This window comes from Eubalaena glacialis, chromosome 1, assembly GCF_028564815.1.
Source record: "Eubalaena glacialis isolate mEubGla1 chromosome 1, mEubGla1.1.hap2.+ XY, whole genome shotgun sequence".
In the NCBI taxonomy this organism is placed as follows: domain Eukaryota; kingdom Metazoa; phylum Chordata; class Mammalia; order Artiodactyla; family Balaenidae; genus Eubalaena; species Eubalaena glacialis.
Window position 1 is genome coordinate 5,669,160 of NC_083716.1, and position 1,153,433 is coordinate 6,822,592.

The 1,153,433-nt window shown below is 43.1% G+C and overlaps 8 protein-coding genes, 3 long non-coding RNA genes and 1 pseudogene across 21 annotated transcripts; 8 read left to right on the plus strand and 4 right to left on the minus strand.

Moving 5' to 3' along the window:
- The first annotated feature begins 389 nt into the window (after positions 1-389).
- Positions 390-236,661, plus strand: C1H10orf90 (chromosome 1 C10orf90 homolog). Of its 3 annotated transcripts, XM_061192189.1 has the most exons (10): positions 390-629; positions 27,672-27,744; positions 152,615-152,706; positions 161,306-162,428; positions 202,529-202,819; positions 205,908-206,092; positions 208,211-208,388; positions 232,318-232,381; positions 236,435-236,534; positions 236,623-236,661. In XM_061192189.1, exons 1-10 carry the CDS (start codon positions 390-392, stop codon positions 236,659-236,661), a joined length of 2,385 nt encoding a protein of 794 aa, XP_061048172.1. The 3 variants fall into 3 exon arrangements, with proteins under 3 accessions (XP_061048172.1, XP_061048193.1, XP_061048182.1); XM_061192210.1 differs by lacking the exon at positions 202,529-202,819; XM_061192199.1 differs by lacking the exons at positions 390-629; positions 27,672-27,744 and adding an exon at positions 144,875-144,896.
- Positions 236,662-285,108: 48,447 nt separating this feature from the next.
- On the plus strand, positions 285,109-675,703 carry ADAM12 (ADAM metallopeptidase domain 12). The gene is made up of 23 exons (XM_061183918.1): positions 285,109-285,553; positions 345,584-345,720; positions 405,862-405,935; positions 543,547-543,625; positions 556,877-556,953; positions 573,373-573,553; positions 580,201-580,266; positions 581,339-581,410; positions 587,853-588,022; positions 590,780-590,864; positions 594,401-594,549; positions 614,902-615,079; positions 619,909-619,998; positions 621,509-621,704; positions 634,316-634,424; positions 634,530-634,728; positions 637,322-637,399; positions 639,692-639,800; positions 643,241-643,376; positions 643,980-644,088; positions 645,962-646,141; positions 666,824-666,942; positions 670,665-675,703. Exons 1-23 carry the CDS (start codon positions 285,466-285,468, stop codon positions 670,723-670,725), a joined length of 2,742 nt encoding a protein of 913 aa, XP_061039901.1. The 5' UTR covers positions 285,109-285,465; the 3' UTR covers positions 670,726-675,703.
- Positions 669,693-672,229, minus strand: LOC133087191 (uncharacterized). The gene is made up of 3 exons (XR_009700386.1): positions 672,079-672,229; positions 670,349-670,712; positions 669,693-669,985 (listed from the first exon to the last, which is right to left on the minus strand). It is a non-coding gene; the product is annotated as an uncharacterized LOC133087191 (long non-coding RNA).
- Positions 675,704-678,596: 2,893 nt separating the features above from the next.
- On the minus strand, positions 678,597-813,303 carry FANK1 (fibronectin type III and ankyrin repeat domains 1). Its single transcript, XM_061184497.1, has 11 exons — positions 813,199-813,303; positions 704,067-704,244; positions 696,573-696,697; positions 689,867-689,948; positions 688,766-688,840; positions 687,839-687,904; positions 682,497-682,662; positions 679,586-679,729; positions 678,990-679,067; positions 678,856-678,900; positions 678,597-678,746 (listed from the first exon to the last, which is right to left on the minus strand). The coding sequence occupies exons 1-11, from the start codon at positions 813,209-813,211 to the stop codon at positions 678,681-678,683; spliced, it is 1,038 nt and encodes a 345-aa protein (XP_061040480.1). The 5' UTR covers positions 813,212-813,303; the 3' UTR covers positions 678,597-678,680.
- An 80-nt stretch (positions 813,304-813,383) lies between these two features.
- DHX32 (DEAH-box helicase 32 (putative)) lies at positions 813,384-868,650 on the plus strand. 4 transcript variants are annotated; one of them, XM_061184175.1, is made up of 13 exons: positions 813,384-813,697; positions 822,305-822,397; positions 828,188-828,696; positions 837,605-837,798; positions 843,481-843,853; positions 849,462-849,707; positions 850,979-851,078; positions 851,171-851,329; positions 863,114-863,305; positions 863,949-864,098; positions 865,808-865,995; positions 866,891-867,072; positions 868,098-868,650. In XM_061184175.1, the coding sequence occupies exons 3-13, from the start codon at positions 828,415-828,417 to the stop codon at positions 868,267-868,269; spliced, it is 2,238 nt and encodes a 745-aa protein (XP_061040158.1). In that variant the 5' UTR covers positions 813,384-813,697; positions 822,305-822,397; positions 828,188-828,414; the 3' UTR covers positions 868,270-868,650. The 4 variants fall into 4 exon arrangements, with proteins under 4 accessions (XP_061040158.1, XP_061040072.1, XP_061040339.1 ...); XM_061184266.1 differs by lacking the exon at positions 813,384-813,697 and adding an exon at positions 815,841-815,926; XM_061184089.1 differs by lacking the exon at positions 822,305-822,397.
- Positions 868,457-881,253, minus strand: BCCIP (BRCA2 and CDKN1A interacting protein). Its single transcript, XM_061184638.1, has 7 exons — positions 881,081-881,253; positions 877,868-877,942; positions 876,662-876,742; positions 872,887-872,976; positions 871,924-872,111; positions 870,057-870,231; positions 868,457-868,874 (listed from the first exon to the last, which is right to left on the minus strand). Exons 1-7 carry the CDS (start codon positions 881,225-881,227, stop codon positions 868,704-868,706), a joined length of 927 nt encoding a protein of 308 aa, XP_061040621.1. The 5' UTR covers positions 881,228-881,253; the 3' UTR covers positions 868,457-868,703.
- Positions 881,254-881,522: 269 nt separating this feature from the next.
- Positions 881,523-915,293, plus strand: UROS (uroporphyrinogen III synthase). Of its 4 annotated transcripts, XM_061184778.1 has the most exons (10): positions 881,523-881,746; positions 896,314-896,402; positions 896,582-896,665; positions 898,321-898,417; positions 901,265-901,339; positions 902,791-902,865; positions 907,577-907,657; positions 908,502-908,587; positions 909,527-909,625; positions 914,860-915,293. In XM_061184778.1, the coding sequence occupies exons 2-10, from the start codon at positions 896,340-896,342 to the stop codon at positions 914,992-914,994; spliced, it is 795 nt and encodes a 264-aa protein (XP_061040761.1). In that variant the 5' UTR covers positions 881,523-881,746; positions 896,314-896,339; the 3' UTR covers positions 914,995-915,293. The 4 variants fall into 4 exon arrangements, with proteins under 4 accessions (XP_061040761.1, XP_061040852.1, XP_061040945.1 ...); XM_061184869.1 differs by lacking the exon at positions 907,577-907,657; XM_061184962.1 differs by lacking the exon at positions 896,582-896,665.
- Positions 915,294-916,743: 1,450 nt separating this feature from the next.
- LOC133092656 (uncharacterized) lies at positions 916,744-918,681 on the plus strand. The gene is made up of 3 exons (XR_009701093.1): positions 916,744-916,827; positions 917,541-917,731; positions 918,595-918,681. It is a non-coding gene; the product is annotated as an uncharacterized LOC133092656 (long non-coding RNA).
- Positions 918,682-927,485: 8,804 nt separating this feature from the next.
- EDRF1 (erythroid differentiation regulatory factor 1) lies at positions 927,486-967,191 on the minus strand. 3 transcript variants are annotated; one of them, XM_061192242.1, is made up of 25 exons: positions 966,959-967,191; positions 965,761-965,969; positions 963,692-963,758; positions 962,892-963,017; positions 961,667-961,791; positions 961,275-961,431; positions 958,321-958,422; positions 957,932-958,053; positions 957,112-957,223; positions 955,670-955,817; positions 955,469-955,577; positions 955,041-955,152; positions 953,060-953,320; positions 951,236-951,307; positions 950,785-950,935; positions 948,304-948,492; positions 947,772-947,972; positions 945,832-946,050; positions 943,959-944,182; positions 942,416-942,574; positions 942,092-942,241; positions 940,484-940,637; positions 939,010-939,125; positions 937,681-937,829; positions 927,486-928,292 (listed from the first exon to the last, which is right to left on the minus strand). In XM_061192242.1, the coding sequence occupies exons 1-25, from the start codon at positions 967,064-967,066 to the stop codon at positions 928,124-928,126; spliced, it is 3,711 nt and encodes a 1,236-aa protein (XP_061048225.1). In that variant the 5' UTR covers positions 967,067-967,191; the 3' UTR covers positions 927,486-928,123. The 3 variants fall into 3 exon arrangements, with proteins under 3 accessions (XP_061048225.1, XP_061048216.1, XP_061048235.1); XM_061192233.1 differs by having other exon boundaries at positions 927,486-928,295; XM_061192252.1 differs by lacking the exon at positions 958,321-958,422 and having other exon boundaries at positions 927,486-928,295.
- A 272-nt stretch (positions 967,192-967,463) lies between these two features.
- On the plus strand, positions 967,464-977,823 carry LOC133092669 (uncharacterized). Its single transcript, XR_009701101.1, has 3 exons — positions 967,464-967,626; positions 974,539-974,738; positions 977,719-977,823. It is a non-coding gene; the product is annotated as an uncharacterized LOC133092669 (long non-coding RNA).
- A 27,978-nt stretch (positions 977,824-1,005,801) lies between these two features.
- Positions 1,005,802-1,014,434, plus strand: TEX36 (testis expressed 36). The gene is made up of 4 exons (XM_061192273.1): positions 1,005,802-1,005,852; positions 1,011,660-1,011,791; positions 1,013,059-1,013,139; positions 1,014,138-1,014,434. Exons 1-4 carry the CDS (start codon positions 1,005,802-1,005,804, stop codon positions 1,014,432-1,014,434), a joined length of 561 nt encoding a protein of 186 aa, XP_061048256.1.
- Positions 1,014,435-1,143,749: 129,315 nt separating this feature from the next.
- LOC133079122 (U6 spliceosomal RNA) lies at positions 1,143,750-1,143,849 on the plus strand (annotated as a pseudogene).
- The last annotated feature ends 9,584 nt before the right edge of the window (positions 1,143,850-1,153,433 follow it).

Below are 1,153,433 nucleotides of genomic sequence, written 5' to 3' on the forward strand. Positions count from 1 at the left end.
GCTGGAGACTGAAAAACATATTGGACCTCGCGGTAACCAGGTGGATCCTGTGTTCAGAACTTGAATGCAGCGGGAAAGAGAAATGTGTCTTTGAAATCAGAGAAGATTTTGAGCGACCTGAGAACACAGGTGGAAGTGCTGGAGACGGGCAGACAGCAACAAGGAGTATTTTTAGAGCCCATAAAGGTCACCCTCGAGGTTCCCACGTGCAAATCCTATATTCTTTGCAGCTGGGGTTTGAGAACAACTAGGTCTGGAGCTGGAAAACTCCGGGAGAGGTCGAGCCCAGGCACTTCCCAAGTGCCTCCTGCTGCACTCGATACCTGGATTAAACAAAGAAAATTGTGTTTGCCAGGCGCGCTCGCTGAAGTCACAGGATTCCGCGTATCATGCAGCAGTCTGGAATTTCTACAAAAACTCATCAGAAGGGGTATGCTGCCCGCCACGCGGAAACAGCCGTCCACCGGACTTTTCAGATCAAAACGTTTAGTACAGAGTTGAAAAACCATGTGATGGTCATGGATTTCGTGAAGAGGAACTGGTTTCCCTCCCAGAGAAGAGCCAAAGTTTGTATCATCCATATGTATCAAGGCCTGAAGACAGCTGAGCAGACAGCCAGCAGATACCAGGTAAGGTTGAATTTGGGCACACACCTCGTTCAGAGAAATGGAGTGTTGCTTATCAAACAGACAGGACAGATGTTCTATCTGGTCTGATAAATCGTCGGTTTGTAGTTTTTCCTGAGGTATTTGGAAAAGACTTTCTCATCTCAATTTACTTCAGTTTTTGAAATATGCGGGGGCGGGAGCATAGTGGATAACTAATTTACACGTGACACATGTCTGCATCTATGACATTTAATAGTGCACCAAACAGTTGGATAATTTGTATCCACCTTTAGAAACTGTGGTACATTTCTGGGAGTTAAATATTCTTAGCTCTGTAAATTTGCAATCATCTATTTTTTTTTTTTTTTTTATATTTCATCTATTTTTAAAAACAAATTCCTGTTTGTTTCCTGATGGGTTTTGCAGGAGAATATCTATGCCTTGCCTTGATGAAGTTAAAGTAGAATGATTTAAGTTACACCACTAAGAATGGGCTTTTATTTTTTTGAGGGTGAGCTCTTATTTTCAAGCAGAAACGACTTTTTGTGGGAGAAAAAGGAGAACTTGGGAGATTTAGAATGTCAAAGTGAGATAAACACATTACTCTGAAACATATTTGTATTCTGTAACTAGAATAAGCCACAGGCAGTTATCCTTCAGAAAGTAAACACACATGAAATCTGATCAGTGCTTTATAGTACATGGACTAAATTATGAATGACATTGTAATTGATTCCCATATAGCTCTCTTACCCATCCCTTTTGATAAATGTAACATGCAAATTGCTAATGTTTTATGGAAAGGCAACCTTTCTGAATACTGATGCTGTTATTAGGAAAGGCTTCCCATGAATGCTGGCAAAAACTCCAGGTCTTTCGTTCCCCACACTGGGCTTCCTTATTCCAGAGCAATGTCAGAACCTGTTCTGCAGAGTTCAAGGCTGGCTTCTCCCAGTGCCAGCCCTGGGATTGTGAATGTCCACGTTCACCACAGAGATATAAAGGCCACGGAAATAATGGTGTTAATTAAATTCATTAATAGTTGTTCATTGGTTCATTGCCCAATCAACCAGAGCAAGAGGTGTGCAATTAGAATATAATTGAAGGAAACCAGAGATGTTATTATTCACAGGGAATTAGTCAGATGGGGACAGAATTTTATCATTGTATCATTTTCACTGAGGTTATTTTTCAGTCCTCCAGAGAGAAAAACTTGTTGAATTATATCAGCTTGTATTTTTAAAAAAGTGTTCATGGCTCCATTTTAAACCCTCAATGGCAAAGAGCAGCTCTTGTGTTCCTTTTTTTTTTTTTTTTGGTATGCATAAAGCTTTGTTTATTCCTATAGCAACATTGAAGGTAACAGTGTGGAAAAGTGCATCTTTGTAGGAGATTGTAAAAAACATCTATTATACTGACAGTTGCAGCTACAGCATTTTTTTGTGTGACTCAACTCCCCCTAAGCCAGATTTCCAAATACAGCCAACAATTGAGGCTGTGTGCCTGCTGCTTGAGTGTAACCTGGAGTCTAAAGTCTTATGTTCAAGTGAGTCTGAGACCCACAGCAATCAGGCTGGTCAGCTGGACAGTCCTCACTATGTCTGTGCTTTGAAAGGCGGTCCAGGCAGGGCCTGCTTCCTCCACTCAAGGGCAGGCCAAGTTTGAAAACTCAGATAGGATCTGTGCCTCTGATTCTTCTGAATTCTGAGCTCTGTTCTTTTAGTAGCAAAAACATTTCACTTTAAAATATTGCACGTCCATTGAACTGTTCTTCGTGTTATTCCCACTGGGGCGTGTCAGCCATTTAGGTTAGGAAACCCAGCAAGAAGGCAGCTTCCTTGCTCAGTTTCCGAGCTGAACTGACGAGAGCCCAATTAACAGCCTCTGGGTCCTGTTAGACTTGGCCCAGTGACCCCTTCTCTCTCGAAGGCTCCAAGGCCATTGGTTAATCTGCCAGGGCTTTAACCATAAAGTACCTGATGGGGCAAAAAATGAGCAAGGTCACTTGGATGAACTCTCAATGCACAAAGGTGCTACATTAAAGAAACTGGCTGGTTCTCCAGGAAGAGTGAGTTTGGGAGATTTTGTTTCTGTAAAAACCTTATGGATTTCAAGTCCTCCTCAGGAAGACATACAGACGTATTTGAGTTGAGTTTAAAGTCTAAGGCTGGCATTTTTCTAAAACTGTGACCTTAGTCCTGAGCTGTGTTAATGCTTGGAGATGCTGCCTCTCATCTGGGACAGACTTAACTCTGGCCCAGGGATGGTCCAGCCATACTCGTTCCCTTGCTTAAACTGCCTTGTAATAGGGATGACAAGCAGATGTACTGTCACATCTGAAAGGCAGCGAGGATTGGAAGCAGGTGGTGGTGAGGGGGCTAAAGGTCCTGCTCTTCGTGTTTGCAAAGCCTTGATCCCTGCTGACTCCAAAATGCCCCAAACTATTCAAAACACAGTATGTTCAGAGCCTTTCTCCTCCTGCAGACATACCTGATAAATTTCGGACATCAAAATAACCATAACTGGGCAAGGAGATGGATTTTTATTTGAGTTCTGGTCGCTGTCAACATTGCAAGCATGGCCACCTTCTGAGATTCCCTATGAAGCAGGGCGTGGACAGTTTCCCTGATGTTAGAAGGGAAGCCACGTAGAATTCAGAGATGTGCTCACATCTCCCAGAGTTGGAATGTGAGTTGGCATCTGTGAATTGATCGAGGAGACCATTCTGATGATAGGCGTGGGCTGGGGCACGCCAGCCGAGTCTCACCCATCTGTCTTCATGTAGATGACAGTTTCTAATACATTTAATCATTAGATGGACCAGGGAAAGTTTCTGTATTTGGTGATCACCATTTAGCCATGCTTCTCAACATTTCCCCAAACCTCTATCATTTCCATCTCCCCTTCCTACTCATCCTTTTTGTTTTTTTGGACTTGGCTGTGGTGCTCAATTCTGGCTGAATAGAAGAATCATGGTAAACTTTTATTTTTTTATATTTATCTATCTTTTTGATAATGTCTACCCTCTGAGGAGTTTAGACATATGCACGCATCCATAGTACCATCACCACAATCAAGGTACTAAACATATCCATCACTGCTAAAAATTTCCTTGTGTTCTTTTGCGTGTTGCTTTTTTGGTTGTTTTTTGGTGGTAAAAACACTTACCATGAGATCTGTCTTCTTAACATATTTTGAAGTAACAGTACCACATTGTTAAGCATAGGCTCTATGTGGTATAGGAAAGCTCTAGGGCTTATTCCTCTCGCATAACTGAAGACTTACACCCATCGAGTAGCAACTCCACCCTCCCCCTCCCCCTCCCCCTCCCCCAGCCCCTGCAACCACCATTTTATCTTCTGCTTCGATGAATTTGCTTAGTTGTTATACTTCATATAAGTGGAGTCATGCAGGACAAATCATGCCATTTGTCCTTCTGTAACTGGTTAATTTCACTTAGCATAATGTCCTCTAGTTTCATTCATGTTGTCACAAATGGTAGGGTTTCCTTCTTTTTTAAGGCTGAATAATATTCCAGTATGTATATATTACATTCTCTTTATCCGTTCATCTGCCGGTGGATATTTGGGTTGTTTTCTCACGGTGACCTTTACAAACTACATATGCCTGTGGCCCAGCCAAGGCTCTTGTGACCCAGAGTGGGTGTTTGATTTTGCTGTATTCCTTTAAAGAGCATTGAACTTTGTTCTGGCATGAGGTTACATTCCTTGAAAACACCTTGATCCTTTTGAGCCTTACTTCTTGGCAGATTTTAGTCAAGGGCAGTGCTTCTCAATCATGGGTGATTTTGCCCTCCACCCACACCCCAGAGGATATTTGGTAATGTCTGCAGACATTTTTGGTTGTGACAACTCAGGAAAGATGCTACTGGTACCTACGGGGTAGAGGCCAGGGATGCTGCTAAATATCCTGCAGTGCCCAGGACAGTCCCCTGCGCCCAGAACAAAGAACTGCCCAGCCTGAAATGTCCACAGTGTGGAGGCTGAGGAACCCTGATCTCGGGCTAATTCAGGCCCACTAATTTTTAAAATTTATTTTATTCAAGTATAGTTGATTTACAATGTTGTGTTAATTCCTGCTGTACAAAAAAGTGATTCAGTTATACATATATATACATCCTTTTTCATATTCTTTTCCATTGTGGTTTATCACAGAATATTGAGTACAGGTGCCTGTGCTCTACAGTAGGACCTTGTTGTTTATCCATTCTACATATAATAGTTTGCATCTGCTAATCCCAAACTCCCAATCCATCCCTCCCCCAGCCTCCTTCCCCCTTGGCAACCACAAGTCTGTTCTCTATGTCTGTGAGCCTGTTTCTGTTTTGTAGATAAGTTCATTTGTGTCCTATTTTAGATTTCACATGTAAGTGATATCATATGGTATTTGTATTTCTTTTTCTGACTTACTTCGCTTAGTATGGTAATCTCTGGGTCCATCCATGTTGCTGCAGATGGCGTTATTTCATTCTTTTTTTTATGGCTGAGGAGTATTCCATTGTATATATGTACCACATATATATATTCATCTGTCGATGGACGTTTAGGTTGCTTCCGTGTCTTGGCTATTGTGAATAGTGCTGCTGTGAACATAGGGGTGCATGTATCTTTTCGAATTATAGTTTTGTCTGGATATATGCTCAGGAGTGGAATTGCTGAATCATATGGTAACTCTATTTTTAGTTTCTTGAGGAACCTCCATACTGTTTTCCATAGTTCAGCCCCACTATTAAGGCATGATCCTTCTGAGGACTCAACGTCCCATGTATGTGAGATCTTTCCACCAGGGCCAGTGGGAACACAAACTGTTTCCAGCGCTGGGTGACGTCCTGGAAGTGTCCAACTTACTGCTGTCTGGCACTTCTCTTCCTGGTTTCAGGCAGTTTTCCCTTAAGCATATGCAAGTGAGTATTCGGCCAAAGACTGGTGGGCCCCCTGGCGGGTTGCTAGAAACTCTCTTTCCTTGCTATTCCTTGGTGTTTGGCTGCACAGATTCTAGCCACCTCAGCCTCTCTGAATCCTCACCCCTGCCCCGTCCACTCAGTGAGACCCCAGGGTCTCTCGAGCGTCCCCTTCCCAATACACAGCCTGGAAACTGCTTCTAGGTGGGGACAATTGTAGGGCTCACCTCTCTGGTTACCCCTCATAGCCCCGCATTTCTTGTGCCCAGTGTCTGGAAACAATTGCTTCGTAGCTTTTGTCTGGTTGCTCCATCGTGGCCGGAGGTAGGTGTGTCTGCCCAGGTGGTTTTGATGTCCCCCTGGCGTTGAGAAATGCCACTCTGGGCTTTGATGAATGTTTTCCAGTGGTTGAAGGGAAGCCTTAGGTCGTATGAAATAAAAACACTCAAGTTTTAAGTGCTTGGGCTTCAAGATCACTTTATTCAGGGAATAAAGAAGCACTGAGACCAAACAGAAGGTGACACAGACATTCCCTTCTCACGATTGTCAAAAGTGCAAAACAATTTACCTATTTCCAAACCGAGCTGAAGAGGCTTAGCCAGATCACAGTCTTATGAGTTTCACTTTTCTTTCTGAAGACTTGGCCTCCGAGTGGTATTTTCCCTGGGATGTGCTGGTGGCTCTGGCTGCAGGGAAGGCACTGAGCCCTCCAGAGTCAGGACTGAGAAAAGGACACTTCACAAAGGACAATAAATATTTCAATTAGCTTTGCCGCCCAGTGACCAGGTCAGAAACCTCTGCCTCATGGGCAAGACCTGAGAGTGTACTTGGTGATCCTCCTAGAATCTCCTAGAAGCTTCAACCACTCATCCATCGACGATGGCTGGTAGCCTCTGTCCAGATGCAGGAGGAGGGAATCCAAGAGGCAAAAGACGGAGCGACCACCCTTGGGAATCAGTGCTGCCCATTTGCCACACCAGCCCCTCCCTGCTCCTGCCAATGGGAGGCTGGCCGTCAGGGGGCGAGGTCCTGAAGAGGCACAAGAGGTCAGAGGTCTGAGATGAGTTTTGATATGTCAAGAAGCACACCTGGTGACTGAGGTCTCCAAATTAACTGCACTGTGAATGTCTGTGAAAGATGAAGTGCAAGTTGATCTGGAATATTTACAGCCAAGCCTCCTAAGACCTATCTGACATCATTTTGGCCAACTTCCGTCAGGAAATTGTGCATGGGTGGGGGGGACTACGTCCACATTTCAGCCAAACCAAGGCAGGAGAGATGGTAGATGAAACGGGGTGTGACCAAGACCCAGGGCACTGGATGGAGTCTTTCTGGGGTCTTGATAGCTGAGTGACCTTGGCAAGTGTCCTGACCTCTTTGAGCCTTAGTTTCCTCATCTGTGTTCATGGGAACCATGGTGACATCTGCCTTATAGGGTTGCTGGGAGGAATAAGGGAGATGCTCTATATAAAGGCTGAGCCTCGGGCCTGGCACGGAGGCAGCATTCCGTAAAAGTGAGTCTTTGTTGGTGTTCAAGTTCCAATGTGCCTTTTTCTGTCATCCCCAACTTTGAAGCACAGCCATGGCATGAAGACATGGCATGAAGACATGGCCCCTGGACCCAAGCTAATTGTGACCAGTGCTTTGAGGATGCTGCCCCTGTGCCAGGAGTCCTGTTTCAACTGGGAGAACATCCCCTTCCTAGCTTCTCCTCACTGAAAGTGCAGGTGACAGGGACTTATGACCTCCTATACCCTTGGCTCCATTACCCGAGCAATTCAGAGATTAGTCACCAAGTTGTCCTCGAGCTGAATGCACAGTTTCTACTCAGAGCCCCCGCAGTCCTGTGGTCAGCTGCAAATTCCATCTGACAAGAGATTATTGAGAATGTGTGTTCACACATATCTGATTCCTGCCTGGTAAGGCCAGGGTTAAGTCAGGAAGTATTAACAGGGCATTTTTTCATGTAAGTTGTACCCTCCCTTGAAGACCTACCAGGATCTGAATGGGGTTTGTCACCTCATAAAGCATTGAATTGCCCTCACACTTTAGTGTCCTTCAGAATCCTCAAGAGACCTTTCTACGAATGTAGACCCCTGGGCTCTGGGAAGGGGTGGGGTCCAGAAATCTCTGGTTCTTTTTTTTTTTAATTTTGAAGCTTTTAGATTTTATTTTAAATACATTGGGAAATCATTGGAGAGTTTTAAGCAGAGGAGTGACATGTTCTCATTTTTAAAATTGAATTATAGTTGATTTACAATGTTGTGTTAGTTTCAGGTGTACAGTGAAGTGATTCAGTTATGCATATATATATATATATTCTTTTTCGTATCCTTTTCCATTATAGGTTATTATAAGATATTGAATATAGTTCCCTATATTCAATATACAGCTATGCAGTAGGACCTTGTTTATCTATTTTATATATAATAGTTTGTATCTGCTAATCCCAAACTCCTAATTTATCCCTACCCCCCTTTCCCCTTTGGTAACCATAAGTTTGTTTCCTATGTCTGTGAGTCTGTTTCTGTTTTGCAAAGAAGTTCATTTGTATCATTTTTTTAGGATTCAGCATATAAGTGATAACATATGATACTTGTCTTTGACTTGCTTACTTAGTATGACAATCTCTAGGTCCATCCATATTACTGCAAGTGGCATTATCTCATCTTTTTTATGGCTGAGTACAAAAATCTCTGTTTTTAACATAAAAACCAGGTGATTCTGATACAGGTCTCTGAAACCTTGATCTGGAAGTTTCAGACAGATATTTTCCAACCGCATGAACCAAAGAGAAAATGACAAAGAAACCCGTGCGAATTGCCTGTGTTGAGAAAGCCGGTGTGAAGGGGCATGGCGGGGGGGTGGGGAGAGATACGATCAGAGAGCAGAGTGGCTGGACCATTCTGTGCAAGGAGAGTTGAGATGGGGATGGAACAAAGGGGACTGTGTTGGTTGGTCCCTGAATTGCCTCATTGATCCTCACCACAGCTGTGCGAGGCACATGAGCCCTGTTTTTCCAAAGAGAAAATTCTGAGAGGCCCAGATAGATGATGCAGGCTGCACAGAGACACAGTTAGGAGCGGCAGAAGGGAGCTGCTTCTACCTTAGTGACATCCTCCTTTGCGGTTGTGTTTCTTGCAAGGTGTTGGGGGAGAAGAGAGGGAAGCAGCCTTTGTCCTGACAGCAATAGCTGGGGACCTAGGGGACTTCAGAGTTGGTCCTAGAGAAACTAAACCATGCCAGAATCAGGTGGGAAGAGGCCGTAGAGAGCCCACTGACTCTCTCCTTCTGCTTTAGGCATCTTTCCTTCCCGTGGCTTTTTCATTAAGCACCTGCTTCTGGTTTATGAGTCCCACCTGGGTTCTCAGTGCCCTCTGTTTTTGCTGTCCCAGGTTCTCTTCCCTTTCTAGTGGAGCAGGTGCACAAAAGAGGAAAGATTGGGCTGGATCATTTTTAAAAAAGTATCAAGGACCTACTATGTGCCAGGAACTGTGCTTCGTGCCGGGGACACAGAGTTGCAAAAGGCAGGGTTCCGGCCCCTTCTCATCATCTGGTCGGGGAGGCAGCCAATGAATGCCAAGTCAGGGGATCTACAGAGAGCTGTAGACCCAGAGAACTCAGCGAAACTGCACAGGGGAGGAGACCTCTGGGCATGTGCTTCACGGGAGATTGGGAGTTTCCCAGGACCAGCAGGGAGGGTGAGAATGTGGGGTAAGAATGGAGAAGGGGAAGACATTTCAGGCAGCTGGAATGGCAACTTCTAGGTGGTGCACAGGCAGGCAGAACCTAAAGAGAACTCAGTAATCTCTAGAACTGCGGCTAGAATTCACAGGATGTAGTTCCTGAGAGGAGGGAGCCAGGCAGAGAAAGAGCTCCAGACATTTCCTTCAGGTTCCCTTGAGTCTGCAGATGAAGACCAATCTGTGCTGTGAAACTTCACAAGGCCAAAGAACAACTGGCAAGGGAAGAACAGTTACTGGGAAACTATCAGATGAACAATTCTCAGTGCTCACTTAGGGCCACGGATCATTGAAGTTCCCCACCATCCAGAATGTAGAGACCTCATTGAATGTATGGTAAATTCAGTAGAGATTCTAGAAGGGTTCTGCCTTGGAAGTCTGCTAAACCAGCCCTAGAGTAAAGGCTGTCTTAGGTCCATCCTATAGCAATTTAAAACACAATTCTTGAAGAATCAAGCTGTTTCACAAGTAGTTTAACTGCCGACCAGAGCAAAGTTTAACATTCCTTAAAAGATTACAACAAAATCCATCAAGCAATAATAAAAAATTAAAAATATCTGGCAGCCAGATAAAGCTTGCTAGGTATTTGACAAAGCAGGATATGATTTTAACCAGGAGGAATTACGATTAATAGAAGCAGATCCATAAATAGGAGAGATGATGGAATAGCAAGCAAGGACTTTTTAAAAAGCTCTTATAAATATTATAAGTATATTGCTTTCCCCTTAAAGTCAAGGATTTAAGGGAAGATATTACCACAATGGGAAGAGAAGTAATTGATATAAAAATAAACCAAATAGAACTTATAGAGAAGAAAAAAATGATTCTTTAATACTATCTGAAATGGAGATTTCACTAGATGGGATTAACAGGAAATTGGATGCTATAGAAGAAAAGATCAGTGAAATTTCTAACTGAAGAGAGAAAAAAAGAGAGGGAGAGATCTCAAGACACCCAAGACACATATAATTAGAATCTCTGAAAGAGTGGGGATGGGGTGAGGGCAGAAAAAATATTTGAAGAAATAATGGCTAAAAAATTTCCTAATTTAGTGGAACTTATGTCAAAGCATTGCTTGTCAAGTATATTTTATAATATATATACCAAGTATACTTGGCAGAGGCCAGATCATCAAGATTGGGCCATGTCACATTAAACAGTATGTATTTCAGTGTTTCCCAGCGTGGTGGTCCACAGCATTATCCATCAGCATTCTGCAGTCCAAGGAATATGTTTGTTTCCTTGTGTTCACTCTGTATAAATTAACTGAGGCAACTTGTTTATTTACTTATGACTGAGATAATATCAATTTAGTGCAGGATCATACATAGTTTCAGCTCTGATTGGCTATTAGAAAAAAACAAAACAATCTGGCAGATACTATCTGTGTTATTCTTCTACTGCTGCAAAACAAATGATCGTATACTTAGTAGCTTAAAACAAGACCTATTTATTATTTCACAGTTTTGGCCTCTCTGCTTAGGGTCTTCCCAGGCTGAATCAAGGTGTCAGATGTGGCTGTGATCTCATCTGCAGCTCAGAGTCCTCTTCCAAGATCCCGGGTCATCGTCAGCATTCAGTTCCTTGTGGCTGTAGGACTGAAGTCCCCATTGTCATGGTGGCTCTTGACTGACATACTCAGCTCCTAGAGGCTGTCCTCAGGTTCTTGTCATGTGGCTCCGGCCATAGGCAGTTCACAGCATGTTTGTTTGCTTCCTCATGGCCAGCAGGACAATCTCTGCTGTTTTGAGTCCCTCTGATTGCTTTAAAAAACGCGCCTGATTAGGCCAGCCCCACCTGGTATGATCTACCTTGGATTAACTCCACATCAACTGATTAGCAACCTTAACTGAACCTGCAAAACCCTTTTGCACGTAACATGACTTAATTGTAGAAGTGATAGCCCATTGTATTCACAGGTTCTGCTCACACTCAAAGGAAAGAGGACATATGATACATGTGAGTATTCTGCTTACAATACTGTATTTAAAATTTTGTATCTGTGCAAAAAGGGAAATAATAGGAGCCCTTGGAATTGAAGGCACATAGGTGTGAACCTCTGTCTAGCAGCTTCATAAGGAAAGGGGCCCCTAATCTGTTCTAGCTCACGACTGTGTCCCCAGCACCAGGTCAGCCTTCAAGAAACACTGTGGGGTACATGTATGAATGAACAAATGAACAAAAGTGCATGAAGTGTGTTTTAGGTGAAAACCTGAGGCTAGAATGAGTGACGGTTGATGACTTTGGGCATGGAAGAGAGCGTCCTCTGATTTGATACATTAGGCTCGCTTCCAGATTCACTCATTTTTTAGTGATTGACAGACAGACATCAGCTCTAGATTGCCAAAATGAAGCTCCAAAATAGAGGTCATTCCATTTGCTCCCCTTTTCGTTAATCAAATTCCGAATAGAGAAATTGTTTAATTTCCTCTCTGTGAGTCTAATTTATATCCTTTCTCCATCCAGAAAAGACTTGGAGACAGCTCCAGAAAGGAGTATCTTGGAAAACATCCAGGATTTAGGAATAATCATGTTTCAGAGAAACAAACAGGGCTGAAGGCAAAATGGGGGCATGATCTTCTTAAAGCACACAACAAATTGCTTGCCATTTTGTATCGAGAACAAGAAGCCTCTTCCCAGCAAAGCCACTGCAACCAGGGGCGAGAGGGTGGGCCCTCGAGCGGCTACCCTGTGGAGGGCTCAGAGCCTCTGCTCCAGCCCTCCATTTACAGAAACTTCACAAAACTCATTATTTTAGCTACAGGTGTGCTCAGCTCCTCACTAATGAGTTCTGGACACTGCTGGCTTCTCCAGCTTAGCTGCTTTCAGTGTGTGAAAGGGACTGGGTCTCGGCTGATGGACACGCAGAGGGGCCCGCGGTGCATGGGAGATGCGGAGGGCTCAGATCCACACTGTTTGCTCCTCGCTGTTGATGTAATATCCGGGAACAAATGCTTGGATATTTGTTCCAAATGCTCCAAATGCCTGCGTGCCACTGTGCCAGCTCTCAGACACAGGGAACAAGAATATGATGACTTTCCATGCAACAGTTCTGCAGTAAATGGCCACTCACTCAGGTTTGTCTGTGTCATTTGTGGGGACCAGAACAAAATGAACATGTGGTCCCCATGTTAAAAAAAACAGGAATAATAGTCATTTAAGGTTCTAACATATAAGTCTTTTTCCTTTCTTCCATGGTCTTTCTCTTGATTTGTTATGATGGTTTTTATTTGCTATTTAGTTGGTGTAATAAAGAAAAACTAAAAATTTAAATTATTACCATGAATTTTACTGTTCATCTTTATATTGTGTGATCTCAGTTTTAACACAAATTTAAAGCATTTAACTCATCTGTGGAATTATTGAAATGATACAATTTTTATTTTTAATCTCATCCATGCATATATTTTCCTTTTTTAAAAAAATTTTTTTGAAGTATAGTTAATTTACAATGTTGTGTTAGTTTCAAGTGTACATCAAAGTGATTCAGTTATATACATATATATATATTCTTTTTCAGATTTTTTTTCATTATAGGTTACTACAAGATATTGAGTAGTTTCCTGTGCTATACAGTAGGTCCTTTTCATTTACCTATTTTATATATAGTAGTGTGTATATGTTAATCCCAAACTCCTAATTTATCTTACCCCACTTTGGTAACCATAAATTTGTTTTCTATGTTTGTGAGTCCATTTCTATTTTGTAAATAAGTTCATTTGTATCTTTTCTTTGATTCCACATATAAGCGATATCATATATTTGTCTTTCTCTGACTCATTTCACTTAATATGATAATCTCTTGGTCCATCCATGTTGCTGCAAATGGCATTATTTCATTCTTTTTTATGGCTAAGGAATATTCTATTATATATATATACCACATCTTCTTTATCCATTCATCTGTTGATGGACATTTAATTTGCTTCCATGTCTTGGCTATTGTAAATAGTGCTGCTATGAACATTGATTGGGGTGCATGTATCTTTTTGAATTAGAGTTTTCTCCGGATATATGCCATGGGTGGTATTGCTGGATCATATGGTAGCTCTATTTTTAGTTTTAATTAATTAATTAATTAATTTATGGCTGCGTTGGGTCTTTGTTGCTGCGCACCGGCTTTCTCTAGTTGCGGCGAGCGGGGCTACTGTTTGTTGCAGCGCGTGGGCTTCTCATTGTGGTGGCTTCTCTTGATGCAGAGCACGGGCTCTAGAGCACAGGCTCAATAGTTGTGGCGCATGGGCTTAGTTGCTCCGCGGCATGTGGGATCTTCCTGGACTAGGGATCGAACCCGTGTCCCCTGCATTGGCAGGCAGATTCTTAACCACTGTGCCACCAGGGAAGTCCCTATTTTTAGTTTTTTAAGGAACCTCCATACTGTTCTCCATAGTGGCTGCACCAATTTACATTTCCACCAACAGTGTAGGAGGGTTTATTATTTGTAGACTTTTTAATGATGGCCATTCTGACCAGTGTGAGATGATACCTCATTGTAATTTTGGTTTGCATTTCTCTAATTAGTGATGTTGAACATCTTTTCATGTGCCTGCTGGCCATCTGTATGTCTTCTTTGGAGAAATGTCTCATATATGTATTCTTACTAGAACAACGGAAACACTGCGAAAACCAATTCAGATTTTAATTTCATTCCTTGGTTTAATCATATTTTACCAACACGCTCTACCTTCAGTTTACTGATGAGTAAAGAACGACCAAAAGGAAAGGGGACTGTGGTTGCCCATCTCTCCTTTCCTTCTATGCTATTATTTTCAGCGTAAGCGGTTGGCTAACACAGGGATGTAAGAGGAGTAAGAAGAGATATGATAGGGTTACCAACCAGGGTTCTTAGCCTCCGTAATCAATCGAAATTGATAAGAGGCCGGACAAGAAATTCAGGCAAGGCTTTACTGGGGCCCCTGCTTCAGCAGGGGGGAGTGAGAACAAGTAACGGGTTCCCTTGCTCGGTCCCTAAGGGGGGGCGAGCTGGTCCGTATGTGGAGTGAGGGTAGGGGTGTATCGAGAGGTCAGGCTGGAGGGGTGGCATAGGTGGTCTGCCCCCCGCCCCTTTGGTGGTGTTGAGAGCAGGGGGCATGCGCAGGACCTTGCATTTGCCCCCAACACCCAGCTTTTGCTCCCGGCTCTTCAGAAATGGCCGTTGGGTTTTTGGTCTTTTTGTATCTTGTCCATAATTTGCCCCAACTGTGCATGCACGCAGTTATTTTTAGTCCCTTATGGTTTCTTTGTATTTTGTTGCTTGAGAAGGTGTTTGTTCAGGTGCAGGCACTGCAGCAAAGGGTCCCAGATCCCAGGTCCCAGTCTGTCGCAATAGAGTTACTCAGGCATCTGTGTTTTTCCGAAATCTATAGCCTTCTTCCTCCATTTGAAGCAAATCTGGTTCCAGTGGAAAGCATGGCCTCTCGGGGCTGTCATCCTTCTGCTTAGTTGATCTTGGGGTAATTCGCTTAACTTTTATTCACTTTGAATCTCTCTAAACTCCCATGCATTGTAGGTTCACCCGAATTCTGTGATCAAGGAGCACCAGAACACCTTCTGTGAATGGGGCAGCAAGGAAATCAACAAACACACACATGGCACACGTCTTCCTGCTCACATGCATGCTCATCCCATGGGGTTTATACACAAAACACAAGTTCACAGACAAAGTTATTAAAAAATCCAAGACGGCAATACCAAAAGCACAGGTCACGAAAGAAAAAATGGATAAGTTGGGCTGCGTCAGCGTGAAAAACTGTGTGCATCCAAGGACCCTGTCAACAGAGTGAAAGGCAGCCCACCTGCACCATGGCTGAACCTCGAGGACCTTGTGCTGACTGAGATAAGCCAGGCACAGAAGGACATTATGTTGTTTGACTTCATTTTTCTGAGGTGCCTGGAATAGCTAAATTTCACAGAGACAGAAAGTGGAATGGTGGCTGCCAGGGGCTGGGTGGAGGAGGGGAATGGAGAATCGTTGTTTAATGGGGACAGAGTTTCAGTTTGGGAAGATGAAAAAGCTCTGGAGACGGAGAATGGTGATGGTTGCCCAACATGGTGAATATACTTAATCTCATGGAATTGGACACTTCCAGTGGTAAATTTTATGTTGTGTATATTATACCACAATTAAAAAAAAATTCAAGATGATGACGCTAAACCAGCACATGGACCTTCTGGGTGCAGGCCCAGAGCAATGGGTGGTGGTCCTGCACTAACTTGTGTTTACAGACGCCTAAGACAGTTCTCTTTCACTAGGTGGTGAGATCCCTGAGGTCAGGGTCCCATCATTTCTCTCGCTAACTCTGTGTGTTGAATTGAAACTGTAAGCTAAATTGGAGCTTATTCATGATATGTTTAAAAAATCATCCTTATTAAGGTATAATTTACATGCATTAATATTCATACATTTTATAAGAGTGCACATCATTTTGTTTTGACAAATGCATACAGTCATGTAACCAGTACCACATCAGATATAGGGCATTTCCACTGACCTAGAAAGTTCCCTTGTGCCCTTTGCACTCGATATCCTCTCCCCGCTCAGCCCTGGAAACCACTGGTCTGCTTTCTGCCACTTTAGTTTTGCCTGGTCTGGCACATTCGGTAACTGAAATCATGCAGTACGCAATTTTTGTGACTGTGATAAGTTTCTGTTACAACTTTGGCATCTTAATGAAATAAATGATGTTCTGTTGAGGCAGCAGAGGGGTGAGGGCTTGGGCCCTGATTCAGGTACTCTTGGGTTTTGATCCTGACTCTGCCCCTGATTAATGTGGACTTTGCATGAACTCTTACCTTTTTCAGCATCAGTTGCTTCCTATGCAGGATGGAATTAAGAAATCTTGGGCATTTGTGGGGACTGGAGAAAGTCGTGGATGGAAAGACAAGGCAGGGACTTCCCTGACGGTCCAGTGGTAAGACTCTGCGCTTCCACTGCAGGGGGCATGGGTCCGATCCCTGGTCAGGGAACTAAGATCCCACATGCTGTGCGGCCGAAAAAAAATCAAATCAAATAAAAAGGAAAGACAAGGCAGTGCTTGGCTCATCCTAAGAGCTCAGTGATGCTTTGTTGTTTATCATATTATTATTATTATTTAAAAAAAATTTATTTATTAAAATTTTTATTGAAGTATAGTTGATTTACAATGTGTTAGTTTCAGGTGTACAGCACAGTGATTCAGTTGTGTGTGTATATACATATGTATATATATATATATATATATATACATATGTATATACACACACACACATATATATATATTTTTTCCGATTCTTTTCCCTTATAGATTATTCCAAAATATTGACTATAGTTCCCTGTGCTATACAGTAGGTCCTTGTTAGTTCTCTGTTTTATATGTAGTAGTGTATATATGTTAATCCCAAACCACTAATTTATCCCTCCCCACCCTCTCTCCTTTGGTAACCGTAAGTCTGTTTTCTATGGCTGTGGGTCTATCATATTATTCTTGATGTTACTATGAACAGTAATGCTAAAAATCATATTTCCTCACCTCTCAATTGGGAGTACAGTGGTACCTTCCTTCCTGAGTTGCCGTGGAGATTGCATAATGCCTGTGAAGCATTTAGCACAGTGCCTGGCATAGGGTAACTGCTGTGTAGGGTAGCTCATTATCATTTTGTTATTAAGCTGTGAAGGACCCTAGTCTGCGATTTCTCACCGAGTAAAAGTCATCATTTCTCCTAATTCTGAAAAAGTGTGAAAGCCAGCTATAAAAAGGGCTCCTTTTAGATTGCTTTCTGTCAGTCTGGCTAGAAGGAAGTCGTAAAAAGCAGCCACCAGTGTGAAATAGTAAGGCCTTTCCCCATGGGCTCAGGGGCGGAGTTCCTAGAACAGGTGAGCCAAAGAACAGGAAATACCTTCGTCCTTTTCTTCTTCTTCTTCTTTTTTTGTCTCTGTTTCTTTGAAAGAAGAAAAATGACAGCAATTGAGTTAAAAGCTGTAGGATTGAGTCGGCGACTGAATTCTCAGAACTTTCCGAGGTGTCCCAGAGTCAGAGTAACTTTATTGTATTTGATGTTGAAGTATTTCAAACGGTTTGGGCCTCTAATTGAGGGAAAGTAGACAGTGACAGTAAACAATTACCGAGGAAAGAAGCTTCCACCTGGTACGAGAAATGGATTCAGTTTCTGGAATCATCGGCTCCCAATTTAAAGTAAGGAGAAATTGATGCCAATGATAAAACATAATAGAACATTCTGAAAGGAAAACTCAAGGAGTCAGGGGAAATCTACGTCTTTCATATACAAAATAGTTCAGCTAAATTTGACTTTGTAACTGGGTAATTAACATGCCTATAATATGGTGTTATTTTCCCCGCACCCCTGATGTTCGCATAAAAGTCTCCAGCCAAGTGTTTCGTCATTGCTGCTCCCATTTATCCCTGTAAACAGACAGGGGCTGAAGTCACCGGTGGGGAAATGAAGCATGAACTCTCCCAAGATCACTTCTCATTAGGCAGCCAGGGGAGGCCTTCCTCTGTGAGTCTCACAAGAGGAGGAATGAGTGAAATGATCTATCCTCTTTACATCCTGAGTTGTCTCATTTTCAAACCAGAACCCCACCAGACACCACCCTTGAAAACCAAAGTGAAGGAAAAGCAAGGAGAGACACAGAGATTGAACTGTAGCATCTTTTTTCAGATCCTAACAAGGGAACAATCCCACCATTTGCAATCAGATAAGGGATATTATCTTGGTAATAAAAGGCAATTGAGAATCTAAATGAAAAACCTAATGCTTTTCATGCTGATTTATTTTAGATTAGAAAAAGCTAAACCAGATGTAAACATGAAGAGACGAAGCATGAAGATGGAATTGTGGCAGAGTGATAAATCTCAGTTTTGAATTATTATAGGTGCAGGGTTGCATTAACCAGAAAATATACTGTTGATCCATAAACTGCTCTGACATTAATTATTGTTGCAGAAGAGAGTTCAGAAGATTGAATACAAACATGCAACACTGGCAAAGATCAATCACGCATCTAGATTAGCCATGGAGAGTGCATTCCAGACCCCAAAGAGGCTGTGTTAACCCATCGGTGGTCCAATCTGGAACCATCCACACCTTGTGCTTGTTACTTGCCCTTTAGTGGTACCTCCAGCATCCCCAGGAGAAGGCACTGGGATGCTGAGAAGAAATGGCCCTCTTTCCTGTTTTTCTGTTGGCAGACTCCAAGCAATATCTGCCATTACCCTAAAAAGAATACCCTGCCAGCCAAAATCCACTCTTGGTCGTTGACAACTTGGGATATAAGTAGTTTCAGAATCTCTCCTCTGTTTTCTCTGCCAACCAGACAGATGTCCAGAAGAGGCAAAGTGGAGGTAGGGTTCTATGTAGGCCTGGAAATTCCTGTTTTCTCCTCTCTCTTATTTCCTGGGGTATATGAAGTTTCAGTCTCTGTTTTACTTGCTCATGCTTTACAAAGCCCACAAGCCATCTCTAACTACCTCCCCCCCCCCACACCCAGACACACACACACACACACACACACACACACACACACACTCACACTAGTATGAGTGCTGAGAATGCTGAGAACATGATGGTCTAGTTGTGCTGGCTCTGGCATTGAGTAGCTCCGTGAGACAGAACAAATTAGAGAATCTCTCCACACCCCAGTGTTTGTATCTATAAGCAGAGATAACGTCTGTCTTGTGGGGATTGCATGAGGGGTATTTGGAAAACACTAACCCAGGGGCTGGTAAGTTCATTAAATATCTGTGGTACCCATCCACAGTTCTCCATCCAGAATTCTTGCGGCCAAATGTAATTCAACGGTGACTTTTTAATTTTATTTCAGAAAGGTGATCCTGCATAACATTCCCAGGGGGATCTGAGTAGCACCCTGTAATTAATCTCACTGATGTTTCTGCAATAAAATGTATGAATATTCACATTAAATGGAATAAATTAATATTATAAATAGCCCCAGGTTAGTTCAGGTAAGGTTTTGCTGTCAGGTTAGTTTTCTACAAACTCAGAGAGAAAAACTCTCATATTTCAGAGCTTCACGAATTTTAGAATTGTACATAAGGGATTATGGGTCCATAGTGAGTACTCAGATGTCTTGAAGGGAGAGTCAGTAAACAAAAAATCCAGCAAAAGACAATAAGACATTTGCTCATTAGAGCACAGCTGTTATGGCAGGACTTGGGAGGACCGAGTGAGAAAATGTGGAAGTTGTTTGGTAGAGTATTTAGTCTTATACAAATGGAAGGTTCCAGTATTATTGTACCCACAATGTTCAAATCAGCTTCTGGCTCCTGATGGAATTCATAGCTCAACTTGTTGTCAATGTGATCAATATCCTAGCTGGTGTCATGTTTGACCCCAGAATTTCTGCTGGTAGGTTGGACTCTGTAAGGAGGCAGGTGGTAAGGTGATGTGGAAGAACTCCAGACCAGGCTCAGGAGGGCTGATGTAGGTGCCAGAGCCACCATTGTATTGTTCTTGGGCATTTATGTCTCTTACCCTCTCTGGGTCTTGTTTTCTTTGCATAAAAAACCTCTGTGTTTTCTTGGCCACCTCTCAGGGACTTCAGAGAATCCAAATGAGGTGATGTATGATACAGAACTTTGCAAACTGGAACATTTCTTACGATTGTTGGGTATCATGATTCTTTTAATGTGCTTGATCCTGGTCATAGGTTTTACTCCCAAGGAGTCATCCTAATTGCCTGGGTTCCAGTCTGGGCTTCTTCACTTTCTTACGAGGTGTGTGTGTGACTTTGGGCAATTTACTTACCCTTTCTGTGCCTTACTTTCCACCTCTGTAAAATGGAAATAATAATTATATTTCTCTCACTGAGCTGTCTTAGGATTCAATGAGGTAATTGCCTGGCATGCGATGAGCCCTCAGTGCTAGCTCCTGGTGCGGCCCCAGGCTTGAAGCAGGCTCAGGCTCAGCAGCCTCTGGGAACAGAAGTGGCAAAGAGATCTTAAATCTTTCCTCCTGTTGTGTGGCTTTGGTAAATTACCATTGCCCTTCACTAAATAACACACTGCCGTTCACTAAACAACACGCTTCAAAGACCTAAGGGAGATAAAGTCTTGAATGGGCTGAATGAGGAGTCACTTAATGATCACCCTTGTTGGATCCTTATCTGACACCATGTACAAAAATTAACTCAAATTGGATCAAAGACCTAAAACTACAAAACTCTTAGAAGAAAACGTAGGGTAAAACCTTCAAGATGTGGGATTTGGCAATGATTTCTTGGACATGACTCAAAAAGCACAGGCAACAGAAGAGGAAAATAGGCAAATTGGGCTTTATGAAGAGTTTAAAATTTTGTGCATCAAAAGACAATATCAGCAGCGTAAAAGCGCACCCCACAGAATGGGAGAAAATATTTGCAAGTCGTATGTCTGATAAGAGAATAATATCCAGAATATGTAGAGAACTCCTAAAACTCAAGAACAAATAAACAAGTCAATTCAAAAATGGGCAAAGGACTTGAATAAACCTTTCTCCAAAGAAGAAATACAAATGGCTAATAAGCACATGAAAAGATGCTCAGCATCACTAATCATTGGGGAAAATGCAAATGAAAACTACAATGAGATAACTATCCCACACCTATTAGAATGGTTACTATGAAAAAAAAAACAACCCAGAAAATAAAAAGTGTTGGTGAGGGGGTGGGAGACCGAACACTTGTGCACGGTTGGTGGGAATGCAAATGGTACAGCCTCTGTGAATAACAGTATGTTGGTTCCTCAAAAAATTAAAAGTAGAATTGTCATATGATTCAGCAATTCCACTCCTGGGTACATATCCAAAAATATTGAAAGCAAGATCTCAAAGAGGTATTTGTACAGCATTTGTACAGCATTATTCACAATACGTTAAAACATGGAAGCAACCTAAGTGTGTCTATAGACAGATGAATGAATAAGCAAAATGTGGTGTATACGTATGATGGCGTATTATTCAGTCTTAAAAAAGGACAAACTTATGGTTACCAAGTGGGAAAGGAGGGGAGGGATAAATTGGGAGATAGAGATTGACATATACACATTACTGTATATAAAATAGATAACTAACAAGGACCTACTATATAGCACAGGGAACTCTACTCAATACTCTGTAATGACCTATATGGGAAAAGAATCTAGAAAAGAGTGGATATATGTATATGTGTAACTGATTCACTTTGCTGTACAGCAGAAACTAACACAACATTGTAAATCAACTATACTCCAATAAAAATTAATTTAAAAAAGGAAATTCTGACATAGGGTACAATGTGGATGAACCTTGAGGACATTATGCTAAGTGAGATAAGCGAGTTACAAAAAGACAAATACTGTATGATTCCACTTGTATGAGGTACTTAGACTAGTCAGAATCATAGAAAGATTTACAGAAAGTAGAATGGTGGTTGCCACAGGCTGTGGAGTGGGGAAAGGGGGAGCTATTGTTTAATGGGTATAGAGTTTCAGCTTTACAAGATTAAAAGAATTATGGAGATAGATGTTGGTGATGGTTGTACAATAATGTGAATGTATTTAACACCAGTGAACCATACACTTAAAAATGGTTACGGTGCTAAATTTTATGTGAAGTATATTTAACCACAATAAAGAGAATTAAACTTTAAAAAATAAACATATCACATGTTAGGCTTTGTAAAATATAGTTGCAAAACGTTGCATCTTACACAGGCAAGCAGCTAATTTCAGCTCATGAGTCAAGGCTCCAGAGACAAGGCTGTAATCTAATGTGTACACAGGACTAAGCTTTAACACATAACTGAACATAAGGCACTGACTTGCCTTGTTCAGGAACCACCAAAGCTTCCCTGTCACTTAGGAAATAATATCCACATTGGCGTAGCATTCAAGGCTGCCATGATACGTTGTTATGTCCGCAGATGTGCAGATGTGGAGACTCTAGAGTGGATTATGAGCATTGTTATAATGTTAATGGACACATTAACACATGTGCTCTGACCTACAAAGCCAGTCCCTGCTGTAGGATATTTTGGACACTTGCGGTGTTTTGTCATAATGAATCAGACTGCAGAAATGTCTTTCGTGCGTATGACTTTAACTATATATATATTTTAAAATTTTTATTGAAATATAGTTGATTTACAATGTGGTGTTAGTTTCAGGTGTACAGCAAAGTGATTCAGTTATACATACACATATAAATATATATATTCTTCTTTTATATTCTCTTCCATTATAGGTTATTATAAGATATTGAGTATAGTTGCCTGTGCTGTACAGTAGGTCCTTGTTGGTTTTCTATTTTACATATAGTAGTGTGTATCTGTTAATCCCAAACTCCTAATTTATCCCTCTCCCACCCCCGCTTAACTATATTTTGAATTAGTTAGAAATCCAAGGGTTTTAATCTGGGGAGGGACACAATCAGATTTGCTTTATAGGAACATGACTGGTGATGCTGTGGAGGGAGGAGGCTGCTGGAATGTGTGGTCTTGGCAGGAATTCTGAGGCCCTCCATGGAAGCGGTGGGGAAAAGGAGGCGGAGAGGCATTGGGGAGATATTTAGGGAACGTAACCCACTGGCCCTGTTGGTACAGCACATCCACTGGAGCTGGCTGGGGGCTGGGGCCTGGAGAGCACCGCGAGAATAGCCAGAAGAATTTCCGTGTCGTAGGTCAGAGTGGCTCAGTCGAGGCTGTGCTAAACTGAGGCCTGGTGGGGCATGAGGCAGAGGGACAGAGAGTGTGGCCAACAAGGTTTGGGGCCAGTGGGAAGGTGAAAGGTGGAAGGCACCGTGTGTTTGTGGAGGGATTTTTTGGTTTTGTTTTTAAGCTAAGAAAGATTTTGGTGGCACCTAAAATATGACACAAATGAAGTCATTTACAAAACAGAAACAGACTCACAGACATAGAAAATGAACTTACGGTTACCAAAGGGGAAAGGAGTGGGGGAGGGATAAATTAGGAGTTTGGGATTCGCAGATACACACTACTGTACATAAAAGAGATAAAGAACAAGGTCCTACTGTAGAGCACAGGGAACTATACCCAATATCCTGTAATAAACCATAATGCAAAAGAATATGATAAAAGAATGTAGGGCTTCCCTGGTGGCACAGTGGTTGAGAATCTGCCTGCCAATGCAGGGGACATGGGTTCGAGCCCTGGTCTGGGAAGATCCCACATGCCGTGGAGCAACTAGGCCCGTGAGCCACAACTACTGAGCCTGCATGTCCGGAGCCTGTGCTCCGCAACAAGAGAGGCTGCGATAGTGAGAGGCCCGCGCACCGCGATGAAGAGTGGCCCCCGCTTGCCGCAACTAGAGAAGGCCCTTGCACAGAAACGAAGACCCAACACAGCTAAAAATAAATAAATAATAAAAATAATAAAAATAAAGGAATTCCTTTAAAAAAAAAAAAAAAGAATGTATATACACACACATACCTACACACACAGGTATAACTGAATTGCTTTGCTGTACACCTGAAACTAACACAACCTTGTAAATCAACTATACTTCAATTAAAAAAATAAAATAGAAAAGAAAGGTTTGGACACGGTTAGAAACATTGAGGAGGGCAAAGTTGAAGACGGAGAGGACGGGGGGACCCTTGATGGTGCACGGTCTCCGAGGAGATGGGACAGTGGATTCTAAAGGCCACTGTGCAACTTAACTTGGGGAGGAGGCTTTGCTTTTGTTAATTAATTGCCTGGTTAATTCTTCCATCCTTTTTTAAACAAATATTGATTGAAAGCCTGCTATGCATCTAGCCCTATTAGGAGCCAGGATACATTGGCAAGTGAGGCAAACATAATTTTATTCTCAGAGGGGTTAGAGTCTAGGGGAGAAGCAGACATTGGTCGTAGATTCGCACAAGTCAATGCGTGCTTACAAATGAGTGCTCTGAAGGGAAGGAATGCTCCTGTAAGAGCTTATAAATCAGAAACCGAGTTTTGAGAGTGGTGTATGGAGGGACACACGAGCAGGTCATGCGAGCGGGGTCAGAGGAGGACCAGGGAAAGAACACGCCGTGCAGATGAAACAACAGGTGCAAAGGCCCTGTGGTAGGGGGGAGAATTCGATTCAAGGGGATGAGGGAAGCTCACACAGCACATGTGGCCAGGAGAGGGCTGCCCAATGATGCACAGAGATCAGCGGGGGCAGACTACACAGGGCTCTTCTGATGCTCTCTCCTAAGGGCAATGGAAAGTATTGTCTTCTGCATGAAGGGATTTCAGTTAGCAACCCACAGAAAGTAGAGCCAAAGCCACATGTCTCCAGGACGTCGCTGGTGGACTGAGAGCCGGGGTCAGATGATGTCTGAGGTTCCTGAATCACCCTGTTGTTGGGAATTCTGGGTTTCTGTAATACCCAGAACCTGTACCAGACAGTTCCAGGCTTCGGAGAAGCCAGGCATTTATAGAGGGCTGCGGGGCTGAGTCAGCTTGTTATCTACTGCCAGTCACTGGGACCCGAGAGAGAGAAAAATTGTCCTCGGTTGGAACCAGTACACTTGAGTGCTTGTAACTTCACACACTGTGGGGCTGGGCTGTCTATCAGCGTCGCGTGGTACACAGGGGAATTGCTGGGCAGACCTGATTCTGAGTCAGGTCCCAGGTCACCTGACTTGTGAGGCTTGATGGAGTTACTTTAAAAAATACACAGAAAACTCTTTCTTAAAAGAGCCATACAAGACAACGACCCTGGAGAGAGGAAATCTCTGCTGGACCGGAGTCTCCCTGCACCCCTTCCCCCGCAGATAGCTTCCAGAACAGGTACTGATTCTGTTTGAAGCAGTGGAGAGAGAACTCACTTCTTCTCCTAAATTTAGGATTTAAATTACTTTCCATCCTCATGTCTACTGTGTTGCACTTTTGTTTCCTTCCTGAAAAGTTTTCATGTGTGTTTCTTATGACATGTCTATGCTAAGTCTGAGAAAAGGACATATGTAAGTGTGATAGCTATATAAGCACAGCCATGTACAGTCAAATAGCCAAACAATAATACTTAGTAAAAATAACAATTTTAATTTTTAATTTTTTTCTTTTAAAAAAATGTTATTGAAATATAGTTGATTTGCAACGTTGTGTTAGTTTCAGGTATACAGCAAAGTGATTCAGTTTTGTATATATATATATATATATATATGTTCTTTTTCAGATTCTCTTCCATTGTAGGTTATTATAAGATATTGAGTATAGTTCCCTGTGCTATACATTAGGTCCTTGTTGGTTATCTATTTTATGTATAGCAGTGTGTATATGTTAATCCCAAACTCCTAATTTATTCCCCCCGGCACTTCCCCTTTGGTAACCATAAGTTTGTTCTCTAAGTCTGTGGGTCTATTTCTGTTTTGTAAATAAGTTTATTTGTATCATTTTTTTAGATTCCACATATAAGTGATATCAATGATACTTGTCTTTTTCTGTCTGACTTCACTTAGTATGATAATCTCTAGGTCCATCCATGTTGCTGCAAGTGGCATTATTTCCTTCTTTTTTATGGCTGAGTAATATTCCATTGTGTATATGTACCACATCTTCTTTATCCATTCTTCTGTCAATGGACACTTACGTTGCTTCCACATCTTGGCTATTGTAAATAGTGTTGCTGTGAACACTGGGGTGCATGTGTCTTTTCGAATTATAATAGTAACAGTATTTGGAACATGCTGGCTAAAAGCTCAGGTGCTTGGGTTTGACAAGCCTGGTCTGAATCCTGCCTGTGTCACCAGGTACCCAGTGGGGGACCTTAGCTTTGACTTTCTCAGGTGCCATAGCAGGGCTGAGAGCAGCATATGTTTCTAACAGTTGTGAGAATTCAACGAGATGATGTATGGAAAGCACAGAGCACAGCACTGGCCCATATGAAATCTCAATAACTGTCAGCAGTTCTTCTTATGCTTATTATAATTAATAATCATATTACTAATTGGCGGTGGCTGAGTTAGGCCCAGGGAGGAGGAGCCTGAGAAGTGGCAGAAAATGCTATGTAACTCTTTAATTCTCCCCATCTCAGCCCAGCCGCAGTCTGGGTCCTGCCCCATTCTTTCTCTTTCGCTATGAGGTCTCAGAGGCCAGGCTCCTGCTTGGAACAGAAGAATTGTTTGCCTGCAGCTTCCTCTCTGCTATCCCCAAACTGGTTGCCCAGATGCTGGGAATGTGAAGGGGCCAAAAACGAGACGTGAGCAACGAAAAGCTTAACTCCCCCCTGGGACTAAGCAGTTTACTGGGGTTCAGAATTAGAGGCTGGCTCCAGCTTCATCACTGTGTAGCCTCTTCAAATCAGGATAAGATTACTACTGGGGGGTCCAAAGAGTTATTCTTCAGCTTTGGGGAAAGGTCATGGGATATTCAGCGGGATGACGGGCATGCAGGGAGACCCCATGAGGAATGGGTTCTCTGGGGTCTGATTAGAAGTGGATAAATCAGAACTGAAAGACTCACCCACAGCGAACTGCTTTTAGAATAAACTTATAAACCTTTGTTGTTTCGCAGAGTCAGCATCCTGATCATGCTCGCAGACGGCAGAACACTTCTGTACACGTTAATCTTATTTTCATTGGGCCTTGAAGGCTAATTTTTGAAATTTGATGGCTCATGATTAATCAATTTATCAATATTTATCGAATGTCCAATTTTAGCTCAACACCCATTCAGCACTTTGCTGAGAGAGAAAAGAAATATGAGATGTGGTTCTTTGATCTACTAGCAAAATTCATGGCAAAATCCATGGTCACTGATTAGTGTTTCTCCCTCCCTGCTTCCTTCTTGTGCATTTTGCAATCATCAGAAAGAGACCCTTTACAGATGAACTTATTCACAAAACAGAAAGAGACTCACAGATATAGAAAACAAACTTACGGTTACCAAAGGGAGAAGGGCGGGGAGGGATAAATTAGGAGGTTGGGATTAACACATACGCACTACTGTATATAAAATAGATAACCAACAAGGACCTACTATATAGCACAGGGAATTCTACTCAGTATTTTGTAATAACCTATAAGGGAAAAGAATCTGAAAAAGAATAGATATGTGTGTGTATGTATGTATATACACACACACACACACACATACACATATAGCTGAATCACTGTGCTGTACACCTGAAACTAACACGATATTGTAAATCAACTATACTTCTATAAAAATAATAATACTTTTCTTTAATACCCAGAAAAGCCACAAGCAGAAAAAAAAAAAAAAGAAAAAAGGTAACCACCTTTTATTCATTGACAGAGTTAACACAGGAGAAATGGAAATAAGTATATTCATTACAATCTGCAGTCCTTTCTCAGGAGAAAGGGGAGATTCTAGGGACATTTCTTGATTTTTTTTAAAGCCAGTAACACACATTACTGAAAATTATATATCTGGCAAATAAGAATATAAAACTGGGAAGGTTTCTGTTTATCTTCCAGATCCACAGTCGACTTTTCTCATCCCCCAAAGATCACTCTGCCTGGGAAAGAAACGAGCATCTTTCAAATGCAGGTAAAGAACTCATCTCTGACCGGGTGGCACTCCCTCCAAGCCTTTATTTAGTCTCTCTCTCCTTTATTTTTATTAATAGTGAAATGTGCTTTGGAGACTAGTCTTTCCCCAAACGTGAAATGAGAGCTCAGTGACTCCGACAAGATTTGAAGCTGATTTGAATTTCCAAACACACAGGCTTTTAGGCTGGCAGTCTCTGAAAAAACAAACAATGCAGAAGAAATATTGGTTGCCTTAGGTAATGCCTTCAGAAGCCAAGATTATCGCTGGGCATGCGGGGGTTAGGCCAGCATAGAGCAGAGACAAATGTGGAATCTTCTCAGGGCCGGAGCCGGTGCAATTGAAATACAGGCACGGTATCTGTGCGTTCATAAATCACTTCAATTCATAGGCACTCAACTGTAGAAACACTAGGTGAGATGCTTCCAGTCCCTAACTTCGTTAAGTTTGTTAACGTAAATGGCATGAAACTAAGCTTTTTTACTCCCTTTCATGAGAGAAATCATATGGGTGTAGGTCAAATTTCTGATGGTCTTGTAATAAGACTGCTGGGTTAATAGAATATTTCTATTCAGAGACTGTAGCAAAAATTCTGAAAGAATTGTTTTTCACATAGCAAATTCAATTTTTTAATCTCCATTTGAATTTGAGTTTGTAAATGTGGCTGATGCATTGGTATAAATGTGTCTGTGTATGTGATTACACACACACACGCATACACACACACACATTTGTCGCCTCGCTTTTCATTACCCCTCACCACCTGCCTATATCAAAGGTATCAGGGATCTGAAGTCCTTTCCTTAACTGACACAGTCAACCCAAGACAAAAATATTATTTGAAAGGAGCTTTCCTAGTTAATCCTTTCTGGAGCCACCACAGCATGGTTTATAAGCTTATTCTTTAGTAGTGGCAGCTTTTTAGTTTGGATCCTTTAAAAACCTAGCCCAGAAATTGCTTGTAGTAAGAATGTGAACCCACAGATAGAAGTTTCTGGTAGTGTGGGCAGCAGGCTCAGGAAGCACACTGGCCACCGGCACCCCACGGGGAGTTTGGGGACATTGGGAAGAATGCCACGTTTCCTTGGGGCACTCGGAGGTGCCTGGGAGAAGAGTCAGGCCCAGGTGACCTCATGTGGATGTGTGTCTTCTTTTCCTGAGGGCTAGGTCAGCTAAAATGGGCCTGCTCCAGCTCTTCCGACAGGGATGCCTGCTCACGTGGTAGTTAGCAGTTTAATGACCTAGAAACAAGCACAAGCTGGCCCTGAGACCAGAGGTTAACGGTCCAGGCTGCAGGGAATGTGCCCAAGCAAGCCTGGGTGAGCGGGAAGACACGTATCTCCTGGATTTCTTTCTTTCCTTTTAGATCTATCTATATTTTCAAAGTTCTCGTTCTGGAAGAACACTTTTGGGGCAGTCTTAAAACTTGGGTATTCAGGCCGAAGGCAAGGAGCTGCTAAAGAATCGTTCATGACACTTGTTAAAGAGGGTAAGGCAGATTTTATTCAGAGGGACTGCAGCAGTGGGGTCTTACAGGAGGGGAGAGAGATTGGACTCAACTCCAAACACAAGGAAAAATGGGAGTTTATAGCCAAGGAGCAGGGAAGGGGTCATTGGATGGAAGATTTCTAAGAGGAAGCATCAGGGGTAAGGGGAATTTTGACTAACGTGACTTGACAGGTGGGGGATGAGGAATTTGATCAGATATCAAGGACGGGGGATTTCCTCTAAATTGACCCAGCAGGATTCTTGCTAAAATCGGGCTAAACGGGCCAAGGACAGAACCCGAGAGCATGGCCTTGTTGAAAAGAGTTCTCAGAGGAGACTGACTCAGGTCAAGAATGGTCTCTGTTGGAGTCGGTGCGTGTGTGGGCACCATGCTTCCGTGGGGGCCTGACTCCTTGAGGGGACACTTATGCCCTCCGCATCTTCCCACAAGGTCGTTGCCACCTGTTAAAGGGAAATTGCACTGGACACTGGTTGAAAGCTGCAAGACAGATTTTATTTGAGCTGCTGCAGTAGGGGAGAGATTCCAGTGCAGCACCGAGCTCAACTCTGAGTACGGCAGGCATCTGGGGACCTACAGCTGATGGGGGGAGTGAGCGACACAGCGGATGGAGAGTTACCGAGAAGAACTTGATTAGCTATCACAGGTCAGGGAGATTCTTGTGAAACCAGCTTAGCAGGATTTGAATAAAACTGGACTCAATGGGATTCTTGGGCCTGACAGGCCAAGGCAGCAGGCCTAGACGAAGCCTGGTCAGGAAGAGGGCTCAGAGGAGTCTGACTAAAGTTTGGTCCAGGAGGGAGAACTGTCACACCTCTTCTACGAAAATTGGCCTGAGCTGTCACCTGTGTCCTTTGAACTCTCTGTGGTCCAACTTGCTCCCTCAGGAAAGAACAAGGAAGTTTGGTTCAGGAATTAGACTTCCTGTACCCACACTCCTGAGGAGGGCTCAGTGCAAGAATGAGATCTCTCTCAGCCCCCTGGGCTTTGGGAAACCCAGAGAACAGAGTTTTAGGTCAGGCTTGGGGTTGCAAGGACCAGAAACACACTATTGACGACAAAAGAAAAACGGTTGTAAGGAAATGAGTGAACTTTGTAGGAGAACAAGCCACCGGGTTGCACAAAGTACAGGAACCAAGGGGGCTCTGTGGGACCCAGTAGCAAGAGTGTGGCCCTTCACTTAGAGCCGCAGTAACAGGATCTGTGCCTGACTCTTGCAGCCCATGTCTTTCAGTTAACCTTCTCAGGCTCCATCCTGAGTCAATCATCCCGGGTTAGGAGGCAAGGTCAGATGTTAGAAACCTGGCTTCCGGGCATCCAACCTTATGGGTGCCTGGCTAACAGGGCAGTTCTCCCAGAAGGAGTGCACAGGCCAAGCTGATGTCCCAAAGGCATAAGTAGGCCCATGGAATCTCAAGTTTGAGAGGGGCCATGGAGGTCGTTTTGTCCAATTTCTTCCTGATGCCTGACATCTGAAACCCCTCCACCTCCTGCCCTCGCAGGAGTGAGGAAGCCTCTGCAGAGGAGGCCGACCACACAGCAAGCCCCAAGGCCAGGGGACTCACTCTATTTGAAGGTAGCTCATGACTTGCTCACACAGCTGGAATTGTTAGAAAGCTTTTCTATTGTGTTGAGCCAAAATAAATAACCTACTTTATTTTTAATCTGTACTGAGTAGGCAAAGAGACCCATTAAATATTTTTAAGTTGCTGGAATATGTGGTCTGATCTGTGTTCTAGGAAGACAACTGTATTGTGATATTCTAGGAAGGCGATGACATAGGGTTTAGGCCAGGGCAGGGGCAGGGGATGCTGGGACCATTGGAGCACTGGGAGATGACAAAATTATTTGCAAGCGGTTGCATGAGGGAGAAGTTAAAGATGTTTCTGGGCGAATAGCACTACCATCCATGGGGAAGGAAATTCAGGAGTCAAGGGCTGATGCTGGTGGGAGCATCCTGAATTTGTGGGGTTTGGATGCTCTGCATCTGAGAGACCATCTGTCCTAGATGTCTGTGAAGCAGCTGGAAATTTGGTGTCGAGATCCAGGGAAAGGTCAGGGTTATCGATCTTGATGTGATCATCATTTACAGGTGGGTTATGTGAGAAACCAGGAGAACAGTTGAGATGAGTGCAGGAGCCAGTGTGTGAAGTGGGAAGAGAGTGGGCTACAAAGCCTAAGGTACCCACGGGCATGGGGTGGGAAGAGGTGTAACTTGAGGTCCAGTGCCAGCGTTGACCTTGCCCTCAATTTGTCCTTTATTTTTGGAAAAGTCTCTCCACTTCCTCAGGTCTTAGACAACGGTGGTTTAGGTTTCACCTGTGTCCACGGGGTGGCTCTAAAACTCAGTGATGTGGGTAGCAGTCTCTGTTACAGAAGCTAGATCGGGGGTATTTGGTCCAATCGGAGTTCAGAGTGCTCATGCAGGAAATCTGAAGTGAACGTCATCTCTGAATTTTCATTTTTGTTTCATTCATTTGCCCAATGCAACTATTCACTGCCTCGGTCATTGGAAATTCCAGAACTGGGAAGGGCAGAGAGTTGATTTCTCATGGTAAAATTGTCCTCTTGTCCAGGCCTTTGAAATCTCTTGGCCGGGGTAAAATTTCAGTTTACTATGATTAATAGGCTCCTAACACTAAGGGAGAAAAAATTGTAGGAAGGATGACTATTTCTTTTTTTTTTTTAATGTTTATGTTTTATTTATTTATTTTTTCTTATTAGTCATCAGTTTTATACACATCAGTGTATACATGTCAATCCCAGTCTCCCAGTTCATCCCACCACCACCCCCATCACCCGCCGCTTTCCCCACTTGGTATCCATACGTTTTTTCTCTACTTCTGTGTCTCAGTTTCTGCCCTGCAAACCGGTTCATCTGTACCATTTTCTAGGTTCCACATGTATGCATTAATATATGATATTTGTTTTTCTCTTTCTGACTTACTTCACTCTGTATGACAGTCTCTAGATGCATCCACATCTCTACAAATGACCCAATTTTGTTCCTTTTTATGGCTGAGTAATATTCCATTGTATATATGTACCACATCTTCTTTATCCATTCATCTGTTGATGGGCATTTAGGTTACTTCCATGACCTGGCTATTGTAAATAGTGCTGCAATGAACATTGGGGTGCATGTGTCTTTTTGAATTATGGTTTTCTCTGGGTATATGCCCAGTAGTGGGATTGCTGGGTCATATGGTAGTTCTATTTTTAGTTCTTTAAGGAACCTCCATACTGTTCTCCATAGTGGCTGTATCAATTTACATTCCCACCAAGAGTGCAAGAGGGTTCCCTTTTCTCCACACCCTCTCCAGCATTTGTTGTTTGTAGATTTTCTGATGATGCCCATTCTAACCGGTACGAGATGATACCTCATTGTAGTTTTGATTTGCATTTCTCTAATAATTAGTGATGTTGAGCAGCTTTTCATGTGCTTCTTGGCCATCTGTATGTCTTCTTTGGAGAAATGTCTATTTAGGTCTTCTGCCCATTTTTGGATTGGGTTGTTTGTTTTTTTAATATTGAGCTGCATGAGCTGTTTATATATTTTGGAGATTAATGCTTTCTCCAATGATTCGTTTGCAAATATTTTCTCCCATTCTGATGGTTGTCTTTTCGTCTTCTTTATGGTTTCCTTTGCTGTGCAAAAGCTTTTAAGTTTCATTAGGTCCCATTTGTTTATTTTTGTTTTTATTTCCATTACTCTAGGAGGTGGATCAAAAAAGATCTTGCTGTGATTTATGTCAAAGAGTGTTCTTCCTATGTTTTCCTCTGAGAGTTTTATAGTGCCCGGTCTTACATTTAGGTCTCAAATCCATTTTGAGTTTATTTTTGTGTATGGTGTTAGGGAGTGTTCTAATTTCATTCTTTTACATGTAGCTGTCCAGTTTTCCCAGCACCACTTATTGAAGAGACTGTCTTTTCTCCATTGCATATCCTTGCCTCCTTTGTCATAGATTAGTTGACCATAGGTGTGTGGGTTTATCTCTGGGCTTTCTATCCTGTTCCGTTGATCTATATTTCTGTTTTTGTGCCAGTACCATATTGTCTTGATTACTGTAGCTTTGTAGTATAGTCTGAAGTCAGGGAGTCTGATTCCTACAGCTCCGTTTTTTTCCCTCAAGACTGCTTTGGCTATTCGGGGTCTTTTGTGTCTCCATACAAATTTTAAGATTTTTTGTTCTAGTTCTGTAAAAAAATGCCATTGGTAATTTGATAGGGATTGCATTGAATCTGTAGATTGCTTTGGGTAGTGTAGTCATTTTCACAATATTGATTCTTCCAATCCAAGAACATGGTATATCTCTCCATCTGTTGGTATCATCTTTAATTTCTTTCATCAGTGTCTTATAGTTTTCTGCATACAGGTCTTTTGTCTCCCTAGATAGGTTTATTCCTAGGTATTTTATTCATTTTGTTGCAATGGGAAATGGGAGTGTTTCCTTAATTTCTCTTTCAGACTTTTCATCATTAGTGTATAGGAATGCAAGAGATTTCTGTGCATTAATTTTGTATCCTGCAACTTTACCAAATTCATTGATTAGCTCTCATAGTTTTCTGGTGGCATCTTTAGGATTCTCTATGTATAGTATCATGTCATCTGCAAACAGTGACAGTTTTACTTCTTCTTTTCCAATTTGTATTCCTTTTATTTCTTTTTCTTCTCTGACTGCCGTGGCTAGGACTTCCATAACTATGTTGAATAATAATGGTGAGAGAGGACATCCTTGTCTTGTTCCTCATCTTAGAGGCAATGCTTTCAGTTTTTCACCATTGAGAATGATGTTTGCTGTGGGTTTGTTGTATATGGCCTTTGTTATGTTGAAGTAGGTTCCCTCTATGCCCACTTTCTGGAAAGTTTTTATCATAAGTGGGTGTTGAATTTTGTCAAAAGCTTTTTCTGCATCTATTGAGATGATCATATGGTTTTCATTCTTCAGTTTGTTAATATGGTGTATCACATTGATTGATTTGCATATATTGAGGAATCCTTGCATCCCTGGGATAAATCCCACTTGATCATGGTGTATGATCCTTTTAATGTGTTGTTGGATTCTGTTTGCTAGTATTTTGTAGAGGATTTTTGCATCTATATTCATCAGTGATATTGGTCTGTAATTTTCTTTTTTTGTAGTATATTTGTCTGGTTTTGGTATCAGGGTGATCATGGCCTCATAGAATGAGTTTGGGAGTTCTCCTTCCTCTGCAATTTTTTGGAAGAGTTTGAGAAGGATGGGTGTTAGCTCTTCTCTAAATGTTTGATAGAATTCACCTGTGAAGCCATCTGGTCCTGGACTTTTGTTTGTTGGAAGATTTTTAATCACAGTTTCAATTTCATTACTTGTGATTAGTCTGTTCATATTTTCTATTCTTCCTGGTTCAGTCTTGGAAGGTTATACCTTTCTAAGAATTTGTCCATTTCTTCCAGGGTGTCCATTTTATTGGCATAGAGTTGCTTGTAGTTAGCTTTTAGGATGCTTTGTATTTCTGCAGTGTCTGTTGTAACTTCTCCTTTTTCATTTCTAATTTTATTGATTTGAGTCCTCTCCCTCTTTTACTTGATGAGTCTGGCTAATGGTTTATCAATTTTGTTTATCTTCTCAAAGAACCAGCTTTTAGTTTTATTGATCTTTGCTATTGTTTTCTTTGTTTCTATTTCATTTATTTCTGCTCTGATCTTTATGATTTCTTTCCTTCTGCTAACTTTGGGTTTTGTTTGTCCTTCTTTCTCTAGTTCCTTTAGGTGTAAGGTTAGATTGTTTATTTGAGATTTTTCTTCTTTTTTGAGGTAGGCTTGTATAGCTATAAACCTCCCTCTTAGAACTGCTTTTGCTGCATCCCATAGGTTTTGGATCATCGTGTTTTCATTGTCATTTGTCTCTAGGTATTTTTTGATTTCCTCTTTGATTTTTTCAGTGATCTCTTGGTTATTTAGTAACGTATTGTTTAGCCTCCATATGTTTGTGTTTTTTACGTTTTTTACTGAGGCTTGATTTGTGACCCAAGATGTGATCTATCCTGGAGAATGTTCTGTGCGCACTTGAGAAGAAAGTGTAGTCTGATGTTTTTGGATGGAATGTCCTATAAATATCAATTAAATCTATCTGGCCTATTGTGTTATTTAAAGCTTGTGTTTCCTTATTAATTTTCTGTTTGGATGATCTGTCTGTTGGTGTAAGTGAGGTGTTAAAGTCCCCCCATTATTGTGTTACTGTCGATTTCCTCTTTTAGAGTTGTTAGCAGTTGCCTTATATATTGAGGTGCTGCTATGTTGGGTGCATATATATTTATAATTGTTATATCTTCTTGGATTGATCCCTTGATCATTACATAGTGTCCATCCTTGTCTCTTGTAACATTCTTTATTTTAAAGTCTATTTTATCTGATATGAGTATTAATACTCCAGCTTTCTTTTGATTTCCATTTGCATGGAATATCTTTTTCCATCCCCTCACTTTCAGTCTGTATGTGTCCCTAGGTCTAAAGTGGGTCTCTTGTAGACAGCATATATATGGGTCTTGTTTTTGTATCCATTCAGCACGCCTGTGTCTTTTGGTTGGAGCATTTAATCCATTCACGTTTAAGGTAATTATCGATATGTATGTTCCTATGACCATTTTCTTAATTGTTTTGGGTTTGTTTTTGTAGGTCATTTTCTTCTCTTGTGTTTCCCACTTAGAGAAGTTCCTTTAGCATTTGTTGTAGAGCTGGTTTGGTGGTGCTGAATTCTCTTAGCTTTTGCTTGTCTGTAAAGGTTTTAATTTCTCCATCAAATCTGAATGAGATCCTTGCTGGGTAGAGTAATCTTGGTTGTAGGTTCTTCCCTTTTATCACTTTAAGTATATCATGCCACTCCCTTCTGGCTGTAGAGTTTCTGCTGAGAAATCAGCTGTTAACCTTATGGGAGTTCCCTTGTATGTTATTTGTCGTTTTTCCCTTGCTGCTTTCAATAATTTTTCTTTGTCTTTAATTTTTGCCACTTTGATTACTATGTGTCTTGGCGTGTTTCTCCTTGGGTTTATCCTGTATGGGACTCTGCACTTCCTGGACTTGGGTGGCTATTTCCTTTCCCATATTAGGGCAGTTTTCGACTATAATCTCTTCAAATATTTTCTCGGGTCCTTTCTCTCTCCGTTCTCCTTCTGGGACCCCTATGATGCAAATGTTGTTGTGTTTAATGTTGTCCCAGAGGTCTCTTAGGGTGTCTTCATTTCTTTTCATTCTTTTTTCTTTATTCTGTTCTGCAACAGTGAATTCCACCATTCTGTCTTCCAGGTCACTTATCCGTTCTTCTGCCTCAGTTATTCTGCTATTGATTCCTTCTAGTGTATTTTTCATTTCAGTTATTGTATTGTTCATCTCTGTTTGTTTGTTCTTTAATTCTTCTAGATCTTTGTTAAACATTTCTTGCATCTTCTCGATCTTTGCCTCCATTCTTTTTCCGAGGTCCTAGATCATCTTCACTATCATTATTTTGAATTCTTTTTCTGGAAGATTGCTTATCTCCATTTCATTTAGTTGTTTTTCTGGGGTTTTATCTTATTCCTTCATTTGGTACATAGCCCTCTGCCTTTTCCTCTTGTCTATCTTTCTGTGAATGTGGTTTTTGTTCCACAGGCTGCAGGATTGTCGTTCTTCTTGCTTCTGCTGTGTGCCCTTTAGGATGACTATTTCTGCCCGGACTTACATCTGTTTTCAGAATCAGTGGGAGGTAGGAAGTCCCTTTCAAATTTCCATTCTGCGTGTTATAAAAAGATTCCATTTACAGTTTCCCCATCACCGTGCTACCTGTCTGCCTATGAGACTGCTTCCTCTAAGGATTTAGAAAGGATTGGGAGAATCAGGCGCCCATTTAAGCCATTTCTGGGAAAATCACTTATAGGAAATGTATGTAAAGGGGATTGACGAAGGTCACTGTTTCAATTAGTAATTCACTTAGCTTAGGAAGAAGGTGGGACAGCATGAAATTTTCTCCCTCCTGTTCAATTAAGCCTGACCTTTACAAATGGCAATTTTTAAAGAGTGGGTGTTTGATTGATGAGTGGGATGAAGTGATTATATTTCCACTTAAAACTTGAGGATAATTGTTCCTTTATACCAGCTTTTATAAGAGCAGTGATTTGCTTCTGTCATAATCATAGTTTCAATTTTATTTCATAGAGTCAAACAGTCAGTTGCCCCAATAAAACACGTACCGTTGAGCACACTTTGAGGAAGGGTTGTTCTATTATACCTTAAAAACCACTCTGGATCTGATGTGAGTTGTGTTTCTTTTCTCTTCTGGAAGTTATTTGTAATGCAGTTTCTCTACAAATGAGGTATGGAAAGGACACCAAATTTTTATTTATTTATTTATTTAAATTGAACTATAGTTGATTTACAATGTTGTCTTAGTTTCAGGTGTACAGTAAAGTGATTCAGTTATACATATATATAAATATATATACTCTTTTTTTATATTCTCTTCCATTATAGGTTATTACAAGATATTGAGTATGGTTCCCTGTGCTGTACAGTAGGTTCTTGTTGGTTATCTATTTTATACATAGTAGTGTGTATCTGTTAATCCCAAACTCTTAATTTATCCCTCCCCCATCCCCTTTCCCCCTTTGGTAACCATAAGTTTGTTTTCTATGTCTGTGAATCTGTTTCTGTTTCGTAAATAAGTTCACTTGAGGGACACCAAATTTATCTGTTTGTTTTCCCTGAAAAACCGTTTTTTAAATTAAAGCTCTAATTGTTGGAGTAGAACGATGTGGATACTTTTTGTACAGAGCTGTTTTGATCACACTGTGCTTATCTGCCTTATTATAGATTCCTCCCTGCCCATGGGGAGGATTCCTCTCTTGAGCAATGTTTAAGAGTGTCTTTTTAAAAAAATTATTATTATTATTAGTTAATTAATTAATATATTTATTTTTGGCTGTCTTGGGTCTTCGTTGCTACACGCGGGCTTTCTCTAGTTGTGGCGAACGGGGGCTACTCTTCAATGTGGTGCACGGGTTTCTCATTGAGGTGGCTTCTCATGTTGTGGAGCACACGGGCTCTAGGCACGTGGGCTTCAGTAGCTGTGGCACGCAGGCTCAGTAGTTGTGGCACACGGGCTTAGTTGCACCGTGGCATGTGGGATCTTCCCGGGCCAGGGCTCAAACCCGTGTCCCCTGCATTGGCAGGCGGATTCTTAACCGCTGTGTCACCAGGGAAGCCCATTATTATTATCTTTTAAGAGTGTCTTTAATCAAAGCAATTTTCTGGTCAGAAATCACATCAGTCCTCAGAGAGCAAAGTATAAACTCCTTGGCCCAGCATTCCCTTCCCACTCTGACTCTGGTCCATTCTTCTGGATTTTTCTCCAGTTGGGTAGCCTTGCAGCACCTGTGCTCAACACTTGCTTATGTCTCTCCTTGGCCATGGTGAGATTCTCCTGAAACTTACTTCTATGTATTTCTGTTGAGAAAATCCTTCCTTTTTCAGATTAGTTCCCTGAATCAACCTGCCCCACCCCTAGTCTCCCAAGGGCATTTTGTTTTTTCAGCAATCAGTTCTTCCAGTGTTTTCTTGTTTCCTTTGTAGATTTGTCCTTTTTTTCCCCTTCAAGACTGTGGGCTCAGAGAGCAGGGACCTTGTCCCACTCATCTCCATGTTCCCAAGTTCAGGGACTGGCCCATGAACTTGGGCCAGTTGTTCACTAGATTGAATGGCATTATTTGTATGAAGGATTGACATAGAGCCGACTGCATCCAAGGATCCAACCTGCCCCTCCCAGGAAGCCCACAGAGCAGGCTGGGAATTGGATCCTGTCACAGCCGCTGAGACCCTGACAGGGAAAGCATTTGTCTTTGGATTTTTTTTTAATTAATTAATTTATTTTTGGCTGCTTTGGGTCTTTGTTACTGCACGTGGGCTTTTCTCTAGTTGCGTCCAGCGGGAACTACTTTTTGTTGCGGTGTGCGGGCTTCTCATTGTGGTGGCTTCTCTTGTTGCGGAGCACAGGCTCTAGGTGCGTGGGCTTCAGTAATTGTGGCACACGGGCTCAGTAGTTGTGGCTCACGGGCTCTAGAGCGCAGGCTCAGTAGTTGTGGCGCACAGGCTTAGTTGCTCCGCGGCATGTGGAATCTTCCTGGACCAGGGCTCGAACCCACGTGCCCCGCACTGGCGGGCAGATTCTTAACCACTGTGCCACCAGGGATGTCTTTGTCTTTGGATTTTTCCAAGATTCTTTCAAGGGCTTTGTATGACAGGCACCTGTCCTGTGACTCAGCTTCCTTTGTTGAGAGGGACAGCCTTCCACTGAGCGTCTCTTTTCTGCTTTCTCCACCCAGCCTCCACCCTGTTCTGTAAGAGGGAGGTGGGAAAAAGCAGCACAACTCCTGGTCCCCGGAGAAGAAAGGACGTTTATTCCTGCTTTTTGAGCAAGACATAAGAGACATGTTTGGGTCAGTTATGCCAACTTGTATAGGACATTATTGGAAAGAAAATAGACCAAGTTGCTTTTGTCACAGGGACCTGTGATGGTCCCTGTTTGTCCTCTGATGAATAACCATTCCGCTCACATCCCCTCCTGAATTCTGCTTAGAGGCTGCCTGGGTCTTGACCCTCAGTTTTGCTGCTATCACCAATAAATAGTGCAATAAGCAACTTTTTCCCCCATACGAGTTTCTGCCTCTAGCTTCATCTTTGCCCATCACCTGGTGCATAATCTAATTTTAAAAATAATTGGTGAAATAATGTATTAAGCAAAGAGCTCAGCTGAAGATTACCCAGTTATGTAGCTTTGTGTCAGAAAGAACTGCATCCAGGCGGATTTAACTGCTTCCTCTCAGAGGCATGGACACTTAGTTACAGCCTCTTGTGTACCGAGGAACAAAAGAACCTCATCCAGATCTGAGGAAGTGAGATGCTGGGGTGGACATGACATGGACAGTCCCTGAGGGCCACTGTGTCCTATTCTTAGAAAGGGGGAATGAGTTTCAATTCATTTCTCCCCAGAGGGTATGAGCTCTTCATCCACTGTGCAGTCTCTCTAAGCTCAGGATTGCTGTCCCATCTCAGAAATGGTACCACCATCCATCTGGTTGGCCAAGCTGGAACCCAAGGAGTCTTTCTGTGTCTCTCACACTCCCACATCCAATCCCTGACTACATTCTTGTGATTTACCTCCTAATCATCTCTGGGATCCACCCTCTTCTCTCCATCCCTGCTGCCATGTTGGTTGGACTACTGCACTAGTCCATGCTTTCTGCCTAGTCTCCACCTATAGACAGAAAGAGCTGTTGAGGCCATGTTGCTCCCCACTTAAAAATCTTTCCATTCCTTTCAATTGCTCTTAGAATAAAGAAAGTTCTTAGTTTCTTTCATCAGCATCTCATAGTTTTCAAAGTACAGGTCTTTTGCCTCCTTAGGTAGGTTCATTCCTAGGTATTTTATTCTTTTTGATGAGATGAAAAATAGGATTGTTTCCTTAATTTCTCTTTCTGATTGTTCATTGTTAGTGTATAGAAATGCAACAGACTTCTGTGTATTAATTTTGTATCCTGTGACTTTATCGAATTCATTGATGAGCTTTAGTAGTTTTCTGGTAGCATCTTTAGGATATTCTATGTATAGTATCATGTCATCTGTGAACACTGACAGTTTTACTTCTTCTTTTCCAATTTGGATACCTTTTATTTCTTTTTCTTCTCTGATTGCTGTGTCTAGGACTTCCAATACTATGTTGAATAAAAGTGGCAAGAGTGGGCATCCTTGTATTTCCCTGATCTTAGAGGAAATGCTTTCAGTTTTTCACCATTGAGTATGATGTTAGCTGTGGGTTTGTCATATATGGCCTTTATAGTGTTGAGGTATGTTCCCTCTATGCCCACTTTCTGGAGAGTTTTTATCATAAATGGATGTTGAATTTTATTTAAAAAAAAAAAAAAAAAAGAAAGTTCTTGCTGTGGTCTGAAAGGCCCTAGGGGCCCTGGCCCCTGAGCTCCACTACCTCCACCTCCCTCTTTCTAATCCACTCCTGCTCTCCTTGAGCCTCCTGCTATGGGATCCTTGTATTAATATTGTACGAGCTGGTCCTCCTGTTTGAGCTATGCCACTCATTCCCTTCTCCCTAAGTGACCTTGACTCATCCTACAGATCCTCACCCATATATCCTAGGGAAGCCATCCCTGATCTCAAGACCAACCCCACCTCAGGTACCTGGAGTCCACCTTCCTCTTCTTTGCTGCCTTTGTCACAGTCACGTGATGTTTATTTGTATTTGATGAATATCTGTCCCCTCATCCAGACTGTAAGCTGCACAAGAGCTTAGATTTTGTTTGCCAGCCCCTGTGCCAAGCCCAGGTGCTCTGTAAACACCTGTTTGGGGGATGAGCTGGCTGGTTGCAGGAAGGAGAGCCTGGAGAGCTGTGAGGACAGGGAATCAGACACATCACCATGGCTGACATCGAAAGGACTCTGAGGTGCCATGCTGAGACATTATGTCTAGTTCCCTTCCTGCTTTCTCTTCTTCCACGCTCTGAATTGATCCCACCCTCTCTCCTGACCCCCATCTTTTCAATCTCCTTCCTCTGACGTCATCACCCTCTCTCCTCCCAGCGTTGCCTGGCCCCAGAGCCATGACCCCTAGCCTGTGCAGAGGCTTGTATTGGGCTCAGACATTGTTATTGGTGTGACTTCAGGCTGCTTTAAATTAGAAAGGTTTATTGGTTTCTGCTTCCTTATTAATTGTTAGTTGTATATCAAGAGCCCCCCAAGAGAAAAATAACACTTACAAATAATTGTCGGAAGTCATACACTCCTTCTGAGGGTTGTATATTATTGGGGAAAGGCTGCAGATAGAAGGCACTTTCCCAAATTCTTGTGGGCCCCGCTGTGCGGAATGCTGCTTGTTTTGGTGAAATATTGTTAATAAGGCGTGGAGAGAATAGACTTGGTTAAAAGCTAAAGTGGTTTTTTTTTTTGGGGGGGGTAGCTTTTGCAATTGAAAGCGACACATGGAATTAAATGTATTTTTGAAGCTTATTGTGTTTTTAATATCACGATCATGTTAGTGTCGAGCTTTCCAGCACAAAAGGAATTTTTATCTGGCTGCTGTAATGTGATGGAGGCAGAGGGCCCGAGGATCTGACGAAAGCATCTTCCCAACAAAGCAGAACTGTCTACCCTCATCACTTATTTTATGTCTTGGTAAAAATACCAGTGCTGGCCATAAGCTCATTCTTGTAAAGCATTGACCTGTGAACAGATGACCTAAACTGCTTCCTTCTCTCTCTCTCTCTGGGTGGGGTCGCTGGCTGACAGCTTGCCCTTAGCTCAGGTGGTGAAATGCAGTAGGCAGGGAGGACCTGCCTGGCTGAGAGAGAGCTTGTCATGAGCGGGCATCAGCTCCAGGAAAGGAAAATTAGGGTCGACACCCCTTTCCAGCTTCAGAGGGAAGGCAGACTCTCATCTCCTGGTGCAAACCATATTCCTGGGTTCGAGCTGGAGGCAGGTGAGATCTGCTCCTCGTTCGAAGGTGCCATTGTTCTTTGAAGGGCCTTGGCTTCATGTCACGAGCCTGCGTTGGCACCTGAGGAGCCCTTCTGTTTATAAAAGTTTCCAGAACATTCTCCCCTTAGGCTGGTATTTGACAACGTTGCTGTCTGACCTCTGTGCCGAGGGCAGAGCTCCTGAATCTTATTTGAAGAGCTTCAGCTGTGAAGTTTCTGTTTTTCACAAACTACCTTGACCACAGGGGGCTGAGTTTCCTTCAAGTGGTGTATGTGATTTTTTTTAAATGGAACTCTTTCTGAAAAGGGAATCTTATGGGAAGCCAGTTTGTCAAACATATAGAAACACAGGAGCTCTGGCTGAAAGCGGGCAGTGGGCACACATGCCCAGGTGGGCCCTCTCCCCTGAGATGTTTTAGAAGTCTGCTGGTGTGTGGGAGCATGATTCGAAAGCGATCGTCGGCAGGGCTGGGAGGAGAGCACAGACCATTTCTATAGAAATTGATTGTTTTCTCTTTTAGTTTTAATGTTGAGACATCACACAGTTAACCTGCAGCCCTGTGGAATGAGCAGGTTATCACTGTGGGCAGTCCGTTTTAACCTAGAGACGTCCCCTGCTTTCCTCATTGATCTGCACTCGAGTTCTTAAATCCCTCTTTACTTTATGGCTCTCATGACTGTGATTATCTTAGTGCCTTAGGGCTAGACCTGATGCTGTAGGTTCTTCCGGGTGGAGGGCTGGTGCTTGTGGCATCCCATGAAGGGAGAAGAGGTGGAAATGTGCTCTGGGTTTTAACTGGAAGATGGGATGCAGCAAGAGTCTATAATAGGACGGTGCTTTTAAAATTCCCTTCCTTTTCCGGTATTAAATAGCTTCCCTTTAATGACCCTCAGCTCAGAGTTTCTTTTAGATCCTTCATACCGGCCCTGGCAGGCCTCCAGCTACTTACTCAACTCCAAATGGGGCTTTCTCTAAGGCCTGGTGTGTGCTTAAGTTTGATTTGTCCTTTTTACGGGACTGAGGAACCCTCTATGAGGGCGATGAAACATCAAGACAGGCAGCCCGGGGAAGATGGCCAAGCCTGGTTCCTGGGCGGCTTTGTGAGCCAGCCATGCGTGGGGTCGGGACTCCCTTCCAGAAAGCTGTGCACGTGAGCGGGTGGGGGAATGTGGATTCTGAGCTGGGGATGGCCTGAGCATGAATTAAAATTGGGGTCAAAGGATAATGTTTCTGCCTTCAGAGACAAGTTTGGAATCCAAGTTCTCAGGTGAAACTAAGAGGCTTTGGAAAATGCCAGCTCTTCTACTGTTCATTCTTGGACATGGGATGAGTGAGTGACCTCAGCTTCACAACTGGTAAAGTGGGAATGATAAGACCTCCCTTGCATTGTTGTTCTCAGGAGTAGTTATAATACGTATAAAACACTAATCCTAAAGATTAAAAAAATTTTATTGTGGTAAAAACACTTAACATGAGATCTACCCTCCTAACAAATGTTTTAAAGTGTGCAGTGCATTGTTGTTGACTGTTGATACAATGTTGTTCAGTAGATCTCTAGGGCATATTCATCCTGCTTAACTGAAGTTTTATGCCCTTGATTAGAAATTCCCCAGCTCCCCTCCCCCAGCCCATGGCCATCACCCTTCCAGACTCTGATTCTATGAATTTGACCGTTTTAGAAACTTCATATAAGTGGACTTATGCAGTATTTGTCTTTCTGTGACTGGTTTATTTCACTTAGCATAATGACCTCAGGATTCTTCCATGTTGTCGTATATTGCAGGATTTCTTTCTTTTTTAGGGCTGAATAATATTCCATTGTATGTACAGACCACCTTTTTCTTTATCCATTCATCTGTTGATGGACATTTAGATAGTTTCCACATATTGGCTCTTGTGAATTATGCTGAAATGAACATAGGAGCGCTGATATCTCTTCAGGATCCTGATTTCAGTTCTTTGGATCACACCCAGAAGTGGGATTGCTGGATCATAGGGTAGATTTAGTTTTAATTTTTTGAGGAAAGTCCATATTGTTTCCCATAGTGGCTACACCATTTTGCATTCTCAGTAACATTTCAGAAGTTTCAGTTTCTCTATATCCTTGCCAATACTTGTTGTCTTTTCCTTTTTTTTTTTTTTTTTTTTTCAATAAGAGCCATCCTAACAGATGTGAGGCGATATCCCATTGTGGTTTTGATTTGCGTTTCTCTGATGACTAGTGACTGATCCTAATCATTGATTTAAAAATTAGCATTCAGGATATCAACCTTCTGTATAGATGCCCACAGGCTATATTTCTTTTTATGAAACATCCTGTTTGAGCTGTGTGCTGGGGGAAAGAGAGAGATGGTGAGTTGACGTGGGGCACGTGGACAGAAGGACCACCTGTGGTCTGTGATCTGTGGATTCCACGTCAGCCACACCAGGAAACCGTGGGCACATCCAGTGGGTCACCAAGCTCAGCCCATCTCCATGCCTGCCTTCCTCTTTATCCCTGCAGCTTTGTCCCATCCTGTCCCAGGATGGATCAGACCTGTGCCCCTGGCCTGGGCTTCCTAAGCACTTCAGTGGGTGTCTGGTGACCTCCTTGCCCTGTGTGCTGCCCCATCTCAGGCAGACACTGCCATGCCCTCTCCTGGCCCTGGAACATCCTACATCTCTCTTCACACCATTTCTTGCCTATCAGCAAAATTTCTGCCTTGTGGGTCTCTGGGAAATCAGCAGAGAGATGATGAAAAATGCCCTTGGAGCCTGGACGCTGCAACCTCGCAGGCAGGGTGGTAGCAAGTGGGTGGCGGCAGGCAGGGGCAACGTCTGAATGGTGGCAGCAGACCCCAGAGTCAGATGGGGCTCCGCGTAGATCCAGAAGTGCCGTTTTGTCAGAGGACTCGGGGGGATAAGGGATGAACAACAGTAATGGAATTCATGTATCTGTTGCCATGGTAATGCCGAAAAACTCACCATCCCCAAGACTCAGTGGCTCATAGAATGAGAATTTCTTTGGCTCTGGAGCCTCAAGTTGGTGAATTTGGCTGATGGTTCTGGTCTCTTCTGGGCCTGCTTGTGTGTTTGGGGTTGGCAGGCTGTCAGCTGGGGCGACGGCTCCACTCAAGCAGGTCACCTGGGGTGAAGGCCGGGGGCAAGAGCAGAAACAGGAAACAGAAGTGCGGAAACACATGTTCAAGCCGAAGTAAGTCAAATGGCAGAACTCAGAATCTAGACGTGGAAAAATAGACCCCACTCTTGACAGAAGGAGCTGCAAAGCCCATTGAAAAGGGTGGGGTCTGAGGGGGTGTAGAATTCGGATCCTAATGCTGTCCATCTACCAACTCTGTGCCCAGCAGTCTGCTGGACGTGAGCAGGGTTTGTGCTGTTTTTCACAACCACTCCAAGAGGAAGGTACACATATGTCCATTTGATAGATAACAATATTGAGCTTCAGAAACGGTCCATAACTTATGGGGTTGCTGAGTTGCTCATCTCTAAAATGAGGGTCATATTTTCTACCCCGAGTTCTGTGATGGGGGTGAACGCACTGGGGCCGTATCTTCGGCATCTGTGCCTGGCACACAGTGAATCCTCATAGATGCCAGCTGCCCATGGACCTGAAACCACACACGCCCAGGGACCACATGTGTCCCCGAGTCAATGCAGCCCCAGTGCCTGGCACAGCAAACAGGACCCGATAAATAGCTGTTCAATGGCTGCATGACAACGCATAGGGTCTTGGAAAGGCAACACCTCAAGGTCAGGCAGATCTGGGTCTGAGTCTGATTAGTCATTCAGTAGCTGTGAGGTCTCTGGTTTTGGAGTCTGGGAGACACGGTATCTTTTAAGGTCACTCTTAAAGGTTTCCAGTCTCATCTCTTCCATATGAATGTTGCCAGTTGATATGTCTTGGAATTCTGTTCCCTGGGGCCACTGTTTTCCAGCTCTCCTGGGGCACCCATGGCTACATAAATGAGGACAGTGTCTGGTCCCCCTTTAACACCTGCCCCATCTGTTTTTGCCACTTCTGCAGTGGCTTGGTCCTTGACCTGGTCAAGGTCAAGTTGGGAACTGCACCCATGGCTCCTAAGTATGGGTTCATCATCCAAGGATCTGCTCCTTAGGCCTTGGTGTTTACCTTGCCAGTCCTTGACTTTGATCCTTCACTGTTCAAGTCCCTGCCATCAAGGAAGTTTGGAGATCTCAAAGGCCTGGGAGGTAGAGGTTGTGCATCAGAATGGCAGCCCCCCTTCTACTGAGCACTTACTACGTGCCAGGAACTGTGATGGGTGCTGAGTATGCAATGTTGAACCTGACATCAGTGGAACTTGCCCTCCTGAAATTTATATTCTAGAGGTTCAAGTTGGACAAAAATCAAGGAAACAGACAAACAAGCAACATTAGTGAGACAAGGAGATGAGAGAAAAAAAGAGGGACACCTACTTTAGGTCAGGAAGGTTGAAAAGGAGTGTGCTATACCAGGCGCCAGGGTCGGGGTTGCTTCAGGAAGAGGAAGCAGGATGTACAAAGGTTCTGAGGAAGGGAAGAGCCTGGTACATTCAAGGAGCTAAAAGGAGACCTGATGTGGCTTGATCATACGGAGGAAGGGAGAAGTGATAGGAAAAGTCTTCGGAGGGGTGAACAGGAGATGGATCGGGCGGAGTCTGGAGGGCTGTGCTAACAGGGCTGAGCTTTCTGTTTAATGCAGAAGCAACTAAAGCGTTTGAAAAGAGGAAGCTGTGGGACTCATTTTGCTTTGTGACAAGACCACTTATGCACGCTGGGGCAGATTCAGGTGTTTTGAGGCCTAAAGCCTATATAATTTGGGCAAACTTGTTTGAGAAATAGCATGCAAAATGGCAAGTACAAAAGTGCAGGGCCCTGGTAGAGGCTGGGAAAGGCGTCCACGTGGGTGAGGGTCCGGAAGCTCCCTCTGCTTCGCACGGGGTCCCCCTTGATGGTATGAATGAAGGGGGGCAGGAGTGAATGCAGGGGGATGAGTTCAAGGCGTGTAGCAGCTGTCCAGACAAGAGAGAGTGGTGACCAGGGCGCTGGCCTTGGAGAACTAGATGCACTAGGTTAGGTGTTGGGAGTAGAATCCAAAGATTTTGCTCCAGGCTTGGATGTGGGCGGCAGGGGAATGGAGGAATTGACGATGACATCACGCGAAGCATCTCCTCTCCTTTAATCCTCTCCGTACGTCCAGGAGGTGCTGGTGATGACATTTTTTTTAAATTATTTTTTTATCGCATTATAGTTGATGTGCAATATTATATAAGTTACAGGTATACAATATAGTGATGCACAATTTTTAAAGGTTATACTCCATGTATAGCTATTGTAAAATTTGGCTCTATTCCCCGTGTTGTACAGTATATCCTCGTAGCTTATTTTACACACAACAATGTGTACCTTTAGTCCCCTCCCCCTATGTGGCCCCTCCCCCTTCCCTCTCCCCACTGGGAGCCACTAGTTTGTTCTCTATCTGGTGATCGTCTCAAGTCCAGAAGTAAGGAGGTTTCGTAACCTGCACAGGGCTCAGAACTGCCCAGTGTCAGGTTGAACCCTGGCTGGGCTGCCCTGACCCAGCTGCCTGTAAGCCCCTGTCACCATGTGCTCGGGGGCGCGCTTGACTTCAGACTAGACATGCGCAGATCTTGTCAGAGGGACTTGAGAAAAGACTCCTCTTGTTTGTCCGCACTCTGTGTTCTTCTCCCACTGCTGACCCTCACCTAACCTAACCCCGGGGTCCCTCGGCTGCTTCTCAGAGTCCTGCCAGGGCCATCTCATCGAGGTGGTCACCTCTCCCTCCTCTTTTTTTTTTTTTTTGGAATTTCACTTGTTTTTTAAATTAATTAATTAATTAATTTATTTATTTATTTATGGCTGTGTTAGGTCTTCGTTTCTGTGCGAGGGCTTTCTCTAGTTGCAGCAAGTGGGGGCCACTCTTAAGCGCGGTGCGCAGGCCTCTCGCTATCGCGGCCTCTCTTGTTGCGGAGCGCAGGGTCGAGACGCGCAGGCTCAGTAGTTGTGGCTCACGGGCCCAGTTGCTCCGCGGCATGTGGGATCTTCCCAGACCAGGGCTCGAACCCGTGTCCCCTGCATTGGCAGGCAGATTCTCAACCACTGCGCCACCAGGGAAGCCCTCTCCCTCCTCTTTTGCCTCCCTACCCCAACCCCATTAGCTTGTTCACAGGGTGGCCACACTGGGACCACACTGTGGGGACTCCTTCATTCTAGCATTTTGGGGACTCAGCACACAGTAGGCATCCAGTCAAGCTTTGCTGAATGAAGGTCTCTGACATAAAGGTGGGGTAGCAAGCTCATTCCGTGCAAGGGCTCCAGGGATGAAAGCTTCTCTGGCCTGTTTTCTGGTTATTAAAATGGGACAATGATAGTCCCTGCATCACAAGGTCATTGAGAGGATTAAACAAAGTCACGCTAGCACCATGCCTGGTGCAGAGTGCACACGTGGGCGATGGCTATTTTTTTTTTTTTTTTATTAGGTCCCATTTGTTTATTTTTGTTTTTATTTCCATTACTCTAGGAGGTGGATCAAAAAAGATCTTGCTGTGATTTATGTCAAAGAGTGTTCTTCCTGTGTTTTCCTCTAAGAGTTTTATAGTGTCCAGTCTTACATTTAGGTCTCTAATCCATTTTGAGTTTATTTTTGTGTATGGTGTTAGGGAGTATTCTAATTTCATTCTTTTACATGTAGCTGACCAGTTTTCCCAGCACCACTTATTGAAGAGACTGTCTTTTCTCCATTGTATATCTTTGCCTCCTTTGTCATAGATTAGTTGACCATAGGTGCGTGGGTTTATCTCTGGGATTTCTATCTTGTTCCATTGATCTATGTTTGTGTTTTTGTGCCAGTACCATATTGTCTTGATTACTGTAGCTTTGTAGTATAGTCTGAAGTCAGGGAGTCTGATTCCTCCAGCTCTGTTTTTTTCCCTCAAGATTGCTTTGGCTATTCGGGGTCTTTTGTGTCTCCATACAAATTTTAAGATGATTTGTTCTAGCTCCGTAAAAAATGCCATTGGTAATTTGATAGGGATTGCATTGAATCTGTAGATTGCTTTGGGTAGTGTAGTCATTTTCACAATGTTGATTCTTCCAATCCAAGAACATGGTATATCTCTCCATCTGTTGGTATCATCTTTAATTTCTTTCATCAGTGTCTTATAGTTTTCTGTATACAGGTCTTTTGTCTCCCTAGGTAGGTTTATTCCTAGGTATTTTATTTTTTTGTTGCAATGGTAAATGGGAGTGTTTCCATAATTTCTCTTTCAGATTTTTCATCATTAGTGTATAGGAATGCAAGAGATTTCTGTGCATTAATTTTGTATCCTGCAACTTTACCATATTCATTAATTAGCTCTAGCAGTTTTCTGATGGCAGTTTTAGGATTCTCTATGTATACTATCATGTCATCTGCAAACAGTGACAGTTTTACTTCTTCTTTTCCAATTTGTATTCCTTTTATTTCTTTTTCTTCTCTGATTGCCGTGGCTAGGACTTCCAAAACTATGTTGAATAATAGTGGTGACACTGGACATCCTTGTCTCGTTCCTGATCTCAGAGGAAATGCTTTCAGTTTCTCACCGTTGAGAATGATGCTTGCTGTGGGTTTGTCATATATGGCCTTTATTATGTTGAGGTAGGTTCCCTCTATGCCCACTTTCTGGAGAGTTTTTATCATAAATGGGTGTTGAATTTTGTCAAAAGATTTTTCTGCATCTATTGAGATGATCATATGGTTTTTATTCTTCAATTTGTTAATATGGTGTATCACATTGATTGATTTGCGTATATTGAAGAATCCTTGCATCCCTGGGATAAATCCCACTTGATCGTGGTGTATGATCCTTTTAATGTGTTGTTGGATTCTGTTTGCTAGTATTTTTTTGAGGATTTTTGCATCTATATTCATCAGTGATATTGGTCTGTAATTTTCTTTTTTTGTAGTCTCTTTGTCTGGTTTTGGTATCAGGGTGATGGTGGCCTCATAGAATGAGTTTGGGAGTGTTCCTTCCTCTGCAATTTTTTGGAAGAGTTTGAGAAGGATAGGTGTTAGCTCTTCTCTAAATGTTTGATAGAATTCACCTGTGAAGCCATCTGGTCCTGGACTTTTGTTTGTTGGAAGATTTTTAATCACAGTTTCAATTTCATTACTTGTGATTGGTCTGTTCATATTTTCTGCTTCTTCCTGGTTCAGTCTTGGAAGGTTATACCTTTCTAAGAATTTGTCCATTTCTTCCAGGTTGTCCATTTTATTGGCATAAAGTTGCTTGTAGTAGTCTCTTAGGATGCTTTGTATTTCTGCAGTGTCTGTTGTAACTTCTCCTTTTTCATTTCTAATTTTATTGATTTGAGTCCTCTCCCTCTTTTTCTTGATGAGTCTGGCTAATGGCTTATCAATTTTGTTTATCTTCTCAAAGAACCAGCTTTTAGTTTTATTTGTCTTTGCTATTGTTTTCTTTGTTTCTATTTCATTTATTTCCACTCTGATCTTTATGATTTCTTTCCTTCTGCTAACTTTGGGTTTTGTTTGTTCTTCTTTCTCTAGTTTCTTTAGGTGTAAGGTTAGATTGTTTACTTGAGATTTTTCTTGTTTCTGTAGGTAGGCTTGTATAGCTATAAAATTCCCTCTTAGAACTGCTTTTGCTGCATCCCATAGGTTTTGGGTTGTCGTGTTTTCATTGTCATTTGTCTCTAGGTATTTTTTGATTTCCTCTTTGATTTCTTCAGTGATCTCTTGGTTATTTAGTAACGTATTGTTTAACCTCCATGTGTTTGTGTTTTTTACGTTTTTTCCCCTGTAATTCATTTCTAATCTCATAGCGTTGTGGTCAGAAAAGATGCTTGATATGATTTCAATTTTCTTAAATTTACTGAGGCTTGATTTGTGACCCAAGATGTGATCTATCCTGGAGAATGTTTCGTGCACACTTGAGAAGAACGTGTAATCTGCTGTTTTTGGATGGAATGTCCTATAAATATCAATTAAATCTATCTGGTCTATTGCGTCATTTAAAGCTTCTGTTTCCTTATTTATTTTCATTTTGGATGATCTGTCCATTGGTGTAAGTGAGGTGTTAAAGTCCCCCACTATTATTGTGTTACTGTCAATTTCCTCTTTTATAGCTGTTAGCAGTTGCCTTATGTAATGAGGTGCTCCTATGTTGGGTGCATATATATTTATAATTGTTATATCTTCTTCTTGGATTGATCCCTTGATCATTATGTAGTGTCCTTCCTTGTCTCTTGTAACATTCTTTATTTTAAAGTCTATTTTATCTGATATGAGTATAGCTACTCCAGCTTTCTTTTGATTTCCATTTGTATGGAATATCTTTTTCCATCCCCTCACTTTCAGTCTGTATGTGTCCCTAGGTCTAAAGTGGGTCTCTTGTAGACAACATATATATGGGTCTTGTTTTTGTATCCATTCAGCAAACCTGTGTCTTTTGGGTGGAGCATTTAATCCATTCACATTTAAGGTAAGTATTGATATGTATGTTCCTATGACCATTTTCTTAATTGTTTTGGGTTTGTTTTTGTAGGTCATTTTCTTCTCTTGTGTTTCCCACTTAGAGAAGTTCCTTTAGCATTTGTTGTAGAGCTGGTTTGGTGGTGCTGAATTCTCTTAGCTTTTGCTTGTCTGTAAAGCTTTTGATTTCTCCATCAAATCTAAATGAGATCCTTGCCTGGTAGAGTAATCTTGGTTGTAGGTTCTTCCCTTTTATCACTTTAAGTATATCATGCCACTCTCTTCTGGCTTGTAGAGTTTCTGCTGAGAAATCAGCTGTTAACCTTATGGGAGTTCCCTTGTATGTTATTTGTCGTTTTTCCCTTGCTGCTTTCAATAATTTTTCTTTGTCTTTAATTTTTGCCACTTTGATTACTATGTGTCTCGGCGTGCGTCTCCTTGGGTTTATCCTGTATGGGACTCTCTGCGCTTCCTGGACTTGGGTGGCTATTTCCTTTCCCATGTTAGGGAAGTTTTCGACTATAATCTCTTCAAATATTTTCTCTGGTCCTTTATCTCTCTCTTCTCCTTCTGGGACCCCTATAATGCGAATGTTGTTGCGTTTAATGTTGTCCCAGAGGTCTCTTAGGCTGTCTTCATTTCTTTTCATTCTTTTTTCTTTAGTCTGTTCCACAGCAGTGAATTCCACCATTCTGTCTTCCAGGTCACTTATCCGTTCTTCTGCCTCAGTTATTCTACTATTGATTCCTTCTAGTGTAGTTTTCATTTCAGTTATTGTATTGGTCATCTCTGTTTGTTCTTTAATTGTTCTAGGTCTTTGTTAATCATTTCTTACATCTTCTCAATCTTTGCCTCCATTCTTATTCCAAGGTCCTGGATCATCTTCACTATCATTATTCTGAATTCTTTTTCTGGAAGGTTGCTTATCTCCACTTCATTTAGTTGTTTTTCTGGGTTTTTTTCTTGTTCCTTCATCTGGTATATAGCCCTCTGCCTTTTCATCTTGTCTATCTTTCTGTGAATGTGGTTTTTGTTCCACAGGCTGCAGGACTGTAGTTTTTCTTGGCTATTTTTATTATCTGTATTTTAAGAGGAAAGAAAGATGAATGATATCATATAGTTAATGCAAGATAAAATTCTAAGGTATATTTGCAAGTTAAAAGAGAAGTTGGTGAATGCAAAAATTAGGCTCTCGAGCAGCGAAGTTCACAGACAAGTCTTTGGGGTCTGAGACCCCTCCCCACACTCACCTTTCCTTGCAGCTGGCATTCATCAAACCCTGCATGGCCTGGTCCCCGCCCTGGACAGAGCTTTGCAGAGCTGGTGGCTCCTGTCCTTACTGAATACAAAGTATGTTGGTTTACTAATGGGAAACGATGTCATATCCACACAGAATACAAAGCATGCATAGCCCTATTATTTATAAGCTCATTTTTCTACAAATGGCCTCCCTTCCCTGGCGAGCATCAGTTTTTCTGATAAGTTGGACTCTAAATATGTGGAATTTAAAATTAGTTTGAAAACTTTCCCCCTTTCAAGCCATTGTAGAAAGAATAGATCCCTTCAGATGTCTGCATCTGTCGGGCAGCTGGAAGCTGCACCTCCTGCTGTTGCCTTTAACACCTGTCATTTGTCTCCGCACCGGGTTTTCCTGATAATTGAGATGTGCTGTGCGTGAAGCAGGGGTCTGATTTGAGGGTGCCAAAGCTGATCTTCGGCCAGATGTTCCCCCTTCATTAGAATGTGTCCGTCAGACGTGGCTCGTCAGAAATCTTTGCCGGAGGGTGTCTGCCTCTGTCCTCCTCACGTGGGATAAGCTGGGCTTCTTGTTCCCTCGCCAAAAAGACAGAATTAGCATTTAAGAAGCTGTCGTCATAAAAGTTTTCACCCTTCACAATGCAGGAAGAGGTCAATGACGGAGAATTAGTGCTGCAGAAATCAGCCTTCATCATTCACGAGCCGTTGGCGCCCTAAATGCCGCATCTGAAGGCTGCGTCCGCCTTCCAATCCCAGTGAGGATGTGACTGTATGGAACGCTGGCTCGTGGCTGGAATCTTAATTTCTGGATTGGCAGTGTGCCAGGGAGTCCTGTTTAGACCCCATCTTCTTACACAAAGGCCATTCAGAGGTCTTCTCAGAGGCCAGGGTATGCCACCCGGTAGAGGAAATGGCAAATGGGGGTGCTGCTGTGTGCGGTGGGGGACACGTGGCGGCAGCTCGGTGTCTGGAAGGAACAGGGCCGTCACAGCCCAGCCCCTCTGTAACAAACTGGGACCACCAGTTGCACTCCCATCTGTAAGGAAAACAGAGTGAGGGGTGAGGGGTAGGTAGGGAAGGCCAGTCTCGGAGAGGCTGCAGGGACCAGATGGTGGATGGGAAGGTGATGTTACGTGGCCAAGGAGACACCCAGCTTAGGAGTAGTGACTGCCAAGTACTCAGAACGGTCCACTCAGCAAAATCAGCCCCAAATTACTTATTATTGAGCTGTTCTCAATGCTGAGAGGCAGGAGCCAATGAAACTCATCTGGGAGGCTGACCTCCAGCATGATCAGCACCCCTCCTTCTGGCTCAGTGTTCTCAGACAGTCGGAACTCAAGCAGAGGGCTCATCGTGCATGCTGGAATTCTCCACGAATAAGGAACCCATGAAATAGTGACAAACACAGCATTCAATCGCCCAACTCCATCCTTTCCTTCATTCCTTCCCTCCCTCCCTCCTTCCTTCCTTCCATCCACCCATCCATCCATACATCCATCCAGCCATCCATCCAGCCATACATCCATCCAAACATTCATCCATCCACCCAACATCTAATGGGTGCCAACTTTGAGAAAGGCCCTGAAAATACCTAAATAAATAAGACACAGACCTGGAAAATTTGAATTTATTACAACAAATAGACATTGGGAGACCCCAAGAATGTGAACGCCAGAGAGTTCTTTAGAGACCTCCTTGCCCCATTTGACCAATAAGAAAACTGAGTCACAGAACAGATGAGGGACCCAATCCGCTTGGGCTGGAATCCGGGCCTCCTAACTGGCGGTTGAAGGAGTTTTCATGCGCCACACTGAGCAGCCCATCTTCACGATGAGAATAAATGTGTGCTTTGTAGGTTGGGTGTAATTCCATGCCTTTTCCCAAGAGACACCTGCTAGTTTTGATAAGGAGAATAAGCAGGCCTCTGATTCAGGGAAAACTGGCCAGGTATGTTCAGAAGTAAACCAGATATATTCACATTGACATAAAAACACAGTCTGCCAGGCAGCTGGGGTCCTGGTTTTCTCTTTGCTGGGGGAGCCGAGAGAAATGAGAATGTGTCACCTTAGTCCATTAGACCTCCCCTTCTTACCTGTAACTGCCAAAACGCAGAAATGAACTATATGTGATTTTCCTCTAGCAGTGGATCGCCCTCTATCCCATGCCTTGCCTTCTGTTTTTTTTTTTTTTAACTTGGAGCGGCCAGACCTCTGGAGTTTCAGTACGGCTTCAGGGCCGGAGGCACAAACCACATAGAGACAAGGGACAAGGGAACCTTGTAGGTTTCCTTTTGGGTGCTGCTCCCCTAAATCAGATGCTGTTGCGTTGCTATTTCACCAGCATGGACCACACTGAGGTTTTCCTAATCATCCATGAGGCGTATTAAAGTGGAACCTTTCCTTAGAAATGAAAATAACCAGTTTATCTCCATTATTAAAAAGAAAATCATCTCTCTTACACGCTCTTACCTGGTTTCACTGAGCTTTGTTTCAGTTTAGGAAGATGGCCTTTGTCATGGCAGCCGAGGTAGCTGCTGGATGGAAATGTCCTTGCAAACAGCCAAAGAAGAATCGAGGCATGTTGACAACCCCAAGGACAGTTGCACTTTCACTCAGAAATCAAGGTTCCATGTTCCTGGTGAAGCGGTCTTTATGTCGACCCTGTTCCTTTCATTGCCAGCGCCAGCCTACCTGGGCAGCCCGCAGCGATGGCACCGACCGAGCTCAGTTACTCATCCCCGTGATTCAGTGTTTCTGCGCAAGGCGTATTTTAGCACTTTTAACAGATCAGCACCACAGTTCAAGGATCAATCGATATTTCTCCCGACTGATCCATTAGAATTGTGATATCAAAGATGCAGTAATCCTTTCTTCAGTTGGAAGAACATACCTAAAGCCAGGGTGAGATTTTATTATCACAGTAATGAGCCTTGCACGGGCAGGCGGGGTAGGAGACACACCAGTTCCTGAACTGACCCAAAGCATCCACACCCGTGAACTTGACTGAAGCTGCTGCCTCAGCAGTCCAGCCAGGTGTCCGCTTTCCCTGCCTCCTCAGCCAGGACCGCTGTGGGTTCTGAGGGGCAGATGGTCTCTGGAGGATGGTGAGATGCAGGATTGGCCCGGCCTAAGGGGGATGGATAAGGAGGAGGAGGTAGTAGCCTGCTTTCTGTGATGACTGGTCCTTAGTTCAGAGGAGGGTGGGTGACTGACCAGGAAAACAAAGCGGTCTGAGGCCTTCCCACATTTTGAGAGGGAATCCAGCATTCTGTGAAAGTCTCTAGTCTCAAAACCATCCACTGTGGGAATTAAAGATGGTGATAAAATTCTGGTGAGCAATGTAAAGAAATGAAGTGATTGAATTTCAATCCTCAGTTAAATTTCTATGATGCCCACTCTTCACTTCACGTGAGTCTTTGACAGCTTTAGAGGAGGTAAAGAAATCGCCAAAGGGAGTTAGTCAGCTCTTTAAAGAATGTGTGTTGGTTTTATCCCACACCGCTTCCTCCTCACTTCTGTCCTCCCAGCTCCTCTTCTTTCTCAGGATACGTCAGAACCAGTCAGGTGTGAGGTGGGGGGCGGGGGTGGGCGGACACACCCTGAAAGAACATTCTCTTCTGGGTCAAGTTCCCTGAGGATGCTCCATGGAGTGCCAGTGAAGCAGGATGCTAAATTCTTACCGTATTTTATAAAAACATCGCTTGGTCAAGTCAGTTTGGGAAACACTGGGTTAGTGAAGTGAGCTGTCTTCTTCACTGAGAGGCTCTTAGAACCCTCGTTATGCTAATGGGCCTATTTGTGCACTTTCTGCAAACCTGCTTGGCCTTTGCATGACGAACATCTTGCAGGATGAGTGTCATGAGGAACGCACATTAGGAAGGGCTGTTCTGGCCCAAGGGCTCTGGAGACATTTACTGGATACTTTAGATGTTTTCCAGTGGGAAGGGACAGACTGCTTAGATATAATCTCCTACTTCCAGTAAGGAAGAGTAGGGGAGGGGATTCTAGGGTCCCACTGGGCACCTTCCTCAGAAGCCCTGCAGCTCCCCGCATTGGCATGGCCATTGGGCCCCTAGACCTGGTGCATCCTTCACTTGTGATTTAACACTGAACAACTGACAGCTCCGTGAGGGAAAGGGAAGAGTGGGTGTTTGTCTGTTGTTGTCTGCCCAGGGTCCCTTTCCATTTCCTACCAGCATGCCAAGTTCTTTCTAGGGATGACTTAACTCACTGTGGCCAGCCTTGCGGGGATAAATATGGATGCCTGCTCCCCACCAGGGAAGGTAATGTGGTCCCCGGGCAGATTTCGTGCCAGACCCTTCCTCTTCCTCTTCTGTACATTTAGCATGTATCCTCCAGGTGACCCATTGGATGCTCTCTTCTAGAACTTTGACCCTGGAATGAGTATCATGGAGAAAAGAAATAATCACAGGTCACATGGTTCAATGCTCTTATTCTGACTGTGCGGCGGCTGTAAAATCATTCTTTTTTAAATTATTTTTTTATTTTAAATTTTTAATTAAAAAAAAAATTGAAGTATAGTTGATAAAACCATTCTTGACTCTCTTGGCTGTTTAGTTCCCAGGAGCCCACTTGATTCCTGCAGGGTCCACATTCTCAGTCTTCTCAGCAATTCTGTGAGCTCCCCAAGTCTCATTAGCTTAGGTTAGCCAGAGGCAGTTCTCGATGCAGACTCTGAGTGGAAAACAAACAAACAAAAGGACCAGGTTTTATATCTTGTCATTATCCTCCAGTGCTAGCACTTGCAAACACCTAGGAAGATTTTAATACCTGCTTGCTGAGTTGACCAATGAAGTTCCTCATCTCTTTGCATTATGGGGGTGGACCCCAAATTGCAGTGGTGGAGTCATTCATTCAACAAATATTTATTAAGTCAACACTGTGTTCTAGAAACCATTCTAGGGGCTGGAACTAGAGCCAAGAACAATCCGAGACCCCGCCACATAAGTTCTCATTCTACTTGGGGAGAATGAGACATAAGTAAAGACATGAAAAAAAGATATAAATTGTCAAGTGGCGGTAGTCTATGCAAAGAAAAAGAAACAACGGAGGGTGGTAGAGAGGATTGGGGGGTGCACTGCCTTGTACAGGTGGTCGGAGGAGACCTTGTGGATAAAGGGACACTGGAGACACACGAATGAAGAAAGTGAGCTATAGAAATTTGGGGGAGGACAAAATCCTGAGGCTGGGACAAGCATAAGGGATTTGAGAAGAGCACGAGGCCAGTCTGGAGCTGATGAACAAGGGGGTGTGGGGATGACATCACAGATGGGGGGGGTCCCTGGGGCCATGGTAAGGCTTTTGGCTTTTACTCAAGTTGAAGTCTGGAGCCCAGGGAAGGTTTTGAGCAGGGGAGGGTGTGCTCTTACTTGTATTTTAAAAAGATTCCTCTGTGATCTACGGAGCTTATCCAGTAGTTCTCGGAGAGCACTGGTAGGGCGGGGACGGGGCCTGAGGCTGTGGGCTGTGCTGTTTGTTCAAACTTCTGTGTCTCCTCTGGAGGGCAGTTGCATAGAGCATTTTGAAATCAGATTACACTGTTAATATTTCATGTGAGGCTTTCCAGTATTGCTACTTAATTTGTGGCAATGATAAGTATGTAGGAAAATATGGGCTTGCGCATGTAAATTAAATGATTTTATGTCAAGTAGATATCTGAAGGGTTGTTGGGTTTCTTTGCATAATAGGAGTATGGGCACCTTTCTGACTAAGCTGGGTTGGCCCTGTCAGAGCCGGGGACCGTGGCCATGTGCAGGGGCATTCTGCACGCTTCTAGTGGTTTCTGGGGAAATGGAGACTGCTGAGTGATGGCAGGGGGGCTGCTGAAGGAATGGGGAAGGATTTCGTAGAGCAGGGTTCCGCAGCACTCCTGACGTTGGGCAGATAATTCTGCGTGGTGGGGTCCGTCCTGGGCACCGCAGGATGTTAGCAGCAGCCCTGGCTTCTACCAGCCACCTCCTCCCCTTGGTTATGAAAACCACAAATGTCCCCAGACACTGACAACTATCCCCTAGAAGGTAAAATTGCCCCAGTTGAGAACTACTAACATAGAGTGTCCAGACTTAAAAACAACACTAACAGAAAGAAAAATCAGATTTTTTTTCTTATTCACAGGGAGGAGAGAGCAGCACCTGCCAATGGGCAGGTGATAAAGAGTGTAAAGTTGGGTCTGGGTCTCCTTTCTAAGCCTGATAACGTTATTCATCAGTCGAGCTAGACAAGGTTGATCTACATGGAGTTGCTTTTTTTTTTTTTATTCTGTTGAAGTATAGTTGATTTACAATGTTGTGTTAATTTCTGCTGTGCAGCAAGGTGATTCAGTTATACACATACATACATTCTTTTTCCTATTCTTTGCCATTGTGGATTATTACAGGATACTGAATATAGTCCCCTGTGCTCTACAGTAGGACCTTCTTGTTTCTCCATTCTATATATACTGGTTTGCATCTGCTAACCCCAAACTCCCTATCTGTCCCTCCTGCACCCCCCTCCCCCTTGGCAACCACACGTCTGTTCTACATGAAGTTTATTTTAATTATTTTCATTCACTCAACAGTAAAGTTTTGATTGCTGCCATGTCCCAGGGCAAAGGGTGGGAGTGAGAATGAGAATGAGCCAGACACAACCCCTGCAGACAATTCTAATACTTGCTGCAAAGGGCTTGGTAAGGGAAAAGTTGGGGTGCTAGGAAGGCAGAGGGGAGGAACACCCCAACCAGCTCACAGGAGGGAGAGCCCAGGAGGATGTTTGCTAAACTGGGCATCAGAAGGCACTGAGTATAAGCCAGTTAGGGGGTGGAGATGGGGCAGTGGTGGTAGAAATGGCAGAGAACAGTACATTCAAAGGCCAAGAAGCAAGAGAGAGTGCGGTGCCTTCACATTCAGAGGACTGCAGGTAGTTTAGCATCACTGAAATGCAAAATAATTGTAGAGTATGAAAAATGGGTATTGGGACTTCCCTGGCGGTCCAGTGGTTACGACTTCACCTTCCAATGCAGGGAGTGCCGGTTCGATCGCTGGTCAGGGAGCTATAAGATCCCACGTGCCTCGCGGCCAAAAAACCAAAGCATAAAACAGAAGCAATATTGTAACAAATTCAATAAAGACTTTCAAAACGGTCCACATCAAAAAAATCTTAAAAAAAAAAAGAAAAATGGGTACTGATGCATTAAGAAAGGCAGCGGAATTCTCTCTAAATTTTCCTATTTATACTAAATTAATCACATAGAGGAATTTTGATTAATATCAAGAATGAGTGGAATGGCTCAGCAAAACAATCTGTAAGATTGTCAGACTGAAATAACTAAATTGGGGACTCTTTTTCATGACAGATGCCACTAAAAATAAATATACCATATGTCATCATTATCATAATAAACAATCAACATTTATTAATTCCTTCCATGCACAAAGCACAGATGGCAACAATAGATGGGGAGGAATACTTGAAACAAATATGACTTCATTCACTCAGCAAATATTGATTGAGCATATGCTGTGTGCCTGTTGTGTGTCAACCAGCCACTGAAGACACATAGATAAATTCCACATTGGCCCTGACCTGAAGGAGCACAAGGTCTAACAATGACAAACAATGACTATTTTTGTCATCTAAAGGTGTGTCATGCAAATTGAAAAGAAACATATTAAGACCTTGCTATATCAATCTGCAAAGGACAAAAAAGATGTAACTAGAAAACACATAGAAAAATATTTAACCACATCTTAAAAATTTAAATTCACAATATATATGTTGAAACTGAACATTACCAGTGGTCATATTAACTAATAAAACCTACTGGGAAGAAATAATTCAACAGGAGGAAAACAACCATATACTTGAAGATGTTCATTGCAGTATTATCTATTAAGAAAAATCAGAAGCAACCTAGAAGCTTAAGAGTAGGGAAAAGATTATGTAAATTTTGGTAATACACTTAATCAAATGTTGTGTTCACTTACAATAGAAGTTATGAATAAGTTGCAATAATACAAGACATGCTGTAATGCTTATGTCAAATTAAAAAGCAATGACTAATTGAACATGTGAAATAAATACCAGGCAGAGATGCATTAAATTTATAATTGTTGAGTGAGTTTGGAATATAAATTATTCTTCTCCTTCCATTTACTGAAATTTATAAAATGTCTGTATGGCTTCTATAAGTTTAAAACCAAACAAATTAAAACAAGTGATTAACAATGAATCTCTCTAGCCTTTTCCTCCGCTCTGACCAGTCTGGATTTGCTGAATTTTCCTTCCCTCTGCCCCTTCCACCCTCCAAGGAGGGTCTTGTATTTTTTTTCTAACTTCTGTGATGAAAAACAGGAGAGTGGACTAAATTGGGGTGGAGAAAGATGCTCAGGAAATGATGCTCAAGAAATACAAATAAAGTTGTTGAATTATTTTAAAATTCCTTTAGTTTGAATGGACTATATTCTTTTGCTCAAGACACTGTTCTGCAAGTGAATCACATGGGTGACAATTTGTTAACAAATTTTTATTATGGTTTAATTTTTTGTTAGCATGTATATTTTTATTTTTATTTTTAAATTGAAGTATAGCTGATTTACAGTATTATATTAGTTTCAGGTATACAGCATTGTGATTCAATATTTTTACATATTATACTCCATTAAAAGTTATTACAAGATAATGGCTATAATTCCCTGTGCTACGCCATATATCCTTATTGCTTAGCTATTTTATACGTAGTAGTTTGTATCTGTTAATCTCATACCCCAAATTTGCCCCTACCCCATTCCCTCTCCTCTTTGACTAGTTTATTTTCTATATCTGTGAGTCTGTTTCTGTTTCTCATATACCTTCATTTGTAGTATTATTTTTTTACATTCCACATATAAGTGACATCATATAGTATTTGTCTTTGTCTGACTTATTTCAGTAAGCATAATATTCTCTAGGTCCATCCACATTGCTGCAAATGGCAGAATTTCATTCTTTTTTATGGCTGAGTAATATTCCAATGTGTGTACACATACACACACACCACATCTTCTTTATCCATTTGTCTGTTGATGGGCACTTTGGTTGCTTCCATATCTTGTAAATAATGCTGCTATGAACATTGGGGTGCATGTATCTTTTCAAATTAGTGTTTTTATATTTTTTTTGATATACCCCCAGGAGTGGAATTGCTGGATCATATGGTAGCTGTATATTTAGTTTTTTGGGAAACCTCTATACTATTTTCCATAGTGGCTGCACCAATTTACATTCCCACCAACTGTGCTCCCTCTTTTCCACATCCTCGCCAACATTTGTTATTTGTAGAGACTTTTTGATGATGGCCATTCTGAGGGGTGTGAGGTAATATCTCATTGTTGTTTTGATTTGCATTTCTCTAATAATTAGCGATGTTGAGCATCTTTTCATGTGCCTATTAGCCATCTGTATGTCTTCTTTGGAAAAATGTTTATTTGGGTCATCTGCCTTTTTAAAAAAAATTCGGTTGTTTTTTATTAATTAAGGCATGAAAGCTAAAGTAGTCAAGATAGTGAGGAATTTGAGCAGGGATGGAATAGAGAGCCCAACTACAACCCACATTTACAGAATCACCTGATGTGTGACAAAGGGGCGCCAGTGATGATGTGGGGAAAACTCATCCTGAATCAGTTGGAACTATACAAAAAAAAAAAAAAAAATCAGTTCCAGGGGGATTGTAAAATGTTTTACCTAAATGTAAAAGCTAAAATAACTAGGTTTTAGAAGTTAACATGGGAAAATATTTTCATGATTGTGGGGTCAGTAAACTGTAAAGGAAAAGATTGTTCAACTGAATTATTTTAAAATTAAAATTGAGAACTCTTGAGCATCAAAAGACACCATGTAAGATAATGAAAAGGCAAGCCATCAGGACTTCCCTGGTGGTCCACCGGTTAAGACTCCATGCTTACATTGCAGAGGGCGTGGGTTTGATCCCTGGTTGGGGAACTAAGATCCCACATGCCATGAGTCATGGCCAAAAAATAAAAGAAAAAAAAAAAAAAAGCAAGTCATAGAGTGGCAGATGATAATGGTGATTGATAAGTAGATAGATCTAACAAAGGATTTGTAACCAGTATTGAATATATAAAGAATTTCTATAAATCAATAAGAAAAAAAAACCCAATTTTTAAAGGGCCAAAGGCTTGAACATGTCCTTCATAAAAGAGGATATCCAATGGCCAACAAATATATGAAAAGGTTCTTAAGACCATTAATCATCAGGAAAATTCAAATTAAAACTGCAGTGAGATATCATGCACTAATGGCTAAAATGAAGTAGACACCATCAAGTGTTGGCGAGGATTTGGAGCAGTTGGAATGCTCGTATATTGCTTGTGGGAGTATGAACTAGCACGACGACTTTGGAAAACTCTTGACTGTCGATACTGAAGCTGCTTATATGCATGTCCTATGACCAAGTGATTCAACTATTATGTATATTCCCAGCAGGAATGTATGCCTCTGTGTCCTGGAAGACATTTATGACAATATCCATGACATGATCTTGTTCGTAACAGGCATTAGTGGGAAACAACCCAGATGTCCATAAAGAGTGAAATGGATAAGTATATTGCAGAAATAAAAAGGAGGAAACCTCTGCCACACATTGCAAGATGGTGAGCATAAGGTTGAGCAAAAGAAACCAAATGCAAAGGTGTATACACCGTATGCTTCCATTATATACAGTTCAAAACAGGCAAAATGAATCTCTGGTTCTGCTTGAGGTCAGAATGATTAACGTGGGGTGGAGAATGAAGCGGGGAAGATGTGAGGGAGTCAGTGTGGTGATTGTCCAGATGTGCTCACTTTGTAAAAATTATCAAGCTACACATTTGTGATTCGTCCTTTTCTGTGTGAATGTGTCACCCTTCAGTAAAAAGGAATCGAAGTCGTTTGACTCATAGGAGAGAAGACTGGGATGCTTGATGCTTGTCTTTAAGCAAATACAGGGTTTTATTTAAAATAAAGAAAGAGACATCTAGCGTATATCCAGGTAAGTGGAAAGTCAAACAAGTATTAATTAAAGTAATAAGAGAATTAGGCCAGGCAGGCGGAAAGACTTTCTGAGAATAAGGATGATTCAAATACGACAGTGGTTTGTGGGGAGGTGGGAGGCCTCTGTCTTAGAATTTTCAAGAAGGAAACAAATAGTGTCCCAGGACTAAAAAGCTTCCACATCAAAGTTGGGGGCAAAGCTGGATAAAATAACATATTGCATTGATTCTAAGATGCACATTTTGGCACACTTTAACATTTCTGAAACCTAGATGCATCGTAGAGTCCATAGCACTTTGCAATTAATTGTAGTGTCTTTCTTCTTAGATCCAGAAAATAATGGTGCATCAATATAAGATTGTAAGATTGAAAGGCACCTTCAGTTTGATGAAATATGGTAATAAAACCTCTTCTAGCTTCAAGATTCCCTTCTGAGCCTCACAGTGAGGGAGGTTTACTCCCTTAGGAAAGCATTTTCTATCCCTCCTGAGGATTGTTCCACAAGGAAGTCAGAAGGCACATCATCCATTATGGACACTCAATAAATATTAAGCATCAACCGTGGCCCACAGCCAGCTCTGAATAAAAATTGGCATATGTTAACATTTACTGCTCATGGATTTTGTGACTGATGATCTCCCTTCCTCCCTCCCTCCCTCTCACTATATAATCCACATTTTTAATGGCAAATCCAAAGTAGGACAGAGAGTCCATGGTAGATGATGCTTTTCTCTGTAGAGAGAAAGAGTAGGATGAGGGAGCAGATCAGCCTGACAGAAAGAGAGGATCCCAGGACACAGACAAAGACAAAGGCCTTGATATCAAGGCTCCTTGCCCTGGCAAAGACCACAGAAGATCCTCAAGCAAATGAGACACAGCACTGGGAAATGCTTTTCTTGCAGAGAACGAATCAAGGGGCTTGTCTATCAGTGTGTGTTGATACCCAAAGACTGAATGTTCAACCATGAAATATACACCTGCTAGGAAGACTGGCCCTGGGCTGGAGGAGTGTCAGAGACTGAGCTATGATGGCTTGACCCAATGGCTTGGAAGAATCCAAACCAGCCATTATGGGTGGAAGGCATAGAATCTCTGTGTGGGTATTTAGGTCGGTGGTGTTGTTTTGCAGTGGTGCTTGTTCTTGCCAATCTGTAAGTAGAACGTTCTTTTCATCGGCACCCTGGGGAGTGGAGTGGGGATTGAGCACTGGTCTTATAACACTCCCTGGTTGGAGATCAAATTGGAAGAAACGCCCCAGATTTTCTCATTTGAGGTGGGTGTAAGTATATAATTTGGGGAAGTTAAAGAGAAGGCAGCTCAAAGAAAATCAGTGTAGCATATAGAGAGAAATTTGTACAGTTTCCTTGTGCACAGTGTGTATTTTACTTTGCCCCTCTTTGGGTTATGAGAATCAGGAGGACGTTTCTCTGGGCAGGAATTAAGTCAGTTTGGTTTTTTGACAGCAGATGGTGCCCAACAGGTTTAGTAGAAACACAGTCCAGGGATTTAAGTCTCCTGTTGTCTTTCAAGTTGGATGAAGTAGCTCTGGTTAGGAGGGGGAGGGGCAGGAAGCAAGAAGCCAGGTCACATATCAATGCTGCGGCCCCACTTTGCCGGGGCACTAAAGGTCCCTGGATCAAGGAGGGAGGGCTTGATGTTATTTTTCTTCCTGCCTGAGATTCAGTTAGGAGGAGACAAGCAAAGAGCAAGGATCAAAGGTTTTGTTCTTCAAGTGGTATGAATGGCCACAAGCTTGACCTTCATCATGAACGGCCATTAATTAAGGAGATGGATTGTACAGACCAGAAAGATTAGGTTCAAATAACCAAATGCCCTGCCGTGCCCTTCAAAGTTAAGTTAGTGGACAAAGAGCCACCAGGTTGCTAAGCAAGGGATGCCGGAAGTTGCTAGAGGGTTCATGTTGCATGACAGCCTTTCTGCCTTTGCCCACGTCTACAAGGCCTTCCTGTCTCTGCCCACGTCTACAAGGCCTTCCTGTCTCTTGAAATCCTCCCAAGTCCCAGCTTACGTTCCACCTCCTGTCTGAACAAATGCCAGCTGGATGCATGGCTCTCCGGGAGACTCAGTGGGACGGATGCAGTCATATTTGAATGATTCTTGGTGTGCCTCACCTGCCACCCAGGTGAGCTCTGCGAACCTTTCCCCTAGGACAGCTAGACGTGGGTCACCTACTGCTTGATGGGGGAGGATCACTGCAGAAATGGAAGCATAGATGGTGGCAAATGCTTGATTATTAAGTTTAATAGCCATTGGTTTAAGTGTGAGGCAGACATATTTGAATGCATATTTACAGAGCTAGTTTATTCCACCCCCAGAATAGATAAAACACTCACAGCCTTGGGAGGAGGATTCAGTCAGACAAGAATGGCAGAGGATCAAGAGATGATCGGCTTCAGGCTGACCACAAGCACCAGCAGTGCGGGGGCTTATGTATCAATTGTCCAGCAGAAACATGCTCATTTATGCCCTGAGACATTGCTCAGCCCCACATCTAGCCATCCCAGAGGATAATCCCCTGTCCAATGGTCCAGGTCACTCAGAAGTCCCCTATCACTGACGCTAAGATCTCAGACACCAATAAAGGCGGTGGTGCCCTGATGGGAGGTGCCCAGCACATGGTCAAGTCAGAACCAGATGAAAACTGGGGATTCCATGAAGCTACAACAAGATATACATGGGATATACCTAAAGTTTAATCTTGACATTATTTGCACTTTCCTCTGCTTCTCTACTCTCATAATGCCTTTCCCTTCTCTTATGGCAAATACAGTGATCTGAGTAGAGACTGTATCTCTCCCAGTGGGGAGAGATCATATCTTATTCATCTCTGAGTCTTCACAATGCCTTATAATCATAGGTACTGAAAAAAGATGTTTGCTGAATAACTGAAAGAAATCTTAAGCAGATTTCATTAGAGAATAAAATGTAAGGAAATTAAAAGTATGAGTCATATCAGATCATTGTATTTAGACTTATACTTTTATAGTTTTGCTTCAAATGCATCTTCTTCCAATAATAGTTACTGAAGTCATATTATGAAATATTACTAATAAGTATAATAACTTGTCTTAGATATGATTTCAGGTCTACATTTCCTCTAACAGAAGAGATGTACTTTGCTGGTTTCGGGTACTCCCGTTACATCTAAGGTAATTTGTGATAGATTGCTGCAGAGATTTGCCTCCAATGAGTCACGCCTTCTAACAGCCATGCCCTTAGGTAGCTCCTCCCAGCTGACTCTGGGCTGGGCCATGTGACTTGCTTTGGCCCAAGGGGTATCAGGGGCTGCAACGCAAGCAGCAACTAGAAAAGTCCTTGTGAGGCAGGGCTGATCCTCTCCAGTTTCTGGGAACCTTTGTGCCTCCATGTGGATAAACTCAGGCCAGCCTCCTGGAGGATGAGAGAGCGCATGGAGGGAGCCCCAGGGTCCCAGGTGAGAACCCAAACATGTCAGCGAGGCCCTTCTACACAGTCTAGCCTCAGCCAGCTGGACTGGAACAGAATCAGCCTCCAGCCGGTGCACAAAATCATGAGAAATAATAAATACATATTGCTTTAGGACTTCGTTATGTTGTAAGGGCCAACTGATACACAACTGAGCCCAGAAGCTGGGGTAGAAAAAAGTATTTCTGCGGCTATATTTCACAGATGATCTCAGATATTATCAAAGTATGTAAATCTATTCAACAGAAGCTAATGCCACTCCTCTTTCTGGTCCTATGTCACGTTCTGAGGAACGATGCCCTTTGGGGCCAATACTCTTCTCTGTTGACTGCAGGTCCTGAGCCTTCGCTGGTGTTAAAAGGCTGACCTGAGGATAGAAAACCATGGAAGGGTCTTAGCCCTGGCCTGGGACCCACCTTCAGAATGGGATAACTGGCTTTCTCATCTAAATTCCCAGTATCCCACACCCACACCCGCATGACACCCTCAATCCACAGACACGGGAAGGGCAGGGGTTATCTGGAACCGATAGCTCAGTTTAAGGATTGAGCAGGAGGCGTTACAGGCCCTACGGACTTCCGCTGCCTCTCTCTAGCCCTGAGTCCTGTGCTTGTTCTTGACCTTGTGATATTCTTGGGAGGTGATCATCGCATTTTATGAATGTTTTTATTCGGTTTATACATGGTGACCAGATACCTCAATTCTTTTTTTTTTTTTTTTTAAACATCTTTATTGAAGTATAATTGCTTTACAATGGTGTGTTAGTTTCTGCTTTATAACAAAGTGAATCAGTTATACATATACATATGTTCCCATATCTCTTCCCTCTTGCATCTCCCTCCCTCCCACCCTCCCTATCCCACCCCTCTAGGTGGTCACAAAGCACCGAGCTGATCTCCCTGTGCTATGCGGCTGCTTCCCACTAGCTATCTATTTTACATTTGGTAGTGTATATATGTCCATGACACTCTCTCACCCTGTCACATCTCACCCCTCCCCCTCCCCATATTCTCAAGTCCATTCTCTAGTAGGTCTGCAGACACCTCAATTCTTGTCCTATCCCAATGACCTTGAGTAAGTAGTTCAATTTCTGTGAACTTCTCTGTAAAGTGGGGACAATAAGACCTTACTTCCTCGAATGTAGGCAGGTAGAGTCACAGGAGCTCAGAGCAACGACCTCTATGGTCTTATTCAGCTTTCTCTCTGCCCCTAAAAACTTCAGATTGTACCCACTCTTGAACCTGCTTCACAACTGCGTTGACTTTTCTCCGTATCCTGCTGCTGCTTTTGGGACCCACCACACGAGGAGATTAAATGTGTGAGGAGACCACATAATCCGCTCTTACAGCATACAGAACCTAGGCCTTTAAGGAGGGAGAATGGTGCCAGCTGCAGGAGTTCACGGTGTCTCGACCGCCTTTTGTGGGGGAGCACGGGGCAAGGCTGTTCTTCTTGCTGATGAACAAGTGGTAGATGCCAAGCCATCACAATCAGAAGCTTCTCATGGGGTCTCTCATGTTCTGTTCAGATGTAAAACGCTGAACACCTGGGTTCATGCACAGACTAGGAGTTCATATCCAGAGAGATGCGTTCCCTGGTCGCCCTTCAATCTTTACTTGAAGGTCACGTACTTGTGAATTTGATTTGTCCTGATGGAGAAGTTACTGGTTTCTTCTTTAAAACAAGACCTGGCCAGAGTTAGTCTACAGTGATTTAAAGCGGAGGAAAGCTCTGTGGGGAACTTGACTTTTAACTTGCTTTATATAATTTTTCAGATTTGAATTAGTCATTGCAAACTTTTGTATAAGTGGATTGAAATGTTCACCTGTAGCTTTGGCCTTTGGGCATCATATAACTTGCGGCAAAGTACAGATAAGGCCAGTACCCACTGATATCTTCTGTACAAATAGTAAGGAGTATTTGCCTCCCTTTCAAGGTATAAAGAATATACTCTTTGAATATTAATAATAATAAAGATGCGTGAAATCCCATATTTGGTATGCCCCATCAGATACCAGTCCCAGAATTCAAGGCTAACTCTGCTTTAGTATGTGATACACTATTGCTGCTTCAAGGATGACTTTTTTCTCGTAAAAAATGTTGGTTAACATTTCTAGCATGCTGGAAGCTGAAAAGTGTTAATTGACTGCTAATTATGAATAGCACATAGGCAGCACATTCTTTCTTTTGGAAATGCATAAATGTTGGCAATCCTTCATAGAGGAGTTTCCAGAAAGAGATCATTTTATATTTTACGTATTTCTCATCCCAGACATTGAGGTTTGGGTAGTTGGACCCGAGGAGTGAAAAGAATAGTTGAAATGTTCTTGAACTGATTGGAAAACATGGTTGTCCACCTGCAAGGTCTTGAGATCTAATTTTTGGCATTTCTACATCAAAATACACACCCATCCAGCTTTTCTCTGGCATCCCTAAGAACTCTGAGGTTTTTTGGATGACTGGAAAAATGGGCTCTGGGCATGTGTGTCATGGGGTTCTTAAATGGAGGCGTCTGGAGACAAAGCCCCTCTGATTGATGTTTCTCACAGGTGGTGATGTGTATGGCCCTTTGTCTTTCCTCTTCCATGCTGTCTATTGGAACTTTCTACAGTGATGGAAAAGTGTTACCTCTGCTCTGTCCAATGTGGTAGCCACTAGCCACAGGTGGCTACTGAGCACTTGAAGTGTGAGTGGTGTGACAGATTTCATTCCACTTTAATTAATTTAAATTTGAATAGCCACCTAAGGTTAGTGGTTAACATATTGGACAGAATGCCTCTGTGCTCTAGAGCTTGTAGAATTCATGCCTTTGTGGAATTTATCTGGACTCTTGATTTGCTACGTGGGGCCACATCTACTCAGCACCCTTGGAGCTTGGACAGAACTCCAGAAATTGTGAGGTACCGGGGAATCAGTTCTAGAATAATCCCTTATACATGTGGTCACTTCAGTGGGGAGCCCAGATAGCTGATAGAAGCCACCTTCCACAAAAATCCCCTCTCCTGGAAATATTTAAGAGTGAGTATAGGGCTATCATAAAAAAGACAGGTAATAATATGTGTTGATGAGGGTGTAGAGGAATTGGAATCCTTGTACGTTGGTGGTGGGAATGTAAAATGGTTTAGTTGCTTTAGAAAACAGTCTGGCATTTCCTCAAAAGGTTAAACAAAGAGTTACTGTATGACCCAGCAATCCCACCCAAGAGAAATGGAAACATATGTCCACATAAAGCTTGTACACAAACGTTCACAGCAGCATTATTCATAATAGCCAGAAAGTGGAAACAACACAAATGTCCATCAACTGATGAATGAATCAATAAAATGTGGTGTATCCATACAGTGGAATATTATCTCGCAATAAAAAGAAATGAAGTCCTGAGACATGCTACAGCCTGGATGAGTCTTGAAAATATTATGCTTAATGAAAGAAGCCATCACAAAGGACCACATATTGTATTATTTCATTTATATGAAATTTCCAGAATTGGCAAATTTACAGACAGTGGTTGCCTAGGGCTGGCGTGTAGGAGGGAAAGAGGGAATGACTGCTAATGGGTGTGGAGTTTCTTTTCCTTTTCTTTTTAAAAAATTAATTAATTAATTAATTATTTTGGCTGCGTTGGGTCTTCGTTGCTGCACGGGCTTTATCTGTTGTGGCGAGCTGGGGCTGTTCTTTGTTGCAGTGCACTGCGGTGGCCTCTCTTATTGCGGAGCACGGGCTGTAGGTGCGCGGGCTTCAGTAGTTGTGACTCGCGGGCTCTAGAGCGCAGATTCAGTAGCTGTGGCGCACGGGCTTAGTTGCTCCACAGCATGTAGGATCTTCCCGGACCAGGGCTCGAACCTGTGTCCCCTGCATTGGCAGGCGGATTCTTAACCACTGCACCACAAGGAAAGTCCTGGGTATGGAGTTTCTTTCTGGCGTAATGAAAAAGTTCTAAAATTGATCATGGATATGGGTGAACAACTCTGTAAATATACTAAAAAAAACATTGATTTGTATACTTTCAGTGGCTAATTTTACTGTATGTGAATTATATCTTAATCAAGTTATGTTAAAAAACCGTAAATGAAATTAAAAGGCAAATAGGAAAAAAAGAAAGAAAAAAACCCAGAACAGATACAGAGAATTCCACCCCTTCCCCAGTCACAAGAACATGTGTGGAGTGTGGAGTCCTACGTGAGATTTCCAGATGGGACTTCATTTGAGCTCTCCTCTCTGCTAACTTGTTATGAGTCGGTTTTTCATTTATTAACTGTGGGTGGGTAGAGGTTTGATTATCGGGTTAAAATAATGACTACGAGAGTCAATTAAAGCATTCTAAAGTGTTTTAAAGCATTTTATTTAATATGTGGACAGAATGAAAATGGAAATTCATTTATCATTCACTTATCCAACAAATATTTAATAAGTGCCTACTAGGTGCCTGGGATGCTTCTCAACCCTGGAGGGTAGCAGTGAACAGGACAGAAGTGGCCCCTGCCCTCCCCAGGGCCATCCATGCCTGAGGGCCATCCATGCCAAGACGTTGGGTTGGATCTGTTCTAGTCCATTGGTCAAGGGCCTGGAAGGAGAGAGAGAGCATGTTCCATTTGGGTAATTTTAGGAGAGTTTTAAAAAGGGGCCACTTACAAGAAGTGGCAGGGATGGCGCAGAACCCTACGACTAGTATCAGCAGCTCTTTCCAGTCCCACCAGAGGTGGTGAATCGAGGCTGGATTACAGGTGGTAGAGCATGGGAGGCTGGGAAGAGAGAAAGAGCTGCCTACAGGAAGTAGACTCACCAGCCCATAGAGGGCCCAGGAGGAGGAGCCAGGGGAATAAACCCCCCGTCTTCTCTTCTTCCTGTATCCTACCTCTGGCCCCCTTCGGGAGCCCTGCCGTTGTGATCCGTGCAGGTCAGCCAGCCAGGGCCAAGCACAGGTGGAGAAGGGTGCAGTGGCTCTGGAGAGGTGGATGGGGGATGTGCAGGACAGGAGGACACAGGGCTGAGAAAGATGCACTGGTTTCATCAAAAACATTGTTAGGAGAAATGGGAGATGTTGGTTTTGTTTTATACAAGTATTGATATATAGTGGTGTATAGTGAAGAATACAATGACTGCTAGTAGAGTTTGGTGCCCCTGCTTTGGTTCTTGTTAAGGTGTTAGCTGTTTTACCCACCATTACTTTTGTACCTTCCGTGCAAATGTCAACTCTGTGGGGAAGGCAAATAATGCCTTGGTAATATTATAGAAATAATTTTGACCCAGTGGAGCTCTGAAAGGATCACGGGGGTCCCCATACTTTAAGAATCGCAATTTTAAGAGATGCTCACTTTTAAAAGCTTCCCCTTTAAGCCTTCTAGGTCATTGCCTTGACTATTCCGATGGCTATTGTCCCTGGTCGTTTTCTTCATCGTATAATTGAACATTTGGCAATTTGGGTTTGGCAATGAAATCCGGGAGCTATATTGCTTCCTCCACGTCCAGCAGGTTCATCATGGAAATGCAGGGATGTTCTCCTGCATTTGTGCAAATCGTCCAAAAATACTCACCCCAACCAAGACAGCTACATGACTGAAATGATCGAAACTGATTCAATCAAGAGCTGAGCAGTTCTTGGTTCTGCTTCCATCCACATCCTACTCCTGAATCCTAGAAGGATTATTATGCTGCTAATCTGTATCCTAACAGCAAATCGTTAGAACCCCTCAGTGTTTCTTGGAAGCAGACTACAGCGGATGGAATGCTAGACCTTTTTTGTTTTTCTGGCTGTAAAGTTACCTGATTTTACTTACCAAGAAAGTTGATATTGGGCAGTTCACTCCAGAATATCCTTTACAAATAGCGTGGATGACCTGTAGCATCTTCATGTTATTCAAAGAGAAAGAAAGATAGGATAGTCACTAACCAACTTGAGGCAGCCCAGCAGCCACTGGTAGAACCAGACTGACCCATGGTGTCACGGGAATGGGCCAAGCTTGTTTTCTCCCCCAAGTGTTTTAAAACCAAAATCGTTTCTCACACTGATTATAACCTACAAGAGTGAGATTATCCATCTTTTTAATATCATTTCATGTCTCAAAGGACATTCTTTTTTTTAAAAAAATTGAAGTATAGTTGATTTACAATGCTGTGTTAGTTTCAGGTGTACAGAAAGATGATTCAGTTATATGTATATATATATTCTTTTTCAGATTCTTTTCCCTTATAGGTTATTACAAAATATCGAGTATAGTTCTCTATGCTATACAGTAGTCAAAGGACATTCTTTTAATCATAACAGTAATACAATCCCTGATGGGCATTCTCCTGTCTTGAAAGTTGTTTTACGTACTGCGGGCAGAATTCTTGGGAATCCCTGGGCCCCCAGGGTGTGGTGGGATAGTGTTGACATACTCTAACCCCAAAGTGCATTGCCTCTGAATTGCTGCTCTGTAGTTTGAATTATTTCTTCCATTTAATTTCAAGGCTACTATTCAGGTCTCAACAGTGACCACCCTCTACTTCAATTCATAGATGGAATTTTAAAATTTAGTTAGAGAAAGTGATTTAAAAAATCCTGTAATTGAATTTCATTATTATTATTAGTAGTAGTAGTAGTAGCAGTAGTAATAGTAGTGCTTTTTAAAAGTTTTCCTTTGTTTCCTCTAGTCGTTCTGTTTCATCAGGGGCCACCTTTTCTGGGTTTCTGGTGGTTCTTCCACTCTCGGGCTGTCAGGTCCCCTAATCCCAGGCCCTAGTCCTTTTTAGGCTCTGGGTCCAGTTCCAGAGGCAGCGATGTCACACCAGGCAGGATGCTCCGCCTCCATCTCTAAGAGCAGGTGTAGTCAAGGCATCCGCAGGAAACCAGGAGACCTCAGGGCCTACCTTTCTCCTTGGCTACGGAGGCTCCGGGACCAGGGGTTGGGGGGATACAGCCCATCTTTACCCCTCTCCTGTATGTTCTCCCAGGACCACTTACACAGCCTCTTCCCACCAGGGGCCCAGAGGTCACCACGGGGTGGCTATTTGGCAGGACCAGTGGGACTTCTCCGGGGTCCTCTACAACCAGCCCCCAGAAGGAAGCGAGTCCCCCATGGTACCCCTCAGGGCCAGCCCTGCCCACTCCCCACTGGCCCAGTGGCTGCGCCTCTCAGAAGAGGGACCTGGGCTGACACTGGAGGTGGGAGAGGAGAGCACAGGAGTCAGAGAAATCCATCCCCACTTCCTCATCGCCTCTGGTTTGGCTCTCGGATGTGCATGCTCCTTTGGAGGTGTTTACAGTCATCCATATTCATGACTTGTTGGCCCACATCCTGTCTCTACTTAGAATAAATATGAAGCCATTTTTCAGAATGAAGTTTCATGGTTTTATTTTTCCCCATCTTAGTTATAAGGTTAAAAATGGCCATTAAGTGATCAGCGTGACTGAAGACACCAAGTAACATTCATTTGAAAAGCGAGTTCTTTTTAATATGTGCAATCCATTTTATTATAAAATATCTTTCCCAGCTAGTTTGCCTTTTTTTCTGTGCTTTCCTGGTGCGGCAACAGATCAAAAGGGTACGCTGGGGTGAAATGTCTACATTTTATGCGGGAGCTACGTGACCAAATCCCAAGATCCGATACTGGAAAAATATGCATACCTCTTGTGCCCTATTATGAAAATGTGCCTTATCTTACCTGATTAAACTGTCAGCTCTTATTAAAATGGATCCATGTAGCTAAAGAAATTCAAGCTTGGTGGGCCTTGCAGAGAAGCATAGATAAATTGTTACTGCAGTAAAATCTGTGTCTGTTATCAGAACTTCAGCCTTTCCGACCCTTGGGGTGTTGAGCGATGTGGTAAAAAACCAGTGGCCTTACTCTGTGGCTTTTGGGGGGAAAAAAAAGTCCTAAAATGAACTTTGTTAGTTATTTGGGGAGAGGGGAAGATGCCACATCTGCCTTTGCATTTCTGTGTTTTGTAGATTATCTTCCCGGACTTGAATAGTAGAGATGGTATTCTCCCTGAAGACGAAAGACTTTTTTGCTTAAGCAATTTTCTCTCTTTTAAAAAAATGTATATATATGGGTTTGTACTTTTTTCCCTTCAATCAAAGATCAAGTCTGAGAAAGGAAATGAAGGATCAAGACAGCCAAACAATTCAGGCAAAAATATTGAATAAATTACCTGAAGGCTTTTTATTTCTTTATAAAAATGTGGCACAGGCGAGGGCTCCCAGCTGACCCCGGGGTTTGTGTTTTCCCCTGTGGCACAGTTTTCCTTAGGAATTGAGGGACAGTCAGGCAGAAGGTCAGGGCCAGCCGGGCTGCCACCGGGGTTGCTGAGAGAGGCCAGAGCGATTCTCCCAATCTGCATTTCAGGAAGGAGCCTGGCTGGCTCTGGGAGGGGTCCTGTCAAGGTGGGACGAAATAAAAGCGTCCTGGTGGAACTGAACACCGTGGAGAGCCGGGTTCAGGGAAAATGAACGCAAGGGTCCCTTCTCAAGCTTATCTGATGGAGTTCGTCTCAGCCTTTGTACTGCCGAGCGTGTGTCTTGCCTCATCTCTGAATCCAGTGGTGAGGGTGGCTACCAGGCGCCCCCGACGTTGCTTTCCTTGTCTTTCCCTCGCCATCCTGTGCTCAACCATTTTGAAAGTCTTTATTGAATTTGTTACAATATTGCTTCTGTTTTATGTTTTGGTTTTTTGGCCATGAGGCATGTGGTATCTTAGCTCCCGGACCAGAGATCGAACCTGCACCCCCTGCAGTGGAAGGCGAAGTCTTAACCACTGGACCGCCAGAGAAGTGCCACTTACAGTTCTTTTCATCACTCAGCAGAAGCTTTCCCCAAATCCAAATATTTGTGTGGATTCAACCACGCTTCTGTGACTGCCTTTTGGGCCTGGAAGTGGTATAAGAATCCTTTCATAGGTAAAATGTAGATCTAGAAATAATTACCGGGGGCTGTTTTCAGCACTTTAAATGTGTGAACAGACCTCCCCTTTGCACTAACCTAGCAGTTAGGTGCAACTATCAGCCCCTTTTACAGATAAGGAAACTGAGGCATGGAGGGCTGCAGCAGCCCTCCCAAGGTCACACAGCTAGCAGGTGGGGCAGCCAGGTGTCAAACCCAGGATACTGTCTTATCCAAGACATCAGATGACACGGAGGACGCCCAGATCTGTACCTCCAGGCTGGAGCTCTCCTCTGGTTTCTCAAATGTGATTGATGCAAAGCATTGTCCCCTCCTCCACAGCCTGCCCATGTCCTAGTGTCTGTCTATCTGTCTCTCCACCTCCTCCCCCCACTTTGTCCCTCTCCCCAGCTGCTACTCTGCAGGTTCTGCCTTATCCATATTACCAATTGTTTGTTATTCTGAATTTTGAAAACTGCCCATTTGGAATAGATTTCAATAATGGGCTGGATAAACATCACTGTATTTTATCAAATCCAAGATCCACCGACTGTGAGATTCACCGTTGTTTTACGTGCCACTAAGGAAGACCAAAAAAGAAACCCCCAAACCTGCCAGTTATACTCTGACACGCCATCACTCGTGTGCCCTGACTTTGGAGAAGTTAACCTGCTCCCAGCAGCCAGGCACATTGGCTTACAAATCATATCCCAAGCACTTGTACTGACATGGGCTCTGACCAAACTGGGAAAGCAGTGCTTGGCGCCGCTGCCACCCATAAGGGGCTGTGTGCTCCTGGGATCCCACTGTGTGTCGGAGGGAAGCATCTCGGAGCAGGGGGTCTGCAGCTGGACCACCCGAGTTGAGATGCAGGCGAGCCCCCTCACGGCCAGGTGACCTACAGGTCTCTTGCCCTTGCTTCGCCTCCCCGTGTGGGTCCAAGATGAGACATTCCAGGTAAAGCACAGGACTGGGAGTGCATCAACTGCTAACTGAGTATTAGCTTTTGTGACCGTTATCATCATTATTATGCTCACGGTGGCCTGTTTACCAAAGTGGATGCCCAGGGGTTAAGGGAGGAACATACTGGCACCCTCGCTGTAGCTCTGAGCCTAGGAAATGGTGATGCGCGTCACAACTAATGCCTCGGTTTAGTGATGTGATTCATCAAAAGGGCTCGTCCTGGAATGTGAGTGGACAATTAAGGGACCATTCTTCCTGGGGCCAGGTCTGTGGGCCTCACCTGGAGGAGGTGGGGGGAGGCTGGCTGTAGCGAGGACTTTTGCATGGCAACAAGAAGGATGGCTGTTTGCCTAGCCCCACTTTTGCCTAATGCCAGGTACTTGCTTGGTGTTTATTCATTCTGTGGGGTACTTGGTGGCATTTAGAGTTGTGACTACTTACATGGGAGAGAGTTAGTGTGTGAGAGAGTCTTAGGGCGTTTGCCTGCTCCCTGACAGCACGTGGGCAGGCACAGTGCGGGCCACACTCCCTGCACGGTGAGAGGTGCAGTGCCCTGGCCTCTTGGGACACCTTGTGGATCCTTAGGGGCAGGCTTGCTGGTTATTCTGGTCCCAAAAGAATGTCTGTGTGGCAGGAGCCTTAGAGCATGGAACTTGATCCAGCCTCTGAATTATAGGGCATAACTAGGAAAATCACCTTATTCTATTAAAATTTTTTTAAAAAGTCATTTTGATCAAATGAGATAATTGGTGCATAAATACACCAAAATGGCAAGAAACGAGAAAAGCTGGCTAATTGAGGTCAGGCATCATTTATAGTGCTTTGGGAAAAAAAAAATGAAGACAGCCCCTGTCTTCTGTGTCCCTTAATTAAGGGAAGATACTGCAGTTAAACACAGACATTCAGAAACACACACACACAGTCTTTTAGTGTGTAGCTGGGCCTGCAGTACATCTTGTAAATGTTCTGGTTTGAGCAGAAAGGAGAATTTAGATATCTTTTTTTTTTTTTTCTGTTTTGAAATTCAGAGCATTAATGAGATGTGTTTTCCCTAGATGGGATGTAGGGGTGTTTCTCACTCTCCCGGTGCCTCCGGAGTCTACACGTGGTTGGCTTTTACTTATTTGCGTTTGCTTTGCTCTGGTTGCCATGTGGACGCCCGTGAGCTTCTCACTGCGTCCATCTTTTTTTTTTTTTTAATTTATTTATTTATTATTTATGGCTGTGTTGGGTCTTCGTTTCTGTGCGAGGGCTTTCTCTAGTTGCGGCAAGTGGGGGCCACTCTTCATCGCGGTGCGCGGGCCTCTCACTGTCGCGGCCTCTCTTGTTGCGGAGCACAGGCTCCAGATGCGCAGGCTCAGTAATTGTGGCTCACGGGCCCAGTTGCTCCGCGGCATGTGGGATCTTCCCAGACCAGGGCTCGAACCCATGTCCCCTGCATTGGCAGGCAGATTCTCAACCACTGCGCCACCAGGGAAGCCCACTGCGTCCATCTTTTGTTCCTGAGTATCCCCTCCTTGCACACAGCGCGGGGTTTTGCACACAGCGCGGGGTTCTGCACACGCCAGGGCTCAGTGGGTGTTTTTGTTGGACTGGCCGTGAGAGGAGATTTTCCATAGCGTCTCTCCAGGGAAGATGGGACCCACTCAGCTCAGAATCCCTGCACTCAGCACACCAGCTTAGTGGGGAGCCGGCCACCTGCTGGCCCTCTTGGCCACAAGGAAAGTCACCCACCTGCACCCCACCCCCCATGAAAGCCTGGTTCCCATTAACTGAGCCCTCTCTGTGATTTAATCTAAATAATTTGCTCGCAGTGGCCAGTAAGAAAATTCTCGGGGAAAATGAGAGGCATTATGTCTTAGAACTTAAGAAATGTCTCACCAGTGAAATGGTGGAAAGTGAATGGGCTTCTCTTCCTCCTCCTGTGTTTCCCATCCATCACAAAGCTTTGTTCCAAGAATGAAAACAAACACACAATGCTTTCCTGGTTGGAAAAAGCAAGCCAAGTGTTACCCTAACCAAATGGCATTCTCCATTTCCTCCTTTAAAAGGAGTAAGTGTTTGTTGCATACGGAAAAGAAACAGCACTTTAATTAATATTAACAATTGGGAGGGGATTAGGGCCCCAATCCCCTATTAGCAGCTTTTCTAATCCATCGCTAATTGTGCACACAGCTATGAGTGAAGCACCTAAGACCTTACAAAGCAGAGGAGGCCGCCAGAGGGTGGCAGTTCTCCCCAGTGTCCCGGGGGAGTGACTTGGGCCCCATCCAGCCTCCGTCTCCTGGTCTTTCCCGGGGGTCTGCCTGTCCACCCACTGATGGCTCCACGAGCTGCTTCCAGCCTAGCTTTCTCATGAGTAGAGCTCCAACGGGACCCAGCACCTTCTCTCTGTAGTGCACAGAGAGTCCCGCTTCCTGTGCAGGGGAGACCTTACCAGAAAGAGCAGAGATTGGGGAAACGTGAAACAGGCTGAAGCGGAGGCCCAATGACCCCCAACAGTATTGTCTTTGAGTTTCTAAGTTATTGTCAACAAAATAGCAACTAGAAGGTTGCCAGCCGGTACATGTGCAGGTCTGTTTAGAAGACAGGGCAAGGCTGCGTTATAGACAATGACAAGCCAGCAAATCAATCCTTCATCGTTTAGTGGGGTGGGGGAGAGAGAGGGAGAGGGAGGGAGAGAGGGAAGGAGGGAAGGAAGGAAGGAAAGATGGAAGGGAGGAAGGAAGGAAGGAAGGGAGGAAGGAAGGAAGGGAGAGAAAAGGAAGGAAGGGGGAAGGAAGGAAGGAAGGAAAGAAGGAAGGGAAAACAGTAGGTCTGTTTTCATTTTTTCTCTCCTTACCCCAATGCCAGAGATGAGAACACTGCCTTGTAAACTCATTACTACTTTCACTCAGTTTCGACAGCCTGCTTAAATCAGTTCGGAAGTGCTGCCACTGAATAAGCCCATCCATGAGTTGATGATTGCTTCCCCCCTAAAGACCAGCTCACATGCCAACTGCAAATGAAACGGTACACCGAAAGAGCAGCTTAATTACAGGTCTGGAAGAGGAAGACACAGAAAATGTGTGAGACTGAGGAGCCTGCAGGCAAGGGGCGTGAAGCCATACAGGTGTGATGGATGCTTAAATCATAACCTGTTGGATGGCACAGTGGGAGGACCAGGCGGGTTTTCTTCTAAATATCTGCTTCCAGTGGATTTGGTGTTCAAAGATATTAATGCCCTGATGGTCAGATTATAGGCTGTTCAAAAAAGGAAAGATGTCAAGATGATATTTGCTGTTTCTTTCTCCCTTCTAAGAAAAGCACATCAGATGCAATTATTCACCTGGGTTTATAGCACACTGCACAGGAGGGGCAAAGGCTAGCTCTGATAGATCTGTCGTCTCAGTGCTGGAGCTGCTGGAGAAGGGGTGGGGGAGCACGTGATGCTCAGCATTCTGTGTGTGGGACCATCTCTGCCCTCGGTGGCTGAGGATGCAGGAGGACCATGAGCTAGTCCTTGGAGACCTCTAGGGGGCCAGGACCATTTACAAAAGAGTGGGTCATGTAACTCTCCTCCTTCTTCTCATGCTGTGTCTCTCCTGCTGTAAAGCACCTGATCTTGTTTTGACATTTGCAGCAATGACTCAGATGACACATACATACGCTGATCTGATTTGTGAGGAGTTGCCTCTGTGCCGGATGACAGAATCCAAAATGAAGGGTAGAAGTTAAGAAGATGACATTTAATAGGGATAAGTAGAGTCATTTCCCTAAGTCCAGCCAGGCATTAGGTTCTGTTGCTGTAATCACGTGAGGCTCTCTCAGCTGCGTGCATCTTCCTCCATCGTCACCATCCCAGTCCCAGCCGTGGTCATCTCGGGTCTCCTTGTCGGTCTCTCGTCCTTTACGCTTGCTCCTTTCCCATTTACTCTCTTTCCAGCAACCAGCTGTCTTTTAAAAATGCATATCTGATCAAGTTCGTCAGCTGCACCACTCTTGCTGCCCGTAGAACAAATCCAGGCTCATTGGCATGCTTCCCAAGCCGCGAGGCATCTGGCGCCCGGCCTCCTCCCAGCCTCCGTGCTCCTCCGCACTCTCTCTGCCCCAGCCGGGCAGTTCCTCAGACACACTGTGTTCTCTCACCTCCAGGCTCAGGAACTTGCTAATCCCCCAGCCTAGAACATCCACGGGTTCCTTTTTATTGCTGAGTAATATCCCATTGCACCGAGGCACCGCTGTAGTGATTAATGCAGTTATGAGCATTCTCATGCAGATCTTTGTGACGAGAGATGTTTTTCTTTCTTTCTGGGTAAATCCCTAGGATTGGAATTGCTGGGTTGTGTAGTAAACCTATGTTTAACCTTACAAGAAATTCCCAAACTGTTTTTCAAAGTGAACTGTACTATTCACATTCCCCCAGCAATGTAGCACTTGACATTGTCAGCATTTTTAGCTTAAGCTATTTTTGTAGGTGTCTAATGGTAACTCATTGTGGGCTTAATTTGCATTTTCCTGATGACTAAAGATGTTAAATATCTTTCATGCACTTATTTGTCATTTGTATATCTTTCTTTATGAAGTATGTGTTTAAACCTTTTGCTCATTTCTTAAAATTGAGTTGTTTGCCTTCTTATGGAGTTATAAAACTCTCTTTATATAATATGGGCACAAGTTCTTTGCCAGATAAGTGTAATGCACATATTTTCTTCCAATCAGTCCTTGCTTTTTCATTTTCTTAATGGTATTTTCCAAAGAGCAGGAGATTTTAATTTTGATGAAGTCCAGTTACCAACTGTTCCTTTATGGTCAGTGTTTTTGGCATTTTTGACTACAAAATATTTGCTACTCCAAGGCACAAAGATTTCCTCTTATGTTTTATTCTGTAAGTTTTATAGTTTTAGCTTTTACCTTCAGGCCTATGATCCATTTCAAATTAATTTCTGCGTGTGGCGTGAGATAAGGGCTGAGGCTCGTGTTTTTCCTAAATGAATAGTCCAGTAAGCTTGAGGATTTCCGGCGACCGGAGTGATGCTGGGATATGCATGCGTCCATGGAGAGGGGTACTTAGCGAGGGCTGGGGGATCCCGGATGCTTCCCTAAACCCAGCCACACACCTCCACTTTTATCTCTGCCTTCATGGGTCTTCTGCATAGGGTTTCACTTGAACAAAGGGTCCCACATCTAACAATGTTAGGATTCTGTCTAAACCCTAAGTTACAGGGAAGGCTATAGTTTGCCCAGGCGAATCCTGCTAGAACTGGAGCTGGAGCAGGTGTCCTGCCACCTGTACTGAGCTTTCCCCACCTCTTGCCCCTCCCCCAGCCCCCCACGCTGCTTCTGGTTGACAGCTGCTGGAGATTCCACAAAATCCCTTATTTGCAGTTGGCCTTTTCAGCATTTTAAACATTGAAAACGGGCAACCCATACAGCAAATAATTTAGATACTCTTTTTCTGATGCTGTCACTTGCAAGGGAGATAAAAGATGGCTTTGTCGGGAGGGGTGGCAGTTGTCCAAAGGCTACGCAAGCACATTCTGAATCTCAATGGAAGAGCCCAATCTATCAGTCAATGTGGAGCAGAGGTCAGCTTCCTGGGTATCAATTAGGAAGTTTTTCCCCCGCTTCCTGAAATACGGCCTGACATTCTAATGATCCACTTGGGTTTCCAAAGACTCTGCATTCTTGCCACCTAACTAATAACCGTGAGTGCAGGTGGGAGCACAATGAGGGCTGAATTCCCTAGCTCACAAGGCCAGAGAGTTCCCGAGTCCTGAATGAGGGCTTTTCGATGGCAGATTAGAACACGAACAGACTGTTTTTGCAAGCCACTCCACCCGGTTCCTCTCCCTCCTGCCCCTGAAACCACTGATGTCCAGGTCATCGGTGATGGCCGTGTTGTCATATCTCCGCCCACCGTGCCCGCCCTCAGGAGCGGCTGAGACAGCGGGTCACCTTCCTCTTTTTGAACCGTTTTCTGCTCTAGCTTTCAAGCCACTCAGTCACCTGCTGTTCCTTTTCCTTCTCTGTCTTCCTTGATGGCTCCACCCGCTTCCCCAGACCCTACCTCTGGGTGTGGCCCTGAGCTCCATTCTCTCCTCCGCCTGCTTGTCTCTGGAGTTACATCACCTTGCCCCGTGGTGTTCAGCACCATCCAGGTGCTGCTGCTGGGCTCTCTCACTCACAGCTTCCATCTGATTTTCTGTGTCTACACCTGCCCAGAGGACTGTCCACTTGCATCTCCTCTTGGGTGGCAACGCACACTGGCACCTCTGTTGATTTCCCCTCCAAATATTGCCACACTCCTTCCCCTCCCCAGTCTGACCAGTTGTAAGCAGCTCTTTGCAGGAAAGAACTCTTTGCAGGAGGCCCCTTTTGTCACTTTGGCAAAGCTATATTGTAACTGACCTTAAACGCCCCCATGCTCTACCCATCTCTGGCCTGAGCACACCTTTTAAATCTTTCGATCACACAAAGCCTTGCCTAACCTGTTGGTTCTCTCTGTAGATCAAAGAAGTAGAAACGAAGAATAAGTAATTAACAGATGACCAGACCTCTTCCCTAGCTTCCCCTTCGGTAATCTCACAAATGAACTATCTGTGTGAACAAGATAGCATCTAAAGAAAGATCACGAGGAGTGAACAAGCCTGCACACAAGCCTGCATGCAGTGGGGGACGGTGAAAGTCTGACCCCCTATCTCCATGATTAACTGAGATTACTTCCCCTTTTCCCCTTAGTTTATTTTATTTTATTTTATTGTTTAAAAATCTTTTGGCCACGCCACACGGCATGTGGGATCTTAGGTCCCCGACCAGGAACTGAACCCACACCCACTGCATTGGAAGCAGGGAGTCTTAACCACTGGACCACCAGGGAAGTCCCCCCTTTTCCCTTTAAAAGCTTTCATGGCCGAGCAGAATCTTGGGACTTGGTTTTGGGATGCAAGTCTGCCTTCTTCCCAGACTGCCAACTTTCTGATTAAAAGCAACGTTTTCCATTTCTACTAACACTTGCCTCTTGAGTACTGATTTTCTAGCAGCAAAAGCAACTGGACCCGAGTTCAGTACCAGAATTTCAACAGTGAAACCATCTTCCATCAAGTTACTCAGGTCTTCACCCACAGATTGTAGTTGATCCTTCTCTTCTGCCGCATCCCACAATGAGTGCGTCTGTAAGTCCTGCCAAATCCTCCTTCAAAAATAGATCTTGAAAACCACCACTTTATACCATTTCTACGGACACCCCGCTTGTCAAACATGTCCCCCCACACTGCCCCACCCTGGCGACTGGAATATTCTCCTCGTGAGCCTGTCCCCCTGCCCCGGCACTGCCAGAGTGATCTTCCTCAGCACAAAGCTGATGTCTACCCTCCCCCACCCGCCTTAGAACTTCCCAGTCTTCCCATTTTGTTTGGCATACAATCCAAACCCCTAGCCGTGCTCGTGGAGCCTGCCTTCCACCTCGTCTCTGTTCGCTGCTCCCTGGCCCTATTGGTGTCCTTCCTGCCTCTTGAACTTGGTGAGTTCTTCTTCTCTTGGGACCTTTGCTCTGGATGACCCTCTTGCCTGTGCTCTTACTCTGAACCTGCCATGGTTTGTCCTCACTGTCATTCAGCTGCGGCACTCCGCCCTGCATTCTCTATCACGTACACCGTTCACTCCTCTCCATAGCGTGGGTCTGCCCCTGGTTTACCTCTCTACGTGTTTATTTATTCTCTCCTTCCACCAGAATGTAGCCACCTGGTGGCGCCATTCACCCCTATGTAGCATCAAGAATGGTATCAAGGGCAGGTGAGATGTTGATACCTGCTGAGTTCTGTAGAGGAATCGCACAATTCAGGAGGACATTCACCCTCAGCCCTCATCTTCCCCATCCAACCTCCCTCCCCAGAGGTGACCATTGTCCACATTTTCATGTATTTCCTTCCAGTCCTTTTCTGGACACTTACATTTCTATATATGTACTTACTCTGGCCACATCGGTGATTTGTCTCTGTTTTGGCTTCTCTTTTGTGTTTTACATAAATGAGATCTTTCTGTTCATACTGTCCTGTAGCTCGCATTTATCACCCAGGAGTGTGCCTGGAGGGAATCTTACCACTTCCGCCCAGAGAGATCTACCCCGTTCTTGGTAAAGTCTGCCTGGTCTTCTACAAATAGGTAACTATCCAGCTATCAATGGATGTACAGGTTGTCTCTGCTCCCGTAGTTCTAGAACTCACCAGCCACTCTCTCCCTGGGCTAGTCCTGCTTTTCGGAGCTCATCTTATCTTTTCCACATGGCCCTCCCTGCAGTCTCCCCCACCCACTCCATGCAGAATTAAATGCAGAATTAAGGTAGACAGTATCTTGTTCAGAATGCCAAGAAAGCTATTCCTGGAGCACAGGTAGTCTAACACTCCCACCCCCGCCCCCCCCCAACCACAATGTTTGAAAACAAACAAATGAAAAAGACTTTTAAAGACTACAAGGTAGCAGAGAACATAATGTATGATAGGAAATAAATAATTAAAAAATACTATACATCTTAGAAACCATGTTCCTGATGATTTTGAGCTAGGCTCACCCTATGATTTCTCACCATCCTTTCAGCATCTGTGGAGAGCAAGCTCAATGCTTTCTCTTGTTCCCACTGGCTCCGCCTTGGAAATCCTCTGTAGTTTCCTCTTGGCAACTCACTTTCTGATGTAGATTAAGGACTGGGATGCATATTACATGCCTCACACTTGCAATTCACAAGGGCTTTTTTACTTTAGGTTCTGTAGCCTCTGTAGCCTCAGCCTGACTGCGTTCCAAAGATCTGTGATCTGGTTGGGACCTAAAAAATCATTTTAATGGCTCCAACATGTGAAAAGAAAAAGTATAAAATTAATAACTGCTTAATTAAATGCCTACAAAATATCACATTATGTCAACTAATCAACCATCTCTCCCCTCACCTCTTAAAGTTCTATGGGGGCATTTTAATATGTTTCATAAAATGTGACTCACAAAAGCGTTTAAGATGCTCTGGATCCCATCTATGCTTTCAAACATTAATTATCCAATACAATATAAAAGTGGCCAGGAACAGTGAGGCCTCCTTGATGCCACTGCTATGACATCACTGGGCTGTGACATCATGGGTGGCCATAGATTGATGGATTCCATTATCCCTAGGCGTGAAATCGCATAGCTAACATTTCTTCAGCTATTACAGTGGTGTGACTGTAAAAATGGATAATTATAGAAACACCTTTGGATCGGTCCCGTTGTCCCGTTGTCCCGATGTCCCGATGCTGCTGTAAGCTGGTTGCCTCCTTTGTTGATGGAGAAGAGGCCGTGGAGGGTCCTTTCTGCGCTGGCCTCTGAGAACCTCTTCATCTTGGACTTTTGTCCAGAGTCGGATTCCTGAGGTTTGTGGGTGGGTGCGGGGCAGTGGAGAGTCACCTGTAGCAGAATCTGTGGTGGCAGGAAAAACCCGTACTTCAACATTGAAGCGCCACCTCATTAAACCGCTGTCTTGATCTCCCTCTGGATATTTCCCCCTCTCCACCTTATCCAGGAACTTAGAAACTCTCTGGAGTCTCCCACCCTCCACGTCTGACTCTTCTTTCTCTTAACTTTTAGGGATTAGGGGACCCAATTAAGACAATGTTCCCTAGGCAGATTTCAAGCCGCTGTAGGAAATTTAAGACCTTCAGCACAGAAACAGAAGCAAATGGCCATTTGAAAGGTGCTGGGCAGCAATTACTGACCTGGTTTTTTCATCTGTTATTGTTTTGAATAAAGTGAGGCAAAAAAAAAACAAAACAAAAGACATATCCTGGCAGCCGCACAAACCGTGAATTTACTCACCAGGGGGTGTCATGTTTGCTCAGACCACCTTCTGATGTTCTCATTGACCTCTCCAGTGAGCACTTTGAGGGGCCACCTCCGGCAGGGCTCCACAGATGCTCTTTTGCTTAATTAAAGCAAAGGTTTTACAGGCTACAGCTGCTGAGGAATGCTAAATGCTTTGGTTTCAAGACAGCATCCTCACATCCCTTTTTCCTTGAACAGATTTCCTGTGGCTCCTATTCATCACACCTGGATATTGGTCCAGGAAGGTGTTTCTACATTGTAAATATTATAGTAGCAAAACCGTTCCTCAGATTATTAAGGCTGAATATTAGAAAATGTGCCAAAGGCAAAGATGCGGAATTAGGACATGAAAACAAATTAAACTTTGAATTTACCATTCCTATTTTGAGAGGCTGGAAAAAATGTTGCCTCAGTTTTAGGACAGAGTTACGTTACTTCTCTGCTTAATAATCTTCAACGATTTTCTTTTGCTTACCGCAGTAGGTCTCAAATTTTAGCAAGCATCCTGGAGGGCTTTCTTTTTTTAAAATTTATTTGATTGAAGTATAGTTGATTTACAATGTTGTGTTAATTTCTGATGTACAGCAAAGTGACTCAGTTATACATACATTAGTTCTTTTTCATATTCTTTTCCATTATGGTTTATCACAGGATATTGAATATAGTTCCCTGTGCTCTACAGTAGGACCTTGTTGGTTATCCATCCTATATATAATAGTTTGCATCTGCTAACCCTAAACTCCCAATCCATCCCTCCCCTCCCCCGACTTGGCAACCACAGGTCTGTTCTCTGTGAGACTCTGTGAGTCTGTTTCTGTTTCGTAGATAAGTTCATTTGTGTTATATTTTAGATTCCACATGTAAGTGATATCATATGATATTTGTCTTTCTTTTTCTTTTTCTGACTTACTTCACTTTGTATGATAATCTCTAGGTCCATCCATGTTGCTGCAAATGGCATTATTTCATTCTTTTTCATGGCTGAGTAGTGTTCCACTGTGTGTGTGTGTGTGTGTGTGTGTGTGTGTGTGTATACCACATCTTCTATATCCATTCATCTGTCAATGGACATTTAGGTTGTTTCCATGTCTTGGCTGTTGTAAATAATGCTGCAGTGAACACAAGTGGGCATGTATCTTTTCGAATTACAGTTTTCTCTGGATGTACGCTCATAAGTGGGATTGCAGGATCATATGGCAACTCTGTTTTTAGGGTTTTTTGAGGAGTTTTTTTTTTTTTTAATAAATTTATTTATTTTTATTTTTATTTTTGGCTGTGTTGGGTCTTCGTTGCTGTGTGTGGGCTTTCTCTAGTTGCGGTGAGTGGGGGCTACTCTTCGTTGCGGTGCACGGGCTGCTTATTGCAATGGCTTCTCTTGTTGCGGAGCATGGGCTCTAGGCGTGCAGACTTCAGTAGTTGTGGCACGTGGGCTCAGTAGTTGTGGCTTGTGGACTCTAGAGCGCAGGCTCAGTAGTTGTGGCGCACGGGCTTAGTTGCTCCGCGGCATGTGGGATCTTCCTGGGCCAGGGCTCGAACCCGTGTCCCTTGCATTGGCAGGCGGATTCTTAACCACTGCGCCACCAGGGAAGCCCTTGAGGAGTTTTTTTAAAGTTTATTTTTGTTTTGCATAGTGACTGCACCAATTTACATTACTACCAACAGTGTAGGAGGGTTCCACCCAGACAGCTTTCTTAAAACTCAAATTGCTGGTCCTCATGGTGAAGGTGTCTGATTCTTTAGGTCTGGGGGAAGGAGGAGGTCACTTGAGAATCTGCGCTTCTGATTAGTTCCTGGGTAATGCTGCTGAAGCTGAGGCTGGTGCTGTGGTCTGGGGACCCCACTCAGAAAACACCCAGCTTATGGCATAAGGTTGGAGTGGTATAACCTGGCACTGAACATTCTCTGTTATCGAACCCTGATTTACTTTTCCAATCTGGTCTCCAACTCACACATCCTTTGCTTGAGTCAAATGGAATGCCCTCTGTTCTTTGTATTGATACTTGCCCCATACATGCTGGATCTGACCATTCCTTTCTTCCCTCTTCCCTTCCTCCCTCCCTCCTTTCCTCCATTCCTCCTTCCTTCCCTCCTTCCCTCCCTCCCTCCCTCCCTTTCTTCTTCCAATGCCCAAATCCCGTCTTTGAGAATTCAAACATCACCTTAATTCCTACCTTTATTATCTTTCCCCTGAACAGTTGGAGACAAGCATCCCAGAAGGAATCCTGTCTCCAGCCTCATCCCCCTCCATCCATCCTCCATTCTGCTGGGAGGCATCTCCCAGATAGAAATCTGATTCCATGTCTGCTCTCCTGCTTAGATTCCTCCCGGGGCTCTGTGTTGGCCACAGCCAACGCTTGCCAGGCTGGTGTGTGTGTGTGTGTGTGTGTGTGTGTGTGTGTGTGTATGCACACACATGCATGTACTTGTAGGGGAAGGGAGGGCTTGTTTGACCCACCCATGGAACTCTTCCGAATACACACAAACATCATACAGTGTCTCTCAGGGATTGGGAGTGAAAGGGCATAAGAATTGTGAAAAATTCTTTAAAAAGTAATAATATTCTAAAATTCCAAAATAAATTAAAATTCTAAAAAGTGGTAATATTTCTCAACCCTCACCTCCAGGTTCTTTGCTGGAATGAATGAATGTCAGCCACTCTCAAGTCTGCTGGATTCTGGGAGGGAGCAGGGGTGGGAGGTGTCTCTTGGGCTGTTACCACAAGGAGAGGGACAAATTGTGGGGCAAACAAAAATGGTGGAGGTCTCCTATGGGTGGGAAGGTCCCAGCTGGCTTCATTCGGTGTTGCCAACCCCACACAGAGCACGCCCACAGCCTGCATGAGGCTGCATGCGTGGTCCTAGACCCCTCGTGCCAGATGGAGGTGTCCATTGGGCGTGTTGGATGGATCTACAGATTGGCTGTTGTTGTTTTGAGGGGGGTTCCCTTCCAGGTCAGAGCCCTGAATTTTTATCCAGTTTTGTTTGTCATTCCCACTAGCCTGTTGGGCAATGGGGAGCTGGGGAGCTGGACATCTTTCCTGAGACAGTATAGTCGGTGGCCCCAAATGCTGGAAGAGCCAAGAGAGCTGAGCGCGGGAACACTGGGCACCTGTGGCCGGTTGGGATGCAGGGCCAGCTCTAGTCATCTGTCCTTACAGAGCTCGAGCTTCGACAGGGCACAGCTCCTTCCAAACGCTGAGAGGAGCTGCCCACCATTGCCAGGCTGAAATCTGAGCAGAATGATGCCAAGACATGATTATTTAGAAGAACAGAACTGATAATGCTCACCCTCATACATACGTAGGAAACAGAATGAAATTTTAAAATACAAATTCAGAACCTTTAAGCCCAAAATATAAAGCTGGATAAGGGACCTTTTAGACAACCTAGGATCTGTTTTCAATATAAAATCTCAAATAGAGGGAAATGACTTTTGAGGATGAGAGATTTTTGAGCTCTTTGTATTAGAATTCATAATGATTTTCCCTCTCCAAACGTTTCAGAGATAAAAGAAAATAACCTTGAGATTTAATGTACAACTCTTGAGTGTGTGACTGAAAAGCATTATTCCTTAAGCTAAAACACTTGTGTAAGTGCACGCACAGACACACACGTGAGCGCACAAAGTGTTTCCTGCCCTTTGGTTTGACAAAGTGGTCTGCTTTTGACAAAATCACAGATTTTGAGCAATAGTTCTGAACTAGGGGTGATTTTGTCCCTCAGGGGTCAGGTGGCAGTGGTGTCTGGAGGCAGCTTTGGTTTTTACAACTGGGGAAAGGGGTTCTACTGGCATCTAATGAGTAGAGGCCAGGGATACTGCTACATGTCCTACAATGCCCAGGACAGATCCCACAACTGACGATTATCCAGCCCCAAATGTCAAAAGTGTCAACCAAGTTTGAGAGACCCTCCTTAGAATGACTTTGGACTTGAGGGAACAGTCTCTTGAGCTGTGATTTTGGGACACCATCACCTCTTCCTAAGAGTGATGTATGCTACTTATTTTCAAAGTTTTCAGTAGTCCAGTACACCTTTCATCGCAAGACTTTGGCTCACTCCTTGAGATCATTGGAGTGATCATTGGACCACATCTTGTTTAGGATGTTTAGAAAACAGGAAAGAAATATAATCATGAGAAGACAATAAAAAGAACCAAAGAGGAAGATACGAATCTCCTCATTCATTTCCACAGTTGTACTGTTATATACATTACCCTCCACCCCTCTCAAATAAATTGAGGGCCTTCGTCTCACATTTAACTATGGAAATTAATATGGAATCTGGAGATACCAGCCCTCTTTCCCTGTTCTGTGGGTTATTTCCCTGATCACAGCAGATACTTCCAGAGCGAATGCTGGTGATTTGCCGCAGGGTTCCGACGTGCACATCCACACCCCTGTGTTTTCCACACCTTCCATCCAGGCTTAATAACGGACTTAGGTTTCATCTGAATTGTGGAAAAGGAAATCAAAAGACATAACCAGGGAAGCAGAGTAAGGTAGGCAACCCCACACTCTGAATAAAAATTGTAGAAGCTACTGAAGACGGGATCAGGGAGAAGCAGCCCTAGTCTTTCAAAGTGCTCTTAATACAGGCTCAGCACAGACCTGGGGAATTGGCCTGGGTTCTTAGTTGCAAACCACAAAGTCCCCTGCTGCTAATTCAGGGGATTGATTTATTTATTCTTGGAGGGGCCTTGGGAGCAGGCTACAACCAGAAGTTGGCACCACAGCTGCCAACCTCAGAATCACATTGCCCTCTGAGACTGGGATGCTGCCACTGTGCCCCAGTAAGAGGGTCCCGCAAGAGTCCTTCTGTGACTGTTCTCTGAACCAGTCTGTAATGGGGTTTCTGATTGGTGGCCTCTGAGTCACATGGCTGCATCCTAGCAGCAGAGTATGCTGGGAAATGTAGTTTTTCTGGTTGTTTGTAGGAGTCTAGGCTATGAGTGTAGGATTCACAACGTGGGGAATTTTCAAGACATGGGGAAGGTGTTCACCATATTTTACATGTGAGAGTTGTCCACAAGCCCACGTTTAACACTGGCAAATGTGAGCTGGACGACGCTATGGCAGGCTGGCCAGCAAGGAACTCCGCACCACTGGGTGGCCGTCTAACAGCCTTCTCCTGGCTGTCCCAACTCAAGGATGTGCTCCTAGGGAAAAGGCTCTGTCCTGCTGCACACCTGCAGGTCAAAGTCTGGGGCTGGAACTCTCCTGATAATGTGATTTTTTTTTTCCTTCTAATTCCTTTGAGTTCTTCAGAACAAAATTCCCAGCATGAATATTCCTTAGTCCCATTTGGCCAAAGGGGCTAAGTGAGGCCGAGGAGTGAGAAAGCGGATCTAGCAGAAGATGCGGCGAGTATTCCCAGGGCTCCCACTCTGCCAGTGCAGCCAGTCTAAGCAGGTTATTTCTCAGCCACGCTGTGAGTGAGTTCTTTTGTTGGACACCTGCAGTTTTGTCTTGTTAGTGTAAATTAATGCCTCCTGTAACAACTGGAAATGCCAGTCAGGACTGTTGGAAAAATAGGGTGGAGAATGTGAGAGAAAACTGACAATGTGGCTCTGTGACATTGACAGAGGGACGGTGGAAATCTGTCCAGAAACACACAGGTGCGTGCGCACACACACTTCTTGTTTATGCTGTGGACAAGTAGAGGATTAGCATCTGGTCCTGGTGGTCTTTTTCTTTCTTTCTTTTTTCATTTCGGTGAGAGAAAGCAACTCAAATTAGCTTTTGGAAAAATAGATTTATTAGAAAAGAGACATTTGTGACAACATGGATGGACCTTGATGGTATTATGCTAAGTGAAATAAGTCAGACAGAGAAAATAAAATACTGTATGATCTCACTAACATGTGGAATCTTAAAAAAAACAAAACCTAACTCATAGAAAAAGAGATCAGACTTGTGGTTAGCAAAGGTGGGGGGTGAGGGAGGGGAAAATTGGAGGAAGGTGGTCAAAAGGTACAGACATCCAGTTATAAGGTACATAAGTACTAGGGATGTAATGTACAACATGGTGAATACAGCTAACGCTGCTGTATGATTTATAGGAATTTGTTAAGAAAGTAAATCCTATGAGTTCTCATCACAAGGAGAATTTTTTCCATTTTCTTTCTTTCCTTTTTATTGTATCTATATCAGAAAATGGATGGTAACTGAACCTATTATGGTAATCAGTTCACAATATATGTAAATCAAACCATCATACTTAAACTTATATAGTGATGGATGTCAGTTATTTCTAAATGAAACCAGAAACATTTAAGTTAAAGAAAGAAGTCAAAAGCTAAAAAGAAAAGAAAAGAGACAGATCTCGCAGGATCCAAAAAGATATTTATAGGACATTCCACCCAAAAGTGGTAGAATACACTTTCTTCTCAAGTGCACACAGAACATTCCCCAGGATAGATCACATCTTGGGTCACAAATCTTGCCTCGGAAAATTTAAGAAAATTGAAATCGTATCAAGCATTTTTCTGACCACAACACTATGAGATGGGAAATCAATTACAGGAAACAAACTGTAAAAAACACAGATACATGGAGGCTAAACAGTCCACTACTAAATAACCAAGAGATCACTGAAGAAATAAAAAAATACATAGAAACAAATGACAGTGAAAACACGGTGACCCAAAACCTATGGGATGCAGCAAAAGCAGTTCTAAGAGGGAAGTTTACAGCAATTCAATCTCACCTCAAGAAACAAGAAAAATCACAAATAAACAATCTAACCTTACACCTAAAGCAACTAGAGAAAGAAGAACAAAGAAAATCCGAAGTCAGTAGAAGGAAAGAAATCATAAAGATCAGAGCAGAAATAAATGAAATAGAAATGAAGAAAACAATAGCAAAGATCAATAAAACTAGAAGTTGGTTCTTTGAGAAGATAAACAAAATTGATAAACCTTTAGCCAGCCTCATCAAGAAAAAAGGGGAGAGGACTCAAATCAATAAAATTAGAAATGAAAAAAGAGAAATCACAACTGACACTGCAGAAATACAAAGAATTATAAGAGACTACTACAAACAACTATTTGCCAATAAAATGGACAACCATGAAGAAATGGACAAATTCTTGGAAATGTACAATTTTCCAAGACTGAACCAGGAAGAATTAGAAAATATAAACAGACCTGTCACAAATAATGAAATTGAAACTGTGATTAAAAATCTTCCAACAAACAAAAGTCCAGGACCAGATGGCTTCACAGGTGAATTCTATCAAACATTTAGAGAAGAGCTAACACCCATCCTTCTCAAACTCTGCCAAAAAATTGCAGAGGGAGGAACACTCCCAAATTTGTTCTACAAAGCCACCATCACCCTGATACCAAAACCAGACAAAAATATCACACAAAAAAGAAAATAACAGACCAATATCACTGATGAACATAGATGCAAAATTCGTGAACAAAATACTAGCAAACAGAATCCAACAACACATTAAAAGGATCATACACCATGATCAAGTGAGATTTATGCCAGGAATGCAAGGATTCTTCAATATATGCAAATCAATCAATGTGATACACCATATTAAGAAATTAAGGAATAAAAATCATATGATCATCTCAATTGACGCAGAAAAAGCTTTTGACAAAATTCAACACCCATTTATGATAAAAACTCTCTGGAAAATGGGCATAGAGGGAACCTACCTCAATATAATAAAGGCATATATGACAAACCCATGCAAACATCATACTCAATGGTGAAAAACTGAAAGCATTTCCTCTAAGATCAGGAACAAGACAAGGATGTCCACTCTCACCACTGTTATTCAACATAGTTTTGGAAGTCCTAGCCATGGCAATCAGAGAAGAAAAAAGAAATAAAAGGAATACAAATTGGAAAAGAAGAAGTAAAACTGTCACTGTTTGCAGATGACATGATACTATACATAGAAAATCCTAAAGATACCTCTAGAAAACTACTAGAACTAATCAGTGAATTTGGTAAGGTTGCAGGATACAAAATTAATGCGCAGAAATCTCTGGCATTCCTATACACTAACAACAAAAAATCAGAAAGAGAAATTAAGGAAACAATCCCACTTACCACTGCAACAAAAAGAATAAAATACCTAGGAATAAACCTACCTAAGGAGACAAAAGACTTGTACTCAGAAAACTATAAAACACTGATGAAAGAAATCAAAGGTGACATAAAAAGATGGAGAAATATACCATGTTCTTGGATTGGAGGAGTCAATATTGTGAAAATGACTCTACTACCCAAAGCAATCTACAGATTCAGTGCAATCCCTATCAAACTACCAATGGCATTCTTCACAGAATTAGAACAAAAAATTTTACAATTCGTATGGAAACACAAAAGACCCCAAATAGCCAAAGCAATCTTGAGAAAGAAAAACAGAGCTGGAGGTATCAGGCTCCCTGACTTCAAACTATACTACAAAGCTACCGTAATCAAGACAGTATGGTAGTGGCACAAAAACAGAAATACAGATCAATGGAACAGGATAGAAAGCCCAGAGATAAACCCACGCACATATGGTCACCTAATTTATGACAAAGGAGGCAAGAACATACAATGGAGAAAAGACAGCCTCTTCAATCAGTGGTGCTGGGAAAACTGGACAGCTACTAGTAAAAGAATGAAATTAGAACACTCCCTAACACCCTACACAAAAATAAACTCAAAATGGATTGAAGACCTAAATGTAAGACCGGACACTATAAAACTCTTAGAGGAAAACATAGGAAAAACACTCTTTGACATAAACCACAGCAAGATCTTTTTTGACTCACCTCCTAGAGTAATGAAAATAAAAACAAAAAATAAACAAATGGGAGCTAATTAAACTTAAAAGATTTTATACAGCAAAGGAAACCATAAAGAAGAGGAAAAGACAACCCTCAGAATGGGAGAAAATATTTGCAAATGAAGCAACGGACAAAAGATTAATCTCCAAAATATACAAGCAGCTCGTGGAGCTCAATATCAAAAAAACAAACAACACAATTAAAAAATGAGCAGAAGACCTAAATAGATATTTCACTAAAGAAGACATAGATGGGTGGGAGGCAGGCAGGTGGGAGGGAAGTCCAAGAAGGAGGGGATATAGGTATACATATAGCTGATTCAAGAGACACATGAAAAGGTGCTCAACATCACTAATTATTAGAGAAATACAAATCAAAACTACAATGAGGTATCACCTCACATGGGTCAGAATGGCCATCATCAAAAAATCTACAAACAATAAATGCTGGAGAGGGTGTGGAGGAAAGGGAACCCTTCTGCACTGTTGGTGGGAATGTAAATTGATACAGCCACTATGGAGAACAGTATGGAGGTTCCTTAAAAAACTAAAAATAGAACTACCATATGACCCAGCAATCCCACTACTGGGCATATACCTTGAGAAAACCATAATTCAAAAGAACACATGTACCCCAATGTTCATTGCAGCACTATTTACAATAGCCAGGACATGGAAAAAACCTAAATGTCCAACTATAGATGAATGGATAAAGAAGATGTGGTACATATATACAATGGAATATTACTCAGCCATAAAAAGGAATGAAGTTGGGTCATTTGTAGAGATGTGGATGGACCTAGAGTTTGTCATGCAGAGTGGGGTGGGCTGGAGGGAGAAAGATAAGTATCATATATTAATGCATATGTGTGGCGTCTGGAAGGATGGTACAGATGAACCTATTTGTAGGACAGGAATAGAGACGTGGATGTGGAGAATGGGCATGTGGACATGGGGCAGGGGGAAGGGGAGGGTTGGATGAATTGGGAGATTAGGACTGACATATATGCACTACCACATGTAAAATAGATAGCTAATGGGAACCTGCTGTATAGCACAGGGAGCTCAGCTCAGTGCTCTGTGATGACCTAGATGGGTGGGATGGGGGCGGGTGGGAGGGAAGTCCAAGAGGGAGGGGATATAGGTATACATATAGCTGATTCACTTCCTTGTACAGCAGAAACTAACACAACATTGTGAAGCAATTTTACTCCAATAAAAAAATGAAGTATGCAATTTTAGATTTAATAGTCCACTTGCACACTCAACAGACAGGGCAAGAGGAATTCCCAGGTGGAGGAACATCATTCTAACAGAAATTTATGGATAATAGTAATGGTGGTCCTCTTACCTGGGAAAGCTTTGATCCAATGGGAGACATGTGAATAATGATAAAGACATATTTATAACCATAAGATATAGGGAGTTAATAAAATCTAATTGCCATTGGAGAGAGAGTCCTGCCCAGGGTGGCTCTCTTCCTTGCCCACCTTTACCACCTGCTTTTGGCAGATGAGGCAAAAAATACCATTTGCTCCAGGGAAGGAGTAAAAATTTCTCACTGATGCCAACTGAAGGGCTGATCTAGTTTTTCCTTCCCATTTTGTGAAAGCCATAGAGTAAATTTCAGGCAAGGGATGGAGGAGAGACCAAACGGCCATCTGGGGGGCTCTAAAGTTTATCTGGGTGAATCAAACATCCAGGTGTTTCCAATTAGCCTTTTAACCTTAGGAGCTTTGAACCGGGAGACTTCCTTTTTTTTCTTTTTTTTCCAACTTATTTTATTGAAGTGTAGTTGATTTACATTGTTGTGTTGGTTTCTGCTGAACTGGAAAGTGATTCAGATATATATACATATATATATGTATTCTTTTTCATATTCTTTTCCATTATGGTTTGTCGCAGGATGTTTAGTACAGTTCCCTGTGCTGTACAGTGGGACCCTGTTTTTTGTCCATTCTGTGTATAGTGGTTTGCATCTGCTAACCCCAAACTTCCAATCCTCCCCTCCCCCACCCCCATCTCCCTTGGCAACCACGGGTCTATTATCCTTGTCTGTGGGTCTGTTTCTGTTTCATAAATGGGTTCGTTTGTGTCATGTTTTAGATTCCACATATAAGTGATATCATGGTATTTGTCTTTCTCTGTCTGACTTGCTTTACTTAGTGTGATAGTCTCTAGGTCCATCCATGTTGCTGCAAATGGTATTATTTCATTCTTTTAAAAAATGTGAACATTTAAAATTTTTATGACATCATACATAGAAAGACCACTGGGACCAGTGATCCCACTGGACCACTGGGATCAAAGCTGGGATTAATTTTAAAAAATACTCTTCCATACTTTTAGTATTTCATGGTTTTTGTGCCTTATGGTTAGGTCTTTGTATTGTTTGGAATGGATCCTGATTTGCTATGATGGCTCTATATGTCTTATCTTCTTCTGTAGCATCATTTCCTAAGACAGTGCCTGAAACGTAGTAGTTACTCAATAAATATTTGTTGAATGGATGAAAAAATTAGCACTCAGGTCGGCCAACACATCCTCCCCCGAAACCATTATTTTCTGTTGCCTGTGGTGCTTTATTGCATCTCAGGGACCTATGTACTGCATGCTTCCCTTATTTCTTACGGGGAAACTCACTCAGAGTATTTCCCTGTAGAGCAACAGGCATTGACACTTCTCAGAGGATGAGGAAACTGCCAGCATTCTCTCTCTTCTGGCAGGAGGCTCTACCAGAGAAGACTACCCTGGCTCTGATTGCAGCTGTCTGTAATACTGGTATCTGTGTGGTGGTTACCTAACTAGTCTTGCTGAATCCTTTTTCATAATGTGGAATGGTAACTAGGTGGTAACTAGAGTATGCCTAGCTCCAGAATATAGAAAACATCCTCTTCTATGTTTGGTCCTGAAAACCATTGCAGATGTAAACCAGAAAGTCCTGGGAAAATGCTCTTTCCTCTAGTATTTGAGAACCAAAGCAGATCTGTTTTTCTTGGTCTGCAGTGCTTGGTTCTGGTTTACAGAATGTAAATTGAAAATGTAATGTGTGAAGAGAAAAGGAAAGATCGGGGGTATGAAGGTAAGGAAAACAATTTATGTTGTCACATGATATAAGTAGGTAGATGTGGGACCAGAGACCAGGCAGAAATACACAGTGGCCCCAGCTTTCCCTGTTTTGCTTCAAATTGTTCTTCTTCCAATAAAACTCTGCCCAGAAATCCATTTCTGCTCCTCCTGCCCTCTGGCCTGCTCCAATCAAGAATTCCCCAGTCAGGAACTTCCCTGGAGGTCCAGTGGTTAGGACTCGGAGCTCTTCCACTGCAGGGGGCACGGGTTCGATCCCTGGTCAGGGAACTAGGATCCCGCATGCTGCGTGGCCAAAAAAAAAAAAAAAAATTCCTCAATCAGGGGGAGTGATAAATTGGGAGGTTGGGATTGGCATATGCACACTGCTGTATATGGGATGGATGATCAATGGGGACCTGCTATGTGGCACGGAGAGCTCTATTCAGTATTCTGTGGTAACCTATATGAGAAAGGAATCTGAAAAAGAATGGTTATATGTACGTATATGTATAGCTGAATCACTTTGCTGTACACCTGAAACCTGACACATCATTGTAAATCAACTATACTCCAATATAAAATAAAAATTAAATTAAAAAAAAATTTAGAAAAAAAGAAGAGTTGGAAATCCAGGTCTCAGAAAGAGAGAGTCAGGGCATTTGGGGGCTCCAGCAATAAGATTTCAGGTACTCCTGGGTTTCCCTCACCTGTTTATCTTTCATGCGTCTCCATCCCACCCCTCTTACTTGGTAGCTTTTAGATCAGATTCTGGATTCTGGTCAGCAAATGGATCAGTTCCCATCCATCAGGTGTCTACCCCTAAGAAATCCACAGTGGCCCAGGAGAGGCACGCTGATACAGCGCCAAGACCCATAGGCTCACACTCATGGGTGAAAATCATTCCCAGGCAGAATCACAAGTGCAGGAAACAGGCACCTGGGTTTGTGTCCCATCAGCTTCATATAAGAGATTTGTGATTGTGAACCAACTGTTTATCCACTCAGCTTCTCCATCTGTAAAATGGAGCTAATAGTAACCCTACACTGTGGGTTGTCCTGCGGATGGCTGTGGGTTAATACATGCCAGTACCTGCATGAATGCCTTCCAAAGGAGTGCCAAGGTAACAATCGGCTCTTTTCCGTTACTTCACCAACATATAAATATGAAATATTATATAATATATTATGAAATACAATATGAAATATTTTATGATGAAATGATGGTAGATTTCAATAAGAGATTGCTCTGGGAAAATGTTACTTCTGTTGTTTTTGTCTGAATAGTATACACGCTAAACTTTTTTCCAAGTTTGAAACAGTTCTTGATTTGAACAGAGTTCAATGAAATTTGGTTAGTGTAAAATTGCATCAAGAAATATGGATTTGTGAAACTCTTTCACAATGAAATCTCGCTGAAACACCTGTATGCAAGTGGTTGGTAAGTTCGACCTGTTGGCCCTGCTTCCCGAGAGAAGAGGATACGTGCTGTGCCGTTGCTACCTGGGCAGCTGGCACTAAACACCTGCCCGTAAAAAGCAGAACTGACTTAAAAAAAAAACTTTTAATTGAGGTACACTGTACATAAAAATGTACACATCTTAAGCGTACAGTTCCACGAATTTTCGCAAAGCGAACACACCTATGTGACCAGGACCCAGATCAAGACGGAGGACGTGTCTCCCTTACTGTCACTCCCGGGATTGATATACTGGCCACGTGGTTGGCCTGTTTTGTACCTTGTGTCAGTGGAACCTGGCAGTATGTACTCCTCTTGTCTGGCCTCCTTCACACATTGTGAAGATTCATCCATATTACTGCATGTTGTTGTGGTTCGCTGAGTAGAACCCCTCACGGCTGAGTAGAATTTCTTTGTGCCAAAGTACAGTGTGTTCAGCCGTTCCGTTGTTGCTGGGCATTGGAATAACTTCCAGTTTGGGGCCATCATGAAAAGAGCTGCTAGGAACGTTCTTGTACATGTCTTTGGGTAAACATAGGAAGCATTTCTGTTGATCACATGCCCAGGAGTGACCCAGGTGGGTCACAGGGCGCGCCAAACAATTTTGCAAAGTAATTTTACTCAGACACGCCAACAACAGCAGCACGTATGGGAATTCCAGTGGCTCCACACCTTCACCAACACCTGCCACGTTCCAACTGTTTCGCTTTGGCCATTCTGATAGTCGTCTAGTGGTTTCTCGTAGCGGTGGTTTGTTTTTTTCTTTTTTGCTATAAGCAAAAATCTCAGTGCAAAAGTAGTATTTAGCACAGTGCATGGAACAAGCCAAGATCTCCCGTAGTGGTTCTAACTTCTCCCTGATAATTAATGACGTTGAACACATTTCCCTTTGTTCATTAGCCATTAGGGGATTCTCTTTTGTGAAAAGCCTAAGTCCTTTGCTCATTGTAAATTGCATTCATTGTCTTTTTCTTACTAATTTGTAGGAATTCTTTATATTCTCTCGATATGAATTCTTTGTTGGATATGTGTATTATCAATACCTTTTCCCACCCTGTGGGTTGTATTTTCACTCTCTTAAATGGCGTATTTTCATGAATAGTTCTTAGTTTAATATTATTACTGTATTATGCATTATGAATGCATTATGAATAATGCAATTATTTTCTGTTTGTGACTTTTTTTTTGCTTATTTTAAGGTCATTAAGATGTTGCCTAAGTTTTCCTCTAAAATCTTTATTTATTTATTTTTTTACCGTTAAGACCCTATCCATCTGGGATTGATTCCTGTGTATTGTGTGAGATAAGGGGTCCAGAAATGTTTTCCCCACCATGGATATCCATTTTACCCAATCCCTTTGATTGAAAGACCATCCTTTCCCCCACTACATTGCTGGATCACATTCGTCGTACATGAGGCGATGCTCTGTTTCTGGACTCTATTCATTTCCACTGGTTAGTTTGCCCATCCTTTCATTAGTTATCACACTGTCTTAATTTTTTAACTTAGGATGAGTATTGATGTCTGGTAGTGTAATTCCTCCAGCTTTATCCTTTAAGATTGCCTTGAATTTCCGTATGAATTTTAGAATCAACTTGTCAGTTTCCACAAAAAGTCTTCCTGAAATTTTTCTGGAATATTGATGGGATGGTGATGAATATGTGGGGCAATTTGGGGAGAATTACATCTTTACCATATAAGGTCTTCTACTCCACGAACATAGTATATCTCTCCATTTATTTGCCTCTACTTTAAAAAAATTTTTTTTAAATATTTTTATTGGAGTATAATTGCTTTACAATTTGTGTTAGTTTCTGCTGTATAACAAGGTGAATCAGCTATATGTATACATATATCCCCACATCCCCTCCCTCTTGCTACTTTAAAAAAATTTTTTTTAAATGTCTTTATTGGAGTATAATTGCTTTACAATGGTGTGTTAGTTTCTGCTGTATAACAAGGTGAATCAGCTATATGTATACGTATATCCCCATATACCCTCCCTCTTGCGCCTCCTCACACCCTCCCTATCCCACCCCTCTAGGTGGTTGCAAAGCACCGAGCTGATCTCCCTGTGCTATGCAGCTGCTTCCCACTAGCTATCTATTTTACATTTGGTAGTGTATATATGTCAATGCTACTCTCTCACTTCATCCAGCTTACCCTTCTGCCTCCCCATGTCCTCAAGTCCATTCTCTACATCTGCGTCTTTATTCCTGTTCTGCCCCTAGGTTCTTCAGAACCACTTTTTTAAAAAATTAATTAATTAATTAATTAATTTACTTTTGGCTGCGTTGGGTCTTCGTTGCTGTGCGTGGGCTTTCTGTAGTTGTGGTGAGCGGGGGCTACTGTTCGTTGCGGTGTGCGGGCTTCTCATTGGTGTGGCTGCTCTTGTTGTGGAGCACGGGCTCTAGGCACGTGGGCTTCAGTAGTTGCGGCACGTGGGCTCAGTAGCTGTGGCTCATGGGCTCTAGAGCGCAGGCTCAGTAGTTGTGGAGCACAGGCTTAGTTGCTCCACGGCATGTGGGATCTTCCCGGACCAGGGCTCGAACCCGTGTCTCCTGCAATGGCAAGCGGATTCTTAACCATTGTGCCACCAGGGAAGTGCAGAACCTTTTTTTTTTTTTAGATTCCATATATATGCGTTAGTATACGGTATTTGTTTTTCTCTTTCTGACTTACTTCACTCTGTATGACAGACTCAAGGTCCATCCACCTCACTACAACTAACTCCATTTCGTTTCTTTTTATGCCTGAGTAATAGTCCATTGTATATATGTGCCACATCTTCTTTATCCATTCATCTGTCGATGGACACTTAGGTTGCTTCCATGTCCTGGCTATTGTAAATAGTGCTGCAGTGAGCATTGTGGAACACGATTCTTTTTGAATTATGGTTTTCTCAGTGCCTCTCCTCTTATTTCAATAATATTAAAGTTTTTAGCCCAGAGGTCTAGCACAGCTTTTGTTAGATTTATTCCTAGGGTTTTTTGGGGGTGCTGTTATAAATAAACATAATTTTTAAAATTATTGTTTCCTATTTGTTTGTTGCTAGTAAATAGAAATACAATTAAATTTTGTATCCTGCTTTCTTAACACCCAGACACCTTGCTCTTTCAACTTATTAATTTTAATAGTTGTTAGATTCTTTGGGGTTTTCTATCTACATAATCATGTTATCTCTATGTAATTAGGGATTTCTGTCTGTTTAATACTTCTGTGTGTTATTTCTTTTCCTTGCCTTCTTTCACTGAGTTGGGCCTCTAGTATCATGTTGGATAAAAGTGGTTGGGGGGGGCACATTCCCCTCATTCCTGATCCTCAGAGGGAAAGCTTTTACTGTTATACCATTGAGAATGAAATTTGCTCTGGATTTTTTTTTTATAGCACTTGTCAGATTATTTTTATATCTTTCAAGATGTTTGTGTTATTTTTTTCTTTTTTCCCTGTTAATGTTGTATATTACATAGATTGGTGTACTACATGTTAAACCACCCTTGAATTCCTGCAATAAACTTCACTTGATGTTGATGTATCATTCTTTTTACATATCAGCGGCTTTAATTTGCTAATATTTTATTTAAGATTTTTGCATATATGTTAAAGAGGGAGACTTGCCTCTAACTTTCCTGTCTTATAATATCCTTTTCAGGTTGTCAGAATTTGTGTTTCTTTCTTCATAATGCAGTAAATGTATTTTTATATGTTTAAGAGCCATTTCTAACTTCTTCCCCGTGAACTACTCATTTATGTCCCCTTTTATTCTCTTCTGTTGTTTTTCCTTTTCTTGACTCTAGAGGCTCTTTATGCATTAAGGAAATTCATCTTTTGTCTAACATATGAGTGTTCAATCTTTCTTTCAGTTTCTCATCTACCTTTGAATTTTGCTTATGGCATATTTTTTTTGTCACCATGCAGAACATTCTAATTCTTTAGGTTGTCAAAGTTTTCAGTTTTTCATGACTTCTGGACTTGGGGTCTTGCTTTGAAAAGTGTTCTGGCTTAGTTTATTAAAATATTCCCCTTTTCATACTTCTAAGACTTCATTTTTTACTGTTTAAGTCTTTATTTACTAGAATTTGTTTTGGAACAAGGAACATAATACATTTTTGCTAAATCAAAGTGAACTACAATAAACTTAGACCTATAAGTTTCCCCAGAGCAGGACTGAGCCTATCTTCTCCATGGTCCTATCCACATGCATGCTCTGTGCAGGAGATAGAATTTGAACAGACCTCTCAAATGGCAATCAACATTTATTAAGGGTTAAAAAAGCAAACTTTATATATCTTTCCTCTGCTTGTGAGATACTTTCTAGCTGCTCTTTGCGCAGATGTCCTGATGGGTGCAGGTGGGAAGCGGCAGAGGTTACTGGGCGGAGCTATGGGCTCTCTTGGGAATTTTGGAGGGGGTGGTGCTCTCCCTGAGACCTCTCAGAAGTGGGAAGGGGGAGCAGGGGTCTGCGCAGCAGAGATGGGCTCGTGGAAGGGCCATCAAAGCAGGGGCAGAGTAAGATTATGGAGGGCCCTGGTGTGCTCCAGGGTGAGCAATAAACGTAGTATAAATATAGGTTGCTATAGTGTTATTTCTGGAGCTGAGGCTACTGAGAACGGAGGCCAGACCAGAGTGCTGCTCGGAAGGCCACTTGAGGTTGTCCTGGCCGCCGGCACCATCAGATGTCCCTCTGTGGGGCCACAGATTCACCATGCTGACATCTCATTTTTAACTTTCACGCCTCTTTTGAAAACTTTTTGCCAAGGATACACACTTGGCTTCCGCCCCCTTTGTGGTCCATCTGAGTCTGTGTGGTGATGACCTTCTGGTCAGTTTGCATGAGGCTGTGGAATCCTCTGAGGAACGACCAGGGATCCAAGGAAGGACGTGTCCCCATCCCCTCTGTACTTGACACAGAGCCTGGCATGGGTGGGGTGAGTGGTCTTTCAGGTTTTAGGGAACAGAGACCCGCTCAAGTTCCTTCCAGTTTATTATAAGTATTCGTGTTGCAATCAAGAAGGCGGGAGTCTCCCTGGATCCAGGAAGGGCTGCTGCTTTTGCATCAAGCGCTAAGAACAGGTTCTCTGGTTACTCCAGAGCCCTCAGGGTTCATACACCTGTGCCTTCCCATGGCTGCCCTCTGGCTTGTACCTCCCTGCTGCTGCACTATTGCTGGGAATTATAGGAGGTGTCTTTGGGCCCCTCTTACCCCCACTACTGCTCCCGGAATGTCTTTTCCTCCCTTTTGGCAAAGCCCGGCTGGAGTGAAGCGCTGCCCGCCAACTGCCATGCTCCCCTCTCCCTGGTTGCCAGTGCCCACTCATGCCCCCATCACACGCTCCAACTCAGCACCAACTCCAGCCTCCTCCTTCCAGCCTGGCCTTTTGGTTCCTTCACCTCCTGTCTTCATTCTTCAAGCCTCCCATGCTCTCTCCTCCAACTTTCTCAGCAGATGAACTTGCCTTATTTTGCACTGAGAAATAAACACTGCGAGCTGCAAAATCTCTTGTCTTCCCCACTCTGCACCCGCAACGTGCCTCTGCCCTTCTCCATCTTTTCCCTCTTTCCCCGATGGGCAGAATTCCAAGGTTCCTGGCCCTGGTGTACACGCCCTGTACAATCCCCTTAAGTGTGGACCAAGCCTGTGGATAGGATGGATGTCACTCCCATGATTAGGCTACTGAGCAGTTGAATTTGAGTCAGTCAAAAGGAAGATTATCTCCACGGGCCTGACCCAATCAGGGGACCCCTTCAAAGGGACAGGTCCTTGCTGAGGTCAGAGACATTCCTACATGAGGGACATTCCTTGTGCTGACTTTGAAGTTAAAGGGGCCATGTGGTGAGTGGCTGAGAGCAACCCTAGGCCAACAGCCAGTAAGAAAATGGTGACCTCAGTCCTACAACCGCAAGAAACAGTGTCTCCTTTCTCTTCCAACCTGAATGAGCCTGGAAGAGCACATCAAGCTCCCCATGAGAGCACAGCCCTTGCTGACAGCTTGGTCTCAGCCTTGGGAGATCTTGAACAGAGAGCCCAGGTGACTCCTGCCCAATTTCCAGCCTAGAGAACCATGACATAATGACTTGTGTGGTTTTAAGGGCTTACTTTGTGGCTATTTGTCCACAGCAACAGAAAACTAAGATGTTCTCTCTATGGCCACGAGAGTTGCCCATCTTTTGGTCTATGGCCTAAGCCTCCACTCTGCTTCTGTTCTCACCCCCTCTGCCTTCTCACGAGCATCTCTCCTAGAATCCCCCATATGATACCATTCATCTGTTCTCTCCTGGACTATTTCCATCACCGTACAAACCTGTCCCATTTAAAAGATATCCTTTCTCAAGGAACCCTCCTACACTGTTGGTGGGAATGTAAATTGGTGTAGCTACTATGGAGAACAGTATGGAGGTTCCTTAAAAAACTAAAAATAAAGTTGCCATATGATCCTGCAATCCCACTCCTGGGCATATCTCTGGAGAAAACTCTAATTCGAAAAGATACATGCACCCGTTGTTCATAGCAGCACTATTCGCAATAGCCAAGACATGGAAGCCACCTAAATGTCCATCGATAGATGAATGGATAAAGAAGATGTGGTACATATATACAATGGAATACTACTCAGCCATAAAAAGAATGAAATAATGCCATTTGCAGCAACATGGGTGGACCTAGAGATGATCATACTAAGTGAAGTATGTCACACAGAGACAAATATCATATGATATCACTTGTATGTGGAATCTAAAAAAGTGATACAAATGAACAAAACAGAAACAGACTCACAGACATAGAAAACAAACTTGTGGTTACCTAAGGGGAAAGTGGAGGGGAGGGATAAGTTAGGAGTTTGGGATTAACATATATACACTACTATGTATAAAATAGATAATCAACAAGGACCTACTGTGTAGCACAGGGAACTGTATTCAATATCTTGTAATAAACTGTAATGGAAAAGAAATGAAAAAGAATATATATAATGGAATCATTTTGCTGTACACCTGAAACTAACACAGCATTCTAAATTAACTATACTTCAATTAAAAAAGAAGAAAAAAAAGATACCCTTCCTGGAGTATGCATGTGTCTCAAGGTGCCACTCTAGTTCCCTGCCTCTCTTCAGGGGAGCTTCTCCCAAGTGTCCCCAGCCCTCCTCCACCTGCTGCTCTGGCCTTTGTTCTTACCAAGGCCAACGATGGCAACACCCCTCTGTCCTGGAATGACTTGACCTCCTAGCAGCGGAAGACAGCGAGCTACCCTCTTCTCTTGACTCGAAGACAGAGCTTTCTCCTGGCTGGTTTCCTTCACTTCCCTGGTCATGTCTTCTGGGTCTGCTTTGCTGTTCAACCTTCTTTACCCAACCCAGCCCTGACCCTGTTCCTCCCCGTCCCCTCTCGGACATCCCTACGGATGTAAATATCTCCTTTATCCCGAGACTCCATGCCACCTTAGGACAGGTAATCTGCATCTCAGTCTGGACACATCTAAATGAAGTGTCCCACTTCCTTCCATCCTGCCCCCCCTCCATCTCCTCCCCAGTCTTCCTGCCTCAGTAGGGAATCTAGGTCATGTTTAATCCCTTCCCATCTTCCCTGTGTGTGCTTCATCACCAGGTTCTGCACATCCTGCCTTGAAGTGTGTTCCCTACCTGGTCTCCCTGCCTCCACTTTTGCCCCTCCCGGCTCGTTCCCCGCACATCAGCCAAAGCGCTTTTCTGAAAGTGTCGACATCTCTGGCCGTCTATGCCTCTGGCCGTCTGCGCCGCTGCCCCTGGCTCAGCAGCCCCAGTCCCTGCGCTTCTTCACATCCTCCATCTCCCCACGGTCCTTCCCGCTTCTACCCAGGTCACAGCTTCCTGCTCGGAAAACCCTTCTCTCTTTCCCTGCCGGCTGCATCCTCCTCGTTCATCTGGCTCTTCAGAGAGGCCAGCCCTGTCCACTCAACCAGCCGTGCTACCCTTTATTTCAGCCCCTCGTGTTTCCAACATAGAACTTCCTGAAACTCGGAAGTAATTCTTCATGTTTTTGCCTGTTTTTTCCCCCCTTATCTCTTGAAAGGCAAGGATTCAGTCCGGTTTCTTCACTGTTCTGTCTCCAGCACTTAACACGATGCCTGACACATGGGGGTCCTCAAATAATATTAGTTGAATCAAAAATAAGAAGAGCGACCTCGGACTTCCCTGGTGGCACAGTGGTTAAGAATCCGCCTGCCAATGAAGGGGACACGGGTTCGATCCCTAGTCTGGGAAGATCCCACATGCCGTGGAGCAACTAATCCCATGTGCCACAACTACTGAGCCTGTGCTCTAGAGCCTGCGAGCCTAACTACTGAGCCCGTGAGCCACAACTACTGAAGCCCGCGCACCTAGGGCCCATGCTTCGCAACAAGAGAAGCCACCGCAATGAGAAGCCCACGCACCACAACGAAGAGTAGCCCCCGCTCGCCACAACTAGAGAAAGCCCACGTGCAGCAACAAAGACCCAACGCAGCCAAAAATAAATAAATAAATAAATAAATATATTAAAAAAAAAAAAAGAGCAACCTCAATTGTTGCATGTTATCTTTCGAGCACAGATATTCTATTTGATCCGCTCAATAACCCCATCACGTCAGTATTGGGATCATGAATATTTAAAAGGTAAAGAAGCCAAATCAGAATGAAGTGAAATAATCCACCCGAGGTCATCCTTTTATGAGCGCCAGAGCCAGGGCTGGAAGGCAGGCATTGTGGCTCCGGGGCCTGCCTCTCAGTCCCACATCTGGCTGGGTGGTGAGTCCACTCACAGGACTCTACTCCTGAGGGGAAGGAGTAATAATGACCACAGAGTAGTTTGAAAATACACAGAGAGGAAGCAAGGGAAATGGCCTTCGATGTGGACGTTGAAATGGGAGGGAAACATGGAGCAGCAAAACTGAGTTTAACCAGCATCTGCCTCGTGGCCAGCAATATCATATTAGGTGCATTGGCTTGCGCGGTGCTGCACGCTGTCTGGAAAGCTGGATTAGCTCCGTTTCAGAACAGCAGCAGGAGGATGCTGGGACCAGCGTCTGGAGCTTTGAGAGAGGAATGTGGCCACAGGGCCACATCAAAGGCCAGTGGGACTTTGGATAGAGAGTGCTTGCACGGACATAGCTTCTTTCTCATCTCTTTGTTTTCTGTTTCCAATTTGTTCAAATGACAAGGAGCTTTGAAGTGCCTGAAACCAGCCCAGGGCAGGGCCCAGGAGCACTGAGTGGTGAGAAGTTTCCCTTTTCACTGGAAACAGGCCAATTTCCCAGATGCTAATTCAGAAGGATATTTTTAAAGGCAGAGCTTGGGGCTCCTATACATGCCTTGTTTTTACGGAGAGTGGCGGCAAATGGATTGATGTACCAGTTTGAAAGTTATATATAAACATATATTTTAAGCCTCGGGTCAGAGTCTCGTTCCTAAACGTACAGTTGAGTCAACCCAAAGATGTCTACATTTTAATATTTAATTGGATGACTCGGGGAGGGAGGAGCTCAGGGAAGGCACTTAGCAGTCACAGCACACACAGTGTGGGAGGCAGGGAAAGGGAGGAACAAAGCCACTCTTCCTGCCAGACTGGACGTGGGGCCAGGCGGGCCGCTCCCACGTCAGCTGGAGGAGTTTGCTTTGGTTTCAACCAGCAGACTTCTCCGACTGCAACAGGCAGGTCCTTTCTTTCCTGTCGGAGACAAGCGCTCTGAGTGTGTGCCGAGGTCCTTTCAAGCAGAATTGGGGGTGAGGGGTGGTTGGGAAAATACGCCTGAGTTGGTGGCTTTCTGTGTCATGACCACCCTGCCGTCGGCCCTACCTGCCCATCACCTGTCTCCTTAGGGCGAAGTTATGCCGCTTGGGATCAGGAGTGTTGCCTCTGCTTAAGTCTCATTTCCAGATCTGCCCCTTTCTGGCTGTGGGAACTTGACAGAGTCACTTACGCCCTGTAGAATGGTGGGAATAATCCCATCCCTAACTCACAGAGGGCCTTGGAGACCAGCTACTATCACATCTTCAATACCCTTAGCCTGGGCCTTGGTGAGCCCTTGGCGGTGCTGGCCATCAGGTGTCATTGTTGTTTTTCCTCACTTCTTACCCTAGTTTGCTACTAACATGCTCTAAGGCCTTGGGAAAGTCACTTTGGGACCAGTGTCCTTGCTTGCTCATCAAGAGGGGGTTGGTCCCATAAACACTGCAGGAGCTCAGGCAGTGAGCCAGACGTTGGTGGGCGCCTGGGACACAGAACCTGATGGGACCCAGCTCCCCAGCTGCAGGGACAAGCCTGTGTCCCTCTGAGAGCCAGGCCCCTTGCTCACTGATGGTTTTTAGGTTTGATTGTTGGCCTGGAGGGAGAAAAGACAGCACCCGTGGTGGGGAGAGGGAAGTTCGTCCCTGCTGCTGCCTTGGTGGAGCCGCCCTTGCTGCCTCTTAGACCCCGGCCTTCAGCACTCAGGTCTGGTCACTGCCTCTAGACCCCCTTCCTAGGCTCATGGCAACTAGGGGCGGGGTTTCACCTTGTTATTCACAAGGATGTTTACAAAGGCCAAACAATACCAAAATTGCTCGCTTTGGAAAGTCACTGCCAGCACTTCGGTGATGCATTTCCAGATTCCTCCTGAGCAGGCGGATCGGCAGAGCCTGGCAGCTCAGTCTCCCAGCCCTCGCGGCCCTCGCAGCCCCTGGAGCAGACGCCACAGTTCTCAACCAGGACGAGTTTGCCCCCCAAGAGACATTTCAGCATGTCTGGGGACAGTTTTGGTTGTCACAACTGGGCTGAAGGGGGCGCTACTGGCGTCTAGGGGTTAGAGGCCAGGGAGGCTTCCCAGGCTGGCCCCCGACACAGAATGCTCTGGCCGGAATGTCCCCGGGGCTAAGGTGGAGAAAGCCTGTCCTCGGCTCTCCTGCTCTGGCCTCTGCGCCTCTTGCCCCTGCCCTGGACTGTGTGTCCCTTGAAGGCAGGGACTGCCTCTGGTTGATGCTTGGTGAGCGCTGGAGGAAGGGAGGGGTGAAGGTGTGCATCTCGGCACACTGGCCGCAGCTGCCTCCTTCTCTGGTCTAAGGACCAGGCTGCTTCGCTGGAGGCAAAAATGAGCGAGCTTTTTAGATGCGGGACGCCGGGGCTGCGTTCCTTCTGCACAGAGCTCGCGGGTTCCTCAGCTGTGCAGGCCGGCCGGGCACATCTCACACAACCACCTCTGCCACGCCAGCAGCATGGCCTGGGCGCAGTGCCACATGGGGGCCTGCACGTTTTCCCAGGAGCCATCTCATCCATTCCTCACAGCAGCCCTCTAAGGAACAGACCACGATTATCCCCCTCTCATAAGTGGAGAAATGGGCTCCGGAAGCCAGAGCTCTTCTCGTCCACAGTGGTACATCCGGTGAGTGTGGGAGCCTTGCCTTGGGACCATTCATGGCTTCTGGTGCCACCCTGGTAAAGCCAAGGTGGAACTCTACTTGTGCTGCCCTGGATCCATTTCACTGTGCGTTCGGGGCGAAAGCTGGGGCCTCAGGGCCCGCTCTGTCACCTGGTAGATGGTGGCTGTGGGCTCTGTGGCAGGCGTGCTGTGGGCCAAGGTCCCCTGTGTTTGGCCACACGCAGCCGTGCTGCTGGATGAGCGCTTTCCACCCAGCACACAGCGGTGCCTGGACGCGTCCAGCCATGTGCCGGGCAGTCTAACAGCGACCAGCTTGGGGGCAGGGCGGGGGGTGGGTGCAGTTGCCCTGAGTTGTAGTACTTGCCACTTTCTGTGACGTGAATACTGCTCTCATGGCTGGTTTCAGAGCATCCGTGTGATGCCAGAACCCGGAAGCCACACACAGGCTTGTCCCTCACAGCCATGCCCGCTGCTCGAGCCGCTGTGGGCACGGAGCTGGATCAAACACCCTACTCCCTGGGAGTCTCAGTTTCAACAAAGTGTGAAGATGCAGCCTCACGTTGGCAGACGTGTAATGTGCATTTGATAAATTATAAAGAAGGGACCCTCCTAACAGTTTTCCTGCCCCGATGGGGGAGCCCTTGCTCCCTAGATGTTACTGACCCTCAGATGGGGTACAGGGCCCTTAGCGGCTGTGGGAGTGTCAGCTACAACCATGCAATTGATGTTCATTAAAACTGACGTGAGGACGCAGGCACCAGTAGCCGAGCATCTTTGCCTTGTGCCCACGTGACAGGTGGGGCCAGTCTGCCTATCAGCAAGGTTACCTGGGCCTCCCAGGGTGGGCAAGGTAGCAGTTAACAGAGCCAGACTTCCCCTCTTGTGTCTGGAACGGTTCTGTCTCGTGGACTGTGCAGAAACTGGAGGGTTCAGCTCAGAGGAATGTCTCCTGTGCTCCGGTCCTGGGCCTGCCTGTTGGTCTCGCTGGAAGATGTACGCAGGGAGCGTCAGATGTCTGTCCTGGGCAGAGGCCCGGCCTTTGTGCTTCGCGTCCGCCTGCATGAGGGAGGGGAAGGGTGGCCTGGCAAGTCCCCTTGGATCTGAGGACACTGAGGAGCAGGGCCTCCTCCCCCTCCCTCTGCCAGGGCGCCTCTGAGCTGTGCTGACACAGACTCCGGCTAAACCAGGACAGGCGGGAAGCCGCTGGGCCTGCAACTCTCCCAGGCAGCCCGTCCTGCTGGGACCGAGGGGAGGGAAGCCAGCCAGCACCTCAGCTGGTGGGCGGGGCCTCTGGCTCTTCAGCTTCATCCCAGGCCCGGGCTCTGTCAGGGCTGATTCCTAACTGCGGGGACCTTCCTCGTCACGGCTCTTACCCTCTGCATTCAGCTGCCATTCGGGGGTTCTCTCTCACTTAACTTCCAGATGTACACCTCCCCACTCTCGCTGCAGTCCTGTCTGGAGGTGTTGATGGGTGCTTAGCATCCAGTGGGGACCCAGAGCCCTCTGCGGGGAGGGGCTGCTTCCCACCGCGTCAGGCCCGTGTCTCCTCCGCCTGCCTGCTGTCTGCCTGGCCTCCGTCTCTGCCCTTCGTTTGTTTAATTGGCAGCTGCAGTTCCGGGAGGTAACGTGCGTCCGTCGCATCTGAGCCTCATTGCAGTGTGGACATCCTGCCATGGCCCGCAGCACGGAGAAGGAACATCGGCTTTGAATTTTGACATCAGGATACCGAAATTCTAGTCCCCCAACCCCATCCTGAGAGCAGATTGTAATGAATTCAGCAGAAACTTGTGTAGCAGGGATAAAATGTAATTGCCTGCAATTTCACACCCACATTCCCTGTGTTCCTGCAGAATTCCAGCGAGGGCCAAGCTCCCGGGCTGCACGGAGTCGCCGGCTCCTAAGACATTCAAGCCTCACAGATGCTTGAATGCAAGGTGTGCTGAATTGTCATCATGATATCATGAGCAGAAGCAGGCAGCACTGCCATTAAGATTAATTAGAGGGTGAGGGCCCACACTTCAGAACTGGCGTCAGACTGGAAATGATATTCTCAGCGCACTTCTCAAAGATTCTTTCTTCCAGAACGTCTCCCAATTTTTTTCCGGCCATTCTGATCTTTGCACACATTGCCTCAATTTTTGTCCACTGTGAACACCTCTGTGAGAGAAGCCAGGGTAAAAACCAGCGCATCATGCTAGCGTCTCAAATCACCCGCTGGAGTTTGGTCTGAGTTTACTCCAAAGGCCTTAAGGGATGCACTTTCTACTTGGGCTTTGTAGGGCCAGTAGACGCTGTCCTAGAAAATCACGTTGCCTGTTTTGGTAAGATCTCTGGGCTACAAATATATATATCTTTTACCCTCTTAAGTGGTTAGAAAAATAAAAGAAAAATCTTTAGTGACATGTGAAAATTGTATGAAATTCACATGTTAGCGCCCATAAGTAAAGTTTGAGTGGGATGCAGCCAGGCCCATCGTTTTCGTGTTGTCCACGGCTGCTTCTGTGCTGCAGTGGCAGATGAATAGTTGTGACAGAGACCACATACCCTGCAAAGTCTACTATATTTACTCTTTGGTCCTTTGCAGAGATATTTGCTGAGCCCTGGTATGGAAGAGCGGGTGCGTAGATGGGGATGACTTGGGTCCCTCGCTGTCACTAGAGGACCTCTGTGCAGGTGTCTCTCTCGCAGTGAAGAACCGTATTTTGGGCGAGGTCCGTGAGGTCACTCTGGTTTGAGACCTTTGCCCTCCAGTGGCATTGAAGGCCATTGCGAATCAGGGCCAGACCCACAGCCAGACTTCCTCCCAGAGGGGAGACCACGCAACTGTGTCCATTAAGGTGAAGTTGAGGGGCCTCCAACCCTGCGCTGAGAGCACCGGCGGCTTATTGTTTGCCATTTATTACCGTGCTGTGAACATTCAACGAAGTGAAAAATAGTTTGCCAATGAAGTAAAGTGGAAAATTAATTTCAGTTTTCCTCCTGTTGCAGAAATTGAAAATGAAGGCTCTAATCACTGATGGGTTTTCATCTCAGACTGAGTCTCACCCACTTAAAAATTGTGGGGAGGCCCTTGCTTATTTCATTCTGAAGGTAATTTTCCTGGCCCATGAGCACTGTCCAGTGAAAAGGGAAAATCTCTCTCTTATATGTGGCTTTGCGCAAAGAACAAGCTTAAGATTATGGGGGGAAATGTATGGAGTGTTTGTGTCCAAATATGGCATTTATTAGTAGGAACAAATACAGTAAAATAAACAGTACAACCATCAGACAACGTGACATCATAGAAGCTGCTGTTGTGACGGGAAAATCCAAATATCATGCAGTTCTCTCAGGTGTCTAATTTCACACTGTTGTCAGTTATAGAAAAAAAATCTAATGTATATTTGCTCTGAAACTGTTGAGGGTCTAATATCAGTAGAGTTCCCACCAAATATTTTGAGCATGGCCAAGGGCTGTTAATAAACTGCAAGAAAAATATTCCTGACTTGCTTACTCAAGAAAGCCAATTCTAGGTTAAGCTGTTATACAAAATATCCTAACTTTGCCGGTTAGCATCATATAAGAACAAGGTAAGGCTGGTTGGCTGTTTGGTTGGTTGGTTTTTTAAGCCACTGGGCTGCTGCTTAGATACAGCAGAGATGATCCAGCTTCTGTGGTACCCATCTTCTGACCAATGACATCTGCACTGACTCAGTTGTGACAGTTGCAGGATGCCCTGCCAGGCTCTGGGGCAGAAGGAGGAAGGAGAGAGGGAGGGTCAGGGTAGTGGCCTGGACCCGCCGCTGCGCTGAGGTGTGGCTTTTCCTGGCCGCCTTCAGTTTGCTCCCAGTGGCAGCTCTGAAAAGCAGTGAAAGATGCCTGACGCAAACACAGGACTCTCCCTTGTTGACTGAGAAGTGACAGATGACAGAGAAGGTCATTGACAGACGGGATATTAGCTGTACATATAGAAGTTCAGCCGTGTGGGACCCATGATGTAGGGACGAGGCCTGCTATGGATTCTGCCACTGAAGGATGGATGCTCATAATATTGGGGCATCAGGAGATGTTGGAAACATCTTCATTGCTTACTTTAAAAATTCGAGAAAGCAAATAATCAGGAGTGATGTTCAAAATGTTTAACAACTGTAGGGCATAGGCACTGACCTATCAATGATAAATAAATAAATGTGGCTGGAGACAATGGTCCAGGCACACCAGAGAATATTGGCCAAATATCAGTGGCATATACTATTTGTAGAAAAATTTCTAAATAAATTACTAAATAAAGGTATTTCTGGCTCAAAGGGATGCATTTTGTTTATGTAGAAAATCTACCTTTTCAGAGGGCCACATTTCTCAATAATCCCAGTAGTGAGATGATTGCACTTTAGGGTCTCCAAAGGCTTGTGGCCATCACTTTCCCCCCAGACAGACTGATGTAGCTCATCCAACCTTCCCCCCCACCTGCCAGGTGTGGGCGCTGAGCTGGGTCTTCTCTTATCCAGAGCCTTCACAGAGATAGCCTGGGCCCTATAGCCCTACCCATCCCTCTGAAGGTCAGGGTTTCTGGCTGGTACCCAGGTTCCTTGTCTGGGGTCACACTTGGGGGTGCAGAGATGTGACCCTGGGGTTTAGCCCTCTTGGCTTCTGTGAGGTCTCTCTATGCCCTTCTTTTCAGAGATCACAAAACAGATTGAAGAAATAGAGTGTCTGAGTTGCCACTGTTGGTTAAGAATCCAAAATCCATGATTCAACCCACTGGAAATAAACCTGAAGACCATCTTGCCCTTAAAGGGTTATTTGTTCTCACCCAGAAGCCTAGTCCTGCAGCGAACAACACACTGCTGGGGGGGTGTGCTCAGCTGGAGTGTTCCACACACTGGCTCGTAAATTGAATTTCATTTTCAGAACCAGGATGAGATGAAGAAATAATTTCCACATACTGTACATTTACTGAAATTATATCAAAATAAGCAATGAAGGAAAATTTCTCTGGGTAATATAATTTCAAGGATCATTTCATGAGTTAGCAGCTAGAAAAGCATATAGGTTTGATAACCACGGGGAGAAACTGTCCTTGCTCTGTTTTGAGCATGAAAGAAGATGGTGTTACTTTGGTTCCCTTTGCTGGGTCCACTCCTGTCCCTGCTGCTTACATTTTAGTCTTTCCTTAGTACCTGCTGTTGATATTTTGCAGTCTTCTGTATCACAGGCTGGGTATCATTTCTTCATCATGATAGATGATCTGAAATTATTACAGGACATAGTGTTCAACCAATGGTCATTTTGTCCCAGGCATTGGCGCTACTTGGCTAAGTGCCAGGCAACCAGCTGCTTTTGATATCAGAAAGTAAAGATTCTGAAAACCAGCCTTCTTTGGGTTCAGCAGCCTATGAAGGTGTAGCTGGGTGCCACCCTTGTGGAGAGAACACCCAGATAGGGGACCATCTATCCCATCCTTCCCTATTTGCCAGGAGGATTTCCTTTGACTGAGCATGCCGGGTTCCACGGCAGTTGTGTTTCCTTGAGTTTTGTGGACAGAGGTTTTGGACCAATGTGGAGATGTCAGGGTGGAGGTTTCTGTCCTGGGACTGGATTTAACAAAGACAAAGGCAGACCACGTTTTGTGCTACCATCAGTACCCCGAGGCACTTGGGGGTAACAAAGGTGGACCCTTCATCCATCCAACAAATATTTACTGAGTGTATATTATGTGGTTCCAGGCACTGGCAAAATGGCAGTGAACAAAACAGATGGAGACCCCTGCTCTCAAGGAGCTTATAATCAGAGAAGAGTCTTGTTATAAAGGTGCTTTCAAGCTGGTGAACCTGAAACCTGTTTCATTTAAAGATCAGCTGAACCTTAACAACCTCCCTCCCTTCTCCCCCAAGCTTCTCCACCCTCACTGGCATTTTGACAACCCAGTTCTACTAGGCTGTAACCCTAAATAGTCTCCCAGTTTGTTAACTATTTTCTAGTGATTTCTGCTTTATATCTAAAGATTGAAAAATGGAAGGAGCAGCTTGAAATGCCTTGGAAAGACAGTGGATCCTAGCTTGTTGTAGTGGGTGAATTCAATTGTAGGCATTCCTGTTTGTTGTTGTACCAACAATACGTGACATATTGCTGTTCTCTTCATTAGTCTGCAGACCTTTTCAAGGTTGCCTTTAGCAAGAGTACAAGGCCTGCCTTATCAATACGGAAGCCATCTTTGGACTTAATCCTGCAAACCACTGGTTTCTCTTCTCCAGGTCCTTTTTCCTTAAGACATTATATAAAATGACCTCAACTGGAGCTTGGGACCTAAGACACGAATTTGGAGAAATTGTGTCCTGTATAGAAATCTTATGCTCCTTGGATCTGCTGAGATACAGCAGGTTTCATTTAACAAGATAAATGTTTCCACTCTCCTTATTCATCTTTAGTTTGTCTGCCTCAATTTTTTTCCCCCAGTTCCTCCCTGTATGATACTTTATTCCATGAGTTCAGTGCAGTATGCACCTATGAGGTATTTCCCATATGAAAGACTATGATAGGTACCATGTAAAAAAGCTAATGAATGGGACCCAATACTTTGTGCAAGGAGTTTCCAATCTAGTGGGGAGGAACCTATATACCATCAACCACTGTACCAAACAAGTTGACTGAATTCACACAGAGGTGGTAGTAGCAGTGGAAAGAGTTACTAGTTATTGAGTATTTATTATGTGCTGGGCACCCCATGCACACGTTGCAAATGTTCTCTCTAACCTCCGGTCAACCCTTCAAAGTAGCTTTAATTATCCTTTTACAGCATTGAGGCCTGAAGGAGATGAAAGCCATACTCAAGGTTTTGCAACTTGCATAGGAAGAGCAAAGACTTATGTCTAGGACCACCTGGCTCCAAGACTGGCTCTGCCCTCCCACTCCCCACCCTTTACCCCAAGAGGGAGAAAACCCAGAGAGGGCCAGATAAAAAGCAGTGCCATTGGTAATGATTTTTTAAATTGAAGTATAGTTGATTTACAATGTCTCAGGTGTACAGCAAAGTGATTCAATTCATATATATATATATATATATGAATCTGAAAAAAAATATATATATATATTCTTTTTCAGATTCTTTTCCATTATAAGTTATTATAAGATATTGAGTATAGTTCCCTGTGCTATGCAGTAGGTTCTTGTTGTTTGGAGATGATTTTAATTAAATTTAAAAAAAATTTTGGAAACAATTGTAGGTTCACAGGTTGCTTTAAGAAATAACACAGAGACATGCCATATACCCTTTACTCTATTTTCCCTTAATGGTAACATCTTACAGAACTTACAGCACAATATCACAACTAGTATATTAACATTGATATAGTCAAAATATTTCCCAAACCACAAGGATCTCTCCTGTTGATCTTTTGTAGCCACACCCACCTCGTTCTTGCTCCCATCCCCTCCTCAACCCATGGCAACCACTTCCCTGTTCTCCATTTCTACCATCTTGTAATGTCAAGCATGTTATATAAATGGAATTATGCAGCCTGCAGCCTTTTGAGATTGGCTTTGCTCTCAGCACAATTCCTTAGAGATGCATTTTCATGTTGTTGCATGTATAAACAACCCATTCCTTTTCATTGCTGAGCAGTATCCCATGACACGGATGTACCAAGTGTCCTTAACCATGCCCCCAGTGAAGGTCATCTGGGTTTTTTTTTCCCCCCAGTTTTTGGCTATTATGAATAAAGCTGCTAGAAACATTCATATATAGGGTTTTTTTGTAGAACACAAGTCTTCATTTTTTGGGGATAAGTGCCCAGGAGTGCGTTTGGTGTGTTGTATGGTAGTTGCACGTTTAGCTTTCAAGAAACTGCCAAACTGTTTTCCGGAGTGGCTGTGTCATTTTACATTCTCACCAGCAACGTCTGAGTGAGGCAGTTTTTCGGCTTCCTTGCCAGCATTTGATGTTGTCATTTTTTTAACAACCATTTCTTAATTGAAGTAAAGTTAAATTACAAGGTTGTGTTAGTTTCAGGTGTACAGCAAAATGATTCAGTTATACAGACGTGTGTGTGTGTGTGTGTGTGTGTATGTACGTTTCCATTATATGTTATTACAAGATATTGAATATAGTTCCCTGTGCTATACAGTAGGTCCTTATTTATCTATTTTATATATAGTAGTGTATATTTTAATCCTAAACTCCTAATTTATCTCCCGCACCCCCGTCTATCCCCTTTGGTAACTCTAAGTTTGTTTTCTATGTTTGTGAGTCTATTTCTGTTTTGTAAATAAGTTCACTTGTATCATTTTTTAAGATTCCACATGTAAGTGATATCATATGATATTTGTCTTTCTTTGTCTGACTTATTTCACTTAGTATGATCATCTCTAGGTCCATCCATGTTGCTGCAAATGGCATTATTTCATTCTTTTTTATGCTGAGTAATGTTCCGTTATATATATATGTCATTATTTTATTTTATCCATTCTGATGCATACGTAATGCTATCTCATTGTGGTTTTAATTTGCATCTCCCTCATGGATAATGAGGTTGACATCTTTTCACACGCTTACTTGCCATTTGTATATGGGTGAAATGTATCTTCATGCCTTTTGACCATTTTGTAACTGGATTGTTTTTGACTAGCCCTAGACCCTGAAGCTTTTCTCCTGTTTTGTCCTAAAATTTTTATAGTTTTTCATTTCACATTTAAGTACCTAACCCATTTTAAGCTAATTTTTGTATAAGGTGTGAGACTTATGTCAAAGATAATTTTTTGGCCAATGGATGTCCAATTGTTTCAGCACCATTTGTTAAAAAGACCATCTTTCCTCCACTGAATTGTTATTGCACCTTTGTCAAAAATCAGTTGAACACATTTGTGTGGATATATTTATGGGCTCTTCATTCTGTTCCATAGGCTTATGTGTCTATCCATCTGCCAATACCACATAGTCTTGATTGCTAAAGATATATAGTAAGTCTTGAAATCAGGTAGGCTGGTTTCTCCCACTTTATTCTTCTTTTGCAACATTGTTTTAGCTAGTCTAAATTCTTTGTATTTCCACATAAACTTTAGAATCATCTTGTCTATATATACAAAAAAATCTTACTGGGTGGAATTTATGTTAAACCTGTATGTCAATTTGGGGAGAATTGACATCTTTACCATGTTGACTCTTTCAATCCATAAACATGGAATGTCTCTTCATTTATTTATATCTTCTTTGATTTCTTTCATCAGTGTTGTGTCATTTTTAGCATGCTCTGTATGTGATTTGTTAGATTTAAACCTAAGAATTTCATTTTTTTGAACAATTATACATGGTATTTTAATTGAGCTTTTGGTGTCCATGTGTTCATCGTTAATATATAAAAATACAATTGATTTTTATTTGTTTATGTGGTATCATGCAACCTTGTCATGTGCAACCTCACTTAGTTCTAGGAACTTTTTTATAGATTCCTTGAGATATTCTATGTAGACAATCATGTCATCTGCAAAGAGAGACCGTTTTCTTTCTTTCCAGTCTGAATGCATTTTATTTCCTTTTCTTGCCTTATTGCACTGGCTAGAATTGCCAGAGTTATATTGAATAAGAACAGTGAAAGCAGACATACTTGCCTTGTTACTGATCTTAGAGGGAAACAGTCAGTCTTTCACCATTAAGTATAATGTTAGTTTTAGGCTTTTTGTAGATTTTGAAGATTTTTCTTAAAGTTTTGATCATGAATGGGTGTTGGATTTTGTCAAATGCTTTTTCTCCATTGATATGATTATGTGCTTTTTCTTTTTAGCCTATTGATATGGTAGATTACATTGATTTTTGAATATTGAACTAGACATATTTCTGAAACAAACCCCATTTGGTCATAATGTGTAATTTTTTTACATATTGCTTAATTATAGCTATTAATATTTTGTTAAAGAATTTTGCATCCATATTCATGTGGGATATTGGTTTGTAGTTTTTTTTTTTTTTTTTGCTGTCCTTGTCTGGTTTTGTAGCAGGGTAATACTAGTTTCATAAAATAAACTGGGAAGTGTTCTTTTTTCTGAAAGGAATTGTGTAGACTTGGAGTTAATTCTTTAAATGTTTGGTAGAATTCTTGCATGAAACCATCTGTGCCAGGAAACTTTGTGGGGGAGGGGTTTGACTTTTGAATTCAGTTTCTTTCATAGCTAGCTAGAGAGCTACTCAAATTATATATTTCATGTTGAGTGAGTTGTGGTAGTTTGTATTTTCAAGAAATTGGTCCCATTTCATCTCAGTTGTCAAATTTAAATGTATAGAGTTTTTTGTAGTATTCTTTCATTATCCTTTTGATGTCTATCAAATCTGCAGTGATATCCCCCTGTTTCATTCCTGATGAAATTGATAATCTATTTTTTTTTTTTTTTTGGTAATCTGTTGGTAATTACCAGTTTACCAGTTGGTAATCTGTTTTTTTTTTCCTTGAAAGAAGTTTGTCAACTTTATTGGTCTTATCAAAACACCAGCTCTTTGTTTCATTCATTTTCTCTATTGTTTTTCTGAGTTGTTTTTTTTTTTTCATTGCTTTCTGCTTAAGTTTTATGATTTCCTTCCTTCTGCTTGCTTTGGGATTAATTTGCTCTTCTTTTTTCTAGTTTCTTGAAGTAAGAGATCAGATTATTGATTTAAAACTTTTCCTCTTTTCTATTGTATGCATTTAGTGCTATAAATTTTGCTCTCAGCAGTGCTGTAGCTGTGTCCTCCAAATTTTGATACGTTGTATTTTCATTTTCAAACAGTTCATTTTATTTTTCTTATTTCCCTTGAGACTTCCTCTTTATCTCATTGATTATTTAGAAGTATGTTGTCTAGTTTCCAAGTATTCAGAGATTTTCCTGTTATTGATTTCTAGTTTGATTTCGCTGTAGTCAGAAAACATACTCGTTATGATTTCAGTTTTTAAAAATTTGTTTATATTTGTTTTATGGCCCAGGATATGGTGTATTCTGGTATATATTCCATGGGCACTTGGAAATAATATGCATTCTGCTGTTGTTGGGTGCAGTATTATATAAATGTTGGTTAGATCTTGTTGGTTCTTGGTGATGTTAAATTCTTCCGTATCCTTACTGATTTTCTGTCTAGTTGTCCTATCAACAGTTGAGAAAAGAATGTTAAAATCTCCAAATATAACTTCAGATTTGTCTATTAATCCTTTCAGTTCTGTCAGCTTTTGCTTCACATATTTTGCAGCTCTGTTGTTTGAAACACACATTTATCATTTCTATGTCTTCTCGATAGATTGACTCTTTTATCATTAAATATTTTTCCTCTTATTCTGGTGAATTTCTTTTGCTCTGCAGTCTACTTCATCTAATATTAATATAACTTCTCCTGCTTTCCTTCAATTAATGTTTGCATGATATATGTGCTTCCATCCTTTTACTTTCAACCTGTCTATATTTCTCTGTTTGAAGTGAGTTTCTTATAGATAGCAAATGGTTAGGTCGTGCTTTCTAATCCACTCCACAAGCTTTTGCCTTTCAATTTGTATATTTAGACCATTTGCATTTAATGTAATTTAGATTTCTTAGTGCTTAAGTCAGCCATTTTATTTATTGTTTTCTTCTTGTTTTCCCTGTTTTTCTTTTCTGTGGGGATTTTTTCCCCTGCCTTCCTGTGGCAGGAATTTCATCATTATATAACTATAGTGTTTTTTCAGCATGTCTTGTATAGTTTTTTTAATGATTAGTCTAAGGTATTAGGTGTGATGCTCTAGGTATCATATTATATATATATGATATATATACACATATATATTATAAATATATAATGTATGCATTTAGATTATGTATATGTAATGTATCAATATGTATATAATGCAAATGCACACAATCTAAATACACAAGGTAAAAGAGATTCACAGAGTGGATTATAAAACATGACCTAACCATTGGCTATCTACAAGAAACTCATTTCAAATAGAGCAATATAGGCAAAGTAAAAGTAAAAGGATGGAAACAGATATATCATACAAAAATTAATCAAAGGAAAGCAGGAGTAGCTATATTATATACACACACACAGACATATAAATATATAAAATCACTGTCTCTTAACATCATCATTTGCCAGTTCAAGTACAGAAATTTTACCTAAAATACTTCCTTTACATATATTTAGAACCACATCAGACCGTGTTATAATTTTTGATTCAACCATCAAACATAATTTACAAAACCCAAAAGGATAAGAAAGCCTAATTTATTTACCCATCCTTTTGCTCACTGTGTTCTTTTTCCTGACATTCCAAGTTTCTTTCTCTCATCTTTTTCTTCCTGTTTAGAGAACTACCTTTAGCCATTCTCTTAGGGTAAGTCTGCTGGCCACACATTCTCTTAGTTTTTTTTTTTTTTTTTCCTATCTGAGAATGTCTTGATTTTCCCTTCATTCCTGAATGATATTCTCACTAAGTATAGGATTCTAGGTTGAAAGTTCTTTTCTTTCAGCACTTGAAAAATATTGTCACTTCCTTCTGGACGCTATGGTTTCAGGAATTCCAGATTCCAGTAAATGGATTTGCCAAAGGGAGAAAAGGGAGAGGAAGGGCTATTTAAATGGATTTGCCAAAGGGAGAAGGGAGAGGAAGGGCTATTTAAATATTATGAGAAATGCTTGCCTCCAGATTCCTCATCTATTCCGTAATCACAGGAAATGGGTAGAGTTAAGCCCGAAACAGCCATAGCATTTTAGTAAGAACAAAGTGAATAATTTTAAAGGATTCTTAATCACTGATCAAAAAAAAAAAAAAATCAAAGTATTTGTGTCATTAACTTGGCCAGAAATGCAGGACACGATGCTTCCTTAACATAAAGAAAGGGGAAGGACAAGGAACTGATTAAGGCCACAGAGACACCTTGACCAAGAGGGCTTAGGATATTGGAAAACCAACCATGGCTTATACATCTTGTGCCCGAAGAGTAGTTTATGGGAGATTTTTACTATGCTCAGTCTCATCCCATGTCCCACGGGTCCCTGGGAACAGGGGACCTGGCTCTGGATGGGAGAGGTCAGAGGAGGGCTGGATGAAGGCGGGTGTTCAGGGTGCAGTCACTCCCTCTGTGAGGTGGCACAGGGGTGGGGGTGGGATGATTATGTATGACCTTGGCTGGGCTCTAAGTCACCTTCACTCACAGGATAACACTCACCACATCTTTTAAATAATGGCTCAGCATGTATCTCTTCTAAAAATGACTGTGGTGTTTAAAAATCACTTCGCCTACACCAGGGATGGGAAAACCTAGCCTGGAAATTGGCGTGAACATTAGTCACCCTGCCAGAGCTAATGAGGAGGGAGGAAAAGATAGTAAAAATCACCAGAGGATCAAAGGTCCTCCACCCTTTGGACAGCACATGTGGTGGGATCGACAGGGCAGGGCAGGCACATTATACCATCTGGGAAAGAGTGGCTTTCAGAGTTTCTCTCCCAGGCCATGCATTATGTGATTATTCACTCACCTCACCTAAGAAAAATCACTTCTGCTTGAGCACTGCCCGGTGGCTGTGTAGTTTCTCCCCCTGATTCCATCATTCTCCTGTGTATTCATTTAAGATAATCTTTCTAAAAGCTCTACTGGCAAAGGGGAAATGCCGAATATCACAAATCCTGTTGACTGTTTAAGTAGAAAGGAAAACAAAACTCTCATGTGCTTTCTCGGTGGGGAAGCCATCTTGTGATTTATTTTTGTTAATGAGGTATGGAGTTACAGATGTTATTTCAAGTGATGATTCCGCCAGCAAGGGAGCATGGTGTGGAGGGGAGGATAGAGCCGAGTCCCAGGGGCAGATGATTGACAGGCTGGGGATGGGAAATCAACTCACATGCAAGGATGGGCTTGCTGGACCCGAAGAACGGAGCAGATTGTTCTCTTGTGACGTCCACAGCCATGGTCTGTGACACTTTCGGATGCACAGTTTCCAACCTGTAAGGCCACACATGTCACAGAAGTTACCAACTGGGGCCCTGGGGCCAGGTTCATCCCGCAGAATTACTTTGTCGGGCTCTAAGAGTGTTGTTTTATTGTTTACTTTGAATTTGTTGACAATATTAAAAAATTGGGAATTTTCAAATGAACATTCAGGCTTAGAGTTTCTCTTCAAAAACTAGGTCTGGCAACACCAGACCTGTGCTTCCATCAGCTGAACTGAGGACACCCACCCTCCTGGGAGGCTCTCTGCTTCACCTCAGCCCCACCCACCTGCTGCTGCTGCCTGAGCATCATTGTGTGCCCCTGGTGTCCAGCTGGGGCGAGATGACAGCCTTGAAGCTGAGTCAGTAACACACTCAGTCCTGCAGGGAAGGTCAGATTGATACCAGCTTTCGAGTGTCCTCTACCACTTTTCCTTGAGAAAGGATTTTCTTGAAAGTAATGGCTCTGCTAATGAACATTGATTTTTCTTTCTAATAGTTTATTTTCTAGAGAACAAACACAGAGAATTCTTAAACACATGTGCTGATGGTAGCTAGCACAGGCATGGAAAAATGAAATCTGTGACCGTGGGGAGCAGCATATTAGCGTTGGTCTCAGGGAAGGGGTTGATGACCAGCTTCATTTGGCCTGAGAGGTGATGGGGAGGGTCCTCTGGGTGGTCAGCCTGCCCTCGGTGCTCCTTCTCTGTTCTCCACAGGACCTGTGCCCACAGCTGCCAGAGCCCTCATCACGTCACATCATCTAAAATTATCTGTCAATTACCAACCTCCTCTTCCAGAATGTCAACCCTTTGAATGGCTAGTAATATATCACGTTTACTGCAAGGCTTAAGATGCACCCAATACAGTGCCAGGCCTTCTCTGAATTAACTCACCGTATCCTCTCTGTGACCCTTTGGGGCAGGGGTGTTACGTCCCCATTTTTCAGATGAAAGAGCCAAAGTGCGGGGACATTTATCCATCAATGGGCAAGGCTGGCAAGTTTGAATATTTATAAATTTGTTGAAGGGTGTCTAAGCAGTATAGCACTGGAGTGATTTAATTTTTATGACAACCACTTTATAGAATTATACATTGTAGTGTAAATTATACATTTTTACATTTTTATTGCTGTACCGAGTTGTTTACACAAATCATATGTACGTAATTTATGGGTGATTTAAGGGATGTTCAAGGGCAGTTAGAGACCAAATGGCCTTTTGGGTTTTTCTTTGAGGTGCTCAACAAAATCAACACCAGCCATTGCCAAATATTAATTTTTTATTTTGTTTCATTTTTTTTTTTTTAAACAAAGAAAGCACCCGTGAACATATACATCTTGGGGCATGTGTGGAATTGAATCCTGTAAGTGAAACTGATGGCTCACAAGACATGTGCATCTTAAGTATTGATAGATATTGCCAAATTTACCTCCCCCAAATGCTCTGTCCATTTATATTTGAGCCAATAGTGTGGAAAGAACCCACTTTCCAACACCCTAACACTGAATTTTTATAGGGGTGCGTGTGTTCGCCAAACTAAGAGAAAGATATGGTATCTCATTGTTGATTTTAATTGAAGGGAAATTCACAGGACCAAAAAGCTAACCATTTTAAAGTGTACAATTCAGTGGCATTTTGCACATTCATGATGTTTGCTCCCATCATGTCTATCTAGTCCTGAATATTTTCATTATCCCAAAAGAAAACCCGGTACTCATTAAGCAGTCATGTCCTCTTCTCCCCTCCCCCCAGTCCCTAGCAACCACTCATCTGTCTTCATCTTTGTGGATTTACCTATTATGGATATTTCATATAAAGGGAGTCATAAAATATGTGACTTTTAGTGTCTGATGTCGTCAAGGTTCACTCATGTTGCAGCAGGTACCAGTACTTCATCCCTCTTTATGGCTGAGTAGTATTCCATCATATAGATGTGCGACAGTTTGTTTATCCATTCATCCCATGAGGGACAATTGGGTTGTTTCCATCTTTTGGCTGTTGTGAATAGTGCTGATATAAATATTGTGTACAAGTATTTGTCTGAGTACCTGTTTTCAATTCTTTTGTGTATGTATGTCAGGTAATACGGTCACATGGCAATTATATGTTTAACTTTTCAACGAACTGTGAAACTGTTTTCCACAGCAGCTGTACCATTTTACATTCCCACCTGTACTGTAAGGGAGTGTTCATTTCTCCATATCCTCACCAACACTTGTTATTTTCTGTTTTTTGTTTTGCTTTCTTTTAGATTTAATTATACTCATCCTGGTGGATATGATGTAGTATCTCATTGTGGTTTTGATTTGCATTGCTTTAATGACTGATAATGTGGAGCATCTTTTCATGTACTTGTTGGCTATTTGTACAGCTTCTTTGGAGAAATGTCTGTTCTAGTTCTTTGCCCATTTTTAAATTGGGTTGCTTGTCTTTTTGTTGTTGAGTTGTAAGTGTTCTTTATATATTCTGGATTCCAAGTCTTTATCAGATATATAATTTGCAAATATTTTCTCCCATTGTGTAGATTTCACTTCCTTGATAATATTCTTTGCTGCACAAGGTATTGTTTTAATTTATTTTATTTAAATGTTGTTGTTTTAATTTATAGTTTCCCAATTGCTAAAGAGCCCTATCATTTTTTCAATGTATGTTATCCTAGTGTATTTATTTTTCTATAGAATCCATGTTCAAATCATTTACTCACTTTTCTAAAGTGTTTTCTTCTAATATAATCATAAGAGTTACTTTTATAGCCTGGGTATTAATCCTTTTAATATTTTCTTTCAGTCTATTGCTTGTCTTTTAATTTTGTATATAATAACATTTGTCATATAAAACTTACTCATTATTTTATTGTTCAATTGTTAATCTTTTATGGCCTCTGGATATTTTGTCTTCTTTAAGAGACTTCCACTGTTACAAAAAATATTCTTCTATTATTATTTTTTAATTTCACTTTTTGATGTTTACACCTCTAATCCATTTTAAGTTTAGTTTTGTGTATGGCTTTAAATATGGACCCTAACATTATTAACATTATTTTATCCTCAAATGGATTACTAATTTTATATGCTCTCCTATTCCCTTTGATTTGGAATGTCCTCTTCATAGAGTAAATTCCCAAATGTACGTGGATGTCTTACTCTCTGTTTCATCTAATTGATCTATCTATTTTTTCCTTTCCTGAGACCACACGGTTTTAAGTAATACAGCATTAGAGTGAGTTTTAATAGGTAGTATGACAATATCCCATGCCCACTGTACATTATTAAAACTGTCTTGGGTATTCTTATGCATTCTCTCTCTTCCACATACATTTATGAATCAGATCATTATTATTTAGTTATTTATTGTCAGTTTTTAGATAAATGTGAATTTATAAACTAATTTGGGCAGAATTGACTTTACCCTTTGACTTTTTTATCCAGAAACGTGTCTTGTCTCCCCATTCACTTAGGTTTTCTTTTATTTCCTCCAGTATAGTTTTACGATTTTCTCGACATAGGTATTTCATATTTCATGTTAGATGTGTTCCTGGCTGTATTAGGGTCTTCTTGCCATTGTTAATTGTTTTCTCCTGATGTTTTCTAATTAATTAGTTCCCCTCTTTATGAAAGTTATTGATTCTTGGAGGTTGCTTTTGATTGTGGTTAAATCACTCAGCTCTCCTAGCAGTTGCAAAAGCTTTCAGCTGAAATCCTTGGGTTTACAAGCGGGTAGTGCTATCATCTGAAATAATGAGAGTTTTGTCTCTTCCGTTTCAACTTCATGCCTCTTCCTTCTTTATCTTCCGGTGTTGGCAGCACCCTGGTGGCCTTGGGAATGTGTGCTTGGTTCCCCAGGTCCTAAAGTTTCATTATTTGCCATTTCATGTTTTGTCACAACAAGTATCATTATTTGTATGATATCCAGAAGTCAAGCAGCGGGTTTAACGACTGCATGCTGGGAAAAAATTTAGCTTACAAGCTCTTCCAAATACATTGGTCTTAGAAATTTTGCCTGTTTTATAAAAATCACAAAATAAGCATTATATTTATTTTGTTTCATTAAGTGTTTCAATCAGATTTTTATATCTCCTTTATACTATATTTATATAATAAAGTTATTTACACAGCAGTTTGGCAGAAGGTCTGTGTGGATAGAAGAATCACAAAAATGCATTTATTTATCCGATCTCACCTTTTAAATAATGTAGAAGACGGAGGTAGCTTCCTTGATATGAAACCTTTGCCCCTGTCATAAAATGCTACCACAGAGACTCCCATTAACAATAAAGAATTCTTCCACACCCTCCCCTATCTGCTTATTTTTCCAAATGCGGTGACCTTGTCTGTAGTGTACATTCACCTTCACCTGCTCGTGGTAATTTCAGCCTCTTTCTGTTGTAGAGCAGAACCCTGGCGTGGATTTTTGCCTGTGTTCACAGCAGTTTTGCTTTTCCTGCTCAATGCGCTAATCCAAAGTCCAGTAGAGTTGCTGAGTATTCCAAATGTGAAAAATACATCCAAAATGCCCTGCTCTGCCAGTGGGGTAGAAAGGTCCCTCCAGGCCGCCTTGCTCAGCTCAGGACTGCAGGAACCACCCCCTGGCTCTTTCTCCCCGTGGCCCTAGAGACACGAAGATTTAATAAACTTCAAAGCTAATTTCGCTCCAGGCTCAGCTTTCTGCAGCAGAAATCTCTTGCCCATCAGCCAAGGACCAGTTCCTGGCCCCCGCTCAGCTGGCAATATGCCTCCTGTCAACATGTTGAATATTTCATAGTGCCTTGGCTTTGTGGGTTTCCCTACCCTGTTAGCAGCTGGCTGTGCTGTTAGCGACTTTGGGAGGAAACCCCTCACTGTGGGATGACGCGGAAAGCTACATCTAGAATCAGCAGAGGGGGAGTACCATGGCGGTTAAGAGCATGGGTTTCCATGGTGTTTCAACTTGAATTTGAATTCCAGCTCCTTCACTTAGGAACTGTGGGTTGTTGGACAAGTAAGTTCACTTCCCTAAGCCACAGCTTCCTTATGTGCTAAAGACAGTTTGCCCTACGTGGGTCGCTGGGAGAGTTCAATGAGAAAGGAAAATGATACGCCTGTCGCAGTACACAGTCCATGGGAAACATGAGTATCAGTTTCCGAGGGCTGCCAAAACAAAGTGTGGCAAATTGGGTGACTTAAACAATAGAAGTTTACTCTCATAGTTCCAGAGGCTGAAAGTCCAAAATGAATGTGTTGGAAGGGTGGGTTCCTTCTGAGGCCGTGAGGGGGAATCTGTTCCAGGCCTCTCTCCCAGCTGCTGGTGGTTTCCTGGCACATCTCTGACTTTCCTCGGCTTGTAGAAGCATCTCCCCGATCTCTGCCCTCACCTTCACATGGTACTCTCCCTTGTGTGTCAGTGTGTCTAAATTTTCTTTCTTTATAAGGACACCAATCATATTGATTAGGGGCCCACCCTAAAGACCTCATTTCAACCTGATTACTTCTGCAAAGACCCTGTCTCCAAAGAAGGTCACATTCAGAGGTCCTGGTGGTTAGGACTTCATTATATAAATTGGGGTGGGCAGGGAACATAATTCAACCCAAGACAATATACAGTACATATTATCAATTTCAAAATTTTCAATAATAAATCAAAGCCTGGAGAATTGTCACCAGATGAAAAATGCACTTTCTCTGCTGGTCCATAGACATTCTTGAGCATCCAGAGAACTTTTAGACAGAAGAGTCAATTTCTGTTGAGCCGAGTCACATGGAAACCTTGAAAGTGGTGAGAAATCCAAGGATCTTAATCTTAAAGGAAAACAGCCAGTGAAGCTCAGACACGAGACTTTGGTGCTCACTCGCTGTCACCGGGAAAGCACGAGGGAGGAGAGAAAGGAAGGCCCCCCTGCAAAGGCTTTGCTCGGGCAGCTGCAGGCAATAGCTGTGTCTATTAAAGATGTTCCATTTTCACAAGAGCCAGGTAACAGGCTGGAGTCTGGGGGGGGAGCTGGGTTGCTAGGCAACAGCTTTATCATTTCCTGGGAAATCCACAAACCATCTCATTCCCCTTGTGTGAACGTCTCTTCTTTGGTAAAGCTTACGTTTAGAGAATTGATGATAGTTTAGAACTTTTGGGGGGGAGGGGTGCAGGGCAGAGAGGGAATGTATATATGTAATCAGTTCACAAAATCTAAACATAAATCCCTCCTGTTGGAAATGACATGGTGACATGCCCTTTGTTGCTTTTTGCCTCTTTTTTGTATTGGATTGTGTGAGCACCAGGGCAGTCTGACTATTGGTCCTTAGCAGAAGAAGTGGAAGTTAAGGATCTATGGACTGCAAAGTTCAGATGTGATATCAAGCCTCTCTCCTTCTTTACTTTCAAATTTCAAGTGCTAGTGATAAAAAAGCAATTACCTGTTATCTTTTGTTGGAAAAGAAGATAAGCACCAAACCCACTTACATTCCCCTTTATTTTTACGTCCCCACGTTTGTTTAATCTCAGGCATTCCTATTCCAGCTTCTGAGGACTTGGCAGGATAATGGACTTGCCAAATCCAGCCCTTGGAAGCTTTCTGTTTTAGGGGAAATACAAAAGCTGCCTGATGGAGGACCCCGTCTCCTCACAGGCCAGGCTTCCTGCTGCGGGATCTTCAGGGCTGCCTTTGATTGGCAGATGTTTTATCAGACTCAGGCTCTGAAAGAATTCAAGGGCAATCTTGTCTGGAAGAACACAAATACAGCTTTACGCATGGTTTGCGGTGGACGGTCTCGGTGTTGAGAGCACAGGCTGAAACGATTTCCTTGAGGCCAGTGTAGCTTGGTGAGGAAGTTTGGTTAGAGTCGGGCAGGGCTGGGTTTGAATGCCAGCTGCACTCAGGAAAGCGGAGCAATCTTTACTCTTTCCTGAAGTCCAGGACAGAATTGAGACTAGGGATGACTGCTGGAGTGTGTTTGCTAAGGCGTGTTCACTGCCCACCGCCTCTTACTGCCACCGCCCCGACCTCGGCTCTCTCCCAAGTTCATAGTTGTATCACGGCCAAGTTCAAAGTTGTATCACGGCCCCACATTGACAGAGAGAGGATTTTCTGTGACACACACTGGGTCTGGGTGTCCCAGACTGAAGACCTGGTTTCTGATCTCAATGCCCCCTGATCCCAGTGTAGGACCACCGCAGAGACCCCTTCCAGAACCAGTAACATGCAAATGGGGGCTTGCCTGCTCTCCTGGTCGCCACCCTCTTGTAGGATTCTGCTCTACCTGTCACCTAATCGTGGGCTCTGTAGTGACAGCTCAGATTGTTCTTGGAGATGAGGAACCCCTGGCAGGGATTTTAGCACTCGTGCCTAATGTGGGCCTGAGCCAGCAGGCATTAGAAGCTCAAGGACAGCCGTGCTTCATATGGGGGTTTTATGGCTCATCACTATTCATCCGGTGTTGCCTAATGAGGATGCTCAGAAGGGAAAGTCCTGACTGAGGAAGGCGAAGAAGGAGACTGCGTCTCTGTCACCTGCAAAAGAAATGGCCCTATTTTCTCCTCATTTATTTCTGATGGGAAGATGCAAGGCAGACTAAAGAAAAATGAATTTTTAGAAAAACTCTCTATTGAATCAGCATTCCTGTAGCCGTGGTTTAAATTGTGAATACTTTTCTCAGTATTTGCTTTCCATCCAGTCAGTTCGAACAATGCACTTGATTGATAGAGGTGTGAGCACAGCTTCGTGTTTTACAGTCTTGTAGCAGGAATCTGTTAAGATGGTGGGGATCTGTTTACAGATTTCCTGAGACTGAAATGAAAATAGGTAGCTCTTCGTGAGCGGGAGCTTGGTTGCCCTGAGCAAGCCACCTGGGTACCATTTTCTTCTCAGTGAGGTGGAAGTGGCCTGTTTCTGCTCCTGGGGGGTTGGAGGGGGGTGGGGGGAAGGTGCTAAAGGGGTGGCTGTGACTTCCACAGAGACTTACCGAAGGAAACAGCCATGTGCAGACCCCTGGGTATGGAAAGGCAGTGCTCTCAGTACATGATGAACAGGAGCTTGCTGGAAGTTTCCAAATCCACCAGATACTCCCCATTTCTGTCAGTTAGCTGGGTGGGTGGGAAGCAGAAGGAAAGCAACAACAACAAAGAAACCTGGAATTCATTCTAGAAATTTCTATATTCTTATGAGAAAAATGAAAGTCATGTGGACCCAGTGGCACTATTAGCTTTTCTCCCTTTGGGAGTGAAAGAGAGCTGTAGGGAAGCTGTCTCTACGGATGTCATAAAAGAGCTGTTTGCGTCTATTGGATCTTGGTTACACCAGCAATACTCCTGTGAAATGAGGGACCAGGTATCCCAAACGCAGCAATAGCCGCTGTTTGGCAGAACAGCTTCCAGCCAGATCCAAAGAACTGAGAGATTTGGAAGCAAACATGCCCAGTTACAATGTTAAGAGCAGGCATGGTGGAGAATGGCAGATGTGATGCCAAAGAAAATGAAATGGCAGAGAGAAGATGCCCAGAAATGCTCAAGGGATAAACCAGAGAAGTAGTTAGGGCACAAGAGGTGGGCGTGCTGAGGCCTATATTGGAAGCACAGAATATGAAACGCCAAACAGACTGGGTTTGCACAAGCAGGTGGCCCCTGATGTCTCAGGGGTCGGGGTGGGGCCTTGGTGGGACGGGACTTGTACCCTGGATGTGAAAAGCCAAGGTCTTCCCCAGGGAGGCTGATCTGGTGGGCAAGAGGGAAATTCCTCAACAGGAGGGCGAAGCTGTGTCTGGAGCTCCAAGGAAGGGTGAGGGGAGGGAGAAAAAGCAGGTGCCTCCCCCTCACAATGGGTCATTGTGTTTCCTCCTTCCTCCACTTTATATGTAGATACATCCTGGGGGCTCTGGTCCAGTCTGGCCCCAGCTCTTACGGGGATCCTGGCCTCAAGAGGTGCCAGGTGAACACCGTGGTTTGGGTCCACGCCTGGAGAAACAGCACATGTCATTCAGCCCAGTTCAGCAAGCATGTCATCAGCTCTTATATTGATGGGCAGCTGCCACTTCTCAGCTTCTGCCGTGTGCCAGGCGCTTGTGCTGAGAGTTTCCTGCACAGGAAGCAATTCCATCAATTCTCATTTCAGAGATGGAAAATGGGCTCTGAGAGGTTAACTTTGCTAAAGTCAGAGTTGGGGTCAGGTCCTCCAGTGTCAGAGTTCATTCCTCATTGCTTTATCTCCCCAAGCACAAGATTTGCGGGGGGTGGTGGGATACAAAGACGGAGGCTGTTGCCCCCAGGAGGTTACAGTACACTGATGACTACAGTGCAATATGGAAAAGTGCCCTGGAAACACAGAAGAACAACTGGTTTGTTTTTTTCCGGGGGTGAAAGCTTCTAGAGGGAAATAGTTTGAGCTGAGCCTTAAATGATAAGACAGATTTCCACTGAGTTGAAAGGGACTTACTTCTATGTTTAGAGAACTTAGGAAAGATATTACCACCTTGACATGGGTATGATATGGTTGGGAAGAGATTTAAGCATAGGCAGATGTGAATATTATCTGTGAAGCCGAGAGAGGATCCCAGAACGCCACTGTCGAGAGTCCTGCTGGGTTTATATGGGGCTTAGCAATATAGTAGCAAGATATATTTTTTTAAGAACACTTGCTTTGTGCTCACTTTGCATATGAGTCCTGACTGCACTTATTGGGGTTGATCTGGGGTGACCCCGCTTTGATCAAGCCCACTAAAGACTCCAGGCTTAAGCTCAGAGAGCGTGAGGGAATTGTCTTCTCTGAGTTCCTGGGGCCAAGGAAGTGCTGGGAATGAGAAAAAGATGCAGTGGTGATGCCAGCCACTGGGAGGGGGCCTCAGAGCTCAGGCTCCAGGGCCTCTTGGAAGGTGAAATTGGCAAGGAGGCAGCAGCTCACCCACTGAGCATCACGACCACCCAAGAGGATCATCATAAAGTTACCCACCAGAGGCAGATAGAGCCAGAGGTCAAGTTAGAGACAAGGAGGCTGGGATGGGATGACAACATACAATGGCTATTTGTATGTGTTTTAAAATATTTTCTTGATTGATTTTGTTGATTCCCCCTTCCCCCCACAACCAACTTTTGATTTTGTTATTTTCTTCTGTTATTGTGTTTTTTTCTGTTCTTTCATTGATTTCTACTCGTATTTTAATTTGTTTTTTTGTCAGCCATATTAATATATGTACCTGTAGTTTATATATTTTCACTGATGGATAGTTAACTATCTCACAATTGATTTATAAATTCTCCAGTCAAAGAACATTTTCGTTGTTTCCAGTTTTTTTTTTGCCATTAAAAACAATGATGCTACAGACAGTCTTATAGACCCCAGTGCAGATGAGGAAGAGTTTCTTTTGTTTACATACCATATTTCATTTATTCTAAGATGTATTTTTATATTTTAATATATCTGAAATCAGAATGTGTATTAAAATTAGTGGCATCTTAGGATATAAATTAGCAGCTTTTTTTCCCTTTCTTGGTGATGCATAAAGTAATTGTCCATCTTATAATCAATGAAGTGTTAGATTTTGATGAAATACTGTAAATAAGAGCAAAATTGCTCATCCTCACCTTTACTGGGTTATTTTTCAAGTATCAGTTCATGCTCACCAGCCATGCATGGGAATTGCTGTTGCCTCACAGCTTTACTGATATCTAATATTGTGGATTTTTTGCCAATCAGGTAGATGTGACATGGTCTCTTGCTGTGATTTTCTTTTCCTTCCTCTATTTACTAATGAGGTTGGATATCTTTTCAGCTGCCTAGTGACCGTTTCTCTTCCGAGAAATGCCTGTTCTGTCCTTTTGCCTATTTTTTCCGTTGGGTTACTACTGTTTCTCAAATTAATTTACAGGAGTTTTTAAAATTAGTTTTGATGCTAACCCTTTCATTGTCTGTTATATGGGTTACAAATATCTTTTTCTAATTCGTAGTCTGTCTTCTCTCTTTATCACATCTCTTGATGGTCAGAGATTCTTGAATTAAAAATACTTGAATTTATTTAGTAGTGTTTGCTTTGGGAACATTTTAAAGATTTAAACATTCCTACCCAGGATCATAAGGATATTAACTATTTTATCTCTTAAAGGTCTTTAAGTTTTATCATTCATATTTAGGTTTTTAGATGCTCTGGAGTTGATTTGTGGGTATGGTAAGAAGTATGGAACTGATTTGGTTTTTGAAATAATAACTAATTCTCCCGGCATCAGTTATTATATTTTGTTTTTATCCAAACCACCTCATTATTTTTCACATTTTCATATATGTAAGGGTCTCGTTCTGGGTTCTTTATTCTTTTCCATTAGTCTGTTTCTATTTATTCCTATAGCAGTGCACTATCTTTTTTCTACATCTTTAAAGTAACTTTTGATATCTGATAGGGCAAATACCTCTCCCCTGCCTATTTGTGTATCTGTCTCCAAATAGTAGCCTTATTGATTTTCCTCTCTAACTAGGTTTGACCTATCGCCTCACACTCACAAAGAGACTGCCGTCATCTGGACATCTCAGAAAACCCCACAGTAAGCTGGGAATCAACCACTGGGTTATGCTAGAGGCCTTACTTCCCAGGTGGTGGGAATGTTCTTTAGAAGGACTTGAGAGTCTAACCTGCTTGATGAGGTCAGAATTGCTGAACCTGTTTTGCAGATGAGCAAACAAAGAGAAGGTCAGTGACTCGTTAGTTGACGCGGCCAGTCCACGGCGGAGCTGGCCTTGAGTGCGGGTCGGCTTCCTGTGTTTCCCATGCAGAAATGCCGACCTCCAAACACAGCAGCAACTCCCGTGATTCCTCAACCTCATTTGCTGCAGTGGATTTTGCTCCCACTCCACAGAAGAGTTCTCAAGGCCAGCGGTTTTACTCTTCATTCAATGTCATGTTCAGTCCCACCCAGCCCCACTGGACTGGCTTTTCAAGCTGCAAGAGCTGTTCTGCTCACTCTTTCTTCCCAAGCACACTTCTCATTTACTTCTTTATCCTATTTTTGGTTTTAATGATCTGTTCTTAGGCTTCTAACTCCCTCCCCAGATTGGTAAGTGTGTATTATCCCTCCTCTTCCCTGGACACCTGGAAGTGCTGAATCTTGGTGTTCGCACCTTTTTTCACATTCGTGAGCCGCTGCCAGTGGCTTCTCCCCTTTCATGTCTCTGTGCATGTATAGAAGAAAGGCCACGCTGGGGCACTGGCAGGAGAGCTGTAATTACTGAAGCTAATGCCTCGTCTCTTTAAAGTTCAAGTTCATTAGTGAAACTTCTTTTATCTTGTGATTCTAGTTTCTGGTGAGCCTGTACTTATTTTGCAATCAAGAGTAAAAATGTCAAATTATAATAATAACAGCATCATTAACTTTTGCTAGAATGGTAAGCTGCATATAATCTCCATGAAGGCAGAAATTTTCTCTCTATTTTGCCTGTTGCTGTGACTTTGGGGTCTAGACCAGTGCCTGGCCCATGGTGATGCTATAAAAATATTTGCTGGATACATAAGGAAATGAATTTTATTGGGTATTTTCCATGTGACAAGTCACATGCTGAGGGCTTTCAGTGTGTCTCCTCTCTTAGCTCTCACACCAGTCCAGTGAATTGATATCGTGATCCCTGTTTGGGAGATGGGGAAGCTGAGAAGTTAGGCGGATCGTCTAACTCACAAACTTTATAAGTGTTCAAGCTGGATTCAAGCCCATATCTGTGGAACACCAAGAACATTCTCTTAAGCCTTCATGCAGTAATGCTGCTATCATTGAAGGTACATAGAAATGAGATGCTGCCTTAGGGGGGGTCTGGGAATCACTGTTGTTCCTTTCACTCATTTGAGGGGAAGGGGAATGGGGAGCATGATAGTCTTCTTTTTCCTAGAGCTGCTTTTGTAAAAAGACAAATAACCCAACTTAAAACTTGAGCAAAGGACCTGAATAGACATTTCTCCAAAGAAGATTGCAAATGGGCAGTAAGCACATGAAAAGATGCATAACATTATTAGTTATCAGGGAAATGCAAATCAAACCCACAATGAGATACTCCCTCATAGCCACTAGGAGGCTGTAATTTAAAAAACGGATAATTACAAGTGTTGGCAAAGATGGGGAAAATGGAACCCTCATACTTTGCTAGTGGGGATGTAAAATGGTGCAGTCAAACAGATTGACATTTCCTCAAAAAGTTAAGTATGTAGTTACCATATGACCCAGCGATTCCACCCTTAGGTATATATCCCATGAGAAAGAAAACCTGTGTCCACATAAAACCTTGTACACAAATGTTCATGGTAGCATTGTTTATTATAACCAAAAAGTGGAAACAACCCAAGTGTTCATCAGTTAATAAATAGATGCACAATATGTGCTCTATCCATACAGTATGAATCTTGATACAAAGTGAATATTATTTGGCCATAGAGAGGAATGAAATTCTGACACATGCTACAACATGGATGAACCTTGAATACATGTTACTCAGTGAAAGAAGCCAGACACAAAAGCCCACACACTTATGATTTTATTTATTTGAAACGTCCAGAATAGGCAAATCCGGAAAACATATGTTAGTGGTTTCCAAGGATGGGGAGTAATGGGTATGGGGCTTCTTTTGTGGATGACGAAAATGTTCTGGAATTAGATTGTGGTGATAGTTGCACAACTCTGTGACTATACAGAAACCATTGAATTTTACACTTTAAAGGATAAGTTTTATGGTATGTGAATTCTATTTTTTAAAGAATCAACTACAGGGAGAGGGCAGCTCAGCCCAGCTAGACAGGGTGTGGTTAGAAGATAACTTGACTGACAGCCAGCAATCTGGGGTCTTTATTAGACTCAACTGAGCAAGCCCGACTCTGCCACTTCCCAGCTGAGAGCTTCTCTGGCAAGGCCTGCCCCTCTTTGAGCCTCTGTTTCCTTCTTTTGTTAAGCGGCAGGTGAGGACAAGGCTATACCTATAAGGGGACAGTTGTTCTTGCCGAAGTTTTGGATCTGTTACAGCAGGAGAGACTAGTAGGGGACACAGAGTGCTAGGATCTTTTCTCCATTCAACAGCAGCTCAAAACAAAAATCACAGCCAGAGAGAATAGCAGCCTCGTTCTAACTGTGCAGCACAGCTGATGAGCTGCTGGCGAATTCAGTAGAGAGGCCACTTTGGCTTTCCAGGTAGGGATACAGGATAATGGCAGTAGGGTGTGAGCATCTCCAAGCATGGGTTTTTTCCTTGAATGCTGGACTCTTGGATACGGTCTCGTGACAGCATCTCTCTCCCCAGACCCCCGATGTGCAGTGCGTGGCCAATGGCTCCTATAATGGGAGATTTACAACTTGGAGCTTCAGACACCGCACGGACCTCATTTGTCCAGCTCATGGCAGAACGTGTGATCACCTCTGTGGGCTCCTGCTCCAGGCTCCAGACAGGCTCTGGCCGAGGCAGCTGAAAGGACAAGAATCAAGAAGCTCCACAGCCCTACAAACAAGAGCTACACTGCCCCTCATGAAGGAGAGGACATCCACTCTGACATCTTATGAAACTATTTCGGTGGCTTGTTTACAGAATGAACCCTGAGCTGACAGCCTCTGCTGGTCCGTCTGGAGCATGTGGCTTTGCAGCTGGGCCACATGTGGCTCCAGGTTCTTTTGCAGGAGTTTCCAACGACGTCCCATTTTTCTTCTTTGTGTGTCGGTTGTGATCCAGCGCCGGACTAAAGGCACACAATCCACCCCTGCTCATCCTGCAGAAAGCTGCCTAGATAACCAGCAGGTGGTCGGGACCCCACTGCAGCCTGGATCTCAACTGGGGGGACCTGGGGGGGCAGAAACGGTCACCTCTGAAATCAAACCGCTCCATGACGTTCAATACAAGGTAGTGATGATGCTTGTTCAGTGAGCTCGATGTTCCTTGAAGAAGAGAGGGTGTCACGATGCCATTTTCCAGTTTATGAAAGAAGCAAGCTGAAGTGGAGATGCTGCTCCCACACCCCCTCCCTCAAATGTCCCCAGCACCTCACGGCCCAGCCATCATGGACAAGACTCCTGGCAGAGCCAGGTGGCGTCCTGGAGGCCACGCATGTGACATGACTCCTCATGTCACAGATGGGGAAGCTGAGCCCAAGGGGCGCTGACTGGCTCAGGTCACAGCTGAGCAGTGTCTCAGCTGCTTGTCTGGACTTGTCCTGCTGAATCGTGCTGTGTTAGGACCAAAAGAAAGGAAAAATCCTCCTCTTTCCACCTCTCCCACTGCTGCTTCTTGCTGCCCACACCCAGGCCCTCTGCTTAGGTGAGGCTGCATGTTCCCAGAAAGTTCAGCAGACCCCTCGCCCCCCTGCACAGGCCCTGGTCTTCTCTGACCTGGGTTGCCTCCCAGCTCACAGAGTCCTTTCTGGGGGGGAGGGGGGGATGGGGGAGGGGGAGGGGGAGGTGGCACCTTCTTTCCTTTTCAGGTTGGAGCCCATGTTGAAGACGTTTGGGTTACGTGTCAGAGACAACCTGTGCTTAACTGCTTCCCCCTGTCAAGGGCTTAAGACAAGACCCACTCCTCCCCATGCACGTGGGTAGGAAGGGAGGAAAGGATAGTTCTTTTAAGATGACTACTAAACTTATCTACCCATGTGGCTATCTCTTTGCCCTACATACCCCTCAAAAAAGACTCTAGTGATTGCTAAGAAAATGTTGGGATATATGACCAAGGCAGGACCACAGAATGAAAGGCAGAAGACAACCTGTAGAAAGAACTGAAAGCAGGGACTCGAAGTGATATTGGTACAGCCATATTCACAGCAGCGTTATTCATAATAGCCTAAAGGTGCAAGCAACCCAAGTGTCCGTCGACAGATGAACGGATAAACAAAGTATGGTCCATCCGTACAATGGAATGTTATTTACCTCTTTAAATTTTTATTAAAAATTTTTTTTTTGGCTGTGCTGTGCAGCATGCAGGATCTTAGTTCCCTGACCAGGGATCGAACCCGCATACCCTGCAGTGGAATCATGGAATCTGAACCACTGGACTGCCAGGGAAGTTCCTATTCACCTTTAAAAGGAAGGAGATTCTGACACATGAAACAACATGGATGAACCTTGGAGACATTAGGCTGAGTAAAATAAGCCAGTCACAACAAGACAGACACTGTATAATTCCACTCATTTGAGGTCCCTATAGTAGTCAAATTCATAGAGACAGAAAGTAGAAGGGCGGTGGTCAGGGGCTGGGGGAGGGGGAAACGGTTATGACTTAAGGTGGACAGAGTTCCAGTTTGGGAAAATGAAAAAGTTCTGAGGATGGATGGGGGTGATGGTTGCCCAACACGGTGTAGATGGACGTGCTTAATGCCACAGGACTGGACACTTAAAAATGGCTAAGATGGTAAATTTTGTGTTTTGTGTATTTTACCACAAGTAAGGGGAGGGGGGAAGCCCATAAGAGGAAATAATCAAATCCATGTTGCATTGAAAAAGGTCTCGTTATGCGTCTTATTCCTTCATCGGACTCTGAGCTCTTTCAAGATGGGAACTCCTGTGCTCTATTCATCTTTGTTAGCCCAGCACCTGACCTAGGTCCTCAAAGACGTCAGATTCCCAGTAACTGTTGTCAGAACTGAGCTTGTGGCGTCATCCCGCCAATGCCGCCCATGTGAGCGGGGCCTCGCGATTTAGAGGGCTGGCGCATGCGCGCGAGTTGCACCCGGTGGTCTTAACCCGGTCCTCCAGGGGGAACCCTGCTCCTGCCACAGAAGGGCAGACCCCAGAGCCATGCCCAGGCACCAAGGGAAGAGGCACGGTGCCTCCGATTCCGGGTGTCTCAGAAATCAGCTACAGCCCGAGTAGACAGAATTAGTGGGCAGGTTTTTATTCATTATTGGGCAGGTCTGTATTATACTCCCATCATTTTCTGGAAGAGATGAAAATTACGTAAAACTGCAGCTAATAACACCTTCCATTTCTGGGGGGGGGGGGGGCCCGATGTTGACAGGCAGTGTGCTGGGCCCGTGCAAACTTTTCATAGTTCTCAGCCCTTCAGTTTGCCCCTTTAACTCAGGAGCAAACAGCGATGGAGTGAGGGAGCTCCTCTGACGCCCAAACCCAGGCTGCTCCGTCCACTTTCTCAAGCTTCATAGGAGAGGTTATCAGACCCTACAGATTCTGCTCCATTTCTACCTTTTCTACCTGTGCAGTGATCATTAATATTGCAAACTCTCAGCTTGAAGCTTATTGGACAGGTGATTGTTGGCAGGTTACTTCAACTAGGCTCAGCTTTCTCATCTGTAAAATGGGGATAATAATTGTGCTCTCCTCCAAAGGTCATTCTGAGTGTTAAAGGAGATAACCTTTGTATACAATATCTGTCTTGCTGTGATCGCACAATAAATTTTAGCCATGAGGGCGTAATAGTGACACTGACCCAACTCAAAGCACCTTGGGGTTGTCCAGTGAAATTTACATTGTCCTGGTGTTTATGAACCAGCTTACAAAGGTGCTGTCCATTTATATAAAGACCCATGCTATCAATGCCTTGTCCCAGGGGATAAAACCACTCTCCGTATGAAGTGGTGTATTTCATTTGAAAGGCAATGAGTTATGCGATTTATCATGTCCCCCCCTTTGGCCTTGGCTGCAGCAAACTCACCCTTAGTTTGTGATTCTTCTGTGCCAGGGTCATCTTTAGCCCAGGCTTTATGGTCCAATGATTTCTCCAGCTCATTACTTGCTTCTTTTATCACGGTTTGGCTGGTTTTTATCTGTGTTGTTAATTATAAGCTACCTCAAATGTGATTGGGTATACATTAGAAAATAACATTCATTATAATTTAGTGTCAAAGGTGTTTTATTAAATTGTAGGAATTGATCATTCTTATAATAGCTTGCACAGTAAACAGACTGCTGTGTTGCTCAATTTTCTAGATAAACCGGTTTGCAAGAGTTGGTAACACATATTACAAGTAGGGTAAACAAATTAACATGGTGGTGTTATCTGAATGTATTTGAATACTAAGGGAACATTTCCACAGTAAAAATGCTGCCTGGCAAGAGAACCAGTATCACCAAAACAATGTGAAAAATAAAAAAGTAATGAGAAGTTGAGGGGAAATGTGTATCCGACTGTAGGCAGTAGTTCTTTGCGTATCTGACTGTAGGCAGTAGTTCTTTGTGTATCCGACTGTAGGCAGTAGTTCTTTGTGTATCCGACTGTAGGCAGTAGTTCTTTGTGTATCCGACTGTAGGCAGTAGTTCTTTGTGTATCCGACTGTAGGCAGTAGTTCTTTGTGTATCCGACTGTAGGCAGTAGTTCTTTGTGTATCTGACTGTAGGCAGTAGTTCTTTGTGTATCTGACTGTAGGCAGTAGTTCTTTGTCTCACATCTAACAGTGCTCTGCAGAAAACTTTAACGGTTGTGCAAACGTGTTTTACTTGCTAACAAAGCCTCAGATATAAATGTCAAAGTGATGATTGCTGTTCCTGCTCAGGAGAAATAGCGCAGGGTGGACACCCTACCCCCTCCCCAGTTGCCATGGAAACATTCTGGTGACTTCATCACAGGTAGAGTGTTTGGAGGTTCTTCAGCCCAGCACGGAAGGTGGGAGCCTGACTCATTCTGAGAGGAATTGCAGATGTAGACTGTGGCCGACTTTTCTTTCCTTTTGCCGAGCGCATCCTTGTCATTAAAAGACCTTTGAATCTAAGTAAAATGTCTTTGAAACATCAGTGGGATATGATCAAACTGTCAGAGGAAGGTATGCTCTGATTTTTTTCCCATAGATAAAACTCTTATCAAAATATAAAATAATTTGTTCGTTCAGTCGACACTCAGCGCATGTCTTCGGTGGGCAGGCTCCGTGCTGTGCACAAGGCGAAGGTGATGGTGAGACGTCCTCTAACGGCCTCTGTCAACTTGGGGGACAGACTCAGAACAGACGATTACAGGCCAGCGTAGTGAGGACACACGGTGATGCCAGCCTGTCAGGGAGCACTATGCTGGGTTGAACTGTGTCCCCCCAAAGACGTGTTCAAGTCCTAACCCCCAGACCTGTGAATGGGACCTTATCTGGAAATGGGGTCTTTGCAGATGAGGTCATACTGGGTTAGGATGGGCCTTCAATCCAGTGACTGGGGTCATTATAAAGACAGAGGGATTTGGAGACACAGGGAAGATGGCCATGTGAGGATGGAGGTAGACCAGTGATGCTGCCACAAGCCAAGGGATGCTAAGGGTGGCCAGCAGCCACCAGAAGCTAGGAAGAGGCAAGGATGGATTCTCCCCTGGATTCTTCAGAGAGAGCACAGCCCTACTAACACCTTGGTGTCAGACGTCTGACCTCCAGAACCGTGAGAGAATAAATTGCCATTGTTTTAAGCTGCCTTGTTTGTGGTAATTTGTTATGGTAGCTCTAGGAAGTGAATACAGGTGGCAACACAGGTTGGAAGGCATGTGGGGTGGGGGCAGGCCTAGGAGCCCTTCTGAGAGAAGGTGATCTTGAGCCGTGCAGAGGAGTTAGCCCCCTGGGAAAGTTGGGCAGGTGTCATCCAAGGCCAAAGTCACAGAGACGATGAAGCAGCCACATCCAGGAAGGAGAAGGAGGCTTATTTTAAGGCTTTCTATCCTGATCTCCTTTTTTAAATTCTTTTTTGGAACTTGGGAGAGATTTTATTAGGGAATAATTAGAGAATTATTTCATGGAAATAATTTTACTTAATAGACTTTTAAACTTCAAAGTCTTTGGATTATTTCTTTTTTAAAAATTTATTTATTGAAGTATAGTTGATTTACAATGTTGTGTTAATTTCTGCTGTACAGCAAAGTGACTCAGTTATACATAAACATACATTCTTTTCCACTGTGGTTTACCACAGGATACTGAATGTAGTTCCCTGTGCTATACAGTAGGACCTTGTTGTTTATCCATCCTCTATATAATAGTTTGCATCTGCTAATCCCAAACTCCCAGTGCATCCGTCCCCTACCACCCTCCCCCTTGGCAACCATTCGCTCTGTCTGTGAATCCGTTTCTGTTTTGTAGATAAGTTCGTTTGTGTCATATTGTAGATTCCACGTATAAGTGATATCGTAAGGTATTTGTCTTTCTCTGTCTGAATTACTTAGTATGATAATCTCTAGGTCCACCCATGTTGATACAAATGGCATTATTTCATTCTTTTTTGTGGCTGAGTAATATTCCATTGTATATATATACCACATCTTCTTCATCCATTCATCTATGGGTGGACATTTAGGTTGTTTCGATGTCCTGGCTATTGTGAATAGTGCTGCTATGAACATAGGGGTGCATGTATCTTTTTGAATTATAGTTTTGTCCAGATACATGCCCATATCCTAGTCTCCTTGAGCCCCAGCACCCCATGCACATGGGCTCAGATTGTTGTGTGTATGTTTCCCAGGTCCTGTTCTGGGGGGAAAATGTATCCCTTTCATTAGAGTTTTCAAAGGAGCATGTGACTTTCACAAGGTCACAAACTGGCAATGTCAAGGGGATTTGGGAGTACCTGACAGGAGACGAGGTTGATGGGGTCACCACTTGATTGTGACCTTGCTGAGACCAGGCAGTTCAGGGAAGATTAAGCTGATGAGATGTAGCAGAGCCTTTTTCATGAGATAAATCAGGATTTGGCTTTTAGCTGGACATTGGCAGTGAAGGAAAGGGTGGGTGTGGAGGGGGCACCTCAATTTCTATTGTGCGTGATGGGAGGATGGTGGCCACTTGCCAAGAAAATGGATATGGGGGAGGAAGGGGAAGGGAAGGAAGGGGAGGGGGAGGGGGAGGAGGGGGAGGAGGGGGAGGAAGGGGAGGGGGAGGAGGGGGAGGAAGGGGAGGGGGAGGAGGAGGAAGAGGAGGGGAAGGAGGAGACTGCAGTGGCAGCAGCTTGAGGGGAGTTGGTTGGTCCCTTTTTGGAAAAGCTGAGTTTGAGGGGGCTTGAAGGCAGCTGGTTCTAAGGGCTGGTGCCCACAGGTGAGGTCTGGGTCTTTCCTTGGCATTGGTCTGAGATTTGGTAGGAGGACCCAGAGGGAGTCAAGGAGAGAACCCACTAAAGAAAGGAAGACACAGTAGCCAAGAGGGAGAAGACAGTAAGAAGACCCCATTGTTCCAAAAGTCAACCATGAAAAGATGGTCCAGAGGCACCGGGTGGCTAACAGGGTCAGATCTCACAGAGGTGGTAGCTTAATTCAAATCTGAAAAGTGATTGTCTCTGAGAAGCATCTACTTAGAATATTAAGAAAGGGGTATCGCTGAGGGCAGGTGAAAATTCCGAGTAAACCTTGCCTCCTATCAGACTAGAAATGAGGGAAGCGTTTACAGTCTATGAAGCGGAAATGTGACTGTCCCATCTCTGTCCCTGATACACATGATAGAGATATGAAAACAAGCAAGCTCTCTGTACTAACGAAAGGCTGGGGCGTTCATTATTTACACACGACTTTGATGGATGGGTTCATTAGTCAATGCGTGATGTGGCTCGTCGGCTATTTTTGTACGGACAACTCAAGCCATGCTAGGTGCCGCATGGGAATTGTATGCAATGCCTTACCCGTATCCCAGGCTTCACGCAACATGCTGCTTGCATTTCCCAGATTGTATGGATTTCTCTGCTCTTACACGTTCCCTTGAGCCGTTTCCACTTTTCTCTTTTGCCTCTGCTTGGGCTGTGCCACCTTCTCCCACCCCACGTCCACTTTTGTCTAAATCCACCCCATTCCACACCTTTCCTTGGTCCCTTGGCTGGCAGGGCTCTCCCGGTGGCTTATTGGGGCCAGAAGTAGCCAGACTGTGACTTTCTCTTAGAGCTGTGGGAGGGGACAGCCTCTCCCTGCCTTTGCCGCTCGGTCCAGCCCGGGGCCTCCATCACCCTGAGTGCGGCATAAACTCCCGCCCAGATGGATCCCATCCCTGAAGCACTCTTCCCTCCAGGGAGGACATTGGAGTCCAGGAGAACCTGGGTCAGGACCTCATGCTCAGTTCATGTTGTCCTGCGCTTGGCCTCCGGGAAGGCCTCCAGGGCAGGAGTGGCTGTGGAGGAATGTCTCAGGCTGGTGGAGACAGAAGCAGTTCTATCTTTCCAACCATCACGGGAGAGAAACCCTCATCAGACGTGCCCATGCACTGACACTCTCCCCGGGCACAGAGGGCACTGGGCACCGCACACAACCAATTCTTTAACCAGCCATGAGTGGGTGGCTCACCAGGCTGAGTTTTAGTTTGCTTCAAAATAACAGCCCGCTGCCATTCCTGATGGCTTCATTCTCATTGTAAGCATTGATAAGAAGCCCCATTTTGATGCCCTAGGTGTGGTTTTCTAAAAGCCGTGGGATGATGGTGAATCAAAAGCACTCCCATCACCTTCTAGGGCCTAAAGTCACCATCCGTACAGGAGCTTGTTAGTCTAAGACCAGCAGTGTTCTTGGACTCGAGCTGCATGGAGTGTCCTAGAAGGCTTAGTAAAGCCCAGAAGGCTGAGTCCTGCGCCAGAGTTTCTGAATCTGTAGGTCTGCTGGTCAGTGGGTGGGACCTGAGAATGTGCATTTCTTTCTTTTTTTTTTTTTTTTTTTGGCCGCCCCAGGAGGCATGTGGGATCCTAGTTCCCTGACCAGGGCTCGAACCCATGCCCCCTGCAGTGGAAGCACGGTGTCCCAACCACTGGACTGCCAGGGAAGTCCCTGCATTTCTTTTTAAAAACATTTTTATTTTTTAATGTTCTTATTGAAGTATAGTTGATTTGAATGTTTTGGGTATACATTTTATATATATATATATATTTTAATATATATATAAAATATATGTTCTTTTTCAGATTCTTTTCCATTGTAGGTTATTACAAGATATTGAATATAGTTCCCTGTGCTATACAGTAGGACCTTGTTGTTTATTTTATATATAGTAGTGTGTATATGTTAATCCCAAATTCCTAATTTATCCCTCCCCACCCTTCCCCTTTGGTAACCATAAGTTTCTTTTCTAGGTCTGTGAGTCTATTTCTGTTTTATAAATAAGTTCATTTGTATCATTTTTTAGATTCCACATATACGTGATATCATATGATATTTGTCTTTCTCTGCCTGACTTATTTTGCTTAATATGATCATCTCTAGGTCCATCCATGTTGCTGCAAAGAGCATTATTTCAGAGAATGTGCATTTCTAACAAGTCACCCCGTGATGCTGAGGCTGCTGGCATGGGGACCCACGTTGAGAGCCCCCACTATTAGCCAGCACCGTGAGCTGGAACTACGTTGCACTTCCAAGAAGCAGAGCCTGAGGCAGGGATTAGGGGGCATGAGGGAGGGGGTGCTCTTCAGGACAGAACCATGAGAGAGAGTGAGGGAGGCCTGATGGGGAAGGTGGTGAGGAAGGATGGGTCTCAGGTGCAGTCTGGTCCTCGGTTTATGCTCTGGAACAAACAAAAGAGTTGCCCTGGCTTTTTTACCCCTCAGAGTCACCACTGGCTGTGGGCCAAGGTGGAGAAAAGTATAGACTTTGTCGAGGATGGTTCTCAGAGACGAGCAAAGCCATGAGCCTCTGACAGCTACTCTCCCAGCAGCCAGGGGAAGCAAGGCAATGGGGCAGGGCAGGAATAGAGTCAGCTCAGTGTTCTAGATCCATAGCAGGGAAACCGGAGGCCCTGAAGTGACGTAAACTACACAGAGCCACACAGCCAGTATTTGGACCTGGACTGCCCGACTCCTGTGACGAAACCCTGTCTGTCCTACAGGTGCTCAGGGCCCACCCACAGGAGTTGATCAGGCACCCTCATGCGTGGCCGTAGTCTCACCTCAGTTTTACTCAAAAACAGGCTCGTAACTCTAAGTTACAACTTTACCATTTGTGTGGATTCCCACACGCATTTTAAAAAATTTTGAATGTTGCAATCATGGGGTTCATAAGCCTTTGATTCCTTTCTTTCAGTTAATGTTGCATTGCAAGTACTTTCCCGTAGCGTCATCATTTTAAAGGCCCTACATTCCAACCAATACATCTACCTCAGGCTCCCCAACTAGGCTGTGATGGGCGTAATAATGGTCCCCCGAAATATGTCCACGTCCTCGTTCCCAGAACCTGCGAATATATTACCTTGCATGGCAAAAGGGACTCTGCAGGTGGCATTAAGAACCTTGAGATGGGAAGATTATCCTGGATTATCTGACTGGCCCAATCTAATCACAAGGGATGTGACGATGGAAACAAAGTTTGGAGTGATGAGGGGCCATGAGCCAAGGAACGTGGCAGCCTCTAGAAGGTGGAAAGGCAAGGAAATAGGGTCTCCCCAGCCCCTCCCACAGGAGTGCAGCCCTGTCGACACCTTGATTTTAGCCCAGGGAGACCCATATTGGACTCTGACCTCCAGAACTGTAACGTAATATGTTTGTGTTGTTTAAGCCACTAAGTTTGTGGCCATTTGTTACAACAGCGATCAGACACTCATACACAGCCCCTGCTTGTCTGACGGTGGCAGTCTCCCTCCTCCCTGCTAGAGATGATGACACTTCTCCATAGCTAATGCTTGTTGCATGTTGTTATAATCTGGGCATTGTGCTACGGGCTAGCGATTTAGGTCACTTATCCTTTTTTCAGAAACTCTGTGAAGTAAGCACCACTATCTCCATTTCATAGCAAGGAACCAAGGGATGCTGAGTCACTTGCCCAAAGTCTCACATGTAGCTAGAGACCCTGGGACTTTGTGGCCTGATTCCAGTGAGCATGGATGCCTTGGTGATAGTGGCCATCTGGGTCTGAGTGGGGGAGGTGGGGCAGCTGCCTTGGTCCTGCTCATTAACAGTCATAACCAGGGTCATTTATCGAGCATTAACCCCGCATCCCATCCCAGCCCGAGTACTTTACATACATTACCCTTAGTGCACGGATGGCAAGGCTGGGCAGGAGGTGTTATTATCTGCACTTTATGGATAAAGAAACTCAGAGCGGGTGAGCAACTCCCCTACTGCAGGTGAGCTGAGCTGGGATGCAGACCCAGGCCGGTCTGGCCCCAGGCCTGTGCTGACTGTGGAGTTCTTAAACGTGGTGCCACAGGACCAGAGCCAGGAGATTTCCGTCTTCATCAGCTTTATTGTCAGTTCATCATGATGTATCGACTCTGCAAAGAAATCCACGACATCTTTCAGGTCTTACATTTGCGCTTCACAGGAAGTAATCTGTGCACATCATCTTGGATGACTGTCTCTGTCACTCAATAACAGGGATGGATGGAGACAAGCCACAAGTCTAGGTCGAGCTGACGGGGGTTCTTTTGTCACCCAAGGACAAGACGAGACATAGGCTTTGGACGGGTCCGTGGTAGCCCTTGAAATTGCCATGTCCTGACCTCTTTGCAAACTCGAAAATACTATAGCATATCATTTTTCCCATAAAATGCTTTAAATTTTATCTGAATTCTTTAATAAACCCTTATCATGAGTTGATAAAGACAATATGCTAATTTAGAGAGCTGCTTTCTTAAATCTCTTCTTTCTCATCACCAGCACCAGCCGCTGGGAAAGCATTCTTTGTAGTCTTTTGGAAAATCACTTTCCCCGGAATGTGTGCATTTGTGGAAGTGACATTGTGACCCTGGGCTGTGGGGATGGGGCCACACAGACTCTCATCATTACCCCCACCTTCTTGTGTTTGACCCACATTCCTGCAATAGCAGCAAGACACGCAGGCAGACGTCCTAATACCGCTGGTTTGCCTCACAGAGTGCTTTGTTCTTCTACCCAGCTTTCCGCGAGGTGTGCAGGGCAGGATGGGTGGATGAGGAAATTCCGTAGAGCGACTCCGTAAACTCGTCCATTGTTTTCAGGCTGGTGGATGGTAGAGCCAGGACCAGAGCCCAGGTTCTACATTTCTTGGCCCACTGCTTTGTGCTTTTGGATCCGATGATATTCTCGGCTATTGCTACGGCCAGTATTTATGTGGAGGGTGGTCTACGGTGTCTCATTTATCCTCACGGATATCATCACAAAATTATCCTCAGATATTCCAAAGCAGTTTCAATATCAGTGTCTGAGTCGCTCAAGACTCCTTCTAAAATGATTGTGTTAAGAGGTTGGATAAAAGTCGATCTTGCAAGTTCAGGCTTTCTTAACTCCAGGGCTGTTGAGAAATCCATAGAAGTGATTCTTCTGCTGGGTGTAAGCTCAGGACATGGGTGAATGTGTGAGGGCTAAACTTGTTCAGTTATTCCTGAGTCTAGGAACATAAACAATGGTATGGAAGAAGGAATCTTGCAGCCTGATAAACTAAGTAATAAGGAGCTCAGAGCCTCCATGGAGGGGTGGAGTGAATGAGGGAAACAGACAAGGTTTTATCATGAGTCAGAGTACACTGGATTCACTATTGGTTCATATAATACTTGAGTAGACGACATTAACTTTTATAGTAAAGTTATATACTCCTTTTTATCCTTTTGTATACTAAAAAATAGCAATATTATCTCCCTTTGCCTAGGATTGCGGGACAACCAGTACAGTCCCCACGATCAAATTGCCCTTAAAAATCTCCAGTCTGATGTTCCAGAGAAGAAATCTGACTTCACTGAGGTAACATATGTTTCTAACTTCTAGAGTAGTCAGCAAAATGCAGCTAATTGTAAAACATGATCACCGGACTACTTGTGATGTGTTTGCATTTTATTTTGTTTAGTCAAAAATGGAACCAACACAGCAGAAAATCTAACCATCAATGACTAAGACTTTACATTAAAGTATGCAGTGTGTATTCAATTATTCCTTTATAATCTTGACCTATAATTTGTAGATTTGCAGTATCAAAAGAGAGTATGGTGATTGAATCTCAATTTTAAACCAAAATTAATCTGCTGGAGAGAGAGGATGATGCCATTTGGCATTGTGAAGGTGGAGAAGAGGTAGTTTGAAATCTAAGTTACCACAGGTTGTTATAACTGCAAAAAGTGTCAGTAGTCTCATTCGGGGAAGAAAATTAGAGGTCATATTTACAAAATGAAATGTTTCTGATTCTAGACAATAAAAATCTCTGTACACAGTGGTAGTATTGACAGTGTATCACATGCCAGGCTCTGTCTAACTGACTCATTCATCCTTACCATGATCCTGGGAGGGAGGTACCTTTGGCTCTCCATATCCACAGGTTCTTCTGTGGGTTCACTCAACTGCCGATTGAAACTATTTGGAAAAAAACTTCCAGAAAGTTCCAAAGAGCAAAACTTGAATTTGCCACACGCCAGCAACTCTTTACATAATATTTATATTTTATTGGATATTATAAGTAATCTAGAGATGATTTAAAATATGCAGGAGGATGTGCATAGGTTGTATGCAAACACTCTGCCATTTTACATAAAGGACTTGAGCATCCCTGGATTTTGGTATCTGAGGGGCTTCCTGGAACAAATCCCCCTTGGATACCGAGGGACAACTGTACTGTTATTATACCTATTTTGCAGATGAGAAAATTAAAGCTTCAATAGCTCCAGTAGTTGACTTGACCCAAATCTCGCAGCTCATAAGCTGTCTGGCTCCAGAGCTTCTGTTCTGATCTTGCTCTAAAGGGCTGGCATAGAGAAAGGCTCATTCCAGTGAACAGAACTTAAAATATGGACTTTTCTGCCTGAAAGAATTGTCTGAAGTGTTACCGTTTACAAGGCATCTCTTGTCTTTCACAAATGAAATTCTGCCTCCAACTTTTGTAATTCTAAGAGAGGGTGGAATTGTAAGAATTGATCCCTCATAACATTAAAGTAGCAAGGGTATCTGTAAAAAATAATTTGCCCCCTAAATGCTTATCTTAGGTATTATCCTTTGATTTAGCTTTGCGTTTAATAAAGTTCAACATTTCCTCAGAGACCCCAGGCCTGAAATCTCACATGATGGAGAAAAGACACTATTCTGGGACCTGAGATTTAGTCATCAATATTTAAAGCCATTTCTATGTGGAACACGGAGCTCCCTGTCTGAAGATTCAAAGATGGGTAGCAATAATTAATGTGTTCCCTGAGAGCAGGAGCAGGAACCCCAGGTTGCAGGGAGGGAAATGAGTTGGAGGAGCCGTGGACCATTGAGAACCATCCCTGGCAGGCGATGCCCCGTTAAGAAGGGGAGGATAATGTGAAGGTCAACTGCTACTTTTCTTTTTTAAAGAAAGATACCATCTGAAGATCTTTCCCACCTGTTTTTCACATTGAGCTGGTAAAGTTCAGCATTTTCCTGTTGATGTTATAATTAATCAGTTTGGTCATGAATGATATAGATCTTTGGGGCCATGTGGCTGGGTCTCTGTAACACACACACACACACACACACACATTCACATATTCACACTTGATTATTATCTATGACTGAGTTAACGCCCAGAAACCATACCTTCTAAACATCTGCTTTGTAGTGATCTGGATCATCTACTTTGATCAAAGCAGTAGTGTGACTTTCCCTCCTAAGTTTGAGCTTTGAAAGCTTGTCCCTGTGTGTTTGTTATAAGGATGCTGTAAGATGATGAAACACTCCAAACGGATGCCCTTCCTTTGTAACTGCCATAAATCTCCGCCTCTCCTCCAGAGCCTGCACAAGATTGATCACTTTTCCTTTCAAATTCATCGAAGCCATAGAAATGATATGCAGGCACTTCTTCAGCCAAGTGATTACTTAAAAGGAATGAAATATGGAACAGAGTTTTCTTTGTTAAAAAACAGTGTTTAAATTTTCCCTATAACAAAAAAAATGGCAACTTCATATAGACACTTAGGAAAACACAGAAATATAGAAACAAGAAAATATTTATATATTTCTTTCCCTTATTTTTCCCATGCATTTTTAAACATAAGACTGTAATGTATATCAACGTTTATAGCTTTCTTTTATTACATAACATTCCATCACTGGCAACTTCCCATATCATTTAAATTCTTTGTGATCTTTATTTTTAATTTCAGCAGAATATGATGCAGTGGTGCATGCCATGATTTACTTGCCCAATCCCCTTTTAAAATTCATTTAGATTCTTGCCAGGTTTTCACTGTAATACATTACACTGCATTGAATCCTTTGGATTCTAGTAAATGTGTGGAAAGATAAAAGTTGCAGGATGGAGAGGGGGAAAATCTCCAATTTTTCTTTTTCTTAAAATTTTAATTTATTTATAAATTTTTATTGGGGTATAGTTGATTTACAATGTTGTATTCGTTTCAGGTGCACAGCCAAGTGACTCTGTTATACATATACATATATCCACTCTTTTTTAGATTCTATTCCCATATAGGTCATTACAGAGTATTGAGTAGACTTCCCCGTGCGATACAGTAGGTCCTCATTAGTTATCTATTTTATATACAGTAGTGTGTATGTGTCAATCCCTGTCTTCCAATTTCCAATTTTTCCATTTTGTCTTAAAACCATCTTTCCCTATTGTTACATACCAGAGTGAACCCATACATTTGAAAACACTCTTACATTCAGGATGAAATACCACTATGTTGGCAGGTTACCTAGTGATGATGATACTAGATCAACCAAGTGGGAGTAAGCATGCTTGCAGCTAATGCAAAGGTAACTTCAGTTTGTATCTGTGGAGAGACAGGACCAAAGGCACCACTGGCAAATACAGTTGTACGTTGCAGGACAGCTATGGAAAAGGAAAGAATTGTCTCATGGAGAAAAATACAGGTTTCAAAGCTATAGATTGGATTCGGTGCTTATCCTTTGGAGAAATAAATTGCTACAGGAATGGAAGCATCCTAACTCCCGTGGTTCAGGATCTGATTTCCCTGATCATTTAATGTTTATCTCTCTCTTACTTCAATTTATGAAACGGAGTCCTTCTTAGCAATATGCCTTAAAGCATAAATATAAAGTTAAAAACAGTCAATAAAATGAATAGAACTATGAAAGCAGTTACCAGCACTACAAAATCATGCTCGAAACATTTAAAAGAAATCAATATCTTAAAGCAACATTTATGAAAAAGAGAGTGTACAAAGGTAGTGTTGTGTGGTGATGGTCAGGACATGCATGATTTGCTACAAAAGCCAGACACAAACCCCAACTATTTTCATTTGACCTCTCTCTGACCTTGAATGTCCTAAATACAAGATTATTTATCTAATCTTAAATACAAGATTATTTTCTTCCTTTCAAATCAAATCTTACATCAGTTAATTTTATTTTAGATAAAAGACATCTTTTTTCAAAGCCATGTTCAGTTAACGAAGGACAGATGGAGTGACACCTTGAAATAGCTTAACTGGGGAAGATATTTGATATAAAAGATGTGGTTACTTTTTAAGAAAATTTGTCCTGTTTCAAAAGTAGTTGGTGGATAGGAATATCAAGTAGCCCCTCTGCCTCATGTCTTTCTTGGTTTCCCAGCTCCGGAAGAAGAGCAGGACCCAAAGTGATGTCGTGTAGTCTGTTACGGACAGAATCGTGTCCCCTCAAATTTATATGTTGGAGTCCTAACTCCAGAACCTCAGAATGCGTATTTGGAGGCAGGGTCTTTAAAGAGGTGATTAAGGTTAAGTGAGGTAGTTAGGTAGGATGGGCCGTAATCCAATACAACTGGTGTCCTTGTAGGAAGAGATTAGGACATAGACACACGCAGAAGGAAGAAGATGTGAAGACACAGGGAGAAGGCTTGGAGGGAACCAACCCTGCTGACACCTTGACCTTGGACTTCTAGCCTCCAGAACTGTGAGAAAATAAAATTTCTGTTGCATAAGCCACCCAGACCGTGGTGCTCTGTTATAGCAACCCTGGCAAACTGATACTGATTTTTAAGAGGTTAGACCTTATCTTTAGTTATTTCATAGATCTCAATGAGAAAATAAAATTTCATAAATAGAACTTCCCATACAAGTGTATGATATAGATTGAAGGGCAAGGAGTACAGTGTTTCCTTTTTAATTTCTCTCAGTTTATTGGTTGGGGCTTTTGTCAAAGCTGAGTCTAAACACCTGAAAAAACTCAGTAGAATTTAACCTAATAATCCCTGGCCTGGCAATCTGATGACCTGCTTGATGTTATGTCTGGTCTGTTAATTCCATGAGTCCAGGAAGTTCCCTCAGCACCCAGCACAGAGCCTGGCACATAGTAGGTGCTCAATAAATATTTGTCTGATGAGTGAATAAATAAATGGTTTGACCATGACTCTATGTTATGAATAACAGAATTTGCATCTAAAATAGTTACTTTCATTCTACATTCACATTCACAAAATTTCACTGTATTGGGTATGTAATGGGTTATGCAACTCAAATAAACTCAAATGCATTCATTATAAACTCCTGTGAAATATGTATAATTTTGATATAAATACCCCCTCATTCCTCCATAGGTTTGATTATATCAGATATCCACTGATTTCTGCTAAATCACAGGACAAGTCACACCCTGGAGTTACATAACATGTTCATATCTTGAGAGGTACTTTCACACCCATCATTGGTTTTGATTTCCACAACTTCCGTATGAGGTAGAGAAGGCAAACAGATTTTTCTTTGGAACTGGGCTTCCTTCAGCATTGATCCCCCAGGAACAGTGTCACCCTGATATCCTGAGCAATGACAGAGCTTCAGAAATAAGTTCAGATTCACATCATTCATTATGTCTCTGCTTATCTGTTTGCATTGGATGGGATCAAAGTCACAGTAGCACTTGCCAGCCCCAAGGTAATGAAATGGTGGTTGATTCTCTGCCCATCCTTCTGGGCCTCTAGGACCTCCTGCCGTAATGCCCACAGCCCCAGCACAGCCCCAGCACAGCCCCGAGGGCGTCTGTCCAGTGTGGGTGGCCCCAGGCTCCGGGTCGTGGCTCCCCGACTCAGCTCAGGTGTGCAGTCAGGTTGATGTAGCCAGAGTCAGCGCCTTGTCTGCCCTTGTTCCAGGCTGAGATGGCCTTAACTCATTCCTAGACACACACCCCTTGTTTCTGACACTCCTTGTTTATATCAAGGCCAAGGCTCTCATGGGATCTTAAGCCTAAAGGGTGGGGTACCCTCTTAATGTTGGAGACCAGAGTACGAGGAAGGCTGGCCTCCCCACAAGAATTACTGTTTGCTCCTTGCTGTATAGCTGGGGAATCCAAGGCCGCCTCCAAGGTCCTGTGGCCAGTCTGGGAGCCCCAGGCTCAGGAGGGACCTCAGGAGGTCCAAGTTCTGGCCCAGCATCCTTTCTATCTTATCTGTGCAGAAGAATCACCTGGCAGATCCTTAAAAATACAACTTCTGGGCCTTATGCCCTGAGATCCTGATTCACCTTAGGTCTTCAGAGGAAAGGGTTTAGAAATCTGCATAAAATGCGGATTTAAATCCTAGGTGTTTTCTATGCAGGTGATCACCGGCCCAAACTTTGGGAAACAATGCACTCTAAGACCAATGCTGCCCAGTTTCCAAGATGGGTATTTGTTTTCAAAGACCAGCGTCAAAGGAGTTCCTTCTGGGTGTGATTATGCACTTCGTAGATTGCACGGGAACAATTATTATCAGAACGAAATGTAACTAAAACGGGAGTGATAGTGTTCAAGTCAAACAGCCTGGGGTTGGTACCAGGTGAACTTCAGTTTTCTTGTGGGTAAACTACAGCCATGGAACGTGCTAGGTGGAGGGCGGGGAGGCAGACGGAGGGGGAGGGGAGAGGGAGGTGCCTCAGGCATCCAGGTGGCTCTCAGCATTGCCGGCCTATGCAATCAACTGGAAGCTTTAAAAAGCACGGATGCCTGGGCCCCACCCCCAAGGATTCTAATGTAATTGTTGGAGGTGAGGCCTGCGCCTTGGGGTTTTTACAAGCTCCCAGGCGGCTCACGTGTGTAACCTGGGCTGAGAAACGCTGAAGAGGAGGCCCTATCTTGAAAGCGGGGGTTTCAAGCAGAGCCTGGCTTACACTGGCCATCTGGAAAAAGGTAGCCGTGGTGGGTTTTTTTTTTTGTTTTTTGTTTTTAATAAATTTATTTATTTTATTTACTTATTTTTGGCTGCGTTGGGTCTTCGTTGCTGCGCTCAGGCTTTCTCTAGTTGTGGCGAGTGGGGGCTACTCTTCGTTGCAGTGTGTGGCCTTCTCATTGCGGCGGCTTCTCCTGTTGCGGAGCGCAGGCTCTAAGGTGCACGGGCTTCAGTAGTTGCAGCACGCGGGCTCAGTAGCTGTGGCTCGCAGACTCTAGAGCGCAGGCTCAGTAGTTGCGGAGCACGGGCTTAGTTGCTCCGCGGCATGTGGGATCCTCCCAGACCAGGGCTTAAACCCGTGTCCCCTGCATGGGCAGGCGGATTCCTAACCACTGCGCCACGAGGGAAGCCCAACCATGGTGTTTTGATTTTTTAAAAAATGATTTTCAAAATGATGCTCCTATCCATTTCTTCTTCTTCTTCACCTATCTCTTGTCATCTTTTGAATTTGCAACTTACCACGTATCTTTATTATTTATTTTCAATTTTTATTTTATATTAGAGTATAGTTGATTTACAATGTTACCATGTATCTTTCAAATATAACAACGTGCCAGGTGATGGAGAGTGCCAGGAAAGCAAGAAAACAAAGGAAAAACCAGGAAGGACAATCTGTCCCTCTTCCCATATCTAATAGTAAGGACTACTGAGTAATAGTAAGGACGCAATGAGTAAGGACTGTTGGGCTAACATCACATGAGTGGGGGTCTTCCCATCAGAAGTCCAGCTGGAGGAGAGCATTCCACTAGTTGAGTAAATGAATATGCATCCTGCTCTAAAGAAAAGGCCACTGTGCTTTCTTATCCCGTCTTAGGAAAAGAGAATAATTTGCTCTCATCAAACGCAGGCCCTCCCCCTTTTTGAAAAGACCAGCAGTCCCATGACTGTCAGTGTTTCTCAAAGTGTGTTCCCTGGATCACCTATATCAGGGTCCCAGGGATGTTGGTTAAAATGCAGATGCCTGGACCCTACCCACAGACCTACAGAATCAAAGTCTCTGGAGCCCGAGGAACCTGCAAGTGTAACATCTCAGGTGCGTCTTAGGTACCTTGGCGTTTGAGAACTGCTGCTTAAGTGCTAAGCACCAGTTATGCCTTCAGGCTCCTGAAGTGAAGATCCTGCAGGCAGTGTGCGGTGAGCAGTTACCAGGGTTATTTTGGATGCTGTGCGGTTCACGCAAGGGTTCATTTTAAGCACGTAGATTAATGAATGCCAACATAGAGGCTCAGGATCCCGCAAGCATTCACTAGTGCTGGATGCACTCAGTCTTCCGTGTCGCTTTCTGCGGTGCTTCACGCACACACGTAATAAAAACAAAATGAGGGCAGAGTCTTCCTCTTGGTCTCAACCTGGTTAGATGCTTTATTAAAAATCACAGCACATTGTTTTGGACACACTAGTGAATTACTGTCAGGACATAGGATCTGCTGATTAGGAAGCAGGGTCTGTTGATTAGGAAGCATGCAACACCTTGATCATTATACTGGACAAAAACTCATGCTTATGCAACTGAGCATTGAAATGCAGGAAAATCGCATCTGTCTTGTTCCAAATCCCCACCCCCATCCCATTCTGTTATGAGATTGTCATCAGTGTGTTAGTCTGGGCAATTGTCAAGCCTGGGCATTTGATTTCCATTGTTTTGATTTCTGGACTTTGACCCCTGTGATGCCAAGCCTGAGTGAGTGACTGAATTCCAGTCTAGACCAGCAAAGATGGAAGGTTGTGCTGGGGAGGTGGGGACTGAGGGTTGTGGGGGGGTTCCTTGGAATCACATTTACTGTTTCCGTGGAGGAGCATGGACTAATCTCCCATGTACACCTGTGCCCCCAAATCCCAGCCCTCCTCCAGAATCCTGTCTTCCCTCCTCTGTGAGGCTGTGAACCTGTATTCAGGTGCTCCTGGGCCTGGTGAAGGTGATTATCAAAATTTGGCAATCCCCATGGACACAAACACCATTAAATAAACTAAGAACAGACACCCAGCAGAGAAAAACCAATTCCCCAGTCAGAGGAATTTTCCCAGAATGTTTCATCATTTCACAAACAGATCTGGGTTTCCTGCCCTTCAGATGCTCAGAGGTGTTGGGTGTCAGGTGCGTGTTGAAAGGCCTTGGATGAGAAACACTTGAGTGTTAGGAACAAAGATCTCCAGCATCCTCTTGGCCCTTGAAAGAGTCCCCTGCCTGCATGACAGTGAACTGCTTGAATAATTGCCATCTTTTTCCATTTGCAGGGGACTCTGGCATCTCAGAACACAAAAATGATTTCATCTATAGTCATTTCACAGCTGATTGATGAGAATAAATCAAAAGAAAATGGGGCCGAGTTGCCTGTGCCGTGTGCATATCCCATGAAGCTGTCGCTGGCTAATCGCAGCGGAGTCACCATTAACAGGGCCTTCGAGTTCCTTCCCAGTGGACTAGGAATTCAGACACCGGCGGGGGGGCGAGGCCCTGCGACAGAGCCGCCGCGCAAAGAGGAGAAGCCGTGCGGTGGCTCCCAGAAGGGATTTGCTTCCATCACCATCACGGCCAGGCGCGTGGGGCCCCCTGCCAGCACCCTGGTGTGGGAGGCTGTCGGGGACCCGCTCTGCATCAAGTGCAGGGCCCAGGAGGCTCTGCTTGGGGACCCCTCTGCTCTGGCTGGTGGTGCCGATCCGGGTCGGCACCGTGGACCTTTCACCTGCACAGAATTCTCCAGAAACAGCTCTGTGATGGGGCTGAAGGTCCCTGAAGCCCACGCACGGCTGTGTGAGGGACACGAGTACTGGATCACCCATGTGGACAGCAGGGAGGGCCATTTTTCTCCAAGCACCCCACGGTCACAGGCGGGAAAGAGCCCGCTGGTGTTCAGCTCCTGTGTCCATCTCAGAGTGTCTCAGCCGTGTCCAAATTCCATCTACTATCTGGACAGGTCCCTGTCTGTCCCCATTGAGCCACCTCGACTTGCTGGCCCTAAGATGCACAGATCCGTTCTGTCCCTCAACCTAAATTGCAGTTCACACAGGTTGACACCAGATGGGGTAGATGGCACAGCTAACGGAGCGCCAATAAGCAGAGCCCTGAAGCTGGAGCTCACGGAGGGAAACCAGAACCTCCTAGGCCCGCGCTGGAACCTAGGTTTGCAAGAACGTTTCTTGAAGGGAAACCCATCGTTGGGGCGGGTACATCTGGGGACTGCGGGAACCGGCATGTGTCCTTGGAGAGGCTCTCCTCCACTGGAAAATACAGATGCGGGAAGTAACCAGATCACTGTGAGAAAAGGGAAGGAGGACCATGCAGCTCATTGTCGCACCGGTGGTCATCGTCATGCCAACCACCTGTCCATTCACATCCCGGGCTGGAGTTACACGGCAGGTGAGTGACACTCCCATCCTCCCTGCCACCAAGTGCAGGCCCCTCCCCACTTCAGGTAATTGGTGTGATTTCCGAGGTGCGCAGTGAGTGAGCTTCTTCTACGTAACTTATTCCAAGAAGCAGTTCTCAGTAACTGCTTCCTCTACTCCACTCAAAGTTGACCGTTGATAGCTCCGTGTTGATGTCTGGTTTGGATAGATTTTCTTAGATGATACTTTTGTAGATTATGAAAGGCCTTCCCTCAAACGTTTGTTTCCATCCGTAGCTCCAGACCATGTATAATGAGTAGGGGACTCTACCCCAAGGGAAGTTCATTCAGGCCCTTGTCATTCCAAAACAGGATGAGAAGAGCCAAGGGCCGTCCACTCCCAGATGTTTTGTCCCTCTGGTATGAACATCTGCACATCTGGAAGTCTCCAGAGTTCTGCACTTTTCACTTTTCAATCGGGTAGTTGATGTTGATGGCTTGGCCTTAGAAACCTAGACCACAAAGCTCCATAATGGACTGTTTGTGTGTGAGAGTGTGTATAGTAATTATGGGACATTTTCAAAAAGAGGCAAACCGGGGACTCTCCACACCAAACAGCAGAAGCAGTAGTTTTCTGATTCTTTAGTTGTGTTTTCTGGGGCAACTCGGCTGGGATTTGATACCTTTCCGCCACTGCCAGGGCCAGGCAGAATTCCCAAGGTCAGCTGTCCTGGGCACCCTTTACCTTTCTTGGGAGATCGTGGGAAGAGGGGGGAGCAGGCCTTAGCCAGAGGCCAGACTTCTCTCCTTCCCTGTGTACACTTCCGCAAGAGACTCTGGTTTATGAATTAGTGACTTTCCACTTGGGGAAAATATTTAAAGATAATAGCGGTAAAATTGAAAATGCGGCATATGCATAATAATTTTACAGTGCAATTTTTGTCCATTAAAAGCTTTATTAATTAATAAAAATGACTGTAAAGCATTTTAAAGCTGTAATGTGAGTAGAAATGTTAAATGATGTAATTAATTTTAACAAGTGTATATATATTGAATGCTCAGAGATTTTTAAGGCAATTTGACATGGCTTTCAGACTGATTAGACTATTGAATGCGTCTGAGTCTGGCAGACTTATTGCAAGAAGGAAAACATAAGCAGCCGTCAGTGTTGCAAAGCTGGGCCTCACTTTGGGTTTTAAAGACATTTCTCAAGCCAGCCATTTCTTCTTCCTTGTTGATGAAGAGTCTGGAAATATACGACCTACATTGTTGTATGCTCCCCCATTGAAGCATATCCTAGTCTTTGTGCTGTGTCTCATGGTATGAAATAGTAACTTGGATTTATAGCACTTTCACCAAAGGAGCCTTAAAAATCACCAGAGCCAGATCTCAAACATCCATCTCAGAGGAGAGGAGCATGAACAGAGCAAATCCCTACGTCTTGTTTTTGGCTTTGGCGCCGACAAGATTTTTGATTGTGACTTTGTGAAATGACTACTCCTAGAATTGATTTTCTTAGGCAAAGAGTGCAAGTTAATTTTTACTTCCCATGGGCCGACTTCCCTCAGAATAGTTCTAACCCCAAAGATTCACCTGTGGAGCATTTGAGTGGCTCTAAATCACATGACCTCATTCTACCATTTGAGGAAGGAGATATTTATGGCAGCCAGGTCACCTTCCTTAGAGTTGCTGATCTATTATTTTCCAGCACGTTGAACGTGGACATGCCACACTAACTCTGATTCTGTTTCCTCATCTGGGTAACTAGAGAAGGGGTTGGATTTGGTGTTCTTGAAGGTCCCCTTAAGCTTGAAAAATTTTCCGCTCTATTTTTCTGAGATGAATTCTATAAGGGAAAGAGGTTCCAGGTGACTCTGGGTCCCTCAGTCACGAAGTTCAAAGCTCTAGAACCTTGGGCTCACTGTTGAGGACACGTGCGTCCATGTGTACAAATGCACACTCACACACACACGCACGCACGCACGCACACACACACATCCCTGTACGGTTGTGCTCTCTCACTTAGAAACTAATTTGCAATGGAATGCATTTCTGCCCGGGTGATAAGAAAGCACTTCTTGTCCATGCTACAGAATTCTTGCCGGAAATTTATAAGCACAACTCACAGATTCTAACTACCACAGTCTGTCCTAGTTTAATCTACACAAGACTTCAGGGGTGAGCTCTCTGACCTTCAGTCTTGACAAAGCTTTTAAACCTTAATGCGAGTGCTTTCCGACGGTGGCGATGCTCATTAAAACTCCAAGGAACTGTTTGTATTTTCTCATCTGAAACCGGAATCTTGTCTGAGACGTTCTTGACAGCCTCCTATGGCTACATGTGCTGTTAGTGGTCATCACACTTTATAGTTACTGAATCTGATTCTTTGTATCTGAAAGATTCCAAAATACAGAATGAGCAATATCCTTGGTGACCGACTTACGTTCAGCTGCAGGGTAGGTTCAGCCTGGGAGGTTCTACAAATGGAGGCAAAGCAATTTTAGCTCTAGTCATTGGGTCATCAGACAGACAGTCCTATAAATTGTATTGTTGAATGAGCCTCCGGGACACGCACCCAGAAAGACTGCTAAGATTAGGGAAAATGGCATGCCATCAAATGCTTTGTGCAGTGCAGATTGGCCGTGTCTGCTGGGAAGTAACATTTTTAACAGACCCAGGGGTACCTGTTCTCTTTTCAGAGGCCGAGGGCTTGTGAATTGGTTCCCTCTTTGTTCATTTCCTTGGTCCTGGTAAGTTTGTTACTTACATCTCCACTGTTAGAAGCATCCTGCTAGCACCTGCTAGATGGACATTGGACAAATCCCTGCATCTATTGTAAGGAAGAATGTCACCATCACCGTCACCACCATCATCATCATTATCATCATCCTATCAGTACCCACAACATTTACTGTGGAAATCCTAGATGCCAAGCCCTGGGCTACTTCCATTGTATCTATTACTTTGAATCATTCAAATCATTTTGTAAAGAGAATGTCATTATTCCTGTTTTGCAGACGAGACAAGTGGGGCTTGAAGATTAAATAACTTGCCCACGCCCTCCTGGCCATGAAGTGCCAGAGCTGAGGACAGTCATGTGTGTTTGGCTCGCACTGTGCCATCCTCAGTGACAGCCCAAAGCAGAGCAGTTAGGATGGTGGGGACTCTCTCGGTGGTGGGCCCCATCTCCACTATCCCTGTCCAAGGTGATGTTCAAAGACTGCTCATGGGCGTATAAATAATACCAGCATTTGGTGCCCAGTTACCCTGGGTAAAATCTATTAGAAGAGTAAGGTACACAGTTAATTTCTAACTAAATGTAACAAGCCATGCCATTTGATAGTTAAAACTTATTGGCTCAGAAATCCCTCCCAGCCTGAAATCTGTTCTCCTGGTGTTCTGTGGGATGTACAGTGTTGATCTGAATGTTTCTCTCCTCACTGGGTGTTGCATGCCTAAACCAGTATTTTTTTTTTAATACATTTATTTATTTATTTATTTATTTTTGGCTGCGTTGGGTCTTCGTTGCTGCACAGGCTTTCTCTAGTTGCAGTGAGCGGTGGCTTCTCTTTGTTGCGGAGCACGGGCTCTAGGCACACGGGCTTCAGTAGTTGTGGCACACGGCCTCAGTAGTTGTGGATTGCAGACTCTAGAGTGCAGGCTCAGTAGTTGTGGCGCACGGGCTTAGTTGCTCCGTGGCATGTGGGATCTTCCTGGACCAGGGCTCGAACCAGTGTCCCCTGCATTGGCAGGCAGATTCTTAACCACTGCATCACCACGGAAGTCCCGCTAAACCAGTATTGACTTCGATACGTTACTTACAGCCAGTTTCATTTCCTATTTGTGGCCAAGATCTGAAGCTTTCCCCTGTTCCTAAGACAACCAAGTAGATAGAGCAAAACCACCTGATTTTGTTAGATGCTTTTGGAGAAGACACTGCTGAATGCACTGTTTGCCCACATCTGCCCCAGACATCAATGTTCTGTGTGGACCCTCTGTCTTAGAATTGCTCTGCTGGCATTGGTCTGGGAAGACCCCAGTGGAGTTTAGTATCACTAGTGGCCAAAGATGGGAATGACTGGAGAGGAAGAAATCCCTGCCAGTTCACGGAAGGAATGCCGTGTTTACTAGTGTTCTGACGCGATAATCTAACATAGTAGTAGTGAGTGAGGTTTATTTCATGGAGAAAGCACTCACATCACTCAAGGGAAGCATACATGACACTGCACGTATACACGCCAAGTCTACCAGAGAAGCCTGCGTTACACTCAGTTCCCCAAGCCCATGAAGATTTCTTGCTACAGATGCCAGAAGACATTTGAGGAGGAACCCTTATTTTACAGCTGTGCTTTTTCTTTAATGATTAAGAACTGGGGTTGGCAAACTTTTTTTTTTTGGAAAGGGCCAGGTAGCAATTAAGTTAGGCTTTGCAGGCCATGTGGTCTCTCTAGCAACTACTCAACTCTGCCATTGTAGAAGGAAAGCAGCCACAGACAATGCATAAATAAACGAGCATGGCTCTATTCCAATAAAACTTTATTTACAAAACAGGCAGTGGGCCAGATTTGGCCTGCCGGCTGTAATTTGCCTGCTCCTTATCGTCTATCCTCCGAGACAAAGTTTACCCCGTTTGCCTGTGTTCCGCGTTGGAGTCTCTGGAAATCCAGCTCTGGGATGGAGATGAGTGGGCATTTATGGCGCAGTGCTCTTGGGCATGGCACTTGTGGGTGGGAAGGGAAGTAGGTATGGCAGAGGACACGAGTGCTCTGTGATGCAGTCATACTGAAGGCCTTAGAGGGCTCTGACTTAGGGTGGCCCTTCAGAGTTATTCTGACTGGGGGCGAGGAGGCTGGGCCTTTATAGCCCTGGGAAGGGGATATAAAGGGTGAGCCTTCCGGTTGCCAGAGTTGGGCTGGACTTCTGAGGACCCTCTTCCTGCAGGACTTCAAGCAGCTGGGGGCGGGGTGGGTGGGCGGCTACATCCTTTATTCCCAAGGGGGATCTGAGTGCATCACAGCTGGCTGTTCTGCCGTTTAATCTACTCTCTCCACGCTGTGGCCTCACAGTTCTCTAAAACAAGTCAAGGATCTTGAAAGGCTGAACCTGGGGTAGCGGGGTGTGGACCTTAGCACCTGTGTGCAGAGAATCCTGCTGGATGATTTTCGGGTTTGTTTGTTTCTTTGTTTTTTAATAGACACTCCACAAATCTAAGCGCTTTTGATTCCTCTGGCTTGTGCATTCTTCACTGCCCCCCTCCCCAAAGGCACCCGTTTCTCTTTCTGCCCTCTCTGCCTTCGCCCTGCTGTTCCCTTTGTCTAGGAAAGCCCCCTTCTCTCTTCAGCAGGTGCTGATTCTTCTGAAGCCTTTGATGTTTTCTTGGAGTGTTGGTTCCTCTGGGAAGGCTCTCACACTTCCTGACTGGTCCTACCCTTGACGTTTAATCATTCACTCAACAAACGTATATTGCGCAATGGAGCGGGAGCAGTGACTTGGAACAGGGTGGCAGTGGTGCTGAGAAGTGGTCAGATTCGGGGGCTGTTTTGAGGGTAAAGCCCGCATGGTTGCCAATGATCATATGGGTTGGCAGTGCCCATGGTGACCGTAAGTGCCCGCAGGGTATATCTAACCCTCTGCAGGTTCCTGAGGCCACTCGCCTCTCAGTGCTTCCCAACCAGAGGCGGACATTTCCACCCCACTGCCAGTGCCTGGCCAGCACTCACGCCAGGACTGCATGCTCTTCTGCCGTGGGAGTGGTTTTGAGGACGAGGCGAACAATCTCAGGACGGTGCCTTCTTACTGGGAATTTGTTAAGAAGAGAATTGGGCAGAATGAGTGTGTGCGTTTTGTTTTATCATTAATAGCAAGAGAAGCTGGGGGGTGTTAGAATCAGCTGACAAATGAACAGCGAAATGGGACCCCTGGCATGCAGCGACAGCTGAGAGCAGGGGTGAGCCAACCTCAGCCCAGGGATCTACCGCCTGTTCTTGTAAATCAAGCTTCACTGGAACACAGCCGTGCTTGTTCGTCCACACGCTGTTCTGTGGCTGCTTTTGCGCTGCACAGCGGAGTTGAGGAGTTGGGACAGAGACCGTGTGACCCACAAAGCCTGAAGTATTTACTACCTGAGCCTTTACAGAACAGGTGTGCCAGCCCTGCTCAAGGGCGCGCTCCGGGTGACTTTGGGCAGGTCTCTTCCCCCCATGGGCTCCACTTCTTCCTCTGTGGAATGAGAGATGTAAACCAGATTCTCTCTCGAACTCTCCTCTCCTAGTCCATTAATGTATTCATTTTTCTGGCTCTGGTTTTCTGTCACAATAGCTGTTTAGACAAGTCCAATTTTCAGGTAAGAGAGATGCTCAGAATCCAGGGGCAAAGCTCTCTCCCCCTTGACCCCCATCACACTGTTTACTCTGGGTTCTCCTCTGCCTTTTCTCACCAGTCCCTTCCTGCTTCCTCTGATTCCTTCTTCCCCCTCCCCAGAGGCAGGTGCTCACTAAGGTTCATCCTTGGCACGTGGCTCTCCTGCCTCTTTTCACGTCAGCAGAAAAATCAGGCCTTTCTGTGTCGTCCACCATCCTCAATAAGTGGTCGGGGCATGCGTTCAACCCTGGCACCTCCTGCTCGTGCCAGACCAGAGTCCCATCTAGAGAGCCTTCCCTCACTCACATGACATTTATTGTGACAGCCATGGTTACCAGGCCCTGGGTGAGCCTTTGGTTCCATGGAGCTGAAACGAAACCCAGGTGTGGTCTCCCCACCATGCAGGTTACAGTCTGGTGGGGACACAGACATGCAACTGAGACCCCTAAATATGTATGTCATTATAGATCGTGGTCAGTGCTCTAAGGGGAGGAGAGGACCATGAGAGAGCTTAACAAGGGAGGCTTCATTTAGAAGAGGGAGTTTGTCAAGAAAATATTTCTGAGGGAGGAACTTTTATTTTATTTTTAAAATTTTCATTGGAGTATAGTTGATTTACAATGTTGTGTTAGTTTCAGGTGTACAGCAAAGTGATTCAGTTATATTAAAACATATATTCATGCTTTTTCAGATTCTTTTCCCGTATAGGTTGTTACAAAATATTGAGTAGAGTTCCCTGTGCTGTACAACTGGTCCTTGTTGGTTATCTATTTTATAGGTAGTAATGTGTGTATGTGATTCTCAAAGCATAGAAGTACAGGGACCAGCATGTGTCAAGGTTTTGAGGCAGAGATGAGCTTGGCATTTTGGAGGAGCTGAGAAGGCCAGTGTGCCTGCAACATAGCAAGTAGTGCCATGAGGCTGAAGCTCGAGGCTGAAGAGGTGAGCTCGGGAAATGGTTTGGGTTGGGGCTTTGAGACCAGAATAAGGATTTACAGTTTCCTCCTAACAGCAGTGAGATGCTCTGATACAGTGTATGCTTTAAGAAGATCACTCTTACTCATTGGAAGGTGAGGGATGGAAAGGGGGGAGGTTATTGCCATGGAGTAGATGAGAACCATATTGGAGACTTGAGAGGAGGGAAAAAGAGCCTGATGGTGGAATTCACAAGTCTTGAGTGTCAACGAGGTCATGGGGGAAGTGGGGGGATGGCAAGGTTGACATCTGACTTTCTGGCTTGGGCACTGGGAGATTTGGGGGCTTTTAAAAAAGACTTCATGTTTTTAGAGCAGTTTTAGGTTCACAACAAAATTGAGGGGAAAGTATAGAGGTTCCCCATATACCCCACCTTCACACACTTACAGCCTCTCCTCCTATCAGCATCCCCACCAGAGTGGCGTATTTGTTACAACTGATGAACCTACACTGACACATCATTATCACCCAAAGTCCATAGTTTTCATTAGGGTTCACTCTTGGTGTTGTACCTTCTATGGGTTTAGGAAAATGTATAATGACACATATCCACAGTTATAGGATCATATAGAGTCTCACTGCCCTAAAAATCCTCTATGCTCCCTCTATTCATCCCTCCCCACCCAAACTCTGGCAACCAATGATCCTTTTACTGACTCAATAATTTCACCTTTTCCAGAATGTCATATACTTGGAATCATACACTATGTAGACTGTTCAAACGCTTCTTTCACTTACTAATATGCATTTAAATTTCTTCCATGTCTTTCCATTGTGTGACAGCTCATTTCAAGCACTGAATAATATTCCATTGTCTGGATGTACCACATTTTATTAATCCATTGACCTAAACAAGGATGTCTTGATTGCTTCCAAGTTTTGGCAATTATTAATAAAGCTGCTCTAAACATCCATGTGCAGTTTTTTGTGTGGACATAAGTTTTCAACTCCTTTGGGTAAATACCAAGGAATGTGATTGCTGGATCATAAGTTAAGAGTATGTTTGGTTTAGTAAGAACCTGACAAACTGTATCCCAAAGTGGCTGTACCATTTTGCATTCCCACCAGCAATGAATGAGAGTTCCTGTTGCTCCACATCCTTGCCAGCATTTGGTGGTGTCAGTGTTCTGGATTTTGGCTATTCTAATAGTTACGTAGTGTATCTTGTTTTAATTTGCATTTCCCTGATGACATATGTTGAGGAGCATCTTTTCATTTGCTTATTTGCCATCTGTATATCTTCTTTGGTGAGATATCTGTAAAGGGCTTTGGTCTATTTTTTATTTGAGTGGTTTATTTTCTTACTGTTGAATTTTAAGAGCTCTTCATATATTGTGAATAACAGGGGAGAAGGTTTATACCCAGGTGGGGAAGATGTGAGGAGGGGTGGAGAAGATCCCAGGTGCCATGAGGACAGGTTATGTTTGAAGTGTCAATGGGGCAGGCAGGTGCAGATGGCAAGCTGGGAGTTGGACCCGTGAATCTGGAGCCCAAAACAAAGTTCTGGGATAGAGTTATGGTTTGAAGAATGTTCTTCCTAGAGTTGGTGTTTTATGCCACGGAAGTGTTTGAGAACACCTAGGAAATGAGAAGGACAGGAAGCGACAAGGGTCTGGGAATGCTGGCATTTAGAGGTCTGGCAGGAGCAACTGTGTTTCAACTCAGTACCAGTACTGCAACCACCAAGGCCCCTGCTCTTGTTTCTAACGTTTTACTGTGTGTCCTGCGCTGTTCCATGTACTCCATGGGTTTTAATTCATTTACTCCTCCCTAAAAGTCCATAGGAAATATACATTATTTACGCTCGTTTTCCAGGCATACACAGCTAGTTGGGTGGGGGTGGGGCAGACTCCAGCCTCATGCATCTGGCTGTGTTCCGTGGCCTTCCAATGGTACCTCCCAGGCCACTGTTGTCACTTTTCTGCTCAGATTTTCTCCTGCTCTTAGTAACGGTTCCCTTACCTCCTGGATCCCAGGCTCACGAGTTGGAGTCATCTTTGAACGCTTCCTTCCTCTCCCTTGCTGCCACATCAAATCACTGGCAAGGTGGAAAGTCTCTCATGCCCATCCCTTCTTTCCCATGTCTACAGCCACTATCCTCACTCAGGCCTTTATTATCTTCATGAAATTTCTATGCCCAAGTAGATTTATTTTCCTGACTATAAAATTAATACATTATAGGCAACCGAGAATGACAAAAAGCAAAATAAAAAGCTCAGTCCCTTTAAATAATCACGGTTTATATTTTGGTATATTTTCTTCCATTCTCTTTCTATGCATGTCTATTTTTTTCTTACAAGTAGCTGAGATCCTGCTGCATATGTAATTTCCCTCTGGGTCTCTGCCACTTAGCGCTATATCATAATTTTTTCCTGATATCAACGGTACTTACAAAGATAACTTTTATTGACTATGAACTGGTGTGTTTTATGGCTATATCGTAGCTTAACTATTTCTTCATTGTTGGTCCTTAAAGTAGTGATTCGTTTTTCACTTTTTGGAATAATATTAATGTGAACACTGGACATATGAGGCTTTTCTGTATACTGGATTATTTCCTTTTGAAAAAACAAAAATCCTTGAAATGGAATGTATCGAAAATGGAATGTATCTAAATCAGAGAGCATCAGCCTTTTTAAGGTTCTTGACACACATGCCAAATTAGACTTCAGGAGAAATCTAGGTGAAGGGCCTTTCTGTACGTGCTTGGCCAAGATTAGGTATTAGTTTGTAAATCTTCCCAAATTTCCAGATGAAAAATACTGCTCTGTTGTAGTTTGAGCTGGCATCTCTTTGGTTGCTAGTAAAAGGGAACATTTTGCTTCATGGTTCCTGCCTCTCACCTTGACCTTGGCCCCCTCACCCCAGTGTTGCCTTCCCTCTCTAGGTCTTGGCAGGATCAACATTTGGGGCCAGATGATTCTCTGTGTGAGGGCTCTCTGTGCACCATAGGATGTTTAACAGCATCCCTAGCCTCTGCCCACGAGATGCCAATAGCCCTCCCTCCCAGTTGTGACAAACACCAACCTCTCCAGACATTATCTGGATTGGGGGAGAGATGACAAAATCATCTCGGTTGAGAACCACTGGCCTGCACTGTGCCCTAACCTCCTTATAGCCCACTGTTACTGTGGGCCACCTGCTTGGCAATTCTCATCACTCACCAGACTGTGACGTACATGGCCTCAGTGCATCTTCCCAGTTCCATCTCTCAAGCACTTGACTCCCAAGAATATTATTGCCTTTCAATGTGACATACTTGCTATTTCATGGGGGCCATTTTTCTTCTTCTAGACTGCACTGACCTGGAGGTCAGGATCCAAGTCCGAGTCAATGGCAATGAGCTCTCCATGCCCAGCAGTGAGGCATGGAGCACAGCACACTTGCTCAGGACCTGGGTGCTGGGCAGAGGACAGGTCATTCTGATGACCCAACAAAGCCTTGCTGATGTCAGGGTCACTTAAAAGCTCACTCCCTTTCCTTCTTCAAACCACCTCTCCCCATGGCCATATCCAAAACCTCTCTGGCCAGGAAAGGGTGGGGAGCCACGTCCAGAGGTAGGTTGTGAAAAGTAAAGTGAAGTCTATAGCATCCCCACTTCTTTTTAAAATGGAGGGGAAAAAGTCTCAAAATATTGTTTCTCTCCAAGAACTTAGTAAGAATAATCAAGTTTTGTCAAGGAAGAACTTTATTATCCTGCAGATGGTCAAATATAATGAAAAGACAGAAGATGCATGAACAATGTTACAAAAATATTTTGAAGGGTTTTTTTGGGGGGGAGATTGTTTCTAGTCACTAGTTTTCCATGTTAGGTTGGAGCCACATGAAGGCATAACTGTGGATGAAGTACCACAGTTCACATAAGGGGCATTCTAGTGATGCTACATTGTTCATGGCTGTTACCAGAGAGTGTGAAAAAGGTGTTCTTAACCAGGGGAGGGCGCCAGACACATTAGGGATGCTTTTTCAAACTGCCTATGTTAGACCCTATTCTGGAATCTGAGTCAGTGCCTCCCTGCTTAAGAGCTCTGTTCTGGAGGATGTAAGGAAGGGAAAATAATTTTCCCTCCACCCTTCCAAGTTCTCTCTGGGGCCCCTATAACAAAAGACAGATTAACAAGAGAAAAACAAAGAGAAGTTTATTAACATGTATTCCTCATATGTACATGGGAGATAACCAGAAGAAAATGAGTAACTCAAAGCAGTGGTTTAGAACTCTGGCTTATATATCATCTTCAACAAAGAACAGTAATTTTGTGGAGAAATGAAAAGACAAAGGAGAGCTGTTTTAGGCTTCCAAGGTTGTCAAAGTGGGAGGGTAAATATATGGGAGGAAGCTAATGGTAGATAAAGGCTAGTTAGTAAAGTTTGTTATGTTGATTCCTCTGGTGTCATCTTCCTCAGTTGCCTTCAGCTCAAAATAATCTTTATGCCAAGTGGCATATTTTGGGGGTGGCATGTTCTGCTACTCTTCAAGGGCAGCTCTTCCCTGCAGGTCAGCATGTCCTATGTACTGTGCATCCTAATTCTCACTACTTAGGGGTAATTGTCAGACTGTTCAAAGTTGAAGTCCCCAAGAGGTCCTGAGGGCAGGAGCACAGCATAGGTATTCTCTTTGCAGGGAACACAGCCTTTGTCATGCCACTTGTGGTTAGAACCTGCTCCCTCAAATGCCTGCTCTTTCCCACTCTGATTTTTGCGATAAGTGCCCCGAAGGAACACTCAAACACATAGTCTAGGTGAGGAGTGTATAAACTGGCCCAGTAGGTGGTGCTTGTCTGTAGAATCAGAAGTTAAAGACAAACGCTACAAAAATTCAGATTTTTAAAAATCAGTTTCTCAATTAGTTGAAGCATTTGCATACAAGGACTGCACCATTTTGGTCTCCTGCAGAACTACCTTTGTTTTCATTGTGTTTTGGTCTTGTGTCATAAACCTACATTAAGGATGGGGTCATTCATATTATACAGACCATTGACATGGGCCCCACAGGGACAAAAATCTCCACTCTCCCTCTTCCAGAGTTGTGCATCTCCTGAGCAACTCTGATTTTTAACCTCTCAGAGCATTTAACCCTTGCAGCTCCTAATGTTTCTCCTTCTACATTATCTGTTAGACAATTCAGAGACAACTTTGGGGCCCATCTCTTGGAAATATGCAGAATGTTATGGTAATATTTGGTGCTCTGGCTTTGTCTTGTCTTTCCCATGTATGAATTTATAAGTTGGCTGAAATGAAGGGAAAAAGTATAGAGTTTTGCTTAAAATCTGCTCCCTCCTTGGGCAGGGGGCTGAAGTGAAGGGCCAGGCTTGCAGCTGAATGAGGTGATATGGAATCTTTGGTGTCTATTCAGCAGAAAAATGGCTCTGGTGTTTTAAGAAGATAGAGGCTTATCCATTTTTGAGTATAGGTGGACAATATTTAGGTGATTTTGTTCAGATGGCCTATGTAGATAGTGAACAAATGACTTTGAGGTCCTGTGGCATCCTGTCTTGCACCCTTACAAATACACGTGTGTGTGTAAGACCAAGTGACCCACTTTAGTTCAGAAACAGTAGCAAAGGAGCTGTGAAGAATGGAGCATCAGAGCCCAGGCAGCAGATTTTGGGAGAGGTGGTCCATAAAACGCACTGAACATCACAGTGTTGCGCATTTGGGAGACAGAGCTGAGGGAGACATCGGGGAGAATTTGTGATGATGTGATTGGCTGTGGCAAAGCCTGTCGTGATTCTCTCCACCCCAAGGTCTACCATGGCTGTTGGCACTGCCGGTTGCACTGTGGTTTCTCTCCAGGTCTAAAATCATACATGAAAATGCTCCTTAGAATAGGGGGTAAATGTAATCAGTTTCTTCTTCAATTCCATTGCTTTTGTAATGTTTTTTCCCTCTCTTATTGAAAAAGTAAAACATGTGCATTGTAAAAATTAAAACGTAGAGAAGCAAAAAGAGGAAAATAAAAACCAACCATAATCCTACTATCCACAGATAACATCACTGTTAATGTTTCAGTCGATCTTCCCAAATAGATTACTTGGATCCTCTCATGTATGCAACGAAATTTTATTTTTAAATTTCTCTTTCCTTTTCTTAACAAGCAGAGGATCATGTAAAAGCATCATTAGAGGTTGCTTTTTCTTAACAATAGATTGTCAAGTTCCCTTTCATGTCCTACATATTCCCCTATTAATCATTTAACAGCTACATAGGCTTCTGTTATAAAGATTTACCAAGCTATTTTTTGAAAATCTTCTTGTTAAATAGATTGTTTCCATTTTTGCATTTTTATAACAATGTGTTGATAAATGTCCTCCTAGAGAAATCTTTGTGGGCATTTCATGTGATTTATTTAAGCCACATTCCTAGAATTTCTGGGTCAAAGGAGAGGCACAATTTTAAGGCTTTTTAGTATAGATTTCCAAATGATACTCTGTTAACAGTTGTATCAAACTAGACTATCAATACCTAAATAGCGGCTGCCTTGAGCATGCACAAGCATTGGGTACTGACATTACAAAAACTTTCATGTGATTTTGCTAAGTGAAAAATATAATATTTATGATATATTAATTTGTATTTTTTTGATGGAGAAGTTGAACTTTCTCATGTGTTTGTTATACATCTATACTTATTTTGTAAATTTCCTCTATTTTTTTTTTTTTGGCCTTTTTTCTTTAGTCTTTTTTCTTTTGAATTTTTATTTATGTTAAAAATATCCCTTTGTATTTATATTTTAATGTTTATCGTACTTTTTTAAACTTTAGATTTTGAAATAATTTTAGATTAACAGAAGAGTTACAAAGGTGGTACAGAGAGTTCCTGAGTATCCTGTATCTATAGCTTCTCCTTATCATCACAGTACTTCTATCTAAGCCAGAGTTTCTCAACCTTGGCACTACCGACATCTCGGGCTGGATGACTCTTGGTTGTGGAGGGCTGTCTTGTGTATTGCAGGATGCTTAGCAGCATCCCTGGCCTCTACCCATGAAATGCTAGTAGCACCTCCCCCTTTCTCCCTTTATAAACAAAAATGTCTCTAGACGTTGCCAAATGTTCCCTGGGGAGCAAAATCACTCACATTTTGAGAATCACTGGTCTGAACTAAGCAACTGATATTGCTATAGTATTATTAACTAAACTACAGACTTTATTCAGATTTCACCAGTTTTTCCACTAATGTCCTTTTTCTATTCCAGAATCCCATCCAAGGATACCACATTGCATTTAGTCATCATGTCTGTTTACGGTAATTTTTGACATTCAGATGTTTTTATTATCTTCTTTGTCCTTTTCCTTTTGTTTTCACTGACAGGCTTAGAATGGCCTTTTCTAGCCTACATTCCTCTCTAGCTCCTTTATTTAAATCTGTAATCCCTCTGGATATATTTCCTCAGATGGTGTAAGGTTGGGATCTATTTTACATAAATGGTTTGCCAGTTGTCTATGGACTATTGAGGGGGTAATCCATTATTTCTTTACTGGTCGGAAATGCCAATCATATATAGAATTTGTGTTTATACAAGGATTTCCTGACTTACGCAGTTGTTTTCTTCTAGAAATTTTCATGCCACTTGAATAGTATATGACTTACAAAAGCTATCCTGTTACTATCTATGGATTTAAAAGATGGGGAATCTTTCACATACTCCTAAGTGTAAAATGTTGGCATTTGATATATTGCATTACTGCACGATTCAGGTGGTGAGAGACTCTGGCTACCATTACACATTTTTCAAATTTTAATTTTATATTTCAAAAAGGCCTTCTCAATCTGATCCTACACTCTGCTTTTTGTTTTTGATTAGCTATATTGAGGTATAATTTACTTACATTAAAGTGCACACATTTAATGTATATAAACCCATGTAACCAGTACCACAATGATATATAGAGTATTTCTAGCGCCTCAGAGAAATATTTGACTCCTTTTCAGTCAATTTCCCTCCTCCAGCCTCAGGAAATCACTGATTTTTTTTTCTGTTGTTATTCTAGAATTTATACATATTAAGGCAACTTGGGCTTTCTTTGTATAAGGTTTCTTTCACTCAGACTAATGCCTTTGAAATTCTTCCATGTCACTGCGTCTATCTCTAATTTCTGTCCACAATGTTTTGTAGTTTTCATTATAAAGATCTTTCACATGTTTTGTTAAATGTATCCTTATTTATTTCATATTCTGAATGCTGCTATAAATGCATGACACTGATTTTTACAAACTTCATTTCCAACTTTTTTTAGTTACACATAGAAATATAGATAATTGATATCTGTATAGTGACCTTGAATCCTGCAACCTTGCTAAAAGCACTTAATTGTAGTGGTGGGGTTTTTTTTGTAGCTTCCTTAGGATTTTCTATGTACTCGATAATATTATGTACGAACAAAGTTTTACTTATTCTTTTTCCATCTTGATTCCTTTAATTTGTTTTTTTCTTGCCTTATTGCACCAGGTGAGACACAGTAAAATGTTGAATAGAAGTGATGAAAGTGAGCATCTTTGACTTATTCCCTGGTTAGCTCTAAGGACTTAACAGAGATAGATAGATAGATACATACATACATACATACATAGATTTCATCTACCAGGTTCCTTCTATTCCTAATTTATTCTCTTTCTTTTTTCATTCTGATAAAACATACATAACACGGCATTTGCCACCTTAATCATCTTTCTGTGCTCAGTTCTGTGGCATTAAGTAAATTCACTTTGTTTTGCAACCATCACAACCATTCATCCACAGAAATGTTTTCATCTTGCAAAAATGAAACTCCATACCCATTAGCCGTTAATTACATCCCCCTACTCCGCAGTCCTTGGTAACCACCATTCTACTTTGCTTCTATAAGTTTGCCTATTCTAGGCACCATATATAAGAATCATACGGTATTTGTCCTTTTGTGATGGCTTATTTCACTTAGCATAATGTCCTCAGGGTTTATCCATGTTGTATCATGTGTCAGAATTTCCGTCTTTGTTAAGGCTGAATAATATTCTGTTGTACGGATAATGCCACACTGTGTTTATCCCATTCATCTGTTGATGGACACTTGGATTGCTTCCACCTTCTGGCCGTTGTGAATAATGCTGCTATGAACATAGGTGTAAAAATGTTTGTTTCTGCTTTTAATTCTTTTGGGTATCTACCCAGAAGTAGAATTGCTGGATAATGTATAATTCTATGCTTAATTTTCTGAGGGGCCTCCATACTGTTTTCCGCAACAGTTGCACCATTTCACATTCTCACAAGGCTGCCAGTTTCTCCACATCCTTGCCAACACTTGTTATTTTCTGGGGGTTTTTTTTTCTATAATAGCCATCCTAATGGGTGTAAAGTGGTCTCATTGTGGTTTTGATTTGCATTTCCCTAATGATTCCCTAGTGATGTTGAACATCTTTTTATGTGCATATTGACCATTTGTATATCTTCTTTGGAGAAGTGTCTATTCAAATACTTTGCCAATTTATGTTCAGATTCTTTTGTTGTTTGTTTTTGTTCCTAACGTGGTGAAAGCTTTTATCATGCACAGATGTTGAATACTGAAATACTTTTAATGCACCTATTGGGATAATAATAGAGTTTTTCTCCTTCATTTTATAAGTATGGGGAATTACATGGATTTTCATATGTTAAATTAGCTACTTATTTCTAGGTTAAAATCTATTTAGTCATGATGCATTATACTTTTAAAAAATAAACATATTGCTGGATTCTATTTGCTAATCTTTTTAGGAATTTTTTTTTCATCTATGTTCTTTAGGAATGTTGGCATGTCATTTTCCTTTTTGAAGTGTTTTTGGTTTTGATATCAGGAAAATACCAGCTTTATATAATAAACTGGGAAGTGTTCTCTTTCTGAAAAAGATTTTGGAAGATTAACATTATTTCTTGAGTGTTTTATAGAAATCACCAGTGAAGTCATGTTGGCTTGAAGTTTTCCTTGAGGGAAAGCTTTAATTATGAATTCAATTTTTTAAAATTGTGATATGACTAGTCAGGGTTGCTACAACTTCTTGAGTCTGGTAATTTGTAAATTTACCTTCTTTCAAGGAATTTACCATTTCATCAAAGTTGTTGAAATTATTGCCGTAAAGTTGTTCATAATATTTTCTTATTATCCTGGGACATGTAGTGATGTCCCCACTTTTATTCCTGATACTGGTAATTTGTGTCTTCTCTTTTTATCAGTCTACCTAGAGGTTTATCCATTTTATTGATTTTTTTCCCCAAAGATCTAGGTTTTGTTCCATTGATTTTTCTCTATCATTTGTTGATTTTCTATTACATTGATTCTGCTTTTAGCTTTATTATTTCCATGTTTCTATTTACTTTCTCCTAAATTTCCTCCTCTTCTTCTTCTTTTTAATTTTTTAGCTTAAGGGGGAAGATTAGACCAAATGCTCATATCAAATGCTTTCGTATAATCAGTTCAAGATATAAATTTCCTCCTAATTTTGAAATGTATTTTTTCATTTTCATTCAGTTCCAGATATTTTCTGTGTATACTACAATATCACTTTGTTTTAATTGTATCTTCATAGTAAGCTTTAATATCTGACAGGGAAAGATTAGATTACAACCATTATTCTTTTTTGGCTTGTTTGTTTTTGCAAAATTTTATTAGCTATCTTATCTAGACCATTTATACTCATTTTTATTATTGATATATATGGATTTACTTCTATCATATTATTTAGGTTTTCTATTTGTCCTACCTGTCTATCTTTTTAATAGCCTTGTATTCAATTAATATTTTTCTCCTTCTATTTTTTCTTCTGCTAGTTGGAAGTTATACTATTTATTTTTATCATTTCAGTCACGGCTTAACATGTGAACTTGACAAAGCCAAAAGGTGATCAGTATTTTTAGTCATGTCTCAAACAACTTATTAACTTAGAGCTCTTTAGCTACGATCAGTCAAGATACATTACTGCTATTATATGTTTTGGTTCTATCTTGTTTTGTTTTTGTGATTCCTCCAAATTGACTGTTACTTTTATAAATCAGTGTTTAGATTTACCTTATGTTTCCCATTTTTGTGCTCGCCATTTCTTTATGAATGTTAGATCTTCGCTGTTGATAGCAGTTTTCGTCTTTCTAAAGTACATGTTTTAGATGTTCCTTTTGGTGATGCATCAAGTGAAGGGACTTTTGGTGGTAAACTCTCCCAGGTTTGTTTGGGAGTTGGGAAAGGTGGGAATTCTAAAAACATCTTCATTTCACTGTGTTCTTGAATAAAGACTCTGCAAGGTATACAGTTCTATGTTTACAATTATTTTCCCTCAGTCCTTTGAAAATATTATCCCAGTGCCTTAGGCATCTGCTGTTGCTATAGAGAAGGCAACTATAAGTCTAATGGTCATACCTGCCTACCTTTTCTTTGAGCTGTTTTTAAGGTCTCCTTGTGTTTGGTGTTATGCTTCATTATGGTGTTTCTAGATATGGGTTTCTTTTTGGTTATTTTCAGAATTGTGCTTCATGAATCTGATGGTTCTTTTTCATAGTTCTGGAAATTTCCCAGCCATTTCTTTATTTCCTCTCCTTCATTTGTTGTATTATCTCCTTCCAATTCTGATCAGATGTATTTCCTACTGTCCCATTCCATCCTCCTTTCTCCTAGCCTGTCTTTCACACTTGCTGTTTGACTCTCTATGACACATTCAGTAAACTTTTTTAGGTTTGTATTCTACTTCACTCATTCTACTTTCAGCTATACCTACATTCATGAGAGTTTTAAATCTCAATTGCTGTATTTTTTTATTTTATTTTTAGGAGTGTGTTTTAGTTTTTTTGAAATCACTCTGGTGAGTTTTGTAGTCTCTTGTTCTTCATAATTTTGGTTAATTCTTTTATTCCTTGAAACATACCATTATTTTATGTCCTGTAGCTGGTATTTCTGATATCTAGGGTATCTGTGGGTCTGATTCTACAGTCTTGCTTATATGGTGGTTTTCCCTTGGATGAGTTGTGATTTCTGTTTCATACATATTGCTGCTGTAATTCTGAACTCATACTCATTGGAACTCTATCTGTGGAAATTCTCTGAGTCCTAGATAGAGGACAAGTTCCTTCAGAGACTTCCATGCTCTCAGGTGGGCTCACATGATGCTACCTTTTCAGCTCGTAGTTGCTCACATTAGGCATGTTGTGTGAATTTGTCCCTGAGCCTGTGATTATGAATTGAGCGTCTATGCAGTGGTGTCCAGTCCCACATTCTCAGGGGCCAGGTTTTGTCTCCTTCCCTCTATTTGTCCTCAAATCCAAAGCTCCAGATGACCAGAAATCAGCAGTTGCCTTTAGGGCAACTGGATTTGTTCTCCACTTGAGCTCTTCTTTAGCTCTGAAGGGTTTCTTTACTTTTCTACAAGCTGAGCTATACGGGTAAAATATATATTTATATTTATGCCCAAGGTTTTTAGTTGTTTTGTAGCATAAGGGTTTTTGGCTATCTATCTAATGTACCATATTACACGAAATAAAAGATCTCATTCATTTATGTTTTTTCTGGTAGAATTTTTGTTAAGTTGGCCATCCATAAAAAAAATAATTTTAGGATTTTGGGGGGGTTTCAAAAATTAAATCTGTAGATTAATTTAATGGTCATCATTACAATACTAATTTTCCTGTATTGAATGCCTCTTCATTCATACAAGTAGACAAATGATGTCTGTTCGTTAAGTTTTATTGTTGTTGACATTATTAAGCTTTTTCTAACATCATTATAGTTTTTATCAAGGTATGAATTACTAAAATTTCTCTGCGAACATATGAGATAACTGTCTAACATTTAGATCATGTGGCGATATAAATTTTTAAACCATTGATGTTGGGCATTTAGCTTGTTTCCTGATTTTCACTGCTATAAATAATACTTAATGTATATCTTTGTGTGTACAGTTTTGACCACACTCTGATTGTGTTCTTAAGCTGTATTCCTGGAAGGAGAATTGTTGGGTAAATGATTTGAAATTTTTTAAGGCCTTTGATTCTATATTGCCAATTGCTTTACAAAAATGTTGCAGCAGTGTGTGCTACCAGTGGCATTGTAGGAGAGTTTCTGTCTCCTTATATTCTCTCTAGAATTGAGTACATATATCTTTACCCTTTGCTAATTTGATACGTGAAAGTATCTTCTTCTTGTTTAATTTCAACTTGCAAGTAAGACAGAATTCCAGTAGACCCTTAAACAACACGGGTCTGAACTGCCTGGGTCCACTTATACACAGATTTTTTCCATAGTAAATACCACGGTACTACATGGTCTGCAGTTGGTTGAATCTGTGTATGTGGAACAGCATATATGGAGAGCTGACTGTAAAGTTATATGCAGATTTTTGATGTCAGTGCTCCTAACCCCCGTATTGTTCAAGGGTCAACTGTATTTGTTTGTTTAGTGGCCGTGTATATTTCCTGCTTTGGAAATTATCTTCTATCTTCCCTTCAGCTCTTTGAGTGTTAGGGTTTTTCCTAGGAGTCTTTAATGTACTATTTTATGTCACTAGGGACCTCAATGATTAGCCTGCCCCTTTTGGGCCACTGCATCCTGAGCCCTAAGTCATTTTGAACTTCATCTGACATTCCCACTACTGAGTTCTGACTTCTTTGTCTTTAGAGAATTGGAGTTGTTGTGACAACAAAAAATAATGATGGATCTAGAGGGAATTGGCAGGTATGTGGAGAGAGCTGGAATGTAACTTTAACACCTTTTAAAGTTTTGTTGAAAACAGAACTACTGTGCTCTGTACTACTGGTAACACAGGGAAGAGAAAAATAACTTTCTCTGTCCCAAGTCACACAAAGGCTAATGAGAAAGATAGAAATGCAAAATGAGTCAAAGTCAGGCTGATGGGATCATCCAAATTCTATGCTGAGCCTGCAGAGCGAGGGGAATTGGTTTCCAATGAGCAAACTGGTGAATTCCAGGGAGAAGGTGCCATTGGTGCGATGGAGCCCATGGCAGTTACAGACATGCAGGACATCTTGGAAAATGACACATAGCATGTATATTTGGATCCCTGGAGGCTTGAAGCACTGCAAACGGGATATGGTAATAGAGAAGTTCAGGACCCAGGGTGGAGGGCGATCCACAGCAAAGGTTTCAGGCCTCCTTCAGGGGCATCGTGGTGCTCTCCAGGGCTCCAAGAAACGAAGTGATTGGCATGAAAGCCATGTTCTCGGAGCTTATGTGAAAACCTCACTCTGAAGATATAGTCCCATATTCTTAGGCTTTCCTTACAGAAAGGCATCTGGTGGTCTCAGATCACAAGCTGAAAGCAGGCATGTATTTTCAGACAACTTTGACTAGACTGAAATATCAGCGATCACGGCAGGCTCAGCTCTGTGCTTGCCAGTGAGCTTTCTGCTTTTCTCCTGAGCGTTGATCCAGTCAGCACACAGGCACTGCGCCCAGGATTAGTAGAGAAAGGATTGGAAAAGGATTTTTAACATGATGTAATTGGATGTGAATTGTTAATTACATTATAGAACTTAAAGCACAAAACCTGGTCTTTACAGCTGAGTTGAATTAGTTCCTCAACCAAAAGAAATCAGACTACAAGTCAAAAGACTAGCAAAGACCAGAATGCTAAGTGTTCAAGAGCATATTTCACTGAGGCTTCACCTGCCAAGCATGAAGTGCTCTTAGTTTAATACCGTGCAACTCCCAGCTGTCCTGGCCTTGTGCAAAACCTGCCGGCCACATGCCTATCAACGGGGTGAACGGTCTTGCTTTTTAAAAGATTTACTTAATAACGGCTTCATTGGGGTATAAACCATTTAAGTGTCTTGCATTGTGTTGCTTCGGCCAGCAATGTCTTCCAGACGGTAATCTTAAAACGCTTTGAATTTCTGAATGTTGCCTCTTGCCTATTATTCAGCAAGAGTGCCTAATGTCACAGGTGCAGGAAACTTAAAATTAAGGGTCACCCAGACCAAACTTGTTCCTTAACTCCTTTTCCAGCAGAGAAACTTCCCTTTAAAATTTGGATTAATTTTTCTTGCAAGGAAATGCGCCTCCCCACCTTCTGATCTCAGACAAAGTCTGACCATCTTTGTCTCCCCAGTGACACATCAGGGTTTGCTGTCTGGTCTACATGGCCTGGAAAGCTGATCTGCTGCTTCCTTCCTGAAAATTGCCCTCACATGGCTAGTCTGGTGGTCGTGTCGGAAATGAAAAATGTGTAATTTCAAATCCAGGGAAAAGCCATAGCGACAGCCACTAGCTGTTTAGGAAGTAAATGATTTCAGTCAAAGTGTAATTGAGCTCTTTGCTTCTCTATCTCCCCTCTTCTATCCACCTGGCTTTTGTCTAATTTTCTATCCATCTGTGCTTTGGCTAAGATAGCATGCAAGGAGAGAATGTGAAGTTGAAATTGGTCAGGTTTGTCACTCAGTTTATGAAAGTTTTGGAAAAGAAAAGGGCATGAACTGATGTCCATGGTGAAATGGTTATAATGGGATCTGTACCTCTGAATTTTTGCTAATGTCCAGTCTCCATTTGGCTGGGATGCCCACAACCCAACATTCTCCCCTCCCCCCTTGTCCCTTTCGCTAAATGGATGTGCAGCCCCTGACAGTATGGTAGCCCAGATAAGACAAGCAAGGTTCCCAAACCCTCCTGGGCAGGGTGAATGATTCAGAAAAACAAAGGGCCAGAAGAGTACAGAAATGGCTGTGCCATTCAGGAATTAGGCTTAGTCTCAATTTTTCCTTTCCTTGAGGCCACTGAAATTGAGAGAACTCAGCCTCCTCTAAAATAATGTTTTTGTTATTATAAGAATGAGGATGGAATTATCCCCAAGTTTAAGGCATTTATCCTTCTGTCACAAATTCTCCAACTTGCCCACTCTGTGGGCCCCGTAGCCATATCTCTTTGCTCAGATCATACCCCTAGCTCATAATAGGGTGCCTGATCATAGGAGGTACCTAAGAAAGGCTTGTGAATTATTAAGTCAATATTCACCCCTAAGAAACTGTCAAAATTTCCCTGATGATACTTTTGGGTGGGGATTCTGTATCTCTTCATTATCTTCTATTACCTGCTAAACGCTCGTGAAGACAGGAGCCATCAGTTAAATGATGATGTGTCACTTGAGAAATGTTTATTGAGTGTGCCAGGTATCATCTGGGTACTGCAGGAAGCAAAGCAAGGTCCCTGCTCTCATGGAACTTATTGTTGAGTGGCTAGAGATGGACAACAAATAGAAGCATTAACGTGAGAAGTTTCAGGTGGGGATACAGCTTTTGCAGAGCATTAGAATCAGGTGATATTGAGTTGGCTACTTGTTGGCTTTTTAGGGTGGTCGGGGAAGGCATCTCTGAGTAAGTGACATTTCAGCCGAGATCTACATGATGAGGAGTCCACCTTGTGAAGGTAGAGAGGATGAGCATTTTAGACAAGGGGAATGACTAGTGAGAAGCCCTTGATGTGATGAAGAATGGAGATGGTACATTCAAGGGACAAGACCAAAGCCAGTGGGGCTGGGGTGGGGGGGGGTGGGTAGCAGAGGGCAGAGGGGCCAGGGGAGGGGCCATGTGAGCTCAGGGAGGTTATCAGATCACTGTGGGGGAGGAGTTTGTGATTGATTTTAGGTGTGATGGAAAGCCATGGGAGGGATTTGAGCAGAGGATTGTCATGATTTGACTTACAGTTTCTCAAGATCTCAGGTGGAAGCAGGACAGTCAGCAGAGCAGGAGAGCCACCCAGGTGAGTGGTATGAGTGGAGATGGAGAAGGGTGAGTGGTCCAGGTACGTTCTCGGTGGGTAGACTTAGCAGGACTTGCTGATGGATTCCATGCGGAGAGGAGGGAAGGAGGGAATCAAGGTAATGCCTAGATTTGGGCATAAAGAAGACACTGAATTAAGGGACAGGATGCTTAGCTCAGGTCCTGCTTAATCATTTTCAAATGTATGAGGTGGTGAGTAGACCGCCGTATGTTCACAGGTCCCTGGGAGAAAGCTTCATTGCCAGACAGACTGGATGTGTCTATAGGTTCTAAGCACTGGACCAAATTCTGCACTGAGGTGTGGCCATGCTTAAAGATGCCCGTAAATTCAAGTGATGGAAAAAGTAAAACAAACAGTGAAATGCTTCTAGATGGAAATTAGAAATGTTAATGCCAATAGAAGATTGAGCAAATTTAGCCAATTTTTAGAAAATACTATGCTTATGTGAGACAAGGCAGACCAGAAGTTCATTTTCAGTGTTGCTAAGTTTTGAGTTTGGCCCATGGTGCTGTTGGTATTTTGAATGCTATTAACATTTTTATCACCACCTTTTCTTTAACTGTGTAACTAAAAAAGAATGTTGGTGAGTTTTTTTGTTTTTTTAATAAATGACTGCAGTATTTACATTTCATTGGATACATTTTATTTATTTATTTATTTATTTATTTGTTTGTTTGTTTGTTTGTTTTTGGCTGTGTTGGGTCTTCGTTTCTGTGCGAGGGCTTTCTCCAGTTGCGGCGAGCGGGGGCCACTCTTCATCGCGGTGCGCAGGCCTCTCACTGTCGCGGCCTCTCCCGTTGCGGAGCACAGGCTCCAGACGCGCAGGCTCAGTAGTTGTGGCTCACGGGCCTAGACGCTCCGCGGCACGTGGGATCTTCCCGGACCGGGGCATGAACCCATGTCCCCTGCATTGGCAGGCGGATTCCTAACCACTGCGCCACCAGGGGAGCCCGGATGTTGGTGTTTTTAACTGTGATTTTTTTTTTATATCCAAGAGGTAATTTTAAAATCCTTACTGTACATAATTATAAGCAAATCATGAAAGTCATTAGGAAAATAAAATTCCCTTTTTAGTCATTTTCTTTACAGTAAACTTTTCTGGAATACACCTCTTATTTTGAACCATAACATATGACCATTCCATAGTCTACTAAAAAAAACCTTTTGGTATCCTGGTCATCAAAGAAGAGATGGGATGTATTTTTCAAGGGGCAAAAAAAAAAAGCATTATTAAACGGTGCTCATATAACAAATTGAGCAGGAGTTCAGATCGCCCCACACCTAAACCTATTTAATGATGAGTAACCTTATCTGCTATGATGATCGAGAAGGATTGGGCCATGAATCTCTCTGGTTCCTTTGGTTTGTGTTTTTACAATCCCAAATAGAAACAATACATATGTTTTCCATCACCACATTTTACTTTTAGAAAATCTGGAAAATGAAATGCCTTCATTTCAGCCACATGACTCCTATTAGTCTTAATGGGAGAAAGGCCTCTTCCTGGAGGAAAGGAATCATCCCTGAGTGTGTAAATAACAGCAGGCTGGTGGCCACAGTGAGGACTATCTGCCCTGCCCATCATCAGCTGTGTCCTTGGGGGCGGGTCCACCCAAGTCAGACCCCACAGGGGATGTGTTGGAATTGAACTATCAGGGTCTCTTGGGAACTCAGCACCCAGAGAGTCTTCTGTGGCCCACCTGAAGCCCTCCAGCTCTGGGCAGGGTGGGATCTGCTGTGCTTATTGGGAAACCCATCCATTGCTGATGGAACCCCCTTCTAACTACATTCTCTTCCCCAATTCTGGAGCTTACCTATGTGACCCTAGAGCTTAAGATTGGACTTTGCCAAGAAATTCTGTTTCTATGCAGGGTTGACTGTGTTGGTTGCTGTCAGGGGCCTGGGGCTGGGCAGAGGTCTGTCATGAATCTCACTGTGTGTTCCTCTCCACTTCGCCCACCCCAGTGCAGATATTTGCATCCCTTTAAATCTGACTGAAGTGGTCAGGGCATCTTTGGAGGTGAGAAGGTTAAAGGAAAAATGCAGAAGAGGCAGGGGCTGGTGTTCCCCACTTCAGGCTCATTTTTGCGTTTGAAGTTCACCCGAGGGCCTCTGATCTCCCTGCAGGTGGCTCCACATCCTTCTCTCTTCCTTGCTCCCCAGCAGAAAAGCCCCTGCATGACACAAGGAGGGGGCCTGGCACAATCAAGGGACAGACCAAGGCCTCTGGGGCTGGAGAGCAGAGACCCCTCCCCCAGAGCTCCTGCAGGGCCAGGAGGATGGCTCGGTTTGTCCCACTCAAAGGACAGCTCTCATCCCACTGTATAAGATGGCCCCAAAACCTAACCCACATTGACCTTCACTGGCCTTCATCCAGTAAGTTGGCAGAATGGGCAGAGAATTGCCTTCGGGCATGGGGGTAGGACACGGGTCAAAGACTGGACAGACTGTCTTCCTGCCTATCGGTGCCTCCTTGTGTGTATATTGTTCCTAAATTTGAAAGAAAGGACAAAGTCTATCTGTATCCCTTATGGATCATATTTTTAAGGCTGTGCCTTAGCTATGGACCACCTTAGGGCTGCGTAAACTATAACGAAGGCTCACCTTTGCCCAATGCATTATTCTTTTTGAGTTTTCACATTGTCCTATGTTCTCACAGAGCAGGATGGTTATTATTCCATTGTATAGATGAGTAACTTGAGGCCAGATGGACGGGCTGACCTGTGCACCATCACTGGTTAGTGGGAGGCAGAACCAGGAGGGAGTAGAACTCCAGGTTTCTGGTGTGTATTCCGAATTCTTTCCATCATTTGTGTTCCAAATGTCTTCCATCTTTCTGAGATGACATCTCGGTACAAACTTGACATCCTGGGCAGATTGGTGCCCCTCCCTTTCTGAGGGGTCATGCAGATACCAGGTAAATGGACCCAACCTTGGTGGGATTCCAAGTAGCTGATGACCCATCTCTGCTCACTAACAAATTGACGGAAACTGTAAACCCTGCTGAGATGCATCAGGATGTTTTAATAAGTATGGCACAGGATTTTACAAACATGTCTGTGCCATTTTTGGTGAATCAACAGATACAGAGATAGTGAGTCATAGAACAGAGTTACTGAGAAGTGACTTTCAACTATCTGAAAACTGTTACTCTGTGAAGTTTTTTTTTTTTTTAACGTATCACAAATGACTATTTTTAAAAAGTTTAAGTTTGAGCTAATTTTCAACTTACAGTGCAAAAATAGCAGAGTTTCCTTGTACCCCTCACCCTGCTTCCCCTAATGCTAAGATGTACGATGTTAACAATGACCATTTAAAAAAACATTTTCTTAAATCAACAAGATGCAATGCAGCCTAAAGACCAACTGCCTGGAAAGTCACTTTTAAGGGATGCTGTACTTAGCGCACAGCTTGACCCCAAAGAGTCCTTTGAAAGGCACCAGGAGAAACAGAGTGTCTCCAAGGACAGCAGGAACTGGATAGAACCAGAGAGTGTGAAACGCAGTGACCCACCTTCCTAAGAGAAGTTGTGGAAATCTTGTTTGGGGTGTTCAGAAGTTTTAAAGCCCAGTGAAAACGAATCCACTATCCTTTTTTCTTACTGCTTTGAAATCAAGAATAAGTCGGGTATTCTGACCAAAAAAAAAAAAAAAAAAAAAAGAAAAATGGGAGGGAGTTTTGGTATGGGAAAAAAAGTGCACATCCTACCATCTTTCTGTATAATTCACCGCCAGAGGTACCAGTTCATATAAAACAACACTCAGCTGTATTAACTGAATATTTAAAAATGTCACAAGAAAGTGATTTCCTATTCTAGCCAATATGAGACAGCTAGAAAGAATAAAAGTACATGGGGCCTCTCTCTGTGCCCCAGGCTCGTGTATTAGATACTGGTGCAGGAGGAGCTTGTAATTTTTTTGTGATTTTGCCTCCTCCACTTTGCTCCAAAATAATGATTTTTCAGTAAGATGATAAGTTTATTTTTGCAAAGAAATCCCTCCCCTCTTTAGGATATAAGGGAGATGCTTCTGCCAGACACAAATACTCACTGTAGCAATTAGAACCAGTTCAGCATCTTCCCGTTTTTCCGTACCTAAGTGGCCTCTTGGGACCAACCCATAAACTAAATATGTTTTGTTCCTTCTGACAAGAAGTAAATAAGTGAGGGAGTCCATGTGAAACCTGAGGGATTGGAAAGTGAGCACTTGTTGGGTGCAACGCCACCTGTTTATTTCATAGGGAGATGATGGCCTTTGGGGGGAGGGGGGTGAGGAATGAAAGAACATGTACTATACACGCCTCATAGTCTTGGGAGATGGAGACAGAGAAAACCAGCTGGCCTCAGGGTCTCATCCTCTGCGTATTGACTGCGGCCTGGCAGGCTCTGATTCAGACTCTTTTGGCTGCTTGATTTATTCTTTGTTACTATTTTCACGTGGCCTGTGCTTCTCTGCAGAGGCCTTGGGGAGTCTCTCCAATTCTTTCAAAAATAGTTCTTCAAAGGGTGCAGCATTCTTAGAAGAAGATGCACACAGGGCCACATGTTTCCAGCTGAGTTTGGGTTGACATGATTGAGGTTTGTAAAAAGCATCTGAGAAAACCAGAAAAATGCCGTCAGCCAGGCAAGGAAGTGCTTCCAGCGGGTGGCAATAGCACTGAGAAGGAGAACCCAGAGCCTTTTGCATGGGAATCCCGCAGCCTTGGAATTCACTTCCTTTTCTGACATGGAACCCTCAGAGGTATTTATATCTTCTCCAAATGGGGTTTCCAGATCCTGGAGTGGAAATGAGGGTCTGGCTGGGGTTGGAGGGAGGAACCCGCCTGACCTGGGAAGGCGGGAAGTGGAAGTATTGTATGTCAGGCAAGCGCCTCTACTTCCTGGCCCCAGCCCCACAAAGCAAAGAAATAGGGGATTCCTTGCAGCCAGAGTCCTGAAACCACACGTGGAAATCGACTGCGTACAGGAAAACACTTTGAGAAAGGGAATTCTGAGATCAGAGCCCTCAACAGTATTCTAAAATCCCTAATTTTACAACTCACTCTTTGGGCCCAGACTTTGATCATTTTAAGCACTTCAAATTGGCTCTTTAATTTTGTTCATTTCCTTCACAACTCAGCACGGAATCAACCAGTTTCTGGCTTACGTCCAGTGACTGCTGAGTTAAGGTTAAAGATTTGCTTCTTCTAACACCTGATGATTTCTATCTTCATCTTAATTATATTAAATGAGTCCCAAGCAGATTCATAGGCCCATTTTCTACTCATTTTTGGAAAGAAGGGGAAATGCAGTGTACATTCAAATGATTGCCAGAGAACAAGCAGTCCAAACAAGGATGACAGCCATACCCATGCTGCGGGCTGCATAGTGATACGGCAACATGTAGCCTCCGAGTGTGGAAGCCGTCGTCGGGTGTTGCTCTAAAATGTGGGAACGTCAAGATGTGCCTGTGTGTGGACCGCCCAGGGGCTTACGTCAGATCAGCCCAAGGGGATTGCGGCTTTCATCTGGCTCTAAGCTACTCTGGATGAGCCCTCAATTGCTGGTTTAGCTGGAGGCCTCCCTGAGCTGCCTGGAAGGGTTAGTCTCATTACAGATACTAACACATTTTGTGTTTTGCTGCCCTTTGGCTTTCAAATCAGCCTTTTCTACATCACTTTGACATGTTCATGAACTAGAAGACCCCTCTGGGCTCCATTAGTCAGCTCCCACACAGCGGCTTCATTCATCGTTCGGTCATTTGGACTTCTCAGAACAGGCGACAACACCCTCAGTTCAGTGCGGGAGCCAGAATTAGCTGTTTGGCGGTTCTACGCCTGGTCTGTCCAAGTGATGTCTGTTGATTCTGTGGTAGGGCCACTATTGCCCAGGGGCCTGAGCCCTCGTCCTTAGATCTGTGCCTTTTGCCCTTGGCTTGTTTGCCGACAGAGGACCAGAGCAAACCGGCCAACGATGCAGGCTAGGTCTGTGGACCATCTCGTGAGCCCACTAGAGTGGATTCCTAGTGGGGGCATTTCTGGGCTGAAAAGTAAGTTCACATGTGATTCTGTTGGGCATTGCCAAAGTTCCCTGCCCTGCAAGCTGCATTGAAAGGCTTTTTCTTTTAATAAGCGAGTTAAGTCCATTTGTATTCATGGAAAGACTGATGTCTGGTGCCAACTTTATCATAAATGCATAATTTTTTTGGTTATATTTGCTATATCTCTTCATCTCTAACACATGTTCATTGCTTTTTATTTATAATTTTTTCCTAGTTTTTAAGAAGGTTTGGATCTTCGTTCTAGTCATTACATTTGTACTGGTACCTTTTTAAAATTGAACTATAGTTAGTTTACAACGTTGTGTTAGTTTCAAATGTACAGCAAAGCATTTCAGTTATATATATATTCTTTTTCAGATTCTTTTCCATGATGGGTTATTACAAGATATTGAGCATAGTTCCCAGTAGGTCCCTGTTGTTTACCTATTTTATATATTGTAGTGTGTATATGTTCATCCCAAACTCCTAATTTCTCTCTCCCTTTGTACTTGTACCTTTTTGAATGTCCTTCGTCCCTAGTCTGAGAGCAGCTGAAGGGATAAGAGAGGCTGGGAAACTGGAAGGCTGGTCTGGGAGTCTTTAAGACTGTCCTTCCACATTCTTGCTCCCCTTGTAGGCGCATGGCAGGACCGCACATCCCTCCACTTTGACAGTCTGCTGTGGCCGGTGAAACTGAGCTGTCGGAGGACTCGGGAGTGGAAGCCCTGATGGGCCCGTGCAGACAGTCTGTGCCCTTTCCCTCAGGGGTCACAGAAGCAGAGGCCCAGGTGGAGCCTCCATGAGCCTCTGTGATGAGCAGAGCCCCTTGGGCTGGCTCTGGGGATGTAACTTGTGCTGCGCCCACCTGGAGAGGGGCTCCAGGGAAGATTCTGATTCAGTAGGTCAGAGGTGAGGGCTGAGGCTCTGCGTCTCTAACAGGGTCCCAGGTGTGGTCGCTGGTGGCGTTCATAGACCACATTTCTAGTAGCCAGGTACTGAGTCCCAAAAATGTGTTTTTGTTCTTTGTTTCTTTACCGCGTTGTAACCTAACTTAGTAGTTCTCAGAGTGTGGTTCCTGGAATAGCAGCCTCAGGGCCACCACCTGGGAACTCAGAAATGCCCATTTCTGGGCTCTACTTCCTATCTACTGAGTTGGAAGCGCTGGAGCTGGGCCGCCCTGGATAGTGGATTTCAACAAGGCCTCCCTGTGATTCTGATGCATGCTACCGCTCACCTGGCCGATCCAGACCCATACCTCGATAGGTGGGGTCAGATCAATTACGACTTGCCTTTAGTTTTGAGTAACAACACATCCAAAAAGCAGTGGCTTGAAAATGTAAGGGTTTATTTTTGTTATAAAAGAAATCCAGGGGTGGGCAAACAAGGACCTGCTATGTAGCACAGGGAACTATACTAAATATTTTATAATAACCTATAAGGGAAAAGACTCTGAAAAAGAATATATATATATATATATATATATATGAATATATATATGTATACATATGTATAACTGAATCACTGTGCTGTATACCTGAAACACAACTAAATCAACTATACTTCATGTTTTAAAAAAAGAAATCTAGGGGTGGGCAATCTGGGGCAGGTATGGCAGGCCCACAGTGTCCTCAGGAGCTCACGCCTCTGCTTTCTGCTCCACTTTCCTTCAGGTGTGACCCTCATCATGATGCTTGTAGAATAGTTGCCAGGACTCCAGCCATCACGTCCACATCCACAGTGGATACCAGCTGAACATCCCCACTTGAGACCCTCCCGGAAGTTCTCCCAAAGGACTTCTGCTTATATCTCGCTGGCTGGAGCAGTAGCATACCACAGCAAAATGTGATTTTTTAGCTGGGCCCATTATCATCTTGAACAAAACGAGGATTCTCTAAGTTAAGAAAAAAGATAAGAATGGATATTGAGTAGGCAACCAGCCGAGTCTACCAGAGGTGGTGGGGGCTTAAGGTCTTCAGTGATGATGTGAAAGGCATGGAGAGAGCATTCTGTGAGCTGAAAGAGTTGTTGGATCTCATCAGAGAGTAGGAGGTTTTAATTTACTGGTTCAGGGGAGAAACAGCTCTGGGTATGGGTACATTTCAGGTATGGAATGTGGCTGTAGGAGTGGGGACTGGAGTGGAGGTGATGGTCATTGATTGTAGGAAGGGCTGGAGTGGAGGTGATGGTCATTGATTGTAGGAGTAGAGGTGATGGTCATTGGCTGTAGGAGTGGAGGTGATGGTCGTTGGCTGTAGGAGTGGAGGTGATGGTCGTTGGCGGTAGGAGTGGAGGTGATGGTCATTGGCTGTAGGAGTAGAGGTGATGGTTGTTGGCTGTAGGAGTGGAGGTGATGATACTGGTTATAGGAGTGGAGGTGATGTCATTGGTTGGGAGGGGAGTAGGAGTGGAGGTGATGGTCATTGGCTATAGGAATGGAGGTGATGTCATTGGTTGGGGAGCTAGAGTGGAAGTGATGGTCATTGGCTGTAGGAGGGGCTGGAGCAAGCGGTCCTTGACATGAGATCAGGAATTTTATTGTTTTTACTGCTGCATCCCAAGCATTCTATATCAGTACCTGGTATATAGTAGGTACTTAGTGGATAGTTGTTGAATTGAAGATAAAGAGGTCAAGCAATTTCTTTGAAAGAGCAGGTAATGGGGTAAAAATCTGACCTGGGACCTCCTTGCCCTCACCACACACACACACACACACACACACACACACACACGATTATGGGATGAGAGCTGGCTCTGAGCGGGCATTTCACTCTGCAGGAGCCTTAACTAAGATTCTTCTCTGCTGCTCCCTTTGACACCTGGCAGGTCGGTTTGATTTTTTTAATCAGTTTTTACCATGCAGCATTCCCTGCTTGGTAATTCTCAGAGCACCCAGGAAAAGCCAGAGGAGGAAGAGAGATGAAATCCTGACAGAAATATTAAACAGAATGGAAAAGTGGCCATCAACAGCAATAAATCCTCCCAAATAATAGTAAGATAATGAACCCGTGCTTTTGTGTACCACTGGTATGGCATAGGGTGGTCCTGTCTAGTTATAAGCTATATCCAAAATGGAAATGAAAGGGGGAAACAGCCGTGTATTACTCCACTAGAAATGTGCTATACCTCCCAAAGAAAACCACTGTGAACATTTTTGTGAGTGACAGATCATCAATGATTTTTATTTTTTTAATATTTCAAATTTGACAGTGATAATTTATTGCTTTTATAATTTACAAAATGTTTTTAAAAGGAAATATGCCTTACTGAAAAAAATTATCACCTCGAATAGTCATTTTTGGAAACTAGCAGCAAGTTTTGAGAAAAGCTTAAAATGTTTTTTCTGTGCTTCGGGAATCTGAGTCATGCTTTGGGATAAAGGATTATGGGAAAATTGATAATTTGGGACTCTTGTTTCCTTGGTGTCAGGTAGAAAGGTCTGATCTAATCATTGACTGGCACTTGTGTCTCTTATCACCTGCAAGGGAGTCCAGGTAATTCATTTATTAGAAAACAGGCAGGTTTGTGTGTGTTTCCATGTGTGCATGTGTGTATGTATGTGTGGGTTTTATTTTTGCCTTCCAAATATTTGTTTGTATGTTTTGAGATTTTTGTTCACCAGTCTTAAAACTCTAGGATAATGACATAGTTGGAAAAAGAGCTCCGTCCAGGTACTCAGTGTCCATTCTAGATACTCTCAATGCATGAATGGCCCTTTACTGTACATGAGAGCTGTGTGCAAACTCCCCACGTAGTATCTTTTTTTTAAAATTGAAGTATAGTTGATTTACAATGCTGTGTTAGTTTCAGGTGTACAGTGCAGTGATTCAGATATATATATATATATATATTTCCCTTATAGGTTATTACAAAATATCGAGTAGAGTTCCCTGTGCTATACAGTAGGTCCTTGTTAGTTATCTATTTTATGTATAGTAGTGTGTATGTGTTAATCCCAAACTCCTAATATATACCTTTCCCCCTTTCCCTTTTGGTAACCATAAGTTTGTTTTCTATGTCTGTGGGTCTCTTTCTGTTTTGTCAGTAAGTTCATTTGTATCTTTTTTTTTTTTAGATTCCACATATAAGCAATATTATATAATATTTTTCATTCTCTGATTTACCTCACTTAGTATGATAATCTCCAGGTCCATCCATGTTGCTGCAAATGGCTTTTCCTTCTTTTTTCATGGCTGAGTAGTATTCCATTTTCTCTGTGTGTGTGTATGTATGTGTGTGTGTGTGTGTGTGTGTGTGTGTGTGTCTGTATTGCAGGATCATATGGTAACTATTTTTAGTTTTTTAAGGAACCTCCATACAGTTCTCCACAGTGGCTTTAACCCACATGGTAACTTGAAACTTGACCCTAGAACAGTAATAATGAACATACTGCATCTTCCCCCTTTTCCCTCTGAATACAGGGTTCTTCCAATCCCAGGGCTTGCATATTTTGTCCTAACACCGTATTGACATCATAAGAACAGTTCTCGGCACCCCCCACCACCCCTATCTGCTCTGGGTTCCAAAAAGGGAAGGCTCCTTTTAGAGGTCTGTAGCTACTGCCACCGCTTTTCCCAAGTCGGTTTTATTTCTTGGCCGTCGCCCCTCCCCACTTAGGTCTCCTTCTTTAGCAAGAAATATTTACCGCTTACAGCAGGAGAAACCTGTTTACTGTCTAGGAAGGGCTCGAATGGACGGGAAGTCTCGTTTCCTGGAAAGGAAAGGACTCGCTCGTGTGTTTCCGCTGGCCCCGCTGCCTTTGGACGCCCCTTCATCCTTGCTGTCTGATCTTCAAGTTGCTGTCTGTTCCCCTGATTTCTTCTCTTCCTGAAGGCGCCAGCTCCAGCTCTGCTCCGGCCGAGCGGATGGGCTTTGGGACTTGCAGGTCCCAAACACAGCTTCTCTTCCCGATCCTCTCCTCTCCTCTCTGCCAGGAGCCGTTTATCTCATTTGCTGCTGCCCACCCCCCTTTCCCCCCTCTTTGACTCCCTGCCTGGGCTGCAACATCTCTATGTAGAAATTGAACAGAAATATGCTGAAACAATTATTGGCTGATTTTAAACAGAAGTCTAGATCGGGTGGGAGGCAGGGTACCAAACGGACACCTCTTTCCATGAGGAAATCAAGTTTTCATCTGCTGCCAGAAGGTGAAGTCTTGACCAGTTTAAAAGCAGAGAAAGTACCCACCAGCCTCGTCCATTGTAAAAGCTTGTTGTTTGCTTTCTCTGTTGGTTGTTTCTCTATGGGTCATCAACAGACTCTTTTATGTCATCTTCTGTGTAATGTAATTGCAGGTAGTTTGGGGATTTCTCTCCTGTTAAAAGGGGAGAGAATTTCACCTGCTGGAGAAATTGTGTGTGTTTTGAGTACCCAGGGTTACCGCCTTTTCCTTCCTCTTTAGCGATATCTGTGTCCACGAATTAGCATGTATTGAGCAGAGAATACCTTGCCTTTCCCCTCAGCAGCAGCCTCCTGTGTCCCTGTGTCAAAACTGGGGACAGCAAAATCCTGCCTAAAGTGAGGGGGTCCGTGCGTGATTCACCCCCGGGCGCTGTTCAGAGTGGCTTTCCATTTGATGGATGCACAGTCCTCTCCAGCTCACTTCTTTGATTTCCAGTGAGATGCACAGTTACGGGGTTTGCTGGAGGAAAGCCCACAGGTGAGGCAGGAAGATCAGATAGGTAAGCTATACACAAAATGTAGATGCAGGGGCTTTAAAAAGGTGCTGATGGGTGGAGGGAAGTCTGGGGCCACTCAGGGTAGTGGCAAATAACATCAGATTTTTAGGAGAGCCTGAGACCCACTGTAGCATTTAGAAACTGGTATTTTTATCGATGACCCAGAAATATCAACACAAGCTTCGGTTACTGTTATTTCTAAGACAGTCTGTTGTAAGATGGTCTAGCGTTTGAGGGGAGAAAATATAACCTCCCGAAACATTAAAATGTGGGAGAAAATGTGGCCTTGGATTCAAGGAAGCCTACTTTGCTTGGAAACATCTCTTTGGTTGATTGGCTGGTGTCAGAAGGCAGGAAGGTGTATGGAGCTGAGACCCAAACCCTAAGAGAAGATCTTTCTAGAGAACTGGTTTCAGTTTTGACACCAAAACACCTGTAACAAATTTAAACTAACTTGGAGATAAATGACTCTAAAATGTGTTCTCTATGTTATTTACCTGCCTTGGGCTGTTAAAGGTCCCCATACAGCTATGCTCTCTGCGCCTGTGTGTGATTTTTATGGTTTTCTCGCTCATCCTTTGCGATTCCACTGACAGAGTCTGGCGACTGTGCTGGTCCGCTCCTTAGCAACCGCCCTCCACTTGCTCGTTTCCTATCGTGAGCCCGAATTGCCACAGTTATTAGAATTGTGTGACAGTGTGGGGCTCGTCTGAGAACACAAAAGATTATGTATCACCTCAATATTTGGAAAGAAGCAGTAAAGTATCTTTTTCTATCAAATTGGCTCATTATGACACTTTCTGGCCCATGGAGGCACAGTGTCTTGAGGCTCGGGCAGCTTTTCCTCATTTTGTACTAAGGATCTGCGTGCGCTGGTGGTGCCCTTGCCTGGCCCAGATTCAAGTCTCTTCTTGGCTGGTCTTGATGCTGTGTCGGTGAGGTCTCCATTCTCCCCTCCCTGCCCTGCACTTGGGGCAGCTCAGGGCCCATATTTCAGCGCAGAGAAGCGCCCTGCTGGAACTTAGCCCTGAGGTCTGCAGTTGGACATGGTGAGGTCAGGAACAGAAAATCCAGCACAGCCCACTGCCCTGATTGTACTGCTGATTGTACCCGCCAGCCCTGCCTGACGCCCTGACTGTGCTCAGCCCCTTGTTTTCAGGACTCATTCACGGCTCACCACTATCTTCCCCAGAATCACATCCCATCAAGTCTCAGGGAAGCGATGGCCCTGAGATGCTGAACTCTCTTCTCCTGAAAGCTTTTTTCCTAATGGATACAGTGATGTCTTTACCTTAAAACGGCTGGCTTTGTGCTTGCTATTCATATTTTTGGTATTGAAAATATATTGTTTATGGATCCTTACATAGGTGGGAACATTATAGACAAAAGCAATGAGCCAGGCAACACAAAATTTAGGCAAGTGGTTCTGTCTGGGTGAGTATGATCCAGAAGGGGCTCAGATAGGAAAGCTGAAGCCCAAGGAAAGTTCTGCTTCTTAATCTAGGAGGTCCATAGGTGCTCTAATACCTTTAATTACAAATATAATACATTTCACAACAAAAAATGAGCTATAGAGGAGCGCAGATAAGCACTGTGTAATGGTCCAAGGAGCTCGTCTCTGAGTCAAAGATGAGAGTTTAATAGAGGGAATTCATGACTGTCGGGCAGATCTTTTGGTTGGTTTTGGTTTACGTCCTAGAGCCTAGCTCAGCTCTGAGTAGGTGAGTTTGCTGGATAGTTGAGCTATAGAATATCAACCCAGTGGGTATCGCGTTTCAGAGAAGGGAATGGGGGTTGTGGCTGTTTAAAGGAAACCTGCGGGACCCCAGCCCCTCCAAGCATCAGTTTCAGGAATCAGGCTCGGAGTTTCAGTCCAAGAAATAGAAACCCCTGCTAGAGGCTGCTGCGTGATTCAACTTCTCCTAAGATGGGCAGAGCCTGAGGAGGTGACGGGTCTAAACGGGAGTGATGTAGTTTAAAATCTGAGCCATGAATAGAGAACTCTAAGTACAGCCTGCATGCAGAGTGTGTGGGGAAAAAAACGACGATGTTGCCTGGCAGAGGCTCTGCCTGGGGATCATTTCACGGCTGATGATGGTACTTCTCAGAATCCACAAAAAGCCCTGATCAATAAGTTGTCAGGAAAGTTTTTCTTTGACTGCATATTTTTCTTTTCCCCAGTTCACCAACTACATTCTACTTTGGAGGATTTGTTTTAACTCTTTCAAGTCACAATTGGAACATCTGACTTGCATAGAATCATTCACGCAAGAATTTACATTAAACCAGATAGAAAGTTAGATAATTAATAAATAGGTAGGTAGGTAGGTAAATAGGTAGCAGATAGATAGTTAGCTCTCCATGAGTCTATAAATAATCCATTTATTTAAAAAGTCTAATGTCAGGATGGAACTAGTAGATTGGGACTGCATCACTGATAATTACTTTGGTTTTTGATTCTTTAAAAAGAACTTCTAATAAAAGGAAGCAACGGAGAAAGGAAGAACTATTTTAGGACGTTTTTTGCTTATGCTATTTTATACTTAAACAGAATTGACAGTTTTTGAAATACATGGTTGGAAAGATTTTTCTGTACAAATTAGCAAAGCCCAACTTTTCCATAGGAGGCCATATCCCTCTCCAAATGATAAGGTCTGTAACAACCACCATTTGGGGGGACTTTCACGTACAGGCACAGGGACCCAGGGGGTACTTTTACCTTCATTTTGTTTGTTTGTCTGTGGGAATAGGAATGCTGGGTCCACCCTCTTGTTGGCCCTCCTGCCTCAGGTCCCACAGCCAGGATGCCCAGCAAGGGAACCGTCTGTGTTCCATCTCTTCCCACTACGCTCAGCCTATCCTCACTGGCTGGGATGCCAGGACTCAGGGACAGAGAGGCTGCAAGGAATTGCAGACAAGTGGCATTTTAACAGAAGTCACCACTCTAATCAGTGCCTGGTAGTCATGGGCTCATTTCCTTTTTGTGTATAAGACATCTCAGAAAATATGATGAGAATCTTCCAAGAATCTCGATTATTCCAGTGGTTCCCAGGACCCTTTTTCTGCCCCCCGTACGCAGGAGGTCTGGATGCGTCCCACTGGCAGCCGTGCCTGTCTCCTCTTAGGTGGCCTCAGCCTAGGGAGGAGATGGCACCTGGTCAAGAGTCACTGCCTTGTTTAAAGTGAATAACTTTTAAAACTTTATAGAGTATTCCAAAAGAAAAAGAAAGCAAAAACGAAACAGGCAAAGAGTGAAAAGGAAGTCTCTCTCCCGCCCCCAGTTCCTGGTCCTGAGTTGCCCTCTCCCAAGACAGTCCAGTTTCCAGGGTCTTTGGGGTCCTTCCAAAGGTGTTCTGAGCAGATAAGCACTGACTGGGGAAGCAGATCTGGCTCACTGTCCACACTGTGTTCACTTGGTAATGTATCTTAGAGATGATTCCCCCTCTACCCAGGAGCACGTGCCTTATTCTTTCTCACTGCTGCGAAGCACGGAAGTGCTGTCATTTATTTAACAGTCTCTTGCTGATGAGCGTAAGGTGGTTTCCAGACCTTTGATATTTTACAATGTGGCAGCAAGCAACCCGTTGTACACCTTTTAGACCCACTGCTTTATTAGAGGTGAGCACAGAGAGCTGATAAATTACATCCTGCCTCTGCACTTGCCATAGGACGTAACCCGGCATCATTGTTTCTGGAATAATAATGATCATGAACATTTATTAAATGTTTACTATGTATCAGGTACTGTGCTAAACACCTTAGCTGGATCATTATTGTGTTATAGTATTACCTTGATTTTAACATTTAGTATTTATATTAATAGTATGCTTACGTTGTTTATCATATAAAATATGATTATATACATTCCATAAATGTATTGCTTATTATTTAAATAGGTAAATTTATTACAAAAATAAACATATTAAAATTAAATATATAATATTTAATATTATTACCTTGTTATAGTATTATCTCAATTTTATAGATGAGGCCAGATAGCATGTAAGTGGTGGAGGGGGGATGTGAACCCAAGGGATCTGCCCCCAGAGTCAATGTGCTAAACCACCCATTCGGTTATCTACTGTCTGGAAGGTCTTTTGAGCTCCTAAGGGTACCAGGGAGCACAGGCTCTTCAGAGCCACGTGCATGAGAGCAGTGCATGTAGAGGGGCTCCCGAGTGAACCCCGGGGACGTCTGGCCAGAACTGGTGACCACGTGTCATTGCTGGGTGAGCACATGCACATCGGCATCAGTGGCGCCTGTCCCCTTGAGGCAGCACTGCAGCCCATCTGCCCGTCTCTGGGAGAGCGTGGCGTGCAGAAGTCAGTACGTTAGACGTGGGCTCATCAGATGTTTTGAGCACAATTCTCATTTTATTTTTAGTAGAACCAACAGTATTTTCTGGAAGCAGCGAGAAGCAACAAGAAGGAGCACATGTGACTGTGTCTGCTCCCCCCGTGGAACAGAAGCTGGTTAGAGATCCCCTTCCTGATGGGTCTAGCTCTCCAAGCAACAGCTGTCAGTCTAGTGACCTCTCTGAACCCGCAGAGAGTCAACAGCAAAGCCTCCCGAAACTCAGCATCCCTTTACCTGGGTCCCTTTGCCCCTTCCAAGATTTATGCACATCTCTGCAGGAAGACCATGGTGTTCAGATAGAAAGAGAGTTCCTGGAAGGTAAGGAGCGAGGGAGGTAAGGTTGAGATGATTCTTCCTTGATCTTCCTAGGGAACACGGTGCAGGGTCTTCCTGGGCCCTGGTTCACTTGAGCTTCCCTTATGAATCTGCCTTTTCTCCAACTGTACAAGCAGAGAAGGAAGCAGGACCAGCAGGTTTAAATAGTGGGCAAGTTCTACCCCCCAAGCAGCGAGAAGACAGCACTGCATGGGTCAGGAAATCCCAGCCCTACTGGGCACAAGGCCAGCATTGCCTGAAGCTGAGAAGAAGGCCACTCCCAGGTGCCCAGCGGGTTCTCGGGCTTCGTTAGGGAACATTTGAGATCTGGGGTGGCTGCCCTGAAGGCAGCAGGTGCGCCAGGCTGACGGTGGTCCTCAGTAACTGACTGGCCAGGATAATGGCCAGGGAGTGGAGACCCCACATGTGCCAGGCGCTTAACAAACAGTGCAGCACTTACCTCACAGTGCCTTTAAGACAGGTCCCCATCTCAGCCTCTCACAGAATTCAAACCAGGCCATCATTTCTCTAAAGGCCAAGTGGCTGACCCCTACTAATATTGCAGTGACCACTGATATATAAAAAAACATAGGAACAAAATAGAATAAAGATCTGTGGTGCCCAGTTATAACAGAAGAAAATTTAGATTTCCTATCACTCTAAAGATTTTCCCAAAGAGCTATGGATGAGGACAGAAAGGAAAAGATTATAGAGCTTTGGATTATAGAAGTTAAAATATTTATGGTAATTGATAAAAACATTTTTTCTTGAAACCCAAGTGAATCTCCAGCTCATTATTCATCAATACATTAAAGGAGCATGTATTGAATACCCACTGTATACCATCAAAGAAGCATGTATTAAGCACCCACTGTGTGCCAGGCACTGTGCACAGTGCTTCCTGCCCTCCAGGTGCTCTCAGTCCAGTGCCAGAGACATCGGGGTTGTAACTGTGCCTGTGGTGAGCCATCAGGAAGCTGAGGACGGCCCCGGATGCTGCGAGGAGGGGCTGGACAGAGACATCTTCCTCAAGGAAATGATTTTGAGAAAGAACTTGAAAGCTGATTAGAGGTTTAAAAATCAGACCCTAAAGTGAAGAGCATTGCAGGCTGAGGGAAAAGCACACACAAAGCAAAGAATGGATGGAAAGAGCATGGCTGATTTGGGGTCCAGGGGACCGGAGTGCAGGGGTAGAGGGGAGGCTAGTCTGAATCCAAGGTCCCGTGGGTCAAGTTGGAAGGTCCGTATAAATCCACTAAGAGAGTCTGGACGGAAGCCTGAGCCAAGCCCTTGAAGGGGAAGAGACCTAATTAGATTTGCTCTGAAGGTGATTGTCTCCTGGACAATGTGGAGGACGGATGGGAGAGGGCCAGGCAGGGCGGCTGAGGCTGGCTAGAGATGAGTACAGGCCATGCCACTGGGGAGGACTGGCCACAGTAGCGGAGACTGTGAAGATAATGGACAAGGCTTTGTCGTGAGCACTGGAGGAGATGAGTGTGTCAGGACTGCCCTTGCATCGCTGGATCTGTGGTGGGGAAGGATGGGAGGAACCCGTGGCTTCCCTGAGTACAGGGTGAGCTAGACTAAAGGTCCACAAGAGATGGAAACAGTACCACGGAAAGTGTAATTAGCTCTAGCCGGAGGGGGTTGGGGGACAGATATCTGGGTTAGTGGTTAGGCCTGAAGCAGGGATGGCGGAGCAACAGGGAAATCTCCAGAAAAAAACTGGAGCAAATGCTTAGAAGAACAAGGAGAAGGATTTGCGAACCTCTAAACAGCATGTTGTTGGTAGAGCATCAAAACTGGTAGCTGGAGGGCAACACCCACCATGAACGAGCCATGAGAAGTCTGCTCTCCTTGTAGGGCCTGTAGGTAGCAGGGAACATTGATCGATTTTGAGTGGAGACAGGACGGCTGGTCCAGACCACAGAGGATCTGGGTGTGAATGGCGGAGGTCATAATGGGGGGTCAGTTAAGAGATTCATGGGACCATGGAGATGCGTCCTGTGGCCACCTCTCCACTCCCAACAGAACTAGCTGCTCCTGGGCACCTGGGCTGGCGGTGTGGAGAGAGGCATGGTGAGTATGACGCGGTCCAGCCCTCAAGGGAGTCACAGGCCTGTGGGGTTAAAGCATCCTATGACGGGCCCACTGATGCTGCCGAGTGTGTGAAGCGTGCTCCACGGCAGGTACACAGAGGAGGCAGGAGGGGGGATGTTTTCCTGAAAATCTCAGGCTCAGCCTAGAGGTAGGAGGTCACTGGGTGGACACCAAAAGGGCTTCGTGGAGATGGGAAGGCGTGTGCACGAGGAGTGAGGAGACCACCAGTGAGTCTCGGAACCGGAGAGCGTTGGTAAGGCTGTGGTTAGGGCTCGTGTGGTGAGGGGAGTCGGGGAGCCCAGGCGGGAAGAGCGCGCTGGGACAGACGCTGTGTTCCAGGTGGAGTAGTTCGTCAGTAAGTGGTGAGCGAATACGTGTGAATCGCCCACTTTCACCACCCCAGAGGCAGCCCTGCCCGAAATGCTGTGGCATCAACACATCCTCTGACCTCTTCCACCAAGGAACGTCAAAATGGCCTCAGGATGGGGCCCAACCCCGCGCTGAGACAGAGAGGGTTCCCATTATGAATGTAAAGCCTGGGCTAGTCTCTGGTAGATTAAGGGGAGGGATAGGTAATTGAACACGGTTCCTCTGTCTTACATCATTAGCGTAGCAAACATAAGATAAATTAATACACGGTCCCCAAACAACCCAACTGAAATAATTGTACAGGACACACTTAATAGGAAGCGCAGAATAGAAGAAGTTTCTTTGCATCGGGAGCAAAGGCATTTTGAACGTCAAAAGCCAAAGGAATACCTCCACGGCATCATTAGCCAGTCTCAAGGTCTGGCTGCCTGCAAACATGCCTCCCCGCGACCAGGGCAGCTGGGGGTCTGTGATGAGGCGTGATCTCGTGGGCTTAACGAGGCCCATTAATAACCCACTGGTGTTTCTATTTTCAAAATTGTCTTCTCTGTCTAATGGAGTTGAGGAGCCAGGAGAAGATCACTCGGTGCTCTCTAAATGGAATCCTAATCTTCTCTCCCAGGAGATGACACGTGCTGTGACTTGGTTGTTAAAATAAAGGAATGCAAGAATAGTGAGCAGCCCACCACGCCCGAGCCCGAGCCGGCGCCCACGGAGCCAGAAACCCCCCAGGCACCAGAGACCCACGACCGGCAGGAAGACTGTTCCAAGAGCCAGCAAATGCCCGCAAGCTCCTTGACCTTGCAGGTAAGGCCTTCCGTGCATCCTGGCGTGATTCCCACCAAGGGGAGACTTTTCCCGGGGAGCCTGTGGGCACGTGACCTCACTTCTGCTTCTGAGGCTGGAGACCTGACTCAGCTTCCTGGTGGCTGTGTGACTCTGGGCAGGTCCCCTAACCTCTCTGGGCCTCTGTTCCACCATGTTGAGTGAGGAGATGATGATGTCTACTCCACCGGGCTAGGATGGGGATCGCATAACATCAGCAGTGACCGTGATTGGAGCAATGACAGCATTTGTGGAGAACTTTCTGATACCCAGACATGGGGGGGGGGTCACTTCATGGGCGTCAGGGCCTTGCATCCTCATGGCACCCCCGTGAGGCAGGAGTCCCTACCACCCTATCTTCAGATAAGAACATAAGCCTTTGAAAGATTAAGGAAGTCCCAAAGTCATGGCCTTGAGTTCAAGGATATGGAAGCTCTCATTTTGTGTCTTTCCCCAATTGTAGAAGTAATATGTACACATTTTTTAAAGTTCAAAAAATACATAGATATAAAGATTAGAAGGACAAACAATCCGGAGAAAGCCAGCTACGCCGTCTGGGAGACACACGATGCGTTGACAACAGCCCTGCTGATGTGCGGCGGGCTCCACCTGCCGGCCCTGCACCCCTGTCCCCCCCGTGGTCCCACCGTGAGAGACTCATGTGCTCCCAAAGCAGCTTGAGCCTCCAGCCTCAGGGCGGGCAGCCAGGGCAGCAGCCACGCCTGGGCCCATAGGCCGTCCCCAGGGGCCATCTCTGCAGGCCCCAGTGACTCGTGCCTGGGACTTGGGGCTGGCACCTTGGAGGCCAACTGGCCAAGAGACTCCTTTCCTGGCACAGCCGCTAGGGGCGCGAACACGACACGGATGGAGCCCACGTCGCCCTCTACCTGGAAACTCTGAGCTCCCCGAGGGCTGGGAGAGGAACGAGGCAGAGGACATTTACACTATGGCAGCACCTCCAGAGGGCCTGTGCTGAGTACCTGCTATTTGCAGAGCTGGGGCAGTGGCTGTAAGGGATGCGATGTGGAGGAGAGAGGGCACCTGCCCTCCGGGAGCTCACAGCCTAGCATGACGATACGTGTGCGTGAATCACTCGCGCGGGGTGGTCCGTGAAGTACCACTATGCTCAGGCCGAACAGGGAGACCTAGCAGTTTACTGGGAGAACCGTGACTTGAGCCGATGGGTGTAGCTGGGGATGGTACTCCAGGCAGGGGATCAACTTGAACAGCGGTTTGTAAGGAATATCAGGTTAAGACAGTGAAAGGCAGGGTGGGAAAAGCATGGGCCACCCACAGCTGAGGGTCGCCAGGCGATCTACCAAATTACGACGAGCCTCAGTTTTTGCCTCTGTCAAATGGGGATAAATATATCTGCCTTCCAGAATCAGTGCGGGGATTCTCAGACAACAAATACACATAAAGCATTGAGCTTAGTGTCTAGCACAGAGCAGAGTGCGTCAGTGGTGGTTACTCCTTTTCAGTAAATCTGTGTTGGGGGCTTCGTCCATGCACGGAGTGGTGGATGCAGTGAGAGATGAGGCCGAAGAGGAAATACAGGAATTCTGACCTCCCCTATGGAGCTTGCAGAACCATTCTGCAAAGGCAGAGCTCTCCTGCCAGCTCTTTCTTCCTGGGAGGAGAAGCTGTTTCCGTTAGCTATGATTACTGTTTCTCCTGAAGAGACACACGTTTCATGCTGGGAGGGGGATCTGGTTCTGTGCTGCTTAAGGCATCCAGCTCCCTGCAGAAGCAGCTGACTCGTAACGCCTCCATTCCTTTCCCACCTGTGTCGCTTTGGAATATGGAATTTAGGGCATTCAGATTTCGGAAATGGATTAATTGACAGGTAGGAGAAGGAACGGGTGGAGGTGTGCCTTTGCACTCACAATTTGATGCTGGTAACTAGCAGTCGTGCTGCAGTGGGGCCCTTGGTGCTGACTGAGACCTATGCTAGCAACGTGTCTGTTGCCATCTTTCCATGAGGTGTTGGGAGAAAATTGGGACGTGCTCATGCATCAGCCTCTTGACCCAATCAGACAGATGTGTTGCCTTTCTGCGTCCTTTCTCTTAAAAAGAAAATGCTTTCTTGGCTCCTCTTAGGAGGCCCTGGAAGTCCGCAAACCTCAGTTCATTTCTCGCTCGCAAGAACGTCTGAAGAAGCTAGAACACATGGTACAGCAGAGAAAAGCCCAGCGGAAGGAGAGCCTGGGCCAGAAGCAGAGTCTCCTTCCTGTCCGCGCCAATAAGAAGCAGTTCACCGTTCCCCACCCTCTTAGCGGTAAGCTACACGTGGCTCGGGAGGGCTGGCGAGACTGCCGGATCCTGGAGCTGGGACCTTCACCCAAGCTGGTGGTCCAAATGGTGTCCCTGCCATATGCAGGACTCATGTTCGCCCAAGTACCCAAACCTCAGGGTCATACAGCCTGCCCTGGAAGCCAGCCCATCTTGAGAGATTATATACGGGCACTGAACTCAGCAGAAATAACTTGGGACACAAATTTACCATTTTAGCTGGGAAAGTAGCAGCCCAGGGTAGCCGGCTCAAATTCTTGGCTCCTTAACAGATATTTGCAAGAGGTGCCCTTTGCCCTTGATAGACTGCAAAGCAGGTCTCAGGGTGAGAGGTTGACTCCAGTTTGTCTATATCAAGATTCATCATCTTGAAACCCCTTTCCTGCTGTGAGCTCAGAGAAGGGATGGCCAGCTTTCCAAGCACGGGGAGGCCGGTGTCACACTGACCCTGCAAGGACAGCACTCACTCACTCACTGAAGAAGGCGTTATCAGGACCCTTCTCTGGGCCAGGACCCTTCTCTGGGCCAGGCCTCATGCTGGGAGCTGGGGAGAGTGCAGTGAGCAAGGCTGGCCTCCGTCCTTTCTTCGTGGAGCTTATAAACAGACTATTAAACCAGCGAGAATAACAAGAAGAGACAAGGGCACAGATGGGGACATGGGAGCATATTCTGATGGCCTGCCAACTCAAATCTTAAAATCTGGAGGCCTGGGGAAACCTCCGTTTTATTTCTTTGGATAGAGGAACAAGATCTTTCTTCCTAGAAAAATGTTCTGGCCCCCAGGAGGTGAAATCATGGGTCTAATTCTGAATAACAGTCCTTTGGGGAAATAACCATATTCAATAAAATGCAGCTTAGCAAATATTACCAAGATCTTACAGGGGGGATGGGGGACAGAGGACAGAGGGGTTGGAATAGGATTCCTGTTAACCACGGGCAGGCTAGGTCCCCCTCAGCCCCCCGCAGTTCTGCTGGGGGTGTCGTCCAAGACCCCAGAAAGGGCAAACTTGAACGCATCCTTCTCGTGGTGAAGGATCTAGTAGTACACCTGCTGCTCAGCCCCAGTAACACTTTCCAGGATGCTAAGAAAAGGAAATCAACAAAATACATGTGCAAAGACTTTCCCTGCTTGAAAATGTGTCTCTCATCGGCTTTGGAAGCCGATTGGCAGATATAGACTATTTGGGTGTGTTCTCTGGCGGCTCCTTAGTTTCTGGCTCAACAGAGAGCAATCTGGGTTCGGGTACAGATTTCTCAGGTTGCCATGAGGCACCAAGTGTCAGTTACAACTGGGGGTCCCCCCAGGGCCTTCAGTGTCCAGGCTTGTTCTGGGGAGGGCTGCCAGGGTGCCCGTGGTGTGTGGGCCACTTGGCCTCAACGTTTTTGAAGATCCTGCTTGATGAAAATGGTTAGATAAACAAATGTGTTGTCAACAAATATAAAACAGTGTCACGTTAGAGCTCAACATACGTATACACAAAAAATGGTGTCTAAGAGTCTTCCTTTTCGGTCAGCTCCCGTCACTTTGTGTAGAAAAAAATGGAGACGCATGGACATTTGGGAACTTGTTATTCATGGGGCCATTCCTGCTCATCCCCTGGGCCAGCTGCCTTCCGGCTGTACCATACCGTGGGCCTCAGTGGTCTGGACTATCATCATCTCAAATATCAGAGGGAAGCTGCCTTGGTCATCTGTATCCATTTCCTAGGGCTGCTGTAAGAAATAACCCTAGACTGGGTGGCTACAGTAACAGAACTTGATTCTCTCATAGTCTGGAGGCCAGAAATCCAAAATCCAGGTGTCCACAGGATTGATTCCTTCCTGAAGCTCAGAGGGAGAATCCATCCTACGCCCCTCTCCTAGCTCCGGTAGCTTCTGGCAGCTTCTGGCATTCCTTGGCATTGCTTGGCTTATAGATGCGTCATTCTAATCCCCGCCTCTGTCTCCCTTGTGTCTGTGTGTCTTTGTGTACAAATTTCCTCTTCTTATAAGGGCACCATTCATTGGAGTAGGGTCCACCCTCATCCAGTATGACCTCATTTTAACTTGCATACATCTGCAAGGACCCTATTTCCAAATCAAGTCACAGATACAAGGGAGGGGGCTTGAGCATATCTTTTTGGGGAGACAGTTCTATCCACTCCATCATCCAGTGGTGATGTTTTGCCCCAAACAGATATTATCCTTACATGTTCACATTCCTTTGAATGAAAATCTTAAAATCATGTATAATAGTAAAAGGTGATCAGACCCAGTCAATAGTCTTAAATAACCGAGGCACCTTTTTATTACCCAAATTCCGAGACGGTCCTGATGACTAGAATGCTCTGGGCAGGCTTCAGCGCACGACTTTATGGCCGCTCTTCCGATCCCCGCGGTATTTATGGTTGATGAGAGGTTTACTCTCGTGTTTGTTTGTGTTAGGTCGGCTCAATCAGACAACTTCTGAAACCAGAGCCTTGTGCGAGCTCTGGACAAGCGCAGGGAGTGCTTAAGGCTCCATTAATCGAGTCTGCAGTACACATCTTGTCTTCAGCCTGTCTGCTGGCAAGATGATAAAAGCGAGATGCAGATGTTTTTCTTACACGCTAAATTAGTTAATAAATCATATTCGTGGACGAGCTCCGGCTACAGTGTCAAGACATCTGTTAGAGGGAAGACTCGGATTGCTTTCCGAGCTGAGATAGCTGCCTCTGATCAGGGCCCGCCTGGCACAGACCTGAGAGGTTCGGGTGGGACCTCCGGCAGCTGACAAACGCCCACTTGCGGAGGGGCTGCCGGCAAAGCGCGCACCTGATATCCAGGACAATTACAGCGAGGGCCAGAGGGCCAGCTCCACTTCCTGTTGGCTAATGAATCCCGAGCAGCCTCTAAGGCACAGGGGCAGTGACACACGTGTGTGGACACGCGTGTGCATGCTCGTGTGTGTGAGTGTTCGGTTGGCTCCCTGTGTGCAGGTGGGGGATTTTCAGGACCAGCTGGGACCAGAGCGAGTCTGGGAAGCAGCGTTATAAAGGTCCTGCCTACAACCCCAGCCTGTCTTAATAACTCATCTTCTGTAGCTTGAGTTCTCAAAGCCAACAAATGCCTGGCCTCTTTCCTTATCCAGGAGCCACCTGGGCCGCCTGGGCTTGGCTCCAGCAGTGACACGAGGAACATCTTCATCCATCTCTTAGCAAACCCTTCTTGAGAACCCACTGTGTGCCAGCCACAGTCCCTGGTCTCAGGGACCTCCCCACCTCTTGGGGAAAGCACACAGGTAAAGAGGCAATGACCTTGGAATTTGCTACGTGCCATGAAAGGGGGTTGCCGTGGCAACCCACAGGTGGTGGACTTGCTCCCACCTTGGGATATGGTCCTGATGCAGGAGGCCTCGTACTGCATTAGGATGAGGAGAGACTATGAGGGTGAGTCGTGGGGCAGGGTGGGGAGGGCGGGATGTGCTGGGGGAGGATGTGGAAGCGTTGTAGGGAGAGGTCGCTGGGTGCTCAGTTCAGCTGTGGCTGGACCGTAAAATGGGGGTGGGGAGCAGAGGGGGAGACGGAAGTGCCAGAGAGGAGTCCAAGGGGCTACCAGGCATTGTATATGCTGCTTCTGGGTTTCTCCTTATTCTGCCGTCCAAGCTGAGGCTATGTAGCTCCAGGCAAGACGTGATGAAGGCAGACTAGGGCAAGGCAGTGGAATGCCGAAGGGCAACAGATGCAGAGGTTCCTAGGTGATGGAATCGGTGGGACGTGGTGACTGCCGAGTCGTGGAGAGGAGATGAGCCTCAAGGAGGCTGGAGGAAGAGGGCGGGAGGCCGGCCTTTGTTCTCAGCGTCTGAGGTACTGACTCTCTAACCTGTGGGCCTCTCTCTCCTTCCCCAGTCAGGGCTCCACCTGCCCATGTCCCCTGAGTTACCTGGGGCATAGGCGGGGCTTCCCCATAGTCTCTGCACAGCTCCTAGGGTCCCGGGGGGAGGGATTGGTCATGTTGAAAGGCTGACCGTAACCTGGAATTAGAGAGTTCCAGAATCAGTCATTGCTTCTGCCCGGCAGGATGCATTTGAGGGAGGATGGGCTGAAAGCAGGTGGGAAGCATCAGGTACAGCACCCCCAGGTAGTAGGCAGTTTAGCACCTGCAGTTAGTAGGTGGTACAGCACCCGTAGGTAGGGGCTCAGTCAGTATTTCCTGGTGACCAGTCTGTGGCGTTATCCTGCCCTCACTGCGACTCCCCCAGCCGGGGCCGCACCATCTTCAGCTTTTGAGCCTCCCTGGATTCCATGCTCACCCTGCAGCCCAGACCCCTCCCAGCCTAACTTGCCCACCTGCCTACCTTTCCCAGTTGGTCTCATTGGCTGTCCTTCTTTATCTCCGGGAACATTCACCATCAGTGCCCCCAAAGCACCTGATAGAAGCCCTGTCTGTCCCTCTTCCTCTCTGCCCTGCAACATCCTGCCTAACCCCCCCAGTCCATCTCGAGTCTAGCTTCTGTCTTAATCTCTTACCCCCAAGGCTCTTCCCTGTGACTCCTGTAATGCGTGACCTGGGCTGCGTGGTGACTTTCACTTCTCAGCTGAGCGCTTTGCCTACTGTGAATCACTGCTGCTCTCTGTACTCAACGCTGCAGCCAGCAGGAAAGCTGGGCAGTGCTCAGACACAGCTCGGGGTGGCTTGCCTCCGTCTCAGTTTATGTCCCCTCTAATGGTTGGCGTGGTCCTCTTGGCTCTTCCAGATTGTCTTCTTAACCTGTGAGTGTGTGGGAAACCCATCAGGAAGATGGCTTCAGGAAAACCCTTCTTCCAGCAAGCCCTCCCTGACTACTCCCATCCAGTCTCCACCTCCCCACCTCTTCCATTGGAGCACTGCTGTCTCTTGTATCTCTCTACATGGTCTACCTTCTTCCCTTTTCACTTTGGATTATAGCCATGTGAGTGTGCCAGAAAAATCTCCCTGGATTCTAAGTGCCAGTGGGCACACACCACACCAGGTCACTCTGGGAAGCTCTGCTGCGTGTAGCAAAGCAGACTAACTTAATCTGAATTGCATTATCCATACTTCCCAAGGTGAGCCAAGCACAGCCATTTAAATCACGGACTAGTAGAGGAGCGGAATTCTCCTGAAGGCACTGCAGAATTCCTTCTCCAGCTGATCTGCTTTCACTGATGATTTTTGGCTGGAGCAAGTACTAAAATTAATTTGCATTCTCTGAGCATGTAGCTAGAAAAGTGACCCAGCAGATATGAGATGGCTGGGGAAGTCATTGCAGTAATAAAAATGTGCTGTTCATCACACAGCTAGCACTGGCCACACCGCCCCTGTTATTGCTGATCTGATCCCATGAATGTTTTTCCATCAATCTTCTGAATAAATATTTGGGGCTAGTTCTCCCAATATTACTCACAAAGGAATTTTAAATGCGCTTATCAGATAAAAGTCAATTGTTACTTCATCAGTCTGCAAAGAAAACAAGAAACATGATTTAGCTAAAAGACTGTTTCCCTAATTCAAAGATATTTGCACGTACACTATTACTGGTGTCCTTCTCGGACCAGTGATAAAGGTTTTGTGTTGTGTCTTTTTCTAAGAAACGAGGGAAAAAAAGATCACTTTATGTCTGTTGATTAGAAGTAGACCTATTTTATTCTAATTAAAATAATTAAACACAGAATTGTAGAATGGTAAGGAAAAATGTCTTTATGGGAACTCTCCCAATTGCCTGGATTTTATTTTCCAAATGATTTCCCTTTTATCCCACAGTGCAGTTCAGTAATAAACCTTGCAGTGACACTAAGGATATAAATCTACTTGGCAACCAGAATGAAAGTTTATTCATCATCTATAAATCATGGTATTTTGTGGTTCTCTAAATCCGCGGTCCCCAACCTTTCTGGCACCAGGGACTGGTTTCGTGGAAGGCAGTTTTTCCACAGACTGGGGGGAGGAGGGGATGGTTTGGGGATGATTCAAGCGCATTACATTTATTGTGCACTTTATTTCTATTATTATTACATTGTACTATATAATGAAATAATTATACAACTCACCATAATGCAGAATCAGCGGGAGCCCTGAGCTTGTTTTCCTGCAACTAGAGGGTCCCATCTGGGGGTGATGGGAGACAGTGACACCCGAAGTGTGTTGCTCATGTCCAGTCTACTCCGTAAGATGCAGCTTAATTGTCACTTGCCACTCCCTGATAGGGTTTTGATATGAGTCTGCAAGCGGTTGATTTATTATGGTCTCTGTGTGGTCAAACCTCTCTGCTAGTGATAATCTGTATTTGCAGCCGCTCCCCAGCGCTAGCATCACCGCCTCAGCTCCACCTCAGATTATCAGGCATTAGATTCTCATAAGGAGCGTGCAACCTAGATCCCTCGCATGAGCAGTTCACAGCAGGGTTCGCGCCCCTATGAGAATCTAATGCCTCCGCTGATCTGACGGGAGGCGGAGCTCAGGCCATAATGCGAGTGATGGGGAGCGACTGTAATTACAGATGAAGCCTTGCTTGCTTGTCCGCCACTCACTTCCTGTGGTGCAGCCCGGTTCCTAACAGGCCACAGACCGGTATCAGTCCGTGGCCTGGGGGTTGGGGACCCCTGCTCTAAATAATGCTGGGAAACCCTGGAATTGGAGCAGTGAATCTCACATCAACAACTAGCCTTTCAGACATGTTCTAGATGTTGCTCTTTTATGGTGAAGTGCGATTTGAGCCATTGTTACAGTTCCTTTATATGAGTAATTTAAACTCGCTATTCAACACACACACACATTCTTAAGAAAATGTGGCGAAAGTACACCAGATTTTATATATCAATATATATAAAGTCCTATTCTATAGCCACAAATAATAACTTTGAAAACTGAACGAATTATAACTGTTAATATTCTGCAATTGTCACTTTTCTCCCCAGCATCCTTAAGCCTAGACTATCCAAAATGCATTCCCGAGGGAGACCAATCCCTTCAGATTGTTTTGTATGCTGTATTCTCTGGGAGGTTTACAATGCTCATGTATGTTAAAGGCACTGATAAGTTCTCTAAACTTCTTTGACCTTGGAATGCTTTTACCTGACTCTTGAGACTCCGCTTTGGACATATAGCTCTAGGAATGTTTGCTTATAAAAATATCTACCATGTTTTGCTAAAGAAACCCCAACTGGAGTTTCAATCTGCCATTTCCCACAGAAATCCGGGACTGTGTGAAGGAGGTCTTAGTCTCCTTATCTGAATCCCTTTGGTCTAGCAATTCCAGAAAGTGATGACTGAGGACCTTGGGAACCTCTGGGCTGTGGGGTTGTGGTGCCGATTTCACAGTCTGTGACCAGCTTGCCTCACTGGAAGCTTGTCCATTGACAAGCCCTGGACCTGTCTCCATGTGGGCTCCCCTGGCATCTGTAACAATGCCATCATGCTGTCACCCAACACAGAGTCCAACAGAGAAAGAGGAACCAGTCAAAATCCCTTTGGAAAGCACTTCACAAATGTCATAATGTGAAATAACCAGGGAGGGTGGTGTTGTCCATACCAAGAGCTGAGAAAATGGCTAGAGGAAGCAATAAACTGCCAGAGAGCTAACTGTGTAACTAGGGCAGAGGCTTTCCTTCCCAGTGACACAGGCAGCTGAATCAGACTATGCCACTGGGGTCTCTGGGGCTGGTGATCTGATTGTCTGTTGCCATGGCAAAGAGAGGTTCTCCATACCCTCAGAATAGGGTTGCCAGATCCATTAGATGAAAATATAGGATGCTCTGTTAAATTTGCATTTCAGAGCATCAAAACATCTTTCAGCATAAGTATGTCCCAAATATTGCACGGGATATAACTTATGCTAAAAAAAAGTTTCATTGTTGATCTGAAATGCAAATTTAACTGGGCATCCTGTATTGTATTTGGCAATCCTTCCTCAAATCCTGGAAACCCATGTAGGGACTTGGCTTTTTTCCTTATCGCTCTTACCTTCTCTCAGTGTTCCGCAAACCTGAGCGAGCATCGGAATCACTTAAAGGGCTTGTGAACTCACAGACCACTGGTCCAGCCCCAGAATTTCTGGTCCAGCTCACCTGGGGCGGGGCCAAGGACTTGCATTTGTACCAAGTTCCCAAGTGATGCTGAGGCTGCCGGTTCAGGGAAGGAAAGGGAAGCAGAAGCCACACAGATGTTATTAGCATTTATGTGAAAATATAAGCCTCACTTTGAGAACCACAACCATCCGTCTTCTGCAGAGAATAAACAGCCCATTGATTCCATCAGCGACTCAGTTCTCAGGCCTCTTACCTATTTACTCTGAGGCCTGAGGTTAAGTTACTGAACTGCAAGGCCTCAGTTTGCTTATCTGTAAAGACGAAAGACCTGCTTTCGTGGAGAGTGCTGCTAGTTGGCATTGTTGCTGTCACTGGCGTCTCCGTGGTCATAGTGCACTTTCATACGGACCATCCCATGAGACCTGCCAAGGACCTTTAAAGCAGGTACTGTCCCCGCACCAAGCAGAGGAGGTACAGAAGGTCAGCGAGCTTCAGTGGCGTGTCCCAGGGCACAGAGCACCGAGCTGAGGCCTAGACTGACCCAGAGCTGCAGACTCGGATCCCAAATAGACACTTTTTTCACGGTATGGAGGGTCAGGCAGGCCAAAGGAAACATCAAATGCACATCATAGGGACTTCCCTGGTGGCGCAGTGGTTAAGAATCCGCCTGCCAATGCAGGGGACACAGGTTCGAGCCCTGGTCCGGGAAGATCCCACATGCCGCAGAGCAACTAAGCCCGTGCGCCACAACTACCGAGCCTGCGTGCCACAACTACTGAAGCCCTCATGCTCTAGGGCCCGTGCTCCGCAACAAGAGAAGCCACCACAGTGAGAAGCCCGTGCACCGCAATGAAGGGTAGACCCTGCTCCCCGCAACTAGAGAAAGCCTGTGCACAGCAACGAAGACCCAATGCAGCCAAAAAATTAATTAATTTTTAAAAAAAGGTACATCATAAAAGCACGATATTTAATGTACTAATGTTCGTATTATTTTCATGAAGCAGAAACAAACAGTGAATTTCCTGCCGTGTGTAGTGAGGTCACTAAGAACTGGGGTCATTACATCTTAGAGTCTGGGTGAAGTTGTCCAGCTCCTTTGGTTTGCCTTTAAATTCACCAGTGTGCTCATTGCGGGAAATGCTGTACATCGCTTTGCTGGCCCCAGAAAAATGCACGTTTTAGGCAACTGATGGGAGCCCTTGACGAGTGTTCAGTTTGTGAGTGTCTGGTCTTGAGTAGGGATCTGGGTTAGTTTGTGAATCTCTGATGCTGTCGACAGTGGGGTGAGCTGAATATTCATGATATCAGCTTGTTCGGTGGCTCCTTGGGAAGAGAGTTGGCCAGGCAGACAGCCAACTAAAGTGAATCTAGAACCATAAAGGAGAAGACCCTGGGGGGCAGGGGGGAAAGCAGCTTGCGACGGAGCTCTTGGGTCCAAGAGAGAGAGTAGGATGGCACCGGGGATGGTATTAAGTCTCCTTTGAAGCGGAGATGTTTGACTTGGGGATCTGGTTCCTCTAGGTGGAGGAGCTGAAGCCATGGTCCCTGGGCCTCATCTGCCTGTGTTGCATCAAGGATTCTGCTATTACGAGGATCTGCAGGGAGGCTCGTGGCTGCCAGTGTGCTTGGCAGACTGGCAAGCCCACGATCCTTCTCATCACCAGCCCCCTCCCCCAAGGGCAGACCCTTTCTCAAATCCATCCTTTAGCTCCCAGCACCCTATCTGTTCATGGAAGCCCTGAAACGGTAATCCTGCTGTAAACTCAAGGATAAGTCTGTCTGTGCAGGAGCCAAGCTCTCTGCAGAGAGAACAATTCACTCATCTTAACCAGGAGCCTGTGGTCAATCTCATTTCTTGACCTGAGCATGAAAAGAGAAATAGATCTCCCCACAGACCTCTGGTTTATTTTTCATTTCTTAATTTTGTATGCCTTTACCTGAAGGATCTGAGAGGCTCGTTGCCTTTCTGAACTGTGACATTAGTATCTCTCTTTTGTGTCCGAATGGGAATTGAGCATTATTTTTATATAAATGAAATGTGCAGCTTCCACCGGCCTTCCAGGCCCCTAGAATGGGTTTCTCATCCACAAACTGTCATTCAGGATCCCACAGAAGGATAGAAGGGATTTCAGAAAACTGAGGATGTTTATCCAGCACAAGATTTTATCATCACAAGAGCATTTTGAAGGCAAACAACCTATGAGTCTTAAACTCACTTTTCTACAGTGTAATGCACACCGTTTAATTTCTGAAGGGTTAATTGGTCCAAGGCAGGCCACTCGGCTGCTGCCCACGTCAGCAAATTGGAGGTCCCAGCGAGGTGAGCTGAATGGAAATGATGGGCAAGTAACTGGATGTAACTCCTGAAGACCATGATGTAATTATTCCAGAGGCAGGAAGGCCCGCTGCTCACTGGCTTTGAAACTGACATAATGAACAGCCTCGTGACCTTAGAATACACATGTACTGGGGCCCCTTTTCAGGAGAAGAATCCTCTAGAGATTTTCTTCCCTAAAACATACCCCATTTCCATTCCTTTTGGGAGGGCCTATCTTTCCTAGAAGATGCCGGCCAGTGTAGACTTGGCATGTACACTTCAAACTGGCTTGTTGGCTCCCAGCTGGATTCTCTCCCACAGGCATCTCTTGGGTTTTGTGTTTTTAAGCTAGGGGAAGCAAATTCTAAAAGACTCTTCAAAGTGCTCAGGGTGACTGCAGAAAATCAGCTTCTGCGAGGGCGCTGCACTAATAAATCCAGTGTGAACTTGATTATCATTTAGATTACTTGTTCAGTAGGAAAAATGAAGCTTTGCAATCAGAGCTGTAGATAAGGACTCTGTGTGGAGGAAAATGAGCTCTGGCCTCATAAACAACCAATTATGCTGGTGTCCGGGGGATCCTTGCTGCCTCCTGCTGACACTGTCAGCTAGCTGTCTGGACGTTGAGGCCACCTGTCCCCATATGTGCATGCGTGTTTGCACATGTGTGAGGTGAGGGTTGTAATAAACACCCGCGTGTGTTTATAGAGATTGATGGGATGTCAGGACTTGGCTTTTACTCAGCTGCTCCCCAAGAACAGCCTCAGAAGCACCAAAATCTCGGTAGCTCGTTGTTTGCTAACCTGAATCAGGCTCAGTGTGTCTGGCCTTGCCACACGAAATTAGCAACGGGCCAGTAGTTTGGATACAATGATAAGCCAGACACAAGAGACTCAGATTTAAAAAAAAAAAAAAGAAGAGTTTTCCAGGAAGACGGAAATAGGCAATTTACCTTAGTAATTTTCTTCGGGGGTGGGGAAAACCCCTGCTGTGTTTGAATGATAAAACAGGAGGTAAATACAACCACCGTTCTTTCCTCTGTATTAGAACACGTGTAGCTTCAAGGAAAATCCAGAAAAGACCCATAAACTAGCTGAAAATTGTTCACACCAGTCACTTTAATTTTGTAAAGGTAGAATTTCCATTAAAAGGGAATTGATAGATGGGCTTTCACTGTATTTTTGAGCAAAGTGCGTGCAGGATGGTTTCCATCTCATGAAACGAGGTCCTGCTGTATGATTCCTTGAAGAACTGTCTCTTGCTGCAGGCTGGTCCCCATGGTCCTGCTGTGTTTCCACCTGGGCCACCCTCCTCCCAGCCCTCCTCCTCCCAGCCCTCCTCCCACTGTTGGGACATCTCTTTCTTTTTCAAGATTCAGCTCAGCTGTCTCCTGCTGTGAAGTCTCCCCAGTCCCACCCCTTCCTTGGTGGACTGCACACCCCCCATGAGCCCTCTCCCTGCGTAGACAGCAGTCCTGGCACCTGAAGGCCTCGTGTATCTGGCTCTCACCCTGGGCTGTGAGCCCTTTGGCCCTTTGTCTTATTGATCTTTTTTTTTTTTTTTAACAACTTTATTGGAGTATAATTGCTTTACAATGGTGTGTTAGTTTCTGCTTTATAACAAAGTGAATCAGTTATACATATACATATGTTCCCATATCTCTTCCCTCTTGCATCTCCCTCCTTCCCACCCTCCCTATCCCACCCCTCTAGGTGGTCACAAAGCACAGAGCTGATCTCCCTGTGCTATGTGGTTGCTTCCCACTAGCTATCTATTTTACGTTTGGTAGTGTATATATGTCCCTGCCACTCTCTCACTTTGTCACATCTTACCCTTCCCCCTCCCCATATGCTCAAGTCCATTCTCTAGTAGGTCTGTGTCTTTATTCCCGTCTTGCTACTAGGCTCTTCATGACCTTTCTTTTTTTTCCCCTTAGATTCCATATATATGTGTTAGCATACTGTATTTGTTTTTCTCTTTCTGACTTACTTCACTCTGTATGACAGACTCTAACTCCATCCACCTCACTACAAATAACTCATTTTCATTTCTTTTTATGGCTGAGTAATATTCCATTGTATATATGTGCCACATCTTCTTTATCCATTCATCCAATGATGGACACTTAGGTTGCTTCCATGTCCTGGCTATTGTAAATAGAGCTGCAATGAACATTTTGGTACATGACTCTTTTTGAATTATGGTTTTCTCAGGGTATATGTCCAGTAGTGGGATTGCTGGGTCGTATGGTAGTTCTATTTTTAGTTTTTTAAGGAACCTCCATACTGTTCTCCATAGTGGCTGTATCAATTTACATTCCCACCAACAGTGCAAGAGGGTTCCCTTTTCTCCACACCCTCTCCAGCATTTATTGTTTGTAGATTTTTTGATGATGGCCATTCTGACCGGTGTGAGATGATATCTCATTGTAGTTTTGATTTGCATTTCTCTAATGATTAATGATGTTGAGCATTCTTTCATGTGTCTGTTGGCAATCTGTATCTCTTCTTTGGAGAAATGTCTATTTAGGTCTTCTGCCCATTTTTGGATTGAGTTTTTTTTTTGTTATTGAACTGCATGAGCTGCTTGTAAATCTTGGAGGTTAATCCTTTGTCAGTTGCTTCATTTGCAAATATTTTCTCCCATTCTGAGGGTTGTCTTTTGGTCTTGTTTATGGTTTCCTTTGCTGTGCAAAAGCTTTTAAGTTTCATTAGGTCCCATTTGTTTATTTGTGTTTTTATTTCCATTTCTCTAGGAGGTGGGTCAAAAAGGATCTTGCTGTGATTTATGTCATAGAGTGTTCTGCCTATGTTTTCCTCTAAGAGTTTTATAGTGTCTGGCCTTACATTTAGGTCTTTAATCCATTTTGAGTTTATTTTTGTGTATGGTGTTAGGGAGTGTTCTAATTTCATACTTTTACATGTACCTGTCCAGTTTTCCCAGCACCACTTATTGAAGAGGCTGTCTTTTCTCCACTGTATATGCTTGCCTCCTTTATCAAAGATAAGGTGACCATATGTGCGTGGGCTTATCTCTGGGCTTTCTATCCTGTTCCATTGATCTATATTCCTGTTTTTGTGCCAGTACCATACTGTCTTGATTACTGTAGCTTTGTAGTATAGTCTGAAGTCAGGGAGCCTGATTCCTCCAGCTCCATTTTTCGTTCTCAAGATGATACAAATAGATGGAGAGATATACGATGTTCTTGGGTTGGAAAAATCAACATTGTGAAAATGACTCTTACTACCCAAAGCAATCTACAGATTCAGTGCAATCCCTATCAAACTACCACTGGCATTTTTCACAGAACTAGAACAAAAAATTTCACAATTTGTATGGAAACACAAAAGACCCCAAATTGTCTTATTGATCTTTGAGTCTGCCGAGCCCCAAAGAGGTGAAAACTTAACAGTCAAATGAAGGGTTGCTCCAACACAAAGCCTGGTTTTCTTTCTTCCTCCCTCCCTCCCTCCTTCCCTTCCTTCCTGTCTTTCTCTCTCTCTCTTTCTCTTTCTTAAATTTATTTTATTCAAGTATAGTTAATTTACAATGTTGTGTTAATTTCTGCTGTACAGCAAAGTGAGATATATATATGTGTATATATATATATATATATATACACACACACACACACACACACACACACATACATACACATGCTTTATCATATTCTTTTCTATTAAGGATTATCATAGGGTATTGAATATAGTTCCCTGTGCTATACAGTAGGACCTTGTTGTTTATTCATTCTATATATAATAGTCTGCATCTGCTAACCCCAAACTCCCAATCCATCCCTCCCCCATAAAGCCTAGTTTTCTCTTCCACGTCATAACTCTCTTGGCTCATGTTCGGTGAGTGTAGGTGAGTCCTGAGTCCTCCCACTTCCCAGCTGTGCTGAGCACTGCTGTCATCTTTCGCTTACCTGGCTGCAATGGTCTGACCTATCTCCCTGCTGCCACGTTTGAATTTCCTCCACCCAGTTGGTGCATGTTCTGAACAGCTGCTGGAGTCGTCCTTTAAGAATTCAAATCAGATCCCCTGCTTAAAACCCCACGTGGTGACTCCCTCTTGTGAGAGCACTGGAATCACAACTAACTGCTGAACAATCATAGACAGGAAGACACTGGAACTCACAAAAAAACGACACCCCACATCCAAAGACAAAGGAGAAGCCACAATGAGATGGTAGGAGGGGCGCAATCACAATAAAATCAAATCCCATAACCTCTGGGTGGGTGACTCACAGACTGGAGAACACTTATACCACAGAAGTCCACCCACTGGAATGAAGGTTCTGAGCCCCACGTCAGGCTTCCCAACCTGGGGGTCCGGCAACGGGAGGAGGAATTCCTAGAGAATCGGACTTTGAAGGCTACCGGGATTTGATTGCAGGACTTCGACAGGACTGGGGGAAACAGAGACTCCACTCTTGGCGGGCACACACAAAGTAGTGTGCGCATCAGGACCCAGGGGAAGGAGCAGTGACCCCATAGGAGACTGAATGAGACCTACCTGCTAGTGTCGGAGGGTTTCTTGCAGAGGCGGGGGGTGGCTCTGACTCACCGTGAGGACAAGGACACTGGCGGCAGAAGTTCTGGGACGTACTCCTTGGCATGAGCCCTCCCAGAGTCCGCCATTAGCCCCACCAAAGAGCCGGGTAGGCTCCAGTGTTGGGTCGCCTCAGGCCAAACAACCAACAGGGAGGGAACCCAGCCCCTCCCATGAGCAGACAAGTGGATTAAAGTTTTACTGAGCTCTGCCCACCACCAGTCCCTCCCATCAGGAAACTTGCACAAGCCTCTTAGATAGCCTTATCCACCAGAGGGCAGACAGCAGAAGCAAGAAGAACTACAATTCTGCAGCTTGTGGAAGGAAAACCACATTCACAGAAACATAGGCAAAATGAAAAGGCAGAGGGCTATGTAGCAGATGAAGGAACAAGTTAAACCCCAGAAAAACAACTAAATGAAGTGGAGATAGGAAACCTTCCAGAAAAAGAATTCAGAATAATGATAGTGAAGATGATCCAGGACTTCAGAAAAAGAATGGAGGCAAAGATTGAGAAGGTGCAAGAAATGTTTAACAAAGACCTAGAAGAATTAAAGAACAAACACCTAGAAGAATTAAAGAACAAACAAACAGACATGAGCAATACAATAACTGAAATGAAAAATACACAAAAAGGAATCAATAGCAGAATAACTGAGGCAGAAGAATGGATAAGTGACCTGGAAGACAGAATGGTGGAATTCACTGCTATGGAACAGAATAAAGAAAAAAGAATGAAAAGAAATGAAGACAGCCTAAGAGACCTCTGGGACAATATTAAATGCAACAACATTCACATTATAGGGGTCCCAGAAGGAGAAGAGAGAGAGAAAGGACCCGAGAAAATACTTGAAGAGATTATAGTCAAAAACTTCCCTAACATGGGAAAGGAAATAGCCACCCAAGTCCAGGAAGCACAGAGAGTCCCAGGCAGGATAAACCCAAGGAGAAACACGCCGAGACACATAGTAATCAAATTGACAAAAATTAAAGGCAAAGAAAAATTATTGAAAGCAACAAGGGAAAAACAACAACGTACAAGAGAACTTCCATAAGGTTAACAGCTGAATTCTCAGCAGAAACTCTACAAGCCAGAAGGGAGTGGCATGATATATTTAAAGTGATGAAAGGGAAGAACATACAACCAAGATTACCTGGCAAGGATCTCACTTAGATTTGACGGAGGAATCAAAAGCTTTACAAACAAGCAAAAGCTAACAGAATTCAGCACCACCAAACCAGCTCTACAACAAATGCTAAAGGAACTTCTCTAAGTGGGAAACACAAGAGAAGAAAAGGACCTACAAAAACAAACCCATAACAATTAAGAAAATGGTAATAGGAACATAAATATCGATAATTACCTTAAACGTGATTGGATTAAATGCTCCAACCAAAAGACACAGGCGTGCTGAATGGATACAAAAACAAGACCCATATATATGCTGTCTATAAGAGACCCACTTCAGACCTAGGGACACATACAGACTGAAAGTGAGGGGATGGAAAAAGATATTCCATGCAAATGGAAATCAAAAGAAAGCTGGAGTAGCAATACTCATATCAGATAAAACAGACTTTAAAATAAAGAATGTTACAAGAGACAAGGAAGGACACTACATAATGATCAAGGGATCAATCCAAGAAGAAGATATAACAATTATAAAAATATATGCACACAACATAGGAGCACCTCCATACATAAGGCAACTGCTAACAGCTATAAAAGAGGAAATCGACAGTAAGACATAATAGTGGGGGACTTTAACACCTCACTTACATCACCGGACAGGTCATCCAAACAGAAAATTAATAAGGAAACACAAGCTTTAATTGACACAATAGACCAGATAGATTTTATTGATAATTATAGGACATTCCATCCAAAAACAGCAGATTACACTTTCTTCTCACGTGCGCAGGGAACATTCTCCAGGATAGATCACATCTTGGGTCACAAATCAAGCCTCAGTAAATTTAAGAAAATTGAAATCATATCAAGCATCTTTTCTGACCACAACGCTATGAGATTAGAAATCAATTACAAGGAAAAAAAATAAAAAACACAAATACATGGAGGCTAAACAATACGTTACTAAATAACCAAGAGATCACTGAAGAAATCAAAGAGGAAATCAAAAAATACCTAGAGACAAGTGACAATGAAAACACGACGATCCAAAACCTATGGAATGCAGCAAAAGCAGTTCTAAGAGGGAAGTTTATAGCAATACAAACCTACCTCAAGAGACAAGAAAAATCTCAAACAATCTAACCTTACACCTAAAGGACTAGAGACAGAAAAACAAACAAAACCCAAAGTTAGTAGAAGGAAAGAAATCATAAAGATCAGAGCAGAAATAAATGAAATAGAAACAAAGGAAACAATAGCAAAGATCAATAAGACTAAAAGCTGGTTCTTTGAGAAGATAAACAAAATTGAAAAACCATTAGCCAAACTCATCAAGAAAAAGAGGGAGAGGACTCAAATCAATAAAATTAGAAATGAAAAAGGTGAAGTTACAACAGACACCGCAGAAATACAAAGCATCCTAAGAGACTACCACAAGCAACTCTATGCCAATAAAATGGACAACGTGGACGAAATGGACAAATTCTTAGAAAGGTATAAACTTCCAAGACTGAACCAGGGAGAAACAGAAAATATGGACAGACCAATCACAAGTAATGAAATTGAAACTGATTAAAAATCTTCTAACAAACAAAAGTTCAGGACCAGATGGCTTCACAGGTGAATTCTATCAAACATTTAGAGAAGAGCTAACACCCATCCTTCTCAAACTCTTCTCAAAAATTGCAGAGGAAAGAAAACTCCCAAACTCATTCTATGAGGCCACCATCACCCTGATACCAAAACCAGAGACACATACTACAAAAAAAGAAAATTACAGACCAATATCACTGATGAATATAGATGCAAAAATCCTCAACGAAATACTAGCAAACAGAATCCAACAGCACATTAAAGGAATCATACACCATGATCAAGTGGGATTTATCCCAAGGATGCAAGGATTCTTCAGTGTATGCAAATCAATCAATGTGATACACCATATTAACAAATTTAGAATAAAAACCATATGATCATATCAATAGATACAGAAAAAACTTTTGACAAAATTCCACACCCATTAATAATAAAAAACTCTCCAGAAAGTGGGCATAGAGGGAACCTACCTCAACATAATAAAGGCCATATATGACAACCCACAGCAAAAATCATTCTCAATGGTGAAAAACTGAAAGCATTTCCTCTAAGATCAGGAACAAGAAAAGGATGTCCACTCTCACCACTATTATTCAACACAGTTTTGGTAGTCCTAGCCATGGCAATCAGAGAAGAAAAAGAAATAAAAGGAATATAAATTGCAAAAGAAGAAGTAAAACTGTCAGTGTTTGCAGATGACATGGTACTATACATAGAGAATCCTAAAGATGCCACCAGAAACCTACTAGAGCTAATCAATGAATATAGTAAAGTTGCAGGATACAAAATTAATGCACAGAAGTCTCTTGCATTCCTATACACAAATGATGAAAAATCTGAAAGAGGAATTAAGGAAACACTCCCATTTACCATTGCAACAAAAAGAATAAAATACCTAGGAATAAACCTACCTAAGGAGACAAAAGACCTGTATGCAGAAAACTATAAGACACTGATGAAAGAAATTAAAGATGATACAAACAGATGGAGAGATATACCATGTTCTTGGATTGGAAGAATCAATATTGTGAAAATAACTATACTACCCAAAGCAATCTACAGATTCAGTGCAATCCCTATCAAACTATCACTGGCATTTTTCACAGAACTAGAACAAAAAATTTCACAATTTGTATGGAAACACAAAAGACTCCGAATAGCCAAAGCAATCTTGAGAAAGAAAAACGGAGCTGGAGGAATCAGACTCCCAGACTTCAGACTGTACTACAAAGTTACAGTAATCAATACAGTATGGTCCTGGCACAAAAACAGAAATATAGATCAATGGAACAGGATAGAAAGCCCAGAGATAAACCCACGCACATATGGTCACCTTATTTTTGATAAACGAGGCAAAAATATACAATGGAGAAGACAGCCTCTTCAATAAGTGGTGCTGGGAAAACTGGACAGCTACATGTAAAAGAATGAAATTAGAACACTCCCTAACACCATACATAAAAATAAACTCAAAATGGATTAAAGACCTAAACGTAAGGCCAGATACTATAAAACTCTTAGAGGACAACATAGGCAGTACACTATATGACATAAATCACAGCAAGGTCCTTTTCGACCCACCTCCTAGAGAAATGGTAATAAAAACAAACCTAATGCAACTTAAAAGCTTTTACACAGCAAAGGAAACCATAAACAAGACGAAAAGACAACACTGAGAATGGGAGAAAATATTTGCAAATGAAGCAACTGACAAAGGATTAAACTCCAAAATTTACAAGCAGCTCATGCAGCTCAATATCAAAAAAACAAACAACCCAATCCAAAAATGGGCAGAACACCTAAATAGACATTTCTCCAAAGAAGACATACAGATTGCCAACAAACACATGAAAGAATGCCCCACATCACTAATCATTAGAGAAATGCAAATCAATACTACAATGAGGTATCACCTCACACCAGTTAGAATGGGCATCATCAGAAAATTTTCAAACACCAAATGCTGGAGAGGGTGTGGAGAAAAGTGAACCCTCTTGCATTGTTGGTGGGAATGTAAATTGATACAGCCACTATGGAGAACATTATGAAGGTTCCGTAAAAAAACTCAAAATAGAACTACCATATGACCCAGCAATCCCGCTACTGGGCATATACCCAGAAAAAAACCATAATTCAAAAAGACACATGCACCCCAATGTTCATTGCAGCACTATTTACAATAGCCAGGTCATGGATGCAACCTAAATGCCCATCAACAGACGAATGGATACAGAAGATGTGGTACATATATACAATGGAATATTACTCAGCCATAAAAAGGAACGAAATTGGGTCATTTGTAGAGATGTGGATGGATCTAGAGACTGTCATACAGAGTGAAGTAAGTCAGAAAGAGAAAAACAAATATCGTATACTAACGCATATATGTGGAACCTAGAAAAATGGTACAGATGAACCGGTTTGCAGGGCAGAAATAGAGACACAGATGTAGAGAACAAACATATGGATACCAAGGGGCGAAAGTGGCGGTGGGGTTGGTGGTGGTGTGATGAATTGGGAGACTGGGATTGACATATATACACTAATATGTATAAAATAGATAACTAATAAGAACCTGCTGTATAAAAAATAAATAAAATTTAAAAAAAAGACAAACCCCACGTGGCTCTCCATCTCTTACTCTGGAGGAAAATTCAACAGACTTGCAAATCTCCTTAATAGGCTTGCAAAACCCAACACTGATGCTTCCCATCTCCAGCTGTTACAGAATGCAAGTTTGTGTGCCTGACCCACAGTTAGGCCAAACAATACCGAAACATAGGGATTTAGTGCAGAGAAAGGTTTATTGCAGGGTTATGTAAGGAGACGGTGGCTCATGCCCCCCAAAAGCCCAAACTCCCCAAAGGGTTTCAGCAAAGCCTTTTTAAAGGCAACCTGAGGGAGGGGTGTGGTTGGTTGTTGCACATTTCCTGGTGTTGGAATCCTTTGTTCTTGCAGCTGTCCGCATAGGTCAGATCACAATGTTCCTGTAAACGTCCAACAAGACAAATGTTAGTCTCTATTCTGCAACTTTTCATCTCTATATGAACAGGAAAGTATTATACCCTTAAAGGTCAGAGCCTTGAGAATGGGCTTTCCAGTCTATTTCAGGCTATAGGCAACATTCTTAACTCAGAGCAAAAGCAGTGGAATACAAAGGTTAAAGTAAAAGAAACATTGCTGATATGGAGTCAGACTCGTTCTTCCCTATTACATGGCGCCCCCTAGAATCATCGGAGATTCTGGTTCAGGTTCCAGTGCCCACGTGTGGGAATCGTGGTTAGACTCTGCAGGCGGTGGTAAAGTGTATAACCTGGGTGGAGAACCACAGCTGTCTTTGCTTTCACCTCTACTCCCGGCCTGCCTTCTCATGCCCTCGTGCCCCCTCCCTCACACTGTATGCACTGTGTCCCCGGTCCTTCCTCACCCTTCCCTCTACTGGCCCCCACGGCCGGCTCCTGTGGTCATTTGGGTCATGGTTTAATTAACTCCTCCCTGAGGAGCCTTCCTGACCACCCTGGTCCTCCTTGACCATGTGGCCATGATTCTTTTTCATCACAGCACTTACCTGATACTTTGTAGCTGATTTGTTAATTATCTGACTCCTTTTTCAATAATGAAGTCTCATAGTGGCAGGATCTTACCATTTTTATCTTCTTCTGAGCATTCCCTGGAGGCATAGTAGTTGCTCATTAAATGTAGGAGCCAGGAAGAAGGAAGAAGAGAAAGGGATTTGGGATTGGTCTCCTGGGAAATGGACCAACACTTGTCAGGGCGACCAAAAGATGAAATCTGCAACCACGGGTTGGTGGCCGTGTTCTGAGGTTGAGGGCATGTGTGGACAGGGCTGGACTGATTTGGACTGAAACCCAGCTCTGCCACTCACTCATTCACTGCATAAACCTGAGCAGGAAACCCTTGGCCCTTTGAACTTTGATTTTCCAACCCTAAAATACAAAAAAATTATGAGTATGTCACAGGGTTGGTGTGAAGATCTATGGCGATCCAATAAACACTAGCTGTTTATTATAAGTAGTAATGCTGACCCTCAGGTGTCACCCTGCCCCCTCCCCTCTTCCTGCTGCTTTCCCTCTCAAAGTGCCAAATAGGGTTCTTTTTACTGTAGTGAGGTTGGGAGCCATTAGCGACACACTTGATTTATTTCAAACAACTTCCTCCAGGGAGGTAGAGCCTCGCTTTCTTCCTCTCTTCCATCCCATCCAGAAAGCAACCCCACTATCCATCACATGGGCCTGGTGCTGTTATGAAAACTCAAAATCAGCAGCAGCCAGAGAGGTGTGGGGTGGGCCCTCTTGGATGCAGACATGCTTGTTTTGCACCTAACATGGGCTGCTGGGCCCAGAATTTCAACTTGTGCTGAGGCACAGCGGGGGGGAGAAGAGTTCAGAAAACAAAACAGTGGAGGTGCCAGATAGCTCACATTTGCTTTTGTTTCCTCTTGGAAATAAGACCAAAGCTTCATTGTGGTATCAGGTGCTCAAAAGAAACAAATCAAACCGAACCAAAACAAAAACAGAACTAACTTCTGAGGGGAGACCACATACAATTGAACTGAGATTATGGAAATGTTATAAATGTACTTTGTAACATTTCTATTCCCTTGGGGTACCATGCATCTGTTCACATCAGCCTTTCCCTAATCCTGAGTGGCTCCTGAGGAATGCTGGTGCAGACCCAAGTCTAAGTCTTTGTAGGAGGCTCCTTCTCCCTGCCTCAGTGGGAGTCTTCAGGCGGACACATATTTGCTTGCCCAAGACCCTGACTGCCTTAAGGTGACAGCCCATTTCTTTGGAATGCTGCTGGGATTTTCCTGAGGTCCTGGGTTCTGGCCGTGCCCTTTCTGGTGCGTGAGCAGAGGGTGGGCGCTGGGAGGCGTCTCTGCAGATCAGTCTTCATGGCGACCTTGACTCTCCTGGTTCACATGGCCCAGTGCCTTTCCAAACACTGGGGACGTTTTCCCTTCACTGGGAAAACTCTTCTGATTTCTTTCTCTTTTCTTCTATTTTTCCTTTGAATCTTGTCTTTGAAGTTGAATAATGGTGCCATCTTTTTCTTTTATGTTTTTAACCAGACAGAATACAAGTTCAGCCACTGTGTTGTTTCCATATTGTAAATCGGTAGCTGTATTATAGTTCCGCAGAGGGGAAGAGATGTCTTCGTATCCATGCCTCTATCCCACCTTCTTGTATATTCCTGGAAAATTCTGTATATTCTCAAGCCTGAGAAATCTTCGGTGGCTCCACTGGAGTATTGAGCGAGGGGGGACAGGCCCAGGTGGGGGAGACGGATAGAAACATGGTGGGGTCTTGGCTGGGGGTCACAGGGAGCCCACTGCAACTCCATGATTGAAGGACACCGAGTCACCTGTCTGCTTATCCTGAATGAAGGCAGGGGAGCTGGTTACCATCCAGGGGTTCCAGACAGTATGTGTGGTGGCTGCTCAGATGCATCCCCATGCAACAAGCACCCCCATGAAACATTTTTGTGTGCCAGCCTCTTGGCTAACCCATAGGGCTGAGAGTCTCATGGGGATTTCAGAGTTATCGCAAAAAGGTGTACACTATTTTTGAAAAAACACAGACCATTTTTAAGTGTGCCATCTGTAAATATCCTTGTGATGAGTAATATGTACTTTCATTAAAAAAAATTCCAGACTCATAGTCATTTTTAGCCACTGTGTACTTTCTTAAAGGACACCAGACAGACATTACTATTATGTTGTTGTCCATTACATTTTCTGACCTTGGAAAGGGCTAATCCCTCCGTTAGAAAGGATGCAGAGGCTGAGCATCCCTGATGGAGACTACAATTGTGAGTGAAAGCTCCTGCTCTCAAAGTGTTCTAGCAATAGTGGGAGATTTCCTTGTCCTCAGAGGCACCAAAAACCTAGTGTGGAGATTTTCTGTGGATGGGATGACCTCACACCCAGGGCCCTGCACCCAGAGCAACACTGAAACACATTTTCGTGCCACAGTGGCACTACCCCAGTAAACTATGACTCTTTCTTGCTAAATGAAGCATGCAAAGGAGTCACTGACCATAAAGTCTATTAGATGTTAACCTTGAACTTCATGCCCATATTTAACTGTTGTCAGGACCAACCTGTTGGTTGTTGATTTCAATACAACTGTGCATGGTGTGTGTGTCTACTGAGTCCTGCTGTGTTTGTAACAGACTGGGCTTAGATTAAGGATGGATAACAGAGAGTGAACTAAGCCCACCATGATGTTTCTCTAGATATGTGCAACATCTGTATCTTCTGAAATTAATCCTCTTTCCACTTTTTTTTTTCCAGATAACTTGTTCAAACCGAAAGAAAGGTACATTTCAGAGAAGGAGATGCACATGCGATCTAAAAGGTACTTGGTTATATTGTGTGAGGTCAAAAAAAGTGGGGGAGGAGGGAGGAGGGATGGCTTGATGGATCCAGGCACTGTCCAGCTGGGCCACTATTTCTAGGTCCACATTTAAGCTCTGAGGTCTTCTTGGCCATGGATTTGAAAAGCAGGCTGAAAGAAGTGAAGTTGTTGAATTGCGCCTCTGAATGCTAATGTCGTTCTTGGAAAAACCTTAGGAAAGTGGTGGGTCTTGGATTCTGAACCATTCCTGTAATTGGTCTCTAAGAGATCCCCAGACTCATAACAGGAATGCTTCTGCACTTTCCCATCGTTGCTCTGGGCAGGTGCTGTTTGTCACTGTGTACCTTCGCAGGTAATTTTATGAGGAGGAGGGAAGCTAGGTCTCCTGAGGGCCTTGACAGTGGCAGAGCCTGGAGAAAAGCATCCAGACTTGGAGGCCGATGGTGCATGGGGCCAGCGAAGCCACAGAGGGCCACGAGCTGGCCTTTTTTGGCACTGCATCACCGGCAGGCTTGGCGGCCCTGCTGCCCGCAAACTCTCCCTGTCCTGCTTGGCTGGTTGCTATTCTAGACGCCCACTCATTCTCACCAACACACAAAGGCTGCCATTCTTTCTGAGACCTGGCCTCCCAGCCCAAATGTAATAACTTGACAGAGTTTGCCAAGTTCATCCAAGTAAAATGTCATTAGTTTATAATAAAGTATCTAGCACTGGGAGGAACTATAACAATTAAACCAAATTGATAGTGCAACTTAGAGAAACCATTAAAATAGGAAGAATACATTTCTCCCCACTCCAGGCACAAAATCTCTGCTTTCCCATGATTATATTGTTTCCATGACAATTAGCCAACTTTGATTATCTGTAGGGAACCTCTTTGTAAATAAAAAAGTAAAAGTGAGGAGGAAGGGAACCATCCCATTAACGACCCAATGCGCAGCTTTCTAACTGGGGTTTTTAAAGGGCCACTGGGTTTCAAGACCTGCCGTTTCAGAAGTGCAAAGTTGTGTATACCTCATGCCAAAAGTATTCCTTTTTCAATTTGGTGGAAAATTCAGCCAAATCTTCCCCTCCTGGTCCCTAAGTCCAGAGCTGCTATTATGGAGACTTGAAATTAAAATGTAGATCTCAAAGCAGCATTTGTGGACAGAGTATCACCACGTCATTTTACTGAAGAGGAAACTGAGGCTCTGAGAGGGCCAATGAGCAGAGTGACGCTGTTCCCCACATCATGGCTTCCCTGGCTGGAAGCCAGGTCTCCTCAGATGCGCTCAGTAACGGGACTTCCGCTCTGCTCTGTGGGCTGCGCCCTGGGTGGGCTCAGACCCCGGTTCTCAGACCTCATGCACCCACAGAATCACACTGGAGCTTCCTTTGCTTTTGTATTCTTTGTTATTAGTTATATTATTAAATTACATTTTCATTAAAAAAATTCAAACAGAGGAGAGAGAGCTGAAGTCCCTCATGACCCCACCTCCCAGCCTTGTACTTTCTCCAGAGACACCACAGTTATCAGCATCCTATATATCATTCCAGGCCTTTCTCTCTGCCTGAAAATAGACGTTTATTTGTACGTCTATTTAGACGTACAAATTAGATAACTATTTAGTATCTAATTAGATAACTATTATTAGTTATCTAATTCTTAACCATAAATGGGATCATGTTATATATAATATTATCTTTCTGTAGCTTGCTTCTTTTACTTTGTGTCTATGAGGTCTTTTTCTATGTCAGAAGACATGGATGATTTTCCTCATTGATGGAGAGTGGTCCATTGTACAAATGTGCCATAATTTATTGAGGATGCTCTGTTAAGAAAATACTGCAGCAGAAGCTCCAGGGCTGAGGCCTAGGAATCTTTATCCTAAACTCCCCACAAGTTCAGAGGGTCAGGATCAGGAAGATGTGTCTCTATGGATCCAGAAGGGTTTCCACTGTGGGGCTCTGGGACATGTCAGATTTCCTACTCATCCTGACGGTCTTCTCCTGGTCGCCTCTAGAATTGCTCCTGGATTTGGCAATCGTGTGTTCATTTAGATCATGTTCATTTAGATCATGTTGATGCCCTCAGTGTGCCAGGCACTGTGCTATGTGCAAGCAATTCCCAGGTCACTCTACACTACATGATTGGGGAACAGCGTTGCATGAAGTCAGACAGACCGAGGCCGGGCTCCCAGCCCCTCATTCACCAGCCGAGGGACGTCACTGGCCTGCTGACCTCGCTGGGGCTGGGTTCCTCACTCCCATAACAGCAGGACACTGGACGGTGTCTCTTCCAACTGTCGTGAGGGCTACCCGGGAAAATTCGTGTCGGATGATTAGCCTAGTAAGGAGCCCTCTTGCACTGTTGGTGGGAATGTAAATTGGTGCAGCCGCTATGGAGAACAGTATGGAGGTTCCTTTAAAAACTAAAAATAGAACTACCATATGATCCAACAATCCCACTTCTGAGCATATATTGAGGGAAAACCATAATTCGAAAAGACACATGCACCCCAATGTTCATAGCAGCACTATTCACAATAGCCAGGTCATGGAAGCACCCTCAGTGTCCATCGACAGACGAATGGATAAAGAAGATGTGGTCTACATATACAATGGAATATTACTCGGCCATAAAAAAGAATGAAATAATGCCATTTGTAGCAACATGGATGGACCTAGAGATGATCATACTAAGTGAAGTAGGTCAGACAGAGAAAGACAGATATCATATGATATCAATTGTATGTGGAATCTAAAAAAATAATGATAGAAATGAACTTATTTGCAAAACAGAAATAGACCCACAGACATAGAAAACAAACTTATGGTTACCAAAGGGGAAAGGCGGGAAGGGTAAATTAGGAGTTTGGGATTAACACATGCACACTACTATATATAAAATAGATAACCAACAAGGACCTACTGTATAGCACAGGAAACTAGAATCAATACTTTGTAATAACCTATAAAGGAAAAGAATCTGAAAAATAATATATATGTATATGTATAACTGAATCACTGCTGTACACCTGAAACTAACATAACATTGTAAATCAGCTATATTTCAATACAAAATAAATAGATAAAAATTTTAAAAAGGTAAATTCATAAAAAGATTATTAGCCTAGTGCCCTATAACCAAGACAATGTCACCTGCTAATATTGTCATCATCAATACTTGTATATTTTGATACAAGTATCAAAATAGTTGTATAGTTTGTAATTATTATTTCAAGAGGGCAACATGTTAAACAAATTTTGTCTGGCTTTCAAACGTGAGAGAAAATAAAACAAGAGATGTTAAGCCAAGTGCCACGTGTACAGGACCCCAAAAGCTCAGGCTACAGTGTCTCCTCTGTGTCTGTGGATTCCAGCAGAAATCTTGTTTGGCATCAGTACATAAACAATTTCTGTAGGGAAGTAAGAAGAAAGGGCCCAGAAGAAGGGTTCCTCAGGCCCTGCTTGTATCTTGGAAGCTCCTAATTTTACACCAGGACAAGAATATAATATCAATACATATGCCTGAGAGGTATTTGGAAACAGCTTAATTAGGAATGCAGTAGGTAAAGAGGCAAACACACACATATTTTATGTGTGTGTCATTCCAGTACAATTCCTGCTACTTCCATTGATTCGCTGCTCCTTTTCATAGGGAGACAAAAGTCATAGGGAGACAAAAACTGAGTGGCAAAAAGGTATTTGGTAAAAGGTAAGTTTACACTCAGAGTGGCAAAGTGGTAGGTCTAGAATCTCTCATTTTACAAGCAAGTGGTTAATTATCGTAGAAGATGGAGGGACAAGAAAAGTGACTTCTGATTAAACAACCGGCCTCTCCAGCTTTACCCTGGGTGGGGCTCCATCTGCTGCGTGGCCCCTGCCTGGGCAGCCCCATCTGGAGATGGTCAGGGGAGCCCCGGGTCTTGGGGTCTCACAGATGCGAGGCGGCCCATATGCAGCTGATCGTCCCTTTGAAATGGAAGAGCCTGCTGACAAGAGAGGACACAGATCCACAGCAGACACACGCTGTCTCGCTACCATTCAGAATGTTTTCTGAATCTGTTTCAGAATCTATAATAACTTGCCGGAAGTTAGAAAGAAAAAAGAAGAACAAAAGAAAAGGGTGATCTTACAGAGTAACAGACTCCGGGCCGAAGTCTTCAAAAAGGTAACAGCCCGGCCGCCAGCAGGTGTGACGTGTGTGTGGTGCCCAGATGCTGACTCTGAACTTGACTTCTTTGTCTCTAATTCCCTAGCAATTACTGGACCAGCTCCTTCAAAGGAACGCAGTCTAACCACAGGCTGCCCTGCTGACCCTCTACCTGGACCTGGGATGACTTCAAACGCTGGATAAGCCATTAAACTTAGCATTATCTTCATGACGTGAAACACTTATTTTACTTTTGATTTTTTTTTTTTCATAAAGGAAAGCATAGCTTCCTGAATTGCTGACCCAAACCAAGCAGAAACAATAACGCTTGAGGAAATGGATCATCAGACTGCAGTGGGGTAATCAACTCAACGGGCCCCACTCGATACAGTCCCTTCATTTTTTTTTACTTCTGAATATTATCTTTTGCTTCTGGTTTTTCCCCCTACCATTTCCACTCAGGCGGAAGGGTCTTCTACGCTCAAGTGGGCTTAGATCCGTGGGAGCTGGGGTTGTTTTTTCATCGAATTTCTAGGACCTAAAATACATCACTTTCAAAATACCAATCTCAACTTCTGCCAGTTCTGCAAACTCCAAATTTGGGGATATCACACAGTGTGTTTGAAACCTCTCTGGGTGTGTGTGCCACGTAATACTGAAGGCAGACTTTGGAACTAGGCGGGCGCTCTGCCAGAGGCTGGGGACAAGTGACCTGTTTCTTGGTGACCTGGGGTGATCAGAGCAGCCCTCACTACTCCCACCCTACTCCCAGGACGTGCCTTCGTTTAGCAAAAGAGCCTATTTCTATGGAAGCCATGAGGGCAGTACTGGCTGAAAAAAGTTGTAGGTAACTTCAGTGTTTTCTGTAAACCCTCCAGCCCCCAAAAATAGCTGTGTTGCTGAAAATGGCCTGATGGCTCCAATTCTAACGTTTGTTCCTCCAAACAATTACAATGTCCGTTATTTATAAATGTGCGTTTGGGGAGTGAAGAGCAATAGTTTTATCAAATATGGAAATAAATGCAATTATTACAAAAATTAAAGTATTGCTCTATTCCGTGTTCTGTGTTATGAACGAAGCAGCCAGTACAGATGGTGCTCGGAGAGAAATGTCACCAAGGTCCAGTGGGGACCTCTGACCTGCGCCTGTGCCACCACCTTCTGACCATCACAGCCCCCAGGTCAGGGGCCTTGTTCTTCCCGATGCCTGGGGAGAAGGTTTTTCCCAGAGAGCTGGCATGAGAGGCGTCGGGATGTTGTTGAGAGCAAGGTTAGGATCCTGAAGTCCCCACATCTCACTAGGAATGTCCCCGGGAATGAGAAGGCAGTTTAGGGGATTAGGCAGGAGCCCTGGTGACACTTCTGTCCCTTTCCCTCCTCCCACGGCTGCATACACCATCCCCTCTTCCTGGAATGCCTTTCCTCTGTGTATCTGCTGGAAAACTATTTGAAAGCTCAGCCTCTGAGTTCTCTCCTGTCACGTCTCCTCTGCCCTGCCCTCGGTATGGATGGGCACTTCACCCTGGGTGCACGTGGCATCAGAACCTGTGCAGTGTTGCCCAGCAAGGTGATCTGACCACGCCACCATGAGTGGAGACTCTGGATTCATGTCTTGGCTGCACTGCTCCCTGGTCTGTGGCTGTAGGCAAGGGTATCAGTCTGGACTCCATCAGGAGAGAGGAACCTCACAGCAGCGTGAACAGGGAAGTTTAATGTACATGGTTATAAACCATAACAGAGGATTGGAGTAATGCGGGATCGGCTACTGAGCAGTAAAGAGAACTCAAAAGAACACAGGTGGGAATAGCAGATAAAGTAGCAGTGCTGCCCTGAGGACAGGTGCTCCCCAGGCTCCTGGGCTGGGATCCAGGCATTGTTGGAAATGCAGTAGTTGTGGTTCAGCAGGTGCAGAGGAGTTTCTGGGCTGCCATGTGGATGGAACCTGCTGGAAATCCACTCTCTCGGAGGCAGGGGGAGCTGTCTCCTTGGAGGCCCTCTGCTACCACACCACCTGAGGGAGGTGCTGGGGTAGGCAGCTGGCCACCGAGTGCTGCCGGTAGCTTGACCTGTAGGAACTGGGTGGGTGGAGGGGGGGGCACGTTTGCAGGGACCTTGGGCCACTGTGCCTGGTGCGGGAAGCCATGCCCGTCTCCTCCTGCAGTGTCTCTCCTGCTCCCTCTACTGGCAAAGCATGGCAGTGTGCCAGCAGGTAGAGGGGAAACATTTCAAGGGCCTGGATCCATTTTAACAGAGAAGGCAAAAAGGGTGCCTTTGGAGGTGTGGGATGATACACTGGCTGGTGTGGCCAGTTGTTTAACCTTGCCTCAGTTTGCTTGTCTATCAGATGGAGATAGGTTTGCTACAGGAATGGAATAAGCCAGTGTGAGCTGAGTACTTAGAAGGGTGCCTGGCCCAAAGCAAATAGCCTGAGTGTGTCCTGTCATATGTACACAGACATGGAAGTAGAGTGTCCTGATAAACCCTGAGCACAGAGCCAGCAGTTGTTCATTCTCATAACCCCTCAGCTTGGCACTGAGAAGACGCACCAAAAAGGCTTGAATTTGTAGACGTTGCTACGGCCAAAATCAGTCGTACAAACAGGATGCTTTGCAAACGTGTTGTCTCTCAAGCTCTTCTCACTCTTAGAAACAATTTCAACAGCATGGTTAGGCTTGCCCTTAAGCTTAATTCGGCTTTTGTGAAATTACTAGGCCTCTTCCGGATTTTTTTTTTCATCGAATCTGATATTAATTTAGGATAGTCTTTCTTAGGTAGCTATCCTGCCACATCTTTTTCTTATTTTTCTTTAATATCTTCAGAGAGTTTCCAAAGCTTTCCCTAACCAATCATTTAAATTCAGGGCCCACCACTTCTAGACAGTTCTGTGACACTTTCTAAAAAGTGGATTTATGTGAGCTAACATCTAAATATCTCAGAATGCCTCGATGGAGCCAGCTTTCAACAATGTCCACGAAGGGCTTCCCCCCTCTTTGCAAACCTGATGTCAAGTGTTTAAGTCAAAAGAATAAATCAAAGCCCACCTGAGATTAAATGCCACTGAATAATGTATTTCTTAAGACAGTCTTAACTAAGGTGCCTGAAGTAAGTAGTGGGTAGGAATATACGATGTCTGGCTTGAGCCGGTCTTCCCTCTGGACAGCCAGCTCAGGACAAGGCTGCAAATTAAAGTTTTGGTTTCTGCTCAACTGATTTTTTCTCTATTATTGTAGTTGTTGCTTTTTTGTTTTTTAATGCTGATGAGTGAATTTCAGATATCCAGCATTTCTTTTCTGTTATAATGAGGTTGTAACAGAAATATAATAATGTTATAATAAATATGGAAGTAAAGGTTTGAATCATAATAGCTGTCCCTATAGTTCTGTCAGGAATTGGTCACCCATGTGCTGGATTCTCTTATTAAAATCAGACTTCGGGGAAGACTAGGGTTTTGAAATTCTAAGTAGAATTTATCACTGTAACTTCAATAATCAAATTCTGTCCTAGAGCTGATTTCTTTACATCTCAGTTTGTTTGGGTTCTGGCATGGAGCAATCCTTCAATGATAACTCAAGTAGCAGGAGTTAAAGTTTTGTAGCTGGTATTTGTGAGCTCGGACCAGGCAACATTTGGAATCATTAGAGATGGACAGACCAGACGGTCCCAGCACCAGCCTGCCTTGCTGTGGTCTCCACGACTTCACGTCGAAGGAGAAATGCCTATTTTGGTGATTTGTCCTCTCTGCCAGCTGGTAATGGAATAATGGAAAAACAATTGCCTGGGTTTTTTTTAGCCAGCGTCTATTGCCAACCCAACTTCCTGGAAGCTGTGTGCTCCCTGGGTGAGTCAGCAAATGCTTGCTCAGATGAAACAAGGCTCATTGAAAGAACTATTTGTGAAACAACCAATTGTTGAAGAGTGTTTGAAAATCCTATTCCCTCAGAAGTCCTCCCACGTCGGCACTTGTTGGTATAAAAGTTGCAGGCCATGGACCTGGTCTCCAACCATATCAAGTGGCCAACGGTCTGAGCATGAGGCAGATCAGATGCAGAACAAGAGGAAGGGGATGTGCGGCCACCTCACCCCACTGGAGGGTCTCTGACAGCAGGGACGGGCGGGCTCTGGGTTAAGGAAGTAAGAACGTGATGGCAAAAAAAAAAAATGATTCACTGTGGGTTTGTGTGAGAGTGTGGGCATGTGCATTAAAAGCAAAGGAAATGATCTGTGAAGTGATTAAAATGAGTCTATCAGCAGATGGTTCTCCGTTACAGAGTTCATTGTATTTGTACTTTCATCAATACTTGATAATGACCCACGAATGTCTAGCTAAATAGAAACCTTTTGGAATCGGCTGCCCCTGAGCTGAACCAGCCACCCCAAGGACTGAAACACTTTGGAAGTCGCTCCAGCCTCCTCTGTCCCCCGTGGACACGATGTCCCCCACTTCTCTGGAGAGCAGGCTGTCAGAAACTTCCCTGAGACTCCACAGCCCGTCTCCCCACCGTCGGGCTGCTGGTCTGGGAGAGGCGGGCTCCTCCACACAGATGTTTTCTCCACATGGGACATAGTGACAATATTGGCACGTTGCCCCCCCAAATGGAGGGTTTCTTTCAAGTCCGTCGGCTGCCTCAGGCAGAGTTCTGATGCTGGGACCCCAAGAGACTGTCTGAGGTAGTTGTCTGGGGTGTGCGTAGGGGGGCAGGCGTTGAAATCCTTCCCCTTTCTCTTGCTTCTCTGAGAAGGTTTTCACATCCGCTTCAGGGCTGCTGCTATTACCTGCCAGGCTGCAGCCGGAAACGTGACTTCAAGCAGTGGTCTTTCTCTCAGATCTTCACACATCAGGACCTTGACAAAGGGATCGGGGGGTGGGGAGACTTGCCTTGCCTCTAGGATCTTCAGAAAGGCTGGGTTGTTCTTATCAAAGCTTAAAAGGGAAGAGAGAGAAGTTTTGGGGTCTAACTTGCAGCTGGGGAAAAAAAATTAAGAATTTCTTTAAATCTTTTGGATGAGACAATGCCAAGCGTGAAAGACATAGGAAAAATGTCCTGTGGATGACTTTCAGAGCATCCTTCCTTTGTTCAAATAGCTGAACTTTGCTGACATGCCTGAAATGGGGCAACAGCTGTAACTGACATCAGAGGAAAGATATTACAACCGTCACCCATGTTAACTGCATACGACGTGTAATATCTTTTCATCAGAGCCGATGGGGCCGCCTGCCTTACTTGCCCGCTGATGTCAGCAAGAGGGAAATTATAAATCTTTTCACTGCTGCCTATTTATAAAGAAATAAACCCACACTGTGTGTTAAATCCACTGTGGTTCCTCGTGACTCTTGTTATTACACGGATACTGAAAGAATTAGTGATGATGATCCACTTAACGGTTATGTTTTGCCAAATATGTGCTTACCATTAAAAGCTATTGAGCTCACGTACAGAATTTTTGTGTCTGTTTTTGTTTAAAAATATACCTGGAGGCTGGTTAGGCCAGATTAAATTATTATATGCTGACATAATTATAATTCCAAGTCTTGCTCTCTCAGGTGAAACGTTTATTAAATCAAAATGGCAAAATAATCCAGGATATTTTTCTGGGTTTCTGGTAGCCCGTGACATTTCATTAGCAAGGCTAAGCCTACGCCTCTGCAATGGATAAGAAAGATTTGTGCATGGATTAAGCTGGGGTGGGTAGACATCAGTATTTCTAGGTGGTGGAATTGATTCGAATTGGTGATATATGCTTTTGCGGAATTTGTTTCAGATTGGGGTGTTTCAACCCTAATTCTCAATTAGCAGTTGAGCAAGATTCCTCTACCTCCCAGCCCCGCCCCACACGATGTGGTCTTGGATTGGTCAACAGTGAGCATCCTCCGAACAGAAAAGAGGAGAGCTTGAACAGAAAACTGCTGAACCCAGGATCCCGTCCAAGTGTTTCTAAAAATGATAGCTTAGAATTTTTTTTTTTCTTGAGTGTTAACCACATGTCACACAGGGAGACATTTTCCCTCTATCCATATTAGGTTCTCAGGGCTCTGTAACAAAAAACAGACTAACAAGACCAAGACAAACAAGTTTATTAACATGTAGTCTCGTATACACATGGGAGGAACTCAGGGATGAGTAAAACAGAGTCTCAGATCCGCTTTCAGGTCCTCAGATAGCAATGGACCCGTTACTGACTGAATGTTTGTAACCCCACAAACTCACTTTGTGAAGCCTTCACTCCCTGTGGCTGTATTTGGAGATGGAGCAACTATAGAAATAATTAAGGCTAAGTGACGTCACGAGGGTGGGGCCCTGATCTGGCAGGACTAGTGTCCTTATAAGAAGAGATGGCAGAGGGCTGGCACTCTGTCTCTCCGACGGCACAAGGAAGAGGCCGTGTGAGCGCACAACAAGAGAGCGGCCGCCTGCAAGCCAAGAGGAGAGACCTTGAAGTGAAACATACCTTGCTGGCACCTTGATCTTGGACTTCTCAGCCTCCAGAAGTGTGACAGATTTACGTTAGAAAAGCCCCTCAGTATGTGGTATTTCATACGGCAGCCCGAGTAGACTAAGACGGGACCCTTGCTGTCCTCTGCATCCACGCTGTTCCTTGCTTGTTCTACCGCCATCTGCTACCCAAGTCCCTAGCAGGTGAGCCCTCTGAGCTTGAGCCGCGGGTTTGCCTCTTGGTGGGTGTCAAGCCAATAGGCACAACCAAGCCAAAGACTGGGAGAAGGAAGGATTTATTATTACTTGCAGCAAGTAAGGAGAACACTGGGGATCCTTCCTAAAGCAGAGTCTCCCAGAACAGCAAAACTGGGGAAGTTTTAAGCTAAAAGTACATGCATATTCATGAGGGGGCTTGAGCAGAGGAGAATTCAGCCTGGAATTGGGGCAAAGTTCCACAGGGTCCAAGCTTTAGTTGATTGAAGTCAGGAGGGTCAACATCATCATTCTGTCCTGGGGGCCTTTGTTCCCGCAGAACTCAAAGATATATTGTCATGTATATCCCTTGAGGAGGCACAAGAACTCTGTTTTATCACTGCAGTCTTATTTGACTGACTTTTCTCTGTCCTGTTCAAGGGCAAGTCTTGCGGCCAGGCTGAGATCACAAAATGGCTTAGGCCAAAATGAGTTCTTTTATGTCAAGAAAGCCATTCCTGGTTCTCTTTCTCCGGGGACCCCTAACCTATCTGCTTACACGGTGACTCCCCTAGACCCCCAGTCCCTGTGCCCTGCATCCCTTGTCTACAAGGGCACTTTGCTCTCACTGGCATAACCCCTTTGCTAGTTTGCCAACCAGTACCATTAGCTTCCCTGTCTACCCATGGAGCATACAGGAACTTCCCAACACCTTCCTGCATGCCCCATGGAAAGATCTGGAAACACGCTGGAGAAACAAAGCCCTTCTTCTGTCCAAACTAGAGGAAGTGGATTTCTCCTCTAGGTCATATTTTAGATTTCCTCTGCCTCTGACATATAGATAGATAATCTCCAAGATCAAGTCTCTTAGGTGGAGCCCTTGCCATGCTAATGAAACCCCAAGGAATTCTGAAAATTACCTTCTCCTCCCCCACAGAGCTTGGCTTTCAAGACTGTTGTCTCATGAAAGATATTGAGAGAGTGGGTTTCAGGGCTCAAGTTGCTCCAGGGTCTCTTTTTGTTTTCTGAGATATCGCCATTCCTTTCTTTCCTGGGGGAAAAAAGTCTCAAGGCTAATGAACAGACACATTGACAAATCATGCACATTTCACATGGGCGGGTAGATGGGTAGGCTTCTGACTGGACTGGCTTCCTTTTAATAGGAGATGGAGTGGTGGTGTGTGTGTGCATGTGTGTGGGCTGGGGGGCGGAGATAATTTCTAAGTCAGATAAGAATGGACTGTTATGATGTTAAAATCACTCTTAAAAATCCCTAAGTGCTACCTGGAAGGCAGACTAACTTCTCTCCATGCTCTGAAACAGATCGATTGAGCACCAGCTAAAGAAACCAGCATGTTTAGGGGATGTGATACACACAAAAAGTTTCTTTTAAAAATACTAGAGTCCCACTCAGCACAGTGAGGCGAGACCAGAGATTCCCACCTCCCATCTGGTCCTCCAGCAGGGCAGAGGCCTGGGGCATCGCCCCTTGCTGGGTAAATTGTTCCCCCTCCCTCCCCTGAGCTGGCCTCTGAATTAAGAAAAGCCCGCGAGTGTGGTGTGACCCCTGGAATAATCTCCATTTTACATGAGGAAATGGAGTAAGCGAGGGAGGACGGTGTAAGTGACCCAGGTAACTTCATGTGGGTGGGTTGGGCTGAGATCTGAACGACACCAACTTCCCTCCAGAATGTTCGAGCTCTTCATGCTGACACCATGCTGCACGTGTGCACATGTGTCTATGAATGAAAGGTACAGACGTACTTTGGCATTTCACTAACATTTTAAGTGACATTACTGACAATGAAGAGACCAGGAGGAATAGCTTTTTCTTGACCATTTTAGGGTCCCTGGCTGGGCCGGAAAATTAAACTGACAAAGACAGATTAATAGGAGAAAGCAAATTTATTTCAGTTTTCCGTGCCATGGGAGCCTTCATTAGGAAATGAACCCTTGGAAGTACCTTCAAGATGACGGAAGAGTAAGACGCAGAGATTGCCTTCCTCCCCACAGATACATCAGAAATACATCTACATGTGGAACAACTCCTGCAGAACACCTACTGAACGCTGGCAGAAGACCTCGGACCTCCCAAAAGGCAAGAAACTCCCCACGTACCTGGGTAGGGCAAAAGAAAAAAGAAATAACAGAGAGAAAAGAATAGGGATGGGACCTGCACCAGTGGGAGGGAGCCGTGAAGGAGGAAAGGTTTCCACACACTAGGAAACCCTTTCGCGGGTGGAGACTGCGGGTGGCAGAGGGGGAAGCTTTGGAGCCGCGGAGGAGAGCGCAGCCACAGGGGTGCGGAGGGCAAAGTGGAGAGATTCCCGCACGGAGGATCGGCGCCGACCAGCACTCACCAGCCCGAGAGGCTTGTCTGCTCAGCCGCCGGGGCGGGCGGGGGCTGGGAGCTGAGGCTCGGGCTTCGGTCGGATCGCAGGGAGAGGACTGGGGTTGGCGGCGTGAACACAGCCTGAAAGGGGCTAGTGCGCCACGGCTGGCCGGGAGGGAGTCCGGGAAAAGGTCTGGACCTGCCGAAGAGACAAGAGACTTTTTCTTCCCTCTGTGTTTCCTGGTGCGCGAGGAGAGGGGATTCAGAGCGCCGCCTAAACGAGCTCCAGAGACGGGCGCGAGCCGCGGCGATCAGCGCGGACCCCAGAGACAGGCATGGGACGCTAAGGCCGCTGCTGCCGCAACCAAGAAGCCTGTGTGCCAGCACAGGTCACTCTCCACACCTCCCCTCCCGGGAGCCGGTGCAGCCCGCCACGGCCAGGCTCCCGTGATCCAGGGACAACTTCCCAGGGAGAACGCACGGCGCGCCTCAGGCTGGTGCAACGTCATGCAGGCCTCTGCTGCCGCAGGCTCGCCCCGCATCCATACCCCTCCCTCCCCCCCCCGGCCTGAGTGAGCCAGAGCCCCCGAAGCAGCTGCTCCTTTAACCCCGTCCTGTCTGAGGGGGAACAGATGCCCTCAGGCGACCTACACGCAGAGATGGGGCCAAATCCAAAGCTGAAACCCTGGAGCTGTGTGAACAAAGAAGAGAAAGGGAAATTTCTCCCAGCAGCCTCAGGAGCAGCGGATTAAACCTCCACAATCAACTTGATGTACCTGCATCTGTGGAATACCTGAATAGACAACGAATCATCCCAAAACTGAGGTGGTGGACTTTGGGAGCAACTGTAGACTTGGGGTTTAGTTTCTGCATCTAATTTGTTTCTGTTTTATGTTTATCTTAGTATTTAGAGTTTATTATCATTGGTAGATTTGTTTATGGATTTGGTTGCTTTCTTCCTTTATTTTTTTATATATAGATATATATTTTTTTTCCTTTTTCACTTTTGGTGAGTGTGTATGTGTATCCTTCTCTGTGTGATTTTGTCTGTATAGCTTTGCTTTTACCATTTGCCCTACGGTTCTGTCTGTCTGGGTTTATTTGGTTTTTTTTTTTTTAGTATAGTTTTTAGCTCTTGATATCATTGGTGGATTTGTTTTTTGGTTTGCTTGCTCTCTTCTTTCTTTCTTTTTTTTTTTAATTTTTAATAATTTTTTATTTTGTATTTTAATAACATTATTTTATTTTATTTTTTCTTTCTTTCTTTCTTTTTTTCTCCCTTTTCTTCTAAGCCATGTGGCTGACTGGGTCTTGGTGCTCCAGCCAGGTGTCAGGCCTGTGCCTCTGAGGTGGGAGAGCCGAATTCAGGACATTGGTCCACCAGAAACCTCCCAACTCCACATAATATCAACGGCGAAAGCTCTCCCAGAGATCTCCATCTCAATGCTAACACCCAACTCCACTCAACAATCAGCAAGCTACAGTGCTGCACACCCTATGCCAAACAAATAGCAAGACAGGAACACAACCACACCCATTAGCAGAGAGGCTGCCTAAAATCATAATAAGGTCAAAAACACCCCAAAACACACCACCAGATGCAGTCCTGCGCACTAGAAGGACAAGATCCAGCCTCATCCACCAGAACACAGGCAACAGTCCCCTCCACTAGGAAGCCTACACAACCCACTGAACCAAACCTAGCCACTGCGGGGAGACACCAAAAACAACGGGAACTACGAACCTACAGCCAGCAAAAAGGACACCCCAAACACAGTAAGTTAAGCAAATTGAAAAGACAGAGAAATACACAGCAGATGAAAGTGCAAGGTAAACACCCACCAGACCTAACAAATGAAGAGAAAATAGGCAGTCTACCTGAAAAAGAATTCAGAGTAATGATAGTAAAGATGATCCAAAATCTTGGAAATAGAATGGAGAAAATACAAGAAATATTTAACAAGGAACCAGAAGAATTAAGAGCAAACAAACAATGATGAACAACACAATAAATGAAATTAAAAATTATCTAGAAGGAATCAAGAGCAGAATAACTGAGACAGAAGAATGGATAAGTGACCTGGAAGATAAAATAGTGGAAATAACTACCGCAGAGCAGAATAAAGAATAAAGAATGAAAAGAATTGAGGACAGTTTCAGAGACCTCTGGGACAACATTAAACGCACCAACATTCAAATTATAGGGGTCCCAGAAGAAAAAGAGAAAAAGAAAGGGACTGAGGAAATATTTGAAGAGATTAGAGTTGAAAACTTCCCCAATATGGGAAAGGAAATAGTTAATCAAGTCCAGGAAGCACAGAGAGACCCATACAGGATAAATCCAAGGAGAAACATGCCAAGACACATATTAATCAAACTAACAAATATTAAATGCAAAGAAAAATATTAAAAGCAGCAAGGGAAAAACAACAAATAACATACAAGGGAATCGCCATAAGGTTAACAGCTAATCTTTCAGCAGAAACTCTGCAAGCCAGAAGGGAGTGGCAAGACATATTTAAAGTGATGAAAGGGAAAAACCTATAACCAAGAATACTCTACCCAGCAAGGTTCTCATTCAGATCCAATGGAGAAATTAAAATATTTACAGACAAGCAAAAGCTAAGAGAATTCAGCACCATGAAACCAGCTTTACAACAAACGCTAAAGGAACTTCTCTAAGCAGGAAACACAAGAGAAGGAAAAGACGTACAATAACAAACCCAAAACAATTAAGAAAATGGTAATAGCAACATACATATCGCTAACTACTTTAAATGTAAATGGATTAAATGCTCCAACCAAAAGACATAGACTGGCTGAATGGATACAAAAACAAGACCCATACATATGCTGTCTACAAGAGACCCACTTCAGACCTAGGGACACAAACAGACTGAAAGCGAGGGGATGGAAGAAGATATTCCATGCAAATTGGAAATCAAAAGAAAGCTGGAGTAGCAATTCTCATATCAGACAAAATAGACTTTAAAATAAAGACTATTACAAGAGACAAAGAAGGACACTACATAATGATCAAGGCAGCAATCCAAGAAGAAGATATAACAATTGTAAATATTTATGCACCCAACATAGGAGCACCTCAATACATAAGGCAAATACTAACAGCCATAAAAGGGGAAATCGACAGTAACACAATCACAGTAGGGGACTTTAACACCCCACTCTCACCAATGGACGGATCATCCAAAATGAAAATAAATAAGGAAACACAAGCTTTAAATGATACATTAAACAAGATGGACTTAATTGATATTTATAGGACATTCCATCCAAAAACAACAGAACACACTTTCTTCTCAAGGGCTCATGGAACATTCTCCAGGATAGATCATATCTTGGGTCACAAATCAAGCCTTGGTAAATTTAAAAAAATTTAAATCGTATCAAGTGTCTTTTCCGACTACAATGCTATGAAACTATATATCAATTACAGGAAAAAATCTTAAAAAATACGAACACATGGAGGTAAACAATACACTACTTAATAACAAAGAGATCACTGAAGAAATCAAAGAGGAAATAAAAAATACCTAGAAACAAATGACAATGAAAACATGATGTTCCAAAACCTATGGGATGCAGCAAAAGCAGTTCTAAGAGGGAAGTTTATAATCCCTCTTAGAAGTTGTATAAGAAGTTGTATAATCCTACCTCAAGAAACAAGAAACATCTCAAATAAACAACCTAACCTTACACCTAAAGCAATTAGAGAAAGAAGAACAGAAGAATCCCAAAGTTAGCAGAAGGAAAGAAATCATAAAGATCAGAACAGAAATAAATAAAAGAAACAAAGAAAACAATAGCAAAGATCAATAAAACTGAAAGCTGGTTCTTTGAGAAGATAAACAAAATTGATAAACCATTAGCTAGACTCATCAAGGAAAAAAGGGAGAAGACTCCAATCAATAGAACTAGAAATGAAAAAAGGAGAAGTAATGGGCTTCCCTGGTGGTGCAGTGGTTAAGAATCGCCTGCCATTGCAGGGGACACAGGTTCGAGCCCTGGTCTGGGAAGATCCCACATGCCGCGGAGCAACTAAGCCCGTGTGCCACAACTACCGAGCCTGCACTCTAGAGCCCACATGCCTCAACTCTTGAGCCCGTGTGCCACAACTACTGAAGCCCGCGTGCCTAGAGCCCGTGCTCCACAACAAGAGATGCCACCACAATGAGAAGCCTGCACACTGCAACGAAGAGTAGCCCCCACTCGCCGCAAGTAGAGAAAGCCTGTGCGCAACAACGAAGACCTGACACAGGCAAAAATAATAAATTAATAAATAAATTTTTTAAAAAAAGAAAGAAAAAAGCAGAAGTAACAACTGACACTGCAGAAATAAAAAGGATCATGAGAGATTACTACAAGCAACTATATGCCAATAAAATGGACAACCTGGAAGAAATGGACAAATTCTTAGAAAAACACAACCTTCTGAGACTGAACCAGGAAGAAATAGAAAATATAAACAGACCAATCACAAGCACTGAAATTGAGACTGGGATTAAAACTCTTCCAACAAACAAAAGTCCAGGACCAGATGGCTTCACAGGCGAATTCTATCAAACATTTAGTGAAGAGCTAACACCTATCCTTCTCAAACTCTTCCAAAACATAGCAGAGGGAGGAACACTCCCAGACTCATTCTACAAGGCCACCATCACCCAGATACCAAAACCAGACAAAGATGTCACAAAGAAAGAAAACTACAGGCCAATATCACTGATAAACATAGATGCAAAAATCCTCAACAAAATACTAGCAAACAGAAGCCAACAGTACATTAAAAGGATCATACACCATGATCAAGTGGGGTTTATCCCAGGAATGCAAGGATTCTTCAATATATGCAAATCAATCAATGTGATACACCGTATCAACAAATTGAAGGAGAAAAACCATTTGATCATCTCAACAGATACAGACAAAGCTTTTGACAAAATTCAATGCCCATTTATGATAAAAACCCTCCAGAAGCTAGGCATAGAGGGAACTTACGTCCACATAATAAAGGCCATATATGACATACCCACAGCCAACATCGTTCTCAATGGTGAAAAACTGAAACCGTTTAATCAGGAAGAAGACACGCTTGTCCACTCTCACCACTATTATTCAACATAGTTTTGGAAGTTTTAGCCACGGCAATCAGAGAAAAAAAAGAAATAAATGGAATCCAAATCGGAAAAGAAGAAGTAAAGCTGTCACTGTTTGCAGATGACATGATACTATACATAGAGAATCCTAAAGACTCTCCCAGAAAACTACTAGAGCTAATCAATGAATTTGGTAAAGTAGCAGGATACAAAATTAATGCACAGTTATCTCTTGCATTCCTATACACAAATGATGAAAAATCTGAAAGAGAAATTAAGGAAACACTCCCATTTACCACTGCAACAAAAAGAATAAAATTCCTAGGACTAAACCTATCTAAGGAGACAAAAGGCCTGTATGCAGAAAACTATAAGACGCTGATGAAAGAAATTAAAGATGATACAAACAGATGGAGAGATATAGCATGTTCTTGGGTTGGAAGAATCAATATTGTGAAAATGACTATACTACCCAAAGCAATCTACAGATTCAGTGCAATCCCTATCAAACTACCAATGGCATTTTTCACAGAACTAGAACAAAATAATTCACAATTTGTATGGAAACACAAAAGATCCCAAATAGGCAAAGCAATCTTGAGAAAGAAAAACGGAGCTGGAGGAATCAGGCTCCCAGACTTCAGACTGTACGACAAAGCTACAGTAATCAAGACAGTATGGTACTGGCACAAAAACAGAAATATAGATCAATGGAACAGGATAGAAAACCCAGAGATAAACCCACACATATATGGTCACCTTATTTTTTTGATAAAGGAGGCAAAAATATACAATGGAGAAAAGACAGCCTCTTCAATAAGTGGTGCTGGGAAAACTGGACAGCTACATGTAAAAGAATGAAATTAGAACACTCCCTAACACCATACACAAAAATTAACTCAAAATGGATTAAAGACCTAAATGTAAGGCCAGACACTATAAAACTCTTAGAGGAAAACATAGGCAGAACACTCTATGACATAAATCACAGCAAGATCCTTTCTGACCCACCTCCTAGAGAAATGGAAATAAAAACGAAAATAAACAAATGGGACCTAATGAAACTTAAAAGCTTTTGCACAGCAAAGGAAACCATAAACAAGACAAAAAGACAACCCTCAGAATGGGAGAAAATATTTGCAAATGAAGCAATTGACAAAGGATTAATCTCCAAAATTTACAAGCATCTCATGCAGCTCAATATCAAAAAAACAAACAACCCAATCCAAAAATGGGCAGAAGACCTAAATAGACATTTCTCCAAAGAAGAGATACAGATTGCCAACAAACACATGAAAGAATGCTCAACATCTTTAATCATTAGAGAAATGCAAATCAAAACTACAATGAGATACCATCTCACACCAGTCAGAATGGCCATCATCAAAAAATCTACAAACAGTAAATGCTGGAGAGGGTGTGGACAAAAGGGAACCCTCTTGCACTGTTGGTGGGAATGTAAATTGATACAGCCACTATGGAGAACAGTATGGAGGTTCCTTAAAGAACTAAAAATAGAACTACCATACGACCCAGCAATCCCACTACTGGGCATATACCCTGAGAAAACCATAATTCAAAAAGAGTCATGTACCAAAATGTGCATTGCAGCTCTATTTACAATAGCCAGGACATGGAAGCCACCTAAGTGTCCATCAACAGATGAATGGATAAAGATGTGGCACATATACACAATGGAGTATTACTCAGCCATAAAAAGAAACGAAATTGAGTTATTTGTAGTGAGGTGGATGGACCTAGAGTCTGTCGTACAGAGTGAAGTAAGTCAGAAAGAGAAAGGCAAGTATTGTATGCTAACACATATATATGGAATCTGAAAAAAAAAAAAATGGTTCTGAAGAACCAAGGGGCTGAAGAAGAAAAAAGACACAGACGTAGAGAATGGATTTGAGGACACAGGGAGGGGGAAGTGTAAGCTGGAATGAAGTGAGAGAGTGGCATGGACATATATACACTACCAAATGTAAAACAGATAGCTAGTGGGAAGCAGCCTCATAGCACAGGGCGATCAGCTCGGTTCTCTGTGACCACCTAGAGGGGTGGGATGGGGAGGGTGGGAGGAAGACACAAGAGGGAGGAGATATGGGGATATATGTATATGTATAGCTGATTCACTTTATTATAAAGCAGAAACTAACACACCCTTGTAAAGCAATTACACTCCAATAAAGATGTTAAAAAAAAAAAAAAAAGGAACAGCCAATGAAATGGTTAACCCTGAGCCTTTTATTAGCTTTGATGAAGCGTGAAAGTCATGGGAAAACGTAGTAGGACAGAGGGTCTGAGCTAAGGGTGGGAAACTGTGGGGAACTTGGTGAGGCCTGTTCATTCGGATTCCCCTCTGTGTCCATCTGTGAGATAAGGATGCTCCTTTCCTCTGGGTACGGAGAGGGCGTCTCTCACATGAGGTTCTTATGACTGCTTCAGGGAGGAAGCACCACCAGCCATTTCTCAAATTCCTTCCACTTAAAATATTCAGTGTGCCATATTTTGGGGTAGCACGTTCTGAACTCCAGCAGACTTTAATTATGGTATAAGATTCCTCACAGCTTCAGGGAAATAAAATTAGAAAACATTTGCCTTGGAAATTTGCATCCTTAGCAGTGAGATGTTAGGTATGGCAGAGTAAGGAAGAATTAAGTAGGTTTCTCATGACCTGGGAAAAATGTGATGTTTCAGACAGACTGAAAGCACCCCGGGGGCGGGCGTATGTCTTGCTTCTCCTCCCCAGTACCTGGCAGAGAGCTGGGCACCCATGGGTGTTAGGATGTTCTCATTTCAAAGTTATCAGCCATCTGGGCTTACTTTTTTCCGTTACATCTGGACCTCACCCGCTGTTCCTCACTTTTCTTCCTTCTGTGTCTTGCTCTGTCTGGGAAAGTGAACACTGCACGAAGTCTCTCTTCAAAGTCGAAGGTAATAGGACAGACAGACCCTTTTCAAGTTCTAAACAGAAGTTGCCAAGTTTAAATCACATTCTGAGAAGTGAGAAAGACTTCCTATGTATACAAGTAGATAAGTGACATTCACATGCCCTGGCTTGATTCTTCAAAGCCGACGTTTTGGCATTGACAGTGCCCAGAGCCGTGAGTGACGTGCACGATGGGCAAGGAAGGGAGGAGGTACCATCAGCGCAGTCTTGACCGGAAGTGGAAACAAACTTCCGGATTCTGAAACCTCCAGCTTACATCAGTGAAGGAAGTTAACTCTCAGTAAAAAGTAACAGCAGGGACTTCCCTGGTGGCGCAGTGGTTGGGACTCTGCGCTCTCAATGCAGGGGGCCCGGGGTTCAATCCCTGGTCAGGGAGCTTGATCCCACATGCCTGCCACCGCTAAGGAGCCCACCAGCTGCAACTAAGACCCAGTGCAACCAAATAAATAAACAAATACTAAAAAAAAAAAAGTAACAGCAACGTTTCATCAGATATAGGTCACAATTGCACTGTTACAAAGATGTGAGGTTCAAGGTTTATAACTTTCTCTTCTTTCTATAGAAATATATATTTCCCTAAATCCATATATTATTAATAACCCATAAAATATTAACTTCACCTAAAAATGCATTATTAACAACATAATCTGTGCAATACACACATTGGTTTTCTCCAGACACTTTATTTAGAAAACCCAAGCTCCCTTTTTCCTGATGTTGGTGAAAGAGACCATTCTACAGTTGTTGATTTGTAATGATTCATGAACCTGTAGTCAAGGAGTCAAGACAGAATCAATAATTCTGTCAAAAAAGCAAGATATTCAACCAAAGATTGCTCCCCAAAGTTGAGAAAGCACGGGACACTGTGGGAGTAGTATGTCTTTAGAAATGCACTACATGGTTTCAGGTTTTGTTTTTGTTTTCTGCGGGCACTTTTAAAAATAGGATCTAAGGTCCTGGAACCACCGTGAAGCCCACCACAGGGATGCTATTGTTGTCTCCCATGTATGTGCTCAAAGACATCGTGAAAAGATCAGTAGTAACAGTCGACACATTGCCTTGAGCGTGTGGACCATTTTCCACTTGAAAACAATGAGCTGGCTTTGCTCTTTGCCGACAGCGTCGCATGTTATCAACTCTGTATGAATTTTCAGAAACGGTTACTGTTAGAAGGTGCACATCATAATCCAAATCTCTGAAGGGAAAGAAGGAAACTGTTGCCTTCCAGATTCACTTGCTCCTCTTGTGGGGCTCCCAGGATCTGGAAAAATCTCATTCCCACTGCCTCTGAGCACATCACCCTGGGAAGGGCAGCTCCCACATATGGTTTGAATTCAATTAGCCAGATCCTCTGAGAGGCACTAGGGTATCTCTGAGGACACGACTTCTTGAATTCTCATTTGCAGCCTCGCAAATAATGTTCATAAGTCATTAGACCAGAGAGAGTTTTCATTACCCTTCATTAAAGTCAACAGCCATCACTCATTGATTGAGTGCCTCCTTGGGGTACCATGGGGGTGAACCAGAGGGGATGCAGGGCAGAAAACCAAAGTGGCTGGAAGAAAATATATAGATACATAATGTATAAGCATGTGGAAGGCAAAACCTCTCAGATGAAGGCAAAGGAAGAAGCATTTCTAGAAATGCTGAGCTGTAGTTTAAAAAAAAAAAAAAAAAAAGACAGATTTGATTGTACAAAATGAGAAACTGTTGAATGTCAAAAGACACTAAGCAAAATTTAAAAGGTGAATAGCAAAGTGGGACAAATATTTGAGCTACATGACAAAGGGTAATAGCCTTTACGAAGGTTTCATGCAGGTCAATGAAGGAAAAAACACTTTAATAGAAATACGATGAAAGGACACCGACGGGCCCTTTACAGAAGAAAGGGAAACGGTCACGAAACTCGCACAAATGCTAAACATCACGAGTATTCGAAGAAATGCCATTAAAACTGTTAGCTGAAAACTGGGTTTACCTCTTGTTGGGTGTCGAGCCAAAAGACACAACCACGATTAGGAGAAGGAAGGATTTATTACTTGCAGCAAGTAGGGAGAACACTGGGGATCTTTCCCAAAGCAGTTTCTCCCCCAAACAGCAAACTGGGGAACTTTTAAGCTAAGGGTACGTGCATGTTCATGAAGGGGCTTGAGCAGAGGAGAATTCAGCCTAGAATTGGGGCGAAGGTCAACAGAGTCCAATCTTTGGTTGATTGAAGTCTGGAGGGTCAGCATCGTCATGCCGTCCTCCCCCTGGGTGGGGGCCTGAGTTCCTGCAGAACTCAGAGACTGGATCAGATGTTATGTACATCCCTTGAGGAAGAGCTAGGACTGTTCATCTCTGACCTCTTGTTTCTTGACTGCTTTTCCTTTGTTCCTGCATTCCCTGACTTCCCTTGAGACCATTGATTACTGCGAGCCGCTCAAGGGCAAGCACTGTGGCCAGGCTTAGATCACAAAGTGACTTAGGCCAAAAACGGCTTCTCTTATGCCAAGAAAGCCATGCCTGGTTCTCTTTCTCGGGGGACCCCCTACCCTATCTGCTTATAAAATGACGAAACAGCTAAACCTGTCAACATTTCCTTTCTTCCTTTTTTTTTCAACATTGAACAGAAACTGTAGTGAACTCACAGGGAACAATGTGACTCCAAGGTGTGGGTCACCACCTCCCTGCTCCTGCCCAGATCGAAGACATCTGTCCCCTGCCCAGCCCCCTGCCCACCTGCCCTCACATGAGGAGTAGCTAAACTGCAAGGCCCAGAGTGCGGGCCAAAGACTCCCTTGGAGTGGCGGTGGAGGGAATCGGAACTCAGAGCTTTGCCATGAAGCTGCCAGGCTGCCAAGAGGCGGGTGGGGCGGGGGAGATGGCTGCAGAAGGTCACAGTCAGATGGCAGCTCCCGGCCCTCCAGGTCAGAAATACCAGGCTGACCTCCTTGCAGTTGGAGCCCCTGAGGGTCCCCCCTCCCCCCTAGCACCAGCGGAGACCCTGCTTCCGTCTTGGGCTGCTTTTTTTTTTTTTTTAACTTCTTTATTGGAGTATAATTGCTTTACAATGGTGTGTTAGTTTCTGCTTTATAACAAAGTGAATCAGTTATACATATACATATGTTCCCATATCTCTTCCCTCTTGTGTCTCCCTCCCTCCCACCCTCCCTATCCCACCCCTCTAGGTGGTCACAAAGCACGGAGCTGATCTCCCTGTGCTATGCGGCTGCTTCCCACTAGCTAGCTATTTTACGTTTGGTAGTGTATATATGTCCCTGCCACTCTCTCACTTTGTCACAGCTTACCCTTCCTCCTCCCCATATCCTCAAGTCCATTCTCTAGTAGGTCTGTGTCTTTACTCCCCTCTTAACCACTAGGTTCTTCATGACCTTTTTTTTTTTTTCTTTTCCCTTAGAATCCATATATATGTGTTAGTATACGGTATTTGTTTTTCTCTTTCTGACTTACTTTACTCTGTATGACAGACTCTAGGTCCATCCACCTCACTACAAATAACTCATTTTCATTTCTTTTTATGGCTGAGTAATATTCCATTGTATATATGTGCCACATCTTCTTTATCCATTCATCCGATGATGGACACTTAGGTTGCTTCCATGTCCTGGCTATTGTAAATAGAGCTGCAATGAACATTTTGGTACATGACTCTTTTTGAATTATGGTTTTCTCAGGGTATATGCCCAGTAGTGGGATTGCTGGGTCGTATGGTAGTTCTATTTTTAGTTCTTTAAGGAACCTCCATACTGTTCTCCATAGTGGCTGTATCAATTTACATTCCCACCAACAGTGCAAGAGGGTTCCCTTTTGTCCACACCCTCTCCAGCATTTATTGTTTCCAGATTTTTTGATGATGGCCATTCTGACCGGTGTGAGATGATATCTCATTGTAGTTTTGATGTGCATTTCTCTAATGATTAATGATGTTGAGCATTCTTTCATGTGTCTGTTGGCAATCTGTATATCTTCTTTGGAGAAATGTCTATTTAGGTCTTCTGCCCATTTTTGGATTGGGTTGTTTTGTTATTGAGCTGCATGTGCTGCTTGTAAATTTTGGAGATTAATCCTTTGTCAGTTGCTTCATTTGCAAATATTTTCTCCCATTCTGAGGGTTGTCTTTTCGTCTTGTTTATGGTTTCCTTTGCTGTGCAAAAGCTTTTAAGTTTCATTAGGTCCCATTTGTTTATTTCCATTTTTATTTCCATTCCTCTAGGAGGTGGGTCAGAAAGGATCTTGTTGTGATTTATGTCATAGAGTGTTCTGCCTATGTTTTCCTCTAAAAGTTTTATAGTGTCTGGCCTTATCTTTAGGTCTTTAATCCATTTTGAGTCAATTTTTGTGTATGGTGTTAGGGAGTGTTCTAATTTCATTCCTTTACATGTAGCTGTCCAGTTTTCCCAGCACCACTTATTGAAGAGGCTGTCTTTTCTCCATTGTATATTTTTGCCTCCTTTATCAAAAATAAGGTGACCATATGTGTGTGGGTTTATCTCTGGGCTTTCTATCCTGTTCCATGGATCTATATTTCTGTTTTTGTGCCAGTACCATACTGTATTGATTACTGTAACTTTGTCGTACAGTCTGAAGTCTGGGAGTCTGATTCCTCCAGCTCCGTTTTTCTTTCTCAAGATTGCTTTGGCTATTCGGGGTCTTTTGTGTTTCCATACAAATTGTAAAATTTTTTGTTCTAGTTCTGTGAAAAATGCCAGTGATAGTTTGATAGGGATTGCATTGAATCTGTAGATTGCTTTGGGTAGTATAGTCATTTTCACAATATTGATTGTTCCAATCCAAGAACACGGTATATCTCTCCATCTGTATCATCTTTAATTTCTTTCATCAGTGTCTTATAGTTTTCTGCATACAGGTCTTTTGTCTCCTTAGATAGGTTTATTCCTAGGTATTTTATTCTTTTTGTTGCAGTGGTAAATGGGAGTGTTTCCTTAATTTCTCTTTCAGATTTTTCATCATTAGTGTATAGGAATGCAAGAGATTTCTGTGCATTAATTTTGTATCCTGCTACTTTACCAAATTCGTTGATTAGCTCTAGTAGTTTTCTGGAAGAGTCTTTAGGATTCTCTATGTCTAGTATCATGTCATCTGCAAACAGTGACAGCTTTACTTCTTCTTTTCCGATTTGGAATCCTCTTATTTCTTTCTTTTTTTTTTTTTATACATATATTCATGCACATTGTGAGTTTTTTTTTTTAATTAATTTATTTACTTATTTATTTTTGGCTGTGTTGGGTCTTCGTTTCTGTGCGAGGGCTTTCTCTAGTTGTGGCAAGCGGGGGCCACTCTTCATCGCGGTGCATGGGCCTCTCACTATCGCGGCCTCTCTTGTTGTGGAGCACAGGCTCCAGACGCGCAGGCTCAGTAGTTGTGGCTCACGGGCCTAGTTGCTCCATGGCATGTGGGATCTTCCCAGACCAGGGCTCGAACCCATGTCCCCTGCATTGGCAGGCAGATTCTCAACCACTGCGCCACCATGGAAGCCCCCTCTTATTTCTTTTTCTTCTCTGATTGCTGTGGCTAAAACTTCCAAACTATCTTGAATAATACTGGTGAGAGTGGGCAACCTTGTCTTCTTCGTGATCTTAGTGGAAATGGTTTCAGTTTTCCACCATTGAGAATGATGTTGGCTGTGGGTTTGTCATATAACGCCTTTATTATGTTGAGGTAAGTTCCCTCTATGCCTAGCTTCTGGAGCGTTTTTATCATTAATTGGTGTTAAATTTTGTGGAAAGCTTTGTCTGCATCTATTGAGATGATCAAATGGTTTTTCTCCTTCAATTTGTTGATATGGTATATCACATTGATTGATTTGCATATATTGAAGAATCCTTGCATTCCTGGGATAAACCCCACTTGATCATGGTGTATGATCCTTTTAATGTACTGTTGGCTTCTGTTTGCTAGTATTTTGTTGAGGATTTTGCATCTATGTTCATCAGTGATATTAGCCTGTAGTTTTCTTTCTTGTGACATCTTTGTCTGGTTTTGGTATCAGGGTGTTGGTGTCCTTGTAGAATGAGTTTGGGAGTGTTCCTCCCTCTGCTATATTTTAGAAGAGTTTGAGAAAGATAGGTGTTAGGTCTTCTCTAAATGTTTGATCGAATTCACCTGTGAAGCCATCTGGTCCTGGGCTTTTGTTTGTTGGAAGATTTTTAATCACAGTTTCAATTTCAGTGCTTGTGATTGGTCTGTTTATACTTTCTGTTTCTTCCTGGTTCAGTCTCGGAAGGTTGTGCATTTCTAAGAATTTGTCCATTTCTTCCAGGTTGTCCATTTTATTGGCATATAGTTGCTTGTAGTAATCTCTCATGATCGTTTGTATTTCTGCAGTGTCAGTTGTTACTTCTCCTTTTTCATTTCTAATTCTATTGATTTCAGTCTTCTCCCTTTTTTTCTTGATGAGTCTGGCTAATGGTTTATCAATTTTGTTTATCTTCTCAAAAAACCAGCTTTTAGTTTTGTTGATCTTTGCTATTGTTTCCTTCATTTCTTTTTCATTTATTTCTGATCTGATCTTTATGATTTCTTTCCTTCTGCTAACTTTGGGGTTTCTTTGTTCTTCTTTCTCTAATTGCTCTAGGTGTAAGGTTAGGTTGTTTATTTGAGATGTTTCTTGTTTCTTGAGGTAGGATTATACAACTTCTTATACAACTTCTAAGAGGGATTATAAACTTCCCTCTTAGAACTGCTTTTGTTGCATCCCATAGGTTTTGGGTTGTTGTGTTTTCATTGTCATTTGTTTCTAGGTGGTTTTTTATTTCCTCTTTGATTTCTTCAGTGATCTCTTGGTTATTAAGTAGTGTATTGTTTAGCCTCCATGTGTTTGTATTTTTTACAGATTTTTTTTCCTGTTATTGATATCTAGTCTCATAGCGTTGTCGTTGGAAAAGATATTTGATACGATTTCAATTTTTCTTAAATTTATCAAGGCTTCATTTGTGACCCAAGATATGTTCTATCCTGGAGAATGTTCCATGAGCCCTTGAGAAGAAAGTGTGTTCTGTTGTTTTTGGATGAAATGTCCTATAAATATCAATTAAGTCCATCTTGTTTAATGTATCATTTAAAGCTTGTGTTTCCTTATTTATTTTCATTTTGGATGATCTGTCCATTGGTGAGAGTGGTGTGTTAAAGTCCCCTACTGTGATGGTGTTACTGTCGATTTCCCCTTTTATGGCTGTTAGTATTTGCCTTATGTATTGAGGTGCTCCTATGTTGGGTGAATAAGTATTTACAACTGTTATATCTTCTTCTTGTATTGCTCCCTTGATCATTATGTAGTGTCCTTCTTTGTCTCCTGTAATAGTCTTTATTTTAAAAACTACTTTGTCTGATATGAGAATTGCTACTCCAGCTTTCTTTTGATTTCCAATTTGCATGGAATATCTTTTTCCATCCCCTCACTTTCAGTCTGTTTGTGTCCCTAGGTCTGAAGTGGGTCTCTTGTAGACAGCATATATATGGGTCTTGTTTTTGTATCCATTCAGCTAGTCTACGTCTTTTGGTTGGAACATTTAATCCATTTCCCTTTAAGGTAGTTATCGATATGTATGTCCCTATTACCATTTTCATAATTGTATTGGGTTTGTTATTGTAGGTCTTTTCTTTCTCTTGTGTTTCCTGCCCAGAGAATTCCTTTAGCATTTGTTGTAAAGCTGGTTTGGTGGTGCTGAATTCTCTTAGCTTTTGCTGTCTGTAAAGATGTTAATTTCTCTGTCAAATCTGAATGAGATCCTTGCTGGGTAGAGTATTCTTGGTTGTAGGTTTTTCCCTTTCATCACTTTAAATATGTCTTGCCACTCCATTCTAGCTTGCAGCGTTTCTGCTGAAAGATTAGCTGTTAACCTTATGGGGATTCCTGTGTATGTTATTTGTTGTTTTTCCCTTGCTGCTTTTAATAGTTTTTCTTTGTATTTAATTTTTGATAGTTTGATTATTATGTGTCTTGGCGTGTTTCTCCTTGGATTTATCCTGTATGGCACTTTGCGCTTCCTGGACTTGATTGACTATTTCCTTTCACATATTAGGGAATTTTTCAACTATAATTTCTTGAAATATTTTCTCAGTCCCTTTCTTTTTCTCTTCTTCCTCTGGGATCCCTATAATTCGAATGTTGGTGTGTTTAATGTTGTCCTAGAGGTCTCTAAGACTGTCCTCAATTCTTTTCATTCTTTTTTCTTTTTCTGCTCTGCAGTAGTTATTCCACTATTTTATCTTCCAGGTCACTTATCCGTTCTTCTGCCTCAGCTATTCTGCTATTGATTCCTTCTAGAGAATTTTCAATTTCACTTATTGTGTTGTTCATCGTTTGTTTCCTCTTTAGTTCTTGTAGGTCCTTGTTAGCCATTTCTTGTATTTTCTCCATTCTATTTCCACGATTTTGGATCATCCTTACTATGATTATTCTGAATTCTTTTTCAGGTAGACTGCCTGTTTCCTCTTCATTTGTTTGGTCTGGTGAGTTTTTACCTTGCTCTTTCATCTGCTGTTTGTTTCTTTGTCTTCTCATTTTGCTTAACTTACTGTGTTTGGGGTCTCCTTTTTGCAGGCTGTTGGTTCGTAGTTCCTGTTGTTTTTGGTGTCTGCCCCCAGTGGCTAAGGTTGGTTTAGTGGGTTGTGTAGGCTTTCTGGTGGAGGGGACTAGTGCCTGTGTTCTGGTGGATGAGGGCGGATCTTGGTTTTCTGGTGGGCAGGACCACGACCAGTGGTGTGTTTTGGGGTGTCTGTGACCTTATTATGATTTTAGGCAGCCTCTCTGCTAATGGGTGTGGTTGTGTTCCTGTCTTGCTAGTTGTTTGGCATAGTTGTCCAGCACTGAAGCTTGCTGGTCGTTGAATCGAGCTGGCTCTTAGCATTGAGCTGGAGATCTCTGGGAGACCTTTCACTGTTTGATATTACGTGGAGCTGGGAGGTGTCTGGTAGACCAGTCCTGAACTCGGCTCTCCCACCTCAGAGGCACAGGCCTGGCACCCGGCTGGAGCACCAAGACCCTGTCAGCCACACGGCTCAGAATAAAAGGGAGAAAAAAAGAAAGAAAGAAAGTATAAAATAAAATAAAGTTATTAAAATAAAAAATAAAAAATAATTAAAAAATAATAAAAAAACAGAAAAAAAAGAAAGAAGAGAGCAACCAAACCAAAAAACAAATCCACCCATGATAAGAAGTGCTAAAAACTATACTAAATAAACAAAAACAAAAAAATGGACAGACAGAACCCTAGGACAAATGGTAAAAGCAAAGCTATACAGAAAAAATCACACACAGAATCATACACATACAGACTCACAAAAAGAGAAAAAGGGAAAAAATATATATATCATTGCTCCCAAAGTCCACCTCCTGAATTTGGGATGATTCGTTGTCTATTCAGGTATTCCACAGATGCAGGTACATCAGGTTGATTGTGGAGATTTAATCCGCTGCTCCTGAGGCTGCTGGGAGAGATTTCCCTTTCTCTTCTCTGTTCGCACAGCTCCCGGGGTTCAGCTTTGGATTTGGACCCACCTCTGCGTGTAGGTCGCCTGAGGGCGTCTGTTCTTCGCTCAGGCAGGACGTGGTTAAAGGAGCAGCTGATTCGGGGGCTCTGGCTCACTCAGGCCGGGGGGTAGGGAGGGGTACAGATGCGGGGCGAGCCTGCGGCGGCAGAGGCCGGCGTGACGTTGCAGCAGCCCGAGGCGCGCCGTGCGTTCTCCCGGGGAAGTTGTCCCCGGATCACGGGAGCCTGGCCGTGGCGGGCTGCACCGGCTCCCGGGAGGGGCGGTGTGGAGAGTGACCTGTGCTCGCACACAGGCTTCTTGGTGGCGGCAGCAGCAGCCTTAGCGTCTCATGCCCGTCTCTGGGGTCCGCGCTGATCGCCGCGGCTCGCGCCCGTCTCTGGAGCTCGTTTAGGCGGCGCTCTGAATCCCCTCTCCTCGCGCACCGGGAAACAAAGAGGCAAGAAAAAGTCTCTTGCCTCTTCGGCAGCTGCAGACCTTTTCCCGGACTCCCTCCCGGCTAGCCGTGGCGCGCTAACCCCTTCAGGCTGTGTTCACGCCGCCAACCCCAGTCCTCTCCCTGCGATCCGACCGAAGCCCGAGCCTCAGCTCCCAGCCCCGCCCGCCCCGGCTGGGGAGCAGACAAGCCTCTCGGGCTGGTGAGTGCTGCTCGGCGCCGATCCTCCGTGCGGGAGTCTCTCCGCTTTGCCCTCCGCACCCCTGTGGCTGCGCTCTCCTCCGCGGCTCCGAAGCTTCCCCCTCCGCCACCCGCAGTCTCCGCCCGCGAAGGGACTTCCTAGTGTGTGGAAACCTTTCCTCCTTCACGGCTCCCTCCCACTGGTGCGGGTCCCGTTCCTATTGTTTTGTCTCTGTTATTTCTTTTTTCTTTTGCCCTACCCAGGTACGTGGGGAGTCTCTTGCCTTTTGGGAGGTCTGACGTCTTCTGCCAGCGTTCAGTAGGTGTTCTGTAGGAGCAGTTCCACGTGTAGATGTATTTCTGATGTATTTGTGGGGAGCAAGGTGATCTCCGCGTCTCACTCCTCCGCCATGTTGAAGGTCTTGGCATCTGTTGTTTTTATTTTCTTCCTCTTTTTTGTTCTATATTTTCCAAACTTTCTACCACTGTAATTAGATAAAAATAACTTATTGTTATGTCCTAAGACATAACTCACAACTGTTTACCTCTCAAATTTTTAAAATAATTTAAAAACTACTGGCTACACAATAAGTTGATAAGTTGATTCTTTTGAAATCAGCTTAGAAATACATATCTAAGCTTTAAAATATACATTTACTTTGAACTAATAATCCTACTTCTGGGATTCTATTCTAAGAAACTCCTTTAAATTTCAAAAGGGCGTTATTTAAAAAATATAATTACAGTATTCATTTTTAAGAGAAAAAAATCTGAATAAGCCAGATGTTCAACAAGAGAGAAGTGAAAACTAGTCTATCCATTTGAAGAAACCTTATATATGTGTTAAAATCACACGTGTGAAGAACTTATTACCACTGGGAAATAAATGGCAACACGTGACTGATGGTTTGGCTGGGTGGGGCGTGTGTAGGGGGGATCATCCTGAAAAGGCTCGGGGGGGGGCCCAGAAAGAACCCCCCCTAAATGGGGAGGCCACCTGGTCTGCAGGCCAGGCTCAGCAGTCCTGTTGGGAAGGAGAGGCCAGAGAGAACCTTTGAGTCCCAAGCCACGCTTGCCTGGAGACCCCTCTGCCAGGGCCAGCGAGCATGGAGGGGCTCCCACCCCCCAGGAGCACAACAGAGAGGACTTGCCTTTCTCCTCATTCCCTGCCCAAGGCCCTTTCATAACCAACGGCTGCCTTCTCTCCCACTAAATCCACCTGCAACCTCAGAATCATTCTCCATACAGCATTCTGGAAGGTACTGCGCCCCCTGGAAGTGACCCTATGATATAAAGCTGTGAGCCAAGCCTTGGAGGTAAAAGTGCATGTGGAGACTCATGGGCCATTAATCCCGGCGGAGGGTGTTGGTGGAGGGGCAAGTTCACCACGACCAGAGCCATCAGTCCCCGGATAGGAAAGGCCTACCTCCAAAAAGGTCAATTTTCAGAAACAGTGGTCACTGACCTGGGGATAATGTTTCTTTAAGAATCATGTGCATGGCCATGGTTTCATTTTCATTTCACTCTAGGCTACATAGCCCTCTTTGGTTGCTCCCACCCTTCTTCTCAAGGCTACTTTAATGACCTGATTGAGTGCCCCTGGGAGGGGCCGCTGTCTCCCAAGGTCCTGAGCACAGCCCTTTGGTTTGCTCAGTGGATGCTTGGCTGTATGTGAACATGGCCTGATGCAGCCGTGACTTTGAAATCGGGATGCTATTCTTTGCCATCCTTCTTGATGGGGTCCAGGATAAACACGGGGATGCAGGCTGTCACTGCTGAGAAGACCACAGATAGCCAGTGGCCCCGGCAGAACAGAAGGACTTGCTGACACAACTCTGGTGGATGCCAGGCCAGGATGTGAAGGAACTGGTCATTCTCTAATATGATTCATCCAATCTTACAAAAAACAATCATTTCTAAAATGAACAGAACCGTAACTGTTGCTTGAAAAGAAAATCATGAAACAGAGAGATATTCTCAATGCCAAACACATGATCCCAGCAATTGAATGTCCTCAGGGATGCCTCTTTAAGTGCAGATTGGAAAGATTTAGAAACTACAGGAGTCTCAAGGATTTGCAAGCAAGCCCTCTACATCTATGTCAGGATGTCAGATCCAAGGGGTGAGCCCTCTGAAAGGCAAAAAAAGACACAATCCCCAGGAATAAATTTCCACGTGCAAGTTTAAACTTTAGAATCAGTTTCATTTATACCGAATGAGATCTGCAAGGAAGTGACATTTTAAAGTTTTGAGCCATTCAGGAGTAACAAAAACAACCATCATGTGGGCCGGAGCCGCTGTTCTTTGATGTTTGAAAGGGCAGCAGACAGAGTGCCCAGGTGGAACTACAGCTGGATCTGAAGGCGGGAGAGTTGAGGAAAGAGGATGAGAGGAAGCATTTGACACTTCCAGACTTTGTCTGCAAACGGTGTGACACGTGGACACGCCCCAGAGAAAGCGAGGGCCACGGGCAGCTGTCTGCTATCTCCCCTGCCTGGGAAGATGCGAAACTGGACCAGAAGGGCAGTGATGTTCAGCACGACCCATCCCCCCACCCTCCGGGTCTGGAGACCAGAGTAGGAATTGGTTCATTACTCCAGGATAGAAGGTCTTCCAACTACGATGAACAGAGACGCTGAAGTTCCCATCCTCTGCTGGGGAGAGAGCGAGGAAAAGTGGCCTCTAGGACTGAAGCTCTTGGCAAAGATGAGCAAACCTGGCCTGGAAGGGAGCCCTGGCGGAGAGTCCCCGACTCTCTTCCGGTGGCTCAGAGGAGGAAAACAAACTCCCCACCCAACCGTCTGCTGCCCGTTTAAGCAGCTGCTTGGAAGTCAAGTTTTTATAAGAAAATGCAGACCAGAAAACGCTCTGTGGCTCATGGCTCCAGAACCTGTAAGGCTGGCACATCGTACCTGATGAAGGCTGTCTTTCTGCTGAGACGTGCGTGTGAGTTGGTAGTAATTAAACCTGCTTATTTCTGCGTCAGCGAATTTCACTTCCGCAGCGGGTTGTTGTCACAAGATTAGAATGATCTCCATCTTTCAAAAAAGCCTTCAAGGTCATGACTGTACGGAAGCCGCTGTCATTGGAATGTGGTTTTCTGGTGTCGGGGTGTTGTTCTAGGAAAATCTGGTTGGCGCAGTTCTTTTCTGGAATAGCGATGGGGGCTCTTTTTCAGAGGGAAGTCATAAGTCAGTTTTCAAAAAGGCATCTTCTGAAGGAAACAGCGATCAGACCCAGATAAGAGGATGGCCTTTCAGAGGTGCTTTCCCAGCGCTTCAGTGCAGCCCTGTCTACTTAGCTAAATGTATAAAAATATCTCTGATCTAAAATGTGATTATCTAGAGATAATAGAAGTCGAGGTGGTTTTTGCTTTTTTTCTTTGTACTTTCATCTAGTTTAAGAATTTTTATCATGAACGTTGTGTTCGCTTTCTATTGCCACTGTAACTAATAACCACAAACTTAAAACAACATAAATATTTGACTTTACAGTTCTGTAGGTCAGACGTCTGGTAGGGGTCTCCCCCGGGCAAAGTCAAGGTGTCACAGGGCTGCATTCCTTTCTGGGGGCTCTGGGGATGAATCCGCTCGTGATCTCGTTCAGGTGGATAGCAGAATCCAGTGTCTTGTGGTGTGGGTCCCTTGGGGTCCCTATTTCCTTGCTGGCCGTCAGCTGAGGGCCATTCTCAGCTTCTAGAAGCCGGTCACGCTCCTTGGCTCCCAGCCCCCTTTCTCGTCTTCAAAGCCACTTCGAATCCCTCCTGCCTCTTTGTCCCTCTCATCTCTCAGACCAACTCCACTGCCTTTACAGACACTGGGCCCACCAACAAATCCAAGACAATCTCCCTGTTTTAAAGTCTGTTGATTAGCAAACTTAATTCCGTCTGCAAGCTTAATCCTCCTCTGCCTTGTAACTTAACCTCTTCGCAGGCAATGAAGATCATGGGACCAAGTCCTGCCTCCCGCAAACGTTTATTTTTAATTAATGAAAATAAGTCCTTAAAAAGGGAGCCAAGTTCAATGAGGTGAAGGAGTGGCCACCATCCCTTAGACTTTGTAAAATCAATAATAGTCTAGTTTGGCTACAGAGGGCTCATCACTTCTGTGAATATCTAATTTTCTTAGAAACCTCTGGCTTCTTGAACTCTGAACCAAAATTCCAAATCTCTTGGCCAAACTTTCTTCCGCTTTTTCCTTTAAGAAGGAACATCTTTGATCTCGGTGACAGGCATATTTTCCCACATGGCCACCCCCAACTCCCACCCCACGTGCCAATCCTTCAGAAGTCTCGCCTGCCCTGCTGGTTTGGTGCGTGACTTTCTTTGGCCAATGGACAGGAGCAAAGGTGATGCAGGCGGAGGTTTGAGAAGAGTTTGCACAGTAGGACCTTTCCTCCTACTCTCTGGACCCCCAAGACCCCCACGTGATGAGCCTGGGCCCACAGGAGAATGAAAGATGACTCCATGTAGAGATGCCCAGCCCAGCTCAAGCCCTGAGACCAAGCAGCCTGCCAGCTGCCAGAAATTCAAATTTGACCATGCTAGTCTATCCTGACCCACCCTACCTATCAGCCAACCATAGAGACCCAGCAAGCCAGCCTGCAGCCAACAAACACCCTACTGACCCAGAGAGTCATGAGAAATAATACTCACTATTTCTTACTTCAAGCAACTAAATTTTGGAGTAGTTTGTTACGTAGCAAAGTCTAACTGAATATAATTTAAGAAAAATTTGAAATTGTAAAAAAGTTTAATAAGGGAACAAAAGTCACCCACAATTCCATCAACCAGATATAACCAGCATGACTATTTAGTGTATTTTCTATCAATGTTTTTCTTTAAAAATTTTTATACAATTTTAAAGGTGATTTTCCATTTATAGTTATTCCAAAATATTGGCTATATTCCCCTTGTACAATACATCCATCAATTTTTATATTTAGTTAGTTACATAGCTAGAGGGTGAGAGAAGAGTGATAAATAGAAAGATACAGAATTTATATGTGTTATATAATTTAAATCTTACTTTTTCCCCCCTATAACTACGAATTAGCATTATTTCATGTCATTAACATTTTCTGGAAAGTAGGACATTCATTAACTTGGAAACATCTTTCAAACAACCACGGTTTCCCTCGTAATCAGTCATGTGTACAAGTTCCTTTACCAGGTTGTGTACCTATGCATCCAAACAGCATACGTACTCAGTCTAATTGGCTTAAAACGGAACAGACCTTTACCGGCCATCTGATGTTGTCCAAATGTATCTGAATAATTGACTGGGACTGGAGCTTTGATTGGGCAAAGCTGTCCTTGGAGGCAGGAGACAGTTCTCACAACCTTGGCCTTCCTGTGATGCGTGCACCGCCCTGGCTGAGGACCCAGCCTGAGTGGGCAGGAAAAGCTGCAGGGATGAAGTCCTCCTTGGGTGTTTACTCCTGAGCAGCCTACCCCCCAGCCTCACTCACTGCTGGGACACTGACCTCCTGCATGGAACTCATTCTGGGGGAGGAGCCAGCCCCTCCAGTCACAGGTCTCCTAGGGAGGCCTGGCTTCTCTAAGAGGACGGGCCTTGGGTTTAGATTTGTTCCCATCCGAGACCTAGGAGAAGAGGCATCTTGAATGTGATCTACAGCTGGGGTCACTTTCAAAAAAATGTGGTTCGAGAGCCACAAACAAACTCATAGGCAGTCCAGTCCGTGGTGGGGATGGCGGGGTGTTCCGAATCATATTGATGAGTTTCAGGGGGAAGTCTTTTCCTCTTTTGCTGGCCTTTCTCCTGTTCCTCCTCTCCTCCTGCAACAAAAAACCCAGGAATCTGCCCGGCAGAAATCAACTATCCTCAGCAGGATGGAGGAGTGAGGGCCATCCACACAGGGTTTTCTTTCCTTGTGGGAGCGGGGAAGGGAAGTATGAGAACACTTCCACAACCATAGATTTTTTTCAGCCTGAACTGGCAAGTGTTAGCTTCTCTAAAATTCCCAGGAGACGTTTGGAGACAGGGCCACCTGACTGGTGTCATGTGTCACAGCAGTGGTCACCCGGCCCTTCTGGTGTCTGCTTGTGCACAGCTCCGGGGAGATGGGGCTGAAGGCAGTGCTGGGGTGGGGGAAGTGGAGGCCAAGGGCATTTGCTCAAAAGCACACGTGTGACAGTCCTAGGGGCCCCCTGGAAGTGAAGGGCTGAGTCTTGTGCCCTTGTGTGGGCATAAGAGCCAGCCTAGGAAATGCAGAAATGACCCAGATAAATGCAGTAAAATGCAGTGTAGAATGCAGCTTCGTTCTCACCTCCAGGCTGGTGTGACTTAAAGAAACACTGATGAGACTGGAATTACATTCATCTCCATTTCCTCAATCTCTCTCCTAGCTCTGCTCTTCTCAGCACTCAAGCTCTCTGATTGTGTTTTCATTCTGTAGTAGTCCCTACATGCAGAAATGCTCATGAAATGCTCACAGCCAAAGTCACAGATGTCAGCCCACTGGTGTAATCATTTTGCTGAAGTTCAATGAAAGCAAATATTTGCCTGAAAGATGGGCTTTTCAGTTTAATTGGCGGTGGTTACAATTATCTACGTAGGCACCCAGGTGATTTTAACACAGCAGTGGATTCTCAGTCCCCCATTATGCAAATGGCAAGCTTTAGGTGGACGTGTCTATTACAGAAGACCGTGATCACCCTCCTCTTGGCCTGTGCATTTGGACCATGAAGTCACTGCTGGGAATTCTGAACTCAGACATGGAACCAGGGCAGGCATGGTATTTGCATCCCATCAAGCCTCCATACAGAGAAGATTGCTGGTCTTGGCAAGTATTGATAATGTAAGAGTGCGTAAATGCCGTTTTCTGTGATCATGGCAATATGGTGGCTGGAGGGGAAGAGGTGGACTTTTCAGAACAGATCCACACTAACTATTGAAGCTCTGTGCCAACCAGGGCAGCTTCCTCCTGGGACCTGAGTTCTGCTCCTTTGTGACTCCAGACCCGGTGCAAATGTGGCCTTGGGGATGGAAAATGTTTCCCAGTCCCTGAGAGCTCTGAGACTTTTGGGCCAAATTCTCCCTGTGTGTTACAGCTATGGAAATAGGTTCCCATGGTCCAAAGAATTTAGCTGTTTATATAAAATGTGTACCAAGTCCTCCCAGGTAAGTAGGTTTTAGGCTCTTAAGAATATTGATTGATCAATTGATTGAGTCATTCATTCATTCACTCCTTCATTGGGTCAAACATTGATTGAGCAATGACTGTGTCCCAGGCCCTGTGTTAAATCCTGGAATACCAAAAAGAATAAGACACTGCCCTGTCCTCGAGGGATCTGGAGACACACAGGAAACAAAGGATTCTGCCAGAGGTGCTAAGAGTTGTGACAGAGATGGCCAAAATGCTGTGGGGCCAGAGGAGGTGGCGCTAATTCTGCAGGAGAACACAGGTCCGTTCAGAGGAGGTTTCCAAAACAGGGTGATATCACAAAGTTGGAAACAATGACAATTGTGTCACTGTGAATATGAAGCAACTGGGACTTTCATATTTTGCTGGTGGGGGTAACAGTTGGTACAACTTTGTTGGAAACGCCTTGGAAGTTACCTACTAAAGGTAAATATATGGTCATATTCCTATGACCCGGCAATTCCGCTCCTGTGCTTATACCCACGATAAATGTGTGCATATACCTACCAGGTGACATTTACGAGAATGCTCATTGCTGGTTTATTCACAATAGTTAAAACTGGAAACAACACAAATTTTCATCAAATAGGATGGATGAAGAAATTGAGGCCTATTCATACAGTGGACTACTATGCAGCAATACAAAAGAAATAATGTGCCTACTGCCACAGGCAACATGTGTGACTCTCACAGACACAATGATGAGTGAAAGAAGCCAGACATAAAAGACCACCCACTAGGATCCTATTTGTATCTATGGTGGTAGAAGTCAGCATAGTCATTACCTGGGGCAGAAGTGCTGGAAATATTCTACACCTTTATCTAGGTGACGGTACAAGGGCTTCATACATAAATGAAACTCATGAATCTGTTTACTTAATATTTAGACACTTTACTGCATTTATGTTATAACTCAATAAAATTTTTTAAAGTCAAAAATCAAGTGACAAATACAAAAAACAGAATGTGATCACTTAATGTCAAAGAACACACAGAGGATCCCCAAGTTTGTAGGAATTATGAATATGCTGGGGGAAAAAAAGCTTTTATTTTTAAATGTAAATGTTATAGTTCTAGGAAGAGCACACACGGGATAGAGAGCACCTTGGGATTGACCTCATCCACATGACAGTGGCCCTGGACAATGCCTTCCTGGACCTCACTCCCTGCAGTTTTAAATTGGCGTTAATAACATTTAAGCTAATAACATCTGAAATTTTCTAATATAGTATCTGCACATAAAAACTTCAATAATGGCTGAAGCAAATATGTCAGGGTTTTCCATAGTGACTCCCACATTTTTTAAGTGTGAAAACCTATTTCAATTTTTTCCAATGAATTTTTTTACTTTTAATTATAAACATTTTCAAGCATGGAGAAAAGTAGAAAGAAAAGTATAATAACCACACTAGTACATCCATCAAGCCATTTAACAATGTTGACATTTTGTTATATTTGCTATATTGTTTTCCTGAATTAATCTTTTTAAAAAATCCATCTTATTATGGAAAGTTTGAAACATTAAAAATAAAAAAGAGAGAATAGTGTAACAAACTACCATGTACCCAACACTCAGTCCCAATAATTATGAAGTCATGGCTAATCTCGTTTCTGTTATAACCCCGCCTACTTTTCCACCTCCCGTCCCCAAATTATTTAGAAACAAATCTCAAATATGACATCATCTCATGTACAAATATTTAAGTTCATATTGCTAAAAGAAAGAACTCTCTTAAAATATAACCACAAGACCACTATCATACCTTTAAAAGTTAATAATAACTTCCTAATATCAAGTATGAATTCAATATTCAAATTTCTACATTTCTGTCATAAAAGATTTTTACAGATTGTTCAAGTCAGGAGCCAAAGTTCACATACTGCATATTGTTGCTATTTTTAAAAATTCTTTTTGAATCCATATGTTTCCCTTATTTTTCTTGCAGTTCTTTGTTGAAGTAGCCTTGTCCTGCATATCAGTGTTTCTCACACTTTAGCATGCAAAAGAATCGCCTAGAAAGCTTCTTAAAATACAGATCCCTGGGCCCCAGCCCAGGATAAGTGGCTCTGGGGTAGAGCCTGAGAATTTGCATTTAACAAGCTCCCAAGTGATGCCGATGCCAGTCTGTGAACCCATGTTGACCAGCACTGCTCTAGTTTCCCACAGTTCAGATTTAACTAGCTGCATCTCCAGGGTGTCTTTGAATATGTTTCTCTGCTCTTTATACTTTTAAAAAATTTACTTGGCTGCATTTGAACATAGTATTTGTATGCTTTCATCAAGACACACAATGTCTGGTCATCTCTCCTTGAGACATTCATTAGTAGCTTCCAATGATTATTCCTAGATCTGTAATTTCCTTAGGGGTTGCAAAATGGTGACACCCTAATACTGTTGTTTCTTCTTCATTTATTACTTGGTGTGTACTTCTATAAAGAGAGCCTTTTCCTCATCAAGCATATGAATATCCCAAGATAGAGTTTATACAGAAATCAGGATAAATGCTTTAATCTTTCTCTTCATTAACCCATTTTCAAAATAGTGCGTTGGTTCCCTAGCATCCTGAGACACTCAAGAGATGTTTTTTGTTTGCTTGTTTTTATCTATCCTAGTGAATTCATAAATACAAACACGTTGGTGTGTTTCAACTCACTCATTTATTGTTTCTGATGCTCGAACTGCCCCATCTCTGACTGATGGGAGCCTTGTCAGGTTAGCTCCTGGGTCCTTGTGACATGACTCTAGTGACTCACTAGCTTCCTTTCTTTTCAAATGACAAGATTTTCCAGGCTTGCCTTATACATTTCTTGGCCCACAGCTGGAGTTGGCCATTTCTCCAAGGAGCCCTGGTTGCATTTAATATGAAATGCTACAGAGAGACCACAGTCTAGATACTAGAAGCATTCATCAGTGATGGGTTGGTCATTGTTCCCAGAGCTTTGCAGGGAATAAAACTAGAAAAAAAATTTTTAAATAAAATGTGTAATGAGTTTAAAGATTACTTCAGTTAGAATTTAGAGGATATTTTACTTGATCCCATCAATCTTAAATCTCAGAATCACCACCCTCACTACAGTCAATAATATGATTGTTAAAAACCCTTTCAGTTGTTTTATCTTTTGTATGTCCTTTTTATTCTTAGGGTATGTCTTAAGGATGTATGGTCAAATTTTAAAGTCACATGGCCTAGTTTCTACTTTCGAGGTCATGCCACAAGTCAATACATAGCTAGGTTTATTTGTTCATTTTGCTTTTGACTTTTAGGGACTCCTTTTTTGAAGATTTCAATTTGTTTTATAATTATGTAAGAATATTTTTACAGTTTCAAAATAAAATCTACAAATCAAAGTATATTCAAAGAAGTCTCACCTATTCCTTCCCCTCTGTCATGATCCTTTCTTGCCCTTATATGGAATAACTTAAAAATACTTATGGTTTTTTGTTCTTTTAAAAAACAACATAATAATAGTATAACGTTATACACATACACATACATTCATATCACATCTTCTTGGATACATGGTAGTATACTATACACACTTTTCTCCACTTAGCTCTTTTTTTTTTAATATATCCAATTTTTTTTAAATTAGTGAATTAATTTATTTATTTTTGGCTGCATTGGGTCTTCGTTGCTGCGCTTGGGCTTTCTCTAGTTGTGGCGAGCGGGGGCTACTCTTCATTGCGGTGTGTGGGGTTCTCATTGTGGTGGCTTCTCTTGTTGCAGAGCACGGGCTCTAGGTGTGCAGGCTTCAGTAGTTGTGACACACAGGCTCAATAGTTGTGGCTCACAGGCTCTAGAGAGCAGGCTCAGTAATTGTGGCGCACGGGCTTAGTTGCTCCACGGCATGTGGGATCTTCCCCGACCAGGGATTGAACCCATGTCCCCTGCATTGGCAGGTGGATTCTTAACCACTGCGTCACCAGGGAAGCCCTCCACTTAGCTCTTGACACCACTTTATAATGTTAAAAATGTTAACATTGGTTAGTAGTTCCACTTTGGGCATTCATTGATTAAGAAAATAAACAAGGAAAAAAACTTCATTGCATTCAGTAGCACTTTTAAATAGATTTATATAAATGAATTTATTAATCCTAATGCATTGATGTATAATTGGAGAATATTAGTCCACATGTCTGTTCAGCCTACAATAAATAATACTTGGTACAAATCTCAACAATCAGAAACCACAAAAGAAGAACAACTGATTTTTAATTGTTTTATTTGTTTAGATGTCCTCCTTTAAAAAAAATTTTAAATTTTGGAATAATTTTAGATTTACGGAAAAGTTGCAAAGATAGTACAGAGAGTTCTCGTATACGCTTTACCTGTTTCCCCTATTGTCAGCATCTAAAATAACATGGTACGTTTGGCAAAGCCAGGAGACCAACATTGGTACATTACTGTTAAGTCAACTCCAGACTTTATTCCAATTTCATTAATTTTTCCACTAATGTCCTTTTTCTGTTCCAGGATCAGACCCAGGATACCACATTGCGTTTAATATCTTTCCATTTTTAATTGACCTAAAAATCAATCAAAGTTAAAGAGCGTTCCCATTTTATAGGTGATAAGGGACAGAAGCCAAACGGCTTACTGGCAGTGGGATGATCACAGGATTTAAGTCCAAATCTCGGTGGAATCTGCTTTTATAAGAGACAATCTGGTTTAGATAAAGAAAATGCAGACTCTGGAATTAGGCAGACCTGGTTCTGAGGCCTCGTTTGGGTTTACTACTTAGGAGTTGTGAGGTCTTGAATATTTACGGAGCCTTAGTTTTTCATCTGTAAAATGGGAAACTAAAATATACCTCACAGGGTAATATGAAAGTGGATAAATGATATGTGTGAGGTGTTTGGTTATAAGAAGAGCTCAATAAATGATAATAGCCGTTCTCATAGCATCATTGTTGGGTAGACCTATAACTGCACTTGGGGACTGACTGGATGTCTGGTCATCTGCTATCCAGAATATAATTCTCTCTTATAAAAAAGATAGGCAATTTTTATCCCAGCAGCTAACCATGGGGTTACAACTCAGATATGCAACCTCCGATTAAGTGGCCTTAAGCAGGGGCGATTTTAGGGGGCCATTTATAGCCCAGTCTCCTGGACTAACACATCAGTTCCTGGCATCTTTAAGATGAGGCTTTCCATCAGCAGCCATTGAGGTTACCCTGTAGGTATTTTATCAGAAAATAAGCATCTAATACATTAACTTATATATTGTTTTACTTCTGAAAGGACTCTGGACACTTTTCAAGTGCTTTCTGACAAGTTTAAAAAAAAAAACAAAAAAACAAAACGCTCTTTTGAGGAAAATTACTGCAGCCTTGATTTCTGAGGTGTGCCTACATGTGCGCCTGTGCATATGTTTCTTCCTCTTCTTCTTTTCCAGGGATCCGAGAAATTTTGTGCCACTTTCCAAAATAGGACTCAGAAGTAGGTCAGTAAAAGAGCTGTAAAATAGGTCAGTTGCCATAAATCTAAGCAGAAGAAGGAAGTGGGGTTCAGCTCCAGAAAGACTGCATGTTTAGACCTCTGGTACCTGCTCTGATAATGCCTAAAGGACAATTTGTGGGGAGGGGGACGTCAGATACTCTATTGTACCTTTGCTGACCTCATGCATTTTCTTCTCCAGGTTGGCCACCTCTAGGATGGAGATCATGGGTGCTGGTCATGGGGACCAAGATGGTAGATTTAAGCCCGATGGTCATTAGAAAGCCCACTGTAGGCTTGGGAACAACATGCTGCCTGAGGATGAATAAGCAGGGGACTTTTTTCCCCCTCTGTGGATAGGTAGGGAAGTAGCTGGCTTTGAATAGCAAAACCATACTTCTGGGTAATGCTTCTGGTATTCCGATGCACTGCAGCTGGACACAGAATCCAATCCCACATCACCCCCGCCCAGAGCGATGCTGCAGTTCCCTCTGTGCTGCTGGAAAGGAGCCTAAAGGATTAGGCTGCAGGAATGGCTTTTACCTTACTTCAGTGGTCTCCTCTTTAATGATACGTTGCTTCCTCACCACGGTGGCTCATTTTTCCATACGGCACGTGAGACTGTCTACATCCTGTCCTAAGAGAGACAGCATTTTCCTGATGGTGCGGGATTTTGCTTTCCCAAGACTAGGTTTTGTAAGGTTTCTTGGCACTCTCCCAGGTGCAAGGGGCTCTCTAATATATGAGATTATGATTTGTAAAAAACCATCAAATTTGATTTTGTGACCCAGGCTCTTCCATGTGACTTTCTGAATTATTACCAACACACATTTCTGGTTTTAAATTATTCTGACTCATGCTCTTGTTTTTTCCATTGTTGGCAATTTCTCCAAGTAACCACAATCCTTATCCATTGTCTGATTACCAGAACAAAACACAGTTTGAAGTTGTTTGGAGTTTTAAGAGAGTTTTATTTTGTTTCTATTAAATTGAAAATAGTACCAGAAGTAACAGACTTGGTTAAAAATCGAAGATTTTAGAAAACAAAACATGTCCTGGTGCAGATTGCTAAGCTCTGTGGAAATCAGATCTAACTTGATTTGCAATGGTAATGGGTCTTAACTGGAATAATTATAGAGGTTATTGGGAGATGCTGGTTATTGGCTGGGAAAGAAATGAAATATTGCCTACTTACCTTCTTAGACCTCAGCAATAAATACACTTGCAGGGAATCACTGTCCTTGAGCCCGGAGTGGAAAGCCATATAGAGAGGAAAAGTAGTAAAGACCCAAGTGGGAACGTGGTCACACACTGGTTCATTTATCTACTCAACCAGAAATTGCTGTCCCATCTCTTCGCCAGGCTCGGGGCTGGGCTCGGGCATATCAGGTGTAACGGTGAGCCAGTGAAGGAGGCCAGCCGCCAAGGGGCTCCCTGTCTAGTAAGGCGGGCAAGCTTAGACAACAATAATGCCAGCAGTGGATCCCCAGAACTGTGCAAGCAAAAAGAGGAAGGCCCCCCTTTGCCTGGAGTCATAGAAAAGACAACACAGAGGAAATGGCACCTCTCTGGACCTTGAACAATGAATCAGTTGGTAGAAAGGGGGAGAAGGACATTCTGACATTGAGAGAAGCATATGGAAAACCGTGCAGGGTCAAACACTTGTCAAATATTGAGTGGTCCCACGTGGCTGAAGGATGGGGCTGTGTATCAGGGGTGGGAGAAAGATGATGCTAGGAACACTGGCTGTGGTCAAATCCCAGATAGTCTTGGATATCCCATGAAGGAGAGTCAATATATTACTGAAGGCAATGAGGATCCAGTGAAGGTTGTCAGATGTTCACTTTTTATTTTTAACTTTTATTTTATATTGGAGTATAGTTGATTAACATTGTTGTGTTAGTTTCAGGTGTACAGCAAAGTGATTCAGCCATACATATACATATATCCATTCTTTTTCAAATGACTTTCCCATTTAGGTTATTACAGAATATTGAGTAGAGTTCCCTGTGCTATACAGTAGGTCCTTGTTGGTCATCTATTTTGTATATAGTAGTGTGTATATGTTAATCCCAAACTTCTAATTTATCCCTCCCCCCAACTTTTCTCCTTTGGTAACCATAAGATTGTTTTCTATGTCTGTGAGTCTGTTTCTGTTTTGTAAATAAGTTCATTTGTATCACTTTTTTTAGATTCTGCATATAAGTGATATCATATGATACTTTCATTTAAAAATAGAATGACAGCAGACCAGCTCCAGGAGCCTGTGACTCTCACTGAGAGAGGTACCATGATTCCCCCACCCTGGGGCCCAGGGGCAGGGGGTGGAGGGGTCAGACTCAGAACGGATTTCTGAGGTTGAATGAACAGGAGGTGATAACTAATTAGAAGGGTGTGGTTGAGGGAGAGAGAAAGGAAGGGGTCAGATATGACTTGTGTTTTGGGCCAGAATCAGCAGGGAGGAAGGGAGACAGAGGATCCTTGGAGTCAGAAGGACCCAGTGTGCAATCCCAGCTGTACCACTTTCAAGTTTTGCATTTGTGGACAAGTCACTTTCCAGAGCCTCTGTTTCCTCTTTTAAAAGAAGAGTAATTAGCAAGATTTGCTGAGGGTTGATGAGATCCTGGAGGCCTGGGGCAAGTAGATGCAGGACAGATGCTGTCTGTTGTGATCATTTTAGGTCTTCTCTGCATCACCGGCTAGGGGCTCATGAGAATGGGGGCCGTTGTCTGTCTCCCTAACCTGCACAGGATACAGAAGGAGCTCTGGGGATGTTTGCTCAACTTCTTTTCTTTATTTTTCAGCCCAGCCGAGGACAAAGAAAGCTGAAAAGTTGCTTGTGAGTATTGCTTCAGAATAGTGGAGGGAAAGGAATGCCAGCAATGCTTATACCCAGGCAGGCAGTGGTGTGCTTTCCCCACTGATAGGTGTTGGCAGGCTGATGGTAACGGGGGACCTGCTGAGTCAGGATGTGATGGTAATGAAAAATGTCAAATGCCTGGTAACTGCCAAAAAATGAAGTGACATCAGACCCTAGACCGGAGCTTAGTGCAGGAGGAACAATGGACCCCAGGCTCTAGAAACTGGAGTTGGCTTTTCTGCCTGCGTTCATCAAGAAGTTAATGGCAGACAAGAGCCCTGCCTGAAAGTGTCCATCAAAGAAGCGTGGGAAGTTGAGGTCCAGGAAGTGGACTGAAATAGCTACGGTGAAGAAGTGGGGCCATGCAGGGGATGGATGGATGGATGGAGGGATGGAGGGATGGAGGGATGGAGGGCCAAACACACCCATATCAGAGTAGCCGGCCTCCCCAGAGCCACCCAGAATTGCTCCTTTGCCCCAAAGTAGAAACCAGTCCAGGCCTCCGAAGAGAAGTTAAAAGTCTCAACTACAGAGAGACACGCCCCACTCTGCCCAATAAACCAGATGCAGGAAACCCGCCCTCTGCTTCCCTCGACCCCATGCAGATCCTTCTTGGGGCTCCGTGGGCACATTTGGCCTCCACAGTTTAAGAGAAATCAAGAAACTGGAGAGGATCCAAAAGAGAGCAAAAAAACATGATTAAAGAGAGTAAGAATAGGACCCAAGAGGCAAGTTAAAGAAATTGGGGTTGATGTGCCTAAAACAGTAAAGACAAAATGGGAACTGCATTCAAATACGTGAAGAGGGGCCGCTGGCCAGTTATTCCCCAATTTCAAGAGCACAGAATGAGAGGCAAATGGCCTAATTTGTCACAGGAGAGATCAGGTAAAGAAGGGTTTCATAAATGTCTGCGTGCCTTGGAGTGGGCTCCTGTGGAGTTATTGTACAATAAGGCTGGCCTCCCCAGGGAGAAAACCTGCTGGAGACGTGGAGGTGTGGAGGCCCTGGCTTGTCTCCAAAGCACTGTCCCCCACCCCAAATCCCAGCTCTCCTGGCTTCCAGGAGCCCAGGCATCTTTTCAGATGACAAGTGAGTGGCCAGCCTGGACAGTGGGAGCATCTTTGCTTTTCTCTGGTGGGTCTCTTCCTCCATGACCTTTAATCACATTTTCTCGTTGATGTGTTCACAATACAGTCAACAGCAAATGCCTGCAAGTTCTTTGACACCTGGTAAAAAATGTCTTACAACTTCCGGCAGTGGCAGTTTAGATCAGATCACTGCGTGACTGGCCAACCATGTAGTGAAAATACTCAGAGAACTTTGTGAAACTCCATACTGCTGGAGAGCCTGCTCTGGTTGTCATCACTGTTGGCATGCTTAGGTGTACTATCCATCACTGTGAGTTCAGTCCCTCATTCAACCATCATTCATAGAAGGAAGAGAGTCAAGATGTAGAATGAAGCTTATGTGCCTGTCTCCCCTTTCTGCCCCCAAAACACCATACAGAAGACATACGTATCTACAGATAGGATAACAGGGCAATTTGTTAGTAAACCAGGACCCTTGTAAAAGTGAATGGGGGGCACCACTGACAATTATGCTAGGATAAAACTGGGACCTATGGCCACCCTATCTATAACTCTTATTCAAAGCTCAAAGACAAGAAGGGAGGTTCCCTTGATATTGAAATTATCAGCAATCCTTGGAAGCTAGAAAAAATATAGTAATGGAATGCTTGTTTTATTAAATATGCATTAGTCCTCTATTGCTGAATAACAAATTATCCCCCAGATTAGTGGCTCAAAACAACAAAAAGTCATTATCTCATGCAGTTTCTGTGGGTCAGGAATTCAGGAGCAGTTCAGTTGGATGGGTTTGCCTCAGGGGCTCTCTGGGGGTTGCAGTCAGTTGCTGCCCTGGGCTACAATCATCTGAAAACTCCACCAGGGCTGGAAGATCCACTTCCAAGATGGTGCGCTGATGTGGCCGGTGGCTGGAGACCTCAGTTCCTCATTTCATTTCTTCCCCATTGGGCTGCCTGAGTGTCCTCACCACACAGCAGCTGGTTTCCAATCCCCCCCATCAGTGAGTGATTTGGGTCACTCATGCCTTTCAGGACTTGTCTCAAAACTCACACATGGTCACTTTGGCCCTATTTTATTTATTAGAATGAGTGTCTAAGCCCAGCCTGCATGAAAAGGGAAGGAGATGAACCATGATTTCTTGAATGAAGGAAGATCTACAAATATTTGGTCATTCTTATTGTGAGTTATGTTTGTTTTCGAGATTCCCTGTTTGCCTTTCTCCAAGTCCTGTCATTTCATTCTGCCTGTCCTAGTGATGGTGGGAGTGGATGGACCAGTGCAGCCAAGGGGCTATCTGAGCAGCTGGCAATTTGGCCATGTGGCTCTCTGTTCCTCTTGGGTGTTGTCAATCACTTGCAGTACTTAAAATGGGCTCTCTTGGGGGGTAATGAGTTCCGTACCACAGTAGGCATGTAAGGGGAAGTTGGATGGTCAGTTGACAGGGTGACACAGATAAGTATAGATGGGGGAAGGGAGCCAGCCTAAGTGACCTTCCATGTCCCTTCTAGCTTGAGCATCCTTGAGTCCCTGATCCCCCCCAAGAGCATTCTTCCTTTGGAGTTCGGATGGGCTACTTAAGCACCGATTCTGTGCAATAATGGAAGTATCAGAGCCAAGAGGGGTTAATCTGTCCAGAGGAGGCTCTTTGGGGGCATGTTTCTGGAGGTGAAGGCATAGGCTCTTGAAGTGAGAAGATCTAAGAAAACAAAAGTGGACTTCATGTTATTATAGGCTGAGAGGATCATGAGTTTCAATCTCCTCAAGAGATGGAATTAAAGCGATTTCCAAGAATCTTAATCATGGGGCGATTGTGTTTGTTTACTTTTGCAGCAAGCCTTGGGAACTGTGCTTGGAGAGATAAAAGCTGTTTTGCGAGCCTGCGTCTGCAGCTCCATCACTAGGTAGAGCGGCAAGGAGGCTGACCCTTCCCTTACAGCAGAAATCAGGAGGGGCTGCCTGTAACGTCCTGCCTTAGCAACATTTGCCTCCATTTTTTCACCTGCTTGGACTCAAAGCAGATTGACCTAAATGTGAGCTTGGGTGAGAAATAAGTGCCCTGTTCATTGTGAATGCCCAGGCTGCGGAGCAAAAATAGCACACAGGAAACGGTATTGCAAAGGTCAATTCTTCTGGAAAGGAAAAGACAACAAGCCATCTATCTGAAATTTTAATGAGCAGACCCTGGCCTCTGACCTCATGCCATTACCCAACAATCCAGTATTGAATGCCATGTCAGCTTCCATTTCCTGCGGGGGCGGAGGCAGAGTTCCCGGCCAGAGGCCGGCCATCTGCCGGACATGGGATCCGCCCTCTGCCTAGCTGGCTGTTACTGAGGGTCATGAAGTCATCATGGATAGAGTGTCAGCCCAGGCTACTTGCTTCACAGAGATGGTGGATTAGAAGGTTGAAAAACCAGGGCTAGTGGATAGGATTTTCTTCCCTATCTTTCTTTTTTCCCTCTGCATTGACTGTTTTGTTTCATTCAGTCAAAAACAAACCAAGGACAGTCTTGGGGGCACATTTAGCCCTTTGGAGAGAGCTTTGCAGCTTCCACGTTTAAAAAAAAAAAATTGGACTTCTATAGTCAAGAGCTGAATATTAAAGGAGAAAAAGAAATGCACCGTTAGGAGAGACCGTGTATAAAGCCCCCGGTCCAGTGCACAGTGCATATTACTTCCACTATGAGTAAACAATTTAACCCGTCAGAAAGATTCAAGAGGCCAGCAGCTGGGCTCATCCTAAAGTGAGTCTCCCTCATTGATCTCAAAGGAGACAATTTGAAATTCTCTTGTGCCGTGTCTGAAAGTTCTCCGGAGCAGGAACATCAGAATCACCTGGGTACTCGCTAAAACTGTCCTTCCCGGAGCTCTGTAAAAAGGATGGCCAGTGTAAATGCCAAAGCGTTTGAATTCTTAACCAACATCAGGAATCCCGTGGCTTGGGGAGGCGTCCTAGCTCATTTAATGCTCACTACCAGCTGGGAGGTTTGTATTTTACTTTCACTTAACAGATGCTAAACCTGAAGCCTGGAAATCAGAACTAAAGACACAGGCTGCATCTGCAAATAGATCTGGTGTGGGCTCTGACCTACTTCTTAGCCCTGTGACCACAGGAAAACTACTTAACCTCTAGACGCTGCAATTTCCTCATCTGGATCTTCAGGATTTTAAAATGAAACAATGCACGGGAAGCATTTGAGCACAATACTCCGATTATACGAATATGTAATAAATAACGTAGTGGTTAACAAACAGCCTAATGATTATTAAAGAGGCCATGTAACCAGCTCACACCATTCAATAGTTGTGACTGATCAGTTTGTCCTACCAGACAGAAGAGTCTTTGAAGGCAAGGGGTATTTCTCATCCATCTGGTTTCCCAAGTCCCTACCAGAGCGTTGCTAATTGCTGATTGAGCAAATGAATGAACAAAGCAAGGACAGGCAAAGGGGTGAGTAGTAGGGCTGGATTTAAACTGGGGCTTGGACCCAGGCCTGGCTTCCAGATGGAGTGCTGAGATGTCCTGGCATTGAGAAGGGGGTCCTGGGGCCAGTGCCTCTGGCTTTTGGTTTTTTTTTTTAAAAAAGGCCTTCACGTTGTTCAGAGGGGCCGAGCTGGTTCTTGGGAACACTGCAGAAACCTGGGGGGTGGGAGGAAGATAGGAGAAAAGCCACTTTGCAGTAAAAAGAGATGGTGAGGAAGGGAGTTCCCTCAAATGCTGCCTAAACGCCTCTTGGAATGGGGCTTCCCTCAGAAATCGGTGGGAGGTCACAGGACAGATTTCGGCCGGTGGTTCTCCCTCCATGCTGCACATTGGAATCACCTGGGGCTTTGGAAACTATTCCGGCTCCGTCCATGGCTGGAGATTCTGATTAACCTGAGTGGCAGTGTTAATATCTCCCTAGCCCTTAGGGTTCTGATAGGTGGCCACGGCTGGGGATCATGGTGGTTTCACAAGGTGGGGGCCACCCATCCTTGACCCCTCCTGCTCTGGTAGTCTGTGTAGCCCTCTCCTTGCTGCTTCCCGCGGTCTCGGAGAGGGCAAGTCCCGTTGTTAAAATTGCTATTATGTCTCTTTGAGGCCTTCCTAGGCAGAAGAGGAGGAGACCGCCAAGAACTCGGACTGGGAGGCAAGGCCCTCCATTCACTTCACTGGTTTTTCCAAACACCGGGTGGCCCCCGGCCCCGCGGCCTGTAGAGGCTCATTTCAAGGGCGTGGGAGGGCACCTGGGACTCTGTATTCTTAACAGACAAACCCAGACGTTTCTCACGATCAGGAAAGTCTGGGGAAAATCGCCGTGCGCTTTTTTTTTGGGGTCCTGCCATGGAGGAGAAACTTGATCCAATCTATCGACGTAAAACCTAAAGCAGTGCATCGAAAGCAGAATGCCCAGACGTCCCGTGCCTGCAGGTCCAAGTTCATTCTCTCGCACGAGATGTCCGTGTGGGGGCTTAGGGGACGGGGCCCGGGGACGCCCGCCTGGGCGGCGGACAGCCTTGCCGACCTGCTACCCGCGTTCCGGGAGCGAGCAGCCGAGTCATCATTTCCAGCCTCAGACTGGAAAGCTGGACGGTGCAGCCGCGTGTGCTCTTGGCAGCCGGGCGCCCGGGGCCCCGCGGCCACATCATCCTGGGGCGGGGATGTGTGCGCTCCGGACGCCCGCGCCGCCACCGAGCCACGTCTGTGCCGCCGCCGGGGCGCGCGGCCCGGGAGGCGCCCTGCCCCGAGCCGCCCCGGGGGTGGGCCAGAGCCGGCTCTGGGCGGGACCCTGGCGGGGGCCCCTGACCGGTCTCTAGGACCCGCGGGACGCCGCGGGCGGGCGGGCGGGGGTGCGGGGAAGACCATAATTTGTTCCGTGGTGATGAGAACGGTGACTGTTGGCTGTGGATCCATTTCACAGGCCTGCCTCCTCTCCCTAACGATCTTCCTCGTCCCCGGGCCAACTCGGACAGTTTGCTCGTTTATTGCAACGGTCAAGGCTGGCTCGTGCCAGAACAGCGTGCGCGCGCGCACACACACACGCACACACGCACACACACGCGCGCCGGGGAAAACTTTTTTAAAAAAATGAAAGCCTAGACTAGCTGTTCAGCGGCCGGGCGCTGCGCGAGGGGTTCGGAGTTGACTCCCCGCAGCAGGAAGTCCCTCGGGCCGCGACGCCCGGCCCCCGCTCGGCGCCCGCGGGGGATGGTGCAGCGCCCGCCGCCCGGCCCCGAGAGCTGCTGCTGCACGGAAGGCCGGCGACGATGGCAGCGCGCCCGCCGCCCGCGCCCCCCGCCCGCGCCCTCCTGCTCGCCCTGGCCGGGGCTCTGCTGGCGCCGCGCGCGGCCCGAGGTAAGTCGCCGAGCCCAGGCGGCTCCCCGCCGGTCCCCCGCTGTCCCCGCCCGCCCGCTGGGGACTCGCCCTCCGGGGGCACCACGCGCCGCACTGGGGGGGACGCCGAGTGGCGGGATTGCCCCGCGACCCGGCGCGCGGGGACGCAGCTGCGGAGCCCCCCGGGCTCGGGCTCCCGGCTCGGAGGGGACCCCCGCCCCCCCGGCCCCCACCCCAGGTGCCAATTCCCCGGGGAAGGAGGGAGCCCTTGGCTCCGGGCCTGGAAGCCGCCAGCGCGTAGCCCGGGTGGCCCAGCCTCGGGGCCGCTGCCGCGTGTTCTCCCATCTCGGGGAATCGTTTGCCAGGGTATCTGTGTCTTGACAGTTACACGTGTCGCCCGGGATGATGCGCGTCGGGTCATCTTACCCTGTCCCTCAGTGAATCCCCCCATCTCTGACTGGTCAGCCCTCCGTGAGGTTTCCTGTGCACCCCTACTCCCCCTCGGATACACCTGGGGGGACGCACAGTAACCGCGCAGGTGAGCCATCCGCGTGCCCGCAGGTGTGCCTGCGGCGTTCCACGGCGCTCTCCATTTAAAAAATGGACTCTTTTACCTACTTCTTTAATTTTCTTTCCCTCTTTTTCTAATTCCGGATAGCTCCCTAGTTGTCAGTGGCGGCTAGATTTGAGCAGAATCTTTGTTTCCCGCCACTCCGTCAGGTTCTCACCTAAATAATCGCTTAAATCAACCTTGTGTAAAGCGACAACTCATTTCCACGTTAAGCCAAAGTGTGGCTATTATAGCTGTTTTATAGACCTAGGTTTTCCCGAGTTGTATCCCCTTAAATGGGTACCTGTGGATCTTTTCTTTTTGCACAATGAGAACTCAAACAGCAGGTGCCTTTCTAAAAATTCAGAAGTTTCTGCCGGTCGCCGTCACCGCCACCGCCGTCTTTCTGCCGCTAGAGGCGCTGTCGGCCCACCAATGAAAGACTTGCCTTGGCCTCCAGCTCTAAATTTCTGTGATTCTATGTAACAGGCATTATTTTTCAACAGCTGGCCTCAATCACGAACCGTTACCACCTTATGGTACGTTTAATTTTGTAATTGCCACTGCTACCCTCCACCCCACCCCACCTCCGTCCCCCACCGCATCTACTGTAATGTGGCTAAAACCCAGCTCTCGATAAAATCCACACGGCAACGAAGATCAATTTGGGAATTAATGATTAAGTAAAAAGATTGCTCAAAGCAAGGAAGAAGCAATGAGAACGCCAAGAAAGAATACTGCTGACTGTTTAGTTAAAAAACTCTATGACCTGCAAGTGAAAATAATAGTTGTGAAAAATGTTTTGAAAGACTTTTGTACAGATGGGTCCTTTTGAGTATTTATTGAGAAACAACTTTTAAAAAACTGAAACAGAATCTCAAAGTGTGCTTGAGGTGGTCTTGGACTTGACACATGCTCTGTACACATAAACAGAAGTCCACTGAGCATGGACAATACTTTTTTTTTTTTTTAGAGGAAAATGTTTACTAAATCAAGCTAATAATGGGAAATTATTTCATGGAGGAAGGACTTTTATTATTTTATGACTACAGCTTTGGTAGAGGTAGTTTTTCCTTAGGATAGATATGACTCAAAATCGAAAGCTAGTTAAGCCTAAACATTTAGAATGGGTTACATGCTGTGATATCCCAGGATTCACTGCTTGTTTATCCTTGGATTCTCGGTATCGAGTTTTAAATCAATCAGTGCACCAAATCACAGCATATAATGAAACATTTCTTTGTGTTGGCAAGAAAAAGGGAGGAATTACTACTTGTTGAAGGCAGAGCATATTTTGGGGTTTGTCTCTCTGCGTGTTACCCTTCATTGGCATCTCAGCTCTAACAGGTCCAGAACAGAACCCTAGATCCCAAACTGTCTACTCCTGAATCCATTTTCCACCCCGTGCCCCCATCTTTCCAACTCGGTAATAACATCCTCTGCCTTTTCCAGATGCTTCATGCAAACACTTAGAAAGTCATCCTGAGGCTCTCCTTTCCCTCCACAAGCCACCAACCTCCAAAATGTGTTCTCATCTACCCACTTCCCCCTGTTTCAGGTGGCCTTGGCCGCTTTTTTTCCCCTTCTTTTGATCTCTTCTGCAGAGCCTCTTATCCCTAGTGTAGTAGCCTCCTAACTTGTCTGCTGGCTTCCCCTCTTGTCCCTGCTCAATGTACTCTTCCCAGCACCACAGCCAAAGTCATCAGTCTCAGTCATGAGTTGGATCATGCTGGTTTCCTGTTTAAAACTCTCCAGTGGCTTCCTAGGGCTCTTAAGAAAATCCAAACCTCAGGATAACCTATTTCCTGTTTTCCTCTGTTATCTCCTTTCTCACCACTCTCTCCCATGCTCACGACTCCATCCACACTAGCTTCTCTTCTTTCTGACTTTCCAGTGTAATACCGCCATAATAAAAAACCAGTATTTAATGTTTGCACCATGAAGCAAATATTGCTTATGGTTGAGCCACACAGTGTTCTGTAATTCCATTTCATACCTATTTCAACTTTTTGTTTTTCCTAGAGTTAATAATTGCTTTTTTTTTTTTTTTTTTTCTTTTTTACCATTTTGCTTTGTTTCTTGTATACCAATCTCTACCTCCAAACCCTCTGGGAGAATCGGTAAACTCCTTCCAATATGATCAAACACATCAGGTAATCTATTCACTATTTATTTTTTCTTGGTAGTGTCTCTCTTGGAGCCCTTTTCTTCCTGCTCCAGTGTGAACTGGTTACTTTTTAGGCTTGCATGTCAACTGTTGTCTCAGGACTACTCTTTTGCCAAGATGCTGGAAACTCCTCTTACATCCCTCCTGTGTTGGATCGCCTGTTTTCTGAGCACCATAACTTTCTTTTTTTAGTTTATGCCTTATTTTTGTGGAGCACATCTTCTAGTAACTTCCTAAAAGGGCATGTGGGAGATAAATTTTTTTGATAACTTGTTAGGAATGATTAAATACTTTCCATTGCAAGTAACAGAAAACCTGACCACAGTAAGTCCCGTACATACGAACAAGTTCTGTTCCGGGAGTGCATTTGTAAGTCCAATTTGTTCATAAGTCCAACAAAGTTAGCCTAGGTACCCAACTAACACGATCAGCTATATAGTACCATACTGTAATAGGTTTATAATACTTTTCACACAAATAATACTTTAAAAAAATAAATACAAAAAATAAAAACATTTTTAATCTTACAGTACAGTACCTTGAAAAGTACAGTAGTGCAGTACAACAGCTGGCATACAGGGGCTGAGACTGAGTGAACAGGCAAGAAGAGTTACTGACTGGAGGAGGGAGGGGGGTGGGAGATGGTAGAGCTGAAGGATCGTCAGCAATAGGAGATGGAGGGCAAGCTGCAGTTTCACTCACGCCTGATGTTAGTGGAACCCATGTTCGTGTCTTTGAAAGTTCGCAGCTTGAAGGTTTGGGTGTAGGGGACTTACTGTACAGCAGGTTTTTTTAATCTTTACATCCCGATCGTTTGTGAAGTAAGCGGTGTAGGAGCTGGTGTAGCGAGTCAGTGATACTACTAGGCACCCGAGCTTTTACTTTTGCTTGTGTCTGCCATACTTACATGTTGGCTTTTGCTTTTATGCTTAATGCCTCATGGTCTTATGATAGCTGCTGTACATTTTGGCATTATATCTGCATTCTAGGCCGTAATAAGGCAAAAGAGGCAAAAAGCAGAGTCAGCAAATCTATTTTATTGGGAAAATAAAAGTATTTCCAGAAACCTTTGTAGCAGATTTTCTCTTGGCTAGACTGTGACACAGGGCCACTGCTTGCTGCATGGGAAGATAGAAAAGTAAATATTTTTAGTTGTATACTTTGGTGTTTCAATCGAAACAGAGTTTTATGAGTAAGAGAGAAGTTTAGAATGTATGTCTTGCATGCAAATATATATATGCAAACCAGCAATTTTATATATATATACATATATATATACACATACACTCATATATATATTTCACCCTGGATATATATATTAAAGGTGGTAATATATATCACCTTTGATTGTTAGTTTATTTAGGAATAAAATTTCAAGATGGAAGTCATATTTCCTCAGTATTTTATAAAGCATTTCTACATTGTCTCTATGCCCATTGCCACTTGGGAAGTTGATAGCATGGTGATTGTTAATCCTTTATATCTAGTCTGTTTTCTTCCTCAAAGCTTTTATCATCTTCTCTTAATCCCCAGTATTTTTACATTTCATGATAATGTGCTTTAGCTAAGTTCTTATCAGTAGTCGTGCTGGGACTTTCTGTTTGAACTTTCATGCTGTGAAGTTCTAGTCTACTTTCTTTTATTATTTCTTCAATGATTTCTTCCTCACTGTTTTTGTCATGCTTTTTCTGAAACTGCTCTTAGCTGAATGTCCCAACTTCCTGAAAACATCCTCTAATTGTCTTCTTTGTTCAACTTTCTGGGAGAGTTTGTTTAATTTCACTTTCCAAACCTGCTACTCAAGTTGTTTATTTCTGCTACTGCATATTTAATTTCCAAGAAATGTTTCTTGTTCCATGAATGTTCCTTTTTTTAAAATAAGGTTTTGTTCTTTTTTTTATATATATAATGGATGTAAGTCTTCGGTGAACTCTTGGCATGTATTAACTTTTACTTTTTAAACATTGTTTTGCTGACTTTATTCTCACTATTAGCTCTCAGATCCTCCCCCACTCCTGTTTGTTATAGCCTCTGGCTTTCTTCAAACGTCTGTATTTTGGCTGTCTGTTTATATTTAACAATGAGACACTAAAAAGCTGATTGAAACTTCTGTGTGCTTCAAAGATGGGCTTAGTAACTGGTCGGCCTTCACTGGTTTGGGGGACCTCCATACATCACTGACTGTCTTTTTTCGTAGGCTGGTCAGTTTCCCCAAAGAAGAATTTTGCAGCTTCCTGCTGAGGACTTAAGCCTGGCTAATAGGGCCTGTGAGCTGAGTAGTAGAACAGGGTTAAGGTGATTGTCTCACCAATGAGTGTGCTTTGCTTTTTTTTTTTTTTTTTTTTTTAAATCCTTTTGCTTTCAGTTTGGCACTCTGCTACCACTTCTTCACTCTCAGCTATGCCGGGCATCCTCGTGTACAGAATTTCTCTGCTTTAGTGTCTGCAGAAAATACATCTCCTGTCTGGTGAAGTGGGAGGGGCAGTCACCTAGCTGTGCTGGCTTTGCAAGGGACCTACAGCTCTAACTTTTCCTTGGACGGTCTTTCAGCCCAGCCTGTACTGACCATCAGAGGTGCCCACTGCCTCCCATCCCCAAGTCTTTCCAAGGTTCTTCTCATCCATCTCACCTTCTAGATGGCTTCCCTCTTCTCCAGGCAACAGGTTTCCAGTTCTCTCTCCTCTGCTGAGTAGGTAACCACTTGTCTCACCTCTTTGAAAGCCTTGTTGCTTTCTCTTACCTGTTGCTATTTTCTCTCCAATTCTTTGGTTTTTTAAAATTATTTTTATGTTATTATTTATATTGTAGGCTTTCAGAAGGGAGTGCAGATAAACACCTGTGAGTCTGCCATGCACATTTAAAAGTCAGCCCAGGCTTTTATTACGGCACTCTATATACACACATGTTTTCTTTTTCCCTCTCTCTCACTTGTCATTTGGCTCTTTCTATTCCTTCCTTGTGGAAACGAAAATTACATCCAGTTTTAAATGTTTCAAAACTTTCTTTTAAAAATCTATAAATACTCAAAGTCAACATATACCTAATTGGATAGATGTTGCAGCTGTGGAAACTATAAGGATTTTTTTTTTTCCTAAGGAATGCAACTACATCATCTAAAGAAGCTAAGCATATTTCTTTCTGGTGTAGATGATGCTGTAATGAATTCATTACAGTTGCAAAAAAAAATTTTTTTTTTTTTTTGTATCAGAGTATGTTCCAGAGGCCTCTTAAAGCTAAACTGTTCCTGCACTATCTATGATTTATAAAGACAGGTGTGAGAAACATCTTCAGATGTTCCTTCTGTACCAAATGGCTAGGCCTATAGTCCTTTGGCTGCATGCCCACTGAAAGCTATATGAAACAGCTCTGCAATATGTACAGTCCTTTAATTATCAGCTCTCTGGGTTTGAGAAAGTGAAGTTGTTATAATCTATACAGAATGTTTTGGGAAATAGTTTCTGTGCACTTGTAGTAGCTGTTTCTTTATGTGTGTTTCTGTAGTATTTTATGAAACCTAAAGTTTTCATACCAGCACACAGTTACTTAAAAAGGCAGTTGTTGAGTGCTTTGGTGCCAGGAGCTATTGCAAGATCTTTGCATGCACTATCTCATTCAGTCCTTGGGGAAGAATCTTGCCATTGGTCCTGTTATTGCCCTCACTCTACAGAGGAGGAAACCATGGCTTCGGATGGTTGAGTGTCTGCTAAGTGGCCAATGCAGGGCCATCTCTAGGTGCTCTCGTGATGGGGACCAGGTCTTAGCCTAGGTGTAGTAAACATTTTGTCATCTATATACTTTATCTTTGAAATAATTATAATGTCTATAGCAATGAGATTGTAATGTAGTTTGCTTTGAAACGGAATGATAATGCGGTTCAAATAAACTTTACTTGCCAGTTGAAATGTGTGCCTTGAATATCATGCTTTCTGACAAGCTGCCATTTCAGTCCTTATATTTACCTCAGCTCATTCTTCATCCTGGTGCCTTGTGCTTTATTTAATGTTCAGTATACCTTGCCTCCAATTGATCGATGAGATGGAGAAGCCAAATAATTCAGCATCATATTGATATTTTTTTATCCTTTAAGCTTTTATGTCATCCCCAGGTGACACTAAGAGCTCAGTTTCTAGGCAACTGCTTAAAGAATTGGGCAACCTCATTGGATTAACTCTGGACCTTCCGTCTGTCCTGGAAGCATTGGCCTCCCTGATCCCTTTAGATGATCCATTCTTAGAACTGTTGTTGCTATACCCTGACATCTTCTCTTGGCAGGGCATGGTACATACTGGCCTGCAATTTGACCAAAAGGTTCCTTGTTTTGTGTTTTGCTATATTTGTGATTAAAGCCAGGATAGGATGGAGCATTTCTCATGAGATCTATGTTCACATGAATCTGAATGTCATCATAGAACCTGGTTTTACTTTCTTAAATCCTGGGGGTTTTGGTGGTGTTCTTGGGAACCTGCATCAGAACTTAAGAGTCTAGGTTATACCTTAAAATGCAGCTGCACTTTGGTTGATGGAGTACATGTATTCCTGAAATGAGGCAAGCTAAGCAAAATTTCTAAACTGAAATAATTCATTCAGCCAATTTCAGTATAATTTGAGATATGATCACGTAAAAGGTCATGAAAAAGAATTTTGGCCCCATTATCCATTCCTTCACAAAATGTGAAATATTGTAAATGTTGAAAAAAAGACATAGAATAAGTTACACATCCATATTGTTGCCAACCAAGTTTTAGTATAGATGCTTCAGAATTTTTAAAATTTAAAGATGTAAAATGTTAAAGCTTATCTGTAACCACTCCTGATTCTCTCCAGCCATCCAATTCTTCACCTTCTTTCTGAAAAGACAACCACTATACTGAAATTGGTAGGTAGAATATATATATATGTGTTTATATATATACATGTATCTCTAATCAATATTTGATATTATTTATGTATTAAATATTATATAAATGGTACCCTACTGTATACAACAGCCTTCTTCAACTTGCTTTATTTATTTTTTAATATTTTGGCTGCATTGGGTCTTCATTGCTGCACGTGGGCTTTCTCTAGTTCCAGCGAGCAAGGGCTATTCTTGGTTGCGATGTGCAGGCTTCTCACTGTGGTGGCTTCTCTTGTTGTGGAGCATGGGCTCTAGGCATACGGGCTTCAGTAGTTGTGGCACACGGGCTTAGTTGCTCCGTGGCATGTGGGATCTTCCTGGACCAGGGCTCGAACCTGTGTCCCCTGCATTGGCAGGCAAATTCTTAATCACTGCACCACCAGGGAAGTCCTGCAACTCACTTTTCTAAAAATCAGTGTGTTTTTAAAGACTTATTCTTACTGATACATGTGCTTGCTTCATTCCTTTTAATTGCATGGTTAAACCATAAATTGTACACTCCTGTGTGGATAAATATCTGTTTTCCCCTACTTTTTGATACTGCACTGGTGCAAGGATACTTGTACCTATCTCCTCATATACAGGCGTGAGCTCTAGGGAAGCTATTACAAATGAATGGCTGAATCGGAGGGTAAGCCAGTTTTCTACTTTGATATACATTGCTACTTTGCTTTCTAAATTGGTTGCACCCATTTTCATGCCTACTTGTTAGAGAGTTCTGGTTATCCATATTTTTGCCAATACTTGGCACTTTCAGACTTTTAAATGTTGCCAAACTGGATGTGAAATATTTCATTGTTTTTATTGGTATTTTCCTGATTCCTAGAGACTTTAAGACTTTTCTTAAGAAATGTGTTTATATTGTTCTTTACGTTTCTTCTTTGGATCACTTATTATTTGCCCATTTTTCTTTCTAAGTGTGGTTTAAGAAATCCTTCTCTCTTTCCTGAGCTCCAAAAGAGATTTTTATAATTTATTCTAAATTTTAACTTTTTGCTGTTCACTTTTAGTATAACTGGAACTTATTTTTATTTGTTGTATGAGGGCATGGTCTATTTTGCCTCATATAGATAAAATAACCAACCATCCTAGTAACATTTATTGAATCCTTTCCTCCTTCTGATAAACACCAAGTCTGGACAGATATGCTTCTGGGTTCCTTGTTCTGCTGGACTATTTTTTTCATCCTATTTTCAGTACCATACTATTTTCAGTATTCTGTACTATAATGAGTCTTACATATTTAGATTGGTTGGTATATGGTGGTATAGGGGGCAGACAGTGGGGTCAGCTTGGCGTGGTTTGCATATCAGCTCTGTCACCTACTGACGTGATCTTGAGAAGGTGAGTGACCATCCTGTGTTGTTAGGACTTTTCCAGTTTCAATACTGAAAATCCCACATCTCAGGACCCCTCAGAGCTGGGCAAACCATGATGGTTGGTCACCCTAAACCTCAAATTATGAAAACTCTTTTTTCCCCAGTTACTCCCTTTATGAAATGGTGATAATAATAGTATCTGCCCCCATGGGGGTGTGTGAGGAAGATTAAATGAGATAATACATGGAAAGTGCTTTGAACAGGGCCTGGCCCATGCTAAGTGCTCAAAAAGGTTAATTTCCTCTTCCTGTCTCCCTTCCTCTCCTTTATAGAATTGTCTTGAGTATTCTTGAAACGCTAGTATCTCATATGAACTTTAGAATCTCCTTGCTAAGTTCTTCAAAATACTCAGTGGGAACTTACAGATTAGTATGGGGAGACTTGACATTCCCATGACATCAAAGCTTCCTGCCATAAATGTGGTCGTTTCTTTATATGTTTTCTTTAATTTTATTCAGTAAGTTGAAAAATTTTCTGAAGTTCTTGCACATCTTTGTAAGATATATTTCAGTGTACTCTAAGTACTTACTAGATTCACTGTTACTCTGAATGGCATCACTATTTTTTTTAATTAAAAAATTTTACTACAGCAAATTTTAAACATATGCAAAAGTCGACAGACTGGTATAATGAACACTCATGTGTCTATTACTCAGCTTCAACAAGTACCAGCTCATGGCTATTCTTGTTTTATCTGTGGAATTATATCTTTTTAAAAAGTTCTAATTGATATTTTCTTTTTCAGTATAAATAAATGTTACTGCTTTTTGTACTTTGATTTTGCATTCGGCAACCATGCTTGATTTTTATTAGTTCTAATAGTTTGTAGACTAACTTCATAGAAATTCTAATTATCATCTAAAAATGATGGTAATTTTTGTTTTTTCCTTTACAGTTCTTTTACATTCTACCTCTTTTATTTCTTTTCTTTCATTGACTAGCACCTCCACTACAATGATAAACAAAAGTGGTGATTGCAAATGTCTTTGGTTTTTTCCCCCCCAACTTTAATGAGAATAGCTTTTCACCATTGATTGTGATGCTTACTGCAAAATTTTGCTATGTATGTCATTTAATCTTTTTTTAATATAAACTAAGAACATTTTTCTATACTGCTAGTTTGCTAAAATGTTTTCTTTTTAACATATAAACATGGTTGTTTAATTTTTTAAAAAAACTTTTCCTCAGCATCTGTTGGTATGATTAGTTGTTCATTTGTTGGGTTTTTTTCCCCTCCTCTATTCCGTTAGTAGTGTAGTGAATTATATTAATAGATTTTATGTTGTTAAACCATCCTTGAATTCTTAGAATAAATCTTCCATGATTTGGGTGCATTTTTAAAATACAATGTTGGATCCCATTTACTAAAACTTTATTTAGGATTTTAGCCCCTGTAGGACAATGTTGATAACCACCATTAGTCTTTAATTTTCCTTTCTCCAAATATCTTTTAGTTTTCATTTCAAAGCTTTACTATTAGCCTCAGAAAGTGAGTTAGGGAGTTTTAGTTACATCTTTTTCTATTTCTAGGACAGCTTAGGTATAAGAGGTTATTTTTTCCTTAACAGTTGTTGAAACTTGACTTAATGTCCTCAAAGCATGGTGTTTTTCCATCAGAAATCTGATAGTTGATTTAATCTCCTCAAGGGTTATAGTGCTATTCATATTATCTCTTTCTTTCTGAAATAATTTTGCTGCATTTTTCTTTTGTTGATGTTTTATTTTTGTTTTCTATTTCATTAATTTCTGTCCCTTTCTTCTACTTTCTTGGGGTTTATACTGTTATTCTATTTCTCACTTCTTCTGAAAGCTCTTTTCATTTAAGCTGAACTTTTCCCTCCAATTACTGCTTTCATTGTTTTGCTGTTAGGTTTGTGTTATCATCATGGTCAAAATAATCTATACCTTGCATTATGATTTTTTGAGTGCGAAGTTATTTAGACATATGTTTTGATTGGTGTGTATGTGAGAGAGTATGCGTGTTTTACTTTCTAAATGGTTGGGTAAGATTAGTTATCTTTGTTGTTGATATCTGATTTTATTACACTGATGTCAAAGAAAGTGATCTGTGTCCTATTGACTCTCATGCATTTGAAATTTTCCTTATGAGCTAATACATGGTGAATTTTTATAAAAATTACATGTGTGTTTAAAAGTAATGTATATGCTCTAAGTATTGGGTATAGGGTTCTAGATATGTCAATTAGATTAAGCTTGTTAACTGATGTCATATCATATATTATGACTAACATTTCTCGTTCAATATTTCTGTGTCTAAGAGAGGTTTTAAGAATCTAATATAATCATGGATTTTCCATTTCTCCTTGTAATTCTGTCAGTTTTTGCATCATACATTTTGAGGCTAGTTTGTTGGGTCTATTCAACTGTGTACAGCTCCAGATGTGTCTAAGACAAATATTACTGTATCAGTTTTCTTTGGGTTAATATTTTTCTGGTATGTCTTTTCCTATCTCATTACTTTCAAATTTTCCATGTCATTATCTTTCACATATGTCTATTATAAACAAAATATGCCTAGATTTAAAAACTTTATAACCGCTGTCTCTTAACTCACTAGGTCCATCCCTTCATGTGTATTGTGACCTTTGATGTTTTTGAACTCATCTTCCATTTTGTTCTCTATTTACTAAAAGTTTACTGAATTTTGCTATTTGTAGGCACCTTTTTTTTTCTGTCTCCTTTTATATTGCTGAAGGATTATTTACACCTACTTCTCTCCAGCTCTGTTAATTTAGAGGTTATATATCTGGTTTCCACAATTTAGTAGTACTGCTAAATATCAAACGTTACGCTTCAAGTAACAAAGTGTAAAGGTAGCCAGTGACTTTGGCCACCTCCCAAATACCACCACTGGCCAAGAATGCTTCCGTGTCTTTCATCATCTCTCCCATTTATTATTATTGCTGTCTAGCATTTTAGTCTACCACTTTGAAGCACATCTCTCATCAAAAAAATATAGTGGGGTGGTGGTAGACTTTGCTTTTGTTTTTAGTAGTGCAGGCTTATTTTGATTTATCCAATGTAACCAGTGCCTTTTTTTTCCATCATGGCTTCTTGCAAACCTCTTCTGCCTCTTGGATTCGGTTTGCTTTTTATCAAAATCATGTTGCGTTGAAGGTCTGTGAATAGCAAATGCTCTGTATTTGTTTGACTGGAAAATGCTTGTTTTCTCTTTTTCTTAAATGTTAGCTTAGCTACATACAGAATTCTAGGTTGACAGTTACTGTCTTTTAGCAGGTATTACCGATGGTATGCTGGCCTCTACGGTCACTGTTGAGACATCTTTAGTTTAATGATTATTCTTTTGCACTAGACCTGCCTTTTTATCTGGTTCCTTTTTAGGTTGTCTTTTGTTTGTTTGTGGTTCTGTAGTTTTATTATCATGTTTTTTGATACGGACTCATTTTTAATTTTTGTGTAATCTGACCTTGCCATGCTTCTTAAATCCAATCAAATATAGAAAGTTCTTAGTCATTATCTCTTCAATGACTGTCTTGCCCTTATTTTCTCTATATCTCCTTTGGAAACTTTTTATATGTAATTGGATCTTATCATTCAGTCATGCTGTTTCTCTTTGTCTTTTTATCACTCTGCTTTACATTGTGGGTGATGTCTCCCAATCTAGATTCCATTTCATAATTCTCTCTTGAGCTGTGTCTAGGTTGCTGTTTAAACAGTCTATGGACTTACTTTGCAATTTCCAATGCCTTTAATTTTTCATTTATAGAAACTTAGTTTTTAAGGTTCTTTTTTAAACCTGATAGATCATTAAAAATAATGTCCTTTTGCTGTCTCCCATTATGGTTTCTGTGTTTTCTTCTACATCTTTAAAACTTTGGGATGCATATGTTGTTATCCCTCTTAGATTATTCTGTTGTCTCTAGTTCTTAGGGTGCTGAATCTGTATTGTCATAAATTATCTCTTCTAATGCCTTGCAGTTTTGAATTGTGAACTCATTTTCAGCTTTTTCCTTTCCACCACTATCCCCTCCATGAGCGTCCTATGCACCTGGGATTGTGAAAGGTCCAGTAGAGCAGAGTTTTACTTATGATAGGTGTTTCAAGGGTTTTACTCATCTGAGGCCAGTTTTTATGTTAATTTCTCGTCTTGGGACTCTTACACCACATAGTTATTGTAATTTTGGTCTCCACACCCATGTGGAGGCTTGAAGTTTTGATTTCTCTCGGGAGACTGCCTAACTCTCACCAGCAGTCTGGGTAAGCATAGCCACTTTGCAGTTTCCCTGGGGCATTTGGTAGAGTTTTTCTAGCCCCTTGAACTTGGGAAGGGCAGTCCTGCAGAATGCTGGCTTTCTGCAAGGATCTCAGCTCCAGTTTCCCATCTCATGTGTTCCAATCATACCTCCTGTCATTAAAATTACAGCTCCTAGACTGAAGGCCTGTATCTACTGCGTCTCCTAGATTTCCATGGTGTTGGCAGTGTTTGAATGCTCTGGCTATGAATTCCTTTTTTATTTATGGGTCCTGGTAATTTCCTTTCCTTTCTTTCTAGTTTAGTTATGTATGTACTATAAAAATGTCACATTTTATTTAGCATTTTTTATGTGTTTGCAGTGGGAAGGTTTTCTATCTGCATTAGTTCAGTTCACCACCACGCTTTCGGAACTGGAAGTCCCCAGCATTGATTCTTTGATTCTCTGATTCTCGAAGTCAGTATATTTGCCTGCTGTCATCCTGGATTTGTACCAGGGGCTAAGGATACGATGGTGAGAAAAACAAATGCAGACCTTCACCCCCTGGCATGTGGAGTGAGTGGATCCTAAGGATGTACAGAAGATGAGTCGAACCCACCCAGTACCCTGATTCTTGGCTTCCAATACTGCTCCAAAAGCTCGGTCAGAAAAGCGAGTCAGCTGCTCTCCTGCTGGTATGCTAGTCTTTGCCTTGGCAGCTGCAGGGGTGAGATGTGCTGATGATGGGGCCAAGCCGGGCTTCGGGGGTGAAGCCATCAGCTGTTCCCATCTCCCTCTGGCTGAGGCAAAATGAGAACAGCTGGGAAACAAGGCCGGCACACCCTCCCAGAAGCCATTCCTCTGCCAGCACAGGTGTCAACAGAATTCCATTCATATGAGCCTTCCAGGAGCGTATATCAAATTTGTTCCATGCTTTAAAATTCTGATACAGAGAGTGGATTGTATAATGGGGTGAGCTGATGATTGAAACCCTCATCTGTATACCTTTGTACCTTTTGGAATGAATAATATGATCCCATAGAGATTGATGACTCTGCTGATTTATCTAGAAAAATCAGATGCCTGATTTGTCATGAAAATTTGGATGTGTCAGATTTTGTCTACTCAGTTCATTAAGATTTGTTTCCAATTTCTTAGTAGGGAAAGTCTTACTCAGCTGTAATAGATGGTCCTCCTGAAACTTCCTCTCAAAGCTGACACACGTTTCAGTCTCTTTTTCTTGTCTCTGCTCACCCTTAAAGTGCTTTTTAACCCTCATTCTCCACTCAGCACAGCTGAGGGCCACGCTGTTGGTTACAGAGGCCCAGTAAGAAAGTGATTCCAGCAAGGGTGGCAGAAGGGACTGGCAAGGATGTAGTTTGAAAAGCCAAGTCAAGACAGCTGTCTAAAGCACAAAAGATCCCTAAGGGAAGCTTCTGCTTCTCTTATGGGCATAAATGGCATCAAATAATGAGATTTCTTTGACTTACCTCCCCTGATGTCACTTCCATGTGGATTTCATGTGTTCTCCTGCTGTAGTGATGAAATTGAAAGCTCGCTGGGATCTTGGCCAGAATTCTGGAGTGAGAAGACCTGGCTCTGAGTTCTGACTTGGCCTCTTTGTAGCTGTGTGACCTTGAGGAACCTACTCAGTCTTTCTGAACTTCAGTTTCCTTATTCGTCAAAGAAGAGTAAGGAGATAGCCTATCTTACTGGGTTGCAGAGACCATTGAATGAGGGAAATGTTGGAAAAAGCATGATGTAATTTATTTTTTTTTTTAAATTTTAATTGGAGTATAGTTGCTTTCCAATGCTATGTTAGTTTCTACTGTACAGCAAAGTGAATCAGCTATACATGTGTGTATATCCCCTCGTTTTTGGATTCCCTTCCCATTTAGGTCACCACATAGCATTGAGTTCCCTGTGCTATACAGTACGTTCTCATTAGTTGTCTATTTTATACATAGTATCAATTGTGTATATAAAGCATTTTGTAATTTAAAGTCTGCCCTTTAGATTGTGGGGCACGTGGTCCCCCTGGTCCTTCAGTGATGTGGATTTGCTCTCCTGTCTTGGGAGGCATGCATTTCTCAACATCAGCCACCCTCCCCTGCTGCTCTTGGTAGATGGGTGTACAAGTTACCCCCAAAGGTCAACAGAGGTTTGGGAGAGCCGGACATTTTTGCTCCTTTTTTTCCCACCTTAAATCTCATGTTTCATTCTTTGCTTTTATTGACCTTGGGTTAGGGCATCTCTTTGTTAACAAGGACCATTTGAGATTGCCTTAATAGTGTCAACTCTTGCAAATATCATTTAGTCATGGCAAACAACATGTGTGTTAGTTTCCTACTTCTGTATTGTATGGGGCACATTATGGGCGGGACATCAGGGTTGGAGAAGGAGACCCAGGCCAGGGTCATTTTCCCAGCCCCCCCCAGCTTCTCGGCTTCTCGAGAAAGGGGTTTGGGAGGACGACTAAGAGTAGGATTGCAAGGAAAATAAAATTTAAGATGCTTATTGGGGTTCTGGGTAGGTGTTATTAAGAATTGCTGTAGGGATAGAGAGGAATCTTTCCCATTTTATGGGGGAAGCATAGATGTACGCTCTTAACTTTTGTGTGAATTACCACTTAGAGTATGTGATTACAGCAGTGCAGCCAGTGAGAGGCTCTGCATCCTTGCGGTTCCAGTGAATGCAAATTTAGAACATTCCAGAATCTGACAGAAATGTTCCACCAAGACTGAATGGTGTTATTTTCCCAATTTATAGAAAAAAATAAGTCAATGGAAAGATATTTCCCCCCACTGCCAAGATTGTTTATCTCCGTAATCTTTCTTAAACTGTTGGTTCCAGCTACCATCTCCCCTGAGTTACAAAGAAGCAAATGCATTTTCAAAAATGTCCACTCAGTCTTAGTTCAACATATTATCAGACAACACCGAACGGCTCCTGGTTACAGTTTTACCTTTGTGCCTGAATAACAGTCATAGTTCCTTATGGTAATTGCTCATACTTTGAGGACAGAATTAAGGGATTCCATACAGGCGTTTTTGCTTTTGTGGTTTCTGTATACTGGCACTGTTCCGTGAGCTTTACTTTGTTCTCAGTCCATCCTTACCACTCACCTGGGAGGTAGATATATGGTCACTCTCTTTTCCAGATAGGAAAGCTGAGCTCAGGAAGTTAAAATTGCACGAAGACACACAGCTAGCAGGTAGCACAACTGGAGTTTTGTACCTGAATTACTGTCCAAATAGGAACTACAGAAATGGAACACACGCTAATAGCAGTCACAGTGATGACTCAGCAACTAACCTACCATGCAGCAGGCACTGGGCTAAGCCTTTTCCATCAATTCTCTCTTTAACATCTCACAGCCCTGGGAGGTGTGTGCCATTTTTATATCCATTTTACAGAAGCAGGGACTAAGGCAAGGAGAACTTGTGACTTGCTTTAGCCCCTGCTTCTGATGAGAGGCTGAGCCGGGACCAAACGAGACAGCTGATTTCAGAGTCCACATGATAAACCACTGGGCTACCATGGAAAGAACCAGAATTTCCAAGTGTCTGTCCAGATTCAGAACCCTTTGCAGCTGACCCATCTTGTGTTGATACGCGGGCATCAGGGTTTGAGGAGAGAAGAGCTCATCTTTCTAGGAAGGCACTGAGTAGAGCAATACTTGAGACTTCTACTGTGTAGCCCATGGGGTCTTTTCCTGGGGGTGGGTCCTGACCTTCAGGGAGTCACAGGAAAGATAGGACTAGTGACCCATTTTCTGTTTTCTTTTTTTTTTTGGCCTCGCTGTGTGGCGTGCGGGATCTTAGTTCCCCAACCAGGCATCAAACCCGTGCCCCCTGCAGTGGAAGCGTGGAGTCTTAACCACTGGACCGCCAGGGAAGTTCCTAGTGACCCATTTTCAAAGTCCAATATCTTTGACCCTTTGTTTCTTCATTAAAGGGATGTGTGGACTTAGCTAATATGTTGTCTCTGCAGGGGAAACTTACTGTTTGATGATTACGCACACAGCCCTCTGTTCTCACTCACAAATAAACCACAGGACTCACCCTGATCACTTTTCTCTGGGATGGCTCTAGAAAATATTAAAATTCTAAATGCACATAAGTGAGTGTGTTCGTTATGAATTGCTGTGTAACAAATTACACAACTTAGTGGTTTCAAATAACACGCATTCATGACCTCACAGTTTTGTGGGGCAGGAATGTGGGCACAGCTTAGCGGGACCTTTGCTTCAGCTTCTCTCCCAGGCTACCACCCAGGGTCAGCCAGGTTTGGGCTCTTGTCTGAAGGTTGCATGGGGAAAGCATCTGCTCCCAAGCTCGTGTGGCTGTTGGCAGAATGCAGTTCCTGGAGAGCTGTTGACCGGGTCTCGGCTCCTAGCTGACCACTGGCTGGAGGCCTCCCTCATGTCCCTGACAGTCACCCCTCCAACACTGCAGCTTCATCAAAGCCAGCAAGCTGAGAAGGCAGTAGAGAGCATCTGCCCCAAAGAAAAGAGTCACAAGTCGTTGTAACCTAATCATGGAAGTTATTGCCCTATTCCACTGGGCAGAAGCCATGCGCCCGGCCAGCCTGTCTCTCGGGGAGGAGATTACACCAGGAGGGAGTACCAGGAAGCAGGGTCTTTGGGAACCATCTCAACAGTCTGTCCACAACCATGAATCACTTGGTAATGAGTGTTGTTAGTATCAGTGTGGCCTCGACAGCTGGAAGCTTCTGTTTGCAGAGCTATCGGCTTACTATGTACAGGTGCCAGAACTGGTCGCAGCATCCTCTTAGTAAGGTGGTTGTGTGTTTCTGCCTTTTTATTCCTTAACTGTTCAACTGTTGTGTGTCCTTTTGAGCTGCAGTGGATTCTTTGCTTCTGCCTGACAGCGTTTGGCCTAACTCCTACTTAGCTAGACATCACTGCTTCAGGGCACCCCGTTCTTGGTCCTCGCTGCCTCACTCCAGGGGAGGAGAGGTCCCCTTGTTAAGCACGCTCGAAGTACTGTTTCTCTATCAGAGGAGCCGTTCGTCTTCCTGGTTAGAATTTAAGCTCTGTGGTGACAGAGACCATTTCCATCTTCCTCTCTGCTGTCCCCAGCGCTTAGCACACCCCAGCTGTTCAATAAATATTGGCACAATGAGTGAAGAGCCCCACTTCGTGTGCTTCTTTTTCTTTTAAGCAAATGTGGTTCACTGAAGCCAGACTCTTTACTGAAACATTTTGTCTTTGTACAAACTTTCGTGTAAATGAATGAGCACGTTTGGAAAATCTGTTTTAAGAAGACCAGGTGTCCCAATATTTGGTACAGAAAAGGCAGCTAGTATCTATGCGTGATCCAAAAGAAGCAGCTCCAGGGAATACTATGAAACTCTTCTTTGAACGTTATTTTTATTGGCTTGAAAATAGAAGCTGATCATTTAATAAAAGTTGAAGAGTTCTCTATCAGTTTTAGCTTATTCCTGTCATCTCATTGAGAAGCACACAGATGGAAGGATGGATATGAATGACTCTGTGTACTGATTTGGCTTTGAGTTTTCCCTAGCAATATCTACTGACCTGGTGAAGATAAATCGAACTGCATATTCACTTTTTTCCTTTTTAGTCCCTCTCCCCACATTGTAAACTTTTCAAATGGTTTTGACCCAAATGAGTCAATATTCAACTGGAGGATTAAATGACTCTTTGTAAAACAGACTCAACTTCAGCATCTACAAAAGCAACAAAAAACAAACCACAAAACCTCACAACAGCCTAATTTGCAAATCACGCATTTTACTTTGTTTTATATTGTTTCCTTATATTGGCCTTGGTTATCCTTTTATTTATGTCCATGTTGGGTGATTTCAGTGGTTTGGGGAAAAATATTTTTGTAGAAAAACGTTTGAAAACATCAAAGTTTATTGTTGATAAACTCACAGTAATTTTCTTAAGTACATTTCTTAAGGTTGTGCCCTATTTATTTTTATAAAACATTTTTCTCTTGGTGGTTTACCATCAGTGCTTGCATAAATAGCATAAAAACTAAGCCCAGCTCATGAACAATTGAAGTAGGTTATCAAAGGGAGAGTGAAATTCATGTTGCTGAAAAGTTTTTATGAATAAGAACCGGGTGGCCTATTTAGGTATAGTTCTGGGAATATGAACGATTTAAGTTTACAGACTAGCAGGCCCATTCTTCTCCCGTGTGTGTGTGTGTGTGTGTGTGTGTGTGTGTGTGTGTGTGTGTTGGGAGAGGGAATTAATCATGAATTCAATTTCTTTAACAGGTGTATGGCCATATAGACATTTCTCATTCTGTGCCAGTTTTGGTAATTTGGGGCTTTTATTTTTTTTTAATTTTTAAATTTTTTTTCAGTTTTCTTTTTTCCTTTAACATCTTTATTGGACTATAATTGCTTTACAATGGTGTGTTAATTTCTGCTTTATAACAAAGTGAATCAGCTATACATATACATATATCCCCATATCTCCTCCCTCTTGTGTCTCCCTCCCACCCTCCCTATCCCACCCCTCCAGGTGGTCACAGAGCACCGAGCTGATCTCCCTGTGCTACGCGGCTGCTTCCCACTAGCTATCTATTTTACATTTGGTAGTGTATATAAGTCCATGCCACTCTCTCACTTTGTCCCATCTTAAACTTGCCCCTCCCCGTGTCCTCAAGTCCATTCTCTACATCTGCGTCTTTATTCCTGTCCCGCCCCTAAGTTCTTCATAACCATTTTTTTTTTTTGGGATTCCATATATCTGTGTTAGCATACGGTATTTGTTTTTCTCTTTCTGACTTACTTCACTCTGTATGACAGACTCTAGGTCCACCCACCTCACCCAAATAACTCAATTTCGTTTCTTGTAATGGCTGAGTAATATTCCATTGTATATATGTGCCACATCTTCTTTATCCATTCATCTGTCGATGGACACTTAGGTTGCTTCTGTGTCCTGGCTATTGTAAATAGAGCTGCAATGAACATTTTGGTACATGACTCTTTGAATTATGGTTTTCTCAGGGTATATGCCCAGTAGTGGGATTGCTGGGTCGTATGGTAGTTCTATTTTTAGTTTTTTAAGGAACCTCCATACTGTTCTCCATAGTGGCTGTATCAATTTACATTCCCACCAACAGTGCAAGAGGGTTCCCTTTTCTCCACATCCTCTCCAGCACTTACTGTTTGTAGATTTTTGATGATGGCCATTCTGACCAGTGTGAGGTGATACCTCATTGTAGTTTTCATTTGCATTTCTCTAATGATTAGTAATGTTGAGCATTCTTTCATGTGTTTGTTGGCAATCTGTATGTCTTCTTTGGAGAAATGTCTATTTAGGTCTTCTGCCCATTTTTGGATTGGGTTTTTTTTTGATATTGAGCTGCATGAGCTGCTTGTAAATTTTGGAGATTAATCCTTTGTCAGTTGCTTCATTTGCAAATATTTTCTCCCATTCTGAGGGATGTCTTTTCGTCTTGTTTATGGTTTCCTTTGCTGTGCAAAAGCTTTTAAGTTTCATTAGGTCCCATTTGTTTATTTTTGTTTTTATTTCCATTTCTCTAGGAGGTGGGTCAAAAGGGATCTTGCTGTGATTTATGTCATAGAGTGTTCTGCCTATGTTTTCCTCTAAGAGTTTGATAGTGTCTGGCCTCACATTTAGGTCTTTAATCCATTTTGAGTTTATTTTTGTGTATGGTGTTAGGGAGTGTTCTAATTTCATTCTTGTACATGTAGCTGTCCAGTTTTCCCAGCACCAGTTATTGAAGGGGCTGTCTTTTCTCCATTGTATATTCATGTTCCTTTATCAAAAATAAGGTGACCATATGTGCGTGGGTTTATCTCTGGGCTTTTTATCCTGTTCCACTGATCTATATTTCTGTTTTTGTGCCAGTACCATACTGTCTTGATTACTGTAGTTTTGTAGTATAGTGTGAAGTCCAGGAGCCTGATTCCTCCAGCTCCGTTTTTCTTTCTCAAGATTGCTTTGGCTATTTGGGATCTTTTGTGTTTCCATACAAATTTTGAATTTTTTTGTTCTAGTTCTGTGAAAAATGCCATTGGTAGTTTGATAGGGATTGCATTGACTCTGTAGATTGCTTTGGGTACTATAGTCATTTTCACAGTGTTGATTCTTCCAATCCAAGAACATGGTATATCTCTCCTTCTGTTTGTATCATCTTTAATTTCTTTCATCAGTGTCTTATAGTTTTCTGCATACAGGTCTTTTGTCTCCTTAGGTAGGTTTATTCCTAGGTATTTTATTCTTTCTGTTGCAGTGGTAAATGGGAGTGTTTCCTTAATTTCTCTTTCAGATTTTTCATCATTAATATATAGGAATGCAAGAGATTTCTGTGCATTAATTTTGTATCCTGCTACTTTACCAAATTCATTGATTAGCTCTAGTAGTTTTCTGGTAGCATCTTTAGGATTCTCTATGTATAGTATCATGTTATCTGAAAAGAGTGACAGTTTTACTTCTTTTCCGATTTGGATTCCTTTTATTTCTTTTTCTTCTCTGACTGCTGAGGCTAAAACTTCCAAAACTATGTTGAATAATAGTGGTGAGAGTGGGCAACCTTGTCTTGTTCCTGATCTTAGTGGAGATGGTTTCAGTTTTTCACCATTGAGCACGATGTTGGCTGTGGGTTGGTCATATATGGCCTTAATATGTTGAGGTAAGTTCCCTCTATGCCTACTTTCTGGAGGGATTTTATCATAAATGGGCATTGAATTTTGTTGAAAGCTTTGTCTGCATCTATTGAGATGATCAAATGGTTTTTCTCCTTCAATTTGTTGATACGGTGTATCACATTGATTGATTTGCATATATTGAAGAATCCTTGCATTCCTGGGATAAACCCCACTTGATCATGGTGTATGATCCTTTTAATGTGCTGTTAGATTCTATTTGCTAGTATTTTGTTGAGGATTTTTGCATCTGTGTCCATCAGTGATATTGGCCTGTAGTTTTCTTTCTTTGTGACATCTTTGTCTGGCTTTGGTATCAGAGTGATGGTGGCCTCGTAGAATGAGTTTGAGAGTGTTCCTCCCTCTGCTATATTTTGGAAGAGTTTGAGAAGGGAAGGTGTTAGCTCTACTCTGAATGTTTGATAGAATTTGCCTGTGAAGCCATCTGGTCCTGGACTTTTGTTTGTTGGAAGAGTTTTAATCACAGTCTCAATTTCAGTGCTTGTGATTGGTCTGTTTATATTTTCTATTTCTTCCTGGTTCAGTCTCAGAAGGTTCTGCTTTTCTAAGAATTTGTCCATTTCTTCCAGGGTGCCCATTTTATTGGCATATATTGCTTGTAATAATCTCTCATGATCCCTTGTATTTCAGCAGTGTCAGTTGTTACTTCTCCTTTTTCATTTCTAATTCTATTGATTTGAGTCTTTTCCCTTTTTTCTTGATGAGTCTGGCTAATGTTTTATCAGTTTTGTGTATATTCTCAAAGAACCAGCTTTTACCTTTATTGATCTTTGCTATTGTTTCCTTCATTTCTTTTTCATTTATTTCTGATCTGATTTTTATGATTTCTTTCCTTCTGCTAACTTTGGGGTTTCTTTGTTCTTCTTTCTCTAATTGCTCTAGGTGTAAGGTTAGGTTGTTTATTTGAGATGTTTCTTGTGTCTTGAGGTAGGATTGTATTGTTATAAACTTCCCTCTTAGAACTTTTTTTGCTGCATCCTATAGGTTTTGGGTCGTCGTGTTTTCATTGTCATTTGTTTCTAGGTAGTTTTTTATTTCCTCTTTGATTTCTTCAGTGATCTCTTGGTTATTAAGTAGTGTATTGTTTAGCCTCCATGTGTTTGTATTTTTTACAGATGTTTTCCTGTAATTGATATCTAGTCTCATAGCGTTGTGGTCGGAAAAGATACTTGATACGATTTCAATTTTCTTAAATTTACCAAGGCTTGATTTGTGACCCAAGATATGGTCTATCCTGGAGAATGTTCCATGAGCACTTGAGAAGAAAGTGTATTCTGTTGTTTTTGGATGCAATGTCCTATAAATATCAATTAAGTCCATCTTGTTTAATGTATCATTTTAAGCATGTGTTTCCTTATTTATTTTCATTTTGGATGATCTGTCCATTGGTGACAGTGGGGTGTTAAAGCCCCCTACTGTGGTTGTGTTACTGTCGATTTTCCCTTATGGCTGTTAGCATTTGCTTTATGTATGGAGGTGCTCCTATGTTGGGTGAATAAATATTTACAATGGTTATATCTTCTTCTTGGATTGATCCCTTGATCATTATGTAGTGTCCTTCTTTGTCTCCTGTAATAGCCTTTATTTTAAAGTCTATTTTGTCTGATATGAGAATTGCTACTCCAGCTTTCTTTTGATTTCCATTTGCATGGAATATCTTTTTCCATCTCCTCACTTTCAGTCTGTATGTGTCCCTAGGTCTGAAATTGGTCTCTTGTAGACAGCATATATATATGTCTTGTTTTTGTATCCATTCAGCCAGTCTGTGTCTTTTGGTTGGAGCATTTAATCCATTTCCATTTAGGTAATTATCAATATGTATGTTCCTATTACCATTTTCTTAATTGTTTTGGGTTTGTTATTGTAGGCCTTTTCCTTCTCTTGTGTTTCCTGCCTAGAGAAGTTCCTTTAGCTTTTGTTGTAAAGCTGGTTTCGTGGTGCTGAATTCTCTTAGCTTTTGCTTGTCTGTAAAGGTTTTAGTTTCTCCGTTGGATCTGAATGAGATCCTTGCTGGGTAGAGTATTCTTGGTTGTAGGTTTTTCCCTTTCATCACTTTAAATATGTCCTGCCACTCCCTTGTGGCTTGCAGAGTTTCTGCTGAAAGATCAGCTGTTAACCTTATGGCGATTCCCTTGTATGTTATTTGTTGTTTTTCCCTTGCTGCTTTTAATATTTTTTCTTTGTGTTTAATTTTTGATAGTTTGATGAATATGTGTCTTGGCGTGTTTATCCTTGGATTTATCCTGTATGGGACTCTCTGTGCTTCCTGGACTTGATTAACTATTTCCTTACCCATATTAGGGAAGTTTTCAACTATAATCTCTTCAAATATTTTCTCAGTTCGTTTCTTTATCTCTTCTTCTTCTGGGACCCCTATAATTCGAATGTTGGTGCGTTTAATGTTGTCCCAGAGGTCTCTGAGACTGTCCTCAGTTCTTTTCAGTCTTTTTTCTTTATTCTGCTCTGCAGTAGTTTTTTCTACTATTTTATCTTCCAGGTCACTTATCCGTTCTTCTGCCTCAGTTATTCTGCTATTGATTCCTTCTAGAGAATTTTAAATTTCATTTATTGTGTTGTTCATCATTGTTTGTTTGCTCTTTAGTTCTCTAGGTCCTTGTTAAACGTTTCTTGTATTTTCTCCATTCTATTTCCACGATTTTGGATCATCTTTACTATGATTATTCTGAATTCTTTTTCAGGTAGACTGCCTATTTCCTCTTCATTTGTTTGGTGTGGTGGGTTTTTACCTTGCTCCTTCATCTGCTATGTGTTTCTCTGTCTTTTCATTTTGTTTAACTTAACTGTGTTTGGGGTCTCCTTTTCGCGGTCGGCAGGTTTGTAGTTCCCGTTGTTTTTGGTGTCTGCCCCCAGTGACTAAGATTGGTTCAGTGGGTTGTGTAGGCTTCCTGGTGGAGGGGACTGGTGCCTGTGTTCTGGTGGATGAGGCTGGATGTTGTCTTTCTGGTGGGCAGGACCGTGTCGGGTGATGTGTTTTGGGGTGTCTGTGACCTTATTATGATCTTAGGCAGCCTCTCTGCTAATGGATGGGGTTGTGTTCCTGTCTTGCTAGTTGTTTGGCATAGGGTGTCCAGTCCTGTAGCTTGCTGGTCGTTGAGTGGAGCTTAACATCTTATCGTTGAGATGGAAATCTCTGGGAGAGCTTTCGCCGTTTGATATTATGTGGAGCCGGGAGGTCTCTGGTGGACCAATGTCCTGAACTCAGCTCTCCCACCTCAGAGGCTCAGGCCTGACACCCAACTGGAGCACCAAGACCCTGTCAGCCACACGGCTCAGAAGAAAAGGGAGTAAAAAAGAAAGAGAGAAAGAGAAATATAAAATAAAATAAAAAGTTATGAAAATAAAAAATAAAAAATAATTTCTAAAATAAAAAAATTGAAAAGTAATACAAAAAGATAAAGAAAGAAAGAAGAAAGCAACCAAACCAAAAAGCAAATCCACCAATGATAGCAAGTGCTAAAAACTATACTAAAAAAAAAGCAAGATAAAAAAAAAAAACCCCAAAATAAAACATAAACAGGCAGACAGAACCCTAGGACAAATGGTAAAAGCAAAACTATACAGACAAAATCACACAAAGAAGCGTACACATACACACTCACAAAAAGAGAAGAAGAAAAAAAATATATATATCCTTGGTCCCAACGTCCGCCGCCTCAATTTTGGGATGTTTCATTGTCTATTCAGGTGTTCCACGGATGCAGGGTACATCAGGTTGATTGTGGAGATTTAATGCTCTGCTCCTGAGGCTGCTGGGAGAGATTTCCCTTTCTCTTCTTTGTTCGCACAGCTCCTGGGTTTCAGCTTTGGATTTGGACCCGCCTCTGCGTGTAGGTCGCCTGAGGGCGTCTGTTCTTCGCTCACACAGGACGGGGTTAAAGGAGCAGCTGCTTCGGGGGCTCTGGCTCACTCAGGCCGGGGGGAGGGAGCGGTACGGAGGAGGCGGGGCGAGCCTGCAGCGGCAGAGGCGTCGTGACGTTGCACCAGCCCGAGGCGCGCCGTGCGTTCTCCCGGGGAAGTTGTCCCTGGATCACGGGAGCCTGGCCGTGGTGGGCTGCACCGGCTCCCGGGAGGGGAGGTGTGGAGAGTGACCTGTGCTCGCCCACAGGCTTCTTGGTGGCGGCAGCTGTGGCCTTAGAGTCTCATGCCCGTCTCTGGGGTCCGCGCTGATAGCCGCGGCTCGCGCCCGTCTCTGGAGCTCGTTTAGGCGGTGCTGTGAATCCCCTCTCCTCGCGCACCAGGAAACAAAGAGGCAAGAAAAAGTCTCTCGCCTCTTCGGCAGCTCCAGACCTTTTCCCAGACTCCCTCTCGGCTAGCCGTGGCGCACTAGCCCCTTCAGGCTGTGTTCACGCCGCCAACCCCAGTCCTCTCCCTGGGATCCGACCGAAGCCCGAGCCTCAGCTCCCAGCCCCCGCCCGCCCCGGCGGGGGAGCAGACAGGCCTCTCGGGCTGGTGAGTGCTGGTCGGCACCGATCCTCCGTGCGGGAGTCTCTCCGCTTTGCCCTCCGCAGCCCTGTGGCTGCGTTCTCCTCGGTGGCTCCGAAGCTTCCCCCCTCTGCTACCCGCAGTCTCCGCCCGCGAAGGGACTTCCTAGTGTGTGGAAACCTTTCCTCCTTCACGGCTCCCTCCCACTGGTGCAGGTCCCGTCCCTATTCTTTTGTCTCTGTTATTTCTTTTTTCTTTTGCCCTACCCAGGTACGTGGGGAGTTTCTTGCCTTTTGGGAGGTCTGAGGTCTTCTGCCAGCGTTCAGTAGCTGTTCTGTAGGAGTTGTTCCACATGTAGATGTATTTCTGATGTATTTGGGTGGAGGAAGTTGATCTCCACGTCTCACTCCTTCGCCATCTTGGAGGTCTCTGGCAATTTGTGTCTTTTAAAGAACTTGTCCATGTCATCTGAGTTAACAGATTTATTGGCATAACATTTTCCCTAATTTTTTACCATTTTAATGCCTATGCTTATACTGATGCCCTCTCTTTAATTCCTGAAACTGATAAGTTGTGATTTCTCTCACTTTTTCTTTCATCTTGCCAGGAATTTAACAATTTTATCAATGTTTTTGAACAACCCACTTTTGATTTCCAAGTTTTTTCTCTCTTTTTTTTGTTTTCTCTTTCAATTATTTCTGTGCTTTAGCATTTCTTTCCTTCTACTTTGTCTCTGATTTGCTATTCTTATGGTGGATCCTTAGATTATTGACATAAAACCTTTCTCCTTTTCCCATATAAGCATTTGAAAATATAAGCATCCCTGTAATCACATCTTTATTTGCTTAGCTTCAAGTCTTTAGTTGCATATCATAAGTTTTTATATGCTGTATTTTCACTATCATTCAGCTCAATATATTTATGTTTCTTGTAAGTTAATTCGTTGACCTTAGCTTATTTGGAAATACATTACTTAATGTCCACGTACTTGAGGATTTTAAAAGATATCTTTCTGGTTTTTGGGGGGTTTTTTTGGTATCTAAATTTTTTTAAAAAATATCTTTATTGGAGTATAATTGCTTTACAATGGTGTGTTAGTTTCTGCTTTATAACAAAGTGAATCAGTTATACATATACATATGTCCCCACATCTCTTCCTTCTTGCATCTCCCTCCCTCCCACCCTCCCTATCCCACCCCTCTAGGTGGTCACAAACCACCGAGCTGTCTTTCTGTTTTTAATTTTTAATTTCACTTTCTTGTGATCAAAGAATAATACGGTCTTTATGATTTCCCTGTTTACACTTGTTGAGACTTGTTTTATACCCCAGCTTATAGTCTGTATTGGTGAATATCCCATGAGCAGTTGAAAGGAACACGTATTCTGTAGCTGTTGGATGGGGTAGTGTTCTATAAATAGCAAAATTTGTGGATGGTGTTGTCAAATCTTCTATAAGCCTACTGATTTTTTTGTTTACCATTTCTGTCAGTTACAGGGAAGGTAGTATAACCTCTAACTAGAGTCGGCAGTTGATCTAATTCTCCTTTCAATTCTGTCAGTTTTCTTCATGTATTTTGAAACTCTTACTAGGTTTATATACACCTAGGATTGTTACGTCTGTTTGATGAATTGACCAGTTTATCACTATGAAATTTGATCTCAGGTGCTAATTCACCTTGATCTCAGGTGCTAATTCTTGTCTTTCAGTTTGACTGATATTAATATAGCTACCTCCGCTTTCTGATGCTTAGTGCATGCATATGTATGCATGGAATTTTTTTTTTCCATTTTTATTTATTTATTTATTTATTTATTTATTTATTATTTTCAACCTGGCTTTGTATTGATGCTTAAAGTGCATTTCCTATAGATAGTAAATAGTTGGCCTTGCATTTTTTAAAAAAACTTATTTATTTATTTATTTTTGGCTGTGTTGGGTCTTCGTTTCTGTGCGAGGGCTTTCTCCAGTTGCGGCAAGCGGGGGCCACTCTTCATCGTGGTGCGCGGGCCTCTCACTATCGCGGCCTCTCCCGTTGCGGAGCACAGGCTCCAGATGCGCAGGCTCAGTAGTTGTGGCTCACGGGCCTAGTTGCTCCGCGGCATATGGGATCTTCCCAGACCAGGGCTCGAACCCGTGTTCCCTGCATTGGCAGGCAGATTCTCAACCACTGCGCCACCAGGGAAGCCCTGGCCTTGCATTTTAATCCGTTCTGAGGGTCTCTTCCTTTAAAGTGGAACAGTTAATCCAATTACATTTAATGTAATTATTCCTATGGGGAGTTAAGTTCATTGTCTTACTCTTTGATATTTGCCCAATATGTTTTTCTTTTTCTTCTTTTCCTGTTTTCTTTTTGATGGAGTTGTTTTAGTATTCCATTATTTTTAGCTATATTTCTTATTTGATTATGGTTATTTTTTAGTGGTTGCTACAGAGATTAGAATGTATATTTTTTAACTTATTGTCCTGTTGGACAATATCAGATCTAGCCTCATGGGGTTGCTACCCTTAGTTATCATAGGAGTCATGAGAAGGAGCCTGCATCCAGCTGTGAGATCCAGAAAGGCTGCATGCAGTTAGTGTGGTACCAGCATTTTCATCCAGTAGTTTTATAGTTTTATTTTTCTTACCCTAAATCATTGATCCACCTAGCATTTATTTTGATATTAAGAGTGAGAATAGGACTCCATCTGCTGTTCAAATGGCTACCCAGTCATGACCACTATTTTACTTCAGTTGATTTGAAATGCTACCTCGATCGTATACTAAATTTTCCATTTCCTCACTTTCATTCACTTCTATTGATCTGTTTGTCATATACCAGTACTGCACACTTAAGTACTGCTGCTTGACATTGCTAATATCTGGTAGATCGAAACCCCTTATACAATTCTTTCAGTATTTTTCTGTACCGTCTCACTTATTTTCCACATAAACGTTAGAATCTAGAAAGAAATCACGATAGATGGGAACCAGATTGCATTAATGTTGTGGATAAAGAGAGAGGGGTTAGCGCCTTCTAAAATGTGTATTGCGTGTTACAGTTTGCCTTCCAGAAGGTGGCACTCATCACGCTTATGATCTTCCTGCCTGCTTTTCTGAAGCCTCTTCATCACCAGCTAGAGGCCTTATGGTTGTCAGTTATCATCTCATTTTCTTTGCCAATTTTCTAGGTTAAAATAGTTTAATTCACATTTTAAATTTATTATTGGGGCTTTAGGAGTCCAATAAGTAACACTGCTCTTCCCCTCTTAGATTCAGAGCTCGTTGATTGCTCACAACAGTAAGAGATCAAACCATCCGTTATTACTAGAAAGCTGATTGGAGGATTTAGTTTCTGTCTGTGGCCAAGTGGACCTGCTGCTGTTTCACTTCCAGATTTGAGAGTCATCTGTCCTGCTGGCCAGTGTCAGACTTGCCTCACAGGGTTGCTACCCTTAACGTATGGCAGAGAGTAGACCAGGATGAATGCACGGTGGACAGATCCAAGAAGGGAGGGAGAACCCATAAACGGAGCCATGAAGCCCAGTTTCTCTTCCCAGTCTCTTCCATCATATATTCACCTTTCCTTCCCTGGAGGAGCTGGGAGTGGAGGCGAGGTCAGGAGTACTTCTCTAATAGAAGTTCTTGCACATGGAAACAAGGATGGGGCAGGTGAAGGAGTTGGGGGCAGGATATTCTCTTTAAATACTTAATAATGCAGTTGAACTTTCCCCCTTAGGTTTGTCAGCTATTTGTGATTCTTCTTTTTTTGAATCGTAATTCACATCCTTTGGTCACTTTGTTGTTGAGCTATTTGTCTTCTCTTATTGACTTGTGAAGAGCTATTTACATATTATGGCACTGCTCTGTTGTGAGCCAAACTTTTGGATGAACAGCACTATCATCCATTTCTTACTAAGCATTTTTAGATGTTTTTTTCCTTAGTTATTTTTCTTTTCTTGTCACTAAATGGGATCCAATTTTCAATGTTATTTTAGTAATGGTATTTTCGTGTATTGATTTATATATATAAATTCTGGGACTAGTGTGTTTATTAAAATGTCTTGCTGGTTTTAGTAGATGTTCAGTTGATTTTCTTGGGTTTCTTAGGTAACTAATCATATCACCTATAAGTAATTTCTCTTTTTAAACATTTATTTCTCTGAATTATTTTTTATTTTTTTATTGCAGTCTCTCAAACATAAAGAACAGTTTAAAAGCACTTGCGCAAATAGCAGGAATCCCTCTTATGTTTTGGTCTTTAATGTGAAGGCCCCTGGCATTTCACCATTGATTATGATATTGACTGTAGATTTAAGATGCAAGTTCATTATTTTAAGGAAAACTCTATTTCTGGTTTTCAAGTAGGAATTAAAAAAAAAAAAATCAGTATTGGATTTTGAATTTACTAACTGCCTTTTAGACCCTTAATGAGGCACTGCATCTTCCCCCCCCCCTTTTAATCTTTTGATCTACTGATGTAAATACTCATTGGCTTAGAGCTATAATTATTCATTGATGGATTTCTCAATATCAAAATATCCTTACATTTTGGGGACATATCCAACTCCGTATCATATTTTTAACATGCTGCTAAATTTAATTTCCTAATGTTCTAATTAAGATTTTTCACATCTCTATTAAGTAGGCAAAGCGGTTTTATATCAGTTGTGTATTGACGTATACTGCTTAAAAAACTGCCCCAAAGTCAGTGGCTTCAAACAATAAAAGATTTCTTTCGCTCGTGAGTCTGCAAGTCAGGGGTTGACATTGAGCAGTTCTGGTCTCTGCAAGGCTTGCTAGTGTGTTTGTGCGTCTGCTGTCCACAGGGTGACTGGGCTCCGCTCCACATGTCTGTCCTTCCCTCCAGCAGGCTAGCCCAGGCTCCTTCTCACAGAAAGGTGGAGGAACAAGATGGAACAAGCCCTAATGCGAAAGCCCATTTCAAGTCTCTGCTTGGGTCCTACCTGCTAACATTCCATTATGTGTCAGGTAGTCAAACCCAGAATCAAGGGATAGGGAAATGGGCAAAGTCATATCCCAGCCCCAAAGCTACAGGGTCCTTGGGGCGAAGATAGAGGGACAGTGAAGTATTAGGGCCATTCTAGCAACCAGCTGTAATCCTAAAGTTTCCTTTGTCCTGTCTGTGGGTGTGAATGTGTATTTTTTGGGGATAGTAAAAATAATATGAGAATAATCTGCCTTTGGGGGCTTTAAAAGCTCTCCTTTGGGCCCAGCATCTGTATGGAACATAAATCTTGTACAGATTTTTCAACTTCTTATGTGGTCATTGGTTTTGCCATTTCTTAGCCAATTTTTTTTAACTTAGCCTTTCCTAGAAAATCTTTATTTATTCATGCTTCAAACGTATTAGTATAAATAATGCGTAGTATTTGGTGGTAATTTAAATTTTGTACCTGTAATTATACTCATATACAATTTTTCTTTCTCCTTGTTTGGACTTAGAGTTTTACATAGGTATTTGGTCTGTCTGAAGAATTAAGACTTGGATTTATTAATCAAATCTATTGCTTTTATTTCTGGCTTCTAATTTAATAATTTCTGCTTTTATTTCTTAACTCCTTCCTCTTAAGTTTCATTGTTTTGGTTTTGTTTTTTTCTAGTTTAATGCTTAGTTCATTTATATTCATATCTCTTAATCATAAAAGCATTTTAAAACTATGCCTTTTCCTGCTAGTAAAGTTTTGGCTCCCCCCACCCACCATATACTTTGATGTGTAGCATTCTTTCAACGGAAGTTAAGACATTTTCTACCTTTTTTTTTTCTTGTTTATGTCAAGAATTGCTGTTTGAAGATTGACATAAATCTTTTGGAGGACAGATATTCTGTGAACTACTAAATTCCAAGACTGAGGCAAATTTTAACAGAAATATGTGAAAAACCATATCTCCTTATTTTGCCACCACTACAAAAAAATGAGTATTGATTTAGAATTCCATCAATTGATTATCTCTTTTGAGTATTCCTCTTTTCAAAAAAATTTTCTTAGCAGTGGATATCTGATGTCTTGACATGGTCAATTCCACGACATTCACTTTGCAAATGGATGCAGTAGAAGAGTTGGATGTTCATGAATATTTTTTCTCTCCAAAGACTACATCCACAGAGCTTTCATTTTGAATAGCCGACCAGTTTGTTCTCATCATTAAACATGATGTTTCCATTAAAACCCTACTCTTAAAAAAATTAATGATGAAAATTTTAGTCAAATTTAAATGTCATTAGCAGGTATAATTGCCAGTAAGGTATATAGAATATAAAGAATTATGGGATTTCAGAATGTGGAAGAAACTCACCCAGTTCTATGATTACTGACCTTTTTCATCATTCTCTACATGAATGTTTATTGAGCATCTACTGCATCCCAGACACCACGTGCAGTTACTTCCAAATCCTCCCTCGCCCTTCCTTCCAGAGCAGAGGAGGAAGTTATTGAGTTATTTGAAAGCCAAGGTTTGCAGGGAACTGATTGCAATAGACAAACCAGCATTATCGTGGGATGCATTCTGGGGCTTTTATTTTCATAAAAATGACTCCCAGCACCCCGATACTACATCCTTGGAACTCCAAGAAGCCAGGATGACAAACTGTAAATCTGTCATTTTTCAGATAAGGAAGGTAAGACTGAGAAGGTCAAAGGACTGTCCAAAGATAGATGCCAAACAAGTAAAGGAGCAGGATTTTATGCAGGCATAGATGGAGTATCAATGGGAAAGTAAGCTAAGTAAATACATGCAAATATCTTTCGCTTTTAAAAAAGTTTTGTTATCAGTATAAAAGTTATTTTAAATCTGTCATCAAATTTAATTAATTTTTTTATTGAAGTATAGTTGATTTTCAATGTTGTGTTAATTACTGCTGTATGGCAAAGTAATTCACATATGTGTATATGTGTGTGTGTGTGTGTGTATATATATATATATATATATATACACACACACATTCTTTTTAAAAAAATATTGTTTACCATTATGGTTTATCATAGGATGTTGAATATAGTTCTTTGTGTTATACAGTAGGACCTTGTTGTTTATCCATTCTATATATTAAAACTTGCATCTGCTAATCCCAACCTCCCACTCCATCCCTTCCACAACCCCCTACCCCTTGGCAACCACCAGTCTGTTCTCGATGTCTGTGGTTCTGTTTCATAGATAAGTTCATTTGTGGCACATTTTATTTTAATTAATTTATTTATTTATTAATTTTTGGCTGCGTTGGGTCTTCATTGCTGCGCGCATGCTTTCTCTAGTTGCAGCAAGCGGGGGCTACTCTGTTGTGGTGCGCGGGCTTCTCATTGCGGTGGCCTCTCGTTGCGGAGCACAGGCTCTAGGTGCATGGGCTCAGTAGTTATGGCGCACAGGCTTAGTTGCTCCGTGGCATGTGGGATCTTCCTGGATCAGGGATCAAACCTGTGTCCCCTGCACTGGCAGGTGGATTCATCACCACTGCACCACCAGGGAAGTCCTGTGGCATATTTTAGATTCCACATATAAGTGGTATCATATGGTATTTGTCTTTCTCTTTCTGACTTCACTTAGTATGATAACCTCTAGTTGCATCCATGTTGCTGCAAATGGCATTATTTCATTCTTTTTATGGCTGAGTAATATTCCATTGTATATATGTACCACATCTTCTTTATCCATTCATCTGTCGATGGACACTTAGGTTGCTTCCATGTCTTGGCTATTGTGAACAGTGATGCTAGTGATGCTAGTGAACAGTGATGAAAAAAGGGGTGCATGTATCTTTTTGAATTACAGTTTTGTCTGTAATTAAAATATGCCCAGGAGTGGGATTGCTGGATCATATAGTATTTCTGTTTTTAGTTTTCTGGGGAACCTTTATACTGTTCTCCATAGTGGCTGTACCAACTTACATTCCCACCAACAGTGTAGGAGGGTTACCTTTTCTCCACACCCTCTCCAGTATTTGTTATTTGTAGACTTTTTAATGATGGCCATTCTGACTAGTGTGAGGTCGTACCTCATTGTAGTTCTGATTTGCATTTCTCTAATAGTTAGCGATGTCGAGCATCTTTTCATGTGCCTATTGGCCACCTGTATGTCTTCTTTGGAGAAATGTCTATAAAATCTGTCATCAAATTTAAATGGCTACCTTCCTTTGGTATTGCCTTTGGGCCTGTGGGAGTTGCTGTAAACATGATTCCCTGGCCAGGGTTAAGATATAATCTTGTAGACTTGGGAGGGGGCATTATCCCTGGGGAATGGGTTTCCACAAGTCAGGGCACATGGATGCCTACGGTCAGCTCTTTGTGCCAGAGCAGTCAATTGGTTACAGAAGGCAGTTTCCCCTTCTTTTTAGGGACTCTGGAAGGTTCATTATGAAATCTTCCCAAAGGTACATGAGCAGGGCCAGGCTAGACCTGGATTGCATTAGCTTTGTCTACTCACAAACAGCGGGCAGCATTAGAAGAGTCATAAATCTCTTATTTGCTTTTTTTTTGTGACCAGAGCCCCTCATGTAACTTAGCTCTTTAATAAACAGGTTGAGATTCTCTGCAAATCATATGGAAAAAAACGACAATCTCATGTAACCACAGTGTCTGCCGAGTTTTCTCACTGTGTGTCTGTTTACACGTGTGTCTTTCTCGGTCCTGAGTGTTGTCCTGCGTGCTCTCTCTTGCTGCCTCTCCCCTCTGTCCCTCAGAAGCCTCTTGACCACAGTCCTGTCCTCTTGCCTCCACCACGGGTTCCTTTCTCCGGGTCGGGGTGGGCTTTCTCCCTGGGGGCTCCACCGTCTTGGTCTGACACCATTGTCTTCTCCACTTATACTGTGAAATCTTTCAGAGCTGGGCTAGTGACCTATGACTCTCGACCCCAAGGCAGGGCAGGTGCTCCATAAAGGCCGGCAGGTTAAATACTGACCTCATGATGCTGTGAGCTCCTTGATACCAGAGTTCAGGTCTCAGACATCTGTTATCAGGCGTTGCATCCATTTAAGGATGCAGAGTGTGTGGTGATTCCCTTTGACTCTGTGGGCTGTATTCAGTACATAGGAGATGCTCAAATGTCCCAAGGGTGAAGGATGGATGTTCTGGAGAAGTAAAGAGAAGCCTGCTTTGATCATGGTGGGAATCACCAAGTAGGGACATGTCCATAGCAAAAACAGCCTTTGTGCTTCTATTTTAGGGTGGTGGTCAGGGGCTGTTGGTTCAAAGGCCTGGGTCTCTAAGACCATTGGTCCACCAGATGGCCTGCATTGGAATCACCTGCGAGAGCTTGTTAGGAATGCAGATTCATACCCCACCTGGTACCCAACCCTGATTCAGGATCTCATCTCTGCTGTTTTTTGGGGGTGCTGCTTGTTTATCAAGCCTCTTAAGTAATTCAACTCATAGCAGTGCTGACCGGCTGTGGTCTAAGCAGTCCATCCACTGCCAAGTTTCCCAATTTGGTGTTGAGTTCTCCATGACTTTTTAATTTTTAATTAATTAATTTATTTTTAAATTTATTTGATTGAAGTATAGTTGATTTACAATGTTGTGTTAATTTCTGCTGTACAGCAAAGTGACTCAGTTATACATATATATATATATATATATATATTCTTTTTCATATTCTTTTCCATTGTGGTTCATTACAGGATATTGACTATAGTTCCCTGTGCTATACAGTAGAACCTTGTTGTTTATCCATTCTCTCTATAATAGTTTGCACCTGCTAACCCCAGACTCCCAATCAATCCATCTCACCGACCACCACCCGCTTGGCAACCACAAGTCCATGATTGTTTTATTTGTGTGTATCACCTGTGCTATTGTTTACTTACATAATTTTTTTCTTAACTTATCCTAAATTTTCCTTTAAGTCAATATACATATTTTACTTAAATTTATTTAAGAAGAAAATTGTACTTCCATAGTATAAATAGAAGGCCAGTTTCACTTATCATAAATATTATAAAAATCAAGTAAAGGAAAACAAAACACTGCTTTTAAATTCCAAACAGTGGTGCCTGTTGATGTCCCTGAGCTGGAGACCTGCTCCTCCATGAGAAGGGGGGTTAGCCAGGGGCGAGGGAGGTTGGAGGCACATTGTACCCAACAGCCTTTGTCTCCATTAGAAGACTTGGGAGGGCACCCAGAAGGCAGTAACTTGTCGCCTCATTGACCTAATGTTATGCCCGAGAGCGTCTGGCGTGCAGCCCGCTAGTGGGTCTGAGCCTTCAAGGGGCCCTTATGTGTGTTGGGTCCCAAGAGAATGGAGGTCTGAGTTCCTTCAGTGACAATCCTAGACAACTTGGTAGAGGGGAGAAGGCCAAGTTACAGTGATGGAAGGGAGGGTCCAGAGCCCTCCTGTGACCTGCGAGAGCTTTCCATGGTCCACCTCTGGGTGTGAGTCCCAAGACAGGTGAAGGCTAAAGGCTGGGATCAGGGGATGTGTAGACAACACCTGAAGCCAACTGGAGCCTCTAGGGGCTCAGTGTCCCTCACTGGAGGTGAGGAGGCTGGGCAAGAAGGGCGCAGATGGAAGCAGTGTCTTGTTAATGGGGAGGCTGGCATTTCCTTCCTGGACCCTGGACCCAGACCATGAACCAGGGAGCGTTTTCATGCACAACACATGACATCGTGTGGAACTCATCTTTCTGGCACGTCCATTCAACATGTTTGTGTAGCATGTGGTAGGACCAAGGTGATGTACTGGGGCTGTGGTCATAGAGGAGAGTCACACCATCTGTCTCTCAAGAGGCCAGCTCCCAGGTGGCCACGTGATGACCACCTGCCCTGGCTCAGGCTCTGTGTCAGGAAGAGCAGACACAGCACTCAGAGGGCCCAGGGCAGGATGGAATTACTCCTGGTGGAAGGATTTGGGCCACTTTCCAGGTGGATAGAGGTCTGCTGTACCCCGAGCAAGCAAGGTGACATCCAGTGAGGCAGAGAACCAGCCCGTCTGTCAGATGGGAGACCCCATTGATGTGTGTGGGGCTGGCAGAGGGCAGAGCTGGCAGGAGTGCCAGTCACAACCAGACCACATCTGGGGAGGTCCAGGTGGCTGCAGGAAATCTGAAGTTGGAGGGGAAAGCCAGGGGACAGATGTGAAAAGTCAGGGGGCCTCAGTTGCTTGGAGAGGTGAGCCTGGCCCTCAGGACCTGAGAGCCGTGGTCCTTGGATGCCTCTTTGCCAACAGCCCAGCTTCTCTTGAAAGCCTGCCCATCGCCAAGCCCTGTTTCCTCTAACATAAGCAGCTGATTTGGACACACTGGGGAGGAGGTGGCAGTGTGGTGTCCCCGACAGATGGGAGGCCAGCATGAGCATGAAAGCCTGGAAGGTTAAAGGGGATCGGCCAACAGCCCAGACCACAGTGACTCTGGGTCTCAGGTGACCACGGCAAGGTGAAGCCCCGGGGTTTGAGCTGACCCTCTGCCAGCTGCCAGGGGTGTGAGCTCTGACAAGGCATTTGGCTTCCCCAAGGCTCACTCCCATCCACCCCCTCCCCATGCCCACCCCTGGGTAAAGAGGGGCCCGTACAACCTACTGCAGCATTGTTGAGTTGAGTGAGATAGCATATAGGGAAAGCATATTGTAAACTGTAAACTGGGAGACGCCTGGTACAAGACTGTCATTTAGGACCACACACGCTCATACACACAGGTCTCTCTACAAAATCTTCTAAGAAATGAGCAAAGTCGAGCTCTGGGGCAGGAGCTGCCTTCAATGCTGGTGACAGTGAAGGACAAAGTGAGTCTAACTGTCAACCCTGCAGGCAGCTGTCGCTGCCCCAGGCCTGAATTCCTCTTTCCCCTCCCCCTCCCTTTCTCAAAGTCTGCCCTCCAGGCCTCTAGAGAGCTCTGCCGACTGAGTGTGTGTGTGTGTGTGTGTGTGTTTGTGTGTGTGTGTGAGATTTCAGGAGAGTTTCTCTCCATATGGCTCTGATTTACGCTGATACTGTCAAGTTACAAAATATAAATTGTATTATTTCCACAGAAAATCAATGTGACAATTTCTTTGCTCTCCGCCCAGCCCTGCTCACAAAAAGTAATCTTTAGGACACACTGGAAGAGTTAGTGGAATTACAGTGCGTGCCAGCCCGTGGACCCTGCTTTCTTTGAGTTGTTTCAATTTTTCCATTTTCAGCTTGGGAACAGGGAGGTATTGAAATATTTACAAGAATATCATAGGCCAGCCAGTGGTAAATATGTCTGCTCTCTAAGAGACTGGAGCTGTGTCTACAGTTGGGGGGAAAATGAAACATTTTAAAAGAAGAAGGGAAGTTTATAAATCTGTGTTTTCTGGACACTGTAAACTAAATATCTATTTTTCAATAATTTTTGGGTTTCCACTAGAAATTTGTTTTATGGGGAAAATCAATTAGAAGAACAGTTCAGTAGACCTGAGCATGCTTGCATACAAAAAAGGCATGATGCTAGCTTTTTCTGCTTTTGACTAGCAGAAGCGAACATATTAGTATATGCATTGTTATAGATTTCATGTTCAAGTGGTTTTCCTAGATGAAGAGAGAGTCAGAACTTTTGACCTTTATTAAAATACGAGTTGCCACCCTTGATAATTTCATTCTAAAGTTGGAGTTTTTGAGAGCAGTATCCTCTTTGTTTCCGGAATTATGCAAATATTTGGCTTCTAGTGGGTCTTGGGTCTCTTTGGGCTCTAGTCTCTTCTAACAATTGCATACTAAAACAGGCATCTCTGGGCAGTGGCCCGCTCCTAAACTTAGCTTTCTTTAACATGTTTAAAAAGCAAATAATTTTGGTATTGTGGTCTGCTGCAGACATCATTTGTACTTTAGCCAGGATATTATTTGAGAACTGCGAAGCTCTCTAGGTATTCCCTCCGTATACAAACCATGTGTTAGAAAGATATAAATTCAGTTTTGAAATATTTGTTAGACTGCTTTTGGCTTTCAGTCCGTGCCAAACATGTGCTTTGGTGGCAGATGGAGTCATGTGGACCCTTGAATGAAACTCTTTATTTTGTATAGACTTTGTCTTCTAGCAGTTGCATTAGACAAGTCGGGAGATTACGAGGATCCTGGTATTTAAGGGGTGTGTTCTCGAGTGAACTTAAGATCTCTTTTCCTCCTTTAAAATATGTCACTAGGTCGTTTGGTTTCAAATTCTGTGCTGTAGAAAATATTGTCATACACCCTGAATTGATGGAGAATCACTAGTTTCTGGTATTCGCATGTTAACTTCAAATTTTGAAACTAGAACATGTTCCTAAGAACTGGTTGAAACTTTTTGGCTTTGGGGCCAGTGAACTATTCAAGGAAGCCTAAATCTAGCACTACCTGATGAAACGGGACTCCTAGTTCAGTCTGAATTTCAGATAAACATTGAATAATTTTTCAGTGTAAGTAGGTCCCCAATAGTGCATGGAACATACTTATACTACAAAATCATTTGTTGATTATCTGAAATTCAGAATGAACTGGAAGTCAGATTTTTGTTTGCTACATCTGGCAACTTGACATAGATCCCAGTTTATTATTCACTGTCATAAACAGTGACTATCAAAGAAAATTTACTCAGTGATGAAGGCTGGAGGTGGAGGAGATCTCAGTCCAGCTCTTCCATATAATAAAAATGAATGTTCTATTTGAACAAAGTCTGAAAGCAGACCAGGAGTAGATCACATCTATTGCACTTCTGATTGGAGTCAGGCCATTACCTTTTTTTTTTTTTTTTAACATCTTTATTGGAGTATAATTGCTTTACAATGTTATGTTAGTTGCTGCTGTATAACAAAGTGAATCAGCTATATGTGTACATATATCGCCGTATCCCCTCTCTCTTGCGTCTCCCTCCCACCCTCCCTATCCTACCCCTCTAGGTGGTCACAGAGCACTGAGCTGAGCCGTTACCTTTTTTCTCCTCATATACGTCCATTTCCTCACATTTCCCCTCCTTGCTGTTTGTTTCTGTGTTGTGTAGATGGACCTGGGGTATAAGTCTAAGAAGCCTTTTTTTCCCTCCCTTCTCCTCTTCATACCCCTTCCCCCCACGTGTGAATGCCCAAATCCTGCCTATTCAAGGCCTGGTATAATTGGCACCCCTTTGGTGGAGACTTCCTGGACCATCTTAACTACGTTTTGTTTTCTGCTTCAACTCTGGTTGCTCTTAAAGACGTTTATCCTTTTCTTCACTAGACTTTCTGCTCCTTGAGGGCAGAGTCAAGTTTAATCTCAGGAAAGAACACACAGCATGAAAGCTGCCAGGAAATCGACACTCGGAAAAGGTTTCTTTCCTTCCTTCCTTTCCTCTTTAATGGCTACTCCTAATTGAGTGCTACTGTGTACCGGGTGTTTCCACAAGCCATCTCCTTGAATTTTCTCAGCTATTCCAGGGGTGCAGTACTGTGTACTCCATTGTACACATTAGAAAGGTCCCACCTTTGGTGAAAGGCAGAGCTTGAACTGTCGTTGATCCACATGGAACCCTGAAATGCTGTTGGCTTTTATCCGACACCACCTACCAACACACCACGCTGAACAGCGGAAGACAACTCCCCACTGGGTGTGTGATAGCCAGCCTCTACTCTTAGGGGAGGATTCTGGTTGACTCAGCAGTTGTTTGTTTGTTTTAGAAATAAGCCTGCTTAATATTCTTAACTCATAGTTTCACATGCATAAATTAGAACAAATTAGGCCCATTAAAAATGGGCAGTATAGAACTGATAACCAACAAGGTCCTACTGTATAGCACAGGGAACTATATTCAATATCCTATAATAAACCATAATGGAAAAGAATAAAAAAAAAGATATGAGCAAATAATCCTCAAACTAAGAAAAGAAAATATCTGATAAAAATGTGAGGGACTTCCCTGGTGGTCTAGTGGTTAAGACTCCACACTTCCAATGCAGGGGGCGTGGTTTCAATCCGTGGTCGGGAACGAAGATCCCACATGCTGTGCAGCCAAAAAAAAAAAAAAAAGTGAAAAAGTTCAACCTCAGTGACGAATAAATGCACGTTGAAACAACAAAGAAATATGTTTTTTTCTTTACCAATGGTCATATATATTTTTAGAGGGCTTTTTCTTTATAATAATTGTCTACTGGGTCGTCATCCTGCCAGGGCCTGGTCATTGTTGAATAGATGGGAAGCAGTCACAGTTCAGATCCAGCAAGGGCGGGAGGGAGCCCTGGCCACTTCCTACCCCCTCGACCACGACCATCAGTTCAGGGAAGCAACAGAAAATTGTACCCTCCTCTTGCTGAGTCAACTGTGCCATACTGTGTGACCAGAAGCTGAAACAGGAAAAGACAGGACCAGCTCCCGGTGTTGTCAGCAGCCCTCTCACGAGGGTGGCACTTGGTTGGCATATCAGTGCTAATTTTACAGAGAATGGAAAGTCCATTTAGAATAATGAATGCATCCTTAGTGTGAATTTTAAACCAGGGCTGTCACACTCAGCCTACCAATGCACCTGCTCTCAAAAGATACTTACTGGCCAGCAAAGGATTGGCTAGTTCTCTTGTCTGTGGGAATAGGTCAGAACAGAGCTGGGTATTACTCAGAGGAAACTGCTGGAAAATTCTTTTATTTTTTTAATCAATTTTTTATTGGAGTATAGTTGATATACAATGTTGTGTTAGTTTTGGCTGTACAGCAGAGTGAATTGGTTATACATATACATATATCCACTCTTTTTTAGATTATTTTCCAATATAGGTCATTACAGAGTATTGAGTAGTGTTCCCTGTGCTATACAGTAGGTTCTTATTAGTTATTTATTTTATATATAGTAGTGTGTATATGTCAATCCCAATCCCCCAATTTATCCCCACCCCTTGGTAACCATAAGTTTGTTTTCTACATCTGTGACTCTATTTCTGTCTTATAAATAAGTTCATTTGTACCATTTTTTTAGATTCCACATATAAGCGATATCATATGATATTTGTCTTTCTCTGTCTGACTTCACTCAGTATGACCATCTCTAGGTCCATCCATGTCACTGCAAATGGCATTATTTTGTTCTTTTTTTATGGCTGAGTAATATTCCATTATGTATACGTACCACGTCTTCTTTATCCATTCATCGTCAATGGACATTTAGGTTGCTTCCATGTCCTGGCTATTGTAAATAGTACAGCAATGAACATTAGGGGTGCATGTATCTTTTCGAATTATGGTTTTCTCTGGATATATGCTCAGGAGTGGGACTGCTGGATCATATGGTAGCTCTATTTTTACGTTTTCAAGGAACCTCCACACTGTTCTCCATAGTGGCTGTACCAATTTACATTCCCACCAATAGTGTAGGAGGGTTCCCTTTTCTCCACACCCTCTCCAGCATTTATTGTTTGTAGATTTTTGATGATGACCATTCTGACTGGTGTGAGGTGATTCCTCATTGTAGTTCTGATTTGCATTTCTCTAATAATTAGTGATGTTGAGCATCTTTTCATGTGCTTTTTGGCCATCTGCATGTCTTCTTTTTTTTTTTTAATTTAATTTTATTTATTTATTTTTTATACAGCAGGTTCTTATTAGTTATCCATTTTATACATATTAGTGTATACATGTCAATCGCAATCTCCCAATTCATCCTACCACCACCACACCCCCTCACCTTTCTCCCCTTGGTGTCCACATTTGTCCTCTACATCTGTGTCTCTATTCCTGCCTTGCAAACTGGTTCATCTGTACCATTTTTCTAGATTCTACATATATGCATTAATGTACGATATTTGTTTTTCTATTTCTGACTTATTTCACTCTGTATGACAGTCTCTAGATCCATCCACGTCTCTACAAATGACCCAATTTCTTTCCTTTTATGGCTGAGTAATGTTCCATTGTATATATGTACCACATCTTCTTTATCCATTCGTCTGTAGATGGGCATTTAGGTTGCTTCCATGATCTGGCTATTGCAAATAGTGCTGCAGTGAACATTGGGGTGCATGTGTCTTTTTGAATTATGGTTTTCTCTGGGTATATGTCCAACAGTGGAATTGCTGGGTCATATGGTAATTCTATTTTTAGTTTTTTTAAGGAACCTCCATACTGTTCTCCATAGTGACTGTATCAATTTACATTCCCACCAGCAGTACAAAGGATTCCCTTTTCTCCACACCCTCTCCAGCATTTGTTGTTTGTAGATTTTCTGATGATGCCCATTCTAACTGGTACGAGATGATACCTCATTGTAGTTTTGATTTGCATTTCTCTAATAATTAGTGACTTTGAGTAGCTTTTCATGTGCCTCTTGGCCATCTGTATGTCTTCTTTGGAGAAATGTCTATTTAGGTCTTCTGCCCATTTTTGGATTAGGTTGTTTGTTTTTTTAATATTGAGCTGCATGAGCTGTTTGTATATTTTGGAGATTAATCCTTTGTCCGTTGCTTCATTGCAAATATTTGCTCCCATTCTGAGGGTTGTCTTTTCATCCTGTTTATAGTTTCCTTTGCTGTGCAAAAGCTTTTAAGTTTCATTAGGTCCCATTTGTTTATTTTTGTTTTTATTTCCATTACTCTAGGAGGTGGATCAAAAAAGATTTTGCTGGGATTTATGTCAAAGGGTGTTCTGCCTATGTTTTCCTCTAAGAGTTTTATACTGTCCGGTTTTACCTTTAGGTCTTTAATCCATTTTGAGTTAATTTCTGTGTGTAGTGTTAGGTAGTGTTCTAATTTCATTCTTTTACATGTAGCTGCCCAGTTTTCCCAGCACCACTTATTGAAGAGACTGTCTTTTCTCCATTGTATATCCTTGCCTCCTTTGTCATAGATTAGTTGACCATAGGTGTGTGGGTTTATCTGTGGGCTTTCTATCCTGTTCCATTGATCTATATTTCTGTCTTTGTGACAATACCATATTGTCTTGATTACTGTAGCTTTGTAGTATAGTCTGAAGTCAGGGAGTCTGATTCCTCAAGCTCCATTTTTTCCCCTCAAGATTGCTTTGGCTGTTCAGGATCTTTTGTGTCTCCATACAAATTTTAAGATTGTTTTGTTCTAGTTCTGTGAAAAATGCCAGAGGTAGTTTGATAGGGATTGCATTGAATCTGTAGGTTGCTTTGGGTAGTATAGTCATTTTCATAATATTGATTCTTCCAATCCAAGAACATGGTATATCTCTCCATCTGTTTGTGTCATCTTTGATTTCTTTCATCAGTGTCTTACAGTTTTCTGAGTGCAGGTCTTTTACCTCCTTAGGTAGGTTTATTCCTAGGTATTTTATTCTTTTTGTTGCAATTGTGAATGGGATTGTTTCCTTAATTTCTCTTTCTGATCTTTCGTTGTTAGTGTATAGGAATGCAAGAGATTTCTGTGCATTAATTATGTATCCTGCAACTTTACGAAATTCATTGATTAGCTCTAGTAATTTACTGGTGGCATCTTTAGGATTACCTGTGTATAGTATCATGTCATCTGCAAACAGTGACAGTTTTACTTCTTCTTTTCCAATTTGTATTCCTTTTATTTCTTTTCCTTCTCTGATTGCCATTACTAGGACTTCCGAAACTATGTTGAATATAGTAGCGAGAGTGGACATCCTTGTCTTGTTCCTGACCTTAGAGGAAATGGCTTCAGTTTTCACCATTGAGAATGATGTTGGCTGTGGGTTTGTCATATATGGCCTTTATTATGTTGAGGTAGGTTCCCTCTATGCCCACTTTCTGGAGAGCTTTTATCATAAATGGGTGTTGAATTTTGTTAAAAGCTTTTTCTGCATCTATTGAGATGATCATATGGTTTTTATTCTTCAATTTGTTGCTATGGTGTATCACATTGATTGATTTGCATATATTGAAGAATCCTGCCTCCATGGGATAAATCCCACTTGATCATGGTGTATGATCCTTTTAATGTGTTGTTGGATTCTGTTTGCTAGTATTTTGTTGAGGATTTTTGCATCAGTGATATTGGTCTGTAATTTTCTTTTTCTGTAGTATCTTGGTCTGGTTTTGGTATCAGGGTGATGGTGGCCTCATAGTATGAGTTTTGGAGTGTTCCTTCCTCTGCAATTTCTTGGAGGAGTTTGAGAAGGATGGGTTAGAGATTTAGCTCTTCTCTAAATGTTTGATAGAATTCACCTGTGAAACCATCTGGTCCTGGACTTTTGTTTGTTGGAAGATTTGTAATTACAGTTTCATTTTCATTGCTTGTGATTGTCCATTCATATTTTCTATTTCTTCCTGTTTTTTCAGTCTTGGAAGGTTATACCTTTCTAAGAATTTGTCCATTTCTTCCAGGTTGTCCATTTTATTGGCACTGAGTTGCTTGTAGTAGTCTCTTATGATACTTTGTATTTCTGTGGTGTCCATTGTAACTTTTCCTTTTTCATTTCTAATTTTATTGATTTGAGTCCTCTCCCTCTTTTTCTTGATGAGTCTGGCTAAAGGTTTATCAATTTTGTTTATCTCCTCAAAGAAACAGCTTCTGGTTTTATTGATCTTTGCTATTGTTTTCTTTGTTTCTATTTCATTTATTTCTGCTCTGATCTTTATGATTTCCTTCCTTCTACTAACTTTGGGTTTTGTTTGTTCTTCTTTCTCTAGTTCCTTTAGGTGTAAGGTTAGATTATTTCTTTGTGATTTTTCTTGTTTCTTGAGGTAGGATTATATTGCTATAACCTTTCCTCTTAGAACTGCTTTTGCTGCATCCCATAGGTTTTGGATTTTCATGTTTTTGTTGTCATTTGTCTCTAGATATTTTTTGATTTCCTCTGATTTCTTCAGTGATCTCTTGGTTATTTAGTAACGTATTGTTTAGCCTCCATGTGTTTGTGTTTATTACGGTTTTTTTTCCCTGTAATTGATTTCTTATCTCACAGCATTTTGGTCGGAAGAGATGCTTGATATGATTTCAATTTTCTTGAATTTACTGAGGCTTGATTTGTGACCCAAGATGTGATCTATTCTGGAAAATGTTCCGTGTGCACTTGAGAAGAAAATGTAACCTGCTGTTTTCGGATGGAATGTCCTATAAATATCAATTAAATCTATCTGGTCTATTGTGTCATTTAAAGCTTGTGTTTCCTTATTAATTTTCCATCTGGATGATCTGTCCATTGGTGTAAGTGAGGTATTAAAGTCCCCCACTATTATTGTGTTACTGTCGATTTTCTCTTTTATTGCTATTAGCATTTCCCTTATGTATGGAAGTGCTCCTATGTTGGGTGCATATATATTTACAATTGTTATATCTTCTTCTTGGATTGATCCCTTGATCATTAGGTAGTGTCCTTCCTTGTCTCTGGCAACATTCTTTATTTTAAAGTCTATTTTGTCTGACATGAGTATTGCTACTCCAGCTTTCTTTTGATTTCCATTTGCATGGAATATCTTTTTCTATCTCCTCACTTTCAGTCTGTATGTGTCCCTAGGCCTGAAGTCAGTCTCTTAGACAGCATATATATGGGTCTTGTTTTTGTATCCATTCAGCAAGCTTGTTTCTTTTGGTTGGAGCATTTAATCCACTCACGTTGAAGGTAATTATCAATATGCATGTTCCTGTTACCATTTTCTTAATTGTTTTGGGTTTGTTTTTGTAGGTCCTTTTCTTCTCTTGTGTTTCCCACTCAGAGAAGTTCCTTTAGCATTTGTTGTAGAGCTGGTTTGGTGGTGCTGGATTCTCTTAGCTTTTACTTGTTTGTAAAGCTTTTGATTTCTCTGTCAAATCTGAATGAGATCCTTGCCGGGTAGAGTAATCTTGGTTGAGGTTCTTCCCTTTCATGACTTTAAATATGTCATGCCACTCCCTCCTGGCTTGTTTCTGCTGAGAAATCAGCTGTTAACCTTATGGGAGTTTCCTTGTATGTTATTTGTCATTTTTCCCTTGTTGCTTTTAATAATTTTTCTTTGTGTTTAATTTTTGTCAATTTGATTACTATGCGTCTTCAGCATGTTTCTACTTGGAGTTATCCTGCCTGGGACTCTCTATGCTTCCTGGACTTGGGTGGCTCTTCCCTTTCCCACGTTAGGGAAGTTCTCAACTATAATCTCTTCAAATATTTTCACAGGTCCTTTCTCTCTCTTTTCTTCTTCTGGGACCCCTATAATGCGAATGTTGTTGCGTTTAATGTTGTCCCAGAGGTCTCTTAGGCTGTCGTCATTTCTTTTCATTCTTATTTCTTTATTCTGTTCCGTGGCAGTGAATTCCACCATTCTGTCTTCCAGGTCACTTATCTGTTCTTTTGCCTCAGTTATTCTGCTATTGATTCCTTCTAGTGCATTTTTCATTTCAGTTATTGTGTTGTTCTTCTCTGCTTGTTTGTTCTTTAATTCTTCTAGTTGTTCTTTAATTCTTCTAGGTCTTTGTTAAACTTTTCTTGCATCTTCTCAATCTTAGCCTCCATTCTTTTTCTGAGGTCCTGGATCATCTTCACTATCATTATTCTGAATTCTTTTTCTGGAAGATTGCCTATCTCCAGTTCATTTAGTTGTTTTTCTGGGTTTTTATCTTGTTCCTTCATCTGGTACATAGTCCTCTCCCTTTTCATTTTGTCTATCTTTCTGTGAATGTGGTTTTCATTCCACTGGCTGCAGGATTGTAGTTCTTGCTACTGCTGTCTGCCCTCTGGTAGATGAGGCTATCTTAAGAGGATTGTGCAAGCTTCCTGATGGGAGGGACTCATGGTTGGTAGAGCTGAGTGTTGCTGTGGTGGGCAGAGCTCAGAAAAATTTTAATCCACTTGTCTGCTGATGCGTGGGGCTGAGTTCCCTCCCTGTTGGTTGTTTGGCCTGAAGCGACCCAGCACTGTAGCCTACAGGCTCTTTGGTGGGGCTAATGGTGGACCCCAGGAGGGCTCATGCCAGGGAGTACTTCCCAGAACTTCTGCTGCCAGTGTCCTTTTCCCCACAGTGAGCCAGAGCCACCCCCCGCCTCTGCAGGAGACCTTCCAACATTAGTAGGTAGGTCTGGTTCAGTCTCCTATGGGGTCACTGCTCCTTCCCCCAGGTCTTGATGCACATACTACTTTGTGTGTGCCCTCCAAGAGTGGAGTCTCTGTTTCCCCCAGTCCTGTCGAAGTCCTGCAGTCAAATCCTGGTAGCCTTCAAAGTCTGATTCTCTGGGAATTCCTCCTCCCGTTGCTGGACCCCCAGATTGGAAAGTCTGACGTGGGGCTCAGAACCTTCACTCCAGTGGGTGGACTTCTGTGGTATAAGTGTTCTACAGTTTGTGAGTCACCCACCGAGTGGTTATGGGATTTGATTTTATTGTGATTGTGCCCCTCATACCATCTCATTGTGGCTTCTCCTTTGTCTTTGGATGTGGGGTATCTTTTTTTTGGTGAGTTCCAGTGTCTTCCTATTGATGTTTGTTCAGCAGTTAGTTGTGATTCCAGTGCTCTCGCAAGAGGGAGTGAGCACACATCCTTCTACTCTGCCATCTTGAACCAATCCTGGAAAATTCTTAAACTGAACAGTTTTCTTTACTTTTTTGACCTTATCTGTGTGAGGTGAAGCAATGACTTAAAGACAGGTAAGCACCTTGTTCAGTTTCAACAAACTGAGAACGAAAGTATTTCTAATCAAAATTATTAAACACCATCCTAGCTCATTCTAGAAGCCTCGTCAATATTTGTCAAATCACATAGAACTAAAACTTCTCTGAGCTCAGGACTCCAATCCTATGTCATCATCATTTGGGGTGTCCTGTTTGACTATTTAAATCAGGGCCCCACGAATTCAGTGGGCAAAGTCAATAACTAGAAAATTAAAGTCATAAAAATCGTATCGGCACCTGCCTCCTGATAGCCACACTTTCCTTCCCCTTGGTCGTTAGGACTTAGGCAGGTGTTCCCTAACTTAGCAACCTCCATCCTCACTCTCCTTCAAGTCCAAGACTCCCTCTCTTGCCCTGTTCCTCCCCACCATCTGGCCCAAGCCAGAACCTCCCTACCGTTGAGTTCCCAGCAGGTGGACAAGTGGAGAAGGGGAAGTTCCTGAAGCAGGGGCAGGAGGTAGAGGATATGGCTGTGGTATTGCATTGTGGAATTCTGAATATACTTTCTCATAAACACACATGGGGTTTAGGTCTATAAGCTCTTCCCCACGTGAAAACTTAGAGCATTTTTCTCATAAAGAAAATGAAGTGTTTCTAAATGGTGGTATGAGAGTCAAGCACATTAGGAGTTCCTAAGTGTTGCAGAACCAGCCTTCAGAAACTCACCAAGTCTATAGAAAAGGCATTCAAGTTCAAATAATCAGCCTGTGCCCATACTCTTGGTGCGCAGCTGCATTCTTGCTGGGATTTAGTGCTCCCTTGGTTAGCGTGGCAAGTACACACTTCGAGTAGAGAAGGAAGTGTCAGGCTTCCATGATGACAATTTCTATTCTAGTTCCTTAGTTCTCAGTTCTAATCTTAATTTGGCTTTTCAAGGAAGGTTTCCTGCAGGGAAGATAATGAGCAAAATGCTTTAGATGAGGATTCTGGTTGACTTGCCAGTTCTTTTTCATTAAAAACAAGTAAGTTGGAATTGTGGCTTATAAGTAAGGCTCATGTGGGGTTTGGTTCTGTGCATCAACCTGTAAGGAGCCAGACGTTGCTGGGTGAGCTAAAGGTCAATCACCCGTCAGAACCTCCATGAGGAGAACCATGCCTCGGGACCCCTCCCTGATGTTGTTATGACCCCAAGGTCATGTGAACTTTTTATTCGGTAATAATTCATTAAATAGTTACTTGTTTGCATATGAGGACATAGCAGTGAATTAGACAAATAAGGCCCCTACCACTTGCCATTTTAGATTTGGGGGTGGGGTGGAGGAAACAAAAGGGTAAATGAACAAATTTGGATGCTAGTAAGTGCTATAAAAGGAACAAAATAGGATGACGGGCTGGAGAGAAGCTTCGGATGGAAGGAAGGGTATGAATTAGGGCAGCCCGTCTGAGGTGGTAATGTTTGAGCTGAGACATAAATCATGAGCTTTGAGGGTGAGCAGAGGTTTGAGAGTAGGGTCTTCTCAGGAGAGGGGACGGCAAATGCAAAGGACAATGAGATAGGACATAGCTGGACATATGAAGGGTCAGAAGGGTGGTCAGTGTGGTCACAGCAGAGGTGGCAAGATGGAGCTCTCAGGGCACGAGGTTCCAGAACTTATAGGACTCAGGAAGGAATGTGAATTTTATTCCAAGTGTTTCCTGGCCAGAGTGATTGTTTGTTTATCGTATGGTGTGGCTGGAGCATAGATCCTTGAACTTGGCTGTCTGGGTTCACTTCCTGGCTTCACAGTTTTTTGGACATGGGTGAGTTTCTTAACTTCTCTGTGCCTCAGTTTCTTCATCTACTAAATGGGGGAAAACATCCTAGGGCTGTTGTGAAGTTTAAACAGGTGAAATTTATAAAAGATTAGAATGCGGTTTGGTGCATAGCACTTGCTTAACTAGTGTTCACCACTGTAATCTAGAAATGTTTATTAGTTATGGAATCTATGCTCAACATTGCATTTTGCCCTATGAATAGTTCTTATTTATCCATTCTTCTCCAATCTTCACACACTCCATTCTCAGGCAGAGAATTTTTCCAAACTGAATTAGATTTACTCTGCATAAAATCCTATGATGCCTTTCACCTGTACTCAAATAAAATCCAAGCACTGTCTTAGCAGGCCCAGCATGCTCTAAGCCTCATCTACCCTCTATACTTCTGCTCATACCTCTGTCCATCCCATTTCTCGCTCCATTTTAGCCATACTGACCCTTTCTCCTCTAGAACACACTAAGCTCTCTACTGCCTTATGGCATTTGTGTTCATGTTCTCTTGATGGAAAACCCCGCCGTAGACTTTTGTTTTTATCAAATGTATCCTCTCCTTTAAGATTGGAGGAGGGGGAGCCTGTAGGTGAGGAGGCTACAAAGAAGGATTCAGCTAGAAAGTAGAATTTTTAGAAAACAGAAGAAAGCAAAATCAAAGGACAAAATACCCAACTGGAGTTGTTGAATGTGGGCGATAAAAAAAAAGACCATGCCCAAGATGTCGCCCAGCCATGTGACTTAAGGAGTGATGGTGAATGGTGGTGGCTCTGGAAAGACATGTAGGATGGAAAATGTTTTGTTTTCTGATTGGGGGATGGAGGGAAACCTTTGGTTTTTAAACAGGCTGAGTTTGAGGTGACGACGGTGACAAGACATTGAAATTAGTGTCCAGCAGATTATTGTAATACAGACTGCGCTTGGGTGAATTGGCCAGATAGAAAAATATTGATTTGGGCAACATCAGTTTAAAAATTAATGAATTCTCTCAGGGACAGTAAGAGTAGGGAGGGAAGATCAGTTCCAAGAGCTGAGACTTGGGAGACGTTCAAGTCCCCCCAGGAGGAAGGGAGGCAGGGGAAAGGAGTATGAGTGGAGAAGCGAGCCCTGGTTGAAGAAGTGGAAGAAAACCAGAGTCACTAAGTGCTGCTGAGTTGGGAGTATATTTCAGCAGGAGGTGGTCAATGATGACAGTGGTGCAGCGAGGATATGAGTGCCCTTAGATGGCACGGGGTCTTTAGCATAGATGCTAAATGGCTGCTCTATCATTGTTGTTTAATTCCATCTAGTAGGTTTACAGTAGTGAATGGGATAAACCAGTTTCTATTTTTGTCCTTTTGCTGTTCACTTCCAAAATTTGCTCCTGGGGTAAGATTTTAATAATTGGTTCCATTTTCCCCTTACCTTATTTCTTGCAAAGTCAATTTTGGAAAATTCTGACCCCCATCCTCCACCCCCAAAAGTATTACAGATGAATTCCTGCAGCATGTTTTTGCCCCTGTGATGAAGGACAAAGTGAATGACTGCATTTGAAATGCAAAGGGCTTGGGTTTTGTCATTAATTCTGCCATTTATTATTGGGAAACATTAGAAATAACCTATATAACTTCGTAATTCAGTTTCACCATTCATAAAATAGGACTTGCATTAGCTTCCACTGACCAGCAAAGGAATATAAAAATATAAGTTAATGTTGTAAATGACTTTGCTCCCCACAGATAGGAGACACTTTAGACATGAAAAGTTATTTCTATGTGTAGTAGAGACAACTTGTGCTTGGGATATGAATCCATTTGAAACATTAATGGGAAGAAGTAACTAGCTTTCTTTGAATTTTGAAATGACATATAAAACATCGTTACAAAATTGTAATTGTTCCATAGTACTTGATTGCGTTTATTTCCAAATGGGCTGTGTCCTCAGAAATGCCCAGGGCTGTGCATCTGTGATGCCAGGAAAGCTGGTAAGAAAGTAAAACATCATAAATCAGTTGATTTGTCATCATGAGTCCAAATGATTGATTTTTAAAACTTTTTATCCATCGTAAAAGTAATATGTCTGATTATAGAAAAATCAGAGTTACATGCAAACATAAAGAAGAAACACAATGAATTCATAGCCCTAACACTCAGAAAAAAACCTGCAAGAGCATTTTGGTGTATTTATTTCCAAAGACTGATGAAAAAAAACAAAAACAAAAAACTAAGCTAAATGACAGCCACCTACGCTTTGCATCCATGATGTCACTTGGCTCTCTTGCCAGCCCTTTGCGGTAGACACTGGTCGGTAGCCTTCCTGGACAGGTAAAGGATTTGCGTATCAAGGAGGGCAGGAGACTGGCCCAAGAGCATCCATGTAGCCTGTGGGGGGATGCACAGTGCCTCTTCTGACTCAAAATAACTGCAGCTTCTTCCCTTACATGAGGCTGTGTCTTGATAATTCAGCCTTCCGGTGTAGATAATTACAATCTTAGGGTCTGAGCAAATCTGGTTCTGTTCCAACATACTTTTATCAAAGTAGTTATGTGACTGTCACTCGGTGTCACCTTCCTAAACCAACTTTTAATTTCTGTGCCATTTCAGAGCCTTGTAGCCAATAACCAAAAAAAAATGTCTATGTTCCGTAGACTTCTCTGGAGGTACTTAGAGGGGCCTTTCTACTGCCTAAGGATCAACTACTTTTACATACCTCTGCCTTCTTATACTCTAGGAAACCTTGTCAATTGCTTTATGCTTTTCACTTGACGGCAGTCACCGCATCTTTCCTCCATCTGAACAAATAGCAATGTTAGAAGAGAGATGAAAGGTAAAGACTCCAGTTTGCTGGTATTTGGAGCCATGAGCGATAACAGCCATTCATCTCTGAGCCTTTTGATACTGAATTGCTCTAGAATGACATTCTTCTTGCAAGATGCAGATTAGATCTTTAAATGATTATTAATAGACTTTATTTTAAAGGATAGTTTTATATTTACAGGAAAATGGAGAAGACAATATAGAAAGTTCCTCTACACCCCATAACCAGTTTCCCCCTATTATTAACATCTTACCTGAGTATTGTACAATTGTTACAATTAGTGAACCGATATTGACATAATATTTTAAACTACAGTTCATACTTTATTCCAGTCTCCTTACTTTTTACCTAATGTCCTTTTTCTGTTCCTCAGTCCCAGGCAGGATTCCACAATACGTTTAGTCATTATGTCTCCTTAGGCTCCTCTTGGCTGTGACGATTTTGATGACATTGATAGTTTTGAGGTGTGCTGGTCAAATCTATTGTAGGATGCACTGTATTGGCATTTGTCTCAAGATTAGATTGGGGTTATGGTTTTTAGGGATTAGGATCACAGAGGTAAAGCGTCATTTTCATCATATCCTATGAAGAGTACAGGACTACGGTTGTTGATGTTGACCTTTATCATCTGGGTGACGTAGTGTTTTTCAGGTTTTTCCACTGTAAAATTACTCTTTCTTAGATTAACTTTTGCCATGGTTCTTTTTAAACATCCTCGAGCTATACCATTTAAAAATCACATCCCCCGGGCTTCCCTGGTGGCACAGTGGTTAAGAATCTGCCTGCCACTGCAGGGGACACTGGTTCGAGCCCTGGTCCGGGAAGATCTCATATGCCGCGGAGCAACTAAGCCCGTGTGCCACAACTACTGAGCCTGCTCTCTAGAGCCCATGAGCCACAACTACTGAGCCCACGTGCCACAACTACTGAAGCCCGCCTGCCTAGAGCCCACGCTCCACAACAAGAGAAGCCACTGCAATGAGAAGCTCATGTACCGCAATGAAGAGTAGCCACCTCTTACCACAACTAGAGAAGACTTGTGCACAGCAACAAAGACCCAACGCAGCCAAAAATAAAGAAAAAAATTAAATTAAAATTTTAAAAAATTAAAAATGAAAATCACATCCCTAATTATCACCCATGGAGTCTGCAGATGAGATGAGAGATTGACGTTGTTATTTGGATAAGACTATAGATAGGAATCTGAACCAAGGAAATATATTTGTCCTTTATGGGAATGTTGCCACCATATTTCTCTGAACCAAGATGCTGCTCAGTCAATTTTATAAGATTTTCTTTAGCGCTCAGATATTTGGAGCTAATAAAAATGCTTTATGAAAAAAAAAATGCTTTATGCATTTCCAGGGCCTTGTCCCCAGATTCTTTTGCAGTTCATAATGGTTGCCTCAATATTTTCCCCCCAGCTAGATTTTCTAAGGAATATTTATCTTTTTATAAAATTAATTAATTTATTAATTAATTTATTTATTTTTGGCTGCATTGGGTCTTTGTTGCTGCGCATGGGCTTTTCTCTAGTTGCGGTGAGCGGGGGCTACTCTTCATTGCAGTGTGCGGGCTCCTTATTGCGGTGGCTTCTCTTGTTGCGGAGCACAGGCTCTAGGCACGTGGACTTCACTAGTTGTGGCACGGGGGCTCAGTAGTTGTGGCTTGCGGGCTCTAGAGCGCAGGCTCAGTAGTTGTGGCGCATGGGCTTAGTTGCTCCGCAGCACGTGGGATCTTCCCAGACCAGGGCACAAACCCATGTCCCCTGCATTGGCAGGTGGATTCTTAACCACTGTGCCACCAGGGAAGCCCAGGAATATTTATCTTAATCCTACTTTTGGTACCTCAGATTAATTCTCCTGTCTTAGGTTCATGTAGGGATTGATAGTGATTTCCCTTTAAAGCCAGAATTCCAGGCATGATGTTTTAAGTTTTGTCTTGACTAGTAATCTTATCAGAGGTTGTTACCCCAGTGGCCCATTGGGCAGCTTGAATGGATACCCGCCAATTACCTAAATATCCACATTTTCTGATGATGGATATGAAGTTGTCATCTTCACACTATTAGCATGGTTTGGTTGGCGAACCACTGTCTAGGAGTCTGGAAACTTGGATTCTGACATCCTAGTCTGATCTTATGCGTTAAGCTTTTCAAAAGCCCTTTGACTACACTGACTTATTTGAGCTTCCTTGACCCTATGAGAATTAGTGGGGGAGAGAATGTGGTCCCCATTTTGTAGAGGGCAGAACCTCAGATGCATACTTTGACTGAGGGCAATAAATCAAAGAGGAGTCAAGACCAGAGCCAAATCTTGTGGCTCCGAGGTGTTCATTGTTCATGATCTCAGAACTCCGTGTCAATCTTCACCTCTGGTGAGCTGAAGCCCTTAGGTGGGCATTAGGGTAGTCTGGACCTCCCTTAGTAAGCTAGGCCAAGGAGGCTTGGCCGGAGCAGGAACGAGGCAAGACTTCCATGGGCAGCCAGGCTCTGGGTGATTCACACGGAGGGGGGATCTGAAGTCACTTTTGGGGGTGTCTTCATTGCTGGCTTTTCCAAGACCTTAAAAGCCATGGCTGCAAAGATTCTTGCCTAAGGAACTGGGTCTATAACTTCCCTTTTCACCAGCCATAATCAGGTCTGAAGATGACAAACTCCGACAAGCAAAGAAGGCACACATATACCTCATGGGAAAGCAGAGCTGATTGTCACGATAATTGTGGTAGGAACCCAAATATTCTAATATGCTTTTTTTCCACCATGAGACTCAGGCAAACTGGCCATTTTATCAAAAGGACAAGTCATGTATCTGGTTACTCAACAGACAGAAAGCTGGAAGTTCCTCCTCAAGATAAGCTATTGACATTCACATTTTTTATTTAGTCAACTGAGTTTTGTTGATGCCCAAATATTTGGAAAAACAAAATGTGTGCAAACTGTATATTTTCTAAGGTCATATTTTTCCCCCTGGGTTTCTCGGGCTTGAATGTGTGGCCTGCTTTTATGGTTTGTCAACAAGATCACTCCATAAAATGCATTCTGATATCTCACAGCTGTGTATAATTTATTCTGTCTATCCATGCAGCACAAATAAAATTTTTATTTGCATCATCTAAAAGAAATACCAGTGTATAAATATATAAGCAAAGCTCATAAGAAACCATCTTCTGACTCCATATACTGCTGGGGGGATATTGTGCAACCAATTAAAAAGCTGAGAGATGGCTTCATTATCCATGTAGCTAGATCATAAATACTGTACTCAGCAAATAGTATAGTTATTCAATTTCTTTAAAAGGTTGCACAACACTCTCCAAGTGCTGGCACAGTCTGCCTCTCAATTCTCCTTGGAATATTTAGAAAATAAAGCCTCTTAGAGGGGGGAAGAAAAATCAGCCCCGAAGGACTTCTTTTGATTAAGACATTGGACTATGTAGGTGAAAAGGGAAATGTTCAGTGGTTGGAACATTTTGCCTTTAGGAGAGTAAATAACTGTCTTTCTCTGCTCCTAGGAGTCTTGGAGGATAAAGGTCCAGGGGACTAAGAATGTTCTTTTTATTTGGTTCATGCAGCTTCAGTTTGATTATCGAATAGTAAACCCCATGAAGGTCCCCTGCCCAGCTTCCCCCAAGTCAAGGATGTGGCCTTTCTGCCTCTCCTGGCTCCCCCACTGGCAGAGGCAAGCTAGTGATGCAACCAAGAGACCTGGATTTCATGGCACCATCTCTTTCTTCTAAGACAGGCAGCTTCTGAATGAGTCCTGTTAAATGCAAAGACATTTTCTCTAGGTCTCTGAGGCCTGGGTGATAATCTTCCATGCCTTTGAGCATTGTGGCTGGAATAACCATGAAAACCCTCGCGTCTTCTGCGGCTGGGTGGTGGGTGATACAGGACTCCGGTTTTAGATTTAACAAGCCTTGGGCAATTGGATTTGCGATTAAGTACTCAATTTAACAACCTACTTGCATTGGAAACTTAGGCTAACAGAACTGCCAGGAGTAGCTTATAATCCAATTGGTTTGTTTATGTAGAGGAAATTTGAAAATGTTTGCAATCACTTTCTGAACAGTTTTACCTGACTTTTCAGAAGATTAACATGTCAGCCAGGGTAACTCTTGGCACGTGGCATGGTTTTCACTGGCTGAGGGGAAAGTTCAGACGGATCTGCCGTTTTCACCCCATAATTGTGGGTATTTCAAAGCCTTCTTAATCCAATTCAAACAACACACCAGCACTCTTTCAAGATAAGTTCAGTTAATGGCAGGCACTCTTAGTCCTGCTCTGCAGGAGCTGTGTAACTGGATCAGAACTCACATTGTTTCAGTAAATTCCAACATGGGAATCCCACTGAGGGTCCTGAGCAAGAGACCCGGGGCTTGGCAAACCTTAGAGAGCGATGCCGATGAAACCAGTTGGTGTTCTTCACGCTTCCTATGTATCATCTACCTCGGGCCTCCCCGCCCTTTGCCTCGTTTTATGGAAAAGGAATGCACTTGCTGACCCTCTGCTGACATGTTCTTCCCACGGCTCTGGATGGGGCTGGAAGGTTCTCATCTTCACGTCTCATTTCTGTGCTTCCCATCCCAACAAATAAAGGTCTCTCCTCCCTGTGCATCAGAAGTAGCCCCTCCCCCCCCACTCTACTACCACCTTGTTTTTCTCATTAAATTTTATTTTGAAATCATTTTAGATTTACAGAAGAGTTACAAGGACAGCATGGGGTATCCCCGTAGCCCTGTTGTTTCAGGGTCCTGGTTACTCTCTGAAATGGTCTTATTCCTTCAGCCGTCTCTCTCCCAATATAATAATACAAGTCACGAAGGCAGCTTGATCTGTGTCCCTCTCTTAGACACACAGGATGGAGAGAACCAAGTGTGCTGGGACGAAGCTGTATTTAAGAGATGAGGGTCCCCACAGTGTAGGCAGAGGGGGCTGGCTCCAGGTGACATGAGGGTGTCCTGGGCTGAAGCAGGAAGAATGGGCTTTTTGAATGGAAGACATCAGGTCTAGAGGGCCCATCACAAGGCAAGCACTTAATAGATAGTTGGTGAATGAGTGAGTGAGTGAATGAGTGAACAAACAGATAAGTGGGCCAACGACTGGACCAGGACCGATGGCTAATACGTGGTCGGGTTGGTAGTGATGCTGGAATGTGTCTTACTCCAAAGCCCATGCTTGTAACGACTCTGCACCATCTTGGAGCACATTGAAGGGCATGAATTCAAGCCACTGGATGAAGTTCATTTATTCAAGATCTCTGTGCCATCAGTGACTGCCCCCTCTGCAGCCAGGAAAGACTTCTGATGAATTCCGTGCAGACAGCCATTCTTTCCTCCATCCTGCCCTCCACTAATGTCCACAGATGTCACCACCTGGAGCCAGCCCCCTCCGCTTGCACGGCTGGAACCCTCATCTCTCCAACACACGTTCATCCCTGAAAACTCAGCTCATCCCAGCCCTGAGACCACAAGCCCTCCTCTCCTTGCTCCCCCGGCCCATGGTCCTCTCTCTCCCTCTAGAGCCCCATGTGGCCGATGGCCCCAGCTCATCCCTTCTGCCATTGGCCATAGTCCCAACTTTCGGTTCATCCTTGGTCCCTTGGCGCTCAACAACTGGGAGTTTTAAATGCTTCGTGACCAGCTTGAGAATTTTCCAGAGAGGCTGTGTCAGACAGTTAATACTCAAGTAGTAATCCTTTTGTAACCTGAATATAACTGCAGACTTCCACACTGAGGATGATAAAATGGTGTGGATTTAAAAGTATTTGGGGACCTGTAAAATGTCTAGGATTAAAATTTCAATACCATTTGTGCCCAATAAATGCGAACTCTTTAGTAACTTGAAACTGTGGTATTATGACTCAGGTCTGAAAATTATGAGTCCTGGTTGAAGAAATGGGAATAACATGTGAGGAATCAGCTCCCGTCCTTTACCTTGAGGGATAGACTGTGGTCGCACCGAATAGCAGGAGGGTGACCTCATAGGGGAGCTAGCCCGGAGAAATTACTGTATTTGTTAAGAAAGCAATACATTCTCCAGAAGAGAAAAATGTTACACTTTCCATTAGGATTGTTTATGGAAATGGGGCTACACTGAACCTGGGTCAGTATATTAGCTGGTTTGACAGTACCCCAGGAAACAAGATCACATAATAGTTGATAGAACGACTTTATTTTTTTTTTCCGTGAACCAGTCTAGTCAGTCTGAACTTGACAAATTAATTTTGTCTATAGAATCACTCCCATAAGCACATAAAATTAGCCTCCATAAGTACAGAGAAGCAGAGATGGCATTGTGTTTAACTGATTTGCTGGAACTTAAGTAAATGGATTTAGTCTTAATGTAGCTAAAGCCCTGAGACTTTAAATAGAGCTGATCTTAAGCAAAGCATTAATTCATCATTTAAAAAGTCACAGCTCGTGGGTTTTTGTTGCTCGTTGAAGGACAGAATTATATACTTTGACGATGCTAATCACCCAGCACATGCCACAGGGCTTGAAGGAAAAAATTAGCTCTTGTTTTCTTTGTTACAAATTTTTTTGTGTTCGATTGACAGAGAATTAATCAGTTTTAACACTTGACTATGATTTAATAGATTATGGTGTTTCCCTGGCCTTATTCAACTTCCAGATATTTTCATTGAGTCATTGATGTCATACTTCTGATGCTAAACTCTTCCGGACTGGAATAAGCATGGAGATTTTTCTTTGTGTTGCAGGGGTGAACTTGGGAAGCAGATTCGTACCTTCCGTGCAACAGGCCGGCGAGAGGGACGGGAGAGGAGCTTACGAAGTGGTCAGTGCCTCTCTTTTGAATGGAGACCCGTGGAACCCAGTGACAAACGCGGACACAAAGGTCAGTTTTTTTGGTTTTGTTTTTCTTCTTGACTTTTCAATGACTGAAGTTTAAAAATCACATTAACTGCATTCATATTCTCTTATTCAAGTTTTGTCTTTATCTACTTTAATTCCAACTTTATCCTTCCTTATAAAGTGAAATCTTCATTAAGAAGATAAAATACAAACTAGTTTTGATGTGACAGTTCTGATGAGTCTCTCAACACTGTTTGTGTCTGTGGGAACTTATTTTTCCAAGCACACCAGGGATAACATTTCCAGATATGCAACTTTCAGCTCATCTTACTTGAGTGCTGGATATTTTTCATTCATGTCTATTTCATTAACATTTCAGTTTTATCGATCAATTATTAGTAGAAACATTTTAATGAAACTTTTTTAAAAAGTTTGTAATGAGTTTTTTAAAAAAATAAATTTATTTTTGGCTGTGTTGGGTCTTCCTTGCTGTGCACGGGCTTTCTCTAGTTGCCGCGAGCGGGGGCTACTCTTTGTTGCGGTGAGCGGACTTCTCATTGTGGTGGCTTCTCTTGTTGCGGAGCACAGGCTCTAGGCGCTGTGGGCTTCAGTAGTTGTGGCACGTGGGCTCAGTAGTTGTGGATCGCGGGCTCTAGAGCGCAGGCTCAGTAGTTGTGGCGCGCGGGCTTAGTTGCTCCACAGCATGTGGGATCTTCCCAGACAAGGGCTTGAACCCGTGTCCCCTGCATTGGCAGACAGATTCTTAACCACTGTGCCACCAGGGAAGTCTCTGTAATGAGTTTTAATGCAGTTTTACGCTTTGTTTACTTTGACACATGTTTGATTTGAGTCTTCTATGACGTAAAAGAATAATATAAAGTAATTGAAATATTAGTGATTAAATTTCATATTTTGATGAGTTTTGTCTGACAAATATAAGTGACTTTCTTAAATTTCAGAATTGTTGGAACAGTTGGAAAGGGATAAAATCTATAGAAATATGAGCTCTTTGGAGAGATCATACAGATGGCTTTGTCCTTGTGTTATGTGGAACTATTTTTAGAGTATTTTTTATAATAGAAAACAGATTATTTTAAAAGAGCAGTTGAGATTGTGAAAATGTTCTGTAGTGTTCTGGAAGGGCTGCAGTGGGCCACCTTTGTGTCCATAATGATAATATGATTTACATCATTATTTTATTTTCTAAAGAGGCTTTCAGCTGGAAGTGAGCATTCAGAAAGGTTGGGTTAAAGGATCCAAATGCCAAATCTAAACTTTTTCAATATTTCTGCTTCATGGAGACTGTTGCAGATGGAATATACAAAGTATAAGTCAATCACGGTGACATTGATACTGTTTCCTAGAAGAAAAACTTAAGACACTAAAGAAAATTTCATCATGCTACTAATTTGCAAAACGAGAAATGATACGATAGATTCAGAAAAAGAGAAGTATACTATGTTATAAAGAAAGTATATCTTTAAAATATTGATAGGCACTAATTAATAATATAAAAATATGGAAAAATCTAAAGTTACTTGGGTGGTGGAAGCCTTTATGGGAGTTTTTCCCTGGTGGTAGGGTTGCCAGATTTAGCAAATAAGAGTACAGAATGCCCCGTTAAACTTGGACTTAGGTAAACAATGAATATTTTTTGGCATAAGTCTGTCCCATGCAATATTTGGGATATTGTTGTTTATCACAATCCAGATTTAACTGCCGTCCTGTGTTTTATCTGGCAGCCCACCTTGGAGGGCATCAGAGCAATAAGCTGATGAAGGTTGTCAGTATGCCTTTGGAATGGCCTAGTTCAGGTTGGCTCTAGTTTCTGACCTCCAGCTTCATCCTTACTACCAGCTAGCCACCTCGCAGACATCAGGAGGCATACCAGAGGGGGAACTGGCACATCCGCCCTGGCCAAGCTTACAACCTGATGGCTGGGGGCCACCAGCACTATCTCTGTAGAAAACTAGGAAAAGCCATTATTGTTTGATTGCTGTCCCACCTCCTCTAGGGGTCTGCATCCAGGATTAGAACCAGGCAGGAAGTAGGCACATACCTACTGACTAAAATAACTCCAGGTCACTGACATTATTTAAGGGAACAGCGACCTGGGTGGTTTGGGGAACAGCATCTTGTCGTACTGCCGTGGGGCTCATCTCAGCATGTGGCTGTGGAGTCAGCCTTATGGCTCTGTAATTACCATGTGCCCCCTTAATTGGTGGTTAACCACTAAGACCTTGCATGAAAAGGGTGCATGTAAATGTCTGTTAACGTGCGTGTACCTTCGTGCCGTAATTCTTCACGGGGTAGCTGTGTATGTTTGTTGTGGGAATAAGGATTCTGCCAAATGGCGTGTTTGTGTACGTCTTTCTTTGTCATCAAAATAACAGTCAATGCTGTAATTTTATTTTATTTTTAAAAAAAATTTTTTTGGGGGGGGGACTTATTGAAATCTTTCCTTTATTGTGCATCTTCAATATCTAGGACCAGTATCCTGTTTTCTCCATCCTGAATTCCCCTCAGAGTGCACAGTTGGGGGCAGCTGCAGTGGCTGATGCCTTTTTGGCCACAACATCTTTTGTTCACTAAATGACGGGGGACAAACTTTGTCCACAGTGCCTCATTTTGGTCATAAATCTGACCAACTTTTGGGAGGCATATCATGACCAATTTTGTCCCATGGTGCTAAGAAGGCTTATTCCTACATTGAGGAGGATTCTGTGGATAGGCCCCTCAATGTGCTAATTTTCTGATTAGGCCCTGTTGACAGTCTAAAATTCTCTGGATCTCCCATCTTACTAGTCTATTGTGATCTGGGAAATGTTTTCCCTTGTTCCTTCTTCCCATATCTAGAGTTGCGCTATTACAAATATTCTACGTAGAGGTATATATATGATTGATGGCCTCAAGACATTTAGTCATCATTACTTTGTTGGAGGCCTCGTTAAATATTGAGTAATGCAAGAGACAACAATCTTATAAAATAGATGGGATATAAGTAATACTACTAGTAACTGTAATTTTAAACTGCATTAACGGGGAGTATCTTCAAGTATGCAAAACATACCCACTTCATGAATATTTTTGCTGCACAACTATGCCTGCAGGACCTTAGAATACAGGCTTTTAGCTTTGCATTCATGCTTTCCTGCTCCCCTGTTTTATTCCTTGCTGCCTTCTTTCCATTCAGCCAGTCTTTGACAATTTGACTTAATTGGTTTGAGGGAAGGCCCAGGCATCAACTTGATTCAGGCAAAAGTACTCAGATTCTCTCTTTCTCTCTCTCTCATCTATGATGGAGATATATCCAAATGGGGTATTATTATGTCCTTTACAAATCAAGAGTCAAGCCATCATTGCCACTGATCACGTAGTTGAAAGAATAGAGGATGGGGAAAGAACGTGACCTTGTGTGCATTGGAGAGCGTCCAGCATTTTGTTTGTTTGCTTGCCATTGTTTTGATCCATAACATGAGTATAAGCTTATCTGCTTCTTCCTCCGTCTTAGGGTCACTGTAAAAATGAGATGAAACGATGGGTGTGAAAATACATTAACTAAAAACTACCACCCCAATGTAAGGTGATATGCAGAATTTAAAGTTTCTTTAAGGAACAACTTCCAATTTCATGTCCTAAAAAAATTTACTCTGGATCCAGGGAAGACATATCAAGATGGGGTTGATTGTGAGATGACCTCAGTTGAGCTCAGCCTTTGGATGCTCCAGGAAATTTCAAATTTCCAGCTTTCTCACAGGAGAATGAAATGATGGAAATAGTACGTGAAATGGAAAATAAAAAGGCAAAAGGATTAGAACATGAAACCAGAGCTTCCCATAGCATATTGAGGATCTGAAAGATCAAATAGCTCCTAATTAAAATGGCAGAGGTAGAGTCTGCTGCATAGATTTCCATTTGCTTTGTTTCACGGCTGAGAAAACCAAGCCCTGTCTTTCCCTCAGATAACCACCCCCTTTCACGCCTCCGCAATCAGACTTCTTCTCGGAGGGGTTGTCTCCTCCCCCTCCCCACCTCCTCCCGCAGGTCCTCTGCAGCCCTCTGTAGCAGCCTCCACCCCCAGCACTTCATCACGACCGCTCTTGCCAAGGTCATGGGTGGCCTCTCAACCTCTGAAGCCAGAGCATGCCTCTCGCTCTTTATTTTACTTATCTCTACGCTGATTCACTCTCCTTTGAAACTCTCACTTCCTTTGGCTCCTGAGACCCTGTTCGCTCTTGTTTGCTCTCATATGTTTTTAATTCTCGCCTTTGGTTCCTCTTCTTGGCTTTGTCCCTTAACTGTTGGTTTCCCCTGAGCTTCTTCCTCGGTGCGTTTCTGACTAAGGATTCCTGCGGGTCGCGTCACTCCGTCCTGTGGCCTCACCGTCCACCTGTGGAAGGAGGGGCGGGAGCTCCCGTGAGTGACAGAAGCAGCCACCGCCCACACACAGGCTCCTACTACGTGGGACGTGGATCTGATCACCTCACCATCGTCCTCCAACATACACTGACTGACCATTCAAATCGCCCACCCTGCTCTGACGCCTGAGATTGGGTCATTGACTTCCAATGGATTTTAGGCACCTCCAGCCGGAAGTTCCCAATTGCCTTAATGGACTGTGTCCCGATGTGGAAACAGCCCCCCAGCCATGTTCTCCACTTTATTTAGTAGCCCCTGGAAGATAAGATTGTCATCCCCCAGCTCCCCGCAGATCATGAGCTTGGAGACTTCTCATCCTTCAGAAGCTTCTCACTATGTCTGACTCAGGTTCCTTCCCTTGGTACCCACTCTGGAGGCTTAGCTCCCATCTCTCAGCCACCCTGCTCCTCAGTGGCAGCCTGTTGCCTAAATATGCCATGTTCTTTACTGCCGTGCTTGGCATTTGCTTTGTCCCTGCCACCTGTGTCCTACTCATTCCTGAAGCCCCAGCTTAACCAGCACCTTCTCTGTGCAGCTCATTCTGACCTCCCCAGCCACGTCTGTCCTTCCCGGACCTTTGTCCTAATCAGTCATCTCCGTGACGTGCAGGCACACCACGCACATGCTTCACTCGTGCGCACTGAGCCTGCGGACATGGCAGAAACAGAAGCTAAGGACATGCAGCTTAAATCACACATCCATCCTCTGATCTCCCCGAGGAGCATGTGGCCGGGGGATAGGCCGGGGTCGGGGGGTGGCGTGACGGGAGATCGGGTGTCTCCTGTTTCCTCTCTTCCTCCACCTGAAACAGGGCAAGTCTCTCACTCCCTGAGAGGGAGTCTGGTTTTTCAGTTGGATGTCATTATACAGCAGGGACCCCAAAATAAGCAAACGCAACTGTGCTCAACCCAGCGGGGTTCAGGAGAGAAGAAATGGCCACATTGAACTTACAGAAAAGCACAAAAACCATAAGGTACTTAGAAGATTACTGTTAACTCTGCCTTGGGTACCACTTCACCTTCTGTGCTGGCTTTAGACCCTAACTCTGCAAGACTTGGGACTCAGCTCTTTGGCATGGATCATACTGTGCTGTCATCACTAGTTTATATTTGTGCTTCTCCCACCAGCCTGTGCCCTCCCCGCGGGTGGTGGCCTCAGCTTTATTCCTTCCTTGTCCCTTAGTGCAGTGTTTGGCATCCAGTGAGGATGCGGGCTCTGAGCCTTCCTCTGTGCCTGGGGGCTGGGTCGCTCACTGGCGTGGAGGTGCCTCATGCTACAGAAGATAGAGGGGACAAAACTCAACCTTTGCGTGTTATTCAAACGCCAGAGGGTGCCTGGAGAGCCTCTCCATTTCTGCAGAGAGGTACAAACCACTCTTGGATGACCTGGACTTTTCAGACATTGCTGACCTCCTTGTAGCGAGTTTAGGTGCTTTTAAAATCATTTTGGAGGCCTTTTATTGCTTGGAAGAACGTGACATTTTTCTCTTTTGTGGCTGCTAGTGTCCTACCTGGAATAACTCCCCATGTGTGCCTCTCTGTTCCAGGGGTTTACGTGGCCAGTCCTAGAGAGAATGAGTTTCCTCTTCTCTAAGGGAATATTCTGGTCATTGCAGGAGTTGCTGCAGGCCAGCCGGTGGTGCCTGAGCTTGGCTGAGTAAGCTCAACGGTTAGCCTTTTGACTTATGGAACACTGAGCTTACATTAGCTTACAAGCCAGCCTGTAGCACCTCCTCTTAGGAATATAATGTTATTAAAATACCTCCTGTGAGGCTTCTCATAAGAAAAGTACAGTGGCTCCGAAGTTGGAACATTATTTCTAGACTGTACGGTCTCTTAGGATGGTCTGTTCTCTGCCTCCACCCCCTGTCTCTTAACTCCCATTGGACTCTCAACCCCACCCCTTGCCTGACAGTCCCCATGAGGCTATGTCTGCCACACAGGAGGCTCTTGCTCCGGCCTCACATAACCTACCCAGCCAAGATTCTGCCCACCCTTCCGGGAGAGGGATTAGCGAGGTAAAAGCTGGCACCCCTATATCTTTGGGAACTCAACTGTTTTTTAAGTGTTGATACCAGGCAGAGTGGAAGGAGAACAGGCTTTGGAACATACAGAAATGGCTTCAGACTCCTGCACAGCCTCTGCCTTGCTGTGTGATGTTGGGCCAGTGACTAGCCCTTGCTGAGTCTGTTTCCTCATTTGTAAAGGAGATGGTGATGGTTACCCTGCTGTCTGACATAGTGCCCCTGGCGTGCTCAGTAAATCTCAGCCACTCTCCCTTCCCTTCATTCATTCTGGCCTTCCTCCTTACACTAGGGCAGGGCCCCTCAGCCTCAGCCCTATTGCCACTGGGGTGGGTAGTTCTCGGTTATGTGTGTAGGGGAAGGGAGCTGTTCTGTGCATTGTAGGATGTTTGCCAGCATCCCTGGTCTTTACCATGAGATGCCAGGAGCACCCTCCTCCCCAGCCAAGTCAACTCAAAAGGCCCTTGGCTGGGGCGTCGGGGGTGTGCATAATTCCCCAGGTTAAGAACCCCTGCACTAAGGGAAAGCCGAGAAGGGTAAGGAAACAGTTACTGAGGACCTTTGCTTTGGATGGAGCCAGATCAAAAATTGGCAAACTTTTTTAATGGAGAGCTAGACAGTAAATGTATTCAGCTGTGTGGGTCCTATGATCTCTGTCACAGCTACTCAACTTTGCCACTGCAGCTTAAAAGGTAAAAGCAGCGTAGATAATAAGTGAACCAATGGGTGCGGTTGTGTTCTGATGAAACTTATTTGTGGACATTGTAATTTGAATTTTATAATGTTCATGTGTCATGAAATATTCTCCTTTTATTTTTCTTAACCATTAAGAAATGTGAAACCATTCTTAGCTCACGGGCAGTGGGCTGGACGTGGCGCTCAGACTGTAGTTTGCGACCCCCCGGGCTAGACATACTCTAGATATGATCACACCAGGTGCCCCCAGCAGCCCTGCAAGGCGGATGTTGTGTGCACTTTGTAGGTGAAGATGCAGAAGCTCACAGAACAGGAAGTGACAGGGCTGACAGCTAGATTCTGAAGTCTAGTCTTTCCATAGCACTCGGCTGCCTTCCAGAAGATCTTTAGCTTTCTTTCCCTTGTGCATTGTATCAGGACTGGTTCATCAGTCTGGACTCCAGAGGCAAGGTCTCGGCTCAGAGGGACAGTGTGGAGGTCTCTGGCCAGCGCTTCCCCCAGCTGTCAGTCCTGCCTTCCGAGGCAGCCCTGGCTTTCTTCAACCGCATGTGAGGGCTCCATCCCTGCTCCCCGCCAGGCCTCTCAGTGTTCTTGCTTCCTCTTTGGTCAGCACACAAAGGGCAGGAAGCAAGCCAACACTGTGTCCCCCCCTTCTGGTTGCTCGCCACTCAGTCAAGGAGGGCTCTGGGCTACATTTCCACAGTGGTCTCTGCTAACTCATTTATTTCTTGTGACCTCTTAGCAAGGCCTTAATATCATTTTCCAAAAAGTTGTCTATTGAATCAGGTCTCCCAACAGTTTCTGCAACTTTTTTTCCTTCCCCAAGCTTGTAGCGTCATCATAGAACTGGGTCTTTTTTAAAAAGTTATATTTTAAAATAACAAATTTGGATAATGCTAGGAGATAGAGTGGTTTGCATTATTTAAACAGAGAGACGTTATAAAATATATATTTTTTATAATCCTTGGGTAAGACTCTCCGTGTTTGACTGATGTGTTGAGCATATTTGATATTAGGAGAAAAAGAGTTGGATGAATTCTGTTTTCAGTTTTTCATCTATTCGTCCAAGGATATGTCAGTGTCTGCTGTGTCTCAGGTTCAAGGTCAAGTTCCTGTGACCCAAGAATGGGTGAGACTCTATCCTGCCCTTGAGGACCTCAAAGTTTAGTGAACTAATGGTTGTAATAAATTTAATTAAGTATTTAATAAGAGATATGTAATTTTTAAAATAAATGATTTTAGAATAGCTTTATTTTTTTCAAGAAGTTGCTTGATGCTCATTTTCTTAATTTTTTAATTGAAGTGTAGTTGATTTACAATGTTGTGTTAGTTTCAGATGTACAGCAAAGTGATTCAGTTATACATATATGTATATATATGTCTATTCTTATTTCAGAAAAAAAAAAACAGAGTAGCTTTAGATTTACTGAAAAATTGCAAAGATAGTATGGAGCGGTCCCATACTCCCCACACCCAGTTTTCCTATTAGTCACATTTACATTTGCATGGTGCGTTTGTAACAATTAATGATATTAATGATATTAATGAAAACAATGATAATTGTTTGTAACAATTCATGATATATGGCTTTTTATATTTTAACCTGAACTCTTTTAATAAGAGAGGAAGGTCCTGGAGATTGAGGACATTTAGAAGAACATATAATTTCTAGAAAGGATGATAATTTATAAATCAGAGTTTAGACTAAAAAGCCTATCTTCCCAAGAGAGAATTCATGTGTATCAATACTGCATTTAACAGTTTCATATCACGTGAAGGCTGAGGAAGCCATTGCCTATGCCTTGACTCTGGAATTTCTCTGAAGTTAAAACATAAACGAGGACTGTTCCTTCATAGCTGCTCACTAAACGGTCCTGATGGTGATGAGGCTGTTTTGTTCAATCGAAATTTAAAGCTCAGATTAAAAAAAAAAATCCTCCTATTTTTTTCTTAAAAAGTGTGAAATATTTTTGAACTTATCACGAGAATGCCTACAACCAAGTCCATAAAATCATGTTAAAAACAACAGAATTGAGTGCTATTATGTGACTGTGACGTAATGCCTACTTAGAGAGTTCGCGTGAGATTTTCCTTTTGTGTTGATTAAACATGCTTATGATCCCCCCACTTCTCACACACATCCCTGTAAGCATAAGATGTGTGTTTCTCAGTGACGAATACCAGTATTTTACAATCGGACTTTCATTACTGCCTGCCTAAAGAGAAAAATTTAATTAATTAAAATTTGAATTAAATTTAATTTCTCTTTAAAGAGGGAAATTAAATACTAAGGAATAAGATTTTGTTGGGTAGTTTTAAGCTTTGGAGTGGAATAAACCATTGTAATACCTAAGAATTTTCACCTCCTCCCCAAGTACCAATTTTTGCCCCTTTGAGGGCAAATATCCACCCATTGAGAATGCATGATGGGCACCGCACATAAATGGGCAAAAGGAAATAAATGCGTGTCTCCCAGGACTCCATGTATTTACAGAAATATGCCCATTGGAGATTTGGGGCAGGTAAGAATAAAAGTTGATTTCTCCTTCCCTCAGAGGCTGCTCTTGTTAGGTTTTCTTAAATTAATTTTTATTGGAGTATACTTGCTTTACAATGTTTGCTTTTGCTAGATTTTTAAAAATAAGTGTTTTATATGAGAACAGTTGTAGGTTTACCAAAAAATTGTAAAGATAATACAGAGATCCCATATACCTCACATCCAGTTTCCCCTGTTATTAACATCTTAAATTATTGTAGAGCATTTGTCACAGCCAACACTGATACATTGTTATTAACTAAAGTCCATACCTTATTCAGATTTTCCTAGTTCTTACCTCATGTCCTTTTTCTGTTCTAAGAGTCCATCCAGGTACCACATTACATTTAGTCATCATCTCTCCTCAGGCTCTATTTGGCTGTGGCAGTTTCCCACACTTTCTGTTTTTGATGATACTGACAGTTTTGAGGGGTATGAGTCAAGGATTTTGTAGAATATCCGTCAACTGGGATTTGTCTGATGTCCTTCTCCTGATTGAACTGGGCTTATCTGTTTTGAGGAGAAGTCCACAGAGATGAAGTACTGCTCCTGTTTCACCATATCGAGGGCACGTACTGTCAACAGGACTTGTCACTGTTGATGTCAACTTTGACCAGCTGACTGAAGTCATGTTTGTCAAACTTCTCCGCTGTAAATTTCTTTTTTCCTTCCTTTCTATACTGAATTCTTTGGAAGGAGGTCACTGTGCACATCCCACACTTAAGGAATTATGCTTCACCTCCTTGAAGGTTGAAGTAGCTACATAAGTCGTTTTGAATTTTTCTGCATGTGAGAGTTGTCTACTTTCCCTGTTTATTTATTTATTTATTTATTTATGGCTGCGTTGGGTCTTCGTTTCTGTGCGAGGGCTTTCTCTTGTTGCGGCGAGCGGGGGCCACTCTTCATCGCGGTGCGCGGGCCTCTCACCATCGTGCCCTCTCCTGTTGCGGAGCACAGGCTCCAGACGCGCAGGCTCAGTAGTTGTGGCTCACGGGCTTAGTCGCTCCGCGGCATGTGGGATCTTCCTAGACCAGGGCTCGAACCCGTGTCCCCTGCATCGGCAGGCAGACTCTCAACCACTGCACCACCAGGGAAGCCCTCCCTGTTTATTTATATAGTCAATTGTTTATTCATATAAGCTTGGACTCAGGGGTATTTATTTTATATTTTGTGATGTAATCTAGCACTGTTTTATGTTGTTCAAATTGTTCCTGCTTTGGCCACTGAGGATTCTTTCAGTCGGCTCCTGTGTCCGTTTGATATATATCCATTATTGTGTGTGTATGTCTGTGTGTGTGAGCCCTTTTTTACTTTCTGTTGCAACAAGATGCACCAGGTTTATCTTATGCACTTCCCGTCCCAGTCCTAAAATCAGCCATTTCTCCGAGGAGCCCTGGTTTCTGGGGAAATGGTATTAGAAACCAAGATCTGGGTGCTGGGTGTGCTCACTGCTACTGTAGTGTCATTGCTTCTTGGTTTTGGCAGCTGACAAAACAAGGAAATATATGGATGTGCTCTTGCTAGATTAAAAAAAAACAAACCAATCTTGAATGCTGGATCATGACTGAGGCACACCATATATTTAATTCTTAAAATTGTATAATAGGAAATATAGCAGGAATTTGGCTTTTTAAAAAGAGGTATAACTATACAGGTCAAAAAAGAAGAGTGGCTCTTTTCAATAAACTACATCAATTCTTGAAATCAAACCCAATCATTCGTTCTTTTCCCTAAAATGTTATTTTAAAAATCTAACTCCCAACTCTCTAGCATTTGACCTAACTCTGGCTTTTCACACTCCTTGCGTTGGTCCATGCCTCAAGGCTGCCTTTCTGCTAATTGCTTGAAATTCATTTGACCTTTTCCTAAAAGTGGCAACAAAAAGATTTTCTTCAGCTGGCATAACCATTTTTAGGTACAGCTGTTACTCAGCAAAGGTACTAAGGGTTCTTCCTTTTGCTTGAACCTACTAATCTTCTGAGCATATGATTTAAAGACATAGTCATAAACCCAGAACGGAGTTGGTGAGAGCACAGAATTAATGAGACCAGGACCAGGGTTATGGGTTGTGTCTCCATTAGGATCCCTGATTCCTGTGGGAGCCATTAGCCTGGCTCCATTCCTTGGCCTTCCCCGGCATGTCTAACCCCAGCAGGCATCTCACAAAGGACCTCTGAAGGCAAACTCAGAAACCATTATGCATACTCTATTGCCCATCCCTGATGGATTAGCAGAGCTATATTTGTATAGGTAGGTGACATATTTTACATACTTTTCCCTAACTTTGGTCACCCACAACCCACATGCAAGATTTTAGCTTAATTACAGAAGCAAGTCACACTGAATAGTTTATATATGCTTGCTGTACATATTGATTTTTTCCCTCAAACACAGAAAAAGAATATAAATGATTAAAATGAAGTCTGTTATCAGGGAAACACATTATGCCATTTGAAAAGTGTCTCAGACCTTCAGCAAATTCTCTATTTTTTTCCATCCAATAAGTGCTTCAGGGGTGCCATGTACAGCTATGCAAATTAAGTCCTGCATAGCTTGGTGAGGCAGGGTCCATTTGGTCCCTAGATTTGAGGGTGGTGGCCCTGCCTAGGAACCAGGCACCGTTCAGTGGAATTCTGTCTCACAGTTTAGAGGGGAAAAATTTTGCTGATTAAAGATGATCCTGCTTTTCTATTGAGTTCTTTCTGCATATTCCTTTAATCAGTAAATAGTTATTGAGACCTCATGGTATCCCAGGCCCCGTGCTAGGCACTAGAGGTATTTTGCCCTTTTAAAACATGCATGAAAGCTGGCAATTTCATCTCAGAATGACTTTGAAGCTTGCTCAAAGAGAACCCTAGGAAATGTCAACCCCTTCTGTAGTACAAACATCAGGAAGAGTTAAGAGCCCACCAGGGGTGGAGAATTTTATCATAGCTCCTTTGAAATCTAGCCTCTTCTTTTGCAGTTCAAAACAAGACCACTGGGGCATGTAATCTTCGGTTGTGCCTATTCAGCTAATAGGAATGTGTTTGCATTGCCAAGAGTTATTGCTGGTTTTAGTGTCTTAAGGAGAATACGTGGGAAAGCATGAGATCCCCAGAGTTCCGGGTTGGCTAACACTGGCCTCCTGTGTATGTGCCTCTGCCCGTCGGGAGTGCAGATTGCAGACAATCGCTGTCTTCGCATTTTCATGTCTGCATTGTCTTGGAAGAGTTCAGAAACCCGGTTCTGTAGACCCCCTTGCCTCCTGGCCTACGTAAGGGGAGAAGGGAGCTTTTTAAGGTTCATCTCCAGAACAGTCTTGGTGGAGTCCCAGAGCTGTTTTTCCAGCCTGCTGTTTCACTGGCAGGTAGCGAGCTCTGTCTGGTTCAGTCTGGAAGTGTTTCTGGGAAGGCAGCTGCCCCGGGAAACGCCTGTAATGGGCATTACACAAACTGGTCTTCCTCTGGGTTCTGAGGACTAAACTGAGACTCATCTTCATACCGCAAACTTCAGCTGTGTCCAGACCAGGTTAGAAGGAGCTGTTGGGGGGAAGGTCAGAAACAGTGTGCTGAAGTCAAGTACAAAACACTGAGTGCATTTTGGTTGGTTCTAACAGACAGGCTCATGGACACATTCTTTTGGCACCAGCGGGCATTATGAGGAAGGAGCTGGCAGGCGACACTGGCAGGTGGAGAAATGAATTGGAGAAGCTTTAAAGATCTTTTCCCATAAAATCAATGTCCAGAAGCTGTAGAAACGTACGTCTTTAGTTAAGTAAATACCTCAAAGACAACACATATACATTTTTCTGTGAAACCTTACCAGTTCCAACTGCCCGTGTCTTCAGATTCCAAGAATTTCCGCACACACAGAATTGGCCTCTTCTACTCATTAACTTCAGAGGCAACTCCTTTCAAGAAATTCTTATGACCATGACGGCAAATTAATTTCACTATTTTATTTGAAGCAGCTGAGACTGGAATAGCCAGCCTCAGAATTTCCTTGCTTAGATTTCTGGATCAAATGGGAAGAAACATTAATTAAGTGACAAGTTCTAGCTTCTATACAAACCGCAGTAGCCTATGGTAACCCTCCCTGCCTCTGTCTCCTGATGCAGAAAGGATCTTAGTGGAGATTTGGAACCGTACTCTGCATCTCCTGTGCTCTAAGTGGCAGGTTGCAGTTTTCTCTGGATACTTGCACAAATGACTCTTAAGCACCTGTATTAGATAAGACACTGTCAGGTTTGGGCTTTGCGGTGAGGAGTTTTCAGATGAAGCAGGGCCTTGGATGTCCTGCTAAGAAGTTAGAATTCCACTCAGAAGGCACTGGAAAGCAACGGAAGGTTTCTGAGGAGCCAAGTGGCATTTGGGGCTGTAGTTTTAGCAGAGGTTTGAAATAGAACATCTGTTTTAGGAAGGAGAGTGCTGGCAATGGGGAAGGTAGGCTGTGCTGGAGACAGAAAGCGGGGTCCAGGCCTGCGAGACGACCAGAGCAGGGAGACAGCCGAGGGGCTCTTGTTCTCTGCAGACCCCATGCAAACCCATCGCGTTGCCTCGGTGAAGATAAAACCAGGATGGCAGTGTGACCTGTGGGCCTGATTCCCCTGCTGGTGAAGGACGAAAGACCGGGGCCTTGCTGTCGTGGATCTTTTTCCCCAGAGCCTCGTGCTTCTGGCTGAGGCATTTCCACTGTTGGATAAATACATTTGAGCAAAATGGCATTATCCGTACCCCTTGCAACCATTTGGGGAGAGGAAGTGGAGTTGGTCTTTTTAAACAAAATATACTGCACCCATATCATTCCCCAAATCACTGCACTCCCACTGCATATGCAAAATCATCACCCTGCAGTGGTTTTGGGGTGGGGGTGAGGAGACAGCCCACACGCTCCCAAGAGGCCACTCCCAGGGATGTCACCCTAGCAGGTTCTCCTTGGGTCAGGGACTGTCATGCAGAGTGGCAGGTCCAGTGGTGGTGTGGACCCCTCCTCGCCGGCCCACCCCTCCCCAGCACTGAGGCCATCAAAGCTGACTGTTCACAGCTGGCGTGGTCATGAGGAGCAGGGCCTCAGGGGTCAAACCAAGCATGGCCACTTCCTCACTGTGTGACCTTTGGTAAGTTACATGACCTCTCTGAGCCTCTGCGTCCTCATTAAAATAAAAAAATACCTATTTCAGAGGGCTGTTACTAAGACTGATAAGACGATGTTTAAGTGTCTAGCACATGCCAGGATTCACCGTGTTTATCATAATTATGATTTATTATTATTGTTGTTGTTATTATTTATACGTCCCATGCCATGAAATGTTCTTGGAAAATCTGGTTTTCAGTGACACGGCCTGTAGGTAGCATCTTAGTGAATTCTTCACTCTCGAGCCCCCTCAAATCCATCTTTCTTGTTGTGGATGGGTCTTTCTCCAACACAAATCTGACCGTGTCTTAGAACTGCATAAAATCTATCAGTGACTCCCCATTTCCTTCAGAATAAGACCCAAACCTTTAACATGGGGCCGACACCCCTGTTGGTGACCTGAGCCCCTCTGCCTTCCTCATGCTGTATGCCACTACAACAACTTACTTACAGAGGCCCATTGCTGCTTCTGTGCTCTGCACAGTTTTTCTACCCACTCTTTCCTTCCCTGCCCTAAGACTCTCCCTCATGTCTCCTTTTTTCAGGACTTAACTCAGAAGTTACCTTTTTTGGTTGGTGTTACAGACCAAATGTTTATGTCCCTCCCAGATTTACATGTTGAAGTCCTAATCCCCCAGTGTGATGGTTTTTGGAGACAGGGGCCTTTGGGAAGTAATTAAGTTTAGATGAGGTCATGAGGGTGGGGTCCCCACGATGGGATTACTGCCCTTAGGAGAAGAGGAAGAGACCAGAGCTTTCTCTATGCCACGTGAGGACACAGTGATGAGGTGGTTGTCTACAAGCCAGGAGGAGAGCCCTCACCAAGACCCCCACCATGCTGCCAGCACCCTGATCTAGGATTTCCCAGCCTCCAGAACTGTGAGAAATAAATGTCTATTGTTTGTCACCCAGGTTATGGTATTTGGTTATAGCAGCCCAGGCAGTCTAAGACAGTTGGTTTTTCCTGAACTTGTCAGGGCCACACCCTTTGTCAGCATCTGGTTGCTGCCAGGTACCCAGTCGTGCATCCATCATGGTACATACTATCCACACATAATACTTGGTTTTCTTATTGGTTTCCTAGGGAAACTCTGAAACCTTTAAAGGCAGATACTATGTGTTGCTCATTTCAGTATCCTCAGCGTCTAGCCGTGCTTGACACACAGTAGGTCCCCAGAGACATTTGAGTTAATATTTATGTTTACTTTGAGAGGCCTTTGTTTTTCATTTACTTTTATCTTGATTTTATTTGGGTCTAATGCTTTTTCTATTTGGGTTTGATGAATGCCACGAGAAATAAAAAATCATTTTCATCAATCATTTAGCAGTCAAGCATTTTCATAAGTTATTTAGCCATCAAGCATTTCCCTTAGGCACTTGCATCTTCAAATTACTGAAAATGTGACTATAAACAACAAGCTCTTAGGCACATCTTTTTTCCTAGAAATATACATCTCAGTCTCTTGATTGACTCAGGTGTGTCCCAGTGTGAAAGTGGATGGTGCTCCCAAGGTTTGTCCAAAACAAGAAGCAGAACTGGGCGGGGCTGCTCCCATGGCCGTGAACAGCAGCCAGACGTTGGCCTGCAGCCCTGAGCTCACCCCTGCTGTGCTCTCTCTGCATTAAAACTCCCTTTAGAGCACGCATTCCCCGCCATCCCTGCCCCCGCACCGCTCTCAGCTGGCTTCTGCTTTGCCTCACCTGGGCCATCTGGTCTCCTCTCTAGGAATCAGACGGGCTTCTTTTCCCACATGCTTGGGACTTACGCTCACGCCCCTCTCTCCAGGTTTGACTCCCTCTCCCCCTGTAGCTCCTCTAGCGGCCCCATGGTTGTGCCCCAAACGCCCCCCCGCCCCACCCCGCCCACCCCCCCCACCCCCACCCCCACCCCGCGCTATTCAGGACAAAGTCGGTGGTCTCATCTTCCACACCTGGCTTCTCATCTTGTTCCTGGCTTGGCTTCTCCTCTGGGCTTCTATCCAGAAGAGGCCCAGGAACCCTCCTGTGAACTAATGTCTATTCTGACCTTGGTCCATGAGTCCCTCCACCACCCAACTCATCACATGGTGGGTGAGCCTCTTCTTTGCCTTAGAACCACCTTCTTAGGGAAGCCTTCCGGTCACCTCACGTAAGCAGGTACCCACTCTGTTGGTTGCTATAATTGCTCTCTTGTGTCTTTCACATTGTACCTCGCCATTTTGTTTGCTTGTATCCTGGTTTAATGTCTGCCTCCCTCTTGGACTGTCTGTTCCAAGAGGATGGAGACATATCTCTTTTGCTCACCACGAGTCCCCAGAGTCCACCACAGAAGCTTTTGTGATAAATACCAATGCTATCTGGGTGGGTGGGTGGGGGATGGATGGGTGGAGGGTGGGTGGGTGATGGGTCGGTGGGTGATGGATGGGTGATGGGTGGATGGGTGATGGGTGGGTGGGTGATGGGTGGATGGGTGATGGGTGGGTGGGTGATGGGTGGATGGGACCATCACCTGGAAGCAGATGGTGTTACTGTGGCTTCTGTGTTCTCTGCCTCCCTTTTATGTGGGCTCCTTGGGCCTCTGGCCGTTCCTTATAAGATCTCAAAATGTCCTTCCGTATCTGGGGTGGGAGGCTTTGCCCTCAAAGAGCATGTTTTGAATTTTCTGAACTGGCATTGTGGTAGCCAGCCTCTCAAATGGTCCTTGCCCTTCTGATGCCCCCTCCCACATTGAGTCAGGGTTGGTCTGTGTCCCCAGTAGAATAAGGCAGAGGTGACAGTATGGGACCTTACACTTCATCTTGGTCTCTTGGATTTCTCCTTTGGGGGAAGCCCTCTGCCAAGCCACAGAGATGCTTGAGCAACCCCGCGGAGAGGCCTGCGCGGACTGCCGAGCCCTCCAACCAACGGGCGGCAGCAACCTGCCATCTTGAGCGGATCCTGGGGTCCCAGCCAAGCCCTCGGGGGACTGCAGCCCCCACTGACATCGGGCCACACCACGTGAGCGACCCCAAGACAGACCCTCTCAGCGAAGATATTCCAAGTTTCTGCCCTACGGAAACTGTAAGCAAGTTAAATGCTCTCTTCGTTTGAACCAAAATAGTTACCTCCCACGTAAGAATGAAGGAAGTAAGTAAGAAGGTGTCAATTGAGGGAGGGGCAAGATGGCGGAAGAGTAAGACGTGGAGATCACCTTCTTCCCCACAGATACATGAGAAATACATCTACACGTGGAACTGCTCCTACAGAACACCCACTGAACGCTGGCAGAAGATGTCAGACCTCCCAAAAGCCGTGTGGATGAAAGGCTCTTGGTGCTCCAGCCAGGCATCAGGGCTGTGCCTCTGAGGTGGGAGAGCCAACTTCAGGACACTGGTCCACAAGAGACCTCCCAGCTCCACGTAATACCAACGGCGAAAATCTCTCAGAGATCTCCATCTCACCATCAAGACCCAGCTTCACTCAACGACCAGCAAGCTACAGTGCTGGACACCCTATGCCAAACAACTAGCAAGACAGGAACACAGCCCCATCCATTAACAGAGAGGCTGCCTAAAATCATAATAAGGCCACAGACACACCAAAACACACCACCAGACGTGGATGAGCCCACCAGAAAGACAACATCCAGCCTCATCCACCAGAACACAGGCACTAGTTGCCTCCACCAGGAAACCTACACAACCCACTGAACCAACCTTAACCACTGGGGACAGATACCAAAAACAACGGGAACTACGAACCTGCAGCCTGTGAAAAGGAGACCCCAAACACAGTAAGATAAGCAAAATGAGAATACAGAAAAACACACAGCAGGTGAAGGAGCAGGGTCAAAACACACCAGACCTAACAAATGAAGAGGAAATAGGTAGTCTACCTGAAAAAGAATTCAGAATAATGATAGTAAGGATGATCCAAAATCTTGGAAATAGAATAGACAAAATGCAAGAAACATTTAACAAGGACGTAGAAGAACTAAAGAGGAACCAAGCAACGATGAAAAGCACAATAAATGAAATTAAAAATACTCTAGATGGGATCAATAGCAGAATAACTGAGGCAGAAGAACGGATAAGTGACCTGGAAGATAAAATGGTGGAAATAACTACTGCAGAGCAGAAGAAAGAAAAAAGAATGAAAAGAACTGAGGACAGTCTCAGAGACCTCTGGGACAACATTAAACGCACCAACATTCGAATTATAGGGGTCCCAGAAGAAGAAGAGAAAAAGAAAGGGACTGAGAAAATATTTGAAGAGATTATAGTTGAAAACTTCCCTAATATGGGAAAGGAAATAGTTAATCAAGTCCTGGAAGCACAGAGAGTCCCATACAGGATAAATCCAAAGAGAAACACACCAAGACACATATTAATCAAACTATCAAAAATTAAATATAAAGAAAACATATTAAAAGCGGCAAGGGAAAAACAACAAATAACACACAAGGGCATCCCCATAAGGTTAACAGCTGATCTTTCAGCAGAAACTCTGCAAGCCAGAAGGGAGTGGCAGGATATACTTAAAGTGATGAAGGAGAAAAACCTACAACCAAGATTACTCTACCCAGCAAGGATCTCATTCAGATTTGATGGAGAAATTAAAACCTTTACAGACAAGCAAAAGCTGAGAGAGTTCACCATCACCAAACCAGCTTTACAACAAATGCTAAAGGAACTTCTCTAGGCAAGACACACAAGAGAAGGAAAACACCTACAATAACAAACCCAAAACATTTAAGAAAATGGGAATAGGAACATACATATCGATAGTTACCTTAAATGTAAATGGATTAAATGCTCCCACCAAAAGACACAGACTGGCTGAATGGATACAAAACCAAGACCCATATATATGCTGTCTACAAGAGACCCACTTCAGACCTAGGGACACATACAGACTGAAAGTGAGGGGATGGAAAAAGATATTCCATGCAAATGGAAATCAAAAGAAAGCTGGAGTAGCAATTCTCATATCAGACAAAATAGACTTTAAAATAAAGACTATTACAAGAGACAAAGAAGGACACTATATAATGATCAAGGGATCGATCCAAGAGGAAGGTATAACAATTGTAAATATTTATGCACCCAACATAGGAGCACCTCAATACATAAGGCAAATACTAACAGCCATAAAAGGGGAAATCAACAGCAACACAATCATAGTAGGGGACTTTAACACCCCACTTTCACCAATGGACAGATCATCCAAAATGAAAATAAATAAGGAAACACAAGCTTTAAATGATACATTAAACAAGATGGACTTAATTGATATTTATAGGACATTCCACCCAAAAACAACAGAATACACATTTTTCTCAAGTGCTCATGGAACATTCTCCAGGATAGATCATATCTTGGGTCACAAATCAAGCCTTGGTAAATTTAAAAAAATTGAAATCGTATCAAGTATCTTTTCCGACCACAACGCTATGAGACTAGATATCAATTACAGGAAAAGATCTGTAAAAAATACAAACACATGGAGGCTACACAATACACTACTTAATAACGAAGTGATAACTGAAGAAATCAAAGGGGAAATCAAAAAATACCTAGAAACAAATGACAATGGAGACACGACGACCCAAAACCTATGGGATGCAGCAAAAGCAGTTCTAAGAGGGAAGTTTATAGCAATACAAGCCTACATCAAGAAACAGGAAACATCTCGAATAAACAACCTAACCTTGCACCTAAAGCAATTAGAGAAAGAAGAACAAAAAAACCCCAAAGCTAGCAGAAGGAAAGAAATCATAAAGATCAGATCAGAAATAAATGAAAAAGAAATGAAGGAAACAATAGCAAAAATCAATGAAACTAAAAGCTGGTTCTTTGAGAAGATAAACAAAATTGATAAACCATTAGCCAGACTCATCAAGAGAAAAAGGGAGAAGACTCAAATTAATAGAATTAGAAATGAAAAAGGAGAAGTAACCACTGACACTGCAGAAATACAAACGATCAAGCAACTCTATGCCAATAAAATGGACAACCTGGAAGAAATGGACAGATTCTTAGAAATGCACAACCTGCCAAGACTGAACCAGGAAGAAATAGAAAATATGAACAGACCAATCACAAGCACTGAAATTGAAACTGTGATTAAAAATCTTCCAACACACAAAAGCCCAGGACCAGATGGCTTCACAGGCGAATTCTATCAAACATTTAGAGAAGAGCTAACACCTATCCTTCTCAAACTCTTCCAAAATATTGCAGAGGGAGGAACACTCCCTAACTCATTCTACGAGGCCACCATCACCCTGATACCAAAACCAGACAAAGATGTCACAAAGAAAGAAAACTACAGGCCAATATCACTGATGAACATAGATGCAAAAATCCTCAACAAAATACTAGCAAACAGAATCCAACAGCACATTAAAAGGATTATACACCATGATCAAGTGGGGTTTATTCCAGGAATGCAAGGATTCTTCAATATACGCAAATCAATCAACGTGATACATCATATTAACAAATTGAAGGAGAAAAACCATATGATCATCTCAATAGATGCAGAGAAAGCTTTCGACAAAATTCAACACCCATTTATGATAAAAACCCTCCAGAAAGTAGGCATAGAGGGAACTTTCCTCAACATAATAAAGGCCATATATGACAAACCCACAGCCAACATTGTCCTCAATGGTGAAAAACTGAAACCATTTCCACTAAGATCAGGAACAAAACAAGGTTGCCCACTCTCACCACTATTATTCAACATAGTTTTGGAAGTGTTAGCCACAGCAATCAGAGAAGAAAAAGAAATAAAAGGAATCCAAATCGGAAAAGAAGAAGTAAAGCTGTCACTGTTTGCAGATGACATGATACTATACATAGAGAATCCAAAAGATGCTGCCAGAAAACTACTAGAGCTAATCAATGAATTTGGTAAAGTAGCAGAATACAAAATTAATGCACAGAAATCTCTTGCATTCCTGTATACTAATGATGAAAAACCTGAAAGTGAAATTAAGAAAACACTCCCGTTTACCATTGCAACAAAAAGAATAAAATATCTAGGAATAAACCTACCTAAGGAGACAAAAGACCTGTATGCAGAAAATTATAGGACACTGATGAAAGAAATTAAAGATGATACAAATAGATGGAGAGATATACCATGTTCTTGGATTGGAAGAATCAACATTGTGAAAATGACTCTGCTACCCAAAGCAATCTACAGATTCAATGCAATCCCTATCAAACTACCACTGGCATTTTTCACAGAACTAGAACAAAAAATTTCACAATTTGTATGGAAACACAAAAGACCCCGAATAGCCAAAGCAATCTTGAGAACGAAAAATGGAGCTGGAGGAATCAGGCTCCCTGACTTCAGACTATATTACAAAGCTACAGTAATCAAGACAGTTCGGTACTGGCACAAAAACAGAAATATAGATCAATGGAACAGGATAGAAAGCCCAGAGATAAGCCCACGCACATATGGTCACCTTATCTTTGATAAAGGAGGCAAGCATATACAGTGGAGAAAAGACAGCCTCTTCAATAAGTGGTGCTGGGAAAATTGGACAGGTACATGTAAAAGTATGAAATTAGAACACTCCCTGACACCATACACAAAAATAAACTCAAAATGGATTAAAGACCTAAGTGTAAGGCCAGACACTATCAAACTCTTAGAGGAAAACATAGGCAGAACACTCTATGACATAAATCACAGCAAGATCCTTTTTGACCCAGGTCCTAGAGAAATGGAAATAAAAACACAAATAAACAAATGGGACCTAATGAAACTTAAAGGCTTTTGCACAGCAATGGAAACCATAAACAAGACAAAAAGACAACCCTCAGAATGGGAGAAAATACTTGCAAATGAAGCAACTGACAAAGGATTAATCTCCAAGATTTACAAGCAGCTCATGCAGCTCAATAACAAAAAAACAAACAACCCAATCCAAAAATGGGCAGAAGACCTAAATAGACATTTCTCCAAAGAAGATATACAGATTGCCAACAGACACATGAAAGAATGCTCAACATCATTAATCATTAGAGAAATGCAAATCAAAACTACAATGAGGTATCATCTCACACCGGTCAGAATGGCCATCATCAAAAAATCTAGAAACAATAAATGCTGGAGAGGGTGTGGAGAAAAGGGAACCCTCTTGCACTGTTGGTGGGAATGTAAATTGATACAGCCACTATGGAGAACAGTATGGAGGTTCCTTAAAAAACTAAAAATAGAACTACCATACGACCCAGCAATCCCACTACTGGGCATATACCCTGAGAAAACCATAATTCAGAAAGAGTCATGTACCAAAATATTCATTGCAGCTCTGTTTACAATAGCCAGGACATGGAAGCAACCTAGGTGTCCATCATCGGATGAATGGATAAAGAAGATGTGGCACATATATACAATGGAATATTACTCAGCCATAAAAAGAAATGAAATGGAGGTGTTTGTAATGAGGTGGATGGAGTTAGAGTCTGTCATACAGAGTGAAGTAAGTCAGAAAGAGAAAAACAAATACAGTATGCTAACACATATATATGGAATCTAAGGAAAAAAAAAAAGGTCATGAAGAACCTAGTGGCAAGATGGGAATAAAGACACAGACCTACTAGAGAATGGACTTGAGGATATGGGGAGGGGGAGGGGTGAGATGTGACAGGATGAGAGAGTGTCATGGACATATATACACTACCAAATGTAAAATAGATAGCTAGTGGGAAGCAGCCGCATAGCACAGGGAGATCAGCTCGGTGCTTTGTGACCACCTGGAGGGGTGGGATAGGGAGGGTGGGAGGGAGAGAGGTGCAAGAGGGAAGAGATATGGGAACATATGTATATGTATGGCTGATTCACTTTGTTATAAAGCAGAAGCTAACACACCATTGTAAAGCAATTATACTTCAATAAAGATGTTTAAAAAAAAAAAAAAAGAAGGTGTCAATTAAAATTAAAGACAAGAAGAAAATCCAAAGTCTGAGGACTTGACTGCACATGCCGTTGGCCTGGCAATGCTTCTTCACAAGGTGTGTGTATGTGTGTGCACGTGGCCAGCAGTGAGAGGGCAAAGGTCACAGTTTGTCAGAAACTAAGTTGTGCTGATCCCGACAGGGTTGGTGGGACTGTCATCTGCTGGGAGAAGAGAAGAGTCACTTGTTACTGAAGCAGGGAAAAGGCTAAACCAATAGACAAACTGAGGTTTGGAGGAAGCCAGCCACTATCTTGGTCTCGTTTGGCTTGGTTTTTAGGTTTAATTACAGAGAATGCAGAATTAGAACCTAAGAAGAGGTTTCTGTCTGTTTATGTTTTCCCGTTCCTTGAAGGCCCCACCGCAGGCCCGCCTCCTCCCTGAAGCCTTCCCGGACCACCCAGGCTCCACTGACCCCACCGTCTCCTGAATCCCTCCCCGGTGGGGGCAGGACCACCCAGCCGCACACAGCGTTTCTTCTTTTGTATTTGTGTCTTGAGGAAGATACCACCTAAATTCAGCCACATTCGTGCAGAGGTGCAGCCGGGTTCTAACGCCAGGAGCTGTGATCCTGGGGGTGGGAGAGGGCAGGACCCAGCTGTGGGAGAGGGGGGCCACCTCCTTCGCCCGTCTCGTGGTCCCCCCAGCTGGCGTTCCTGTTATGGGTTTTTCTCATCTCTTCATCTTATGGTCTTAACTGTACTGCCAACGTATCACCTTTAGCATCGTGCTAGTTTTACAAATTACTGGTTTTGGAGGATGGGTTTAGATGGAGAAATTGTCCTCCCCCGGGTCTCTCCTTCCTCATTCCACCCCAGTTACCCTTCTGCATTCATCCAGCAAACATGGGCGGGATGTGGGGTTACCAGAGAAAACGCCCAGTGAGATTTGAGTTTCAGACGATCAGCAGATAGCTTTTGTATAAAAGTATGTCCCACACCGTATTTGAATTTGAATTCCAAATTTAACTCTGTATCGTTTATATTTTTCCTTTTTTTCCTAAATCTGGTAACCCTAATTGACTGTCTACTCTCTGCTATGAAGATGAATAAAACATGATCCCTGACTCCTCGGAGTTTTCAGCCCAGTAGAAGAGACGAACACTTAAGTTCATCTAAGTTTTTGTTTTAAACAACAACAAAAAAATGATGTATTTGCAGCACAGTCTAGTCCCCATCACTTCAGTATAGCACAGGAGTGGACAGAGCCACACTGCAAGCATCATTTAGTCCAAGACAGAACCCGTGCCTCCCAATACAGCAAGCCTATCTCCCCCAGAGCCCCATGCCCAGAGCCCAACGGAACACAAACAGGCAAGTCCAGGACACCTAAGAGAAAACACCGTTCATGAGCTGTGCTAGAACATGTGGCATCGGGGGCTGGGTGGGGGAACCAGCAGGGAGGCTTCCCTGAAGGTTTATCTCGCACTGAACCTCAGTGTAGAGTGGCTCCCCCTAAGGGCGGAAACCTTGTTCTGCTTTCTAGGATCCAGGTATCACCTTACACAGTGGATGCTGCCCAAAATGTATTATTCCCTGCGTCGTACGCAGTTTCCTATTTTGGTCCCTTCTTCTGAACAGACATAATTCAGCTCTTGGTAATTTTCCTGAACATGTTCTACTCTGCATATTAGCCTCACACCTTTATTTAATAAGTTTAAAAAAAAATTTTTGTTGGAGTGTAGTTGACTTACAATGTTGGGTTAGTTTCAGGTGTACAGCGCAGTGAATCAGTTATACGTATACGTATATCCACTCTTTTTTAGATTCTTTTCCCATATAGACCGTTACAGAGTATTGAGCAGAGTTCCCTGTGCTATACAGTAGGTCCTTATTAGTTATCTATTTTATATATAGTAGTGTGCATATGTCAATCCCAATCTCCCAATTTATCCATCCCCCCTCTTACCCCCTGGTAACCGTACATTTGTTTTCTACATCTGTAACTCTATTTCTGTTTTGTAATAAGTTCATTTGCACCCTTTTTTTAGATTCCACATATAAATGATATCATATGATATTTGTCTTTCTCTGTCTGACTTCACTCAGTATGACAATCTCTAGGTCCATCCATGTTGCTGCAAATGGCATTATTTCATTCCTTTTTGTGGCTGAGTAATATTCCACTGTATATATGTACCACATCTTCTTTATCCATGCCTCTGCTGATGGTCGTTTAGGTTGCTCCCATGTCCTGGCTATTGTAAATAGTGCTGCAATGAACATTGGGGTGCATGTATCTTTTTGCATTATGGTTTTCTCTGGATATATGCCCAGGAGTGGATTTTTAATACCATCTCGATGAAAATGAGACTGGCATCCTAAGCTGTAATTTGCAGTCAAAGATAATGTCATGATGTTGTTTTTTTTGGCATCCACCTTCCAGTTTCTCTATGCCTGCCTTTCTGCCCCTGCCTCAGCCCCCAGGGATCTCAGAGGCTGCTGATTGCACATGAGGTCTGCTTTTTCATGGATTTGCTCTGTAACTGTTGCAGCCTGGTTCTACCCTACCACTTGCCTGGAATACCTTTTGGCAAGATCAACAATGACCTTGGTAAGTTCCTTGCTCTTCTCAGTCTCTGGGGTCTTCAACTTTTTGGTATTTGTAGTTGGTGAGCTCTTTCTCTTCCTTCTAACTGCTGTCTCTGGATTTCTTGGTCCCAGGTTTTTCCTTCTTCTCCTCCTATCTCCCTGCCTGATCCACTACCTCCTTCTCCTAGTCCTATTCTCTTCCACCAGCCTTCTAAAACTATGCAACTCCAAAGGTTCTGTCTTTTGTCTACTTCCTTTTCATCACTCTCCCTCTGGATCCCTTCAGCATACTCCAACATTCCCACTATCACCTCTATTATCATAACAAAATCCTTATCTCCAGCCCTGATCTTTTGCAAGTTTCAGGTCCATAATTCCAATTTAGATCATCTCGATCTGGATATCATGCCATTGTCTCTAGCTGCTCTTCCCCAAAAGTGAGTTTTTCTACTTCCTCTTGAAAGCTGAATGGCTTACTCACATCCACGTTTGGGTTGTAACACAGCCAGTTGCTAAGCATGGATCCTACTCAGTGTAAATGCAATCCAGAGCACTTTAATTATATCTCCACCCTCTGGACCCCGCTCACCGTTCTAGCCTTTGTTTTGGAATGGACTCTGGCTGAGAATGGTGATCCATTGTTGAGAATTACCTGAAGAATAAACCACTTGTCACTTGGTTATGAGTGACAGAGAAGTAACTAAAGCCTGCTTGTGTTAAATAGGGATTTTTTTTTTCTGTTCACAAAACTGAAAAGTCCTGGGGTATTTCCTGGCTTCAGACATGACAGGCTTCAGTGTCTCAACCAGTGTCCTCAAAACTGGTCTTCATTCTCTCACCTCCTAGCTCTGCTCCTCTCAACTAGCTCTGTTCTCAGAGAGGCCCTATCTTCATGGTGGCAAGATGGCTGCCAACAGCTACAGTCTCATATCTCCTCCTCCTTAACCCCAGCTGCAGACATTCTCTTCCTCAGCCATGTAAACAAGAATCCTCAAATTGAGCCTCTGAGAACTAGTTTGGGTCATGTTTCAACATTTGAAATGATCAGTGTGGTCAGAGGCATGGAATAAGTAACTGACCAAGCTTGGGCCATATGTCTGCCTTTGGCACTGGGAGGAGGAGGCAGTCAACCATAATCACAAGGAATGAGTGGGAGAGTGGTGATTCCCTCAAAGAACCCTGGGTTCTGGGACTATATAAGGGGAAAATGGAAGGCAAGAAGGCAAAAATGGCAGATGTCTGCTCAACTATATAAACATCTCTCCAGTTATCCCAGAAGAGGCTTCATGACAGCTGACACATGCATCATTCTTGGACCGTAAGTGATAAGATCTGACCTTCAGCTATGGATATAATATTAAAAGGACTTCAACATTTCACAGCTGTTATTTGCAGTTGCTAACTAAGGGATGATAACGCTTCTTATCTGAGATGAGATGTTCAGATGTCCTTCACTACAAAGCACACCAGACATCAGCCAGTTTGCAGTGAATATTTTTAAACATCTAGGATATAGTTTGAGGGCATTTCCTCAAATAGAAAAGCAAGTTTTGAAAAAAGTAGGCAAAACACCACTTTTCTTAAAACTTGGATTTTTAAACAGTGGCTATGTAGAAGTTGACTTTTATACTATCCATTAAAAATGCTAAGTAAATCAGTAGTGAAAGCAAGGTTTTTATGAGGATATTTAAAGTAGTAAAGAAAAGGTTTGTGTTGTTGAAATTTTCCTTGGCTTCAGTAGTATAAATTTACATGTAAGTTCTGGTGTAGTTTAGGAAACTGGGATGCTGGGTGGGAAAGGCAGAGTAAAGTCTTCCACACTTCTATGGTGGTTGGGAGACCAGATCCACTAGAGGATAGGGCTTGCAATAATCACATGACTGGTCTCCCCCTCATGCCATATTTTAAATTTGCATCAGTAAGGAAGCTAATGAGTAAGCTTCAAACCTCCAAAAGATAGAACTGAACCTCTTTTGCAGTCTTCTGGGGATGGGAGGACAGAAATCCTCCAGACTCTCAGAAGCCTAGGAGGGTCACCTTTAAGGCATAGGAACTAACCAGAGGTGGGCTGAGTCTTACTGAGAGTGCAACCCAGCCCTGATCCAGCTCAATTCCCAACAGGTGAGGGACCTATCACTTTGCTTTAATATGCCCACAAAGGAAAGGCTGCCCTCTCTCTGATGGGGAGTATCATCTGGAGCCTCTATGGTACTTTCATACACAATGTTTGCCATGAAATAAAAAATAACTAGATGTGCTGAAAAAAAGAGAGGGACAGGAAATTGTGGCTGACAATCAGGAGACAAAAATCAAATAATTAAAGCAAATTCACGGATGATCCAGATATTGGAATTAGTTGAGAAGGACTTAAAATTAATTAGGATTGGCGTGGTTTTAAAAAAAATTTCAAATTGGAGAAAAATATGTAGAATTTCAACAGTGGCTTGGAATCTACAATATAAACCAAGTGAACACTTCATAACCAAAAAATACAATATCTTAAGTTAAGTATTCATTGGAAAGTTTAACAGCAGAATGTAAACAGGAGTTAGAAATAATGAAGTTGAAGGCAGAGCAATAGAAGAAAATGAAACAAATATAGAAAAACAAATGGAAAGAACACAACAGAGCATATGAAACAGTCAAAAGCCTAACTTACATGTAATTGGAATTCCATAAGGAAAAGGAGAGAGAAATTAGGGCAGACGCATTATCTAAAAAGATAATGGCTGAAAATTGTTTTAAGTCAGGAGAAGGATCAGCTCATATTTTCAAGAAGCTAAGTGAATCCCAATTAGGATAAATACAAAGAAAACCCCATCAAATCAAATCAAAGTTCCAGAGAAAGTCTTTAAAACATCCAGAAGAAAAAAGACTTTCAAGGGAGTAAAATTAAAGCTTACAGTTGGCTTTTCAACAGAAACATGCTGACCAGAAGAAAATGGAAAGAGAAAGGGCAGAAACTAAGAAAAACTGACAGCCTAGAATTCAAACCCAGTGAAAATAATTTTCAAAAATTAATGAGAAGTAAAGGTGTTTAGGGCCAAAAGTAGATGATAACATTCATCCCCAACAGACTCAAACTATAAAAACTATAAAAGGATGCCCATCAGGTTGAAGGAAAATTTATACCAGATGGAAGCATAGAAATACAGAAACAAAGTAAATATGTTGGTAAACATGAATATTGACTGTTTAAAACAACAGTAGCAAGAAGTTTAAAACATATGTAGAAGTGAAATATATGACATTAGCACAAAGGGAGGGGCAAATGGAGTTAAACTCCTTTTAAACTCCAGTTAAACATTTGTTGTAAAATTTTTGCATTGTTTTCAAAGCAGTAAAGATACTAATTTAAGGTATACTGTAATAAGTCTAGGGTGAATATTTTAATCTCTAAAATAATCACTAAAATAATCATACAAAAATACTTTAAAAGGTACTAGAGGAAGAAAGTAAAATTAAAATGCAAGATTCAATTTTTTTAAAAAGGAACGGAAGAATAAAGGAACAAAGTACTAATGGGACAAGAATCTAAATACGATGGTAGGCTTAAACTCAGCTGTATCAGTAATTATATTAAAAAAATGGGCAGGACGGCAGAAACAAGAAGAACTACAATCCTGCAGCCTGTGGAACGAAAACCACATTCACAGAAAGATAGACAAAATGAAAAGGCAGAAGACTATGTACCAGATGCAGGAACAAGATAAAACCCCAGAAAAACAACTAAATGAACTGGAGATAGGCAACCTTCCAGAAAAAGAATTCAGAATAATGATAGTGAAGATGATCCAGGACCTCAGAAAAAGAATGGAGGCAAAGATCGAGAAGAAGCAAGAAATGTTTAACAAAGACCTAGAAGAAGTAAAGAACAAACACCTAGAAGAATTAAAGAACAAACAGAGAAGAACAACACAATAACTGAAATGAAAAATACACTAGAAGGAATCAAGAACAGAATACCTGAGGCGAAAGAACAGATAAGTGACCTGAAGACAGAATGGTGGAATTCACTGCCACGGAACAGAATAAAGAAAAAAAGAATGAAAAGAAATGAAGACAGCCTAAGAGACCTCTGAGACAACATTAAACACAACAGCATTCACATTATAGGGGTCCCAGAAGGAGAAGAGAGAAAGAAAGGACCCGAGAAAATATTTGAAGAGCTTATAGTCAAAAAGTTCCTTAATATGGAAAAGGAAATGGCCACACAAGTCCAGGAAGTGCAGAGAGTCCCAGGCAGGATAAACCCAAGGAGAAACACGCTAAGACACATAGTAATCAAATTGAGAAAAATTAAAGTCCAAAAAAAATTATTAAAAGCAACAAGGGAAAAAAACAAATAACATATAAGGGAACTCCCATAAGGTTAACAGCTGATCTCTCAGCAGAAACTCTACAAGCCAGAAGGGAGTGACACGATATATTTAAAGTGATGAAAGGGAAGAACCTACAACCAAGATTACTCTACCTGGCAAGGATCTCATTCAGATTCAACAGAGAACTCAAAAGCTTTACAGACAAGCAAAAACTAAGAGAATTCAGCACCACCAAACCAGCTCTACAACAAATGCTAAAGGAACTTCTCTGAGTGGGAAACACAAGAGAAGAAAAGGACCTACAAAAACAAACCCAAAACAATTAAGAAAATGGTAATAAGAACATACATATCGATAATTACCTTAAATGTGAATGGATTAAATGCTCCAACCAAAAGACACAGTCTCGCTGAATGGATACAAAAACACGACCCATATGTATGCTGTCTACAAGAGACCCACTTCAGACCTAGGGACAGATACAGACTGAAAGTGAGGGGATGGTAAAAGATATTCCATGCAAATGGAAATCAAAAGAAAGCTGGAGTAGCAATACTCATATCAGATAAAACAGACTTTAAAATAAGGAATGTTACAAGAGACAAGGAAGGACACTACATAATGATCAAGGGATCAATCCAAGAAGAAGATATAACAATTATAAATATATATGCACCCAACATAGGAGCACCTCCATACATAAGGCGAATGCTAACAGCTATAAAAGAGGAAATTGACAATAACAATAATAGTGAGGGACTTTAACACCTCACTTACACCAATGGGCAGATCATCCAGACAGAAAATTAATAAGGAAACAGAAGCTTTAAATGACACAATAGACCAGATAGATTTAATTGATATTTATAGGACATTCCATCCGAAAACAGCAGGTTACACTTTCTTCTCAAGTGCACACAGAACATTCTCCAGGATAGATCACATCTTGGGTCACAAATCAAGCCTCAGTAAATTTAAGAATTTTGAAATCATATCAAGCATCTCTTCCGACCACAACGCTATGAGATAAGAAATCAATTACAGGGAAAAAAAACCATAAAAAAACACAAACACATGGAGGCTAAACAATACATTACTAAATAACCAAGAGATCACTGAAGAAATCAAAGAGGAAATCAAAAAATACCTAGAGACAAATGACAACAAAAACATGACAATCCAAAACCTATGGGTTGCAGCAAAAGCAGTTCTAAGAGGGAAGGTTATAGCAATACAAGCCTACCTCAAGAAGCAAGAAAAATCTCAAATAAACAATCTAACCTTACACCTAAAGGAACTAGAGAAAGAAGAACAAACAAAACCCAAAGTTAGTAGAAGGAAGGAAATCATAAAGATCAGAGCAGAAATAAATGAAATAGAAACAAAGAAAACAGTAGCAAAAATCAATAAAACTAAAAGCTGGTTCTTTGAGAAGATAAACAAGATTGATAAACCTTTAGCCAGACTCATCAAGAAAAAGAGGGAGAGGACTCAAATCAATAAAATTAGAAATGAAAAAGGAGAAGTTACAACAGACACCGCAGAAATAAAAGCATCCTAAGAGACTATTACAAGCAACTCTATGCCAATAAAATGGACAACCTGGAAGAAATGGACAAATTCTTAGAAAGGTGTAACCTTCTGAGACTGAACCAGGAAGAAATAGAAAATATGAACAGACCAGTCACAAGTAATGAAATTGAAACTGTGATTAAAAATCTTCCAACAAACAAAAGTCCAGGACCAGATGGCTTCACAGGTGAATTCTATCAAACATTTAAAGAAGAGCTAACACCCATCCTTCTCAAAGTCGTCCAAAAAATTGCAGAGGAAGGAACACTCCCAAACTCATTCTACATGGCCACAATCACTGTGATACCAAACCCAGACAAAGATACTACAAAAACAGAAAGTTACAGACTGAAAGTATAGGTGCAAAAATCCTCAGCAAAATACTAGCAAACAGAATCCAACAGCACATTAAAAGGATCATACACCGTGATCAAATGGGATTTATCCCAGGGATACAAGTATTCTTCAATATGTGCAAATCAATCAATGTGATACACCGTAGCAACAAATTGAAGAATAAAAACCATATGATCATCTCAATAGATGCAGAAAAAGCTTTTGACAAAATTCAACACCCATTTATGATAAAAATTCTCCAGAAAATGGGCCTAGACGGAACCTACCTCAACATAATAAAGGCCATGTACGACAGACCCACAGCAAACATCATTCTCGATGGTGAAAAACTGGAAGCATTTCCTCTAAGATCAGGAACAAGGCAAGGATGTCCACTCTCACTACTATTTTTCAACATAGTTTTGGAAGTCCTAGCCATGGCAATCAGAGCAGAAAAAGAAATAAAAGGAATCCAAATTGGAAAAGAATTAAAACTGTCAGTGTTTGCAGATGACATGATACTATACACAGATAATCCTAAAGATGCCACCAGAAAACTACCAGAGGTAATCAATGAATTTGGTAAAGTTGCAGGATACATAATTAATGCACAGAAATCTCTTGCATTCCTATACACTAACAATGAAAGATCAGAAAGAGAGGTTAAGGAAACAATCCCATTCACTATTGCAACAAAAAGAATAAAATACCTAGGAATAAACCTACCTAAGGAGACAAAAAACCTGTACTCAGAACTATAAGACACTGATGAAAGAAATCAAAGATGACACAAAGAGATGGAGAGATATACCATGTTCTTGGATTGGAAGAATCAATATTGTGAAAATGACTATACTACCCAAAACAATCTACACATTCAGTGCAGTCCCTGTCAAACTACCAATGGCATTTTTTACAGAACTAGAGCAAAAAAATCTTAAAATTTGTATGGAGACAACAAAATACCCAGAATAGCCAAAGCAATCTTGAGGGAAAAAAACGTAGCTGGAGGGATCAGAACCCCTGACTTCAGACTATCCTACAAAGCTATAGTAATCAAGACAATATGGTTCTGGCAGAAAAACAGAAATATAGATCAATGGAACAGGATAGAAAGCCCAGAGTTAAACCCACGCACCTATGGTCAACTAATCTATGACAAAGGAGGCAAGGATATACAATGGAGAAACGACAGTCTCTTCAATAAGTGGTGCTGGGAAAACTGGGCAGCTACATGTAAAGGAATGAAATTAGAACACTCCCTAACACCATACACAAAACAAAACTCAAAATGGATAAAAGACCTAAATGTAAGACTGGACACTATAAAACTCTTAGAGGAAGAACACTCTTTGACATAAATCACAGCAAGATCTTTTTTGACCCACCTCCTGCAGTTATGGAAATAAAAACAAAAATAAACAAATGGGCCTTAATGAAACTTAGAAGCTTTTGCACAGCAAGGGAAACTATCAACAAGACGAAAAGACAAGCCTCAGAATGGGAGCAAATATTTGGAAACGAATCAATGGACAAAGGATTAATCTCCAAAATATATAAACAGCTCATGAAACTCAATATTAAAAAAAAAAGAACCCAATCAAAATATGGGCTGAAGACCTAAATAGACATTTCTCCAAAGAAGACATACAGATGGCCAAGAGGCACATGAAAAGCTGCTCAACATCACTAATTGTTAGAGAAATGCAAATCAAAACTACAATGAGGTATCACCTCATACTGGTTAGAATGGGCATCATCAGAAAATCCATAAACAACAAATGCTGGAGAGGGTGTGGAGAAAAGGGAACCCTCTTGCACAGTTGGTGGGAATGTAAATTGATACAGCCACTATGGAGAACAGTATGGAGTTTCCTTAAAGAACTAAAAATAGAATTACCATATGACCCAGCAATTCCACTGTTGGACATATACCCAGAGAAAACCATAATTCAAAAAGACACATGCACCCCAATGTTCATTGCAGCTCTATTTACAATAGCCAGATCATGGAAGCAACCTAAATGCCCATTAACAGATGAATGGATAAAGAAGATATGGTACATATATACAACGGAATATTACTCAGCCATAAAAAGTAACAAAATTGGGTCATTTGTAGAGACGTGGATGGACCTAGAGGCTGTCATACAGAGGGAAGGAAGTCAGAAAGAGAAAAACAAGTATCGTATATTAGTGCTTATATGTAGAATCTAGAAAAATGGTGCCAATGAACCAGTTTGCAAGGCAGAAATAGAGACACAGATATAGAGAACAAACGTATGGACACCAAGGGGGGAAAGTAGGGGAGGGAGGTGGTGGTGGTTAGTTGAATTGGGAGATTGGGATTGACATATAAACACTAATATGTATAAAATAGATAACTAATAAGAACCTGCTGTATAAAAAAATAAAATTAATTTAAAACAATTAATTGGGCAAATTGAAAATCAAAGATTATCAGATGGAATTAAGAAATCATATATGATTTTTATGGTTTACCAGAGGTACACTTTAAATATCAACACATATAGAAATATACAATAGAGAAATATGGAAATTTCAACTGAAACGAAGGATGGAAAAATATGTATGCCATGCAAATACTAATCAAAGCTGACCAGCTGTAATAATATCAAATATATTAGGTTTAAGATAAGTATCATTAGAAATAAAGAAGGATATTTTCGAGTGAAAACGGGTCCAATTATCCTGCCATAATTCTATTTGGAATCATTTCCCCTCAATCTGAAAAACTTCTTTTAGAATTTGCACAAAATATATACTACAAATATCAAACTAAAAGTAGAGATAGACAAAACATATCACAGTGGAGAATTTTGTTAAAAAATCTTTGAAATAAAACAGTAAAAAAACACTAAAATGCACCTATTTGAAGTGTATATTTCAGTAAATTTTGACAAATGTATACAGTTATGACCCACCACCAAAATTAAGACATGGAATGTTTCCATCATCCCCAAATTTCCTTTACAGTCAGTCCCTCCCATTTTCCCTGGCCCCAGTATTTATCACTAAAGAGTTCTTTCTTTTAGAAATTCATATACACAGAATCATACAATATGTAGTCTTTTGTGTCTCATTTCTTATTAGCATTGTTTTTGAGATTCATTTGTGTTGTTGTTGGTATCAGTCCATTCCTTTTTATTGATGAATAGTAAGTCATTGTTGGATATGCCACAGTTCATTTATACATTCACCTGTTGATGGACATTTGAGCTATTAAGTTTTGAGCTACTAAGAATAAAGCTGTTATGTTTATCTCTGTGTAAATTGCTATGTGGACATATATTTTTATATCTCTTGGGAAAATATATAGGAACTTCTATTTCAAGTGCCAAGTACATATTTAGCTTCTTAAGAAGTTGCCATATTGTTTTTCAAAGTGGTGTGCCATTTTATTTTCCCACCAGCAAAGTTTATACATTCTAGTTGCTCCAACTCTCAGCAACACTTGTATTCTCAGTCTTTTTAATCTCAGTCATTCTAATGGATGAGTATTGGTATTTCATTGTAGTTTTAGTTCCCATTTCCTTAATATCTATTGAGATTGCCCATGTTTACATACACTTATTGGCTCTTCAAATATCTTTTGGGGGGAGGAAGGTAAATATTCAAAAATGTTTGCCCATTTTTAAATGGGTTATTTAAGCTCTTCTTCTTGAGTGGTAACAGTTTTTTTATATATATATTCTAGATACAAATCCTTTTGTATTGCAAATATTTTCTCCCATTCAGTAGCTTAACTTTGTATTTTCTTGTTGATGCCTTTTTTTTTTTTTTTTTTTGCGAGGGCTTTCTCTAGTTGTGGCAAGTGGGGGCCACTCTTCATCACGGTGCGTGGGCCTCTCACTATCGCGGCCTCTCTTGTTGCGGAGCACAGGCTCCAGACGCGCAGGCTCAGTAGTTGTGGCTCACAGGCCTAGTTGCTCCGCGGCATGTGGGATCTTCCCAGACCAGGGCTCGAACCCGTGTCCCCTGCATTGGCAAGCAGATTCTCAACCACTGCGCCACCAGGGAAGCCCTTGTTGATGTCTTTTAATGAAAAGAATCTTTAAAATTTGAAGTCCAATTAATCAAATAGGATTTTATTTTCTGTAGTCTATTATTTTCCATCCTTTTACTTTTATCCTGTCTGCTTCTTTAAAGTGGGTTTCTTGCTGACAGCATATAATTAAAGACTTGCTTTTTTACACAGTCTGACCATCTGTGTTTTTTTTTATGTCAGAGTGTTTAGACCATTTATATTTAATGTGATTATTGATAGGGTTAACTATACTGAAGTGGTTGCCATTTATTCTCTCCTTCTCCATCTGTTTTGTGTTTGTTTTTACTACTGTGTTTTGGATTAATGTAGAGTTTTTGTTGTGTTTTTAGTATTCTAGTTTTCTACACTGTTGTCTCTTTGTCTTCATTGATTGATTGATTAGCTAACTGACGGTGTTTGTGTGAAGCACAGCCTTTCTCAATGAGAGAAACACATCTGAAACACAGAAGACAAAAAAATGATTTGTGTCTATTTTCTCAGTTCTCCCAAGAATGATACATAACCAACACCACTTAAATGTATAGGAAAAAAGTGAATTCATCGTGTGTAATGTATGCCCTAAGGCATTACAGCTTAATCTCTGGAGGAAGTTGGCTTGAGAAAGCCTGTGGAATTTACAGTATGCTTCTTTAACTTATTCATAGTCTATTGTCAAATAACATTATACCATGGTGGGAGAATTGGAAAATAGCTTTGGCCTAGGATCTTCACTCTTCTATGAATCAGCCCATTTGAGGTATAATGTAATAGTGGTCTTGAAATTAGGAGAAGCAAAGTGAAGCATTACCCGGCAGTGAATTAAGGAGCCTAAACCATCATAGGTTAAAGAGGCTTTGGTATGCACAGTCAGTCTATCTCAAAGCATGTGTGTACCTAGACCAAGTTTCAAACATGTTGCTTGTTTTCCTGTCCTGCTGTGCAGAAGTAATCTCCCTTTATCATCTTCCTTGGTTTTACTCAAAGCATAATACCTCACCTCAAAAAATTCCCAAGAGCTAGGAATAGGGTAGGACCTTCTTAATTGCCCTGAATGAGTACTTGAAGAAAAAGTGGTATATGTGAATCTTCTCTTCTTAGGAAGTAATTTAACGACCTGTCTTGGGAAATGGCCTGGGACCCTTGTATAGGTTGTTACATTACTCTTTCTAATTAGATTTCTACAGCTATTTAACTATTCCCACTAATCATGAAAGCCCAATTTAATAAAAGGGAAGATGACAGTTTTGCTTAGGAAAACCGTACAAACATGTTTGTACTTTTCCAATGACAGCAGTAATAAGAACAGCTGTTGTTATATTAGTGACACGCATAGGTTAGCATGAGCAACTGGAAATACCACAAGGATGAAAAGCACATTGTGATGAATGGGGATTTTTACAACCAACATGCAGAAAGGAATATCTGTGTTTCCTGAGACAGCAATAGATCACACTGTACATAGAGAAACATTAATTTCACACATGTAAAAGTGTTTAACACATCACATAGTAAAGTTATCAAATCAGCCCTCTCTCCTCACTCCCTTATTTTCGCCCAGGCATCAGTGTCCTTCCAGGCACGGAGATTTCCACTTTGTACCTTACTTGGCTTACATTCTTCTTTTATCCATAATGTCCAGCCTGTTCCAAAGCCGTATCACCTCTTCCTTTGCTCTGCTTTTGTATGAGTCACTTCTCTTCTCAGGTCACAGTGATTGTACTCAACTAGTGGAAATTGGAAGTAATATGGATTTTACTTTATTAAGACTGAAAAATACCCTCGGTTCATGCATTTACAATTCTGGAAAGATACATTCTTTGATAATGGTATGGGTAACCTGTTTGAAAAACCTTTTGCTTTCTTTCTAAAAGTTATTTTTCAGTGGTGATTTATAATTTAGCATAAGAGGATCCTCTCTATTGGAGGTTTCCTTTTTAAAAACAACTGAGTACAAACTGGCTTTAGACAGGAGACAACTGTGCTTTTATTTTTAATTTATAGAGATTATTTCCAGCTCTTTAGACCCCTACCCCTCTCTTGTGCCTTGGACCTCTACTCATTATCCTATGTCCTCATGCAAGGGGTGAATTCTTCCCAACTATTTGTGTTCTTTCTTATCATAATAATTTCTGGTTTTGCTAAAACACATTTATCATGTTCAAAATATTATTAAAGACCAATTACTTTCTAAAAAATGCTGACTTTCCATTTTCAGCCTAAACTCCATGAGATTGCACGCAAAAAGAACACAGATCCAGAAGCACATCTGTAATCACAATAACAAGTTAGTGAAGATAGTCTGAGGGCTGGAGGCTGAACTTGCAGAGTTTGGCATAGAAACAAACATGGTAAAGCAGAATATGAGCAGTTTGGAATGATGAAAGCATGGAGGGTGAGGGTAGGGTTTGAGGAACAATAAGAGAATTAAGCCAAATGATTATTTGATTTAAGCATCAGAACTGGATGACCCTGAGAATCCCTCCGGAGAACACACTACAGATTGTTGCTTCTCCAGAGAATGTTGAAATTTTAGATAAGGCCAGGATGTTTTTGTACACTATTTGGATTTGAAATTTTTCTTAAATGGCTCAAGCTGTCCCATGGTATGATACATGCTGCCCATATATGTTCATTAAATTTGAAAAAGATTCAGTGATTAGTCCCCAGTCACGGAGAATAAACTAGGATTAAGGGGGCAGAGTATTAACTGTGCCTTAAAATTAGAAGAGAGTGTTTGCAAAGGGCGATGTTGTCCACTTGGATGAAGGGAGAGTAGACTGATGTGTTTTTATCTTCTGAGAATTTCTCAGTGGACTTGTAATGGTCCCTGCCTTTCCATTGCTCAGGATTAAATGCAAACTTTTGATGATTGTCTTCAAATCTTCCTGCCAAGTGATCACACCCTATAAGCCTTGATCTCAAATAAATACACGTCCCTCCCAAAATCTACTGCTCCAGCTATATACCACAACTCCCACCCCCATGTTCCTTTTGCCTTGTCTCCAAGTTTTTGCACATTTAACTCAGAAGCATGAAAGTTCTATCCTCCCACCAGCATGCCCTGGCCTTCCTTTAATGAGAACTGAAGACCTGTCTCTTCCAGAAAACCTCCCCGGATTTTGATCTATTACACAATAATCTATTTTCCAATGTTCCATCATTTCTGGGGCTGAGGAAAACTACATTCACACTGACATGGATTGAATGTAGTTATATCTTGGCACGTTTTCTCCCATTCAAAGGTGGTCTTAAAAAATACATAATCCATCTGTTTGCATATATAAATAAAATAATGAGGAGTGCTATGTAAAGCAGGGAATTGTTAGTACTTATTAACTTATAGACCATCTGGTTAAATACAGCTATTCATGAAGAAAAATTTTAAATCAGGGCTTCTCAACTGTGGCACTATTAACATTTTGGACTGGATAATTCTTTGCTGGAGGAGTGGGGGAACACTGGGTTATCCTGTACACAGTAGGATGTTTAGCAGCATCCCTGGTCTCTACCCACCCTGTGCCAGTAGCATCCCTCACCCAGTCATGACGATCGGAAACATCTCCAGATGTTGCCACATTTGCCCTGGGGGCAAAATCACCCCAGGTTGATAAGCATTGATTTCAACCTACCTATTAAAATAGTTGCTTATTTTGAATATTTGTCTTTATTCAGCAGATGAAACTCAGATGAGTTTCTTACATGTGGACATGTAAGAAGAATTCAACGCTCAACCTATGTAGACTTTTATATCTGGGTTTTAAGGGTTTTTATTTTTCTGTTCAGAATGTTATTCTTTAGTCAGGTCAGTTTTTGTGTTTCCTATGAATACAAAATGTGAGGTCCTGTGCTAATAAGTTCTCCAGCAAATAAAATCAGGGTCTTATGTTAATAGCAGAAACGTTGAAGCAATATTTCAGTGTTCTAAAAATGTGTCTTGACTGTAAATTATGTAGAGACGTGTGATTGATTATTGCTTGGTAGAAGGAATTTTCCCCTCCAAGTTGTTAAAGATATATGCAGATATATGCAAAAGTTATCGCCAGAGTTAAGGGGGCTAACTCTTAGCTTGGAGGCACTGAATTTGGTGATGAGAAACAGAAAGGAGCCCCATTGATAGCATCAGCACTGGCCTTCTCCCGTCTGCCCAGGTCCCATCAGGTGGGATGGGTTCAGGCAGGTGGAGGGAAACAGCAGCCTCCTTCCTTCTTTCCTGGGCCACCTTGGAGCTTCAGCTTTGACCCTGGCCCCAGCTCTTGGCCAGGGTGGGTGGATAGCAGCTATGCATGATTTGGGCAGTGACCTTAAATGGTTGGAAATCCCAGTGGGATTCTTTCAACTGCAGAATTCTGTAGGCTTGACATCTGAGTAAATAGAAGATTGCACATTTCATGAATGAATTCAAGATATTTTGTGCTGCAAAGGCACAGAGAGTAGGAAAAATGGTTAAAGGGAATAACTCGGAGATAGTTAAGAGAGTGACAGTGATGCAGGGATGTGAGAGAAAAAAGCTGAGTGTTAATAGCAATAAAACCATAATGTGGATACATTCCAGCTGAGCATTCATATGTACATCATTTTTGATTGGGAGTAAGAGCTGCTTAGTAAAAGATCCATGACAAGGAAATAGACCTGGAGTTCAGCTCTGCCACTTGTGAGCCCAGTGACCTTGAGCAAATTGCTTAATCTCCCTGAGTTTCTCTTCTTCACCTATAAAATGGATGTTTTCATCTCTGTGGCCCCAGCACCCTGCACAGTGTGCACGTAATAGATGCTCAGCAGATTTGTTGTAGAAATGGGTGCGGCCAGAAGAAATACAGACTATATCTCTAGTGACTGAAGTTCCAGGTAAGACCACCAAGGCCTTGGGTCATGTAATCTTCCATTTGAAAAATACATCATTGGAAATGAAGGCATTGAAAGTGAACACGGGCTATGTTTAAACTGCTATAAACTCATTCATTGGGTTATATTTACTTCCTCTCTCTCTTATTATTGTTGTATCATGCCTTTAATATTCATGTAGAGGTTCCCACATGTTAATCTTACCTCTTCATGCCTTCCTACATCTCCAAGCAGCTTTCAAGGGTAAGTTTCCTCTTGCCTGAAGAAAAGCCCTTAGTATTCCCTTAATGCAATCTGTTGCTTATGAGTTCTTTCAATTTTTGTCTGATTGAAAATGCCTTCATTTCACCTTCAATTTTTAAGGATATTTCATGGGGTATAGAACTCTAGGCGGAAATTATTTTCTCTAAGCACTATAATATATTCCATTATTTTCTGTGATGTTATCTGCTAATTATTGCTGCTCCTTTTAAGATATTGTATTTTTTTCTTCATCTCTATTTTTCAGAAATTTTACTATGTTAGGTCTATGTGTGGTTTTTACTTTTATTTATAGTGCTTAGGATTCATGGTGTTTTAAAACTGTGGGTCTCAATGTCTTTTGCCAATTTTGAAAAATTCCTAGTTTTTTTCTCTTCAAATATTGCTTCTGCTGTGTTTTCTCTCATATTCTTTTACCTGCATCTCTGCACATGCATAGACAGTTCACCATATCCCATACATCTCTTAAGCTCTTTTCTAAATTTTCCACCCTTTGTCTCTTTATGTTTTAGTCCTGCATATTTTCTTCAGACCTATTTTCCCCTCACTGTTGCTCTCTTCAGCTATGTCTAAACTGCTGTTGAACCTATTCAGTGATTTATATTTTTCAGTTCTAGAAAGCCATGTAGCTCCAATTCTCTGCTGAAATTTTTGTTTTTTAACTCCTTGAACCTACTAAGCATAGTCATTTTAAAAGTCTGTCTCTGTTAGCTCCATTAACTGGATCTCCTCTAGATCAGTTTCTATGGTTTCTCCTGAATTTCAGTCTCTTCTTCTTGGCATCCACTTATGCCCAGTTAGTTTTTGAGTGTCAGACATTGTATATGAAAAGCTTAAGGATAATTTGAGACACTGATGTTATATGACTGGTGCCTAAGCCAGGAGTGTTTGTGATCAGGGACTAAGCAGGTTTCAGTCTCCTTGAGGACTATTCTACTTACGATTCACCCTTTCTCCTAGGGCTTAGCATTTAGAGATCCCAATCCAAAGCCCAGAATGGGGAGTTGTCAGTACCCCTTCTTAGCAGTCTCTGATATCCAAATTTTGTCCCCTCGGCCCTGTGAGTTTGTTAAAAGTTCTGCTGAAATTTTCAGCCTCTAAACTGCTTCTTCTAATATCCGCACATGCCTTGGGTGGGAAAATTAACCTCAACTTCTGGGTTCACACCTTGGGCTTTCTTCTCTCCCTGGGTCATGGTCCCATGATTCTTTATTTCTTTGGAAACTCTACATTGTCTTCAAGTAGAATTTTTGTATATTTTTCCCAGCTGTTATAGTTGTTTTCAGTGGGAAGATGAGTCCAAATTACTCAGACTGTCATCAGCAGAAGCAGAACTTCTCCATTCTTGGACCATCAGCTGAATGACTGTAATATCATTATCACTTGCTTCCTGTGTCATTTTTAAACCATTCCCCTGGGGTGGACGTATAGGCATTTTGTAACTTTTCAATATAAGCTGTGCTAAATATCTTTCTGCTTATATCTGTACATACTTTTCTGGTTATTTCCTTTAAATGAATTAAGATTGGAATTGTTGAATCGAAGATATGTACATTTTTAAGGGGTATTATAACTATTTCCAGATTGCTTCATGGAAGGCTGTACCAATTTACACTTGTATCAGCTGTGCATGAAAGTGCTCATTTCTTGGCATCTCACCAACACTGTAATATCATGCTTTAATAAGGCTGACATGGCACTGAGTAGCTACTAGGTTGGCCAAAAGAGTCATGGCTTTAAAAGTTCTCAATAAGTTGGAACTATGGGTCAAAATTCATAAGATAAATCAATAAGCAAAATGACAAGGCCTGCAGTTCACTTAAAAAAAATAGCTAAGCAGGTTTAGGACGGGAGAATCTGGGATAATAGCAATTCACAGGATCATAGTAGGTGACAAGCAGTCCTGGACCGAACTTATAGACCTTTAAGGTACAGATCTAGGAGGATAAGGAGTGGCACTGATATCTAAATTTGGTGACTCATATCTGAAATATTACAACCATGGCTGCATTTTAAGAACATTCTCTGAGCAAGAGGAAGTCAAAATTTATTTAACATCTAAGACTTTTTTCTAGACTCTTTTCTATATTAGATGGTTTGGGCTCACCATAGCAAATTCTCCATTGTTGAAACTGTTCTCTGTGTTCACATTTGAACGACTTTATGGATTTGGGGGATTTTCTTGTTGCTCTTATACAGTATAGCTCTATCTATTATATCTATATTGTGAAATTTTGACTGTCAGATACATATTGGTAAGACACAAGCAAAGAATTACTGTAATTTTTAAAGTTAAAATATATTTTTATGTGCCTTTGGCTTTTTATTGCAGAGTCTACACTTTATACATATCACATCAAATGTGGTCATTTGACTTGTTTCCATGAGGGTTCCATTGTAAGCTGTGTATGTTTGGCGAAGTGTATTTATACTTAGCTTTCTCCCCGCCCCCCCCCCCCGCCCCCAGCCTTCATCTGTTATCATACTTTTTGCAGCAGCCAACAGTGGATTGAAAAGTGTAAATCCAACCATGGATTGTAAAGGCTACACACGACGCTTCTGCAGACTGTGGTCTACACCACATAATGTGATTTGGAAATATGGGTATTTTCGTACAGTACATACTTGCATTACACAGGGACTTCATACAACACAATAAAGAATAAATGATAAAATTTTAAAAAATGATGTGGTTCCAGAGCAGAGTCCCTGAATAGTGACTCATTGATAACCATACCTGGTGGGAAACCTGGAAGGAACAGGGGTGTGTAGCTCCCACAAAAGATGTGTTTGAGGAGGGAATGATGACTTTGCATGACTTTGAAAATATAGTTCTTTTCAACAGGATATTTAAAAAGAAGGAACAGACAGTTACCTACCAAGCATTTTAATGTAAAATATATTCTGGTGCACACGTCCTGATGGTCCCCACAAAGAGGGGTGGGAATAAGGCTGCTGTTCTCTCCAGCCACTGCCTTTCATGAAATCTACCTGCCAGCAGTTTGCATTGTTTACGGCAGACACGGTGTGTAGATGCACAATTTACCCATCAAGTGCATGTGTGTTTCCCTGTTACTCAATGCTTCATCACAGTGGTTTATTTTGAGCTTCTTCTTGTCAGATGAAGAGAGATTGGCTTGCCTTCTGTCCACTCCACATCCCATAGTTTTGTTTGTTTTGCTTTCTTTACAAACAGCATCCTTCTAGGATGGGCTAAAAACAATGTACAGGTGGAACGGGGGCAGGAGCATGTATATATTTTGGGATTGGGGAGAGAGTCCCCTATATTTTTGAGAAGGGATTTATTAATCTTTCTTTTCTTATTCAGGTAACCATGATTGACAGTTTGGATAAGGCTCTTACGAGGAATTCTTTTTCTCAACAATTCCAATAGAAGAACAGAAATAAATATGTGTGTGCATCTGTATTTTTGCTATCAGATGTTATGGTTTATAACAAAATGGAAAGTAGATTATAAGAACGGGACTGCTTTGCTGGATTGGAAGGCAAAAATATATTCTTAGCAAAAGGAACAGAGGTGTCATCAATACAAGCAGCAGTGTGGTGTAATTCTTACTGTCAATCACATTAAGTGCCTCCTATGTGCCAGTCCTGTCCACGTGTTCATATAAACCATGTCATTAACCCTCCCAACTGATATCATTATGATTTACAAGTGAAGAAATGGGCTGAGAGAGGCTAACAATGACTAAGCCACAGCAGAGGTAGTAATTCATGGAGCTTGAATTTGACCCCGAGTCTGTTGTGATCCTATTTTTTTTTTTTTTAGGGAGGGGAAGGTGGCTATAATGAAAAAATAGAGTTCTAGTTTAGGGTAAAGCTACTGATGGGCTTAATTGATCACTTCCTTTTATCTTCCACTAAGCCCAGCTTTTTAAAAAAATTTATTTACTGAAGTGTAATTGATTTACTATGTTGTGTTAGTTTCAGGTGTACAGTGAAGTGGTTCAGTTTTACATACGTATATATATTCTTTTTCAGATTCTTTTCCATTGTAAGTCATTATAAGGTATTGAATATAGTTCCCTGTGTAAGCCCAGCTTTTCTATTTATAAAGAATTAGCAGGGAAACCTTTAATTTAAACTTCATGACCATGCAACAGTTTTTATTGTTCCTTATTTCATTGCACCTTTAGGTAAGATCCTATTTTCTGTTTGAGAAAAATCCATATACATACGCACAATTTTGTTTATACAAAATGTCTTCTAGCAAGTAACTCATCTGAAATTGTTTCTGAACTATTCTCCTTGAAATTGTTACAAATAAAAGATTTTTTCAGCAGGACTTCAGCAGGTGTCCCTGTATGACATTCTATCTCTAGAAAATAATGGAATTTTGGTTTTCTTTGGTTAAAAACCTTGTAAGTCAGCTATAAATTATTCATACCCCATGCTGCATCTGTTAGCTGTCTTGACTCTTCTTTGTTAAGTCAACATTACGTAGTTTTAAAGTCCAGGTAATTGATTATTGGTCCAGTTTTGCATAGATGTTACAAGGTTGTTTATAGGAATGGAGCTGCTCTTTTTTCTGCCCAGCAGGACAAAAAGGAATCCCTGAGCACTCCTGGCTGTCCTTTCACAAAGCGAAAGCCATGGACAGCCAGCGAAGGACATGAAGGCACAGTGGCGACTTGAACTTCATTCGTTATGACCACTTGGTGGCAGCTAGTATTGCCCTGGTAGAAATCCTGCAGTTTCCACAGTAGCCTCTTAAATGCTGTCACATGTACACTCTGTGGTTTAGTTTAAGATGGCTAATCCAGGAAAGCTCAAAATAGCCTAAGGATTTGCTGATCACACATTTGTGATAACTCCAGCCTCGTTCTCAGCAAGGACGAGATTTTCTATATTGGTGTAAAAATTGTCTGTATTAAGGGTGGATTTAAATATGGAACTTTGTCAACACAACGTCAGTAACAAAGTAGCTGGTATATTCTTTTGTTCAGTATAATAAGATATTTTCATGACTCTGAACTTTGTAGTGAGGGTCAAGATTGGTTAGCAGGGTAGACTGCCTGAACATAGCACAGTATCTGACATGTAACTATTTGATGAAAAGGTGAATGAGCAACATTTTTGAATGTATTGATCAAGTTCAAGTTCATCAAACCAATAAGCATTGGTTTCGTGCTTTGGATGTATAAGAAAGTAGCACCTGAGGCAGCTTGATGGATATTCAAAGTTGGCTAAGGCTTCCTGGAGCTTGTAGCCTAGTGAGCACTTTGCCATGAACAGAAATAAGTACAGTCCAGGCAGAATGTGGAAGTGTAACGTGCAGGGAGAAGAGAGGAGAGTTCTACCTGAGCCATCAGGGAGGGCTTCAAAGGTTAGGAGCCTCTCAGGGGCCTTGTGGGATGAGGAGGAGTTCAGGAGGCCAGAGGAGGCAAGAGAAGGAAAGGTGAGCTCATCCATTCCTTCCACGCATATTTCTAATCATCCAACTAGTATCAACATCCTATTTGACATTAGACCAGAGATTGAGAATTCAAATGCTGCAAAGGGCCAGGCTGGTGTTATAAACAAGCAAAGCTGGCCAGGCATAAGATGATAGATCACCTTTGCCCCTTGGCCTCCACGTGCAGATAACGTAGGGCAGGTGGGGCTGGAAGAACAGGCAGCTTCTCTTCAGTTTCAGCCAATTCTTGTCCCATGAAGTGCAAGCCCAGGGTTGCCATTTTTCTGGTATTTTTTTACCTCTGAGAAGCAACACATCCAGGTTTGTCTGAGAATTCTCCTAACTCTTAGAGGTTAGCAATTAAATCAAATTGACAAATTGGGTGGCATGCACTTTGGGGCCAAACCAACATTAGCTGCAGGCTGAGTGGAGCTTGTGAACTGTCACCCTGTGAAACTTGGTCTAGCACAGCAGTTCGGAAAATCTGATCCCCAGACCAACAGTAGAAGCATCACCTGGGTACTTATTAGAAGTCCAAATGCCCAGGCCCTGTCTCAGATCTACTGAATAAGAAACTCTGTGATGGACCCTACAATCTGCATTTCAACAAGCCCTCCAGGTGATTTTGATCCTAGCTCGGGTTCGAGAATGTTTTTTACATTTTTAAGTGGCTGGGAAAAAAATCAAAAGATGATGAGTATTTCATGATATATAAAATTACATGAAATTCATACATCGGTATCCATAAATAAGGTTTTAGTGGCACATAGTCACGCTTATTCATTTAGGTGTTGTCTGTGGCTGTTTTTGCCTGCAAGGGCAGAGTTGAGTAGTCCTGGCAAAGACCAAATGGCCCGCAAAACTTAAAATATTTATTATCTGGCTCTTTATAGGAAATGTTTGTCAACTCTGCATTGAGTGGGGAGGGAGGGAGAATGGACAGACTGAGGAGGATGAAAAGCTGAGGAACCTCTGCTTCAGACCAAGATGAAGGGGAGACGTAGAATTTGAGCCCTGCATTCGTAAAAGAGCTCAGGGAACCATGTCTAGGACTGGTTGATGCAAGAGTGGTCAGGAGAGCTGGGGTGAGGACCACGCAGCAGGAACAGAAAGAATTCCAGAGATATCCGGAGACGGGGTCCACAGGTCTTGACCACTAATTCAACATGAGATGGGGAGAAAGCCAAGAGTCGGAAGACGGTACGAATGTGGCACAAAAGGATGATGATGATGGCAACAACAGGGAAAAGAAGGGGTCTGGGATAAGGAGTGCACTTCAGGAAGTTGTGGAGATGATGGGAAACATGGGGGGGTGCGTTTTAAACCCAGTAGCATTTGAGTTGCTGGTAAGGGATCTGTTGGACCTGACTTGTGGGCGTTCCCATCACAAGATAGAGGTTGGAGCTGGAGATTTGGACTTGAGGGTCCTCTACGTAGAAGACAAAGTTGCCTATAAGTGTCTATAAGTGTCTATAAGTGTCTATAAGTGTCACTGGATTTATGATTGGTTGACTTTACTAGTATTTTAACAGAAAAGAAAGTTGAACTCAAGTTTTCATTCAGCAAAGTACACTGATTGAGGACCTCTCTATCCCAGAACCGAGCTAGGATGAAGATGGAAAACTGTATCTTCAAGGGGTGCAAAGTCCTTTGAACCCAGTGGAGTGAGTGGCCACTTGAGTCCTCCACTGCCCTTCTCGTGTCCTCTGTCGCAGGGCTGCACCCATCTATGTCCACAGCACCATCCCCTCTGGCTCCGTCTCCTAACTCTGCCCCTGGAGGCCTCCTCCAGCCCCTGCCAGCAACCTTTCTCCTTCCTGCTTTCTCCCTCCTGCTTCTGAGGCCCAAATGCCCCAAGAAATAGCGTGACAGGGCAAGCGACGGGAAAAGCTGGAGACAGTCAGACTGCAATTTTTGTCTGAAGTTGTGAAATGTGAATTCTCATAGCTTTCCGTGAGGCTTTTAGCATGAGTTTTCACGGGGCAATTAGGATATGTTTTATAAAAAGTTAGCAATTAGCTGTAATTCTGTTTGCAGTAGAAAAACTTGTTTGCACTAGGCTTCAGTTAGGACAGAATGATTTGGCAGTGCCTCCATGATCGATAGCAGGATTACTTTTTAAAGAGTTTATTATATTCCACTAATGTTTATTTGAAAGAGATTACAGTGATGCTTTGTAAATGGCCCTTAGTCAACATATGAATGGGATATTCTCTCTGGAAGACAGCTTGCATGCAAACAAACTAGCAACTTAAGCTATTAACTTCCTCTGACTGACAGTTTCGAAATGGTGTTGTAGGAAAAAAAAAATGGTATATGCAAGTTTCCAGACATAAAATTAGTTAGATAAATGAACTTTGAATTGGAAACCAAACTTTCTAGTTAATAAACACAGTGCGTATTATTTTACAGCTGTGTCCTGTAAGACTAGGCAAGTCATTCCAAAAAGTAATGCTCTGTTCTATTTTCTAATATTATAATATCCCTGATTATATCAGTAAGCAAATCTTAGAAAGTATTATCTTTAGAATATTTCACGTCAAGATGAAGTGCATGCGTGTATCTTGTGTTGTGTCCATGTCGGTCTTTCAGAACCTTCTATCCCCTTCCATAACACTGGTCATACAGGTATAATACCTTCTTTCCGCACTAAACAAGTGTTACCAAACTCAGGTTTGGCTGCTTGCTGCTCGAAAGCCAATACTCAAGAGGCAAGTGTTGGTTGGAAAAGAAAAGTCTGCTTTATTCAGGAGGCTGGCAACCTGGTGAGAATGCGGACTCGTGTCCAAGAACCAACTCAAAAGATTCTGCTTGGCCATGAAAGTTTTTTAAGGGTAAAAGGGGAAGCTAGGCGCAGTTAATCGTTTAGCGAGGAGGTCAGAGTCTTTGTCATCTTTCACTGTGTGCAGACTTGCTGACTCCTTGCGATCTGTCTTTAGATGCTGTCTTGTTCATGCAGTTTGCCCATGAGATTACTGAAGGGGAAGCTGGGGAAAAGATCTAGTCATCCGTTAATCGCTTATTCTTCATCTCTACCTCTTTACGAAAAGAATCAGTTGGTTAGGTAAGGCATTGTGTGATCCAAAGATTTGAAAGGTGTGCTTGGGTCAGAGGTTAGTGAAGCATGGGGACACCTGGTGTAAAGGTTAAGTTAAAATATTGCTGCTACAGTGACAGGACAAAGGGCCTCCTACAAAGAGCTGCTAACACAAGGGAGGAGATAAGTTGCTTTGAGCCGTCTCCCCAGGAACTGGCCCGGTGCCTGCCTTATAAACAGGCCCCCAATGAATGAATGTATTATATTTCTTTTTGAAAACTTGTTAGCGTTTTAAAAAACTTAATTTATTATGCCCATTTAGATCAAAATACAGAAAGCATAAAAGGGTTGTAATTCGGGTAAATAGCAATAAATAATAAGTGAAATGGTGTTTTGTCACTGTCATGCTGGGAAGTAGCAGCTTCGTTTGTGATTGGACTTCTGTAATAAAAATGCATTTCCATTTTATCATGCAGGATGGTTTCCAAACAGACATTTTACCATTTGAATCTCACAGCAACCTTCCTGATGGTTCAGTTTGCTATCGCTGCTCTAACAAACCACCACAACTTAAGTGGCTTGAAAATACCCATTTTTGATCTCTCAGTTCTGAAGGTCACAAGGCCGGCAGCCTGGTTGGGTTTCCTGCTTCACATCTCACCAGGTTAAAATCAAAGTGATCACAGAGCTGCCCTTTATGATAGCAGCATCAGGGGAGGGTCCATTCCCTGCTCATTTCAGATATTGGCAGAAGTCCGCTCTTGGAGGTTGTCAGGCCATGGTCCCTGTGTTCTCGCCAGCTGAGGGTTAAGGGTCGTTCCCAGCTTTTCAAGGCCACTGCTTCCTTGGCTTATGGCTCCCTTGCTCCATCTTCAAAGCGAGCAAAGTGGTCAAGTTCTTCTCCTGTGGCATCTCTCCAACCCCAGCAATGAAACGTTCTCTGCTTTTAAGGTTCCTCGTGAGTACACTGGGCCCATCTGAATAAACGAGGATAATATCTCCCTGTGCCCCTTTATCACATATGCGAGGTCCCTTTTTCCAGGTAAGGTAACATATTCACCGGTTCCCAGGATTAGGACATCTCTGGGGGCCCATTATTCTGCCGACCACACTGATAGACAGTATTGTTATCCCTGGTCTCCTGGTGAGGAAGCCGAGGCCCAGCAAAGTGAAATGACCAACCAGTAGTCCCTCAGCCCGAGTGGCAGCATCTAGACTGTCTGTGGACACATCTCTGGCCTGACCCCTTGCCAGGTTCAGCCTCCTAAATGGAAAAACACTGTTTCCGAGATGCAATGAAATAGTTCTCTCTTAGGTGAGATTGTTGTTCCTTTGCATTCAAAGGAGGAGGGATTGTTACCTATTTGCTTCCTAAGTATCCAAGTTAAGATGTCCCTAGCCATCACACAGGGGCTCAGTGACCTTCTTCCTAGCTGTTGGAGGTAGTTTGAAGATGCTGAAGTGAACCTGGGCCCTGGCACTAGCTAAGGCCTCCTTCTCATGACAGTGTTCCTCATCACAAGCCCTGTTTTCGGTGGTGCCACCTCACTGATGCTGAACATTCAGGAGGGGCCGGTACCTCGTGTGGGCGGGATGACGAGCCCATGGCACTAAGGCTGCGGATGGTCTTCTGAGTGATTGGGTGCATGGCTGACGGGGAAGTCCATCTTAGCCACTGGGCTCCTGCCCTGGGTGTCCTGATGTTCCTGAGCCATGAGCAGGCGGCCAGGTGGAGCTCGAGTCTGTCTCTCCCTCCTGCTAATCGAGATGTCTGAAGGCAGAGCGGATGGGAGGGCAGCAGAGGTCTGAGGACCAGTGCACAGCCTGCTGGGATCTGATGTCAGGGGCCCATTTCAGCAACACAGTCTCACCACACGTTTCAGCTCCTAGGCCACCATGTCACCACACGGTGTCCAGGGTTCAGCCCCCAAGCCCAGGGCAGTTAAGAACCATTACGTGGCAGAATAGGACGTCCTCAAGCCCCTCCTACCCCGATTTGCCCTCCCGCTTCCCAGCATGGCTCTGATTTCTAGCTCTGCAGCCCCCATACCCAGCACCTTGTGTTCGACCTTGATTTCCGCTGGTTCGTCCCCTCCTCCTCCTGCAGCACGCTCTCTGGCCCTCTGCTCTGGTTTGGGCTCTGCATCACTGAGGTCCAAAGAAACCGAGCAGGAGGAGTGGGCGTCCCCTGAGGGGCCAGGAGCCAGGCTGGGAGCTCGCACTCACTGGCCTTCTCGGCCGCCCCAAGTATAGATGGTCCAGCTCCCAGCAAGCCCCTCTTCCTCTCCGCAGAGGAACAGAACCCAAGGCACCTTCGATGGCCCAGTTCCTCGCTCACTACCAAGGGATCCTCTGTGCAGCTGCTTGCATCTGTGGGCCGTCAGCCTCTGAGAGTGAGGCGGGGCTCAGATGCATGGACTTTGGCCTTGTGCTTGGGTCAGCAGTGACCCGGGAGGAGAGCCCAGATGGCCCTTCATACCTCCTGAGGTGACACTTATGCCTTCGCTGCCCCCTGAATCAGTATCGCTTCTGCCATCTCCTGCTACCGCTGCGCCTGTCTTCTGTCATCCCACAGATGTTTCTAGGTGGCCCCATTCTGGGTGTTGGGAATAGGGTGTGGAACAAGGCAGAAAAATTCCCTTTTCCTACAAAGTTTCTATTTGTGAAAAGGGGAGATAGACAATTAACAAGTAAAATAAACACACCAATACATGATCACAAATGAGATGGCTAGAAAGAGAGAGAAGTGGTGTGTGGGGCAAAGAGCCCACTGGGATGGGGGGCTTCCCTGGGGGGGTGACGTCCAGGCTGAGACCTGGAGGTGAGGCCCCTCAAGAGCCCAGGAGGGCCTTCCAGCAAAGGCTTAGCTGGTGCAGAGGCCCAGAAGCCAGCTGCAGCCTGACCAGTTCAGCCGTGTGCCGGGAGCTTAGGGGTGAGAGAAGCCAGAATGTTGGTGGTGTGAAGACCACAGTTATTCTAAGAACAGTGGGTCATTGCTGAAGGGGTTTAAGACGGTGCATTGTTAACTAAGCTGGGGAGGTCTGGGGGAGCTGCTGTGAATTTTCCCCGAGTTCCCCTTTGCATTGGATTGGGGAGGGGTGGTAACATGAGTTGAAATTTAGATGGGTTAAGTTTGAGAAACCTGCATTGTCGTGCTTCTTTCTATATTGCTTTCTGTTAAGTCATGTTGTTGGTCTCCTCTTACAACCCAACAGTGAGCTCTGGGAGGGGACAGATGACCGTTGTCTGCTCAGAATCTGCCATTGTCCTCAGATGGACACAGCATGAGGAACTGTAATCCTATAGTGTACAGATGCATGGGGGCAGAGTGGCAATATTTCAGTGAATTAATGAGGCTTTAAGATGATCTGGCTATAGCTACAGTAATCAAAAATGAAAATCTAAAATGTCTGTTGCAAATTTAAGCATTAGTGATCCCACCAGTAGCAACGGCCTAAAGAGCTTGAATTCAGAGCATCACACAAGCCAAAGGTGGGGAGGTCGTGCCTTTTTTTGGTGGGAAGGGCAAAGTGGGCTGGAAATTGGTAAACCCATCATGCAGAGAAATACAGTAAGAAGAATCCGTGCGAAAAAGAACCTAACATTGTAACACACAAACAACTTCAAACTACATTCCACATCTTTCAAAAGCGCTTTTTACCTTAAGATAATGTGTGCCATTCTGCACATTTTAACAAGGGGTTTGCTGATGTAAATTTTCCGTCAGAGAAAAGTATCAATGACTCATGAATAAACATTATTGTCATTTACGTAACAACTAAAAGGCCTCAAGCCAGAGACGCCCATTATGGTGCGGCAGTGCCCTCGTTCCTTACTGTGTTATTCTCCAGCTAATTCAATTTTGTCCTCTCTCAGTTCCAGAGGGCCCATATCTTCCCGGCTATGGAACTGCTGCACTGATATTAAAGTGGTAATCAAGATTGCCTCTAAATATTCATAGCAATAAATGACTCTCTCGTGCCCCATGAGTGCCAGGGCAGCAGCCTGAAGCATTTATTTAGTGCTGGAGAGGGATCCAGTTATTTCGGAGTCCCTTGAATGCAATATTTTAATATTGTTGTTCTGCTTGAAAAATTAGGTCCCTCTGAGTTTCTAGTATTGGTGGTTGAGACTAACGACTTTGGCTCAGAACTGACCATTGTCTTTGAAATGATAACCTAGAAGTGGTGATGGGAGTGGACTTGGCTATTGTCCCCGCATCTGATTTTTTAATGCAATCCCCTTCCTTCTGCAGGCTCACTGCCACCTTATTTCAACTTCACAGTCAGGTTCAGAGTTTTCTAAGTCATTGAAAATGGCTATTCTTTAAGGACATAGAAACACCAAGGAGACGATATTGTGTATCATTCCATCCATCAGAGGAAAAAAAAAAATCATAAGCATTCCTGCATCCATGAAAAGCTACATTTATTGACTTGGGATATTTTGCACCCATCATGGGTGAAATAATTTAAATTCAATTTTGGGTGAGCTCCCATTTACACAGATTAAAGAATGACAGCCCAACATTTTGGAGTAAAATGTGAAATTAGATCACTTTTAAGATTGCTTTGTTGTTGTTATAATATTGCTCGTAAGTAACAGATAGCAGAGAAAATAATTTACATTGTTATAGGATATCACTTAAGAGGTTATTGTGACTAAAAATGTTATTAACAATAAATAAATAAATAAATAATAAATAAAGGCAGCCCAATGGATAATACTGAGAAGAAAAAAAAAAACTGTAGCTAATCAAAAGATCACTTTTTAAATATGTGTTTATATTTCCAGTTAAGTGGGATGTGCTGGGCAAGTGCATTGTGGGAAACTTGAGAAAGAGCACAGAGCAGCTGAGGGTCCGAGTGACGGGCAGCGGTGTCTGGCCAGAGCCTTACTTTGCAGACCTGCCTGGGCAAACCATTTGGGGGAACCTGCCCAAACTCATTTCCATGAGGAACTTACAAGGAGTGAGGCCTCAGAAGAAACTAAACCTGCCCTGATCATGGACTTCTAACTTCCAGAACGTGAGGAAATAAATTTCTGATAGTTAAGCTGCCCAGTCTGAGATATTTTCTTATGGCAGCCTTAGCAAACGAATACGGGGGGTTTCTAAGATTCTGGTAATATTTTGACTTTTCAGCTGGGTGGTAGGTACCCTGATGATTATTTTACTGTTGTTTTTTAAATTGTACTTATGCATTTTATATACTCTTTTGGATATACTTTTGCCAATTAAAAAAATAGAATTATAATGACTGTCAAAACATTTCTAGCCTATTGATAAGCATTTAATTGACTTATTCAGCAAATGCGGTTCTTTAGGCATTCAATAAAGGACACGGTTTCATGAGGGCAATCAATGTCTCATTTTTAAAAAGGAAGGCTGTATTTAACCAACACTAGTTCATCATCTCCAGTGTCTAAAAATCAAAAGAAAATGATGCTGCCATCCTTTTAAACTAAGAAATCTAATGCAATGAGTGGTTTTGAGTTAAAATAGCTCTCTGTTCTCCTTCTCCATTGATTTCTCCTATACCATTCAGATCTCAAGTAAAATATACAAATAAAGCTCTTTCTACCACCCTGGGGGAAAATGTATTCATTTGAAATATGTTAACATTAGAACATTCTAACAGCTCCCGTAGGGACTTTATGTAGAATTATTACCAATGTTCATGTTCAAGCTAGCTGAATTTTTCATGGGGGAAAAAGGGTGCTGCAAATATTTTATTTTTATTCACAAATATAATTGTCAGGATTTATCTTTAAAATAGTGATGTGTAAGAAAAAAACAAAATAAAATAGTGATATGTGTGTCCATCTCTTAGGCTAACACAATTTGTAATGAAAGTAACTTTTCACACGTATACATAGAACACACACAAATAAACAGACATATTCATACATATGCTCTTTGGACACATCTTGACAGAACACTGAGATGTATTTTTGTTCTAATATTTTATTGTAAGCATAATTAATAATCTTGTTTTTCTAAGATATAATTAATGAGTACAAATTGCAGACCCTGGAGAGGACATTCTTATATGTGTTTGTAATTAAATTCAAGTGTCAGAAAATATAGGTAAATTTAGGTAAACGTCCTTGTGATGGACTCGAAAGCAAATCCAGGGCTGAGAAACACTTTTGTACGCTATATTAAAATCAAAAGAAGTGATGTGTGTTTAGGAATAGTGATATTGAATTTAAAAGTTCAGCAAACACTCAGAAACCTGTACAATTGTTACAAACACCAGACAGTATCAAAATATAACAAGTAAAATTGTGGTTTTCACTAGATCACTGATGTTTGTATAGTCATTTGCTAGAATGAATCCATAAAAAACAAGATATGTTTAAATTCAGAAAATATACTTAAGCATCTTATGTATACGGAAATACAACAGTTTAACTCTCAAGCTTAAGTAACCACTTAAAAAATAATATCACCCATCAATTAAAATTGAGAAGAGCTCTCTTAAGGGACATTAAAAAGAAATCCAGCTTGGGTTTGCACTTAATTCTATCCCCTGAAGGCACCAATATTAAAAATAGTCTAGTTCTTGGGCAGCTATTGGATGATGCAAGTTTTAGGTCTTTATTACTGACTCAGGCATGTCCGATGAAGATAGAAATTTCTGTGAACTTGCTGTGAAGATGGAAATGTTCCACGTCTGGGCTGTCTAGCAGAGGTAACCACTAACTACGTGTTGCTTTAGAGCCTTGAAATGTGTCCAGTGAGACTGATGAACTGATTTTTAATCTTTATTTTATTTTAATTAATTTAAATTTCAATAGCCATATGTATTAGACATGGGAAACTACAGAAAGCCATTCCAAGGGCTGACCTAAAAATAAAGTGAGTAGTGTTTCGTGCTCTGTGTCTCTACCCCAGTTATATGGCGTTAGTTAATGCAACTTGTGACATTTTCCCAAAACTCATGTGACCCAACAACTCATGTTGCTGCAGGTTTTGTTTCAATTTTATTTCCTCGTAACTCATTATTTTAAGGTTGGCTGTTGGAACTTACAATCCACTTTTCTCTTAAAACATAGTAGCGTGTGGTTTGTTAATTCATAGTAGAGCTGAAATGCTGTGTTGTGAAAACAGTCCCTTGAGCTCTGGAGTTATAATAGTGTCTTTCAAATATGGAATGTTAGAGAGCTACGTATAAACGTATTCTTCTATCTCTTATTCAAGCATAAGACCAAACAATCTTACGAAGCAAAGGCAAACAAGACCAATACACTGAAGTCAGCAGCACTCATTTAATGCGGGTGATGACGTTTGAATAAGATGGACAGGCCACTTGCAGCGCCAGGGCAAGGCTACCCGGGAGGTGCAGGCGATCTGGAGTTTGTGCTGCCAGTTGCGTCCTGACCCGTCTCTCCTCCACTGTGCTCTTTATAAGCTGCTAAGGAACCTTTATTTCTGCACTGGGCCGTGACGGCATTTGGCCCTTGCTTAGCCTGGCTGCATCATTTGTGAATTAAACCCTCCTCTGCCCTTCTCGCATCAGCCTAGATAGTCAGGCTGTCCTGCCCGGCCCCGACCTGACCACAGCAGCCATGGTGAGCTGGGTCAGGGCGAGCGTGGTCATGCTGGGGGAACTCTCTTTCCACATCATCGGAATGAAAACACAGCATTCATTTTTAAAAATAAACATTAAAAATTTTAAGTTCTTTTGGAGAGAAATGCCTGAGGGACATGTGAAACCTCCACTTGAACATGCTAGCCGGTGGCGGCGTTGGGGGGAGTTAGAATTGACTGTCCACCCCCAGAATCACTGAGGGTGCCCAGGGAAAGGGGAAGCAAACGGAGAGCTTCGTAGAATAACTTTAGGATGGCACATCAATTTTGACTTGGGTAAGGACTCTGAATCATTGATTTGGGCTCAGCAAGAGAGAGTGTGGCGTGTTCGACCACCCCGTTTTAAGTGGGAGAGAACCTGGGGTAGGGGTGTGGGTTTAGGGACACTGCCACATGGCTGCATTCCCAGGGCAGGGCAAGAAACTTTTTGGGATTTCTGGGGCAGAACAAAGAATATAGGTTCCTGCCCCCCACTGACAGCTGGGCACACACAGACTAGGGTTTCCTGGGGCCCAGAGGAGAGGAGGAAGATGGCGTCTGCCTAGCAAGAGGGAGAAGAGGTTGGTAGAGCTGTTTGCCCTATTCATTGATTGATTCTCTCCTTCACCAAATATTAATTGAGCTTCTATTATTTGTCTGGCACCTTCGTGGGTATAATAAACAAGTGGACCCACAAGTCAACATACTGAATTTTAATGAGCAGGAAGGGAGTTCCTCCTTACAAGGAGGAAAAGGGCAGGAGACTGGGTGAAAGACTACCTGGGGAGAGGTGGATGTCATTAGACTGGGGAGTGAGGTAAGGCTTCTTTGGATCATTGACATTTAAGCTGATACCGAGTAGCAGAGTTGGGAGAAAGCATTCCAGGCAGAGGGAACAGCCTGTGCGAAGACTCAGAGCTGCGAAGGAGCTTGCTGTGTTTGAGGAGTGGGTGAGGTCAGTGTGGCTTAGAGCCGGGTGAGCGAGGAGGAGAGCAACGCAGGTGGGTGTGGAGGGACATGAAGGTCAGGCCATACAGGAGCTATAGCCCACATTGAAGAGTTGGCATATTCACTGGGGAGAACAGTATGGAGTTTTCTCAAAAAACTCTAAAAATAGAACTACCCTATGATCCAGCAATTCCATTCCTTTTTATATATCCAGAAAAAACAAAAACATGAATTCAAAAAGAGAGATGCACCCCAGTGTTCATAGCATAGCATAGCAGCATTATTTACAAAACCAAGATATGGAAGCAACCTAAGTGTCCATCAATAGACGAATGGCGAAAGAAGGTGTGAGATATGTATATATGTGTGTCTATATATATATATGTATATATATACACATATATACACACGCACATATGTACGTGTGTGTGTGTGTGTACACAGTGCAATACTGCTCAGCCATAAAAAAGAATGAAAATTTTGTTATTTGCAGCAACAGGGATGGATTTGAAGGGCATAATGCCAAGTGAAATAAGTCAGACAGAGAAAGACAAATACTGTATGATATCACTTATATGTGGAATCTAAAAAATACAACAAAATAGTGAATATAACAAAAAAGAGAGCAGACTCACAGATACAGAGAACAAACTAGTGGTTACCAGTGGGGAGAGGGAGGTGGGGAGGGGCAACATAGGGGAAGAGGAATTAAGAGGTACAAACTATTAGGTATAAAATAAGCTATGAGGATATATTGTACAACATGGGGAACATAGCCAATATTTTATAATAACTACAAATGGGGTATAACCTTTAAAAATTGTGAATCACTATACTGTACACCTGTAACTTATATAATATTGTACATCAACTATACTTCAATAAATATTTTTTTTAAAAGAGTTGGCATATTATCATCAGTGCAATGGGACATCAGTGCAGGCTTGTCATGACCAGGGGTAGGTGGATGAGGTTGAGTTTTTAAAAATATCCTCCCATTGCCATTGGGGGATGAATGGGAGGAAAGTACAGGTAGATGTGGAGGGACCGGGGTAGAAGGGTTTTGCAGCATCCCCGTGAGAGATGACTGTGGCTTTATCTAGAGCAAGGTGGAGAGATGTCAGACCCGGACAACAGGAGCTGTGTTTTGGAGGGTGACTCAATAGGACCTCTTCATGGATCAGGTGGAGTTGTTGAGGGAGAAGGACTTCGAATTTCTGACATGAGCAGTTGGGGAAATGAAAGTGCCTTCTCTAGAAACAGGGAAACCAAGGAAGGAGTCGATTATGGGAGATGGAAGTTGAGTCAAGAAGGATCCCAAGGGTACATGGCCCGAGGAAAGGAGTGCAGAGGCCAGGAATGCAGGTGTGTCAGTACCATCTGGGAGGGTGATGCGTTTTCCAGACTCTCGTCCTGCTTGTTTTGATCTCCTCTACTCAGGATCTCAGAATGGTCCCGGGAAGAAAATGTATTTTTCTCTCCCTCTATTGACTATGCCTACAGAGCATATTCAGATACTGGCACATCGAAGGGAAATGATCTTCAACTGACTTCTCTTATTTATCTTTCAGAATCATCCAGGAGTGTTGAATTTTCGAATACAATTGGAAAGCAAAGAACTGATTGTAAATCTGGAAAGAAACAAGTAAGTCGAGTTAATTCCTGTTTATGACACAATAGGAGAAAGTTACAACATGGGGACTGGAGATTGCTGTGTAATTGATGTTGGCATTTAGAGACACAGAACTAAATGTGTGGATTCATAATCCAAATTTGGATGTGAGGCTGGAATTAACTTCAAAAAATGATCCAATGGAAAAATAAAGAATTTTATCGCTCTAAAAGAGAACTTTCTAGCTCAGCAGGTTTTTCTCATAGTTCTGATGTTTCTTTTTTTTTCAGAGCCTGATGTTTCAAGGATAGAATTTAAGCATCCTCTGTTCTGTTCCAATAACAGTGTTCCATAATTAGTTGACTTTTGGCAGTTCCTGGGTTATATAAGGAGAAACAGCTTCAAATGGGTAGAAGCTCTTTTTTCCTTGGGAAATACCAAGAGTTTATTTTATCTTTCAGACCTTGTCTCCAGTGGTATGAAGTATTTATTTTATCTTTTTACTTAAAAATTTGGCCCTTTTTTTTTTTTTGCAAAATTATATATATTTTCAGAAAATGGTATTATATTTTTTTTTCTGTAGCACATGGATGTTATTACATATTTTGTATGCCTTCCCAGGAGAAAACTGTGCCTGGTTCAAGGCACAAGTAAAAATAACTCATATTCTTGTCATCCTTTATACTGTGGCTCTCCCCATGGGTTCCTCAGATCTAAAGGACCCCTTACTATTCTATTTGATTAGTACCAGAAAAGAATCGAGCTCTCCTAATAAGCAATCTGTATTTAAACATATAAGTTCCCAAGTCATGCTTGATTCAAAATTGGAGTTTCTGTCTTCCAGAATTACTGGTCCCTGTTTCTCACCCATCAGTGAAATGCTGATTTTTTGCTGAAATGACAGTGTAGATAAGACAGCTTCACTGAAATGAGTTCTGCCAGAGATAGTGAGTCACAAAAATCTGACTCAGCATCTCTATGTAAACGAGTCAGATCACTTACTTATACTTACTTTGGTTTGAGGGTCCTGAGCAAATCAGATGAACGAGATCATGAATGGCCAAGTCTCACCTTCAGTATCTGACACCATGGCCAACAGCAATTATTAAAAAATAGGTACATTTTAAAATGCATATGAATATATATTAAATATATATTTTAAATGAGTATATGTAAAATAGCATGGCCTGCTTCTTCGGGGTCTGCAGCCTGCCTCTTTGCATTTCTTGCATGTTTCTCCCTCACCATTAGATGGATTAAAAGCTTTTATGAGCAGTAAATAATGTGTTTTTAGCTTTTCTTGTGACTTGGTGATCTTAAACTAGAGGTTCAGGAATACATCTTGGATAACCAGGGGGCTGAACGGAAACCTGAATATTGCTTTTGATATGTCTCTCTTAGCAAAGTATATATTTTCATGCTCTTTTTTTTTCATGTAAGAATATCATAGGACATTTACATTTTTATACACTGCTGTTTGTATGTGGTTTTGAAAATATCTCAGTGGACGAAACTTGGTATTCCTTGAAAGAGCAAAAGAAAATCAGGCTTCTGGTGGTGATGCATTTCCTAGATGGGGTTTTAGGATTGGCAGCTGGATTTGGGAAGTGTCTTTATTGCGACTGTTCTTACTGTTAGCCTGTTGGAGGAATGTGGTAAATGGCATGAGTGAGACAGATCCTGGACCTTTACGTGATATTAGGGCTGCAGGTAGAGGAATGGAAATTGACTTAATAAAAACCTTAAGTTATTTGTTTTCACTCTAAAAGGAATATGTGTCCAATGCAGAAAATTGAAAACTGTAGGGAAAAAAATGGAGTCCCCACCCCCACCAGAAAAGTACCCCTACCACCAAACACAACGTTGGTTGGCATTCTGGTGAATGTTCATATAGATTTTTTTTTCCTTGTAGAAAAGGCTTTACTTCTTTTGTCTTCCTAGTTGATATTGTAGTCTGTGTGTAATATGATATCCTACTTCTTCATTTAGCTTTATAATGACGTCCTTTTCCATATAGAAATGCATTTCTTCGAGCCCCTTTGGTTCTCTGAGTCTGTAAAGTGGGTTAATAGCCTTATTCATGGTTCCCTTTGAAAATGATTTACCTTCCATTAAGGCGGGTAGTATAGTGAATGCTGACTACTAGGCAGTGGCTAATTTGTATAAAAGATCATTTTAAAAGGTACCTTAATTTGCTCATTTCCAATTCTGGGCCTTTCACAAAATAATCTCAAAATTAGAAAAGTTGTAAACTTAAAACTATCTCTTCTTGGTTTATTTCTTTTCCCAACTTCACTGGCAAAGCATGTTTTAGAAAAGTATATGGAGATGGTTTAATGTGTTCCTATAACATTTTATAGCTTTATTTTAATTATCCTACTTAAACTCATTGTGGAAATTTCATTCTGTTAAAAATGACATTTTCAAAATTAGAGCATGGTAATATGACTATTTTAATAATACATTTCCAATCCATTTCCCCCAATTACTTCAGTATAATAAATTTTTGAAGATGGTGACATGTCTGTTCCATAAGCACTTCACTTTTGAAATGATGAATACCAAAAAATTCTACAACTTTATAGGTAGAATGAAATGCTTGTATGCTACTGGTTGCTTGTCAGGCACAAAAGGTAATCAACCCATCCAAAATTAAAAATTAAAATAGAAGTTTTAATTTGCATAGCCTTTGGCCCAGTAGATCCAATTGGAGAATTTATCCAAATGAAGCTATAAGAACCCAAAGGTAAATGTACGAGGAAGCAGGATAAATGTAAATATTTAACAACCAACAGAACAGAGAGCCCGACCAGTCTGAAGGTAACCTGGTCGGTACCTGCTTCAGAGCCTATGGGGGGAGTCAACCCTGTGTTCAGGGATGTTCATTGCAGAAAGTTTTACCTAAAATACGTCAATAGGAGATCGATTAAATAAGTTACGACTCAGCTATGAAATAATACTACACAATAGTACATCTAAAGATGATGATGGAGATTTTTATTATTGTAAATAGCATTGATAATATGACCAGTGTGAACGGCATGTTGGATAGTAGTTTACATGGCATTCAGTTTTTATCTTAAAATTATACTCATGTACATGTATGCTAGAAAGATTTGGACAACATTTACTTTCTTTATTAATGTTTCACAACAAGAAAATATTACTGTTAAAATTAAGAAAACTTTTTATTTTGAAGGAAAAAAGCTGCTCTAAAAACTTGAAAATGGTTGTAATGAAGAATGTTGAAGTATTTACTATTCATAAAAAAGAAATGAGAATCTTGAAGAGAGAGGCTATATGTATATGTATAACTGACTTACTTTGCTGTACACCTGAAACTAAAACAAGATTGTATAACAACTATACTCCAATAAAAATTTTTTTAAAAAAATGGTGGATGTTAGAAAGGCCCCCAGCAACTTTCCAAGGGCTAAAAATCTCTACCCATGGACTATATCCAGAAATCTATTTTAATTAAAAACCTGCTTTAAAATCATAACCAATATAAAGGTGTCTTCAGTGCTTTCAATCATAAAAATCATCATATAAAGCAAATGCAAAAAGAGAGTCACCTAAGTAACCCCACTCCAAAGCTCTTCGTGTGTAAACCAGTTCTTCATGAAACAGGGCTGAATTTGTATTACATGGTTGTTTCAGGGAATCTATTTTATTTGCCTTCTAGCATCTCTAATTTGTGCAGAGATCAGATGCTGTTCACTTAAAATCTGTTTGTAGAGCCATAATTGAATGTTTAAAGAAACTCAAAGCTTCCCTGGAGGAGCATTTTTCATGATGCTGCTGTCTGCCTGTGGAACTGCGGGGACCAGCTTTACAAGTTCCGTAACTCTCCTGCATCCCCATGGGCACCCAGGCCATTCCTTAAACAGGTGCTCTGTGCAACTGCATCTTTGATCAAAATGCTTTATTGGACAGGCTGGCCAGCTTAGACATCCGTTTTTCCAGTTTAGGATAATTAAAACTGATGGTGGTAGATCGTTCCCACCGAGCTTCCTGTTTTCAAGCACTGCCCATCACTGGTTGAAGGCAATTGCCGGGGGAAGTCCACGGCCCACTCGATTTATATTTGGGGCGTCTCTGAGCTAGAAGAACTTTGGCATGGACTTTTCTTCTGTCTGGAATAATTCCAGACATCTCTTAAGGGGCCACTCTAATTAATATTCACTCTAGAACAGTTGCAGAAAGGAGCATTTTAAATTTGTCAAACGTGGGCATAAATATTGGAGAAGGCATTTGTTGGACGGTATCTCAGAATATCATGATGTAGGGTAGAGAAATGCAGCCAGGGTGCAGAGGTAGGACTGGGTAGATTAGCAGTTGGCTGAATAACTACCTAGAGGATATTAATCCGTTGTTCAGGTTGAACCAAATCGTGTTGGACAGCGGGACCGAGATTGCTGTCAGTGGCTGCAGGACAGTGTACGAGACCTCATCCTGGCCCACCATTTTGTCAGCCCATCACTATGAAGACATAAAAGGTGTGCTGATCACATTTCTTGGCAACGCAGAGCTGGCGGGGAATAACTGTGCTGTGCATGGCAGAATCTGGATTATGGAGATTTCAGCAGTTTGGATCAATGGGCCAAAACTAACAAGATGAGATTTAATGGGGATAAATGTAAAGTCCTATTCTTGGGTTAACAAAAAAATAAACATCGTAAGTGCAGGAGGAAATTGACTAGTAGTTCTTGCGAACGAGACGTGAAAATTCAATGTGAGCCCCTGAGGCCATGCGGCTGCTGAAAGGTGGCTGCTACCTGAGTGTGCGCAGGTCCCTGAGGTGGGTCCCGGACTGGAGAGGCCACCATTCTGCTGTGCGTGATCCTGGTCAGGCCACATGCAGAACCCTGACCCCTGCGCTGTTTCAAGCACGATGTTTGAAAGCTGCCTGCCACCGTGCTCGCCTCCACTATTGGACTTTCATCACCTCTCCCACCAGCTAGAGATGTCCTCAAGGTCAGGGGGCAGGGTCTTTACTTCCCCCTCCATCCCCTTCCTTGTGGCCTGGCCTGTGGTGGGCACTCTCTGAGCACTTAGCAAAGAGTGAAGGATGGGTCGTGGATGGCCTGGATCAGGCCAGGAGTGAGTCAGCAGGAGGTTAAAGGTCTGTCCTGGGTGGTGAGAGAAACTACCTATTCAAGGAGAAAGCTTCTGGAAAGAATGCTGGGGCGGGAGTCAGGAAGCCAGGTTCAGAAACCCAGCTTTGCTTCCAGCAACAAGATGCTTATATTTTCTCTGTTTCCTCATCTGCAAAATGGAATAAAAGTCTGTGTACAGTCAGTGCCACGAGGTTAGAGCTCATGTTCTTTCTGATGATCAGGTTTGAATGATTCAGTGACATATTCTTGTGGGCCCAGTGATATTAGTTACTTCACCCAATTGTATCCTTGGCTTCACTGTAACTGTGTCCTGTTTTAAATGTCCTAAATTAATAGAGATCGGGTTATGACTAATCTATACCCGTAAGGCTTGACGCTGGCCGAACATCTCAATTCTGACAAGAGCTGGAAAGGATTCGTGTGCTAATCCTTGGGGTTCCTGTTGTTGTCATGGTCTTAATTTCACAATCTTGACATCCTCAGGAATTAGAATTTTAAAATCTTTGTTTGCATGCAGAGTGCTATTTCTTTCCATGTCTACTCTTGCAAAAGAAGCCTCACCTGCTTGTCAGAGCCTCCAGCTTTAATTTGCCTGGTGGTTCTAATTATTGACGAAACTATTGAAGGCAAAACTGTATTATAGAAACTTTACTATCTCGTCTTATGTTTTTATCTCTCAACTTCCCTTCCGCCATTCACAAATCTTATCAGTCTTTATTAATTCAAATGATTCCTAATGTTAATCAACAATAAGTCAATGAGACCATTTCTTTTTACTTAGTCATTTATCCACAAACATTTATTTTTTTTAAATTTATTTTATTCAAGGATAGTTGATTTACAGTGTGGTGTTAATCTCTATTGTACAGCAAAGTTATTCAGTTATACATATCTGTACATTCTTTTTCATATTCTTTTCCATTATGGTTTATCACAGGATATTGAATATAGTTCCCTGTGCTCTACAGTAGGGCCTTGTTGTTTATCCATTCTCTATATAATAGTTTGCATCTGCTAAACTCAAACTCCCAATAAATCCCTCCCTCAACCTCCTCCCCCTTGGCAACCACAAGTTTGTTCTCTATGTCTGTGAATCTGTTTCGGTTTCGTAGATAAGTTCATTTGTGTCATATTTTAGATTCCACATATAAGTGATATCGTATGGTATTTGTTGTTCTCTTTCTGACTTACTTCACTTATATGATAATCTCTAGTTGCATCCATGTTGCTGCAAATGGCATTATTTCATTCTTTTTTATGGCTGAGTAGTATCCCATTGTATATATGTAGCACATCGTCTTTATCCATTCATCTGTTGATAGACATTTAGATTGTTTCCATGTCCTGACTATTGTAAATAGTGCTGCTATGAACATAGGGGTGCATGTATCTTTTTGAATTATCGTTTTGTCCGGATATATGCCCAGGAGCGGGATTGCAGGATCATATGGCAGCTCTATTTTTAGCACAAACATTTATTTCATACCAGACACTACAGTTGGCACTGGTGATAGAGTCATCAACAAGGTAAAGTCCTTGTCCTCTTGGAGGTCAGTCAAGGAGCCCAACACTAAACAGGTCATCACAGGACAATACTGAATGACAGTGGTGCTGAGAGCTAAAAAGACAAGCAGGAGGCCCAGCCTGGTTCAGGAAGGAACCATGCAGTGAAGCAGCATTTAAGCTTTACATGAACAGGGGTGAGCCAGGTAAAGGAGGGCAGAGTGTAGAGGGTTCTAGAGAGAAGGATGTGCATACGGAAAGTTCCCAAAAGCAGGGGAAGGAGCGTTGAAGTGTTTCAGAAATGATGGTCCGTGTGCTGGTGAGCAAGAGGGAGATGGGGAGAGAAGAGTGGAAAGCAGTCCATGTGGCACCTTGGGCTCCATGATAAGACCTTGTATTTTCTCCTAAGAACCATGGTGCCTCACGGAAGCAAGGCCTGTAAGTAGGGCACTGACGCCCATAGAAGGGAATAGTTGAGAATGTTGAGAATGGACAGAAATTGATGGGCAGTCGAATGTATGGTGTAATATGGAAAGGAAGGTGTCAGGGATGATTCTTGTACGTGAAATGCTGGAAGAACAGTGATGCTCTTTGACAGAAGAGAGAACCCTAGGAAAGGACCAAGAACTTGCCATTTGAGCAGGGGTCAGGGACACAAAGATATGGATCGTGGTGGTCATGGTCCTCCGAGTCTTGGGCGAAGGTGGACATTTGGGCCTCACAGAATCCACTCTGGAGATGACCTGTGGAGTCTTCTCACGTGGACCTGGACATGGCATTTCTTTGGGATCCATGGATGTTTGCGGCAGTGGCTGGGGCTCTGAGCTGGAGAGCATGAGCCTGCGGTGGGTGGAACATCACGAGACATTGGCCGTGGCCTTGAGAGTATCTGAATAACCATTACAGCCTCAGGCAGTGTCAATGCTTCCTGCATTTTCCAGGTGGGAGCCAGGTGGGGCGAGCCTGTGGGCTCTGGGCTCACTCCCAAGCCCAGTTCTGTGTCCGTCTTATGATCTGTCTCCGTGCAGTGGGTCTGCCTCTCCACCAGGACCACGCACAGACTCTTACTGTCCTTCAAGTCTGGGGCAGTTGAGGGGACCACCAGCATCACGACCACCTGGGGAGCTTATTCCAAAGACAGATGCCTGGCTCCGCGTCTCTCTATTGAACCAGAATCCCCAGTGATAGGGCCTGTATTCTGTATTCCTCAAGGAGCTGTATTCATAGTTTAATTAGAGAGCCATTGGCCTCATGAAGCTATTTAAATTAATCTTAAAAGATTAAAACTTTAGTTCCTTGGTCACACTAGCCATGGTTCAAGTGCTCTGTAATCACATTTGGCTCTAGGAACGTTTCCATCATGGCAAGAGGGTCTGTTGGGCATTGCTGGGATTGGCAGGAAACACCAGCTGGCCAGTTCCTTCCAGTTTGGGGTCTTGGCTGACGCATGCCCAGTGGGAATGTTCTTTCCTACAGGGAGTCACACACTTCTTCAGGTTGCCTAATTCCTGCAGCTTAATAAGCTTCATCCCTCACTGTAGGGAATTGGGCAGTACCAGAGGGGTCACCTCTACACTTTGATGAAGGCAGGAAAGGATGGGAGAAAATTCTCTAAGCATGACTGTAGACTCATGGAATTGACGCCAGCTACACGGACATCAGCGATCTTGTAACTAGACCAAACTCCTTCCAATTTCAGTTACAGTCTCTCAGCCTGAACATTTAAGATCTTTCTAATTGGGCTAAATTTTGTTCCCTGGATAAGAACTAAATTCCCTTGAGCTTCCCTCCTCATGTCAGTCTTTGAAGTTATACAGACACTGGAAAAGGTCAGAACACCATTTTTAGAGTTTTTGTTCTTCAACCTGACTTAACTTTAAAGAGCCTAAATCAGTTAAGATCAACCTTTTCAAAACGGTGCCCCTCTGGGTGCCAATTTGAGAGCGTGGCAGCCTTGAGCACTTTCTGTGAAGTTAGAAGGACTTGAAAAGGGCATTTGATGTGGAAGTGGGTCTCCACGTTTAATTACGTCACTTGTCGTCTTTCACTTCTTGTGCTGTGGGTGTATGATTTTCTGATGAAAACCCTGCTGTGTCCTCGGGGTTCCTCTCCAGAACTGCATCCCAAATGGATGTCCTGACCATTTCCAGATGGTCTCTGGTGGCCTAGGGGAGAGCTGATGCTGGCTTTGTGGTTGTCATTTCACTGTCCCCTTCCCTGCCGGGTGGCCAGGGGTGGTTGTGTGCAGGTGCTGTGCAGGCTGGTGTATTTATGGCAAGTCTCTTGCCTTTTTCTAGTTGTCATGTCCTCAACAGAAAGACCACGATGCTTCTGTTTGTGTGACATAATGACTCTTCATTGATCACATGAGACAATAAATAAAACTAACCCTGCAGAGAGCTTGAAACACTTTGGTTTGGTTTGGTTACTACATCTAAGTCTTTTTTTAATATGTAGGTTCCTGGTTCCTTTTTTTTAAATTCTTGCAATTGAAATCTTGTAATCCTTGTGAGTGAAACCAAGTTGCTTGCCCAGTAGAATTTTCCACATTCTTGATTTTGCTGATTTCATCCCCATGGTGTCATCTCACCCATTCCTTTGTCCCCTGTGTTTTCTGTTAACCAGTAGTTAGAGTTACAGCCTTGAGCAGATTCAGGTTCTGGTTTTTTGGCAGGACTACATCGTGAGGGATGCTGCATCCTTTTCTTGCATCACATCAGGAGTTCTGTGACCTCTGCTTGTCTCTTTTTTGCGATGCTGGATGGATCTCTGGGTTCAGGAATGATTTTAATGCTTCCATTATAAAGCTCCGCACCAACCTCTAGCTGCCAGAGTCAGTGGCCAGTAACAATGAATGCCTAGATCAGTTCTCTCTTTCGGTCTAGCAAAGGGGGTGATGTTCTTATTCTATTGTTCCTTCATTTGTTAGCTGGAATTCTTCTAGAGAAGAACTTTTCCCCATCAACTCTTGGTTTACCCCGAGATCCGAGGTAAAAGGCAGGATACTCTTTAGGGAACACCGCTAATCATTGCTCTGCCTTTGCCTGTTCATAGTCACTGTATTCCCCAAACTTAGCACCTCACTCTTGGGAGTTCATTCCACAGCCCCTTGTTGAGCACCCACATTTGTGACAGACGCCATGAGGGTGCAGAAGTGTGCCTGAGCCTATCCCTGAGCAGCTGCTGGAGTGCAGGTTTCAGCCTAACTCTGAGACCACTCCACTGAGACTCTGATTTTCTTGTCCTTTTAAAATCAAATGCATCTGGGCTTCCCTGGTGGCGCAGTGGTTGGGAGTCCGCCTGCCAGTGCAGGGGACGCGGGTTCGAGCCCTGGTCCGGGAAGATCCCACATGCCGCCGAGCAGCTGAGCCCGTGCACCACAACTACTGAGCCTGCGCTCTAGAGCCCATGAGCCACGGCTGCTGAAGCCCGCGCGCCTGGAGCCCGTGCTCCACGGCAAGAGAGGCCACCGCAGTGAGAGGCCCGCGCACCGCAGGGAAGGGTGGCCCCCACTCGCCGTGACTGGAGAGGGCCCACGCGCAGCCACGAGGACCCAACGCAGCCAAAAATAAATAAATTAAATAAATTTTAAAAAAATCAAATGCATCCCAGCATCCTGTGTGGAAGCAGATGCTCAGGGGGTAGAACAGGAAAGCAGAATCTGGCCCCAGCACCACTGGCATGAAAACCAGAGGTCTGAATTGGAGTCCAGACATTGCCTGTCCCTTCAAGGGCTGTTTCCATGGCAACAACAACGGCAAATTAAAGCATCTGTTTCATTGGCAAGCAGATTTAGTCACACTGAAGGAAAACGGCAGTAAATTCCTCAAAGATCCGTGGCCTGAAAAGATGCAGAGGCTAGCCACATGTGTTCAGGTACACCTGAGAAAAATAGAAAGAGGACCTCTATCTAAAACCGTTAGGAAATAGTCACTTCTTTCCTCTCAATGTGCTGGTGGATTTCATTGTGGGATAAAGTGGATTTAACATAAGTGGAGAACAAGAGTTTCTTTATTTTTTTATGATTTTCTTCCTTATGAAAAACATGTGGCAGATAGAAGATGATGTAAAGCCAACCTCCACAGCAGGGAAATTATTTGGGGAGATGATTCATTTAAGCACAGAGTTGTTTTCACAGCCCTTCTAAGGCTACCTCTTCGGTCTCAACTGGCCTAAAAGATTTTATTGGTCAGTTTCTTGGTTTTCTTTGCAAAATCTGACAGGCTCCAGTGGAGATTCCCTCTGTGCTATGTTGGAGGCCAAGCAGCACCCATATGACAAATCTCAATGCCACAGAAGCTCCCTAGGGAGCTCTGGGATATGTTTTTGTTTGTTTGTTTTTTGTTTTTTAGTTTAAATTTTGCTCCTTTTATTTTTACATCATGCAGAAAACTGTTTACTCTATGCATAGAGTTTGACTACTAAAGGTCTGTATTTTGGACAAAGAATTATTGCTCCAGATTGAAATGGTTGCCTACTGAATGCTATTTCTTTCTTCTTCTTTTTTTTTTTTTAACATCTTTATTTGAGTATAATTGCTTTACAATGATGTGTCAGTTTCCGCTTTACAACAAACTGAATCAGTTATACATATACATATGTCCCCATATCTCTTCCCTCTTGCATCTCCCTCCCTCTCACCCTCCCTATACCACCCCTCTAGGTGTTCACAAAGCACCGAGCTGATCTCTCTGTGCTATGCGGCTGCTTCCCACTAGCTATCTATTTTACGTTTGGTAGTGTATGTATGTCCATGCCACTCTCTCACTTTGTCCCAGCTTACCCTTTCCCCTCCCCGAATCCTCAAGTCCATTCTCTAGTAGGTCTGCATCTTTCTTCCTGTCTTGCCCCTAGGTTCTTCTGACCATTTTTTTTTTTTTTTTTTTAGATTCCATATATATGTGTTAGCATACGGTATTTGTATTTCTCTTTCTGACTTACTTCACTCTGTACGACAGTCTCTAGGTCCATCCACCTCACTACAAATCACTCAGTTTCGTTCCTTTTTATGGCTGAGTAATATTCCATTGTATATATGTGCCACATCTTCTTTATCCATTCATCCAATGATGGACACTTAGGTTGCTTCCATGTCCTGGCTATTGTAAACAGAGCTGCAATGAACATTTTGGTACATGACTCTTTTTGAATTATGGTTTTCTCAGGGTATATGCCCAGTAGTGGGATTGCTGGGTCGTATGGTAGTTCTATTTTTAGTTCTTTAAGGAACCTCCATACTGTTCTTCATAGTGGCTGTATCAATTTACATTCCCACCAACAGTGCAAGAGGGTTCCCTTTTCTCCACACCCTCTCCAGCATTTATTGTTTGTACATTTTTTGATGATGGCCATTCTGACTGCTGTGAGATAATACCTCATTGTAGTTTTGATTTGCATTTCTCTAATGATTAATGATGTTGAGCATTCTTTCATGTGTTTGTTGGCAATCTGTATATCTTCTTTGGAGAAATGTCTATTTAGGTCTTCTGCCCATTTTTGGATTGGGTTGTTTGTTTTTTTTGATATTGAGCTGCATGAGCTGCTTGTATGTTTTGGAGATTAATCCTTTGTCAGTTGCTTCATTTGCAAATATTTTCTCCCATTCTGAGGGTTGTCTTTTCGTCCTGTTTATGGTTTCCTTTGCTGTGCAAAAGCTTTTAAGTTTCATTAGGTCCCATTTGTTTATTTTCGTTTTTATTTCCATTTCTGTAGGAGGTGGGTCAAAAGGATCTTGCTGTGATTTATGTCATAGAGTGTTCTGCCTATGTTTTCCTCTAAGAGTTTCATGGTGTCTGGCCTTACATTTAGGTCTTTAATCCATTTGGAGTTTATTTTTGTGTATGGTGTTAGAGAGTATTCTAATTTCATTCTTTTACATGTAGCTGTCCAGTTTTCCCAGCACCACTTATTGAAGAGGCTGTCTTTTCTCCACTGTATATTCTTGCCTCCTTTATCAAAGATAAGGTGACCATATGTGCATGGGTTTATCTCTGGGCTTTCTATCCTGTTCCATTGATCTATATTTCTGTTTTTGTGCCAGGACCATACTGTCTTGATTACTGTAGCTTTGTAGTATAGTCTGAAGTCAGGGAGACTGATTCCTCCAGCTCCGTTTTTCTTTCTCAAGATTGCTTTGGCTATTCAGGGTCTTTTGTGTTTCCATGCAAATTGTGAAATTTTTTGTTCTAGTTCTGTGAAAAATGCCAGTGATAGTTTAATAGGGATTGCATTGAATCTGTAGATTGTTTTGGGTAGTAGAGTCATTTTCACAGTGTTGATTCTTCCAATCCAAGAACATGGTATATCTCTCCATCTATTTGTATCATCTTTAATTTCTTTCATCAGTGTCTTATAATTTTCTGCATACAGGTCTTTTGTCTCCTGAGGTAGGTTTATTCCTAGATATTTTATTCTTTTTGTTGCAGTGGTAAATGGGAGTGTTTCCTTAATTTCTCTCTCAGATTTTTCATCATTAGTGTATAGGAATGCAAGAGATTTCTGTGCATTAATTTTGTATCCTGCTACTTTGCCAAATTCATTGATTAGCTCTAGTAGTTTTCTGGTAGCATCTTTGGGATTCTCTATGTATAGTATCATGTCATCTGCAAACAGTGACAGCTTTACTTCTTCTTTTCCAATTTGGATTCCTTTTATTTCTTTATCTTCTCTGATTGCTGTGGCTACAACTTCCAAAACTATGTCGAATAATAGTGGTGAGAGTGGGCAACCTTGTCTTGTTCCTCATCTTAGTGGAAATGACTTCAGTTTTTCACCACTGAGGACGAAGTTGGCTGTGGGTTTGTCATACACGGCTTTATTATGTTGAGGAAAGTTCCCTCTATGCCTACTTTCTGGAGGGTTTTTATCATAAATGGGTGTTGAATTTTGTCAAAAGCTTTTTCTGCATCTATTGAGATGATCATATGGTTTTTCTCCTTCAATTTGTTAATATGGTGTATCACGTTGATTGATTTGCGTGTATTGAAGAATCCTTGCATTCCTGGGGTAAACCCCACTTGATCATAGTGTATGATCCTTTTAATGTGCTGTTGGATTCTGTTTGCTAGTATTTTGTTGAGGATTTTTGCATCTATGTTCATCAGTGATATTGACCTGTAGTTTTCTGTTTTTGTGACATCATTGTCTGGTTTTGGTATCAGAGTGATGGTGGCCTTGTAGAATGTGTTTGGTAGTGTTCCTCCCTCTGCTATATTTTGGAAGAGTTTGAGAAGGATAGGTGTTAGCTCTTCTCTAAATGTTTGATAGAATTCACCTGTGAAGCCATCTGGTCCTGGGCTTTTGTTTATTGGAAGAGTTTTAATCACAGTTTCAATTTCAGGGCTTGTGATTGGTTTGTTAATATTTTCTATTTCTTCCTGGTTCAGTCTCAGAAGGTTGTGCATTTCTCAGAATTTGTTCATTTCTTCCAGGTTGTCCATTTTATTGGCATAGAGTTGCTTGTAGTAATCTCTCATGATCCTTTGTATTTCTGCAGTGTCCGTTCTTACTTCTCCTATTTCATTTCTAATTCTATTGATCTGAGTCTTCTCCCTTGTTTTCTTGATAAGTCTGGCTAATGGTTTGTCAATTTTGTTTATCTTCTCAAAGAACCAGCTTTTAGTTTTATTGATCTTTGCTATTGTTTCCTTCATTTCTTTTTCATTTATTTCTGATGTGATCTTTATGATTTCTTTCCTTCTGCTAACTTTGGGGTTTTTTTGTTCTCCTTTCTCTAATTGCTTTAGGGGTAAGGTTAGGTTGTTTATTTGAGATGTTTCTTGTTTCTTAAGGTAGGCTTGTATAGCTATAAACTTCCCTCTTAGAACTGCTTTTGCTGTATCCCATAGGTTTTGGGTCATAGTGTTTTCATTGTCATTTGTTTCTAGGTATTTTTTGATTTCCTCTTTGATTTCTTCAGTGATCTCTTGGTTATTAAGTAGTGTGTTGTTCAGCCTCCATGTGTTTGTATTTCTTACAGATTTTTTCCTGTAATTGATATCTAGTCTCATAGCGTTGTTGTCGGAAAAGATACTTGATACAATTTCAATTTTCCTAAGTTTACCCAGGCTTGATTTGCGACCCAAGATATGATCTATCCTGGAGAATGTTCCATGAGCACTTGAGAAGAATGTGTATTCTGTTGTTTTTGGATAGAGTGTCCTATAAATATGAATTAAGTCCTTCTTGTTTAATGTATCATTTAAAGCTTGTGTTTCCTTATTTATTTTCATTTTGGATGATCTGTCCATTGGTGAGAGTGGGGTGTTAATGTCCCCTATTATGATTGTGTTACTGTCGATTTCCTCTTTAGAGCTGTTAGCAGTTGCCTTATGTATTGAGGTGCTCCTATGTTGGGTGCATAAATATTTACAATTGTTATATCTTGTTCTTGGATTGCTCCCTTGATCATTATGTAGTGTCCTTCTTTGTCTCTTGTAATAGTCTTTGTTTTAAAGTCTATTTTGTGTGATATGAGAATTGCTACTCCAGCTTTCTTGTGATTTCCATTTGCATGGAATATCTTTTTCCATCCCCTCACTTTCAGTCTGTATGTGTCCCTAGGTCTGAAGTGGGTCTCTTGTTGACAGCATATATACGGGTCTTGTTTTGTATCCATTCTGCCAGTCTACATCTTTTGGTTGGAGCATTAATCCATTTACATTTAAGGTAATTATCCATATGTATGTTCCTATTACCATTTTCTTAATTGTTTTGGGTTTGTTATTGTAGGTCTTTTCCTTCTCTTGTGTTTCCTGCCTAGAGAAGTTCCTTTAGCATTTGTTGTAAAGCTGGTTTGGTGATGCTGAATTCTCTTAGCTTTTGCTTGTCTGTAAAGCTTTTAATTTCTCTGTCAAATCTGAATGAGATCCTTGCTGGGTAGAGTAATCTTGGTTGTAGGTTTTTCTCTTTCATCACTTTAAATATATCGTGCCACTCCCTTCTGGCTTGCAGCGTTTCTGCTGAAAGATCAGCTGTTAACCTTATGGGGATTACCTTGTGTGTTATTTGTTGTTTTTCCCTTACTGCTTTTAATATTTTTTCTTTGTATTTAATTTTTGATAGTTTGATTAATATGTGTCTTGGTGTGTTTCTCCTTGGATTTATCCAGTATGGGACTCTCTGTGCTTCCTGGACTTGATTAACTATTTCCTTTCCCATATTAGGGAAGTTTTCAACTATAATCTCTTCAAATATTTTCTCAGTCCCTTTCTTTTTCTCTTCTTCTGGGACCCCTATAATTCGAATGTTGGTGCATTTAATGTTGTCCCAGAGGTCTCTGAGACTGTCCTCAATTCTTTTCGTTCTTTTGTCTTTATTCTGCTCTGTGGTAGTTATTTCCACTATTTTATCTTCCAGGTCACTTATCCGTTCTTCTGCCTCAGTTATTCTGCTTTTGATTCCTTCTAGAGAATTTTTACGTTCATTTATTGTGTTGTTCATCTCTGTTTGTTTGCTCTTTAGTTCTTCTAGGTCCTTGTTAAACGTTTCTTGTATTTTCTCCATTCGATTTCCACGATTTTGGATCATCTTTACTATCATTATTCTGAATTCTTTTTCAGGTAGACTGCCTATTTCTTCTTCATTCGTTAGGTCTGGTGGGTTTTTACTTTGCTCCTTCATCTGCTGTGTGTTTCTCTGTCTTCTCATTTTGGTTAACTTACTGTGTTTGGGGTCTCTTTTTCACAGGCTGCAGGTTCGTAGTTTCCATTGTTTTTGGTGTCTGCCCCCAGTGGCTAAGGTTGGTTCAGTGGGTTGTGTAGGCTTCCTGGTGGAGGGGACTAGTGCCTGTGTTCTAGTGGATGAGGCTGGATCTTGTCTTTCTGGTGGGCAGGTCCATGTCTGGTGGTGTGTTTTGGGGTGTCTGTGACCTTATTATGATTTTAGGCAGCCTCTGTTCTAATGGATGGGGTTGTGTTCCTGTCTTGTTAGTTGTTTGGCATAGGGTGTCCTGTACTGTAGCTTGCTGGTTGTTGAGTGGAGCTGGGTCTTGGCGTTGAGATGGAGATCTCTGGGAGATTTTCACCGTTTGATATTACATGGAGCTGGGAGGTCTCTCGTGGACCAGTGTCCTGAAGTTGGCTCTCCCACCTCAGAGGCACAGCCCTGATGCCTGGCTGGAGCACCAAGAGCCTGTCCTCCACATGCCTCAGAATAAAAGGGAGAAATAGGAAAGAAAGAAAGAAAGAAAGAAAGAAAGAAAGAAAGAAAGAAAGAGAGAGAGAGAGAGAGAGAGAGAGAGAGAGAGAGAGAGAGAGGAGGGAGGGAGGGAGGGAGGGAGGGAGGGAGGGAGGGAGGGAGGGAGGGAGGGAGGGAGGAAGGAAGAAAGAGAGGAAGGAAGAAAGAAGATCAAATAAAATGAAATAAAATAAAGTAAAATAAAATAAAGTTATTAAAATAAATAATAAAAAATAATTATTAAGAAAAAATTTTTTTAAGTAATAAAAAAATAAATAAAATGACCGACAGAACCCTAGGACAAATGGTAAAAGCAAAGCTATACAGACAAAATCACACACAGAAACATACACATACACACTCACAAAAAGAGAAAAAGGGAAAAATATATATATATCATTGCTCCCAAAGTCCACCTCCTCAATTCTGGATGGTTCGTAATCTATTCAGGTATTCCACAGATGCAGGTACATCAAGTTGTTTGTGGAGATTTAATCCGCTGCTTCTGAGGCTGCTGGGAGAGATATCCCTTTCCCTTCTTTGTTCGCACAGCTCCCGGGGTTCAGCTTTGGATTTGGACCCACCTCTGCGTGTAGGTCACCTGAGGGCATCTGTTCTTTGCTCAGACAGGACGGGGTTAAAGGAGCAGCTGCTTCGGGGGCTCTGGCTCACTCAGGCGGGGGGAGGGAGCGGTACGGAGGAGGCGGGGCGAGCCTGCGGCGGCAGAGGCGTCGTGACGTTGCAGCAGCCCGAGGCGCGCCGTGCATTCTCCCGGGGAAATTGTCCCCGGATCACGGGAGCCTGGCCGTGGCGGGCTGCACCGGCTCCCGGGAGGGGCGGTGTGGAGAGTGACCTGTGCTCGCACACAGGCTTCTTGGTGGCGGCAGCAGCAGCCTTAGCGTCTCATGCCCGTCTCTGGGGTCCGCGCTGATAGCCGCGGCTCGCGCCCGTCTCTGGAGCTCGTTTAGGCGGCGCTCTGAATCCCCTCTCCTCGCGCACCGCGAAACAAATGGGCAAGAAAAGGTCTCTTGCCTCTTTAGCAGCTGCAGACCTTTTCCCGGACTCCCTCCCGGCTAGCTGTGGTGCGCTAACCCCTTCAGGCTGTGTTCACGCCGCCAACCCCAGTCCTCTCCCTGCGATCCGACCGAAGCCCGAGCCTCAGCTCCCATCCCCCGCCCACCCCGGCGGGTGAGCAGACCAGCCTCTCGGGCTGGTGAGTGCTGCTCGGCGCCGATCCTCTGTGCGGGAATCTCTCCGCTTTGCCCTCCGCACCCCTGTGGCTGCGCTCTCCTCCGTGGCTCTGAAGCTCCCCCCCTGCCACCCGCAGTCTCCGCCCGCGAAGGGTCTCCTAGTGTGTGGACACCTTTCCTCCTTCACGGCTCCCTCCCACTGGTGCAGGTCCCGTCCCTATTCTTTTGTCTCTGTTATTTCTTTTTTCTTTTGCCCTACCCAGGTACGTGGGGAGTTTCTTGCCTTTTGGGAGGTCTGAGGTCTTCTGCCAGCGTTCAGTAGGTGTTCTGTAGGAGTTGTTCCACATGTAGGTGTATTTCTAATGTATCTGTGGGGAGGAAGGTGATCTCCGTGTCTTACTCTTCCGCCATCTTGAAGCTCCTCTGGGATACGGTTTTTAGGTGCAGTTTTCACAAAGGAAAGAATTATTAATATTTTTAGTAAAGTCCTGATGCTACTGTACATTAACATTGACAAAATATATAGAATGTTAGGAGGTTGGTTAAATGAAAAAAATATATAATGACCTTAAAAGTAAAAAGCACTATTCCTACAATTTGGGGCTTCCCTGGTGGTGCAGTGGTTAAGAATCCACCTGCCAATGCAGGGGACACGGGTTCGAGCCCTGGTTTGGGAAGATCCCACGTGCTGTGAAGCAACTAAGCCCGTGCTCCACAACTACTGAGCCTGCGATCTAGAGCCTGCAAGCCACAACTACTGAAAGCCGCAACTACTAAGCCGGCATGCCATAACTACTGAAGCCCGCGCGCCTAGAGCCCTTGCTCCGCAACGAGAGAAGCCACGGCAGTGAGAAGCCCGCGCACTGCAACAAAGACCCAACGCAGCCAAAAATAAATTAAAATAAATAAAATTTTTTTAAAGTACTGTTCCTACAATTTAATAACTATGTTTAAATACATTTAAATTATGAATCAAATAAATTATCTTACCAAATAGAGTGATGCTTATGAGTTGATTACATTACTCCTTGTATTCTAAAGACACTTCTCCATCTAAAAGCCTGTATTTTTACATTGGACCGTAGATTACCTATGTAGACATTACACAGATCTCTTTTTGTTTAGAAAATTATTTATTCAAAACAGACACTTTTTCCAAAGTAATTTTTGCAAATTAGAAACTAAGTATAATCCTTGATATAGATGGCAATATATTATTAATTAGTTAACTAATTAGTTGGTTTATGCCCTATCATATTCTGGAGAAGATTCAAGGTTCCTAAAAAGAGACATAAATTAATTAATTGACTTTCTCCAGATGTATAGAATATCCCCTCCCCTGGCAAACTAATGCTTTTGCATTTTATTCTGTTTTCAGAGCAGTGATTCTAGTTCATACTGATAGAAATTATGAAGTTGACTATATGGGGAAGAATGATGTATGCCTGTCATTGCTTTACTTATTAGTTTTTCAAGCGAAAAGATTTAGTCTCCTCCTTCCGTGGAGAAGGAAACATGGTTCACTCTGTAAGATTTGTAAGTTTAGGCAAGTTAATCAACCTCTCTGTTCCTTACTTCTCTCCTCTGTAATCTGAAGATAATGATACCTTATCAGCTTGGGGACTGGATCGGATGGTTTTCAAAGGGCACATTTTCACTCTAAGATCTATGGCCTCAGTAATTTCCTGAATTAGCATATGTACTTGCTTCACTCAGAGGAATTCTTGAACTGATCATACTGGGGGAAATTGTACTTCTAATACTAGATGAGGAGTCATGTAGAGCATGTTGTATTTGAGCATCAAGATCAATTGAACAATTCCTACGAGAGCCAAGGTTTCCTATTTAGTGGTACTTTACTGAGCCAGGAAACCTTTAGTCAGTAACTCCTTCCACGTGGCACTGAGCTCTTTTCCCTTGAGACCTGAGAATTCCAGCGTGCATCTCCGCACCCAGAACAGCCCGTCTGTTGGGAGTTTTAAACATGAGATTACATATCAGAGGGAAATGTGTGAACTCAGGGGAAACTCAAGGCCAACACGATGAGGCAGGGATGGAAGACCCAGGGATGGAGACCTGGCGGGAAGTACCCCATGGAGGAGGCGACCCCGTGGCCTCGGGTGTAGACGGCACTTGATGGAAGTCAGACAACCTTCATCACCTACTGGTACATGATCGCAACCTTAATCTCCTTAAAGAATTTGAAGATTATTTTAAAAACAAATATGGTGATAGAAGAAAGACACCAAGGTGCCTCCAGGATGCTAGTTATGTTCTGTTTCTTAAACCCAGTGATGGGTACATGAGTGCTCATTTTAGTGTTCGTTCTTCACATTCTTTTATATAGTGTTGAAAATTAAGCACTATTTTTTGTGACCTACCCACTTTTTTGTCCACAAAGAGCTATCGTACTGCTCCTTTTGAACAAGTTTGTTTTCTCCTTCCCTTCTGATTTCCTTGGTTAGAAATCCTAATTGATTTGCAGAGGGCACTGTCATTGGAATGAGCTTAAGGAAAAGGATCACTGTTTGTTGCCAAGGACGAGAACTGACTAAAATTTTGATGAATTAACATCTTTTTTTTTTCTTTAATCATTAGCATGGGATTCTTGTAAGTGGAACTAGTGAAAGCAAACACAAATATTATATAAAGAGTGGGATTTCTGAGAATGTATTTGTAATTACATTTCTATACTGACATAACGTACATAAATACACTTATATATCCTCACACACATCCTATGTAATATAATATTACATAATATCAGTCATTTTGGAATGCAGTGGTTCATTTTATCAGGTTGAACCAGTGACCAGTGTGCTATGTTTAGAAAAATCTATTCGTTCAGGCTATATTTTCAGTGACTTTTCAAAAAAATTCTACATCAGTATAAATGTGACTTATGCACTGAAAATAATCTGTATATTTTGATTTAGAAACAGAAATTAGGGCTCCTGAGAAGGTAAAATTTGAACGTTGTTTCCTTCCGACGTTTATGTGTTGAGTATTACAAAATGTTATCAGTCCTTTTTTATTAGTGGAGAAAAAGACTTTTGATCTGGGATGTGTTCTGCCATTTTTATTTTTCACATTTTGATGTTAAAAGACTTGATGCTGTCCATAACACACGCACTGTTTATTCATTTATGTTTGTTCATTCGTTCATCCATTCAACAAACCATGTTCCAGAGATTGTGTTGGGGGCTGGGCTACAAAGCAGAGTAACACAGGATTCCTGTCCTTCTCAATCTTTGATGCACCTGCATTTTATAGACCAGCAAAGGATAGACTGGTCTGAATTGACTTAAAACAAATACTCATTATGTGGGTATTCATAATTAAGATTTCTGATTAATGTAATAGGGAAATTAGATAAACATTATACTGCTCTTACACTTCCAATCTTTGTCACGCCTTCTTCTCCAAAGAACTGAGTAACGTTCGCCTTTTTCTACGTATAATCATAGTTGCTTTAAATTTACCAATACGTATAGTATGTGTGTATGTATGTGTATATATATTGTGTATATATATCTACATAAATATATAACTAAATATATAAGACGTACAACACAGTTCTATATTTTCTGGTATGATGTATGGGTGGTCTCTCATGGTGCCTTTAGGGTGTCATGACAGAAGCGGACATCGTTACCGTGGCACTGCCAAAGCGAACCCCATCCGTCTTAAGACTGATGATCTCTGGTTTTGAATGGCAGCTCTTCTCTTTGGTACTGTGGCCATAATCCCCCATTGTCTGTCAGTTTTTCGTGTCGCCTTCTTTACAGCCTGACAAGCTATCAGAACAATGAACTGGCCTTAAGGAAAGAGTAGAATTGTGAGCGCAGACCTCTCCATGTTCAGAATGGGGGATCTGCTTGCCTTTAAATGTTTTTGTGCTTCCAATTTTTATTTTTTTACCCTTTTCCCCAGTAGTCCAGTTTTCCTAAATGAGAACCAGATGAAAACCGGCGATTAGTTCCTCCAGTATCCTGTCCTCTCATGAAGTTTTCTTGGTTCCCATATAGAATTTTTAAGTGTTTGGGGCTGTCCCAACAGCCGTCCCTTTGGACTCTGCTATAAACACTGAGCGTTTTTGATTTATGAGAGTCACAGGCAGGAATGGACGTCAACTTTTCAAATGCAGATTTGCATCCAGGTTTGCCTGTGAGCGCAGATAATTCAGCGGGCAGCTTGGAGTGCTGGCTCCCGGTAATCTGTTCTCCTTTCCCAGGACAGATCTGGGCAGCAGAGCGGAGACGACTTGGTCAGGCAACGTGTATGGCAGAACTGCTGGTGCCCTTACAGACGGTGGGACCCAGGTGTTACCTGGTCACTTGGGGTGACAGCTGACCTCAAAGGCTGGACCGTGACCTCGGGGAGGTCATCTTGACTTTGCATATCCAGAAATTATTCTTGACAGAACTTATGAGGTCTGAGTCACAAGGATCAAACTCACATGTGACAGACGTTTAGATTGGAATTCATTCTCAGAAGCCCTGGGCGGTCATCTCTATGATCAGGACCAGAGGAAGGATAAGCCATCCAGAGGTGCATGGCGGGGACAGTCAGGTGGCTAAGCCACAGCCCTGGAGGGAGAGGTGGGACTCAAAGGTTCCACACTACTTATTCGTTGTGAGACTCTCGTCAAACACTTGTCTAAACCTCAGTTTCCTCATCTATAAAATGGGAATAATACCTCCTAGAGTTGGGATGGATTAAATTATGTGATTCTTGTAGGGCGTTTTGCCCAGTGCCCAGCCTATAATAATGCTGAATAAATTAGCTCTTTTAAAAATCTTTTTTAATTTTTAAAAATTTTAAATTTTTTATATAATTTTGAAAGGTTACTTTCCATTTACAGTTATTACAAAATATTGGCTCTATTCCCCATGTTGTACAATATGTCCTTGAGCCTGTCTTACACCCAGTACTTTGTACCTCCTGCTCTCCCACCCCATGTTACCCTCCCCCACTGGTAACTACTGGTTTTTTCTCTATATCTGTGAGTCTGCTTCTTTTTTGTTTATATTCACTAGTTTGTTGTATTTTTTAGATTCCACATATAAGTGATGTCATATAGTATTTATTTTTCTCTGTCTGACTTACTTCACTGAGCATAATGCCCTCCAAGTCCATCCATGTTGCTGCAAATGGCAACATTTCATTCTTTTTTATGGCTGAGTAGTATTCCATTGTGTATATGTACCATGTCTTCTTTATCCATTCATCTGTCGATGGACACTTAGGTTGTTTCCATATCTTGGCTGTTGTTGATAGCGCTGCTATGAACGTTGGTGTGCACGTGTCTTTTCAAATTATTAATTCAGGGCAGAGCGAGGCCCAATAAGCCGTTCCTGCCCCACAATGGGCCCCTGTCCTAGGGAACAGGACCTTGGCAGCCTCCACATTTGGTGTCTTTCTATCCACAACTGTGTTGGATAAGCCCTCCCTGTTCCTGTCTGTGTCATTGGACATCCCACTCTGGATTTCTTCAGAGCTGCCTTTTCCATTCACACGTCCCTCTTTCGGCCATCGTGGTCATCCCTGGAAGACTCCTGCTGGCCGGCAAGTTCAGCCAAGCCTCCGAGGTCTCCAGCCTCACCTGCCAGCTTCAGACCTGGGAGGCTGCTCATTGGTTAAGGGGGACTTTTGCGGATTCCAGAACTTCTCCCGCTTTTTTTCCAGTTTTATTGAGATACCATTGACATACAGCGCTGTATAAGTTTCAGGTTTACAGCATACTGATTTGATTTACAGACATCATAAAATGATTATCACGATAAGTAGTGGACACACATCATCGCGTTTAGATACGACACTAAAGAAATAGAAAAAAAATTTTCCTGGTGATGAGAACTCTTAGGATTTATTCTTAACAACTGTCATTTGTAATGTACAGCAGTGTTCATCATCTTTGTCGTGTTGTGCATTACATCCCTAGTACTGGTTTACTTTATAACTGGAGGTTGGTGCCTTTTGACCACCCTCATCTAAAGCTCAGCCACCACACCCCACCTCTAGTAACCACAATTCTGGTTTCTCTTTCCATGAGTTCATTTGTTTCTGAAGTATAATCGACAGAATTCCTTCCTTTTTCATTGATTTACTAGTTTAACCCGAAGAGTAAATGATTCTTTCCTTTATTTCTAAGTTCTTAAAGAACCCTTCACCATAGCATGTCCACTGCTTCCTACAACCGCTAATGGGCCAACTCTATTTCCTTCAGTTTAGTTTAAATATATCTTTTTTCAGTATGAAGTGTTTGGCCCACCGAATCATACTATGAGGGTTTTAAAACTTTTTCTGGAAGAGATCAGCCAGCTGGGTCAATTGTACTGGTGTTCGCTGCCTCACAAACCCATGTGTGAACAGTGATGCAGGACTACTCGAGGCCAGTGTGATGGAGAACAAGAGAAATCAGGAAGTCACGCTCACATCTGAGTATCAAATATTAGCATTGCATTTTCCCATGTAAAATATTTACTATCTTAGACCAGATCATGGGCCTGAGAACTTGTAAGTGAACAAACAGATAAACAAAAATGAGTGACTTTACTGTTTTTTGTTATTAAGGAAAACATGTGATGCCTCTTCTTAGTAAACAAACTTTGCAAAAATCTTGAAAAGAGGATTTTTGGAGCCCCAAGGGCTACAACTCATTTTGTGAACTTAGGATTCAACTTTACTGAGCCTGATTTGTCTTCTCAGACCTTCTTTTTTTTTAAGGTATTTTTCTTCTGTGTCACATTTGCTTGAATAGCCAAGAAGGTTATTTATTTTACTGGATAAGTTGGAAGCACTTGGCCAGGAATCTGATCATCTTGATGATCAGATCATCTTGATGAAACCGGGCTGTGCTGTGTGAATTTAGGAACTGACCTCTGTAAGACTCAGTTTGATGTCTATAAAATGGGGATCACCAAGATTATCCTTTTGTTTAAAGAATTAAAGCAACAATCCATGAAATGATCTAGCATAGATCCTGAGGCATAATTAGTGTCCCTTAAATGTTAGCTGGCACTGCTGTTATTAATTCAACCAATATTTTTGCCCTCCCCTTATACGGCAAGCATTGTGCAAACACTGGGGTACAGTGGGGAACAAAGGAGAAGGTCTTGTCCCCTGAAAGCTTGCAGGTTCGTGGGGCAGAGAGATGTCAAACGGGTAAGGCTACAAATCAGGAATTACACTGTTATTGCTTTTGAGAGTGTAAACAAGAGGAGGAAAGATGTCTTGGTCTTGGCAAGCCAGGCAAGGCCCGCAGGCTGGAGGCACCATCACCTGTGGGAGTAGCCAGGTGAGTTTCGGGCAGAACAGACAGAGACACACAGACCCGCACGGGGCTGAGCTTGTGGCTGGAGACTCTGGCTGAGGGCCAGATGGTGGAGGCTTGGAGAATGACCTGGCAGCCAGCCAAGGGCTGACAAAGACCAGACCCCACCAAGCGCCTTGATAGGACTCTGTCCTGTGCGCTGTGGGTAGCCACTGAAGGCTGTAAGCAGGCTAGCAATAGAATTCAACTTGTACTTTAAAAATGATACCCTGACTGCTGTGCTGAGAACGAAATGTAGGACATTGTGCGTGGGCGTCAGAGGCCCGTGGAGACATGACATAAGAGTTGGTGGGATTCATCGAGCCCGGAGGCCATGGAGCTGGAGTGAAGTGGAGGAGTTTAAGAAATAATTAGGGGGAAATGACTGAATCCCAGGCTATTCAGATGCAGGTGAAGATGCTGGGTCTAGAGAACTGTTAGATGACTCAGAAAGACCACAAGGATGACAACGATTTCAAATTAAAGTGTTTTGTGAGAATGCGGAAAAGCTTATTAATAATTAACTTATGCAGTACATCTTAAATATGTAACTGAACTAACAAATTAAATATTGTAAGTAGACAGTGGACTGTTTCCATGGTGTGTATACATATCTATATAAATCAAATATAAATACAAATATGTAGATATATAATGGTCAAAGATCCTTTTGGTGTCTTCTCATTGTGAAAATTGAGAAATCATCTCTCTGGGATTGCCCTTAACCTTGGCAACTGTGGCAGGTACCAAGCTTCCTAGCTGTCCCCAGGCTCTGTGCTCATGAGGGCACCTCCCTTTGTCCAGAAATCCAAGACCTCTGGTTAAAAAGTCACCTGCTGCTTATAAATGCCTGGCATTATTTGTTCAGCTGAGTCTTTCCTGAATCCGTGGAAGGGCTGATTTTTAAAAAATTCTAACCTATGCATTTATATATTTTTATCTTTATCTTTATTCTCACCTCTATAAAATGAGGACAGTTATATTCCCCGGCCATCTCCACGGTTGACAGATGAAAGTTATTTTACAAAGCAGTTGTAGTATTTTATATGCGATATAATTCTTATGTGATTGCCATCACAGGTCGTATTTCCCCATTTTTCTTTTATTGTTGTACATAGAATTTTATTTAAAGAGTCAATAAAAAAATTTTTTTAATACAGCATAGATGTACATTACCACTTCTGTGAACCTGAGAAAGTTGGGGAAAATAATAGATTGTTATGTGCATACAGAAGGTCTTCTCTGTTCTAAGTTTTATTCGGATCAGAAAGTGTTACTTTGCTAAAATCAGAGCAGCTCCTGCTTTCTCTGAGCAGCGAAGACTATCTCAATACAACGGGAGCATTTGATCCCAGAACTGCACATGACATGGATGTTCCAAGGTTACTTACTGAAGCATTTTTTTGTGAGAAGACTGGGGTGAGTGTAACTGACATCTCGGCCTCAGGACGTCATTGTCTTACGTCATTCCTTCCTGGTCTGTCCTTGGGTCGTGACTGTTGTGTGTCAGTGTATTTTGCAGGCACATCAAGGTCAGGTGGTTGCTGTCAAGTGTAGGACAGTCCTGTCTGGCAGCACATACGCAGAGGCATAAATGCTCGCGGGAGAGGGGCTTGGGGCTGTGGGCAGGGATGCAGAAGCGGACCGGGAAGCATTGGGCGGCTGGCGGGGGGGGGGCGGGCAGTGGATGGGCAGTGCTGAGAGTGGATGAGTGGAGAGTTTAAAGCCACAGAAGTCCCTTCATTATCATCATCATTACTGTTGCTCCCCTTTCAAAGCCGCAGCAACACTACTTGTTAGGAATAAATATGCTGAAATGGTACTTAAAGAACCAGCCTTTGCCATCTTGATAATAGTATGAAAGAGATTTCTGGATACATTCGCCATCTCCCCATCCCCTATGGCTCCTACTTAACCTCATCACCATCATTTTCAGGCCCTCCCATGACTCAGGGGAACTTTTCTTCCAGTTCTTCATTTTTTATTTGGTACAGTCTCTGTGTCCCTAACTGGGCTATTGCCCAGATAAATGAAGTAGAATCCCAGATTCATAGACCTTCCGGTGTGGAAGTAAATGGAAGTGAGACCGTCTGCTGGAAAGTAGGCTCCAGGAGGACAGATCTGGTGTGGTCCCGGCTGAATCCCCAGCACCCAGACCTGAGCCTCGCACACAGGGAGTGCCAGACCCTTGAGGGTACAGTGAACGCAGGGACCTCAAGGGTCACCTTGTCCTTTTTACACATGGAGACCCTAAGAGCACGGAGGTTTAGGCACTTGCCCAAGTGCACGTGGTTCAGATAGTAGTGTGGCTGGAAACTAAACCAAGAGTTGCAGGCGGAGGTTGTTTCCTGGTACATTGGTATTCCTACTGTGTGGTTGCAGGGCCATGGAACTCTGGCTTTGATGTGTGTCCATTCATTCATTCAGAAAATATGGTTGCTGTGTGTTAGACCAATGGTTCTCCATCCTGCTTGCACACTGGAGTTATTGGAGAGCTTAAAAAAGGGTCCCCAGGTGGGGAGGCTGACTTGATTTACTTTTCTCTGGGCATCAGTGTTTTTTCTTAAGTGTCCCAGGTTAGTTGAGCAGGCAGCAGAGCTGAGGGCCACCATGGAGGGAGGACCAGGCTGGTGTAAGTCAACAGTCTCCAGGGAGGACTGACCCAAAGAGGCTGCTCTTGGCCGGGGTGGTAAGTGCCCCATAGACCCCACCAGTGCCCACCTCCCACCCTGCACCGCTCCTGACCTCCTGTCTAGGAAGCCCTGGGACACTCCACACTGTGTGGGAAGTGGCTCCTGGTGGGGGTAGCAGAGGTGATGCCATCATTCTCGGGCCCATGTGCCCCCCAGACATCTGCTGCCTCTGTGCAGACGCCTCTAGTCTGGGCAATGAGCCTCATCCCCTCTGCACTGTCACTCAGCTGTTCCTGGACGCAGCCCTCATGGAGCCGGGTGCTTTGCTGGGATTCAGAGAAGGGTAAGATGCAGCCTGTGGTCCTGAGGGGCTCTGGCTCCATGAGGGAAGCCATGTCTGGGTGTTCATTATACAAACTAGGGCATCATAGGCACCTTCATTTTCTGTTGGGATTTCTATATCAGTTTTCCTGGAAACCTTTGCTGTTTGTTTTCTTAAACTTGACTATCACGGCCATCAACACCTTATGAATGTTTAAAGAGCCTTATTGGATGGCATTGTGAGGACCGTGTGTGTGATCTGAGGGGCTGGAGCCGGAGGGAGGCTGAGGCTGAATGTAGCCGTGAACCTGACTCAGGACGCAGTCGGGGGTTATCCCGTACCTGAGGTTACTTCCTGGGATAAAAGGGAGCCCTCTCTGCTTCCCGAAGTCAGTCAGAGCCTAGGGACCGTATTCAGTTACCAAGTCTCAGAAACCCCCGTTGAGCAACGAAGGGAAACAAAGGAAGCCCCACCAGGCACACGACGTTGATGAGTGGCATTCGGCGGCAAGGCTGCCCTGAGCTGGGGCTCCGGGTTAGGAATCCCCAGGAGGGAAGCATTGCTGGAGAAGCCAGCAGATGAGCTCAAAAAGGAGCATCCCAAAGCTGTCCAAGATGACCCCCATTTTGGTGGCTGGAGAGCAGTGCTCAGAGGGCACCGCCCCCCAAATGCCTCCATGCCCAGGGTGGGTCATGGCCAGAATGCACGTGCTCTGATCCTTGGGAGAGGGGGCCGACCCCGGGGAGGGGAGATTACCTCTAATTACAGTTTTACCTTGTCGGGACATTTTTGAGGCCTATTGTCTTGATATGATTTCTGCACATGTGAGAAGATGCCCACCAGGAAAGGATGGCTCCCGGAGACGTCAGCATGCCCAGCGGCTCCGGGGAGACCTGGGAATGTGACGGCAGAGCAGCTGGTGGCTCTTTCCCCTGGGAGGTGGCAGCTCCTGTGGGCCAGCCATTGGAATCCCAGGGCAGGAATGACGGTCTGGGAGCACCAGGGAGGGGGCTGGGCAAGTCTGAGATCCACACTGGGTAACAGGACTGCAGGGGGTGGACCCCGTGAGCAAGGTGAGGAGGGGAGGGCAGGAGGCAAGAGAGTGTCCCCTGGGAATGGGCTGAGCCCCCAGGCTGAGAAGGAGCTTGTCTCCGCTCTCAGGAGTTGCCAGGTCAAGTGACTGGGCTGCAGGTTGGCCCTGGAGCTGAATGGTTATGGAAACAGCTGATGTGGATGGAGCACAGATCCGTGCTAAGCATTTTCATCTACGTCATCGTGTTCACTCTCTTTTTTTTTTTTAATAAATTTATTTATTTATTTTTGGCTGTGTTGGGTCTTCATTTCTGTGCGAGGGTTTTCTCCAGTTGCGGCGAGTGGGGGCCACTCTTCATCGCGGTGCACTGGCCTCTCACTGTCGCGGCCTCTCCTGTTGCGGAGCACAAGCTCCAGACACGCAGGCTCAGTAGTTGTGGCTCACGGGCCTAGTTGCTCCGCGGCATGTGGGATCTTCCCAGACCAGGACTCGAGCCCGTGTCCCCTGCATTAGCAGGCAGATTCTTAACCACTGCGCCACCAGGGAAGCCCCTCGTATTCACTCTTGACACCACCCCTGTGAGTTGCCTGCTGTTACTCTCCCTGTTTTACAGACGTGAAAACTGAGGCCCAGCGCCTGATCAGGGAGAGAGCCGGGACCCAGACCGAGGCGGGCAGAGCCCAGGCTGGTCCTGTGCTCCCATGGCTTGGCATCCTCTGGGCCTCCAAGGGGAGGAACGGGCCTGGTGGGGTGAATAGTCCTGCCCAGGAGGCGGGGTGGGGAGCCTTGGAGAAGCAACCAGATGGCTCCACCAGAGAGACAGCAGGGCCAGGTGAGGGGCTGTGACTTCCCCGCCTGGCACTCTGGCCCTCAGCATCTGGCTGTGCCTTGTCCTCCCGCAAGTCCAAGGGCAGGACGGCGGCTGGTGGACCTGCCGGGGAGAAAGATGGGGAAGGCCGAGGACCCAGCTCACTGTGTGTGAGGCTCCTCTCACCAACCCCGTGCAAGCTCAGGCCACACCGGAGCCGCGGCTTGTTCACAGCTTATCCCAGCCCCACACAGTGCCCTGGGCCCAGCAGCCCCTCCACGGGGACGAGTTGGGTGGTGCGTGAAGACCCGCACTGTCCTTCCCCCAAAGATGTTCTAATGGAAAGTGAGTCCAAGAGCTATCAGAGGACCCAGCGTTTTCTCTTGGGGACAGGAGTTCCCCCGTCTTATCCAGTCTCTACCATCGACAGTGAGCACACGTGTCCCAGTCTCCCAGGGGGGTCATTTGTGGACAGAGCCATTAGCTGGTTTCCTAAACACGAAGAGTTGGCTGGTTAGTGATGATCCCTACGTGGGCTGAGCTGCCTCGTAGAGCAGCTTCCCCACTCCCGAGAAGGAGGAAATGATAAGCGAGCATAAATCACGCCGAAAGGAATGCATCCTCATCGGGAGTTATTAGGACAGATGACACATTGGCGAGCAGATGAAAACCCTTTGATGAAGACCAGTTGTAAAAGCACAAGCTAATGCCCAAGAAATGCATCGCGATGACTCAAGAGTGTAATGTATGCATTTCCCCCCTTCCCTCTCCCTCTTTTATTTTTAAAAAAAAATCGCAGTAAATGTCAAGAATGGTGAAACAACATTTCCTGTGTGGGACCCTGCGGGGAGAGGTTCAGGGAAGGGCAGGTTGGAAAGGATCCTTTTAATCAGTGAGCGCTAAGTGCAGTTTGGTGCAGTCATTCTGTAATGGCAGCAGAACTATGAATCATGGTCCTACACAGGCCTGTCTGGCCATGAAAATGTAGTTGTAACAGGGTGTCTGCTTGGAGTCTGAAGAACACGTATCAGAGCATGGCTGAACGTACCATCCAGAGATGTCCCGGAGAAGGAACCCAGAGTCACAAATGCCTGCTTGTGTCCTGTGTCTGTTCCTAAAGGCATGAGGAGGCACTTAGCTCGTTGCCTTGAGCATCGGCTCTTTAATCAGGCAGGCTGCTCTGTGTCCTTGCTCTGCCCCTTCTTAGCCACATGACCTGGGGCAGCTCCCTGACTTCCACAGGCTGCTTCCTCTTCTAAAGAGAGGACATAATCACAGCACGCCACTCAACTGACAGGTTTCTTTGATTGCAGGCAACGGAAACAGACTCTGTTGACTTCAGCAGAAAGGGGATGTAAAGGAAGGACGTGGAGTAGCTGGCAGGATGAGAGGAAGGTACAAAGAACCAGATCTGAGACAGAACAAAGACCAGGGCCACTCGGATCTTGTTGGGAGGACCCGTGGGCAAGCTTGTCAGGATGTGATAAGTCCAGTCCTTGTGTCATCCTGTCAGTGTCGTATTTCAGAAAGAGTATCTGATAGACCCATTAAGTCACTTCCCCACCTTTGGGCTGGAGGAAAACGAGGCACTTTCTTTGGCCAGTTGGGGAGGCAGAGTTTCTCTTAGCAGAAGAAGGAGGCAAGAAGGTTATGGGGAGTAATTTACCTGGCACACATGAAGGTCTTGCCACCATGCCTGCCACACTGTAAAGAGCTGAAAAATCAGCAGTGTGTATGAACAAGTATAAATCGGAATGATTGATAGCAGATCAATAATATAAGCTATTCTAAATAACAGGATGCCCACACACACAAATGAGTACAATTAAAATGGGAAATCTGAAGATCAGTGGAATCTCTCAATGTCCATATCCTGACTGTGATGTTATCATACTGCAGTTTTGCAAAGATGTTACCATTGAGGGAAACTGGGAAAAATATACAGATATACAGAGGATCTCTCTGTATTATTGCTTGACAATTGCATGTGAATTTACATGATAAAAATTTCAGTTTGGAAAGAAAAAAAAAAGCTAATGATGACTCCAAAATCTCAAGAAGTTTTTTTTTTGTCCCTGTTGGAGTTCACTGTTTTAATTCCCCATCCACACCCCCAGAAAAATAATCAGAAAAATGCTGTTTAAATATGAGTTTCGGGACTTCCCTGGTGGCACAGTGGTTAAGAATCCGCCTTCCAATGCAGGGGACACAGGTTTGAATCCTGGTCCGGGAAGATCCCACATGCCACAGAGCAACTAAGTCCGTGTGCCACAACTACTGAGCCTGCGCTCTAGAGCCCACGAGCCATGACTACTGAAGCCCGCGTGCCTAGAGCCCGTGCTCCGCAACAGGAGAAGCCACTGCAATGAGAAGCCCGCGCACCGCAACGAAGAGTAGCCCCCGCTCGCCACAACTAGAGAAAGCCCGTGCGCAGCAACAAAGATCCAACGCAGCCAAAAATAAGTAAATAAATAAATTTATTTTAAAAAATAATGATAAAAAAATAAATATGATTCCCAACAAGAACCTACTGTATGGCACAAGGAACTATACTCAGTATTTTGTAATAACCTATATAGGAAAAGAATCTGAAAAAGAATATATATACATATATATGTATAACTGAATATATATATATGTGTGTACATATACATGTATAACTGAATCACTTTGCCATACACCTGAAACTAACAAAACATTGTAAATCAACTGTACTTCAATTTAAAAAAAAAAGAAATGGTCAATCAATCAATCAATGTAAGAGTCCTGAAGGATTAAACATTCTTTTTAAACATTTGAGAAACACATATGATACAATAAAAGAGCATCAAAATATTCCCTTTCTAAAAATCCTCATTACTGGACATTTGATGAAATTGCCTACCCCACACACATACACACACACACACACACACACACACACACACACAGAGGATCCCTCCCAATAAATGTGAACAAAATGTCAGCCTCCATTGTCCCCAGTGGTCTGTCTTAGGCAGAGCTGTTTGCCCTCAGGCCATATCTCCTAAATGCTGGTTCCTTTAAGTTAAGGCGGGCCCTGGTGAGGGTTAGCTTGTGAGGAGTGTTTTTAGGTTTACTGGGTCCCTGGGTCTGTGTTTATACACTCTGCGGTTATCCCGGGACAAGAAACCTCATCCAGGAACTTTGAAGAGCCTGTGGTCAGTGTGCTCATCTTCTGTCATCCCAGGTGGATGGGAGCCCCTGCCCTGGTGGAAGGTGGGATCTGGCCACACACCAGATTTTTGCTCATTCATTCTCCCCTTTCTAGTTCTTCCTGCCCACATTTATTGGTGGTCTGTAGCCCATAAGCCCCTGTGCTAAGCAGAGTCCTACCCATGAGGAAGTTATAGTTGAATGGGGGACCATGACATGTGCCCCTAGAGTGACCAGTCAAAGCAGTGGGTCCACATGTCCTGGGCGCAAAACAAAATGCTCAGTGAATTCAAGTGGAAGAAAGTGAATTCAGCCACGTAAGCATTTAGCGCTCCTGAAGTTTAATTACGTTGTAGGCAAGGGCTCCTTGTGGCATTGGCTTTCCAAAGCACTTCTACAAGTGTGTAAGTCCTTCATTTCCCCCCAGCCCGCAAACTTAAATACACCCCTCTAGAGGTGGTGGGGAGTAGGGTTTGATTTGACTCCATTAACTGTCAGGAGTGGCTAGATTTTAGGAGGGGAAATTGATTACAGAGGAAGAAAATCTCTTCCGGAGCCAATTGGAAAGAAAGAACGGGAACGTTTTCACCTGTAGGAGGCAAGACTTAGGAGAAGCACAAGCTGTGTGGTCTCAGGCAGAGTACTTAACTGCTCTGTGCCTCTGTTTCCTCAAACTGTCAACTAGGGGTAGTAATTGGACCCAATGGGTGGTTCCGGGAATGAAATAAGTAAATAGCTGAGAAGCACTTAGAACAATGCCTCGCTTGTGATACACTCTCGATAATGGTCAAAAATACTGAAATGTCTTTACATGTTGACGAGCCTGTCAGAGGGCAGAGATGTCTTCTGATTGGCCATCGAGGGTTGCAATGGACCAGCGAGTGGAAAATACAAAGTATAAGCAGAGAAATCGAGGGGTGCACGTGTGATTACAGCTCTACAAACAAAAGTGAGCTGCCTTGGGGGAGGGCCCAGTAATGACGTAGTAGCATTTGTGTGTCCTGGTTCAGAGTCGGAGGCAGAAGGAAAGGCAGAAATGATCATTTATGATGTGCTAGCCTCTGTGCAAAGTGCTGTCACGTGGGGAATTTTGCTGGTTTTGTTCATTTCTGAGTCCCAGTGCCTAGATGAAAAGCTGGCACATAGATTAGGCCTTATTCTAAAAAGAATATGTGAAAAACACTAATTCAGAAAGATATATGCACCCCAATGTTCACAGCAGCATTATTTACAATAGCCAAGGTATGGAAGCAACCTAGGTGTCCATCAACAGGTGAATGGATAAAGAAGATGTGGTACATATATACAATGGAATATTACTCAGCCATAAAAAAAGAATGAAATTTTGCCATTTGCAGCCACATAGATGGATTTGGAAGGTATCATGCAAAGTGAAATAAGTCAGACAGAGAAAGATAAATACTGTATATCACTTATGTTCGGAATCTAAAAAATACAACAAACTAGTGAATATAACAAAAATGAAGCAGACTCACAAATATAGAGAACTAGTGGTTACGAGTGGGAGAGGAAAACTGGGGGTGGGAGAGTGGGAGGTACAAACTGTTGGGTGTAAGACAGGCTCAAGGATGTATTCTACAACATGGGAAACAGAGCCAATATTTTGTAATAACTGTAAATGGAGAGTAACCTTTAAACACTGTATAAAAATAAAAATAACATGTGTAGGAGCCATGACTCAGAGTGAAATACAAAGTAATTTCAGTGGTGAGCTCTCCAAGCAGAGGTGGGTAGGGCCTGGGACTTGAACCCACGTCTGATGCTTTCTCCTGCAATCCTCCGCCAGGGCCCACTGCCTTCGTGGCCCTCAGAGACCCTTCTGATTCTCAAGTCTTTGGTTTGAAGAAATTACAAAGCTCAAAAAGCCTGTCCCTGAGTCTTTGGGTCACGGTGAAGGCTCAGGAAACAGGCTTTGTTTTTATTCCTCGGAGTTTTAGTGAATGGCTAGACAGAAAGGGAGGTGAAGTTATGGCCTCTGTGAGCTGACCGTATGATCTGTTCGTTGCCACCATGCTGATTTGAGAAGTATTTTTAGCGTCGCACACTCATTATTCATGCTTGACATTTTTACTAGTACCAAAAACTAGATAAGAGCAAAGAATTCTTGGTTGGTGACTTATACTCAAGGTTGGCACCCAGCCTTGTCGTAAATGATTCACTCTCTTCTTTGGCTCTGGAATGCCATCAGTTCCTGATGACTGGGGCCAGAGAGCACATGAGTTTCTCAGGACCAATTTGGACGTTGGGATTGCCCGTGCGTCACTGATGGCAAGCTCTCTCCTAATATCTGACGGTAATCGTTGAGTGGATTAGGGCTTCCAAGTTCCTACTACTACTGTGATACGTGAGCGAAATTTGCTTAGCATCTCAGTTGCTGTGAAATTTTTCTCACTGCTGATTTTGTTGATATTGTACTTGAGTGGAATCCAGGCTATTTTGTCTAGGAAAAAGGGTGAGAAGAGTATTGTAATCCCGAGTATTGTATACAGTGATCTTTTAAAACCATCTCCAAAGGCGGTAATGCATAAATAAAGCAGGCACTTGATTCCCTTTAAACTTCCTGGCATTCTGACTCAGGATACAGTGAAGTTGATTTGAGATCAATGGTTTGAGGTTTGACCCAGAAAGGGTTTTCTGAGGAACCACTTTCAGATCTTTTAAAGGATAATTGGCATTACTTTCCAAAGAGAAATGATTTTATACAACTTTGAAACTATTTTCATTTAAATATCAAGTGGCATTTCTTCTTTGCTTTAGAAAAATAAGAGCTTAAATATGTACCTGCGTGGATGGCTTGGCTATTAGTAGAGTTTACCTTGGGTCGTCTGTAGGCATTTTCTTGAGGATAGAACAATTAAATCTGAGATGTTTTATAACAGGTTCAAAATAAAATGGAGAGTTAAGCAACTACTCTTACCTTTGCATGAATAGATCACCATCCCTGTAGATGTCTTTTCATCCTTTTCTCAATTTCTGAGAAAGAGGGCTACCATTTTGTCCCTGGGGCCATTTTTTTGCTTGTATATTAGTTCCTATTTATCTCTTTCTCTTCCAGAGCTCCAGGATTCTGTGTCCTTATTTATTTTCTTTGTTTTTACCATCTTTCCCAGGTCCTTCTCCATTTATCCCTTCCATTTGACTTCTACATATGCTCTGATACCTCCACTGTTAAAGAAAAATCCATATCCATCCATCCATCCATCCCCAAACTTTTCTTATCTTATAGCCAAACTCTGCATGCCTGTAGGCTCTGCTGCCCTCCCTCTTCTCCATCCGTTTTCCTCTCATACTCCCCCCACCCACCCTTCAGAGGTCCCAAAGGGTGGACCATTTTCTTGTCAAATCCAATACTTTTTTCTCAATCCACTCTCTCCTTCTGTCCCTGTTGTCATCCTCTCCTTGAGGGTACCCTGTACTCTCTTCCACAGTGATCTTTTCCCCAGTGTCCCCAGCCTGTCCCACTACTAATTCTCTTTACTTGCTTCTCTTTCTCCTTGGGCCTCTAAGTGTGGATGGATGCCAAGGCACTCAGTTCTCAGCCCTGGGGTCTTAATTCGTAGGCTTTCTCTGGGACCTGTCTCTCAATGCCAGCAATTCCAAAATGAATGCCCAGTCCTGACCTACCATTCACTGCCCAGTCATTCAGGGATGTCCCATTAGCCTCCCAAAGCCAGGCCCTCCAAACATGATTTCCTAGTCTCCCCCAGCTCCGCTTAATGGGCTTTCATTCCCACCTGCAATCCCTTCTTCTCAGGCTGGCAGGAACTTTTTTTTCACTGTCTAGATCTGGTCTCAGTGCTCACATTTCTTCCTTCAGAGTCTCTCGTGGGTGTGTCCTTCCTCTTCCTTGCCCTGTTCCAGATTTGCATCCTGCACACCTGGGTTTTCAACAGTCTGCTGGACAACCTTCCAGAAATTTCCTACTACCGATTTATCTTATAAAGAAGCCAGACTAGAATCTGAGGCTTGCCATGGTCCTCCCTCTGTCTTCTCCCTGCCAGCTGAGTGTTCATTCTCAAGCACAGAGCGTCACTGTGATGCACTCACCTCTCATGGTCCCCCTATTCTGGGAAGGGGAATCCTGGTTCCGTAGGAGAGCTCGTAAGTCCCTTAGTGTCATGACTCCAGGCTCCCTGTTCATATGTGTTGCTGCTTGCCATCCTCTTCCACCTCAGGGCCACCCCCGTTCAGATCACATACACTCAGTTTCACTTAAATGGAATTATCCTTCATTTTCAAACATGCCTGGACATTGACACCTCCATGTCTCTGCTCATACAGCTCTCTTGTCTAGAATGCAGTCATCACCTTTGCCTGGTGAATTAGCATCCACTTATTCTTTTTTAATGTACAACTCCGATGTAACCTTCAAAAGTGTTTCCTGTTTAATCTGCAGTCCCTCTACCCCTGTCCCAACTCAGATAAGATGTTTCCTCTTCTTTTGATCCGTACATCTTTATCATAGCACATGTATTTTATTACATCTATTAATAGGCCTGCTTATACTCACAGAGTATGAACTACATGGGATCTGACATACAATGTCTTCCCTTTGAATCCCCAGCACCAGACCTGTAAATTAATAGATGCCAATAAACACCAATTGAATGACATCTTCAGTGACCCCTTCCTGCTGAAGGAACAGCATTGGGTCCCTATGAACTGGTTTATCCAGTCCCAACTTTCCACTGTATTTACCATGATTCCGCAGTACACAGTCAGTCCAAGTTTTCCAGAAAACCCTGGGCCCATTCCCACACGTGTGGGTTCCTCTTGGCCCCTCTTTTCTCTGCCTCTATAGGAGTTGTGCTTCTTCACCATCTGTACCCTCCCCCCTCTTCCATGCTGTCTGCACTTACCATTCAAATACAGCTGGTACACGGCCTGGCGAAGACCCCGGTGTGCTCTCCAGCTGTCTTTCCCTATTTGTCTTATCTCCCAGGATTTTGTGTAAGCTGAAGGAAGACAAAGACCATGCCGGACAGTTGTGAATTCTACCAATGCTGGCTTCACGGTATGCGCATAGCGGTATATCACATTCTGGTTTTTTTTTTTTTAAACATCTTTATTGAAGTATAATTGCTTTACAATGGTGTGTTAGTTTCTGCTTTATAACAAAGTGAATCAGTTATACATATACATATATATATGTTCCCATATCTCTTCCCTCTTGCATCTCCCTCCCTCCCACCCTCCCTATCCCACCCCTCTAGGTGGTCACAAAGCACCGAGCTGATCTCCCTGTGCTATGCGGCTGCTTCCCACTAGCTATCTATTTTACATTTGGTAGTGTATATATGCCCATGCCACTCTATCACCCTGTCACATCTCACCCCTCCCCCTCCCCATATCCATTCTTGATGAGTTGTTTAGATATCTCGTACGGCATTTCTAAGAACTCAAGACCATCAGAGCCACAGTTTTAAGGCTGAACCCTTGGGCTCTAATCACAGAGTTGCCAAAACATGAGTAGGAGTCTGGAAATGACTAGAATTTGAGCAACAGAAACCCTCTGCCCCCAGCCTGATCCAGTTGGTACTGTGCCTTTCACCAGATTTTATAATAAAGCTACAAATCTCTTCTCAACTAGTTTACTCTAGAATTTGAAAGAGCTTATTTGTAGAGGACAGTCACTGAGGCTGAGTCTTAAATTACCCAGTATCCATGTCTGTACCATCTCAGGGCAGTCAGAAGCCCTCCCAGCTATGCAAAATAGCCCATGGTCTAATTCTAGGGCAAAAGATGTTATAACCTGCTTCCATTCGGCTATTTCTCCCAAATGCCTAGAGATTTGCACACAAGTGTCTAAAAAGCAGAGTATGTTTTCTCATTAGTATTCTATTCATAAAGCAGGTATCTGTAGCAAAGTTCCACTTTTATGCCCCCTAAAAGAAGTCAATAAAAATATATTTACCCTGAAAGTGAAAAATGCATCCCATAAATGTTTTCATTTTGCCTAAATGACCTCCCCCCACACACACACACAGAAAGTTGCTCTCCACTGGTCCATGCTGAGGATAATATTAGTCTCTGCTTCACAGAGAGCCAAGAGAATTAAATAAGTTGATGTATGAAGAGAGCTTGGCACAGTGCCTGGGACAGAGTAAGAAATCAGTAAATGTTCACTCTGGTTATAATTGCACACCCAAGATTGCAATCCATAATTACTATCAATTTTACTTTTATGCTGCTTAAACGATTACGAGTTGGGCACGAGACTTCTGATGAGGATTTGATAGCCGGTGGCATCAGCTCCTCGGGATGGGACCCTCACGCCGGGGTCTCCCATACAGAGGGCAGCCTTGGTGCTGCTCACTCAAAAGCTGCTGGTCCAGCGACGCGGTCCTACTGGCCACCTCCCCGCGACGTGTGGCAGCCACCACACACAGATGCTCTGAGCTTGCAGACGGGATGAATGGGTCTAAGGGGAAAAGCAAAAGGATGAAGTCATTCCAGTCCCACGTGGGTGGACGGGGGACCACCGCCTGGGCTTGCTTGTCCTTGCCCCAGTGTCACGGCCTCGGCTGGGTCACATCCCTTTCGGGGGACAGCTTTAATGTGGAGAAAGGAATGTGCCCTTCCCTGAGATCCTAAAAGTCCACAGCACTCTGTGATGTCAAAACAAGGCATCAGAATGAGCCAACAAGCGCTGTTTCTCACCATGACTAAGCCCAGAGCTGGGAGTCTGACTGCATCTCCTCCTTTCTGCCCAAACGTAGGCATCCTGGGACCCTGAGGAGCCTGGGACATCAGCCATCGCTTTGTTTGTTGTTTATATAGAAAATCGAGAGAGAGCACCTCTGTACCTACTTCAACTCCAGTAAAGCTGAACTGGTCTTCGTTAAAGGGGTTTGCTCAGCGTGTTGTCAGAGGGTTTGTGGGGGACCCACTGTGGACCGATGAGGGGGAACCTCGTGATTTACAGACCGCTGTGCTCATACAATCTCACGGAGGGGGGACCCCCTCCCCCACTCCCCCATGCTATGCCAGAACTGCTTACGTTGTACTTAATGTTGCATCATTTTGCCTTGATTTGGAAAGTCTTTCGGGAATTTCAGTGGGAAATAAGCAAGCCTGTTCAGTGTTGACTGCCGAACCAGAAATACAACTCAATCCCCTGCTTGTAGAAAAAGCCTTAGAAGTAAAAGTTGTATTTTACAGAATAGGTGAATGGGGGTTCCTTCAAATGTCCAGGGTATTTTAAAGTACTTTTTTACAACTTGACAGAGTCTGGGGAAAAAAGAGGCTTAAAACTAAAGTGTTTGGAGCTGCTGCCAATTGAAAATGAATCACAAATGAAGATAAATCACCCCTGAGCATATAATGTGGAACAATGGGAAAATATTATCAGAATTGTAAAAATCTGATTTGCATGCAACTTTTCAGAAACAGAGCTTTACAAGCATGAATTGAAGCAGGCAGACATACGCACGTAATGGGAGGGGGATGGGGGGGAATCAGTCTAAGATTCCAAACATGTATGTCAGGAGATGATTATTGGATTTGAAAAAATATGCTGTGTTTTACAAAGTATTTCCCCCACCAGCTCTTTCTGTGCCATGAGGGATTCCAAAGGGCGTTTATAAAATGCACTAACTACCAAGACACCGTAGAGCGTACCAACAAGACGATTAATCACACGACTTACTACGTATCTGTTGCCCTTTTTTATTCTGCGCATGTGTTGTCACTAACCCGTATAGTAATCTCGCAAGCGTTCTTTCTCCATTTTACAGATGAGGACACGATTCAGGAGGCTTACACAGCTTGCCCCGGGCCACATAGACAATGAGTACCAGTCAGGGTTCTGACTCAGTTTACCCTGGCCTTAAACATATCTGCTTTTCCAGGAGCTTGCCGGGGCCTCCCAGGCAAGTGAGGGACAGGATTGAGCCACTTCCTGTCGTGGCCTCTACGTGTCTTCCAAAGAGTAGACTGAACCTTGACCCGATGCACGCAAGCTTGTCAGGTGGAAGAGATGTGGCCCGAGATAGAGACGCTGCAGTTTTGAACAGAGTCATGTTTCTAAGAGATGGGAGGACACCATTTCCTGAATGACATTTTTTTAGAAGACAGTTTTACTTCCTAGTTCTGATTTTTCTGATCGACGTATAATTCACATCACATAAAATTCACCCTTGTAATGTGTACAGTGTCAGCAGTTTTTACTATTTTCACAAAGCTGTACACTCATCACCACGATTTCATGCCAGTACATTTCCATCGTCCCCCCAAAGAAACCGCATACCTATTAAAGTCACTTCCTGTTTCCCATCGTCCATCTCCCCCACCCCCTGGCAAGCACTCATCTTTCTGTCTCTGTGGATTTGCCTATTCTGGACATTTCCTCTAAATGGAATCATACACTATGTGGCCTTTCGTGTCTGGCTTTTTTCACTCCGCCTGTTTTCAAGGTTCAACCGTGCTGCAGCGTGGGTCAGAATTCCATTCCTTTTTTTAAGACTGAGTAATATTCCATTGCATGGATACAGCACATTTTGCTTATCCATTCATCAGTGACTGAAGGACATTCTGGGGCCACTCTAAATTTTGTTCCAAAGAGTTCGGCGTAAGCCCTGGCAAACCAGCAAAGTAAGGTCGTTTGCTCTGAAATAGAGGCATAGCAGTGACCTAGCGGCAGCTGCAGCAAGTAAAGCAGAGGCTGCTCGTTGCTGGTGAAATAACATTGAAGATCCTGACCAGGACCTTCCAGGCTGGTATCCTGCTGCCAGCTGCTCGCTTACTGGGGTCCAGCCGCTCTTCTCTCAGTTCTCAAATATGTGTCCTTTCCATCTCAGGGTCTGTTCTCTGCCTGGAAAGTTCTGCCTCCAGCTACTGCCTGCCTGGCTGCCTTCTCCTGGGCCTTCGGGCCTCAGCCTAAATGTCGAAAGAAGACAATTGACTGCTGTGTCTGAAACAGGCCAGCCCACCCCTTATTTTTTTCCTCCTGCTCCCCTTTCTTTTCCTTTACAGCAGATTTCATAATTTATAATTGTGTGTCTCTTTATTTTATGTCCACCTCCTCCATTACCTGTAACTGCCATTGACAGCACGATTTTTGTCGTTGTTACTTCATCTCCAGGGCCTGGCTGGATCGATATGTGGACTCAGTCAATATCCACATGGGTACCTGCATCTAGGACAGTGGTCCCCAGAGTAGCAGCAGCATCACCTGGGAACTAGTGGAAATGCCAGTTCTCAGGACCCACCCATGACCTCCTGAGTCAGAAACTCTGGGGCTGGGGGGTCAGCAATCTGAGATTTAACAAGCCCTCCAGGTGATTCTGATGCTTACTCAAATTTGCAAAGCACTGGTGTAGGAAATAGCCCCAAATTCACTCTAATTACTGCCCATGGTGTTACAACCTCCCTCTCCAAGTCCAGCCTTTCGGGCCCAGTATGTGGCCCAGAGAAGTAGGAGAGATTCCTAAGACACACAGTGAAGGTGGAAACAAACATGGCGCCCAGGCCTCCTGCACAGTGTGGTGCTTCCTTCCGTGCCCGTGTGGAGCCCGCAGGTCCTCGGAAATAAGTGCATCTTTAGACTTTTGCCATTGGCCGCCCCCGAGGCTGGAGAGTTCTGGCCCTTTCCCTGGGACAGCATCTTCAGGACATTTGTTGGGTGCTGGCTGTTCCCTGGAAAGGCTCAGAGCGGGTGTGGAGAGGCAGGGCCGTGGGGATGCTAATTGTGGTCCCTTAACTGTGCACACCTGCTGTTGAAAAGTAACGTGACCCCATGTCAAGTATAGTGAGAAAACCAAAGCTCATTTAGCGCCAGGATGTCAAATCCTTCCGAAAGTTCCCTCCAGGTGGTGGCTGATGTCTGGCCTTGGGGCCTGCGTCAGCCCAGCCCCAGGAGAGGGAGCTGCGCCCCCGTGGAGTTGCTCTGATGTCTCAAGCAAGGACATGAGCCCCTCCGGCCAGCCATGGGGAGTGGGTTGTCTCCATGTCACAGCACTCGACAGACCCCTAGGGGCCTCTGACACTCACCCCAGAGATTTCCTGACATCAATAACTCTGTTTAAATCACAAACATCTCGTCGTGCCCACGAAAGCTCAGATCACAGAGCTCAGTTTCTCTCTCCTCTTAGGGGCCGACGCCCACCATCCATCACCTGCACCCACGGTGTTCACTGCTGTGCCGTCAAATGAGTGTTTACAAAGGGTGTGTGTGACTTGTGTAACTCTTCTTCAGCTCGTGCAGAGCCCTTAGAAGTGGACACCCCAGGCTTTGTCTGAGTGCAAGGTGCTGAGCCAGGGCTCTGCCTTCGGGCTGGTCCCTGCAGAGCAGATGGGATGCCCCCTGCTGAGCGGAGTGTGTGCCAGCGGGCAGGGTGGACACGTGCCAGAACAGGCCCGGCACGGGGGTCTGAGCCCGCTCGGGGCAGAAGCCAGGGCTGGTGTTCTGGAGACACGCTGCCTGAATTGGGCTTAGAAGGGTGGAGGAGGAGGACAGGGTAGGAGGCACCAGACAGCAGGGACACCCAGCAACTGAGTGTAAAATCCTCGGTAAAGCCCGGTGCTCCTCCCACACAGCCTCCACCTGCCCATCTCGGGGGGAGTTGCTGGCCTTTCTTTAGCCAGGGACCAGATTCTTATTGCCATTAGAAAATCTGTGGGAGGGATGGACTGGGAGTTTGGGGTTAGTAGATGCAAACTATTACATTTAGAATGCATAAACAACAAGCTCCTACTGTAGGGCACAGGGAACTATGTCCAATCTCCTGGGGTAAACCGTAATGGAAAAGAATAGGAAAAAGAACGTATATATGTGTACAGCAGCAAATTAACACAACATTGTAAATCAACTATACTTCAATTAAAAAAAAGGAAAATCACGAATACGTGATCAGACAGTTCCAAATGAAGTGAATGGTCCTCTTCAACCTCACAAGGTTTCAGGAGCCCGGCACGGAGATGAAAAAGTTGCAGCCACGCGCCACATCCCTCCTTAGATCCACGGGGAAGAATTCTATTGTATTTCGTCCTTTTCAGATGACCTTTGTTTCCCCATAGAGAAAATACAGAGCGAAATAGATACTGTATGCTTTAAACTAACTTCTGAAAAGCACGTGTCACACCCCACAGCCATTATCTCAGAAACATGGTGTCTGTTCCCGGTGAACAGAAGCTCTGAGTTACCCATTGGGCTGGACAGCCCCATTGGTCCAGAAGATGGATGGTTGGAAATCCAAAGACAGATTTTGCAAATGCAGTGAGAGGTGGCCTGCCGATCCTGTTGATGAACTTTTCAACAGAGCTTCACTGTTACATTATGTCTTAAAGGAAAGGCTGTATCTACACATGCCCTCTCTATAGGATGTAATAGCACAGATTCATGGAAAATGATATTTTTCCTATGCAACTTCTATCTCTGTAGTTTTCCTGTCCTACCTCTAGCTAAAAAACATTGTTAAATTATGTGTGCAAGTAATGCTGTTTGAATTAGTTCGGCATCAAGTTAGTCTTTCAACTGACATTGTTGCTGGGATTGTTTCTCCTCTACTCCCACCAAAAAAATAATTAAAAAAAAAATGTAGACACAGTTTTTACACCTTAATTTTGGTTTATTTCAGCTGCCAAGGTGCCCATTTAGTCAATGTGATCAAACTCATAAAACCTGAGGCCTAAATATTTTAGTCCTGGAAGCCTTCTATCTTATCTCTTTGTCTATGAATAATTCATTTGTCTGCATGGCCTCTGAAGCAAATCCTCTTTATAAAAGAAAAGGGGAAAAAATGTAGAAGGGCAGAATGAGTGCCAGTGAAATTTCAAGTTTGCCCTCAGAAACCAAGTTAAGATTTTTGAGGGAGAAAAGGAGTTTCTATTTTTTGTGACTCTTTACCAAGCAGATAACTACAGGTTTTTGAAATGAGCTATTGACTGGAAGAAGTAGTGACATCGATGTTTAAGCATAATGCCACACAGATTCCTATTCTAGAGAGTAAATTCCACGTTCTTATGTTAATTTCTAGAATGTTCTATATATTTTGGGGCTTATATCTTAAACTTTCAGATTATAACTTAAAATACCGTGGTAGCAAGAATTTTGAAGGATCTCCTTTTACATACTACGTGGACTCCTGAAAAAGAACGAAAATTGAATTCATACAAATAAAACCATCTTAATGCCTTTTTAACAGGGATGCTTTGGAGGAGCATCTTTTGTGTAGCTAACTTTGTCCTTGCAGACCAGCAAACCAGCCAAAAATTCCTGTAGTGTTCTAATAGCCAAGGCAAAGAATAAAACAGTGGGCTATGCATTTCTCATAGTCCAGAAAAGGAAGTCAGGCACTTTCAAGAAGATCTCCACATTAAATACACCGAGAGGGTATTTCTTTAAAGAGTGTTGGGAAGTGTGTTAGTAAATGCAGTGGCTAATGGGAGGCCGGGGCGAAGGGCTGTGGGAGAGGTTTGCTGGGCGCCGGGAAGTTTTATCACCGACACTGTCTAGAATTGCCACGCACGGCCATAATAAGAAGCAGAGTGGTTCTGGTCAGTTTGAATTGTTTTAGATTCTCTGCAGACAACGCCCGCTCTTGCCTGTCCCAGGGCGGATGCTCCCATGGCCACCACCCTCGGAAGGGCCCCTTCCCTGGGCCTGGGCGATGCCACACCCTGGGGTTCTCTCCCTCCTCTGTGATCTGATGTCTCCCTAGACCCTCCCAAGGCTCCTCCAGGCTGGTGCTCCTCAGAGTCTTCCTCGGCTGCAGTCTCCTCCCTTTCTACACTTCCACATGACACACAGACCTGTGTCTCCGGCTCCCATTTCTCTGGAGTTCCAGAACAGTCCAGAAATCTCTACAAACCAGATTGTCCATGCTCAGCTGTCCCACAGGCACTCAGACTCTGTAAATCCAAAACTGAGCTCTCGGTTTTGCTCTCCTTACCCCACCCTTATCCCTGGGGCCCCCATCTCGGGCTCCGGCATCTCCATCAACGCGTGGTCCAAGCCGGATGCCCACGAGTCAGCCGAATCGGCCCGTGCCTTTCCTCCGTGCACCGGGTCCTGCTGGTGCCGTCTTCGGCATATCTCTTGATTCCCTCTCTTGTCTCCACTGCCACTCACCTGGTCTAGCCCCATCATCTCTCCCTGGGAGCTCGGCCACAGTCTGCAGGCATTCTCTGCTTCTGAATCTCAATTGTGTTCTTCATCCTCCCGCAGTGATGCCTCCTCCCTCTCAGGATGAAACCTAAACCCCAGCACTGCCATCAGCCTGCCTGAGCCCCTCGCACGCCAGCCCCGGCTCTCACTTCCCTGCCTGCCTGACCCCGAACTGGGGATGTCCCCTGAGCTGCCCTTGCACACACCACACTCTGCGCTGCCCCCTTGGTTTGGCCACATCCTGCCAACATGCAGGTCAGCCATCGCCTCCTCCCGTTTGTTCCCCTCATCTGCATCCCTGTCTCATCTGCATCCCTGCCTCCTTGCATCCCTCTCTCACCTGTGTCCCTGCCTCACCTGCATCCCTGTCTCACCTGCATCCCTGCCTCCTCCTTATCCAACAGGTTGCCAGGTCCTGGAATCTTACCCTCAGGTTCCTGATGCCACCACCTTAGTTGAACATTTCCATTATTTTTCATGTAAACCAGTTGTTTTTAAACATTTCTTAAAACAGTAGAGCCCTTTCCTTCAAATGAAACCCAGGGCAGAAAGTGGGAGGGGAGCAGTAATGGACGATGAGGCTGGAGAAGGAGGTGGATGAATGTTACGATGTTTATCAAGCGTGATCTGAGCTGAACATTGCTCTACGCCATCCATAGGCCTTGGCCCATAGCCCAGTGAGGCCATTCAATCCCGTCAATCCCGTCTCGCAGATGAGGACACACTCATGCTGGAAGTTTAAATAACTTCTTGAGGAAGGTCAAGAAGCCGGTGTGTGCAGGGCCTGGGCTCAGAGCCACATGGGCCGACCCCGAGCCCCTGGACTCGCCCGTGCCCCAGGCTGGGTCACCAAGCCCTTATCAGATGCTTCTTGCATCTTGAGCTTGTCCTGTTTCCCTCCAGGTGTCTTTTCTCTTGCCTTTGAATGGCCACATTTGTGCTGCTCTGTGCCCCTCCCTGGAGGTGACGGCTTCCTCAGGCTCGCCCTGGCCTGGGACCCACCGAGCAGTGGTGGCCGGGCCTGGACTCAGTGGTACTGTGGAGGGACACCGTCCCCGATGCTTCCCGTCCCACCTCCAGCTCCCTGTCGACTCCTGCCCTCTCCTCCAAGTCCATCCAGACTTAGTCACAGGCTGCCTGGCCTCGATTTCCCACCCACAGCATCATGCCTTCTCAGTGTCATGTTATAATTAGGGGACTGGCCCCCATGCTTCTGCACCTGTGATTTGAGGGACTTCCTTTAGGCACTGAAGACTTCATCCGGTGACCTATGGACAGACTATCCCTGGTTATTTCCTGGGGTGAGCATTGGCGTCATCAACCCTCCCTCTTTTGGGAATTATTCCTGTTTTCCAGAGCTGGCTGACCTACCACCACACTTGGATCTCCCTCCCCGTTCCTTTCAGAGATGGAGGAAAATACAGATCGATGCTTTAAAGACACAGCATCCTAGCGGGCCAGCAGAAGCATGGATAACCAAGTGTGTTTCTGTGTCCGCCAGGCCAGGCGTGTCTTGAATTTTGATACTATCTGTACCGTATTTTCCTTCATAGCCTTCACAGCACTCAGCCCATTATTTGGCAAAGACTAGCTACTCAAAAGACAATAAAAGAGTCATACTGTTGAACTATAAATGATATAATTCGATCTGGTTTCTAAGCCTTTGTTTGTATGTTGGATCGTGTGGTTTACATGCTGTGAAATAACAGAAAATGTTGATATTGATCTCTGCCTCCCCAGTTCCTGACACGGGGCTCCTAAAACCTTTGTAATTTCTGAAGTGATAAGGTACTAGAAGCACCTCTTGTTCTAATATTTGGTCTTTGGCTGCAGTTCCTGAAGCAGAGTTCCTAAATCCCTTGGGATTTCCTGGGTGATAGCAGTGTCTTTTGTTTTAAGTGAGGCAACTCTGGGTGGGCTCCTGGATGGGGGCTGGTCACCGGAAGGACCAGGCCGTGATTAGAAGCTTGGAATTTTCAGCCCCACCTTCATTCCCTGGAGAGGGAAGAGGGGCTAGAAATGGAGTTAATGACTGATCGTACTACGTGATGAAACCTCCATAAAAATCCCAATAGTAGGGCTTCCCTGGTGGTGCAGTGGTTGGGAGTCTGCCTGCCAATGCAGGGGAGACGGGTTCGATCCCTGGCCCGAGAGGATCCCGCATGCTGTGGAGCAACTAAGCCCGTGCGCCACAACTACTGAGCCTGCGTCTAGAGCCTGTGAGCCACAACTACTGAGCCCGCGTGCCACAACTACTGAAGCCTGCGCGCCTAGAGCCTGTGCTCCGCAACAAGAGAAACCACCGCAATGAGAAGCCCGCACACCACAAGAAAGAGTAATCCCCGCTCGCTGCAACTAGAGAAAGCCCGCGCACAGCAACGAAGACCCAACACAGCCAAAAATAAAAACAAATAAATAAATTAATTTTTAAAAAATCCCAATAGTAGGCGGTCCAAAGAGCTGCCGGGTTGGTGAACCCATCCACGTCCTGGCGGGGGAGGCGCACATCTCAACTCTCCAGGGACAGAAACCCCTGCACTCAGAGCCCCTACGCACCTCACCTTACATGTCTCTTCATCTGGCTGTTCGTCTGTATCCTTTATCATATCCTTTATTATAAAATAAACTGGTAGATTTAAGTAAGTGTTTTCCTGAGTTCTGTGAGCTGTACCAGCAAATAAATCCAAGGGTGGGAGGTTGTGGGAACCTCCGATTTGTAGCTGAGTTGGACAGAGGTCATAGGTAACGTGGGGACCTTCGACCTGTGATTGGCATCTTGGTGGGGGGCAGCCTTGGGAGACAGAGCCCTTCACTTGAGGGGTCTGAGCTAACTCTGGTTACTGTCAGAGCTGAATTGAACTGTAGGACACCCAGCTGGTGTCACAGAGAATCGCTTGGTGGGGGGAAAGCCCTGCACACCTGGTGTCAGAAGTGCTGAGTGTCCAGTCGTGTGAGAGTCAAGAGAAGCAGGAGTGTGTTCTTCCTTTATACGTGCAGGTGTTTGTACAGATCATCCCCACTGCAGAGTGACATCTGCCTTTGTGTATTTGAGAGCTGGCAGCAGCAATTTAACTAGCTTTCAAACAAACCAAAATCGCACAACCACTTAACGTCTGATTAAAGAACAGTTTTGAGTTTCTGTTGACGTGCATCTTATCGTAACGGCTATTATTTTTTCTTGCTACGAATGCAACTCCTGATAATGGCATAAAACATAGAAAACATGGAAAAGAAAAAAGAAAAAAAAGAGAAATGGCACATAATCTCGTCCCATGTCAGTGTACTTCCTTCCAGCCTTTTTTCTATGACATGCTTGAGCTTGTGACTAGTGGTTTGCCTTGAGTAGGAAGGGTGTTAAGTGCTGACTAGCTGGGGAATTTCTGTATTCAGCCTGCTGTGGGTTATCAGCCCCTTCATGGCTTTTCTCAGGAGGGCTAGCTACCGCTGGCTTATGCCTTCTTTACAGTAAAATAGGTGTGTGTTTATTTTCTCATCTTGCACCTACAAAGATAACAATGATATATGGCCCCTTGCTTAATCTCTTCTCATTTCTTTATAGAACCTTTGGGGATAGAATTGTGTATACGAAGGATCATAAAACACCAAGTGCAATGTATAAATACAGTTGCCACTTACCTCTTTATCTGTGGTCCTAAATCAAATACCGCTTTACTGCAGAATAAATGCAGTTCTAATACAGGCAGGGCTGAACTTACAATATGCTAGTGAGGGGAGACCCCTGGTTAGAAACACTTGACTCACAAGTGTTCAATAATTACAGACTGTTCTCCTTTCTGCTGGACGTTTGGGGCTCCTGGAGGGCCAGGCTTCATTGTTCTAGGGTTTCCTGTGTAAAGGGTCTGTCTCCTGCGTCTCCACCCTCTCCCTCCTTCCCAGCTCCTAATGCAGCACGTGAAATATACCAGCCTTGAAACTATGCCTCCTTTCTCCCCGCCCACCTGAAACACGTGGGCCCCGCAGCGCCTCTTCACGTGGTCTCCTCCATCTCTCTCCATCCCTTCTCGTCCGCCTCCACCGCGCCATCAGCCCGGATCTCTGCTACTTCCGTTCACATGATGACCCGTGACCTTTCCTAGTGCCGACCTTTGTGAACTCGGCTGCGTTTGGCACCGACCCTGTTTCTTCTTCTTCAGCACTTCTCCTCACCTCACTCCGTGACCCCAGGGCTCTCCTAGTGCCCTCTGGTCACCCTCGGGGCTTCTTTCCTGCCTCCTCCTCATCTGCCTCTCCCCTTCCCAGGTCCCAAAGGAGGGAGCCCTGGGGTCTGCCCTTGGCTGTATCCTTCTCATCCCACACCCTGTCCCTGGGGACCCGTCATCTGGCGTGATTTTGAACACCCACCTCTTTGCTGGTGAAGCCCAAATCACATGTTTGGCCCACGTCTGGCCCGAAAGCTCAGCACCCCCCGGCACCTTCAATGGGATGTTGGAGGTCTCTGCCCAGATGATGTCCACGCACACCTCAGATGCAGCAGGAAGAATCCAGACTCCACGTCTTTGCCCCACAGGCTTCCTCGCCCGTTTCTCTGTCTCCACTGGTCATCCCAGTAACCCCCCACCCACTCGGCCCGCTCACCCCATCCGTTCCCAAAGTCCTGTGGATTTTACATCATAAGTAATTTTTATGTTCTTTTCCCTCCATCTTAGTCCTACTACTATTTTCCTAGTTCCAACCTCAGCCGTTTTCACCTGGGTCGCGGAATAGCTGTCTGACTGTACAGGAGGCAGTTCTAACACGACTGACCTGTTTTGCTTTCAGCGTGTCAGCTGATGACCTATTAGATGTGCAACATGAGAGACAAAATTAACGAAAGGCTGACACCTAAGCTTTTTGGAATCTGGAGGCGGTAGCAGAGGAGGGAAGGAGGGAGCAGCGTTTGGTTTGGTTTGGTTTCAGTGGTGTGGATGTATACGTTTCCTATTGCAGCTTGAACAAATTATCATAAACTTAGTGGCTTAAAACAATGCAAATTTATGATCTTAAAATCCTGGAGGCTGTAGGAGAGAATCCTTGCCTTGCCTTTTCCAGCTTCCAGAGGCTGCCTGTGTTCCTTAGCTCTTGGCCCCTTCCTCCCTCTTCAAAGCCAGCAGAATATCATCTTCTAATCTCTCTCTCTGACTCTGACCCTCCAGCCTGTCTTTCATAAGGACCCTTTGTGATTACATTGGGCCACCCAGATAATCCAGGATAATATCTTGTCTCAAGTTGCTTAATTTAATCCCATTAACAAAGTCCCTTTGTCAGGTTAAGCAACACATTCATAGGTTCCAGGAATCAAGACATGGACATCTTGGGGAGGGGGCTTTATTCAGCCCATGACAGGGGGTAATGGGGTGAGGGGATACTGATATCAAGAGGTTCTCTTGTCTGTATGAACTCTACAATGTCTGCTAGAGATTCAAGTGGAGATGTCGAAAAGGGAATCGGATATAAGTCTGGGATTCAGGCTGGGCATCAAAGAACATACTTAGAGTCTAGATTGAGTCACCTAAAGAGAGAAGATATGGAAGAAAAGCAGGACAAGGACCAAGCCCTTGTATCCCTCTGTATCCCCAACGTGCTGAGGTGGGAAGAAGAGGGGGATCCCACAAAGAAGAAGGAGAAGGGGCAGCTGGGAGTTGGGAAGGAAACTTGGACCCAGGCAGTGCCTGTTGCAAGAAGAGGAAGGGAGGCATCCTCAGACACCTGGGGGTAGTCACTCACCTTGATACCCTGGGAGTGGAGACAGGAGTCCCACTGCAGCAGGTGAAGGGGGAGTGAAGGACGAGGAAGTAGACCCAGCAAATCAAGACAGCTCTTGGAGGAGAGATGCTATGAGTGGGGCGCGAGCGAGCACTGGAGACAGAGACAGTTCTGTTTAGAAGAGGGATGTTATTGAAGCATATTTGTATGATGAGAAGGACCCATTAGCTTGAGTCGTTTGTCTACTAATATCCTATTTCTGTTCCCCTTATTTCCTCCCCCCTAAGATTTTTAAGTTCCTGGAAAAGCATCACTGTTATGAAATGCTGGGAGAAGAAGGTAAAATGTTCCAACACAGAGAAAATAACTCTCTAGCAAACGATTAGTAACCTCGGCTTAGTGGAGTAGAATGTCCTATTCTAACAAATCCCAGCCTATAGTAGGTTGAAGAAATTTTTTTTTTAAACTAAAGCTACTAAGGTACGAGAATATACAGATTTATTGTATGTGGTGGGCAAAAGTCAGAAGAGGACTCATGGAGGATACTTCTGTTGACAGAGCAACGCATCAAAGAATTCCTTTTGAATTGATGTCTTACATTCTTTTTTTTTTTTAAGGATTTTTTTCTTTTTAATTTTCTTTCTTTTTTTAATTTTCTTTTTTTTTGGAAGTATAATTGATTTACAATGTTATGTTAGTTTCAGGTGTATAGCAAAGTAATTCAGTTATACATATATATCTATTCATTTTCAGATTCTGTTCCCCTATAGGTTATTACAAAATATTGAGTATAGTTCCTTGTGCTATACAATAGGTCTTTGTTGGTTATCTACTTTATGTATAGTAGTGTGTATATGTTAAGCCCAAACTCCTAATTTATCTGCCCCCCTCCCGCTATCCCCTTTGGTAACCATAAATTTGTTTTCTATGTCTGTGGGTCTGTTTCTGTTTTGTACATAAGTTCATTTATATCATTTTTTTTTAAGATTCCACATAGAAGCAATATCTTAATACAATGTTTTTGGTTGCTAAAATTCAACTAACAACATTTTAAAATGCAATCTTTTGCAACCTACATGGGATGCAATCCTCTTAGATTTTATGTATGTCCTTCCTCAACATAAAGTTAAAGGAAAAAAAAAAACAACTCTAAAGGATATGAGTGCAATATTTAATTAAATAACAATTTAAAGCTTACAGATATTAAAATATAAAAATCAAGGGCAAAGAGTGGAAGATACAACGGAAAAAAGTATTGTCAGCATAAATATAGTCAATATATAAAGAACTTTGCAAATCAAGAAACTATTCACACTGAAATAAAACTTGACTTAGGACAATCACAAAGAAAGTACAAATGATTAATGAATATATGGGGAAATATTCAAATTGATTTGTGCTTGAATGCATATTCAAATGAGGGGCTTGTTTCATTTATCAGATCAACAAAGATTAAAAAGACTCCTAATTCAGTGCTGATGAGGTTTCAGGATAATAGGCGGACTCTGACATATGCTGGAAGAATGGAAATTAGGCACTTTTTGGTAGAGCAGTTCGACAATGAATATTAAGACTATTAAACATATTTATACCTGTTGATCAGCAATTTTACATCAGGGATTTATTTTAAGGAAAATAACTACTGTATTCCACGGTGTATGCAAAAGGATATTCATTACCAGGGGAGGTAATGGGTGAAGGGTGGGTGGAAACTTACTCACCCCTGGACCTCCGCCATCTGCGCCCTGCATATGAGGTACAGATGTGTGAACGGACCATGACAACCCAATGCTGGATGATTACACGGAGGCCACAGACACCTGCCCTGGGCTTGGAGAGACAGGACCAGGCAGTGCCCAGTGAAAGCTTCCTGGAGGACGTCACATCTCAGCCAAAATGGAAAGGCTCAGTCGGAGCTGGCCACGTCTAAGGAAGAGGTAGGATTGGCAGGGCCCAAGGATGTGGGTTGGCACACTGGGGGTGAATACGATGCTGGAGAAGCACAGTTCCTGGGCTGCCATGCACGTGGACCACAAGGGTGTGAACCAGGAACAGGCCACGAAGGTCTTGGAAGGCCTGCTTTCACTCTTAAACAGTGAAAGCAAAAGAATGAAATCAATAAGAGACGAAAAATCTTGTCTCAGTTCCCTCCGCCATCACTGAACTGCCCCGGAGCCCGAGGGGAGGGCAGCCTCACTGAGGCTGCCGGCTCTGGAGGGGCCTCAGCAGCCAAAGCCGCGACAGTCCTGGGGACTGCGGGCTGGCCTTGTGGATGACAGGCTCTTGGTGCTCCAGCCAGGTGCCAGGGCTGTGCCTCTGAGGTGGGAGAGCCAAGTTCAGGACACTGGTCCACAAGAGACCTCCCAGCTCCACGTAATATCAAATGGCGAAAATCTCCCAGAGATCTCCATCTCAACGCCAAGACCCAGCTCCACTCAACGACCAGCAAGCTACAGTGCTGGACACCCTATGCCAAACAACTAGCAAGACAGGAACACAACCCCATCCATTAGCCGAGAGGCTGCCTAAAATCATAAAAAGGCCACAGACACTCCAAAACACACCACCAGACGTGGACCTGCCCACCAGAAAGACAAGATCCAGCCTCATCCACCGGAACACAGGTACTAGTCCCCTCCACCAGGAAGCCTACACAACCCACTGAAACAACCTTAGCCACTGGGGACAGATACCAAAAACAATGGAAACTACGAACCTGCAGCCTGTGAAAAGGAGACCCCAAACACAGTAAGTTAACCAAAATGAGAAGACAGAGAAACACACAGCAGATGAAGGAGCAAAGTAAAAACCCACCAGACCTAACGAATGAAGAGGAAATAGGCAGTCTACCTGAAAAAGAATTCAGAATAATGATAGTAAAGATGATCCAAAATCATGGAAATAGAATGGAGAAAATACAAGAAACGTTTAACAAGGACCTAGAAGAACTAAAGAGCAAACAAACAGTGATGAACAACATAATAAATGAAATTTAAAATTCTCTAGAAGGGATCAATAGCAGAATACCTGAGGCAGAAGAACGGATAAGTGACCTGGAAGATAAAATAGTGGAAATAACTACTGCAGAGCAGAATAAAGAGAAAAGAATGAAAAGAATTGAGGACAGTCTCAGAGACCACTGGGACAACATTAAACGCACCAACATTCGAATTATAGGGGTCCCAGAAGAAGAAGAGGAAAAGAAGGGGGCTGAGAAAATATTGAAGAGATTCCAGTTGAAAACTTCCCTAATATGGGAAAGGAAATCGTTAATCAAGTCCAGGAAGCACACAGAGTCCCATACAGGATAAATCCAAGGATAAACATGCCAAGACACATATTAATCAAACTATCAAAAATTAAATACAAAGAAAAAATATTAAAAGCAGCAAGGGAAAAAAACAACACACAAGGGAATCCCCATAAGGTTAACAGCTGATCTTTCAGCAGAAACTCTGCAAGCCAGAAGGGAGTGGCAGGACATATTTAAAGTGATGAAGGAGAAAAACCTACAACCAAGATTACTCTACCCAGCAAGGATCTCATTCAGATTTGATGGAGAAATTAAAACTTTTACAGACAAGCAAAAGCTAAGAGAATTCAGCATCACCAAACCAGCTTTACAACAAATGCTAAAGGAACTTCTCTAGGCAGGAAACACAAGAGAAGGAAAAGACCTACAATAACAAACCCAAAACAATTAAGAAAATGGTAATAGGAACATACATATCGATAATTACCTTAAATGTAAATGGATTTAATGCTCCAACCAAAAGACATAGACTGGCTGAATGGATACAAAAACAAGACCCGTGTACATGCTGTCTACAAGAGACCCACTTCAGACCTAGGGACACATACAGACTGAAAGTGAGGGGATGGAAAAAGATATTCCATGCAAATGGAAATCAAAAGAAAGCTGGAGTAGCAATTCTCATATCAGACAAAATAGACTTTAAAACAAAGACTATTACAAGAGACAAAGAAGGACACTACATAATGATCAAGGGAGCAATCTGAGAAGAAGATATAACAATTGTAAACATTTATGCACCCAACATAGGAGCACCTCAATACATAAGGCAAATAATAACAGCCATAAAAGGGGAAATCGACAGTAACACAATCATAGTAGGGGACTTTAACACCCCACTCTCACCAATGGACAGATCATCCAAAATGAAAATAAATAAGGAAACACAAGCTTTAAATGATACATTAAACAAGATGGACTTAATTGATATTTATAGGACATTCCATCCAAAAACAACAGAATACACATTCTTCTCAAGTGCTCATGGAACATCCTCCAGGATAGATCATATCTTGGGTCACAAATCAAGCCTGGGTAAATTTAGGAAAATTGAAATTTTATCAAGTATCTTTTCCGACAACAACGCTATGAGACTAGATATCAATTACAGGAAAAAATCTGTAAGAAATACAAACACATGGAAGCTAAAAAAACACACTACTTAATAACCAAGAGATGACTGAAGAAATCAAAGAGGAAATCAAAAAATACCTAGAAACAAATGACAATGAAAACACTATGACCCAAAACCTATGGGATACAGGAAAAGCAGTTCTAAGAGGGAAGTTTATAGCTATACAAGCCTACCTTAAGAAACAAGAAACATCTCAAATAAACAACCTAACCTTACCCCTAAAGCAATTAGAGAAAGGAGAACAAAAAAACCCCAAAGTTAGCAGAAGGAAAGAAATCATAAAGATCACATCAGAAATAAATGAAAAAGAAATGAAGAAAACAATAGCAAAGATCAATAAAACTAAAAGCTGGTTCTTTGAGAAGATAAACAAAATTGATAAACCATTAGCCAGACTTATCAAGAAAAAAAGGGAGAAGACTCAGATCAATAGAATTAGAAATGAAATAGGAGAAGTAAGAATGGACACTGCAGAAATACAAAGGATCATGAGAGATTACTACAAGCAACTATATGCCAATAAAATGGACAACCTGGAAGAAATGGACAAATTCTGAGAAATGCACAACCTTCTGAGACTGAACCAGGAAGAAATAGAAAATATTAACAGACCAATCACAAGCCCTGAAATTGAAACTGTGATTAAAACTCTTCCAATAAACAAAAGCCCAGGACCAGATGGCTTCACAGGTGAATTCTATCAAACATTTAGAGAAGAGCTAACACCTATCCTTCTCAAACTCTTCCAAAATATAGCAGAGGGAGGAACACTACCAAACACATTCTACAAGGCCACCATCACTCTGATACCAAAACCAGACAATGATGTCACAAAAACAGAAAACTACAGGCCAATATCACTGATGAACATAGATGCAAAAATCCTCAACAAAATACTAGCAAACAGAATCCAACAGCACATTAAAAGGATCATACACCATGAACAAGTGGGGTTTATCCCTGGGATGCAAGGATTCTTCAATATACGCAAATCAATCAATGTGATACACCATGTTATCAAATTGAAAGAGAAAAACCATATGATCATCTCAATAGATGCAGAGAAAGCTTTCGACAAAATTCAACACCGATTTATGATAAAAACCCTCCAGAAAGTAGGCATAGAGGGAACTTTCCTCAACATAATAAAGGCCATATATGACAAACCCACAGCCAACATCGTCCTCAAAGGTGAAAAACTGAAACCATTTCCACTAAGATCAGGAACAAGACAAGGTTGCCCACTCTCACCACTATTATTCAACATAGTTTTGGAAGTTTTAGCCACAGCATTCAGAGAAGAAAAAGAAATCAAAGGAATACAAACTGGAAAAGAAGAAGTAAAGCTGTCACTGTTTGCAGATGACATGATACTATACATAGGGAATCCTAAAGATGCTACCAGAAAACCACTAGAGCTAATCAATGAATTTGGTAAAGTAGCAGGATACAGAATTAATGCACAGAAATCTCTTGCATTCCTATACACTAATGATGAAATATCTGAAAGTGAAATTAAGAAAACACTCACTTTTACCATTGCAACAAAAAGAATAAAATATCTAGGAATAAACCTACCTATGGAGACAAAAGACCTGTATGCAGAAAATTATAAGACACTGATGAAAGAAATTAAGATGATACAAATAGATGGAGACATATACCATGTTCTTGGATTGGAAGTATCAACATTGTAAAAATGACTCTACTGCCCAAAGCAATCTACAGATTCAATGCAATCCCTATCAAACTATCACTGGCATTTTTCACAGAACTAGAACAAAAAATTTCACAATTTGTACGGAAACAGAAAAAACCCCGAATAACCAAAGCAATCTTGAGAAAGAAAAATGGAGCTGGAGGAATCAGGCTCCCTGACTTCAGACTATACTACAAAGCTACAGTAATCAAGACAGTATGGTCCTGGCACAAAAACAGAAATATAGATCAATGGAACAGGATAGAAGGCCCAGAGATAAACCCATGCACATATGGTCACCTTATCTTTGATAAAGGAGGCAAGAAAATACAGTGGAGAAAAGACAGTCTCTTCAATAACTGGTGCTGGGAAAACGGGACAGCTACATGTAAAAAAATGAAATTAGAACACTCCCTAACACCATACACAAAAATAAACTCAAAATAGATTAAAGACCTAAATGTAAAGCCAGACACTATCAAACACTTAGAGGAAAACATAGGCAGAACACTCTATGATGTAAACCACAGCAAGATCCTTTTTGACCCACCTCCTACAGAAATGGAAATAAAAACAAAAATAAACAAATGGGACCTAATGAAACTTAAAAGCTTTTGCACAGCAAAGGAAACCATAAACAAGATGAAAAGACAACCCTCAGAATGGGAGAAAATATTTGCAAATGAAGCAACTGACAAAGGATTAATCTCCAAAATTTACAAGCAGCTCATGCAGCTCAACATCAAAAAAACAAACAACCCAATCCAAAAATGGGCAGAAGACCTAAATAGACATTTTTCCAAAGAAGATATACAGATTGCCAACAAACACATGAAAGGATGCTCAACATCACTAATCCTTAGAGAAATGCAAATCAAAACTACAATGAGGTATCACCTCACACCAGTCAGAATGGCCATCATCAAAAAATCTAGAAACAATAAATGCTGGAGAGGGTGTGGAGAAAAGGGAACCCTTTTGCACTGTTGGTGGGAATGTAAATTGATACAGCCACTATGGAGAACAGTATGGAGGTTCCTTAAAAAACTAAAAATAGAACTACCATACAACCCAGCAATCCCACTACTGGGCATATACCCTGAGAAAGCCATAATTCAAAAACAGTTATGTACCACAGTGTTCATTGCAGCTCTATTTACAATAGCCAGGACATGGAAGCAACCTAAGTGTCCATCAACAGATGAATGGATAAAGAAGATGTGGCACATATATACAATGGAATATTACTCAGCCATAAAAAGAAACGAAATTGAGTTATTTGTAGTGAGGTGGATGGACCTAGAGTCTGTCATACAGAGTGAACTAAGTCAGAAAGAGAAAAACAAATACCGTATGCTAACACATATATATATGGAATCTAAAAAAAAAAAATGGTTATGAAGAACCTAGGGACTAGATGGGAATAAAGACGCGGACCTACTAGAGAATGGACTTGAAGATACGGGGAGGGGAAGGGTAAGCTGGGACAAAGCGAGAGAGTGGCAGGGACATATATACACTACCAAATGTGAAATAGATAGCTAGTGGGAAGCAGCCGCATAGCACAGGGAGATCAACTCAGTGCTTTGTGACCACTTAGAGGGGTGGGATGAGGAGGGTGGGAGGGAGGGAGATGCAAGAGGGAAGAGATATGGGGACATATGTATATGTATAACTGATTCACTTTGTTATAAAGCAGAAACTAACACACCATTGTAAAGCAATTATACTCCAATAAAGATATTAAAAAAAAAAAAGAATCTTGTCTCAGAGCATTTACTAGAATGGAAAGCAGAGCTCCACCTGCACCTCAAGCATGAGCATGAGAAGGGGCGAGGTTCCCAAGGAAAATGTGAGCCTTGCCAACGGCAGAAGAGAGAGTGAGTGGAAGGTTGGGGAGGGGCCGGAGAGAGAGAGAGACAGAGTGCATACATATGGGGAAAAAGATGGAAAACATCTATAAAGTGCTAATTAGTCTTCTCCAGGTTATATTATTGGGAACTTGCAATTGTCTGCTTTATAATTTTTCTCTATTTAATATATATAGCTTTTATAATTCTAAAAAAATTGAAAAACTATTACTTATAAAGTCATTACAATGAATAAAAGTTTTAATACACCTAACACAATTTATCCTTCAGCCAGTTGAGAAGGTACAGCACCTGCCAAACCCAAAATTCAGCCGAGCATCCAGGGGAACCAAACAAGACTTGGATTGGGTTTCTACAGACGTTTTCTCAAAAGGAAAATTAAGAGCGTACAGGTCAATTAAGAGTATTTGCCTCTCACCATCCTTCTCTGTCCATCACGGGTCCCTGCCTGCCTCCAGGGCTGGGGGATACTCAGAAGGCATCCATATGGGTGGTCACTTGAATAGGGAAACCCCTGGGCTCCATGTTTCATGAATATGGTTATCCCAGGGTTTTTTTTCTTTTTTTTTCCTGGGCAAACAGGGGAATCACAGAAAGGTACTGGACTTTTTCCTTCTTCTTGCAGTGGTTTTGAATGGTCTCTAACAACCCTTGTATGCACTGCCAGTAAGATTTTTGATCTTAAAAAATATTCTATGTAAATCCCACTCTGCATAATCACTGGACTTACAAATAGAGTTATTACATACTTGCAAAGAAGACAGCCTTTTTCATTTAAAGAACAGAGGACATTTGGACGCAACAGAAGAGCCATGCATGGATAGGCGGGCTGGCCTGTCTTTACTGTAGATTGTGATTTATGGGCAGAAAAAATTAATTTGAAGCCCACCCTTCCTCCTGATAATCCCAACTTGAAAGCACCATGAGGAAGGACAAATTTGTGTAACTAGGTACTTCATTTAGTATGAAATTGTCCCGCATTTCTAGAGTATAAAAATACCCTACCAGAAACATGATTTCTAATTATCTGGTTTCATTCTAGTATGAAATAGACTCAAGAGGAGGATGTTTTCCATTTAAGTTTTTCTAAAAAACATGTGTTTAAAAAATATGACTAAACCATCTTAGGGTTTTACAAAAATTAAATCCTTCTATCTGAGCCCAACATCATCCATTTGAAGTTACTTTTCGGAAATCTGTTTTGCTTCTGTTCCTTCAGCTGCCTGGTCCTTGGGCTTGAATGAAATGATCTCTTGGAATCTTGTATTTAATAGAAGTTGAATGGAGGAAAACTCTTAGGTTGCATATTTAATGGAGCAAAAAGTCTCACGTTCTAAGTGTCAGGCTTCCATTCATGCTAATTGTTTGCTGGCAGTATATTGGGGCATTCTTAAGACTCTGTAAACCTTCAGTCAGCGTTCATTTGCCTTTGCCAACAGGACCTGGGCAGAGTTGGGGCAAGCAGGGGTCCCAAGTTGTCCATTGGCAGGCTGCCCCAAATCGTCCATCTTTCGTCTGCCTTTCAAGGGGGGATGCTGGGAGAGTCTGGGGTGGTCCTCAGCCCGCTTTTCCTCTCCTGGCTTGTGGAAGCTCCTCCCTTCCCAGACCATAGGCCCTCACTCAGGGGTGTCATCACAGGAAGGCGCCCTCCCACGCCTCCCCCAGGGACCTCAGGCCTTAGAGAAGTGTGACGGGCGGGGCTCTGCAGGGCTGCCAGCCCTCTGTCCAGGACTCTTCCTCTCACCCTCCTCCCTGCTTCCAGCTCTCTTTCAGCCTCGTAAAAGTATTGTGATTTTTGTTGTTGTGCCCCTTTGTTTTCTTAGCGTTGTGAGGTTGTCAGTGGGATTGGTCAGTGGGGTCCCTGGGAAGGAAGAGTGAAAGGGCCTGAAGGCATGATGGGAGACTCTCTCCAAACCAGTCGCTTTTTGCCAAGAGATAATTGCCACTAAGAACCAGTGCTTCTCAAACTTGAACTTGCCTGCACATTACTAGGGATATTGTTAAAATGCAGATTCTGAATCAGTAGGACTGGGGTGGGACCTGAGGTTTTGTGTTTCTGACAAGCTCCCAGGTGGTACACAGGCTGCTGGCCCATGCTTTGAGCACTAAGGGTGCTGCTTACAAAGCGTGCTTTACTTGAAAGTCAATGAGATAATCCAGGCAAAGGGCTAAGCCAAGGTCCTGGTATGTAGTACCCACTTAATAATGTGCTTGAAGATGATGATGAAGATAATCGTAATGGCGGTGATGGTGCTGGTGAAGATGATGGTGAAGGTGATGGTGATGATAATGATGATGGTAGTAATGGTGGGGGAGGTGGTAGTGATGGTGGTGATGGTGATAATGCTGATGATAGTAGGAAACATTTATCTTTATAAAAATATCATCAAAGAGAGCAGAAAACAGGAATTCGTTCACCTCAGCCAGTAAAGGATGTGTTCATATTTCTACCCAAGAATTTAGTACAGTTTGAAAGCCAGACCTAGTTCTTTAGACCATCAGTTCTAGAGGCAGAAACCAAGTCAGTCTTTGTTATCCCGGATCCTGGCACCTGGCGAAAGTACCAGGAGCAGAGTAATCCTTCAATCAATGTTGGCTACTGTTTTCATTTACTGAGCACTTACTACATGCCAAGCACCCTACATGTTTTTTTCTCATTTTACCTTCACAACAAACTGGGGCAGGGGGGAGATTATTAATCCCATTTTACAGATGCAGAAACTAAGTCTTGCCCAAGGTCACTCAGTAAGTGGGGGGCAGAGCTGGAATTCAAACTCAGGTCCACCAGATTCCACCATGTAGAGTGTGTCAGTCTGCTTGAGGGACCCTCAGACTCTCCACCCATTTGGTCAGCAGGCAGGATGGCTGCAGGGCAGTGTCTTCCTCTCCACCCAGAAGCTCCCACCAGGCAAGCAGAGAGCTCACCAGTCACATCCACGTGCACCTTTGTCCTCCTTTCGCTCCAGCTCATGTCCCTGGACTCATCCATCCATCCTCCCCACTTGGTCCTGATTCCGTCCTAGAGAGATGTGGTCAGGCAGACATCCAGGGCTGAGTAACAGCGTGGGACCCGTGGGAAACACATGGAGCTCTTTGTTCCGACGGCCAGCTGTCATCTCTAGTGCATCTCTGCCACGTGTACACAGAGCATGATCCTGGCTTGCAGGGACTATGTGTGCCAGGTGCCCAGGTCTGCAGCGGGTCCTCCACGAGATGCGCCTCCCTGCTGGCCTCCGAGGGTGCTCAGACTGAACCCCAGCTGCCCATTTCAGGTTTCAGAGAGAACTTCACTCCACATCCCTGTTTCTGTTAAAGTTATGAAAAGCTCCAACTTCGTTCCATGTGGGAGGTAGGCTGGAGTTACTGGGCAGTGGACTCTTACATCCTGTTGTAAGGTTGTTGGAACGGTCGCTCTGGGACCCCGGGAACTCCCAGCTGCAATTCCAGAAAGCTCAGAGAGGAGCACGGTTCCCAGCCTCACTTCCATGAACTGGGGTTCGTAGGAAGACTTTTGCTCCTTTCGGTGGTAAAAGCTGAAAAGGTACAGAAATCCCAGCTGGTTATCAGACTGGCAGATAAGACCAGCCTGCTTTGTGAAGAGGGCTCCCCCACCATCATTTTGCACCCTGAATGTGTGCTTGCTTCCCTACCCCGTGTGTGAAACCTGCAGGTCTCCACCCACTTATTCGGAGAAGCCCGGCTTCCGGCTGAAAAGTAAAAGCCAACTAAATAATCAGGCAAGATGATACGAGGATCAGGCGCGTTCTTGTCCTGACCTTACACCCTGTTGCTGTGTGATCTTGAACGTGTTTCTTTACCTCTCTGGACTTGTTTCCTCACCTATAAAATAAGGACAATTAACTAGAAAACTGTGCAGAGATCAGTCAGCTTTGAAACTCTGTGACTGCCAGATCATGTTCCCTGAGCGTGTGACATATTTTTAAATAGTTCCTTTCTCATCATTTCACCTCCGCCTCCTTGCTTTGTAACCTCAGAATGCAACATATAACTTGTAAATCGTGCTTTAACAAATGCAACCAGCTCTCATCCTCCCTTTTCAGGGGTCTTGGGCCAAGCTAGGAACTTTCTTTATCCCCAGAGAAGCATCCTCCTGACCAGGATAGCATCTCCTGAAAGCAGTTGGAAGAGTGGAATCAGATGTCCCCTCCTTCCCCTTGGGGCGCTTCCTTTCTAAAGAGCTGCTTCTTGCGCCCAAACCTGAGTCGCAGGTGGCAGGAGGTGCCTGAAACAAAAGTCATCCGTATCTGTGTGGAGAGGGAGGCTGGCTGGGGCTGGATTGGAGGTGGTGCTTCCCTGATGCCCAGTTTTCCCCTCGTAATTGCTCCCTTATCTCCTGCTGCAGCAGCCTGCCCGGGATCCTCCAAGGGCCAGCTGTCCAGGGGCTACAGAACACCTCCGGAAGCTCCCCTCCCCCAGCTGGGCTGGCCAGCCCCCTCCCCCATGACCCTCCCTGCCCACTTTCACATTAGACGCGAGGGGTAGAAGACATCACGATGATGGCGCCGTGGCCGTCTAGAGCCGAGGTGGGTCAGGGAAGGCAGGAAGCAGAGGAGCTCTGGGGGTGATGTGTTGAAATCTGGCCAAGGTGATGGGCTAGAGACTGTGGTGTGAGAAGATGCCCCTGGGATCTTCCCTTGTGACTGCGTCAGGCACCCCATTCTAGAACCTTCCTAAGAGCTAGAAGACCCACCTTCCATCCTCCTGACTCCTGTTCCTCCCTCTCCTGCCTGGGCCAGTTCTCAGGGCCTGCCTTGGAGTGCCATGTATTATGGGGGAGTCTGTGGGGTCCGCTCTCCAGAAGGGCCCCAGGGAATAGGGCTGGGTCCCCAGAAACCACGGGCTCCCAGGTCCAGAAAGGCAAGAAGGAGGCCCCGTGCAAGGAGGTGCCTGGAGGTGGGAGACGTGTCCACCAGGGCTTTTCTCTTTCCTGGGGTTCTCCTCTGTCACAGCCCCAGCTGGGAGCTGCAAGGGGCTGTGACAGAATGGGGGGATCTGAACATGGGGTGACCCCAGCCCCAGGGGGATGGGGAAGAAGCAAAGAGGGAGGCCCGAGTCAGGCCCTCTGGCGGGGCTGCCCTCATCGGTCTCGTATCAGACCTCTCTGTGTGTGGCAACAACTGGGGACCGTGACACTGTGGTCACCCAGAGGCCCACCCAGAAGCTGCCTGCCCCCGTGCCCTCCCCAGCCCCCAGGACCCCAGATGTCCAGAGCCCACAGCCTTAGCTGGGGTGGGGTCGTGAGTACCCCTCTGAGGGCACAGTGCTGGGTTCACATCTGGCCCCAGACTGTCAGCCAGCCTCCCTGAGGAGTGGTTTGTCGTCTGTAGAACTGAGCATCTCCCCACAGGATGCTATGAGGGCTCTAGGAGGAATTGGTGGTATCACCGTCAGCTTTGGGCCTCGTATGGAGCAAGGGCCCAGGCACCCTAGTTGTTACCATGACACCCAGAGCAGCCACATTCACCCCACGCACGGCTCTCCTCTCCCACCAGACTTCGGTCCTCGCACCCAGGCTTAGTCATTTTGACCAGAGGCCGTGGGGTGTTTCCTTGAAGGCCGCGGCCCACGTGTGTGCGTGGCTCTGCAGTAGTCAGCTCGCTTCTACACTGCAGAGTGATGAGGAGGGAACCCGTGGCCGCTTTTCGCGCAGTGCCGGGTGCACGCTTGCGGTGCAGCCGAGGGAATTCTCCCAGCACTGCTTGCTTGTACCGTCCTCTCTCAGATTTGAGTCGTGGCCTTTTAAAAATTGTATATACGTACCTAATAGAGTCTCAGCTCAGACATTCAAGGACGTTTAAAGTGGAAAGCTGTTCTCCATTTTACTGCATGTGATATGTATGGCAAAGACAGACCGCAGAATGATTTCCATGGGGAAACATCACCCATTCCCAAGTAGTATTCACATTCCCGGGGCTGATAACCTCAGCTGATCTGCAAGAATAGAAGAGTATGACAGGCAGAAGTGGAAATGTGAGAAAATCTTCCTTGAAATCAAGTTTGAATCTATGTCAGAGCGTTATACTTTAGACTTATTAGGGAAGCAAGAATTACTAGATTACATCGTGCAAGGTTATTCGGAATTGTGTGCATTATAGGCAAACTACCTCCCCCCAGATTGTGTCCGATCTAAATGGAAGGACTTGTGAAAACTTATAAATGGTAAATTGATAGAAAAACTGGCAGAGGCAAAATGAAGAATGTTTTTTTCTTTGAATAAAGCATTTGCGGGAGGTGTGCCAGAGCTGCGCTTTCTGAATCTCCAGGGAACGGAGCAACAATTAGTAAGTATGATGGATCAGCTGACAAAGGCTTTTCTTCCTTGGCTCTGTGTGAAACGATGGAAAATTTCTTATTGCAAGTCTAATTTCCCAAGAAATCGGAGTGTGTATTGAATAAAGGCTCAGGTCTCTAAGGAGAGTCACAGAGCAACTTGGGATGGGAGAGTGAGTGCACGCAACAGGAAGGCTGCATGCTTTATATCTGTAGCTTCTCACACTATGAAAGTGTGAAATTACAGATTCTCAGCAGTCTCTGCTATCACCGACCGTTCCTGAAAATTGAAGTCCCTACCTCAATTCCTAGCTTCTTTATGGTTAGAAAACACCCAGAAATGCAGGGTCAGAATGGAAGCTTTAGGCGAGCGTCTGGATCAGCGTGCTGGTCAGACGCACTGAAGCATCCGCCGTCGGTGAGTTGGTCAGACACCAGCCTGTTCTGTGGCTGCTGGGACCCGGGCACAGCTCTTTGTAAGAAGAGACGTCGTAAGCCTGTGTGCTGAGCACTTACTATGAGTCAGAGCTGTGCTCAGCTCTCCTCCAACAAATGGGATTAAGCAGCTCATTTTCAGATGAGGAAACTGACTCACAGTGAGGCGAAGGGATTAACCCAAGGACACACAGCTGGGAGTAGAGCCACGCCTTAGAAACCTGCCAGTTCAATTTCATGTAAGACCTCAGAGGCAAAACGCCTTGGACACGATGCTTTTTTAGGAGGGAGAATGGTGTGCTGACGAAATTATCCTACCTGGCATCCTCTCTGCAACCAAAAGCTTTATGCAGAAGGCCAGAATATGCAGTCAGTAATCCCAGAGGCTAGGAGCCGATGACCTGTCCCTATGACTGAGTGTTGCCCACCCCCTACCTTGTTTAGAGAATAACATGATTTCATGTAATACCTATGTTGGCATGTGCCAGGCGGCCAGCATCACAGCTCAGAAGAGGGTGAACTCAGCCTCTGAGGACCTCGGGAGACAGCCCTCTGGAGAGGGGGCTTCTGATGGACAGTGGGTGCCCTCTGGGTGGCCCAGGATGAGATGACCTCTTGAGACCCGGTCTGCCTTTCTCGTTCTGAGGGTCTGCGTATGTTCAGTGATTCAGAGGTCAGCATTGGCATCAAGCAGAGAAAAGATGCTGCTCAGCCCATTTGCTCTTTAGGGAGAATGAGGACCATCTAGTCTTCCGGGCAAAGGGGAGATTCAATGCCGGGCCTTTGCATTTCACACCTGCCTCCTGCTCCCCCATGGCAGGTGGCGGCCCCTCTCTGTCTCCCCTCTGTGTTGCATGCGAATGGTGAGCGGCAGCTCGCCGGCCAGATTCGTTTTCCTTAAGCGGAAGAGAAAAGACAGATGGCGAAGAGTTTATTTTAGGTATTTTAACCTTGTCCACATGTTTTAACATTATAAAAAAGAGCGGAAACTGGCACATATTAGAATCACCCCTAATCCAATAACTCAAGCATAATAATTGTTATTTTATATGTCCCCTTCAGAACGTTTATATATGTGTATATTACATCATAATGTCAATATGACTTGCATCCTTCTTTTTTTTTAAATATACCATATGTATGTTGCTGCATAGACCTCCAAGCCGTATTCTTTAATGCCTGAGGACTGGTTCATGGAGTGCGTTTGCCATCTCTTTAAGCCATTCCTCTGTTACTAGGCATCTAGGTATGTGTAATTTTTATAATATAAGCTATACTGGGATGAGCATTGTTGTTACACACACCCTGGAGGCCAGCACGCTGTTCCCTTGAGACAGAGTCACAGGTTGTACGGTGGGGCTTGGGCCAAAAAGGTTCTGGATATGTTTTGCCAGATTGCTTTCCACGGGGCTCTGTGAGTCCATGCTCCAGTGACGTGGACGGCCTGTGTTTCATTACATAAAGGGGTGGGATCAGAATGTGTTCCTGAAGGCTCTGGGCCTCACTGGCCTGCTAGAGATGCTTGATCAGAGCTGCTGCTTTCCCTGCCTTGAGGCACTGATCACAGGAAGTCTCACCCACGACCCAGCAGGTGCCCCGGGGCAAGAGCCTCAGGATGCTCTCAGGGGCAGATGCTGCCAGACTTGCCTCTGGGAAGGAGTGGCTCCCTAACACGTGACAGTCATTCGCATCCTTTCTGACTGCTCGGGCTGGGTGAGGCTTTCAAAGCCAGTTGTTTTATAAGTGAAACATTCATAACTTTAGACCAGTCCTTAGCATCATGGAGGAAGGGAAGATACTAAGGGCTGCCAGGTTTAACAAATACAAATATGGACACCCACTTAAACTTGAACTTCAGATAAAGAATAATCTTTAATGAATAGGTCTCAAATATTGCATGAGACATACTTATGCTAAAAAAAAAAAAAAGATTCATCGTTTGTCTGAAAGTCAAACTTAACTGGGTGTCCTGCATTTTATCGGGCAGTCCCGTCCAGGTGTAATGAACATGGCCCAGTGCCCTCATTCAGGGCGAGATCTTGGAGGGGTGATTTATGCCCCCAGCCACTGTTTCTTTAGCTGGACGAGGACATTAGCATCCCACTTACCTTCAGAGAGTGTTGTAAAGTGCTTGGAACTAGCAAGTCCTCAATAAATATTTACTACTGCAGTTACAGTCTCAAAAAGAACCCAGTTCTTTAGAGTTCATGAACTCCAGGCATATTTCAGGTAGCCGTACAGAGACACAGTCTGTCTCCTCTGAAGGATGGAAGATCCCTAGTAGTTGACTGACTCTGCGAGTGTCTCCCAAAGGAGACCCATTAACGGCCCGAGCACAGGCGTGGTCTCTTTCAAGGTTCGGACACATCCCACTGGTAGCATGCTGTTTATTACCGTGGTGAATTCCAGATTTATCCAGCTCCTGTCTCTCCATTGTTCACCTTATTTCCAATTCCCAGTGGCCTAGTTTTGACAAATGTGATCCAGGTCAATGCCCATTGATTATCTAATTCAAAGCAAAACACCTATTTCCTATTTTCCCTACAAACTGACAAAAACTTTTCAATTACCCAGAGTTGTCTGGTAATAGCAAAGAAAAAAGAGTCTATCAAAAAATGTTTTTTAATAGGTGGAGTTTATTAATGTAGCAAACCTGTTAAATTGACAGTTGAACTGACATCACCAAAATTTACTGATCGTCTCACAGAACCCAAAGGTACATGAGAAAAGATGATTTCTGGACATTGATGGTTTGTCTTTTTCTATCATAAGCGACTATATTTGACTAAGACCACGCAGCCGTAAGGGTTTTCACCAGACCTCTCTGAGTTGTTAAAATATAGTATCGTAGTAACACTTACAGTTGGATTTATGGACATTCCTTTTCTCTGTAAAACATGGACGTTTTATAGCTCTGCCAGTCTTAAGAAAAAGAAAGAAGACCATTGGTATCCATGCTTCACAAAGCTAAAGAGATGAGTATACATCCAGATTAGCGAAGGCTTCCAGTGTGCCCCGGGGAGGAATGGCATGGGCACCGCAGTCCTGTGGCTGCCGTGGTGACGGTTCCGTCTGAGCAGTTTCTCAAAGGAATCACCGGGATGACCACGCAGGGCACAGAGGACAAGGCACACAGGCCCTGAGCTCAAAGGTACAGGGTCATCACAACATGGCATTTGAGTTAAAAATCCTTTGGAAGGCTTGAGGCCATGGGTTGGCTTTTGGTTTTGTAATTTTTCATTCAAGGGCAACCCCAAAGAGGCTAAGCCATGCGGGTTGCACAGTTGTGGAGGTAAGTGCATGGGTTCTGGGGTTTCCATACCAGCTACCACATCTGAGCCCCGTTACTGACTGCCTGCAACCTCTGCATCTCATCTTCCTCACCTGTATATTTGGGGTAACATTTCCTGCAGGATTGGCAGGATTGAATATGATGTCTATAGAGCATCTGGCACAAGGGCCAGCATGGAACAAGCGTGCAGTTGATGGGAAGCATTGATGTCAATGTTACCGCAAATATCTAAACTACTCGCTGTCATTCATAACCCCCAAACATCTCTACAGATCCTCACCTGGCAGCTGCCACGCTCATCCTAATGACACATGAAAAATGGGATTGAGCGGTACATCCTCCCTTTGCAGAGTTTGTTCCTAAGGTTGGCTTTTGTGTGCAGTCACGTGTCGCGTGAGGGTATTGTTTGAACAGAGGAAAACAAAGCAGACACAGATCCAGTGCAGTGGGGTGAATGGGCCAGGGCTCCACCGAGGCAGCCCGACTGCCTGGTGGCCTTCATGCCCCACTGACCACAGAACCCATTCATGGACCCTTTCACAGAGCCTGAGCATTTTCTCGTCTGTTCTGCCTCGGCCCTTCTAGCAGACCCAAAGCACCAAGATACCACAGTGAGTCTGCCCGGAAGAGCCCATGCTTTGGGGTCAGTTCTAAGCCCAGCTCTTCTATTTACTAGCCAGGTGACCTTGCAGGAGCCTGTGTTTTCCTGTGTGTAAGAAGGGGACAATAATACCTACCTCGGCGGGTAAATGTGGAGTTAGGCGGCTGACGTTGTTAGGGCGTCTGTGTGTCCAGGTTTGCCTAGTACAGCCTGGTCTGTGTCTGTTGTCAGGTCACGTTTACTAACTGTGTCCCTTTTCACTGTCAAAGGTGTCCCAATTCGGACGATGGCCGCCTTAAATGTACAGATAGCCAACAATCGTGTTTGCTTTGGTTGTTGATGATTGATGATTATATCGTAATAGCGTCACTGTGACTGCTGGCAGCTCAGTGGGACTGAATTACATAAAACCAAAAAAAAATTTCTTATGTCTCCACACAATTAAAAGCTTCTCATTTTTCTCATTAGAAAATATCATAATTTATATGCATCAAAAATGTGCCAAATACATAAGCTTTTCCTATTTCTCTGAGGGCTTCATAGATTTACGGTGTTTTTCTTCCTATAGAAACCTATGGGACTGATTATTTTTTCTCGATAACATTTGCCCCCCTCCTGGATAAACTTTCATTCATTTTTTCAAAGATCACATGCATTTAGGATGTTCATTAGGTAACTAAAGTTTAGCTTTTTAATAGTCATTATTGTAAAAGTGCATTCATCTTACTCCGCCTTCTCCATTGTAAAAGATATTTTTACTTACTCTCATTATTTTATTAATTAAGCTTCTCTAACGTATAAGGGTTTGTTTGCTACTATCCCCAGTTCTTGAGCTCAGAGTCTGAAAGTTGAGCACCAAGAGAACAGAGGGAAACAGAAAAATCTCAGTTGTCACATGGGATTTCAGGAGAAACCACAATATATGGAAAGTTCCGGGGAAGAGGCTCCAAAGACTGAAGCTTCAAGGTGTGGATGGGGATGCAGATCTGGAACCCCTTTCGGAGCCTCTCAAGGATCATCTTTCAAAATCTGGAATTCTCTCTTTGGCCCCAGGCAGTGTCCTCTGGCCATCTGCCAGGGTCACCCTGGCAGCCTGGCTGGGTTCCAGGAAGGGACGAGGCTGCCTCCCTGACCTATTAAGCCCTTTAGTTTTTTGATATATGTTCAACATTCCGAATGGTCAAAACCAAAGGCATCGTTAATAAAGGATGAGTCGGAAGAAACATTTGAAGTGATGTGATACGTTTCACATTACGGTAGAAAGAGAAGACTTATAGTCTTGGAAGATAAGCCCTTTTCCTGGAGTTACTCAGGCCTAACAGTTTCTTGAGGCTGAAACAAAAGGTCTATCACAAGCTGTGATTTATGTAGAAAGTTCTGATGGAATACATCTTGTTAGAGGCGAAAATGAGAGATTTCGAGTTTGGTCCAGTTACGAAACAAATGGCTCAGCCTCCGCAAGCTGACTGCTGCTTGCGTGGAGTTTGATTTTTAATCTTTATGGGAATTCTTTTAACTTCCAAGTGAGCTGTACAGTTACAGGAAAGGCTGTAGCTTGTTCTCATTTGGTAGAGCCAAGCTTTATCTCCCCAACTCTATCGAACACTGGGGGCATGGAGTGAAGACTGGAATCCTTGGCAGGACACATGAAGACACATCTGGACAGGACACATCAGTGCATGATTTGGGGAGTTTCACCATCTTCTCTCTAATCATTCAAATCCTTTTCAAAGAAGCAAGCTGTGAGCAGACATTCTTCACAGCAAATGGCACAGCAAGAATGCAAAAGGAAAAACAAAAGGGTGAAATCCTTTTGCGGTCATTGCCAGCTAAGGATCTAGGGGTCACATCAAAGGCAATAATGCAGACGTCTTGAAGGAACATCAGCAAGAGAACTTTAGCCAGAAAAGCAGGGCGGTTCATGAGCTCTCAGTAGTTAAATCAGTGACATGTTCAAGGATCGGGTGACCTTTGGCCAACATACCTGACTTTTTGTACAGTTTACACAAGCCTTCGAGCTGTGGTTATGCCAGAGTGACTGGTAGACGGTTTGCTGGTGTGTCACTAACACACACTCTGCTTTTGAGAAATGGACTGCTTTTCACTGTGGGCTGGAGTTTCGCATTGGTGCGCTCCTCAGGCAGCTCAGTGCCTTCTGATGGGCGTCCGTCTCTCTCCTCCTGCACCTTTCCTGGTTGCTCGTGTCCTCGATTTACCTGCTGTGTGTCCACTGTACGTAACACCTCCCCTCACAGCCCCAGGGCTTTAGCCGACCACCTCTCCCCCCTAATTCCCTGCGGAGCCCAGAATCTGAGCCGCAGTGTCACTGGCTTCATCCTGTGCTGCGGTGTCAGGCGGCCCTGAACTGAGCTGCTCAGTCCTCAGGGTAGGGCCCTGTCCTGTGATCTCCCCATGGAGTTAACACGGGTTTAAACCCAGAGTCGTTGGAAGGAGAAGGGAGGGGCAAGAGGAAGGAGAAACATAGTGTGGGGTTGTCCCAGAGCCGGCATACTACAGGCCCCTTCGCCTTCCTGCCAGCGGTGCCCCTGGTGGTGTCATCCCTGTGTCCCCCTGGGGAGGCTGAGGACCAGAAAGGGGAGGGCGCCTGCCCGGTGTGGACACCAGAACTGCCAGTGGCAGAGTGACGTTCGGATGCAAGTGGCCTGGAACCATAGCTGAGCGCCAGACGGCAGGAGCAGGAGGCCCAGGAGACCCTTGAGGCTGGCTTGAGCCGGCCTGTTTCGAAAGATCAGGACATACCAGGTTGGACGGATGGAGTGTGGTCAGACCAGCTAGAGGACCTCCAAGGCCATGTCCACGAGTTCGGAGCAGGCGCCGGGGGATAGGGGTTGTAGAGGAGGGTTTTGAGTAGGAAAATGGCCCCGTGAGCTCCAGGCCACCTTGCACAGGCAGACAAGAGTCGGCAAGACGAGGGAGGGGGTCAGAGGTGGAGGCCTGGGAGGCCAGGGCAAGAGCAGTGCCCTCAGCCATGCAGCAGCCACGGAAGGGGCCTAACGGCTCGTGACGGGGCCCAGGGTCCCGTTCCAGGGGGTTGGCTATTCCGGGGCCGAAAGCGGCCTAGGCATGGCCCCCAGCCTTCAACTATGTTGAGTCATTATGAAAGTCATGGGCACGCATCTCAAAAACATTTGCTTCTCTCAGTGGCCCTATTTCTTTATTTTTAAAACTTGTAGTGCTTTTTTTTTTTTTTTTTTTAAGTAACGAATGCAAAAAGAAACTCATCACTACAAAAGGGATTGGTGAATTAGCAAATCTTCTTCTGGCCCCCTGCTCCCAGACCCTCCAGAAGCTTCTCTGGGAGGCAGGTTTCCAGTGCCCTGTATCCATTCCAGAGATAATCCGTGCGCACAGTCACGTGTCCAGGTGGTGCTCCTGCTGATGATAACGATGATGACGGGTCAAGAATAGTAGCAGATACTTCTGCAAGGTTTACTATGTGTCAGGTGCCATTCTAAGTGCTGCCCAAGTATCTTCTCACTGAGACACCTCATAGCAACCCTCCAAGGTAGGAACTCTTACCATCCCCCCATTTTAGATGAGGAAACAGGGGAGGGAGTCGCTCTCCTGAGTCATGCAGCTCATGCAGGGCAGAGCTGGGACGTGACCACTTGGTGCTGGTCCTTTGGCATCGGCTTCGTGCCCTTATCTGCGGGCAGCCCCTCCCTACCAGCCACAGGCTTCTACCTCATGGCTTTAATGGCCGTACAGAATGCCGTGTGTTGGTCAACCCTAGTTTGTCTGACCAGCTTGTTATCGATGGGCATTTCAGTTGTTTCGAGTCTTCTAAATTCACCATATTTTTCAAGTGATTTATTGGGTCAAGTCATAAAATTGGACTTTTGTAGTCACTATGCTATTTTCCCAAGAGTAGTAACGAGACACTTGTAAGCTGCTTATCACTGAACATGGAATTCACCTCAGTTCACAAAGCTGGATTTTTAAAGAAGGAACCTGTTTCAGTTTGCTTTTACGATATCATGGCAAGTCAAGGCGACACATGGTCTCCTCTTTGAAGGGGTAAGCCATGGAGAGTTCATTCCAGCATTCGGCATGGAAACCTTTAAGAACATTGTTGAAACATGTTCCTGGTGACCTGCTTCCATCTGAATGCTTTTGACATCCTGGGAGCTCTTCAAAATATGGATTATCAAGCACAACAATAATTAGTTTTAGTCACATGGCGATTCAATATTAAGAATAAATATTCAGTCTTATGTCGGTGGGTTATTTAGCCTGTGCATATTTTTATCCTCAGCAGTTATTCTGCAACCCTAATAGAGAAAATGTTTGAGGGCGTTCTGTGGGTGCCTTATGTATTTCAATGAGTTGGTAAGTCTCGTTTGCAAAGTCCTGTTGAAACAAATGTTTGATCGATTACTGGCTGACTTGTTTCTGCCTGTCTGCCTGAGACACTCACTTAAGAATCATTAATGTACAACAGAATCCCTCCCACCGCTCAGTCTGAGCATCTTCTCTGAACTGTCCTAGTCTGAAATTAGATAAAGGAAGTGTGTTCTTTTTCAAGAACAAAGCATATACACATTACATTGTATACAATTTATTTACTGTCAAATGAAAAAAGAAAACCTATAGCATTTTATTGTTTATAAAATTCTGGTTTATAATACCTCTGCCAGAACACAAATGTTTCCATATTTAGTGGATCTCTGAGCTTAGCCTGCCTCTAAAATAATGGGTACATTTCTTCTCTAAATATTTATTGAACACCTATTATCTGCTGGATATTTGGGGAGAAAAATGATGGACAACATATGAATCTTGTAGAGCTTTGAGGGGTGGGGGATAAGATCTGACATGTATTTTTAAAAAGATCCCTCCCACAACTCTATGAATATACTAAACAACTGTTCAAGGGGGCAAATTTTATGGTATGTGAATTATATCTCAATAATGCTATTACTAAAACAAATCCCTCTTGGGTGCATAAGGGAAAATACACACGAAGCAGCTGATGGGACTGAGCTCAGAGGTCCAAATGCATCCTTGGGTATTTGGTCATGACCAAAGAGGAAAGGTCCTTTGCCTACTATTGCAATAAAATTGAAAAGAATTGATCCCTCCATAATCAAAGCAATCTTTTAATTAAGTTCCAAAGAATCCAAATGCTTATGATTAAGAGATGCTATATCATCTATAAAATTAGATGAGCAAAGCTAGAGTGAGGTCTAGTAATACATGTGAAGCCAAAACAGCCCAGTTATCTTCATATATACAGGAGAGAATTGATTGGCCCAAATAATAAAAAGAGGAAAGAACAGCTGCCACTTAACTGGCCATCATTAATTTTATTTGCTTCTGGAGATTGTGAACAAAAGATGAACTGTTTTATCAAGAGAAGTTTACCTTAATTTTATATAAAGCTGGGGGTGGGATACATGTGTGTTCAGAATATACCTTTTATTCCTCGGTTCAAGATAAAGTTGATAGAATTTAGTCCCTTGGAAAACAGCACCATCCTGATCATTATTAGAAAAAAAAAATCATTATTTTTTTCAAAATTCTAATTAATGAACCCGAGCTGTATTGCTTCAGTACTGATACCACATACTCAATGAATTTTCATATCTGTGTGTGAGACATTTTTTCAAGTCTGTGGATGAGCGCGCATAAAAGAGGAGGAAAGTTCTCATTTGGAAAATAGGCACCTATGCCTGAATCTTCATCAGCAGCATGGTACCTGCCGTTGTGATGCATGGCCAGACTGCTGAGCTGCCTAGGAGCTCATGGAACCCATGTTCCATCTCCTAGGGCAAGGATTAAGCCCCAAGGAACTCCTTTTTCCGTTCCTGGCACCTAAATTCTGCATTCCACCCTGGACCTCACGACTGCTTCAGCCCAAGAGTATTATTTGGTCTGGTTTGTTTCAAGTAACAGAAATACCAACTCAAAATAGCTTATGCACAAAGGGTGTCCATCAGCTCGCGCAGTCTCCCTCGGTCTGTGCTTTCCTCTTTGTGGGCTTCAGTAGCCATCTGCATCTGTCCACAGGAAGCACGGATGGCATTTAGCGGGGGCCAGGGTCACGTGGTCTTAGGTTCCCTCTCCTTTGAGACTATGCGAACTGTCTTTCCCAGTCTCCGTGACCATCTCTACAGAAGGAAGAAGAGCCTAAGTGAGGCACCCATCCCTTGAAGACCAATCACAGAGCCCAGGAGGGTGGGTACCTGCCTGACTAGCCTGGAGAACGTGCCCCAAGTCGGGTGTGCATGTAGCCCCACATGGCCCATCAACCTTTGGCCAGAATATAAGTTAACCAACCCATCTCACCCCACAAACAATGGTGGAGGGGGAACCAGAACACAGCAATAGACCCTCCCATTGTGAAAGGAGCAGAGGAGGAAACACACTTCAGGCAGGTTTAGATGCCATTATATGATACCGCAGGGATGGGTTCTCTCACCTGGCCAGTGTCCCTTCGGGGGAATCGGCTCCGTCTTCATTCTCTCCGTAGCATCCCCTCTGGCAGCTCACGTGCGCCCCGTGTGGTGGCAGATGGCAAATGCAGATGCCCCTCTTGCCGGCCTCACACTGTGATACCACATCCCCCAAGCGGGGGAAGGGAGGAAGCGCCTTGGTCACACTGGCCGGAGGAAGACCAAGACCCCATCGCTGGTGGAGTTGACTCCACCAAACCACAAAGACTGAGGATGGGAAAAGGGCAGGTACGCAATGGAAAATATCGGGACTGCTGGCCAGAAACAGGGACCAAAGGGCCACCTACCTGGAAGCCACCCATGTATGTCCCCACCTCCCTTCCGTGATTTCCCAGGCTGTCAGAGCTCTCAGGGTCTTCCTCCTTCCCTAGTGATCTACCCCGATGTCCAGAAAAGCCCTGACTCAGGATCAACCCAGTCCTCTGCACTCTCCCTCTGCCGCCCTCAGTGCAGGGCAATCTCTCCTCCCGGTCCAGGTACCCCCATTTCATCCCTGGCTCGCTGGTGACCATCCTCATGTCCTCCCCATCTCCCACACCAGTCATTTCAAACATTTATCTCCTCCACCACCTTCTTCATGTGACTCGTCTATTCAACCTTTAGTAGAGACTCACCTGCACATCCTGTCAGCCCGAACGTCTTCTGGGATGTTCCCCCTCCCCCTCCCCACTGGGTCACACTTGGCTCTTTCCCATCTGACATCTGGCATGCCATGCGGTCATTAGCTGGGACCTGCTGGGGCAAGGTGACTCAGTGGGGCCGGCACCCAGGGAGGGGGAAGGAGTTGCTGTAGGGCTGGCTCTCTCTCTCTGTAGCGCTCTCTCTCTCTCTCTCTCTCTCTGTCGGGCTGAGCACTTGAGAATAAAATGCAATAATGTTTGTAAAGCTCCCAGCACAGACCCTGGCGCAGAGCAAAGCATCGGTCAACAGAATGTCTTGTGCCATTTCTGGAAGGATGAAATGGAGTTCACGAGACAGAGATGAAGGATAGACTTTCCCCATAGAGGGTCAGTTCAGGAGGAGGTCAGGGACGTGGATGCACCTGGCGGGTGGGGGGAAGACAGGACATTCCGTAATCAAGTTCTCTGTTGTCCCCAGAGAATCAAACGTGTGAATTAACTTAGTGTCTGAAGACTCCCAAGATATAGTTAGTGTGATCCTGCATTAATAAAAGCATTAAGGAGGAAAGTTATACCTGTGTGCTATTTTTAGGAGAATATGCCCTAGTGAAGTTGAATGCTCACTAGGATAATCAGCTATACTTTGGACTTTTATGGATCCAGACCCCTAAATCTGTTGAGTCACATGTTCTGCTATTGAGCTCAATGCTGTTGGACTGGGAGTTATAGTAAAGAAAGAATAAAAAGCTTCTTGCTTTATTAAATCTTTCTTGGGTCTTCTATGGCTTAAAGCCTTTATCCAGTGTGATGGTATAGTCCTTGCTTTGTCATCCTCTTCCTGCAAACTTCTTGAACAGATGTTGACAGAATGCAGCTGAAATACCTGGATTGTTTTGATAATCATGCGAGCACTGTCTCAAATGCTACAGTTTATAAAATCTGACTGTTGCATTTGTCACGATCAAAGCATGACAATATCATCATAGCATGGTGACAAATCCTAATAAATTCTACATGACAATAGGAGACCTCAGTCATTTATTTTATCACCATCAATTACCCTTGTGAATTCGAAACAATAGTCACTGCTTAAGGCAGTTTTGTCTTTTGTGCCAAACAAGAAAGGGAAGAGCCCTGTCAATCAGGTAATTTTTATTCATTTTTATCAGTTTGGAACCATTTCCATGTCCAACAGAATTTTATAGAGGTGTCTAAAGAAATGTATACCCTGGGAGGCGACCAGAATAAAGATTTCAGAAGCTGCATTGTCTTTTCACCCTCTTCATCAAGGTGTGAACGGTCTACATTTTCTGGAAGTAGCCATGAGAAGTAATTAAAGAATGAAAAATGTAGCTCCTGTGTTGATAGGATTTGGGTTCCTTGCCAGAATTCCCGACTGTGAACTGACAATGTTCTTGCCTTCAGAATTCCTCCTTTCATTGCTCTCACTGGTCTCAATTTTGACAGCAGTATAATGAGGAATAGAAAAGTTTTTCATTAATTCTTGAAAAGAAATGTCTGTCATTTGACAATTCTCAGAGAATAATCTTATGACAAGAAGTTGGCACATAATCAAGAAAAAGTTCACTTGGTGTTGGCTGGGGGAAGTGATCACCAAAAAGTCGTAGGAAGTAACAGGAAAAAATATCTCTTCTCTTTTTCTTCCCCTGCAGTACAAGAGTTCTGATGGATACGATTCAAAGAAGTTTACTCACCCGCTGGGTTGCGTAGCCTTTTCTTGCTACAGTCAAAAGATTGTTTTAACCGGGATGCTTAGACTGTTCTTTTTTTCTGCTCTGTCTTCCTAGGTTGTGAACTGCTGGTTTCTTCCAATTGCATTTTGAGGTGTTGATTTTGTCCCACAATGAACATGTGGTCTATTTCCTGTTGGCTAATCACCCATCCTTGAAAAGCAAACTTAAATCCTATTTGATTTCTTTCTCTTTACTTAGTACCTTCGTTAAGAACTCTCTGTATGGTGTGCCTTTCTTGTGGCTCCCACATTTATTTGTTTGTGGACACAATTACATATGAATCTTCAGGAGCTCTGAGCGCCATCCAGCCAACCAAGAATGAGAGGCTGACGACGTTAGAACAGGTTTCTGAACCTCAGCACTCTTGACTTTTGCAGAAAAGGGGAAGATTCTTTGCAGAGGGGGGCCGTCCTGTGCATTAGGGGATGTTTAGCAGCATGCCTGGCCTCTACCCACGATCTGCCCCATAAGTTGTGACAACCAAAAATGTCTCCAAATTCAGTTGACCCTCGAACAACACAGGGCTTAGGGCCGCTGACCCCCGCCCCATGCAGTTGAAAATCCATGTATAACTTTATAGTCGGCCCTTGGTATCCACGGTTATGCATCTGCGGTTTCAACCACGTATGGGTCGTACAGTACCGTAGCACATATTTATTGAAAAAGAATCCACGTATAAGTGGACTTGCTCAGTTCAAACCCACATTGTTCAAGGGTCCGCTGTATTTCCGTTGCCGTCTGTGGGGCCAAATGACCCCCAGTTGAGCACCAGTGATTTTTAAATTAAGGAACTTTTATGGCAGCTTCTTCGGATTCTCCAGGGATCTCCTTCCCTTATCTCAGTCAGCAGAAGAATTTCTTCGTCAGAGGAGCAAATCAAGAAACACAAAGTTCGGGAGTTCCCTGGTGGCCTAGTGGTTAGGATTCTGGACTTTCACTGCCGTGGCCCTGGTTTAATCCCTGGTCCGGGAACTGACATCCCACAAGCTGCACGGTGCAGCCAACAGGAAAAAAGAAAAAGAGAGAAAGAAAAAACTACCAAGTTTGCAAACCTACAATCCCATCCACAAGTTGCAATTCTGTGAATAACAACTCTCTTTCCATAAAAAATACATTACCAGAAAAAAAATGACAGAGAAATGGAAATGTGTTAGTCACTTGGAAGGCCAGCTGTCCACGACTTTTCCTGTTAGTGTTATTCATGTTAAAACATGTAAAGGTTTCTGTATATGTTTGTAATCTTATCTAACAAGATATTCTGAAATTTAATCTCTAATTCCTGAGGGATGACGATAAGGAGACGAGTGGAACAAGAATCTGGGTGGTTGAGTAACCGTATCAATAACAGCAGTTATAATCTTCTAATCAGTAAATAATCTGGAGTAATATAAACTCTGAAAGTTTTGCAAAAATGTTAGGGAGGCATAAAAGAAATTATATTTTAGTAACCAATTGCTATGTGAGTCAGTATTATTAGACTGGAAGCAATCGTATTTTATATTGAGTTTATTAGTGGTGGACAAGAGCCTGGAAAAAATCCTCAATATCAATAGCGTCTCAAATCTGAGAAAATAATATCTCAAGTGCACAGATGCATGTTGATCTCTTCTTTGAGAATTGTCTCTTAAATGATCCTTTTAATGTTGTCTCACATAAATATCTGACCTCAAACTGAGTTATTATAGTTGGCATAATCTGTGCTATAATGTGGCTCAGATTGTAAGAAAAGAAATAATGCATCATTATTTCTTTCTTAGGAAATCAAAAGTATGTCAACTCTGCTAATATTCTTGAAATCATGCAGCGTTCCCTTGTGCGGACAAAGAGGCTTAACAACCCCCTCTCCTTTTTCGGTGTCCTTTTCTCTCCTCTCTTTCTCCAAGCTTTCAAATTCAGGGTCACAAAAGGTCCATTTGAAGTGACTCCCAGTTCATGTTCTTAATCCTTGTTTTCCTTCTTTCATATCTTCAGAAAATTGTAAAGCCTTCAGGAGAAAGAAAACCCACATCCGTAACACACTTAGAACTTAGCATGCTTCTTGCTTGTGTTTTGTTTTGTTTTCCTTTAAATGGTGGTATTAGCCAGATAATCTTGTCATTATCTAATATTTGGTCTTAGCAGATACAAACATTCTGTAATAGAAAACAGTATTTTTTGACAGGAGACAATTAGTGTCTTTGTCAACATTTGATATGAATACACGTGTTCTGGAAGCAGGAGACTGTTTCTCTATATTCACGTGATGTTGTGATTAACTTTATTCCCTGGCCGAGTATTAAGGAGTCAACTCTTTTCCTTTAATGCTTGTGTTTGAAATGTTTTCAAAGTAGGATTAGTCCATATTCCTAGACCAGGTAGGAGAATGTCCCAACTGAGTATAATTTAATGGTTTGTTGTTGTTATGGAATTTAGGGTCTTGAAATCTTCTCCAGTGTGTATGGCAAATATTTTTTTAAAGGGGTAAGAAAGAAATTCAGTGTCTGTAGACTAGTTCTAGAGACTAGTGGTCTTAACTTGCAGAATGACCTTGTTTTCTTATAGTCTGTTTTCACCCATAAAGAAAATTTAACAACAACACACTGTCAGAGATTTCTGAGGTCCAGTTATTTGAGTTCAGGTTAGGCCCAGCTTTGCTGTATTCAAGGTAACTTGTTTCGATGCTGCTGGAAAAAACAACAGGCATTTCTCCAGACACATGAAGTCTTGCTGGGAAGGCTGGATTACAGCCTTCCCCCAAAGATTTTTAGACTATGATGTGTTATTTTCTTTTAATGTGGATGAGTGTATGTATTAGTGTACATTATTGGAATGTACCCAGATCCCAGAGATGTTTTTGCTCATTAAACTGATCATCTGGTGACCAGACTATCTCAAATTTTTTTAAAGTATCAACAACAATAAAAAAGAATATCACCACAATACACTGATCAGCGTTTCCCAAGCAGTAACATGTTGTGCATTCTCTAGGCCTGACACAGAGAGTCATAAAGTAATGGGAGGGCAGAGATGATACAAGGAGTTTACAGAATCTGAGACAGGGTATCCTAGCCTGGGTTTTGTCTTCACTTCTGGAAAATACAGCGTGAGTTTGCATTTCACCTACCCGATGCCAGGTGTCCACTTGATCTATGGATGCCTATCCCTTGCAAAAGGACTTTCTATGTGAAAGACATGTTTAACAAATGTACTGATCCTGAATTGCTACGGATTGAGCTGAGCTTCAAGAAATAGTAACAAATCAGTGGATGCGGGTGGTCTCATTCATTACAGGTTTTATAGCTTTTACTAACATTAAATTAAATCTTTAGCCATCCTATATAAAGTAGGTTCTTGTACCTAAACTAGTGAAACTTAAGAGGAATAAAGTTGGCTCAGAGTACATAGAGGTTTTTTTTTTTTTTTCTATAGAGTCAGAATTCTTCTGGTTGTAAGTGACAGAAAACCAACTCAAGCTGCTTAATGAAAACAGAAGGAAGTTTTTGCACCACATAACTGGGAAGCAAGATACAACTTGCTTCAGGCATGGTTGGAACCAAGGCCTCAGAATATCATCAGGGCCCTATTTCTCTGGCTGTCTCTTGGTTCAGGCTCTCTTGCCACAATGGTCATGAAGGCCATCGGCATTCCCAGACTCAAGGTCTCAGCTTTGGAGCAGCAGGTGAAAGATACCATCTCTCCCAGGAGCCAGCAGCAAAGGCTTGCCGTGGTGTCCACTTGGCCTGGCTCTCATTCTGTGCCTGTCTCTGAACCAATCACTGTGGCCAGGAAACTGGGGCTATATCTGGGCCAACGTGGTTTCCATGCCAATTCATGTGACGATGACTTGGGGTCAGACCTACCTAATCCACTTAGAACAGGGTGTCCACAGGAGCGTGGGTTATGTTACCAGCAGAAGGGGGAAGGATTGATGGACACAAAGGTGAAAAAGGATGACTAGAACCACAGTGGTGGAAGTGTAAACAGAATCTGGGTAAGATACATCTAAAAATAGTCAACGAACATTTATTTAAAGTCTATAATACAGAGGCTCTTTCCTAGGAAGTCTAGAAGATTCCAGAAGTATAAGAAATAGTTCCTGTCCCTTGGGAGCTTGAGTCCTAGTGAATTCATTTAGCCTGTGTTTATGGAGTCCCTGTAATTAATTTACAAGTCTGAACATATATTTAACCACACAAGGCACTGTGCTGGGTACTGGTTATACAGTGGTGGTGACTAAAACAGGTGGTCCGTCTTTATGGAGTTTGGACTCCTTGGGGGAATCTAGAGGGGACTTCCTGTGCAGGCCACTGATCACAGAGGTGAATCACATGGTCCCACTTTCCAGTTCTAGGCCAGTCTTTCTCAGACACCAACATGCATCCCCAAAGCGTGGTCCCATGGCTGGCAGCTTCAGCATCACCTGGGAGCTTGTCAATGCAGATCAGGCTGCAGGAACACTCTGTACTGCTGCATCCATTTTCACAAGATGCTCGGGTGATCCACGTGCACATTAAAGTTTAGGAGGCTCTGCTCTAGATCAGTGGTCTTCCAACAGGGACCCCTTGGCCAAATCCACTTGTTATAAATAAAGTCTTTTTGTCCTTAATTTACTATGTTGTGTTAGTTCCAAGGGTACAGCAAAGTGATTCAGTTATACACACACATATATATATGTATATACATATATATATATACACACATATACATTCTTTTTCAGATTCTTTTCCAGTATAAATTATTACAAGATAAATAGTATAGTTCCCTGTGCTATACAGTAGGTCCTTGTTGTTTACCTATTTTATATACAGTAGTGTGTATATGTTAATCCCAAACTCCTAACATCTCTCCCACACACACACACACACACTATCCCCTTCGGTGACCATAAGTTTGTTTTCTATGTCTGTGAGTCTGTTTCTATTTTGTCAATAAGTTCATTTGTACCCTTTTTTTAGATTCCACATATAAGTGACATCACATGACATTGGTCTTTCTCTGTCTGACTTACTTCACTCAGTATGATCATCTCTAGGTCCATCCATGTTGCTGCAAATGGCATTATTTCATTCCTTTTTATGGCTGAGTAATATTCCATTGTATGTATGTGCCACATCTTCTTTATCTGTTCCTCTGTCGATGGACATTTAGGTTGCTTCCATGACTTGACTATTGTAAATAGTGCTGCTATGAACAATGGGGTGCATGTATCTTTTCAAATTAGAGTTTTATCCAGATATACGCCCAGGACTGGGATTGCAGGATCATATGGTAACTATTTTTAGTTTTTTAAGGGACCTCCATACCGTTTTATCGAAACACAGCCAGGTCCATTCACTTATATACTGATTGTGGCTGCTTTGACACTACCAGGGCAGGTCGGGCAGTTGTGACAAAGACTGTGTGGCCTGCAAAGCCCTGAACTATTTGCTATCTGGCCATTTACAGAGAAGATTTACTGAGCTCTGTTCTCGTAGGTAAGATAAACTCAGAAGCAGGGCCAACTTCATGGGTGTGCCAACCGATGGGTCACATAAGCCCCACCCTGGTTTAATGCTTGATGTCACTGTCTAGAAATTGTTAATAATTTGTGAACAAGGGTACCACGTTCTCCTTTGCACTAGGAACCACAAGTTTTGTAGCTGATCCTGCCAGTAAGCAAAATTCGTGTTGGCACAGAGAGTCGAGGCCACCTGTGTGCCCAGGGCACCAGGGAAGGAGTGATTAGCCTGGCCTCGGGGTCGGACAAGCCTCCCTCAAATTGCTCACTGACCCCGCCTTGAGTGATGAGATGGATTTTCCAGAGGGCCCTCGCCCGCGGAGACAGAACCTGAAGCAGTTATCTGCTTTCCAGCGTGAGTAATAAAGTACCCAACCCGACGTGGCCTCGACAGTGAGGAGTGTATGATCTCATGTAAGCTGTCTTCCTGAGCGGGCTCTGGGGCTCCCCTCGTGGTCACAGGTGATACTACACACACCTGCGCATCACACCTTCACCCAACAGTGTCTCCAAAAAGCCACTTGTTTTCTCCCTTGCGTTGCTCTTTCCATTAGGGAAGAAAACCTTTCCAGAAAGCTCCCCAGCAGACCCCTTGACCAGTGTTGGATCACAGACGCAGGAAGACTGGCCATTTCCAGCCTCAGTGACCGAAGGTAGCCAGAAGCACAGGGACGGCTAGAGTCTGGGCAACCAAGCTGTCCGTCACAGGCTGTGTTGCAGTGGCTGCTTCTTTTGCAAAAAAAATCTCTTTGTACAATTTCTTCACGTCCTGGGTAAATTCCTGGGGGCACCAAAAAGATGACTTGGTTCACCAAAGAAATCTGACTTACTCGGTTTTTCCAAGAACGCATCTACCACGGAAAGGAAGGTCCATAAGGAACAGCGAGGCTCCCAAGAGAAGGTCGGGGTGGAGCTCAGTGGGTCATACGCCCCTGTCACCCAAGGTTATACAACTTTTGTTTAGTGTTGCTGAGCAGTTTCTGAGGAATCTGTGGGAGTAGGTGGGGAAAATGTACCTAGAAAGATATTTGGCCAGATCCTGTCGGATAAGTAAAGGATATTCAGGGTACGTTTGTGAAGCATGATTTCTTGTCTAAAGATTGAATGGCTCTTCAGTAAAATGGTATTTGATGCATTGATAGAGTTTTATGCCCAAATCATTTTTCTCAGTGACTTCTGTGTTTCCGCATGTTTATGTTTCTATATTTGTTCAAAAAAGAACGCCTGAAATCTGTAAAACATAATTTTTCTTGGCTGAAACACCTACATTCCATACAGGAATTCCACTATACTTGCTTTTTATAAAATAAAGTTAAAACGTCTGTTGCGGTATTTACCTTAAATATGATTTTAGTTACAACTGAACCGAGGTAGTTTTTTTTCTCCTTCAACCTGTAATTCTTTCAAATAGAGGTTGGTAAGATGGCATACATCATTAATATACAATACATATCAAAGAAAGAATGCTTTCTAGTTCCTTATAAAAAATCACTACTGTGATTCCTACGGATTAAATAAAATTCATACTCTTGTTAGGTATTAAGGTAAGAAACTTTCAATTTAGAAATGAATGTTCTACATGGTTTTTACCATATTAACATCCCACTTGTAAATATCTCCATACTTCTGTTCTCCTTGCAAACGCCTCCCCTGATTAAAGTTACGTCCTGTTGAACGCCTACACTATCACAGAAAATGTCTATTCAAAGATGTCACAGCAAAAAAAAAACAGTTCAACTAAGATGTTTGGAAGTTGTAATTTTCTGTGGCACATTTGAAAGGAATCGGTACAAAAGTTTATACATAATTCCCCTATATTGTACTATCTGCAACCATGTGAAATCAAAGAAAAACGTCTTGGGTGGAGACATGTTTTTCTTTTCAGTGGTTTGAGGACTGAGTCTCAATTTGACCTTTGGGAAAATGTCAGAACAGCATTTCAGAGACACCTAGGTATGCGAACCTCCAGTAATTTGGGAACCTCATGAAGCCACTTGAATTCCGTAGACACTCAGAGTTGATGAGAATTCTGCTGAAGCAAAGTGCTTTTTGCCCCTTGGCCGCAGCCAAATTGCACGTTGTGATCAGCTTGTATTTTTACTTGAAGGTTTTCCTTTGGAGTTCAACTGCAATTTTACTTTCATTGTCATCTTAAATCTGTCATTTTGTGAGAAAGTTTTTAAAAATAGCTTTTCTCCTCTCCAGCAATTATTCTGACTGGAGAGTGACCTTTATTCTCTTCTGGTTAAAAAAGAGAGAGAAAGAGAGAAGAAGAAATAGAGCACTTTTGGGGTTTTTCAAGCCCTCGGATTATGGGGTAAAACACCTCAAAATGAAAAAGGAAGATTTTCAGACTTCATAATGTCATTGGATAGTCATTAAATTCATACCAAATTATAGTTCAGAGAACTTAAGGGCAGACCCAAAGAGGTAAAAGTGGCAATAATCAGAAAGGCCAAAATCTGGAATCCATTAACTGAAAACAAATTACCAACAATTATGGCATGCCTTGTTTATTTTTCTAAAGATCTTGAAATAAAGCAAAAGTTCTCCACAGGTACTAACAGCTATAAACCCATGTGAGCGCATTTTGGACCCTAATTTCTCCACATGGGGTTGATCTCTAGCCACAGTGAAAGAACAGCTCAGCAGAGCTGTTTGGAAGTTGTGATTTACCCTGGCACGTTTCAAGAGGGGGCGAGGGGAGTGGGGAGTCCAGGAGGCCTGGCCTCTGGTGCTTCTACCCGTAGGACTTGTGCGCTTTTCCACTGCACGAGTTCTGTCCTTACAATACAGAGGGCCAACCTTCTTCTCCCGGACATCCTGCATGTTAATTACATAATCCCTAAACCAACATTCTGCTTCCGGACCTAACAGCTCTCTACCCAGGGCCCCGGCCCAGCTCGCAGAATAGCATCCTCCCTCCCTCCTGGTCTGTCTTCACATCAGTGGAAGCCCCGGGGCTCTCTGGATCTTTACTGCTTTCGCTCTCCTTTTCTCCGCACAGCTTCTACGTCTCCCAGTCCTTGTTGATTTGCTGGGAGAACCGTTTCTCAGCTCTGCCCACTGTCACCACCACCATCATCTCTGGGTCTTATGTCCGGTTCCCCGTTGTGCTTCACCTTGCATAGCCCCCCAATTATTCCTTTCCGAGGGCTGGCGTGACAAAGTACCACACATTGGTACTTTGCTAAAAATAACAGAAATTTATTCTCTCATCGTTCAAGGGGTCAGTAGTCTACAGTCAAGGACTTCTGACTTCCAGGAGGGCCGTGCTCCCTCTAAAGCCTGCAGGGAAGAATCCTTGCCAGCCTCTTCCTGCCTCTGAGGGTTGCTGGTGACCCTTCGTGGTCCTTGGCTAGCAGACGCAGCCCTCCAGTGTCCGCTCATCGGCACACGGCCTTCTTCCCTGTGTCTCTGTTTCTTCACATGATTCTCCTCTGTGTGTCTGTGCCCAAATCTCCCTCTCCTTATACGGACACCAGTCATTGGATTGGACCACCCTACTCCCTATGACCTCCTCTTAACTTGATTACATCTGCAAAGACCCTGTTCCAAATAAGATCACAATCACGGGTACAGGGGGTTAGGACTTGAATACATCCTTTTGTGGGGGACACAGTTCAACCTACAGCATCGTGTTCTTTCTCAAAATTCCCCTTGCCTATCACTCCATTGCTCAGAAACCTTCTTTCCTGTGGGAGAAATTCTGACTGCTTTAGCTGCGTGCTCATACTCTTTCCCAGTCTGGCCAAGCCCACCTTTCTAGTCTTAACCACCCATCAACCCAGATTTAAGAGCCCTGTGCCCTGCCCAGACAGATCTACTTATGGTCTCCAGAACATTCCATATGCATTTACAGTATCTGTGTTTCTGCTCACAGCATCCCTCTTGCCTTGAGTTAACTGCTATCACCATCCTTCCTGCTGTTGATGGATTGTGTAGATGTGTGTGGAAGACCCCATCCATGTATCATATGTGGGCCCATCAAATGCCTGCATTTAGTGCTAGGATTGGCTAGTGAAACTTCTGTGCTTACTAGCCAACTGTTGGACCAAAAAGTGTTCCTTTGATCAGATAGTCACTGCCAATGTTTGTTAATAGAACAAACCTTAATTCTTGTTTCATGATCATGTACCATCTCAATTAGCTAGAGTGAGAAGGGCATAACTTATTTTAAAAGAATGCTTCTTGTTGGGTTCCATTATCAGGGAATATTACTGACATGTAGGGAAGCTTAACGTTAATTTTTTTATAATTTAATTTAAATTTAATTTAAATTTTATAAATTTAAATTTTATAATTTAAAATACTCGTTTTTTTCTGATTTAATGAAAAATACCTCATGCAAGTCTAAAAATGAACACTTGGTTTCGTTTAGATGTATTGGTCACATGAAATGTACAAGCCCTAGTACATTTATGAAGCTTCACATCAGCACAGGGTTGGATGATACTTAAGACACATTTTGCTGATAACAGCCTTGAACAGAGGTTTTCTTTCTTTCTTTTTTAATTGGAGTATAGTTGATTTACAATGTAGTGTTAGTTTCAGGTGTACAGCACAATGATTCAGTTATACATATATCTACACGTATATATGTATATATATCTATTCTTTTTCCAATTCTTTTCCCTTATAGGTTATTACAAAATATTGAGTGTAGTTCCCTGTGCTATACAGTAGGTCGTTGTTGGTTATCTATTTTATATATAGTAGTGTGTATATCTTACTCCCAAACTCCTCATTTATCCCTCCCCACCGCTTTCCCCGGAACAGAGATTTTCTGTGGTGGATGGTGGGAGCAGGTTGAGGGCAGGACTTAAGTGGACCCTCCCTGGCATCCAGTGGGCACCAGAGACATGATGGCGGGGTACCACCTGGGGTTCGCTGGAAGCCGGAGAGGGCTGTTAACTGGACCGTTTGTTGCATCACGAATGGTCATTAAGGATTGGCCAGCTGCCCTCAGACCTGCAATGACGCAGGCACAAGCAGATTGGATTGTTGGTGTGACTCTGACCTGGGTCGTTTCAGCAGCGAGGTTACCTCTGCTTTCCTCAACGGCAGTTGCAAGCAGGTTGCGTTTACCAGCATCGCTGGATCGCCTCGCCTCCCCGACATCATCTGGGTCCTTGAAATCACTTTTTCTTACATTAGTGAATCATCCAGAGAATTGCCCCAAACCAGACCTTCGTGTGGTTAGTCTAAGTACGTGAGGGCCCTCAACCTGGGAAGGAGTTTTACAAGTGAGGCTGAGGATTTGACTGCATGACACCCCGTCTTCCTGGAGCAGGCAAGTTCAAAAGCTCACCATGAAGAGGGCCAGGCCCCCCTTTTGGAGAAGTCTGGAGTCTGCAGACCTTCTCCTCAAGCCTCCTCCTTTGCTCTTTGATATCAGATATGTGGTAATAAAATGGGACATATTTTTGATATATTGGGAAAAGTCATTTCTTCCCCTCTTGAAAAATGCGCTCCTCTTTTCTCACCACAGCTGGGCGTTTCAAATGTGAATAAATCGCCAGGAATTTGGCCGTAACATTATATTCATAAATACACATGAAATTTGGTGGGGTTTAAAGAAAAATAGAATTGAAAGAGCATATTGTCAGGTTTAAGCCCAGACGTACCTTGAGAGGAGAAACGAGTTTGTTTCTTATGGGTTGTTCATTTGCTTTGCAAGGACGGATGCCAGGCACTCAGCCCTAAGACAGAGGCAGAGACACCCGGTACCCACAGCTTCAGGGGGCCGGCGGGGCCTGGGCGGGGAACTCTCTGGTCTTCAGGCCCCGAAACAGAAGCCACAGGACTAATATTCAGCAAAGAGGCTGCGCTTGCCCTGGCTGCACATTTTACATCCTCAGACCAGATGGCAAATATTTCCTTTCAAGAACCAGTGAAACCCAGAACATCTGGCCCGTCCCAGTGGCTCCCTTTCAGGGGCTGGGAACAGACCAGCCTGTGGGAGATGGAGCTCACCGGGACCCTTCTGGTCCTTCTCCTGCTCATATAAATTCTGTCATCTGACACTTCATTAGACCTCTCTCCAGGGAGTGTGACTTCTCGTCAGCCGTGGCAGAGTTGAGATTAATTCTCTGAAATGTGTCTCTTGACACTGGACGTCATGTGGCATCTACCAGTGGCGACTCAACCCTCTCCCATCCCCCGTTTGCAGATTCTACGCGCAGGGACTCGCCAGGGAGGCTGCAGAGCCATCTGAGGAGATCATTCCCCGTCACGGCCATTGGTCTTGACTGCAGGCCGGCCCCACCCCGTGCGGGGATGCTTCATGCACTTCTGCGTGTTTCTTATGAATCAGTGATGTCACATTTGAGCGTGTGGCAGGCTGCGAGTGCCGTGAACTGCACATTGAATCCCCAGCCCCTTCTCCAGCCGCTCCTGTAGCTTATGGAAGGTGATGCCACCTGATGCATGGCAGAGAACTTGGAGGCCTTCCAGGTGCCCACCCTCTTCCCGGGCGCTCAGACTCCTGAGAATTCTCCTCCATTTGCATCTTTCCTGCCTCCCGAAGACATTGCCACCACACGGCCTCTCTCTGTAACTTCTGCCACCTGAAGCATCCCTCCCGTCCGCCTCCAGATGTGCAGGTGTCACCCTTTCCCTTACCCCACCCACACCCCCGGGCCGGCTCTTGCCAGTCCGCTCTGGAAACTGCCCACCTTAAGGCTGCTAATCGTCCATGCTGCCCTAACCACCTGTTTCAAGTGAACCCTAGAGCCGCCTGGTGATTCTGCTGTGTTTCCCAGTTCCTTTCACGCTCCTCTTTCCTCAGACGTCCACAAGTCCCATCTCCTGGTCTACCCTTGCCTGTGTCTACATCCAGAAGCTCTGCTGCAGTAGTTTCTGGCACCATCTGTGTCCCAACCCCATCCTCTCTCACCTGCACCAGAACGTGGATCCTGTGGTTCCCCCCTCCCCACTCTCCCCAGCATCCTCAGGTTTGGCTTCTGTCCTGGGCAACTCTGAGTCAATGAAGCTCTGATATCCCTCATCTTAAGAGGTGAAGCCTCCCTACAACAGGGCCCTACTGCATAGCACAGGAAACTATATTCAATATCTTGTAATAACCTGTAATGGAAAAGAATCTGAAAACGAAATAGGTATACCTGAAACGCTGTATACATCAACTATACTTCAATTTAAAAACAAGATGAAACCTCCCTTCCCGTCACATCCATGTCAGCAGTTGCTCCCATGTAGAGCATCACTCCGGGGTTTGTCCCCAGTCCTTGACATCGTCAATTCCTTTCCTCCTTTTCTCTTTCGCTCCCATCGTTCTACCAAAACAGCTCTTCCTAAGTCACCGATGACCTCTGAGTGGCTAAATTCAAAGGTCAGTGCTCAGTCCTGACCGTCTTTGCTTGTTTGTTTGTTGTTTATTTTTTGGCTGCACCGAGTGGCATGTGGGATCTCAGTCCCCTGACCAGGGATCGAACCTGTGCCCCCTGCATTGGAAGTGCGGAGTCCTAACCACTGGACCTCCAGGGAACTCCCCAGTCCTGACCTTCTTAACTGTGATTCAGAAACTTTATCTGCTTGGCATCTGGGTTCAGCGCCTACTGCCCTGGCCACTCCTTCTCAGACCCCCACTCATTCTTCCTGTTTTCCCAGACCCACGCCCCCATGTTGGAGCATCCCGGGGCTCAGTCCCCAGGCCTCTTCTCCTTGGTTTATATGCTCACTCCTCATTCAGTTACGTATCATAGTCAGGTATCATACCTGATACCTCCAGCTACACACCTGACTCTCTGGTTGACGTGTCCAGTGAGCTACTGGGCATTTCCACTTGAACCAGGAAAGGGCATCTCTAATTTCATATGTCCAAGATGGAATTCCTCCTTTCTCCTTTCTTCTCCATCTCAATAAAAAGCAGTTCTCTTTATCTAGTCACCAAGGCCAACGTTTTGGAAACATTCTTGACTTTTTTTTTTTTATTGGAGTATAGTTGCTTTGCAATATTGTGTTAGTTTATACTGTACAGCAAAGTGAATCAGCTATACGTATACATATGTCCCCTCTTTTTTGGATTTCCTTCTCTTTAAGTTACCACAGAGCAATGAGTAGAGTTCCCTGTGCTATACAGTAGGTTCTCGTTAGTTATCTATTTTATACATAGTATCAATAGTGTGTATATGTCAATCCCAATCTCCCAGTTCATCCCACCCCCCCTTCCCCCTTGGCATCCATACGTTTGTCCTCTACGTCTACATCTGTGTCTCTATTTCTGCTTTGTAAATAAGATTGTCTATACCAATATTTTCAGATTCCACATATATGTGTTAATATACGATATTTGTTTTTCTCTTTGTGACTTACTTCACTCTGTATGACAGTCTCTAGGTCCATCCATGTCTCTACAAATGACCCAATTTCGTTCCTTTTTATAGCTGAGTAATATTCCATTGTATATATACCACATCCTCTTTATCCATTCCTCTGTTGATGGACATTTACGTTGCTTCCATGTCCTGGCTATTGTAAGTAGTGCTGCAATGAACATTGGGGTGCATGTGTCTATTTTTGAGACATTCCTCCAAAGAAGACATACAGATCGCCAACAAACACATGAAAAGATGGTGAACATCATTAATTATTAGAGAAATGCAAATCAAAACTACAATGAGGTATCACCTCACACCGGATGGCCATCATCAAAAAGTCTACAAACAGTAAATGCTGGAGAGGGTGTGGGGAGAACGGAACCCTCATGCATTGATGGTGAGAATGTAAATTGATACAGCCACTATGGAGAACAGTATGGAGGTTCCTTAAAAAACATTCTTGACTTTTGTTTGTTCCTTTCACACCCCACGGACAATCCAGCAGTGAATCGTATCAGTCTGATCTTAAATATCTCTATCCTGGACCCGAAGCCATCTCCCCAGTGGCGCCACGCCCTCCCTGGTCCAAGCCACCGTCCTCTCTCACCTGGATCAGGAACGTTCTCCAGCCAGGCCTCCCAGGCTCTGCCCAGCACCGCAGCTAGCGTGACCCTGAAAAATGAAAATCAGCTCTTCTGGCCTCTGCTCACAGCTCTTCCCTGACTCCCCACATCACTCAGCACAAACCACTAGTCTTGGTAGGGATCCACATAGCTTGTTTCTTTGTCCTTGGCCAAAGTCACTCTGATGGAGAGGCCGTCCCTAATCCCGCTGGATAAAAGAGCAACTCTTCCACCACAGCCAGGACTCCCCTTGCCCTTAGGGCTTTCTTTTCCTCCATAACACTTGACCACCTTTGATATAATACAGACTTTCTTCCTTTGATTATCTGTCTCCCCAGCTGCAGTGGAAGCTCTGTGATGACAGTGATCTCACTTGTTTGTTCCCTGCCGTGTTCCCAGGCCTAGAATCATGCCCGGGATAGTAGCTGCTCAACACCTATCTTTTATTTTTTTTTTCAATTTGAGTGTTTTTTTTTTAAATTAATGTTATTGGAGTATAGTTGATTTACATTATTGTGTTAGTTTCAGGTGTACAGCATAGTGATTCAGTTATACATATACATATATTCATTCTTTTTCAGGTTCTTTTTCCATAAAGGTTATTATAGACTATTGAGTAGAGTTCTCTGTGCTACAGTAGGTCCTTGTTGGTTATCTATTTTACATATAGGATTGTATGTATATTAATCCCAAGCTCCTAATTTATCCCTCCCCCCTCCCCCATGTTTCCTCTTCGGTAACCATAAGTTTCTTTTCAAAATCTGTGAGTCTGTTTGACACACATCTTTTTAAAAAAATTTTTGTTGGAGTGTAGTTGATTTACAATGCTGTGTTAGTTTCAGGTGCACAGCAAAGTGGATCTGTTATACATATACATATATCCACTCTTTCTTAGATTCTTTTCCCATAGGGGTCATTACAGATTATTGGGTAGAGTTCCCTGTGCTATACAGTAGGTCGTTATTAGTTATCTGTTTTACATATAGTACTGTGTATATGTCAATCCCAATCTCCCAATTTATCCCTCCCTTCCTTCCCCCCTGGTAACTATAAGTTTGTTTTCTACATCTGTGACTCTATTTCTGTTTTGTAAATAAGTTCATTTGTACCATTTTTTTTAGATTTCACATATAAGCGATATCATATGATATTTGTCTTTTTCTGTCTGACTTACTTCACTTAATATGATAATTTCTGGGTCCGTCCATGTTGCTGCAAATGGCATTAGTTCATTCTTTTTTATGACTGAGTAATACTCCACTGTATACATGTACTACATCTTCTTTATCCACTCCTCTGTCGATGGACATTTAGGTTGCTTCCACGTATAATGAACAAATGTCCACACTCATTGATGGGTCATTTGTTGGTCACCAATGATGAATAAATGCCGCGGCTTCCTTCATGCCAACCCTTTCTGTGTCCTGGGATGTTCAGCAGAACAGGTTTTCTTAAGTCGAATTCAGTTCCCACAGCTGAGAACTCCCCGATTCTCATCCAATCTTTTGAGAGTGTCAAGGCCAAGGTAGCTAAGACCATCCCAGTAGCTAAGCCTCAGGGATCCCAGGATGGCTAAGATGCTGCTGGCTTCGTCAGGACTCACCACTGGAATGCATCAGCTACATCTCTAATGTGGTGTGTCTGGAAGATCCCTGTCCCGTTCCCACCTCTGATGGGCATTCTTCCCAACAAGCCCATCACCAGGGCAATTTCAGTCACCATTCAGTCTGTCTTTGGAAATAGCTCCTCAACTATTTTTGTGGTCCCTACATCCGTGCCTCTGCCAAGAACTGTGCTGAGTTTTCATCTCAGGTCTGGATGATACAGCAGGCTCTTACCTGGCTCTCTTCCTTCCAGTCTTAAGGCCACAGCGGCTCTATCTTAACCAAGATGATGGGTCAGACTTGCCAGTCTGGCTTCCAAGGCCTCTCGTCTGGCTCCCTGGCCCTGTCTGAATTTTTTTCTGTTTCCTAATTTCCCACTGAAAGCACATGGCCTTCCACAATTTTCTCGGGAGAAAAAAAAAACACACAAAAAAACACCTCTTCCCCTTTGAAACTAAGCTAGCTCTTTGTGCTTTTGCCTACAACTTTCGCCTTGTTATTTTTACCTTGAACTGAAATTTTTGTAAAATTAAAATTCTCTCCCTCCCCCCACCTTTTAAAAATTTTACAAGATGCTCTTTACAGAAAATGAAGAAAGGAGAGAACTTTAAACATCTATAGTCTCACCCATCAGTAAAGAATTATAACTCAGCAGTCAGTTACAAAGAATATGACTTTTACTATACATATCTTTTCTGGGCACACATGTCTAATCTATAATAGTTTTTGGAGTTATTTTTCACTGTTCTATCAACTCCAGTCCTTATTTGCTTTTGTATCCCACGTGGCACCTAACATAACCCTTCTATGTAGAAGGGGCTCAGTGGGTCATTGAATCAGTCAGAGCTGGTCAGTAAATGTACACTCACTGATCAGATGTAAACAAATAAGGTATGTCAAAGTACACATTTCAGAAAGTTAAAAACATGACTCAAATACAAATATGTGGTGAGCAACTGTCAAGGGTTTAGACAGCTCATTCAGGAGGGAGCCAGCAGGATGACAAAGGTGGCTCAAAGGAGAATAAAGAAGGATGAGATCAGAGTGCTAACTTAGATCCAAAACTGGTCAATGTCCTTCAGGGCACTAAAACCGTAACTTTAGCGGGTTATCTTTTCTACCCAACAGAAATCACTTGCAATTTATCAGTCTTCTACAAGTTAACATCTAACTTTACAGAATCTGATTCCTAATCATTAGCAAATAGTAAATCAACCCAAATAGCATCCCCTAGATTAAGAGTCAGCAAGCTTTTTCTGCAATGGGCCAGGTATTAAATATCTTAGGCTTTGCAGGCCACAGTCTCTGTCACAGTTACTCAGCACAAAGTTGCCTTTATACATATTATAGTTGACTATATATATTATAGAAATGACTGTATTTCTATAAAGCTTTACTTACAAAAATCAGGCTACCAGTGGTGGTGTGCTACCCCCTACCCTAGTTATAGCCAGATTAAGCCCAGGCAGGCTTGTCAGGTGGTGCTCTGGTTTGACTCGGAAAACACATGTAGTAAGCTTTTGCCTTTTTCCCAAGTTTTAGGTCATTTTCTTAACAATTTCATGGACACTCACCTTTTAGATACCAGTTCCCAAGGGTTTATTACTTGTTAATAGAATAGTAAAAATAAAATGAAAAATGTTTCCCAGGAGTCCAACAATATTTAAGATGGGTACATATTTAATGCAGATTTTTTTTTATACTGTAATCATACTGCCTTGGCTTCAAATAACAAGGTGATCCAATTCTACCTCACTGACAGAGACATTCAAGGACTACTTACTGGAAGAATTTCAGAGTCCTAGAAGGTCTGATTATTCTAGTCAGACAGACGAAGCTCTGAAGATCTGGGTACCACTCTGTATTCCCGAAGTATGTAAACAGCCATTATGTGCAAGAGTATTATTAAAATCAAAGACAGAAACATTCAATGTAGAGCCAGAACCAAGGTCATGTTTTTCTGAAACTCAATGGGAGCAATTTTGTTTCAACAAAACCACGTTACCCATTAGGTTGGATGAATATCGTTCAGTTGAACGTTCTCGGGTGGGCACTTTAGTTGGTATTCTGCTTATACGTCTGTCTTTGGTGGGTTAAGTGCTATAAGCAAACGTTAATACCTAGTTTTTTGCTTGTATACATTTAAATAATGTTAGAATAAAAATCACTTAAGTCAACACCAGGGGTCTCTTAAAATTGGAGAGTCTCTCTCTGCCTATGAGAGAGGCTTCATGAGACTACACGTTCTCTCTGTCACTGGCTCAGCAAAAATACCTGCGTCTGCTCCCGGGTAAGTGGCGAGGTGTATATTCCCTTTTTTCTCCTTTGCCTTTGATTTGTCTCCAACAGCTGAAAGCATTCCTCTCTAGTCTCCACGCAGATGGGCTGACAGCTTCCAGAAAGCATTTTTTTTCGAGCCTGGGAGCTTCTTATTAGGTGTCTGTGACTGCTGGCAGAAGACAGAAGCACCCAGGCTACTTCCTTGTTTGAAACGGGGGTCACTCTGAAGTTTGATTTGCATTTGCTCACGTCACACTCTGTATTTGGAGCCTTCTTCTTTCTTTTTTTTTTTTTTTTATCTTCCCCTGATAAGCACCTGGAGTGTTTATTAAGTAGCAGTCTCTTCATTTCACAAATATAAATTCTCCGAGAAGAGAAACACTGATTCTAAAGTATTTCAGGCTGTACAGCAGCTGCTCCCACCCCCCAACCCCCAACAATTTCCAAATCAATTTCTCCGCACTGGTTTCCCATTTCTGGCCTCTCTCACTTACCTAAGAGATGTTAATGCCATTGTTGTTGCTTTATCTTTTGAAAGAATCTGTCCTATTTCTGGGTGTCACGACTGGGTTTTATTTGGAGCTCCCAGTTTTACTGGGCACAATAAGTGTATTTCTCTAATGGATTTAACCTGTGGCAGGATCGATAGATTTTTCTCCTTCAGTGCCATCAGATTACAGCGACTTTGCAAGTTAAGGAAAACCTTTTATCACATCAGTTACCTGAGCTCATTATCTCCTGGAATCATTCGTTTAGTCGAGCTCATCGCCTCTATTTTGCCTTCTTTTCTTGCAATAAACCATGACAATAAATCCTGTGGCCAAGTTTGCCTACTCTCTCCCTTTAGAAGTAGGTTGAATGTTTTTGCCTCTTGCAGGATTACAAGGTGAAAAGCCACAGCTTGAGAGCAGCAAAGTTAAAATGCCATTGGAGGAGGACCAGATAGTCCCATGACGAAACGGACCTTTGGCATATCGTACAAAATGCCACTGGACTCCTTGCTTAAATTTGATCTTTTACAGTATTTCATAACCACTTTGGAAGTCACGTGATCAACAGCTGGTGGGAGGGCCTCGGTGTGTGTGTTACCCCCAACAGGAACGTAAGCCCCAGAAGGTAAAGCTGATGTCCACCAGGAGGATGGGGCCTCGAGCAGAGGGGGGCTCCGCCTCTTTGTTAATTGCAGTAATGGCTTTCATTTGTTGGGTTGCTCTTTTTTACCATGGACCGGACGCCTCTGTTCTAAACACCTTCTATATATATTAACTCATGCAGTTTTCATAAGGACCGCAAAAAGATTATCTCCATTTTTAAAATTAAAAAAAATGTCAGTCACAGAGAAGTGATACACCTTTCCCAAAGACACACAGCTAGTCATTAGCAGAGCCAAGATTTAAACCCAGACTTGCTGGCTCCAGAGTTCTACCCTCTCAAGCCCTACGTTAGGCTGTTGCCCACAACACTGGACATTGTTGGATTTTCTTTGTCGACTAGCCTTGGGACCCTGGCATTTTGCCCAGCCCTGGCCTCCCTCCCTCCATCTCAGACACGTGTCATCTACAGCGCTGCTCACACCAGAACATCAGGAGCCCTCCGTGCTTCCTCTCTCTCCTCCCCCACCCCCTCTAATCGCCCTCCTCCCACACACATCAGTCTTGAATCCACCCAGCAGCCTCCATCCCCATGGACTCCACCGTGATCCAGTCCAAATACCATTGACTTCCTCCTGGACTTACACAGTGGCCCCCTGACTTTTTTCAAGCTCCTGCCCCTGCCACCTCCCATCTGTTTTTCCCTGAACACTTAGAGGGGTTAAAGCGTAAACCAAACCATGACAATCTCAACGCAAAGCCCTTCAAAGGCTCCCCCTGCACCTAAAACGAAATCCAAACTCTTCACCCTGGTATTTGCCCACCCTGCTGACTTTACCAGCATCTTCCCATGCCCTCCCCTTGCCCATGGGCTCCGACTCCCCTCTCTTGTGTCCGTTTCTGGGCTATGTTGGTTCCTCTCTGCCCTCTGCTGGAATACTCCTCCCCACACTCATCCAGAAGGCCAGCATCTTCCTACTTTTGGCTTCAGCCTAATGGCATCTTTTTAAAGGGGTCTGTCCCTCATCACCGTCTCATTTTGAATTTCCAAGTCATGTTTGCTTCTTTCATAGAAAAAAGAGCTGCAAGTCGTAATTCGTGCTTTTTGCATTTTGTTTGCTTCCCCACTAGACTTTAAACTCCACGAGGGCAGAAACATGCATGTTGATGCTGTTGCATCCCCAGCACCCGTATGTAGCAGGCATGTGGGTGGTTTTTACTAAATGAATGAATGAAGTGGATACAGAAATGGATATACCACATGTCAGTCCCCTTGGCCCCAACCCAAGCAGGCCGGATGTTGGGCAGAGCATTGACACCAATCAGGATGTCTCGGCAGGTGGAGGAGACAAGCCCCAGGTCCTTAGTGACCGCCCGGCACCAGCTGCTGCACTTGAAGAAGTGAGCTCGCAGCCCCATTTGAGATGCTGTGTTTTTAGCAACCATTTGAAGAAGAGAGAGGACGACCTACAGGATACTAAGAACTAAGTGGGAACATGTGTCTGAAATAGAGTGAGAGGAGCCACCACAGAACCTGGGTGGTCAGGGAATCGCCATGGGGCCATCTTCAGGGAGGTTTTGCAGATGTGACAGCCTAACCAAGCGGGCTTTGCAGCAAGTGTGTGATTCCAGTGCCACCCAGTACTTGCCGTGTGGCCTGGGACAGGGAGCCCAATCTGTCCTCACTTTGTCATCTATAAAGCGGGAATAATTATAGTATCACCCCATAGGTTATTGAAAGGAATAAACAGGTGGTACGTGTTTAACGCATGCCTGGCTCATAGTCGGGACTTGGAAAATAGTCATAATAGTCAGTGGTAAGAGTAGAGTGGAGCAGACATGGTTATGGCCGCTGTTGTTGTGATGATAAAATTAGGGTCAAAGAAAGGATAAGGAAGACCATGAGGTGGAGGCTTACTCTGGCCTTCGAGATCCTTCCCACTTTGGCCTCGTCGGGTCCTTCTCACAGTGGTGAGCCCTTCTCTATCATGGCTCTTCCCTGTGTCATTTGGTCTGTGGAGCCTTCCCTAATTCTTTGAGTAAGCCCAGGGCTCCCTCCTCAGTGCTCCTAAAGCCCTCACCACACTTGCATATGTGTCTCCCTGCTCTAGGCTGCAGGCTTCTTGAGAACAACGACCTTTGTGCAGCCAGGGCTCACACTGTACCTGCTGCGTAGAACATGTTCATGTGTGGATGGGTGGAGGATGGATGGATGGATGGGTGGAGGATGGATGGGTGGAGGATGGATGGATGGATGGATGGATGGATGGATGGATGGATGGATGGATAATGCATGCATGAGTGGGTAAGTGGATGGAAATGATGGATGAGTGGATAGGTGTTAAATAGACAGATGATGGATAGTGGATGGATGGATGGATGGATGGATGGATGGATGGATGGATGGATAGATGGATGGATGATCAATGGTAATAGAGAAGAAAATTAAAATGTTGTTGAAGAAAGGATCCCAAAGGTGGAATGAGAGGTTAAAAGGTGTATAAAGAGATGTCATGGACTCAAATATAAGAGAAATGCTTCCATATTCAGTGGATGCCTATGACTAACTAAGGTCCCTGAAATAGAACTTAGGAAATAAGAATGTTCTGGAGCACTGACATGCAGGTCACATGCAGGCAAGGCTTGTGTGCTTTTCCTTCTGAGCAGAATGCCTGACACATAATAGGCTTAAAGTAACCCCACATGACAGACGGGCAGACAGACTGATCTTCAGATGCTCCACTCGGTAAGTTTGGATAAGAAGGAATTTGGATGCGCATTTTGTTGAGGCAGCGCTTTGAGCCCACACTCAGTCCTGAAGTCCCTTTCAGTAGTGATGTGGCCAAGAAAACTAGGACGGGCTCAGCGGTACATACAGCCTCTAATAAAGATCCACAGAAGGGGGCTTCGATTTGGGTTGTAAACTTAGGCTAGAATTCCACTTTTGGTCCTCGGAATCTGCTCTCGACGTAATTTTTCCCTCATGAGCCAGATTTGCCAGGGGGAAAAAACTGAGCGGTGAGTGATGTGGGGACTTGAGTTGGGAGGAAGAAGAGGGTGGCAGAGACTGAGAACAAGTCACAGGGGTCACAGTGTAGCTTTTTGCTGCATCTCGCCCCCTTCATAATCTGTCTTTTCAGATGACATCTGTCTCAGAGCCTTAAATCCCCTCTGCAGGACCCTAAACCTCCTTCTCCAGGTGTCTGGTGAGAGCTGAGCATCTCTGAGCTAAACCGGGTGATGCTTCTCCTCGGATGCTGGTCCTGCTCACTGGGCTGCCAGGCAGCAGCAGGATGACAGGCTGGGGGTGGTGTCAGCTGGTACCCGGTGGCAGAGGGTGATGCTGTGTGCATATTAGCTCTAGACCTGGAGGAACACGAAGCCAGGTGTCTTTGAAGTGACTTCAACTTTAGCTCCAGCAAGAACTTAAATCCCAGGACACTGGCAGGTGTGTGATGTCTGGCTTATTCCCGCCTGGCACCCGTTCCTCCTGTAGGTGGTCTCTTTGAAGTCCCTTTGAAGTGGCCAAGGGCTATGATGCTTCACCACCAACAGCCTCAATGGCAAGAAGAGCGTTGCCTCAGCAGTGCAGTTTCCAGCCAGGGCACCCAACATGGGCTGTTGCCTAACGGTGACCCGAGACCCGAGCCTTCTGTGTACAGACAGGGGGGCACCCCCGCTTGCCCAGCCCCCCAGGTGGCTGCGTGCCAGCATCTTGGTTTCCTTGGCTTTCAGAAGGAGCTAGAAGGAAGGTCAAAATCATTTACTGAAATACCCCGAGCAGCAAAAAGGCACTTGATATTTCATTTGCAACGTTACATTTTTTTTTAAATTTCATTTCCTTCACGGTTGGGGAGAGCTTAAAAAAGAGAAGGAATGAGAACAATAAAAATCATGTGGTGACGATCTCACCAAAGAGGGTCATTTCCCAGGGGATGCCTTTATTGTATCTGTACTTTAAGACAAAATATTAAAAGTTTATCTATGTAGTAATTCCCACAATGCAAAAGATTCTTAAAGGTAAGCAGCATCTAAACAGTACAATGAATAGAGTAATTAATTATTATAGCGCTCACACATTAGCTTAAAAATAGGACAGCGAGAAGCCACCATGACCAGGAAAAGTGGCTGTGGTACCACGAGGAGACCACACAGTTTGGAATCCAAAGGCGGGACTCAGCTGCCCATCCCTGGAGACCGTGTGGCCTTGGGGAAGCATATTTCTCACTGAGCCTCCGTTTCCTCGTCTAGAAAACAAAGATGCTGGTTCATATATCTCATAGCTGTTTATGAGATGGAAGGAAAACCATGCCTGGATGGAAGGGTTTGTAGGCCGTCCATCCCATCAAAATGTCAGTTCATGTAACAAGACTCAGACAGTGCTCCCTTGTTTAAAGAACTGGAGGGATGTTTCCAAGTGTAGTAAACTCTTCTCCGTTGAGAAAACTGCCCAGCCAGACATGTTGCTCGAACTTTGCCATTGACAAAGCACCGTGTTGTCCGGTAACAGATGCTTGTTTCTTCAGTGTTGGCTAAATGATTCTCTCAAAGTTAATGGTTGCTAAGTAGGTTTAATAGAATTACAGCACGCAGGCCTGGGAGCTGTGCACGCACACAGGTGGAAGATAGGCGTCAGAAAGGGTTGTAGGGATGAGTTTCCTGACGCAGACCTGGCTGGTGTCGGCTGACAGACTATCATTCTTGCCAGAATCCGTGGGAATGCAGGGCAAAGGCAGCCCCTCCCTTAGCTCCTTTGCTCTGCTGGGGCCGGAGCAGTCGGCGTTCCAGATAGAGGTCAGTGACTCGCAATTACAGTGCAAATCTAGACAGAACATTTAAACAAGACTTCATGAACTTTAGGATTACAAGGGACATTGACAGTCACCTAATTCACTCCTCCGGCTGATCTCGGATATCTTTGAAAACATTCCCTCCAAGGGTTCACTCATCCCAGAGCCAGGGAGCTTGCTCTCATCTGAGGTGGCCTGTTTCACAAGACAGTAACAATGCTGATAAAATTATCGCTTGAGATGAATTGCCTGGGCTGGTGTAGTTCCCGCCCCCTGTCTGCTCTTTGTCACTCACATCCTGTCCATTTCCTTCATTGTTTTCCCCCAAGGATGGTGCGTCTGGTCCTTCTGCCATCCGACATACTGTCCCCTGAATGTGCTTCTGTTTGTCCATCCTGTCTTTCGGGAAGACTTTCACGATAATTTTCCTTTGTGGTGCTCACGTTAAGCATATAATAGATCACAGTTGGCCCCATTATATATTTTCTAAAAATTGCCTTCCCTCTGTTCTAAAAAACAGAAGTGAATAGAACCTAAATATTCCAATGACCCTTAACTCTTTTTTTTTAATCCTTATAGCTTATTTTTTTTAATTTTAGAATTTTATTTATTTTTTATACAGCAGGTTCTTATTAGTTATCTATTTTATACATATTAGTGTATATATGTCAATCCCAGTCTCCCAATTCATCATGCACCACCACCACCCCCCTCCACTTTCCCCCCTTGGTGTCCATACGTTTGTTCTCTACATCTGTGTCTCAACTTCTGCCCTGCAACCCGGTTCATCTGTACCATTTTTCTAGGTTCCACATATATGCGTTAGTATACGATATTTGTTTTTGTCTTTCTGACTTACTTCACTCTGTATGACAGTCTCTAGATCCATCCACGTCTCTACAAATGACCCAATTTCATTCCTTTTTATGGCTGAGTAATATTCCATTGTATATATGTACGACATCTTCTTTATCCATTCGTCTGTCGATGGGCATTTAGGTTGCCTCCATGGCCTGGCTATTGTAAATAGTGCTGCATTGAACATTGGGGTGCATGTGTCTTTTTGAATTATGGTTTTCTCTGGGTATATGCCCAGTAGTGGGATTGCTGGGTCATGTGGTAATTCTATTTTTAGTTTTTTAAGGAACCTCCATACTGTTCTCCATAGTGGCTGTATCAATTTACATTCCCACCAACAGTGCAAGAGGGTTCCCTTTCTCCACACCCTCTCCAGCATTTGTTGTTTGTAGATTTTCTGATGATGCCTGTGCTAACTGGTGTGAGGTGATACCTCATTGTAGTTTTGATTTGCATTTCTCTAATAATTAGTGATTTTGAGTAGCTTTTCATGTGCTTCTTGGCCATCTGTATGTCTTCTTTGGAGAAATGTCTATTTAGGTCTTCTGCCCATTTTTGGATTGGGTTGTTTGTTTTTTTAATATTGAGCTGCATGAGCTGTTTATATATTTTGGAGATTAATCCTTTGTCCGGTGATTCATTTGCAAATATTTTCTCCCATTCTGAGCATCGTCTTTTCATCTTGTTTGTAGTTTCCTTTGCTTTGCAAAAGCTTTTAAGTTTCATTAGGTCCCATTTGTTTATTTTTGTTTTTTTTTCCATTACTCAAGGAGGTGGATCAAAAAACATCTTGCTGTGATTTATGTCAAAGAGTGTTCTTCCTATGTTTTCCTCTAAGAGTTTTATTGTGTCCAGTCTTACATTTAAGTCTGTAATCCATTTTGAGTTTATTTTTGTGTATGGTGTTGGGAGTGTTCTAATTTCATTCTTTTACTAGTAGCTGTCCAGTTTTCCCAGCACCACTTATTGAAGAGGCTGTCTTTTCTCCATTGTATGTTCTTGCCTCCTTTGTCACAAATTAGGTGACCATATGTGCATGGGTTTATCTCTGGGCTTTCTATCCTGTTCCATTGATCTATATTTCTGTTTTTGTGCCAGTACCATACTGTCTTGATTACTATAGCTTTGTAGTATAGTCTGAAGTCAGGGAGTCTGATTCCTCCAGCTCCATTTTTTCCCTCAAGACTGCTCTGGCTATTCGGGGTCTTTTGTGTCTCCATACAAATTTTAAGATTTTTTGTTCTAGTTCTGTAAAAAATGCCATTGGTAATTTGATAGGGATTGCGTTGAATATGTTGATTGCTTTGGGTAGTATAGTCATTTTCACAATATTGATTCTTCCAATCCAAGAACATGGTATATCTTTCCATCTGTTGGTATCATCTTTAATTTCTTTCATCAGTGTCTTACAGTTTTCTGCATACAGGTCTTTTGTCTCCCTAGATAGGTTTATTCCTAGGTATTTTATTCTTTTTGTTACAGTGGTAAATGGGAGTGTTTCCTTAATTTCTCTTTCAGATTTTTCATCATTAGTGTATAGGAATGCAAGAGATTTCTGTGCATTAATTTTGTATCCTGCAACTTTACCAAATTCATTGATTAGCTCTAGTAGTTTTCTGGTGGCATCTTTAGGATTCTCTATGTATAGTGTCATGTCATCTGCAAACAGGGACAGTTTTACTTCTTCTTTTCCAATTTGTATTCCTTTTATTTCTTTTTCTTCTCTGATTGCCGTGGCTAGGACTTCCAAACCTATGTTGAATAATAGTGGCGAGAGTGGACATTCTTGTCCAACGACCCTTAACTCTTGCCAAGTGGGAGCATTGTGTTTGGAAAAGGGTCTCTAGTCTGATTCCTTAAAACTATCAAAGGCATTTCACTTCGACCGCAGGGCACAGCCTGGACTAGGAAACAGAAATTCCAATCATGAAAGCCCATGAGTAAGTTCCAACCCTTTCCATTTTGCACCATTGTTTTTTGGGTTTTCTTTTTTTTTAATCTTTTTTTTTTATTGGAGTATAATTGCTTTACAGTGTTGTGTTAGTTTCTGCTGTACAATGAAGTGAATCAACTATATGTATACATATAACCCCTCCTTCTTGGACCTCCCCATCCCACCCATCTAGGTCACCACAGAGCACCGTGCTGAGCTCCCTGTGCTAATATAGCAGGTTCCCACTAACTATCTATTTTACACATTGTAGTGTATGAGAATAGGTTTGAAAAACGCAGTGTGGTCGCAACACCTTTCTTTCTTCATGCATATCAGAGTAAAGAATATTTAATGACTTAGAGGACAGATGAGCCAACAACCCCACAGCAATCACACATCATCACCCGCAGACGTGAGCTAGAACTCAGCTTTGCGTTGTAAAATCCAAACTGTGTGGAAGGCAGTCCTGAATAAGATGGGAGACCCAGAAAGAGAGAGAATTTGAGAATCCAGTGCATGGTTCATTAGATGAGTGGATTTAATCCCGTAGAAGATTGTAGCCAGGCTGCAGTGTTGGCTTTTTCTCTGATTCTTGCAGGAGGCTCCCTGCTGTGGGCAACTCCTGCTACACAGTATGGTGTTGGTCACTGACATTTAGTTTTTGATCCTCACGTGGCCCTGGAGGGATGGCAGGATGATACTGTCTTGTTATCCCTGTTGTACAGGGGCAGAGGGTAGGGTGAGTAGCTGGTCAGGACTTGAACTCTGACCTGCCAAGGTGGTTATTTTGTACTTTCTGCTGCCCTGTGCTGCCCTAGCATAGCTATCAACAGACAAGGTGCAAATATTTGAAAGACAACAGTAATGGTGGCCGACAGAAAGGTCACTGAGTTTTTAAGGTGCCCAAATACTACAGTTTTGACAAAATCACACTCTATAAAACTGAAGTCTGGTGCTGAATCCCTTCAGTCTAGTCTAGAAAATGTCATTTGTAATTTGTGAAATACAATACAGCATTTGCCATTTCTTCATAAAAATCGAAGTACTTAAGTCTAAATAAATCATATTTGGAAGACTAATGTAATCATGGATGTTTAAGCATGAAATCTGAGCAGGATTAATAAGCTTTGTGCCATATTGAAAATTTGAGACTATTTTTATGTAATCCTCAAGAGCCATGGACTTTCCCTAGAGAATCCCTTCATTACTTAGAAAAAAAATCATAAAACCTGTGGTAGATTCATTTGTTAGTATTATCTGAAAGTTGCTGATGTAACAAAACAAAGTTTAATGATACTGAAACATAACTGAGCAGTTTCACTTTTATCTGGTAGTTCAGTTCAGATGTTCTCTAGATGGAGAAGGTGCTGGGGAGAAGGGGGGGGTAGACTTGATCTTGGAAAAGGCTGAAATATGTCCCTTCAGTGGGACAAAGCTCTGGTCCTGGTACAGATTTAGCAGGACTAAATCCAGATTCCTTGGCTCACGAATTATGATGTTAAATAGAGATTTCATGCTCTTTTTGGACAAAGCAAGCAGAATATAAGGATAGTAATAATGTAAGAAAAGACTATTAGATAATTCATCATGTTATACAATCATTTTTTAAGTGCATTTTGGAAACATGTTGTGATGCCAGGATTTTGCATGCTAGTTACAGGCTTCAGTAATAGATTCTTCTACAATTACATGAAAATTGCCATAACATCTCTGTTTGGATTTCAACACATCCTATCATTTATTCATTTTTCCATCCGTCCGTCCGCTCATTGAACTTTTGCTGAATGCCTGTTGTGTGGACTCCAGGAGAACAGCTGTTGTTTCTGCCTTCAAGGTGCTTGGGTGAAAGATGAAACCACATCTAATTCTTTGTCTTTGTCATGCCCTCGGTACTTAGCATGAGTACTAAGGCGAGACGGAGGAGACATCCAGGAAATATTTGAGTAAATTAATAAAAGCAAACATCTTAAAAGTAAGAGTATGGAACAAGTGTGTAAATCCAATATCACATACTTGCCATATATGTCTTCAGAAAACCTGTGCTTTAGTGTTTGCCCCCAGATGCTTTTTTTACCTATTGGACTGTGTTAGGAGGGTGTGTAAATGGCAAGGCAAGAAGCCAAACTTACCTGTTCGGAGTCATCGTCCCAGGACTAGGGTGCAGCGTTTTAAAATGTAAAGCCAGATCAAAGCCACAGTGAGATGTCACTTCACGCCTGTTAGGATGGCTGTTATCAAAAGACAAGAGATAACAGTGAGGATGTGGAGAAAAGGGAACCCTCGTGCAGTATTGGTGGAAATGTAAACTGGTCCAACCACTATGGAAAACAGTATAGAGGTTCCTCAAGAAATTAAAAATAGGACTACCATATGATCCCGCAATCCCACTTCTGGGTATGTATCCAAAGGAAATGAAAACAGGATATGCAAGAGATATCTGCCCTCCCATGTTCATTGCTGCATTATTCACAATAGCAAAGGTATGGAAACAACGTATGTGTCCATCAATGAATGGACGGGTCAAGAAGATGTGGTGTGTGTGTGTACGATTATTCAGCCTTAAAAAAAAAAGGAATTGCTGTCATTTGTGACAACATGGATGAACCTGCGGGGAATTATTCTAAGTGAAATAAGCCAGACAGAGAGAGACAAAATCTGCATGGTATCACATATATGTGGAATCTAAAAACAAACAAAATAAATAAGCACAAGGTTGAACTCATAGAAACAGAGAGTAGAAAAGTGGTTGCCAAGGGCTGGAAGATGGGGGAAGTAGGGAGAGGCTGGTAAAAAGGTTTAAACTTTCAGTTCTAAAATGAATAAGGGGCTTCCCTGGTGGCGCAGTGGTTGAGAATCTGCCTGCCAATGCAGGGGACACGGGTTCGAGCCCTGGTCTGGGAAGGTCCCACATGCCGCGGAGCAACTAAGCCCGTGCGCCACAACTACTGAGCCTGCGCGTCTGGAGCCTGTGCTCCGCAACAAGAGAGGCCGCGATAGTGAGAGGCCCGCGCACCGCAATGAAGAGTGGCCCCCACTTGCCGCAACTAGAGAAAGCCCTCGCACAGAAACGAAGACCCAACACAGCCAAAAATAAATAAATAAATAAATAAAATTTTAAAATGAATAAGGTTTGAGGATCGAAAGTATAACATGGTGACTCTAGTTGATAACACTGTATTGTATCGTTGAAATTTGCTAGAAGAGTAGAACGTTAGTGTTCTAACCAAAAAAAAAAAAAAAGGATAAAATATATAAGGTGATGGATATATTAACTCGATGGCGGCGATCGTTTCACAATGTATACATATATCAAATCATCACATTGTACTCTTTAAATATCTTACAATTTTATTTGTAAATTTTGACTCATTAAAATCAAATTGAAAAAATACAAAGCACTGATTGCACACTGGTGGTGTCTTAGTAGATCCCACACTCATGTGATATGAGGGTTGGAAGCATTGGGTGGTGGATTGAATGTCGCTGAGATTACGTAAATCCACGATGCCCAGAGAGAGCAGACTGGTGAGTAACTAACCCAGACAGAGGAAATGCCATGTGAGCAAGACTGCTCTGTTGCACCCATTAAGTCCACCTCTATGGGTCTCTGAGGGTGTTTATTTCTGTCTCACAGGGCCAATATTTACTTGGAATCCACGCAGTAACTTGCATAAGTTTAGGCTCTTCATATCCTTGCTCTGTCTCGTGTGTGATGATAATCTTACAATTCCATAGAAATTTCAGACTTCCCAAAGACAAATTCTGTTATTTTTATGCTTCTCCATCTTTTGTATTCTCACCCCACACAAATGACACTTTGAAAGATCAAGAATTCAACCAATCTTAAGTAAGTGAACGCATGCAAGAGAATAATTTGTAGTGAACTTTTTTGTTGTTGTTTTGCTGGACAAATCTAGTTCCCTTGTTAAAGATCTTCCTTCTGTACCAGAATATATGAAATGTGCCTTCAGTCTGTGACTTTTTTATTAGATGTCTACTATGTTCTAGACACTGCAGATAAGTACTCTCTGCCATCATATAAATCTGAACCTAAATATCACATTTCTGATTGTCCCACGCTCTTTCCCTTTACATTTTTGTGGTTTTGAAATAGAAATATTCCTGACAAGCCACCTCAAAGGAAACTCACCAGCCACACCGCAGATTAGAATGTCCTAACATGGTCACTATTTCCTATACATGCCAGCCAGCCAGCCACCCATCACCTTCATGGGATGAATTGCATTGCCAGCACCGTGTGAGGTTGAATTTCAATCTTGATTTATTTATCTAATTAAGTACATTCAATGCCTTCAGAAGGATTATGCTTTGCTCTTGCTGCTGCTCCCAGAGAAAAGTCATTCTGTACACAGCAGATTGATGGTCACTGAGCAGGCGATGCAATTCAAGGCAGTAGAAATTGCCGAAGCTCCCCAGTGCATCTCAGCTCCTTCCCAGCCAGGCAAGGTTCCCGTGTAACTCATGCAACCGGAAGGACTGCCACTCAGGGTCTATCTTGGACTGTCAAAAGCTTCTGGCTAATTTCCAGGTGAATTAATGTAATACCAGTTAAGGCAAACACAAAGCTGCAATTTTAACCAAAGAAGCAGTGGAGATGAAATCCCACAATACATAGCTCTCCTGGTTCTCCTTCCGTTTCTTCTTTGATTCACATGTCACATTTGTCTTTCACTCCCCACCACGGTGCCTGTTACTTAGCAGGCACTTATTTAGAATTTCTTGAATGTGTAAATGGATGAATGGATAGATGGATGGATGGATGGGTGGATGGATGGATGGGTGGATGGATGGATATATACACAAATACCATTCTTACTAATGAAACAGTAGGCATAGGTGCCATGTAATATAAATCAATGTAAGTCTATAACTCTTGGAATTATTTTGAGGAATTAATAAAACCATGACCAAAATCCCAGTGTAGCACAATCTGCTTTTATATTCATTATATACTTTATCAGTTCTTATGTTAATAAGCTGGTATAGTTTTGTTCATGAAATAGTATCCACTATTTAAATTATCAGGCTAAAAGTAACATCTAAACTTTCTTCATTGGAACTGTAGTTGTATTTTTTCCTCTTCCAGAACGTTTTTGGCTGATTGTTCAATGATGTAAGTGTATTTAGTATAATTGCAATCACGATGGCCCTCTCTCCAAGTACAGTGCCACATTGGGTAATGAAAACCAACAAAATAACAAACTTGCTCTTCATTAATTTTCTTTCTAAGAAGGTTCTTTGCATGGGATAAGGTTTTATAATTGAATAGGGAAAAAGATCAATAATTTCCAGTGCAAAAGCAAATTAAAACTTCATAAATATTTACATGAGGACAATGAGGCTCTTTGCTACTTGGTTTTAAGTCCTTTTGGACCATGTGCTAGATAGAAAGATACTAAGGCTTATCTTGTTTTGAAAACAAAGAATGGTACATATAGCTATGGCCTGAATGTTTGTGTCCTCCCCCAAAGTCGTATGTCTAAATAACAACCCCCAAAGTGATGGTGGGAGGTGGGGCCTTTGAGAGGTGATTAGGTCATGAGGGTGGAGCCCTCATAAATGGGATTAGCGCTCTTGTAAAAGACCCCACAGAGTTCCCTAACCCCTTTCACCACGTGAGGACACGGTGAAAAGGCACTGGCTGTGAACTAGGGAGAGGGCCTTCGCTCAACCATGCTGGCTCTCTGATCTTGGACTTTCAGCCTCCAGGACGATGAGCAATAAATTTCTGCTGCTTATAAGCCCCCAGTCTGTGGTATTTTGTTATTGCATCCCAAACAGACTAAGACATGTATTGTAAAAATTATCAAGCTTACTTTTTACATTCAGATTTCCCGTACTTCTCCTGTTTAGCATTTCAGTGCTTTATTTTTACTTTTTCCTGATTATGCTAATCAGCCTTACGTATCACCCATGTACAGACATGCACACCTGCAAGTGTCAAACCAATGTCATGATACCTGTGGTTGGTTGCTGGTGTGTCCCTCCAGCATCACAGAGCCTGGTCCTTGAATACAGAACACTCAGAAAGGTTTTCCTTACCAAGACCCTCGCTGTAGCTTAGACCTTGAACCCTGGGGTCAGAAAGCTCAGATTCTAATCTTACTTCAGCCGCTTACTAGATACTATCCTTTAGAACATTCTTCCTCTTTCCAAGCATCAGTTTTCATGTGTAAACTAGGATAATAATAGTGCTAGGGATTATTATAAGGATTTTTAAATGGTTAATAGAGCTTAATTTAAGCATTTTTAAATGCTTAAATCATCCCAAATAATTTCTGTTCTTTATAATAATATTGTCTGTATCGTATCTGTGTTATTTAGATGTTATAGCCTAAAGAATATTCCTCTTTGAAGAATAACTAACTTTTATGCATGGGTTTCAAAATATTGTAAAAGAACTCTTCTGAAGGCAACAACAAGACAAGAGAGGCATCAGTGTCCAGTCATCACATCCAGGAAGCTTTTCTTCAGCTCTCCTCCCTGTCCCTCTCCTACCCAGTGACAGTGGACTACTCTCTCTTTTCAGCTGCGCACAAATTGCTAGCCCAGCATAACACTTTATTTCTACTTATTCACATCTAGGTCACCCTCACTAGACTAGAAGCATCCTAGAATATATGACCTTGTCTAATTCATCTTTGTATCCTCAGCTCCAAGCTTGGCATTCGTAGCCACCCAATGTTTATGGAATGAATTAATTCGTAATGCTGAACACAGTCAAAATACAGAAAGAGTAGGTGTGACTCGATTTTTTTTTAGCATTTGAAAGGCATGACCTGTTTTTTGTTGTTGTTGTTGTTTTTGTTTTTTTCCCCACAAGGTCAAAATGTTTCTAAATTGCTTCAGCTTTCTCTCTAGGATTGGTCTTGTTTGTTCTATCACAGTCATCTCCACTCTTGATAGATTAAAAGAGTTAGAAACTAATTTGATTCTGACCAATCCAACCAGCTCATTTTGAGTCCAGTGGATAAAGAAAGCAGTGCTGATTGACCATATCTTGTAGAATGAATTGATTACAGAAAAGAAGCCAGAATAGAAACAATTTGGGAAATGACCTGGACTGAAAACACAGTGACTTGTTGTGACCTTTGTAATAACTACAGCGGTGCCAAAGTAAGCAGAAAGAGGAAAGGAGAGCTGCTAAACCCACGTAGAATCGAGAATTTGACATATAACATTGTGTAAGTTTAAGGTGTACAATGGTGTTGATTTGATACTTTTTTATGTTGCAGTATGATTACCACTGTAGTATTAGCTAACTCCTCTGTCACATAATTATCATTTCTTTTTTGTAGTGAGAATAATTAAGATCTAGTCTCTTAGCAACTTTGAAGTTTATAATACAGTATCGTTGACTATAATCACCATGCTGTGCATTAGCTCTCCAGGACTTACTTATCAACTAGTTGCAAATTTGTACCAATGCCCCCACCTCCCAGCCCCTGGGAACCACCATTCTACTCTGTTTTTATGCCTTCAGCTTTTTTAGATTCCACATATAAGTGAGGTCATACAGTATTTGTCTTTCTCTGACTTATTTTTACTTAGCATGATGCCCTCAAGACATTTATATTTTCACAAATAGCAGGATTTCCTTCTTTCTCATGGCTGAATATATTCCATTGTATACACATACCACATCTTCTTTGTCCATTCATTTATTGACGGATACAGGTTGTTTCCATATCTTGGCTATTGTGGATAATACTGCAATGAACACGCAAGGATATGGAAGAGATATCTGCATTTTCATGTTCATTGCAACATTATATATACCTTTGGATGTATACCCAGAAGGGATTGCTGGGTCATATGGTAGTTCTATTTTTAATTTTTTGAGAAACCTCTATGTTTTCCATAGTGGCTAAACCAATTTACATTCCCACCAACAGTGCACAAGGGTTCGTTTTCTCCACATCATTGCCAACACTTGTTATCTCTTATCTTCTTGATGATAGACATTCTAATAGGTATGAAGTGAGATCTCATTGTGGTTTTGATTTGCATTTCCCTGGTGATTAGTGATCTTGAGCACCTTTCCATGTACCTGTTGGACATTTGGATATCTTCTTTGGAAAAATGTTCCTCTGCCCATTTTTAGTGGGATTTAATTGGATTGTTTTTGTAATCGTTGTTGTTATTGAGTTGTATGAGTTCTTTATATATTGGGGGTATTAACTCCTTGTGTCATATATGGTTTGCAAATATTTTCACCCATTCTGTTGGTTGCCTATTCATTTGTTGATTGTTTCTTTTGCTGTACAGAAGCTTTATAGTTTGATGTGGTCTGACTTAAATAATTAGTTTTGCTTTTGTAACTTGTACTTTTGGTGTCATATCCAAAAAATCATTGCTAAGTCCACAATGTGAAGGAGCTTTTTTTCCTATGTTTTCTTCTAGGAGTTTTATAGTATCATGCCTTCTGTTTAAGTCTTTAGTCCATTCCAGAGTAACTTCTGTGGGTGGTATGATAGGGGTCCAATTTCATTTTTCTGCATGCGGTTACTAGTTTTCCTGCCATCATTACTGAAGAGACTGTTCTTTCCTCATTGACTGTTCTTGGCTCCTGTGTCAAATATTAGTTGACCGTATATGTGAGGGTTTATTTCTGGACTCTCTGTTCTGTTCCATTGGTCTATATGTCTGTTTTTAGGCTAATAACATACTGTTTTAATTACTATAGCTTTGTATCATAGTTTGAAATCAGGACGTGTGATGCCCCTGGCTTTGTTCTTCTTTTTCAGGACTGCTTTAGCTCATTGTAATCTTTTGTGGTTCTTAGGATTTTTTTTTTTTTACTATTCCTATGAAAGATGCCATTGGAATTTTGATAGGGATTGCATTGAATCTATAGATGGCTTTGGGTAGTATGGATATTTTAACAATATTAATTCTTCCAATCCATGAACACAGGATATGATATTTTTCCATATGTTTGTGACTTCTTCGATTTCTTTCATTAAAGTCTTGTAGTTTTTATTATAGAGATCCTTCACTTTCTTGGTAAATTTATTCCTAAGTATTTTTTGTTTTGTTTTGTTTTTGATGCTATTGTGAGTGGGATAGGTTTTTCAATTTCTTTTTCAGATATTTCATTATTAGTGTATGAAAACACCACTAATTTCTGATGTTGATTTATATCCTGCAGCTTTACTGGATTCGTCGACTAGTTCCAACAGTTTTTTTGGTTGAGTCTTTAGGATTTTCTATATTTAAGATTATATTGTATACAAATAATGACAATTTTACTTCTTACTTTCTGATTTGGATGCCTTTTATTTCTTTGTCTTGCCTAATTGCTCTAGCTAGGACTTCCAGTACCATGCTGAATAAGAGTGGTAAGAGTGGGCATCTTTGTCCTGTTCCTGATATTATAGGAAAAGCTTTCAGTCTTTCACTGTTGAGTGTGATATTAGCTGTGGGCTTGTCATGTGTGGCCTTTATTGTGTTCCTTCTATACCCAATTTGTAGAGGGTTTTTATCATGAAAAGATGTTGAATTTTGTCAAATGCTTTTTCTATATCTATTGAAATGATCATATGATTTTTATCTTTCATTCTATTAATGTGGTGTATCACATTTATTGATTTGCATGTGTTGAACCATCATTGTAACCCAGGGATAAATCTCACTTAGTGTATAACCTTTTTAATGTATTGTTAAATTTGGTTTGTTGATATGTAGTTGAAAATTTTTGCATCTATATTCATCAGAGATATTGATGTATAGTTTTCTTTTCTTGTAGTATCCTCATCTGGACTAGGACAATGTCAATTACCTTATCAAGGGTAATGCTAGATTTATAAAGTGAGTTTGGAAGTGTTCCCTCCTCTTAAATTTTTTGGAAGAACTTGAGACAGATTGGCATTAATTTTTCTTTAAATGTTTGGTAGAATTCACCAGTAAAACCATTTGGTCCTGGGCTTTTCTGTGTTGGGAGGGTTTTGTTTTGGTTTTGGTTTTTTTGTTTTTTGTTTTTTGTTTTTTGTATTATGGAGTCAATCTCTGTACTCTTTGGTCTGCAGAATTTCTATTTCTTCCTGATTCAGTCTTAGCAGGTTTTATGTTTCTAGGGATTTATCTGTTTCTTCTAGGTCATCCAGTTTGTTAGCATATAATTGTAGTAGAAGTCTCATATGATCCTATGTATTTCTGTAGTATCAGTTGTAATGTTTCCTTTTTCATTTCTGACTTTATTTATTTGAGTCTTCTCTCTCTTTTCTGTTTGTCAATTTTATTTATTTATTCAAAAACCAGTGCTTAGTTTTGTTGATCTTTCCTATTGTTTTTGTAGTCTCTATTTCACTTATTTCCACTCTGATTTTTACTTCCTTCCTTATGCTAACTTTGGGCTTAGTTTGTTCTTCTTTTTCTAGTTCCTTAAGGTATAATGTTAGGTTGTTTATTTGAGATCTTTCTGTTTTCTTAAAACATGCATTTATCACTGTAAACCTCCTTCTCAGAACTGCTACATTTTTTAATGGATACTTATGACAGCTCTTGGCAGGAATGAAGAAAGAGTCTCACACATTCCACTTATATTCATGAAATAAATGATACAATCATGTTGATGGGGGGCTGCTTGAGGGGCTATTGACAGGTGCATGTCAAGTTTTTCAATTCACATGCAATGAAGACATTTTCTCTCTTACTATTCTAAAAGGAATATTATTTCTGAAGTATTCTGATTTCACCTTTTTATCTCCTTTGATTTTTTTCTGTCTGCAGCCTGTTTGTATTGTGTTCTAATACTTTTAATACCATAAAAGAAAGAGTAATAAATAAACAATTATTTTCATAAGAATACAAAGAAATGTGTTGCTTTTTTGTATATTGCTCTTTTACATAAAAGAGACTCTGTTACTTGTGTAAGCTATTTCCCGAAATATCTTAAAGATGTTTATAGGTGAAAAAAAAATGGTGTCCTCAAATGAGGACTGGTGAAAGCCAAAATGGAAAAATAAGGAGTATTTCTCAATTTTTCTAACAAGTTTGATTTGAATTTAAGGTATAAAATCCTCTTACTTCCATAATCTGAGTTGATAACAGTACTATGTTATCATAAACAAAAATCCTCTGATATGGAGCTTCATAACTATAATTTTTTTTTCTTGATTGTTTGAGACAATCAAGACAATTGTATGTTTATTCTCTACACAAGAGAGTAGATCCCATTCATACAGGAAAGATTTTTTAAATGGTTATAATGTTTGTCTAACATAGATGTTGAGATACTGACAAAGCCATCTTTCATGTCAGTGATAACCATCAGTAAGACACAAAAGCTTACCCAGTTATTGTTAGCAAAAAAATGTTCCAAAATTAAATTATAATCTAAAATTTTATTCAAGTTGAGGTTAACAAGTTAAATTGAATGAACACATAGAGATTCTTATTTAATGAACCTGAATTAAGATACCAAAGACTTGAGTGGCAGACTGCTTGTATCCAAGTCCCTCCAACCAAGTCTTGTTGGCCAAAAGCCTGGTAATGAAGGAGGGCTTCTGCAGCAGCTGAATTCCCATCCTCTGCTGCAATATAATCAAGCATGAGGTCATTCTTGATTTTGATATTTTATTTTATTTCATTCATCATATTGTATTTAGTTTTTGTTTGGTTTTTTTTCAGATCTGTATCTAGGTTCTCCCCAGGCTTCCTTACCACATTCTTAAACCAAAATGTTGTTTACTTTTATCTTTTAAATAATAAGTTGGAAAAAACCTATTCCTATCAGAGTCTCAAATGTTTAGTAGGAAACTTTGAAGTAGGTCTGGAGTCAGATTACTTTAGGTCCCAATCCTGCATCTGCACTTGACTACAAAATACATCATCTCTTTGGGCCTTGTCTCTTCTGTAAAAATGAGCAGAATTACAGGACCTTGTGAGTCTTTTTAAGTATTCAGGAAAGTGTGCTTAGCACTCTTCATGACGCATGGCAGGGGCTCAAGCAATGGTGGCCACTATCATTAGTCCATAATTATAATAATCAGCGTTCCACATCTCACCAACATCAGATCTCCTATCTTCTGAACTTTGCTTTTTTTTTTTTTAATATACTGTCTAATTCTATGTTCTATTTTCCTCCTAGGTAAAGTAATTCTACATTTCTTCGTATTTCTTGACAGCTTGGCCTCTTCTTTCATACAAGGCGCTCATAGATATTTCTCATAATGCAGCTGCAGCCGTGGACAGCCATACACGATTCGACCCAAGCTACCTGTTCTTACTCTGTCTTGCTCTCTGCTTGGCACACGCCTCCTTAAAAAAATGATACAATTATAGATTCACAGTAGCTCTATACAAATGGGATGGCTCTTATTTAAAGGGAGCCCGTTTCTGAAAGATTAGGAGCCATGACTTCAGATTCCTTTCTAAACTCTTAGAGGAAAAGAGTCTATGGTCCCTTGACATCACATTAAAGAATTACCTTATGTTTAACCATGTAAGTCTCCATACTTTAGGAAACAGTGAGAGATTTTGTTAGAAGCCCTCCTGAATTAAGTTTTTATTCCTATTTATTTTCTATAAGTTCATTATTTTTAAGCTAATAGAAGATTATATTTTAGTTACACTATTGCTTCCTCTACAATTGAAAGAAAATAATTGTATTACTCTGAAATAAAGTAATACTGAATGTACTTAATTCAGCTATTTACTTATTCTGAACACAAGATGGAATATGCCCTAGATCAGTGATTCAGAGTTCTCCTCGGAATTGCAATGTCTTGCCACGTCTGGTTTTATATTCTCTCTACCTTTCACATGTCTTAAATTTCATCCAGTGTCTTTATTTAAAATGACAGTAAACTCTACGTTATATTATATATAAATGAATCCCCTAGGAGACTTTGTGATAATTAATCCCATGCTGAGGGATAACAAAGCCAGAAGTTTGAATCATGGCTTTGGGCAGAGAGCACTGTTTACCCTTCTCACTCGAGTTGTGAACCTTTGAAGCAAAGGGTGGTGGGGCCTGAGAAGGTCTTGAATGCATATTAATATGCGATGCTCTTTCAGAGGGAGTTCCCAAAAATGTTCTTAACTTTACTGGGGATGGTTCTGCAGTTGTTGTGTGTGCTCAGTGACATCACTGAACTAACTCAGTGAATGGTCTGTTTTATTTTATTAGCCACGCAGTTCCCTGACCATGGACTGAGGACCATGGTGAACTGACTCCCTTGGGGAAGCTCTTTGTGGTGTGCGGGGTCAGGATGAGGACAGTCGTTTCTTGATGCTAAGCTCACACACAGGGAGTGTGGATTTCCAGCCCACAGCTTTGAGGAGAGGTCTTCCAGGGTCCCTATGCCAAAAGAAGGGAATAGACTACCCTGCCCACCTTTGGGGATTGAAAGCCACCTGGGCTGCCTTGCATGATGCCATGGCCCCTGTGGAGTTCCAGAATGGAGATGGAGGGTCTTTCCTCTCCCTCCACAACTAACTTGCAGGGCAGCCAGTGGCTGGGCTGGTTTTCCAAAAGGCTGTACAATATGATGCCTCTTCCGTGCAATCCGATGGGATGAGTCAACCCTTTTCCTGAAACCCGCCCCCCACCCCCCGACAACTTCACTTTTGTGTCACCCGACCGTCCCATCCCTTCACTCTCACTCCACTCGAGTGAAATAACTAGGTTATGCCTCAGAACTCCTTGTACTGTTCCTCAATTGTTTTTGATGAGAGACAAGAATTTTAGGGCATTTATAGGCAGTTTCCAAAGCAAATCATGTACACAGAAAAAGAAAAATAGACTCGATGCTGTGTTTTTGGCACTCTTCACCGACTGTTTTAGAGACATATGTTTAAAATAAAAACCTTTAGAAATCTCTTCTTGGTGTTCCAGTGGTTCGCCTGGTTTGGTTTGTATTTTCTGAGCAATTGTTATTGTTACGATTAAATAATAATAATATCCTTTAACACTGCCCCGCGAGCAGGCAAGGCCAAGGCTGGGGAGAGTTGAAAGTCTCAGCAGCCGGTTGTGTGGCCTGCTGGCCGGCTGTGTAGACCACTCTTGGGAAGGTCGTGTTTGTTATGCTCCATGGTGTTCTTTCCTCTCTTTGTAAACACACCGTCTCCTTGTGTGCGCTGCTCCGGTTACGCGGCATGGGTCCTTGGGAAGTGATGCCGTGGGCTGCGTCACTGTGTTTCCCACCGTTCTTGCGAGACTCTGGCTTTGCAGGCGGGCTCCACGTCTACCCCTAGGCCAGCCCTCACACTTCTTGAGCCGCAATGCCCTGCTTGCCTGGGGCAGGCCCCCCCACTTCCGAGGCTCCCAGCTGTACCAAGAGCAAAGAGGGGACGGTTTACTCCGGCCCAAAGAGCAAGCCAGCCCGCACGAAGCACCCGTGGCACTTCATCCACAACCAGCTGCCTGCCACCTCTGAGTCCATCAGCGGCCGATTCAGTTTCACCTTCTCCGCTGCTGCCTCTCCTCATCTCGCGAGACAAGGCGGTTTCCCAGCGTGGCTTCCATGTGGTGCTGTGGACGTTTAAGGGAGGTGGTGAAGGGCCTGATGCAGAGCAAAAGAGAAGGGGAACCGCCTTGGGCGGGGAGGGGGGGGGGGGTTCAGGCTCATCCCAGGGGAGTTGAGCATCCCGGGGAAACCGCTGGTGAGGCCTCCCGAACTAGAGGGGGTGTGGATGGCTAGGTTACTCTTTCCCATGCCCAAGGTGCCTCTGGGGAAGAAGGACAGCCTCCGTCCTTCCAGAGTGTGCCCTCCTCCTCCGCTGGTCCCTGGAGGGATGGCGAAGCGTCCACACGTGGGATGAAGTGTGTTCCAGAGAGTTAGTACCAACCGGGCAGCCAGCGTTCAGGTTCTTGTTGGGCAGCGTGGCTGTGCAGATTGGGGCCAGCTTACCCCACCTTCCCTCCAGCAGGCACCCAAAGAGCATCTTCACCTTCCAGGAGCTATGCCCCAGAGCAGGGAGTGGGCAGCACCAAAATAACGGCTTGGTTTCCCTCCTTCCAAAGCACAAGCCGTCTGTGAGGAGACACTTGAAGACCGTGCCGTCATCTCACTCCTCATCCAGATTCCCACCTAGATTAGCCCCCAGTGATGGAGTGGGTCAGCGGGAAAGTCAGGCCGCACCTGGACGAGGTGATCAATGTTAACATCATCAGGAGCGACAGATGGACACCCTGTGTCTCCACGTGGGCTCCCTGGAGGAGGATGCATCACCTAGGAAGCATGTTGGTTGAGAATGTGTAACCTCAGTGAATCACAAGGAAATATCAGACAAACCCAAATGAGGAACATGTTCTTTAAAAAGGGAGGGGGACTGTATTCTTCCCAAATGTCAAAGTCAGTTAAAAAGAAATGCAGCAGAAATGTTTCAAATTCAAGAAGGCTAAGGGTCATGGTGCAGCGTCAAGAGCAGAGGAATGGCAGTGGTCTGAGATCAGGTTGTGGTGATGGTTGCACAACTCTGTAAAGATATGAAAATCACGAGGTTGTACATTTTGAATGGGTGAATTGTGTGGTATGTGCATTATTTCTCAAAGTTGTTAATATTTTTTTAAAAAAAGAGAGAGCAAGGACCACCTAGTGCAATACCTGATGCTGAACTGGATTCTATTCTGGAGGGGAATAAATGCTACAGAGAGCATCACTGAGTCAGCTGTGGACATCAGAATGTGAATGAAGAGCAAAGAGAAGTATTGCATCACTGTGACGTTTACTGACATTAACAACTGTAGCGCAATTAGGAGAACAGCCCTGTTTGTAGGAGATACACGGCTAAGTATGTAGGGGCAAAGGGCCATGATGTGTGTAACCACCCTCAAATGGTTTAGGAAAAAACGTGTGTGTATGTGTGTGTGTGTGTGTGTGTGTGTGTGTGTGTGGTGCATTCACATGGAGTAGGGGGTGGGTTGGGGAGAAACAGAGACAGAGATACAGAGACAGAGAGACAGCGAGCAAGTCAGAGCATGCGCTAGCACAAAGGATAAAGCAAACGGATAAAATGTAACAACAGACTAAAGCTCTTTTTTATTTAAATGCACATTACTGGGCCCAGGTCACCCAAGATGCTGACTCCCTGGCCTGAGGTGGGTCCAGGCTCCTTCTGAGATCCGAGGCTGAGGTCCAGGACGAGAGTCCGAAATTCTCCGATGTCTGGGCCCCAAGCGTCTGCTGACACACACGCCTTGGGAATATTCTCCGAACAGTCCAAGAGATTGAATCAGCATCGTGATGTTTTCACACTTTTCTTCCTCCATTAACTAAAACTTATTTATTCTGAAATCTTTTAAGTATATTCAAGAACACAGAAAATATTCATCCTCCCAGATATCAGTGGTTCTCAACTGCGGGGGACTTTGCCTCCCAGGGGAGGTTCGGCCGCGTCTGGAGAGTTTGGGTTGTCACAAATGGGGGTTGTTAACCGGTGTATCGAGGCCAGGGATGCTGCTAAACATCCTGCGGCCTGCACAGGACAGCCTCCAGCACAGGGCTATGCGGTGCCAAAGTCAACAGTACCAAGGTTGAGAGCCCTGCCCAGACACCCATCACCCGGATTCAGTAAGTTTTAAGACTGAGGTCATTTAAACAGACATCAGACATCATGTCATTTTTACCCCTCCACATGTTAATATGCGTTTCTACAATAAAATGGAATTTTCTTATGTAACCACGGTGCCGCTGTCACACCCAGAGAAATGAATAATAATTCCCCAGGACTGGTCTAGATAATAACTGGTCCAGATTCACATGTCCTGGGACAAACAATGCTCAGACCTCCAGAGAGTTGAAATGTGATTATTGACTTTTGGAAACGTCCAGGCTTGTGGGAAAAATAAAGAGCGCTAACTTGACATTTTATCCATTTTCTAGTTTGATCCATTTCCTCAGTCTTCTGAGTACAGGATACATAATTGTTTTCTGACCCCCAAGAAGTGCTGATTCATTCAGTAAGCTTGTAGGTGATTATATTCTTTTTTTTTTTTTTTTTATTCGTGAAACTATTAGGAGAGATTACTGAGACAGATCATTGTAAATTACATTGTTTCATCATTCAGCTGTGCCTTCCTCCTCCTCAATATATCTGGCTATTTTTTTCCCCAGACACATGGAAAGCTTTCAGCTTTTAATGAAGAACTCCTTTCTGGAGCATGTTTTTAGAATATGAGTTTAGTAGCACACATGATGTAATCCCAATTCCCAACTTTGCGTGCAAGATGGTTGTGTGAAAATGAAACCATAAATCCCATCTGAATTCTAGTTGCTGGGTTCTTTAGAGGAAGTATTCTTCTGTTTTCCTTTTTTTAAAGAAACCACAGTTCTTTGTCATCTGAGAAACAGATCCATGGCTGAGAAGCCAGAAATATTGGAAGCATGTTTGTCGTTTTTTCTGGCCAAAGTTTGTCCAGAGAAACGAAGTAATGCTCTGGGCTGGGCGTGTCGAGTAGGTATCCATTTTTGCCCTGTACCCAGGACATCTGGGAGACTTCACAGTGGAGAGGTTACATCTAGAAGAAAAAAGTTCTAACTCTTTGCTGAGTGCTATAAAGTTTGTCATTGCTGTAACACCAGCAGCTTTTTAATTTTTTTTTTAACGCACTCCAAGTAAGGAATACATTCTTGGATAGCCGGTGAGCCCTGCAGATTTCATAAGTGTAATGGATTACTTCTTCAATCAAATATGAACTAATTCATCACCCAAGTCGTGGTTCTTAACCAATTTCACAATTTGAAACCGTGATACCTACTAAAGATCTCTGTTTTTCGTGACCTAGGGTGATATTTTGCCATGTATTGTATTACTTAACTAAATCAACAAGGTCATTCATATCACCCTATCTTAAGAATAATGAAAGCAACATTGTATATCCCAACCATCGTTCTGACTAAGCTACTTAAGTACTTGTAGAAAATTAGCTGTTAGAATTAGCCAAACTCTTCTGTCACCTGGGGAGTTGCAATTGAATAAGAAATTAAGGCACTGTGAAAAGTGTCCATTTACCCTTGCAGGGCCCCCATGGAGGAGGCGAAGAGTTCAGACACCCAGCTGTGGGGGTGTTGATTGGTGTGGCCTTTCTCCTGGAGAGAAATCCATCAGTGGCCCATCGTCATCCGTGTCTGTTCTTTGGTCCCTCTTCTCTGAAAGTTCCACAGCATCAGGTCTAAATGCAGAACTCTTCCAGATACAAAAAAAAAAGAAAAAAGGCCCAGTTGCTGATCAGGTAGTAAATCCACTAAGCATTTAGAAAACAGATACTGGCAAACAGAAATATTCACCTTGGGTATTACAGTACTTTTTGTTGTGGTTTCTTTTTTGTTTTTTTAAACGAAAACAGAAGAATACGTCCTATGAAGAATACAGCAGCTAGAATTCAGATGGGATTTATGATTTCATTTTATAATTTTATATTTTACAGCCCTTCACTGAATCCCAAAGATCTGTATTTTTTAAACAGGTCTCTCACGGGCATTGGTGCCCACTCCGTGCTGGCAGAAATCCATGGCATTTGGGGCTCTCTCAGACTGAGAGCAGGAAAGGGGGTGCTGTCAGTGACTTGGGCTCCACACACCCAGGTTCACACCTGGAGGCCCTTTTTAAAAAAGGAAAAAGACACCCATTTTCAAACCCAAGCACGTCACTTGCTAGCATCAGCAGGAGTGTCTGAGCAGTTCCATGGCTGATTTAGGGAGCTTGAAAAGTGAGGATCCTTTTCCCTACCCTGGGTCACTCCTGGCTTCTCTCTCTTGGTGCTGATGGTATGAAAATTTGCAGAGCAGAACTCTCTTTGAGCAAGCAGAAGGGAACGCATTTGATGGAACACACATTCTGAGAGTTTGGTTCAGTGTAGGTCAGTGTTTAAGAGAGCCCAGCTGCTGGTCTGCAGGTCTGCCTGGGAGCTGGCGGGCTGGCGGTTGCTGGGGCCAAGGACATCCCCTCTTCTGCCTCAGAGCACCAATGAATAAAGTTCCTCACTGAGCGATGTGGGTGGGGAAAGCGGCCTAAAGTGCATCCAACTTTCTGTAGAACAGCTTCCCAGGTCATCAGACCTGCAGCCTTGCTGGGCTCCCAGCCTCGGGCCGAGTGGAAGATGCCAGGTGACACCCGAAGCCCCTCAAGTATCGGCTGCTATGACGAAGGTCCGTGCAGACCAGTCGTCTTATTTTTCAGGTTTAAAGCTGTGAGTCCAAGGATTTAAAGGTGTTTTGATTTGGTGGTTCCAAATAATCTGACTAGACTTTTTTTAAAGCTAGAAATTGAGAAAATGCTCTTTGAAGATTTAAAAAAAAAAAAAAGTATATTATTTGTTCCACGGTATGAAGACAAGGCCAGATCTGTTCTAGGTGGCGGAACTTTTAAGGGTCAAAGTATCTTTTATCTGTGAGATTGTGTGTGTGTGTGTGTGTGTGTGTTTTGGGGGGCGGTGGTGGTTTTTGGTTTCAGGAGTAGGAAGAGACACTTTCTCATACCCTGAAAGAGCAGCAATTCCATGATGACTCAGTATTGTCTCTGAGTGCCTTTGATGTATTTTTCTCATTCTTGATATTTACATTCCTTCAAAAAATGTTTCATGGAGCATCTACTGTGTTTCAGGCCGGAATCTAAGGGCTGACCATACAGAGGGGGTCAGACGGATGAGGCCCCTGCCCTAATGGGGGATGCACACCTCAAATAAGTCACAGAGCAAACAAGCAGTAAATGTGATGAGCAGAGAAACAGCAGGATCCTGCAAGAGGGGCGACAAAGGAGAACCAGATATAGAAAGGGTCAGGCAGGGACGGCTGCTCCAGGAAACACCATTTAGGGTGAGGGCTACTAGTAGTCTTTGCGGGGCAGAGAAAGAGGGAAGAATGTTCCAGACTAAGAGAAGAAGGATAGAAGTGAACAGCGCCTAAGTGAAGTGAGCTGGACCTGGGGGCTGGGGGACAGGGGTCAGTCCACTCTGTGGAAGTTAAAATTGATTCTGGGATCTGGAAGAAGCAGTGCATGATTTTAAGTGAGAGAGTGATGTGATCTGATTTTTATTTTAAAAACTTGACAGTCTGGCTCTTGTGTGAAATCTGGATGGGAATGGGGTAAGGGTAAAAACAGGAGGCTGGCATACAGGCCATCACAGAAGGGCGGGTGCGGGAGATGGTGACTTGGACCGGGGAGATGGGCGGGAAGACTGGTAGAAGCCGACCAGCTTACTAAAAATAATCATTGCTTACATTCGTTGAGCACATGGCTATAGGCGTTTAATTTATATTATCTTCACAACAACCCTACGAGGATGTCCTATTATTCCCATTTTAGATGAGGAAACTCCAGTAACACAAGGTCAAATTTTTATGCCCAAGGTCACAAGAGAAGAAAATGGCAGAACCAGATTTGCCCTCAGCCACTGTTGTTTCTCTGCTGCCAAAGGTGTATTTTGAAGGTAGATTTGTCTACCTTCAAATTTTTATTACTTGGAAATATATCAGCCCAAGCATTCCACAGATATTGACTGAAAGCCTTTGGGGAGCCGGGAACTGACTTAGAGGCTAGAGCCCCAAAAGTGATTAAGGAACACCCCACCCCAACCCTCGTAGCACTGAGCCCAGGGGAGACTCTTCTCTCAGCTTCAGTCCCTCTGTGCCCTCCATTGAGTTATTCAATTCAGTAAAAGCAGTCCTTCGAATAATCAGCCAAGGGTTTTGTTGGAGGGGAGGGAAGCATGGCTTTCCACGTACAAGTGATGGCCACAGGCTGGGTGTAATGTATGTTAGCACCTAACAGCCTCAGTCTCTTGCCACTTGGTAGCTCTGTGACCTTGGACAAATGTCCTAACACCTCTGAGCCTCAGTTTCTACATCCGTAAAATGGCCAGAATGCCAACCTCACATTGTTATTGTAAAGATTTAAAGAACCACTGGTTGTAACATGTCTTTGCACAATGTGGACCAAACGGGGGTTGGTGAGCAGCACCTCGTAAATACCACCTCCGTGGAGGGCAAGATGGGCAACTAGGAAATGAATAAAGTTGACTCGGCTTCTGGTGTCAAACTTACTTGATTATTTTCAAATGATGGTTAGCACCAGTGAGTAAATATAAATGGGTTTGAGTCTTCATTTACCTGCACTACTGAAATTTTCATATACCTCTCTATGGAATAGTGTCAACCTTCCCTACACCAGTACACATAAAATCACCACACTTACGTGATTATTCCTCAGACTAGAGGTGAACAGAATCCTGATTCGTATCATTCCTAACTGTGCCTTTCCATTTGGAACCCATGGCAATAAATGGGAAATGGACAGACCCACCCAAGCCAAGCTACAATTTCTAATTGTTTTCAAAGTCAGGTATTGGCATATTAAATACAGTGTCCATTTAAGGGGAGATGAGCACAAAAGGCAAGTGTATAAGTGTGGCAGGAAGAGCTTGGACGGCAAGTCAGATAATCTATACAGTACTATCTGTGCAACCATGGATGAGTCACTTAACCTCTCTGAGCCTAGGTTCCTCATCTCCCAACAGGCATCTGCCGACTCTGGCTGTTGTAAAAGTTAAATAAAACAATGCCTATAAAGTGCTTTTGCTTAGTAAGAGTTCAAACAAATATTATCTACTGCTGCTGCTATCACAGCCAACTGGTATTTTTCAAAAGGAAGAGGAAAGTTCTGAAGCCTAAAAAGAACGGCCGTTTTGCCTATGTTGGCAGTGATGCTTGAAGAACACAATGGAAGCTAACCTATAGAATCTATTTTTGCAATCCTTTCTGAGAGAAGTGGGTGTGGGGCTTTATTTACCTTTGGAAATAATAGTTTACTGGGTTTTCAACTTTTCCTGTTTTACAGCCCTATTTTTCTAAAAATTATGTTAATTAAGCTTGATAGATCTCATACTATGAAGACAGTCTTATCACATCAAGAACAGCCTAGAACAGGGAATTCCCTGGTGGCCCAGGGGTTAAGACTCGGCACTTTCACTGCTGTGGCGGGTTCGATCCCTGGTCGGGGAACTAAGATACCGAAAGCCACGCGGCACAGCCCCCCAAAAAAACAGCCTAGAACAGTTGTAAGCCCACAGGCAAAAGACTTTCGAACCACAGATGGTCATTTAAAAGGGGGAAAAGTAGCCCAAAGCTTTAGGCCCATGTAGAATGACAGCTATGGAGCTATAAAGGCAGGAACCCACCATTTTTCACGTGCTTTCAGGTTCCAGCTGGAAAACGCAGTTGGCAAATCAGCCCTGCTGTTCTTAAAGAGATTTCCACTGAGTCTAAAACTGTCCACAGTGGCATATGTAATCTGTTCACTTCATGAATGGAGAGGGTCATCTGAATAGTCGGAAATGTCAGGAATAGCAACATATTTCAGTGTCAGTGCCACAGGATTGGATCCAAAATTCTGCGTACTTGTGACTTAAAATGGAAGCGGTATAGTAAGAAATTATTTTGCAGGAAACGTAATTGTCCCCTACAGTTTCTGAAATGCTGTATCAACAGTTTTATTTATTATGGTTTGTGAAACTAAATGAGAAAGAGCTGGAGAAAGGGAACTTTTTTTTTTTTAATTCCAGGGAAAAAAAGTTGTTTTGATCATTTTGAGTCTCTTAGTAAATGGAAAATAACAAAAGAAAACCAAATGTAAATGCTTCACTGTTTGTACAGATGTACAGATCCCTAAATTGTTGGGATCCCAAAATGCTGAAATCGTAACCAAAAATAATTTGAATTTTATAGCTAAATTGAATTGAGTGCTGAGAGAAACAGCATAAGCCCCATTAGCTCTGTGGGAAAAATGATTTCAGAAAAAGAGGGAATATGATTTGCTGCTGCTTTTTTTTCAGACCTTCAGAATCATGTCTTCCTGGCAAGGCAGTGTTGACCAGTGGTTAGGATGAGGCTTTGGAGCCAAAGAGAGACAAGTTCAGTCTCTACCAGCACGGCAATGCGGCTTTGGACAAATCACTTCACTTCTCTGAGTGTTTTCCTCTTCCTGGTTAGGCAGTTGATAACAGTTCCTACCACACAGCGTCTCTTGCCCAGAAAGAGTAAGAAAGTGCAGTTGACAAGCAGGTGGCCCAGGGCCCGACACACTCTGATCCAACAAATGGCAGGAGCTGGAGGGGAGGCGGACAAGCTGATGAAAGTGACAAGACGGGGATGGCGATGTGGTGGTGCTTTCCTTTCACTCCCCAAATCGAGAACCCAGAGCATAAGTTATTTAACAGGTTATGATGACTCTTCCCACAAGGAAAACAAAACTCATAAATATTTGCAAAAAACACGTTCTGAAAGAAATTCAACCAAATCTCAGATGTAGAAAGTACCAGATCTCTGATTCTTTTTCTTAGTTTCCATTTCCTTCCTATCATTTCATACCTCAATTCACTGTCTTTATAGGGAATTATTCAGTTGTCTGATCTCTCCATAAAATAGTCCAGAAGATCCAATGACATCAGTGTTGAGTCCCATGATTCTAACCAGGCTAGCGTTTTCACTAAAAACCAGAGTGAGTTCTTCCAGAGTGTGAAAGAATCCAGAATCCAGTCTGGGTACATATTGGCTTTTTTCCTCAATCTTTTCTCTATATTTACTTAGCTCTGGTTGAGGAATAGATAATTTTCAATAAAGGATATTCTTTTTAGTAACTGGGAAAATCCTGATCATGATTTTTAATTATGATTTTTATTGTGCGCTGCGTTTTGTTAACGCTCCAAGCAGTTTATCCCTCGTGTGAAAGCCTTTGTAGCTGTACTTCCAAATTCTCATAAAAGAAAACCATTACCCAAATTTATATATGAATGATTTTGTAATTTGTGGAATAATAACTTGTGGTGGAGTAAATCTTCAGCAGAAAACTGGGTTGGATCCTTTGCACACCAAATGGGTTTCACTAGGAAGATCACTGAAGCCTCCAGTGTTTGCGTGATTTAATTGCATAGAGTATCTGAAGTGCCTTCTGATGTTAACTGACAAACAAGAGCTGTCTTATGATGCTTTTGCTTGAATATGCTGCATAGAATAATTAAACCCGCAAACCATACGCATAGTCTTCAAAGAAATAGTAGGAGAACGGTGACATGTCATCAATGAGATTTTCATATTCTAAGTAATTGATGCCAATCTTTAAGCTTTCCTTTCCCTGTTTCTCTCATTTAAGCAGTTCTAACGTTGAGGTCAAGTTGTCAGGGCTGGTCCTGATGACCTGACAGCACTGGGAACTCTTGAAATAACAAAGGAAGTGAATGTGATTATCCACACCCCACACACCCCCTCCACGATCCGGTGACAACAATTTCAAACCAAAAAGAGAAGTTAGAAATTTAAAAAATGAAAGAAATTTCTTTCAATTTTTAATTGATCCAATTAGTTTGAATACGTTCTATCCAAACTGAGTTGCTTTTCTGTGATAACGATTCAGTTTGTGCCCTCTATTTATTGGTTAAGCTTTTACTGTGAGCTAGGCATTGTGCTAGGCTTAGGGATGTAGTTTTTGCCCCTTAGCTCAACCCAACGTGGGCGAAGACAAGCCAACAAGAAACAGAACAGAACAGGGGAAATTCTGTAACAGAACCTTGGCAGAGCACAAGAGGGGGATAGTTAACTCATTCCAAAGGTTGGGTAGAGAAAGGGCTCCCTTCCAGATGTAAAACTGAGCAGGTATTTCTTCCTGCTTTCCTATGCTTTGGGGAATAAAATGTCATTTTGGTGAAATCCACCTCATTTAACAATATAACTAAATTACACAGTGGTAAATTTAGAGTAGGATCATTTCAATATTGTTCTAAAAGAAGCAGTTTGGGGCGTAATGGTTCTTATTTCGATACTGAAATCATTTCAGAAATGCAACAAATTTTATAAGGAGGTACGGTATCTACATCATAATGTTTCAGTGTAAATTCTAAATGATCATTTTCAGCCCTACCCACCCGAAGCTTTTGAAATCAGAAAACACAATAGTCGACTGGAAAGGAAAAGATTTTACTCGTCCTCACATAAAGCAAGCGTGTGCTGTCTGAGCGTCTGCATCTTTGTCTTCACTCCAAGCCCCTTCCTACACCTTAGGGTCACAGAGTCGGCTGCTTGCTGGAATATCTAAAAGATTGGGCTCAGGCCCCTCGCACTCCACACGGCCAAGGCTGAACTCACCCTCTTCTTTCCCTCCGTTAGGAATTACCCGTCTCAGTTGACAGCTGAGGTTCCTAATTCTGCCCATCTCCTGAATTTCCCATCCCAGAGGCTCCTATCCTGGTCTGACCCTTTGTTCGTATGCTCACACCAGCCTCCTAATTAACCTTCCCGCTGCTTGTTTGTCTTTTCTCCCTCAGAGCCTTATCTACACGACTGTCAGAGTGGCCCTTAGCTCCAAAGCTGTCATCTGCTCAGGTCACTGCCACGGTTCCCCATCGCGCGGGATAAAGTCAGTGACTCCTGTCCCCAGCCTGCCCATCTGAACAGCAGTACGTCTCCCTACCTCAAACCCTGCACCTCAACAACTTGAAACTCCATAGTGTTTTACATCCCCTGTGCCCATCCCTCACTAGCATGCTGTTTCTGTACCCTCCATGCCTCCATGCCTTTGAGGATGTAGTAACTTTATCTGGAATGCTCTCTTCTTCATTCTTCTCCACCTCCCCACCTCACTAAGCCCCTCTCAGCCTGACTCCTTCTTCCCCATCTTTCACGACTCACTTGGATACCACCTCCCCGGGGTTAGAAGCCTTTCCTTGAACTCCCACAGTGCTTTAGGTGTATCTCTGTCACGGGGCTCTGATCACTCGCTGGGTCTGTCCTCCACTCGATGGGGAGCTCTTGGGGTCTTATACCCAAAGTCCCACACAATAAATGTTGGTGAAATGAGAGAATATTGAGGTGTCACTTGCAACAGAAAACAAATGGAGAACAGCAAAATCAATTCCTGGCATTTTATTTTCTGGCATAGAGAGGAACAGAATGCCTCATTAGATCAGCTAATCTAATAAGCAGAGAAAAAGAATGTTCTCATGAAATTATGCATTCATCTTCTGTCTCCATTTGCTGACATACAGAATCCATGTAATTGGATTTTCTCCTTGGGGAAATCTAAGGGAAGTAGGTCCACTGCTGTCACATTTCCAATATGGCCATTGTCCACCCACTTTTCTCAGCTTTCTCAAGGGACTTTTGACTTCCGGCCCCTTTTAAATTAGACACGCATCTCAGAAAACTGTGACTGAGTGCCTTCCCAGTTTCATCCATGGCTCCTTGGCAGGTCATGGTACCTAAGAGGGATGTGAGTCATGTGTTGCCGGGGTTGGGAAGGGATAGCCCTAGACAAAGGGAGAGTGTGCCTGCAGCATTCCCCTCAAATCCAATCATCCACGCGTCCACCCATCCATCCACCCACCCACCCACCCACCGGTCCATCCATCGGTTATCCCGCTCAGCGTGTATTTATCCAGCACCTGGTACAGCGCCTATAGCAGGCACTCAGCAGTTATCCTGGACCAACCCCCAAAGGCAGCACCACACAGTAATTAAGAGAGCAAATTCTGAAGCAAAACCACCTGGACGCTGCCATACGCAGTGTGACCTTGGGCAGGTCAGCTAACCTCCCTGTCTCTCGGCGTCCTTTTTAAATTGGGATAAAATTAGCATCTAACCCACAGAGCCAGAACCCAGCAGTACGTATAAAGGGCTTATCACAGTGCCTGGGCTGGGGGTGGGGTCACAGTGAGCAAAGAGCCTTCTTTTGGCTTAAATTCTTGAGGGGATGTAGATGAATAAATAAACAGGTGAATAAACAAGATAGGAAACCGAAGGGGGTCTGTGATGTGGGGAATGCTGGTGGTGGAGGCTACTGAGATCAGATGACCTGGAAAGGGCCCTCTGCAAAGATGTTTAAACTCATACCTGTAGGATGGAAAAGAGCCAGCTGGAGGATGGTCCAGGCAAAAGGCAGAGCAAATGCAAAGACCCTAAGGGGGGAGAGGGTGTGGAATGTTCTAGAACGAGGCAGAAGGCATGTTGCCTGGGGGAGAGCGAGCCACAGGGAAGGTAGGCATCATGCACTAGGAGGGTGAGGTTGGGAGCGCTTGGGAGGTGGTGGAAGGCGTTGGGATTGTATCCAAGTGGGATGGGGAGCCGTTCAGGGGTTTCCAGCGGGGCAGTGGTATGACCCCAGCATGGGACCTCGGCACTGTCACTGCCCTGGGCTCTTCACAGCCTAAGGGAAACATGCGGTGGACCGCCTGGCACTGAGACGAAATCGGAGTCGAGAGGAGATGGGTTCTGATAGCGGTGTGGGGATCTCCAACTCCCAGTTCCCAGACCCACGGGACGGGGCGTCGGCCTCAGAGGCCAGGCCATGCGGCTTCCCTCTGTCTCCTGTTCCAGTCTCTCGTGGGAAACTGAGGCTTGAGAAAGCTCTGGATCTTCTGAGCTCTCCGTACTGGGGCTGCTGTGGGAAAGGCCGAGCCTCCGTCCTCACGGAGCATCAGCCCCCATCTGGGCGCCGTGTGGGAAGATGTGCCACTCACAGTGGTATCAGTGTGTCTGAGCTGTACGTCGGCGTTTCTTTTCCAGACTCTGAGGAAAACTCAAAAAGGGGTGTGTCCTTCAGTGTCTTAGCTGTGGGGGGACACTCTCAGGCTGTCCTCGGGAGCCCCCATTTCAACCTCTGTCAATAAAAGGACACATAGGATAGGACTGAAGAACTCGCTAGAGCTCAAACTATGATGGTGCTTGTACTTCTGTTTAAGTGGCGTTTGGACACAATGAAAAACAGCGGGGTTCCTTAGGCAGGAGTATTCATGGATCTTTGTCTTACTGGACTGAGTGACATTTTAAAGCCTCATCATTCATTTGACTGCCATTAAAGCCCACATTCTTCTTGTCCGCCAGCTCGCTGACTGCAGTCTACCAAATGCTCACCCCCCCCCCCACCCCGTCTCCGGCTCTCCAGATGGATTTTCTGTGTTTCTCGTCTATGAAGGGAACCATCTTCTTGGACGTCCATCTTTCAGTTAGGAAGCCGTGCAATTCTCTGTCTTTGGTCTACAAATTCCTCCTCTCTGTGTTACTCTTCTTGGTATTAGGTATTCATATACCTTGATTTGTCCAAAAGGAGGATCCAACATTGTTAGGAACAGAATTACTAAATTATTAGTAAGAGATAAGTAAAATAAAATGATTATTGAATAGTAAAGCATTAATAAGTAATCATAATTTCAATTATATTAAATTTTCCTTTTCACCTTTCTCTGCGATCTTGAAGCTTACTAAGCTCCCTCCTTCACCAAAACCGTTAGGCCTTTACGGGTCCCACCTCACTCAGGCGATGGCCTCTGTCCTCGCTGTCACCTGTGCTCTGGGCACCGGCCACCTGTTGCTCTGCAGCTCTGCCCCCATCTCTCCAGCCTGTCCCTTTAGATGACGCCCTCACCTCTTCACACCCCATCTCTCTGCTCCCCTTTAGAACCACCCTCTGGAAAATGTCCATGACCTTCCCTGTCCCCACCTCCTGGGCCCACCCCTGCAGCTGCCCCGGCAAGGTCGCCAGCCTCCTACCCCTTCCTGAAACTCTCGGCCACGTGAAGGACGACCACCAGCTCCTTCTCCAAACCCCCATCACCTCCCCTGCCCGCTCTCCTTCCTCTGCTCCTGACCCTCCAGGCGGGGCTGCTGGCAGTGAGCCCGCCCCGGGGGCCCTGTGACACCCAGAGGAGGGACACTTAGGAGATGGGAATGTGAGGCCAAAAGCCGCAGGGAGGTTAACCTCCTCCAGCCAGATTTCTCTCCTCCCGAGCAGAGGGGTGTGGAGCAGTCCGTGAGCTCTGTCAGTGAGCGTGAGAGATTGTCTGCCTCTTAGATTTCTGGCACTTTCTTCTCAAACACTCGCTGTTAAGTAGAGAGCAACTCAGACCCGCTGTGAGGGTCTAACTGATTTAAACCAGGCATGTCCTAAATAATCGAAAGCCGTATAAAACGGGGAGGTGACTCTCAGTTCTGGACTCGGCTGGGGGAGGGTCTGAGAAATCTGACTTTGTAAGAAACTCTCTCATCTGTTACATTTGCAGCGTTGCCACTTTGATTTCTTCCCTTCCATATTTATCAGGACTCTGGTTGCAAAACCCAACTGGAACCAGCTGAAGCAAAAGAGAGGGGTCTCTTGAGGGAAAGGAGAGGCAAAGTGGGCCCCCGAGGCAACTGGAAGATTTCCTCTTTTTTATCCTTTGTCACAGCTGGTGATGGCTGGGTTTTCCCCGGGCAGCATCCTCCTGCAGCCAGGGCCAGGCTGAAGGAGGCCCTGAGTGCATTTGTGTGTAGCTTTGAGAACAAAGAAGAAAGACCTCTTCTCCAGAAGCCCTAGCTCCAGGCAGGCTGCAGGGAAGCTTAGAGATTGGTTAGCTTGGGTCTCACACTCGTCTCGGGACCGGGGGTGGAGCGACCCCAGCAGAACCCAGCGGTGCAAAGTGCATTCCCTGGGCAGGGAGGGCGGACAGCATCATTGCTGCGTGCTGCACCTCCTGCAAAGTCCAGTATTTAAAACAACTCTCGACTCGTTATTGCCCAGACAGATAAAATCCAGAGGTGTTTAGAGCTCTTCCCTGCTTCCCACCAACTTGGCTCCCCTGATTCCAGACCCTTGGGTCTCCAGGCCTTGCCATCCTCTGTCTGGAATCCCCTTCTCCCAGCCCTCCTTTGCCTGGCTGACCCCCCCACACCGTGTTCTCTCTAAAGCCTCCCCTTTTCACTACCCTCCACCTGCTGTGCGTCCGTTCACCCAGTAAGACTCTGTTCCTGCCTCTGTGACAGCCCTCCCCTCACTGTATTATGTTTTGTCTGTCACCTCACCAGGCAGTGTCCTTATTTATCTTTATATCCCAGCAGCTGGTATAGCACCCAGCACGTAGTCGGTGCACAGGAAATACTTGTTGCAGTGATGTTGAGAAGGATAGAATGTGCATATGACAGCAGAAATCACAAAATAGTCTGAAACCTAAACAAACTCAGGCTTTGCTACCATCAGTGAAGATGTAGTAGATTGCACGCAATTTTAGTTAGGGTAAATAGAGGTGTTGCTTCTCTACCAAGTCATCTTAGAAATTCAGTATTTCCACGTGTCCAAAATCATTTTTCCTCACCTCCTACAGCACTGTTTCTAACATTTCATCGTTGTTTTATTTTAATAAATTTATTTATTTTATCTATGTATTTTTGGCTGTGTTGGGTCCTTGTTGCTGCGTGGGGGCTTTCTCTAGTTGCGGCGAGTGGGGGCTACTCTTCGTTGCCTTGCGTGGGCCTCTCACTGTGGTAGCTTCTCTTGTTGCAGAGCACGGGCTCTAGGCGTGCGGGCTTCAGTAGTTGTGGCTCACAGGCTCAGTAGTTGCGGCTTGCAGGCTCTAGAGTGCAGGCTCAGTAGTTGTGGCTCACAGGCTCAGTAGTTGCGGCTTGCAGGCTCTAGAGTGCAGGCTCAGTAGTTGTGGCACACGGGCTTAGTTGCTCCGCGGCATGTGGGATCTTCCCGGACCAGGGCTCGAACCCGTGCCCCCTGCATTGGCAGGCAGATTCTTAACCACTGCGCCACCAGGGAAGCCCCTCATCGCTGTTTTAAACTATCCTTTGACATTTTAATATTGACAGCTGGCTCCCTCACCTGCAGGAGAACTAGCAGGGCCAATATTGTGGGTCCAAAATTATTTTTGCAGCGGGTAGCTTAGCTGCTGATTCTAGATAGTGGGGCCTTGTGACTTCCAGAGGGTGGTTCTCCCAAGTCAGAAATCTGCGTGTGCAGTTCGTAGCAGGGTGTGTGCACGTGTGTGCATGTGCACGTGTACACACACACCTGTGTGTGTTGGAGGCATGAGGCAGGAGCGGGTGAGGAGGGCACCACGGGCACTCTGGGGGCCACTGTTCAAAGCACATGCATCTGAATCTCGCCTGCCTGAGTCTCATCCTGGCTCTCCCTGGGTAACCTGAACAGGTGAAGGCCCTATGGGAGCCTCAGCAGGTCATCTATAAAATAAGGAGGGAATCAGACCCATGCCACCCTACAGCTTAGACATCCACAAGCAACATATAATTGCGATTCTACGCTCATCTTTTATGTTGTTGTTATTTTTCCACAGAGGTCTCATTGCCAGCAGTTTCACAGAAACCCACTATCTGCAAGGTGGCACTCATGTCTCCCTCATTCGAAATTACACAGTAAGTCATGCATGCTTGGACCACCGTGATACTCTGCTATCAGATCTGTGCTTAAACTCTGTAGCTGTTTTATTCTAAGCAAAGTCACAGGCCCAGATCTTTCACTTAGACCCCGAGAAGAGTTTGGGCATTGCTTACGGTTTGGGCATTCCATTATAACTCCAGAAAAACTTGGCTTTGGCCAGGCATGTGCCAGGACAGTCCTTGAAGGTATGGCTTGATTGCAGGCTGACACTGAACCCACCTGCCAGTGACCATGGGTTGCTAAGCTGGGCAAATCCTTCCTGGAAACCAAGCCCAAATTAGAGATGGCTCAGAAAGCAGTCACCCCTGGGCTGAACTTGGCTGCATTAAACTGGCAAGTCCCTTAAAGAAATTCAAAGGAAAACTGACTCTGCTTAACCTTTCTTAAATGTATCCACTGTGTCCATATGATTCTATATCATGGTTGTTACTGGAATGTGACATTTATCACCTCTTAGCTTTTCTAGTATCTGAAGTTTTATATGTAACTTAAACAAGATGCTAACTTTATTCATTTATTCCTCTTAACAAACGCTTAGTGTGCTCAGGTCCAGGTGTGAATGTGGGCATTAAAGAGAGTTGCTGCCCTCTGAGGACCAGAATGGTTACTTGTTTTAAAGAGCTATGGGTATTTGTTTTAAAAAGAATAAGCTTAGAGAAAGGCTTTACATTTACAACTGAAATGTCGTCAAGTAGCCATTATTGTCGGCAGAATTTTTGTTAATGCCTGACCAAGCTTGGGAGAATCAAAGAAATCCCTGGGAAGCAGAAACAAATCAGGGATGTAAGCTCAGAGCACTAAGCTGGTGAGTTGAGGTCACGGGACCCCAACGGGCTATTCAGGACTCAGAGAGAGGACCCCGTGCTTGGGGGTTGGGACAAAAGAAGTGGGTTCTGCAAATGAGAATCCCACGAAGGCTGGGGCCCCAGAGAGATGCTTCCTCTGTGAAAAAAGGGACAAGTAAAACTTCAGTCCAGAGAAGGGGCAACAGAGAGAATTGTCTCCAGGTGTCCTGGATTGAACAAAGATTTCATAAAAAAATAGAGAAAGTGAAACCCCAGCTAGCCTCATAAAGCGTATATTTGGAATGGGGTGGACTGGTGTTCAGATTTCTAATACCAGCCTAGGAATGGAATTCCCAGTAAATGTGGACCTCAAAACTGGTCCCAAATCAGCAGCCCTGCGTCCCATGGGCCCAAGCTGAAGTCAACCGAAAATAGTTCTATAGGGATATTTCTACAGCCCAGGTTACCTGAGATTCCCACATCAAAAACAAAGAAGAAGAAGAATATTATTAAAGATGACCCAAAAGCAAAATTACAAAACACACGATTCACAAAAGCCCGCGTAAATGACAAGGGAAACGAGAATTAGCACCTCCAGGAATGCGAGATAATAGAAAAGTCAGAGAAAAATCTGAAATATTTTAAAGAGAACAGAATAGGTCCAATAAAAATTCCAGAGTGAAAATACAGGGGAAAAAAAAAACTAAAGAAGCACCAACAATGCTCCCCCTTCTGCTTAAGCCATGGGATGGGCAGTTTGTTTCTCAGTGGTGTCATTAAGGACCAGCTGTTGGTTTTAGAAGGCGGAAGGGAAAGTGAATACAGATTTGTCCCTATTGAGTTTGTGGTGGGACAGCGTAGTAAAGGTGTTCAGTAGGCAGATAGCTATATGACCCTGGAGCACAGGGTAAGGATGGAGGCCACAAAAGAAGACCTGAGGGTCCATCTCAGATATAAGTAATCATTGGTGCCCTGACTTCACTTGACTTTCTTTTTTTTTCTCCTTTTTTCTCCTAAGAGGATGTCATTTATACGCCTTTAGAATTAGCACAAAAGCTCTCCTTACGGTGTAAATTGTTGTTCCAAATAGAAACAGAAAAAAGAGATCCTAGAAATACTTGACAATAGGCTCAAGTCCTCCAAATCTCCCTTATAGATGATAGTGAAGGTGCTTATTGATTACAGACCATCTAGAAGATGTGAGATATGCTTCCAAAGTTATTTTAATAGTTTCATGTTTTCTGTCTCCATCTCCCTGACCAATTTCCTCTTCTTAGGGCATTTTTGGTCCTTTTTTCTCATCTGGGAAGAAAACATATGATAAGAGAGAAGAAGAAATAGAGGACTAGATAAACGAGGGTCCAGCAGCCGCTGGGGCTGTTTGGGACTTGGATTGCGAAGGCTGAAGGCTATAAATCCAGGCATCTTAGAAGACAGCCTGTATGGAAGGGCACTGGAATGTTGATAGTAGTTGTCTCTGGTGGAGACTCTCTGTATTTTTCTATTTGGGGTGACTGATGTATATATGGGGTGGTGGAGGGGGTTACATTTCTCATCCTCATCTTTCCACGAGGTAACTGTATAGACAGGCAAACACCTACCCGCCCCCCGACTCACGCCCTCACTCCTCCCCATGGAAGCATCTTCTCAGGGAGAGGAGGGCGGGAGGAAGCAAGCCCTGGCAACCGCTGGTCCCTGCTAACTGGGGAGGGGGTAGAGCCCTTGCCTTGGAAATGCCATGAGGTAACCTTGCTGTCTTCCCTCAGTCGAGTGTGGGTGAGCCCTGCCGCCCCCTCTGTGGAGTATTCCAAGCAATGGTCTCCTGCAGCACCAGCTTCACCGAGATGGGTCCTCAGGCCTGGCTAATAAGAGCAGGGTGGGGAGATGAGGGGAGACGAGGGTTAGAAATTGCAGGAAGGCTCACTTCTGCCCTGACCTAAGTTGTGTCCTCTGATGGAATATACCAGAAACCCGTCTTTCAGAAGTAGTTAAGCTCATAGCGTATTTTGATCTTCATTGGACTCTTTGAATCTTTCTTCAGTAGGTGAACCAACTGGAGGCTGGGTTAATTGGCACCCCGAAACCTCCAGAAACAGCAAGCATATGTTGCTTTTACAATTAGAAAAACAATGACTTTTCTCGTAATCTGGGGCCACCTTCCCCCATTCCTTTGAATGCCTGTTCTGAGCTGTCAGCCACGTTACTGTAAAGACGAGTGAACAATCTCGTTCACTAAAGAAAACCCTTAGCCCTAGACAGCCCATCTTCCAGCAGAAACCCTTTAAGGGGAGCTCAAGGCCTCATATTGTCTTTCGTGGTGAGGAGACAGATGCAGCTTTGGGGGTTTTGTTTCTACTGAATCAGGCTGGGAAACAAAAAGAAATGTGCTGACTCATCCCCTTTTCCCCCAAAGTCAGCACACAATGGATTTCCCTAAATTTAAAATTATGTATAAAATAAGAACCACTTTTTGGCTAGCATCTTTCTTTTTTTAATTTAATCTCTCAACAATCAGTGTAAGCTGGTTGACAAGCAAACTAGTGGCTGATTTTAATTTTGGAATTGATCCCCTGTCTTTTATCTCTCTGTTATCCTGACAGGATGAAATATTTGTGGCTTAAGCCTTTGCTGGCCACATCTAAGGGAAGATTATGTCTTATACTGTCTCTTTTAATAAGGCCTGTGGGAGACAATGCCCATGATATTTATGCTATCTACATCCCAAAAGACAACTCTGGGAAAGGCCAGAATGCCCTCCAGAAAGTCTCCTAAATGTTTTCAGTGCTTTGGTCCAAACACATCCTTCTATTACATGCATGTTAACTGAGCGTCCCCATTGTGCCAGGCCCTGTGACTCCCACTGACAATAAAAACAGACAGGAGACCCACATGGAGCTGGAGGGTAGAGGCTGACATTATTCCAAGAATCACAGACCAAATTAAAATCTGGGCTAAGTGCACCGAAGGAAAGGCGAAGGGGCCTAATCTAGTCTAAGGAATCATGGAAGACTTCATGGAGGAAGGAACATGTGAACCAAGATCTGAAGTTTAAGGAGGCATGAACCAGGGGATGGCTGATGCCAACTTTCACCTGGAGGTGGGGAAATGTCTACAATTTGACAGGGACCAGAGTATGTAGGACTTGGAGGCCAAGGTGACAATTTGGTTGTCATGGAGGAAGATGGGGAAGCCACTAAAAAGCGTCAACCAAGGGGATGTCATAACTAGGGATAGACTTTGGAAGATTCCACTGGCTGCAGCTTGAAGGTCATCAGAGGGGCAAGAGCAGAGATCCAGCAAGGTCAGGCAGTTGGCTCTCGTGGAAGAGCCCAAATCCCGGGCAAGAGGAGACGGCTGCTGAGACCAGGGGCATGGAGATGGGGAGAAGGAAAAAGATCTGACCTTCTACACCTGAAGGGTTCCATTTGTTGTGTGTGTTTCTCATTCAAAAAATTTATGAAAACATTTGCTATAATAGACGTCCAAAGGGGACCTTCACTATTAACTGAGGCTGAACCATCAGACAGGCATGAAATCCCATATCTTGATCAAAAGTATTGTTTGAGTGACATCCCATTCATTTCCGCGGCAAATGTGTTTCCTATCAAAAAGGAGTAGAACCTTCTACAATCGGCTTGGACTGAACATGTCAGGGCAAATGGGTATTAGGGAATCAGCCACATCCCATCCCTGCTAGAGAGCATCTGAAGAGGATGGAAGATGATTCTGGGGGTTAGGAGGGAAGGCAGAGACCATTCCCGTCTCGTACAGGTACCAGGTATGAGCTAGGCCTGTTATCACATTCTTAAAAAATGATTTAAAATGGGATTACTTTCCCTAACATCTCCATACTCTCTGTGCGTCTAATTCATCAGCTCTCCCGGGCTTGCCTCTGCCTCAAAAGGCTGCTCCGTCCTCTCACTGACCAAGGCACTAAGCACCCCCTCTTCCCCTCAGGTCCCCGCCGTGTCCTGTGTTGATTTCCGCTTTCACAGCCGTCTTACCCCCCTCCCTGATCCACTGATACACTTGCTGCTGCAGCTCAACTCCTCCCTTCTTCTCGGCTGGAAGATTGTCATGGCCACCTGACGTTTCTCCCCACTTCTAATCTCACCTGTGTTGAATCCAGCCACCACTCCTGCCTACGTGATCCTTCTAGAGCATCTTTCTATTTATGCCATTCCCTTTTGCCCTTGTGTTTCAGTCCTCACAAATCATCCAGAGCTTCCTCAATGCCTCCTTAATCGAGTCCGAAGTTCTGAGACCAGTATTCCCATTCCATCATGGTGACATACCTTTTCACGCATGCAGTCATTCACTCATTCATTTATACACTCATTCAACAACAAATGTCTGTTGAGTGCCCAATGTAACATGAAGTAAGCGCCAGCAACACGCCAGGCATTGTGCAAAGCGCTTTACATACATTTTGTTGTTTGATCCTCACAATAAATCAGTTTTTGCTATTTTTACACGCAGATGAGGAAGCTGAGACATAGAGGGCTTGAGTAACTAGACTAAGCCCCCAGCTAATAAGGATTCAGACTCACACGGCCTGAGTCTAGAATCTGAGCTCCTAACCACTATAATACAGACAAAACACTGGAGTGTGTCTGTTGTATGTCCATGGCCGTGCTGCTTGCGTTGTGGAATTAGTATATAAAACTGTAGCGAGGTGGATTCAGGAATGGGCTGGCGTTCGTTTGCAAAGAGAGAGACCCAGCAGGTACTTCTTGGGGAGAGCAGAGGATGCTCTGCTGACCTGTTGTCCTGGGATACGGGGAGGGGCAGAAAGCCCTCTGGGAATTTGCTGAGTGCATCACTCCGAAGCCCAGTGGAACTGAGTAAGGTCTAGTGCCACGTGGTGGTGTACAGGAGGGAGGGGGATACATTCCCCATCCTCAAGGAACATACCATCTGACCACAGGCAACACGATGCACCCATGGCAAAGATGCTTTAGGAGCCAAACAGTGGAAGAGCCAAATCCACGTGGAATGTGCAGTGGGTTCCCAGAGGAGCTCCAGGTGTGGTGACTTTCCTTCTCTAAAGGTGTCAGGAGAGGCTCTGGGACAGCCTTCTGTCTGGAAGCAGTGTGTGTAGAGGGTGGGTTCAGAAGCCAGGGAGGCAGGCTGCCCAGGCTAAAATCCCAGCTTGAGCCCTGAACCAGCCGGGACCGTGAACACGAAACAGACAGACACTGAACCTGGCGCACAGTCAGGCTTCTAGAAGAGTGAGCCCGTTGTAGCCACTGCTCTGCCTTGATGATGGATTCACAACATCTCTTAACTACCCTGGACCATCCATTCCTTCTGAAGTCCTTCATGTATCGGGATAATAGGAGGAGAGAGGGAGCTGCGGTCAAGAAAGGGGTCCGTGAGCTGTGCCGGACACCAGGCTCTGAAGGCACGTGTCTCTGACCCCGCTCCCACCAAGCCCCTCAAGTCCCTCCTGCTCCTGTTCATCTATCTACACAGTCCGCACGACAGCCAAGAAGATTGAGAGCTGTGAGTCAGGAACTAGTGCGGCAGTGTAAGAAAACCACGCTCCCCGCTAAGGGGTCAGCTTTTCTCGCACGTGTTCATTCATTCATTCGGCAAACATACACTGAGCCGGGGTCCAGTGCAGAGGGAAATAGACAGGCAGAACATGGCGCTTACAGCATAATGGGTTTAAGTACATGTTGTCATATCCCAGATCTGTGACAAGGACATACATTTCACAGACTGAATCGATCCCTAAGACCCTGGGCAGCAAGTGTCAATCCCGTTTTACAAATTAAAAATAGAGACTGAGTCTCAAAGCACAAGACTTCCATCTCCGGATCGGTCCAGTGCTCTCACTATCGCAGCGGTGCCACTTCCCGGCCCAGGTTACAGGGCACTCCCAAAGATCGTGAACACAGTTTTGTAAGCTGCGTTCTCTCGTGCTGAATGCCAGCACCGCAAAGTAACGTGAGCGGCCCCTGAGGTTGGTCCTTCCCAATCTTTTAAGCAGACACGGTTCTTGTTAGAGCTGGGAGCAGACATGGCCCAGGGAGCGTGGGTGGGCTGACTTACTTCTCAGCAATCCATCCCGTACACTCTCAGGGGAAAGCGTAATGTCACTCAGTCAGAGAAACACACGGGGCTGCAAAGTCACTTTTTGCTTTGCTTGAATGCACTGTCACCTTTTTTCACTCTCAAGCAAACCCTTGGTATGTGGGGGCCTGATGCTCCATACAGGGGAGGAAAGGCTGGACCGTAGGTGTGCTGAAACGCAGGTCAGCAGCTCAGGCACACACGCACATGCACGTGTGCACACACACACTCACTCACCCTCACACCCCTCTGATCTGCAGATCTTTCTGAGTCTGGAAATGACTTTACTTTCCTCGGATTCCCTGAGTGATGAGGCTCTGCTGTACTTGAAAAAGTATTCTGTCCAAGTTTGGATTTTAGGTGATAACTTTTCATCGCGAGGGCGCACGTTCATAGCAGGAGGATGTGGAGGGAAGCTGTCCTGCCTGGGGATGAGACGCTGGACTTTTAGTCCCTGCTCTGCCATGAACCAGCTCTGTGACCTTAGACAGTTATTTAGCCAGTCAGGGCCTCAGTTTCCACATCTGTTCAGGGAAGGTTGGTCTTGGACGGCCTGAAGTTCCCTTCCAGCTAGAACACTGTGCGATTCAAATGCTAAATCAAGACAGTTTGTCACATTGCATATAGCGGGGGAGGCCCTTTCAAGTTCCCAAGGAAAAGAACATTGAAAATCATTTTCGCTCAGCTTACTCCCTAATGGAATTTGTCTGCTCACAGGTCCTTTTTAATCACGAGGTCAGGCCACTTTTGGTAGCAGTTTAGCATACAAAATTCCTTTCTTTCTAGTCCACTGAGAGTTGGGTAACAGAATTTTTATCTTACTTCCCGGATGGCATAGAGTTGAGGGCTACTATTTTCAAGCTCAAGTGTTCTTATTCTATATCCTCTTCCCCACCATTATATTTGATTGACAGTATTAAACAGAAGGAGAGTTTATTTTACTGGAGGGGAGAAATGCATTAGGTTAAGTAATAAGTATATAAAATAAATGGTTAGAGGTTTTGTAAAGGAAAAGATGTAATTTTGTGGTTATGCATGTTTGGGACTATTTTCTGTTATGTTTTGCTGGTGGAAAGAGAATGTATTGGACCAGCAGAACTAGGCCAAGACGACTGTGCAAATAAGATGATGTCTCGTTCAGCCACGTCTTTAGAGACATGAGCATGAGAGAAAGAAAGGGACGGTATGGTTTGACTCTCTTGAGGCAATTGGGAGGGGATGCAGTTGGGGAGGCTTGCAAGGGTAATTGTTGTGATCGACAGATCCAGTGGGCCCTGGGGCACAAGACCTCCAAGGCATGATGGATGCCTGCATCTCTCACAGGTGTGGCCACATCCAGATCCAACAGGCCACATGTTTGCAAATCTACAAGGCCTGGCAGGTTCCTGCCTGTTAACATCAGTCTATAGGAGGCAACCTGGCCCTCAGATACGGGGACACACACTCACCTGGAGACTTTGCTGAGTGGGCACTGCTGGCCCCCATGTGACGCTGCCTGCACTTCTCTCTCGACCTTGGCCACCACCAAAGGGGATCAAGCCCCCCAGAGGAGTAGGAACGTACATCTCCTCCACTCCCCATGGTCAAATTCCCCAGCCAATTATGTGACACCTAGTGTGATGAGTCTTTCTCTCTGATTTGTCAATTTATCTATATGATGACTTCTATATTATAAAAACCAAATCACATGTGTTTAAACATTTAGTTAATCATATTGAAAAAAACAAAACTTCATGAGATTGCAATTGTCCTGGAGGATCTGGAATTTGGAGTTCTAGTAATAGTCAAGAGAGAGCAATGGGCTTGCTAGTCAACTGTCTGAAGGTGAACAGAAGGTAGTTTTAGAGCTAAGAAATGAGGTGTTAACTCTGGTACTGACTAAGAGAGTTGGGGTTGTTTAAGGACCAGAGTACAAGAGCTAGAATCCACCCGCTCCTCTTTTTTTTCTTCACCCCCTCTTTTATAAGCAATAATTCAGCCTAGTTGTTGAACTGGAAATTAATTTTATACTAATTTGTTCTCAGCTCATTCTTTAATAAGCTTATATTTCTGGGTATTTAATTTGAAAGCACATTTGATAAGTAATCTATTAAAAAGTAAATCGACACTGAGAATAAATCAGTTTGAAATTCCAGAGGTCAGTCATTAAGACTATTGTCACCATTTGGTTTTTAATTTTTTAACCAATACTTGGTTTCCTATAGCAATACTTCACAGTTATCTAAAATGGAGCAAATTATTTAATGTACAAGACCCTCAAAGATGGGTAAGTCAAAAACCAGTGACGCTCGTTCCCCCAGGCAGCCTAACTTATAACGCCAGCTGGGTCCCTTCACTTCCTGAGTCATCTCAGCCCCAACATGTCTGCTGGGTTCCCAGGGCTGAAATCCCCCCACCCTGTGCAGAGGGGACCAGGCCCCCCTGATGCTCTGGGGCATTACAATCCAGTTACACAACCTCCCCATGTTTAGAGAATTGTTATCATGACTCCCTGAAGTACCCAAAGCTAGAGTTACCTAGAGAGGGGGAACCATGGAGCCTTTCAAAAGTTACTTCCCATGGAAACCGAAGAGGCAGGCTGGCAGCAAGGGTGCCCCATGGCCTGGCTGGATGCCTGGCGGCTGGCTGGGCAGTGTCCCCCAGCACTATCCTTTGTGCCCCCTTCCCCAGGCCACGTGCTCACTGAAGAGGACACCCTCGCCAGAGGAGAAATGGGGCAGTGAGTCTGCCTCCGTGCCTGAATCTCCCAGCCAAGCAGACAAAGCCCCTCCCTGAACTGTCCCTCTCCCCCATTGCCCATCTTTGTGCATGTGCTTTCCCTCTGTGGGCAATCCCCTCTCCCACCTCTGTCCCTGGCCACCGGGCCACCCCACTCCTCAACGTTGTATGGGGGTCAAAAAGGAGGCCCAGAAAATGTCATTATTTCCAGCTGGTATAGTCAACAACATAAAAAGTCCAAGCTATGCTACAAATTGTTAAGCTGATAAGATGGCCCAGCAGGAGTCTCTGATACAAGATCAACTTTAAAAAATAAAAAAGCTTTCCTTTACATTAAAAATAACCACGTATAAGATGTAATAGAAAAAAAGACCCTATTTATGATATCAACAAGCCTATACAATACCTAGACATAAGCCAAGTGAAAACTTTCCAAAGCCGTTCAAAAAAAAAAAAAAAAATCTAAAACTAGGCAGAAGGACATAAAAATGGCCTTATTATGTGGAGAGACATACCGTGTATATGAATAGAAAAACTTTTTATTTGAAAACTACAAATCCTGACTAACTTGACCTCTACATTCAAATTAGTCAAGCTGAAATCTCAAAGGATTATTGCAGAGCTTAAAATTTGATTCTAAAATTCACCTGAAAGAGAAAATAGGCAATAATACTGTAGAAACTTCTGAAGAAAAAATAGTATCAAAAGAAAACTCACTCTCAACAAGGTTGCCAAGACAAATTGGGGAAAGAATAGTTTTCTAACAAATGGTTCAGGGCACCTGGATATCCACATGCAGAAGAGTGAAATTGGAGCCCTACTTTAAGCATATACAAAAATTAATTCAAAGTGAATCAAAGATCTAAATGTAAGAGCTAAACCTATAAAACTCTTAAAACATAGGTGTAAGTCTTTGTCACCTTAGGTTAGGTAAGGGTCTCTCAGATATGGCACCTAAAGCATAAGCAACCAAATTAAGAAAATAGAGAGCTTGGACCTCATCAAAATGATCAGCTTTTGTGCTACAAAAGACATCAAGAAAGTGAAAAGACAACCCACAAAATGGGAGAAAATATTTGCGAATCATATCTCTGGTAAGGGTCTAGAATCTAGGGTATATAAAGAACTCTTCCAACTTAACAATAAAAAGACAAAAAAAAAACAATTAAAAAATAGGCAAAGGATTTGCATAGACATCTCTCCAGAAAAGATGCATAAATAGCCAATAAGCATGTGAAAAGATGTTCAACGTCATACGTTATTAGGAAAATGAAGATCAAAACCACAGCGAGACACTACTTCACATATACTAGGATGGGTGTAATCAACAGCATAGACAATAACAAATGTGGGTGAGGATGTGGACAAGTTCATACATTCATCCCACACACTGAGAATGTAAAATGGTTCAGCTGCTTGGGAAAAATTTGGCAGTACTTCAGAATGTAAACAGAGTCACCATAAGATCCAGCAATCCCACTTACAGATATATAACCATATACCTACCCATAGTGTATACCCAAGAGAACCAAAAAAATATGTCCACACAAAAACTTGTACGTAAATGTTCATGGCAGCATTATTCATAATAGTCTAAAAGTGGAAACAGCCCAAATCCCCAGCAACCGATGAATGGGAAAACAAAATTTGGTATATCCCTACAATGTCATTTTATTCAGCAAAAAAAAGGAATGAAGTACTAATACTTGCTACAACATGAATGAACCTTGAATACATTATGCTAAGTAAAGGAAGCCAGACACAAAAGGCCACATTTTGTATGATTCCACTTAACGTGAAATGAAATGAATAGAATAGGCAAATCCATAGAGACGGGAAGTAGTTTAGTGGTTGCCAGGGGTGGCTAATGGGAAGTGACTGCTAATGGGTGTGAGGTCTCTTTTTGGGGTGATGAAAATGTTTTGGAATTAGATGTGATGGCTGTACAACATTATGAATGTACTAACACCCATAATAGTATGCTTTTAAAAGGTGGATGTTATGGTATGTGAATTTAATCACAATCAAAAAAGAGAACTTGCTCTGATATCAAAATGTTCCTATAGAATAATAGGAATTAAAACAGTGTGGTGTTGGCTCAGGAATGGACAGATGGAGGTTTGCCTCAGTGGACCAGCATAGAGAACACGGAGGTGGAGCCACATACATATGTGGGCATTCGATATCTGACAAGGTGACATTTCAAATCAGTAAGAAAAGGAAAATGGTGGTGAAGAACAGCTGTCTCTTAGTTTGTGGGGAAGGTTGGATTCCAACCTCATACCTCCACAAGAATGAATTCCAATTTAGATTACATAACTAATTCTAAGAACTAATTCTAAGAAATAGAAGAAAATAAGAGAGGACATATGTATAACGTTGAAGAAAGCCATCTTAAGCAATACACAATATGCATGAATTTGATTGTATAAGAATTGGAAACTCTTGTAATAAATACAATAAAAGATATCGTAAGTCAGTTAAGAAGACATTTCTCACATAATTAATATCCTGAATATGTAAAGAACTTCCACAATCAATAAGAAAAAGTCAAAATAACAAATGTTCTGCAGCACTCCCTTCCTGTAATTGCCTTTTCAGATGATCCCAAAATTTTGTCCTCTTTTTGGCCCGTTTTTCATGATATGGGATTTCCCTGGCCACTCAATCCCATCCAGCCCTCTTTCTCAGCAAAGTCAAGGTGGTCTTTGGAATGTTGTCCCTGTCGGGCAGGACAGCTGGACACCCTGCCCTGCCCTGGAAAAAGTGATTAACTGTGGTCATGATTGAAGGAGCTGTGTGCTGAGGCTGAAACCCCAGCGTCCACTTCTCCTGTCCCTTAGAAGACGCAGCCCTTTGCCTCGGGACCGTACGCCACTGGCATCCAGAGGCCTTGAATGAGGAGCACTAAATGCACTTAGCGTTTCTTGCCAGCCAGCCACTTAATTGGGGCTGCAACATAACATTTGTTCAACAATAAAATTAACCTTGATTCCGGACGGATATCTGTCTTCACTAAGGACGTGTCCGTGCTGTGGTTTCTTTTTGCAAGTGACATTATTAAAGAAATGGCATATTGCAGGCATGTCACCCAAGGACTTTTGTCTTAGAAGACCTTCCTATTTTTCTCTCCTGCTAAGAGAGTCTTTCTGCTCTCAACTGGGCAGTTCATCGAGGTACCCACTATCTCTCCTCACCCCCTTCCTCTCATAGCCATTTCTGTTTTCATAAGCCATAGATTTGGCCTCATTTTATTGCATTTCACAGTGTGCTTAAATACCCCACACGGTTCCTCATCTCATTACAAAAGACAATTTGTAATGCGGAAAATGGCAATGTGATTTGTTCAGCTGCTGGAGTTTGTAAAACCTTCCGCATCAGGGCTTTCCTGAAGGGTGTCAGAGAGACGAGAATGGAACCGGGATGCAATTAGAAAACCTGTTGATAATCTCTAAGTAAATCAGATATTCCTGCCATAGATCCTGGCTGGGTCACGTGGGGCTGGCATGAAACATTAAGACCGCTGGTTCAATATTTTATGCAAAAGGGAATTCTGTAGCTGAAAACAAGATGATTGGAGGCCGTTGGTTTATTGTGAGTGGGCAAGAAGACATCATGACTGAACCGACTTTCTCCTCCTTTCAGGGTCACTGTTACTACCATGGACACGTGCAGGGCTATTCTGGTTCCACGGTCAGTCTCAGCACTTGTTCTGGTCTCAGGTAAGTGACCTTGACAGTGGCAGCTCTGGCCTTAAGCACAGCTACCGCAGACCACCCCCTTCTCCGATCGCTCTAAAGCACTAGAGTGACGGACCTCGCCCCTGCCTGGCAGAACCGAGGAGCCCTTGCCCGGCAATGCGGAGGGCACCGCACCCCCCCCACTCCCATCTCAGCTCGCCTTCCTTCGCTGCTCCTCTTTCGAGGCCGTCCTCAGGCCTGGTAGGTTGGCTGGGTTTCAGTAGCCAAGGATTTGGGGAATATCTTTTGTTTTTGTGGCTCGATGCCAAACAACTCCCAGTGTTAAAAAAAATAGGACATTAGGTATTAGCATTTCAGCTGCTTGCTTAATAAAAATGAAAAGGGCCTCTTCTCACTAGGACACAAAGTGAGGGGCTGACTGAGCACAGATCCAGGTGAGCTGAGTACGGGCCTGGGTGGCAGGGGCCCCTGCCCGACGCAGGAAACAATCCCTTCTGCTGCCGAGGACGAGCCAGCCCCGCCTTCCAGTCGCAGCAACCGGCCCCGGCGGGCTCTGTGGGCTCCCCAGGAAAACCAGTCTGTTGACAGATTCCCAGCTGCCTCAGCCTCTTGACTGGGTTTATCTATCTAGTTTGTGAACTAGCAGCTTGTGTCCTCAAAGTCCTGCTTTGCTTTGGCCGCTGCCACCAGAGTGCGGGTCTGCGGAGGGCAGGACGGAGGGCCTGGGACAGCGGCGGCCCAGGGAACGCGGGACTGTGCGCCGTGGGTCTGCGAGTACTGCGTGCCATGGCGGAGAAAGAACCTTGGTGCACACCCCGCACACACACCACACACACAACATACACACCACAGACACACACACAATATACCACACACACCACAAACATACACACCACACACACACAATATACCACACACACCACACACACACACACCACATACACACCACAGACACACACACAATATACCACACACACCATACACACAACATACACACCACAGACACACACACAATATACCACACACACCACACACACCACATACACACCACAGACACACACAATATACCACACACACCACATACACACCACAGACACACACACAATATACCACACACACCACACACACACACAACATATACACCACAGACACACACACAATATACCACACACACCACACACACCACAAACATACACACCACAGACACACACAATATACCACACACACCACATACACACCACAGACACACACACAATATACCACACACACCACAAACATACACACCACACACACACAATATACCACACACACAACATCCACACCACAGACACAATATACCACACACACCACAGACACACACAATATACCACACACACCACACACACACACACCATACACACCACAGACACACACACAATATACTACACACACCACACATACACACCTTAGCACACACATACCACACACTATATACCACACACCACCACACACAGTACAAGCACCACACACACCCTGTAACACACTCACACACAATTTATCCCACACGACATACCACACATATCAACACAACACACACACAACATGCCACACACAACATACCCCAGGCACACAGTGCACCTTGGACAACTCAGCACACGTAACACACTACACACGGCGGGAGCGAAGTGGCGATCAGGGGCGCTGGGCGGGGTTTAGCGGCTGTGGATGGAGACAGACGCCCGCGCAGGGGAGCGGAAGCGGCGCTCCCGGAAACCTCGCCTCCCGTGAGTCCTGCCGCGCTGCGAGCATTTACAGGTACTCTGGAATTAATGAGTAATCGCGTTGGCGGCTCTTACGGACAGACAGTACAGCCGCTAGTGGACGGAATTCTCCAGAATAACAGCACCCGAGTCTGGCCGCGGCCTGGTCAGCACGTGCAGTCCTGGGCCCTGCTGGCAGCTGGACCGGCCCGAGGGAGGGTGCAGCTGGGCCTCCGGCCGCACGTCCCCCTGCCCGTCCTTTCCTGGGGCGTCCCTGCCCCACGTGCGCCCCAACCCCCCGCCGACCCCCAACACGTGTCCCCCCGGCCGCTGCCGTTCCTCGTGGCGTGGGCCACCTGCGCGCCTTACATGTACGTGAAGGAGGGCAGCGCAGCACGCCCTGCAGTCGGTGTCCGTGTTCAGCATCGTTTTGGCATCGTCCTTCCGGGCGCGTGCGGGGCGGCCTCTTCCCTCACTGCGCACAGCCTTCCGTTCCACGAACACCCGCGTTTCCTCTCCTCGTTTTCTCCGCCACGTGCATTTAAGTGGTTTCCAGCCTCTCTCAGCTGCCAACCACCGGCCCCGCAGGCCTCGGGCTCCGTGACCCGGGCGCGGCTCCGATGGAGGCGCCCGAAGGAGGGAAGGGTGTGACCTGCCCAGTCCTGCCACCGTGTCCTGCCAGCATGCCCGCCCGGTTTCCACTCTGACCATCAGAGGACGGGGGTTCTGTTTCCTCACGTCTCCCCCAGTCCTTGAGATACCGGATTCATTCTTAAGTATTTACCATTGGAATCTAACAGGCTGTTCAAAACGTGGCTCCCCTCCCCCTTCGCCTGCTCCAGTCCCACGCAGGGAAACCACAGCAGCAAACGTGGGCTGGGGTGAGGAGGTGACGGGAACATTCAGGAGAGCGTCAGGGGGAGGGTAGTTTGAGGGGGGACCGTGTGTCCCCAGGGCACAGTGGGAAGGTATGAGGGGCAGAGCAAGGAGGGTGGGATCAGTTAGAGGACTGAAGAGTTGTGTGGGGATAAGGGCCCAGTTCTCCTGGAAAACCAGGGCACAGGCACCTGGAGGACACAGAGATGAAGGATGGGGTCAGACCTGCTGGCATCTGGGCCAAGGTGAGTGACCAATTGGAGGTAGGCCTTCTGGGATCATCAGATAGATGTCCATGCCCCGGAGCACAATAGCCCAAGCAGTGACCAATCACTGGGCCTCTCTGAGCGCCAGTTGCCTTGTATTTAAAATGAAGCTAAAGACTCTAGCTGAGACTGGTGGTTGTGAAAACGAGTACAACGACCCATAGGAAAGCCCAGCCCTGTGCCTGACCTTGAGTGAGCAGCCAGTGGAAAAACCATCAGCCACTTGAGACAGTCTTACATTCTTTGATTCTGGGACTGGGCCAGTCAGGGAGGCGTGAACATGCAGTGCTTCTGGGTTAATTCCATGCAGAGCTACACTGCGAGAGCCAGGTGGAGCACACAGGACCACACACACCTGAGAATTACAGTCACCCCTCTCCTGTGTGGTGTCCAATACACCTGAAAGTAGAGAGTCTCTAACACATACATGGGAAGTCGGCACTTTACTGTCGCACCTCTCTGGAACCTGAAAGATGGACCTGTTTTGAAGGCTAGATATTTCCAACCTTCAAATTAATATAGAGGTCACTGTGTGCAAAGAACATAAAAGCTAAATCAAACTGGCTTAAAGGCCAAGCATAGAGGTAGATTCATGCTATGGAAAAGTCCAGAGACGGCTTCAGGTATGGCTGGTTCCAGGGCCTAACTGATGTTATCAGAATCCATTCTCTCTCCATCTTTGGCCTCTACCTTCTTCTGTATTGATTTCATTCTCAGTCACTGTTTATTTTTGCGGTGACAGAGGGTCTTCAGGCAGCTCCAGACTTACATCCTCAGAGGGCAAGTAGAAGAAGGAGGGCCCTTCTTTTAAGCTCAGCAAAAGTCCTCAAAATGCAACTTATCATCCCTCACTGGGTCATGGGCCCCTCCCTGAAATAATCACCGTGGTCAGTGGTGGGTGGAATGCTCTAATTTAACAGGTTATGTGCCCGACCCCTGGGCCAGGCTGAGTGTGAACCACACCCAGCCTCAGGGGCTGGTGCGGGTGGCGGAGAAGGGTGGGTACATGAAGGACAACCAGAAAAAGGACAGATGAGGGCCAGGGACACACAGAAACTACAGGCCAACTCCAACAACAGCTTCCACATGTTTGTGAAAACTCTAAGCTAGCGAAACTGAGACCAGGCGTAAACGGAGAGGTCCGGGTTGGTCTGATAACTTTCAGGTGGTTTTCATAGGGTATCAAACCGTTGATGGATAAAGAGATGAGGGTATCTTCAAGGGAATTCCTAATAGCTCGTTTTTACACTAAATACAACAATCTGCAAACCAGTGACATTAACTAATTAGTTTTAAATTATGAAGATGAACGACTGGGTAGAGTATTCCTGAGTAACATTTAAATAGGACAGATCTGCCCCCTGTGCTTGGCCTTGCCACTTGCTCTCTACTCCCTGTCCTTCATCCCAGGCCTGCCCCACAAAGGCACAGGTAACTGTCAGGGTCCCCGGTTTCTCCCTCACAGAGGGGTCCATCTCTCTGACCAGATTCTGCAGAGCGTCTGAGTCTCAGTGACCACCTCCTGTCTCCGGCACCTGGAGAATGTCCGCCCGCCCCACCCCGGGTACCTGGCACAGGGCACAACTTGGCAAAGAGGAATACTGTGACATACTTATGGCTGGGGTTCCAGGAAGAGTCAGGGGAGTGAGTGCTGCGTCGTCTGGTGTCGACCACCAAGACGGGGTGGGAACACTGACGGAGCAAGCTGCTGCGTGGGGATGGAGCTCCTGAGAATTTTAATTTCCCAGATCTTTGTGCTGTTGTTACAAAAGCAGTAGACCGTGCATCAACAGAGAAATTCCGGAGTTATGTAGTCAACTTTATGATCTTGCGAGGAGAGAATCAGACCAGAGACAAAGCTGTGTTCGATCAACTGCTTCCTGGCAGAAGAATCAATCGAGAGGGGAAATAAAAATGCAACTAGGGTAGCACCAGCCTGGTAGATTTTGAGGAAGAATATAGGATTAAAAATTATGTGAAATATGGTGTGACCCCAAAATACATTCAGAGCTAGGAATGTGGAGGAAAACTGGAGTGTCCTAGGGGATGCATTAATTAGAGCCCAGCAGATTACAGTTTTGCAGAGAAAAAGCAGAGAAGGAACATCCTGCTTTGCTTCAAAAAGGCTGATCAAAGACGGGCAGGCAAGGAAAGCTCTGTTTTGGAAGAGAGAAGAGAGGAGGGAAGCAAACAAGTCATCCTTCTTCATTTGAAGCTTGAAGGGGAAAAGATAAGGAGAGAGAAACGCATGGAGATCCCAGCAGAAAGGGGGATTAAAGAGGAAACAGCTCTTGAATGGAGGGAATGAAGTGCAACGTGGAAAATAGGTCATAAAAACGAGTGCCGCCATAGAGCTTATCCTTCCTTTGAAAGGACTCCAAGTCAAACGGGAAGTTCGGGCCATAAGTTAGTTTTGTACCATATCATATGTCTCCCCAAGATGCCCAGCCCTCGTTAGCACAGTGTCAGCACAGCGTTCATGGTTCTCCTGGTCTCTGTTGTTGCCCTCGCTGCTTCGTGCCTCGGCCCTGCTCCTGAGTCCCTAAGCCCACGAGCATCCCCGTGAGCACCAGATGCTCCTTGACACTGTCATGCATGGGTACCATGTTCCAGTGATGGGGAGAGAATTCTGCCCCTGTCCCAGAGGAGCTTAGCCGCTGCGTTTTGTAATGGGACAGACGTCCAGCCCTGGCTCGCTCCTGCCAGGGCATCCAAATAGCCATGTCCCTGTGTCCTGATTTGATTCACAAACACCACATTGCTGTCCCCTTCCAGCTCCCTGGTTAGAGCATGAGATCCTTAGGGGGGAAAAGCCTGTCTCTCACCATTTCTTCCTCTTCTCTTGCTCCACCTCCGAGCTTCTGCTTGGAAATCTGGCATAAGGACTCTTGGGGGCTCACGATTTTGGAATGAGCCAAGAGTTTTCCCATCCCCTGCGGGCATGGTGGTTAAAATGAGGCTTAATTTCTTAGGGAATCACCTGTGCTTTGATAGACTTAAGGGAAGCATTCCCGTAACAGATGAGGAAACTGGTATCTAGAGTTGTAAACTAGGTATTCGTTGTAATGACAACTTCATTTTTAAGTGGAGTTTAGGATACCTGAGCACGAGGTGTACACGCACGCACACCTACACACTCACGCTTTCACATATGCTCTCGCACACACGCAGACACACACACACCCCCCAAGGGTGATGACAAGCAGGCTATGTCATACTTTACTCTTTGCCATCATCACAATTTCTGCTTTCAGGAGGGCAGGGACAGGTGTTAGTGCCACTGCTTTACAGAGCAGCGGAGGCTCAGTCACCAGGAACCTGGTCCTGATGCTGCAGCTCGGAGCTGCAGGTGCTCACGTCAAAGGATGCTGTCACCCCCTTCCTAGTCACAGCTGCTGTCTCAGGAGAGAGGCATCTCGTGCATTGACACCAAGCCTTGGCACGTTCTCGTGCGACGCTCACTAAGCTGTAGGCAGGTGTTACATTCCTCAGATTATGGATGAGGAAGCAAAGCCTGGGAAAGTGGCTTCCCCAGAGTCCCTCAGCTGTAATGGGCAAAACTCCATCTCAAACCCAAGTCTGGCTGACTCCTTGTTCCATATTTGCTCCACAAGATCTTTTGCGCAACTTGGATCCAACCTTCTTTTTCAGCCCCATCGTCCTCTACCCTGAGGAACCCCTCCTCCATTCCAGCCCCACTGTTTTCTACATGTTTCCGGAACATGCCCTACATGTGTCTCACTGCCTTTATCCCTGCTGTGTCTCGGCCTGGGACACCCTCCTCTCCCCATCTCTCAGTGGCTTTGGAAGGTTCACTCTCCCACCAAGGCCCAAATCAAATGATGCCTCCTCCACGAAGCCCACCCTGGCCTCCCAGCCACTCCTTGCCATGCAGCTCAACCCTGCTTCACCTGTTCCATCATAGACAGCCCTTGCTTCCACAGCACAGTGCCTGTAGCATAGCAGGTGCTTCCTAGAGATTTGTTTACAACCCTGGGTTAAGGCACCCATCCTGCTTTGGCTCACTTACAGTCGATTACCGTACCTTGTGCTTTCACTACCCTGCTGTAAGGACCTTCAGGATAGGGAACATGTCTGATAAGCTCTTAGCACTGGCCTTAGATGTGGGAGACAGCACAAGATGCTTTTAAAAATTCAATTAAATAAAAATACTCAGATGCCAGGTTATTTGGTACCTGAATAAGTACACACATTGCTGTGTTCCTTTAATGTCTTGCATTGATTTTAATTATGTAATATAAAGTTTACTGCACTAAGTTTTATATAATGAGATCAAATATAACACAAAATGCAGGAATACTTCTTGCTCCACCACGCTATTGAAAAATAATCAATCAACTTATTTTTCAAAGGGTAGAATTGACCAGTGTTATGGTCCATGGAATCAGAAATAACCATTATAATGAAAGTAATCATTTGCAATTTAGCGATCAGGGCAATCACAACCATCATTTTTCAAAAAAGAAAGAAAGGAAAAGTTCTGCTTTGATGCAGTGTTGTTATTTATAATTTAACCAACACGTTGAATTGATCCATTTGAAGAAATTGACCAGAAATCTCAGCTGAGAAAGTGAAAAAAGGATCTCAGGAGGAAAACAAGTCAGAGGGAGTGAGGTGAGTGCTGGGAAATGAGCCTCAGCCCTCCTGAAGGACTGGCCACGTCCAAGGATGCCAAGGAGTTGCCCACCATCCTCCCTGGTACCTCTCAGCTGGACTTGAGTGTTCGCTGATCTGGGTGGATGTGGGTTTTCCAGATGTCACAGCTCAACCTAAATGGCCCATGGCAAAGTGGTCTAAGGGGCCGAAAAGTCAGGCACGTGGAGATGACCTTGCCTTTGCTGTCCTGTCTGCTAGGAAAGCAGGGCCCTGGGCCCACCCTAGCACTGTCTAGAACCTGGCACTTTATAGGTGCTCAATAAACATTGGTGGAATAAATGTGCTCTCCCCAAGCCATCAAGTGGTCAGTGAAACTTAATCCCAGCCAGTTCAAATTTTTTAAAAATCTTTAAAGTGTAGTAGATCATGTTAAGAAAGAAATTAGCTTAGAGTGGGAGGTGAAGTTAATTTGACCTTGACCTCTGTTCTGTGACCTTCTGCTCCCATAGCTTCTATCAGGCTGGGCTATGCTGGCTCCCCTCCACCCCGCAGGCCATGCCACCTCTGGTGAGGGCTCTCCTTCTCCCTTCCTCTTCCTCCGTGGAGATATTCATTCCGTCATCCTGTGTAAACATCTGTGGGAGCCACAGCTGGGTTTGGAGCCTTTCTGCACCATCTCCAAGGCTGCTCTGGTCCCCACCCTGAAGGACCCCCAAGGTCAAGTCTCAGTTCTCCCAGGCTCTACTCTCATTTAAAATTCAGAATGTCCAAATCCCAACTCCTTGGTCCCCAGACTGGCCCCTCTCCTGAACTCTTTTCCATTAAAGGTCCAGCCCATCCCAGGCTTCTAGCTTGGCCCCCGGGGGGATCTCTGATAACCTCTGGCAGGCACCAGCCCCTCCCACTCCCACCCCTTACAGCATCTCCCTCATCCGTCTCCCCTTCCCCATTCCCCCATCGCCACCCCAGAGCAGCCCTCCCTCCCTCCAGGATTTTTAAATTGCTTCGCACCCATGCTTCCTCCACCCTTCCCTTCACGTCCATCTTGCACATTCCAGAAGGTCATGTTTCAAAAACACGGTTCGATCATAAGTCCCGCCACCCTCTGCACTCAAAACCACACGGCTCCCCACAGCCTACATACCAGAGCCCCTGTTCACTCACGTGCTTGTGCAACAGTGTTTCCACGGGTGTTTACCCATCACCTCCTCACACACTGATCGCTGCAGCCAGACATCATTTTAATACGAGGAAGCAAGTGCCGTGAAGTAGGTGTACACAAAACCACACAAGAAACTCGGCAGAAGGGCCCAGGGAATCCTGCAGGAAGGTATGGCTAACCTGGACCTCAGAGGTTATGCTTCAGCCTGGAAGGCTCTGCCCGAGGGCTGCCCGGGAACCATGGAAGCCTTTGGGTGAAAACGTGGCCCCAAAGCAGCTGCATCCCACAGGCCAGAGGGGTGGCCACCAACGGTTACGAGGCAAGGAGCCGGTGGATTTGATAGAGGTCCCGGGCTGGAGGTGGGGAAAGGCAGAGGAAGAGGGGCCCGCAAGAGCAAAGTCCCGGCAGTTGGGAGTTGGAAGTGCATAGAGGAGGCAATATTGTCTTCTGCGCAAAGCGTGTGCGGCACGGTGAGTGACGAGGCCACAGGTGCAGCCCAAGGTCTAAAGCCAAGGTGAGCGCCTTGCCTGGCATTGACCACCGCCCAGGTCCAGTGCCCGCCCTCCTTCTGTGGCCCTGCTGCCCTTCTGCGCGCGTCTCCGTTTCAGCCACAGTGTTTCTTTCTGAGCACACGCTGACCTTTCTCTCACCTGCACTCTTGCTTCTTCGAGGCCGTTCACCTGGCCCCCGAGCTCCCCACGCCTCCAGGTCTGCCCCATCCTCCAGAACTCCCTTCAAGGCCCCCGTTTCACATGGGCTGTTTATCAGCCATTCCTAGGTCAGTACTGGGCTGACTGCCCAGCCTCTGGGCAGCTCTGAGTTTCTCCGGCATTTTGCACTTGGAATTCAGCTGCGCCCACCCTGGCACAAGTCCTTGGTGACTCAGGAGAGAGGCTGACCATCCAGAGTGGCCAAAGACAAGGGAGCAGGCGTGGGAGCCAGGTCCATCTGGGGGATCCTGGCTCTGCCACTGACCAGCTGTGTGCCTGTGTTAGTTTCCTAGGGCTGCCGTAACAAATGACCGCAAACTGGGGGCCTTTAAGGCAACAGAAATGTCTTCTCTCGCAGTTCTGGAGGCCAGAAGCCTGAAATCAAGGTGTTGGCAGGGTTGGTTCCTTTTGGAGGCTCTGAGGGAGAATCCATCCCTGCCCCTCTCCTGGATCCTGGCCGTCCTCGGCGTTCCTGGCCTTGTGGCCGCATCACTCCAATCTCTGCCTCTGTCCACATGGCCTTCGCCCCTGTGTGTCTGTGTCTTCTCCTTTTTCTGTCTCTTATGAGGACACACGTCATTGAATTTAGGGCCCACCCTCAATCCAGGTAATCTTATCTTGATATCCTCCACTTAATCACATCTGCAAACCACTGCCCCCTGTTGTTTTTTGTTGTTTGTTTTTTTGTTTTTTGCTGCTCCACGCGGCACGTGGGATCTTAGTTCCCCATCCAGGGGATCGAACCTTCGCCCCCTGCATTGGAAGCATGGGAGTCTTAACCCCTAGACTGCCAGGGAAGTCCCCTCCCGCTTTTTGAAGGTTTATATTCACAGGTACCGGGGATGAGGACTTGGATATATCTTTTGGGGAAACACAGAGACCGTGAGCTCTCGTCATTGGCTTCCTGTTAATGAAAGGGGCTCATGATACCTGCTTTAGAGGACTGCTGTAAATATTAGAGAAAATAGAGACTTCAAGAGCCTGTTCATGGGGGCGGGGAAGGGTGAGGAGTGACTGCTAACAGTACAGGGTTTGCTTTAGGGGTGATGAAAACATTCTGGAATTAGACGGTGGTGATGTTTGTACAACTCAGTGAATATACTAAAAAACCATTGAATTGCATGCTTTAAAAGAGTGAGCATAATGGTTGGTGAATTATTTCTCAATAGAGCCATTATTTCTAAAAAGGAGCCTGGCTCAGGGTAACCATCAATCGTAGCTGCTATTATTATTATTGATATGCCAGTAATAGCTATTCTTTTTTTTTTCTAACATCTTTATTGGAATATAATTGCTTTACATTGTTGTGTTAGTTTCTGCTGTATAACAAAGTGAATCAGCTGTACATATACATATATCCCCATATCTCCTCCCTCTTGCGTCTCCCTCCCACCCTCTCTATCCCACCCCTCTAGGTGGTCACAAAGCACTGAGCTGAGCTCCCTGTGCTATGCGGCTGCTTCCCGCTAGCTATCTGTTTTACATTTGGTAGTGTATATATGTCCATGCCACTCTCTCACTTCGTCCCAGCTTACCCTTCCCCCTCCCCGTGTCCTCAAGTCCATTCTCTACATCTGCGTCTTTATTCCTGTCCTGCCCCTAGGTTCTTCAGAACCTTTTTTTTTTTAGATTCCATATATATGTGTTAGCATACGGTAGTAATAGCTACTCTTAGCATTTTTTATAACAGTTTGTTTTACCTCTTTGGTCGTGTCTCCCAAACCTGATTATGAATTACATTTGAAATGGGAACCATGGGTGAGATGCCTTTATGGATTCCATGGGAGCTAGCCTGGTGCTTTGCACGTAGCAGGGGATAATGAATATTTGCTTTGATTATACATGAGTAGTTCACATGGAAATTACTTATTGAAAATAAGCCTGATGGTGCTACTGTGTTCACTAATACTGCTGCCATCACTGTGTATCAAACACAGATGAGGTGGGATACCGCTTTTACCCATGAGCTCCTCCCAAAAAGGACTGAAATTAAATTTCATGCCAACTGCATTTCTAACATGATTGGCAGCACAGTATTGAGCCCCAATGTCTATTTCCAAGAAAATTCAGTTCGCAATTGAACACAGAATTAACAAGGTTAATTCCCATTTTTGAATCATCATCTGATTACAGGTCGTCAAAATCCATGTGCCACTCCCCTGCTTGCCTGGGAGTAGAAAGAAAAATCATATGAAGAACAACGCCATTCAGCTGTGTTATTGCCTGACTCACCGTTGCTTTGGAGATTAAAAACTGAATTTCAAGAAAGACAAAAACTTATCTTGAGGAAGTGTAGGTCCCCTGAGTTATCACTTTGAAAGCTAACAAAACAGTAAATCTATTTAATATTTAAGCCTTTAAAATTGTAATAGATTCCTCTTTGTTTCCACTGAAGGAAAAACAATGGGGTTTTGAAATTTAAAGTAAGCCTGCCTGTTTCCAAAGCAGCAGCTCCATTTTTTCGGCCCCTTCCCTTTTGACTTCTGCCTCTGTGACAGTCATCCCTATTTCGGGCCCCACAACCCTCTCAAGCAACTTCAGTGTCCGTCGTCGGATGAATGGATAAAGAAGACGTGGCACATACATACAATGGAATATTACTCAGCCATAAAAAGAAACGAAATGGAGTTATTTGTAGTGAGGTGGATGGAGTTAGAGTCTGTCATACAGAGTGAAGTAAGTCAGAAAGAGAAAAACAAATAGAGTATGCTAACACATATATATGGAATCTAAGGGGGAAAAAAAGGTCATGAAGAACCTAGTGGTAAGACGGGAATAAAGACACAGACCTACTAGAGAATGGACTTGAGGATATGGGAGGGGGAAGGGTAAGCTGTGACAAAGTGAGAGAGTGGCATGGACATATATACACTACCAAATGTAAAATAGATAGCTACTGGGAAGCAGCCGCATAGCACAGGGAGATCAGCTCGGTGCTTTGTGATCACCTAGAGGGGTAGGATAGGGAGGGTGGGAGGGAGGCAGATGCAAGAGGAAAGAGATATGGGAACATATGTATATGTATAACTGATTCACTTTGTTATAAAGCAGAAACTAACACACCATTGTAAAGCAATTATACTCCAATAAAGATGTTAAAAAAAAAAAAGAAAAAGCACGGGAGGGAGGCAGGCAGGAGAGTGCAGGGGCTGAACATCTCAAGCTTCGGATACCTGGGTGGAGACTGGGTCCCCCCTGTACCTCCAGCTACCTGTGTGCCCTTGACGGCAGGGAAAATGACCTGAGCTGCGCTATATGAGGATCCACTGAGCCTGGATCCTAGGCAGAGTGCCATGACGGGTGGCCCTCATCATCTCAACCAGCCCTCTCTTCTGCTTCTCCCATTCACCAGCACTCGCTGCCCCAGAAGTTTGCCTCACCCTCCCCTCATAAGGGCCAGTCCAGTGTTCTCCTGATCCTCTTAATCTCCCCATAGAGAAGATACCCACAGTCTTCATCTTCCCCAAACATTGGCAACTGTCTTCTAACCTCTCTCCCCCTGCTCTACCAGTGGGAAGAGAACCCCACTTTCAAAGTCTGCTGGATTTAAATTCCACACTCTGAGATACTCCCAACTCCAAGTTGACAGCTAAATACCTATGACATTCAACTTAAATTACATTCGCTTATCTAGTTTGGGGCCAGAAAGGGCTGTGAGAACATCAAATTTTCACATCTCAGAAACCCGGAATCCTTGAATTTTGTGTCCACTGTGGTTTCCAGCAATCTCAAGAGCTAAATGATTAATTATACACAAGACAGTCCAAAGCAATTATTTAATTAAGATGTATTATAGGCTGCCAATTGTTTGGAGCAAAGGGAAAGGCTTCACCCCAGTTTCTCAACATCTGGCCTTTGGATGACTTAAAAGATAAAAGGAGATACCAGAACATTTTTATGACTGAGTAACAATTTCTAGAAATTTTCCATTAAGTAGAAAATCTTTTTCAGTCATGTGCTTCTCATGATTAGAACTTGGCGACAGATTTTACTGTAAGTGTTCAGCTTACTGAAATCCAATGCAAAATAGAAAATGTTGCAATGAAAAATGAAATGTCGTGTCATTTTCTTTTTAGGGCAGGAAAGTCAGCTTTCTAGCCAATCTCTCTTTTCCCCTCAAGTGTATTCATTTTCCACTTTACCCTGGCCTTCTTTTTTTAAAGATCTTTTTCTTAATTTGGGGTTTTTCAAAATAAACTTTAATAAACAGAAATGTCCTACTACCCATTCTAAACTGAGAAATCTAAGTTTTAGTTCATAAAGAACTTTTCAAAGAAAAAAATACAAGCCACCCCAGAGCTGATGACCAAAGTCCTGTCTATATGAATAGATCTACTTGGAGATACATGAAGACTCTAGTTTGGGGGGTTGGGAGTAGGGGATCAGGGTGTATAAGAGAACAGCTGTATGTAATGACTTTTAATCAATCTGTGGGATTTGAAAATAGCCAGAACTTCTCAGTTACGCCAAACCACATTGGCTCCCCCATCTCTGAACAGTTAAGTGTCGTGATTATTGGTAACACCCAGCCTAATTCTCCAGTGTTTTCCAGCTGCCCCGTGTGTCTCGGTGCGATCTTCTCAATTAGGCTACGGTCGTCCTGGACATGATCTTGCTGTTTCTTTCACTGCCTGTAACACTTCACAAAACAGGGCTAGTGGAGTAAACCAGCTGAATAATAATGAACTGATTAGCTTGTATGGGTTCACCGGTTGCGTTCAAAATAAATATTTGCCAAATCAAACCTTTTCCTTCCATACTATTTGAGTATTGAAATACTGTTGTTCCATTAAAATTTAAGAATGATTAAATAGTCACCTATAAATGGGCCATCAATCAGCATTGGATGAGTGAATGGCTGAACAAATGAGCAATAGTGGATGTTATAGGAACACCTTTCAAGCTCCATCCTTTGGAAACAAGCTCAGATTGTCTGAAAGAAACTGGTGGAGCACCCGACTTTTTCAGCTGTTTCTTAAGGACTAAGCTATTTCTTAAATCCTTGGAACTGATGCCCTAAAACCTGGAGCCCATGGACCTCATCCATAGTCCTGAATCTCCTGAAATTTTCTGCAAAATACTGTGGATCTATGTAGATGTGAATTCTTCTGGGGAGCGTATAAGGAGGTTCATGTCTCAAAAAAGGTTGAGTCACTGTGTTAGAAGCATCTATTGACAATCAGATGAATTTTGCATGAAAACTGTATGCATTTATGATTGCGGTCAACTTGATCAATAACAGAAGTTGCTAGATGTGTGGGAACTCTCAGAGCTGCTAGTTTACCGTTACCCAAGTTCTCATTTCTCTAAAGAAAAAACTGATTTCAACATCAGGAAGAGCCTTTTTAAGTTAAAGTACTTCTTATTCCACATTGGAAAAGAGAAAGGAAAACCAGTGTATAGGCCGATGTTCCCCCATCACTTAAAGAAACTGACATGGCTCATTTCCAGGAAGTAGGACACAGCCTACTGGAGCTCTGTCCTGCTCCAGAAGGTCAGACATGCCTTAGGATCCATGGCATAAGGCCACCTCTGTCTCTGCAAGTTAAAATATTTAGCAAATGTGTCCTTTTTTTTTCTTACATCTTTATTGGAATATAATTGCTTTGCATTGTTGTGTTAGTTTCTGCTGTATAACAAAGTGAATCAGCTATACATATACATATGTCCCCATATCCCCTCCCTCTTGCATCTCCCTCCCACCCTCCCTATCCCACCCCTCTAGGTGGTCACAAAGCACCCAGCTGATCTCCCTGTGCTATGCGGCTGCTTCCCACTAGCTATCTATTTTACATTTGGTAGTGTGTATATGTCCATGCCACTCTCTCACTTCGTCCCAGCTTACCCTTCCCCCTCCCCGTGTCCTCAAGTCCATTCTCTACGTCTGCATCTTTATTCCTGTCCTGCCCCTAGGTTCTTCAGAACCATTTTGTTTTTAGATTCCATATATATGTGTTAGCATACGGTATTTGTTTTTCTCTTTCTGACTTACTTCACTCTGTATGACAGACTCTAGGTCCATCCACCTCACTACAAATAACTCAATCTCGTTTCTTTTTATGGCTGAGTAATATTCCATTGTATATATGTGTCACATCTTCTTTATCCATTCATCTGTCGATGGACACTTAGGTTGCTTCCATGTCCTGGCTATTTTTAGTAATGCTGCAATGAATATTGTGGTACATGACTCTTTTTGAATTATGGTTTTCTCAGGGTATATGCCCAGTACTCCCACAAATTAACTAAGTAAAATACCAAAAAAAGCATACTTTTTTTTATTCTTTTTTTTTTTTTTTGGAAGTATAGTTGATTTACAATGTTGTGTTAGTTTCTGGTGTACAGCAAAGTGATTTGGTTTTATGTAAATATGTATATAAATTATATATATTATATATATGTTATTTTTCAGATTCTTTTCCATTATAGGTTATTACAAGATAATGAATATAGTTCCCTGTTCTATACAGTAGGACCTTGTCATTTATCTGTACTGTATATAGTAGTGTGTATCTGCTAATCCCAAACTCCTAATTTATCCCTCCCACTCCCTTACCCTTTGATAACCATAAGTTCGAAAAAAGCATAGGTTTATACTTAACCTTATTTCAGAATCCTTTCAACTATTTAGGAGATTTAGTTGATCAGGATGAATAATTCAGGTGTAGGAATTTCCCTTTAAAAAAAAAAAAAAGATTTCCCTTCTGAATCATGTCTGCTAATCCAGATCTAGTTATTTTCTAAGCGGATGAAACATCTTTTATCTCAACTCTTCTTCCCAGCAATATATCCTTGAGAAGTAAAAAACAAACAAACGAAAAACGTAAAGACTAAACACAGTAGATTCTTTACCATAAAATATTTGAAACAAAAAACTTCGCAGACTTGGTTTTTTGCAAAAATAAATCAGTGCAAACATATGGCACAGGAATGTCCTTTCCAATTCAGACCTGAGAATATAAATAAATTGGTATTTCTCCTTTTATTCTCTGAATAAGAACTGGGTTTTAGCCATGAACAAGAAACTGCCCTTAAAAGTTACATAATTTCTCTTCTTTCTTTTTCAACAGGGGACTTATTACATTTGAAAATAAAACCTACATTTTGGAGCCAATGAAAAATGAAACCAACAGATACAAACTCTTCCCAGTGGAGAACCTGCAGAGCACCTGGGGATCCTGTGGATCAAACACGACAGGCCTCGCTATGCATGACAGGCTCCCACCGCCCTCCCAGACCTGGGCAAGAAGGGTAGGAGGGAAACCCCACGTGGTGTCTCTGGGGAGCTGGGGGCTCCAGCTAGGGACACCCACTGCTAGGCCATCTGGAGAAATTTTGCCATTTGTGTCTGAGGGATGGAGTTATTACCCAGTTTATCTGGAGGTGGTTGCTATGATGTGTGCAGAACCTAATCAGATACTGAAAGCTCCATCGTTGTATTAAACGTCAGCCTCAGACTCATTAACCTATGCTGGGTAGAGTTGAGCTCAGAGGATACAAAATCACGTCTCCGGTGAGAACCTTCTGGGCCTAGACCCAGGAGTCTGCCCCACCGTTGGGCCCCTCCATGGTATACAGAACTGGACCGGAACCTCCACACCCTTGGGCAGCTCTCCCTTCTACAGGAAGAGACAGACAATATGGAGGTTTTGCCAACGCAAGTCTGCTTTATAATTAGGGTCTTCATTAGGATTTGCACAGCATTCCCTGCCACTGCCCACTCACCTGCCCTGGGTCTTGGTCCAGCAGTGTGGCTGAGGGGTGGTGTTTACCCCCAGTCCGTACTAGGGGGCGCCTGTCCCACTTCCCTCGAGGGGTCTCTGCTTTCTGGCCACCTGCCCCTGGGTCTGCTCATCACAGGTCTTCCCTTCTGCTGCAGGACTGGAGAGAGTAGTTGCCCTAATGGAGTCTGGACCACAGATGTCCCTCCCGACTAAGAGGTCCCCCCCTGGTGCAGCACCAGGAAACCTGCACCCCGAATGGCTGCCTGACCCTTTTACATCAGTATCACGTGGGCTCCACAGACCGCAGCAGAACTCTTAAAAAGGAGTAAGGGTAGCACATCTGGCTGGAGGCCCTGAACTCAAAGGACTACAATCCGATAGGAAGTTATCAACGACTTCCTGATTTTTCATCTCTCTCTTTCCTGTTCCTCTGTTGACAAGAAATGAAGAATTCCTAGATATGATGTCACTTAACAATGTGCTTACATTTGATGGTCTGGGGACATGTTTTCAAGGTTCCATTTAACACTCTTTGTCCTTCCTGACTTTGAGTGTTACCCTGCTTACCACTCAACACTTCATAAATATTGTGCCTCTTTTTATTCCTAGTCATTTTTCTCAATTCAGACAGTAAACGTTATCCTAAGCGATTTCTTCTCCTTCTTAAAATTTTCCTCCTACCTGTGGAGAGGTGTGTGTTCCCCTAACCTGCTTTTAACTGAACTGCTTTAGGACTTTTCATTTTAACTTTACATTCATTCTTTCCATCCTGTTTCCACCTATATGACCCTAACTTCCTCTGTTTGTTAACATGCTCCTAAGGTTTTCTGCAGCAGGTGCTTGCAACCAGTTTTTTTCTTGTTTTTCCCCATCACACCCCGTCAGGCACTGTGGCTGACTTTGAGGATGACATGCAGTAGTGGGGCTGAATCTCAATCCCCGGGAAAAGGACTTGAAAAGTGCCCCCACCTCCACCATCAGCAACAGCTTGACAGAATCTTCTTCCTGCTCTCCTCCCCTGAGCCATCTTAGAGTGACAGATTTAAGAGACGGAATCCCAAAGACCGGCCTCTGTGGTCCCAGGGCATGTTTGTTTCACGCTTACTCTTGCCTTTGATTCCAGACTTCAGATAAGATGTGATGAGGCCGTAGCTTTCACAGTCATAAACAAGTAGAACATTTGCATTTTGTTTTCCAGGCGCCTTGATTTGAGTACCTTGTTGATCACACGTTATCCACCTTGTGAGATTTATAACTTGACAGTTTAAACGGCACTCAGATATGTTTGCCATTTCATTTAGAAGTCAGTCCTGACTTGGTCAGGCCTTGCCAGCCATATTTTAATTCTTTAACTAAGCTTACGGCTCCCTAGAACTAGGATTGGCACAGTAATTTCCAGTCATTTTGACGTGTAGAGAGATGGAGAAAACCTGAATAACAATGTTGTTTTGTTAATTATGCATATGCAAGTGTAAATGAACCTTTAAATTGTAAAGGGGAGGCATTGCATGCACTTCAACCCCGTTCTCAATATTCCTCTCTAGAAATAGTCGGGATTGTTTTTACAGAAGAGAAAATGTCTCTGACTTAAAAAGCACATCTATATTGTGAAAACAATACAAAAAACAATTTTCAAATAAGTGGAATATGAGAGAATTGAAATTATACACAAGACAGTTTGGGGCAGTACCTATGGGAAATATGAAAGGGAAATACTCATGTTCTATGCCCCTTACCTGCCAGACTTAACACTGCCTTTATTTATACTCAAAAATCAGTGTAACTGCATCTAACTCATCTAGTTTATGCACTGCAGCAACTGCATTTGCTTTTTCGCAGCATTTTTCTGCCCCTACTAAATGTTAACTATTGTACAGGTTGGCTTGCAGACTGAGATTTTTCTGCAGATGTGTGTGTTTTTCTTCAACGAGCAGCAGGGATAAATCTGCACTCGGGGTATGCACTGGCTATAATATAAGCTTGAGCTATTGTTTGTCATTTTTACAAGGCTTTACATTAGATTTTAGTGAGAACCCACGTTGCTTCTGGAAGGGTGCCTGCGGTCAGAGGGCTTCCTCGCCGGTTCCCTCCTCTGCAGCTTTTTAAGTCCAGCCTGCAGAGCCCCTGCCACTCAGCCCTCCTGTGGCTGCTCCCTCCCTCTCCATCAGCTGTTCATTCAAAAATGCAAAGGAATTTTAACACAAGCCTGAGCAGACTATAAGGAAGGTGAAGGCCATAAATCTGCTACTGGAGAAAATCACATAATACATCCCGAAGGCAAATGTGAATTATTTTTGAATTATCCTCTCCGGGGACTATCTGTGCTATTGTTCCCCTCCACTAGTATGGATAATTAGGAGTCAAATGTAAAAGTCAGTGCCTTCTCTAGAAAGCCAAGTTTGCTTGGGCTACTGAGTTCAAATAGGACATCTGGTCAGGGAGACCCTGTAGTTTCCTCAAAGGCAGCCACTCTGAAATGGACCAGGGCTGTTGCTTTTGGGTTTCTAGACAGGCTGCCATATTGGTTTAACAGAAGTCACAGTAGTGATGGTGGGAGCAGTATTAACAGGAATGTGTATTATCTGTAGAGTCTAGTAATAGTTGAATATCTGGAACTGGCCAGAACCATTGGAAAACTTGTTAATTAGAGCAGGCATGTTTAATTTTTCTCTAATATAACCACCCTCACCTCTGTACCTCCTCTAAGAGGCCATACATACCAAGTTCCTTTACTGCCTTGGTCGTTCTTAAATCTCGGTGGATAACAGAGCCAGCACTGCTATTGCTTCCTTGGCCCTGAGCTCTGAGCATCTCTCAGTGTGAACCGAGGTTCCAAAATATCCAGGTGTGGATTCCTATTGAGTCTTGAATCGATTGAAACTCTAGATGAGTAAATAACAGCTCTCACTTCTGCCACTGGCGTTTTAGACTCAATTTCAGGACTTTGCATCTGTCCCCATTAACATTCAGCTCATCAAGTTCAGCCCATTCTTCCAGCATTTGTCTCGTTTGCTTGCTGGTTCTGTAGCCTGTTGTTAGCCAGACCTCAGAGGCTGTACCCCACGCAGATATGATCTCTGTGCTTGGTCCCCATGCAAATCATTGGTAAGGATGGTAGAGATGACCTTTCACAGCAGAGACCAGGACTCAGTTCATACATATTCATAAAGTGGCCTTAGAGTCAAGGCACGGAGCCTGGCTTGAGCCAACGATGATCTTTCTTTACTCAGAGGAAGGTAAACCAAACTTCTGATTCATCAAATTTGCTGATCTTACCGTCTATGGAAATGGTCCTGGTTCCATTGTTATTGTTTTGTTGTTGTTGTTGTTTGGTTAAAACACCCAACTTGAATCTGTTTGCCTGTCTCCATCCTTACAGCCTCAAACTGTCACCAGCGCTCACCTGCGCCCTCCACTTCCCCTATGGTCCCCCGATAATCCATTCTCCTCCGAGCAGCCAGAGTGATGTGTAAAGAACCTCACATTCAAGGGTCCCCCACTGCTCTCTGATAATTAGATTACCGGCCAGCCTCCTCACCATGGCCCCTGTCCTCCGTCTCCATCTTCAGCCATATCTCATCCACACTTTTCCCTCACTCACCAGACGATAGCCATCCTGCCCGCTGCTACGACACTCCAAGCTCTCCCCAGCCTCAGGACTTGTGCTGTGTTATCCCGTCTCCCTGAAACACCGTTTCAGGGACCTGGCCCATAGGAAGAGAGAGTTGCAATGAGAATTTATTGTCACCCTCATCTTGACTTGTTTTCTGACTCGGGTTGAGTTAAGTTCTCAATGCCAGAGTTCTTGTTGTAACATGTGTAGGGGTCATTCTCCCCGAGAACTTGGCTGTGATGACTTTGAGAGGCCCAGGAACAGCTTCCCGCTTGAGCAAGGCTCAAAGAACCCCTCGGTCTGCACCTCGGAGCAGAGAATGGTTGGGCCATTCTCGGAGGCTTATATACTCTTATCTGTTTGGGGAAGGGCTTTTGTTTATCATCACCCCCCAAAATGAAAATTCAAGCAACCAGTTTCAAATGTTACTCTGTATATCAAACATTTTAAATATGATTTTTTTAACCGGATAGCCCAGAGAGGTGGAGATCATGTGGAGGTAATTTAAGCCTCTCTGTGTGTGCAGCTGAGGGAAGAAGGAACCTTTGCGGCCATGAGCCCGCCACTCCCCCATGGCTTTCTATTATTATGTGGTTAGGTTTCTCTCTGAGCTAGCAATTCTCTGCATTCATGAGAAAATTTGGACTTCTCTGAAAACTGCAGAGACAGGAAAATTGGGTTCATGTGTTTGTTTTCATTATCTGGAATTGTGTATTTTCTAAATGATGATCCAAGGCCATTTGGAAATATCCCCTGGTCATTTGTTTCACCCCTTTGCCGTCTGAAAGGTGTAAACATCTGAACAACCAGGGCTCTCCCTATGAGTTTTTCAATGGGAGGCTAGTTTATTTTTTCTTTAATAGAGCTGTATTTTCTTCTGTAAGATGAGCTGAATCTGTAATGGTAAATCAGGGAATTATGGGGGGGAAAAGAGGCTTCTGCTTTCCACACCTGAATAAGGAGAAGGGGCAAGATCTTCACACTTCGAGAAGGTGTCTCATTTTGCATATACCAGTGGGTACTGCTGGGGCTAATCTTCTTTCCTTCGTGTGTACGTAGTTATCACCATAAAGCATGCCTGCAACGTATAGTTACAAAGCTTAACTTTTTTCCCTTGTAACATTGTAAAAGTATGAGAAATTATACCTTTCATGGTGCTTTATTTTTCCTTCCTCCATAAGGTTTCCAGATTTCTTTAGGGATACCTAAATTCATGAATCAGCACAGCTGGGCCGCGAGGAGGAACACTGCTATGGTACAAACATTTTTCCTGTAAAAATCTGTTTGGAAGATCCCGGACTGATGGGGATTTGTTTTATGAAAGATGTTTCCCTCAGGATTATGTGACTGGAAAGCTGATTCAAAGCATGCCTTGGTCATTTTTGCTTTTGTCTGAAAGCGTGGTTATAACATGCAAGTTTTCAACATTAAACAGTGTGTGTAGTTAATTCATACAGCAGTGATATCAGTTATGAGAACCGAGACCAATTCAACCCTCATTTCCTCCGACTGTATTTTATTGCAGAAACTGAAGGCTTTGTTTTTTGTTTTTAATGTTTGCTTCTTGAGACCACCCTCCATGAATTGCTCTTTTTTCTCCTATAAGTGCCTTTGGGATTCTCCCAGTAATTCATGGAAGAGTACGAATGTTTTTTGAAGAAACATGATTAAAATGTCACCCACTTCAGAGGCTGCCTTGATTTGGGAGGGAGTTCATATTGGGCTCTCTGCATCATCTTCGGCCCCTACCCCTTCATATACAATTTCTGTCTTCTTCTCAACTATTGCACTCCTACCAATCCTTTTTCTCCAGTGGCATGTTTCAGTCTTTTTTTTTTTTTTTTCCTTGACATTGTTTCTTCCTATTCTGTTTCTCTTGTTCCTTTCTGGTTTTCCTCCTAGCACCTTCTTCTCTCCTGGCTCTGTTCCCCGTTTATCCGCCTGGCTGTTCCCTATTCTTCCTTTGCTTCTAACCAGATTTTTAAATGATCAACTGCAAGAAATCAGCTCCCTGGAATGGACTACTCGGTGTTTCCCCAGAAGGGCTATGCAGTTCCTGCTCAAAATATATTCGCTTTATATATCGGCTTTTCCCACATCACAAAACTGGACCACAAAGGCAAAGGGAACACCCGTGAGACCCTAATTCCATCATCGTCTGTAGTGATCTTGAAATGTGCTACATCCAGCCCGAAATGAAGAGTTCATTGGCTCCTGTTCCAGAGAGAGCTTTGGTTTTGCTTGTTTACATAAGTGTTTTGTTTAATAATGATCTCAACTTGTTCTGATCCTATAATCAGTGATTCAGCAGAAAGGTTAGATTCCTTTTTAAGGATTTCCCAGATGGAAATGGAAAGTGGCCGCTCACGTTGAGAAGGTTTTACAGAGGTTTTTGGGGTTGGAGGTGAACTTCTAGGTGGAACAGGGGTGTGGGAGCCGGTGATCTCGGTAAGGGGGCGGGGGTGCCGTAGTTCAAGTGCTTGAGTCGAGAGACATTGACAGTGTTCGGGTAGCCCCAGAGAGGCAGTCAGGGAAATTAAACCCATGTTTACTTTTGGCAGCAAAAAAGAGAGACCCTCAAGACGACCAAGTATGTAGAGCTCGTTATTGTGGCAGACAACCGAGAGGTAAGAACTTTCTGAAATTTCTTGGTTGGTTTAAAAAAAAAAAAAGGGAAAAGAAAATGTTTAGCAAGTTATTACTTGCTTTATTTAACCTCATTTTCCAGGAGGCCTTAAAAGCATTGTAAACAACCCATTGAAAAAAGTGGTTTCCTGATATTATAAAGTATAAAATATTAAAAATGTATCTGGTATTACAAAATATTAGCAAGGACTGCAGAGTTGCCATGTAGCTAAGCTCTCCAAACAGGGAGAATTATTTGTGGGAAATGGCAGATGGTTTTAGAATGTATTCTAAAACACTTTTGGGAAAAGTTTAGTTTAAAAATGTCCGATATGTCCTAAACCCAAATGAATGAATGAATGAAGGCTGTAGACACAGCAGAAAAACCCTACCTTCCAAAGTAGGGCTTGATGCTGTATTAGTTTTTTTTTTCTTTTAATTAATTTTTAATTAGTTTTTTTTTAGATTATCTTCTCTGTGTTCTTTTCTTGCCTCTACTACCTATTATGAATTAGGTGACATTTTCTCCCAGACTGGCTCAAGGCATATGAATGAAACAGATTTGACAATTTCACAGGCAACTGTTCCCACTCTGGAAGTTCAGATTAGCCGGGAGAAGTGGGAATTATATTAACTTTTTATCCATTCTCTGTATTGTTTGACTTGTTGCCATGCGCTTCTATTACTTTCACTCTTTAATTTTTAAAAACAAATATAAAGGAGATTTCAGAGGAAGTTAAAATCAAGTTGATGATATGAAGAATGGCTTTGGACTGCCTTCTGGTTGTCTGTTTTCTCTATGCCAAAACATGTCACTGCCTCCATCATTTATGAGGCTGGAAAATTCACAAAAGTTACTATCTTCTGAGCACTTGGCTTGGGTGAATTTCGGGGAGTTTCAGAAAGTCCCTGGATGGGGAAATTACTCGGCAGGATGGGAGCTTACTTCACCATAAACCAGGGAGGGCCCTGGGGGATTTGCAGAGCCTGAGACTTCACATTTCCAGGAGCTAGGAAGATGAGATTTGATTGATAGTCTTGCCATTGTTAATGCTGACATTTAAAATTATTAAGTTTCAGAGGCAAGGAAAAGACCTGGAAAAAGTCAAACAACGATTAATAGAGATCGCTAATCACGTTGACAAGGTAAGTTCCTTGGGGGTAATTAGATCACTCACAGCATGTAAATGTTTGGGAATGAGGCGGAGGGAATGAAACACATCCCATCTGACTTAGGGAGGTCGGGTTCTGCCTCCGGTCCTGGGCTGGTACCCAACTTCCCCTTCCTCTGAGAATTCTTGGGGCCTGGAGCAGCTGCGGGAGATGCCACCCCACGCTGTCTGGACCTCAGTGGCCTTGGCATCCATCTCCCGCCAGGCTCTCTTCTGGCCAGGAAGGCGTTTTGACCTCCCCAGTTAGATCCAGAACCCCAGTAGGGTGCATCTGGCCCTCTTGAGAGCTCCAAGCAGGCCTCTTCCCAGGTCTCCCTGGGCAGGTCCCACAGGCGCCCTGAGGGTGAGCTCTCATTGATAAGGGACCCACGGGCTCCACAGTCCCAGGACACAGAAATCGGCTTTCGGCTCAATCAGCCGTCAGAAAATTCCTCGCCGATAACTCGGGAGGGAGCTCACCTTTGCAAAGGTGATTTCAGAGCTGGAAGAGATCCTGAAAGTCTGCTCTGACCCAGGTGTATTTGCTCACCAACGCTCCTTACGCGACCTGTTCTCAAGGAGATGGTACCATCTACGCCACCTGCCTTCAGCGACAGACCCTGCAGGGAGAGCGTCGGGCTGTTTGGTGCTGAGGGCTCTCAGCCCAGAGCATGTTGGCGTTGCCTGGAAGCTTTCAAAGGCCTTGCTGCTCGGGTGTCTGGGTGGGGCCTGGACATCAGGCTTTGTAGGCACTCCCAGGTGGTTCTCACGTGCTATGTGGCTGGCAGCCCCTGTCTGAGTGTAACCATAATTCTTAGCAATAGCCTGTCTCCTGCCTCTGAGGACAGTGGGAGAGGAAAGGGGCCCCAGCTCATTGCTGAATCTCTCATGGCCGGGATTCTCTGAAATGCTCACATTTTACACATAGCAGTTTGTGGATGCTTCACGATAGCTACGTTTCCAAACAATCCTATTGTATAATATTTAAAGTGAGTTTTCAAAGTTTTCGGGAAAATGAAAACAAAAGCCTTCCAGAGATTCAACTCCATTCTACGAGGACTTATGGGCGGTACCGAGCAGTGTGCATCAAGAATTCGAATTGTATCAGATGTGGTCCATCTGTTCAGGGAGGTCACAGCTTTGTAGGGAAGCAGACCCATAAGCCACTTAGCATGGACCAGCGTGATGGGAACCAGGTCGATGCTGTCCATCAGGTGCTATGGGGATGCAGAAGAGAATCGCTTACTTCTTCCTGGGGGTCGGGGAGGCTTTGCAGTGAGGCGATTTTGCAAGGTGAGTAAAGTTTCACCAGGAGCACAGGCGGGGAGGGCCTGGCTTGCTCCGCACGAGTCTGGACATGGCGAGTAACTCCGTCTAACTAAGCGGTGTGTGTGTGTGTGTAGCATAATTGTGTGTGTGTGTGTGCACAGCTAGGGCAGGAGCAGATGAAGCTGCAGGGGATTCAGTGGCAGGGCCCTGAATGCCCTGCGGAGCCATCTAGACCCCATCGGGATTTTATTCTGCCGTCGGTGGAGAGCAAGGTGAATGTTTTTAAGCAGGGGAGACACACAGGATCACACACAGCTGTGCCTGCAGTTACTGTGGAGGATGGAGTTACCAAAGACAAATACAGCTGGCAGGCGTCTATTGTACAGAAATTATGAAGATCTGACCCGGGGCTGGGGAAGTGGGGATGTGAGAAAGACGAGGATTTAGAGACATTTGAAGGGATGGTTCCTAATAAATGTATTGAGCAGTTGCTACGTGCCAGGCTCTAAGTGCTTTGCAGACACTCCCGGGTGGATACCAGTATTCCCATTTTTATAGCGGAGGTTTGCAGAGGCTAGTTAAGTAATCAGCACATGTTCACACAGCATTGAAAGGCAGCACCAGGAATAAGCCCTGGTCTCCTCTGCAGGAGTGTTTGACCTTGACTCTACCCGCTTACTGTGGATCCCAAGCCCTCCCTGACCGAGCAGAAACAGAGGCTGAGATGAGCAGGGGTCCCAATGAGCCCAAGTTTGGGAGGACAGGTGAACGAGGCTTCGTACCCAAAGAAGCGAGAGCGGGAGTCTCCTGGGGCACCCTGAGCAGTCAGGGATCAGGGCCTGGTGCTCAGAGAGAGGCTATGGCTGGATGGAACTTTCTGGAAGCGGGAAGAAAACACAGATGGCTGATGGCACCCTGAGATGATACCGTCCTCGTCCACCAGAACTTTTAGGCAGGTCAGACTCCCAGGCAGCCCACGCTTGCTGATATATTTTGAATAGCTACTTTTTGAAAATTAAACTTTTATCCTAAAGTCAAGTGGATGCAGGAGAATTTTTGTAAATGGCAAGTCCTTCTGGCAGGGAGGGTGAGGGATGGATCCCAGAGGTTATGCCAGAGACCGTAGGAGTCAGACATGGTTCTCAGTCTGGGCTGGGCATTAGAATGCCCTGGCAAGGTTTGTTTGTTTGTGTGTGTGTGTGTTTGTCTATATGTTTGTTTTCAAAATGCTGATTCCAAGTCTCAATCCAGGGACTCTGGTTTGATTGGCCTGGGTGGGGCCTTGGGCGAGTACATTCCAGACGCCTCCAGTGAGATGGGACAACATCCAGATGAAAACAAAGAATTCAAGTACTTCTTAGGCCTTGGAAGTAAACAGAAACCATGAACAATATTAAACTCGGGCTGGTAACTGCTGAAATCCTATTTTAAGGTGATGTGCTTGGTCTTCCATGTTTGTGTTTCTTTACCTATTATTCTGTATTATATCTTGCTTCAGTTTGCAAAACCAGAAATGAGCAACTGGGGGTTTGGTAATAATCTGCCCTGGTAATTAAAGAACAATATATCTGAGAAAAGTCCTGACAGACTCGGTGGAGTTCACCCGCCTGCCTGTTCTTGTGTTTCTGGCAAGGAGAAAGCTGAATTGCTGAGCGCACATATGTGTCTGTCCCCAGCAGACCCTGAAGGCCCGCTGGGGGTACCCAGGCTCCTTGGGACGTTCTGTTCACCCAAGTCTACTAACTGATGGGCCCTGGGCTCTAGCAAGTGTGCCAAAGTTGAGTTTTGCAACTACAAGTGGGAGCTTCTTGGCTTAAAAAACAATGACTGTTCCAGTGGCAACTTCCTCATTTGCGGAAATCTTGGCTCTTCTTAGCTATTCTTAACTAATAACTGCTTGGCCGGCTGCACTGGCTTGAAGGGAAGAGGGAGAAGCACATCCCGGACTGAGAGTCCGAGAAGTGATTTAGGGACAGAGGTGACATTCAGAAACGTTCAGGCAATTCCCCTGTGTGTGAAACACGGAGAGTGTGTCCGACGCTGTACTGGCAGACAAACCCTTTACATGGGAAGTAAGACATTCCCCCAGGCCCCAGTTACACTGCAGGGCGGGAGCGGCGGGGTGTGTGGCTGCCCAGTTAAGTGATAGCCTCTCTGGCTTCTCCCCTCCAATCTGTCCTGCTTCTTACTCATGACGAAGTTAGCAACAGCTGCGCATCCGTTCAGGCTGCACCTCTGTGACCTACTTCTGAAGGACTCATCTTCCGTGCATTTAACTTCAGGTATTTTCCCTCTTGTGTGAGTCCTCGTGCCCCCCGCTCAAACCAGTTGCCTGAGGGGTGCACATTCCCGTGTTGGACCCCAGCAGACCACCCTGTAATCCTACCCATGTTTTCTCAGATCCGCTTCCTCTAGAAAGCCTTCTTTGAGCCCTCAAGCCCAGCATCCCCTGAACTTCTGTTTGCACCCTTCTTGGCAGTTCACTCGATTGGCATTTACTGGAATAATGGCTAAGTATCCCCTGCCTTGAGCCTCTTGCTGACCTCTGAGCATTTGGGAGCCAAGGGCAAGGGTAACCTAACCCTTGCTCTTTGTGCCAGTGCCAAGCCTAGCATACAGCCAGATACTTGCCGCAGCTATGTTAATGGGTGAATCACTTCAGCTGGTCTTGGACGGTGTCCACATGCATCCTGGGAGCCATAGGCCAGGCAGGCAGCTGCCAAGCTCCATTTGTACTTCTCTCTGGGCCTGGGGTCGCAATGGATCATCTTGGAAGGGAATCTCAGTACTCGCCCTTACCTGGCGGGGTTACTTAGTGGTTTAGAACCTGGGCACCAGCCTGCCTATGCTTAAACCCGGCTATGCCAGTCATGTCTCGAGTGGTCTACCTGGTCCCTCCTTGTCTCAACGTCCTTGACCGTAACACAGAAATAATAATAGTTCGTAAGTCTCAGAGTGTTCTGAGGACTGAGAGAGCTACGGCCTGGAAAGCACGTGGCACTGTGCCTAGGACGTTGGAAATGCTCATTAGGTGTTAGCTGTGGTCATTGTTATTAGGAAGAACCAAAAGGAAGCCATCGGCAGAGCCCTGGGAAGAGCATCCCAACAGGCAGCAATGGGATACTGTGATGACATGATGTGAGTTTAGCATATGCGACAGTTAATCAATAGCACCAGTTTCGAGAGGAGGGACTGTATTTTATGCTTCTAGATATGAAATCTGTTCTGTGATTTGAGAGAGCTAATAAATGGAAACTACAACCCATTATTATTATGAAAAGACCCTTGATTAGTAAGCCCCCAAGCCAGCTCTGAGAAATGATGACAGTTAGACCTTGACAGACCTTAGTGACCACTTCCATATGACACTCTCCAGAGGCAAACATAGTGTCCCCAGCACAGATGACGACCCTGCAGCCCACACGGGGCATCTGACCCTGAGGATGTCACTTGGCAGGCTGGTGTGGACGTCGGCACTGGATCACCTGCGTTTCTGCCTCTGATCACTGTTGTCTGTGACACAGCCGAAAGTGTAAGCTCTCCAGTGCAGCACAGCAGCCAGGCGTGTGCGTTCAGAGTCCAGATGGGGCCAGGACCTTGATTTTGCCTGGAAAGCCTGGGCTGGGAGCTCGCAAGTGGATACCACAGGCCAAGCAATTCTTGATTAAAAACAAGCTGTCAGGCAGCATTTAGGTCGTATAATTGTCTCATTAACTTATTAATGTAGTGCCCATAATTGTTATCTGCTTGAAACCAACTTGGACCGCTGTGATCAGTTTAGACTCTGTGATGTAGTCTGTGCTTTAGTCACATTCTTCTGCTAACCTAATGCTCACCAGATGACTAGGGAGAGATCAGCAAGGGAAAAGATGAACCTGCCTTTTGTGGGTCAGAACCCGGGGTCAGTGCTGAGCCTCATGGAGTTTATTGCCCTTGAGCTCAGCACGTTGGAATGGGGCTTAACTATCAGATGCGGAGCTTCTGTGATTTTTGTTATTTGTTGGCTCCGAGGCTTCTAGCAACTAAGAATAGGACCTGCTCCCATCTGGAGCTTGACTGTAGCTGCCACATCTTCCTCCTTGGCTGCCTGGAGTATCAGAAGATGAAGATGTTTGTGCCCTGCCTTACACACTGCAGGCTCTGGAAGAGTATACAGCCAGCCAGATGAGTCCCACCTCCTTACCCCCGGACCCTGAGCAAAGAGCCGTCTCCGTGTCTGTGTGATCCCATGGGGGTAGCAAGGCAGTCGGGGGCAATGGGGAGTTCTTACCTCTACCCTGACCCCTCATCCTGCCCTAGTAAGCTCGTCTGGGACAAAACTATCCCATAGACATCAGAAGAGTTGCTCTACCTGCTTCCAACCCAAGATGATCTGTTTGTGGATAAAGGGCTGTAGGTTGAAGTCAGGACACAGAAAGATGGGGGGGCAGAAAAGCAAGAAGACTTGAAGTGAGTGGTATGCCTGAAAAAAGAGGAATTTCCTTTACCAGATCTTTCCCATGACGCTGTTGGTGAGCTGGCTGTGGGAAGAATGGTCCTCAAAGTTCCTGAAGAAAGGTTCTGTGTATGCCTTTATCATCCTGCAAGATATTTATCTGTTCATTCAATTAAAACCTTCTGGGTCAATTATAGGTGACAGAATATGATAGGGTCAGCAAAATCTGAGTCTTTGCTGAAAAACTTAATACAGATTCATTTTCAGTAACTCATAGGTAGAACATTTCTCTTAAAATGAACAAATTACTGCGCTTGGCAGAGTGTCTGAAAGATCTTAATTCACTTACTGTTTTTCTTGCAGTAGATACGAACTGGCAGTCTTTAGCTGTAATGTAACGACTTTAGCAATAATAACACATCTATACGCCTATTTCAAATGACCAGTGAATCGGTTGAAATGCGTGCTTCCCTACAAATGAGGGCAGACATCAAAAAGGCTGGTAATTCTAACATCTAATTGGTCACCCACATTTGAGCACCCAGTTAGCTCATCACCTTGCATCAGACACTGAAAATATTCCTTCAATTCTAATGCCACGGGAACAAGGGAGCACAGAGAGATTTTTCATGTCACGGCGATGAAGTTCAGAACTTGCCAATCTGTTCTACTCGGCATGGTAAGTTCTCATTAACGTGAGCCCCCAGGGATGCCCGTCTTCTGTCTCCCTCAGTTTTACAGACCGCTGAACATTCGAATCGTGTTGGTGGGCGTAGAGGTGTGGAATGACATCGACAAATGCTCCATAAGTCAGGACCCATTCACGAGCCTCCACGAGTTTCTGGACTGGAGAAAGATGAAGCTTCTACCTCGCAAATCCCATGACAACGCACAGCTTATCAGGTAAGGCATCTGTTGTCTCTCCTTTGCTTAAAATAAAAGAGCGATCTCAGCCCACACTGCGGGGGCGGGGTGGGGGGAGGGGGAGGCCATCTCGATTGAAATTGGGGGCTGTTGGAAAAGTCTTTGCATACCCTGGGAAAACTATCCCTCTGGCTGATGTCTTATTTTCTTCGTCTAACACCTGGACATTTCCTCTATGCAACTGTTTCTAGGCTTAGTCTTTTTTTTTTCCTCTCTTTTTTGGCGGCACCGCGCAGCATGCGGGATCTTAGTTCAATCCCCGACCAGGCATTGAACCCGCGCCCCCTGCAGTGGAAGCGTGGAGTCTTAACCACTGGACCGCCAGGGAAGTCCCAAGTCTTTTTTTTTTTTTTTAATACTATTAATCCATGAAGGTTTTTATTATGACTTCTCAAATTTAATTTACAGATTATATGTGTCATAAAGACAATCGAAATAACATTTTGATAGTCACAAATACTTTTCTTTTTTTCATGTTTTTCTCTCGTTTGTATTTATTTATTTATTGACCTTTTCATTTCTTTTTTTTTCAATTTTTATTTTATATTGGAGTGTAGTTGATTAACAATGTTGTGTTAGTGTCAGGTGTACAGCAAAGGGATGCAGTTATACATATACGTGTATCTATTCTTTTCTGAATTCTTTTCCCATTTAAGTTATTACAGAATATTGAGCAGAGTTCCCTGTGCTATACAGTAGGTCCTTGTTGGTTATCTGTTTTAAATATAGTGGCGTGTATATGTCAATCCCTAACTCCCAATTTATCCCTTCCTCTAGGCTTAGTCTTGATATAAAGTTGTCCTGAGTAGTATATTTTTTAAAAGCTCATTTTCTGTCATTATTAGTGAAAAATATTTATGCAAGATCTGAAGGCAGTACATTAGGGTGATCATTGTCAGCTGCCTGGAGAAAGAAAATCTTTATTCCTCCTGTTTTGCCGTTACTCTTGGTTTTCTAGATCAGAGAATACCAGCAGTGTCGCAGATTAACCTTGTGTTCTGTTGTTCAATCAATGTGTATTGAGCACGAACGAGGAACAAAACATGTTTTAGGGGCTTTGAACATAATGGTGACCAACATTGTAAACCTCCCCACTTTTGGGAGTCTCCAGTTTACTGGGAGAAGACAATAATAAACAAAGACATTTCAGAGCGTGATAAGGGTCGTGAAGATAATAAAATGAGGGAAAGCACACCTATAATATAATATAATACATTGGTAACATGTTACAGACACCTTTATATTTAAACAAAAAATATCATAATCTAATCTGGTATGGAGTAGGTTTTTCCTAAACTGAACAGCTTTTTATTAAAATTCTTAAACAGTTTATGCCATTATTATGTTCTCATGTAGCTCACATCACTGAATTGAAAGCTTTAGGGTCAGAGACACTTTTCTTTGACAGATTGGATCTAGTTTACTGAACATTTATGGGACGCTGAAAAGCAGTCCTACCCTAACCTCACTTTCGAAAAGGCCTACATCTGAACTGAGGCTGTTGGCATTCCCTGATAATTTACTTTGGCCATTTCATAGGGTTGTTTTTTTTTCCCACCCTGGATATTTGTGGTTGCCTCATATTTTATGCATTGATTAATCCTGAACTACTAAAAATAGAGTCAGAGTGTTTTGTTTTGATATTTTTCCCCCAAATGGAGTCTGTCCAACTTGAACATCTGGAAGTAAATTAGCCTCTTATATAACATTATTTTTATATATATAGGTATAATTGTATCTGTTAAAATGGTCTATATAGATGTAAATATAAAAACTGCAATCACTACTACTGTACATTTGCGTGTAATAGGATGGCTGGTTGGCTGGATGGATAGATGGATGATTGGATACATACATACATACATAGGTGAGGTTATATTTTGTATATACTTATCCCATTTCATCCAATTGAGCACTGCTAAATATCTAACTTTTCAAATAATATGTGTAATATCTATATATGTACATGGCCAAGATAACATGGGTAAGTCATTTTTTCCCTTAAAGGAGATTCAACAAATACAGTGTTTAATTTTTAATGCATGAGGTTGGAATTAATAGCATTGCATTAAAGAGGCCTTGATGTCATTACTCATTGATTAAGATTCCATATAGGGGAAAAGCCACACCTAAGCCATGAGCTCCCCTTCCGGAAGCTTCCTCCTCGGGTGCCAAGGCTTTGTGGGTGCTAACTTCTACACTAACTCCAGAGGGTCAATCATTTTTCTGCCAATTTCCCTTTGCAAGCTATATTAGCAGGACATTTTGGAAGAGTTTGGGTTTCTGGCCTAATTGTGATGTTACCCAGGAAAGCAAACTTCAGCTGCAACAGAAAATCTAGTAAAGCATCTAATGCCTTTCATTTGTTAACAGTGATTCTCTGTGACTCTTTTCAGCCCTAACATCAGCAGACATTGTTTAAAAGGAAAAGCTCCCCGCCCAGTTCATTGGAAAATAGCAGGATACAACTTATAAATATATAACTCGTGACTAGTTGTCATCCTGAGTCTTGAAAACAAAAATCTGAAAGGATTAGGAGACGATGGTGAACTGGAAGATAAATTTTAGAAGAACCAAAGATAAAAATCACCTGTAAACATACTCTCATGCAGCTATTTTCGTCTTTGCGTATGCTTGTGCAGTTTTCCTGTTGGAATGTAGGAATGTCCAACAGAATTTCAAATATTAGAAAATGTCCTTATACTGATTTAAGAAAGTCCTTTCTTTTCTTTCTAGTGGAGTTTATTTCCAAGGGACCACCATCGGCATGGCGCCCATCATGAGCATGTGCACGGCAGAACAGTCCGGGGGAATCGTCATGGTAAGCCAGGGGCGCCAAGAATCCGACAGCGATGTCCAGACCTAATTCTCTTGATGATTTCCCAGGAAATGTCTACTTTCATCAGACTTTGTAAAATTAGGTCCTTTTCTTTAATGCTTCTTAGATATAATTCTACCCTTTTTCTAGCTCTGCTTATGATCTTCCGTACCCGACAGTACTCTAGGGACTGTTTATAAAACACATCAAGCTGCACACAGGAAGGCTGAGTGTGTAAAAACAGCTCAGTGAAAGCTAGTCCACACCTTTTGCGGAGAAAAAGTTTCAAGGGGGATTTTGATCCACCCGTCTCCATCCAGGAATTCCTCCCAGCATTGGGATGAGCCAGGTCACTGGGGTTGCCCTCATCACTCAGCTTCTGGGATGGGCTGTGATCTCACCAAATATTGCCGTTAGAATGGCTTTCTGATGGTTCTCCCTCCAGGCACGATAGCCAAAAGTCTGAGGTTTTTAACTATTTACCGCTGGAAATGCTTGACATACCTCCTAGCCAGTGTCCAAGTTGTCTTTATACTAACCTTATTCTTGGAAGGCAGAGACCTAGGTTTATTGCTTTACAAGGATCATTTTGTCATATTATATATGTCTGTAAAAGGAAATAGAATGGGGAGACTATTGGGGACTTGTTTCTTATGAATTGAAGAGGGAGGTAACTTTGACAGGTTCCCCTTCATCAGGTAACTAAAGGAAAGGTTTTCATCCCATGCTGTCACTGTCCCTGATGGGAAAACATAGTGTCCCCTTTGCACCAGCCCTCAGATAGGGAGTGTCCTCGGAGACCATTCCACCATCTCTGTTAAACAAACAGAAGCTTGCCCTTCCAAGAAACCATGAATTCCTCCACATTTTTCAAACAGAACATTTGTGAATATTCCATTGTATTAAAGGGCTGAAGGAATAATGTTCTGCTGACTTTTATTTGCTCTCCACATACTGCCCACTCTAATCTTCTTAGTGAATATCCACAATGAATATTTTCCTCTTCTCTGGGTGGCGCTGGTAATTAACATAAACATTCACTAAATGTATAAGGAGGCTGTTTGGAGGGATGGCACCCACCCAGTGGACTTCTGGCTTAAACGGGCTGCCCTCTGGTTCCCTTTGAACCTGGAAGCCTTCCAGTGATCTCCACCATGGAAGTCACTGGAAAGTTTGGGTTTTGTTGGTGCCAGGTTCATTTCAAGTCAGATCCCAATGGTCTTTTTACAGAGCAGCCTGTAAAGTTTTAAGAGGGAATCATTTTCTGTTTCATGGTTCCATGGTCCATCGCTACTGACTTTGCCACTTAAAATTGGCGTAAATATTTTTTAGAGCTGAAACTGAATTCCTTATAAGTATGGCAGGTTCTACAGCTGTGGAGTGTTCAGAGGTTCTTATAACCAATCTGATGGTATTAAGCAACTTTTTTAAGTTCACGTCCTTTATTCCGTTTCCATGCAAGCATTTGGTCAAGATTCCTTCTTTAAAAGGAGACAGGGAAGCCTATTTAAAGAAAAAAAAAAAAAGATAAAAATGAATGTGGGGAAATAGAAGCAGATGTAGGTACTGCAGTAGGAATCAAGTCAAGACCAAAGTTAATCAATAAGAAATATGTTTGATGGGCCGGCCAGCAGTAAAGACCATCCTTAGGCTCACTCTTTGTTTACTCCACATAGAAGAGAAGCATCACGTAGGTTGAAAGTCCACAGGTCCTTTAGTTTCTATAAAATTCATGAGATCAACACAATCAATATCTTGACCAGATCTAAAACGTCTAGACTTTCTCCTATTGTGTCTCTAAAGTTGAATTCATGGGTGTTACATACGACTGTGCCTCTTTCAAGGACTCACAAATCTAAGAGGAAGGAAATCATGTCGCAAGGAAGCAGGAATCCTAATCACACTGAAAATTTGAGTTCTGTACTGTTTCTCTATTTGTCCAAGATAGAACAGATCATTAATTTTAGTCACTTCAAGCCGTGCCTTTGTATCTAACTGGACTAAAATAGTCTGGGTTTGGAGATAATGCCAGAAATAAAGAAACAGGTTTTTGTCTTATTAGAAATATGAACTGTTTATCGGGGTCTCTTAAGAGACATTCTGTGTATAATCACCTATGCGTGAAAGAATGTGAAACAATTAGGCAATTCAAGACAAAACCAAGATATTCAGTGATACAAAAAAATCTGATGAAGAGTCATTTTTTAAGGATAAATTCCTTGAATTTTTGTGCCAAAGCATGCTAAATTCAGCCCTCAGCATTCTTAGATTGAAGAAAATCGATTTCCTGAAACATGTTTTTGAAGCTTCCTACAACAGGAAACTAAAATCTAAACAAAGTAATTTATTAGGAATTTCATCTATTCTAAGAATAACTTGGTTCCTTGACATGCCACTCTTTTCTTAGCCTGAGGGCCGGTGAGAAAGGCAGCTACAGCTGTAACCGCCAACAAGCCCATAAAATCTTATATGAACACACCTATATCAAGAGGCCCCACAAAGATTGTCTGTATCAGGAATAATGCGTTCTCTAAAGCACAGTGTCACTGTTTCCTGGAAACCTCTTGGGTAGCCTCTTATCTCCTTCCTGGGTAGCACAAAGCAGGATTCAATGTTACCTTCATTACTCTGTGGTGTGCAGGCCCTTGCAGAAATACCAATCATGGGCACCATTTCTGCAAATCAACTAATTTTAGTTTGTTAAAGTTGAGTAATGATATTTTAAAAATTAATTTCTAATATCTCTTTAGCCAAGCCATGCATGCACTCCACTAAGGTAGGGGTGGCCAAGCAGTGCTTGCTGGGTGGAGAACCCGCCTTCCAAAATCAAGCAAAAGGTTGAGTGAACTCCCAAGAGCAAAAGTCAGAGAGTCAGGATGCCTCCATCCATTTCCAAAGTCTACCTGACAAAACAAAGGGCCAGCAAGAGTAAGGCATAACTGGATTACAATCTTAGTCTAATGAGTTTTCAAACAGATTACTCAATGTCGTTAGCTTTTATGGTGAATTCTTACGAATTTTCCAAGTATCCTTCTCTACCAAGTAGACAGCAAGAGGCATACTCAGTAACAATTGCTCAGATCTTATTTAGACTGTTCAAAGTATGCTTCCCCTAACGACTTTATACCAGCATCATCTCAATCAAGGATAAAACGGTACTTTCATTACCCATGAAGGAACGAGCTGCTTCTTCCTATGATACAGGACAACTTTTTGCTTCATTCAATAGAATGGTGTCTTGTGAGAGATTGTAGGAAGCGAGAGGGAAATGATTGCCTTGATTATTTCATGTAAAGACACAAGGAACCCTACATGTATTCATGAGGAATGCATTCCTCAGCAGAGGGGACCCCAAACTAGTTGAATAAAATAGATCAAATCTTTTTTTAAGTTTGAACTATATAATGGGGCTCTATCTTGGTTCCTTATAGGAGATTGGACTCCATTAAATGTTTATAAAAGATAAACATCTGGGGGGTGGCTGGGAAAGAGGCCAAAAAGATGTGAACTATACATTGTGCTCTTGTATTTTCTTTGAGGACCATTCAGACAGTCCCCTTGGCGCGGCTGTGACCCTGGCCCATGAACTGGGACACAATTTCGGGATGAACCATGACACCCTGGAGAGGGGCTGTAGCTGCAGAACGGCTGCCGACAAAGGAGGCTGCATCATGAACCCCTCAACCGGGCAAGTACTGATGCTTCCAGCTGCTCTGAGAGTCAGGATGCAGCTTGAAATATGTATTGGGAAACAGCTGGGCAAAGAGCTCCCTGGTTTTCTGGCCAGAGCGCCCATGGAAGCTTCCCGAAAGAAATTCCGTGGACTGTGCTTCCCTGAGAGAAGCACCCAGATTGCAGAGCACAGGGCGTGAGGCCTGAGTGCCTCCCTGAGAAGTCGTGGGCACGGATCCTGCCTTTGTTCAGAGATCGTGAATTACCCTACAATCCCAGCACGTGGTTTTGATTCGCACCTACAGCTCCGTCTGGGCGTGGTTAGATGGGTCCCGTGTGGGGACGTGCGTCTTCCCTCTGGGTTGGCCCTGGGGCGGAGCTGAAATGTGTCAGTAGCTTGGGGATTTGTAGGGTCCCCGCCTCTAATACCACATCCCCTTCTCAGATCTTAAAGGTTTAAATGATGAGACTTTTCCTTTTCAGTAAATTATGTCATTCTTCCTCATTTCATGCCTTTCTGAAACGCTAGACTTGATTCACCCAGAAAAAAAGGAAGACAGTTTCATTACTGCAGCATTCAGAGGGGGTAGAAATAGATGCAACTTGGAGTGATTACAGATTATGATGTGTCCCTACACCTCTACGGGCCCCTCCCAAACTAGAATGTTGTGCTAACGTAGGAAGATTTTCACTAGTGAAGGAGAACACGGACTTGTTATGATGCCGGCTTCTTTTTAATACCTTGAGACCTTCCCGGTGCTTATCTTTACGGCACTTCCTAGGCCAAGTCTGCTCTCTGGGTTTGCTGAAAGGAAGCTCTGGGAGCAAGAAGCAAGCGCGGACGGGCAGCCCGAAGGCTGGCCTCTGCGAAGTCGCGGTGTACGCGGCGGGCGGGGCACCTGCTTAAAGAGGATGAAAAGTGCCGGAAGAGGGATGGATTGTTACAGAACGTGGTTATGCTTTTACAGCCAGTAGCCTCGTGGGCCTCCTCTTGAATGGCCTGTAGGGCAGAACTTCATGGCTCACATCATGGCATTTCACGTGAGCTGGTCGTTAAGGCGTCTTTTCCCAGCAAGGCACTGCTTCTCCGGTCCATCACCACCATTAGCACAAAGCCTTCAGGTGTGCATTGTTTTTGCCTGAGGTTCTGTCTTAAGCACAATTCCGGGGCCTCACCAAGACCTAGTAGAGGAACTTGCTCTCTGAGGCTGTGATGACAGAAGCCGAGAACCTGAGCAGGAAGTGTAAGTATCTTAGGCCCGACACCAACAGGAAGTGAAACGTTGCAAAACTCAATGCGGGGAGCTTCCCCAAAGGGAGGCACGTTGCTCCCAGAAGTAGCGTGCTCCTGGTCATTTAAACTCCCCGGGCAGGGGCAGAATAGCTGCTTGTTGGGTAATTGGGGCAAAGAATCCCTTCTTAGTGGGTGAGGTTGGGCCAGGGCCTGTGGGTGTCCTCTGTTTCCAATATTCCGCCAGCCCAGATAGGGTCCAGAATCTCTGGGGAGGAGATTGGCAGGAAGGTGACGTGAAACTGAGTGGTCTTCATGCTTTCTCATTCTTGATGAGCCCCAAGTGGCCACGGAAAATTCACTCTGTGCTTAATCTCCCTGATTATTAAGTAGGCACAAACACACCAGCCTATATGCCTCCAAAAGTGGTTCTCAAAGACTAAGAAGATTGGATTGTTAATATTGTTAATGTTTCAGAACTCTTGATGAAAGAGACGAATAGAAGAGAGGAAAATCTAGATTGGGGATACTACACTGGGATTGAAGAGACCTGATAGCCTCAATTCTGACACTAGTTGTTTTTGGTAAAACAAGCAAATTAGTAACCCCTCTGGCTCTTATGTTTTTATCAGTAAAATGAGTGAGTTAGTCTTTATTTTTCCTTCCTTCCTTCCTTCTGTCCTTCCTTCCATCCATCCATCCATCCGTCTATTCATTATTCATTTCATCTGTCCTTCCACCCATCCGTCCATCTATCCATCTTTTCAACATTCCATCCATCCATCCATCCATTCATCCACCTATTCTTTCACTTGTTTGTTCACACATTAAACAAATACTTTGACCCCTGTGTTTGCTGTTGTGGAGAATGCACAGATGAGGAAGACCCTACAGCCCTAAGAGTCCTTCAATTCTGGAGGCACAATAGCAAGGCATTGCTTTCTGGTACTCTCTGTAATTTTGTGCAAATCCCTTCAAATTGGAAAGTCTTCATGGCAGCGTTTAAGAATTGCAAGCCAAATTACCCTGGAGATATTTGAAAATCATAGGTAGAAATGGTATTGTTAAGAGCTCAGCAAATCATTTAAAAAGCTTTTTTTTTTTCTTACCAGGAGTTTGCTAATAGCCTTTCCTTGATTTATACCTTATTAGCGATTTCTGAGTTTCCTCTTTTGCTGAGCTTGTGCTTTCGTGTAAATCTTTTCTATTTGGTTCTCATTTATGATCCCACATTCCTGTCCAGAGGGTGGTGGTTTTAATTTTCTCAGATGGAAAGAAACTTCCTAAGCAAGTGGGTGAATTAATCACAAAAGCCCACAGTAAGGAGGAGGTCAAGCTGTTCCGGCCATCTCAGTCATCCATCACCCATTTTAGAATTTCCAGGCTGCTTTTAATCTCCAGTATTATCTCGACGTGGTCGTTCTCTTACCTCTTAGAGTCCCCACGAGAGTGGAAGAGTGGATTAAATGAGATCATATGTCTTTGTAAATTGTAAATCACTCCACAAATATATGGAGGTATTATTATTATTATTTAGCTTACAGGGACCTTGGAACCATTGAAGAGTTAAAGGCTTTTTTTTTTTTTCAGAATTCCTGCTCATAGTTGCTGGAAAGCACTTCTAGTGCCATGTAAGTGCCCGTGGTTTCTGTGTGAATGGCTCATTTTCAACTGGCCCACACCCGAACCTTCCTCCCAACTTCCTCCCCACTGCTGATTCAGACATGAGTGGCAAATGTTAGAAATGTGATTTACGTATCAGCCCCAAAGGTGACTTGCAAAGAGATGAATCAGGGACTGCTTTCATGATACGAAAGTCTCCCAGAATCGAAAAGAACCATGTATTGCAGATGGTTTAAAGGAAAGAAATGCATCCCTTAATACCCCTTGTTTATTCTTTATCAAAACATTCCAGAATCCTAACCCTGAAATTTCACCAACTGCCATCGTTGACGAATTGGACCCAAAGGCCTAAAAGTACGAGGATGGAGGAGAATTCTTTTAAACATGGGTGTCATGACTTCAGTTGCATGTTACAGGAATAGTTGGAGGGGGTGTCCTTACAGGTTGTATCATTAATTACTGCAAGTCTTTGAGTGTGTGTGAGAGTGTGTTTTATGTCTTTGGATAGTTAACATTAAGACCTGTCTTGGAAATTACTCCTTGGCAAAAGCAATATCTGGGGATTCGTGTGGGAGTTTGAACTCAGTTGAGTCCATCCATTGATGAGCTTCTTGGAGCATTTGGTCTTAAAGGGGTTGAGGACTAAATATGCCACATTTATGGGAGTAAGAAAAACGTGAATAATTTGAGCACTTAGGGAAAAGAATATTTACTATAATAGTAAATGTCACTTCTTAGAGTAGAAGAAAAAGGCAGTATTAACATTCAAAAACTACTCTCAGAGCTCCCTTTTATTTTTTTGCGGAAAGTTTTCTGTTACAGTGAGAGTTGGAGTCAAAGAGCCATCTCTTGAGGGGATGCAGCTGGATCGGAAACCCACGGTAACTCGGCTCCTGCAATGTGCCACCTGCTTTGATAGATGTTGGAGTTATTTCAGCCACAAACAGGACAGACCCTTTTCTTGCCCTCATGGAACTTGCGTTCTTGTGGGGAAGACAGTCTGGAAAAACAGTAAATCAAAAACTGCAGGTTGGAAGAAGTGCTATGAAGGAAGAAAAGGAAGAGGATAGAAAGGAGACACGTGGGCTGGGGGACCCGACGTTAATTAGTGGCTTGGGGGAGACCTCTCTGTGGAGATGACGTTTAAGCCAAGACCAACAGGAAGAGAGGGATGGAGAGCCTGCAGAGATGGAAGGACGTGGGCTTGGGCAGGGGGGACACCATGAAGAGGGAAAGCATCGCTGACGGGAAGCCAGTGGCTGGTGGGGCTGGATCGGAATGGGATGGGGCTGGAGGGAAGTGGTGCTGATGCCACTGGAGAGCAAGGAGGGGCCAGAGCACGCAAAGCCCACGCCGCGGTAGGAACATGGATTCGTCTCCAGGGCAGGGAACCATCATTGGAGGGTTTTAGGCGGGACAGTAACATGATTTGCGTTTTCTTTTAAGAATTCTTCACTTTTAAGAAGATGGCGTAGCATCTGAGCTATTGTAGTTTGCCAAATTAAGGGGTTTACTGTCTGTAAAAAATAGGGGGGAGCTTCTTGTTAAAAAAGAAATGGTATGTAAACTCTCGTTTTATTTTAGTGTAATTAACAGGCACTTGGAATCCGTTAAGAAGGAGCCTGCACTAGCATCCCGGGGGGCGGATCGCACCACAGCTTCACCCGCTCACCTCAGCAGTCTTGTAGACTTGATGTCAAAGATTCTCTTCTGTTTAGGATTTCACTTTGCTTTTCCTCTAGTAAGATTCTTTAAGGGCTCTACTTCAACAGCCACAAAAGAGCACTTCCACACTCTGTATATCTGAAGAGATATATACAGATCTATATATCTGGTATGTCTGAAGGGAGTTGGTGCCATAGTTTTCATGCTGATACTAAGATTCAGAGCTCAGGGCTGTTTGGGTTTTGTTTAATCCAGACTGGCAAACGGCTCTCAAGCAAAGAATGTGCTGCCTGGCTGCCAAGGGACAGTGGAGGGTAGTGCATTGAGCGCCCTGGAGAACGTGGGCCGAGAAAATAAGCAAACGAGGGTTACCGCTTGCTCACGAGGGGTGTAGATAATTTACATTCAGCTGAGGTTGGGCATTCAGGAATAACATCTACAACTAGATCAGATAACCACGTTCAAGGTGAAAGCATTGCCATTCCACTTCCTCAGCAGTGTGGATAATTGGCTCATTCGATTCCGTAGAATTCAATTCAGGAAACATTCATTGCATACCTCCCTGCTGCACAGCTGTCTGGACGTGGATCACAGCTGGATAGCCTCCACCCAAGTTCAACCTTCTCTCAGGAAAGCTGAGAGGACACAGGCCCTGCCTCCACCTCAGGAAACAGGGCTGGGTGACCAATTATAGCAAAACCACTCATTTACTCAGCTCGTATTTACTGGGTACCTGTGTGCCAGATTCCAAGGAGCAGAGCGGGGCCACAGACACAAAAGGCAGGAACCTCGATTTCTAGGCCCTTGTATTGTGGTAGGGATCCCAGGCAAGTAAACTGGTGATTACAGACTGGAAGCTCAGGGCTGATAGGGGACATCTTGGGATGCTATGGGGCTCACCACAGGGGCACCTAATCTCATCTATTTACACAATCCTGGGTATCATAACATCATCTGTAAGTACTTCAGTTGTGCCTCTAAAAGATAAGGAGAAAATTTTAAACATCACCGTAATAGCATCTCACATCTTTTAAAAAATGACCAATAATTCATTGTGAACAAGGAGCAAAGGTTGGAAGGGGTGGTGGGCAGGGAACATTCTGGAGTAAAGTCCAGTCTGAACCCATCCCGGAAGAATTGCATAGGGTTAGGCAGACCCTCCTCGAGAATTCCTAGCTCACGTTACAGGAAATTTGGATTTATTTTTGAGGAGGCCTCTATCTGAAAATGTGATTCGGGAAACTAAAATCAACTGCACTTTTCAGTGAAAAGTTCCCAAGTTTCAGATGTGGTAGGAATTGATAGAAATTTGATGTATCTGGAAAGGCTATCTCCTTTCAAGAAGCACTTGCTTTCTTGAAAATCAGTGCAGAATATATATAATTAAAACTCACCCCCATTTGAAGTTTGAGGATCTATCTGAGGTCATGAAATACACTTATTATAAAGGGATTTTATGAGCATGGGATTGGAGAAAATTGTTTCCCCATATCAGTTCTTCATTTGAAGGTGATTATTATTTTTTCTCAATGAAAAGTTTAAGAAAGTCTTCACTTCCTTCTTCAAGGTGCAGTAGGGAAAACAATGGAAATCTTTATCCAAGGAGTAAAAAACAAATAAATAAACAACAACAAAATGAGGCACTCTAGCAACATTAAAACGCTACAGGGCAGAATCAGTTTAACTATCCAGCTAGAGTAACTGAGTTGGCTACTTACCGACATGACGATAAGGGGGAAAGGAACTGGCAGGAGATATTCCTGACAGCAGTTCAAGAGGACCCCTCGATACAGACCATGTTCTTATTTCCTCTCTGTAGGATTAGATATTGCTCACTGGAAAATGAAGGAGTTTGTCTGCAATTAATGCAGAGTTGGGATAGTAAAAGTCACTGCCCAAGGGCATGGCAGAATGTCCTCTCCTCTTAAGCTGGATGCAAAACAGAGGTCAAGCTAGGGAGACTGGTCCGCATGGCACTGCGCCTTGACTATCCAGTTTGGGGGAAGTGAACGGAGGCAGACTTGACTTTGGCCCTAGAGATGACTGGGGATGTATCTTTCGTCAGTCAGCGGTGTGAGGTGGGTGTGGTTATACCCATTTTAAGGATGAGGAGCTGGAGCTCAGAAAGTTAAATGAATTGCTTATGTTTTCAAAACTACCCAAGTGGAAGCCCCAAGACGTTAGGCTGAGTCATCAGGAGCCAAGCCTCTGACTTTCCACCTTCCTATTAACTCATCTCAAATAAAAATGTGCAGCAGCTGTAAACCTAAGGAAGAGGAGAAGGGCATCTATCCTGGGGTATTAGTCAGAGAAGATGTGCTGGCTTCCCACCGCAGGCTTCGAGGGAGCTCTGTGGTCCAGACTGAGGCTGAGACTGGGGCGGCCGTGCCATCCTGCCTCCCGGGGGTCCTTACCATGTGGAGGTCACCTCAGCTATATTTGCTGTGTTCAGGCTCCAGGCGGGAACTGAAGCCTTCTCAGTACAGAGCTTTGTCCCTGTGTGACTTCTGGGAAGCAGGAAGGCTGGCCCATTTTTAAGCCATTTAGTTCTGCAAATCTCCTTCAACTTAGGTTACAACAGCAGAGAATTATTTCCTGTCATTGCTCGTTAATCCAGCATTTTATTTGTGGTAGAACATGTGTGAAAACATTGCTGCTGAAATTCTGCCAACCCCTCCCCACTTACACACACACACACACACACACACACACACACACACACACAGCTTCCTCCTTTCCCCAGGACTTTTGGCACAGAGGCCACAGAGTGAGGTCAAGGGTAAATTCTGGGCCTGTCTGTGACCAACAGTATTCAGAAGGACCCACTTTAAGCTCTACTAGGTCAGGAATTTTGTCTGTTTGGTTCATTGGTTCATTGCTGAAGCCCCAGCACCTGGAACATATAGTAGATTTCAGTAAATTCTTCTTGACTGAAAGGATGGATGGATGGATGGATGGATGGATGGATGGTTGGTTGGATGGATGGATGGATGGATGGATGGATGGATGGATGGATGGGAGGGTGAGTGGGTGGATGGATGGATGACGGATGAGTGGATGGGTGGATGATTGAGTGAGCTGATAGCAGATGGATAAATGGTAGTGAGCAGCTGGGTGGATGGACAGATGGATGGTGATTCCAGCACAATCAGATGTGTGCAGAGTGAAGCCACATTTCACCTTTCATGTAATGGCTAAACGTCTAAGGAGAAGATTCTGAGACCATTGTCTTTTATACTATAGCATTTGCTGCAGCATTGCCATTTTCATTTATTATATATTCCACATCATCTACAATGGAGTTATGATAACTCACAAGAACAGAAACAATACAATAAAGAGAAAAACAAAAGCAAAATGAAAAAGAATAAGAACTGAGAAACCCCAGGTAAATAGGAGGCTGAGTCCATTGTTTTTTGTCTTTTTTTTAACTCCATGGAGACCAAGGAGCAATTTACTTTCAAAAGGTGGACTTCTTCCATAAGTGGCTTCTCCTGCAAGCCTGTGCTTAATTTAGCTAAAGTAGGAGGTGGGAAGTTAAAAATATAAAAACTAAAAGTAGTTGTAAGAATAAGACCCTGTAGACCTCACAGATTACTCTCCAGTTTACAAAGAACTTTCACATCTCCTTTCTCATTTAACTGTCACAGTTCTAAGGGGAAAGGGCAGATACAATCACCTCCATCATACAGGTGAGAAAACTGTGGTTCAGAAAGGCCAGAGGCCCCACTGTTGGTCACGGCCAGACTCACGGTGATCTGCCCACAGCCTCTGGCTCCTGCCTCTGGCCTATCCCCTGGCCCCTGTGAGCAAAGGAACCTTCGGTTCCCAATCCCCAGCGGCAGTGGGAGGGGGAGGGGGACATGGGTGCCAGTCTTCATGGCTCTTGAGTTTCAGGCTGCCCTGTTGGCCAGCCCAGCATCAGGAGCTCAGCGAGGTAAGAACAGGGCCAAAAAGACTTCACCCCTCGTTGGGTGGCTTGGAAGTATCTACCATGACCACTTTTCCTATCATGTTTGATTACAAGTGTTACAGACTTGCAGAGTCAGCATATGCAATGGGCATGATCTATCTATACAGGTCTGTCTCCTGGGGCAGGAGGAGAGGGCGGAGTTATCTCGACCGACGTGTAAACTGCCCTCTATTAACCCCTGAATCTGTTTATATCTGCCAGAATCTCATCCCCGACGAGCCCCACGCAGAGACAGCGGCCTCTTCCTGTGATGAAGCTGAGAAGCCAGTCTGAGACACTGCCTCTGATGGGCTGGGCTCCTTTAGTGGGGTGCTGGTGCCCTGCCCTGAGTCCCCTGCCTTTAGGGACTGAGCTGGGGAGGAAACAGCCGTCAGAGCACAGAAGCGAAAGGTCTACTTTCTGATAACGCCTAGAGGCCGCCTGTGCACCTCTCAACCGGCCGGGGCCTCGTTGGTCTCCTTCTTTATTAAAAATTCTGAGAAATTACATTTACACTTTAATTGGTTTCCGGGGAGGAGGAGCAGAGGTCAGAGTTCACGTGTTAAAGACATGAATTATAACGTGCCACAGATGGCTCCATTCTGGGCCCCAGGTGTTTGCTATTAACAATGGAAATGTCCTCTCAGGACGTTTCTGATCGTTCGCTCCTGGCCCGGTGGTTTGCCTCGCCGTCTGCGGCCCATCTGGCAGCCCACGGGGTCAAGCGTTTGGTCCTAATGCAGTCCCTTTCCATCCCCGTGGGCTCCGCCGGGGTTCCGTTCTGTCGAGTGAGCCCGCGTGTTCAGGGTCGCGCCGGGCACCCTTGGCCCGGCGGAGTGGGACGCGGGCCCACATCCACCTCCCAGCACGCCCGGGAAAGTCCTCCGGCGGAGTCCCGTGCTTTCCCGGTGGGCGACGGTTCCCTCTGCCCGCAGCTTGTTGAGACCCGCATGGGCTCACAACCTCCCTCAGGTGTGTGCGTGGCCGCAGGTGTGCTCCATAAATCCCAGTTTCCGGCCACCATTTCTCCTGGCCTCAAAGCCGTTCCGGGAGGTGCTCGACCGTGCCCTCCGAGTAGCCGGCAGGACCGTGGGCTCCACTGTTACCTGCACCCGACTCCAGGGAGCCAGAGATTCCTGGACCACTTCCCTCTTCTTCCTGAATGCTGATGCTGGCTCCGGGCCGTTTGCGCCCCGTCACACCTGAGGCTGCCGGAGGCCTCCTGACTGCCCTTGAGGCAGCGTGGCTGCAGAGGGAAAACACAGGCCTTCAGGTCAGGAAGCTAGGTTTTCAGTCCTGACCCTGGAACCAGAGGACTGTGGCAAGGTGTCTAACTGCTCTGTGCCTCAGTTTCCTCATCTGTAAAATAGGAATGATATAATCTGACTCACCGGGCAGTCGGTGAGCGAGGACGCCCACCAGGCTTCTGGTCCCCAGCAGGCCCTTGCTCAAGAATGGTAAGTGCTGTTAGTATTTTTACTCATTATCCTGGGCGTGCAGGACGAGATGAAGTCAAAATCCCCTGAAACGGGGTGACCTTGGGCTGCACCTCAGTCCTGCCAGGCTGCTGAAGACCGGGCCAGTTGCCACGGGTGCAGACACCACCGCCTGCCCCAACAGGACGTGCCTCTGGGTCACTCCTAAATTCTGTGCATGGTGATTGCAAGCTTTTATTCCAGGGCCTAATTGTGAAAAACCTAACGGTTTTTCTCAAGATGGCCCAAGAACTTTGGGGTTGACACTTGGCCGAGCAAATCCATCCCAACCAAGACTTCTTGCACCCATTGGTGTCCGTGGGCCCTGCGTTCCCCTAGGAAGAGAAGATGGTGACAGTGTGAGTCTTGTGCTCCTGGAGGATCTAGGAATGCATAGAACTTGGCCCTGACCTGTGTGTTATTGTTTGTTTTTGGAAAAGCTCTTCAAGCTGGTTGCAGATTTAGTGATGAAGAGTCAGTAGGTCGCGTTGTCAGAGAACGGAGGGCAGGTCTGGTCTGTCTGTATCCACATTTCCCTCCGAGCTCCCGCCTAGCAGCTTGGCTGTGGAGGAAGAGGTCAGAAGAATACGTGGAGGGTGTTCATATCACTAGAGCTTTGGGAAAGTCCTTTGGAAAAAGTTCCAACAACTCAGAACCACCACAGCCAGCCGCATGGCGGGTAACAGTCATGTAAACAGCGTCTTTGTTTGTTTGGGTTGGTTGGTGGTTCAGTTGGTTGTTTATGCTTCCTAAGCCCACGTTCTGGTTGAGCTGGAGATGGCTCGACCCTTCCAGAATAAGCAGTCTTTAACACCACATATGTATTAAATGGAGGGATCCTATTTAACTGCTTGATCATTCCTTTGCCTCCTGAATCACCCTTCTCTCAAGCTGACTTGTGGTTTTACAGTTTAAAGATTGCTACATTTTGGCTACAATTGTAATAAATTCTGCACCGTATTGGAAAATGTTTCTAAGCCCTAGAACGTACAAGGCACTGGGAAGCCATAATTTGAAATAGCCAAAACAGCACCTCTAAATAAGGAAGAGATACATGTCTTTTTCAGGCAAATATTGGCAGCTAGCATCTTTGAAGTTAACCAAATTAATTACTTTGTGTTAATTTGTGTTTGAAGCTCGTTTGTTCTCTCCGCGTGCAGGGTAGTTATTATTCCCGGTCTGCAGGTGTGAAAACTGAGGCTTGGTTTTAAAACTGAGCTTTAGTTTTAATGATTAGATGGGGTGCTCAGACTTAGTCTCCCAATTTTGATTCTTCTCCAGCTACTCTGTGCCATGTGCCCAGATCGACAGTAGCCTCCCACGCCTGCTGCCTCTGTCACTTCCACTGTCAGGAGAAAATAAAACTCCATCTCAGTCTGCGAGAAGAAATCAGTGGGAGGCGGAATGTCAGCAACATATTTCCCCAAACCAGTTATCCCTTTACCATCTAATCATTTACCAGCTGTAGAAGATGTGAGGTGTTTTTTTTGTTTTTTTCAATCGATTTAAACAGAGAAATCTGGATGGCTTCCCGTCCCTGGTTTCCTGCAACGTTGGCTTTTCCTGTCACACGGTTATGTCAGCTCCAAGCTGTTCTCAGCAGCTGCCCAGACTGTTCCGTCCTTCTTCCTCCGGTCACTTGCCTTTCTTTGCTGCAATCTGCCTGCGGACTGTTGTCCCCCTCCCCCCGACCCCCGCCCACCAGAGCTTGGAGCTGAGGAACATGGATTCTTTGGGACCCAGCACACGTTTATTAATGACGCAGGGCAGTCAAAGGAAACATCGAGAACAGTGACCTGCAGCCCCAGTGAATCCAGCCTGCTTGCAGCTGCTTTCCCTAGCTGCCTAATTGCCAACAAGAAAAGATAATTCCCAGAGAGCTTTTGCAAGGCAGATAACTCCCGACTTCCACTGTCAAGATTGATAAATGGGCTTAGTATGATTCACCCCCAAGAATACAGCCGTGAGATGCACAATAGGCTCCTACAAGAAAAGAATTTTCTGACTGCAGATTTGTCAAAGTAAAAGTAACCCCTAATAATGTTTTACTTGGCAACTTGGTGACGGGCTGAAATATTAAGCTGTGACTGCATTTACGGTGGGAAGCCATAAGTGCATTCCTCTTTTGAAAAGTGTGTGTGTGTGTGTGTGTGTGTGTGTTTTCCAAAATCACCTGGTTGTCTATTTCATTGGCTTTTTATTTCTAACCTTGCATTCAGCATGGTAAACTTGCCCCCAAGTGTCCTTGGTTGGTAAATATTAGGAAAAAAGGCAGATGTGTATAACTAAAGGGGTCACATCTGAACAGGAGCCGGGCACCCTGGCGGGGTGTCTGCAAGAAATTCTCTGCCTGTGAGCTGAAAGCAACACTTTTTTCTGGGTCCTAGGTATAATCATTTTAAAGCATTCTTGTTGCCAAGGGAAAATATCATGCAAAGGGGGTTCTTTTCTGAATAATTCTCAAATTTTATTGCTTTGCACCAGCCTGTCCCTGCTATATGTCAATTCAATTCGCTGCCGTCCTGGCATATTTGGGATAATTTATGAAAAGTATTAAAAAGCACATTGTGATGAGTTTGCTGAAAGCTGTAGAAGAAACTGAGGCTTGTCTTTTTAAACTACCGACCATGGGCTACACGGGATCTTCAATGTCATGAGCAACTATATGGCCCAATTCAATGTTCTTTTCATTAACAGTCCAGGGAATAAAGCTATGAAATAAGAAAGGAACAAAATGAGCCAAAGGGAGGCAGGACTATCATACTTTGGAGTTTGAAACAAGTGGAAGGAACTTCAGAAAAGAAATATCTTTCTGTTCACAGTCAGAACCTTTGCTGGTACCTTAATTAGTATAGAGTACGATGATTAATCAGTTAACCTGCTCTAACACTTAAAGATACTTGAAAAATTCATTTGTGATTTGAATTTGGCTTTAAGAGACAGATTCTCATGGAATTTCTAGCACATGCCTACAATCACATGAGGTTTCAAAACGCTGTACATCGAACTTTTCTTAGAAAATGGAACCACAGGGGGAAGTAGAACTATTTCTAATTTAAGTGCAAGAAAGCTGACCTATAACGCACCTAGTTTGCATTTCTTATTGTTTACACAAATAGGTGTGGATTTGTCCATATATGATCTTTACAACATTTGAATTTTAAACTGAGGTCAGTTGTTCCCAAGCGTTAATTTTGATACTTTGATAAATCATCTGGACCATCAACTGATGAATAAACAAATTGTGGTGTAGTCTTACTTACAAGGGAATATTAGTCATTGAAATAAATGAAGTACTAATAGTGCCACAACGTGGATGAACCTTCATGCTGAGTGAATGAAGCCAGACATAAAACATCACATATTGGATGATTCCATTTATATGAAATGTCTGGACTAGGCAGATCCAGAGAGACAGAAAGCAGCTTAGTGGTTGACAGGGACTTGGGGGAGAGGGGATGAGGAGTGACTGCTTCATGGGGTGAGGGTTGTTTTGGGGGCTCAGGAAAAGGTTCTGGAATTAGTGGTGATGGTTGCATAACACTGTGAATGTACTAAAAACCAAGGGATTATATATTTTTAAGTGGTGAATTTGTTATGTGAATTTTACCTCAATTTAAAATGAAATCACCTGGAGAGCCTGTTAAAACAGTTGCTGGACCCCACCCCCGATTTTTTCTCAGGCGGCAGGTCCGTATGGGGTCTGAACGTTTGCATTTCTGGTAGGTTGCCAGGTGATGCTGAAGCTGGGACCACACTCCGAGGGGCTCTGATCCAGGCAGGTGGTTTGAGTGATGGATGGATTCCTCCTTCGTATGTAAATCAGCACATCAAGGCTGTATTGATCCCCATCCATGTTTCAAGAGTTTACTGCAGGTGATCCAGGGCTGAAATGATATCTGCAGTGAAGAACATAAGTTTTTTAAATAACTGAACTTGGGATCAGATCTAGTCTCTGCCATCCCCTAACTGAGAACTCTTAAACAAGTCCCTTCACCTCATTTGCAAAATGGGAATAACAATACCTATCTCACTGTGTTGTTTTAAAATGTAAATTTAAAAAAGAAAGTATAAAGAAGAAGAAAATATTACTATGAAAAAGTACCCATCATATTATCTAGCTTAAAGCAGGCTCTCAAATAGTTATTCCAGAAAAATATGTAGAGTGTATATCAGTTCAATATAATTATATATGTTTATATATTTTATATAATTTCTACATGTGAATAAATATGCATGATGCATTTATATATGTGAATGTATTGTATTTCTGATATTTTATTTATATGGCTGGAGAGGCAGTGTGGGGAGTAGGCGTGTCCAGTAGTTCCCTTGGCAAAGGTCCAGCAAGGGGAGAGTGGGAAGGGCTGGGGCCATATTTTAGTCATCATTGGATCCTCCTCAGAGCTTTAAATGTAATAATTACTTCTCCAGTGAGTGAGTGGATGAATGAAGGAGTAGTGAACATACTATCCCCAAAGTTTCATTCTGCTATCATCAAAAGTTCAGAAGCAGAGTTGGTATCTGGGAAGCAGGGAGATGAGCAAGCATTTCCCTGGAGGCATTCTTTTGTGTGGGCAAATTGGAGAAATAGCAGTCTGAATAATCATTGTGCTGATAGATCCTGTCTATGGATCCTGACGCGGTGCTGGGGAGTGGATTCCATGTCTTGTTCAAGGTCCACTGGCCCATTTTTCATGCAAACCGCAATGAACTGCTCATTGAGTCCTTAAGCCAACAATCAGTGACATCTCTTGTGCACTAGGCACTGTGCAACCAGTGACCACTTAGACGTATTGTATAAGGTGTTTAAATATGTGTAAATTAGGATTCTATTGTAATTACAGGACTCTGATATTTGGTATCATCAAATTCCCTTATCTCTTGAGATTTGAAATCATTTTATTTATTTTTAACTGAAACATAGTTGATTTACAACGTTGTGTTAATTTCTGCTGTACAGCAAAGTGATTCAGTTATACATATTCATACATTCTTTTTTATATTCTTTCCCATTCTGGTTTATCACAGGATATTGAATATAGTTCCCTGTGCTAATACGGAAGGACCTTGTTGTTTATCCATTCTCTATATAATAGTTTGCATCTGCTAACCCCAAGCTCCCACTCCATCCCTCCCCCACCCCCCCTTCCCCTTGGCAGCTACAAGTCTGTTCTGTTTGTGAGTCTGTTTCTGTTTCGTAGATAAGTTCATTGGTGTCATATTTTATATTCCACATATAAGTGATATCATATGGTATTTGTCTTTCTGACTTACTTCACTTAGTATGGTAATCTCTAGGTCCAATCATGTTGCTGCAAATGGCATTATTTCATTCTTTTTTATGGTGAATAGTATTCCATTGTGTATACGTACCACATCTTTATCCATCTGTCGATGGACATTTAGGTTGTTTCCATGTCCTGGCTATTGTGAATAGTGCTGCTATGACCGTAGGGGTGCATGTATCTTTTTGAATTATAGTTTTGTCTGGATATATGCCCAGGGGTGGGATTGTTTGATCCTATGGCAACTCTGTTTTTAGTTTTTTTGAGAAACCTCCATACTGTTTTCCATAGTGGCTGTACCAGCTTACATTCCCACCAACAGTGTAGGAGGGCTTCCTTTTCTCCACACCCTCTCCAGTATTTGTTATTTGTAGACTTTTTAATGATGGCCATTCTGACCGGCGTGAGGTGGTATCTCAGTGTAGTTTTGATTTGCATGAAATCATTTTAGATCACTGAATTCTGTTTACTGAGGGAGGGCCATCAGGTTAGATACAGTTTTTAGTTACTCTCTTCTTCCTTCCTACATACCGATCAACCAAGATGGTCCCAGCAGAAGGGAGATGATAGGCAGACCCTTGCTTGTCAATCAAAACTAGTTTGCTTAAAAAAAAAAAAAAAGTGTGGGGGAATAAGAGTTTGAAATTCTTATGAAAAGTACCTTCAGCCATTATCAGTGCTTGGTTCATGCAGGGCAAAGCTCCCCTCCCCCATTGAATGATGCTCCATGGTAGTCTTTTGCCATCAGCCTGACCTCCAAGGGCTTAGGGGTCTTCTCTGGGGAGGGGGTCGCCCCTCTGGGTGTGTGTTACTGAAAGAAGAGCCTGCTGCTTTCTGCTGAACAAAGTCCTCTAGGCCAGTCACGCCTGCCCACGCGCCTTTGCACTGGCTCCTTCCTCTGCCTGGAACGTTCTTCCTCCAGATGTTCTTCCACCTTGTTCCCTCACATCCTTCTGGTGAGAGCCCCAGATGCCTTCCCCTCCGTGAGGTCTTCCCTGACCACCCTCCCTAAAAGGTCAGCACCTCGCACATCCTCTCCCCCGACCTGTCTTATTTTTCTCTTTAATGCTCATTCCTTTCTAATAGGTAATTGATTCCCTTATCTTCTGTATTATTCGTCTGCCCCACTAGATGCAAGCTCCACCATGGCCAGGATTTGTGTATGTTTTATTCATTCCATCTCCCCAAAGCCTAGAACAATGCCTGGAACATAGTAGGTATTGAATAAATAATTGCAGAATAATTGAATGATGAGTGACAGGTTACTGTGCTTTTCTTCCTCTAAAGCCTGACTTTCTCTAAATGCCCAAATAGGGCTCAGGAATATTCTATCAGAGAGAAATAGTCACCTGTTCTCCATGATGAGAAATCATGAAAGGATGAAGGCAGTAAAGATACTCTGCAGGTACAAAGTGCTCCTTGGACACATTGCCATTTGTCATCAAGAGAGAGGTCGTGGAGGATGGCAGAGGTGTTTCTCCATCCTCACGTAGAGGTGGGAATGTTGACCGGTCCAGTCCACAGAGAGGGCAGGAAGGTGTGGGGAAGGGTCGCTGGCCTTCCCAAGGGGCCTCCCTGGGGTCACTCTGAGCGAGTCAGAAAGGCCCAGATTGGAGAGAAAGAGGACCTATTCACGTGTGCTCTTGGCTCAGGAGCTGTGAGCCATGGCCGGCAGCTGCTGGAGGTTTTAATTATACTGACGTTGAAGGCAGGCGTCCTGCTGGTGAAATCGGGTTACACGCTGCGAGGCCCGGCTCTGTGTTGTGAGTGGTGGTGAGCAAGGGTCAGTTTCAGTGTCGGTGAACTCATCCACACCTCGTTTGGCATCTGAGGAGAACATTGCTGCTTTGTTGTTACAGCAGAGGCACCTGGAGGAATTAGCGCCTGGACGCTCTTCCTCGGAGCAAGGCTGGAAAGCTGCGAATTGGGTGGATGCTATTCCTCCACGATTCTAAATGAGAGAGAACTTTAAAAGCACCTGGGGTTTGTCCTTCAACAGAATAGGAAAAAACTAAGAGAACTAGAAATGTATTATTACGCGGATAACTCGACTTCTATCTGACCACATCCAGCACAGACACGAAAAGAGTCGTTTTTTTTGCTAACAGTTGATCTGTTCTCCTCTCCCAAATACTCTGAATTTTAAATCCTGGACTTAAACTGATCTCATTCATCTTGCTTCTATCCCTTTTTTTTAATGTCAATCCCCCCAAAAACCCAAAATGTGTTTGTTGTTTTGAAAGACAGTGAGATGGGAGGGCTCGTCGGAGCTGTTTCTGGAGCTGGTTTCAGCCCTCCAATCCCCGGACGCTCGTGGGCATCTTCTGCTCACTTGCGAAGCAGGGTGATTGATACCCCTCTTCTACTGGGCTTCTGTTAATCTTGCTATGAACTGCTGTTAATCTTGCTTATAAACCATTCCCAAGGCTTACAATTTCTCCTTGTGTCTTTCCTAATTAACTTCAACATTTTCTAGAAATCAGTGCCCTCCCAGAAGGAGCTGGTCAGATTTCATCACAGCACCTCGTTGGGTATCATGGAGTGAGAATGAGGTTTAGTCTCCTGGGTCAGGCCTTGAGATAGAGGCGTCCTGGGAAATGCTTACACTGGAGAACATTCCATCTCTTCCACTGCAAAGCGAAGTACTGCTCTCAATTCCCTGTGTGATGTACTGTCATCTTTTCAACACAAAGCTCTTCTACATGGACAAAATTACACTTTTCTTGTGGCTCACCATCTGAAGCTATTCAGTATCACTTTTGATACCAGGAACAATCAATCTGTCTGCCCAGGAAAGTTATAAAGATTTCGAAAGGAACTTTGTTACAGCACTACAGCTAAGTCCTGGTTTATTGTCTTTGTATCCAAGAGCAAGACTTGCATGTATTAACTTACTTGTAGATTAGAATTATACTTCAGAGTTAATAACCTGAGATTGGTAGAAAACACTTGGGGAGATAGTGCAGTGTTACCAGTTTGGCCCTGGAACTCATCATGATCTTGAAGTATTGCCAGACTCAATCATTGAATGGTGGCTAGTCTGCAGTCTTCAGGGAAACCTAGTGGCACACATTGGTTTGGCCAATTGATTGGGATCCAATTATAATGTCATCCTGTCTTCATGGGAGAGGGTGCTTGAGCTTGCTGGTCAGCAGGTCCTGCTTCCTCACTAAATAATAAAACCTGGCTTTCTGGTGTGATTAGCCCTTATGATAATCGCTGCCTAAGACCTGGGAAAACGCATTCGTAAAAGAGAGTCAGATGCTTTACATACGTTAGGGACCACTAGCTGCTGTGGGAAACAAACCCCTAATTTCCAGGGGCTTACCATCACAGAGATGTGTTTCCCTTGCATGTGACGCCATGGAGCTCTGTGCTGTCAGTGAGTCAGGACCGGGTGCTGTGCCTGGCTCGTCCCCCTCCTAGGACGTTGGACTGGTCTGAGCACAGCTGGCAGCAGGGGAAAGGAAGGAACAGCTACTTAACTACCTTCGGCCAGAAGTGACACACATCATTTCCCCTCTGCTAATTCCATCACCAAGAATTATCACACAGCCCACCCGGGAGCGAGGCGGGTGGCACAGCCCCTCCGGACCATGGAAGGGGGAGCACGAGCTTTGCAGGGAAGTCGGCCAACTCGGCCACATCCCTATGTAGCCCTGGTTTTTTGAGGCAAGGGCAGGACCTGCACTTCTGACCACCTCCATTCTCTTAGAGCTGTGCCTGGGGAGACAGTGGTTTGCCCTTTATAGGCCCAAACCAGTATCAGCCGGCCCTGATCCACCATGGGGATTGTGTCTGTGAAGCCGTGGAGTTGATAAGCTCAGTCATTTGTACCTTCCCCCTCCCTTGGGATAATGATTGCCTTCATTATTTTTCTTTTAACTGAAGTATAGTTGATTTACAATGTTATGTTAGTTTCTAGTGTACAGCATAGTGATTCAGTTATATATACTTTTTCAGATTCTTTTCACTTACATATTATTACAAGATATCGAATATAGTTCCCTGTGCTCTACAGTAGGTCCTTGTTGTTTATCTATTTTATATATAGTAGTTTGTATCTGCTAATCCCAAACTCCTACTTTATCTCCCCCTGCCTTTCCCCTTTGGTAACCATAAATTTGTTTTCTATGTCTGTGAGTCTGTTTCCGTTTTGTAAATAAGTTCATTTGTATCATTTTTTAGATTCCAAGTATAAGTGATATCAGATGATATTTGTCTTTCTGTCTGACTTACTTCACTTAGTATGATAATCTCTAGGTCCATCCATGTTGCTGCAAATGGCATTATTCTTTTTTATGGCCGAGTACTATTCCATTGTATATGTCAGTATATATGTACCACATCTTCTTTATCCACTCATCTGTCGATGGACACTTAGGTTGCTTCCATGTCTTGGTTATTGTAAATAGTGCTACTATGAAAATTGGGGTGCATGTGTCTTTTTGAATTAGTTTTCATCTTTTCTGGATATATGCCCAGGAATGGGATTGCAGGATCATATGGTAGCTCTATTTTTAGTTTTTTGAGGAATCTCCATACTGTTTTTCATAGTGGCTGTACCAGCTTACATTTCCACCAACAGTGTAGGAGGGTTCCCTTTTCTCCACACCCTCTCCAGCATTTATTATTTGTAGACTTTTTGATGATGGCCTTTCCGATCAATGAAGTTAGAGCACTCCCTCACACCATACACAAAAATAAACTCAAAATGGCTTAACGACTTAAATGTACTTTTTTCATCTTTGTACTTTCCAATATGAACATAGATAGCATTCGTATTACAAGCTACAGATCCTAAGCATTCACTTTCCATTATATCATTTCACACAGAACTATTAATGATGTCTGTAATGAGACACAATCTAAAGTTGTTGATCTGAAAACCATCCAAAGGTCATTTCTTTTTGGATAAAGCACTTCCTCATCAGTGGTGTTGGAACTGTGCAGGATTGGACCTCAGGGTGTAGTCGAAGGTGCCTCATTTTACACCATTCAAGCCTTTGTTCACTGAGACTAACAGTGGCCACCCAGGCAGATGGCGCCCGTGGGTACCACGCACAGCTGCACGAGAAGGATGCGCGAGGCCTTTCAGTGCCCTGACGACTGACATCCTGGCTCTTCCCTGCAGGTACCCGTTCCCCATGGTGTTCAGCAGCTGCAGCAGGAAGGACCTGGAGGCCAGCCTGGAGAAGGGCATGGGTATGTGCCTCTTTAACCTGCCGGAAGTGACGCAGTCCTTCGGGGGCCAGAAGTGCGGGAATGGATACGTCGAAGAAGGAGAAGAGTGTGACTGTGGGGAACCGGAGGTGAGAGAGACGTTTCCAGAATGTTTGTCTCGCGTTCGCGGCTGGGCCAAGAAGCAAGACCTTGAGGGAATTGTGCGGTAGAATGAAAGTGCTAGAAATGCAGGATGGAAAACTCCTACATGACCACCTTGAACAAACTTCATAAGCCAGGGTGGCCTTCTTGAATTTTAAGTATTGCATAGAATAAGTTGTCTCACTGGTTTAACGAGACAAAGAATCTTCTCTGTTGAAGGACGCAGTAGCGTAGGCAGGATGAGGGCAAGAACAACGAAAAAGCATTTAGCTTTGAGTTTGACAGAGAAGAAAGCCTTGGAATGCTGGCTTCAAATGGCTAGTAAGTAACCAAGCCTTCCTCTCTGTAAGGTGTGCACCCGAGGGGAATTTGAATAAGCAGCGTTCATCTTTAACCAAGAGCTTCTTCCCAAGTTGAAATTCTGCTCCTGCTGCCACAGCTTCCTCTGTGTGGACGGCCTGAGGCGCCCAGGCTCCTGCCTGTCTGCTTGTTAGCTTTCAGAAGAAATAAGCGAAAGCGGGGAACATTTTTATCCAGCAAAAGGCGTATTTAACCCTGTTTTCCGGCCAGTGTCAGGACATTTTCTTTCTCATTTCTGTAGGGCCCAAGATAAAGTTAATCAACATCAAAATTATAACAGCCATTTTTAAATCTCTGAATAATCTTGGGAAGGAAAGAGAAAGACAGGACACAGTGAGACCACCTGGTGAAAGAAGTACCCCCTCAAAACTTGAAGGAGGTCGATTTAGAATAAATCAAAGCCAGTCGTCTGTATAGCAGGCTGTCTCCATGTGGGAGTCCCTCCCTGAGAGCTTGTGCAAGCTGCAGTGGTAGTCAAGTTCAAGATGGGCTTAGCTAAATTCACAAACCGGCTTGATGAGGGCTTAGGAAGAGCATGTCTTGGAGGGCTGCTCTGAAAGGGGGATTCGGGGATGGAAGGGAACTTGTGCTGAGACTCTGGGACATCCCTCAAATTCCTGTGTTCATCAAACAAACAACTGGTTATAGAACCTTCATCATGTCCAATCTCCAAGTCTCTGAGCTTTCCCACATCAGCAGCAACGATCCTGGTCTCCATCTGACCATTTCTGTAAGAATATTGGGAGTGAATATAAGTTCTAGGGGATGGGGGTTGCAAAGGTGGTTTGATGAAATGTTTTTGTGCCCTTGCCAAAATCAGGATTCATCCAAGGTCACAGTGCTGTCCACAGCGGCGTTCAATTTTGCTCACAGTGCGTAGAGAATGGTTACTATGCAGGAACAAAGGCCTAAGTCCTAACAGAAACTCTTTTTCAGATTAGCAGAGGAAAACTTGAAACGATCATGGGATGGGTTATGCAAAGCGGAAATTGCTTGGAGACTTTTTCTAATTGCTTAAAGAAAAAAACAAAACTAGTTTAAATTACTCCTATTTCTCAGGAGAGGTCATGTTGACTTGAAATGGTTATCTTTGATCTGAACTCCTTGTAATTGTTTGTTAATCTGAATAAATTTGACAGCTCTTCCTGGAGCCATGAACTCTCAGGTTTGGAATGACTCTATTAGCCATCATTTATTCCATATGCCAGCACTGCCACCAGCATCCCTGCCACCCTCCCCATCACCACTGTTACCATGTCCACCACCACCCCACCATCATCACCACTACTGTCACCGCCATCACCTCAACCCCACCACTAGCGTCACCACCGCCACCATCATGTCAGCAAATGCTTGAGTGCCTGAAATTCGCCAGCCTGCTGTTGTGGTCTTCTCTTTTACCTCCATCAAGAAGTCACTCAGCTTTCCCAGGGTGTTTACTGTCTCTCCAGGCAGCTCATTGCAGGACAGCTTTGAAGAACTCAAACTCTTTGCTTACGTAAGAGCTGTGTTCTCCCTCCGTGTAATTCCCAACTGTATATTTCTGTGCTTAGGGTCCTTATTTGAGGATTCTTTTTTTTTTTTTTTTTTTTAATTAATTAATTTATTTTTGGCTGTGTTGGGTCTTCGTTTCTGTGTGAGGGCTTTCTCTAGTTGCGGCAAGCAGGGGCCACTCTTCATCGCGGTGCGCGGGCCTCTCACTGTCGCGGCCTCTCTTGTTGCGGAGCACAGGCTCCAGACGCGCAGGCTCAGTAGTTGTGGCTCACGGGCCTAGTTGCTCCGCGGCATGTGGGATCCTCCCAGACCAGGGCTCGAACCCGTGTCCCCTGCATTAGCAGGCAGATTCTCAACCACTGCACCACCAGGGAAGCCCCTAGGGTCCTTATTTAATAGGAGAAGTTCTTGCTATCTGAAGAGAACTCTCGTTCTCCTCATCCAAAGTTCTTTCTTCCAAGAAATCTTTCAAAGTCGCGGGCAAGCCTTTTGCCTCAATTCTTAGTTTTCTTTCATTTTTTTTTAAACTTCTTTTTAAAGTTTAAGCTCAAACTGTGTCTGAGGGTATGAAAGCCCATTTCCCAGTTTCCAAGCTGACCAAAACTTTTAGTCAGACCTGTGGACCTGGGTTCTTTACCCCCCACTCAGTGCTCAGGCCCTGGAAATATCCATCATGCCTTTGTTTCATATTGGCCTACGCATCCCCCGGACCATGAAGACGTCCAGTGTCACCACATCAGTGAGTAAACGGGGTCAGAACAACTGCCCCAGCTCATGACCGGAACCAGTTTCTGTTCCCTTGCTCCCAGAAATAATGGCCACTATTTTCAAGAAGGTGCATTATTGTCTTAACCCCAGTTCATTGTGATTAAGAATCTCTGTCTACTACCTACAACCCAAGAATGACAATTAGGGCATTTGCTGAGAATTCTCTAATGGCTTCATTCATTACTCTTTCTTCTTTGGAGACTTAGTGTTCGTTGGCTCTGCTGAACTTCTCTATTGAGTACTAAACTAATAAATGCATCAACAGATGAAGAATTTGTCTCTTCTGATAAATAGAGTTCTGCGGAAGGAATAGATTCTGGGTAGTTAAAAGGCAAATGAATGCTGAAGTCTTCTGTCCAGGGCACTGGATTTACATCCACCATGAGGATATCCTGACAACTTACTCATTCTTCCAAGCTAATAGGCTTGGAAAAGCAGCCTTATCTCCTTGTTTAAAGTCAATAGGACGCCAGTAGCTTGCAAATATCTTTTAAACTTAGTTATCTCTCTCACATTATCAATCCCCTTTGAAGTCAAAACCATTCTACTTGGCTGCGTTTCCATTTGAACTGCTGCGTATATTATTTAGCGATTTGGTGGGGGGGGGGGGCTGGGAGTTAGTTCTTAAGGGATCTGCGGACCCAGTTTTAGGATGGCTGATTTAACTTAGAAGTGCAAGGAGGTCTGTAATTTGGCTAATGTGTTATTAGGAGAGCCATTTAGACCATGATGTACGGGACAACACTGCTGTACGTGTGATGGTACTGACCAGGAGTGCCATTGATGGCCTCCGTTTAAAACAACAAAACCAGTTCCTGAATGTTTTAGGATTGTAAGTCCATGAGTTAGAAACCTTTACCGTCCTGAAAGCTATGACTTCTGGTTGGCAGTTTTATCTTATTGTATATATTACACACTCCGGATGTTTATAAAGTCCTTGAGCAAATTTAAAATTTAATAATTTGGGATGTATGTATAATAGGAGCAAACAGTAAAAGGGAGCATCAGTCATAGAGTTTTACAAAGGGTACAGTTCAGATATCTGGTGAGCCATAAATTGTCTGGATTATCAACATTTTATTCACTGCATTTATGATACTAATCAATTCATTCGTGGAAGATGGTTTTGGGGAGTAAACTATTATACTATTAAAATAGTATGTGATGGGCTTCACTCTAGCCATAGTATATAAATTCTTCAGCACATATCATATTAAATAAAATAAAAGGACATTGGTAAATTCAATCCTGAAGACTCTATTGAACTCTTCTTTCTAATGATGATCAATTTCTTCTAAAATGTGTAAACTCCAAGTTACTGGAATGTTCTAAAGCACAAGATGTCATAAATATACTGGATAGATATGTATAGGCCTTTTGTTGAGAGCTAAGCAAAAGGTATCAGTCTCTTGTTTCATTTTGTTAGAAAAAATTAGGTGGCTATGAAGCACAGCATAACAAAGGAGTTCACTTCCTCTCTCGTGTTCATTTCGCAGAGGACAATCCAGCTACTGTTTGATCTGTTTAAATCCTTTGCAGATCAATGGGCACAGCCCACGGATCTTCTTCCCGCCCCTTGCTCATTATGAGGTGCATTTCTGACCTGAGGAGGGTCTCATCAGGTGAGACAGCCCACCTGTGCTGAGCAAGAGTCCAGCTACGATGTCTGGTTGGATTGCAGGGAACCGTGGTTCAAACGCAATTGATTTGACTTCATTTCCTGCCAATATGCTCTAGATTAAACTCTGGATCAGTCTTTGAAGGGTAAAGTTTGTATGCATCTATGTAGATTTTTAAATAAGTAAGTTCATAGGACTCCAGTGATCCTGGTATGATTCCCTGCATTAAGGCCGGCAGTCATCAGACAGACACACAAACACACAGCCTCACCCGCTGCTGACATGAATGGCCTCGCGAGCCAGCCAGCCTTCCTGTCCGGGTCCCTCACCCCATCATGAAAGATGCTTGAGTGCTACTGACTTTTCCCAGGGACACGCACTCCCAGGCAGTTCATAAACTCTTACCAGAAGCTTTGCTTTCTTCCAGAGGAAGATAATCCTCAGTCCGGCTAGTTTTCATCTCAAGAGCCAGGCCCTCTGGTTCTTTCTTCCCTTTTCAGTCACTTAAGGTGCGACCTTTGCTTTCTGTGAGTATCTGTGCCATGTGACCCTGTCAAACCCGTTCCCGTCTCCAGGAGTGTCTGAATCTCTGCTGCAACGCCACCACCTGTACCCTGAAGCCAGACGCTGTCTGCGCGCACGGACTGTGCTGTGAAAACTGCCAGGTGAGTCCTGCTGGTCCCGAGGTCGCCCGCGCAGTCAGCTGGTTCAACAGTGACGCAGGGCAAGCCATTGGACAGGGCGACTTCCCAGCACTCGCTGCTGTGGAAACTGTAATCCTTATCACGCAAGTTGGTACCATCTATCTCCTATTTTTATTATCTTCCAATCCTCCTGTGAAATGCATATTCTAATGCTAAGTCATCTGCGATAAATTAATTATTTATGAGCTGAAAAGTAAGTAGACGGAAGAACTCCAGCTCCATGTTAAGTGTTCCGGGTCTGCTGTTGGAGGAAGGTTTCGAGAACCAATCCCCGCTGCTGTGGGGACTCACGCCGGGTGCCTCTGCCCCATCCCAAGAGCATGTGCCTGCTGGGTGAGGAGCTGCGCGGATTGTTCCAGGGATTTTGTGTCAACGTCTTGATCTTGATGTGCCCCCAACAGGAGGTGCTGGCTGACCCAGCCCAGCCAAGAGTGGCAGTTTTATACTTGTGCCATTTTCTGCCACCATGCCTGCATTCGTTTTGGCAATTCCGTTGTTTGTCTCATTATTCAGAGCTGAGATCTGCCAGAGTCAAAGCCTGAGCTTTTGATTCCAAGGTTCCAAGGGTAGAGTTTTATTTCCTTTTAATTAAGCAATTGATCTTGGCATTCTGCTTGCAGGAAACTCCCTCTTAGCGACCCAAGTAGAGCACAGTGCTTGAGAAGTGCATTACGACATTTTACATTCAGCTTAAAGTATCCTTCATCCCCTTCCTACTTGTAATTAACTTATGGCGAACGAAGGTTGAAAGAAGCTGGCACCCCCTGCACACAGCAGCTGGTGGTGGAGGTGCCTGGAGGGGGCTTTGGGGGTGGGGCAGGTCACTGGTTGCGTGACCTCAGACAAGCCACCCTGAGCCGTAAGTTCTTCAACTGCAAAAAGATGAGGCATCGTTTGGCATTGTTGTTCCTAACATCCTGTACAGCTCCCGTGCTTTACTTCTCTACACGCCCCTGTAAAGTCCTACAGACCAGTTTCCAGCTCTCTGATTTGATGGCAAAGTAAAATCGCTGTTGTAAGTGTGCCCTTGGAATTATTTTTGTCACCTTGCCCACAAAGGCTAACGCTTTAAGCGCAGACGTCTTCTTAAAACACATGATGGTGTTGGTGACCAGAGATCTTGTTCTTAAGAATCAATGGGTCCGTCAGGCAGCACCCGCTCCCCCCCTCTGAGGTGCCAGGTGCCAGCAACCAGCTTGTCTGCTCACCAGAAAACCCTGATGTTGCGTGAAATTAAAAAGAGGCTGATCTTAGTTACCCCCATAATGGAAAGGTGAACCTCAGAGCCCGGAGCAAGACTGTTTATTTAATGAGCTCTCTCTGCGGTGAAGGGAACTTCCTTTGAAATCCTCGCCCCTCTATGTGAAGCTGCAAGAGGATGGTCCTGCTCCTATCCACCCCCGGAGTGTTGCTGAGACCCTGCTTCCCCCTTTCCCACAGTCACGAGCTATAAACGGCCCTCTCCTTTCAGCTGAAACCTGCAGGAACGGCGTGCAGGGACTCTAGCAACTCCTGCGACCTCCCGGAGTTCTGCACGGGGGCCAGTCCTCACTGCCCGGCCAACGTGTACCTGCACGATGGGCACCCGTGTCAGGGGGTGGACGGCTACTGCTACAACGGCATCTGCCAGACCCACGAGCAGCAGTGCATCACCCTCTGGGGACCAGGTACGTGGCCACCACCACCTGGGTGCAGAGGGCCGGGGCCAGGGGGCCCGCTCTCCGTTTCCATGAGCATCCCTCCTGGAGCGCGCTTTCGAAAAAACTTCCTTCTGTTCAGCTGGAGCGATTGGCTCTCTGGTGGGTCCGGGGCCCTGCCAGGCACTGGGCACACAGAAGTGGGTGCTGCCCAGAGCCCGCCCCAGGGAGCTCAGTCCCGTCCAGCCAGAGATGTGTGAGCACCTACTGTGTGCCCGTGGGGTGAGAGGGATAAACCAGCCAGGACCCCTGCCCTCAGACAGCTTATCAGGGAGTTGGGCAGACAGACGGCAGAACTTCCCACCACCGCCCTGACTGTGTTAGTGCTTCTTAGAGCCCAAGCGAGGACCCCAACCAAGGGCAGAGGGTGCTGGAGAGAAGTCAGTGCTGCTGAAGGGCCAGGGGGCTGCCTTGGGAAGGCCCAGGGCAGACCTGATGTGTGAGTCTGTGATGGGGAAGGATGTGCAGAGCGGTGGCCCAGAGTGGGAGGCCCGGGCTCCAGAGGAAGAACACAGAGACAGATGTTTAAGGGCCCTGAACACCTTTGAGGTTCTTTTCAAGTTTTTTTTTCTTAATTTATTTATTTTGTTTTATTTATTTTTGGCTGCGTTGGATCTTTGTTGCTGCGCGTGGGCTTTCTCTAGTTGCGGCAAGCGGGGGCTACTCTTCGTTGCGGTACGCGGGCTTCTCACTGTGGTGGCTTCTCTTGTTGCGGAGCACGGGATCTAGGTATGCAGGCTCAGTAGTTGTGGCGCACGGGCTTAGTTGCTCCGTGGCATGTGGGATCTTCCCAGACCAGGGCTTGAATCGTGTCCCCTGCATTGGCAGGCGGATTCTTAACCACTGTGCCACCAGGGAAGCCCCCCTTTGTGGCTCTTGAAGGCAGAGTGACAGACACGTGTGTCCCAGAAAAAGCACCCAGGTGGGAAGGTGGCCAGGAAGCGGCCGCTGCGTGATTGGATCCCTTAGAGACTGTTCCCCACTTCCCGGGCATGGGCCGCTGGGCCCAGGCTCCGTGTGGTTTGGCCCTTGTAACCCTCCCATGACCCCTGAGGGAGAGACAATGACTACAGCTTTATGGAAGGCAAAGCTCAGACTCAGAGACTGGAAGTTATTCCCCAAGGTCATGAGGCTGGGATGTGAACCCAGGTCCTTGTGACCAGAGCCCAGGTGCAGTTCTCACACTGCGCCGTCACCCCAAAGAGCCAGTGGACGGAAGTCCCACACGTGCTCTAGAATTAAATGGATGCACAGATGTGAAAGGGGGAAGACTGAGTCCCCTGTGTCTCTCTCTCCTCCGCCGCCCCGTCTTCTGGGGCCAGAGATCCAGGGCCTGGTGGGCAGTCCAGGGCGTGGGCTTGTCACCCCAGGATTGGCCGCTTATCTCCTGCCTTGAGGATTCTGGCAGTGAATCCCACAGGGTATTTTCCAAGACTGTGGCCCGAACTATCTTGTCGTTCTTCTCCCTCTTCCCGTTGGTGGCAGGGTGACCTCAGTTCTGGCCAGAGGCCCCAGCTGTGGCAAGGGCACTGTGACCAGCCAGGCCCAGGCAGAGGGCCAGGCAAGCTCAGGCTCTGCAGGGGAGAGAAGTCCGATACGGGCCTTTGTCAGACTTTATGGTGAGGTTTTGGGTCTAGGGGTGATGAAGGAAGTAAACGAGGGCAGAAAACAATGACTAAACCTCAGAGCTTGGGTTTTCAATGTGACGTGAAAGCAACAACCCAAGCGTTGGGAACAGGGCAGATGTTTCTTGGGGCTGGGGCCAGTCATGGAGCCCACTTACCACCACCCCCCAAGCCAAAGATGCCCTTGTGCACTGGGAACTTTCTGAGGGAGAAGAGAGAGCAGCCTGGATGCAGCAACAAGGGCTAACACAGCCTCCGTTTGTCCCGTTCTCTGGAGAGTTCTTCCAATGCCTCAGGTTTCACGGATGTGCTTGGGCAGGTGGAAGGAGAAGCTGGTGGTGCCTGGAGCCTTAGTGCTTTGTCTTTGGGCCCTGGCCTCCTCCCTGGCTAGGCAGGAGGGCCCAGGCAAGGTAGGCCTTACAGCTTCCAAAGCTTTTCAATGACAGGCACAAAGTAGGCACTCACTATACACATGTCACATGGTTGTATGGGCTCTGAATGGCTTAGTGACTTCAGACAGCTTTTAGCCAAGTGGGGTCACTTTGGGACAGTGGCTCCTGCTGCAGGCCAAATCTTCATGGCCTGAAGCATCCCTAGTGGCCGTCCCTTCCCAGCCTTTCTCTGGACTCGGTAATCTCCCCTTCTCGAGTTACAAGGGATCTTGTAACACTCCCTTCCAAGGAGCATTCCATGGCCAGAGCACACACAGCACTTGGAGCTTTTGGAGTGAAATGTGGTCTTTGGTGCCCTGCTGTATTAGAGCGTCTGGCCCCAGTTCCAGAGTGAGGTCAGATGGAGCCCCGCCGTCCCCTCTGAGCTCCCACCACCGAGTGACTCAGCTGGCTGCGTGCCTTTGATTCATGGTGACCAAGGCTGGTATTCATTATCTCATCCGATTAGTCCTCCTCGAGCTGCCTGACCAGAGACAGACCCAGACAGGCGGACAAACTGACAGCGTGACTCACAGGCTGAGCTTTTCAAAAGCAGTAGGGAGTTACCTGCTTGGAACCCTCAACATCCTTGCGAGCGAGGGTGGGGACCCCGGGGACCGCACCACCCCCAGAGCAGGGACTGCCTCCCCGGGGCTCCGGGCCGGCCCCTCCTCTCCCCTCCCATCGTCACCCTGGTGACTGAGGACGCTTTTCCCCGGGCGACGGTGGGCTTGCCGTGAGGGGGCCGTGGCACATAGACTGAACATCTCTGACGTCAGAAATTCCGAGTTCCTGGAAACAACCAGCACGGGGACCAGGCTTGGGGGAGCCCCTCAGGCTGGTGACTTCCTGGGGTTCCGTCTACCTCGGCCAACCCCTTCGTAGTTCTTGCAATCACCACACAGACTTCCTCGGGAGAGCAGAGAACTTAGTGCCACCACCAGCTGTGGCACTGGTACAGTGGCCCTCTGTACCAGGGGGCTTCTTAGAAGGGCCTTCACCCACCCCCTTTGCAAATGTGGTGTGCTCCTTTCCTTATATCAGTGTGGCGGCCTCACTGTCCGGTTCAAGGGCACTGTGTGAGTTTCCTGTGTATGCTCTAACTCAGTGGCTTACGACAACACAGATTTATCATCTTCTAGTTCTTGGGGTCAGACGTCCTAAAATCAAGATGCTGGCAGGGCAGTGTTACCTTCGGAGGCTCTAGGGGAAAATCTGTCTCCTGGCCTTTTCCAGCTTTGAGAGGCCGCCTGCAATTCCTTGGCCCCTGGCCCCTTCGTCCACCTTCAAGTCCAGCAGCACAGAATCTTCAAATCTCTGTCTCTCTCTGACTTCTGCTTTTGTGGTCAAATTTCCTTCTCTGACTCTGACCCTCCTGCCTCCTTCTGGTAAGGACCCTTGTGATTATATTGGACCAGATCACCCAGCATCGTCTCCCCATCTCAAGATCCGTAACTTAATCACATCTTCAAAGTCCCTTCTGCCAAGTAAGGTCACATAGTCACAGGTTCCAAGGATTAGGACATGGACCCCTTTGGGGGGCCATTTTCTGGCTACCACAGGCATTGAACAGACCACTTATTGGCAGGGTGACCTTCAGCAGGTTACTCAACCTTGTTGTACCTCGTCTGTAAAGTGGGGAGAGTAATACGTCTACCGCACGGGTGTATCATTGTCCTCCAACATAGCTTATTATCTATTTCATATATGTGAGTATATTACATGTATATATCACATGCAGTAGCATGCAGCTTGCGCAGTGCCTGGGGCCGTGGGGAGGGCTGAGACCTGGTGGGAAGAGAGAGGGGGCTCAGCCTGGGGTGAAAGGGGTAGGGGAGCCAAGCAGGAAGGCTCCAAGCCGAGGTTGCCCTGGAGTAGTCATTGCCGGGGTGGGAGAGGAGGGGATTTCCTGGGTGTGGAACAGCAAGGGCCAAGGTGCACAGGAACGGGGGGGCCGTCTCAGGGAACTGCGGGCACCTCGGCTTGTCCAGAGCTTGGGCTGTGACCTGGAGAGCAGAGAACCCCGTCTGCCACCCCCTTCTCTCATTTGCTAGCTATTCAACGATGTCCTGCTATTGTGAGATGCTGACCAAGAGCCCTGGTCTGCCAGAGTGACGTACTTCCCCCAGTCCCAGTGCCCTCTTGCCTGGACCTACAGTAGAGTCGGGACGTGACCGTCACAGTTCCAGGGACAGAGGTCACTTCCTCGGCCAGGTCCCGGCCAGCTAGATGTGCCAGGCTGAGAGCAGTGTATTGCTGTGTTACAGTGGTTGCTTTGAATTAGCTTTTCATGTTTCCGAAGAGGAAAACTTATTGTCAAGGATACATTTGCAATCTTTCATCTCCCATCCTTTAGCAAACACTCTAGGATCAGGACCACATTTGCTTTGGGATCATTTTTGACCCCCTATGAAGACAGTAACTCATAAATCTAGGAGTCGCTGAGCTCTTGCTCTGCCGGCCCTTGCCATTGGCAACTTGGCCAGAATCCTCCGTTACATTCAGGAAGTCAGTTAGTTACTCACTCCCCAAATCTGGCTACCCAAACACTGACCAGATGAAGCCCTTCCTTCCAGCTAACTATTCCCTTTTGAGATGGACTTTTCTCAATCCAGCATTATATTTCAATAAAATAATCCTGCTTCCAAATCTTTCTACAAATAAATGATAGAAAATTCAAAACATATGCCTGCAACTCGTAACTGGCAAAGTAATATACTTATAGAATACCTTTTGGGGCTTTTGTTCATCCGCTTGTTTTCCTAGTTATTATTGTTGATGATATTCTTGCTGGCTCGGAGTTGACATTTTTTTTTTCTCACTGATTTTTCTTCCACAAATCTTGCATCTCAAGACTTTATCTGGTGATGTCAAATCCATAAACGTTATCTGCAGCTCACACCGTACCTTGTATTTAGCCCTCTGTCCACTTCAGTCTTAATAGCCACAAAGATTTTCTGTCAATGTGACATGACCTTTATTCCTTCCAAAACACAGCTGGATGTGTTCCTTCAGGCACAAAATTTATTTTTGCCAACGTCATTTATCCAAACCACTAGCACGATCGCTGAAAACGGTTGGAAATTAATCTCACAGATAACTGTGTGTCTAGAACCACAAACAGTCTGCCTCGAGGAAGTCCTGAAATATCTTAGTTCTATCTATTTTATCACTCACCAGAAAACAGTGTCGCCTGATTGATGCAGCGTGAGCTGGCCAGACGATTTTTACGGGCATATTCAGTGTTTATCTGCCAGGCTAGTTTAAATGAGTTTGCTTTATGACGACATACCTGGAGCAGTACAGTTACTAATCATCCACAACTCTGGTGGCTACAGATGGGAAGAAAAGGGATTTTTGCCAAGAGTCATAGTGTTTAGGAGGCAGGGAAGTCTCCTTTTTGTCCCATTGTGCGAGAAAGAAATGATAGAATGTGTTTGCTTGGACTTCATTTTCCGATGGATGTAAAGGTCAATGTGGAAAAGCAAGACAGAGGGAGAATTATGGGGCGGACAAGCAGGCTTCAGTTGCTTGTGAAGTTGCCTTTGTCTGTGGACATTAGTGACGGGGGTTGGGGAAATTAGCGATGGGGGAGGAGCCGAGGTGACTGAATTGGGGACGTGCATTTGCATAATGGTGTCATTTTAAGGAAAAGATTAGATCAAGTAAATTGTGGGCTTAGTACAAGATGTCATCATCTCTCTTTCAAAAGACATAATGACATCGGGAACTTCCAGACTACAATTAGAAATATAATTGTTATATAACTCTGAAGATAAACCTGGTAATTAAATTCCATCACTTCTTATAGAATTATAAAATACGGTACGATGTCAGAATTCCCTCTGAAAGGCTAAATTTCATCTTTTGATAACGGCAGAACATCTAAGAGCTCCATTATTAAGAATTCAAAGGCTGTAAATTGATATAGTGGTGATAAGAAAACTTGTCACTTTTTTTCATGAGACAGACATGAAGTCTCTCGTCTTCATGAAGACAGACACCTCTAAGTGCAGCAGATTTGAAGCCAGATCTGTACCTTTATAACGTCTTACAAGTGGATAGAAGTCATTTACACCTTTTAGATTATTGACCCTTCTGTCTCTAAGATAAACGCCAGCTGGCTGCTCACACACAAAAGCCACGCGAAACTCTTGGCTGGACCCTCCTCCACTGTCCTTCCTGGCACCAGTAGGTCCTGACAGCCAGGGCGCTCAGGGTTTGCATCTTCTAGTCTGTTTCCTATAATGATGTTTTCTTTTATTGCAAGAGCTCTCCCTGCTCCCGAGGTCAGCACGGAACCCCCTTTCTGGTTTCCTTGCTTATAGGATTTCTTACTTTGTCTAAACTTTGAGGGAATGACAGTTTTCCATTCTAGGAAGTAAAATGTCTGTCTTTTTGTGACTTTATATCTTCTTTCCTCTTAAGACAGCACGGTAATACTTCATTTGATGTAAATGAATAAGTGAAGACCCAGAGTCCCAGAAAAGGCAGACCAGGAGACAGTGTTCATTTACCCAAGATGCTTTGTTCTGTGGAAACCACAACTGACTTCCTCTGGGGAGGGTGGCGGAGACAGGATGTGCTTTCCCTAAATTGCTTTCTCTGTGGTTTTCACTCATTCGTTCTTGGAACACACCTGCTCTGTGCAGGCCTGAGGCACCATCTCAGTCCACAGGGGTTTTTACAGTGAGGCAGGAGCCTCGAGACATCACAAAAGGCAAAAGCAAGTGTGATAGATGCAAAGAGGGGACAGCCCACCAGGGTGAATGAGAGCAGCAGGGTCCCCAGGCTCAAGGGGAGGTGGTGATGGAGGGAGACCCTGAAGGACTCAGCCAGTGATGGCTAGCAACACAGCAGCCCAGGCCCCTCATCCAACCAGCTCGAGCAGTTGGGTTCCAAGGAAGATGCTGAGGCACCCGGCTTTGGTCATGTATCCATCACTGACCCAGTCTTATGACCAGTGGCGTGGTACACTCTGATGGGCCAGACTTGAATTTCATGCCCATCCCTTTGGCATGGGTTGGGAACGTTAGCCTCACCTGAACCATATCAAATGGGTTTCCCATGAGAAAAAGGGTTTTGTTCCTAGAAAAAGGGATATGGGAGAGGTATTAGACAAAACAAACAATTGAACAATCACAAGCCTTCTACTCTGCACCTTCTTTTCACAAATCTCTACGGTTGCTCCAAACCACCAGAGGAAACACACATACACACATACACACACAGGCTCTCCTATAAAGAGAGGTTACCTCCTAGGAGGGGCGTGGCCAGTGGGCCACTGGTGGTACCAGGTGGGGCTGAGCCGTGCCCAACCTCTAGCTGGGAGCTTGCTGGCCCCAGGAGGTGGCCCGAAACCCTGCGTGACAGTGTCCCACAGCTTGAAATTGGAGGTGAGGCAGCAATAGGGCATATTGTGATCTGGATCAAGTTTCAACTGCTTATATACTTTTTCATTTATTTTAAGTTTCATTTATTAAACCCTTTGGTCTTTAAACATCATGTTTCTCATGCAAGATTTCTCATCCCAACATGGAGACTTCAGGGTAAGAAAACGTACGTCAACTGGATGAGCATGAGCATTGTAAATAGGGCTCTGCCCCATCCTCCTCTCACTTCTGTCACTCACCTCCCCCACGCCATTGAAACAACAGCAGTTTCAGAGTATTGATGAAAGTTGATCAAAGTTGATGAAAGTTTTCAATCCCTAAGTACTTGAGGATGGAGATGCAAAAGAGCTTATGCATCAAGGTTGACCATGAATTACCCATCATAGTGTACTTTCCCTTAATCCTCCAGATAAAAGAATGAAGGAATTATGTGACAAGGGATCAGGTATGCATTCTGGTCTTTGATTTCACAGAGAGAGCTCTGTCTAGCCTATCCCTAAGCACATGCAGCCGATGAAATCATGACCCGCTACTCATCCAGCTGTGAGTTTCCTTTGCCACATTGTAGCCAGCAGCGTCATTGCTGTGCCCCACCGATGACATGTCCTGCCGATACATCAACAGTAGAGTGTGATGTGGCATCTCCTGCTCCCTTGAGTTTTGGATAAGAGCTGAAATGAACAAAACTCTTGGAAATAGACAGTTACCGCTTTCTTGCAAGAGACAGAAAGTCAACCTTTAGAACTCTGCATTGTTCAAGCCACTGGGCAAATTAATACCAGAGTGGAGTAAATGTTACTGGTCAGACCCCACTCAGCTTTGTTTCTTTATGGACTGACTTCTACCCCACGCTGTGCCCAGCACAGTGACTAATAGTGCGGATGCCCAACAAATGGCATGTTAGTGAGCCAAAACGTTCCCATTCATCTAAAGCGTGTCTGTTGGTTTAAGGGCAAGAAAAGGAATTACAGGGAAGACGCTCTTTGTTCCCAGAGTTCAGTGGAATAAAAAGGAGTCAAACTCAAGTGTCTTTCCTTGAGGTCTCCCACTGCCTCTTTCAAAATGGTGCTTGGCATCTGCGCGGTGTGATGAGGTTCTGGAGGACCAGTCCAGCCTAGCTGGGGGGGGGGGGGGCGCCCAGAATGAGCACAGGACTCAGGACAGCGGGAGCCTCACTCACTGAAACAAGTAAGGAGGAGATGGATGCAGGGAAGCTGAGATCCTTGAGCTATGACTATACTTTTTATTTAATATACAAAGTATGTACAGAACCTCCCAGGGTTTCCGACGAGGAGATTCTCTTTCTTCCCTCTCGTTTCCCAAGGTGGGTCCAGGAGTTCCTCACCCAGTCACTCATCAGCCTTCATTGGCTTCCTGTGATGTGCTAGGCACTGGAGACGCCCCTCTGTGAAGGAAACAGGTGTGAAGCCCTTACCGACACCATCCTGAACTATTACAGTGTTAAAACACGGCAAGTGTTGTAAACAAGGTCAGCTCCAAGGAGCTCTCCTCCCCTCACATCCTTAATGTTCAGGGGCCAAGCTGTCCCCTTCCCCATGATCAATGGCCATCCTCAGTGTAACTCAGGTTTACTGAGAGCCTGGGGGACTCACTGAACCTCACAGCACCTCAGGTCAGGTGCTGTCCTTGTCCCCATCATAGAAATGAGGGAACAGAGTCTCAAAAGTTCCCATAACTTGACCAGGGTCTCCTAGTGTGTAGGGTTGACACCAGATCAGCCCATTATTCTGAGTCCCAAGCCCCGGCTCTTCCAGTGCTGCAGCACGGCCACCGATTGTAGAAATCAAACAGGAGGAGGCCTTTCAAAAGGAATTGAGACTTGATAAACATTTGTTTTAGTTTTTCTTAGATCCCATACATGGGCAAATATAAAACAGTTTTCGCAAAAGATTCGGCATCGGAAAGAATGGTTTACTACTGACCTCTTTTTTTAAAATGTATTTTATTGAAGTATGGTTGATTTATAATGTGTTAATTTCTACTGTACAGCAAAATGAATCCATTATATATATATAGATATTCTTTTTGTGTTCTTTTCCATTAGGGTTTATTACAGGATATTGAATATAGTTCCCTGTGCTCTACAGTAGGACCTTGTTGTTTATTCATTCTCTATATAATAGTTTGTAGGTGCTAACTCCAAACTCTCAATCCATCCCTCCCCCACGCCCCCTCCCTAATGGCAACCACAAGTCTGTTCTCTATGTCTATGAGTCTGTTCCTGTTTCATAGATAGATTCGTTGGTGTCATATTTTAGATTCCACATATAAGTGATATCATATGATATTTGTCTTTCTCTGTCTGACTTGCTTCACTTAGTACGATAATCTCTAGGTCCATCCATGTTGCTGCAAATGGCATTATTTCATTCTTTTTTATGGCTGAGTAGCACTGACCTCTTAATCTCTCAGTCGTGTCTTTTGAATCTCACAGTCCAGCTGAGAAAGCACGTTGGACCTCGTGAACCTGTGTCAATGCTGGTTTAGAGGCTTATTGAGGTCAACTGACAAAATTGGGTTTGAGAAAAGCAAGAACATTTATCACGTGTTTAATTATTATTCCTAGGGTGTGACTTCCTGCCTCCACTTTTTTTTTCTGGTAAAAGAGCTTTTAAAAGCTTACCTTGGCAAGCAACAGGATGGGTGATTAGGTTGTGGAGATCATGAATATACACCCACTGAGCAAATAGAAAAAAGTAAAATCAAAAGACTCACTGTTCGGTGAGTGGGTACTTATGCCTAAAAATAAGATTCCCCGTGACAGCATCACAACATAATAAAAGGGTCAGCATCAAAATAAGCTGTGAATGAAGGGAATGTGCTGTGGAAAACAAAGACTTTTTTTAACCATTTTATGGAGCTACGATTGACATACAAAAAGCTGTATGTATTTAGTGTGTACACCTTGATGAGCTTGGAGGTAAGTGTACACCTGTGAAACCATCCCCACAATCCATGCTGTAATCATATCCGCCACCTCCTAAATATTCCTCCCACCCTCTTTATTTACTATGATTTCTGTGTGTATGTGATGAGAACGCTAAACATAAGATTCACCCTCTTAGCAAATTTTTAAATATACAGTGTTAGTAACTATAAGCACTATGCTGTACAGTAGATCGCTAGAATTTATTCATTTTGCATAACGGAAACTTTGTACCCTTTGACTAATACCTGCCCATTGCCCCCAGTCCCTGGCAATGACCATTCTACTCTCTGCTTCTATGGGTTCAACTTTTTTAGATTGCACGATCACGCAGTGTTTGTCTTTCTGTATCTGACTTATTTCACTCAGCACCATGTCCTCCAGGTTCATCCATGCTGTCACAAATAGCAAGATTTCCTTCTTTTTAAAGGCTGAATAATATTCACTTGTACATATATACTACTATTTTCTTTATTCATTCATCTGTCAGTGGACACTTAGGTCTCCTCTGTGTCTTGGCTCTTGTGAATAATGTTGCAATGAACATGAGAGTTCAGGTATCTCTTTGAGATCCTGATTTCAATTCCTTTGGATATTTACCCAGAAGTTGAACTGGTAATCATGTGATAGTTCTATTGTTAATTTTTTGAGGAACCTCCATACTGTCTTTTGCAGTGGCTGTATATATTCTCACCAACAGTGTATGAGGGTTTCCTTTTCTCCACATCCTCACTAACACTTGTTATCTTTTTTTTTTTTTTTTAATAACAGCCACCATAATTGGCATGAGGTGATAGCTCACTGTTGTTTTGATTTGTATTTCCCTAATGTGTAGTGAGGTCGTCCATTTGAATGTCCTCTTTGGAGAAATGTCTTAACAGTTCTTCTGCCCATTTTTTAATCTGGTTAGGACAGAGACTTGTGTCCAGTTCAGGGAAATGCCCTATGGGAGGAGTTTGGGAGACTCTCTTAAATGGTTTTTAAAAAAAACAGACAATGGGAAAATAAGAGGTCCAGGACGGGGGCAACTTAGTGCAGAGTTCAATGGCTAAACCTGTTGCTGGTCTCAGCTGCTGCAGGGGTTCTGTTTGGTTTGATTTGTCTGCTTCTTTGTTTGTTTGATGAGATGCTGAACGTGTCTGATGAGGAATCAGGTTGAAGAAAGATGGACTTCTTAGTAATAAGAACACCATCTGGTCCCTGGGAGGAGGCGAGCATTGCCCATCATGACATTGTCACCTTGGAAGGCGCACGGAGCCTCCCCAGAGCAGGGTGCAGAGAAGGGCAAGGGGCAGAGCTGGGCTTGGGGAAGTTGGCATCCTGGCTGATGTGAGAGGAAGTGCCCAGACAGGACACCGGTGTGGGCAGGAAGGCAGTCCCAGGGCACCATACAGGGCACAGCTTATCTGAAGAGTGGGGACCATTTTCCTGAATTTCTCACATAGTCTTCAACAGATACCACTATGATAGGATTCGAGAGCCCTCCAAACTTTGGCAATGCAAACCCCAGGTACATGTTCTCTCTTTCCTTGACCGGAAGATGTGCTAAAAATGGCCATTTCCTGAGCTGTCTGGCTCCACGCCCCTCTGTACCGGGCACTGTCCTGCTGTGTAAAAAGATCATCAGATTTTATGCCTCCATGGCCTCTGAGAGCAGTCTCTGCCTTGCAAACACAGGCATTCGTTGAAGCCAGTGCTTGCTCCAGTAGGGAGCTTTGTGGGGCTGGAAACGTGGTGTAAGACCTCTGCGTTGCTCGTTTTCTCTCTCTCTCTCTCATTGCTTCCTCACGTTAGTCATCATTATTCCTTGGAGCCTGCTTTAACTTGCATTTTCTCACCGGAATTGTGTGGGAGTTGTTCAAGAGAGCAAGCCTCCCCTTCCCCCGCAGCCGGCCAGCCACCCCCTTTGGGGTTGGGTCAGGTGTGGCCCCAGAGCTAGGCCTCATCTCTGGAGAGGCCGCACGTGCCATGGGCCCGGTTAGCAGCCCTCCAGAAGAGGGAGTGATGAAATGCATGCTTTGCTGTGAGCTGAGGCGGGCTTGTATCAGGCATCAGCCAAGATGCCAGGTGTGATTTCTCGGGACGCTGAACACATCTTCCCTTAACCTGAAAGCTTCGTGCTGTTCCAAGAAAAATGTTCAAAGCACTTGCAGGAGGTGAAAGTGCTGCTTTGCTTCTGTTTCAGGTGCTAAACCTGCCCCCGGGATCTGCTTCGAGAGAGTCAACTCTGCAGGCGACCCTTATGGCAACTGCGGCAAAGACTCCAAGAGCTCCTTCGCCAAGTGCGAGATGAGGTGGGGTCTGCCTCCTGACCGCGCCGTGGCTTTGAACTTCCCAGATCACTTAGGGCTGCTTCCAGACTTTCCCTCTTTGAGCGCTGTCTGTTCTTGCCTTTCCAGAGATGCTAAATGTGGAAAAATCCAGTGTCAAGGAGGTGCCAGCCGACCAGTCATCGGTACAAATGCCGTTTCCATAGAAACGAATATCCCCCTGCAGGAAGGAGGTCGGATTCTGTGCCGTGGGACCCACGTGTACTTGGGCGATGACATGCCGGACCCAGGGCTTGTGCTTGCCGGCACAAAGTGTGCAGATGGAAAAGTAAGACCCATATGCTCCCTTGCATCACAAATGTAAGTCTGGAAGGGGGCCCACTGAGAAACGTCCTGTTGGAGAACTGAGTTACAGGGTTGGTTTGTTTTCCTAAATCCGCTTCGCAGAATGTTGCCTCTGAAATTCCGTTCTTTGCACCTAGAAGAAAAAGTCAATAAATCCTAGATTCTGGTCTGACCATTGAGATGCAGATTTGGGAAAATCAAGCTTGTTTTCTCAGCTCTTTAGTGTTAATAAGTCATGTCTACACTCTGGATGTTATGAGAGTTTCCAGCCAGGAAATTACTCTGGAAGGAAACACAGCAGCATATTATATTGTTTTTGGAAATGTGGTTTGGGTTTTTGGCACGGTGGGGACTTGTTCTCACCTGGACAGAATGGGAAGTCAGATGTAGTTTCAGAGACCCCCATACAGGGACAGGAGGGGGGAAGAGAGAGGATAAGCTTAAAGCCAAAGGGTGTTCTTTTGGAGATCAGGGGGAAAGGTAGACTGAGATACTGGGGGTTGGGGAGCGGGCAGTTAGAAATAAAGTCCAAAATGACAAAAAAAATTTTTTTGAGATTTTTATATTCTGCCACATTGTTTTTTCCCACCAAACTTTCTCATCGGACTGAATGACAGCAAGTTAATAAAACACTTTAGGAAAGAAGATGCTTTCATTAGGCTCCTCCTTTTCAAAATGATTACGAAATCATTCCTAACATGGAGGTCACAGAGCAGAAAGGAAAGGTGCTGAGTCATCTCCTGTAGCAGAGTCCCCAGGACAGGAGTTCCCTCCACTCCGCCCCCTCCCCCTTCCCCCATACACCACAAACGCTTTTATCCTTAAGGAAACAGAATGATAAGTGAAACATGTTATACATTCTGGGTGTCCCCTGAACCACACCCATTCACTTATATTCAAGCCTTGACATTAGACTGACACCATTTAAACTGTGGTCTGAACAGCTAGGGCCGGGTGCATCTGAACACTGAAATTCCAAGGACTCAATTTATCAGTGAGCTTTTCCCTTCATGTGCAGGATTCAATGTGCTTTGATCTCCTTCCTGCAGAACACTAGTTCTTTGAAAGCCGTCCTTAGCCTAGCCCGAGGGTTGGGGGAGGGCAGCACCCATATGCTGTGATTCTGCCTGGGGTCCTGCTGTGTTCATTGCAACCCCAGACAATTTCCTTTCTCAGCCGGAATGTGACAGTCCCCTTGGCCAAGATTCCCACCAGCCCTGAGAGCTGCTTGGATCAGCACTTTTTTCAAAGGGCGTTAATCTTGCCTTAGATAAACTGCTGGGGTCAGATGGTGAATGTCTCATAGGAAGGTCCTATTTGATTAAAAATGCTTCTGTAATCTAAAAATTAGACTTTTCTCCCTTTGACTCCACTAATTTGTAACATCTTATGGGAGATAAAGAACCTGATCCCTTGAGTCTGGACTATATTATGCACCTTTGAAATAAGACTAAACTCTTTCAACCAGCCCAGTACCATTTAGCAAATTGCTGCCTCTGCAGAGGCTTGAGAAATACAAGGGAAGCGTCTGTTTTACTCGCTGAGCATTTCTGTTGATGGTTTATGTCATCGACGATAATACTTGTCAGTCGGTATTTTGGAAATTTTCCCGTATTTTAATATCTCCCTTAGCAGATTCTCGGATTCTTGGAGTCTTTGAGTCTGCATAGGCCCAGGTGAAGGGCTAGTCTCTTTTGTTCTCTCCTGCATCTTTTAATGGCGGGGGGAAATGCTGCAATATGTAGATTTCATTGCAAGCTCTAAACAAAAATCATGAGAAAATCAGTTACCATAATTTCAGGATTGACCAAAACCATATAAAATTCCATGAAGATAGACGACTTCCATAGTGTCCACATTGATGTGAGTCTTGAAACGGGCTGAGTTTGGAGGCAGACATCAGGTTCCATATCCGGGTCCAAGGCAAAGTGCATTATTCATATTAACTGAAAGATGGTCTTCCCCAAGCTTTCCTTTGCTTTCTCTTCTTCTTTTTTTTTAAAATTTTTATTGGAGTATAGTTGATTTACAATGTTGTGTTAGTTTCAGGTGTACAGCAAAGTGAATCAGTTATACATATATCCACTCTTTTTTAGATTCTTCTCCCATATAGGTCATTACAGAGTATTGAGTAGAGTTCCCTGTGCTATACAGTAGGTCCTTATTGTTACCTATTTTATATATAGTAGTGGGTATATGTCAGTCCCAATCTCCCAATTTATCTCTCTCCCCTTTACCCCCTGGTAACCATAAGTTTGTTTTCTACATCTGTGACTCTATTTCTGTTTTGTAGGTAAGTTCATTTGTACCCTTTTTTTAGATTCCACATATAAACAATATCATATGATATTTGTCTTTCTCTGTCTGACTTACTTCATTCAGTACGACAGTCTCTAGGTTCATCATGTTGCTGGAAATGGCATTATTTCGTTCTTTTTTATGGCTGAGTAACATTCCACTGTATATATGTACCACATCTTCTTTATCCATTCCTCTGTTCTTAAATACGCAGATAGATGCATGTGCGTGTGGTTGTAGACAGACTGAGATATTTGCTGTGTTTCCCTCCTCTCCAGATTTGCCTCAATCGTCGGTGTCAGAACGTAAGTGTCTTCGGTGTTCACGAATGTGCGGTGCAATGCCACGGCAGAGGGGTAAGTAGGTGAACTGCCTTTGTATAGCCGGCCCGCAGCAAGTTCAGCACTAAATCATTCCTTTGTAAAGGATTTTGGCATCCATAACTTTGTAAAAATATAACAGTCAGTGTCTCCTCAATATTTTCTTCTGAAGACATTCATTTTCTTTGACCTTTACATAGCGTAAGAAATGGGATTTTTATTTAACAAAGAAAATCAGATTGAGCGATAATTATCTTTTAAATTAACATTCTGGATTTTTTTTAAAAAAGGACTTTGTCATCTTCAAAGTAATTTTAACATGAACCTTCCTTCATGAAGAGTTTTTCATTAGCGTTTCAAACAGAGCCGTCCCTCCTACAGCCAAGATTCAGAATATGTGTCTGAACTGAAATATTTCCAAAAGGAATTAAAACAAAGAAGACAGAACATACTGACCACATGTTCTTGAAATCACATACAATGGGTGTCAACTAAAGAAGGCTGTTATTTTAGTTCAGAGAATTTTTAGGGGGGGGAAGAGGATTCTAATTGTTTAAAACCTAATTTATTTTTTCTGATGGGCTTAATTATTTCCAGTGGAATCATATTAATCTTGACTAGCTATGCCAGGGGTTCATTTGTTTTTCTGAAACCTTTTCTACAGATATTGTGCTCCAAATTCTATTTTTAAAATAGACACTCACCAATGATTGTAACATAGAATTATGGAGGTTTGCATAAAATTACTCTTGTGCTGTAACCATTAAGGATTGCAGTGTCACCTCAGATGGGTTTGTTGATGGTGAGTGTAGCTGACTGTCCATATAAAATGGAATCTTTTCATGTCTTCACTGGATCATAGATTTCTTTCTAATGGCTGGAAGAAATGACCTAGTGCAGCCTTATTATTTGGCTGATGAAGGAGTCCAGGCCCCAGTGGGGATAGTGACACGTCCAAGGTTACATGACCAGTTAGTAGCAAGGCTGTGCCAGGGACCCTGGACTCCTCCCTCTCCAACATCCTGGGTCCCATCCACACACTGGAGAGGCCACGACTTGGGAACAAGTAAGGACCCCAGTCCTTCCCTCGCGAGGCCGGGCTCACCAGCAGCACCTCCAAGTGGGGTGTTAGGGCTGTAATCTCTCTGCCACAAGCTGCCAAAAGGGCACATGACTGTGATGTGCATCAGGAGACCAGTGTGGGCAGGACAGTTGCCTGAATCCCAGGGAGTCGTACCTCAGCAGCACCATCTCTGAGGAAACAGGCAAGACACTCAGACTCAAGGCAACATGGGCTATGCTACACGGTAGTTAATTCTGCTTAGCGTTAGCGTCATAGAAACACACTTTCTCACTTATCGCAGGCTTTCCTGACTGTTGGCCTTCTTGTTGGAAGCATCTGGGGCAGGTGGTTGATTCAGAAAAAAAGAGTCTGTGAAAGCAGGGAAACATCACAAATGAGAGAAATGCCCGGAACATTTATCGTGTCTTAAAATATAAAAGTGTGTGTTTGGCTTCATCGAGCATCCGTAGCTCGGCCCTGACTTCAGTATACAAATCATCCAAAGTGCACCATCTACGACGTACCGTTTGTTTCTCTAAGCAGAAGGGAAACTTAGACACTCAACGAGCAACCTTCGTGTCTTTTGCGGCTTTTCCTGACCATTTTTCAGCTGTTCCGCCCATTCCAAATTTGTCAAAAGTTCTTTTTAGTGACTTGCATTTATCCAGCGTTCCCAAAGCGTTCAGCCTCATTGTCATAGAAATAATTCTGTCTTGTTTTCACACTCGTACTCCACTGGTTCTGGTAGTAGTTCGGCAAATTCCATGTGTGACAGCCTCCCCGAGCCTGCTGTCTGAAGGTGCCCAGGGTTGTCGGGCCCATGATGCCCAAGGGCATGGATTCCATGTCCCTGAAGCAGGGCCCCGCCTTACCACTGAGAGGGCTTCTCATCTCGGCCAGATCAGGAGGATTTCCTGGATTTAAAAAGAGGGACATGCAGATTGAGAAGAAAAAGGGGTTGAAAGGAGTGGGTGAGCCCTGATAGTCTCGATCCTTCTCTCAACAGCTGCTGATGTAACAGCAGCACATTATGTTAATCCGCAGCCTCGGGCTCTGGGCTCACCTGTGTGGTGCTGGGTTTAGGGTTTATCCTCACAGCCGCATGTACGGAGTCTGACTGTATCGGTGTGATGGGGGCTCTGACCACAGGGCCTTTGCTTTGCTCTCGGGCTCAATTAGGGCTCAGAGACTTAGCGCTGCCCCAGGGGGAGGTGCGTCCTAACCCTGCTTCCCTCTTGGTGTCTTTCTCCTCTGCTGCCCGGAAGGTGTGTAACAACAGGAAGAACTGTCACTGCGAGGCCCACTGGGCTCCTCCCTTCTGTGACAAGTTTGGCTTTGGAGGAAGCAAGGACAGCGGCCCCACCCGGCAAGCAGGTTAGTGGTGACGGCGCGTCCCAGGGAGTGGGCTGAGCTCCTGGGGGCAGTGGGAAGCCAGGCCCTTGGGGGATCCTTGCAAGCAAGGCTGAGGGCTCACCAGCCGTCGGGTGGGTGCACAGCCGGAAACCCAGTGAGGGCCCCACGCAGACCTCACACAGCCCGCGGCCTCTCCGTTTCCAGACCCTCCCTAGTCCTTGCCTGATCTTCGCAGAGACTCCTCGCTCTGCTTTACTCAGAGGCTGAGTTTGCCGGGTCTTAGCCTGTGACATTTTCTTAGCTCAGGTCATTCTACCGCAGACTGTCAAGTTGGGTATGAACTTCATTGTCGGATCAAAGGATTTTGTCAAGGCCAGCCTCTGTGTACCAGGGCTAAGAGGTGTGAAGTCAAATGCCTTTTCAAGCTCTTGCTGGAAAGACACCCTCCTTTTCATAAAGGGACCGGTCCCGGCAGGAGCAGCAGAGATAGAAACAGTTTCTCTTTGCTGAGCTGCTGTTACCTGCCGTGCTTCACGTTTTATATGTATTAGCTCATCGAATCCTTACAAAAGTTGTCAGTATTCTTCTCTCCTTACAAGGGACCCGAGGCTCAGAGAAGTTAAGTAACTTTCACAGAGTCACACAGCTAAGACTGAGGCACGGTCTACCCGTGAAGAAGCCCCTAAGGGTGGCTGTGCTGGGACTGTCAGTTCTTCCCTCCTCAAAGACGTTGAGAAGTGGTCTCCTCGTGCAGGACTGTCTTCTCTGAGCTCTTGTCAGCCAGTTAAGGGGCAGGCCTGAGTGATGCCCACTTTAAAGCGAAAGAAGCGAGGCCAGTGGTACAGAGAGCCCACCGCGAGCCGGGGGTGGCGGGTGTGGCAGGCAGGAATGTCCCTAGCACACTTGTGCTGCCACCGCGGCGCCCACCTGAGCCCCTGGATGCTCAGACAGTGGCTAACGCCACTGCGGAGGACGTCCTACGTCCTGAGTCCCGCTGTGACTGGCAGGGTTGAATCTGTGGCTTGGCCACTGTTTCCATGACAACAGACACAACACTGCTCTACAGGACCAGGCAGGGGGCACAGGGCCAGGAGGGAGAGACCCTCTGGGCAGCCACATCTGGAGAAACAGTGTTGTGAGGACGGGAGGTGAGCTCCCGGTCATCCTTCTGCTTAAAGATGGACGTGTCTCGACACTGCTCCCGAGACCGCCCCGGGCTCCGGCCCCGCAGCAAGTGGAAAAAGGGCCCCAAGGTCTTTCCTCTTAGCACACATCCATCCCAGGGGGTAATAAGCCAGGCCTGGCCCAGCGTCCCCGCCTTGATAGCTGGCCTCTTGCTGCAACTTAGTCAATTTTCTAATTGGCCATTAAGAGTTTATTGTTAAAAAATAGCAGCATTTTAGTTTTTAATGCATCGGGGACCCTGCCACCTGTTCCGTCCTCCGCATTCAAGTGAGCCAGATGGCATTCAAGGAATTGCACAGGATGGTGGGAGACAGGCCACATGCTCTGGGTCCCTTTTCGGTGTGGACACCAGGGGGACTCAGGTTTGGGGGTTTCCTAAACCTTGGGGGAACCCACAGAGTTGCCAATTCTTCGTTGTACCAAGTAAGAATATTTTAAAAATGGAAACAACTGAAGAACCGGACTCATCCACCATTGCCGTCGTATCATAAAAGAAAGTAAGTTTACACACCTCCCCCCAAAACACCTACAAAAAAGGGGCCACGAGAAGCCGGCTGATGGCTGCACGGGGCATAGCCGCGCCCTGGGCCTCACTACCCCCAGCCCGCCCACCTGACTGTGGCTCAGAAGTTCATGACGCAAGTATTTCTCCAGCATCTGCCAGCCGCTCCTCCGGGCCCTGGGAGACACTCAGCGGGCACAGCACGGACGAGAAGCTGTGATGGGCGGGGTGATGTGAGACTCAGGAAGGTGGGCCACGGGACGGAGGGGACATAGGGGGCAGGCTCAGTGGGACACGGCGCCTGCACTGGATGCGGGGATGGCACTGCCTGGGGCTCTGGCTTGAGCAGCTCGAGGAGACAGGCAGCCTGGCGGGCAGGGGTAGCAAGCTCAGCGTGTGGCCCAGTCGGTGTTTGACTGATAACTCATCCGTTTAGGACTTCGGAAGTTGGAAGTGTGGGACTAGGAAGTATGGCTGAAGCCTCTTGCTGCTCGCTTTTTAATGAGCTGTGTTAAGAGACAACAGAATCCTAACCAGAGGCACCTATGACTGCCAGCTCACAGTCTCGAAAGAGGGACCTTTGGGCCAGGAAACCAGAGCAAGGCTTTTCCAGTAACACTTACAAGCGAATCAAGACGGTCCTGTGTTGATCGTCTGCCTTAGACTCAGACACATCCCTCTCAGGACTTGTCAGTTGGGGATGAAGTCCAGAAACAGGGTATGAAGGCTTTCTCCCCCCGGGTGGGGGCTGCTACTGCCCTGGTTCCCAGCCAGCCAAATGTCCCGGTCGGAGGTGGGGTGGGAGAGCCCTGGTGACAGAAGCCACCTCCACAGCCGTCACCAGCAGCCCGAAAGGACTGCAGGGCACCTACCACGGGACGCACAGACTGATGGCTGCCAGCGGGAGAACAGAGGCAAATGAATTGAGACCTGTGCTCTCAAGGAGTTCACCACCCTGGTGAAACTGCAAATACAGGTCCTCCAAATCCCGGCATTTAGAGCCCTCTGCAGACGGCCCTTGACCGCGGCTGCAGTTAGCAACCAACGGGATGGTTTGATTTTCCCTTCCTTTCCACACCCTTGAGGAGTCTTCGTGTCTCTGCACTAAACAGAATGGGATCATATCACAGAAAGGGGGGATGTTTCCTTAAATAAACAGCATCCTCCCAGAGAAAGGGGTTTGCCCCCCCCGCCACAGGCTCGTTTTTAAGTCCCTAACATAACGAAACAGAACCCAAGGGCATTTAAACTGAGTTTGCTTTTTCACCTTCTAATTTGATGATATCCAGAAGTAAGGTCTTGGTCTAAAAAAAATTACAAAAAACAAAAATAAAACAGATGCCAACACCAAAGAATGAGAGAAGGAAAGAGCCTGCAGGAGCATATTTGTGATGGGGGCTGGGAAGATTTCAGTTTGGGGACCACTTTAATTCTGATGGGATTCTAGTGACAGCTCCCTGTTACTTTCGCCACCATTCCCCTGCTGTTGTCATGCCTGGGGGCCCCGTGTCACCAGGGATATGGTCCCACTGGCCAGATTGTATTCCCATTTAGCAAGTTCCAGACTTGTCAGAAATGAATAATGGCAGGGCAGATTGCACCTCAGACATGACCTTTGAAGTGAGACTAATTTATCAGTACACCATTCAGGGATTTACTCACTCCATTTCTGTTCCTTCCTTCAAAGTTCATTTTGCCGTAAATGTCACAGTTTGATACTCCCCATATTTTAGTTATATGCCTCCTTCTCTGAGTCAAATGTGCTTTGTTTCAGATAACCAAGGTTTAACGATAGGAATTCTGGTGACCATCCTGTGTCTTCTTGCTGCTGGATTTGTGGTTTATCTCAAAAGGAAGACATTGATACGACTGCTGTTTACAGATAAAAAAACCACCATTGAAAAGCTAAGGTACCCTGGGTTAGGGTCATCTTTTCAAGAAATGGCATTTGAAAGAACGTGCAGTGGGCTGCTTCTCACTGCTTCTTTAGCAAAGAAGAGGTCGGATTTTCTGTTGGTTTGGTGTTTTAACATTTCTGCCAGAACAGCTGCCCCCTTCACTTTCCCTTCAAACTATTTGCAATTTATTACATAAATAAGCAGGGTGTTGATGAATTCCACTGGTGTATTTTTCCCACCCTTACGTTAGTACTTTTTACAAGATGGAATAATATTAAAACATTTTTATCAGATGGGGTAGCTTTCGATCCAAATATATTCCAAGACATCATTGCTAAAATGCCAGCTTTATGCAAAATGTCTCCCAGGTGTCCCAAGCTGTGTGTCTTTGGATTGCAAGAACTAATTGAACAGAATAATGGCTTGGGGGGAAAAAACTCAATATTTATGTTTTAATCTTGTAAGAGTGTTAGATAACTTTTCTCTTGCATGTTTACCACACTAAGTTAAAAGAAGTGAATTGCATTTTGCGTGTCACTGTGAACAAAATAGAAAAAGTCAAGTCAAGCAGAGGGGACAGCGCCCTCGGCAAGCGTGTCTGGGATTGCATTGCAGGTGTGTGCGCCCTTCCCGGCCGTCCAGTGGCTCCCAGCCTAGTCAGGCTCACCTCACCCACCTCAGCAAAGGGCCGATGAGGAAGCCGCCACCTTCCAACACACCTAAGGTGAGTTTTGAACAAACATAAGAAGCGAGCAAGCGCATGAAGACGCGGGTTTTTCAATAAGAGCTTGAGCAGGACTAGACCCCGCAGCCCCTTGCTGTGAAGCGCTGCGTCAGCACCCTAGGGGCAACAGAGGCTTCCTGAGGTGATGTCTGGGGCTGGAAGAGGGGCGCGGTGCCAGGTGCCACTGAGGCCATGTGCCCTGCAGGACGTGCCACGTGGTCATCATCCCCCCGGTCACCCAGGTGGCCACATTCCTAGGAGGCCCCCTGGGTATGCTGACCAGGCAGGGTCCTGATGCTGGACCCCTTCTGTGATTTGAGAATGCCACTGACTGGGTTTGGGAGAGCGTCTAGGGCCCGCTGCTGCTCCCAGGGTATTTCTGAGAGTTACACTGAACCCTTGGTCGGGCCCATTTTGCTCCAGCCCTGGGCTGTAGAAGCTCTGTCCAACCTATGGCTCCGAAGAGCTGGATCCTCAAACCAAAGTACCTCATGGTTCCCTACTGTCCCTTCACTTTGCTGCTACCTTGGTGAATTATGACTAGTGTTCACTCTGATATTTAGGTTCCCCCACCAAGTGTTTTTGATGGACCTGTAAGAATTCTTGAATATTGAACTCATTCAACAAGAGTCCAGATTGTAGCAGGGAAAGGTGTTGGTGTCAGGAAAAGACAAATGATTTTTAAAATCATCATCAGGTATTCAGTAAGCAAAAAAACAACCACAACAGCAATAAAAAAACTGTTTTATTTCCCTTGATCCAGAAAGTGTAGAGGGTTGGGTTGCAAAGAGGAGACAACCGTTCCTAATGAGCATTGTCACCTTTCACCCCTACCCGTGGGAGACAGGAAAAACAGCTTCATTTGCAAGAGCCAAAGATGCAGTTTTATTTTGAAGAGTCAAAAACCAGAAATTACCCAAATATCAATCAACGGGTAAAAGGGTAAACGCACTTTGGTATATTTACACAGTGGGATGCTACTCAGAATTAGAAAAAATGAACTATTGATACACACTACATCTTGGATAAATCTCAAAGTAATTATGATGAGTGAAAGAAGCCAGACCAAAAATGATGATTTCATTTATATAAAATTCTAGGAAATGCAAACCAATTTATAGTGACAGAAATCGGATCAATAGTTGCTGGGAGAAGGAGAAGGGGGGCGGTGGGAGGGAAGGATGATGGGGTGGTGGATATGTTCATCGCTTCACTTACTGTGATGGTTTCATGGGTGTGAATCTATGTCAAAACTCACCAAATTGTACATTTTAAATATATGCAATTAGTAGTCAATGAGACCTCAATAAAGCTATTTATAGAAAGAAAGGAAGAAAAGAGGGAGGCAGGGAGGGGCAGGGGGCATGAGACCCGCGCTGCATCCGTTCTCATCTGTCGCTAAAAACAAGGCCACCCGGCAGGAGACGGTCCTCCAGACCCAGACCCTCACCTCCGCCCCGATGCTCCTTCCCCAGGAGTTTTCCTCAGTTCTCATCGAGCCTTGTGTACACTGAACTACGCCTCATTTTCACAAGCCCTTTGGAATTTCCTTAAGATCTGGTCTGTGTCTTCATACGTGTTGGTGCTTCCTGAGGTTGCCTTGCACCTACCTGTTAACGAATTAAACCAGTTTTTAAACATTTAGATAGAAAGCGATCCCACTATTCCAGGTTTGGGGGTGGGGGAGGGTGGTTTGTTAGAATTCTGAAGCTGACATCAATAATAATAGATTCCCTCTGCTGTAATTCGTTGATTTCTTTCCCTCCTCCACCTGCCCTCCCCCTGCAGCTAGAGCAGATGAGTTAGCACTGCTTGTCCCTCCAGGGATTACACAGTAATGACCACATCATGGCTCTTTGCTCTGACCCCGCAGGACAATCCCAGGAGATTGCCGCAGTGTCAGCACGTGGACATCAGCAGACCCCTCAAAGCCCTTGACGCCCCTCTGCCCAGTTCTCCTCAGCGAGGACTCCCGCCCCTGCACCCGGCTCCTCGTGTGCCCTGCGTCCCTGCCAGACCCCTGCCGGCCAACCCTGCACTCAGACAGGCCCAGGTACGCCCTCAGCTGTTAATTTGATGGAGGTCATTCAGATCCAGACTCTGCTACTTGCTAAAGTCTGAACTTGGGCGAGTTGCTTAAGTTCTCAGCACCTGTATAAAATGGAGATAATTCAGCTCTTGAGATGGATAAACAAGATCATCCAGGTAAAGCATTTAGTACAGTACTTGGTGTCTAGTTACGGTGCAATATATTTTGGTTATTATTAGGAATATTTTTATCTTTTCTATTCAGAATAGTGAGGGTGCCCATTCAACTTGTCATCTAGACCATGACACTTTTGAGAATGACAGGTGGCACTGTGAATAATTAGGCCTGGGCAATAAAACAGAGATGATCACTTTAGGAATGATAATGGGCATACTTTCTTACCTTTTTCACCTTCAAAAATCATTTACAGAAATGTTACCACCGATTTAGTTTCTCCATACCAGATGCAAGAGTGTATAAGATACTTTGTGTATATGATCTCATTTTTATGCTGTTTTTGGAAGTAACAGTTTGTTTGTTATGACATGAACAACAGGAAACTGGAGGTGGGGAAAAAAGTAAAAGCAACCAAATGAAAAGCACAAAGATATAATCGCTGGTCATTTTTCATTGCTATCAATGTTATATTTTCTTCTATCAATTTTTGTATACTTATAATTGAATGTCTATTTAACATAATTTAGATTATTCTATAGGTACATTGCTTTATATATATACTACTTCTTTGCCTTAAAGTCATTCCCATTTACCATGGCATTAAAAATTGTTGAAAATTTATTTTATCGACAGCACTGAATGTGTATATAGAATACTTTTTTCAGTGCTTGCCAATTAGTGGGCATGTTTGGATGTCTCCAATTTTTGCTATTATAAATAGCTCTCTTATGAAGGTCTAGATAGATAAATTTTGGACCACTTTAATTATTCCCTTGGAGAGATTCCTAAGAGTGAAAATACTGGGTTGAAAAATGGTATAACCATTTTAAGCATCTTAATGTATAAATTAAACATTTTTTCAGGATGGATACACACTTACATTCCCATACTAGTACAGAGCATACTAGTACTAAGTATTAACATTTCAAAGCTTTGCACATTTGATACATAAAACAAAATATCTTTTTCTGTGTAGTAGTTCTATAAATTACTGAAAGGGATGTTGAAGTTTCCAACTATAAATGTGTCTCTTCTTGGCCATCAGTTTTTACTTCATGTGTTTTGAAGCTCTGTTGTTCATGGTACAAAACAATTAGGATTATTGTGTCTTCTTGATGAGTTGACCCTTTTATCATTATGTAACGTCCTTCTTTAGCTTTGATGACTTTGTTCTAAAATCTACTTTATCTCACATTAATACATTCACCTCAGTTTTCTTTTGATTAGGGTTTGCAAGGTATGTGTTTTTCCATCTTTTTACTTTTAATCTACCTATGTCACTTCACTTGAAATGAGTTTCTCAGAGACAACATATAGTTGGGTTGTGTATTTCTTCATCTGTTCTGTCAGTCACTGTCTTTCAACTGATGTGTATAGACCATTTACTTTTAATGTAAGTATTGATATGTTAGAATTGAAGTCTACCATTTTAATGTTTTTATCATACTCCTCTTTCCTGACTTCCTGTGGGTTTCTTGAACATTTTTCACTATTCCATATTGATTCATCAATAGTGTTTATGAGATATGTCTGTCTGCACTTTTTTGTATGGCTGCCCTAGGGCAGGGTTTCTCAACCTCAACATTGTTGGCATTTGGGGCTGGATGACTCTTTGTTGTATGGGACTGACCCATGTATCATAGAATATTTAGCAGCATCTTGGTTTCTACCAACTATAGATGGCAGTAGCATGTGTAATCATGTCTCTAAACATTGCCAGATGTTCCCTGAGAGACAAAAATCACCCCTGATTGAAAACTGCTTCTCTAAAGATTACAATATAGGTACATAATTTATCACAGTCTACTAGTATCAATATTTCATCACTTCAAGTAAAAACTTTACCTCCTTTTAGGTCCCTTTATCCCTCTCCCTTTAAGATATGGATGTCTTAAGTGTTACGTTTATGTAGTGAGAACCACTTCAGATGTTGTCATTTTTGCTTTCAAACATCAAGCATAATTTTTTATTTTTAAACCTTTTTTTAAATTAATTAATTAATTAATTTATTTATTTATTTTTGGCTGTGTTGGGTCTTTGTTTCTGTGCGAGGGCTTTCTCTAGTTGCGGCAAGCGGGGGCCACTCTTCATCGCGGTGCGCGGGCCTCTCACTATCGCGGCCTCTCTTGTTGCGGAGCACGGGCTCCAGACGCGCAGGCTCAGTAGTTGTGGCTCACGGGCCTAGTTGCTCCGTGGCATGTGGGATCTTCCCAGACCAGGGCTCGAACCCGTGTCCCCTGCATTGGCAGGCAGATTCTCAACCACTGCGCCACCAGGGAAGCCCAAGCATAATTTTTTAAACTTCAGAAGAATGGTTTACAGTATCTACTCATACAGTCACCCTTTCCATTCTTTCTTTACTTCTGATGTTCCAGGTTTCTTTCTGTTATCATTTCCTTTCTGTCTGAAAAAACTTCCTTCAGCTATTCGATTTAGCCATTCGAAAGCAGGTCTGCTGGTGACAAATTCTCTTAGTTTTCCTTCATCTGGAAATGTCTGTTTCACCTTTATTCCTGAAGAATATTTTCAATGGATATAGAATTCTGGGTTAACTGTTTTATTCTTGCAACATTTGAAAACTGTTGTTCTGCTTCCTTCTGGCCTTTACGGTGATGAGAAATCCACTGAAAAATTCCATCCACAGTCTCTGTTCCAGGGAAGAGATGAGGTTTGTTATTGCAAGGAGGGATGGAAAGCAGGGCTCTGCCAGCTCCAGGATGTGGTGCCCAGAGGGGACAGCAGGGCATGGCTTTTTCCTAGTGCTCACCCAGAGGTAGAGTAAGGTCAGGTATGGTCAAATGTTGCTCTTACTGGGTCACCCTTCTCCTGTTCTTTTAGCTAAAGATAGCAGGCTTTCCTCCGGCTTTTGTGTGTGTGTGTGTGTGTGTGTCTAGTGCTATTGGCATTTCCAGATGGGGGGGCTCTCCAGAGCCCAGGCCAAAATATAAAGAAGGGGAAAACAAACAACAGGGACTCACTACTGGGTCGTTCCTTGAGTTCTGAGGTCCCTAGCCAGTCCATTTACTTTCCTGCAACTTTTAGAGTGTCAGCTGCTTTATGAATTTTCTCCAGGCTTTTTTGTTATAATTTGGAAGAATAGGGTGAAGTGTGCTTATTCCATCTTGTCCAGATCTCATTTCTTTTTGCATTTCTTTGATTGCCAGGACACTTGAACTGCTTTTTGTATATCTATTAATAAATGGTGTGCTGGTAAATTGGCTGTCCAAAAAAAAAAAAAAAAAAGCCTTGATTTGTAGGTGATTTCTCTGCTGTAAAAACTCCACCATGATCAATTTCAAGTTATTAACATGATGTCACTGAACAAGATGTAGAGAATCAGCTGACATGAGCTGGTTACAGCCGGCTCCAGCACACAGCTGCTATTAACTGTATTTGTTCTGTAAGTTGTCTGTTCCCATCCTTTGCCTATTTTTTTTCTCTGTGAGAGAGTTTTTCTTCCTGATTTGTTAGTTTTTTTTTTTTAACATCTTTATTGGAGTATAATTGCTTTATAATGGTGTGTTCATTTCTGCTTTAAAACAAAGTGAATCAGCTATACATATACATGTCTCCTCCCTCTTTATAGAGTTCATTTTCTTAATGGGTTAAGAATATTTATCCTTTTCCAGTAATTTACTGTAAACATCTCCCTAATTTGTCTTTCAGTTTTATTTATTTATGCTATTTCTTGGTATAAAAGGAATTCCTGTTTTTAATATTTAATTTATTAATCTTTGGTGAATTCGCCCATTGCTTTTGTGCTTACGAAGTCCTCTCCCATTTCAGTCAGTTAAGATCCACCTATAACTTCTGTTTATTTTGTTGTCTGTTGACCATTCTGTCAACACTGGTTTTGAACCTATCTTGGATTTACATTGGTGGAAGGGGTGGGCACCTTCTAAACTCTTCTGGACTTATTCGAGAATCTGATGAAGGCTATGAACCGTCAGAAGATGCACCACTACTCAATATTTTGTATGCAAATTTCAGATATTCACAGAGCCCATAAGCCGCTTCCCCAAGGATTCCCTGGTACTGAGGCTTTTCCTGTCTCTGTTTAAGCAGCTTGCCTGTGTACCACGTGAAACTAGGACTGTCTCTAATAGGAAAGATATTTCTACTCGCTGGTGTCTTTTTTCCTACCAGCAGTGAATGCCTACAGAAGCGACGCCTTCAAGAGTTCCTTTAAACAGGCCCCGAAAAAGGCCTTCATTCTGTTTTATGAAACTGAGGAAATGTTACCCTTTAAACATTAGTAACTGAAAAATCCACACTTCTCACTCCAGGCTGGTGTCTGTCTGTCTGGAGCTTTTCCGAGACATACGATACAGATTAACCTCGCACTTTCCCTCCCATCACACAGGGAACTGGCATTAATTCCATGCAAGTGCGGTGCCTATTCGGAGGTGGCTCTGGTTCGGCAACACGAATTGAATCCACTGACACTTTGTACTTTAGCATTACTAGTGCCCTGTCCCACATGACATAACAGACACACGGCTATATGGCTAACCCTGCTTCGTTCATCCAGACTTACCATCTACACGTTCTGGAAGGAAAACGCTATCATAAACACCACAATAGTGGTCAGCCTCACATCTGAAGGGTGAGTTAGTTCTTTATAGAAAATGTTTGATCTTTCCATCAAATGTTCTGTGTGATTTTTAAAAATCAAGGACAGTTGAATCAACTCCTTCTCTTGTCCGCAAATGGGCCTTTCTGGGCTACCATTTCCTTCTCGGGGAAATGAGCCTTGGAACTCAAGCTTCTCAAACTAACTCCTCAGCCTTGATGGAGGAAACGAACTTTCATTTCCTTTTCATCCTGTCAGCTCTTTTAGAGGAAACTAATTCAGTGTATTCATCCAGCTTTTAGCTGACTGCTGCCAAGTTCTCCTGAACCACAGCCTGAGCATGAAAGGCAAAGTGTGGGCTTGAGAAAAGGCTAGAAAAATGATGAAAAAACTAAGAGGTCACAGGGATGTGTGGTCACCTACAATTGTGTGCATAGGCAGGGAGCATGACAGACTATCTTTGCTCTGCTTGGCATTGCATTGGCCCTGCCTTACCTTGTATATTAGATTAGCAATCCACCAGTAATGGGCACTTAAATGAGGAGATCAGACAAGCCAGCATCCATTTCCATCTTATAAGCCACTACAGAAGCACCAGGGGAGGTCTTCTGCACTGACAGCTGCTGGATAGAGACTTTATCTCAGGCTCTGGAAGGGAAAGAGGAGGAAAGGAAAACAGGGCAAGTTCCAGGAGTGGCTACAGAAGGATCCCAGAGGGTTTTGAGAGGCTTTCTGATGATGGTTAATCTTAAGGTATTTTAGGTGTTTTTTCTCTGATTACAAAAGTGTTCAAAATCATCCAACTTTGTACCCCAGAAAAGTCAATTTTACTGTATGATCGTTTTTTAAAGAGTAATGTATAATAAGGGGAGGAAATACCCATGCACACCGAACACGTGTCTTGAGCAGAATTCTGGAGGGGCGTCTTCGGGCAGCAGGCTTGAGCTCTGACGCCCAGGTAGGGGGAGAGACGGGGGCACGTGAGCTCAAGAGCTGTGCTTCATAGAGCGAAAGGATCACTTTCCCTCACCCCAGACATCGTTTGTAAAGTCTACCGACTTGACTTCCGGGAGGGAAGGGGGCCCGAGAAGCACTGGGCGAGCCAGCGACTCTAGGAGAAATAACATCAGACACCGAGTTTTACGTTTCCCTTTTCTGCCCGTACATCCCCAAACCTCAGCGCAGGCGGCTAACCATCGCGGCCTCGTGCCGGTCTTGAGTTGGTCGGCAGATGAAGGAGTCTCACCAGGGGCACGTGTGCAGGGGGACGACGGCCTCCTGCAGAAGCAGGCCTGAGCTGCGGGGAGAGGACCCAGACAGCAGTCTGGAGGAGCCCAGGGTGGGAGGTGGCAGGCGCAGCCCCCGACACAGACACCACCCAGGGACCCTGATACCATCACACAAGAGAGGGGCTCAAGTTACTAAATATGAATTTAAAAATAAGTGTGACTCAAAAGACTAGAAAATGTGAAGACATTCAGGTGACATTCTTACCCACCAACACCAGTGTGCCTAACTTTACTCCCGGATGAGAAAAGGAAAGGAGCGGGGACAAACTCTGGGAGTTTCGTTAAATTTCTAGGATGTGGCAAACTGAAATCCTTTACGCAGTTTATTATAATTAATAGGCTTCATTCATTCATTTAAAGTTTAAATAAAAACACGTTCAATGTCACATCTACGAAATAGATTTCTCTGCTCACAGAATTATGTCTAGAGAAGGCTGTGCTGAGAAGTTGGAGATCGAAATGCAGTTTTCTGCTGTCAGTCTGAAATGTGCCAGGACTCTAATGGGAGTGTAAGTGGCACCTTCAATCCGTAGATGGGCCATTCTTCTAACAAGTAAAAATCGCATGAAAGCGTCACTTAGCATTTATCTGTATTTTTGTTAAGATTTGCCCCTTAAAATGGCATTTGAACTATACGTGCTGATGTGTGGTCATACTTGATCTGGACTGTTTTATTTTTTTAAGCCCTTAGTTTCCTGGAAAACGTTAGGACGTGCTTTTTCTCTGTAGAATCTTATCAGTGAGTTATACTACTGACATGACTGGTTAAGATTGTTTTTCCAGTCAGATTAGCTTCTTCACTAGAACAATAGGAAGCAAAAAACGACGACCGCATCTGTCTCTTAGATTGATTCTTGCTGACTTAAAGTCCTTTCCTGAGACAGCAGATGGGCCTGTGAGAATATTTACCAACCCTATTTCTGGCACAACTGGTCTGTGCTGCAGAAATTTCAGCAATGGCAGGATTAATTTCTATTTTTATTCTTATAACCAAGTGGTCTAGAAATGCCTATGTGTGTTGGAGTTATTTTACTAAGTGTTTTGGTATAAGGAGCTTCTCAGCTGTGTTTTGAATTGTTATAAAATAGCGAGCACGTACTGAGTGCCAGTTATGTGGCTGATGCTCCCGGGCTAAGCACCTTGCAGGCATTTCTAATGCTCTCGAGGAGGCCTAGGAGGCAGATACTGCCAACAGCCCCATTTTACAGAGGAGGAGACAAGGCAAAGTGAGGCTAAATAGCAAGACCCCCCAGAGCAGGAGAGCCAGGGCTCAAACCCATGTTCTCCACCTGCAGTCTTAAAATGGGTGCCCAAGCAGGTGGATGGAGAGAGGGGAGGGAGGCAGAAACTGCAGGAAGACTGGGATGGTGAGCACGTGTCAGATCACTGGCTGCCTTGATGATCTTTAATTCATTTGCCACAGAGATAAAGGTGAAGGGCGGGGGGGTACCTTCTGGCATCGTGCAGAGCCTCAGACTGTAACGAGAAAGCCTTGCATTTCTCTTTGCTTTTGCTTGTAACAGTATCATACTCCAGCCATTCTTGTCTAATACTGTCTTTCTTGGAACCAGCCCTTGTTCAGAACCATAGCAGTAGTTGCATTGCATTCTGGATATTCGCAGCATCTTAAATGAAAAATCCTCCATGGATTTTTTGGAGAGGTGGAGATTTTCAGTTCAGCGTTTCTGACAAACATGACATTTCTCCTCATCCACACCTTACCTGTGTCTGTAGAACGTACAACACACCGTATTTTGTAAAACAAGACTGGCCAATCTTGTACGTCTCTTCTAAGACTGTAGAGCAATCAGACTTGGCTTACGTAGCCTCAGAGGGAGTGGGGGAGAGCTATTTCAAGGAGCCCTCCCTCTCCCAACCCACACAAAGAATGATGAACAATTAACACGGGCTCTTATTCGTGAGCAATAACTACTCATTCATAAATGCTTTATAAGGATATAAATAGGAGCAAAAAAAATTAATTTAGACCATGATTTAGGAACCATCAGGTGATAGCTGGTCGCTCTGAGGTTGAGCCCAAACTTTCAAAGTCATCTTCAACAGAATGAAATCAGTATCTGAATGGATTTGAAAGAGGATTTGCACCCTTGTGACCTGTGTGGGTGTCCGATACTTAAACCAGCACTCGCAAGAATCCATTCGCCAAGATGTTCTCCCAAGGAAGGGAGATGAAATACAAGAAAACTAATCATTATAAAAGCCTTCGTTACTACAGGGAAACCTAAAGCTAATAACTGGGAAAACGTGCTGGGAAGCGTCCTCTGTGCCTTCTCTCTGCTCCCCAGATTTCACCCTTTTGCCCAGGTGTTCTCTGAGACCCCCTCCTCCTGAGCCTTTCTGCAGTCCTCCCAGGGGTCTCAGCCCAGAGTTACCCGGACACCTGTCCTGCCCCATTTCAGAAGGCACAAGACTGAGTTATTCATCTCCAGGTACACCTAAACCCAGGCCCTTGAACACAGTAGACGTGTAGGAAATATGCTGAATTGATGTGAGTTTTCAGCAGTAAATAATAAGCCTTGTCACTGGCTCACTTACTCCCTGGGGGGGCGGGAGGGGCTGCCATATCAGTGAGCCATGGGTTAGCAGAAATTTGAGCCACTTACGCCTATAAATGTAAAGTGTAGTTACCAAGGTTTTGGACTCCTGCTAACCTCTGCCTGCCCAGTACTTCCAGAAACTTCAGCTAAAATTTTTTGGGTTTCATATGATACACTGATTTTTTTTTTCTCTATCCAAGCCATTTATTTGAAACGCCAACTATATGTAGGATAAAGTCAGTGTTACATGCTTGTCAGTAACTGTAGAAATACAGAACCAGTGAAAACCTTTGTACAACCGTAATGATACTCAAAAGAGAAATGTATCATTTTACAATGCTTCACACAGAGGAATTCAACTTTGAAGGTATCTAAATAAGAATACATTTCTTTAAAAAATACTATGTACAATTGAAGCGTAAACAAGTTTTACAAAGTACTAGTCATGCAGGTTGTAGAAAACACTTGCATAGGACATGAAATCAGTTTAAGAAAAATTTCTGAGCCTTTAGCATTGAAGGCACTTGACTTTATACCAGTAACAGTACACCCACAAGAAATGCAGTGTTGTAGAAAATACACTAATATTTACATGACAAACCCATCTGATGTCTTTAAAGGTACTGCACGTGGAAGCACCCTTATCTCCCTGGAGAGAAATAACTTCAGAGGGAAGCCGTTTAACTCATTACAGTATTCAATGGCACGTTTGTTTTCCACTCACTTCTGTTACTATAAACACCCAGATTGTACATGAAAAAAATGGATGCCTGACTTTACCTTTATATTTTGTAACAGGCAATGGATGCCTATAAGTAAAAAATTCCATCAGTGTAAAGGGTTATTCAGAAAACAGTCTCTCTCTCCCACCTTTGTCACCAGGCTCCCTTCCCAGAAGCAATCACTGCTACTAGGCTTTTGTAAAATGTAATTTAGAATACAGTAAAAAGTCTCTTCTACCTGTCTCTCTCTGCAGAGTGAGAGATTATGGAAAATTTGGAAATTTCAGACACTCAAAATTGGAGAGGAAGGTACAGTGAAACCTGGCCGCCCGTCACGCATCTTCAGCAACCATCACCTTGCTGTCACTCTTATTTCAAACCTTAGATCCTTATTTTGGATTCAAATGGCAGCACACTCTACTTCTTTCTACTTTGGTTATTCCAGATCCACCTCATCCTTTTCACTGGCTGTGTAGTATTTCATGGTAGAACCACACCATAAATTCTTTAACCTGTCCCTTACTGATGGCCACATGGGTGGTTTCCAATCATTTGCTACTTCAAACGGGCATATTCTTGCCCAGGTACCTTGGGCCGATGCATGACGATGGACGTGGGATAAATTCCTGGGAGCACAATTGCTGATCAAAGGCCATATGCATTTAGAAATTTGGTAGATGAGGCAGAAGTGCTTCTAAAGGAGTCGTCCCAATTTCTGTTCCCAAACTCTTCACCAATATAGTGCGTTCAGAGATTTTTTTATCTTTGCCAACGTGACAGGTTGGAAAAAAAAGTATCTACATTTTTCTTCCTAAAAATGAGATGGAGGATCTTTTCACAGGTTTAAAATCCATTTGTTTTTTCCCTTTTTCATAAACTGTGTTGTCACCTCCTTTGCCACTTTTTATTGTCATGTTTAGAACGGCTTGTCTACCCAAAGATTACAAATATGTTTTTCTATTTCTTATACCTTCATGATCTTTTCTTCACATTTAAATATTTGACCCATCTGCTCTTTAGTGTATAAAATGAAGTAGGAATCCAACTTTATTTTTCTAGATGACCACCTAACTAATCCTCAACACTGTTCATTGTATTTGTGTACTTATTTGTCCATTACTGGCTTATCTTTTCTTTATTAGATTTACCTGGTTTCTCCTCAACTCCTCCTACCTGCAAAGAACCAGCTCTAGATTTTATATATGACTTTCCTTTTACTATTGTTGGACCACAGAAGCATTACTTTCATTACTTTCATTTCCCTCTACAAATCTGAGATAGTATCTTTCTCATTGGACTTTGTGGTAATTAAATGAAAATATCTAACATTATTAGAATGTCTGTAATGTCTTTGCTAAATGATAGTAATTAATTTTTTATTTTACTAATTATTTTCTGCTTTTATCTTTATCACTTCCATCTTTAGGTTTATTTTCTTTCTCTAACTTCTTAGATCATTATTTCATTTTTATTCATACTTGATTACATGGCATGTAAGTCTAGGAATTTCCCAAACACTGCTCTGTCTGTACTTACTCTAATTTGTAGTGTTTTCCATATTTATAATTTTTAAATAGTCTATGTTTTCTCTTTTGTTTTCTCCTTTGGCCCAAAGATTGAAATTAATTCTGGGGTTTCCCTGGTGGCACAGTGGTTAAGAATCTGCCTGCCAATGCAGGGGACATGGGCTCGAGCCCTGGTCCGGGAAGATCCCACATGCCACGGAGCAACTAAGCCCGTGCGCCATAACTACTGAAGCCCGCGTGCCTAGAGCCCATGCTCCTCAATAAGAGAAGCCACCGCAGTGAGAAGCCTGCGCACCTAAACGAAGAGCAGCCCCCGCTCGCTGCAATTAGAGAAAGCCCGCACGCAGCAACAAAGACCCAACGCAGCCAAAAATAAACTAAATTTATAAAAAAGAAAATTAATTCTGTTATTGTTAATATTTTAAATACAGATTTCCCTGCTATCTGAAAGCAGAGCGTTCCTGTGAAACCCTTCATAAGCCAAAATGGCATAAAGTAAAGAAGCGATTACCTTGGGACACATATTGTTAAGGGATGCAAACAATCAATCGAGATAAAGCCCAGATGCTCGCAGACACGGTTCAAAGCCCTGGCAGCTTGATGCTCAGATGCTGAGTCGAGTTCACGGGGAAGGAGCGTGGCGGGGCCCCTCCCTTTGCTCAGGGTGAGCTGCCTCTACAGCGGCTGCTGCCCCAAAACAACGCTGAAAGCTTTTTTTTGCTTTTTGCCTGTTTTTGTAAAAGCAAAGATCCTCTTTGGATTTCTTTCAGTTAAGTGAAAACAGGTACTAATGTAGGTCTTTTGTAGAAGTGAGGTAAAGCGAACTTTCAAAAATTGGGGAATACCTGTATTTAAAATATATAAAAGTAAAAATGATCTAAAATTCACCCATATTTATACTATATAGAAATAACCATGGTTACCTGTTTTTCTATGTGTACACCTATTTAAATTTCAGATATATAATATGCATGCATTTCTTTTTTTAAAAAAAAAAGGAAAAATTAAACAATATAGACTACCTCAGCCCCCCTCCAGGTATAATCTCTGTCCTAAGTTTGGTGTTGATTTTCTATAGCACTTTTCAAATATTTTTACGTAAATAGGTACCCGTGGAAATATATAGTATTTTGTGTTTTTCAGTTTATATAAATGGTATGAAACTAAGCATAACAAAATGTGTACTTAAACTCAGCTGTGTTTTACTTTTTGTTTCTGGACGTTCTCTTTGGTTCTTAATCAGACATGAGGCTTGTCTTTTATTTTAAATACAGTAGGAAAATTTGTTCCAATAATTCCCCAATCTAAACTCTTTGGGGGTGTTACTGCTGAGTTTTTTTATTGCGCTCTCTCTCTCTCTCTCTCTCTCTCTCTCTCTCATGATTCCTTGCTTCTTTGGGTGCTTGGTCATTTACTGTGAGCTACTTACTTTTCTGGAAAATTCTCTGGGAGCTCTTTCAGGTCTAGGATGAAGTCTGTTCCTCCAGAGAGGGTGTAATTTTCCTCTGTCAGGTGCCCAGGGCAGCACCAGCTTGAGGCCCCTTGAAATGGCTCAGGGCTTATGAGCCACCCAGATGATGTGATGTCAGCTTCAGGTCCTCAGGGGCAATTTGTGGTTATAGGTTGGTCTGCCCAGCACCAAGAGAACTCTCCTTGTGTCTGCTAGGGATGGACAGTAGTATGTGTTTACTTCTAGAACATTCTTACCCTGAGGTACAGTCCTTTGCAGGGCCCAGCTTTATCAGGGAGAGGTCAGGAAGAGAATGGTGCCCTACTGAACTGAGGCTGGTGCTGACCTTCGACTCCTGCATCCCTCACCTTAAAAGGGTATCAAAACCAAAACCCAGGTTTCCCTAATTTGGCAAATGCCTATAGCTTCAGTGTACCACTTACCCCTCTGGGCTTCTCCTTTCACTTAGATGTTGGCCTGATAACATCTTGCTATCTTGTAGCTCTCTGATGCTTTTAAGAAACATTTTAATTTTTTTTTCTTCTCACTGAATTTATTTTTATATCAAAAACTATAATTTTTCATTAAGAAATGTTATTCATGTTAACATGTAATGAGTTATTAGTGTTATTTTTATTTTTTAAATTTTTTATTTTTATTTTATGTTGGAGTAAAGTTGATTAACAATGTTGTGTTAGTTTCAGGTGTACAGCAAAGTGATTCAGTTATACATGTATATACATGTATCTATTCTTTTTCAAGTTCTTTTCCCATTAAGGTTATTACAGAATATTGAACAGAGTTCCTTGTGCTATACAGTAGGTCCTTGTTGGTTATCTATTTTATATATAGTAGTGTGTATATGTCAATCCCAACCTCCCAATCTATCCCTCCCCCACCCACCCTTACCCCCTGGTAACCATAAGTTCATTCTCTAAGCCTGTGAGTCTGTTTCTGTTTTGTAATAAGTTCATTTATATAATTTTTTAAAATTCTGCATATAAGCGATATCATATGGTATTTGTCTTTCTCTGTCTGACTTCATTCAGTATGATAGTCCCCAGTTCCATCCATGTTGCTGCAAATTTCATTCTTTTTAATGGCTGAGTAATATTCCATCTTAAATATGTACCACATCTTTATCCATTCATCTGTTGATGGACATTTAGGTTGCTTCCATGTCTTGGCTATTGTAAACAGCATTGCAATGAACATTGGGGTGCATGTATCCTTTTGAACCATGGTTTTCTCGGGATATATGCCCTGGAGTAGGGTTGCTGGATCATATGGGAGCTCTATTTTTAGTTTTTTAAGGAACCTCCCCACTGTTCTCCATAGTGGCTGTACCAATTTACATTCCCACCAACAGTGTAAGAGGGTTCCCTTTGCTGTACACCCTCTCCAGCATTTATCATCTGTAGACTTTTTGATGATGGCCATTCTGACTGGCGTGAGGTGATATCTCATTGTAGTTTTGATCTGCATTTCTCTAATAATTACTAATGTTGAGCATCTTTTCATGTGCCTCTTGGCCATCTGTATATCTTCTTTGAAGAAATGTCTGTTTAGGTCTTCTGCCCATTTTTTGATTGGGTTGTTTGTTTTTTTGATATTGAGCCGCATGAGCTGTTTGTAAATTTTGGAGATTAATCCCTTGTCGGTCACATCATTTGCAAATATTTCCTCCCACTCTGTGGGTTGTCTTCTCATTCTGTTTATGGTTTCCTTTGCTGTACAAAAGCTTTTGAGTTTAATTAGGTCCCATTTGTTTATTTTTGTTTTTATTTCCATCACTCTAGGAGAAGGATCAAAAAAGATCTTGCTGCGATTTATGTCAAAGTGTGTTCTGCCTATCCAGTCTTACATTTAGGTCTTTAATCCATTTTGAGTTTATTTTTGTTTATGCTGTTAGAGAATGTTTTAATTTCATTTTTTTACATGTAGCTGTCCAGTTTTCCCAGCACCATTTACTGAAGAGACTACCTTTTCTCCATTGTATAGTCTTGCCCCCTGTGTCATAGATTAATTGACCATAGGTGCGTGTGTTTCTTTCTGGACTTTTTATCCTGTTCCGTTGATCTATATGTCTGTTTTGTGCCAGTACCATACTGTTTTGATGACTATAACTTTGTAGTATAGTCTGAAGTCAGGGAACCTGATTCCTCCAGCTCTGTTTTTCTTTCTCAAGATTGCTTTGGCTGTACAGGGTCTTTTGTGTCTCCATACAAATTTAAAATTTTCTTGTTCTAGTTCTGTGAAAAATGCCATTGGTAATTTGATAGGGATTGCATTGAATCTGTAGATTGCCTTGGGTAGTATAGTCATTTTGGCAATATTGATGCTTCCAATCCAAGAACATGGTATATCTTTCCATCTGTTTGTGTCATCTAAGATTTCTCTCATCAGCGTCATAGTTTTTGGAGTAGTTGCCTCCTTAGGTAGGTTTATTCCTAGGTATTTTACTCTTTTTGATGTGATGGTAAATGGGATTGTTTCTTTAATTTCTCTTTCTGATCTTTTACTGTTAGTGTATAGAAATGCAACAGACTTTTGTGTATTAATTTTGTATCCTGCAACTTTACCTAATTCATTGATGAGCTCTAGTAGTTTTCTGGTAGCATCTTTAGGATTTTCTATGTATAGTATCATGTCATCTGCAAACAGTGACAGTTTTACTTCTTCTTTGCCAATTTGGATTCCTTTTATTTCTTTTTCGTTTCTGATTGCCATGGCCAGGACTTCTAAAACTATGTTGAATAAAAGTGGTGAGAGTGGACATCCTTGTCTTGTTCCTGATCTTATAGGAAATGCTTTCAGCTTTCCCCCATTGAGTATTATGCTAGCTGTAGGTTTGTCATATATGACCTTTATTATGTTGAGGTAGGTTCCCTCTACATCCACTTTCTGGAGAGTTTTTATCATAAATCGGTGTTGAACTTTGTCAAAAGTTTTTTCTGCATCTATCGAGATGATCATATGGTTTTTATTCTTCAGTTTGTTGACATAGTGTATCATTGATTTGTGGATATTGAAAAATCCTTGCATCCCTGGGATAAATGCCACTTGATCATGGTGTATGATCCTTTTAATGTGTTGTTGGATTCAGTTTGCTAGTATCTTGTTGAGGATTTTTGAGTCTATGTTCATCAGTGATATTGGTCTGTAATTTTCTTTTTTTTGTAGTATGTTTGTCTGGTTTTGGTATCAGGGTGATGGTGGCCTCATAGAATGAGTTTGGAAGTGTTCCTTCCTCTGCAATTTTTTGGAAGAGTTTCAGAAGGATAAGGTGTTAACTCTTCTTCAGTGTTTGATAGAATTCGCTTGTGAAGCCATCTGGTCCTGGATTTTTGTTTGTTGGAAGTTTTTTAATCACAGTTTCAATTTCAGTACTTGTGATTGGTCTGTTCATATTTTCTGTTTCTCCTGATTCAGTCCTGGGCGATTGTACCTTACTAAGAATTTGTCCATTTCTTCTATTAAATACATTTTATCCAACAGTTTTAGAGAGAAGGTAGGTCAAAATAACTCAGCCTGCCATATATCTGGAAATGGATGATCCACCTCCCAACTTTGGTTAGTTCTAGAATGTCTATATTATTATGGCTAATAACATTTACTTTCTGTTTTGTAGCCATAATTCCCACAATTTTGTTACCCTTAGGTCTACATTGAAGGGATTTAGTGCTTAATCTCCTTGCCACTGAGCCATTCTTTTCCTGGCTGGCTGAAGTTCATTCTATTGGACTTCCAGAATTCCTTCCAGAAGAGCTCTTAGGAAGTATATTCCCCGAATTTTGTATGTTCAAAGACACTTGGCTGTTGCTTTATTTTTTCAATGACAGTTTAGGCATAAAATTAATGGATCACACTATCTTTCCCTGAAACTCTTAGATGCATGCTTCCTCTATCTGCTCTGAAGAAATCAGAAGCTGGCTTATTTCTTTTTTCCGTGTAAGTGACATGACTCTGTATCCTATTAATTATGTCTTAATTCTGATGAGTCTGATTCATTTCACCCAGGGAAACAGTGTATACTTTCAATCCATAGACTTGACTCTTTCAGAAAAGTTTTTACAAAATAAATCTGGGTATCTTTTCTCTCTTTACTATTTCTTCAGATCCCTTAAGTGACACCATTTATGTATATGTTGTATCACCTTTGTCTGTGGTCTTTGTCATTTACCGTTGAACTTCTCCTCATTTCCCTCAAGCTGGTCCCCACAGCCCTGACTGTGTTCAGTACTGTCTTGGTCCTTGGTTTGCATTGTTGCTTTATTTTTTTCCTTTCCCTTTTCACTTGACTTTTGCCAGCTCCTTTTTCATGTCCTTATGTATGCATTTTTGCCAGTGGCTTCTTAGTTTGCCTTTTGTTTATCATGGTTCCTTCCTTCCTTCTTTCAGTAGTTTTGATTAATGTATCTAAATTCTTCTTTAAATGAAGCGAGGTCTTCCTGGAAAAAACGACCAGTTGCAGGACAGTTGTGGGAAAGGCCAGGTCAGAGCTCAGGGCCACCTCCAAATTGCCCACCTCATGGGGGACCATGGGACAGCGGGCTTTGAGGGATGGTGGTGGTTTGGCCTCCCCTGATTTCAGCAGAGACCCTGCCAGGTCCCCTCCCCTGCTCCAGGTGTGCACAGATGGTTGGGCTCATCTGCTGCTCCTTCAGCCCTGACACACACATCATCTGCTCACTCTCTACTCTTATCCCTGGCAGGCAAGGTGGATGTCTCCCTCTCTGCATTTCACCAGGTTAGCCACGCAGGTGTCCCTTCCGTGGTCTCTCCTCAGCCCAGCCTGCTGGACACTTTGCATCCTTTTCTCATATTCATGTGGGGCTATACGTTTTTCTCAGAGGTGGAGTTTTGCTCCTTCTTGTGCATTTTCTTTACTGTATTCAGGTGGTTTTAGAAAGAAGGGACCAGGGACATCTTCCAGCTAGGTGTAAAAGTGCTCTTTAAGGGACCCCTGCTTTTTCTGAATAAAGAGTAAAAAGAAGTTGAGGCATTTCCCAGAGAACCAGTTGTCCTTGGTGTTATCATGAAGTGTCTATTTGTACAGGGCCAGGGATGGGCCAGATGGTGAGCAATGTTTATGCTGCCCCCCGGCCCTGCACAGGCTCACCAGGGATCTCTGTGGCATCTCTGGCGTTTTCCTGTGATAACACCCAGTCTTCCTGGGGAGATCCCTCTGGATAAGCAGGATGCACTTATTCTTGCTGATCACGCGGAAGGAGATAACAGCTGAGAATTCTCTGTGCTGGTCAAAGCAAGGGGTTATATTTGGATCTAAAAATTTGTTCTCATCCCTCTAAAAAATTTGAAATATGTGGCTTTTGCTAAAACATGAGCAGAAAATGGAGAAGTGAGACAACTCTATGTAATAACAGATCTCGATTTTTCTCCGGTACCTAGAAGTTGAGAGGGAAGAGAAATGGGGGTCTGAACTCATTTCCTTGTTTAAAATGAAAATCAGTCTAAAGAAATGCTTATTGAGTGTGAACAACTTGTCCTGGAGTCATTCCTCAGCTCCATTCCCATGGCTCTTTGTGGCCAGGCTGGATTGGACGTCATTGGGAAAGCCCAGGTTCAGGTTTTGCAAAGGCAGCTTGAAGAGCAATGCCGAAAAGGGAGTGTGGAAGCCCCACCCCTTTCTGCAAGGTCAAGGCACATGCAGCTGGTGCTTCTGCCCAAATGTTTCATGGGCTCCATGCCTGATCCCTGAGGAGGGAGGATACATCACCTTTGACTAACCCCGCTGTTCCATGATGCCAGTTTGTCCCAGTTGGGCCTGGTGGGAAGCTGGCATCTTACCTAGGCAGCTAGCTACCTGTTTCATGTTTCCATCAAAACCATGTCATGGGCATGGCAGGAGGGAGGGGGATTGGTGCCTCTGCTGAGCCCAGGTTTGAATCAGAACTTTCAATCAATATCTCAACTGTTTGGGCTTTTATCACTATGGTGACCATATAATTTGTCCTCTAAACCAGGGCACATGAGAAAGACTATGATTAATAAATTAAACACAGCCGTAAATTGGGAATGTCCCAGGCAAAACCAGAATGAATGGCCAACCTATCTCCTAAGCGTCCATGATAAATCCAAATATATTGTGATACACTGTAACATACATCTCCCTTTTTCTCCAGTAGTGTAATAAAAACCTGACATTGTCTTTACTACCAAGACTAGATATTTATTCATACTTAGCGGCAAAACTAGTGTCATTTAGTAATGAATTATTTAATCCTCAAATGTGGGTGCGTGCATTCATTTTTACATTGCACATATTAGTGTGCTCATTGTTTTCTACCACCTTATAGGAAATTGAGCTTGATTTAGTGCCATGGTTTATCACCCAGTGTTTGTTGGGAGGATTATGGTGCTTTTAGATGGTTAAATTCACTCCTTCAATAATAGTAGTTGTGAAGCAGTAGCAGCTAACACTTATTGGTCGCTGTGTGCCAGGCTCTATGCTAAGAGATTAATAGATAATCTCTCCCTGAACCCTCACATCATCTCCTCTCTACAACTTAAAGAAGTTAAATAACTTGTGTGCTCTCAGAGCTTGTAAGCGCAGAGCCTGTGGTTGGATATACAAACGTCCTGACTTCGGTGCTTGTGCTTATTGTATGGTCTGTATTTCTAGTGAAGGTTGTGTTCTGTTTTACATTCAACAGGCTGTTAATATTTCCATTAATGAGAGCTGGTGTAGAAATGGCACTTTTAAGTCTGTTGCTTGTTCAGTGGCTCTTTCCTATCCCAGTTTCCCCATTGTTTCAAGTTGCTGTATTTTCCGTACAGCTGTGCTTGACAGACTCCTGTGGTAGCTTCCTTTGCTTTACAAAGCTACGTTAAATTGTGACTATATTGTCGCCTTCTTTTAACTGAGTGCCAATTGCTGCAGAGATATAATTTTAGTGGGATGAGTACTATGAGAAATTCAACTCGTATGTGTTTAAATCGTCTTGAGTATTCTGGATGTATGGAATACTGAGTTCCATGACAGTGGATGAGGTCATCTGTTTATTAGGATGTCCTGTCTTCCTTGAGTTTCTAGCACCATTTCCTACAGACTTTCTGTACATGTGTGAGTGCTTCTATGCTCCAAGGACCAGCGCAGGTGGTACCTTGATGCCTATGTTCACCCTGGGCCCAAAAGAGAGTGTTATCAACACTCACTGACTTTCCAACCTGGCTCCAGTGAGCTCCACTCTCACAGTAGCCAAGGAAGGGACCCCAGGAACACAAGTGCCTTTTATGGGGGGGGAGGAGGGTTGTGCCGGGTCTTAGTTGCGGCAGGTGTGCTCCTTAGTTGCGCATGAAAGCTCTTAGTTGCAGCACGCATGTGGGATCCAGTTCCCCGACCAGGGATCGAACCCGGGCCCCCTGCATTGGGAGCGCAGAGCCTTAACCACTGCATCACCAGGGAAGGTCCCATAAGTGACTTTTAATCATTGTTATCTATATTCTGGGAGCTTCCCATACATTATTTTATTTAGTCCTCATAACAGTGCTATGAGATGGGTCTTGTTTTCTCCCACTTTACAGACAGAGAAGTTGAGGTTCAGAGAAGTCAGGTGACTTGCACGAGTCCCAGAGTATTGGTATTTGTACAAAACCCAGAACAGATACTCCAAGTTCATGCTCTGCCCACCTTCTACTGCCAACTCCCTCACTGGCCTCTGGTCAATACAGCACCGCCCCCATAAGCTTCCTTACAGAACAATGTCTGTCCCTCAAACCACTGTGTCTTGTGTCCTTCTGGGTGTCATTCTCCAAGCCAGTTTGTGACTCTCTGAACGAATTATTGGAAAATATTTTGGTAGCAGAACCTTTGTGTATTTCATGGAGGGATGTTACTGACCCCACACTGATGGGTGAAGGATGGTCACCTTCATTGTCTGGTTCACCCACAGCTGAACAAGTTCTGTTACGGGATTCTGGCAAATTTGAAGCAATGAATGTGTTCTTTGAAAAGATTTTCACCAACTTCTCATGTTAGGCCTTTATAAATTGAAAAGAAGCCTAAAAGCACAGGAAAGTTTACATCCCCTGGGTAACACTGGCCCAGAAACACCAGCATCAACTATACTTCCAAGGCCTGGGAACAGCATGGCAGCTGAAGACCCATATTTGAGTGACTGTAACTAAATGATACTTTGGTTAAATCTTTAACACAGGTCACCCACCCTCACACACACACACACACACGCACGCACCACCACCACACCTGTATGGTTAGAGGATCGTATTCAGAAAGTTTACAGTAAATGAAACTTGGGCTGTGTAGCAACTCAACCACTCTCCTCTCCCTATCCCACTCTCCAGGGGACTCTAACAGCTCCTGAGGTCAGTGTCTTGTCCGAGTTCACGGAGATGGTGATCAGACATAATCCTGTGGTTTATTGCAGGGAACTCGTAAGCCAAACCCTCCTCAGAAGCCTCTGCCTGCAGATCCTTTGAACAGGACAACCCGGCTTGCCAGGACCCTGGGACAGCAGGAGTCTGGGCTCCGCCTGGCGCCCATCAGGTTGGTGTGATGCACCCATGTCCCTCTTTTTCTCCCCAAAACTATGTGGGCGCAGCTGCACCGAGCCATGCTTCTCAAGCCACAGGAGGACATGGGGGTGGCGGTGGCGGCTGTGCGTCCTGCACTCCCCACCCATGGGAACAATATAAAACAGACGTGAGGGCGGATGTAAAGAATAAGCAGGAAGCAGCAGGGAGCTATAATTGTAGGCATCACATGTCACTCTTAGCAACGATCCCAGCCTACCCATGAGATTGACTCAACATCAAGTAGAACAGCTCCCTCAAAGCTGTGGCTGTTGATCTGGGCTGGGCCACGCCCCCCAAAGGAGAGAAAGCCAGCAAGTGGTGTGATATTATGAAGGCTGGACACCTACCTCCAGGAATCCCACTTGGACCTTGATGGCCTCTGCCCAACCCCTGGGATCCCAAGAAACGAGGTGAGGTTGGAGGGTCATGGATGAAATAAGGGGGAATGTAAGAAGTCAGGCTAAAGAAACTGCTGGGCGGGGGTAAGTGGGAGCTTCCCCCTCAGCCGGCAAAAGGAATCACCTTTGAAGACTGAGCTGCAGCTGTGGTCATCTCCTACACCCTCCCCCAGGGGATGAGGAAGGCACAGCCCTGAATCTGGACTTGGGCAGGGAGGTTTAACCCAGTGGTGTGCTGGAGCCAGCCCACACTGCTTTGCAAGAACTATTAGTTTCTGCTGTATCACAAAGTAACTCAGCTATACGTATACATATATCCCCACATCCCCTCCCTCTTGCGTCTCCCTCCCACCCTCCCTATCTCACCCCTCTAGGTGGACACAAAGCACTGAGCTGATCTCCCTGTGCTGTGTGGCTGCTTCCCACTAGCTATCTATTTTACATTTGGTAGTGTGTGTATATATATATATATATATATATATATCCATGCCACTCTCTCACTTCGTCCCAGCTTCCCCTTCCCCCTCCCCGTGTCCTCAAGTCCATTCTCTACGTCTGTGTCTTTATTCCTGTCCTGCCCCTAGGTTCTTCAGAACCATTTTATTTTTTCTTTTAGATTCCATATATATATGTGTTAGCATACGGTATTTGTTTTTCTCTTTCTGACTTACTTCACTTTGTATGACAGACTCTAGTTCCATCCACCTCACTACAAATAACTCCATTTCGTTTCTTTTTATGGCTGAGTAATATTCCATTGTATATATGTGCCACATCTTCTTTATCCATTCATCTGTTGATGGACACTTAGGTTGCTTCTATGTCCTGGCTATTGTAAATAGAGCTGCAATGAACATTGTGGTACATGACTCTTTTTGAATTATGGTTGTCTCAGGGTATATGCCCAGTAGTGGGATTGCTGGGTCATATGGTAGTTCTCGCAACCCACATTCTTGAGATTACTGTATCTGTCATTCCTATGTGATGAAAATGCCATGCCATGGTGGCCACTGCACATCTCTTCCATGTTCAGCCCCATCATGTTGGGAGCATGAGTATTTATACCATGGAAATCAGCAAATGCTATAGATCAGGCCCTCCTCCTTCCCCCTGGTGGTGGGTAGTTAAACATTTACCAGCACACAGATGGGTTAAACCCTCAGCCAAAACATATACCCCCTTTGCAGGCAGCTTGCTTTGTGAGCTCCAAAGAACCAAAGGTAGGTGTTGGCCAGGCCCTGGGTTCAGTAATTCAGCATCTCTGAAGGGAAACGCACACACTCGTGATTTCTTTACAGCTCTCAGGAAAACTGTTTGGCCCACGAAAGAGATAGCTGCCTAATATATCTCAGATAAAGCCGGTCAAAGGGTCAGGACAGTGGTTTAATTCCCGACTACACAAGTACAGAAAAACTGCAGAGCATCCTAATTATTTCACTGTGGCTTGTACACTGATCTTGAAGTTACTTTTCTTGTTCAAAAGGAAAAAACACCACTTGACATGAAGAGGGGAAGGGCCTCTCTTTTTTATTTTGTTGAAGTATAGTTGATTTACAACGTTAATTTCTGCTGTACAGCAAAATGATTCAGTTATACATATATTCTTTTTCATATTCTTTCCATTGTGGTTTATCATAGTATATTGAATATAGTTCCCTGTGCTATACAGTAGGACCTTGTTGTTTATCCATTCTACATATAATAGTTTCTATCTGCTAACCCCAGACTCCCCCTTCTCTCCCCCACCCTCCCTCCCCCTTGGAAACCACAAGTCTGTTCTCTGTGAGTCTTTTTGGTTTTGTAGATAAGTAAGTTCATTTGTGCCATATTTTAGATGCCACACGTGATATCAGATGATATTTGTCTTTGGCTTACTTCGCTTAGTATGATAATCTGCAGGTCCATCCATGTGGCTGCAAATGGCATTATTTCATACTTTTTTATGGCTGAGTAGTATTCCATTGTGTATATACCACATCTTCTTTATCCATTCCTGTGTTGACAGACATGTAGGTTGCTTTCCATGTCTTGGCTGTTGTGAATAGTGCTGCAATGAACATTGGGGTACATGTATCTTTTCGAATTATGGTTTTCTCCAGATAGATATATGACCAGGAGTGGGATTGCTAGATCATATGGCAACTCTGTTTTTAGTTTTTTAAGGAACCTCCATACTGTTCTCCATGGTGGCTGCACCAATTTACACTCCTGCCAACAGTGTAGGAGGGTTCCCTTTTCTCCACACCCTCTCCAGCATTTGTTTGTAGATTTTTTTTTGGTGATGGCCATTCTGACCGGTGTGAGGTGATACCTCATTGTAGTTTTGATTTACATTTCTCTGATAATTAATGATGTTGAGCATCTTGTCATGTGCTTTTTGGCCATCTGTGTGTCTTTGGAGAAATGTCTGTTTAGATCCTCTGGGGAAGGCTCTCTTTTTAAATGACCTCAAGCAGCGGCCAGTTGCTTATGTCTGCCAGTTGCTGACATCAGTGCGAGCTGGTTTTGGTCTCCTCCTGGAAGGAGAATCCTCTGTGTGTTCATTTCCAAGGGATCCCACAGGTCCAGCTTTGCTCTGGAGCTGCACTAATACAGTAGCTGCTGGGCACACTGTGGCTGGTGGAAGATAAGATATACTGGCAATGCAAATACACGCTGGATTTTTTTTTTTTTTTTTTTATTGGCCACACCTCGCAGCATGCGGGATCTTAGTTCCCCAACCAGGGATCAGCCCCGTGCCCCCTGGAGTGGAAGGACGGAGTCCTAACCACTGGACCACCAGGAAATTCCCCACACTGGATTTTGAAGAGTCAGTACCCCAACATGTCAACTATCTCATTAATAATTCTGTATGTTGGTGACACATTGAAATACTATTACTCTGGATAGAGTGGGTTAAGTGAAACATATGACTAAAGTTAGTTTTATCTATTTTTACTTAAGACTGCTACAAAATTTAAAGTTACACGTGAGGCTCACCTTTGTGGCTTGCACCATTTTTCTGTTGAATGGCACCCTTCTCCCGTGGACGGACGGGAGCAGTAGCTTTGGAAACGGTCATAAACGGCTGAAGATGCTGCAGCTCTCAGCAAGGTCCCTTCTGGGACCTGCAATTCCTGCTGAAAGCAAGAGGGGTCTCCAGCCCCCAGGGCAGGGGGTGGGGTCTGATCCTGGAAGCACATCACAGTGCAAGAAAAGGCATCTCCAACCCGGGCGTCTGTGTCTGCAGAAATCGCTGGCAGGGCCTCCTCTAACTACAGTTTTGTTTTCTCCTCTCTGGTTGCTCTTCCTGCAGACCTGCTTCCAAACAGCCCCATCAAGTGCCCAGAGCCACCCACATCGCCTATGCAAAGTGAGAAGCAAGCCAACACCGTTGTTCAGCAATGAAGACAGAAGTTTGCACTATGTATCTCTCAACTCCAGTTGGAGTTATTTTTTTGTACCAACTTTTAGATTTTTTTTAATGTTTCAAACAAACACCATGATTTGAAGAACTTTGAGCTACTGCCGTCGGTGCTGTGCTGTGCTATGGTGCTCTGTAGACTTTTACTTGCTCAGGTACTTGTAAATTATTAATTTATGCAGAATGCTTGCTACAGCGCAGTGCGCTGTAGTGGGCGTGTTTTTTTTTGTTTTGTTTTGTTTTGTTTTTAAACCATCACTGAGTTTTCCATGGAAGGAAGGCTTTTTGTGCTTTGAATAGTTTAGTGAACTTGAAATATCATGCTTTCTGGGATTCTGGACAGGATGTTTACTTTTTGAAGGAGGCTTTATTGGACAGCAGTTCCCCAGCTACCCCTGGCTGTGGTTATGGTACCAGACGCAGCTCAAGAGACCCCAGGTAGGACCTCGAGTGATTTTTCTGGAACCCCTGCTCTCAGGCCAGAGCCTGGCTTCTGGTCCAGCCTATGCTTGGCTTGCAGGGATAACCTGGGCCCTGTCACAGCTGACAGGCTGGCCCTCCAGGGTTATTATCCCTTGAAGCTCCAGGGTAATAGGGAAGGACCTGGCTTCTGGCCGGGAAGCTTTGGAGAGAACCTGGGTTGCGGAAAGGAATTTTAAGGTGTGGCCACACCAGTATAGAGACTGGAACACGAGGCCAGGCAGAAACTTGAGCTCACCAGCCCTGAGCGCATGTGGAGAGCAGGCAGAGAAGTCGGCTTTATAGAAACACCAAGAACGTCTTTCCCTGGCTGCCCTTCAAGGAGTGCTGGCATCCGCACCTTATTTAGATAGGGAAAGGTGGTGTGTTTCTACAAAGACAGCTACTGCCCAAGCACTGCAAACCTCCATCTCCCTGTACTGTTTGTTTGGAGCTAAACAAATTACCACCTTGTGTTCTTGACTGTAATGATTCTGTGTTCCGACAGATAGATGAGGCTTTCCACAGAGTATAACTAACTATTTTCAGATGTGAACCAGTAACCAGATCTAGTGACTCAATTCTGTAGATAAAAAAATCTCCTTTTACTGCAAGGTTCAACGTATTAAAAATTAGGCAGAATCCCTATGCTTGCAAAAACTACAACCCAATGGAATGCTGTGTTCACTGGGACACGTTATGGTCTGCTATCCTTGTTAGTATATGTTGAACAAAGAACCCTAAGTTACTAGTAAGTTCTCTTATTTTCCCAACTTGGCTGAGGAAATCTTTGAAAGATGTTTTTGGCACAGAGTCTGAATCTGTTTCTTAAGCACTTACCACTTACCTGTTGAGCATCCTAGACATGGGATAAGGAAACAAAGTCCTCATCCTCAGTATTCACGAAATGCAGTCTTGGGCAGTAGCCTCATCAGCCTTCCACTCTTTAGATGTCTGACTGGGGAGCCATTTCCAAAAGGAGATCTTTGAAGATGCTTGTATCTAATGGCATGAAAATGACAAAAGGACTCAGACAAGGTAAAAATGCCATTATGCCTCTGTCTGTCTTCTAGTGGGGTCATATGCGACTGGTTTTCACATTAGAAGGCAATTGACAGCAGTTCCATAATCCACTCTGTTTTATGACAGGGACGTCATCTGGGGTCATTTCAATGGTTTTTCTATGCCTTGAAGCAGAAAGACAAAACGTACCAAGAATCTTGGTTTGCCTTCCAGAAACAAGAGTGCATTTAACTCTCCGCGTGTTCCCACCGTATCCAGGCAACATAGTATTCACGATCATGGATAAACTCAATAAATCCATGTCTCACACACACACAAAAGGGAACTCGGCTCTAATACATTCCAACTCTTATAGCATGCAACTGTTCATTATACATTTATTAATTTCTTAAAACTATAAAGCCATCTTAGAAACTATTACCGCTGATGAGTACATACAGAATTACTATAACTGGTATTATATTTGGTAACTATACTAAGGCCAAAACATATGCTGTTGAAAAGTTTACAGAATTTTTATGGTGCATTATGTGGGTATTGTCTTTGTAGATGCCCAAATCCTCGGATCTGGCGTTGTAGCCCCTTCTCCTAGTGCGAGGAAGAGGATGTGAACTTTTTTTTTTTTTTGTCTGTCTGTCCTTAATTATAGTTCCTATGCTTCTATTTCAGAGAACCAGGAATAGTTTGATATTAAAGGAGATTAATGCTGTGATCTTACATCTCATCATCAATGGCCACTTCGGGGCCACGGCTGATGACACATTCTTATCTCTCTATAGTACTAAGTGCTTCTATAGAGCCATGCAATTTATTTCTGGAAAAGAACCTAGTTAAACCTAATATCCCCTTACGATACACAGATAATATTATTAGAGGAACAATACTTCCAAATGCAATATTTATCAAATGAAGCATATTAAACAATAACTTTCATTTTAATATAACTTAGGAAAGTAACCAATAGCCAGGTTGTTTGGGGGGGGGAGCTATTCCTCCCCCTTTTTATATCCTCATAGATGATAGAAACAAAAGTTAATGCTTATATTTCAATGGCAGTCTATTTTTAATATTTTTTTAATTGTATAGGCATGAAGAATAGAGGTGATGGGGGCTTAGAAGGCCCTCGCTGAGGAAGTCAGCATGCCTCGACGCAGAGCAGGCCCTCAGGGTAGTCACTTTCCTTCCTCCATCTTAATGAGAGTTGTAGGTTATATGACCCCCCACTTGACTGGGAAGTAGATGGCTAATCTTCCAGGCATTCTACTGAAAAGTTTATCGCCTGAAATTTTGTGTCACAGTTTGTTTTCCTGACACATGGAACCAGATGTGTAGCAACCAAGAGAAACAATACATAACATTTTCCATTGTCAAAATATGCATATAGAGATTACACTTCCCAGTGTGAATTTTTCCAGCTTACACATGTGGGATGACATCACAAAAAAAAAACCACAAGAGCAACAAATTAAACTACATGAGAATAAATACTCCTGACTAGTCTCAAAGGGGACAATTTTATGCCTTCTTAACTTTATTAGGAATTCTTAGCCTGAAACCAGAGCCCATCGTTCCGGCAAATCAATACGACACATCAGCGTAACCCCTAAGAGCAGAACATCTCGAGCTCTGCTCTGTGGCGGACCGTTCTTAGGAGCCTGTGATCTCCGTGGTGCTAAACAGAGCCTGGTGCTGGCCCGGCGGGAATTCGCAAGCATCTCCCTGCCATCTCTCCACTGCTGTTTACAAAGCACTCTGAGCCATTGAGACCCCGACACCCAAGAGGGCACGATGCCTGGGCAGCAACCTGACCCCTCGCAGGCTTTCAGCATGAGGCTTATTTCATTTAAAACGTTTGCTCTGGAGGGCTCCCCGAGGTGCGCAGGGAGCAGGAAGCCTAGGGCAGACTCGGTCTGGAGACCCTTCCTCACTGTTAGCAAACTGACCCCAACCAAACACAAGTAACCCAGATAAACATTACACCCGGAAGTCTCCCGGTGCCGATGCTGAACCCCAGGGGTGACTCAGGCTGTGGGTCCCCCGCACGATGGCTGGCTGGCAGCTGCCATCTCTTCTCCTTCCCACAACTCACGAGCAGGCCGTGAACACATCTGGACACGGGCAGCCTAGGCTAATACGTCCCTTGGCCACTCCTTATCACCCAGACACAAGTTCCTTCCCCAGGCCCAACCCAGCACCGAGGCCTCTCCAATCTCTGACAGATCTCTGCGTTTTTAGCTACTTCTGGTCAGCCAAAGTGGTGGCTGCCCCACAAGTCCACCCATCGGACACCCAAAGCCCAGCCCTCTCCAGCACTGCAGCTTGGAGCAGCCCTGCCGGCTCCCCCGCCAGCCTGGAATCCAGCAGCGTCCCTCCCCCAGGAGGGATGCTAAAGACTTCTATCTATCTATCAGAAGGGGGAGTTGGCCATAGAAAATCAGTTCACCTCTAATTACAAAATTCTCTTGACTCACTCTACAGTTCCCATTGACATCTCTTTTAAACCTATCTGAAAACTCTGATAGTCACACCAGTAACAACAAGCTAAGAAAGATTCGTGAGCCCCAGGCTGAGAACCATTTCTGTGCAGTGATGCTTCCAGAAGCCATTTACCTGCACATGAATAAACTGTTTCCCTGCCTTTCTTAAAGAAAACCCCCTCTTTACTTTTGGGACAGCAGTGGTGGCTTAGAATCCAGCCGTTAAGAGCCTGTTCTATATGAGAAAAATTAGGAGAGGAAACACTGCATATAAAATTGTCATAACATTCAATAATGGATTGTGATAGCCATAAGATTTAACACACAAAGGAATTCTCAATGTGATTTGGCTCTTCCAGGTTCAATACTCTGTAACCAACCCTGATGTCTCCACATCATCTCCAAAAAACATGTCCTGTATTCTCCCTGTGATTCTCCTTCCATGAGATAATTTTTTAGTTCTCAATTTAGCACACTGTAAATCCAGGAAAAAAGGATAAATCTCATGTGATCATTTTAGTTTTACAAAGAAGTGGAATGATGTCTATGTTCATGGCCTATGTAAGCAAGTACTTAAGTAGGAAGGACAGTGATAGAAAAAATACATCAAACTAGAAAGAGAAAACCCTCTAAGAGTCCAAGGAGGGCAAGTAGCGTCAGAGTTCATTGCGCTCTCGTACCGTCTATCAGGTCAAGTGGGGAGGTTTTAAGGAAGGTGCACTGTTTGAATGTGTGTGGCACATAAGTATAACTCTGTAAAACTTGGCTACAGGCTATTCAGCACAGTACAAAGTTACAGCTACTAAACCAGTACATTCATTTTTATAGTGCTTCATCCATTTATCATGCTTTGGTTTGCTAATTTTTTTCACATACCTTTTTATGTTACGGTCTGTTACCTTTGTACACATTTCTCATATTGGGGGTCTACAGGTAATACAACCTGCTTTTCCATAGAAAAAAGTCAATGTTACGCATATTATATCCAATAAATGGTATACAGGTTAATATAAAGATGTGTCTCATTCATTACTGAGCATGTTCCCAAAATGGGGGGGAGGGGAACTCTCATGTAGAAAAATGTATCTATATTCGCATTCATTTATAGATGCCTAAGAAACTGAGAAGGATGGTGAGCTGGAGGGTCGGGGGATGCATGCTGCAGTCCACATGAGCCAGTCAGGTGATGGGACAAGGATGGAAGAAGTTGCCTTTATGCCTTTTCACACACACTGTGGGGCGGGGGGGAACCTAATACTTTTTTGAACGATGTGATACATAACCTATCAAGTAAATTTTTAAAACTCACCTTATTTATAGAAGAGAGAGATTCAAAAAGAAAGCAAGCAGGATTAGAAACATTTACATCAGGCATATCCAGAATAAAAATCTAATTGCAATGGGAATGTATTACAAATTTTTTTTTAACTAGCATCCAATTTCATAAAGAACTGCAGTAAATACCGAGAAAAATAGATTTACAGAATGGTAACAAGTGTCCTTATTCTTACCACCCTCTACCCATGACAAACCAAGCAGGCAAAAAATAAGTACATAGACGACCTCATAGTTAATAATGTAGCTCAACTGATTTTATATATATATAAAATAATGCACTAAAAGTAGAAAAACAATCTATGCCCTAGAAATGCAATGACTCTTGAGTCAAAGCTGAATAGCAGATTATCTAGCAAATAGCAAATGAAACCATTTGTGGTAACACACTCTACAGCCATGTTTCTCAGACTCCTTGAATTAGAAGCACTCACCTGGGATGCTTGTGACAATCCATTGCTCACGCCCTTTGCCGAGAGATTCCAATCCAGAGGGAATTCCAATTCAGAAATAAAAAGTATAAATTACTCGGGAAAAATGAAGCTAATAAAAGCATGGGTTGCTTCCTTGGGAAAATTAAAAACACAAGATAAACCACAATCTAATCTTATTAAGGAAAAATATTAAAAAGCAAACACACACAGCACCTGAGCATATAGAACTCAGCAGCCCACTGTAACCCAATGAGATCATCTCAGGAATATAAGGATGGTTCAATATTTTAAAATCTAGTAATCCAAGTCAGCAAATTAATAGCTTGTAGGGAAATAGGCCATATTATGATAACCAGAGATGCTACAAAAGACATTTGATAAAATTCAATATCCATTCCTGAATTTTAAAAAGTCCGAATATAGATAGATAGGTAGAAAGGTAGGTAGATAGATAAAAATTTAAAGTCTGAATAAGACTGGAAACCAAAGGACTTGAGAGGTGCTTCAGTGGAAAATTAAATTCACAGATACAAGCTAGGACCTTACAAGCAGTCATTTTTGGCTAAGTTACACTGCGATGACAAGCCACTCTTAAATTTCAGTGACTTATGACATGAAAGGGCTATTTCTCACTCACATGTCATGTCCATTCTGGGTGAGCTCTGGCTCTTGTCTCAGGACCCTGGGCTGATGGAGCAGCCACCATCCAAATCACGGCTGGTCTTGTGGCAGAGGCAAGAGGGACCTGGGGATTCTTAAAGCTTCCTCTCGGAGGGACAGGAGCCACTTCCACTCACATTTCATTGACCAAAGTCAGCCCCATTATATGGCCAAGGTTGACCTCCACAAGAAGGGGTGTGCCCTCTTCCCATAGGTCATGAATATTATATACAACAGACCAAGGAATGAAGTGGAGGTGAATGTCAACATTGATCATGGTGGGGGAAAAGGAGCCTTGGAACGCCGTGACGATGCTCTGATTTTTAGAGAGATTTTTTAAATCTATTCCAGCAAATCTAAAGGAATAAGCATTTGTACAAAAGGTAAAACGCTAGTGAAATATCTAAGGAGAGGACTGCATATGATCCACAGATCCAGTTCCTAAGGTGGACAGTCTATAAGCTGTATGGAATAAAGCTGAGAATTGCCAACACCAAAAAACTGACGGTGTGTTTTTTCTCTATGCCCTTCCCCCAGAGCTTTGGCACTTTAATAACCTTTTAATTGCTCTTTCCCTGCAGAGACAATTCCAGTCCCGTGCAGACCTCTGTAGCTGGTCTTCTCCTGGGGTCAAGTTAACCAGCTTGTCTCTGGAGACGCGAAATGCATGCGGTCGGCTCGTTCCCCTCTTTGCTGATTTCTAAGTGTGTCTGCCAAATTAAAGCTCCAACACATTTGTGTCTGAGCTCCCAACCAGCAGACCTGTTCATTCCTACTTGTCTTAGAACTGAGTGATCAGTATCAAAACCCTTTCTGCTCTGAGGACTCGATGTAATAATATACTCCTCTTCGGCAAAGTTGTCAACAGGCCAGCAGGCCGGCTCTTTCACTGTCAGGGCCTAAGTGTATGCAAACACGTCCTCAGACAGGTCTGTTCTAAAAGGACTGCTCTAATGGAGCAGAATCGGAGTCTTGAAATATGTATCTTGTGCTTTGATGTGAGGCCAACGGCTGAGCAGAAAACTCTTCACATGGCCTCCTGGGCTTTCAGGAGGAGCGTCTCTCAGGAGGCAGCACCAGCCTGACCACACGGCCTGGAAGGCCTTAGGTTGGGAAGGAAGGACATAATTTAAAACACATGGGAGAAGGAATTTCCACCGGGTCCTGGAGTGGCTCGGAGGACAGCTTGGAGGGCAGGAGCGGGAAGTGGGAGACCCGTGTATGTTTGTGCAGCTCCGGGACATAAATATTTTGCTTCACGTCTAACTCCAAAAGGCCCGAGCACAAGAAAATATCCCCGTTCTGCAGACGCCCGATGATGACACCACCGCCACGCGTACTTAGGTAAAAAGATGTATTTCAAAGTGAGAACAGTTGTATGTTACAAAAGTACTGTGAATCTTCACTAAATAATTAATCAAATGTATAGCCCTCAAAGATGCAGAATTTCGTCTCTCTAGTTCAAGTCCCGTTTTGCTTCGTTTCACTTGGCTTTCGGAGGGAGGTAAGAGGTGCCCCGGTCAGCGAACAGATGACTTCTTCGGCATTTGCTTTTTTTTCACTTCTTCTAATAAGGAGACTACATTCTAGATAAACAAAAAATGGTGCATGTAATCCAAGGTTTGGGTTTTTATGTTTTGTTTTTTTTTTAAGTGCTGCAAAATGAGCCTCAAAGGGCAGAAAGAACATCCCAACCTTTCTGTCAAAAACTCTGGCCATTTCTAGGACACCTTTGCCAAACTGAAAGAGAAAACAAGAAAAATTCTTTTGTATCTATGTTCTCTCCTCCTCGCCAGGAAAAATCATTAGATGGAGATGGAGTTACATACCTCATTTTTCACACTTGCATCTGCCCCTTTGTCAAGAAGTAACTGGACTAATTCTTCATGGTTATTCAGCACGGCCACCTAGAAGACAAACAGTGGGGGTGAGCGGGAGGGGGTGCCTGGTGGGACAGGTCCAGGACACCCACCAGCAGCATGCTCAAGAGTCAGAGCTGTCTGGGGCCGCTGTGGCTTTGCAGGATGGGTGTGTGGACCTCGCTGCACGGCGACGGCAACTGCAAGGGAAAAGGAAAGGAAATCTGCTTTTCTCCATGTAGGATGACCTGACAAGTCCTAGGCCAAACCAGGACAGAGAACAGCACTTCTTTGTTTTTATCCTAAAATGGCCCCAGGGACTGGGGTTGGTAATCCTTCAAGAAAGTTGTCAAAAGACAACAAAAATACTAGAGTGACCCCCCCCACCCCCCAAAAAATGCTATGGTGACATTGCCATATCTTAATTCACAGGCCGATAGGGAATACACACGCAACCAAAACCCCGTGCTCTTATGTGGCTGCACTGGCAAGAATTTCTGCTACAGGGGCAGCTCTGACCTTAACTCCACCTGTCAAGCCAGGCTGCTGTGTGGAGCAAGGCGTACCATGAGAGGGGTCTTCCCGTCTTTGTCTTTCATGTTCACATCCGCGCCTGCGTCAATCAGCAGAGAGGCGACCTTCCGGTTCCCCGAGACCACGGAGACTCTCATGAGCGGGGTCCACCCCGAGCCAGCGTCCGTGGTGTCCACCTGGAGAGCCACAGGGAGAGCGGCTCTTAGCCCACTTTCTTTTCCTGAAAATCACTCATCAGAAACTTATAAAGAAATGTCTACTTGCCCAAATTCCCCCAATTTAGATAGCAGTCTTTCTAGACCTGGTGAGAGTTGATTGGACTGTGCTGATTTCATTCACATTTACACCGTGAGCAGCTGTGTTTGGACCACTTTAGAGGGTGCTGAGGCCCCAGGAGGCCCCTCCCCACCCACTGGCATCTTCATTTACGTTTTGTTCAAATGGAAAAAAGATGGGACAGAAAAATGAAACATAATCACCTTCTCCTTGGCCCCATGTGAGCCCTGCCTTATTTCCTCGTGCCTAACTTTCCTCGTCTGGTTTTTAAAGAGTTTCTGCTGCTTACTTTTAAGTGTCTTTTGTAAGCAGCTTTAAATCCCTTCTGGAACAAGACAGTAATATAAACACCCACCCTGATCCTTACCAATAGGTATTAATTTTAAGCAGGAGAACTACAGCTGGAGTAAATACAAAGCAACCAGATCTCTTACATGAAATCCAGTCTGAAAAGTTAGCCAACCTAATGCCTTGACCAAAATGTAGTTTGCCTGGTAGTAAGATGGGCCATTTCTAATAATCTGCCCGACGTTAAGATCCTTCAATTTCATGCTTTTTAAGACATATTCTAGAATGATAAAATGTAGATACTGCCTCCTCCAATCCCAACGAAGGCCTCATCCACCCAGGAAGAGTGGTTCTGAAGTAGACATATACACACGTGTGCACAGACGGATGCATGGATGCACACACAGGTCTAATTCAGAAGAGTTACTTACAGAAGAATTACTCAGAGCTATCTGCAGCTTTAGTATGAAGCGCCAGACCGGAATAACAAACAAGGAACTGCCAGTAGGGCCTTAGGACCTTGCAGGTGATTTGTGTGTATGAGATTAGCCACTGCAACACCGTTAAGATATGCAGCTCTTCCTCTTGCAAATAACAAATAACCTTTGGGCAGCAAGCTCCATTATATTTAAATAGTAATAAAATAACCACCTCGTACTACAAGGTACTTTATGCATTTTCAATGCACTTCCACACACATTTTCTCTTTTGGTCCTGAGGGTTAAACTGGGGTAGCTATTTTTATTCCTGGTTTACAAAGGTTTAAACCAAATCTCAGAGAAGTCGAATACCTTCCCTGAGGTCAACATGGCTCATTAAATGTAGAAATGGTTCCCCATGCAAATAACTCGCTCTCAGTATAGATCATTCGATTCGAGAAGAGGGTGACAATGCCCCACTTTGCTCCCAGATCCAACCCACTGTCTTCCAAAGCATCGGATCGACCACCTGCCAAGAACAGAGAGGGACTCGCGTTGACATCATCTACCAGCCACCTGCCAGCCACACAGAAATCTTTTGTGGACACATTTATGGAGTTCCAGTGCTACAGAAAGAGATGGAATTCACCCCAAATGAGTGTGTCCATAACTAAAGCCCAGAGTGCCTACACTTCCAAAATTCCAGTATTTAAATGTTGATGGCAGAGACCTGCCCTTCTTTCAGCAAAGGTCAAACTTCATTTTCAGCTACAGACTTTTACTGGGTCCAAAGCATGAGCAGAATTCATCATAAACCAAACAAGAGGAATGTGGCTGTCACTACCACCCAAGGCAGGTGTGGGCCCTTAACCACCAAGGCACGCAGGCTGATCCCTCTGACCTTTTGTGCGTGTCTCTAAAACAAAACAAGAAATGTAATAAAAGGGATTTATCTTGATTGAGGTTCTTCCTTCAAGGGGCCCTCTTCTCAGCCCTCTAAAAGCAGCAGCAGGAACCAGTGAGATCCCACAACTTAAGCCTTGCTTTTGCTCAATCACACTTCAGAGACAAACTAGGACAAATCTACAAACATCTTCCGGGAGACCTAACTCTTCTCCATTCGAGTTTATTTTCCAGGTCATCAGTTTAATTTCTCAGTAGTCTACACCATCTGGCAATCACAATTAGGAGAGAATTTTGTTCATCATTCCTTATTTCCATGCCCTGAAATTTTTATTTAACTTCCTTGAAATCTTGAACTAAAGTTTTCAAAGGTATCAGCAGTTACCCGAATTGAGCTAATTCTATTTGCCCATCTTCAAATATCTGTAGAAGTCCAAACAACTCTACTTCTATTTGCCAAGTAGAATTTGTGCTTTCTGATGACATGAAACCAGAAGCAAACCAAAATGCCTGCTTCAAAGCAAAGACACGAGAGCTGGAATGCTCTCTTCTTGATATAGTGTTTGCTCTTTGGAAGTTTTTTTTAATGACTGATCTTTAAAGCAAACCAAGAATAAAAATAATCTAATTCTAAAAGCAATAAGCAGCACTATGGCTGTAAGAGTTCTGAACATCTTGGTGCATCCAGCACCTATGACAGTATCTGGTGTGTTGTAGAGGCACCATCAAGCTTTATTGGCATAGGGAATGAACAAAGGAATAAACAAAGTAGAAGAAGCATCAGGTCCAGCTCTGGATTCAGCACTGTTTCTTCTTCCCCCACACGAGATGAACCTCCATGACAATCTGAAGCCTCACTATCATAACAATTCTATAATGATCTTTTTTTTCCAAAGCTTCAGGAACTTTCTTGCTCATAAGTCAGAGAACTTTCTCCAGCATTTCTAGGTTCAACTAATCAAAAGACATCCACATAAGGCCCTGCTTGTCCTGAACCCTATGGAACAGCATTTAGGTTCTTAACTCTACGTGTGTAGTTAACAAGGACAATCCGTACCTCACAGCCGTCCTTTATCATCCACTCAATCACATTGCAGTGGCCTCCATCTGCAGCCCAGTGCAGAGCTGTACAGCCTCCTAGGTCTCTAGTGTCCCAAGAAGCACCATGTCTTCGGAGGTATTTCACAACATCTAGGTGTCCTGCGTAGCACGCAAGCATTAGACTGCAACACACAGCAGAAGAAGCATTTGGCTATTAGTGCGGTCTCCACACTCAGGTCTACATTTACCCTCCCTGGCTTAAACCTGAGAGAGAAATCTTAATTTGGGTGGAAAAGCCATGAAAATTATTCACATAAAATGTCTATCAACTGATAAATAGACACATTGTGGTATATCCATACAGTGGAATATAATTTGGCCATAGAAAGGAAATGAAGTACTGATATATGCTACAATGCAGATGAACCTTAAAACATTACGCTAAATAAAAGCAGCCAGACACAAAAGGCCACATAGTATGATTTCATTTATATGAAATGTCCAGAATAGACAAATCCAGAGAGACAGAACTAGCAGGTTAGTGGTCGCTGAAGCTGGAAGGAGGAGATGGTAAGTGACTGCTAATGAATATAGGGCTTCTTTCTGTGTTGATGAAAATCCTCTGGATTTATATAGTGATGGTGGTTACACAACTTTGTTCATATATTTTTTTTTCACACACACACAGTATTTTATTTTTACAAGAGATAAATAGACTGTTCATATATTTTTAAATGCTGAATTGTACATTGTAGCAGAATGAATTTTAGGGTATGTGAATTATACCTCCAAAAAATGAATAATCACTGTAATTGAGTAAAATGTTGGGATTTAAAAACATCTACCAGTCCATGATGATATTCAAAAAAGAAAAAGAAAAAGATCTCATTGGACACTATTAGAGATAACTATTAAACCAATTCCTTACTCTAAATATTGGTACTTAAATAAACATTTATGTTGTCTTTATAGAATGCAATGTAGTCCATCCCCAGTTGATGAGGGAAAGCTTTTGTTAACAGAAGACTACACAGCTGATAAATATAGGAGGAATCATGGAATTAGAAAATCACTTTTTGGCAAGTCCCAATTAAATAATTGATTCAGGCAAGGATCATAGTAGATGCTAAAATTTTTGGATGAAAGTTTAATGGAGAACAGGATATTCACACTGTACTGAATTTCTAACCCATAGATTATTTTCTAATTGCAATGGGAAGCTATATCTTTACAAAGGAAAGATTTAGCTGTTACACCCTCACCAAAGTATCAAAACTAGAATCACCAACTGTGGGGCAACCTGCATCACAGGCCTGACAGAGGCAAACTGAAGTCACAACACCAGCTCTGAAGTGCTCTTGCTAAAAATGTTAACCTGAATCCAATCAAGCCTTTAAACCTAATCTTAACTTTATTGGAAATAATGAACAAGGCAAATGCCTCCTTCACACCTAGGAGACAACTGAGCAGATCAAGAACATAGGGCATCCTCTAAGATAATTGATCCCGTCTCCTCAAAAGTCATTGCTATAAGAAAAAATTTTAAAAATAAAAAAAGAGACAGAGGACCAGTTACACACACACACAGGTTTTCACCTTCAGTCTACTGATGGGAAGTATTATATTAAGAAATTTCCTAATCTAGACATCCTTACCCTCCTGCATGATCCCTTAGCTAGGATGGAAGAGATACATAAATGTCTTCACGTAAAGATGTACAAATAGCATTCTTTCTATCAGATTTTATCAATAAGGCTATCCTCTGTAGCTTTCCAGCTTCCTCTCTGCTGTGGAAAAGTTCAAGGTTATTATCAGTACCTAGAAAATCTGAACAAGCTCATTGGTAGAACAGACAAACCACAGAACCTATTTTGGAGGTGATCTTTTAATAAATTTTCTAATTTCTTGTATGGATACTGGTTATTTTGGATGTTCTACTTCTTGAGTTGATTTTGACGGTTTAAATTTTCTCTAAAAAAGTACCCATTTCAATGATTTGATCAAATCTATTTTAGATGCAAATGTACCACTTTCTTTTCATGCTTAAATTTGCTCTATACTGTTATGAATCCTTTCAGATTTCTAATTTTTTCTTTCCTCTGAGATTTACAAAATTGGTCCATTTTATTGTGTAGCTTTTGTTTAAGAGGTAGCTCTTACATTTCTCAACAATCTTTTATAATCAATTTCTACTTTTTAAAAATTCTTCTCTTTCATACCTCTCAAGTTTTTCTTTCTCCTTTTTAAAATGGCACTATTATTTTTTCAAACTTCTTGAATTGATGGCTTAGTTCCAAAAATACCTAAGAGTTATTTGAAAAACTACTGTTTAAACTTATAAGTGATTTTTTCAATGTTACTAAAATCTATTGCTGCACTATGTCCAGAGAGTGTGGTAGGTAGGCTTTCTGATTTTAGAAATTGATGTTCTCTTTGTGGCCTACCGTATTTGATCAGTGTTTTGTAGCTACTCCTTACATACTAGTTTGCAGTGCATAAACCTTTCATCGGCATACATCACGTGACTATAAGCTCCTTGAGCAAAGGCTTTGCATTTTATTCACTGTTCTACCCAAGTGCCAAGCACAGAGCCTGGCATGTGGTAGTCATTCAATAAATATTGGTTGATTTGAATTAATTAATTAAACTTAATTACTAGATTAGTGATTATTTTTATGTCTTTCTAAAACATTCTCTCATCGTTGTAAGAACAAGTTTCCAAGTATCATGTTCTTTCCACAAACTTCTCCTGCAAGGCATTCAGCCCTTTCACCTCAGGGAAGTAATTGGGTTGTATCTTTGTGAATGCCTTTTGCTTCCTTGGAAACACCTAAGACTTCTATTTAACAGAGTCAGGCGAAATGCAATGAGAACACTTAGGGAGGTACAAAGTGTCACAGGCACTTACAACCAAATGCCCAGCACACGGCTGGAGAAAACTGCTTCAATAACTATCACTTACTGAGCGCTTAATGTCTGCTGGGCTCAAGCTAGGGAAGGCAGACGCATTATAATGGATATCCCCCACAATACGCTGTTGAATGGAAGAATAAGTGGACAAGTGAATAAGCCAGTTTTTTTTTTTTTAAACATCTTTATTGGAGTATAATTGCTTTACAATGGTGTGTTAGTTTCTGCTTATAACAAAGTGAATCAGTTATACATGTACATAAGTTCCCATATCTCTTGCCTCTTGCGTCTCCCTCCCTCCCACCCTCCCTATCCCACCCCTCTAGGTGGTCACAAAGCACAGAGCTGATCTCCCTGTGCTATGCGGCTGCTTCCCACTAGCTATCTATTTTACATTTGGTAGTGTATATATGTCCATGCCACTCTCTCACCCTGTCACATCTTACCCCTCCCCCTCCCCATATCCTCAAGTCCATTCTCTAGTAGGTCTGTGTCTTTATTCCTGTCTTGCCACTAGGTTCTTCATGACCTTTTTTTTTTTCCTTAGATTCCATATATATGTGTTAGCATACTGTATTTGTTTTTCTCTTTCTGACTTACTTCACTCTGTATGACAGACTCTAACTCCATCCACCTCATTACAAATACCTCCATTTCATTTCTTTTTATGGCTGAGTAATATTCCATTGTATATATGTGCCACATCTTCTTTATCCATTCATCCGATGATGGACACTTAGGTTGCTTCCATGTCCTGGCTATTGTAAATAGAGCTGCAATGAACATTTTGGTACATGACTCTTTTTGAATTATGGTTTTCTCAGGGTATATGCCCAGTAGTGGGATTGCTGGGTCGTATGGTAGTTCTATTTTTAGTTTTTTAAGGAACTTCCATACTGTTCTCTATAGTGGCTGTATCAGTTTACATTCCCACCAACAGTGCAAGAGTGTTCCCTTTTCTCCACACCCTCTCCAGCATTTATTGTTTCTAGATTTTTTGATGATGGCCATTCTGACCAGTGTGAGATGATATCTCACTGTAGTTTTGATTTGCATTTCTCTAATGATTAATGATGTTGAGCATTCTTTCATGTGTCTGTTGGCAATCTGTATATCTTCTTTGGAGAAATGTCTATTTAGGTCTTCTGCCCATTTTTGGATTGGGTTGTTTGTTTTTTTGTTATTGAGCTGCATGAGCTGCTTGTAAATCTTGGAGATTAATCCTTTGTCAGTTGCTTCATTTGCAAATATTTTCTCCCATTCTGAGGGTTGTCTTTTGGTCTTGTTTATGGTTTCCTTTGCTGTGCAAAAGCTTTTAAGTTTCATTAGGTCCCATTTGTTTATTTGTGTTTTTATTTCCATTTCTCTAGGAGGTGGGTCAAAAAGGATCTTGCTGTGATTTATGTCATAGAGTGTTCTGCCTATGTTTTCCTCTAAGAGTTTGATCGTGTCTGGCCTTACACTTAGGTCCTTAATCCATTTTGAGTTTATTTTTGCGTATGGTGTCAGGGAGTGTTCTAATTTCATACTTTTACATGTACCTGTCCAATTTTCCCAGCACCACTTATTGAAGAGGTTGTCTTTTCTCCACTGTATATGCTTGCCTCCTTTATCAAAGATAAGGTGACCGTATGTGCGTGGGTTTATCTCTGGGCTTTCTATCCTGTTCCATTGATCTATATTTCTGTTTTTGTGCCAGTACCAAACTGTCCTGATTACTGTAGCTTTGTAATATAGTCTGAAGTCAGGGAGCCTGATTCCTCCAGCTCCATTTTTCGTTCTCAAGATTGCTTTGGCTATTCCAAATCGGAAAAGAAGTAAAGCTGTCACTGTTTGCAGATGACATGATACTATACATAGAGAATCCTAAAGATGCTACCAGAAAACTACTAGAGCTAATCAATGAATTTGGTAAAGTAGCAGGATACAAAATTAATGCACAGAAATCTCTTGCATTCCTATACACTAATGATGAAAAATCTGAACGTGAAATTAAGAAAACACTCCCGTTTACCATTGCAACAAAAAGAATAAAATATCTATGAATAAACCTACCTAAGGAGACAAAAGACCTGTATGCAGAAAATTATAAGACACTGATGAAAGAAATTAAAGATGATACAAATAGATGGAGAGATATACCATGTTCTTGGATTGGAAGAATCAACACTGTGAAAATGACTCTACTACCCAAAGCAATCTACAGATTCAATGCAATCCCTATCAAACTACCACTGGCATTTTTCACAGAACTAGAACAAAAAATTTCACAATTTGTATGGAAACACAAAAGACCCCGAATAAGCCAGTTTTTGAGTTGCCATCGTTCCTTTGAGACCTATCACCTCTCAGTACTGTCAAAAGAAACAAGAAAATATTTGGGTAAATCAAAACCCCAAGCCTATTAACACAAGTATGGGAACAGTTTAGGGCATGTTTCATACCTACCTGTCCTTGCCACTTCCATTCTGCAGATTCACATCTGTGCCGTTAGAAACGAGGATTTTCACAAGCCTAAACAAGACAAATTTCAGAGCCTCTGGATAAGCAGCTTTGATGAATAGGAACCCACAATAACCCAGTAAAAATGAACGACTCTATATTTAAGACCTGTCCTGGCAACTCTCTCTTCTCCATCTTCAGAGGCAGCTGGCTTTAAAGACAGGGCATTACTAAACCAAGAAACTGCCTCTCCACACCAAAAAAAACAAAAAACAAAAAAACAGGTTTTTACCCTTTACGTGAATTATTCATTGAAAACAAAAAACTATACCACATGAAACAAATTAGACCATGAAACTAACTCACTCTCACTTTAATGACCATTGGAAACACATTTTCAAATGGTAGAATCTAATGAAAATCCAGTTCTATTTCTTTAAAAATGGCATTTTAGTTAAAATATAAATGTTAGAAAAAATAAGCTCTTAGTATTTATGCTTAAATACTCCTCTCCGTGAGGAGTAGAGAAAATAGATTGTGTCAGTGGAAATTATATCTGAGCAGCCTATCAGGGAAATTTGTTTTCTAGAATGAATATCCCTCCCCTTTCTTTTTTTTTAAAAAATTCACATTCCAATAACCAGTTTTCCCAGGACATATAAAATACCTTGCAAAATGTAATTTAAATGGCTACCTCTCTTCCTTATCACGTGATTATACGTTTTTATACCCTCTCCTGCATGTTGTGTGACCTTATGATAAAAGCAGCTGAGTTTCTGTTCAGCCCCTACATGGCTCAGTTTTGGAAAGAGAACTGAAGCCGGGTTCCCCCCCATGGCCCTTCCCCTCCCGTCCCCATCCTGAGAGGAGCCTTTGGGAGGAGCGAGGGGCTCAACCCCTCCCCCCTAAGGGATGAAGAGGGAAGCGCCATACCTGCTGTATCCTCTCTGGGCAGCAACCATCAGAGCAGTAAAGCCAAACTTATTGGGAACATCAACCTTCACGTTGCTTGGGGGAAACACAGAGGGGAAAAAAAGAGATGAACGTGCCCACACGGCTCCCTGTGGATTCACAGCTGACTTCTCTTTCAGGGCACGGGTGGTTAAAATGGTTCATTTTCCTGAAAATTCCAGTTCCTTCTGCGCCATTAAGTTTTTGTTGTCTTAGACTGCCCTGCCTAATATTTTAAAGGATTCAAATTCACAAGGAAAGAAGAGGAAATTGCTGTAATTTCACTTAAAGTAGGCATTTCCTTCAATTCAGAGCCATTACGTAATCTGCTAAAATCCTCTATGACGAGCACGGCCCCTCTAAACTAGCAGGGGACACCGTGGCTTCACTGCAGGCTCTCAGCTCCACCCAACACGAGCCTGGTCCCCATCGCACCCACTGGGCACAAAGCACTGCTGCTCAAAGAAGAAAGTCCAGCTCTTAAATAGCAGCTTAGAAGCTGTGGCGTTTTTCGGGACCCTTCTCCCACTTACAGAGCCTCAATTCACACATGACTTGTCTTCTAAGGCACTCAAAACTATCAATCCAAAAACGATCTAGATAACGTTGTCCTGTTTTCATCTGGGAGACAGCTTCAAGTATCTCATTGGCGGCAACTGTATTCAACATTTCCCCTCTAGGGTTTTATCAGCCTTTTGAGTTAGAAACAGCTGATTTAGTGATTCCTTAATTTCATCAGGAATTAGACGTGGGTGGGCATTTAGGGGCAAAATTTGCCTAAATGCTACGGCATATAAGCAAGAGTCATAAGTTATTTCTGGGAAGAATATATGACACCCAGACTCGTCATGTCTGTTTTCAATGTTCATTAAATAATGACAAAATATCCCATTTACATGGGGCTGTGTCTACAGTCATCTTTATGAGCCGTGCTGCACTCACACCAGTCACCTGAGATCAATTTTGGAGCCAAAGCCGTGGGGAATTTTAGGAAAATAAAGTTAAGCTGCATGAACGCATTTCTAAACACTTGCTGGGCATTTAAAAAAAATTTTAAGTTTTTAAAAGGCAGAGCTCTCTCACCCTCCTTGTAGTATTCGAAGCAGCAAATCTTCATCGTTCACGTTGACAGCTCTGTGCAAGTGTTCGCTACTTACGGGTTCTCCTGAAGAAAGCAGATGGAAAGCAGTCATCCAAAATATAATGAGAGAAGGTTCATTCCAGCTCTGTTCCTCCTGCGGCCTCGAGTGGAAGTTCATGTTCACCTTCAAGAAGGCACTTGGCAATTCCGCTGAGTATCTCTTACATGACATACTCTCCACTCCTCCTTTTACTGAAAATAGACCTTGTTTTCACATATTACGAGAAGAACATTTAGATTGTCCTAAAGGCTTGGGACATTTTCAAGTTATAAAAGTACCGCTGTGTGGATGTTATTTTGATATTTGAAAATAATCCTTTCAGATTTCATAAGACATAATAAATGTCTCTTACGAGCAAGGGAAAGCTCCACCGTTGTCACGCTGTGCTGGTTTTGTTTGCCAAGGAATCACTAAACTATGTGAACAACAAACGAAACAAGACAGATTGCTTTAACATTGGAAATCCACAATTTCAGTCCTTCCCGGGAACATAACATTCACACTGGCCTTGCCTCCTGTGAGCTTGTGGAGGCAGAAGGGCTCATACCCAGAGAGGTGGAACACTGTGAGAAAGCCTGATTGCGGGAGCGAGCCTGCCAAGTGGCGAAGAGCAGGCGAGGGATTCTGAGAAACAGTAAAGGAACAATGGGAAGAGGGGCAGCCCTTCGTGCATTGACTCCTCGTGGAAGAGGGTGGGGCAGAAGTCCAAAAATGAGAAGTGTGCGAGCTCAGGACCAAGTGAAAGCAGCCCGTCCATCAGGATGTTTGTTTCATGGCTTCATTTGGTTCACCTCCCATGACGTTCTGACTTTTTTGACGATTAGGATTAAGTTTAAATGAAATAATACAAGTGAAGTGCTAGACGAGCACCTGCAGATCGTAAGTATCTGTTGTCAAGGTGATAGTAACAGAGTGGCAGCTGCCCTGGTCCCGGGCAGCCCACCTTTCTCTCCTGCCTGGTGCCCAGCCCCCTCCCACACTTAGCACCCTACCAGCCTTCACAGGCATTGAGCTGATAATCCCTGGCTTCAGCCCTCTCAAAAGGGCTCATTCATTTATTCAACAAATTTGTTTCGTTTTTTGTTGGTGGTGGGGTTTTTTGGCCGCACCATGTGGGATCTTAATTGCCCGACCAGGGATCAAACCCGTGCCCCCCAGCAAATGTTCATGTATACCTTACATGCCTAGTCTTGACACCGGGAGCCCCAGAGAGAATGAGACACACATGTCCCTCTCTTGCCCTTCACACTGCAGGGCCCACTTTCAGCTGTTACTATTCTCAACCCTGAGAGAAAACATCACCCCTCCACCCTATCCTCCCACCGCACCCCAGACTACCCCCTGGGGCTCACCCCACCCATTAACCTCCCTCTTACAGTCTGGCCCGCAGAGGTCCCCGGCCATCGCAGCCAGCTGGGAAGTAAAATTCCTAGCCTTGCTCCTCATGGTGGAAAAACTCTGGGACGTCAGTTCCCAGGCACAGGAGCCGATTTTCTCCTGGTTTCCTTGGAGGATTTTCCGCTGGACAAAGTACAAGCCGGGAAACAGTGGGGCAGAAGAATGAAGGGATCCCTGTCAGAGTGACCTTTAGCTGATACCCTTTTCTTCTGTTCTGGTAAAAATAAATTCAAGCCAAGTTAAAATTGTTTTGAAATAACAATTTTGTCTGCTTGAGCTTGCCAATCTCCTCAAGATGTCTTAGCTATATTATACTTCCTTTTCATCATTCCACACATAGTTTTAGACCAAAAGCCTCTAAATAAATGTATCATGATAACCCACCAGAGGACAAGGCCCACGGCAGTCCCTGGCCTTCTGAGGGAGGTCATGTCTTTCACGAGGGGCTATGGGAGGGGGCTGAGTTTTGCCCCCTGGAGGACATTTGGTAAAGTCTAGTGACATTTTTGGTTGTCACAACTTAAGGACTGGTACTACTGGCATCTAGTGGCTGGAGGCCAGGGATACCTCTAATCATCCTACAGACACGGGGCAGCCCCCGTCACCGACCGCGCAGACGCTGAGAATCCCTGCACTAGAGTCATACAGACTTAACATGACCCATACTTTAGTGGGCAAATTAAACCCATGGAATGTTCCTCTTCCCTCTCGCTTCCCAGAAAGGAGAAGGATGGTGTGGTGGGAAAGTCTCCATTATCCCACCAAACGGCCCCTACTTCTGTGACTCTCAAATGTCAACTGCCACTAAAAACACCAAAATAAGTGATTTGCACAGAATCATCTAGAAGAGCATAGGAAGCTCATCCTATTTCTACTGAATTTTGAAGTATGGAATCCTAACTAGATCCTATTCACTAAGCTGTCTCTAGAACTCCACATGATGCTTTTAATCTCCTTCAGACCACAAAACAGAGCCAGAAAGGCTGAGTGAGTTGTCCAAGGTCACCCAGATAGGAGGGGGCAACATCAGAGCTCAAAGGGAGGTCTTCCGAAAGGCCACACTCCTTCGTTTGGGGCTTAATAGATGTCGACGTAGCTGACCAATCCATTCTATCCTTCCACTCTTACTAAATTTTGTATACAAGCAGACATCTTAAATACACACACATGAACCCCCAGCCCCTGCAAAGTGCGAAGTGCAAGGGGAGGCCTAAAGCTTAGAAAGCTTCGGAAAAGTGCTAACTTCTTGGGATTTGAGGGAAAGCCCTAAAAGCACACGCAGCACCCGGCACATTACGCCCTGACGACCTCAGTCCACATCATCCCTCTTACCTGCCCAGCATGGCTCTCCCAGTACGGGCACTTCCCATCCTACCCAGGGAGCTCTGCAGCGTGCAAATATCAGAAAACAGAATAAGTTCATTTCGTGCTTAGAAGCTTGAGGACCGTGCATAGCAGAGACCAGGGTATCTTGATATTACGATATAATTTCAATAAATGTATTGCCTATTCCAGTTTCTGCGAGAGGTCACCAGCGCCCTCCCAACTTATTCTGAGATCAAAGGGACATCTCACGGAAGAGAAGGAAAACAACATAATTGTTCATCATTCCCTGCTTGCTGAGTTCCAGCAAAAGGAAGCAATAACTATCATTGGGGCATGAAAGCTCATTCTCTGCATTAACTCATTAACCCTCTCAGACCCCTGCCAGGAAGGCAACGAGGCACTGAGGATGACCACCAGCCCAGAGAGGGATCAACCGAGGCACGACAGAGTCTCACAGGTTACAGGAATTTGACAGGGAACAGAAAAGAAGTGCAGAGGCTCTTGTCTGCAGGGCAGAGCAGTTCTTTCTACTCCCACTTTAGGCGGGAGTCATGAAGAACAGAGAGGACGTTCCGGGGGGGGCAGAATGTTCCAGTCCTCCACCCCCGAATCCTTCAAGACCTCGTGGGCCTGGCCCAAGGGACTGCTATCGGCAAGTGCAATGGGATATGAAAAAGGCAGGCTTTGCCTTTGTGGGTTTGCTTTTCTAATGTTTACCAGGGTGTCACCATTATTACAAATATTGAACTGATGCTGCCCATGGTGAGGACGCCCGTCGTCGAGCAGGACCGCGGGAGGGGACGCCTGGCGAGGAGCAGGAAGGGGACAGAGAGGTCTTCGGTAAACCACTGCTTATGCTCTGCGAGACGGTCATGTAGCTGCAGATGTCCCGACAGATATTAAAATGTGGTGATAACACCTTTCTTGGTGGAATTTAAGTCTCTATTAAAAACAGTGAATAAATGATGAGCTCATTGGCAAAAAATATTTGCCAATTAACAAGCAGCAGCTGTTTTCCTTTCTTTTTAAGGGCCCAACTGATTAAAATTGCATGCTGCCTCATTTAAACAAGAGTCTCATGTACTTTACCTGGGGGGGAAAGAAAAAGGCTGAGCATCCTTTATTCAAAGTACATGCTTTTGTGATTCATTAAAGCACTTTCAAACCGAATGCAAATTATCAACCCACAGAAGCATTTTCACTTGTTTTATATAATGTGCACATTTTTAATTCTTTGTTTAGCATGATCTGCCTCCTTAAGAGTGTCTGCTTTGGATATTATAACAGCAACAGCCTAAGGAAGCAGCAGCCAGCCAGAAGGAAGGGTTACCTGATCCTTCCCACCCAGCAGAGGGTCCTGAGGTTGAGAGCGCATCCTGGCTGCAGGCACGTGTGCTGTGACCTGACACTTGGCTCCCAGGGCATCACCAGGAGCCTCATCTCCAGCCCACCCTCATCCCCACAGGAGGTCTTGTCTGATGAGCCACAGAAGCCACGGACTGCAGTGACAAAGGCCTTGGACCATTGGACCAATTTTCCACGGCTGCCTCTCAGAAGCCAGCTCAGCAAGGAGAAGGCACACCTGGCCTGCAGGCACCACCCTTGTCAGCTGACAGACCGAGAGCTATGACGCTCTCTGCCTACCTAGAAGAGCTCCAGATGGTGCCCTGACTCCATGTAACTTCTAGCCAAAGGCCCAGGAGCCCCTGCCCTGGCTTTGATGTGGTATTAAGGATCCTAGGGGTCGCCTACCGCAATGGGCTCTATGCCCACTTCACCCTCACCTGGCAGGTTCAGGGGGCCTCTCCCCAGCCAGTGGGAACCAGATCCATCTCCCGAGAGACAGGAAGGCAAGCTGAGCAAATCAGAGCTCCTCCTCCCCCCAGTACAGACTGGGGGCTTTTCATTCGCCATCCATCCAACCATTTCTTAAGGATCTTCTATAACTAGACATGACTGACCCATCACCCTGGCCCCTCAGCAGCACACACGGTAGGTGGAAGACAAAGAAGATGAACGAGTACGTAAAATAAGAGGCAAGGAGCGTTACTAGAGGTGGTGAGACACCGCTCTGTGCCGGGGAGGAGCAGAGTGCAGGGCAAACAAGGGGAAGCCACACGAGGAATGGCCTGGAACAGAGCTCTGCCCCGGAGTGGGCTCGGTAGGCCCAGCAGTGGGGAGGGAGGGCACCCCAGAATGCAGGGGCAGAGCCAGAGGAGGGCAGCACTGGCTGGGGGTGGGGGAGGATGGGAGGGAGCCGAACGGCGGCCTGGAGGAGCGCCCTCCAGAGTCTCTTTCCACACGCTGGGCTCCCTTTGCCCAGGTTTCTCCTGCCCCCTCTCCTCCCTTCTCTGTGCCTTCCCTCAACACACAAAGAAGTAAGGCACGGTCTGCTGCTCTGCCTTCTTTTCTTGCCCCTAAAAACTCCAGGAGCTCAATATCTCCCATAGAAAAGCAAATGCTTTCACCCTCACCAGATTCAGGGCCAAGCCCTCTTTCCTGACCTGCATCTCTGGAATCGACCATTTCACGTCAAAAGTCTCCTCTGAAACTCTATTTCTCCATGGCTAGCTGAGCACTGTTTGGGGGGTGTATGTGGCATCACCACCCTCAGCTTTAACTAAGTTCTCAGTTAGCTAAACTGAGATCCAATCCCCTAATGCCTTGTTTGCAACGGAAGATGTTATGAACCAACTCAAAATCTGAATTACCTTTCATCTGCACAAAAATGTCCATCAGTAAATGCCTAAAAGCCACAACTGAAAGTCACAGAAAATATATATATATGTATACAAGCCAAATGCTACATTGACTGAAATTTTAAAATAATGTTTAACTCACAAAAATTTTAAATAATGTTTAACTCCCTTTGTGCAATCAAAAAAAGATCTGTCTGTATTTTCAGTGGGTGGATATTTTCAGAAGTGAAAAACACTTCTGACCGTTTTAATCTTCACAATATTCTAGTTCAAAGATGGCACTTCATACACACACACCTTCAAAATGTTTTAAAATACCAATCACAGGGACTTTCCTGGTGGCACGGTGGTTAAGAATCTGCCTGCCAATGCAGGGGACACGCGTTCGAGCCCTGGTCCGGGAAGATCCCACGTGCCGTGGAGCAACTAAGCCCGTGCTCCACAACTACTGAGCCTGCACTCTAGAGCCCGCGTGCCACAACTACTGAAGCCTGCGCGCCTAGAGCCCATGCTCCGCAACAAGAGAAGCCACCGCAGTGAGAAGCCCGTGTACCACAATGAAGAGTAGCCCCCGCTCGCTGCAACTAGAGAAAGCCCGCGCGCAGCAACAAAGACCCAACGCAGCCAAAAATAAATCAATTAAAAACAAAAAATCTTTAAAAAAATAAAATACTGATCCCAGAAAATATTTGCACCCTTAGATCTGCCCTGGGCAAAGGATGCGGCCTCTGTCCACCACCTCTGTGTGGGCCCCCTCTCCACGTCCTGTGGACAGAAGCAGCGCTGTTCACTGTTCCTCACCCACAGGTTCCCAGGGATCAGACTTCTGTGTCAAGTCTTGACGGATACACTGAAGCTGTCCAAAAGGGACGAAACGCTGAGTGGACCTCTCACCTGAGGGCGCCCAGGGGGCACCTGTTTCTCCGCGTGGGAACCCTTGCTCGGCCTGCACCCCTCTGGCCCGTTTCCTGAGAAAGGTGACTCCATCCTTTTTTTCTGAACGTGCCCTCCCAGGGAAGCGCTGGCACAAAAACAGCTCTCGCATTTGTTCAAGCATAATTAGACTTCCCTTATGCGACGGCCCGGCCAGTGAACAATGTTATCACAGCGCTTAAGAATAGAATGGTTTCTGCTTCCAGTAAGGCTAAGCAGAAAGCAGAATACCTTCACCTTCACATTGCTTGTCACCTTTAGATAAATGAGTTTCGAGTTCTGCATACTCACTGGTCGTAGATACCGAGACCACCGGGCTGTACTCATGCTCTCCGGAGGGGCTGGTGACCTTCAGTCGAAACCTGTACAGGGTCCGTGGGTCCAGACCTTCCACAACATGCTTAGTCGCGTATCCCCTAGACGGGAGGAGACACACGTGATGATGACACCAGGTAATCGGGGCAGCGTCCTCTGAAAGGTATTAGAAGAGCAGGTGGAAGGGATTTCTGAGCACTGTCTACCCCCGGTACAGACCTGACCTTGGTGGCTGTCCGTCTCTCACCCTGGGCTGAACTCCTGAGCACGAAGGACAGGACAGGTGTCCACCCCTGCCGGCAGGTGCCCTCGATGCCGCAGCCCCCCTCCCCCAGGGCTGACACACAGCTGGCTCGCGATTTTGTACTTTGGAGAAATGGTCACGTTAACCCATTTTTTTTTTTTTTTTTGTCCTCATATGGCAAAGTTTCACAATTGAAAGCTAAGCTCGGCAGTACAAGTAGCACATAGGTGATTGCTGGGTGGGGTCTTCGGGTGGATGGGCGCCGCTGTGTACCTACTGCGGGCAAAATCCCACTGCAGGGAGAGGGTGTGACTGCTCAGAGCCCCCGAGCAGCTGGGGAGGTGGGCAGCGCAGAAATGACCCTCCTATCACGCCACACGGTCAGGTTGACCTAGGAAAACGTTTGTGGGAAGCAGGTGCTGAACACTTGGAGAACAGAAAACTGATTAGAGGCTGCGATGGAAATCTGCAGGCCTCCAGGCAGAAAGACTCGAGTCGGATCGTTTGGAGCTGAAAAACGAGCACCAGGAAACGCAGGCGGGCAGTGCTGCTGGCTCAGGAGATGCTGAGACCCAGTGAAGGTGCCAAGACCCCAGCCCTCTGCCCGTGAAGCAGGGCCTGGGGGTCTGGTTTTGACTTGCCGTACTTTCGAGGATCCCAGGTCTCCAAAGGTCCAAGGAGTTGTATGTCTATCCCAACAGTCCCAAAATCTCAGCTCCCCTTTGCTGCCAAAAACCTTTATTAGCATCTGATTAAATTCCATGTATCTCTTTTCAAAGCCTTCATCTAAATCTTTCTTTCCTTACACCTCAAAGACTTGATCTGTGTGTGTGCAAGGCGGGCGGAGAGGGGGTGAGGATGTACTATCTCCAGCTCTTTTCTTCTTTCCTGCTTCCACATCCAGCCCAGGCCCTGCCCTCCTCCCTTCAGGACACTCTCCACAGCCCCTCGGATGCCAAGCTTACCATCTTTTTTCCCATTTTCTGTCTATAACTTTCCCTTCATTCTCAGACTTGTACAGAGGCCAGAATCATACTTTGGGGTTCACAACTAATCTTTCAAGAATGTTGATGTGCTACCTAAATATTTATACATCAATTCCTTTCCATGCAACTCACCAAACCTATCTAGTGCCCACTACCTGGGAGGTGCTGGGCCGGGCTGGGGATGCAGCCCTGGACCAGTTCAGGGCCGAGATGCATCTGTCAACTCTTGCTGATGGGTGCAAGAACAGGGGCAGTCCAGGACAGTGAGGGGTGACAGCTGCATCAGGCTGCAATGACAGTGCTGGAGTTGCCATCATTACTGATAAACCCACTGGGAAAGCAGGGTCTCCCCAAAGATGCAGGCACAGTGCCCAGTGCATAGAGAGCCAAGCCCACCATTGCTCCAGGGGGAGGAGAACCCTTCAGGATAGTTTAAGACGACCCAGAAGGCCTTCTATCTCCCAAACTCACCCATCAGACAAGTAATTCCTCTACCGTGAGGAGTGAGGGGAGAGGGGGCCCCAAAGCATGTCCTTAGCAGAGAGGCCTCTGATGTAAAGTGAGACATGGGGCAAGCAACTTCCAGAACAGACAGGAGGATAGGCAGGGGAAGGAAGGACCCAGGCAGTCTGAGAAAGCCACAAGGATTGGAAAGACAAGGAATCCCAGGGGGATGAATGGTTAGGTGAGAGCAAAGGGTAACTGACAGAAAAATCTAGTGCCAGGCGATCAGGCAGGTCTGGATCTGTGCTCCTGAGAGGAGGAGTCTCAGCTCAGAGACCTAGAGGACCATGTTTGAAAACAGGAAATGATTTCCAAAGACCCTTTGCCCTTTGTGTTTCTCTCCCTTTGTCGATTATCCAAAACGTAAAATTTTAAGCTGAAATGAAGTCCAGAATACTCGGAGATCCCCCTTTTCTGCATCACAAGTTACTCCAGGCACCAAAACCTAAATGACTTCTTGGGCGGAGCTCTAACCGAGCCAAGAAAAAGATGGTGTGGGGGGGGCGGGGGACGTTGAGGCCCTTCTGAACTTCGTCTGTGTTCTCCTGCCCTTCGAGGGTGGACGCAGCCCTCTTCACTGAGACTACCTTTCCTTGAAGCATATTTCTCTCCACCTAAAGAAGCCACGTCAGTCAAGGTGGCCTCTAGCTACCCCTCCCATCCTGCAGGTGCACGTACTCTTCCCACCGTTAAGAGTCAAATTCCTCTCCCCTTAAATAGGATGGGATGTGGCGAAGGGATGCTGTGCAATTCTAGGCCCAGCTTTAACACGCCTGATAGCTTCTACTCTTGCTCCCTTGGAAGCCAGTTGCCATGTAAAGATGTTCAACTTCCCCACTGGAGGGAGAGGTTGCCTGGTGAGAGTCACTGGAAGATGCCAGACAATGAAGGAAAACACAGGAGCCCGGTCAGCCACCCACTGTCCCCACTGCCCCAGCAGAGGCATCAGACACATGAGTGACACCACTTGGATCCTTCAGCCCCAAAAGAGCTGCACCAGCCAAGACCACGTGGAACAGAGACTTGCCCTCCCCACGCTGCCCAAATTGTAGGATCATGAGCAAGCGTGTATTTTACACTTTGAGCAAAACCACTAAGTTTGGGACAGTTTGTTACGCAGCAATAGATAACTGATACATCATGTACCAACAACAAAGAAACTATAATAAAGACAATTAGGAAATGATACCAACAGCCTTAAGCCAAAAACACAGAAGTGTTAAAACTAGATACAAATATATTTACCATGAAAGAAAAAGCTCTGAAACCAAGATAAATGTTCAGAAAAACTGCATGGTCTAAAAAAAAAATAACAACAACAACAATAAACTAAAATATATCAGCTTGGCACAAAGTAATCTTGTGAGTGGGTGGGTTTTATTGTTACATGAGCAGAGGTGCATAACTATAGCTATTTGAATCATAGAAACTGAGCCCTCAATTTGTGGCATCTGAAAAGATCTCTAGGAGCTCAGTGAGACTACAATGCTCAAACCTCAATGAAATTTAATTGCCAGGTGGCAAAGACTTAACATAGTTTTAGACCAAAATAAAAGTGCCCCCAGTAAAATCCAATGGTGCTAAACATCATGAGATCACCATGAAGCAAACAGCACCTTCATAACCCCTGGAAAGATAAATTACAGAACTATCTTATAAAACAGATGCCACTGGGCAGAGTGATTGGAGGCTGGAGGCTCTCACAGCATCAGTAGAGGTGGCCCCACGGAGAGGACCAGAGACACAGCTGCCCACTGGGGTCCTCCACGACTACAATGCAGACACAGGGGTGACACCGACTGCAGCACAGACACAGGGACGTCTCAGAGCAGCTGTGTATCAAACTTCTTTACACAGCCCAGGCATGGTAGCTCAAAGGATGAAGCAATCTTAGAACTTTTCCAAGTTCTATTTCCCGTAGAGGAAATATATCAAAGTATCAAGCATACCGTTATTTCTGTTATCAGCCAAAGCAAATATCTGATGCAAGAGCTGAGCAAACATGAAACGTAACAAAGTAAGTACTGAAATGCCCAGAGACTCAGTTCGCAGACTTCTCTTCTCCCACTATGTTCCACCCCCAGCTTTCTGATCGTCCCCAAATGAGCTCCCGCTCCATCCCGAGTCTCCGTGGTTTGAGCTGCTCAGGCCAAAACCTTGGTGCCGCCTGTGGAAGACTGGATTTTGTTCACAGGTACTTGGTGCCCTCCCCCAAGGATTCTATAGCCCAGTGCTGTTGAGCTCAGACGTGGCGGGACTTGCTCTGAGCAATGAAGTATAAACAGAGGTGCAGTGTGTCATTCCAGGTGGAAGCTTCAAGAAACGGGGAGCCCCGATCTCTGCCTCTGCTGGCACCATGACTAGCCATGTTCAGGCAGAGGCCACTCCACCAGCCTGGCGACACACCACGGGTGTTCCGTGTGGGAAATACGCGGCTGCCGTTGGGAGCCACTGAGCTTCTGGAGCTGCTGCTTCCTGCAGCCCAATGGGGCCGATCCTGAGATGTCTACTGATGGCCCCTTGACTACCCTCTTTCTCTCACATCCCATATCTGGTGCACCAGCAAATTCTTCAAATCTATCTTAAAAGGCCCTGATTTCACCACTTTTCACACTCTGTTCTGTTATCTCCCACCTAAATTATTGCAGACGCTTCCTAATTAGTCCTCCCTGCTCTGGCCGCCTTCCCTCCTCACAGCCTGTCCTCCACTCAGCAGGCAGAGTGACCCTCACGTAGCATAAGCACCACACCCCTCCCCAGTTTATCAGTGTCCAGTGGCTTCTCACCTCACAGAGTGACAGCCCCCAAGACCCGTCCGCGCGCTGGCCCCATCCCATTACTCATTCACTCCACTCCTCAGTGTGTCTGGAACGCCAGGCACGATCCCGCCTCCAGACCCTTTTGCCTGCTGTGTCTGCTGCCTGGAATGTTCTTCCAGATACTCACGAGGCTCCAGATACCCCTCACTTGCTTCTTTACACAGATGTTACCTTCTCAGTGAAGCCGTCTTCACCTCCACTCCAAGCCCCCAACTGTTCTCCTCTGCTTTCCACTTGGTACTTAACCACCATCTGACACACTATATTTTTACTTATGTATCTTATTTATCATTTGTCTTCCTCATCATGAGGGAGGAATTTTTGTCTGTTTGTCTAGTGCTGTATCCCTGGCATCCAAAACAGTGTGTGGCACATAGTAGGTGCTGACTGAATGAAATGCATGATAAGGGTACCAATTTTCATAGGAATTTAGAGGGGTAGATAATAGGATAGTAAAGGGAGCTTCTCAGTCGAGGTAGAATCTGACTTGGGTGGAAGAAAGGATGGAGCAGGGGAGATTTGTCTGAACAGAGAAAACAGCTGAACACACATGCAGGAGAAGTCAAGGCATACTCAAAGGACAGTAAAGCAGATTTCGTCAGAAGGTTTATGCCCAGAAATAAGAAACAGCAAGAAAGGCAGGTTGTGGGCAAACTGTGAAAAGCATCAGATGTTAGTGTAAGGAGTTGGACCTTCATTCTTCAAGCAATGGAAACCCATCGAAGACAATCTGACAAAAGGAAGATTAAAAAGAAAATTAACCTAGCAAGATAGAAGGAAGGGATAGAGGGCAAGAAAAGAGGGATATGGCCAATTCATTCAATCAGCAAACAAGCTGGACGGTTGTAGGACCTGGGGATTCAGCAATGACTAGTCAGAAAACAGATCCTACTTACATCCTAGTAGGGGCAATGCCACAATCTAACAAGGGAAAGCATAGAAGGGATGTGCAAAGGGAGAACTCATGAAAACTAGATATAACTGGCTGTGAAGAGAGCCCACGTCAAAGACAACAGCACTGATTCAAGACTGGCTGTTGGAGAAGATGAACAGAAACTGACAAGTCAAAATGAAGTTCTTAAATCCACAATCCCAAGGTCAGATAGTCTAGATAATCGCTTTTGCAAAGAAAGGCATTTGCTAGTTTTAACGATACACCTAGGGAAAAGTGATATAATGGAGAGAAGAGGTCAAGATTAACACAGTCTAACTCTGCCACCTAGTGTCAAGGTTTGTGCTAATTCTCTGAGGGAACGTGAGCATCTCACAACCTCGCTTAGAGTTGGGGGTCTGAAGGCCTCGCTGCTGGCTCTGCAATGCCAGGCAACCATCCAGGTGAGTTCCCGGGCCAGACAGCACTCAGGTCTCTGGGGAAAACATAACAGCACAGAGACACACAGGCTGGAGGCCAGTGGACATGGCTGATCACCCAGCAAAGGAGAAATGGAGACACAAAGGAGCATCCAGGACAGCCCCACCTAACCTGCCCAAGCATGGTTTGTGGTGCAAGAGAAACAGGGGAAATGAAATACCTTTTTCTCTCTCCACAGAAATACTTGTTATATCATCATTCATGCTTTTGGGTGGAAACTACTTACCAGAGAATAACACATGACATGACATGATTAAAATAACATTTCAAGTAGTCGGGCCAGGAATTATTTTCATATGGCAACTACATTTCAGGTAAATGCATGTTTTCCTTTCTAGGTACAAAGAATCGTTCATCAAATCGCAGGGATACCATGGTTCAGGTAACAGTCGAAGCCTGCGTAGGTACCCTCACATCAGCACCCTTACCACAATGCCACCTGGAGAAAAGTCCAGCAAAGCGCTGCAACTGTTCCCTGACTGCAGCAGTGCCAGGATGCCAGCTGTGATATTGCCCTACAGTTTTCCGTAATGTTACCACCGGGGAAAATGGTAAAAGGTACCTGGGATCTCTCTGTATTATTTCTTACAGCCAGATGTGAAGCTACAATTATGTCAAAATTAAAAGTTTAATATAAAACCGTATCTGCCTCTCATCTCTGGTCTTCTTCCTAAAACACAAAGTCATTTTGCAAGCAGTAAAGCTGTCAAAGGAAGAAATAAGGATTGAAGTGAAGGCTAAGAAAAAAAAAAATGACCTCGATTATTCCTGTTGCATTCATTTATTTATTCACACAACGAATATTTTGAGGGCCTCCTATGTGCTGACGCTGTCCAGGAGCTGGGGAAAGAGCCTTAAGCAAGCAGGAATCTTACCTGCTTCTCGTGGAGTTTAGATGCTGGTAGGGAGACAGAAAACGAACAGTAAACAGTAAAATGACTCCGGCAGAGCTAGGTTTCACAATGCAGATGAAACAAGGTCATGGCAGAGAGGACAGCTGGGTGGAAGAATGGCTGCCTCAGGTGGCCTTTTGAGGAGGGGCCAGTATTTGATACGATACGTGCATGGTGTAAAGGAACCAGCTGTATAAAAATAGAAGGAAATGCATTCAAGGAAAAGGCAAAAAAGACAGGTTCTGATGGAGGCTGAGAGAATTTAGCAGGTTGGTTGGAAAGAGTTAACAAGGGAACAGTGGTGTGACCCGAGGTCGGGAAGTTGTCACATCTGTGAACAGAACAGCCTGAGGGGAACCTCATCTGATTTCATCCAACTCTCCTTTGATTCTGTCTCTACATTTTGGATTTTTAAAATATACCATTAGAATATTTCAGAAGCCTAAGGAGCTCTCAAAGGTCTAGGAGGTTTAATTTCAAAGCGACTGCTCACCCTTATTTTCCAAAATTCATCACTCATGAAAAGAATGAATGCAAATGATGCTGACTCATTCCTTCAATTTCAAAATGAGTCTTCTTGGAGACAATAGAAACCATTCCAGCTAATCAAGAAATCAAAGCAAAATGTTAAGCAGTTCAACATTGCACCTACGTATAAATGATACCGTAAGTGTGCATTTTGGGGTCTTCTTCTTCAATAGAAAACCTGAACCACTGCTCCTGGGGTCCCTGCCGCTTGACTTTCTTCTCCAGATCCCAGTATAATTCAATGCTGTGATGAGTCACTTTGCCCACAACAGGTGGATGAGGCTTTGAGGATGGTGTGATTTCTACAAAGATAAAAATTAAAAAAGATACAGTATTTCAGGACTCTATTTCCATAAGGAAGAGAGATCAGCTGAGTGCATTAGAGCTGCTTGAAAATCAAACTGTGTTTTCCTATACATCAGGCACGCATGTAAGTATTCCTCCCTGTGGCTTGAAGAACATCAGAAAAGCATGAGTGATAGAAAATTCAGCTGATGCAGTGAGTTACCACATTCGTCAACAAGCAGATTGTACCATACCCATTGACATCATACTTTACTCATGGACCCTTCCAAAAGGTTACTTCACTTATGGAACTATTTAGATTTTTCTTTGAGCTGAAGAAACTCAGTTTGCTGCTATCATCCTTCAGTGATCTGGCTGGTAAACAAAGCCAATAGACAAATGATACTGCTGGTCCAAATATTTGTAACACAGATGACAAAGTGTTGATATCTGTTCTATATAAACAGCTCTTACAAACTAACCAAGGAAAAACCCAAAGGCTAATAATATCAATCAGGCAAAAGACAAGCAGTAGACAACACAGCAAAAATAACCAACATAATGTCCAAAAAAGGCATTTATATTCCCTAGTGGCTGTAGAAAATGATGATAATTGGATATAACTTTATATACTGTCAGACACTTAAAAAGAGATGTAACTGTTAGAAGTGACAATGTCAGGAGAGGACACTCATACATTGGTGGTGGGGAAATATGAATTCTAGTCTTTTTAGAAAGCAATCTGGCATCATCAATTAAAATTAAAAATACATATACCCTCCCCTCCAATCATGCCACTCTTGGTAAACTCCCTTGCAGAAATCTGAGCACACAGGGACGTATATACGAGGACATTAACTGTTACAGTTTTTTAGCCATTAACAGTGAAAAGGAGATGACCCGTTAATAAGAGAATAGTCAAATAAATGATGATATGTCCATAGCATGGAATATTACACAGGCTTTAAAAATAAATTAGTTCTATGCTAGATGCCTTGAGAGGATTTCCAGAAGGTACTGTTGAGGGAGAAATCAAGATGTGGAGAAAAAAACAGGATACAGGATATCCCATTTCCCTAAAAGATGGCAGGGGGCACAGCAGGCACCTGCGCTGTTCTGCATCCAGTTGTTCTGTTTCATGTTAGTTTTGTCTCCCTTGCTAGATTTTAAATTCCTTGAGGGCTGGGTCCATGACTTACACTTCTTTTAAAACTTCTCTCTGTCCCTCAGGGTCTTTCAGGCCTCAAAAATATTATTGATATCTGGAGAGAACGCTAATTAGAAAAGATACAGGCACCCAATGTTCACAGCAGCACTATTCACAATAGCCAAGACATGGAAGCAACCTAAGTGTCCACTGACAGATGAATGGATAAAGAAGATGTGGTGTATACACACACACACACACACAGGAATATTACTCAGCCATTAAAAAGAATGAAATAGTGCTATATGCAGCAACATGGATAGAACTAGAGATTATCATACTAAGTGAAAAAAATCAAAGATAAGTATCATATGATATCACTTTTATGTGGAATCTAAAAAAACGATAGAGGTGAACTTGTTTACAAAATAGAAATAGATTCAGACGTGGAAAACAAACTTATGGTCTCCAAAAGGGGTAGGGGTGGGGAGTACCTTCTGGAAATAAATTGGGAGTTTGGGATTAACATATACACACTACTATATATAAAATGGGTAAACAACAAGGACCTACTATATAGCACAGGGAACTATACTCAGTATCTATGGAAAAAATCTGAAAAAGAATATATGTACGTATTTTATATGTATAACTGGATCACTTTGCTGTATACTTGAAACACAACATTGTAAATCAACTTCAATTTTTGTCTAAGTGTCATTGATTTACCACATTTGCAGCTGACTCCTGCCGACCCTGGGCCCTCCTGCAGTGCAGCCCCAGTGCAGCCCCAGTGCAGACTAGGCTGCCCTGATCTTGCCTGCCCCAGGCCAGGAGGAGAGATAACCACCAAGTTCCCTTACATTCAGATCCCAGAGATACACACTAGCAGACAGCCTGCCAGCTCATTCTTTCCAACTTTATTTTCCTGATATTTATTGAAAGCATGGCTTAATGGAATTGGAGAAACCTGGGTTTGAATACATGCTCTGAAACCAAGTCAAAAACACCTCACAGTGTTTTGTGATAAATAAATAACATATATGAAGTATCTAAATCAGTTATGGAATATTTCAGGCAATGGTATCCTACACAGCAGCTAAAAGGAGGTAGTTCTACACTCAAACCTCAAATGAGTACGTGAAAAACACAGGTTCAAAGGATGCACTACATTATTATACTGCTTATGTAAACTTTTTAGAACATACAACACTATATATTATTTATGAATACACAGGTATGTAGTCTAAGTTAAAAACACTGATGAGAAGAATGCACACCGCCAGGATACAAAAGTCAGGGAAAGGATGAGGTATGCTAAGGTAGGGAAGGTGACTTACCACTGTATTTGTAAGGTTTCATGTCATTAAGAATTTAAGGCATTTATAGCAAAATGTTAACATTTGAAACCTATGTGGTACATTGGGGTATATGCTGATTTTCATTTATTTTTGGTATGTTTGCAATATTGATTTTTAAGAAATAACTATAAAAATAAATGCTATACATTACTCTTATGGAGCTGTTGGTTTTCTTAGCAAAACCTATTTCAGTGTTCTAAGTACTAATTAACCCCGTGGGGAGAGGAATTAATGATCACATACCACGTGTCAGACATGGGTCTTTCAACATGACCCATCTCATTTTGTCCCAGCAACTCTGGCTGGGGAACATAATGGTGACTCACACCCTTACATTATGACACTGCCGCTGAGCAACTCTTTTTTTTCTCCTTCAGAGCCCCCTAAAACCATTCAAAGACCAGTACTGGTAGACTGTTGTGGATTACCCTCAGTACAAGTAGAAGCTGAGTAAAATTTCTATTCCAAAGACATCTAGCTTAGAAAACTGGGATTAACATATACACACTACTATACAGTATATAAAATAGAGAACCAACAAGGACCTACTGTATAGCACAAGGTACTATACTCAATATTTTGTAATAAGGTACAAGGGAAGTGAATCTGAAGAAGAATATATATATATAATATATATATGTACACACACGTATAACTGAATCGCTGTGCTGTACACCTGAAACTAACATGATATTGTAAATCAACTATACTTCAATTTTATAAAAGAGAGAGAAAAATAACAATCCCTTTGTAAATTAAGATAGGTAAGAAATTCTAAACGAATGTCAGATCTCCAAAGGGACCAACCAAATGGTTCACCACAAATTTATATGAGGAATAAAAAGATACTATTCCCAGTTATGCACGTGTCTCTCATGCCTTTTGCTCTTTACTAATCATTGATACAGGCACATAACCAGAGACCTCTACCTGTTAGCTTGGCACTGGCCACAGATGGTCCACTGCCACCAGCCCCGGCAACATGTCCACCGCCAGCTGCAGGCTCAGGACAGAGTCAGATCCCTCCCTGCTAGCCGTCACGCCCTCCAGATCTGGTACACCGGAAAAGCAGTGGTGTCTAGAAAGTTGATTTATTGTTACTCACTTTTTTTTTAAGGAGTGATCCAAGTTTCTCAGACCCACAGCCTCTCCGAGGTTCAGCACCCATGAATGAAAACTGACTGAAGGCACGGCCGTCATAGCACAGACTTGGCTGATCCCGAGACACCACTTTGTACCACTTTACTCACCCAGACCCCGAAGGTTAGTGTGCTGACCAGCAATGATGTTCTACGTCTTCTTTACTTTGAAGCACAGCTTATCAAGATGCAGTTCTCCATCTAGGCAAGAGCCGCTTTGGGCAGAAAACTATTAATGCCACGCAGGACCCAGATGGTCAGCCCATGAGTGAATGTCCTCATCAGGTGACAGCTGATGGCTTTCTAGGTGGCCAAAAAATAAATAGGTGATGAAAGCAAACTTGTTTTGTTTTGGTTTTCAGCCAACCTAGAGTCATTTGACAGGTGTGTTTTAACTCTTACAGCGTTGTGCCCATATACTGCAGCTTGTGTTTTCTCTTTGATAAAAAATTCTGGTATTTTTGTCATGACCGGCTAATACACGTATTTGAGGATGTTAGTTTTAGGATGGATTCTAAAATAAACATAGGAACAGGTCACTAGCCAAAGTGCAAACATCACTGTGCCAAGGGAAGAGAGGCCCAGGTCAGCTCCGAGCCTCCAGGAGAGCTGACAGAAACGACAAGTCACAGGCCCACTCCTGGGAGGAGAACAGCAATGACTACAGTACAAGTTACGTGGCACTTACTTTCTGACAGGCGCCATCATGGATGCTTTATTCATTCATTTAATTTCCACTACAACTCTATAAGCTATAAGGATTTTTATCATCTCCATTATAAAAAATCTCAAACACAGAGAGTTTAAGCAAGTTGCCCAAGGTCACAGCGCAGTACCTGGCAGAACCAGGGTTAAAACACAGGCTCCCTCTCAGCAACAGAGATGCAATATGCAGACCTGAGTGAAAAATCTACTACTGGTTAGATCTCCACATTTCCTCCAGCCACTCATTTTAAATCAGGTTTGACCTGTGAACCCGCTTGAATCCCAAGCGTATTTTTAAATGACCAAGAGAACTGAACGAGAGAAAGGGAAGACACTGAAAGCCAGGTGATTGTTTGAATGAATGAAGTGTGGGGATGTCCAAGCAGGAGGAGGGAGCAAGGGCAGCTCCCTCTCAGCCCCGGGGTCAGGAGGCTGCTTGTCTTCAGGGACTCGGTCCATAAAAAGGAACATAAGACGGTCTAGGAGGACCACAGGAGGCCAAGAAGCAGACAGATTTGGCCACACTCACCTTGACACTGTGAAGTGGGTAGGAAGTCAGACAGGTGCCTCTTTATGTTCAGCATGGAATGCAGAGGAGGAAAGGTCCTCAAATGTGTGTAAAACAATTAGTGAGATAACTCATTGATAACCTGAGTGTTTGACCAGGGCAAGGAACAGGGACCATATCAGGAAAGCATGCTAAATTGAGTTTACTACCAACACATGAACAAATTCCTCTATTTTTTTTTGTAACATCTTTATTGGAGTATAATTGCTTTACAATGGTGTGTTAGTTTCTGCTTTATAACAAAGTGAATCAGTTATACATATACATATGTTCCCGTATCTCTTCCCTCTTGCATCTCCCTCCCTCCCACCCTCCCTCTCCCACCCCTCTAGGTGGTCACAAAGCACCGAACTGATCCCCCTGTGCTATGCAGCTGCTTCCCACTAGCTATCTATTTTACGTTTGGTAGTGTATATATGTCCATGCCACTCTCACTTTGTCACAGCTTACCCTTCCCCCTCCCCATATCCCCAAGTCCATTTTCTAGTAGGTCTGTGTCTTTATTCCCGTCTTACCACTAGGTTCTTCATGACCTTTTTTTTTTCCCTTAGATTCCATATATATGCGTTAGCATACTGTATTTGTTTTTTTCTGACTTACTTCACTCTGTATGACAGACTCTAACTCCATCCACCTCACTACAAATAACTCCATTTCGTTTCTTTTTATGGCTGAGTAATATTCCATTGTATATATGTGCCACATCTTCTTTATCCATTCATCTGTCGATGGACACTTAGGTTGTTTCCATGTCCTGGCTATTGTAAATAGAGCTGCAATGAACATTTTGGTACATGACTCTTTTTGAATTATGGTTTTCTCAGGGTATATGCCCAGTAGTGGGATTGCTGGGTCGTATGGTAGTTCTATTTTTAGTTTTTCAAATTCCTCTATTTTAAATGTTATCATCATCAAGTGTCACAGTGAAGCTAGAATTGCAAGGAGAGGTAAGTATATCTAGGAGGACAGCCCTGACTCACTCTACCCTGGGATGAACCTACTGGCTGTTTGACAAGTAGTAATACATCTTTCCTAAAATGACTACAATCAACATTTTGAACACCTCAAAAGCTCACCTTTTTGCTATTTATTTGTTTAACCAGGATGTTTATATCCACATTTGTATTTATATTTATCTAAGTAGAAACACTATTTTGGGAATTGTTTTCATAAGTTTTATAAAATATATATACAACATACCCACAAACACGTATTCGTAGACACAATTTAGATTTATATAGAAGTTTTAGAACTCTATTTTTCCTGATTATAAGTATCAGATCTTTTAAAAGGTGCTTTTGCTTATTTAAGTCTCATAACCAGTATCCATTTAGCCAATCACATAATCTTATGTCAAACTCAGGCTTAAAGTTTATTTGAACTTTTCTAAAGATTACTGACAAAAAAGGGGGGAAAAAGTCTTACTTTCAATTTTGCATCTTTACTTTAAACAACTGATAGGCTCTTTCCATCATGGCAGATTTTTTAAATCTTAAAAGTTTTTCATTTCATTTCATTTGTTGAGATGTGGATGGATCTAGAGACTGTCATACAGAGTGCAGTAAGTCAGAAAGAGAAAAACAAATATCGTATATTAACGCAAGTATGTGGAACCTAGAAAAATGGTACGGATGAACCGGTTTGCAGGGCAGAAATTGAGACACGGACGTAGAGAACAAACGTATGGACAGCAAGGGGGGAAAGCCGTGGGGCGGGGGGTGGTGGTGTGATGAATTGGGTGATTGGGATTGACATGTATACACTGATGTGTATAAAATTGATGACTAATAACTTGCTGTATAAAAAATAAATAAAATTCAAAATTTTAAATAAATTTAAAAAAAAGTTTTTCAACAGTGGACAGTGGTTGCCAGGGGCTGATGGGAGTGGGTGGGAGCAGGGGGCAGATGTATAATGGGTGAAGGGGGTCAAAAGTTACAAACTTCCAGCTATAAAATAATTGTCACGGGGATGTAACCTACAGCATGGTGACTATAGTTAGCATTGCACATTTGAAAGCTGCTAAGAGTAGATCTTAAAAGTCCTCATCACAAGAAAAAAAGGGAAAACGCTTATAACTGTATGGTGATGGATGTTACCTAGACTTATCATGGTGATCATTTTGCTATGTATACAAATGTCGAATCATTATGTTGTACACCTGGTGTCAATTATTCCTAAATAAAAAATATAGATATATACTAAAAAAAAGTTTTCCAAAAAAATGAAAAAAGAAAAAAACAGCAACAAAACTACCAGGCTGATCTCAAAAGGACGATTATATGAGAATTTACGTACGTGTTATGTACTATAAAAACTTTTTGTAAGAAAGTTCTTACGCAAATCTGACAATTTTATGCCCCTCTTGCCATTTGTCAAGTAATAAATAATATGAAAATGAAATATAGAGGGCTTCATATACTGTCACCTTTCAGTCCCTATGGTTACAAAGATGGCATAAAATGTGGCTCTCCAGTACACCAGAAATCCATTTTAAAAAGCTATCATTTACAAATTATAGGTTTAAACACAGAAAACTATAAAGTTTAAATAAACCACTGTACAATATTAGGCCTTAGCATTCTAAAATTTTAAATATGTAGGTTGTAATGATATAACAGAAATGTGCCAGCCCCATAGGAGGAAACTGAAAATATGAGTAAAAACATTACTCAGTATCTTAATGATAGGCAGCTGAACACATTTTAAGAGCTACAGAGAATTTGTGATCATGATCTGTATTGGAATTAGCAATTCTGATTAGTATCATGAAAAGCAGGGACTGATGAAAAGAGAAAGCAAACATGAGTATGTTCATTATAAACGTGGAACACCGTAAAAGCAGAATGGTAGTTTCCCTGCCCTTCCAAAGACACCTGCAAATTTACTGAGGTCAAATTTCACTGACAAGGGACATCTGCAGCCTGGCCTCTGGTGGCAGATGGTCCACAATCAGGATGACGGCACACTGAGGGGACGCTATATAAAGAACAGTGGTGGCGGCCACCTCAGAGCAATTCATCATAGCTTGACCACGCATTTATAGCAGCCATAAATCAAGAACATATTCCAGATCAATAAGACATGGAGATCATAATCATTAAAAGTGTCAAAAAATATGTTTGCATGAATACATATTAAAGAAGGAATTTTTCAATCAAATATCACAATACCTGCTTAGTGATGACAGTTTCTCCTTTCATTTAAAAATGAAATATGACAGTTAAAATGAGTTTAATTCCACCAAACTATTATACTGCTTTCATAAAATGAATCCTATAAAACCCTTATAGATGAAAGGACCAAGGACAGAAGTAAATAATTTAAAAATTTATAAGTGATAACTACCAGTAACCACAATTAAGAAAATGCTTGAAGTTTCTACTAACTTTAAAAGGGGGGAGGACTTCTCTGGTAGTGCAGTGGTTAAGAATCCGCCTGCCAATGCAGAGGACACGGGTTCAATCCCTGGTCCGGGAAGATCCCACATGCCGCGGAGCAACTAAGCCCATGTGCCACAACTACTGAAGCCTGCGCTCTAGAGCCCATGAGCCACAACTACTGAGCCCGCGTGCCACAACTACTGAAGCCCGTGTGCCTAGAGCCCGTGCTCTGTAATGAGAAGCCACCGCAACGAGAAGCCCACGCACTGCAACAAAGAGTAGCCCCCACTCGCCGCAACTAGAGAAAGCCCGCGCAGCAACAAAGACCCAACACAGCCAAAAATAAACAAACATTTAAAAAAAATAAAAGGTGGGAAATAACTGTGAGGTGTCATTTTATTTATAAAATTGGATGACAAAGATGTAATGGTAATATCTTATGCTGTTTAAGATTGTGATAAAACTGGCTTCTTAGAGTTTGTGGATAGCACCATATATCAAACAATCCTTTACTAAAGCAATTTGGCCATATTCAAAACAATGATTATGAAAATATCCCACCTGGTGACCCCGCTCCTAGAAACATGTCCAAAGAAAATAATTCAAAACCAAAAAATAAACTTAAAAGCTAAAATGGTTTTTTATGTATACTTTTACTTATTAAAAAATTTCAAACATATAAAAAAGTAGAAACAATAGTATCGTGAATCCCCTTGTACTTTACACCCAGCTTCGTCAATTATCAGCATGATTATGATTATTATTCCACTTAATCCACGTTTGAGGGATGGATGGAGGTATTTAATAGCTAAAATTTTTTATTGAAGTATAGTTAATTTACAGTGTTGTGTTAGTTTCAGGTGTACAGCAAATTGATTCCATTTTATATATATATATATATATATATATATATTCTTTTTTAGATTATTTTCCATTATAGGTTATTACAAGATACTGAGTATAGGCCTCTGTGCTATACAGTAGGTCCTTGTTGTTTATCTATTTTATATATAGTAGTGTGTATATTTTAATCCCAAACTCCTAATTTATTCCCTCTCCCCCACTATCCCCTTTGGTAACCATAAATTTGTTTTCTATGTCTGTGAGTCCATTTCTCTTTTATAAATAAGTTCATTTGTATCCTTTTTTTAGATTCCACATATAAGTAATATCATAAGATATTATCTTTCTCTTTCTTCATTTTATATGATAATCTCTAGGTCCATCCATGTTGCCGCAAATGACATTATTTCATTTTTTTTTATGGCTGAGTAATATTCCATTGTATATATGTACCACATTGTCTTTATCCATTTATCTGTTGATGGACATTTAAGTTGCTTCCATGCCTTGCCTATTGTAAATAGTGCTGTTTTAATAGCTAAATTTTAATTAGCCTTCACTTTGTATCAGACTGTGTCCTAAGCGATTTACATGTATTTTATCATTTAATCTTCATAGCGACCTTAGGAAGCACTTGAACTTCCTCCATTTTAGAGATGGACCATAGATACACGAAGGTCACACAGCCTTCCAGGGAGGGCATCCAGGAATCAGCAGAACAAGGATTTGAACCCAGGCAACGTGACTCCAGAACCACGCCCTCAAGCTCTCTACATGCAATCTACTACCTGCCTGTGTTTAAATACACAGATACATAAATGATAACATAAAATAAAAACCAAGAGAATCACTTTAGCATCATTGATAGCAATAAAAACTGCAAACAATATGTCTACGAATATAGAATTTGTTACATACACTATAGTACATCATTTAAATGCAGAAATATTTAGCCACTAAAAAGCCACATGGAATAAGATATACTAATGTAAGTACGTTTGGTATGCTGAGGGAGGAATACAAATTTGCACAGACACTGATTATAATGATAAAATCTACAGATGCATATGGACAGAAGAATTGAAAAAAATTTAGAAAAATGAAATACAATTAGAGTGGTAGAATTATGGCTCATTTTTTGGTAAATTTTAATGTTGTAATAGCATTGAATAAGAAAAATGGAATTACGCATTTTCACTTATTCTTAATGAAAACAAAATTCAGCCAAGATAAACTAGCAGTCTAGATTCTTCCTCCCTGAGCTTGTATGTATATAACCGAAACAAGTCTAATAAAAATAAACCAAGAATTAAGTCAACGTGGGTGCTTCATACATGAGACATTTCAATTACCCTCTGGTTCAATTTATTGACCATTTTGGTGTCAAGCAGATATTCTACATCACATTTATTTCCAAGGAGTAAGTTTTCATCCATTCATTCAGCACGTTGGTGAGACACTGACTCTGTGTCCCAAGGGACCAAGCACCGCCAAGGAGGGGGGGAGGATGCTAAGGGACCAGCAGGGAACCCTGGCACCAAATACAAACCAGAGACGTGCCACTGGGAAAGGGGAGGTGGCAGGTGCAGAGGGAGCCCCTCATCTAATCTGGGGGGTGAGGTGCCCTTAAGTGAGTTTTGAAGGATCAGGGGGATGATTCTAGCAGAGCCTGTGGGCAGAGAGTACATCATTTATTGTAAACATTTTAGTTTCCTTAGAAAATTCTCTCATGTTTTTATTCCCAAGCATCCTTATCTTTTAAGAGAAAACAATATAAAATGCAAACTGCTGGAAGCTGCTTCTCCCAGCCTTGCTAGTAAGCTCTTCAAGGGCAAAAGTCACTTCAGACATCAAAAACCAAACAAAAAAAAACTAAACTAACAAGCAAAAAACAAAAGACAAAACCTCCTAGAGTAAAAGAATCGGGAAACACTGCCTCTTGCCCTGACTCCACCACAGATTTTCCTCATCAGGAACACGGGATAATACCTTCCCACCCTCCCTGTCAGATTTACTGCAAAGAAAAAATAATGTGATTTTAAAAATACTGAAAAGTGAATTGACATGGATAAGGGCTTCACAGATATAAGGTAGTAGTAACAATTTTGAAAATGTTCACCTATTTTATACTTTTTGTTACATGGAAACCCTGCTTGGAGTTCTATATGTTTAATAGGTAATAGGCAAAGAAGTATTCTTCCAAGCTATTTCTTTTGCCTAATTATAATAACTACAGGTTACTGCGGGCTGGCTCAGAGCAGGCACCGTACTGGACAGTCAACCATGTGTCTAAACCTCACAATGAGGAAGGGAGAGGAGCTGACCAAGCCTCAAAGAGGTAAAGCAGCTTGCTCAGGTCCCCAAAACCCACAAGTGGGGAGCAGGGCCGTCAGCCCAGGCCTCTAACTCAGAGTTTGTGCTCTCAGCCTCAGGCTTCGTGGTGTGGAGCCTCAGAGCTCTTCAATGGAAACCAACAATGAATCCCTGTGAGACGACATCTTCCACAATCAGACAGGCAAAATCAAATTGCTGTTTATTTTCTTTTGACACGGAGCATGTCACTGAAGTTTAAAATGAATTTATAGTGAGAAATGGCGGGATGTGTTAACAGTGGTGATAGGGGAACAAAAACCACATTCACAGAAAGATAGACAAGATGAAAAGGCAGAGGGCTACACACAAGATAAAGGAACAAGATAAAACCCCAGAAAAACAACTAAATGAAGTGGAGATAGGCAACCTTCCAGAAAAAGAATTCAGAATAATGATAGTGAATATGATCCAGGACCTCGGAATAAGAATGGAGGCAAAGATCAAGAAGATGCAAGAAATGTTTAACAAAGACCTAGAAGAATTAAAGAACAAACAAACAGAGATGAACAATACAATAACTGAAATGAAAACTACACTAGAAGGAATCAATAGCAGAATAACTGAGGCAGAAGAACAGATAAGTGACCTGGAAGACAGAATGGTGGAAGTCACTGCTGCGGAACAGAATAAAGAAAAAGGAATGAAAAGAAATGAAGACAGCCTAAGAGACCTCTGGGACAACATTAAACGCAACAACATTCGCATTATAGGGGTCCCAGAAAGAGAAGAGAGAGGGAAAGGACCAGAGAAAATATTTGAAGAGATTATAGTTGAAAACTTCCCTAACATGGGAAAGGAAATATCCACCCAAGTTCAGGAAGCACAGAGAGTCCCATACAGGATAAACCCAAAGAGAAACACACTGAGACACATAGTAATCAAATTGGCAAAAATTAAAGACAAAAAAAATTATTGAAAGCAGCAAGGGAAAAACGACAAATAACATACAAGGGAACGCCCATAAGGGTAACAGCTGATTTCTCAGCAGAAACTCTACAAGTCAGAAGGGAGTGGCATGATATACTTAAAGTGATGAAAGGGAAGAACGTACAACCAAGATTACTCTACCCAGCAAGGATCTCATTTAGATTTGATGGAGAAATCAAAAGATTTACAGACAAGCAAAAGCTAAGAGAATTCAGCACCACCAAACCAGCTCTACAACAAATGCTAAAGGAACTTCTGGAAGTGGGAAACACAAGAGAAGAAAAGGACCTACAAAAACAAACCCAAAACAATTAAGAAAATGGTCATAGGAACATACATATCGATAATTACCTTAAACGTAAATGGATTAAATGCTCCAACCAAAAGACACAGGCTTGCTGAATGGATACAAAAACAAGACCCATATATATGCTGTCTACAAGAGACCCACTTCAGACCTAGGGACGCATATAGACTGAAAGTGAGGGGATGGAAAAAGATATTCCATGCAAATGGAAATCAAAAGAAAGCTGGAGTAGCTATACTCATATCAGATAAAATAGACTTTAAAATAAAGAATGTTACAAGAGACAAGGAAGGACACTACATAATGATCAAGGGATCAATCCAAGAAGAACATATAACAAATATAAATATATATGCACCCAACATAGCAGCACCTCAATACATAAGGCAACTGCTAACAGCTATAAAAGAGGAAATCGACAGTAACACAATAATAGTGGGGGACTTTAACACCTCACTTACACCAATGGACAGATCATCCAAAATGAAAATAAATAAGGAAACAGAAGCTTTAAATGACACAATAGACCAGATAGATTTAATTGATATTTATAGGACATTCCATCCAAAAACAGCAGATTACACTTTCTTCTCAAGTTCGCACAGAACATTCTCCAGGATAGATCACATCTTGGGTCACAAATCAAGCCTCAGTAAATTTAAGAAAATTGAAATCATATCAAGCATCTTTTCTGACCACAACGCTATGAGATCAGAAATGAATTACAAGGAAAAAAACGTAAAAAACACAAACACATGGAGACTAAACAATACGTTACTAAATAACCAAGAGATCACTGAAGAAATCAAAGAGGAAATCAAAAAATACCTAGAGACAAATGACAATGAAAACACGACGATCCAAAACCTATGGGATGCAGCAAAAGCAGTTCTAAGAGGGAAGTTTATAGCTATACAAGCCTACCCAAAGAAACAAGAAAAATCTCAAGTAAACAATCTAACCTGAAGGGAGGGGCAAGATGGCGGAAGAGTAAGACGCGGAGATCACCTTCCTCCCCACAGATACATGAGAAATACATCTACACGTGGAACTGCTCCTACAGAACACCCACTGAACGCTGGCAGAAGACGTCAGACCTCCCAAAAGGCAAGAAAATCCCCACGTACTTGGGTAGGGCAAAAGAAAAAAGAAATAACAGAGACAAAAGAATAGGGACGGGACCTGCACCAGTGGGAGGGAGCTGTGAAGGAGGAAAGGTTTCCACACACTAGGAAGCCCCTTCGTGGGCAGAGACTGCGGGTAGCAGAGGGGGGAAGCTTCGGAGCCACCGAGGAGAGCGCAGCCACATTGGTGCGGAGGGCAAAGCGGAGAGATTCCCGCACAGAGGAGCGGTGCCGACCAGCACTCACCAGCCCGAGAGGCTTGTCTGCTCAGCCGCCGGGGCGGGCGGGGCCTGGGAGATGGGGCTCGGGCTTCGGTGCTAGCCGGGAGGGAGTCCGGGAAAAAGACTGCAGCTGCCAAAGAGGCAGGAGACTTTTTCTTGCCTCTTTGTTTCGCGGCGCGCAAGGAGAGGGGATTCAGAGCGCCGCCTAAACGAGCTCCAGAGACGGGCGCGAGCCGCGGCTATCAGCGCAGATCCCACAGCAACAGGGACGCAGAGGGAAAAACGGAGAGATTCCCGCACAGAGGCTCGGCGCCGAGCAGCACTCACCAGCCCGAGAGGCTTGTCTGCTCACCCGCCGGGGCGGGCGGGGGCTGGGAGCTGAGGCGCGGGCTTCGGTCGGATCCCAGGGAGAGGACTGGGGTTGGCTGCGGGAACACAGCCTGAAGGGTCTAGCGCACCACAACTAGCCGGGAGGGTGCACGAGAAAAAGTCTGCAGCTGCCGAAGAGGCGGGAGACTTTTTCTTGCCTCTTTGTTTCGCGGCGTGCAAGGAGAGGGGATTCAGAGCGCCACTTAAATGAACTCCAGAGACGGGCGCGAGCCGCGGCTATCAGCGCGGACCCCAGAGACGGGCATGAGACGCTAAGGCTGCTGCTGCCGCCACCAAACAGCCTGTGGGCGAGCACAGGTCATTCTCCACACCGCCCCTCCCGGGAGCCTGTGCAGCCCGCCACGGCCAGGCTCCCGTAGTCCAGGGACAACTTCCCCGGGAGAGCGCACGGCGTGCCTCAGGCTGCTGCGACGTCACGCCGGCTTCTGCCGCCGCAGGCTCGCCCCGCCTCCTCCGTACCGCTCCCTCCCCCCGGCCTGACTGAGCCAGAGCCCCCGAAGCAGCTGCTCCTTTAACCCCGTTCTGTCTGGGCGGGGAACAGACGCCCTCAGGGGACCTACATGCAGAGGCGGGTCCAAATCCAAAGCTGAACCCCGGGAGCTGTACGAACAAAGAAGAGAAAGGGAAATCTCTCCCAGCAGCCTCAGAAGCAGCGGATTAAAGCTCCACAAACAATTTGATGTGCCTGCATCTGTTGAATACCTGAATAGACAACGAATCATCCCAAATTTAGGAGATGGACTTTGGGAGCAGGATATATTAACTTTTCCCCTTTTCCTTTTTTTTGTGAGTGTAGATGTGTATGCTTCTGGGTGAGATTTTGTCTGTATAGCTTTGCTCTCACCGTTAGTCCTAGGGTTAGGTCCGTCCGTTTTTTTTTTGTTTGTTTTGTTTTGTTTTTTTTTGGCTTAAAATTTTTTTTCCCTAATAAATGTTTTCTTAATAATTTTTTCCTTATTTTCTATTTTTAAAAAAATTTTTAATAAGTTTTTTCATATTTTTTATTTTAAAAAATTAAAAAAATTTTTTTTCTTAATAAATTTTTTCTAAATAATTTTTTTCTTATTTTTAGTATAAAAAATTAATAAATCTATTTTTAAAAATTAAAAAAAAATTTTTTTTCTTAATAAATTTACTCTTAATAATTTTTTTTCTTATTTTTTATTATAATTGCTTTATTTTATTTTATTTTATCCTTTTTTTTTTTCTTTCTTTCCATTTTTTCTCCCTTTTATTCTGAGCCGTGTGGATGAAAGGCTCTTGGTGCTCCAGCCAGGCATCAGGGCTGTGCCTCTGAGGTGGGAGAGCCAACTTCAGGACACTGGTCCACAAGAGACCTCCCAGCTCCACGTAATACCAAACGGCGAAAATCTCTCACAGATCTCCATCTCAACATCAAGACCCAGCTTCACTCAACGACCAGCAAGCTACAGTGCTGGACACCCTATGCCAAACAACTAGCAAGAGAGGAACACAGCCCCATCCATTAGCAGGGAGGCTGCCTAAAATCATAATAAGGCCACAGACACCCCAAAACACACCACCAGACGTGGACGAACCCACCAGAAAGACAACATCCAGCCTCATCCACCAGAACACAGGCACTAGTTCCCTCCACCGGGAAACCTACACAACCCACTGAACCAACCTTAGCCACTGGGGACGGATACCAAAAACAACGGGAACTACGAGCCTGCAGCCTGTGAAAAGGAGACCCCAAACACAGTAAGATAAGCAAAATGAGAAGACAGAAAAACACACAGCAGATGAAGGAGCAGGATCAAAACACACCAGACCTAACAAATGAAGAGGAAATAGGTAGTCTACCTGAAAAAGAATTCAGAATAATGATAGTAAGGATGATCCAAAGTCTTGGAAATAGAATAGACAAAATGCAAGAAACATTTAACAAGGACGTAGAAGAACTAAAGAGGAACCAAGAAACGATGACAAGCACAATAAATGAAATTAAAAATACTCTAGATGGGATCAATAGCAGAATAACTGAGGCAGAAGAACGGATAAGTGACCTGGAAGATAAAATGGTGGAAATAACTACTGCAGACCAGAATAAAGAAAAAACAATGAAAAGAACTGAGGACAGTCTCAGAGACCTCTGGGACAACATTAAACGCACCAACATTCGAATTATAGGGGTCCCAGAAGAAGAAGAGAAAAAGAAAGGGACTGAGAAAATATTTGAAGAGATTATAGTTGAAAACTTCCCTAATATGGGAAAGGAAATAGTTAATCAAGTCCTGGAAGCACAGAGAGTCCCATACAGGATAAATCCAAGGAGAAACACACCAAGACACATATTAATCAAACTATCAAAAATTAAATATAAAGAAAACATATTAAAAGCAGCAAGGGAAAAACAACAGATAACACACAAGGGCATCCCCATAAGGTTAACAGCTGATCTTTCAGCAGAAACGCTGCAAGCCAGAAGGGAGTGGCAGGATATACTTAAAGTGATGAAGGAGAAAAACCTACAACCAAGATTACTCTACCCAGCAAGGATCTCATTCAGATTTGATGGAGAAATTAAAACCTTTACAGACAAGCAAAAGCTGAGAGAGTTCAGCACCACCAAACCAGCTTTACAACAAATGCTAAAGGAACTTCTCTAGGCAAGAAACACAAGAGAAGGAAAACACCTACAATAACAAACCCAAAACATTTAACAAAATGGGAATAGGAACATACATATCGATAATTACCTTAAATGTAAATGGATTAAATGCTCCCACCAAAAGACACAGACTGGCTGAATGGATACAAAAACAAGACCCATATATATGCTGTCTACAAGAGACCCACTTCAGACCTAGAGACACATACAGACTGAAAGTGAGGGGATGGAAAAAGATATTCCATGCAAATGGAAATCAAAAGAAAGCTGGAGTAGCAATTCTCATATCAGACAAAATAGACTTTAAAATAAAGACAATTACAAGAGACAAAGACGGACACTATATAATGATCAAGGGATCGATCCAAGAGGAAGGTATAACAATTGTAAATATTTATGCACCCAACATAGGAGCACCTCAATACATAAGGCAAATACTAACAGCCATAAAAGGGGAAATCGATAGTAACACAATCATAGTAGGGGACTTTAACACCCCACTTTCACCAATGGACAGATCATCCAAAATGAAAATAAATAAGGAAACACAAGCTTTAAATGATACATTAAACAAGATGGACTTAATTGATATTTATAGGACATTCCACCCAAAAACAACAGAATACACATTTTTCTCAAGTGCTCATGGAACATTCTCCAGGATAGATCATATCTTGGGTCACAAATCAAGCCTTGGTAAATTTTAAAAAATTGAAATCGTATCAAGTATCTTTTCCGACCACAACGCTATGAGACTAGATATCAATTACAGGAAAAGAGCTGTAAAAAATACAAACACATGGAGGCTACACAATACACTACTTAATAACGAAGTGATCACTGAAGAAATCAAAGGGGAAATCAAAAAATACCTAGAAACAAATGACAATGGAGACACGACGATCCAAAACCTATGGGATGCAGCAAAAGCAGTTCTAAGAGGGAAGTTTATAGCAATACAAGCCTACATCAAGAAACAGGAAACATCTCGAATAAACAACCTAACCTTGAACCTAAAGCAATTAGAGAAAGAAGAACAAAAAAACCCCAAAGCTAGCAGAAGGAAAGAAATCATAAAGATCAGATCAGAAATAAATGAAAAAGAAATGAAGGAAACAATAGCAAAAATCAATGAAACTAAAAGCTGGTTCTTTGAGAAGATAAACAAAATTGATAAACCATTAGCCAGACTCATCAAGAGAAAAAAGGAGAAGACTCAAATTAATAGAATTAGAAATGAAAAAGGAGAAGTAACCACTGACACTGCAGAAATACAAACGATCATAAGAGATTACTACAAGCAACTCTATGCTAATAAAATGGACAACCTGGAAGAAATGGACAGATTCTTAGAAATGCACAACCTGCCGAGACTGAACCAGGAAGAAATAGAAAATATGAACAGACCAATCACAAGCACTGAAATTGAAACTGTGATTAAAAATCTTCCAACACACAAAAGCCCAGGACCAGATGGCTTCACAGGCGAATTCTATCAAACATTTAGAGAAGAGCTAACACCTATCCTTCTCAAACTCTTCCAAAATATTGCAGAGGGAGGAACACTCCCCAACTCATTCTACGAGGCCACCATCACCCTGATACCAAAACCAGGCAAAGATGTCACAAAGAAAGAAAACTACAGGCCAATATCACTGATGAACATAGATGCAAAAATCCTCAACAAAATACTAGCAAACAGAATCCAACAGCACATTAAAAGGATCATACACCATGATCAAGTGGGGTTTATTCCAGGAATGCAAGGATTCTTCAATATACGCAAATCAATCAACGTGATACATCATATTAACAAATTGAAGGAGAAAAACCATATGATCATCTCAATAGATGCAGAGAAAGCTTTCGACAAAATTCAACACCCATTTATGATAAAAGTCCTGCAGAAAGTAGGCATAGAGGGAACTTTCCTCAACATAATAAAGGCCGTATATGACAAACCCACAGCCAACATTGTCCTCAATGGTGAAAAACTGAAACCATTTCCACTAAGATCAGGAACAAGACAAGGTTGCCCACTCTCACCACTATTATTCAACATAGTTTTGGAAGTGTTAGCCACAGCAATCAGAGACGAAAAAGAAATAAAAGGAATCCAAATCGGAAAAGAAGAAGTAAAGCTGTCACTGTTTGCAGATGACATGATACTATACATAGAGAATCCAAAAGATGCTACCAGAAAACTACTAGAGCTAATCAATGAATTTGGTAAAGTAGCAGGATACAAAATTAATGCACAGAAATCTCTTGCATTCCTATACACTAATGATGAAAAATCTGAAAGTGAAATTAAGAAAACACTCCCGTTTACCATTGCAACAAAAAGAATAAAATACCTAGGAATAAACCTACCTAAGGAGACAAAAGACCTGTATGCAGAAAATTATAGGACACTGATGAAAGAAATTAAAGATGATACAAATAGATGGAGAGATATACCATGTTCTTGGATTGGAAGAATAAACATTGTGAAAATGACTCTGCTACCCAAAGCAATCTACAGATTCAATGCAATCCCTATCAAACTACCACTGGCATTTTTCACAGAACTAGAACAAAAAATTTCACAATTTGTATGGAAACACAAAAGACCCCGAATAGCCAAAGCAATCTTGAGAACGAAAAATGGAGCTGGAGGAATCAGGCTCCCTGACTTCAGACTATATTACAAAGCTACAGTAATCAAGACAGTTTGGTACTGGCACAAAAACAGAAATATAGATCAATGGAACAGGATAGAAAGCCCAGAGATAAGCCCACGCACATATGGTCACCTTATCTTTGATAAAGGAGGCAAGCATATACAGTGGAGAAAAGACAGCCTCTTCAATAAGTGGTGCTGGGAAAATTGGACAGGTACATGTAAAAGTATGAAATTAGAACACTCCCTAACACCATACACAAAAATAAACTCAAAATGGATTAAAGACCTAAGTGTAAGGCCAGACACTATCAAACTCTTAGAGGAAAACATAGGCAGAACACTGTATGACATAAGTCACAGCAAGATCCTTTTTGACCCAGGTCCTAGAGAAATGGAAATAAAAACACAAATAAACAAATGGGACCTAATGAAACTTAAAAGCTTTTGCACAGCAAAGGAAACCATAAACAAGACCAAAAGACAACCCTCAGAATGGGAGAAAATATTTGCAAATGAAGCAACGGACAAAGGATTCATCTCCAAGATTTACAAGCAGCTCATGCAGCTCAATAACAAAAACACAAACAACCCAATCCAAAAATGGGCAGAAGACCTAAATAGACATTTCTCCAAAGAAGAGATACAGATTGCCAACAGACACATGAAAGAATGCTCAACATCATTAATCATTAGAGAAATGCAAATCAAAACTACAATGAGGTATCATCTCACACCGGTCAGAATGGCCATCATCAAAAAATCTAGAAACAATAAATGCTGGAGAGGGTGTGGAGAAAAGGGAACACTCTTGCACTGTTGGTGGGAATGTAAATTGATACAGCCACTATGGAGAACAGTATGGAGGTTCCTTAAAAAACTAAAAATAGAACTACCATATGACCCAGCAATCCCACTACTGGGCATATACCCTGAGAAAACCATAATTCAGAAAGAGTCATGTACCAAAATATTCATTGCAGCTCTGTTTACAATAGCCAGGACATGGAAGCAACCTAGGTGTCCATCATCGGATGAATGGATAAAGAAGATGTGGCACATATATACAATGGAATATTACTCAGCCATAAAAAGAAATGAAATGGAGGTGTTTGTAATGAGGTGGATGGAGTTAGAGTCTGTCATACAGAGTGAAGTAAGTCAGAAAGAGAAAAACAAATACAGTATGCTAACACATATATATGGAATCTAAGGGAAAAAAAAAAAAAAAAAGAGGTCATGAAGAACCTAGTGGCAAGATGGGAATAAAGACACAGACCTACTAGAGAATGGACTTGAGGATATGGGGAGGGGGAGGGGTGAGATGTGACAGGGTGAGAGAGTGGCATGGACATATATACACTACCAAATGTAAAATAGATAACTAGTGGGAAGCAGCCGCATAGCACAGGGAGATCAGCTCGGTGCTTTGTGACCACCTAGAGGGGTGGGATAGGGAGGGTGGGAGGGAGGGAGACGCAAGAGGGAAGAGATATGGCAACATATGTATATGTGTAACTGATTCACTTTGTTGTAAAGCAGAAGCTAGCACACCATTGTAAAGCAATTATACTTCAATAAAGATGTTTAAAAAAAAAAAAAAACAATCTAACCTTACACCTAAAGCAACTAGAGAAAGAAGAACAAACAAAACCCAGTTAGCAGAAGGAAAGAAATCATAAAGATCAGAGCAGAAGTAAATGAAATAGAAACAAAGAAAACAATAGCAAAGATCAATAAAACTAAAAGCTGGTTCTTTGAGAAGATAAACAAAATTGATAAGCCTTAGCCAGACTCATCAAGAAAAAGAGGGAGAGGATTCAAGTCAATAAAATTAGAAATGAAAACGGAGAAGTTACAACAGACACCGCAGAAATACAAAGCATCCTAAGAGACTACTACAAGCAACTCTATGCCAATAAAATGGACAACCTGGAAGAAATGGACAAATTCTTAGAAAGGTATAACCTTCCAAGACTGAACCAGGAAGAAATGGAAAATATGAACAGACCAATCACAAATAATGAAACTGAAACTGTGATTAAAAATCTTCCAACAAACAAAAGTCTAGGACCATATGGCTTCACAGGTGAATTCTATCAAACATTTAGAGAAGAGCTAACACCCATCCTTCACAAACTCTTCCAAAAAATTGCAGAGAAAGGAACACTCCCAAACTCATTCTATGAGGCCACCATCACCCTGATACCAAAACCAGACAAAGAGACTACAAAAAAAGAAAATTACAGACCAATATCACTGATGAATATAGATGCAAAAATCCTCAACAAAATACTAGCAAACAGAATCCAACAACACATTAAAAGGATCATACACCACGATCAAGTGGGATTTATCCCAGGGATGCAAGGATTCTTCAATATATGCAAATCAATCAATGTGATACACCATATTAAGGAATTGAAGAATAAAAACCATATGATCATCTCAATAGATGCAGAAAAAGCTTTTGACAAAATTCAACACCCATTTATGATAAAAACTCTCCAGAAAGTGGGCATAGAGGGAACCTACCTCAACATAATAAAGGCCATATACGACAAACCCATAGCAAACATCATTCTCAACGGTGAAAAACTGAAAGCATTTCCTCTAAGATCAGGAACAAGACAAGGATGTCCACTCTCATCACTATTATTCAACATAGATTTGGAAGTCCTAGCCACGGCAATCAGAGAAGAAAAAGAAATAAAAGGAATACAAATTGGAAAAGAAGAAGTAAAACTGTCCCTGTTTGCAGATGACATGACACTATACATAGAGAATCCTAAAGATGCCACCAGAAAACTACTAGAGCTAATCAATGAATTTGGTAAAGTTGCAGGATACAAAATTAATGCACAGAAATCTCTTGCATTCCTATACACTAATGATGAAAAATCTGAAAGAGAAATTATGGAAAAACTCCCATTTACCATTGCAACAAAAAGAATAAAATACCTAGGAATAAACCTACCTAGGGAGACAAAAGACCTGTATGCAGAAAACTATAAGACACTGATGAAAGAAATTAAAGATGATACCAACAGATGGAGAGATATACCATGTTCTTGGATTGGAAGAATCAATATTGTAAAAATGACTATACTACCCAAAGCAACCTACAGATTCAATGCAATCCCTATCAAACTACCACTGGCATTTTTTACAGAACTAGAACAAATCATCTTAAAATTTGTATGGAGACACAAAAGACCCCGAATAGCCAAAGCAGTCTTGAGGGAAAAAAACGGAGCTGGAGGAATCAGACTCCCTGACTTCAGACTATACTACAAAGCTACAGTCATCAAGACAATATGGTACTGGCACAAAACAGAAACATAGATCAATGGAACAAGATAGAAAGCCCAGAGATAAACCCACGCACCTATGGTCAACTAATCTATGACAAAGGAGGCAAAGATATACAATGGAGAAAAGACAGTGTCTTCAATAAGTGGTGCTGGGAAAACTGGACAGCTACATGTAAAAGAATGAAAGTAGAACTTCCCTAACACCATACACAAAAATAAACTCAAAATGGATTCGAGACCTAAATGTAAGACCGGACACTATAAAACTCTTAGAGGAAAACATAGGAAGAACACTCTTTGACATAAATCACAGCAAGATCTTTTTTGATCCACCTCCTAGAGTAATACAAATAAAAACAAAAATAAACAAATGGGACCTAATGAAACTTCAAAGCTTTTGCACAGCAAAGGAAACCATAAACAAGACGAAAAGACAACCCTTAGAATGGGAGAAAATATTTGCAAACAAATCAACGGACAAAGGATTAATCTCCAAAATATATAAACAGCTCATGCAGCTCAATATTAAAGAAACAAACAACCCAATCCAAAAATGGGCAGAAGACCTAAATAGACATTTCTCCAAAGAAGACATACAGATGGCCAAGAAGCACATGAAAAGATGCTCAACATCACTAATTATTAGAGAAATGCAAATCAAAACTACAATGAGGTATCACCTCACACCAGTTAGAATGGGCATCATCAGAAAATCTACAAACAACAAATACTGGAGAGGGTGTGGAGAAAAGGGAACCCTCTTGCACTGTTGGTGGGAATGTAAATTGATACAGCCACTATGGAGAACAGTATGGAGGTTCCTTAAAAAACTAAAAATAGATTTACCATATGATCCAGCAATCCCTCTACTGGGCGTATACCCAGAGAAAACCATAATTCAAAAAGACACATGCACCCCAATGTTCATTGCAGCACTATTTACAATAGCCAGGTCATGGAAGCAACCTAAATGCCCATCAACAGACGAATGGATAAAGAAGTTGTGGTACATATATACAATGGAATATTACTCAGCCATAAAAAGGAACGAAATTGAGTCATTTGTTGAGACGTGGATGGACCTAGAGACTGTCATACAGAGTGAAGTAAGTCAGTAAGAGAAAAACAAATATCGTATATCAACTCATGTATGTGGAACCTAGAAAAATGGTACAGATTAGCCGGTTTGCAGGGCAGAAGTTGAGACACAGATGTAGAGAACAGACATATGGACACCAAGGGGGGAAAACTGTGGTGGGGTGGGGATGGTGGTGTGCTGAATTGGGCGATTGGGATTGACATGCATACACTGATGTGTATAAAACTGATGACTAATAAGAACCTGCAGTATAAAAAAAGAAACAACTAATACTAAAGTTTCATTGGGTTATTTGTATGGAAATATGTTAATATAAATGTTTCAGACATTACATGAAATTTCTAAAAATCTTATATGTTCTGGTATAATGTTATAAGTCATAATTGTAGTTATTACTTTAAAATGTATATCTCAGAAATAACTAAATTTCCTTGTCAATTGCATTATTATGAACTTTCATCAAATCTTTAACCGTGGTCATTTCTAAGTCTTTTGTCATTTACAGACAGTTCTGGGTGTACTCTGATGCTTTTGCAAATATGTTCCTATAAAAGGGTTTCATCTTCAAGGAATTCATGGAAAAGACTCTGACAAGTACAGGTTTCTGGTAACTGATTGTACTGTTGAACTGAATGAACAAGCATTTTTAGAACTCTAATGAAAAACTGATGAACTCATAAAAGTGCTAACAAAAGATCAAGATGAAAAAAAAATTAATTACATGGGACTGAGTGAACTGATGAGGATGATTATAATTTTTGTGACTTTCTGTTTGAATTAAAAAAATAAATCCCACAAGGACTCAGAGGCAAAGAATATACAAATCAATTTTCACTGCAAAGTAAAGGAGCTGTTACAGTGGAGGATTACTGGACTGGATGTCAATATTATGACATAGTATGAGTGTGTTTTGTGTTTGGTAATTGCAATCATTGTTGCTTTTGTTGTGGTCATCCATTTACAATGCTTGGTGTCAGTCTATTTATCTCTTGTAAAAATAAAATACAGTGTGTGTGTGAAAAAAAAATGGACACAAGCAGACACAATGCACCATATAACACACATATAGCACAGATTTTCTAATATATCATCAATTGGCACTACTTCAAATAATATGCATTTTAATTAATATTAAACTTACAAATAAAAATATTTTTCTTTAAAAAAAAGAGTAGTGTCAAGGCCTTAGTTACGGAGAGCGTAGAAAAAAAAAAAGTGGTGATAGGGCATTTTTCACAACACATATGCTTAGCATACATACTTTTCTTTTTTTTTAATTGAAGTATAGTTCATTTACAGTGTTGTGTTAGTATCTGGTGTACAAAGTGATTCAGTTTTATATATGTATCTTTTTCAGATTCTTTTCCATTATAGTTTATTACAAGATATTGAATAATAGTTCCCTGTGCTATACAGTAGAACCTTGTTGTTTATCTACTTTATACATAGTAGTTTGTATCTGCTAATCCCAAACTCCTAATTTATTCCCTCTCCCCTGCCCCCTTCCCCTTTGGTAACCTTAAGTTTGTTCTCTGTATCTGTGAGTTTATTTCTGTTTTGTAAATAAGTTCATTTGTATCATATTTTAGATTCCACATATAAATCATATCATATATTTGTCTTTCTCAGTCTGACTTACTTCACTTAGTATGATAATCTCTAGGTCCATCCATGTTGCTGCAAATGGCATTATTTCATTCCTTTTTATGGCTGAGTAATATTCCATTGTGTATACATACCACATCTTCTTTATCCATTCATCTGTTGATGGACATTTAGGCTGCTTCCACATCTTGGCTATTGTAAATTATGCTGCTATGAACATTGGGGTGCATGTATCTTTTCTAATTAGAGTATTCTCTGGATATATGTGCAGAAGTGGGATTGCTGGATCATATGGTAGCTCTATTTTTAGTTTTTTAAGGAACCTCCCCACTGTTCTCCATAGTGGCTGCACCAATTTACATTCCCACCAACAGCGTAGGAGGGTTCCCTTTTCTCCACACCCTCTCCAGCAATTATTATTTGTAGATTTTTTTGACGATGGGCATTCTGACTGGTGTGAGGTGACACCTCACTGTAATTTTGATTTGCATTTCTCTAATGATTAGCGATGTGGGCCATCGTTTCATGTGTCTCTTGGCCATCTGTACGTCTTCTTTGGAGAAAGGTCTATTTAAGTCCTCTGCCCGTTTTTTGATTGGGTTGTTTTTTATTTTGGGTTTTTTTTTTTTTCTTTTTTTTTTTTTTTTACAGATCACATACGTTCTTAAGAAAACCCCGCCACTAAAGGGTCTGAGCAAGCCACTCAGCAGAAGCAGAATACCAATGCAGCAGACACGGTCTCACCAGTGATCAGAACGATGCAGTTCCAACAGTGAGATGGCACACTCATCAAACTTACAAAAACTGAAATCCGCCAATGGCAGAGAACAGAAAGAGAGGCAAGGGCTTCCCTGGTGGCGTGGTGGTTGAGAATCTGCCTGCCAATGCAGGGGACACGGGTTCGGGCCCTGGTCTGGGAAGATCCCACAGGCCGCGGAGCAACTCAGCCCATGCGCCACAACTACTGAGCCTGCGCGTCTGGAGCTTGTGCTCCGTCCGCAACAAGAGAGGCCGCGATAGTGAGAGGCCCGCGCACCGCGATGAAGAGTGGCCCCCACTCGCCGCAACTAGAGAAAGCCCTCGCACAGAAACGAAGACCCAACACAGCAAAAAATGAAAATAAATAAATAAATAAATTTATAAAAAAAAAAAAGAGAGGCAACACTCCTAAACTGCCAGTGGAAGCACAAGTTGGGAAATCTCTTTGGAGAGCAACCTGGCAAAGTGAAGTAAAGTTCAGGAGGTGGGAATTCCACTCCCAGCTACAGTCGTTGATATGCAGGAATATTCACGGAAAGTTTGCAGCTGGGAGAAATTGAAAACCAGCTCAATGGCTGGCATGAGAGGATTGGATGAATTATGAATAAAATCATACACTGGAATACTATATAGTAGTTAAGATTAAAGTTACAATTAAATATATCTACATTAATAAATCGGGGCAGAGAGGGGTTGAATCACAAAAGCAAGTTGTGAAACGATATGTACAGAATGATACAATTTACCTAAGGCTCGAGAAAACAAACCTATATCAAAAGGAGGAGGGAGAGAAAGGAATGGAATGGCAGAAAAATAATTTTATTGGCAACGTTTTGTTTCTTAAGCCGGGTGGTGGCACATGAATATTTATTATATTATTTTATATACGTTATGCCTGAACTATTTAATAAAAGAACAGAACAAGGTACTGCATGCATGGATGTATTTATATCCTTACTGTCTTACTCATCTCCCAAAGTAAATGGGTATCCAGGTAACCTGTTCTTCAAAACTACCTTAAAATGTTATATAAAGGTGATCCAGTTTAACATTCAGAAATCCTCGGGAGTTTCAAGTCTAGAATATTTTCTACATTCCAATGACACATTCAATCCAACTAGACTCTAAGCTCCTTGAGGAGATGAGCTGAGGTCCCTTCACTTTCTACCCCCAAAACCATTCAATTAATGTTTGATCCAAGCCAATCTGACATTATTCAAATATTCAAGGGATTTTGTATTACTCCTTAAAATATGTTGCAAATAATTTAACCATGAAAGATAAGTAGTGTCTTAACCTACAATATATAACTTAGCATATTTTATTCTACAGCTGTCAATGCTTATCAATACTTAGACTGCATATTATTTACCAGTAGGTGTGAAAAATAGAAACTTCCAATAAGCAAAGAGAGGTCTCCAGTGTTTGTCTCATGACTTTGAATCATCGTGTTGCCCATCTTCTAGTTCACATGGGTCACCCCATAGGATGTGACGCTTTGTCTCTTGACTCTGATGTTTGTCAGTTGCCTTCCATGCAGCCCTATAAAAACTAACTCAATCCAGCTCATAACATAAATCGACTATATTGTTATGGACCTCTCTTATTCACACAAATATAATGGAATAAAGCATACTGACACAAAAATCTTTGAAACCCTACAGCTTTTTAGCACATTTTGCAGTTTAAAGAGTGATCACATCAGGGGTTATGGTCTTAAATTTCTCTCAACCGCCGCTTTCCTTCTCTGTTCCCTCTCCCACCAATCTCCCTTTTTCTAACCATTCTCTGTTCTTTGGTTGTCAATATCTTTTTTTGAATGTTACTATGTGGTAGACACCCTGCTCAGTACTGAGAGTATGGGAGGACAAGACAGGTGGGGGTCCAGTTCTCACTGAGTCTGGTCTTGCAGCTGATGCAAATGTATGACAAAAGAACCTAAAACAATTCCTACAATTGTGATCATTGCTCTAAAGAAAAAAGACCAAGGTGCCAAGAGACATTTGAGCTGATGCCTCAAAGATGCAGCCCAGAAAGGGCTATGAAGAACATTACAGCAAGAAAAAGGACACATCATTCCACTTAACGTTGACAGTAACATGCAGTGCAACCTTCTCGGAATGCAAATCCAAACCTAAAAATACATCAGATAATTTTAAAGGACTAGAGTGGTCCAATTAACATTAAGACCTCCAGAGAAGAATTCAATCCTCATTACCAACATAGATGATAAATAGGAATCTTTAAGAGTTGTAATTTATTAATGAAATCACTGCAATTTTCATTATATGTCAATACATAATATTTGCCACATACTGTGCGCTTCCAAATGAGGTTCTTTTATAACTTATAACCATGTCCCTGGTTCTCCAACAGCAATGGTTTGCAATAAAAAGAACAAACAGAAAGGCTGGATGAACTTACCATATAAAAACAAATTTTTAACCATAAATTTCTCCAAACTCATTCTAAATAGGTTACCAGGGGGTACACGGAAAAATAAATTGTACTTTCGCAGCCACTAATGAAAGAACCAGGATCATAAATCGAGTATTAATTATAAAGAATGGTCATCGTTCTTTGCATTTATCAGAATGAAGTCCTGAATAAGAAATCCCCTGCTTCTACTATGGGACTGCTTTCATATTCACCTGTTTCCTGCCTCTAAGCATGTCTTAACGGGCAAGATTCATTGTCAGACCCTTCACCGTAAATAATAAGTAAACCCGTTCAGCGAACAAAATTCAAAGGCAGCTAGTATGTTAGAGTTCTCCTTCCAAAAATTCTCTCCTCCAATGTGTAAGAAACAGTTTGAAAATCGATTTACTTCTCCTCTCTGCACTACTTACAAATGTGTAGCTTTGATCTCGGCTTGAACACAAGTAAATCTTTTTAATCTTCCCATCAGGTGCTGCTTCCCTCTTCACCCTTTTCCAGCTCCCTCCCCCTCAACCTCCGCCCACTGTTCTCACATCTACCCTTCAACTCTTTCCTTAAACTTCCTAAAATTATTTAGGAGATCTCTACTTGAAATTATCTTTAACCCATAGTTTTGTTTTCATTCACACTGTCTTACTATAGCATGTAAATGTACGTCCCTTTCAAAAACCAAAATTACAGAATAATCCAACAAATGAAAATTGACACATGTTAGGCACTCAAGTATAATAATCTCAATTAACAAGGAAGGTAATAAACACCATCTGGTAAAATAAGTTCAAAAAAGCATGCTGTGCTCTTGCGAGAATACCAGAGTCACAACTAGCTGCTGGACAATCATCGACAGGAAGACACTGGAACTCACCAAAAAAGATACCCCACATCCAAAGACAAAGGAGAAGCCACAATGAGACGGTAGGAGGGGCGCAATCAGAGTAAAATCAAATCCCATAACTGCTGGGTGGGTGACTCACAGACTGGCGAACACTTATACCACAGAAGTCCACCCACTGGAGTGAAGGTTCTGAGCCCCACGCCAGGCTTCCCAACCTGGGGGTCCGGCAACGGGAGGAGGAATTCATAGAGAATCAGACTTTGAAGCCTAGTGGGAATTGATTGCAGGACTTCAACAGGACTGGGGGAAACAGAGACCCCACTCGTGGAGGGTGCACACAAAATAGTGTGCACATCGGGACCCAGGGGAAGGAGAAGTGGCCCTGGGGGAGACTGAACCAGACCTACCTGCTAGTGTTGGAAGGTCTCCTGCAGAGGCAGGGGATGGCTCTGTTTCACCGTGGGGACAAGGACACTGGCAGCAGAAGTTCTGGGAAGTACTCCTTGGTGTGAGCCCTCCCAGAGTCTGTCATTAGCCCCACCAAAGAGCCCAGGTAGGCTCCAGTGTTGGGTTTCCTCAGGCAAAACAACCAACAGGGAGGGAACCCAGCCCTACCCATCAAGTCAAGTGGATTAAACTTTTACTGAGCTCTGACCGCCACAGCAACAGTCAGCTCTACCCACCACCAGAGCCTCTCATCAAGCCTCTTAGATAGCCTCAACCAACAGAGGGCAGACAGCAGAAGCAAGAAAAACTACAATCCTGCAGCCTGTGGAACAAAAACCACATTCACAGAAAGATAGACAAGATGAAAAGGCAGAGGACTATATACCAGATGAAGGAACAAGAAAAAACCCCAGAAAAACAACTAAATGAAGTGGAGATAGGTAACCTTCCAGAAAAAGAATTCAGAATAATGATAGTGAAGATGATCCAGGACCTCGGAATAAGAATGGAGGCAAAGATCAAGAAGATGACAGAAATGATTAACAAAGACCAAGAAGAATTAAAGAACAAACAAACAGAGATGAACAATACAATAACTGAAATGAAAACTACACTAGAAGGAATCAATAGCAGAATAACTGAGGCAGAAGAACAGATAAGTGACCTGGAAGACAGAATGGTGGAATTCACTGCTGCAGAACAGAATAAAGAAAAAGGAATGAAAAGAAATGAAGACAGCCTAAGAGACCTCTGGGACAACATTAAACACAACAACATTTGCATTATAGGGGTCCCAGAAGGAGAAGAGAGAGAGAAAGGACCAGAGAAAATATTTGAAGAGATTATAGTCGAAAACTTCCCTAACATGGGAAAGGAAATAGCCACCCAAGTCCAGGAAGCGCAGAGAGTCCCAGGCAGGATAAACCCAAGGAGAAACATGCCAAGACACATAGTAATCAAATTGGCAAAAATTAAAGACAAAGAAAAATTATTGAAAGCAGCAAGGGAAAAACGACAAATAACATACAAGGGAACTCCCATAAGGTTAACAGCTGATTTCTCAGCAGAAACTCTACAAGCCAGAAGGGAGTGGCATGATATACTTAAAGTGATGAAAGGGAAGAACCTACAACCAAGATTACTCTACCCAGAAAGGATCTCATTCAAATTCAATGGAGAAATCAAAAGCTTTACAGACAAGCAAAAGCTAAGAGAATTCAGCACCACCAAACCAGCTCTACAACAAACGCTAAAGGAACTTCTCTAAGTGGGAAACACAAGAGAAGAAAAGGACCTACAAAAACAAACACAAAACAATTAAGAAAATGGTCATAAGAACATACATATCGATAATTACCTTAAACGTGAATGGATTAAATGCTCCAACCAAAAGACACAGGCTTGCTGAATGGATACAAAAACAAGACCCATATATATGCTGTCTACAAGAGACCCACTTCAGACCTAGGGACACATGCAGACTGAAAGTGAGGGGATGGAAAAAGATATTCCATGCCAATGGAAATCAAAAGAAAGCTGGAGTAGCAATACTCATATCAGATAAAATAGACTTTAAAATAAAGAATGTTACAAGAGACAAGGAAGGACACTACATAATGCTCAAGGGATCAATCCAAGAAGAACATATAACAAATATAAATATATATGCACCCAACATAGGAGCACCTCAATACATAAGGCAACTGCTAACAGCTATAAAAGAGGAAATCGACAGTAACACAATAATAGTGGGGGACTTTTAACACCTCACTTACACCAATGGACAGATCATCCAAAATGAAAATAAATAAGGAAACAGAAGCTTTAAATGACACAATAGACCAGATAGATTTAATTGATATTTATAGGACATTACATCCAAAAACAGCGGATTACACTTTCTTCTCAAGTGCGCATGGAACATTCTCCAGGATAGATCATATCTTGGGTCACAAATCAAGCCTTGGTAAATTTAAAAAAATTGAAATCGTATCAAGTATCTTTTCCGACCACAACGCTATGAGACTAGATATCAATTACAGGAAAAGAGCTGTAAAAAATACAAACACATGGAGGCTACACAATACACTACTTAATAACGAAGTGATCACTGAAGAAATCAAAGGGGAAATCAAAAAATACCTAGAAACAAATGACAATGGAGACACGACGATCCAAAACCTATGGGATGCAGCAAAAGCAGTTCTAAGAGGGAAGTTTATAGCTATACAAGCCTACCTAAAGAAACAAGATAAATCTCAAGTAAACAATCTAACCTTACACCTAAAGCAACTAGAGAAAGAAGAACAAACAAAACCAAAAGTTAGCAGAAGGAAAGAAATCATAAAGATCAGAGCAGAAATAAATGAAATAGAAACAAAGAAAACAATAGCAAAGATCAATAAAACTAAAAGCTGGTTCTTTGAGAAGATAAACAAAATTGATAAGCCTTAGCCAGACTCATCAAGAAAAAGAGGGAGAGGACTCAAGTCAATAAAATTAGAATGAAAACGGAGAAGTTACAACAGACACCGCAGAAATACAAAGCATCCTAAGAGACTACTATAAGCAACTCTATGCCAATAAAATGGACAACCTGGAAGAGATGGACAAATTCTTAGAAAGGTATAACCTTCCAAGATTGAACCAGGAAGAAACAGAAAATATGAACAGACCAATCACAAGGAATGAAATTGAAACTGTGATTAAAAATCTTCCAACAAACAAAAGTCCAGGACCAAATGGCTTCACAGGTGAATTCTATCAAATATTTAGAGAAGAGCTAACACCCATCCTTCTCAAACTCTTCCAAAAAATTGCAGAGGAAGGAACACTCCCAAACTCATTCTATGAGGTCACCATCACCCTGATACCAAAACCAGACAAAGATACTACAAAAAAAGAAAATTACAGACCAATATCACTGATGAATATAGATGCAAAAATCCTCAACAAAATACTAGCAAACAGAATCCAACAACACATTAAAAGGATCATACACCATGAACAAGTGGGATTTATCCCAGGGATGCAAGGATTCTTCAATATATGCAAATCAATCAATGTGATACACCATATTAAGGAATTGAAGAATAAAAACCATATGATCATCTCAATAGATGCAGAAACAGCTTTTGACAAAATTCAACACCCATTTATGATAAAAACTCTCCAGAAAGTGGGCATAGAGGGAACCTACCTCAACATAATAAAGGCCATATACAACAAACCCACAGCAAACATCATTCTCAACGGTGAAAAACTGAAAGCATTTCCTCTAAGATCAGGAACGAGACAAGGATGTCCACTCTCACCACTATTATTCAACATAGTTTTGGAAGTCCTAGCCATGGCAATCAGAGAAGAAAAAGAAATAAAAGGAATACAAATTGGAAAAGAAGAAGTAAAACTGTCCCTGTTTGCAGATGACATGACACTATACATAGAGAATCCTAAAACTGCCACCAGAAAACTACTAGAGCTAATCAATGAATTTGGTAAAGTTGCAGGATACAAAATTAATGCACAGAAATCTCTTGCATTCCTATACACTAATGATGAAAAATCTGAAAGAGAAATTATGGAAAAACTCCCATTTACCATTGCAACAAAAAGAATAAAATACCTAGGAATAAACCTACCTAGGGAGACAAAAGACCTGTATGCAGAAAACTATAAGACACTGATGAAAGAAATTAAAGATGATACCAACAGATGGAGAGATATACCATGTTCTTGGATTGGAAGAATCAATATTGTAAAAATGACTATACTACCCAAAGCAACCTACAGATTCAATGCAATCCCTATCAAATTACCAATGGCATTTTTTACAGAACTAGAACAAATCATCTTAAAATTTGTATGGAGACACAAAAGACCCCGAATAGCCAAAGCAGTCTTGAGGGAAAAAAACGGAGCTGGAGGAATCAGACTCCCTGACTTCAGACTATACTACAAAGCTACAGTCATCAAGACAGTATGGTACTGGCACAAAAACAGAAACATAGATCAATGGAACAAGATAGAAAGCCCAGAGATAAACCCACGCACCTATGGTCAACTAATCTATGACAAAGGAGACAAGAATATACAATGGAGAAAAGACAGTCTCTTCAGTAAGTGGTGCTGGGAAAACTGGACAGCTACATGTAAAAGAATGAAAGTAGAATACTCCCTAACACCATACACAAAAATAAACTCAAAATGGATTTGAGACCTAAATGTAAGACCGGACACTATAAAACTCTTAGAGGGAAACATAGGAAGAACACTCTTTGACATAAATCACAGCAAGATCTTTTTTGATCCACCTCCTAGAGTAATGCAAATAAAAACAAAAATAAACAAATGGGACCTAATGAAACTTCCAAGCTTTTGCACAGTAAAGGAAACCATAAACAAGACGAAAAGACAACCCTTAGAATGGGAGAAAATATTTGCAAACGAATCAATGGACAAAGGATTAATCTCCAAAATATATAAACAGCTCATGCAGCTCAATATTAAAGAAACAAACAACCCAATCCAAAAATGGGCAGAAGATCTAAAAAGACATTTTTCCAAAGAAGAGATACAGATGGCCAAGAAGCACATGAAAAGATGCTCAACATCACTAATTATTAGAGAAATGCACATCAAAACTACAATGAGGTATCACCTCACACCAGTTAGAATGGGCATCATCAGAAAATCTACAAACAACAAATGCTGGAGAGGGTGTGGAGAAAAGGGAACCCTCTTGCACTGTTGGTGGGAATGTAAATTGATACAGCCACTATGGAGAACAGTATGGAGGTTCCTTACAAAACTAAAAATAGAATTACCATATGATCCAGCAATCCCACTACTGGGCATATACCCTGAGAAAACCATAATTCAAAAAGACACATGCACCCCAATATTCATTGCAGCACTATTTACAATAGCCAGGTCATGGAAGCAACCTAAATGCCCATCGACAGACGACTGGATAAAGACGTTGTGGTACATATATACAATGGAATATTACTCAGCCATAGAGAGGAACGAAATTGAGTCATTTGTTGAGACGTGGATGGATCTAGAGACTGTCATACAGAGTGAAGTAAGTCAGAAAGAGAAAAACAAATATCGTATTTTAATGCATGTATGTGGAACCTAGAAAAATGGTACAGATGAACCGGGTTGCAGGGCAGAAGTTGAGACACAGATGTAGAGAACAAACGTATGGACACCAAGGGGGGAAAACTGTGGTGGGGTGGGGATGGTGGTGTGCTGAATTGGGCGATTGGGATTGACATGTATACAGTGATGTGTATAAAATTGATGACTGATTAAAAAAAAAAAAAAAAGCATGCCCTACTATCTCAAAAAAGAAACAAAGATAGTTACTCAGATGTTGGAAAATTGGAAAACTAATTCTCTCAATGAAGCACATTTTTCCCAAAAGGTGATAGTATTACTTTTTTCTAATATAAAAGCAATACCTACTCACTGAGTTTTTAGAAATCAAGCAATACAGAAATATTGAAACAGGAAATAAAAGTTCTCTCATAACCTTCTCCCCAGAGATGACCACCAGCTATAGCTTGATGAAAATTCAATGATTTCTTTAGCAAAGATATATAAAATTTTACAAAGATGGCATTATACTCAAGGTACTGTTTTGCAGTTTGCCTTTTTCAATTAACAGGCTATTGGCTGAGATTCTTGCATATTAATACATGTGACTTTAACTCAATTTTTAAAAACAAACTACTCTTTGTTTACAATCGTTTATTACAGACAACACTTCAATTAAAAATTTTTTTGCATTTAACTTTACACAGTGATGCAAATATTTTTACAAGACAAATTCCTGGAATTAGAATTGTTGAGTCTTTGGATGTGTATATGTTTAATGTATATTGTCAAATTGCTCTTTAAAAGGAGCAATTATCAATGTACCGACTAGGTGGGAGAGATTGGTTTTCTCCCATCCAGGCAAACAAGAATATTATCAACCCCCCAAACCAGGTGTGAGGTGAAATATATACACACAAATGTACAAGACAACTTGTTAAAACCATTGTTACATTATTAATAACATAGTAATGAAAAACTAGAAATAGCCTTCTCAACAAGAGAACAAATAGAGTGAGGTTCATTTATATTACAGAATACTGTATACAAAAATAAATGGTATCTTCTATTTAGATGCCACCTGGAACCACTGTGTTTCTTTCTTCAGTTCATATTCACTATATTACCTTATAAAATATGCAAAATAATATAATGTATTGTTTATATATATATGTGTAAGAAAATTATAAAAACATACATTCATTCATTCAGTAAATATTTACTGAGAGCCTACTATGAATGATGCACTGATGCAATACTGGGGATTGAGCAATAAACAAATTCAACAAAAATCTCTACCTCAAGGAGTTTATGTTTTAATGGATGGGGGGAAAAGACACTTAACAAATAAGCAAAATACACTGAGTGTTAGGAGAAAATATCTTTACAACCATAGACTACACAAAGATGTCTTACACAGGACACAAAAACCATTAACCATAAAAGGAAAAAATTTGATAAGTTGAGTTTCAATAAAATGAAAAGCTTCTACTCTTTGAAGATCACCATTAGTAAAATAAAAAGATAATACAGGGTGGGAGAAAATATTAATGATACATATATCTAACAAATGACTTGTGTCCAGAATATAATTATTAATATATTTTATATTACAACTCAATAAGAAGAAGACACACAACACAATTTAAAAACAAGCATAAAAATTGACATGGTATTTCACAAAAGAAGATTTACAAATGGCTGATAAGGACATGAAAAGATGTTCAATATTACTAGTCATCAGGGAATGCACATTAAAACGACGAGGAGACGCCTAGAATGCCTAAAATAAGAGACTGAGGACATCCAGTGTCGGCGAGGACGCAGAAAAACTGTAACTCACGTGGTCCTGGCAGAAATCCAAAACTGTGCCATCCTTTTAAATAACTGTTCGACCGTTCCTAAAAAAGTTAAATATAGACTTGTGCAATGAGCAAGCAATCCCACCCCTAGGTATTCACAGTTAATGAAACATATGTCCACACAAAGACCTGGACTTGAACATTCAGAGCAGCTTTATTCATAATCAATAAAACCTGAAAATCCCAAATGCCAATCAGCACATAAATGAACAAACTATGGTATATCCATACAAGAAAATATCACTCAGCAATAAAAAAGAATGATTAGTTAATGCATAATAATTAATGACTAGTTACTGCACTATTGATACGAGCCATAACATAGATGAAGCTCAAAAACATGATGCTGAGTAAAAGCCAGACATCTGAGTTCATACAGACTGACTCCATTTATATGAAGTTCTAAAAAAGGCAAACATTGATAGGGACAGTCATCAGGTCAGTGGTAGCCTTGAGCTGTGACTGAAGGTAGTAAGGGGACCTAAGGGGATTTTTTTTTTGGTGATAGAAATGCCCTCTCTCGACTGCAATGGTGGTTACACAGGTGAATACATTTGGCAAAAGTCATCTAACTGTATGCTTAAAATGGCTACACTTTATTATATGTAAATTATATAATATCTCAAAGTTGATTTTTAAAAGAGAAAATATATAGTATGTATCAATAAGATGATACTTAAGTGCTAAGGAAAAAAATAAAGCAGAGAATGGGAATAGGGAGTTTGGAGTCAGTTGCAGTTTTAGATTGGGGCGGCAGAGGAAAGCTCCACTGAAGACATGACTTCTGAGTTGACAGGTCATGGAGCTGAGAGCACAAAGCACGCAAATATCTGGAGGAAGGGCACCCTGGGCAGCAGGCACGGCCAGTGCAAAGCCCTTGTGGAAGGAGCAAGTCCAGCATGGTCCTTGCACTGCAAGGAGGACAGGGTATCATAGGACCATAAGCAGCAATAGTAGGGGATGAGGGAGAGAAGTCGGGAGAAGAGGGCCAGGGGAGAGAGCGTGGGCGAGTGCTAGCATGGGAGAGTGCTATCTGGGGCCTTTCGGTCTCTGTAAAATATTTGACTTTTGTTCTGATCAGATGGAAAGCAATTTGAAGATTCTGAGTAGAGAAGTGATCCAATTTAGGTTTTAACAGGATCCCTCTGGCTACCATATTGGAAATAGACCAAAGTGGGGTAAGGGCTGGAGCAGGGAGACCAGCCAGGAGGCAACTGCAGTAATTCAGGTGGAAAGATCATGGTGGTCGGTTAGGGCTCTGGAGGTAGCGGGACAGGTCATGAAAAGTGATCGGATTCAGGCATCAAAAACTAGCAGACTCTCTGAAGGACCCTCCACTCCGCAACAGTTAGACCTGGGATGGGACACATCCTTTGCGACATTGCTGGTCTGACAAAAGGTAGAATTACCCAGAGACAGCTCACCTCTTCCCCAACTCCCCACCCCATAAAAAATTTTAAAATATGAGCAGGGTTCAGATCATTCAGGAACCAGAGGGAACAGAAATCTGTGCCTCGACCTCCCGAAGCCAGGACAGGCATATTGCTTCTCCTAACTCAACTGCACTTGGCTTTATTGTGCTTCACAGATTTGGCTTTAAAAAATAATTATAAATTGAAAGTTTGTGGCACCCCTGCACTGCGCAAGCCTATCTGTGCCATTGTTTCAACAGCATTTATTCATTCATGTCTCTGTGTCACATTTTGGTAATTCTCCCAATATTTCAAACCTGTTCTATATTATCATTATATTCGTTATGGTGATCTGTGATCAGTGATCTTTGATGTTACAACAACTCACTGAAGGCTCGGATGACAGTTAGCATTTTTTAGGAATATAGTATTTTTTAATTAAGGTATGTACATTGTTTTTTTCAGACATAACTCTATTGCACACTTAATAGACAACAGTATATTCTAAGTGTAACTTTCATATGCACGGGGAAACCAAAACATTTGAGTAATGCACTTTGTGATATTCGCCTTACTGCAGCGGTCTGGATCTGAACCCACAATATCGCTGAGGTCTGCTTGTATAGGGACACCCAGAAAACAGGAACAAAGGAACCTAGAGAAGCAGAGAACCAGGACCAGAGAAGCAGGGAGTCAGAGGGATGGAGAACCAGAGCTGGCCTGGCCTGTAGGCAGCAGGGCATGAGGTTGCCATGAGGCCAGAGTAACACAGTGACCATGCTGCCGGGATATTGAACTTGGAAAGCAGCACGCAGCAGCAGCTGAGCCAGAGGCTCCTGTTCTGAAGAGTCTCCAGGGGCTCCAAAGCAGTCACAGTTCCCACAAGCCCCTTGGCTGCTTCCAGGGCAGAAGCAAATGGTCTCCTAAGGAAAGAGTCCCCAGCTTAGCCACACATTTTAAGGTCAAAGATCACCAAACACAAAGGAAGGCAAGCAGGCGCACAGAGTCAGAGACATAGGCCCTTGTAGTAAACATGTCTTTTTATTCTGTTGTTCAGACATCTGGGGCCTTACTGACCCTGGGGAGACCGCCCCTCCCAGGCCTAGCTGATTCCTGGAGATGGTGAATTTGCCCTCCAGTGCACTTTTCCTATGAAAAAATCACCAATCCAGAGCCCACTTAAAAACACCCTCCAAGAACTGAAGAGGTTGAAATTGTCACATTCAGAATATCTAAGAGCCAGGTACAAAAGTTTTAAAGAAATAAAAGAATTATTTCCAAAGTTGAATATATAACAAAAAACTATTAGGAATAACCAAAAATATCTGAGGAAAAAAGCAAATGGAAATTCTAGAAGTGAAAATATAATTGTTGAAATACAAAACTAAGTAGGTGGGTTAAATGGCAAAGTAAGCAGAAATGAAAAGATAATTATATACCTGGAGAACTTACCCAGTTTACCAAGAATAAAGCAAAGACTGAATGTATAAAACAGAGGTTAAAAAAAAATAGAATGAGAAGATCTAACATATATTTAATCAAAGTGCCAGAAAGGAAGAATAAAGAAAATGGAGGAGAGGCAACATTTAAAGGATAATCATTGAAAATGTATCATAACTAATTAAAAATATGAATTTACAACTCTAGGATGCAAAACACATCCCAAGCAGGATCAATAGGAAAAAACATGCCTAGACACAAAAATGAAACAACAGAACATCAAAGGCAATGATGAGACCCCAAGAGCAACTAGAGAAAAAACACACATCCCCTTAAAAAGGAACATCAGGATGACAGCAGAATTCTCAAGGACAACAATGGAAGCCAGAAAACAATACAGTAATATTTTCAGAGAGAAAAGAAAAACTAGCTGTTAGCCTAGAACCATATAGTCAGTAAAAATTCCCTTCAGGAACAAGAATAAACACATTTACCAATAAAAAATGAAAGCATTTTGCAAATATTTGTAAAACATATGATGAAGAACTCGTACCCAAAATACAAAAAGAATTCTTAAAACTCAGTAATAGGAAAACAACCCAATTAAGGAACTGGCAATAGAGCTGAATAGATACCTCACCAAAGAAGACATACAATACAGATGGCAAAAGACATACAATACATGAAAAGATGCTCAACATCATACATCATTAGGAAATTGCAAATTGAAACAACAACGTGACACTACTATACACTATATGTCAGAATGGCTGAAATCCAAAAGCCTAACAACACCAAAAGCTAGCAAAGATGCAGAGCAATAGGAACTCTCATTCACTGCTGGTGGAAATGCAAAATGGTACAGCCACTTTGGAAGACAGTTTGGCAGGTTTTTTTCAAAGTTAAACATAGTCTTGCCATATGATTCAGCAATCATGCACCTAGGTAATTACCCAGTTGACTTGAAAACTTATGTTTACCCAAAAACTTGCATGATAATGTTTACAACAGCTTTGTTCATAATGGCCAAAAACTAGAAACAATAGGGCCTTTGATGGATAAACAAACTGTGGTACATCCCTACAATGGAATGTTATTCAGCAATGAAAAGAAATGAATTATCAAGCTGTGAAAAAAACATGGAAGAATCTTAAGGGCATATTGCTAAATGAAAGAAACCAGTCTGACAAAGATACATCTGTACGATGCCAATTATGATGTTCTTGAAAAAGCAAAACTATGGAGACAGTAAAAAGATAGCTGCCAGAGGTTTCAGGAGAGGGAAGGAGGGATGAATAGGTGAAACATAGGGGCATTGTTTATGGCAGTGAAACTATCATGATACCGTAAAGGTGGACACATGACACTATGCATTTGTCAAAAACCACAGAACCTTACAGCACAAAGAGTGAAGCTTAATGTATGCAAATTTAAAAAAATCATTCAGGTGGTTGCAGAATCTCAAGGTGGAAAACGGAATGTGACAAAACAATCTAACTCTACTACAAATGTGTGAAACTACCTAATTAAGGTAGGGGAAAGGGTTCTGCCCTAAGTAACTTTGGAAACAAGCAGAGTCTCTAAAACTAAAGGCCAAAGAAACTGTACACAAGCACTATACGCTAGTTGATAACATTTTTTCTCACATGGGTACGGGTTAACCATTCTGATATTGATGTGCAGGCATATAAGATGTAGATAGTTAAGTAAATGGATGGCAGATGGTGGGAGCCAGATTTCTCTCTGTTGGAGTGGGCGTTTACAGATAAGCAGGGAGAGGAGGTTAGAATGATCCATATGTTAGTGAATTACAGCTGAAGACATCAGTATGAACGCATGTTTAGCTTAACTTACATACACAAATATTAGGTGTACGCATGTACACTCATATAGTTCCTTGCTTTGTCAGATGAGAGGGTCTAAAAGCAGAGACATGCCAATAGCAACAAGCTCATCTAGCACAGAGATCTTGGTTTCTAACACCATTCTTCAATTAAGGAAACAAGGACTCCTTGGAGAAAGGGCCGATTCTAGAAATGGGGCAGGAAACATGGAGGATGAGATGAGTCTAAAGCATCTTAGAGTGCCAGAAAGTGAGTTAATGCTGGGAAAAACAAAAACAAAAACAAAAAAACACCATGGCCAAAAGGTATGCCAAAGAGACATAGGAGCAACTGGGAAAAAAAACAAAAAACAAAAAACCTCCCAATGGCCAAAGCTGGAACATTTGAGTGACAAAATAAATTGAGTATTGGACTATAACTTAAAGTATAAAATTTATATCCATGAGTCCACATTAATATAAATAAAGGAATGAATAAATAAATGTGGGAGAAGAGGCAAATCTATGCAGGAGAACTCCAAATAATTTATGGAGATACTCTGCCCTCAAGGAAATAGAACATAACTCCTCTCCCTCAGTGTGGGCTGCATGTAGAGTTCAGTAGGGAAAGTAGGGGAAAAAGAGAGTAACTTTACCATTAACCAGAGAAACCTGACAAGCAGGACCTCAGACGAGGGGGATTAAAATGTATGCATGAATAGTGCTAAGTCATGCTGACAGTGTGTATCCTTAATTCAATGTAATGAAAACAGCATTTTCGCCTCTGGTTTACTGCCCCAAAACCCATCAACTAAATCTAATCATGAGAAAAACATCAGATAAATCCCAATCGAAAGGCATTCTACAGAACACCTGACCAGCACTCCTCAAAACTGCCAAGGTCATCAAAAACAAGACAAAGTCTGAGAAACTGTCACAGCCAAGAGGAACTTAAGGAGTCACAAAAACTAAATGTAATGTATTCTGGATGGGATCATGGACTAGAAGAAGGGCATTTGGTAAAAACTAAGGAAATCTGAATAAAGGGTGGACTTTAGTTAATAATAATTATCAATATTGGTTCATTATTTGTAAAAATGTACCATATACATGTAAGATGTTAACAATAGGGGAAACTGGGTGTGTATTATGTGGGAATCATGTACTATTTTTGTAATTTTTTTGTAAATTTAAACTGTAATTAAAAAATAATCTTTATTTTAGGAAAGACATCACCAATATGCAAAAGGCAGAAAATATGACCTGTCATGAAAACAATAGGAATGAACCCAGAAATAACAGAGCCAGAAATCATAAACAAGTACATTACCTAATATAACTATTATTCAAGAAGATAAAGAAAAACATGAACGTGATGAGGACAGAAGACATAAAAATACCAAATTGGAACTTCTTGAAATGAAAGATACAATCTGAAATGAAAAACTGAATAGATTTAACAGCAGATTATACACAGCAGAAAATATACCAATAAACTAGAAGACATAGCAACACAAAATTGATAAAATGAAGCATCGTGAGAGAAAAGATGAGAACAGCATCACTGACCTGAAAGAACATCAAGCAGTTCAATATACATGTAAATTGTAGTTCAAGAAGGAGGAGAAAAAGGAGACAGAAAATTATTTAAGGAAATAACAGCCATACTTTTAAGACCTACTCAGAGATCTGAGGGTCATTATTGGCTCAAATGTTCAAATCTTGCTTGTGCATCTTCATGGCCAGGTCATGCTGAGCAGTAGCAGCACAGATTTCAATTGATGTGTTCAACATAACGTTCTAAAACAAAACATACTCATCTAATCTTTTATTTCTTCTTTTCCCAAGGTGAGATTATCATAACAACTTTGTGTAGGAAACTCCTTATCACTCTTGTCTCCATTATAGGTAATGTTTATTATTATTAAATCCATAGAAATGCAATAGAAATATGCATAGAGAGGGAGAGTGTCATTATCACAGCAGCTGGTGAAAAGAAAACATGTGGAACTCACCAGCTTCCAGCTCACTGTAGTCAGCCGACCCTGTGAACTGGGCAGGACCTTCAAGCTTAGTGGACTCTCCATTCGTTTGGCCCTGGGTCGGGACGTGACCTCAGCTGACCTGCACTCCGAGCCTCCATTTACCTCGTGTAAAAGGCATACAAGGCCCAGGGCGCTGCCTCCAGCACCTGGAGAAAGGAGGGTTGGTGCGGAGCCGGAAGAGCCCGCAGCCAGGCAGGGGTCGCGGCTCCTACAAAGGCGCAGAGCATGGCAGTAAGCTGACACTCCATGGCTGAGACCACGGTTAGGAGCCTTCTGGCACTTCTAATAGCAGCTGTGTGGCGGACAGGGTCTTGGTGCTCCGGCCGGGTGTCAGACCTGAGCCTCTGAGGTGGGAGAGCTGAGTTCAGGACACTGGTCCACCAGAGACCTCCCACCTCCACATAATATCAAACAGCGAAAGCTCTCCCAAAGATCTCCATCTCAACGCTAAGACCCAGCTCCACTCAACAACCAGCAAGCTCCAGTGCTGGACACTCTATGCCAAACAACTAGCAAGACAAGAACACAAATCCACCGATTAGCAGAGAGGCTGCTGAAAATCATACTAAGGTCACAGATACCCCAAAACACACCACCGGATGCGGTCCTGCCCACCAAAAAGACAAGATCCTGCCTCATCCACCAGAATACAGGCACTAGTCCCCTCCACCAGGAAGCCTACACAACCCAATGAACCAACCAAAGCCACTGGGGGCAGACACTAAAAACAATGGGAACTAAGAACCTACAGCCAGTGAAAAGAAGACCCCAAACACAATAAGTTAAGCAAAATGAGAAGACAGAGAAACACACAGCAGATGAAGCAGCAAGGTAAAAACCCACCAGACCAAACAAATGAAGAGGAAATAGGCAGTCTACCTGAAAAAGAAATCAGAGTAATGATAGTAAAGATGACCCAAAATCTTAGAAAAAGAATGGAGAAAATACAAGAAACGTTTAACAAGGACCTAGAAGAACTAAAGAGCAAACAAACAATGATGACCAACACAATAAATGATATTAAAATTCTCTAGAAGGAATCAATAGCGGAATAACTGAGGCAGAAGAACGGTTAAGTGACCTGGAAGATAAAATAGTGGAAATAACTACTGCAGAGCAGAATAAAGAAAAGAGAATGAAAAGAATTGAGGACAGTCTCAGAGAACTCTGGGACATTAAACGCACCAACATTCGAATTATAGGGGTCCCAGAAGAAGAAGAGAAAAACAAAGGGACTGAGAAAATATTTGAAGAGATTATAGTTGAAAACTTCCCCAATATGGGAAAGGAAATAGTTAATCAAGTCCAGGAAGCACACAGAGTCCCATATAGGATAAATCCAAGGAGAAATATGCCAAGACACATATTAATCAAACTACCAAGAATTAAATACAGAGAAAAAATATTAAAAGCAGTAAGGGAAAAACAACAAATGACATACAAGGGAATCCCCAAAAGGTTAACAGCTGTTCTTTCAGCAGAAACTCTGCAAGCCAGAAGGGAGTGGCAGGACATATTTAAAGTGATGAAAGGGAAAAACCTACAACCAAGATTACTCTACCCAGCAAGGATCTCCTTCAGATTCCACGGAGAAATTAAAACTTTTACAGACAAGCAAAAGCTAAGAGAATTCAGCACCACCAAACAAGCTTTACAACAAATGCTAAAGGAACTTCTCTAGGCAGGAAACACAAGAGAAGAAAGAGACCTACAATAACAAACCCAAAACAATTAAGAAAATGGTCACAGGAACATACATATCGATAATTAACTTAAATGTAAATGGATTAAATGCTCCAACCAAAAGACACAGACTGGCTGGATGGATACAAAAACAAGACCCATATATATGCTGTCTACCAGAGACCCACTTCAGACCTAGGGACACATACAGACTGAAAGTGAAGAGATGGAAAAAGATATTCCATGCAAATGGAAATCAAAAGAAAGCTGGAGTAGCGATTCTCATATCAGACAAAATAGACTTTAAAATAAAGACTATTACAAGAGACAAAGAAGGACACTACACATAATGATCAAGGGATCAATCCAAGAAGAAGATATAACAACTGTAAATATTTATGCACCCAACATAGGAGCACCTCAATACATAAGTCAAATGCTAACAGCCATAAAAGGGGAAATCAACAGTAACACAATCATAGTAGGGGACTTTAACACCTCACTTTCACCAAAGGACAGATCATCCAAAATGAAAATAAATAAGGAAACACAAGCTTTAAATGATACATTAAACAAGATGGACTTAATTGATATTTATAGGACATTCCATCCAAAAACAACAGAATACACTTTCTTCTCAACTGCTCATGGAACATTCTCCAGGATAGATCATATCCTGGGTCAAAAATCAAGCCTTGGTAAATTTAAGAATACTAAAATCGTATCAAGTTATCTTTTCCAACCACAACACTATGAGACTAGATATCAATTACAGGAAAAAATCTGTAAAAAAATACAAAACACATGGAGGCTAAACAGTATGCTACTAAATAACGAAGAGATCACTGAAGAAATCAAAGAGAAAATCAAAAAATACCTAGAAACAAATGATAATGAAAACACGATGACCCAAAACCTATGGGATGCAGCAAAAGCAGTTCTAAGAGGGAAGCATATAATCCCTCTTAGAAGTTGTATAAGAAGTTGTATAATCCTACCTCAAGAAACAAGGAACATCTCAAATAAACAACCTAACCTTACACCTAAAGCAATTAAAGAAAGAACAAAAAAAAAACCCCAAAGTTAGCAGAAGGAAAGAAATCATAAAGATCACATCAGAAATAAATGAAAAAGAAATGAAGGAAACAACAGCAAAGATCAATAAAATTAAAAGCTGGTTCTTTTAGAAGATAAACAAAATTGATAAACCATTAGCCAGACTCATCAAGAAAAAAAGGGAGAAGACTCAAATCAATAGAATTAGAAATGAAAAAGGAGAAGTAACAACTGACACTGCAGAAATACAAAGGATCATAAGAGATTACTACAAGCAACTATATGCCAATAAAATGGACAACCTGGAAGAAATGGACAAATTCGTAGAAAAGCACAACCTTTTAAGATTGAACCAGGAAGAAATAGAAAATATAAACAGACCAATCACAAGCACTGAAATTGAAACTGTGATTAAAAATCTTCCAACAAACAAAAGCCCAGGACCAGATGGCTTCACAGGCGAATTCTGTCAAACATTTAGAGAAGAGCTAACACCTATCCTTCTCAAACTCTTCCAAAATACAGCAGAGGGAGGAACACTCCCAAACTCATTGTACGAGGCCACCATCGCTCTGTTACCAAAACCAGACAAAGATGTTCACAAAGAAAGAAAACTACAGGCCAATATCACTGATGAACATAGATGCAAAAATCCTCAACAAAATACTAGTAAACATAATCCAACAGCACATTAAAAGGATCATACACCATGATCAAGTGGGGTTTATCCCAGGAATGCAAGGATTCTTCAATAGATACAAATCAATCAATGTGATACACTATATTAACAAATTGAAGGATAAAAACCATATGATCATCTCAATAGATGCAGAAAAATTTTTCAATAAAATTCAACACCCATTGATGATAAAAACCCTCCAGAAAGTAGGCATAGAGGGAACTTACCTCAACACAATAAAGGCCATATATGACAAACCCACAACCAACATCGTTCTCAATGGTGAAAAACTGAAACCATTTCCACTGATATCAGGAACAAGACAAGGTTGCCCACTCTCACCACTATTATTCAACATAGTTTTGGAAGTCCTAGCCACGGCAATCAGAGAAGAAAAAGAAATAAAAGGAATACAAATTGGAAAAGAAGTAAAACTGTCACTGTTTGCAGATGACATGATACTATACATAGAGAATCCTAAAGACTCTACCAGAAAACTACTAGAGCTAATCAATGAATTTGGTAAAGTAGCAAGATACAAAATTAATGCACAGAAATCTCTTGCATTCCTATACACTAACGATGAAAAATCTGAAAGAGAATTAAGGAAACACTCCCATTTACCATTGCAACAAAAAGAATAAAATACCTAGGAATAAACCTATCTAAGGAGACAAAACACCTGTATGCAGAAAACTATAAGACACTGATGAAAGAAATTAAAGATGATACAAGTAGATGGAGAGACATACCATGTTCTTGGATTGCAAAAATCAATATTGTGAAAATGACTATACTACCCAAAGCAATCTACAGATTCAATGCAATCCCTATCAAACTACCAATGGCATTTTTCACAGAACTAGAACAAAAAATTTCACAATTTGTATGGAAACACAAAAGACCCCGAATAGCCAAAGCAATCTTGAGAAAGAAAAACAGAGCTGGAGGAATCAGGTCCCTGACTTCAGACTATACTATAAAGCTACAGTAATCAAGACAGTATGGTACTGGCACAAAAACAGAAATATCGACCAATGGAACAGGATAGAAAGCCCAGAGATAAACCCACACACATATGGTTAACTAATCTATGACAAAGGAGACAAGGATATACAATGGAGAAAAGACAGCCTCTTCAATAAGTGGTGCTGGGACAACTGGACAGCTACATGTAAAAGAATGAAATTAGAACATTCCCTAACACCATACACAAAAATAAACTCAAAATGGATTAAAGACCTAAATGTAAGGCCAGACACTATAAAACTCTTAAAGGAAAACATAGGCAGAACTCTATGACATAAATCACAGCAAGACACTTTGTGACCCACCTCCTAGAGAAATGGAAATAAAACCAAAAATAAACAAATGGGACCTAATGAAACTTCAAAGCTTTTGCACAGCAAAGGAAACCATAAACAAGACGAAAAGACAACCCTCAGAATGGGAGAAAATATTTGCAGATGAAGCAACTGACCAAGGATTAATCTCCAAAATTTACAAGCAGCTCATGCAGTTCAATATCAAAAAAACAAAAAAACCAATCCAAAAATGGGCAGAAGACCTAAATAGACATTTCTCCAAAGAAGATATACAGATTGCCAACAAACACATGAAAGAATGCTCAACATCCCTAATCATTAGAGAAATGCGAATCAAAACTACAATGAGGTATCACCTCACACCAGTCAGAATGGCTATCATCAAAAATCTACAAACAATAAATGCTGTAGAGGGTGTGAAGAAAAGGGAGCCCTCTTGCACTGTTGGTGGGAATGTAAATTGATACAGCCACTATGGAGAACAGTACGGAGGTTCCTTAAAAAACTAAAAATAGAACCACCATATGACCCAGCAATCCCACTACTTGGCATATACCCTGAGAAAACCATAATTCAAAAAGAGTCATGTACCAAAATGTTCATTGCAGCTCTACTTACAATAGCCAGGACATGGAAGCAACCTAAATATCCATCATCAGATGAATGGATAAAGAAGATGTGGCACATATATACAATGGAATATTACTCAGCCATAAAAAGAAACAAAATGGAGTTATTTGTAGTGAGGTGGATGGAGTTAGAATCTGTCATACAAAGTGAAGTAAGTCAGAAAGAGAAAAACAAATACAGTATGCTAACACATATATATGGAATCTAAGGAAAAAAAAAAAAGGTCATGAAGAACCTAGTGGCAAGACGGGAATAAAGACACAGACCTACTAGAGAATGGACTTGAGGATATGGGGAGGGGGAAGGGTAAGATGTGACAAAGTGAGAGAGTGGCATGGACATATATACACTACCAAACATAAAATAGATAGCTAGTGGGAAGCAACCACATAGCACAGGGAGATCAGCTCTGTGCTTTGTGACCACCTAGAGGGGTGGGAGAGGGAGGGTGGGAGGGAGGGAGATGCAAGAGGGAAGAGATATGGGAACATATGTATATGTATAACTGATTCACTTTGTTATAAAGCAGAAACTAACACACCATTGTAAAGCAATTATACTCCAATAAAGATGTTAAAAAAAAAAAAAAAGAGTCATGTACCACAATGTTCATTTCAGCACTATTTACAATAGCCAGGACATGGAAGCAACCTAAGTGTCCATCAACAGATGAATGAATAAAGATGATGTGGCACATATATACAATGGAATATTACTCAGCCATAAAAAGAAACAAAATTGAGTTATTTTTAGTGAGGTGGATGGACCTAGAGTCTGTCATACAGAGTGAAGTAAGTCAGAAAGAGAAAAACAAATACCATATGCTAGTACATATATATGGAATCTTAAAAAAAAGGTTCTGAAGAACCTAGGGGCAGGACAGGAATAAAAACGCAGATGTAGAGAATGGACTTGAGGACACGGGGAGGGGGAAGGGTAAGCTGGGACGAAGTGAGAGAGTGGCATGGACTTACATACATTACCAAATGTAAAATAGATAGCTAGTGGGAAGCAGCTGCATAGCACAGGGGGATCAGCTCGGTGCTTTGTGACCACCTAGAGGGGTGGGATAGGGAGGGAGACGCAAGAGGGAGGAGATATGGGGATATATGTATATGTATAGCTGATTTACTTTGTTATAAAGCAGAAACTAACACACCATTGTGAAGCAATTATACTCCAATAAAGATGTTAAATAAAGGAGCCTAAAAAAATGTTTTTAATAAAATAAAGTAAAAAACATGTGGAAATATTTCCTACATTTCAGCAAGTAAGCTGGAAATACAAAGTAAAGTACTAAAAACTGACTGCCCATCATATGCCACTTAATTTTGCTTATGGGTTTTAGCTTTTCTATTTTTCTTATAGAAAACTAAACTCAGGACTTTCTTTTACCTACATCTTCGCTTCTTTCCCTGTTATGAGTTGAACTGTATACCTGAAAAAGTTATGTTGAAGTCCTAACCCCCTGAACCTCAGAATGTGATCTTATTTGCAAATAGGGTAATTGCAGATGTAATTAGTTAAGATGAGGTCATAACAGAGTGGAGTGGGACCAAAGTCCAGCATGACTGATGCCCTAAGAAGAAGAGACCCAGACAGACACAAGGACAATGCCATGTGACAACAGAGGCAGGAAGTGATGTATCTCCAAGCCAAGGAACATTAAGGATTGCTGGGAGAACACCAGAAACTGGAAGAGACAAGGGAGGATCTTCCCCTACAGTCTTCAGGGGGAGCAGAGCCTCCAGGACTATAATAAGTTTGTGTTGTTTTAAGCCAAAAAAAAAAAAAATAGCCAAAAGTTTCCCTTTTTTTTTTTTTTTTTACAAAAGTTTCCCATATTTGATGACAAGTATAAACCCACAGAACTTCAAGAACTTCAAGCAAAGTAAACTTAAGAAAACCATGGCAAATAGTATTCTAATCTAATTGTTGAAATTCAGTAAAAAATCTTGAAGAGAAAAAAAAAAATCTTGAAAGCAGCCATAGGTCAACAAAAAATTAAGTACAGAAAAATAAAGATAAGAATGACAGCAGACCTCTCCTCAGAAATACGTAAGCCGATCACTGTGTAGACACATCTTCAAAGCATGGAGTACTGAATTTCTTTACCCAGTGGCGATCTCTTTAAGAAATAAAAGCAAAACAAAGGCTTTTTTAGATAAACGAAAGCTAAGAGAACTCATCACCGGCAAACCTGAATTATAAAAAATGTTAAAGGAATTTTCTCAGGCAGAAGAGAATTCATACGAGATGAAAATCTGCATCTACACAAAGGAATAAAGAACACTAAAAATGGCAAATGTGTGGGTAAGTATAAAATATACCGTCTGCCTAAAGTAAAATTTATAGAAATGTATTGGGAGTTAATAGGATATATAGGAGAAAAATACAACAAGAGTACAAAGGATATGGAGGATAGAAGTATGCTATTGTAAGATTCTTATGCACAATGTAAAATGGTATGGCATTATTTAGAGAAAGATTGTGGTAGGTTCCATACTACCCAGGACCCACCCTTATACAAGTTTATACTGAGTTCATTTCTCCCTCTGAATTGTTTATGAAAATTATCTTCCCTCTAGTTTGTCAGATATTTTCTTAAGGAGCCTGAGTATGTCCCTTCTTGGTCACTGAAATCACTAAATGAACGTACCCACAGATTATCACACAATTATTTAACTCTTATAAGTTAATTACTAAACTATCACTTTAAATTTATTTAAAATTCCTAACCATAACTTCTAAATTATTACTTCAATTACTTTACACCATTACAAACATATACAATAGATATTACATTTCATGTACCTCTGCTATATTTTCTGCAAACCCAACAAAAGCCTTTGGTCAAAAGTGAAAAATTCCAACTTGATCTGAAGTGGGAAAGCAATAAAAAGAAAAATTATTCATGCTCATACATAATAAATCTGACTGTTCCTTTCCATTTTCTATACTAGTATAACTTGCATTATATATGGAGGCTTCATATTAGAGCATGCAAGCAAGGGATATCTCCAATAAATCATATTTTCTCTACAATCTTTAAGAAAGACTTTTTTTTTTTTTTTGCTTTTCTTAAAGTGAGGTCCTCAATAAACATCACTTTGAATCCCCCTTCAAGTATATTCAATCCTCATCTTGGCTGTTGCCCCTTTCTACCTTAAAAAAAGTACCATGAAAGTACTGGTTTAAGCTTTAAGAGCTACTATTATGTATTCTGTGTAAAGTGTTTGCATTCTTCGTAAGAACAAATACCTTGTAGCCAAACTGTTATACAGCAAAGTTATTTATATCAGACTCCATTTTCCTCCTGATTCTACCTTTAAGATGTGAATAAATAAGAATGTGGCCTTAGATGGCATTCTGCCATAATCAGGATAATTGACTGTAGTTCATTTGAATAGAAAACTTTCAAAATCTTAATTATTTGAATTTTCCTTGAGTATGATATATTCCCTCCACTCCACACCTGCCTCCCCGGCATTATTCCACTGCTGTAGGAGGTATATTTTTTCTGACTTGGAAGAAAGTTGATTTTGTTTGGGAGCTACATAATCACGTGATATGAAGCATATAACTGGGTTTTTATTAAAATGTCATTAAAAATGAGATAGTCGCATCAAATGAGCATTGTAAGTGTTTCACAGAAATTCTTCATCAAGCAAAGCAACTGACAAAAAAAAAACCCAGTGATTTCTGCTGAAGTTATCATTCTAGGCAACTGTTCTTTTTAAACTATCTTTCACTCTTAGTTAAATAAATGCTCTATTAATTAGTTTCCCTTTCCCTGACTTTTTTTCTTCTTTTTGGCCATGCTGTGTGGCTTGCTAGATGTTAGTTCTTCCAACCAGGGATTGAACCCACGCCCTGGTCAGTGGAAGCACCAAGTCCTAACCACCCGACTGCCTTGGAAGTTCCTTGCATTATGGTTTTTTTTTTTTTTTTTTTTTTGGCTGTGTTGGGTCTTTGCCGCGTGCGGGCTTTCTCTAGTTGTGGCGAGCAAGGGCTACTCTTCATTGTGGTGCGCGGGCTTCTCATTGTGGTGGCTTCTCTTGTTGCGGAGCACGGGCTCTAGGTGTGCAGGCTTCAGTAGTTGTGGCACTCGGGCTCAGTAGTTGTGGCACTCGGGCTCAGTAGTTGTGGCTTGCTGGCTCTAGAACACAGGTTCAGTAGTTGTAGCGCACGGGCTTAGTTGCTCCGCGGCATGTGGGATCTTCCCAGACCAGGGCTCGAACCCGTGTCCCCTGCCTTGGCAGGTGGATTCTTAACCACTGTGCCACCAGGGAAGCCCTCCCTGTCTTTTTAAACTAAAAATCCATTTTGCCTAGCACAGGGAAAAAAAAATCCATTAAGTATTAAAATTCTTCTGAAATATCAAATTTACATGATTTTATGTAAAAATTCTTGACTCTAATAAGAATCATTTTCTGCTTTTCACCACAGTAACAAAAGATCGTGGCAATACTAATGTTTATTTGAGCACTTACATTGGGCCAGATGCCGTCTAAGTGCTTTGGAGTCACTATCTCATCTCAGGTTCACAGACACCGGAGCAGGAAAGCAGAACCCTTACCCACATCACAGCCTGGGACACAGAGGCCTTCCCTCATCTGTCTGACTCCAGAGACCACAAAGCTCTTTTGGATCTGGGGTGTGGCTCCCGGTGAAATAAAGAGAATACAAATTAGCAACCAAGAGGGATTCTGGCCCTGCAGGCTCCCTGGGACCTGGATCTCAGAGAACTTTCACAAGCTGCTCATTATCCAGAGCCCAGAAACCAGATTGTTGCAATAATTTTTTTCCCTGCAGTGGAACTCATTCTGCAAACATATTCACCTTTAAGATTCCAATACACAAGACACAGAACAAGAACTGATGTAGTGAAAAAGCAGGCAGTGAGGGGCGGAGGAGGGGTGTCTGAAGACGCCCACACAATCTCCCAGACCCCCCCAGAGGTCAGCCTGAGGCAGCTCCTTTCTACTTCAGGGGTATAGAGAGCAAAGTTTGAAAATCACTAGCCAGCCGCCAGGCCAGGCCAGGCCAGTGCTGCGGCAGCCTCTCTCTCTCTCTCTGAGACTCCACCTCAGTCAGGGAAGCTGATGCAAACCAGGAGCCTGCCCAGCAGAGGCCAGACCCAGCACAGGGAGCCCTGGCAGCCATGGGCCAAGCAGTTCTCAAAGTGTGGTTCCTGGCTCCTCACCAGAACTGGTCATTAAAGGGCCTTATCCTGTTACAGACAATGGTTCTGCTTTGCTCCCCAGACCCCAAGACTGGGCTAAGGCTCTTTGCCCACAAACTTTTAAGCAGACTGGGGCAAAATCCTGCAGGAGACAGAGGCAGCATGAAGGAAAGCACTCCCCCAGCACAGCGGCAGAGCACACGATGCTTACATGAGGGATCTTGGACTTGGTGTGGGCCCAGTAGTCAAATATTGTCCAGCTGAACCCATATTTACTAAGTATTTTGGTGGGGCATGGGGTTCCCTAAGCCACGAAATAAGTAGACCAGAGAGAGATCTACTATAAAGCTAATGGAGCCTGAATCTTTGGGGTCTCTCATTTGCACAGGCCCCTTGCAAGGCTCGGCGAGGCGTCCTAGCAATGTGTTCACGTGGTAAAAAATTTTCTTGTAAAATCTGCAATGTTTGAACTCCAGGCTGTTAGGAGAGCACCCCCTTCCCACCCTAACTTCCCCTCTAGCCACCTCCCCGTGTCTGGTGTATGGCAGGAAATGGTATTCCTGGGGCAGGACTAAAGGGACGTGGAGCTGGAAATGCACTTGGTTTGGTTTGATAAGGTACAGCTGTGCAGTTTGCAGTCACTCCCACGTCTAACTGAGGTCCTGCTGGCCTCCCCCTCTGTGGCAATCACTTCCAAGGATACTCCTTACCATCTACTGGGCTCATGCCCCATCACACGGGTTTGGGGTGAAAAGTCCTACTGCCATAAGAACAACAGAGGAGACTAAAGTATATAGCTTCAGTAGCTAGTCTCTGGAAAATTCTTCCAAACATCAAATATTTAAAATCTCAAGCAGAGGATTTGGATCTCATTAATATGTAATTAAAACACAAGTTTTCACCTGTCAGAAATATATTCAATGAGCAGTGTATACCATTATAAACACACCACACTTTCTTTTTTGCAGCAAATCACAGGAAATAAAATTCATCATAATTCTTGCTTTGTAGGACACTAAGTATTATTGCAAAGAGCAAGTATAACTAAAGACGAGGCTGCATGATTTATGCGTTCCTTATGGACACCTTAACTTATCTGATGCATCTTGTCCTCACAAAGTCTGACAGTTCCAGATAAAACGGCATGCAAAATTGCCACCAATACAACCAAGTAGCCTGAAGAAACAAATGTTCCAGTGAAAAACTCCTACATGTATCCCATCGATAATTCAATATTTGTAGTATAAGAATAATTTGATTATATAATTACGGGGCTCAAATGAACACAGTGGCAATTTTTAAATGCATTTGAACTGCTCTCTTGTTTACCTTAATTTCAGATAAATTTTCCACTTTTTTCTACAATTATTGATCATTCCCAAATTCAAATACAGTGGAAAGCAAGGATTCTAGCAGAAGCTAAAGGAGGAAATTGAAAAAAATGAAGATTGGCAGAACCTATTTAACAATAAAATTTTAAAATCTAATGGCTGAAATGGTATGCAGAACTAGGTATTTCGAAAAGAATCATGATAGCCAAGAAAGTACTGATAACAACGACAAAAGAAGTGATAAGATTATGAGAATCGGAGTATTCCTAAACATGAAACAGAATTTCCAAAGAGTAAACTATTACTACTGTCTGCACAGCGTCATTTTAATGAATTCGTTGACTTCCATAAGTACCCTGAACTTTCATCCTGGTCTGTTACATACTGTGAATGAAGGTTTTTTCCCACCAAAATTGTTATCCCAATTCACAGAGAATCAAATGGAACATATTAAGAATTTGTTAAAATGCTTCTCAAACAGGTATTATAAAACAAATTTAAATATGAACAGATTGTTATCAGATCTTGTTTGGTCTCTTCCACAACTGATGAATGTACATATTGGTTTTTTTGATGAATGTATATATTGGGTTTTCTGCTGATACTCAAATATTTTTATAAGACGTATAACTTACACCAGATACGTTTTCAGGTGGAATTAAATTGATTGACAGCTCTCAAAAATCAGATGTCACAGATCACAAGGAGTCTGTGCTTACTTGGATTACACACAAATTGAATTAAATTGTACTTTACCGTTACCTTGAAGAACAGACAAGAAAGAACATTCAGCATTATTGTGAAGTATTAAATAGTAGTTGAGGATATTAAATGGTTAAATCAAAAAGGTTTACCCATCAGATATCACAGTGAAAACTGATGCTTTCAAATAACAGAAATTTCAGAGAATCAAACTGCTGGGTTTGAACAATTTTTACATGAGTGCTTGGAAAACCGTCAAAATGAAAAGGACCAATGTGACTTATTTATCCAAAACAGCTCATAAAGACTTCATCAAAATTGGGGAAAACTTGAACTAAATGAAGTGAGAAATCAAATAAACAAACCCGACATCAAATAACACTCTATTGCTTCAGATTCTACAATAGTGAACTGCTTTGTGTATGCCATTATGTGTGCTACTCTAAGACAGGAAACCAATTTGCTGTGCAGAAAACCCATTTTTAAGTTTTCGGCAAAATTCATCTGAAATTAAGGCACACACAAGAATTATTCAAATGCAGCTTTGGCCTTTCAACAGAATGAATGCAGTTCTGAACTGCACACAACAACCTACATTCCACACCTGCCACTCATCAGTGACAATATGACTGGCAGGAGAGGGGTTAGTTTCAAGCACTCTTGAAAAACATTAGTAAGTATTTAAAATACATTCTGGATGCTGCTCATCCCTAAATCACATCAGGAAAAGCTGCTTCCCAATACCTGAAATTGTTGACTACCTCAGGATCTTACACCCCTTACGCCCTTTTCTTGGGTTTCTTTCTTATGTTAGATGTAGTATTTTAAACATCCACACAAAACTGTATTTTTCTTTTAAAGAGTCTAAGGGTAGTGAGATCGTTTGCCCATTCTAAAGCAGTGAAATCTTGTAGCACAACAACACTGTAAAGTACAATGACATTTCAATGACTCTAAAACATATTTTCTATGAGTGAGAATGAAAACTTGAACACAAATATGGCACAAAAATGTTTATTCAAAAAGTTAATAATGACTGTTGGGTCCTGGATTGGTTCAAGATGGCGGAGTAGAAGGACGTGCGCTCAACTCCCTCTTACGAGAGCACCGGAATAACAACTAACTGCTGAACAATCATCAACAGGAAGACACTTGAACTCACCAAAAAAGACACCCACATCCAAAGACAAAAGAGGAGCCACAATGAGACAGTAGGGGGGGCAAGCACAATAAAATCAATTCCCATAACTGCTGGGTGGGTGACTCACAAACTGGAGAACAATTATACCCCAGAAGTCCACCCACTGGAGTGAAGGTTCTGAGCCCCAAGTCAGGCTTCCCAACCTGGGGGTCCAGCAGCAGGAGGAGGAATTTCTAGAGAATCAGACATTGAAGGCTAGTGGAATCTGATTGCAGGACTTCGACAGGACTGGGGGAAACAGAGACTCCACTCTTGGAGGGCACACACAAAGTAGTGTGCACATTGGGACCCAAGGGAAAGAGCAGTGACCCCATAGGAGACTGAACCAGACCTACCTGCTACTGTTGGAGGGTCTCCTGCAGAGGCAGGGGATGGCTGTGACTCACCATGAGGACAAGGACACTGTCAGCAGAAATTCTGGGAAGTACTCCTTGGCGTGAGCCCTCCCAGAGTCTGCCATTAGCCCCACCAAAGACCAGGTAGGCTCCAGTGTTGGGTCGCCTCAGGCCAAACAACCAACAGGGAGGGAACCCAACCCCACCCATCAACAGACAAGCAGATTAAAGTTTTACTGAGCTCTGTCCACCAGAGCAACAGCCAGCTCTACCCACCACCAGTCCCTGACATCAGGAAACTTGCACAAGCCTCTTAGATAGCCTCATCCACCAGAGGGCAGACAGCAGAAGCAAGAAGAACTAAAGTCCTGCAGCCTGTGGAACAAAAACCACATTCACAGAAAGATAGACAAGATGAAAAGGCAGAGGGCTATGTACCAGATGAAGGAAAAGATAAAACCCAAGGAAAACAACTAAATGAAGTGGAGATAGGAAACCTTCCAGAAAAAGAACTCAGAATACTGATGGTGAAGATGATCCAGGACCTCAGAAAAAGAATGGAGGCAAAGATCGAGAAGGTGCAAGAAATGTTTAACAAAGACCTAGAAGAATTAAAGAACAAACACCTAAAATAATTAAAGAACAAACAAACAGAGATGAACAATACAATAACTGATATGAAAAACACACTAGCATGAATCAACAGCAGAATAACTGAGGCAGAAAAACGGATAAGAGACCTGGAAGACAGAATGGTGGAATTCACTGCTATGGAACAGAATAAAGAAAAAAGAATGAAAAGAAATGAAGACAGCCTAAGGGACCTCTAGGACAACGTTAAATGCAACAACATTCCCATTATAGGGGTCCCAGAAGGAGAAGAGAGAGAGAAAGGACCCAAGAAAATATTTGAAGAGATTATAGTCAAAAACTTCCCTAACATGGGAAAGGAAATAGCCACCCAAGTCCAGGAAGCGCAGAGAGTCCCAGGCAGGATGAACCCAAGGAGAAACACGCTGAGACACATAGTAATCAAACAGACAAAAATTAAAGACAAAGAAAAATTATTGAAAGCAACAAGAGAAAAATAACAAATAATATACAAGGGAACTCCCATAAGGTTAACAGCTGATTTCTCAGCAGAAACTCTACAAGCCAGAAGGGAGTGTCATGACATATTTAAAGTGATGAAAGGGAAGAAGCTACAACCAAGATTACTCTACCCGGCAAGGATCTCATTCAGATTCCAAGGAGAAATCAAAAGCTTTACAGACAAACAAAAGCTAAGAGAATTCAGCACCACCAAACCAGCTCTACAACAAATACTAAAGGAGCTTCTCCAAGTGGGAAACACAAGAGAAGAAAAGAACTTACAAAAACAAACCAATAACAAAAAAGAAAATGGTAATAGCAACATACATACCAATAATTACCTTAAACGTGAATAGATTAAATGCTCCAACCAAAAGACACAGGCTGGCTGAATGGATACAAAAACAGGATCCATATATACGCTGTCTACAAGAGACCCACTTCAGACCTAGGGACACATACAGACTGAAAGTGAGGGGATGGAAAAACATATTCTATGCAAATCAAATCAAAAGAAAGCTGGAGTAGCAATACTCATATCAGATAAAATAGGCTTTAAAAGAAAGACTATTACAAGAGACAAAGAAGGACACTACACATAATGATCAAGGGATCAATCCAAGAAGAAGATATAACAACTGTAAATATTTATGCACCCAACAAAGGAGCACCTCAATACATAAGACAAATGCTAACAACCATAAAAGGGGAAATCAACAGTAACACAATCATAGTAGGGGACTTTAACACCCCACTTTCACCAATGGACAGATCATCCAAAATGAAAATAAATAAGGAAACACAAGCTTTAAATGATACATTAAACAAGATGGACTGAATTGATATTTATAGGACATTCCATCCAAAAACAACAGAATACACTTTCTTCTCAAGCACTCATGGAACATTCTCCAGGATAGATCATATCTTGGGTCACAAATCAAGCCTTGGTAAATTTAAGAAAATTGAAATCATATCAAGTATCTTTTCCGACCACAACCCTATGAGACTAGATATCAATTACAAGAAAATATCTGTAAAAAATACAAACACATGGAGGCTAAACAATACACTACTAAATAACCAACAGCTCACTGAACAAATCAAAGAGGAAATCAAAACCTAGAGACAAATTACAACAAAAACACAACGATCCAAAACCTATGGGATGCAGCAAAAGCAGTTCTAAGAGAGAAGTTTATAGCAATACAAGCCTACCTCAAGAAACAAGAAACCATCTAACCTTACACCTAAAGGAACTAGAGAAAGAAGAACAAACAAAACCCAAAGTTAGCAGAAGGAAAGAAATCATAAAGATCAGAGCAGAAATAAACAAAATGGAAACAAAGAAAACAATAGCAAAGATCAATAAAACTAAAAGCTGGTTCTTTGAGAAGATAAACAAAATTGATAAACCATTAGGCAGACTCATCAAGAAAAAGAGGGAGAGGACTCAAATCAATAAAATTAGAAATGAAAAAGGAGAAGTTACAACAGACACCACAGAAATACAAAGCATCCTAAGAGACTACTACAAGCAACTCTATGCAATAAAATAGACAACCTGGAAGAAATGGACAAATTCTTAGAAAGGTATAACCTTCCAAGACTGAACCAGGAAGAAACAGAAAATATGAACAGACCAATCACAAGTAATGAAATTGAAACTGTGATTTAAAATCTCCCAACAAAAAGTCTAGGACCAGATGGCTTCACAGGTGAATTCTATCAAACATTTAGAGAAGAGCTAACACCCATCCTTCTCAATCTCTTCCAAAAAATTTCAGAGGAAGGAACACTCCCAAACTCATTCTATGAGGTCACCATCACCCTGATACCAAAACCAGACAAAGATACTACAAAAAAAGAAAATTACAGACCAATATCACTGATGAATATAGATGCAAAAATCCTCAACAAAATACTAGCAAACAGAATCCAACAACACAGTAAAAGGATCATACACCATGATCAAGTGGGATTTATCCCAGGGATGCAAGGATTTTTCAATATATGCCAATCAATCAATGTGATACACCATATTAAGGAATTGAAGAAGAAAAACCATATGATCATCTCAATAGATGCAGAAAAACCTTTTGACAAAATTCAACACCCATTTATGATAAAAACTCTCCAGAAAGTGGGCATAGAGGGAACCTACCTCAACATAATAAAGGTCATATATGACAAACCCACAGCAAACATCATTCTCAATGGTGAAAAACTGAAAGCATTTCCTCTAAGATCAGGAACGAGACAAGGATGTCCACTCTCACCACTATCATTCAACATAGTTTTGGAAGTCCTAGTCAGGGCAATCAGAGAAGAAATAAAAGGAATACAAATTGGAAAAGAAGAAGTAAAACTGTCACTGTTTGCAGATGACATGACACTATACATAGAGAATCCTAAAGATGCCACCAGAAAACTACTAGAGCTAATCAATGAATTTGGTAAAGTAGCAAGATACAAAATTAATGCACAGAAATCTCTTGCATTCCTATACTCTAATGATGAAAAATCTGAATGAGAAATTATGGAAACACTCCTATTTACCACTGCAACAAAAAGAATAAAATACCTAGGAATAAATCTACCTAGGGAGACAAAAGACCTGCATATAGAAAACTATAAGACACTGATGAAAGAAATTAAAGATGATACCAACAGATGGAGAGATATACCATGTTCTTGGATTGGAAGAATCAATATTGTGAAAATGACTATACTACCCAAAGCAATGCAAATCAAAACTACAATGATGTATCACCTCACACCAGTTAGAATGGGCATCATCAGAAAATCTACAAACAACAAATGCTGGAGAGGGTGTGGAGAAAGGGAATCCTCTTGCACTCTTGGTGGGAATGTAAATTGATACAGCCACTATGGAGAACAGTATGGAAGTTCCTTAAAAAACTAAGAATAGGGCTTCCCTGGTGGTGCAGTGGTTGAGAATCCACCTGCCAATGCAGGGGACACGGGTTCGAGCCCTGGTCTGGGAAGATTCCACATGCCACGGAGCAACTGGGCCCGTGAGCCACAACTACTGAGCCTGCGCGTCTGGAGCCTGTGCTCCGCAACAAGAGAGGCCGCGATAGTGAGAGGCCCGCGCACCGCGATGAAGAGTGGCCCCTGCTTGCCGCAACTAGAGAAAGCCCTCGCACAGAAACAAAGACCCAACACAACCAAAAATTAATTAATTAATTAATTTTAAAAAAATTGGGCCTGTCAAAAAAACAAAAAAAATCTAAGAATAGAATTACCATATGATCCAGCAATCCCACTACTGGGCATATACCCAGAGAAAAGCATAATTCAAAAAGACACATGCACCCCGATGTTCATTGCAGCACTATTTACAATAGCCAGGTCATGGAAGCAACCTAAATGCCCATCAACAGACGAATGGATAAAGAAGTTGTGGTACATATATACAATGGAATATTACTCAGCCATAAAAAGGAACGAAATTGAGTCATTTGTTGAGACGTGGATGGACCTAGAGACTGTCATACAGAGTGAAGTATGTCAGAAAGAGAAAAACAAATATCGTATATTAACACATGTATGTGGAACCTAGAAAAATGGTACAGATGAACCGGTTTGCAGGGCAGAAGTTGAGACACAGATGTAGAGAACAAACGTATGGACACCAAGGGGGGAAAACCACGGTGGGGTGGGGATGACATGTATACACTAATGTATATAAAATTGATGACTAATAAGAACCTGCAGTATGAAAAACAAACAAACAAACAAAATTAAATTGTAAGAGAAGATTTTTCAGATCTCAATGAAAGCAGTAATTAAAGGGAAGGGATAAATTTCAAGCACGATGAATAGACCCTTGGATTTTTTGATAATCCAATTAACAGAGGGAAGTGAGTCAGAGGAACACATTGGGAAAATACTGAAATTTTTGCTGAAGTTTCCTAAAATAACAAATTAAAGATAAAATGAAACTCATAACTGCCACTATTATGAAGACATTGGTGACCAACTGTTTAACAACGTGTCCTCTATTTAATGAGTATTTATGATGACCCTGACCCAAGAAAATGTGAAATGGTCATATAGGAAGAAAACCTGATAGAAGTTTCAGCAAATTTGACAGCAAAATCCTAAATATGTATGTGGAATTATGAATAATGAGTTGCAAAGATGAAACCCTTCTAAAGCATTAAAAAATAAAACCCAATCAACCAAAGACTGAATTATCCTCCTTTTTCTTTTGATACCTACAAAGTATGCCATTATATGAATGCACTATATTTAACTTGTTCCCTTTTATAGGGCATTTAGAATGTTTTCCATCTTTTCCTACTATAAACAATGTGTACATATACTTTTTTTGTTGTTTTTTTTTTCTTAAAGATATTCGCCATGTATTTCTTCTTTAGGTCTTTTTTTTTTTTAATTTATTTTTATATTTATTTTTGGCTGTGTTGGGTCTTTGTTTCTGTGCGAGGGCTTTCTCTAGTTGCGGCAAGTGGGGGCCACTCTTCATCGCGGTGCGCGGGCCTCTCACTATCGCGGCCTCTCGTTGCGGAGCACAGGCTCCAGACGTGCAGGCTCAGTAGTTGTGGCTCACGGGCCCAGTTGCTCCGTGGCATGTGGGATCTTCCCAGACCAGGACTCGAACCCGTGTCCCCTGCATTGGCAGGCAGATTCTCAACCACTGCGCCACCAGGGAAACCCACATATACCTTTTAATTCATGTAAGAATGTATCCGGAGGATAAATTCCTAGAAGGACAATTGCTAAGCCAGAGAACATACATGGTTAAATTGGATTAATATGACTCCACCTCCACACCCCAGCAAAATCTATGCCTACTGCCATACCCTCAGGAATAGAGCATGTTGTCAAACTTCCAGATCATTTTTAAATGGTATCTCTGTGACATTATTTTAATATGCTTTTTTTAAGAGCAGTTTTAGGTTCACTTCAAAACTGAGCAGTACAGAGAATTTCCATATGCCCTCACTGCCCCCACTGTCAACATCCCCTACCAAAGTAGTACATTTGTTACAATTGATGAACCTGCATTGACACATTGCTATCATGCAGAGTCCATAGTTTATATTAAGGTTTGCTCTTGGTGTTGTACATTCTATGGGTCTGGACAAATGTATAAGGACATGTGCCCATCATTATAGTATCATACAAAGTAGTTTTACTGCCCTAAAAACCCTCTGTGCTCTACCTATTCATCCCTCTCTTCCCACTAACTTCTGGCAACCACTGATCCTTTTACTGTCTCCTTAATTTTGCCTTTTCAGATTGGCTCCTTTCACTTCGCAATATGCATTTAAGGTTCTTCCAAGTCTTTTCAGGGCTTGATAGCTCACTTCTTTTTAGCGCTGAATGATATTCCATTGTCTGGATGTACCACAGTTTACCTATTCACCTACTGAAGGACATTTTGGTTGCTTCCAAGTTTGACAATTATGAATAAAAACTGCTATAAACATCTGTGTACAGGTTTTTGTGTGGACATCAGTTTTCAACTCCTTTGGGTAAACATGGACCATAGGGTAAGAGTAGGTTTAATTTTGTAAGAAACTACCAAGCCGTCTTCCAAAGCGTCTGTAGCGTTTTGCATTCCCACCAGCAATGAATGAGAGTCGATGCTGTTCCACATCCTCGCCAGCATTTTGGGTCTTCACCCTTCTGATAGTATACAGTGGTATCTCGTTGTTTTAATTTGCAACCCCGAATAACATATGACATTGAGCATTTTTCGTACGCTTATTTGCCATCTGTATATTTTCTTCGATGACATGTCCATTCAGATCTTCCCCCATTTTTAATTGGTTGTTCATTTTCCTATTTGAGTACTCCTTGTCATTCTAATTGACCTCTCTTACTAAGACTGAACTTTTTTTCATGTTTAAAAGCTATTTGCATGCCCTTTTAGAAAATGTATTAAACGCTTGTTTGAAACTTTTGCCTTTTTATTGTATAGCTGGTCCTATTAGTTGTAGAAATCCTTTAAATACTAAGGAAATTAGCTCTTCACGAAATGAACCAAATATTTCCAACTTTGTCACATTTTTACTGTTTCATACTTTCTTCACCTTTATACAGTCAAATTTAATCAATCTTCTATGGCACTTTGTCTCATGACAAGAAAGGTCATTCCCACTCCAAGGTTATTTTGATTTCATGTTTTCTTCTTTTTCTAAAATTTACTTTTTAACATTTAAATATTTAATCTTTCTGGAATTTAGAAATGAGGTATGGATTAAACTTTTAAAATATGGCTATCTGGTCCTCTCAACATCATGTATCAAACAATCCCAAATTTATCATTGATTTGAAATGTTATCTTTATCAAATATTAATAAGATTAGGGGTCTTTTTCTGCACCTTATATCCATTCTTATACCCATACCAGATGGGTTTACTAAAGCTTTATATTTGGTTCTATCTAGACTTGTTTCATAATTTCCTTGCATGTTCCTATACACATTTTCCATATGAATTCTAGAATTAGCTTGTCTAAACTGAAAACAAACTTTAGAATTCTTACAAAATGTTAAATATACAGATTCAGGGAGAATTGACATCTTTATGAAATAAATTTTTCTGAGAACAAATTATGCCTTTCCATTTTCAAGTCTCCTTTTAATGGCTCTAGTAGTCTTTCGAAATTGTCTTCACATAGATCTCGCACATTTCCTGTGAGATTTATTCCTATCATTTCACGTAGGAAGTGCCCTTCCTATATCTTCTAATTGGTTATTGTTTGTATATATGAAAGCTAATTATTTCTTAGTAATTTTTTCATCTTGATATTTGATATCATAAGAGTATGTGGAATATATATAATAAAACAATCAAGCAGATACTGGAAAGCAACCACCAGTACTGTTCTGAAGACCTAGAACAGTACCAATTCCAGTTGTTCTACTTATGTGCTGGCCCTTAACCCTCCAAAGATACTATCAATTTCTGTTCGTTATTCCTATGATTTGTAAAAGTAGTTTAACATTGTATTGTGAATCTCTTATTGTTTAGTTTTGCTGGTACATTAACTTTATGAAAATGATATTAAACTGCATTATCTTCTGAAATTGGCTGTTTCATTAAATGTTGTTACTAAGATTTATCAAGCTGTGAGTACCTGTGGTTCACATTTTTACATTATTGTATTATATTCCATTATGTGAGTATGCCATGATTTATTCAGCCATTCTCCTGACAATGGACATGGGATTGTTTCCAAGTTTTGCTACTGCATACAGTCCAGCTATGAATATTTTTGGCCTGCTGATGTCTACACACAAGAGTTTCTCTGAGTCTAGACCTAAGAGTGAAGTCTGATTGTCTGTAAGTATACAGTACTTAACCTTATATGATAATGCCAAATTGTTTCCCAAAGTGCTTATAACAACTTACACTCACTAGAAGTATAAAAATTATTGACCCATAATCTATCCAACACACCATTCAGACTTAATTATTGCCAATCCTTCAGATGCAAAATGGTATCTCATTGTGATCTTAATTTTTATTTCCGTTTACCAAAGAGATTAAGTGCCTTCATGTGACTTTATTTGCCAAACATGTTCCCTCTTCTGCAAAGTGTCCATTCTCTATATATTGCTTATTTTTCCATTGGGTTGTTTATATTTAATTGATTTGTAGAAATTCTTTATATATACTGGAATCTAATCCTTCATCAGATAGGTTGCAAATGTGAAATTTCTGCAAGACTGAGTTGTTTCCTTGCTCTATGGTTTCTTTATGAAAGAGGTTATTGCCCATCCCAAGATTAGTAATATATTTTCCTATATATCCTTCCAAACATTTAAAATTTTACCTTTCATATTTAATTTTTAATTCATTTGGTATTGATTTTTATATATAAAGTGAGCTATCAATCCAATTTCATAGGTTCCCCCCCCCATATTGATAGTTGTCCCAGCACAATTTTGATTGGAAATTAATAACTTTACAGTTCTCAGTCTACCTACCTGTGAAATTTATTCGTGAGTCTTTTGTGCTGTTTTTCGGTGGAGTTGTATAGATTTCTGCATACCAGATTTACATCTAACAAAACGTGTACTCCTAAGGTTCCTTTTAATTTTGTATAATGATATTTTAAACTGTGCTTCCTAACAATTTTTTACTTGTATCATAGAAACGTACCAGTTGATGTTTGCATGTTGATCTTCTGGTAGCTACCGTGTGAGACTCTGAGATGAATTGTGTTTGGTTTCTATAGTATATGATATAAACTACCATTTTGGTAGATAATCATAATATCTGCAAAAAATAAAAGTACCATTTGGTGGTTTCATCCTTTCTAGTCTTTAGCCTTTGCTCTTCTTGTCCAGCAATCCTCAAACATTATATTTGTCTTGATCCTGATTTTAAAGGGAATGCTTTTAACATAAAAAAAATTTGTACATAAACCATTTATCAGGTTAAGAAACTTCCTACTCCTAATTCCTAATTTGCTTAGCGTTTTAAACCATATTTGAGGGTTGACTTTCAAATGATTTTTCTGCTTTTATTAAAATGATCAAATGATGTTTTTTCATTTGTTAATGTAGTAAATGTCATTTATACATTTTAATATTCAGCCCCTTTGCTTTCTTTTGGAAGCAACACAACTTGTTTGTGACATTAACTTTAAACACTGTTGTCTTAGAGCTTAAAGCTCATTGCTTCCACTTTTCACCCCCATGGTTTGGTATTCCCTTTTCAGAAGGGGAGCAGGTCTTTGGAAATTTCCCTCACTTCCTGTAAGTCCAGAATGCATCAATCATAGCCAGGATCTAGTTATTTTATAAGGGGAGGCAAGGTTTTTCCAAATACTTTGTTTTCCATAATGCTGAAAGCAGAATTCTGTTATTTTTCTTTTTAATCTGGACATCTTAATTATATGTAATGGTTTGTTAATTCTCTCAGGTTTTCTAGCTAAATATTCATATCTCCAAACAATGAAAAATGTCTCTCTCCTTTCCAAATTTTATTCTCTTTTGTCTAACTGTATTAGCTACTACCATCCAATTATAAGAATGAATAGTGACAGTGGAAATTCTTTTATTGACCCTGTCTTTAATGAGAATGCTTCTAGGTGCTGCTTCCTTAAGCAGGATGCTGGCATTTAAGAATGAAATATAATTTTATCATGTAAAGGAATCATCTATATATTCCTACTTTTAAAGGTGTTTAACTCTGAAGAGGATGTTTACTTTCATGAAATGCTTTATCACCATTCTTTTGATTTATTAATACTGTGACTTACATTAACAGATTTCCTGTTATGGAACCATCAATGACAAACTGGTAAATGAGTATTAATTTAAAGAGATATGAGGATCAGTCACTGCACGAACACTTGAAATGCCCTGCAATAATTTTTCCCCAACTTTTCACTTCACAAAATTTCAAACTTACAGAAAGAACAGTTTGATGAATTGTTAAAATAAACCAGATATGGCAATATTTTGAGATATGTATATATTCTCTTTGGGTTTTTGTTGAACCATTTAAAAGTTACAAAATCATAACACTTCTCCTCTAAATGCTTCAGAATATATATCCTAAGAAGAGGAGTATTCTTCTATACAAAAAGTTAAACTTTGAATTAATGTTATCTAATATATAGTTCGTACTCTAATTTCCCCAAACAGTCCCATTTGTGTCATTTTTAACTAGGTTTTCCCCCTCAAACCATTGAGGAGTCCATCAATTATCAAGAATTGCATTTAGCTACTTCTTTAGTCTCCCTTTTTCTTGAACAGATCTCCTTTTTTGTCTTTCATTACATTCACATTTAAGAGTCTAAGTCAGTTGTTTTGGAAAATGTGCCACAATATGAACTTGTCTGATTACATATTCATAATTATATTCACATTGAACATTTTTAGCGAAAGGAATGCATAGGTGAAACTAAATGCTTCCCATTTCCTGTGCATTAATTACACGCATGTCAGGTGGCAGGTAATGCTGGAGTGTCCGTTGTTAGTGATGTTAAGTCTGATTACTTGGTTACAGTGGTGTTTGCCAGATTTCTCCATTGGAAATGTATTACCACTATCCTTTTTGATGTTCAAATTGTCCCAAAGCTGGCTAATGAGAGTCCCTGCAAGCTGGTTCTTGTATCATTTTCGCCTGTCTGTATAGATTAAGCACCTTCTTCCGTTTATGGGCACATTTGGATGTCCTAGGCTTAACTTGTTCTTTTCATGCTCCAATACCGGTATTATTTGATTCCGTAAGCCATTTCTCCTACTTCCTTTTAGTGGGAAACACTTAGAAAAACCAAGGTCTTACACTAAATGTGCTCATTCCTACTTGAAGTCATTGTTTCCAGGACTTTTCAGTAGACAGGATTTTTAAAAATATGTTCATAATGATAACTGGATCCACATGAGATTATTCTGCTCCTTCCACCTTTATATATCCCCCTTCTTCCATGGGGAGAACTCTAACGGCATCAATTTATTCTCTCAATGGCTCAGTCTCAGAATCTATCCAAAATAGTATCAAAATCGATATCAACAAACTCACTAAGTAAGTCGGATATTCCTCTAGTCTTTCTCTTTAGAGTATATACCACTTGAGTTGTAGACTGGAAAGTGTGTTCAAAGATTAAATGAATTCTTTTTCTGTGTAGTTTGTTAATTTGATAAACAGGTCCACTTGTTTCTATTTGTATTAAATTTTAGTTTTACCCATCCTTGTAAATTTTATTTTATGCTTTAATATGTAAAACATTAACACAGTTTAACAGCTAGTCGTTACCTTTATAGGAAGTTTTGAATCTCACTTAGCTGTCCCTTCCCCACTCTTCCCACTCACTTCATGTCGTGAATGTTTGATTTCTTTAGTGTCTGATTTATTCTTTTAATTATTTCTGTAAATATACAGAAATATTTACTGTAAATATTCTGAAAATATACATATATACAAAAAGTAGCATACTATTTATAATCTTACAGCTTGCTTTTTCCACTTATTATAGAAGTCACTCCATATCAGTTCATGGAGATCGTTCTCTTTTTTTTTTTTTTTTTTTTTTTTTTTTAAGTTTCATGGTACTCCACAGTGTCGATGTATCAGATTATTCATCCAGACACCTATGTACGGGAAATACCCTGAATTGTATAGCTTATACATGAAAGAAGATTGGTAGAGGTCTTTCCATACCTGACAATTCTGAAAATCTACACATTATCAAAAACAAGTTGTGAAGCAGAATTTTTTCTAAACTGTCAATTTTTTAAAGTTGCGATGCAAATTAAAACCATAATGAGATAACACTACACAGGTTCTAGAAAGTCTCAAATTAAGAAGACAGAAAACACCAAGTGTTAGTGAAGAGTGGGAACAATCAGAACTCTCGAATACCGTTGCCGAGTATAAATCGTAACTTTGAAAAACTTTGAACAAATATTTGGCAATAACCAAAGTTGGTCACATGCATACCCTTTAATCCAACAATTCCATTCTTAGTTATATGCTCAACAGAAATGCATACATATGTTCACAAAGAGACATGGAGTGCAACGTTCATAGTAGTACTATGCCTAATAGCCAAAATCTAGGAATACCCACATGCCCATCAACAGAATAAATGAATTGTGGTATATTCACACAAGGGAATAGCAATGAGAATGAAGAATCTGCAACTGTGCACAAAAATATAAATGAATCTTACAAACAGAATGTTGGGGGAAACAAGGCAGATACAACACTACAAATTGGATGGTTCCACTTACATAATGTTCAAAACCACGTAAAACTAAGCTCTGCTATTAGAACTCAGGGGTATTTACCTTGCCAGGAGTGGAGACAGTATCTGGAGGGGAATGTGAGGAGATCTTCTGGGGTAGTGGCAATGTTCTGTCTCCTGACCTGAGTTCTGGTGTGTACAGGATGTACAGGTGTGTATACATTATGAAAATTCAGCAAGCCACATGCTGATACGTGCATTTTTCTGTGCACGCTGTGTACTTCAAGAAAAAGTATGTTTTAAATTCCAGTTAAGTGATGAGGTAAAAGAATAAGAACACTAAATTAAATAACCAAAGATCCACAAATAAGTGGAAGCACTATAACAGAAACCAAGATGACTATCATAGAATCAAAAGTGTTGAGATATTAGCTCAGAATTATAGTCTCATGAAGCCTGGTGTTTGAGCTTTAAAATTTAATGTAGTTTTCATTCAAGTCTAGGATATTTTTAACTCTTAATATAAAAATGTTTCAGTGTGTATACTAACAAGTGTGTATACTTGTTAGTATACAAGTAAAACTGATGCTCCGGGAAGAGAGACCATGCTTTTCCTGTAGTTTGAAAACCATTGTGCTAACTACTCCCTGCATTCAGAATGATGCATTCAGAGAAGGTAAAGAAAGAATGCAAACCTTTCTCTTGCTGGTGGCCTTCATTAGCTTTAAAAAAATTAATTATACAATATAGCAAGAACATTATGCAATAAGTTTAATAATTTTAGACTAAATAGTTTAGACTAAAATAGTTTATATTAATAAAGACTAAATTATCTTTCTATTCTAGTCATATAATTATAAAACCATTTTTGTACAAAAGATGATACAGTAACATGCAGCCAAAATATATAGGACAAAATATAACACAAATGTATTGGGAAATTAGTTAAATGTTATTTTCTGGATTTTTACATTTGTGATATTATTTGTCAGCTGTTTATATTTTTAATTAGTTGTGCTTTTTGTCATTCTAAACACATACCTTTAGAACCAATTTCGTATTTATAATTTGCATTCTTTTTCTTAAAGAAGGCCCCAAATTACATCAGAACCCACAAAAGCTTGATTTACCTCTGAACAGAATTTAAGTTACTAGCAAGCCTTCAGTTTCTTACCATGTTGAACACAGTTAGGGAGACAGGGCTGTGATAATATACTACCTGGCAACTAAAGGATGATCAAAGTTAATTTGAGGCAGTCACTCGTGTGTTCATTCACCAAATAGTGCTAAATGCCTTCTCGGTGCCAGGCAGTGTGCACAGCTCTGGTGACATGAAGGTGAGCAAACAGACGGGCTCTGCCTTCAGGACACTTACAGTTCCACGGGGCAAAGAAAGAAGAGTCAGATAATCTCCCCATTACAAACAACGATCAATGCAGTGAAGGAAGATTATACAGAAGATCATCACAGAGTAAACTGGATGACTTTCAGGGAAGGAATGAATGAGGCAGCAGGTGGGCTGGGTGGAGGGGGATATGCCCCTTGGCAGGGTCTCTCTATCAGGGGAGGAGGAGGTCTTTGGTGAAAGAAGCAGAGACAAAAGCAGCTCTGGGGCTTCCCTGGTGGCACAGTGGCTGAGAATCTGCCTGCCAATGCAGGGGACACGGGTTCGAGCCCTGGTCTGGGAAGATCCCACATGCCGCAGAGCAACTGGGCCCGTGAGCCACAACTACTGAGCCTGCGCGTCTGGAGCTTGTGCTCCGCAACAAGAGAGGCCGCGACAGTGAGAGGCCCGCGCAGCGTGATGAGGAGTGGCCCCCACTCGCCGCCACTAGAGAAAGCCCTCGCACAGAAACCCAATTCGCACAGAAGACCCAACACAGCCAAAAATAAATAAATAAATATTTTTTTAAAAAGAGTGGCCCCCGCTTGCTGCCACTAGAGAAAGCCCTTGCACAGAAACAAAGACCCAACACAGCCAAAAAATAAAAAATAAAAAAATAAAAAAGCACCCCAGTCTTTAAAAAAAAAAAAAAAAAGCAGCTCTGCCCACACCCCCAGGTAGAGACCACCACGGATGCCAAGACGGGGTGGTCTCAACCCAGCTGGGCTCCAGCACTGAGCAGACCTGGAGGGGAAAACAGCATCATGCTGGGATCCACAGCTCAGCAAGGTCCGTGGCAACATGCCTGCAGGGCTGGCACCAACTGTACCCAAGCTGCAACAATGGACAGTTCCAGCAAGAGACGGTTATCGCCTGGTGATGAAGAACTAGAGAGAGAGAGAGAGAGAGAGAGTGTGTGTGTGTGTGTGTGTGTGTGTGTGTGTGTGTGTGTTTAATTTTTGGCAGCCCCATGCGGCATGTGGCATCTTAGTTCCCCAACCAGGGATCGAACCCGTGACCCCTGCAGTGGAAGCACAGAGTCTTAACCACTGGACCACCAGGGGCGTCCTGAAGAGCAAGAGTGATGAAGACAGTCAAACTGGAATGGAATCCTGGCTCTGCCCCATTTCAACTACCTTTGAAATTTCCTTGTTGGCTGGGGGGAGCCGAGTTACTGCATGATAATCCTCGAGGCGCTCTGCACAGAGCTCAGCACACGCAATGCTAAATAAATAGCAGCTGCCCTCCGTGTGGCCCTTCCCCTCCCCCAGTCTGTTTTGTCCTTTCCACTGGTTTCTGGGATCAGCCTTAATTCATCCAGGACTGGAATTCTGCCCACAACTCAATCCCTATGAATAGCCGAGCGTCCCTGAGGCCTTCATCTGCTTGCCGACATTGCCACCTACTGCCTAGGCTAGATGCCCTCAGGACCAGGTTCCTCCCAGGCCTTCCCCAGCGCTGTCAGATTCTGCTGGCCCATCCGGCAGGGTTACCTGGATGACTTGCATGCCAGACCTGGCCCACTGTTCATCCCGTCCTGCTGAGTCTGTTTACCAGGTAACCTGCCTCACCTCTGGAAGAGCCCAGCATCCTTAGAAATGTACAGTCACCAAGCGCAACCTGATTTTGTTTCCTGTCTCCTCTCTCCAAACCAGGTTGCCAGCTGTCACCTCAGGCCTATAAACAGCTACTGCTGACTTCTAATGTACTGTGGAAAAGGGCACTAGAAAGTCATGCCGATTTAAAAGTATGTGTTAGATATACAATGGAATATTACTCAGCCATAAAAAGAAACGAAATAGTTATTTGTAGTGAGGTGGATGGACCTAGAGTCTGTCCTACAGAGTGAAGTAAGTCAGAAAGAAAAAAACAAATACCATATGCTAACACATATATATGGAATCTAAAAAAAAAAAAAAAAGGTTCTGATGAACCTAGGGGCAGGACAGGAATAAAGACACAGACATAGAGAATGGACTTGAGGACACGGGGAGGGGGAAGGGTAAGCTGGGATGAAGTGAGACAGTAGCATTGACATATATACACTACCAAATGTAAAATAGCTAGCTAGTGGGAAGCAGCCACATAGCACAAGGGGATCAGCTCGGTGCTCTGTGACCACCTAGAGTGGTGGGATAGGGAGGGTGGGAGGGAGACGCAAGAGGGAGGGGATATGGGGATATATGTATACGTATAGCTGATTCACTTTGTTATACAGCAGAAACGAACACACCATTGTAAAGCAATTATACTCCAATAAGGATGTTAAAAAAAATTAATTAATTAAACAAATAAAAAGTATGTGTTAAATAAGAGCCATACGAGGTTCTGAGTGGGAGTCAAGCTCCGGGTTCTCTTTCAGTTAAGCTGACTGCTACAAGAACTTGAAGGGTCTTTAATCCACGTGTAAGGACCACATTCCAAGGTTACGCTTGCCACAAGCTCCACCTCCAAAGTCGAATTCTCACTACATCTCTTAAATTTCTAACATCCAACATCTACACAGGTATTTAACAAATATTTCACCAAATATTTATGAGACATTATGTGCAAGAAGGCATCGTACTAGACAGCTCCACCGGCTGTGGCCTTTGCTTCTCTCCCGAGCTACGTGCAGTCTGTCCATCTGTCTCCCTCCTATGTCAACCCCACAGAGCTCTGCCTTACGGTCTCCAGCCAGCTAAGACCCCGCCCCGGCACGTTCACTTAGCTTTGTGTTGTTGACCATTTTAGCCTCTTGCGCTGGCCCCCAATAACCTCAAACTTCCTATGTTAAAAATTGGACTTATCTTTCCGTCCACATCAACTCCCCTCCAGTTAGCTCTTTGCTATCACGGATAGATCATCATGCTGCCACCATCCCACACTTGAACTCTTATTATCCCTCCCAAACTAATTGTACTTCTCCTCTCCCACATCCATAGTCACAGGTCTTGTTGATTCTCGCTTCTTTCCTACAGGCAGATGACCATGCCCCTTAAGCACGTGATAAAATCTGCTCTGAAATGCAGAGATAAAATTACCACTGAAATGCATTGCGGCCTCATGTTTTCACTTTGGATGGAGAATATTCTCCAAGGTCACTCTCCTCCAACCACCCCCACCTCCTGCTCTGGCTCTGTGCCTTACCTTTGGCTTCTGTTGTGTCCTCTGGCAACTGCCCTCCAAGCATCACTCTTTCTGAAACTGAGGCTCCCCCTGCTCAGGATAGAGCTCAGTTTTTGCACATCCACTCCTCAATCCAAGAGGCTAACAAGTACCCCAATACCACCCTTTACCTCCCCATCTGTCAGGGAAGAAGACCAGACACAGGTGGTATTTAATCTTGTAATCAAAGAAATAAACTTGTTGACGTTCAATTAAGAGCATCCTTAATAGGCATTCATGGCAGAAGAATGGCAAACCTAAGCTACCTTTCACCTTCTTCACAATGCTGCCTAGTGTACTGTTGCTGTCAGAGCCAGCGGTAACTTTCCTAGGGAGTAACTTTGCCTTGGCCGGAGAGCGGCCCCGGCCAAAAGGAAGCAATGATAAATCCTCCTTGCCCATTCCCGGGGCCAGAGAAAGGCCCTACTTGGATATATGAGGCAGGGTTACCTAAGGATGTCATTCCCTCACCACCTCAAACTTCTGTCATGCTACATAGACGCACACAGCATCTACCACCTGCAAAATTCTTGACTTACATGTTCTTAAATTAACTTGAAATTTTATGCCATAAGTAAATGAAAAAGCTGGCACCATTTTTTAAAAAATCAACTCCAGAAAGTAGCTATAAAAAACAAATGTAAAATGATCAACATTTTAAAATGTTAATGCCTAAAAGTCACGTTGTGTACCAGATTTTAGGAACTACTGGTTTAATGGAAGCAGTTGGCACAAAATTTTTCCCATTGCCTGAAATTCCATCGCTAAAATGTAATTGGTCTTAAAAGCTTGTTGAACCATAACCACAACACTACAGAATATACGTGGCTTGATGCTGTTTTACATTAAAGCCAAACAGACAAAAACTAAACAATGTATGTTTAGGGATGTATCTGTGTATGGTTAACTATAAAGAAAATCTACAAAATGAAATGCAAAATATCTTTCAGTTATGAGAATCATCTTACTACTGAATTATAATTTCTTTACTAAAGTGAGTCTTAACAGTTTAATTCTAAACTTAAATGCAAGCACAATTTTAACATGTTTTCCTTCTATACCCCCATCGCATTGAAATTAGCAATCTACTTAACTGATTCCTACATCAGATTGTAAGCACTTTAAGAGCAGAGACTGTTTTATTATGCTTCTTATTCCCTGTAGAAAACAAAATACAAATTAACCAATGAAAGAGCTTAGATATGGACATTTCTATGGTCTCTATCTATATATAATGCTTGATTTATAATAAAATGTACACTGAAGAATGGAAAAAAAGATGATCATTCTAATAAATAGCACTAAGTCAACAGCCAGCCATATTTTTTTTTAAAAAACTATACCATACATAAAATTCCATATAGATTATAGATATGTGATAAGGCTTCTAAAACATAGGATATCAAGACCTGTGATTAGACAAAAAATTCTATAAAGAACATCAAAAACATTATCCATAAAGGAAAAGATTGATAGATTAAAATTATTTCTATTCATCAAAAGAAACCATCAAGAGAACGGAAAAGCAAGCCACTAAGTGGGAGAAAATATAACCAGAGTACTTTGTTCTAGAATATATTTAAGAATGCCTACAAATCAATATAGTAAAAAAAATCAATAATAAAAATGAAAAGCAACTCAATAGAAAGTTAGGCAAGAGACTCGAGCAGGCTCTTCCCGACAGAGAGTATCCAAGTGGCCAATACTAAAACACATGAAACGATGATCGACCTATTTAGGCATCAAGGAAAATCAAATTACAAAACACAGTGAGACACTACACACCCACCGGAATGAGTAAATCAAAATTTTAAAAATTTTAAAGCTGACACAATAGTAAGTATTGGGAAGGACGGGGAAAAAACTGGGACATCATACACAACAGTGGGAGTATAAATTGACAGAACCAGTGTGGAGGATTTTTGGCAGTTATCTCCTAAAACTGAGCATACAGATACTCTATAAAACCACCCTCCCACTCTTGATACATATCCAGCAGAAGTGTACACGTGTGCACCGGAAGATGTGTACAGAAAGGTTCCAGCAACATTCCTATAATAGACCCAAATGAAAACAACCCAGATGTCCACCACCAGCAGAAGAGATGAAGACCTTGTGGAATATTAGTAAAATGAAACACGTACAACAATGAACGTGAACTTACTATTCGTGAGCATCACCACGGATGCATCTCACAAGGCCAACATTGAGGAAAAGAAGCCAGACACAAGAAAAGTAAGATTCTATTTACAAAGTGAAGAATGGACAAAACTAAGCTATGGTGTAGAAAGTCAGGATGGGAGATCTCTTTGGGGAGGAGGTGAGAGTAGCAACTGGAAGGGTGTCTAAGAGAGGCTTCTGGGGGTGCTGGTAATATTCCAAGTCTTATATGCTAACTATGTAAAAAATCCATTGAGTCATACATGTATAATCTCACCTGTAGGTTTCTTATGTATGTATGTACTTACCCATAGGTACCTTAAAATTATTTTCTCTAAAAGTTTGAGAATGAAACAAGGACAGTTTACAGTACACAAAAATTTAGGGAGTTTGCCTTGGGAGACCATTACTAAACAAAACATTAAAGGGTGTATTTCAGGCAGGAAGAAAGTAATCCCAAGTGGAAGATCTGAGATAGAAGAAGGAATGAACAAAAACAAAAAAATGGTGAAACTGTGGTTAAAACTAAATATTAAATATATAAAACAATGTAATTTCCCATGAAATGAAAAGTGGTAAAATTAAAGTATATCAAAACTTGAATGAATCTCAAGAGAATTAGACTGAATGAAAAAGTCAGTCTCAAAAGATCAGATTCTGTATGGTTTCATTCAGGTAATGTTCTTGAAGTGACAAAATTATAGAGATGAAGGACAGATTAGAGGTTGCCAGGGGTGAGGGGGGGAGAGCAGTGTCTGTGGCTGTAAGAGCAGCACAAGGGGTCCTTCTGATGGAGTCGTTCTGTGTGTGGACAATTATAGTGTTCATTTATGTGATAAACACACATAGGACTAAATACACACAGATGAGTACATGTAAAGCTGGTAACATCTGAGTAAGATCAGTAGATTGCATTGACTTCAATTTTCTGGTTGTGATATTGTGTTAATATTATAGTTTTGAAAGATGTTAACATTGGGAGAAACTGAGTGAAACTGAGTGAAGGGTATATGGGATCTCCATTTCTTACAATCGCATGTAACTCTACAATTATCTCAATAAAAAGTTGAAAATAAATGTAAATATAACAGCATAACTCAAGAGTTATGGCAATTAAAGCGTTCTAAAGCTCTCGTATCACCCAGAAGGATAACCAACTTTAGACACTTATAATTTACATATACATGTTTAGATTAGTATGATAGCCACTGAAAGAACACAAACAAAAACTCCCAAATGACTAAAGAAAAAATATCACAGTAATCCAACAGAAGGCAAGAAAACGGGGGTGAGAGAACATAAAAGTAGGACAAATAGAAAGTATAAAATAGGATGATAGAAACACATACATACACACACATATACATACATATTAGACACTCAACCATAAGTACAGAATCCATATCAGGATACATAATATATGCAAACTGACTAAATGATCCAGTTAAAAATTATTAAATTGCTAAATCCAATTCCATGCTGTTTACAATATTATATCTAAAATATAAAGATACAGATTGGTTGAAAGTAAAAATACATGTAAATATACATGTAATACATACACACAGCACAGTTTAACCAAAGTTACTGTAGCTATATGAATCATAAGGTTGAGCACATACATAAAAGAAAAACATTGATAAAAGTTCAAATTACAAAGATATATATATTTTGGGAATTCCCTGGAGGTCCAGTGGTTAGGAATCCACGCTTTCACTGCCGAGAGCATGGGTTTGATCCCTGGTCGGGGAACTTAAGATCCCACAAGCTGTGCGGTGTGGGGGAAAAAAAAATTATATATGTATATTTAAATCATATGTACCCAAATATAGTCTCAAAAATTAGCAAAACTCAACAGAATACAAAGAGAAAGACAAATCTCTCAGCAAATAGAAAAAATATAAAAATTAAGATGTTGAAGATTTTAACAGATTATGAAAAAATATACTCAATGGACATATTAGAACACAGGATCTAACAATTCCAGAAATATACTTCCTTTCAAGTAAATGTGAAACAATTTTCAAAAAATTAACCTTATACTTGTATGATAAAGCAAACAAATTTCAATGAAGTGGAATAATACAGATCACAATCTCTGACAATAACATAATTAAGTTAATGATGGGAAACAAAAGGCTAAACTAGAAAATTCACCTTTTAGAAATTGAGACACACACTTCTAAATAACCCATAGATCAAAGATAAAATTATAAGAAAAATTATCATTTATACATTTCAAAAACTATAGGATACAGCTGAATCCATTCTTAAAGGAAAATTTATAATCTTAAATATGAGTATTAGAAAAGGAACTTTAAGCAAAAATCTATAAACTAAGCATTGGTCAACAAATTAGAAATAGAACAAGATAAACTCAAACAGGGAAGACATAATAGAAGTGAATAAAATACAAACACACAAAACCCCACACATACACCCACACAATAGAATCAACCAAGCTAAAACCTGGTTCTTTACAAAGCATAATAAAATTCACAAACCTTTAGCAAGGGTTATTAGGGGAAAAAGCAGTAGAAAAATAAATATACAGCATTAAAAAAGGCTTGCACTATAGATCTGAAGACTTTGAAAAGATAAGTTGCGATTACAAATAACTTTAAGCCAATAGACTTTAATGTATATATGGAAAACAAATATCTAGTAAAAAGCAACATCAAAACTGACTCAAAAATAGGATGAGAAATCTTATCATATTAAATATGTTGCATCAGTAGTCAAAAAAATCTTCCTTTAAAGAAATTTCCAGGCCCCGGTGGCTTCACCAAAATTTCCCACAAAACATACAAGTTTAAAAAAAAATGTCCAACACAAACTCTTTCAAAGAATAGAAAAACACTCCAATTTGCTTTATGGGATTAAAATTAAAATAACCTTGATACCAAAACCCAACAAGGCAATTGCGAGAAAAGATATTTATCGGCCGATAGTATTCAATGTGGATCAAAAAAATTTTTTAATGTATTGACAATCTGTGGTGCTACCCAAGATGTAGTATGGGTGTTATATAGCCTGTCATTCCCACTGATTAAAAGAAAAACTCTGGACAAAATATAAACAATGACCTGGGGATTCTGAAAGGTAAATAGCAGGCAGATTGGGAAAAGAAGTCAAAACTTGAAGAATGATTAGTATACCAGGGTTCAATAGGCTATATTCTGGGTCATAAAGCAAACCTTAACAAAGTTAAAGAATTGAAATCAAATAAAGTATGTCCTCTAGTAAGAGAATTAAACTAGAAATCAGTAAAAACATTTCTGGAACACTACCAAATATGTGGAAATTAAACAGTATACTTTAAATGATCCATGGGTCAAAGAGGAAGTCTCAAGGAAAATTAGAAAATATTTAACTGAATAAACATCAACTTATCCAAATTTCTCCTTAGAGGGAAATTTATAGCACTGAATTATTACATCGGAAAAGAAAAATATCAGGTCAATTATCTAAAATCTACTTTAAGAAAATAGATGAAGAGCAGAATTAATCTAAACCAAGCAGTAGGAAAATTAAACATAAAGAGACTAAATTAATAAAATTTAAAACAGAAAAGTCAATAGAGAAAAAAAAAAAATCAATGAAACCCAAACCTTGTTCTTTGAAGAAAGAAAAAAAAAAATCAAAAGTTGATAAACTTCTAGTCAGACTGCAAGAAAAAAAGGGGCAAACACAAATAATCAACACCAGGAATGAAAAAGGGAGCATCACTACAGACCCTACAGATATTAGGGAAGTTAATAAGGGATACTAAAATAAAATACATTTTGTTTATACATTCTACAAATTAGATAATATAGATCAACCGCTTGAAAGGCAAATTACTGAAGGAAACCACAAGTGTCACCTCAAAATGTGCCTCTGACATAAAAATTATTTTCCAGCTGAACGCAATTAAACAGCAGCATAGACAGGAAAAGCTCTCTAACCTCCCCCATTTCTGCCTAAAGGCAGGATATAAGTTCTTTTACTGGAGAGAGACTTAACAGCCAGAGATGGCACCAGAGGCATCTACAGATAAAACTTACTCTGTTAAGTTTTCCTTTCATGTATTTGCCTTACCATAATTTGCTGCCCTTGGAGGCTGAAAACTGCTTTCCTTTCTCTTGTCATTTCTCTACAAAGGTACTGCTCTTTGTTGAAGATGCTATGTAAGCCAGAATTCAAAGCCACCACTTAGAGTTACTTTTCATTGAAGTTTTTTCTGTGTGATGTACACTGTGCAAGTTAATAAACTTTCTTTTGTTAATCTCTCTGTTAAAGAGCCCCAGCTGGAAACTTAAGATGGAACACATGAAGTATTGCCTCACCTACACTACCAAACTGAAGAATAGATTGCTTGAATACTCCTGTATCCTTAAAGAAACTGAAATGGTACAGCCACTTCAGAAAACAATCTGGCAGTTTCTGATGAAGTCAAGCATATACTGACAATGTGATCCAGCAATCCTACTCCTAGGTACTTACCCAAGTGAAATGGAAACCTATGTTCACACAAAATTGGCAACATCATAGAGCAATACACCAAATAGGATAACATGTACTGTATGTAAATTTGAAAACAAAGTTTAAAGATGTCTTTGCAAACTAAAGTGAACAATATATAAAAAGGATGATATGTTTTGTTCATACTAGAATGCTTGATTGATTTTAACACGGAAAAATAATTAAGATAATCAACACATCAGTAGATTAAAGGAGGAAAAAAATGATCTCAGATGCATAAAAAGTACTTGTTAAAATTCAAAACCCATTCCATGATTTTAAAAAGTACTAAGCAAATTAGGAATAGAAGGGAACTCCCTTATTCTGATAAAGGAGATCAAAAATAACAGATACCATTCTTGATATGAAACACTGAAAGTATTCTCTGAAATTGAAAAGACAAAGATGACCACTGTCAGCACCGCTGGTCAACATTTTACTGTGGGTCCTAGTCAGTGCAATAAGGAAAATAAATAAAAAGCAAAAGAACTGCCAATGAAGGGGAAAAAACTCATTTATAGATAATGTGATTATGTACATTGACAATCTTAAAAATTCTATAGATAAATATAGCAAGTTAGCTAGTCATACAACCAACAATTCAAAATTATATTTCATTATATAATTTACAAAACACCAAAAAAGCAATGAACTTAGTAACAAATCTACAAAACATGTAGACCTTCATAGAGAACGATCACATGATTTTAGAAGCAAAGACATAAAAAATGGTGCAATAAATTCATGGATTAAAAGATTCGATACTATAAAGTTCTCGCCAGAATGACCTATCCACTTAATCCCAATGGAAATCCCTAGTTTCATCAAAATTTCTACTTAAGTGCAAAAGGCCAAGAGCGGCCAAGGTCAAGGGAGAGGAAGCAGGGTGTAGACACAAATGTTTTCATATTAATGAATGAAATAATCAGATGGTCAGCAAAGTCAGTATGTGACACCACAAAAGAACAATAGGAGGCATTTATAACTATTCCAAGTTTGTTCTATAAATGGATATAAACCCATATTAAGCCTCTTTTTAAAAAAAGAAACCCTAACCAAAAAGCCTCACCTAACATCATGAAGTATTGGCCTACTGATGGATCTGAGTTCTGGCCACCAAGCTGCAAAACCATTGCTGTAAATTCCCAGCCCCGCTGGCCTATCGGTTTCCCAGTGCTTGCTCTGGGCCGACAGCACCCACAGTGGCCGAGCCCAAACTCTGACACATTCCCTACTTATGATCACCGTTTTAACCATGTTTGGCAGCCCTTTCCATAAATCACATAGAGACATAGCACGTTTACATGGCCTTCTGCCGAAAAACGATCATTCCAGAGGGTTTGCACTTATTACTAGGACTACACCAAGAGACAGAAAATTCTCTTTTTATTAGAAGAAGCTTTAAGAAAAACATTTTCACTGGAAGAGAAAAACTTCCCTAAATTTCCTACTTAAGAAATCTAGTGAATTGTGATGAGCAGTATCAATTCATTTGGACACCTTAAGAAGATGGCTATAAGGAAACACTTAGTCCAATGTCACATCTCAAACTGAGCTAAATGTACCATCACAGTTCTGAAAGACTCAAACCAGAGATTGCAAGGTTTGGTCTCTATCTTAAATCCAGAAAAATAAAAAGCAAAATGTATAGGCCAAATGATGGCCGATTTCTTCTGCATTCTATATCATGTTTCTTCGGTGTACTATGAAATTCCATTTTATGTTTGACAATGCTCTTCAGCAATGAGAAAAACAAATGAAGCTGAAAATAATAAAATGTTTAAAAGCCCAGGCACAGATGGCATAAGAGGCAGTAGATATCTCCTAAGTCCATATTCTTCCCCTGTATTATTTGACATGGTCTCAGTGTCATCTGAACTGAAAGGAAATAATACTGATTGTAGCAATAGCAAGATCTATATTCTTCTTGTGAAAAGTCACAGTACTTAAAAAAAGAACTCCAGAAGCAGTATAGGCAGGAACAAGTAAGTCATATACTCACTGGGTAGTGAAGTAAGGAATCAAGAATAAGCAGCCCCAAGAGAATTCATACAATTAAGAAAGTAAAACCATAACAGCTTTGTGGTTGGTTAAAAAGTCAGGTAAGAAAGAAGAAACCAGAAAATAATCAAATTCAGTGGAAAAACTCACTTGAAGGTTTATGGCCAACCTCAGAGCATTTCATCACACACGCAGGGTAAGCAGTCTACAGCAGCTGTGGGCAGATGATGGACCCAGGGTCACAGAAGGAGGAAGGAAGGCACTAAATGGCCCAGCAGAATCCCAGCCAGAAAAACAGAACCTCCACCAGCTAAGGTCAGCGAGGTTCAGCTGGGTTTGCACACCTTTGACCCACTTCATATCTCTCGTATCCCACAGAGAATTGACCTAAATGTCATGGTTCACAAGTCCCACAGTGGAGTAGCTGCAGCCACCATTAGCTTGAGGGGCTGGCTCGTCTTAACTGCTTCATGTGAATCGAAAGCTAAGGCATGATTCCTTCCCTCATTCCTCAAGGTCTCCCAGGCCAGGCACAGGAGAATCAAAGCAGTATTCTTGCCTCCAGTGTTTTGCAGCATTTGTTTATATTTGACATTAAACAATTCCCTATGTCCATGATAGAAAGTTAGCTCCTTAATCAACATTCCATGACAAAGAGTAGCTAACTCCTAGCTCTCTTCAGTGAACTAGGATTTAAATTTATGCAATTCTCATGACTTCTCTTTCATCTCAAAGACTTGAAAATTCTTTCCTTTTCCTATTGATTTACTTTTCAATGATATGTAGACTTAAACCGGTCCCAGCCATCTTTAGCTGGTCTCTATTCAAACAATATACTTTTGTTTCTTTATTGTTACATTTTCAATTCTATTAGTTATTTTTGGGATTATCCACTGAAATTTCTCCAGCTATCTGGAGATGAGTGTGGTAGGGTAGAAAAAGTATGTGATTTAACATTACCAAGGCCTAAGTCACACCAGTTATGAGACCCTGGATATATAACTAGTCTCTGAGGGTCATTTCCCTCATCTGTGAACTGGGAATGATATTTACTATGCAAGGCAGTTTTTAGAATCAATGGAAATGTATATGAAGCACGTAGCATTTAGTTGGTGTTTAAATGGCAGATATTTAAGGATCTTTTTATTCCGGTAAAAAACGCATATGACAATGTTTACCATTTAAACCATTTTTATGTGGACAATTTAGTAGCACTAAGGACATTCACACTGTGGTACAACCATCAGCACTGCCCATCTCCAGAACTTTGTATCACCTTAAACTGAAACCCTGTACCCATCCATTAAATTCGCCATTACCCCTGCCGTAGCTGCTGGCAACCACTACTCTACCTTGTCTCTATGAATTTAACTACTCCAGGTAAGAGGTGTGGAAATAAATTTCTAGGCCCAAAATGGAGCCACTCCTGCCAGGGTTCCAGGTCAGCAAAATGAACTTTCGTGTTCCTGTAAATGTTCCACTTGACCGGAAACATAGTGTATCCAGTTAGCCAATCCAGCTCTAGGCTCTATAACTGATTTCTTCATTGCCTGGTATTTCTAAATAAGGTCAGAGATGCACCCCCAGCCAACCATGCCCTGTCTCCACGTTACTGCTTCCAACTCCGTAAAACTTGCTCTTGCCCAACATCCCTGGGGAAGAGCGCTCCACTGCTTGTGAGGCGCTGCACCCCCAAATCCATGGATTGCTTTCGCTTTGAATAAAGGACATCAGACTCATACTAAGCTGATTTATTTTTGTCATTTGACTGTGGAATCCTACAGTATGTGTCCTTTTGTGACCGGCTCATCCACTTGGCATAATGCTGTCAAGCTGTAGTGTGTGTCTGCATAAACAACAAGGTCCTACTGCAGAGCACAGGGAACTGTATTCAGTATCCTGGGATGAACCAGAACAGAAAAGAATATGAAAAAGAATGTATGTATATGCATAACGAAATCACTTTGCTGTACAGCAGAAATTAACACAACATTGTAGATCAACTATACTTCAATAACTTTTTTTAAAAAAATACAAAAAGTGGTAGCATGTGTCAGAATTCCCTGCCTTTTAAAGGCTGAATAGTATTTTACCTGCTCATCTGTCAATGGACACTTGGGTTGCCTCCATCTTTTAGCTGTTATAAATAATGCAAATGGCAAGTGTTGTAACTAGATTTTTTTTTAATGCCAAAAATACAGATTAAGCAATCAAGACAGTTTGTCCCAGGCTCACGAAGGTTCTCTTGTTAGAGTATCTTCATAAGCCTATCCGCAGGGAATACTAATACCTCCTACTTTCTGTTGATGGAAATCCTATTTAAGAGCTCTTTACTTTTCCATACTACCCAGAGGAGCAAAATGAGGAAAGAAACAAACTGCTAATCACAAACAGTTAATACAATCTGTCCAGTCAATACACAGAGCAATCCAAAATTTGAAAATGCCAATCAATTACAAATTATAGGGGAAGATCTGTGCTTCAACGGGAAAACTACACATTGCTCAGATGACACCCTTTTGGCTTTTCCAGTTTAGCCTTGCATTGCCTTTCACCTGTTTTACGGGTTAAGTTGAAAAGAACAGATGGCAATGCAAAGGATTCTGGTCTACGGATATGCAAATGAACTATCCCATGGAGTAGCAACCCTCCCTCCCTCCACAGGGCACAGCCACTTGGGCATCATTTTCAATATTTCAATATTTCTGATCACAGATGTGCCTGCCCTTTGGATCCCCTTTGGATCCCCTTTGCATTGGTTATAACATCTTACTGCTTATTTCATTAATAAATTAAATATTTAACGTGTATATTTATATCTATATGAGAGTCATAATTTTAGTGTTTTGCAAAATTATCCTTTAACTAATATAAGCAACATCTGTGGGTGAGTTAATTCCATGTTACTCAAAACACGGCCTGTGGAAGAGCAGCCTGGGCACCCCCTGGGATGCTCTGTTAGAAATGCAGACAGTTGGGCCCCACATGAGAAGCACTGGGTTTTAACAGGACCCCCCCCCCCTTAAGGACACACTGAAGTGAGAGCTGCAGTGGGTTATAACACACATCGCTCACTAACCTCCCAGCCTGGGACGACTGGCTCTGCTAGCCTCGGCCATTCCGGCCCAGGGATTTTCCAGCAGCTTCCTGTCTTCCTGGCTCCCTCTCAGCAAGCCTCCCTCTGAGTGGAGGCGAGGTCATTGCCAGAAGCGCTCTCCCCTTTCACCTCCACGCCCAGCCCAACCCAGGAGCCACAGACCACACTTCTGACCACCACCACTACCTCCCGCCCTCCCACAGTGACCCGAACCTTCAGGAAGTGGGAGTGAGCCCACAGAGACAGAGACCAGGCCTCAGATCACCACGCACTTCCCACTGATCCCCCAAATCTGTTCTTGGTGGGGAGGGGAGAGGAGGGTCTTGGACAGCACCATGGTTGTGGCCTGTCAAAGCTCAACCTTAAATGAAAACATCTTGTTCCTTAGTATTTAATTTCTCTTCTTAGGGAGAATTTTTTTTCCTTAGGGGATAGTGAAAATGGTTAAGAAACACAGCCTTAAGTAAACCTTTCTTAGCCCATCTCTCTATGATGTTTCTCTATCTTCGGGTTTCAATGCTGCCCACATTTTCAGGTCTTCCATTTTCTTATTCAACCAATACTTGAGTGCCTACCTGGTAACTGCCTTGTGAACATGGGGGTGACACATGTGAACAGGCAGGCCTGGGTCCTGTCCTCACGGGGCTTACAGTCTAGCTGAGGATGAGTGAGCAACTTATCACATAAAGAGACTACTCAGATTTTTTTAAAATATAAAACGTGATGCATAAAGAAGCTTTAGAAAATGAAGATAAAGTAATGCAAATTTAGAATGTGACATCTCAGAAAATGACTGTTACATAGTCTGTTGGGGGAGGGAGGAAACTATCCATAGGAAGTTGTTTTCCTGAGGGAAAAAGAGTAGTGTCCCATACTGTCATGGGTATTAGGGAGTTCAGAAATAATCATTCTAATGGTAGCTAAATTGACAGAAAATATTTGAACAATTATAATAAGAGTTGACTTCAGGTAAAGATACCCCATGATGGATCTGCCCCTACTCAGCCCAGGAGCTCCCTTTTTTGCTGGTTCTTAGACAGCCTTTCATTTGTCTGATCAGTCTGGGTTTACATTGTTTTCTTCCAAACCTTGTTTCATAGTTTGTCCAGTGTTTTTGCGTGAACTGCATAATCATTAACAAGCCAGGCACCACAACGGTGGACACAGTTCACACACTATCTCATTTAACCTTCACAGGAACCTTGCAAGGTCAGCTTATCATCCCCCTGAGACACCGGAAGCAGGAAACGTCCCAAACCCCACAGCCAGTAAACAGTAACCCAGGCTTGACCGACTCCAATGCCATCGTGCTGCCCTGCCTTACTGAGCTATTGGCACTATCACAATTTGTTTTTATCTAAAATTAACGCAAACGTAAAACAGATGCCATTTGGCAGTAGTGGTGGCAATGACTAGTATAAGAAAGCTTTAGTAGAAACAGCTGTGGCAAATCAGCCTGACTCACACTAAGTTACCTGTAATCAAGTTACCATCTGACAACTGATTAGTAAATGGAGCACCTGGAGAGCCAGGCCTTCAGACAGTGTCTGTTTCATGGGTGTGCCCTCCTTCTGGCAGACCCTGAAGGACTCAAGTTTAGGTGTCAGGCAGAATAAGAGCCAGTGAAAATGTGGACGCATGATCGGAAAAAAATGGAGAATCACCGGTCTACCTTTAAAATCATGTGTTGGGTATTTCTGTCAATAATTACCAATTCAGAATAGCAAAGAGGCAGAAGGTACATGTTTCTCTTGAAAGGTTTCACTGTTTGGTATCCTTTTTCCTTTTCAAGAAACAAAAATATTTGATAACTGGGCTCATTGTCAGATTTTGTTCTGTCCTTCCGTGATTTGATTCACTCAGTTTTGTCATTTCTTGGAAGTTTTGAAAATCCTAAACCCACACTCTAACATTGGTTCACATTGAAGCTGAACACTACGTATTAAACGGATAAAAAAAATTTTAGCTAACAGCTCAAGTTATTAACCAGGAGATTTCTCAGGTCAGAACTTTCACTGTAACATTTTTTATTAAATTTCAAACCAACCAGGCTACATTATAAACAAAAGCAACTAACTTAAGTCTCCAATGTTTTTAAGAGAGAGATAGATTTTCCTTTCCCTTAAGTTTCAAGATTTCAAAAAAGTAAGTAAAGATGCTGGAAGCTGGAAGACAGAATTTTTTCTAAAGATGCCGGCAGTGCAAATAAAGAAGAAAACATGAGGAATGGAGTTTAACTCAGCCCCAAGAGAAGAGGAGGAAGGTGGGAGAAGTTTCCATTTGTTTCCTTCACTGGAAAAGCACTTGAGTTACAGTTTCTGGGGCAGCTCTTAGTCCTTGAACAGGGCGCAACAAACAGGTTTTATCTGGTGTGCAAACAATCGCCAAGGACTGGCCAGGAGCCTGGATTGTGTTGACCTTTGAGGGAAAGGTCTGCAGTCAGAGGCAGGGTGTGGCCATACACAAGCTGTGTTTGTTGATCCCACCCCATGTCGATCAAACGGCAAAAAAGATCCAACGTTGCCAGGCAACCATTTCTTAACGTTTCACTTATCAATGACTGCCATTAAGATATTTTAGTCCAAAACAGACATTTTGTTTTCTAAATGGAACTTGATGGATGGAGAGAGAGAGAAAATGGATTCTACATCACATAAGTGTGACTTCTACAAGACATAAGTGTCTCTAGATACTTATTTCCTTTTCCCAGTCTACGGGGAGAACTCATTTTATGTCAGGTAGTAGGAGGGACACAAAGGCAAACAGTGGAAGATAAAATAGTAATAAGCACCTAATCCTAACTCTGAAGGACATTCTAAACGTGTTGGGCAGATGAGGAAAAGTTAATAAGCATGTCGTTCTAGCAAATTAGAATTTTTCACTAGCAGAATGGTAAAAATCCAAAAGCTTGATAACGCACGTGTTGTAGAGGGTATGGAAAAGGAGAGACCTATGTTGCTGTTGGAAATGTAGATTAGCGTTAAGCCCTATGGAGGATGTGAACATTATCACACTAACACTGCCTTTGACGGGGCAATTCCACACCTAGACATTTATTCTACGAATATACCAGCACAAATGCAAAACGTCAGGTGCACAACATTATTTAGTACAATTTTCTTTACAGTGGTTGGTAACAAAAGCTGTACTGGTTTCCTAGGGCTGCTGTAACCCATTCCCTCAAACATAGTAGCTTAAAACAAGACAAATGTATTATCTTACCGTTTTGGAGGTCAGAAGCACAAAATGAGTCTTGCCCAACGAAAATCGAAGGCTTGTTCTTTCTGGAGGTTCTAGAAGAGAGTCCATTTCCTAGCCTTTCCCAGCTTCTAGAGGCTTCCCACCATCTGTGGTTCCTGACCTGGTATCGCTCCAACACCCACTTCCATCCCCACAACATCCTCCAGCCTCTGACGCTCCTCCTTCCCTCTTATAAGGACCCTTGAGGTTGCTTACATTGGGCCCACCTGGATAATACAGGCTAATCTTCCTATTTTACCATCCTTAACTTAATACACCTGCAAAGCCCCGTTTTCCACGGGAGGTAACATAGTCACAGGTTTGGGGGATTAGGATATAGACAACTTTCGTTTTGCCTATCACAATAGCAAAAGACTAGAAACAAACTGATAGCCCATCTGTAGTGGACTGGTTAAATAAATTAGGTAAATTCATACAATAGAACACTAGGCAGTTGTTTAATAAATGAAAACAACTTATTATGGACTAAACAGAAAGCTCTCCAAAATAGGTGGAAAAAAAATCACAGTACAGAGCAGAGAGAGGAATATAGTATACATAATTTGCTTGTATCTATAATATTTAAACTATTTCTGGAATGATATACCAGAAGCTAACAATGGTGGTTGCCTTCAGGGCAGGAACTGGCGGGCAGTGTTACAGAATGAGGAGACTCTTTACTATGGACTCTTCTATAACTGGATTTTTGAAACTTGTTAACTATATTAATTATCCCAAAAGTAAAATAATAAACTCTAGAAAAAATGAAAAGAAAGCCAAGTGCAAAAGGAGCTCTAGATGGGAGAGATCAGTGCAGCCTGGAATCAGAAAGCCCAGGGTTACAGTAGCAGATACAAGATGGTATCTGATTCCAAGGCTGCATAACAAATTAGCCCAAAACTTAATGGCTCAGAACAACAAATACCCATTATCTCACAGTTTTTGAGGGTCAGGAACTTGGGAATGGCTTAGCTGGGTACACGCGGCTCGGAGCCTCCGTGAGTTTGCTGTCAAGTTGTCAGACAGGGCTGCCCTCACCTCAAGGCTCAGCTGAGCCTGGAGAATCTGCCTGGGAGCTCGCTGAGTTGCTGGAGTCAGTCCTCGCTGGCTCAGCCAGAGGCCTCTATTCCTTACCAGGTAAGCCATTCCACAGGGTGCATGAATGGGTTCACGCCACGGCAGCTGGCAGGTGGTGGGAAAGAGAGAGTAAGAAAAAGCAAGAGGGAGAGAGAGGCTGAAGATCAGCCCGAGGCAGAAACAACCTAACGGAGGGAGTGGCATCGGCACTTCTGCCACAAGCCACTGGCCACACCGGCCAACCTTGGCGCAACGAGGCAGGGGACCAGGGAGGGAACACTGGAGCGGGGAGAGGTCCTGGGGGCCGTCCTAGAGGCTGGCTACCAGTGGAGATAGTGCAGAGCACTGGAGGGCAGGGCACTGGGTGAAGGAATAAAAAGGTGACTGACTGTGGTGAGTGTGCAAGGCAGCAAGGAGACAGGCCTAATTAGAGTCTAAGTGTAGACTGGGAAGCAGTAAAAACAGATACAGAGAGCGGCACTGGCCCAATTACAAGCCACTGATTCACTGTTCTTGCCATGCTCATATCTATGCCCTGGACCTAAGCTGAAAAACACTGTCTTACCCCACTGGAAAATAATTTCATATTTGTCAGGTTCTCTCCTTCGCTAGGAGGAGATTTTTTTTTTAAATAAATTTATTTATTTATTTTTTATGTTTTGGCTGCGTTGGGTCTTCGTCGTGGTGCGCGGACATCTCATTGCAGTGGCTTCTCTTGTTGCGGAGCATGGGCTCTAGGCGTTCAGGCTCAGTAGTTGTGGCACACGGGATTAGTTCCTCCACGGCATGTGGGATCTTCCCAGACCAGGGCTCGAACTGGTGTCCCCTGCATTGGCAGGCGGGATCTTAACCACTGTGCCACCAGGGAAGCCCTAGGAGGAGATTTCTTAGAGAAGACAGGCATGCCTTTCATTTCCACGCTACTTGCCGCCCTGATGCCCTGTACCTACGATGGTAGGAAGCACCAAGTTGTGGCTTAAGCAATGAGAATTGACCGGCTCTTGTAGCACAGTCCTGACAACCTGGAGAAACTAGTTTTTCTCTTCTTAACAGAGATTCCCCAACTCGTAATTCCCTTGCTTTCCAGAAAATTAGTCTCTTCCTTTTCAGCTGCAGCAAGGACATTGCATCAAAATAGTACACAGAACTGGTATCATGTGCCTCCCGATATGAGGCAATGGAAGGGACACCACATCAGTGTAATGTTACATTCCTTGAGAAAGTATCTGACTTAAAACGTCTTGAGGCAACAATCAGACAAATCTAGCATGGAACGTTCTGTAAAGACAATTGGCCGCTTCAAAACTGTCAGTGTCATGAGAGAAAAAAAGTACTGGAGACTGTTCTAGATTAAAGAGGACTAAAGGAATGTGACACTTCAATGCAATGTATAATCCTGGATTAGGTCCTGGTCACTTGAAAAAGGAAAAAAGACAGCCATAAAGGACATTATTAAGGCAACTGAGAAAATATGAATAGGGAGCACATATTAGATATTATTAACGTTAAGTTTGGAGGATGTATTAATTGTATCGTGACTACACAGGAGAATGTCCTAGTTTTTAGGAATATCGTGCTGACATGTTCCGGACTGAAGCATCGTGATATGTGCAACTGCTTTCAGATGGTTCAGCAAAAGGGTGTGTGTGTGTGTGTGTGTGTGTGTGTGTACAGGAAGTGGGAGTGGGGGTGGGGAGAGGCAGAGTGAGAGAATGAGAATAAGAGAGAGAGAGAGTTGGAAAGAAAAATCCAGTGTGGCAAAATGTAAACAATCAAATCTCCGTGAAGGGAATAAAAGTATTCATTGTATGACTCTGAACTACTTTATAACTCTGAAAAGTTTCAAAATAAGAAGTACATATTTATGTATCTGTGTAAATGCAATACATATTTGTAATATTAGGAAGCGTAAGTTAAGACAAGTTGCGTATTCATGTAGATATAGAACACAAATGGGATAATGCCCGTCTTGAATAGCAATTGTTATTCCTTTAAAGATCTGAAAATCCCACCTCATAATTCACAGTGGGGGGCACTACTAACCCCCAGACAGACTGCCATGAAGTACCTGAGCCTTGGAAGGCAGGATGCAGACCTTATTATTTATCCCATCAGGACAGGTGATACACAACCTTCTGTGAAGTTGACATGTTCCAAATACTCGAAGTTCACTTGAATCACACAGTTGCTGAACTAAAGCAGGAAGTTTTGTCCTGAACTTTGGCATATTTGGTCTTTAATGGTGAAGAAGACAAAGCTGCACTGTATCGAGAGTGCCTGCTCAAAGAAGGCTGTGGCGTAAGTGAACATTTCCCATGCTGTAGGCTATGATGCCACGGTTATGATACTTAGATCGGCCTCATTCTTAGGGTTATATAGTAAATTGAACTACAAGTTATTTTCACTTTACAGACCAAAAAGTGAGAATACTGTGGCTACTTTGTGTCTTAGATTTCATTGTGCCTGACTAAATTCATCATGATAATCTGTATAAAAGATTTTTTAAAGTTCAGTTTGACTCTCTCACCTCGGAGGACAAGAAAGTAGGTACAAGCCCAGAGAATTTCCTAAAGAGCACTGTCATGATGACTTTATTCTGAGAAATGGGAAGAACAGAGACTTTTTAATAAATTTGATTTGGATATTGAATACCTTTAGGTTTGAAGTGCTCTGAATAAAAGAATAAGAGGTGATTTTCTACTGGTCAGCAAGACCTGACAGCAATAATGCTTTGATTTTTAGCAGTACTCATCTTTGTCACCTTAAGCAAGGTAAAGCAGTTGAGTCATTAAAAAAAAAAAAAGTCCCTGCTTCTGTGACTGGATCTTAGAAGTAAGTCAATGAAGAGTGAGTTCCTGCACCTATGGTAACAGTTTTGGAGGAGATGATCAATGAGGAACAGGCCTCCCTCTGACGAACCACAGCAACTAGTAGATGACCCACTGGACACAGTAGAGAACCACTGTGGTTTTGCACAGTCACCTTGGCTGATGATGCCCTGGCATTCCAGATCCTTGCAGCCTTCCCTGTGCACGAGCTGTCATGGACATCCCTCCCCTCCATCCTTCATGATGGGGTGGGCACACGATACAGCTGGTCTAGTAAGAATCCTACCCTTCGATTTTACAATTCAAATTAAGAAAGAAAATTCAGTCTCTCCTTGGGCAGTTGAAACTGATGATATATAGTTGGGAGCTAGTGGTGTCCTTATCACAAAATATGCACAGAGTAGAGAGGAAGCCAGTCAACAGAGAAGGAGAGAAGAGACCACCACCATCTGAGAAGATTCAAGAAGGCTGAAGTGGTGACCCTAATAGGAAGAAAATCCAAGGAAGAGGGGATATATGTGTATATGTGGCTGATTCACTTTGCTGTACAGCAAAAACTCACACATCATTGTAAAGCAACTGTACTCCAATTAAAAAAAAAAAACAAAAAGGCTGAAGTAACACATTTAGCCAACTCAGGGAATATCCCGAACACATTCTAAATGAAATTAACAGATAAAATATTAAAAATAGCAGAGACTACTTTCCCCCGGAGAAACCATCCCATTAGTCATCTTTGGCCTTACTTTATTTTTGATATATATAATTTTTTAACCATCAAAAGTGCTTTCTATGAAACGTACATAAAATAGTTATAAAAGTCTCTTTTAATCTTCGAGGAATTAGCACAAAAAATATCATCTACTGAAGTTTCAAGTTATCTTTATTAACTAGGACTTATGCTATTTGATCACAAACTGGAAGACACAGATATTATGTATTAAATTTATTCATTTTTTCACTTGTGAACTACATATTTAATGATTAAAAGATAGGAATTGCTGCTGGATTAATAAATTTTTTACATATGTTTTCAGATCTTAGAAAAATAGAAGGCTATGAAACAAATATTGAAAACTGATTAATTCTTTTGAATTAAATGTCTAAGGATCTTCTGTTAAAATTTTAATTACCAATTTCTGCTTCCAGCAGGTATCACACTAATAATTCCACAAAGCACAAAAACTGGATAACATATAAAAAACAGCTGTACAAAGGCATCAAGGTCCAAAAATGTGGACAAGATTTGGGCCCAAGGTCCCAGAGAGCAAAAAAGCACTGAGGTTGGCCATATATTTCCCTTACATTGGTCCTTGGGGAATCTGCTGATTCACAGCTGGGGCAAGACAAGTAGAAAGTGGTATCCTAGAGCTTCAACAGCCACACAGAAACACTGGAGCTGAAGACTGCCAAAACAACCAAGGCTTAAGGGGCCAAGATCCTAGAGAAAAGGGGACGTAGAGAAATGAGCCCAGCAACTCCTCCTTGAGGAGTTTGCTGACCATAGGCAAGCAGAGATTTTGGCAATACCATGGTGCTGGGGATCAAATATTGAAATATAAGTCCTGCTGAAAAGGAAGGGCACTAGTGAAGACCCCAGGTTTTCAGCTAACATCCCTGAAATGGCTGGCTACATCCTAGGAATAAGGGCAAACTGAAAATAGACTGCCCTCAACTAAAGTACAGTGATTTATTTGTACCCTAAATGCCAACCAAAAGTAGATAAAATCCTCTATGGATAATGTCTACCAAAACCTCTATGATTTTTCAAAAAGAATGTCAAGCATTCAATCAAAAATTACCAGGAATGCCAGGATACATGACAAATGACTGAAAACTAAGAGCAAAAACAGAAAAGAGAAACAAACCTCATAAATGATTCAGGTGTTGATATGATCAGATATGAACTTTAAAGCAGTTTGCAATACTACGAGACTCAGACTTTAAAATAACTAGTGGTAACCCATTTCTTGATCTGGGTGCTAGTAACTGAGTGTGTTTACTTTGTGATAATTCATCAACCTGGAGATTTAATATTGTGTACTTTCTTATACATATGTCATACTTCTATACAACTTTACAAAAAAAGAAAACTTGTGGAATTCAGCTAAATTGGGGCTCAGAGGAAAATTCACAGCCTTAAACACATTTATTTGAAAAAGAAGGCTAAAAGCAATGATGAAAGCATCTATATCAAAAAACTTTTTAAAAGGAACAGCAAATTTAAATGATGGAAATAAAGATATAAGCAGAAATCAATGAAATAGAAAACAAATGCATAATGGAGAAAATATAAATATAAAATATAAATGTAAATGTAAAAATATGAAAATAAACATAAAATATAAAAGCCTTTAAAAAGAATAACACAATTTATAATTTCTATGATATCCAGCCTCCAAGATGGCCCCCAATGATTCTCACCTGCTGCTATTCGTGCCCTTGTGTAGTCCTCTCTCATATTGAAGAGGGTTGACCTGTTATTAAGACAATAATGCAAATGACAGAGTATGGTATCCTAGGCTAGACTATAAAAGACACTACAGCTTCTACCTTGCTCTCTCTTAGATCATTCACTCTGGGTGAAATCAGGTACCATGTTGTGAGGACACTCCAGCAACTCTATAGAGTGGTTAACGTGTTCAGTTACTAAGGTCTCTTGCTATCAGCCAGCACCAACTTGCCATCCATGTTGAGTGCGCCATCTTGAAATCAGGTCCTCCAGCCTCAGTCAAGCCTTCAGAAGGTTGCATCCCAGGCCAACATACTGACTACAATCCAAGACAGAACCCCCAGCTAATGTATTCCTGAAATCCTGACCCACAGAAACCACATGAGATAATACATTAGTTTTTTATTGCTCCATAACAAATTACCACATGTGAACATTTTAAGAAAACACATGTTTATTGTCCCCCATTTTCTGCAAGTCAAGAATTTGAGTTCAGCTCAAGTGGGTTCTCTGTCAGGGTCTCACAAAGCTGCAGTCAGGGTGTCAACTGGGCTAAATTCTTATCTGCAGGCATTCAGGGAAGAATCCACCTTTAAGCTCATTCAAGTTGCTGAGAGAATTCATTTCGCCGTGTCTGTATGGTTGAATACCCAGGCTTTTCACTGGCTGTGGACTGGATGCCAACCTCAGGTCCTACAGGCCACCTGCAGTTGGACATGTTCAACGTGGCTGCTCATTTCATCAAACTAGCAAGGAGCGTGTCTCCAGTGCATGCTAGCAAGATGAAGTCTAATTTATGTGTATATTATCTCTTTCTCTCTCTCTCTCCTCCCCATCTACATATCTAAATGTATATATATCTATACGTACACATAGATACATGCATACACACACATACACACACACACACACACACACACACAGAAGTAACAATCCAGCACTTTCACAATGTTCTATTGGTTAGAAGCAAGTCATAGAGCCCACCGACACTCAGAGGGAGGAGGTTATACAGGGTGTAACAGCAGGACATGGAGATCATGGGGACCACCTTAGAAGTCTGGCTACCACACATAATAAATGTTTGTTGTTTGAAGACATTAAGTTTTGGATAATTTGTTATGCAGTGATAGACAACTAATATAAATCTCTATCAAGAATGAACAAGAAAAAGAGAAATAAAGCACAAACGAATAACATAAGGAATTAAAAGGGTTATCACTATGGGGGCTTCCCTGGTGGCGCAGTGGTTAAGAATCCGCCTGCCAATGCAGGGGACACGGGTTCGATCCCTGGTCCCAGAAGATCCCATATGCCGCAGAGCAACTAAGCCCATGTGCCACAACTACTGAGCCTGAGCTCTAGAGCCCATGAGCCACAACTACTGAGCCTGTGTGCCGCAACTACCGAAGCCCGCGCGCCTAGAGCCTGTGCTCCGCAACAAGAGAAGCCACTGCAATGAGAAGCCCACACACAGCAACGAAGAGTAGCCCCCTGCTCACCACAACTAGAGAAAGCCGCATGCAGCAACGAAGACCCAACGCAGGCAAAAATAAATAAATTAAATAAATACAATTTTTTTAAAAAGGGTTATCACTATGGATCCTATAGATACTATTACAAAGATAAGACTTTATTATAAGCAAACTTATGGCAATAAATTAGATAATTTATATTAAAAGAGCTAAGTCTTTGAAAGACATAACTTACCAAAACTAAGAAATAGAAGTATATGTACCCCTACATCTAGTAAGTAAATAGAGTTCACAATTAAAAACTTTCCCCACAAAGAAAAACCCCAGTTACAGATGGTTTCACTGGTATATTCTTCAATGCAATGGAGAAATAACACCAACATTACAACATTACAAAACCTTTTAAGAGAATAAAGACAGAAAGAGAACAAAAATAGAGGGAATACCGCCTCTATTTTTGAGATTAAGCTCATTTTTTTGAGATTAAGATAATCCTGATACTGAAACTAGACTAAGAAATCACAAAAAGTAAAGTTACAGGCCAATCCCTCATATGAATACAGCTCAAAAATCCTTTTAAAAAATAGAACATTAAATTCAGCACTCTATTCACCGCATAGAACACCATAACCATATGGGGTTTATCCCATTAATGCAAGGTTAGTTTGACATTTGAAAAACAATCAATGTAAATCACACTAATAGAGAAAAAAAGGAAATAATGCATTTGATGAAATCCAACACTTCTTCATGATTAAAAATAAATAAATAATACCTTGGCAAATTAGGACTAGAAGGGAACTTCCCCAATCTGATAAATGGGCTAAAGGGTTTGGTGGTTTTGTACTGGGCCAATTTAGCTACACTGAAGAATTCCCTTCCCTGTTCGGTTCTGGGTCACACATGTGAGCTTTAGCAGTGGGGGTGAAACAGCATTTCCCATTTTGTTTTTTACTCTCTAGAGGACGGTACAGGGCACCAGGCTCATGTGGTTGTTCATCGGCTGCTCACCTTGTTGGTGGGAAGCAGCAGCTGAAATTTGGACAGATCTCCTCCTTCAAGTTCTCAGAGCACTGTGCCAGACACATGCAGGGCTCCTCAGGGAAGGTGGCCAGCTCTCTCGCAGGTCATGCATATCACTGATGTTGCAGGTGGTGAGAGACAGACATGGGCTCCAGTTTATCCTTGCAGGTTCCAGTTTGACTTGGCAGGCTCCAATCTGTCCCTGCTTTTCCCACCTTCATATCCAGCTTTCCTTTCCAACCGCTGGTCCTGCCAGCTTGGAGCGACATCAGGCCCAGTGTGAGTCACAGAGACAACAGTTTGCACTGACTTCTTCACCAGCTCCCACAATTATACAAAGTCTAATCTCTGTTCTAGACCCCTTATCCTATATCACTCACAGTAGTTCTGCTTTTCTGATTAAACCCTAATTGATACACATATTAATACAAAAGTGGGATCCAAAGAACAGAACCTTTAGGACTTGTCTTCTGAATTGGCACTGGATTATCTAAACTTGTTTCTTCAATCTGATTTGATTTAAAGACATTGATGACCCCCAGTGGTAAAGGGACACTGGCAGTCCATCGCTTACAGTGGCAAAAAAACTTACTTAAAATATAAACCAGCTACCTATAATCCAATCCTGTATAAAGCAAGGCTCAGAATAACCAAATAGTTGCTGTGTTAGAACTCTTTAGTAAAAGTAATTGGTATAACAGGGCTAGTTAGTTTCTTTCCAGTACTCTAGAGAGCTCCAGGAAAGAAAATGATGACCTCACAGCTTTTCCCCCCAGCTTTATTGAGATATAATAGGCACATAATATTGTGTAAGTTTAAGATCTACAACCTGATGATTTGATACACTTATAAACTGTGAAACAATTACCATGGTAGGTCCAGCAACACCTCTCTCACCTCACATAATTACCTTTTGTCTGCATGTGGTGAGAACATTTAAGATCTATTCTCTCACCAACTTTTGAATATACAATACAGTATTGTTTACTATAGTCACCATACACATCAGATCCCCAGAATTTATTCCACTTCTAACTTGAAGTTTGTATTCTTTGACTGATATCTCCCCATTTCCTCCATCCCGCCGGCCCTTGGTAACCACTCTACTCTGTTTATATAAGTTCAGCTTGTTTTGCTTCCAAATATAAGTGAGATCACACAGTATTTGTCTTTCTCTGACTTATTTTATATTTTACTTAGCATAATGCCCTCAAGTTCCATCCATGTTGTTGCAAATGGCAGGACTTCCTTCTTTCTCGTGGCTGAATAATATTCCATCATGCATATATATCACATCTTTAACCATTCATCCACAGACAGACACTTAAGTTGTTTCCATATCTTGGCTCTTGTGAATTATGCTGCAATGAACGTGGGAGGGCAGATACCGCTTCAAGATCCTGATTTCATTTCCTTTAGATATATACCCAGAAGTGGGATTACTGGATCATATGGTAGTTCTATCTTTAATTTTCTGAGAAAGCTCCACACTGTTCACTGTTTTCTATAGTGGCTGTACTAATTTACATTCCCACCGACAATGGACCAGGGTTCCCTTTTCTCCACAACCTTGCCAACACTTATCTCTTATCTTTTTGATAACAGCCGTTCTGACAGGTGTGAGGTGGTATCTCATTGTGGTTTCGATTCGCGTTTCCCTGATGATCAGTGATGTGGAGCACATTTTCATGTGCTCGACATCATTTCATGTGTTGATCATTTGTATATCTTCCTTGGAAAAATGTCTATTCAGGTCCCCTATCCATTTTTTAAATGGATTGTTTGCTTTTCTGTTATTAAGTTGTATGAGTTCCTCATATATTTTGGATATCAGCCACTCACCGACGGATGGTTTGCAAATATTTTCTTTGCCTTAGGTTGCCTTTCCATTTTGTTGATTGTTTCTTTTTCTGTACAGAAGCTTATTAGTTTGATGTGGCCAAACTAATCACTTGCTGATTTTTGCTTCTGTTGCTTGTGCTTTTAGTGTCATATCCAAGAAACCATTGCTAAGATCTATGTCAAGGAGCTCTTTCCCTATGTTTTCTTCTAGTTTTATAGTTTCAGGTCTTACACTTAAGCCCTTAATCCATTTCAAGTTAACTTCTAATGGGAGGATTGAACATATAAATATATATCGATTACAACGTGTTACAATAATAAAAGTTGTAATAAAATGCAGACACAGTGCCTACAAGGGAGAAATTAACTCTGATTCGGGTTGGAGGAGGGTAAACAGGCAACATTTTTAAGAGATGGTAACGTTATAGAGATGTTTTAAAGGATGGATACATGGATGGGCAGTGAGTAGGTTCCAGGCAGAAACAAGCAGGCAAGAGAGTATGAGAATGAGAGGACCCTCCCAAGAAGGTGAGGCCAGGGAAGGGTCCCTGACAACCTGGAAGGGGGCGGGTCACAGCTAAAGGAATCTGAACGCAAGGAATGCCTCCTCGTTTCTTTCTGCCGCCCAGGAGAGAAATGTCCCCAGAGTTCTGCAGGGTCCCAAGGATAAGCATCTCCAGTTTTGCCCCTGGCTTGCCCCAGCGCTGTGAGCAGGGAAATGCACAGAACACTGGTGTGAGTTGTTTGCTTGTTAATGACTTTGCACCACCTTCTGTACTTAATGAGTCATTCAGGCCGTTCTTGGGTGATGCTTAGGCACAAAGCCCCTGCAGTAAACTGGTTGGGTTAGTTCGGTTCCTGGGTGTGTCTGGGCAGGTTCCCCAGACCAAGCAGGCTATAGTAGTGCTTCCTTTTCCTGTCAAGAGGAGGTGAACTCCAAGTTATCAGGTATAGACTTGGTCTGGGGATAATGCTGAGCTTCTGGTGAGACACAGCTGCACCCATAAACTCGGTTTGCCCCGCCCTGCGGGCTGAGCATCCCAAGGTCAGGACTGCACCGAACTTTAGTATTTTGATGGGGATTTTAAACTACAGCTATTTAAAAGGTGTTGCTTTGAATTTTTTTTAAGTTTTAAACTTGATTTATATAAGCCTTTATTTCTTAATAATAACCTTTGAATTATAACCTAATTGATAGAATTAATATTCTTTGGAGACTAAGACTACTTGACAAAAAATTGTTACACAGACTTTTTTTTAATTGGTTTACCATTTTTTAATAGATTTATTTTTTATTTATTTATTTATTTATTTATTTTTATTTATGGCTGCATCGGGTCTTCGTTGCCGCACGTGGGCTTTCCCTAGCTGCGGGCAGCGGGGGCTACTCTTCGTTGCAGTGCGTGGGCTTCTCACTGTGGTGGCTTCTCTTGTTGCAGAGCACAGGCTCTAGGGCGTGTGGGTTTCAGTAGTTGCGGCGCATGGGTTCAGTAGTTGTGGCGCGCAGGCTCTAGAGCGCAGGCTCAGTAGTTGTGGTTCACGGGCTTAGTTGCTCCGCGGCATATGGGATCTTCCCGGACCAGGGCTTGAACCCGTGTCTCCTGAATTGACAGGCGGATTCTTAACCACTGCGCCACCAGGGAAGCCCCTACACAGACTTTTAAAAACACTCCTGGGCTTAAGTAATTTATTACTCTTAAATTCCTACCAGTCTCTCAGATAATTAATGAACAAGTACTCCACGGCAGTGCAAAGATTTTGTTGAGTCTATGATCTGGCAGTCTTTTAGTACCCCAAATAAGATTACCTTCCTATTTCCTTAATTTTACTGGATAGAATGAGATACTTAAAACACCTCTTTTCAGCTAGTGAAGAAAAAGGAATGCCATACTTGTAATTCACCTAACATTTATAAGCACCTGATTTAAATGAACTTTACCCAAAGTGTACTCCACAAGAGGTACTTCAATTTCACTGGAGCACAGCCCTTTCTGTTATAGAGTAAAATGGTTTTCTTTTTCAGCACACTGCAATGCTCTTAAGGAAATAAAATTAAATAAGGCGCCCATGTGTTAACAGCAGTGCCATCCATTCAGTAAATGCTTGTTTGGGGCTTATTCCATGTTAAGCACTGGAGACAGAATGGCAGACAGGGCGCTCTTCCACCACCCTACACCCCGGTGGAGAAAACAGATTTTGAAAATTAACAAAAGAATTACAGATTGCGATCATAGCAGAGATAGGAATAACACAGAGAGGGGCCCAACCCTCTTTAGGGAGTCAGAGCTTACTCAACAAGAGTGACATTTAAGCTGAAACCAGAGGGCATTGAATCAGACCTGCCAGAGCAGGATGGAGGGGCATCCCTGGCAGAGGGAGAACCTTGTGCAAAGACCTGCAGTCCTGAAAGGAGCTTGAGATGTTTAAGGGACTAAAAGACCAATATGCCTGAGGCATAATGTATCCAAGATCATGTACACGGTGGTTTGAAGAAGCAGCTAGATAAGAACTCTGGAGGGCTTTTTTTTTTTTAAACATCTTTATTGAAGTATAATTGCTTTACAATGGTGTGTTAGTTTCTGCTTTATAACAAAGTGAATCAGTTATACATATACATATGTTCCCATATCTCTTCCCTCTTGCATCTCCCTCCCTCCCACCCTCCCTATCCCACCCCTCTAGGTGGTCACAAAGCACCGAGCTGGTCTCCCTGTGCTATGCGGCTGCTTCCCACTAGCTATCTATTTTACATTTGGTAGTGTATATATGTCCATGACACTCTCTCACCCTGTCACATCTCACCCCTCCCCCTCCCCATATCCTCAAGTCCATTCTCTAGTAGGTCTGTGTCTTTATTCCCATCTTGCCACTAGGTTCTTCAGGACCTTTTTTTTTTTTTTTCTTCCTTAGATTCCATATATATGTGTTAGCATACTGTATTTCTTTTTCTCTTTCTGACTTACTTCACTCTGTATGACAGACTCTAACTCCATCCACCTCATTACAAATACCTCCATTTCATTTCTTTTTATGGCTGAGTAATATTCCATTGTATATATGTGCCACATCTTCTTTACTGGAGGGCTTTTTGATATGACCTGTGTATTCTGAAAAGCTTACTCTGGCTCTCAGGTGAGCACAGCTGGGGGAAAGGGCATGCAGAAATCAGCAGAGCCTCCTGTCATGGTTTAGTCAAGATGATGGCTTGGAGTACCAGTGATTACAGCAGGGAGGGAGAGAAAGACGTACATTTGGGGTGTATTCTGAAGGTGAAATAAACACTTCCTAACACCATACACAAAAATAAACTCAAAATGGAGAAAAGACCTAAATGTAAGGCCAGACACTATAAAACTCTTAGAGGAAAACATAGGCAGAACACTCTATGACATAAATCACAGCAAGATCCTTTTTGACCCACCTCCTGGAGTAATGGAAATAAAATAAAAAATAAACAAATGGAACCTAATGAAACTTAAAAGCTTTTGCACAGCAAAGAAAACCATAAACAAGATGAAAAAACAACCCTCAGAATGGGAGAAAATATTTGCAAACGAAGCAACTGACAAAGGATTAATCTCCAAAATATACAAGCAGCTCATGCAGCTCAATATCAAAAAAACAAACAACCCAATCCAAAAATGGTCAGAAGACCTAAATAGGTCTTCCTATTTCTATTCTTCCTATTTCATTTCTCCGAAGTAGACATACAGACTGCCAACAAACACATGAAAAGATGCTCAACATCACTAATCACTAGAGAAATGCAAATCAAAACCACAATGAGGTATCACCTCACACCGGCCAGAATGGCCATTGTCAAAAAATCTACAAACAATAAATGCTGGAGAGGGTGTGGAGAAAAGGGAACCCTCTTGCACTGTTGGTGGGAATGTAAATTGATACAGCCACTATGGAGAACAGTATGGAGGTTCCTTAAAAAACTAAAAATAGAACTACCATACGACCCAGCAATCCCACTACTGGGCATATACCCTGAGAAAACCATAATTCAAAAAGTCATGTAACACAGTGTTCATTGTAGCACTATTTACAATAGCCAGGACATGGAAGCAACCTAAGTGTTCATCGACAGAGGAATGGATAAAGAGGATGTGGCACATATATACAATGAAATATTACTCAGCCATAAATTGAGTTATTTGGAATAAGGTGGATGGACCTAGAATCTGTCACACAGAGTGAAGTAAGTCAGAAAGAGAAAACCAAATACTGTATGCTAACGCACATATATGGAATCTAAAAAAACGGTACTGATGAACCTAGTGGCAGGGCAGGAATAAAGATGCAGACATAGAGAATGGACTTGAGGACACAAGGGGGGAAGGGGAAGCTGGAATGAAGTGAGAGAGTAGCATTGACATATATACACCACCAAATGTAAAAAGGATGGCTAGTGGGAAGCTGCTGCATAGCACTGGGAGATCAGCTTGATGCTTTGCGACCATCTAGAGGGGTGGGATAGGGAGGGTGGGAGGGAGACGCAAGAGGGAGGAGATACGGCGATATATGTGTACATATAGCTGATTCACTTTTTTGTACAGCAGAAACTAACACAACATTGTAAAGCAATTATACTCCAATAAAGATATATAAAAAATAAAATAAACATGCAATCTGGTGGGTGGGGTGAGTAGGAGGGGTGGCGAGTAAAAGAGAGCAGTTAAGGATGACTCTCAGATTTCCAGCTGGAGTAACTGGGAAGGTAGTGAAATCCTACTCAAATATGGGGAAGACCAGTGGGAAAACCGGTTTGGAGAAAGAAGTCTTCACTCCTTTAAGGATATGCCTCAGTCTGTTAGTCATTGGAATAACTTAGAATCCCATTTAGCATTTCTTTTAAAAGGTAGGTGTGTATCAAGAAACTGCTGCCTGGCCTAAACTAGGCCCAGATTATTTTATATAGGGAGAGTTTAGGGGACAGGTGGCAATATGGTTGTAAGTGGGAGCTGGGGAGTTATCTTGATGCTGCAATTGATATATATACACATTTAAAAATTCAGATTATGTGTTTGTTTAGGGTGATTTGGTGGACTAGGGAAGATCATGGGGGGGAGGGTTAAAGACCCCCAAAGCTACCCCTTGGCATTGTCGCTCACTAAAAACTTAGGGAAGAGATAGTACTGTTGAACTTAAATATTTTCTTTAAAAAAAAAAAAAGAAATTTGATGTACATTTTCCATGTTATTTCATACATGGGTTAGCTTTCCAATAGTGTTGTTAGTTTAGGAACAAAATAATTAAATATGTAAATGTGAAAAAAAAAAGATGTAAATGTGTAAGCCAAGAGCCAAAACCATTCTGAACAGCCCAAGGTTGTGAGCTTATTTAATTTGCCCTTTCCCCGAGGAGTCACTTCTTGGATCACTGACTTATTATCATTCTGTAAAACAGTGGTAGCCCTTGTCACCCTCTGCCTAGTGCCAGAGTATGATCCAGCTGCGGGATCTGAAGAGTTTATGTTTATTGGATTTTAATGACTCAGTTAATAAAGGTCATTGCTAAAAGTAATAGAAAACTGAGTGTGTGGAAACAGAATGGATAAGTCTGACTTGGGGATTATTCCTAGTAGTTCCTTGGTGTTGTCCTTAGATATATGTTTAATCCTTAAAAACAATTAAGAAGGAGCCTTCCTTTTAATCAAGTCACTGATGCTATACTCAACTACCCTTGTAAAATGCTATTTGAAACCCCTCAATAACAAAAGGTACCACGTACACACCAGGCTTAAAATATGTCAGATAACATTGGCACAACAACATATGGTGACCCTATAACTGTAATATTTGTTAATATCATAGCCATGGCATTCTCCAATACCTTTGAGAGAATAAAATAGCAACTTGGGTCTCAGGTGAAATCTGGTTGGGTATGAATCTTCAAGTTAAATGGGACCTTAAAGATCATTTAATCTTGTCCTTTTAAGTATTTACTAACACCCAAAATGGTGTTTATTAGGCTGTGAAAGAATTCCCTATCGTAAATGGTTATTGTTTGAATTATCTAAAATTAAATTGATAACAGCATTTGAGAGTATGTGAGAAAGAATAAATTTATAGTTGTGTCCCAGGCATAGATTCCTTAACAAATATTTTCCACCTTAAAATCCAATGAGATGAGATACAAATGTGTAATTCATAGCAGTAATATATTTCTCACAGTTTTACAGAGCTTCTGGGATCTGGTTCCTATTCACTCTTCCAGGCTTGTCTCTTTTCTTTCTCCTCCTCTCCACCCCTCTGGCTTCTTTCAGTTACAGCTTTACTGATCTTTGAACTCTGAGCCTCAAACCCACACTGCTCTCTCAGGTCTCAGGGCCTATACCCAAGGGATTCCCTCTGTCTGGAATCCCTTTCCCTCATTCTTTGCTGGGTCATTCTGCAGGCCTACTATTGCTTCCTGCCGGAAACCTTCTGCCCATCTCTTTTTCCCCAATCTCAGACCCCAGGGAGGTTTCAGAAATTCTTGGGCAAGTGTCTGCTCAGTTGTCCAGGGATAACCAAAGCCAACATGGTCCTATTCATTGTTGAATCCTCCACCCCTAGGACAGTGTTTGGAGCATAATGAATACCATGAACGGGTGAGTGGATAAACAGTCTGAGCACTGATGGACTTGAAAGTTATAGTTTACACATTTAAACAGTAACATAAATCTGAAGAAATAAAGTTGCTGTTTTAAAAGATATATTTCACTTCGATTTATTTCTTCTCTAAAGAGAAAACATACACACCTTGGCATCAGTTTGAAATGAAACAAAAATTTTAGTATTGTTGTAAATTTCTTTCAATAGGTTAGATAAAATGTGGAATCCAGAGAGTTACATGTGCAAGTGACAGAATACTGTATAAAATCAACTTAAACAACTCTCTCAACTTGTAAGTTTTCTCCTCAGCAAGTGAGTTAAAAGAAAGGCAAAAGTTTTTAAAAACCTTCTTGGAAACTTTAATAATGTCAGCATATCCCCCAGAGAATGGATTTGGTCTGAGTACTTCCATTTCTGAAATTGTGCAAGAAGAGACGACTTGGTTTTGAGAGTCAAACTGCATCCTTCTATAAAAGTTCAAGGGCTTTCTGGTGTCCATCCATATAAAACACTGTTCTTATTTTAAGAACAAAAGGAGCAATAAAACATTAGCTTGGGAAAGAAGGACGGAGCACTGTCCTTCTAGAGAGGTTTGAGTAGTAGTAGGAGTCGTAGTAATAATAATAATAACAACAACAACAATCAACACAGTAAGTTAAAGCTTGTGTTAGATCTGATAACTCCAGACTGCCCACATGTTGTCAAACAATGTAGGAAACAGAAAAAGAAATCATAAGTTTGTGTGTGTGTCCAAGCCTACCTCGTAGAACCTCTAGCAACGAATTTAACAGTCTTGGACAAAGCTCAAAAAATTTTTTCTCCTTCAAATCTCCGACTACTGGGAAGAGGACGGGATCTCTTCCAATAAATACAAGACCTAGCCTTGTTGCATGTTTAATTGCTGACATTTTAGAAGCAGAATGGCTATTTACAGTTAATGAATCAAACTACCAAACAAAATAACAACAACAATGACAGTAATAGTAATAAGAAATGGATTTGCTTGGGGGTCATTTCAGGAAGGAACACACTGGCGGTGCTGCATCCTCCTGCCCACACTACCGAACTCACCCGGCCCTCCGGCTCCCGGCGGACACACTTGGCAGGATTTAGCCCCCTTCTTGTCTCTCCAAGAGAAGAAAGCTCGAGGAGACCGTATGTCCGTGTCAAAAGCATTAAAAGCCTGCGGAGCCGCGCGCAGGGCGCCCACACCCGTTCCGGACAGGCCCGGCCGCCCGCCCCGGCCCCCTTACTCTGGGGCTCCATGGTCAGCTGCTCCTGGGGCCCCACGGGCCGAGCCCCCCGCGCCGCCGCCGCCGCCGCCGCCACTGCTCCTCCTAAAGCCTCTCCTCCAGGGCCGGCGTCTCTCCGGTTGCCCTGACAACCCGGAGGGCGGGGTAGGAGGGGCAAGAAGGACGGCGAGAGGGAGGGACCAAAAGCCGCGAGGCAACGCAGGCGGCCGCGAGGACCCGCGCGTCGCCGGGGCACCGAGCGAGGGTGGCGGCGGGGTCGCCAGCTGAAGACTCTCTGCCCCTGAGGCCTGATCGGGCGGTCGCGCCCTCCCTGGCGGCCTTCGCGCCCCCGGCGGGGCCGGTGCCCGGGCCTTCGGCTGGGGGCCTGCTGGCCCTCCGTCGGCGACCCGAGGCGTCCGTCGGTCCGTCGGTCCGTGCATCCGGCGAGCTCGGCCTGCCCCGCGGGGAAGGGCGGCCGGGCCTGGGCCTCCCTCCCCGGACTCGGGAGCCGCCGCTGCAGGTAAAGGTCGGGCCCGGTGGCGGGAGGGGCGGGTGGGCGGCCCGGGCGCACCTGTTGCGGCCGCTTGGGGCCCCCTGCCCGCCCGTTGGCCCGGGACGACCCCGCCCCGACTCGTAAAACGCTCCGGAGGAGGCGGCCTCCCCCCGCTCTTCCCGGAGCCGCGTCTCGGCGCGGGGAGCGAACCTGTGCACACCAGCCCTCCAAGCAGGGGGCCCCGGCCGCGGGGGTGGCGTTTGGGGGCTTGGGCCCCGGCCCCGCCTTGGGAGGGGAGAGTTGGGTCACTCGTGTCACATTTGCGGGCAGCATGGAGCAGATGAGAGCCTCTTCTGTCGCCAGCAGTGGGCCGAGTGTGTCCCTTGTATCCTGAAACCCGGGAGAATTCCTTCGCTCCGCATTGCACTGTCATCCCAAGTGTCACATTTCAGGCGGTGGGCCCGAGTCGGATCTTTCCGGTTGAGTTAGTTTTCGTGTGTGTTTGTTTCAGCCCTCCCGGTGTTCGATTGAGTTGTGGCATCAGCCCACACGTTCTGTACCAAAACTTTATAGGTATGTGAAACAAGTGTAACGTGATCCCACACCATAGTCTTTCCTAATACTTGTTTTTAAAACACTGATGCAGGTAAGGAAGCTTTGAGGGTCACCAGGGATTTTATCTGGTAGGTTGTAAAAATTCAAACCACGGGGAGAGTGCTGTAGGTTAAGAAAAACAACTGTAAGGAGGAGGGGAAAATGGAGAAGAGAGAAGGAAAAGGACGAGAATGAAAGTGCAGGTGGGAGGAAAATGGCATGATTGATTTAGTACTCATGCTGGAGATTATGGCCCCTCCATCAATTCCTCCTGCTGCTCTAGACAGTACTTGAGGGAAATGAAAAGAGGCCTTTTGCGGTCATGTAAGTGATTACTCATTCTTTGCCGCTAGAGAGATTTCCACTCTGTAGACAAGGAACATCAAGGAGAATTACTTTTCTCTTAGAATCATTCAGAGGTTAATTGAACCTGAGAAGCATATATCCTGTGATGAAAAGGGACATTTATTATATTCCACCGAATTAGACTTTCCCCTCCCGGACTATATGGGGACATTTTCAGATTAATTGTCAAAGCAAGAAGGTTTATGTGTGGATATCGACAAGCAGTGTGATAAATACAGTCTGTAATTCATAAGCTAAAATATTAAAGTAATAAATTGAGGTTGGAAAGTAAACACTTCATGGTACCTTAAATACCTGTTCCTGTTACGTAGAGACAGGGGATGGATTTTTAGAAAGCATCTAAGATCAACAGTACTTTGGTAGTACAGTCTTTTCAAACTCTAGTTTTCACATCATTAGCAAAATCATGAATTGGTCTTTTCATCCAAGAAACAAACATAATGGTGCTCATTAATAATATCTTAGTCAGTGTGACAAGATAGTGATGAAAACTTGGCTTTTATTAGCAGGAAAAAAAAAAAAGAGGTAGGGTTAAAATTTCCCATATAGTAAGGATTAGGCATTTGTATTTAAAAAGAAGAAGAAGCAACATTGTAGATCTTCGTGCCAAAGTAACAAGGACTCAGGAGTTTAGTAGTTGCATGCAGATTTTAAGGTTGGAAAAATGCATTGGTGAATACTTTGTATTATAGATGAATGATTTTATCAGTAGTTATGAACTTGACATTGAGGAAATCTTGCACTGAAATATTTTAGGTAACAGGTGACTTTGGCAACTGAAAAGCAACATTGGATTTTAGGGGATAGTGTACCTATGGAAGAAATGACTGGTGGTGGGCGGGGGGAGAGTGGGAGGAGGGGAAGGTACAAAGATGTCTAAGGCAGGGACAACATTCAGTTTCTCTTCCTCCAGCCCTAGTACAATGTACTTGTTAAATGTCTGTTGAATGAGTGAGAAGAGCTTTAGAGAAATCGCTCTAGGTAAAGGATGCGCTTTATTATTGGAGGAAATATCCTGAGGTCAGAAGGTTGCTAATGTCCTAGGAGTAGAGATGAATGGTAAAGGTATTGGTTGTCCCTTTGGGGATTTTCTACTACTTTGTTTTCTGTTTCTTTTCACTGTCATTTTCAGGGTGTTACTGGTGGTCAAGTTAAAAACAATGAAGTCCTGATTTTTAAAAAAGTTTCCAAGCGCATCACTGGATAGAATAGTTACATTATTATTTACTTTGCTGATGGATGCTCAACTAAATGCAGCAAGCCAAAGCACTGTCACAGGGAATAGCAAGGCAGCCGGTAAGAGTAGCCTTTCTTTTTCTTATTTAAATCTCTTGTCCACATCAGAATTCAAAGTAAAAGAAACTCCAGTAGGAAGTTAACATTATTTAATCCTTCTTTAAAAAGAAGGAAAGAAAACAAAGCAAATGAATGTGTTATTTCCATTTAGTAAACTTACTATCTTAAGTCAGAGGAAGTTTTTCATTTTTGTTTTTGGATTTTTGTTTGTTATTTTGCCAGAGTGAGGATACTTTTTCCTCTTTCTCTGTTACTTTCTGAAACTCATAAGGAGTTCAGTCAAAGGCAGAAAACAATTATATTTCCATTTTTGCTGTTTCCTTTCTGTTCTCCAGACCTGTCATGGTCTGCACTCATTGTTGGACTCAAGAAATGCCCATCTCTTAGCTCTTTTAATCATTCGTAGTATAATCGGGCTACAGAGCCATGGCACCCACACCCCCAGTTCCCATCTGGGAAGTCTTCCAGGTTAGGGGACTGCCCACTGAATGCATTTCTCTTTCCTACTGGGGGCGCTACACACTTTGGCACTTATCCCTATACTATACTATACTTTCTTTTTTTTTTAGAATATTATTTTTTTATTGAAGTATAGTTAATTTACAATATCATGTTAGTTTCATGTTAGTTTCAGGTATACAGCACAGTGACTCAGCCATATATATATATGTGTGTATATATATATATATATATATATTTTTTTTTTTTTTCAGATTCTTTCCCTTACCGGTATTACAAAATATTGAGTATAGTTCCTTGTGCTATACAATAGGTCTTTGTTGGCTGTTTTATACACACACACACACACACACACACACACACACACACACACTCTACTTTCGTGTAGAGTTTTCTTTCATTTTTTGTGTATGGGTCTTGGCCTCTGATTAGATTAAACATTTTAGAGCTAAGTCCATGACCTAGGCTTCTTCTGTATTCCTTTAAGCTCATAGTGGGTTTTCGGCATGTACCTGATAATTTAAGTAGAATAATAATAGAAAGAGGACAAGCCTTTAGTCAGGGATGATTGCATTAATTTCTAGTTCTGCCACCTTGGGAAAGTCAGGAGCTATTATTTCCTCATTGATAACTGGGGATAATAAAACCTGCAATGGTTGTCTAATAGTCAAGTTGTGAGAATAGAAATAAAGTAAATGTGATTATAGATATGAATGAAAATACCTTGTATATTGCAAAGAATTTATTAAATGTAGAGGGCTGTTATTGATTCCAGCATACAGCAAACATTTATTTTGAGCATCCATAGTGTGTTAGGTGCTTCCTCGGTTCCGGAGTCACTGTTCATAAAGGGACTAGGAAATGACCAGATGGATTGTATGTGGGGGCAGGAGGGCTTCCTAGGCAGAGGAGGAGCTTGAGCAAAGGCAGGGAGGCATGGGAGGCCAACTCTAGGCAAAAGTTCATTGTGGCTGGAGCAGAGAGAACTTATTAGAAGGGAGTGGAAGGAAGTGAGGCTGGAGAGGCAAATGCAGGCTAAATCAGAAAGAACCTGGGAGTAAGGTTTTATCTTGAAGGCAATAAAAAGTACTTGAGTCAGTGACATGATCAGTTATGCATTTGAAGGAGATCACTGGCAGCCTGTGAATGACATTGATGGAGAGCCAAAAGTACATGCAGAAAAAAACAAAATTGGAGATTTTGCAGTAATCCCGTGAAAAAATGTTAACATAACTAAGGCAGTGTTGGTGGAAATCAGGAGGAGGGACGGCTGAGAGAGGCGGAGTTGGTGTTGGGGAGGGGGTGAAGGTGAGGGAGAAGCCAGGGCTGTCTCCCTGCTGAGGGGGGGATTGTTCTGTCAATTGTTGAATCTGGAACAGGAAAGAAAGAAAGACATCTTTTTCTTTTTCAGGAGTGTAAGAAATGGGGCAGATGATGAGCTCAGTTCCGAATGTTAACACTGCAATTGCCTGTCGTCTGAGTTGGGGTGTCCCATAAGCAGTAGTTGGACATGTGTGTCTGGAACTGTAGAAGGACGTCTGGGATGAAGATAGAAATTTGGATGAAGCATTCAGTAATTGAAGTTAAAATGTGATGAGATTCCCCAGGGAGGTGGTGTGGAACGAGAAGAGGGTCAAGGATAGAACTCTGGGGTACACAGATATCTTGGATGAGGAGCAGGGTGTGGTGGAAGAACACAAGGAGACTAAAGAGGAGGGACCAGAAAAGTAAGCTGAAAATCTGGAAAGATTAATAGAACAGAATCCCTGCTGTTAGAGGGCTCATGTACCAGCATTCCCTGAAATGATTACACTGGGCTGGCCAGAAAGTGCGTTCAAGTTTTTCCATAGCACCTATGGGAAACCCCGAACGAACTTTCTGGCCAGCCCAGTGCTTCCCTCCACCTGCCCCAGAGCACACAACACAGTTTATCAGTTTATTATTGCTTTGTTAAAGGTGATGCAAAACGGCTACCCATTGCTTTGTTCGCAAAGAACAAAACTTCCTGATTTGTGGTTTTTTCATGATCTCCATTTAGAGCAAAATGTAACTCCGGGAGATATGATAATGCCTCAAGCAAATACTGTCTTTAAAAAAAAATGGGTCAAAGTTGGCTTCGTGTGCGGTGGAGGTCCAATAAATACGCTGACTTCCCCGGGGAGGCCAGCAGTAACCTATTCTTTAGATTTCAGCTGTGATTGGCTCCCACCCATTTGCTCAGATACCTAACTCGACTGCATACATGAGCCAAATTAATATTTTAGCATACTTCATTAACTCTGCTTTTACTCAAATGTTAGTTTTTAGAATATTATTCAGTTAAAAAAATCACCAAAATAATATTGAAAAGCACTGAGTGACCCAGCCATTTGAAAGTCTAACCAAACCCTTGATTTACAAACTTATATGTGGGGAGTAATATGTTATTATGTTACATAAGCATTGCTTGAGCTTGGGAAGTCTTTCTGTAGATGCAAACTACCAGCAGAATGTAGGATTCTTTAACAAATTAATTGTGCAGAATTGGTTATTCAAGCTGTATTTGGTATGAGCCAATATTGAGTTAAAAGTGAATCATTTTTCATTTGAGTATTTTTAAGTAGCTGATTAATTTGATTTACTTACTTAAAATCAAGACAAAGTCAACTTTAGGAGTCTAGAAATAAGGTTTTTAAAATAAGTTCTGAATTTTTACCTTACCTTGTTCAAGAAAGGTTTTAAGTAGATACTAGAAACCAGTAGGATGTGCTTTTTGGGAGCTCTGAGCCAATTAAAACAAAGGAAAGCAAAGGGGTAATCTTCTAAAAATCCCAGTAACGTTAAGTCCATTGTTTCAATTAAAATATAACACGCCTAGGAAATAAAGTTTACATATTAGGTATTTGACTGTAACTTCATGTGGGTGATTACAACTATGTTTTTCTTCCCATAAAAGAACTGCACATTATTTGTTTTACGGTATTTTTTGCAGACCACCCTGTCTGACATCTCCCATAATATCAAGTATTTCTTCACCCCACAGTGTTGCAGTGGGAGCCCACATTCTTTAGCGCAGTCAGGAAGCAGCGTGGTACGATGTCGTTAAGCATACACGTACCTGGGGCGAAGCTGAGATCAGACTGCAGGACTTCAGCACCTGCTCCACCACAGATGAGCATCTCAAAGCTGAATAAATTAACTAAGCTTCTGAAGGCTTAAATTCCCTCATTTGAAAAAATGGAAATAATAAAGTAAACCCTCATGGGGTCCTTAAGAGTTTAAATGAAGTAATCCATATAAAGTGCTTAAGTACTTACAGCATCTGGCACCCAGTAAGCACTCTGTAAAGGCTAATTGGTAGAATTCTCATCATTATTATTGTTATCATTAGTACTAGTCCAACTTCAGTGGTTGTATAGGACCTTTTTTTTCAAAGTGTGGTCTGCAGACCAGTGCCCGTCCACAGACTGTTACTGGTTTGCAGTGAGATTAGGAGCTGGTACCAGAATGTAAATAGACTATGGCACTAATCATACTGTTTATTTCAGTTTAACAGCAAGACTTCTTCAGTGAAGGAAGCAGTGAGTTAATTCACATTCTGGTTTAAGCTCCTTATCTTGCCGCAAACAAGCACTTTGAATAGAATTGGCATGGAATATGGGACTAATGATCCCATTCTCCAAAAAAAAATAATGGCCCTTTATCCCGAAGAGTTATTATTCACTCGTAATGCCTCATTAACCTTCTTTCTTCTAAACATTATAGTCGTGGTTCACAAGTATATCATTTATTATTTCAGATAATATTTATTGATCACATAATCTGTGCAAAGCCCTATATATTGTAGACTTCGCAAGGATGGCTCCGAAACGGATCTTGACCTTAGGAAGTCTATCATAAACCTAGAGCTAGAGGACACAAAGTGAAAACCTGAGTAAATGTGTTGAGTACGTGTGGTGAGTGTTTGTGTTAGTGTTACAGCTTCATTCCAAAGGTTCCACGTAGGCAGATGTCTCCTTTTGCTGACCTGCGCCTGTAAAAGGACAGAATTAATGCCTTTATTTTTTCAGCATTTGTACTCTCATAATGGAGATCAGGGTTTACTTTATTAAGGTTGTGTTTTTCCTGGGAGATTCAGAAATCTGCAACACTAGGGAATATCTTAGTTTTTAAATATAACTGACAAAAGTATAACTTTTTGATATTAGTATTATAGAAGATTCATCCTTAGGTTCTAGGATTTTTAAGATATTACTGATTGTCTATTTGATCCTGTTTGCAAACATTTGAATAATAAATAATTTCCTGTTCTGCAGAATATGAAGAGACATTAAATAGATATTAAATTACTTTAAAACTTTCAATAAAAATTAGCACAGATTCTTCAAGAAAAATGCATTGGTAAATAGTGTCAAAACAAATTTGGGAGTCATATTAAAAGAATAATTTTTTAAAAGGCAAAGTCTGGGTGTGTTTAGGGAAAGAACCCTTTCCCTAAACAATGGAGATGAAAAAGGATTGGCTGTGACTTAGATCATAGAAGAGACCTATTTTCCCAGACCTAAGTGAAAATAATTATAAACACTCAAAGTCAAGAAATGTTACTTAGTTTTTAATAATTCTTATAATTTTTCACATGAAAATGGTTCATTGGTTTCTCTTACTGCCCTATTTGGTAAGCTTGCTCATAACCCCACTATCTGTTCTATTCTGCCATTTACATTCAACTGTCACCAACTCTTCTAGAACTTGATCTCAGTAATAACTTTAAGAAAATTGAAGGTAGGTGTTAGGAAAACTATAGATAATATTTAGAAAATTGAATAATACATTAGATTTTGGAAAATTGTAAAGAAAAGCAAAAAGAGTAAAAAAATAAAAATTTTGATCAAGAAATGACTCGGTGAGTTAGACCCATGGCACTTAAAATAAAACACGGTCTCTTTATCATAGCATATCAAGTCTATTGTGATGTGGCCCTTGTCTCATCTATGAACTTACCTGTCCCAGGGTCTTTTTATTTTTCCTGTTCTATACCTGCCGTTTTTCCTTCTTTTACTTACTTGACTATAAGATTAAGAGTCTTTGTTTCACACCTCACCTTCATCCTCAGCTAGACTATATGCCCCATGAGGACAGGACCCAGCCCTGCCTGTTCACATGTGTCACCCCCATGTTCACAGGGCAGGTACTTAGTAGGCACTCAAGTATTGGTTGAATAAGAAAATGGAAGCCATGAAAATATAGGCATTGAAGATGAGAAAACTTGAGAATAGAGAAAACTTAATTCTTAATTAGATTAAGAATAATACCTGTAGTAAAATACAATCAGATGTTACTCTTAAAAGCATAAAACCCCCAAAGAACAGAAAGTGATTGGTTATCTACTCAGCCTCTAATTGCTAACCGAGTACCCACTATATTTGGGTTCAGACTCTGGAAATTGCCAAAGAAGGTATAGCTCAATAATGGTTCAAGTAGAGAGACTGAAAATATGGGGGAAAGAGAGTAAGTAGTACAGATAGTTCAGTAGTTCCCTAATACTTAAGGATGTTGCCTTCTCATACTGGTTATTTACAAGTGGCCCGAAAGATCAGCTGCCTGCTGGAGCAAGCGTGACAACGCTGCTATGTGAACCTCAGTGCAGCTCTGTGATTTTCCACACAATTCCTCTTCTCAAGTCACCAAGAAAGAAACAGCTTTAATAAATGTTGCAAAAGGAGCTAATCTGTGGTTTGGGTATGTGGTTCAAGGGAAAACTCAAGAGCTTGCACAGATATTTCAGTTGATGGTTGTGGTGATTCACCAAAATTTCAGGCCATATGCTTTAAAAACAGCAGGGGTCTATTCTATATCACTAATGAAAGGGGACAGAAAAGTCACCGAAATCCAGAAACATAGTGAGTTCCTGACAGAAGTGTTTCAACTCTGTTCATTCAGCAGTAGCAAGCTAACTGGAACTTTGAGGAGAGTGAAATAATGAAAGTGCAAATCTGTGCAAGAGAGATTGCGGTGGAGAGACTGAGGAGAAAGGTAGGTGGTCACGGGCGTCTGGGGATGAAAGACGAGGGAGATGGAAGGAACAGAATCCTGAATTTTGAAGGACTTGGTCACTGACTGAATCGAGGGCAACCTGGAAAGTCAAACAACAGTATCCCTGACATGCTAATAATGTCATTCACTCATTCATTTGACAAATATTTATTGAATGCTTTCTATGTGTCACCACTGCTGTAGGTGTGGGGAGCAAAATAGACACATCCCTGACTCAGGGTGCTTGCAATCTGGTGGAGGACACCAACAATAAACAAAATAAAGAGGTAAAATAATGCAGGTTAAGAAGCTAGGAAGTGGGTTTGGGGTGTGGGGGTGTGGATAGAAGTTCAGACAGGGCAGCCAGGTGGCAGGGAAGCCCTCACAGAGTTGACATTTGATGAAGATCTTTGGGAAGTAAGGGAACTGGCCGTTTGGATATCTGAGGAAAGGACATTTCAGAAGGAGAGAAGAGCAGGCCTGAAGTCCCTGAGGCAGGCGTGTGCCGTGTGTTTGAGGAATAGTGAGGGGCCACGTGGGTAGAGAAGAGTGAGCAAGGGAGGGAGCCAGTGGAAACGAGGGCAGACAGGTGATGGCTGTAGGTCCCATAGGACTTGTAGATCCTATTAAGGATTGTGGCTTTTCCTTGGAGTAAGATGAAATGGGAAGCCATTAGAAATTTTTGAGCGGAGAAGACGTGAGCTGACTTTAACAGGATCACTTTGACTCCAAGAGACTAAGGGTGGAACCAAGACCAGTCAGGAGGCTATTGCAGTAATCCAGGGGAGAGGATGGTGGCTCAGACCAGCTGTTCACGGTAGAACGTATGGGGTTCTTGATGTATTTTGAAGGTAGAGCTGACATGATCAGATGTATTAGTTTACTATTGCTCCTGTAACAAATTACCACAAATTTAGTGGTAATTTATTATCTTACAGTGCTTCGGTTAGAAGTCCATCACAGGATCTCACTGGGTTAAAGTCAAGGGGTCGGCAGGGCTATGCTGCTTTCTAGACCCAGTAGGAGAGAATCCCAGCTTCTAGAGGTCACACACATCACGGCTCATGGCCCCTCCCTCCATCCTCAAAGCCAACACGTTGCATCTCCCTGACCCTTCCTCCATGGTCATATCTCCCTCTGACTATAGCTGAGAATGGCTCTCTGAGTTTCAGATTCTTATGATTAGCTTGGACCCTCCAGGATAATCTCCCTATCCCGAGGTCCTTAACTTAATCACATCTGCAGCCCTTTTTGTCAAGCAAAGTACATATTCACAAATCCCGGGGATTAGGACGTGCACATCTTTGGAGGCTGTTACTCAGCACATCCATTGAAGGACCAGATGTGGAATTTGCGATAAAGAGAAATGAAGAATAACTTCAAAATTTTTGGTCTGAGCAATTAAAAGGAAGAAGATGAGAAGACCAGGTTTATGGCTTTGGGGCAAATATCACAGCTCAGTTTTGGATACGTAAAGTTTGAAATGCCTGTTAAATATCCAAGTTGGAGATGACAAGTAGGTAGTTGGATACGTGAGACCTGAAGTTTAGGAGAGAGGATTGACAGGATGTATAAATGGGAGTCCTCCACATATGATGGCATTAAAGCCATGAAACAGGATGAGACCATGCGGGCCCTATTATAGAGAGAAAAGGGAAGAGGTCCAGAGACTGTGTTGGGAAATCTCCAGATCTCTGCAATTGCTAAAATGGTACGTTTGAGAGTTTGGTAGGTCTGAAGAACACATTTATATTAAATTGAACATGGAGAGAAATACTGAAGAGGAGCATTGAACAGTGAAACAGTTATTCAGGACAAATTTCACAATCTTGTTTCACTTAGTCCCTTGCAAACTTTATCCTTCGTTGTCTATGAACTACATTTACATTTCTAGAATTACTGGACCAGAGCCAAAATATAAATGGCTAACACATAGCTTCATCTTACATCAACTTCTGATTCTTTTCTTGGTGAGGTGGTTTCATGTTATACTAGATATGTATTATTTTCATAAATACTCATTGAAGAGTTGTAATAGATTCACTTCAAAGGGCAGTCTTTGACGAGTTTTGTGATCTACAGTCTCAGGTAGCATAGCTTTGAAAAGGAGCAAATGCCAATCTTTCAGATTTAAAATACTTGTAGTAGAATGTTGTTTATACTGATAACAGTTTTTATTAAATTTTATTTTGAGTGGCAAGTAGCCTACCGTATTATGTGTTTTCCTTTATTTAGGTTAGTACTATTAAATTTGCCAAAGGCCAAGACATGGATCTTTTGTATGTATTTAATTACATCTAGGAGAAAATCATTGACATGACTGATGCCAGTTGCTGGGTAAATGAGGAGAGGTGTGTCGTGGGAGTCGGGTGGGCTCAAAACTCAGCCACTCCCCCCTCCAAATCTGGAACTCAGTCTATATCGCAGTAAAAAGGTCCTGAGAGAACTGGAAATAGAGGTCACAGACTTCATAGCTTTACCCTTCAGTTTCATTGGATTCAGCGTAGAGCCCTTTGTGGACTCAACCATTACAAGTATTTCTGTCAAACAAGCCTAACTGGTTTCTAAATGCCAAGTAGGAGAGCAGGTTAGAGAAGCAGAGAATGGCCTCACCAGGTAAATGAGCTGACCACAGTGTGACGTGGGTACTGAATCCCCAGAGAAAGGAGGACTCTGGGGCCACAGTCTGGGTTTGACCCCTGTCACTTCAGGGAAATTTGAAATCATCATTGTGTTATAGGAACCAATGTACTGGTGATGTTGAGTTATGAAGAAAACGTTGAATTCTGAGTATACTCTGTTTAGTAGGCAGAAGTCTGGTTATCTGTTGCTGGCACTTGGTAGCTTATGACAGTGACCATGTACCCTTCCCATGGTTCTTTGGGTTGACTTGGCTCCTTCTGCTGGGTGTCCTGTTGGCTGGGCCTGTGGTCATCTGGAGGCTTTACTGGGCTAGAGCATCTTCCACGGCTCACCCACATGGTTGGCGGTCTGTGCTTTCTGAAAACAGACGCCAAGCTTTGGTTTCTTCCCAGTGGCCTCTCCCTGTGCCTTGGGCATCTCACAGAATGACAGCTGGCTCCAAGGGGGAGTGTTTCAAGCATGTGAATGCCTTGGAAGTAGTTGATCATCACTTCACTGCATTCTTGTAGTCATAGTGAGTCACAGGGCCAGCTCAGACTCGAGGGGAAAGGAAATAGGCTCCACCTCTCCATGGGAGCAATGGCAGAGAATCTGTGGTCATCTTTTAATCACCATAACAGAGAAGTGGGTGATGTATCTGTACACATTGTATGTGTTATGAAGGGGCTAGGTGAGCCTTAGATCTCTAGAAAGATGACTATTCAGAAAACGTGACTGTTCCCCGAGGATTCAAAGTGGTAAATACTTTATAAGTAAGATTTTACTTTAATTACAAGATCATTACACTTTTAGGGAGTGCTATAAAATTAAGAGAAACATTTCAAAGACACATATTTGGTAAAAATAATAGCTCTGCTTTTTTGTTTGTTTTTAAGTTAAAACAATTCAGAAATAGTACCTAAGGCAATCATTGGTCATTACAGTAATTTAATTTACATGTACAATGAGATCCCTTGGAAGGGATTCTAATCAGAACAAAACAAAAATTGAATATAAAACTAAATGTTGGGCTTCCTTGGTGGCGCAGTGGTTGAGAATCTGCCTGCCAATGCAGGGGACACGGGTTCGAGCCCTGGTCTGGGAAGATCCCACATGCCGCGGAGCAACTAGGCCTGTGAGCCACAACTACTGAGCCTGCGCGTCTGGAGCCTGTGCTCCGCAACAAGAGAGGCCGCGATAGTGAGAGGCCCACGCACCGCGATGAAGAGTGGCCCCCACTTGCCACAACTAGAGAAAGCCCTCGCACAGAAATGAAGACCCAACACAGCCAAAAATAAATTAATTAATTAAAAAAAAAACAAAAAACCCCCAAAAAACTAAATGTTAACTTCTCTTAAGCAGTAGAATTTTCTGACTCTTGGATACCTTCTCAAAGTTAGCTTGTCCTGTGATCTCAGGCTATTGTGTTTTCGGAGCTATTCTGTGGATCTGGTCTCAGCCATGGGGCAGTGAAGAATTGTAGAGTTAATCCATGTTGCATTTGTGTTATCACAACGTTATAATTCCATTATAATTTTGAAACAATGGTTTTTAGAATGAATTTTGAAGAACTCTACCTTCATAGAGCCAAAACGTCCTTTTCCCGCTCTGGTTTCTCCCTCTTTTGGCCTATTTGTATGTGACTTTTTAAAAATTCTATCCCACTCTTCGTCCTACCCCCAAAGTAAGTGGGTGTCCAGTGCCTAGTTTATTAATTTAAGCCCGGAAAAGGCACTCAGCGAATGTTTCTTAAGTGATTGACTGTTTCCTTGGAGCCTGGCTTGACCAATGGGGAGGTTTTTTTTTATTACTTACGATTAGGAGCTAGCCGTTTGAGCCCACTAACTCTGACAATCTAAAGCAGTAGTTCCGGGACTTCCCTGGTGGTCCAGTGGCTAAGACTCCTCACTCCCAATGCAGGGGGCCCGGGTTCGATCCCTGGTCAGGGAACTAGATCCCACACGCCGCAACTAAGAGTTCGCACGCCACAACTAAGAGTTTGCATGCCGCAACTAAGAGTTCACACACCGCAACTAAAAAAAAAAAGATCCCGCAACTAAAAAAAAAAGACCCTGCATGCCACAACTAAGACCCGGCGCAGCCAAATAAATTTAAAAAATAATAAATTTGAAAAAAATTTTAAAAAGGAAGTTAAAAAAATAAAGTGGTGTGTTATACATTAAAAGAAAAAAAAGCAATAGTTCCGATAAATGGGGTGCTGTAAAAAGAGTGATCTGAGTGACAAGATATCATGAAATGTATTTTATTATTTGTTCTTTTATACTCGAGTTTTTCTGTCTTTTTAGTTTTCCCTTGATTGATGCGAAAAGGTGCTTACTTCCAGCAATACTGATTAGAGTTTTAAAAAATCACCAGTGATTGGAAAAGGAAGGACCCCTTACCTGACACGTAGGGAGTGTTACTAGCGTAAATTTTACCTTTTCTTAGGCAATTTTTCACTTCTTCATTTAAATTAAATGTATTTTATTGCCTCTTGAATATGACATACTGGGCTCAAGACCCAGGAATCTCGAGAAATATGCTTGAGATTACTGGTTTAATTAAGCAAACAAAGACCTCATTAACAAAAGCTAGCCATAGCCTCAGATGGAATAAAATAAGAAACCCACTCACTTGACTTTGTAAACTGGCACAAGCAAATGTAAAATGAAGTATTTTTTTTAATATTCTCCTTTAAACTAGAGGAGTTCTTAATACTAAATAAATAAATAAATAGTAGACTCTTGTAGCCAGTGTTGGAGAACACTCCCCAGGCCCTCACAATTTTCCCTTTTATAGGGTCTGGCATCTCTTTTGTAGTGGGATTAGTGACCACGTGATTGAGGCTCACACTCACAATGTCCCCCTGTTGCTTTCTATTCACTGTCAATCAAGATGCTGGGACCTGTGATAGAGGCAGATCAGGCAGAGAGCACCAGGTCCAGTGTGGAATTGTTTTCCAAACTGGCCAGGAAAAAACTGCAGCCAACCAGACTTTAAGAATTAACCTATATTATTCCTGGCCTTTTAAACAGACAGCAGAAATGACAGACAGTAACCAGTTAACAGGAAAAATCATGTTTTATTTTTGAATGCGTATGCTTTTTCTTTTGAACATCTTGTATGTATATGTACCTGATTTTCCTTCTTTTTTTTGTTTGTGTTTAGCATGGTTTATTGACAATCATTTAACGTGCTGAAGAGTGCTGGTGAGCCAGCACAGTAGCTAATGCAGCAAAGAAGAACAGACGCAGATTTGAGGAATTCAGCTTGCTAAAACCTTGAACTGAAGTCCTAGAGATTGGGACATCTGAGTTTGTATATGTGGACTTTCAACTCTATTTGCAGTGGGTTATTGTAGGAGAATGCCAGCTGCTTAAGCTCACTTGGACAAGATGGAAGAAGAAGAACTGGAATGTCCAAACTCTTCCTCTGAAAAACGCTATTTTCCTGAATCCCTCGATTCCAGTGAGGGGGATGAGGAGGGGATTTTGGCCTGTGAGGATTTGGAACTTAACCCTTTTGATGGATTGCCATATTCATCACGTTATTATAAACTTCTGAAAGAAAGAGAAGATCTTCCAATATGGAAGGAAAAATACTCCTTTATGGAAAATCTGCTTCAAAGTCAAATTGTGATCGTTTCAGGAGATGCTAAGTGTGGCAAGAGCTCTCAGGTGAGTAGCCACTACAAAAAAGCATTTGCTTTGTATGTTGTACTTTTTTATTACTTAAATAATTACAGTGTCACAGCATAGTGTTCTGTTCTAATAATGATATTATCTAAACCAAAAAACAAAACAAAAAAGAGCATCAGCAATTCAGGCATAACAATTAAGTTGCTTCCCTAAATTTCTTTGTGAAAGCCAGCTGAATAAAAGTTAATACTTATGTGGATATTAATTGTGTTTATTGTACCACTGAATGTTCTTTAGAATAGCAGAAAAATCTATTCAAATTATTTTGTTGTGCATATTATATTTTAAAAGATGTGATAGATGTTATTTGCCTGCCATAGGTTTTGGGATTAACTGCCATGTTTACATGTCCAGCAGTCTGATAATCAGGATGTGTGGATATGCTTATTGGTGAAGTTGGTTAAGTTACAGAAAGTCAAAAGCACAAGGAAATTCTTATTTTCCAGACTGTAAGAAATAACTGAGTGGCCAAATATGATCCAGGCCTAGAGCCACACACTTCAGGATCTAAAAAGGAGGAAAGAATTAGGATAGATAGCTAATGACTATTTACTGGCCAGTTTATTGTTGTTATATTTGAACTTGAAGTTTGATTTGAGTGAGATCTTTATTTTACTCTTAAATTGTAAAGCAAGCAATAAGTATTTTTATTATGAAATTCATTTGTAGGTTCTCATGATGTAAGAATTAGAGTAGACCACAGAGATAATCTGATAGAACCCCTTCATTTTTCAGATGATGAAACCCTGGCCCAGAGGGGTTTGATAATTTGTCTAATGAATGTCACATAACTTTCTGAGCTGGAATTCTAAGAACTCTTTCTACTATACTTTGCTGCTTTAAGGTTTTTATTACCTCTGAGGCTTACTTGTTCTAAATGGAACTTGAAGAGGGGTGAAATGGACAATAGGTTTTTTTTTTCTTTAATCTTGTTTATAGCTGCCAGTATCAAGGGTTTATTATGATTTTCTGTTTGTTGTGATGACTTGTTGCTACAGTGAATGATTTAGTTTGTCATAAGAAGCTAATGATGAAAACTGAAGGGTTATAATTTTCCTGGTTTCTGTGGACAAGTGGCAAGTTAAAAATTATTTAGGGGCTTCCCTGGTGGTGCAGTGGTTAAGAATCCGCCCGCCAGTGCAGGGGACACAGGTTCGAGCGCTGGTCCGGGAAGATCCCACCTGCCGTGGAGCAACTAAGCCCATGAGCCACAACTACTGAGCCCGCGTGCCACAACTACTGAAGCCCGCGGGCCTAGAGCCCATGCTCCGCAATGAAGAGTAGCCACCGCTCGCCACAACTAGAGAAAGCCCGCGCACAGCAACGAAGACCCAACGCAGCCAAAAAAAAAAAAAAGATTAAAGTTTTTATTTTGCAATAATTTAAGACTTACAAAAAGTTGCAAAAATAGTACAAAGATTTTCCACATATAGTTCACCCAGATTCCACCAAAGTTAACATTTTACCACACGTGCTTTATCGTTCTCTCTCCATACACACACACAGATTTTTATTCTGAACATTTTAAGAGTCAGTTAATGATATGATACCCTTCACCTCCAAATACTTAAGCAATATCTACTAAAACAGGGCTAGCCACAATATAATTACCAAAATCTAACTTATAACATTCAAATTTCATCAGTTTGCCCACTAAGGACCTTTGTAATTAAAAAAAAAATTCTAGTCCAGAATCCAATCCAAAGTTACATTGCATTTCCTTGTCATTTCTCCTTAATCACCTTTGATCTGAAGCAGCTTCTCAGTCTTTCCTTGTCCTTCACAACCGCAACATTTTTGAAGAGTACAAGTTAGGTATTTTGTACAACATCCCTCAGTTTGAATCTGTCTGGTGTTTCCTTTGGATTAGATTCCAATTTTGCGTTTGTGGCAGGAAGAGCACAGAAGTGCTATGTGTCCTCCTCAGGACATCGTAGCAGGAGACAGAAGATTTTTCCCATGACTGGTGATGTTAAATTTGATAACTTGGTAAGGTGGTGACTGTCTTGATCTCTATTGTCAAGTTACAATTCCCCACCTATCATTTAAGAGATATGGGGAGATACTTGGAGACTATGTAGAGTCTGCTTCTTGTCGTGCCTCCAGCTACTAATTTTAGCATCCTTGGATGATTCTTACCTTTGACGTTATTACACTGTAGTAACCAAATGGTGATTTTTCTATTTCTGAAATTCCTTCTATCAATACATTTAATATTTGGAATTCTTCCGTAAAACTGAGCTTTTTCTTCTTCCTTATTTATTTATTCATTTATTTATGTCAGTGTGGACTCATGAATTCTTATTTTATTCTGTAGGTGATAATTCATTACTAAGCCCATTTATTTTGTTGCTCAAATTGTCCCCAATGTGGCCCATGGGAACCCCTTCAGGATGCCTTCTGTGTTCTTTTGACATCATTCTCTGAGCATTTCTTTGCTTTCTGGCCCAGTAAGATGTTATAGGCTCACCTAGTATGTTCCCTGCTCCAGTCTTGGAAACAGCCATTTTTCTCAAGGAGCCCTGGTGGTTCCTTTTAGTGGGGAATTGTATTTAAAAACCAGGAGATGGGTGCTGAGTGCCCGTTGGCCATTGACTTGTCGTTGCTTCTAGGTCCTCCTGCTTCTCCTTCTATCTCTCTAGCTCTTTCGATTTCTGTCTTTCTCTGTTTCTCTCTATTTCTCTGTATTTCTTTCTCTATGTATATTTCTGTTTTATCTGTATTTCTGTCTCTCTCTTCTTAAAAACCATGGGTTCCTACTGATGTCTCTGATTCCAGTTCAGCTGTACAGCGTTCATTCTAGCCTTCCACGCTTCCATATTTGTAACTCCCTTCACTAACTATGAGAAACTTAGCACTCATTATTCATAATATCTTTACCTGTTCAATCTTAGAATGCTCAAAATTTAGTTTCAGAATTGCTAACCCACACTATTGTTTAAAAAAAATTTTTTTTTAATATATACTCCTTGAGTTTTCTTTTAGAATTTGTGATCTTAAAGGGCAAGAATTGTTATCATGTAATATGTTATGTTAATACCTAGCAGTGGTTTCTCTTGTCATCTCTAACTTCTTGATCATTTTCATAAATCATGCTTGTTTCTGTTAAGTGTGAAGGCAATATGTATCTTCAGGGTAGGAGAAATCAAATTCTAAACCAATTTAAATAATGGGAGCATCAGTTGTTTTCTTAATTCTGGAAACAACTTGGTTATTTTTTAAAGAGCTTCTAAGACTATTTTCTTTTTCCTCAGCATTTTAAACCTTTCAAAGAAAAGTCTGTCTTTAGCCCCAAGCTTTCCAAAGAGGACCACAAGTGCTTTGCTGGATCCTAAAAATTCCACCTCTCTTTAGTGCAGATGGTATGAAGGCTATTTTGTGACTGCCCTCTGGAAAAGAGGACAACTTTTCATACATGTATAGAGCCTTTTCTTGTTACCTTTTTTGGGGCAGATTTATGAAAAAGCCTAAAAGAGAATGAAATATTTTTAGAACCATCTATTTACTTACTTGTCCTGAAACTTCCCCTGAAATGGTTGGGTTAGTGAGCCGAATAAGCATGACGCACCTGAGCTTCAGCCTAAATTAAGAAGCCGGACGGCATAGAACAACTCCACCTTATTAGGTGAGTAACGTACCCCGCATTTTCTGCTGGCGGAGTCTACCTGTGTTCACTCAAGAGGTATACAAATTATGGCATCCAGGGACATGTGACATTTAATGCAGAAGGGGACCCACTCCTCAGGAATGAGTTCTGACATTCTGGTTCACGTCGGGCAGCTTAGGGCGCCTGCAGGAATGTTGGCTCTAGAGATTCATGCCTTTGGGTGAATTGCTGGTCCTTATGGTTCCTTTCAACTTTGGATTTCATGATTCTGGTACTTAAATAAAAGTGAGTGATGGGGACCTTGGCACAGCTGCGCCCTGGGTGGCCCAGAAGAGGAATCAGTCACCATGGGCAGGCCGGGGACATAAAACAAGGGCTTGAGGGCCTTTGGGACTAGAATTTGTTTAACTGTAGTAGCGTCGTGTCTCACAGATGACTTTTGTCTCGCGTCCTTTACTCGTATATCCACTAGAGGAGGGGACGAAATCTCTAGCCGTGGACGGAGGGGCAGGAGGTTCCACACCAGTGTGACTCATGTGGCTGTCCTCCTGCTGCGGTGGCAGCAATGAGACTGCTCTGCTGCCCTCCTGGTTCCGATCTGGATCAGGACCAGCCGAGGATCCTGGGCCCCAGCCTCCCAGAGTCCAGCAGCCCAGCCTCCTGCCTGTTGCCCGGGGTGGGGATGGAGTGTCTTGGCTTCGCATTCCGAATCTGTACAACTTGTAGAGCTCCAGTTACGAAGTCAAGCTGGTGAAGCCTTGATGTAGATTAGGTTTTGGTTACTTGGAGGACCCCTCTTACCTACTCTCGTAGCGGCAGATGGGCCAGAGTCCCGGTGATTTGCTTTCAGGGAGGAGATAAGAGCCAGGAACCGGTCGCGCTTTGTCAGCATCTGCGCTGATCCTGATTGCGTGACCCGGAGCCCGCTTCGCCGCTCAGGCTTTAGCACGTGTGGCACGTCACACAGTCCAGAAAATGGCCTTTAAAACTGGATTGAGAGAATGTGAAAAAGTTGTTGGATGAGTTCAGAATGAAAATATGTGAAGTTGTGATTTCTAGTAGGAAAATTTTCTAGACCGAATATATAAATGTGGGTGTTATCTATTGCTGAAAGGCCCAGGAAAATTTGTAAATAGGTTTGTTTTTTTCAGTTATAAAAGAACAGTTTTCTGTTTTGTTCACCAAATTGCACACCTTTTGCTAAGTACTAAAGTATGTTCTAGATGCCGGGGGGCGGGGTGCGCATATCTTCCAAAGAGAAACTATAGAGAGAGACATGAAATCTCAAGGCACATAATGCATTGGTGAGAAGGGTAAGGTACTGTTGGGACAAAGAAAAAGCCACTCCCAGAGGAGAATGAGAATCAGGGCGCGGAATGGTACGGTATTTGCTATAAGTGCAGAGAATGCAGGAGTTCCCTGTGAAGCTGTAATCTTAGTGCCCCTTGAAATTACAAAATGTTCACATTTCTGGCATTTGCTGAATCATACTTTTTTTCAGCCGATACTTGGAGTTTGCTAAGGCATCAGACTTCACAGTGTGCCTTAGCTTGCTTAGAGCGATTCGGAAGGTATGCTAAAGCACAGAAGTTGTTATAATTAGGAGAGGTGATTTCATATGTCTCTCCTTTTTGTTCAGAGACGACCCTTTCAGTTTGCATTTGCATCACTTACTGTCGTCATCCATGTGTGACTTACTGAAAGGGGCAATGCGTCGTAGGCAGTCAGAGCTGCCTGGGGTGAGTGCTCTGCAATTAGTTGTGACTTGTGCTCAACTTTCAGCTTGGCTGTGTCAGCAGACATCCCTACATTAAGCCCAATGTGCATGTGTTCAGTCTTTTGCTGGTTATTTGAACTGATGTTTAGAAGAGCTGTCCCATTTCTGAATTATTTTCTTTGCCTCATAGGTGAAATAATTTGCTCTATTGTGGAGGAGGGCAAAAAGAACAGCGAGGACTGTTGGATTGTTTATATTTATTCCACTGCCAGGCCTATATGATGTTTATAACATTATAAACATACTGTAATAGTCTAGTCTTGCAGAATTTGTTTATGTGAGTAAATAGAAATAAATGAAGTGCACTCAGAAAACAAAATCAGAACCTTGGGAACGTGGCCCATAATCATCTGAATCATGTAGAATTCTAGAGTTTGAAAGCAGCTATCCTGGATCTTAGAATAATAACCAGACTGAGTATATCCAGGTGTTTTAGTGAAACTAGATGGTGTCATTTCAGCAGCAGTTCTAGCTGTGTGAAATAGTGCCCGCCGTCATCGTAGTACTGTCCCCTGACATTGCTATTAGGCTAGAAAGAGTAGTAAAAAGTGTTGACTGTTGAGAACAGGATGGCTTATATTACTACCTTTGTATAAAGATGCTCGGAAGCAACCATGGCCCGGTGGAAATTATGCTAGATGAGAAATTGGAAGATTTGGATAGGTTCTGGCTGTGCTGTTTACTGGCAGGATGACTGGGGCAAGTCACCCTTCTAAGACTTTCCTCATGTGTAAAATGAGGCCGTGGCCTACATGCCTTCCAGAGATTCCTTTCACCTCTGAAATTCTAGGACTTCTGTGTGTATCTCTAGCTCTGGCCCCTCACGTAGGCTCCTGGCCTGTTTTGCAGTTGATCTCACGCTGGCTACACCTGGATGTCCTCCCATCAAGATGACCTTAACCCTGACCACTTTCCCGGCTCTCCTGAAGGTTCTCTCCCTCCCCTTGAACACCTCGCTCCCCCCTGAAGCACTTTATGCTACTGTTTAGCTTCATTCATTCATTCTGTTTTATTTTACTTTTAAATTTCTGGTTGTTAACGATGCCATTACCCTAGTATTTTAAGTCAGAGATCTTAACATATTTGTTTCTTCTTATGCATAATTAGTCTGCTAGTGAGTACTGTTCATTCTTCCTTAGAAATAAATGTCCCTTGGTTTTATTACTTCTCTCCCCTGTTAAGTCCTGAGTCTAAGCCTTTCTCTCCCTTCTTTTCAATTACTCTAATGTCTTCATCCATCCTTCCATCCAAATACTTATTATCCCTCTTATGTGTCAGGTCCTCTATTAAGTAGTGGGGGGAATATGAACCACGCATGTCCACCTTAAGGATCTTCCACTCTAGTGGGGAGACAAAGATTCAAACAGTTTTAATATAATTTCTCACAAAAGTGTTATTTGAGGTCTCAGCTAAGGACCTAGATATGAAGGGAATAGGGAATCGGGTTAAAAAGTAAGGATTTGACAAGGATAAAAAATAACTTCCTAGGGAATGAGGGAGATAGAAACTTTTATGTGAATTCCCAGTTAGGTGTGATTGTGAAGCAATTCAAGGTAGAATATATCGAATCATAGAATTTAAAAATATTTCTGGAAAGTGTAAGAAATTAATTTGTTCATTTAACAAATATTTATTGAATAAACTTATTTAAGATTATTTGGTGACCAAGACAGATCTCTGTTCTCCCAGAGCTCATAGTCTAGTGGGGTGAACAGATCTGCACTGGAACAGACCAGCAACTGCAGGAAGTGTGGTCCGTGGTCCATGCCATGGTCGTCAGGAAGTACACTATGGGGTCTCCTTCCTGGTGGGGGGTGGAGGGGAGGTATCACAGCAAGCCTTGGGGAGAAAATGGCACAGGAGCTCAGACTTGAAGGGTAGGTCTCATCCGTTCAACCCATTTTACAGGAAAGGAAACTGAAGCTTAGAGAAATGGTGATTTACAAATAACAAACTAGTGGCACACCAGTTCTAGAACTCCTGACTTTGGTCACTTGTGGTGTACCTTGATTCCAGATTTCCTGAGCTTAGTGTGTTAAATGTTCATCTTTCATAGAACAAAGTGGGTTATTGAGGAAATAATTGCTGATAGTTTTCAACCTGTTGACAAGGCTGACACTCATCTTGAAATAGAGGAACTACATTTACACTTTTAATCATCGGGAATCTGCAGTCTGCAGCAGGTGTTCATTTTGGAGTTACTTGATTTCTAGTAAGTTATGTTTATTTTTCAAGTTATAGTGAGTATTAAAATCTAAGAATTCGGGCTTCCCTGGTGGCACAGTGGTTGAGAATCTGCCTGCCAATGCAGGGGACACGGGTTTGAGCCCTGGTGCAGGAAGATCCCACATGCCGCGGAGCAACTAAGCCCATGCACCACAACTGCTGAGCTTGCATGCCACAACTACTGAAGCCCGTGCGCCTAGAGTCTGTGCTCTGCAACGAGAGAAGCCACCGCAATGAGAAGCCCGCGCACTGCAACGAAGAGTGACCCCCACTAGCCGCAACTAGAGAAAGCCCGCGTGCAGCAAGGAAGACCCAACGCAGCCAAAAATAAATAAATAAATAAACTGATTAAAAAAAAAAATCTAAGAATTCCACAATGGGTCTAGTAAATAGCAAATCTGAAGATAATTAAAAATACTAAAACTTTTGAATACCTTGGATCTATTAAAAAAACACTCAGAATGATTTATTTTAAAAATACATGTAACAAAGCGTAACTTACTGACAGTGCCCTAAAATTCCAGCATACAAATGAATTCAGTACTTTCTACTGTAATAATTCTTATGCAAATGAACTCTTTAAAATCAACTGAACCATAATACATTTTCAGTAAAATGATTTAAAAATAAATAACTCAAGAGCAATCTTGGAATTTGCTCTTTCCAAATCTGGATGGATTGGTTAATTATCTCACTGAGCTTATTTTTCATTGTATTTAGATGATAAATGCAGTGTATTTTAGCTTTTATTGCCAGGGAAATGTAAAGTAGGCTTATCTGGTTATTTTGTTATGGTCATTTAGATTTAAATGTAAATGTTTTAATTTTGAACTACTAGTTTTCATCTAAATGCTATTTAATATTTGCATTGCTTAAAGCATAAAAGTTGATACCAGAAGCCATATCTTTGATGGTGTTTTCTTTTAACCAGAAAGAAAATAATAATCTTAAATACATTAGTCTTTTCAGAACAGCTGAGGTTAAAAAAATTTTTTTTACCTTGCCTTTTATTTTTATCTTCCTTTTTTTTAATCTGGGAGTCTAACTTTTACAGTCCCTGCTAACTCCTGTTTATTCCTAACTTTATTTACTAGTACTAACTCTATGCATAAATACAAATTCTTCAGTTTCACTAACTAAGCTGTAATGCAGCCCACCAGTGATTCACTGGTGGAAGAAAACAGATCATTTATAAGATGAACCCTTGGAGGTTTTCTGGTGGTGGTGGTGTTGTTTTCCTAGCGGGGCTGATCCTGTCTCATTTGTCCCCGTTAAAGGTTCCTCAGTGGTGTGCTGAATATTGCCTTTCCATCCACTACCAGCACGGGGGCGTGGTGTGCACACAGGTCCACAAGCAGACTGCGGTCCAGCTCGCCCTCCGGGTGGCAGACGAAATGGATGTTAACATCGGTCATGAAGTCGGCTACGTGATTCCTTTTGAGAACTGCTGCACCAGTGAAACGATCTTGAGGTTGGTTTGGGGGGCTTTCATCTGCTGTACCTGATGACTCCTGGCTTGTCCTCTGCGATCCTAGAAGAGCGTATTCTTGCGTTCTCTGCTTTACGTACCTGTAACGTGTGATAGTAACTCATCTCTCTGTCACCAGCCTGACACGCACCATTCATTTTCCCACCTTGGCACCGTCAGGGATTCCTTGTCTAAACTTCTTCCGTATCTCCCCATAATCCTCAGGAAAAAGTCATGACTTGTTAGGTTGGCCCCAAATACCTTCACGCTGTGCTTCTGGAGCTCCGCCTCGTAGTGGGTCCATACGCGTTGTCTGTGTGCCAGCCGTGTTGACACACGTGGTTCTCCATGTGCCATGTGCCTTGACACATGATCTTCCCTCCACATGGAATGTCTGTGCCTCTTCCGGGCTTGGCTAATTCCTCCCCGTCATACAAGATCCCATGCAGAGGTCACCTGCTCCAGGAAAGCTTCTCTGACCCTCCCGTAGTGTAAATTAGAAAACTCTCTGCTGGGCTTCTGTAAAACTTGGTCTCAGCCTTCATCATGGCAGTGTAGGTCAGTGTTTTTCAAACTCTAGTTTTGAGATTCTTACAGGTTCCAAGGACCCTTCTCAGTAGCTACCACAGTTGTGAGATTTCCTTTACACAGTGGTTTCCAAGAGCTTAACAGAAGGAAAAAGAGAAGTGGAAAAAAATCACTGCTCTGGGCCAGTTTCTCAAGCAGTTTTCTATCATAGCCGTCATTGAAAGTGTGAGTATCTTATGGCACCTTAAGGAAATGGTCAAAGCTGCTTGCAGCCAAAGATGACCATCTCAAGGGCTTCAGCTGTCCCAGGCACTGCCTGACTGCCCCAGGGTCTGAGGAGACAAGTGTCTCAGCCTCAGTGTATCTGCGTGTCTCTAACCCCCTTGTGGGGCACACCAGAGTGCCCTGGCACATCACTGGGGACGTCCTACGCTAGTGTAACAGGGATGCTGTGACGTAGCATAGCGGAGTACAGTATAGCACAGCACAGCATAGCACAGTACAGTATAGCAGGGATGGTTTTTGCATACTCGTATCCCCGGCATCTGACATGCTTGTCCCATGGAGGATGTTTAACACACTTGATAACGGAAGGAAAGACGAGTGCCTGGTCCCAGCTGGCTGCTGCAGACTCTGCTGCAGTTCTCCCAGTCACAAAGCCTGTATAACTCATTTGGTTTGTACTAAGCTGCTTTCCCTCAAATGTTGTCTTCGAAAATAGAGGACATCGGTCTTCAGGCTGGTGTTAAACCATAGGGAATCTTTCGATCGGTAGCACTATGACTTGAACTTCTTGAAGATGTGTAACCTTCTGTTATTCTAGCCATGATGTCCCCGAGTCGTTGTATATGTTTATAAATTATTTGTTATGCAAATGGTCCAATAGTGATACAAATAAACGTAAAAACCTCCCTACTTTTGGGAACTCACAGACTAGTTGGAGAGTTGGACAGGACAGGACATGCAACCCTGAAAGGGTGAAGGATCCCCACGCCTAGCAGATTCATTCCTCATCCTTTACGTTTTGAAGTGACCTCTCAAGTGGTCATGGTTTTAATTAAAAGATGGACTAGACTTTGGAAACCTTTTGAAAAGGACTCTTGGATGGAGTCACTTTTAAAATGAAATCTTATGATGTTTTTATCTTATTGATATGGATCGTGTGCATATATATATATTTTTGTTTGTTTGTTTTTTAAGAAAGTCATAGAGATAAATAATTGTGGAGTAACACAATAATGTTGTCAGAGTAGGTCAAAGACTCATCTCACCTTTTAAGCATCTCTTATGTGTTGGGACTTGGCTTTCATTGCTTTATAGTGAAAACCCTGCAAGCATTCAATCCTAACAGCCAAAGGAAGGACTACAGTTTCTGTTGAAAATTTTTTTTGGCTCTTATCTGCATGTAGCTTTCCTTCCTTAATGTAGAAAATAGCCTTCAGGTGTGGAGGAGCTGAACCGCAGGTACACCTTAGAAGGTGGAGGGGAACTAGCAGCCTTCTTTGGCCACTGAGGGTTCTGGTTCCTTCTGCCTCTGCCGGGCTGCCCGGTCGTCTCATCTTTACTTTACAGTCACTCTTGTTGCTGGGATGCTGCACTTTCCTCCCTGACATCCCCCAACCAGTGCAGAGTCAGCAGATACTCTGATTTGTTGCTAACAGGGTTTGAGTTGCAGCAAAGGGGCCAAAGCTAGTGAAAAGCTCTGTATGATAAGAGAAAAGAAAGTCGTTCGTTATTTTCCTCCTGGTGCTCTGTGCTCTGAAGAGCAGGCGGCGTGGCTGTAAAATGAGTGTCTCCGCCACCCACCCACCTGTCACCTTGCACAAGTCCCCCAGCCTCTCTGCTTACGCTTCCTCATCCGTGAAACACGGTGGTTGACACACCAGCTCACAGGCTTGTTGTGAGGACTCAGGGAGCTGCTGCCCATGACTGGTGTATGGGCGCACGATGCACCTGTTAGCGATTTGGGTGATTTGGGTGAAAAGGTAAATTCGGGCCGCATTCATTTCCTTGGAGACACGTGCTAGCCATAAGTTTTGATAAGCTCAGATTGAATAGCTATTTAAATAAGAGGATCTAAGGGTGACTGTTGATTATAGAAGGTAGTGTTCTGTATTTGATATTGTCTTTTTCATTTTCTTTGTAATTCCTTAGCATCTAGTCTGTTGGGTACATAATAGGCACTTAGTAAATATAATCTTTATGCCACTACCATTTTTCTGGATTCTATATAGAACAGCTTAGTTCTTCTTTAAGCTTTTTCCTGGCCTTTTTCAAAACAGTGGATACCTGAATATTATATACCTAAAATAGTCTTTCTGAACTAGATATCACAATATCTTCTGGAAGTGACATACATTTCAAATATGGACCCTCTAGAACACAGAATTTTTTAGAAATTACTCAAATTTTTAAGGTCAAATTCACTACATATAATTTCAGAAAATATTAATAAAACTTTCCTATATTATATTCTTAGCTTTCAAAATTTCAGTCTTAAGAATTTAGAATATAAATTACATTTCCAGGGACTTCCCTGGTGATGCAGTGGTTAGGAATCCGCCTGCCAATGCAGGGGACATGGGTTCGAGCCCTGGTCTGGGAGGATCCCACATGCTGCAGAGCAGCTGGGCCCGTGCGCCACAACTACTGAGCCCGCGCACCGAGAGCCCGTGCTCCATAACGCGAGAGGCCACCACAGTGAGAATTCTGCCTACGCACTGCAGCGAAGAGTAGCCCCCGCTCGCCACAACTAGAGAAAGCCTGCACACAGCAACGAAGACCCAATGCAGCCAAAAGTAAATAAATAAAAATAAATTTTAAAAATAAATAAATAAATAAATAAATTACATTTCCAAAATGTATCCATCTTTTTACATAGTTATCAGGAACATTATTTTCTTAAGCACTGTACACATGATCTTATTAATATAAAGGTAAGAAATAGATCTCTGTCTTATGTAGAAAACTGGAGGTTTGTATGGTAAGTTTTAGGGTGGATCCTTAGTATTCCCTTAGTTTTATATAATCACTTGGAAGGCCAGGTCTAGCTTGCTGAGTCTCATAGAGTTTTAGGTGAGTCACATCTGCTCCCTTTTTAATTAAGCCTGGATGTATTTACATAACACACACAGTTCCTCTGCCTGGCAGAGAGGAAGCATTTCTTCCTATCAGATAAGTGCTTAGATGAGTTTTGCTCAGAAGGGAATAACATTAAGGAAGTAGCATAGATTAAAACAACTTGTTTTCAGACAAGAGTCAATAGTACTTATATCATTATATCATACAAATTACCCTCAGCAGAAGATGACCTGAAACCTAGATTTTGGATGCATCTCTGTTTGTTTGCATCTTGCACAAAGTATAATATTGTAGTATTTAATATATTTTCTTTCTTAAGTTTGAGAAAAGGAATAATCAGCAGCTTATCATTGCTCTTTTGGTAAGACAGACACAGAATGAGAACAAGTGTAGGAGTAAGGCAGAGAGCAAATGTTCTGATCTCGTCAAGGTGCAGAGAGGGAGAACATGGGCTTTGTTACCAATCCATGGCGGCCAAGGGACCCGTCTTTATAATTTGACAGTGGCATGAGACGTAGTAGACATTCAGGCTTAAATCTTGACTCTCTCCCTGGCTTTATGACTTTATGCAGGGTACTTAACCTTTCTGAACCTGTTTCCTCATTTGTAAATAATGGGATAGTAATGTCTACCTTGAAGATTTATTCTAAAAGTTAAATGAGAACTATTCTATCAGCACAATGCCTGGCGCACACTAGGAACTTATAAATGTTTTCTCCTTTTTCTTTCTTCCTTGAAAAGGGTTAATTGAGGACTGTTTCAGAGTCTCCAAGACCACCCCTAGGTTTGATGATTTGCTAGGAAGACTCGTAGGATTCAGTATATAGTTAATCCACAACTCAGATTTACTGAAGTGAAAGGATACAAAGCAAAGTCAGCACAAGGAAATGGTGCAAGGCGTGAAGTCCGGAGGAGACCAGGCACAGGCTTCCGAGAGCACCTCCCAGTGGACTCACCCGGGATATGCTTAGTTCCTCCAGCTGTGAGTTGTAGCAACGAGTTTAAGGAAACTCATTAGAGACTGTGCCCAGGTATTTACTGGGGGCTGGTCACATAGGCACCCTCTGCCTCCTACTGTATTCTAAAGTTCCAGACTCCCAGAAGGAAAGCAGGTTAGACCATATTACAAACAGTAAGCATCAGTTCTGGGAATGGTGAGAACCCTCCAAAATCTAAGTTCCCAAATGCCAGCCAAGGGCCAACCTTGCAAGCAGGCCTTTCTAAGAATAGCAGTTTCAGACCTGCCATAGACAGGGACACATAAATACCTTAAATGGGTAGAAAACTTATGAAATTGGTTTCCTCAAGGAATAATATAGGTAGATATGTAAATAGTGTCAGAAAGATGATGTTTGTATGGTGCTGGATGACTAATAGGTATTTATTTTTACTATTATTTTTAACTACACCCCAAGAACTACTGGAAATCCATGAAAATCACTAATGACCCGTTCCTCCTCCAGGAACGCTGCCCTCAAATAGGTGGTTACTTTTTAGATGCTTTCGTGTGGTTATTATTTGGGCGACATTTCCAACTCATTGATGCTAACACCCTGGTGACGTCATCTCCCACAATGTGCCACTGACAGAGTCCTACTAGTGGACTCACTGGGCCGTGAGCCTGAGAGAGGACAGTCATCCGTGTATCCTTCCCTTGAAGTGTGTGCTCTGACTCAAAATTCTAACATTGATGGAACAGGGGGAACTCTTACCAGACAAGGGTATTTTGCTGAATTACTTTTTTTAAAAAAGCTCAGGGCAAATGTTAAATGTAGCTCTTGTTAATATCTGTAGTGAACATGTAAGGCAGAGGTCTGGAACCTAGGGCTCAGGGATGGTCTTTAGAGGGTCTGTGAACACATGGAAACTGTGCTTAAAATTTGTTCATGTGTATTTTTCTATTTTGAAGGCCTGTAGATTTTATCAACTTGAAGAAATCTTGGCCCCCGATAAAGATTTAAACTCCTGTGTTAGACAAAAGGATATAGGAAAGGCATTTTTGTTGTTTATGTTAGGAGTTTTTTTATATGATTTTCTTCATGAGAGTATTCTAACTTTCATGTTTCTTCTTTGTAGGTATTGTACTGATGATATGTTACAGAGAGAAATGATGTCCAGTCCTTTTCTGGGTAGCTATGGGGTCATCATCTTAGATGATATTCATGAAAGAAGCATTGCAACTGATGTGTTACTTGGACTTCTTAAAGATGTTTTACTGGCAAGACCGGAACTGAAGCTCATAATTAACTCTTCACCTCACCTGACCAGCAAACTCAGTTCTTATTATGGAAACGTGCCTCTCGTAGAAGTGAAAAAGAAGCACCCAGTGGAGGTTGTGTACCTTAGTGGGGCTCAGAAGGAGTCTTTTGAGTCTATTTTACGCCTTATCTTTGAAATTCACCACTCCGGTGAGAAGGGTGACATTGTAGTCTTTCTGGCCTGTGAACAAGTAAGTAAGTAATGTTCATTCTAACCTAAGAGAGTAATAAGTTTACTTATTGGGAACCTTTTAACCTTGTTGGGAAGCTTTTAATAACTAACATACAGGTTTCAGTTTACTAATTAACTGATGGAACTGCTATTTGGTTCCATCACACCTCTTTTTTCATACTTTAGAAGAATCCTTGATATAGAGTAAATAAAACCTATGCTGAAAGGCAAACAAGGAAGTGCTTCTAAAAGCAGGAACTGGGGACTTCCCTGGAGGTCCAGTGGTTAGGGCTCTCTGTTTCCACTGCAGGGGGCACGGGTTCGATCCTTGGGGAACTGACATCCCACAAGCCACAGCATGCATGCATGCATGCATGCATGCATAAATCAATCAATAAATCAATCAATCAATAAATCACCCACCCACCCCAGGAGCTGTTCTGAAACACAGAATGGGGTTGGGGAGGTGGGGACTCTGAGGAGTTTCTGGGGGTGATCTCCAGAGCTGACCCCCAGAGCTGATCTCCAGAGCTGACCTCCAGAGCTGATCTCCAGAGCTGATCTCCAGAGCTGACCTCCTTCAATGGGATCAGGCGAGATCCTGGGCTGCCCCAAAGGCTTGCTGTGAACTGTCTCAGTAGAGAAGACACACTGACTCATCTCACACTCACGGCCACCTCCCTCATGGCAGGCGCATGTGCTGGAGATGCGGGACATAAGCTAAGTCCTCAGCATAGAGTCAGGGAACAAAAAAGTACCCACAGTGTTCCTACAGCAGTCAGTGGAGTGTTAGGCAGGAAAATATAATTTATAGCACAGTCAGAAGGCTATCTCCCTACACTTTTCTTAAAAAGATGAATGAGAAAAATCTTCACTTCCATATCTGACAGTGTCTTTTCAAAAGAACAATGGGAAATGTACAGCTGAGCGTCTCTTTTTGCTTTTATAGAGTCAAGGTGTCATTTGGGGTTTTTTTTTTTTTTTTTTTTAATGCAGTTACTGTGGCCCTGCTTCTCTCTCCACTGCTCTGTGGACCAAATCTAAAAGCCCCCAGAATCTCAAGAGTTAGACCTTTCTTCTTAGAGACTGATTTCCTGGCCTTTTTCTCCTACCCATCATCTCACTCAGAGAGTAAAAAAAGCACTAGCTTTTAGACCATGACCCAGATATGTAGTGATGCCAGTGATTAAACAGAAACCAAAAGGAAACTGTATGATATTGGCTGAGCCACCAGCTGAACAAAGACAAGTACCTCAGCTCTCTACCAGAGCCTTTTCTTAAGTATTCACACGCTTTCACAAATACCTTCAGGAGTATTAATTCTGCTTTATAGTCAAAGCATAAAGGATGACTGATCCGTTAGTTTGGGGAACTTCAGACAGTTTTCTCACAACTTAGATTTTATCTGTTTCCATAAAGAAAGTAATTTAGAATCTCAAATATATGATAACTACAGCATATTTTCAATTTTTCCTGTGTAGATTATACAGTTTCTTGAATAGTAAATCTTCTACCGATTACAGTGATTTATTCTATGATCATTCCCTAATCCCGCATGATTCAAGATATTCAAGAAAGTCCTGAGGGAAGTAACAAAATGATTAAGGAGACAGAAGAAGGATTTATGAAAACAATTAGAGGTTCTCAGTATAACTGGCTGAAGCCTAAGGAAGGGAGGAATGGCAGAATTAGAAGTCTGAAACATTTGAAAGTTAGAATTGCCAGGTGAAAAGAAGGCATACATTTGGGGGTGGATCGGGTGGGGGACAGTATAATTAAGACTGATAGGATGAGTAGTCATCTTTAGTCAGAGTAACCAAAAATTCCAAAATTGATTTTTGAAAAATAAAGCTCATAACAGAATTGGGGGTAGTATTTGATTCTTAAAGTATTTGATTCCTACAAGTTTAATATAAGCTATAATTAATGGCATAGTGACTTCTGAATTGTCAGACTTTAGAAGATGCATTTTTACCTAGGACAGTGGTAGAAACTATAAAATCCACAGGGCTTAGAAAATTATATAATCTTCCTCGAAGTCAGACCAGAAAGACATTTCCTATTAAGAAACCATCAGTCCTGAAAGACATGAACGTGATGGTGTAGTGAAAGCTCTGGGCGGGTTTTGCAGTTCTGAGCCTCTGAGAATGAGGAGTCGTCATTTTGGCAGGGGCTGCTGATGTGGCGCGGGTCCAGCACTGGAATCTCTGGGGGGGGTGGTCCTCCTTGCCTAGAGGCTCCCAGCAGGCTGCCCAGCGGGTGGGGCAGCAGTTCTGCGGGCTGGAGCATACCTTCTCTGGGAACCAGTGTTTTTCCTCACAATTCAGCCCCAAATTCCACAGGTATTATCTGGGTTTCTTTTCCCCATCTACCACCTAAACAGCTGAGCATAGTTCAGTATGCTTATGGACTTTTTTCTCTTTTACTACTTACGTCAGGATTAACACTCTCCTACGGTCTTGGAATTTGTCTTTTGGAAAGTTTTGTCTTGCTCCGAAATCCATGTTAACAGCTGTTGATCATTTTTCCCCATGCTGTTTGAAGCTTTCTTGATTTCTATATAAAACTTTAAAATCTGCCATAGCAACTAAATGTCATAGGAAAACAAACCCAAGCAGTCTAACAGAAGTGTACTAACTGTCGCTTTTTCTCTTAAGAAATCCATTTAAAGTTGCAGAAATACTCTCACGTTTGGCTCGGTGAACATTAGGTGCCTCACATTTTCTCGCACTGCTCACTTAGCCCCTCACCTGCTGTGAATTAATACCCACAACCCCGCGCTCCCCTGGCTCTTGCGCTTAATTGAGACTTGGAGCCCTGCATGTTTACAGCGTGTTGTTCCTCATCACTTCACCACCTTGTAACCCGAAAAAAAAGTGAAATAGATTAAATAGGAAACAAATTAAGGTTAATGACACTATCTAGCTAGATTATTGAGCAGCTTGAAGCTGTCACAAGGAAGATGCTCTTAGGTTGAAGGTTTTCCTGTGAAATGTTCCATCTAGTTGTGGGCCTTTCATTTGGGGGCAGATATCTTCCTTCAGTGCAGGTTGCTGTGTTCTCCTGAGTTTTGCAGGTATTGTAGGAAAGCCCCACATATGTAAATGCTCTGAACACATTGAATAAGAAGGAAATGAGTAAACAGTTTGAAGCACCGAATGAATATTTTAAGTACATTTTTTAAATTGTGAAGATTATGGCCTCAAAGTTTTCTGTCAGCTTGAGGAATCTAAACTAGGTACAATATTTGTTTCTATTTTGCTCTGCTTTTTTCTTTTTGAAGATTTTTTAAAATTCTTTTTTCCCCCCACTTGGAACAAAATTCAACATTAGAATCCCCCTATAACTGAGAAGTTTTAGCAACTGGAAGCAAATGAAAAATGAGTGGCCTAAATTCTAAGAGAATAAGAGAACTATTTCAGTGCAGTTTGAAGGTTATTTTGATTGGAAATTTGTGAGTGGGTTGCTGGAATCAAATCTCCTCTCCCTGCTCCAGGGCAGCTGTGGAGGGTGAAGTACCACGTGCGGAGGTTACCACCTGCCACCCAGGAGGAATGTGTGAACGTCCTGTGCAGGGAGACGCAGCTCGAGGACTTGTTCTGCGTAGAAATTTCTAAGCTTTCCTCACGTAAAATGATGACATGATTAGAATTATAAAAATTGGAAGAAATCGCTTTGTTCTGATTATTCCAGCTGGCAATTTTTCATTCATTACGGTCAATAATCCTACTCTTTGCTTGGTTAAAAAAAAATCTGCCCCAAGTAAACCAACCCTGCAGAAAAGGGACGTGTGAACAGGAGAAGGTACCGGGATAACTGCTGTGTGGGCCCCAGGGGGCAGCCTCCGCCCTGCTTCCTGGGGGCCTCTCAGCAGCTCAGGAATAACCTTCAAGTAGCTCACCCGAGGTCTCACTATTTTTCTAGGCAGATCTGTCCACCTACAAAGCCCTTGAGTTAGTTCAATCCCACTATACAGGTGGCGTGGAAGGAAGGAGAGGTGAGCTGCGACGCTGGACAGTGGACTCAGACTTAACAGTCATGGGAAGGCATCTTTTTTACTCAGATTTTTAGGGAAATCTAATGTATGTAATGAAATGAAATGGGGCTTCTTCCATCTGGTAATGAGTTAGGCCCTTAAAAAAATAGAAATTTTGGAAACAAATTTAAAAGGAGTAAGAATTACATTAAGTGACATCTTTTTTATACGAGGTCCTAAAAATCTGGTTGTGATTTGAGAAATAGAAAAGTACTGCGGGGCTTCCCTGGTGGCGCAGTGGTTGAGAATCTGCCTGCTAATGCAGGGGACACGGGTTCGAGCCCTGGTCTGGGAAGATCCCACATGCCACAGAGCAACTGGGCCCGTGAGCCACAATTACCGAGCCTGCGCGTCTGGAGCCTGTTCTCCGCAACAAGGGAGGCCGCGATAGTGTAAGGCCCGCGCACCGCGATGAAGAGTGGCCCCCGCTTGCCGCAACTAGAGAAAGCCCTCGCACAGAAACGAAGACCCAACACAGCCATAAATAAATAAATAAATAAATAAATAACTGATTGAAGGACTTTATAAAAAAAAAAAAAAGAAAGAAAAGTACTGCGGGGCTTCCCTGGTGGCACAGTGGTTAAGAATCTGCCTGCCAATGCGAGGGACGCAGGTTCGAGCCCTGGCCCGGGGAGATCCCACATGCCGCGGAGCAACTAAGCCCGTGCGCCACAACTACTGAGCCCACGTGCCACAACTACTGAAGCCCGCGTGCCTAGAGCCAGTGTTCCACAACAAGAGAGGCCACCGCAGTGAGAAGCCCGCGCACCGCAATGAAGAGTAACCCCTGCTCGCCGCAACTAGAGAAAGCCCGCGCGCAGCAACGGAGACCCAACACAGCCAAAAATAAATAAATAAATTAATTAATTAATTAAAAAGTACTGCGTAAAATGTCTTGCTTTTTGAGCATTTTACACCAATATACTTACTTGTTTGTGGTTTTAGGGCACATAATTTACTCTTTTATTCAGTATATTTGACAATGAAGCATTTTTAAAGAGTATTTCTAAATTCCTGAATCTTGCAAATATATAAATAGCAGTGAATATTTCCTGCCTATTTCATTGCATTTCTGCTTTTTTTAAAGTGCTAATGGGTAATAATAGTTTTCAAGATGACCCAGATTAGAGACCCTGATTGTGGAATGTGTATGTATATATGCTTCTATTGGAAATCTAGAGATTGTTTTAGAATTCTTAGTTCTGCCACCATTAAAGCACAGTGATGCATCATCACTGATGTGAGAGTAACTTCTATTCACCTGTCATTGTTAATGGATATGAGAAATTGCACCAAGCTAGAAAAATAGCAGGATGAATGCATAAAGGCAAAGACAGTACATTTCACAAGAGGAAAGCCATTTTGGACTAAAAGCACTGAAATTATTTATAAATTATATTTAACTTCCCCAAAGACATGTTCTTACGCAGTTATATCTCCTTTTCATATTTAACGATACCTATAGAAAATGACACAAGTATTTCTTTCCCTGTATACATTATGCAGCTTTTGCCTATAGTTTTATATAATTTGGAGAAAGTTGTTTGTCATGTACTTTATTCTCATGGATGATGTTATTCTTTTACTTTAGGATATTGAAAAAGCCTATGAAATTATCTGTCAAGAAGGATCTAACTTAAACCCAGATCTTGGAGAGCTGGTAGTTGTTCCTTTGTATCCAAAAGAGAAATGTGCATTGTTCAAGCCAAATGATGAAACAGAAAAAAGATGCCAAGTTTATCAGAGACGAGTGGTGTTAACGGCTAGCTCTGGAGAATCTTTGATCTGGAGCAACACAGTCAAATTTGTTATTGATGTCGGGGTGGAGAGAAGAAAGGTAATTATTGTTGAGGAGGTTAAATAGACTGCTGCTAATTGTCTTGGGCTCCTACCATTTTACTGACCAGAAAATGAGGATGAACTATATGATCTGGGGATTTCTCTCTATTTGGCCATGTGTGCAAAGAAGAACTATTGCATCCAGTAACAAAAGTCTTGAGCACATGTAACTGCCTGTCATTAGCAGGTTGGTAGTCTGGAAACAAATTAAATTAGTTGAGGGGCCAGAAGAAAAAGTTTTAAGGAAAGACAACTACTAAAGCAAATTACTTGACTCCTAAACTGACCTTTTCTTCTATACATCCCTTGGGTATTTTTGGTAGCCCCTTTATCGAAGTAATTAGCATCTCCCCCCAGGTAATTTACTAGAAATTAGTTTCAAGTACACTGAGTTTAGTTCTCGCAAATTTTGGCTTTATAGTTGACATGATAAAATTCCATCCTAAATTTTTAAAAAATGTCTGTATAGTTTTAATCACTATCCTTAAATTAAAAATTAGGAAAAATGGAAATAGGATATCTCAAACTCTCAAAGACAGTGGGACTTCAGAAATCATAGCCTTTAAACTGGAAAGAATCTACCCAAGTATTGATCCATTTACCATTATTAGATGTTATGTAGCTTTTACCCCTCCAGGAAACTATGGGTCTCTTAAATATCCTTGTTTACTGTGACGGAGCAATTCCAGCCATTAGGAAGGTTCCCTTGGAACCAGTTCGGATTGATCTTATTGAATTAGTCCACCATTCAGAGAACCCAGGGTTATTACTTACCTTTAAACTACGCCTAGGAAAAATCACTGTTAGTGCCATCTGCAGTTTTTGTGTTAGCTGATAGGACTGGAAAAACCCAGCGTATGTAATAAAGATGAGACCCCTGGGATCACAGTCAATTTGAATAGAACCTTGAGGAAATGCAACACTGTCAGATGATTATCCTTTTCTCCACGTGGCACACGAGTGAATATCTGACATATATTCAGCAGTATAGCGCTTTGAGAAGTGGCATTTGTATTTCAGCAGATGATACAGAGCTCCCATATTTATTGAAGCTACAATGAAAGCAGACAACCCTTAAATCCATTTATCAAAGCTCTTGCAGTTTCCATCTCAAGGCAAGTGAAACAATAATAAATATTGTACAAAAGAAATGAGTCAGTAGCAGAGCATTTCGTGAAGTAAAGTGTGCAAACAGCAGTCACTTCAGGGCCAGCGAGCCTGCTAAATCTTGAGTGAGCTGATGCTAAAGATGCTGTCTTTTGTTTAAAGGTGTATAACCCTAGAATAAGAGCAAACTCACTCGTCATGCAGCCCATCAGCCAGAGCCAAGCAGAGATACGCAAGCAGATTCTCGGTTCATCTTCTTCAGGTAGCACTGCGGACCCCAAAACCAACTCACGTTAAGTTCCTGTCCGGAGGCAACACAGAAACATTAAAACCGTTTTCCTTGGTTTCTTCTAGGAAAACTTTTCTGTCTGTACTCTGAAGAATTTGCCTCCGAAGACATGCGGCCACTTAAGCCGGCGGAAATGCAGGAAGCCAACCTAACCAGCATGGTGCTTTTTATGAAGAGAATCGACATCGCGGGCTTAGGCCACTGTGACTTCGTGAACAGACCAGGTAGCCGTGTGCCCGCGGGTCAGCAGGCGCCTGGCTGAGCCTTACCCTCGTACCTCTTGCCCGTCCCCAGTCCTAAGAGCAGTGGCCCTTGGTGGTGCAAGCAAGCCCGGGGCTTTGGTTTGTCCTGAAGCGTTTTCCCCACTAGAGGTAAACATTCTCTAAAGTAATTTTAAAAATTAAAAAAAAAAGCTACCCTCTAGGAAATATCTATTCTGACATTGGAAAAGTGTCTGCCCTTGGCCACTGGAACATAGGGAGATGGGGCCAGGCCAGTAGAAACCCGGGAGGGTGGGGGATAGTGGACTAAGGGGGTGTAAGGCCGAACCGAACAGAGGAGGATTCTTGGCAGCGTTAGTGGTTCTCGGTGGGAAAACTTGTAGGCAAATGGCCCTTCCTCATGAATCGTACCGTCACCTGGGGAAAACCCACTCGAAGTTCACGCCTTTGTAATTAAGGGTAAATGGAGATACGGAGGGGGTATGGTTGTTAAGCATAGGACTGAGGCCTTAGAATTACAGTCTGAGCGTCTGTCTCCTGGGGAGCTCCCCCCTGCCGTCCAGTTCACTGAGGAGGGCCCTCTACCATGGGAGGGGTGCTGGCGTCCTCCCCGCTAGTGTCAGACCTGGCTGGGACCTGGGCTGCTCCCGCGGAAACCACCGGGATGCTGGACAGAAGGCTAAGGAAGCTCAAGGGCAGGCACTCCTCCCGTGTGACGAGGCTGCCAGAGCCGCAGCTTAGCTTCACTGCAACCGAGTGGGTATTCGAGTCCCTGTATAAAGGTTTCTGGTTTAAGTACTGATTGCCCTTCAGTTGATGTTTAGCTTTCACTCGTGCATTAATAAAAGAGAACATCCTTAATTTTTTCCACACGTTAGGCCCATGGTTAAAATTTTCACTGTGTTTATCAAAGGGGGTGATTGGCAGTGTATTAATCTTAGTGTTAGGATATTCATGGCATTTATCAAATTTGCACGAGAGAGCAGCCAGCCAAAAGACCTTGTAAGCAGAGTGTACTTAAAATGGAAACTGAAGAATTTCTACTGTTTTGCCGTGCTTTGTCTCAGTTCCTATATTTTTCAGTCATTTTGTCTCGTGGTGCCATTAGGATTACAAGCACTTGAGAAATATAGGTTATATTAGAGTTACTCTTTCTCAAGTATTTCTTAAAATAGCGCATAGAATTTGGAGTAGGTTAAGTAAGAGGAGGGCCCCCTAAGAAAGCTAACCTTTGACATGAAAAGGTAGAAGAGAAAATAGAGTGTGGAGACAGTTTCTCATTACAAGAAGAGCAGCCAAGGGGACGGTCCAAGACTCCAACCCTAGATGGTCCTGAGGGGCAGTGTCAGGGCCTCACCTAGAGGTCGTGATGCTCTTCAGCAGCGCCAAGTCCTTCCCTAGAACCGCAGGGAGTTTTATAGTGAAACTCTCCCAGAAAACACTTTGGAAAATCAATTACTTTGGGAAACTCTTTGGAATCTAACGTTCTCAACAGACTCTTCCCTAAAGGAGCAGTGGAATCTCTAGGAGGAAAGGGTCCAGGTGAGCTCCTATCTCGTCTAAGATTGATCTCCTTCCTCTGGAGCCCTCTCCTCCCTTGGCGCTGTCTGTTCTTGCAGGAAAAGGCTTGCTGTTCTCCAGCGGAAGCTCAGAGGCATGCGGGAAAGAGAGGCCTAAATCGAATGCATGTCAAGAAGGCCTTGGCATTTAGGTTCCTGGGGAGATTAGCACATCGCCTGGAGAACCGCCAAGTAGTCCCAGCCGGACGCCTGCCTCTGAGGATGCTAGCCAGCTTGGCTTCAGTAGAGCTTCCCCACCCGAGAGAAGGTCCCAGAAAAGGCCCAGCCCCTTCCTAACTAGCTGCAAGGATGAATATGCTAGTGATAAATATACCTTGAGGGAGTAGCTTGGAGGAAAGAAACAGTCATAGGATGTGATGTAAGGTGGTAAAGTATCTGTAGCAAACTCAGGCTGAGTGCATTTTTCTTTGATAGCAATGGCCAGAGTGACAGGACTGTGGCAAGTTAGAAAGGGTGTGGGCAGGGGCCTGGGGGGGAGCGGAGGGGGCGGGGAGGGCTGGGGCCCCGGGGTGTGGGGCCGGGGGCGGGGTGATGCGGCCCAGAAAGGCTGGGAAACATGGGCTGCAGGATTCCTTTAGCTGTGATCCCTTAACTCTCAAGTAGTGAAGCCACTCTGCTCCTGGCTTTCACTCTGGCCCCTGAGAAAAAAGGAGTCTAGAAGGTGAGGGTGTGTCACTTGCATCCATTTCTCCCGACTCTCACCGCTGACCCCAGGGCTTCTGTCGTCGGCCGGCCAGTCACCACTCCAGAGACCACCCCCTGAAGAAACAGGTTTCATTTTTGAAAACTGCTCGCCTCTTAAGCCCAAGAATCACCACGTGTTGATTGCGTGGACATCTTCTTGTCGTGATAGTCGCTGTTTGGTGGACTAGTGCGAAGAGAGAAGAAGAGCAGGCCTCGTAACAGCGAAGATTTTCAAAAGCAAACGGCAAAGCACAGCCGTGCAGAGGAACTCCCGTGTCTCTCAGCGGTCACCCTCTGCTGCTCTCTCCACGCGGCTTAGAGCTGATAACGGGGGACAGAAGGGTGAGGGTGACAATTTATTTTTGTCCCCTGACAGTACGCACATAACTATTTTCTGCTGTGCTTGGGGAAATGTAACTGTGGATTAACTGACTCATCGTTTTGAAAGAGAAGAAAGATGATGCTTGCAGCTGCTGCGTGTAACTCCTCTTGTGAATGACATACGCAGATGCAGCAGACCTGCCGCTCTTCTCAGGACTCGTGTAACGTGAGGATAGAGGGTCTGCCCTCTTGTATCATGGGGGTTATTGAGAGGTTCAAATGAGATTATTTATGCAGAAGTGCTCTGTGTACCGTGTAGGGTAGGGGGTGGGCACGTGCCAGCTTTGGTGAGCATGTCCTTATGAAATTAAGTGAAACAGAGGCCTTTCCTTTCTCTCCTCTTCAGAGCCAAACTCTTAATCCTATTCTCTAAAAGTCCCGAGACTACTGAGAATCTACACCGTCCAACCAGCACCATCTCGATTCTTCCGTTTCTCCCCTGCGTGGGCTCTTTACTTCCGTGCACACAGTGCCCAAGCTCCAGTCCTAAAATCCACCGGGCCAGAAACTTCATCTTCTGCCTCCGCCCTGTCCAGCTGTCACTCTCTTTCTCCATGTCCATCTGCATATGTGTACGTGTGTGTAATTCACATGTGTACGAGGCACACGGCAAGCCTTGTGTGAGCCCAGCTACCCTCCTTCCCCGGGCCAGCTTCGTCCCTGCCTTTTCTAAGTCCCAGTGGCACTTTGATACACTCTTCCTTTGTGACAGAATTTCTGACGTATAGAATTCTTCTGGGTGCCAGTGCCAGTAACGCCACTCAAACTGGCATAAGCCAAAGTGCGTTGTGATAAGGAACTTGGGGTGTCTCATGAAATCCAAGACGAGAATGTGGCAGTGCCTCAGGGACACCTAAGGACAGAGGCTTGAACAGCACTGGTACTCAGCTTCTCGTCTCTGTCTCTTGGTTCTTCTCTCTCCTGCTGAGTGCCTGAGTAAATGTCCCCGTGACGGGGAGGGGAACGACCTGTGATTCCTGCTATGTGACATCTAAAATGTTGGCAGACTTTTCAAGGCCATAGGAAAGATGCCATGTGAGGCCGTTGGTTCTGGAAAGGACACAGCAGAGCCTTGCACTCCTCATCTGACCTGCACTCTTGCTTAGAATCAGCACTGGGTCAGTCCCTCCCTCCGGCTGGTGGACTTAACCCTTGTTCCAGATTAATGGCCTCTTTGTTTGTGAGCAGCCTTTCTGCAGATACCGTGGCAGGAAAACGCAGATTCAGTATTGGAGCCTGGCATTTGGAGTTCCATGGAAAAAGGGCACCATAATGAAATAGTGTGATAATAGCCCTTCAAGTTACTTTGAGTGATGGCAGTGGGGGAGGTGTGTGACCTTGTAGTGAGCTATCCTACAGGGAGTACGGCTGCCACTGGCAATAGAACTTAATAAAAATGATGATTTGTCCATATTGAAATTGCCTTCGGAATAAAGCAGTGTGATTTTGCACTGCTGTAAAGAAGAGGCCTCACACTGAAACATTTATATTCCATTTGTTAGCATTATTTACCATGGATTACACTTAAATAGCACTGCCATAAAGAACCCTCATCTAAACCCTTCTGCTTTTATCTAAGACAATTTTATGGGCCATACTGGGGAGATGTCTTAAAATGTAGAATGTAATATTAGCAAATCCTATTCGGTTATTTATTATTATTCCTTCACCTGTATAATCTGCATTCATTAACTTGTTCTTTCTAATATGATGAAACCCCAAGAACTTCCTCTCTTTTTCTGGTGTGCGGACCGAGAGCCGAATCATGAAGTTAATGTCCGTTAGTAACTCTGTGTGCAGCCAACTCAACTCCAGGACATAAAAATGAGAAATGGGTGCCCTTTGGGGACAGAGGCTGGCTGTTAAGCCAGATGCGCTTACAGGGACAGTTGCCGGAGATCCTGTAACTTACAATGCAGCAGCTTTGCTGATGTATGGAGATTGGTTTCTACGCAACTTTCCGTAATTAACTCTGTGCCCCCAGTGCCTCCTCCTCCGTTTAATCTGAGATGCTTATTTCTGCTGCTTCTTGCACCTTCTCTGGCACGTCAGCTGTTACTTTTTTTTTTTTTTCCCCCAATCTTATGGTCAGCTAAGGTTTTCTATTGTGCTGTTTGTTGAACAGAAATCCTTAATTTTTTTTTTTAATTTTTGAGTTTTATTTTATTTATTTTTTTATACTGCAGGTTCTTATTAGTCATCAATTTTATACACATCAGTGTATACATGTCAATCCCAATTGCCCAATTCAGCACACCACCATCCCCACCCCCCCGCGGCTTTCCCCACTTGGTGTCCATACGTTTGTTCTCTACATCTGTGTCTCAATTTCTGCCCTGCAAACCGGTTCATCTGTACCATTTTCCTAGGTTCCACATACATGCGTTAATATCCGATATTTATTTTTCTCTGACTACTTCACTCTGTATGACAGTCTCTAGATCCATCTACGTCTCAACAAACGACCCAATTTCGTTCCTTTTTATGGCTGAGTAATATTCCATTGTATATATATATACCATATCTTCTTTATCCATTCGTCTGTAGATGGGCATTTAGGTTGCTTCCATGACCTGGCTATGGTAAATAGTGCTGCAATGAACATTGGTGTGCATGCGTCTTTTTGAATGATGGTTTTCTCTGGGTATATGCCCAGTAGTAGGATGGCTGGGTCATATGGTAATTCTATTTTTAGCTTTTTAAGGAACCTCCATACTGTTCTCCATAGTGGTTGTATCAATTTACATTCCCACCAACAGTGCAAGAGGGTTCCCTTTTCTCCACACCCTCTCCAGCATTTGTTGTTTGTAGATTTTCTGATGATGCCTGTGCTAACTGGTGTGAGGTGATACCTCATTGTAGTTTTGATTTGCATTTCTCTAATAAGTAGTGATGTTGAGCAGCTTTTCATGTGCTTCTTGGCCATCTCTATGTCTTCTTTGGAGAAATGTCTATTTAGGTCTTCTGACCATTTTTGGATTGGGTTGTTTGTTTCTTTAATATTGAGCTGCGTGAGCTGTTTATATATTTTGGAGATTAATCCTTTGTCCGTTGATTTGTTTGCAAATATTTTCTCCCATTCTGAGGGTTGTCTTTTCATCTTGTTTATGGTTTCCTTTGCTGTGCAAAAGCTTTTAAGTTTCATTAGGTCCCATTTGTTTATTTTTGTTTTTATTTCCATTACTCTAGGAGGTGGATCAAAAAAGATCTTGCTGTGATTTATGTCAAAGAGTGTTCTTCCTATGTTTTCCTCTACGAGTTTTATAGTGTCTGGTCTTAAATTTAGGTCTCGAATCCATTTTGAGTTTATTTTTGTGTATAGTGTTAGGGAGTGTTCTAATTTCATTCTTTTACATGTAGCTGTCCAGTTTTCCCAGCGCCACTTATTGAAGAGACTGTCTTTTCTCCATTGTATATCCTTGCCTCCTTTGTCATAGATTAGTTGACCATAGGTGTGTGGGTTTATCTCTGGGCTTTCTATCTTGTTCCATTGATCTATGTTTCTGTTTTTGTGCCAGTACCATATTGTCTTGATTACTGTAGCTTTGTAATATAGTCTGAAGTCAGGGAGTCTGATTCCTCCAGCTCCGTTTTCTTCCCTCAAGACTGCTTTGGCTATTCGGGGTCTTTTGTGTCTCCATACAAATTTTAAGATATTTTGTTCTAGTTCCGTAAAAAATGCCATTGGTAATTTGATAGGGATTGCATTGAATCTGTAGATTGCTTTGGGTAGTATAGTCATTTTCACAATATTGATTCTTCCAATCCAAGAACATGGTATATCTCTCCATCTGTTGGTATCATCTTTAATTTCTTTCATCAGTGTCTTATAGTTTTCTGCATACAGGTCTTTTGTCTCCCTAGGTAGGTTTATTCCTAGGTATTTTATTCTTTTTGTTGCAATGGTAAATGGGAGTGTTTCCATAATTTCTCTTTCAGATTTTTCATCATTAGTGTATAGGAATGCAAGAGATTTCTGTGCATTAATTTTGTATCCTGCAGCTTTACCAAATTCATTGATTAGCTCTAGTAGTTTTCTGGTGGCATTTTTAGGATTCTCTATGTATAGTGTCATGTCATCTGCAAACAGGGACAGTTTTACTTCTTCTTTTCCAATTTGTATTCCTTTTATTTTTCTTCTCTGATTGCCGTGGCTAGGACTTCCAAAACTATGTTGAATAATAGTGGTGAGAGTGGACATCCTTGTCTCGTTCCTGATCTTAGAGGAAATGCTTTCAGTTTTTCACCATTGAGAATGATGTTTGAGGTGGGTTTGTCGTATATGGCCTTTATTATGTTGAGGTAGGTTCCCTCTATGCCCACTTTCTGGAGAGTTTTTGTCATAAATGGGTGTTGAATTTTGTCAAAAGCTGTTTCTGCATCTATTGAGATGATCATATGGTTTTTATTCTTCAATTTGTTATTATGGTGTATCACATTGATTGATTTGCGTATATTGAAGAATCCTTGCTTCCCTGGGATAAATCCCACTTGATCATGATGTATGATCCTTTTAATGTGTTGTTGGATTCTGTTTGCTAGTATTTTGTTGAGGATTTTTGCATCTATATTCATCAGTGATATTGGTCTGTAATTTTCTTTTTTTGTAGTCTCTTTGTCTGGTTTTGGTATCAGGGTGATGGTGGCCTCATAGAATGAATTTGGGAGTGTTCCTTCCTCTGCAATATTTTGGAAGAGTTTGAGAAGGATGGGTGTTAGCTCTTCTCTAAATGTTTGATAGAATTCGCCTGTGAAGCCATCTGGTCCTGGACTTCCTTTTGCTGGAAGATTTTTAATCACAGTTTCAATTTCATTACTTGTGATTGGTCTGTTCATATTTTCCATTCTTCCTGGTTCAGTCTTGGAAGGTTATACCTTTCTAAGAATTTGTCCATTTCTTCGAGGTTCTCCATTTTATTGGCATAGAGTTGCTTGTAGTAGTCTCTTAGGATGCTTTGTATTTCTGCGGTGTCTGTTGTAACTTCTCCTTTTTCATTTCTAATTTTATTGATTTGAGTCCTCTCCCTCTTTTTCTTGATGAGTCTGACTAATGGTTTATCAATTTTGTTTACCTTCTCAAAGAACCAGCTTTTAGTTTTATTGATCTTTGCTATTGTTTTCTTTGTTTCTATTTCATTTTTTTCTGCTGTGATCTTTTTGATTTCTTTCCTTCTGCTAACTTTGGGTTTTGTTTGTTCTTCTTTCTCTAGTCCCTTTAGGTGTAAGGTTAGATTGTTTACTTGAGGTTTTTCTTGTTTCTTGAGGTAGGCTGGTATAGCTATAAACTTCCCTCTTAGAACTGCTTTTGCTGCGTCCCATAGGTTTTGGATCGTCGTGTTTTCATTGTCATTTGTCTCTAGGTATTTTTTGATTTCCTCTTTGATTTCTTCAGTGATCTCTTGGTTATTTAGTAACGTATTGTTTAGCCTCCATGTGTTTGTGTTTTTTACGGGTTTTTTTCCATGTTAATTGATTTCTTATCTCATAGCGTTGTGGTCGGAAGAGATGCTTGATATGATTTCAATTTTCTTAAATTTACTGAGGCTTGATTTGTGACCCAAGATGTGATCTATCCTGGAGAATGTTCCGTGCGCTCTTGAGAAGAAAGTGTAATCTGCTGTTTTTGGATGGAATGTCCTATAAATATCAATTAAATCTATCTGGTCTAGTGTGTCATTTAAAGCTTCTGTTTCCTTTTTAATTTTCTGTCTGAATGATCTGCCCATTGGTGTAAGTGAGGTGTTAAAGCCCCCCACTATTACTGTGTTACTGTCAATTTCCTCTTTTAGAGCTGTTAGCATTCGCCTTATGTATGGAGGTGCTCCTATGTTGGGTGCATATATATTTATAATTGTTATATGTTCTTCTTGGATTGATCCCTTGATCGTTATGTAGTGTCCTTCCTTGTCTCTTGTAACATTCTTTATTTTAAAGTCTATTTTATCTGATATGAGTATTGCTACTCCAGCTTTCTTTTGATTTCCATTTGCAGGGAATATCTTTTACCATCCCCTCACTTTCAGTCTGTATCCGTCCCTAGGTCTGAAGTGGGTCTTTTGTAGACAGCATACATATGGGTCTTGTTTTTGTATCCATTCAGCGAGACTCTGTCTTTTGGTTGGAGCATTTAATCCATTCACATTTAAGGTAATTATCAATATGTATGTTCCTATGACCATTTTCTTAATTGTTTTGAGTTTGTTTTTGTAGTTCCTTTTCTCCTCTTGTGTTTCCCACTCAAACAAGTTCCTTTAGCATTTGTTGTAGAGCTGGTTTGGTGGTGCTGAATTCTCTTAGCTTTTGCTTGTCTGTAAAGCTTTCGATTTCTCTGTCGAATCTGAATGAGATCCTTGCTGGGTAGAGTAATCTTGGTTGTAAGTTCTTCCCTTTCATCACTTTAAGTATATCATGCCACTCCCTTCTGGCTTGTAGAGTTTCTGCTGAGAAATCAGCTGTTAACCTTCTGGGAGTTCCCTTGTATGTTATTTGTCGTTTTTCCCTTGCTGCTTTCAATAATTTTTCTTTGTCTTTAACTTTTGCCAATTTGATTACTATGTGTCTCGGCGTGTTTCTCCTTGGGTTTATCCTGTATGGGACTCGCTGCGCTTCCTGGACTTGGGTGGCTATTTCCTTTCCCATGTTAGGGAAGCTTTCGACTATAATCTCTTCAAATATTTTCTCTGGTCCTTTCTCTCTCTCTTCTCCTTCTGGGACCCCTATAATGCGAATGTTGTTGTGTTTAATGTTGTCGCAGAGGTCTCTTAGGCTGTCTTCATTTCTTTTCATTCTTTTTTCTTTATTCTGTTCCGCAGCAGTGAATTCCACCATTCTGTCTTCCAGATCACTTATCTGTTCTTCTGCCTCAGTTATTCTGCTATTGATTCCTTCTAATGTAGTTTTCATTTCAGTCATTGTATCGTTCATCTCTGTTTGTTTGTTCTTTAATCCTTCTAGGTCTTTGTTAAACATTTCTTGCATCTTCTCGATCTTTGCCTCCATTCTTTTTCCGAGGTCCTGGATCATCTTCACTATCATTATTCTGAATTCTTTTCTGGAAGGTTGCCTGTCTCCACTTCATTTAGTTGTTTTTCTGGGGTTTTATCTTGTTCCTCATCTGGTACATAGCCCTCTGCCTTTTCATCTTGTCTATCTTTCTGTGAATGTGGTTTTTGTTCTACAGGCTGCAGGATTGTAGTTCTTGCTTCTGCTGTCTGCCCTCTGGTGGATGAGGCCATCTCTGTTACTTTTGATTTCATGGCTCACTGATGGCTCGGCCTTTTTTTCTAAATAGCCCATCTGTTTGCTTGCTGGGACTGTGATTTCTCAAGGTCTCGTCCTTGCCCCAGGGTCTCCAAATGAACAAGGAGTCCACCAGTGCTCCTGGCTAGTGCCCTGGAGAGGCCAACGGGTCAGAATCCAAGAACAGAATCCCCTGAGGCCGTGGCTCTTCTCAGTTTTAAATCTTGATGAAAGAAACCAAAAACAGGGACGTTCAGCTTCTTTTCTCTCAGGTGGGGTGAAAGCCACGCCCGAGTCCTCTAGCTGATGCCTGGGTTCTCTGCAGGCTTGCTCATAGCCCCCCTCAGCCCAACACTTACTTGCTTTCCCAGTAACTGATCTTTCACTGGCAAATCACGTGTCAGAGGTGGAGGCCAGGCCCGTTCCACGCTCTCTCCTCCAGCAAGAGGCCTGGGGATGCGAGGAGCTGCGTGCAGCACTGGGGGTCCTTCCCCAGCCCGCAGCGGGGGTCTCTCCCAGTGTTCCCAGGTCTCTTGATGGGAATGGGGGGACTTTATCAAATCTGAATTTGGGACTGGCTTTTGAGTTACACAGTTTGCTTGAAATTTTGACAAATAGCTTAGTGTTCAAAGTTTGGGCAGCAAATAAGTAAATTTGTACTGTTCATTACCTTGAACTCCCAGCTACAAGGAGGTTAAACTGCTTCTCAGGTCCCCACAGGCTCTGTCTCCCGCCTGCCAGGAACATGTTGGAAGTGAGACAAGTGAAAGCCGTTGAGTAGCTCATAAATCCTTCCGTTTCTTGGGTAGAACAATCCAGCAGCTTCATGCTGTGTGATTTGCTTCTTTGTGAGGCCTGGTGAAAAACACATGTATTCATTTTAATGTGACTTTATTTTGCAAGGACAAGGAGAATACCTCACTTTGAATAAATGGATTTATCTTTGTAGGTGGATATTAAGCATATATAATAAAACTACACCATTATTGATGTCATATAAACTTATAAGGGAAATAAAGGGATGGAGAAAATTAGCCTTTGGTCCTTACTTGTACTGGCAAATAGCTCTTTCAACATCCTTGTCTACCATTTCTGTCATCTGGGTCAGTTTCAATTGATGCGTTTTTCTCTTTATTGTGGGATTATATTTTCCTGCTTTTCATGCCTCATAATATTTGTTGGATGCTAGACGTTGTACATTTTACTGGGTTGGATACTGGATATTTTGTATTCCTGTAAATATTCTTGAGCTTTGTCCTGGGATGCAGAGTGATCCTTTCAGGTCTTGACTTTAGGATTAGTTAGGTGGCACTGGAACAGTGTACATGTGGGGTGTAGTTATTCTGTGTTTCCCCCCCAGAGTCCCATGAATCATGAGGCTTTGCAGCCTGGCTGGTGGGAACGGGCATATATCTAGATCCCGTGTGAGCACCAGGCACTGACCCTCTGCTGCTCTGGATGGTTCCTTCTCTGGCCTGGAGTGGAGTGAATGGGCCCTGCTGACTGACTTAGGGGCTCTCGTACATCCTCTGAGTCCTCGCTCTAGAGCTCTCTCCTCTCAGGAGGTCCGACCTGCAGGCTCTGGCCACCTTAGTCTCCCTGGACCCTCAGCACCCTCTCCATAATTCGGGGAGTCTGGCAGCTCCCCTTGGGTCCCCTCCCAGCACCACAGCCTGGAAACTCTCTCAAGGCAGTAAGCTGGGCAGTCCTCAGGCTTACCTCTTGAGGTGTCCCCCTCTCAGGAATCACTGTCCTTCGTTGCCTGATGTTCTCTGTCTTGCGAACTCTTGTTTCATATATTTTGTTCATTGTTTGGTTGTTTTGTGTGGGAGGGAAAATCCAGTACCTGTTACTCCATCTGGGTTGTTTGAGACTTTCTAATTATTAATTTTGTCTTCCCTAGCACCAGAAAGTTTGATGCAGGCTTTGGAAGACTTAGATTATCTGGCAGCACTGGACAATGATGGAAATCTTTCTGAATTTGGAATCATCATGTCAGAGTTTCCTCTTGATCCACAACTCTCCAAGTCTATCTTAGCATCCTGTGAATTTGACTGTGTAGATGAAATGCTAACAATCGCTGCCATGGTAACAGGTATTCCTTCGACGGCTCTTTTGAACTGTGTATCTGCAGCAGGTATAGATTTAAACGAGATCCATTTGAAATGATAATGAAATATTTTAGTAGTTTAAAAATGTAGAAAATTATAAGAATTGCCTTCATATGAAAAAATCTAAATAAAAACCCAGTGAATTTCTTAAATCAGACAGGTGAAAGCATACCAAGTTCGCTTTTGCTGAAGTAATCGGTACAGATCAAGAAAAACGTGTCACGTGTGCGTGTTTTTTATTTCCTACCACCTCATTCATCTTGGTTTATAGGTTTTAATTGATTCTTTTACTGGCAGGACAAACCAAAGGTTATGCTGCATTAGGACCTGAGTTCTAATCCTGTCCCTGAGCCGGGGGCTGTAATATTTACAAGCAGGGGGTCCGCTGTGCTGAGCAGACCTGAGAAAAGCTAACACACAGGAGCAAGGAGAAGCACAAGATGACAGCTCACCCTACAGTTCTCTGATTTCTAAGTAAACAGGATAGCATGTTATTCACAGAGTAGGACAGGAGCAGGGCTACAAACAGCAGTGAGCCCCCATCCGTTCCCCCCGCAGCCTGTCGTGCTAAAGGGCTAAAGGGCACATCTCATTATTGCTGACCTTCTGCCCTTTTGCATCTTAAAGCTCCTAATTGCTTTTCGCATCTGCCCCGGGGAGCAGAGGAGGCCGCCTTGTCTTGTTGGAAGAAGTTCTTACATCCTGAAGGAGATCACTTCACCCTCATCAACATTTACAAGGCCTACCAGGACATGGCTCTGAATTCCACCAGCGAACGTAAGTGAATGCTTGGCCTTCTCAGAAATTACCTCCGAATTCCACCTTTCCTTCCCCAGACAAAGCTGGGTTGTTATTCGTCCAACACCCTTTCTCTCCAGCCCCCTTGGTCATTTGAGTGGGATGGCGCTTGAGGCCCTCAGGCACCCGCAGGTGAGCAGTAGAGACACGCCTCCTGCTCCCACAGAGGGCGGCCCTGCATCCATGAACCCGGCACCCAGCCCGGCAGCCTTCAGAGCGAGCTCGCTGGGGACACAGGGACGGGGGACACAGACTTGCACAGCGCGGCTCCTGTCCTCTCGGGTCCAGGGAGGAAGGAAAGGAACTGCTATCTCTAGGTGCCCACCGGCCAGAGCTGTGCTTTGTGCCTTTCATAACGTGGCACGCTCACTACTGGATGGAGAGAGAATATGGAGCATTCAAAACAAAACAAACAAAACCCCCAGCTCCAGGTAATAGTAACGAATAGGCTGATGAGCTGAGGGAGGCTGAAGCCTGGCCGAGGAGGGGAGAGGGGCGGGGAGGGCGTCCGGGGGAGTAGAATGGCCTGGGGAAAAGCTGCGGCAGAAGTCCCGGGTACGTCTAAACCACGGTGGGTATGTTCCCGTTCCCAGTGGTGCAGGAACGGAAAACTCCTGCACGTGAAACTCCTGTGCTGGGCCTTAAAGACAGGAAGGGGGTCTCCAGGGGCAGACGGGGCAAAGCAGTGAGGCGGACACAGCCGGAGGGGAGCTCCCTTCCTACCAGGAGGATTGTTCTCACCTTTGTTCTCCACGATGCTGCTTTTACCTCCTTTGCTCCAGCAGATGGTGTGGAAAATGTTTAAAGTGAAGTGAAAAGTATGACAGCAGTCAGAGTGGCGGAGCAGGGAGTTAGTTTTCCAAAGCTGAGCAGAGAAAGTTGTCAGTGGAGCCAGAAAGTACACGAGGGCCTTGGCATCTTTGGAGGGCAAGCCGGTGGCGGTTGTCGTTGGACCAAGTGCACGCACGCCTGTGGCTCCAGACGGGCCTGAGTGGATGGGAAGGACCGACGGAGGTCTGCGGCCCGCTGTGCTGAGGCCACGTGCGCTCCCAGGCCACGGCAAAACTCTGGGTCCAGCTAATCACAGACGGCAAGAAAGAATAGCTTCACACTGATCCAGGGGACTGAATTTCGATACAAAATTTGCAGCTAGGGTAGGCGAGCTTAACTGTGACATCATAAATTCCCAAATCAGCCTAGTAGTAATCCTTTTCCTATAATTAAGTGAAGTATGTGAGATATTTTCATGGATCAGAGCTATCTGTACTGTAAGCTTTTTCTCTCCTACTTTGATTGAATGTCGTGGGCACGTACATCCTCGCCGTACGCACACCGGACGAAATGTTGATCTTGAGACAGTCTCTTCTGCCCCTTACGAGCCAGATGAGGGTGATATAGTATTGGTCAGCGCTAGGGACCTGCACTTTACAGTTGGTGGGCTCGTGGAGTCCCCCGCAGCCACTGCAGGTCCTGCCAGCCGGCACCCTCTCCCTTCCCAGCGGTGCCAGGGACAGCCACTCCCGCGGCCACCGGAGGTCCCCGTCCTTGCTGCCTCCCTCCCACTCACTCATGTGACAACCTTGTTAGGAGAGGACATAGAGGGACGCAGAGGCAGAGCGCCGTCCCGCCTGGGCTCTCTCAGTTATGACAAGTCATTTCTAAATAGCTTTTTGTTCGTTCCTTCCTAGACTGTGTTGAAAAGTGGTGTCATGATTACTTCTTCAACTGCTCTGCACTCAGGATGGCAGATGTTATCCGAGCCGAACTCTTAGAAATCATCAAGCGAATCGAGCTTCCTTACACAGAACCTGCTTTTGGCTCAAAGGAAAACACTCTGAACATAAGGAAAGCTCTTCTGTCTGGTTATTTTATGCAGGTAAGAATGGATAAGGCCACCTGTAGTGTGCGCTTTACAAAATTTCACATATTCAGGACATCCTGTCAGAAACCTCCCACTTAGGATGATGATTGTATTGATGTTAACTTTAAAATAAAACTAAAAACCCTTCTATGTTATTAAAGATTTGGTATTTAAATACACTTCCCCTCAGGGGAATGGAGGACTAAGCTAGCACGTTCTCTCTGTCCAGAAGACCTTTTCCATCACAGAGGAGTTGTTACAACACTCCGGCTGAACAGTTACAGCCCCTCATCTCACCTGTTTGCTCCCATGTACCTGGTGATGTAATTAATGCCCAACAAGAAGTAAAGGCAACAGCCCATTTGTTTCTTTCCCAGCGTGGAGGTTGACTAACGTAGCGCCTCTAAACTAAAGCACGTTACAGAGTATGCACCACCTAAACTCTAAAGCACTCTTAATGGAGAAAAAGGACATTTTAGCATGGATTTCCTCATCTGTATGGAAGAAGTAAGGTTACCTGCATCACAGGGTTATCATGAGGATTAAATGAGCTAAAACGTCAAGTGTAAAGCACTGGACATTTGCGAGCGTGGTCCATAACGTGACAGGGAACGTGCTAGCTTTATTTCTTGACCAAAACATTCACCTTTGTAGCTGCACTATTTTGGCATGCTGCCCGGAAATTGATAAAAGTAGTTAACATCATTATCATCATCACTCAAAAACAAGTTTTGAGCAAAACATGTTTATGTCTTATTTTCTACATCTGAAACTAGAAAACATGGGTGGCAAATTTGTAGTTTTAACTATTCTGTATGAAGTATTTTGGAATTTTTAAAACAAAATATTTTTGTGTATCGATCTCCATATTAATACAAAATCCTTTTTTCTTTAAAACGCTGCCTTTTAGATTGCTCGGGATGTCGATGGGTCAGGTAATTACTTAATGCTGACGCACAAGCAAGTTGCACAGCTGCATCCCCTTTCTTGTTACTCTGTCACCAAGAAGATGCCAGAGTGGGTTCTCTTCCATAAGTTCAGCATATCTGACAACAACTACATCAGGATCGCCTCAGAAATCTCTCCTGAGCTGTAAGTTTAACAGAGAAAAAGGGGGTTTCTTGGAATTCATACATGAAGAGCAAATGACAGATTTGGTTTTTCTTACGTTTTCAATATAAGTTTATACTGCTACCAATCTAAATTATGTTGAGAGTACCTACTAAAGGCAGGTCTCCGTAGATGACTAAGAAATGTTCACGCCTCTGAGATTACAGCATAAAGAGAGAACACAGTATAGAAATGTACAGCAAAGCACGATGCACCTTAAGAGGAACAGGGCTAGCAGGTGCAGACCTTGAGGAGCGTGGCAACCTCTCAAAACAGACAGGCCACTGAGACTGGAGCAAGTGGGGAAAAGAAGGGGTGGAGGCGAGGTTGAAGACAGGCAGGTAGCAGAGGTGTAGGGCTTATGGGCCACATAAAGAGTTTGGAGTTGATCCTAAGTGCAGTACAAAGCAATTGGAGAGTTTTAAGCAAGGGTAACCTCTTCTCCATATATTTTAAAGATCCCTCTGGCTGCTAAGTGAATGGGCTATAGGGACCGCAGTGAGAATGGAGACTAGCCTCAGAGGCTGCTGCAGATGCTAGACCCACTGTGAAGGTACCACTACCACTTGGGCAGTGTGATGTTCTAGGCAGGAACCAGGAGTAACTACAGGTGTGTCCAGCTTCAGCAAATGGATATGGTATGGTATTAGTAAGAGACGCAAAGATACTCCCTCTTATGCACCCAGAGTTCTCCCAAGCATCTGATCTGATCTGTTGCAAAATTGTGATGGGCCTTGGGGGAAGTACCCGTTCCCCCCGGTGGTGAGGGGCGGGTATCACTTCTGCTGTGTGGCATAACCCTAGAGGACCCAACTTATCCTAGAAATGCAATTGGATTGTTTCCATGTAAACCACAGAAAGCATTCATTCTACAAAGGCAGACCAAGCCACTGAGAAGTTCAAACTAATCAAAATTCTACAAGCAGATTCTCCAGGCCTGGGAAGTGTCCAGTCATGTTTGGTACCTCTCACCAAAAATAATAATAATAATTTTTTGTTTTAAACAGATTTATGCAATTGGCACCACAATACTATTTCAGTAATCTGCCTCCTAGTGAAAGTAAGGATATTCTACAGCAAGTGATGGATCACCTATCACCCATTTCAACAATGAAAAAGGAACAGAAAATGTGTGAGAACTGCCCTGAAACTACTGAACAAAGATGCACTATACAGTGACTCTCAAGAAGCTTCTACACAAAATCTGATGTGCAATAAATATCCCAAAGGCAGCCTAACAGCTGGTCCACTGGAGTGATGTGCAGACGCTACGTGAAGATGGATGTCATACCCCACACAGGATAGTCTTGAAAAGAATAACACTTTTTGCATATTATTTAACAACTAAAAATAGAAGTTTTTATTGAGTTCTTTAAATTACTACTCCATGTTTTTCTTCTTATTGGAAAAGTTTTTAATCAACCATTCTTAATTTGACCAAAATTTTAAAAAGCAAAGATATTTTGTAAATGTGTCACAGACATGGGTGACAGAACCCTACTTTTTGTAGAGGACCTTAATCTGAATAAAGTCATGAGTTTTTCAGTAAATCTCCACTGAGTTTTCTGGTAATTTTTACAAAAACAAGCCCACCACTGTCCATGGGAAATGGGTTAGACAGATAGATGTTCTTTCAGTTTATCCATGATTTCATTCATTTTGTCGCTTGGAATTAACATCACAGTTCGCAGGGGCTTCATTGGTACATCATCAAAGGACCATCGGCCTCCCAGACACGTGTCGCTCTCCTCCTGCACTGAGTAGTTGAACTTCAGGATTGCCTTCTAAACCAAAGAACCATAAATTTAAAATTCAGACAAGCTAAAGGCAAAACTCACTTAATTGATAACAAAAAATACTATGTTTGGCATATGTAATAAGACTGACAGCTAAAGGAAGCAAAACACAAAATCAAAGAAGCTCAAATGGGACAGTCAGGCAGATGTTATAAAACACTCACCAAATAGATTTCTAACTTACATGAGGAGTAGGGATAGAAGTGTTCCATTTCTAAGAGGGGAACAAGCAGCTAAGTAATATTAACACTACTACCCACCTATATACTGTTTATAATTCTGAAGTCGCTCATATTCATAATCTCATTTGATTCTCAAAATAATCTCATGATACACAAGTGAAATTAAGACTCATAAAATCTGACAGTTAATGAGAAGACTCATCTTTAAATGCTGGTCTTACCCAATGTCCCAGCTGCTTCCTTAGCATAAAGCTGTTGTGTGAAGACAGGGAGGTCTGCGTAACCAGCCCATCTTAAAACACCCATTACATACGTCCCTGACATGGTCTGCCTGAAGTGCTGAGGCACACATTTTTAAAAATTTAATTTTCACTTATTTACTTCCTGAAAAACAAAGGCAGAGCTGAATGTATAGTGGTTTAGTCTTTAGTGGACGCCTTAAAATAAGTGATATCATTCCAATCCAGGAAAATATGTCCTCCTCAGAGATGTATTTAACATTTTTGAGAGGAAAACAGCATAAGAAAGTATATGCTCTGGTATCTGGTTGTCCGTCACAGCACAAGCTTTTACAGGGAGAAAGTGCTAGAAATCCCACCAATGGGGTGGCCTCCAGGACTAAGGGCACAGGGCAGCACATGAGCCAGCACCGGGAGAGCAGGGTCCACCCCGTCCTCCACACCGACCAGACAGCGGCTCCAAGCTCCCCGGACTCAACGTCCCCGTCTGTGCACACAGGCCGATGTTCACCTCCCAGAGCGGATTGAGAATAAAGATCTCACAGTAGGCATGTCGTCAGCATGGTAATCACCTCCTCCCCACTCTCACTGTGTTACTAGCTCCTGGCTGCTCTAGATACGGAGGTTTAAAAACAGAATGGCCACAGTCGAAGGACTTTGACATGAAATGGGAGAGCAATAAATCCTGATTATTATCAAGAAAATCCTTATTTACATCTAAACAAAGAGATGGAACAGGATGGTCTTACCTCATAGAAAAATTCTTCTTCTGCATTTGCAAACATTAACTCATCTTTCTTTTGGCTGCTCCATTTCTTTTTGGAATTGCTTTTTCCTGCTTCCACAAATGTCTTGCTAATCAGAAGGTAGAAGTAACACTTCCCACATGGCTTGTTAGTTTTGTGCGCCTCTGCTAGTTCTTTCCTACGAGGCATACACACACACAAGGTTTGGCTGATGGGTGAGGCGAGATCCATCAACAAACCAGAGCACAGAGAAAACCGGTGAGGCCTCTTCTCTGGGTTCTGCTGTGACGCAGGCTTCATGGACAGACATTAGATCTGGACGCTTCTAAAGCAATGAGTTTTCTTTATGCATCCAGGTGCACATTCAATTGATTGTGGCAGCGCCTTTTATAATAAATGGTACGATGACTCTCAGATTATGCTCTGAGCTGTGGATACACAGCAACTAACAGAGGAATCTCAAGTTCACACGTCACTGCTCTGTTAAAAATACCTAAGGATCTGGATTTTCTAAAACAACAAACATTTAACTGAAGCACACAAAGGCACACGGCCATGGCCAATGCCATTACAGCATGTGACTGCTACAATCTCCAATCACCACGTCTGGGACTCATTTCTGACCTCCTGCAGGAATGGCCACACAGATGCCCCAAACTACCACAGTCAATGAGATAGCAATGAAGCCTTTAATTCTTTTCTTCCTTTCTTTAAATCATACAATAACCCTGTGCATCTGACTAAACAAAAATGTAAAGAAATTCAGAACAACCCACTGCAGCTTTCTTCAATAGAGGATCGGGAGAAAGCAGATCACCCTCTCCTAAACCCACTGCGGCTTTCTTCAATAGAGGATCGGGAGAAAGCAGATCGCCCTCTCCTAAACCCACTGCGGCTTTCTTCAATAGAGGATCGGGAGAAAGCAGATCGCCCTCTCCTAAACCCACTGCGGCTTTCTTCAATAGAGGATCGGGAGAAAGCAGATCGCCCTCTCCTAAACCCACTGCGGCTTTCTTCAATAGAGGATCGGGAGAAAGCAGATCGCCCTCTCCTAAAACCAAACAAACACGAGCTCCAGCTGATCAGAAGAAAAGACAACGCAAAACAAAAAACACTTAGGCACCAGCACTACAACGTGAGTATTAGCTGAGGGGTGAGGAGGAGTATGAGAGTAAAACTAAAAAGCAATGCATCTATAAAGGAAAAATGGGAAACCTAAAGGTCTTCAGACTATAGTTACATTCGCACCAACTATTTCCAGGGAGATCACAAAGAAGTGCCATGACCTCTGAGAAACAATATTCTGTAAAGCCTGGGGGCCTGCCTGTAATTTTATCCTCCTCTATTTCAAAGCACGGGCAATGTCAATTCTTAGCCCTTCTTACATTTAAAATATTCTTGTAAACTTAAAACTCCTGAATTAAAAGACAAAATAACAAACCCTGAGAAGCCAGAGATGCAGTATCAGGACCACGGTTGCATTAGTCATAAAATATCCCAGTGGAATTTAGGAGTTGTACTGTTTGTTATTGTTGTAATTATTCAACATTTATTTGTGTTACAGAAATCTATCTGTGAAGAGGGTTAAAAGCTTTAGTCAAATGGAGGTAAAAAGTCTATACGAAACAACTATTTTTATACCATTTAAATCTCTAAGATTATTGAGCCTACTGTCACAATATTCCTAAGTAATTAAAACTCTCTTAAAAAGCCAATTATTAATAATGCATGCATCTCACAGGCACTCTCACCACTCGTGCTCAAACCAAGGGCAGAACTCTTTCTATAACAACATATTCCATTTGAATCACATTTCTGAATCCACTTGGGAAAAAACTACTGTTCAAAGGCATTTTCCAAAGTGTCTTACTGAAGCTGTTGGTGCATGGGCAGCGCAATCTGTGGAGGAACGTTAATGAATCTTTCACTTAGCAGAAAGCCCACAGGCCTGGTGGCGTCATTGAAAAGCTTGTCCAGCTGTTCAACCATGCTCTTTTCACAGTTCTTCTCGCAGAGGCGTAAAATAAACTCTTTAATTTGTTCAGCACACGGGGTACCCTAGAAAGCAAAGAGAAGGCTCGCTTTTTATTACAGGCCATCACTTACAGGAGAAAACTCCAAAGTGAGAGCTATCACTTTTTATCTTACAGGTAAGGGCAGTTTTCTGCCAAAACCTTTAAAACCTTATATGTCGTCAGTGTTGATTGCTCAAGTATTTCTCTAAAGTAACTATATCTGGTTATTTACCATCCCATAATCAGGGGTCAGAGAAGGTTATACTAACACTCAGACATACCGGGATGGAAATTCTAATCCATCTCATAAAGACAGATGGAAGTAACTGGAAAAGTTCAATTAAAAATTACGATAAAGTATAGCCTGCATCTTATTCTAAGGAGGGGAAGCTGCTGGTTTTTTATTAGAACTCATCAATGAGTCAATAAAAAGTAATGAATGAAAATAGAAATAAATGTCAGTAAGTGTCCTCAACTTCAAAAAGCAACAAAGACTCAGAATCAAAACAGCTGCAGAGACAGCAAAACAGCTCCTGTGTCAACACCAACATCAGGACACCCATTCCTGAAAAGCCAGGTGACGATTCTCTATACCACAGGCAGTAAATGACTTTAACTGGGTACAGAGTATTCAAAGGAAAACAAAAACACCTTCATACTGAAAAAAGGATTACAATAAGATTTCACAAGAGCACACATATTTATAGTTAATATCATTGTCTGATATAAAAGATACTTTTATCATGCATTAAATAAAATTAACTCCTGAGGTTCTGGCCTAAGGAATAACCATTCTGATGCCAGCCAGGGAAACCAACCTTTCTTTCAGTTAAATTTAAAAGACTTATGAAACCAAAAATCCCATCTTCATCCACATCATCATCGCTGTCTTCTGAAACATCCGTTTGCTATTTTAAAAAGAAAAAAAAATTAATTTTATATTTGGTTGGAAAGAAGTGCAATACCAAGTCTTGGAATCCAGGCCTCATTTATCTTTCCAGTTTTCAAACGATAACTTTGTTTTACTGTCATCACCTCAGAAAAGCACCGTGGGCTAAAACTGTGTGGTCTTGTTCACATCACTTTACCGCCCTTGATTCTGTCCTCTTCTTACATTCTGGATGATCGCCTTCTGCTCTAAATTTCTTTTTACTAGACTCTTAAGACATTTTCCTCAATGTCTTGTAAATCCAGAACAGAGATAGACCTCATGAAGGAAACCGTTTTAGTCTGTTTTCTGAGCGGTCTGGCTGGAGCCAGCCCGGCCCTGTTTCTCGGTGGGTCCGCCACACTGTCTCACCTGAAACCCAGGCTTCCTGAGCACCGGCAGGTCCCGACCACTAGTGAAGGTGAGCAATGCCTCTGTGTGCATGGGCAGGAGAGAAGAAAATGAGGGCAAGAGAGGAAATGAGGAATCGAGAAAACAACTAAGAGTGAGATGCCTGACTCCACCTTGAACTTCCTGGCTCGGCTGTACTCGACTCGACGCAGAGTCCACATCTTCTTTTACCTGTTGCTTGTTTGCTCGTCCCAGCTGTAAACTCCTCTCGCAGCATCCCCGGCCCCCAGCACGGAGCCAGGCCAGACTAAGTCCTTGGGGAACAAGTGCTGAATGAATGAAATAAAATGAGGCTGCTGCTCTTCCACCGAAGGACAGCAGGGACCCACGACGGCCCGTCCGTCCCTGAACTTGCTCTGTGCGAAGGGGCACCAGCCCACGGGCTCAGCCAGGTGCGGTCGGCAGCGCCAGGGCGCCCCCCGGTGGCCGGGGCCTCAGGGCAGGAACAGAGAGCGGAGCGGAGCCTGCCCGTGGGGCGGAAGTCGAAGCAGACAGAGCTGCGGGAGGGGCCTGGGCTCCCGGAGGCGGGCGAGGGAGGACACGGCTCCCGGATCCAAGCCGACGGTGCCACGGAGGGGGCGACCAGGCTTCATAGCAGAACACTTCCACGGAAGCTGGCGGTGCGGGAACACGAAGGGGGGCGGCTGCGGCGAGGCCCCGAAGGCCTGCGTCACCGCCAGAGCGGCTGCCAGACGCGGGAGAGAGGCCTCGAGCTCAGCAACGCAGGAGGGCGCCGAGGCAGCTCAGGAGAGACTGACGCAGTCCCGGCGAGAGGACCAAGGGCACGTCGGCTCTTGCAGGAGAGGGGAGGGGAGCGCAGAAGAACGTACTGCGTGAGCCCGCCCTGGTCCTCCGAGAGCAGCACGGCAGCTCCCGTGCACGTCGGGGGACCCCGGCCAGCGTGGCAAAACCTGCGTGGTGCCGACGGACGGAAAGCCGGGGCAGGAGGAAGGCCCCTCAGTGTGAAGCCCTGAGACCCCCAAACCCCCAGTCGGTGAAAAGCAACGAGCACCCCGGAACCCACTCGGCCTTCCTCCCCTGGACAGGCCGCCAGACGCCCCGCCGGCAGCCCCGGCTCCGCCGCTCCGAGGCGCGGGCCCCGCCTGGCCCGAGGCCTGCCCCTCCCAGCCCACCCCTTCCCTCTCCCGAGCCTCTTCGCTCAACACAATTCTTTGTGGCAGCCGAGTTCTGAGCAACCCGCTGCATGACACCCGGGCCCTGAGTCTCCAGCCTCGCGCCAGCCACGCACACGCAGTCCCCAGCCCCCCTCCCCTTCCCTCAGAAACGCCTTCTCTAGAAGAGTCCAAATCCCCCCAGCTCCACAGCCTCCAGAGAAAGCTCTGGCAGTCCCTGTCCTAGGAACAAGAAGCCTCGGTCCCTGGGACACCTCAGGTGTCTCTGTGGAAGCCGAGGAAGCCATGATTGTAATTTAGACTTATTTGTGTAATTATCCAACGAAAGGCTGAATCCCCCGACTAGAGAATAAGCTTTTTCAAAAATAAAAGCGACTGCTTCTCATCGGTATCCATCAGGTCTCAGGTCTCAGCTAGAGCTCACGTGTGTCTGATGACAGAGCAGGCAGCTGCTTCTCCCCACTGCGCTAATAAAGGGATGCTGCCGAGGTGTCACCCTCTCATTTTCCTGCCGTTGTGCGCTACAGGTTCTGAATGTTGGCAGCAGGTCTGAAAAGCGTCTGTTGTATTTAGTAATGAAGATGGTGGTGATCCCATCAGTTTCAGGACATCGGGAGAGTGTTGGGGGTAAAAGCCAGATTAAGGTGTTTAGGAGGAGAGGAGGTGGAAACCAAATGCAAAATATCTTTCAAGAATTTTGGCTTTGAAAACCAAGTGAGATGGCTGAAGGTGAGGTCGTTTGAGTGGAACCTTAGACTGAGGTGGAGTTGTTTATTTTGCTTTTTTACAATAAGCTAGACGCTAGGTGCTGGGAATAGAAAAAAAGACTTCAACGGGGACAGTTATGCATACAGAGCACGAGCCGCGCGCCAGATGCTGTTCTAAGCATCTTCTCTCGTTCACCTCCCCCCACCTATGAAGCAGGCACCATCCTCATCGTCAGAGATGCCCGCGGAGAAAGATGAAGGTCACCGTGCAGACTGTATTTTCCACAGACGGCTGAAGCGATTTTTCCTATCCCACATTCTTTTCTGACAAAGTGACCTAGACACTCCTCCCACCGAGGGGGGCGGTCCATGCGCCCTCCCCTTGGACCTGCACAGGCCATCACGTCTGCTGATCAAATGAATGGTGAAAATCACCCGGTAACATAAGATGCTCTGCACTTCTGCCTGGCCCTCTTGGGTAGGGAGGCCCACACTACAGAGACTGAGGCCCATGGTTCCAGCTGGGCTCCCAACAGAGACACAGGAGTGAACCATCTTGCAAGGAAATCCGCCAGCCCCACGCTGAGCCTCTGCAGCTAATGTGCCCGGAGCGAATACGAGCTGTCCTCACTGAGCTCTGTCCAAAGTGCAGAGTCACGGGCCAAACAGAGTACTGTTGCTGTCCTAAGACTCGAAGCTGCAGGGCAGTCTGTCAGGCAGCAGAAGAAACATCGAGCCAGCGGAGGGTACACGCAGAGGCGGGATTCGTCCCAGTCCTGCTCCCTCCTCCTCCGAGTGCCACCCCCTGCTTTGCATGACACCACTCAAGGCTTTCCCCCTTTTCCCTCTCCTGTCACTCCTGAGTCTCCTTGGCAGGTTCTGCCACTTAGCTCACCCCCCCAACTAACGCTGTTACGACCAGAGTCTGTCCCTGCCCTCCCTAGACAACTTCAACTACTCCGACTTCAGTGACCATTTATGTGCTGAAAATGCCCCAGTCTCCAGCTGCTGTGCAACATCTCACTTGCATGTATCACAGGCAAATCAAACGCAAAATGTACAAATCCAAACTCGTGTTCCCCTCTTAACCTGATCCTCCTCCATGCTTGCTATCTGGGTTCTCCAGCCAGACACTAGGGTATCATCCTCAACTCCTTTTCCACTCACTCTCAGACCCAACCATTCATTAAGCCCCGTCGTATTTCACCTCCCCAATATCTTCTGAATCAGCCCACTTCTCTCCCTATCCGCTGCCACAACCTAGATCACTGCATTTAATAACCCTGAATTGCTGAGATGGCCTTCAAACCAGTAATACTTTCCAATTTGAGTTTCTCGCCTACTTGCTATAAAACAGGAGGAACTTAGGATAAAGAACTAATTTAATCAGAATAAACACAACTGTCCTGCTTACCTTAATCACACTCCCGATATGGTTCTGTTGAATTAAGAGATCTGTTAGTTCTGCAGTGTTCACAGGAGATTTTAGGAAAAGCTAAGAGGAGAAAAAAAAATATTTTAAATTAAAACCGAAGTATGGGACTTCCCTGGTGGCACAGTGGTTAAGAATCTGCCTGCCAATGCAGGGGACACGGGTTCGAGCCCTGGTCCGAGAAGATCCCACATGCCGCGGAGCAACTAAGCCCGTGCGCCACAACTACTGAGCCTGCGCTCTAGAGCCCGCGAGCCACAACTACTGAGCCCGTGTGCCACAACTACTGAGCCCGAGATCCACAACTACTGAAGCCCGCGTGCCTAGAGCCCGTGCTCCGCAACGAGCAGCCACCGCAATGAGAAGCCCGTGCACCGCAACAAAGAGCAGCCCCCGCTCGCTGCAACTAGAGAAAGCCTGCGCGCGGCAACAAAGACCCAATGCAGCCAAAAATGAATAAATAAAAATAAATAAATTTATTTTTAAAAAAACCTAAAAAAAATAAAACCAAAGTATGATTTCTAATAAAACTTCTAATTTCCATATTCAAATAAAAATCATGAAATTTCAATGATTTGACCAGGAAGATGACCCAGAAAAGCAATCCCAAGAGGAAAGAAAAGCCGGAGCAAATCAAAGAAGTCAAGGCACAGAAATTTGAGACGAGGCAGTCGGTGGTAATAGAGGAGGTGTTGGGGAGGGGAGCGGACAGGGAGGAGAAGAGAGGGGAGGAGGGTGGGCTGGACACTGGAGGCTCTAAAGGGTGGCGAACCAACACCATCGTATGTGGAGTAAAGGAATACGGAGAAGCAGCGAGCCTGCTGCTTGTGGCACCAGATGGTGGAATCAGTGACAGGGCCATTATGTGAGAATTCCTTTAACCCCACAAAGCTTAGAAATGAATTAGAGAAAAACAGAATAATAGCTCAAATAATTAAAATATGAAAGGGAGAGTATTTTAGAACACAGAATACTTAAATATTTTAAGCAAAGGAAGGGGTCTGGGAGCAGAGGCACAAATAGGGGAGCCAGCCGTGGAAAAGAAAACAGTTCTTCCTTCCAGGCCAAGTGGAGACGGTAGCAATGGGAATTCTAAAATAGAGAAAATGAAATCTGACAGAACTTATATTGAATGGCCTGGAATTTCTTAGACGAGCAAATGCATGTGTAATGAATAAAAGACAATACCTGCTGTAGTAGTTTCTTAATTCCGTCGTAATCGTTATCTGAGATAGAATAAGCTTCGAATTCAATATTCACTTCCTGTAAATGACACACAAAATAGGTCATCATACATAACTCACTAAGATAATTCAGGCATTATTTTCCCTCCCCACCTCATTCTTTTTGGCTCTATCTCCATCTATGGAACATGCCAGAAAAAGGACAAGAAGAAGAAAATGTTACCAAAAGAACTATAACTGCCTAGGCTTCAAAATAAGCAAACACTGCCAAGACTGCCATCTGCACAGATGACAGAGCACCTTCACACCATCTCCTCATTTGAAACAAAAGCCTGAGGAGAACAAAGCATTCAGAGCGACCTAGTTTTGATGTTGAGAAAGTCTGTTCTGGATAAAGCAAGTGAGAAATTATTATTTACCTGACTGCAGTAAGAGTGAGCAAAGAACAAAATCACTTCAAAAGTCCTTGGCATTGCCTAGAGCTTGATTCAGCCCATGAATTTGAGGCCACGCTTCATTCACTGGGCAAGAATTTACTGAGTACCCCTCTGTACCAAGCACTGTGCCAGGCACTCAAGATGAAAAGGTAAGCAAAGCAGACATGAATGATCATGCCCTCCTGGAGCTTACGGTTTAGGTGGGAATACAGACATTAAGGAAATAGTTATGGAAATAAATATAAGCTTACAACTATGCATGCTATAAAACACAGGTGAATGGTGCTATAACAGCTTAAGAAATAGGAGGTTGGGAATTCAGGAAAGGCTTCCCTTAGAGAAGTGACACTTGAGCTGGGAACCTAGGACCAGTAAAGAGAGTTCCTGGCACAGCACAGACAAAGGCCCTGAGGCAGGAGGAAATATGGTATGTACAAGTAACTAAAAGGTGTGTGTAGCTAGGCTCCCTGATCTATCTCTGTAAAACAACAATAATAACAGACTTTAAGAAGCAATGCCACTGAAATACTCCATAAATAAATGAAAGGATTACTTCACTCCAAAAAAAAAAGCTTAAAGGCTTTTAAGTGCTAAATAAGATCAGTCCTTGAGGATCCTAAATCACGCATTATTAGTATTACTATTATTGCTGGAGGGTAAATTCTCACAAGCAGAATTACTGAATTAAGAGGATTTATACACATTTTAAAGTTTTGATGTTGTCAAATGGCCCCCCAAAAAGGGTGCATCAATTTATAGTCCCACCAGCAGTATATGTAAGTGCCTATTTTCTTACACTATCATCAGTGACGGTTACTACACAAATTTCCAACCACTGGCAAACTGAGAGATTATCCATGTTAACGCAAGAAGCGCTGAGTTCTATAACCCAAAGTTAGCAAAAGCCAGTTAAAGATCTAAATAAAAAATGGTAAGACCACATTTAAGGCAAGGGGCCAAAGTAAAGAGCTGCTTTGTAAGGGAAAGCTCTGTTCCATGGGAAATATATTATATACCCACACCACAATCACAGCACTAATCCTGCACCCATGCTTGCCCTGCTCATGTTTATCTCTGACTTTATTCCCCCGTCACTCTCTTCCTTATTCTGATCCCGCCATATTAGCTGTCTCTCTGTCCAATAACCATGAGGACTTTGGATATTCATACAAATGAAATGGGAAGCCATTGGAGCGGTCAGAGCAGGGAAGTGAGAACAGATCTACATTTTTTTTTTTGGCCGCGTAGTGCAGCACGCAGGATGTTAGTTCCCAGACCAGGGATCAAACCCATGCCCCCTGCAATGGAAGCGCGAGGAGTCTTAACCACTGCACAGCCAGGGAAGTCCCTAGACCTACATTTTTAAAAGATCTTTCTGCTGTGGGTGGAGGAGAGATTGTAGGGGAACAAGAACGGGAAAAGGCATGCCAGTTAAAAGTTACTACAGAAGTCCAGGCAAGAGATGGTGGAAAGGTGGCCTTTGACCATTGCAGAATCAGTGATGAGAAACGTCTGGATACTGAAGGTAAAGCCAACAGAATTTACTGATGCGGGATGAGGAAAAGGGAGGAATTACACTTAACTTTCGGGTTTTGGATTTGAGCAGCTAGTGAATTGGGCAACCATTTATGTAAGCAGATACGTTAGGGGGTCCCTGAGAAAAAGAACCAGGAATGGCTTTCTTGACATAAGAGAGTCCTAGTTCCTCCTCAAATGATATCCGAAATATCTGAGTTCTGCAGGAACTAAGGCCCCCACCCAGGTGGAGGACCGAATGATGATGCTGACCCTCCAGACTTCAATCAGCTAAAGCCTGGACTCTGTTGACCTTTGCCCCAATGTTATGCTGAATTCGCCCCTGCTCAAGCCTCCTCATGAATATGCATGTACCCTTAGCTTAAAACAGCAGCGTTGCTATTTGGGGGAGACACTGCTTTGGGAAAGACCCCCGGTGTTCTCCTTACTTGCTGCAAGTAATAAATCCTTCCTTCTCCTAATCTTCAGCTTGGTTGTGCTTACTGGCTCGATCACCCACCAAGAGGTGAACCCAGTTTTCAGGTAACATTTAGAGAAATGGCAAAGATTAGGAGCAGGGGCATAAATTACCAATTCTGCCTGGCAGGTGTTAAGTTCGGGGCTACCTATTAGACATTCCGGGGTCTTCAGGACAATTCCGTCCTAATTATTCATTCAACAAGTGTTAACTACCTCTAATGCCAAGCTCTACGGTAGGACCCAGTTCTAGGAGAACATATCACCAGGACTTGGTCTGAGGGGCAGAAAAGACAGCTTAGTTGAGATCTGAACAAGGAAGGGAAAACACTGCAGGAAAAACGCAGCGCGTAGAGAGGAGCAGGAGGCTGACCTTCGAGAAACGGGAAGAAGGGGGCCGCCGTGAGGGAGGCAGGCACCGCGAACCCGGCGGGGGGGCTGCGCGGGGAGGGCAGAGGATGAACTCGGGGCCCCCGGCGGCCCAGAAGGATTTGGGGCTTTAGCCTGAGAACTAAAAAAGGCCACCGAGGACGGTGCCGTTGTGGCAGTGGGAGGGCCCACGCACCCGGCCGGGACAGGACTTTTGAAAATAACTTTCTGTGGCTGCGATGTGTAAAAGACCGAAGTGAAACCTGAGTGAGAACCTTGTCTCACCTCCAGTTTCTGCTTAAGGACCCTCAGGTACGGGGAAGTCGCTACTCCAAGCAGCTCACACGCTCACATGGCTTTGGTTGTCGGAAAGTTTTTTCCCAGACATAAGCCAAACCGGGGTCGCGTGTGTTTCTCACCTCATTGACGACCTCGTCGTCTTCATCCTCTTCTTCGTCACTGTCTTCGTTGTCTTCGTCCTCATCCTCGAGTTCATCATCCTCATCCTCATCGCGAGGAACCGGAGACCCGCTGTCCACGGCACGCCGCTTGGGCCTGGACGCCATGCTGCCGGCCCCTCTGCGCCTGCGCAACTTCCATGAGCCCGCCCTTCCGGACCCACCCATTACAAGCGGAGGGGGTAGGAGGTCACGAAGAACCTCGGCGCGGAGTCGGCGTCAACCCCACTGCCCCTGCTGGATTCCACAGCCTTGATACCTAAGGGTCAAGTCCATTCTGGGGTCCTACCTTGGCCTTTTCTTCCTCCTTCCATCCATTCTCAAGCCTTTCCAAGGTTCTCTCTCCCCTTCGTGCAGTGGTTCGACCCATCTCCGCTAGGTATCGGGGGCCTGGGTGTCGGTGCGCATGCGTGAGCTCCAGCTGAGCGCGGCCGGAGCTCCGCAACCCACGGCGCAAGTGCTGGTGCTTGGGGCCCGGGGAGGGCCGTCGCCATGGCAGCGCCATCCACGCGGTGAGGGGGCCGCCCTCCCGGCTGGTCGCTCCCGCAGCCTTGCTGCCTGCTGGTGGGAACCGTGAGATTCCGCCCCCGACTGGGTGCCTGCCGAGTGCCTCACCAGCCAGACGAGGTAGGTGTCGCCCGCGCACGGTACCGACGACTAGGCGGCGTTCCGCAGGGGCCAGCCTGCTGCCCTGCCGGTGTGTGACGAGTCGGGAGCGGAACCCGGAGGCCAGTGCTGGCCTGGGTGCTGGGCCGTAGTCCGCGGGCAGTGGTCGGCCCCGAATGGAAGGTCGCCGGATCTGTGCAGATGCCCTCACGCCTGGTTAAGGCCCAACCCTGCGGGCGTGCCCCAGCACAGTCGGGGGCACAACCTTGTCAGTGATGAATGAAACCGATCCTGAGTGCATTTCTCAATCTGAAAGTTTGAAGTCAGGGATCAACCTTGTATGCTTCAGGGCCAGTGGGGATTTCTAAATTAGACCTGAGCCTCTTTGGAGAGAACAGAGTGCAGGGGACTTTGGCAAGGTAGAGAGAGTGTACCGGGCAGCTGCTGCCAGCTGTGGCCGAGTGGAAATGCCGCCCAGTGTGGTCAGTTCTCACATTTCAACAGAACCTGGAGTTCTGGACTTTTACCAAAAAAATCTTGATTTGTAAAACTTGTGCCAAATAAAATTCATCTACCGGTCAGGTCTATCCCACACACTGCCAGTTTGCAGCCTGTTGTAAAGAATACTATTTGGAGAGAAAGTCACAAATTAGAGAAGACATCTGCTTTCTGAAAGTGAGGTCTATGGCTTTCCTTTTTTTCTGTCTGTAAAATGAGGAGAGTAGGTTGGATGAGTGTGACTGCAAAAATGGAATGAGCTGTCCCCAAGTTGTGAGATTGGATGTTGGAGAAGTTTAAGCAGAAGTGTGATAACCTCTCAATGATCCTTCAGCAGCAGGAAATGGAAGCAGGATACCTTAAGGGTCCTCAGAGCCAGAGTCCCCATGATTGTGTTCTGTGAGTTCTGTCTTTCCTAGCAGTCTTGTCTACCAGGCCACAACATGGAATATAATACATGTAAACATCAGGGCTTCACATATGATGGCATAGCTTAAAATGGCCCCTTTGGGTCCTACAACAATGTAAAAACATCTTCCAATAATGCACGAGAGAGGCAGCTGTAAAGAAAGACCTATAAAAGGCTAAGATTAGAAAAAGACTCAGAAGGCACTCTGCCAGCCTATCAATAGAGCTGCACTGAAATGTCATGGGTGATTTTTTTCCCTGTTTCTCTATACTTTTTTGTGGTAAAAATACACAGCACATAAAATTTACCATTTTAAACAAGTGTCCAGTTCAGTGGCATTAAGTATGTTCACATTTTTGTGCAACCATCACCACCGTCCCTCTCTAGAAAATTTTCATCTTGCAAAACAAAATTCTGTACCCATTGAACACTAACTCTGCAATCTCCCCTATCCCAGTCCCTGGAAAGTGGTTTTCCTTCTCTATGAATTTGTCTATTCTAGGACTTCGTATAAGTGGAATCATATAGTATTTATCCTTTTGTGGCTGGCTTGTTTCACTTAGCATAATGTCTTCAAGCTTCATCTTTGCCATCGCATGTGTCAGAATTTCCTTCCTTTTTAAGGCTGAATAATATTCCATTGTATGTATTTTTGTTGTTGTTATCCATTTATCCATGGATGGAAACGGGTTGCTTCCACCTTTTAGTAATTGTAAATAATGCTGCTATGAACGTGGATGTACAAATACATGTTCAAGTCCCAGCTTTTAATTTTGGGGGGTATATATTCAGAAGTGGAATTGTTGGATCATATAGGAATTCTATTTTTAATTTTTTGAGGAACTATACTTTTTTGTATTTTGCAAATTTTCCACAATAAGCATGTATTGCTTTGATATGAGAAGGGGGGGAAAGCCTTACTTTGTGCCCTCGGATTAGTACCCAGTGTTGAGCTCATGGTCAGAGTGTGAATGAGTAGAGAATGCGAATAAATGGACTACCGTGGTTTTGTCATTCAAGAAAATATGGTACTGACCCCAGGGAACTTCGCTCAGTCAGAGACTAGATTGCTGACCTGCTGGCCCAATCTTCACCTTCAGCTCAGAATTTATCTTAAAGGAGCAGAGAGGTGGTAGCAAGTGCTTGGGAGAATGGGGATGGGCTCCAGACTTCACCTGGAAAGAGGTGAAACTTCACCTCTGCCACTTACTGTGTTGTGTGACCTTGAGCCTGTTACCCAACCTTCAGAGCTTTGGTTTCCTCTTCTGTAAAAAAGGAATAATAATATCTTCCTTGCTGGTTTAAATGAAGATTAAGATCTTGCATGTAAAATGCTTAGCCTGGTAAATCACACAGAGTCTGTGCTGGGTAGAAGGGCGGCTGCGGTTATTGCTGATCTCAGAGCAGCAGGACGTGGTTAAAAAGTGTGGGTTTGAGGTGTGGCTCGTTCTTACCAGCGAAGAGGCCTTAATCAAGTCAGTTCCCTGTCTCTTTAAGGAAAAGTGACCATGCCCCCCTGCTCCAAAAGTCGTTGGGTAAATCTAAAGTGCGAACAAATATTACTGAGCATCTACTATGGAGAAGAAAGTCTCTCAGAAAAGCCAGTGGTTCAGAGGACCCAGCCCATTTTACAGATGCAGGAATTGAGACCAAGAGGAGAACAGCAGAGACCAGAACCCAGGCTTCAGCCCCTCTAGCACAAGCTTCTTCCACTCCACCAGGCCTCTCGTCAAAGTTCAAAGTGGCTCACATACAATCCTCCTTGTCTAAAAGCCTGAGAATACCCCTGTCTCTCCTTCTGTTCCTGGCTTCCTCGTATTGCTGCAATACAGGTAAGAGGTGTCGACTGAAAAACAAATACAAAAACCACACAACAGGGCTTCCCTGGTGGTGCAGTGGTTAAGAATCCACCTGCCAATGCTGGGGACACGGGTTCGAGCCCTGGTCCGGGAAGATCCCACATACCGCGGAGCAACTAAGCCCATGCACCACAACTACTGAGCCTGCGCTCTAGAGCCCGTGAGCCACACCTAATGAAGCCCACACGCGTAGAGCCCGTGCTCCGCAACAAGAGAAGCCACCGCAATGAGAAGCCCACGCACCACAACGAAGAGTAGCCCCAGCTTGCTGCAACTAGAGAAAGCCCGCGCACAGTAACAAAGACCCAACTCAGCCAAAAATAAATAAAAGAAAATAAATTTATTTAAAAAAAACAAACCACGCAACATGAGAGCTGTGAGTTCAGTTTCATTTGGGGCTTACTGAGGACTATAGCCCAGGAGACAGCCTTTCAGATAGCTTGGAGGAGCTTCTCGGAAGAGGTAGGGGGGAGGTCAGCAAATATATGATTCTGATAAAGGGGGTACATGCAATCAAGCACACATATCGGTAGAAGGATGCTGCTAGTCACAAGGAGCTGACATCTCCGTTAATGATTTTAGTGCTTTTATAGGTATGAGAAGATGCAAGAAATTGGGTTCATAAAATTTTCTCCTGAAAATATCTATTTGAAGACCTGTTCTGCCAGATTTTCCAGAGCTCAGAGTGCCTCATTCCTGATCTCTGCCCTGAACTCCTTTCGGGGTGTGTCAGAGGTCAGCGACTGCAGTGGCTGGTAACTTCATTCTTGTAGAGGCAGAGGGCGAACGACATTCTTCAGTTAGCACAGGAGTTTCTTACAGCAGGGAGTTTTCAACTCGGTCACAGAAGTGCAGGGAGAAAGGAATTCCCATGCTGTATTTCCACCACACTTGCAGCTTCAATCTGGATGAGACTGTATTCTTTTCCCAGAGCTGCCCTATCAGAGTACCACAACCTAGATGGCATAAACAGCAGAAATGTACTGTCTCGGGGTTCCCTGGTGGCGCAGTGGTGAAGAATCCACCTGCCAATGCAGGGGACACGGGTTCGAGCCCTGGTCCGGGAAGATCCCACATGCCACGGTGCAACTAAGCCCGTGCGCCACAACTACTGAGCCTGCGCTCTAGAGCCCGCGAGCCACAGCTACTGAGCCTGCATGCCACAACTACTGAAGCCCGCATGCCTAGAGCCCGTGCTCCGCAACAAGAGAAGCCACAGCAATGAGAAGCCCGCGCACTGCAGCGAAGAGTAGCCCCCGCTCGCCGCAACTAGAGAAAGCCTGCACTCAGCTATGAAGACCCAACGCAGCCAAAAATAAATAAGTTAAAAAAGAAAAAAGGAAATGTACTGTCTCACAGTTCCAGGGGCTAAAGTTCTAAGATCACGATGTCAGAAGGGTGGGTTCCTTCTGAGGCCATGAGGGGGAATCTGTCCCAGGCCCCTCTCCCTGCTGCTGGTGGTTTGCTGGCACATCTCTGACATTCCTCAGCTTGTAGATGCACCACCCCGATCTCTGCCTTCATCTTCACTTAATGTTTTCCCTGTATGTATCTGTGTGTGCAAATTTCCCTTTTTTATAAGGATGCTAGTCATAAATGATTAGGGCTCACCCTAATGACCCATTTTAACTTGACTGCATCTGCAAAGAGCCTATTTCCAAATAAGGCCACATTCTGAGGTCCTGGGGGTTAAAAGAATTCAAAATATAAATTTTGGATTCAATCCACCACAGAGGCCAAGTACAAGGACTTGCCCTTTCACTGCTTGCTCTTCGTAGCAAGTGACTGGATGACTGGTGTTTGAACTTCTTGATGGGAACAGCTAAAGGAGTTCTGTGTGAAGGTGTACATTGGCCACAGCGACATATTGCTGAGAAGGGGTTGGTTTGTTCACTTTCTGTGAACCCCCTTGCCTGCCCCAATCCCTAGAATACTCCAGGCTCTCGTAAATGAAAAGCATCTTAGCTGGCTTTACCCATCTTAGACGTATTCCGCATGAGTTTGATGCTGAACTCCTTTATTTGTTAATCCCAACAGACCTTCTATACAAAGTGGTTGGAATAAGGATACTTCACCCTAAATCATCTACCCCAGCAGAATACAAAATCTGAATTAGAGGAGCCCCAGACCCAGAGGCGCCTTTGGATTTGGAAGCCTTTCTTCCAAATCCTGGCAGTTCGCAGTAGGAAGTACCTTGACTGTCTCTTTCTCAATACTTCACTCGCAGTTCTGTGGTTGTCCATCCTCCCCCACCAGCCTTGCAGTTCCTTGAGGGTGGGCACTAAGTCTGACTTGTCCCTTGCCCAGCATCCAGTACCCAGCATCACAAAGAAGAGACTCAGTGTTTCTTGGGTAAATGAAAGCAGTATGGCAGAGCCCCTGTCCTGCCTAATTGAGAGCCAACTTTCTGGCCTGGAGGGCCAGCTTGTCCTTTCTTAGTTCTCCTTGTGGCTAAAATTCAGGAGCTTCTACAAGGTGGACAAGGCAGAAGAAGGTACACCAGGAACCTCAAGGAGAAAGTCATACCAAAGGGCCTTGCTCATTTGCTCCCCAAGTGCATTGCATGGCATTCTTCCCTGACTTGCTTATAATCTGGAATGCCCTTCTCCACGCCTACCCTCGCTCTGGTGTCTCTCACGTGTGTATGTGGGGCAGGGGGGACGCTTCTGGAACCTCTCTTGACCTCACTGCCTCCCTTGCCAGTTATGGCCTTATTTCTCCTACTCTTCTTAATAGCAGTACTCTTCTTATCTACAATTACATCTCTATGTCCACTTTATTTTGTAACTTATTCTGTTATGAACTGAATTTTGCCCCTCAAACTCCTATGTTGAAGCCCTAACCCCCAGTGTGACTGTTTTTGGATATAGGGCCTTAAAAGAGGTAATTAAGATTAAATGAGGTCCTAAGGGTAGAGCCCAAGTCCTACAGGACCGGTGGTGTCCTTATAAGAAGAGGAGGAGACACCAGGGGTCTCTCTCTGCACAAGCACAGAGGAAAGGCCATGTGAGCACACAGCAAGAAGGCAGCAGTCTACAGGCCAGGAAGAGAGGCCTCACCAGGAACCAACCCTCATGGCACCTTGATCTTGGACTTCTAGCCTCCAGAACTGTGAGAAAATAACTGTCTGTTGTTTAAGCCCACTAGTCAGTGGTGGTCTGTTAATGGCAGCCCAAGCTAAGACACACTCCAATCTGTTTTCCTTCTCCTTTGCCAGGATCCCTTCTACCCTGCATCCCTGACTGACATTGTTCGAGTGCTTTAGGGCTCTGTCCTGGGCCCCCTTCTTTCCTATCCATAATCTCACCCAGTCCCAGGACTTTAAATACCATCTGTACACTGATGACTCCCAAATCTTTGTCCTTTGACCTGACTCCTTCCCCAAGCCCAAAGCGCCTGCCTGATCTCTCCATTTGGACATCTAATACCAGTACTCTTCAACTTTTAGCACTATGGCACACCTAGTAAGTGGTAATATTCATTCAGCACATTTCCATAAATAGACGAGGCTTTACAGTTTACAGCTAAAGGCAGTCAGCCCTGGCTGGGGTGGGCGTGGAGGCAATGGGAGTGAGTTCTGGCTGCCCTGGGCTCTACCCAGAGGAGCCAGACCCCAGGCACACCTGTGAACCCATTCCCAGGACTCTGACAGGCTGCGGTGCGCTGGCGGAGAAGAGGCATTCTCGAGTATAGTCTGTGTCGTTCTTCACGTCCTGCCGTGGTGCTCCTGTTCTTGCAGTTGTCCAGTTGGAGTCATCCTGATTCCTTTTTCTCTCTACCCTGCGTCCAGTCCAAGTCAATGCTGTTGGCTACACCTTCATAATATATCCAAGTGCAATCACTTTTCCCCACTTCAAATGCCAATCTGGTCCAAGCCCCTATCATCTCTCACCGAAGCTGTTCCGGTATCCTCCCTATTTTACTCCTTTCTACCGTCAGGCTTTTCTCCACACACCTGCAAGTGGTCCTGTGAAACTCTAAGTCAGAGCAGGTCAGTCCTGTGCTCAGAATCCTCCAGTGGTATCACATCTCATTCAGATAATAGGCAAAGTCCTCGCCACAGCCTGAATGGCCCTGCACGGTGGCTCTGAGCCCGGGGCCCGTCTGCTCCCCCTTGGAGCTCCCTGCGCTCTGGCCCTACTGCCTGGCCACCATTCTCATACTTGCCAGACACTGTGTTACTGAAACCTCTCATATTTCTTGGACAGGAATAAGAGTCTCCTCATTTCTAGTCCTGCATTTTTTCCATTCCATCAAGCTGTGTAAAACATTTGTGAACATCCATAGCTATTATAAGGAAAGTGACTCCATAATTTACTGTCCAAAATGGGAGACTTTTGAGAGTGCAGTTGGGTGCTGTCAGTAATTACACCAGAGCAACAGCTGTAAACTGGGACTGTCTTGGACAGACTGGTATACATGGTCACCTGTATGGTCAGGCCACCCAGATGACTGTTCTCTTGCTCTCTGCACATGCCCTGCTCGACCAGCCCTGCCTCACCTACACCCTACTCACCTGACTGACCTTTCCTCTCAGTCACAGCGCCTATGACATAATCAGTAAATGCCTCCGTACCTGCTCCTGGCGCCAGCTAGTGATTTTTGAAATCTTTGAATCAGAACTATCCCCACTATGATAATTTATCAAAGGGGCGGCGAGGGGCGGCCCCTCCGCTGGTTTCCCTGGCAACTGATGAGCCAACCTGACGTCAGTTCTCCCCATAACAGGTAACCGCCCTCTTCCCCAGGTAGCAAGGACTGCTGCCATGTCCTTCCCGCTGTCTGCCACACACAGTGGGGTGTCACTCCAGGACCCCGCTTCAGACACGTAAGATCCCCCATCCATTCAACCCCTGATGTCTCTGTCGCTGACTCCGGGCTCTTTCTTCGGTCTTGAGGCTGGGCAAGTACAGGGCTTGCAAGCCTTCAGTGTGCAGCTGAACTTCGCCCTAACTATAAGGATAAAAATTTTGACATCTCCCCCACTCTTCCCGCCCCAGAATAGAAGAGGGCTGTGGTAAAATCCCTTCCTGTGTTAAGTTGCAGGGACTCGGGGTAGAGGGAAATAAATAAAAAATAATTAAGGTTAAACCCCAAATGAAAAGCTTCATAATTGAGTGAAAATGTCATGCTAAGTACTAGTTCACATGGAGGCTTATCACCCACCAGGAAAGGCTGTGTTGCTTCTTCCAGTCTTTAGATGGTGTGATGGGCATGAGCTGGTGGGGGGAACTGAACTCAGACCCCAAGGCCTGGGCTCAGTACTGGCTCTGCCTTGGACTTCCCGTGTGAGCTCGGGCAGGTCCCCCTGCCACACCCCAACCTCAAATTCCTCAGCTGAAAAGGAAGGATTGGCCATGCTGGGAGCACACACACAGGTGCTTTTTCTTAGGAGACATAGTCCTGTAGACAGCACCAAAAATCAGTTCACCTCTGTCTAGTTGCCTAGGGCTGCTGTAACATATACCACAGAGCACATGACTTAAGCAAAAGAAATTTATTCTCTCCCAGTTCCAGAGGCCAGAAGTCTGAAGTCCAGGTGTCCGTGGGGCATGCCTCCTCTGAAGTTTCTAGGGGAGGATCCTTCCTTCCTCTTCCAGCTGCTGGGGGGCCCAGGTGTTTCTTGGCTTTGGCAGCGTCTCTGCAGTCTCTGCCTCCTTCACATGGCCTTCTGTCTGTCTCTGTGTCTAGATTTTCTTCTCTAAGGACGCCAGTCATGTTGGATTAGTCATAGTTATATGGGACACTCTAATCCACCATGACCTCAGCTTAACCTAGTTACATCAGCAAAGACCCTGTTTCCAAGTAAATTCACATTTGTAGGTACCAAGGGTTAGGACTTCTTTGGAGGGAACACAGTTCAGTCAGTTGTGTCTTCCATGAGAGCTAGGGCACCTACACCTTTTGGGCTGGCTGTGTTTCCTCTGTGGTCCTAAGGATGGGAAACCGTGTGGGTGAGAAGTAGCAATGTTTGTCTTTCTCACTCTTGTTGGCTACGTTTTGGAGATGACAGGAATGTGGGTTTCTTGAGCTAGGAATGACAGTCTGCGCTGAGCTTTAGAAATATCCTGGTCCTTCCTTTCGCCTGTGAGAAATTGCAATAATGCCACCATCTAAGCCCCCATGATTGTAGAAAGCAAGCCATTGGACAGAAGCTGCGGATTCCAGGCAGGGAGGTCGTTCCTGGTTCACAGAGCGGCTGGTGATCACGTGTGCCTTCACAGGGGCCCAGCTGCCCCGGGAGCCAGGCCTCCCCTGGCAAGTGTTTCCTTCGCTACGAGCTATTTCTGTCACCCGGTCCCTGGGCCTTTGCTGCGGACCCTTGGGCGCTGCAGGACCTTTTGGGAACGCCCTTCCCTTTTTGAGAAGGTGTCTGCAGGCCTTTCTCTGAGCCTTTGGATTCTGCCCTGGGCTGGCTGTGCCCAGCAGTTCAGGGACTGACCTGTCCATTACGGGGTGTCGGGGTGAGGGGACACTCTCAGCTTTAAACTCTCAGTTACTGAGAAAAGTACCAGGGTGTTAGCACGGCCATCTGTGTGCACCTGTCAGTTGGACCCTTTCTCAGTGAACCTGCCGACATGGGCTCTGGCGTGGCCAAGAAGCATTGGCAACGGGTCCTCTTAATTTTACGTTAGAGATGCTTTGAGCGACGGCAGAAAAGGGACAAGGGTAGTATTTGATTTTTGTTTGTCAAGTCCTGCAGCCCGTCTCATGGAATTTCTTAACCGTTATCCAGAAGGCATCAGTTTTATTACCTGAGAGAACCACAGAGTAGAACCCAGAAGAAATATTTTCTGTTTGCAGTGGGTAGATTGGTTTTGCTCTCACATGTTTTCGTTACCAAATGAAGCGCTTTGCACTAGAGTGATACTTTATGTCTTTTTTAAAAATTATCATTAATTAATTTATCTTTTTTTGGCCATGTTGGGTCTTCATTGCTGTGCAGGCTTTCTCTAGTTGCGGTGACCAGGTCATTGTGGTGTGCGGGCTTCTCATCGCGGTGGCTTCTCTTGTTGCGGAGCACGGGCTCTAGGCACGTAGGCTGCAGTAGTTGTGGCTCGCAGGCTCAGTAGTTGTGGCACACAGGCCTAGTTGCTCCGCAGCATGTGGGATCTTCCCGGACCAGGGCTCGAACCCGTGTCCCCTGCACTGGCAGGTGGATCCTTAACCACTCCGCCACCAGGGGAGTCCTTTATGTCTTTATACCTGTCTGTCTTCCCAAGCACTTGGGTGTGCAGCGCAGCGCAGGGGTAAGAGCACGGGCTTTGGGGCTGGGCTGCCTGAGTGTGGCAGCTCTGCCACTCATTGGTCCGGGGACTTGGGGTGAGTTTTGTCCCCCATATGCCACAGTCTCCTCACCTATAAAGTGGGATAAACCTTATAGCTTTAATGCATGTAAAGCTTCTAGAACAGTCTCTGGCATGTAGTAAGCGCTCAACAACTGGGTAGCTGTTGTTGTTATCTCCTTTGAGTCACTCAGCGGCCTTGGTAGGGCAGAGGTTATTCCCATTTGACAGGGGAGAAAAGAAGGTCACATCATGGACAGTAAAGCTGGTCTCTTGGCCCTTCATCCTGTGCTTGTTCTGTGACCCCACACGTCCCTCCTTGTGTTGCCCCAGAGAGAAAGGGGAAGAGAAAAGGGCAAGCAGAAACGAGAGAAGGAGAGGAGAAGTAAATCCATCAGCAAGACGCCTCCCACTGGTACTAAGATAAATCCAAACTCCCTAATGGGACCAGATGAGGCCTGTCTCCCCACTCTCCCCTGTACATTCCAGCTGCCGCAGACCTCTCCACCCCTCAGGCACGCCAACCTTGGAGCTTAATCCTACTCAGGCACCATGTCTAAGTCTAAGCATTAGGTCCTCAAGGAAGCCATTCTGGCCTCTCTATTAGTCAGGGTGTGGGTTTCACTGCTCTAACAGAAATCCAAATAACAATGGCTGAAACAGGATAGAACTTTCCTTTTCTCTGATGTAAAAGCCCTGGCTGACTGGTGCCTCTGCCATACAAAGGGGTCCTGCTCCTACCATCACCCCCAGGGCGTTACCCTCCCCTGCAGTAGAAGGCACTGGCCACCTGGTGCACATTCCAGCCAGCCCACATTCCCGCCAGCCGGGAGGCAGGAAGGGGAGGGCAGGGGCGCAGCACTTCCTGCTAAGGCAGGACCTGGAAGTGTGCACGTCACTATGACGTCCATCCTATCGGCCAGAACCTAGTCACCTGGCCACATCCCGCTACATGTTTTTATCTTGGGCAGCCACGTGCCCCGTTATTATGAGGGGTTCCATTCATATGAGGGAGAAGGGAAGAGTGGATGTTTGGGGGCAAGTGGCAATCCCTGCCACCCCTTCTAGTCCAAATAAGACTTGCCAGTTATGTTTCCATGGCATTCTGACTTTTCTTTCATAATGCTCATTGCACTATGACTCTGTCACTCTTTTCACTTATTTGTAATGTATCTGTTTTACCCTCCCATTAATATGAGGGCAGGAATCGTATTATATACCCAGTGCCTGGTTCACAGTAACTGTCTACGAATATTAGTTGACTTCCTGATAGGTTTACACAGAACAAACCAAGCGTTTCGGTGGGATTCAAAGAAGGAAGACATTTATTTTCATCCTGGTCCCGACCATTTCAAACCAGGCTGTGGACAGATGGTCTCACATGTAATTACGTCGGCACATCCTGTTAGCTCTGCCTTCAGCGTGAATCCACGGTCCAGCCGCTTGACTTCCCCACTCCTGAGACCACCTGCACGCCTCATCTGTGGTGGCCAGCCTTGCCCCAAAGCCTGAGGTCCCTCTGAAGTGTAAATCCCACCACTGTCACTCCTGCTTCAACCTTCCAGTGGATTCCCGTTTCTCATGGAACCAGAGCCTCCCTTATCCTTTGCTCTTGAGCCACGCCTACCCTTCTCCCCTGGGGACACCCCGAGCCCCTTTCTGACACTTGAACATTTCTGCCCCTGCTGTTACCATTCAGATCTCAACTCAGATTCTCCTGCTCAGAGAGGTCGCCCTGGAGAGGTAAACCCACACCCCAGTCACCTCTGCCACGTCACCTCACAGCCTGGAGTGCTTGAACTTGTCCACGCCTCCAACAAATAATGCAGACCGCACCTCCCTGAGGGAGGTCCCAGGCGGCACTGCCTGAGACCACTGTAGAAACACTTGTGTGAGAGATTGGCTCCTGGTATCTGAAAGCAGTAGTAACAGATGCTTTGGAAACTTGGGGATGTGTATCCTGGAGCCTAGAACCAAGGTGGGGGTAGTATGATAGGGCTGAGTAGGGGTCTGTGGCCGCAGGATGCCTGCTTCACAGCATTACGCTCCCACTTTTTAATCCCCACAATAGCTGCTTGCTTTGCACGCCGCAGAAGGATTTATGCAGAAAATGCCAAGTTCTACCTGCCACTCAGTGATGTGCCAGACTCCTGGAGCCCCCAGATTGGAAGGTGTATCAGTCAGGGGTCCACAGAGAAACAGAACAGTAGGGGATATATGTCAGGAGACTTAGTGCAAGGAATCGCCTTGTGCAGCCTTGAGGGCTGGCGAGGCAGGGCTGAAATCCACTGTGCAAGCTGATGGCAAGGGCAGGCCAGGCTAGGGCACGAGCTGCAGCTGTGTGGCCACAGGCGAAATTTCTTCTTCCTCAAGGAAACCTCAGTTCTGCTCTTTAGGCCTTTCTATTGACTGAAGCAGGCCCTCCCTGATTACCTAGGATCATCCCTTTTACTAAAAGCCAGCATGCAGGTGGTCTCAGGAGCGGGGAAGTTAAGAAGTGGCTGGACCGTGGACTCATGTTGAAGGCAGAGCTAACAGGATGTACCGACGTAATTACACGTGAGACCATCTGTCCACAGCCTGGTTTGAAATGGTTGGGACCAGAATGAAAATAAATGTCTTCCTTCTTTGAATCCCACCGAAACGCTTGGTTTGTTCTGTGTGATCCTTTCAGTAAGTCAACTTGATCACATCTCTAAAATACCTGCCCAGCAGCACCTAGGTTAGCATTTGTGAATAAATGGGGAAAATATCCTCGCCAAGTTGACACCTAACAGTGACCATCACCGAAAGGGAGATTCCTGATTTCTGTGGGAGACACATTCTGAATAACTTCAGGAAATGATATAAACGATGCTACTGCCCATTTCCCCAAATGCCCCGTCTCTCTAGCTAGCAGCTCGACAGCAGCATTAATTGAACTTGATTTCATAATTATTATTAGTTCACCCAGGTTTGGTTGCTTATATACAAAGCAATTCATTTGGAGATAATTTTCCTAAGATGTCCCACAGATATTATCGTGTTCCAGAAATATGTTCAGTAATAATTTATAAGTAATGGCTCCCAGAGTTAACACATTTCTGCTCCAAGCAATATACTTTCTTTGACTACTATCAACCACTGTATAATATTTATTAAGTAACTAACTGGTAGTCTAATGCTACTTATGGGATATAGTCTGCATTTCCAGCAGAGTTTATTTTACAGGTCTTCGACAGTATTTGATTTGAGGCTTTTGGGATGGTTATAATGTGCTTTTACCCCCTTGACACAAAAGGAATTTAATATTTATTGTAAAAAGTTGGGGGGTAAAACAGAAAGAGGTAGAGAAGAAAATAATCACCCTAACCTACCACCAAAGAATATTCTTTCATATATATGTATATATAAAATCTGTAAATCGTACCTTAATGCAATTCTGAATCCTGTTTTTTTAAACTTAACATTATTTTGTGATTAAATAATCCATATAATTAAGTTGTTTATGAATATTTTAATGATTCATATAACTGTACCATGATGTATTTAACCATTCTCTCATTGTTAGATGTTTACATTGTTTCCAATTATTTGCAATTATAAAGAATACCAGGATACAGACTTGCAACTCGTAGTTAAATAAGTTCGGGGGGGGGGGGGGGCGGGGGGCGGGGATCTAACGCACAGCATAGTGATTATAGTCGACAATACTGTATTATAAATTTCAAAGGTGCTAAGAGACTAGATATCAATTGTTCACACCACAAAAAAGAAATGATAATTATGTGAGGTGATAGAGGTGTTAGCTAATGCTACGGTGGTAATCATATTGCAACATACAAATGTATTAAATCACATTGCACACCTTAAACTTACACAAGGTTATATGTCAATTATATGTTAATTAAAAAAAAAGACTACCAGGATGAATATCTTTATGTTAATCTTTGCACACATTTATGAGTGTCACCTTAGAATTTATTCTTGGAAGTGAAATTATAGGAAGAAAGGGTATGAAGTATATAAGCCTTTTGATAAATATCAACCAACTGTTTTCTGGGTTAGAAAATTTTTGAAAAATTCTCTCATGATACTCGACCACATTTATAAAACATCATTTGAGAAATAGAAGAGTCAGTATAGTCATTTCCTAAAGAGCTTATGAGCAACTGAGTATATTTATCTTGAAATGGAAGTAATTATTTATTTCCTTAAAATATAAGATGCTCATTTCTATATTTGTTGTAGATACAACCCAGAATTTGCATCAGTTCTCTTCTGTGAGCCTTAAATGTTCAGCTAGGACCCTGCCTTTCCCTAATGGCTTTCATCTGCCTTTCCAAGTGATATCAAGTGCCAGCATGCTGTCCCTGGGCCTTATCGGTGACAGGGTCTTCAGAAGGAACAAGCCCATAAACGCCGTGTCATTGTGTGCCAGGGATAGGCCGCTTCAGCCAGCAGCTGATTACCTGCTTCTGGCGCCCAGCCCAGCTGACACTGCTTAGGAAGAGCCTTTGAGATCTAATTAAGATCCGTTTCCCTGCTCTGTCACAGCGCCCTGTAAAGACTGCTGGGCAATAATGAAGGTTCTTTTACTGAAAGACCCTAAGGAGGACGACTGTGGCCAGGATCCCTACATCAGGGTAAGTACCTGACACGCCTGGTCCCTGAGAGCCCAACACTGCCTCGTGATTGCAGTCAAGGGCAGGGTCCATCTGCTAAAACTCTGAGGAACTGGCACAGAATAAGTTGTGAAATAGGACCTTTTCCTTATTTCCCAGACAACCCTGGCCAATTCAAAACTATATTCTTTTACCTGCAGGAATTAGGATTATATGGACTCGAAGCCACTTTGATCCCTGTTTTATCATTTGAGTTTTTGTCTGTTCCCAGTTTTTCGGAGAAGGTAAGATTCATCAGTGTCTGAGCACCATCGTTTCTGAATGAGACACGTTTGGTTTCTGTAGAATCCTACAGAATTCTAGGGGAAGGACTCGTTTGCTAGCCCTCGTCTCACTACCCAAGTGTAAAACAAGGACGGCACGAGCTCACCTGCTCCAGGACTTGGCTGCTACTGGATCCTCAGCCCGAGCCTCTACCAGCGCCCCCAGAAAGCCACCCAACCTGGAGGTGGGCCCGTAAGGAGGCCTGGGAGAGCCAGTCGTGCTGAGGCACCAAGCCTGTGCTGCTCTTGGCCATGCAGACCCTCCACCTTCCTCCTCTCATTCAGTCCATGCCCCTGACCTCAGCAAAGCGCCCGAACAGCTGTTGTTTTTCTCCAGGTTGGGCAGCTTGGCGGAGTTCTTCAGCAGATAAGAGGGAGAGTTGGGACTGCTTCCATGTATTGGAGCGATAGATATGGCCAGGGACAGTCCCAGGAAAGCCCTCCAAATGCTTCCAATTAAAGATTCAGGGCCCAGCACCCCAGGCCCCATCAGTGTGCACCCCGTCACCAGACATCTCCCCGGGGGCACCGTTCTGGACCCGTGGGCCCAGAGCCAGGGCGGCTTCATGGGACTGGTGTGCCCAGCCCTGCCCACCGGGCTCCCGGGCCGCTGTGAGCATCAGGTTCACCCCCGTGCTCTGCATGTCAGAGCCCGCCTGTCACTCTGTGGAGGACCTCTCTGCTATCTCCCTTCGCTTTGAGCTGAAGATTGAATTATTCATTCAACAGTTTACTCAGCAAACATTGATTTGGCATCTGCCCTGGGTCTGTGTGCTGTGAGGACTATGTAAGGCACCCACATTGCATGCTCTTCCGTAAGCAGCTTTAACAGGGAACCAGAGCTCATCATTTGAGATCTTTGCTAGGACCCTGTGCTCAGAAAAATACTAGAGTCTCTGTGGGAGCTTCTCCATCACCCCCAGCCAGTTTGTTTCATGAGGGGCTTCCTGAACTCCCTCTCTGAAGCTGCTGTTGGGCAGTGAGCGAGCGCACGGGCTGGGGAATCCTAGGGGCGTGTGCTCGAGTCCCGGCTCTGCCCCGCACCTTGGACTAGTTCTTTATCCTCGCCAAGCCTCTGTGTCTTAATCCGTGCGATGCAAATAGTGCCACCCATCTCACAGGGCACTTTCACAGATTCAGTGCAGGATTATGTGTATAACAGCCCAGTGCCCAGCTCAGAGTACATGTTCAGTAGATTTTATCACCATTTTTATCCTCAAAAACCAGAGTTTCAGCACGGATATCGCTCCTTGAATATTCCAGCTTTCTTATGGATGCAGGTCAAGTCTACCGTCCTGCTTGCACCCCAGCCACACCCAGGCTGAGTCACATTGTCCCTTGGCTCCGTTACACCTGCCACCCTGCATCACACTGGCCTCTCCCTCCCCAAGACTGTGAGCTGCTTGAGGGAAATGCTATGAATTTACCTGTATGTCCTTAAAGGCCTAGAGTAGTTCCAGGCAAATAGTAAGCTCTCATGTCTTGAGTGGATGGATGGATGGATGGATGGATGGATGGAATTAGTTTGCCTACTACTATTGTGAAGCATTTAGAATTCTGGAAAATGTTGAACTTGGCCATCATATAAAATGCCTTTGCTGTTGTTTGGTGTGCAGCTGTCTCACCCTGAAGGTTACGGGGGCCTCATTTTTACCAGCCCCAGAGCAGTGGAAGCAGTGGAGCTGTGTTTGGAGAAAGACAATAAAACCGAAGGTAAGGGTGGATCTGCTGTGAATGCCACTGGACTTTGCTTTCTCCCGTTGGTGATACTAGATTCCAGAAATAGCTGGACTTCAGGTTTGAGAAAGTGCAATGACTTTTAGTCAAAAAGTAGGCACCAAGTTACTTCGTGTTTGTGGAACCTTTGGAGGGAGCAGAAGATGAAATTCCTTCTTCTAAGCTGTTTCTTAGTGTCCCACACAGAATGACATGTTACGTGGTAGCCTTCTGACGGGGGTGAGCGCTTCGTGGCACTGTGTCACCAGGAAGCAGGAGACGGTGCTACCTCCTAAACGCCCAGACAGGTGCCGCTGGGGGGGTCTCCATGTGCACCCACCAGGTGGTCACAGTATATGGGCACCAGTCTCTTTCCTCACAGGGACGATGGGAAGGTCCAACAGCACATGAGAACAGTGTGTGCCGAGCCAGCACTCGATGATGTGACCCCGCTCAGGCCTCCTTCTCGCTTCCTTCCCTCTCTGTCAGAGCCCGGCTCTCAGACTGAACACCACCTTAGTCTGTCCCATCAGACAGCTTTGAGCTAACATGTATGGAGTGCCTGCTGTATACCAGGCTCTATGTTAGCTTGACATTCACGATCTCATTCAATCCTGGACCAGCCAGAGGCTCACCTACCATAGTCCCCATTTTACAGATAAGAACGCTGAGGCTTGGGGAGAGTCAGCACCTGTCCAAGGCCCTGGAGCCAGTCTGTCAGGCCGGACCAGCTCCAGTTATACTAACAGGTGGAGGCAGCGAGGCGGGTGGTTACCAAAGGGCTTTGCAGCCAGTTAGGCCTGGCCTCAGATGGCCATTCTGACCTTGGCGGCTTCCTTGACCTCGCTGAGCCTCAGTTTCCTTGTTTGTAAAGTGGGCACAATAATACTTGCATCCCAGGATCGTCACTTCTACTACTAGTTAGAGCTTCTCTAGGGCCTACTCTGTGCCAGACCGGGCCCTAGATGCTTTATCCCTGAGGTAGGTATGATTAGTAACCCCACCTGACAAATGAGGAGCCTATAGAGCAGAGGGCATGAAACCCTCCAAGACCACACGGTGTGTAAGTCACAGGTTTATGATTCCAGCTGCGGAGTCTGAGTCCCAAAGTGAAGCATTCAGGACATTGCCTGGTGCGTGGTGAGCATTGAGTAAGTGACAGTGCAGAGTGGTCGTTATGCGCCCTCTTTACAGTTAATTAGGCTTTCATTATAGCCAAAAAAATCACCACCTCGGTGATTTCATATACACAGTTACCTCCTGTTGAGGAGAAAGTCTAACGCTTTTCTTAGGGATAAGGACTTGTGCTGTCCAATCCGCAAGGCAACTCAGAACCGGAAGTACAGTTATTTCCAAAATGGAGAAAGAAGACTCGAGATGGAGAAGCATGTGTATTCTCTCCCAGTGGTGCTTCGGGCATCTTGGTCTTACAGTTGTGCTTTCCCTTTTGTATGTGTTTTGAGGATGAAGATGATGAAAAAGAAAAAAACCCAGCATGGACACCATAACTTTTTATAGTGCTTTATAGTTTAAAAAGCATTTTCCCATGCATTTTCTTTTTTTCTTTTTTTTAATTGAAGTATAGTTGATGTACACTATTATATAAGTTACAGGTGTGCAATATAGTCCATACATTTTCTTATTTTGATTGTTACAACAACTCTATGAATACAGGCAGGAGAGGTGTAGTTAATCCCCGTTATCTCGACAGGGAAGCAGAGGAGGTGGGTCAGCTGACTTGCCAGGAACGAACCCAAGTTAAGGGGCAGAGCCAGCTGGGAAGCCGGGCATTCTGATTTCACCCAGGCCTTGCTCCAGCTGATATCTACTGTGATGCTTGGAGAATGGTTTGTTCACATGCTGTAGATAATGTTTAAATAAATATTATTTACGTTTGTGGGGTAGGAAAGGAAAGAAGGTGAAACTCAGTCTTTTACTGCTTTTTAAAAGGGAATTTCTCAAAGGAGTGTAAAGGGTAGGGTAACACTATTGAATTTAAGGGAAAATTACGCTCATAGTCAGATCTTAGGAAGGAAGAACTAGTGTTTCCTTATCTTCTAAAAGGATGTTGAATGCCAAGTGGCCTTGTGATACATTTATACTATCCATTTTCTCTTGGTTTTTCTTTAATCCATATTTAAAGATGTTTATTTTTTGTCATAAAATGGTAGTGTTCTCTATTAAATTGTGTTTGTTTATGAACCTGAAATTTATTCTCTTTGACCTAATAGATAGATGAGCCTTCCCATCTGAGATGACAGTTTCTTGACTGCTTTCAGATTTATATCCCGAATAAATCCAGTCATATTGCTTTATTAGACATTTAAGTTGCCTCTTTTTCACGACCAGTAATTTTTTCTTTAAAAGTCTAGATTTTGGGGGGACATCCCTGGCTGTCCAGTGGTTAGGACTCAGCGCTTTCACTGCCATGGCCCCGGGTTCAGTCCCTTGCTAAGATCCCGCAAGCTGCATGGCACAGCCAAAAAGAAAGAAAAAAGTCTAGATTTTTTAATTTTAATATTACCATGCAAATTAATTCTTCAAGTTATGTTGACTAGTATACATTAAAAATGCTTCTAGTGCAACTGTGGAAATGATTTAATACTTAATGCCTTCAATAAGGAAGGCATATTGAAACATTTGCCAAAGTGATTTTTAAAAATTTGCCTGTAGAATATGAACAGAATATAAAAATGGATTTTAGTTTGAGATGCTGTTTTTTATATTTGGTTATTAATAATTTGCCTTGCTCACAAGTTTTTTAGGATGAACAGACAGCCTTGGGCAGCAGTCCAAATGGCCACTTTGGTATTTGCAACTCACATCCAATTTCATGTTTTACAGTCTGGAGAAAGTCTCTGAAAGAAAAATGGAATGCTAAGTCAGTGTATGTGGTGGGAAATGCTACTGCTTCTCTAGGTAAGCAGTCAAGGTACAAATAAAACACCAAAGAATGACTGTGATACTGTGATCATAATAAGAAATATATATTTGGTCTTTGTCCCTGTTCCTGGCACAGAGCTCCTAAAACCCTTGGAATTTCCTGGGTGATAAAAAAGATAAGGTGTATTTTGTTATTCATAACAAACCTCTTTCAACTCCACCTGAGTTGACGTTAATGGGGTGACTTTTGGAAAGCCCCTTAAATTGGGGGCTAGTTGCCATGGGAACCAGTCCTCCGATTAGAGTAGGAACTTTCAGCCTCATGCCCTCCCTGCCTCCTACTTCCAGGGAGAAGACATCGGCCAGAGGTTGAATTAATCACCAGCGACCAATGATTTAATCAATCGTGCCTATGTATGAAGCCGCCATAAAAATCCAGAAGGGCAGTAATACGGAGGGTGCTGGGAGGCTGGAGCCAGGAGAGGGCATGGAAGCCCAGGCCCTCCCCCCATACCTGCCTGATGCATCTCTTCCATCTGGCTGTTATTTACACCCTTTGAAATATCCTTTGTAATAAATCTGCAGTAGTTAGTAAACCATCTTCCTGAGTTCTGTGAGCTGTTCTAGCAAATGATCCAACCCAAGGAGTGGGCTGTGAAAACCTCCGACTTAGAGCTGGTCAGTCAGAAGCACAAGTAGAGATCTGGGTCTGAAGCAGGAGCAGTTTGTGGGACTGAGCCCTCCATCCTCGGGATTTGACGCTACCTCCCGGTAGAGAGTGTCAGACTTGAGTTCACTTGTAGGACACCCAGCTGAGAACTGGAGAATTGCTTGGTGTGGAAAACCCACACATTGGGTAACCAGAGTGCCGAGGTGTGGTGATGAGAGCAGAGGAGAGAAGGAAAAGAGGAGGTTTCCTTCCACGCTGACTTAGCTTTGTTCGTTGGACACTATAGTTCAGTTTAAAATGTGATTTTTTTTCCTTATTAAATTTACAAAAAGTAATTAATTAGTTAACTATATAATGCTGCTGATAAGGGTGCGGTGAAACAAATGTATTCAAGTATTGCTAAACGGCATTGAAAATTGGTTCACATCCTTTGAGAAGTACTTGGTCGGCATGTATTCAAAAGCTTTGCCACAATAGTTGTACCCTTCGGCCCACTAATCCCTTTTGTGATAATCTGTCCAAGCTATTTTGAAGAAAACTTACAGAGAAGTTGTAAATACAAGGCGAAGAACAATTTTTCCTGAACCTTTTGAGACTAACTTGCTGATAATGATGCCTCACCATCCGAAGCCACAGGTCTAGGGAGGGTGGGGCTGGGACCCAGCTCCCTCTCGTCTCCCTACACCAGCTTCCAAGGGGAGACTTTCTCCATGTCATTTGTAAAGCATGTGCCTTTGTATTTGCACATTTAAAAAATGACACAGGAACAGGACTTCAATAACCATGTAAAGAAATATATTTTGTTGTTGTTTTCCAGTGAATAAAATTGGCCTGCATACAGAAGGAGAAAACTGTGGAAATGCAGAAAAGCTTGCAGAGTACATTTGTTCTAGTAAGTAGAACAAGGTCGCCCCAAATGAAATCCATTTATTTTTGTTGGTCGGTCTCACAGCCAGCACCTCGGGAAAGGGCCACGTCCTCGGTGCCTTCTCGGTGACGATGGTGATGGCGTGGCTGGTGAGTGTGCGCCGCTCCGAGACCGTGGCTGCCTTGTACCTGCATCTGTGCTGGTCTGAGATCCAGCCTACTGCCCTGCACCCCCTCCACCCAAGGACTTGAGACACCTTGAACATGACACACAATAAAAGGGTTGGAGACAAAACCAGAAGCAAGACCCTGTGCAGGGGCTGTAAGGGGAGAGGAAGCAGCCGAAGCTGCCGGCACCGTCCCTCTGTCTGCCGGCTCCCCGCCCTCCTGGTGGGAGTCTCTTCCCTCCCCCAAATTCCAAATCCCCTCCCCCAAAGCCCGCTCCTCCTAAAGAGCCCACTCACCACCCCCCCCCCCCAATAAGCTCATCACCGGGCAGCGTATGGGCTGAGACTTAAAATGGCAAGGGTTCTGGGGATGCTTGTATTTAAATAAGGATTAAGCTTTAAACTAATTATGAAATTTTTGGCTTCTGACGAAACATGAGCCAAGATTTTTGGAGCAGAACTCCCCGAGAGAGAGGACGGAGAGGCTGGATGTGTACGTGTAGGGGAGCCCCACCTCCAAGTTGTGTGTCCCAGCCTCTCCCCTACACATCTGATCCAACTGCACACACATGCTCTTGTGTCCTTGTCACTTTGACCCCTCCCTGAGAGATGTGTGACCTGAAAGAACCAGCTTGCCTTCTGTCACTGAGCGGGAATCAGAGCTTCGCTCCTCGGGATCAGGGCTGTGGAACTGTCTGTGAGGGGCCAGATACGCCGTCTCTGCAGCCACAGCCTCTGCCCGTCGTAGCCCGAGAGCAGCCGTAGACCGTGGGCTGGGCTCTGACCTGGGGCTGCGGTTTGCAGACCCTTTCTAGAACTTGCTGAGCTAGGAGACAGGGCCGGGTTGGCTGCTGACCCCTGAGGTTTTGCTCTGAGGTGGTCCCGGGAGAGAGGTGTCTTCTCTGCCCCTGGGGTGGTGGTTTCAGGGTGGGCAGGGTGCGAGGATACCTTAACCAGGAATTTGTACGGCTTCTGGGACCGTGGTGCATGGTTCTGTGTCTGGGCGTGGTGTGTAAGAACATTTCTTCTCCAGGTAACGATCTCTGAAGTCTTAGGAGGCCTTCCTGTCACGAGCCAGTGCTGTTGGTGAAGGTTCTCGAGCGCGTGTGTTTCTGTTGACCCCTAGGAGCTGGACCTGAAAAAGTCCCGCATCCTCCACTTCCCCGGGGACCATGCCCCCTGGAGCTCAGGCAGGGGATGGCAGAGGGACTTCCCAGGTTCCCAGTTGGCTCTCCTTTTTCCACTTTTAAGAATAATTTTATTTCCTCTTTCCTGGGTCACTGTATGCGCTGTGTTAACATCGAGGACGAGACGTTCCTGGGTGGTCAGCGTGTCCCTGGCGCGCCCCTGCCTCGTCTCATTTGGTCCTCACTACCGTCCACTGCAGGCTGCACGGTCCAGTATGGCAGCCAGGAGCCGCATGTGCCTATTTAAATTTAAATTAATCGAAATAAAAAAAATAAAAATGTGGTTGCCCCGTCACACCAGGCACAGGCCACAGCTCAGCCGTCACTGGCGGCTCAGGCACCACGGGGGCAGCCCAGGGGCACCCAGCATCACCCAGCGCTCTTTTCGACGGTGCTGTTGTCCAGGCTACGGGGACCGAGTGACCATCCAAGGTCCCAGAGCTGTGAGGGGACAGGCGGGAGGGCAGACTCCACACGGCACAGCCAGTGTTCACCCCATGGGTCCTAATGAATCTTCAGTTCGCACTTGGAATAACATCCAAATAAGAGTCCGTCTTGACTGCTGGCAAGGACGTTCACCTTGGTTTTACCCGGGCGTTCATGATTTTCTCCCCCAGTCAACTCTGAAGCTTGATTTTTAAAAGCCAAGAGTCTACTTCCAGTGCTTGGAGTAAACAGGCCAGTTCATAGTTATTGCTTATTTATTTTACTTAAACACTTATTTATTCTGTGACAGGCACTGTTATAAGCGCTTAAAGCTATTACCTCCTTTAATCTGAAAGCTCGTCGTTCTGACAGACAGTTCTTCCCTCCTGGGATATCTCCGCTAAGGGAAAAGAAAGTATCAATACAAGTTAAGTGGTCCAAGGTAGAAGACAATTTCAACATTTTGAGAGAAAGCAAAGGAGGGGGAGGGTGTCAGAGGCAGACAGATTGTGCGGGTTATTTGAACTGTCCCCCTGGACTTGCGCTGACTGACCAAGGGCTCGTCCCTGCAGCCTCGCCCACTTGCTGGGCTCTCCTTCCGTCCCCCAGTCAGTCTCATGGTCCTAATTACCTACGTTAAGTGCCCACCGCCTGCACGACTGGACCCTCCCTCACCGCAGGCCTGAGAGGGCGTGGTCATCGCAGGCCTGGAAGGTGTGAGAGTTTTATAGACTCGCACATCTCCTCCAGCGAAATGACATTTACACGCTCAGTCTAGTTTTTAATCACCAGCAGTGACTGTTTACAGAGCCCCCGCCCCCGCTGCGTAACGTCCTCTTAGGACTTTCAGCACAGCTGCTGTCCTCAGCCCCAGCCCAGCGGGCCAGGCCCTCTTCCCGTTAAAGGAACGCAGAGCAGAGCGTCTGAGCCCCGTGGTTCACCATCCCGCGTCGGGTTAGACCCCTGCCGGGCCCCTGTCGCCCCCTGTCGTCCTGGGGACACCCCATCTCTCACCCCTGTGTAATCAACCGGCTTTTACATTGGCCTATTTAGCTTTGGCCTGTTCGGGTTAAAAATCAGTAGGCAGTGAGCTCATCCCCAAAAGGAAATTTTTTTAAAATAATGAATCATTTATTTTCCATAAACGATCTTATGACAAACAGGAAGGGTTGGGTGGTTGAGCTCGGCCGTTTTTGGAGATGCTGTCCGTTTACATGGTGATGAGATGGGCCATAGACGTCCTCATCCACCAGAGGTTGTTTCCCGTAAATGTAACAAGTAATCTGCTACATCTTTCAGTCATGTGAGAGTCCCATGAGGACTTTTGCTCAGGACATAATCCATTTGGGAGTGCTGATTATTTGCCTTTGACTTCTTGGAGGAGGTTAGCACCCAGGAAGTACAGTCACGGGATGTCTCTCCTCCCCTGCGGCAGGTCTCAACCAGGACGTTTTCAGGTTTTCCTCCCTTGTGCTGCTACGGTGGTGCTTTTCCATGAAGCCAGCTGAGCTGGCTGGTCCTGCTCGGCCTGCCTCTCCACTGGGCACTGGGGGTGCAGTGGGAAAAAGACAGGTGCCTGCCCTGCACCGGGATGTGCGTCCAGCTCCCCGTCGCCCTCGTAGTGACCAGCAGTCAGAGAACACAGATGAGCAGCTCAGTGCTCTGTGCACCCGCAGAAGAGGGACTGTGAAGGGCCGATTCTGGAATCTTCCTGAAGCCCCTTGCACACCCCTGGGGTTGAGCCTGCAGGAAAAGTAGGCCCCTGGTTTGGCTGCTGGTCCTACAGCTGCCCCACAGCAGGTGCTGGGAAGGGTCTGTGGGAGCCGCTTTGGCCCCTAGGCTCCTGGACACCCCACCACCCAACACACACACGGACATGCAGACACTGGAGGAACGCCTGGGCTCTGGTTCAGAATAGCACCTGGTCATGGCTTTGAAAGTGTGTCACGAGGGATGGCATCTATACTGCGTGAAAACATTTCCTCACACTGGAAAAGAGAAAGCGGTGAGCATCTATTGTCTACAGTATATTTAAAAGTTTTCCAATTGCTTGTGTTCTTTTATGTCGGTACTGATACTTACAGAGCCGTTTAAATAAAACACTCGCCGGTTTGTAATTATTGGACAACTTGAAATAAGGACGCCTACAGTCATTCCTGTTGTTTAGCTGGGCCTTCGTGGAGATGGTGCCGGAAGGGGGAGAGCTTGGCTTGTTCCTCCCTCTGATTGCAGGCGCCGAAAGGGGATGTGTTCAGAGAGATCTTACGGAGGTGGGGAAATGCGTGTTTGTCCCTGACCAGCACTCGCTACGGCTCCTTACATCTGATGGACAGACGGAAGGGGAAAGCGGTCACTTCCACTAAAGTGCTTTGTTCTCACAGTACGGAGGATTCCCATCTGACCGCCCATCAGTTTTGCTGGGAGGTGGCGTCTCACATGCTGTCTCCACGGCTCTGCAGAGCGAGGCCTGCGGCTGAGTCTCCCAGGGCGGAGATGCGCGCGGGGGCAAGAGGCTGGGCCCCCACGCGGCCGACCCTCAGCCCTCGGGCTCCTGGCCTGGCGGCCGAGAAGCGTCCTTGCAGCTTGTCTTTGCTGCGGCGGCGGCTGCCGTTTCCTGCCTCCTCACGGCGGGAGCCCAGGCTCCAAACGCCTCCCGGCCCATCCGGGCTCCTCCAGAGGCAGAAACTGTGGCTCCAAGGCCACCACCAGGCCTGACCTCTAACCTGACTCTGGTCACTGCACTCTAAGTGGTGACTGCTGCCCGGAGCCACCACGACGGGAGGGGGTTAGGGAGCAGGGGTGACAGCAGCCCCGGGCTTGTGGATGTTAGTTGTCTACGCGCTGTTGCCCACGTGACCCCCGTGAGCTTCCTCCCGCTCACGGTCCTGGAACCAAAGACACAGGGCAGGGCCCGGGGCTGCCCCTCCATCTACAAAGTCTGCCTGTTTATTCGCAGGGGAGTCGTCAGCACTGCCTCTTCTGTTTCCCTGTGGAACCCTCAAAAGAGAAATCCTGCCGAAAATGCTCAAGGACAAAGGTGACTCCCCCGCCTCTCTGGGGTCCACCGAGAGCCTTCGCGGTGGCGGAGTGTCAGCCCTGGGGACCTACAGGGAGAGCAGGCCTGGGATGGACCAGCCAGGCCGGAAGGCGGGCGCCCCTCACGTTAGGTGCGGGGTGCAGGCAGGCCTCCCTCCTGCTTCAGATCCACTCCCGTCCACCCGCTCAGCTCAGCTGGGAGCATGCAGAGGGGCACGGAGCCTTCCCCAGGAGGACGGGTGGGCAGTGGCGTGGTGGCGACCCCGGGGCGGGCACGTGTGGAAACCAGTCCAAGGGGGGAGCTGATCTCATCACGCACTCAAAGCAGCGTCCGCCAGCCCGGCCAACCTAGGCTCGCTCCAACTCCATCCCCCCAGGCTCCATCCCAAGGTGCCAGGGACCAAGGTGTCCAGGCCCTAGAAGGCTCGTGGCTTCAGCCCCCAGGCTGGTAAAACTCCCTCCAAGCTCTGCCTGCAGCCCTGGCCCTCAGTGTGGGATTCCACACGGACAGCATCTGTGGGGGAGCGTCCAGGGCCAATCCTGCGGGCAACCCACACAAACACGGGAACAAAAGGCGTCCGTGGTACGAAGGAAGGCTGAGTTTTCGGGATCCTTGTCCTTCCTTTGTCATCTCAGCCTCCTCTACCGCGTGAGCCACTCCGCAGTGTTAAGCAGGCTGCAGAGGGCTGGCCGAGTCTGCTGGCACTGAGCCCACACCTCTCAGCTCCCGGCGGCTTGTTCCGGGAGGGTCGTGCAGCACCGGGGGGTCTCCACTACCTGTGCCCTGCAGTGTGTTCCCGGGGCAGTGAAGTCTGTCTCCTGGTTTGTGTCCCGATTGTGTCCAGGGATTCCCGTGGAGAGCTTAACCGTCTACCAGACGATCCCACACCCAGGAATCCACGGGAACCTCAACAGCTACTATTCCCAGCAGGTGTGTGGGGTTTCCAGGGAGCTGGGGCAGGCAGGGCAGAGGGGCGCAAGCCTCCTGACGCTGGTTCTGCCATCCCCAGCTGTGCCACTTTGAGGAGGCCATCTTTTGGCTCCATCTCTGTATCTGGGAAGTAGGAATAGACCTATCTATAAGGTTTTTACAAGGATTAAAGGAGATAATTTACACAAAGCCCTTTGCACAGCCTGGGGTCAACAGTGGCCTTGATGTCATTCTTCATAGTGTGGGGCACTGGTGGAGCTGCAGGGCAGAGGCTGGAGAGGGGCTGGGCCCACACTGGGAAGGCCTTCAGGGCCCACGGGGGAGTCTGGATTGAATTTGGGAGGCCGCGGGAACCTTTGGAGGCTTCAGGCAGAAGGGTGCACGGTTCTTGTTTGGGTTGATCGAGGTTTTCCACATCTGTATCCCGTAAGAAGCCTCCCCTTCCTCTCCCAGGACAGGCTTCTGAATGCCTGGCTGGTACTCGGAGACCCTGTTAGCACAAACCAAAGCTTTCAGAAAGGCCAAGTGGGCCGGTCTGTCTGCTGTCTGCTCCATTTCCGGAAGGGACGGGGAGTTGGTGGGGAGCCGGGCTACTGCCTTACTTGATCAGTGCACTTTGGCCGCACAAGCTAGAGGCACTGTCCACTCTCCTGGGCGCTGGGTCCACGGTGCCTGTGCCCTCTGATCTGGGGGCCTGTAGAGCGACCAAGGAACAGCACCCAGCCTCTCCCATCGCTCCCCTCTCTAAACAGTTCCCAACCTGAACTCCGCCTCCATGGGGCCCAGAACGCCAGCATCAGTGGGGACCCTCCTGCTGTGAATGTACCTGGGCTGCCTGGGGCTGCTTCCTGGGGCTCTGGGGGTTGATGGTGACGGGTGGAGAGCATCTCTTTCCTCGGCCCCAAGGCAAGGGATTGACCTTGTTCTCTCTGCCTGCAGGGCATTCCAGCCAGCATCACGTTTTTCAGTCCCTCTGGCCTGACACACAGTCTCAAGCATATTCAAGAGTTATCTGGTGACAACATTGACCAGATTAAGGTGAGGTATTCAGTGGGCTTTTGATCTTTTTCAGATGCTCTTTTTTTTTTTAACTTTTACTAACTAGCCTAGAGTTTCCATGTGAAGTCAAAGCACTCCTGACCTCACAGACGCCCTGATGGAAGTTCTGTAGAAAAGGCAGGGCTGGACTACCCTGGTGGTCCAGTGGTTAAGACTCTGCACTTCCATTGCAGAGGGCTTGGGTTCGATCCCTGGTCCAGGAAGTTCCACATGCTGCACAGTATGGCCAAAAAAAAAAAAAAAGGCAGGGCTTTAGGAGTCCCAGGCCCCTGATTGCAGCTCAGCAGTGCCACTTCCTGGCTGGTGCTCTTGGACTAGTTACTTAACCTCTCTGAGCCTGTCTCCTCATTTGTAACATGAAGATAATTATCCCTTTGTGGCTTTTATAGACATGTGTATGGTCTTCCCTGATAGGTTAGTCTCAGGATTAGATGAAAGAATTCAGGCAAAGTCCTTAGCTCAGGGCCTGGCACAGGTATTAGCATCCTTTCCCTTTTTTCCCATCTAACTGTCTTGAAATTATTCTAAAAGTGATTCCCCTTTTCACGTCTTTTAATTCAAAGGATTTCCATTTGCACTCTTTAGGGACTATTTGCTAGGAGTCTACAAGTAGTCACAGCCCTGTGGTGCCCGGGATGGGGATGATCTTAAAGGGCTCAAGGGGGACTGAGGAGGGGGCGCGGGTATGACTGGGAGTGCCCAGGACCCACCGCTAGTATTGCGGGCACTCACACAGCCAGCAATGAAGGCCCTTACCTTTCATGACAGGTGCGGCTCACAGCACCCCTGGGGGGTCAGGACTGTCTCAGTTGTATAGACACTGCCGGCCCCTCCCTCCACCCCGGCTGGCACGCTCACTCCGGTCGGTGCCCAGGGACGGAGCACGGGCATCACCACAGGGCTGTCCGGGGCACTGTCTGCAGCCCGGGTCCAGCCCTGCAGGCAGGCTCCGTGGGCCCAGCCAGGCCCGTGGTGGTGAGTCTGAGAGCGGAGCTCTCCAGAAGCCCTCTCTCCTGTGACCAGACGATTTCAGAGGGAATAAAAGGCTCACGGGGAAAAGTCATCTTGTGACCAAACTGCTTCTCCTGAAATTGTCTGCTGTTTGCTGGTTCCCAATCTCAGGGAGATTCTTTCTTTCTTTCTTTCTTTTTTTTTTTTAAACATCTTTATTGGAGTATAATTGCTTTACATTGTTGTGTTAGTTTCTGCTGTATAATAAAGTGAATCAGCTATACATATACATATGTCCCCATATCTCCTCCCTCTTGTGTCTCCCTCCCACCCTCCCTATCCCACCCCTCTAGGTGGTCACAAAGCACCGAGCTGATCTCCCTGTGCTATGCAGCTGCTTCCCACTAGCTATCTATTTTACATTTGGGAGTGTATATATGTCCATGCCACTTTCTCACTTGGTCCCAGCTTACCCTTCCCCATCCCCGCGTCCTTAAGTGCATTCTCTACGTCTATGTCTTTATTCCTGTCCTGCCCCTAGGTTCTTCATAACCTTTTTTTTTTTTTTAGATTCCATATATATGTGTTAGCATGCGGTATTTGTTTTTCTCTTTCTGACTTACTTCACTTTGTATGACAGACTCTAGGTCCATCCACCTCACTACAGATAACTCAATTTCGTTTCTTTTTATGGCTGAGTAATATTCCATTGTATATATGTGCCACATCTTCTTTATCCATTCATCTGTTGATGGACGCTTAGGTTGCTTCCATGTCCTGGCTATTGTAAATGGAGCTGCAGTGAACACTGTGTTACATGACTCTTTTTGAATTATGGTTTTTTCAGGGTATATGCCCAGTAGTGGGATTGCTGGGTCATATGGTAATTCTATTTTTAGTTTTTTAAGGAACCGCCATACTGTTCTCCATAGTGGCTGTATCAGTTTACATTCCCACCAACAGTGCAAGAGGGTTCCCTTTTCTCCACACCCTCTCCAGCATTTATTGCTTGTAGATTTTTTTTTTTTTTTTTTAATTTATTTTTGGCTGTGTTGGGTCTTCGTTTCTGTGAGGGCTTTCTCTAGTTGCGGCAAGCGGGGGCCACTCTTCATCGCGGTGCGCGGGCCTCTCACTATCGTGGCCTCTCTTGTTGTAGAGCACAGGCTCCAGATGCGCAGGCTCAGTAGTTGTGGCTCACGGGCCTAGTTGCTCCATGGCATGTGGGATCTTCCCAGACCAGGGCTCGAACCCGTGTCCCCTGCATTAGCAGGCAGATTCTCAACCACTGCGCCACCAGGGAAGCCCCGCTTGTAGATTTTTTGATGATGGCCATTCTGACCGGTGTGAAATGATACCTCATTGTAGTTTTGATTTGCATTTCTCTAATGATTAATGATGTTGAGCATTCTTTCATGTGTTTGTTGGCAAACTGTATATCTTCTTTGGAGAAATGTCTATTTAGGTCTTCTGACCATTTTTGGATTGGGTTGTTTGTTTTTTTGATATTGAGCTGCATGAGCTGCTTGTAAATTTTGGAGATTAATCCTTTGTCTGTTGCTTCATTTGCAAATATTTTCTCTCATTCTGAGGGTTGTCTTTTCGTCTTGTTTATGGTTTCCTTTGCTGTGCAAAAGCTTTTAAGTTTCATTAGGTCCCATTTGTTTATTTTTGTTTTTATTTCCATTTCTCTAGGAGGTGGGTCAAAAAGGATCTTGCTGTGATTTATGTGATAGAGTGTTCTTTCTATGTTTTCCTCTAAGAGTTTTATAGTGTCTGGCCTTACATTTAGGTCTTTAATCCATTTTGAGTTTATATTTGTGTATGGTGTTAGGGAGTGTTCTAATTTCATTCTTTTACATGTAGATGTCCAGTTTTCCCCCAAGCTACAGTAATCAAGACAGTATGGTACTGGCACAAAAACAGAAATATCGATCAATGGAACAGGATAGAAAGCCCAGAGATAAACCCACTCACATATGGTCACCTTATCTTTGATAAAGGAGGCAAGAATATACAATGGAGAAAAGACCGCCTTTCTTTCTTTTTTAATGTTTCTTTTTTTAAAAAACAGCTTTATTTATTTATTTATTTGGCCGCGCTGCACGGCTTTGTGGGATTTTAATTCCCCAACCAGGGACCGAACCTGGGCCCTCAGCAGTGGGAGCGCAGAGTTCTAACCACTGGACCACCAGGGAATTCCCTAAAAAATAGCTTTACTGAGATATAATTCATGTACGATAAAACTCACTTTTTATGAGTTACATATGTACCCTTTTAAAGTGTATAATTCAGTGGTTTTTAGTAAATTCACAGAGGCGTGCCACCATCACCCTCTCGGTCCAGAACATTTCAGAGCCACGAAAGAAACTGCATATCCATTAGAGTCACTCCCCAACCCCCTAGCAACCACTAATCCAATCTCTGTCTCTGTGGATCTACCTATTCTGGACTTTTCATATAAATGGAATCATACCGTGTATAGCCTTTCGAGACTGGCTTCTTTCACTTAGCATAATGGTTTCAGGGTTTACCCATATCGTCATGTGTCAGTACTTCATTCCTCTGTATTGCCAGGTAACAGTCCATTCTATGAATATACCAGAAGTGGTTTCTTGTTGTGGTTTTGGTTTGGATTCCCCTAATGACTAGTGATGTTGAGCATCTTTTCATGTGCTGTTGGCCATTTTTATATCTTCTTTAGAGAAATGTCTGTTCACATCCTTGCCACTTTTTAACTAGGTTGCCTTTTTGTTCAGTTGTAAGAGTTCTTTTTTCTGGATACAAGTCCCTTATCAGATATGTGATTTGCAAAAACGTTCTCCCATTCTATGAGTTGTCTTTTCACTTTTTTCACGGTGTTCTTTGAAGCACAAAAGTTTTCTTTATCTAGTTTTTATTTTATTATTTGTGCTTTTCATCACGTATCTAAGAAAACATTGCCTAATGCAAGGTCATGAAGATTCACTCCTATGTTTTCTTCTAGTTTTATGGTTTTAGCTCTTCCATTTAGGCCTTTGATCCATTTGGAGTTAATTTTTGTATATGATGTGAGGTAGGGGTCCAGCTTCATTTTTTTCCTCAGGGAGTTTCTTGAGGGGTGGCTGCTTCATGGGGGGGGAGCGTGGGAGCTACAGGAGCCCGAGCTTCTGTGAGACAGCAGCCTCCTTCCTCTCATTCCCACACGCCCTGGGGAGCAGTGTCAGGCCACAGCGTCCTGAGGTTGTGCAAGGGCGGTATCTTGTTCACACTACCGCCAGCCTGGCTGGGGAGGGCGGTGAAGGGGGTGCTGGGCAGGGGCTGCCATTGTCGGGGGCTCACCTTCACAGACCACTCCCAGGCGGGTCCATGTCCGCGGTGTTAGTCCAGAGGGGGGTGGGAATGAGCACGTTCTCTCTGCCAGAAGCTGTCGATCTTCTCAGTTCAGCCCTGCTCTGGCAACTGAGAGGCAGGGTAATTGTGCCCCGTTCACAGATGAGGAAACCGAGGATCAAAAAGGCTAAGTGATTTGTAATGACAGCTAGCAAGGGCCAGAGTCACAACGAAAAATCATGTTCAGCCCAAAGTGAGGCTCTGGATGGGACCATCAGACACAAGCTTGTTTGGAGAGGGGCGTCCTGCTGACGAGGCCCAGGCCGTTGGAGCTTCTAATCTGGGATAACATAACGATGGTCCTACAGGTAGCAGCCACTGACAGTCACTGGGCGTTTGTCTGTGCCAGGCACGGGGCCATGCGAGTGGTTACACGCATTGCTCATCTAATCCTCGGAGCAGCCTGATGAGGAAACCTCTTAACCTTTCTGCTTCACGGAGGAGGGAACGGAGTCCCAGAGAGGGTGGGTCACTTGCTGAGGCCACCGTCCTGTGGAGCTGCGATGTGAACCCGACCCTCTGGCTCCGGGCCCTGGTCCTGACTGCTCTGCTTTCCTAGGGCCCAGCCACCGCCCCATGCTGCACGCAGAGCCCCTTTCAGACTTTGTTCTGTGCTCCGCCCAGCCCCGCCCATGGCAGGCGCTGATTGATTCCAGGCCTCTCCTGCCCCGCGCCCGGGCCGCAGGGCTAGCGAGAGCTCGCTCAGGCCGATGGTGAGGCTGTAAAGAGACGAAGGCTTTTTGCAGGCGGTAGAGCTGGGTTCACTTCAGGAGGTGTCAGCTCGTTTATAAGCTCTCACGTGAGGAGCCATGTCCTAACAGACAGGAGGCAACAGGCCCTGCTCCCATTGCGCCCTGCTGGTGAACTGAGGCCCCTCTGTCTTCTCCCTGCAGTTCGTGGCCATTGGGCCCACCACAGCCCACGCCCTGACCGCGCAGGGCCTGCCCGTGAGCTGCACCGCAGAGAGCCCCACGCCGCAAGCCCTGGCCGCGGGCATCAGGACGGCGCTCCAGCCCCATGGATGCTGAGTCGGAGGCCCCGGCGCCCTCCCTGGGCGGAGCTGCCCCTGTGGGCCCAGGGCCAGGTGCTACCGCGTCCCGGGGGAGCCGGGCATCGGGCAGGGGCTCCCGGGAAACCGCCCCCTCACACTCCTGCCCCGCGCCCGGGGGAACCCCCGCCAACACCGAGGCTGGGCCGGGACCCGGGGCCTTGTCAGGCCCACGTGCGCCTGACGTCCCTTCGTGGAGTCCAGCTGGGACCCCCCGCCCGGCGCACGCGGCTCCTCTGGCAGCAGGAAGGAGATCAAATAAAGTGCACTGGCCACTCATGCTGACTGTGCCTTGTTACTTGCTGTCTGTGGTTTCAGTGCAAAGCTGTGTTTGGCGCCCACGTTCTGAGAACTGACAAACCTGGTATGAATAATAAGTTTGCTGTGTGTGAAGGAGTTTTATTCATCTTACAGAAGGACCTTGAAATTCCTGCTTTGTGGACAATTGTAATTCGAATACAGAGAGGCTTGCTTTCCTTCAGAGACAGAAAAACCGCGTCAGTCAGCCGGGCTTCCCGGAGGCTGGGGAGGCTGATTTACTTCGAGGGGCTCCTGTGCAGATGCAGGGCCTGCAGGGAGGTGTCGGGAATCCGTCCCCGAACTTTATTCCCATTTTTATAATCTTGGCCTGGTTTCTGAGCTGGGTTGAATGAAACCCGTGTCTGTCTGTCACGTGAGCTTGTGGTAGGAAAGACCCCTGTGCTCCCCGCACGTGGCGGGTCCCGTTGGAAGGCGTTTTCTATTGAGCGACTCCAGCCCCATGCAGGGGCTTTGCCTCTCCGATGTCCATTCCAGTTAACAGCCCTCGGGAGTGGATGTCACTAGTATTCCCATTTCTCTGGTGAAGAAAAGGAGACTCAAGAAGTTAAGTGACAGCTAGTGAGTGACAGAACCAGGATGAATTAGAAGGGGGTTGTGGACTCAGCACGTAGACCAGGACCGGTGACGTTCATACACCACCTCGAGTCAGATGGACATTAGCTCGAGGGGGGGGCGTCTGGTTCCTTACATGGGGGGAGGGGAGGGGTGTGTCCAGGGGTCGGGCTGCAGGGCTGCCTTAGGTGGTCTGCCCACCACTTTGGTGGTGCTGGGTGCAGGGAGCACGGGCAGTACCCTGTTTTTGCTCCCAGCTCTTCAGAAGTTGCAGTTGGGTTTTTGGGGTCTTTTTGTATCTTGTTGCCCAGAATTCGCCCCAACGGCACATGCACGCAGTTATTTTTAGTCCCTTATAGTTTCTTTGTATTTTGTTGCTCAAGGAGACGTTTGTCCAGGTGCAAGCACTGCAGCAAAGGGTCCCAGGGCCCAGGTCCCAGCCTGTCTCAGTCCCATAAAAGACTGTCCTGTGGGGTTGACAATGCCCGGACTGGGTGAGCCGGTCCCCTGATCACATGCTTGGGGGTCAGAGCAAGGTCAAGTTGCTATAGAAACAATGGTTTCTGTACTTTTGGCTAAGGCAGAGTTGCAAGCACAAACCTTTAGGATTATGAGAACTGAAAATTATAAAGCTGTGTATAAAAATCCTTCTAATAATGCTGAACCACGGGAGTCTGCTTTGTTACTTTACTAAGTGCAGTGAACATAGTTTTCCTTTCCTTTGTAATTTTTTCCTTTTCTTTGCATTATTCTCAAGGATTGAAGCCACTGCCATGGCCTCGGAGCCCTTCTGAGACCAGAGGTGTGGATGGCGCAGGAAGCAGAAGGGAATCTGTTCTGACCCGGGGCGGAGCCCCGTGCGCGCCTCACTGTGTCGCTGAATATGTGCAGGACCGAGGGCCGGGAGGGGGAGGCTCATCCTCTCCAGTAGAAAACAAAGGTAGAATTGGACAAAATGGTTACAAACAACCATCTCAGGGCTCTGGAATTTGCCCTGAGTCAGACAACAGATGGAGAAGCATTTATTCTTGAAAGCCCGCTCTTTGGGTCCGACCAGCGGGCGTGGCCTCGTGGCCTAGAGATGCTCCTTATGCCTGTGTACCCACTGCTGGGACCAGCAGCTTTGCCACCCTCGATCCGGGCAGGAGCAGAAAACCAGGGTGTTTTCAGTGGAAGGTGGTGAACCCCGTAGGAAGGGAATGGGAAAACCTGCAGCGCTGCTAGTCTGACCTTGTGGTCCCAGTTGGGATGAGCAGCAGACCGGTGAGAAATGGAGCGGGGACCTCGTGGGGACAGAGCTCCGCAGGAGGACTGACTGTGTTAGCCGACGGGGGGGAGTGCTTGTGTGCGGTGCAGTGCCGGCCCGACGCAGACCAGGGGGACGCAGGGTGCGGGCCAGAGGGAACTTGTGGGGCGACGGGCGTGTCCTAGAACCGATCGTGGCGTTGGTCGCACAGGGAGGCCGTTTGTCCCGGAGGATTGCGTAAAATAATTTGGAGAGCACTGCGTTATACACACGTTTTTCTCTGTAATATCAAAGTGAAATAGGTTAGACCACGAATCAGGAACCCTGGCTGCACGTGAGAACCACGTGACGTGCTTCTGCAAAGGGAGCTGCTTCGCCCACCCCCATTCTACTTAACTGTTTCCTAGGGCAAAGCCCAAGCAGCAGGCGTTTTAGAAGCCCTCCAGGTGGTTCCCATCTGCAACCACGTTTGAAAACCATCGCACCTGGCCAGGGTGCCGTCCCTGGTCGCGTCTAGAAGCTGGAGAAGTACGAAACAGGCGCTGAGCAGTGGAGGAGGAGACGAGAAACCCGGCTGGAGGCGGACGGGGAGACAAAGGTGAGAAAGGGTGCGTGGGCTGCAGAAGAGGGGCCGCATCACCCCACGGGGGCAGGGGCGGGAGGAGGCTCAGGGAGGGTGAGAGCGGGGCTGGGCACAGGCGACAAGGAGTTGCTAAATGTCTTTCATCCGCGTGGCAGCCTGAAGTGACCTTTTGGAGAGGAGGTGACCAGGGTTTAAGGAGAGGCGGGGCAGATTTGGAAAGATGGCGATCGGTTTGGGATTTGGAAGGGTTGCAGCGGACTCAGTCCATCGGAGGGAGGTGAGCCAGGCATCGAGGGTGCAGGTTTCCTGGCCATCGCTGTGAGTGGGGAACCTGGGCTTTGGCAGCTGGGCTGGGGACTCCTGTTAGCAGTTTAGAACGTGAGGGCTGAGGAGGCAAACATGAGTTTTAAAGTGACTGGGGAAGGACCCCTGGTTCTGCAGTTACTGGGACGGCAGAAGGCAGAGTCTCGGTAACTTTCAGCTCGGGAAAGTTAAACCCAGAGAGGCCACACGTGGTTCTGCTCACCCTTTCCCAGAGGCTGACAGTTCCTCCGAAGGCCCAGAGTTACGCTGGTTCGTTGTCTGCGGGCTGGTAGAAGAGAGTGAATGGCAGCCTCAGGACAGCAGCTCGACAGGCACAGGTCCAGCCTGGGAAGGGTTAGCTTTGAGGCTGTGGAGCCGGCATGAGGCACGAGTCCCACACGACCCTGATAGAGCCCCCAGCCCCAAGTTTCCTGTGTCCTTCTTGAAGATCAGAAGGGACAGAACATGAGGTGCGAGAGGACAGATCAGGGAGCAGACGTTGAACAGAGGTGCCGTAGAGGGTTCGCCATATTCTGCGTTCGCTCTTTACATGGGCTCTTGTGTGCCCACCCCAGCCGGTGCCGCAGAGTGTCGGTGCAGGAAGACCTTTGGGACGAGAGTAAAGCATCGTGCGGGAATCTGCGCGCCGAACCAGTGCTGGGCCTCGGGCCCGGGGTGGTCAGCAGTGAGTTGAAGGTGTTCCCTTTGGACCTTATAGCTGAGCTCATAATTATGGGATGCGTTCTCGGGCGCTGTTCCAAGTTTTAGATGCTTTAACTCATTAGTTACGTGTAATAACTCACCTAACGAGTTAAAATAATGGCTCCGTGCCAACTATTATGTTAAATGTTGATACAATTATGTTAATTGTGAATATGGAAGGTAAAATAAAAACATTGCGATGTATATGGTTTTTTAGAAAATAAACTAGCAGGAAATCATTTTAGTAAAAATTCTAATGTGTAACATATTCTTACCAATAAGCAAAATAATGCTATTCAGGATTTACTGCTGTGTCTGAGAGGTTTATCTGGTGCAAAGGTGACGTTGGGTCATGACCCTTGACACCTAATGAGTCTGGGCCATGTGCTGGGAACCTGGGGGTCAGAGACAGCACGGCTCCTGCCCTCAAGGGGCTGCAAACACTGTGAAGGGACAAAGTCCGGAGGCAGCTGAGCTCAGCAGAGCTGGTCTGTACTTCACTCGGCAGGCCTGTGGCCGGGAGTGGGGGAGCCCACAGCTTCACTCCCCGAGGCTCTGTCACCAGGAGCCTGACAGTGGAGTCCCAGGATGGCCTTCTTCGAAACCGAGTCGCCTGCCTGTTGCGTCAGTGTCATTGATTGTCATATTTTCCTTCAGAGATTTTATTTTAAAAATTAGGTTTCTTTTTTTTTTTCTTTAAATCCATTTCTAACAATTGTCAGAGGTTCTTGGCTGGGCAATGGTGTCATGTGACTTCAGCCCTCGATTATACCTCTCTGCCCCTCTCCCGAGTCCTTACCCAATCCTTTCCTCCCCAAACATTTTATAAATGAGAAGGGACGTGGCACCAGGGCTGACGGGTCTGACCATCAGTGCCTGGTGTGCACCAGCTCCAGGCAGGAGGTGCAGGCGAGAAGGGCAGGCAGCACGCAGGCCACCAGACTGGGCTCCTGGGGTCCCATCCTCCTCACAGGTTTAACTTCCCCAAACTGGAAACGTTCATCTTACCTCCTGAAATATTGCTCCTCAGCTCCAGATAAAGTGAAAAACATTTTGGAAAGAGCTGCAAGTTAATGATCCTGACCTGCACCCCATGGTCAGGTCAGCCAGGAGCTCCACACAGCTCAGCTTCCCCAGTCCTGTAGGCCCACCTCACCGTCCCCAAGGCCATGAATGAGAGGACACCCTGAGAGCTCCCCAACTCAGGCAAGAGGAGGTCAGCTCAGCCTGTCCTCTGGGTGAACAGAGGCAGAGACTCATTCACAGTCTTCAGTCTGCAGTGCTGTGGAATTAGCCAGCGGAGGGTAAACTCAATGAGGCCAAGTGACAGCAAAGCAGCACAGAGCCACCCAGCTGAGAACATTCTACTTATGAGCTCACAGCCCCAAACCAGACGGGGAAGAAACCAAGATTCTACACGCACTGCCTCTGTCTTCTCAGACCCTCCCGCTGTTCCTGACCTCACCTGGGGTGCGGCCACCAGGGCAAGGGATGACCCCGCTCAGCACAGAGCCCCAGGATCCCCTTTGGGGGGGTTTTAGCCACTCTTACCCTCGTTGCTCACTTCAGTGCCCTATTCACTCTGCAGCTAAGACAGATGACACAGCATATCAGCAGGCTTGCAACGATCAGTAAGCCTCCGGCCATGGTGATCATAATCTTGAAGTCAAGCCTCTCAATTATCATCTTGACGTCAAGCACACACCTGGGCAGAGAAGCGCTGGGAAGCAGTGAAAGTGCCCTCACCCTGCCGCAGCCACTTAGCAACCTCAATATGCCTCCTTCAGTGGAGGGAGCGTTAGCCCAAACCACAGAGCCTTCTGCATGTAAAACGTGGATAAATCTTCCTAAGCTGCTCCAAGGTGGGTAAAGGGTTTATTTGTGGATGAAAAGGGACTGAAATGCGAAGTCTAGAGAGAAGGAAATCAGAAGGACACACAGTGGGAGGACTCTTCTTCCCCTTTCACAGGCAGTAACATGCAGTTGCAAATCACAGACAGACCTACACTTGAGCCAGTGGCTTTGCCCCCAAACCCTGGGCCTCCTGAAATGTGTTCACTTTCAGAGTCAGGCTTAAAAATCTCCTGTGGGAATAACTAAGGGAATGTCTTTTTTTCAAAAATGTTGTGCGTGCAGTGCTGAGAATGTGCAAATCCACTTTGTAAATGATATGTGTTTTAGGAGGAAAGAAATGTCAGTTCTCCCAATGACAAGTAGGTCATGCCATCTTAGTATTTAAGGAAATTCTAGAAGCTCCCCGCCAAACCCTTCCCCAGGCTCCGAGGCGGAGACGGACCAGGAGCCACCTTTGCCAGGAGCCCCTCTCCCTTCTTCCCTCTTTATTGTAGGTCACATGCCTCCCTCAGCTATTTTTCTTCTGAAATCCAACTGATTTCCTCAAAAGCCAATTTACCTGGAATAAGCAGTTTGGTTAATCAAACACCCTGAACCTTGAGAAGCCAGTCCCTTCGAAGGCTTGGTGATCACTGGAGAGGAGAGGAGTAACTCCCTGAGAAAAGCCAACGATCCGAATGGTCAGCGACACCTCCCTGAGGCCAGGTGTGTTGAGCTGCATGAAACCAAATAAAAATAAATTAAAAATAAAATGAACTGTAGGGAACAAGACCCTTCAGTAATAAATCCCCCGCTCCTATGATCCTAAGGATCTCATTGTCATCTCGAGGGAGACCTGACTTCCAGACACGCCGTCTTCTGCCAGAGCTCAAGGGAGGGACAGGCAGGTTCTGGGGCTTTGAGACCCGTCAGGACGCAGGCTGTGTGACATCAGCCCTCAGAACACCAGCTCCCAATCACAGGCTTCTCAATTCTGTCCTGCATTTAGGTTGATTTTCGCCTCCCAGGAAATGCAGAATGTCTAGATGAAATTTTTGCATCATTTTGTTCTAAGTCTTGCAGCTTTGCATGTTCTGGTTTCCCTCAGAGAAAACATTTAGGGTTTGTCTTCTAATCAAAACATAGTTTGAGATTTTAATAAAAAGATGGAAGAAAAACCCTGCCACGTGGGGGGGAGTCAAACAGTGTCCTTAGACCCAAGAGTTATGGCCACATGGTGGACACTATGTAGCCACTTATCACAACTCAGATCTGTGTTCACTGACATATATTGATCTGATTAAGTAAATTGATAAATATAACTGACATATATCATTGATATATATAACTATATATTGATACATAATTTTTGTTTGGGTTTTTTTTTTTTTTTTTTTTGGCTGTGCCACATGGCATGCGGGATCTTAGTTCCACGACCAGGGATTGAACCCATGCCCCCTGCAGTGGAAGCACAGAGTCTTAACCACTGGACCGCCAGGGAAGTCGCTATAACTATATACATAGTTTTATAAATGACTATATATATAAAACATACAATTGACATATATGTCAGAGTTCTATGTATGGTTATCTATGTTATACAGAGAGCATACAACTGACAGTATAGTTGAGAACTGTATACTGACATCGATAACGTACCGTGCGGTGAGAAGCAGCTAGAGTTTGGTTCTGGTCACGTTTCTCTGATCACAAGGTATGGAGAGCCTGCCAAGCCAGTTCCACTAGACGAGGGGGTTCATTTAGCTACATGAGGCTCCTCACGGAAGCCCAGGGGCAGGCGGGGAGCAGAGCGGACCTCACGGGCACGGGCATGGGGACCGGCAGCCAGCAGGCTCCAGGCCATGTCGCTCTGGCTCTGTGTAAATGTCGCATGTCACAGTCACATGGGAAGTACAAGATGCCGGCGTGACACCTTACCTAATTTCATTCTGCCTTTCATCTTTTTAGTTTTTGTTTTACAGAAAGTTTTTAGCTTCCGATCAAAAGCTAATTTCAAATTTAATAAAGAACGAGACCACAGTTGAAAGTGTGAATGCTGCCTGGGTAAATGTGATACGATTAAAGGGTTATTGCTAAGTTTTAAGGCACAATAATGGTAGGTCAGATGCTCTTCTTTTTCTTCAGTCTGTCTTGGGCGGTGAGGCCGGGCTACAGACTCAGGAAGCAGAAGGAAGGCCTCAGAGCTGAGCAGGAATGAGGCGCGGCTGCGAGACAGCTGAGCCCTGGGAGGGGCGGCAGGGCCCTCACCCCGGGTGAGGCGGGGTTGGAGGGACCCGTCAGCCTGGGCACATGGAACGCCAGCGTGGGGGACACTTCACTGAGCAGAATCAGTGGCAGTTTCTGCGCAGGGGGGAGCAGTGTTTGGCCGGGAGACAGAAGCTGAGGTGGGGCCTGCGGTGACACAGAGAAGGCGGCCGGGGGCCTTCCCGGCCTCCGTGCCCGGGGCGGAGGCTGGCCACCTGTGCAAACCAGATGCGCACAGTCTAATCACACACACAGTTTTGTGGTTGCTGCTTTTCCTTCCTCTGGCCACCCAGAAATAAGTCGTTGGCCCTCCCTCGGCCTGAATCCTAGTAGTAGAACCACGTTTCTTTAAATTGCTCGAAAAGAGATGAGGCCGGAGCCAAACTGAAAGAACTCTGCACACAACTATTGCCATAAGAGACCTGTGCATGAATCTGGTTGTCCTTTTCCTTCACATCACCCAGAGGAAGAATTATTTCAGTTCAGTGACATAAAGAAATGGCCTCAGAATGGACTTTGATGGTTCGGATCTTTCAGAGTTGGAAGCACATCTTTCTGTGCTATAAGAAGTCCAGAATTTATATTGGGAACACTCAAAGAATCTCAATTACAGAATTAGGTCATCATGGGGGTTGCTATAATTACAGCTGTATTTCATTCTTGGAGCTTTAAAAAACATCTTAAATTTAACTTGCTGTGAACACTCTAAATTCAAAAATCATCCCAGTTAGAGGAATCGCGCCTTTAGCCAGACGTGTCACGCTCTTCTCAGTGGTCACCCTGTCCAAACAGACTGAACGTTTAGTTGCTGAGGGATGTAACTGCTTGTGATGCTTTGTGAGTTGTGAACGCAAAAGTATCGAACTCAGTGGATTTATGCTATTGCACGCCGACAATATACCAAATATTCAGGGCAAGGAACAAATAAGGACCGCTTAAAATAATCCTACGCTGTTTCAGAGCATGAAATTAGCATTTGGATCTTAAAATGAAACGAAGCAAAATTACAAAATATTCATAGGACAGTGGGTAAAGTCACCTGGGTAAAATTTGGGAGTCCCGGGCTGTATCCCTGCTTCAACCTAGGCTGTCTGAATTGGGGTGAATTGCTCCAACTCTATTCCAGTTTCCTCATTTGCAAAAACGGGGCTGGTGGTGGAACTAGATGATTCTAAAACCCTGGAATAAAGAAGAATCCAATAATAAGCATCACGATTTTTTTCTTTAAAAAGAGAGGATATATTAATTAGGATAGGAAAATGATTCGGGACAGTCCATGGGCCCCTAACACGTGAAAGAAAAATCTTTAGACTATAAAAGAAGGAGAAGAAAAATAAGATGTTGATGTGAAGAAGACGGCGTGGTTTTTGTTGTTTTGTTTTTGCTGTTGATGCGCACCAGTGGGCTGGGAGCGGCAGCGAAGACGTGAGAGAGAAATCGACTCCTGGGCTTAAATCTAGAGGTGATTCAAGGCCTGGGGAGTCGTTGCTTTGAGCAGAGGCCACTCGGATGGATGCTGCAAGTCCTGCTTTCTCCTGGAATCATGGCAGAACAGCACGGATGGCTGGGGCCCACACTGAAAGCTGTCTCTGTCGTTTCCTGTGACTTAATGGTAATATAGAACACATTACAACTTGTTTGGCTCTCAGAAAATCAATACCAGAGATATGACAGTGACCAGGCCCAGGCCCAGACAGAAGATGAACGGGGAAGAAGCTACCCCAGATTGATTTCAGAAGGATTTCCTGGCATCCCAAGTCCCTGGACAATGCCTTTTATGACCGAAGAAAGCAGTTCATTTACTTCTTCAGAGGGTCCCTCGTAATAGAAGGCTTTCCAGCCTGGTGTTGCTTCTGTCATCCTTGACTGAAATTTGTCAGATGACCAAGTTCTTAGTTAAAAGCTGTTTTCAATGACCACAGACCTATATATACGGCCATGGCAGATCATCCCATCATACAGAAAATTATTAAGAACTTCAAGCCCAAAAAATTTGGTGCAAGGCCACAGATTTGCTTACCTCATTGCTATAAATTAACCTAAACATCAATGACTTCCAGAAAAGCCAGTCTTAACTTTGCTTTGCAAGTGTTTGCACCGATGTGAACAGAAATCAAGTCCTTGACCCTTATCCGATGAAGACTATTAAGGTTTTTCCGGGAACAGAGCCACAAAGCCATTCTGTCAATGTAGACTCAGCTGACTACTCCTGCACTCACCGCTCGCCTTCTGCAAAGGCAGCATGTGCTGGAAAGTTGTCAATAGCAGGGACAAACAACAGATTCCTGGCTCCCTTCAAATGGCTTATTTCCCAAGCAGTCTAGCTCAGAGCAGTGGCTTGACGTCTGTGACGTCGATTCCTGCATCCTGAACTCGTAATGAGAAAAATAGGCAAATGGAGAGCCAGAGGATTTCTAAGAGAAAAAGTCCGATTTCTTTTACAAAGAAAACAAACCAGATTTTTAGTAACGGAAGCAAATATGCCTCCTTAACTTAAAACCCAATGGGAAAAGCATTACTTGAGCTTTTAATTTACTTGATTGAAAAATCAAATTTCTCAACAAATTTACAAAAATTTTAGGAAAGGTTAGAAAAAGCATCCTGAGGAATCCCTGTCTGCCTTCCACTCTGTCTAGGGCTCTGTAGCCACGTTCCCAACACCCACCATCTGTCCCTCCACCCACCTCGGCCCCAATTTCACCGGGAGACAGGAAGGCAGCCATAACCATGGGTCCAATCACGGGAGATGCCACTCGCCCCCTGAACCCCAAGGGCATGGAAATGATTTTACTGCACTGAAAACTCGGGGATTCAATGGAAAAGATCACAGAATTTGAATTAACTACACTCCAAAATCCCTGTCCTAACAGTTTATCTTTTTCTAATACTTGACAGTGTACAAAAGGTTCTCATGTGTATTTCTCTCTTGCTCTTCACAACTCTGGTCAGTGGCAGGACAGATGCTGCTGTGCACGTTTCTAGGTAAAGAAGCTAAAGTTCCCTAGTTGTGTCTGGCCAAAGGTCGACCGCCACTGTCGGTCTTGACCCTCCTTCTCCTCACCCCAGCCTAGTGCCCTTGCACTCTCTCTCCATTCCCGTGGTGCTCTTCTGTTTGAATATACACACCTGCATCCCAAATGGCCCTCAACAGAACAGCTTTCCAGCTCGCTGTAACTCCTATAATGTGCTCCTCCCTCTTCAAGGCAGGAAACACTTTATATGGCAGCTTATTTATGTTCCGAGGGTTAGACTACCAAAATAAGACTCTTGAAGCGAATTGGATAACTTTATTTTTCCTGTATCAGTTATCTTAGGCATCATGCTCCTTTAACTTTTACGTAATACATAATATGGCCACCATTACCTGTTCTTAACGTAAACAAACCCCCCAAAGTCATATGTAATAAGGACAAAATTTGGGCACTGAAGTTAAACTGAAAAAGAACTCTCAACGATCAGGCCACAAATACCCCATACTTCTAAAGACACAGCTAAAACACAGGCACTTTAAAAAGCTTTAGTTTAAATTAAAATCAGCAAATGACAAAAACATTTTAAAAGGACCTTTTCTTCCCCTGTAGGAACTTTCATGTTATTGCTCTGACAAATGAAGAGAGCTGGAATTGATATCTTCTTGCTTAAAAGCACATCTTCCTCTTGACTGAAAGGCTGTTTGCTAAGGAGAGAGGTAAGATGAGCAACTCTAATATCGTGAACTCCAGCTTCTTTCTGCCTAAGCAGAATATCCTTTGGCATTCGTTAACCCCAAAATTAGATATAATCAATGGACATGTCCCGGTTTAACTAACAAGAGTTTTATTCTGTGTGTGTGCTTGCCACAAGGGGAAACAGAATGACAGCTGTCCTGATATGAGACATCGTTGATATTGTACAACTGCTTTACAATTTAGGCAAAACTTTCAATGCTTCAATGATTAGTTGATGCAAATCTGTCCCGAGGACAATGCAAACTGCATAATTACAAGGAAGTGGACAAATGGCAAGTGGTAATTCTGCCAGGCTATGAGAGCTGTCAACTCACCAGTGAAAACATCTGAAAATCTCAGTGTATGAAAAAGGAGTCTGTAAAAATTCAGCTTAAAACAAGTTTATTCCAGACAGTTTTCTAGTCTAGTTCAGATTTCTTCACAAGTGTGTGGCTAGTGAGTGGAGGGGGGCTGCACAGTGAAAATCATCTGCACGTGGCACCGAGGGGGGTCGGCAGCAGCACGTCTTCCCACACTAGGCCAGGCCAGTGGACTTGGTGGCGGGGCAAGCTCTTGTCTACAGAGGCATCATGCACGTAAATCCAAACCATCAACCCAACAGGAAAGAGTATGCTGGATCTGTAGATTACGTTATCATCTTTCTTGAAAATGAGATTAATTAACTATGACAAGTACAGCCTTGCATGCTGTAGGCACTGGAAAAATAGAGTATGTCTTAAGCAACTGGACAAGAGCCATGTAGCAGCAAGTAGTAAGTATAATATCCTAGTGAGAATTTAGTGGATGGCAGAATTTTATTTTTAATGTTTTAATCTTCACTTTGTAAAATTTATTAATTAAACCAGTTCACATCAAAACTCCATGTGAAGAATGTGAAATGGAAAACTACAAAGACATTTTAAATAAATAATTTATTTATTCAAAATAGTTTTCTTACCTTATTCACAGTTTCAAGTTTAAAATGAAAAAAAAAAGGGGGGGGGGAGTACCAATTCTTGATCAACTGTCATACAAAGTCAGAGAAAAGCAGATCCGCTCAGAACATGCACTAAAGAGAGAACTGCACAATGGCTAGTCTTCGAAAAATCCTGTACTGAAGCTTAAAAAGGGCAGGCTTTTTCTGTGCACTTGAGAAGGGAACACTGTGGACGTACAGGAAGTTTCTTTAACTGACCTGAACCACTAAAATCATTTGGATAAAAGTTCCCTTGACCAAAGTAACATTTATCCAAGATAATTATCTCTTAAACCCATGTAGCTTAACATACTTCAAAAATATTTAAAAGTGTTAACTGCCTCACAGCAAGTCTATTAATACTGAGGTACCACATGCTTCTCAAAGAAACGAATGTGGGAGCTCTAGGTCTGATTCTGATGTTGGCACCTCCAATGAAGAAGCCAAAGAATTCAACCATGACTGTTTGCCATGGGAAATGAGAGCTCTGTTTCCACTGCCGTGCCTGTTTTAAGTGGGTATTTCCCTCGTATTTAATGAAATGAAGCACCAAATGGACACACTAGCCCCCGAGTGCAGAAGGCACTGACAGCATCTCTGCGGGTGCAGCCCCAGGGGGAGTCACTGAAGAGCACCGCCGCCTCCGCCGCTGCCACGAGCCAGCTGGTCCAGCAAATGGACGAGAACGTCGATTCTTTCCAGGAGAGATGCGTTTTTGTTCGCAGTAGCTCTTAGAAGCTGGGAGTAAATCTGCTTGTTGGTTTTGAGGACTACATCTTCTTCAAGGTTACTACTGGGTTAAAAAGAGAGAGAGGGAGATGAAGCAAAGAGTGATGCCCACCAACAGCTGTAAAAGAAATCCAAAAACTGAACACGGGCAGCCCTGTAATCACTTTTCACATGGAAGCAGGTGTTCTATTAATGCCGACTCCATCGACTGCTTATGGGCCTGTTTTTAAACATTTATTTCAAAACATCAATTAAAGCCAATGATTATTCTTTTTATAAATGTTCGACCGCCTACTATGTACCAGGAACTACTCGTGGTCACGAAAAAAACAGACCCAGAGCCCCTCCCTGCCTTCATGGAATCCACATTCTACTGAGGGAAGAGCTGGGGGAAGACACGTGGAGACGGTGAAGAGAACAGACTGTGAGATGACACGTGCTGTGAAGAAAACACAGTGGGCCAGGCGAGGGCGAGGAGCCACGCGGTACAGCTTCCGGGCGCACACCTAGAGCGACTGCGGGACTGCTGCCCTGGAGCGAGCACTGCCGGAGACGGACACGCTGCCCCGCGTCTAGCTGAAATGCCGCGCACCTTCTGTGTGAAGAGTGCCCCTTGGCTGGAGAGTTCTAGAGGGAATTTCCATTTCACAACTGTCTTAACAAAAATTTCTTAAGTTTGCAGTTTATTTTGAAAATATCTCCCCGGTAGGGTAGATCGATGGATTATATTTATGTTACTGAAAAAGACTAGTAATCACACGGCAGTTCATTTCTAGCATCCTTTTTATTTTTTGAGTCCGGATATAATAAATGCAGAGCCCTGGCCACACATACAGAGAACAGCTGAGAGTGCGCACATGCACACGAGATCTGCCCGTGACCCTGTCACCTCGGGAGAGCAAGGACTGGTATTCGTATTTTGTAATGAAAAACTAAATGATGTGAAACTGAGCCCAGAAGGGTTAAATAATTTGGTTCAAGGTCAAAATGTTTTCTGACTTCAAATGCTACGTTCTTTCCACTCTCCAATATGCAAATCTTCCACCCTTGCCCGAGTACCTGTTGGTCAGGCCTGCCAGAGAGCAAACCAGCAGCCTGGACCCTCCCTTCTGCCCCAAATCAAGGCTCAGGCTGTCAGGAGCCCCCCTTCTCTCACAGCTCCACTACTGCTCTTCGACAGGACCCACCTCTTCCGCACTGCGGCCGGCCTGACCACAGGCCCAGGCTGGCAGCCAATGAGAGCCCGCTCACACTCCCCTCTTACAGACCCATTTCTCCTTCCCGCTCGTTCCGACTTTTACCAGGCACATCTCCTCCTCTCTCCGCCCCACGCCCACCCAACACCACCCACAGCACAGGAAAAATGACTGTTCAAAACGTATTCACTCTCTGCAGTTCGGGCCTAAGATGGATATGTTTTGGTTTTTTTTGTGGGGGGAAGGTTAACATTCACAAACCTCCGATAACCTTATAAGACATTTAAACTCCTATCTGACAGTAATCAAGGCAGTAGCACTTAACAATTAGAAACACTGTCTGAAATATGAATTGGTCTCTGTGGACAAGGACATCACACCGTCATTTCAGCGGGACGCCGAGGATAACTGATGGGCTTCTGAGATCGTAAATATAAAACCCTTTGATTTGTTCTGATCATAATTCTGAATGTTAAATCTTTATCTTCCAATTTCTACAAATCATTCCCTTCCTTAAGCAACTCTCATCAATAGTTAATGAAACCTGCCCAGGTCCACAAAATAACTAACTCTGGGAACAGTGATATTTATGAGAGGACCTCACACTCTCTTCAGGGGAATGCACTGGGATGGCTCAGCCAGCTGTTCACAACCTGGGTCTGATTTCTGATTGATTGCTACCTGATGTGAAACATTTTCAGTATTACTTCTTTATCTCAGGGCTCATACAGAGCCCTAACAGAGCAGTGGAACAGCAGCTCCAAGACTCACATCCTTGGAGGAGGATTATGGGGCTGTCTGTCCACCTGTCAGGGATCACCGTCCTGGTCGCCACTCCGTTCTGACCTGCAGGGGTGAACCCTTAGAGCCCCGTTCCGCAGTGGCTCTGCCCTCACCCCGCACTAGCTGTGCTGACTGGTCCAAGAGCAGGAGCTGCTCAAAGTCGCTTCTCTAGGAACCAGGTTCAGGCCAAGGAGAAATTCAGTCTCTCTTCTCTATCATTTAGTCTCACTGTGCTTCCATTTCTCTGTATCTTTTTTCTCTCTTTCTCTCTCTATACTGCAAAAACTTAGGTATTGTCAACAGCCGTATCGTTCAGTCTAGAAACTGGGAAGGTGAAAAAGCCAACCTGAAGTAAAAGATAAGAATTTATCCTATGCCATTAAGCTCTCTATAATGTACTTCAAATTTTATTGAACCGTATGAAATTGCCAGTATTTGACCATTTTAAAACTGACCATGCTTAATAAAAATTGACATGAAGTATAGTTCTAGCTGTGTTATTTAGGATTTACAATGGTATTGTCCTTTTGAATTTTATAATTGATTTGTTTTTTGTTCATGTTTATTTTTCCTGCAGAAATAAACATTATGGTATCTTCACACACACACACACACACACACACACAAAGTGAATGAAACCATGAACTCTATTCTGAGGCATCCTATCATTTCATAGGGTTACCTTTTTTCCAAAAGAAGGTAACCTACATTCTTTTATTTTCCTTTTTACTATTCTTAACCAAATATTAGATGGACATACCTGGCCAGGAAAACCCACAAATCTAAAGGGTCTGTTCTCTGACTATGGCAGAGGACATCCAAACCCTCAGAGACTACTTCTATTTTTTATACTTTTTCATTATATTAAACTCCAAAGCCAGCAAAAGGTCAAGAGGCTAAAGCAGTGAATATTAAAATGCAGTACAAGAGCAAATAAATTCTTGATCCAAAAAGAAAAAACACAACCCAACAGACAAAACTAGTGTTTCTGGCAGGACAGTGCTGACACAGCCGTCCTAAGTGCCTACACAATCTCAGAAGGAAAACAAAAATTGTTTTAAATTAAATGCATCTTAATTTTCTTAGATTTCTTTCCAATTCTTTAGGATTCTAAGAATTAAATTACCAAGCTCAGTTTATTCTATTTTTTTTTTTTGGTGGGAGGGAAGGGAAGAAACAGTCAAAATAAAAACATATGACTATTTCCTTTCTTTTAAAGGCTAATTTTGATTTCCCTTTACTCCAAAAAGGAATGTTCATTAATTCCTGGTGAAATAACTGGGCTTGCAGCACAGGATGTTCTCCTCTCCACAATAAAATTATAGATGTTCATGTGTGTATCAGTGAAACATGACAGAAACAGTCATTGACTTACTAGTCAATACGTCTCTATGTTGGGCAACCTGTCAACATACTAACCATATTAACACATGCAGCACATTTAAGTGTCTTTTATTTCATAAACCTTAAGAAACTAACACAGATTAGCTAAATAGGACTTTATGCGTCACGTGTAAAAAGTTTACGTTAAAACTTTTTAACTAGAGTAGTAATAACTTGAATAAACAGAAGGTTAGAGGACCCTCCACTAAAATAAAAATGACTTAGGTCATATACATATGACTGTTAATGAGTATAAAGGATACTAGAAGACTGAACTGTTACGTGTTAGCCAATTACTTAAACCATGGATTTGTGAAAACCAATGAATCACTGTGTTTCTCACATCTCATATATATTTATACTGCCACTTTGTGGAAACCAGTAAAAAATTTCTCAAAATTTACCCACTGCTGTTAAACAGGAAAAACCATGAGTTTTTCCAACTGTGCATCACTACACGCACACCTCCTTTGCCTTTTGGTTCTTCAGAAGATGGGTGTGTCGGCTACCCTTGCTGCGCACCAGTAACAGGACCCGGAGTAGCCGCCCAGGGTTAACAATGGGGCTGAGACGGCAGCGCACCTAATACCCAGTGCTCCTCTCAAAACGAATGCTCTTCTTAGACCAGAGAGAATTACTCAAAAACAATTAGGAGAGGGAGTTTCTGCTTAGGATGTAGAGAGCTGGAAAAAGTATCATTCCCACCACCCTTACGACAAAAACAGCAATAAAAGCAGGACAACCTACGAGGTCATGACTTTGCTTGAACCCATCAGAGAGCTGGGGTTGCAGGGCCACCAACTAGTCTGAAAACTAAGGACAGAGAGGCTACCACTGGGAGAGACAGGAAAATTCTTCCTCACCTGGGGCGGACACAGCTGGACACGGAAAGAAGAATTTAGCTAAAATAGTTAATGAGCTGGTAGAAGTCAAGAGAGGGCTGGTGAGGGAGGGGGCTTGCAAGAGCCCCAGCAGGAGCTGCCGTAAGAGCCTGGTGAGAGTCCCAGGCCGCGCTCCTGTAGGGCAGGCCTGGGCGAGGGGAACAGCTGCTGCAGCGTGGGAGGGGGTGGGGCAGGCAACCCAAACCCACTGGACCCTTCTCCGAAGGAACCAGAAGCCTGAATAGGTGGGGCGGGGGTGGGGAGGGAGCAGCGCTGGTGGTGAAAGTCAGTGCAGACAGGGGAACAGAAGAAACACTAGCCCTGGGGGAGGGGTGGGAGCAGGGGGAAGGCCACACCCCTGACACTCAGGGACACAGGGTCGGCCCCAGACTGAGGCTTACCCAAAACAAGTGAGAAGCCTGGCCAACTCCCCCTCCCCTCCCTAACAGCTACAAAGCACTGAGGGACCAGCGAGTGGAATACAGCTGGGAGCTGTAAGAGCATGAAGACAGGCCCTCTTTGAGATGCTACACGAAGAAGACCAAACGTGAAGATGGAGAAGACGTTACAAGAAGCCTCCACAGAGCTGCTCCACCCCGACCCAGGCACTGCCAGAGGGACACGGGAGGTAACCAAGGCAACAAGAAAATCTCAACCACAGCTCAACGCCAGACCTGAAAAATGAACTCAAACTCCCCACACTGAAGGCCTAGCATGAGACAGGTGTACAAACTTGCCAGGCTTAATAATCATTTCCCTCAGCTCTACTATCCTATAGGAGATGCCCAGTTTCCCACAAACAATTACAAGATGTAGAAAGGCAAGGAAACCACACACTGCCAGGAGTCAAAGAATCAACAGAACCAGACTCACACACGACACAGATGTTGGAACCATCTGACAGGGGATTTAAAATGACAATGATTAAAAGGCTCAAATGGAAAATGTGGACGACGTGCAGCATCAGATTGGTAACTGCAGCAGAGAGAGGGAAACTGTAAGAAAGAACCAAGGTAAATACTAGAAATGAGGAACACAGTGACAGAGACAAAGAATGCCTTCAACAAGTCCAACCGTATGTGACACAAAACTGAGTCAACAAACAGTGAACTTGAAGACAGGTCAAGGGAAATCGCCTAAGCTGAAACACAAAAAGAAAAAACCTGTAAAAAACACAACACCTAAAAGCTGTGGAACAGTATCAAACAGTTTAATATAGGTATAAGTGGAACCAAAGAAAAAGAGAAATTGGAGAAGAAATAAAAACACTGAGGAGGGAAAAAAAAATCATATCACCTAGGCATATAATGCCCACACTGCTGGGGGAAGAGAAGGAAGAAATCTTGAGGGCAGCTAGAGCGAAAAAGGTACATGACATACAGAAGAACAAAGATCAGAACAGCAGACTTTGTCAGACAATGTGCAAACCAGAAGGCAATGCAGTGACATCTCTGAAGTGTGGAAAGAATTCTATACCCAGCCAAAAGATCTTCTAAAACCTGAAAAAGTAATAAAGACTCTCACAAGAAAGGAGGAATTCCTTGCTAGCACACCTATACTATAAAAAACAATAAAGGAAGTTTTTCATGTAGAAAGAATATGATACCACACAAAAAAATGGTCTATCTACACAGAAGTTAAGAGCACCAGAAATGGAATAAATAAAGGCAAAAAAATTCCTTGTTCTCTTAAAACTTTATATAGACAAAAGGCATACTATCTAAGCAAAAACAGTAGCAGTGTATTGTTTGTTTATTACATGTAAAAGTAAAATCAATGATAACTACAAATGATGGAAGGGAAGAACTGGGAGCATATTGTTTTAAAGTCTTCACACATGTGAAGCAGTATAACATTATTTGAAGGTGGCCTCCGATTAAGAATGTAAACGCTGGGTCAACCACCAAAACTTTAAAAAGTGGTATAAATAATAAATCAATAGTGAAATAAAAAGAAATCATAGAAAATGTTCAATTAACTCAAGGCAGAAAAAGACAAACAGAAAACAGCTAGCAAGATGACAGATTTAAATCTAACTACATCAATAATCACATTAAATGTGACTGGTCTAAAAATACCACCTGTAAGTATGGATTGAAAAAGCAAGACTCAACTATATGCGATCTATAAGAAACTCACATTTAATTTAAAAGACATAGCTAGGTCAAAAGCAAAAGATGGAAAAAGACATTAACCAAATAAAGCTGAGCAGCTATATTAATATCAAAGATGGACATCACATGCTATATAAGGGGCTCAGTTCTCCAAGATATAACAGTCCTAAATGTGTATGTGACTAATAGAGCCTCAAAATAGGTGAAACAAAACTGAAAGAATCGAAAGGAGAGACAGATGAATCCACACAATAGTCACTGGGAACTTCAACGTGCTTCTCTCAGTAACTGACTGAACAAGTGGACAGAAAGTGTGAATACAGAAGACCTGAGCAACACGCTGAACCAACTAAACCTAACTGACATTTACACAACACTCCACCAAACAGTAGGCTACTCATAATTTTCAAGTGCACATGGAACACCTGCCAAGGCAAACCATATTCTTGGCCATAAAACAAATCTAAACAACTGTGAAAGAAGAGAAATCATATGCAGTTATGATCTCAGCCCATAGTGCAATTAAAATAAAGCAATCAATAATGGAAAGATATCTGGAAAGTCCCAATATTCAGACATTAAGCAGCATGCCTCTAAATAATACATGGATCAAAGAGGACATCTCAGGAGATATAAAAAAATTACTTTGAACTGAATGAAAAGGAAAATATATCAAAATTTGTGAGATATAGCAAAAGCAGTGCTTAGAAGAAAAGTTATAGTGGCAAATACTTTTTTTTTTTTTAAAGATTTTTTTTTTTGATGTGGACCATTTTTAAAGTCTTTATTGAATTTGTTACAATATTGCTTCTGTTCTTTTTATGTTTTGGTGTTCTGGCCATGAGGCATGCGGGATCCCAGCTCCCCAACCAGGGATCGAACCCGCACCCCCTGCATTGGAAGGCGAAGTCTTAACCACTGGACCACCAGGGAAGTCCCTATAGTGGCAAATACTTATATTTACAAAGAAAAAGGGTCTCAAATCAGTAATTTAGGCTTCCACTTTAAGAAACCAGAAAAAGGGACTTCCCTGGTGGCACAGTGGTTAAGAATCTGCCTGCCAATGCAGGGGACACGGGTTCAAGCCCTGGTCCAGGAAGATCCCACATGCCGTGGAGCAACTAAGCCCGTGCTCCACAACTACTGAGCCCATGCACCTAGAGCCTGTGCTCCGCAACAAGAGAAGCCACCGCATGAGAAGCCCATGCACCGCAACGAAGAGTAGCCCCCGCTCGCCACAACTAGAGAAAGCCCGCCCGCAGCAACAAAGACCCAACACAGCCATAAATGAATGAATGAATGAATGAATAAATAAATACAGAAAAAGAGCAGATTAAACCCAAAATAAACAAAAGCAAAGAAATATAGATAAGTGTAGAAATCGATGACACTGAAAATAAAAAACAATGGAAGAGAAACCAAACCAAAAGCTAGTTCTTTGAAAAGATCAATAAAATTGATAAACTTCTAACCAGACCAAAAAAAAAAAAGAGAAGATAAAACTAATATCAGGAATGAGAGAAGGGCTATCACTAAAAACTCCTTTAGATATTAAAAGGCTAACAGCGGAATACTGTGAACCTATATATTTGACAACAGGTGAAACTCAAGAAGAAAAAAAGACAACTTGAATAATATTATATCTATGAAATGAAATTGAACTAATTGTTAAAACTTTTCATAAAGCCAACTCTATGTTAAAATGGTTTCACCAATAAATTCCAATCTGTTTCAAAAAACAGGAGAGGGAACACTTGCCAATTGATTTTATGAGGCCAGCATTGCTCGAATACCAAAACCAGATAAAACCATTACAAGAGAAGTATAGACCAATACCCCTTATGAACAGACACAAAAATTCTCAACACAATATTAGCAAACGGAATCCAACAATACATAAAAAAAACAATACACCACAACAAAGTACTAGTTTATCCCAGGGATTCAAAGCTGGTTTAACATTAAAAAAAAAAAAATCAATGTAATCCACTATATTAACAGATTAAAGATGGAAAATGATACAGTCATTTCAATGTATATAGCACAAGCATCTGACAAAAAGTTAACATTCATTCATGATAGAAACTCTCAGCAGACTAGGAATAGAAGGGAACATCCTCAACTTGATCTACAAAAACCTGTAGCTGATGTCACACTTCATAGCAGGAGACAGAATGCTTTCTCCCCGAGATACTAAGGAACTGAAATCAGGAGAGGAATTAACTATAAAGAGGCAGCAAGAGGGAATTTTTGGATTGATGGAACTGCTCTGTACCATGATTTTGGCAGTAGACATACATATCTATGCATTTGTCAAAGCTTGAAGAACTGTACACCACAAAGGATGAATTTTACTATATATAAATAAAACATAAGAGACAAAAATTATCTGTATCCCAATTTTATAAATTGGTAAAATATGCACAGGATAACTGACAAGAATGAATATATTAGGATAAATGATTTTCTTTTTCCTTTTTCTATTTTTCAAATTTTGTAATATGGCTGGATTATACTTATACTAAAAAAAAAAAAAAAAGAAAGAAAGGCATATTGTTTACATTATTTTCCTGATCTAGTATTTACTACCAGAATTTCAAATTAAATTACTAATCCCAACCTAATAACTCTGGAAAACAACATAATTGTATAAGATGTTACAGGTGTATTTGCCGAGATGCTCACTCTTCTCTTCACTAGTTTCTTGGGCTTTAGAGAGACTTTGATGTTCTGTCACCTACTTTTTATGATGCGCTTGGCCCTGAGTATCTAAACTAGTTCTGACTTCCCATTAAACACAATGCTCAGAAGAGTTACAAGAAACAGTTAAGGTCTTCATTCTAGGTCATTCATCTCTCTCAGGGAAAATATTACAACCTATAGGGTATTTATCCTTAGGCAGCAAGATTTCTTTGTTTCTATAATCTCAACACGTAGTAGGCCACATGGAGATGATTCTCACTCAATTTACCAAATCACAAAAGAGCACCACTTAAAAAACACAACAAAGAATGGGGCCCATCCTTTTACAGTTATCAGTAATAAAAAGTATATAGGTAAGGTGCTTGGAAAGAAATTTCCACAAAATTTACCTTGTTTTCTTTTTAGTTGAAGACAGCAGTTTGATGGACTGAAGAAGAAGGAATGACAAGCGAGATTCAAATATACCCAGGAGTTTTATCACTTCTTCTCGATTGAGACTAGAAGAATCAGCAGCTGGAGGGGTCTCTTCACTCTTAGGCTAGAAACAACACAAAGTTATTTCACCTAAGCTACCTCACAGTTTCATACTGAAGTGATGGAACCGCCATTTCAATAATCCAGTAAACTTTTAAACCAAAAGCAAAACAGAGCAAACCTGACATGATTTTTCCCTTGGGGCCAGCCTGCTGGCAGCCTCGTCACGGCCTCCTCCTCCTCCTCCCTCCCCTGAGAACATTTTGATAGACTAAACCACGTTAAAAAAATGTCTCAGACCTAAAAGGCACTTACGTAGAAGAAACTAATCCTGAACAAAAACCTCCTGACTTTCCAACGTCAGACGCTCAAGGAGCAAGATGGAAATGGGTACTGTATGGTTTGAGAACCAGAGTTTGGAAATAGGCTGGAGGCCACCGGGACTCAGGGAAGCTTTCAGCAGAAGGCAGCATGAATGCGGGAATGCCTGGCAAACCGGGAAGGCCTTCCCAAGGAGCCTGCTTAAGCCCAATCACCATTCAACTGCAGACAGTTTAGTGGAAATTATAAAAGAAGGCACAGACCTTTCTCTTAAAAAAACAAACAAACAAAAAAACAAAAGCAAAACTTAACAGACTTTATACTCCCAGGGCCTTATTATTAACCAAGGTCTATGTGGTTATTTAAAGAAATAATTTTTTTAAAATAAATGTATTTATTTTATTTTTGGCTGTGTTGGGTCTTCGTTGCTGCGCGCGGGCTTTCTCTAGTTGTGGCGAGTGGGGGCTACTCTTCGTTGCGGTGTGCGGGCTTCTCATTGTGGTGGCTTCTCTTGTGGAACACAGGCTCTAGGCGCACAGGCCTCAGTAGTTGTGGCGCACAGGCTTAGTTGCTCTGCGGCATGTGGGATCTTCCCGGGCCAGGGCTCGAACCCGTGTCCCCTGCATTGGCAGGCGGATTCTTAACCACTGCGCCACCAGGGAAGCCCACAAGAAATAATTTTAAAATATAAAAGATACACTTGTAAATTAGAGTTTAATAATTCCACCAAGAAAATGTAATAAAATCACTGTTAACATGTTTTTATGCAGAGCATATGTATTTATGTATGTATCTGTACACACACAATGCATATACAGACACATATATACACATACACGCATCCCATATGCCCACTATACACAGTCATGTAGCATTTAGTTTAAGACACATAAAAAACAATGATAAATCTTTTTTCCATTTACCTGGTCAAATTCCTCTACAAGCTCCTTTCTGGTGAGCTGGAATGCGTGCTTAGTTCTCACCATTATATCAAGAGCCCCAGAAAGTGTTTTTAATTTTCCAATATTGCTATTCTGACCTAGAGTGTCAAACACAAAATGATCATTCCTTTAAATATAAATCTAGAAACCCATCCAATGTCAATGTATTAATGAAAATTCCGATTTTCAAATGCTGTAAAGGTAGCTCATGAGCATCCCAAGAAATCTTCTAAATCCAACTTTTGTCTAGTAACTATCCCTAAAGAAAAATAGTAAGACTAGACAAGGCAATAAACAATCATTGTTTCCCTTCCTCACTATCTGGTTTTACAGTCACAATATTAAACATTTTTTAAAAAGGGAATTAAGCATACTTATCATCTCAGCAAATTTGTTCCCAGTATCTACTTTTTTTTTTTTTTTTTTAATAAAAACGATGCCTGTTCATTCTAAGGAATTCAAACATGGCAGAAAATTCAAAGATGCAAATTGGAAAAGAAGATCACCCCAGACTGCCCCCAGAAAGAGCTACTATTAATCCCGGGTGACCACCCGAGACATTCAGCTAGGCACTATATACTGGCAAAATGTTTAAAAAGATGCTTTTAGTAAAAAGTATTTCTAAAAACTGTTCTGAATAGGTAATACCCTGTCAAAATGTATAAGGTCCAAATGGGCATACACTGAAAGCCACGGAAGTGACAATGCCGTCAGTTTCTCGTCCATCCTTCCAGAGATACTATATAAAGAGTCATGCATATGTTAAATATTAAATTTATTTTAATTTTATAGAAGAAAACTGAAATGAAACCAATGGAATTGCTGTACTTCAAATAAATGTCTCTTGCTTCTTCACCACACAAGAGAGATTTCTCAAAAGGTCCCTGTGCAGAAGGGGAGCAGGTAAACAAGGGCGAGGAGGGAACTCAGAAAACATTGCGCAGCGGTGGAGGGCCAGCTTACTCCGCCGTGGGAAATGATAAGTGAAGCGCCTCGCTTTCGCCTTCCCTGCCCCCCCACTTCAGCGCCACCTTGCTCAGGATCTGCAGTTAAAGTCTGTTCTAGAACCACAATCCAAAGCTGCCAGTCTTGGTTCTTCGTTCACAGGGACTCAGTGAAGCCCACCACTTCTCCATCACTGGTTCTCCACTCCCATCTTGTTCATGATGCTTAAAATCTTTAATTGTCTAAACTAACTTGTCATAATTTTTTTTCAAGTAAGAAATCCTGGGCTATATTTCAGTATTTCTAGTCATTAAACATAAGTGAATGCATTTCTCTAAGTTTTAAAAAGCATTTCAAAAACTGTCCCTACCCAAAGACATTAACTATGGGCAAATTCAAAAGAAAACAATATTGCTTACATCCAAGAGAGATCCATAGTCTGCCTCACTCTAAGACAATCCAACACTAAGCCAATGCATACAAATCTGAGAAATAAAAAAGTGAGACTTACTGGTCATCTGAAATTCTGCAAATGCTACTCTTTCTAACTGTACTCTAAGTAGTTCACATGGAGCATCTTTCAGAAGCTGAAAAAGCTTTACAGCTTTGCTGTAATGAAGATCTGCTAGCACCCGGTGCTGCTTCCTAAGATGTTCATCACCAACCTAGAACCAAAAATAAAATCCTAAGGCTTTGATTTCACAATAACTACTTAACCAAGTCTCTGGACCACTAAATACTTTTTAGTGTTTTGTTATAAGTCTTAGAGTTTTACCTCTTACATTTAGGTCTTTAATCCATTTTCAGTTTATTTTTATGTTATGTGAGGGAGGAGTCCAACCCTATCCTTCTGCACGCAGATGTCCAGTTGTCCCAGCATGATTTGCTGAACAGACAATTCTTCCCCCAGTGAACTGACTTGCAATTCTCTCAAGCTTGCTTTTGCCATGAGGATATTAGGCCATCTGGACAAATGTGAATTTAGGTTGGGGGCCCTCTGTGGCAAGGGGAAAAGAGTCTAGGGCCAGCTCAGAGTGGAAAAAAACCCTCTCCAGATTCAGCTGGACCTCAAAGGACAGTATTTCCAGGATAAAGGCATCCCAGAAGTAAACCCACACCCAAGGAACTGCAAGATAATTTGTCTTGGTGCTGAGCTAAGAAAGGGAGAACAAAAAAACAATAAAAAAATATCCCTGAGAAACTATACGCACAAGACTCCTGGCAGAAGCAAGGCAGCCTCTCTGAAGGACGGCACCTTCAGCTGAGGCCTCAAACTACCCTTAGAAATGCATGCATTTGAGCACCAGGGTTCAGGTGTAAGACTGTTCGTAACATTACTGTTAACAGCCTCAGACAGAGCAACCCCAAAGTTCAGTAATCATAGAATGCATAAATACACTGTGATATATTCATTTAATGAATACTACTGAGCTGAGAAAATGAACAGCTACGTGTATCAACCTGGAAGAATCTCCAAAACATGATGTTAACTAAAAAGCAATAAGCCACAGAAAAATATGTACAGTATGGCTTGTTCTATAAAGTTCACAACCAGGTAAAATGTAAACATGCTGTTTAAGTGTTAAAACACAGAAAAGGTACAGACATAATAGAAAATCTGGGACAGTAGTTAATGTGGGTGGGTACTGAGAGAGACTCAACAGGGAGGGGTACACAGGGGATCCCTGAAGGACTCTTCCGTTCCTTAACCTCAAGGGGAGGTACACAGGGGTTTCCTTTGTTATTCTTTAAACTGTATAAATGCTTCACATACATTTTCTATGTGCTTTTATATGCATGCTCTATTTCACAATAAAAATTTTTTTAAATGAGCAATGCATACTTTAAAATTGGCATAGAACCGTTACTATAAAGCCTAACTACATTTTAAAAAAATCTAAATAATACACCCAGGCAAACACATAATTTTGCAAACTAAGACCCAATTATAATAGAAAAATACATAGCATAGGAGAGAGGGGAAAAATACCTACAGTCCAAGTTTTTCTCAAATGGCTAAAAGAATAGATGTCATTTTAAATGTCTACAGAAATGTAAGAAAAGCACCAGAACACTTTTAAATGGACTTGGCACTTAACTTGAATCGAAATGGCAATACCTGATTCCTCAGACAACTGTGGTACATGGACGCCAGCCTGTGATGGATGGTTGCAGCTCGGTACTGACAAAGAGGCTGTCGAGCAGACACCAAGTCCACGTCACAGTATTTCAGGGACTTCATCATAGCCTCACTGACTTCTTTTTCAATCTGTGTATTTTTTTTAAGGGGGAGGAAAAAAATGACAATCCCATAATCTTATGTAAGAATTTTAAAAACATTTAAACACTGCTTGTCAAGGAAAAGACTATAACAGATGCTCAATATCTGTCAAACAAAGGAATAAGTAAGGTTAAGACTTCTTTATAATCCAGCAAATATTACCTGCTCTTGAGCTTTTCTAGATAACGGAGCATAATCTTGCTGTAGAGTTGCCATAGTAAAATAAGTAGTGGACAATTCCCAATTCACTGAGTCCCAAACAGCTGGGTGTGTGTCTCGTGTTCCCAAGGATCTTAGAGCTTTCAAGTAGTAATCAACAGCCTGCAAGGGAGGAAAGCGGACCGTTGTGACTCAGTTTAAATATACACCATAAAGTAAAACATGCCTCACAATCACCCCAACATTAATTTGAGAGAATTTATAAAAGACTGATATCATGAGGAAAGGAAAAAAGTAAATCAGTGACACCATTTCAATGAAGAAAGTGATTTAAAGTGGACTGCATGTTGCCCACATTTCCTCTCGAGTCTATCATCAGCCCATCTGAGTGTTTTATGACTCATGTGAAGCATGAGGATGCATTTTTTTCATTTGTTTTCCTTTCTTTCTAAATGAGAATTACAGCTTATATAACTAGCAAACTAGAAAAAATAATCTGACAAGTCTATGGATAAAAAATTTGCTGGGTTTGATTGTATAAAGAAGCAACCCTTCCCACCTCTGTCACCACCATGCTGAAATACATGGTCATTGTATGTAATCAAATAAAATCACACTGAATTCCATCACCCAGCAATAATGTCTACATTTCTGGTGTGTACTTATCCACTTTTTCTGTGTATATGTAGGCTTAAAGAAAAACAAGATCACTTTTTTTTTTTAAGTTCTCTATGCAATGAACATTGCTCACTAACGTAATTTAAACAGCTTCAAAGTTCTCGACTAAATGAGTGTTCTTGTACCTCCCCCAACACTGGATATTACCATTTGCCAAAAAATATTCACAATTTGATTAAAAAAACTTGATTTTTAAATTTCATAAAAGTTTAAATTTTGAAATTTTTCTTACATATTAACCATTTACTTTTTTTTTTTTTTTTTTTTACACGTATGACTTTTTTGTTCAAGGTTATTTGTTCTTCTATTGGGGCAGTTTATTTTCAATGATTCTTAATTGTTCTTTATATATTAAGGGTTTATTAACCTCTGATCTGTCATGTGCGCTCTAAGTATTTTCCCTGGATTGTGGACTGCTTTTCAATTTTGCTTTCCGTTGTGCATTTAAAAAACAATTTTTATGCATTTGAATTTATCCATCTTTTACGTCGCAATTTTTGCTCTTTGTGTTATGCTGCAAAAGTCCTTTCCCATCCCATCAGATAACCGTCTACCTGTATTTTCCTCTGGGACTTCCAGAGTTGCACTTCTCCGTGTCGATCTTTAATCCATCTGACGTGCTCTCACTACACCGATGTAATTTACTGAACAATCAATCATCTTTCCCTACCAATTCAACCTGTCATCTTCACTACTAAATTCTCAGTACGCTTAGGCCAGTTTCTAAGTGTTTTAATGATCTGTCTAGTCCTGTGCCATCACCACAGTTGTTAATTATTTTGGTTTTATAACCTTTTAGTGGAGCTGTAGCAAAGTGTAAAGGACAATCAGGTGTGAACAGATGAGGCCCAACACGTAAGCAAGTTACCTTATTGTAATACAAGCCTTCTTCTGGAGAAAATTCACGTTTAAGTTCATCACCTGCACCACAGTGCGCCTGTGCACAAATGCGCATGAGTCGTCCCGTGTTACATAATAAAAGGGCAGCGTTTGTGGCATCGTCAATTGACTCAAAGTTGTGAATTCCCTTTTCAAAACAAGAAAAGCTTTTTTTCCACAACTGCTGCTCTGCAGTAGACACAGTTTTGCTCACTTCACAAAAAAAGAAAGAAAACAATTGCGTAAGCAGATATCGGCGTAAACCCACCAGTGTCTCTCAATGAGATGATGAGAGCGTGGCAGTGACAGGACGTCTAGTGGACCACCAGCCACCTGGGCCCACTGCAGCGCACTATTCTCATCACACCTGTGTCCCCCCGCCCCAAATTCATGTTGAGGCCCTAACCACAAATGTGACTAAGGTCTCATTTATGAGGTCATAAGGTGGGACCCTGATCCAAAATGACTGGTGTTCTCATAAGAGAGAGAGACGTCAGGAACACACACAGAGAAAAGACCAGGTGAGGACACAGCAAGAAAGTGGCCACCTGCAAGCCAAGGAGAGAAGTCTCAGAGAAATCCAGCCTTGGACTCCCAGCTCCACATTGTGAGAAAGAAATGTCTGTTGTTGAAACCACCTAGTCTGTGGCAGCCGGGCAGACTGACACAACACTCGGAGTCCTCTTCTCTATTAACCAGATGATATTAAAGCAGGCAAATAAAAACATCGAGCAAAGCACTATTTCATAAAGATTCATAAGACATGGTCCCATGAATTTCAAGAGGCACAGTCTGTGTCTTCTAATTCTCCTAGGTTTCTGACAACCACTTTTCATACACCTTCACCAACTTCCTCCTCCAGAGGCACCTTAAAAGCATAGGTTCTTATATCTCAATTTTAAAAATGTATTATATACGTATAAATAACAACAACAAAAAAGCACAGGTTCTCCCACCGGCAATGACCTCTGTATCCCTGTGCCAAGTACAGCTCACAGATCAACAGGCACACAATAACTTATTCAACCTACCTGCTGTCCTCAGTTTTATCTCGGCCCATTTGGTTTCCCATGCTGTGTGTACAGCCTCTACAGTTTCACCCATTCTCATGGCTTCAACTATCACCCCTATGTGAATGGTTCCCAACCTATGCCTTGCTAACCCAAAGAGCTCTAAGCACACATTTCTAACTGACTACTAAATCATACCATTCACATACATGTCCACTGGCTTCTCAAACTCAACATGGGCGCAGATGAATCCAACCCCCTCTGCCTGAATCACTGAAGACCACTCGCTGCTCCTCTAAACACCCACTGGACACTATATCTTTGGCTCCTTCCTAATGCTGCCTACTCCGGTCGAGACATCCCACCTTTCCCACATCTGCCTGCTGCAATCATATCATGTTGCAATCTGCCCAAACTACACCTTCTTCCCACAAGCCTTCCAAGAACGCCATAACTTCAAGGAACGTCTCCTTTCCCCACTCCTCTACTGTACGGCATTTGTACTTACAGCATTTTTCAGAGATTTGTATTCATATCTGGCTTCTCAGCTCGGAGAACTATGTCTTAGCCAATTACACATCCAGTATAGAGCAGAGCACATGGCTGACTGTCCAACTCACTTCTGAACTGACCAGATGGAGGATGGAGGACAGTGAAATGATGACTCCCAAGGGGAAATAATGTCTTTTCCTACTTTTATTCCTTGAGAATTTAATAATAAAAGATTCTTTAATAGTGCACCCCTTTATGACATAAAAACAAATGCCACAGTTCTTGGCTTGAACCATGTAAAATCAGCACGATTTTCTAAGAGAGCAGGCAATAAAGACAGGACCCCAGAGACGTACTCACCTACTCTCTCACTCTGTAATGCGGCAGCCTGATTCATGTAAAAGACACCGATTTCATTTCTAATGTTACCCATTCTCTTCAATACTTGTATATACTGTTCTGGATTTTGACTTTTTAAGTCACTAAACTGCAAGATTTCATTAGCAGCCTCATAACATTTACAACTAACTGAAAGTTGACTTTCTAAGTCCGTAGACAAATCAGTTGCCCATGCAAATCCTTAAAAGAAAAAAAAGGAAACATCACCATGAGTCATATGAACGCTTCTTCCTTAGTATCTAAGTAATCTAATACTTTTAAGACAAACTAACATATAGTAAAATTATGCTTATACTATAATATGCAATATAGTATAAACATAGTAAGATTCAATTAATACAACTAAAATTTTAAATTTCAAAAGAAAAGATCTCTGAATTTATTTTAAAAACTATATTTTCTTGGGGCATTAATGTTGGATTAAAAGAAATATTTTCCTGCCTAAAAACAACTCCCAAGACCCAGATTTTACCAGGTCCACTGCTTATTGATACAGACCTAAAGGTGTCCACTAACACAAGGTAAACCATTTTTTCCTTTTTAATTACTGGAAACAGTTCTTGAAATAAAGTTCGGATTGCTACAGAGGCTAGTTATGTACATTAGAGTTTGCCAATGTAAGTTTAAGTCACTGAAGAAGCTGACAGATAAGCTCTCAAAGACTTAAACGTGCCATCTAGTGGAGACTGGAGTAAACTCAGGTGCAGGGCCCAAAAATTCAAGGGAGAAAAAGGGTAGTACTCCTGCTGATAACTTTCAAAGAGCACATCACTCTTACAAAGAAGTACCTTATATGAAATTAACATGATGGGAATGGCAAAAACAAACTAAGGATTTTATCACCATGTCTATTAAAATAAAATGATTATTTGAGAAACTCAGAAGGGGAGAAAGAGGGCAAAAAAACCCCACAATAATACATTTCCTCCCCCAGTATACTTCTCAAGATGTTAAAAGTCCAAAGTTTTTTGGGATGTGGATATAAAGTGATATAAACGATTTAAGAGCACAATAAAACAACTCCATGATACATTACAAAAGCACCTCATGTCTCATTTACTGCCCTAATTGCAAGGTGCTTATATAACTGTACTGAGCTAAGAGGGAGGGATACTGCTCTACAGACTAAATTCTCCTATCTTCCAGGTTTAAAATCTGACAACTCCAAAAACAGACAGCTGTGAACTACATTTAAAAAATAATGATCACTGTATTTTAGCCCTCAGGAACCATTCAAAAGGTGAACCATTCAAAAAGTAATTCATCCACTTTTACCAACTGTTAACTCCTTTTCAAAAGAAAATCATGGCTTGGTTTGTTGACTAAAGGGTTTCCCAGAAAAACCTTACAAAAAGAGAAGTGTAAAAAGTCAATACGGGGCTTCCCTGGTGGCGCAGTGGTTGAGAGTCTGCCTGCCAATGCAGGGGACATGGGTTCGAGCCCTGGTCTGGGAAGATCCCACATGCCGCGGAGCAACTGGGCCCGTGAGCCACAATTACTGAGCCTGCGCGCCTGGAACCTGTACTCCGCAACAAGAGAGGCCGCGATAGTGAGAGGCCCGCGCATCGCGATGAAGAGTGGCCCCCGCTTGCTGCAACTAGAGAAAGCCCTCGCACAGAAACGAAGACCCAACACAGCCATAAATAATAAAATAAATAAATAAATAAATAGCATTCCCTTTAAAAAAAAAAAAAAAAGTCAATACAATTGTCTCCAGAGACTATTTAATTAGTTCTAGTTGTATAATTAGTAATTATAAAATACTTCAAAACCACTTTATACACAAATACACAGGATCATGTTCAATTTAACATTAAGAAATGATGAAACAAAACAGCAATACCGAAACACTAACATTTCTGGCATTTTTCTGAATCAAACAATGAGTCTCACTGGCATACCTTGACAATTGGACTCCCTGTGGAGGCTGTGTAATATCTCCTGGTCTTCTTTTGTTTGGTAATTAAACTCTTCAAGGTGTGCCGCTCTATTATTTGCATTCTGGGCCAGCATTAGTTGGATATCACCACAGAGTGTTAAATATTGAGAAAGAAATAGCAGCACTTCAGAAAGCATATTGGTGCAGAGGCAGCAATAAGTATCTATGTGGAAAGGGTAGGAAGGAGAAAAAACACAGCACATTAAAAATGAAGGAATACAGTAAAAATTAAGAAAATCTGTTACCAGCTGAAAGCTTTGTACCACTGTATCTAAGTTTATTTTATGTCAGATATCACATATGACTTCATGTATTTCAAAACGAAGCGATGTTAAACCAAAGTGGAAAATACTAGGAAACATACACAAGATTAGAAAAAAAATTTTTAATTAAATTTAAAACAGAAATAGGATTAAAATTTCACTGTGATTCAGATGCCTTCTCCATTCTCTCCTCCCAATGCCTATTAAATATTTTCATTTATAGTGACTTACCATGGCTCTGCAAAGCTAATTTAATGTATCGTAACGCTCTTCCATATTTCTGAAGACTCATGGCAGCATCAGACAAAACATAATAGGCCTTTGATGACTTGAGAATCAGCTGGAGTTTCATTTTATGTTGCCAAGAACCAGGGATCATTCCAGACTGACTGGAATAATTACCCTTCTGAAGGGAGCCCACTACGACATGAGGGAAAAAAGGCAGCACATTTTATTTGAATATAAGTCTCACTGTAAAAAAAATTTTGCTTCTTGATAAAAACACTCCAGGCCTAGGTACTATTAATAGCTACAACAAAACTGGTAAATACTGTATTTTACTACTTAAATGCAATAAAGTAGAATAGCAGTGTTTTGACATTCTCACTTGGGATTTCCGAAGGCCTGCTTCCCCGCAGCTGTCAACTCTGTCACTCTTTCAGGGTCACTAACATAACTGAGCTCATGACTGACATCTACGTTCTCTAGTCTGTGCGTCGACCTGCCAAAAAGTTCACCTTCCTAAAGCACAGCTTTAATCACAGTGGAACTCCTGTTCTAAAACATTAAAATGGCTTCTCACCACTTATTCAATCATGTCTCAGCGTCTTAGCCCACTTCCTAAGCTCCATTTTTTTTAGTCTTACCTGCTTGTACTCCACGCCTACTCTCCACCAACCAAAATCAAGGTGCAGCTTGTTGCCTACATAGACCCTGTTTTTCCTGTATCCCATCTGGGTTTACTGCTTCCTCCACCAGGAATACTTTCTAAAGTCCAGCCCATTACTACCCACTTCAGCCAACAAATGACCACTTCTGTGCCAAGCACCGTGCTAGGCACCAGAAACAGTGACATGAAGTTATATGGCCTCTGTCCTTGAAGACCCCACAGACCAGGGGTGGAGATGGGCCAATAACATAAACCACAACAAAATATATTAAGTGCAATGACAGAGAGAAGAGCAAAATGCTGTGGGAACCTACCCCCCATCATCTCCCAGCTTCAAGATGTCTCATGTTTTGATCAGCTCCAACACTTGAGTCTTTTGAAGCAATGAAAAGTACTTAGTCTCTTACGGTTTTATTTGTGCATGTATTTCTTTTTCCTCTGCTACTATATGCATTTTCTGTGTGTGAGGCATTGTGAGAAAACCAAAGATGAAGAAGATGAGGTTTTGCTCACAGGTGTGTTCGTGTGTGTGTGTAAAACCATTAGACACAGCTGACGATGACTAAGGCAGGCTTCAGTTAAGTGCTCACAGGACAGAGTGGTGAGGGAACCAAGGAATTCTGGGGATAGAGGTGAGGACGGAGACCTTAAACAAGAGCAGGATTTTCAACAGCTGAGATGGGGAGGAAGAAGGAGACAGAAAAGGCATTTCAGAGAAGAGAACACCATGAAGGAAGCAGAGAGACAGAGGTCTCCAGTGCTGGTGTGGTCCTCCTCATTGTGGGTAGACTCAGGCTGGCACACAGGAAGCACTACATAAATGCTGGGGAAATGAATCCTGCCACGCACGCTGCCCCCCGCCCCCTTATGTTCACGAAGGGAAGAAAAGACCTTTTAGAAAGCACTTGATACTATTTTAAACATACAGGCTTTCAAAACACTTTTGAAAATAACTGAAACCGATTTTAAAAAACAAAGGGAGGGGGATAAGGTTGGAAAAAGAAATACAACTTAGATTAAAATAAACGAGAGATTCAGGACTTTGACTTCAAAGTCCACATGTTCCTCATGAAGTGATGTTCTTGAGGAACCAATCAGACCCTTTATAAGTGACTCTTGCAGCTTATTCAAGTGCCGTGAGGGGACAACGGCTGCCACTCCCGAGGTGCTCATCATGTGCACAGTTCTAAGCACGTCACGTACATGAACTCACTGACTCCGTGTAACAGCCCTTTATTATTGTTTTTTTTTTTTAATTTTTTAGCCACACTGTGCGGCATATGGGATCTTAGTTCCCCGACCAGGGATCGAACCCGTGCCCCCTGCAGTGGAAGTGCGGAGTCTTAACCACTGTACCGCCGGGGAAATTGTAACAGCCCTTTAAAGTAGGGACTATTATTGTCTCTACTTTGAGAGAGAAAACAAGGCTCAAAAAAGTCAAACCACCTGCCCTAGTGAAGCCGAGATCTGAAGCTGTGCGGTTTGGTTCCTAAGTCCTTGTGCTTAAATCCTTGACTGCGTCTACTGAAGCGGGGCTTTCTCAGGAGAACCCCACTGCGCTGAAGGCATTAGTTCCTCACAGCAGGTAACAGGAGGAAGCAGGTTCCTTATGTTCTTCTTAGAACTATCTATAAAGGATCGAAATTATCCTGTTTTATTTTATATTTCGAATGAAAGGATATCTTCCCCTACTTTCCATTCACATGATATCCTTTTTCTGAATTCCTTTCAATGAATGCCTTAATTGACCTAAGTCTGCTGTTGAAAAGGCCTACTATATTATTCCGCTGAAAAGGCCTTATTTGCACTTCAATTCAACTTACTTTTGTCCAAAAACAAGGCCATCTGCTTCTCCAGACCCTCAGGACCCCCCCTTGTGGATTCATCTTCATATTTTAGTGGGATTGGGGTGTTGGGGTCAGCGGCAGGGAGGTCACTTTCTTTTTTGATGCTGCTGTCCACAGATTTTAAACCCTTTAAAAGAAGAGAAACATTTACTATACATGTCACTGAACACCAACTGGAAACTAAATATAAGGCAATATCTGGACTACTAGATACATTTAGGAGAATTTAAATTTTGAAAACAGACTTTAAAAAACTACTACATTTGACCTGAAAATTAGGAGACATTAATTTTCAACTTATGCTTAAAGGGGGGGAAAATCACAGTAGAATATCACTCAGAATAACATTTAGGCACCAATAAACAAACACTATTTGCACATCAAGTACAAGTTTTACTGAAACGGTGCAGTCTACACTGAAACTTACCTCCAGAACGTAGCTAAGCACAAGTCTACAGCGCTCTTCTGTGTCATGGCAAACTGGAAACGCACAACTGGGCTTCAGAAACAAACATTTAAAATTATTAATATGCACCAATATACAAATTCCATCTCCTGGGAATTACTAAAACTCTACAAGTCAATAATTTTGGAATTTTCTGTATATTCAGCTTAGTGAGGTATCTGACATTTTAAGGCTAATGCACTGTTTAATTGCAGAGTAAACTGATATAAGCATCAACAAAAATCTTGCTTAAAAAGATCTTCCAGCATACATGTTGCTTTAAGTACTTAAAATTCAAAAAAATAATTCTATTACAACAAAAAAAGCAAGAATGGGAGGAGTAATGTTTTAAATAAATGTATACCTAATCCGATGGGTGAGCTTGACTCCTAATCAGCACTAGTTCTTGGTAACACACAGTTAACAATGTCATCAATTTAGCAATAAGTTAACAAGTATTGCCAATGGTCTCACTGTATAATTTATATACTTAATTAGGAAGAGAACCAGTTAATAGCCTCCATCTACTAAGTGATATCATGTGTAAGAGCTTCTGCGCGGCATTCCATTTGGTGAATTTTATGAGGCTGGAATTACCATTCTCGTTATACAGAGAAGTAAACACAGATGTTAAGTAATGTGTTCAAGCACTCAGTGAGCGAGCGCTGAGGCCGGGGCTCTGGAGCCATGCTGTCTGTACTTCAAAAAGTACTGAGATAAGGCAAAGCTACCACGAAAGACATGTTTATATGAATACTATGACTGTATTTCTGAGTGCTTTCAATATTGATAGAAAGTGCTATCTCTGTAAAAAAAAAAAAAAAAAAAAAATCTGTAAGCATACCATTCTCCAAATGTAATCGCGTTCTGTTACAATGCAGTTTCCCAAATACAGGTACCTTTTACAATCAATGTTTTTGTTTATAATCAGAAACATTTTTTTACTGTACTGCGGGGTTCAAGCTGCAAGTGCACTAAAATTCAGAAAGACGGTTTATGAGAGACAGAAAAAAAGGCAGTGGGGCTAAGGTAAATGAGAGGAGAAATGAAGGAAGAGAAGGTCAGAAGGACAGGCAATGTTTTGGGGTGACACAGAGGTGTCCTCTAAAAACCTATCTGGCTATAAAATTTCCATCTGAAAGTTAAACTCAGAGCTTAAATTAAGAGATGATCTATAAATATGACAGGAAAGTAATTATAGTTTAGAAAAATGAAACATAATTACACTGTCTAGAAAAAGATGGATGGTATGACAGTCAACACAATCGACACCAACAGAAACCAAAAGGGCAGGAAGCTCTTAGGGTCTATCGGGCTGTGACCAGAGAAGAGACATGTCCAATCCAGCTGACATGGCCACAGTCACTGAAAAGTACCGTCCTGTAGCACAGGGACAATGTGCCAGATCTCTCCACATATGGATCAATGAGCCACCCATATGCTCTGATTCTACGTTCACCAAGCAACCAATACATTCAGTCTCCCAGCAACACAGCAACCGGGAAGAAGTACCGTGGTGAGCAGCCAGGGCTGCACACTGGTCACTGGAAAGGAAAATCTCCCACATAAAAATTAACATATTGATGTGGTTTACACATCAGCCCACCATAGGTTTGCATGTGGATCAGTTACCCTGGGACAATTATAAAACCAAGTTTCAGAATTCATAGAGCTAATGATTATTAGACCCGAGACCGTAAAACATTTACTGAAGTAATGCCATCTTTTGAGATGCTAACTGTATTCAATTAACAATTGTTTGTTTTTCCACTGATGAAATTTTAATACAAATTTCAATATGCTTACTCTGATTTGATGAATGGATTTGTATTTTTCTGGAACTGACAATTCTCCAACAGACTTAATTATAGCTACTGCTTTGTTATCATCTGATGGATCAGAACAGGTGCTGTAGGATCCGTTTTCATCACTGTCTGGCATCTCCTCCTCCTCTTCACTATAACTTTCATCAGAATTCTCATTTAATGGAGATTCTGAACTTTCTTCTTTTTTGGGTTCATCCAATTGGAAAAGTTCTGAAAGCATGTAATTGGCTGAAGCAATAATCTTATAAAAAGAAAAAAAATATAAGTAACTCATCAAAATTGAGCATTCTAAAGTGGAATGAATTTTACTACTGTACTAACAAATTTTAGGAGACCTGCAGACAGGCTGTTTCCACCACAGACTGTTAATACACACTGAAATGTTCCTGACTCAAAGTACCAATACTCTGAATGTACTCTGTAAAATCCTCCTGGGTTGATATGTTTATTTCCTAAAATTATTCCATTCCCAGCCCTCTCTCTTAAGAAAAAGTGGCAAATGTATTTCACTGGAGACAAGTTTTCATGCGTAAAGTGTCATAACTAAAATGTTAGCAACACATCACTCCGCATCAACCAAGAAACCAGAATTTCTCTTTACAAGCTATGAACTAATTAGTTTATCTTTAATAGGCAACTAATATGGTTCCGGGGGAAAACCTCCACTAGCTTAATGAGGGAAAAGTCCAGAAAATCTGGTTTCTCTTAAAATTAGCATTTATATATTAGCATTTATTCTACTCTACTGTTTAAGTAATTCTTTTTTTTTTTTTTTTTAATTTATTTATTTATTTATTTTTGCTGTGTTGGGTCTTCGTTTCTGTGCGAGGGCTTTCTCTAGTTGCGGCGAGCGGGGGCCACTCTTCATCGCGGTGCGCGGGCCTCTCACTATCGCGGCCTCTCTTGTTGCGGAGCACAGGCTCCAGACGCGCAGGCTCAGCAATTGTGGCTCACGGGCCCAGTTGCTCCGTGGCATGTGGGATCTTCCCAGACCAGGGCTCGAACCCGTGTCCCCTGCATTGGCAGGCAGATTCTCAACCACTGCGCCACCAGGGAAGCCCTGTTTAAGTAATTCTCAGTCTCAGACATGCAATAGTCTTAACACTATTTTTAACTTATTAACCACCATCACCTTAATCAGCAATTAGATATTTAAGCCAGAAATTGCTTTGCCATTTTTCTTCAAAAACAGTTTATCTTGGTTTGGTCTCTAGGATAATCTTTATCTCCAAACTGCATGTGGCCACAATTAAAATGAACTTGGATCTTTAAAAAAAAAAATCACAGATACTACGTATCTCTTCTGATTTAAACAGGACACAACAACTATCCTTACACTGAAACATACAGCTGTCAAATTCAGACACCTGAGGGTAATAAGGGTGGTGTAAAACCATGGGCACAGAACTGAGGTTGTTTTAAGAGATGCTTTTATATACTGAGGTACAGGATGTGGACCTTATTCATACTGACATTCATGTAAATGGATCTTTCAAGAGACTATAGTTTTCCACCTTCTAACAGTGATAATACAAAGGAAAAACAGCACTACTTTATTAAAATTATGTGAATTCTAAACTTATAGAACAGTGCTATCCAAGAGAAATGTGACCCAGACACAAAATTTAAAATTTTCTAGTGGCTACATTAAAAAAAGTAAAATCTGGTGAAATCAATTTTTAATATTACATTTGATTCAATAAACAAAATATTTCATCATGTAATGTGTACACACATGTGCGCACACACACTCTTCAAGATTCAGTGTGTATTTTACATTGAAAGCACATCTCTATTCAGATGAAGCACATTTTAAGTGCTCAAGAGCCACACGCGGTACCTGGCTACCAAACTGGATCCATCGGGCAGTTACAGACTATGAATTAGGCGGCTTTAATGTCTAGGCAACAATTCTCTATCGGAATGCCAGAATTCTTTTAGAGAGCATATGTTAATCTTACTTGAGGATGCCTGCTTTTGTCCAGCAATTTAACACAATTCAGAAGCAGGGTTCTAACAGTCCCATAGTGTTTCTTATTTTGATTCTTCTTCATCATCATGTTGCAAGCAACCCTAAAAGAAGTTCATATCAACTTTACTCCCCATTCATCATTCTCTACAAGACTCAAGTCTAGGCACGCTCTTCTTTCCTTCCAGTGGAATAAGGGCCATAAGAAACAACTAAATATTGTGTTTTATACACCTGCCCTCCCCCCTTCCCCGTTTATTTTGGAACAGTATATAGGTGTATATATACATACATACATACACTTTTTTTAAACTATGAAAATCTAAAAGGTATTTAAAACCTTGGCGTAGATAATGTGGCTATACACTTAAAAATTGTAAGTAAGGCTAATTCTTCATCTTAACTTCTTAAAGCACTCACTTATATAAGAGAATAGCCACTGGCATTGTGAATGGATTTTGGTATTTGTCTTCAGTTTCTTCACAAAGAGTAGTGAGATCATAGAGCTTCACTATATCACTGCCACTTGCTGGGAAAAACAAAAAAACCGAAAAAACCAAATAAACCTCACTTTACAGTTGCCACTCAAATCAATTACTATTCATTCAAGAATTAGCTTACCTTTAAATAGCCAATAGGTATGTCCTTCTTTGGTACAATTAGATTTCAAAAATGATAAAATATTCTGTGCAATATCTTTTATGACTTTAGTAGAAAAATTAGAGTTTTCCAAATTGGGAATCTCTTCTGTCTTTATCATTTCATACTTCTGTAAAACAGATAGAAGATAGTTTAAGAGAAAACCTACACAGCAACACTTCTCTTATTAAAAAGTGACCAAATATACAAATCCCGCAACTAGAGACCTACGCAGCATGAGAGTTTAAGGCACTGGTTTTTGGTCTTTTTTCCGCCCTGATACTCCAAAGAAATCTGACCCATCCCTGCCAGCAATGTGGTGGTTTACCACAGGAATAATCCTCAAGGGGGAGTCATCACCAGATTTTGAAGCACACACTTAGGCAGGATCTCATTTCCGTCCTAACCATGGAACAAGTCACACTGTACATTTTCTTCTATTCTACCCTAATGGTTTTCAACTGGGAAGGTGGTAAATGCAGGCAGACTTCGCCCAGTAAGCTTTCTCAAAATATGTATTTCTGGCTTTTTCTTTCCGACACTATAGTCATCTGGGCGGTGTCTCCAGTATATCCTCTTTTCCCCTTGAGCTATGGACTCTATTCTTTTACAGAAATGGAGCATGGCGCGTGCAACAGTAAGAGTAAAGGCTGCAAGGCTACTACTATCACGATTTTTAAAGCGCCTCTGTAGCTTTAGCTTGTCTTCTGCTTACACTTCCCTAAAGGCCTCTTACCATATTTTCTGAAGTACTCTAAGACTAGAAACTACAAATCAGTTGGAAAATAGACCAGATCAAAACAGAAGTGATCTCACCCTTCTCCGATCATCCAGACTCCTGTGTGCACTACACTTTGAATCCTTCACCCACTGTCTCCAATTTTTCTCTTTGCGCATTCTTATTTCCCATTAGGTTAAACCGTTCTGAGTAGTGACCAAACTTTATTGTTTTTCCTCCAACATTTCTGATGGGGACAAAGTCCCTCATAAATAGAATATGCTCAATAACAATTTGCTATATAAACTATTTACTTTTATGCAATGCTGGGGCCTTTCCTTAAAACTTTGCATAAACTGAGTAGGTATTTGTATACTGAATAAACACCTCCACTGTTTAGACACTTTCAGGTAATTACTATGGGTGCCTGGCATTAAAATTACAGTTCTCTGGCTACAAATATAGCTTTTAGTACTGTATTATGACCTGCCCACAAATTACCTGTAAAATTAGACTCCTATAACATCTAGAATTCTGATATCACCAACTCAAACGTGAAAACACTCAAATTTGAGTTTATCCATAGCTATCTTCCTTGCCAAAATACACCTTAGTATTTAAGAGCCTTAAAAACTTTAGTGAGGTACTTTCTGCTCCAATATGTATTTGAGACATTATTTTAAAAGTCACACTGTATCTATCTTACCTGTACAATTCCATTTACATGAAAACACATGACAAGCTCTGGTACATTGCATATCAAGTTGTCCAACCAATAGTCGATTCCAGTTAGCACATTAATTGGTTTGTTGTTATCCCTAAAAATACACATTTCTAGCGTTATTTGATTTAATTAAGCTGTTCCATAATCAATCATCTGAGACTTATCTCCCCCATTAAAATATTTTGATCTATTCTCCCTAGTTGGAGAATGCCATTTATGCTTTCTCTTCTGATGAGACACGCACATGTAGCTTATGTGGTGCGTTGTACTTAACATCCTTCCACAAGCTTTTCTTGGACTTCTAATGGGTGTCCATAAGAGTTTTCAGCAAGAATAGGAGGAACTGTGAGAGCGGATGACCAGGAGCCTACTGCACGCTCTTCACATAACCTGAAGTGAAAGACTGACCAGCGTGCATCACAGTGCCCAAGTCAGAATTCACACGGACTAGTACGAACACATACACCTGGAACATTAAACAAATGCTCACAATTAGTTAACAGAAAGCTGGGAGACCATCTCCTTGACTAGTTAAATAAACTACATTATATTCTCACAAGCTGTAGATTCAGACTTAAGACTAGGTCAGCACAGCAGATCTCTGACTCCACTCACTGAGGACTAGAATGAAAAGCCAGCCAGAGGGCTTTCAGCATTTGCCAAAACACTCCTTCCTTACTGCAGCCATTTCAACTGGTGGGGCAAGGAGGGAAGTGAAAAAAACTAGAAAAGGAAACGATGCTGGAATGGAGAGGTGAAAGCAGATGGAAGGCTGATTCTAAAGGGACACAAGCCTGGTTACCTGAGGCGTAGGCTGACTGCTGGATATCTGCCTCCTCCAAATATAGGCATGTTGGAGCCAACTAGCATATGTATGTCTTCAAACGTCCATAAAATATTCCGAGCAAAATCATTTTTAAGACCCTATGATTTAAAATCAAATAGAAAGATTATATAATAAACAGGAGATCAGTAATCTCCCCCCATGATCCACAGAAAGACTAGAAAAAGGAAAAGACAAGGGAGACAAGGTAAATTAAAGCCACAGAGCTATAAGATCACAGAGATGCTTAGAAAGAGATTCAGGATCAAGTGGATTTCTTCCCCTATGAATCCAATTTAGACTAGTTTTTAAGTGACGAAGTAGACTGGGGATTAGGTGTCTCACCTTGGACACCACGAAAAGCGTACCTGACTGTTCTCCCCGTCATTGAATAAAGTAGTCAGGGTTTGTTCTTTAGGTGCTGAGGCCACATGCCCCACTATGTATGAGGGTTCAAGAGGCTCACCTCCCTGTGAAAAGTGCAAGGATAAGGAGTGATTCTGCTGCCGTAATTACTTTAAAATGGCCTACTGTTAAAGAGTATCACCTAAACATTCAAAGTGTACACCTCAAATCTACTCTTGTAAATCAGGGCTAATACAAATCATTAACTCTCATCACTGGGTGACATACTTCAGCTCCTAATTATCGGTTACTATAATAAGCTAATCACATTTAGATCTTATTCAAATAACAATGAAAGATTATTTTAAGCTTTCCAAGCTTTTTTTCCTCTTTTTTTGGGTGAATCAGAATAGCACTGCTCTTTCAGCATACCCCATCCCTACTGGATTAAAAAATTCCTAAGAAACCTCAGCCATATTTTTGAGACACTGGTCATCAGAACAGCCTCCAGTTTCACATTTCCTAGTGTGTGTTTCACAGAAGTCTAGTCCCTGGGTGAAAAATTTCTAGAGTCAGGTTTGAAAAACACTGCTTACCAAGGATTTGCTTTTGGAGAGTAACAATTCTTATTACCATTAAAAAGCCCCTAAGAGGTCCTGCACTGGAAAACCTACTTCGCCTCTGTATAATCCAATGTCCTCACATTTATTTGACCTCATAACACTTTCTTATTCTTATTAGATTCTGTGGAATATATTTTGAAAACACATAGGAAGAGGAATCTCTGACATGGGTAAACGCAGTCCACCACTCAACTTTCCAACCATAAGGGCAGTTGCCATTAAAAAAACGTTACTCTAAACCAAGATGAGCGTGCATATGTGCACGCACACGTGAGCAGCTGTGTGCGCTGCTTATTCCTATGTGGGTGCTAACAGGCCTAGCACCCGCCGGCAAAGTACGTATAACTGCAAGCATGGGGGGGGATCTCCAGTGCTTCTGCTATGTCTTGTCTTCTTCTCAAAGGGTCCTTAAAGGATTTCAAACATTTATTATACTGTTTGTTTACACAGACAAGTTATCAACCCCCAAAACTGTATTTGCCAGGCAGCTGCTTTAGTGGGGGTTCGGGCTCTAGGTTATAACGTCCTCGATAAAGGTCTGGCTCCACGGCCATACCACAGAGACCTACTTAAACTCTGTTACTGCCTAACACAGGCCTCAAACTAGCCGTTTCAGCGTTGGGAGCAAGAATTCGTGAGGTGATAGCTTACGAACAAAAATAAATCTCTAAATGTTGAAATTTAAAGATTTAAATATGTTATAAAAAGTATTCTGTCAAAGATTATTTTTAGGCAGGGTAGCTCTACTTAGGAATACGCCATTGCTAAGACAACCCGACTGCTTACAGGGCCCTTCTAAATGTGTGGAATACATGGGCACACTGGAGTAATGCTGTGAGAACAGGCCTCTGAAGTCAGAAATATCAGGGTTCAAACCCTAGCTGGAACTTCATCAGCTCTGTGGCCACAGACAAACATCTACTTTTTATGAGCTTTATTTACTTATTTGTAAAATGATACCATCAACACAATACATATGCAGCTCCAAGGATGAAACAAATTTATACGCCACACGTGGAGTAAAGTACATGGCCTAAGAGGCATTAAGTAGATTCCAGTTCACTTCCTCCACATGCAGGTCTGCAGATTCTCAAAAGCCTCCAAGGTTTTTCATAGTAACCCTTAAAGGACAGATGATAAGGCTCATAAAGGAGGAAATGGGTGGTAGAACACCAGTATTTCTATTATGTGGTCTTTTTATAATGTGTGTGTTTTGAAGTCAAGGAATACTAAGTAGTTTTTTAGAAACTCCTTTAGTGAAGTACAATCACATATAGGAAAGTACATAAAACAAATAATACAGAATATAGTATAATGACTAATTAGAACACAAATTACCTATATAACCACTACCCAAGTCATGACATGGGACCCTCCTAGCACCCAGCACCCACGTCCCTTCTCATTTAGGTAACATACCCACCTCCTACACTTATCACTATATGGACATGCATGGTAATTACTCCCTTCCTTTTCCTCACAGTTTTCCCAACTTTGGAAAAAAATTAAGGTTACTACATAGTTTAATGACGCATCTCTGTCTGAAACCCTACTAAAACTAAAATCAAGTTAAAGCTATTTGTCCCCTATAACCTTGTAAGGTGTGACGATAGATAGAAACTGGACAAATGCTGAATGTTCAACGTGTGAGGATACACAGCAAGAGGAAAAACACAATTTACCAAGTTAAAGATCTTATTTTTACCTTCCTCAAGCTTGTCAATATATTTTCCTAAAAATAAACATGCACAATTTACATTTATGGAGTTATTTTATTCTTTGATAGACACAATAAGGACAACAACAAATGAACAATAAGAACCAAGAATATAAGAGACAAAAGAGGTAACAGTCTATTCTCTCTTCCTTTCTAAAAGCTTTATAACATTAATGTAGCTTAAGTCTTAACAACTTCATCTAGAAAATCTGCAGGGCTTTCAGGCCTAACAATCTGACTAAAAGTTAAGGTAGAAGATCAGTATTTAAATTACAAACAGGCCTGTGAGTCTCAATATCTGATAGGCATTTAATATTTCTACAGTTTAAATATACCGTTATCTCCTTATGACTTTAAGGAGTTAATCAGTATCGATAAACATATTGATAAGCTATCTTAAATGTGGTAAAAACTTTTAAATGCTTTTGAATTATTTCTTAAAAAACATCACATCTAGCCATTCACGACAGCCCTTGTAAATTCCATATTGAAAAACTAAAAAAAGTACTTTTTGTAACTGTGAAGACATAAATTGATGGAATATTTTTCACTCCGGTTCGTCTATTTTTATTAACAGAATAACTGATTTTGTCTCCTTAGATGAGCTTGCTGAATTAGCATCTAGGTACTAACTAACCTGGCTGGAAGCACCGGGGTCTTCAGAGACTGAAGAAGGCATTTCAAAGGGGGCGGGCCAAGAAGCCCCATCCGAATCGTTTGTCTGATCTGCGCTGGACGATTCCTGCTGTTCTGCGGCAGATGGGACAGGCTGAGCAGCTCCATCACCATTGATACTGGCCAAATCAGAAAGAAAAAATACCACACTGTTACTGAAGTTAACTTTATGTAACAGGCCACCGGTTTTTAAAAACCAGATTCTATAATCAAGCACAAATCTCGTTAAAAAAGCAATATAGGGCAAATGTCAACAAAAATAGCAGCAAAACTTAAATTACTTTTGCTGGCTTCAAATTACGTTTTAGATCAGAATTTCATTTTTCCTCTTAAGATAAACAAGTAGCCAAGTACCTGTAATACAAAAACTTCGAAAGAATAGCCTTCTGATACCAGTGTTCTTTGCTTTTTTTCTTCCTCTGCCACTTCTGATCAATAAGTCTTTGATAAAACTCTTTTAACCACGTCCAATCACCAGTCTGAATAACATAAGAAATTGATAAATAGAACAAACATAACAAACTGATAAATTAACCAAGCTTGCAGGCAAAACAATTCGTTACCTATTGCCCTCTTATAGGAAATACTTTTTTTTAAATACCGCTTCATAAACCTACACTCGTAAAACATTTACCTTTCTAGACTCAGTCCCTATCACCTCTTTTAGGAAATCTCCCGGTCTTCCTCCTCTCCTTAAGCCAGACGAGGAGAGATGACTCTTCTCTGTAACGTGTTCTTCAGTGCCTGGAATCAGTCCCACTGTGCACACTGCATTAAAATTATCTGTGTGTTTATAACCCCCAAATTATGAGCCGTTAGGAAGCAAGTACTGTGATTCTCAAGATCCTGCCCAGGGGCTAACATATGCAGACTGAACTGAACTGTGGTCTTTTCAAATGGAAAAACATTTATTTTAAACGTCAATTTAAATCACTGTAACTTACTTTCCTATATCAAAGCACTGCAGGAATATTCTTTAAAGAGTAGACTATGGGAGTGGCAAGACCATGAACTATTTGCAACCATGAACTATTTGCAATGACAAGGTAAATACAGAAGTACAGAGTAAGCTTTCAGAAACTGCAATATTATTATATTATTATACTTTACAAAATAATGGGGGGAATAGTCATTTACCACACACAGTTTGAGAAGCTCTACTTTAAGAGAACCAATTAATTCTAATATAACTATATATTCATAGGAATAATTTTTTAAACATTTTTCACATTTCCTGGCAGCCATGTTTCATGAAAATGTCTTTAATGGAGACATCAAAGGATTTTTCAAAAATTTAACCAGTCCCTTAAATTTCAGATTTTTCACAACTTTCTTCATTCACTTCACCCTTTTCCTTGCAAGAATCCTGGCTGTTGGTTTCAATGAAGTAAGTTTCTTCACCGTTCTCTTTTCTATTTTTTCTTTATTAAAGCTTTTTTTATCTTCAGTGAAACTTTTCACTTCTTGGTTGAAGTACTCAACCACGTTTCCACTTTGGCCTTTCTTTGAAACAAAATCACATTTCTAGTTCCCTTAAGTTGTTAAAATCGTGCTTTTCTTGTTATTTTTCAAGTATTACCTGAGATGATCTCATAAAGAGTTCTTGAATATCTAACTCGTCTAATAAGAGAGTCCTTCCTATGCGGTGCACTGCCATGCTCACGTGCGATTTGCTGTAGGGAATCTTCAGGAGCTTTTTTATGTTCTTGAAAAAAATCAAGAGGAAAAAACAATTTAGAAAGACCTTTGTAGTGTGATCTGGAATCTTTCAAATTTTAACTTCACTCAACTTTAAAGCATAATAAACCTTATTTCCTTAAGGTCATACAAACTGTATTTTACACAAAGAGCTACCTATAAACACATAGAAGACAGAGCTTTAGAACCAGAATCACCTACACGTTACCAGTCACCCTGTGTTAATGTAAATGACAGTCAAAGATTTATTTGTACACGATGGAATTTCATAAAGTATGTACAGGTCACACTGTTGCACTGACCCAGGCTTTTAGCATCTCAGATAAAATTGGCCAACTAAGAATCAATAGATTTTACCAGAAGTATCACAACTAATTCCCAACTAGTAACATTACATAACCCAACATTATAATTGCTATCATCAAAACTGCTATCATTAAAACACAACCATCAATACTAATATTAATTACCACTGCCACCATTTGGGGGGTTGCTCCCTCCTCTTTGAGGAAAGATGCAGTGAACAGTGTTACTTTAATACCTTTAATACCTTTAAAAAAGGTATTCAATAATCAGATAGTTGTGGCTTATTTCATCACTAATTTTTCAAGACTGCAGACAAAGCAGGTTATAAATCCCCAGCACAAACATCCCAACTACATTTGCAATAAAGACACTTACTTCAGAGTCAGAGACAACATCCACATCGTTTCCCACTGAATCAATAAAGTCGTATGCCATCCCAAAGCTGAAGGAGAAAACAAAGGCCACAAAAACCACGTTCATGGTGGTGCAGGTATTGTTTATAATAGAATACCATATTTCATCGCTTCTTGGATACACATTTTTCACATTCTAACACCTCCGAAATCAGTATGCCTATCACCATTACAGTTGGCTAGTTTTTCCTTCTTAATGGTACATAAAATAATGGGGTCACTTAACAGACATAGAAAACAGACTTGTGGTTCCCATGGGGGAGGGGGGTGGGGGAGGAATAGATTGGGAGTTTGGGATTAGCAGATGCAAACTATTATATATAGAATGGATAAACAACAAGGTCCTACTGTAGAGCACAGGAACTATATTCAATATCCTGTGATAAGCCACAATGAAAAAGAATATGTACGTATGTGTGTGTATGTGTGTGTGTGTGTATATATATATATATAAAACTGAATCACTCTCCTGTACACCAGAAACTAACACAACATTGTAAATCAACTATAGTTCAAGAAAAAATAAATTAAAAAAAATTAAAATAATGGGGTGACTTAAAAATCAATGCATCTTGGATTTTATAAAAGATAGTAATAACAGAATAGTAATAGAAGCAATTAATAGTAAATATTTAGAATAAAAACAATTAACAATTATTTTTATTTTTGTAGTCATGAAGTCTAAAAAATATCCAATAGAAAACAGTCAGTTTGAGTTATTATTCTTTTTAGGTGGGGAGATGAGAAAAATAGCAACAGAAACATTTATCAGAATTTTAGTCTCTGGGATTATGTTCCCAGTGAAATACACTACTACCCTTTTAAAAAATATATGAGAAAAAAATGCACATGAAGCCAATTCAACCAGAGAGAGAAAAAACAGCTAACTGAGCACCCAACTTGTGCCAGGTACCACATGAGGCACATCTATAATCTGCAAGCCTGAAAGGCAGCTGATGTCACCATTTTTCAGTTAGTAGGTGGCAGAGAGTCAAGATACTTACTTAGGACTGCCTCACTTCAAAGCATGCTGATGATTTACCATGTGGTCTAGGCAAGTTACTTAACCTTTCCAAGCTTCAGTTTTCCGCAGGAAAGTTAGTAAACAGTACCAAACTCAAAGGGTTGTTGTGAGAATGAAATGAGATAAACATATAAAGTACTCAGCACAGTGTCTGTACACAGTCAATATAATTATCATTTAAATCACCTTATAACATTTAATTCTCTTGACCTATAATTTATTAAGCCATTCTTCTAAAAAAAGATATGCAGACTATTTCCAATTTTTTTTTTGCTAGTATAAATAGTGCTACAAACAAGCAACATTTTACAAATATAACTTTTACCTTCTGAGTCATTAGGATAATTTCTAAACTACTGGCACATAAGGTACTAATGTATTTATGGCTCTTGCTATATGTTATGCAGAAATATTTTAGGTTCAATCGCTGAGAGGAAAAAAGAGAACCCCATACATTAAATGGTCTACAAGAATATGGACATCAGTACATTTTTCTGTGTAAGACCCAGGCCACTCTCTCAACTTTAAATACCACCAGCAAGTGTCAAAGTCAAGGGTGTACATCACTCGACATGCTGTGTTTTTACATCACTGCTTTTTCAGCCCAGAAAATCCACCACCACTTAATGAAAAATTCCACAGGACAGGTTAGGCAGTGTTAAGGGTTTTCCTCATCATGTGCCACCCTGATTCTCTGCATTCACGTATTCAAAAGGTATGTTAATTGGCTAAAATTAAAACAGCTGATGGAATTTTAGTGGTCAAAACTCATCTTTGTTAATAACATGATGCAGACTTGAAAGAAGCATATACGATTGATATCTTCATATTTTAACAGAGTCCTATTATCAGGGGGAAAAAGGACATTGAAAGTCAAATATAATCTTTTACCAAAGCGAAATCTTGGCACGTTGATGAGCATTACAAATTAAACTGAACAGCAAGTATTAAGAGTTTTAAGGTGGAGGGTTGAGGGACAGGTAAAAATGCCATCAGTTAATATTTACCTTGAAAATGGTTTGCTTTTCCTACTGTTGCCAAGAATGGTAGTTCCTGCTGGTCCTAGCTTGGCACTCTCTCGTAACCAGTTGGCAGGTGGGAGTTTCAAGTCTGTTTTCTCTTGGAGGCGTGCAAATGCTGTCCGAGGAGGGGCAGAAGAGTATTTCACCACAGCGCGGCTCTTCACTTCATTGCCTCCAAGAAATAAAGCTGATCCCTGATTAAAATATTAAATGAAATTTTAACGTACACTACTAGGAATAAAAAAACCCCACCTTAATAATAATAATAAAAACCCTACCACATCAGGCTTACAAGAACATATACTACATGTTACTAACAGCAGTTAATAAATGTGAGCGTAAATGTGTACCATTTACTTAGCTCTTTTTCACATAATTTCAAAGAAAAAAAGGTGAGTCAAGGAGTGTGATGGGTACGGTTATTAGCTAGGAAACAGGCCAACCAAACTATCTTTTAAAACATTCATAAGAAAGTGTAGAAGCAGAAACCAAGGAGTCAAGAGTAGCACGTTAACTAAATGCAAAATTTAATAAAACCTCTGTTCAATGTTAAAGATGTATTTCAATTTCAATAATATACATCATTTAGAAAGTAGTTTGTGGTGAGGCATCTGGGCCTTTTTTGTTTTTAAGTAAGTGTTTAGCAACTGATTAGTCAGTTTACGACACAAATACTCTGAATGTCTAACTTCATAGCAAGTCCCTGGGGGGTGCGCACAGATTTCACTTGCACACCCCCAGGAAAGCTCAGGGTCTAAGTTAACTCTTCCAACCTTCCTTCACGCAGCCCCGCTTCGGCCTGGCAAACACTTTGCGCCCTTCTAGCATTAATTAGCTCAGTGCCATCTCGGTGAGCTCGCTCTCTTCTCCCTTCAGCTCTGCAAGGCTGTGCCGACTTGGGAACCACATATTTACACGTACGCTCCTTGAGAGCGGAGGTCGTGTCTAACTCACCTGTCGGTTATCATTGACTGGGAAGCCAGGACTGCTTTTGATACGAATGACCTGCAAGTAAATGCCTGAGTACTCACCGACAGGCACACGGACTTCCACTCCGTTTGGGGGGCCGTCGGGTAGGCGTGGAGAAGGCGCCGGAAGCCGCCAGGAACCGTGACATCCCTCCCGGGCCAAGCGGGCCCGCAGCCCACGGAGCCCTGCAGGTCCCGCCCCACCGCGGACTCACCTGTGCAGGAGGTTCCTCGGACTCTCCTTGGGACAAGAGGCTGAGCCCTCCCCGAGCAGAGGTCCCGGCCGGCGGAGCCTCGGTCCCGACCTCCTTAGAGTCCCCCATCACCTCGGTCCAGGTGAGGCGAGGCGAGGCGAGGCGAGGCGAGGCGAGGCGAGGCGAGGCAAGCTCGACCCGAGAAGCCGTCACAGGTTGCCGGGCCCAGAAGCGCCGGGGCCCAGCAGAGCAGGCGCCAGATACGCCCCGCACTTCCGGCCTCTGACAGGAAGAACTGGCGCGGACGCGTTCAAATCTCGCGACTTTTGCTCGAGGCCCGGCCCCGCCTCCCCCGGTAGATACCAGCTTCGCGGCGGGGGCGGGAACTGTCGTGCGCCGATGTCTGTCAGAGTCTCTGCGGGAAACTACCTCTCGCGTTATCTGACTCCCAGGCTCCACCCCTTGCACGCCGGTCTTTGTTGGCCAACAGTCCTCGGGACTTGGGCTTTGGGCGGAGTCAAAGTCTTCGAGGTCCTCTCTGCGTGGGCGGGGAAGAGCGGCTGCAGGTGTAATCAGCGGCTCCCGTCACGTAAAGTAGTGAAGTGTCAGCACTCTTCCCGCCCCAGCTTTCAGTGCCCCCTCGCTTTGCAGTCGGGCTCACAGGCCCAGGAAGGGAAAGACATGCCCAGGTGAGGGGCCGTCCAGACTCAAGCCAGCCGGGCCTCGGCGTCCGGTCCGCTCATCGCAGTGCGTGCATGGGCCTCGCGGTCCGGAGTGTAGGAGCGGCGGGGCTCCGCGGGGAGAGGAGGCCCTCCGCCTTTGCTGAAGGGATGGATTTCAGAGGAGACGGCACCCCCAGAGGCGCAGAGTTTGCTGCTTAGTGACGCCTGGAGCATCTACGGAGAGCCCCGTATTTGTCGGGCCCCAGGGAACTAGCAGAGGGCATTTCGGTGGTCCAGGGACTTCTCGAGCGTTAAAGGGCTCAGGAAACACATGGGGATCTAGTTGACATGCAGATTTTGATTCAGTTGGTCTGAGAGGGGCCTGAGATTCTGCATCTCTACCAGACCCCCAGGAGATGATGCCAGTGCTTTGAGTAGCAAAGAGGTAGAGAAATAGCCAAGGCCGGTTTAAAGCTTCGAAGGTGCTAGGCTGTCGTATCCTCTGAGCCGAAACCCAGTATCGTATCGTTACATGCAGCCACAGCCTTCATAAAACTGTTTTGTTTTGCAGTAAAATATTGAAAGTTTCTTGAAAAATTAGTTTTGCCTTTGCAATTATTTGGCTGTCTCAATTTGTAATTTACATCAGGTGCTGATAATACACTAATTATCTGCAGATTTAGAAGTCCTTGTAACTGTTGGCAAACTCAATTTACAAGTTGTTTTCAATTGTAACAAAACATTTTTATGATTTATATTTAACAGTGAATTTAATACCATAGTATATTTTGTAGAACTTAAATCAACATGTATTGGTTTTGATATCTGTAATTTTCTGTTTATATTTTGCAGTCAATTCTTTTTTCGTTTTTTGCAAGTAACACATTGTTATTTTACATTATAGTAAAAAGTTGAACACAACTTAAAGGTCTAAGGACATTAGGAGGATGGTTAAGTCTACTTTTGGTACATAATACCATTAACTTGTGCAACTATTATCAGTAAATTGTTTTTCAAGAATATTCAAGAACATTTAAATTGCACATTGTATGGTACTATAAGTGTACCTGTACTGTAAGATCGTGCGCGATGTTGTGATTTAAAAAAAAATTTAAAGCAAACCTATGATAAGACCTTAATTTCACAAACATGTTTATTTCTGTGTCAATGTCCATAAAAACATATCTCTACAGGGTAAAATGAAATGATTTAAAATTTATTCTTTAAAGCTTCATTTTCCTATTTTTCTTTCTGATTATGCATTTTATAGTAAAATGTCATTTTATTAAGCTTTTATACATATATAGTTTAGCTTCTAATGATCTTTGAATTCTGTTGTTTTATTGTATAATTCTGTGTTTGCAAGAAGGGATTTCCTGACGTAGCAGTGATTCTTTCTTCAGGACTCACATATAGTGCAGGCCGCTTGAGAAGTAAGTGCCTGAACCCTTGTTGATAATGCTTAGGGAGCAAAAGTGCTTTAAACAGCCTGTGAAAAGGCAGCGAGAAGAATGAAACACAGAGAGCCAGGAACGCAGCACAGAAAAAGAGAGGTCAGCGGCAGAGGGGACCATGAGAGCGGGCGTTGGGCTGGGGGAACCAGGGACGCCCAGGAACTGTTTGTGGAAGGAAACCTGAGGAGGGACCAGGTATCCTGGGGCCTCTCACAGGGCAGGACTAGAGAGATTTAGGTAGTGAAGGAGGATGATCCCTGATGGCAGGAGAAACTGAGCACATCTGAATTACACAAAGTTGACACATTCTTCTAGCTCTAAGTGCTTATTAATTTTTTTCTTTTCCTTCTTCAAAAATGTTTATGTGCTCTGGGTTTAAGTTAATATCATTGTTTTTAATGTCTGTGATTGAAATATAATGTGGGAAAACATGGGTCATTACTTCCAGAACTTCACATTTTAAGACACTTATTTATGTTCATTTTTATATTTTCCCAGTGTCTGCTTTCCCCTCCTTCCCTGCCCCCCAGCTCCCAGCCCCCGTCAAGGTGTACTTCATCATCTGTGGCCTGCTCTGCCCTCCAGGGGCAGTTATCCTGGATTTTGTAACCAATCAGTGCTCTCATGTGTTTACCTGTCTCCCCAGTGCCTGATGCCATCACCACTAAAGAGATGTTTGCTGAATGAATGAACTGCTTATAGTTTGCTGCTTCAACAAGTTGTCCCATAACCTGTGTCTGCTGGTGCTTTTCCTTTGCCTAGAATACCTTTCCCTTCCTCACCTGGCTCATTCCTAAAGACTCATCCGTCACAGGTATCATCCCTCAAAAGTCTCTCCTGACACCTCCCTCTCCTTACCCCACAGAGTCGCTTTCTTTGTTCCCAAAACTTGTATGTAGCTTTTTCCTGCACTTGCCCCCTTATAGAAAAATTACTTGCTTGTATCTACCTCCCTTGCTGACTGTGAGCTCCTCAAGGGCTAATGTTCTGTCTGATCATCTGTTTTACCAACGCCAGAGCAGCACCAGCCCACAGAACTGTTTTAGCCCTTAGGCTAATGCAGGTAAAATGACTGGTGCCAACAGGCTTTTAAAATGCTTTTCAAAATGTTCGAGACATAAAAACTATGTTGTTGGCTCCAAGATATACATATTTTTAATCTTGCAGAATGAAAGCTAAAATGTTTAATGAAGTAGCTACAAAATTCGCAGTGTCAATGTCATTAATTATTAAAGTTAGTATTCACACAGTTTGTTCCATTCTAAAACAATTTGTATGTTAGATTTTCTCTGCTTACAAAAATCCTCCCAGCACCCAAGATGATTTCAGAGAAATGCCAATCAAAAATTCATTTAGTTACTCGTAGCACACAGTACTTTCCAAAGCAAAATGAGAAATCTTTTCTAAAACTTTTACAGTTGCATGTAAGGCAGATATGCTTAGGGCCCTTGGAATTCCCGAGCAGCCCCGCCTGCAGAGAGGGAAACTTCAGGGAGCGCTTAGACTGAGGCTTGGGCCCTTCGGTCTGTTTGCCACCGTCCCCTCCATGACCTAGTGTCTTATACCTACTCAGCCTCGCTTGTGTACTTTGTCTGCTGGTCACTGAAAGTCCCTGGTTTTCTGATTCCTGGTCCTGGACTTTGAGCTGGAAGAGAGATTTGAGATTATCTGAGCCAATCCTGTCCCTCTTTAGATGAGAGCAGTGCAGTCCAGAAAGGAGGATAGAATTGACCCGTTGAATATCGTGCAAAGGTAGTTTAAATAGCAAAGGCAGGACTGGTACCCAGGTCCCGGAGTACTAGTTAGTACACTTAGTCTTTAAAACAGTCAAATTGCAAACACTGGCCAGTGGAACTTTAATTTGCTTCCGAATCACCTGAGGAACTTGTTAAGCGAGCAAATCCTCTAACCACCTCCAGATGCTAAGTCAGTATTCCTAGGCCAGTGCTGGGGAATCTGCGTTTTTAGTGAGTTACTAGTGTCTGACCACCTTGGCCTGCAGACCACAACTTAGAACAGTGATCTGCAAGGATTATCCCCTGGGGTGCAGGAAGAACTGTGGCTTCTGTTTTGTTTTGTTTTTTAATCTGGAAAGTAAAGGCAAAATTAAGCCTTACTAATGCTTAACATACAGGTTGACACAGGTGCCCTTCCTTGGGCCATGGTCAGCTGGTGTATCAGTCCAGTATGATTGGGTTATGCAGCCAAAACAAATGATTCCCAGATGTCAGTGACTTAAACTAGGGATGCCAAGTAAAATAAATAAATTTAAGATAAACAGAAAAAATTGGGGGTAAGAATTTCCAAATATTTAGTAGCAGTATGTCACATGTGACATTTGGGACAGACTTTCACTGGTCCAGGTAATTTTTACTCCAGAACCCAGGTTGATGAAGCAACCTGCATCTGGAACTAGTAGGGGTGGTGGGGCAACAAAGAGATTGGTGAACCGTAAACTAGCTCCTAAAGCTCCTGCTCAGAAGTGACAAACACACTGCCTCTCACTTTTTTTGGCCAAAATGATACACATGGCCAAGCTTAGCATCCAGGTGGTGGTGAAGACTAATGGTCCCCTAAGGAAGGACATTGGGTGTCTGTGGACCATTATGCGGTCTACCACGGCATATGGTGGCTTGGGTGGGCCACAGAATGCCATCCACAGGGTAAAATATGATGACAAAACAAGACTTTTAGGGACTTCACTGGCGGTCCAGTGATTAAGACTTTGCCTTCCAACGCAGGGGGTGCAAGTTCAATACCTGGTTGGGGAGCTAAGATCCCACGTGCCTCACAGCCAAAAAAACCAAAATGTAAGACAGAAGCAATATTGTAACATTCAATAAAGACTTAAAAAAAAAAAAAGACCTTTAGAAGAATCTTTTCAGAGTTTTGTAATAAGATGAGGGGTGACCTTGAAAATCTCATGTACCACACAGATCACAGATCATCTTGTGACAAAGCACTTGAAAGAATTGTCAAGCTTAAAAAATGAGTTACTATATTTTGTTTTACAGAAAGTATTCCACATTTCCTCATCTTTTCTGTGATGACAAGTAGCTGTCATTAGGATGGTGTAGGAGAGAGTTTCACAAAAATAAACAGACTTAATCTGTTCCTTCATGATAACGGTGATGTTTTTAACAATGAGTGAGAAACTCATTGGTTTTCAAAAGAATTGAATCCTTCTCTTCCCAGGAGAGAGCAGTTTTGAAAATAGAGGTTTGCAGATCTTTCCAGTGTTACATGATTTTGTTGCTAAAAATGACATGTATCGCTTGTATAAAAAAAAAAAAGACAAATATCCACACAAAACTTAGAAACTGAAATTTCTCACCTCTTTATAAATTTATTTATTTATTTTTGGCTGCATTGGGTCTTCGTTGCTGCGTGTGGGCTTTCTCTAGTTGCAGCAAGCGGGGGCTGCTCTTCGTTGGGGTGTGCAGGCTTCTCATTCTGCTGGCTTCTCTTGTTGTGGAGCACGGGCTCTAGTCGCACGGGCTTCAGTAGTTGTGACACGCGGGCTCTATGGCGCAGGCTCAGTAGTTGTGGCGCATGGGTTTAGTTGCTCCGCGGCATGTGGGATCTTCCCAGGCCAGGGCTCGAACCCGTGTCCCCTGCATTGGCAGGCGGATTCTTAACCACTGCGCCACCAGGAGATCTCCCAGATGGAGAGTTTTTGGATCCACATCGTAATTGTTTTCTTTGATACTGCTAGTTGGCCTACTCAGAACGCCCAGACTGATCTCTTTGTCAGCCTCCAACTGATTTGTTTACCCCCAAAATGTGCGTGTAAGATTCACCATTCCCAGCTGCCAGCAGGGTTTTTTCTCTCCTCTATTTTATACATCCTGTTTTTAATTGTGTTCCATGACAACAGTCAATTGACCTTTCTTCCTCATGTACAAGTAAATGAATTGCATGTAAAACAACTAGCTAAGCATCTCTGAATTATTCCTTGACACCATTTAATTGGTTTGTAAAAGGAGGATTGGTGGACTTCAGAGGAGATGGAAATTTAGCCAAATTTCATTTAAAACCTTTGCATGATTTGTGGAAACAATTGAAATGAGCAGTTTGACTTGGTAAGCGGTGTGATTCTTCCTAGTTAGTTTACTTATCTTTTGAGATATTTTAAGCAATGACAGCCATTAAAACCAAGTTTTAAAATAAACGGAACTTAGAAGCACACTTCAAATTGTTACATCACAGAGTTTTCAGCCAAGAGTCACAAAAATAAACCTGTTTGACCACTTTACTCTCTTTAAAAAAATGCTAGCGAGAGCAGAACTAGTTTGCAATCAATAAATAAAATTAAAATATTTAAAATATTGTTTTAGACTTTAAACATTTTCTACTTTTGTGTTTTTATGCTAATGTATTACTGCTAGTATATTATTTACAAATAAATTAAGATGCATATATTGGGGCTACAGGTTCAGAATTTTTTTCAGCTAATAATAGTATATGATAAGAGTTTATAGACCACTGCTTTTAGAACCAAAAACCACATGCTAGCTACTCTTTAGGTCAAGAACAGTTAGTAAATTAATAATCTGTATTTTCCTTTACACTTTAATTTGACCAGAGTAGAAAAATTTTAGAGTATAAGATAATGCAAACCTTGATGTGCAATTTACCAGTGTAATAGCAAGGAACACTCAGTTACAATTACAGGATACCTTACATAGTTATTCTTGATAATTATTTAATTGTTGTTCTGTAGACTAATAACATTTAAGCAAAATACTTGAAACTATTTGGAAATCATTTCGACTGCATTTGAACTCAATGCAGATACTTTTCTAGATACACGATGAACTCAAATTCTTTTGCAAGCTATTAACCTTGACTTTCAGAATCCAACACAGGTGATCGTAGGGGGAGGTTGTCTCTGCTGGGTGTTACTTTCCCAGCAGAAACGTCCTTAGAGTCTTTGTGAGTTTTATCCTCCGAAGCTGATTATTACCCTAAACGAATCTTAGCCACAGTTCCAAACTCACTAACGACTGCTCTCCAGGCACCTCATTGGTGGCTGGAGCACTAGTGGTGATTCATGATGGGCACGCACCTTAGGCTGAGGGTGAGAAGGAAAGAATTCTCAAATGAACCTTCAAATCAATCCCTCAGGCAGGCCTCTGCCTTTCCAGTTAAGGGCTTGGCCTTTGCAGACCCTAATGAATCATTTAGCCATTAAGCATTTCCAAGGAAGCTTCCAGTGGAGAGAACAAAAGGAAGGCATCACTTAGTGCAAAAGTGTCCGGTGTCAGAACTGGACCTTTTCACTAAACATTTCTATATTTGTCTTCCTGTGGGCATTGAAGAGATCTATTTTACCTTGTCAGTGTAATGCAGTCACAAGGCTGCACCCAGGAATGGAATCCACTGCAGGAGCATGTTGGACAGAATGGTAACTACTGGATGGACCACGAGTGTTATCCACATATGACAATTTTTTACATATTTATTTACATTTTGTTTTCTCCAGGAAATGAAGCCAGAATCCACAGATGTCATTATCCATCTGCATGCTTTTGTTTACTACCCAGAAGGCAAGAATATTGCATTTTAAAAGTGTCCGGACTTTTGTTCTTTCTTACCACAAATGACTTGAGAAGATCTGACCATTCACAGTTACCCTGAGTGGAAGTGCCAAAGACTTGCTTCTTGGAGCGCTTTGAGATTCAGGTACAAAAGGCATTTTATAAGCACAGGGTGAAAAAGCATCATTTATATTCATTTGCTGCTGTGGCATTTCTCTCTGGAATCTTCCTCGTGTCTGTCAACATTGCGCAAAAGGACTGGCCTCATCTACATTACAAATATCTCTCCTTTAATGGTCTGGAAGTAGGAAAGGGACTGCATAAGAGTGAGCTCTTATGTTGGAGGGTCTCCTGCTTGTTTATCCCTAAAACTGGTTGGACGTGATGGCTGTGGATGTCATGAATTGTTTTGGAAAGACCTCAGTATGAAATCAATACAGTGCTTTGTGCATCTTGGCTGCAGTGAATGTGTATTATCTGACTTCAGTGACTCGTGGGAGAATCACAGCCATAGGGAAGAGCTTCTGAGGGGTCATTTAGAATGGAGCCATTCTGGGCGGAGGGTGGTCAGTTCTCTACTAGCTTCCGGAGTGGAGAAATTTCCACCATGATGGCTCCTTTGACCTGTGGCAGATCCTTTCTTGCAGGGGCCCTGCTTGGTATGATTTAAGAAGCATCAAGGACTTTCTGCCCCAGAAGATCTCAGTGTGTGACATCACACACATGGATGAGGGTTTGCCAACTGTATTAGTTAAAGTAGAGCCTGGCTTGGAGGGGCTCCCATGCCCCTCTGGGAATGTTCTAGAACATGGGGCATTACCCAAGAGACAGAGCCTGGGATGGTGTTACTCAGGTCAAAGGTCTGAGCGTGGGGGGCCATATAAATGAGTGGTGGGGCGATGTGTATAGATGCAGGAGGAGAGGTGCTTGGAGAGCAGGAGTGCTGCTACCAGGAGAGATGGTTCCCAAAGGGAGAGACCCAAATGCCAAGCCCTTCTCTTTTTCCTCTGCCCAGGGTCCCTTCTGAATCTGCAAATCAGCTTCTGCTTCTCCTCCTCCTTTGCCTTCTTCCTCAAATCTTTTCATCACAAAAATTTCAAATATATACCTAAGCAGAGAGAACAGTAAAATGAACCCCCATGTACCCATCACCATTATCCACCTTGAAAAATGACCAACACCATCCAATCTCCTTCCACACACCCTCCCCTTCCTCAGATGATTATTGAAATTAGCTCATACTTTTTTTTTCTTAATAAATTTATTTGTTTATTTTTGGCTGCGTTGGGTCTTTGTTGCTGTGCGCTGGCTTTCTCTAGTTGCGGTGAGCCGGAGCTACTCTTCGTTGTGGTGCACAGGCTTCTCATTGCGATGGCCTCTCGTTGCAGAGCATGGGCTCTAGGTGCACAGGGTTCAGTAGTTGTGGCACATGGGCTCAGTAGTTGTGGCTCGTGGTCTCTAGAGCACAGGCTCAGTAGTCGTGGCACACAGGCCTAGTTGCTCCGTGGGATGTGGGATCTTCCCGGACCAGGGCTTGAACCCATGTCCCCTGCATTGGCAGGCAGATTCTTAACCACTGCGCCACCAGGGAAGCCCTCCTTAATTATTTTTAATTTAATTTAATGCTCCCTGTTGCATTTTTCTGGCCATTTTCTTCTGTCAATCACTGTCTTAAGTCAGTCTCCTGGATTGGCTATGAAAAGACACCTTTCTCAAGGGAGCCCTAGGCAGACACATTTCTCGAGGGAGAAATGTTGAGACTGGCCAAACGACGTAGGCTTAATTCAGTTCCACCCGACAGACAGGCGTCTAGTCCTAGGCACAGCGCTGGGTTAAGGATGTCGGCAGAACAGAGTTCCTAACCTCAGAGGCACATGATCTAGTTCTGGGAAGAGGACAAGGGCTGTAGCAAGTAGTCAGCAATAGAAGGCGGATGTAACCACTGAGGAAGGGAAAAGACCAGGTGTGGGGGACATTCCAGGTTGAGATAGACACACTGGGCTGGGAGGGGTGAGGGTTCAGGGAGGTCAGCAAGGGCTGTGGAGCCTGAGGTGTTGAGGAGGGACTTGGAGGGTTGAGTGTGGGGTGGGACAGTGAAGGAAAAACACTTGCCAAAACGTGGAGGTGGGAATAGCTGAGGGAGTTGTGGTAGTCCCCCAGTTGGCTGGAACACAAGGTGCAAGGGGCTTGGTGGGAGGAATGGGGGAAGGAGGGGTGGCGGGTGGAGGAGGGCAATTGGTTCTTCTTAGGTTAAGAACTAGATAATACTTATTTCTAAGTAAGGAAAACCAAAACTGGATTTTTAGGGCATGGCTATGAAAAACATACTGCAGACCACACTTAGGAAACCGGAAGAAATCAAGGTGGGCTTAATGGAAGTTAGGCAGCAGGGGTGGTATAAGAAAACTCAGGTAGCTGCCTGAAATAAAGTGGACCCAGCTTCCACTAGCCAGGCGATGCATTTTTTAAACCTATAAATGAGGCTTATTGTGATTCCCCACTATATAAAATGTAAGTATAACTGTAGTCTTTTGCTGCTGAGTTCTGAGAAAATATGGTTTTTTTGTCTCTGCCAGTGAAATAAATACATGGACAGAAAATTCCTAGCATTGCTTCCATGTAAGGGAGGGCAAAGAAGATGGTGAGCTTTGGCAAAACGTTCATGTTTTGTAAATGAAACAGAACAGTAACTTGATTTTTCAAAAGAATAAGGTTTTCATTACAAATGTGGGCCCGTTTATGTTGGAAAATTCAAACGTAGCAAAACGCAAAAAGGCAAGAAAATGTATCGTCCCACTATCCAAAGAACATAATTTTTAATGTTTTTGTGTCATATGACGATTTTGGAACATGTTTTCGATACTGAATGACTTTAGTAATTCACCCCGCCCCCCTCCCCACCCCATTCATTGTGCTTATCGAGTTTTGGCATTAATATTTCTATCTCTGTTGACTTTAAGAGTCAATCCTCCTTTGAGCTCAGATTGCAGATGGGATACAGGGGATCATCTCGATATTGAATGAGAGAGAAAGTTTATTCTCAGATATGCATGAAACCAGCCCTGTGCTTGTTTTTTGATTTTTGTTTTGTTTTTCATTTGTTTTGTTTGCTTTTTTTTTTGCAGGGCCTGGGGAAGACTGTAAATGGAGTCTGCAGAGCATATGGCTAATTATCTAAGTTATATATTAAGCCAACAAATTATTAAATAAAATATGTCCTCTCCTCCTTCCTTGGCTAGTACACCTTCATCACAGCCACCCCTTGGAGACTATTAAAATGTTCTATCCTCTGACCCTTCTAACAGGTGCCCCCTGGCCACCCCTTGGGCATAGGGGTACAAACACCAGGTCCTCTGGGGGTCAGTCCTTGGAAGCACACTGTGTGGGCCCCGAAGCAGGCTTGGAGCCATTAGGGCAGGCTCTCAGGAGCTCTAGGTGGGCCTGTCTCCCTGTATGTTGCAGGGGAGTTAGGGCAGGGGTGGCCAGAGGAAAGCCAGAGCAGGCGCCCCTCTGACTCTGATTTGAGTGAATTATTCCATGTTTCTATGTACAGGTGGTGTGCTGGGTGCTGGGAACACAAAGGTGAGTGAAAACAGTTTAGTGGGGGCATATGCAGAAGCTGTCAAGTAAGTTCCCTCTCCCAAATGTGAACTTGCAACTATGACTTGACCCAGTCAGTAAAGTCAGGGAGGAGGTAACTAGGCAAAAAGGGCAGAGAAGAGAATTCCAGGCAGAGGGAAAAGCATAGGTGAAGTCCTGGTATCAGTGGAGAGAGGCACAGCCATTGTGAGACAGGGGAACACGGTGGTAAGGCTGGGACGGGAGCCGCAGGACCTTGAGATGGGAGGCGGGGCTGGAGAGGCAGGTGCGCACTGACCAGGGGAGGTCTCCGTGACCTTGTTAAGGAATTTCTCAGGATCCTCAGTGAAAGGCTTTGAGCAAAGGGTCACAGGATCAGGGTAAACAAGGCTACACCATCTTGAATTGGTCCTGGCTAGACATAATGGTTCTTTGGACCAGTGGGATAGTGATGGAGATGGAGAATTGCAGACAGGCTCCAGGGAGATTTAGAAAGTAAAATGGCCAGGACTTCAGGGGGATTGGATTAGGGGCAAGTGGGAAATACATATCAGGGGTAATTGGTCAGATAAATGGGGTGGACGATCTGGGAACACTGAAAGAAGGTGAGGTTGGAGGGATAGGTCATGAGTTGGCTCTGGGACATATAGGTTTGAGGTACCTTTGGGGCACCTAGGACGGTCCTCAGCAGGCAGGAGGATATACCGCTTGAGCAGTAAAAAGAGGTCAGGGCTGCAGACTTAGGTGTGGGAGTCATCTCCACAGAGGTGGTGAGCCAACCTTAACCTTAGGGTTAGGATTAGGGTCCACGGATGTGATGTCTGGGGAGAGACTGTCCACTCACCTGGTAGAAATTAAACAACCCAAGCTTTCTGATGCAGATGAGAACCTTAAGAATGGAATCACACCAGCTGTGAACTAATGACAAAGAAAAACCTTCTAGCAACCTTGCTCATGACATTGGTCACTATAAACAGGCTTGTCATGCACAAATCACCTGCAACAACGAAGAGGATTAGGGATGAGTTGGTCACATTTGCATGGGGACTTTTTGTGCTTGTGAGTTTAAATCAGATTCCTGTTACGTGCACACCATTTTGCCGTGTGTATTTGTAAATATATCTTGCTGGCATATTTTATGCTTCAGTTAATTTAGTTGACATCTAATTTAGTTGACATATAAAAATAAAATCAATTTTCAGACAAAATACCCATAAAATAAGTGGAATGCTATAATAAGTTTCAAGAAATTAAAATGTAATATATTTAGGCTTCTATTCTAAAGCAATTTCATCTAGAATGGTAGATATTGTAGATGTAATTTTTTTCTGAATCTCTGTCAATTATACAATAATAAATGTGGCTACTATATATCCAGAAATTTATTTTTTTTAACATCTTTATTGGAGTATAATTGCTTTACAATGTTGTGGTAGTTTCTGCTGTATAACAAAGTGAATCAGCTATATGTATACATATATCCCCATATCTCCTCCCTCTTGCGTCTCCCTCCCACCCTCCCTATCCCACCCCTCTAGGTGGTCACAAAGCACCGAGCTGATCTCCCTGTGCTATACAGCTGCTTCCCACTAGCTATCAGTTTTACATTTGGTAGTGTATGTAAGTTCATGCCACTCTCTCACTTCGTCCCAGCTTACCCTTCCCCATCCCGGTGTCCTCAAGTCCATTCTCCACATCTGCGTCTTTATTCCTGTCCTGCCCATAGGTTCTTCAGAACCACTTTTTTTTTTTTTAGATTCCATATATATGTGTTAGCATACGGTATTTGTTTTTCTCTTTCTGACTTACTTCACTCTGTATGACAGACTCTAGTTCCATCCACCTCACTACAAATAGCTCAATTTCATTTCTTTTTATGGCTGAGTAATACTCCATTGTATATATGTGCCACATCTTCTTTATCCATTCATCTGTTGATCGACATTTAGGTTGCTTCCATGTCCTGGCTATTGTAAATAAAGCTGTGATGAACATTGTGGTACTTGACTCTTTTTGAATTATGGTTTTCTCAGGGTGTATGCCCAGTAGTGGGATTGCTGGGTCATATGGTAGTTCTATTTTTACTTTTTTGAGGAACCTCCATACTGTTCTCCATAGTGGCTGTATCAATATACATTCCCACCAACAGTGCAAGAGGGTTCCCTTTTCTCTACACCCTCTTCAGCATTTATTGTTTGTAGATTTTTTGATGATGGCCATTCTGACTGGTGTGAGGTGATACCTCATTGTAGTTTTTTTTTTTTTTTTTAAGCATCTTTATTGGAGTATAATTGCTTTACAATGGTGTGTTAGTTTCTGCTTTATAACAAAGTGAATCAGTTATCTCATTGTAGTTTTCATTTGCATTTCTCTAATGATTAGTGATGTTGAGCATCCTTTCATGCGTTTGTTGGTAATCTGTATCTCTTCTTTGGAGAAATGTCTATTTAGGTCTTCTGACCATTTTTGGATTGGGTTGTTTGTTTTTTTGATATTGAGCTGCGTGAGCTGCTTGTAAATTTTGGAGATTAATCCTTTGTCAGTTGCTTCATTTGCAAATATTTTCTCCCATTCTGAGGGTTGTCTTTTCGTCTTGTTTATGGTTTCCTTTGCTGTGCAAAAGCTTTGAAGTTTCATTAGGTCCCATTTGTTTATTTTTGTTTTTATTTCCATTTCTCTAGGAGGTGGGTCAAAAAGGATCTTGCTGTGATTTATGTGATAGAGTGTTCTGCCTATGTTGTCCTCTAAGAGTTTTATAGTGTCTGGCCTTACATTTAGGTCTTTAATCCATTTTGAGTTTATTTCTGTGTATGGTGCTAGGGAGTGTTCTAATTTCATTCTTTTACATGTAGCTGTCCACTTTTCCCAGCACCGCTTATTGAAGAGGCTGTCTTTTCTCCATTGTATTTTCTTGCCTCCTTTATCAAAAATAAGGTGACCATATGTGCATGGGTTTATCTCTGGGCTTTCTATCCTGTTCCATTGATAGATGTTTCTGTTTTTGTGCCAGTACCATACTGTCTTGATTACTGTAGCTTTGTAGTATAGTATGAAGTCAGGGAGTCTGATTCCCCCAGCTCTGTGTTTCTTTCTCAAGATTGCTTTGGCAATTCGGAGTCTTTTGTGTTTCCATACACATTGTGAAATTTTTTGTTCTAGTTCTGTGAAAAATGCCATTGGTAGTTTGATAGGGATTGCATTGAATCTGTAGATTGCCTTGGGTAGTATAGTCATTTTCACAATGTTGATTCTTCCAAGAATCCAAGAACATGGTATATCTCTCCATCTGTTTGTATCATCTTTAATTTCTTTCATCAGTGTCTTATAGTTTTCTGCATACAGGTCTTTTGTCTCCTTAGGTAGGTTTATTCCTAGGTATTTTATTCTTTTTGTTGCAGTGGTAAATGGGAATGTTTCCTTAATTTCTCTTTAATATTTTTCGTCATTAGCGTATAGGAATGCAAGAGATTTCTGTGCATTAATTTTGTATCTTGCTACTTTACCAAATTCATCGATTAGCTCTAGTAGTTTTCTGGTGGTGTCTTTAGGATTCTCTATGTATAGTATCATGTCATCTGCAAGCAGTGACAGCTTTACATCTTCTTTTCCGATTTGGATTCCTTTTATTTCTTTTTCTTCTCTGATTGCTGTGGCTAAAATTTCCAAAACTATGTTGAATAATACTGGTGAGAGTGGACAACCTTGTCTTGTTCCTGATCTTAGGGGAAATGGTTTCAGTTTTTCACCATTGAGAACGATGTTTGCTGTGGGTTTGTCATATATGGCCTTTTTTATGTTGAGGTAAGTTCCCTCTATGCCTACTTTCTGGAGGGTTTTTATCATAAATGGGTGTTGAATTATGTCGAAAGCTTTTTCTGCATCTATTGAGATGATCATGTGGTTTCTCTCCTTCATTTTGTTAATATGGTTTATCACATTGATTGATTTGTGTATATTGAAGAATCCTTGCATTCCTGGGATAAACCCCACTTGTTCATGGTGGATGATCCTTTTAATGTGCTGTTGGAATCTGTTTGCTAGTATTTTGCTGAGGATTTTTGCATCTATGTTCATCAGTGATATTGGCCTGTAGTTTTATTTCTTTGTGACATCTTTGTCTAGTTTTGGTATCAGGGCGATGGTGGCCTTGTAGAAAGAGTTTGGGAGTGTTCCTCCCTCTGCTATATTTTGGAAGAGTTTGAGAAGGATAGGTGTTAGCTCTTCTCTAAATGTTTGATAGAATTCGCCTGTGAAGCCATCTGGTCCTGGGCTTTTGTTTGTTGGAAGATTTTTAATCACAGTCTCAATTTCATTACTTGTGATTGGTCTGTTTATATTTTCTATTTCTTCCTGGTTCAGTCTCAGAGGTTGTGCTTTTCTAAAAATTTGTCCATTTCTTCCAGGTTGTCCATTTTATTGGCATATAGTTGCTTGTAGCAATCTCTCATGATCCTTTGTATTTCTGCAGTGTCAGTTGTTACTTCTCCTTTTTCATCTCTAATTCTATTGATTTGAGTCTTCTCCCTTTTTTTCTTCATGAATCTGGCTAACGGTTTATCAATTTTGTTTATCTTCTCAAAAAAACGCTTTTAGTTTTATTGATCTTTGCATTTGTTTCCCTCATTTCTTTTTCATTTATTTCTGATCTGATCTTTATGATTTCTTTCCTTCTGCTAACTTTGGGATTTTTTTGTTTTTCTTTCTCTAATTGCTTTAGGTGTAAAGTTAGGTTGTTTATTTGAGATGTTTCTTGTTTCTTGAGGTAAGATTGTATTTCTATAAACTTCCCTCTTACAAATGCTTTTGCTGCATCCCATAGGTTTTGCGTCATCATGTTTTCATCGTCATTTGTTTCTTGGTATTTTTTGATTTACTCTTTGATTTCTTCAGTGATCTCTTGGTTATTTAGTAGTGTATTGTTTAGCCTGCATGTGTTTGTATTTTATACAGATTTTTTCCTGTAATTGATATCTAGTCTCATAGTGTTGTGGTCAGAAAAAATACTTGATACAATTTCAATTTTCTTAAATTTACCAAGGCTTGATTTGTGACCCAAGATATGATCTATCCTGGAGAATGTTCCATGAGCACTTGAGAAAAAAGTGTATTCTGTTGTTTTTGGATGGAACGTCCTATAAATATCAATTAAGTCCATCTTATTTAATGCATCATTTAAAGCTTGTGTTTCCTTATTTATTTTCATTTTGGATGATCTGTCCATTGGTGAAAGTGGGATGTTAAAGTCCCCTACTATGATTGTGTTACCGTCGATTTCCCCTTTTATGGCTGTTAGCATTTGCCTTACGTATTGAGGTGCTCCTATGTTGGGTGCATAATTATTTACAATTGTTATATCTTCTTCTTGGATTGATCCCTTGATCATTAGGTAGTGTCCTTCTTTGTCTCTTGTAAGAGTTTTTATTTTAAAGTCTATTTTGTCTGATATGAGAATTGCTACTCCAGCTTTCTTTTGATTTCCATTTGCATGGAATATCTTTTTCCATCCCCTCACTTTCAGTCTGTATGTGTCTCTAGGTCTGAAGTGGGTCTCTTGTAGACAGCATATATATGGGTCTTGTTTTTGTATCCATTCAGCCAGTCTATGTCTTTTGGTTGGAACATTCAATCCATTTACATTTAAGGTAATTATTGATATGTATGTTCCTATTCCCATTTTCTTAATTGTTTTGGGTTTGTTATTGTAGGTCTTTTCCTTCTCTTGTGTTTCCTGTCTAGAGAAGTTCCTTTAGCATTTGTTGTAAAGCTGGTTTGGTGGTGCTGAATTCTCTTAGCTTTTGCTTATTTGTAAAGGTTTTAATTGCTCTGTCGAATCTGAATGAGATCCTTGCTGGGTAGAGTAATCTTGGTTGTAGGTTTTTCCCTTTCATCACTTTAAATATGTCCTGCCACTCCCTTCTGGCTTGCAGAGTTTCTGCTGAAAGATCGGCTGTTAACCTTATGGGGATTCCCTTGTATGTTATTTGTTGTTTTTCCCTTGCTGCTTTTAATATTTTTTCTTTGTATTTAATTTTTGATAATTTGATTAATATGTATCTTGGCATGTTTCTCCTTGTATTTATCCTGTATGGGACTGTCTACGCTTCCTGGACTTGATTGACTATTTCCTTTCCCATATTAGGGAAGTTTTCAACTCTAATCTCTTCAAATATTTTCTCAGACCCTTTCTTTTTCTCTTCTTCTTCTGGGACCCCTATAATTCAAATGTTGGTGCATTTAGTGTTGTCCCAGAGGTCTCTGAGACTGTCCTCAATTCTTTTCATTCTTTTCTCTTTATTCTGCTCTGCAGTAGTTATTTCCACTATTTTATCTTCCAGGTCACTTATCTGTTCTTCTGCCTCAGTTATTCTGCTGTTGATTCCTTCTAGAGAATTTTTATTTTCATTTGTTGTGTTGTTCATCATTGTTTGTTTGCTCTTTAGTTCTTCTAGGTCCTTGTTAAACGTTTCTTGTATTTTCTCCATTCTATTTCCAAGATTTTGGATCATGTTTAGTATCATTACTGTGAATTCTTTTTCAGGTAGACCGCCTATTTCCTCTTCATTTGTTTGGTCTGGTGAGTTTTTACCTTGCTCCTTCATCTGCTGTGTGTTTCTCTGTTTTCTCATTTTGCTTAACTTACTGTGTTTGGGATCTCCTTTTCCCAGGCTGCAGGTTTGTAGTTCCTGTTGTTTTTGGTGTCTGCCCCCCATGGCTAAAGTTGGTTCAGTGGGTTGTGTAGGCTTCCTGGTGGAGGGGACTGGTGCCTGTGTTCTGGTGGATGAGGCTGGATCTTGTCTTTCTGGTGGGAAGGACTGCATCCGGTGGTGTGTTTTGGGGTGTCTGTGACCTTATGATTTTAGGCAGCCTCTCTGCTAATGGGTGGGGTTGTGTTCCTGTCTTGCTAGTTGTTTGGCATAGGGTGTCCAGCACTATAGATTGCTGGTCGTTGAGTGGAGCTTGGTCTTAGCGTTGAGATGGAGATCTCTGGAAGAGCTTTTACCGTTTGATATTACATGGAGCTGGGAGGTCTCTGGTGGACCAATGTCCTGAACTCAGCTCTCCCACCTCAGAGACACAGGCCTGACTCCCAGCCGGAGTAGCAAGACCCTGTCAGCTTCATGGCTCAGAAGAAAAGGGAGATAAAAAAGAGAGAAAGAGAGAGAGAGAGAGGGAGAGAGAGGGAGAGAGAGAGAGAGAGAGAGGGAGAAAGAAAGAAAGAAAAAGAAAGAAAGAAAGAAAGAGAAAGAAAGAAAAGAAAGAATAAAATAAAGTTATTAAAATAAAAAAATTTTTTAATTATTAAAAATTAAAAAAATTAAAAGTAATTAAAAAAGAAAGAAAGAAGAGAGCAACCAAACCAAAAAACAGATCCACTAATGATAACAAGTGCTAAAAACTATACTAAAAAAACCAAAAACAAACAAACAAAAAAAACGGACAGACAAAACCCTAGGACAAATGGTAAAAGCAAAGCTATACAGACAAAATAACACAAAGAAGCATACACATACACACTCACAAAAAGAGAAAAAGGAAAAAATATATATATATCTATATATAAAAAAAAAGGAAGAGAGCAACCAAATCAATAAACAAATTTACCAATGATAATAAACTCTAAATACTAAACTAAGATAGACATAAAACCAGAAACAAATTAGATGCAGAAAGCAAACCCCAAGTCTACAGTTGCTCCCAAAGTCCACCGCCTCAAGTTTGGGATGATTCATTGTCTATTCAGGTATTCCACAGATACAGGGTACATCAAGTTGATTGTGGAGATTTAATCCGCTGCTTCTGAGGCTGCTGGGAGAGATTTCCCTTTCTTTTCTTTGTTCGCACAGCTCCCGGGGTCCAGCTTTGGATTTGGACCCGCCTCTGTGTGTAGGTCGCCTGAGGGCATCTGTTCTTCACTCAGACAGGACGGGGTTAAAGGAGCAGCTGATTCAGGGGCTCTGGCTTACTCAGGCCGGGGGGAGGGAGGGGTATGGAATGCAGGGCGAGCCTGCGGCGGCAGAGGCTGGCATGACGTTGCACCAGCCTGAGACGTGCTGTGTGTTCTCCCGGGGAAGTTGTCCCTGGATTGTGGGACCCTGGCAGTGGCCGGCTGCACAGGTTCCCAGGAGGGGAGGTGTGGATAGTGCCCTGTGCTTGCACACAGGCTTCTTGGTGGCTGCAGCAGCAACAGCCTTAGCGTCTCGTGTCTGTCTCTGGGGTCCGTGCTGATAGCCGCGGCTTGCGCCCCTCTCTGGAGCCTGTTTAGGCGGTGCTCTGATACCCTCTCCTCGCGCACCCTGAAACAATGGTCTCTTGCCTCTTAGGCAGGTCCAGACATTTTCCTGGACTCCCTCCTGGCCAGCTGCAACGCACTAGCCCCCTTCAGGCTGTGTCCATGCAGCCAACCCCAGTCCTCTCCCTGGGATCTGACCTCCAAAGCCTGAGCCTCAGCTCCCAGCCCCCGCCACCCCGGCGGGGGAGCAGACAAGCCTCTCGGGCTGGTGAGTGCTGGTCGGCATGAATCCTCTGTGCGGGAATCTCTCCGCTTTGCCCTCCGCACCCCTGTTGCTGCGCTCTCCTCCGTGGCTCCGAAGCTCCCCCCCCGCCACCCCCCATCTCTGCCAGTGAAGGGGATTCCTAGCGTGTGGAAACTTTTCCTCCTTCACGGCTCCCTCCCAGAGGTGCAGGTCCCGTCCCTATTCTTTTGTCTCTTTTTCTTTTTTCTTTTGACCTACCCAGGTACGTGGGGAGTTTCTTGCCTTTTGGGAAGTCTGAGGTCTTCTGCCAGCATTCAGTAGGTGTTCTTTAGGAGTTGTTCCACATGTAGATGCATTTCTGATGTATTTGTGGGGAGGAAGGTGATCTCCACATCTCCTCTGCCATCTTGAAATTCTCTCTGAGAAATTTATTGCTTGGAGTAGTTTGTAATGAAACATGAAATTTTCTGTGGATGTTTCCTTTAAAATGTCAAAAAACCTAAATACAAATACTTTGTGTGTTGATGTTTGGCTGTATTTAAGCCATGACAATGATTATTACTTTGGGTATAAACACTATCAAATTTTCATTGGGTGAGTTATTTTTAAATTAATGTTGAGTTATGTTCTGTTTATTATCCTGTTTGCTTATGTTTCCTGCCATTTTCCATTTGTCTGTTTGAATCCTCTTTTTTAATAGTGAGTTAGCAACTGATAATGTGTATTGATTTCAGTTTTGCTTCTAATTTACATTTTTATCTCTTTGGTTGATGCATTTGGCTTAATCATTTCATTTTTATAAGCAGCTGTACAATTTGTTAATTTAGCTAGATGATTAAATTTGGCTTTTAAAGAAAGTTTGTTTTAGAAAATGGTCCCTGAAGTAAATTAGCATTTGGTATTTCCAGCATGTCAAAGGGGCTGGTCTCTTTAAGATAACTAGACATGTAACTCTAAAATTCAAAAGTGGTTTTATAATTTTGAAACCTCTGAATATATAGATCTGTATATTCCAGTAGGTGGTGCAAATCGACTCCATTTCAAATGGAAATGTAATTTAAAATTGTGATGTAACTATTTTCACTGTAAAAATAATATTTCAACATGTTTTCTAACTGAAAAATTGTTTTTCTCTATTTGTAAAGGAAGCTTGATTTACTGTCTCAGTGCTCATTTTTCTTGTGTTTTATTCCACAGGTACCATTATGGTGATGATCACTGTGACAGGGGAGCTGAGAGGGAAAATTGGGGGGGCTGCAAAAACCAGGGAGACCTGTCAAAAATAATACCAGAGAAATTAGGGAAACACTCCTATTTACCACTGCAACAAAAAGAATAAAATACCTAGGAATAAACCTACCTAAGGAGACAAAAGACCTAGAAAACTATAAAACACTGTTGTAAGAAATTAAAGATGATACAAACAGATGGAGAGATATACCACGTTCTTGGATTGGAAGAATCAACATTGTGAAAGTGACTATACTACCCAAAGCAATCTACAGATTCAATGCAATCCCTATCAAACTACCAATGGCATTTTTCACAGAATTAGAACAAAAAATTTTACAATTCATATGGAAACACAAAAGACCCCGAATAGCCAAAGCAGTCTTGAGAAAGAAAAACGGAGCTGGAGGAATCAGGCTCCCCGACTTCAGACTATACTACAAAGCTACAGTAATCAAGACAGTATGGTACTGGCACAAAAACAGAAATATCGATCAGTGGAACAGGATAGAAAGCCCAGAGATAAACCCATGCACATATGGTCACCTTATCTTTGATAAAGGAGGCAAGAATATACAATGGAGAAAAGACAGCCTCTTCAATAAGTGGTGCTGGGAAAACTGGACAGCTACATGTAAAAGAATGAAATTAGAACACTCCCTAACACCATATACAAAAATAAACTCCAAATGGATTAAAGACCTAAATGTAAGGCCAGACACTATAAAACTCTTAGAGGACAACATAGGCAGAACACTCTATCACATAAATCACAGCAAGATCCTTTTTGACCCACCTCCTAGAGAAATGGAAATAAAAACAAAAATAAACAAATGGGACCTAATGAAACTTCAAAGCTTTTGCACAGCAAAGGAAACCATAAACAAGACGAAAAGACAACCCTCAGAATGGGAGAAAATATTTGCAAATGAAGCAACGGACAAAGGATTAATCTCCAAAATTTACAAGCAGCTCACGCAGCTCAATATCAAAAAAACAAACAACCCAATCCAAAAATGGTCAGAAGACCTAAATAGACATTTCTCCAAAGAAGAGATACAGATTGCCAGCAAACGCATGAAAGGATGCTCAACATCACTAATCATTAGAGAAATGCAAATCAAAACTACAATGAGGTATCACCTCACACCAGTCAGAATGGCCATCATCAAAAAATCTAGAAACAATAAATGCTGGAGAGGGTGTGGAGAAAAGGGAACCCTCTTGCACTGTTGGTGGGAATGTAAATTGATACAGCCACTATGGAGAACAGTATGGAGGTTCCTTAAAAAACTAAAAATAGAACTATCATATGACCCAGCAATCCCACTACTGGTCATATACCCTGAGAAAACCATAATTCAAGAAGAGTCATGTACCACAATGTTCATTGCAGCTCTATTTACAATAGCCAGGACATGGAAGCAACCTAAATGTCGATCAACAGATGAATGGATAAAGAAGATGTGGCACATATATACAATGGAGTATTACTCAGCCATAAAAAGAAATGAAATTGAGCTATTTGTAGTGAGGTGGATGGAACTAGAGTCTGTCATACAGAGTGAAGTAAGTCAGAAAGAGAAAAACAAATACCGTATGCTGACACATATATATATGGAATCTAAAAATATAATGGTCCTGAAGAACCTATGGGCAGGACAGGAATTAAGACGCAGACGTAGAGAATGGACTTGAGGACACGGGGATGGGGAAGGGTAAGCTGGGACGAAGTGAGAGAGTGGCATGGACATATATACACTACCAAATGTAAATAGATAGCTAGTGGAAAGCAGCCGCATAGCGCAGGGAGATTAGCTTGGTGGTTTGTGACCACCTAGAGGGATGGGATAGGGAGGGTGGGCGGGAGATGCAAGAGTGAGGAGATATGGGGATATATGTATATGTATAGCTGATTCACTTTGTTATACAGCAGAAACTAACACCATTTTAAAGCAATTATACTCCAATAAAGATGTTAAAAAAAATTATAATACAAAGACAAGTCATTTGCTTCTGTGCTTCAGTTCCATAATAAAATGAGCATAATGTCAGTATCAGTGTTATTCCAGTAGCTTTTATGCCCACATGATGAACTGAATGCCATGTTTCATCTTTTATAGAAATTGGGGGTGTTCCACTCCCAGGAATCTGATATTCTCACACTAGCGCATAGAATATGTATACAAGCATATTTTTAAAATTAATTTTTTACTTGTATCACAGTAATACACATGCATTAAAGGCAGCAAAGTAGAATGATTAAGAGCAGGGATTCTGGAGTCAGCCTGCCCAGGCTGGAGCCCTCTCCACCTCCCTCGATCTGTTTTCTTTCTCCAAAATGTGGAACAGACACCTACCTCATAGTGATACGAGAATTAAATGAGCATATACATAAAGTATTTAAAGCAGGCCTGTAGGAATGTGAACACTGTACTTTTTAAAGTCAAACAGTGCAGAAAGGACTGTAATAAAAAGGAGCGGTCTCTGGCCACGTTCCTCCCATCTCCCCATGTCACTTCCAGGTGGTGAGTGCTCACAACTCCTGGCTGTTGCTCCTGTTGGTTACCACTGTAACTCCAAATATTATTCTTATACAAGTATTTCTTTTAATCCATTTTTAAGTGTGCAGTTTGGTGGCATTAAGCACATCCACAATGTTGTGGGACCATCACCACCATCCAACTCCACAGCTTTTTTACCTTCCCAAACAGAAACTCTGTGCCCATTAAACAATAGCTCTCCACTCCCCCATCCCCTCAGCCCTTCATAACCTCTATTTTCTGTCTCTATGAATTTGCCTATTCTAGGTACCTCATAGAAGTGGAATCACAATATTTGTCCTTTTGTGACCGGCTTATCTCACCAAGCATAAAGTCTTCAAAACTCATCCATGCTGCAGCAGGTGTCAGAACTTCCTTCCTTCTTAAGGTTGAGTAATATTCCATTGTATGTATATGCCACATTTTGTTTATGCATTCATCTGCCTGTGAATTTAGGTTGTTTCCACCTTTTGGCTGCTGCAAAGGCTGCTATGAACATGGATATCCAAATATCCGTCTGAGCCTCTGCTTTCAGTTGTCTTGGATGGCTGTTTCTTGATTAATCATTTTTTAACATTATCTTTTAATTTCCAGACCTGTTAAATCAGACATGTGAGGACTTAATTACAACAACTCCCTACTTTTCTACACACTCCCCACCCCCACCCTCGCATAGTTTTGGTTAAATAATAAACCAGTGTTTTGTCTATTGTAACTTTACAAATATTGTCAGCTGCTGAGCCAGACGTGCTCTAGTCCCTTGTCTATTTTCCGGAATACTTTTTTTTTTCTGGAGTTAACAGTGACATCAACTTTACATTTGCTCAGTTTTGTATGTACTATCATCACTACATTTTCCTTAATGCCCTGCTACATGTTTACTGATAACAAGCTCCACTGGGGCAGGCACAAGAGTTCTTTTTTGTTTTGTTTTGTTTTTCGTCTTTTTGCAGAAGCCCAATATCCTCCTGCTCCAGTCTGGAGTGAATGTTTCTTTGCACCACTGCATCCTGTGTCTTCCCTTCTTACTCCTGTTATTTCCCGCATCCCATCTGTGTTGTTCGAAGCACATATTTCAATAGTTTCCTGAGAAAATTTACATGGGATATAAAAATGTTGAGTTCTTGCATGTGTTAAAAATATATTTGTTTTACCCTTACTATTTGGGAAGATAGTTTGGCTGGGAATAGAAACCTGAATTGAAAAATCATTCAGTATAAGGCACCCTTGTTATTGGTTTTAGCTTTCAGTGCTGCTGCTGAGAAATGGTTATGCTACTTGGATTCTTTTTTTTTTTTTTCTGTTTTATTTTGAAAAATTTCAAGCCTACTATTAAAAAAATCCTAAAGAACAGAACAACAAACACCTGAATACTCCACACCTAGCCTCATTATTGTTAACATTTTGCCACATCAGCTTCCTCTGATTTTGTCTTTTTCTCTCCTGGTCAGTTGGTCTATCATCCATCCATCCACTTATATTTCTATCTCTCTATACATATATTCACATGTATATCTATATGAGTATAATTTCCTTTGTTGAATATTTGGAAGGTACAGGTATTGTGATGCCTCCATCCTAAATACTTCAGCGTAGCTCTTCTCAGAACAAGGACATTCACCTATATTTGCATAATACTATTATCATAAAATAAAATCCAATATAGAGTCTGTATTTGAATTCCCCAGTGGTCTCATGCCATCCTTTATAGCTGCCTTTCTTCTTTTGCTGATCCAGGATCAAATTGCAGCTGTCACATCACACGTGTTCATTGTAATGGACTCTATCTGTGCCCTGCCCCTGTCTGGAGACCATTCAGTGTGCTCTGGCCAACCTGTGGCTGCCAGAAGCTGTGTCCCTGTGCCTAAGGGCTTTTCTCCAGATTAACTGTGATTATTAGCCTTTCACTGAATTGCCCATTTTTAGTCCTGTGCTCCTTCACCTCCATGTCTCATGTCTCACCTGTGGAGGCTCTCAGATTCATTTTATCTGGAGGATAAGCCTCTGCTCGCCTGCTGGTGATGTCAGAGTGGAGATGGGAGGAATAGTTGCTTGGCTACATAGGGTGGGAAAGGAGTGAGGGTTTAACCCTCCTGTCTACAAATTTTCAACCAATCCTCTGTTTTCAGCCCCCGACTTGCCCTGCCCCCACTTTCCACACTATCTGTGTCTCCCAGTTCTGTGTGAGTCACCTGGGTAACTTCCTAGTGGCACCTGAGATGTAGCTGCTGCTCTTTGCTGCATCTGCTACTGTTTCTCCACCTGCTTTGTATATTCCAAAAAAATCTGCTGAATCTTTCTTTCCTTATTGTCTCTTCTTTAGTTCTCTTCGTTCTTGTGGGTCTACACCTTTGAAAAATTCCTTTATTGGAGGGATTCCAGAAGGAGAGGAAATAGAAGCATGTGGTAAATTGGCCATGTTGACCCAGAAATTTGTCTGTAGCATATTTTTAATAGAAAATACCTATCATTTATTCAAGAGTATTAAGCACCTGCCATGTACCAGGATGTGGGGGTGAGAGCAAAACCAAAGGTAATTCCTGGGTTTATGAAGCTAGTAGAACACATGACATATTACAAACTGTGATGGGAGCTTTGAAGGAAGGTTCAGGTTTCTACACTTACCTGGGCGAACCGACTTGGTCCAGAGGACGTGATGTTTAAGATCTGAAGGATGAATAGGAGTCAGGGAGATAAAGGGGTAAGGTGGGCATGGGGCAGAGCAGTGTACCAAGGTCAATGGGAGCAGATAGAGGTCTGTGGAGGGAATGCAGAAAGGGAGGGGAGGATGGTGCGAGACGCAGCCAGAGGCAAGGGCAGGGGCCAGAGCGGCCAGGGGTCTATGGACCCAGGAAAGACTGTCTTTGTGCTCAGCGTAATGGAGACCTCTGAAGGGATTTTAAGAGTTGACATGGTTTGATTTACATTTTCAAAGCCCACGGGGTGCAGGATGGCTTGGTGAGGAGGGCAGTGTGGATGTGGGGATTCCTGGAAGGAGGCAGCCACCCAGTTGAGAAATAGTGTTACTTAAACCAGGTTGTTGGAAGCAGAGTTCAAGAGAGGTGGATGGATTAGAGAGATATGCCAAGACTCAGGGATGGCGTGGATTTGGGGAGTGGAGGAAAGAACGGTACGAGGATGACACCCAAGTCTTTGGTGTGTGGAACTGGATGGATGGTGGTGCCATTCACAGAGGCCGGAAGCTCTGCAATATAACTAGATGTTAGAACTGTCAGAAACAACTGAATTTTCCAGCAATAGAACAAGCAAATGGATTGTCACAGAGGCAGAGTTGGAGCAGCTATGGCTTCAACCAACGGGAAGCCAGAAAGTTGAGCAGATTAAGGAGAAAGACCGCGGGTGGTGATTATAGACGATAGGGCCAGGGTCAAGGTCAAGGAACTGGTGATCAATGAAAGATCCTCTCATACAATCCCAATCCCAGTTTTAAGAGGACAGGATTAGAGAAGGGGGCTCAGAAGGAAAATTCAAGGATGTTGGGTAAGTTGCTCCTTTTATCTTTTTATTTTTTTTTATTGGGGTATAGTCGCTTTACAATGTTGTGTTAGTTTCTGCTGTACAATGAAGTGAATCAGCTATATGTATACATATATCCCCTCCCCCTTGGACCTGCCTCCCCCCCTCCCCCCATCTCACTCATCTAGGTTATCACAGAGCACCCAGCTGAGCACCCTGTGCTATACAGCAGGTTCCCATTAGCTATTTATTTTACACACGGCAGGGTATATATGTCAATCCCAATTTCCGAATTCATCCCACCCTCCCTTCCCCTCTGCCCTGTGTCCACACATCCGTTCTCTACGTCTGCGTCTCTATTCCTGCCCTGAAAATAGGTTCATCTGTACCATTTTTCTAGATTCCACATGTAAGTCTCTCCTTTTAAAATGTGATGTCTCCATTTCCGAGGGAAGTTGGTCATCCCAGATGACCACAAGGAAGAGATGGCTTGGCCTCCAACGCTGAATTATTCAGGTGGGTTGTACCTGATGCCACTTGTCTGGAATGGGGGGCAGGCTAGGCAGAGCCAAGTGGCCTCTACACAAAAAGGGGCAGTGGGCTTCATTCAGATCTAGGGAGGGGCTGTGCTCTGAGCAGGTATTGAGATGCCTCTCTGCTTCAGCCCTCCCAGGCTCTCAGCTCCAGCTCCAACTTCAGCCCCATCCTGTACCACCCTCTGTCCACCAGGGTTCAGCGGGAAACATCTCGCTCCAGACGGTTTAGTGAAAATGCATTAATGAAGGCATCACTCATGGACCCACGTGGGACTACAAGGCTTTGTCCCTACCACCAGGGGACCAAAGGCATAAGGGAGGGAGTGGTGTTCTGGAGCTCAGTGAAGACTGGAACCGGGGCGGAGGTGGAAGGAAAATAGAGGTTACCAGAGAAATTATGCCAGAACAGGAAGGAAGTAGGGAAGAGATATCCCAGGTTTTCCCTCCTTTCTCTTCTCCCGCGTCCTATCACTCAAACCTGCCAGAAAGCCAGAAGGTAAAGGAGCCCAGGTGATGCTGTTGGCAGGGTCAGCCCTCTGGACAAGTCAGACAAGGATGGAGAATGGACCAGGGAAGGGGGGCAGGTGGAGAACCCCTACCCACATCCCATCCTGAACGGCCGGCAAAGCCGCCCGTGCTCTGCAGTGACCAGAGTCCACACGGCTGCTGCTGGGAGATGCCTCCCTCTGAGGGTAGCCTCAGCTTGGGACCTGCCCAGACCCCAACGTGCGCCCAGATCTGGCAGGGGGCTCGCATGCACCCACACTCAGAACGAGCATGGTGACTTCCCCCAAGGCCAAATGGAAATGGCTTTTGGATTACACGCCGTTTGGCTGGATTATCTGCACCATTGCCTCCGTCCATTACTGAGGAGAGCCAGGAGGGTCTGGACTGTCCTTGGAGTTCCAGGATGACCTTGTGGAGAGCTGATTACAGTCTGTGTGCAGAAAAAGAAGATGTTTGACTGTCATTTCTTCCCTCTCTCTGGTTCAGCGAAGCTTGATCTTTGGCCTGTGGCTAGATCCCATATTGAAGAGCCTGTCACTGCTGGCGATTTTTCTTGGAAGACCTCAATTCAGACTGAAGCAAGCCTTTCCATTAGCAAAGCCGTGCAGAATCCGTACTTGCCTTTGAGACTTCCAGGCTCCCCGTGTGGTGCTCGGGGGGCCCCTTCTGCACAGCACTCCTCCTCGCCCTCAACCCACTCACATGCCACCTGGCTGCACCCCCCTACCTCCAAGTCATAAGAAGAACAGATGCCAACACAGCTGCGTGGGGTCTCATGTCTGAACCAGGAAGAGAATGAGAGGCAGAATCCAAGGTCAGGGCCTGGGAGAATCCTGGAGAAGCCATCTTTGAGAATTAGGATGTCTTCTTGGTGGGCTTTTCTGGTTGGCCCGGAGAGCATCTGCCTCTGCCACAGCCTCCTTTACATCCCAAAGCCCCGACTCTATGGAGAGACCTCCAGAGCCTCAAAACGGGTCCTTAGCTCTGGTCCTGCACATCTCTGATTTCCTAGGCCCCCTCCTCCTTCTGCCCTCACCACCACTGAGTTCCCATGGGCCTCTTGACAAAATTCATGCACTTTGGGGGACCAGTAACATATAGTCAAAAGAGTTAACATTTATTTCCACCTAACTATGTGTCAGGCACTTTTTTGTGTGCATTTGACCTGTATCAATAGCTTCAATCCTTACAATAACCCAAAGTGGTAGGTACTAGTTTTTTATTTCCATTTTACAGGTGATAAAACTGATGCACAAAGAGATTAAGTAACTTGCTCAAGATCACACACCAAGTAAGTAGCAGTGCTGGGGTGCAAGCACCCCATGCTGTGTTCTCACCCACCGGCCAACGCTGCCTCCAGACGCCATCCCTGGGTGGGTTTCCCCAGGGTTTTTCCACTGCTTATACATTTCTAAATGTTGGAATTTTTGTCCTGCAGAGAAATATTGAGAATATTGAGAAATACAGAGAAATATTGAGGTACTAGCATTCAGGTGGCTTTTGCTTTACTGTACAACTTAGAGAACACACAACAGATAATTCAAGACACACTTTTAAAAACTCTGTTTTACTCCACTGGATTGGGTTAGAACAGAGGTTGGCAATATTTTCAGACCAAAGAGTCCAACTGCACTAAAATCCAGAAAACATGGTCAACAAAGATGCAGGATGAAAATGCCTATTTTGTTTAACAGAGAAATATGTTACTTTATGTTAATGATATTGATAGGGTGATTAATAATGGAATAAATCAAATATGGAAGTTATCAACTCTGGTCCTTAGGACTGAGCCTTGGCCTTGATCACTTGGCCAGTGCCCTTGGGGCCTGCCTTAACCCCCTGTCAGGTGGAAGTCTGTCAGGTGATCTATTAACTATAAAAATTAACGCTTGTATCAAAGAAATCATGGCAAAAGCTTTTCAGTAGTGGAGAGGAGGGGTATCCCAAATTGACCTGATCTACCTTTTTGGGGTCTGATTCCTGAGGATGCGAAGCACTGAAAGTTTCAGATTGTGTTCAGAAGAGCCCGTGAAGACGTTTGAGCATGTCTTAGCATTCCTGCTTAAAGATCTCAGCAGCTAGAGAGCTTCCAGAGCTACTGCTGGAACTTGGAACTGCATTATTCCTCATTGTTTGACTTCAAGGTCTTACTCTTAAAAGTCTGGGTTAAGGCCAAGGGTCATGCTGCTGCTGGCTTTAAGCTTTATATGATTTTACTTTCCATAATGCAAAGCTTATTAAGGTGGATTCCACTAGAGCTGACGGGGGAACTTTGCCTGCCACCAGGGTGGAATGAAATGCTTCTTTGGAAGTGTGGACGCATTCCTCATTCAGGTCGCGGGCCCTCTAGAGTATGAACCACTGATAATTGACCATGGTACCTTCAGCACCTAACGCAATGTGGAGGATTGCCTGTAAAACACTTTCCTGGAACACATGTAAATTCATGATTTGACCATAGTCAGTCTAGCCCTCTCTGCTCTAAGCAGACATCACGGATTCTGTATACTTTATAGCTTAATTTACATGCCCTTCTCCTTGTCCGGGCCTGAACTGTTGCAAGACATTGATCATGCATTACTTGCTTTGCTATACCTTCTTTTTAAATTCTTTTAGCTTTATTTCCTACCACGATAGCAATACATGCTCATTATGGAAATTTGGAGAAGCTCAATGAAGAAAAAAAAGAAATTCAATTAATTCTAAAATTTTAGTGTAACTTTCCACTTTCCATGAATATGTATGTACATTTTTACAAAAGAGGATCATCCTGTAGAAGTATTTACCTTTCTTTTTGACTGTACAATGCAATGTAAACATTTTTCTGTTGTCATTCTTCTATGTTTTTCATGACTGCATTGGGTTTAACTTTATGTTTCGATTTTTTTTTTCTCTAACAAATAGTATAATGAGCGTACGTCGGGATACATCTTTGTGCAAACATGTGGGTATTTTCTTGTGGTAAATTTCCAGAAGTAAAATTACTGGATCATAAACATGGATATTTTTAAGGCTTTTGGAGAGCTATTGCAACCAAATCACTCTTTGCTGCCAATAGTAATTTCTTAATTCTCGGTCCTGATGTCAGTGCTGGCAGCATCACTGGACAGTGTCTAAAGTGCTCCTGGCTGCCCAGTGGGGTATATGTTGCCAAGAGCTGACCTTTGTAGATGGGACTTTCTGCTTCAGTGGTCCTTTGTTCCTTACAGATGAACTGGTCTTTAAGGGTTCGGTGCTTCCCATGGCTTTTTGTTCAAATGTCTCTTTTAAAATTGATGTTGAATGCAACCTCCAACTGGAGATCATGTACTGTCTGTTGCTCGATCACTCAGCTTCCATTCTTGTGGATTTCCCACTGAACCAACCTCATTGATTTCTCCTCAAGGATGGCCTGTAGGTAAGGGCTTTCTTACCTGAGAGTAAGACCTTCTCTCTAGAGGCCAACTTTGTGAGGGCTTTGCCATTTGGAACTATTCTACCCATAGGGATTATTTTGCCTTAGACAATGCCCTGCTCTCCAGGGATGGCCATGGGGATCTTATTGGGAAGTGAGCTGAGGTGTTTCAGCAAGGCAGTTTTTTAAAACTGGGGTCTGACTGTTCTCTGCGGCTTTTTCGGATGCCAGCAACAGTTGGCCACAGTAGGAGATGCTCACTGGAATGTTCCCGGGCTGTCCGTGCACAAGTCACAGCTGTTCTGGCCAATGGGAAATGAGAGCTAATTTGCTCTAAGGGCCCTAATTGGCTGATGGTGCAGTTCCGTGCCTACTATTTTAAGGCTGTGTTTCTGGCCCCAGCTTGGCAGGCTTGCTTGAGACATCTGGCAACAATGATCAGAATGCCTCTTTTTTTTCAAGGAGGCTCACCATCGATTCATCTGTGGACTCACAAGGAAAGGCTCATTTAGTAGAGCCAACATGTTTCAAAGAAAAGTATATTTTCATTAACTAGCCTCAAAGCAGTAATTACATGTTCAGAGAACTCAGTAAAAATTTATTTCTAAATATTTGGCAGTAAAATGTTGAAGGCAGCGCGTGAGTACGTGTGAGTGCGTGTGTGTGTGTACACACGTGCCTAACGTGTTGCATGTGTTTTAAATAAACCCAGCCTCTAAAAGGAAGCAGGAAATACAATTGTAGCCTTTGAAATTTAATTTTTAGCAACAGGATGTGTTTCTAAATACTGCTAATATATCAAAAGGAAAATGTGTGTTTAAAGGCTTTAAAATTGTTATCAAAGCAATTGTAAAGCAAATGAGGTGGCTTTTATTTTTTATTTTTTTACAATGGTGGCGTCTGAACACTGGAAACCAAATTTCAACCGAGGATCAAAAGCAACGGTGACGTCTTTGCCTGAGATAAAGCTGAACTTCGATGCTCCTGCAACCTGATTCACAGTTTATAATCACAGTTATCACAGAACCATTAAAAGCCTCTTAACTTGAATTCCCACAATTCCTTGAGGGCAAGGGCAAAGAGAGAGCAACGTAACTTTGAATGTAAATGTAACACAAGGTTCGAATGGAGAGAATCTCTTTTAATTGTGCCAGCGGAAGAAGATGTCGTATGGATGCATCTACCCTAGCAGATGGCTGATGTAAGAATACAACATGAAGTCTTAGGAGGCTCGGGATGTTATGAAAATGATTTCTCTGTGAAGCGACTGGTAAAGTGTCCGCCCATTCCAGACCTCTTTCTGGGAGGAGGAAGAGGAGGTAACTTGTTAAAATGTGTTAACTGCGCGGTGGGTTGGCTGGACAAACGCTATGCGGTGTCTGATCGAATCAGCCTGAAAAGAATCCTCGGCCCCATTCAGTGGGAGCCAAAGCCCAGCAACTGTCCAAGCCCTCGTCATGTGAGAAGTCTGATTTCATGTTTTTCCACCCTTCAGTGCCTTTGCTGACATTTCCCCTAACAATGCTGTTATGTGCTGTACATCTAGACAGTGCAGTCAATAAGCTGTCCTGAGACTTCGGATAAAACGGAGGGTTCTTATCTCACTGCAAAACAATTAGAGACCTCGTGCAGCCGTGAGCTGTGTGCATACCAACATACCAATGATGGTCTGTTCCCAAATTTCTGAGCCCTCCCTGGAGAGATACACGCCTGCACACTAGGTGCTTGCTCTAAATGGTCCACATGCGTGTGCCCCTGGCGAGCTGGACATGGTCCTTGTCTCACCTTTGTGAAGGAGGATTGGAATCACCCGAGGAAGGAAAGCGCTTTCTCTCTGCCATCTCCAGCACTGGTTCTGAAATAACTAATTCCAATCAATCCGTCCTCACCTCATATGAGTTCTTCCTGCATGAACTGCCCACACTCACTGCCCAGTTTGATCTTGTTCCCACAATAGAGAAAGCAAATGGCTTGGTCCAGAGGGAGCGGGTTATTGACTAGGTACTTAATTAGGCGCACAGCCCTGATGGGGTCATTTTCCCACCGTCAAAACGACTGGACCGTGGCATGGCGGAACCATGAATTTGGTTTACTATCATTTGCCTGAGCCACCATTGAATCAGTGGGGTAGGAACCTAAATGAAACGTTAAGACAACCACACTGCAGCCTGTTTATATAACTGTGCAAAGAAACAGCATGTGTCTCAGGGTCCTCTGGGGGAAAACCTTCTCTACTTCCCTACTTCCTTATCAGGCACACTGAGGTCGGTGTTATGCCTTCTAGAAAGGTTTTAAGCACCGAAGGGAAAACCTCCTAGGTAAATAGGATGTAAACTCTTTTAGCCTCCTACTTGAGTTTCCAAATCTTTAAAAGTCTAAAAGGACAGTGAACCTTGTCCAAGAATTAGGCTGCAATTCTTCTCTGTAGGTACAAGGTCAAATGGGCCCACGGGTGCCCTGAATCCTCTGTCTTTTCACAGAAAGACCGAGAAAGTCTCAAGCACCGACCAGGGCCTTGAGATTCTCCAGGGTGGTGCATCTCAAACTTTATGTGCACACAGATCACCCGGGCATCTTGTTAAAATGCAGATTCGGATTCACTAGGTCTGGGCATGGGCCTGAGACTCTGCATTTCTAATAAACTCCCAAGTGGTGCTTGGGTTGCTGGTCCAAGGACCACACCTGGAGCAGTGAGGCCTTGGTGGTGGGAAGGTTCCTTACCTCACAGCCAACTTAGAAGGAAGTAGGGAAAAAAAGACCTTGCAAAGGCAACATGGCAAGCCTTGATGCTGTGTACATTTCCTATTTGCCTTTTCAAGGCACCCCCGGTGGACAGAAATACCCTGGAATGTGAAGAAAGAGCAAGCAAGAAAGGACAAATTGGTGGTCATCCACACGATTAACTGAACTGATGAACCTTGGATCCCGGTCGAGCTGGAGAAATTGGGGTCTAACGTCAGGAATCAGCCCACGTCTGTCATTTATGACTTTGTCTTCTTATTATCTTTGTAACAAGGCTCTTTTATTAGCTCACAGTTTGCTGCCAAGTTGATGAAATCGCCGTTATGTTTTATGGTACACGGTAAGAGGAGAGAGGAGATTTTAAAAGACCTACAGATCTCTTCTTCATTGAGGGACCTCGCCTCCTCTCTCTTCTCCCTGCGTGGGATGGAGATGAACTTACCATCACGTTCCAAGGCACTGTTCATTTCCTCTTCAGCTGAAAAATATATATTTATTTGGCTGTTTTGCTTTACGATTGTGGAGGCTGGCATTTTCCATTCCAGTGCTCTCCGTTCTGAACCACACTTGTAATTACTGCTGTCTTTTATTCTGTGTCTTCGGAGGACTGTCCCGTTCAAACTGTGAGAGGACAAAAGCTGCTGTCTTTCCAGGGGGTGGAAACAATAGCATCGAGTCTTCACGTAAACCTCAACAAACACGGAAACACAGAAGTGAAAATAGGAGTAACAAATGCATCCAGTGGAGAAATGGAAATCAAACTAAACATTTCTGCCTGTCTTTTTCAGAATTTGGAGAAAGAATAAACTCGGCACGCCTGCTGCATCCTAAGGGTGAGTCTTATTTCTAAGGTGATTTTTTCTAAAAAAGCCAAAGTTCTCAACTGGTGCGTTGTTGTTACCTGTTCCTCAAGTCTCTGTCTGCTACCAACACTGGCCAGCTGGTCAAGGTCACAAAGGGCAAGGTGCCTCTCCACAGCTCTCGGAGGGCCTGGAGGCCCTGAGTGGCCCGCCTTCTGCTTTTTCCTCTATCATCTCCACCCTGCGTGGTCCTCTGACCTCCTTTTGGTTCCTGAGTGAGTCAAGCTCCACCCAATATCAGGGCCTCTGACGGGCTCTCCATCCACCTGGCACGTGCTTCCCATCACCTTCCTGGTCACCCTTCAGATTCATGCAGGTCCCACTGTCACATGGTCTTGAGCACCCAGTACCTCTCATAACTATAACCAATTATCTGGGTGGTACGTCTGTCTCCCCACAAGAGAGCCAGCTTCGTGAGGACAGCGACAGTATCTACTGTGACCTTCACTGTGTCCAGTACAATTTGCTAGATTGCAGCAATTTTTTGAGCGACCAATTCTCCAAGTTATCAATGAACCAAAAGCTTCTCTAGACACGATTTGAAAAGTTTATAGCAATTCACGTTTCAGCAAGGTTATCAAAAATTGTCATTACCTGGGCAGTGTCTCACATCCTTACCAACTCATGCGTGTCAGCAGAGTCAAGCGTTTTTATAAATGTTACCGTTTCTACCTTTCAACTGAACAAACTTCCAGGTTGGTCAAGTTCTTCTTCTTGTCTTTCAATTCGTCTTACTTGTCTTGATCCAGGAATTGTTTTCTTGAGTGGAAGGGAGAGAGATGCAGTTAATTTTCCAGATAGTTTGCAACGTAGGGTAAAACAAACAAACAAAAAATGTGCTTCACGTGACAGATGCCTGAATACTTTTCAAGATGATGTGCAAATGGGTTGTGCATCCATTGTAATTTCCACGAGTTCCGTACGAATCATGAACCATAATAAAAACGTACAATTGAGTCACCTCAATTCTGTTGCTATTTGCAGAAAGAATCCAGATAGTTTACCTTGCAGGGTGAAAAGAAAATGTGTTTTATAATTCAGATGCCTGAGAATTTCTCAGATGCTCAACATTTTACGTGCAGATGGCTCGGCTTTTCCCATATGCAAGTTAAGTAGTCCGGGATTTGTGGACGGGAAGGTGGAGGTGAAACTTTTGGTGGCATGAGGAACTGCAGCATGCCTGTGTGTGCAGGTCTGAGAGTTCTGCGGGCAACACACGTGGGCACGTGGCCGATGCGTGTGTGAAAACACACCCGTGGTTCCACCACTTTCTCCCCCACCAAAGACAGCAAATTGCTAATTAAAACAAGGAATGGCACAGTGCACTGAAAACACATGGAAGAGATAGGCACAGCTGCTTTTCATAAGGTCCTTAACACTTCAGATGTAAAAGATCTAAAAGTCAAAGTACACAACAGCTGTCATTTCGAAAAATACATTGGGTGGAACAATTAGATACAAATGTTGTAGATAGCTCACTGAAAATAATTTTTGGTTAATCAATAATTGGGGGTCCTAGTCATCTGATGTATTGGCAAATCCATGATTTACTACTTATGAAAAACTGATTTTGGTGATTGTCTTACCGCTGTTTGAACACAGTGCTGATACATAGTGGGTGTTCCGTCAGTATTTGTTGAATGAACATGCCCATGTCTCAGCACTGCCTTCACAGCTACCTTTAACAGGCGGTGTTGCGACACTGCATTCCGAGCAGGGCCCAGCTCGTGCAAAGACCCAAAGCAGGATGGAGCTCGACCCTCCGGTGTTCTCAGCCCCAGTGATCTTAGTGCCCTGAGTGCTACAGAACTTGTTTTCAGAATGGGTCTCCAAGTTCAGCTCAGTAATTCAAACCTCTGAAAAGAATAACATCAACAATGAACAACCCCACCCCAATCTGCAGCTAGGAAATCCTAGCTGAAGAAAAATTGAATTTCATTTTTCCTGGCCGGGTTTTCTTTATTTGCTTTTGACTTTCTTGGACAAATTTTTTAGAATTTTAAACAATCGTTCAAAAGGGGAAAATTGGAATACACCTTAACCAGTGATTGTATACCTTGTTTAATAGAGCATAAGACTAAATACAGAGGAGATGCAGAATATATTTAGAAACGAGATTTTAGATCTAAAGGATTTTCTGCTCCATTGGTGGAGACAAAGGGAATGTCTGTGAAATACTATGGTTTGGAAATGGCACTGTTTCTAGGTTTTTAGTCTCAGTCTTCGGCTCCCTGCTTCCTTATTGCTTTACTTTCAGTCTCTTGATGTGGGAGAAGCAGCATTCTGCACTCATCCTTCCCCTCCATTTGTGCAGAGCTCCCTGGCATGACATCTACTGGGGAGGGAGGGCCACCGGAGGAGCACACGATGGCAGTCATTTGACCCCTGGCCTGCCAGAGCTCACAGTGGGGAGGGATCATGGCTAAGAGGCCCAGTTTCATGCAGATTAAAGAAAGGGAGTTAAAAGCAATCCTAGAAAATTCACTGCCCAATAATTTAATGTGGTCAGGGAAGTGCAGTGAAATGAATCCTGTTTGATGCTGGCATTGAAATTGGCCTCAGTACATCTGGGTTCTAGTTTGGACTTTGCTACAAATTAGCTATGTGACTATGGGTGAGTCCCTCCACCTCTCTGAGACTCCCTTTCCTCATCTGTAAGTGGAGATGGTTACTAACACCTGCTCAGTTTCAGTCTGTGTTCCACCTCAGGCATCTCATCCAGGAACACACCTCTCTGGGCCATCGGTGCTGGCCAGAGGAGAGGTCCCATATCACTAACACGGCAACTCTTGTTAGGACGCCCTCGCCGATGATTAGGGGAAGAGGGGCTTGAGGACACAATTTCTTAGCAAAAAAAAGAGAGTTGGACAGATTCTCCCATTGGTGTTTACTCTTATTTTCACATGGAGTAGCCAAGAGAATTGTCAAGACACAGAATTTATAAAAGGAAGGAAGGAAAGAAATGAAGGAAGGGAGGAAGGAAGGAAGGAAGGAAGGGAGGTAGGGAGGGAGGGAGGAGGGGAAAGAAAAGCAGAAATCATGTAACTGAGTAGAAGTGAGGCAGGACTTGAGTGTCCGGGCCCCAAGAGGAAGACCAGCTCTCCGGAGCCACCTCTGCAGCTTGGGAGACGCCAGGTGGCCCTCGAAAGGCTTGCGAGCCCTGGAGCTGTCCCGTGACCCGGCGCCCCCTCCACTGGGTACGTGGCTCTGTTTCCTCATTTGTAAACCCCAAAGGTTCATGGAGAAAAAGTAAAACACGTGAAAGCGCTCAGCACAGCACCTGGTATTTAATAACTACTCACGATTGCTGCTTCGTCATGGCCTCAGCAGTGTGCAGTAAGGGGAGTCACAGTGAGTGAGCTGGGACATGCAGGCAGCCAGGAAAGGAGCACGTGGGGAGGCCGGAGTCCTGGCTGGGCATAGACAAGGCAGAGTCAACTCACTTCTCTGAAAACTAAGAGGTTGGAATAGATGGTTACCATGAGGATATTCAACTCAGAAGTCATCAGAGGATTTGGAGGGTACAGAGTTCGCCATTGTCTCAAGACTGTCTGGTCCACACCTGTGTGACCTGTGTGTATGGCTTCCTCACCTGGGACCTGGAGGCTTACACACTGGGGAGCGACAGCTGCAAGGGACCCGAGGCAGGAGCCCTTGGGGGGCTTGGAAGACCCGCACTCCTCCCCCATTGTGATGGGTGGGCTCTGATGCTATGACAACAGGGACCACTCCCGGACTTCCCCTCCTGGTAGAGGCTGAGAATTAAAGATCAGGAACAAGGAAGAGTGGCTTCCCAAGTGTAGAATTCATGAGGCGATGGAGGGATAAGAGAGCCAACCTCAGCCCCCTTCAGCTTCCTGCAGAATATGGCCAAAGGGAGACGCTTCAACCCACCTTTAGACAAGGATGGAAGATGGGTAAGAAGGATGGTGCCCTCTCTCATCTTTCTCCGGTCACATGGGTGTGGTCAGGACACAGAACTGAGTTCGGATCCCACTTCTGCTACTTCCTATAGTATGACGTCTGACAAATCACTTCACCCAGCCTCAGTTCCGTCATCTGTGAAATGGGAATCTCATAGTATCCTTGGGAGGACCAAATGAAATTAATCTGAGTATAAAACGCTCAGCAGGCTGGCAACTTGTGACTGTTCACTAAGCAGTAATTGGTGTGTGCCCTGCTTTTTCTCTTTTCTATAACATCTATCTTCTGACATACTATATAATTTATTATATAAACTCCATGAGGCTGGTTATCTTTGTCTTTTTTTTTCCCCACTGGTTGTATCAGAGAAAATTGTGGTACTAGCCTCTTCTAGGGCAGTAATACATAGAAAATTTTTTTAAAAATTTGTTTGTTTAAAAGGAAAAAGAAAAATGGAAAACATCTTGGAAAATTTGCACCTGAAGGCTTTAAAAACCCTAAGCAACTTAGTCTTTCTAAATCTCAGTCTCTTTGTCTGTTAAATGGGAGCATAATGTACTAAGGTTAGAGGCCATGGTGGGGATTAATGAGATAATTCGTACAAAGGTGCTTAGTATAATGCATGGAAACATAGTAACCACTCAATACTTGCTAACTATTATATAGATAATATATAATATATGTATATATGTAATATATATATGTATATATGTCCACCATGCAGAACCCACAGATACTGAAGGGCAACTAAGGGACTGAGCATCCTTGGATTTTGGTACCCACAGGGTGGGATGGGGGGAACCAATCCCCCACAGATTCCAAGGGGTATATATTTATACTGATATTCTTTCTTGTATACCCTGCTCCATTTCACAGATTTAAAGTAATGAATGGAAAATATTCACAATAAAGTAGTAAAGTATATAAAAATAAGAATTCAGAACCAGTTTAAATATACTTTAAGAGGCTGAGACTGGGAAAATATGTAACATAGATATGCAGGCCATATGGCCTAAACAGTAGCTATTTGGACATCAAATTTGACTCTGAGTTTCCTGGAAGCCAAAGTAAAATGGGAAATAACGTGAACTACATACACTAATTGGTTAGGAAGAGACAACGTAAGCTTCTCAGACTAAATAGCTTGGCCTCTTTTTGTCACCTACAGTATCAGTTAGGGCTGTGTTTGAATATTATAAAAAGCTGACTACAGTACCTTATCCAGACAGGGGTCTGTGTTTCTCAAGTAACAATCAGTCCAGAGGGAGGCAGTTCAGGGCTGGTACAGATGCCCTAGGGCGTTGTCAAAGGCCCAGGTTCTTTTCAGCCCCCTGTCCTGTCATCCTTAGTGCAGTGTGTCAACTCAGGCAGGTAAATGAGAGGAAAGTCAACGGATAAATAGATGGAAGGCACCTGTCAGCTAAGTCGGCCCCTTTTTCTGGGGGAAACAATCTCTTTCCCACGAACCCCACCCACAGACTTCTGCTTTCATTTCAACTGGTCACATGGCCAATTTAGCTGCAAGGGAGTTTGGGGGGGTATTTTTTAACCAACCACGTTGCCACCCCAAACAAAGTCAGGGTTCTGTTATAAGGCAGAAATCGAGAAAGAACATTGCATCCCCTACTGGTGTCCCAGGAAAGTACCTGGGCCCAGTTTAAGTGGGGAGCCTTTGGTGTGGGTCCTTTCTGCTGCCGGCACCTAAGGGCGTAAAGAGAATAGTGCTGACGTGAAGTTTCCCAAAGTAACTTGTTGGGAAAATTAAAGAAATTGTTGGCTTTGCGTCAGCAGCAGCCCCTTTGGGAGACTAATTACCACATTGGAGGTGACAGTCATTTCGCAGTTGACCTTGCTGGTGGTTATCTGGCTGTTGCTAGGTAGAAAAGGCTCTCTGCACACACTTTCACCTTCCTATTTAATATTTCAGTCATTGAGTGATTGAATGCAGCAAAAATTTCACTGCCAACTAGTTAAAAAGCTGTATTTCACGGTTACAATATCTAACAGAAGGGTTTATTTCACAGCTATCATGTTATAGCCATTAAATATATATTTTAAAAGAGTGAAATTAAAATGCTAGAGCCATTTTTTTTTACAGTGATTTAGTCCACAGACTTGCAGAATACAAATGAACTCAAGTCAGTTGTCATTTAGCTGGTTAGAGGGATCCTTCGTGATGTAGAAAAACTCTCCACCTTGGCCTGATTTTCCATAACTTGGAAAATCAGATTGGAAGAGGGAAAAAGGGAAAGGTTCTGAGTCTGGAGGCCCTCTGTGTTATTTATATTTACTTAAAAATTGTTTAAAAACATTAAAATATATATATAATACAGGATGAATTAGAAATGTATAGGTTGATTTTGAAAATTTTCTGGGGTATATTGTTAAGTGAGAAAAGCAAGGTGTAAAATAGTATGTATCATATGGTCCAATTTTTATAAAGCAATGTAAGTCCCTTTTGTAGGTACGGGTGTTTGTAAAGGATCATACGAGAGCTATTGTCATTACTATTGTTATCACTGTTATCTGGGGTGTTGGTGGGGGTGACAAGAAGGGGAAGGAAACAGAAACCAAAAGTTACTATTAAATTATAAAAAGGCATTTATTGCAAATCAAAACCACAATGAGGGATCACCTCACACCAGTCAGAATGGGCATCATCAGAAAATCTACAAACAACAAATGCTGGAGAGGATGTGGAGAAAAGGGAACCCTCCTGTGCTGTTGGTGGGAATGTAAATTGGTGCAGCCACTATGGAGGTTCCTTAAAAAACTAAAAATAGAATTACCATATGACCCAGCAATCCCACTACTGGGCATATACCCTGAGAAAACCATAATTCAAAAAGACACATGCACCCCAATGTTCATTGCAGCACCATTTACAATAGCCAGGACATGGAAGCAACCTAAATGTCCATCAACAGATGAATGGATAAAGAAGATGTGGCACATACATACAATGGAATATTACTCAACCATAAAAAGAAACGAAATTGGGTCATTTGTAGAGATGTGGATGGACCTAGAGACTGTCATACAGAGTGAAGTAAGTCAGAAAGAGAAAAACAAATATCATATATTAACCCATATATGTGGAATCTAGAAAAATGGTACAGATGGACCAGTTGGCAGGGTAGAAGTTGAGACACAGATGTAGAGAACAAACGTATGGACACCAAGGGGGGAAAGCGGGGTTGGGGGGGTGGTGGGATGAATTGGAAGATTGGGATTGACATATACACACTAATACGTATAAAATAGGTAACTGATAAGAACCTGCTGTATAAAAAACAAAATTCAAATTAAAAAAAACAGAGAAGATCAGAAAAATAAAAAGGTCACATTTATAATCTTATATGTTTATAATTTTTGAAGCCACATTTATAATACGATCCTATATATGCAAATTATGCATATATATGGGTGTACAGTTGCACAAGGATGCATGACGAAGTTGGTCACCAAAGAGTTAAGGGGAGGACTTCCCTGGTGGCACAGTGGTTAAGAATCCGCTTGTCAATGCAGGGGACACGGATTCGAGCCCTGGTCTGGGAAGATCCCACATGCCGTGGAGCAACTAAGCCCGTGCGCCACAGCTGCTGAGCCCGCATGCTACAGCTGCTGAAGCCTGCGTGCCTGGAGCCCGTGCTCCGCAACAAGGGAAGCCACCGCAATGAGAAGCCCGCGCGCTGCAAGGAAGATCCAACACAGCCAAAAAAAAAAAAAAAAAAGAGTTAAGGGGAAAGAGTGATGGGATTTCAGGGGAATTCTACTTCCTTCCTTATGTTTTTCTTTATTGTTTGAACTTTTAAAAACCATAAGCATGTATTACAACTCTAATCAGAAACAAATACAATTACTTTCGTTGGGAAAACGAGACAATTAATAGGTGCACTTCATTAAGAAACATACAAACTATGGCAAAAAAAGTCTTCCTTCCCTGGTGCCCTCCTCCGAGGTGACCCTGTCGCTCAGCCGTGGAAGAGCCCGTCCACATGATGGTGTGTTGATTTGTGTGGTTGTCTCCTTGCCCTTGATCCCTGTTCCCACTCTGCTCGCCCCACAGGCAGCTATTCACACGTGTTTAATGGGAGTTCTTTTACTGAGATGTGTTCTTGTAAATTATGTATTGTTGTTTTGTGTGCATGGATTATTTATTTACATAAATGGTGTTGGGTTATAGATCTCATTTTGTTTCTTCTTTCCACTCAGCACTGAGTTTACAAGATCCCTCTGAGGCTATGTGTCATCTGGACGATTGGTTCTCCTTTTCTCTGCCAACAATGCCCCACCAAGTATACCACATAGATGACATAATCTCTCTACCTTTTGACATAAATAGTAGCATACTAAACTCACTCTTATGCAGAAATTAAACAAAAGCCATACTTACATGTGCAGTTATATCATGACTTAAGAAGGAATGGGAGAGAATGGCAGTGTTAGCCAATATCATTATAATCCCAAAGAGAAGGAAGGACTGGCTTTGGGTGTGACAATGGGTTTGGTGACAGGGAGGGGACAGCTGTGAGCAAAAATAGAACCTGCCAACAGCTATTGAACAATCTCTGGGTGCGTGCATTTTCTCCTTTAATCACATCTACCTTATCAAGTAAGTATTGTTATTTCCATTTTACAGATAAAGAAACTGGGGCCTGGAAAAATTAAGTCTCTTGCGGAAGGCTGACCTCGTGGGTGAGGGAGCTGGGATTGGTCTCAGGGCGTTTGAATCTACTGTCTGTGACCCACTACCACATTATGCTTCCTCCCTTTTCAGGAATTTTCGCTAAGAGTCAGGGTCTTGCCTTCTGTTTGTATTGTAGTTTCCATTCATATTCCTCTCCTTGAGATCCCTGCTTCAAAGTCCACTTTGTTGGGGTGGCTTTTAAGAGGTGCTGTTTATATAAAATTGGGGTGAGCTACAGTGGCTGTCAAGCACCACTAGCATCCCTCTTCAGGGGGAATTCGGGAATGGACTACTTGCGCTGCTGCTGAAAGTGTGGCCTGGGAGGTCCACCCCTAGATATTCCTTGGCTGAAAAGAGCTGCTGCCCCAAGGTCACTTCCTGGGTCCCCACTGTCCTCTTCTACCCAGTGACTGATTGACAAAGGCTCACAAAGGCCCAGTCCTCTCACTCCATCAGGCTGACTCTGAGAAGGCATCCCATGTCTAGAGCTCCCTGTGGGGTTGGTCCAGGCCTTTGTTGGGACTGCCTCCCTAGGCCCAGTCCTGTTTCCTTCCCTTCTGTTCATAGAGAGATACTAAAGCCCACCCCCAGCCATCCAAATAATCTTCCCACCCTCTACCATTCTACATTCTCCATTCTCCGTGGAGACTCAACGCAACCCTTCTCTCCTCCCCTTCCCCATGTCCTAATGTCCACTTCATACCTGCAGGAGGTTGGCTCACCCCTGTGAACATGGGCTGAATCCTTGGCCCCAAGTGCAGAGAGCTCCCTTACCACAAGGAAGATCTCAAATGATACATTGTCTCCTCAGAGTACATCAACCCCCTCTCACGGGGCCACACCCTCCTCACCAGGCCTCGGAAACATTTCCAGGCTCCGAGCAGCAGGGTGGCCCCTGTAACTTGAAACAACCGGCAGTGGTGGCCTCGGGCCATGACAATATTTTTTGTCTTGGAAAGAATACTAGAAAATTACAAAAATTATGCCATTTCCATCGCATGCCAGAAGCACCCAAATTGCATTTTAATCCCTTTACAGAGGAAGCCCTGATACTGGGCTTAGAGATTCAGATGTGTCTGGTTTTAATCAAGGCGTGTGCTGTTTTTCCAGTTCCCTCACATTGGACTAATGCAAAAGACACCAGAATCCATCACACGTACGATGTTAAACGAGTCCAATAGTCCACGTTTATCTCGGCAAGTGGAGGAGAAGCTACCGCCAATCTACAAAGTGCGGGAGAAGGTGAGCCCTGAGAGCTGGCCATGTGAACCCCTGGCTCTTTAAGGGGGTGGCACCGCTGCCACCAGACAACTCTTTCTTGGAGGGAACTGCTCACTTGCCCTCCCTGGACCCCTAAATTCTGGTAGCATCCTACCTCATACACTGGTCAGTACGATACCTCAAATAGTCTTTAGAAGGAACTACCTCTGGTCCAGACAATAAAGTTAGGCTCCTCTATGGACAGAGTTCTTTTCTTTTCTTTTTAAAGATTTTTTTTTTTTGGATGTAGACCATTTTTAAAGTCTTTATTGAATTTGTTACAATATTGCTTCTGTTTTATGTTTTCGGTTTTTTTTGGCTGTGAGGCATGTGGGATCTTAGCTCTCTGACCAGGGACTGAACTTTTACCCTCTGCATTGGAAGGCGAAGTCTTAACCACTGGACCGCCAGGGAAGTCCCTATGGACAGAGTTCTTAACATGCACGTTCTTCCTTGCTGGCCAGTTCATGAGCAACTTTAGGGACATGAAGTGGCCGGAGGGAGAAACAGGGTTAACTTCACATTTAGCCGCCCTGAACCAGAGCGCTCTGGTCTACTAGGATCCTGATTGGGCAGAAGAAGAAGATGGCCTCAAAATTCTTTTCCAGCTTTCAATTCCATGCCTACAGACTTTCCCTTCCTTGTCTCTCAGTAAGATGTTTTAAAGAGAATTTTTTATGATTTTCAGCAAGCTGGCAATAAGGTTGAGTTTCAAAGCCTTGAGCTGATGCACACACCCAAGACCTCACCCTGTGCCGTGTGTGCCATCGCTGTCCATGGATTTAATTCTTCTTTTTTTTAATAAATTTATTTTATTTATTTATTTATTTTTGGCTGCGTTGGGTCTTCGTTGCTGCGCGCGAGCTTTCTCTAGTTGCAGCAAGCGGGGGCTACTCTTCGTTGTGGTGCACAGGCTTCTCATTGCAGTGGCTTCTCTTGCTGCGGAGCATGGGCTCTAGGCGCACGGGCTTCAATAGTTGTGGCGCGTGGGCTCAGTAGTTGTGGCGCACAGGCTCAGTTGCTCTGAGGCATGTGGGATCTCCCTGGACCAGGGCTTGAACCCATGTCCCCTGCATTGGCAGGTGGATTCTTAACCACTGTGCCACCAGGGAAGCCCTGATGGGTTTAATTCTTACTTAGAGGTCACTTTGCCTCCTCCATCTTCCTTCCATGCCACTATAGGTGGGTTCTGGAAGCATACTGGGGTTCTGATGTGTGCCTTTTTATCTCTTCCCTTGCTCTTTTCCAGCAAGCAGTAAATAACAACTTCCCCTTCTCTGTACACGACAATCGTCACAGCTTTCAGAACTCTGGATTCTACCTTGACTCTGTGAGTATTTCTCTCCAAGTTGCTAATAAAATGAGCGACATTAGGGCTCTTGATTTTCTGAGACGTGTTGAAGATAGAGGACTGACCTCAAAATTGGAACAAGATTAAAGCCTCATAACAGGTTACCAGGGGGGAAAAAAGCATAAAATTCTCGGAGTCCCACGTAGCTTTCAAAATCTGCACCAGCATTCCTTCTGCCTAGGTTTTTGTGAATTTCATGCTCATCAATGTGCTTTCCCATAAACTGTCTCATTTGTGAGCTTTCTTGTGAAGATCTGTCATGGGAAGGACGGATTACCTATGTGTGTCTCTGAATGGCAGAGCCAGGATCTGTGAGGAGTCAAAGGAATGGATGGGGAGCTTACATGATATAAAGAAGGACTTCCTAATAACTGCAGTTGTCTTTTCTCCGGAGGTGGTGTTTCCCCATCACTGAAGAAAATAAAGTCTGATAGCACTGGTTAGTGGTGGTTAACAAAGCACCGGGCAACGAAAAGAGATTGCAAGCGCATATGTAATTTAAAATTTTCTAATGCCCACTTTAGTAAGAGTTGATGAGGAAACCTGTGATCAGAGACCCAAAGGTGCTGCTTTCTTCATTGGGAATCCTTTGGGATGGGAAAGAATCTTTGGATCTCTCGGTGTAAGAACCATCCCACTGAGTGCTGGAGATGCAGCCTGGGGTGGATATGCTGAGGAGCCACCTGGGTGCAGAGAACCTACTTGGGGTCCCAGGGAGTCCAGGCTGTGGTCTCTCCGGTTCTGCCCTCCATGTCTCTAGAAGTCCAGTCCTCTTGGTGGGAGTGGAAGGCTGCGAGAACCAGGATGTTGTGAGTGTCAATTTATAGCCTTCAACAGGTTGATAAAGGATGTCTCTTGTAAGGGTGGTCATGCTGTGCATTTAGAGATAGGGTGTCACGAAGGTGGTTTTACTAAAGACATCTGAACTGTGTGACCTTGAATATTTTTCTCCTAACCTTCTTGTGATTCTTCTCCAGGGCCTGGGATGTAAGAAGATCTCCCCAGAAAAAAGGCAACACATTTCAAGAAATTTCAATCTTTGGGCATGTGACTATGTTCCATCTTGTCTCGATGGCTTTTCAAATAACCAAATATCATATGTCTGTCAGGAAGCTGTGGTGGTCCCAATTTTCAGACGCTTTCCAAGACATTATAATGAGTTATGGAACACTTTTAAATTTATTCCCCAGCAAAGCTATACAGAGTATCTGAAAAAGAATCCAAAAGTAAGGTTCATGATTAACAAAAAGGCTAGTTCTCCACTGGAGCCCTAACCCTTCCAGAAGATTCTTGATGAGTTTTGCAATATTGTTATTTCATCGCACATTCTAAAAGTATGTATTTTCTGATCCAGCACTGAGGTTTGACATAAGATTTGTTTAGCATTAGAGAATATAGACTGTATGTGCCTCAATGCTGAGGTGAAGTTTTCTTGCAGTGATAACATAAAGAAACATAAAGTCCTTATATAGAGAAACCAGAAAGGCAACAGGTAATGTTGCCACTCCCCCACCTTTAAAGTATTTTTATGGTTTTAATAAGGTTGAAAAATATTCAGGTCCTTATAAAATAAAGATATGTGATGACATACACATTTTAAATGAATGTGTTTTAAACAAAAATGTGTTTAAATTTTGAAATTGCCACATTAACTTTGGGGAGAGGTTTTAAATTACATAATTAATATAGGCTTACATTTTCATCTTGAAATTTCAAACAAACAGAGAAAGCAGGAGTCCCCTTTCATTTCACCACATCTCTAATCCTTGTCCTGTCCCCAGAAGTAAGCTAACCATTTGTTTTGTTTTGTTTTGTTTTAATTTATTTATTTAATTTATTTACTTTTGTCTGTGTTGGATCTTCGTTGCTGCACGTGGGCTTTCTCTAGTTGCGGCGAGTGGGGGCTACTCTTCCTTGCAGTGCGTGGGCTTCGCATTGCGGTGGCTTCTCTTGTTGTGGAACATGGGCTCTAGGCATGCAGGCTTCAGTAGTTGTGGCACGCGGGCTCAGTAGTTGTGGCTCACGGGCTCTAGAGCACAGGCTCAGTAGTTGTGGCGCACAGGCTTAGCTGCTCCGTGGCATGTGGGATCTTCCCGGACCAGGGCTCAAACCCGTGTCGCCTGCATTGGCAGACAGATTCTTAACCACCGTGCCACCAGGGAAGTCCCTAACCATTTGTTTTTATTCTGTGCTTTTACAATCACATGCATGTGCATAACTATTAATACATACAAATTTTGAACATAAACTGTGTTACACAGGACGTATATTCTTGGAGTACATAACTGATCTTGAAGTTCTTGCAGTGTCAGTATGAATAAACTACTGCACTGTATCCCCTAATATGGATGTACCATGTTTTAAAAAACTATCTTACTAATGAGCCTTTGAATTATGTCTAATTTTTGGCTGCCAGACGTGGTGCTACATGAACATGCTTTATCGGGCTCTTTGGGTGCATGTTTAAATGTGCTCTGGAGTCATCTCTGAAAGTTACCTTCTTAGTGCCAAGTTGGCCCATATGCACAGAGTATTAATAAACACCGCCAAACCACCTTCAAAAAAGACTGGACCAATTAAACTTCCATCAACAGTATCTGTGAGTTTCTGTTTCTCTCCCCCCTCAAATTATCTTTTAGATATTTAAGGATATTTAAGGACAAAAAAATGGTATCTTGTTATTTTCTTATTTTGCATTTCTCTGATTATTAGTGAAGTTGGCCATCTTTTCCCACTCAGGGGCCATTTATATTGCCCTTTAAATGAGCAATGTCACCATCATTCTATATCAAAATTTTCTTGTTTCTATTTAAATATTTTTCTTATAGATGAATTTTAGAATAAGCTTGTCAAGTAAATCCACTGGCAATTTGATAGGAATTTCCCTGAATTTAGACATTAATTTATAGGAGAATCGACATCTTTATACCATGGTGTATCTCCGCATTTATTCAAATCTTATTTTATGTTCTTTGGTAAAGCTTTATAACTTTTTTTACATAAGTATGGTATGTTTCTTTTCTGTGTTTAGTCCTGTATATTTTGAAATATGGCTCTTTTGAATGTGTGTGTGTGTGTGTGTGTGTGTGTTTTTAAGTTACACTTTTAGGTTGGTTTTGTCTGATGCATAAAAAAGCTACTGATTTCTGTATGTGAATCTTATATTTATTTGACTACCTGGATAAACTTCTTACAATAAATAAAAAATATTCTAATAAAATTAAAAAGTTTGAATAATTTTTCAGTTGATTCTTTTGGATTTTCTATGTGGATAATTATACCATTTGTGAAAGTGATAATTTTTATCATTGCTAGCATTTATACCTCCGCCTCATCTTATTGCATCAGGTACAATTTGAATATTAGCACAAATAGTACATATCCTCATTTTATGTCTGAATTTAATGGGACTGATTCTAATGTGTCACTCTGATGTCTGACTGTTGTTGTGGGTTTGAGATAGATAACCTTTATCTAATTAAGAATATTCTCTTATATTCATAGTTTCCTGGGTTTTTTTCCCCCTAAGATATATATTTTTAAGTATATGTACATGGGAAATTTTCAAAGAAAATAAAAATAAACAGTGAAAAATAATTTCCCTCACATCCCTGACTTTCAGTCCCCATTTTCTCTCCCAGCACTGGTTCTGTCGCCTTTTTTTTTTAAGTTATTATTTTTTTAAATTGAAGTATAGTTGATTTACAGTGTTGTGTTAGTTTCTGGTGTACAGCAAAGTGATTCAGTCATATGTAAATTTATATGTATATGTATATTCTTTTTCATATTCTTTTCTATTATAGTTTATTACAAGATATTGAATACAGTTCCCTGTGCTATACAGTAGGACCTTGTCATTTAGCTTTTTATATATGGTAGTTTGTATCTGCTAATCGTAAACTCCTAATTTATCCCTCCCTCACTTTGATAACCATAAGTTTGTTTTCCATGTCTGTGAGTATGTTTCTGTTTTGTAAATAAGTTCATTTGTATCATTTTTTTAGATTCCACATATTAGTGATATTATATGGTATTTGTCTTTGTATGACTTACTTAATTTAGTATGATAATCTCTAGGTCCATGTGTGTTGCCGCAAACGACATTATTTCATTCTTTTTTATGTTGAGTAATATTCCATTGTATATATGAACCACATCTTCTTTATCCATTCATCTGCCTGTTGACATTTTTTTATGTGCATCCTTCTCTAGGTAGGCTCTGCATGGATTCTCTATGTCTCTGTCTCTGTCTCTGTCTCTCTCTCTCACACACACACCCTTAACAAACACCAATGGTTCCATGCCACTGTTGCTTTCTGCCACAGCACTACCAACTACACTTTTGAATATGTCATTCCATATCAGTGCTTATAAATCTACTTCTTTTTCAAAAACATGACTGCCTGGTATTTCATTTCATGGATATGTCATAGTCCCTATAATCTTTTGATGGCCATTTAGGCAGTTTCAGCCTCTTCCTACTATAAACAATCTGGAATAAACACATTTATAGGTAAACATTTGTATTCATCTATGAGTATTTCTATATGTTAAACTCATAAAAATAAACTTGTTCAACTAAAGAGCATGTGGATTTTTAATTTTAATTCAAAGTTTCTAAAAGAGGCCATGCTTCAGCTTACAATTTCACTAACAAAACGTGAGATAGATGCGTTACAAGTGTTTTCTGTAGTTTGTTGTTGTTTGTTCCTCTTTGTTGATATATGTACATATACATACATATACATATATATTTTATGTTAATAGACTTTATTTCTTAGAACACTTTTAGGTTTATAAAAAATTGAACAGAAAGCAGACAGTTCTCATATACCCACTCTCCCCCCTATTCCCACCGCCCACAGTTTCTCCTGTTATTAACATCTTGCATTGGTGTGGTGTATACCATATTTTAGCCCAGCATATATTATAATGCAGTAAAATGTATGAGTCTCCTATTTAATGGCTTCTGGAGATCATGCCTTACTTAGGACCTCCTTTTTTTGAGATTATTAAATAATTTGAAGAGTTTTGTTGTAGTTCTTATTGTTCATGTATCAGGTGACATTATAGCAAATGGTATTTTGGCATTTATTGAGATGATTATATAAATTTTCTATATTAATCTGTTAATGTAATAACATATATTAATAGATTTTCTAATGTTGAGCCCTTTTAACATTATTAAGACAAACTCTAGTTGCTTATGATGTAATGTTCTTTTGATAAATTCAGGACTTCATATGCAAATATTTTACTTAGGATTTTAAAATGTATTTTTACTATGCTCTGACACTGCTTATATAAATTGCAAATGTCCATAGAATTTGCCATTGCCATGAAATCTCTTGGACCTGTTGTTTACAGGTGCAGATCTTTTTTTTTTTAATTTATTTTATTTTTGGCTGCGTTGGGTCTTCCTTGCTGCACGCGAGCTTTCTCTAGCTGCAGCGAGCAGGGGCTACTCTTCGTTGTGGTGCACGGGCTTCTCATTGCGCTGGCTTCTCTTGTTGTGGAACACGGGTTCTAGGTGCGTGGGCTTCAGTAGTTGTGGCACGCCGGCTCCATAGTTGTGGCATGCGGTCTCTAGAGTGCAGCCTCAGTAGTTGTGGTGCACAGGCTTAGTTGCTCCGCAGCATGTGGCATCTTCCTGGACCAGGGCTCGAACCCACATCCCCTGCATTGGCAGGCGGATTCTTAACCACTGCACCACCAGGGAAGCCCCAGGTGTGGATCTTTGAAAACATTTTCAATATACTTTATGGAGATTGGTCTGTATGGTATTTCTATTTCTTTTTTCCCTAATTTTGGACATTTTTAGTTTTTGAGGAAGTCATCTGTTGTATATGGATTTTAAAATTTTGGATGTTTTAATATATTCTTTTTAATGCTTTAAAGTTACATCCTGTCCTTTGACATGCTGAATGTTGCTCACATATCTTTGCTCTGTTCACCAAAACTGCATTTTTGTTGCTGTTGTTTGCTTTTGATCTTGATAATTTATGCTTTCATGTTTACTAATTCTGTTATTGGGCTTATTTTGATTTTTTTCTAGCTTCTCAAGGTGAAAGCATAACTCAATTCTTTGCAGACTTTCCTGTTTTCTTGTAAATGCAGGTAAGGCTATTTCTTTCAAATGCCACTGTGTAGCTACATCATGGGCCTCTCATGATTGTTTAAGTAGCTTGTAATTGTTTTCTTTTTTAATCCAAGAATTATTGAGAAGGGTGTTTTCTAATTTATTTTTTCTTGTTATTTTTCATTGCCCATATTTTATTAATTGATTAATTTTTGCATTGTGGTCAGTGATTAAGACCTGTATGATTTCTGCTTACTGAAAAATTTTAAATGTTCTGGTGGCTTAACACATGGTCAATTTTTGTAACTGTTCTACATATATTTGAAAAGAATGTGCAATCTTCCATTTTAAAACCTTTTTTATTTGAAATAATTATAGATTCATAGAAAATTGTAAAAAAAAATAGTATAGAGACATTCTGTGTCTCTTTCACCCACTTTCCCCTGATGATAACATCTGGCATAAGTATAGTAAATGGGTGTATTAATTTTCTATTGCTGCGCAGCAAATTACCATAAACTTAGTGGCTTAAAACAACACCCATTTACTAGTTCCCTGTTCTGTAGGTCAGAAGTCTGGGCACTTGTGGCTGGGTTCTCTGCTCAGTGACACAAGCTAAAACCAAGGGTTGACTGTACTGCACTTTCACCAGTGCTCCAGGGTCCTAATTCAACCTACGTGGTTGTGGGAGAATTCAGTTCCTTGTGGTTGTAGGACTGAGATCCCTGCTCCCTTGCTAGCTATCAGCCAGTGGCCATTCTTAGCTCCTAGAAGTTGCTGCTTTCCTTGCTACATGGCCTCCTCCAGCTCCAAAGCCAGTGATGGAGTTCAAATCCCTCTCACATTTTGTGACCTCTCTCACCAGGAAGAGTCCAGTCCGTTTTTAAGGGATCATATGACTAGATCTGACCCACCCAGGATGATCTCCATATCTTTTTTTGTTTGTTTGCTTATTAACAGTAAACATTTATTTCTCACAATTCTGGAGGTTGGGAAGTCCAAGATCATGGGGGGGCAGGTTCAGTGTTTGGTGAGTGTTTGTGCTCTCTGTAACCTCACATGGCAGAAATGCAAACTCCATGCCTTAAGGTCAATGAACTTGGAGTCTTAATTACGTATGGAAAATCCCTTTTTCTATATAACTTAAGTATAGGAATTATATTGCATTATATTCACAGGTTCTGCCCACACTCACATCCAGGGGATTACACAAAAATGAGGGTCAACAGGGTCATCTTAGAATCCTACCTACCACAAATATCACAGCCAGGAGATTGATGTTGGTACAATCCACAGACCTTATTCAAATTTTACCAGCTTTACATGTGTGTGCACGTGTGTGTGTGTGTGTGTGTGTGTTTATATTTTTATGTGTGTAGCCTCCTTTTCTGGCTACAAAATTATATATAGATTATACTTAGCTTGTTGATTGGCTAATCAAGTCTAACATTTACATGATATATATACTTGGAAACTGGGTGGGATATTTCACTTTTAGGATCCTCGGGTTTTTATTTTTAATTTTATGATTTTGAGGGGGTTTCTTTTAGTTGTAGAAATTTTTCTTCAATTATTTCTTGTTTTCTTGCTTCTATTTTCTCCTTTTTATTCTAGAATGCTTCTTAGATAGATATTGAAATATCTGGATCTCTCTTCCTTGACTCTCCAGTATTCCTTTATATTTTCTATCTGCTTGTCTATTTGCACTGAATTCTGGAAGAGCCTCTAAACTTTGTCTTCCAGTTTACTAATTGGCTCTTCAGTGACCCATTCTGCTATTTAGCCAGTGTACTAAGATTGTCCTATAACCAAACAACAGTTTAATCTTCAAGGTCTCTATTTGGCTCTTATTTATGGATGCAATGTTTACTTCTGTCTGATAACAATTTTACTTATTCTAATATCTTATTTTTCTCCATTTTGTTGCCTCGGGTATTGCTATGTCTGTTTGCCTTTCTAGTGTGGTGCAAACATTTAGTGATTTTTGGTTTTATGTGAACAGCGTATATGTTCTTCTCACACTGTTGGCATGAGGATGGGTGAGAGATAGGACATACTGCCTGGGGTGTGGCCACCAGCTCTGCTTCTGGGAGAGGGTTCCCAGTTCATCTATTGCCCTCTTCCTAGCACACTGCCCTGACCCCCAGCCCAGGTAACCATGCACTCTCAATCCTTTTGCTTTGGCACAGACTCAGATCCGACTCACTGCTTGGTACAGAGAATGTGATGAGGACCAACTCTGACAGATGATCTCTGTAAGTAACCCCACCAAGTGCCCTGGGTGCTGCCTCTTCCCAAATCCGCTACCACCACACTAGTACCCTTGGAGCAGTTACCAAGTCTGGAGCATCCCTGACGTGCACACGTAACTCCTCCCTTCCATCTCATAGAAAATCAAGATCACTTGTCATAAATAGAAAGTAACCTAAAAGTAAATGCAGTGGGGGAAAAAAAAAACTAATCCAAAGTGATTAAATTCCACCCAAACATCATTGCTTCCTCAAGACTTCTTGTCTGAGGCTTGCCCATGGATTTTTGAAAAGGGATGTTAGTAAGTGTTAAGAGGTTTAGACACGCTATCACCAAACCCAGGGCTTTCTCCCCAGCTCAAACATAAGGTTTAGAATGGAATAGAAAAAGAAAAAAATTTCTTAATATGTAAGCCAATATTATTGAATGCTGCATCAGTCAGCCACCTAAAAGTGTCTCATACACTTCAGAAAAGGGTTGGGAATGGATGTCCTCAAAGTTGTCTTCTGACACTGAAAGACTAGGTCTCTGTCCATACCAGTCATGTCCCTCCCCTTGAGGGTGCTCCCTGCTCTCAGTTACATTTCAGGGCACCCCCATCCTTGTGGCATACAGGTGACACATGCAGGGCAGGCTCAGTGGATGTTAATCACAATTTGCTGGGAGTAATTTTTAAACCCTTAAATGTTGGTTTCTTTTCTGTAATATATGATTTCACATCTGGACAATTGAGTGAATAACAATTTTTTACCCTGAAAACTATATAATGTTTAGCAAACCAAATATTTTAGACTCTTTGTGTTGACTTTAAAGTTACAGTGGTGACTTCCCATCTAAGAAGGAGGGTTGGGCTCACCGCGGCCCCACCTCTGGTAGAATTCACTGTTGAAGAACTTCCAATCTTAGGAGAAAAATAGAAATGAGACAGTGGAATCATAGTCAACCCTGTCACAGCCTTTACAAAGTGTTTTTGTATTCACTAAATAAAAATTTTTTAATGACACACTAAAATAAAGAGACTATCCAGTGACACATTATACATCTTAAATCATGTGCATTTCCATTTACTGTTCCTTTTTTGAGGAAAACTGTAGGTGATCCCTGTTGCTCCCAGTTTCAAAGAGATGCTTTGTTTTTGTTTTGTTTTGGTTTAATAGAATGCCAGATTCTATTAACAGGCAGATTTTGTGATACCTGAGCTGCTTCTGATGTCCAGTGCTGCTGCTTGGATCCCTGATCCAGATAGTCAAAATAATTGAAAGCGTGAACATTTTTTTGGGGTTGCACTGTACCTGACTCTCAAGTCCATATCCCCACGCACAGGGTTACATGACGTTAGCTCTGTCTGGGGTAGGTTCTCTGCTAGTCACCGTCTGACTCCCTGACATTCAGGACTGCTGTTCTTCACCAGGTACATTTCTTTCTATTTCCTTTTCTTTTCCCAAGGTCTCCTCACAAACCCTCACTGACTGAACCCCTGCCTTGCCTCATCTTTCTCTGCTCAAATGCCAACAATCTCCAACAAGAGTGACCCCAAATTCAACGTACTGGAGATGAAATTCAAAAAATTACCAAAAAGGTATATAGAACCAAATCTGCAAGTATGTGAAGCAGGGATGTGAGGATGGGGAAGATCAGTCTCTACTCTTTGGGATTAAAGAGTATATTTACTGTCTCTAGAAACACAAATTAGATAATTTGCCTTTAAAACCAGTCTTTTTCCACTTAATTGTTTTCTACGTAAAAAAATAAATGACACTGTCCAATGACCTCACAGGTCTCAGTCCAATGAACCAAGAACAAAAGGATACAGCACTTTAATGAAGGGGTTGGTCTTAGGGGCTCCGGGGTTGATGCCCCAAATACAATAACCCACTTTGCAAAAATAAGTCTTTAATAGCTTGGCAAAATGTCAGAGAATGGACTTGGGGACACGGGGAAGGGGAAGGGTAAGCTGGGACGAAGTGAGAGAGTGGCATGGACATATGTACACTACCAAATGTAAAACAGATAGCTAGTGGGAAGCAGCCACATAGCACAGGGAGATCAGCTCCGTGCTTTGTGACCACCTTGAGGGGTGGGATAGGGAGGGTGGGAGGGAGACACAAGAGGGAGGAGATATGGGGATATATGTTTATGTATAGCTGATTCACTTTGTTATAAAGCAGAAACTAACACACCATTGTAAAGCAATTATACTCCAATAAAGATGTTCAAAAAAAAAAAGGAAGAAACTTGGCAAAATGTCAATGACTTGCCGTCGTTTGTTCTTTGTTTTAGTGTGTTGTTTTGAACAGAGGAATAAACAGCCAGTTAAAGAAACCCCAACTTACTAATCAGTTACATGCAGGTGTTTATAGATTTCTTCTGTTTTAATGAATTAGACTTGGACTTGTGCCATCCTAGAAATGACTTAGACACTAAAAGAATAGCTGATGGCTTAGCAATAACATTTTGGAGTGATGCTGCCTTGTATCCATTCTAGACCCAAACCAGGAAGCTTCAGTTAATTACTGTGCGTGTTGTAGGCATGTGCATAACTATTTTCTTTCTAATTTATACTTGCAAAAATCAGATCTAAAGACCCTTAGACACGATAGTTTAAAGAGCAGAGTGATGATTTCCTGTATGAGACCAACTCTTAAACTCTGTTTTTAGGCAGAGAAGCACACTCTCATTTGGTCTGTTTTGTCTTTTATGACTAATTTTAAAGATTGCTCTGTGCCCTCTCTTTGTTTTGCATATTTTGTGGCTGTCTTTGGCCACGGCCATCTCTGTTCTGATGGCTCCACACTTGAGTCAGATGTGGTGGCTGTGTTTCCCCTTCCACGGCTGATACGACAACCCTTGTGTGAACAATTTCCTCTTTGCAGGTTAGTGGTCAATTGTAACTCCGGTCAAAGCTCAGGACACATCACTGCTGGCCCATGGGTCAAGGGGAACAGACATTTCACTCAATTCAACATTTTTTTTTTTTACCTACAGAATTAGTACCATATTGAGGCCTCTGAGGGGGGAGATAGGTGTGGGGGAGGAAGAGTTTGAAATGATAAGCTAAGTATAGGTTTCCCATATGTTCCGCTGAGTTCAGGGAAGAATCCATGCTGTTATGGTAACACCCTAAGAACCATAAAACAAGCAAGAAGAATAAATTTCCTCATCTGAGCTCTTTGCTGCCGCCCACAATCCTTGGTCCTAGCGTGGTGTCTTGAGGCAGCGATGGGGGAAGACCCCCTTCAGCTCGGCTCTGGGCTTTGGGATTTGACAGCACTGCTCAATCCTTGCTTTTCTCTGGGTGAAACGAGGCTGGCACTTCCCAAACACACAGGGTACTTTTTGTGGGAATCCTGGTGCTGCGTTGCGGACTCGGAAGGGCTGTGTAAGTGTGAAATGCTGTACATTGCCTTTATAAGTACCTATCAAAACAAATGAAAACATCTCATTTAACACACAGTATTTAAGTAAACACATTACGGCTACACCAAAATAATCCTCCCAAATATTAAACAACAAATCAACCCCCTGTCAGAGCCTGACTCACTGAATAAATGGAATGAATAAAATTGTAACTCATGCGTTTGACTACGGCTCTATGAAATTGTTGAATTTGTTAGGTGTAGCGTGTGATTTCTGCACACAGTTACCAAAATAACTTCAAATGCTTTATTCTCTCTCCCAATCGAAATCAAACAGATCTGCAAGTTCCCAAATCGGGTAATACAGGCACAGGAGCGCAAATCACATTTTCTTCTCTTCTACCCCTCCTCCTGCCCAAATAGGAGCTAGCACCAGAATGTTCAGATGCAAGGACCATTATTTCTACTCTACCTGATCACCGGTCGGGCTGCATCGTTTGTAGTGGGCAATCCTAGTTCCCAGAAGAAAGAACAACTCCGCCCGTTACCCATGTGCCATCCAGTTGTTCACAGGGTTATAAGTGACCCTAGCAGAACACAGCCTCCTCTGCCCGAGAACACATTGCTATCTATTCCTTAGGCCTGAAAGAGAAACACTGAACCTGTCTTAAATATTCTCCCGCTGTTTATAACCTTCGTCTAAGCTTCTGTGACTGTTACCAGCCGTGAGTGGTATATCCAATCCTTCGCCAACAAATGTCATTGCGGTTCCAAAAGAGGATGGGAAAGTCTCAACATAATCCCACGGGAGAAATCTTATTGTTCCTCCAAAGCATATTTTGTATCGAAACCAATGCCTAATATCTGTGACATTCTAGAGCTTTAAAGGGCGGATTTGGCTCTGCCGGTACACAGCCGTCTGAGCCTCCAGCGTCTTCAGTCAATCAGAATAGTTCTGGTTAAAGCAGATATGTTGGCCAACAGAATCAGGGCTGATTTCCAGCTCATTCCTAATATGGCCCTGCCCCAAACCCTCTCTCAATTGCCCCACTCCTTTTGGGCCACGTTCTCATGGGTACCAACGTGAATACACGTTAAGACATGCCCGAACACCCCATGTATTTACTTATCATTCGGTGACTATTTTTCAAGCCCCTGCTTTGGCCATTGGACTACGAGGGTGAGCAGCCACAGACGCGTGCTTGCTCAAAATGTGTGCAATCTAGACTGTCTGTCAGAGGACAAAACGCTGCAACCCCCCTTGCGATAGCCAAGATTTCAAGCCAAGAATGCCAATTAAATGTCGATCAGGTGATAACGCTTTGAAAGGTCATAATTATAATTTTATTAAGCTGTGATCAGGGAGATAAGATAAATGTCATAGAAATGTGTCTAATATTGGTTACATATTACATTACAGAACAATTAGGAATTTGTGTGTCTTGTGTACATTAAAATTTGGATATGTTTAAGGGCAAAAGCCGAGTCTATTTTTTTTTTTTTAATCTGCTGGATGAGGAATTGATTTTAATTCTTTCTCTGCTAATTAAAGGAGAATTAGAGGGACTCCCTTGGTGGTGCAGTGGTTAAGACTCTGTGCTCCCAATGCAGGGGGCCTGGGTTCGATCCCTGGTCAGGGAACTAGATCCCACATGCATGCTGCAACTAAGAGCTCGCATGCCACAACTACGGAGCCCGTGGCTGCAACTAAGGAGACCAAGTGCCGCAACCAAAGAGCCCATGAGCCACAACTAAGACCTAGTGCAACCAAATAAATAAAATAATATTAATAAAAATTTTTAAAAAGGAGAATTAGAAAAACAAACTACTAAAGCACTAAATACATTTTGATTACTTATGGATATAAGCAGTTATTTGGGTTTCATTCCTTTGCTTACTGAAAGCATAAGGATAGGTGAAATTAAGAGTTAATAGTGTAATAGTGAGGGTTTATTTGGCAGATGGAATGAGGTCTGCTGTTTTCCCTCCTTGTAGTTCCGAATGTGAAGTTACAGGGTTTGCTCTTGGGTAAAGTCACGCAGCATTTAGCCGCTGTTCAAATAAATCGAGCTATTCAGGAATGGAAAAAGGCTCCAGCTGGGGGAGAAGGTGATGAGCGTGGTTGCAGCTGGGTTCCGTTTAAGGTGCCTGGGGGAGCCAGGGAGAGCCCTCCAGCAGACAGCTGGGCAGGGAGGGTCAGCTCAGGATGGGGACCGGATATGAGGAAGGAGGTGGGATGATAGCTTGATGGAGGAAGGTTCAGCAGAAGGATTTTTTTTTGGCTTAAAACAACACGAATTTATTATCTTACAGTTTTGGAGGTCAGAGTCCAAAATGGGTCTCAATGGGCAAAAATCAAGGTAGAGGCAGGGCTGTACTCCTTTCTGGAGGCCCTAGGGGAGAACCCATTTCCTTTCCCTTTCCAGCTTCCAGAACCTTGGTTTGTGGCCTCTTCCTCCTACCTCAAGGCCAGCAGTGTTGGTCTGAGTCCTTCCCACACGACCATCTCTCTGGTTCTGTATTCAGATTCCCCCTCCAACCCCCCTATTTTTCTTTTTTAGGATTTTTTTAAACATAGTAAAGAGTGGTGCTTACAGACCAAGGCAAAGGAGAGAATGGAAGTGGACACACTAGGCTGCCTAAGGATGAAGGAGGAGTAGGTGAGGCTGGTGCATATTGGGTGGGATGTGCTCCTGGAAGGGGAACCCGCTTCTGGGTGAGGGGCACATGGCATGAGTGGGCGGGGGGAGGAGATGAGAGAAACCTTCAGGGGAAGAGGGAGGACTTGAGTCTCTCTGGAGTGACCGCTTCCTCATATGGAGGTGGAGGGTGGGTCTTCATCTGAGAAGAAGGTGCCTCAGGTGGGACCTTGGAGAAGGTGGGCAGGGCCACCAGCTGGAGGAGGCCCCGGAGCTGGGAGGTGGTCTGGATTTAGAGAGGGTCCGTGATCCTGCTTTGGGGTTTCCTAACAGGGTTCAGCAGATCTGGAGTGAGACGGGAGAAAATGATGGGAGGGGATTGAAAATCATTCCTGCAGGCAAAAGTGAGGAGCTGGAGCCACGAGAAGGCCGGGGGCAAGCTTCCTGAGGCTGGCTGCCCAGTTAGTCTCCTGGGGAGGCTTCGGCAGTGCCAGGGCTGGGGTCCCACCCAGATCAGTTAAGTCAGGTGTCTGGGGTGGGAGCCAGCTTTGGTATACTTTAAAAGCTCCCCAGGTGATTCCAGGGCCAGTCAGAGCTGAGAACTGCTGGTGGGACACAAGGAAATGCACAGTCAACACACCAGAACTTTTGGAGAAGCTAGAAGGGGACTGAGGATGCCATGGAAGATGGGAGGAAATGAGAGGAGCTCACCTGAGCACGCACAGGAGTGAGTGGTGGGCATGTGTACACATGCATGTGTGTGCACACAAGCAGTGGTACGATGGTGGCTCAGCACGTGGAGGAGATTTATAGAACTGGAGCACAGGATTGAGAAAAGTGTATTTGTGAGTGTATTTGGATCTTTTACAAAGATATCAAGACTGAATCTCATTTGACTATTCATTTAACAAATCACCTTTATAAAATATTTGAGCAAACATGAGGAGTAAATATTTGAGTGTCCTAGAAGTTCAGGCTGCCCATCACTAAGGAGAGAGATTTAAAGAGTCCTGGAAACTGGGGTCCAGTCTGCGCTGCAAAGGAACTCCCAGCTCCGAAACTCATTCATGACTCAGAGAAGGAGCGTTGGCTGGTGTGCAAGGAAAACAGGAGGAAATGTGAGAAAGTAGGCGGGGTGCTGGGGCATGAGATGACACCAGGACATGACGAGGTTCTCAGGCCTGGATGATGGCAGCATTTGGGGACAGAAGAAGACCATGCACTTCCCCCTCTCTGCTGTACCCCCAGACCCCAAGACACCACACCTGCCCAGCATACAGGCATTATTGAAAGGGACTACCAAAAGAGCATCCAGAATGTCTTTGCAGTGGACAGTTATGAAGGCTGGTCTTTGCTTACTGGATTAGCACAGCTTTGGTACACAGCTCGGTTATTTATTATATTGGTGGAATCTGGCAAGTTACTCCCAAGTATGGTTTTCACATTCTTATATTGGGGCTACTTATAAAACTCACCTCCTAGGATTAAGGATTACGTGAGAGGATGCATGCAAAGTGTTTTTCACTGTGTCGGGTGAAAGGGTGAGAGTTCTGCGGGTAGGCACTCTGGCTACCTGGAAGGTTCCAATGGCCAGTCGGTGAGGCTGGCAGGGTGACCCCTCTGGGTCCCTTCTCCTGGATGCATGGAGCGGGGCAGTGCCCACTTGTTATCAAGACTCTTTGCCATTAAATCTTCACAAAATCGGGTCCCTAGTTAAATTCTCTTGCACCAAGAGTGGATTGCATTAGTTCCTAGAGAACTGAGGAACACTGGGTGGGTGTTGGGTCTTATGTGGTCTTGACCCCTCATCCTGCCTTGCTAAGGGAAGACCTGGCCATTCCACCCTGACCCCCAGCTGGAGGTAATGTTTCTCTTTTCTCCTCTGAGCTCCCTCACAGCCCTGAGCCCACTGCTTTGTTAAGTATCTGCTTCATTTTCCTCCTAGGCTGCAGGGCCTTAGGGACAGGCTCACATCCATCCCTTTCACCTTTACCTTGTCACAGCACTTAGTTCTCTGTCTGACCTTCACCAACGATTTATTGCACTAATGAACGAGGGAGTGTTTCAAAACACCAACCACTAAAACAAGTATATGCAGATATGGGCATTTTTTTAACCTTCTTAATTTTAACAAAATGGACATTTTCCATTCTAGCAGTGGCAATGATCATTTTGCTTTACCAAGCTGCCGCAGGTAAAGTAAAGATGGGTCTACAAAGATGACAACGTTTTACTGAGGTCATGTTGGTGGAAAAGAACTCTCCAATTTTTCTCCTCTGAAAATAGATTCCCTTTAGTTATTTATTTAATAGCTGTGATCACAGGTAGAGAAGATAACAATTTTTGCTCTGGACTAAATATATATGAAGAGATACATTTCACGAGAAGAAGTGCCCAAAGCAAAAACCGCTTTCCCCCCAGAACTCTGGTTAAGATGAACAACCCCAGTGGGCTCTAAGAGGAACGTGTCATAACAACGTAGTCTCTCAGGGATGTCACAAAAACGTGCGGAGGTCAGACCACCTCCTCCATTTAGCATGAAAGAGACACACCAGAAAGCTGGGAACTGCCTTCCTGGGCTCTGCAGAATGAATCACTCCATCTATATTTTAAGTCCCTAAGCACTCAAGTGTACACAAGATTAATCAGATTCAGAACGTGGCTTTTAAAAAATCACATATGCAACAAACTCCCTTTACCCTTTCCCTTAAATGACTACAAAAATCAGTTCATTGTTCTTAAACATTCGGACAACAACAACAACAACAACAAAAAAACCCACGTAGGTAATTTTTTTAAACCAAAGAAACTAAAGGTACCTAATGCCCAAGGAGCAAACTGGAAACTTGAAAGCAGCTGGGCAACTACTAATGGCCCCATAAAGCACTGCCCTGCCTCTGCCTGATGCCTAATTACTCATCGGCATGGCCTTTGTTCAGCCAGTGCCTGCTTTTACAATGCAGTCAAGCAAGGTAGAACTGTGTCCATTTATGGGAAAGTCAAAGACCAATAAATTAAAAGTTTAATTTCCTGATTCCCTGAAGTCGATGGGGCTTAGAAAATACTCACCAATTCTTGCAATGACAGTCTGTTAAAAAAAACCGTGTGAGCAGCACCTCGTATCAAATTTCATTGCTCGTAAAGGAGAATCAGATTATGTTAAGTGAAAAAAAAGCAGGGTACAACGTCCCGTGTGTTTACAACTACAAAACTATCTGCTTAGGGCAAAGGACTGGAAATGTCCAATTGCTATGAGACGTTCGTGATGGGGGCAGGATTCGGGGAGACTGTTTTCCCTGTTTTCTAAATTTTCTGCTGCTATTTTCGTTTCACAACAGCAACAAAAAATTAGACATCGATCTGTAAAACAATTAGTTAATTGTTTAGCAGATCTAATTCCTCAGAACAAAGAGCATCACATGAGGCTTCCAACGTTAAGCGAATCAACCAAAAACCAAGAAATTCAATTAAGTATCGGAGGACTGAGCGTCTTAGCTTTCATCTGGAGGACAGTTGATTTTTACAGATGTCCAAAGTAACTCCATTAATAAAAAATAATCCCTCGTCAGGTCTTTCCACTTATTGAATTCTATCAGGTACTTAATAATATTTAGGAAACTTTTTCTCCCTCAGTTTGATATGGAAAGATGAGGCAATGAACCGGGTGTATCATTCCTCTCTCTCGTCATTTCCCGTTGTTCAGAAAACGGCTTGGGAGAGACTAGCTGGATTGCTCACATGGACTGCTTACAGGGAGCAGACCCTGCATGAAAGTGGACAGAACACGCACTGACTTATTGCAGCCCACACTGTCAGGCTGAGCAGGTCAGTGCCAGCTTTCCATGCAGGGACTGTGTCCAAGGGGCTCACTGCTGGGCTGCTGCTGTGTCAGCTGACATGGAAGAGCTGGAGGCGAGACATTTGCTGGACTGGCTCTCTTGCCTCCTCCTTTCTGCGTTTCCCCATCACCTTCACTGGCTTCCCTTTTTTCCAACCATTTCTCAAAGGGTGGTCCTTCGAGTTGCGCTCTTCGCCCTCTCCTTCCCCTCCCTCCTCTCACTTGCATGCATTTTGTTGGTCAATTACTTAGGTAGACAACCATTTATTCAGCAAAACTGGCTGCACCCTCTCCAGGTGCACAGGAGCTTCAAGAAAAAGGAGAGTGGCTTCCCTCTGGGAGGGCACATTCCCGTGGGGAGGAGACATGCAGACCAGCAGAAATGACTTAACTTTAACCAGATACATGCCCCAAGGCAGGGCCTGGCTTGGGCTGGCCCCTTACATGTCCCAGAAGCACGTACGTCCGCAAGTCCAAATGTTAGCTCAAGCTCCCCTCCCCCTGGTACCGCACATTTTGGTTAAAGACGCCACCATCTTTCTAGTCACCAAAGCCCAAACCTAGATGCCTCCCTCCCTTCTCTCACCCCCAGCATCCTGTCTTTCTGCCTTTGGAACGTCTCTTTAATAATTTCCTTCTTTCCATTCCCACCACAACTGGGGCCCAGCCCTCCCTCACTTGCCATCATCTTTTGTCATACGCTCTCGTTCCTCCATGGCCACCAGGCTCCGAGTAATTACTCTAAAACACGCCTAACTGCGTGGTGCCCTTGCTTGCGAAACACTGAAGGCTCCGGGCAGTGAATCAAGTTCATTTCCCTGCCGTGGTCCTCAGCCACTAGCGTCAACCTCCACGCGCAGCCTCTAACCACACACTTCCTGCGCCACCTCTGGGCCTTGAGTGCCTGTCATTTCCCAAGCACATGGCACTCATTGACACCACTGAGCCGTGGCTCATGCTGTTCTCTCTACCTAGACTGCTTCCCCCACATCCTATGAGAAGGAGCAATCCTGGGAGAAATCCTGTTCGTCTGTTGTTCGGGTCGCAAGTCCAGTGCCATCTTCTCAGGATCCTCTCACTCCCCAGTCCTGCCCCTAGGGTGTCTCCTTTCTGAGAAAAACACAGAAAGTGTTCGCCATCGGGAGTGAGATCTCCAAGAGATCTTCTAGCTACACCAAGAGAGCTTCTAGCTACAGAATCGTCCCCGGCAAAGCTTGTGGGTAGGGATCACAATACCAGGCTTTGGTATTTCTGAGTACTAGGCAATTTTTTAAGATTAAAAAATACTCATATTTTTAAAAATAAAAAAATCTGAATTAAGATTCAAGATATACTCAGATAATTATAGGCAGCAGTAAATTTGCAGATTAAATGAGGTTGCACTCATTGAGAAAGCATTCTGACCACACCTTTCCCGCCTAAAAAAATCCTTTCAGGGTATCTGATTGTTGCTCCAATGTCTGTTTCCAGGGTTACTAATGAAATTGAGGTGTGTGTGTTTTAATGTGTATTAGTAATTCGTATTTCTCCCAGAGTCCTTGATGAAATCCTCTTAAAGTGCAGGTGGAGGTGGGAGTAGGGAATGGGGGCAGGGGCCGTGTGGGGGGACACTTCTCAGAAGAGGAGAGTAGAGAGAAGTCCCCATTCCCTCCCTTCCTGGAGCCTGACCACCTCCCACCCATCTGTGCTAGAGCCCCTCCCCTGCCCTCCCTTTTTTCCTTCAAGAACAACATCCTATACAATTTCACTTCTTCTCTGGGATGATTTACTCTAATTGGGACTTCTCCCTTGGTCCTTCTTCTAGAGACACTTGATCAGGAAGGATAGGGGCCTTCAATCCTAAATGCTGACCCACAGTTGGCTGGAGAGCATGTTAGGACTAGGGGCAGAAGATGATGACAGTCATACCTCACATAAAAATAAAATACAACGTAGGTTCATTATTGAAATGTTTGCAGTCAGTCTTCAAGACGGTCCCCAAAGATGCATGCCTCACTGTATTCATGCCCTGTGTAGTCCCCTCCCAGATTGAATCGGGGCTGGCTTCTTGTGACCAACAGAAATGGTGGAGGTGATCATACTGACTTCTGAGGCTAGATCATAAAAATGGATAGAGCTTCTGCCTGGCATTCTCTCTCTCTGTCTCTTAGGACACTCACTAGGCTCTGAAGAAGCCCAAACCGGCCCTCATGAAGAGCCCTGTGCTGATGAAACTGAGGCCCCCAGCCTACAGCCAGCCTCCACCACCAGATCCGAGTAGGGAAGCCTTCAGATGTTTCCAGCCCTCAGTTTTTAAGTCTCCACACAAGACCCCAGAGAAACCATCCCCTTCCTGAATTCCTGACTCACCGAATGGTTGTTCTGCACCATTATGTTTTGGGGTAATTTTTTATGCAGCCTCAGCAGCTGGACCAAGATAGTGAAAAGCCAGTAATTAGATTTTTCCCCAATATTGTGATCACCAAATGTGAGCATGCCTCACAGGCTCTAAGGTCGAGCAGAGATGTCTGATAAATGCCTGTTGGAAAGAATAACTATTCACGGACGAGGCTCTGTAGTTAGATGTACAGACAGACAGCTACGTAGGATATTGGTTAAGATACCCGTGTTCAAAGTCTTAAAAATGCATGGTAGGCGACCATACAGATGAATACCACAAGAGGGCAGGTGTACATATGGAAATAGGGCTTTCATGGACTTAACCCTAGTCTCTCATGTTGACTTTTTTTTTTTTTTTTACATTTCACTGATGATTTCGTTAGATATTGATCACTGCCTACAGATGGGCTTCATTTTGAAGAAGTGAATCTACATTTCAAAACGCAACCATCTAGGAAAGACTTCAGTAGGAAAGGTTCCCTAACAGTTAATTTAACAAAGCCGTATTTGTATTTCTTATAAAACATATTTTTGTAATGAAAACACCTACAATTTCATTACTAAGAAAAATTGAGCTGCTATTTTTAAATGTCAGTGGGGTAAACATTTCCTGACTTTATATCACTGCATGAATGCAGATGTGCTATTTACTCAATCTCATTTATTTCATAATGGGATTAAATAATGCTTCATTATTTCATAATGAACAAAGTAATATGTGATTTTGAAAAAAGAAGCAATTACACTTATTTTTCTTTCACCTCAGAGCCCCCCTCCCTCAATGCATTCTGGCATTAAAATGAACTAATTTGTTGGGTAATTTGAAGTCGCCTCAATTTCTCCAGAAAGATGAAGAAATAGGCTTCTCAGACCCTGGGGTTTTACTGATTACAAATTGTTTTACTCAAAATGTTTCTTGTAAACTCCAGACAGCCTCGCTCATGGAGTGCTTCTTATACATTACGCATTCAGTACTTTTTTGTGGCTGGTCAGTGCACAGTTTAATTGCACTTATGGTACCAACAGCGCTGAAACGCTGAAGGCTTTAATGGGTCGCTCACTTGCAATTTGCCCCTCACCAACCCAGAGCTGCCGAGTGGAGGCCTTAGAGCTTAGTGGTAGAGTGTTGGGGTTAGGAGTCCTGTGACCTTGGACAACTCAGTAGCTACTCTGAATCTGTCTCATCTGTAAAATGGAGCTCTTACTTCTGTTTTTCTCAAGAGGATGTTGTGAGGATGGCATGAGATATGGATGTAAAGCACTTGACCTTGTGCCTGGCATATAGCAGGCTGTTCTACCTCCCCCCACCCCAGCTATGCCTCTCCTGTGACCACACACCACCTGTGGGGCATCTACTACATTACCTGGGACATAGCAGCACTTGGCAGACAGTTAGCTATGATTACTGCCCTGCTTTTTGTTCTATAAACATCTTTAAAAATGATTTCGAAAGCGAAGATGCTAAACAAGTGTTGCATCTCCATTACTAGCTGTGTACAAATGCATGCCCTCTCTACAGTCTTCTAGAAGATTCCTCCAGAACGGATGTTCCTTTCCATGCTTCCATGCTGCATCTGAAGATACAACTATTACCACTGGAAAAACTCCCAGATCAATGAAGGCTTGAGTCCCATTTTCCTGGTCGGTGATGGTGGAGACGGACACACTGATCTATTACAAAAGGCAGCGACTTCCAAAGCAGCCCATCTGCTGGTTTCCCCTCTGAAGGTTTGCTGCAAAGGGATTCTAGGAAGATTTCACACAACTGCCACAAACCCACATCAGAGGCCACAATAACAAATTAGCTGTAGAGGGACATTAGCTGTGTTTCCATGTCCGAGGTGCTGAGGTGGGAATCATTTACGACAGAACATGCACTGTTTGCATTAAGCAGACCTGGCTTACGCAGTGACTCCAAATGGAGTTCTTTAAAGCTATGCTCCCTTCCAGGCCAGCACACAAAGTCAGATGTTTTTATACAGGAAAATTCTACAACAGCTGCATTTTTTCCCCTTCAACATGCCAAATGTTTCTTATCATTTCATGGTCCCAAATATATTTTACTATGAGGTGCTTTTTTTTTTAAAGCACCAGTAACTTGCATAACCTTTAACCTGTGAGTGTAAACATGCTAAATTTGGACAGGCAGTAAATTGTGACTCTAGTCTTAAAGCCACTTGGGTTAGCCTGGACAAATCTCTTAACCTCTCAGCTGGAGAATCTTTGAAGAGACTTTTGTGGCTTTAACATTCCCGGAGTCACACTGGGCACTTCCCAAATCTCACGGTGGGCGGGGTTGGTGCCCTCCTCTGGGCTCCAGGGTGCCCTGGGCTCACTTCTGTTGGGCGTTGCTCCTCTGATCCTGAGGCTCTCCTCACTGGTTAGTCTCACACTCCACGGTGTGTTCCTCGATTACAGGGACTGTGTCTGACCACTGTAGCATCTGTCATAGTTCAGGCAGCTGTAACAAGATACCATAGACTGGTATGTCTGAAACAGCAAACATTTATTTATTTATTTATTTATTTATTTTTAAATCGGGACTCTTTTTTTTTTTAAGATAGATTTTATTCATTTTATTTTATTTATTTAGTTTTGGCTGCGTTGGGTCTTTGTTGCTGCGCGCGGGCTTTCTCTAGTTGCAGCGAGTGGGGGCTACCCTTCGTTGCGGTGCGCGGGCTTCTCATTGCAGTGGTTTCTCATTGCAGAGCATGGGTTCTAGGTGCACGGGCTTCAGTAGCTGTGGCACGTGGGCTCAGTAGTTGTGGCTCGCGGGCTCTAGAGCACAGGCTCAGTAGTTGTGGCACACTGGCTTAGATGCTCCGCGGCATGTGGGATCTTCCCAGACCACGGATTGAACCTGTGTCCCCTGCATTGGCAGGCAGATTCTTAACCACTGCACCATCAGGGAAGCCCAGCAAACATTTATTACTCATTGTTCTGGAGGCTGGGAAGCCAGCACGGTTGGGTTCTAGGGAAAGCTCTCTTCCTGGTTTGCAGACAGCTGTCTTCTTGTTGTAACCTCACATGGCAGAGAGAGAGAGAGAGAGAGGAAGAGAGAGCGAGCACTCTGGTCTCTTACTCTTCTTATAAGGGCACCAACCACATCATGGGGGCTCCACCCTCATGACCTCCCAAGGGCCTCACCTTCAAATACCATCACACTGGTGGTTAAGATTTCAGCACATGAATTCTGGGGGGACACAAACATGCAGTCCACAACAGTATCCCAAGAGCCTCACACAGACCTGGACCATTTCCCAAGATCACAACATGAATGGTGCCCCCTGGAGTTGTACGATATGGTGGCCCATCTTATTAGCACTCAAATACTTGTTGAATAAGACATTTAATAAATTATAACATATTTCTGATTCAAAACTTTTTTTAATATTTTTATTCCAGTTAAGTTTGGTGTTGTTTTATAATAATGTAAAATGCAATGCTTAAATAGAAAATGACATTTTAAATTAAAGTCATGCTTTCAAAGAACTTAAGTTAATAGATTTTTTTTTTTCCTGAATGACTCTAAGCATGACTTAAATATTCTAACAGGCCAATGGTTTATTGATCAGAAAACTTAGGTATTAAATTACTGGCTGAATACTGCCCTAGGAATCCCATTGTCTTTAGATTATAGGGTGATTAATTTGATAAATATCCAAGATATATTTTCATCTTTTTAACATCTAAAAGCATAATCTGATGTTCATTGTTCTTCTATGCAGAGATGTTCTAAAGAAGGGTCTGACCCCCCAATTAAGCAATCGAAATTTTTTCCAAGTGTCAATATGCCCCAAATTCAGATTAGTGACAACATCTCACTTACGTGTATTTTTTTAACCTTGTTCTCTCAAGATTCTTCCCCTACTGGAGACACAAAATTCAACAAATCCTGTTGACTCTGGAAAGTAACAAAGACGGATTTAAGTTAATCCAGTGCTTGAAGTGGGACCCGGGGCAGCTTGCCAAGATCATGTTATTCTTTTGTTTGGAATCCTACCACCCACCACCCACTGCCAGGAAGCTCCGTTTTCCCTTCTTACTCTCCTCTCTTCTTTCTTCCCATCTAGCTGCACGGGGTCCCAACCACCTGTGCCAAGTGGGAAAGGAGACCCCTGGGAGGTCACACAAGGGGAAGGGGGAGGCCCCTGGGCTCCGCAGACTCTGCCATCCTGGGGTAAGCCCGTGGAGACCTCAGGGCGGCTCAGTCTGTACGCAGATATATCAGTGCCAGGGTCTGACTGTAAGTGTTGGTATTGGGTTTAGTGATCTCACTGATGCTGCCTTGCAGCTCCTGGCTCAGCCGTATAGCTCATCCCCTGGGAAATCTCCGCTCTCTGGTCACCGTCCTTTTCCCCACTTCATGGCCTCTCCTAGCGTGGCCTTCAGAGCCAGGGAGAATTCTCCATTTTGGCATCAGCCTTCTGCTGTAGCCTGTGAGCTCTCAGAGGGAGGGAAAGTTCGCTTTCTTCTTCAGAACTTTAATCTTGGTGCAGAGCAGGCCCTTCACTGGCTGGAAAAGTGAATGAATGAATGAGCAGAAACCAAACGAGAGAGTGTGCACGGAAGTGCTTTGTAAACAGCAAAGCACTAGGCGAAGCACATGAACATCAGTGACTATTCTCTTTACATCCGCCACTGCCAGGGCCTTGCCCAGGGCAGAGCAGGAGCTCAGCACCACCTTTGGAAATGAAGTCTGGAAGGCTGAAGGGAGCCCACGGCGGCAGGCTGGGCCCCAGGAAGCAGAGACTCCGGTGCCGTTCAGTGTGCAGATGTTTGCTCGGGAGAGCTTGTGGCACCAGACCTCTGGGAGGGAGGAGCAGGAAGTGGGACTGGCAGAGGGAGAAGCTGGGCTGTGACGCTAACGGCCCGATGACAGCCTTGGCTGTCCCCATGGGGAGACCTGAGCTAGGATGGCCCTTCAGAGTTGTTCTGACTTGGGTCAAGATGGCCTGGCCTTTATCCCCTGCACTGATCAGACATCGGATGTGGGTCGCCCAGGAAGGGGCATGACCTTGGGCCAGGCAGCCCTTCAATCCCCAAAGGTGTGTGCGGCGGGGGGTATGTCTGGCAGCACTACAGAGTCTACTACACCTGCTCTTATGGAATCCATGACCCGAGGGAGCATACTTGGAGCTGGGGAACCTGGGCTTGGTGAATCCTTCAGCCACAGTGGAGGCAGCCTTGAGCTTGAAAAACACAGCCTGGTGTATACATGGCGGGGGGTGGGTCTTTGCTGCTAAAGTGGCTCCGTACTAGGCCAGGTGCTGGGACCCTCAATAGTCCAAGACTGGGCCTCTGGGGTGCTGGAACGTTCTGTCTCTCGCTCTGAGTGTGGGGTTACATCAAGTGGTACACTTATGACATTGACTTTCCTGTATACGTTATGTAAACTACATCTCGGTAATGCTCTTCAAATTATTTTAAAAGTTTGCAAGAAATGTGTCATGTTCAATCTTCCAGTCTGCCTCCTGTTTCTCCTTTTAAAAGAGAAAACATCATTGGGGTTTTATGACGCACAATTCTGCCAACTCCCAGATGGAAACAAACACTTTAAAACTAAACTATGAGCTGAGCCAGAACATCAAAATAATCTTTGGCACGAAGCTGAATTTCACTTTACATTTGGACACCTCTCCATTCTCTACTCAAACCCTTTAACAGCCTCCCATCTCACTCAAAAGAAAAATTTAAAACTTTTTTTGTGGAGAGTTGGGATTGCAACTATTTTTAGTTCTTTTCACAAAACTTTCACTGTGCCTCTACTCTGCCAGCCACTGCTCTGGCTCTGGGCTTGGAAACAAGGGTGAATGAGGCCCAGTCCCTGCCCACAAGGGGCACACGGGAGCTTCCATGCACACGTGCCAGCTACGTGGTGGCTGAGCTGGGTGCGTGGGTTGGGGGGAGACAAGGATCAGCATGGACTTTCTGGAATAAGTTCTCTCTTGCCAGTTTGGAGAAACTGTGATCTAAATGGTCTGGCTTGTCTCCTGGAAACCTCATTTTGCTTGTGTTTGTTCTCCAAACTCCAGATCTCCCTGGCCACTCCACGGTGATGGCTCCTATGTTGCCTTTGTGCGTTTGTACTCTTGCCTTTGTACGCCCTTCCTTATCTTTCTGTGCCAAAAGCTGCTTGCTCTCAGATCCCCGGGGTTGCTGTTGGAGGGCCAGTGGCTTCCCCTGGAATCCTCTGCACCTGAGCTTCCTCTCACAAAGCCCTCGCTGCAATGTCCCCACGTTCCCTGGTCGGTGCTCCATTAAACTCATACAGCGTCAGCTACTGTTCTCTGGTCTCTTTTGGTAAATGGCAGAACTGTACATCTCACCTTGTGGAAGGTTCCTTCCTCATCTCAGTCCTCTTAAACTTCCATTTAAGATTAGCCCACAATACCCAGGTGGGCGGGGGAGCCTGGGGGACCTGAGGGCCTGAGTGACACCTTCAGACTGAGCCTGACCAGCAAGGACCCTCCCACCTCTTCCTTCAGCCCCACTGATCCCTTTGCTAAGGAAGGTGTAAAGAACCAGATCTTTTGTTTCCGTTCAGACCCCAAACAGCCTCAAAACCACAGGACACACACTGGTGACGTTTTGGGGCTTTTCACTTTGTTGTCTGCCCACTCCCAACACTCCCACAGCCTTGCTCCCAGCTCCAGGGGAAGGAGTGTCCTGCCAACGATCTTTGGAGCATCAGGCGTTGTCCCCGCATCCTTTCACTATCGTTTGGGAAGTTCTCAGTGTAATCCTGGGCAGCAGGGGGTCTTGGGAGATGAGGACACTCAGCAGCCAGAGTGTGTGTGTTGTTTTTTTTTTAATTTTTTTTTAAATTTATTTTATTTATTTATTTTTGGCTGCACTGGGTCTTTGTTGCGGTGCGCGGGCTTCTCATTGCGGTGGCTTGTCTTGTTGCAGAGTACAGGCTCTAGGCACGCGGGCTTCAGTAGTTGTGGCACGTGGGCTCAGTAGTTGTGGCTTGCAGGCTCTAGAGCGCAGGCTCAGTAGTTGTGGCACACGGGCTTAGTTGCTCCGCGGCATGTGGGATCTTCCCGGACCAGGGCTCGAACCCGTGTCCCCTGCATTGGCAGGCAGACTCCCAACCACTGCGCCACCAGGGAAGCCCCAGAGTGTGTTTTGTTTCCGCAAACCCTGGAATTCATTTGCTTTTCTTGAGCCTGCCGCAATTCACAGCTGGGAAAAGAGATCCAGGACTACAACATCTGTCCAGCTTAGAATAAAAAAGTCACTGCAGATAATTCTGAAAGGCTGAGACTTAAGAAGTGATAATACCAAGAGGGAAAATAATCATTGCCATAGACAGCCTTCCAGCCTGTCCACACACGTCAACCCAGCTGATTCTCACATGTCTGTCCCCTCCAGAGCCCCATCTCCAGAGCCAGAGCAAGGAGGCGACTGATTATTTGTAAATTCAAACTGCGTAGACTGCCATTCAAAGTAATTGACCTCAAATCTTTTCTTTAATGTGTTTTTAAATCCCTGGGTACATATTTGCCGATATAACAGTCATAGCGAGGCTGCAAAGAGCTGGAATGAACCTAAAACACTTTTCACACACCTACAGGGTCACTTCAAACCTACCTATCAGCTCTCTATAGAGCCTCACACCTTGATGTTTCAGGGTCTGTGGAGGATTTGGTTGATCGGGGACTGACACAAGCTTTCTCTCTCATTTTGAAATTGGCCAATCATAGGGGTGATTTCAAGTCAGCTTCATATTAAAGATGTTACAAAAAAAGAATGAGCTAACGCAGAAAGACAATTCCTCCCAACATTGTTAATGCTACATACAATGACGGCAAATGCGATGTCAAAAATCACCTATCGTAAAGATATAAAAATGGCCAACAAGCACCCGGTTCAACATCACTAATCATCAGGGAAATGCAAATCAAAACCACCATGAGATATCACCTCATACCCATCAAGATGGCTACTGTCAAAAAAATAGAAAATAGCAAGTGTTGGTGAGGATGTGGAGAAATCATGTGCGCTGTTAACGGGAATGCAAAATGGTGCAGCTGCTATGGAAAACAGTATGGTGGGTCCTCAAAAAATTAAAAATAGAATTTCCTTATGATCCAGCAATCCCACTTCTGGGTATATATCCTGAAGAATTGAAAACAGAGTCTTGAAGAGACATTTGTACACCCAAGTTCATAGCAGCACTATTCACAATAGTCAAAAGTTGGAAGCAACCTAAGTGTCCATCAGTGGATGAATGAATAAAGAAAACGTGAAATATATATATATATATTATATACACAATGGAATATTATTCAACCTTAAAAAGGAAGGAAATCCTATCACATGCTGCATCATGCGTGAACCTTGAGGACATTACAATAAGTGACATAAGCCAGTCACAAAAGAACAAATACTGTATGATTCCACTTATATGAGGACCCTAGAGCAGTCAAAATCCTAGAGACAGAAAGTAGAAGAGTGGTTGCCAGGGCTGGGAAAATGGGGGGTTGTTGTTTAATGGGGACAGAGTTTCAGTTTTGCAGGATGAAAAGTTGCGTAGATTGGTTGCACAACAATGTGAATACACTTAACAATACTCAACTGAATACTTAGAAATAGTTAAGATGGTATGTTTTATGTTATGTGTATTTTACCATAATTTTTTAAAAATTACATGTGGTTGCCGCCCCACTGTAATCGTCATTGACCATCCAGGAGTGTCCCGCTCAAGTGTGTGTCACCCAGGTGTGCTGAGTCCTTGACTGTATCTTCCTGACCCATGCCCACCATGGTCCCTGGACAGGGTCTGGCAAATAGGTGATCAGCACACTTTTACTGAATGTCTGAGGAAAAGAGGGAGAGAGGGAGGGAGGAAGGGGAAAAGGAATGAATAGAAAATCCACAAAAGATAAATTACAAAAGGACAGTAACCAAAGGAGAAAAGTTTCAGCTTCACCAGTAATCAAAGAAAAGCCCGTTAAAGCAACAATGAGTTTCCATTTCTCACCATGAAATGAGCAAAGATTTTTATTATTATAATTTAAATACTTAATGCTAGCAAGGATTTGTTGTGATGGATAACTTCAGACAGAATTGGTACATTTCTATAAGAAATGTAGTGGTACATATGAACAGCTCTTATAAAAATTCGTATCTTTTGATACAATAATCCCCTATCTAAAAACATATCCTAAGGAATTGATAAGATACTTAGACAAAGATTTAGGGGCAAAGATGCTTATTACAGAGTCATTTATAATAGCTCAAAGACCAGAGCTAAATATCTGGCAAATGGAAAACTCCTGGGTACGAGATGAAAAATTTTGTAGCTACTAAAAATCGTATCTTAGAAAAATATTGAATGATGTAAGAAATTGTTACAGTGATATATACATATAGATTATGCGTGTAATAAGACCGGTTTTGTAAAAAAAAAAACAAAACACATTGAAAACAGAGAGGAAATATAATACGTCAAAATGTAATGCTTGATTTCTAGATGAGGTGACTAGTATTGATTTTCCTGTACCTTTCTATATCACCTAAATATTCTAAAATAAGCATTTGATATTTTCTAATTAAGAAATATGATTAGAAAACCATACAAATTATGTCACCATCTAAGCATCTAAAAGGGCTCAGGGAAGGCAAAAATGACGAGACATGTTCCCTGTCTTCAAGCAGCAGACAGCAGGGTGGGGAGGCCTCCACCATGATGCTGGGAGCGTTGGTGTGTGGGTGACTGGACAGGGCGAGGGAAGTCTCTGCAGAGGGGCGGTGCTTGGGCAGCCGTGAAGAATTTGAACCTTCGTCTCTGCTTCCACTGGGCTTGGTAGTGCTTCCCGCTGCCTCTTCTTCCCTGACATCGCTCGTCTTGGGCACTCTGTTCTTACGGTGGGTTGACAGTGCTTTAGGGTTTATTCTCTCTGTGATCTATGTAGGTTCAACTCAGCCAACATAGGATATTCTACAAGGTTTATCTCCTTAATACCATGGCTGCAGCAGGCTTTCACGTCAGTGCTTATTTAAGGCATCACTTGGCTTGCATCCACCCTGGCAAGGATCACTTTGCTCAGAGAGCAGGGGCTAGGAGGTGGCAGGACACACACTGCCTGAAGGGCCATTCCAACACAAGCCTGGAGTCCCAGGCTGCAGAGCTGGGAGGCAGGTGCCTTGATTGGAAAGTGGGGAAACACCCATAGCGGGGCAGTGACTTGTCCCAGACAGGATGCCAGCTCAGGGCCAGAGCTGGGACTCGGTGCTAGCTTTCCTGACACTCAGGCGGTGTGCACCCTGGTGCTGCTGGAGGGGCATGACCCTTGTTTTCCACTGGAACACTGGACTCACTGCAGTGGTGCAAAAGGAGACCAGGGCAGGCTGCTGGGAACGTGGGGGTAGGTGATGGCTGCTTTTAGTACTGGTATGAGAATGATGAAAATTATCTTCGTGTGCACATCAGGAGACCATCTAGATATCTTTTGAAATTTAAAATTGAAAGAAATTGCAACCTAAATACAATATAGCCATCTTCTATTTTGGTTTTATATAGTTTTTTTTTTCTTGTTTATAAAAGAACCACAAGTTCTGGAAGTTTTAGCCAATGCAATAAACAAATCAAAAATGTGAATTATGAGTGGTAGAAATAAGACAAACTAAATTATTTTTAGATATTATGTTTGCTTGCTTATAAAGCCCAGAGGCACTACCTAGAGAACTATTGCAGAGAAGAGAATGACACGGTCAAATGAGCCAAGGCAGCCCCTTGTCTGGCTGCAGACTCATAAGAAGGATGGCTAGGATACAACTGTATAACTATAAAACTATAAACATATATATGTGTATATATATGTGTATATATACGTGCATATTAGTTAAGGTAAATAGATACAGGTAAGGGCCGGTAGGAATAAGTGGAAATTATCAGGTGCCCTAAACAAAGCTAGAATGGTAACACGAGTGGATGCAGGTGCCTGGCATTTTGATGGGTGCTGGGGACACAAAAGTGGAAGAGAGACAGAGATCCTGCCTTCATGGGACTTGCATGCCGTGGAAGGACATAGATATTAGTCAAAGAATCACACACCATGAAACATAACCATCGAGAAAGTGGTAAGAGGGAAGGTACCTGGGGTTCTGCAAGCATATAGTAGGGGGATTTCACCAAGCTGGAGAAGTCAGGAAAGACACAGTTGCCACCTGCAGAGTGAATGTAACTAACAAGTGAATTAAACAATGAAAAACAAAATCTAAAAGAACTGAAAGAAAACATCAAGGAATGATTTTGGGTAGGACTTTCTTTTTTCTCTTAGTATAATATTAAAGGAAAACATTGCTAGACTTGACCATATCAACACTTAAAGCTTCTTCATGCTGAGAAACTACCACAAAAGTAAAAAGTAAAGTGCAAATTGCAAAAACAATTTGCAATCTACATAAGCAAGAGTTGTCATTTTTTCATATATAAAGAGCTTTATCCATAAACAAGAAAAATACACATGCACCTACACATAAATAGGCTTCAAACAGGACAGTTTCACACATGTATGTTAAAATAAGTAAATAAAAAGGCCAATAAACATAAAAAATGTTCATCGTCAGTTGTCATAAAAGGCACATGAATTACAACAGTATGTCTTTATTTTTTTGTTTTTCCCCATGAGATTGGCAGGGATTTAAATGCTGAGGAATTAAAATGTTAGGAAGGTGGCAGGGAACAGGTGGGAATATAAATTGGTACCATTTTTCTGGAGGGCAATTTGGCAAAATCTATCCAATGCTTTAAAAATATGCCTACTTGCTCATTTCACGCAGAGAATTTACCTTAAATCAATATGCGTTTGAGCAAAGATCGTGGGAAGGATATTCACCCCCAATGTTATTTACAACAGAGCAAAACTGAAAAAACGTTAACAGCCTAACAAAATGAAGGATGGCAGACTAGTTGGCAGCCACTGAAATTTACATTGTAAAAGAACCTCATTATGGGGACAAAATGTGTTGCAATATTTGGTTACCTGAGAAAAAAGCAGGTTACACAACAGAAGAATTTGAGTAGGGAGACCAGAGACATGAACTACACGTGTGTGGAAACTTGATATATGACCTATGGCCGGGTGGCATTACAAACCCATGGGGAATAGATGGATAACTCAATGAATGGCCCTGGGGTAATTATTATCCATGTGAAAAAATAAAATGAGAGCGTTACGTCACACCACAGACAAATTCCAGGTGGAAGGACAATCTGTGAAAAGAAACTTTAAAATTTTAGAAGAAAATATAGCATGATGTCTGTATGATCTCAGGAAGAGAAGAATTTCTTAAAAAACAAAGAGGACATACAAACCATAAAATAAACTTTTGGTAAATACTACAATGTTAAACATTAAAAAAAAAAAATCTGTACGAGACAATAGAGCCAAAAAACGGAAAGATAGCGACAGACTGGAAGACAATGAATTCAATGCACATAAAAGATGAATTACTGCAGAATGTGTGAAGCAGTGCTGCTCAAACTGGTACCGACTGTCCTGAGTCAATCCCCAGCAAAGGTCCTTCTACTCTGTGTCAGCTAAGTCAATAGAATGAGATCGAGTTTGGTTCAGAAGCAAAGGAGAGCTTTATTCTTTGATCATGGCAAGGAGAGGTGCGCGAGCTGCGCTCTGGAGCACGCGCTCTCCAGGCAGGCCCTGGGCGGGGCTGCCGTACAAGGGTCTTGTCAGCCGGGAGGGGAGGGGGCGGGGTTCTTGCAGGGCGGGGTTCTCGCGAGGCGGGGCAGGTGCGCGGCTCACGCTCCAGATCCAGTGCGGGGCGGGCGCAGGCTCTCTGCGCACGGCCCGCCGCCGCCATCTTGAATTGTGGTGTCGTGCACAGCGCTTCTGCCCACGACCCTCGGGCTGAGGTCTCTGCACGGCCATTTTGCACCAGGAACTCTGGTCTGAAGCGCCAAGTTCGCGGCCTCTTCACGCGGCCCCCTGTGAGCAAGTGACACCGGACGCTAAGCACAAAGGAAAAAAAAAAGGTTAGACTTTATTTTATTACCCAGATTCTATTTTTGTTTCCCAGGAATTGTTAATGGGCTTTGCAGGTGACAAAACTTTACTGTGCACAAGAATCACCAGGAGATGTTTTGAAAATTCAGGTTCCGGTTGAGCAGGTGTGGGTGGGGCCTGAGAGTCTGTATTTTTAACAAGGTCCCAGGGGAAGTTTATGCTGCTGGACCACAGACCACCTTTTGAGTAGCAAGGATATAAAGGACTCCTACAGATGACTAAGAAAGAAAAAATAAGCCCATCCTACGTCCGGCAGAGGGTCTGAGCAGGCAGAGCTCACAAGACAAACCCAATGAGCCATTATAGCGTCTTAGTTGGGATGGGCTTCTGCTGTCACATCGAGGCCCCGCGATAGAAGTTTATTTCTTGCTCATGTAAACGGGGCACGTGTTCTAGGCAGGTGAGGGGCAGCGGCGGGGCTCTCCCCTCACAGCCCCCAGGAGCCCAGGCTTCTGGAAGCCCTGCCATCTTCACTATGGGACTTGCAAAGCTGCCCTAGTGACTGGGCAGCTGGAAGAAAAAAAGAGGTTTTTATGGGCCGGACCTGGAAATGGGGAGGACACTACTGATCGCCTTTTACTGGTTGGAACTCTGAGGCCACAGCCAATGGCACGGGAGGCTGGGAAGTGTAATCCACCTGGACCCGGGAAAAAGAGGAACCTCGTTTGGTGACCAGCTAGCAGTCTGCCACACATCTGAAGAGATGCTCAGCTCTCCAGTGATCAGGAAAATGCAATTAAAACCACAACAAGACATCATTTTACACCACGGCATTGGCAGAGCAAAGTATCAGGACTGGACGAGGCGCCATGCACATAGAATAGTCTCTCTTCCACCTCTCCATCCCCCTGACCTGGTTTAAGTTTTTATTCCATGCACGTATTACCCCCAACATACCATCAGTTTACTTATTTATAATGTTTATTATTTATTGTCTGTCTTCCATCTGACTGTCGACTCCAACAGGGCAAAGATATTTGTCTATGATGGTAATTGCTATAGTCTCAGTGTCCACAGCAATGTCTGGCATACAGCAGGCACTCAGCAGGGACGTGCCGAATGGAGGTGCTCCAGGTGACCTTCTTCCAGTCACCCCAGCCTAGAACCCAGGCGCCTAACATGTGAGAGCGGGGGCCTCCTAGTGACTCGGCCCTCGGCCATTTTAGACACGTTCAACCTATAGCTCTTCCTAGCTGAAGCCGCAGGATAAGCCTCCCTGCTAGGTCAGCCCAGATTCCAATCCAAAGTATCCATGAGTATAATCAATGGCTGTTGTTTACAGCCTCTGAAGTTGTTTTTGTTTATTTGTCTTCTTTTTAATAATCTTTTGTTTATTTATTTTATATTTATTTTTGGCTGTGTAGGGTCTTCGTTTCTGTGCGAGGGCTTTCTCTAGTTGCGGCGCGCGGGCCTCTCACTATCGCGGCCTCTGTTGTTGCGGAGCACAGGCTCCAGACGCGCAGGCTCAGTAATTGTGGCTCACGGGCCCAGTTGCTCCGCGGCATGTGGGATCTTCCCAGACCAGGGCTCGAACCCGTGTCCCCTGCATTAGCAGGCAGATTCTCAACCACTGCGCCACCAGGGAAGCCCTGTTTTCATTTTTAAAGTCAGTTTATTAAGGTATAACTTACGTTAAGTAAAATTCACCCTTTTATGTGTATGGTTTGGTGAGTTTTGGCAAATGTATAGTCATGAAACCACCATCACAACCGATAGAACATTTCCATCATCCCTCAAAGTCCCCTCCTAAGCCACTAAGCTTCGGCTACTTTGTGACACAGCAGTAGTAACAGGGAGCACATTCTCTTGGCTCTATTATGTCCTCGTTTGATGACTATTTTTCCTGCTCTGGGAATCTCCTCTCTTGGGGGCTCTTGCTAAAGTTCTGTTTTCCTATTAGATCAGAAGCTCTGTGTGGGCTGCATAGTTGTTCCTAGCATAGTTCCTGGCACATAGCAGGTGCTCATTAAATCATTGTTTAGTAAATGGAATGTGATGGAGCTTGATGGTCTGGAGACTCCGGCTTCTGTCATGCGTGAGAAAGTGACGTGACTTCTCAGCCTCATGCCGTTTGAATATCAGATAGTCATACTACCCAGCTAAAGGCGAAAGGCACAGAGCTGGTCCAGATAACTCCCTCAGTTATATCTCAATTTCTAATAAATATTTATCGAGCACCTAGTGTGTACTAGGTGTTGAGGATGTGAAGGGGAACATAGGCAGATACGGTCCGCGTGCTCATGGAGTTTACCATCTACTTGGGGGATCACATGTTAATGCAATGATCACACAGATTACTTGCCCTGGTAAACGATGGGACGTGCCATAGAAGCCCCCCAGTCCTGAGCTAAATGGTTCTGTAATGTTCTCTGGCGCATGAATTACCATGTTAGAATCGTTGCTCAGGAGGGGAATTGTCTTCTTTCATGGTTATTTGCTATCAAGGTTAGGGATGTTCTGAGAATCACCCTGTTTATAATAATAGTGGATTATTCTGAAATAAATGTGTGGAAGGCACAAATGGGCAAAACCAGCAGGCGGTCGCTTCCCTCTAATAATCTCTGGCTTTAAAATGACAAAATAGACCTTTCAGATAAACCCAGCAGCCTCACAGAAGTTGTCCTGAGAATTCAACCTGGGGACACTTGCTTGAGAACACTGGAAATTTCAACTGCCTCCCCCCTACACTTCAGTGACTTTACGGTCAGGGAAGAAGCATACTGTCTTATAAATATTTCCCATTATGGAACTTTCTGGTAAGCTCCTCAAGTAATTTTAGATCTCAGCTAGTTTTGTTCTCCCTGCTGCCCAATACAACATCTTTCCGGGCTGCTGCACAGAAGCGATCTAGAGAAAAGAGAAATTAAGACAATTTCCCAGCGTTGTGTAAGCATTTGCTTGTGAATGCAGGCTGTCCTGCTGTTTGATAAATCAGATATGTAAGGAAAGCACGAGAATCAAAGTTCACATCCAGTTGGATGCTTTAGACGTACGTTGCTAAGGTTGCTACAAAATGTGATAATATCTTTCCAAGTATATGACTAATGAGACTACGTATAGCACATCCGAGACAGCTCAAATGTGTAATTATTGTGAGGATTTCACAGACACATAAATATAATGATCTTCAGCTAAGTAAATTGCTAGCTACCAATGAAATAAATAGGGTCCCTTCAGAATTTGAAATAATTTGGAATGGTAGGTGGTGGGAAATGATTCACCTTAGCTGTTATCTCTGGAACAGTAATGTAGAAATATATCTGCCAACTCTGGTGCGTTTACATTGTTCTTCATATCCTGCGGAGTTTGTCAGAAGAGCTCTGGGTCCTGCTGCCTTCCGCCCCCTTATTCCGATCGGCCTCTGCGCAGCATGGCTCAGCGCTGGCTAGGAGCAGCTAATATTATTTACCTCGGTAGGCATCCCAGCCATAATATTTTTCCAAGAAACACTGATGTGTTTAAAGGTCAGGTTGATACTGATTTGACGGAGTAACATAAATTCATCTTTCTAGCAGTAAAATGGTGTACATGGCTTGGTTTAAAGGTTAAACTGTTTTTTGTGCACTGGATAAGTCAGAGATATAAGACTTTAGTACACAAAGTATAATTACCTGTTTAGACAGACAGGGAGATGTGGCCCAGGGTTTGGATTTTCGGAGAGAGGTTTGAAAACAGGAATCTATTGACATCTTGTCATTCTTGAATATATTTCATTATAGGGGGAAAAAATCCTACAAGGATGCTCAGTTAAAAGGACTGTCTCTTTCCTACTCCTAGTTATATGACTGTTGGGATTCCAGGAGTTGAGTTTTAGGGCAACAGGAGAGTCTAAGAATGTTCTCAGATACAAATATCCCTGAGGGCCAATAAACTCCCAAATACAAAAATCATATAGTAGGTGATTCATTGGTAGATGAGTGAATTAAATGCATCGTTTTTTTTTTTTTTTAACCCACAAAGTTGGTTTTGATAAATAAGGAGAAGATTCTCTGTAACTAGAATCTAAACATAAGCCAATCTTGGATTCAAGGAGTTTCCTTCATTCATTCCTTCGTACACTTTTTTTTCACTTTTTTATGCTGGATACTGAGATGAACTGGGAGGGCATGGTCCTGACCTCACAATGTACAGTCTATCTGGGAAGAAAAGTAAAGTGAGAGGAGGTCATGGGAGGGGGAAGAGGACAGCAAGGGAGCGTGGTGCCCTGGCCTGGGGCTAGCACCTGGCCGCTCCACACATCCTCCTCCCCTCTCCCTGGGGAAATCGTGCCTCTTTTCCTCACGCAGGTGCTTTCCACGTCCCTAGTGGGTCCTGGGAGAGGCCTGGACTGAACCAGAGATGGACCAGGAGCAGCCTCTTCCCCCCGACACCCCGCCCTCTGCGCCCCATCAGCGCCCCCTTTGCTCGCAGGCACAGGGCACCCCTGAGGCCCCACTCTCATGTGCTCTCAGCTGGGGCAGGAGCAGCTCAGGCTTGGCAGCTGGAGGGCGGGCTGTCATCTTCAACACTAGGATGGTGGTGGGGAACCGTGGGCACTCTGTCCTTCAGGGGAAAGAGGAGACAGGGGCCTGCCCCGCTGCTCCCCCCGGACGCGAGGTCCCTGCACTGGCCGTGCACCCCCAACCTGGGACCCCCTCCACCGCTGCTGAGTTCCGGCCGCGGCTTAGCGGGTCCCCGACTTTGCCATCAATCCCCGCCAACCTTTTAGAGGTGAGAATCATCCCACAGCCTTATTCCTGTAGGCTGTGAAGTTTCAGTGTTAATCAATATGGCTGGGGGTTGTGTTAAAGGAGAAAAATGCTGGATGGCTGGGGAGTGGTGCAGGGGGGGAAGATGCGGGAGACAGAGGGGGAGTAATGGGGGGCAAGGGCTTTCCTATGAACCGCACCCCCCTATCTTCAGGTTTCTGGTGTGGGGATGGGAGGGTCGGGTCCTTGGATGTCGGAGAAATCTAAGTGGAAACCATCTGTTTCCGTAGTTTCTAGAGGGGAGAGGTGAGGAGTGGTGGTACTTGTATTTAAATCATTTTAGTGACAGGAAGACCACTCGGCCTTACCCCAGGCAGTACTTACACTTGAGAAGTTGTCCTAATCTCTTTCTGCGCCTTTTCTGCCCAGGGGAGCCGTTCATGCCTTTCCTGTATGGTGGGCCACCAGGAGGGCCTGGGCCCAGGAAATGCAGATACAGGGAGAAGGAAATCTCCAGGTGCCCTTTAATAATCAGACTCCACTGGAAGGCCTCATTTGTGCCACGTTCGGGTGGTACACTTTGAAACGTATTCCATGGAAAGAACAACAGTGTTAATTTTTTTCAAAAAAAAGGAGTGAAATTCTATATAGCTTAGAAATACAAACAAGAATATAAACTGGATGGAGAGAGTTTGGGGATATGTAGGCTTATTTGGTTATGTTTCCACCTGTGCCCTCTACCCGCCTTGGATGCCACGCAGCTTCTCTGGCCTCTGTTGAGCATCTCTTGGGCAGAGAAGAAGCACTCAGGGTGTGTTTGATGAATGACTGAATGGTTCAAATACAAGCCAGAGTAATACAATGCCCTGCAGGGGGCACACAGGAGGATGCCTGAATTCCAGGTAGAGAGGCTTCCAGAGGTGGGAGCTTCACAGGGGGCTTCAGGCTGACTTCTAAAGTGCAGGGAGGAGGGGCAGAATGAGAAAGGGCAGGAAAGCACCAGGCGGCATGTATTGGGAGCTGAGTTTTTTTTTAATAGATGAAAAGTGCTTCCCCTCCTATATCTTAAAGCACGAATGACAATTTTCACTCCAGATTTTATGATGAAAGGGAAGGCCTAGCGCATCCCCAGAAATGGGGTGGAAATATTGGTGGAGGATCTGCTAGGAGATGGGCCCTGGGCTTGCCCTGTATCCCAGGAGTAAGCAGGACAGTGTCTCTGCCTCACTGAGTCACAGCTGAACCCTTCCCCCTCCCGCAGGCCACTGCCACCCCTTCTTTTGGACAGATAAGGAAGCTGAAGCACAGAAGAGGGGTAGTGACTTGCCCAGCAGGAGGGGCAGCACCTGGGCAGGCCTTTCGCCGCTGGATCTCACTAAGAACCTGTCCAGTTCCCTCTCGGGGGCAGCCAGGGCGGCCCCTGGATGTGTGGCCCAGGTCTCGCACAGAGCATCAGGAGTAGGGACAAAGGAGGCTCCCAGAGGTCAGTTCCTGCGCCTGGGCCCCGTCCAGAGCAAAGGCGAGGGGACTCTGAGGACCCTGACGATGCATTTCCATCCAGGGTTGCTGAACATCTGCTGTTGCTCCCGAAGATCTGCAGTCAGTGTTCCCAGAAGGTGTCTCACGACATCCCTAAAAAATGCACCAGGGCCGCAGCTCACCCTACAGATGTAGAAGGGAAGCCAGGGATTGCCCGTTAACAACGTAGGGTGGTGGTTGTTGTGGGGGGGGGGGGCGGGGGGAGGGCGGTTCCTGGATTCCTGCTTGAGCCGTCGGCATTGGGGAGCAGCTGGAAGCATCAAGGACCATCTTTTTCCAGCATATTCTAAAGCAAGTGGGCAAGCTGGTGAGCAGCATTGTGCATAGGTAATAACTCAGCCGGAAACAAGTGTCATGATTCACGTGTCACGGCTAATGTCTAGCTAATATCCCCCAGCAGGGATGAGCAATTACAAATTCCTGAATTATCTTCCCTGTCTGTACCTCAAACAAACAAGCAATCATCTGTTTCCTTAGCTAGCCTCCCCTGGGGTGAGAAGGCTGAAAGGTTGAGAGAGACTGGGCCTCCGAGGTGGAGGCCTGGCATTGCCACTTCCTGGCCGTGCATCTTGGGCAGGTTCCTGGGAGGTACCCATATAATAATTATTTTCATATCTGCAGTAGTATACTTGTTCCAAAGGGTTACTGTGAAGATTAAATAGGATTATTAGTTAAAAGTTCCTTGCACATACTAAGCACATAATAAATGTTAGCTATTATTATTAACTGAAAATTAAATCAAAAATATTAGGATGTGAACATTAATAGATAGAAGCATGCTTAGATTTCACAAATATGTTTAATTTTTCCAAGTCCTATGTTTTAACAAGAGAGCCAAATTGAATCAACACTTACACATGCCAACTCCTCTGGCCAAGCAAGAAAGCTAAAACAAAACTACTTTCAAACTTGGCGAATATATTGTATTCTTCAGCAGTTGCTCCTGTAGGCTAAGGTCATCAGCTAGGCTTTTGTTATTCATGTGTTTCAGGTAAGACCCAAATAGAAATGGCCAGGTGGTATTCAGCATCTCACATTTACAAAATCAAGTCTTCCTACTTTTTCATAGACAATGCTTCATGTCCTGCTTCCTTGAAATACTAATGAGATGCCAAGAGATTTTCAAGTCTTTCCATGGGGTTGTATTTAGAAACAGACTGATTTGTGTTTAGTTTAAAAATGGAAGCGTGTATCTTGCCCTCTTGAGCTCTGTAATTCTAGGGGCATCACCGTGAGGGCTGTGATTGGGACCCTGGGGTATCACTGGGCAGCCTGGGTTCAAGCTACTTGATTAGTTGTGGTCCTTGGTTTCCACAGATGTTGAAAGTGGGTTGGAACCGAGTGCTTCCTTTTCTCTGATTTTAAAAAATTCACCCACAGTAGCTTCAGCAGAGGAAGGTCTGTTGTAAGTGCAATCAAGAAGGCTCAGGAATTCGAGTTTCCAGGTAGAATGGTTCTCACAGGAGTAGGGACAGCGGTGGGACAGCCATGTGGTCTTTCCTGAGACCCCCCCCTCCATCTCATTTTGCATCTGCCCAGATCTCGCTCTTCCCTTCCCTTCCAGTCTCCACTCCGTCACCAGCCACACGGGACCCATCACAACCTCCCCGGCCCCCTCTACACAAACTCGTGATTAATCCCTGCAGGCAACTGTCCCAATCTCTTAGTTTTCTCATGCTGACTTTTTGAGAAAGGAATCAGATTGGCCCAGCTTGTTTTATCAAATGAAGGACATAGGTCCTAAGTTACCGACCAGCCTGTAAAGGGCTCCCCTTGGATCAGTTGCCTGCCCGGGGTTGGGGGGAGGGGTGGGTGGTCAGCTGTGGCCTGGGGTGGAGAGAGGAGGATGCACTTCCCTCCACAAGCTTTTGGGTGGGCGAGCAGCGTGAAACCCACCCAGAAGATACCCAAAGACCAGTCCTGCCTTTATATCCTCCAATTCCCACCTCCTTCCCACATGCTGAGAGGGTGTTGACACTTAAGAAAACCTCTGTAGCCTTCTCTCTACTTGGACCAGCTCCATCAGTGCCTGCTCTATGCAGGCTTTTTTGATTGTTTCTTTGTGGTGTTAGTTTTGCCCTTGTCTGAGTGAGGGGCTTGGGCAGGGGAATGAGAATCGGCCTGTGCATCTGAAGAGGAGTTCCCTTCTCTGCTCCTTTCCTTCCTCCCCCAGGGCCCTACTCTCTGTGAGCCTCAGTTTTCTCATCTATTACAGGATGTATTGAAATCTTGCATCTTCTCAGGATTTTGGCGAGGATTAGGTGAGATACAGGCTTTGAAATTGGTGAAGAGCTTTTCAAGTGTGAGTTTATCGTTAACAACTCAGGGGAAAGTGGAAGGGAACCTCTTCCTTTTGGAGGAGCCCCATCTGGGGTTGGAGTTCTGCAGTGAGGGTCTCATTTTTCCACAGGGGCGGGGGCTGTGGTTGTAACTGGACCAGATCGTCTTACTGCCAGTTGGAAGACGGCTGCTGTTTCCTCTGCAGAAGGGTCCATTTGCTGCCACTCAATAGCAAATGATTTCCCCCATGTCCTCCCAGCTCCTCTCTTTGGGAAAGTGGGCCTGAGCCTATCCTAGGGCCTTCTCATCGTGTGAGGGAGGGGTGCTCGTGGCAGCCAGTCAGGAAATCCCTTCCGGAAGCTTCTGCACCAGAGGCCAGCCCTCTCCCTCCCCTGTGGATGACTCACTTCTTGAGTTTTCCTGCTGACCTCTGCCCACTCCCTTTAGCTATGCTGGTAACGGCTCAGGCCTGGCAACTAGAGATTTGACGACTCAGAAGCAGGCCTGGGGAGTGGAGACTGGAAACAGGACATCAGGGATTCCGTGCACCGCCCAGTCAGGGACGACGGTCAGTGCGTGCCACCGAGAACAGAAAGAGTGGATGCTCATCTCAGAGCCCCTCTTCCTGCCTCAGGTGGGAGAAATGGAAGACGTGCCAGAACACACGGTCTGAAGTAGCCTTGGGCGGAAGGGGCAACAGAGCCATAGACTCTTCCTGCTGACAAGCTCCAACACCATCTCCAGCCATTTGTGCAAATGCAGAGCTCATTGGGCCTCCTCAAGCACCCAACTCCATGCAAGAACTGTGGGGCCCACTGGTAGCTGGGCAAGTCCTGCTGCCCCTTCTGAGCTCGAGATGGCAGGTGCCCAGAGCCCAAATCCTGCACTGTCTCTATGCCCAGCCTTATGGCAAGCGGAAGGGAGATCCAGGGAAATGTCAGAATGGGGTTGGCTGTGTCTAGAAACACTTGGAGGGTCAGAAAGACCAAGTGTGCTGTTGGCAGGATTGTGGCTGCCTGCCTGTCTTCCTCCTGTCCTTCCTTCTAGTTTCCCTTTTTCTTCCATTTCCTTCCATCCACAAACATTTACAAAGAGTCTATCACGTGCCACTTACTATATTTGCTGATGAAGATGCTATGGCCTTTCTAATCCTCTCAAGGCTTCCAAACTATTTATTTCAAACAAATAATTATACAATTACAGGATAGTAGTGGTTCTCAAACATTGGTGAGCGTCAGACCCACCTGGAGGGCTAATTGAAACACTGCTTGCTGGACCCCACCCCAGAGTTTCTGATTCAGGAAGTCTGGGTTGGGGGGCTCTTGAGAATTTGCATTTCTAACATGTTCCCAGGTGCTGCTGCTGTTGTGGCTGCTGCTAATCCGGGGACCACGGGGGACACTACGCACAATGCAGGGGAAGCACCCATTAGGAAGAGGGTGAACAGAGTCAAGGCAGGTGATGACCCCAGACTGGGTCCCCCAAAGGTGGGGGAGAGCCAGGTGAAGAGGGGTGGGAAGGGCAGCAGGTGTAAAGGCCCTGAGGTGAGAGAGAGTCTGGAGGAGGATGTGAAAGCTGATCAGTGTGGCCAGAGCCTGGAATGGGGTGTGGGGACAACAAGGTAAGAGGTGACCCTGGACGGCTCACCAGAAGCTAGGTCACGGAGGAGCCTCTGTGACTCTGGAGGGCAAACCACTGAAGGGTTTCAAGTGGAGGGTTTGGGGAGCAAGTCAGATTTATGTCTTAGGACGATTGCTTTGGCTGGAGGGTAGAGAATACTGGATGCGAGAAAAATAGGAAGCCATTGTACTAATCCAGGCAAGAAATGCTGGTGGCCAGAGGCAGGGTGTGGTAGGCATTGGGATGGAGAGAAGACAGAGCTGACATAGACTTGGGAGATGGAGTAGACAGGACTTGGATGCGGGGTGTGGTGAGGGGAGAGAGGAGTCTAGAGTGATGCCTGGACATGGAGGGGACCATCTTTGTGTTTGGGGTGGAAAGCAGCAAACAAAGCACTATTCACACCAGCCAGCCAGTCTGGAGTCCACGGGACGAGTTATACCTAAAACATGCTGGGCGAGACCCCTCACCTGAAGAGAGTATTAATTACAAGGACACCAGGGCATCCTAGGGCACTGAAGCCAGGAATGGGCCAGTTCTTAGGAAATCTCCCCATCATGACACAGAAGAAAGTGGCTGCCTCTTGCCTCCTTCAGCTTCATTCTCTCTCTTTGCCGATCTAACTCCTCTCTTCTCTTCCTGCCTGGTGGAATCTACCTGCCCCACTCTCACTGCAAGATATTACCTTGTAGTCTTGCTGAACTCTAGATTCAAAATCCTGCCAGAGAGAATTTGATTGGTCTAGCTTGGGTGGAGTGATCAGATTTAGCCAATAAAAATTAAGGATGCCTAAATACTACATAGTGGCATACTTATACTAAAAAGGACCCATTGTTTATCTGAAATTTAAACTTAGCTGGGCATCCAGTGTTTTTCTGGCAATCCTAACCAAGGCCACATGTTCCCTCTTAGGCTGGTCAGTTATGGCCAGAGGGCCAGGGTGCGGTGGCTGCTGGGAGCACTGCCCCTGTGGTGGGAGGGACAGTTCAGAGAGAAGAGGGTCCAAGCAGATGCCCCACAGTGTGGGGCTATTCCCAGGCTGCGAGGTGCTCAGGATGCCTAACCCTGAGTGTTGGGGTCTCATCAAGAGAGGGCAGCTCAGAGTCAGGGAAGCTGGGAGGAGTGAGTTCTTAGGAATCCTGGCCTCAGGCCCCCAGACCCAGGCTCAGGGCTGGAGTCGGAGTCTCCAGGAAGAAGGTCACAGTCAAAGGTGGGAGTCGGAGTGTGGGGTGGCTGCTAGGCAGGTCACAGATGCAGGCCAGGGAGCCAGGCAGATCCGCTCATTGGGCTGGGCACAGGGACACAGGTAGAGAAGCAGGCATTAGGACAGTGTTGTGCTGTCCTGTCTGCCTCCCCCTGGCTGCTCTGAGTAGGACGAGGACCACTTCTCTGTGCATCCTGGCACAGTGCCCAGCTCTGAGCAGAAGCTCAATTGTGTTTGCTGCCTAAATAAATCAGACCTAAGCCCAGTTCCCTGACCTGGGGTAGGGATGTCAGGGCTGGACACATGGCACATCCTGGAACGAGGAGCTGAAGCTTCATTGGTCCTCAGGCCAGCATGGGTCCTGGAGTCCAGGGCAGGGCCCAGCGTGGGGTGGGTGTCTCAGTCACAGCTCCCACAAGAGAGCTGCAGTAGCCGGGGAGCCCGGGAAAGCCCCCCCAGGGGTCCTTAGTGACTTCTCACATTTACAGATGGGGAAACTGATGCTCACATTTACAGGTGGCTCCGAGCAGTGAGCCACTTGTGAAAGATCACAGTCAGGACTCTGATTCACGTTTTGGGGGCTTCTGGCCAGTGCTCACCCTGAAATACTGGGCTACCATGCTGTATCTGCACAAACTCGGGGGAGGTTTCATTGCAGGATTTTTCATCAGGTTGTTTGAAGCAGTGAGGTGTTACTAATTCCGGGGAGTTGTGTGGCCCCTGGGGGTGGGTGAACCCTGTGCACACGTGGGCCCTCTTCCCGCAGGCAGAGGGGCAGGTTCCGTCCGCGCTTTATTCATTTCCTCCTGCATGTGTGGAATTTGAGAGCACGTTAATGAGAGAGTCATCTCTTAAAGACCTTTGCCTGGAAGGCGAGGCAGAAGAACAAGACCAAAAATGAAAAATGAATAGGAGAGCGCATCACCAACAAGAATGCACGTGTGTGCATGTGCACACCCCGAATAGGAGGCCGCCCCTGCTGGGAAGCGGTGGGGCCTGTCACCACGCGGGTGGGCCTCAGGTGGACGTCTGCGAGGACCACCATGTGGACATTCATAAACCATTAGCTGGCTCATTTTGCTGGGATTATGGGTGTTTCTTTGTTTTCTTTTTTTCCATTTTGCAAATTTTCTTTAATGTGGTTACATTTCATAATGAAAGAGTGGTTTTTTCCTGTTTTTTTTTAAGAAGAAAAATCCACGATGAGTACACCTTTCTACTGTTAAGTGAGTGATTTTTCAGGTGACAGAGAGTACATGAGAAGGGCAGCAAGGTGATGGTTTAGAGAGAGAAGACTCCACAGAGTCTCCACTTTCGGAAGCACATGGTTGATAGTGTCAACTTCACCTTTAGCTCCACGGTATTGTTAATGGGCTGGTCAGTGGGACCAAAGAAATAATTGTGGATTAGGAGTTCCAACAATGGTATGGAAATTTCAAGACTATTTAGTGTTAGTCATTTTTTTTCCTACAGAAAATGTGCTGTTTAATTCAGGTAAAGTCAGTTATTGTTGAAACAATTCTGAGCCTGGCCAGTGATGAAACAGGGCTCGGCTATTCTCTGAGTGGATTTGATTTCCTGTAATCAATCCACTGGGTTTCTAAAAACCTTCAAGTGAAAAATCAGTGAAATCTACTGATTAGTGAAGTATGGAGTTAAATGTTGAGAATGGCAGGAATGCACTTTCTGGGTTTTTTTTTCTGAGCACAAAAATTAGGCCCATTGAGCGATAGATGTTTATCAGCTGGGCTCTGTGGGTTTGGAGAGAGTTGGCCTTGTCATGGGCCCCAAGCACAGACTTTCCTAAGGTCCCACTTTTTATTGGTCAATGTGAACTGGCTGCTGAGCTGTGCAAACCCCGACCAAGGGGTGGGGGAATGAAGAGAGAAAGAGCACTGGCCTGGGTGTCACCCAGGTGACCTGGTTTCCCCCACTGTTGCTCTACTGCAGGGTTGCTGTGAGCTAACAAATAACAGATGGGTAGGGCCTGCCCTGGGCTGTAACCCAACCAATGCACGTTATTATTGTCATTGTTAGATTGTTATTGGCACTGGGATCTTCAAAGGCAGTCTGGAGAATATGGCAAACAGCCATATGGGGGAGGGGTAGGAAATCCGTGTGTACTGCGAATGTTGGACAAGAGGCTGGAATCAGATTTGCAGGTGGCCTGAAGCCTGAGGAGGTGCCTGGGCTCTGGAGGGGCCTCATCCAGTGGGACAGTGCACTGACTTCACCTGCAGAGGGAAGTAGGGTCAGTCCAAGCCTGAGGTCCAGACCCCACCTGCACTGGATGGAATAGGAAGCTGGGCGGTGCGGCACTTGGCAGATCTGGGTGATGGACGGTGAAGCCAACAGTGTGATGGGGTCACTCCCCTAAACCCGCAGGGCACCATCCCAGGGCAGGCAGCCCACAGGAGCTAGCCGGTTTTGAGCACTTACTGAGTATGGGCTGCATTCCAGGAGTGTTGCGTGGTCCACCTCATGTAACCCCATGATGGCTTTCAATGTAGGTTGATTCTTTACACATGAGAAAAGTAATGCAAGAAATTATGTCACTTGTCCAAATTTACACTCTGCATCGTGAGCCAAGATTCCCATCCAGAAATGTCAGAATCAAGAGTCCCAGGTCGTCCGTTATACTCAGTTGCACAGGGAACAGTGCTCCGTAACGAATGGCTAGCCTTGGCCTTGCCAGTAGCACCAAGGGCCTGCCCTGCCCACGTCATAGACAGGTGCTGAATGCTCTCTCCGCATCTATGGAGATGATTTTTACCCTTTAATCTGTTAATGTAAGTTACTGTATTAGTTTCCTAGTGCTGCTCTAACTAATCACCACAAATTTAGTGGCTTAAAGCAGCACATTTATTACCTTATAATTCTGAAGGTCAAAAGCCTTAAAATTAAGGTGTCAGCCCGGCTCCATTCCTTCTGGAGGCTCTAGGGGAGAATCTGTTTTCTTCTCATCTTCTACAGGCTGCCCACATTCCTTGGCTCATGGCCCCTTCCTCCATCTTCAAAGCCAACAGTTTAGCATCTTCAAAGCTCAACACCTCTCGCCATCCCTTTCTTTCTCTCTCTCTCACATCTTTATTTCTGTCCTCACATCTCCTTCTCTGACCCTCCTGTCTTTTCTCATAAGGATCCTTGTGACTACATTGGGCCCACCTGGATTATCCAGGATAGGTTTCCAAGCTCCACATTTTAACTTAATCACACCTGCAGCATTTCTTTTGCCACACAAGGTAGCATATTCATAGGTTCCAGAGATTAGGACATGGATATCTTTAGTAGAGGTGGTGGGCATTAGTCAGCCCATAGCAGTTACATCAGCAAATTTTCTCATGTTAAATTATTCTTGCATTCCTGAGATAAATACTACCTGGTCAAGATGCAGTTATGCTCTCTAGGGTCCCTTTTTATAAGGGCACTAATCCCATCATGAGGGCCCCACCCCCATGAGTTCATCTAAACCTAATTACCTCCCAAAGGCCCCATCTCCAAATATCATCACACTGGGGGTTAGGACTTCAATATGAATTTGTGGAGGGAGGGGGAGGAGACACAATGCAGACCATAGCAATAGACAATGCCGTGGATGGTGTAGAAAGTCCATACTTTCTACAAAGGGTGAGAGAGGTGGGGGATGACTGCTATCTTAGACAAAGTGGTCAGGGAGGCCTCTGAGCAGAGGACAGTTGAACAGAGGCTGAATGAAAGTGGGGAGAGAGCCATGTGACTGTGGGGAGAAGAGTGGTCCTGGCAGAGTGACAGCCAGTGCAAAGGCCCTGGGGCAGGAGTACTCTTGCTGAGCATGACGAGCAGCAAGGGAGCTAGGTAGAGGACAGGACAGAGAGGTGGCCGGGGGCCAGAGTATATAGGTGGTGCCATAATCTGATATACTTTAAATGCATCATGCTGGGCTTCAAGTAGAATAAACTAAAGGGGCAAGAATAGCAGGAGTTTTAGCCAGGAAGCTGCTGTGTAAAATTGGCCAATACTTTTCCTTTTCTAAATGTTCTTGTCTGGTTTTGACGTTAACATGATGCTAGCTTTGTAAAATGATTTGGGGCAACTTTTCCTCTATTTACTTATTTATGTATTTTGGAGGGGGAATAGTTTACAGCAGTGAGAGATAATCTACTTATTATTCGAAGGTTTGGTAAAACTTACCTGTCAACATGCTGGATCAGAGGCCTTTTGTGTGAGAAGAGTTTTAACTATGATTCAATTTATTTAATAGATCTGTTCCAATTTCTATTTTTTCTAAATTTACTATTTGTAATACGTATTTCTAACAAATTAGTCATTTTCACTTAAGTTTTCAAACCGTGGTGTAAAGAATACTTTTTTACATCAAAGTATTCTTCTGATGTTTAAAATCTTAATTATGATTATAATTATATTCCCCCTTTCATGCCTGACAGTTTGTATTGTGCCTTTTCTTTATCTCCTTCTATTTCTTCTTCACCCAAACTTGCCATAAGTTTATCTATTTAAATTAATCTCTTGAAAAACAGATATTGGTTTTGTGGATTCTCTCTATTATTTTATTCTATGTATTTCTTGCCGGCTTTATAATTTCCTTCTTCTGCTTTCTTTGTGATTATGCTGCTGTTCTTCTTCTCACTTGTTAAGCCAGTTTATCCATATTTAATCTTTCTTTTTTCTAATATATATATACTTAAAACTCTGACTTTCCCTCTAGGTAAAACATTAGCAAAACACATAGATTTTGATATTTTGTGTTGAATTTTGTTTTAAAATTTCTAAAAATGTGGGTTTGGGTGTTCTTTTGGGGGGAAAAACTTTTGGTCTACTTAATCAATTTCTGAGGGAGGCGTATTAAACTATAATGCAGGCTTACCAATCCCTTCTGATCTTTCTAAGTGCTTCACAGTTTTGAAGCTATGTTGTCAAGAATATAAAAGCTCAGGCTTAAACGTCTCATCAGCATAAAACATCCCTGTTGCCTCCTTTAATGATTTTCAATTTTGTCTGGTATTAATTTTACTGCATCTGCTTTCTTTTTGTGCTCGCTTAGCTGGGACATCTTTTTTTCATACCTTTACATTCAACCTTTTCTTGTTTAAATGTGTACCCAGCAAACAGTCTATTACTCTATGTATTTGAGAAGACGGCTAGCTACTATGTGCGGGAAACCAGAAGTTTAACATTCAAGTTCTCGTGGGCTAAAGTGAGATGAGCCCCTCTCCCCGCAGCCTAACCCAGATGGCAGCTGGGCCTCCCGCTTCTTGGAAGTCTGGTCGTGTGGGACCCTCAGCTCCCAGTCCAGCCCTGCTGGCCTGTGCTCTGTGCTCCTCTGTCAACACACTCCTGTGCCGGCTCCGCTAAGGAGACCACGTCGTTTTTGTTTTTGTTTTTTTTTCAATTCAGGTGAAATTCACATAACATAAAATTAACCATTTTAAAGGGAACAATTCAGTGGCATTTAATTACATTCACAGTGTTGTGCAACCACCTCCTCTATCTAACTCCAAAATATTTTCATCACCCGGAAATAAAGCCCGTGTCATTAACCAGTCACTCACCCTTTCCCCTCCTATCCCCTGGCAGACACTGATCTGCACTCTGACTCTGTGGATTTACCTGTTCTGGGTGTTTCATGTAAACGGAATCATGTAATATGAGGCCTTTGTGTCTGGCGTCTTGCACTTAGCATCATATTTTTGAGGTTCATCCGTGTTGTAGCTTGTAAAGACCCCCATCTTTACTGATTTCCCCCAACACCCAGATGCATGGCACTTCCTGCCTCTGGGAGCTTCACTCAGCGTTTGGTGTGTGTGCTTGGGCTTGGGGTGTTCTAACCACCGAGCAGGCGGCCTTCTGCCTTTCTGTAGGCTTCACCCCACGTACCCCTCTTCTTTCTCCATTTCCCTGGAGAACAGACATGCTCTTCACCTCACCGGCCACAGACCATTCCCACTCACATCAAGGCATCTTCCTGGGTTTCAGCTTCCATTCCAAGGTGTTTATCAAAATTCGTCTGAATAACTCAGTTCTCTCCCTGGAGAGATCCCCTCCTTGGAGAGAGGACAGAGTGAGGTAAGAGGGAAAGAAATGGCCAGGATTTTATCTGTAAGAGCAGCATCGATGGGTTGGGAGAGATACAGCATGATCGTACATCGTGGTTTTCCTGAGACAGTTCCAACTTATGGTTGTGGTCCCCCTTTCTTGAAAACACCCTGTTTTGGAGGATAAATTATAAGGTCATCTATAACTAGGGAGTTTGTGCATTCCCTGTTTCAATTACAACCAGTCTAAGGAAAGAGACTCTTCTGTGCAGGAGACGTGCTCAGCCCTGGACACGAAATAAAGGAGAGAGTGAGCAAACGGTGGTGGTATTTGTTCATGTCCATCTAAGGAAGGAGAGTTTGTCCTGGCTAATGGACCAGGCCAACAGCCAGGCCATTCTTGGTGAGGAAATAAGGGCAGGGATGGTCATCAATGAACATGAATATTACCAGTCAAAAGGCAAAAGAATAGATGTCTTCTGATGATGATTTGGCTTCTTATATGCTTTGACCACAGAAAGAGAACATGCCCAACATGGACACAACCATTTCTGATTACATGTAAGTTAAATTCCTTGCTTGTAAATAATCCTGTGTCTCCAAAGCCATCTGTTTGTTTATTTATTTATTTGCATTGTGGGAAAATGTATATAACATAAAATTCAGCATTTTAAGTGTACAATTCAGTGGCATTAAGAACATTCACAGTGTTGTATAACCACCACCATCAGCATCCATCTCCAGAACTTTTTTCATCATCCCAACAGAAACTCTGTCCCCATTAAACACTGTCTCTCCATTCCCCCTCCCCCACCCCAGGTAACCCCTATTCTGCTTCTGTCTCTGTGCATTTGCCTATTCTAGGTACCTCATATAAGTGGAATAATATAATACTTGTCCTCTGTGCATCTGCTCATTTTCTAAATTTTATTTTATGTTTCATCATCAAAGCATTTCATAGGACCTAACCTCACATGAGGTCGTTATAAAATACCTTACGTTTGTGTGGTACTTTGTACCTTCTAAGAATTTTCTAATGTATTAGCCTGTTTGAGTATCGTGACAACGCTTTAAGGCGAGCACAGCAGACCTTATTACCTTAATGAGACCAAAGTCCAGAGAAGCTAATTATGTTGTGTAAAGTCACACAACAAGTGGCCAAACCAGGATAAGAAGCCCAGGTCTTCAGATTCTATTATCTTCTCTAGAGTCTGGCAACTTCTCAGAAGTTGGGAATGATTCCTTTCCTTTGGAATCTAAACATAAAGTTCAAGTAATTACATTTTGTACAAGCAAAGGAAGAATCATGCTGAATTTATGAGCATGTGGTTAGGGGAGACTTGTTATGTAGGGTCAGAAGCCACTGGTGGAGGGCCAGACGTGGGCCAGAGGTGCCACGTGGGTATCTTGTCTTCATGTCGATGGTCTCCACCTGCCGCCTGCACCTTCAACGCTCTTCAGGCCCACCGTCTTTACCAGGGTTTTCTTCCAGGGGGTGGGTTTAGGATGTACAAGCTCTTCCAAAAAGGCATTTCTCCAGGAGCCAGAAAAATCAACTAGTGCACAAACAGGCTGGAAGACAATTTTGTTTTTCCAAACTCTGAAATAATCAGGACCTCACTGGATACATGTTTGCAAACAAGAAAGGACAATAAGCCTATTCAACATCTAGAGTTTTATTTGCAGTTCTATTATTGTGTAGGATGGTCATTTGTTAGAAATTGATTATAGCTGTCACTTTGTGAAAACCCTGCTGGGAAATGAAAGCTCAGCTGACTTGTGAAATGCGAAGGTCCACCTTCCCTCCTTGGGCACTAAAGACTGTCATGAAGGTGGGGGGAGGTTGATTTAAACAAAGAACAGTCGACAACAGCAGAGGAAGCCAGACCACCGTGAATGCACCTGCTGATTCTTTGATCCTCTGAGTTTGAGGGGTTTTCCTCTTTCATGTGGCAGCTCCAGGTACATACACTTTCAGTGTTACGACTGAGATCTCCTTTGAGACAGGGATACTAATTTTCTATGGACTTAAGTAAATCAGAGTGTAGGGAGAACTGTGGGGACACAGGGCCTCTGTCAGGGGGGTTTCCCAGCGTGTTTCTGCACGCAGAGTGAAGGCATCCAGGCAGCCATCGACTGTCCCTTGTGGGAGAGATCTTACCGCCAAATCCATGTAGCCTGGGGCCCCTCACCTCTGGGTCTGGACCCTGTTGCCTCCCAGTTACTACAGGTAGAACTAAATGGCCAGCCTTTTGGGGATTTGGGGACTGGGATCCCAGATGAAAGCCAGTTATATACAATTTCCCAAACTTCCACCACCCACCCCACCCCCTGCATCTTTCTTCCTGTTGATAATCAAGAGTGCGGTGCAGTCACAGGAAGAATATGAATGACATCAGACACTCATTGAGCACGTCCCATCGGCCAGGCACTATTTTAAACACGTTACCTTCAGTAAAGTGTTCAGTTCTCACAATTGCAAATGACGTGGTTTCTATCGTCATCATTCACAGTTTACAAGTAAGAAAACAAGACACCCCCCCAAATGAACCCCAGTCCCAGAACTCATGCTCCTAATTGCTGAGCTGTACTGTCTCTTAAGTGTAGTGAGGCCCAGGCCAATTCTGTTGTTGAGACTATTTACCTCTGGGCCATATGTTCGGGCAAAACATATTCCATTAAAATTACTAATGGGAGGGGCTTCCCTCGTGGCACAGTGGTTAAGAATCCGCCTGCCAATGCAGGGGACATGGGTTCAAGCCATGGTCCGGGAAGGTTCCACATGCCGCGGGGCAACTAAGCCCGTGCGCCACAACTACTGAGCCCACGTGCTGCAACTACTGAAGCCCACGCACCTAGAGCCCCTGCTCCGCAACAAGAGAAGCCACTGCAATGAGAAGCCCACGCACCGCAACGAAGAGTGGCCCCTGCTCGCCACAACTAGAGAAAGCCCGCGTGCAGCAAGGAAGACCCAACGCAGCCAAATAAAAAATAAATAATTAATTTAAAAAAAATTACTAATGGGACAAAACTGCAGAGACACGTTGAAACCGTGCAATAGGAGAACTTTTGGCACTTTTGTACCCGCGATTGCTTAATATTTATATGTGATGAATCTCTATGTGGTGTCACGGTGTGTTCCTGTAAACCACATCGTTCAAAAGATCAGCATAATGTGAATCATACTTCTTCACCAGGCAATGTCATTGATGGTAGCTAACATCAGTATAGTGCTTTCGTTTCCAATGTATTTTCACGAACATCATATTTGAGCATTCAGCAGACACTTAGCACATTACTGACATGAACTTCCATCAGGTGGGAGTGGTTATCAAGAAAAACCTTTAGCCTAATGATAATAATAATATCTGCTACATTTTGAGCACTTACTCCGTGACATTGTGCTAAAGGCTTTCATAAACATTATTTCATTTAATCCTCACAAAGTCCTGTCACCATGAGATAGTATTTATTATTAACCCCATCCCCTTTTTTTAAATAAAAGAGGAGAATGAGGCTGAGAGAGATTAGGAATTTGCCTGAAGTCATTACAGTGCTAATAATGTCTGCTGACACTCTGCAGACAGGTGATGGGGATTGTGAAAAAAGAGACCTGGGCCTAAATTATGCAGATTGGAAAAAACAAACTGAGGCTCAAAGTTGAAGATTGCTCAAGAACAATCTAATAGATTGTGATACCCGGACTTTACAGATATTACCAAAAGGAAAACCATACAGTAACTTCTCATATGAATATATATGAGATGCAGAAATCCTAAATAAAATATTAGGCAATTGGGTCTTATACTATATTAAAAGCCTGTTAAAAGCACCATTCCAGGAATGCGAAGATAGTTCAGGATTAGGAAATCTATTAATATAATTTGTCGTAAGACAAAAAAAAAGATTATTTGAATATATTCTGAAAAGATAGTTAATAAAATTTAATGTCCAATATTGATTACATTTAAAAAACATTACTAATAGTTTCTCAGTAAATGGGGAATAGGACACTCCTTTAAAATGGTAAAGAGTGTCTACCTGAAACTGTCAGTCAGTATCATTTCACTACTAGTGAAATGCTGGAAGCCTTCTCATTAAAGTCAAGTAGAAGATAAGGATGACCACTGTCTTTTGGGCTTGGCATCCCATCTGCACAAGTCACCCTCTATTACTGAACTTAGACAAAACACCACAAGCTAGAACTTCCTGAGCGAACACTACTAGGTAGTATGGGCGAACTGGCTCCCTATGGGGGTGACCTTAGACTTATTGGAGATGAGAAACAGGAGGGAATAGGGCAGATACATCCCATCCCCTTTCTCCTCTTCAGGAACTACCCTATGGTGAGCTTCCTCCTTGCAGCCCTTCTGGGAAGCTCCAATGCCCAGGGAATGTGTCTGTTGAGGGACCTATCGCATCAGTTTGCAGCTTGTCCTGAGATCGTGGCCAGCATATGGTGACTCATTATAGGGCATTACCTTGTGTTTTTTTTTCGTTTTTCTTTTCATTGTCTGGGCCCTGGGCCTGCACCTCACAAATAAACCATCATCATTTTAATCCTTGCCTAAGGCTGTGTTTTCTAGAGGACCCATGTGAAGACATTACAATAAGCCATTATTTGAAGTGATGTTAAGATTGTATTGTTTATATATAGTTCTTATCGTCTATATATTGTGATGTTTTGATATCTTAAGAACCTTTCTGGCTGGGGAGAGGCTGTCCCTCCTGGGGCTAGCCAGCTGTTAGAGATAGCAAAGGGCTCAGCTGGGAGTATATGTTTGACATACAAACTTAGCCTGCAGACCCCAGGAAGCAGTATTCTTTGGCCCTACTCCTCCCAGGGCCAGGTACCAGACAACTGGAGGCCACCCCCATAGCCCAAAGCCTGCCAAAATTATTCAGATTTGCCAGTCCTACCTAAGCTGTTTACCTGCCCTGCCTTCCTCTTCCTGAGGAAACTCTGATAAAGGCTGTGGCCTCTGCTCTCCCTTGGCTTCTGCCCCTCTGCCTCCTGACCACCCTGGTGCTTCCCCGTGTGGCCCTGTGTGGTGTGGGGTGCCTCCCGTGTCTAAGACCTGTGAGTGTAATAATTTTGTTTTCCTGGGTCTTTCCTGCAGCTCCTCTTGGGACTGTACCCAACTGACCATCACATAAAAGAACTCTGAACAAAGACTTTTATGACCCAGAAAAACATTCACATTTTATCCAAAAAGCACATTTATAAAGCAACATTAATATGTTTCCATTCATGTAAAAAATAAACACAAAAGAAAAAATTTGGAAGAAAAATACTGACATATTAATGGTAATTTACATTGGAGGTAAGATTGTTTCTTTGTGCTTTTTTTTATTTCTGAATTTTTTACATTTATTTAAAAAAAAAAAAAACAACCCGTTTGGGACTTCCCTGGCAGTCCAGTGGTTAAGACACCACACTTCCACTGCAGGGGGCACGAGTTCAATCCCTGGTCGGGAAACTAAGATCCCGCGTGCTGCGTGACGCGGCCAAAAAAAATAGAAAAAAAAAAAAAACCATTTGTACCAGTTATCTATTGCTGTATTACAAACCACCCCAAAACTTAGTGGGTTCAAACAATATGTTTTATTTGTTCGTGATTCTGCAGGTCTGCAGTTTGGGCTGGGCTCCGCTGGGTGGTTCTGCTGGTCTTCCTGAGTCACTCATGTGGCTGCAGTGGTCTAGCGCTTTCCTGGGGCTGTCTGGTCCAAGGTAGCCTGACATGTCTGGTGGTGGGTACCGTTTGCTAGGCCTCTCTCTCCAAGTGCTCTTTCATCTCCAAAGTGCCGGCTGGGGCTTGATCAAAGGGCAGCAGCAGCATTCCAAGAGGGTAGAGCTAGAAGCCACAAGGCCTCTTAAGGCCTAGGCTCTGAGGCCACCCAGTGTCCCTTCCACCCCAGTCTGTTGGGCAAAGCAAGTCACAAGGCTGCCCAGATTCCGGGGTGGGGAAGCAGACCCCTCCCCTGTCTGAGAGAAGTGGTACAGTCATGGTGTGAAGAGGCTAGCGTCCAGGGATGGAAGGAATGGTCAGGTTCTCTTGGTAGACATTTGCAAGCAATCTACCGTGCCATTTTAAGGGATTCTTCTTCTAAAAGTTTCTTCTAGTCTATGTACCTGTATTGAGACAGTAATAATGGTTAACACTTTTGTATTGATAATTTTGTACCAGACTCAAGATTGTGTTTGGACTTGAAAGAAAAAAATTTTTAAGTATTAAGCAAGTCCTACGGTGAATATTTTTCACCAAAATAGATTGGCTGTTCCTCTCCATCAGTTTGAATTAGTGAGATTTACAGCATATGTATCAGGGAAAGAAAACTTCTTTAATTTAGTTCCTGGCTGCCAGACAGATTGTCAGATTTGTGCTAGTGATCAGAAAAATGAATTTCTCACAAATCTGCAATTAAAACCGTACCCGCTTTCCATTCCTGATGACGTGATAGGATAGGAACCATCTCCCCATAGCTTAATGTTATTAGATTAGCAAGAAGATGTCTAACATGACTCAGTGTTGTTCTTGAGAAATAATTAGCTACCTAAGTGGGTAGACCTCCATGGAATACAAGGGTATCTCTTTTTATAACATTTAAATTTGGAGGCTTAATTATCCAGTGAAAAATAGTTACTTTAGCACTTTAGTCCATTTGGCTATATATTGACATTATTAGAATGCTTTCCTGGTCTTTATGCAAATTGCTTTTTTAAAAAACCAGTTTATCTCCTAGCAACCCAAAGTGAAATAAGCACTGAAAAATGACATCTCAAGAAGACTTTGGGCTCTTAATCCAAGTACATTCCTAGGGCTTATTTGTGGATTATCTGAATGAACAAATGGTAGATTTGTGCCTATAGGTATATTAGCAGCTGAGTCACTCTCTAAACTTTTAAGCAGCTAATTAAATAGCCAAGTTCACACAAATAAACAGTAAAATGTAGTACATTTGGTCACCAATTCCAATCTGTAAGTATGCACTCAGCTGAATGGGAGAACTGACCGTGAAATTACTCATCTGTGCTTGAAAGACTTGCCCAAGCTCTGGAGTCTGGGGAAGCTTCTTTCTCTTTTCTCTTTTTAGGGATGCACCTTAGCCAGGGGGTGCTGGCAGCCACCTCACCTCCCAGAGCCTTAGCTTCCTCCTCTGTGAAATGTGCCTGAAGTCTGTGTTGTAGATTCTAGGTTGAGAACACAGAGTTGGATAATGGGTGTGAAAGTGCCTTATTGCTAGACATCCCGGAGGTAAAAGCCATGGCTCTTCCTATGGATGACATAGCACTTAGGATGTAAGCTACAGGCCCAGCAGTGACCTGGCAGGTACCACCCCACCCCTGCCTGCCCACCTGCCTGGCCGTGAGCTGTCAGGCCCGAGGGGCCACGTGTCCCTTTGCTTCCTGACTCAGTTGCCTCTGCCATTGGAAGGCACTCAGACCCGCCCGCTCCAGCTGGCTGCCTCAGGAGGCGTGCCACTCCATCTCTGACCCCATCGTCTGGAGCGGCAGTCTGGGGAGAGCCCTGCTTGCCCTGTGGAACGTGTCACTGAAGCCTCGTAAGTGGAGCTCAGGCTCTTACTCTCCCTGCTGCACTGTGGCCACAGGCTCCTCCTGGTGGGAGGATGGACAGTCCCCTCCCCACGCAAGGCTGTGTCCAGCTGGTCATGCTCCCAGGGCTGCTGCTTTTCAGACCCACTTACTTCCACAGACGGGGATGTGTGAGCCCGGATAGGGTCAGAAGTTCGCCACTCCCCACCTCTAGCAAACGGCCACTTCCCTCAAAGCCCGTTCTCTGCAGTGACTTGCCCATCTGTGTTTGTTTTTGTTTTTTTCAGGGTTCCTTGAGAGTGACAGAAGCCAAATTCAATTCCACAAGTTTAGGCCAAAAGGGAATTTTTAGGTACAGGCAATACAGCCCCCAGAAGGGCATAGACAGACTGGCTTCGGGGATGACCATAGCCAGGCCACTTCTGGTTAGGGTTCCCCAAAAGATGAGCCTGAGACAGGGACATGGCTGCAGGTCATTTATTTAGAAGGTGTTTCCGGAAAGCCCAAGTGAGGATGTAGGGGAAAGTAAAACAGGGAAGCAAGAATAGCCACGAGGACGCCCGTGAGTGTTGAGTTACTGCCTCGGACAACTGGGCTCTCTGGCAGGGACCCTGGAGAAGCCAGACTCTTCCAGTGCAGGCTGGGGAGGCTGAGGCACTTATCCACGAACTGCCTTCCCCTGCTGACTGAGGGCTGCCCCTGGGAACCTAAGCTTTGCTGTACCTTGGGGTTGTGTGCTGGGGAAAAGCCCAGGCAGAGAAGAAGAAAGCAGCTGGGACTCGAGGTGGGAAGCTGGCCCCAGGATGCTGCTGCTGGAGAACCCAGGTGGACCAGAGGCTTTGGAGTGGGCACAGGCTCCTTCTGCTGTGGGCCCAGGTGCCCTAGGGACTCTCTGTCTCTTGTCTGTCTGTCGGCCTCTCTGGTGGTTTTGCTCCTTCTGACAGCAAGAGGGCTTTCTTCAGGGAACTTGATCTCAAGCCCCTCTGGGCTGATGTCCATCACAGAGGACTCTTCTTTTCTGGCTCCAGCCATCAAAGTCCCAGGGAAGGACTCTGATTGGCCTGGTAGGATCGTGTGACCATCCCTGGGCAGTCCGGGTGATGGAGGATTATAATTGGCCCAGGATGGGTCACTTACCCACGCCTGGCCAGAGGGATGAGGTATGTTCCCAGAAGTGGAAATGTGAGGCCAGAAGAAGCTTTTGGGCACTTTCCCCATTACATGCTGGCCAGGACCACACAGCCCACCTGGCAGGCTTCAGACATTTTGAACTTTGGTAAGGAGAGTTTGGGGCCTTGATCCCTTCCTTCTCAGAAGGCTTCTGGACACTAAAATTAAATTAGCCCTTTTCTCCCCCCTCTCCACTTTTACTTCCAACTGACCAAGGACTGCAAGTTAAGCAGGTGCTTAAAACTCATAAACTCCATCTAGCTGGGTATGTTTTTATGGTATACTGGGGAAACTCTTCTTCCATTTATCAGGCATGAACAAAATTTGGAGAAAAGATTTTGACAAAGGATACTACCACAAAAGTGAATGGAGAATTTAAAAATGTTTTTCACACCGTAGGGCAAATTGACATTTTAGTTAGATTCATGCTTTCTCTTCCCTTACTGGAAATAAGACTTTCACTTGCCTAACCTAGTGAGTGTTAAGGGGATCCTTTCATAGCTCAAAGACAAGTACAATATGCAGAAAACTAGTGGTAAAAACCAAGGGGACGTTGACTGGAGTGAAACTGATTCTCCAGAATATCATTTTCCGTGTCTAATAAAAAATGTGTCTTCTCAGATTTGGACGTTCATTCATTCTTTCCTTCAACTAATATTTATTAAATATCCAGCAGGTTCTTAATAAATTTTGACAGAGATCAATAACATTCCTGCTTTCAAGGAGCTTACTTTGAGTTGGGGAGACAGAAGATAGGCATGCATGAATGAAAAAACAAGGAATGCAATAAAACAGGAAGTGTTCAAGGAAGTCTCACTAAGGATGATCTGAACTTTGAATCAAGAGTTAAATAATCTGAGTCTTTGGTGTGATGAGTTGGGGGCAAGCAGCTCAGGCACGGCACCAGCAAGTGCCAAGGCCCTGAGGCGGGAAGCAGTGTGGGGTGCTCAGGAACTAGAAAGGAAGCATGAGTGTCTGGGGTGTGGTATGTGGGGAAAGGGAGATGGGGGTGGTCAGAAAGGCATTCCATCGCAGGATCAGGGCCATGGTGGAGTGGGGATTTTGATCTCAGTGCAACAAGAAGCTATTGGAGGGCTGTGAGCAGGGGAATGGCACATGTGGTCTTGGTTTTTGAGAGGTCATTCTTGCTCTTGTGAGGCTAGCCTGCAGGAGTGCAGGTAGGATGAGCACGGTCCAGCTACTGGTCTGGTCTGCTACGGGTGGTAGCAGAGGAGAATCTAGAGAGAGAAGTGGCAGAACTTGTTAATGGGTGGGATGGACAGGGTGAGGATGGCTTCCCTTGGCTCTTCTTCAAAGAAAGCACAGCCCACTGAATACCGGCTAAGCCTGTAGCCACATTTGGCTGCATATATGAACTGTCTTCTCTGAGGCACTGACAATACCTGGGTCCTGTCCATGTTATCTTGAGAAAAAAGAAAATCCAAGTCAGAGAATGACAGAAAATTTAGTACTGTTAAATGAAGACAGTTTAATTCCAGTTGAAATGTTGTCTCTGTGCCAGCAAACAAGTTTTACTCAACCACTATCCTTGAGTGACCCAGGGATTTATTTTCATCATTCATAGTAGTCAAGTTGAGCTACACCAGAATTAGGTTTTGATGTGAATTTCAATTAAAGAGCTTCAAAGCCTGTGGGTTTGGATGCATGTACTATCAGCAGCTCTCAGAGTTGCATCCTCTCCTCACCTGAAGTTGAAAGTGCTTTTGGAAAACCCTGTTACCACCTCCCCGCTTCCCCCTCCCTCCACCACACACAGCCATCCATGGATTCTCTGGGAAATCACTCCTTTCCCTGCAGGACTCTGTGCTGGGGGAGCACAGCTTCCCGTTGGCATTCAGGACTCTCCGGTGGGCACAATTATTTTTAAAATTGGGAAAAAAGCATTTGGTGATTAATGACTATACCTCTGATATATAAGCCATTTCCAAGGCACTCTCACACATAATATGTCATTTGTTCATCTTAGCAGCTCTGTGAGGTCAGAGAGCCTTGTCCTTTTATTCCCTCTTTCTCCTCTCTTTGCTCAAATTCCCCCAGATCAAAAAAAGCCCCTACTCCTTCCCGTTATTTGTGCAGTCTACAAATTCTGCTGCCAAAGAGCTGAGTGGGAAAGGAAGTGATTGTGCAGGGCACAGAGTCAAAGGAAACAACATGAGAAAATCCTTCTGTTATAATTTCAAGTAAAAAGAGCAGGATGCAAAATTGCCAATACAGTCTGGTAAGACTGTATTCAACATGCACATGTGCCTAGAAAAAATGAAAAAAGACTTGCAGGAAATATTCCATAGTGTTAACCACAGTTGTTTTGGGATGACAGGATTATTTTTACTCTGAATTTTTAATATTTTCCCATGATTTTAAATAATGAATATTTGTAGTAGGTATGTATTGTTTTGTTCATTCAGAAAGAGCATTTGAGACCTTTCAGAAAATTCTTCCCTTGCTTCAACCCTGTGCTCCTGCTGAGGGCCGCCCATTACTGCATCCTACCTGTCCGGCTGGAAGGACGGACACGTACATGACTCAAATTGAGCTAGTAATGCCACCCCGTTCCCTGAGCCCAGTTCAGGCACGGGCATAGGAATCAAGCCAGGTGACACACAGTACGTCCTCTGGTCCTAGTAAGTCAAAGAGGAAGACAAGGAAGAAGGTCGGAGTGATGCAGTGTAAGAAAGACTCAGTACGCCACCGCTGGCTTTGGAGATGGAAGGGGCTACAGAACAAGAAATGCAGGCAGCTTCCAGAAGCCTGAAAAGGCAAGAAAATGGACTCGCCCTCAAGCCTCCAGAAGGAAGCAGCCCTGCCAATACCTTGACTTTAGCCCAGTGAGACCCATTTTAGACTCCTGGCTTCCAAATAAATTTGTATGGTTTTAAGCCATTAAGTTTGTGGTCATTTGTTGCAGCAGCAGCAGGAAACTCATACAGAAGGAGAGAGCCACCTCTAAGTGTGGGGAGCCGGGGCTTTGTCAGGACGCCAAGGCAGAGCAACAAGCTGGCTGCAGACCCCACCTTGGGGGGGATTTGGGGGAACCCCGCCTTCCCCATTGCAGCTACAATATTCAGGGGGACCTGTCAGTGATGGTGCTCCAAGCACACAGTTTTAGTTCTAGGGGTACACACTGGGCCCTGGGATTAATGAACTGAAGCTAGAGAGAGTCAGTCACTCTGGGTGACACAAGTGGGCCATCTTCCCAACCATGTCCTGCAGGAATAGGGCACCTGGGGCAAAGGGGCTCTGCTGTATGGGAGCCATCAGCAGACAGGAGGTCAGCTGAAGGGTCCAGGGGCTGGTGCTGAGTACTCCTTCCAGGCAGCTTGAGTCCCAGGGGTCTGGGGACAGGCCAATGCTGGATGCTCCCCCAGCCCCCATTTCCACCTCACAGACACTGAGTTAAAACCAGTCAAGGTGAGGAGAAGAGAAAGGGTTGTTGGAATTCCAGGAATGTCACTGAATGAACTGGGGATAGATGTCTCTGTCGTTGGATCAGAAAAGTTCTCTTCCTGGGACAAGAGCACAAGTGGAAGCCCTCATACCACATGTCCATGATGATCATTCAAAATACCATCAATCTAACAAGCTATTAGACAAAGTATGTCCCATCCTCCTCACTTGAGAGCTGCACCATCATAAGAAAAATTTTAAAATGTGTTTAAATATGTTAAAATTTTAGATATATGTTAAATATTAACCCATTAAAATAAATATGTTGTAATATGTTAAAAATATGTTTGACTATAGTTTTTGCATGACAGAAAGTTAGCAAAATATCAAAGATGACCAAATTTAATTATTGTGTATGTGTACACATTTTGCTGATGGGTCAGTAATGGATGGTAAGTAATAAAATAGAGATGTGTAATTCATAGATTACTTACAGCATAAAGTTTATGTTTCTTATTTTTATTTCAGCAAAATTATTCTATTGTCATTATAGAGATTTTCATATAACTTACATATTGTATGGAATAATGCCATATTAGACATTTCTCAAGTTAAGCATAGTTCTTAGATTTTTATTAATTTCAAATTGGAGAAACTTTGTGAAGTGGTAACTACTAGAGTCATCAATAAACCTCAAGCAACAGAGTCCAAAATGATCATGAACTGTACATGTCACGTTCACATATTATAATGGCATCAAATATGATAAATTATTGCAGAAAATATAATTTTATCATATAAATTACTATCATCTATTGAGCAATTCTAGCCATCTCTTAAAGCAGTGTCTAGATTTATTCAGTATTTCTTAATTCCTTCTTTCAAGTCTTTCAGTGCTGGGCTATTATAAAGAAAACTGAAAATATCAGTAAATGGCTCAACTTTTTCACATCTCTACTCAACTGAGACTATTCCTTATTCCATAATAACCAGAAAATACTCTCTATAGAAACTAATTTGGGAATTACTTTTATGTAGATCTTCATAGTTATCCAATTATTTTTTCCTTGTGTTAATTTCTTTATATTTTAATGGAATGCCACATATTTCACATGTATTTTCTTTTGATTTTTTTAATAATTAAAAAATGAAGTAGCTACACAAACTATTCTTTTTGAAGCTTTTGATAATATTATTGAGAGCAAGCAATAATATATACCAAGCAACAGTGGATAATGCAAATTCAAGATTATTTCATTTTCTACCCATTTGTTTTTTTTGGTGGAGGTTTTGTTGTTTTGCTTAACTTTTCTCATATTTTGTTTAAACTGAACAACAATTAGTTGGCGTTCCCATTGTATGCCTGAGAGAGGTTGTAAGGTCAAATTTGATGTATGTTTGATCAAGCTCTTCCCGTTTTGGGAAGATCCAGAAAATACTTTTTATACTTGCTTAATTATTCTGAAGGACACATCACTAGGGACCAACTTGAGATCATGTGTTAGTGACAAATCCAAACTGTGAGTTACATGTGGGATGTTTCTGAATTTTTGACAAAATTCTGGCCCATACACCTTTTTCCTTACCAACTATGTTTGTGCCATTTTCATAGACTTACTCTCAACAATCTTTCAAATCAATGCCTAAAATTGAAAGTTCTTTTTCCAGTTCTTTACTTAAATCAAAAACTGTACTTCTAGGTGTGAAAACAATGCAATATGTTCTTGTTTTCTTCTTCAACAACACATATAGCAAATGTTTGTTGTTCAATATGACTTTTGTCAGGGGTTGCACTGACAGCTAGTTGCGCTGAGTAATGTTTCCTTATGTTTTTATGTTACATATGATTGATTCTCTCACTTTGTTTCCTGCTACATTAGTAATTTCATTTAAAATTATTCATCCTAGATAGTGATTGCTTGTTTTATTACTTTTACCCATCCTAACATAAATAAAAATTTTTGGCCATCCTAACATAAAAATTGGAATTATTTCTATTAAACCTAGAAAAATTGTATTGCCTTCTATAAATATTGTGCTGTTACTACAGTAAAAAGTACCATAACTCTTGGATAAATATTGGACCCAAAACAATATTTTTTCAGAACATCACATCAGAGTTCTAAACTGGCATTTACTTGTCATTGTTGACCATGATTGGTGGTTTGCTATTTATTCAGCCTATTTTTAAATTTCTGGTGCTTGTATGTGTACTTTTTTCAATGTGTGCAAGTGACATTTTTTATTATTTTAATAAAATATCCAAATGTTTCTGGTCACAAGTAACTTCTTTGGCCAAAGTTGATCTTGAAAATTGGTTGTGAATTATGTAACACATTATGTAACAACACACTTTGTCTTTCTCCTTGGAATATGAAAACCTGCTTTCAGAGGTTATTTTTCCATTTGAAAGAATTTTGGTATAAAATTAAAACTCTGAGTTTTCTGCCATACTCATCCAACGAAAAATCGTATTAGCTGATTTGAATTGGATTGTGTTTTGCTAGAAACATTTCCATGCTGTCAAAGAGGGTTTGACACCAGTGTTAGGACCGTCCTACAATAAATGAGTGACACTCCAGAGAGTTCATCTGTCTCATCCAATTTGCTAATGTCATGAATGGATTTTTCTACATCTTCCAGTGGATAGGCCAGAATTGCACTTGCTGCTGCTGAGTTGTGAATTCCTTGTGAACAGTCCTCTTTTTCATTCTCATTGCTTTGATCAGTAATTAAATCTTCATGTAGTAAAGAATATGAGGTTCCAGGGATTTCATCTAAGCTCTTGAAGTTGTGAGTTTTATTTGAATAATTTTCTCGCTCATTTTCATTGTTTTGATCAGTAATTAAAACTTTATTAAATATAGAATTTAAAATATCTTATTAGCAAATTTTAGATGGGTCATGCCTGACACAGACTTCTCACTTTTGTTATTCTTAGCTTTAAAAAATTTAGACAGACCACTTATTTGAAGGTATTCTATTTATTTTTTCTTTTCAGTGTTTTTCTGAGCTCCCCTTTCTATTTTTTATTCCTATCATGATCTTGCCTCATATTTATTCTCAGTGATTTAAAGATTAAAAATAGAATGTAGTTGTACTTAAAGTAAATATAATTTAAATATATTTATATCAAAAAGGAAATGAAAGCAAATGCGACAAAAAAAATCAACATTTTTCATATGTTTTTAAGTTACTTTCTTTTAAAATAGTAAAAATATCTATTACAATTAAAAGGGAAAATGGAAACTATCATAAACGAGTGTAAAAAGTGAAAGTATTTTTTTTTAATAACTTTAAAAAAGATTCTTGAATTTATTTATTTATTTATTTATGGCTGTGTTGGGTCTTCGTTTCTGTGCGAGGGCTTTCTCTAGTTGCGGCAAGCGGGGGCCACTCTTCATCGCGGTGCGCGGGCCTCTCACTATCGCGGCCTCTCTTGTTGCGGAGCACAGGCTCCAGACGCGCAGGCTCAGGAACTGTGGCTCACGGGCCCAGTTGCTCCGCGGCATGTGGGATCTTCCCAGACCAGGGCTCGAGCCCGTGTCCCCTGCATTGGCAGGCAGATTCTCAACCACTGCACCACCAGGGAAGCCCGTGAAAGTATTTTTTAAAGTTGAATTTTTATTTAACTTTGAAAATTTAGCTACTCATATTAAGTAGTTCACAAATACAGGATTACTTTCCGTTCTAGTGTTCAATGTCCAGTTAGCTGCAAGCACAGGAGTTGATACCACACTTCATGCATGTTATATCTTGATTCATATATATGCAAATTTAAAAGTAATATGAATTATTTAACTATTGCAAAATGTTTTTCAGAACGTCTGGGTCACTAATTGGAATATGAAGAGAAACAGGAAAACGGACTGTCAGCATCACACAGAAATGCTTCATTATGCAAGAACCTCTCTTGGTTGTCCTATCTAGGAGAATGCATTTGACAAGGTAATGAATTAGTTGTTTATCTTACCTAAGCATTTCTGCTGCTCAAATCCTCCCCTGTTCTGAAGCTGTGTCTATTTCCGACATCTACAGGTACAACCCCAGACCTTCATGGCATTTGAGCTCTGGTACTTTTTGTTTCAAGGACATAGAGCAAGAGGTGTAAAGAAGTGTTTCCCTAGGGCCTGAGCCACGTTATTCACCTGAGCGGATGTTTAGAGTTGCCGGTGGCACAATACCAGCATCACCTGTCAGATCTCCAGTGACAGAGGCACCCATGTGTTCTTTAAAACATTGTGTGTGTGTGTTTGTGATATGCAGAGCCCTCAGAAGTTCGGAATCCAGGACAGAGGCCCCTCTTGCCTGAAACTAAGGGTGGTACTGAACTTTAAATACTTTTTTTTTTTTTAAAGATTTATTGATTGATTGATTGATTGATTGCTATGTTGGGTCTTCGTTTCTGTGCTAGGGCTTTCTCTAGTTGCGGCAAGCGGAGGCCACTCTTCATCGCGGTGCGCGGACCTCTCACTATCGTGACCTCTCTTGTTGCGGAGCACAGGCTCCAGACGCGCAGGCTCAGTAGTTGTGGCTCACGGCCCTAATTGCTCCACGGCATGTGGGATCTTCCCAGACCAGGGCGCGAACCCGTGTCCCCTGCATTAGCAGGCAGATTCTCAACCACTGCGCCACCAGGGAAGCCCTAAATACTTTTATGGATGGAGAAAATTAGTCTCTCCATCCATCCATCTTTTCTTCCAATCATTTACTCAAAAAAACCCTACTTTTTGAGTACCTCCTGTGTACCAGGTACTGTGCTAGGTGCTGGAGGTTGGGGCATTGAGAACCCTTTTTTGGAAGAAAATAGGGAAGGCTGTATGGATGGGGCAATATCAGACATGTTTTTGGGAGTGAGAGATGCCCAGGGAGAGAAGAGGGAGAAAGACTATTTAGAGTGAACAGTTTGTGCAAATGTACAGATTCATGAAAGGACTTTGATGTCTAGGTTTGAACAAGGCTGGAGGGCAGTATTCCACGGAGCCAGGAACACACAATAAATCTAGAGAGGTATGCTGGAGCCTATTTTTGAATGGCCTTGCTGCCAGGTGAAGGAGTTTGTACTTTATCCTACAGGCACCAGCATGACATGATCATAGTGTTGGGGAGGAAAATCTTTTCCTCTACCCTCTTAGGTTCAGTGATGGGGATCATGCAAATTAAACTCACAAAAGCCAGATTAGCGAAAGAAAAAACAGATTTCATTAGATACATACAGGAGAGTTCACAAAGAAATATGATTCAAAGAGGTGGTTAGAATCTGTGGCTTATATACCATCTTACTGGGGGAATGGGATGGGGCAGAGAGATACTTCTGGGAGAACAAATGACTCCTTAGAAGAGGGGAAAAAAGGGCACTTATGGAAAAGCAAATGACTTTTTGGAAAGATAAATGGGCCCTTGGGAGAATAGATGGGAGATATGATAGTCTTGTGGCAATGTCTGTTTGGGTCAGAGAAGGGAAGATTAGAGTTGCTCTGGGAGAGGGGATTGATGACCACTGAGTTCTTGTGGGAGGCTTTGCTTTTAGTCAGATAGGAGGTTTCAGGAACTCAGATGTCTCAGCTCAAAATAATTTTACAGTGGCTTATTCTGAACCCCTTCGACACTGTGGAGATTGCCTTAAAATGGGAGAGAACAGAGAAATGTAGAAGACCCCCTAGGACACTGTGGATGAGTTCGGGCAAGAGATTTTGAGGCTTAGATCAGTGCTTCTTAAAGTGTAACTTGTACGCGGCGCATCTGGGGATCTTGTAAACATGCAGATTCTGGTTCAGAAAGACTGGGGTGGGGCCTGAGGTTCTGCATGTCTGTCGTGCTCCCAGATGTTGATGCTGGCGGCCCATGGACCGCACTAAATAGGAGGGCTTTCACCACAGCAGGAGGTGCAGATGGGAGGAGAAGAGTAAAGGTTCTTGGCTTCAGCCACACAGTAGAATCACTTGGCCTGCATCCAGAGCAATCACATCCGAATCTTTGGGGGTGGGCCTAGATATCAGTGTCTTGTAAAGCTCCCTAGGTGGTTAAAACTGCAGGTAAGGTTGAATGGCCGTGTCTCTGAGCCAGTATCAGCGGATTACCCTTCCATAACCACACCACTCCCATCCCTGTACATTAAGTTCTCTGGCTTTTAATGTCAGAGCTGATTCCCGGCAGCGTGCATGGAATGGCTTTGGGGAACTGAAAGACATGCTGAAGACAGACGCCAACAGGATAGAAATCATGACCATTTTATCTCCATCTTCCTTGTTTGTGATTTTGCTGTCTCACAGAGTCAGAAAGCAAAAGCAAAAATCTGCTGTTGTTTACACAATTGGGTAAACATCCTTGAACCCTGAGCTGCTACTGCTTTCCACAGAAGACCGAGCTAGACAAAAAGCAAGCGTGAAAAAACAAGTTGTGTTCCTTTGTGTTAAAGAATGTCAGCTGCTTTTTCTAATTACAGAAATTATACAGGCTGATGGTAAAAACTTTCAAACATGATGGACAGGTAAAACCCAGAAAGGGGCAGTCCCCAATATCAAGTTGTTTTATTTTAATTTCCATTTAAATAAAAGAACTCAATTGTGAAGGCGCTGAAGCTCCAACACAATTGGAACTGAAAACAGCATTCTTGTCAAGCTTCCCCAGCATTAGCCCATTAGCTGTTCATCTTCCAAACTTTCTCAGACGTGAAGCAGCTCTCATCATCTCACCTGGAGCGATCACTGCTTAATGGTAGTGATTAACTCTCCAGCTCAGAAGGCAACTGGTTATTAAGTAACAACCCCCTGCCACGTTATCTTTCTCCAAAACAATGCGCTCACAAACCCCAGTGTTCTCCTCACTCAAGCCGTGCGTGCCGCAGCTCTGGGGCAGGTGCCCAAACGGATCCATCCCCAGGCAGGCGCCGCACTTCCAACCAGCTCCTCCCACTAGAGGTTTAAGAATATGTTGCAGCAATTTCTAGTGATTAGACGCTCTTTCTCTGGTTAAAAAACCCACAAGTTCGTGCTATTGATGAAATGTTAAATCATAAATCTGTTAATGGAATTAAGGAAATAAAATATAGATTATTTTTAAAACATTGAATTGGCACAGTTGTGGGACATATGGGGGAAGCTATTAAAATTCTGCGAATTCTTGAGCATGCCAGAGGAAGACTGGAAGGAGAGGCGTGTAGGACTGACGAACAAGGCAGCTGGCTCCATTAATCTGAGATGGAAACAGAGCCTCGGGATCGGGGTCCATGCTGGGTTAGGACATGCACACCTGTAGGAAGCCTGTCCACTTCATTAGAACTAAAGGGAGATGGATCATTTTGGATGTATCTGTCTCAAAAGGATTGGGGGCTGAGATGCAACGAATGAATGAAGGGGGGTGGGATGAGATAGCTGGTGGTCTGGCTCATATGATAATTTAACAAGGAGAGGATAATTTAATGGGTGATGGGGAGTGTTATCACAGAGGCCCATAGATGGAATATTTTAGCCAAAAATGATACTTTCCAAGTTTCTTATTTTATTTCCCCACATAAGGTCAAGAGGAAAGTTCCATCAGTTGAGATCTAACAAATTTAGTCCCTTTTCATACTCAATAACCTCTCTCTGTACCCCACTGTTTCCTTTGATGCAGTTAATTCCATTCACCTTCCTGGTGTGTCCTGAGCTCTCCAGCTGTTAATCCTCAGAAGCTCTCCTCAGGAAGAGCCCACCTGCAGTGGGGAAGTGAATTTTCAAGTTGAGTTCAGTTTCCCACAGTGCATATCACTCTTGCAAGGGGATTTCTTTCCCTTTTGATTAATGATGCCATTTTGCTTGGAGGAGCTGATCTACTGATTCAGGATCAGGAATTCAGGAGCTTACGTTCCAAGTGAATGGTTTTCACCTTTTGGGTGCTCCTTATTTCCTCTTCAGAGAGTTCAGTTAGTGTTCTAGAATACAAAATTCTCCCTATTCAGCCATTTCTCATCTTTCTGACCCATTGCCTCACTTTTGTCGTGTCCGTGAAGCAATTCAAGCCACAGCGATGCTGATTTTGAAAATAAGTTGGGATCAAAATACAAAGCAGTATGTCCCTGATGGGAAAGGGAAAAGGGGCCATGTATTTTTAGATCCACTCTAATCAACCACAATTGCCTGGTTAATTCAGGTAGAAATGCGGTCTCTTTCCACCTAAATGATCCAGGTAATTTAGGCTATGAACTTTGGTGTGCGCTGGTAGACACTGATTATAAATGACTCACACATTAGTCATCCAGTAATAACTAAATACTTTGAAAAAAATTGCTCCCATCAGACGTCTTGATTTCTTACTATTTATGATGATCAAAAACTCATCATGTACGGGGAGGGGGAAGGGTAAGTTGGGACAAAGTGAGAGAGTGGCATGGACATATATACACTACCAAACGTAAAATAGATAGCTAGTGGGAAGCAGCCGCATAGCACAGGGAGATCAGCTCGGTGCTTTGTGACCACCTAGAGGGCTGGGATAGGGAGGGTGGGAGGGAGGGAGATGCAAGAGGGAAGAGATGTGCGGACATATGTATATGTATAACTGATTCACTTTGTTATAAAGCAGAAAATGACACACCATTGTAAAGCAATTATACTCCAATAAAGATGTTAAAAAATAAAAAAATAAAAAAAACTCATCATGAAAGCACTCCAAATATATTGTTAAGTGAAAGATACAAGGTGCAGAACAAGGTACGTAATATGCTGCCATTTATGATAAAAGTAGGTGGAGAAGAATATATATCTGCATTGGATTGTAAATGCTTTAAAAATCTCTGGAAGGAAAAAGAAACAAAAACAAAAAACAAATCTAAGAATGCTTTTCCCCTGTTGGGAGAGAAGAGGAATTGGCATCCTTTGGGGATTTTTTAACATTTGAACCATATGAATGAATAATTTGGCAAAAAAAACAAAAAAACAAATATTTAATTTAAAAACCTCCATACCAAGTAATTGGTGATTAGTGACTAAACAAAGGAGGGGCACCTTTAGATACCCCACCAGCTTCTCTCTAGTATTTGTTTCTTGGCTGAAGGGAACAGTTAAGGCAGAAATAAGGGCTAACGCATTTGCCTTCTCTCCCAAGCAACTCAAGAAGAAGACTTGACCATCGAGCCTGAGGTAGCAGGAAGAACCCCCAATCACTTAGAAGGTTGCTAGCCAGCCTATGGAGTGTATACCCCCAAATCTTGTGCCCTGACCTGCACTCAAAACTGGTTTAAATGGCAACTTTTATGTTATATATATATTTTATCATAACCTTAAAATTTAATATACAAAAACCCATTTAATTATATATTTTAAAAGGGTAGGTTATATGGTTATGGGAGGTGTATCTCAGTAAAGCTGTTAAAAAAATCAGAGGAAAAACCCTGCCTTTCTTCTCAATTGTTGTAAGCTCTTTGAACACACTAGTATCCCAGTGCCTTTAGGAGGACTGGCTCGGCAGGATGCCAGTAAATGTTTGAGGACTGAATGGTGATTCACATTAGCCATATGGATAGTTCAGATTCACCTACTAATTCTCTCTGGCTTATGTTGGAAACCACCTCTGTATAATTATCTGGATCTCCATTACAGGAATCTAGTCATTGTCTTTCTTTTACAATTTTTTATGGTTAAAAACAAAACAGAAACCATTTTATGTCTCTACTTAAGAAGAAATCACGGGCTTCCCTGGTGGCACAGTGGTTAAGAATCCTCCGGCCAACGCAGGGCACACAGGTTCGAGCCCTGGTCTGGGAAGATCCCACATGTCGTGGAGCAACTAAACCCGTGCGCCATAATTGCCAAGCCTGCGCTCTAGAGCCTGTGAGCCAAAACTACTGAGTTTGATGCCACAACTACTGAAGCCCATGCGCCTAGAGCCCGTGCTCCGCAACAAGAGAAGCCACTGGAATGAGAAGCCCGTGCACCACACGAAGAGTAGCCCCAGCTAGCCACAACTAGAGAAAGCCCGCGTGCAGAGAACCCTATGCAGCCAAAAATAAAATAAATAAGATAACTTTTAAAAAAAGAAGAAATCACAACTCAACAATTAAAAAATCAAGTAACCCAATTAAAAAATGGGCAAAGTGCTTGACTAGACATTTCTTCAAAGACAATATACAAATGATTAACAAGCATATAAAAAGATGCTCAACATCACTAATCATCAGGAAAATGCAAATCAAAGGCACAGTGAGGTATATCACCTCTCATCCATCACAATGGCTACTATCAAAAAGCCAGAAAATAACAAGCATTAGCAAGGATGTAAAGATATTGGAACCCTTGTGCCCTGTTGGTGTGATTGTAAAATGATGCAACCTCTATGGAAAACAGTATGGAGGCTCCTCAAAAAAAAAAAAAAAAAGAACTACTGAATGATCTAGCAATCCCACTTCTGGGTGTATACCCAAAATAATTGAAAGCAGGGTCTTGAAGAGATATTTGAGTACCATGTTCATAGCAGCACTATTCACAATAGCCAAAAGGTGGAAGCAACCCAAGTGTCCACCTACAGATGGATAAACAAAATGTGGTATACTCATACAATGGAATATTATTCAGCCTTAAAGAGGAGGGAAAACCTGTCACATGCTACAACGTGGAATAAACCTTGAGGACAATCTGCTAAGTGAAATAAGCTAGTCACAAAAAGACAAATACTGTATGATTCCATTTACATGAGGTTCCTAAAGTAGTAGAATTCATAGAAACAGAAAGCAGAATGATGGTTTCCAGGGACTGGGACAGGAGAAGAGGGATGTTGTTTAATGAATATAGAGATTCACAAGGTGAAAAAGTTCTGGAGATCTCTTTTACGACAGTGTGAATATACTTAAGACTACTGAGCTGTACACTTAAAAATGGTTAAGAAGGTAAATTTTATGTTATGAATTTTTTACCAAATAAAGAAATCAGCTGTAAGATTGTAAAAGATTGCTAGTTGGGGGCTTCCCTGGTGGCGCAGTGGTTGGAAGTCCGCCTGCCAATGCAGGGGACACGGGTTCGTGCCCCGGTCCGGGAAGATCCCACATGCCGCGGAGCGGCTAGGCCCGTGAGCCACAACTACTGAGCCTGCGCGTCTGGAGCCTGTGCTCCGCAATGGGAGAGGCCGCGACAGTGAGAGGCCCGCGCACCGCGATGAAGAATGGCCCCCGCTCGCCGCAACTGGAGAAAGCCCTTGCACAGAAACTAACACCCAACACATCCAAAAATAAATAAATAAATAAATTAAAAAAAAAAAAAAAGATTGCTAGTTGGTGAAGCTTAGTGATGGGAGGAGGCTCACAGAGGTTCATGAGGCTGCTGTCTCGATTTTAGAGTGCTTGAATTTTCTGTAAAAAAAGTAACTGAGAAGTCTAGATTTCTGAGGATCCAATGAGGATCTGGATTTCTGAAACATCCAAAGGGGTTGAGAATGCGTGAGCCTGGGCTGCAACACTGGTTTGCACGTGGGTCACCTTCGGCCACAGAGAGAGTTCAGCGCTGCCCATCAGACCTTGGACCACACCTGCTAGGAACCTAGTCAGCAACAGTAGGCAGCCCATTTTTACTTCTCAGGTTCCTCTAATACCCGACAATAATCTGCACATCACCCTAACTCTGTAGTTTTCTATTGGAGAGACGCAAATAAACTGATGATAGGACATGTATTTCTGATCTGTTTTACTTACTTGATACCTGATGAAAAGTCTCTGCCTACCTTCCTGGAATCAGCAATATCAACAGTCTTGATGTTTTATTAAGCTTTTCAAACACACCATTGATCCCCCAGCCTGAATACGTTGCTTTGTTACCATGGCTTTAGTCCCAGTGCAGCTTCCCGGGGATATTTGCCAAAATATTCTTGGATTCATTCGTAATCCATTTAGTAACTTACATTTGAAGGATAATTATTTGTGTAAGATATTAACCACATTATTATGCCCGTTGATGGCTACCTTGGTGAGCTGGTAAATTATATAAAAAGAACAATAAATAACGATGTAATGTTAACCAAATGTGGAAGATTGAAAGGATAGGCTAGCTTTCATCCGAAGTATCTCTACATTATGCCAAATTTCCAGATGCAAATGGAAGCGAGTGCACATCTGGATGTTTTATTTACCTGCTGTCCAAATGTCTATACATTTGGACAGATCACAGAGAGATGGATCATTTTCAGTGCTGCGGACACAGATGTAACCATAGGCGATTCAAAGAAGACCACACTTAGAAGATGATAAAGATGACGCTGAAGAGAAAGTTACAGGGAGACAAGTCCGGGGGATACGGATATATTGTGAGAGGATGATATTCCAGAAAGTAATAATGATGGCATATTTGACAAATACACATACAGTCACATAGTGTCGAACTCAGAAAAAGCAGCATTCTCGGACATGGAGCGTTTAATTGGGATCCCGTATAGTTTACAGTGGTCTTGTATCGCCTTCTTTACTGAGGAGGGGGTAGGATGAGAGGCATGAAAAGCATTTCTAAGTGCAATATTCCTCGCTGTTCAGCCAGCTGACTGAGCGCTCTTGACACTGGCTCATGAATTTCCAGCCCTTGAGTTATGGGTCTGAAATACAAATTGCCCCCCAAAAATAATAATAAAAACAAAGGGTATGCAATTTTGTGTGGTATTTCGCTTCTGAGGTCAGCCTTTGATCTCTGCAGCATACTGAGAAATCAAGTTACCGGGTATTTTTTTCCACTTCAGCCATTTGTCAGCATATGCCATAAAAATCTGAGTTGTCCCTCTTGATCTTTATCAGAGATTGCCGTTTGCTTTGATCTCCTCCTCTGTGTATGACATTTGCGCAAGGTTTCCCTGTTTAATTGTCTGACTTCGGGTTGCTATTTTAGTTTAGAAGTTAAGAGTAGTGCTGTTTTGTTGTTTTAACTCCTAGTGTCCTCAAGCCGGTCGTCCAGGTAAGGCATTCGATTTCCCAATGACACCTGGTCAGTGAGGTCAACAACGTTGGCCTCCTTGCAGTTTTGCACATATATGAATTTCTGAATTGCAAGGAGACTCGTGTCGTGGAAAGTTCATAAAGTTGTCGCGAATCTCACGTTGCCAGTATCTGTGTAGAAGACATCAAGGCTAGTGTGCAAAAGCACACACCTCATTTCCTACAGTCTGCCAGGTCCACGTCCCTCAGTTTACCTCCTTCCAAGTGATCACCCACAAGGGAGGATGATTAGAAAAAGGGTACCGCGCGTGTGCGCACCTTCTTCTCCCTCCCAGCGCTGTTCAGGTGCTGAGATCTGTGCGCATATCCCAGCTGGTGGCGCCTCCAGAGCCCATCCACCCCAAGTTAGCATAAGGTTCTCAATTGGGACCTTGAAATCGCACGTATCAGGGAAAGGGGGGTCGACATTTTGGGGGGCAAACAATGTGCGCAGTGCTTTGGAAATGTCTCTTGTGCTGTCACCATCCCATGTCACACATGGGAAACTGGGGCTGATGGTGCTAGTGATTTTCTTCCCGTTCTTCACTATTTTTAGGCTTTTAAAGACTCTCACTTTTTTTCTTCGTTCTGTGATAGCAAGGAACTTGGGACTCTCATAGCTCTTGTGTTCACACTTGTGTCCTCAAATTCATGGTCAAGCTTTGCCCCAGTGAAGGCAAATGGCAAAGGCTGGGAGGCAGCGGTTGGAGTGGGAAAGAGGGCTGGGAAAATGGGCCGTGTTCACAAAGCACTTGAGAACACACTTGAGTCCCACAGAGCACTTGGGGGTGGCGACAGGATGAGCTCCCTCCCGAGGGAAGGACCACAGAGCAGTTATTTTCCCCATTCCAGCCTCTGGCGTTCAGCTCAGCATCCTGAAGAAGTCCGAGAACAGTGGAAGACCATCGTCCACCCGTGAGGATGGGCCCTCCTTCCGTCCTCAGGGATGGGAGGGTCTTAAAAGCAGAATGTGGTTTTCAAGGAGCAGCACCTTTGGTGACCCTGACGGAGCGGGCACACATGTGGGATGGATGGCAGACTCTTCCTTTGTGATACATGTCACCATGTGATGAACACATGTTGGCAGATGTTGGCTTGGTGTCTGTGGAATGAATGAGCAGAAGACCATTTTTACTTGGGGAGCTAAGAAAGACTCTCCGTGGTGGCTGTGAAGGGAAGCAGAGGCCCGGGGTGGAGAGGTGAGGCTGGTCCAAGGGAAAAGGCAAATCCTCATCCTGGAAGGGAGTCAGTCACAAGTGGGCGGCTCAGTCAGGACAAGAGGAAGACATCAGGTGGGCCAGGGGTTCAGACTGCCAGGCGGAAGAGGCCCCGGGGCAGGCGCGTGCGGGGTGGCAGTGGGCAGGTGTAAAGAAAGGAGCTGGGGGGGCTTCCCTGGTGGTGCAGTGGTTAAGAATCTGCCTGCCAATGCAAGGGAGACAGGTTCGAGCCCTGGTCCGGGAAGATTGCACATGCCGCGGAGCAACTAAGCCTGTGCGCCACAACTACTGAGCCCACACGCCACAGCTACTGAAGCCCGCACACCTAGAGCCCGGGCTCCACAACAAGAGAAGCCACCAATGAGAAGCCCACGTACCACAACGAAGAGTAGCCCCGCTTGCCGCAGCTAGAGAAAGCCTGTGCACAGCAACAAAGACCCAACGCAGCCAAAAAATACATAAATAAATAAATCTTTAAAAAAAAGAAAAAGGAGCTGGGCAGAGCAGGGCCAAACCTTAACTTCCTTGTGTGAACACATCAGGACAGGGAGGGAATAAAAAAGGAAGGACAAGAAAAAGAAAGAGAAATAAGGAATGGAGAGGAAAGAGGAAGAAGAGGACAAAGGAGAAGGGAAGGAAAGAAGAAAAGAGGAGAGAGGGAGCAAACATGGGAGGGAGGGAGGAGAGAAGAAAGGAAGGAAGAGAAGGAGAGGAAAATTTCCTCCTCTCCTATTAAGGCCGGGAGGACACGATTATTTTATAAATCATCACAGAAGGTGAGGGAAAACAAATAGCAGAAGAACGGGAGCAGCTGGTCTGTGATCTAGCATAGGAGAAGAGGCCCCATGTATCCATAATGAAGGAGTGAGATTGACAGGAAAAAGATGGGCCAGGCAGAAGAGGATAAATAGTCGCTCCGGCTTATTTGTAACTTTCATTTTTAGGTAAGGATGATTGGCACATGGATGGCTTAGATGAAGGGGGCCCCCTGATCTTTAACTTGCAGGTCACATGGAGAAAACTTCAAGAAAATGCGCCGACATGGAGATGTCAACGTGAGTGACAGCCCCGCGCGAGGTGCCTTGCACTGGCTGTCTCCTTGGCATGTATCACTTCACAGCAATGATGACTGCCGTTTGAACAGAAAGACGCCCTTCCCTACCAGGGTCAGGAAACTGACAGGGCCCACCCATTAATAGAAATAACTGTCATTTAAAGTAAAATGCTTGGTGGAAAGCTTCAGAAATCTATTAGATAACATGGGGCCTGTGATCGGGGCACCCATGAATCACGGGCGCTCAGATACGGCACGGCGAGTGGGAAACAGTTACATCCGGAGCAGCTCATTCTGCCAGCCGTGTGGTTTCTTCATGCTGACGTGTCAGCGGCTTCTCCTAATTTATTGCCCACTTGTGTCTTAGTTAGGAGGCTTCCCTGTGGGACAGTGAGGGATGGGATCTGAATGAAAAGATGGATGACAACATAGTTTCTGATTTGATGACTTCTTATGGCAAAAACTCTTTGGTGATGGGGCTTCTTTGGTGAAGATTCTTTCCTGATAAAATAACGAAGCCAGTCGTGCTCACTGCTGAGAGAGGCTCAAAGCCTAGGACCTCCTCTGAACTTTCATGGTGTCTTATTTTTTTGATGCAAATGAAATATTGCATTGAGATATTTGGCTACTCAAGAGGATTGTATGATATTTAGGAATTTTTTTCTTGAACATTCAATAAATTTCTTAATTAGAGGGGCCTAAACTACACAAAAATGTTGGCGCTTGATGATGTGCTTGCAAGAAATGGTCCTTTATGGCCTGTTTCTGGGTGTGTGATGTCTGTGGTTTGTGCTGAGGCTGGTGGTGTAAATAAAAAACATAGGTGTTGCGCCCTCCATTGTCTCATGTGATATAATCTTTAGAACAATGGTAAGGTGAGTATTAATGGGGCCCTATTTTACTAGGAGACAGCTGAGGTGTGGAATGGTTAAGGACTCTCCCAAGAGCAGCCACCTACCTCAGACTCCAGTAAATGGGGCCACCTTGAAAGGTAGGAGTTATATCCATCACTTTTAGGTGAGGAACCTGAGGCTCAGAGGTTGTACAGCTGATAAGAATAACAGGAATTCATCCATAGTTTATCATGCTCTAAAACCTACTGCAAAGAGCTTTCAAAGAAGACTGTATCAGTCTTCTTTTGCTCTATAACAAGCCTTCACAAATCTAGTGACTTAGAAAAACACCCATTATCTCACAATTCCATAAGTAGAAGTCCACTGGGCTCAGCCTCATTCAGGTTGTTGGCAGAATTCAGTTTCTTGTGGTTGTAGGACTGAGGTCCCCATGCCCTTGCTGACTGTTGGCCAGTGTTGCTTTTGGCTCCTCCAAGCTACTCTCCCGTCCTTGCATGTGGCCTTCTCCACCTTCAAAGTCAACAACAATGCATTGAAGCCTTTTTGTGCTTTGAACCTCTCTGATTTCTCTATCTGCCACCAGCCAGAGAAAAGTCTCAGATTATGTTAGGCCCACCTGGATACCCCACCTATCACAAGGTCAACTGATTAGTAACCTTAATTAGAGCTGCAAAATCCCTCTGCCACATCATACACCATGATCACAGGAGTGACAGCTCATCATATACACAGGCAGGGATTACATGAGAGTGAGGGTCATCTTAGAATTCTGCCCACCACAGACCATGGGCTGGGACTGCTGGCCCTTGGGTGCTTAACGGTGCACCCTTGGTTCGAGAGAACCCACTAACTGTTTTCTCCCAGAAGGCTGAAGCTGAACCTAGTTCTACTCAGGCCGCTCATAGTTCCCAAGCAATAAAGGATGGCCAAATGGAAAGAGCACAGACCCAGGGATCTGGAGATCCAGGTTCTAGCCCAGGCTCTGCCACTCACTCACTCTGGGACCCTGGGCAGGTGGCATCACTGTGCTCTCTGTAGTGGATAACTGCTTTAGAATCCAAATATGAATGTCTTTTAAGGTCCTACCGTGTGCAAACACCCTACGAGGCAATGAAGGTGACCCAAGGAAGGAATGAGGCATGCCGCCTGCTTGCAAGGAGCTTACGACCTTGAGTAGGGATACAGGTCACCAGCCAGAGTCCACAGACCGAGTTCTCCAACAGCACTCAGCCAACAAGTCCTGTTTTCATCCAGCCCTCTGTTCCCATGACTCTGACTGAATTACAGTTTACCGCCTCGGCTGGGTGCAGTCACTCCCTACGTCACTCTTGTTGCCCAGCCTGCTGGAGCACACCTCCTCCACCCAGCTGCGGACACAGGCGCCTCCCTTATGTCTACGTGGCCATGGAGGCTTGGGGGTAACATCAGGGCCACAGTGTGAAGGAAGAAAACTTTTAAATAGATCCCAGAACTAATATCTCCTAGAGTCCATTGGCCATGCCCTTGGCAGGGGCCCCATTTTGGCTCTCTCTCGCCTTAGGTGTCCATCGCAGACGGCCACACTTTGCAGGGCCAGCTGGCTCCTCCCAGGAGTGAGGGGATGATTCTGATCATCTTCCTTTAATAAGAATTGATTCAAGGCTGTGTGCTTCCTCTCAGCCCAGAGGAGGAAAGAAACCCAGCCCCCTGACTGGTTTCACTGACAAGATGCAGCTCCCTGCCTGGCAGAGACATCCTGGAACGTCAGCACACGGTGTTTAATTGTGTTGTGGCCTCAGCCTCTCCAGCCCAGAGCAGGCTTGGGGCTCCACGTTGCATGACCACAAGGACACTGACATGTCCTTCCCGCTCCCAAACAAACAGACACACAATCTTTTCCCAGGGACAAGGTCAGCCTCCACTTCTAGCTAAGGAGGAAACTGGGGGCCACTTTAAAATTGCAGTTTTCCTCATTTTTAGCCGTCAGGTTTTCAGAAAAATAAACATCAGTGTGAGTTCAGCCCCAGAGCACCCAGTTAGCAAACATAAACATCAGGTGCCATGAAGGAGTGTCCCAGGTCAAACTCCCTGGAAACAGACTCTGAGAGTGAGAGCTGCATGAAGACATGTCCTGGAGAGTGTCATTGGGAGCTGGATCTCAGAAAGTAGGGATGGGGCAGGAGAAGTGGGCCCACCATGCAGGTGTAGCACAGGCCCCAGACGATCCTACAGGAGCTCAGAAGCCAGAATCTGCCCAAATCAAGGGAAATAGGCTGAACTTGGTCTCCCAACCTCAGCCCGTCACTGGCAGCAGGCTCGCTTGAGGCATGTGACCTTGAGCAAGTCTGTTCTCTGTGGCCAAAGGCAATTGCCAGTGAAGGCTGCTGCTGTGAGCAGCTGGGGGATGAATGCTTTCGTCCTGAAGAGTGGAACTGGGCAGAATACCCCAGTATCCACTGCAAGGAGGCACAAAGAGTTACAGAAGGAGAACTCCATTCCAGGAAGGCTTCCTGGAGAAGTAGCATATAAGCAACCTTTGGAGGACTTGTAGGATTTGGAGGAGGAACCACGTTACAAACAATATGGGGCCAGGATCTGTGCCCACCTGGTAGCCCGCTGTGATTGTGAAGATTGCCCTCAATTCCTTCCGTCTCTGGAAAGCAGGAGAATGCTGGGATGCCTGCAGCTCTAACAGGGTTTGACCTCGTGATCTCCCATCCGTCAGAAAAATGCATGGGGAAATAAAAATAATGGAGAGGTTAGTTAATGGTGCCTGCAGACTTCTTTTTAACCTCCTCCACTTCACCATGTCAATAATAACTCGAGAGTAGACTTTCCCCAGGATATTCCAAAGCGTGACTAATTGCAATAACACTGAACACATTTCCCACACTCCGTATTCCCTCCAATTTGGAAACTGATTTTGCCCTTTTCCAGATATATGATGCAAAACGGGTGAGTGCATTTGAACATATTTACATAGTAAAAGCTCAGATGCTAAGACCTGGGCACCTTTAGCCAATCCTAGGCGCTCCTCTAGAAACCAGGCCCAGCAATAGCCTGACAAGTTGGTGCCCTGTTGGGGCGTGAGGGCAGAGACCTACAGAATCCCCTACTTCCGTTTATAAAAATGCCTTTTGAGAATTAATCTAGAATCACATATGCAAGATTTCTTTTTCTGAAAGTAAATTTTACCCCTAAGACATTCACATTGCTTTTTTAAAGGTCATGAAAATACATTTATTGTCTAATTTTTATTTAACTCCTGCGACGTGAGCCTCTTGGGCCGTGTATGAGTCCAGTGAGGACCAGGCAGTTTATGTGGCCCTGTGGGAGGTGATGCATGTCTGGAACACATCAGGGACACAGACGACTTGCAGACTGTGCTTACCACATGCCTGTCAGCCCAAAGCACCAAAGAAGGAAGCCTGCCATGCGTTTATTTTGTGCCCCAAGCAAGGTACTTGTGTAGATTACCAAAATGGCCATCAGGTATTTGACTTCCTCCATCTACCACCGTGGATCGTCCCCTCCCACGCTGGCTCTAGGCTGGCCTCATGTCGTGCTTTGGCTACTGGGACATTAGAAACCAAGCCAGTGAAGGCGGAAAGAGTGCCTGCACATTGGGGACTGCTCTTTTGCTGCCTTTGGAACCAGGATATCCCCATGAAAACAAACCCCAGCTTGGCTGCTGGGTGAGGAGACACATGGCTCAGGCCACCTCTATCGCCCAGCCGATGGCCAGCCAACCACCACACAGGTGGGCGAGGCTATTTCAGACCGGCCAGCCTCCAGCTGACCTGCGAGCTGACCATGGGTGCCTAGTGGTCTCAGCTGAGATCAGCTCACAAGAGTCCATCTAGCCCAGCCCAAATTGCTGACAGGCAGCATTGTGAGCTGAATAAATGGTGCCATTTAGACACTAAGTTTGAGAGGGCTTTGTTATGTAGCAAAAGCTAATTGATTCAGTCCTAGCTCTCAGTCTCTTCATCTATAAAGCAGAGAGAAATTACTTACTTCATAGGGTTTCTTGAAGCTGAAACGAGTCCTAGCCCATGAGTGGTGCTCAGAATTTGCTTGCTCCATCCTTTTCTGCAAACGATGAGATGTTGTGAATTGGCCCCAGTTCTTTACTCCGCTCTCCCACCACATTCTTGTCATGGCCCTTTTGGGGGAGTGCTGACTTTGGGCTTGGCCCTGTGACTTGCTCTCGTCAGTGACATGTGGGCAGAAGTGACAGTGACTGGTTTTGAGCCTAGACCTTGGGAGACCTGGGGGGTTTCCACAGGCCCTCTAGCCCCTGCCATTGTCATGGGAAGAGTATCCTCTAGATCAGCCCCAGATTGCAGGAGGAGGAGGAGGAGAGACAGGTCCTTGCAGAGCTACCTTGAAATCTCCCCCAACCAGAGCGGTCGGAAGCAGAGCTCAGCCTAGATTAGTCAACACCAGCTCACCTACACATTGGTGAGGATAAATCATTGTTGTCTTAAGCCACTGAGGTTTGGGGTACTTTGTTACACAGCATTATTGGGATAATGGCTAACTGATGCAGATAGGATCCAAATTCACTGACCACATTTGAAAGGCTTTGTTCTGGACAACACTCACAGGTGTTTGGAATCAAGGCCAAAGGAGAGGAGGTATAGCAGGGGCTGGCCCCTTACTTCTGCCATGTATTTGTTACCCATGAAAATGCTCGTTGACCCCTGCAGACCACTCTGTTGGGAGTAGCAGAAACTGAGAATGACAAGCCTTTCTACAACTGACAGACAATCTGCCTTGTGTCAAGGGCTGTGTAAACACTCTACATGCACCAGCCCTCCTAACCCTCAAAACAGCACTAAGAGGTAGGTACTAGCCATACCCGCTCCCCAAGTCAGGAAACAGAAGCAAGTGGGATTGAGAAACACAGCCAAGGGCACGAGAGCCGCGAATTGAAATCCAAGACCCAACCTCAGCAGTGTCTCCCACCTGACCACAACTCAGCAGCCTAATTCCGCTTGGTAAGCCCCAAATCTCCTGGGTTTCAGCTGCAGCCAGACTCAGCCAGTGCTCTGTGCTTATTGCCCAGGCCAGCAGCACTGTTGCCTTGAAATACAATATTTCGGTTTATGAACTCAAGAATGCCTTTGTGCAGGAAAACGTTTCCTTATGCCCAGATTCTGCATTCATAATGGGTGTTCCACAAATCACTCTTTTTCCTCTTTTCTTTTTTAGAAACCTTTATGCAAGTGTGCAGCAGAGTACTCATTTCTGTGAACACATTTAATTTTCACACCTGAGTTGGTTGCAACTTGAAAAAGAGCAGGTATTGTCAGGCAGAGAGGAGCCTCTGTGAATAGCTAGTGAGATATGGAAATTTCCTGCGACAGAACATCACATTGGAACCCTGGCCCTCCTCTCACGCTTTTCTCTTGCACAGATGATCCTACCAGTAGGGGATCGTATAATTTATTTGCCAAACTGGGACACCTGTAAGAGTGAAAAGGGACTGGGAAAACAGGTGTAACCTGGGACTTTTCTGGGCAAACCAGGGTATGTGGTTGCCCCCCCCCCCCGGGTCAGGGAGCTTTACAAAAATAATGATAACTAACCTTTGTAAAGGACTTTATGGTTTACAGAGCCATTTCACCTGCTCTGAGAAGCATTATCAGAGTTATTACTTTACAGGTGAGAAATCTGAAACCCTGGAGTTTTAAATGCCTGTGAAAAAGCATGCACCCAGCGGAGTGGGGACTTGAATCTAGTTTTCTAACTCCAGATCGGATTCTCTCTTCTACAGCATTTTGGTGGGTCCTTAAAATTGTTGTCCACGGCCTGTACATAGAAGTCACTTGATAAACGTTTGTTGAGTGAATGCATGAACATAACAGCCAAAAAATAACAAGTAACACAACAGTGTTGTACCTTGTGATTTTGTGAAGGGCTCAGAAGTAGTTTGTAATGTACAAAATGGCTCTATTCCCTTGGAACTTCTCTGAAATCTCCTAATAACTTAATTGCTCCTTAATAAGAAGGGATTCTGCCAATATCCCCTTCTTCTCCTCTGGGGTTGCTAGAAAAGGGTACTTTGTTCTTTCCAGCGTGGGAGGATTTGGTTGAGGTCTGTAATCAGCAAAGTGGGAATGATGTCTTTTTCATGTGTTCTCTGCCTCCCCTCACCCCCTCCAGCTATCCTTTCCTTCTTTTTAATTTTGAGATGCACTTTTATTCGTGATGCCCGCCTTCTACCCAGTGTCAGAGGGGGTGCTGCCACCTTTTATGAAGGCTTTGAAAGGCTTCCTCTTCCTCTCCAAGTTTCCACTGAGGCTGTGTTTGCTGTAAACACTTATGAAATTAGTTAAGTGGTATAATTCCCCAAGCACTTCTTTCTTACATTAGCCTTCATTTTTTCTGGAGAAAAAGCTTTCATTCCTAGGACCCGGAGACAGCAGGGAGTGAGGTGAACGGTATAACCTACTAAAATGTTTTGGCCACGGCATTCCATGGATATAGCTTTTCATGATTTTTTAAACAGTAATGTTTTCTAGAAATAAACTCACAAGGAAGGAAAGAGAGCTCTGATCGCTCTGCTCTTAGCCCTCAGGGCTTCCGTGGCGACCTTCGTTCATCATCTCTGGCAGTTTACCAGGTATCTCAGAGACTTGCTTTGATCTTCAGGAAGACCTTTCTCTGCCTTCTTGGATTACCCAAGCCACCCCGCCTACTCTGACACAGTGTGATAAAGTCCTTAGCAGAGGACTTGAGGGCACAGTTGACGTTCCTCTTAGTACTGGACAAGGGAGCACAAGTTTGGGTTCAGCCCATGCCTGTGGCATCGACCTTCGCTGTCCAACCAGATGGTATGATTGCAGGACGTGTACAGGGTGTTCAGCACGTAGGAGACCGAATGTGGCTGTCGGCATTTGTCAAACAGACTCTGAAGTAAAAATAGAAGCAAGAGGTCCCCCACCCCAGAGCTCTTGAACAATCTTGTCCCCACAAAGTGTAGATGTTCCTCATAGACCCCCAGCTTCCTGGCCTTTGCCTCTCCTGGCCCAGCCTCCTTTAGAAGCCTGTCTGCCAGCTACTGGGGTCCAAAGGGCTTTTGAGGTCGTGTTCCCCTGGAGTCAGCTTTGAGGTGCATTAGTCAGGTTCTCCAGAGAAACAGAACCAATAAGATAGATAGATAGGTATAGGTATAGATACAGATAAAGATACAGATACAGATAATAGGTATGAGGAGATTTATTACAGAAATTGTTCACATGATTATGGAGGCTGAGTCCCAAGATTTGCTGTCTACAAGCTGAAGAACCAGGAAAGCTGGTAGTATAATTCTGTCTGAGTCCAAAGATCTGAGAACCAGGGGGGCTGATGGTGTGAGTTCTGGTCCAAGTCTGAAGGCTCAAGAAACAGGAGAGCCAATGTCCAAGGGCAGGAGAAGATGGATGTCCCAGCTCATGCAGAGAGAGAATTTGCCCTTCCTCTGTCTTTTTGTTTTATTTGGGCCCTAAACAGATTGGATGATGCCCATCTGCATTGGGAGGGGCGCTCTTCTTTATTCTGTCTGCCAATTCAAACATTAATCTCTTCTGGAGACACCCTTGCGGACTCACCCAGAAATTGTGTTTTGCCAGCTATCTGGGCCCCCTTAGCCCAGCCAAGTGCACACACAAAATAAGCCATCACAGATGTATGCATGCTCCAGAACTCCCTGCAGGACTGGGCTGGGGCTGGGATTGTCCCTGAAATTGTCCCACTGCCACCTGGGTCCCCAGGAGCACTCCTTTCGTATATCACTCACACGAATTCTTATCCTGGACGAACCTAACCTATAACTCCAGTTTGTAAGAAAAGTGCACGTTTGCAGGAAGTGAGTATTTCAGCAGGAATCTCTTGGGAAGGGAGACCCCTTTGTTTCTGCGCAGAGTGTTTGCTCAGGGAACTCCAGAGTATGAATTTCTCCATCAGCACATATGCCCTACAGGCTATCAGCCTCTAGCACGACAGTCCATCTGCAGGTAGCACCGAGGGTTGTACGGCGCCTTACGCACCTGCACGTACCTTCATGGCTGAGTCAGTTTGCTCACTCATTCAGTGGTTCGTGCATGCGCTGAGGGCACAGGACTGCATACGCCTGGACCTGGCCTTGGTGCAGGGACGCAGACAGGTTAAGACCCACTCCCGGGCTCCAGGGGTGCACAGTGGGGAGACAGACAAGTAGCCAGCGTGACTTGCAGGGGAAGGAAGCGCTGCGAGCACAGCACGGTCCGTCTCCCCCACCTCACTGCTCGCTGAAGGCGGAAGCCATGTCTTGCTCATCTTTGCATCTGCCTGCCCGGCCCAGGGCCCTCACATCGGGAGCAGCCGACCGAGGAGGGGCTCCCCTCCTGGACCATGTGGGGTTGGGTGGGATGAGGGTGGTCGGAGAGTCTTCCTGGGGAGCTGACGCCGAGTTGGCCACAGCTGGGTGAAGACGGATGAGGGGCAGAGTTGTACCCAGAGGAAGCAGCAGGCTATGAGATGAAGGCCCAGTCTGTCCTAAGAAATTAGAGCAGTGGGGCGATTCCGAGCCCTGGGGGCAGGAGAGAGAGCAGCACACACCCGACCAAGCACGCGGAGCCTCTGGGTTGCAGATTAGAGTGGGGAGAAGTGGGAAAATAGAAACCGTTCAGCAGGTTGGGGGCAGGAGAGGATAAAACAACACTCCAGGGTCAGGGCTAAAAAGGAAAGCGCTGCATTTTTAGAAAGCATGACGTCCCAGATGCAGAAGTGGTTAGAATTGGGGTGAGTGTCTGCATCTCCGGAGGTGTAATTATGAGTTCCCTTGAAAAGGTGCCTACTGTGTGTTTAGGCCGTGAAGACGCCCAGGGCAGTGGGAACCAGGAGAGCAGGGGTCTGGTCCCAGCGCTCAGTGTGACCTTGGGCAAATCATGTGGCCTCTCAGTCTTTAGGTTAAATGAGCTTTAAATTCACTTCTGGCGCTAACATTACAGGATCCAGTTTGAACCCCTCATTTCTCAGGGAGGAAACCAAGGGACCAAGTGATGGTTTGGGGCCACACCAGTGGCCTGGCCAGTAGGTGGCCGAGCCAGAGCTCACAATAGTCCCCTCAGGCAGGAAAAGTCTGCAGCTTACCTGAAACGTCTGGGGGGACACATCTGCCTAGAACATGAGGTACAGCCTTCCTCCTCCCAAGCCTGACCACTTTAAACATCTTAACTTTCTGCAAAAGAAAGTATCAGCAGAAAGACCTGAGGGCTTTTGAGGAAACCAAATGAGATAATGCAGGTCAAATACTTCTAAAATAAAGTGCCCTAGCAATGGAAGATAGTAGTAGTAATGACTGCAATGGTAATAAAGCCGTTTGTGAGCTTAACGGGCCAGACCCTGCTTGTTCTGCTAGCCTACTGAACCCTCCCCCCCACACACACACACGCACACATGCACAAACGTGCACACCACACGAACACTCTTAATACACTATGTTACTTATGTGGCATATTTAGTATCAAAAAGGCTACATTCTCCCCCCCCCCCCAAAAAAAATCCCCATTCTAAAAATATCCAGTGGTACCCATAATATCCTCCATCCTTTCAGATAGGGTTGCTCCTACCTAGGCTCACTGACCATTAAGGTCGATGAAAGGGCAGGGGAATTCATGAGCCAGCGTTCTTGAATCTAAGCGCAGCAGCGTGCAGTGCAACAGTTCAAGGCAGCAAAATCAAGCTGAAGGCAGAAGTTGGGAGCGGCAGCGAGCCGCGAGCACAAGGCCTAAAACAGGCGAAGTTACTAAGTCACCCAGCAGAGGAAAGACTGTTTTACAGCCAGAATAGGATAAGCTTTGATTTAACTCTATTACATGCAGGGAGTTATGAAAATGTCTTTGGTTGGGTTAGAAACCGGGTATCTTAAGTCTTGGTGAAATTTACAAAGCGAATTCCTGGTTACACAGGTCGTTTAAAAATTACCCAGTACCTCTATTCAAAAAGAAGAGATTAGAAGAATTCTGATCTGTCTGTACAGTCCTGGGGATCTCACTGCAGCCCCTTTATGCACACAGGACCCTTGTGTGCCATTTCCACCCCAGCCACAGAGGAGAAAGTCCATGGGCACCAGCTCACCATGTCTTGTGTCCACTCCCGCTGGGGAGCTCTACTGGTCCACAGGCATGTGCAATGGAAACAAGATATCCATGTGCGACGCTTGCACCCTGTCACCTGCCACAATCCACACCCCCCGCATCCCCCTGACATCCCTTGCTCCTCTACTCTTCTTCCTCTGTCCTCCAGGGAGGGTTCTGCCTTTCCCCATGTGCTTCCCAGACTTCCAAGACTGGATAGAGAGACCCAGGCTGCAGTGGTGAGAGGGAAGAGGGACTCGGTAGCAGGAATAGACTCAAAAGCCACGTGGGTTAAGGATCTGGGACACTTGAAAGCAGAATTTTGAGAGTGAAGTGTTTATAGTCTGAGAGCCCCTGCAGGGACTGTGTAGAAACTGGAGAAAAAGGGGAGGAAGGAAAAGGGGGTTTTCAGAAGTGTTTCTAGATACTGTAATTTGGATTTCCTCCGATATTCCTGCAGAGGAGATTGGAGTTATTTGTAATCGTTTGTTGTTGCTTGACAGTTTCTAACATGACAGTATCTGAGAGTAGACGGTGTGAGGCTGCAGGATTTACTCAGGTTATCCACGGTTGTCTTGGAAAAGCTGGAGCAGCCTCCAGGGCTTCTGAGGTTATTTTGCTACCCTGCATGTGAGGCGCTGTGGACCAATTAAGAAATACCTGAATGTGAGTTGAATTGTATGAACAACCAGCTCCCTCTTGCTTTGTCTCTGTCTTCGGAGGCCAGTCTGGTTCCTCCTGAGGCTGTGGAACAGACCCTTTCCATTTTATCACTTGACCATTGGTGCTGCCTTTGTGTATCTGCGGAACATGAATGTGAACATATCTGCTCAAGAAATCCCCAAGTTCACATTATGTCTGGTGCATATCTGAGATATTTTCCAGACCCCTAGGGAAGGAAGAATAAGTGAAAGAAAGGAAAGAAAGAAGGTGAGATAAGAAGGAAGACAACATCGTCCACCTGCCCTGAGCCAGGCACTAGGTTTGATACTTCGCACACTGAATGCTCTTCAATCCTCCAATAACCACACACTCATGATTTACATGATTCCCTCAGTTTTTGAGGAAACTGAGACTCAGAGAGGTTGAGTAACTTACCCAACCAGTAAGTGGAGAGATTAAAACCCAGTTCTACCTGCTTGACAAATCTGACCTCTTTACAGCAGGGCACTGGCCTGTCCAAGCCTCATGCCATACTGCCAATCTGAGCCTCTCTGAACAAGCCAGTTGTCCGTGTGCAGAGTTCTGTGGACTGAGAAAGATGAGGCTCCTAGGAGTTCCTCCAGGTGAGAAGCCTGCAGTCATACAAGTTGAGTCCCAGCTCCCTGAGGCCCGGCTGGAACTGACCTATAAGAGCATGAAAACAAGGCCTTGGAAGGATATCCAGGCCCCAGTATCCTTGTGCCATTTGGAGACAGTGTGGTCCAGTGGGAATTGCTGGGAACCAGGAGAACTGGGCTCCACTTTATGACCCTGGGGAGTCAAACTCAATGAACCTCAGCTTTCTACTTTGTAAAATGGAAGAATAATATTTATTAAACCCTTCCAAAGCTGTTAAAGAATAAAATATATACTAGATGTGAAAGTCTACATAAAAGAACAATACAGAAAGAATACATAATGTTTGCTTCAGTTATGATTACGTCTCATACAGTAATAAAGTTTTTGCTTTGTGTGGTTTCACATTCTTGTGAAGTAGGCGGGGCAGGCATTTGTGTCCCCATTTAGCAGGTGTAGAAACTGAGGCTCAGGAAGTTCCACGATTGATAGATGATAGGGGAGCCCTTGCCTTCTGAGTCCTCATGGCCTGATTCTCCCTCCCTGTTGCATCCAGCACCTGTCTGCTCTGTCCAGGCCCATCACCTGCCTAAAACATCCTGAGCTGACAAAGGCTTTCAAGGCTGACGTTTGGTCTACTTGTGGTCCAAAATGTCACCCAAAGGGACTACCAGTTGTGGCCAGGCACCACCAGACTCAAATCAGAAAAAGAGTGTGTGCCTGGCCCATTATCACTCATGGGAAGGAAAAGCCACTAAAAGAACTTGTACTGCTGGTGGCAGGGTACAGAGTGTCACCTTCAGACAAGAGGGAAAAGTAACAAATGTGAGTACCCCTCAGTAGGGCTCAGCAAATGAATTTACTACCTCCAATCTCAAAGTGTTGGTCTCGTTTCCATGGAATAACATTTATTTCAGTTTGATGGATGAGGTATAAATCAACTTCTCTGTATTTGCTGGGTGTACTATACTGTTTCTTTTAAAAAAAAAAGTTTGAAAGGTAATTCTTCCCAGAACTGGATTAATGATTGCATGCCTCCTGTTACCAGGGTTTGTAAGACGAGGATTGACAGCTGTTTTGAGTGCTCCCCAGCTGGGAATGGTTTGTTTAACAAATACGGCAGGACACTTACATGTTCCCCTGGCTGCTTGTTCTCATTCCCATCTCGTAGAATGGCACTGTGCCCACTCACAAGCCATCAGCTCCCTGCCCTTGGGCAGAGGTGCCAGGGAATTGGGGCTGTAAACTGGCATCGAGCAGAACACAGAGGATGCTTGGCTTTTCCTTTTCCTGAAGTTACTTGGTACCCCCAGCAACCCAGGACCCCTGCACCCTCTCCATGTGCACTTTCCCAGGCTGGCACCTGAGTATTACAACAAGATTCTGAACAAGCAATAGTCACCAGTGTGTACTGAGTATTTATTAGGTGTCAGGCATGGGTTAAACACTTGAGATTCTTTCTCTCACTTAAGCTTCACAGCAACTTTCGCAGGTTTTCAGATAGATAATATTATTACCCCCATTCTACAGATGAAGAAGTGGAGGCTCATAGAGTTTAAATAACCCGTCCAACATCTCCAAGTTGTAAGTGGCAGAGCTAGCAGAGACCCAAGGGCAGGACCAAACAATTCACAGGTAGGAAAATTCAAGTGGCAATAAACATATGAAAAAGTTGAAGATTGGAATAAGTTAAAATGAAAACAACAGTGGTTTACCATATCTTATCTGTCACATTAGCAAGCAAATAAATATTTCTTATAATAATACTCAATGCTGATGTAGTGAATTAGAGGTGGCCACAGATTCTTTGACATTCCTCCCACTGAGAAATGATGTCTCGGAACCGTCTCCTTGAACCTGGGTGGGCTCTGTGACAGTTTTGACTACAGAATATGACAGAAGTGATGCTGTGCCTTAAGACACTGGCAGCTTCCACTTCCTGTCTCTGGGAACCCTGGCTCCCCTGTGGCACCCTGAGCCACCCTGTAAGAGGTCTGACTGCCCTGAGACCACACAGAGATGGGGAAGGATCTGACAGAGCCCAGCCTTCCAGCCACGCCTGTAAGCGTGCGGGACATGTGGGGAAGCCTAACCCTAACCCTAAACCTCCAGACAAGACCAGCTGCCAGCTTAACACCTCCAAGAAACCCCAGTCCAAAGTACTGGAGTTTCTCCCCTTTTAAGAATATTTTATTTATCTTTTGAGATTATATATTCATTATTGCTGATCTTATACAATCACTTAGACATAAAGATTTCCAAGAGCCTCTCAGAAATGGCAATCCTTAGAGGAGCCCATGCAGGGCAGAAGAGCTGGCTGGCTGAGTCCTGACTGAATTCCTGACCATTGTCAGAGAATAAAATGCCTATAACTTTAATTGCTTACTTTGGGGATGGTTTGTTCTGGAGTGGTATATAACTGGAAAAGCTGGTGAAGTGGAGTGTTCAAAGCACTCTCAAACCCTGTGGGAGCAGGAAACACTGAGGAAAACATTCTAGAAAGCAGTTTGGTAATGCATACCTAATTAGGATTTTAAGATATTTGTTTCCACTGATTCCATTAGATTCCACCATTCCAATAGGTTGAGGGATCTGTTCTAAGCAAATAACTCAAAGTGTGGGCAGTAGTTTATAAAGATTTCATTTCAGCTTTATTTATATTAACGTAAAATTGAACAATCCAAATATCAAATGTGATGGAAATTTAGTTATTGCATAATCAAACAATGTCACATTCTGTGGTGTTTTTAATGACATTGGAAAGGACTCTAAATTGTTTTTAATAGTGCTTAACAATGTTAAAAATACATACATACATGAATGCTGTAAAGAAATATGCCAAAAATAATAATCATAGTTGCCTCTAGGTAATGGGATTATGGTTGATTTCCCCCCTAATTTTTCCAACGTTTCTCTACTTTCCAGATTGTTTATAGTGAGACTGCTTTACTTTTTTCTTATGAGAAAATAAAGTAAAAACAAACAAAAACAAAAAAAAAAGGAGGAGAAAAGCCTTTGAAATTAATACCAAGAGACTACTGAATGTTGGGTGTGCACTGGGGTGGAAAAAGCCTTTCACCCAAATACAAGCTGTAAGATATGCAGGTTGACATTTGAAGAAAGACACTGTCTTTCCAAGGATACCATGAATTTACACTTAATCTGTAAAGGTTTGAGCAAAGAGATCCAGTGAAGTCCTATGGGATAGTGAGAGCTGCCGGGTCCACACATCCCCTTCTTCAGGAAGCCCCAATCCACTGGCCCACCCCAAGTAGGACATGGTCCACTCCCCGATCCCAACCTGATTCTGAATTTCCGAAGCACTTGATCCGTCTTATTCATTTAACCCTGTTTAGTGAGCGTTGTCTCCTGCCAGACCCTGGGCTCGGCACTGAGGTCCAAATTGTGGAGGCGGCTCTTGCCTTCAGGACTTTTACAATCTAGTCTCAAGGCCCCAGCACCTTCTAGATTGTACCAGATGCTGTACCCATGGCTTCTCTCCTCTGTTAGCCTGCAAGGTGTCTGACAGCAGAAGCATCCAAGTCAGACCCTCCTCCCTGTTGCCATGGTACCGAGGCTGGGGCTGGGCACATAGCAGGCACCTGTCAGGCATCTCTCTGTGGAAGGAATGGTGCCTCGAAGGCCCTGCCCACTTCTCTGTATTGTCATCAGAGTCAAATATGCTAAAATACACAGTGTGTGGTGTAAATGACAAACTAACATACAAGCGGGAAGAGCAGAGTTATTAATTACACAGAACGCAAAACACTGAGCATTTTCACGTAAGGGGAAAGTATTCCCTGATCTGCATTTGTCTGGGAAGCAATTCTGCCTTCTAAATAAGACTTTCTTGTTCCAAAAAGTGGGAGCAGAGAAAATAGATCATCAGTCTCCAAGGTGTCAGCTCCCAGGCAGAAGCTGATCAGAGCGCACGTCTGAAGTCTTGATTGCTCCTGCTATTGTTCTGTTGTGGCAGCCTTTAATAACAGCCTTGATGAAAAGGGTAAGTGTCATAAGCAAACGGCAGGGACTGATGAAATTCCACGAGCATTATTGCATGCCAGAGATAACACTTATTTTTCCTTTGTATCTGTGAATATTTCCAAAGGCATAATCCCTTCTTATAGTCTTAAATGTTTTATTTATAAGGAGAGCACTGAATCATAAAGATTAACAGAAGGGCAGACATGGGAGCACTGGCCCTCCAACTGTCATGTGCCTGAGTCCCACCTCCGGTGTCTGTTCACAGCACGCATATACTCCCCACCCAGAGAACCTTACTTAGCAGGTCTTGGGGGGCGGGGGTGGGCATGAAATTCCCATGCAGGCGGTCCCAGGTCCTCAGGTTGAGAAACTGTGATATGGGGGTGTGCTGATTTGGGGCGTCTCCAGAACTGAGCTGGTTAAAGGGACGGGGAACAGAGTGGGCAGAAGTCAGCTGAGGTTTTCTTATAAGATTTTATATATTCACTTATTTGTTTATCCATTTCTTCATTTAGTTTACATAAACATTTAAAACCAATTACATGCCAAGAAAAAGACTGAAGCAACCTAATGGAGGTCACTGGCAACCTGAGGGACATTCTATAGGGCAATGGGAGCACAGGCCAGTTTGCTGAATAAGAGGAGGTGAGGAAATGGGCCCCATGAGTGCTGGGGACTTTTGTATGAAGGTTGGTTGTGGAGAGGAGGGTAGGAGAAAATGAGAGAGAGAGAGAGAGAGAGAAAAGGGGAGGGGAGGGGAGGGGAGGAGAAGGAAGGGAAAGGAAGGGAAGGGAAGGATGGGAAGACAATAGACAGAAGAGGGATCCAGAATTTTTAAAACATGGGTTGAAGGATGGGGGACTTGAGTGTGTTTAACTGTTGATGGGAAGGGACCAGTAGGAAAGGAGAGGCTGATGATCAGGTAGAAATAGTCCTTGGAGAGAGTCCCTCAGAAAGGGGGATGGGTTAGGATCCAGGGCTTGGGGGAGGAACTGGCCTGAGAGTAAAAGCTGATCTGCATCTTAGCCTAGTGGTTAAATAGTGGTCACACGCTGGTTCTGCCACACACTATGAGTGTGGCCCTGGGCAAGGGTCTCAACCTCTGTGTCCCTCAGGTCTTTGCCTGTGATGTGGGGATGACTCGAGCACCTACATCATCAGGTTATCGTGAGGGTTAAGTAACACATGTAGAGACTTCATGTTAAGCAGTCCGTAAGCATTATCTGTTGTTGGTGTTATCATTAAAACAGGAGAACATGAGGAGAGGATGGAGGAAGGCAGGTTGGTCTGTGGGGCTGGTCATATTCCTGCCTGAGGGCTTCTGTTTTCTCTGTCAACTGGGGGGCAAGGTCACCTGCTGAGAGGAGGGGCCACCCTGGCAGAGTTGGGCAGACATTTGAGGAGGAGGCCAAGATTCAAAGTGGTCTTCACTGAACATCAGAGAGGGAGTCATCCCCTCAAAGACTGTGGGCTTCAGGGGCAGTGTTGAAGCCCAACTGAGGTTAGGTGCGCCAAGTCCAAGCTCCAACCTGCCACAGGTATGACATCACCAAGGAGCAGCCCAGGGCCCGGCAGAGAGCTGGCACAGAGTTGGGTGTGTCCAAGGTGGGGCCTGTGCAGCAGGCACCACGGACAGATGAGTCCCTTTGCTTCCACTCTCTCTGGCTTCGTTCTGCTCTGCAGCTACAAGTGTACGTTTTCCCCAGGCAGCAAACCCGCACTTGGGTCACTCGGGACAAGGTGTGCGTATGGCACAGGTTGAATCATGTATCCCCCGGGCAAACGACTCCTGTGCTCAAACCACAGTTCTGAGTTAGGCGCATTATCCAAGGGCTTGAGAATATGTCCACAAAGTGAGTAAACAATCGCATCATGATACCAAAATGAAGGTCTTATTCTATCACAGGAGGCAAGTGTGACAGTGATACTATTTCTTTAAATTAAATCTTTTAAATTTCTTTTCATGTGCAATTAGATGCTCCTATGTCAATAACACCCAAGAAATGCTTGGTATAACTCTAGCCCTCAGACTCTTCAGGACAATGGCACTAAGTGACGTGACACAGACTGGCAGCTACAGAGCTGCGTAACAAGCATGACTTTGTGCACACAACTCCTAAGGGCCAGGATGAAAGCTTTGTCTCCTCCAACATCTAAACTGTAACATCTGCTCGACAAAAAACGTCTGATTGGATGATTCTTATGGAACAAAGTCTAATATGTCAAACACACCCTCCACTCCATTTCAAAAGAGACTTTTCACTGCTCACCACTTAACATTAGACTAATAACATTCAGTATGGTTCATCTATGTTTTCAAAACACACAGAAATGTTTAATTAAGCAGTGAATATCTACCTTTTTTCTTTCAAAAACAGCTCAAATGAGGTCCATCAAAACGTGATTTTAATTTGATCACCTGCCTTTTGAAGTCAAGTCTCTCCAGCTCCAGCAAACTGTGGGGTTGAGGCAATTATCTGAATTATTCAGGAAGCAGAATTTTAGCCTAAATCATCACATTCCTAGAGAACAAAGAATATCTGTCAGTTCAGCCGAAAAGCAGAAAAATTGAACACTTTGCTCTTTTTCTACATGAAATAGCATATATGCTGCCTTATTTTCTCTGAGCTAATTGGCTAATGAATTCTATTTGACCCTGTACAAAGAGGGAGAAAAATCTTAAGAAGATGAAGCCAAGAAGTTAAAGATTCCTTCTCTTTGCAAAAGTTGGAAGAGATCTATATTTACGAAAGGTTATTCTGCTTCAAGTTTCTGGTGCCAAATTGGAACTTTCTGAAGAATGGTGTTCAAGCCTTTTCTTAGTTCTCCAGTAATATTTCAGCTCAGTTAGCTGCATTCTCCATTCATACCTTCTCACCTGAAAACTTCCATAAATATAGAATAAATTGTAGAGAATAATTTTATATTCAATTTTCTGTTCTTTACAAGTGATGTAAAGAATACTTTATAAACTTTAGTGACTCACGGAGCTAACACTAAAATTTATAAATTATGCTGCTTCACTGGTGACAACATAATATAGGATGAAAACCAGCTTTGGGTAAAAAGCCTTTGACCCTAGAGATGGTGAATTTAGCCAGAAGCACTGGATATCCTATTCTATTCATTAAAACAAAGTTTCCTCCTGAGGTGTGTTTGACGTTGAATGAAATCAAATAAACCCATGTTGGAGGAAGGGAAGTGCCGGGGTGGATTGTATAATTGTTTATGTCTTTTCAGATAAAACAACAGATCACCAATTAATTAGGCTCTGAAAGAACAGAAGTACTCCAGGCATTTCTAATTTTGAAATTCTCAAAGTGTAAGTCCTTTTAGACTCAGAGCTAATATGGCAACACAGTATGCTCAGAAAAAAGGCCGGGTGGAGTCTGGGTCTCTGTCCTGGAGTTTGTCTGAAGGAAGGAACAGGAGGGTGAGATTATGCGCACACTGGAACCACCTCAGCTTGGTCATCGCCTCCCCCAGATGACTGAGCCATCAGCTGATTCATCTTGATTTCGATGCTGCTGACACCTGCTCTGAGTGCCTGTCCTGTTTCCATGGTAACCAAGGGAAAGGCTCCTTGTCCACATACTTTGGGAACCTCATTAAATCAGGCAGCAGGACAGCAGCTGTGTTCTCCATGCGTTACTCTGACAGCCATGGACAAATTTTATGATGCTCAGGTGATTTTGGGCGCTTTCTAGGCCAGACTGTTGAGCACGTGTAGGTAGTGAGACAGATGGCAGAATAAATAAATATTGCCGAAGTGTTTAATACACACAAAATTGCTGAAAGGTGCGAACCAACAATCGTAATTTTATTGACTGAGGTAATTTGAAGCCGAATGATAAATACTAAGGGGATGGGAAACTCTTGGAAAATGTTAACTTGAGGTGCTCTTCTGATGATAGTAATCTCTTGGAAAAACAGCACTTCACAAGTATCACTAATATGGTTCTAAGGCACCTTGTGCCCCAAAATGTGAAGTTCTGAAGTACAGAACTTTCCTTTTCCTCCTTAACCATCTTATTATTTGCTGGATTCAAAAAAATCTGAAGGAAAGTCCTTTTACATACACACACACACACACACACACACACGGGTATAGATGCTTGATTAAACCAAGAATTCAGTCCAAAGCCCAATTTATACCAAAGTGACATGCAGATTTTACAAATACTGAGTCAAGAGCCAGATTTTTCCCACTGCTTTTTACCCCTAAGGGTGCTTGAAGATACATGTTCAGTTGAAAGGAGTCTGGGATAGCTTGACTAGCCCAGAACAGACATGTCTTGTCAATTTCCAAAGATAATCCAAAAATCTCTTCAAGCTGAGGATTGGCAGAGCAAGAGTTAGATTAATCAATTTTAATGGAGATGACCAACAGCCAAGAAGAGAGTCCCAGGGCTGCTGTTGCTCTCATGCAGGGGAGAGTAGCTACTTCTTCCCCAGATCTAGAGCCAGAATCCTTGGGATCCAAGCCCTGCCCGGCTGCCACCAGAGGCATGGCCTTGGGCGAGTTGTCTGACTTACCACTGTTTCCCCTGTAAACCAGAGACAATAGTGGTCCCCACCTCCTAGGGTTATTTTGAGAAGGTAATGAATTCATCTCTGACAAGTGCTTAGACCAGTGCCTGGTGCTGCTCAGGGGATAAACAGTTGGAGTTTTCCTCCTATTATTGCCACACTGTACGAGTATTGTCTAATTCATATGCTAATTCCAATTTTCCCATGTAGCAGTTACAAACAAATGGTCTGGCTTTGAAGAATGTCAGACCTGTGCCTGAACCCCTGATCTAGTGCATACTCACTAGCTGTGCCATCTTGTGTAGTGACTTAACCCCCCTGAGCCTCGGTTTGCTCACCTGTAATAGCAGAACCCACCACCCAGGGGTTCTGAGGATGAAACGAGGGAGCACCCACTTGGTGCACAGCCCCAAGGAAGAACTCAGTCCGTGGAAGCCATTAAGATCATCCTGTTCTTGGGATTAAGTCGTCGTTTGTCAAAACTATGTTAAAATCTTAGGAAAACTAGGCTTTGTCTTAATCTGACAGAGACAATAAAAATAATACAGAGTGAGGTCGAATAGATTCTGGATTGCACATGTGAATTTTGAAAGCAGGAAAGAGATCACTCTGAAAAATTAGCTCTTGATCTTTTTGTGTGTGTGTGGACTCAGCCCTTATAGGAGATTCTGTATATTTAGCCTTCAAAAATTGCCTAGTGAAATGTTCTCTGTGTTAGAAAAGGTCAAGAATTACGTAAACCTTTGTGTAATTAGTCAGAATCAGAATCCCATTAATAATTATAGCAGGAGTTGGAGCTGTTACTAGATATCCCCATTCTCTCTGTAATGGAAAAAGTCCATTGCTGGGTGATTATCCAATATACAGCATTTCACTGTTACTCTGAAATTGGGTAATAGTCATGTGTAATCAATTAAAATTCCATAATGTAGAAAATCTCTGCTTCAAGGGTGGGGGATCCAATGTGCAGGAATGGAGAAACTGGATTAGAAGGGAGAGAGTCTGCAATGGCCTCCGTGACCCCATAGAGCTCCTTGTGCCTCTAACACTTGTTCTTCCTGGAGCTGTAGAATCCTTTCGCTTCCTTCTAGACTCTGCTGAGCAGGGCTTGGCGGCGGGGGACGGGGGGTCTAAAGAGGATGATGCCACTTAACGTTACTTTAGAATATGAACAAACAAGTGCCCACCTCTGTCCTTCATAAAACCCTGTGTTAATTGCCAGAAAGACTCAGAGGTCCATCAGACACTGTCCTTAAACTTGGAGAAGCTGTGGTCAAAAGGGAAAGAGAGTCTTATATAGATAGTACAAAAATGAGATGGAAAGGGAGTGGGGGAGGGGTGGAATATGTGCTCGGCAGCCTGTCTTGCTAAGTTAGAACCTGGCATTGCAGTGTAGGAGAGGCTGCTCACACTTACATCCACACCAGGGACATGGCCAGCCCTGGGAAGCCCTTCCACTGGCAGGAGGCAAGAAAGAACCCTAGGCAGAGGCCCTGGCACCCAACATCTGCTGACAGTCCTCCCTCTGCCAACAAACTCCCACCTCCATGCTCCCTTCGGGTAAAACTTGGAGGCTTCTATTATCTTGGTATTACCGTTTCCCCCCAAATATGGAAGCAATACATGCTTATAGAAACAGAAAGAAGAAAATTAAAACAAAACAACCACCATCCAAGGTGACTACTTGAATCTTGGTGAATTTATTCCTAATCACTTTCTCTGTTTTCATTTCTTTGTTTGTTTTTAATATACATGTGATCACATAGTATATTTTTATCCTGATTTTTCACTTAACATTAAAATGAATGCATTTTCATGCCTTTATGAAAGTTTTGCACACAGCAGCTTATGACTGCATAAGGTTCTGTTCCACTATAATTCACCTACACATTCCCCTATTGTTTAGGTTGTTTCCTAATCTTTTTATTGTGAATAATTTATAAGAAATGTCTTTGTGCTTAAAATGGCATTTCTAAAACTGGTATCTCTTTAGAGATGTCCTGTAGGATGTTTTAATAGATAAACTTTAAAAAAAGTATTCTGTGCTCATATTAGTTTGGTAAAGGCTGGGTTGAAAAAATAAGCTTCTTCCCAGCAGGAATTTTCAGAGCCTTCGTACATGATGTATTGTGAATCTCCAACAGAGGGATAGACTTCCCAGAACTGCTGGACCATGGAATCCTTTCTTTTCAAGAATTTATTAGCATGACTGACACTTTTCAATAGAATTAGAATATAGTTCATATTTTTTGCAAAAACACATTTGGAATGCCTTTCAGACACATTTTAAATGACTAATGTGTCCCTAATATCAAAATCAGACAAGGGCAGCTCAAGATAGAAAAACTATAGGTCATTCACTTTTAAACAAAAATGCAAAAATCCAAAGGAAAATTTTAGCAAATCAATTACAACAGGGTGTAAAATAAATTAAAGATGCAAAGACAATTCACTATTAAGAAATCTATTAATGTAAATCATTACATTGAAAGATTAGGAAAATATCTAGTGATCATTTCAGGAGACATCAAGACAGCCTACAAAATTTCTGATTATTCTAGACTTAAATGAAAAGAAATAACTCTTAGAATATATATATATATATGTGTTAGCATACGGTATTTGTTTTTCTCTTTCTGACTTACTTCACTCTGTATGACAGACTCTATGTCCATCCACTTCCCTACAAATAACTCAATTTCGTTTCTTTTTATGGCTGAGTAATATTCCATTGTGTATATGTGCCACATCTTCTTTATCCATTCATCTGTCGATGGACACTTAGGTTGCTTCCATGTCCTGGCTATTGTAAATACTGCTGCAGTGAACATTGTGGTACATGACTCTTTCTGAATTATGGTTTTCTCAGGTTATATGCCCACTAGTGGGATTGCTGTGTCGTATGGTAGTTCTATTTTTTGTTTTTTAAGGAACCTCCATACTGTTTTCCATAGTGGCTCTATCAATTTACATTCCCACAAACAGTGCAAGAGAGCTGATTTTTTTTTTTAAGTTACTAGAATTAATAAAGTAATATGTAAGGTGGCCCCATACAAGATGAAGTCACAAAATTCAACAGCTTTCCTTTCTTCTAAGTTTGAGCATTGTGCTGGATACTCTCCATTTGCCTTCCTGATCCTCTGCCCTCCCTTCTTGCCTGGCTCTGCTCACCTGCATGGACTTCCTTGCCCTCTGGCTTCCAGCTGGGTTCAGCCAATGGGAACCACTGGCCAGAGGTGGCAGGGTGGCAGGCGGGGGAGACAGGGTATCTTCCTTTCTGCTGGTCTGTGAATGGGCAATGGCTGCTCCTCTACCAAAAGCTCCTCTCCAGCTATCCTCCCCTGAAGCTGTAGCTTTCCCTCCAAGTTCTGTACATAACTCCCTTCCAACCCTTCCAACTCCCTTCCAACTCTGCTTTGGCTCACCCTGGCACGCTTTTCCACTCACTCATTGACTTCTCTTACTTATGCCCACACCTTTATAAACACTTTCTTTTTAAATTTCACTACCTCACTTCAGTATACCATGTGTTTCTCTCCAGGACACTGCCACAAGCACCTAGAAATAGAAACTAGAAAATATATTTCACAATGGTAACAAAAGCCACGAATACTTAGAAATGAATTTAACAAAAAAATGCAGTCTCTAAAAGGAGAAAACCAAAGACTCGTATGGGATGATATAAGACAAGATCTGAACAAATATTCTTTTTGGATTGGAAGACTTAATACCATAAAAAGTCAATTCTAAATTAATATATGAAAGTCATCTAATTCTAATTAAAATATCAATGAGTTGTTTCCAAATTGGATGGAATGATATTAAAGCTTAAATGAAAGAATAAGTGCCCCTAGAATAGCTAAGAAAATTATGGAAAAGAACAGTGAGTACACTTCCTTACAAAATAATGGGTCGTGATCTAAGCTCTACAATCAAGTTGGCATGGATTCCAGAAGAGACAAAGAGATCAGTGGAACCAAACAGAGAAGACAAAATTAGATCCCAGCAAGTACAAAAATATAATAGATGACAAGGTTTCATTTCAGTGGAAAAAAGATGGATTATTTAATAAATAGTGTCAGTACAATGGATGTCTGAAAGAAGATATAACAGGATCCTTATTTACATCACATTAAAAAATATAATCTAGATGGACTAAAGATTTGAAAGTAAAAAAATGGAACTCTAAAAATTTCAAGAAAATCTAGAGGTGTATGCATACCATCTAGGGACTGAAAAGGCCTTCTCAATCACCACTGGAAACCTAGAAGTTATAGACTTCTATAATATATATAGATATACATATATGTATATACAAAATGTATATATGTATAAATTTTATATATATATAAATATATATATATAAACTGTGTGTGTGGGTATGTATACATATATATATATATATATACACACATACACACACACACACACACGGTTTTTAACACCGGGAAGACAAACTGGGCTCTATACAAAGCCAACAGACAAATGGTAATTTTGGAAAAAATATTTGTAATGTATTTAGGTGCCAGTTTTGCCAGTGGAAACTCTGGAGCAAAACTGGGGCAGATAGAGGTCTTTCTTCCTGTTTCAGTGTATTCTCAGCATGCTCCTGCTGTATGCAGCAGCCAGCAGTGTACAGTACACCAGTGGTGCCACCCCCAGTGAGTTTCAGTGGCCCTACTTCAGCAGGTGGCTTCCAGGAGTTGCGAGGTATATAGTGACAGAGATCCCTGCCAGCCACACTGGCCCCTTGCTGTTCCTCCAGCAAGCCGTGCCAAACACGCACCAACCTCAGAGCCTTCACTGGCTGTCCACTCGTCCCGTGACCCCGTTCCACACTTTCTCCAAGTCTCTGCTCAAATGCCACCTCGGAGATGTCCTTCCTGAGCACCCTGTCTCAAATAGCACTGTCTGCTCCACTGCCCCTGTCGCTCCTGTCCCCTTCTCTTCAGCTCCCCTCTGAGTTCCGTGTATTTACGTGTTTTTTGTCCATCAACCTCTCCAGAATGGAAGCTCTGTGAGCACAAGCACTTGATTTGTTTTGTTCACAGCTGTGTACATCTCCCAACAACAGCGTCTGGTATATAGGTGTTCAGTAAGTGTTTGTTGAAGGAGTGAGTGAATCACTTTGCAGCCACTGGACTAGCAAGAAATTTAAATAACTCAAAATTAATTCTTAATATTGTTAGGGATGAGCATTAAAAGATATGCACACATTATAAATTGTTCCAACCCTTTTTTTAAGACGCTATCTGGAAACATCTATCCCATTCCTGGGAATCTAATCCACAGAAATAAAAGCAGAAGGACATAAGCACATATATAAGAAAATATTTATTTGTACATTGTTTAGCAAAAAAATAAAAGGGGGAAATTAAATTAAACCCTTCCAGTAGGAGAATGACTGAATAAATTATGGCACAACCACATTATGAAATATTATGCAACACTTTAAAATGAATTAAAGTCATACCAGTTGTTTTGGAGGAATTTCCATGAGGTTTTGTTGAGTTCAAAAAAGCAAGATTCAGGGACTTCCCTGGTGGTCCAGCAGTTACGACTCTGCGCTCCCAATGCAGGGGCCCCAGGTCAGGGAACTAGATCCCGCATGCAGGAACTAAGGATCCCGCATGCTGCAACTAAAGATCCCACACACTGCAGCAAAGATCCCGTGTGCTGCAACTAAGACCTGGTGAAGCCAAATAAATAAATAAATATGAGGGAAGTTGATAGTAATTCAATCTCACCTCAAGAAACAAGAAAAATCTCAAATAAACAATCTAACCCTACACCTAAAGCAGCTAGAGAAAGAAGAACAAAGAAAATCCAAAGTCCGTAGAAGGAAAGAAATCCTAAAGATGAGAGCAGAAATAAATGAAATAGAAATGAGGAAAACAACAGAAAAGATCAATAAAACTAAAAGCTAGTTCTTTGAGAAGATAAACAAAATTGATAAACCCTTACCCAGACTCATCAAGAAAAAAAGGGAGAAGACTCAAATCAATAAAATTAGAAATGAAAAAGGAGAAATCACAACTGACACTGCAGAAATACAAAGGATTATAAGAGACTATTACAAACAACGATATGCCAATAAAATGGACCACCACGAAGAAGTGGACAAATTCTTGGAAAGATACAATTTTCCAAGACTGAACCAGGAAGAATTAGAAAATATAAAGAGACCTATCACAAGTAGTGAAATTGAAACTGTAATTAAAAATCTTCCAACAAACAAAAGTCCAGGACCAGATGGCTTCACAGGCAAATTCTATCAAATATTTAGAGAAGCTAACATGATCCTTCTCAAACTCTTCCAAAAAATTCCAGAGAGAGGAACACTCCCAAATTCATTCTACAAAGCCGCCATCACCCTGATACCAAAACCAGACAAAGATACTACAAAAAAAGAAAATTACAAACCAATATCACTGATGAATATAGATGCAAAAATCCTCAACAAAATACTAGCAAACAGAATCCAACAACACATTAAAAGGATCATACACCACGATCAAGTGGGATTTATCCCAGGGATGCAAGGATTCTTCAATATACGCAAATCAATCAATGTGATACACCATATTAAAAATTTTAGAATAAAAACCGTATGATCATCTCAATAGATACAGCAAAAGCTTTTGACAAAATTCAACACCTATTTATGATAAAAATTCTCCAGAAAGTAAGCATAGAGGGAACCTACCTCAACATGATAAAGGCCGTATACAACAAACCCACAGCAAACATCATTCTCAATGGTGACAAACTGAAAGCATTTCCTCTAAGATCAGGAACAAGACAAGGATGTCCACTCTCGCCACTATTATTCAACATACTTTTGGAAGTCCTAGCCACGGCAATCAGAGAAGAAAAAGAAAGAAAAGGAATCCAACTTGGAAAAGAAGAAGTAAAACTGTCACTGTTTGCAGGTGACATGATACTATACATAGAGAATCCTAAAGATGCCACCAGAAAACTACTAGAACTAATCAATGAATTTGGTAAAGTTGCAGGATACAAAATTAATGCACAGAAATCTCTTGCATTCCTGTACACTAACGATGAAAGATCAGAAAGAGAAATTAAGGAAACAATCCCATTCACCATTGCAACAAAAAGAATAAAATACCTAGGAATACCTAAGGAGGTAAAAGACCTGTACTCAGAAAACTATAAGACACTGATGAAAGAAATGAAAGATGACACAAACAGATGGAGAGATATACCATGTTCTTGGATTGGAAGAATCAGTATTGTGAAAATGACTATACTACCCAAAGCAATCTACAGATTCAATGCAATCCCTATCAAATTCCCAATGGCATTTTTTACAGAACTAGAACAAAAAAATCTTAAAATTTGTATGGAGACACAAAAGACCCTGAATAGCCAAAGCAGTCTTGAGGGAAAAAAACGGAGCTGGAGGAATCAGACTCCCTGGCTTCAGACTATACTGCAAAGCTATAGTAATCAAGACAGTATAGTACTGGCACAAAAACAGAAATATAGATCAATGGAACAGGATAGAACACCCAGAGATAAACCCACACACCTATGGTCAACTAATCTATGACAAAGGAGGCAAGGATATACAATGGAGAAAAGACAGCCTCTTCAATAAATGGTGCTGGGAAAACTGGACAGCTACATGTAAAAGAATGAAATTAGAACACTCCCTGACACCATACACAAAAATAAACTCCAAATGGATTAAAGACCTAAGTGTAAGGCCAGACACTGTAAAACTCTTAGAGGAAAACATAGGCAGAACATTCTATGACATAAATCATAGCAAGACCCTTTTTGACCCACCTTCTAGAGAAACGGAAATAAAAACAAAAATACACAAATGGGACCTAATGAAACTTAAAAGCTTTTGCACAGCAAAGGAAAACATAAAGAAGACAAAAAGACAGCCCTCAGAATGGGAGAAAATATTTGCAAATGAAGCGACTGACAAAGGATTAATCTCTAAAATTTATAATGTGATTTTAAGAGAAATGGTAGTTTAGATCAAGAAGGTAGTAAATGGCTAGCAAATTTGCTTGCCAAAAAGTTTTTACTTATGTGGGAATATCAGGCTCGAAGGCTCATGTACATAAGTTCCATAAACCAGGAGAATTTATACAAAGTTCTGTAAATCAAGATGATAGGCCCGTTCATAATGCTGTAATTAAATAATTTGCATCATTAGTATATCATTTTTCAAAAAAGATCTGTTAACACATCTACTGAAGAATTATATTCAGTGTGATATGATGCATTCATATGGACATAGTCACTAGCTTGAAAACTTCTGCAATGTAACAATCCATAATAAACAGAGACTGGATAAACAAAGAAAATTATCTATTTGTTGTTATAAGGAAAGAAATTGAATTGTTTGTACAGCCAACTGTTCCTAATGTTTCCAAACTCCATCTTCTCATCAACATGTGTATTTGAGAATGGCGGATTGTGCAAATCCTGATGAGGGTAACCATCGCCTATTTCACAATGAGAGTCAACATTCATTGAAGAGAGAAGTAATTAATTAACTGCTTTTAAAAAAAAATTTATTTATTTTTTCACACACACACTATTTTATTTTTACAAGAGATAAATAAACTGACACCAAGCATTGTAAATGGATGACCACAACAAAAGCAACAATGATTGCAATTACCAAACATGAAACACACTCATACTGTGTCATAATATTGACATTCAGTCCAGTAATCCTCCACTGTTAACAGCTCCTTTACTTTGCAGTGAAAATTGGTTTGTATAGTTTTTGCCTCTGAGTCCTTGTGGGATTTTTTTTTTTTCATTCAAACAGAAAGTCACAAAAATTATAATCATCCTCATCAGTTCACTCAGTCCCATGTAATTAATTTTATTTTTATCCTGATCTTTTGTTATCACTTTTATGAATTCATCAGTTTTCCATTAGAGTTCTGAAAATGCTTATTCATTCAGTTCAGCAGTATAGTCAGTTACCAGAAACCTGTACTTGTCAGAGTCTTTTACATGAATTCCTTGAAGATGAAACCCTTTTATAGAAACATTTCTGCAAAAGCATCAGAGTACACCCAGAACTGTCTGTAAATGACAAAAGACTTAAAAATGACCACGGTTAAAGATTTGATGAAAGTTCATAATAATGCAATTGACAAGGAAATTTAGTTATTTCTGAGATATACATTTTAAAGTAATAACTAGAATTATGACTTATAACATTATACCAGAACATATAAGATTTTTAGAAATTTTATGTAATGTCTGAAACATTTATATTAACATATTTCCATACAAATAACCCAAAGTTTCGTACGTTGTTTTTTTTTGTTTGTTTGTTTATACTGCAGGTTCTTACTAGTCATCAATTTTATACACATCAGTGTATACATGTCAACCCAATCGCCCAATTCAGCACACCACCATCCCCACCCCACAGCAGTTTTCCCCCCTTGATGTCCATACGTTTGTTCTCTACATCTGTGTATGAACTTCTGCCCTGCAAACCGGTTCATCTGTACCATTTTTCTAGGTTCCACATACATGCGTTAATATACGATATTTGTTTTTCTTTTTCTGACTTACTTCACTCTGTATGACAGTCTCTAGATCCATCCGCGTCTCAACAAATGACTCAATTTCATTCCTTTTTATGGCTGAGTAATATTCCATTGTATATATGTACCACATCTTCTTTATCCATTCGTCTGTCAATGGGCATTTAGGTTGCTTCCATGACCTGGCTATTGTAAATAGTGCTGCAGTGAACATTGGGGTGCATGTGTCTTTTTGAATTATGGTTTTCTCAGGGTATATGCCCAGTAGTGGGATTGCTGGATCATATGGTAATTCTATTTTTAGTTTTGTAAGGAACCTCCATACTGTTCTCCATAGTGGCTGTATCAATTTACATTCCCACCAACAGTGCAAGAGGGTTCCCTTTTCTCCACACCCTCTCCAGCATTTGTTGTTTGTAGATTTTCTGATGATGCCCGTTCTAACTGGTGTGAGGTGATACCTCATTGTAGTTTTGATTTGCATTTCTCTAATAATTAGTGATGTTGAGCAGCTTTTCATGTGCTTCTTGGCCGTCTGTATGTCTTCTTTGGAGAAATGTCTATTTAGGTCTTCTGCCCATTTTTGGATTGGGTTGTTTGTTTCTTTAATATTGAGCTGCATGAGCTGTTTATATATTTTGGAGATTAATCCTTTGTCCATTGATTCATTTGCAAATATTTTCTCCCATTCTGAGGGTTGTCTTTTCGTCTTGTTTATGGTTTCTTTTGCTGTGCAAAAGCTTTGAAGTTTCATTAGGTCCCATTTGTTTATTTTTGGTTTTATTTGCATTACTCTAGGAGGTGGGTCAAAAAAGATCTTGCTGTGATTTATGTCAAAGAGTGTTCTTCCTATGTTTCCCTCTAAGAGTTTTATAGTGTCTGGTCTTACATTTACGTCTCGAATCCATTTTGAGTTTATTTTTGTGCATGGTGTTAGGGAGTGTTCTAATTTCATTCTTTTACATGTAGCTGTCCAGTTTTCCCAGCACCACTTATTGAAGAGACTGTCTTTTCTCCATTGTATATCTTTGCCTCCTTTGTCATAGATTAGTTGACCATAGGTGCGTGGGTTTATCTCTGGGCTTTCTATCTTGTTCCATTGATCTATGTTTCTGTTTTTGTGCCAGTACCATATTGTCTTGATTACTGTAGCTTTGTAGTATAGTTTGAAGCCAGGGAGTCTGATTCCTCCAGCTCCGTTTTTTTCCCTCAAGACTGCTTTGGCTATTCGGGGTCTTTTGTGTCTCCATACAAATTTTGAGATGATTTGTTCTAGTTCTGTAAAAAATGCCATTGGTAATTTGATAGGGATTGCATTGAATCTGTAGATTGCTTTGGGTAGTATAGTCATTTTCACAATATTGATTCTTCCAATCCAAGAACATGGTATATCTCTCTATCTGTTGGTATCATCTTTAATTTCTTTCATCAGTGTCTTATAGTTTTCTGCATACAGGTCTTTTACCTCCTTAGGTAGGTTTATTCCTAGGTATTTTATTCTTTTTGTTGCAATGGTAAATGGGAGTGTTTCCATAATTTCTCTTTCAGATTTTTCATCATTAGAGTATAGGAATGCAAGAGATTTCTGTGCATTAATTTCATATCCTGAAACTTTACCAGATTCATTGATTAGCTCTAGTAGTTTTCAGGTGGCATCTTTAGGATTCTCTATGTTATAGTATCATGTCATCTGCAAACAATGACAGTTTTACTTCTTCTTTTCCAAGTTGGATTCCTTTTATTTCTTTTTCTTCTCTGATTGCCATGGCTAGGACTTCCAAAACTATGTTGAATAATAGTGGTGAGAGTGGACATCCTTGTCTCATTCCTGATCTTAGAGGAAATGCTTTCAGTTTGTCACCATTGAGAATGATGTTTGCTGTGGGTTTGTCATATATGGCTTTTATTATGTTGAGGTAGGTTCCCTCTATGCCCACTTTCTGGAGAGTTTTTATCATAAATGGGTGTTGAATTTTGTCAAAAGCTTTTTCTGCATCTATTGAGAAGATCATATGGTTTTTATTCTTCAATTTGTTAATATGGTGTATCACATTGATTGATTTGCGTATATTGAAGAATCCTTGCATCCCTGGGATAAATCCCACTTGATCGTGGTGTATGATCCTTTTAATGTGTTGTTGGATTCTGTTTGCTAGTATTTTGTTGAGGATTTTTGCATCTATATTCATCAGTGATATTGGTTTGTAATTTTCTTTTTTTGTAGTATCTTTGTCTGGTTTTGGTATCAGGGTGATGGTGGCTTTGTAGAATGAATTTGGGAGTGTTCCTTCCTCTGCAATTTTTTGGAAGAGTTTGTGAAGGATGGGTGTTAGCTCTTCTCTAAATGTTTGATAGAATTCACCTTTGAAGCCATCTGGTCCTGGACTTTTGTTTGTTGGAAGATTTTTAATCACAGTTTCAATTTCATTACTTGTGATTGGTCTGTTCATATTTTCTGTTTCTTCCTGGTTCAGTCTTGGAAGGTTATACCTTTCTAAGAATTTCTCCGTTTCTTCCAGGTTGTCCATTTTGCTGGCATAGAGTTGCTTGTAGTAGTCTCTTAAGATGCTTTGTATTTCTGCAGTGTCTATTGTAACTTCTCCTTTTTCATTTCTAATTTTATTGATTTGAGTCCTCTCCCTCTTTTTCCTGATGAGTCTGGCTAATGGTTTATCAATTTTGTTTATCTTCTCAAAGAACCAGCTTTTAGTTTTATTGATCTTTGCTATTGTTTTCTTTGTTTCTATTTCATTTATTTCCGCTCTGCTCTTTATGATTTCTTTCCTTCTTCTAACTTTGGGGTTTTTTTGTTCTTCTTTCTGTAGTTCCTTTAGGTGTAAGGTTAGATTGTTTACTTGAGATTTTTCTTGTTTCTTGAGGTAGGCTTGTATAGCTATAAACTTCCCTCTTAGAACTGCTTTTGCTGCATCCCATAGGTTTTGGGTCGTCGTGTTTTCATTGTCATTTGTCTCTAGGTATTTTTTGATTTCCTCTTTGATTTCTTCAGTGATCTCTTGGTTATTTAGTAACGTATTGTTTAGCCTCCATGTGTTTGTGTTTTTTACGTTTTTTTCCCTGTAATTCATTTCTAATCTCATAGCGTTGTGGTCAGAAAAGATGCTTGATATGATTTCAATTTTCTTAAATTTACTGAGGCTTGATTTGTGACCCAAGATGTGATCTATCCTGGAGAATGTTCCATGCGCACTTGAGAAGAACGTGTAATCTGCTGTTTTTGGATGGAATGTCCTATAAATATCAAGTAAATCTATCTGGTCTATTGTGTCATTTAAAGCTTCTGTTTCCTTATTTATTTTCATTTTGGGTGATCTGTCCATTGGTGTAAGTGAGGTGTTAAAGTCCCCCACTATTATTGTGTTACTGTCGATTTCCTCTTTTATAGCTGTTAGCAGTTGCCTTATGTATTGAGGTGCTCCTATGTTGGGTGCATATATATTTATAATTGTTATATCTTCTTGGATTGATCCCTTGATCCTTATGTAGTGTCCTTCCTTGTCTCTTGTAACATAATTTATTTTAAAGTCTATTTTATCTGATATGAGTATGGCTACTCCAGCTTTCTTTTGATTTCCATTGGCATGGAATATCTTTTTCCATCCCCTCACTTTCAGTCTGTATGTGTCCCTAGGTCTGAAGTGGGTCTCTTGTAGACAGCATATATATGGGTCTTGTTTTTGTATCCATTCAGCAAGCCTGTGTCTTTTGGTTGGAGCATTTAATCCATTCACATTTAAGGTAATTATCGATATGTATGTTTAATTTTTGCCAATTTTATTACTATGTGTCTCGGCGCGTTTCTCCTTGGGTTTATCCTATATGGGACTTGCTGCGCTTCCTGGAATTGGGTGGCTATTTCCTTTCCCACGTTAGGGAAGTTTTTGACTATAATCTCTTCAAATATTTTCTCTGGTCCTTTCTCTCTCTCTTCTCCTTCTGGGACCCCTATAATGCGAATGTTGTTGCGTTTAACGTTGTCCCAGAGGTCTCTTAGGCTGTCTTCATTTCTTTTCATTCTTTTTTCTTTAGTCTGTTCTGCAGCAGTGAATTCCACCATTCTGTCTTCCAGGTCACGTATCTGTTCTTCTGCCTCAGTTATTCTGCTATTGATTCCTTCTAGTGTAGTTTTCATTTCAGTTATTATATTGTTCATCTCTGTTTTTGTTTGTTCTTTAATTCTTCTAGGTCTTTGTTAAACATTTCTTGCATCTTCTCGGTCTTTGCCTCCATTCTTTTTCCGAGGTCCTGGATCATCTTCACTATCATTATTCTGAATTCTTTTTCTGGAAGGTTGCCTATCTCCACTTCATTTAGTTGTTTTTCTGGGGTTTTATCTTGTTCCTTCATCTGGTACATAGCCTTCTGCCTTTTCATCTTGTCTGTCTTTCTGTGAATGTGGTTTTTGTTCCACAGGTTGCAGGACTGTAGTTCTTCTTGCTTCTGCTGTCTGCCCTCTGGTGGATGAGGCTATCTAAGAGGCTTGATGGGAGGGACTGGTGGTGGCTAGAGCTGACTGTTGCTCTGGTGGGCAGAGCTTAGTAAAACTTTAATCCACTTGACTGTTGATGGGTAGGGCTGGGTTCCCTCCCTGTTGGTTGTTTGGCCTGAGGCAACCCAACGCTGGAGCCTACCTGGGCTCTTTGGTGGGCTAATGACAGACTCTGGGAGGGCTCACACCGAGGAGAACTTCTGCTCCCAGTGTCCTTGTCCCCACGGTGAGCCACAGGCACCCCCCCCGCCTCTGCAGGAGACCCTCCAACACTAGCATGTAGGTCTGGTTCAGTCTCCCCTGGGGTCACTGCTCCTTCCCCTGGGTCCTGATGTGCACACTACTTTGTGTGTGCCCTCCAAGAGTGGAGTCTCTGTTTCCCCCAGTCCTGTCGAAGTCCTGCAATCAGTTCCCACTAGGCTTCAAAGTCTGATTCTCTAGGAATTCCTCCTCCTGTCGCCGGACCCCCAGGTTGGGAAGCCTGACGTGTGGCTCAGAACCTTCAGTCCAGTGGGTGGACTTCTGTGGTATAAGTGTTCTCCAGTCTGTGAGTCACCCACCCACCAGTTATGGGATTTGATTTTACTGTGATTGCACCCCTCCTACCGTCTCATTGTGGCTTCTCCTTTGTCTCTGGATGTGGGGTATCTTTTTTGGTGAGTTCCAGTGTTTTCCTGTCAATGATTGTCCAGCAGCTAGCTGTGATTCTGGTGTTCTCGCAAGAGGGAGTGAGAGCAAGTCCTTGTACTCCGCCATCTTGGTTCCTCCCTCAATTAACTGCTTTTTAAAAATCTCAAACTTACAAAAAAATTGTAAGTATGGTACAAATAACTCTTTTTATGCACAATTTCAGAGAAAGTTGCCTACATCATGCTCCCAACATCCCAGAATATCTTGAATGTATTGTGTATTCCTACAAACAAGGATGTTCTCCAACAGAAATACAATTCAACTAAAAAAATCAGGAAATTAACATTGATATAATACTACTATCTGGCCGTCAGGCAGCATTCAAGTCTTCCTAATTATCCCAACAATGTCTTTATAGCAAAAGGATCCAGTTCACAATCACAGGTTGAGCTTAGTTGTCATTTCTTTCTTTCTTTTTTTTTCTTTTAGAAGTTGGTTGGTATAGGTATCTTTATTTATTTTATTTTTGGCTGTGTTTGGTCTTCATCGCGGCACAAGCAATCTTCATTGTGGCGTGCGGGCTTCTCTCTAGTTCTGGTGCCCAGGCTTCTCTCTAGTTGTGGCGTGTGGGTTTCCTCTCTCTAGTTGTGGCGCACAAGCTCCAGAGAGCGTGGGCTCTGTAGTTTGTGGCATGTGGGCTCTCCAGTTGAGATGCACGGGCTCAGTAGTTGTGGTGTGAGGGCTTAGTTGCTCTGTGGCATGTGGGATCTCAGTTCCCCAACCAGGGATTGAAGCCACGTCCCCTGCATTGGAAGGCCATTCTTTTACCACTGGACCACCAGGGAAGTCCCAGTTGTCATTTCTTTTAATCTCTTTGGTCTTTCCTTGATTTTCATGACCTTGACACTTTAAAGATTATAGGCCAGTTATTTTGTGGAATTTCCTTCCATTTGGGTTTCCTATTTCCTCGTGATTAGAGTCACAATACATATCTGTGGCAGGAAAACCATAGGCATGATGCTGTGTTCTTCTCTTGGATCTTACCAGGTGGCATACAGTCTCAGTTTGTTCCATTACTGATATTGCCTACTTTGATCCTTTGATTAGGGTGGAATCTGCCAGGCTTCTCCACTGTAGAAGTTCTCTTTTTCTATTTGTAATTAATAAGTATTTTGGGGGGAGGTGTTTTGGGACTATGTAAACATCTAATTCCTCATCATACTTTCAATTTACTCATTCATTTATTTATATCACTGTGAACTCATGGTTTCCTATTTTATGTAATGGGTTATAATTTATTACTAAAATTATTTAGTTTGATCCTCAAATTATACCAGATTTGGCCAGTGAGAGCCCCTTCAGTCTGGTTCCTGTGTCCTTTTGGCATGTCCTCATCATTCTTTAAGCACTTTCTTACTTCTGGGCACAAAAAGAAACTCCAAGCTCATTTTGTTCTTTCTCTGTACCAGCCATGGAATCAGCCATTTCTCCAAGGTGCCCTGGTTTCTTTCAGTAAAGAATGGTATTTAGAAACCAATATCTGAGTGCTAGATGTGCTCAGTACTATTGAGATGTCCCTGTTTCCAGGTCCTTTTGGTGGACAGAAGTAGGAAATATATATACATATACATACACATGTTGTTTTTTTCTGTATTTATCTAGATGTATTGAAAACCATGGTTCACACCAACATGTGAAAACTTCTAGCTCTCTTCTTTTCCATAATTGTAACTCCCTTCTCAGACAATGAGAAACCTAGCTCCCGTTATCCTTAACATAGTATTTAGTTAATCGGAATCCAATGTGAATGCCCTCTTCACTCATTCAGTCTCTGACCCTCTTCATCAGCCCACCTCCACCCCCTGCCTTCCCACAAAGATGCCTTTTTTGCCCATCCTGACATCCTGCACTGGGCAACTACCTTCCCGGAAGCACGGATACCCTCCTCATGTCAGTCAAGTGCAAACCCCTGCTCTGGGACACTGCAGTTCCACCTACCACTCACAGATGCTTTTTTGCTCAAGCCCACTGACCAGCTTTTGCACTGGATTTTTATCAACCTCTTTACCTGTTCGTACTGCCTTAGTAAGATATTGTAATAACCTAAGTGGACTTTCTGGAGGCTGCATAGTCTCAGAAAGGGGGGTGGGGAGGACGTGGTAATGGAGCCTTCTAATATGGTCTGAAGGAAACAGTCCACTCTCCTGCTCCACCTGGCCTACCAGAATGAAAGCTGTCACCCTGCTACACATGTAATATAAATGTGAGCAGTCAGCTGCTCCTGTGCACTGGGAGGCCTGCACAAAGGGCCTTTGCAACCTTCACAACCCTCTGCATTGCAAATGCCGCCTTTCCCCAAGCCACTCTTTCTTAAGTTGGGTGGAAGACAGAAATTCCAGGGTGTAGCTGCCATACTGGCCATGAAATGGAATGCACTCTCTGCCCACTGCCACCCCCCCACCCCAGGGGTTTAAACCTTGCCGTTGTCTCACTGTGCACCATTTAGAGACTAGTGAACTGAGAATGAAAAGGCTTCTGGTTGACGAATTTTCTTGACTATAGATCTAATATTTTAAATAGGACTAAAAATACCATTGTCTTTTGCCATTAAATGACTGAAGGGGAAATTTAGTGAACTTAATGTATCAAGGAGAGTAATTATGAGATAATTTAATTGCTAAATCATCCCATCTAAATTGTAAATTGTTAAAAGCAGAGTCTGTGCTCATAAACATTTAATATTTTATACTAATTTTTATTTTATGCCTGTAATAAAAATAATTTAACTGTGTTGTCTTATATTTGAAAGGTTTGGAAATGCTTATGATGGACTATTACATTTTTGGCTCTCTGACACTTATTCTGAAGGATGCCATTTCTCAGCTTTCTTTTTCTTACATTTCAACAATAATGATATGGTTAGGAGGAAGACTCGACACACTCTGGGAACTTAAATAGCTGTGAGAACATTCCAGTCACAGGTTCAGATTTGTTCATACAAAACCCGAGGTGTAAGTTTGTCACAGCATTTGCAGCTTTCTGATTCTCGGGAATCATCTTTTATTTTGAAAACAGTCACACAAGCTCCATCTCCAGAGGCATCCAGGGCAGGGCTCTCATCTTCCTGTTGTGTCTGAGAATCCCGCAGACATAAGGAACATTCCAGCCACTCCAAGCCAGGCTCAGGGAGCACTCAGGCATGACTTAGAACCCAGCCAAATTACGCATTGATACTACAGGGCACCCCCTTTTTTGTTTTAGAGAGATTTTTTTAAAGTTCCTCAAATCCAGATCATTTTAAGCTTTTGTTTTATTTTTGTCTATTTGTGTCAGCTTTACATTTTTTTAACCTGGCTGGCTGTGTTGGAGGAAGCAAGTGCCTGGAGCACATCCACCAGCATTACTGAGGCATTTCCCAGCTCCGTCAGGAACCGACCTGGCTGGAGGAAGTGAAAAGAAAACGATGCTCCATGCTTCCTCGGCTCAAATTGGAATGCCCACCCTCAGCCTCTGCAGATCTCAGCCCAGGGATCCTTCAAGGCCTCCTCAGGTGCAGGTCCCTCCTTGCAGTCATCGTTGATCACCACAGCTGAAGCAACCCTCCCCTCCTTTGAAGAACTGCTGTTTTCCAGTGCCTTCCTAATGGCCCTCACTGCTTTGGGCAAATCGTGATGGCTACTCCTGTCCTTTGTGCTATCTTATGATCTCTCTGGGTAACTCTAAGTTCTTTGAAGGCAGGTACTGAATGGAATTCGACCTTGAATCTCTCACAGTGCCTCAGTAGCGTGGAAACAGGTGTTGAATGAATGAAGAAAAGAGAACCAGACGGAATGCCAGAGTTTTGGAGGGTGAAGCCTACGTGTGACATAGTTATCACAGAGGCTACAGCTGTAACAGTTACAGTTGTCTTAAGAGTGAGGAAGCTGAGCTAACAGAGAGAATAATGTCTAACCAGGCACGTATGGGCGTTACTCTCAAATTCCCCTGTGGCCTTGGCTTGAATACTCTTATGTTCTTCTCCTGAAATTCCTGTAGCTTGGAGATGCCTGTGAAGAATCAGAGACGTGTTCTCTGCTTCATCATCAGGAACAGCTCAGGACTGACATGTGCAATGTTCAGGTAAAAATGCAAAGCTTTAAAGAAAAAAATAAAGCAGCGTTTGTTTACTGAAGACAGAAATGGATGAGAACACAGCACAGCGACAGCAGACGAGGGCGTCAGCCACATGTCTCCACGCACTTGGTCCAGGTGCCCCCCAGCCCCACCTCGGCAGCCACGTATCAGTCTGTACAACGTCAGTAACACACGTACCCGGCAGTCGCTCCATCGGTTAAGCCGTGCCCACCACCCTGAAACCTGCTCTGTCAGAGGCGGACTCTCTGTGGTCATGGGCCTCCTTTTTCTCTCCTCTCAATTGTGTGGAGCGGTTCTTTGGCCTCGGGCTTCGTTTCATAGAGCCTGGCTTTGGATACTCTCCAGGATCTCTCCGCCCTGCTTACGAAAGAACTGGGCTGAGAGGGCAAATTGGGACCAGAAAAGTTTTTTTGGAACTTCTTTTGGCGACAAGCCTAAAAGGCCATTAAAGCTAAAAGCCATGTAATTTTTCTGCCGGGCAGAGAATGGAGCGAGGGTCTGGTTCTACTTAGGAAGTAAGATTCCCGTTTTTGTGGGAAGTTTGTGGTAGAAACAACCCATTTTGTGTTTTTAGTTTAAAAATTATTTCCTCTGCTCTGCTAGGTGAATAAATAATTGTGCTCCACTATGACAGAAATAGTCATTTTGTCCACATAAGAAAGCCTCTGGCAGCTTAGAAACAACAGACAATAAAACATCCATGCTGGGTATCATTTAAGTCTTAACTTTTTCAAGTGTGTATCTTTGAAGAATGTTAAAGAATAAAGACATCCGGTAAAGGTCAAATTCGTGTTCTTATTTAAGGACTGTGTTCATTTGACATTTCTGTTGAGGAAAGACAGTTTCTCTGCTACTCGGAGAGGAAGTAAAAGTTGTCTAATGGCAGATGTAGTGCCGCTGTTAAATTAAGGCCTGATATTACTTTCCTCTCTGTTCTAAATCACTGGGGGAAGAGGGGACGGCTTTGCCAAATGAAGGGATACAAACACCAAAGGAAAATAAAACAGTTCCCTATCCATGAAGAGACAAACACAAAAACCATTTAAATGAACCATGTTTGACAGACGTCTTTAGTTTTAACACACATACACAAATATGCAACCTGAAAAATGGCTTTTGGAGGAAAAGAAACAAAAACGTTGGCAGAACATCCTTCAGACCTCAAATTTTGTGCTGACTTGGAGGAATAAAGTGCTTAACAAAGACACTCGTGTGAGTTTGGACAGCTTGACATGACTGATACTATTCAGTGATGGTCAGTCACTTAAACCAGTGGAAGACCTCAGAGAGAAATGTCGTTGCCAGAGAGAACCTTGATTGGTTCCTACACCTCTTCCAGCCACGTAATCCCTGGCACAGAGGCATCAAGGTGTCCAGAAGCCCTGGAAGGTCGGACGGCCGTGCTGAGACAATGCTGCTGGGCACCCATTGGGGCAGGCCTGAAAGTCCCAGCCTCTGATGGCCTCTGGGCACCGACCAGCATCACCCCACCTGCCCACCTCAAACACCATCAGTCCTGCCGTCCCCCACACCAAAATCCTCCCTGCTTCCTCAGCAGCCATGGGAGCAAGCGCGCTTCTGCTGAGTTTAATTCATCTTCCTCTTACAGTGTGTGTTTGGGGCTGGCTGGCAAAGATCAATGCTTCTCCTGTGCGCTTTAGACCAGAGAGGAAATGAGCAGAGATGTTTTCAGTTCGCTGCAGCTGTAACTGTCTCCTTACAACTCTGTCTTCCCTGCCCTGATCCACAGCGGTCCCCTCATTTGGACCATGGCTGGCGTCAGTGGGTTGAATTCTGTTTAAGAAGAACCACCTGCCCACCTGCCTGCTCCTTGACAGCTGAGATATTTTGTTACTTATAGGACCCTTATTGTAAAATCTTTACTATCCATTTATTGTAAATAACTACATTTTCAAGTTGCCAGAAAAATTCTTTTCTATAAGGCTAGTGGCATATCTTTCTTTAAACAAAAATGATCTAAACATTTATTTAAGTATTTATGGAAGGAGTAAAGTAGGAAACGATTGCTGCAAAAGTAATGACTTTGAATGTTGTTTTAAAAAATTTGGTTTATCCCAACTTTTTTAAGAGCATATGCTCTGCACGTATTGCTGATAACATACATAAGAGATTAATTTTTTCCTTCATGAAAGAAAGGAAAGAACCAGAAAGAGTTCAGAAGGCAGGATTTTAAATGAGTAAGTACTTAGGGGATATGAAAGCTGTTATGTGTTTGGAGAGAGAGGAAAGGGAGCGGGAATGAAAATATCTTGCTCATGCTAAAGAGAGAAGAGAATCAACTCTGAGTTTTGCTTGAGATAACACCTGGCATGTTATCACTCTGGAAGATATCTTCCATCAGCATACAAGGACCTCGGGTTGCCATTACAAAGCAGATTTTTGTCGGTGACTCAGTTTTAATTCATTGGGATTTCTGAAAAACACTCATTTTGGTAAACTTCAGATACTGTTTTCTGACTACTAACCACTAAATGTGTCAAGATTGATGATAAAAGAGAGCCCTCCTCCATCCACCGCCCCCCCCCCCCCGCTTTAATTCACAGGTAAAGTCCTCATACTGTGATAGTCTATGACTCTTTCTGTTTTAAGAAAATGCTGGTACAAGGATAGGAGTTGGGCTACCCAGGTTACATAGATCATGATTTGAGACCTTAGAGGAGCACTTCATTATAAATAAAAGGCAGTTCCCACGTTCTAGAAAATACATCAAAATGCTTTCTAAGGTCGCTCTATCCCTAAGATTCCCGAATTCATTGTGTAATTTATTGTTGTTTGTTATTTGGATACCCTCCACTGAATGGTGAGCAAAAGAAGCGATTTTTTATTCTTTTTTTTCAATAAGTCAGTGCAAAAAATTCTATGCATTCTAACCTATTTGGTCTCCCACAATGCCCTTTAATTTGAAAGAAAATGAAGAATTATTATAGAAATCCACCAAAAATTTTTTAATCCAAAATGAGCTAGGCTGTTTTGTTTCTGCTACTGGTGCAGTATTTTCTCACGGTTATGTTCTTGAAACATGAATCTGTGATAGTTTAAGAGCTGAATACATAATTTAATACTGCCCAAGGCCAGCATTAGCTAAAGCAGATGTTTGTGAAAGATGCATGTCTTTACTGGAGGTTTGAGCTGCCCTAATTCCGTCCATTTCACTCCGCCTCCTTTTTGGTGCTCACTATATCCTTCTCTTCTGCAACGGAGACTGATAACAAACACCCCCCCTTAAAGGTACCCCAGGAGAGCCCATTGCACACGACAGTGAAGCTGCACCAAACGCAGAAGGTGGTTGTCTTTGAGGGCTAGTTTACATATGCAGCTGTTGACACGTCATTGAATCCCTGAGTCTCACAAAAGGAAGACTCTCAGAAAGTTAGTGGTTCTCCTTGATGTCTGGATTCTCCACAATACCCCAGCCACATGGTTAAACACCTGCAGTGATGGGAAACTCTCAGAGTTACACATTTGCTCTGTGACTGCATAATTCTCACAAGGAAGTAGTTTGAGGTTGGAGACTAGGAGCATCAACTCTGGAAACCCAGCTCTGCCCTGTCCTCCCTGTGTGACCCTGAGCTATTTAATTTAACCTGTCTCTGTTTCCTCATGGCATTTACCTCAAAGGGTTGTTTCGAGGATCCAACAAGATAATGGATATAAAACCCTTAACACAGTTTCCGGCATATTGTAAAAGCTAAGTGGAAGCCATTATTATAATTTAATTTTTAGTCAATGTCCTTTTCACTGGATTTCTACCCTTTGATTCTGGTTCTGCCCCCTAGAGCTAGCTAGCTGCTGATCTCTCTTCCACGTGCCTGTCGTCCAGATATTTGAAAATGTTCATCGTTTTCACCCCTTTTTCCCCGATCCTTTGGACTCTTTATTACAATCACCCCTAATCACTAACATTTCTCCAAATGCCCAATGTTCTCTCTCAGCCCTAGGCTTTTGCACACGCTGTTTTCTCTCAGCCTGGACTTTCTCCTCTGTCACTTCCAACCCGCTTCGGCCTGATCAAATCCAGCTCATCCTTCAGGCCTCAACTAAGATGTCCCTTGTGCCTGCAAGCCTTCCCTGATCCCTGCCGTATTTCCCAGAACCAACTGTCCCTTATTTCCCCCAAGCACTACCTTCAGTTTTGCAAGAAGAGGAAGATACAAGGAAAGAATTAGGCAGAGGGGAGGGGAAAAAAACATATGGATCATTATTGAAAAAAAGTAACCCTGCAGCAATATGGACACTGGACTAAAGTCACTAACACAGGATAATACTAATAATGTCATGTCTTTGGGGGGCAGTGACTTTACCTCTTGATGGCTGAGACCGTGGGTCTCCAGGAGGTAGGGTCAGGGTCTTCCTCATTGCTGATCTCCAGGGCCTGGCACAGAGATGCTCACGAGATATTTCTTAAACATGTTTGTAAACTTCTTTTCTGTGAGCTTACACATCCCTTTTCCAACCTGCTCCTCCTGACAAAATCGGGGAGTCAACAGAGCTTTTTTATTTTCAACCCTCTTTGCAGAGGAATAAATTGAGAACTCAGGAGCATCGGCTCATGAGAGACAAATCCAGTCCTAGCTATTCAGAAGCAGGACTCTTTCACAACACTAAATGTCTCTCTCTTTCCTCCCCCATTGCACACAGAAGGCTCCACACATACAGCTTGACAAACAAGAAGTTAAACTGTAGATAGATATCTGCACAGACCCTTTCTCTTGTGAGGAAAAAAAGGATTATATCCATCATCTTTATTTCACAGGGAAAGTAAAGACAGGAAGGCAGATCTCTGGTATCATGAAATGGTAAGAGGTCAGAGGGTGCTCTGTACCATCCCAGCTCAGCCTGATTCTTGGCCTTGGTCTAAGTGTTCCATTGTCATCTGAAGAACCACAGCTTGATCCTCATACAGTATCTGGTGTTGGTTATGCCCGCTAGTGCTAGCTATCTCCTCCTCTTAGCTAGGATGATTCCATTATTCAGGGGGCCCTTCTAGGAAACAAGCAAAAGCAGGGACCTTTTCTGTTCTGAAGGTACTTGCCCAGCCTTTGCAATGAGTTGGAGGCCTTCTTACAAAGTCTGGGCTGAAGTTAGGAACAGGTGTCCATCTTCCTTTGTCTTCTGGAAAGACTTGAGCCCTGAGCTGATCCTGAACATTGAGTGCTTCTCCAAATGTCTGGAAACAGTTGGAGAGACTTTTCACCAAGGCCAGAGAAACAACTGTTTATTCCTTTTTGCTCTCCCATCTCCAGTCTCTCCCTTGGGTGTATTAAAGCCAAGCCAGTGACAACCCTGGCCAAATAGCAGGCTAGAGTCCACAGCTGTGCTTTGCTAGTGCTGAGACCCAACTGAAAAGCAGTCATGAAGCTGGCCCTGAGGGTTTGTGGAGACAGGCGTAAATAGACTACAGGCCCAGTAGGGAGACGACTGTGAACACAGACTCACCAGCCCAGAAGCCTGTATGGAAGCTCAGGCTACCCCAGAAGCCTCTATTGTCCCAGCCACCCCAGAGGAATGCACTTAGCCCAGTGTAAGGGGAAGATGGGAAGGTGGGAAGGGAGTCAGCCTCCTTGAAGGAGAAAGTACCATGGTGAGCTCTGAGGCCAGTGAGGAAGCAGAGCTCACAACAGTGTGGCCCAGATGGATTCTGAGCCTTTATCTTGGGAATTCTAAAATCAGAGGTGATGGCATCTGACCCCTGAGTCAGCAAGGGCAAGAAAAGAAACCATGGGATTTGGGGAGGGAAAGGGTCACCAGCGCGAGACTTATTTTATAGGAGCCTTTGCCCCTCTGGTCTGCAAACCCTGCCTGAACATTAAAAAAATATTCCAGATGTACTCACCTGAGTTAGACTGCAAAACAGTATACAGTTTCCTAAAGTTTTGATTTTTAGTCATTTGTCAAGATCACATGTATGCCTTTTTGAAATTCTATGCAAAGTCCTGTGGCCATTGAACTGTAGTAAATGTAGACACTTCAACTGATAGATGGATAGATAACATGGTGTAGCTCAACAAGATAAAATTTAAAAAAAAAAACCTTCTTAAAACAGTTATTCCTACTTATAAATAGTTAAAAGGATTCATGTTTGGTTTAACTAATTCTCCTTTCACCTCAAGAAACAGCTTTGGGGCTGTGTTCGCTGTAGATAAGGCGGGATGAGTCAAAATGAGCCAGCTGAGAGAATACCACATTGGCATAAACTAAACAAAGAAGGCAAGAGACTCGACTGAATTTCAGGAAAAATAAGTGCTATCACTTGAGAAATACTGAGATGTTAGATGTCAAAATTTGATCTGCAAGGTTAGGGGGCTTACAGAGAAACCTGCACATGTAGTTCTGTGATCTCCAGGGTGTAGCCAGGATTACAGAGCTTACTGTGGAAGCTGTAATGTATTCCCAGCTTCCTTTTTCTGGGAAATAATTTTACGTTATGACTGTTTGTGACTGAAATGTAGTTCTTTTGCACAATATCATCATCAGAGCCATCTTCCTCTCTGTCCAGGCATCTGAATTACATTATGCCTTCAGGCATATTACATACAATTAGGAAATCTTCTTTAGTAGCTCATTTTTTTTTCCAAATATGTAATTTTGGCTGAATAATATTAAGGGATTAAAAAAAAGATACCATTACATTAACTGAAATTATTACTATTTTAATTTGCCTGCAAAGCCTTTATTTCAAGTGTCATTTCTTATAACTTGTAACTTGGTGGGTATCATAATCCTGATAGAATTTTAGCTACTTGATAGCCTGAGACATTTGAGGGGGAATCATTGTCAACAGAAAATCAGTTTAATGAGCACTTCTGGTGTTAACTGTGAACAGCTATTTTCCACACTCTTAAAGTACATGACGAAACCAGGGACTTAAGCCACCTTTTTTAACGTAACACCTGGTGTTCTGTTCCTCCCCGCTCCTGACCCTAACAATCATCCTCCAGGAACGCCTAGCCAATTTATGGAATTGACGGACTACAGAAAAAGCAGAGGAGCTGAGCCAGTTCCCTGAAATAGCAAGGTTTAAGATGAATTTCTGGAACAACCACCTTGAGGTGCCATACAATGAAATTTTCTCATAATTTTCAACCAGCCAAGCCTTTGCCAAGAGGGTATTATTTGTTGGAGAAAGTGACATCCCTGAGAATACAGAAAGCAAATCACTGAGAGCAATGGAAATATCTAACCACTCACTATATTTTCGCTTCAACTAAAACATGGTGCAGACCTGGGACACAGTGCTCTGTGAAGTGTTAATCGTACATACAGCATATGGTGGTCTTGTGGTGAATGTGGTGCTTGGAATGTCTCCCCTCTGCTCCAAACACAGCAATGACAAGACACGCAGCCAATATTTCATATGTATCTTACAAATTAAATTAAATGTTAAATATATATTATAAATGTAAAAATATGGCTAAGCTGAAAAATAAGCTAAACATCCTAACAGACCAGAAACAGAACTACAAAGCAGAAAGTGTCATGAGCCAGAAGTCTACGGGGCTTTGAGCACTAAAGCAGGCAGGGTGGTAAAGATCTGACTCCTGTGGGGTAACCTGGACAGGAGCATCCTATGTACAGTTGGGGACAAATTTGGGCTTTCTGCACACAACTAAGAGCCGGGTCATGCTTTTTTTTTTTTTTTCTTTTTTTTTTTTAATAAATGGCAAATGTGGAGCATCTTATTATATGTAGGTTTTTTGTGTTTTTTTTTAAATTTATTTATTTTTGGCTGTGTTGGGTCTTTGTTTCTGTGCCAGGGCTTTCTCTAGTTGCGGCAAGTGGGGGCCACTCTTCATCGCGGTGCACGGGCCTCTCACTGTCGCGGCCTCTCTCGTTGCGGAGCACAGGCTCCAGATGCGCAGGCTCAGTAATTGTGGCTCACGGGCCCAGTTGCTCCGCGGCATGTGGGATCTTCCCAGACCAGGGCTCGAACCCGCGTCCCCTGCATTGGCAGGCAGATTCTCAACCACTGCACCACCAGGGAAGCCCGGGTCATGCTTTCAATATGTGAAAGGAGCCCCCCAAACCCCTAATTGCCATTCACTGACTGTGGCAGTGGCAGAAGGAAGCAGAGCAGCAGCACTGACAACTCTAGGGCCAAGCGGTCCTCTGGGCCGGGGACAGCGCCAGTGTCCCTGTGGGAATGGACACTGAATTACTAGGTTAAGACCTGGGGTCCCAGGGAGCTTCCTAATGTCCACAAACAGGGAGACAGGGTAGGGGAAGTATACAGTGAGGGGGAAAACACCACTCAGGATGAACCTGCAAGCTAAAATGTCAAAAAAGGGACACTCAGAAAAGGAGCCCCCAATCTCAAATGTCAGATGTATTAGTTTCCTATTGCTGCTGTAACAAATTACCACAAACTCAGTGACTTAACACAACACAAATTTATTATGTTACAATTTTGTAGTTCAGAAGACTGAATCGGACCTCAGTGTGGTAAAAGCTAGGGGCCGGCAGGCTGATTCCGTACTGGAGGTTCTGGGGAGCATCCATTACCTTGCCCTTTCCAGCTCCTCGAGGCTGCCTGCATCCCTTGGCTCATGGCTCCTTCCTCCACCTTCAAAACCAGCAACAGTGGGTCAAGTTCTCACATTGCATCACACTGAACTCCTCTTCTTCCTCCATCTTCCACATTAAGGACCCTTGTGAATATATCAGGTCCACCTAGATAATCTGGGATAAACGCTCTGTCTTCAAGTCCATTGATTAACAGCCTTAATTTTATCTGCAACCTTAATTCTCCTTTTCCATGTTATGTAACATATTCACAGGATTAGGATGTAAACATCTTTGTAAGGGGACATTATTCTCTCTATTAGATCAGGAGACTGACTTACTCCTGACAAAATGGGAGTGATAGAGCCATCTCAAAAATCACTTTACAATAACTATCTGTAAGAGCCCCCAAAAGATAAAAGTAGGAATAACACCAATTTTAAAAAGCAAAGAAACTATGAAGAATTTTATGCATGGCTAACATAGTAGAGAGTCTATGAGTTTGGGGGTAGATTTGATAAGCTGAATATCTCAATTCTGTTCTTATCTCCTGCTAGTATGCTTTCTTGGGTTGAAAAAAAATTTTTTTTTGATGTTTAGCATCCTCTTTATTGTGCTTACTTATTTTTATAAGGAACAAGGAACATATACTACATCTTCCCAATGCCCGAGGTAATGCAGTAATAACAGAATACTCAAAAAAAAAAAATCCTGGAAATTGCATTAAATACTGCTTTAATTAGGAATTGCTGTAATAAAACAAGTAACATTATACATTATCTTTCCAATGAGTTTCAGTTTGAGAAACTGAACAGCAGAACCAGATCTTTAAGCTTTGAGTCACAGCAAAAAATGAAAACAAAACCTACATTTCCCAGACTCCCTTGCAGCTAAAGAAACCAATGTGATTTAGGTTTGACCAATCAGATGCACCTTCATGAGACCTGCATGCGGAGCTGAGTTCATTGGAGACAGAGGCCGGGATGCAAGGAGACATCCATTTTCCTCCTGTGCATTTAGCAGGCACAGTGCGGTCCTGAGGTTAGGAGTTCCGGCTACAATTTCTCATCAGCAGATTGCAGCCTAAGTGGTGACTCGCTAGAGCCAATAATTGCAGTGGTGGCCTCGTGATCCCTGGAAAGCCACTAAAATCGGAGATCTGCAGTGACCCTGGGGGTGGCAGTTACTGCTGCAGCTTCCTGACTCACTGCCCTTGGAAACTAGGTTCTACAAAACTGTCCTGGGAGTCATTCCTGAAGGTCAGTGGAGAGCCTGCTCTTCTAAGGCTTCTAATGAATGTTTAAGTTTCTAATTCCCTGTATAACATCCCTTTCTGCCTAAAATAATAAAAGTACCTTCTATTATTTACAACAGTACCCTGATTGATGTATGCACAACATATATTTCCCTAAATCAGGGGCAGAATGCTATTAATTGTACTTTCTTCACAAGAGTTAGTGGTACTCTGTTATCTTTCTCTTCCGTCATTACAAATTAGCCAGTATGTACAGGTAAACAAGCTGTGCGTAACTAAACTTTAGTTTAAATTATAAACAAGTGACTTTACAAGATTAAAAATATGTCACTGGACAGCTGGAAAGAGACAAAAATGACTTTCTAGAGAGCATCATAATTTTTTTTTCATTTTAATTAAAGTATCTTGGAATTAGTAAAATAGTCCTGAGGTAATAAGGGCCACAGTAGCATTTGGTTAACAGTATTAACACATTATCTCTCTCTAGTCCCTGATGGCCTGTGTCAGGGTAGCAAGAAAGAATTCTTTTTTTTGACCTCTTTATTTCAAATGAGGCATTTATAAAGGAAGAAGCTTGAGCCTTAATGCCTTTTTTCATGTTCTGTCATCAGGAAATGAGTTACATGGTCATTTGAGGTGGGCTTAACTGGCCAAGTCACCCTTCTCTGTGGCTTGCCCAATGCTGCCATGGGAAGCTCCAAATTCCTTCACTCAAGGAATTTCTACATGAGTGTGAGTGGATCAAGGTAAGAACCTGGTCTGGAATATGAGGGGTTTTTTTGTTTTTGTTTGTGTGTGTGTGTGTGTTGTACTGCTATTTAGAAAAATAATGGTGGCTCCTTTGATTTGTTTAGTAGACTCAAAATAGCTGAGAGTCTACCCCTGGAGAAAACTCACCAGCCATTGCTATAGCCAAAGAAAATTCCAAATATCAAAGTTTGGATTTACCTTTGTAGCTTTCTCACATACTACTTGAGATCATAATTCTTTTTTTATTTTAAGATTATGACATGAACCCATTCAGAGAATACCAGACTCCCATTAACTTTTTCACCTAGCAATTGTTTCTATAAGAAAATTTTGCATGCTGTTTGTTTTCTTTAAAATCAATTTTTCAAAAGGAATATATGTTGCCGCAGAGGATGGTGAGTCAATGACAATAATAGTTGAAGAAAAAGTTATTTTTCAATTAAGAGAGATTAAAATCTGAAGAAAAGCATCAACTATCTAAGTGAAGAATGGCCTTGTGTGTTGTAGCCAGGTAGCTCCGTTTAGACCAGTCATCTTTAATAAGATGCAGAGCATCCCTGTCACTAGGGGCATTGTGGTGGCACAGATGGCACTGCACCGAGGAGGGGGGAGGGTTACTATGGGAAGGACATTGAAAATATGTGCACCCTTTATACACCATACCTGAGCTCCCTCTGTTAGCTCTTAAACTGTAGGAAAATGGGTTTTCCCACCTTATCCTTATTTGGAATTTTGATCTAAAATTCATTCTATAGTTCAGATTTGGCTAAGTATTCCTAGTACAGAAATATGCAGATATTTTCATCTAGAAGAAAGTGCTGCTGAGTAGGGGATCAGAAGGTAAGAAAAGAATAAGTATGTGTAAGCATAAAAAAGTCAAAATATAGTTGAGCACCTAATTGGACAACTGCCTTCTACCACTTCAGCACTAGACTCTTCCTGGCTACTTGCACAGTATTGTTAAAGTAGAGTAAATCATTTGCCATGACCAGGTTTTAGGAAAATATGTGAGAGTCAGTCAGGCAAAAAATCAGTTTGAAATAGATGAAATTTTCCATCTGAGTGGCTTCTACCAGGAGAGAATGTTTCTAGGAGCGCAGTATTTTTAATCTTGTTTTAAAAAAAATACTTTAATGTATAAATCACTCAATTGTAAAGGCACTTCAATTTTATTTTCCTTTAGTTTTGAGGTTTTGGAATTGCTCTGTGCAGTTCCAAGTAAAAGCTCTTAGATAAAACTTGCATGCTGAAAACCACCATCACAAATGTGCAAGTACAACTATAAATTTATACAACAATCAAGCTGTTTGTAGTTTGCAAAATTTGCTAATAAAATGCAGAAGTAGGGTTTCCATTTACACTCTCTGGCACTGGCACTGCATGTATATCTTGGGTGCAGGCAAAAGATGGAAAATTCCATGCATAGAGAATCTTTTGTGGATGCGACAGTTTGCTAATATCTTAATGAGTGAATTATGATAATTACGAAAATCTTAGCTTTACATTATTTGTGAAGTGTATGTGTGCGTGTGTGTCAGCCTTCCCAGGCAAACACACCATTCCGATTCAGCAGCACTCAATGAGGAACATTTCTGTACTAATAATACAAAATGGATCTTAAACTGCTGCATATTAATCAAATTCATTAAAGTACATTCATTAATTTGTGTGTATAACAGCAAAACCGGGAATGTAGAGTTTGCACAAAATACATATATTAATGAATGCTAAAACTTCAACATGAGTAATAGCTTTAAAAATATTTTCATAAAGCAAAATTCTAAGGCGTAATACTGATAATTATTTTTTAAAATATTTCCACTTTCACTTCCTGTTATTAGCTTTAAGTGGAATAGTAACTAAATAGTGTTATTTAGCTTTAAGTGGAAAAAATATGGAAGAAGAAAATAACTAAGAAATAAAGGGTAAGCCCAAAAGATTGTAAAGAAAAAAGGATATAATATTGAGCAACGTTAATATTAAATTTCCTACTTCTCCTTCAAATCAATTTAAAAATATGTTCAGGGCATGTTAGACATGGTCACTTTCTGTGTACAAAGAAACGTATTCGAAGCTATATTAGGAAACAGCCTTTCATTTCCTGTATGGGACTAGAGGCTGGGAGGGGCGTGGTGAAGGAAAATACAGCCATGAGGGTGTATCTGTATACTTACATGTCTAAAACTAATGGAAAATTTTACATAAGTCAGGAGACCTAAGACTTGTGTTAACAATCAATGACTAGTGCTCACTTCAGCAGCACATACACTAAAATTGGAATGATATGACGATCAGTATGGCCCCTTCATTAAGAATGACATGCAAATTCACATTCCATTTTTTTTTTTATTAATTAATTTATTTATTATTTTTGGCTGCGTTGGGTCTTCGTTGCCGCACGTGGGCTTTCTCTAGCTGCGGGCAGCGGGGGCTACTCTTCGTTGCGGTGCGCGGGCTTCTCATTGCAGTGGCTTCTCTTGTTGCGGAGCATGAGCTGTAGGCACGAGGGCTTCAGTAGGTGTGACACACAGGCTCAGTAGTTGTGGCTCACAGGCTCTAGAGCGCAGGCTCAGTAGTTGTGGCACACGGGCTCAGTTGCTCCGTGGCATGTGGAATCTTCCCAGACCAGGGCTCGAACCTGTGTCCCCTGCATTGGCAGGCGGATTCTTAACCACTCCACCACCAGGGAAGCCCCTTTATTTTTTTTAAAAAAAGGTAGCTATAGGGTGTGATAGATGTGTTAATTAACTTTATTGTGGTGATCATTTCAAAATGTACACATATCATGTTTTACACTTTAATATATACAATTTTATTTGTCAATTTGTCAAAAAAGAAAAAAAAATGATGACTTTTCTAGCATATTGTTTTTTACCTGAATGCTAACTGCTCTGAAGACAAGACTCATTTCCTTGTCCTCTACAGCACTGAGCACAGTGCCTGGCATGGAAAATGTACTCAATTAATATTAAATCTAAAATAACTATTGTACAAAGCAAAATATAGTAAGAGTTATAAGAGAGGTGTAAACATAACATCCACAGAGGAAACATTGGCAAGGCTTCAGGTCAGAGGCTGTGTGTTGACTGGAAGCTTCTTCAGGACAGGATCCTTCAGTTCCTTCTTTCTCTCCTGCCACCAGCTCTGTGCTCTATTGTGTCTAGCAAGGGCTCAGTGCGGGACATTCTAACTGGGGAAGGTCTGTTAAACAAAGGAAGGAAGGTGGGAATTTGTAAGTTGTGTTGGGTGAGCAAAAACAGTTGGGCTAGAACAGCACGACCCAGAGGACTAAGGGCATTCCATAGAACCCTAGTTCTGTGTGATTTGGGGTAGGGAAAGATAGTGTGAAATTACTAAGTTTGATCCCAGACATACTGAGTTTTCTTATTAATTAGGAGCAATCTGCCAAATTTCTGACTATGCATCCTTCCTTAAGAATAGTGCTGTACATCAGCATTTCTCAAACTATGTTCCCCAGAACTCTAGTGTTCTGTGAGTTACAAAGAGGGAGGAAAAAAGGTTATTTAACTAAGTTTGTAAAATGCTTCTGGTTCTCTTGTGTTGACAGCTTTACAGTGTACATGAACATATCAAGGGTTCTGAGAAGTCTTGTCCTGAAGACACCTGTATACCTTTTGTAAACCTGGTACTCCCCAAAATTATTTGAACCAGAACCAACTTTCCCGTAGCATCTATTAACATACCATGGGACATGACTACTGCCACATGTCTATAATTCCTCTGCTACAAATTCTCTTGTATTCTCTTGGCCACAGGAGTCATAAAACCGTATATAAGGGATTCAAGGGGACTCATTGGTCCGTACCTTTGTCTTTAAGAACAAACTTCCATTGTTTAGATAAGTGAGAACTTTTCCTGTATTTAATGAGTTTCGCAGCTTCACTTGTTCACCCATCTTATTTTTTCTGCCACCCTCATCATGGCAAAATTCTCTTATCTATTTCCTTTAAACGTCTCATCCTGCCCTTTAAGAGACTGAGACAAGATGGTTTCATAATTTTTATGTTTCTCTCCTCAAACTGGTCCACTTGAAACCCCAGCTTTCCCTTCTCCAGACTCAAATCATTCTATTTTTTTCTCAGGGATTTTAAGGTGTGGCTCCTTTTTGTTGTTGTTATTGAGGTATAATTGACATATGACATTATATTAGTTTCAGGCATACGACATAATGATTCAATACTTGTATATATTGCAAAATGATCACCACAATAAATCTAGTTAACATCCATCTCTACACAGTCACACTTTTTTTTCTTGTGATAAAAACCTTAAAGATCTACTCTCTTAGCAACTTTCAAATATACAATATTATAAATTATTGTCACTGTGCTGTCCATTACATCCCCATGACTTTAATTGGAAGTTTGTACCTTTTGACCCCCTTCACCCATTTTTCCTGTCCAACCTCTGGCAACTATCAACCTGTTCTTTGTATCTATGAGTTCACTTTTTGGGTTTTTTTTAAGACTCCATACATAAGTGAGATCATACAGTATTTGTCTTTCTCTATCTGACTTATTTCACTCAGCGTAATGCCCTCAAGGTCCATCCATGTTGTCACAAATGGCAAGATTTCCTTCTTTTCTTATGACTAATACTCCATGATATATATATATAATATATATATTATATATATATCTCACATTTTCCTTATCTGTTCATCCATCGATGGACACTTAAGTTGCTTCCATATCTTGGCTATTGTAAATAATGCTGCAATGACTATGGAGGTGCATATAACTTTTCCAGTTAGTTTTTCCATTTCCTCCAGATAAATACCCAGAAGTGGAATTGCTGGATCATATGGTACTTCTGTTTTTAATTTTTTGAAGAACCTCCATACTATTTTCTACAGTGGCTGCACCAATTTACATTCCCACCAACAGTTCACATGGGTTGCCTTTTGTACACATTCTTGCCAACACTTGTTATTTCTTGTCTTTTTGATAGTAACCATTCTAACAGGTGTGACGTGATATCTTGTGGTTTTGTTTTGCATTTCCTTGATAGTTGTAGCTGCTTCTTACTCCATTACAGGATCCTTTTAGATCCTCAGAAGTGAAAAAATGTAGAACTGGGAAAGCTCATTTGGTGAACATCTGACTAGTATTGAATATATTTGCCACATGCAAAATTAAGTGCTTCATCACTGACTGGTATTAAATGTTATAATTCTGATTGCTACATTAATTCCAGTTATACTAAACCCTTCCCATCTTACACCCAAGCAGTTTATTTTTCTTCCTTAATTTTCCTCTTTCTTTGGCCCCTACTGAGTCTCTTCTCCCACCAAGGTAATTTTTGATTCTATTATTATATTCTAATAATATTTTTCAAGATGATGATCACTAATTCTACTTCTTTAGATATACTGTCTGTCAACTAGGATGATGAAAATCAATTGTTTCCACCATTAATTAAAATACTGAAATTTGTGAACTGTTCACCTTGTTCATAAATAAAAATAGATCCAGATAATAACATCACCCTCATGCCCTCTAGTCCAATACAGTTTCTCAAGTGGGAGAGAAAGGGCCAGGTTTACGGGCTGGGAATTACACACATCTCACAGCCTCTGCAATCAGTAATCTGGGTAAACCACAGAGGTGTGACCCATGCGAAGACCATCAGTCATATCTGCTGAAGAGAGACAACATTAAGAAAAATGCTTTACATGGATTCTATCTCATCCTACTTGGGGTGAGACTCTGAGCATGTTTCTCTTGTTGTAGACAGTAGGAAATAACGGGAATAACATTGGAGTCAGGGGTTAGAGTTCAAGTCCTAGGTCTAATCACTCAATAGTTATGTGTCAGTGGGAAAATGAATTGATCTGACTTCCCATGTTCTCATCTGCAAAATGGAATGACACTGACAATATTATGAGGATGAAACGCTGTAACATATATAAAAGCCCACTACAAATGTAGGGCATTATATATGACAGTGGTTTCCAGTGTTCCAGAACTAGAAACCCTGTGAAAGGGCTGGAGGGCCACTGAGACCGAACCTAAAAGGCTGCTGCCTCTTGGGCCCTACAAACACTTTGATCAGAGCAGAGCCACCTTTGTCTGTTTTGCAAATTGGGCTTCCAAATAAGAATTCCTTTGAAAGATATCACTGAATAAAAAGGGGAAGAAGGTTGAAAACCACTGATACAAAATATTAATCCAAGTAATTACTATAATTACAAAATGGTTATTTCATATTTGTGCATATAATATTCAGATTTGTATGTGTAAAATACACATAATCTAGAGGTTTATACATTCTTATATGTAATGTACAAATACTAAAAGTGTAGTGTATAAAATATCTTGCTGTTCACAACATCACCATGAAAACCTATGTTTTGACTCTCAAAAGATGGTAGCTTGGTTTTTTGTTCTTTAGAAATAAACATATCAAGTGATGCTGTTCATTAAATTGCATGGTATGAAACAATATCATACATGACACATATACATGACCAACACAACCAAACATTAAGCTACACAACATGAGTTCTCTTAATTATTGGCTGTCATATTGAGATTAAATTGGGCATTAAATTATGTTTAAAGAGAGATTAAATTGTGACATGAGGTAAAGATACAATAGGCATCAAAAATAAAAGGCAATTATTCAGAATGAAATCACAGTATTAAGGACCTGAACACTTGTGTGCTTTCAAATTTAAATCTAAGTTTATTTTGGTCTAAAAATGAGGATGAAAAGGTGAACTTAATCATCTTAGTCCCTTAATTTTGGAAACCTACAATCTATCATTTAACATCTATGGTTGAAGTTTTCTAATGCAATGTTGATTTTTAATTCAGATATCAGGACGTTTCCATCAGTCTATACCATATTTTATGCTTTCATATGGTTATTTTCTCTACCTTTCTTCTTAGTAGATAAATTCTTCAAACCAGCTTAATATTAAGATAGTTCCTCAGTCTTTTTTATTTTAATTAATTTAACTTTTCCTCTTTAACCTTTGCATATCCTCCATAAGCCAGAAAGATTTTGTCAAGCTTTAACTTCTGTAATTTGTATTATAAAAATGTTAAGTCTAGGGACTTCCCTGGTGGTACAGTGGATGATACTCCGCACTCCCAATGCAGGGGGACTGGGTTCAATCCCTGGTCGGGGAACTAGGTCCCACACGCATGCCACAACTGGGAGTTTGCATGCACGACTAAGGAGCCCGCCTGCCACAACTAAGGAGCCCACCGGCCGCAACTAAGGAGCCCACCTGCCGCAACTAAGACCTGGTGCAACGAAGTAAATAAATATTATTTTTAAAAAAGTACTTCTTTAAAAATATTAAAGTATTAAGTCTAAAGAATAATCTTTCTTTGGCACACTATGGAGTTTACCCTGGAAATTGCAACATGCCCTCCACTTTTTCTGTCTCACTCTTCCTGTTTGAAGATCACCGATTTTAGAGAATACAGTGTTAAGAATAAGATGTACACAAACTTGAAGTAACCTTGTCAGGCATGCTATTTTGTAGTTACAGCTAATCTTCTCGGGGCTAGAGCTTACGGAGTTCTCCTCCTGAATTTTATTTTCATCAGAAATGCCTTCGCCTAAAAATGTGAAAAACAAAACAAAACCAAAAAATCGACCTAACCCAAGGGATGTAAATGATGTAGAACATTTTCTTTTAAAAATGAAATGATAAATTCACCACTTTATTTGCATAATCAGTCAATGCTGGAAATATTGTGATAAGCTTGTAACTTTTATGTTTAAAGCTTGGAACTTCAAGCTTCCAAGATGAAACTCTGTTTCCAGGATGGAAGTGCCATATTTTTACCCAAAACCTTTCCTCTTTTTATGCCATTCTAGGATACAATTCTAGTCCATGATGTGTATTTAGGTCTGGCATGGATTTAGAAATTTCATTAATAGGAACAATCCAGTTTCTGGTTGATTTCTTCATAGAAGTCTGTCTACCCCTTCAGATTGTCTGGCGAGCTCATTCATAGGAGTTTGGGAATGTGTGGTGCCTTGGATTGGTCCAGGGTTCTGAAACCTAAGTCACCCATTCTGCACAGGAAGCTGAATGTTAAGACCTTCCACAAACACTTGCACAAACAGGGGCCTGTTTACAAAATGACTCCCAAAGCCAGCAGTCTCTCTGCCAGCACTTGTCTGTCAAACGTCCAAGTTCTGAGGTACCACAGCAGCTTCAGTTCTCCATGTTCCCCAGGCCACCCAGCCTGGGGAGAAAAGAGTCACAATGACAGTCACAAAACAGATTTCTCTAATTCTACCCCCTACGGAGTCGAGAAGCCCTTGCACTGTTTGCCATGTTCCTCCCTTCCTTTCCAGCTGCCGTGACTGAGGTCTCCTGCTGCTCTGGGGCCCTGCTTTGCTCCAAGTTCTCTTTGAGTTCATGGTGACCTGGGTTTTGTCCCACCACAGCCAAGTGACAACGCTCTGGGCTGGGGTAAAATGAAAATGACACACTCCTGCTAACCCCCAAGTCCTCTTCCTCCACGGGGAGCACAATCCTGTAACTGTTTAGTCCGGCATCTACTTACAGGTGAGACAGCACTGCAGAGGTGAAGGGGTGGAGGGAAGAAGGGCAGAAGTGGGCCAACCACCGATGATGGGGATTGGCAGGCTGAGGTCACACCTATTTGGGCAAGTCAGAAGAGTTTATAGTTAATCTACCCCCGTAAGCAGATAATCTTACCAAAATCAGCATCTCAAAGAAATCATCCAACCCCAGAAGTAAGATGCATAGTGGTAAATAAAACAATCTCTGACTCTCTTTAGAATTCTAGAAGGATCCAGACTTTCCTGTGGTTGCTTACAAGCTGGAGCCTTGGACAACTGCCCATGTGGTCAGGCGTCACTCAGTCTCAGCCTCTGCCCAGGTGAGAAGTCACTTTCTCTCCCTCCCAAGGCGTTCATCCCCCTCAGGACCTGGGATCCCTTGTGAAAACATCCCGGTGGGGCCTGACTGCCAGAACTCCTCAGGGAACAGTGGCCCCGGGTCCTCAGGCTGGGCCCTACGGCTCTAAAGGATTCCTGGGTCAGGAAGGGAGACTCCGCAGCCAGCTCCTCCTGCGGGAGCGCAGCTGGGGCATGGGTGGCTCTGCGGCTGCAGTTGGGTCACTGGGGACGGACATGAATGGCTGCTGCACAGTGGCAGGAGGCAGTGGCCTCCTGGTCACAGGGCAGGTAACGGCAGCAGTTAATGGCTACCGTGTAATGACTGACACGTAAAGACTGCTGGGTAGTGGCTGCTGCCCAATGGCAGATGGGCAAAGACTGCTGGGCAATGGCTGCTGCACAATGGCGGGAGGGCAAAGACTGCTGGGTAATGGTTGCCAGGCAATGGCCTAGCCCCTGGCCTAGGCCCAGCCTAGGCTCAGCCCGCGTCATGGGTAAGATGGCCACATGGGGTTTAGTTCCCCATGCTGCACATCCTTGGTGAGTGCTTATCGTCTGTGAGGCCCCTCCCTGAACACACTAAATGCTTTAATCTGTGAAGGATGCATTAACTATTTCTAGGAAGGTAATGACCACCCCCCCCCCCTTTTTTCCCGCCATTTTCATCACCACCTTCCCAAGCGCTGCTTCACTGTGAGCTTATCATCATTCCTTGGGCCACTTCAACTGAAATTCAAACAGAATTGTGGGCACATTCATTTTTTATCTCTGTACAATTAACTATAGCCTTGTTAACAAATTTTAAAATAATACAAGTAAATGTTACCCAGATAACCTCTTTATAGACTTTATCCCACTCAGTAAACTAAATGTCAAACAAGAAGAGAAAAATATAGATACTCTGTCAATACAGTTCATGTGAATTTTCTCTCTACCCAGGTCTGTTTTGAATGGGGAAAAAAAATGAGCCTTTTTTTTTTTTTTTGGTAGTGTGTTTTATTGCTAAATAAAAATATTTAGGATAAGGTAAACAGGTAAAATTTAGAAATCGTTGCCCAGAGATAAAAATCACTTGCCAAAGCTTGCATAGCAAGGAATAGCAAGACTAGAACAATGTCCTGAATGTTCTGTTTTCCTGCCCTCATTTCCCCTCTTGATATCTGTCAGAATTTATATATAACAACTGAAAGTTCAAGCATTATTTTCTAAGTTAAAAAAGTGGAAACTTTTAGAGGAAGCTCAAAGGCTGTGCCTTGATTAGCATAGACAACTAGATTAGAATCAGTGGTAGTATCTCTCTGAGCAAAATCTTCCAATTTTATTCTTGTCACTCCCTGGGGAGCAGTTGCAATTGTGGGTGCATTGTGCTCTCTGGTCTCCTTTGATCTCTATTCAGATCTCCTGTTTACTGTATTAAAACAATTCACTCCATTCATCAGCCAATCTTTGTTCATCAAATCAGATATTTTGCACCTTTGTTTTAGTCAAGTGCACGAGGGTGCATTTGGCCTTATTTATGAGTCCTCTGACAAAGATTAAATTTTATTTTTCTCATTTTTTGAAAGAGTTGTGCTATGGAGATTAGGCGAGTATCGATTTTTTCCCCCCTCTCTCATCCCTCCTTTTGGATGCAGAGTCAAGTTTCCTTGCTATGATTCTTGTTACTGAAAAAGGAAAGATTATCTCTTTGGAGATGTTTGGAGAAGCTGGACATTCCATTTTATAATGACGGGTCAAGATGTATGGATTTGTGACAGCCCCTGTCTGTTCTGTTCTGATTCTCTCTGGAATAGGGACGATGGCCTTTTCTTTTTCTTCCTTGCTGTGCTGTTATTTGTCAGTTGGCCGAAGCTAGAAGGTGGTGCTGTTAAGCATGTAAATAAACCAACACTTCTTCCAGTAAATAGCTCCGTCTAGCATTGTATGCCAGGAACTCTCATCTACACAATGATGAATTCAATTCCTGTATTGTGCTTTCCTTTCCTGTCCTTTCACGGAGGGAAAGGTGATCACACTGTAATTATAGAAGTCCTTTTTACTTTATTTTTTTCTGATTGTACCCCTAGTTTTTTCCAGTCTCCTAGTAGATAACATTTCCCATTGCTCAGATAAAATTCCTAAGGCAGTTTTTTTGAATTAATTTACTTCCTGTAGTCCAATGTTTTATAGATGATGTAAATGAAGGATGTGGCTTACAGATCTATTTAAAGAGACGTGCTTATACTTCAATGTTCTGGCCAGATGAGTGGGCACATGCTTTCGCGTTTTTATTTAAACCCCACTGAAGTTGGTCATTATATTTTGAATGCCACAGCACGTCTATACCATTATTTAAAGGATCTTGTTCATTCATCCATATAATGATTGGCATTGGCTATAACTTGATGCAATGTTACACTATTTTAATTCTTTCTCAGGCAATGTTATCTTTGATCACTTCCTATTCACTGGGAAAAAAACCCACACAATTGCGATCCCACATTATGTTTCAGTGATGATGCCAAGTACTCCCTGGAATATAGCTATTCAAGACACTTTCTCCACCCTCAGGCTGCTCATTAAAGGGATGGCAGTTTCTAACTTTAATGAATAAGGTAGAGTGCAAATTCCACTCTTCTTTCAAAGAGACTCTCTGGTTTTCAAAAAGTGTTTTCTACTGCCTATTTCTTTGTTTAATTGGAAATGGTGTACACTCCTACATAATCATGGCCACAACTCAGTATGCAAAGTATTTCCTTGTCACATTTTCTTTTTGTGTGATTCAAGTGTATATTACATCAAAGAATTCCAGAGAAAGTTCTGTATCTTCTCTCAGAAAACAAAAAAATAAAAAAACAGAACAAAACAAAAAAAACACCACGTGTTATGCAGAGTGCATCCAGATTATCATCTTGTCTATGGATAGAGTAACTCTTATATTCTTTGGTTTTTCTCCCTTCTTCTAACCAAACACGGATTTAATATGTTCTTTTAACCCAGGGACATTTGTGACAGCTCCAAAACCTCATTGAAAAC

Coding starts and splice junctions, on each gene's coding strand:
- EDRF1 (XM_061192233.1), bottom strand. CDS start 967,066: ATGGGGGACTCTAAGGAGGTCGGGACCGAGGCTCCGCCGGCCGGGACC. Junction 958,423..961,274: donor ACCCCGGTGCTTCCAGCCAG/GTTAGTTAGTAC, acceptor CACTTTTCACAG/GGAGGTGAGCCTCTTGAACC. Junction 958,054..958,320: donor ATGACGGGGAGAACAGTCAG/GTACGCTTTTCG, acceptor TTTAAATCATAG/GGTCTTAAAAATGATTTTGC.
- TEX36 (XM_061192273.1), top strand. CDS start 1,005,802: ATGGCCAAAGGGAGACGCTTCAACCCACCTTTAGACAAGGATGGAAGA. Junction 1,005,853..1,011,659: donor TAGACAAGGATGGAAGATGG/GTAAGAAGGATG, acceptor CTGTTTTTCCAG/TTCCCTCACATTGGACTAAT. Junction 1,011,792..1,013,058: donor TCTACAAAGTGCGGGAGAAG/GTGAGCCCTGAG, acceptor GCTCTTTTCCAG/CAAGCAGTAAATAACAACTT.
- DHX32 (XM_061184175.1), top strand. CDS start 828,415: ATGGAAGAAGAAGAACTGGAATGTCCAAACTCTTCCTCTGAAAAACGC. Junction 851,330..863,113: donor TGACTTCGTGAACAGACCAG/GTAGCCGTGTGC, acceptor TGTCTTCCCTAG/CACCAGAAAGTTTGATGCAG. Junction 863,306..863,948: donor AATCGCTGCCATGGTAACAG/GTATTCCTTCGA, acceptor TGCATCTTAAAG/CTCCTAATTGCTTTTCGCAT.
- C1H10orf90 (XM_061192189.1), top strand. CDS start 390: ATGCAGCAGTCTGGAATTTCTACAAAAACTCATCAGAAGGGGTATGCT. Junction 162,429..202,528: donor GGGCTGGAGTTACACGGCAG/GTGAGTGACACT, acceptor TTTTATTTTTAG/TAGAACCAACAGTATTTTCT. Junction 232,382..236,434: donor ATGCACATGCGATCTAAAAG/GTACTTGGTTAT, acceptor AATCTGTTTCAG/AATCTATAATAACTTGCCGG.
- ADAM12 (XM_061183918.1), top strand. CDS start 285,466: ATGGCAGCGCGCCCGCCGCCCGCGCCCCCCGCCCGCGCCCTCCTGCTC. Junction 345,721..405,861: donor TGACAAACGCGGACACAAAG/GTCAGTTTTTTT, acceptor TTTATCTTTCAG/AATCATCCAGGAGTGTTGAA. Junction 621,705..634,315: donor CATCACCCTCTGGGGACCAG/GTACGTGGCCAC, acceptor CTTCTGTTTCAG/GTGCTAAACCTGCCCCCGGG.
- BCCIP (XM_061184638.1), bottom strand. CDS start 881,227: ATGGCGTCCAGGCCCAAGCGGCGTGCCGTGGACAGCGGGTCTCCGGTT. Junction 876,743..877,867: donor TTAAGAAACTACTACAGCAG/GTATTGTCTTTT, acceptor TTCTCCTCTTAG/CTTTTCCTAAAATCTCCTGT. Junction 872,977..876,661: donor ATATCGGGAGTGTGATTAAG/GTAAGCAGGACA, acceptor TTTTTAAAATAG/CAAACGGATGTTTCAGAAGA.
- UROS (XM_061184778.1), top strand. CDS start 896,340: ATGAAGGTTCTTTTACTGAAAGACCCTAAGGAGGACGACTGTGGCCAG. Junction 896,403..896,581: donor GCCAGGATCCCTACATCAGG/GTAAGTACCTGA, acceptor TTTTACCTGCAG/GAATTAGGATTATATGGACT. Junction 902,866..907,576: donor TGCAGAGTACATTTGTTCTA/GTAAGTAGAACA, acceptor GTTTATTCGCAG/GGGAGTCGTCAGCACTGCCT.
- FANK1 (XM_061184497.1), bottom strand. Junction 689,949..696,572: donor GGTCTCGGTATCTACGACCA/GTGAGTATGCAG, acceptor TGCTTTCTTCAG/GAGAACCCGTAAGTAGCGAA. Junction 678,747..678,855: donor CCAGAGTTTTTGACAGAAAG/GTTGGGATGTTC, acceptor TTGTTTATCTAG/AATGTAGTCTCCTTATTAGA.